The sequence below is a fragment of the Saccopteryx bilineata genome, chromosome 9 (genome assembly GCF_036850765.1).
Source record: "Saccopteryx bilineata isolate mSacBil1 chromosome 9, mSacBil1_pri_phased_curated, whole genome shotgun sequence".
NCBI lineage: Eukaryota > Metazoa > Chordata > Mammalia > Chiroptera > Emballonuridae > Saccopteryx > Saccopteryx bilineata.
Window position 1 is genome coordinate 73,495,126 of NC_089498.1, and position 1,104,576 is coordinate 74,599,701.

General features: G+C 49.4%; 12 protein-coding genes, 1 long non-coding RNA gene, 3 other non-coding genes and 4 pseudogenes across 36 annotated transcripts; 13 read left to right on the forward strand and 7 right to left on the reverse strand.

Annotated features, from left to right (window-relative positions):
- Positions 1 to 7,834: 7,834 nt before the first annotated feature.
- On the forward strand, positions 7,835 to 93,881 carry UNC5B (unc-5 netrin receptor B). 2 transcript variants are annotated; one of them, XM_066242427.1, is made up of 17 exons: positions 7,835 to 8,373; positions 75,287 to 75,511; positions 80,317 to 80,460; positions 80,920 to 81,023; positions 82,309 to 82,489; positions 83,372 to 83,539; positions 84,238 to 84,402; positions 84,801 to 84,833; positions 86,371 to 86,565; positions 86,891 to 87,280; positions 87,895 to 87,979; positions 88,829 to 88,997; positions 89,110 to 89,343; positions 90,788 to 90,937; positions 91,512 to 91,676; positions 92,106 to 92,287; positions 93,057 to 93,881. In XM_066242427.1, exons 1-17 carry the CDS (start codon positions 8,295 to 8,297, stop codon positions 93,220 to 93,222), a joined length of 2,835 nt encoding a protein of 944 aa, XP_066098524.1. In that variant the 5' UTR covers positions 7,835 to 8,294; the 3' UTR covers positions 93,223 to 93,881. The 2 variants fall into 2 exon arrangements, with proteins under 2 accessions (XP_066098524.1, XP_066098525.1); XM_066242428.1 differs by lacking the exon at positions 84,801 to 84,833.
- A 16,955-nt stretch (positions 93,882 to 110,836) lies between these two features.
- On the forward strand, positions 110,837 to 110,943 carry LOC136313747 (U6 spliceosomal RNA). The gene has a single exon (XR_010727192.1). It is a non-coding gene; the product is annotated as a U6 spliceosomal RNA (small nuclear RNA).
- Positions 110,944 to 116,328: 5,385 nt separating this feature from the next.
- On the forward strand, positions 116,329 to 164,373 carry SLC29A3 (solute carrier family 29 member 3). 5 transcript variants are annotated; one of them, XR_010727045.1, is made up of 7 exons: positions 116,329 to 116,410; positions 120,247 to 120,545; positions 142,246 to 142,328; positions 150,820 to 151,046; positions 156,115 to 156,277; positions 161,824 to 162,756; positions 164,229 to 164,373. XR_010727045.1 is itself a non-coding variant. In XM_066242577.1 (6 exons), coding segments are annotated over exons 1-6 (1,428 nt in total). In that variant the 5' UTR covers positions 116,329 to 116,409; the 3' UTR covers positions 162,479 to 164,204. The 5 variants fall into 5 exon arrangements, 2 of the variants coding, with proteins under 2 accessions (XP_066098674.1, XP_066098675.1); XR_010727043.1 differs by having other exon boundaries at positions 161,824 to 163,315; positions 164,229 to 164,300; XR_010727044.1 differs by lacking the exon at positions 164,229 to 164,373 and adding an exon at positions 163,868 to 164,201 and having other exon boundaries at positions 161,824 to 163,315.
- A 26,921-nt stretch (positions 164,374 to 191,294) lies between these two features.
- LOC136312775 (cadherin-23-like) lies at positions 191,295 to 546,792 on the forward strand. 2 transcript variants are annotated; one of them, XM_066242625.1, is made up of 33 exons: positions 191,295 to 191,628; positions 238,925 to 238,996; positions 244,540 to 244,617; positions 312,548 to 312,690; positions 315,173 to 315,220; positions 315,332 to 315,424; positions 380,543 to 380,737; positions 385,422 to 385,550; positions 394,089 to 394,167; positions 430,321 to 430,433; positions 431,994 to 432,182; positions 457,634 to 457,783; positions 458,218 to 458,376; positions 490,376 to 490,440; positions 495,432 to 495,669; positions 497,104 to 497,209; positions 499,303 to 499,430; positions 502,712 to 502,784; positions 505,174 to 505,290; positions 509,276 to 509,388; positions 510,643 to 510,750; positions 517,714 to 517,903; positions 518,206 to 518,351; positions 521,007 to 521,226; positions 523,391 to 523,543; positions 525,663 to 525,776; positions 528,966 to 529,114; positions 537,777 to 537,837; positions 538,725 to 538,873; positions 543,314 to 543,449; positions 544,968 to 545,356; positions 546,239 to 546,340; positions 546,662 to 546,792. In XM_066242625.1, exons 2-33 carry the CDS (start codon positions 238,930 to 238,932, stop codon positions 546,734 to 546,736), a joined length of 4,275 nt encoding a protein of 1,424 aa, XP_066098722.1. In that variant the 5' UTR covers positions 191,295 to 191,628; positions 238,925 to 238,929; the 3' UTR covers positions 546,737 to 546,792. The 2 variants fall into 2 exon arrangements, with proteins under 2 accessions (XP_066098722.1, XP_066098721.1); XM_066242624.1 differs by lacking the exon at positions 546,662 to 546,792 and having other exon boundaries at positions 546,239 to 546,508.
- Positions 211,474 to 211,684, forward strand: LOC136313720 (small nucleolar RNA U3). Its single transcript, XR_010727175.1, has one exon. It is a non-coding gene; the product is annotated as a small nucleolar RNA U3 (small nucleolar RNA).
- Positions 529,167 to 548,137, reverse strand: C9H10orf105 (chromosome 9 C10orf105 homolog). Of its 3 annotated transcripts, XM_066242628.1 has the most exons (3): positions 548,016 to 548,137; positions 546,830 to 546,932; positions 529,167 to 532,574 (listed from the first exon to the last, which is right to left on the reverse strand). In XM_066242628.1, the coding sequence occupies exons 2-3, from the start codon at positions 546,852 to 546,854 to the stop codon at positions 532,210 to 532,212; spliced, it is 390 nt and encodes a 129-aa protein (XP_066098725.1). In that variant the 5' UTR covers positions 546,855 to 546,932; positions 548,016 to 548,137; the 3' UTR covers positions 529,167 to 532,209. The 3 variants fall into 3 exon arrangements, with proteins under 3 accessions (XP_066098725.1, XP_066098726.1, XP_066098727.1); XM_066242629.1 differs by lacking the exon at positions 546,830 to 546,932 and having other exon boundaries at positions 548,016 to 548,117; XM_066242630.1 differs by lacking the exons at positions 546,830 to 546,932; positions 548,016 to 548,137 and adding an exon at positions 536,301 to 536,454.
- Positions 548,138 to 551,711: 3,574 nt separating this feature from the next.
- On the forward strand, positions 551,712 to 627,316 carry LOC136312774 (cadherin-23). 2 transcript variants are annotated; one of them, XM_066242622.1, is made up of 36 exons: positions 551,712 to 551,857; positions 552,839 to 552,967; positions 553,885 to 554,013; positions 554,739 to 554,966; positions 591,644 to 591,865; positions 592,170 to 592,289; positions 592,950 to 593,130; positions 598,372 to 598,505; positions 599,077 to 599,286; positions 599,817 to 599,924; positions 603,096 to 603,198; positions 604,481 to 604,606; positions 605,325 to 605,528; positions 607,014 to 607,472; positions 610,951 to 611,067; positions 612,681 to 612,905; positions 613,636 to 613,805; positions 614,010 to 614,147; positions 615,006 to 615,125; positions 617,293 to 617,470; positions 617,591 to 617,802; positions 619,753 to 619,944; positions 620,114 to 620,227; positions 620,893 to 621,022; positions 621,133 to 621,384; positions 621,464 to 621,625; positions 622,399 to 622,655; positions 623,133 to 623,230; positions 623,640 to 623,760; positions 623,849 to 623,928; positions 624,049 to 624,089; positions 624,213 to 624,273; positions 624,739 to 624,868; positions 625,046 to 625,168; positions 625,528 to 625,632; positions 626,343 to 627,316. In XM_066242622.1, exons 4-36 carry the CDS (start codon positions 554,841 to 554,843, stop codon positions 626,670 to 626,672), a joined length of 5,349 nt encoding a protein of 1,782 aa, XP_066098719.1. In that variant the 5' UTR covers positions 551,712 to 551,857; positions 552,839 to 552,967; positions 553,885 to 554,013; positions 554,739 to 554,840; the 3' UTR covers positions 626,673 to 627,316. The 2 variants fall into 2 exon arrangements, with proteins under 2 accessions (XP_066098719.1, XP_066098720.1); XM_066242623.1 differs by lacking the exon at positions 625,528 to 625,632.
- VSIR (V-set immunoregulatory receptor) lies at positions 563,054 to 588,067 on the reverse strand. 3 transcript variants are annotated; one of them, XM_066242327.1, is made up of 7 exons: positions 587,823 to 588,067; positions 575,894 to 576,240; positions 575,041 to 575,097; positions 569,238 to 569,345; positions 565,982 to 566,009; positions 564,519 to 564,712; positions 563,054 to 564,351 (listed from the first exon to the last, which is right to left on the reverse strand). In XM_066242327.1, the coding sequence occupies exons 2-7, from the start codon at positions 576,225 to 576,227 to the stop codon at positions 564,314 to 564,316; spliced, it is 759 nt and encodes a 252-aa protein (XP_066098424.1). In that variant the 5' UTR covers positions 576,228 to 576,240; positions 587,823 to 588,067; the 3' UTR covers positions 563,054 to 564,313. The 3 variants fall into 3 exon arrangements, with proteins under 3 accessions (XP_066098424.1, XP_066098422.1, XP_066098423.1); XM_066242325.1 differs by having other exon boundaries at positions 575,894 to 576,322; XM_066242326.1 differs by lacking the exon at positions 587,823 to 588,067 and adding an exon at positions 579,302 to 579,365 and having other exon boundaries at positions 575,894 to 576,322.
- Positions 627,317 to 627,591: 275 nt separating the features above from the next.
- PSAP (prosaposin) lies at positions 627,592 to 660,992 on the reverse strand. The gene is made up of 14 exons (XM_066242626.1): positions 660,855 to 660,992; positions 642,921 to 643,054; positions 641,042 to 641,116; positions 640,389 to 640,514; positions 639,155 to 639,355; positions 638,597 to 638,740; positions 636,885 to 636,941; positions 633,183 to 633,314; positions 631,579 to 631,674; positions 631,070 to 631,256; positions 630,835 to 630,992; positions 630,376 to 630,456; positions 629,871 to 629,978; positions 627,592 to 628,711 (listed from the first exon to the last, which is right to left on the reverse strand). Exons 1-14 carry the CDS (start codon positions 660,892 to 660,894, stop codon positions 628,676 to 628,678), a joined length of 1,575 nt encoding a protein of 524 aa, XP_066098723.1. The 5' UTR covers positions 660,895 to 660,992; the 3' UTR covers positions 627,592 to 628,675.
- Positions 660,993 to 706,035: 45,043 nt separating this feature from the next.
- Positions 706,036 to 706,127, forward strand: LOC136313837 (small nucleolar RNA U13; annotated as a pseudogene).
- A 6,764-nt stretch (positions 706,128 to 712,891) lies between these two features.
- Positions 712,892 to 712,967, reverse strand: TRNAD-GUC (transfer RNA aspartic acid (anticodon GUC)). The gene has a single exon. It is a non-coding gene; the product is annotated as a tRNA-Asp (tRNA).
- A 25,242-nt stretch (positions 712,968 to 738,209) lies between these two features.
- CHST3 (carbohydrate sulfotransferase 3) lies at positions 738,210 to 778,063 on the forward strand. Of its 9 annotated transcripts, none has more exons than XM_066242716.1 (4): positions 738,414 to 738,476; positions 767,810 to 767,865; positions 770,629 to 770,853; positions 772,052 to 778,063. In XM_066242716.1, the coding sequence occupies exons 3-4, from the start codon at positions 770,714 to 770,716 to the stop codon at positions 773,328 to 773,330; spliced, it is 1,419 nt and encodes a 472-aa protein (XP_066098813.1). In that variant the 5' UTR covers positions 738,414 to 738,476; positions 767,810 to 767,865; positions 770,629 to 770,713; the 3' UTR covers positions 773,331 to 778,063. The 9 variants fall into 9 exon arrangements, with proteins under 9 accessions (XP_066098817.1, XP_066098809.1, XP_066098813.1 ...); XM_066242715.1 differs by lacking the exon at positions 738,414 to 738,476 and adding an exon at positions 744,110 to 744,416; XM_066242712.1 differs by lacking the exon at positions 767,810 to 767,865 and having other exon boundaries at positions 738,213 to 738,476.
- LOC136312819 (uncharacterized) lies at positions 762,116 to 772,033 on the reverse strand. The gene is made up of 3 exons (XR_010727063.1): positions 771,912 to 772,033; positions 763,026 to 763,172; positions 762,116 to 762,206 (listed from the first exon to the last, which is right to left on the reverse strand). It is a non-coding gene; the product is annotated as an uncharacterized lncRNA (long non-coding RNA).
- Positions 778,064 to 816,047: 37,984 nt separating the features above from the next.
- LOC136313653 (large ribosomal subunit protein uL22 pseudogene) lies at positions 816,048 to 820,633 on the forward strand (annotated as a pseudogene).
- Positions 820,634 to 828,203: 7,570 nt separating this feature from the next.
- SPOCK2 (SPARC (osteonectin), cwcv and kazal like domains proteoglycan 2) lies at positions 828,204 to 858,295 on the reverse strand. The gene is made up of 11 exons (XM_066242368.1): positions 857,744 to 858,295; positions 837,280 to 837,288; positions 836,882 to 836,927; positions 836,531 to 836,645; positions 834,864 to 834,978; positions 832,729 to 832,843; positions 832,253 to 832,372; positions 831,611 to 831,829; positions 829,921 to 829,983; positions 828,617 to 828,754; positions 828,204 to 828,473 (listed from the first exon to the last, which is right to left on the reverse strand). The coding sequence occupies exons 1-11, from the start codon at positions 857,930 to 857,932 to the stop codon at positions 828,328 to 828,330; spliced, it is 1,275 nt and encodes a 424-aa protein (XP_066098465.1). The 5' UTR covers positions 857,933 to 858,295; the 3' UTR covers positions 828,204 to 828,327.
- Positions 858,296 to 868,304: 10,009 nt separating this feature from the next.
- Positions 868,305 to 997,938, reverse strand: ASCC1 (activating signal cointegrator 1 complex subunit 1). Of its 2 annotated transcripts, none has more exons than XM_066242677.1 (10): positions 997,837 to 997,938; positions 995,880 to 996,023; positions 992,566 to 992,665; positions 988,246 to 988,343; positions 983,791 to 983,969; positions 971,076 to 971,212; positions 955,855 to 955,974; positions 922,706 to 922,830; positions 904,947 to 905,032; positions 868,305 to 868,422 (listed from the first exon to the last, which is right to left on the reverse strand). In XM_066242677.1, the coding sequence occupies exons 2-10, from the start codon at positions 995,989 to 995,991 to the stop codon at positions 868,306 to 868,308; spliced, it is 1,074 nt and encodes a 357-aa protein (XP_066098774.1). In that variant the 5' UTR covers positions 995,992 to 996,023; positions 997,837 to 997,938; the 3' UTR covers position 868,305. The 2 variants fall into 2 exon arrangements, with proteins under 2 accessions (XP_066098774.1, XP_066098775.1); XM_066242678.1 differs by lacking the exon at positions 997,837 to 997,938 and adding an exon at positions 997,427 to 997,565.
- On the forward strand, positions 919,185 to 920,527 carry LOC136313555 (small ribosomal subunit protein mS35-like; annotated as a pseudogene).
- ANAPC16 (anaphase promoting complex subunit 16) lies at positions 997,635 to 1,012,967 on the forward strand. The gene is made up of 4 exons (XM_066242679.1): positions 997,635 to 997,768; positions 1,004,886 to 1,005,053; positions 1,010,609 to 1,010,683; positions 1,012,149 to 1,012,967. The coding sequence occupies exons 2-4, from the start codon at positions 1,004,912 to 1,004,914 to the stop codon at positions 1,012,262 to 1,012,264; spliced, it is 333 nt and encodes a 110-aa protein (XP_066098776.1). The 5' UTR covers positions 997,635 to 997,768; positions 1,004,886 to 1,004,911; the 3' UTR covers positions 1,012,265 to 1,012,967.
- Positions 1,012,968 to 1,044,393: 31,426 nt separating this feature from the next.
- On the forward strand, positions 1,044,394 to 1,046,551 carry DDIT4 (DNA damage inducible transcript 4). Its single transcript, XM_066243364.1, has 3 exons — positions 1,044,394 to 1,044,550; positions 1,044,675 to 1,044,935; positions 1,045,210 to 1,046,551. Exons 2-3 carry the CDS (start codon positions 1,044,734 to 1,044,736, stop codon positions 1,045,701 to 1,045,703), a joined length of 696 nt encoding a protein of 231 aa, XP_066099461.1. The 5' UTR covers positions 1,044,394 to 1,044,550; positions 1,044,675 to 1,044,733; the 3' UTR covers positions 1,045,704 to 1,046,551.
- A 7,589-nt stretch (positions 1,046,552 to 1,054,140) lies between these two features.
- On the forward strand, positions 1,054,141 to 1,054,775 carry LOC136313654 (large ribosomal subunit protein uL13 pseudogene; annotated as a pseudogene).
- The last annotated feature ends 49,801 nt before the right edge of the window (positions 1,054,776 to 1,104,576 follow it).

The following is a 1,104,576-nucleotide window of genomic DNA, read 5'->3' on the forward strand; positions in this document are numbered from 1 at the left end:
TGCTTCCAGCTCCTCCCCCCTTCTCTCTCTCTGTCTCTCCTCTCTCTCTCTCTCTCTCTCTCTATCTGTCTCTCCCTCTCCTCTCTAAAATGAATTAAAAAAACCCCAAAAACAAAAACTCACTACTCAAGGGTTAAGGAACTGCTTTAACATAAGTGATTATACTTTTTGTCCAAATGAAAGTCTTACAGAATTACAATGATCAAGATAGTATTTTGTAAATAAACTTGATTTAAATATAAATTTCACTGAGTGAATAACTTGTATTATCTTGTGTTTTACAAATAGTATAAATACTGTGTTTAATTTGACTAACAATCCATTATGACATGACTGGAAGCATCATATGAGCAATTCTGAAATTGAACATATTTGAAATGGCAAAGGCATTTTTTTCTTTTTTTTTTTTTTTTTTTTTTGCATTTTTCTGAAGCTGGAAACAGGGAGAGACAGTCAGACAGACTCCCGCATGCGCCCGACCGGGATCCACCCGGCACCCCCACCAGGGGGCGACGCTCTGCCCATCCTGGGCGTCGCCATGTTGCGACCCTCCTGCGTGTCGCCATGTTGCGACCAGAGCCACTCTAGCACCTGGGGCAGAGGCCACAGAGCCATCCCCAGCGCCCGGGCCATCTTTGCTCCAATGGAGCCTTGGCTGCGGGAGGGGAAGAGAGAGACAGAGAGGAAGGCGCGGCGGAGGGGTGGAGAAGCAAATGGGCGCTTCTCCTATGTGCCCTGGCCGGGAATTGAACCCGGGTCCTCCGCACGCTAGGCCGACGCTCTACCGCTGAGCCAACCGGCCAGGGCCGCAAAGGCATTTTTTATATGCCAAGTTCTGTATTATTCTGGTGTAGAGACAAATGTGACACCCCAATAAATTCAATTAAAAAACAAACAAACAAAAAAGACAAACGTGAAGTGCCTGGATGTTTTTATCAGACAAAGTGATATGATATTTACTTGAATACACTGAAATTGCAATGTTTAAAACAATAGAATAGGAGAGAGTTTGAAAGGTCTATGTTGTGACTTTAAACCCTGTTAGACTGTCCCGTCTCCTCTCTACTTACCCCGGTACTGGTAATTCCCCACTCCAAGCAGGGCCTGGAAGACACTGGTCGTGTGGACTGGTCATAAGAATGTGGACTCGGAGCTGAGAGTCAGTACAGCTGTCGCTTTCCCTGTGGGAGCCTCAGTTACCATTTTAACGAGTCCATGATTAACACCTACCTCCAAGAACAATGGAGATGAAAATGGGGAATTGGGTCAAGATGAAAAGAACTAAGCACACCCAGAATTTGAACCTGGCCGCTGTTTCTAGCTAAGCTGGGAAAGCTGAGGTACTGTTTTCCCATTTTTCAAATGGGGAAAATTATATAGTATCTGCTTCGTGGGTTATAATGGAGGTTGAGGAGCTAATTCACAAAGAGCTGCTGGAACGGCACCTGGTGGATTATAATTGTCCAGGATGCATTAGCTGGCCCTGTTATTTTTTAAGACAGTGGCCACTTCTATAAGCACTGGTCAGTCCTGCATTCACAGCTGTGTGCTGGGAAGTCCACAGGCACCTCTAACTCACCATGTCCAAACCTAAATTCTCCATCTTCTCCCTAACCCATCCTCTTCCTCATCTCTTTCTTCCATTGGAACTCCCTTCCTCTGCTCCCCTTCCATCCTCCACCCCCAAGTCCCCACTCTCAGTGAGGCTCTTTTCCTCTCTCACAGAGTCCCCAGGCGCCATCATCTGCAGCTCCGTGCCAGGGTCTTTGGGAGGCAGAAAGAAATGTCACTTGCCTCCCCTTCCGCTCTGCACTGTCCTCTTGGGTCTGCCCCACACCCCAGCCTGCAATATGCCCGCCCTGCACAGCTCCCAGGCGTCCCATCTCCAGCTCAGTCAGCACCGGAGACTCCCACTTACTACACACTCACTCTCTAGCACAGCAGCCTGTGCCCTCCCTGAGAGAGTTCCTCTCCTCCCCTCTCGGCCACTTTATTCTCCAGTGGATATGCTACTGGAGTGGAAGGATCAGGACGTGGCTAGCCCCTGACACACCATCCACCTCCTGACCTTAGGCTTTTCTCTTCTCACACTGTTCCTTGTGCCTGGAGTGCATCCTCTCCCATGGTTATGGCTTCCTTCCCTCCCCTGGGTCTAGCTTCCAGCTGTCTTCAGAGCACAGCACTCACCACGCCTGTCCCCCTCAGTACAGAGCATGCTGGCCAGTCTGCAGCATGGCCCACACCTGGCTCCACCTGCCTTTTTCTGTGCCCATAATTTGTGGGACCCAGAGCAAAGTTATTTTTAACAGGGCCCCTTGTTCGAAAATTATTAAGAATTTTAAGACAGACAAGTCCCAATTGAGAGACAGTCTACAAAATACCTGACCAATAATTCTCAAAACTGTCAAGATCATTAAGGTCTAAGAAACTGTCAGAGCCAAGAGAAGCCCTTGGAGTCCTAGCTACTATGTGTAATGTGGTATCCTGGGTGGGATCCTGGAACAGAAAAAGGACATTAGGTAAAAACTAAGAAAATTTAATGAACTTTAGTTCATAATAAATATATCAATATTGATTTATTAATGGTAGCAAATGTAGCACCTAATGTAAGATATTAATAATGGGGAAACTGGATGAGGAGTAAATGGAAATTTTCTATACTATATTTGTGGTTCTTCTGTAAATCTAAAACTGTTCTAAAATAAAAAGGTTATTCTTAAAAATTAACAACAAAAAAACTTTTTTTTTTTTTTATCGAGAAGGCAACAGACAGCACAGTGTATTGTCTAAGATGCAGTCAGGATTTGAACCTAGATCTACATGACCCCGAGGCTCTTGAACACTAGGAAGAAAGCTCTCCCCTGCAGGGAAGAGAAAAGAAGTATTTGGAGGTGGGGAATGGGAGGAGGAAGGTTGTCACAGTATTTAGTAAAAATTATGATTCCAAGCTGGATGACACAGGCCACATAGTGTATGATTGCATTATATGAAATTCCCAGAATAGGCAAAGCCACAGAGACAGAAAGTAGATTCTTGGTCCCCAGGGGCTGGGGGAGGGGATAATGGGAGTGACTGCTTAATGGTACTGGGATTTCTTTTTGAGGAGAAAAATGTTACCAAAATTAGATAGTAGTGATGGTTGAACAACATCATGAATACGCTGAAAAACAATGAGTTGTATACTTTAAAATAGTTAAAATGGTATATTTTATGTAAATTTTGTCTTAATTAAAAAATAAGAGTACAAGCTTAAGATCCAGCTTGTATGCATTAGATCAGGGGTCCCCAAACTACGGCCAGTGGGCCGCATGCGGCCCCCTGAGGCCATTTATCCGGCCCCGCTGCACTTCTGGAAGGGGCACCTCTTTCATTGGTGGTCAGTGAGAGGAGCATAGTTCCCATTGAAATACTGGTCAGTTTGTTGATTTAAATTTACTTGTTCTTTATTTTAAATATTATATTTGTTCCCGTTTTGTTTTTTTACTTTAAAATAAGATATGTGCAGTGTGCATAGGGATTTGTTCATAGTTTTTTTTTATAGTCCGGCCCTCCAACGGTCTGAGGGACAGTGAACTGGCCCCCTGTGTAAAAAGTTGGGGGACCCCTGCATTAGATTCTCCACTGCTACATTTACTAACTGAATGCTACATTGGGCAAGTTACCTCACTGCACCTCAATTCTCTCATTTAATAAATGGGTGTAATAACGATACTTACCTCACAAGATTGTATCAGAATATAGGACCAGGTACACAGACTGCGCTCACTATTACCTATAATAATATTATTAGAAAGAGGAGGTTGAGGATCAAGGATTTCAACCTCACATGCCTCCCTCCCCAGGGTCCAGGGTTTGGCATCCATTCTGGACAATAGGTGCAGGGGGGGGGGAGAGCATTGTGAACTCATCCTCAAATCTTGCCACCCAAGATCCTGTAAACCCAGTCATCTGAGAGCTCCTCCCCAAGACAATCCGGGGGCTATGACTCAATCCGGAGTGGCTCCCAGGTGGAAGCCGGGAACTCTTCCTTTCTGGACCCAAGGCCTCAGGCAGGAGAATGAAGCTGCCACGGGAAGGTGTGAGCTGCAGCGCGCCGCCTAGTGGCACCTGTGAGCACACGGGTGCCGGCCACGGAGGGAGGCACAGCAAAAAGCCTCCAGCGAGCCTTCAGGAACTCTTCATTCACAGTCTTCATTCGTAGTCTGTATCTGGCCAAAGAAGGGGATTTCTGTATATTATTTTTAAACCTATGAACTATGTTCCCATTTTATGACTAAGGGAACCAGTACTTGGATAGGCTCAACAGCCAGCCCAAGGCCTCCCAGCAGGTAAGAGCAGCCCAAATCGAGTCATCTTTCAGCTCTGAATTCCAGAACTCCATCCCCGATACACTCTTCTGGTTTGGGAAGAGTGAGGAAGCCTGTGGAAGCATTTGCAGTCCCCACAATGGGTCAAAACTAACTCTGTGACTGATTTCAAAGCAGCTATACTGCAGGGGTTCTGCACCCAAGGCCGTCCCACCTCCAGCCTCAGCCCTCCACCCCTGCCCAGTCCCAAGGGGCAGAGGGAGGCTCTTTGTGGGGCTCACAAGGCAAAATTGTAGGTTCTTTGACCAGTAACCCCTTTCTCCCCAGCCTCACTGATGAATCCTTTCAGCCAATACTAATGTATGCTAATTATCTGCAGGACACTGTCTTAGGTACTGCTTATATAATGGTGAATAAAAATGAGGGGCACCTCTGCCTCCAAGCAGCTCACTGAATCCTCCTCTTTCCTAACTGACAGCAGGACCCCCTTGCTGTCAGTTCGACGGCTCTGGATTTGGGAACACTCTGGTATAAGTCTTAGTCCAGCTACTCCAATGTGTTGACCCAGAGTTGGACTTTGCCTACTCTTCACCCATCTGAGTGAAAGGTGTGGGCTCAGGGGAAACTGACTCCCTCTGAAGCCCTCTCCCTGGACATAGAAGATGTCCAGGCTGCAGAGCAATCCCACCTTCAGTGGGTCATTTGGCTGCCGGTAGCTGGGGAAGGAGCATTCTCCCAGACACTTACTTGAACAGCATGAGAGGGGTGCCGGGGAGTTATGGAGAAATCCCCAACTTGGTGAGTCCCCTACTCCGATGCTGGAGTCCTGGAAGGAAAACAGGGTTCAGGACCTCCCACGGGGAAATTTCAAGAACTGAGAGAAGTCTTAGGCTGGGGTGGGAGTAGTGGGGCAGGGACCTACAGGGGAGGGGAAAGGACCACGGAGTAGTGGGGCAGGGACCTACAGGGGAGGAGAAACGACCACTCTTCTGCTGCCCTCCCCCAGTCTCCCATCTCTCCAGCCAGTCATTAAAGTCATGAAACCTGACACTTGGCCTAGAGGCCTGCCTGCTGCAATTACTGCTTGAATAGGGCTGGAACTTTTCTGAAAAATCTCCAGTATGCCACTGGCCTTCTGAGAGAGAGAGAGAGAAAGAGAGAGAGAGAGAGAGAGAGAGAGAGATTGATTCAGGCCAAGTCCCCACATGCTGTGTCTCTGCTGATGTCCCAGCTGAGTTATTCATTATAGTTAGTGCCCTTGACCATATGCCTACATCCAGGCAGATGTGGGTCTTGATAACTGTGTCCCTGTAGGAGTTTCCTGGTGATAGTTAAGTATCTAAATATCTATTTGTCTTTAGTATTTTCTGCCTAAGAGTATATTTGTGCTTTGGCTGTGTGTGCCTGTGTATGTGTTTGTGTTTGTGATGAGGTATGTGTGCGTGCTTTTTTGAGTCCTGTGTTTTAGGTATGTGGTTGTCTCTGCGGTTGGGTACCTGTTTGTACATTGATGATTCTGGGAGAGTCATTTCCCACCTGTGTGTCTTCGTTGTGTGTTTACTTGTGTGTACCTTTGTAGGTGTGTTTCAGCCAGTTGTGCCTTGTATCTGTGTCTCGGGGGGGTGTGTGTATGTGCTTGTAGCTATGTGGATAGGTGGAGCTGGCTAGATACGATAAGCTCCTGACACTCTCACCCACTGCCCTTGCCTGGGCTGTCCTGGGCCAAGCTAAAAATAACCCACCTACCTTTGCCCATAGGGCCCTTTCTCAGTTGGCTAAAGTTCTTCCCTTGGGAGTCCCATTCTGTCCATATTCACCCAGGCGTTCAGCTGGTGAGAGTTGCGGAGGTGGACTGATTACATACAACCTCCACCAAATGCTCCAGACCCCAACTTTATCTCTTCTTTGGGGAAATGGCTGGGGCAAGCCCTTGTTTCTTTAGATCCACTAAGTCCCCTTCCTGGCCCCAAGTCTTTTCTCCTCCAAAGTAGGAGGCACCCTTGGGGTGCTTGGCCCTATTCCAGCACTCCCTCTACTGGCTCCTGGGCCAGGCAGACTCTCTGATTTTTTCTTCAACCCTTCTTGGAGCAGCCCACTGCATCTCCATTTGAGGAATGATTCTCTTAGACCTCAGCTCCAGAAAAATCCCAAGTAGTGAACAGATCAGGGCTAAGTGGAGAGGCAGTTCCACCCACTCCCAGCCCCTTCTTTTCCCAAAACACAACTGGCCCTTCTCTTCCCGGCACAACTGACCAATACACACCTACAAAGGTACACACAAGTAAACATACAACAAAGACACACAGGTGGGAACTGACTCCTTTTTCAGAAGAGGCATGGGAGCAGAGGGGTTCTGTTCAAACCCATCTCTTCTGCCTCTTTCACTCACTCACTCACGCATTCACTCAAAGCTGTGTGCTCTTGGGCAAGTAACTTTATGTCTCTGTGCCTCGGTTCCATCATCTGTAAAATGGGCATACAAATGATACCGCAGAGAGTGGTGAGGATTCACTGAGGTAGCATATAAAGTGCTTAACCCCATGCCTGGCACCTAGAAGGTCTCTGTTGACCCAACCTTTCTGATCTCTCTCTGGGTTTCAATCTCATGACACCCAACCCAAATTCCACCTATCCCCACATGCCCCTTGGCCCACCCTGGGTGGCCAGGACTCCCCCCCCCCCCCCCCCCCGAATCAGACTGGCTGGGAGGGGAAATCTTGGAGAGATTACTAACATTTGTGCTGCAGTTTCCATACATTTTTTTTTCGTTCTATTCTACATTCCCTTATGAAATAGCTATTATCTTTAATCTCCGTTTTATAGATAGTGACAAAAGGAGCATCAAAATGGTTAAGTAACTTATTCAAGGTCACACAGCAGGTAAGAGGCAAAGCCCAAATTTCCATTGAGTCAAAAATGGCTGCTCTCTCCCCTTTAACCCTCTGCCACTTGGGAGGCTGGTTTTTTAACGTCCCAGGACCTGAATGCTGGGAAGATTCAGAGAGCTCTGGGTAAACAGTTCTGTCCAAGGTCATACAGACAAGTTGGGCCAACCAGGATAATCCAAGTCTGTGCCCAAGTTCACATAGCTGTAAGCCTCAGCTTCACCAGGACTTGAGTGTTAGAGATTTTCTTACTTATGGAGCCCTTTTGGAAAGACCTCCACATGTGGGAGGCATAGAACTTAATACACACCAGGGAACTAAAAGTGAGAGTCTTAAGTTTGCAGAAGACAGCTGACGTAGCCGAGCCAAAGGAGAGCACCAAGATACATTTGTTTATCTTTAGGAAGAGAAAATTGAGCAGACTCCGCTTCCAGCTATGATCCAGAGACCAAGTTTTCCAACGCCCCGGGCCCTGCGTCTCGCGAGGTTCCCCCTGAAGGCCCCCCCATATTGCCGCGGCCGCGCCCAGGTGGCCATCGGATCCCCCCTTTGCCAGGCCCCCCCCGCCGGCTCCTCCCACTTCGTCTCAAGCCCCGCCCCGCGGCTCGCGGTGTCTCACCGCTCGCGGACTCACTCGGGCTAGCGAGCACAGCGCTCGACATTGTGGCAGGCAGCGGGGACCCGTGAGGGCGCGGGAGCCGCGTCAGCCGCGGGGCGCAGAGAAGCGCACCACTCGGGGGTTTGGACGGCGCGGCGCTGGCGGCTGCGAGCGTGCCTGAGCGCACTCGCCTTCGATCGCGCAACTTCAAGCCAAAGAACAGAAGCCAGGAGAGCGCTCGGAGCCCGGGAGCCTGAGGAGCGCAGAGAGGGGCGCGCCGGAGGCTGGCTTGGGAGTGGGCGCCCAGCACCCTTAGCGCTCCGAGCGCCAGGCAGCCCTCTGTGCAGCGTGGCTGCCGCTACCCCCACGGAGGGCACGGGCTGGCGCGGCCGGGCGCCGGGGAGGACGGCGTGGAGGCGGCGGCGGCGGAGGAGACGGCGGCGGCGAGGCTGGGGGCAGGGAGAGAGCCCTGGGGGAGAGGCGCCGGAGCCGGGCCACGGGAGCATGTGGGCTCAGAGCGGAGCGCGGGGCGCGCTGCTGCTGGCGCTGCTGCTCTGCTGGGACCCGAGGCTGAGCCAAGCAGGTAAGGAGCAATCGGATATGGAGGCGGGGTGGAGGGGACCCTTGCCCCTCATTCTGGTCAAAACTTGTGGTCGGTCGCCGTGTAGGTGCGCGCTGGGAAGCGGCAAAGGCGCTCAAGTTGGAAGGTGGATTTCTTGCCCTACCAAAGTGGGCAGTGGTTACCCACCTCGTTGTGGGGAGGGGGGGGCGGCGCAATCTCAGGGGTTCAAAGTAAGCCGAAAGCCTGCTGCTCGCACCTGTAAGGGATTGCTTGTTCTACGTGGAACCGGTGTCCGAATCCGGGTCTGCGCCTCCGGGAGGGCTCGCCTCCAGGGACCCTGGCTCTCCGCGCGCCTGGCGGCAGCGGCTGAGAAAAACTACCGCTGCACGGGCTAGGTGTGCGCTCGCTAGCGTTTCGCTGGCAACTTCCTAGCCCGGATCCCGGTTCGCCCAGGAGAGAGGGAGGGAGACCTGCGGAGCACGGGAAGCGCGGGTCCGCTCCGCTAGCCGAGGAGGCCTCTGGAACGGCTTTGGCTATTGAAGCGGATAGGGGCTCAATCCTGCTCGTACAACTTTCCTCGATATCATGGGACCCTCAGGTCTGGACGGATTTTTTTTTCTGGGTGTTGTTGGTGTTTTGGTATTTTGTGTGGGTGGGGGTTGGGGGGAGGGACGTAGTGAACCTGCCGAAATTTATTTCAAATGGGTCACTGACATTCTCCCCGCCTGGGAGCAGACAAGGTGCGCTCGGCCCGGTACAGCTCCTACTCAGGACTCAGCGAGATGCTTTGAGGAGGTTGGTGGGCTCCTAAAATAAAGTCCCTCCCCATGCCCCCCGCCACGGATGAGTACACGTCTCGCTCGTCTGTGGCCGGGCCCCGCATCGCTGACTGGACTACGTCTTCCCGGGGGTCGGAGGACGCACGCGAACAAACCTCTCCGGTGCGGAAGGAGGTGGGCTGCCCGCGGCCGCGGGACGCCTCAGCTCCTGGGGCGGAGTGGGAGTGAGGGGGCATCCTGGCCAAAGTCCTCCGAGTCTAGGCAGAGAATGGGGCAGGAAAACTGGAGCAGAAAGTGGATGAGATGAGGAAGCTCTCCCTCCTCCACCTTCCTCTGTGATGTTCACATCTGCCCCCACCATCACCCAACCCATATAGATTCCTCACTTAGGAATTAATGAGTCCCACCGCCCTGGAGTAAGGGCTTGGTTTCAGCAGCCCCTACACACACACACACACACACACACACACACACACTTTTTTTAAGCCCTGTGTTATAAAGTTACGACACAATCATTTGATCCAAGTTAATTATGATTTGGGCAGTCTCTGGTATTTAAAGCACTGTTTTGAAGTTGGAAGGTAATGATGGGGGTGGGGGGCAGGCTGCTGAATGACCAACCTTATTACAAAGAGTACATACAGTTGGATGTGGGAGGTGCTGGGCTGGGGTGTTGGTTTCTGGTTTGAGGATGTTTGAAAGGAGGTGATTGAAGGGTAGGGTGAAGTCTCTGTAAATGGCACCTGGGCAGGGCTGAGTCTGGGCAACTGTTTTTGTAGCAGCAGGGCAATGGGAGCGGGAGTAAATACTGAGGTTAGGGGGTGAGGGGTTTGGGGAGGCAGGAGAAAGGCAAGACTGGTTTCCCTAGAGTTCTCTGGAGCTGCAGAGTAGTCTCTGCTGGTGGGGGCAGCGGGTGGCTGCCTCTCCTGTTTAACAAGGCATCCTGCCCCCACCGTCCCTAGAAGAAACCCCGAGCCCAGGGCTTTGATGGATTTGGGCGCCAGTGGTGCCCAATCAGAACTGGCCTCTAATACTGGGCTTTGATTTCTCACTGGCGAGCAGCTCTGGTGTTGGAATTGTGCTCATTACTTAGCACGGCAGGGGCTGCCTGCACACCAGCCTGGAGAGGGGCCACCTGGTAGAGTTGACCTGCAGCCTTCCCTTTGCCCAGAAGGTGCGGTCCTCAAGAAACCTGCTTTCAGGAGGGAGAATGTGCCCCTTCTTTCTCCACAACCCTAATACAAAAGGCACAGAGCATCTTTCAAAATGCTCTTTGGGTCGTCCGAGTGAAAGCCCATTTCACTGGTGAAGAAAACCAAGGCTTTCTTCAGATCTTGCCTTCACTTGCTCACAGATCCAGATCACAGACTTGTATGCAGGGCTCCTGTTCAGTAGCCAGGTTGATTCAGGCCACGTTGGACTCTTCCTCGGGGCCCCACCCATTTCTCTGCCAAGACCCTGAGATGGACCCTGAGATTATGTTGAGGCAAAGAAGGCTGTCCCGCAGGCTTCTTCTTGGCAGTGTCCCCCTCCTTCCAGGTGGCAGGCTCTCCTTTCCCCCACCCCCAGTGAAGATGAGAATTTTTTAAGGCATGAAGTTGGATGCTGCAAAAATCAACCCAGAACCATAAAATCCCAGACCCTTAGAAAGATGTGTCAGCCAGAGGCTGGCCAGTAAAGGCCACTTCACAGCTGAGTTGGTCTCCTCCCAGCCCACCCTTTGGCCTTTCCTGGAGCTTTTAATGAGCATTTCCTTGGCCTCTGGCTGGGATGCTTGAGAAGGAATCGAGGTGTCATGATAACACTTCTTTTTAAGGTACAATTAAAATCGGAGTTTTCCTAGTGCCTCTGCGGTGCATGTGTATGTGTGTGGTAGCTGTCCTTGGCTCTTTCCCTCTGCTCTATAGCAAACACCCATCTCATTTAAACAAGTGGAAAATCAAGAGTGTCTTATTGGGTTTCTCATTAAAGTCACTGCAGGGGAGGAATGTTGGATGTAATCTCTCTCCTTCCTTCTCTTCTCACCCCCTAACTGGGAATTCTATAGGACAAAATAATTCCCCTGTTTCCTACCCACTTATTTAACCACTGAAGCTTGGGGACAGGCCCTGGCTTGCCCAGGGTTACACCGGGGCTCAGGAATAGAGCTGGTATTGGAACTCACGCCTCACAAAACTCAGCCTAGCCCTTCTGGTTTCTTCATTCCACCGGGCAGCAGACTGACCCTCAGGGGCCTGGGACTGAGATTCTGAAATCCAGCTACTTCCTGAGGGAAGTGTGGTTCAGCTGTGTTAGATGGACTTATAGCCGGGTGAGGAAAGAGGGGAGTTGGGATCATGGACCCTGGAGAGGTGGGAAAAGGCAGGTGAAAGGACAGAGGGTGAGGCCCTCTGACCAGGCAAATGCCCAAGTATAGCTCCCCCTCTGGTCCCCAGCACCTGTCTTCTCAGCAGCTGCCCCACCTGTCCCAGGTGAGATCAATCCCAGGCCACGCTTCCTTGGGCCCATCTTCCTCCCCCACTCCACCCTGTTGTTGAGTTTCTCCTGGACTGAAAGTACTTTGACCTTGTTTCTGGCTGTCAGGCCTAAGATGAGGTCTGCCTCCCCCTATACCCTTCCATTCCCAGAGTTTAGAGAACAAGGTTCGTGATACTGAATGCTCAGCCCTGTATCCTCCCCCAGGGCCCGCTGGCTAAACATATGGTCTCTTCACCCACTGGGAGTGGGTTGGGGGAGCAGGAGACACCTTGGAGCCCACCAAGGCCTGTGGGGAAGGGGGGAGAGGCAGGGTTGTGGTCGGGATTGGGCCTTCCCCACTGGGCTTAGGTGGTCTGGGGAGTAAAGAGAAACTGCTGCCTGGGCCGGATGGTCCCCCCGGGGAGAGAGGAGGAAGCAGGCGGCAGGCTGGGCTGGGCTGGGCTGGCGCTGGCTCTTCTCCTGGCCTCCTCCTCCTCCTCTCCAGTTTCCTCAACAGCTTCCACAAGGGGAGTCATTAAAGCTGTGAAGACAAAATGAAACCAAACAAGTGTACTCTGTGCTTTTCTGTTATTTGCGATTTTTAAAAAGGAATATTTTAAATTCCATAATTAGAATAATACAAGGAAGGGCAGTTTCTGGGGGCTGGAGGGAATCGCGCACTCCACCCCTTTGAAGTTGGGGCTGGGCACCAACTCCTGCCCCCTTGGGGCCTAGGCTCAGTGCAGAGCCTCTGGAGTTTCTCCAGGACCTGTGCATTTTGGTGAGCCTGGGCCAGAGGGAGCCAGGTGAATCCCTCCGGACTTTTTGGAAGATGTCTGGTATCCTGTAGCTGGCCTGGCTCCTTGCTGTCAGTTTGGGGGTACACTCCATTGGAACACCTCCAGCACCTACCTCCCCAGCTACTGCACCCCACCTCCATCCATCTGGCAGGACTCACAAGCCCAGGGAGGTCAGCCCAAGGGTCCCCACTGTACCTCTTTATCTCTGGTCCTCAGCTAATGGCAGCAGCGAAAACATGTGCCCAAGTGCAGGCATAAATCAGCTGTCTCCCCACTATCCTCCAGCTCCCTACCCATCTTGTTTCCTCTCCCTCTTGCCCAAAGCACCGGGTTGCCACGGTTCCCGAGTGTACCTTTGCAGACCTAGCAGTCCGATCAGCAGCTCCATAGCTCATGCACTGCTGCTGTGCCTGGGATCTGCGTGAGTGAGTCCGGCACACCTGGGGACCACCTCCTCCTTACCCCTTCCTCTCCTGTGCCCCCTCACTTCCCTCATTCCCCTCCCCCCTCCCCTCCCCCCTGCTGAGCTAAATCTTTCTGTTGGAGCCTGGGGAGCTCTCACCCCACCTCCAAAGGAGCGAGCGCCCTGAGCCTCCCTCCTTCTCACCTCCCAGACAGGCTGCCCAGCACCTCACAACTCCCCCAACCACTGCAGACTGTGGGTGTGTGTGTGAGGGAGGTGAGAATATGTATTAAGGAGGTGGGTGGAGGTGGGAGTGTGCAGTGGGAGGTGAGGGTAGATGTGGCGTAGCGCTGGGGTATTCAGTGTGTGGAGGTGATGTGTGCGGGAGGAATGGATGTGTGTGTTGAGGTTGTATATTTAGTATACAGGATGTGTGATACAGATGGGTGTGTGTGTGTGTGTGTGTGTGTGTGTTTGGGTGTGTGGGGCATGTGTAATGTGTACACAGCACAGCTGTGGTGTGTTTGTATATAAATAGAAATGGGTATGTGCGTGAGGGGACCGTGAGTCACCACAGGCAGGGGAAGCTCCATCACTGCTTCCCCTTGTTGAGAATGCCTCTCAGAGATGGGACCCAGGCCCTTTGCAGCTTCAGCCCTGAGCTCTCATTTTCCTCTGCACTGTGGGCTGTGAGCAGGATCTGGCCCCAATGCCAGGTTCTGGAATTGGAGGGGCAGAGGCCAGCTTCCCTACTGAGGGCAGATAGGATAGTCCTGCCCGAGTGTGTGTTCTGCTGCTCCACAGGGAGGAAGGTTGGCCATAGACTGGCCGGAAACCAGCCCATGAGCTTGGCAATGAACTGCTCCCAGGAGGACAGGGATCTGAGTGAGTCCGGGGTCTGCTGCAGTCGACTTCCAGCTCACCCAGAGCATTGGCAGGGCAGTCTCCTAGAACTTGCTGGGGAAGAGTCAGGCAGAACTTGCTGGGGAAGAGTCAGGCAGAACTTGAATGAGTGACATCCCTAATGAAGAGTAACTCAGGCAGGCATGACTGAGATCTCTGAGATCTTCATGCACAGGCACATAGGACCCCACTGTCCTTACCACCTCCTTGGTCATGAAGGATTCCCTGCTTTCTGACTTCATCCCATATGAGGACTGCTATCCCTAACTCTAGGGGAAGATGTGCCGTTATGGAGCAGGGAGACCTATAAGAAATGACACCCCCACCAATGTGCATATTGCTTTATAATTTATTGATATCAAACCCTCTAGTGGGTGGGACCTCACTTGGTCCTAGTTAGAATCCCATAAGGAGGTAGATATCTACTTAGGATGTTGACCTCGGTCCCGGGTCGGAGCCAGAGCATCCCTGACACCAGCCCTCAAGCAGGTCCCTGTCTGTGTGTGTGGCTGCTGCCTACTCCAAAAACGGTCAAGGACATTCAGAGAGTCTGGGACGCCAGGTGAGGGCAACAACAATTATGCAGGGAAGAGCACAGCCAGGTGTGAACCTTCTAGGCCTTGGGCTTCCTGGAGAGGGTGATGTGAGCCCGACCTTGCCTTTCTCCTAAGAGCACGTCCTGAAGAGAAGACGGAGTTGGGGGCTAGCTAGCTAGAGCACCAGGGAAGACGTGCCTGGCCTCAGAGCTCCCCCATGCTCAGGAAATTGGTCGGCATCTCTTCGGCCACCATCTTGGGTGGGCACCAACCTTTGGTGAGCCACCCCCAGCCATGTTTCTACTCCTGGTCTTGCAGGCTCAGCTGGAGGGGTGCACCTTGGGGACCTGCCCCTCTCAGCTTCCTCTGACTGTGGGCTGGAACCTGAGGCAGGGCCTCGGGAGGAAAAGACTCTTATTCGTTATTCTCTCTGTGTGACTCTTGAAGGTGGAGTGAACCCAGAACATACTTTCTAAATTCTCTTGGCAGTGGGGCCGTGGAGAGCTGTGCTCCTCTGCTGTGCTGCCATTAGAGACAGAGTGGGTAAGAAGGGAAGGGCAGAATCTGCAGCCCAGCCACCTGCGAGCCAGAGGGAGAAGGCTCACTGTCATCACCACCTCTGAGCCCCACAGCACCTCTGCACACCCCTCCTCACAGAAGCCCCTCCCTGGGGCCTCAGCTTCGGGTGCAGAATGAGCATGGCAACGCCAACTGGAATTTTGAGAAGGTTAACATCGCCTCCGAGCATTGCCGCTTATTAGCTCTGCGACCTTGGGCAGCTCACCTAATGGCACTGCGCCTCAGTTTCCTCATCTATAAGTGAGCAAAGTAATATTGTCCTCACAGGGTTGTTTTAAGGATCACATGGCCTGGTGTACAATACAGCACTTAGTGAGTTCTTGTACATGAGTGCTCAGGCAGCGCTGAGGACAGTCTCAGGAGAGAGCCGTGTGGCAGCTGAGACTCTTCCTCCAGGCGAGCTGGGGCTGGGGGTGGGGATGCAGGAAGGCTCAGACACTGGAGGCCCCACAGCTCCTGACCTGGGCGCTCCGAGACTGGTTCTTGCCTTTCTTCTGCCGTGTGACTTTGTTGGGTCAGTGCCTTCCTTTGCTTCTGTGTGTTCTGTTTGGTCTCCCCACCTGTAAGTTTGGGGTGGGGAAAGGTAGAAGATGATTCTCAAGGGCTGTGGTATCTTTGGATTTTTTTTTTTTTTTTTTTGTCTGGTTTCATCTGAAGAGGCCCCAGCAGCCAGCAAGACACAGATAGCAGAGGTGCAGAGCCACTTGTGTTTACAGAGGCCCCTCCAGAAAGTCAATATATTGACTGGAATGCCCTTGTGAGCATTATGTGGCCCTGTGTGTGTGCGTGGATATGTGTAGGTTTCTCTCTTTGAAGCCACGAATCACCCCCGGGAGCCCAGTCCCTTTTCCCTGCTCCGTGAGCATCTCCTGTCGCAGAGAGCCCAGATACCAAGCAAGATCCAAGAGGCAGAGAAAGACCCCATCGTCAGAGGCAGCCTGCACACGCAGGAAGGGCTCTTATCCCCTGCTCGCCACCCTCACCGAGGCTCGAGGAGGCCCTTGGAGGATGTCGCAGGAACAGGTTGCCCAGACCTGGCTACATCATTTTTTTTTTTTAACAGAGACAGAGAGAGAGTCAGAGAGAGGGATAGATAGGGACAGACAGACAGGAATGGAGAGATGAGAAGCACCAATCATTAGTTTTTTGTTCTGCATTGCGACACCTTAGTTGTTCATTGACTGCTGTCTCATATGTGCCTTGACCGCAGGCCTTCAGCAGACCGAGTAACCCCTTGCTTGAGCTAGTGACCCTGGGTCCAAGCTGGTGAGCTTTTTGCTCAAACCAGATGAGCCCACGCTCAAGCTGGTGACCTCGGGGTCTCGAACCTGGGTCCTCGGCATCCCAGTCCAACGCTCTATCCATTGCACCACCTCCTGGTCAGACCCTGCTGGCTACATCATTTACTGTTTTATTTCTCAGGGGTGGGGAATGAGCAGTCCTACCCCCACGTTGGGAGTTAGAACACCAGCCCAAACCTACAACTTGGTATGTATGCGCATTCATTCAGTCTATATAGGTACCAGGCTCTGGGGTCAGAGGTGGGCAAAGCACAGGCTTGACCCTTGAATTGATGGGCTTTGTTGCTTCTTGAAGCATGAGCCAAGCGCCAGGCCTGTGGTGCTGGGTGCAAAAGGAATGTAGGATGGTTCAACAGAGGGGACCTTGTTCAAGGACGGGCCAAATGTGTATGCCCTGGGTGGGATTAGATACGGTGCTTAGAGGTCAGGCTGTGCAGACAACTTGGGTGCGAATCTTGGCTGTGCCACCGTCTGCCTGTGTGTCCCAGAGCAAGTTGCCTTCCCTCTCAGAGCTTTGGTTTCTTTATTTGTAAAATGGGAGTCGTAATAGCACCAGTCTCATCAGATTGTTGAATCCGGTAGAGATCATGCATAAAGTGTTTTACACATTCCAAAGTGCTTGGTGACATTTACTGTTATCATCGTCGTCATTATTGGTGCCAAATATTGGGTGACATGACAGGAAATGATCAAACTGTTAAGAGAAAGCTCCTGTGGGCCTGGGTGCTTGGTCAGGGGCAGCTCTCTGGAGGAAGGAAGGGTGGCGTTTGGCCTTTGAAGGATGACCAGAGTTCGGGTAACAGAGAAGATGTTCCTGGTAGGGGATGTGCATGTGTGAAGGTATAGGGTGGAAACGTCTGGTTCATCCACCCAGGAAACGAATTCCAAAATCAGCCACTGAATCATATACAGGACTTGTGGGGCCACGGGTTCATTGTTAGCACAGTGAAAAGAGCCAAGGCTTTGAAATTCAAAGGAATTTGGCCCTGGCCGGTTGGCTCAGCGGTAGAGCATCAGCCTGGCATGCGGGGGACCCGGGTTCGATTCCCGGCCAGGGAACATAGGAGAAGCGCCCATTTGCTTCTCCACCCCGCCCCCCTCCTTCCTCTCTGTCTCTCTCTTCCCCTCCCGCAGCCAAGGCTCAATTGGAGCAAAGGTGGCCCGGGCACTGGGGATGGCTCCTTGGCCTCTGCCCCAGGCGATAGAGTGGCTCTGGTCGAGGCAGAGCGATGCCCCGGAGGGGCAGAGCATCGCCCCCTGGTGGGCAGAGCCTCGCCCCTGGTGGGCGTGCCGGGTGGATCCCGGTCAGGCACATGCGGGAGTCTGACTGTCTCTCCCCGTTTCCAGCTTCAGAAAAATACAAAAAAAAAAAAAAAAGAAAGAAATTCAAAGGAATTTGACCCTTACTGAGTGCCTGGCCAGGAGGCACAAGTGCTCTGAAACTCAGTATCCCCACCTGAGGCGGATAACAGCCCAGCACTCACCAGCTGCTGGTGTGGCGTGAGGCAGCACGTGCGGTCCTGGCGCAGAGTAGGTCGGTGCCACTGATTTCCACTGCCCGCCCTCCTTCCTGCTTCTCCCCTACTTCCTTTTTTTCACTTTACTTTTTTTTTTTTTTAGAAAGTTAAATTTAATGAGGTGACATTGATCAATAAGAGCACAAAGGTTTCAAGTAAACGTTTCTGTAGTATTTGACCGTTGATTGTGTTATATACCTATCGCCCAAAGTCAGAGCATTTTCCGTCACCACATCTTTATCGCTCTTTATACCCTTCTCTCCTCCTCCCCCTGGTAACCGCTTCACTTTTATCTGTGCCCAGTCTCAGTTTTATATCCCACCTATATGTGAAATCATGTAGTTCTTAGCCTTTGCTGATTCACTTATTTCACTCAGAATAATGTTCTCAAGGTCCATCCATGTTGTCATAAATGTCACTATTTCATCCTTTTTTATGGCTGAGTAGTATCCATTGTATATATGTACCACATCTTCTTTATCCAATCCTCTATCGAGAGACACTTTGGTTGTTTCCATGTCTTGGCCACTGTGAGTAATGCTGCAAAGAACATGGGGCTACATGTGTCTTTCTGTACCAATATTTTTGAGTTTTTTGGGTAGATACCCAGTAGGTAGATTACTGGGTCATATAGTAGTTCTAGTCTTAATTTTTTGAGGAACCACCATACTTTCTTCTGTAATGGCTGTATCAGTTTACATTCCCACCAGCAGTGAATGAGGGTTCCTTTTTCTCCACAGCCTCTCCAACACTTGTTATTACCCATCTTGTTGATAACAGCCAGTCTAACAGGTGTGAGCTGGTATCTCATTGTAGTTCTGATTTGCATTTCTCTGACAGTGAAGATGAACCTCTTTTCACATGAAGACATATGTCTTCATCTCTCCCCTACTTTTAATCTGGCTCACCTTTGGGTTGGGCTGGGCCCTGCTTCTCTCTCTGTACAGCTCTGGGCAGAACAAGGGGACAGAGCCCCAGGTGGCAGTTTCCAGGTTAAATGAAGAGCGAAGAGAGGGGCAGGAAAAGGGAGACTACCTTCTCTGGTCCCTGGTGCCCACCAGGGTCTAGTGATACCAGGGGGCATTTGTAAGCTCTGGGAGGAACGTCTTATCTTCTGCTGAGATCATGCAGGAGCCTGCAACCCCCGAAGCCCCGAGGCTGTCTGGAGGCATTACAGGCCAGGAGGCAGAGCTGAAGGAAAGCAGCTCTGTAATGTGACCAGAGGTGCCTGCCTGCCCAGCCTGGGGCTTAAGCACCGCAGAGTTTACGAGAAGGTGAGTCAGAAATTCAGGAAAGTTGTTACTGGCACCCTCCCCCAAGCCAGCTTTGGCCATTCTCTGACACAGCAGGGCGGAGTGAGTGCAGCCTTTCACTCTTCCCTTTTCTTCTCACCCTAGGGGTGGGAAGGCAGGGTCAGTTGGTGGGAGCAGGATGGGGTTGAAACAGCTAGTGATGGGACAGCAGCTGTGCCACTAGGTGACGAGGGAGACTGGGTCTGATTTGCCTGAGTTTGCTCACTTGCGTGTTGCTAGTACCCAGCACAGTCCCTGGCACACAGAAGGTGCTCTATAAGTACTGTAGAATGGATGAATGAGGAACTTATGGTCAGACCTTACTCACCCAAGGGGTTGCTGTGATTCAGTCCCTATTGCATTGGACTTGCTTCTGCGAATGAGAACTAAAGTAAGAAGCTTCTCACTGCTTTGCTTACAGCCTCCCTTCCCTCTGTCTTCATCGTCTCCTGCTTTCTGTCTTCAAGCACTTACTCTGTACCAGGCATGATGGAAGTCAGAGTCAAGTCTTCAGTGTCAGAGCTGCTAGGTAGAAAAGAATTTATCCACGGAATCCAGTGGAGCCACAGAGACTTAGTCAAGCATGCATCCATGACCTTGGCCCCTGGTGTAGAGAGAGCAGACTGGCAGACCTGTGCTGGCCCCTGGTGTAGAGAGAGCAGACTGGCCGACCTGTGCTGGCCCCTGGTGTAGAGAGAGCAGACTGGCAGACCTGTGCTGGCCCCTGGTGTAGAGAGAGCAGACTGGCAGACCTGTGCTGGCCCCTGGTGTAGAGAGAGCAGACTGGCAGACCTGTGCTGGGCTGGTCCACTCTGCACTTACCTGCAAGGTGGCCTTCACACAGCATAGACGGTCCAGGCCCTTTGAATATCTCTCCTAATTATATTCCCAAGCCCACTGATCATTCCCCTCCACCTTGCCTTTTTATGGCTCAAAAGGATGCCTGTTGCATGGACTCTGGCCCTGAGGCCTGGGAGCAGGTGTGGGCTGAAAGGATATATTTGAAGGCCCATAGGCAGGTCTGACCACAGGCCTTAGTCCTGTAGCAGTTGCCACCAGCTTTCTGGCAGGAGCTGGATTTAGTTCAGAGGAGCAGTTTTGTCTGCGGGGTTGGGCTAAGCCAGGCTCTCCCTAGCCCTGCATCCAACGCTAACATTCTAGGAGCATCCCTGGCAGAGTGAGTGCAGCCTTCCTCCCCCACTTACCCTGGACCCTCAGCCCAGTTATCACCCTCAGTTGGTCGTCTGCTAGCAGGTCCTTGCCAGGAGCTCCTACCACAGGCTGGTCTGGAATTCCTGCCTGGTAACCCAAGACAGCCTGGGTTGCTGGGCATAGTGACCCCTGCTGTGAATCTGCCCCCACGTTTTCCTGTTGGTGCACTCTACTTCTTAGACACATGTACACATGGAGAAGACAACAGAAAAAAGAACCCCGAGCTGAGGATTGGGAAACCTGGATTCTGATTCCAGCTCCACTGCTGTGTGGCATAGAGTTAGCCCCTTTCCCACTCTGGGCTTCAGTGCCCTTATCTGTCCAAATGAAGAGAGTTCGCCCTGGGATCAGAAAACTGAGTGAGCTCATTTCTGGCTCTGTCACTAATTGAAGCTCCCTGAGCTGCATCTCCTCTGGGTAAAATAGGGGCCCTGATCAATTGATGGGAGATCGAACCAGTGGGGCACCAGTAAGAGGGGTTCAGTCAGTAAAGGTCAGTTTCCTTTCTGCCTGGGAGGAAAGAAAGCCACAAGTCGCTGGTTACATGTCCTTTCCTTTTGACAAGGGGAATATTAGAAACTTAAGGTTCACAGTGGCCCACGGGTGACTTGGTGATCCCTCTTGGGGTTGGTCACAGGGAGGGGAAGCCTGCCTGGTCCTATTCATTGGGAAAGAGCGCTGGATTAGGACTGTCTGGACGCTTCAGCTCTAAGGCCAACTCTGTGATAGGCAAGTCACTCACTATCTTTGAGTCTCAGTTTACCCATCAGCAAAAGGAATAAAAGTTGAATGCTTGGTAGGACTAAGGGAAAAAACACCTAGAGAGGTGCTTTGGGAACTGTTCTCCAAACCGCAGGGGCCCCCGATCCGAGGCAGAAGGAGTCCGGCAGAGCACGGTCTGTTCCTTCAGGACCTCTGCAGTCAGTGCGTCCTGAGAGCTGTTTGCTGGGGGCCGGGTGGGGCGGGCCCACACTCCCATTTTCCTGGCTGGAACCTGCTGCTGGTGTGTGGGCCCTGGCATCTCCTCGTGGCCTGGCTGGCCATGGCTTTTGAGGGAGATGACACCAGTTTGGGTCGCTTCCCATCCCTCTCCATGCTCCACACGCCAGAGCAGAGGAGGCCAGGGTGCCGCGTCAGGAAAGGTTAGTGTTGGTGCTGGGTTTGATGTGTCCAGGCCAGCACACCATCTGCCGTGCCCACCAGAAGTTACATAATCCCTCGGCTAGCTGCCTGTTCTTAGAAAACAGGGCAGGTGGGACCAGCAGGGAGTGGAGGGCTCGGCTTTTCTCCTCTGCACTTTGTTCCCTTGCAGCCCACCATCACCCTGGATCGGTCTTTGTTCTCCAAGTTGCTTCCACACTATGTGGAGCCTGAGACATAAATGCCAAGATAAAGTGAGGCTGAGATTAGGAGGGCACTGGGGGGGCTCGAGGACTGCTTGCTGCCTTGCCTTGCAGACTGGGGGGGGGGGGCTCAAGGACTGCTTGCTGCCTTGCCTTGCAGACTGGGGGGGGGGCTCGAGGACTGCTTGCTGCCTTGCCTTGCAGACTGGGGGGGGGCTCGAGGACTGCTTGCTGCCTTGCCTTGCAGACTGGCGGGGGGGGGGGACTCGAGGACTGCTTGCTGCCTTGCCTTGCAGACTGGCGGGGGGGGGGCTCAAGGACTGCTTGCTGCCTTGCCTTGCAGACTGGGGGGGGGGCTCGAGGACTGCTTGCTGCCTTGCCTTGCAGACTGGCGGCCTGGCACACTGTCTGCTGACGGCACACCGGCTGGCAGTGCTCAGCGGCCCCTCACACTGTTCCGAGCTCGGTGGGGTGGACTCAGGAGGGCACTTCAAGCCTCTGAGAAGTAAGGGTAGACCCTCCCTCCAGATCCTACAGAGATGTTCCCCATCCAACATCTTATCAAATAATAAGCATTTTAATATATATAAGTAACAGCCAAGTAATGCTGCCCACATATTACTGAGACCCAAGATCCAATCCTGTCTATTATTTGCTAGCTGTGTGATGTTAGCCAGGCTACCTTACCATTGTCAATCTCAGTTTCCTCATCAGTGAAATGGGGATAATAAAGCCTGATTCGCATGGCTATTTTAAGGACTGAACCAAATAATAATATATGTAGAGAACAAGAAAATTGTTCACTAAATGGTAGCTGTCATCATTGGTGTCCAATCCTATTCTTTTTCTTTTTTTTTAAAGATAAGTTAATACATGACCAAATTTATTCTAGGAATTCAAGATTGGCTCAAAATCAATCCATTAAAATTAATTTATTAATATTAATAACATGCCAAATTGATATATACATATTAATGAATCTAAGTAAACAAAATATGTTTGTCTCTGTAAATGCTGAAAAAGTGTTGGACAGAATTCAACTTCCATTCATGGCATAAACGCTCAAGAAAATGGAACATAAGGGATACTGTTTGATAAAATAGATATAGCTAGTCCTAGAGCCAGTATCTTATTTAATGGGGAAACATTAAAGACATTTCTATTAAGATCAGTAATAAAGCATGGAGAGCCATCCGCTCTTCTCCCATTCAACACTGGCTAGAAGTATTACCCAATACAATTAATGAAGAGAAATCAATGCATAAGAATGGGTAAAGAAGAAGTAAAACTATTCCTACCAGATATTAAAACATACTGTAACACCTCCACAATTATAGCAGTGTCAACCGGTGCACATGGAAATGTATATGACAAAGGTAGTAACTCAGAGCACTGGGATAAAGACAGACTTTTAAGTAAATGTTGCTGGGACAACTGGGTAGCCATAGGAAAGAGATAAAATTTGCTTCATATTTTACACCATGTGGAAAAATAAACTACAAGTGGACTAGAGATTTAAAAGTAAACAGTGAAACCAGTAAGTACTAGGTGAATAACTGGGTGAATTCCTCTTCAGTGTTGGGGTAGGGAAAGCTGTCTAACTATGATTCAAAGTCTAGAGGCAATCAAATATAAAATGGATAATTTTTTTTACATAAATCTTTTTTTTTAACAAAAAAAAACCTTAAAGTAAAAAAAATATTTGACAGACTTGGAGAAAATGTTAACAAAGAACTAAGATCCCTAATTTATAAAATACTATAAAATACTGAGGGCCAAAGGATTAAAACCTTGCTAAAAAAGGTGGGAAAAAAACATAAACAGACAATTCATAATGTAAAATAACATTGACCCTCAAACACATGAAAAAATGTTAAAACTCACTTGTAATTAGAAATATGCCAATTAAAACAATTCTGAGACACCACTTCTCACTTAATAAGACTGGAAAAAATTTAAAGTGATGACCACATACTGTGTGGAAGAGGCTGTGTGAAACAGGCACTTTCAGACATTGCCACTAGAAATGCGAATTGGTACAGTCCTGTGCACAATAGTTAATTTGGCAATACTTAACAAAACTATGTATATGCTTTACTTTTTGTCCCAGCAATCTCACTTCTAGAAATCTTCCTTTAAGATACACCTTCAGCAATGCAAAAATACATATGCACAAGGTGATTTATGGCGGCATTGTCTGTAGTTGCAAAATATTGGAAACAACCTGAATGCCCTGGTACAGGAGATGAATAACCTGTAGTGTAGCTACACACTGGAGTACTATGCAGCTACGAAAAAGAACGCGCATCTCCATGAACTGTTAGGGAGAGATTCCCAAGACACACTGACAAATACAAGAAGTACGTACAAAATAGTATCTATAGGATGCTGCCTGTCGTGTAAGAAATAAATGGATGTGAAACCAGGCCAGATCCAGACCTTTCTTCTCATTGTCTTTTCATGGCCTCTTGAATACCTTCTGCTTCCTCATCAGATGCCCACTGAGCTTATAGAAGCAAACAGTGAACCCTGTATGGGGGACACATTCCTGTGCTTTCCCCTAGCTAAGATGAAGAGAGGCAGGAGCCATAAGTGCTGTCCCAGTCTAGGCTTGAACTGTGACTCCCAGCTCTTTGTGGTCCTGGGACTCGATTTCCTCTTCTGTAAAATGGGAGACAATGAATCCCACACTCCTCACCTTGCAGAAAGGAAGTGGTGAGCAAAGGGCTTTGCCTAATGTGGGGTATGATGTTATTTATTTACCTACAGGGTCTGCAGCTTGCTCCTTGGACCTCAGATAAGCCTTGGATCTCCTTTTTTTTAGTCCCTGAAAAACACGCACGCACACACACTCACACACACGCGCGCATGCACACATTCTCTATGAGCTAAAAAGCTGTGGAAGATGCTGAGGTGGCTGCATAATTTGCTGTCACCTTGACTTATGAGGGTCCCATTGACATACACTCCACCTGCATGCCAGGTGTGTTAGAGGTGCCCTGAGCCCATGGCTTCCCTCTGACTCTGGGCCTGCTCTCATGCCCTTGTGAACCAGTTTGCTTACATTGTTTCATTTAGTTCAGGGGTAGTCAACCTTTTTATACCTACCGCCCACTTTTGTATCTCTGTTAGTAATAAAATTTTCTAACCGCCCACTGGTTCCACAGTAATGGTGATTTATAAAGTAGGGAAGTAACTTTACTTTATAAAATTTATAAAGCAGAGTTACAGCAAGTTAAAGCATATAATAATAATTACTTACCAAGTTCTTTATGTCGGATTTTCGCTAAGTTTGGCAGAATAAATCTTTATAAAACAACTTACTATAGTTAAATCTATCTTTTTATTTATACTTTGGTTGCCCCGCTACCGCCCACCATGAAAGCTGGAATGCCCACTAGTGGGCGGTAGGGACCAGGTTGACTACCACTGATTTAATCCTTATAATGACTGGGAGGAAGGCCTTAAAGAGGACCAAAATGGGGTTGGGGGCAGTGAAGTGACCCACCCTGATCTCCCAGTTTTTGTATCAGAGCCTAGTTTACATATAATCTTAGTCTCTGGACTCCAGTTTCAGTGCTCCTCCCAGAAGCCCACTCTGCATCCACTCCCCAGGTCTGGGGCCAGGTTCTTACCAGCTCTGTACCTCCCTGGACGTCCTGGTGAGTGCTGGCTGTTCTGTGATGATGTGTGGAGTGATCACACTGTGGGTGAACAGAAGAACTTGGGACTGCTGTAAAGTGCAGACTCTCGCTGATGTGATTCTGGTCTCAGTAAAGAGCGGTTGATTGATGGACAGAACTGAGTTTTTCCCACAGGCCTGTTAGAGCCAGCATCAGTCAGCCTCTTGTTCGCTGGCCTGTGTCATTTTAAGCACTGGTCTGAGAGAGTATGTGTTCACATGGGACCGGTGGGGAGGATCATTAACAGCCCTAGAGCCGTCTTGGAGCCCTACAGGAGCTTGTGTGACCGCCTCAGGCCCCTGCAGGTCTGACTGGCCTGGGGAGGGGGCTGAGCTGGACCTTAGCCTGCACGGAGCAGGAGGGGCCCTGGGCAAGGCGGTGGAGGGCTTGATTGCTGGAAGGTCATGCTCCAAGCCCTGAGAACTCTGCTTGCCAGTCAATAAATTGTTTTATTATACCCCTGCCAGAGTTCTCCTCTGCCCCCTGCCACATGCACACACTTGCAGAGGGAAGAGCAGGGCCAGCTGAGGGCCTGGCCTCGCCAGGGAGAGGACCTCTGTGGAAGCCCAAAGGAAGCCATCCCCTCCACCTCCCATCATGGCCCCCTGGACCAGAGTGCTGGGCCTATCCCCTGGGGGCCCTCATCACTGCTGAAAAGAGCTGGCTAAGCAGAAGTCCCTGGGTGCTTGGGCAGCTCCGTCTCATTGCCCCGGATTTCCTTTCCAAGGCCCCTTCTTGGGAATTGTAGTGCTGATGGAGGAGGGATTGCAGGCCTCAGAGCTTCTCAGGGACTCATACAGCCTGAAAGACCCTGTTAAGGGGCACATGAGGGCCTGATGTCCCCTTTGCTTGGGTGAGATCTGGTATCTGGCCATTAGAATTACCTCTATGCCATTTCTGGCTTCCTGCTCACCAAATGACACGGTGGCGCCCGTTGCTCATATGCATGGAGCACTTCATGCAAAAAAGCACCTTCACAATGCATCTGAGCTTCTCTACAACCCCAGGAGGCCGTCTGGAGTGTTTTCACACCTCTCTTACAGATGGGGTGACTGGCCCAAATTATCTCTGGACTTGCTTTGTGGCTGCCTGATTTCCCCCCCCCCCCCCCCTTACCTGCCCCTCTCCACTCCTGGCTGGCTGAGAGAGATTATGAAATGAAGCTTTCTGGACTATTCTAGATTTTCCTTTCAGGGCATCCTGCCTTGCCTCCAGGTTTAATTTATCTCCATCCTCCAGAGAACTCAGCAGGAGGTTGGGAGGAGCAGTCAGGACTTGAGCTCTGATTGGTCAGAGAGGGTAGGTGTCCACCTTTCTGGAAACAGGAACTCTTCTTGACTCTGTCCAGAGAAGTAAGCTCCTGACCCCAGAACACGTAGCCCCTGGCCTCTAGCCCTCCTGGCCGCTCCACACTCAAAGGCAGAAATCAGAGCTGAGCAAGAGCAAGCCATGGCCACTTTTAGTGGCCATGTCCAGAGTGCCCTGGAGCTCAGCTTGCCTCTCCTGGGCAGGAATGTTCCAAAGACAGCGAGCTACCTTCTCTCCATCCACTCTGCCCTCGCAGCCGCATTAGGCTTCTGACCCTAAGTACCTGGCCACCCGTCCCCTCCCTGGGGCATGTCATACCCTTCCCTTGATGCTCATCATGGGTGGACAGCTGGGACAGGCCTTCCCCAGAAGGGAAATTCCAGATTCCATTAAATTCCAAATTCCACAGCCTTATCTGGCACCATTCTGTCTGGCCTTTAATGGGTTTCCTGGTGTGGGAGGAAGGACCTCCCCACCCTCAGAGGGATTATGGGGGCCTCCCACCTTCCCACCACCAGGCTCCCTGGGTGTGGCAGGGGCTGGTACCATGGCTGGAACACACAGGTAGTTTATACAGAGAGCAGAAACAGCGGGGGTATTGGGGGAGGGGACAGCAGACAATGGGCTTGACCAGAGCAAGCCAGCTCCATAGTGGAGTCATTGTCCCATTCAGACACTTCAGAGCTGAGGTGCCACACCAAACCAAACCCCACCTCTCCCTTAGCCTGTCTTCCCATCTGTAACTGCGAGGTTGGACTGCTGACCGCTGAGGTCCCACAGCCTTCAGTGGTGCATTTTCTGAAGTCCCCTTAGCCCAGCAGACTTAGAATTTCCTGAGTGCCAGAGAAGGCAATTGTGACACCACTGATGACTTCCCAGCATTTCCTGTCTAGCCAGGGCCCTGTAAACAGAGGGTTGAGCAGAGTGTGGGTTCTGCAGCTGACGGGAGTCCGCGGCTCCCACGTCAGTCAACAAGCCTCTGTGCCGAGTGTTCTCTCCGCTGAACTTGGTATGGCTGCCTCTTCCTGTCACCAGGCCCCAGCTCCGTTGTCGCTTCCTCAGGGAGCCCTTCCCTGATCCCTGTGCCTCTTACTTTTCTTCCAGCATTTACGACCACCCAGAGTTACTACGTGTGTGCGTACTTGCTAGTTTATTTCTGTCACCCCGCTAGCGTGTAAACTGCATGAGCGCAGGGTCGTGTCACTCGCTTAGTACTGTATCCCCCAGTGCCCCGACCAGTACCTGGCACAGAGTGGGTTCTTGATGCATAGGTGTTCAGTGAATGAATAATCAGGGTTGTATAGAAGAACCTCTTAGAGTTTTTCAAAATCTACCTGCCTGGCCTTCACCCCTGAAGATTCAGGTTTAGAAAGTCTGGGCATATGGATTTGGACAAGACACTCCAAGTAATTCAGATGCACACCTCTTGTTAAAAAGAGACAAGCTCAGGCCCTGGCTGGTTGGCTCAGTGGTAGAGCGTCAGCCTGGCGTGCAGGAGTCCCAGGTTCGATTCCCGGCCAGGGCACACAGGAGAAGCGCCCATCTGCTTCTCCACCCCTCCCCCTCTCCTTCTTCTCTGTCTCTCTCTTCCCTTCCCACAGCCAAGGCTCCATTGGAGCAGAGTTGGCCCCGGGTGCTGAGGATGGCTCTATGGCCTCTGCCTCAGGCGCTGGAATGACTGGTTGTAACAGAGCAACACCCCAGATGGGCAGAGCATCGCCCCCTGGTGGGCGTGCCGGGTGGCTCCCGGTCGAGCGCATGCTGGTGTCTGTCTGTCTCCCCGTTTCCAACTTCAGAAAAATACAAAAAAAAAAAAAAAAAAAAGACAAGCTCAGAGGTTCTCAACTTGAGCTGAACAGTGAGGTCCCCTCTGCCCAGGGGATTCTGACTTCATTGGTCTTGAGGTCTGGCCTGGGCATTGGGAACTTTAAAAGCAACCCAGGTGGTTGTGTTGCACCGCTAAGGTAGAGGGGCCCGGACCCGTCATCGCTAAGGCCTCTCTGGTCCAAAGTCCTATTCTTGGAAAGCCCGGTAAGGTTAAGCCACTCTTGTTTCCATGTGGCAAACCCAAACCTCCAAGGGGGGTCAGCTCTTTTCCCCGCCCTCCTGTACAGAGTGATACCCTGTTTGACTCTCAGAGATGAGATGGGAGGGTTGCTCAGGGCCCTGCAGCCCCTCTCCAGTGACTTCCCAGGGTGGCTGGTGGCTCTCTGCACAGCCCCTGCACCTCCTTTTCTTGGCAAGACAACTGAGCTGTGTTGGAACCGGTCTGTCCCCCTCCCCTGATAGCACAGTTTTAAATAAGATCTTCATTTACCAGAAGTTCACATCACAGTTTATGTGTTATGTGAGAACAGCAATCTTGTGTTCATGGGGGAAATGTTCTGAGTCACAGTCAGGGGGCTGCAGGAGAAGCAATGGCAGAGGGGTGTGTGCGGGAGGAAGCCGTGGAATCCGCGCTGGCGCCCGGCCCCAGCCCTGGCAGTGCCATGTTCCTCTTGGCGCAGTGTGTGGCCAGTGGGGGAGGTGCCACCACTGTGCAAGCTGACTTGACGGCTGCTGGGAGGCTTGGAGCTGGGTGGGAGTGTGATGTCACCACCAGCTCCGTCAACTGGCACCCCAGTGCTGCTCTGGGTCATTTCCATGTCTCCAGTTGGTTAAGACCATGCTCTTGCTGTCGACTGCTTTCTTGCCTCCTGCCTTGCCTTGGAGGCTGTGATGAGGAAGGGGTTTGGTGGCCAGGGACAGACACCGCTTCCCCCCACGGCCATCCTGCCGTACTTCCTCCCACCCCAGAATATAAACACATTCCAGTTGTCCGGGACTTTCCAGTTACAGGGTCTTCTCATGCAGTCCTTCCATCTGCCCTGTGGTATGGTGTGTGCTTCCTTGTTTGCGCAGAGGAAGAAACTGGAGGCTCCAGGGAATCTGGGGACCTCGTAAAAGACTCCTGTGGCAAAGCTGTGACCTTGTGCCAAGATTCCTGTTGGCTCTGCCTGTACCTGGTGGGGGACTGGAGATCAGGTCACTGGCATATCTCTCAAATGTGGTCTGTGGTACTTTTACTCCAGTGGCATTTACCTGTGCTGGTGGCCTGAAAACCAAGAGATCAAGGATGGAACTCCAGTGGGCCTTGTGACCTCGAGCAAGGCTGCTTCTCTCTCTGGGCCTCAGTTTCCCCAAAGGTAAACCAAAAGAGTTGGAGTAGGTGGTGTTTTAGGAAGGTACTACCTCTCAGCTCTTCCCTGAAGGTTTTCAGGTGGGCCCTGGCAGTGAGGCTGTGGGGGCAGAGGGTCTGCGGCGGCCCCGTCACAGAGCCCGCGGTCCGGGGCTGATGCGGAGGGTCTGCGGCGGCCCCGTCACAGAGCCCGCGGCCCGGGGCTGATGCGGAGGGTCTGCGGCGGCCCCGTCACAGGGCCCGCGGTCCGGGGCTGATGCGGAGGGTCTGCGGCGGCCCCGTCACAGGGCCCGCGGTCCGGGGCTGATGCGGAGGGTCTGCGGCGGCCCCGTCACAGAGCCCGCGGCCCGGGGCTGATGCGGAGGGTCTGCGGCGGCCCCGTCACAGAGCCCGCAGTCCAGGGCTGATGCGCTTGTAACAAATACCTGAGCTGACAGATGCTAAGCTGCATCCCTCGCCTCAGAACGAATAAAACCTCGCCCAGAATAACAGCTTGGAAAATGCTGGGGCCTTTCTACTGGCCACGCCTCTGTGGCTCCCGCTCTCGCCCCCTGCTAGCTGCCTCCCTGTCCTCTGTCCATTCCTGCTCCAGCCCCCAAAGCTAGCCAGCGCGGTCCCAGACTGGTTTTAGTTCATGGCTCTGCACTTGCCCTCCACCCCCACCAGCTGCCACAGCAGCTCATGAGCGCCAGTCTCTGCAGATGACAGCTGGGGGCCAGGCTCGCCCTGCCCTCGTGGGGCTGGGTGGGGGGAGCACAGGGGAGTGTGCCTTTAATCCCCGGAAGGCCTTCTTTCTTTGTCAGGCGTTCCCTGGCATTTCCGCTGGCATTTCTGGCCAGAGCCTGGGAGATGAACTAGACCAGTTCCAGCAGGAGGCTGTCCACTCTGCCTCTGGCTGAAGCGACGAGGAAACTAGGACCAAGGTGTGCGCAGATGGCCCCAGAATGCTCCAGGATGCGTGGGTTACACTTAATTTGATGTTTCTTTGACGTGTGTATAAGTGTGTATTTCCTGTCTCTTGTTCAAGTTTTCAGGAGCAGAGACCCAACTGTTAGGTCAAGCACAAGGTCATAGAATGTTAGAGCTGAAAAGACATCTCCCACACTTTACAGATGAGGAAACTGAGGCCTCTGAATGGGAGGAGGGAGTGAGGACACCTGCCCAGGGTCAGACAGCCAGAAAGTGGCAGAGCCTAGATTTGAACCCACATTGTAAGCCCTTAACCCCCACTGCCAATGCCCTCCTCTGGGGTCCTTTGCTTTGTACACAGAGATAACCCCTCATCCTGGGGATAATGCCAGCACCAGAGAAATCTAGGCCAGGGGATCAAAGCTCCACTCTTAGTTTATGGACCACCTGGGAGAACAGCACCCCATCAGAAAACCCGCTTTCTGCTCTGCGGAAGTTACCACTGCCACGTTGTGGGGTTCCACTGGAAGTCGGAGGCCTGTCCAGGAAGTGAAGCCCCCTCTGAGTCCTTCCTTTGGGTTCCCACGCTGTGTGAGAGCCAGCAGGGAGGCCTTCTTCTGTGGGAGGCTCAGAGCACCAGGCAGAACCCCCCTGTTCACGGACCTTTGTGTTTTTCACATGGTCTCTCCAGGGTCCCAGTAGTTCTGTCTGAGAGGCAGCGGGGGTTTTCATCCCAGTTCTACAGGTGAGAGTGCTGAGGGCCGGCCGGTCAGGAACCTTGGCCAGAGTCTCGACTGACCTCCGCCTCTCCCTTATTATCTGTGGAGGTCCTAGGGCCGGTCTGAACATGTGGGGCCCGAGAGCTGGACTGGGAGGGGGAGATTTGGAATCCAGACCCCCGTCCCGGGCAGGCCAGAGTTGTCCTCAGGCTTCCCCAGCCCAGAGCAGACCGTCCTGTCCCCTCCTTCCCAGTGTGCCCAGGGCGCGTCCCTCCCCCGGCGCTGGCTGCAGACGCAGGGCCTCTGCTGCAGGACTCCTGCCTCTGACATTCCGCCCCAGAAGATAAGGATCCTGTCTGGCGCCTGAGTGCTTTTTTCTTCCTTCTTTCCGAATCTGTTGCCTGATTATCTGCAGACAGCCCCTCACTAGGGGGCCACCAGAGAGGGATCTAGACCACAGAGGAAGGGGGAGACCCCTGGAGGCCTGCAGCCACCAACAGGCCCTGCTGGCCAGACCCTGCTAGCCCACCTCACCCATCTGGGGGCTTCACAGCCATTTCCTAAGCCCCCACTACAGCCTGGGCCCCCAGCTTAACAGAAGGCTGAGGACTGGCTTCCCTGGTAGACTGACCACTTCAGTGGGGAGAAGGGGTAGTGGCCTGGAGTCCAGGAGGGAGGTAGAGGGTGGGGTCCCTGCCATGGTTGGCGTTGCTCAGCCTTGGACCTGCGCTCTGCACAGTGGGGGATGTGGTTGAGGCTGGAGCCAGCCAGACGGCCACATCCTGTGGGAGCCACTGGCCCTCTCCAGGTCAGATGGAGGCTGAGGACACTTAGGGACAGGGGAGGGAGCGTGCTAGAAGGCTCCCAGAACCCGGCCTTTAGCTCTGGGGACTGGTCTCAGTGGGTGGCCAGGGCTGGCACAGCCTCAGCCTGAAAAGGAGAAGTGGCTCTCCACCACCTGGGCCTAGGGCCTGGCGCCATCGTAGAACCACGGCCTGAGAGTGCCAGGGCTGCCCCCAGAGGGTATCTGGTCACCTGCAGGCAGTGTACACACAGGATGACCGGTTCAAGCCAAGAGGAGGTCAGTCCCATCTCACCCAGTGGCAGGTCAGGTGCTCCTCTGTCTTCCGGGGGTGAGGAGTCTGCATCTCGGTCCCCACTGCACTGGGTGTTCAGAGCCCTAGATTCAGGCCCAGGCTTTACTTCTAACATGCTGCGTGACCTTAGGTAAGTTTCTTTCCCTCTCTGGGCCTCATACTTTTAAACTGTAAACTGGAGAGGCAGCCAGTGTGGAATGAGCACATATGGTTTTCTCTCTGTAGGGGGTAAAAGAAAACAGCAGATACCTGAGCCCACAGATACCACCTTCCCAAACCTTGTCAAACTTCCTAAAGGTTGTGAAGATTAAATGCCATGTTGGAGTTGATACTCTGGCTTGAAGTAAGTGCCCTTTAAAAACAAGTACATTTAGCTGTTATCAGCTCCTGCTGCGGGAGATTGGGCAGAGGAGTATCAGGAGGCTGGGGGTCCGTCATTTCCCTCCATGTGTATTTGCTTCTGCTGCCTTTTGAAAAGTCCCTATCCTTAACCTCCACCCTCCATCCCCTCCCCCAGCTCCTAAAACCATTTGGGGGAAGGGAAGCAACGCAAGATCATTTTTTATGGCTTCCTGGCCCCGGAGCCAGAGGACTGAGAATCTGATGGTGTGGGCTGGATTCCTGAGCTTCCCCCTCTGAGCCTTCAGCTCGTAAATATGAAGCCCAGGGCTGGGGGGAGCTGGCCGTTAAACTGTCAGCAGAGCGCCCACTTAGAAAGTCATAAAGTGATTCTCGGAGCTCCTCGGAGCTGGGCCCAGGGCTCTCCCACCCGCCCCTCACAGGCAGTGGCCTCCTCACTGGTGGGTGCTGGGCTCCCTCTGCCTGAGCCCCCCTTTCTAGCCACCCGTCACTCCTGCTCCCTCCCCACTCTCACCATTATCTGTGCCTTGGTTTCTCTGTGCAAAGCAAGTCTGCTGTGCCTCTCCTCTGGGGGGATGGGTGGGAAAGCACACTGGAAGCCAGTGGACGCTTCACATAGGCCGTAGAGGTGGTCTGCTCCTTATTCCTCCTCCTGTGAACTGTGAAGCCCCATTATTTCTAATTCCTTTCTCTGTGCCTAGCCTAGGAGGACCCAGAACCTGCCCCAAGGAACTGATAAAGTTGTGTTTAGAGAGAATGGATGCCTACGAAACAGCTCACATTTTCTCTAGCGCAGAGGCTAGCATGGAGGACAGCTTCCTAGAGGAGGCTGGAGCGTAGGCAGGACTGGGTATGGGGAGGGTCAGCGGGGTGGACGGGCACACTGGGCCTGCCTAGGATGGAGGACAGCTTCCTAGAGGAGGCTGGAGCGTAGGCAGGACTGGGTATGGGGAGGATCAGCGGGGTGGACGGGCACACCGGGCCTGCCTAGGATGGAGGACAGCTTCCTAGAGGAGGCTGGAGTGTAGGCAGGACTGGGTATGGGGAGGGTCAGCGGGGTGGACGGGCACACCGGGCCTGCCTAGGATGGAGGACAGCTGGGGCCCAGGGTGGGTGTGGAGATGCAGAGGCCGAGGAGCCAGGACCTGACCTCGGGGGCTTTGTGAGCCATGAGCTCTGTGAACACACTCCACAAGGATCCCTCTCTTTTGGTCACCAATTCTCATGCTTTACAGACAACCTCTTGGCAACAGAAGGGGTTCAAATCCTACCTTCCCCACTCCTTAGTCATATATCCTTGGACAAGTTAGTTAGCCCATCTGAGACTCATCTTTGGCCTCAAAATGGGAATTAATAGCAGTCCACCCCCATAATGTCATCGGCATGATGTTTAAATGAGATTATGTAGAGAAGGGAATATAGTGCTCAGTGGTTAAGGTGTCTGGAGTCTGGTAGCCTGGATCCAACACTTGGTTCTGCCTCTTACTGACCATGTGGCCTTGGGTGATGATTTCCCCTCTCGAGGCCCCCATTCTCCCATCCGTACAATGAGGGTGAGAGAAGCAAGGATTCTGGCCCCTACTGTGTGAAGTGCATGAGGAGCACCTTGCCCGGTGCAGAGTATGTGCGCAGTCAAGTCTGCATTGGACGTCTCCGGCCTCCTTCCTCAACCTGCCCCTAAAGGGTTGGAAAGGGACAGTTTTATTGGCGGCAGGAATGATTTTTACTAGGGCTCCTTAAGTTCTTTTTTCTGCCTTGAAAACGTTTAACGCTTACCTTAAAGCAAGTAAAAACAATAAAACAGCAGCCAGTCCATTTTCCTCATTTGCGGTGAGCTGGGTGGGTCGGGGAGGAGAGGGGTAAGCCGAGCTGGGAAGGGCAAGGAGGGTGGGGAGGGGCCCTGGTAAGGCAGGTAATTGAGTGTGGTAGGGCCTGTCTGTCTTCCCACGGGGGGCTGTGGAGAAGGTGGCTTCTACTGTGTTGCCTCATTAACTTCACCACAAATAGCCTGTAACTCCTTTAGACAGAAATCCAGGGGTCATTCAGAAACTAAATAAACAGGAGTGTGATCATTAAAAATAAGCTGGCCCTGGTGTACAACCCCACCCCCACCCCCTGTGGAAAACCTGCTTCCTAATGAAAGCACCAGTTTCTCTACATTTAAAGCCCCAGGAAGGGGCTGCTTGGAGAACTCAAGGGTAGACTTTCTGGAGAGTGCTGCTGACGGCTGAGGACAACCGAGGACGGGGAAGCCGGAGACACTGGTTGGCGGGTTGGTCAGGGCCAGCCCCTGGACTTGACTGCACGAGGCTTCCCGTGAGCCCCAGCTTGGCTGCTCATACCCACATTGTCCTCCAGGTCCTCCCCACTTGCCAGGTATCCAGCACCCCTGCTTTCTGTGGTTTATTTCCCCTCCCCGTTGCACTGGCATTCCTGTGGTGTGCTCCAGCTCTGACTTAGAAACTGAGGCTTCACGACTCCTGGCTTATTCCCCAGCCCTTGAGCTGTCCTGGGTGGTGGATGGTGGGAAAGGGGCTGGGTTCGGGTCTGAGCGGCCTGTCCTCTAGCCATCCTAAACACATCCTCTGCTCCTGCTGCCTGTCACCGGGAGAGGCTGACTTACCCCCTCCTGACACCTGGCAGGCTGGGTTTTACAAGGTTGTCCTGGCTTTGGGGCTAGTGGGATGGGTTTTATTTGGCAGCAGCCCTAGGAAGGGAACGTGTCTTTCATAATGCAAGGTCAACAGTGACCCCTCCCCCAGGAGAGCCTGGTAATGGGGAACCGGCTTCTGAAGCAGCAGAAACTCAGGCACAGGGTGGATCAGACTGAAGGTAGTCATCTCATTTGTGGGGTGGGTGGGCAAGGGGCTGTGGTTCCCCATTCTGCTGAGCAGATAGAAGCCCCCACACGTGTCCCCGAGCAGGTCACTTCACTTCCCTGCCCACGCTCCCCTTACTAGTAGTTCCTCCCTCATGGAAGGTCCCGAGGACCAGTTGAGGGATCCTTGAGAAGTGCTCAGAAGTGCACACCATGCCCCTCCCAGTGCTGATACTAGTATTTGGAGCTAAGCTGGACAGGGCCCAGCCGAGAAAGCCAACTCCGCACACCCACCACTGTTCTCTACTCAGCAGTGCCAGAGCAGGTGGCCCCCGGGTGGGCGATGGGCAGCAGGCTCCTGAGCCGTGTGTGGTAGCAGGTGCCAGAAGGCTCTTGGGTAAGCCTGAAGTCTGGATTCCACAGGTCGGCCTCACGGCGTTCTCTCCTGTATCTCCATCTGCGCCCTGTACACACATATTCATTGCCGGGCCTGCCCTCAGGGAGCTGCCCGCCCATGGCAGGGACTGGCCTTGGGCTTGTGGAGAAATAAACAGGTGCCATATGTGGGGTGCTTGGAGGCAGAGTGGCTAGGCTCTGGAGGCTTTAGACAGGCCTCCCCTGCTGAGCCAGTCTGCCCTCTCTGTACCTGCCTCCCACCCCTGAAAGCTCTGACCCCAAAGAGCCCCAGAGATTGTGAACCCCTTTCACATGCCACCTCCACTCCCCACTCCCACGCGGCATTCTCACTCCCTTGCTATGTGGTTTGCTTCATTTTTGGACAACTTGGACAGATGTTGGTATCAAGCCCAGAGGTGCCTCCTCTGGCTTCCACCTGCTGGCCCTGGACCAGCCACTGCCGCTAAGGGTACTATAATTCCTCTGCTGACGTAATCTCGTGAGCCCTAATTCCCCTTCCCCCCAGCACTCCATCTCTCGTCCACCTTCTGCTCCTTCTTACTGTGGCCTCTTTAGGGACTCACACAATTGCTTCCTGTTAAGGTCATGGCTAAGCAAAGGCCAACAGTAACAATTTCCTCCCTGCCCAGAGGACGCCTGCCTCCTCTCTGACCAAGACAGACACCCCCTTTTACCCGTCCATGTGCTGCCCACTACCCTTCCACCATGTAGTCTTCTTGCTAAGAGACAAGGGGAGAATGGGGCGGGGGGATTGGGCAGGGGAAAGCAGAGGCATATTCAACATTTCTGGCCATTTTCTCTCTGGCCTAAGGATGCCCGTAGCTGAGAAACCAGAAGAGGGTTCCTTTGCCAGTCCTTAAAAGTAAGAGAAGGCAGCTCCTTGGTGCTAGTCCACAGGGCCAGAGAAGACTTGGTGGGATTTCTGTCTGGAGGGGAATTTGGGAAAGCTCACTAAGCTTCTTTTTCATTTGAGTCCATAATTCTATTATTCTCTTAATTTTAGACTGATAAGTAGCCTCCACTTATACACTGTACTTGTTGCCAACCGCATTAATCTTGAAACCCTCCTTGGGAAGGAGCTCTGTCCCCATCTCCTAGAGAAGCCAAGTACCCAGCTGGGGCTGCACAGCCTAGCAGCACGCCGCAGACCCCACCCCCAGAGTCACTGCTCTACTAGCGGTTCCTCCACCATGCCTCTCTGCCTTCTATGGCTGGAGGCTTAGTTCACATCTTGAGGCTTAGTTAGCTGTGCTTGAGTTCAGCTAGAGGAGAAGTGGCCCAAGCCTCTCTGAGAAGCCTGGTGGGTTACAGATGCCTCATGGGCCCCTGAGAGAGACTATTACTGTGTGGCTACAGAGAAGAACCCCACAGACGTCCTAAGTAGAGCTCAGCTTGTTGCAAAGGCATTTGAAGACCTCCTCAGACACTCCACGTCTATACGGCAGCTTAACCCCCTAAAGCCACAGAACTGGCTTGTGCCATGGAACCTAGTGGCTGACCATGTCCAAGGTTGGCGCTGACTCCAGTGGCCCTCGTCTGCTCAGGGAACAAACCAGAGGCCATAGTGAGTACTTGAGCCCGAGGGCCAAGAGCTGCCCTCGGTAATGGCCTGCGGTCCTCGCCCACTGCTCCACTGCGCGGGTAACCTGGTATTATCTGAGGGCAGGGAGGGACGAGAAATGTGCTTATCAGGACTCTCTGGCTTTGTCCTGGGAGCAGGGGCTGGACTTAAACAATAACAGTCGTAACTGGAACCCAGACAGAAGGCCTGTCTTCTTGGCCTGGCACCTCACCAGGAGATCCCTATCTTTAAATCACAGGCTTTCAGAGCTGGAGGAGCCTCCCATTATCACTGCCCAGGTTGAGGCCCAGAGCCTCTAAGTGCCGCCCAAGGATCATAATGGTGTTCCCTGAGCCATTAGAATGGGTTAAGGCCAGGTTAGTCTTAATAATTAAGTTTTAACAATGGGGATAATGACAGCCCAGGCCACGGCCCTCTCGTCATATACCGATGAGATGACACCTGGAGGAGGCTCTGGGGCTGGCCTGGAGATGCTCAGTGAGGAGATGAGCACTGCTCGGTCGTCCCTGACTCCGAGTGTTCCCCTTCCTGTGTGGCATCCCCTGACCATGTGCCAGGCACTGTGCTCACACACATGAGCTCCCCTGATCCTGCCATGGGTGAGACGGTCTCCTCTGTGCAGATGAGGAAGCTGAGGCTCAGGGGCCCAAAATACAAGGCCAGAGAGGAGTGAAACTCACAGGAAGGTGCTGGGAGGTTCCCGAGCTCGTTCAGCCAGAAGAGGGAAGCCCACTGAGGGTGGGGAGGGACTGCACCAGGCTCCTGTGTGGGGAGGGACTGCATCGGGCTCCCGTGTGGGGAGGACTGCACCGGGCTCCCGTGTGGGGAGGGACTGCACCGGGCTCCCGTGTGGGGAGGGACTGCGCCGGGCTCCCGTGTGGGGAGGACTGCACCGGGCTCCCGTGTGGGGAGGGACTGCACCGGGCTCCCGTGTGGGGAGGGACTGCACCGGGCTCCTGTGTGGGGAGGACTGCACCGGGCTCCTGTGTGGGGAGGACTGCACCGGGCTCCCGTGTGGGTGGTGCCTTCTTCATCTGGTTCTTCAGCATCAGGTCAGGACTCCCCTCTTCTACCTGGGGGGTGGTGACAGAGGGGCTACCATCTGCCTCCCCAGCCTTCTGAGAAGGACAGACAGTGCATGTGGGCACCAAGCTCGCAGAGGGAATGCTTTGCATCTGGAACATGGTGAGTCTGCCAATGAGACCTTCTGCCCCTGCAGAGGGCTGAGACTCTAGCCCGGCAGGCTGAAAGTTCCCGCTGCCCCCTCCCGCCACGGCTATTGCTGCAGACCCTGGGTCCGAGCTCTTTGTCAGGGGCTCCCGGGATCTCACACATAGGCATAGGCGGCACCTCAGTGCGGCCTGGGTGAGGGAGAGCCAGCCGTTTGCATGACGCGTTCTATCCGGGGCTTGCCACTGCCAGCTGCGGAGTGGCAGGTGGGACCATGGAACACCTGGTTAGGACAGAGCCTTCCACTGAGGAGTCTGGGGCTTATTTCGGGGTCAAGCAGAAAGAGCCTGGGCTTCAGGCTCAGTTTCCCTGTCTGTGCAGGAGGCCAACACCCTAGAGCAGCGCTGTCCATTGGAACTTTCTGTGGGGATGGAGATGCTTTCTACCTGTGCTGTCCAGTATGGTAGCACCACTGCATGCAGCTGTTGAGCAGTGGAAATAATAGCTACACAACTAAGGAACTGAATATTTCATTTTAACTAAAGATTAAAGAGCCACATGTGGCTGATTCCATTCACTGTGTATCCAGTACTGCATGGCGGTCAGCTAGGTTTAGTCTTCTGTGCTTCCCAGACGGGCTTCTCACGGATAACCCCTACCCCATCCCACCTGACTGGCAAAGGCTTGCAGTGGATATCGGTTAGATGAATATTCTCTAGAGTTCTGTCTCCAGTGAACCAGACAAGAGAATCACATTTCACTTTTCCAAGCAGGAAACTGAGGCCTGGAGAGCCTCCCTCGAGACTTGCTGTGGGTCCTGCCCCTGCTCAGGTCAGAGCAGGGTGGTCCCCAGCCCTTCTGCCACCTGCCTCAGGATGTGCCGTACCTCCTGCAGCTGCTTTTCTAGGATAACCAGGGAGCAAGTGGAAGGAAAACACTCAGCTTGCGTACTCTGAGATCATAAATATCCAAGAAGTGGAGAAGGGGGAGGAGGGAAGGCGGATGCTGACAGCAAGGATGTCCGCTTCCGAGAACCTGTGTTCTCTGGCCCCGCTGTGAGCATGGCTCCTGCCGAGTCTCTGGGACTGCCCCAAGTGTGTGTGTGCGTGCACGCTTGTCTGTGTTTCCAGCTGTGCCAGGGGGCAGTGCGTGCTGGCGTGGCAGTGTTCCTCCGTGGGTGATCGTGGCACACAGAACACCTCCCTCCGTGTCTGGCCCTCCCCAACTCTCTTCCCAGTTTTCCGGCAGACAGATGTCTCCCAGATGTTTTTCACTTCCTGCCTGGCTCCGTGCAGTGCGTGTGTGTGTTTATTTTGGACAGCCCACTAAATAATAACCACTTTAAGAAAAGCTTTTATAACCCTGTTCCCACGAGAAGTCAGAGTTCAGGAAATAATCCCAGGTCTATTCACTATTGTCCCCTGGCTCTCTTCTCTGCTCTCCCCTCTCCCCACCCTCGGGACCGTGTCTGAAAAGAGTTCCTTTTATTCTACATGACGTGTCCTCTCTCCGTGACACTGGTGCTCTGGAAAGCTGGGCTGGATGTTCTTGAAGAGAGGGTAAAGCTGGAGTTCAGAGCAGAGAATCCTTTAGAGCTTTGCTACTCAAAACATGGCCCCTGGACCAGCCTCACCTGGCACTCGGTCAGAAATGTGCAGTCTTAGTCCTACCCCGACCTCCTCCTGCATCGGAGTCAGTATTTCTACAGGAGCCCGGGTGATTCATACCCACTTTGAGTTTGAGAAGTGCTGGCCCAGCCCTGCCTTCCTGGTGAGATAATGGGGCTGACTCGGGGTGGAGGGCCCTGCCATCAGACCTTGCGTAGGGAAACCCAGGTAGGGCCTGGTGCAGATTAGAAGGCCCGGGAGTCCAGTGGTTGGAGCCTGAGTGGGCTGGGGGAAGAGGCAGTTCAGCTGGCCCCTGGTGGGGGAGCCGAGGGGCAGCTGTGTCTTAAGAATGGCACCCATGCCAGCTTGACCACTTTTGGGCCAGCTCTGTCATCTGCTTCTTGGGCTCTTAGTTCCTGCCCTGCCCCCAACTATTCTCTGGAGCTTGGTCAGGCCCACTTCTCCCCAGGAGATCTAGGTTCTCAGGTGGGGAGCCACAGAGTCTGTGTCCCCCTCTCCCACCATACCTGGCTTGTGGTCCTGCTTTCTATGAACACAGAGCAGATACTGTCAGCTCTGCATGCTTCTTAGGGGACCTGCAGAGCCTGGGGCTGTGTCTGCTCCCCAAACTGTCAAACCCTGCACATACCCAGTGGTTACACCCTCTCTCAGCAAGGGCTTGCTGAAGGCTTGCACACGTGGCTCAGGGTGGCAAAGGCTTCCCCTCACACAAGGCTAGAGCTGACAGGAGTTTCTTCATGGACAAGATGGGGTTGTGGGGGTGAGGTACTGCGGGCTTGGGATGTTGGGGTTCTGAGCGGAGTAGAGAGGTCTGAGCACAGTGGAGACCCCTGGGTCAGGGCATCCCAGAGGTTCCTTCCGGAGGGATGGCTTTGCCTTTCAAGCCTAGGGGGAGGGGAAGTCCTAATGGGATGGAGGTCAGGGTGGGGGGGCCCTCTCTGAAGGAGGTGGGCCGAGGCAGGGGGATGGAGGTCAGGGTGGGGGGGGCCCTCTCTGAAGGAGGTGGGCCGAGGCAGGGGGATGGAGGTCAGGGTGGGGGAGCCTCTCTGAAGGAGGTGGGCCGAGGCAGGGGGATGGAGGTCAGGGTGGGGGGGGGCCCTCTCTGAAGGAGGTGGGCCGAGGCAGGGGGATGGAGGTCAGGGTGGGGGAGCCTCTCTGAAGGAGGTGGGCCGAGGCAGGGGGATGGAGGTCAGGGTGGGGGGGGCCCTCTCTGAAGGAGGTGGGCCGAGGCAGGGGGATGGAGGTCAGGGTGGGGGGAGCCCTCTCTGAAGGAGGTGGGCCGAGGCAGGGGGATGGAGGTCAGGGTGGGGGAGCCCTCTCTGAAGGAGGTGGGCCGAGGCAGGGGGATGGAGGTCAGGGTGGTGGTGGGGCCCTCTCTGAAGGAGGTGGGCCGAGGCAGGGGGATGGAGGTCAGGGTGGGGGAGCCCTCTCTGAAGGAGGTGGGCCGAGGCAGGGGGATGGAGGTCAGGGTGGGGGCCCTCTCTGAAGGAGGTGGGCCGAGGCAGGGGGATGGAGGTCAGGGTGGGGGAGCCCTCTCTGAAGGAGGTGGGCCGAGGCAGGGGGATGGAGGTCAGGGTGGGGGGGTCCTCTCTGAAGGAGGTGGGCCGAGGCAGGGGGATGGAGGTCAGGGTGGGGGGGGCCCTCTCTGAAGGAGGTGGGCCGAGGCAGGGGGATGGAGGTCAGGGTGGGGAGCCCTCTCTGAAGGAGGTGGGCCGAGGCAGGGGGATGGAGGTCAGGGTGGTGGGGGGCCCCTCTCTGAAGGAGGTGGGCCGAGGCAGGGGGATGGAGGTCAGGGTGGTGGTGGGGCCCTCTCTGAAGGAGGTGGGCCGAGGCAGGAGGATGGAGGTCAGGGTGGTGGGGGGGCCCTCTCTGAAGGAGGTGGGCCGAGGCAGGGGGATGGAGGTCAGGGTGGGGGGAGCCCTCTCTGAAGGAGGTGGGCCGAGGCAGGGGTATGGAGGTCAGGGTGGGGGGGGCCCTCTCTGAAGGAGGTGGGCCGAGGCAGGGGGATGGAGGTCAGGGTGGGGGAGCCTCTCTGAAGGAGGTGGGCTGAGGCAGGGGGATGGAGGTCAGGGTGGGGGGGCCCTCTCTGAAGGAGGTGGGCCGAGGCAGGAGAGCCCATGCGGGCACTCTGAGCTCCTGTGCTGCAGAAGATGACCAAGTACAGACTAAATACTTCATCAGTGATCAGTGCATGAATGATTAGGCGAGGGACTGGCTGGAGAGCGGAAAAGGAAAGAGGGAGAGGGACGGACAAGTGTGTTAATGGATGGAAGGAAGGAAAGAAGGAGAGAAGGATGAAAGGATTAATATATTTACCCTAACACTCTGCATTTGCCAGAACCTCTTCACGCTCACCACCCTCTGACCCCACGCCTGCCCTCCGAGGGAAGCTAGGCCAGTCTTCCTCCGTGGGGCTGATAAGACTAACCCAGACCAGAGGGAGAGGCCCACAGGCTGCCAACCAGCCAGTGCAGCCTTCTGATGCCGAGTGCTCCTTACCACTCGCTTCCCTGCGCTCCCCGCAGTGGGCAGGGCCTGGCAGCTAGTCATTCACACTCCCTTGCCCATTCCCTCTGTGACCAGGGACCCACCCCACAGGCCGTCTGGACCCGTCTGATCATGTCCTTTCTGCTTGGAGAATGCTGGCGCCAGCAGCGTCTCAGCCTCCAGCCTTTTTCCAGATTCCAGCACCAACCAAAGAAGAAAGCCAGTGTCCCTAATTGTCCACCAGAGGCATGTCCAGGCCCAGCAGGTTGTCCAGGAAGCTCCTCACCAAACATTTATTGAGCACCAGCTGTTTGGCAGTGGTTCCTGAGACAATCAGGGTAGTAGAAGCCAGTTCTTGCTCCATAGGTCTCCCAGTGTCTGAGCACAGACAGGTCGCAGGGAGGTGGCGGCTGCTCGGATTGTGGTATGAACATCTCCAGCACGTTCTGAGGGGTGTCACAGAGCAGGTGCCTTTGGAACTGGGCCTGCAGAGAGTGTCAGGGCCCGTGTTCCATCTGGCCAGCCCTTCCCACAGTTCCCACCACCCCAGCCTGTACCATGCCGGAAATGAGAGGTGAATCCACAGGCCGGCTTGTCTCTCTCCCACTGGTCTCCGCTCTTGGACAGTCTCCGAGCCGTGGAGGCACTGTCAGCTGGTGGCCTCGCCCTCCTTGAGCTCCCCAGACCTGACTCTCTGCATGGCTAACCTGATACCCACTCCCTAGCCCAGCAGAGTTGTTTCAGGAACCTGAGACTAGGCCTTCCTCACTGCTGGTCTCTAGCCCTAGGCTCTGGCAAGGATGTGAGCAGTGACCACAGCCCCCGAACTGGAACCTGTGTAGAGTTGGGAGTTCTGTGCCGTAGTGGTCCATGAGAAACCAGGCAGCAAGGACAAGCAGTGGACAGAGAGCCTTAGGAACAAGATGCTTCCTTATTTGGTTTGTGCTGGAGCCTGGTACCAGAGAAAGTAAGGCTCTCTAATGATTTAGGCTCTTACTTGTGTCCAGGAGACCCCTCTGAAGAGCTCAGGGAAAGGAGAGAGGACAGGGAAAGAGAGGACAGGGAACACCACACCTTCCTTTGCCAGTTCCCTTTCTTCTACATCCTTCCTCTTCCTCATCTGTGTAATGAGGGGCAGACTCAATGACCCCCTAAGCACTGCCTTGCCAGGCACGTGACATCTCAGGGAAGGAGATGCTGACTTCACCCTGGGAACCTGTCTGAAGGCCCTGGGCCCCTGGTCCAGCTCTCACCTCCTGGTGGCAGTGCCTCTGAGCACAGAAGACAGGCTCTCCCTGCCACCAGCCCTGCCTAGGCAGGCAGCCTGACCTGTGGCCCTAGATTCACTTCCCCAGACAGGAGCGCTCTGGGAAGCTGCAGCCAGAGGGGGGGAGGAAGAGAGAAGGAGGCAGTATGGACAGGGCCAGGGAGAGAAGTTCTGGAGCCAGAGACGTCCCCTTGCTGGCCCTCCTGGGGCCTGAGCGTCCTTCCCCCATCCAGGAAGGATGGACCAGTGGGAGACCTCACCCCATCCAGGGAGGACGGACCAGTGGGAGACCTCACCCCATCCAGGGAGGACGGACCAGTGGGAGACCTCACCCCATCCAGGGAGGACGGACCAGTGGGAGACCTCACCCCATCCAGGGAGGGTGGACCAGTGGGAGACCTCACCCCATCCAGGGAGGACGGACCAGGGGGAGACCTCACCCCATCCAGGGAGGACGGACCAGGGGGAGACCTCACCCCATCCAGGGAGGACGGACCAGTGGGAGACCTCACCCCATCCAGGGAGGACGGACCAGGGGGAGACCTCACCCCATCCAGGGAGGACGGACCAGTGGGAGACCTCACCCCATCCAGGGAGGACGGACCAGTGGGAGACCTCACCCCATCCAGGGAGGACGGACCAGTGAGAGACCTCACCCCATCCAGGGAGGACGGACCAGTGGGAGACCTCACCCCATCCAGGGAGGACGGACCAGGGGGAGACCTCACCCCATCCAGGGAGGACGGACCAGGGGGAGACCTCACCCCATCCAGGGAGGACGGACCAGGGGGAGACCTCACCCCATCCAGGGAGGACGGACCAGGGGGAGACCTCACCCCATCCAGGGAGGACGGACCAGTGGGAGACCTCACCCCATCCAGGGAGGACGGACCAGTGGGAGACCTCACCCCATCCAGGGAGGACGGACCAGTGGGAGACCTCACCCCATCCAGGGAGGACGGACCAGTGGGAGACCTCACCCCATCCAGGGAGGACGGACCAGTGGGAGACCTCACCCCATCCAGGGAGGACGGACCAGTGAGAGACCTCACCCCATCCAGGGAGGACGGACCAGTGGGAGACCTCACCCCATCCAGGGAGGACGGACCAGGGGGAGACCTCACCCCATCCAGGGAGGACGGACCAGGGGGAGACCTCACCCCATCCAGGGAGGACGGACCAGTGGGAGACCTCACCCCATCCAGGGAGGACGGACCAGTGGGAGACCTCACCCCATCCAGGGAGGATGGACCAGGGGGAGACCTTCCCCCTCCAGGGAGGATGGACCAGTGGGAGACCTCACCCCATCCAGGGAAGATGGACCAGTGGGAGACCTCACCCCATCCAGGGAGGACGGACCAGTGGGAGACCTCACCCCATCCAGGGAGGATGAACCAGTGGGAGACCTCACCCCATCCAGGGCGGACGGACCAGTGGGAGACCTCACCCCATCCAGGGAGGATGGACCAGGGGGAGACCTCCCCCCATCCAGGGAGGATGGACCAGTGGGAGACCCGTCTTCTACTTCTTCCCCTGAGTTGGCACTTTTTTTCTCTGGTGAGAAACTCAGCTCTTCCTCCCTTTTTCTTCCATTCCTGACTGCTTATTAAATAATTTAAATATGTGGGCCTAAAGGGCTTTAGTTATCCTTTAATTTACATTAGTAATTTATGTATTAGGCAGAATGGACACGCGGTTAGTGTAACAGCCCCCAGTAGACCAGCTAGTATCTGCTACTCTCCATGTTCTGGAGAATCTCATCCTTTTCCTTTGCATCTCAAGGTCTTTGTTTGAAAAGTAGCTTCTATACACACACATGTACACAGACTCATGCACATGTCTGTGTGTGCACACAGGAGGATGCCTGAACTGAGAATGAATGTGGACAAGCACCCACTTACACGCATGCTCACTAAGGCAGAGAACACAGGTTTTACACACACACAATCACACATATACACACATGTAAAATGCACACCTCAATGACCTGCAGTCTCCACTCCCACCTTCCTTACTCCTGTGGGCAGTGGTACACACACACGCTTGTGTTTGCGTCAGTTGGCCAGGTGGTCCAAAACACAGCTTTTTCTGGCGAAGAGGCCAGTGGGCCCCAGATGACATCCAGGTGGGCCGTGCCGTGTCCTGGTTATCTGTTCATCCTTGTGCAGTCCCACACAGTCACCTCACTGACTCCAGGGTTCAGTGCATACAAGCAAGCATGATCATGGCCACTTCTCCAGCCCATTCACATGCCACAGGCTGGCACCTGCTCTAGACTCCTGCGTGTCTCAGGCGTGCTGCCCATCCGCCTTGGCACCAGAGCCTGGCAGCTTGGGCACCAGCAGCCAGAGCTCTTGCCTTGAACAGCCAGGCTGCCAAGGGGAGCCCATTCAGAATTGCCAGTTCCTGGCCCAGCTGTCCAAGCACCAGCCTGCCAGGGCCGGGGGCTTCCCAGGGAGTGAGGATAGCAATAATAAAGAGCAGTGTTCCTGCATGCGCGTGTATGTTTCTGAGCTCACTTTCCGCTGAGATGGGGCCCTCGCCCTGTTGGGAATGCACCTTGCTGCCCAGGCGAGGCTCTTTGGACCTAGAGGCATTCCTGAGGGTATGGCTTCCCAGCTGTCATCCCGAACTCCAGGGGAGCCCCCTGGCATGATTCCTGGCCCCTCTATCACCCCTCATCTCTCCCCCATGGTCCCCAAGCACAAAATGGCTAGGAGGTGGGTGGTGGACAGTGCAAATGTCTAGTTGATAGGGTAATCCATTATACAGAGGGAAAAAGTAGGAGGTCAGGATGGAGTATTTAGAGAGTTCTCTGCTAAGGTCCCTCATCAGATCCTGGCCAAGTTTCCCAATGCCTGCGGGGCCTCTGGAGCCTACGTTTCTTTCTCTTCCCACCCTAGAGTTCAGTCTGTGATTCTGCTGTCTGAGATGGGACAGGGATGTGGTTCCCTCCCCTGAGCACATGTCTGGGCTCAGGAGAAGAGCCCACGGGGGCCAGACGGACAGTGTGTGGGTTACAGGTGACCATCTCCCTTCTCCTTCAGAGAACTACTATGGCACAGGCTCCCTACCACTCCTGAGCTGGGAAGGGGCACTGGGAGGCCATGATATACCTGCTGGGCCTACCAGCTGCTAAGGCCTCCTACCTTGTGGGGCCCCAGGCCTACTCCCCATGATTCCTTTCACCAGGGACAGTGCCAGTGAGGCAGATATCATGGCCCCTTGTACCTGGTCCCCAAGAATGACCCTGACCCTCCAGGTGTTCTGCTAGGTCCAAACAGGATGCTACCTGCCTTGGCTAGCATGTCTCTGGCCTTCCTAGGAATCCTCACCATTGCCCCTTTCCCAGCCGTGGCCTCTCCCTCCTCCTCATACATCTGATCTGGTTTGGGTGTTTGAGCACTTACTCATGTCCCAGTTTAATTCCTGCCTCTCCCGGAAGGCCTTTCCTGGTAACCTCTGCCTCCCCAGGCCTGTATAGCCTGTACCTCAAAATCTAGGACAGCAATGACAGAACGGTTTATATTTCAGGTGGCTGTTTTGAAAGCCTGAGGGTAGGATGACTACCTGGTGTGGAGTGTTAAGAAGAATTCTAGGACCACATCTGGACTCATTTGTAAAGGTCAACATCAGTTAGTAATGTCTGCTGTGGGCATGAGATTGGAATGTGGTGGCACTGATTCCAGCCCTTTGGCTTTGCAGATCCAGAGCTAAGTCACAGTCGCTATTGTTCTGGTAGTCTCATGAAGGGTTATTCCCCCTCCTCATACCCGGTGCCCCAAAATAGATGACAGCTTTTCTTTTGACCAGAACATACTTCTCTGTCTCCCACAGATTCAACATTGGGCTAAATATATAGTAGAAACTGAAGGTGGCAGTACTTAGGGCACGCTAAAGATGGAAGAAACTCTTGAGACCATCGAGTTTAGGGATGGCATTTGGCTTCCTCTTGCCTACTGGCTTTGAACAAGCAACAATGACTTCAAGAGCTGTGCCAGTTCTGAGGCTAAGATTAGGTTCAGTTGGAAAGAGTGCCATAATCGATTAGTAATGTCTGTCATGGGCTCAGCCATGGCAGCAGTTGGACCACAGTATTGCTATCTTTGTTTTATTTCAGTCTTCCACAGACATTGATATGGATACTAGGACCCAGAGAGGGGTAATCTGTCAGAGGTCATTCTAGTACTTGTTTGAATTGGAGAATCCTAGCTCCTGCCAAGGGAGTCAAGGTAAGGAAGGCAGGAGCTTTTCAAGCACATTCTCATGAATTTTCTCTGGTGCTTGTATTATATACTTGCAGCCTCACTGAAACACACACAGCCACATACACACATGCCCCAAGTATATACAAGCACACAACACACACAAAACATACCTTTGACAAAGCTCATTTTTTCTCAGCTGGTCAGTGAGACGCAGGGACAGCTCGAGGAAGCTTGAACTGACCCACCAGTGACATATGTCTGAGCAGGTCTCTACAGCTGGAGTCTTCATAAGTCTTCATGCAGTTTTTAAACTTTTAAACTTTCACCTTTTACCCTTTAATATCATAGATGATGCAGTAGAAACACTCTGTAAATGGCAATTAAATTTGGGTTTTCTTCCGGCAGCTGTCCTGGACTTCAGACTCTCAGGCCACCGAGCACACCTCCCGATCTACGGGAGTGACTTTCCGTTTGCCCCACGGTGGGAATGAGAAGCCATCATGTGCTGTTGTGCTGCAGAGGTGGCCTGCACTCCTATCAGTTTGCTGTTAGATGCTGTCTCTCTCTCTCAAGATGGTTTTGCTCATGCAGAGTGATTAAAGCTGTAGAGTGTACATGGTCCCTGTGAGGACCCTGAGCTCTGTCCCTATCTCAACCCTCTGCCACACAGTTAGTCCTGGGCAGATAAAGGAGGAAATGAACCAAGAAATAGCTCCTGTCCTATGTGCAGCTCACAGTTACTCAGTGAAGCACAGGCAGGAAGAAGTGGGGATAATATTTATTTTTCTTCAAGTTATTTTTCCCCCTGAAAAATATCTACAGGCTGGGATGTATATATTAAGCCAGTCATTTCATTTGCTCTCAAATTGACCTTATTTCTATGGGCTGTTTTGTCTTTAAGTGCACCAGGTGTGCCAGGTTTGTAGGTAAATGAAGTGAGATACAGTGGGTTCCCTCCCCCAACAAAAGTAACTTGAGATCCGAGTTAAAATAAGTATCATATATATTACGTTTTCCCAATGTCTATACTTTGGGGGGGGGGATAGTTAATGCTCTCTCCTGTGTTGTCTGAATCTTGAGATTTCTCTTTCCTGGTTGAGTTCCTTCCGAGTTGCTCACTTGCTCTGTGACTGTAGGCTGGTCTGTTGCCCTCTCTGGGTCTGTTTTTGCACCTGTCAAAGGGGACAGCTTTGGGCCTGGAGCAGCAGAAACTGTGATAGGATACCAGGCTACAGCAGATACTCCCCTTTGTGGCTCTGGGCAGGGCCAGGCAGGGTTTGACCTGCTGCCTACCCAGGGCCCTGAGAGCAGCGGCCTCCACCCTCAGCCTCGCCCACTGCTGTTTACAGAGTGCGTTCAGTCTTTCCTCTCTCTGAGTCTCACAATAGCCCTGTGAAGGCGGGACTTGTATTGCATTGTACAAAAGAGGAAACTGAGGCTGGAGAGGTTGCTAATAATAACAGCCACTGGCAGTTTTCCAGCCTTTACGATGTGTCAGGCGCTGTGCTGACACATCATGCTTCATTTCGTCCTCAGAATACTTCAAGATTTAGGCGTCATTTTTCCCATTTTGGAGTGGAGAAAACAGGCCCAGAGCAGTGAAGTGACCTCCCCAAGGCCAGACCCCGTCATGGGACTTGCCTAAACAGTCCCCATGAGCTACCGGAGAGTGAAGGCATTGAAGGCCAGAGGGGGAAGAAGTGACTGAGGAAGCTCCAGAGACATGCACGGCCTGAGTCGGACCGGACCGGACCGGACCCTGGCAATCCATTCTCATCTAGGAAGTACAGGGTAGACGGGCAGGGGGACCGGAGTCAAGGGAGAGGAGGGGGGTTTTCCTGGAGAACTCAAGGGGTAGGAGGAGGGGGCAGAGCACAGGGCCCAGGGGCCCAGGGCATCTCTCACCATGTCCCTCTTAAGCTCTTGGCTTCCTTGCAGCTCCAACCTCTACCTCCTCCCCCCACACTCCATCCCTCAACAACTGTGGGCTCTGGGTCTGTCCCCTCTGCCCCCCACTCTTGCTTACTGTAGACCCAGCCTCAAGGGGACCTCCGAGGCCAGACCTCCTCAGCCCTGAGCAGCAGAAGAACCACAGCTTCCCCCCCCCCCAGCCTGGTGCAGCCCCGCCGGCCACCCCACTGCATGCAGCCCAGGTGCTGAGTAGACAGGGCCTGCGTTTTGGCATCCTGCCCTTCTCCCAGCACCATGCCCCAGAGATCCTGATGCAAGGAGCAGCAACAACAGTGGCGGAGCTTCCTGGAATGAGGTTTCCTTCTGCGGCCTCCTTTCCATTGCCCAGGAAACAGCTGCAGCAGGTGGGCAGGCTACAGGGAAGGCCGAGGGGGTAGATGTTGGGATTGGCAGTCTAATGTAGGGAACAGTTCTGTTTTGGACCAGGCTACAATGGTGGCAACCGTGGTAGTAGTGGTATGTGTGTGTGATTGTGAGTGTGTGTGCTGAGTCCACTCAATCCCTGGACAGCCTGGGGCTTTGCTTCCCTCTCCCTGTGGCCCTGACAAGCTCCCTAGCACCTGGTCTAAAGCATTTCCAGGGTTTCAGAAGCTCCTGCGTGCCCCAAGGTGGCTGAGGGGAGGAGGGGCAGGAGAGCTGGGCAGGGCCCTGAGCACTCTCCCTCTCCAGAGCCCTGCCTGCCTCTGCCTGGGCTGAGAGGTGCATGCGCACTAGAATCCAGGGGGCGCCTGGGAGGCCAGAGCATTTTGCTCTGGGATGTCTCCCTGAAGGCCTCCAGGGAGCAACACAGTCCCAGGTAAGGGTCACTGGGATGGGGTGGGGGTGGGGGTTCCATGGACCCCCATTTTACTCCATCTGTGTCCTTCCTGTCCACCATATCCTGTCACCTTACCAGCAGCCCAGTCTCCAATTCAGCAGATGGGAAACCAGTGCCTAGATAGGCTAGACATTTGCTCAAGGTCACATCATGTTAGTAGAATTGTTTGGACTAGACTCCAAGGTTTCTGGCTCTTGGTTCAATGACCTTTCTACCATAGCAGGTAGTTATGCAAACTAATGTAAATTATATACAAATATCTATGTTTTTCTACTTCTAGCATGGTGGCAGGGGTGGGGAGTAGGGGTGCATCCTTGGGGGGCTCGTGGGGATCTTTTCTCTCCACAGATGATCAGATCCTGTAAGGCCCTGGGCTTATCCACCGACGGCCGGGGTCCAGAGGGACTGTGGTGATAGGGAGGAGTGCCGGCAGCTCTGGGACTGAGGCTGCTGCTGAGGCTCGGGGCTGACAACGCCAGGAAACAGCCGGAGGAAGCCTCCAGGACGGGCCCCCAGAGGCTGCAGGGCCCCCAGAGGCTGCAAGGCGGCACGGGCCCAGCATGGGGAAATTTTCTCACGCGTCCTAGGAAGGCTGCTCACTCTCTCCAGGCCCCTCGGGTCCCCATCAATAAGCCCAACTGAATGGAGAGGCTGGATTGGCGGTGAGAGTTATTTCCTGGCTTTGGAACCAGCCGTCCTCCTGGTCGCCCACCTTCCTCCTGGCCAGAGAACAATGGAGCATCCTCAGACAGGCCTTCCTGGGCAGCAGGTGCACGGGGCAGGGTGGATGACCACCAGCCCCACAAGCTCTCAGACCCTCTCTCCACTTCCAGGACAGCAACCCGAGGGTCACTTGCTAGAATCACAGGGACCCTTTAAAGAAACATCAGGCTTTGGCCTTCTCCCCAATACCTCTGGGTCCAAGAACTGTTTGTTTATAAAGTCCAGATCATGCTGCCGTATTGCCCCAAATAATGGGAAATAAAATACTAAAAAATAATCAGCCATAATCTCACCACCCAGATCCAAGCACTACTTGCTTATTAATATGTCTCCTTTCAGGCTCTGGCCCAGGTTGCTTTTATGATGTAATAATCAAAGTAGTGACTCAGGGCCCTGGCCAGGTAGCTCAGTCGGTTCGAGTGTTTTTCTGAAACGACAAGGTTGCAGGGTCGATCCCCTGGCAGGGCACACACAGGAAGCAACCGATGAAAGCATGGCTGAGTGGGACAACAAATGAGTGCTTTCCTTCCTCCTCCTCCCTCTGTCCCATCCTCTCTCTTTCTAAAAATCAATCAATAAATTAAAAAAAAATTAAACCCTGGACAGATAGCTCGATTGGTTAGAGCAGGGGTCCCCAAACTACGGCCCGCGGGCCACATGCGGCCCCCTGAAGCCATTTATCCAGCCCCCGCCGCACTTCCGGAAGGGGCACCTCTTTCATTGGTGGTCAGTGAGAGGAGCATAGTTCCCATTGAAATACTGGTCAGTTTGTTGATTTAAATTTACTTGTTCTTTATTTTAAATATTGTATTAGTTCCTGTTTTGTTTTTTTTTACTTTAAAATAAAATATGTGCAGTATGCATAGGGATTTGTTCATAGTTTTTTTTATAGTCCGGCCCTCCAACGGTCTGAGGGACAGTGAACTGGCCCCCTGTGTAAAAAGTTTGGGGACCCCTGGGTTAGAGCATCATCCCAAAGCACAGAGTTTGCCGGTTTGATCCCCGGTCAGGGCACATACAGGAGCAGATCAATGTTCCTGTCTCTCTGTCTCTCTCTCCTTGCCTTTCTCTAAAAAAAAAGAAAAAAAAAAGTAATAAATCAAATGTTTTATTTTTTACTCTGGTTCCTCACTTACCATGATTCTAAGAACTCTTGTGATTACATAGACTTCATACTCAGCATTGTTAATCCCTGAGAATTCCCCACCTTGGGGATAGACTTTAATTTACTCAGCTTCCCCATGGTTGGACGTTTTCTCTGGTAAATTACACTGCAGCAAACATCTCTGTGCTCAGTGCTTGGTTGAGCTCGGGAGAGCTAGCCAGAAATGGAAGTTCTGGGTAAGAAGACACAGCCTTCTTGACACATGTGGCTGTATTGTTTTATGGATTTGGAGCAAGAGCCAGCCCTGCCTTGTCTTTCTCAGAAGTCCCAGCAGATGTGCAAGGGCCCAGGAGATGGTAAAAAGTATTTCCCAGACAGCACAGACTTCCAAACTTTACCAGGTACCATGAATTCTGGGGGGAGGGAGTGTGAATTGGTGACAAAAGGAGCTCACTTACCAAATCCCTAACTTAGAAACACTGGGGGCCCCTAGGGACCTGCTTTTCGAAGAGGCCACTCCTTGTTAGTAATTAGCCGCCATCCATCTGCAGTGAGATCTGGAATGAGCAGAATTAAAGCAATTTGCTCTTTTAATATCACCCCTGTGATCTCATTTAATTTTCTCAACTAAACTTTGCTCACTGAGGATGCCAAAGGCTCCTGCACCTTCCAGCCCAGGCTGAATTCTCACCTGAACAACAGTGGGTCTGACTCTGAAGCTCTCCTGAGATTTGTTTCACCTGTAACAGTTTAGCTCCCAAGTGAAAGAACTGTTCCTGCCCTGCTACAAAAGGGGCGAGTACGGCAGGGTGTAAAAGATGTGATTGTACACATAGGCAAGGCCACCACTCCCTGCTCTGAGCCCCCATGGAGAAAGGCAAGCAATACTTTACCAAGTCACACTCCGGCTTTTAGTGTGTGTGTGTGTCGGGGCAGGATAGCAGGTAATCCTTCCATGGATGCTGGGTCGGTATATGCTTACTCCCATTTTATAGACCAGGAAACTGAGGCTTTGAGTCTCAGTGACTTTCCAAAGTCCCTACTATGTCCCCTTCCTTGAGTGATCGCCAGGTGACGATTTGTAGGGAGCTGGGGTGCTGCTGTCACAGTGTCATACCCAAGAGGTAGTGAGGTGAGTGGCTGTGTGCCTGCCACACCCTCGTGCCACTGCCCCTTACACAGCCGCTCCAGCCTAGTCTTAGCTCCTTCAGGAAGGGAGACAGCTGAGCCAGCAGAGCTCCCAGGCTGTCAGCAGCCAGGCTGCGAGAGAGCAGTGATTTATGTTACCTTGTCCCCCAGCACACCCCTGGGCCTGGAATACTTACTAATGGAAGCCCAGCACAGAGGGAAATGATTCTGCCAGGATCTGGCTTCAGTGACAGGGGCCACCACCATTGCTTCGGGGCAGAATCAGACAAGAGAACAGAGGAAACTCGGGCAGAGGCCAGAGCCAGAGAGAGACACATTGATGGCTCTGAGAAAACAGATGGAACTCAAGCAGGGACTCAGAGCTGCAGAGGGTGGCACCGCCTGGCAGCCCGGTCCCTGGACTAGCTTCTCTAGGGCCCCGGTAGGGAGCCGAGAGGTGAGCCAGGAGTCCAAGCTTCCAGATGCCCACAAGCCTACAAGCCTGTACATTTGTGTGGGTTTTGATATTCGTACAACATTAGAGCTTCTCATCTAACCCCTCAATGACAGATAGGCAAGCGGGGGCCCACAGAGGGTCGGGGTCTTGTTGTTACTGAGCTGAGACGAGAGCCCAAGTCCCTGCCTCCCTGGGTTGTCACTAGAACACTTCAGCCATGGTGCAGCCTAGTGATGGGGTTGGAAGACCACAAAGAAGGCAGAGAGTGTGGACTTGCAGGGGGTGGGGGTTTGGGAGGCAGTTGGGGTCCAGGGAGGAGGGTGAGTACCAGGACTAAGGACATTTCCTAAGGAGGCAAACTGGGACAGCCCCAGTAGCAGGAGGGGAAAAGGGTCCAGCAGCCAGTGTGGACACCCTGGCAGGGGCAAGTGAAGGGGAACCTTGGAAAGCTGCCCCTCGGTGGATCCCCTCATTCTTTGCTGGGCACTGAGGAGCAAGCAGGTGGGGAGCCAACAGCAGCCCCAGATCTCACCTGGCTCCTCTCTGCTGGTGTCCTCTCACTAGCATGTGGGGCCTTGCGGAGGAGCTGGGAGAACCCTAAGGTCAGATCGCAACTCTGATACCAGCTCAGCATGTGAGCCAGGGCTGCCACTCAACCCCTGCTGAGCCTGTTTACTCATCTGTTAAATGGGACCATTCTGCCCACAGACCACAGAGATAGTGACTCAGGAAGTTTGGGCTGAGAGAAGGCTCTGGTCTCAGGTCAGGTGTATAAGGAGCCCTGTGGCCTCTCTTGGACCCTGCCCCCTCCACACCCATCCAGACCAATCTCGTAGGTGGCTAGTGCCTCAGAGATGTGTTCTGTCTGTGAAGTGGCCCAAACAGGGCCCCGCTCTGGGTTCCCTGCCCTGCTCCTAGCCCCTGGCTGGAAGGCATCTCCACTGGGCGGTGAGCTCCCACCTACTCACACCAGGTGCTGCGTGGAGGTGCTGTGTGGAGGTGCTGCGTGGGTTTGGAAGGTGTTGCCCCTGGCTGGGAGCCCAGCAGCCATCTGTGGCCTGACAACTAGAAAAAGCAAGGAAACCACTGAGCCTGTGGCAGGGCAGAGACCAGGCTCTGGCCCCTCCCTGGAGCCGGCGGGCTGTGGCCAGGTGTGTGAGGAGCCCTGCCAGGTCACCTGGCTCCTGCGGCGTCTGTGCGTGGCTGGAGTGCCTGCTCATCTGTGGGCTCTCTTGGGAGTTAGGTGATGTCCTGGTAACCCACTTTACGGACAAGAAAACCAAGGTCCAGAAACTTGAAGCGACGTGCCGAGGACAACACTACTTCAACTGGGAACCATTTTTATGAGCTCACCCTAAGCCAGGCACCAGACTAAGTATACCACACACAGTAACATTTCTTCCTCCCAATTATCCTCTGGGCTAGGACTTGTTAACAGCCCCCATTTTACAGGTGAAGAAACCAAGGCCCAGAGAGGTAAAATCACCTGCCTAAAATCCCACAGCTGCCGATATTGAGATTGTCTCCTGGGTGTGTCTCACCTACTGGTGGGACATGGGATACCCTCAGCTCTAGGCATAGCCCCACCTCTTGGTCTCTGCCAAAGGGATCTAGGCATTGCCTCCTGCCGCCTGCCTGCCTGCTGTCCAAGCCCTGGATGGGAGGAGAGGACTTGCAGATTAAAGACTCTGGGGTGAAGCTCTGATAGTGTCAATCACTGTTCTTCCTGAGGGTCCAGGAGGCCACCAAACCCCTTTCTAAACCGAGCCCTGAGGCCGCTCCAGGACACTGGCCTCGGGCTGAGCTGTACCTTTCCTAGAACCATCCACTCTCAAGCAGCCAGAAGTAGCAGGATAAGCCATGTTTTGGAGAGCACCCTTTTAGAAGAAGAAAAAGGTCCAGAGAGAGGCAGGGACTTCAAGGTCAAACTTCTTGGGATATCCCAAGGAACCAGGGCAGGTGAAACTGTGACGGGCTTCGCTCAGTGGCTCCTGCCCACGCTCACCTTCCTCAGGCTCTCAGAGTCCCACCCAGCCTCCACCCCACCCCAAACTGCCTTTTCCCTCTGGGTTGGTAGAGCGGAGCACACCCCCCAGAGAACTAAACATCCAAAGCCCCTCATTCTCCTCCCTGCCCGAAGACCCCCAGTCACCCCCCGTCCAGGAGGCAGCTGGCAGACAACAGGGGATAGGTTGAACCTCAGGGCAGGCAGCTGTGAGGGCCATGTAAGCCAGATGTCACCAGTCTAGAAGTGCCCAGCCTTACCTCACGGGCAGGGTAGAGGGAGGATAAGTATAGCTATTCATTAGAAAAGTAATACTGACTAATCTTAGACTTGGACAGCTCACAGATTATAAAGCCCTTTCATAGCTTTAAGAAGACACTATTCACCTCATCCAAAGACTAAGAAATTGAGGCTCAGAGAGGTGAAGGGTCACACAGCCAGTTAGTATATGGGCAGGACTTGCGCCTAAACCAAGTTTTCTGAGTGCCCAGTCAGACCCTTTGCTGATCACTTTTATGTCTGTGACTCTGTTTAGCTGTACAGCAGGCCTGGGGGATTCATGTAGATCTCCCCACTTTTGTAGAGGAAGAAATTAGGGCCCAGAGAAGATCTGTGGGGCACAGTGCCTTGGCCACAGCCAAGCACAGACAGAGTGGTGGGCCGGAGCCTTCTGTCCCCTCCTGACACGCAGGGGCAGAGGCCCCAGCAGCTCCGCCTGCCCATCTTGGATGCGGGAAGCAGTCTGCTGGGAGGACACTGGCACAGAATGCTTGGGTTTGGGCCAGGGCCTCTAGGAGACAAACCTTTGTCGTCCCTTCCGCTAGAGAGAGTGGGGGCATGCTCTTTTGGGGTCGGGGTGGAGGCTCTGACGCCCATGCCCTCTGTGGCCCAGCATAGGGGTAGCCACTGCTCCCTACCTACTGCCAAGAGGTGGCGTTTCCACTTCTGCCAGCTGTCTCTAGCACCCCTATTTCCATGTCTGAGACCTAAAATTCAGCTCAGAAAACCCCCTGTGAGATCCAGTGTTCCTTTCCAGGGCCCCCTATGGGCGCAGCGATCAGGGTTGCTCAGGGACCTCTCCTCCCCACAGCCCCGTGGGGGAGGTAGCAGTAGGTGGAGGCGAAAGAGCAGGCTGAGCCTGGGAGTTTAGAGGCCTCTGATGGCACAGGGTGTGGCCTATAATCCCGCTGGCTGGCTGCCCTGTTCCCTAATTAAAGTGTCCTTTTGAAAATGCCCTCGGGTCCAGGACTGGCACTGCCAAGTGAAGCAGGCACCTCCCAGAAATCTCAGCGGCTTTTGCACCTTCCCTAGAAGGCCTCTGGACCCAGGATTTTTGTTCACCGAGTGAGGCTGGGTGATCACATAAAAATGAGGGCCATGGAGTTGTGCCATCCCGCTGTGGTCACTGTCTTCTAAGACTCAACTCTTCTACACCCCTTGCTGAAGACAGCAGGTCATCCTGTTCACGTCCTTGGTCAAGAGCCGGGAGAGCCCTGATCAAAAGCACTATTGAAGAGGCTTGTCAGAACAGGGGCACCAGGGGCAGAAGAAGGTGGTGGATCCCCACCGGCCAGCGGCGGAGAGTGGCAGTGGGTGGCTGGGGCCCGCTCTCTGAGCTGGGATGAGGGCTCAGCCAAGAGGCCCAGGAAGGGGTGTGTGGGCAGCTCAGGGCGTGTGGAGAGTTTGTCACTGTTGCACTAGGACACCTCCATACGTGAGCAAGCCTGTTCCCCCGCAGTCCCTTACGAAAGCCACCTGGTCAGGGCAGCAGACTAGCCAGCTGGGTCAGTGCTGTGGGGAGGGGTCTGAGTCTTCTCCACACAGGCGGCCTAGAGTTGGCAGGTTAGCATCCAGGGAGACTGGTCATTAAGGAGTAAGAGCCACTCCATTATTAAGGCAAATCACCCCAACTCTCTGGGCCCTGTGTTCCCCTTGGGTGAACTGAGGGTGAGCAGGGGCTGATCAGATCAGGAATGGAAACCTTGTTTTCATTGCTCGGTTGGTGTGGCTGAGTGTCGTCCGTGCCGAGGGGTCTGAGGCCCTGTATAGGCATGCTACAATTGACTGACCAATGATGTCTGCCAGTCCTGGGCCGGGCCGGCTGCCGTGTGTTTGCTCCTGTACTCACGGTTCTCTGTAGCCATTGCGTTCGGACATCCTGAGAGTCTGAGGACGCTGCGCCCTCCCACGTCCTGCTCTGTTTCTGGATCCTGACATGCAGTGGAAATTGGAGTCTGAATTTCTCCATCTCTGAAAGGGAGAGGACTCAGTTGGACCTATCCGGCTTTGACTTAAAAAACACAACAGGCCTGACCTGTGGTGGCGCAGTGGATAAGGCGTCGACCTGGAAATGCTGAGGTCGCCGGTTCGAAACCCTGGGCTTGCCTGGTCAAGGCACATATGGGAGTTGATGCTTCCAGCTCCTCCCCCCTCTCTCTCTCCTCTCTTTCTCTCTCTCTCTCCTCTCTAAAATGAATAAATAAAAAAATTTTAAATAAAAAAATAAAGTAGGGAAGTAACTTTAAAAAAACAAACAAAAAAACACAACAGTCTGTGGATTCACTGAGCCGTTCCTTTTGCCCCACTTTGTGCCCAGGGCAGTGAGGGGCTCGGTATGGAGTGTGTGTGCCCTAGAACATCCCTCGGGTGGGCCTAGCTCAGGTCCTGGGTCTGCCTCTCAGTGACTGTGGTGTGGGGCAAGTTAGTTTTGCACGGAACCTTGGTTAGTAAAATAGGGTCATGTCTGCGCTGGTGAAATACAATTGTGCAGAGCCCCTGAGCCTGGCCCTGCACACTCTAACATCCTGGGATCATACCGTGCTCAGCCCTAGACGGGGCTCTGATGAAAAGAAACCTCAGCTGGTTTCTTTGCCCATCCCTGACCTTGGCTTTGGATGGGAACTTTGACAAGGGCGGGGCAGGGGATGGTGCGAGCACAGTTTCAGAGCAACACAGGCTCAGACTGTGAGCTCTCCCCTCTCCAAAAACCGATGACCGCAGCCCCAGCCTGAGTTGTCTTCTCTGAAAACTCCTCACTCACTCCCTCCAACCAGCCCATAAAAAGGGAATGGGGCAGGAGGGAGTCCGGCTGCAGACTTTGTAATTTGGCTTGGAGGCGGCTCCTGTGCGTTTTAACCAGGTTGTAATTACAGCTGGCACCCGACACCCCTCATTACTGGAGCCTGGATGGAGGACTCTAATTATAGCATGCTGGTCCCCGCTGCAGCAGTGGGGGGCATGGCAGAGCTGGGAGCCGTGAGGCCAGCGAGCAGGCCAGTGGAGCGGGGCTGCCCTGGGCTCTGAGTGCCTTTCCCAGGGCTCTGCATTGCTTTCACTTACAGAGCCATCTGTGGAAAGGGCGGGGCATAGACCCACCCAGAGGAGCCCAGGATGTTTATGCGTTCATGCAAGAAGCATTTATTAAGCACCTACTGTGTGCCAGGCTGGCACTGGGGTCAGCAACGGGCACACACGTGTAACTTAGCCAGGGACGGGTGTCTAGGCAGAAAGCTCCAAGAAAGTCACCATGCTGCTGAAATATCCTTATGTACCCACACGGATGGCAAATGGCTGCTATGCCAGACCTTGAGTGCCCCAGTTGCCCAGTCATTCCCCTGAGAACCCCTCCCTCAGACTCACTTGGCACAGCAGGAGCTATAGGACTCTGCCCTAGAACCCACACAGATGGCTGAATGTTGTTACTGTTACCATGCTATGCCCCCATCTGGGTCTGGTGGGGACCCAGATATTACACAGGGAAATCTATAGAAGAGTTTAGAATAAAAAAAGGTGGCCAGGGCTATAAGGAGAAGAATAGCAGAGGAAGAGCTAGGCCCCCAGGTGGTTGGGAGGGCACAGTCAGGGCCAGGCTCTCTGAGGAGGTGACCTTTAAGGTAAGATCTGAAGACAGGGATTCAGCCGGATGAGGGGAGGGCGGCATTCCGGACCTCCACTGGAGGCCCAGAGGATGGAAGGCTTGCAGTCTGAGATCTTGCACTCTGAGATCTTGCACTCTGGGGTGTCCCCACACTGGGTGGGAGCATGGAGAGCAGTAGGATTTCTCCTACACATGGTGTAAAGAGCACTGGACCAAGTCTTGAAGTCCAAGTCTTATAGACTTGAAGTTCAGGCCCAGCTCTGCCAAAGTGCTGTGTGACCCTAGGCCAGGCACAGCCTCTCTGGGCCTTGACTTTCCCATCAGTCTACAGGGAGGTCCCTTAAGGCCACAAGCCCTCCCTCTCTGCTCCCACTTCTGAGGATTTGAGGAGACTTGGACCAGCAAGTCCTATTTAAATGCTACATTTTGGGATGCCTAATTCTGTGAAGAGAGGGGCCAGGCAGCCAGGGTGGGGGTAGGGCTGACAGTTCCAGGCTGTCCCATCCCCTTCACTGAGTTATTAAGAGCCACCCGGAAGCAGACACAAAGGGAATTGTCCTGAGCTGGAGTCAGTCCCCAGCCCCCAGCGGAGAACAATTGGGGAGGAAAACCAAGGCCGTTTGTCCAGCTCAGAGTGCGGCAGTGACGGCGGCTGGGAAAATGCAGTGTTTCCAGCTAAAATTAGCCAGCTACTAAACCTTCACATCAAGGGCAACCTGAAGCCTCTATTGTTTTGAACTTGGGATCCCAGGGGGTGTGGGGGCAGGGGTCTCAGGAGAAGCAAGTGACCTTTTCCTCTCCCAGGGTCTGAACCAGATCAGCCCTCGTGCCTCGAAGGTGCCGCTAAGGGGGAGCAGGCCAGGGACAGAGGGGGTCTGGCTGCCCAAGGTCAGCAAGTGTGGGTGGCTGACACAATCTCTGGTTCCTTACTGGAGACATTCTCCCCTCACCAGTGACACAGATAGCGCTGTGGGCTAAGCTTGGGGTTCTAGAAGGAAGTGCAGGAAACATAAACAGGAAAATAACTCCATCCTTTCCAGAGGAAGTGGCCAGAGTGGGTGTCTCTCTTTGCTCACCGACGTCCCACACCTGGTTTACCACCCTTCCTCTGCCACTGAGTGATTTTGGGCGAGTTATTTATCTCCCTGGTAACCAGTGGAGGGAGGTGAGCACTGGTACCAACCTCCCAGGGTTGTTGGAAAGATAATATAGACAGCAATGGTGATAATACAGTAATGCAGCTTATACTCAGTAAGCCTTTGATGTGCCAAGCAGTCCTCCAAGCAATATGTGTGTAAAATGTGTTTAGTCCTTCCTAGAAACACTGTTACCCCCATTTTGCAGATAAGGAAACTTGAGGCCCACAGAGGCTAATTTGCAAGAACACAGGTGCAGATGACTGTCAGTATTGGCATTAGGTATTGCCACACACCAGGCCTCATTCAGGCTCAGGTAGCTGGCACCATGCTGTCAGGTAATTCCTTTAATTCCCTTTGAAGGTTCTCCAGCTGCATCATAGAAATGCTCAGGAAAAGGGAGCTGGCCCGTGATGTTATATGTGCTATTTTATATTTCTATCGGGGCAAGAGAGCAGAGGGCAGCGGACTAGCCACAGCACCTGGGAACTTTTTAGAAATGCATGTTCTCAGGCCCTGCCCAGGCCTGCAAAGTGGGAAAGCCCAGCAATTGGGCCTTACCAATCCCCAGGCTGTCTGGGTACATGGTACAGTTTGAGCACCACTGGCACAGAGGTTAGAAAGTGTAGGCTCAGAGTTAGGGAGACCCGGATCTGAGTGCCGACAACCCTGTTTAGCCTGTGGCGGTTACTGCTTCCCCCTGTGACCTGCTAGGAGAGCTGTGCTGAATGGAAAGCTGGGTCTTCGTGGCCCATGCATCCGCACCTGAGTGCAGCTCCCCATCCAGGGCAACAGTAGAACCGAGAGCCCAGGCAGAAGAGGTAGCTGCACTCGACTCCGCACCCCCGCCCTGCGGGGCCTGGGGTCTCAAAGGCTGAGATGGATGTCTCCCACTGGCTGGCCCCTGTCCTTCAGGAGCCTTCAATATCAACCAGAGAGACTCAGGAACTGGCCGAGGCACTTTCCTCCTCCCCTTTCTCAGAGAAGGAGCCAACTTGTCTCCTGGGAAACAGCTTTGAGAATTATAATCTGGAGACAGGGTGACCCCAAGACCTTGGGCTCACAGGGCCGGGCCCTCAGCTACATGCAGGTGGCCTTTCTGTTTCTAGGAGTGTGTCTTGGCCCTTGTTCTCCCACCTGAATGCTTTCGATGGCTCCTTGGAGGCCTCTGGGGAGCCGTGTGCTCCTCTTCTGTGTCTTCCTCCCCAAGGGAAGGTTCCTGGAGCCAGGCCAGGCAGAGAGCACAGCACAGGCCCACCGCCCCTCCCCAGCCTCCGGGAGCCCCAGGCCCCTGGTGAGAATCCAACCTCTTCTCCCCCACCCCAGCTGTCCCTAGCTCCCCGAACCACCCACATGCTTTAACATCCTGTTGCACTTTCACACCTGTGGTCCCAGCTGTCTCTGATGTTATACCCATCTTACAGATAGACAAGCCAAGGCCTCAAGAGGTGAGGCAGCTGCCTGAAGTCACCTTGAGCGGGTGGCCAGCCCAGGACTATTTTGGTATTTCTTTCCACGGAACCACACTCCTATCCTTTCTCTTTTCCCCTCTCAGCTTTCCTATTTGCCTTGATAAATCCGTGGAGAGTGACCAATTGGGTGCCTGTCATGTACCAGGCTCAGAGACATGGACAGCTTCCCTTAAGTGACACAGTGGCAGCGCTGGGGTTGACCCAGGTTCTGCTTACTCCAGGGCGCTTGCTCGTCTTCATGCCACTTTTCAGGGTCTTTCCTGCCCTGGCTGGGCCTGAGTCACCCGTCCCCGGAGAAGAGCCCTCTCATGGTGCGTGGGGCTCTGCGCCTGCCCTCTTGCCCCGCTGTCCTCGAGCCCGTCCCCTGCTCAGAGGCTGCGGTGAACAGGCCGCGCCCTGAGCCCAGGAGGCCCATCGATTACATCAGCAGGTGCAAGAAGTCGGCAGCAGCAGGGCTCTAGTCCCCCAGGGCTGGGGGTGGGACTCCAGCCCCCCCCCACTCAGTCTGTTTCAGTCCCACCTTCCAGCTTGCATCAGCTTTGTAGCTTCCCGTCAGCACAGAGTGGGCAGGGCAGCAGCTGGGCAGGGGGAGCAGGGAGTGGTGCGTCTGGCTGGCACCCCGAACCCAGAGGAAAACCCTAAAGCTAGTGGTCAGGATGTCAGGTAGTGCCCCTGGCAGCCCACCATTTCCTACTGTGAAAAGTAGTAATCAAAATTAGCAAGTGCACAGGGCTGCCTAGCTGGCGCAATAGTTCCACTTTACTCAACTTAATGTTCCCAACAACCATGGGGGTGATGCAAGTAAAAGTGACCCTGTTTTCTAGAAGGAAACAATGAGGCCCAGAGCAAAGTGGCTTAGCCAGGTTCACCTCATGAGCCAGTGGCAGCACCAGTGTGTTTCAGTTCAGCTCAAGAAATATGAGGGATTATAGGAGCCCAGAGACTGAGACATCCCTGCAGTAGTCAAGGTGGAAGTAGTCAAAACCTACTTCGTGGAGGAAGCAGGCTGGCTCCTAGACTGAGGAGGGAGCTACAGGCAAAGCTGCAGGTTTATTCCTGCACTGATGGGGGGTTCACAGGCAGAGGAATCGTCACAGGACTGCGAGACGAGGCTGCAGGCACGCTGAGCACGAGTCGCTCAAGCTGTCTGGATGCTTACCTCTGAACCTCTGCTGTGAGCTTGCCATTGGCAGGACTGGGGCTTGGTCATTACTCTCCAGGTCCTACCACAGGCATGACCAAGGGGAGACACTCAGGAGATGCTTAAAGAACAGGGATGAGTCCCTGCCCACTACCCTGCTTGCTCCGAGGTGCACCTGCGCAGCTACCTTTGCCAGCACCACCTGTCTCCTCCCATCTCTACCAACAGCAACTCCACTCCTCACCCAGGCTCAGGCCAGGGTCTTCCCCACTTCTGGAACCAGAGGCAAAGGAAGAGCATTGGGCTGAGTGCCAGGACGCCCGTATCCAGTCCTGGCTTTACTTCCAACCTACTACGCTATCTGAGGCCAGTTACTCCTTACCTCCTGTCCCCAGGGTAGTCCTGAGAGCCCTAGTCTACAAGGCCTGCCTTCCTAGCCGTGTGGAAGAGGCAGAGCAAGAGTGTGACTGAAGGCCAGGGGTGGGTGCCCACCTTCTTCTTTACTTGCCGCCAAGGCCCAAACAAGAACCCAGTGGATTGCAGCTCCAGACACACAGGGAGAAGCCTGTGTACAACTTCGTCCACCACACCCCTGCGTGTGCTTCCAGGCTTCTCTCCCCTGTCCTGTCCCCCACAACTCCCATCTCTACCTCTCTCTTCGTCTCTCCCTGCTTCTCCCGTGCCCCGTTTCACAGGTCGGCAAAGGCCTGTCTGGGTACCTCTTATTCTCTCTCCCTACGGTGTTTTCTTTCTGCCAGCATGATACCAAGATACCAGAAGGGCTGCAGCCACTGAGCTGTTTGACCAGGGACAAGCTATTGCCCCTTTCTGGCCTCAGAGTCCTCCTCTAGAAGGGAAGGGTTGGGTTCAGGTGCAAGGCCTCCGTCTCCCAGGGTCTGAGCTGCCTCCTGGTGGCTGCCAGATGGCCCAAGCCAGCACTGGGCAGGGTCTGCCCAGGCATGGTGACAGTGCTGATGGCAGTGGGGAAGGATCATAGTGTTTCCACTTTGCAATATGTTGGCCGTTGCCTTCGCTGTTGCAAGGAAAGGTTGGTCAGCCCTAGAGCAGGATGCAGGCTAGGAAGGCAGAGGAAATCTGTGCCTCGGGGCACTCGTGTACGAACACATACGACCCTGGACTTCCCCGGGAGGCATGGGGACACCTCATCTGGAAAGGCAGAGGGATCTAGCTACTGCCCTGTCAGGCGGCCCCTGGGCCAGAGGCCACACCTTGTGCATTTTGACTTTTTCAGGAGGTGAACAGGACACTGGGCATCTCTCTGCCCAGTGCCCAAGCATGCAAAGCCAGCCTGAGGTCATTAGCCAGTGGCTCCCCACACCAGCTCTGCATCCACCAGCTCTGCATCCTGCAGCTCATCCAACATCCCGAAATGCTGGCCCAGGGAGTCGGCCCAGCTGACCTGTGCTCATCTGACGGGTGTGGCTATGCTCAGAGGGAGAGCTGCCGGTACATTCTGCTGTGGTTTAAAATTCCTAGCAAACAGCCTTAGAAGGAAAACACAGAACACACAACTGTATGTAATGAGGCCCCTTTAAGTAACAAAATATGTATGCGTCTAAAAAAGGCAAAGAACCAATGTCTAGTGTTAATTCCGGTAAACTGGGGATGGAAATAGGTGATTTTTATTTCCATTCTTATTTTTTCCTAAATTATAACCATAAAAGGCAAAGGGAAAAAAAAGTGTTTTCATTAGAAGGAAAAGGTGGTTTTTAAAAATAAAGTCCCTATACCTTCCCCAGAAGTCTAGAGCCCAGTTTCTCTTACTGGCTCTGCTGCTCAGGCGCTGTGTGATCTGAGGCTGGGCCACACCCTCTCTGGTCTCTATCCTAGAGGACAGTGATTAAATGGTCTCTGAGGTTTCATCAGTTGTGGCATCCTGCAGGATGGAGTTTCCAATGGCAGTGGCTGCCCCCTCCCACACCCACTTGCCACCCCAGATATTTCCAGAGAGGTTGGATGGTGTAGCTGGAAACAGTCCTTTGTCCCTAGCAGGCCCAGATAAACAAGCAACCAGTATTTTCAGGTCTTCCAGGACCTTGCCTTCCTTCCAGAGAGCAGACCTGTTCAGACCCAGGCAGTCAATTACAGGAAGAAGGTAATTTCAAAGAGATGAGCACTGTCCAAATAAAACAAAACAAAAAACCCAGGACAATGTCGAGATAGCTCCAAGAAAGGTAGAGGGTGATTAATTTGCATTTGGCGGTTAGGGAAGGCCTCACTAGGGAGGTGGCAGGTGGCACTTGAGCCGAGATATCAATGACAAAAAGTCAGCCGCAAGAATTTAGGGACATGATTGAGGGGTGCATCCCAAAATGAGAGAACAGCAAAGGCCCTGAGGTGGGCGTAAGAGGCACATTCATGCTCAAGGGGCAGGAAACATTCCTGGTAGCACCTGCAGTCTTGAGAGTTCAGTGGAGTTAGTACTTCATTCCTGACACAAACGGAAGCTGTGGCGAGATCGCCTGGGCTACTGTGAGGAGAGTGGAGCAAGAGTAGGGAGCACAGCGAGAAGGGCTCCGGGTGGGAGGACAGGGCTTGGAGACTGGGAGAGGAGGTGGTGTGTGGTCACGGAGCTCGAGGCACGTCTTGAAGGGTCACCTGGCAGCATCCGGGTCCATCAGCATCGCGGTTGGATGCAGGGAAGGGAGAGGCAGGCCTCCAGGACTTAAACAACGGGGTGTTTGCTGGAGTCTGAAACTGCAACTCGGATTTCCCCCATCCCAACTCTGGATGGGGCAAGACAACCGGATAAAATAACTGGTCCCCCACGGGCCTGAGTCGTTGCCTTTGTCTTCCAGCATTGACACAGGCAACCCTGAGAATGAGCCACTGTCCCAGCCCGGTTGGGGCTCTCCGGGTGTCCAGGGGAGATGGTTGGGGACTGTGACCTTGCAGGGGTAAGGCTGGGTCTGTGGTGTGTCTGAGAGTGACTTCTTGGGGGCTGTGCCAGGCTAGCAGTGGGCCCCTCCCAGGCTAGGATGAGTCTGTTGTCTGAGGCATCTCAAACAAGTCCCAGGATTTGTCAAGCCCAAAGGGGGAGGGAGACCAAGTCCTGGAGTTAGGGAGCTGAGACCCTCTTCCCCTCCAGCAAGCTAGTGACCTCTGAGAGACTCCAGTTGCTCAGCTGCAAAGTGGACAAGAAAACCCTGCCCCCTGCTGATCCCTCGGGAGCATTGTTGGCTAAGGGAGGTTTTGTGGTTTAACTGGAAGGTTTTGGGTTTCTTGGTGGCTATGAGCCTGAACATGTCTTTCACTTCTTTGAGCCTCAGTTTGCTCACCTGTGAAATGGAACACCTGCTTTGCGGATTGTTGTGTGCTGGGTAAATGTTACTATCTGGAGTATGTTAGCTGGGAGGGCTCTGAGCGCCTTGTTTGGGAGAGGAAAGGGAAGCAGAATGAATGCCCCTGCTCACAACCCGGACTTCCAGGCACAGTGACATTCCAGGACCTGGGGCTTGGAAGGGGAACCAAAAATTAGACCTACAGGGACCCAGGCCCAGGCTAAGGGAGCACAGTGACCAGAGGAAGGGACTGGAGGGAGGGTCCAGCCGTGGACGTGGAATACAGCCTCCCCAGCTACCACTGAGAGCCTCAGAGTAGGCCGTGACCCAGGAACCCAAGTGTCCCTCCCTTTCGAATGGGGCCCAGACTTCGGAAGGTGGTCTGCCCTGTGGGCTTGTCCCCAGCCTCCTGCCAGCTCCTTCGCTTGTCCCCTGAGTCTTTCCAGCAGAGAGACTTCTCAGGATCAGCCCGACGCCCCCTTCTGGATGCCCTCGCTAGCCATCAGGCCTCTTCCTGCACAGGGAGTGATGTGAGGGGTACAGGCAGGTCTGCAGAGGGTATGGGAAAAGGGCTGAGCAAGGGGCCTCCTTTGTTAGGAATAACTCAGCCTCCCCCAAGCCCGCCAGCCCCCATTTGTCATCAGTAACCGCCATTGTAACCACCTCTGAGGGGGGCCCCAGCCTGAACCCCACATCCGCCAGCAGCCAGGGCCAGATGGAAGAAGGGCTTTGTGTTCAGGGAGGGGTCCTTCCATGTGGGATTTATGTGTTTTTAAAACATAATAATAAATGGGCTCCTCTCCCCCCACTCTCCCCACTCCCCACTGAGCACATCAGCCTCAAAGTGAATGGAAGAGATTTTCCATGCAGTAGGAGGTCAAGTCTGGCGAGAATTAGCCGGTGTCCAGGGGCTAGAGAAAGACTGTGATTGCCGATGATAAATGTGCCCAGCGTGGGGCGTTTCTCTCCCTCACCTCCTGCCTGCCCCCCTCCTCCCCGCCCAGCCCTGCCCCTCAGTGTGGGCACTGCCTGTGCCAGTCAGCCCTGGAGACACAGGCCTTGCTAAGCTATAGGTGCCTGCCACCCAGTGCTGAGCCTGGGGACCCAGGCCTGGTGTTGTCACCCACCTGGGACAAAAACCAGTGGGCAGGGGTGTCTAGGCCCTCCCTGCCCAATCACTGCATCCTCACTCTGAGGTCTCTGTCCTGGGCAGCAGGGCTGACCGGAGGCAGACCCGGCTGAGGTGGGGGGACTGAGTTTTCATCCCAGACATGGGAAAGATGGGGCTCAGTCCTTTACCCACAGTCTCCCTCCTCAGCCCCAAACTGGGCACTGGTCCAGCTTAGCGGAGAACTTGCTGTGTAATGCTGTGTTAGTCACTTCCCCTCTCTGAGCTGGTACCTACTTTCTCTGCTTCTAGCCCCCTGGGCTTCGGTTGTCTATAGATTGAGGAACCCGCCAATATGGGATTTCAGGGTTTCCCACGCAGCACAGCCAAAGGTTTCCTGCCTGGTTCGTCCCGTGCTGCACGGGCACCACCCAGCCAGTAGAGCGTATTTCATCTTTTCTCAGCTGACCTTCACAGCCACACCTCAAACCTGACAGGGCAGCACCTCTTACCCCCCCTTTTCTGTGGATGGGGAAACTGAGGACCTGAGAAGTAAAAGGATCTTCCCAAGGTCTCAGTGGCAGTGAGCCTGTGAACCTGATCTGCTGGCTCTCTGGCGCCCCCTAGCAGCTCCCACTCAGGAATGTCTGAGCCCTGGTCTCAGCCTCTCCCTCCTCCCACGGAGCTCTGGTAATACACTTTCTTCACCTTTGTCCTGAAGCCCCGCTCTCTACCCCCAAGGCCCCTGGCTCCTGCTTGTTCTAGTGGCTTAGATTCTGGCACCTCATAAACAAGCCTGTGGCCTCAACTTCCTTCCCATCAGGGCCTCCCACATGCCAGGTGGCAGCCTGGGTCTCCACATTGGCACTGCCAAGGCCCAGCCCCGAGGCAGGAGCACAGCCTGGCACAAGTCCTGCTGTTGGGTGGAGAGTGGCCTTAGGCCCCCTGCTCTGTCCTGCAAGCTCCACTCCTCGCCCCGCAGGGGCAGGTACCCTGTCCGGGCACCGTGGGGAACACCGTGAACAGGTGCTGTGCTTCCTGCCCTCCCGTAGCAGCTGCCGTCACTGCTAAGGAGCCTTTGAGCGGACAGAGCAGGAAAGTGCCCATCAGACCCCATCCCTCTCACTTCCCCTCCCCCAGTTTTTAACTGGGTCGTGAGCAAACTTGAACTTGTCCATGAGGAAGCCAGGTTGGTGGGGAGAGGATGCAAAACTGTGTCTTGTGAATATTCAAGAGAAAGACGAGAAGGCCAGGGAGGGCAGGTTTCAGCTTCCAGAGACTGGGAAGCTGTCATGGGAAGGAGGAAGCACACTGTTTTATGTCACTGCAGAGGTTAAAATTGTAACCACAGCTGCAACTTCAGACAGCAAACTCCAGCTGCAAGTGAGGGCGACTTTTCTGTTCGGTCTGTCCAAAGGCGAACCTAGCCCAGAGCGGCAGCGGTGAGCCCCGGCCCCTGGAGGTCTGTGAGGCAAGGTTGGAGGAGGCGTTGATGGAGGATATTGTACCAGTGGCCCTTGAAGTGACCTCTGTCCCTGTGAATCTGTGTCAAGGGACTAGCTGACAAGAGACCTCACAGAGGCAGGTGCAGGTGAGTTAGAAGTGAGGGTTTTCTTGGTGCCCACAGGAAGTCTCACCCAGAGCCGCTGGTGGCCACTTTGATCCGAGGCCTGGGCTGGGTGGGCTGGGGCCTGGAGGAGGCCCAGGAGCACATCATTCCTCCCCGCCCTCTGGGACTCTCTCTGCACTGTCTTAAGACCACAGGGTGTGCTGGGTCTTTGAGCAAAAATGCAAGTAACATGGCCCCACTTTAAGCAAATTAACTTCCTGAAGAAAACCTTTACACAATGGGAAACATCACACATTAACAGATTCCCCATAAAAAAAATCTTCAAATCTCGAAGTGTTAGAACTAGTTTAGGACTTGAGAGATGGACTCAGCCGACTTCCTGAGGTTACAGATGGGGTTTCCGGTGCCTGAGAACAGGGCCCCCCAGCATGGCCAGCCCCCTGCTGGGTGCAAACCCAGGGTACCTGACTGCAGTGACAGTTCTTCTCCTGTGTGGTGTTAATTGTGGTGACTCCTGGGCAGGGCTGTGCCCTCTATACCTCCATCTTCGGAGCGTCAGGCCATCGTGTTTGCGGCTTTAAAGGCGATTGCAGTCCTGCAGCCATAGGTCCTAATGAGTTCTGCTAATGAAAAAACACACTTCATGTGGGATCTTCCCACCAGCAGGAAGTCCAGGCCAGCCTGGCGAAGGCGCAGTCTCCTCCCAGGCAGCTCTCCTCAGGTGTCCGTTCCCTCTGGAAGGAAACCAGGGAGGTGGGTGACGGAGAGCCTGGCCTCCTCCCGCTGACCAGGTGACCTCAGGCCCATCCTGACGCTCCACGACTTCTGTGAAATGGGAAGCTAATCCCCACCTTCAGGGTCACAAGAAGTAAAGTTGCAGAAACACCTGGCACCTAGTAGACATAAATGCCAGTGCCCAGCTCAGAAGTTCAATTCAGGTTTCCGACTGCCTGACTCTGTCCTCCCGCTCTGCTGCTTACTAGCATTACGGTCCCGTGCCGGTTACTGAAACTCTCTGGGTCTCAGCTTTTTCATCTAGTATGAGGATAATAATAGTACCTCGTGCATAGGGCTGTGATTCCAGCTGTGTGCCAAGGCACCCCTGGGTGCCACACATCTTCAAGGAAACAGCAATACTGGACAGCTGCGAGCCACCACGACAACTACTAGCTCAAGACAGCTTATAACTTCATCTCATTACATCACACTGCTTTCCTTTAGATGGCATCGTGTCTTTGCAAAGCTGGGGTTTGGGCATTCGGGAGTACCCTGAGACAAACAGTGAGGGCGAGTGTCCACTCTGGTTCCGAGGTTTGAGAGCGAGCTTATGCAGTGCCCAACAGAGGTGCACATCCCCATGAGCAAGGCGTTGTGGCTGTTTAGGAATGGTGTACAATATTATTTTTTTCTTTCAATTTATATATATTGTTTTTCAAATGGCTACTAATGTGTTAGGATACCTGCACATGCACACACACACACATACACACACACAAAACACAACAACACTGTTTGGATCTAACTACTTAATAAACAGAAGCATGAGGGATTTCTCCTGGCTTTGCAGTAAAAATTGCCAAGAAAAATTACTGGGTAAAAATTACCAAGATACTAAAGGTCAGAAAGGTTCGGGACTCTCTGTCTGGAGTTGCTGTAGGTTCAGTGAGCTTCTCTGAAATGCTTTCTGAAAGCCTCTGGCAGAGTCAGCACCCAGGACTCCACGTTTCTTCTCCCTCCAGGCCGGCTCCGACAGGCAGGTAGCCCTCCTCCCGGCCACTTGTGGAGCCTCCCTCAGCCTCTAGGGCCGAGACAGGGCCAAGGAGGAGGAGGAGTGTCCCGCAGTTAGGGCAGGGGCCCAGCCCCTCGTCCCTTTATTCATTGCACACACTGAGCACCTATGCTCGGTCCTTCTTCCTTGTCTCCTGGCAGCATCTGCCCCCAGGACACCTGGGGGGTGGGGATGTTGGCAAGGGGGCAGTAGCCACATTGCGAGCCACTGGTGCTGACAGGACGGAGCGGCACTGATGAGGACGCCCAGCCATATTCCTGCCAAGGCCAGAGACGAGTCTGTGCCAGGGCTGAGAGGAGGGGTGGGGCAGGGAGGGCGGGCCTGCTACACCGATGGGTGTTTAATGTTTACTTTCCTCAGTCGCGTCTGTGCCTGCTTGATAAATAAGCCGCATTAGGGTTGTAAAACAAAGTCATAAATACAGCCTGCAGTGCTGCAGAGAGCCTGGGAAGCCATCAGCTGGGGCCAGGGACCCCGTGGTTAGAAAGTGGAGACAGCATACAGTGGCATCCAGGGGTGCCCACACACCTTCTCTCATGGTCACCACCCCCAGAGGGAGGTCCAGCGCCCCCATTTCACAGATGAGGTGCCTGAGGCCAGTTGAGCTGGTTCAAACCCTGTGGTGTCTGAGTCGGAAGCCCAAGCCCTGCCTTATACCCCTCAGGCCTCAGACTGAAGCAGGATGCTGGTGGGAGGTGGACAGGGAGCCTGGCAGGTTCTCTGCTGCCCGCATGTCCTCTTAGCTCCAACTTGCTGTCCCCAGAATCGCCAGCCTGGCAGAAAGGCCACAGTGACTGGCTCTCAGGCCAGTGCGAGCCCAGTGTCCAGCTCCCTGGGCACTAGGCCAGTTCACCAGCAACTGCTCAAGCTCCCAGTTTAGCACAGAGAAGGTGCCTCCCTGCCTGGCAGAGGCACAGGAGTGTCAGGGAGCTCTGGCCTGACTCAGGAATTTCTCGCTGCTGTTGCCAGTTTGGCTGTCCACCGAGCAGCTGGCCTTGGGTCAGTCACTTACCTATTTGGATGATCTTCAGTTTCCTCAGCTTTAAAACAGGAAGAATGATTTCAGCATTGCTGGACCATTGGTGAGCGAGCGCCCATAGTCAGGGCCAATGTCAGAGTCCATTCGGATTTTCAGGGGACAGCCACAGTTTGTGGTGTTGCGTCAGTGATAGGCAGTGTGGAGTCCTGAGCGACATTCCAAACACGGAAGCCTGTTTCTTGGGTCCAAACCTTGGCTCTGCCTCTTGCTAGCCATGTGCCCTTGGGCAAGTAGCTTAATCTCTGGCCTCAGTTTCTCCATACATAAGCTGGGGACTAATATAACTTACCTTACAAGGTTGTTGTAAGAATTAGGTACGTTGTCAGTAAATTATTGAAAACATAGCACCTAATGTGAGGTGAGCATCCGTTGCTGTTTTCATACTGTGACCTGTCCCTGCTCTGGGCTCCGCCCCTCCTTGACCCTCATGTGTATTTCAGCTGACCCTCCCCTCTTCACAGATGGGGGTTTTCATACTGTGACCTGTCCCTGCTCTGGGCTCCGCCCCTCCTCGGCCCTCGTGTGTATCTCAGCTGACCCTCCCCTCTTCACAGACGGGGGTTTTCATACTGTGACCCGTCCCTGCTCTGGGCTCCGCCCCTCCTCGGCCCTCGTGTGTATCTTCCCCTCTTCACAGACGAGGGTTTTCATACTGTGACCTGTCCCTGCTCTGGGCTCCGCCCCTCCTCGGCCCTCATGTGTATCTCAGCTGACCCTCCCCTCTTCACAGACGGGGGTTTTCATACTGTGACCTGTCCCTGCTCTGGGCTCCACCCCTCCTCGGCCCTCGTGTGTATCTCAGCTGACCCTCCCCTCTTCACAGACGGGGGTTTTCATACTGTGACCTGTCCCTGCTCTGGGCTCCGCCCCTCCTCGGCCCTCATGTGTATCTCAGCTGACCCCTCTTCACAGACGGGGGTTTTCATACTGTGACCTGTCCCTGCTCTGGGCTCCGCCCCTCCTCGGCCCTCATGTGTATCTCAGGTGTCCCTCCCCTCTTCACAGGCAGGGTGACTAGTTTGGAGGCAAGGGGCTCTCCCTGTGTCCTACAGAACATACTGGATGGAGTGGGAGTCACACCCCTTCTCGCTCACTTTTCCTTCTCTCCCCCAGAGATATCTCTCTCCCCACTGTCCCACGGGCCAGGGCCTGGTGCCATTGACCCAAGCAGTTTCTCGGAGCTGCTGGTGCACATAGGCAATGTAGCTTAAGTGTGTCCATTATGTTTGGTTCTGGAGGACAAGTACCTGATCCCAGGGACTTATTGGGCCTCCAGGACACCAGCCCCATGTGAGGCACTGGAGAGCTGGGACAGTGACAGGGCCGTAGCTGGCTGGTGAGGCCGGGGCACATGTGGGCTCTCCTGCAGATTAATTTGTTGCTTCCTCTGAGCAGTTAGCAGAGGAGGACAGCCCCCTACTGCTTGTCCCCAGCCACCTGATCGTTTGGCGCTTGGCATCGGAAAGTCAATTTTCCTATGTGGATGGTGAACCAGTAGCCGGGCCTGGCTTGGTCCCCCCACCCCACCCTGGTGCTGGGGCGCTGGCTGCTCTCCCTTCCTGTTTGTCTCACCTCCCGAGGTGCCGTTCTGTCCAGGGAGGTAGGCAGGGTTTCCTTTGGCCCCTTCAGGGAAGAGATTGACAGGCTCACCGTGTTCCCAGACTCTGAACTCTGAGGTTTCCTCATCCTTAGGGCGGAGGGTGTGGATTTGGTTGGGGTGGGAAAGGCTAAGGGATGGATCAGAGCCCCAGACCAGAGGAGGGAGACGGGAGGGGGGGGTGCTACTGGGAAGGTAGTCCCCCTCCATGCTGCCACCTGCCTCGGGCTTCCTGGAAGAGGAGGAGACTCGCCAAGCTGCACCTGGAAGCCCAGACCCGGTGCAGCCGCCGGCCTCCCCCCACCCATACCCCTGCGGGTCTTGGCTCTTCTCCCCATTTCCATCAGCCCGACTGGCTGGGGCTCCAAAGGGTAGCTGTGGCTTTGGGGCAGAGCTGGCCTGGTGTGAGCCCCGGCCTCAAACAGACCGTGGGAAGCGGTAGGGAGGCTGGTGAGCACTAGTGCAGGAGACACTGGGGAGGGCTGGAGGGCCACACAGGTGTCCTTGCCTGATGGGTCACCTCACCTGCCCAGGCCACACACACAGCATCATAGAGCTGAGACTGGCTCTGCAGCAGAGCCTTCTAACAGCAGGGCAGGTTGGGGAAACCAAGGCCCGAGAGCCAGGCCGGGGTCACAGAGGGAGTCTCTGGCAGGTCTCCCTGCCATGGGCCCCTGGATGATCAGGGGGTGCCTCCGGCCTCCCCAGCCTGTGGCCTCACAGAGCCCCCCTCCTCCTCCACAGGCTCTGAGTCAGGCAGCGAGGTGCTCCCCGACTCCTACCCGTCGGCGCCGGCCGAGCCGCTGCCCCACTTCCTGCAGGAGCCCCAGGACGCCTACATTGTGAAGAACAAGCCGGTGGACCTGAGCTGCCGGGCCTTCCCGGCCACACAGATCTATTTCAAGTGCAACGGCGAGTGGGTCAGCCAGAATGACCACATCGTGCAGGAGGGCCGGGATGAGGCCACTGGTGAGCCGCCAGGACACAGGGGACACCCCAGGCCCCGAGGTGTCAGGGACACTGGGTCCTGGGCTTCACTCCACCCTAGACTCTGTTTGAGACTTCATGCAGTGCTAGCGCCCCTCTGGGTCTCAGTTTCCCCTCCATGACTCACGCTGTGGCAGCATTTCCCCAAGGGTTGGCTGCGTGTCCCAGCCTGACTTGGGGGATCGAATGAAATAGCAACTACTCCCTTGCCGAGCTGAGCACTGTTCCTTCCCCAGTTTCTTTCCACCCTGCTCTTCCAGGAGCCAGTCCCAGTGAGCACCGTTCCTTCCCCAGTTTCTTTCCACCCTGCTCTTCCAGGAGCCAGTCCCAGTGAGCACTGTTCCTTCCCCAGTTTCTTTCCACCCTGCTCTTCCAGGAGCCAGTCCCGTCGGGGACCGGGCCCTTTCAGCAGCTCCTGCAGTGCCTGCATAGCAGGGAGGCGCTCGCTCTGTCCGGAAGGCCTGGCCTTGCAGTACCTAACTGAGGATTCTAGACCACCTTAGTTTCATAGGTCTCCTCTCTGTGGGAGTGATAGAGTTTCCATTCACAGCAATGATACAATGTTTCCTTCATAAAAATTGTCTTAGTTTTAAAAAGGTTAAAGATACTAAGTAAATTATCATAGAGGTGGTGCTAGGATGTAACCCATCCTGAGGAGAGTCTCTGAAGCATAAACCCCTTGCTTTTTTTTTTTTTTCATTTTTTCTGAAGCTGGAAACGGGGAGAGACAGTCAGACAGACTCCCGCATGCGCCCGACCGGGATCCACCCAGCACGCCCACCAGGGGCGACGCTCTGCCCACCAGGGGGCGATAATCTGCCCATCCTGGGCGTCGCCATGTTGCGACCAGAGCCACTCTAGCGCCTGGGGCAGAGGCCACAGAGCCATCCCCAGCGCCCGGGCCATCTTTGCTCCAATGGAGCCTTGGCTGCGGGAGGGGAAGAGAGAGACAGAGAGGAAAGCGCGGCGGAGGGGTGGAGAAGCAAATGGGCGCTTCTCCTGTGTGCCCTGGCCGGGAATCGAACCCGGGTCCTCCGCACGCTAGGCCGACACTCTACCGCTGAGCCAACCGGCCAGGGCTAAACCCCTTGCTTTTGAGGGGTGAGGAGCAGGAGGTAGAGCTCTGGCCACTGAGCCGTGCCCACAAGGCTGAGTGCAGGGCTGTCTGTCCCCAGGCCCATGGATGGTATAAAAGCCCACAGGGAGAGAAAGCCTTTACTGAGGATCAAGACAGGGAGTGAGCCCCCACAGCTGCTCACCTGCAGGCCACCGGTGTTGGGCAGCCCCTGCCGGCCCCAGGCTCAGGGTGGTGCCCTGGCCCTACTGCAGGGGTCCCCAAACTACGGCCCCGGGCCACATGTGGCGGCCCCCTGAGGCCATCTATCTGGCCCCCGCCGCACTTCAGAAGGGGCACCTCTTTCATTGGTGGTCAGTGAGAGGAGCCTAGTTCCTATTGAAATACTGGTCAGTTTGTTGATTTAAATTTACTTGGTCTTTATTTTAAATATTGTATTTGTTCCTGTTTTGTTTTGTTTTGTTTTTTTTTTTACTTTAAAGTAAGATCTGTGCAGTGTGCATAGGGATTTGTTCATAGTTTTTTTTTATAGTCCGGCCCTCCAACAGTCTGAGGGACAGTGAACTGGCCCCCTGTGTAAAAAGTTTGGGGACCCCTGCCCTACTGCCTGCCTTGGCTTCTCTTCCTGACCCTTTCCTCCGTCCACTCTGCCAGCCCCCTTTTCTCTGTCCCCTGCCTCTCCCTTCTTACCCATCTCCTGGCTTTTCCCACGTTCTCTCCCATCTCGCTCTCCCCCCTCTCTGCCCCCACTTCTATTCTCTTTTTATTTCTCCTTCTCTCTTTCAGCCTCACTCTCTGTGTCTCCTCTGACATTCTCTCACCCTCTGTCTTTCTTTCTCTCTTCCCCAACTTGTGTTTTTCTATGAAAAGCTCACACATTTCAGAACCATCCAGGCTTAAAACTATACCCCATAATGTACTTAATACCACAGAACTAAAAATGATTAAAATGATAAGTTTTATATCATGTATATTTTACCACCCGTTAAAAGTACTTTTAAAAATAGACTTGGAGTTGCATTCTCACCCAAAATCTAAAAATAAAAAAAGGAATTTTTTAAAGAAAAAATATAGACACCAGCTGCCCCCGCTCTGTGGCTGTGTGACCCTGGGGAAGTCACTCCACCTCTGGGCTGACTCCTCCCTTTGTAAGCTGGGATGCTGATAGCAGGTCCTGGGAGGGTGCAGCAAGATGGCGCCTGCTCAGCACCGAGCGCAGTACCAGGACCCAGCGGGCACTCCATAAATGCCTGCCTCCTCCCTCCTCTTTCTGGGTTTTCTTGTCCTCTCTTTAAAAAACCCCAAAAACCTGGGCTTTCTTCTCTGTCCTTCTGAGCCCCTCTGGCCAGTGTCAGAAGTCAGCCATGGGGGCCCACGCAGAGCAGAGGGACATGTACCTGCTAAGGTCTCCACAGCCCTGGGATTGTTAGTACAGGTAACATCATGGCTCTTATACCCCCGCTACCAGGCACACAGCCCTGCCAGCCATAGAAGTTAGGGCACTGTTGTCCCCTTTGGCTACAAAGAGTGGACAGTGGTCTTGTGGGCCACTCCCTTGGCATCGTGTGGCTGGCTCTGGTCAAGCCTCCTGCTCCCCACCCCTGCCATGACCTGGCACTCTCTGAGGCCCTGAAAACACAGAAGATGACAGCTTTGGGCCAGGACAGGCAGACTCATGCCAGGCTGGGGCAGGCAGCCCGGTTCTGTGTCATGGTCCAGGCACCGCCTGTCATCTGCCATCATACTGGGGAGGACACCTGGTTCTGGGGCCCGAGCCTCAGAGACCAAAGGCCCCATCATCCTCTCTGCCTGCCGAGACCATTACCAGGTGTCAAGCCTCCCGGGGCGATGGTTTCCCTCTGTCCAACTGGTGGCCAGTGCTGAAACCTGGATGGGTGGGTGGTCTCCTGAGAGGAACTGCTCTTCCCGGCTCCCCACCTGAAAACTGAGGGTCAGGGACCTTGCTCCTGGCCCAGGCCATGCAGCATCACTTGTAGGCTGAACCCTACCACCCCCAGAACAGCCTCTTCCCTCCTGCTGCCCCCTGACAGCAAGCCCAAGCCCCCTCCCGGTTAGATCCCTGACCACCAGGAGCGGCGGGCGCCAGGCTTGGCCTCTCCCCCGTGATGGCAGGAGAGTTAAGGCAATGACTGTATTGGGAGAGGTCCAGAGGGACGTCATACGTTAGGGGACAGAACTCTAACCTGGCAGGACACCAAGAGAGCTGACCTCAGCTCTGCTGGCAGCTTGTTGTGGGACTTCAGGCATGCCTCCTACCCTTTCTGAGTCTCAGTTTCTCCAGACGTAAAAGGAAGGGGCTGGATGAGATCCAGGTGAGCTGCCAGAGCTGATTGGTGTCCAGACTGAACTCTGTGCTGTAGCAGAGTAAGTGCCATGACTCATTGAGAGTTTCCCCTGAGTGTCTTATTATGATGAGGAACTGAGGCTGAGTAACTTAGTGAAGGTCACACTGATGGAGAATGACAGTGAGGCCAGGATTCAAACCTGTCCATCTGTCCAGCTTTATACTTAACAATCATACCACAGTACCACAAGGGTACAGTTGACAATACTACCTTCAAAGGGTTTATCAGAACCTATGTGCAACCATGCAGATGTGAGCTGGGACACATCATGGCAAGGAGGAGCAGCTTTAGGAATTCTAAGACAGGAGAATCAGGGAGGGCTTCCTGGAGGAGGCTTAACAGTTATAAGCTTTGGGGAGGAACTCCAGTTGAGTGCCCTAATCCAGGAGGGCTTGCTTTTTACCTGAGCGTAGAAGGCTAAGTCAAGGGAGAGCTGACAGAAGAGTGAATTATCTCCTCTGTAGGCTTAGTGGAAGCAGTTATCCAGGGAGGCCTCCAGGTCCTGGCAGGGACAAATGAGAGGTCAGGGGGCTCCTAGGAAGAGGACCTTCCTCTCAGCTCCAGCTCCACAGGCTCCTGAGCCATGAATGGGGAGAGGACACATGCTCTCTTCAGATGTGTGTTGAGCCTCTCTTCTAGGCCACAGCAGTAAGTAAGCAGAGCCCGGCCTCATTCTCCTACAGGAGATAGACAGTTAACACACGAACTCATCAATAAATAATACAGCTCCAGGCAGCGGTCGGTGCTGTGAGGAAACCGGACTGGGCAGGAGAGAGAACTGCACAGACCAATGTCCGGTATGGCGTGGGGGCATGAGCAGGACTTTGAGAGCAAGTGGGCGTGGACCAGGGTCCAGGGGCTTCCCTGAGGCCCAGCCCGAAGCTGACTGCAAGTTCATGACACCAAGAGGACAGAAGAGAGTTCCAGGCAGGGTTCTGGATGTGCAAAGACCCTGTGATAGAGGAGCCAGGGTTGCATGAGGGACTGGAAGATGCCCGGTGAGACTACAGTGAGGAGATTGTGCAGGGCCTAGGGGCTAGGTGCAGGATCTGGGTCTTCATGCCGAGAGGCCAGGAAACATAACCCGGGGAATGACATGCCATTTGCACGTTCTGAAGGCACACACTGACTGCGGGGTAGAAAGTGTGTCAGTGGAGAAAGATGGCTTGTTTCGCCGTTGCCGCTTCCAGGTGAGCTGCAGTGGTGAGTAGGGTCAGGGTGGAGGCAGAACAGGTGAGAACGACAGGTGGCAATGAGAAAGGAACTCAAGGGGTAGGAGGGAGAGCTGTCGGGTATCCTTCGCCTGTGTCTTCGGGCCTGCCCCTGACCGTGTCTCTCTCCCCCAGGCCTGCGGGTGCGAGAGGTGCAGATACAGGTGTCTCGGCAGCAGGTGGAGGAGCTGTTTGGGCTGGAGGATTACTGGTGTCAGTGTGTGGCCTGGAGCTCTGCGGGCACCACCAAGAGTCGCCGGGGCTATGTCCGCATTGCATGTATGCCACCCTGATACCCCGCCCCCCCATTCTCTGGGCCCTGTTCCCTTCCCTACGGATTTCGGAGAGAGAACTCCATATCTGTGGGGATATCTGGCTGAAGACACCCGCAAAAGCGACATTGGGGCCATGGACACTAGCTCTAAGAGGGCTTCTAGACCCAGACACACATTTGTAAAGGCCCATTTTCTATGGTCTATATAAGGAACCTGCCAGCTTCCTCACCATCCCAGATCACCATGTACTAAGAATCCCATAGTCAAGGAGGGAACCCTGTTCCCGCAAATTCACCTGGTAAGGCCCCACTTTGGAGAAATGGGTATTTCCCAGGTAAAGGCCAGGCGTCCCCATGAGTATTACCTTGGTATGCACTGCCACCATGTGGCTAAAAGGGGACACTGCAGTCTCCTGCTCTGCCTGGCTGGCCTCCCTCACTGTACCTTGCCTTCCTTTCCCCAGACCTGCGCAAGAACTTCGACCAGGAGCCTCTGGGCAAGGAAGTACCCCTGGACCACGAGGTTCTCCTGCAATGCCGCCCACCAGACGGGGTGCCTGTGGCTGAGGTGAGTGGTCGCATGGGGAACCCTGGGCCATGGCAGAGGCCAGCCAGGCATGGTATCAGCCATGATGCCTCAGGCTTCCCGAGCCCTCACCACTTAACAGAGAAGGGAACCACACATGCCCGACCCCATCTGGGCTCTCAGCAGGCACAACCTCACCAGATGAGGTCCAGCTGGGGCAGGAACCCCCAGGGCTCCTTGGGTAGGCTGCAGGCTCAGACTCCTTCAAGGCAAGTGGCCACACACACCATCTCCCCCTGCGCCACCCAGAACCCAGTGCCCAGCCTTATGGACACCAAAGTGTCTCCTAATGTATGTTCTGAGTGTGTACTCACCCCACAAGCTGAGTGTGTACTCACCCCTTCCCCTTATCGTGTGACCTTTGCACCTCTGGGCAGCGCCCTTCTGTCCCCTCTCATCATCCCTGCTGTGTTCCAGATGTGCTGTCTCTCCCACTCCCTGCCCTGGAGGTCCAGGAGTTGGAGCAGAGCATGGGGGACAGCTCTGCTTTGCTGCCAGGGATGCAAGCAGAACAGGGACCAGGGGACATGGGACCCCATGTTTGACTCCAAAACTTAGCTCTAACTACTTAGCCTCCCCTCGCTCATGTCCTTGTCTGCAGAGTGGGCTCAGACAGATACCCTGTACGACAGCTGTCTCATTGGGCTCCCACATATGTGGGCCACTTGGCACGTTGGTCTTCATAGCAGCCCTGCAAGGTGGCTGTCCTCACCCCATGTTATGGCTGGGAAAATAGTGCTGGGGAGTGGGAGGGCAGAGTGGTCACGGTGACTAGCTAGTGAGTGGCAAAGCTGGGATTTGAACCCAGGGACCATGTTCTTAATCACCTGCCAGGCCTCTCACCCTCGCTGAGGGAGTTAGTATGAAGAGTCACAGTGAAGGCGTGTGCTCCTTGCTAACACTTATTTCACTCTTACTCTGAGCTGGTCACTGTGCTCTGCACTTGCCACGTGCTGTCATTCAATCCTTACAGTAGCTCAGCAGGTTAGATGCTGTTAAATTCCACCTTGCATCTGATGACATTGAGGCTGAGTGTCCGTCCCTTCCCAGGGCCACCTGCTGGTGGGTGGTCATCCTAACCGCTGTGTTCTGTAGTGTTCAACACAGAGCCTGGCTGGTGGAGGGCCTGCCTCACTGTGGGTGGACATGGATAAAACTGATATCCTGTTGATGGTCAGACCCCCCGACCCCTCCAGAGCGGGCCCACTTCCCAGGATGCAGGGGAGAAGGCACTGGGTCTTCATGCACCTCAACCCCGTTCCTGCAGGTAGAGTGGCTCAAGAATGAGGACACCATTGATCCCACCCAGGACACCAACTTCCTGCTCACCATCGACCACAACCTCATTATCCGCCAGGCCCGCCTTTCCGATACGGCCAACTACACCTGTGTGGCCAAGAACATCGTGGCCAAGCGCCGTAGCACCACTGCCACAATCATCGTCTATGGTGCGGTCAGGGTGGGGGCGAGGGCGGCGAGGGAGGGGGGAGCGCCCAGCGCTAGATGGCCACCTGCCCTGCCCTACCCAGGACACCAGCAGCACCCTAGGGAGTAGATGGGGAGGATGAAGCCCAGAGAGGAGATGCTGCCTCCAAGGTTAAATAACAAAGCTTGTGGTCAAGCCAGGCACCCCGAGTCTAGCCAGACTCACTCACCCCTTCTCAGACCCTTTTTCTGTCTCTGAGGGAGAAGACCCAGTTCTCTCGGAGTCAGAGCTGGGGCAGGGCCCAGTCGACATTCCCATACCCAAGCCTCTTGTCCTAGCAGAAGCAGAGTCTGCTGGCCAGGACTGTAGGCTGTTCCTTGCTGTCCCCTTGGGTGGGAGGGGCGGAGCCACAGCTGAGATGCCTGGATGTTGTAGAAAGAACCCTGTACCCGGTCCCAGGTCCCCCTCACTCACGGAGTTATCCTACTAGCTAACACTTATTTCACACTTACTCTGAGCCGGGCGCTGTGCTCTGCACTTGCCACGTACTATCCCATTCAATCCTCACAGCAGCCCTGCCGGTTAGATGCTATTAAATTCCAACTTGTATTTGATGACATTGAGGCCGAGTGTCAGTCCCTTCCCAAGGCCAAGGGTATCAGCCCTCTCTGGACTTTCATTGGCCTTTGAGCAATGGGGCGGGGAATTGACGGTAACCTCAAGGGTCCCCTTTGGTGCTGACGGTTGCAGCCAGGCCTGCCTCCTGGTATCTGAGTCCCTAGCCCTGCAGGCAGGAGGGATACTAGTAAGGACCAGCTTCAGCAGAAGACTCATCAAGGTGGAGGGATGAGGTTTGGGGATCCCCTGGGTCGCAGAGCCAGGCCAAATGGGCTGACCCCTGCAGTGAACGGTGGATGGTCCAGCTGGGCAGAGTGGTCGCCCTGCTCCAACCGCTGTGGCCGCGGCTGGCAGAAGCGCACACGGTCCTGCACCAACCCTACCCCGCTCAACGGAGGAGCCTTCTGTGAGGGCCAGGCTTTCCAGAAGACTTCCTGCACCACCGTGTGCCCGGGTAAGGCCTCTGGCCAGGTGACACCGGGCCCATGCCCAGCTCCCAAGCTCTGTCGTCTGTGCTGTGGTGTTTGCCAGAGTCAGGACAGCTGTTCTCTCCCCGTCATGGGGAAGAGCAGGTGCTCATCCCGGGGCCCACAGCTAGTTAAAAAGGCTGGACTAGGTTATACAACCTCTGTCCTCTTGTTCTTCCTTGGGCTGCTGGAGAGATGGAGGCAGAGGCTCTGAGCTGCGGTCTGAAGGGTGGGCTCTGCCCTCTGGGCTGAGGGTGTTAGCCCCCTGGGCCAGTGGCCCAGAGCTGCCTGAAGTTAGGGAGCCTGCACTTGACTGTGAGGCACACCGTGCAGCTGACCCCAATCCTCTCCTTCATCAGTCTTTGTCTAAGTGCACCTCCACTGTGGGTCTGTCCTTGCTTGTCTGGCTGTGTGCTTTCTTTGGGTACGTGTGTGAGAGCAGGATGATGTTTTCACCGTGGGTCAGTGTCCTTGTATATGGGCTTGTGCAGTGGGCCGCCTCTGTGTGAATGACATTATGCATCTACTTGTGTTCTCTGCCCACCTGGTACACCTGACTGCCCAGGTGTGAGGCTGTGTGGATACAGCGTGGATTTCTCTGTGTGGCCTGCGTGGTGCATTGTTGATCTCTGTGCACATAGCTGTATGTGTGTGTTCCCATGTGCCCTGTGCTGTGCTCCTGCAGTGGATGGAGCGTGGACAGAGTGGAGCAAGTGGTCAGCCTGCAGCACCGAGTGTGCCCACTGGCGCAGCCGAGAGTGCATGGCGCCCCCACCCCAGAACGGAGGCCGGGACTGCAGTGGGACTCTGCTCGACTCCAAGAACTGCACCGACGGGCTGTGCATGCAAAGTGAGCCTCGGGAAGGCGGGGCCCGGACGGGCTGTGCATGCAAAGTGAGCCTCGGGAAGGCGGGGCCCGGACGGGCTGTGCATGCAAAGTGAGCCTCGGGAAGGCGGGGCCGGACGGGCTGTGCATGCAAAGTGAGCCTCGGGAAGGCGGGGCCCGGACGGGCTGTGCATGCAAAGTGAGCCTCGGGAAGGCGGGGCCCGGACGGGCTGTGCATGCAAAGTGAGCCTCCGGAAGGCGGGGCCCGGGGCGGGGCCTGGAGCCAGATAGGGGGCCCGGCCACACCCCCAGACCTCTGCAGCCACCACATCCATTGTCGCATCCGTACCATTCTCCATTCCCTCTCTACCACCTTTTCCTGCCACCTGCATCATTGTCTTTCCCTTTATTTCCCTTGACAGATAAGAAAACTCTAAGTGACCCCAAAAGCCACCGTAAGTCCCATTTCATGGCTCTCCTCTTTCCTCTGGGGTTCTCCTGGGCTGGCTTTTGCAGGGTGTGGAGAGCAGGGCAGGGGAGTTGAAGGTGCCTCCCCATCAGCCCCCCACGGGGCTCTCAGGACCTGATGCCGCGGGGTCACGGCCTCCACTACTTGCAGACAGGCAGACCCTGGGGCACCCTCCTGACCCTCCCATCCAGGGGAAGAAACAGTCTCAAAGACAAGGGACCTGTCCAGGGATCCAGCCAGGGTTTGAACTGAAATGTTTTCCTGGCTTGTGATAATTAAACCACAGTTTCCAAGTAGTTTTGGAATCATAAAATCAGTGGTGAGCCCCCGAGCCCAGCTCACTGGGGGGCCGAGCTGTTGACTGATTAGAGATTGTAAGTCTCCAGGTCAGTAGCCCCCAGGGGTTAGCAAGGACCTCAGGAGGCAGAGCCCAGTCCGAGGAAGCTAGAAGCCCCCAGAGAGGTGGGAGCCAGCCCTGAGGGCGATGGGGGTCAGAGGGGGGCTGGGGTGCAGAAATGGGTGAGCATCGTGCCCCGCCTCTTGAAGGCTCGGGCCTACCGTAGGGGAATGGGGCCGGCAGCGATCCAGGCAGGGGAGGCTGGCCTGCTGCCCTGAGGGCCCAGGGGGCGGAGAGAGTGGACAGGTGCTGCCTGGAGCTCCAGTGTGGGGGCCACTAGCCACGTGTGGCTATTTAGACTTGTATTTACCTGAATTAAAATTAAATACATTTTAAAATTCTTAAGTCTTACCAGCCATATTTCAGTTATTCAGTGGCCACGAGTAGCTCATGGCTGTCACGTGAAACAGCACAGACACAGAACGTTTCCATCATCGTAGAAAGTTCTGTTGGCAGCCCTACGTTAGACCCTGACCCCTTCCTGCCTGGCTGTATGCAGTTATTCCCAGCTGTGCAGCAGGCTGCCCTGCCCCCATCAGAGCTCGGTGTCCTCCAGCCCCGTGGCCTGCCTGGGGGAGGGTAGTGTAGCCAAGGGAAGCCACCCTGAGCCCCTCCCACCCCCTCCCCCTGCTCACCTCCTCTCCACCCCATTGCCCTGCATCTCATTCCCCTCCTGCTGTGCCCCTCATGCCCTTCCACGGCCCCCTCAGCACAGAATGGGGACAGCGGGTCAGAGCCCCACTTGCAGACATTGCCAGGGACCTGGCCCTCTGGTCACAGCTGGAGATTGCCACAAGCTGCAAGTGGGACTCTGGTTTTGATCCCAGCTCTGACAGGACAGACTGTGGCACCCATGACTGAACCACAGGCCGTCTCCTCCTCAGCAGTGAGCAACGAGTTACTCTTGCCACACTGAGAGGGGAGCAGGGCCGAGGGTTTGAGACCATTTTACTTATAAAGACAGGTGGTCAGAGAGGCTCAAGTCTTGCCTGAGGTCACCAGCCTGCCGTGGTGGGGCTCAAACTAGAATTCAGGCCCTGCCCCGCCCTAGGACCCTGGGTTCCCCGGCTCCTTGAAGGCCTGGGCCTCTGCCCCTGCCCCTTACGCAGCCCTCCTGTCCCTGCAGTCCTGGAGTCCTCTGGGGATGTGGCGCTGTATGCCGGTGTCGTGGTGGCCGTCCTCGTGGTGGTGGCCGTGCTCATGGTGGTGGGGGTGGTGGTATACCGCCGCAACTGCCGTGACTTGGACACTGACATCACCGATTCGTCTGCGGCTCTTACTGGAGGCTTCCACCCAGTCAACTTCAAGACTGCAAGGCCCAGTAAGAACGTGGGAATACCTGGATTGGCGGGGGGGGGGGGGGGGGGGGGGGGGGGGGCACGCAGTGGGCGTGGCAGACAGACAGACCAGCCAGATCAGAGGCTCTTGACTCCCTGGGGTTTTTCCAAAGTTTGTTTTAGAGTTAAGTGTGGATTGGTGGGTGTCAGATGCAGAGAGGAGAGGAGTGGCCAGGCTGTGAATCCCCAAAGCCTTTCACAGCAGGACGTTTGGGTGGGGTTTGCAACAGGAAGGTCCCCGGCAGGAGCGGATGTGGGACTGAGCCAGTGAGGCATGTCTGGGTCTGACTATAGCCACCACCCCTGCAGACCACCCACAGCTCCTGCACCCCTCTGTGCCTCCGGACCTCACAGCCAGTGCCCGCATCTACCGCGGGCCCGTGTATGCCCTGCAGGATACAGCCGACAAGATCCCCATGACCAACTCACCCCTGCTGGACCCCCTACCCAGCCTCAAGATCAAGGTCTACAGCTCCAGCACCACCAGCTCTGGGTCAGGCCTGCCAGACGGGGCCGACCTCCTGGGGGTTCTGCCGCCTAGCACGTGCCCTGGCGACTTCTCCCGCGACACCCACTTCCTGCACCTGCGCAGCGCCAGCCTCGGCTCCCAGCAGCTCCCGGGCCTGCCCCGTGACCCGGGAAGCAGTGTCAGCGGCACCTTCGGCTGCCTGGGCGGGAGGCTCAGCATCCCCGGTACAGGTGGGTCCTTCTCTGCTTGGCTGTCAGCCTGGCCTCTGCACATCCTCTGGAACCCCAGCACTATGCAGCAGAAGAGCCCATTTCACAAATGAGCAAAGTTAGGCCCAGGGGAAGATGTGACTACAAAACAGAAGATCTGGGGTCAACCTGCTTCTGCCTCCAGAACTTTTGCCCAGCCACTTTAAACCTGTTCCTTCGCCTGTTTAAGTAGGGGAGGATACCCTGTGTATTTCAACAAACCTTCAGGGCTGTCCTAAGCTTTGGCATCAGAAGGGCAGGGGTGCCCATCTCAGGTTGCGAAGCCAGCAGTTACCAGTTACCTAACTTCATACCCAAGGCTGGAGCCAGCACTAGGATCTTCTGACTCCAGGTCTTTGCCCCATCTCTACACCCCATCGCAATGCCAGAGGCCCCTGTGCCACCCTCTGTGGTCAGTGGCCCGACCTCTCCTTGCACCCAGTCTCCAGACCTTCTCTCCCCACCCTCTGCTGCTGGCCATCTGGAGCTCAGGAGATGTCTTTCCCTGCCCCAAGCTGGAGGCCAGCACCCCACACCCTGTTCTAAGCTCCTGAACTCCCTTTGGCTCCTCCCAGCTGACCTCCCTCTCTCCCTAGGGGTCAGTCTGCTGGTGCCCAACGGAGCCATCCCCCAGGGCAAGTTCTACGAAATGTACCTCCTTATCAACAAGGCAGAAACCCTGTGAGTAGAGAGGCCCCAGCCTTGGCCCGGCTGCCTCCTCTTCCTCTCGCCCTGCTTCCTGCCTACCCTGGGCTCAAATATCATTTTCTCCCCTCCAAAGCCTGATTCTAGGGCCAGTTAGTCCTCCAAGGAAAAAAACATTGATAGATCTTCTGACGTTCATACCTGAAACTTGCACAACCAGCACAACAAATTATACAACTTGACAGGCAATTTACAAATTGGTTACAATATGAAAAAAGGCTAATCTCCTTACTCTGTAAAGAGGTTTTAGAGACCAATAAGAAAAATTTAACATCTTAGTGCAAAAACAGGTGAAAAAAATGAATAAGTGATTTACACATACTATTATGCACATACACATACAGTGGCCAATAGGCTATGAGTAATTATTCAAACTAATTTGTAATCAAATAGTTCATTCAAACAGCCATGAGATATTGGGAGGGTTTTTTTTTCTTCATGAGTTTGTAAAAGTTTTTTTTTTTTCAAAGACAATCCCCTCATACTGGCAAAGCCTGGGACACAGCCCCCGGGGCGTGCTGTGGGAGTGGGGAGCAGCACTGGCTCTCCAGAGCACAGTGTAATAACACCTGTCGACAACATCCCAGGAGTGCGAAACCTTTGGAAATGTGAGCCAGGATTTGGCTGTGAGAATGTCATATTGTGATAGCAAAAATCTGGCCACAGTCTGAAGGTCTATTCCATTTCTCTGCCTCTCCTTACCCCCTGGGAACCCCAGGGGCGGAGACCTGCTCGCTCTCTGTTACCCCAGGAGCAGGGGCAGAGGTGGGAGCCCAGCACCATCAGAGCTCAGGCCTCCCCTCACTGCCGCCCTCCTGTCCCCAGCCCACTCTCGGAAGGGACCCAGATAGTATTGAGCCCCTCGGTGACCTGCGGGCCCACAGGCCTCCTGCTGTGCCGCCCCGTCATCCTCACAGCTCCCCACTGTGCCGAAGTAGCTGCCGGCACCTGGATCTTCCAGCTCAAGACCCAGGCCCACCAGGGCCCCTGGGAGGTGAGGAGCCAAAGCTGGGGGCTGGAACCACTGTCCGAACCTGCCCACCTGAACAGCCCCTGCAGGGCCTGGACTGGGACCTGTCTGCCCCACCCCCACTGTCACCCCACAGGAGGTAGTGACCCTGGATGAGGAGACCCTGGACACCCCTTGCTACTGCCAGCTAGAGGCCAGGTCCTGCCACGTCCTGTTAGACCAGCTGGGCACCTACGTGCTCACCGGCGAGTCCTGCTCCCGCTCGGCTGTGAAGCGGCTGCAGCTGGCCATCTTCGCCCCTGCCCTGTGCACGTCCCTGGAGTACAGCCTCAGGGTCTACTGCCTGGAGGACACGCCCGTAGCCTTGAAGGTAGGGCCAGGCCCCAGGGACCCACACAGCCCTGGCACACGGTGGGCACGTCACCCCGGCCAGCCAGCCGCATGGCACCTCCTAGGGTCCCCCTCCCAAAGATCGTGGTAACTGCCAGGCACCCTCCACCACCCTCAGCCTCATTCAGCCAGTCATTCCTCAGCCATTGAAATGGCATCAGACTCTCGAGATACAGAGGCAGACCAGCCGCAAGCCCTGCCCTCACCAGTCTCCGGGCTGGAGGGGGAGACAGACAGGCGGTCCCTGAGGGTGGGCTTCCAGAGGGCCGGGGGGCACCAGCCTGGCAGGGGCTTTCAGGGCCCAGGTTGATGGGGAGGGGGTCTGAGAAGGCTTCACAGCGGAGCTGGCAGGTTCCAAAGGAAAAGTAGGCACGCCGGGTACAGGATGGAGGGAGACAGCAGCTTATGCAAAGGCAGGCTCGTCTCTCAGTGGGACCAAAGCGTGCAGGGGTGTGTGTGCAGGGGAGAAGGACTGGGCTGGAGAGAGGCGGTGCTCAGCTTCCCAACACTCCTGGGGCCATGCCCAAGAATTTGGAACTGGTCCAGCAGGCAGGGGCGTAGACCTGGAGGACACCTGTCCACAGGTTCTCTTTTCCAGCGCCTTTGTCTCCCATTCTCATGTGACTTCCCATAAACTCTGAGTTGCCAACTGACGCAACAGAGGTGAAAAGACCTCTAGAGAGTGTCTCCTGCGGGCACCACGCTGGCCGGAAATTCCAGGCGGCCCATCTCAGGCTGGAGACTCCTGGGAAATGGCCTTGTAGCCTGGATCTCTTGGTAATGAGGCATTGGCTAACGTCCAGCTTTGGTCAGAAAAGGGAGTGGAGATTAAAAAGGGAAGCTGCCACATTTTGGCATGATGGCATTCTTTGTTTACTCAGTCCTAATTGGTCTGTATATCCATTCATCTATCCATCCAACCTTCCTTCCAACTTTCTGCCCATCTCTCTATATACTCCTTTAATCAGCAGTCCGTCTGTCCATCCAGCCTTCACACATCTGTCCATTTACCTTTCCTTCCATCTGTCCTTCTATTTTACTCCCATTCATTTGTATATCCATCTGTATATCTATCTCTGTCCGTCTTTATCCATCTCTGTTTATCCATGTATCTATTCATCCACCCATCAGTCCATCAATCCACCCATTTATCTACAAATCCATTTATACATCCATCCCACTATTGGTCCATTTATCTGTCCATTTTCTTATGTCTATCCATCCATGTATCCACAAGTAAGCTTTCTACGAGCACTTGCCAGATGCTTAGCCCTGTGCTCAGGTGGGTCTCTGCCCTCAATGTTACAACCTGGTTCCTTCTGCCCAAATCCGTCCCCACCCCCCAGCTTGCAGCAGGAAAGGGCCCACAGGCCGAGTATGATGGGCTCCCCCTTCCGACTGCTTCCCCTACTCCCGACCCACAGGAGGTGCTAGAACTGGAGCGGACCCTGGGTGGCTACCTTGTGGAGGAGGCCAAACCCCTGCTGTTTAAGGACAGTTACCACAACCTGCGGCTCTCCCTCCACGACATCCCCCACGCCCACTGGAGGAGCAAGCTACTGGCCAAGTACCAGGTGAGGGCTGGGCCGGAGGGAGTGGGCTGGGGCTCGGGTGCAGACACTTGGGGATCTGCCCAGGGAAGACCACGTTCCCCTCCCAGGCTATACCACCCTTGGCCCTGTAACCGGCCTTCCGTCTCCGTCTCCCTCCTGCCCAGCTCTCCACGCGCCCTCCCTAGTCATCCTGAGGCTATCTCCACATTCAGCACCGTTGACAGCCACACTCACACTCCCCCATCACACATTCCCGTGCACAAGTGTCTGTCCACATCGTCTTCAAAGAGGCCTTACCATCTAAGATCACTTGTGCCTGGCAGGCTGTCCAAACTGATCTACGATGGTCACAGAGCTCTGCCCCCACCTGTCTGTGACACCACTGAATCCACTGGCTTCCCGGCCCCAGGCACGCGTGCACACACATACACTCACACGTCCATACCTCCGCCTCCTTCTTCCCTTCCTCAGCTTCCTCTGCTCATCCGGGTGCAGAGGCCTGGGTTGCCCTCCTGAGCGGGCCCAGCCCTTTCTGACCCTCGCCCATCCCCTACCTCGGCCTCCATTTCCTGACCCTGACTCCCTTCTTCCCCAGGAGATCCCCTTCTATCACGTCTGGAGTGGCAGCCAGAAGGCCCTCCACTGCACCTTCACCCTGGAGAGACACAGCCTGGCCTCCACGGAGTTCGCCTGCAAGATCTGCGTGCGGCAGGTGGAAGGGGAAGGCCAGATATTCCAGCTGCACACCACCCTGGCGGAGGTGAGGGCTCACAGGCTGACGTGCCACAGGCAGGGCCCCGTGCTCGCCCCGCAGCTGAGTGGAAAGGCCATCTCCCACGGACATGGCCCCTCGCGCCCAAGTCTGAGTTGGGACGGTCACTTTTTGCTAACATTGTTGAGTCCTGACCCTGTGCTTGACAAGCGACAGATTATCTCACTGAATCTTTACAGCTGTGGCTGAGGCTCCTCACAGCATTGTGATCTTGAGGCTGCATTTGCATTTTCCCTGAGTGCACCCCTGCACGCAGACATGCAGCCCTCACCCGGGGGAGCTGACCCTCCAGGGGAAGAGGCTGGGGCTGGTCCGGAGCAGGTGGGACAGACGGGGGCCCCACGAGCTCACTGTTTCAAGCAAGGAAGGCTGCCTGGGGGAATCCTCTGCCCCTCTCACCCCTGCCCCCCCTTCTAGACACCTGCTGGTTCCCTGGATGCCCTCTGCTCTGCTCCCGGCAGCACGCTCACCACCCAGCTGGGACCCTATGCCTTCAAGATCCCACTGTCCATCCGCCAGAAGATATGCAGCAGCCTGGACGCCCCCAGCTCGCGGGGCAATGACTGGCGCCTGCTGGCGAAGAAGCTCTCCATGGACCGGTAAGTGTGGGGCCAGGCCTGCCCCGCCCCCCGCAGCCCACGTCTGCCTCCCTTTTGAGTGTGCCAAGTCTGGGATGCCTGTTCCTTGAGAAGCACTGTGCTTATAGGACTGGCCTGTGACAGTCAGATAAAGCCAGGCACAGCTAAGTGTGAGCACCATCAGCACCCCAGTTCTCAGGACGGGGCAGGGGCTCTGGCAATGCTGTGGAGGGACAGAGGCATCTTGATGTGAAAACTTTTCTGGAGAACTTACAATGCTGAATAAATACAATGACAATAATAATCATTGCTGTGATGTTATACTTATTGAGAAACCATTGAATAAACCTGCACTGAGCAGATGCCACTCCTAAGACATCTGTTAGAAATGGGTGGGCTTTACAAAGACGCCTAAGGCTTTCTTCCCACTCCCAGGAGTGCACTGGGCGAGAGCAGGCAGAGGATGAAGGCGGGAGGAAAAGAGAGTGGAGCGCTAGACTTCAGCAGTCTCTCCTGGGCCAGGGCCTTTCAGTGACAATAATGAGATGATGAATGCTGATGAGCAAGACAGTTTCCATTTTAGAGCTGAAGAGACTAAAGCTCAGAGAGGTACAGCGACTTGCCCAGGGCCACACAACACAACCTGCAAGCAGAAAGACTGGGACTCAGACCCAGGACGGTGGGAGCCCAGAGCCCACAGCCTGCCCACCTCCCCGTCCTCTCCCCACACCTGGGCTTCCGGGAGGTGTTGAGCTTTTGGGCAGCCCAGTGTCCTTCTTCCCTCCACCAGTTACCTGAACTACTTTGCCACCAAAGCCAGCCCCACGGGTGTGATCCTGGACCTCTGGGAAGCTCTGCAGCAGGATGACGGGGACCTCAACAGCCTGGCAAGTGCCTTGGAGGAGATGGGCAAGAGCGAGATGCTGGTGGCCGTGGCCACCGATGGGGACTGCTGAGCTGCCCCGTCATGCGGACTGGCGGGGACTGGCAGGAGGCGGTGCAGCGAGGTCCAGGCAGCCTCCTGCGGGCAGTTCAGCCTCCACTGGCCCCAGCTCACAGCCAGAGCCACCCCTCCTTTCGCCTCTTGCCCCACCCCCAGACCACCACCAGCCTTAGGAACTCCACATTCGCTGGTGTCAGGAGGACCTGCGGTTCCTGCTTTACCCCCTGCCGTCTCCCCTGGCTTCAGACCTCTGTGCAGAAACCAGCGTGGGGCTGAGGCCTCTGCAGCAGTCAGGGGAGCGAGGGGGCTGCCCCCTCCTCCACCACCTCCACCCGCACCTGGGACCTCTGGGTTAAGTTTATTTTAGTTTTGTTCTTCATTTTCTTCCTCGGCTATCGATTTCTCTTTCCTCCCTAAGCCCTCTGTCTTCACACCACTTTCCTCTTTGAAGAGTCAAGAACAATTCAGGCAAACTGCTTTCTCCTGTCCAAAAGCTAAAAGGAAAGAAAGGAAAAAAAGGTTCAGACTGCTAGTAAGGCTCAAAGAAGAAGAAAAACACCAAAACCACAAGGGAAAAGAAAAACCCAGTTTCTTAGGAAACGCAAACGATTTATTATCCAGATATTTGGATAAGTCCTTTTTAAGAAAAGAAAAAAAAAAGAAAATGAAAAACAACACACACAAAAAATAGAAAACTCTTTTCTTGAGTTTGGATGAGTGTGGGCGTGCTCGTGGTTCTGGCCAGGAATGAGTGTGTTTGTGTGTGTGTGTGTGTGTGTGAATCAGGAATGAGTGTGTGTGTGTGTGTGTGAGTGAGTGTGAATCAGGGGGAGAGAGACTGAACAGGGAACATTTTGCTGCTGCTGATTCCATCTTAGACTGATTTCTTATAAGGCCTCAGTTTCCCCGCTTGGACAGGCTTAGGTGGGGTGCTAGCTGTGGAACGTTTCCCTCTAAAATCTCAAGCGGACACCGAATGCCAACGCCGAGGAGCCCTGGGCTCTGGAGTGGGGTGGGTTCTCCCTTCCCTCCCCGTCCCCCGGCAGACGTTCCACGGGTTGCCCTGGGCTCTGGAGTGGGGTGGGTTCTCCCTTCCCTCCCCGTCCCCCGGCAGATGCTCCACGGGTTGCCCTGAGCTCTGGAGTGGGGTGGGTTCTCCCTTCCCTCCCCGTCCCCCGGCAGACGCTCCACGGGTTGCCCTGGGCTCTGGGGTGGGGTGGGTTCTCCCTTCCCTCCTCGTCCCCCGGCAGACGCTCCACGGGTTGCCCTGGGCTCTGGAGTGGGGTGGGTTCTCCCTTCCCCCCTCGTCCCCCGGCAGACGCTCCACGGGTTGCCCTGGGCTCTGGGGTGGGGTGGGTTCTCCCTTCCCTCCCTGTCCCCCGGCAGACGCTCCACGGGTTGCCCTGGGCTCTGGGGTGGGGTGGGTTCTCCCTTCCCTCCTCGTCCCCAGCAGACGCTCCACGGGTTGCCCTGGGCTCTGGGGTGGAAACTGGGTGCCAGGCCAGCTGTGCACCGGGGAGACTGTTTCCAGCGCCATGCTCTGGCGGCTCCTGGAGGGGGGTGTGGCCCAGAAGTGGTGCCCGAGCAGAGAAGGAAGTGAGAGATGAGAGACACCCCATGGACACCTCTCAGCTTCACCCTGAGGTGGGGCAGCCAGGACACCACCTCCCAGCAGCCTCTAGAGCAGGTAGGTTGGAGCTGGTTGGCATTTTCTTGAACCCAGGAATTAGGACGCCCTCCCCAGCCTGTTTCTCCTCCTGTAAAACGGGCAGACGAGAGGCCTCCAGCGGCAGCTACCTGAGCGGGGCCTCGGTATGGCTTTGAGAGCCTGTTAACAGCAGCCCTGCGCCCTGGGAGGCTGGAGGTGGGTGGCCTGGCTGTGCTCACCTGCCCGCCCGCTCCCCACACTGAGGAGGAAGGGCGGGGCAGTTTTCCCAGCTCTGATCTCCACAGGCTCCTCCCTTCCTCTCTCTTCTCACCCTCCCTCTGTAGTCGGGGAGACGTGAGGTGGGCAGCCTTTGAACAGGAAGGGTTGCCAGAGTGGAGGGGCTAGCGCCCTCACCAGCCTATTCCAGGATGTCCTGAGGGGCTAGCGGGGTCCTTAATTGGGGAGGGAAGTGTCGCTATCCCTTTTCAGCTGTCTGACAAGGGCTGGGACTAGTCTCTCGCAGCTGGCTCAGAGAGCTCATCAAAAGCCTCTTCTTGGCAGCCAGGCAAAGCAAGTGCCAGCTGCCCTGACAGCTCTGGGCACTGACCCCGGGGCTTGCCCCAGCAAGTCCATGAGCAGCCGGTGGGACCAGCCTGGGCGTATCCTGGCCTTTGGAAGTCTGGTCTCCTGGGAGGAGGGCAGGCGTAGGGCTGCAGGCCTAGCCCGTCCCTGGCCTGGCTTCCCTGCATGGACTCAGGTGCTCACCACCCTCCTGGCCCCTTAGGGTGTGGCTCAGCCACGGGCAGATGAGGTCTTGCTTGGAGGGTTGAGAGGGGACTGCTGAAGGAGACAGGCCTGCCTCAGGGGCTGAGCCCCCAGGGCTGGGGTCCCACTGCATGTCCCAGTGCCTATGTGGGTGCTGCCTCAGGCAGCGGGCACGAGCTCAGGCTCCCTGCTCACTCCTAGCCCAAGCCCTGGGGCCTCTGTGAGAGCTCGGAGTGGAGGGCAGGGCAACCAGTGCCACCAGGCTCTTTACTGGTGCCATTCCCATCACAAGCTCCAAAATGCCCACAGGCAGCTGGGAGTCCCAGACCACCTAGTCATCAGCTGTGTGACCTCAGGCTTATGACTGACTTCTCTGGGCCTCATTTCCTTTTCATACCTAGAAGGCCCCATAGCTGCTGTCTGAGGCCCTTTGGGTTCTGACAAAGGGTCATTCTAGACTTTGTATGGGAACCCTAGAGGGGGCAGCAGCTAGCATGGTCTGCCTGCCCCACCCTCAGACGCTCGTGTGCTCAGTGCCCAGGACAAAAGCTTTTTGTGGATGAGGCCAGGCCAGCCATTTCTAATCTGATTTCTAGAAATTGTGGACCAGGTCCTGGCGCACAGAACCAATTGGTTGGAGCCTCCTGGGAACGTTCAGACTGTCCAGCTTTATAAGAAAAGACAGCAAAAGAGTTACCGGCTCCGTCAATCTACCGAGGCCGTGTGACTGCATCCCCACTGTCCGCTTCAGGGTGGGATCAGGTTTTTCTTATTCGGGCCTGAGGACGGCCCCACGTGGCTGTGTGCACAGAGAGTGGCAGGTCAGGTTCCGCTGCAGAGCCTGTGTGGTCCTCACGTGGGTGTTTATGTCTCTCTCATCTCTGGGGTGTGTTTGTGCCTGTGTGTGTGTGCACGTGCTCTGTACCTGTGTGTGCTTTTGTTCACACACGGGCACATCCGGGCTCCCCTCCAGAAACACGTCCGCTCCTGTGTGAGAGTGTGCCCTCCTTGAGTCCGAAGTTGGGACCTCCAGAGGCTGGCATGCCTGTATTCTGCCCTCTCTGAGTCCACAGGGTCAGTTGGTGTATCTTCCACGTGCCTCTCCCTCTGCCTTCTCTTGAAGTGCTCCAGGACCCAGAGTTCTGGACAGGGTCCTTCTGAGGGCATGAGACCCCTCTGCACCTCCGGGTGACCCAGGGCCCTCTGGTTCCTTGCCCCCTGGCAGCTGAGCCAGGCCCCTTAGCAGGTCTGAGGGGAGGTGACTCAGGAGCTTGGGGTCAGGCCACAGCTCTCCTGGGGGCAAAGGGTTGGACCCCTGCCTGGGCTATGGACATGCTTATATGTCTGGGGGATACAGGGCTGCAGGAATGGCCCAGTCCCACCTCTATCTGTTCTGTAAACTACAACCTGTAAATAACATTTAGCATTCCTATTGTAACAAAATTAATTTTTATGAAATAAATTATATTTCCTAGTCTAATAAAAAGAAAACTCCAGGTTGTATTCTGCTGTTTTCTGGACTGCCTTTCTGTCAGCCGTGGGGAATGACCTTCGCACTTTCTCAAAATTCCAGGGGCTTAGGGTAGGGAGGCCCGTGTAGAGACTGAGCTCCTGGAAATGATCGAGCTCAGCTGCCTCGTGTTACAAAGGGACAACCCGCCCGCGAGGGGCATGGGCTTCCCTGGGGTGGTCACACCGCTTATCCATGCCGGACCGCATCTCGGGCCCTGCTCCCTAGTCGTGCGCTCAGTGCAGAATAATTCAGGGAATGTGTTCAGGGGTCAGTCATTGGAGCAGGGGTCCCCAAACTACGGCCCGCGGGCCACATGTGGCCCCCTGAGGCCATTTATCCGGCCCCCTCTGCACTTCCAGAAGGGGCACCTCTTTCATTGGTGGTCAGTGAGAGGAGCATCCGCATCCTGTGCTCCTGGAGTACTGTATGTGGCGGCGCCGCAAAGCGCTGAGTCGCTCACGTACAGTACTACTTCTGGTGACACAGGACGCATGCGTCACGGCTCCGGAAGCGCGTCATATCACTTGTTACGGCTAGCAGTGACAAATATGGAACCGGACAGTGACCATCTCATTAGCCAAAAGCAGGCCCATAGTTCCCATTGAAATACTGGTCAGTTAGTTGATTTAAATTTACTTGTTCTTTATTTTAAATATTGTATTTGTCCCTGTTTTATTTTTTAAATTTAAAATAAGATATGTGCAGTGTGCATAGGGATTTGTTCATAGTTTTTTTTATAGTCCGGCCCTCCAACGGTCTGAGGGACAGTGAACTGGCCCCCTGTGTAAAAAGTTTGGGGACCCCTGCATTGGAGGCTTCCACAGACTCAGTGATGAGTGGGAGGGATAAGAGAGGTGAAGTCCCCATGGTTCCCGTCTGCCTGTGAGAAGCTCAGAAGCCTGTATCCCAGCTGGGACTGAGGCCAAGTTCAGAGCTCTCACCTGGGACAGAACTCACGCAGGCAGAAGGAGAACGATGAGCACCTAGGATCACGTCACTTGGGCCCCAGCACTGCCGTGCATGGTTGGGCAGGTTACAAGCTGGACAAGAGTACCTTAGATAGGGGGAGAGGGGACCAATCCCACAAGCATTGTCGACTTGTGTACTCACTATGAGATGTTTCCAGCAGGTGGCAGTAAGGGATCTTGTTCTAATAAAATCATTGGTGTTAATCCCACCAATGGAAGTGAGTTGAGGGAGCTTTCGCTTCTATTGTGCATGAAGGTGTGAAGTTGCAAAGGTGTGAGAGGACTGGCAGCAGCCCTGTTTCGGCTGGTCCCCGCTGCCCTGTGGGCCTCAGGCCTCTGGGTTGGGTCTGGTCCCAGCACCTCCCACACACATTGCCTGCTCTGTGAGTGGATCTGGGGCCCTTTCCATTTGTGGTGAGCACACCCTCTGGCCCTGTCAGGGAGAGCCGCCGTGTTCGTCAGCACACTGCAGGCCCCGAGAAGTCCCACCTAAAAGGCTGGTGTTGCCCTGGCCAGGTAACTCCATTAGAGCATCAGCCCGAAGTGCAGAGGTTGAGAGGTTGCCCGTTCAAGCCCTGGTCGGGGCCCATACAGGAACGAATTGATGTTCCTATCCCCCCCCCCTTCCTCTCTGGCTAAAATCAATTTTTAAAAATTAAAAAATAAATAAAAAGTTAAAAGGCTGGTGTTAGTACAGGGTGTCCCAATGTATTTGGTTCTTTTTTAACGTGTTCATGCTCTGAAGTATGGGGTACCTATGGGCCCTGCCGGCCCTGACTTTCTGGAACCTGTCTCTGGGGTGTGAACCAGGTATCACCTGGCTGTGCCCCTGGGGGTAAGGGGCACCTGTGGGCTGTGTCCTCTGGGAACACAGGGCCCCCTGGGGCAGGCAAGTTGTTTGCACATAAGCACACACAGCCCCACCAGCCAGATCATCATCATTCCCTGGGGACCCAGGGAATCTCCCTCCCAGTGGCCAGTCAGTAAGGGGTGTGTGTGTGTGTGTGTGTGCGCGCGTGTGCGCGCGCGGGTGTGTGTGTGTATAGGCGGGGGTGTATGTGGGGGGGTGTAGCCTGAAGTGAGAGCAGCAGCCCAGAGGTGGTGGCAGAGTTAGCAGGAGCGTGGAGCAGCTATTTCATTCAAGCAGCTCCCACAGGCAGGCAGCTGTGGGGTCCTCCCAGGAGTGAAAGGTGCCCGTTTAAGTCTCCTAACCCTCTGCCACTATGCCCTGCCCCTTGTTGGGGTTCAGAGTTCTGGCTCGGGAAGCAGGGACTTGAGTTCTAGTCCTGATTGCGTGTGGGTCACCGTCCTGCCCTCAGCCTCAGTTTCCCCATCCATGAAGTGCAAGCCATCAACCTGCAGCTCTGCGAAGGACGTCTGGCTGGTGGTCCATAATTTAGAGGGTCCTGGTTCTAGTCAGGGGTGTGACAGCCCCACTCCTTGGACCCTCCTTTGTCCTAGTCCCAGAAGTAGACAAGGAAAACCCAGTTGTGAGCCAAAGATGGGCTGGTCCTGATCCTGTGACCACGTGCTGCCCAGTGAGGTGACAAAGCTGGCACACACGTCCAGCCAGTTGGCCAGCCAGGCACAACCACACTCAGTCTACCAGATGTTGCCCTTGAAGGGTTGACGGGTGGGGTGGGCAGCTGGCTGCCCCCTCCTCCACTGGGAGCCGAAAGAAAAGAAACTCCACTTCAATCCCATTCTAAAGTTGGACCAGCAAAACCTCATCCAGTTCTGTTTAACAGGTTTTTTTTTTAACTTTCACCCATTTTAATTGAAAATATAATACATGCCTATGGAATAAAAAATTCAAAAGGTTCAAAAGAATAGATGAAAAGTAGGTCCCCTCCCACCTTCCCTCCCTGAACTCCGTCCTACCTTCCCCACAGAAGCAACTGTTACACTTCTATATCCTCTCAGGAAGACCTATGTAGATACAAACATATTTGTACGTGTAAATATTTAAATATAATGGATTCAATCCAAGACTCTCAACCCTTTGAGATACAGACATGAAATAGTTTTATTTTTCCAATAACTGTTTGGAGCTGCATTTCGCTGACACTGACATTGGCTTTCCCACCAGACAGCAGACTCCCTTCACAATGTCTCCACGGAGGTCTCTAAGTGTTCCCTCCCATGCTGTCTCATTTTGGTTGCTAAGGCTCAACCCATCCATCTTGGAACTCTGATCTCATCTTTCAAGTCCTCGGTGTTCCCCACACAGGCCACTGGGAGCTGTGGTGCCTGCTCTCCACACCTCCTCCCTGCTCTCCACACCTCCTCCCTGCCTCCCTCTCTTCACAGACTCAGCCACCACTGCCCCTGCCCAACAGCGGGGCATCTTCCGTCCTCCTGACTGCCTCCCCTATCACGGAAAGGCTGCCACCAAACCCGTTGTCCCTTCCTGCACTGGCACAAGCATCTTACAGCAAGTCTTTTTTGAACCAGATCCCACAGAATTGAGACCACTCTCAAAATGATGCTATTTCTAGCATAATCCCTGCCCTGGATACAACATTCCAGGGACAGGAGGAGCTTGAGACTGGGGACTCCCAAGTCTTTGTTTTCAGACACACACTGGCAGGGCAGGGGGTGGGGTTCCTGGCTCGTTGTCAAACTATTGACTTGGCACATTGTGCTGGCACAGAGGCTGGGCACACACTGCCCTCAGAGCCCGCCGTCTAGGGAGGAGACAGGAGAAAATGGACGGTGGGAGGCATGGACGCTCAGGAGTACCCGAGTATGCTGGGATCCAGCAAGGCTTTCTAGAAGAGATGCTAATTTAGAACATGAGTTGGTTTCTCTGAGATATAGTTCCTCAATTATGCATTTTTGTGGGAGACACTTTTAGGCACAACTTCGCAGTAACTTTCTTTTATGGAGTTTCTTACTAAGAGAAGATGCTGATGCCCTTGTCGCAGGCGATGGTCCAGATGTGAAGACGCTATGCTGACACAGTCTAAGGGTGCTGTTCTGGTGTGTGTGTGGGTGTGTGTGTGGGGGGTGAGTTGGTGTCCTCTCAGTGACCCTATGCTGGGACACGGGGGAGTCTAGGCGAGGGGCACCTGTGAGTCAGACCCAGTCCAACAGCCATGTGGGCCGGCCCAGCCCTGGCCTTATTGTGGGGTGCTGAATCTGCTCACCCCAGTTCCTCAGCCCCAAGGAGACAGTCTGGGATACCTGAACGTTCAGTCAGTATTTATTGACCTAATGCATAGATGGGCACAGCCCGGGGGCAGGGCTTGCTGAATCAGGCCTAGGCAGCTCACAAGCAGCTCGCAGCAGACTAACAATTAATCCCATAGCTGGTATCCAGGACTGACCAGAAGCAGCCACCTGAGAGTGGTAGCAGAGCACCAGGGGGCAGGAGGAGTGGAGAGGGACATCCCAGCTGGCCCCCCTTGAGGCGGCTGTATTTGGGCAGGTGGAGATGGGGTGTGCATGGAGGGCTGGGCCCAAGGGACCACCAGGTGGTGGGAACAGCATAATCGCAGGTATGGGGGTGAGGAAACTACACTGAGTCAGAAACAGTGCGTGACCAGGCTGAAGGCAGGGAAGGACAGAGGCGCCTTGCTGACCCAACCCCCATAGGGGTATGGCTCCTTACAAGACCACCCACTGTAGATTCACACAGATCTGCTCCTCCATGATGTAGGCCTCAGGGCTTTGTCCACAGCCCAGGGGTCAAAAACAAAGGTCTCTGGGATCCGGCCTGCTGGGTCATGTGAATGAGAGAAGCAGCCACATCAACACTTCCCTGTCAAGAAATTGTCGCTCTTGGATGTTTCTTTAAACACAAGGCTGGCTCAGCACATTGCTTGCCTTCTACTGTTGTTGGCAGCATGGGTCTGTGCTTGAATGAAACAGGAGGATAAAGGCTCTGTTAAATGGCTTCCCACATTTCACCTCAGTGCAATAGGGGAGTGATAGGGAAAAGTGGGGACTGTGGCTAAATGGCGACAGAAGGGGGGGGTCTGCATTACTGAGCAGACCTGCATTACTGGCTCAATCAATGGTTGCCAGGCAGAAGTGAGTTCCAGACTGTTCCATCTTCCTGCTTTGAGAAATGAGAAATCAGGGTTAGAATGTACCATATTTCCCCATGTATAAAGACATTCCCATGTATAAGATGCGCCTTAATTTTGGGGCCCATAATTTGAAAAAAAAAGTATTACATAAAGTTATTGAACTCATTTTATTCATCATAAAATTCATACAACTCCTCATCACTGTCAAAACTCCCATCTAGCCCTGGCCAGTTGGCTCAGTGGTAGAGTGTCGGCCTGGCGTGCAGGAGTCCCGGGTTCAATTCCTGACCAGGGCACACAGGAGAGGCGCCCATCTGCTTCTCCACCCCTCCCCCTCTCCTTCCTCTCTGTCTCTCTCTTCCCCTCCCACAGCCAGGGCTCCATTGGAGCAAAGTTGGCCCGGGCACTGAGAATGGCTCTGCGGCCTCTGCCTCAGGCGCTAGAATGGCTCTGGATGCAACAGAGCGACACCCCAGATGGGAAGAGCATCACCCCCTGGTGGGCATGCCGGGCGGATCCAGGTCGGGCGCATGCGGGAGTCTGTCTGACTGCCTCCCCGTTTCCAATTTCAGAAAAATACAAAAAACAAACAAACAAACAAACAAAACAAAAAAAAACCCCTCCCATCCAGCCTGACCATACGGTGGCACAGTGGATAGAGCGTCGGACTGGGATGTGTAGGAACCAGGTTCGAGACCCCGAGGTCGCCAGCTTGAGCGCAGGCTCATCTAGTTTGAACAAGGCTCACCAGCTTGAGCCCAAGGTCGCTGGCTCAAGCAAGGGGTCACTCGGTCTGCTGTAGTCCCCCAGTCAGGGCATATGTGAGAAATCAATCAATGAACAACTAAGGAACCACAACAAAGAATTGATGCTTCTCATCTCTCTCCTTTTTTGTCTGTCTGTCCCTATCTGTCCCTCTCTCTGACTCTCTGTCTCTGCCACACACAAAAAAACAAACTCCCATCCATTAGCTTTTCCTCATCTGTGTCTGATGACGAATCACTGTCTTCATATATTGTCTCATCCTCAGTTCCATCTATGGCATTTGAAATGCCACAACCACTGTATAAGATGCACTCAGTTTTTAGACCCCAAATTTTTCAAAAAGGGGTGTGTCTTATACATGGGGAAATACGGTATATGTGAAATCATTCCATTGGTAATTCTTGGCTTAATTCTTTGAAACATTGTGTAAGGCCAAACCAGAGCCTCCCAGCTTGTGATCCTCTGGGCTGTGGGGAGCTGGGACAAGGTTTTGAAGGAGGGGAGGGTCAGGCTCGGAGCTGCTCTGGTTCAGGGCTTCGCTGGCTACAAGAGGGCCCCAAGGCGCTCCCTGCACACTGCTTTCCCGGGGTTGCAGCAGAGGGACGGGAGCACTTGCCCAGCTTCCTCTTGCATCCCTCCCTGAGACGGTGGCTTTGCTGGTCCGCTTCCCAGGAGCCTCTTCTCTGCCTGATGAAACCCAGGGTGGGGCGGGGCTGCCAGGCCCCACCAGGTTCCAGCAACTCCCCACCACCACCAGGTGCCCAGGGACAAATGCCCAGTACTCACACCAGTAAATACTGTGATTACCTGAGGGGCTACCCTGGGCAGAGGCTGTGGGCTCTCGGTTTCCTCGGGACCTATTTCACAGACTTTCTTGTCTGTTTATTTTTTAGAATATTATTTTATTTTTAGTTGAATTTATTGGGGTAACATTGGTTAACATAATTATACAGGTTTTAGGAGCCCAATTCTACAGCACATCCCTACACTATGTATTGTCGGCTCACCTCCCACATGTTCTTCCATCACCATTTACCCTGCCAAACCCTCCTTCACCTCCCCTTGCTGCGACCACCACATGTTGTCCATGTCCATGAGCTTTTCTTTCTTTTCTTTTTTTTGGGGGGGGGTCTGTTTTTTGCTCAATCCCTCCACCCCCCTCACCCAGTATTTCACAGACTTTGAGGTTGGCAGAGGTGAAGATCCTTGGCCACTATCTAATCCACCTTCCCCAATGCCAGAATTCCCTCCACAATGACCCAGACATGGGTTTTTACAGTAGCTATATGAATACTTCCAGAGATGGGGCACTCACTACCTACAGTAGTAATAATAATAGCTGGTATTTATTGAGTACTTACTTATTTTCACTGTAGGGGCTGATTTTATTCTCCAGAATCAATAGGAATAAGTCTAACTCTTCCACTTTCTGATACTTTTTAAATATTTGAAAACAGCTCTCATGGTCCATCCTGGAACCGTTTCTCTCCCCACTAAATGCACCCAGTTCTCGCCGAGCATGGTTTGTGCCCAGCACCCTTTTGTGCTCCCTCGGGTTCCTGCTGGCCTGCCCCTCTACCTCCAACTCCCACGGGAGACAGTGAGGGAGCCCTCATCACAGTGTATGCTGGGCACTGAGAACAGGGCTCAGCACTGAGGATTCTTAGGAAATAGCACCTGCTATTATTCCTGGTCCCAATTCAGCTGCAGATTGAAGAGAAAAAGCTTTGGGATCTGTCCGACCTAACTTTAAACCTAGATTCCATCATCTGTTAACCACGTGACCTTGAGAAATTGCATAAACCCCTGGGACCTCAGATAGTTAAACAACAAAATGGGGATGACAGGCCTTTCTTCACAGGTTTATTGGAAGAATTAAATGAGACAGTAAGTGTAAATATTAAGAGCATAATAAGTATAAGTCCTTTTCTATCCTGTCAGCATCAATAGCAGTTGCAGGTATCACTGAACTTTTACTATCACCTCCTTTATAATGAGCTTTATACATCTATTTACAGAGCCTACGCCTCCCCTATTAGATGAAGATAAGAAGGAATAGCTCATTGCATCTGCAGACACCCGACATCACAAAGCTCTTTCAAGTGTATTGTCAGTGGTGCCCCATGTTTTTCCTTCTCGTGTAGCCAGGTGGCCGACGAGCCCCTTGGGTAGAGCCAGCCCTCCTCTGACTTGGCCCAGGGCTCTCGCCACAGCCCCACACAGTAGGGGTACAAAGCCCAGCAGCAGCTCACCTCCCTAACCTGCACCAGTCCTACCATCGACATACCCTGGGGCCTTCCTGAAACACCTTCCTACCAATCTCCCTGGTGTCCGAAATCAACCTCTGCCACCACTCTGGATGGACAGCTCAGGGACTCTCCTACTGGCTTTCTAGATGGGCAACACAGACCCAAAGGCACAGTCCTGGGCTCCTTCCTCTGTCCTCCTGGTTTATCTTACCCACACCCACAGTTCCAACTACCAGCCAGAGCTGAGACATCCCACCTTAGGCCTCCAGTCCCGCCTCTCCCTGGAGCTCTGGAGATGTCAGGAGCCTGCCTCAAAGGTTCCTCAAACTCCACATTCCATTCCAAATCAGACTCACGATCTACCCCCAAATCTTGGCTTTGCTAGCATTTCCTGTCCTGGTAGAAGCCCCATCATCCATCCAGGTGAGCAAACTGGGACCCTAATCATCCCAGCCCCTTCCATCTGACTCCGCCCTGCCTTCTATCCATTTCTCCATTCTATCTCCTCGACATCTCAGATCTTCCCAAGGACATCGGCTCCTGCCTGTGCACACATTCAGCCAGTCCCTCAGCAATCACTCGCTCTGGGCCGGGCAGTGTGCAGGCCCCGTGCTAACAGGTAAGCCTGGCAGGCCTGCTCTCCAGAGCGCTGCCTGTGCACACATTCAGCCAGTCCCTCAGCAATCACTCGCTCTGGGCCGGGCAGTGTGCAGGCCCCGTGCTGACAGGTAAGCCTGGCAGGCCTGCTCTCCAGAGCGCTGTGGATGGTAAGCCAGCTTCGGTCGCAGCTTGACACAGTCCCAGTTACATTAAGCAAGACTTCACAGCTCTAATGGTGGTGAAGGGAGACAGTTACAACTGGGCAGAGAAAAAATGGGAGCTAGCAGGGCAAACTTGGTGCTGAGAAATGTGGATTTCCTCTCTGGTGGCTTCTTTTTTTCTTTTTTCTGTCAAATAGGAGGCAGGAGGCAAGACCATGTTGGGACAGGTGTGTTCAGGGGTGAAGGCGAGGGGAGAGGGAAGGCAGCAGCAGTTCCCATGGAGAACACATGTCATGGTACTGCCAGAGTGCTGCAGACCCACCTCGGGTTGGTGACCGTGAGTTGATGGGGAACTAGCAGCCTGCTGGGGACTGTCCAGTGAGGCTCAGTCACCCAGGGCTGGCCACCAGGAGACAACAGACATGGGAGTGTAGGGTATTGCTAAAATGTCACAACAATGATGGACCATGAGATCTAGACGGGCTCAGGATGAAGGGAAAGATGCCTGATGCCCGCGGGGCAGATACAGGGGTCAAGGACTAGAGTCTCCAGAAGGCCCAGAACTCTCCCGGGGGAGCAGTTGAACACAGCGAGAGGAGGTGGTTAAAGTCAGAAGGGAGCTTGATTAGTGATGTGGGAGCAGATAAATATGGGTCAGCATTTATGGATGGATGACTCCTTATCTCCCAGGACCCATGTGCCCTGTTTGGGGTCTCAGTCAACCCCTGAAAACAGGAAATCAGCCCCACTGAGCCAGCCTGGCCTGTGAGCACGGCAATGACAGAAAAGAGCCACAAGATGGCATCATCGGCCCACAAAGCCTGAGCCTGAAGGGCTCAGTATCCACTGGGCTTTTTTTTTTTTTTTTAATTAATTTTAATGGGGTGACATTGATAAATCAGGGTACATATGTTCAGAGAAAACATCTCCAGGTTATTTTGACATTTGATTATGCTGCATTCCCATCACCCAAAGTCCAATTGTCTTCCGTCACCTTCTAACTGGTTTTCTTTGTGCCCCTCCCCTCCCCTACCCCCTCCCTCTCCTCCTCGTAACCACCACCCTCTTGTCCATGTCTCTGAGTCTCATTTTTATGTCCCACCTATGTATGAAATCATATAGTTCTTAGTTTTTTCTGATTTACTTATTTCACTCAGTATAATGTTATCAAGGTCCATCCATGCTGTTGTAAATGATCCCATGTCATCATTTCTTATAGCTGAGTAGTATTCCATAGTATATATATATATACCAAAGCTTTTTAATCCACTCGTCCACTGACAGACACTTGGGCTGTTTCCAGATCTTCACTATTGTGAACAATGCTACCATAAACATGGGGGTGCATTTCTTCTTTTCAAATAGTGCTATGGTGTTCTTGGGGTATATTCCTAAAAGTGGTATAGCTGGGTCAAAAGGCAGTTTGATTTTTAATTTTTTTTTTTGAAGACTCTCCATACTGTTTTCCACAGTGGCTGCACCAGTCTGCATTCCCACCAGCAGTGCAGGAGGGTTCCCTTTTCTCCACATCCTCGCCAGCACTTATTCTGTGTTGTTTTGTTGATGAGCGCCATTCTGACTGGTGTGAGATGATATCTCATTGTGGTTTTAATTTGCATTTCTCTAATGATTAGTGATGTTGAGCATTTTTTCATATGCCTATTGGCCATCTGTATGTCCTCTTTGGAGAAGTGTCTATTCATTTCTTTCGCCCATTTTTTGATTGGATTGTTTGTCTTCCTGTATTGAGTTTTACAGGTTCTTTATAAATTTTGGTTATTAACCCCTTGTCAGATGTATTGTCAAATATATTCTCCCATTGTGTAGTTTGTCTTTTTATTCTGTTCTCATTGTTTTTAGCTGTGCAAAAGCTTTTTAGTTTGATATAGTCCCATTTGTTTATCCTGTCTTTTATTTCACTTGCCCGTGGAGATAAATCGGCAAATATATTGCTGCGAGAGATCTCAGAAAGCTTACTGCCTATGTTTTCTTCTAAGATGCTTATGGTTTTACAGCTTACATTTAAGTCTTTTATCCATTTTGAGTTTATTTTTGTGAATGGTGTAGTTGGTGGTCTAGTTTCATTTTTTTGCAGGTAGCTGTCCAATTTTCCCAACACCATTTGTTGAAGAGGCTGTCTTTACTTCATTGTATGCTCTTACCTTTGTCAAATATCAGTTGTCCATAAAGGTGTGGGTTTATTTCTGGGTTCTCTGTTCTGTTCCATTGATCTATATGCCTGTTCTCATGCCAGTACCAGGCCGTTTTGAGTACAACGGCCTTGTAGTATAACTTGATATCTGGAAGTGTGATACCTCCCACTTTATTCTTCCTTTTCAAGATTAATGAAGCTATTCGTGTTCTCTTTTGGTTTCATATAAATATTTGGAATATGTGTTCTATATCTTTGAAGTATGTCATTGGTATTTTAATTGGTATTGCATTGAATTTATAAATTGCTTTGGGTAATATAGACATTTTAATGATGTTTATTTTTCCTAACCATGAGCACAGTATATGCTTCCACTTGTTTTATCTTCCCTGATTTCTTTTATCAATGTTTTATAATTTTCCAAGTACAAGTCTTTAATCTCCCTGGTTAAATTTATTCCTAGGTACTTTATTTTTTTGGTTGCAATGGTGAAGGGGATTGCTTCCTTAATTTCTCTTTCTGACAGTTTATTGTTAGTGTATAAAAATGCTTCTGATTTCTGAGTATTAATTTTATATCCTGCCACCTTGCTGAATTCATTTATCAGGTCCAGTAGTTTTTTGACTGAGACTTTAGGGGTTTCTATATACAATATCATATCATCTGCAAATAATGATAGTTTTACTTCTTCTTTTCCAATTTGGATGCCTTTTATTTCTTTTTCTTGTCTGATTGCTATGGCTAGGACTTCCAGAACTATGTTGAATAAGAGTGGTGAAAGGGGGGCACCCTTGCCTTGTTCCTGATCTTAAGGGGATTGCTTTTAATTTTTGCCCATTGAGTATGATGTTAGCTGTGGGTTTTTCATAGGTGGTCTTTATCATGTTGAGGTATGTTCTTTGTATTCCCACTTTGCTGAGAGTTTTGATCATGAATGGGTGCTGGATTTTATCAAATGCTTTTTCTGCATCTATTGAAATTATCATGTGGTTTTTCTCCTTCATTTTGTTTATGTGATGAATCACATTGATTGATTTGCAAATATTGTACCAGCCTTGCCTCCCCAGAATAAATCCCACTTGATCATTGTGTATGATTTTTTTCATATATTGCTGGATCCAGTTTGCTAATATTTTGTTGAGGATTTTAGCATCTAAATTCATCAGGGATATTGGCCTATAATTTTCTTTCTTTGTGTTGTCTTTGCCTGGTTTTGGAATCAGAATTATGCTCACCTCATAAAAAGAGCTAGGAAGTCTTCCTTCCTCTTGAATTTTTTGAAATAGCTTGAGAAGGATAGGAGTTAGTTCTTCTTTGAATATTTGGTAGAATTCACTTGTGAAGCCATCAGGCCCAGGACTTTTCTTTTTTGGGAGTTTTTGATAACTGTTTCAATCTCATTTGTTGTAATTGGTCTGTTTAGGTTTTTTGATTCTTCCAGATTAATTTTTGGAAGATTATATGTTTCAAGGAATTTGTCCATTTCATCTAGGTTGTCTAGTTTTTGGCATACAGTTCTTCATAGTATTTTCTTACAATATTTTGTATTTCTGTTGTGTCAGTTGTTATTTCTCCACTCTTATTTCTAATTTATTTATTTGAGTCCTCTCTCTTTTTTTCTTGGTGAGTCTCATTAAAGGTTCATCTATCTTGTTTACCTTTTCAAAGAACCAGCTCCTGGTTTCATTGATCTCTGTACTGGTTTATGAGATCTATGTCATTTATTTCTGCTCTGATCTTTATTATTTCCTTTCTTCTACTAACTCTGGTCTTTACTGGCTGTTCTTTTTCTAGTCTTTTTAGATGCAGAGTCATGTTGTTTATTTGAGCTTTTTCTAGCTTCTTAAGGTATGTCTGTAATGTTATGAACATCCCTCTCAGGACTGCTTTTGCTGTGTCCCATATATTTTGAGTTGATGTATGCTCATTATCGTTTGTTTCTAAGAATTTGATCTCATTGTTAATTCGTTTGTTATTTAATAACATGCTATTTAGTTTCCAAGTGTTTGAGTATTTTTCAGTTTTTCTGTTGTGATTGGTTTCTAGTTTCATGCCATTGTGATCAGAGAAAGTGTTCAATATGATTTCAATCTTCTTAAATTTGTTGAGACTGCTCTTGTGCCCTAACATGTGGTCTATCCTAGAGAATGTACCATAAGCACTTGAAAAGAATGTATATTTTGCTGCTTTAGGGTGAAAGGTTCTGAGGATGTCTGTTAAATCGAGTTGATCTAGTGTGTCCTTTAAGTCTGCTGTTTCTTTGTTAATTTTCTTTCTTGAGGATCTATCTAGTGATGGTAGTGGGGTATTGAAATCCCTTACTATTATAGTATTGCTGTTGATCTCACTCTTTAAGTCCATTAAAGTCTGCTTTATATATTTAGGTGCTCCTATATTAGGTGCGTAGATATTTATAACGGTTATATCTTCCTGTTGGATTGCTTTCTTTATCATTATGTAGTGACCTTCTTTATCTCTTACTATAGCCTTTGTTTTAAAGTCCATTTTGTCTGATATAAGTATTGCTACACCAGCTTTTTTTTTCATTTCCATTTGCGTGAAATACTTTTTTCCATCCTTTTATCTTCAGTCTATATGCATCTTTTATTTTAAGGTGTGTCTCTTGTAGACAGCATATGTATGGGTCCTGTTTTCGTATCCACGCAGCTACCCTATGTCTTTTGATTGGATCATTTAATCCATTTACATTTAAGGTTATTATTGATATGTAGTTGTTTATTGCTATTTCATTCTTTAAAACTGTATTCTTCTGTGCTCGCTTCGGCAGCACATATACTAAAATTGGAACGATACAGAGAAGATTAGCATGGCCCCTGCGCAAGGATGACATGCAAATTCGTGAAGCGTTCCATATTAAAAAAAAAACAAAAAAAACAAACAAACCTGTATTCTTCTTTTGCTATATTCTTTTTCCCCTTTGATCTGTTTACAACAGGCCCCTTAGCATTTCTTGCAGCCTTGGTTTGATTGTAGTGAATTCCTTGAGTTTTTTTTTGTTTAGAAAACTTTTTTTTCTCCTTCAATTTTAAACGATAGCCTTGCTGGATAAAGTAGTCTTGGTTGTAGGCTCTTGTTCTGCATTACTTTGAATATTTCTTGCCATTCCCTTCTGGCTTTAAGTGTTTCTGTTGAGAAGTCAGACGTCATCCTTATGGGGGCTCCTTTGTAGGTGATAGCCTTTTTTTTCTCTAGCAGCTTTTAATATTTTCTCTCTATCACCTAGCTTTGGTATTTTAATTATGATGTGTCTTGGTGTAGATTTCTTTGGGTTCTCTTTAATGGACTCCCCTTCCTGACCCTGTCTCTATTTTTGTTATTATCTGTCAGGGATGTTTTCACTACTCCATCATTGAAGTGCCCTTGGCAGGGAAGAGACTGACTCAAGATCAGTCATCTGGGCAGAGGTGGGACCAGTATGAGAGACCAAGGCTTCTAACCCCTACTCTGCGCTCCTGCCCTCACACCCCACAGCCTCAAACATTTCCTGTGAAGCTGAGTAGGCTCCAAGCTACCCGCCTCATCTTGTCCCCAAGTTGCCATCTGTCTAGATCCAGGAGGAAAGGACAGCCCACACTGGCTGGGAAGCAGCCCAGTGAAGCATTAGCAACTTGTTTCCTCCGAGTCTTTCTGTCTTAATGACAGAGTTATTCCAAGCTCCTCTCAAGACTTGGTCCTAGCAGCCAGCTCACTGCCAAGTGGCCGACACCTCCTCCACTGGAGAAAGTCCCCAGCCTCTAAGCACTAAAGGGAGGCTACTGATACCTCTGGCTCTCTCAGCAGCTCTCTTGAAACTGTCTCACTCCTTCACATACATGCATATTCTCCAAAATTAAAATGACTGCATAACCCTCAGGACTTTGAGTGGAGAAAGCAGTCAAGTAACAAGCACTGAGGCACCAAAGACATAAAGTCATGATTTGGGGGCTGGACCAGGAATAGCCCTTAATTCCCTGCCCTGACCTGACTCAAGGACTTTTGTCACTCATGCTGTCCCTTCCCTCCTCAGCCTTACCACCTGCTTGGTATGAAATACAGAGTCTTGGCTGTTGGGCATGCCACTCCATCGCTGCCAGCTCTGGGTCCTAGGAAGCCTCTTTGGCCTCCGTTACCTCATCTGTAAAATGGCAACAACAGTCTTGTATCACTGGGTTGTAAGGATAAAATGAAAGTTCATGAAAAAAGTTTTTTTCAAATATAATGAGGGCTAAGTTTAAGGTCTTAGTATCCCCTTCAAAATAGGCTCTCTTCCTTGGAAGTGAAGGAGATTTTCAGTGAGGGTCCGGCATCTGCGGCCTCAATTAATCCGCCCAATGGCCCCACTTCAACAGTGGCTTTCAGAGAGGTTTAATCATTTTATCATAATCCCTCAGGTAACAAACAAGTCTGGAGCCAGGATTTACACAAGAGGCATCAAGCCCTTTCCTGTCTTGGGCTGGGGGCTTTCTGACAATTTAGGGATCAGCAACCCAGGGAAGACCCCCCCCCAAAAAAATCTGGGTGCATACCAGAGCCTTTTCTGGTCAAGCCAGTGTTCAGGGATGCTGGTTACAAGGCGCAAGCCTGGGGCAGGGCCTGGGGGTGTTCTGAGAACCTATCCACACTACCCAGGGCATGACCTCCAAGGGCACTGTGTCATGGCTTAGCCCTAGGGTGACGACTGCAAGGACAGGCCATCTATGGTCAAGGATCTTAAGCCCTGGCCAGTCCTCCAGGTCCCTGCTCTGAACTGGCCACCTGGGTGGGGGCCCCAGAGGTCAGGAAGCTTCCTGCTTCCTTACTGGGACTGCCTCTGCCGTCCTTCCAGCAGCAGGCGGAGGTCAGCATGTGAAGGCTAGCGTTTCAGACTGTGGCAGCAGTCTCCAAGCCAGGTTCTGGGTTCCCTGAAATCATCCGCCCTGCCCGGGGAGGCAAGTTTAGCCTGGGTATTGGTCCTACTCCACCTCCTGCCCTTGCTTGACCTCCCTGAGCTTTGGAGGGTATCTGTGGTGCTCCAGTAGGAAGCTGGCAGAAGCCCAGGCACAAGGCAGTGGCACCTTTCAAGACATGTCTAGAGCAAGAGGGACCTCCCTCCTCCCCATCCATGTCAGGGATCTTCCCCATCTGGGGAACGGTTTCAGTCCCTGCTATAATCCCTAGCTCCAAGCCTCCCCTTTGGGTTCATATCATTTCGCTGTGAACAGTGACCACTTTCTTGACTGTACGTGAAGTGTACATAAGAGCATCTTGGGGAAATCTGGCTGGCTGTCTGGTCTGCATGTCATAAACTAACCGGAAACAGCAAGCTTGCTGAGCAAATGTAGATTTAAGACAAGTCTTCTGCCTTCCTTCCAGCAACCACATGGTGGCCCCAAATATTCTGAAATAGTGTCCTAAAGCCCCTACAGCACCCTCCTCCTGCCCACCTTCTTCCCCAGCTTCCAGTAAGGTCTGGGTATTCTGGGCTGGGGCTTTGCAAATTGCATTGACCCAGGTTAGAGAGCTGGGTAGGAATCCAGGGTGATTTTAGGTCTAAAAGAAATTAGATAAAAAATGAAAACTGAAAATGTGAGCTGAGCTTGTTTTCTTAGGCTGGACAAATAAATCAGATCCTACAGCCAACTGGCCCCAGCCTCTAGTCTCCTGTCCTATCTGTGGTCACCAGTCATCTCTCTAAAATCCCGGGGTGGGGGTGGGTGGTTGTCCTCTTCTGAAGGATGAGGCAAGTGGGATGGGGAAACTGAGATGGATAGCTGAACAAATTGGCAGAGCAATTTATAGCCAGATAGTAAATTGCAAGGTCTTATCTTCCCTAAATAAGGACACTTAGGAGCTAATGGTTCATACATTCCAGACTTGCCTTGGTCCTTGTCCCTCTTCATGACATTCTTTGAAGGTAAAACTGACCAGAGAATGACCTGACCCCCTCTATAGGCTCATTTTGATGAATCACATCTGGAAAGCTGAATATTTTATTGAGTTCCTTCCCTGAGAACTCCCCTAAAATTCCTACCTTTAGAAAACATAATAACCCTTGAGACAAAGAAGCCAGTGTGAGCTCTCTCCCTTGAACACAGCTGCGCCCTTCCTTCCTCAGGCGTGTATCTTTGCTCTCTTTTTCCTATGCTCTGAAGGTCCTGATGAGACTTGCACCCAGTGGAGCAGTGGGTAGCAGCAGCTCATCCTGGGCTAACCCCCAAACCTGTCTCCAAGGGCCCTCCTTTTGCCCAATTTTTCAGTGAGCCAAAAAGCAGCTCCGCCTGGGCTCACTCCTGTTGCCATGACCTTGCCTCTTCTATCTTAAGCCCTTCCTTTGTCTCACTGTCCTGAGCATTAATAAATGTACTCTCAAAACCACCTGTACTCATGTTGTGAAATCTTTCCTGCACAAGTCAAGAACCCATATATTCCAGACCATGCCAGGGCAGACCTGCCTCAGACTCAGTCCCTTTCTGGTGACACACACACACACTCTAGCTCTTAGGGGCCATCCTAAACCAGGGCCAGCCTTTCTCACAGCCTCACCAAGTACATTCCACCCTCCAAGGACATGTCACCAGTCCCCCCTCTACCTTTGCTTAAGCCCTCTCTCTGCTCATCCTGAAGCTCCTCCCAGCCCTTCTCAATGGGCCGCAGGCGTCCAGCCCCTTCCCTCCCTGAGGTGGGCATAGCGCTGAAAGTTCCAACCCTCTAATCCCTGGATTGGTCTCTCAGGCATGACCAGCCCCCATCCAGAAGCTACTTAGGCTCCACCAGGTATCACCTCATTAGCATAAATTGATCGGGGATTGTTGTGAATAGCAAAAGACTCTCCCATCACTCCTGTCACTCAGGAAATTCCAGCGCTGGACGCTCTCTGTCAAGGGCTGGGACGGACCAAGTGTATGTTTTGTATTATATACCACAATATCACACGGCCTCATTCATTTCTGATGCACAGTAGGTCTGTTAATTGAAGGAAGCGCACTGTTCCGTGAGCCTCACCATGAAACGGGCATGCCGCCACACCTTGCCCTGAGAGCACCGACACTGAGCCTGCCTGTGAGGGGGTGGGGAGGGGAAGGCATCACAGGGAGGGGTTTGAGAACCAGACAGATCTGTTCCCCCCCAACTCCAGCTCAGCTTCCCCTAAGCCAGGGGTCTCAAACTCGCGGCCCGCCGAACAATTTTGTGCGGCCCGCAGACTAATCCACAAAGTTCAAAATATTTTGGATAAAATTAAGTAAGCCTAGGGGCCTACTTGTATTTTTCATTTCTCTAGCATCCTAGCTAGATATTAGCTTAGTTAACAGCAGTTGTGATGCGAATTACAGTTTCTGGTCGTTTTGTGACACTGAGTAAACTGCATGTACGATTGTGCTTGTTGTACTGATTTTTTTTTGTTTTCAACTGCAGTGAGAGAAGTGTTGCATAACAGTTTCCTTTTGTAGACCTAGTGCGGCCTGCCGAACGGCTGTGATCTTGCTCTGCGGCCCACATGCTGAGTTGAGTTTGAGACCCCTGCCCTAAGCCCAGCTCTCTCACAGCTGTAAAGGGGTGCAATGCTCTGCTACTCCACCCTCAGGGCATGCCATAGTTAACGAGGCTGGGTGTGAAGGGCACAACCTGAGAAAGGGTTGGATCAAAGTGACCCCCTTGGCTTGTAATTCAGACAGAAAGGTCTGACAGCTCATGGGAGGGCCTGGAGAGCTGGCGTGGTCCGAGTTCTGTGTGCAGCAGCCCAGCTGCCACCACCGTGATCACCTTCCTTCTCCCCCCACCCCCACCCCCACCTCAGGGAGACGACCACAAGGAACAGCCTCAGGCCGCTGGCCTGGCACATAGGAGGCCTGGCACTATGAGCAAAAGCTGAGTGGCTGGGGCCAGCTCCGGGCTCTGGGGCAGGAAGGGGTCCCTGAGGTGACGCTGAGTGGTGGTGGGGGGAGCAGGGGGATCAAGGAGGAGTAGGGGACTGCAATCAGAGGGGGGCGCTTTGCGGCAGCCCGGGGGAGAGGTGGAGGATCTGGTAGCCAGAGGTGAGGGTACGGCTGAGACCATGGGGTCCGGCTGCAAGGTGAGGAAGGAGCTCGCTCCAGCGCTGGGTGGGGGGCAGTCCACTTGGCGGCCTGCACCTCATCTTCTCTATCTGTGAAACGGACGCGTGCGGCTGCCCCCACGCGGGAGTGCAGGGAGAAGATGCAAGAGTTGGCAAACTGGGAAGCGTCGGCGGGGGCGGGGCGGGGCGGGGCGGGGCCGGGAGGCGGAGCCCGGCCTTGGCCCAGCTGAGCCCGGAGTTGCAGTGGCCGCAGCGCCGGAGAGGCAGCGGCAGGGCAGCGGCAGGGCAGCGGCATCGACGCAACAGTGGCGACAGTAAGTGCGGGCCGGAGGTCGGGCGCGGGCCTGGCCCCGCCGACCAACTCTTTGCGGTTCCGGTCGCCCCTAGACTTCCGTGCTCGGCGCCCCTCTATCCCCAAGGACCCTTTCGGAGGCTGGTTCAAGGGAACTCAGCGCCCCCGCCCGGCCCGCCTTCTGCACACTTCCCGCTGTGTCTCCCTCCCCGGTGTCTCTCTGCTTCCTCCCTGCTGTCTTACAATCCCCTCTTCTCACTTTCCCTCTCTCTCGGTCTCTATCTTATTTCTCCCCCAGATCCTTTCTCCTCCTGCTCCTTGAGTGTTTCCTGACACTGGGCTTCACCATCTGGATGGGGGGCGGGGCGGGTACGGACAGCTCAGCTCACAGTATCCAGAAGATGGCAGAGTCTTGATCCAAACTGGGGAGCTTGAGGCTAGGAGTTTGCACAACCCCAAGGCCAGTTCTTCCCTGGCCTCTGAGTGGGCCTTGTTTCTCAGCAACGCCTCCCTGATAGGTTAGTAATAGTTTTACCAGCCCCCTATCCCCACTTCACAGATGAGGAAAATGAGGCACAGAGGGGAGATTAATTCAGCTAGGGTCAGAAACCTTCCCAGAAGCAGCACCCAGTTCCAGATGGCAGTCTGCAGTGCCCCCAGGCCCCACAAGTTTCTGCTTCTTTGTATAGCTGCTGCCTCTTGGCCCTGTCCACCCAGTAAGGGAGCAGGGCCCAGTGTGGCTAGCTCTTGTGGGTGCTTGAGAAACACACAACTATAGCCACCTTGTCCTGGGGACGCTGGAGCTCTTCTTTACCTTCCTTTTTCTTTCTTTTCAATCTAAAATCCAGCAGCTAGCTTTTATGAAGAGTAATGAGACTTTGCTCACTCCAATGCCCTAGCCTGTGACCCGGTTTAGAGAAAATTCCTGGCTCCTTTAGAAGCTCAGTCAAGGCTGAATGGGCCTGGACAAATAGATCCCTGGAGCTAAGATTAGGCCCACCAAGTGTGGGCCCCAATAACCCTGCAGCTGGCCCCTGCAGCCACCCTTGTCACTGGAGCATCTGGGAAGAACTACTTGCTCTTTGTCTACTGTCCTGCAGGGATCATAATTTTTAAACAATAATTTAGAAATTGTGTGTTTGTGTGCGTGTGTGCCAGCACTGTCTGGTCAGCTTGTTAGTGCTGGGTCCCCCATGAATCAAGGCTAGGAGAAGGCTCTGCTCAACTAGGGGAGTTTAAAATAGACTTGCTGACTCGAATGCTGACATCCGGCAGTGTACTGCCTGCTTGCTCCAGGGTACATGCTGCCTCCATAGGGGAAAATACCCTGACCGCAGGAGTCCATTCATTCAATTAACATTGATGAAGGTGCCCTATAGCTGACTTCACCTCTGCTCACAGCTCACCTGAGGCCTGTCTGTACTTGGATCCTATAGACACATTGCCAACAGCCTCCTTCCAGGGAAGCCAAGGAGTACCTGGGGGCCTCAGACTGCTTGGCTGTGTGACCTCACTCTTGCCATTTGGTAGCTATGTGACCTTCCATAGATTACTCAACCTTTCTGACCTCACTCTTCATCTGTTAAATGGGTCTTAAAGTATCAATAGTACCAACCATGTTATTAGGTTGTTGTCAGACTCAAGTGGTAGACACAGACCTTAGCATGCATAAGTACTGGATTTAATTTTAACTATTGTGCCTGACCAGGCGGTGGTGCAGTGGGATAGAGCATCAGACTGGCATCAGACTGGGACGCAGAGGACCCAGGTTCGAAACCCTGTGGTTGCCCGGCTTGAGCACGGGCTCACCAGCTTGAGCATGGGGTCACTGGTTTGAGCATGGGATTATAGACATGACCCCATGGTCGCTGGCTTGAGCCCAAAGGTTGCTGGCTTGAAGCCCAAGGTCACTGGCTTGAGCAAGGGGTTACCTGGTCTGCTATAGCCCCCAGGTCAAAGCACATATGAGAAAGCAATCAATGAACAAATAAGGAGCCGCAACGAAGAAATGATGCTTCTCATCTCTCTCCCTTCCTCTCTCTCTCTCTCTCTCTCTCTCTCTCTATCTATCTCTATCTCTGTCACACATACAAAAAAAATTAACTATTGGGATTTCTTGCTGATTGAATGTGGGACAAATCAAATGTCTTAAATCCTCATTCTTTGAGGAAGTGATCAATCTCGTCCTTCCCAATTCCGAGGAGTGCTGTGAGGCTCTCTCGAAATAATAGATAAGGCTCTGTGCCTCTGTGACAAGGCAGTCCCCTCTCACCAGGGAAGAAAGATCCCATTCTGCATGGCATCATGCTCTGAGTTAAGGCTCAGACTCCCATGTGAGCCAAAATACATTTATGTATTGATTTTGGGGGAGAGAAGACACGACTACAAAAGGGACTAGAGCATCCCACCCTCAGCTTTATGGAAGCATTTTCTATTTATCAAGCTGCCACATTCTAGGTGCGACATCGAGCATAAAAGTAGGCATGCTATCCTGCATTCAAAGTCAGCAGCCAGCCAGCCAGCCAGGTGACAAGCTTCTGATGGCAGGCAAGAGGCTGACATTTGTGCAACAGCAGCTACCGTGGGCCAGTCATTGCTAGTCAGTTAACCATTGTAAAAGGGCTTAGATTTTTTGTAAAAAAAAGAAAAAAAAAAGAGGAAAACCTAGGTTTGCTGATGGAGGCTCAGAAGCGTGGTGACTTGCCCAAGGCCATGTAGGCAATAGTTACTGGCAACCTAGAACCTTCCCTTTGTCTCAGGAGCTGCACAGATGTGTCCTGGTGGGGTGTGATTAATAGAGGTGGGAGTCCAGGCAGGAGCTGCAAACCAGGCTTGGCCACTGACCTGGACCTTCCACTCTATAGACCTCTGTTTTCCCACAAATGATAGGAGGGAGTAGACTGTTACTGTATGTCTCAAACTGTCTCTTGGAGGCAGCTCTGGACACTATGTGTTTTTTTTAATGTTATTTAATTTGAATGCCATTATTTTTATTTATAATTTTGTTTTTGAACAGGTAATACATTTTTATAGGTCAAAATTCAAAATGCACAGAAGAGTATGAGGTGAAGTCCCCTCCTTCCCCCACCCCCAGAGGCAGCACTATTGGAAATTGCTGTGTATCCTTCCAGAGGATATACGGACGTGTATATATAGCCTCCTCCACACCCACCCAGTCTTGCTTTTGTGCACAAATAGTAGTGTAGTCTACACATCCCTGCCTCTTACTTTTCTTACGTAAAATTGAAGAGTTCAGAGAGTATTCTTTGTCTGTCCAAGGGTCCTAATTCTTTTTTTTTTTTTGAGAGAGAGAGAGAGAGAGAGAGAGAGGAAGGGAAAGAGGGAGAAGATATGAGCCAGTGCCCTCCATGCCCTTGGGGTCAAGACCCCTCTCCAGGTGGAGCTGACACCCTTGGGATCCAGCCAGTGATTTCAGGATCAAACCTGCGACCTGGGCGCTTTGAATGACACTCTATCCATTGCGCTTCCAGCCAGGGCCCTGGTCCTTTTTTCATGGCTGCATAGAGATGTGAGTGCCTTGAGTACAGGTTTGCCCTTCTAGACTGATTGCCACAGGCCCCCTGTGCCACATCGTCCTACTCCCCACCTGCCACACACTTGTTTGCTACCTGTGTTGCCCTGCATGGGGTAGGAGGTGACCCCTGGAGTCACTTACAGTTCTGACATCTTGTCTTTCTCCCTGATCCTTACACCTGGAGCTCGCTAACTACGCTTTGGTGACTCCACAGACCCCAGGCTGGGCACATGGTCAGCTTTATAGTGTGAGTGAATCCTCGGCTTTAGCTTCTGATCACCTGTCCTGCCTGTTTTTTCCTCTGTCTCTCTCTATTTCAACAGTGGCCTTTGTCTCAGAGGATGACCTTCATCACAGTTCCAACTCTACCTATAGAACTGTAAGCAGCTCTCTCTGCACGGACCAGGAAGCATTGCTTGACAAACTGCTGGACCACTCAGCACCCAGACCGCAGAGGCCCGAGGACCACTTCAATGGTGCCTACCTCATCTTCTTTAGCCTGGGCATTGGTGGCCTTCTGCCGTGGAACTTCTTTGTCACTGCCAAGGAGTACTGGATATTCAAACTCCACAACTGCTCCAGCCCAGACGTGGAGGAGGATCCTGAGAACTCGGACATCCTGGTAAGAGCACGTTCCTCCTGGGAGGCAGGGGGTGTACTCAGCCTGGATGGAGCAAAGGGCATCTTTACTCAGGTGCACCAGACCAGGTGGGTTGTGACATGCTGAGGAATACGAATTAGGAAGCTCTGTGGAGTATAGGAGAAAGAATTCAATTCAGTCCTAAGACATGCTTTGTGTTGTGTATGAGGTCGTATGCTTCACGGGGCAGGAGGAGATGGAAATGCACCAGACACAGTGCCAGCTGTCACACTGCTAACTGCTTAACTCGGGAAGAAGAAGATTCTCTGCAATGTAGTATGATAAACCCAAGAATCTGGAGGCTCTGCCTCTAGGGTTTTGAGAGGGTCAATCTAATAGCATTAAGTTCAGCTGGTAGTTACAGAAAATTCCAAAAGAACAATGGCTAAACAAGGTAGAAGATACTCTTTTTTTTTTCATGTTCAAGTTTGGAGGCAGCCTTACCCTGGTATGATGTTCCATGTTTCCAGGAACCTAGTTGTTTCACCACGTGTAGCTTCTATGTTCAAGATCCTTTCACAGTCCAAGAGGGCTCTTAGAGCTCCAGGCATTACATCAAATTACATCAAATAGGAAGAGGAAAGGGAGGCATAAGAAAACTCCTGGAAATAACACTCATTGCTTTTGCTTACATAGCATTAGTCAGAACTCAGTCATGTGACCACATGAGCTGCAAAGGAGGCTGGGAAATGTAGTCCCCTCCCATACAAAGAACCATGTACCCAGCTAAAATGGGTGATTGTATAGTTGTGGAAGACGAGGAAATGAAAACTCAGGGATAAATGGTCTCGTCACTAAGAGCGAATACTGTAAATTGGAACAGGTGGGTTAGAAGCAGGGGGGCAGGAGTTCCAGAAGGAAGAAAAAGCCTGGGCAAAGGCAGGATGGGAGAAAGTTCAGGTGTGTAGGAAGAACAGTAAAACATCTAATTTTTCTGGATGTGAAGTGCACATAAGAGAGAAATAAGGCTTGAGATGATTGGGCTTGAAGTCATTGCCTGGACCTTGAATGTCGACGTGAGGAATCTGAACTCTGTTTCGTTGGCAGTGGCACCAAGCCCTGTCCCACCACCACAGCTGCTCACTTTGTGGGGTGACTTTTCCCTTGGGCAGGAGGAATGTTAAAGAAAAAACTATTCTGCCACTTGAGGCTTTACTTAAGACTATTGCAATAAGGGAGAGAGATCAGGCTCAACTCTAATTACTGAAGGACAAGTGAGGATTTATAGCCAAGAAGCAGAGTAAGAGGGTCAGTAGATGGAAAACTACCAAGGGTCCACCAAGGGTAGGGGGTTCTTACTAAAAGCAGGCCAAGGACATACACACCAAGGTGTGGGATGAGGAACTTGATCAGATGTCAAGGGAGATGAGCTGTCAAGAGTGGGTGGGGAGATTCTCACTAAACTGACAACACTGGCTGGGCAGGCAGAAGACAGGATGGGGCCAGGGGGCCAAGGTCAGGCCTCGTCAGGAAGAGGACCCAGAGGTTTGCTTAATCTTTGTCAAGAGCCCGTTTCTTTAACTGATCTAGGTCGGTGTCTCCTCTCCTTGAAAGCTCATGGGTGGGAAAGCATGGACTTCTCTGAAGTCAGGCCAGGCTGGGGGTGTGCCAGCTGCCCCTCCCACCCTGGGGTGCCCACGGTATGAGAAGACAGTACCCTAGCAGACCTTAGTCATACCTCTCAACTGGCCCAGGGGGCGGCTCACCTCCTGTCCTGAAAGCACCTTTGAAATCCCTGAGCTAACCCCCAGGAACTTTCCCCAGTTTGCAGGACTGAATCTGACACATGGACAGAGGTTTCCCTGCTGCCTGTTTCAAGGACTCTGCCAGGGCTTCACATCAGAACCACCCAGGGAGCTTTAAAAAATCCTAATCTGGCCTGACCAGGCGGTGGTACAGTGGATAGAACATCAGACTGGGATGCCGAGGACCCAGGTTCAAGACCCTGAGGTCGCCAACTTGAGCGTGGGCTCATCTGGCTTGAGCAAAAAGCTCACCAGCTTGGACCCAGGGTTGCTGGCTCGAGCAAGGGGTTACTCAGTCTGCTGAAGGCCCGTGGTCAAGGCACATATGAGAAAGCAATCAATGAACAACTAAGGAGTCGCAACGCGCAACGAAAAACTAATGATTGATGCTTCTCATCTCTCTGTTTCTGTCTGTCTATCCCTCTCTCTGACTCTCTGTCTCTGTAAAAAAAAAAAAAAAAAAAAATCCTAATCTAGGCCCCGCCTCAGAAATTATGGTTGAATTAGGTCCCCTAATTCTGACCCCTTGTGAGGGACTGCTTCTGTTCACTGAGGAATGCATAGCTGCCTCCAGGCCCCGGAGCAGTGCCAGCTGACCCCATCCATTTCCCTGGCTGTAGAGGTGTCCTGGGAACACAGTGTAGTTTACAGCCTCCTACTCCAGGTGTGTGCCTTGGGCCAGGCTGCCTGGGGCTTGTCAGTGAGGCAGTCTCAGGCCCCACCCCATACTGGTTGAGTCAGGAGCAGCGTGCTGACAGCCCCCAGGTGCCTGACTACAGCCGGGTTAGAGTTGGAGAAGCACTGGCGGGGGTAAGGAGACAGACAGCACGTATTCCGGCTCTGCCTCTGTCGGTTCTTGGCTCTCCAGCCTTCCTGTGCGCCTCGTCTTCCTAGTAGGTAACAGGAAGGTAATACAATAATACTAGCAGCAACTTCTTAGGGCTGTTGTGAGGATTAAGTAAATTACTCTGCACACAAAGTACTTAGAACAAGGACTGGCACTAGTGCTGTAAGTGCAGTATAAACGTTACTATCATTGGGGGAATGCAGTCCTGGTACATTTCCAGATGCCTGGCTTACTTGGGTACTTTACGATCCGCTTTTATTTACCAGTGACTCAAGCATCCCAGCTTTCAGCTGGCCTCAGTAAATTGGCCAGCTCACCTGGGCTTCTTCCAGAAGGTCCCCGTCTGTCTGGGCAGCCACCAGCCTAGAGTGGCCCCCAGGACCAGATTATTTGTGCACCTGTCCCTTCCCCCACCCCGTCCCGCCACAGCCCCTGCCCCTGGGAGCCATCTGCCTCTGGGTAGGAGGGGCTCCCCAGGTGGGTCTCTGGGAGTGGCTGTGCCCTGCCCAGTAGACGTCTGCTGAGAGCTGTTCTCATTGTAAGGCAGACCCATCCCAGCTGCAGGCACTTAGCATTCCAGGCCCTGCTACTGTGCTTTATTGCCCCTTCCCTGGTGCTGGCAGGTGCAGATGCAGTACCTGCGGCTGCCCGGACTCCTGGCTCTTGGCATCAGAGATGAGAGACCTGTCACCCGTCAATTCATGGGCTGGGTTAGGGAAGCTAGCATGCTGGGCGTTTCTGAATTTTGTGGACCATTTTTCTTTGCCTAATTCCCCAATCCTGCCACCCACTGCTCTCAATTCTTTCCTCCTCTCTTCCAGATTTCCCTGTGAGAGGAGGCTGGTCTGCTTTGTCACCTGAGGGCCACTTTGGGGGACTGAGGGGGGAGGCATATGGGTCTGACTGCAGCCGCCACCTGCAACTCAATTAGCTGTGGTTCTGGATGTTGTATTTCCCAGGGATGGATACCATTGGCTGGCAAGTGTGACTCTGGGATGTTTGCACTGACTCCCTCTTCCCAAATTATGTCACTTTCAAGGTCACCTGCCATCCAGGCTCATTTCCTCCTGCCTGGAAAGGTTTGGGGGATGGTTTGAAAGCATCCTGCTCACCTGCCCCTTTGTCTCTCTTCTCTGGAATAAGAACTTTGGATGGACTGCCCACAGGCCCATGGATCCAGAGCCAGAACATTAGAGCATAAACAGGGTAGAACTAACATGAAGAAGCGGTGTGGGGAGCCAGGGCATCCTCCACCCTCTGAGCCCTGCTCTGCCCACGTGCTGGTGAGGGTGGTAAACATATTGTCTCTAATTAACGCTGCTTTTCAGACAAAAAGCCAGAGCTCAGAGAGATTGAGCAACCTGTCACAAGTCACATAGGAAGGGCTGTAGAGAACTTCACAGAGAATTTAGGTGGATAGATGATTACAAACTTGGCGTGCTCAGAGAGTGGTGTAGAGGGGACTGGCCTGGACACAGGGGCCCACCCCACACCCTGACTGCCAAACACAGTCTTTCTTCGTATGGAGAGCATGCCTGTGACTGGCCCTCCTTTACCACTGGAAGGAAGCCCAGGTGCCTCGGCTCTGCCCCTGAATTCTGGGCCCAGCATCCAAGCTTCCAGCATCCCTGACCCCTCCCCACCATTATTACCCCTCCCCACCATCATCACCCCTCCCCCGCCCACCCCAGCTTTGTAAGCCATCCCTGATCCTGGGGTCTCTTTGCCCACCACTTGGACTCTCCTATCGGCCTGTATGGCCTGCCCTTGGGTAGGAACTGTGGGCTGGAATGCCTCCTTTCTGTCCCAGAGAGGAGAGTGGCTGTACCTTCTGGTCACCCCCTGTCATGAGGCCTCCATGGCCCCCTTCCAACATACTCTTCTCGTGCACCTTGGCCTGCTAGGGCTCCTCTCTGAGGGGGCTGTGAGACATGGCCAGTCCCACTTGGTATCAGCCGGGCCAGAACCCAGGCTTGGCAATCGGCTGCTGTCCCATCCATCCCATGACGAGAGGGTCCTCAACAGCCCAGTGCCACAGCAGGGGGCAGATACCTCTCAGCCCTGGGAATCTCCATTGCAGCTACCCTCTGAGCTAGGGGTTCCCCTGTGGACCCCCAGAGCCCACTGTACTTCCCCATTAAGGTCTCACCACACAACCCATGGACTGAGCACTTACTATGGTGGTGCCATGGCTCTCAGAGCTCTCCCGCATTAACTCATTTAAACCCGCAGCACCCCCATGAGGGAGGAACTGTTATCCATGGTGACGGTACCCATTTCACAGAGAGGATGCCTCCTCCCCTGAACTATCCCCTTTGGGGATAGTGAGCACAGCATCCTCACTGTACATCCCTTTGCCTCCAGAACAGCTAGCACAGTGCCCGGCACATAGGAGCACACAATAAATATTGTTGTGTTAATTATTATATCACCCCAATCCAAGATAAGGGTGGCATGGCTCTGCAAAGGAACAGAAGAAAATCTGGGGGCCATAGTGGCTACTCTGAAAGGAATTCTGATCTTTTAGGTGGGTTGGCACAGGCATGAGGCGCAATTCCTACAATAGGGAAGGGACCTAAGTTGGGCTGGTGCAGCAAGTGGGGGCCAGGGTCCGACCCTCATTTATATATAGCACTTGGGTCCTGGTTCAACTCCTCAGCTTCCTCAGAGAAGCAGGACAGAATGACCAGGGAGCTATTCTTACAAATAAGAGCAGACATCCCAATTCAGGGAGGGAGGATCAAAAGAAACCAGGATGCACTAGTTTGGAGAAGAGGAAACTGGAGGACAGATTATCAGAGGTCTTAACAATGACCTGCTGGATTTTTCTAGTCCCTGCCATGCAGCCCATGCCCACCACAGTATGTATAGAGCAGCCTACTGTGTGCCAAAGGCTTTCTTTACATAATCTATTTTGGTCCTTACTAGGCCCCCAGAGACTGGAATTGATACTCATTTTACAGAGCAGGAAACCAAAGCTCAAAAAATGTAACTCGTTCCCAGGTGCAAAGCAAGTGACAACAGGGACTCACACCAGACCACCTGCACCTTTGTTGTCCATCTCTGAATCCTGTGCTCCATGTCCGTGTTTTCACCACAGTGCACATGTCACCTAGATGAAATGTATGAGACCTACGTATCCATAATGGAAACAACAGTTTCATGAAACAGCATCTACACTTTTAAAAAATCTCTAGTTATTGCTTCTGAGCCTTTTGGCTAAGGTCAAGTGTAAAAAAACCTCTGTATTTTTCAAGAAGGAGCAAGTGATCATCTGTGCCAATCATAAGTGGCTTTAAGCCACCCAGGCTGATGATGGAGAGTCTGCCTTTGGATTTAACCTTGTGTGTTCCTTGGTGACCTTGGGGAACAGTGCCATGGGGGGAGGGGCAGACGCCGGGCCTGTGGCTGAAGTGAGAGGGTGGGGGAGGGGATATTGGAGGCAGCAAACCCAGAAAACGGTCTCTAGAGGTTTTGCTCTAAAACTCTCCCAGAAATGAGGCAGGAGTTAACTGGGGAAGTGTGTCCAAGAAGGGTACCGATTTTCTTGTTTTGTTTTGTTAATACAAGAGAAGCAGCAGCCAGTTTGTGTGCTCACTTGACTGGTTCAGCAAAGAGGGAGAAATGGGTGCAAAGGAAGAGGAGGCCAGCTGAGTGAGGTCCGTGAGCAGAGAGGGCATGGGCTCAGGGCTCAGGGCTCAGGGGAGGCGCCCCAGGAAAGCGTGCAGACCGTTCATCTTTAGCAGTAGGAGAGGAGACAGCCAAAGGTAAAGTGAAGTACAGTTCTCGTCCTGACCTGTTAAGTGAATTTCATGTCCTTTCGTGGGTTGCAGTCTATAATTTGAAAAACCCTGCTCCACCTGTCTGCCTCTAACCTCACAACCAGCCATGGGGATGCATTTTGCCCTCAACTCTACAGAGCAGGAAAGTGGAAGTAACCAATAACTTGCTGGTGCCACAGAGCTATGGAGACGGGAGTTGGGGTTGCAACCCAGCAGTATCCAAATCAGCACTGGATTTCCTGGGGCACGTGGCAAATATCCAGGTTCCTGGACACCTCCCTGCTGGCTCCTCCCCAGGGTAGGCCTGAGCACTGCAGCCAGCTGGCAGGAGGACAGGACTCTGGGAGGCACATCTTCCATTACACTTGCTGCTCCTTCAGAAGCGGGCACCATTCTGGATGTAGGTGGGTCGTGACGCTCCTAGTGTAGCTCCAAGTGGAAGAGATGCATAGACTCCATTTGGCAATCCGCTTTTTAAGAGTGGAATTCAGAAAAATGGTGCCGAGTGAAACACCCCTCCTCCCCCACGAAAGCATGTTAAAGCAGGATTTTGTCTGAGCCCTGTTGCCCCACAAAAGGAGATGGCAGGTTGGTCTAGAGTGGGGCTCCAGGCTTCCTGCACAGCGTGCAGGTGAGTGGCCACCAGGTGGGGAGGGCAGGTCCCACCCCCCAGCTGCCCAGTGGCTTAGGCTAGTGTGGATGGCTGCTCTAAATCATTTTTAAAAATTAAAACCAAAAGCGACTCATTGTTTTATTCCCTTGTCCACCCTCTGATTCTAAATGCAGACCCAGCCAGCATGCCATTCCCAATAAATATACCTGTGATGGCTATTCTTCGGTTTCTAGCTCTCGCTGCGTCCTGCAGAGGGAGAGAAAAACCCAACTCGGACTGCTGTCAGTCATGCCTTTGGTGGCCTCAGACTGCTCAAATTCTTTTAATTTTCTCCCCACGTGCTCCCGGCCTAGTCTCCACCTGTGCCTCACTCCCTGGCCCTCCTGGGCTATCGATCGCTCCCTCTCTGCCTTCGATTTTATTTCTTCCCACACTTGTCCTTAGAATCCAGAGGCGATTTCCTCTACAAATTAGAACATGGCCTGGGCCTCAAGTGCTCAAGTGTCTCCTTAACATGATTGATCATTGCGAGACCCAGAGAGCAGAACCAAGGTGGAGTCTGTGTCCAGCACCTTTGTTACCGGATCATTGTCTAGGAGGGGCCTGCGCACCCTTGCTGGCCTCTTGGGGGTGTTCTCTGTGTGTGTGTTTGTAGTGTGTGTGTGTGTATTTGTAGTGTGTGTGTGTATCTGTAGTGTGTGTGTGTGTATTTGTAGTGTGTGTGTGTATTTGTAGTGTGTGTGTATTTGTAGTGTGTGTGTATTTGTAGTGTGTGTGTGTTTGTAGTGTGTGTGTGTATTTGTAGTGTGTGTGTCTGTGTAGTGTGTGTGTTTGTAGTGTGTGTGTGTATCTGTAGTGTGTGTGTATTTGTAGTGTGTGTGTGTGTGTTTGTAGTGTGTGTGTATTTGTAGTTTGTGTGTATTTGTAGTGTGTGTGTATCTGTAGTGTGTGTGTATCTGTAGTTTGTGTGTATTTGTAGTGTGTGTGTATCTGTAGTGTGTGTGTATCTGTAGTTTGTGTGTATTTGTAGTGTGTGTGTATCTGTAGTGTGTGTGTATCTGTAGTTTGTGTGTATTTGTAGTGTGTGTGTATTTGTAGTGTGTGTATTTGTAGTGTGTGTGTGTGTTTGTAGTGTGTGTGTATCTGTAGTGTGTGTGTCTGTAGTGTGTGTGTGTGTATTTGTAGTGTGTGTGTATTTGTAGTGTGTGTGTGTATCTGTAGTGTGTGTGTATCTGTAGTGTGTGTGTCTGTAGTGTGTATTTGTAGTGTGTGTGTGTGTAGTGTGTGTGTGTGTCTGTAGTGTGTGTGTGTATTTGTAGTGTGTGTGTATTTGTAGTGTGTGTGTATTTGTAGTGTGTGTGTATTTGTAGTGTGTGTGTGTATCTGTAGTGTGTGTGTATCTGTAGTGTGTGTGTCTGTAGTGTGTATTTGTAGTGTGTGTGTGTGTAGTGTGTGTGTGTGTCTGTAGTGTGTGTGTGTATTTGTAGTGTGTGTATTTGTAGTGTGTGTGTATTTGTAGTGTGTGTGCGTGTGCATGCCCAAGGCCAGTAGCAGCCAATGTGGTTTCGTGGGTTTTAACCTCCAAAGAGAAACAAAACAGGCTCCCTAAAGGGAGACGGCATGTCTGGTGAGGCTCTGTCTACTCGGGACCCCAAGTTCTTGGTGGTTCTGCTGGGTTTTCCTCTGTAGAGAGCAGCTGGAGGGTCCCCAGACCACCTCATCTCTACCCACAGGCCACAGAGTGTCGTTTCTGACCCCCACGGTCAGCCTTGGGACACGGTCCACTCTCTGGGAGGCTGGACGGGTAGGTGGGGAGTTTCCTGGAAGGCCACTTCCTCCTTGCTCTGGCCTCATGGTCAGGCTGCAAAGAAGAAGGACAGGCTGGCTTGAGCATCAGCTGTGACCGAGCCTTCGGTAGGCTCTCACTGCCCAGAGGTTGGGACCCCTGTGTGTGGGTCAAAGGGCTCCCTCTGCCTCTGACCCTTCCCTCCCTCTGTTTCTGAGTCATGCTCTGCCCACTGAAGTTCCAGCCTGAGGGTGTGCAGGGGAACAGAAAGGGTAAAAACCAGAGGCCTGTTTGGCCCTTATTAGGGAGTTGGGCAAAGGTTTGATGGAGACGGGGTTGGAAGGGTGGGCAGAAATGATGTTTCTGTTTTCCGTGCTCATCTGCATGGTAGAAAGAGCTGGTATTCAAGAGAGCTGGACGCTGTTTCTGACTTGGTTTCAAATTTGCTGGGTGACTGGGGGCTCCACTTCCTAATTTGAGAAACTAGATCGAGGTGGTCACACCTTTTCTGCAGTGGGTCAGATGGTAAATATTTTAGGCTTGTGGGCCACACGATCTCCTGCAGCTACCTAATTGTGCCCTTGTAGAGTGAAAGCCTCCACAGAGGATTCGTGATCAAGTGGGAAGGACCATTTTCCAGTATTTACAAAGAGCAGGTGCAGATTTGGCCCCAGGGGCACTGGCTGCTGACCCACTGCAGCTCTTTGCCTAGTGTTCTGAAGTCTGTGATGGAGGTACCTGTCCTGCTTCATTTCTTTTCCTAACACTTATCACATTACCTGTTTATTTGTTTAGGCATTTGCTGACTGTCTCCTTGACCAGAACCTCAGTTCCATGAAAGTGGGAACTTGGACTAAATCATCTGCACCTAGAATATCTTTCGAGCTCAACAGATATGTGCAGAATGCTGAGAGCATCTCTGAGTGCTTGCAGAGGGCGTGTCATGTCGGTGCTGGGCTGGCAGGGAGAGAGGGGGCAGCAGGAAGACCCTCCTCCCAGGGTTGTCCACTGTGTGTCCCATGCTCAGGGGTTTGGAATCTCACCGTGGGTCATTATTTGGCCTGGCATGCTCCGATGCCCTGGGGCAGACTTCCTCCCCTGCTCGGTCCAAGGCACACCCCACTCACTCCAAGTCGGCCAGGCCTGAAAGTTAGGGGTTACCCTCTATAGCAGGGGTCCCCAAACTTTTTACACAGGGGGCCAGTTCACTGTCCCTCAGACCGTTGGAGGGCCAGACTATAAAAAAAAGTATGAACAAATCCCTATGCACACTGCACATATCTTATTTTAAAGTAAAGAAACAAAATGAGAACAAATACAATATTTAAAATAAAGAACAAGTAAATTTAAATCAACAAACTGACCAGTATTTCAATGGGAACTATGCTCCTCTCACTGACCACCAATGAAAGAGGTGCCCCTTCCGGAAGTGCGGTGGGGCCGGATAAATGGCCTCAGGGGGCCGCATGCGGCCCGCGGGCCTTAGTTTGGGGACCCCTGCTCTATAACCCTCTGCCCTCCACCCCACATTCAGCAAGTCTCGTCTATTCTGCCATGGCCCCGGCCTCAGCCTGACTGGCCACTGGCTCCCCGGGACTCCCTCCAATCAGTTTTTCATGAAGGCTGCAGAAACGATCTTTTGAGACATAAGATAGGGAGCTTTTACTGTGTCAGATAAGGGCACAAGATCTGGGAACAGAGGGCTGAGTTTGAGCTGTGTGACTTTGGGTAAGTCCCTGACCTCTCTGAGCCTGTTTTCTCACCTGCAACATGAACCTTCCCTCCATGGGCACTGTGTAGGGAGGGCTCAGCCATGTGTGCCGGTACCAAGTTTCTCAGCTGTGTAGGATCCTGCAGTGGCTTCCACCCCAGCCTGATGCCTTGGCCTGCCCATGCCTGCTCCCCTATGCTCTCCCTCGCTCTCTGTATTTTGAGATCCCCTGGTTTTCCAGATTCCTGAGCACAGCAGGCTCATTGCTGCCTCAGAGGCGGTACGCTGTTTCCTCTGTCTAGACCTGCTTTCTTCTCACCCCTCACGGAGCTCATCCTTGCGTCTCTGGTCGAACATCATTTTCTTTGAGAGGTCACTCTCACATCAGTCCCCTTAGGCTCTACTTTAACCGTTACTTGGTTTTTCTTGTTATTGCATTTATAATAAATGCAGTCCTTTCCCCCATTTGCTGTTTACCCACATTTTTTTTTTTTTGCCTCAGTCCCTGGAGCACCCTGGCTCCTCAGCCTCTAGCACAAGTTGGGCAAATACATGGTGCTCAGCTGTTACTTCTTGAATAAGTGACTGAGCTCTAGATCAGCTAGCTGCCTTTACCATTTTGTGAGTGAATCAATGTATGGATAAATGCGAAGACCCTGCCATCTGCTTCTCCCCTCCATTCACTCCACTCTTGACAGGTGGCCCCTCTGTGCCTCTCACTGAGCTTAGTGTTTCGTCATTCAGAGGCCTTCTGTAACCCCCTTGTAATTTCTGAAACAAATGACCTCTTCAGCCTGCGACCTGAGGCCCTCCGTTTGTCTCCCCTCCCCATTCCCCTTACCTCCACCTGTCCTATCATTTAACCAAGCTGGAGTGCCCACGGTATCTTGAACAAGGTCTGAAAGACGGGGGACAGAACGCTGAGGAGCTCCGAGGAGGGGCCAGGAGGTGAGGCTCAATGGAGAAGCGGGTGATGTAGCCGGGCCTGCAAGGCTGGCAAGGACACGACGCTGGTCTCGGCTTGGAGTGGGGGGAGTAGAGGGTGGCAGCCCCGGGAGAGCCTGAGCACAGGCGTGGGGGTGGGAACCCGGCGGGGTGGCCCGCACCCAGCGCAGTTGGGGGAGCTGTGGGGGGCAGGTGGGAGCATAGGCCACAGTCAGCTGATGGGGACGTGGTCCTGCATAACTGACCCGAGTGAGGTGAAGTGTCAGCCGGAGAAACTGAGGAGCGGCACGGAGGACACGCAGCCTGGGAGGGTACTTGGCATTCTTCAAGGCCTTCGCTGTGTGAGCTTGGAGCTTGGGCTCAGCAGCCACCGGGGGGGGGGGGGGGACAGCTGGCAGGCAGTGAACATTGTTCAGAGCCATGAGGGTCTTTGGAGCCTTGGGAGCCTCCCAAGACAGGACTAGCACGGGGAAGGAGGAAACTAGGGTGGGGCTCAGGACACCCCTCTGGTGGCAGAGAGAGCAGAGGTGGACTGGCTACTGAGGGAGGTGGCCTGTGAGTCCAAGTAGGGAGCCCTGGAGGAAGGGTTGTCAGATTCCTGCAGCTGCCATACAGGGACCACCGCCACCTGTCCAGAACAGCAGGGATTGTATTCTCCCAGTTCAGGAGGATGGAAGTGCACACTCAAGGGGCCAGCAGGACCGTGCTGCCCCCCCCCCGCAAAGCATCCTGGGCATCCTTGGATGTGGCAGCATAGTGTCCCACCGCTGCCTCTGTGCTCACGGCCTGTCCCTGTGCGCCTGCCTGTGCGCATCCTTATGAGGACATAGTCGTTGGATTTAGGGTCCACCCTGGTCCCGCATAGCCTCATCTTAAATGATTATATCTGCAAAGACCCTATTTCCAAATAAGATCACACTCTGAGGTCCTGAGGTAGATATGAATTTTGGAGGGGGACACTATACATTCGACCCATTATAGATGGGGTGGCACGTGGTGTCAGGAGCGTGAGGACTGCGGCCAGGCCTTGGCTGTGGGCAGTGCTCCAGGCCTTGGCTGTGGGCAGGCGGCAAAGAGGACGCTGTGAGGCATCCCCCCGAGAGGGGTGAGTTGTTAGTGAGGACGGGCACTGCTTTCTCAAGGAAGGAGTCTGGAGCAAAGGAAGGGGGTGTCTGGTGGCGACAGGCAGTGAGGTCAAAGAGGGTTTTCTCAGTTCAGGAGAGACCTGGGTAAGCCTTTCAGCCAGAAGAGGAGGGACCTGCTGTGGAGGAGAGAGAACGTGCAGACAGGGAGGGGAGGACTCGTGGTGCGAAGCTCTAAGGAGGCAGTTTAGGCCGTTGGCCGAACACCTTCTTGCTGAGAGGAGTGCCCCAGAAATCCTTCCACAGAGGGGAGGCTCGTTCCAGAAACCTCCGGGAATCTGCTATCCTCTGTCGAGGATTCCAAAGGAGAGTTGAAAATGGATTGTAGCTGGGGAGGGCCTCCAGGCTAGTACAGAGCAAGAGTTCTAGTGGCCGAGCCTGGAGATGGCCTGAGGGACAAGCACTAGAGGCTGATGGGGAACCCCGTCTCCAAAGTGGCTGGGGCTGCCTGGCCAGCATCTTTCCAGGTCTTACCTGTCTGGTTCTGACCCCAGCTTTGGTCTGCCCTTCAGCCTCTGGCCACTCCATCACACCTGGGTTGATCTGGATTCCTGTCCCCCTCACTGTCTGGTCCCTGGAACAGGCACTGCCCTCCCCCTGCCCAGCCAGCCTCTCAGCTCCTCCGTGTGCCCGGACACACATCGGGAGCTGTCCTGGGCCAGTGCCCCAAATGTGGGGCCTTGGAATGTGCCAGTAGGAAGCCACCTATACCCCTTGTGGGGATAGCCACCATCTGCTCACTTCTTGGCCTGTCCAGGAACGAGTTTAGCCTATTCCAGGGTAAGGGTGCCTTCCTGGCAACATCCCAGGCCACAGAACTTGGCTATCAGAGGGCAGCAACTTTGCAACAGCAAACTATTCTTGGCTGTCTCCTGCTCGCTGCTGCTAATTTCATGCCCCTGTGATCCAGGTAACGCTTTGCTGCCTTGAGCTGCCACCCCCAGGCTTAAATGGCTTTTCCTCGGCCCGCAGGAGCCCAGCACCTCTGCCGCCTCGCTCTTGAGGTCAGGGCGCACAAAGCCGCCTCGCCGAAGCTGCGGGGCGCCTGGCACCATGGTTGTCTGCTGCAGCTCATGACTAATTTGCTGCACTTATTTCAAAGTGCCCAAATGGCTTTCAGGGGAGAGGAAGCTTAACCAGGGCCTGCCAGAGATAAACGGGCTCATTTCAGGGCCTCCCTGCCCGAGTGAAACTGCTTTGCCTGGACTCCAAGCCCAGAATTAAATTCTTCCAGAAGAGACATTAGCACAGAGCCTCTCAGTGTGGCGTAGTGGGCGAAATGCTCCCTGTCATAAAATGGCCCTCACATCTGGCCAACTGGCTCTGGTGGATTTTTAAATTGTGTTTGAAGAGTGTCTCTCCCCTTTCCTGGTGTTCCTAACCTGGCCAGAGTGGAACCAGTGAAAAGGAGTTTTCTCATTTCCTTGCAAGTGATCAGTTGTCCTGTGCCCAGGACACATGTGGCTCCTCCAGGCCTCGCTGGCACCTGCCTCCCCTGGGCCATGGTCTGTTCATAGGCCAGGTGTTGAGTCCCCCCCCGCCTCCCCACACACACTGGGGGTGGTCTGCTGGGTTTGCACAGTCAGGAGAGAGGCTGGAAGTCTGCCTGGCACTTCCCAGCTCCCATATCCTCTTTTACATGGTCTGCTAATCAGCGGACCGTGTCCGTCCATTTTAATGGCTGACAGAAGTGAGCGCTTTTCCCGTAATCTTTTTCTTTTTAACACTACTTAGATCCACAGGCCTACGGAAATGCCCAGGAGAAGGGACAGTGGGGTTTAAGGAAGAGAGAGTTAACAGGTAGAGGGGAGAGGTTGCTGGCTTCGGCAGGCCCTCTGCACTTAAGGGCCGGGCAGAGGGAAGATGCCATTCTGATGGAAACTTCAAGCTGGCCCCTGCTCCCTGCTGGGAAGACACACAGACGGCAGTCCTGGCCACTGCCAGTGACATCCTGCAGTCCCATGACAGCGCATGTGCTGGTGTGTCGTCTGTGAGGCAGGTAGCGTCAGCTAGAGCAGTTTGTGAAGTGACGATCACTGTCTCCCCACCCTGCCTCTGCCCTATCCTCGTCCTACACTAGAAGATCCTGTGCCCAGCGCTCACCAAGTAGCACCTCTGTGCAATCATTCACCTTGGTCAGCCTCAGGCTTCTTATCTGTCAAGTGGGAGCAATCTCTGCTCTGCCTTGCTCTTCTAGGCTATGTTAAGAGCAAATGTACTGGGGTTCGGGCCGTGTACGGGGCTTCTGTTTCCATGCTTGGGTTACCTGGCAGGTGCCAAGATGACCTTTGATATCACTGCTGCCATAGCCGAGCGCTGTCCCTCCCACGCACCAGGTCATGGCTGAGTGCAGGGGAGATTGAAGGACGGGGGATTGGATGAGCCTTTCAAGGAACAGTTTTCTCTTTGTTCCTCAGAGCAGGTGGGATCTCGCTTCACATTGCGTTGGAGCATTCAGAATGGTGACCGATGGGGCCACGCTCTCATTAGCAGCCTGGGGGAACAAGGTGGGTGACGTGGCTGTGGTCCTGCCTCTGTCCCGGGTGTTTGGATTGGACAGACAACAGCGCAGTTTGCTGTCAGCTCAGCAGGCTCCCGTAGATGCTGAGGAAAGCCTCCGGCTTTGTTCCAACAAATGAACTTGGGTTGGAGTCTTAAGTGACAAACATCTTTCCAGGCCTTTCGTGTGCTGTTCCCTCCTTTTGGAATGTCATTTCTCTCCCCACTAGCAACCCCCCCATATTTGTCTGGCAAACCGCCTCTAGGGAACTGCTGTAGGAAGCACCCAGCCTCCATTCCCACGCACCTTGTCCCATGCACCTTATGTGCATTATACCATAGCTATAGGATTACACTGGACCACGCGCTTGCAGAGGGCATCAGGCACCTTGTCTTTGCTGTTTTATGCACCAAACACTAGCACAATGTTGGGCACACGGGGACTTGCCACATCATCAGTAAACAAAGGGTGGGTTAAAACAGGAAATGACGCTGATCTGGGTGGACAGTGGCCTCCCAGCCTGACTGAGGGCGTGTGGACACCAGCCTCTGGGTTCCCCACTCATGGAGGCAGAAAAAACCTGCTCAGGAAGGCCTCATCATGTCATAGTGCCCTGCCTGTGACATCTGCCCACGTTTCAGCCCTACCTTCTTGGTGATTAACACAGTCTTCCACCTGCAATAACACAAGACCTACTCTGACCCCTGGGGCTAGAGGTGATCTGTGGGCTGTATAAACAGGGCTGCCATGTTGCATAACTGAGGGCTCCACTAATATAACAGTCTCCAGAACCGGTGCCCCCTGAGGTGCAAAGCACAACCTCTGCTGTCATACGAGATAGCCCAGTGCCATTCCTGTCTACTACTCTGTGGCCACAGCTGGCCTTTGGGGCCCATGGGTTCACCTCTGGAGGTAGAGGCCATGTTCATTACCCATGCAGGGTGCCTGGTGGGATACAGGACAGCAGAGCCCTCTGAGGGCTCTCAGGAATCAGGCCCATGTGGAGGTGAACTATGGCATGACTTGTCCCAAAACATTGCATTACATACAATAACCCTACGGGGTGGTGGCAGTTACAGATTGCTCTGGAGGGGCAGTACTCTTACCATTCTAAGTGCAATGAGTTCAAACCAGTATTCAAATATCTTTATCTTTCCTTGAGCAAGATGGGAGAAACTAGCCCCAGCGCCGACAGAAGCAAATGAGGTGTGCCCAGGAAGGAAGTGCCAGCTGCAGGTTCGCAAAGAGCTGAGTCAAGAATTGAAGGTCAGGGCTCGCTGTGGGAGGTTCCTAAAGGAGGAGGCTGAAGCGGCACCTCTGTGGGAGGTTCCTAACGGAGGAGGCTGATGCGGCACCTCTGTGCAGACGCTCTGGGGGTGCAGTCAGAGGGAAGTAAGAGTGCGGGAAAAGGGAAGTGAGGCCAGGACTGCGGAGCTTCTGAGCTGGCCACAGCTCTGCAGCCAACACAGCTGGGTGCTCAGGCACACGCTGTCTCCATGGATGCCGCCTGGAGCCACCACACTTCGAGCAATCTGCTGGGGGGGAGGAAGGACAGCAATTTCTGTCTCCTTTCCAGTGCCCCCGCTCATTGGTCACAGTCTACCCCATGAGTCCTTGCCTTCCTCACCCTTCAGAGAGTGGCACCCGGCCCATCCCCAGCCACCAGGGAGCAGGGGTAGCCCAGGCAGTGCAGGGGCGGTGGTGGCAGTGACTTTACGACCTGAGGTGCAGGTGAAGTGAGCAGCTCTGGGGTGGCGCAAAAACGAAGTCCCGTTTCTTGAAATCAGCGCGCGCCACTTGCAAAAATGATCTGCATTTCACTGAAGGACTTGATGAGGAAAGGCTGAGTGGAGTGATGTCAGCAAGCGTAACCCTTGTTTCCCTCATGGAAAGACATATTGGCCTTTGTGTCTGCAGGAGGTTGAATAAAAGATCATGATCAGTTGTCCCTGTTTTTGTTGAGGAACTGAATTTAAATTGCAGGAGGAAGACTGCAGTTTCAGAAAAACTCTGGTTATTTTATTTTTTTTTTCTTTTCTTTTTTTTCTGAAGCTGGAAACTGGGAGAGACAGTCAGACAGACTCCCGCATGCGCCCGACCGGGATCCACCCGGCACGCCCACCAGGGGCGACGCTCTGCCCACCAGGGGGCGATGCTCTGCTCCTCCGGGGGGTCGCTCTGCCGCGACCAGAGCCACTCTAGCGCCTGGGGCAGAGGCCAAGGAGCCATCCCCAGCGCCCGGGCCATCTTTGCTCCAATGGAGCCTTGCCTGCGGGAGGGGAAGAGAGAGACAGAGAGGAAGGAGGGGGTGGGGGTGGAGAAGCAAATGGGCGCTTCTCCTATGTGCCCTGGCCGGGAATCGAACCCGGGTCCCCCGCATGCCAGGCCGACGCTCTACCGCTGAGCCAACTGGCCAGGGCCTAGAAAAACTCTGGTTAGTAGGAACTTAGCTAACTGAAGCCCTCGTTAATTAGGAATCCATTGCCGCTTAACAAAATACTATAATTTAGTGGCTTAAAAGAACACACATTATTTTCTCACAGTATCAGTAGGCCAGGAGTCTGGGTGCAGCTCAGCTGGGTCCTTGGCTCAGGGTCTCAAATGGCAGCCATCAAGGGGTTGGCCAAGGCTGCGGGCTCATTGGTGGCTCGACTGGAAAAGGATAGTTTCCATGCTGATTTGGTTTGTTGGCAGAAATCAATTCCTTGTAGTTGCAGGACTGAGAGCTTCAGCTGCTTGCTGGGTGTTAACCAGAAACCACTTTAGCAGCTGGGGGTCACCAGCAGTCCTTGCCATGTGAGTTTCCCCAGCATAGCCACTTGCCTCCTCTAAGCCATCAAAGGAGAAAAATAAAGGGTTCAGCAAGATGGGCGCTACCATCTCATGTAACATAATCCCATGAATACCTGTCAACTTGGATGCATTCTTGTGGTTGGAATTGTTACAGGGAAGGGGACCTGGCCCAGAGCGGGTCTGCTTAGCATCCGGCCAGTAGCGTGTGGGTTCTTGACTTCATGCAGGAAAGATTTCACAACACGAGTCCAGGTGATTTTGAGAGTACTTTTATTAAAGCTGGGGACAGTGAGACAAAGGAAGGACCTAGAATAAAGGAAGCAACAGGAGAGAGCCTTGGCTCACTGGAATGTCAGAGAAAAAAGGGCCTTGGAGGGGGTTAGCCCCGGACAAGCTGCTGCTCCTTATTGCTCCCCTGGTTACAAGTTTCTTGGGGTCCCTTACAACTTAGGAGAAAGAGAGAGGCAGGGAAAACTTGCCTGGGGAGAAGAGGGGAGGTGGAGGGGGTGGGTCGGGCACTGGGCTTGCTCCTAGGAGGAGGAGCGTGATTGTGCTAGGTCCTCCATTCAAAGGGCTTTTACCGGTGGGGATCTTAGGGGCGGTCCCAGGGGAGGATCTCATTAGAATATTCATCAGCTGCCCAGGTGTGTCCTTTCAGGAGACAGTGCGGCCAGTCCTGAGTTCAGTCATGGTGTTGCTGGTCTGGTTTTGCTGCTTTTCTGGGCCTGGATCTGAAACACAACTGAGGCCAAAATGTGTTTGTTGCAGGTCAAAGCCTCATTGTCCTGAGGTCTTAATACACTGCTCACAAAAATTAGGGGATATTTAAAAATGAATATGAAGCAATAAACTATCCCCTGATTTTTGTGAGCAGTGTAATTAAGGGTTATTCTCTGGCCCACTTGTTTACTCCTTGCTGGGGGCGTCTAGCCCACATGACTAACATGCCAAGGGAAGAAGTGTAAGGGGAAGGTCCCAGCCACTTGACCAGTGATATGAAATCAGGGAGTCTAAACCTCATGACTGGATGTGCTAGTGGAGGAAAGGTTACCCTGGGGGCGAGGTCCTTGTTTTCCCAGATTTGCCTGTTACTAGGCACCTGGGGCTTCTGTCCTGGTGTCCTTCTGTCCCTGGCCTATGCTTTGCTCATGTCTGTCAAACTGTCTATCATAGAATCGAGTCACAGGTCCCACCCAAACTCAAGTGAAAGGGATCATACACGGGCATGAACACAGGAGGCTGGGGTCATGAAGCCACCTTAAGAGTCTGCCCATCACCCCTCATTTTGCTAGAACTCCATTTACAAGCAAAAGCAGCAAATAAGTAAAAAAACATCACATGTTTATATCAGGAATAAGGTTTAAGAAAAAAGCTTCCTGAGATGTGCTGTCAACCTACATCACCATCTGCAGTCCCACTTCTGTGCCAGAAGGAAGATGGCCCAGGGTCAAGTCCATCCTGCCTGCCCACGCCACCCCCTCCCCTACCCCTGCATGCTTTTTATTAAGCAGAGAAATGGGTTCAGTCAGTCAACAGAAAGCAAGTCACAACCTTACTCAGTTGTCAGTATTTAAACTTTCCAACACTAAAAGAACAATTTTCTGTTTAAATACCAATAAGCCAGAACATTAATTACCCAGGAAATACCCATTCCTAAAACGTCAGGGAACCTGAGCCTGCTCAAGAAAACAAAGACTGGGGTTCTACATCCGCGTAGTGGTCGTGTAGGACTTGCCACGGAATACGGAGCCACAGGATGAAGGGCCCCTTATGGCGTCTCCGAACAGGGACAGTCTTGGCTGCCATCTGCAGGCATCTGCTCCTTGGGGCCTTTTTCCATTTCTCCCGCCTGGCACCCACCTGCCTGACCTCGTGTGGGCCCAGCCACGGTGTCAAGATGTAATTGACTGAGTGCCTCAGACGACTCTAGGCTCCACTGAGCCCATCAGGGCAGGAACAATGAGGTGGCTGCTGAAAGGAGGAAGGCTATTTCTAAGCTCATGGTCAATGGACCACATGAGCTGTGAGTATCATTTTAATTGCAAGGCTGTCCTGACCTTACAGTCAGGGTGCGGATTCCAAAGACAAAAGCACTCCGCAGGGTTAAAAAGGGACTGGAACCATCTGTGCTTCAGGCCACAGGAGCCCATGACAACATATTTCTTTCTTGGCCTCCACGTTGCAATCAAACTCCAGCAGGGAGAGAGCTGAGTCTCTGTTTCAGGGTGTAACTCCGAGCCTACCTGCTCTGGGACCTTTCCCCAAATCCATAACAGTTCTCTTTCTCTCAAGTAGCCCCCAGCCTGCCTCCGTTCCACTCCCCTGCCTGGAATCTCTTAGAACTTACTGCTCCTACTTCTGATCTGGAAAAAAAAAATCACAAAATTCTAACACACACAAACGCATTTTTAAAATTCTGCGGCACACCAAAAAATATTATATATACATATTTTGCCAATCTGACAAAAAAACAAAGGTATAATTTTGATCCATTCACAGCAGATTGATCTTGTGTTGGCCGTTGTCTTTTTTTTTTAATTTGACAATCTAAGGGGAACGAGGTCAGTGTCCCTGACTAAATAGTCAGGTATTGCATGTTTTAAATATTCTTGGGGCACACCAGTTGAAAATGGCTGCTCTGTGGTTAGTGATACTTACACTTGCCGAAGATCTTGACACATTGGCAGTGTTTTATACACATAGTTCTTTGCACTTGGCACATTTGTAATTCAAAATATTTCCTCAGGTAAGCTCAGTTTTGTAAGCCTTTCAGAGTAGAATACTCACAGCTTCTTTTTTATTTTTTAGGGTAAACAGCATAATTCATATAAAGCCCTTGTATGTGACATGGAGTAAATGCTGAATATGTGTAAGCGTTATCACAGCTTCGAACCTGTCATTAATGGCCTGGAGCTCGTGGTGTGACTTACAATGACAAAAGCCAAGATCTGCCAGCCCTGTCCAATGTCTTAGTTTTTGTCTTCTTTAGACAGGTATATTGAGGGGTAATGTGCACACAGTCAAATCTGCCCTAATAAGCAAACTGGTCTTCAAGTTTGGAAAAACACATACAAGTTGCTACACAGCTTCCTTAGCCATAAGTTCCAGTGCATTACGATCAGGAATTCTTGATCTTGTCTGTGGGCTCATGCACTCTTTGTCTATAACACCTCTGGGCTGCTTCCAGGAAAGTGACCTGTTTCCTCATCTTGGCCCGGCGAGGAACCGCTTCCCCAAATGGCTTTGACATTCAGTAGCAGCTCCATTGATTCAGCTAATCCAATGTAAGGACAGCTTCCCTACAGGGCTCCGGGCCTGGTATATTTTTAAGAGATCTCATTTGGTTGCAAGAATGTGAAAATGTGGTTGAATCATAACAAAGCCCATTTGGGTAACTCTGAAATTTGACAATGGTCTAAGAAAGCTGATTGGGCAGACATTTTCTTTGCAGACGTCCATTGAGTCCTGTCCCCATTGCCCCGTCTGTGGGTAGGACTCGTAGAACAGGTGAGAGTACAGGCTGCAGAGCACTGGGTTCCTCTCTGAGGGCAGGGATAGTGTTTTTCTTTCTTCCTTTCTTCCCCAGCACTTAGCACAGCTCCTATTGGTGTCTGTATGTTGAGTGATCCAGTGAGTGGTCCTGGGTTGGAGATGGGGCAGGACCATTCCGTCTTGGGGTACACTTACCCATCACTTGTAGATATCTGAAGACACTAGGGAAAAGCCCGACCAAGAGGAGTCCTGTCTCTGTGCTCTGGTGGGGCCCCTCCCCTTCTTCCCAAGTAACCTCAGCAGCCTCCCCACTTCTCTGCTTACAGAATTACTTTGAGAGCTACCTGTCCATCGCTTCCACTGTGCCCTCAGTGCTGTGCCTCGTGGCGAACTTCCTGCTTGTCAACAGGTAGGCCACTTGCCTCCCTCTCTCAAGCCCAGCCCCCCTTCCAGCCTCTTCTACATCCCATTTCTCCACAGCCACTGCGTTTTTGCCTGCTGAAGTGGTGGCCACCATGGTCAGAGGCAGGCAGCTCAGGTCCTCCGTGATAACTGAGAAGTCAGTTCAGTTACCTGGGGCTGGGCCGACGGGATGCCCAGCTGGCATGCTCAGTCAGGACGCTGGACTTTCACTTTCCAGCCACATCCTGTGGCGCAGTGTGAGCCGCCAGCAGGGGCACGCGGGGCAGTGAGTATTCACTCCTCTTCCTCTCAAAGGAGACAGTCTGTCAACAGCTACCTGGGCTGTGGGCCTTGCAGCCAAGACACCACCTGGATGGTGGGCAGAGCTGGGGAACAAGGTGTTTTTGTTTGTTTGTTTTATTCAGTTTTAGAGAGAAAAAGAGAGAGAGAAGGGAGGGAGGGAGCAGTAAGCATCAACTCCCATATGTGCCCAGACCAGGCAAACCCAAGGTATTCGAACCAGCGACCTCAGCGTTCCAAGTCAACACTTTATCCACTGCACCACCACAGGTCAGTCAGGAAACAAGTCTTGTGGAAGCTGGTCTTCCAAGCCTTTCTGAGAGCGGTTTGAAGTAAAGAGCCTGGCATCCCATAAGTCCGGCTCTGGCTGTGTGAGAATGCAAAGCTGTGAACACCAGCTCCTGTGTGGACTGCTCACACTGGGGAACTTCCAGCGCTGTGTTAGTGCGGGCTGGGAGCGAGCCTCCGTCTGGACGCACCAGTGAAGAAGGAATGATTTAACTCAGCCAGGAAGTAGCAGTCTTTAGACCCCAGTGGGTCTCAGTTTAGGTTTACAAGGCCAACAGCCCTGGCAATGTTGCCTGCATTTCCCCTAAGCTGCTGCTAGGTGGTCACAGTGGCTACATCATCGTTGAGAAACCTGAACTTGGGCACAGCGTCCTGAAACCTTGGATCTTTAATGGCAAATCACTTTTACCTAACTTGGCTCAATTTGTAGTGATTGCTTGGATTTCTGGTTGATTGAACAGGAACCTACAGCAAGTCTGGCCTTGCAGAGTGTGCTGTGATGGATTAGTGATGTCTGCTCTGAGTACAGGAGAAGAGAGGGCAGCACAGGTGCTTCATGTGTGCTAAGCCTGCATAGACCAGTCTTTCCAAACTTATGCTGTGGAGCTATTCCAACGACCTGTTGTATAAAAGTTCTCAAAGCACAGTGGCTTAACACAATAACAGTACCTCTCATGTTTCTGAGAATCAGCAGGCTCAGTGGCAGCTCTGACTTGGTTTCTCTCATGTGGTTGCAGACAGCTGGGACCAGAGCTGCTGGGCTTCCTTGGGTACACCTGTCTTCTCCTCCCTTGCCTCTCCTCCCCTCCCCTCCTCTTCCTTCCCCTCTGCCCTCTCTCCTCCTGTCCCCCCCATCCCCTGTTCTCCCCTTTTGCTGGCCTCAGGTAGTAAGACTTTTTATAATTATGGCTGAAGAACAAGTGCTCCAAGAGACAGGCAGAAGCTATGTGGTCTTTGTCACCTACTCTCTACAGTCACGTAGTGTCACTTCTGTAATCAACTAGTCAAGGCAGTCACAAAGGCCATTAGGTTTCAAAGGAACATAGACTCCATCTCTCAATGGAAGGAATGTTGAAGAATCTGCACCCATTTTAAAACCACAATGCAGGCTAGAAGAGCAAGGGGATGGTGTTCAGTTGGCTTGAGGGTTCTCACCCTGCTTCCTTGTGCCTCGCCTGGCACAGGAGCGACATTCAGTGCCCTAGCAGGTAAGCATATGGCCTCCAGAGACCCCTGCCTGGAGGGGTGGAGGACGAGCTGGGAGCAGACCTGGGGCTCCCTCAGCACTGCTAGCCCCTGGAGAGCAGAGCTGGGTCCCTGGCAGGGATTCAGGAGAGAAGGCATGAGGAAAGGCAGGGGTGGAGGAAGAGGAGGACAGAAAGATGGGACAGACCCACATGGGGAGTCCCTCGGCCGCTCACTGCCCTTCCACTCTCTAGGCCCCTCTCGCGATCATCTCTGTCCACTCACTCTGCCGGCCCTGGGACAGGGTTTGTCAGGCTGGGCTAGCCCAGACTCACATGCATGAGAGCTCCTGCCCCTTACTGATATGAAGACACTACCTGAACTATAACAACAGGGGTGCTGTCTGCAGATTCCCTTGTTATATCACAGCAACCCAGGAGGGAGGCTGTGACATTACCAATTTTCCAAGTGGAAGTCAGGAGATGTGCCCAAGACCCACAGGACTTGTGTTGGGCAGATAAAATGTATTATGCTCACTTTGTTAAAGATGGTGCTGCCCACGAGGAGGCCGTTGCCCAGGTGATATTAATGTGTGTTGAGAATCCTTGTAGCCTGGGGCTTGGTTTTGGGATTAAGCCTTTCCCACCCTTTTTGATGTGGGGTGGTACAATCCAATCATGCCTCAGAGAAGTGACTCTACTAGAGACTTCCCTATTTTGTATATTGGATTAAAGGTTTTGATTTCTGCACTATAAAGTGGGGCAGACCAGGAGCTTGCTCTCTCGGTTCCTGAGATTATCATTAGAGGAGAGGGCAGAGCAGAGAGCAGAAGGAGGCCACATGGAGGAGGCCAGGAGAAGCAGCCAAGATGGCGGAGTGTTGAGTGAGAAGCCAATTTATACAGTTTGTGCAGGGAGAAGGAAGGAGATGGGGAACAGGGGTGAATAAGTCTGGTGAGCTAGAAACCTTTGATTCTAGGAAACTCGGATAAATCAGTAGCTTTGTGAGCACTGAATGTGAGTGGGTTTTGGAGCCCAGTGTGTGTTTTTTACTTGCCCGCCGGGTGCAAGCTAGAATTAAAGACTATGGCCCACCAGCTTTTGGCTCCGTTGTTTTTTTACCGACTGTCCGAATCCAATGCGAACCTGCATGGTCCAGGCTGCTGTAGTAGTGGCCCTGGCCGTGCCTCCTGGCTTTACAACTTGTAAGGAGCAGCCTAAACTGGCATCTTACCTGGCACTGTGATTTATCCGAGTTTCCTAGAATCAAAGGTTTCTAGCTCACCAGCCTTATTCACCTCTGTTCTCCATCTCCTTCCTTATCCCAGATACAAACTCTACACAAACTGGCATCTCACTCAGCACTCCGCCATCTTGGCTGCTTCTCCTGGCCTCCTCCACGTGGCCTTTCTCTGCTCTCCTCTGCTCTCTCTTCTAATGATAATCTCAGGAACCAAGAGCCCAAACTCTGTTCTGCCCCCATTTTATATTGTAGCTTCACAACCTCTAATCCAATATACAAAATAGGGAAGTCTCTAGTAGAGTCACTTCTCTGAGGCATGATTGGATTGTACCACCCCACATCAAAAAGGGTAGGAAAGGCTTAATCCCAAAACCAAGCCCCAGGCTACAAGGATCCTGTCTGCCCCCAACACACATTAATATCACCTGGGCAAGGCCTCCTCGTGGGCAGCATAATCTTTAACAAAGTGAGCATAATACATTTTATCTGCCCAACACACTGCCTCCTCTGTGGTTGTGAAGTCCAGAAGGACGGGAGCCATCCTAGGACTAGGGTCAGCAGGGAAGGTCCACGCTCAGTGCCCTGGGAGAATAATCAAATAATCTCTAATAAGAGTCATGAGCACTTCTGAGCACTGGTAGCCTCCTGCCCTCCTTTGATCCTTGCAACAGCATAGAGCAGGAAACTTATGACTGTAAGAATGAGACGGCACTCGAACACCAGGTGTGCAGGCTTTATTAGAGGAGAAAGACCTTCCGGGGCACTTCTCCAAAAGAAGGGCCCCAGTACAAGCTAGGGGGACGGATTTATAGGGTAAAAGGAGAGCCTTGAGCAAGTGGGTGTTGAATCAAAAGTCCTGGTATGTCAGGAATGCTTCTCCTAGGGGGGCTTGCCAGCTTCTTGGAATTCCTCTGCCTCAGGGGTGATAGTCCAGTAAGGGTGAGGTCTGACAGATAAGTGGAACATCAAGAGGGCAGTCTGGACTTCACTATCTATCAATGACCTCGTTTTGCAGGTAGGAAAACAGGCTCAGAGGTCATACGGCTGGTAAGAGGGTGGAGCCAGGACCCTGATCCTTCATATCTTTTCTTGGAACCTCCAGGCCTCCTAGTTCCCCAGATTTGCGAGCCCCTCCCTGCAGCCAGAGCCAGACCTCACCAGATGGCCTGTCTGTACTCTGGCTTCCAGCTGCTGGAGGGGAGCTGGTGGGGAAGGTCTGTTTGCAGGGGTCCCTAGGCCACCCAGGCAGCCGCCTGCTCTCCCCCAGGTTGGGCCAAGAGCTGGCTCTGCAGGCTCAGCCTTTCAGGCCAGGACCGCCCTTCCCTCTCCTGGCTATAGGAGAGGGGCGAGGGCAGTGTGGGAAGTGCTCCCCAGCTGCCCCGGGGGCGGTTGGGGGCTAAGCTGCTCTTTATTTAATGTGAGAGGTTGAAACATCTCCTTTACCTCCTCCTGGAGAACCGTGACTTTCTCTGGCTCATCCCTAACCGCCAAGTGTTCTATTATGTTTAATCTGCGGCATCATAAATACTTATGAGGAGGATTTACATTTGGGAGATTTGTGAAGAAATCAGTCCCCTGGGCCCTGAGCCCTCACCAACAAGGGGGTGGGGGGCATCTGGCAGCCCGAGTGTAGCTGGCAACGCCCTCCAGGAATTTCACATCAGTGTGACTTGCCCTGGGGTCTGCAGCAGTCATCTCAGCCTTCCCCCGTCCAGGAGCAGAGGACACGCATGTCAAGGCTTTCCCCATAATCCCAGCAGCGTCACCATCCCTGCCCGGGGTGGGGAAACAGAGTGAAGGCAGCTACCCCCATCAATGCAGTGGGGACGGGCTTGTGCCCTGACTGGTCATAAAGCTGTGTGAGCACTGAAAATAGCCCCAGGCCAGATCCCCAGTGCCTGGGGTGGATGAGACTTGGTGGAGAATGCCGGTGATTATCAGGCCAGCAGGAGACAGGGTGCAGGTGAGGGGGCCTTATGGGGACGCAGAGGCAAAGGTGGCTTGCGTTGCTTTTTTAATGCATGTGGCATTTACGTCCTCTTCCCTCACTCTTCCTCTTCTCCCCACCCTGTGGGTACTGGGTGAGCCATCCCCCAGTTCTCTCCAAAGCACTGTCCTGTTCAAGGAACTACCTATCCTGTGACAGGCGCAGGAAAGCTCCTGTGAGGCAGCAGGATTCCTGCGGTGGACTTTTCCTGCAGGGTCTCTGAGGGGCTGGCTGAAGGCAGAGCTGTTGCCGAGGCTGGCTCGTGGCTCTCTCCGCCATGCTGAGGAAAATCAAGAGGCAGAGGCCTGGGAGCTTCAGGCCCAGTGTGACAGCCGTCCCTGCACTGTGACACCTGGTTTGTCGATCTGTGTGTCCAGCAGCTGGTAGACAAGCCCCGTGCGCTGGGGAGGACACTCAGATGGGCCCTGTCCTTGTGCCGCACCTCATACCTCCTCGTCTGTCCTCTTCCCTCTTTTTGCCCCAAGGAACTATTAAAACCTTTGTGCATTTGTCCCCAGCCTCTCTCTCCACTTGAATTTCTTCAGATTTAGAATCATCAGCTGGATATTATCTTATTCAGCCTCTTCTTTTTCAAGATGAGGAAACTGAGGCCCAGAAAGGGGTCACGCAGTGAGTTGGTAGCAAAGCTGGCCAGGGTTCCAGTCTCCTGACTCATGCTCTGTGCCCCTGCTGGCTCTCATTTTGGGGTGGATGGGGCAGCTCTTGCTGCTGGAGCGGGTGGGGGCCCCATGTGACAGGGTGAGTGTGGGGATCATCCTGAGCATCAGAGCTGAAGGCTGACTGCCAGCCGCCAGGTCCCCCAGGGCTTCAGGGGTTCTGCCTGGCTTCCCACCGGGCCTGCTCAGGCCTAGACCCCAGCAGGCCCTGGGAGGATGCGTCTTAGTGCAGGGTTCCCCAGAAACTGACCCTGGAACAGGATTTTATTTAGAAGTAGTTTGTTTGGGAGGTGAAGGTAAGAGAGCGGGGAAGGCAGACGGGGAAGGGAGGGCAGACATATAAAGAATGCCTGGTTGAGCCACCTCCCACAGAGGGTGACCAAGCTTGACCTGCCTGCGAAATTCTGGGAGCCAGTGTGGAACACACTGACTGGAGGCAGCCGGTAGCCATCCACCCACTGCCTGGGCATTGGTCGAAGTCTGCTCTCAGCAGGTGTTAATGACCTGTCACTTGCAGCCTGTTTCCTAGTAAGAGGGAGGGTACAGGGGCAGGGTGCTCTGAGCAGGCAGCTCCCCAGCTGGAAACCCTGATGTGCTTCTTTGGGTTAGTTGGCTCTCTGGGTAACAAACGACAGAGATTTAGGATTTTCTTGTTCTTTACCTGGAAAGTGAAAGTAAGGTCTGCCTACAGGCACTGCTGGAGCTGGGACTGCTGATCTGGGTTGTGGTCCCAGCTCCCCACAGACGTGCACCAGGGCTCGGAACCACCCTGTCACTTCCACGGGCTTCCTCTGCCCTTACAAAGCAGAGGGGCCCTGATCGCTTCAGCAGATCAGAGGAAACTCGGATTAGCCTGGGGCCACAAAAGCACTTTGAAAAAATCCTTTCTTGCTTTTCACATTCATCATTTCACACCTATTTATGTACATATATATTTTTTCTACCTTTCAAGTCTTTCTTTTCTATCAAAGAAAAAAATTGTGTATAACTAATCTGGCTTTTCTCCCAGGCTTTACCCACTGGTTAGCAGGAAAATTAACTTCCAATCCAGTTTAAAGCCTAGTCTAATCTGATGATTTAAACAACCTCTTTAGATGATGTTTTCTCTCCCTGGCATAAAAATAATCAGTTTCTCTGACACTGGTCCTTCCCTGCTTCTCCCTGAAGGGCAGTGTCTGGGCAGCTTGGGGGCAGGGGGGAGTGTGGGTTTACGTTCAGGGGGCTGGCCCTGAGCGGCACAAGCGTGACATCAGCTGCTGCCCGTGACAACGGAGACCACCACTGGAGAACCTTTCTGCCCTGGCCACCAGTTCCAGACCACCCTGTTCCCTTCGTTCCAGGGGAGGCACTAGCGTGTCACTCTGAGAACACAGACTGCAGCCGGACCTCCTGGGCTCACAGCCAAAGGACCTTAGCTTCTCTGGCCTCACTTTCCTAATCTGTGCCTGAGGGATGAGCTGTAGAGCTGGTTCGCGAATTCAACACATTAGCGCGTAGACAACGCTTAGAAGAGTCCCTGGCACACATTCAGTCCTGAGTGTTTGCTGGGTGACGATGATGGTGTTTTTCTTTTTCTTTTCTTTTATTTTTATTTATTTTTTACAGAGACAGAGAGTGAGTCAGAGAGAGGGATAGATAGGGACAGACAGACAGGAATGGAGAGATGAGAAGCATCAATCATCAGTTTCTCGTTGTGCATTGCAACACCTTAGTTGTTCATTGATTGCTTTCTCATATGTGCCTTGACCACGGACCTTCAGCAGACCGAGTAACCCCTTGCTGGAGCCAGCGACCTTGGGTTCAAGCTGGTGGGCTTTTCCTCAAACCAGATGAGCCCACACTCAAGCTGGCGACCTCGAGGTCTCGAACCCAGGTCTTCTGCATCCCAGTCTGACGCTCTATTCACTGCGCCACCGCCTGGTCAGGCAATGGTGTTTTTCTTATTTCACCTTTCTCCCCCCCACTGCTAAGTTTTGGGGGATGGAAGCCCAGTTGGGGATTGCTCTGGTAAACACAAGACAAAGCCAGCAGGTGCTCAGCCCTGTGCTGGGAGGAGCAGAGCTTTCCTCCAGAGCCCTCACATTCTGTCCTGAACCTCATAGCAAGGCAGAAAGAGGCGGAGTCCACTGCCTGTTTGCCAGAGTGGACACTGCCCTCTGCACACTCCCCTCGGAGATCCCCACGCCCACTCCTACAGGGAGAGTCATTCTCCTTCCTGTGGTGCAAATGCAGGCACGGAAACCAGAGCAAGCAAGTCACTTATCCACGGTCACACAGCTAGTGCGTGGGACAGGGCAGCTTCAGACCCAGGCCTCTCGACTGCAGATGGACAGCCCCATCCACTGAGCTTACCTGCTTCCCTTAAGAATGTTCACTGGTCCTGGCCAGTTGGCTTAGTGGTAGAGCATCGGGCCCAGAGTGGGAAAGTCCCAGGTTCAATTCCCGGTCAGGGTACACAGGAGAAGCGACCATCTGCTTCTGTACCCCTCCCCTCTTCCTTCTCTCTCTCTCTCTCTTCCCCTCCTGCAGCCATGGCTCAAATGATTCAAGCAAGTTGGCCCCGGGCATTGAGGATGGCTCCATGGCTTTGCCTCAGGCACTAAAATAGCTCAGCTGCCCAAGCAATGGAGCAGCAGCTCCCCATGGTCAGAGCATCACCCCATAGGCGGCTTGCCAGTTGGATCCCCCTTGGGGTGCATGCGGGACTCAGTCTGCCTCCCTGCCTCTCACTTAAAAAAAAGAAAAAGAATGTTTACCGACCCTCACCTGATGTGGAGCCCCTAGGGGGCCTCTCACCACTTCTGGCCTCCTCACCCTAGGGTTCCAGTTCACGTCCGTGTGCTGGCCTCGCTGACGGTCATGCTGGCCATCTTCGTGGTAATGACCGTGCTGGTGAAGGTCGACACCTCCTCCTGGACCCACAGCTTCTTCGCTGTCACCATCGCCTGCATGGCCATCCTCAGCGGCTCTTCCACCGTCTTCAACAGCAGTGTCTTCGGCATGACTAGCTCCTTCCCTATGAGGAATTCCCAGGCGCTGATATCAGGTGAGAGCTGGGGTCCAGGCAGCCGGTCAGGTGAGAGCTGGGGTCCAGGCAGCGGTCAGGTTAGTCCTCCCGGGTGACACTTGAAGGAGCCAGAGGTGAGCATGGGACTGCCCTTTCAGAAAAGGAAGTGAGTGTTAGGTGTGTTTCTATTATCTTATTGAGTATCAGCACCCCAGAACGTAGTGGCTTACAGCAATAACAGTTGTTTCTTTTGCTCATAAACCTGTGTTGGCGCAGGAGTTGGTGGGGACAGCTCTCCATGCGCCACAAAGCCTCAGCTAAGACCACTCGACTGAGGCCAGGGGATCCACTTTCCAGGGAGCATGCTCGCCCAGTGGGCACGGTGGTGCTGGCCATCAGCTGGAAGTTCAGCCAGGTCTGGGTCTGGGGCCAGGTTTCCTTCCACGTGGACCCTACACAGCTGCTTGGGCTTCTCCGTGGCACAGTCTGAGTAATGACAGTAAGGATCGCCAGGGACCCAGGCAGTGTTATTTCCTGTTATGATTTCAACATTTAGGGTCACTTTCACCAGAGTCATAGCCCTTCTAGATTCAAGGGAAGAGAACACAGACCCTCATTGTCTCACAGGGAGCCTATGAAATTTTACTGTCAGAAGAGCAGGAGGGAGGGAGGACCTGGTTGCAAGCACTTCTGGAATACACAGACTGCCTACCAAGTGCACTCCTGAGACAGCGTTTCTTTTTTCCTTCCCTCTTTCTCCCCTTCCCTTTTTCTGGCTCCTGTCCCCTCTTCTTTATGTTCCATTCCCTTACCTTCGCTTGTTCTTTCCTCTTCTCTCTTCCCTTCTCTCTGTCCTTTCCTCCCCTCTGATTGTGTAGAAACCCTCTCGGCGCTGGGACTCGGACGAATGAGACTCAGCCTCTCAGGAGCTGATGGCTAGTGAATGAGCTCCGTCACCCGGACCCTGGCATTCCACAGGGAAGCTGGTGTGCGACATGGCCAGCCCCTTGAGCGGAAATTTTGATGCTGATCCTAAGCCTGTTGTTTAGCCCTTGGCAGGTCGATTCACTCACCCAGATGTCCCAAAAGGAGCTGAGTCAGTAAGAATCTGTGCTGCCCCAGGAGACCTCCACCCCTTACAGCAAGGCCGGGGCTCAGCGGCCCTGGTTGCTGCTCTTCCACATGTCCCTGCTGTGTGAGGAGTGCTGTGAGCATTTGCTCACTTGAGAAGAATTTCATAAGAATCGGCTGTGTGCCTATAATGAATAATGCCAGGTAGTATGTGGCAGGGATGACAAATACCTCAACAAGTGTAAGTCCCCTTCCCATTCCCATAACAGTGCCAGACATCACTAATAGATCTGTATCTTTCCTCCTGAGCCTTTAATCCTTCTCAGCACAGCACTGGAGGCAGTTACTGTCAACAGATCAGATTTAGATGTGGTCTTAAATCTATTTGCCATTTTCGATATAGGATTAGGTTTCTGGCTCTATCCTGGGAAACCCTTGGGCCTAAAGTAAAATAAGAATGGGCCCATTGCTAAGTTTCTGGAGTACAGTCCTAGTAATGCCAAGGCTGGAGGAAATGGCCACTAAAGGCTGGATTTAGTCCCTTCTGCCACCCCCATCTCAGAGAGACACTCTTGTCCCCTCAGCTCCCTTCATCCTGCTGGAAGATATATTTTTCAATATAATGTCAACCTTGCTCACTACCTCTCAGGGTCCGGTGACCAAACATACCTATTATGTGGGCAAGGGGGCCTTCAGTTTTATCTGGCCAGCTGCAGATCTTCCAGAGAAGGGGGAAGCTCCTTGCACTTTCCAGAAAGTCCAGTTTTGCAAGAGTGTTGAAATCCAGCACTCACACTTCCATGTTAATTGCCCCGGGCCCTGAGCCATTGTCATCACTGAGTGCAGCACCCCCCACGGTCCCAGGTGTCCACATTCCCAGAGGCCCCAGTGCCACCTCACTAGCCTGTTTTTCGTCCAGAAGAGCCCATCTGTGAATTCTGTCTGTGTTGGCATCTGGAGAACAATTCATTCGTTTTGTACTGGTGTGGGTTTTTTTTTAACCTTGATTTGCATGTATTTCCATAACTGATGAGATAAAAGTAGGGAGTCATGAAGGATGAGCTCCCAGAGGGCTGGTTTGTTGTTGATGATAATATTGTAAATTCTCTACAATTTGGGAAGAGAGAGAGAGGAAAATCAATAGGCACCGATGTTAGATCTCTTCCCTGGAGCAGCTAGGGAATGACTTACTGAGTTTAACCCCCGTTCTTACAAATCACCCAGGTGGGGATTACAGCTTCTCAGAAGTTGGCAGCCTCTTGGCAAAGGGTTTTACCCTGTTGTTGCTGCTTTGATGTAGGAAGGACAGAAATAGCCAAACACCTAATTGAGAATCTGAGAGGATTTATATGGTACTTCTCTGTGTCAGGTACTCTTCTGAGCACTTGTTTTCCTTTTTATTGAATTTATTGGGGTCTTCTGAGCACTTTACATGTAATAATCCTTTTAATCTTGATAACAGCCTAAGGGTGGGTTTTATTAACATCCCCATTTTAAAAGATAAAGAAATGGGGACAGAGAGAGGTTAAGTGACTTACTGAAGGTCACACAGCCAGAAGTGTTAGAACCAGGATAGGAACTAGTTGTTCTGATTCTTGGTCTGTGCTCTTAATCACAGTCGCAGTGACAGTGAACTACCCAGAGACCAGATGACATGCTAGGAGAGGCCGAGGGGAAGCAACAGTCCCGGTCAGCAGACCGAAGGACTGAAGCCCCTCCCCACCTTACTCAGATATTTATTAACTAGTACAAATAAGTCAAGGAAGCAGACAGCAGAAGTTTTCAGGGGTGAAGTAAAGGACAAGGAACATGATGACTTCTAATCTCTGTTCTGAGAGCCTAAACATTCTTGTTGCTGAATCTTATCCTGCTGTTTTGCTGTTTCCAGCACCCACTGTTTCTAGTATGGGTCAGAGGCCTCTGGACTCTCGTCTGCTCAGGGCTTTGCCCTAGGGCACCTTGCTGTCTCTGATTGTTTTCCTAACTCTGCATGTCTTCATAACATATTCCTATAAATCACTATGCTAACTGTGATTTCTTTGCCTTCCTTTAAATCCCAACTCATGGCTAGTAGAGCTCATATTGAGAAGGTTGGGATCACCCATCAGTGCCATGGACTGTTCCCTGCAGAGCCACAAAGATATTGGGCAGAGTGTGGATGAGGCAGTGGTGGTGGGCATTGTAGTGGACAGGGGCCAGAACTGTCCCTCTCCTACTTCTATTCTGGGCAACAGTGGGCAGAAAAGTGCCCGGTCAGAACTGCCTAATAACATGGCAAAGAACTTCATGCCCACACGGAGTAGTTTGTTGTTTACAGTCAGTCACTTCTTGCTTCCTTGAGAATTGAAATTCATTATTTCAGTCAGTCAATCCAAGATAGTCACCAGGCACTTACTGTACTGGTGCTCATGGCTGTGTCTGTGTTCAGTGTCCTTTCTATTCGTCGTCCCATTTCCCCCTCACTACAGTGTCATTTGATGACAGGATGAGTATAGCCCCCTCTTCCAGGCAAATAAACAGAGGCAGAGAAGAGTAAATGCCCTGCTCACATGTATAACAGGTATAACCGCTGATTCTGGGCCAGCAGAAGTTGATTACCCATGGTTGGGAGGGTCAACAGAAAAGGAAGACACATTCCTTCTCCCCCAAACAACTGCAAGATCGTGGCAAAGAGAGACTGGCATTGTTGAAAGTCTACTTTGTACAAGACCTTTTCCCAACACCTTCTCATTCAGTCCTCAAAGCAGCCAGCCATGTAAGGCAGGTGCTATTATCCCCATTTTATAGATGATCAAACTGGGGCTCCAAGATGTCACGTTAGCACCTACGTCACAATGAGAAAGTGGCAGAGTCAGTTTGGCCCTGGACCCCTGGGCCCACTAGGTTCTGCTGCCCCCTCTATTAGGTAGCAGTGAAAGGTGTGATGCCACTGGTCACATGGGTCACAGGTCAAATGCCTGGCAAGAGAGAATATTCCATGTAGTGGAGCAGTTGCATGCGAGTAAGTGTGATAGCATATGTGTGTGAGTATACATTTGACTGTATGTGTGTTACTATGAGTGTGTGTGGGAGTACGTGTATGATAGTGTATCTGTATGCATACATATATGACTATGGGGGGAGTATGTATATGATAGCATGTGTGTGTGAGTATATATATGACTGGGTATATGTGTTACTATGTATGTATGTGGGAGTACATATATGACTGGGTATTTGTGTTACTATGTATGTATGTAGGAGTATGTTTATGATAGAGTGTGTGAGTACATATATGACCATGTGTGTTACTGTGTGTGAGTGGGAGTATGGGTATGAGTGTATTTATGTAAGTATATGTGTGTATGTGATAGAGTGCGTGTGTAAGCGTACAAGCATGTATGTGATGGTGTGTGTGCGTATATGAGCATGTATGTTTGTGTATGTGGTAGGTATGTGCGTCAGTGTGTATGTGTGCATGCACCATGTGTTCATGTGTAGTGCCACAGCTGCCTTGAGGCACGAGGTAAGTTCCGTGAGTTTCCAGGCTGGTGGCATGTGAGTTTGGGGCCGGCAAGCACTGCCCAGGTCAGGTAGCCTGTGCGAAGCCATGCCCTGAGCTCTCTCCCAGTTTGGTTGATGGATGGTGTAAGCTCAAGAGGAGTTCTCTGGGATGTCCTGCCTCTGAATCTAAAATTTCTGACCCCACCAGAAGGGCAATAAAGAGATGGAGAGTCAAGGGTCAGAGGTGAAACCAGAAAACAGGCAAAACCTTGGAGACCATTTGCCGCCTCAGACAGCAGCCTCTTAACAGCCCATCAGAGAAAACCTGGGCTGAGGGCATGAAAACTGATACCTGCTTAGAGCAAGAGGGATCTGGCCGCAGAACCCCGCAAGGCTGCCAAGGATCCAGGACACTGAGACCTGCAGCATTTTTCTCCGCAGAGAAAAACTTTATTTCAGTTCTATTAACCTTGAGCAGAGAGGGGGCAGGCCTGAGATTCCGGGAAGATGGAACTACCCTGACTTATTTCACGGTGTCCTGTGCTCCCTGCAGGAGGAGCCATGGGTGGCACCATCAGTGCCGTGGCCTCCCTGGTGGACCTGGCATTGTCCAGCGATATGACGAACAGCACCCTGACCTTCTTTCTGACTGCAGACATCTTCCTTGGGCTCTGCATTGGGCTCTACCTGCTTCTGCCCCGGCTGGAGTACGCCAGGTGAGGCCCCACCTCTCGCTCTCTCAGTTCATTCTTCTTTTATGTAATTATATCTTTTTTTTGACAGACAGAGTCAAAGAGAAGGACAGATAGGGACAGATAGACAAGAAGGGAGAGAGATGAGAAGCATCAATTCTTCGTTGCGACATCTTAGTTGTTCGTTGATTGCTTTTTCATTGATTGCTTTCTCATATGTGCCTTGACTGGGGGGCTATAGCAGAGCGAGTGACCCCTTGCTCCAGCCAGCAACGTTAGGCTCAAGCCAGCAATATTGGGCTCAAGCCAGCAACCTTGGGCTTCAAGCCAGAGACCTTTGGGCTCAAGCCAGTGACCATGGGGTCATGTCTGATCCCGCGTTCAAGCCAATGACCTTGCGCTCAAGCTGGTGACCTCAGAGTTTCGAACCTGAGTCCTCTGCATCCCAGTCTGACACTCTATTCACTGCGCCACCACCTGGTCAGACTGTAATTATATCTTTTTATTGATTGACCTGTCATCTAATTAGGTGGTACACTTGTTTCCTGGTTTCCTACCCATCTCTGTGCTGGATGTGAAGCTCCATGAGGGCAGAAATTGTGTAGACTGTTCACTGCCATGTCCCAGTGCCTCGAGTTGTGCCAGGCTCATAATAGTTGCTCAATAAATTGGCTGGCCAAAGAATGCGAGAGGTCAGTTTGGTGCCGCAACCCCAAGCAGCTGGAGTTGCAAGTTTTCGGACAGGGCAGGCAGTGGAAGTGGGACCTGAGGAATAAGGATGATGGAGAACAGCTCCATTCCTGAGCACCTCTGCTGGCCCTGCACTGTGCTTGGCTTAGCATGATGGCTCAGCTCTCATTTAACACTCACCCGCCTGCCTCGTAGGATGTAGTGTTACGATTCATCGTTATGTTACCACTCACATATGAGAAAACTTGGCACAGAGAGGATGAATTACTTGCCTGAGTTGCACAGCTTGTTGGAAGCAGGATCAGAATTCGAATCAGCTCCACACCTCTGTTTCACCACTGTCTGTTGGGCCTCTCTCCACCCCACAGGACCACTTTCCTTGCCTTAGACTTTTTCTTGCTTTGTCTCTCACTTATTTTTATTTTTCTTGTTTCCTGCTGTTCTTTAAAAATAACTCGACTTTTTCTTGTATTTTTAAAATACATGTTCATATCCATTATCCTATTTGATGTATGAAGGATAGAGATTCTTTTCCTAACTGCACAGGTGAAGAAACTCAGACAGAGAAGGCCAGGGGATTGGTCTTTGGTGCCACCGTGTGTGAGCAAGCAGAGCTGGGGAGAGATTGGGTTGTTTTTCTTCATTCTCTTCAGCCATTATGTATGAAGACTGTGTGTAGTTGTTACTGCACTTTTCCATTTTACAGATGAGGACACTGAGGCTTTGGAGAGTTAACAGACATGCCCAGGTTGTCACCTGGTGAGTTGCGGGCATGGATTTGAGCTCAGCTGCTTTTTCCACCACATCATGTCATTGCTTTGGCTTATGACTTCAAGGGTCTGTCCTCATCATTCATTCCTTCTGTCCCCGTGGGAGAGTCACCTCGCTAATCAGCAGAACCCCCATTCTACTGGGCAGGTTGCTTTCCCCATTTGAGGACCGCTATAACCTCAGCTGGCCTCAGTGGTCTCAGGACGATAAAAGGGGCCTGAGCAACTTGACAGTGTGTGCCCCAGGTGGCTACAGACCCTAGAGCTTGCTCCTCCCACTCCCTGACCTTTCAAGGCCATTGTCAGAAACTGTCCAGTTGTGCTCACTGTCCCCCCAGTACCCCATCCACTGCCGGGCACCTTGTTACTGCAGATTAAATGATTTTGAGTCACAGACTAGACAGAAAGCAGGAGGTTTCCACCATACCTCTGTGTTTCCCATGTCCTGCTTTGAGAGTGCTTTGCATGGGTCTGTTTCCAGTGGGGGCCCCAGCCTTTCCTGTCTGCCTGTGACTAGGCGTTCTAGGATGAGGGGCTTTCAGTGCTAAAACCAAGAAAGTCTCAGGCTAACCAGGACCATTGGTCACCCTGGATTTTAGTCTCACTTGAACAGGTCAAAATCCTTCCCAGCCAAGCATGTGAGCGCTATGCTGTCCCATGGAAGCTTCTGTTTCTTTGCTGATTAACACTTTGGTCAAGACTTTGGTGTTTATGGAAACTCAGCTGAGGATGGAGGTTTAGAGGGAGCTGTGCTCCTGGGGCTACTCAGACTCATCTGACTCCAGAGGAAGCCCACAGGTGCTGCACCAGGATGGCTGCTGTCCTCTCCCAGCCAGTGGAACTGAGCCTCATGCAGTGTTGGAGGCTGGTGACCTGACAGGGCAAGATGACACAGTTATATCTGGAAGAACTTATGAGGAAGAGCTTCAACCAGAGGAACTTAATGGGGAGCTTCCTCAGAGCAAACTTAAGGCAAGGTCCTGACACTGAGTAGAGGGAGAAGTAAGAACATTTTTTCCCCTAAATAGTGATTGTGAAACAAGACAGGGTTCAAGACCAAAGTGCCCTGATCATCATCACATGAAAATGTGATTCTGAGGAGGCATCCTCCCACCAACCTACTTGTTATCTATAAGCTCTTAGGATGGGAGGACTGGCAGGGATCTCAAAAGCTCATAGCTGCAGAATCCCCATTTTATAGAGGAGGAAACTGAGGCCCAATGAGGGGAATATCTGGCCTAAGATCACACGAGGAGGCAGAGCAGGATTGAAACCAGAACCAGCCATCACCAAACTACTATTCTTCCACACCTACACCAAGCCTTCTGTTTTAGGAATCTTCAAGAGGTCTATGTCTCCTGGTTTTCAGAAACCCAAAGCCCAGAGAGGTTGAGTAACTCAGACAAGGTCACACAGCAAGGCAAAGTGACTCATGCCTTTTCTTATCTGATAAGAGTAACAGAAATGGAAAAGATTGATAATATTCAGTATTGAGGATATGGGAGGATAGACACTTTTATAGGCTTATCAGTTCTTTCAAAAATTAGGTTTTGAAGGCTATTCTATGCCTAGATATTTAACTGGAAATAGCCAAACATGGTTTGAGCCCTAAGGAACTGTCTTCTATTGAAGAAGACAGAAGATAAACTAGTGAACTAACACGGTGATTATAAATTGTGGTCAATTTTTTTTTATAAATAAATTTTATTTTAATGGGGTGACATCAATAAATCAGGGTACATATATTCAAAGAAAACATTTCCAGGTTATCTTGTCATTTAGTTCTGTTGCATACCCATCACCCAAAGAGAGATCATCCTCCGTCACCCTCTATCCAGTTTTCTTTATACCCCTCCCCCTCCCCCTCTCCCTCAATCCCTCCCCCCACCCCCCGTAACCACCACACTCCTGTCCATGTCTCTTAGTCTCGCTTTTATGTCCCACCAATGTATGGAATTCTGTAGTTCTTGTTTTTTTCTGATTCACTTATTTCACTCCGCATAATGTTATCAAGATTCCACCATTCTGCTGTAAGTGATCCAATGTCATCATTTCTTCTAGCTGAATAGTATACCATGGTGTATATGTGCCCCATCTTCTTTATCCAGTCTTCTATTTTTTTTACAGTGATTAAAAGCCTTTAAGCAAACTCTTGGCCAATACAGCAAGAATCCATAAAAGAGTAGAGTCCTTAACATGTTCACCAAGTCCAAGTTGGCCCCATCACCATGCCAAATTCCTGAAAAATGCAACCCAACCACAGTTCAGTCTGTTAGGAGCTGTCACAGGGAGCAGGAGTCCAGGAAAAGTCCGTATCCAGGAAAAGTCCGCATGGCACTGGAATTGTCACCATTCTATACTTTGCAGCTCATGTCCAAGTCCCAATGACCGCTGCTTCTAGCTGGTAATGATTCAGGTAGACTGGAAAAGCCATTTGCAGCATGCGTGGATATGGAGCTTCTGTTCTCCTCTGCCTGGAGAGATGAGACCAGGTTGCTTTTCCCTGGAGCTCTGCAACTGTGGCATGGTAAAGAGAACCTTGGGATACACTAAGCTGGGTGGAAAAGGTAGATTCATAGTAGAAGTTGGCAAAAGGGGGAAAGAGAGCTCTAAATTAGGAGTAGGTCCCAGCCTGAAATATGAGTGGGGCATTGAGGTAGGAGGGATAAAGGAAACACTATATATTAAGCAAAGCAGCAGAAAATAGGACTGTTAACACCCACAACAGAGATCTTTGAGGGAAGAATAAAAAACCTGACTATTCAGGCAAAACATAGTTAAGTGGCCCTAATTGTGGTCAATTTTTAAAAAGAAATAAATAGGTGTTCTGATAGACATTAAAAGGGTGTGGTAGATGGGTCACAGAATAAGGATATTAGTCCTACCTGTTAGGAGAGCAGTTCATTAGCATCTATCAAAATTCTAAAGGTACAAACCTTTTGAGCCATCAGTTCCTCTCCTAGAACTCGGCCCTACTTAAATACTGGTGTACGCATGCAAGTATTTATGGATAGGGATGTTTATCACACCTTTGTTTGTAGTGGAGAAAACCAGGAGCTAACCTAGATGTCCATCAGTAGAGGAGCAGTTGAATTGTATGTCCACACAGTAAAATATTATGCAGCAGTGCAACAGAGACATAGAGCACTGTGTCTCCATGTGAGAGGATGGCCAAACAGTGTTCTTCAGACAATTATATGTGTGTATTTATGTACAATTGTTAGGGGTGTATTTAAGCAGTCATATGATGTATTTATATATTTAGGAATTACACTGTTGGAGAAAGTTCTACAATATGCATGTTTGAGGCTACTTTTACTTAAGAAGCATAACTTGTCTGTGTCTGTGGGGAGAGGTATGGGGTGTTTGCACAAGTGTAGAGCAATATACACTGGGGTTTCGATAATCAGTACCTCTGAGGAGTGATACCAGAGTTGAGAGTTCTTGTTCTAACACATCATTTCTCTTCTCTGTTATTTGGGTTCATGTATTGCGCATATATCACTTTTATAATTTAACGAATTTATACAGTGGTACCTTGAGATACGAATTTAATTTGTTCTGTAACCGAGCTCGTAAGTCAGTCAACTTGTGTATCAAACTGCCGATACTGGACTCGTGCATCAACGTGCCAACTAGTGGCAGCTTCCCGAGACACAACTCGTATCTCAGAATTTTGCTCGGATCTCGAACAAAAATACGGACCAAGTCGCAGCTTGTATCTTAAAAAATTCATATGTTGGTCTGTTTGTATCTCAAAGTACCACTGTATTTTTAAATGCTATTTTATCTCTACCCTGTACCCCCAGAAACAAAGCAAAAACAAGTGAGCTGGTTTCCTCTCTCCCATTTTGGGGTACAGCCCCAACCACAGCACAATGGCTGGATTGACCCCAGCCTTCCAGGCAGTCCCAGAAGGGGCAGGTCAGGGACTGTGCTGGCTCCCCTCCGCCCATCCTGCAGCACGTACGTTATCTGAGAGCGTCCTGGGCTGCTGGCCATCAGGGGCTTCGGCTTTGCACCTTGGGCCGAAAGGCCTCCTGCCTTATCCCTGGGAGCCCCAAGTTTTCTTCCTGGGGCCCTCTGACCACGTGCTCTCTCCACCTGCAGGTTCTACACGAGTCCTGCTCGGACAGCACACGTGTTTTCTGGTGAAGAGCAGCCATCCCAGGACTCCTCAAATGCCCCTTTGGTGGCCCTCAGACCCAGCGTCTCCCCAACGCCACCCCTCCGCCCCATCCTAAAGAAGACAGCCAGTCTGGGCTTCTGTGTCATCTGCCTCCTCTTCGTCACCAGCATCATCTTCCCTGCCGTCTCCACCAGCATTGAGTCCCTTGACAAAGACTCAGGCTCACTGTGGACCACCAAGTTCTTTGTCCCCGTCACGGCCTTCCTGCTGTTCAACTTTGCTGACCTGTGTGGCCGGCAGATCACGGCCTGGATCCAGGTGCCAGGGCCCAGAAGTAAGGTGCTCCCTGTGCTGGCGCTGCTCCGGACCGGCCTTATCCCCCTCTTCATGTTCTGCAACTACCAGCCCCGTGTCCACCTGCAGACGGTGGTCTTCCAGTCTGACATCTACCCAATGCTATTCAGCTCCCTCCTGGGGCTCAGCAACGGCTACCTCAGCACCCTAGCCCTCATCTATGGGCCTAAGATTGTGTCCAGGGAGCTGGCCGAGGCCACAGGGGTAGTGATGACCTTTTACATGTACGTGGGCTTGGTACTCGGCTCGGCCTGCTCTGTCCTGCTTGTGCACCTCATCTAGGAGGGGGCAATGGCAAGAGGGTCAGTGTTGCTCCATGCTTGGGAGTTCTGTGAGATGGGCAGGACCTGCCGGAAGGGCTCGGAGTTGAGCTGAGTGCAGTGAGCAGAGCACACCTGGGCCTCATCTCTCCTGAGGGAGCTGGTGACACAGGCTGTTTCTGTGCCAGGCAGAGACATTCCAGACACTCTAACAGAACACTCCTGAGACTTTTGAAGAGGACCAAAAGACACCTGAATAAGACATGGTTACACAGGCACAGAGTGGAGTACCTGATGATGGTAACATTCCACCTAGCTGATGGTTACATTCCGCCTTTTTATTTTATTTTATTTATTCATTTTAGAGAGGAGAGAGAGAGAGAGAGAGAGAGGAGAGAGAGACAGGGGGGGGAGGAGCTGGAAGCATCAACTCCCATATGTGCCTGACCAGGCAAGCCCAGGGTTTCGAACTGGCGACCTCAGCATTTCCAGGTCGACGCTTTACCCACTGCGCCACCACAGGTCAGGCCCCATTCCGCCTTTCTTTATAGCCTCTTGGGGACTGTTTTGCCTGTGTTCAACTCAGTTAAGTGCCAAAACCCAGCCTTGCTCCTTCCAGCTGACTGCAAGGTGTGAGAGGATCTTTAGCCTTCTCTAACTGGGGGGTCCCGTGGAAAGAAGTCCTCATGGACGGCCAGGCTTCAGGTCCAAAACCCAAACCTATGCAGACTCCTGCTTTGTATGGGTGAGAACACGCACCAGCCAGCCTGGAACTCCAGGAAGCAGGCCTTCCAGGGACCTTCACTGCTTCAGCTCGGGCTCCAGAAAGCTTCCCTGGGTCAGAGGCCGAGCACGTGAGGTCTGGCTTTTCATAGTCTATGGCCTGGGTCAGGGTTGGGTCTTTTAACATTGATGTTTACAACATGGTCATTGGTTCAAGGGCATAATAAATACCTGGGTATTTAAGGAAGGGTCTGTATTACTCAGGGTCTTGGCAGGAAAGAACATATTCAAAACAAGTAATTTGAAGAGTGGGTACAGGGCACTGGTAGGGGGCACATCCAATCTGCTGTGACCCACAGAAGGTAAATGTCCTCCCCCCTCCCATGTCCTTCGATCTCCTCCCAGACCCTGTGGCCTGAACCACAGCCAAGGAATAGGAGATGGGGAGCAGAAGGAGGGCTGAAGGTATTCCTCTCAGAGTGGAACCACTAGCCCCTGCACTCCTGTAGCTTTGTTATCAACACCAGCAGAACCTGGAAGCTTTGGTCAACAGATCATTGCTTTGTCCTGGGTAATTGTATATTTTGAAGCTGTTGTTTCAAAAGGTGATCCTCAGGTTCTGTGGCCCCGCACATTTGCAATTGCCTGACCTGAGTAGGCAGGCAATTATAAATGTATAATTTTTCAGGTCCCTTGAAGGCTTCCACACAGCTGTTGATTGGGGACACGGGATGGCTTGGGAATCGGAGAGAAAGGAACTACATCAGACCAGGAGTTCTTTCTCAAGACTTGTGCAGAAAGAAAAGAGCTTGTCCCCAAGAAGTGGCAACCCTAGAGCCACAAATCAGCCTGCCCCTCTGAAGTACCAGCTCTGCACTGTCCTGCAGAAGCTGAGTGGACTGGGATGCGGCTGGTGATCCACCCAGTTCCTCTTCTTGCCCCAAGAATTGAAGAGGACCACCTCTTGAAATGTTTCTTGATACTTGATACCTAAAAGTATATATTAAAAAGCATTTTAAAATAAATGCTTCCCTCTTTTCCCCTTGCAGGAGCCTGAAAACTCATCTTGGTGTTTCACCAACTTTAATGTTGATCATCTGGGCACCCCTTCTGGCTGGTGACTTATCTCAACATCAGGTGTTTTACAAATGGGCAGTATGTCTGCTTTAAAGTAAAACAGGCCCTGAGCTGACAGTGGGATCACCCTGGAGCTAATGGAGGAGTGTGGGGGGATGTCTCACATGCTCCCTTAAAAGGGAATAGCTTTCAGAAGTAAAGATGTCCGTCCCTGTTAATGAATTACTTGCAATTAGCATGCAGTACAGCGGGGAGAGAGTGGCCAGAATGATGGTGTGGTGCTGGGGGGGTGGGGACAGTAGCAGGGGAGCCAAGATGACAGGACAGTGGCAGGGCCAGCTGCACTGGGGAGGAGGCTGCTCTGAGGGGAGAGGCCAGCTCCTTGGCTGGTGGGGGGATTCTCTAGGCTTTTGCCTACTGTTCTTTGTTGCTCACCTTAGTGGGCTTTCACAAAAGATTCTTCCTTCCCAGGGAAGGAGGAAAGAGAATAAAAATACATCTCCAGGCAGAGGCCAGGCGGCGGAGTTCAAGTATCCGTGCCCACTCCAGTCATTGTCAGCAGCTCATGGGGCTTGGCTGCTGTGGGTCTCAAGCCTCATGTGACCCAGGCAAGCCTGTGGAACTTGCTAGAGAGAAGAGGAGTTTTCAGAGAGGGAGGTGGGCGGGGAGTGGAGGGTTCCTGCAAAGTTCCTTTGTCTATTCTTGGATTTAATGCAAGTAGCAGTTTGTAGCGCATGTTCTTGTATATTCCCAGACCACACACTTTCATTTTCCTCCTTTTAGTTGAGTCTTCAACTAGTGGGTGACAGGTACTTCTAAGAAAATGCTTGTTCCTATGTTCATGTGCACATGAGGGGACTTGAGGGACTTGAACTGGGGGTGGGGATTACTAGCAAAGACCCTTCTTTCTGCTGTCTTCAGCCCAGTGCTCCCAGAGGAGGTTCGGGCATCTTAATCAGCTAGGACATAGGTAGGAGGAGGTCACTGCAGGACCCCGGCTTCTGAGGCTATGTAATGCTTTCATGGAGAACTCCAAGTAGAAGAGAGATTTTATTGCAGTGGATACTAACTGAAAGCCCAGTGCTTAATCTCGGCTACGTCAGCTTTCTGAGTGAAAGCATCTAGCATCCACTGTACCATCATCACTTCCTTGGTGGCAGTGTTGTCAGTGCCAGTTTAGCCCAGGGCAGAGCCACTGCTGCCCTCCACCCACTGGCTGAGGTTGGTCCAGTTCCACTCAAGCTGTGACCCAGCAGGATCCCAGGACCTTCAGCCCTACCAGTAGGTGAAGGCAGGGACCAGTCAGGTGGCCACAGACCCGGGGTCCAGGACAGCCTGTCCACCAACCGCCCGGACTCCTCCCAGTGCTGCCCTATGATAGGTGCTTCTCCCATCTGTAGATGAGCGCAGTGAGCTCAGAGGTTAAATAATTTAGCCAAGGTCAATCAGCTCCTAAGCGGCACACAAAAGTAAACCTGATCTTCCTAAACTCAGTTTAAGTCCTCACCACACTGCTCTCTCGCTCCGCTGGCTGAGCCCTGACTCTGCTTGCTTCTTGCCACCTGCTGTTCCTATTGCTCACTCCATGGCCTGCCTGGAGTTTTGTGCCAAGTGTATGTCTCGTCCAGACCCTGGCACTGGGCTGATCTGACCAGTGCCGCTGGCCTGAGCCTCCGTGGCTCCTGGGCCCACATCAGGCCCGCTTTTACCCCTCACAGGCAGGGGACCTCGGGCTGCTTCCTGGCCCACCCTCCTGGTCCTATATGCCTCCTTCCCCAACCACCCCCTCTGCTGAGGCCGCCCCAACGTAGCTGCTGCTGCTGGACTTGCTTTAGGACACGGGGTTGTAGAACACAGAATAGTTTTGGGGTAAGGAAGCCTGTTCCCAGCCCTAACAGGCACTGGCTGTGAGTCACGTAGCCTTTTTGAGCCTATTTCCACATCTGCAAAGGGATGACAAAAAGTCCTGAAGTTGTGACTGTGGCACCAATGCGCCAGCTGGCCACACCCAGTTGTGCCCACTCCCGAGCCCACACAGGCAGAGCTGCACCAGGGCTCACAGCCTTTGGAGCAACGTGACTCAAGGGCATCGTGCACACCTTCTGCTTCCACCCATGTGTTCGCCACTTGGGAGATGTGATGGCAGCATTAGCCACAGATGGGGACCTCAACTTCAGGCTGCAGTGGACTTGACTCCAAAGAAAAGCAATGAAAGCAGCCATACTTTCTGCCCCACAAGGCTTCAGCCAGCTGACCCACTCACTGGCCTGTGTACTCCACGGAAAAGTGCCCTTGACCGGAAGTTAGAGGGAACTCGATCTTCAGCGGGAGGTTGAGAAGTAGACCTTCATAGGCTTCAGGTGCCCAGACCAAGGTTGGATTTCGGCTCTGCCACCACCTAGTTGGGTCACTTAGGCCCAGTCTTGCTGACCCTTTCTCCTTTCTAAAGTGAGAAGCCTCTCAGGCCGATTGTAAGGCTTAAGCCTCTTAAGTCTTACATAAGTCCCGATACTGTGTATTCAAGTACCTAGCATGTAGCAGATCCTTACAAATGTTTCCCTCCCACTTTCTGCTGTTTCCTGTACAATCTATTGCGATGCCCAACTCCTCCCCTACGGCAGGCTGTACCCTGCACCCAGCACTTAGTGCCCACCCCTTTCCTGATCCCAGGTCCAATGCCTGTCTGGGCAACACCTCCAATTGTGATACCTGTTCTTTGATGCCCAAGCCCATGCCTGCATCCTGCCCAGACATGCCTGACCTAGGGCAGAGTGCATGAGACAGAAAGCTGGACATCTGAGGCCCCAGACCAAGCTTTTCCCCTGACTTTGACCTCTGGGCAAGTGACTTTACTTTTTCCTAAGCCTCAGCTGGAGAAATGGACACCCCAACACTTATCCTGCCTTCATCAAGAACATGTGGTCAGGCACACAGATGCCCTCGTGCCCCTTAATGGTTTCTAGAGTCTGTCCTCTGGAGCCACACTACCTAGGCTTGACTCCTCACCACTTCTAGCTGCACGAGAGTGGGCAAATTCAACCTGACTCTGTTTTTTCATCTGGCAATACCTGTCTCAGATCTGGTTGTGTACATTAAATGGTATGGTGAGGATGCATTTAAAAAATTTAGAATTGAGCCTGGTGTGTAATCAATGCTAATCACCAGCTCCAAAAGGCTGTAAATTCAGATCCCACTTTGAGGACCACTGTGCTGGACCACCAGGCGAGGAGGGTGTGTCAGGAGCTCACATCTGGTCCAGGGAGAGAAACAAGGGCTCCATCTACTCTGTTCCAGCTGAGGGCTCAGGACTGGGAAATCTTTTAAGTAGTTTAATGCATTGTGGACACTCATCATTCTTAAAAATGTTCACAGATTTGGGGTAGAGCCTTTGCAATTTAAGTGCCAAGCTCATCTTCTCCATCAGCCCCCAAGGTTGGCACCCAGTGCCTTCACTCCTCAGCTTCATCATTGCTACCTGCTCCTTCCACCATCAATATTCATGAGGGAGGCAGGAGCAGGGAGAGAGGATGGGGTGAGAAGGGTAAGGCCTGAGGGCCAAGGTAGCCCAGACCAGCTTGGAGTCGAGTCGGAAGCTGTGGTCTCACTCCCTCCTAGGCAATTTCTGTCACTGAGGAGCAGCAGCAGGGTGTGGGTGCAGTGTCACCTACTGCCAGGTGCAGGTAACACCTTCTACCTGTTCTCTGGAGCTCATTAGCTGCTGAGGTGGTGGTAACTGTTTTTAATTTTGCTGAGTCTTTGCTGAGACCCTGCAAGGCAAATGAGCCATTACCAAACAGCAACCCTTTTTAAAACAGAAACTGAAATTGACTGCATTTTGTAATCACATTTTGAGAGCTAAGAATGCAGAAGTGTGGTCTTGCTTGATCAAAGCTGTCTTTCAGAAAAGGGTTGTCTGTGCCTGCCCTTCTGTTCACAAAGCCTTGTGGGAAGGGAACAGGAGGACTCAAATGTCAAAATGGGCAGCCTGTTAGTGCCGCACTGGCTGGTATTTAGTGGCCAGCCCATGGCCTCTTGTGAGAATGTCAGGAAATTTCCCTTTCCTTGTTTGTTTTTTTTAGTTTTTTTAAATTTTTTTAATTAATTTTTTTTTCTGCACAAAACCCTTAGGCTCTGCCCTATTGAGTAAGAGCAGGTTACCTCAGTTCCTGAAACAGGGGTGAGCCAGCATACAGAGCTTACAATGAGGGGACTTTAGGAAAATCACTAACTTCTGAGCCTCAGTTTCCTCATCTATAAACTGCAAAAGACATAAAGACATAAAAAGTTATAGCTCTTCTTATTAAACTACCCACAGACCCACCTGTACCCCATCCCACAGGGCAAGGAGCCTGTAGAACAAGGAGACATGACAGCCTGGAACTCAAACCCCTTCCCTCTCTGGACCATGTGCTGGGTACTTGGGACTCCTAAGCATCTTTCCTAAATGGGCTCACACCTGCCACCAGGGCCTGGGCAGGCTCTTTCTAGGGCCATCCCCCAAGGGTGGACTGCTCAAGGCACTTCTGGACTCATGTTTACAAGTGGTGCTAAGCTGGGACATATGGTGCGGGGTATCCACATTAGTACGTAGGAACCCTCTCCAGATGTGAGCCTGAGCCATCAGGTTCCAGAGCAGAACTCTAAGTCAGAAGATTCCTGATTCAAACCTGACCTGCCAGGTTGTTATAAAGGCATATGTGTCAAAGTAGAAGGAAGAACATATTTTGTTTTATAACATGTGGAAACATGAGGTATATGGGTCTCCATTTATACGGTTGCCCTGGGCCTGCAAATGCTCCTTTTTATTACTAGAGGTTTGAGTTCCACTTCCTCTGAGGCGCAGACCTCTTATTTTCCCACCTGTGGCCCTTCTATTTCCTCTCCTTTGTCTTCCTAAATATTCAAAGCTATGCCTTATTTGGAAATGGAGCCAGGATTACAGAAATTTGGAGATTTCAGGGGCTCCCTTTCTTCTCTCCAACCATTTCTCATCCACTAGAGACACACAGGACAGATCATGGGCAGGGACTCTGGTTGACAGCTGGTCTCCTTTTTGGCTCCTAAGGCATCTTAAGACAAAGGGTGCTACTTTAGGGTTAGAAGATAATGCTCCATGTGGCTACCACCATGGTAACGTCTAAGTCTTGTGGACTAGATGATACTAAGAGAAGCCATGGGCTCTATCCTGGGCGGTAGGGAAGGCCCTAGAGGCCTCGATTTTGGGGCAGGGAGCATTGTAGGAAGAGCAGTGCTGCCTGGTCCTCCATCCTGGAAGGGAGCAAGGGCCTCGGCTGGCAGAGGGGAAACTGGGTTGGGGAGAGGTAGCAGCCCACTTCTTGCCATGAGTTGAGGCCCCTTGTGGTCTCCTAACTCTCCCTGGGCTTCCCGCTGATGGTGTCATCATCCACATTTTGCTCCATATGAAAACTTTCCTGATGTCCCCTTCCTATTCAAACACCCTTTGCCAGTGCAGAGACTATGTGCAGTGGGGTTGCTTACTTCCATGAGTTAGTCTCCCCTGCCCCAGAAGTAAGACAGGAATAGTTAAACTCCCACCTTTGCCTCCTGGGGTCTTGGATAAATGCGGCAGCAGAGGTTGAATAGCCTTTGCGCACATCAAATTCTGCTGCACTTTTGGTCTCACCTGTGCCTGGGGCAGCTATATAGAGAGAAGAAAGGTATGGGGGGAAACATGGACCCACTAGGGGTATCTCCTGCTCCCCCTCACCCCCCGGACCCTCAGAGAATCAGAGCCAATACTGGATACTAGACAACACAGACTGTCGCAGCGACCATTTCTCTAAGTGTTGAAAGTGAACTACTGGTGCTGTGCTGGGTGAGCAGGTGTTAGGGCCAGGGCACTACACAACAGAACTTCAGCATGTGGAAGGTCTTCCCTGAAAGGACAGAAAACCAAAGACCTATTGTTCAGTCCTTAACCTAGTTCCCTGACATAGTTTTAAGTTTGTTTTACAGAGTTAAAGAGAAACTGAGTGTGGTAGGCAGTTAAACAGACATGAGCAGAGCAAGGACTATAAGTCAGGCACAGAAAGCCACCAGGGTGGAAAGTCCCAGGTGCCTAGCAACGGGCAGAACTGGGAAAACAAGGATGCCACCCCCAGGCTGACCTTTCTTCCTTTAGCTGGTCACACTGTCTATATCCACTGACTTCCTATTGGTAGTCATGGGATTCAGACCCTTCCTTGACTTTTCCTCCCCTGGCATGTTCCTGGTCATGTGGTTTTAGACACCCTTAGAAGAGGAACAAACAAGAAAGCCGGAGAATAGCACTTAAGCTTTAACCCCTAGAGATAACATCTAGGCCTCAGTTGTATTTCAGCTCCAGGCCCAGAAAAGCAATAAAACCAGACAAACGATGCCACAGCAACCTCAGGACCAGCTGTATTGACTGATGACCCCTAAAAGGACACACCTGGAGAGCTAATGACTTTGAGAGGCCTCAGGTGCTCTCTCCCTTCCTAGAGCATGCCTGCACCTTTCCCTTCCCACTCATTCCTCCCAGTGTGTCTTCTTCACCTCTCTCTGCCCTAAGCTAAGGGACCCCATGAGACTTGCAACCAGGGGAGCGGTGGGCAGTGGCAGCTCATCCTGGGCTAACCCCCTAAACCTGTCTCCAAGACCCCCTTTTCTTTTACTTTCTTGGCCAATAAATTCCTTTGCTTCAGCATTTTCACTCTTTGTGAATTCTTTCACAACCTGCATCACCAGGCGACCTAACATTCCCTTTTTACCTTTCAATCCTGAGTACCCATAGAGGAAACTTTCAATTTAGTGCTCGAATATCTTCAACACTTTGTTAAAACTTGTTATTCTCCCTTTTTAACAAAATGAGAACAGTCCTCAGCTCAAGGTCTTGCCTGCTAGTATTGAGATTAATGTTTTATTTTTATTTCTTTTTATGGTTTCTTGCCGTCTATTTATGACAGGTGATATTAGTTTTCCATTAATACACAGTGTGCTTGTTAAAGTAAATGTAAGTAAAGCAACTGAGTTAACAAAAATTAAAAAGATACAGGTGGCACTTGAATAGGGCAAATATCACTCAGGTTATCATTTTAGAGACAGGGAAACAGACCCAGGCAGATCCCAGGTCCCAGAATATGTGTCTCTGATGTTTAGTAAGAACACAGACATCTATCTGCACTGAAAATCGTAGACTGTTCTGTGTGAAGGTCATGGACTAGGTAAGGCTCTCTTTTAACTTTGGGCCCCATTAACACCATTTGTGACTGTTTTCATGATTTTTTATTTTTCTGAAGTGAGAAGGAGGGGGTGGCAGACAGACTCCCGCATGCGCTGGACCAGGATCCACCAGGCAAGCCCACCAAGGGGCGATGCTCTGCCCATCTGGGTCGTTGCTCTGCTGCAACCAGGGCCATTCTAGCGCCTGAGGTGGAGGCCATGGAGCCATCCTCAGCACCTGGGGCCAACTTCGCTCCAATGGAGCTTTGGCTATGGGAGGGGAAGAGAGAGATAGAGAGAAAGGAGAGGGGGAAGGGTGGAGAAGCAGATGGGTGCTTCTCCTGTGTGTGCCCTGGCCGAGAATTGAACCGGGGACTTCCACAAGCCGGGGCTGACGCTCTACCGCTGAGCCAACTGGCCAGGGCCAGTGTTTTCATTATTTTTATTTTAGCCAATAAAAGCGAGAACTTCTGAAGTTACTGATCGTCTCCTTTAAACCTGGGGCAAAACCTGGCCGTTATCAAAGGCAAAGGGCTTCAGCCCTGGAGCTAGCAAGAACTAGCAGAGGAGAGGAAGGGGGTAAATAGAAGGAGAGAGGAAGCAGAAGACACAGCAGTGTCAACATTTTTAAGGACTTGGAACTCTGGAGTGGGCAGTTAGGTCTCTGAGTGTCCCTATCCAAAGTGGACAAAGTTACCTATTTCTGGCAAAGTCACTATAATGTGGATATTACTATTACTTGTTACTACTGACTCTGATGATTTCTTACTAACCTTGCCTTAGCACTTAGTAGGTGTCTGGCCATGGGATAAGGCTGGACATCCTCTCATCAATCCTTACAGGAAGGCTCCTAGATAAAATCTTGGGTTCTGGAGTTGTACTACCTCGGGTTGAAAGCTGGCCTGTGGAGATGTGTGGCTTAAGTAAAATTAAATCCCTCTCTGAGCCTCAGTTTCTTCATCTCTACAAAATGGGTAGAATCTTTTAGGATCAGAAAACTATAATAGAATGCTTATCAAGGATAAAAAGTAAATAGTAATAATGTCACTTAGTATTAATCACTATTGAAACGAACAGTACCAGGAAAGCAGAGAAGCTTCTGAAGGTCATTCTACACAAAGTTACAGAATGGCTAGACCGGTGGGATAGATGCAAGAGTAGTGGGACCTCCGGGCCCTCGGGGCTCAGAGCTAGCGTGGCGAGGAACGGGCTACTGGAGAGGCCCAGACCGCCTGGCAGATGCTCCAACCTCTGTCCAGGACTCAGCCACGCCTCCCTGGGGCTCCAGACTGACCGGAGACTCACACTGCTGTGACAAGGCTGGCGGGATGAGGCGGATCCTCAGCCCCGCGAGGCTGTCCAGTCCAGTGACATGCGGCGATACTGGGACCGCGGCGCTCAACTCCGCCAGGAATCGCTGCGGGCACCGCGTTTGGTTGTCCACAGTGGACTCTGAAGCAGCATCCACCACCCACCAAGAAACTAATGGCCGCTGGCGGCTTCCGGAGCTGCGGGGCATGCTGGGAGACTGGCCTGACAGCCAATCCCCGTACGGGGGCGGGCGGTGGTTGACCGGCAACGGGCGGGCGGCCGGCCAGTGAGCGAGTTGACCCAGTAGAGCCCGGTGAGAGGGTGTGAAAGCTGGATAGAAAGCTGACCTGCCAATCCCAAGAAAGTTGCCTTTTCTTATCTCCAGTTCCTTCACTCTTACCCAGACTTGAGGGAAAGGGAAGATCTTAAGGCAAATGATAAGAAACAAGAATAAGCCATGGGAACTAATAATATTAATAAGATAACCAATCATCCTCCTTTAGGGAAGACAGTCCTTCTGTAAGTTCTGTCCTCCCTCGAACAGCATCCTCCTACATGTCCTCCTTTTTGATATTGAAAGACTAATCTGTAAATGTTCGTGTTCAGTTGATGCAGAGTAGATCCATTGCGTGTGATGTGACGTGTTTGTATCTAAATGAGTACTTTTTTCTTACAATTATTAAATATTAATTAGGCATGTAAGCATAGTTACAATATGAAATATTACAAATGTTTTTATTATGCATTTATCATATTATAATGTATTATTGCAATGAATAAAATGTTTCTTTTATTTACGATATTGTTTCCTTCGATTTATTTTTGTCCTCCTTTTCATTGTAAAAAAGTTGGTCACTTTAATAATAAAGATATTCATATTATTGAGCACTTACTGTGGGCTTGACTCTTTACAGGGGTTATTTCATTTTATCCTTATTTGATCTTCTAGGGAAAGTATGATTACTGTCTCGATTTTGTAAATTAATAAATGGAGGTTTAGCTAGATGAAACACCTTGTCCAAAGTAACTCAGCCAGAGAATAGCAGAGCTGGAATTTGAATGTAAGTGGTCTAAAACCCAGATGGTCTGCGTGCTTAATGAGTCAAGCAGTGGACACTCGTTTCAAGTCAACAAACAAATCTGTGTTCCTACTAGACCTAACTAACCTGCAGGGCCAATTCACTTTTTATGGGGAATGAAGCTTAAACAAGTTGCGAGGGCTGGGGGAGGGGTTCTCTTTAGGGAAAAGAATAACAAATTGCAAATATAAAACTAGGCCCAAAAAGAATACTTATGTATAATGTAAAAAGGAATAACAAAATACTTTTGCTAATTTTAGAAAATATATGACGATATGAACACAGGGCTAGGACCTGCTCAAAGTCATCTTTGACCCTTAGTTTCCATTAAAGTCCCTCAATCAGGCATCAAATTACCTTGTCGGCTTCTCTGTGTTCCTGCCCCCACCTTTCATTCCAACCACAGGCCCTCCTCTGGGAGGGCTCTAACACTGGGCTTGGTAGGGTTTATGGCAGTGGTGCAAGCTTGGGCTGCCAAGTGAATGAGCTAAAGTGCCAGACAGTTAATGCCCTTGGAAGCAGTCTTCAACACTGATGGACTCAAGGTGGCCATTAACAACCTTACCCCCTCAACCCTGTTATCCAGGAACGATAGCTGTGCTAACAGGTTTGAGGGCGGGGCACTGACGAGAGCACAGGCTTCAATCTTTGACTCTGCTGCTGACTTTGGGCCATTCTTTTCTTTCCTTTTTCCTTCCTTCCTTCCTTCCTTCCTTCCTTCCTTCCTTCCTTCCTTCCTTCCTTCCTTCCCTCCTTCCCTCCTTCCCTCCTTTTTCCTTCTTTCCTTCCTTCCTTCCTTCCTTCCTTCCTTCCTTCCTTCCTTCCTTCCTTCCTTCCTTTCTTCCTTCCTCCCTCCCTCCCTCCCTCCCTCCCTCCCTTCCTTCCTTCCTTTCTTCTTTCTCTTTCCCTGTCAGAATCTTGTTTTTTCATCTGTAAAGTGGGGAGGCTTACTCCACTCCCCCGAGATCCTAATAATGTAGTGCTCATGGCAGACAAGATATATAAACACATGACACAGCCATGAGCAGTAATGGTGCAGGTTTGCAATTGGGGCCTCCCTCCCTTCCATCCATCACAATGATGAGAAATCATGGGGCTGGTCTTGGTTCCTCAGAACCCTGGTCTGCCAGAAGGTAGTTGGTGAAGCCCAAAAAGTAGTGCCCTCTCTCTAGGATACTACCAGCCTACCCTGCAAGGTAGGAAAGACAGAAAGCATTACTTAAGAAATCACAAGGTTTAAGGGTGCCCCAATGCCTTGTCCTGCCAAAAACTGACTTCCTGATTCCCCAGTTGAAACTGGGGTGATTTGAACCTTGATATTCTGTGTTTTAATGAAAAGTGGACACTCATTTTATTTTTATTTTTTCCTTCTTTTCCAAGTGAGAGGAGAGGAGATAGAGAAACAGACTCCCTCATGTGCCCCAACTGGGATCTACCCAGTAACCCCCATCTGGGACCGATGATCTGCCCATCTGGGGCCATGTTCACAACCGACTATTTTTAGCACCTGAGGTGGAGGCTCCGCGAAGCCATCCTCAGTGTTGGAGGCTGATGCACTTGAACCAATCGAGCCATGGCTGCTGGAGGAGGAGGATAGAGAAAGAGAAGTGGGAGGGCTGAAGAGGCAGATGGTCGCTTCTCCTATGTTCCCTGATTGGGAATGGAATCCAGGATATCCACATGTGAGGCCAACACTCCACCACTGAGCCAACTGGCCAGGGCCTGGACATTCATTTTAATATAATAATTTCTCACCACATTATTTGCCTTTCCTGTATGGAACTTGTCATGAGTTGTAATTATTTACTTGCCTGTATGTTTTTGAAACACTTTTAAATGGAAAAATTGGAAACATTTATTAAAAAAAACATAGTACATGGCCCTCATGTACCTACCACTCAGCTTCAGCAATGACTGACGGACCCAGGGCCAATCTTCACCTTTACTCCCTCTCACTGCCCTCTTCCTGTATTAATTTGAGGCATCAAATTATAAACAAGTTTTATCTATAAATAAGTTTTGGTGTGTATCTCTAAATAATTAAGGCTCTTTAATAAAATATAACCACAATATCATTATTACACTTAAGGAAATTAACAACTCCTTGATATGTGATTATTATTAAATGTTGGTCTCCCGGCCCTGGCCGGTTGGCTCAGCGGTAGAGCGTCGGCCTGGCGTGCGGGGGACCCGGGTTCGATTCCCGGCCAGGGCACATAGGAGAAGCGCCCATTTGCTTCTCCACCCCCCCTCCTTCCTCTCTGTCTCTCTCTTCCCCTCCCGCAGCCAAGGTTCCATTGGAGCAAAGATGGCCCGGGCGCTGGAGATGGCTCCTTGGCCTCCGCCCCCAGCGCTAGAGTGGCTCTGGTCATGCAGAGCGACGCCCTGGAGGGGCAGAGCATCGCCCCCTGGTGGGCAGAGCATCGCCCCTGGTGGGCGTGCCGGGTGGATCCCGGTCGGGTGCATGCGGGAGTCTGTCTGACTGGCTCTCCCCGTTTCCAGCTTCAGAAAATACAAAAAAAAAAAAAAAAAAATGTTGGTCTCCCTCCATTAAGCTGAGAGGTTCATAAGAGCTTTCCCTTGTCCTTGGCTATAGCCACAGTGCCTGAGACCTAGCATGTGGTTGGTAAGTATTTGTTGGTAGATGAATGAATGAATGAATGGGAGAAATGCAGAGGGTGCTAGGGCCCACCCTGCTTTCTGTGACTGCTGACCCCTCTGTCCTTTGGACACTGGGGTATGATTGCTGCTTTGCAGGCTCGCAGTCACTTACCCTCTCTGATGGGAGCGGCACCATGGAGCCATAAACTTCTCAGTTTTTTCTCCTCCCAGCCTGCCTTGGGCTTAATTGGGCAGCAAGTCACTAATCCTCTCCCAGTGATGCAGCCTGCTCCCCCTGTGCAGCTAATTCCACATTCTGACTTAATCATCATACTTAGCACTTTCAATAAGAGCTTTTCATCTTCAGAGCTCTGCTCAGGCATTAGCTGATTACTGTAATCTGTCTGACTCCCAAGGCATCACTCAGGATGGCAGGGGAAGGACCCGGGCTGCCTTTGTCCTCGTGGAGCCTCAGTTTCCTCATCTGTAAAATTTGATGAATATACCTGTTATGGGTGGTATAGGGATTAGTAAAATGAAGTTCACAGTGCTCATCCCATGACACAGAAGAAGCACTCAGGAGTGACTGCCTTTTCCCAGTATAATTCAAGGATTAACTCATAAGAGAACCAAACAGATCTCAACTTGAATCCAGACTTCTCCACTTAAAGTGAAAATTTCTGAAACTCGATTTCCTCATCTCTAAAATGGGGATAATGGTGCTTATCTCTCAGAGTTTGCTGAAAGGATCAAACTACATGATATATGTATTTACAGTGCTGAGCAGAATGCAGGACACCTAGTAAGTACTAAAGAAGTACCCGTGGTTATTGCTATTGCCAGGAGGAGATGGAGGCAGGGAAAGGAGAAGGAGGTTCTGGTGCTTTCTGGAAGGTGCCAGTTACATCTTTTCTCCTCAAGGTGTACAAGTCAATGGAAGAGATCTATTGTGCTCACTTTATATCCCCAGCCCTTTGCCTAGCTGTGTGCTCAATAAGTGAATGAATTTGGGCCTGACCTGTGGTGGCACAGTGGATAAAGCGTCGACCTGGAAATGCTGAGGTTGCCGGTTCCAAACCCTGGACTTGCCTGGTCAAGGCACATATGGGAGTTGATGCTTCCTGCTCCTCCCCCTTCTCTCTCTCTCCGTTTCTCTCTCTCTCTCCCTCTCCCTCTCCTTTCTAAAATGAATAAATAAAAAAAGTGAATGAATTTGGTTAGATGGGGACAGGAATAAGGTATAGGCATATCTCATGTTATTGCACTTTGCTTTATTGCACTTCACAGGTATTGTGTTTTTTATGAATTGAAGATAAGACCCCTCCCCTTACCAGTGATAAGATTATGGCTCACTTTATTGAGAAACTCACTGGAACAGACCTGCAGTATCTCCCAGGTATGCTTGTATCTGAACAGGACTGAACAGTTTACGGAGGACTTTCAAGATCTTTCTTTATCTCACAACCAGAGAAAGTAAACAAGCCAGGATTATACTCCAAGCCAAACACATGGATTATACTCCATGTGTTACAAATAAGCAAACTGAGGCTCAGGAAGAGAAACACTGGTCTTGTAAGTGTTAAGAGCTAGGGCCCACCCCACCCCAATCTGGATGCGTCAGGAGGAGAGAGCTTAGTGTTGTCCTTCAGAAGAGTTGGGTCTCTGTCTCAGCTGGAGTTATAGGTCTTATCAAGGCCTTCTAAAGTTGCAGTAGGATCACGCCTACTACTCCTGCCTCCCATTGTGCCTGCTATGGGGCTGTATCCCATTGTGCTTGTTTTTAATTAACAAGAATTTCAATATCAGAGCTGCCATGAACAGCCACTGAGGTTGTGCACAGTGCAACTCCAGGGGACAGACACCATTCACCGTGACAGCAAAAAATCACCAAGAGCTAAGTCCCACTGTGAAGCTGGAGGTGACTGTAGGAGGAGGTGGGGGCCTCCCCACGCAGCAGCTGGACTGGGGTCAGGAGCACTGCCCCAGGAAGCAGGGCTTCTGGGCACCCCCTCGTCTGGTGCAAGTGGGCAAGTCCATGTTCACAGGGTGGCTTCTGGAGGCTGATTGCCACCTTTCTTAGGCAAAAGGGTAGGCAGGCCCTGGAAACTGAACCTTAGTTTTAATACTTGAGAAAATTGAGATTAGGAGCAAGACTCTGAGCCAGGTCCTTTATATACTCTATTACATATCTAAGTAATGCTTTAGTCTTGATAGTAAAGCTCTTTAGAGAGACATAATTAACCCACTCTACAGATGACTTAACTGGGGCACCCGGAAGTTAAGTAATGTGCCCAAATATTTGCACAGCAAGGAAGTGGCACAGTTTGGATGTAAACTCAGGCCTGTTTTACTCCAGGCCGTACTCTGTTACCTCTCATTGTAAATTGCATATTACAAGGGAGGTAGCTGAGACTCAGAGAGGGACAGTGCCTTTCCCAGGGTCACATAGCCAGCTAGTAGTGGAGCAGATAATGAATCCATGAATCTAGGCTCTCAGTCCTAAAATGAGCCCATAAGGGTAACTGGCCCTTCAGTTAATATTTATTACAGAAACAAATCTAGGAAGAGAGACCTAGGATGGCTATGGATAAGGGTCCTGGGGGAGGTGGAGCAGGTAGTGAAGGGCAGGCACCAATCCTCCATATTTTTGCACTCAGATCTCTGTAAGAGGAGTCCCTGTTACCTTCATAGCAGGTTCTGGCAGTGCTGGCAGTGACCAGAAGAGTGAAAGGTGCCACGCAGCTCTTGGCCTCTAGGTGGCACCCGCACTGCAGATCTAGACTCCCTAAGGAAGCCAAGCCAAGGGGAATTAATCTGTCCCCAGGTGCTGGTCTGTCTCTAGAGTTTTCAGGATGTCCTCAGACAACAATTCCTCTTTTCCCAAAGCTTTGGTTTTGGCGGTAAAGGGTTGGCAGGGCCCACACTGGGAGCTCACATGTCAACCCCCAGCCTCTTTTGCAAGCCCTCTGCAGCACCTGGGTGACTCTGGAGGATTCGGGGGTCATCCAGCTGCTTTCCATCTGCTTGACCGTGGCAAGTTTGCTCAACCCCTTCGAGCCTCACGCACTCCACTTGCAGAGTGGAAGTGGGTTTTGTTTCCAGGACACTGAGAGGATTAGATGGAACATTTTGTGGCCTGTTGCCGGTGCTCAGCAGATGGGAGCTACAATAAGTCCTCACTTAATGTCATCGATGAGTTCTGAGACTTGAAGTGGAACAACATGTAATGAAACCAGTTTACCACAGCATAGGCTAATTGATAGAAACAAGAGTTAAGTGTCTATGGCATCTCATCAATGTTATTTATAATGAAACGTTATTGGAGGACCTGGTGCTAATAGGATTGTTCCTGTGGACAGTGCCTATTTTTTCTTAGTCTTTTGCACTGTTCCATGCTAGTCCATAGCAACATGCCTTCCCCATCACCACCAACCTCTATTACCCATCCCCTGTGGCTTGGTACCTCCTTGGAGACAACATAAGATAGTGATTAAGCAGAAGGCTCTGGAGTTTCACTGTCTGGGTTTAAATCCTCACCTCTATCACTTCCTGTGTGGCCTTCATCAAGTCCTTACCTCTTGCACTGCAGATTTGTAGTGCTCACCACTATATATTCCAGTTCCCCTACCCCCCATAGTTAGGTGGGAACCATGTGACTAACTAGTTCTGGCCACATAAACGGAGCAGAGTGATGTGTGTGTCATTCCAGACCAAGGCAGTTAAGAACCTATGGACCTCATCCATCCCTTTCTTGCCCTACTATAGTGACCAGTGCGTCACCACAGAGACTCATGTTTCAAATAGTACATCTGTAAGGTGGAAGCACCCTGAGTCCCCAAGTCACCCTTGGAGGAAGGCCAAGCCACCAGCACTTGCACCAGGTGTGAACCAGTGAGATTTCAGGTTTTGTCCATGCTGCACTATACAACCCAGGACTTTAACTTCCCCGATACAGTTTTCTCAATTTTCTCATGAGTGAAATGGGAACAATAATGGGAACAACTCTCACAGAACTGTTGTGAGGATTGAGATAATAAATGAAACCCTTTTAAGATGAAAATCTTAGTTTTTATTACTCTATAGGAAGATACAGAAAAGCATGAACTAACAGACTCTCAGAGCAGGAAGGATCCTGGGAGGACTTTGACCTCACTCCTCATGGTTAGATGAGAAGGCAGAGGCTCAGAGGGAGAAGTGCCTTGTTCAAGGTCATTCAGGCAGAGAGGGCAGAGACAGGGCTGAATCCTGGGTCTTCTGACCTCCATCTGAAGCTTATTCAGATATACTTCAGTCCCTGCTCTCTAGGAGCTTATGATTTGACTGGAAACAAGACAGACAGACATACTATAAATTGATCACTGAAAACTGCCTGCTATTTACACTTGTGGGGTGTCACCGAAATAGTGAGGATTCTGAGGGTCAGAGGAGGACCTGGGGGACTGGAATGTAGGCAGGGAAGGCTTCCTGGAGGTGGTGGGACTTGAAGAATGGGTTTCAGCAAAGAGCAGGAGAGGGCAGTGGGCAATGACAGGACACAGGACAGTGTAGCCTAGGCCAGGGGATAGGGAGGTCCAAAGAGCAGACTGGCTCATAGAACAGAGTGGTCAAGGAGTGGTCTCTTTAACCGGTCCCCTGTTGAGGGACATGAAGGTCCGTTTCCACCCCATTATAAAGAGCACTACACTGAACATCCTTGCACTGACCTCTGTGTATTTTTCCAGCTGAGATAGAGGCTTTGTAGGGAAGAGAGTTTGGGATGAGGCTTGAGAGGTATGTTGGGCCTGATTTCTTAGGGTGAGAGGATTGGGCCTTTAAATGCTACACTAATGCTTCCACTTCATTCTTCAGGTCAGGACCTCCAATTTCAGCCATTTGCCTCATACATTTACCAACTTTGGCCTATCCATGTGCCAACTATACTGTTATTGACTCAGTTTAAATTTTAAGCCCTTATTTTTCAATTCTTATTAAAAAAAAAACTTACCACCATAAATAAAAAGAAAAAAAAACAGTACTAATTGGAACAGATGAAAGAGAACTATACAATTGAATAAAACAATAATAATACTATACTATTAAATATAGCCAGACAACATTGCCTGCAAGAGGCTGAGAAAAGGCCCGATCCCTCTGGTTCAAGAACGAGGGATTATCATGTGTTAAAGGCATAATCGCATAAACTGAGACGTTCTTCTCTGCTTGGCTGTATAAACAGCAACGGAATTGGAAACGGAATAGCTTTCTCACTACTTATTCAAATTGATGACCGAAGAAGGTTTGCATCTAGCAGGAAGTAACTTGCAGCCTAATCAAACGGGAGCCACCATTTTCTGAAGACTGTTGCCAAAACTGGAACAGCTCTTTTCTGTGCCAGTTTGACTGCAGTAGGGTCCAGTGCTGGGAGAGCAGACGGGCTGATCACAAGTCTGCTTCTCCCTTTCCTGAACATTAGGTTTCCTGGTGCATGGCTAATGGGGCCGGGCGGGGGTTCGGAGCCTGGAGGGAGAGGTCCTGCTTCCTGCCCCCTGGTCCGGGCTTCAGACACACCCATGGGCATCCGCTTCTCTCTGCAGTCAGGGCTGCCTCTGTAGGCACGTGACCTGTGCGGTCACACAGGACCCTATGTTTGGAAGGGCCCAACATTCAGTTTCATGCTGTTGTCACGCCATTCTGTGGCATGTATGCTGGCAGGCTAAAAGAAATCGCAAGCCCTATATGCAGCAATGTGAAACGAGTTCCAAGGGCGTATTTTAAGAGAAAAAGTCAAATTATAGAACAATATGTGAAATATGACTCTATTTATAAACAACGAATAATTTTTTTAAATACATACACACAACTTTATTATTCCATTTTCCTCTCTGTTGGCTGGTTCGTTAGACATCCATTTACCATTCTTCTAGGGTTAGCCTAAAGATAAAGCAGGCATCCTTGATTTATTAATGTTTACATACATTCTCATTTTTACCCATTTCCAGGACAATGCAAGGACTTTAGACTATTCTAACTCCATTTACCCCCTTCCTGACTCACGTGCTATTGCATCGTGAATTTTAATTCTCCCTCTGTATTTTAAATGTTACTTTCATTGTTTTATGCAACCAAGATTCATTTGTATTTACCCGTATTTTCCTTTCTATTTCTCTTGTTTCCTTCCTGAAATCCAAGCCTCCATCTGGGACCACTTTCTTTCTGCCTGAAGCATACCCTTTATATTTATTTTTATATTTGAGCCATTCATAAGGTTCAGAATTCAAAAAGTACAGAAGTGTGCCATAATACATGTCTCTCTCTACCCCTTCCCCCAGGCCAAAATGATAAATTTCCATATGTACATAGAACATTACTCAGAAGGATACACACCAAATTGACGACAACGGTTTGTCTCTTTGGTCTGAAATATTTGAGATGATAACGTGTTCCTGTCTCCTGTATGTAAAGAAACGTCGTCAGGGCCCAGGACAGGCAGCCAAGAGGCCCAGTCTTTCCTGACTGACCCTGTCATGGTGTCACCCAGCACACACAGCTTCTCTGTTATTATCCTTGTCCTCATTTGAGCCTGGCCACAGCCCTGAAGGCCAAAAGGAGCAAGGTCCCCTGTTCCCAGGAGGGCTAAGGACCATGCTTCCGGGATACCATTTTATGTTCATCAACCTATTAAATCCTTACAGCAACTGTACTAGTATTGTCACCATTTTACAGATGAGCTAACTGAGGCAAAGAGAAGCTAGAGAACCTGTCCAAGAGGTAGAGCCAAGATTCAAACCAAACCCAACAGCCTAACTTCAGAGTTCAAGCTTTTAATAACCCTATTTTACAGATAAGAAAATTGAGGCCCAAAAGGGTTTAGCCATACATTCAAACTGATACAATTAGGAGTGGCAGAGCAAGGACCCACATCCATGACTTTGGGAGTCAGAGTCTACCCCCTGTCCATCCTCAGACCAGGGTTTTTGTTCTGCTCATTAGAATCATACAGGGAGCTTTCAAAAATGCTGTGTCCAGAAGTCAGCCCAGACCAATCAAACCTGAATGTCTGATCCTATTTTTGTACTCCCCCATCTTCCAGGAGCTTAAGACCCACTGCCCTAGAGCCCAGGTGGGCAGGGCCTGGAGGCTGACCACTGGGTTTGGTTTAATTCAGACTTTGCCCCAGAGACTTTGAGCAAACTGTTTTTTCATTTCTGTGCTGCCCCAGTTTCCTCACCTGTCAGATTAGGTCATTATAGTGTCTTCTTCATGTGAGGATTGAAAGATAATCCATGCAAAGCGCTTGAATGAGTGGCACAAAATCACTCGTAAATACATGCTAAAAATATTACTATTATTACTATTTGCTGTGTAGCTCTGTAGCAGCCTGGCCTTCTGGCCCTCGGGTGCTCCATCTGGGAAGACATGCTGCGGTGCGGATGGCGTGGTCTTGAGAGGTGTCTTCCAGCTCTGCTCTGCTGGGGTCAGTGAGGAGCCGGCTGGACCCAAGGCCTTCTCCACCCATACCCTCTCAGGAGCCCTGCTCTGCCCATGTGTGTGGAGGCTGCGGCAGGCATGTGCTTGGAGAAGGAGATACATGCTTCTGTGGGATGAGCCCAGCCCCTGATTATGGTGCTGACGCCTCTCCCAGCTGGGATGTGTTGAGCAGGGCAGAGAGAAATTTCTCATTGTAAAGTGGTGGCTGACAAGGCTCCAGTTGCCCCCAGAGAAAGACAGAAGGCCCTGGAGGGAGGGCCTATTGGAGGGGCAGAGTGGGGGGAGGCCCTAGCAGAGCTCAGGGCCCCCATGCCAGCCTCCTACCAGTGCTCAGGGCACTTAGTGCCAGTCCTTGCTACCAAGCGCCATTCTGCGCCAATGCATAATTCATGCCCCCGTGTGCCAATCTGTGCCAGCTTTAATTAGCTTCTAACTTTTTGTCATTCATTTTGCTATGAACATCTTATAAATAAATAATGTGAGGGGAGCAGGGGGAGCAGGGCAGGACCATGAGGGGAGGAGCCTGGCTCCGTAGGCCTCACGGGGGAGGGTTCAGCTCCTTAGGTCTTGTGGGGGAGGGGTGAGCTTCTAAGGCAGGGGTCCAGGGAAGCCACGTTCCCTGGGTTTCTTGGGGCCCTGACTCTGCAGCTGGGTGGCCCAGCCTACTGTGTCCTCCTTCCCAGCCCTGTTCTTTCACAAGCTGCGTTGAGCCGCCACAGCTGTGCCAGGCTCCAAGGGCCCACAAACCAAACTTAGGAGCACACATGTTTGGTTTATGGTGGCAGGCTCTGCCCCAGAGAGGGCCAGCAGGCTGGGACGCCAGCAGGCTGGGGACACCAGCAGGAAGCGACAAACAGCTTTTTACCAGCGCAGGGATGGGAATACAGGAGGAGTAGGCAACTGTGCCCCATTGCAAGGCGAGAAAGAGACTTGGTTATGGAGGACACCCAGAGGAGAGGTGCGTATGTGCTTTAAAATAATAATCGACCCTCGTGGGGATGAGGGACTTGTTTGGAAGTGTTGTTCTGTTTTCAGTTTATAAAGCACTTGAATTTGTGTGTTTTCTCTTTCACCCTCAATGGCAACCTTGGAAGGTGTTCAGGGAACCGAGGGCTATCATGCCTGTGCAGTGAGAAAACTGAGGCTCAGACAAGTTAGTTAAGACCCTGGTCCATTGCCTTCTAGCCTCAGGAGCTCTGCATTATACTATGCTGCCTCGCCTCCGCTCTCAGGGAAGGAAGTGGGACAGAAAGTTCCCCAGAGGGACTGGGGTGCCGAGGGGGGATCCAGTCTGAGCCTAGGTGGTTTAATGGGCTGATTTAAAATAGCAGATTTGTATTCTCTCCCTCTCTTCTTCTCTCACTCCCTCCTTTCCTTCCCCAATCATTGAGAGTACCACTGAGCCAGCTGATCACTTACAGTGAAGGGGAGGTGTCCTTTCCTCTAAAATGCCAGCCCAGGGCCACTCTGGGACATCATACTTTCTCTTCCTCTTTATCCTTTAGCTCATCATGCTTTGCCATTATTGTACGTCTTAACCTCCAAGTCCACCGTACCCACCTCTACTTTCAGTGTTGCTTGCTGAGTGACCCCCAGGACCTGGCATGACACACAGGTTCTTCATGGCCTAGCCCTTGCTCATCTGCTGAGACATGCCCCTCACCTCTGCCCACTGTGCCTCGGTCCATCCCAACTGCCGCTCTACCTGAAGTCTCTAAAGTGTTTGAGACCCCTGTGACTTCGCACCCATCCAGCCCTGTGGACCTCAGATGCTCCTGCTGGCCTTATCTTGTCAGGTACACGCATTCTTCAAGGCTCTGCGTAAGCATTCTGTCCCATTGGAAGTTGTCCCCAGACTCCTTGGTTAGGGTAAACCGTACCCTTTTGGGGGTCCCACAGTCACTGCTGACTGAACCTGGTCCTGGCCTCAAGAATGGCATCATCCTATGCTTGCTATTTATTTCTATCTTTCCAACTGGACTATAGCTTCCTGAGGACCACAATGATGCCACGTGTTTCTCTGTGTTGTCAGCACTCAGCCCAGAGCCTAGCTCATGGTGGATCCTTCAGGAATAATTGTTAGGTGAATGAACAAAGACAAAATCCCTGCCTTTGAGCATCCTAAAATTGAATGTGTCTCTGAGCTAAGGATGAGCTTGAACCACTGCAGAGGTATGGCCACTTGTGGAAATAACTGGACATGTTCTGATATGGAAGGAGCCACTGTATCAATTTATCTATCTTCCTTTCCTTTCCTTTCCTTTCCTTTCCTTTCCTTTCCTTTCCTTTCCTTTCCTTTCCTTCCCTTTTCCTTTCATCCTTCTTTCTTTCCTTTCTCCCTTCTTTCCTTCCTCCCTTCCTTCCTTCCTTCCTTCCTTCCTTCCTTCCTTCCTTCCTTCCTTCCTTCCAACCTTCCTTCTTTCCTTCCTTCCTTCCTTCCCTCCATCCATCCATTCTCACTCTCTCTTTTTTAGATTTTGGAAAGGGGAGGTAGAGGTACTCTTTAATGCTGACCCCATGTCATACTGTGACCCCTTACAATCACCAGGAGATCCCTCAGATGATCTGTTCCAGACACGGTTCTCATGGCTGCAGCTCCCCCTGGTAGGAGAGGGGTTAGCATGAGCCGGGCCCTGGGCAGTTAACACCTCAATGGTTCCTGGAGGTTGTCAAAGTGCTTTCATACTCCACCCCAGGATCCATGATCTCAATTACAGGAGTGGAGACCAAAGCTCAGAGAGGTTAAGAAATTTGTGCAAAACTATATAAGGTGAGAAGAGGTGCCTCTTTATCACACTGGTTTCCTTCCCCAGGCCCCGGGTGCTTGGGAGAAGGGCACATTGTTTTTCAGGAAAGAGAGGCAGGAAGAACTCAGAGCTGTTGGTGGACAGTCCTGAAATGCTTGAAGGAATAGAAATCCAAGCCAGAAAGAAAGGCTAGAATCCGGGGATTATCATCTGGAAATGAGAAAGGCGCTGGTTCAGAGGATAGAGGCTAGGTTCTTTCCCCCAGCTCTGAGTTGCCTGCAAATGTCGTCATCCTGCCTTTTGCTGCTTTACGTGCAGGACAGCAGGACTGCTACTCACCTTCAGGATCAACAAACTCCCCTGGCTCCCACACAGAGAGTCTGTGCGCATGCTTCCAGACCTGTGCTCATGCTGGTCCCTCCACCTGGAGTGCCTTCTGCTTTTGCTGCCAGTGGAACTACTGATCACCTCAGTGAAACCCAGCTCTGAGGTCCCCATATCCAGGCAGTCTTTCTGGACTCGACTTTTGTGAGAATCCATTATCCAGTCTCTTATGGGCTACCTCTCTCTGGCACACTTACCGTGTTAGATTATAATTGATTTGTCTTCTGTCTCCCTCTTAGATGGGGCCTCAAAGACAGAGGCTGCAAGTTACTCACACCTGCATCCCATTGTGCACTGCAGGCTTCTTCCTCCCAAATCTATTCCTCATTATTCTCTGCAGCTCCTGGGTCTGCTGGCTTCTGGTTGGGGTCGGCCAAAGGGAAACCAGGGAGCTGGAAAAGGGAGAAGCCAGGGTACCTCTTCTGCACACTTGGACTTCAGCAGTGTCTCTGGCCATAGTGTCTCTGGTATTTCCAGTTCCCATCAGACAGGTCCCCTGTGGTTCCATCTTCCAGTGCATGACCCAACATGGTAACTCTGCTTCTTCCTTTTGTCCCTCCAGCCTAGGGGGAGTACATCAACTTCTTGCTGTTGCTGAACCCTGGATACCTCTCCATCCTTTGAATTCTCAGCTCTTTCATTGCTGTGTGACCAAAGTCACTTTGAATTCATTATGTCTGTTACACACTCAGAGTGATTTTGTGGGCTGGTTGCACCCTGAGGGACACCCCAGTTCTTATGGTGCTTGGCTCAGAGTGGGCACTCAATAACTGTTTGTGGAATAAAGTGGTTGCTAAAGGGGTCCTATGAACAGAAGTATGGTGCCCACATCAGAGGAGGCGATGATCCCCCTGAGCTCAGTGCTGTTTTGTTCACATGTAAAATTACTTCAGCCTGACCTGTGGTGGCGCAGTGGATAAAACATCGACCTGGAAATGCTGAGGTCGCCGGTTCAAAACCCTGGGCTTGCCTGGTCAAGGCACATATGGGAGTTGATGCTTCCAGCTTCTCTCCCGTTCTCTCTCTCTCTCTGTCTCTCTCTCCTCTCTCTCCCTCTCTCTCTCTCCTCTCTCTCTAAATAAATAAATAAATAAAATAAAATAAAATAAAATAAAATTACTTCAGTTTGGGAGTCATAGTTTAAGAGAGATAGATGGTGGCAGACCAGAAAGAAAAGATTTTAGGATTTGAGAAACTTCAAAGAAAACATGAATTAGTATTTTCATTTTATGAATGAAACACATGAGGCCAGGAGAGGTCCAGTGTTCAGCCCAAAGCCATTCAGGAAGAGAGTATTCTATTATTCAGAACCCAGACCCCTACTCATGGTCCCACCATCCTCTCTAAAAACCTGGTTTCCTGAGACCTTTCCTTTCCCTTCAAGCTCCAGATCTTGTGTTCAATGGGCTACTTAACATCTGCATTACTCCCTGCACAGGCCTCGCACACTCAGCATGTCCCGAGAGAACCCTTGCTTGACTTCGCATGGGGCCCACCTTCCGGGATCCCGTTTCAGAGAACAGCACTCTGCCCATCCACTTCCACAAGTCAGAAATCTGGGGTCTCCTTGATACTCGCCTCTATCTCACTCCAGAATCATACTCCCTCCTCTTGTTCTGTAGATTTTTAAAATCTCCTGAATGTCCCTTCTCTCCATTTCTGTCTCTAGTCCAGGCCTCTGTCACCTGGAGAGTTAATAGCCTACAGAAAGGTGAGCACCAGGAGGGCATGGGTTTGTGTGCCTTCATTTGTGTGTGTGTGTTTTGTTTGCTGATGTATCCTAAGTGTCTAGATTCACAGATGTCAGCCAATTTTTTCTGTAAGGATTCAGATAGTATATGTTTTAGGTTTTGTGCCCATACAGTCTGTTGCAACTCCTTAACTCTGCAGCTGTGGCCTGAAAGGAGCCATAGCGGGATGGGCATGTTGGCGTTCCACTGAAACTTCATTTACAGAAATGGGCAGCAGGATGGATTTGACCAGAAGACTGCAATTTGCTGACCTTGAAAAGTTTCTGGCACATAGTAGGTGACAAGTAAATATTTTTAATCAAATTGGTCTCCTCCTATCATTTATTGCCTCCAAATTAAGGTCCTATTTTTTCAAATATAAATTAGATTATGGCAGTCCCACCCCTCTATCTCTACCCCAACTACTTGCTCCAAAGATTCAACTCTTCAAGATCAAGCCCACATTAAAGCCAACATGCCCTAACAGTCTGGCCCCTGCTCCCACTCCAGCATCCCAGCTGTTCTGTCTCTCTTCACTTCCTTAAATATGCCAGTTCCTTCCCACCACAAGGCCTTTGTATATGCTACTTCTCCTCCCTAAAACTCCAATCTCTCTCTTTCCATTGCTTATCCTTCAGATCACAGATCTCACCTCCTCCAAGAAGTCTTCCCGGATCCCCTCAGCCAAGTGCCATTAAAGCACTCTTCCTCCTAGCATTGATCTAGCTGTAATTTTACCTGTTTATGTGTTTTATTGACTAATAATGTCTGGTTCCACTAGAGGAGCTCCATGAGGCACAAGGACCAAGCTTGTTTTCCCCCATGTTCTCAGAACCTATTTCAGTTAGCTCATAGTAGCAACTAAGAATAAATGAATGAGTGGATGAATGAATGAATAGTAGAGAACTGGAGCTTGGAAGTCAGTTTCTAGGTTCAATATCTGACTCTACCATGCAGGCAAGTCGCTCACCTCCTTAAAGCCCATTTTCTTACTGTAAAACCAGAATAAATGATAAGACCTACTAGAAAAACTGAGTTGAGGATAGGTGAGTTGAGGCGGGAAAAGTCTTAGCTCAGAATCTGGCTCCAGGTAGCTATTGTCAATATGCTGACTGCAACAGTGACAGGTCCAGAATTCCTGTCACATGAGAAATAGTTATGGGAACTCAGAATCTTTAGCCTGGGAAAGTAAAGCTCAAAGTCAGGGAATGACCCTCTCCAAGTCCCTGAATAGGGCTTCCTCTGATTCTAGGAGTCTAGAAAAGTCATGAAGTTTCCATAACTATAGGTGTGCAAAGAGAAGCTGGGAGACCATTATGCAGGGTGCTGCAGAAGGGTCTATGGCAGGGTTCCCCAAACCTTTTACACAGGGGGCTAGTTCACTGTCCTCAGACCTTTGGAGGGCCGGACTATAAAAAAAACTATGAACAAATCCCTATGCACACTGCACATATCTTATTTTAAAGTAAAGAAACAAAACGGGAACAAATACAATATTTAAAATAAAGAACAAGTAAATTTAAATCAACAAACTGACCAGTATTTCAATGGGAACTATGGGCCTGCTTTTGGCTAATGAGATGGTCAATGTGCTCCTCTCACTGACCACCAATGAAAGAGGTGCCTCTTCTGGAAGTGCGGCGGGGGCGGATAAACGGCCTCAGGGGGGCCGCCTGCGGCCCGCAGGCGTAGTTTGGGGACCCCTGGTCTATAGTATGGATGAGAGTAACCTCAAGGGGACTTTCCAATCCGGCGCCCTCCACTTTAAGCACTGGAAGCATTTTGAGCTCCACTGAGCTCCGGAGAGGGCACAGATGGGAGCGCACGACTAGGGTGGGCAACAGCAGCTGTTTGAGGGAAGCGCCGCCAAGCAGCCTCAGCGACTAGTTTTAGAGGGACCTAGCCCCGCTCGACCCTCAGCGACTCAGAGCAGAGAGGGGGCGCTTAAAGCCAACAGATGGCGCAGGCTCACCTAGGCCGTGCTCCTGCTCGCTGGCCCCGGCTTCCCGGGAGCATTTCACCGTTCTGCCAGAGGAGCGGAGCAGGCAGGAGTTGGCCGGGCCTCCACCCCTCTTCGTGCCCTTCTCCGGGACGGCCCGCAGCCCTGAGGGGCACGGCTCCGGCGCGCACCTGGGGCCACTTCCGCGGGCTTGCTCCTATCCCTTTGGGGGTTTCGTCGAGTTGCCACAGCAGCCGGTGCCATGACATCGACAGAGGGCAGCTTCACCAGCACTGAAATATTCATGCCCTGAGCGCCTGGCCAGGCCTCGCGCCGTTCCCGGGGGTCCGCGGGGGTCCAGTTCTGGGGGCACGCAGGAACAGTGGTGGCCCACGGTGGAGAGGGGTGGGTAGCGAAGGAGCGGCCGGTGGGCAGGGGACTGGGCGAGGCGGGAGGAGAGGGAAGGAGCGTTAGGAGGCGGGGTCTGGGTGGCGGGGGCCGAGCGGGGCGGAGGAAGCGAGGGAAAGTTGATCGCGCACTTGAGAGGCGGCAGCGGCTCGAGAGCACCGGGCGCGGGCTGCGGGCGCGATGCTCAGCGAGAAGACGTGTCCGACGGCTACCGGGCGCTGAGCCGGGGGGCGGGGCGCCGGCCCCGGGCATGGAGCGCGGGGGTGCGGAGCCTCGGGGCGTTTGCAGAGCGCCTCGCGCGCCTGAAGTTGCAGCCAGCAAGCGGCCAGCGCCCAGCCGACGGCCCAAGGGGACCCCGGAGCGTCCGGCTCGCGGTTGATGAGCCTTCGCGCCGGCAGCGAGACGCGGCGGTGGCCAGCATCCGAGCAGGCGGCCCGTGGGGGCCGATCCGGCGGAGAGCAGAGCCCGCGGCGCGGCGGAGCGCCTCTCTGCACACGCACACGGTACCAAGAGCCGCGCACTGCCCTTTCCCTCCCCGCTCCCCTCGCCTTCACCGCGCCGTTCACCCGCCACGCGGCGCGAAAGTTGAAGCTGCGGGGTCACGACCGCAGCGCTGAACCACTTGTTCCCGGTGCGGCCATCGCCTGCGGCAGGCGCCTGGGGCCTCTTTCCACCCCCGGCCCCCGGCTGGGGTGCGGAGCCGGGCTCCGAGCCCGCGGCCAGGCGCACGGCAACTTTGATTGCCGGGAACTCGAATTTCCTCCGCGTCGGCTTTGGGAGTGCAGGCACTCAGTCCGCACTCCAGCCGGGTTCCTAGACCCGGGAACGCTCGAGCACTGCTCTCCCCGCCTCGCAGAGGATTTGGGTTTGGGATGGGGAGAATTTCGGGGATAAAGAGGGCAACAGGACCCGATCCCGTCCACTTCTGCACCCTGGATCCCCATTTGGACAGTGAAATGGGGTGAGGTGCAGCTCCGCCGCAGATGGGCAATGGCGCTTGAGGGACCTAAAGTCACGTAGCTCTCCCATACCCTCATCACCTCCCATTGCCCGCAATGGACGGACCCCTGGGGACTCCTGCCACCTCCCCAATTCGGACAGGCTATGGGAAGACGCTCGCCTTGCGGAGCGGGGATCCTTGGGCGTCTCGTGCTTCGCCTTCCCGGTCCCCTGGCGGATCAGCCACAGGCGGTGCTGGCTGTCCCCGGGATCCTGCGTTCTCATCTCCCCTTCAGGTCAGCCTGGGACGCGTGCAGAGCCCGCGCGTTCCAAGGAGGTGGCGGCACTAGCCGGCGGGCTCTTGTCTTGGTCCCTTGCTTTCCCAGAGTGGGCACCTAGAGCCGCTGTCTCTGCTGCAAGCGGAGATCTGGTGCCCTCACCGCTGGTCGCCACCCCACTGTTACCCCAGTGCCTATCCCTGGTGCTGTCAGTGGCCCACGGGAGGTAGGAGGATTAGCCCTTCCCAGTAGTAACACCTCCCCAGTAATCCAGAAAGCAGCACCTGCCTGTACTTTGCTCTCTGAGACAGAGCAGGCACTGACCCTTGCCTTCCAGCCGCTTTGCAAGCACCCCAACTCAATTTCGATTTTGAAATAAACTCAAGAGGCACATGAGGATTATGAGTGTGCGTGTGTGTGTGTGTGTGTGTGTGTGTGTGTGTGTTTGGCTGGAGTCAGACCCTTGCATAGGGAAGAATTTGGCTGGGCTTGAAGAGTCTGGTTAGGACCAGGTGCGGAGGTGCTGATGAGTCAGCCAGTGGTGGGGAGAGCTGGCTTGGAGTTACTATTTGGTTCATGGTGTAGGGGTAGGTAGGCACACTGTGGCCAGCACCCATGGGAGTAGGGGACCAGATGTCATTACCCAGGAGGGGCTGGGAGGGGGCCTCTTGGCTAGGGGAATAGGAATGCTTGGTGCTGTTTCCCCGGGGCTGGAGAGGGTCAGAAGGAAGAGTACCTGCATGGCAGGAAGTGAGAGTGTCCTGTGGCCTGGAAAGGTGGCACTACAGAAGTGACTGGTGTGAACCCGGAGGCTCTGCTGTGGGTGGTGGAGGAAAGCAGTGAGTGGGTGGGACACCCAGAACTGGCATCCTGGCCTTATCTGGGCTGGTCTCCCATACACATCTGTCTTGTTCTTTGTGACCCCTAAACAGTGGGGCTGCTCACATCTGCTTACCAAAGGGCTTAATTTGAGGGTTATGTTGGCAGATGGTTGCCTCCCAGATAGTTCTCCACCCCCTGCAGCTACCTTACCTGCAGTTTTACCATTTGAGGTTCATTTCTTTGAGCTTAATATAAATATTTTAAAAGGCACCTTTCTAAAGCCCTAATTTAAAATGCCCATACTTCTGGAAGATGAAGGTCTGGTGAGGCTTTGCTGCTCCAGCTGTGGCTGTGGCCATGGAGCATTAGCAGCACTGGGAGCTGGTTGGAAAGGCAGATTCCGGTGCCCCACCCAAACCTCCTGAATCAGAAACTGTATTTGACAGGATCTTTGAGTGATTCGCTTGCTCAGTGAAGTTTCAGAAACCGTGGTCCACAGTGCCTTCTAGGAAATGAATATTTCACATCCTGTTGGTGTGGAAAGAGTGTCAGATAGAGAGCAGTGGATAAGAATGGAGGGGTGAGCACGAGACTGGAACTTCTTTTTCTGAATGGTTTTGTTAGGGTTGGGTTAACAGTCTGCTGCTGTCAACCCTCGGGAATACCCCTTGCTAATGCTCGGAGGTGCCTGTGTTGGGGATCTCCGAACAGATTCAAGTAGCAGCTCAGCTTTCTGAGCAATTAAAACCTTGCAGTGTATGCTACATATGGGCTAGTAGGAAGTGGGCAGAGAGGGCGAGGTTCCCGGGATGGCAGATGCTGCTCTGCCTCTAGGAGGCCTGGGGCTGGGTGGATGCTTGCCCCTCAAGGGGAAGGGATTGAGTAACTGTCCTCCACATCATCTGTCCCTCCCAGGTGGGTGGGTAACTGATTGATAATACCTCTCAGTGGCTATAGGACTTATGCAAAGGGAGCTGCGTAAATGCTAGTTTGAGAGAGCCTGCATACGGGAGGACATCCTAGCTGGCTGGCTATCTCACTTCTGCTACCCTGGGCTCATGGGAGGCCACTAGCCCCAACACAGTAGGATGATGCCTAGGCATGATGACAAGTCACCTGCCTCGTCCTCTGGAAGAATAATGGCCACCCTGAAGCCATCAAGGCTGGCTGAGAGCGAGGACCTGAAAGCCTTTGGAGGGATTTGGATTAGAAAACTGATGGGGCCAATGGTATCACAGATAAAAGGTCATGGCATGACTCACACCTCCTAGCCTTGCCAAAGAGGCCTGTTTTCCCCCTCGGCTGGCTTCTTTGCCAGGAAGAGGGTCAACCCCGTCAGAGTGTAGAGTGGCAAGGAAGACCTGTGGGAGTCCATGGATGAGCTGGTCGTGGGCCTTATGAGCAGTGGTGCTGATGTGGCAGCCTTCTTTCACCAATGAGTTAAAAATAACTAGGTTAATAAATGCCTTACTGTTTTCTTGACCCTCAGTTAAAAAAAGAATCTGCCAGGATGCAGAGCAAAGAATAGAGCAGGGCCAGATATAAGCCCATAGGGAGTGGTGGGGACAATAGAGAACTTAAGTGTGCAGGGCCCATCTAAAAGGAGCAGCTGTAGGCAAACCCATCTATGTAACTGAGTCAGAATGGTTACTCTAGGGCAGGCATCCCCAAACTACAGCCCGCAGGCCGCGTGTGGCCCCCTGAGGCCATTTTTCCGCCCGTTGCACTTCCGGAAGGGGCACCTTTTTCACTGGTGGTCAGTGAGAGGAGCACTGTATGTGGCGGCACCGCAAAGCACCACGTCGCTCACGTACAGTACTACTTCCGGTGATGTGGGGCGCACGCCTCACGGCTCCGGAAGCAGGTCATATCACTTGTTACAGCTAGCAGTGACAAATATGGAACCGGACATTGACCATCTCATTAGCCAAAAGCAGGCCCATAGTTCCCATTGAAATACTGGTCAGTTTGTCAATTTAAATTTACTTGTTCTTTTTTTTTTTGTATTTTTCTGAAGCTGGAAACGGGGAGGCAGACAGACTCCCGCATGCACCTGACTGGGATCCACCTGGCACGCCCACCAGGGGGCGATGCTCTGCCCATCTGGGACGTTGCTCTGTTGCAACCAGAGCCATTCTAGCGCCTGAGGCAGAGGCCATGGAGCCATCTTCGGCGCCCGGGCCATCTTTGCTCCAATGGAACCTCAACTGCGGGAGGGGAAGAGAGAGACAGAGAGGAAGGAGAGGGTGAGGGGTGGAGAAGCAGATGGGCGCTTCTCCTGTGTGCCCTGGCCGGGAATCGAACCCGGGACTCCTGCATGCCAGGCCAATGCTCTACCACTGAGCCAACCAGCCAGGGCCAAATTTATTTGTTCTTTATTTTAAATATTGTATTTGTTCCCATTTTGTTTCTTTACTTTAAAATAAGATATGTGCAGTGTGTATAGGGATTTGTTCATAGTTTTTTTTATAGTCCGGCCCTCCAACGGTCTGAGGGACAGTGAACTGACCCCCTGTGTAAAAAGTTTGGGGACCCCTGCTCTAGGGTATAATGACTGGGGCTCAAGGAGTGCTTCTGGAAATTTCTTCATCTTGATCTGAATATTGGCAACAGTGGTGAGTGATCATTTGTGAAGAAAAGGATTCAGAAAAATTAAAGCATTTATGGACCATATTTATTTTGAGTCAATATGAACATAGCTTTCTTGAATCCTATAGGGCAGAAAATGCATATTCTTACCAACTTTATTGGCCAGAATGGTATCAGTGAGAACTTGGCATATTTAAGAAGTAGACACATGGAGACAGCTTTCTATCTAGTTTTTCACTGTGAAATTTAATCTGGCTCTGTGCTGGGGAGTGGGGCGGGCTCCGGCCGCTGGCCCTTGCTGGGCTGTATATTTGGGTCTCGAGATTCATGCTTTTGGGGGTCCATCTGACCCCAGCAGTTAAAGTCTGTGTGGCTCATTGTTTTGTCGAGGGGGATGGGAGTATCAGGGATCTGTCCTCAGCCATAGGGCATCAGGCTGTGTCACCAAGGATGACACAGCAGGCTCAGGTTTAGCATTTGTATTTTTTACATTTCGTTTCCATAGTCTAAAGCTCTATGTAACTGTTGGTTATTGTTATGACCATAAACTCATTACTTTTGTGATTATTGTAAGGCAGCATGGAGGCAGACAGTGCTGGGACTAGACACTAGTTCTTCCGTTTTTGAGCTCCGAAGTCTTGGTTTGGCACGTAACCTTGCCCAGGCCTTAGTTTTCTCATCTGTTAAAGGGGAATAATTTTCAATTACATCGTAGACTTGCTATGAGCATTAGTAAGATGAAAACTGTAGAAAGCCCTTGGTGCAGTACTGCACACAGTACACATGCATAATGCATAATGTAGCAGCTTTTAGTATTATTGTCCTTTTTTTTTTTTTTTTTTACAGAGGCAGAGATAGACAGGGACAGACAGACAGGAACGGAGAGAGATGAGAAGCATCAATCATCAGTTTCTCGTTACGCGTTGCGACTTCTTAGTTGTTCATTGATTGCTTTCTCACATGTGCCTTGACTGTGGGCCTTCAGCAGACCGAGTAACCCCCTGCTGGAGCCAGTGACCTTGGGTCCAAGCTGGTGAGCTCTTTGCTCAAGCCAGCTGAGCCCGCGCTCAAGCTGGCGACCTCGGGGTCTCGAACCTGGGTCCTTCCGCATCCCAGTCCGACGCTCTATCCACTGCGCCACCACCTGGTCAGGCAGTATTATTGTCCTTTTGACTGAGTCATGTGTTAGGTACATTGCATTCTAGCAAAGAGGTGAAATCTACTTTGAGAGCTTGACAATCTATAAATTTATAAATTGAATTCTGTCTGAAGATGCGTATGTGTCATTATGATTGTGGTTTTTCATTTTGAATTAGTTACTAACAACATTAAAAACAGAATTTTTACATTGAAATCTAGACTTCTGGCATCTGACTAGAATTGGCCAACATTAGGTCTATGTTCCCAATCAGCAGTTATTGGTTGGGGTTGTGCTGTAGTGACCTTTTTTATTTATTTGTATTTTGACTTTAAAAATTCTTTTTTTTTTTTTTTTTTTTTTTTTTTTGTATTTTTCTGAAGTTAGAAATGGGGAGGCAGTCAGACTCCCACATGCGCCCAACCGGGATCCACCTGGCACACCCACCAGGGGGCAATGCTCTGCCCATCTAGGGCGTCGCTCTGTCGCAACCAGAGCCACTCTAGCACCTGAGGCAGAGGCCACAGAGCCGTCCTCAGTGCCCGGGCAAACTTTGCACCAATGGAGCTTTGGCTGCGGAGGGGAAGAGAGACAGAGAGGAAGGAGAGGGGGAGGGGTGGAAAAACAGATGGGCGCTTCTCCTGTGTGCCCTGGCCAGGAATCGAACCCGGGACTCCTTCATGCCAGGCCAACGCTCTACCACTGAGCCAACCGGCCAGGGCCTAAAAATTCTTTGACAATTACATTAATACAATAAGTTAAAGAGATTTTAAATGAAAGTGGTGAGTTTTCCTGTATGTTTCAACCTGTGTAACTACCACCTGGGTTGAGATGCATTCCCAGCGCCTGTTGGGTCCCTCTGGCCCCTCCCAGGAGTGTCACCCCACAGTAACCACTACCTCATTCAGCGTCTATCCCACAGGATGCATCTTGCCTGCAGTTCTCCTTTTAGATTTAGCTGCACCGATAGCCTTCAGTTCTCCATTGCTCCCACCGTTCCCTCTTGTCTTGCACTTGACCTGCTTTAGTCATTTGCACTACATCCTGGCCCCTTTAGTCACCTGAGTTTGTGACCTCTATTCCAAGGGCTGGAAGGGTCCTTAGAGGCTAGCTAGACCTACCATGTTATAGGTGGGGAAACTGAGGGAGTGGGCTTGTTCTAGGCCCTGTCCCTGGATGAGGCGGGCCTGGGTGGTGGCCAATCAAGGCCAGAGCTCTGCTCTTCCTGCCCCAGCATGAGGTGTGCTCAAGAAGCCAGTATGGCCTTTGTCTCCCGGACCCCAGCAGCCTGTGGCCGTCCTGCAATCACAGTCACCCCGAGCCTCCCGCAGGTTAAGCCTAAGAGGGATGGAGCCTCTTGTGCCTGTGCCTTCCCAGAGAGACGTCTTCCCGGGCAGGCTGTTAGCAGCAGGCACGGCTTTCCTCTTTAGAGGCCATTCTCTATTCGAAGAGGACCTGAGATGCCATTTGTGACAAGGGCCCCCTGCACACCACCTTGATTGTGTCTGTTTCTGAAAGAAGGCTGTAATTTGGGAGCCAGTGAAAGCGAGAGAGGGAGGGAAGTAGAGGAGAGAGCAAGAGAGAGAGAGCAAGGGAGGAAAGGGAGAGAAAACAAAAGGGGTGGCTAGGACCCTGTCTCAGCATCCATTTGTATCACTGGTTCTGTCCCCAAGAAATGCTGCCTTTTCCTAGCTTCCCCAGGGCTTCGGTCAGGGTGGGCTGGGTCCCCCCAGGGGTTCCTTTGGCTCTGCCCTGCTTCTCTTCTGTTCTTTGCTTACAGAAATAGAAGCCTTGTTTTCCTGCCCCAGGCTTACCCATGGCTTCATTCTCCTCTGGCTCTCTTATCCTTTCTGCTCTGATCTGCCCTGGCCCTGGAAGAAGGCTGATCTTGATCTTCTCTTTAGGCGCTAGGAGAGCCGATACCATCTCCAGGACACCAATGCTTACGGAACTCAGCCAGGCCTTTGTGTGCCCCTTCTATGGAGGTTGGAGGGTTTGTCTTAGAGGGACGTGCTTGGACGGGCTACCACAGGGAAACCAGCACACATGGTCACAGGGGAAGAGGTCCTTCCACGCTCATCCCCTTTATGTCTTCGGGTCCCATGTCCACTGTTGGGGCAGATTTTCATTCAACCATTCAGTCTACCAATATTGAGCATCACCCATGACCCAGGCTCTACCTGGTTGCTGAGGATTCATGCTGAGGGTTATAGCAGCGCTGTCTAATAGAAATGTAATGTAAGCCACATGCGTAAGATTAAATTTTCTAGTAGCCACTTTAAAAAAGTTAAAGGAAATAGGTGAAGTTATGTTTGATAATGTACTTTATTTACCCCAGTATACCCAAAATATCATGTAATCAACATAACAAATTATTAATGAAATATTTTACATTCTTGTTTTGGCATTCAGTCTTTAGAATCTGATGTGTATTACACATTTACAGCATGTCTCAATTTGGACTTGGCAAATTTCAAATGCCCAGTGGCCACATGTGACTGGTGGCTACTGTATCGCACTAGTAGAGGGATAAATAATACATAGACATTCAAGGCCATTACAGATGGTCATGAGAGCTGCCTGAGAAAATGGGGGTAATTGACATGCTAAAGGCTGAAAACAGGGTACCTGGGGGAGGCCTCCTGGAAGATGGAAGATGAGGTCCTTCAGCATCTCCAGCTGGAGCTGGGGAGTGGCAAGGGGAGGGCCCCTATGTCCACAGCAGCCTCCACCAGACACCACGCTTACCCAGCACTGCACACCATATCCCCTCTCCACAAGGACCTAAGCAGAACTTGGAATGGATGCAGTATATTCGGAACGCACTTTGTGCCTGGCGTGCACGCATGTGTGGGCTTCCCCATCTTCTCTGCACACTCTCCAGGAGAAAGATAAGGACGAAGTTCCTCTTCCATTGCTTTTTACACTTGGGACTTTTCCACGCAGGGATGAAGTTGCAGCAACATGGGACATTTGGGGTCATGTGCTCTGGGGAGAGGGTCTGGTCTGTTCAAAGTAGAGGGACTTGGATGCCAAGGAGTGTCGGGTGTTAGTGGACCTGCAGGCCCCTTTCCTCTCCAGGCTGTGGGGTAGGAGGAGGACTGGGAAAAAGTGCCCTTGGGCAGATTGCTCTGAGCCTGGGTAAGTGCCTGTCTTCTGTGCTGGGCTCTCTGGACTTCACCTGTGACTCATCCAGGCCAGGGTCAACGGCAGGTGCCTACAACATCACAGCAGCTGATGTAAGAGAGTGAGGCTGGCTGAGCAGGCACTGTGGCAAACTGCACATGCTTGTCCTGTCCATAGGGGGCGCCACTGCTACCATGCTTAACTGGGTGTTAAGCAGGCATGCAAGAATGTGTGTGGCCAGATACTCTGATGTTTCAAAATTATCTAGGAATCCAGATTTTAAAAAATACAACATTTTCGCCCTGGCTGGTTGGCTCAGCAGTAGAGCGTCGGCCTAGCGTGCGGAGGACCCGGGTTCGATTCCCGGCCAGGGCACACAGGAGAAGCGCCCATTTGCTTCTCCACCCCTCCGCCACGCTTTCCTCTCTGTCTCTCTCTTCCCCTCCCGCAACCAAGGCTCCATTGGAGCAAAGATGGCCCGGGCGCTGGGGATGGTTCTGTGGCCTCTGCCCCAGGCGCTAGAGTGGCTCTGGTCCCAACATGGCGATGCCCAGGATGGGCAGAGCATCGCCCCCTGGTGGGCAGAGCGTCGCCCCATGGTGGGCGTGCCGGGTGGATCCCGGTCGGGCGCATGCGGGAGTCTGTCTGACTGTCTCTCCCTGTTTCCAGCTTCAGAAAAATGAAAAAAAAAAAACAACAAAAAAACAAAATTTTCTTTAAATGTTAGCAACTAATTCAGGGGTCCCCAAACTTTTTACACAGGGGGCCAGTTCACTGTCCCTCAGACCATTGGAGGGCCGGACTATAAAAAAAACTATGAACAAATCCCTATGCACACTGCACATATCTTATTTTAAAGTAAAAAAAAACAAAACGGGAACAAATACAATATTTAAAATAAAGAACAAGTAAATTTAAATCAACAAACTGACCAGTATTTCAATGGGAACTATGCTCCTCTCACTGACCACCAATGAAAGAGGTGCCCCTTCCGGAAGTGCGGCGGGGGCCGGATAAATGGCCTCAGGGGGCCGCATGTGGCCCGCGGGCCATAGTTTGGGGACCCCTGAACTAATTCAAATATTTAAAAACACCATGAGGCTATTTATTTATTTATCAAATTTTTATTGAGCCCTTACTGTGTGGCAGGCACTGCTGGAGGTGTCTAGGGTCCGTCAGTGGCTCCTGCCCCTGTGGAACATATATCGTAGGGAAAATCCTTTGGCAAGCTGCATATGGGCCATGGATGACCAGTATATGTATGACCTCTGTCATAGACTTAGAGTATGAGGGCTGGCAGTAGTAATGGGAAACATTTATTAACCCTTAGTGTGTGCCAGGCCCTGGGTTTAACACATACATAGTCTCTCACTTAATCCTGAAACAACCCTATGAGATAGGGACTACAAACACTTGTCTTTTACACATCTGAAATCTGAGGCACAGAGAGGGTAAGCAGTTTACCCAAAGTCACAGAGGGGAGGTGTAGGGGTAGAAACTGAGTCAAGCAGTCTGACTCCTTAATCTTCACTTTGTTCTTCACCCGGTACCTCACTTAGAGAAAGCCAGAGCCATATCCCTGAATGTACAGATGGAAACTGTGTCCAGAAAGGACAAGTGACCCACCTGGGTCTGCAGAGAGGCAGTGACAGGGCCGGACTTCCAATCCAGGCCTGTCAATTATGTTTAGCGCTGTCTGGACTTCACCTGAGATCGACCCTGGCCTGGGATTGGTCACTCAGGTGCCCGTGGTACCCAGGCACTTAATAAATAAAGCTTGGCAGTGATTTAAGTATTCATGGAAATGAACAAGGGGAACATCTCATCAGCTTAGAAACTACAGGTCATCTACCCTGACCAGGTTGCCCCCATCGGGGAAGGCCACATACCCCGTGCTCTCTGTACTTGCTTCAACCTGGGGACCCAAGCCAGACCCTTAGTTCTTCTCACAGGTAAAACCAGGGGGTCAAATGCAATGACTCCTGTAATTTAGTGCCAGGCCTGCACCTTTCCACTGCTGTTGCCCAGGCTGGCCTATGAGCTACCGTCAGTATTTCTGGCCAAGTGACCTCATCCTGGACTCTGAGTCCTGGCCTGAGTAGCCTCTCTCATGGAGGACCACAGATTCATTTTGTAGTATTGTCCCCCACTGATTTGAGAGAGGGAAGGGGGAGAGAGAGAGAGAGAGAGAGAGAGAGAGAGAGGCATCAACTGTGGTCCCACTTAGTTGTTCTTTAGTTGTGCCCTCATTGATTGCCTCTAGCACATGCCCTGACTGGGGATCGAACCTGCAACCTCAGTGCACTGGGATGACGCTCCATCCACTGAGGCACCCGACCAGGGCCATCTTTAGTCGTCTTATGTTGGTGTATGCATGGTAGCCATGAGGCAGGGAGATATGTGTGAATGATGAAGAGACCCATGACAGGTATGTGAGGACTTCAGTGACAGTCCTTGTATTGACTCAAGTGCTTTTATTCTCTGGACCACACACAGTTTTCTCATCTGCGAAGTATGGGAAAAGCCTTCTGGCCAATCCAGTTGATTCAGGAAATAGGGGGGCTCTCTTGAGACATATGACAGTGGTAGGCAAAATGAATTGTGAGATATAGAAATCACAATAAAAAAGAAAATAGATAATTTATGAGTTACTACTGTGTAGTATGTGTATCACTATGACTCGACCTCTGCAGGATTTACAAAGATGTGTGCAGGTAGATATTTAAATAACATGAAAATCCCTAAACCCAACAGCAGTGTCTTTGAAAAGCTTAATGAGTTATACTCACTCAACAATTTGACACCTATCTTTTGGAGAAGGTGTACAAGTCAACAGATATTTATTAAGCACTCTCTGTTTGCAGTGTAGTGTGTAGGGCACAGTAAGGTACAGAGATCAGTAAGCCGCGGCCCTTGTTTTCCATGAACTTTCACACTTAGTCAGAGGGCCACAGTTGGTAGAGCCAATTCAGGGTGTGTGTGTGTGTGTGTGTGTGTGTGTGTGTGTGTGAGAGAGAGAGAGAGAGAGAGAGAGAGAGAGAGAGAGAGAGAGAGAAAGCAGGCCCTGAAGCTCCCTTTGGAAATTTCTGCCTCTCGTGCCTGACTCAGCCAAGGGTTTTCTTCTTTGCTCTTCCTCACTGACCCCGAAGCTCTCCCCTACCCCTGAATTGTTGTGTGGCTGCTGGGGGTGAGTTAGCACAGGGAGGGCTGCATATTAGGAAGGGGGTAAGAAGGGCGTGGGGTCTAAAGAGTGGGGGTTGCCATAGGCTACACGTGCTGGGCTAGCTGACCTGCCAAGCCAAGCCTGTGGGCTGTTGGAAACTGGAGCTCAGGCCAGAAGAAGGGAGCCCATGAATAATACAGCAGGAGGGAGTCTGCTAACTAGGTGACCTCGTTGCACCTGCGTGTTTCACAGCTTCCTGAGGAGCCACTGTGGAGGGCCTGAGTGTCAGAGGGGAATGGGAAAGGCCGGGTGGAGAACAGTACCTCTGTTTTCACCTTACCTCCCTTTCAGCTGTCTGGCTCAGAGCTCTTTGACTAACGGCTCTCTCTCCTTCTGGCTTTGACCCAGGTGGCCTTGGCCGTGTCTATGAGTGATCGCGTGCATGCTCACACACAGGTGTACTGAAGCCGGAGCACCTGATGCTCCTTAGCAATGGCTGAGTGTAAACGCGGGGCTCTCATGCTGTGCTGTACCCCCTAGGCCGGTTTCCAGGTCCGTTTGCTGACCTGGGAGTCAGGCCTGCCTCAGTCTCTAGTGCACATGTGCTGTTACCTTTGTCAAGGTGGCCTCCTCTCTGGACTGCTCTGGCCACCATGGAAAATGCAGGCTCCTGGGAAAGACTCCCAAGACTTTGACCTCTGACAAGGGGAGCACCATTTGATGTAAGGGCGGGGGCAGGTAACCCTTGCTTTTTCTTATGCTGTGGTTTTTGTCATTTTAAGTGTTTGTCACTGGAGCCAGGCTACAACAGTCTGGACCTGCACAAAGGAGCCTCTGTACCCCCAAACATCCCCAGAAAGCAGACAGTTCCTGGGAAGAGATGAGGGTCTCACTAGGCCAGAGCAAAGGGAGATGGGCTTAAACCACAGCAGCAGAGCTTAAAGGCAGACCCAAGGGGAAACTGGCTATAGGTGTACAGTGTGTCAGATAAGGGGAAACTGGTTATAGGCATACAGTGTGTCAGATAAGGGGAAACTGGTTATAGGCATACAGTGTGTCAGATAAGGGGAAACTGGCTATAGGCGTACAGTGTGTCAGATAAGGGGAAACTGGTTATAGGCATACAGTGTGTCAGATAAGGGGAAACTGGCTATAGGTGTACAGTGTGTCAGATAAGGGGAAACTGGTTATAGGTATGCAGTGTGTCAGATAAGGGGAAACTGGTTATAGGCATACAGTGTGTCAGATAAGGGGAAACTGGTTATAGGCATACAGTGTGTCAGATAAGGGGAAACTGGCTATAGGTATGCAGTGTGTCAGATAAGGGGAAACTGGTTATAAGTATACAGTGTGTCAGATAAGGGATGGGGTGTGGTGAGATGCTAGAATTCCTACCCAGGGGAAGCTGGCTCTACCTTCCAAGGAGCTATTTCCAGATGTTGGGAAAATAGCTGTGTTAGGCTTGCTCACAGGTTCCTGGCTGCAAGCACTTTGCATGATTAGTGTATGAGCACAGGGCAGAGCCACGTGTGTGTGGCCTATGTAAGGCTCTGGGTGCTGTCCTTGGTGCGGACTGTCTGCCCACCACCACGAGGGGCCGTTTGGCAGATCACTTGCCTGCCACTGTGAGGGGCTGTTTTGCTGTTTGTTCACCTGCTGCCTTGAGAAGTGGTTTTCCCTGCCTGTTTGCTCATCTGCCATTTGGAGAAACTAGTAAACAGGAATGGCCCAGCGCTTTCCAGCCCCACAGTCCACAGTTCCTCTGCCATCTGCCCGAATACAGTGTGGACCTGCCTGGCCTCTGCAACCAGCATTACACAGACTCCTGGCTTGGGGGTGGGAAACAGAAGGTCCCTGGCCAGTGCCTGGAATGGGACAGGGTCCCTGCCCCTACTTCCTCCTTTGTCCTGAGTGCTGTTAGCAGGAGCCTGACTTCTGAAAGATCTCAGGCCATCTTCCCTAAGGTTGGGAAGGGTCTTTCCATCGAACCCATGCTGTAGCTTCCCCCTGCTTCCCCAGGCTTAAGAGCCCGGGCTCAGTGGCCTGGAACTGCCAGCTATCCTCCGGTCTTAGAATGAGGCCTTCAGAAGGTTATTAACCTCCATATGCTCCTCATTCTCTGTCCAAAGACAGACACATCACTTCCCTGGAAGACATGGGGGGCATCTCTCCATTTTTGCCTGGTCCACGTGGGTGTGACAAGGGCTCCAGGCACCTGACCATTCAGGATTGAATCCTAGCTCTGATAATCATAGCTGTGTGACCCTAAGCAATTTAATTCATCATTCTGTTCTTCAGTTTTCTCATCTGGAAAATAAGGATGATAACGGTACATTCTTCAAAGGGTTACCGGGAGGTTTAAATGAGTTACTGCATGTAAAATGCTTAGAAAAAGAACCTGCCATACTGTGAATGCTCAACAAATGGTGTTATTCATTACTCTCACAAGTAGTTACTATTATGCCTCTGTTATCCTCAGCTCCTGCATTCTTTTTTTTTTTTTTTTTTTTTTTTTTTTTTTTTTTTTTTTTTTTTTTTTTTACAGAGGCAGAGATAGACAGGGACAGACAGACAGGAATGGAGAGAGATGAGAAGCATCAATCATCAGTTTCTCGTTGCGCATTGCGACTTCTTAGTTGTTCATTGATTGCTTTCTCACATGTGCCTTGACTGTGGGCCTTCAGCAGACCGAGTAACCCCCTGCTGGAGCCAGCGACCTTGGGTCCAAGCTGGTGAGCTCTTTGCTCAAGCCAGATGAGCCCGCGCTCAAGCTGGCGACCTCGGGGTCTCGAACCTGGGTTCTTCCACATCCCAGTCCGATGCTCTATCCATTGTGCCACCACCTGGTCAGGCAGCTCCTGCATTCTTGAGGCTCAGTCTTGCAGGCTGCCTGGAGGGTGGTTAGGAGTAACCATGAGACAGGCTGTGTAGGTTCAAAGGAGAAGGAGGGGGGAAGTGAGCACTCTTGGAAGTCTTCATGGAGAAAGAGGCCCCTTTGCCCATGGGCTATGGCTTCTTCTATGCCCACAGTGCTCCTGTGGGAGGAGGGTAGGAAGAGAGGTAGGGGTAGTATATAGTTAATAGCACTGATGGTGCCAATCCAACTGGGACTTCTTAGTCAGCTTTTTAATTGCAGTATAACACATAGAGAAAAACGTGAAAATCGTACGTGTACAGCTTGAGTTATCCCAGAGGAATGCTCCCATATAATCACTACCCAAAGCAAGAAAAAGAAATTGTCAGAAGCCATCTCCGGCCCTGGCCGGTTGGCTCAGCTGTAGAGCATTGGCCTGGCATGCGGGGGACCCGGGTTCGATTCCCGGCCAGGGCACATAGGAGAAGCGCCCATTTGCTTCTCCACCCCCCCCCTCCTTCCTCTCTGTCTCTCTCTTCCCCTCCCACAGCCAAGGCTCCATTGGAGCAAAGATGGCCCGGGCGCTGAGGATGGCTCCTTGGCCTCTGCCCCAGGCGCTGGAGTGGCTCTGGTCGCGGTAGAGCGACCCCCCGGAGGGGCAGAGCATCGCCCCCTGGTGGGCAGAGCGTCACCCCTGAGGGGTGAGCCGGGTGGATCCCGGTCGGGCGCATGCGGGAGTCTGTCTGACTGTCTCTTCCCGTTTCCAGCTTCAGAAACATACAAAAAGAAAAAAAAAAAATCAGAAGCCATCTCCCTGTCATTAGTCCCAAAGGTAACTCCTATCCCGACTTCTAATATCCTACATTTATTTTGTGTGTTTTGAACTTTATAGAAATTGAATTATACAGTGTGTTCTCTTTGTGATGTGTCCTTCCACTCTCATTATTTGTGAGAGTTGCAGCTGTCCATTACCATGTAGTATTCCATTATGCACATATACCACAATTTACCCATTCTACCTTGGATGGACAATTAGGTTTTTTTCAGTTTTTGACTATTACAAAAAAGGCCATCACAAACATTCATTATGTGTTTTTTGGAGTATATATATAAATATGTGCATGCAATTCTGTTGGGTATATTTGACTCTCCTTGTACCAATACAAGCTTTATAGTGTAATTACTATCACTTTCTATGTGTGAACTTGCTATCTGGTAGTGTAAATCCTCCAGGTTCATGCTTCACACTTTTGTTTACTTTTGGCACTTTGCTTTTCCATATAAATTTTAGAATCAGCTTTTGAAATTCCACAGAAACCCTGCTGAGATTTGACTGAGTGGATCAAAAGTATGTTGTGTCCATTTGAAGAAAATTGACATCTTTTCAATATCAAGTTTCTGATCCATGAACAAGATCTACTCCTCCATTTTCCTAGTTGTTAATAAATTTCAAGAATGCTTTTCGGTTGTCTTTGTAAAGACCTTACGCTTCTTGTATTAGATTGATTTCTATGTGTTTTGTGTTTGTCGATACCATTATAAATGATACTTAAAGTTTTTTCATTTCTAGTTATTTGTTTCTAGCATATAGCAGTATAATTGATTTTTTAAATATTGACTTATATCCAACAACCTTGTTAAGTTTATTATTCTGATAGTTTGTCTATAGAACTTTTTAATTTTTACTACATAATCATGTTTTCTATAAATAACAATTTTATGTCTTCCTTTCCAATGCTCATATACTTTTTCTTGCCCTATTGCAATGACTCAGATGTCCAGCATACTATTGCATAGAAGTGGTGATAGTGCTTATCCTTATTTTTATTCTCGTATTGAGGAGAAAGCTTTCAATAGCTCACCATAAAATATTACACTTGCTATAGGTTTTTTGTAGATGTCATTTATCAAGTTAGGGACATTTTCTTCTATTACTTTTTTTTCCCAAAATCAGGTAAAATATGCATACCATAAAAGTAAGCATTTTAACTATTTTAACTATTTAATTTCAGGGGAATTAAGTACATTCATGATGTTGTACAACCATCACCACTGTCCATTTCCAAACTTTTGATCATCCCAAACTGAAATTCTGTAAACTCTGTCTGTACCTATTAAACAGTAACTCCCCCTTGCCCTGGCCAGTTGGCTCAGTGGTAGAGCATCGGCCTGGCATGCAGGAGTCCCAGGTTCGATTCCTGGCCAGGGCACACAGGAGAAGCACCCATCTGCTTCTCCACCCCTCCCTCTCTCCTTCCTCTCTGTCTCTCTCTTCCCCTCCCACAGCCAAGGCTCCATTGGAGCAAAGTTGGCCTGGGCACTGGGGATGGCTCTATGGCCTCTGCCTCAGGCGCTAGATTGGCTCTGGTTGCGACAGAGCTGCACCCCAGATGGGTGGAGCATCGCCCCCTGGTGGGCATGTTGGGTGGATCCCGGTCGGGCGCATGCGGGAGTCTGTCTGACTGCCTCCCCATTTCCAGCTTCAGAAAAATACAAAAAAACAAACAAACAAAAAACAAAACAAAAAACAAAACAAAAACCAGTAACTCCCACTTTCCTCTCCATTCAGCCCCTGGTCACCGCTATCTTATTTTCTGTTTCTATGAATTTGCCTGTTATAGGTATCTTGTATGAGTGGAATCATACAACATTTGCCCTTTTGTGTGTGGCTTATTTCACTTAGCATGTTTTCAGGTCTCATTCATGTTTATCATGTACCAGAATTTCATTCCTTTTTAAGGCTGAATAATATTCAAATTTATGTATATACCATATTTTGTTTATCCATTCATCTGTTGATGAACATTTGGATTGTTTTCACCTTTTGGCTCTTGTCAATAATACTGCTTTCCATATTGGTGTACTTGTATCTGTTTGAGTCCCTGTAATCAGTTCTTCTGAGTATATTTCTAGAAGTGAAATTCCTAGATCATATAGTATTTCTACATTTAGCTTTTTGAAGAATCATCATAAAAAAATCATCACTGTTTTCTATAATGGCTGCTTGATTATATATTACCACCAGCATTGCACGAGAGTTTCAATTTCTCCTTATTTTCACCAATACTTGTTATTTTTTAATAATAGCTTTTCTAATGGGTATGAAGGGACATTCCATTTTGATATTGATTTCTATTTCCCCAATGGCTAGTGACGTTGAGTATCTTTTCATGTGTTATTCTCTATCTTTGATGGAGAAATGTCTATTCAAGTCCTTTGCCTATTTTTGAATAGGATTGTTTTATTTTTGTTGTTGAGTTATAAGAATTCTTTAATATGTTCTGGGTATTAATCCCTTATCAGATATATGATTTATAAATATTTTATTCCATTCCATAGGTTGCCATTTCACTCTGTTGATATTATCCTTTGATGCATATAAGCTTTTAATTTTGATGAAATCTAATTGTTTTTATTATTGTTGTTGCCTGTGCTTTTGTTTTTATAGCCAATAATTCATTGCCAAAACCAATGTTATGAAGATCTTCCCCTAAGAAGTTTATAGTTTTAGTTCTTACATTTAGACTTTGATTTATTTTTAGTTAATTTTTATAGATAGTGAAATTCAGAGTCTAAGTTTATTCTTTTGCGTGTGGCTATCCATTTTTCCCAGCACTACTTGTTAAAAAGACTGGCCTTCCTCTATTTATTCCACTGATCTATGTTCCTGTCCTTACCTGCCAGTACCACACTGTTTTGATTAGTATAACTTTGTAAAATTTTCAAAAGCCTGAAGTATGAATCCTCCAATTTTGTTCTTATTTTTCAAGATTGTTTTGGCTATTTGGGGGTCCCTTGAAATTTTATTTAAATCTTATGGTGGATTTTTCTATTTCTATGAAAAACACCACTGGCATTTTGATAGAGATTACATTAAATCTGTAGATTGCTTTTGGTAGTATTGTATCTTAACAATATCAAGTATAGTATCTTAACAATCTCAAGTCTTCCAATCCATGAACATGAATGCTTTTCCACCTATGTATGTCTTTTTAAATTTTCTTTCAGCAATGTGTTGTAATTTTCAGTGTACAAGTCATCTGCCTCCATGGTTAAATTTATTTCTAAGTATTTTATTCATTTTGATACTATTGTAAAAGAAATTATTTTCTTAATTTTCTCTTCCAAGTTATAAATTACTGTATTATAGAAATGCAACTTATTTGGGGGGGAGGTGTTAATTTTGTATATTACAACACTGCTGGAATTATTTACTAGCTCTAACAGTTTTTTAATGGACTCTTTCAAGTTTTCTACATATAAGATTATATCATTAGTGAATGGAGATAATTTTACTTCTTCCTTCCAATTTGGAATTGAAAATTTATTGCTTATTACTCTGGCTTGAACTTCCAATAATATGTTAAAAGGCAGTAGTAGTAGTGGGCATTCTTTTTTTTTTTTATTTTTTTTATTTTTTTAGTAGTGGGCATTCTTGTTTTGTTCCTGACCTTAAGGACATCTTTAGCCACTGAGTATGATATTAGTTGTGGGTTTTTATGTATGGCCTCTTCTATTCATTTTTGCTAAAAGTTTTTATGATAAATATGTGTGGAATTTTATCAAATGAATTTTTGCATCTATTGAAATGATCATGTAATTTTTCTTCTTTTTTTCTGTTTATGGTGGTGAATTATATTGATTGATTTTCAAAAGTTAACCAACCTTGTGTTCTTGGAATAAATCTAACTTTGTCATGATGTATTATTATTTTCATAATTCCTTGTCTGCTATTGGAATAGCCACATCAGCTTTCTTTTGATTGTATTTTGCATGGTTTATGTGAATTATTCATATGCCATTTAAGATTTTTTTTATCTGTGTTCATGAAAGAAATAGACCTTTTTGTGATATTCTTGTCAGACTGTAGCATCAAGTTGTAAAATCCTCATAATATGAATTGGATACTGTTCCTTCATTTTCTGTTTCTTATCTTTCTCTTTGGATAAGATTTGTATTATTTTTTCCTTAAATATTTAGGAGAGTTCAATTGAGGAGTCTTGTGAACTTATATTTCTTAGTATAAAGGTTTGTGAGTACATTTCGATCTCTTTAGTAGAATAGGACTATTTATATTTCTATGTTTTTGTGTGTCAGTTTTGGTATGTAAGTGGTATTTTTTGAGGACCTTATCCCATTTTATATAAATCTTTAAATGAATTGACATAAAGACATTCATAACATCTCCTTTATTGTCCTGTTGTAATCTCTGTGCTTTATATATAGAATCTGCAGTGTTACTTTCTTTTCCAAACATGATGTTGGTAAGATGTGCCTTCTCATTTTGTTCATTGTCTTGCTGGTCACTGGATTTAGCAATTTTGTTAGTCTTTTCAAAAAAACCATATTTTAGTTTACTGATTTTTGTCTATTTAATGTTGTTTTTATTTCATTAATTTCTGCTCTTATTGGGAATTTTAAAATTTCCTTCTACTTTCTTTGGGTTTAATTTACTTCTTAAAAATACTTTGTTACTAGAGAAGTTTCTCTGATCGTGTAGAGTACCCAAAACCACGAGGAGGAGTTGCAGTGTTCTCTCCTGAGTGTGAAGCCGGCTTTTGGCGTTGCTTGTGCAACTGCCTTTTGCCATTGATGATCGTTCTTCTCTTCCTTTGGGAGAGTAAGAGGGAGAGAACGCAGTCTGAGTGGAAAAAGAAAGAAAAAGAAAAAAAAAAACTTTTTGAGATAAATGCATAAAATATTATTTTTTAGATTTTCTTCTTTTTTAAAATCTGAATTTAAGTCTGTAAAATTACCCTAAGCACAAAATTTGTACTGTCACAATTTTTTTTTTTTAAATTTCTGAAGTTGGAAATGGGGAGGCATTCAGACAGACTCCCGCATGTGCCCGACACGGATCCACCCGGCATGCCCACCAGGGGGCGATGCTCTGCCCATCTGGGGTGTCGCTCTGTTGCAACCAGAGCCATTCTAGCGCCTGAGGCAGAGGCCGCAGAGCCATCCTCAGCACCCGGGCAAACTTTGCTCCAATGGAGTCTTGGCTGCGGGAGGGGAAGAGAGAGACAGAGAGGAAGGAGAGGGAGAGGGGTGGAGAAGCAGATGGGCACTTCTCCTGTGTGCCCTGGCCAGGGATTGAACCCAGGACTCCTGCACGCCAGGCCGACGCTCTACCACTGAGCCAACCGGCCAGGGCCTATGTCACAAATTTTGATGTCATATTTTTATTTATTTTTTTATTAATTTTTAGAGAGGAGAGAGAGTGAGAGAGAGAGAGAGAGAGAGAGAAGGGGGAGGGAGGAGCAGGAAGCATCAACTCCCATATGTGCCTTGACCAGGCAAGCCCAGGGTTTTGAACCGGCGACCTCAGTGTTTCCAGGTCGACGCTTTATCCACTGCGCCACCACAGGTCAGGCGTCATATTTTTATTATTGTATGATTCAAATATTTTCTATTTTCTGTTGTAGTTTCTGCTTTGATTTATGAATTTGGTTTTGATACTTGAGAAGTGTATTGCTTCATTTCCAAACATTTGGGGATTTCCTCATTTTTTCCATGGTAATTTTTTTAGCTTAATCTGCTATGATAAAAGAAATATACTTTGAATGATTTCAATTTTTTGAAGTGCTTTGAAAGTTACTTTATGGCATGGTGGATTTTTATAAATTATCTGTTGCCTCACAAGAATGTTTATTCTGTTATTGTACGCAGTGTTCAATTTTGTCAATGAGGTTAGATGTGTGAATCATGTTGATCAGATGTTGGTATCCTTATTTATCTATTTTCTGCTTTTTCTATCAGTTTCTGGGGAAGGTGTGCTGAAATCTTTATTTATGATTGTGGATTTGTCTGTTTCTCTTCCTAGTTTTCCCCATTCAAAGTCTCCAACCCATAGAAAAATGGCTTTGGAGGGTCACCCAGATTTAAAAAGCCACTTGAATTTGTGTGTGGTTTTTAATTCTCCTTATTTCCCCCAGTATTTTATTATAAACATTTCAAACATGCAGAAAGGTTGGAAGACTTATACAGTGGAACACCCACATAAACACTCCCAGGATTCTAGAGTTACATTTTATTGTGTGTCCTTTATCCTCTATCCATCTATCAAACTATTTGGGGCTGTGTTTCTGAGTTGTATAACAGTTCCTTTCACCTCTACACACTTTAGCATTAAGTGTATTAAGTGATCATCTCTGCTAACTTTAAAATCAGAAGGGGCGACCTTAAACTTAATTCAGGCATGATGAGAGCTATTTAGGGGAGAGTGGACAGAGATGGTGTCATCAGAAGAATTTCACCTGGGAGACCTGGGACCCAGGGTCCCTCTCATCTGCCCAACTGCAAGGCTGGGGTCTGTCGTGGCCTCTATTGAATGCTTTGCACTCTGCAGCTCAGGGCTGGTGCTTAGAATGGGTTTGTTGAGTGAATGCATGATGCGTTCCAAAGGGCGGGAGTTTACTGGGTAACTCTGGAAGCCCAAAGCCCTAACAGAGAGTGGAAGTTACTGGAAGTCAGCATGGGGTTATTAAAAGAAGAAATTTATCTTTGTCTTGTTTGAAATACCAAGTAATCTTCTTTTTTAAAAATTATTTTTGAGCCTGACTAGGTGGTGGTGCAGTGGATATACTATCGGACTGGGACGCAGAGGACCCAGGTTCAAAACCCTGAGGTCACCAGATCATCTGGTTTAAGCAAGGCTCACCAGCTTGAGCCCAAATGTTCACTTGGTCTGCTGAAGCCCTCCCGGTAAAGGCACATATGAGAAAGCAATCAATGAACAACTAAGGTGTCACAACAAAGAATTGATGCTTCTCATCTCTCTCCCTTCCTATCAGTTTGTCCGTTTCTTCATCTCTCTCTATCATAAATAAATAAATAAATAAATACATAAATAAATAAACAAATAAATATTTGCGTAAGTAATAATGCACGTGTAGAAAATTCAAGAAGCTCAAAATGGAATACCGTGTAATATCTCTCTAACCTCTCTCCTCCAGCCACCTAAGTTTCCCCCACAGAGGCGGTCAGTTTCCAGTTTCTTCTCATCTCTCAAATAGTCTGTGTATACCCATTATGATGATGATGATATCACTAATAATAATGCTTACTGAGAGCCTATGGTGTGGGTGCTTGTATCCTCTAGTATTCTGTATGCATTACCTCATTTGATCTTCGTCACAACCTTATGCGGTAGGTGATTCCTCTCTCCACTTCAGAGGTGCAGAGACGGAGACCCAGGGAGGTTGCATCGCTCAGGCAAGCGCAGATAACTACACAGGTGGTCAGGGTGTGAGTCTAGCCACCTGGCTGCTCTCTTGACGTCTTGCTCTACTCCTTTCACTGTTTCTTGGCACCAGCTCTGTCAACAGGTGCTTCCACTGGCCAGGCAGCAGGGCCCTTAACAGTGCACCAGCCTGGCTGAGGAGGGTGTGAGCTCTGCATTCCTGGAGGGCATTCAACTAAATGATCTCCCCCCAAAAGGCTTCTCCACAAATTACCTGTGTTTGTTTCCCCTGTTTTGGCTTCGGCTGCTCCCCCACCTGTGGGTCTGTCAGTCCTCTCTCTGTCTGTAGAGGTCTCAGGCGCTTATCCTGCTCCCTTGAACCCCGAAAGAGGATTCCTTTTAGCATTTTATAAGGATGAGGTCGGTCCTCCCCTCCCTGTTTGCAGGAAGTTGTGTGAGGCACGGACTGAGCAGTGGGCATTGCTCAGCCACAGAGCAAGGCTGTTATCTGTCAGGAATGGTCTTTTTGCGCCTTTCCTGTCCCTGCCTGTCCCCAGGCTTACCTGGCTTGTCTCTGCCCTTCACCGCCACCTGAGGCCTGGCATGGGGAGAACCTGTGTGCCTGGAGAGGTGGGTGGGGGGCATGTGGGAAGGAGCTCAGTAAAATTCTTCACTAGGAACAAATCTCATTTTCAGGAAAGTCTTGACAAAATGAGGCATTAAATTACAATTTTTCGGAGAGCATCGTAATTCTATTGCAGACAGCCCTTCATCATAGAGTCTGAAAGCTGGGAAATACAAAACTCATTAGATTAAAATAAACCACCTACTGCTCTGGAGAAAAGCTTATTTATCAATATCAATTTACTTATGATTACTTTGACCTGCAATTTGTTATTTTTAAGAATTATGATTTGTGTATTGCTCATATAGATGTGAAATATTTTTCTTAAGTTGAATATTTTTAAAAAAGATATCTTTGTCCTTAGTAAAGGTTATAAAGTGGCTATTGAGGAAGGGAGAGAGGAAGTGTCAGAAAATAAATTTTAAAAGGTTAGGATGGGGGATGGTGAGGAAGTAGTGTGTGAGGGCTGAGTGGAAGTAGATGCGGACAGAGGGAGCCTGAATAATGTGAAGCTGTTGGGTCTTTAAAGGAGATTCTGGATTCATTAAGGGGGAGGCCATCCTAATGAACCAACTGTTCAAAAGATGGGATGCAGCCTGTGTAGGTAGTGAGCTTTCCATTGCTGGAGGGATGCAAGTTCAGGAGGAAGGTCACTGAGGAAAGATGTAATGGAGTTAGCAGTCTGGTGAGGAACCAACTCTTGTCCTCTCCAGCCCTGGTGTTCAGTAGTTCTCTGGGTCTGGAAGGCAGGGCAGTGTGGGGCAGCCCTGCGGCATGTAGGAGAGAGAGCACTGGGTTGGGAGTCAAAGGACCTCCGTTTTGAATTCACTGGCCCTGGTGCTCCTGACCCCAGGGTCCGAGAGGCAGTGCGTCTTGGGTTCGAAGCCTGCTGCCATTACTTTCTGCTATAGGATCCCAGTCGAGTTGCGGATACTCCCTGAGCTCCAGAGTCTTCATCTGAATAGTGGATCGGTAAGGTCCCTCACAGGCAGTAGTGAGGACTTACAAAGTTATATAGAAAGTCTAGCGCATAGTAGGCCCACTCAACACATGTTAACACCTTTCCCACCTCCCTCCTGGGCTTCAGCTCCCTGTCTGCAAAATGGACAGCCTGCTGAAGATTTCCAGGTTTCTTCTAGCTTGAGATTTCTGCCCAGTTTTCAGTGTTCCTGGTGTGAGGGAGGGAAGTGGTAGAAGTAAGCAGCTAGACACCTGGGGCCTAAGGCCTCCACAGACCTGTCCAGCAGTTTGGGCACCTGCATCCTGGCCACCTGCTCTGATGCAAGTGGTTTTTGTAGCAAAGGATCTGTTATAAGTTCTTCATGTACTTGTTCTGCTTTTGGGAAATTGGATCGCCATTTCATAGATAGGAAAGTGGAGGCCCAGAGAGGAGAGGAAGAGTATGCTCATTTGCTTCGCCCACTGCCTCGTGTCCCCTACCCTTGACCCCATTTCCCGGGAAGCTCCATGCACAGGTGCAGGGGAGCAGAGGGGGAAGCCTCCAGAATTTTCGGGAGGGTTTGGCATTGGAGCACCCTCACTGTGGTCTGTCTTCGGCAGAAGCAGTTATGTTCTGGTTTCCTTCTCTTCATCTTTCCTTCCTTCCCTTCCATTTACTCTTTTACATTTCTACACCGAGAAATGTACATTTCAATACCCCCTATGCTGTTCCTGGGTTGGGGTCCGAAGCACCCAAGGCGAATAGCTCCAGGCTCTAACTCTCAGGGATCTCAGCGTGAGTGAAGGAGAGAGACATGTATGTACATGTTGCTCATGTGTACACATACAGCATACAAAGAGCTCAGATGAGGGAGTGTGTTTGTCAAGGGCACAGTTGGGTGGAAGAAGTCATGCAAAAGCCTAGCTGGTGAAATCAGAGATATTCTAGAGGAGAAGATGGCCCACCTACCTGTGAGAAGGAGGAGGAATTTGCTATGGGTTTTGTACCCCTACAGAGGCAGTGCTCAGTGACACCCAAGTGGTCAACTCCGCATTGCAGCTGGGACTGGGTTTGATACCCTTCTCGCTTCCTGCCAGTCCTTTGCCTCTAGAGAAGGAAGGCAGAATAAGAAGGGCCTCCTTGGGTGGGCTCCGGTGAAGAGCACATCTAGGCAGAGGTGAGCAATGGACAGGCACAGAGAGAACCAGCCAGCGGCTCCAAGAGGGCCGTCCGGCCTCTTTGGGTGGGTCTGCTTGCTGGGGAGCGGGCTCAGGGGAGCCAGGAGGGGCTGTGGCAGCTTCGGGGCTCACTAAACTTCAAATTCCTAGTTCCATCAGTTGTACCAAGGTTCAAGCACTTCAGCGTTTGGGGTTATGAATTTATCCTTTCTGAGATTCAGTTTCACCACCTGAAAAAAGGGGTGATGTTCCCTCCTTCACGGCAACACGAGAGCCAGATGACCTAAAGAGCTGGGCGGCACTGCACTGGGCGGGCCGGGCGGTGGCACTCTGCTCTGCTGTTGACGCCTCCAGGGCAGTGTGGTCTGGGGTTCTTCCCCTTTCCCTCCAGCCCCCATCCTGCCTGCTCCTTCCCAGAGGGTGGAGGCTGGTGGCTGTGATTAGTGTGACAACAGTGACATACTATACATGTGTAGCAAGGCATTGCTGTTGCTACTACTGTGGTTCATGTCTTGTGAACTGCGCAGAAAAGATGGGAGCTGAGAGTAGGGCATGGCGAGAGGACATGTGACTGAACTGCATGTTCACCACTTGCTGGGTGAGCTTGCGGGCACTCCCTTTTAATCCTCCTAGCCTCCCTCCCAGAAGGTGCCCTGTTCTCCGTTTGTATGGTGGGGGAACTAAGGCTGAGCAGGTGTCTGACCTGTCACTCCAACCTCCTGGTGGTTCCTTGCAGAATTAACTTCCTCCTGCCCTCTGATGAGAGAGCCTGGTGGAAGTCATGTTCCTTACTCAGTTCTTGGTTGAGGGTCCACAGCTCCTTCCCCACCTAGACCCTTTCTCCCTCGGGAGCTATGATATTAATAAGCATAAAAACAATTGAACAGTTTCTCACACAATTATGTTGGGAAAGCTGCTGTCAAAGGCAAAAAGATTTATCTATTTATCACTTAACTTAAAGGGAGAAGTATCCATTTACTGTTAGAGAGCGTGTGCCTTGCCCTTCCTCCTTCTTATTCCCTGGGGTGGGAACACAGCCCCCCATAGTGGGGACTCCCCCCTTCCCCCACTTGGCCTAAAACATCTTTCCTGCTGGTTGATGGGGCTCCGGCCTGGGTCTTCCAGGTACCATAGCCTCAGGCTGTTCAAGCTAGAAGGGCCTCATTATTTATTTGTTCATTCATTTATTTATTGACTGCTGACTGTGCACCTACTATGTGCAGGCTCCGGGCTGGCTGAGGAGGAGCTCTCAGCAAGGTTAGTAAAACCATCATATACACTCAGAGCTTGCATTGCTCATGTCAAGAGCTTTAAAGCAGCATTAGTCACATATTAGGGATCTCAGACAGAGGCTGGAGGGAGTGGTTCTGCCTGGAAGGTTGAGAGGGGCACAGAACTTCAGGATGGGCTCCTCAGGGAAGGTGACAGTTGAGTTTCTTCCTGATGATTGTGCCCCATATGGCCAGGTGGGAAGAAGGGTCTCTGGCATAGAACCCTGCCCAGGTAAAGGCAGGAGCTGTGAAGCCCTAAGTGGCATTTTGCAGACGAGGACACTGAGACCTGGCGAGACCTGGTGCCTTCCTGACTGTGATGGGGCTGAGAACTCCCATTTGTACCTAAGGACCAGGAGGAGAGACTGAGCACTGGAGGGGTGTTTCGTGAGCCTGGAGAGTGTCACGGAAGGCCTGGAGGAGGGAAGGGTGAATGGGGAGGGAACCAGTTTGGCTGAAATCCCAGTGGACGAGAGAGACACAGAGATGGGAGTGGGAGAGAATGAATGAAATGAGAATGAATGGGTGCTTGGGTCATTAAATTTCAGACATGGGGATGAGGAGCATGGCAGGGGCCTTTGCCCAGGGGTGTGGCTGGCCTGGCTCCCCCTTACCAGTCCCCACCCCAACTCATCTGCCAGGACAGCACTGGCCCTGAACTTGAGGGCTCCTGTGTGGGTGAGACCACAGCAGCAAGTGGAAACCTGAATGCTCTTTCTCTCATGTTCACTCCCTGCGTCCCACCTCCTCCGGGATCCTGTGCCAAGGAGGCTTTCTGTTCTAATGACAAGCCCAGACTCTACTGCTGACCCCTGACCAATATTCAGCATCAAATTGATCCTCTTAGTGCCAGTTTCCTCATCTGTGAATCTGTGAAATGGGCATAATATCAGTCTAAGTTTGCAGTCACGTTTGTAGAAAGCCTTTGCAGAGTTAAAGTCAGCAGAGAGACGTTCCCTTGGAGTGGCCTTAGTCCCCCCTCCAGTTCCCTTGCCCACCTGCATGGCCCCTGAGCAAATGGTCTTGACGGGTTGGGGTCAGTGTCTGAGAGGTGGAGAAGAGTAGAGCCAGAAATGCCTGGGAAGGCCCTGGCCGGTTGGCTCAGCGGTAGAGCATCGGCCTGGTGTGCGGGGGGATCCGGGTTCGATTCCCGGCCAGGGCACATAGGAGAAGCGCCCATTTGCTTCTCCATCCCCACCCCCTCCTTCCTCTCTGTCTCTCTCTTCCCCTCCCGCATCCAAGGCTCCATTGGAGCAAAGATGGCCCGGGCGCTGGGGATGGCTCCTTGGCCTCTGCCCCAGGCGCTAGAGTGGCTCTGGTCGCGGCAGAGCGACGCCCCGGAGGGGAAGAGCATCGTTCCCTGGTGGGCAGAGCGTCGCCCCTGGTGGGCGTGCCGGGTGGATCCTGGTCGGGCGCATGCGGGAGTCTGTCTGACTGTCTCTCCCCATTTCCAGCTTCAGAAAAATACAAAAAAAAAGAAAAAAAGAAAGAAATGCCTGGGAAAACCAAGTCCACCTTGCACTTTACAGAGGAGGGCCAGGACTTTCAGAAGGGCCACCCCGAATGTAAATGTGGGGACAGGCTCAAGACCTGGAGTCTTTATTTCCATCATTGACTCTTGGGCTGAAGGTCTGAAAATGGAGAAGGCGGCCTCTGTGCACCATTCCCTTGTCTGTACAATGAGCTACCTAGCCCAGCCTGGCTCGCTATGGGGAATGGACCTCAGGTGCAGTGCAATGGGGCTGGGTAAGGCTGAACTGCCTCCTGGTAGGAGGTGTGAAGCAGGGCCCAAGGAGGCAAGTGGAAGGGTCTGCACCACAATTGAACGTGGCAGGCTAGCTAGTGTAATTTTGAGAATTTCAGTTTCTACACTAGTTTTATATATTTACTTATAAATTTATTTTAATTTAAAAAGAAAGCATTATTGAGGTATAATTTAAATATGATACAACTTACTTAAAGTATAAAATTCAATAGTTATGCATATACAGTTGTCCTTGGTATCTGTAGAAATTGGTTCCAGGATGCCTGAGGATACCAAAATCCTCAGGTGCTCAAGTCCCTCTTGTAAAAAGGCATAGTTTTTGCATATAACCAACGCACAACCTCCTGTACATTTTAAATCATCTCTAGATTACTTATAAGACAATGTAAATGCTATTTAATACAGAGTAAATACTATGTAAATAGTTGTTATTCTGTATTGTTTAGGAAATGGCAAGAAAAAAAGTTTGTACATGTTCAGTACAGATGCAGTCAGTCATAGACCTGACTACGGGGTACATGTGAGCAACAATGTAACATTTTTAAAAACTATTTGCCCTCACTGGTTAGTTGAATCTGCATGTGGAAATTTACAGAAAAAACGGAATCATCACCACAGTGTATTTTGGAACATTTCATCCTGTCAGAAAGAACCTTCCCCCCCAAAAAAGAAAAAAAACCTCTTACCCACTATCACCCCCAGTCCTAAGCAACCCCTAATCTACTTTCTATCTCTATAGGTTTACCTATTCTGGAAGTGTTATATAAATGAACAAATATAATATGGGGTCTTTTGTGATTCTTTGATTTAGCATGAAGTTTATCAGATTCATCTCTATGGTGGCATGTGTTAGTATTTCATCTTTATGCCCAAAAAATATCCCATTGTATGGCTATAGTGTAGATCCTCAGATAATGTCATTTCACTCAATGTCATTTTGTTATACTGTTGATGAGATGCTGTAGGAGCTTAACTCCTGTTTATATCAATTAGCCTATGGAAAAATTGGTTTCGTTACATGTTTCACTTAAAGTTGTAGAATCTATCGACAATGTTGAGAACTTACTATATACCTCATTTTGTTTATCCATTTGTCCATTGATGGACATTTGGGTTGTTTCCACTTTTGGCTATTATGAATAATGCTGATATGAACATAAATATACAAGTGTTCGTGTAGACATATGTTTTAATTTCTCTTAGGTATATACCTAGAAGTGGAATTGCTGGATTGTATGGTAACTCTGTTTAATTGTTTGAGGAACAGCCAGTTATTTAAAAGTAGCTGCACCATTTTACATTCCCATCAGCAACATAGAAAGGAGGGTTTCTCCTCCACATTCTCTCCAGCTCTGTTATTATCTGTCTATTTGATTAGAACTCTACTACTAAGGGTGAAGTGGTATCTCACTGTGTTTTTGATTGACAGTTCCCTGATGACTAATGATGTTGGACATTTTTTTTCATGTGCTTATTTGGCCATTTATACATGTCCTTTGGAGAAATGTCTATTCAGACACTTTGGCCATTTTTTAAATTGAGTTATTTGTCTTTTTAATATTGAGTTGTAAGAGTTCTTTATATATTCTAGATATAAGTCCTTTATCATATGTATCATTTGCAAATATTTACTCTCATTTCTGTAGGATTGTCTTTTTCCTTTTTGATAGAATCCTTTGAAGCAAAAAAAGTTTTACATTTTAAAGTCCAATTTATCTATTTTTTCTTTTGTTGCTTGTGCGTTGGTATTATATCTAAAGAAACATTGCCAAATCCAAAGTCATAAAGATTCATACCTACTTTTCTTCTGAGAGTTTTATAGTTTTAGCACTTCTATGTAGGTCTTTGATTCATTTTTAGTTAATTTTTGTATAAGGAATGAGGTAGGGTCCAACTTTTTCTTTTGCATGTGGCTGTCCAGTTGTTGCAGTATCATTTGATAAAAAGACTGCTTTTTCCCAGTTGAATGGTCTTGGCACCCTTGTTGAAAATCAGGTTTGATTTCTGGTCTCTCAATTGATCTCTATGTCTATCTGTAGGCCAGAACCATGCTGTCATGATGACTAGAGTGTTTTTAAATGAGATATCTGGGCCCTGGCCAGTTGGCTCAGTGGTAGAGCCTCAGCCTAGCGTGTTTGATTTGTCCTGGGTTTGATTCCCAGTCAGGGCACACAGGAGAAGCGACTCTCTGCTTCCCCACCCCTCCCGCTCTCCTCTCTCTCTCTCTCTCTCTCTCCTCCTCCTGCAGCCATGGCTTGATTGGTTCAAGCAAGTTGGCCTCAGGTGCTGAGGATGGCACAGTGGCCTCCTGGGCCTTGCCTCAGGTACTAAAATAATGGCTCCGTTGCTGAGCAACAGAGCAATGACCCCAGGTGGGCAGACCATTGTGCCCTGGTGGGTTTGCCAGGTGGATCTCTCTCGGGGCGCATGCGGGAGTTTGTCTCTCTGCATCCCCTCCTCTCACTAAAAAAGAAAAAAGAAAAAAATATGACCTATCTGCTACTTTATTTAAACATTATTAGTAACCCAATGGCATTAGCTTAGAATATACAGAAAAAACAGTAAGGATAAAAGAAAATCATCTCTCTACTCAAAGATATAATAAAGATGCAAACATGTTGTTTTATGATTTCTGTACAGATATATACATATGTGACTTATGGGTTTTTTACAAGATTAGGATACACTATTCATACATATTCTTGTAGCTTGTGTTTTCTAACAATTTGTCGTGAACATTTTTCCTTGTCAATAAATGTTCTCTGAAAAACAGGATTTTCTGTGACTACCCCATAGTCTACTATATGACTGCACTGTAATTTGCTCATGTAAACCTCTATTATTGATTGTTGAGTTGCCTGCTTTTATTGGTATAAACAATGCTGCCATGAACATCCTCACACCAGTATTTGTGCCGTGATTTTGGTGACTTCTTTAGGGAATTGCTAAGTCAAGGGGCATGAATGTTTTAAGGCTATAGTTTTACTGTACCAAATGGCCTTCAGAAAGCTGTGCCATTTATGCTAGAGGAGATTTTCACAAACAAATTACTACATGGAGTAGTCTGATAGAAAAGCAGGAGGATTGTGTGTTTGGCTTTTTAGAGTCTCTTTCTGTTGTCATATTCTAGTTCCTGCATTTGAGGAGGCCATTGAGGGGGAGGCAGGCGTATTGAGAGATGTGCAGAGAAGGTCTTTAAAGGGAGCCCGCTCTGCCAGAACTCTCCCCTGGGTCAGCACCTGGCTAGGGGTTTGTGTTCACTCAACCCTCTGTGACTTCAACTAATGGTGTGGGGAGACAAAAGATTACTCTGTACCTACAAAATGTGTTCAGCTCTGTGGAAGGCAAGCTCAGGGCGCAGTGAGAGCAAAATAAGGATGACCAAGTGTAGTGACTCCCTCCTTAGAGGAGGCCCCCTGAGGAGGACATGCTTAAGCTATGTCCGAATAGAGGTTATAAAGCATTGAAGAGGGGAAGGTGTGTGTGGTGGCTTGGCGGATTTTCAGTTGGTGGCCCCACGGTGACTGGGCTGGCCCCTGCTGTTCTCTGTGTCTCTGCTCTACATATGGCTTATTAATTTTTATTTTTTCATAGTAACATGAAGTGAGTGGTGGCCTTTTGTTTTCTGTATTAGTCTAAATTTATATGTAGTGACAAAATCTACCAAATGTGAAATTTGCCATTTTAATAATTTTTAACATTTTGATTGCAGAAAAAATAGACATAAAATTTCCCATTTTCCCATTTTTGGTGTGTAGCTCAGTGGCCTTAGCACATTCACATTGATGCGTAGCCATCACCAGCGTCCATCTCCACAACTTGCTCATCTTCCCAAATCGCAGCTCTGTGACCATTGAACACTAACTCCCTATTCTCTCTCCCCAGAGCCCGGTAAGTGCTCTTCTATTTTCTGTCTCTATGAAGTTGACTGCTCTAGGTAATTCATGTAAATGGAACCATGGAGTAGTTGTCCTTTTGTGACTGGCTTATTTCACTTAGTATAATGTCTTTAAGCTTCGTTCATGTTGCAGCATGTGCCAGGCTCATTTTTTAAGTCTAAAATATAATCCATTGTCGGTATATACTATATTTCGTTTATCCATTTGTCCATTGATGGACATTTGGTTATTTTGAATAATGCTGCTCTAAACATTAGTGTACAAATAACTATTCAAGTCTGTTTTCAATTCTTTTGTGTATATACCAGAAGTAGAATTGCTGGATCATATGGTAATTCTATGCTTAATATTTTGAGGATTCACCACTCTGTTTTTCATAGTGGCTCTACCATTTTATATTACTACTAGCAGTGAACAAGGCTTCCAATTTTTCCACATCCTTGCCAACAGTTGTTTTATGTTTTTTTTAAATAATAGCCATTCTAATGGGTGTGTAGTGTTATTTTATTGTGATTTTTATTTGCATTTCTCTAATAGCTATTAATGTTGAGCATCATTTCATATGCTTCTTGGCCATTTGTATATCTCCTTCAGAGAAATGTCATTTAAATCCTTTGCCCATTTCTTCCTGACCAGTGGTGGCACAGTGGATAGAGTGTTGACCTGGGACACAGGGGTCCCAGGTTCAAAATCTTGAGGTCTCTGGCTTGAGTGTAGGTCCATCAGCTTGGGGGGGGGGTCACTGGCTTGAGTGAGTGATCATAGACGTGACCTCATGGTCACTGGCTTGAGTGAGGGATCATAGATGTGACCCCATGGTCACTGGCTTGAGTGAGGGATCATAGACGTGACCCCATGGTCACTGGCTTGAGTGAGGGATCATAGACGTGACCCCATGGTCACTGGCTTGAGTGAGGGATCATAGACGTGACCCCATGGTCACTGGCTTGAGTGAGGGATCATAGACGTGACCCCATGGTCACTGGCTTGAGTGAGGGATCATAGACGTGACCCCATGGTCACTGGCTTGAGTGAGGGATCATAGACGTGACCCCATGGTCACTGGCTTGAGTGAGGGATCATAGACGTGACCCCATGGTCACTGGCTTGAGTGAGGGATCATAGACGTGACCCCATGGTCACTGGCTTGAGTGAGGGATCATAGACGTGACCCCATGGTCACTGGCTTGAGTGAGGGATCATAGACGTGACCCCATGGTCACTGGCTTGAGTGAGGGATCATAGACACGACCCCATGGTCACTGGCTTGAGTGAGGGATCATAGACACGACCCCATGGTCACTGGCTTGAGTGAGGGATCATAGACGTGACCCCATGGTCACTGGCTTGAGTGAGGGATCATAGACGTGACCCCATGGTCACTGGCTTGAGTGAGGGATCATAGACGTGACCCCATGGTCACTGGCTTGAGTGAGGGATCATAGACGTGACCCCATGGTCACTGGCTTGAGTGAGGGATCATAGACGTGACCCCATGGTCACTGGCTTGAGTGAGGGATCATAGACGTGACCCCATGGTCACTGGCTTGAGTGAGGGATCATAGACACGACCCCATGGTCACTGGCTTGAGTGAGGGATCATAGACGTGACCCCATGGTCACTGGCTTGAGTGAGGGATCATAGACGTGACCCCATGGTCACTGGCTTGAGTGAGGGATCATAGACGTGACCCCATGGTCACTGGCTTGAGTGAGGGATCATAGACGTGACCCCATGGTCACTGGCTTGAGTGAGGGATCATAGACGTGACCCCATGGTCACTGGCTTGAGTGAGGGATCATAGACACGACCCCATGGTCACTGGCTTGAGTGAGGGATCATAGACGTGACCCCATGGTCACTGGCTTGAGCCTAAAGGGTGCTGGCTTGAGCCCAAGATTGCTGGCTTGAGCAAGGGGTCACTGGCTCTGCTACAGCCCCCTGGTCAAGGCACATATGAGAAGCAATCATTGAATGACTAAAGTGCCACAAGTATGAGGTGATGCTTCTCATCTCTCCCTTCCTCTTTCTCACTCTTATGCAGTAAATAAAAATAAGAAATAAATCCTTTGCCCATGTTTGAATCAGATTTTTTTTTTGGCTGTTGAGTTTTAGGAATTCTTTATATACTTTAGATATTAATATAAGATATGTGATTTGCAAATATTTTCTGTGGATTGCTTTTTTACCTGTTGGTAGTATCCTGTGATATCAAAAGTTTTTCATTTTAATGGGGTAAAATTTATCTGTCTCTTTCTATTGCATGTGCTTTTGGTGTTATATCCAAGAAATTATTGCCAAATTTAACATCATGGTTTCCCTTTATGTTTTCTTACATGGCTATATCAGTCACTTATTGTCTTAACCAAGTTGCATAAAAATTACTGCAATAACTATTTACCTACTCTCACTCATGTGTAGGGTCTGTCGGCTCACTCTGCCTGGGGCATGTTCTTCTCAGGTTAAAGGCAGGAACTCAAAATGTGGTCCCCCTCCACACAGGGGTCATCTTCTGCTAGTGTGGAGATTGGCCTACACTCCCATCGGTCAAAGCAAGTCACATGGCCAAGCCCAGCATAAAGGGTGGACAGCATACTCTGTCCACCATGAGACCCCAGCTGGGGCATACATGTGTAATCTTATGCAGAGTACAGAATTGGGACACAGGGATCAGCCGCGGAGATGGCCAAGGGGTGGAAATGAACTCAGAGGCTGAGAGAAGGTAGTGTGCCTGAAATATGCTGATCTGAACGGTAAGGAGGAAAGTGTCACTTCCTGGATACATGAAAGTGTCAGTTAACTGAATTAATCAAAATAATGTAGCAATGGAGGTGAATTTACTGACATGGGATAGGCAAAGACAGGAACCTGTTGGAGAAGAAACTGAATTACTTCTGGAAATGTTAACTGTTAGAGGCAGCCAGGAGGAGAAATGGGCAAATGGCTATAAGAGGTAAAGTAGACTTTGCTTGCAAGGAGTTGAGGGTCTCTTGGGAAAAGGATGATGTATGCATGTCTAACTAACCCATGTAGCTGGGATAGCTGCCTCCAAAAATCTAAGAAGGTAGAGGGAAGCTGAGGATCCCACTTCCAGCAGGAACCCAGGGTGGCTTCCTGGAAGAAGTGGCTTTAGAACTGCATCTCAGAGATGGAGCCAGATGGTACTCCAGACAGAGAGAACAAGTGGCCAGAGCACAGAAGGAGAACATAGGTGCTGTGCCTGGCAGTGACCCCAGTAATGGGGAGGGTGCAGATTTCAGCGACATGCCAGAGCTGGGAAAAGTTCTGTTGGCTATTGCCTTGCTGGTAAGTCAGGGGATTTGAGAGAGCTGGCCTTGATCAACCCCATTTCCTCCATGCTCTGCTGGGGCTGGGGCTGGGACTCGGGGATCAGGAGACCCAGCTGCCTTTCCTGGAACTTAAAAAAGAGTGAGTGCCCAGTGTTGGCAAAGATATGGGGACACCAACCCCTTCCTAATTGGTGAGGGGAGCGCAGCTTGATGCAGCCCCTTTGGAGTTTGTCAACAGCTAGAAAGATATGAAAATTCTTTCTTTCTAAATGTAGTCATATGTGCATATAGACATAGTAACAGAGGATATCCATTGTGGCTTTATTTTTCGAAGGAAAAGATTAAAAACAACCTAAAGGTCCATCAGCAGAGGACCTTTTAAATAAATTATGGTCTCCCCATACAGTAGAACACTCCACAGCTGCTAAAAAGAATGAGGCTGCTCCGTGTATACTGAAATAGAACAGTCTTTGGATATATTGTCATGTGAAAAAGCCAGGAGTAGGATACAATGAATAACATTTGGAGATATATATACATTCTTTTTTTTTTTTTTAACGGGAAAAAGAAACCTATATGTTATATCCTTATATATACATACAGTACCTGCCTGGCTTACCTGCCCATCCCCACGCACCATCACTCAATGGGAGCTTCAGGGAGGGATCCAGAGGTGGTCATAAGAACAGAATGGCCACAAGGTGGTCTTTTTCCTCCTTTTAGGTTGAGTCCTCCATAGTGACCCTCCATCACAGCAGCCTCTCCACCCAGCAGCCTGCTTCGTGTGGGCTGTGAAGCATGGCCATTGGTGGCTGACAGTGGCTTGTCCATCAGCAGCCCCAATGGTGTCGTCTGCAGGTGCCTCCTTGCATGCATGAACCTCTCTGTGTTTAGTGGTCGTGAATAATCCCCAAATTGTATTTGATTTCTGCAGTGTATTTTTGTATTTCTATTCAAAGTTGAGTGCATCTGATTTTATGGGAATTTATAATGGTTCCAACTAAATTGTGGCACCCTGCGGTGAAAATCTCTCACTCCTGAGGAACTGAACTGCCGCTCAGATGTCCCCTCCTGCCCTTTCCCTCCCTCAGCCCTGTGCCTTGCTGCACCTTTCTGCCTTGCTTGCTGGGACAGAAGGCACTGCCTCTGGCCGGGCAGAGCACACCCTCTGCCCCTGCACCTCCTGTCTGGGCTGCAGAGAGTGGTGGGACACAGGGACCGTGAGGGTCCTGCCCCAGGGGTTTATCCAGAACCAGAACGGGCTGGTTTGCCAGAAGAGGGGTGTGCTTTGCTCTAGAAGCAACAAGGAACGAGCTTTCCAGTTCCTGACAGGAAACCAGCCTGTGGCGGGCTTCACCTCGGGTGTGGTCTGGCAGTGTTTGGTCAGACCCCTACGGATCAGGAGGAACTTTGCCAGGACCCTGGCATCCTCTGGCCTGGGAAAGGAGTAGGGACAGGAAGGAGGGGCCCCCAAGATTGGGCTGGGGGACCCAGCTGGGCAGTGGGCATCTGTGGACACCTCACTTGCAGGGGCTCCTAGAGCCCAGTTTGTGTATGTGGCCATTTGAACACACACTGTTCTTTTAAACTGTTAGTTCTTACCAGAGAAAGGAGAGCCCTCAGTACAGGGCTGAGCTCAGACCTGGGGCTCATTTCCAAGGCCATTCTTCTAGCCGACTCTGCTGTTCTGGGCTCCTCATGGGTGGAGCACAGGGAAGTCTTCCTGGTGATGGGAAGACCTCCTGCTCCCTCTCTGGGAAGGTAGTGTGGCTGGGCTGACAGGGCCGAGAGGCAGGGCCTCTGGCCTGGGACCCACTGCCTGGGATGGAGGAGCCCCCTACCCTTAGAAGGGTCTGAGTATCAGCATAGGGGTGCGGTCAGCCAGAGAGCCATTGAGGACCTTCCCAGTTCCACTGGGATTCCGACTTGGGACTGTGGGCTTGGGGATGCTCAGAAGAGTATAGAAAAGAACTTTTTTTTTTTCTTTAAAAAACATATTTATTGAGGTATAATTGATATTTTATTTATTTATTTTATTTTTTATTTATTCATTTTAGAGAGGAGAGGGAGAGACAGAGAGAGAGGAGAGACAGAGACAGAGGAGCTGGAAGCATCAACTCCCATATGTGCCTTGACCAGGCAAGCCCAGGGTTTTGAACCGGCGACCTCAGCATTTCCAGGTCGACACTTTATCCACTGTGCCACCACAGGTCAGGCATATATAATTGATATTTTAAAACCTGCACATATTTAATGTATACAATTTGATGAATTTCTACCTATGCATTCATCGGTGAAAACCATCACCACAATCAAGGTAATGAACATATCCATCACTTTTATTTTTTTGTTCTTTTTAATAATTTCATTTAGGAAATAATTTAATGGGATGACTTTGATCAATAGGAATACACAGGTTTCAGGTAAACATTTATATAACATTTGAACTGTTGATTATGTTGTGTACCCATCACCCAAAGTCAGATCATTCACTGTCACTGTATATCTGTCCCTTTTTACCCCACCCCGTAACCAGTTCACTTTTATCTGTGTCCACGAGTCTCAGTTTTATGTCCCACCTATGTGTGAAATCATATAGTTCTTGGCTTTTTCTAATTTACTTATTTCACTCAGTATAATGTTCTCAAGGTCCATCCAGTTGTCATAAATGGCGACATGTCATCATTTCTTATGGCTGAGTAGTACCCATTGTATATACGCACCACATCTTCTTTACCCAGTCCTCTATTGAAGGACACTTTGTGTTTTTTCATGTCTTGGCCACTGTGAATAATGCTGTGATGAACATGGAAGTGTATGTGTTTTTGCATACCAATGTTTTCAAGTTTTTTTGGTAGATACTCAGTAGAGGGATTGCTATGTCACATGATAATTCTATTCTTAATTTTTTGAGGAACCACCATACTTTCTTCCATAATGGCCGTGCCAGTTTACATTCGTACCAGCAGTGAATGAGGGTTCCTTTTTCTCCAGGGCCTCTCCAACACTTGTTATCACCTATCTTGTTGATAACAGCCAATCTAATAGGTGTGAGGTGGTATCTCATTGTAGCCTTGATTTGCATTTCTCTAATAGTGAAAATGAGCATCTCTGCATATATCTGTTGGCCATTTGTATGTCTTCTTGGGAGAAGTGTCTATTCAGGTCCTCTCCCCATTTTTTATTTGTATTGTTTGCTTGTTTGTTGCTGAGCTTTGTGAGTTCTTCATGTATTTTGGATATTAACACCTTATTGGAGCTGTTGTTAGTAAATATCATCTCCCGTGGTTGGCTGCCTTTTTGTTTTGTTGTCAGTTTCTTTTTATGTGCAGAAGCTTTTTAGTTTGATACAATCCTATTTGTTTATTTTTGCCTTTTCTTCCCTTGCCTTTGGGGTCAAAATCATAAAATGTTCTCTATTGCCAACGTTCATAAGTTTAGTACATGTTTACTTCTATGTAATTTGTTGTTTCAGATCTTATATTTAGGCCTTTGATCCATTTTGAATTAATTTTTATGCAGGGGGACAAGGTGTTGTCAAGTTTTATTCTTTTGCATGTGGCTTTCCAGTTTTCCCAGCACCATTTATTGAAGAGACTTTCTTTTCTCCATTGTGTGTTTTTGGCTAGTTTATTGAAGATTATTTGTTCATATATATGTGGTTTCATTTCTAGGTTCTCGATTCTGTTCCATTGGTCTGTATGTCTGTTTTTCTGGCAGTACCATGCTATTTTGATTATCATGGCTTTATAGTATAATTTGAAGTCAGGCAGCGTGATACCTCTCTGGTTTCATTCTTTTTCCTCAGGATTGCTTTGGCTATTCAGGGTTTTTTATGGTTCCATACAAACCCAGTAATTTTTTGTTCTATTTCTTTAAAAAATGGCATTGGGATTTTAATGGTGATTGCATGAAGTTTGTATACTGCTTTGGGTAATTTAGCCATTTAACTTTGTTGATTCTTTCAATCCATGAATATTTAATGTTTTTCCATTTCATTATGTCTCTTTCAATTTCTTTCAATAATGCTTTGTAGTTTTCAGAATATAGGTCCTTCACATCCTTTGTTAAGTTATTTCTAGATATTTTGTTATTTTGTTGCAATTGTAAAAGAAATTTTTTTTTTTTTAGTTTCTTTTCTGAAGTTTCATTTTGGCATGTAGGAAAGCTGCAGACTTTTGTATATTGATATTGTACCCTGTGACTTTACTATTGGTTTATTGTTTCTAGTAGTTTTTGGGTAGAGTATTTGAAATTTTCTATATACATGATCATGTCATCTGCAAAAAGTGATACCTTTACTTCTTCTTTCCTGATATGGATGCCTTTTATTTCTTTCTCTTGCCTGATTGCTCTGGCTAAGACTTTCAGTATTGTGTTGAATAAGAGTGGAGAGAGTGGACAACCTTGTCTTATTCCATGAAATTAGAGAAAAAGCTTTCAATTTTTCACCATTTAGTATGATATTGGCTGATGGGTTGTCACAATGGTCTTTATTATGTTGAGGTACTTTCCTTCTATACCCATTTTATTGAGTGTTTTAAACATAAATGGATATTGTGTCTTACTTTTTATTAAGTGAGAGGCAGGGAGGCAGAGACAGACTCCTGCACGTGCCCCAACTGGGATCCACCTGGCAAGCCCCCTGCCGGGCATGCTCTGCCCATCTGGGGCCACTGCTCTGTTGCTCGGGAACTGAGCTATTTTAGCCCTTGAGGAGAGGCCATGGAACCATCCTTAGTGGCCAGGCCAACTTGCTCAAATCATTTGAGCCATAGCTGCAGGAGGGGAAGAGAGAGAGAGAAGGGATAGGGGGAGGGGTAGAGAAGCAGATAGTTGCTTCTCCTGTGTGCCCTGACTGGGAATTGAACCTGGGACTTCCCCACATCGGGAAGCCAAGTGGCCAGAGCTAGATGTTGTGTCTTATCAAAAGTTTTTTCTGCATCTGTTGAGGGAATCATATGATTTTTGTCCTTTGTTTTGTTGATGTGGTGTATTATGTTGATTGATTTACATATATTGAACCATCCTTCTGTTATTGGAATGAATCCCACTTGATTGGGATGTATTTTTTTTTAATGAATTGTTGTATTTGATGTTGGTATTTTGTTTAGGATTTTTGCATCTGTATTTATTAAAAATATTGATCTGTAGTTTTCTTTTTTGTGTGTGTTGTGCTTGCTGGGTTTTGGTATCAGAGTTATGTTGGTCTCATAAAATGTGTTAGGCTGTATTGTATCTTCTATTTTTTGGAGGACTTTGAGAAGGATAGGTACCAAATCTTCTTTGAATGTTTAGTAGAATTCATTAGTGTAGCTATTTTGTCCTGGACTTTTCTTTTTGGGCAGAATTTTGATAGTTGTTTCTATTTCTTTCCATCTTTTTTTCCCCCTGTATTTTCTGAAGCCGGAAATGGGGAGAGACAGTCAGACAGACTCCCGCATGCACCCAACCGGGATCCATCCAACACGCCCACCAGGGGGCGATGCTCTGCCCCACCGGGCATCGCTCTGCTGCGACCAGAGCCACTCTAGCGCCTGGGGCAGAGGCTGAGGAGCCATCCCCAGCACCCGGGCCATCTTTGCTCCAGTGGAGCCTCAGCTGTGGGAGGGGAAGAGAGAGACAGAGAGGAAGGAGAGGGGGAGGGGTGGAGAAGCAGATGGGCGCTTCTCCTGTGTGCCCTGGCCGGGAATCGAACCTGGGACTTCTGCACGCCAGGCCGACGCTCTACCACTGAGCCAACCGGCCAAGGCCCTATTTCTTCCCATCTTATGGGGTCTATTTAGGGTTTCCAGTTCTTTGTGACTCAGTCTAGGAAGATTGTATAATTCTAGGAACATATCCATTTCTTCTAAGTTGTTAAATTTGGTGGCATATAATCTTTCATAGTGTTCTACTATGATCCTTTGTATATTTATGATTTCTGTGGTAATTTCTTTCATTTCAGATTTTGTTTATATGATTTCTCTCTCTTTTCACCTTAGTGAGTCTTGCTAAGGGTTTGTCAATTTTATTGATCTTTCAAAGAACCAGCTCTTTGTTGTATTAATTTTTTCTATAGTTCTTTTGTTCTCTATTTCGTTTAGTTCTGCTCTAATTTTTACTATTTCCTTCTGCTGACTTTGGGTTACCTTTGTTCTTTTTTGTTTTTTTTAGTTCGGAAAGAACTTTCTAATCAGAGTTGTCTGTTCAGAGGCTGCTGGCACTGTTTTGGTTGGGTGGAAATAAGCTAGGCTTCTGGTCGTAAAAAAGTTGGGTGTTTATTATAGAAAATTTGGAAAATGGAGAAAGTATGTAGAAGATAAAATCAGCTATAACCTCACCACTCAGATAAAACCCTTTTCAGAGCACAGTCCTGTCTGTTCCACCCACTTGCTCATATGCCTGTCCACACACGAGCCTCTGTGTGCCCCCTGTGGCTGTTCCACAGTGGAACTAGCCCTCTGCTGTGTGTCCGGGCTAGTCTACTGTCATAACTGATGTCGCAGTGAACATTTCTGTGGCTTAGTGTCCACACAGGACAGGATGATTTCTGCAGCTAATATTCTGTGAGAGGAATGGATGGGCCACAGAAGTGTCACATTTTGAGGCTCTTCACACAATTTTCAAATATTGATTGATTCTTAGCCAGGTTGCGTCAATTTTAGGGTTTGGGAACCTTGGGAATCTTGTCCCTCTGGTGGCTCTAAGTACCCCTTACATACTGGTGACTCCCACATTTACACCTCCAGCCCCATCTTGGGCTTGGACTCTAGTTGAGGGTCTGTTGTTGTCCTTGGCCATGGCAAAGTCACCATGTCCCAAACTGAACTTCTGGTCTTGCCTCTCATCTGGTTCTACCTGTAGCCTTCTCCCATCCTGGTTAATGGCAGCTTCATTCTTCTAGGTACTTGGGCCAAAATCCTCGGGCTTGGCTCTTTCTAGCACAGTCACATACTCTTCAGTAGGACACTCTCTTAGCTCGACCTTGAAATATGCCCAGAATCTGCCAGATCCCACGCCCCATAGTCATGTCCCTGCTCCAGCTCCTAGTCATCTTTGGTCCACATCCCTAGAGTAGCCTCTGTACCTCTCTGCCTACTCGCCCTTCGCCCCTACAGTGAGTCCTCAGTTCACTGTAGGCTGGAGAGCTTCTTTAAAACTTGACTCATTAATGTCACTGCTGGGTGTTGAAAACCATAGCTCCCAGTTTACTCACACCAATGGTCTACAGTGACCACCATGGGCCTGTTGTCTCTCTGATCTCATTTCCTGCAGCTCTCCCCACTGTGCACCCTGTTCCAACTATACTGGCCTCCTCACTGTTTCTCAAGCATGCTAGCACGCTCTTACCTCAGGGCCTTTGCACAGGCTGTCTCTTTGCTTGGAAGGTGTTTCTCCCAGATATCCATGTGGCTCACTTTCCTGATTCCTCAAGGGTTTGTTCACATGTCACCTTCAGTGATACTCAGACCACCGTGACCCTGCTCCTTTCCTCTTTCCTTAGCACTTATCATCCCGAACACCCTGTGCAATTTGCTCACCCTGTGGAACTGTCTGTGTTCCTCTTTTCTGGGAGTGGCAGCTCCTTCATGGCAATGTCTTCAGTTTGTTTTCTCCTTTACTCTGGTGTGTCGCACAGTGCCTGGCACATTGCAGAATGTCAGGGCAGCTGTGTACAGTGTGGCCAGAAGCGGCTCAGCAGCCCCTGGGTTGTAAGTGGAGCCAGAGCAAGAACAAGACCCGGGATGTCAGGGAAAACCCCACAGCAGGATGGGCCCACCACTGTGGCCTGGCTATTTTGTTTCTCCCTTTGAAGCTGTGCCATCTCATCTTAGTGTCTGTGCCACCTTGCCTCAAGGTGAGGCTGGAGACTCATGATGGAGTGAAGAGCAGCCCTGCTTCTGGTGGCTCCGGAGGTGGTCCTTGCTAATCTTGCAAAGTTAAGACTGTGTTTGGCTGCCCTTGAATGACAGATGGGAGCACTGAAACAGTGTGATCACCTATGAAGGGGAAAGGAGATGAACAGGCATTTAAGAAGAGAAGTTGGAGTGTCCCTGGCAGTGTCAGAGCCTCAGCCAGCACTGGGGAAAAGAGATGCATTATGCAAGTGTGTGTGTTGTGTGTACATATTCACTTTTTTGCAGACATTGATCACGTGTGCATTGTGTTGGGGGTGTGTTGAGCTCCTTGAGGAAGGGGCTGTGCCTGGCCCTTTTATGGATTAGGAAGTGGGGTGGCAGAGTGGGGAGACAGCAGAATGGTGTGATGGAAATAATGTGGGGCTTGGTTCTAATCCTAGAATGACCCCTCTGAGTCTTAATTTCCTTATCTGTAAAATGGGGACAATAATATCTATGTCATAGAAATATTTTGAAGGATTAAATAAAAATAATACCCTCTGACAATCCCGGACCTGTGGGAATTTTCTAGTAAGTTCCCTTCCTTCCTGGCTCCACTGCAAACTTCCTGCGTGCCCAGCAGAACGGCGTGCACTTACTCGCAGGCTATTTCTGGACGATGTTCTTAGCAGATGTTGTTCAAGCCTCATAATATCTGCTTTGAAAGGCAGAGGGCTGAAGATTTTTTTTCAAGAACACTAAGACATGTCAGATTGTCACTTAATTGTGCTGTGCCTCAGTTTCTCCATTTTTTTTAACGTGAGGAGGAAAGATAGACTCCTGCACACACCTCAACTGGGACCCAGTGGCAAGCCTCTGCGGGCAGCGATGCGCTACCCTTGTGGGCATTGCTCTGTACCTGATCCGTTTCCAGCAGCTGAGGCGGAGGCTCCATAGAGCCATCCTGAGTGCCCAGTGCCAACTTGCTTGAACCAATTGGGCCATGGCTGCAGGAGAGGAAGAGAGAGAAAGGAAGAGAGAGAGAGGAAGAGCAAGAGAAAGGGAAGGGGGAAGGGTGGAGAAGCAGATTATCGCTTCTCCTGTGTGCCCTGAATGGGAATCAAACCTGGGACATCCACACGTCAGGGTTGCTCTTCACCGAGCCAACTAGCCAGGGCCTCAGTTTCTCCATTTGTAAATCAAGGATAATTCTGGCATTGCTGGCTAGCTTTTTTAGCAGGATATAGGAAAATAATGCAAGATAACAGATGGAAAGTGGTTTGCACATTTAGAAAAAGGTGTCATGCTCAAACCTCACTAGTAGTTAGGGAAATGCAAATTAAAGCCGCAATGCTGTACTATTTTCCAAGCATCCTATTGGCAGCCACTTAAAAGAGGGATCACGTCCAGGTAGGCACAGAGGCCCTTTCATACCCTGCTGGAGGGAGTGGGAACTGCTACAACCTTCCCGGAAGGTAATATGCCAATGTCAAATGTAAGCTTACATACATGCTCTGTGTTGTATTTAATTAACCCAACAATCACACTATTAGAGAATCAAGCTCAAGAGCCATCATAGTTCCTGGGTACTACATTTATCAGGATGTTCACTTCATAAGTTATATAAATAAATGTCCAATCCCTGGGTTGTGCACCTGAAACTATTATTATATTGTATGTCAAGTCTAATTGAAAAATAAAAATTATTTAAAATATAAAAATAAATAAAAACATAAACCCCCTTCCAATAAAAATTTGGGATAAAAGTAAGAGCCATCAGAGTTCCAACACAATTGTATGCAGAGATGTCCGCTGTGGTGTTGCCTGTGGCGGCAGGAAGCTGGACGCGTTCAAAGGCCCAGTGGGAGATGTCTGCAACACGAAACATCATACTCTGAACTATTACTTAGTTCTCAAAGAGAAGTGGTGGATTTAGCAGTGTTGACCTAGAGGCTTTTCTGTGAAATTGCAACATGAGAAAAGCACGTTGCTTTTGTGCACGGTGACTCCATTATCCTGAAGCTAAGCAGCAGCCTGCTGCTCCCCGCGTGTGTGAGTGAACGTACTTGCCCGGGAGCAGAGGCAGGCCTGGTAGGAAGCAGGCCAGGCCCAACCTACCACTCTGGCCATCAAACCACTTATGTTTGGCTCACAAAAGTTGAATTATTTGCCAACATTTAAAAATTGAATTCATATAAAAAGCCAGATTTCTAGTTTTTCATTGAGAAAAATCAGAGTCTGTGGCCACTGGGGCCCACATTCCCTCTTGGCGAGACACATGAGCAGCTGTCACTTTTGGACAGAGCACATGGCCCCAGAATGGCCTCCGTCCCCAGCCACCTGACATCCTCCTCATTTACAGCAACTGCTGGGCCCCTGTAGAAACTGCAGTTTTTTCCCGGGGGCAGACTGTTGACATTTGGAAACTCAAGGGGGCAGGGATACAAAGACATGGGGGGGCATTAATCTTTATCGGAATACATCTTAGACTCTTTTATTCTTCAAATGGCTGCTTCATCTCTAGTACTTAGGACATTAAGGATAATATTAGAAGGAAAGCAAAAGGGTGCCATGGGCCATTGCATGGTATATGGGTGCAGAACCTCTCGGTGGGGTCACTGCCTTGTCCCCTCAGCATGACGTTGATAGAGAGAGGGCCCCCAGGTGTGGAATATGGGGTCTGACCTCCTGGCTTTTCTGAATTCCTTGCTCTTAGATCTTGCAGAGATGGGGAAGAATCTAAAAAAAGTGTTTGTTTTTTTTTAAATAAAAAGTCCTTCCCTTCAGTTCCTTGCACCTCCCCATGCCGTCCCTGGTGCTGAGCCCCAGCGCTAGTCAGGGACCTCTGAGAGGCTCTCAGCCTCCGGGCCCCACCTGTGCACTGGGCTGGGTGATTCCACCCCGGCAAGGTGCCTGGTGTCTGCTCACTGCAGGGTGCTGTGCTGGCTCTCGGTTTGGCCTGTGGAGGATGTAGAGGTGAATGGGCCAGGTCTCTGCCCTGACAGGGCTGACAGTTCATCGGGGGGCAGGGGTTAGCTGTTGAGCAGTGTGGGCCCTGCTTAATGTCCCTGCTGGTCACCGGGGAGGCCTGCTCCTGAGGATCACAGCCCTGCTGTAAGGGGGCCAGGTTGGCCACGGCCATGGTGAGAGGGAGCAGCCCACCCTTCCCGCCACTCTTAGAGATGGGATCTTGCCTTGCTGAGCTTTGGGTAGGTGGGTCCCAGATCTCTCCAGAGCTTAGCTCTGAGGCTCCACAGTTTCCACTCCAGCTTTCCACAGACTTGGGTGGGGCCCTGGGCATGTCCACTCTCCTTCCTCTGCCTCTTTGGACCCTGTAACTTACTGCCCACTTTCATAGCTGGTATTTTGGGATAATATGATGAATATAAAAACACAAGAATAAACATGTTTATTGGGCACTTAAACTGGAGCAAGGTGGGGGTAGTGAGGCTGCCAAGCCCTCTCTTAGCCCCCTGTCTTTCTACTCAGCACCCATCTGCTATCCTTGTCCCCAAACTACCCAGGCCCATCACCCACCCAGATGCTGACCTGGAGAATGGAGGCAGCAGCTCCTCCTTCCCCCCACAGAGACCAGAATCTGTCACGATCCATCCCTGTGCCCACTGCTGACCTCACCCATGGCTGAACAGCCAGCCCCACAAGGGCAGAAAGGGCATGTTGCCCCTACCCCTGCCCACTTACTCTCAGGCCGCTGTGTTATACCCAGGATTGGACTACAATAAAATTAATGATACAGACCCTTCTTTCCCATATCCTCCCTCTTGCCCCCTCCCCCCATTTGAGTTGATTCCCTCTCTTCCTTCTGCGCGGAGCGGCAGGGGTGGGGAGGTGCTAGTGGGCCTTGAAGGACAGACCCGCCACCAGCAGCTTCTCATGCTCTCCTTCTTTGTGTCCCCAGGAACCATGAGGTGCCACGTCGCCACCAGCTGCCACGTGGTCTGGCTTTTTGTGCTGATCTCTGGATGCTGGGGTAAGTTCACCCCTTTTCCCCATGGCCACCGTGGGAGGCAGGCTGGAGTGTGTGTGGGCAGCTGTTGGGGTCGGTGCTCTGGGGCCGGAATTGGGAGGGGGCTGTGCTGGGACTCTGGAGACCCCGGCTGGCTGTGTGACTGGGTGCACACTTTCCTCTCTGGGCCTGGGCTGCTTTTGCAGCGCTCATGGGGCTGAAAATACCCATCTCCAGGGCCTGGGACCCTGGAAGGGTGGGGGGATCCTTGAAAAATCCTTGAGCTGTAAGGGAGGAGACATCTGTGACCATGAATTGTCCTTCTAGGATGCGGGACTGGCCACAGTTTTCCAGCTGTCTTTTGAGCACCTACTGTGTGTGTCTCTGGGGGTGTGGAAGAAACGACTCATCACAAGGAGTTCAGAGTCTAGCGGGTGAGACAGGCGCAGCTAGGATTTACTCAGATGCAGGGTGGAGACTGGTCATATAGGATGTACGTGGCTCCAGAGAAGCTGGTCAGGGAAAGCGTACTCAGGTCTGTGGAGATGGAGGCACCCAGCCAGAAAGGAGACGTTTAACCTGGGCTTTAAAGACTGAGAGGTCATTTTAAAATAGGGGAGCAGGCAGAAGTGGATCCTGCAGGAGGGAGCAGCTGGAGCAAAGGTGCAGAGGCGAGGGGCTTTCCTCTTTGCAGGGAGCCAGCCCTCCTTCCCCTGGTCCCTGTGGTAGCTGGGTCAGGACCAGCTCCAGTGCCCACCGAGGAGCCCAAGCAAGGCTGCGGCATTTGCCGCCCCTGGACCACAGGATCAAACAGTGCTGGTCTGATCTGAAGGAAGGCCAGGACAGCAGGCATAGCTGGCACCATGACCCTGGGGGCAGGGGTGTCCTTGGGGAAGAGCTGTGGGTATGGTGTGCCAGGCGACAGGCACACACAGTCCTGAGGGAGGCAGCTTCTTCTCCTACTCTGGGGACCGAGGCCTCGAAGCAAGCCACAGCCCCAAGCTTGCTGGGGTGACGCTGGCATCCTGCTGCCTGGAAGTCCCTTGACAGTCCCCTCTCCTGGTCTCCATGCTTGGAAAATCTTTGCTGGAATGCTCCTGCAATGGGGAGCTCACTCCCATCTAGGCAGCTCAGGATTACGACATAGTCACAGAGACTGTCAGGGGCAAAGCCAGAATGGAGCTCAGACCCTCTCTCAACGCCCAGCCCGCATTACAGAAGAGAAACTGATGCCTTGAGAGCAGCTGGCCCATGTCACTCAAAGCAGGGCTCAGCTGGGCCTCGCCTCAGGTCTCCGATCTTTCACAGGGCTTTTGTCGAGGTACTAGCCCTGCCTGCTTCCCCCCCGGGAGGCCTCGCTGGGGGCCCCTGGGACCAGTTCTGACCCTCTGGGCTTGCTGGACGGTGGCAGTCAGAACACTTTGCTCAGCCTCCTCAGGGACTCTGTGACCTTGGGCACTCATGCACCTACACTCCTCCCCAAAGAAATAGGTATGTAAAAATAAAGCAGGTGCCCAGTGCTCAGCTGCCTTCCTCCGAAGAGGTGGCGGTGTCCCCTTGAGCATTCAGATGCATCCAGAGTGGGCACAAGGGAGCAGCACAGAGGCAGGACTCCTGGGTTCCCATCCCATTTCTCTGGGGGTCCCTCGGGCAAGTTCCTTAACTTCTTTGTGCTTCACTTTCCTTTTCTGTAAAATAGGGGGGACTGCTCCTGGGTTGTCCAAATGGTCAGATGAGTCAATATATACATATCAAGCACTTAGTAATGTCAGGCGAACATAATGTGCGAAATATTATTAGCTCTTGTATTATCAGCTGTATCTTCCTCTAAGGAGAGCAAAATGGGACACAGAAAGCAGGTTAAGTCAGTTGCCTGGGGCCACCCAGCAATTCTGTAGCCAAACCAGCCAGCCATGGTCCAACCTGCCTTACATGTATATGTAAGGGTCTCTCTCTCTCTCTCTCTCTCTCTCCTGGTCCCCATCTGAAACAGCCGATGTTGCTCCTTTGTCACGGGGCAGCAGCTGTCCTTCAGGACGGAAGGGCAACATCTCCCATCATGCCCTTTCAATACCTGCCTCCAAGCCCAAGCACTTGTCCTTGTCCCCAGACCATACCACACGCCTCTCTCCTTTGTCTCCAGCTGACCCCGGCCCCTGTTGATCTCTTCTCCCATCCCTGGCAGTCAGAGATGGGTCAGGCTCAGGGACAAATGTTTCCTAGATGTCAAAACACCCTGTCAGCCTGTCATCGTTCTACCCATCTCTCCTCTGGCCTCAGTGCACTCCTGGGTACTTGTTACTCTTCACCCGTGGGCTTGTTGGGAAGGCAAGGGGCGGCAGCCTGCACAGCCCCGCGGAGGCCCTCCCGGCTGGCCCGGCTGGGGAGTGTCTGCTGGGTCGTGGAGGCAGTCTCCAGGCACGGGGCATGGGGGAGCCCCGACAGGCTGCCCAGCGTCTCCCTGACATAGGGGTGGTGTGTCCACTGCAGTCCCACTTCACTGGAGGCCTCAGAGCTCCCCACGCAGTGGTTTGCTTCTGGAGGACACAGCCTTCATTGTCTTAAAGGTGGTTTTTAAAAGAAAAAGTGACCTGTCAGCATGCCCCTTTCCCTACCCCCTCCTGCCTGCCCCCTCCCAGTCCCCAGGTGTCACACTGGCAGCCCAAGGCCACCCACCAGGCCTCCAAGGGTGGCAGGTCTAATCCAAGAACACGAGTCCTACTTGGTATGTGGCAGGTGATGCGTGTCCCCTGTGCTCTGCCCAGCTGCCCGTGTAGAGCTCTCAGCAGCTGATTATCGGCAGGTCCTGTAAAATAAAATTTAAAAATGAATGTTGCTGCTGCAGGTGATTTTTTCCTCGCTGGTTTCCCTCCCCACCAGCCCAAGCCTGCCACTGAATCCCCCGGGCCTGCCTGAGCCTTCTGCCTTTGTTCAGTCCAAGCCCCCCAGCAGGGATCAAAAGCATTCCTCTCTGGCTGAGCAGGCAGCCCTGTTATTAATAAAGGCTACTGTTTAGCAAGTGCTTGCTATGTGCCGGAACGGCGCTAAGCGCTTTATATATATAATCTCATTTAATCCTCAGGACAACCATGATCCTATTATTATCACTCTTTTACATATGAGTAAACTGAGGCACAGGTAAGAGGCACAGGGAGATAGGTTCAAAGCAAAAGCAGAGGCAAGGCCCGTGACCACCAGCCTCTTGCTGAGACTAAGGTGTGTGTGAGGGACTGCCAGTTCCTGATGTCAAAGGGTGGATGGGGTATGTGTGGATTCATTTGCATAGTTGAGGTGGTCAGGGAGGGCTTCCTGGAGAAGGGGCATCTAAGATGAAACCTGAGGATGAATAGGAAGTTAGCACATGAAGGAAGAAGGAACAGTAGTCCTGGCCAGTAAATGAGAGGCCACAATGTTCAAGGAGCCGGAACTGCATCACCCTGGCTACCTGGCTAGTTCTACCTGGTCCCTGTGAGGAGGCATCTCAGGCAGGAGGGGAAGTACCCCTTGTCTTCAGCCTTCTATGAGTTGACCTCAGTGTTCTTGAGCCTGGCACAATCTCTGAGGTGGCCCCAGGCAAGCAGGGATGAGGGGAAGGAGGGCTGCACCCCTGCCTACATTCAGGACCCCTGGACGACCCAGCAGGAGCTGCTTACTGCGAGGGCTGCACAATGTTGGCCCCATGCAAGCAGGATCAGTTCCCGCTGGTTGGCAGAGGCCCAGGGAAGTGCCCTCCCCTGCTTCCTTCTGGGTGTTTCTTAGCACCAACAACCAGTTCTCTGGAAACCAACTGCACATCCAATACTTTAATTCTGACACTAACTACCTGAAGTTAGTATCAGATTCCACAGATTTAAGGGTGTAGGCCCCCACTTCAGGAGCCTGTCACAGGTCCCAGGCTACCTGTACTTTTGACCAACTGGCTCTAAATTGGGGGTTCCCATGATCTTTCTTCAGGTTCAATTATCTAGAACAACTCACAGAACTCAGAGGAACACTTACATTCATTGGTGTAGTATAAAGCATTGGTCCCCATCCTTTTTTGGGCCATGGACCGGTTTAATGTCAGAAGATATTTTCACAGACCGGTCTTTAGGGTGGGACGGATAAATGTATCACGTGACCAAGACAAGTGTCAAGAGTGAGTCTTAGATGGATGTAACAGAGGGAATCTGGTCATTTTTAAAAAATAAAACATCATTCAGACTTAAATATAAATAAAACGGAAATAATGTAAGTTATTTATTCTTTCTCTGCAGACCGGTACCAAATGGCCCATGGACCGGTAGTGGTCCGTGGCCCCGGGGGTTGGGGACCACTGGTGTAGAGCGTACCACTTAGGAACCCCAGAAGGAATAGATGCATTCGAGCGGCATGGAGTGAGGGTGGTTCGGAGCTTCCATGCCCTCTCCAGGTGTGCCACCTTCTTGGCACGTGCATGTTCACCTAATCTTTGTGGTGACCAGCTCCATCCTGAGGCTTTCTAGGGGCTACACCCCAGGTCACCTCATTGGCACAAACTCAGGTGTGGTCAAAAGGGACTCCTTACGATTAACAAAAGACATTCCTATCACTCTAGAACTTCCCAGTGTTTTTGGAACTCTCTACCAGAAACTGGGAACGAACACCAAATATATTTCTTATTATGCCACACTATGAGAGGGCTCAAGGGACCCATGGAGACAGACTCAGAGTTATTGTGGGGGGATTTGTGGTATCAAGAGGCTTTTGTAGGTGTGAAATTGCTCAGCCCATGCAGGTATGACCCGACCCCTTCCCATACCAGCCCCTACTCTGAGGAGTCACAGTGATACAGGCTTAACTGTCCCAAGTTGTCATACAGCCTTCCACTTACTGACTGCATGGCTTGGTCAAGTTCTTACTTATCCCCATAAGCCTCATTTTCCTCAACAGTAATATGGGGCTGTGTATACCCTGCCATCCCATGAGGGTTGATGGCGATGATATAAGTGGTTGGTGCAGATAAGGGGTCCACAGATGGCAGCCATTATTATCATTATCATTGTCATTGGCAGAGGGCCTTCTAGATGCCATGCCGTTTCCTGGGCACCAGGGTCACAAAGCAGACTGCCCTTGTCCTGGTCACACTCACATCCCATCTGGAGCTGGGCTGCCCAGTAGAAATACAATGTGAATTACATGTGTGATTTAAATTTTTTCTCAGAACTGCATTAAAAAAGAAATAGGTAAAATTCGTTTAAATAATATATTTTACTTAACCCAGTATATCCACAGTATTATCAATTCAACACACAATCAATATAGAAATGAATGGGGCATTTTACACCCCCTTTTTCTTATAAAGTTGTTGAAATTCTGTGGGTACTTCACTTTTCAGCTTATCTCAGTGTGGACCAGGGCTCAATAGCCACATGTGGCGGGTGGCCTCACTGACTTTATAACCTGACAGCTGTCTGCCTGTCTGCTGGCATTATTTTATTTGCCTTGAGGAAGGCTATGGCACCAGACACAGATTCAGTACCCACTGCAGCCCCAACAGCAGGAAGCTGGCATGAAGGTACTTGACTGATTCTCTTGTGCTCTTTCAGGTCAGGTGAACCGGCTGCCCTTCTTTATCAACCACTTCTTTGACACGTACCTGCTGATCAGCGAGGACACACCCGTGGGTGAGTTGGCACAGGGCTGGTGGGCATGCCAAATGGCATGGGGTGGGCGCCTTGCCCCACCGCATGAAGGTGATCTGAGAGACAGATCATCTTCCACCCATTATTAGGACCTCTACCATGACAACTCTGATGGGTGTTCATATGGCTTCTGCTTTGTTGCCTCCAGAAAAGAGGTACTCAGTACTTCCCACAGTGGCTCGTTCAAACAGAGGGGAATTCTAAGCATCAAAGCGTTTATCACATTGAGCCCAAGTTGCTTGACTTTCACATCTGCATGAGTTTTCTTCTACTAAGTGTTTTTTTTATTCTTCCTTGAGAAAATTTGAAGATGGAAGCTATTGTAGACTTTGCTTTATACCTCTTATACTTTTCTGTGATTGTTGCATTGTCTGCATTGGGTATGCCTGTTTTTGTTGTTAGAAAAAAATGAACTAGTTAGGAGGTGATCATGAGCATCCTGGTGTTCTCCCCTTGTCCCTCATCTTGTTACCTCGTCACCCAGGTTGTCCTCATGAGCCCCCTCCCAAGGACCTGGCTCCTACGCCTGTAGCTGGACATCCTGCATGCATAGGCCTGTGGCCTTAGTTCAGCCTGGGGACCCAGAGGCCTCTCAGGAAATGGGAGTTGAATTGAATGAGCTCGTCCACAGCTGTGCTGATGGGAAGGCACTCTTTCCTGTGAGCATGCCTGCAAACAACAATGTCTGGAAAGGTGCCACCCACCTCCACAACACCCTCCTCTGTCCTCTCCTTCTCAGAGGCGTCATTTTAGGGAAAGTGACTGTAATCTGGGGCTTCTGAAACTCGGGTCTGCCCGCTGTGGGTGCGAGGGCGGGGCTTGTGCCAAATATGACGTAGCCCAGGGGTCAGCCTGGTCCATCTTTCTAAAGGTGTATCATTTGTACTTAGAAATGTAGCAGGTGGTTTGGAGAGAGGAGAGGTCTTAAGATATTTACCTAATGGGTAATTTAAAACACTATATAAAACCAAATGTAGGTGTGTGGTAGAGTAGATATAAAGTTCTTCTAGGAAAACCTGTGCTTGAAGAGGGGAGCCTTAGGCAGGCCCCAGGCTCTCCCCTGCTGTTTGTGTGGGCAGGCACACAGCGCTTGGGGTCTTTTCTGCCACTCTTCACGATGGAGGCTCTTCTGCCTAGGAGGAGCCCGTTGGGCAGCAGCTGTTTCTGACTGCTGTGGGGATTGACCCCATGGCCCAGACACATTTCCGTTCTAGGGGCTGTGGTCACTCCTTTGGTGACTGGCAGTCCCCACGGTCTGCATTGAGAGGCTGAATTTGGGGCCTAGGAATTGGGGATCTGGGTGTTGGAAGGAAGGACTATCTAGGAGAGTGATTGCCTGCCTCTCTGGATCTTTTTCCGGAAGCTCTGCTCACCTTCTTGGGGGTAGAGAAGGTGTCTGCAAGCCTTTGGGGACCCTGCCGAGCCCTTTCCTCTCCTCTGGGTTGGACTGGGGGATGTTTGTGGGCTCCTGGATCGTCTGTGGCTCCTCCCTGCACCCAGATGTGGCATGGGGCTGGCCCGGAGCCAGCCGAGGGGGTGCCCAGCACACATGTACAGGAAACCACAGGACGTCAGCAGCATTGGTCACTGCTGGGGCTCTCCTCTTCTCAGTTTTCCCATCATTTCACCAGGTAGATGGGGTGCCGGCTCTGGGCCAGGCCTGGATGCCATGGGCCCAGAGGGGAATTTAGTAAAGGAATAAAGAAATCGGACCTGGCCAGTTGTGGCACAGTGGGTAGAGTGTCAACCTGGGACACTGAGGACCCAGGTTCGAAACCCCAGAGGTCACCGGCTTGAGTGCGGGCTCACCCAGCTTGAGCGCGGGCTCACCCAGCTTGAGTGTGGGCTCATCCGGCTTGAGCATGGGATCACTGGCTTGACTGTGGGATCATAGACATGACCCCATGGTCACTGGTTTGAGGCCAGAGGTCTCTGGCTTGAAGCCCCCCAAGGTCGCTGGCTTGAGCAAGGAGTCACTGGCTCAGCTGGAGCCCCCTAGTCAAGGCATATATGAGAAGAAATCAATGAACAATTAAAGTACTGCAACTATGAGATGATACTTCTCATCTTTCACCAAAAAAAGGGGGGGGAGAGAAAGAAAGAAGAAATTGGTGTGGGTAATAGGGGCTGGGCTGGATGAGGAAGGATCATTTCTATGGGGTAGAGCAGTGGCAGGAGGCTGCAAAAGAGGTCTTTGGGAGGTGGTGACAGTTGAGCAGAGTTCTAAAGGAGTCCCTTCCCATTCCTTCACACACTATTTCTTATGGCCAATTTTCATTGATGTCTGTTTTAACCTCATGCCCCTGGAGATCCCTCTTTTATGGAGGAAATACACTTGGGACAGGCAGGCCATTGAGCAGAGGTGTGGCAGCCTCTAACTGACCAGAGCTGCTGGCTCTGATGCTGGCTTCATCACCTCATCTGTGACAGCACATTGCCCTGCTTGGAACTGAATGTGGGTCCTTGGAGGCCTGTGGGGCAGGGAAGGTGATGGGTGGAGTGGGTGAGTATTGCTTTGCCAGTGCTGAGAGTGACAGGCTCCAGGCTGGAAGCCTCCAGTGAGCCCTCTAGCAGGCCCTGACTAGCTGCCTTTGGGTTTGGCTCTGGCTCTTGATCGCCTTCTGCAATTGCGGGCATTGATTGGCCTCCGGAAGTAATTCCTGGGACTCAGCCCGTTCAGGCTACACTTGGTGGTCACAGCGGTGGTGTCTATTGGTGCAGTGGGGGTCAGTTGTGGCTCTAGGGGGCTGTAGGAGTGAGAGGGAACTCAGTGAGCTGGAAGACAGCTCTGTGCATCTCTCTGGGCCCAGGTTCGGTCCTGAGCTGGCCCAGCACCCTCCTGGCCTCCTTTCTTTTTGTATCATGAGGGACCAGCACGTATGTTCCTTGCTGTGTGACCTTGGTCACAGCACCTCCACTCTCTGGCCTTTTACCTCCCAATCTCACCGATGAGATGGCGTTAAAAAGGTGGGACCAATGTCCTTGTTTGGGGCAGCCCAGCTGGTCTCAGATATCTCTGGTCCTTGACGAGACAAGCCTGGAGACCTCCACTGAATGCTATCACCTACATGGATGGCTCCGGACAATTCAGAGAGTGAATGGGGACTTATGTGTACATGACAGGGTGCAGGCCTCTGACCAGCAGTGGCCAGGGTAAGAGAGTGTTGAAACAGCTTGTCCCTTTGCCTGCCATGTGGAACGGGGTGGCCTAGAGGCATGACTTTGAAATGTGGCTCTCACTGACCCTTTGCTTTCTGAATCTGTGCTCCAATCTGCAAAATGGGAATGGGGTACCCCATCTCTGGATTGTTGGAATATTTACATAATATACTGTTAACTCCAAAGCAGGGGTCCCCAAACTACGGCCCGCGGGCCACATGCGGCCCCCTGAGGCCATTTATCCAGCCCCCACCGCACTTCCGGAAGGGGCACCTCTTTCACTGGTGGTCGGTGAGAGGAGCATAGTTCCCATTGAAATACTGGTCAGTTTGTTGATTTAAATTTACTTGTTCTTTATTTTAAATATTGTATTTGTTCTCATTTTGTTTTTTTACTTTAAAATAAGATATGTGCAGTGTGCATAGGGATTTGTTCGTAGTTTTTTTTATAGTCTGGCCCTCCAACGGTCTGAGGGACAGTGAACTGGCCCCCTGTGTAAAAAGTTTGGGGACCCCTGCCTCCATAACTGAAATGTTCTATTGTCATAAAGGCTAGGCTATGGGTGGCCAGGGAGGGCTGGATAGGCTGTCCTCCCAACCATGGTCTTGCAGGGGGGCAGACAGACACATGGAAGAGCTGAGTCCAGTGTAGTGGTCAATACCAATGGCCAGAAGCATTACCCAAACCAGTCGGAAAGTGTCAGCTCACGTGAGAAGGAGGCCAGTGCTGTGGGCAGACTAAACTTCCTGCTCTGGGGATGATTATCTCCTAAAGCTTGGACACCCAGTGATGGGAGCCATCACCTTACATGGCAGCTCATTTCTGTGCCTTGAGATAGTTCTGGGAGTGAAACATTCTTCCTGATATTAATATGGAATCTGTCTCCCTGGTACTCCTACCCTTTGACTGCTGTAGCCTTACAGAATAATAATAATGGAACATATGATGTACAGTATGGATGTATAATATATATATTATTATAATAATATATATTATTATAATAATGTTTATTGAATGCTCAAGGCAGTGTCCTAAGTGTTTTAATTATTTTGCTTTTGAGATTCCATTTAAGAGTTGAAGTAGAGTTTGGCTGTAGGCTCCATCAGTATGTAGTTTCTGTGAATGTGCTCTCCTGGGTTAATGAGCAGGGAGTTCATCCACCCCATACCTTCTGAGTCTTTTCATTTTTAATGCTTTTGCCTCAATCTCTGACAGCGGGCCAGTGGCCCTATGCCCAGGAGCAGAGTGGGAGGACCCAGCCGCCATCTGAAACCCCTTGCAGAGGCTTCTGCTCTGTTACTATCTCCTCACCTGTCTCAGGTTCCAGTCCCCTCTGTGTCATGTTAACACTCAGGGCCCCCTTGTCCCTGTGTGTCTTGCTCCAGGTGTACACATCAGTCGTTGTCAGCAAATCCTGGCCTGGGCAGGGCAGAGTAAGGGCAGATCAAGGACTCCATGTCTGGTCCAGTTAGTTGGCATTGTTTACACCTTGGCCCTGGCTATCAGCAGCGAATGGCCACATGGCACCTTTAGGATAAAAGACAGGTGCTACAAGGGTGTTGCCTCCAGATCATCTCCTGAATCTACTCCAAACACTCCACCAGTATTGCTTAGTCAAGATCACCAATGACCCCATATGGCTAAGTCAATGGTTAGTTCTCAGACCCCTGACCTTCCAGCAGTCGATCATTTCCCCTCAGGATGTCCCCTCTGGCTGTTCCTCCTCAGTCTCTCTGGCTGGTTGCTCCACCTCTCCTGACGTCTTTGCATTGGAGGCGTGGGGCCCAGCTCCTAGGCCTCCTCTTCACGCTCTCTCTCCCCCTGACCTCCTCCAGTGCAGAGCCGTAGGTGCAGTCTGTGCGCTGACGACTCTGAGATGTCCACCTTCTGCCTGGGCGTCCTTGCAGAGAAGATTCCAGACTCGTGTGTTCACCCGACTCGTTTCCGCTGGGATGTCGGGGGTTCTCTGCCTTACTGTGCCTAAAGCCAAGCTCCTGATCTTCCCCCAGAACACCTGCTGCCCTGCGGACTGCCCGCCTCATAGGCCACAACTCTGACCTCGTAGTTGCTCAGGCCAGAAGCTTGGGGTCATCCCTCACTCTTCCCTTCTCCCTCATCTCCTGTCCAGTTCATCTGTTGGCTCTAGCTTCAAAATATTTCCAGAACCTGCTCGTCTCCCGCCCCTTCCAGCCCTACCCCCAGGGTCCAAGCTGGGATTACCCCAGCAGCCCCTAGTGGTCTCAGTGGTCTCCCTGGGGCAGCTTCTTCTCGCCGTAGCAGCCGCCGATGATCAAGCAGTTCTTTTTAGCCGGGGACAGAGCCTGTCATGAGGTCTTCTCAGGCCCCCCCTCCCTCTTAGAACAAAAGCCAGCATTCTTAGAAGGCGTACAGGCTGTTTGCAGTCTCACACCTCATCCCACCCCCACCCGCCAGCACTTCACTCCCGCCATGCTGGTCTCCTTGCAGGTCCTTGAGCAGGAAGGGCAGGTTCTGGCCCCTCAGCCTTTGCAGGTTCTGCTCCTGCCACTTGGAGCGTGATCAGCCTGTGTTGGGCAGTTGAGTCAGGTCAGAGACCACCACCTCCGAGGCTCTGCAGGCAGGGTTCATATGCTGCTTCCCTCGCTGTTAGTCCCTGGTGGGTGCTGATGTCCCTGTGTTGCTCATCTGTGTCCCCTTGTTGCTTTGTGAATGCTTCCAGATAGCCAGGGCCACGTCTGTGTCCCCAGAGCTCAGGCCTGTGCCTGGCTTGTGTCTGAAGCTTGGGTGCTTTGGGGAAGGAGCAGAGAGTCTGGAGTTTGTGAGCGTGTGGAGGAGTCTTTGAGGCAGGGGCTGGAGATGGCTCCATGCCTGCTTGCCATTCCTCCTGGAGTCTTAGGCCAGACACTCCCCTCCCAAGGATGTGTGTCAGCAGTGAACTGCTGGTGACAACAGGGAAGGCTACCCAGGCAGTGGGCCCAGGAAAACTTGTTCCCATATGGCAAAGACACTGTCCATTCCTATGCTTGTAAATGGCAAAGCCTCACCGTACCAGAGGTCGTGTTTATCACCCCAGCTGCCTGCCAGAGTTCCGTGTGGTGTATTTTCTCGGGACCGTTGGGGTGCTGAGTCCTGGATGGCTCCCAGGGACACAGAAGCAGCAGCATGAAGTCTGGCTTGGAGGCACTGCGCTGACTGAGGAGCTCCGAGAGGGACGGAGCACATCTGGTCTATCCACCTCAGCTGACACCAGTTCTCACAACCGGGGTCCTGGTGGGGGTGGTATCCCTCAGGGCTGGCCATTGAGGTCACTCCTTCTACCCCAATTCTAAACACCCCTGGCCAAAAGCCTCCCAATTGCCTAAAGGAAGGAGGAGAGCTCTTTATCATAGCCTGTTGCCCACCACACCCCGTGGGCACCCTGCTTTCTAGCGTCCTAACACCACACGCTGTCTCACCACTGTGCCTTTGCCCGCACTGTCCCCTTGGCTGGGGAGCCTGGGGAATTCCTACTCCTCTTTCAGGGTGGAGCTCAGATGTCAGCTGCACTGGGAGGCCCCGCAGCCCCCCTCTGCCTCCCACCCCTGCCTTCTGTCTGCTTTGTGTTCACCTCTGTGAAAGCTCTTAGCGAGCTGTCTTCCTATTTGTATGGAACTCCCCATTGGCTGTTCATTTTTACTTATTACTTTTATTACTATCGACATTACAATTAATTATAATTTTCACATTTATGAATAATATTGGATTGTGAGTGATAATATTAGTGAGTGTTTATTGACTGCCAGCCTCCTGTTGGGGCCTCTGCTAAGCATTTTAAATGCATGGCCTTCCGTGGATCTCCCAGTGACTCTCAGAGAGAGGTGTCATCATCTCCATTTCACAGCTGAGCAAGCTGAGCCTCTGTGTCCTCAGTGCCAAGCACAGTGCTGGGCACAGGGGGCTAACCAGATGGTTGCATGAGAAGCAGAGTGAACGCAGGAATAAAAGCATGTGTGGACCGGGAATTCCTCGCCGATTCCCCTCCCCTTGTTTACCTGTCCCTCTGCATGCCACCCTAGATGGGTACACATGGAGCCACGTCCCTAGGCAGACCCCCCCAGCACTCTCAAAGCATCGTGAGCCACAATTCAGATTATAATGCCCACACTAATCACCTGCACAACTGAATTAGTCTTGTCAGGAGCCATTAAGGCGGGAGCTGGGATTCATTAGGATGGATCGGGCCCAGGCAGCGCCTGGCACTGCTGCCAGTCAGTGCTGATTAATTTCTCTGCAAACTCCATCAATGCCCAGCTGTTTCGTCTGGACCCAGGGAGAGCAATTTTCAGGTGGGCTGACCCTACATCAGCAGTCTCAGCAGATGGAGGAGCTGTGCCTCCCAGAAGCACGGGGACAGCTCCCCGCTGGGGCGACACCGGGGGTGCGGAGTTGGGGTCTGACGTGAATGGTGGGCTGTGTGGGCAGCAAACACGTGGGGATGGGGTTCTGGAGCAAGTGCAGGTGAATGGGGGTCCGGGAGCTCTTGGTACCCAGTGTGTTGGAAGGGGCTGTCCCTCCTTCCCTGTGCCTTTCTCCCATTGTTTCTATAAAGGGAAGAAATCATCTCTCAGGAGAGGACAGAGGGTGGGAATGACTTTTCTCTTAACCAGGAATTCCTTAGGACTGACACAGGGGCAGGGGCCCATCTCCAGAGCCGTTCCTCAGCAAGGAATTGTAAGGCCAGAGGGACGTGAATGTGAGGAGTCCAGTGGGACCCAGCATGAGCCAGGTGTGTGCTCCGGGCATGGTTGGGATTTCTGCCAGCCACCTCTACAGAGGCAGTATAGCCTGATAGCTAATAATAATGCAGAAATATAGAGTATATTAGATAATAATAAGTGCACAGGAGAAATGATCATTTTTGGTTGAAGTTCAGGTCAGTGGGAAAAATCAGAGCTGTAACAGCTTGTACTGCCCACCTGACCTTGACCTCCCTGTCCCCAAGGAGCTTCAGAAGCCATGATGAATCCCCAGGGCCTCCGGATGACCACTGTCTTAATCCTGATGACCACTATCTTATAGATGGCGAAACTGAGGCCCAAGAGGGGGGTTTGCTCAAGGGCCCCAGCAAACTACTGTTCGATTCCAGACTGAAGCCTTCCCTGAACTCACACACCAGATCCCGAAGGAATCAAGTGGGCTCTGCCCCTGCAGGCCTGTGCTGCCTTGGGGCCTGGGGAGGGGGTGTCTTGGGTTGTTGAGATAAGTTCGTTCTTGAATAAAGGGTTCCAGTTGCCTCGCAACTTTTACAATTTAGGGGTAGAGTGCTTAAGGAGGGGAAGTAGGATTAACCCAGAGGCTCCCTGGGGCTGTGGATATTGGGGCCAGGGGGCATGGTTTTAGAGGAAGGAGGTGATCTAGGGTCTGCTCAGATGGTCAGGTGCGGGACCCAGGGGCCTGTGGCCCTGGGCACTCTTCCTTTAGGAGGTGGGGGGATGACTCGCAGGACTCCCGGAATGTCTGGATGCTTCCGGCCTTGCCCCCCTGCCTTTCCCAGGACAGCATAGGCCCTCCGAGAGGGCGATCCACAGATTAGCACACTCTTGCCCTCTTGAGAGATCTTACAGATTGTCCCACTCCCAAAAGGCCCCTGCCTGGGCACATCGATAAACCCAGCTGTGGACTGCTCCTCAACACACAGGTGGGGGTGGGGTGGGGTTTTGGATGCACTTATAATACACTAATGATAACGATGATGTGCCACCTGTCATGCAGGCAGACTGTTCATTATCTGTGCCAGGCTGTGTTAGAGAGCGGGGTGGGGACACGCACATTAAGGATACCTGGGAAAATGATACTGATTTTTCACTACGCACCTACTCTGTGTCTAGCTAAGCTCTTCCTACACATTGCTTCATTGAATCCTTGCAGGAAACTGAGTGGTGGTCCTCATAACCTCCTTCTACACATGAGGAAACAGGAGCTCTGGAAGGATAACTTGCACAGGGCCACATATCTTGTATAGCCTGGAAACTGGACTTGAACCTGGTACCACCTGCCCCCAAATCCTGTGCACTTGACCACAACTTTGGGATTCTGTGTGTATGTCATTGCTTTTAAGGAGCCCCGTGTGGAGTGGGGAAGAAAACCAATGGTAATGCCCAGCAAACCCCAGGCAAGTGGGAGCATGAGCTACAGAACACTGCACATGCTCAGAGAGGAAGGAGTCTGTTCTGGGCACAGAGTGGAGAAGGCTCCAGAGCAGAGGTGCATCGAGCGGCTGGGTGTTAACAGGCTGAAGCCACAGGAGCAGCCAATAGTGGGGCAAGCGACTTGTGTTATGTTTTGGATGACAGAAATAGGTTGTTGTGGTTAAAAATAATAGTAGGAATTATTTAGTATTCGTGTTTTACTAGTTAGATGACCTGCATGATCTCATTGACTCCTTAACAGCAATGGCGGGGAGTCAGTTCTACTGTGATCTCTGTGTTACGGGTTCAGAGGGATCAAGCCGCCCAGCTCCCACCGCCAAGGCAGGATTTGAATTCCAAAAGTAAAACTCCAACATCCACCACATACTACTACTGTGCTGCTCCTCAGGGTTGTGTGCGTGTCTGTCCTCATCCTGTCACCAGGAAAGGGCCTCAGTGACCACGGCTCCACACTGGAGAGACGCTGGGTCAACGGGAAGACGCTCCCAGGGTGGGCAGAGTGGCCCGCACAGCGTGGTCTGAGAGCACAGGCCCAGGACTTGGCCAGGTGTCTGGGTCCCGGGCCGGCTCTGCTCCCACAGTGCTGTTGAGCGTGGGTAGGTCGATTTCCCTGTGTGGGCTGCTTCCCTACATTACTGAGAAGATTCTAGCCTTTGATGTAGTACTACACAGAGTTGGAATTACTGCTGAAAAATGATTAAGGAAAAAGAGACTCAAGTGTGAGATTAGCCAGGTTGCTTGCTCATGGGCTTGCTGGGCCTTTCCCAGTGACCAGCTGTGTTGTGGTCAGGCAGCAGGCACCTGCTTTGGGGGCTGGGGGCTGGCAGACGAGTTTGGCTCATCCATGTCCATGGGTGAGTATGTGCTGAGCTGGCTGCCAACTGGGAACACTTGGGCTCACTGGGAGCAACCGAAGGTGTGCCTTACAGGACCTGAAAATCCTGCAGCTGCCTGGGGAGATGACAGCAGGCAGAGCAGACAGAGGACATCTAACTTTGAACTTGCCATCACTCTTCTGCCCCAACTATTGTTTACATGGCTCAGGGGACTTATGAGCCTGACTGTCTGACTACGTTTAGCCCGTAATAGGAGGTCAAGTCTTTTGGCCCTGGCCGGTTGGCTCAGTGATAGAGCGTTGGCCTGGCATGCAGGAGTCCCGGGTTCGATTCCCGGCCAAGGCACACAGGAGAAGTGCCCATCTGCTTCTCCACCCCTCCCCCTCTCCTTCCTCTCTGTCTCTCTCTTCCCCTCCCACAGCCAAGGCTCCATTGGAGCAAAGTTGGCCCGGGCGCTGAGGATGGCTCCGTGGCCTCTGCCTCAGGCGCTAGAATGGCTCTGCTTGCAACAGAGCAACGCCCCAGATGGGCAGAGCATCGCCCCCTGGTGGGCATGCCGGGTGGCTCCCGGTCAGGCGCATGTGGGAGTCTGTCTGACTGCCTCCCTGTTTCCAACTTCAGAAAAATACACACAAAAAAATAAAATAAAATAAAAGGAGGTCAAGTCTTTTTGTCAGCACTTGACCAAGAAAGGATTTGGATACCCAGGAAAGTTGTCTGTTGGTTCAGGATCACCTTGCTGGTCCCTTCACCTGCGTGCTTCCTCTTTCCCCTCTCTCCCATCTGTGCAGCGTACACCAGGCACTGGGAGTGGAAGCACATGGTACAGGTCTCATCCAAGCTCTACTACTTATGAGCTCTGTACCCACGGGCACGTCCCTGATCCTCTCGGAGCCTCCTTTTCTTCCCCTGGAAATGTGGACAGTCATACTTTCCCAGATGACTTCACAGCGAGCTTTATGGAAGAGCTTTGAAAACTAAATTGCTTTACAAAAAGTGGACATCGCTTTTACTGAGCCATTTGTCCTTAAAGGCCTCCTCTTCCAAGAAGCCTTCTGCTGCATCTTAAGCAAGTATGGACTGTTTCACTGATTACCTATCTTCTCTCTGTCTCAGTTTACTCATTTGGAAAATGAGAATGATGATCACACTGTGTATACTCATAGACTTGTGATATGCTTGGCACTAATAGATGTTAACTATTATGTTATCCTTGACTAGTGCTTTTCCAACTGGGTGAGAGCAGCTTAGGACAGGAATGATGCCCTGAGTGGCCAAAACCCACTGTGCTCAACATGTAAATATTTGGTGTGGTTTTATGTGTTACTCTAACAAGGGGCATTTTCACTTTCCAGGTGGAGGAGACTGAGAGGTCCCTGGTCCACCTTTTAGCCTGACCGGGAATCCACTGGGTACAGCTATCTGCCAACAAGTAGTGTAGGCGGTAGAGGGCAACTCCCTGTATTTCCAGGCAGTGAGCACCACCTGCCTAGTAATGGGCTGTCTGCCTCCTCCTGCTGCTCCTGCTCACCCTGGTCTGCCTAGAGCTCTGTGGAGCCCGCCTGTCCCTCTTCACATGATGGCTGCCTGGGGTGTGAAGCCAGAAGCCTGCCCCGTCGTCTGTTCGCTCTCTGGAGGTCCCCACCTTCCGTAGGCAGCCCTCAGACTCCGGATAGACTTTTCTCGCCTCCTCCCTCCCTTTGCTGGGCCAGGCACTACACTGAGTGCTTGTCTTGCTCCTCTCATCCTCAAGCTTCCTGTGAAGAGCTGGTGACTAAGCCCATTTACAGATGAGAAAACCGAGGCCTAGGGAGGTTGTCAGCTGCCACAGAGTTCATCATTAAGTTGCAGAGCTGGATTCAAGCCCATGTCTGTCTCCCTCCACAGCCAACACTCTACTCTCCTTGTAGGTGAACAGATCAGAGGAGATGGAGAGAACTTTCCAGCCCCAGGGAGGTATGCCGTCCTCACCTACCCTCTGGCCTCTCTTTTGCTGCCATCGTCTGCCTTAATACAGTGGTTAGAGGGGACAAGACCTCACACTCTGGGCCTTCCCATCCCCTTGCCTCAGCCACCTCTCTTTGTCCCCGCTCAAGTGTCGGGGCATGCTCTTGGACCCTCCTGTCCCAGGCTCACTTGGCAGCAGGACCGTGTGGGGCTGGAGCCCTGACATCTCCTGGATTGATTTGGTCTTTGAGGAGGATAATTCAGGATGAATATGCTGGCGGCTGGCTGGAGTGAGGTGGAGGGATTCGTGAGCATTGAACCTACTTCGCCACATCAGCGGCTTTATGAGCTCACAGAGAACCTATGCTGTGGATAACTCAGCCCTGACAGGCAGGGAGGCAGCGTCTGTCTCCGCATTCCCTAGGTGAGCAATACTGATGGGCCCAGGCACCTCGCTCACTCCGTCTGGGTGTCTAGAAGCAGCTTCTGGCCTCATTGCAATGAAGGTCATTGTCCCACACTCCTCATTCATCTTGTGCTACCCAGACATGGGGTAAGGGCAGTGGTGCGCACCTGGGGGGTCTCTGTGTTCGTCCCTGGCTCCAGGCTGCCTTGGACAGTCCAGGTGGAATGAGAGTGAAGGGGCCAGAGCCTGTGGACAAAGCCCTTTGATCCCTGGCAGCCTGCTGCCCTTGGGGCAGCCCAGCCTTCTCTCCGGGGACACGGGCTCTGCAGGTTGACAGGCCCTCGGCAGATCAGAGTGGATGTGTGTGTGGTTCAGGGACTCTGTACACTATGGGGGAGGTGTCCTCATGGCATCAGCCTTGCCCAGTGTTGACCCACAAGGACACAAGGTCAGAGGAGCAAAGCCCCCTGTGAGGCCCTGGCAGCTCAGCTCAACTGCGGGTCCTCGGGAGTCTGTCCTGCTCGGCCCCTCCTGTGGCCCTGCGGTGCTCCAGGGGCGCTCTCGGGTGCAGTCAGGCAGCAGACTACGCTGTAAACTTTCTGAGGGCAGAGACTGTGTCTTCAAGCCTTGCTCAGTGGGGTCCCCTGGAGTGTACAGTAGACTGGCAATGAGCACCGGTGGCCTTCCCTCCTCAGCGTCCCCTGTGGAGCCCGGCACGGGGGGTGTAACACAGTGGCACACTGCTATATGCAATGACTATATGTGTCTGTCCCAGCCCAAGAACACGTTCTTCCTGGGCTGTGACAGCCTCAGGTCACAAAGACCTTTCTGAGGGAAAGGCACCCGGAGGGAAAATGGGGGCACACTACACACAGGGACAGCTTGGGGATCGGAGGGCTTGGGTTTCAGGGACTTCCCTGCAGCAGGGTCCAGCGTGATAACTAGCAGTTGGTGCAAAGGAGGGGGAACCAGCACTAGCACCAGCGTGCTGTCATTTTAACACAGTCCAGGTCTCTCCTCCATCCTCTCTTCTCTGTACCCTGTCATGTCATGGGACTCAGAGTATGGCACTGACTTGTCATGAAAGCGACTTGCGGACCCTGTGCTGGGTTCCAATGCAGCTGATCCTCGCTGTAACCAATAAGAGCCAGTCCTGCCCCCGCAGTATAGATGACAAAGAGTTAGTGACCTGTCAACAGTCAAAGGACCCATTCAATATCAATGCCAAGGTGAGCCCGACCACCTGACCCCCCAGGGCACACCCGGCTCCATTCCCACTGTGTGTCCTTGAGTAAACTGCCTCAGTTTCCCTATTTTATAAACTGAAGATAATAGGCCTCTCCCAGTGTGATTTTCCCCTCACACCAGTAGGGCAGAACCCCGGGAGGGCTTGTCACACACAGATGGCCGCCCACACACCGAGTTTCCAAGTCAGTAGGTCTGGTCTGGGGCCTGAGGATTTGCATTTCTACAAGCCTCAGGTGCTGCTGCTGGCCTGGGACCCCGCTGTAGGGCTGCAGCCCTGGTGCTGTCTGCCCTGTGGGCGCTGGGCTGGCTGCCCTGGACCTGCCTGGCCATCTCGCAGGTCCCCCGCCTAAGACAGCTCTGGGGCTCTCTACAGCTCAGCTGGGACTCATCCTCAGGTACCAAATACGTGAATTAGGAGGCAGCCCGAGGAGGCCCAGGCCCAGGAGGGCCGAGGGGCCCAGACGCCCAGCATGTCTTGCCCCGGCCCCACCTTTTGTGTTTACACGGAGTGGCTGTGCAGAGGCGGACATAGTTACTCCCTTTGGCCTTCATTAAAAGCTCTGGAGCAGTTTACAGTCAATTAGGGGAAGGGAGCTCTTCCTTCCTCAGGTGCCCTAACTGCCCCCACCCCACCCCGCTTCCAGGAACTCCTCGTCTAGGAGATGTGGGTCTGGCGGAGGGGTGGGTTCAGGGCCTGAGCAGGGAAGAGGAGGAGGGGGGACCCTCTGTCTTCAGGGTCAGCAGGCTCATCATTCATCACCAGCCTTGGCCGAGCCCTCCCAGTGTGGGGTGTGAGGCCGGAGCCATGGAGGAAGGAGCTCTGGCCCTGGGACTGCCCCCTGCCCCCGTGCGGAAGCTTACCCTAGGCCCTTCCCCTCCAGGAGCCCCAGTCCTCTCATCTATAAAACGGGTCTGGCCCCCGTACTTTCCAGAGCTGTTGTGATTGTTGAGTGAAGTGATGAATGTGGTGAGCACAGGGCCCGTACTCCGACAGGTGCTCAGGAATGGTAATTCCTCTTCCACCGGGAAACCTCACCTGCCCCTGCCCGCACAGGTGCTTTCTAACAGGGCCCGTACTCCGACAGGTGCTCAGGAATGGTAATCCTCTTCCACCGGGAAACCTCACCTGCCCCTGCCCGCACAGGTGCTTTCTAACAGGGCCCGTACTCCGACAGGTGCTCAGGGATGGTAATCCTCTTCCACCGGGAAACCTCACCTGCCCCTGCCCGCACAGGTGCTTTCTGAGAGCAAAAGTCTGTTTAGATGGTGGCAGCCCAGTGTCTCCCTGAGTCTGGCTCAGGCCCTGCCATATTCTTTGGACATAGGAAAGCAGAAGACACTCATGGGGCATGCCCTGTGGCACCTGCCCTCTGTGCAGGACCTCTGATATCAGAACTTTGGGTCCCTATCAGCCAGTTTAGGAAAACTGAGACATTTACCAGCAGTACTCTCTCTGTCTAAGTGGGCGATAGCCTCATGTGCTGCAGTGTGGCGTGCCGTCCTAGGGGCAATAGACAGAGTTGCTTAGCGCAAGGTGCATTTCACCCTTTGCCTTCACAGATTTATTTTTCAACTCTCTCCTGATCTTGTATAAAGCAAATAAACTATTTCATACTTTCACTATAAAAAAGTAACAAGCCCTGGCCGGTTGGCTCAGTGGTAGAACGTCGGCCTGGCATGCAGGAGTCCCAGGTTCGATTCCCAGCCAGGGCACACAGGAGAAGCGCCCATCTGCTTCTCCACCCCTCCCCCTCTCCTTCCTCTCTGTCTCTCTCTTCCCCTCCCACAGCCGTGGCTCCATTGGAGCAAAGTTGGCCCGGGCACTGAGGATGGCTCCTTGGCCTCTGCCTCAGGCACTAGAATGGCCCTGGTTGCAACAGAGCAACGCCCCAGAGGGGCAGAGCATCGCCCCCTGGTGGGCATGCCAGGTGGATCCCAGTCGGGTGCATGCAGGAGTCTGTCTGACTGCCTCCCCGTTTCCAACTTCAGAAAAAAAAAGGTAACAAAATAGCTTCATTGATTGTCATGGGGACAAGGGGTGGGGAGAAAAATGTGTATTTTTACAGTTTAGATTATTTACTTTATCGGCTAGAAACATGTCAGTGATGAAAGTGGCATTGCTTTTTAGTTCCAAAGATATAAGTATGTGAGTCTATTTGAGGAGCGGCAGTCAATAAGGAGGCTGTGTTCTGGAACTAGACCAGGGGCCACATTGAGAAGACAGGTGGCCTGTGAACCACGGGGTGCTCTCTCTGCTCTACCTGGTCCCTCATTTGGTGAGATGACATATGGGCTATGACGTATAACATATGCCCAGTTCAGAGCCTGGCATACCATCAAGACTGGTTCATCCCAGCCTGCCCTCACCCATTGGCAACAAATGTTGTCTTTTCCTTTCTGGTCCAGGCAATATTTTTTGTCCAGTTCTCTGTCATTAAAAGAATAATGAGAAATGAGACCAGGGTCACCCTCCTTCCTTCCCACGCCAATTCCTCATCCTTGGGAGATTTCCTTTCTCAACCCCCTCTCTGGCTCTGGGAGAGGTGGGTAAGTGGCAGAGAAGGTGGACAGAAGGTGGAGGAATTCTCTTACCAGCCAGCTCCCTGCCAGAGTTTTCTAGTCCATAAATCAAGATGTTGATATGACTAAGCATTGGTGAGGGTGAAGTCCCCGGGGTGTCCAAGAGCCAGGACCCTTGAGGTCAAAGGTGTCTTTATGTTAGAACTGCTCTGTTTTACCCAAAGTTCTGCTGTGTTCCTCATTTTCTGTCCCTTTGCTTTGGCAGGGCAGTGTCCTGCCATCAACAGATCAAAACCCAGACCAACTGGGGTCTCTTAGGTTGCCACTTCTCCATGAGGCAGTTGTAGACATGGCCACCCACTGCCCTATCTTGGAGGCTCATTAAAACATTTTAATTTAACCAACATACGTAGTACTTATTCTGCATCAGTAACTGCTATAAGCTCTTTTAATCCTATAGCACCCCCTCCAAGAAGGGTGCTATTATTATCATTACTACTTTATAGATGGGGAAACTGAGGCAAAAAGCTGCAGTGACATGCCCAACGTCATATAGCTGGTGAGTGGGGGTGGAGCTGGGATTTGAACTTGGGCAGTATGGCATCAGGAATGAGCCTCTTAACCAGTGTGTTCTGCTACTTCTGAATAAGAGTCATGACTGTCGTAGTCATGGCTTCTATTTACTGAGCATCTTTGAGGTGCCAGGCACTTTATATACATTATTACACCAAATCTTTGTGATAAACCACCAGGTAGGTATTTATGTCCATATGTAGCAAATGAGGAAACTGAGGCTCAGAGAGAGTAATTAACTTGCCCATGGTCACAGAAGTGGTGGACAGAGAAGCAAAACTGAAATCCAGGGCAGCCTGCCAGCGAGTCCCTGCTCATCCTGCTGTGCCTCCTAGATGCTCTGGCTCCAGAGAAAATGGGCCTCCGAGCCCCACCAGTTACTGGCGATGAGGACTCGTCTCATCCAGAAGCAATTCTGCTCAGCCCCACTGGGTCAGAGTCTCGGCAAAGGACTTGCCTTTCAGTTCTGGGTGATGCCCAGAGTGTAAGGAATTGGGGTCGGGGAGGGGGATGGTAGAGGAGAGGAGAAGAGTGGTCTTAGGGCAGTTGACTAGGACCTCTCTTGGGTAGTTAATTGCTGACCTTGGTCTTGTACCCTACGTGTGCCCCTCACTGGTGACAGCTGGCTCTCCTTGCCAGTTAAACTGAAAACTAGTGACAGGAAAGCAAGTTAAAGTGCCTTTCAACCCTGACACTCCTGGATTCAAATCACCTTTCTTCTTGTTCTTCTAACTGTGTCCCATAGAGCTAACGAGAGCTGTCACTGAGGGAGGGCCAACCAGGTGTCGAGACTATGTGCATTATCTTACTCAGTCCTCAGAACCAGCCAGGATGCGAGCACTATGATCATCTCTTCATTCTTTTCCGTATAAGATACTTCAAGCATGTGGAACAGTATAATGCTCATTATCCAAAACAATGGCCACTAGCCACATGTGGCTATTTAAAGGTACATTAATTACAATTAGATAAAAATATAGAACTCAGTTTCTTATCCACATTGGCCACATGTCAGCTGTTTGGTGGCTGCCTGTGGGAAGTGGCTGCTCTGTGAAGCAGCACAGACAGGTTCCTGTGGTCACTGCAGGACAGTGCTGGTGTAAAGTTTCTCAGTTTTCAAATGAGCGCCTGGGTGCCCATAATCACTCAGCTGGCCATGAGCAGCTCCCCTGGAGATCACCCGGGCTCTGGACCACTGTTCTCCATGCCTGCCCATTATCCCCGGCCCTGATGGCAAAGAACATTCTCTTCAGGTAGCAGCTTAAGGTACAAAGAGGCAGCATGACCTACTCAAGGTCGAGAGGCTGGAGTTGAGGGGTAGTAGCTACTGAGGGCCCTGAGTCATTGAGTGCCACCCAGCTCTCTGGACCTTAGCTGGGCCAGCTCAGAGCCCAGGGCCTGGGGGCGATATGCCCACTCTTGGCAAGAGGCCGCCCTGCTGGTTATGAATTTTTACAGCTGTTTACGTGATATTGCTTCATCTAGGAATGAAATAACTCTCCCCATGTACACTATGAATTCTTCACTTCCCTGGGGAAAAAAAAAAGCCAGCCCCTGTGATTGGAACATTGTCTGCAGTCCTGTCAGGTAGCTGGTGGTGAATGGCAGGTGAGAGAGAGCAAACGGCTGAAAGCCATTACCCTCTTACTCCAGTGGACTTGGAAAAATAGTCATAAATTAGTGCCGTGTGTGGAACGAGGGAGAGAAAGAAACAGAAAAAAATAAAAAAACCCTCCTCTTGGAGAAAGTCGTAATTTTTCTCCCCAGGGTGGGAGGAGTCGGATGTTCAGGAGGTAAGTCTCAGAAGAGCCTGCACGTCCCCCTGCCTGTGCCACCCCCCCCCGAGTGGAGAACGGCGCAGGCCTGGAAGCACTGGACTGTTCAGTACGGCAGGGGGGTTAGCTTCCCCTCCTCCAGGGCTGCCCCTGCAGTGTGTCCCGTGTGAGTGTGTGTACCGCTGTGTCTTTGTGTGGGGTGGTACCCTGCTTGTGAATACACCTTTCTCCTTGTGTAGTGTGTGTGTGTGTGTGTGTGTGTGTGTGTGTGTGTTCATGGGGTCATAGACCACCTTACAGGCTGGCATCAGGGAAGAGCAAGAGGGTAGCTTGTGCCCTGTAGAGAGCATGTGCTCTGGGGCCATTACTTAAAGGACATTGGCTTTCTGTCCTTGTGGTGTCCTCCCCAAAGGTGTTTCTTTGTAGAGGGCAATAGAAGGAGGTGTTAGAAGGGGCTGTGGAGCAAAAGGGGCTCAGCAAGCCCCTTTGTGGGCCCCAGAGAGGGGGTGAGATGGATACCCAGATTGGGCTGCTGGAAACAGTCATCCAATCTCAGCATGTTAAGCTTACACACACAAAAGTGTGAACTTGAATAAGAACATTTTGTGGGTGGATAATGTATCCTGGGGTCCTTAGCTGCATCCAAGTCCTCTGGAAGGCTTGCTAAAACGGCTCGCCGGGCTCCATCCCCAGAGCGTCTGATGCAGCAGGTCTGGGGTAGGGCCCAGGAATTTGCATTTCTCACCAACTTCCAGGGGATGTTGCTGCTGGTCTGGGGACCACCTCCCTTTGAGAACCAGTGACGCACGTCTTCAACAAAGTCCTGTACTGAGTCCTTGTACCACAACCCACGAGGCTGGCGAGGAGGAAGTCGTGCACCGTGAAGAGCACGCAGCGGACTGCTGGGCTCCACAGCCTGACTACTACCTGTTACTACTGTGGGCCCCTAGGCGGTGGCTCAGCCCCTCTGTGCCAGGGCTTCTCACCCGTGAAGTGGGATGATGAGGATATCTAGCACACAGGGTGGTGTGTGGAAACTGAGTGTACATTAAGAGCTTACAATAGTGCCTGGAACCTAGACAGTACGATGTGTATTGGCTGATGTTATTCTCCCCACTTTGCAGATGAGCAAACTGAGGGTTGGTGGCATTCCAAGGTCACACTGCAAGTTAAGGCAAACCTGGAACGAGAACCCAGGCCTCTTGACTCCTGGCCAGTTCCCCTACACCTCCCCCCTACCACAGGCTAATCAAATTCTCTTTACTGGGGGCCCTTGCTTCCAAATGACCCTGGTTTCCTGGCCCATAAGGTTCATTTCCTGACCCTCCTTTCAGCATGGCGGGAGGCAGACTCGTACTCCTTCCCTCTCAGGAAGTGGGGGTAAAACTAAGTCTGACAGCCAGCTCTGACCTCTGCCCCCACCAATGTGCGCCCCGATGCCCACCTGTGCCTGGGCCTCCACCGTGCCCAGCACTGCAGCTGCATCACGTTAAAGCCGAACTTGGAACTCACCTAGCGACTGGAGCAGGGAAATAGAGGCGTTCTGGATGAGAAGAGTGTGGGGAATATTCAGGCGTGCATGTGAATGTGTACACACACACGCACACAAGCCTGTGCACACACCATCGTGGGTCAGACATCTAAGTGTCCAGGCAGAGGAGGAAGCTTGTCAAGGAGTGGTTTACAGCCAGCTGTCAGCAGCTGTGGACCAGGGGCTGATCTTTGCCCCTCTGCCTCAGCCTCTGTAACTCACCTTACACCCTATAGGACCTTCTGGGGCCCTTCTGTGAGGCAGGATCTTTCTGGCAGGGGAGCAGGGAGGTGCAGAGAGCTGAGCCAGAAGGGCGGGTTCCTGAGATTCCCACTCACCCTGTCTGGGATTGTCCTGAACCTGGGGCTGGAGCAGGTTTGCGGTGTGGCCTGGGCTGAGGGAACCTGCACTGGAAAGGCCGTCTTGGCCCTGGGAAGTGAGACCTTGGAGGAAGTGAGCATCCTCCGAGGGCTTCCCAGTGTGTCCTGAGCACCCACTGTGCTCTGGGGATGCTCAGCAGATCCAGTGGCCCTGGCCTGCCAGGGCTTTCATTGGACTGGGAGGGTCAAATATTTTTCAGCCACCCATGACCACCCAAGCTGGACTTGGCTAGTAATTCGGGGCAAGCTGAGAGAGATGGGGGTGGGCACATGAGAAAGTCACACACCCCCAGCATGGGTCCAGGCACTGCAGTCAGGCAGGTCCCAAGCTTCTGTGTATGCCCCTGAAGCATGCACAGGGTTCTCGCTGGTCTTTCTTGAGGACGGAAGGAGCCACTGTGTGTGTCTGTGGCGCAGTACATGGCACGGGCACTTGGACGCACACTGTTGGGGCAGGTTTTACACAGGAGGGGAGTTTAAGGCAGGTCTTGATGGATGCTGGACAGAGCCTCAACGGGCCGAAGTGCCGAGGGAGGGTGATGACTCAGAGGTAGGGGCTGGCCCAGGGTCCTCCTGCTACCTGTCCCCTTGCTGACACTCCATCTGGGGCTGTCACCGAGACTGGCAGGCGGCAGCGGCCACTCCTCCTTGGCCTTCTGATCTTATATCTGTGTTTCACGTTTAGCACCTTGTGTTCAGCCCTTAGTTCCATATCCATCCTTCCTGCTCCCCAGAAGGGGCTGTTTCCAAGGGAGGGACTGGAACTCCATCATTCTGGTCCCTATTGTCAGCTCAGAGATGAACCCAAATGTTAAACTCTGTTACATTCTCACAAGTATCCCTCTTTCTTTACCTTTTTCTCTCCTCCCTGCTCCGTCCCCTCCTTCCTCTCTTCTGTCACTGCTCATCTTTCTTCTCCCAGATGTCTGCATTTTCCACTGGGCCCTGTCTCCCCAGTCCACAGGACCTCTTGGCAATCCATTTGGTGGCGCTGGAGGAAAGGGGGCTGTTGTTGCTCAGAGGGGCTCACTCCTCTAAGGACACTGTCCTCCCCCCAGAGGCATACATCCTGCCCCTGCCAGGCAGCCCAGGCCCAGTACAGAGGCCTCCTTCCCTCCCTCCTTTTTCTTTCTTCTCCTTCATCGTCTAACCTGCATCCTCTATTCTTCACCCTTCATCCAAGAGGTGTCATGAGCTGAGCTCTGTGCTAGGCACTAAGGGAGTTTTCAGTTTATAGTTAATATTAAAAGAAGTTTTCAGTCTATTGGGAGCCAAGGCCAACCACCTGAACGGAAAGATTTCAACAGCCCCAGAGTTCAGTAACCTAGAGAATTTGTCATGGGAGTTGCTGAGTCCAAAATATATGATAGTTACAAAGAAGACATTTAGAGAAGGGCTCATCACTGACACAGAGAAATAATAAGGGTAATGACAATGAACAGTTATTGGATGCTTACTCTGCATGGCACTCTTTTGAGACGTTATGTGTGTTAACCCAATCCCCGTCACAGCCTTCGGTATACAAGCCAGGACTCTGAGGAGCAGTGATGTGTGTCCCAGACTGGTGTCACCCAGGTGAGCGGTGGGGCTGAACAGGACTGGTACGTGGTGAGCACTCCCTGTTGCCTTCACGAGTGAACGAGGAGGTATGTGGGACAGGTTCCTCCAGGAGGAGGAGGAAGGTCGGACTTGCTGTCCCTCTCCCTCCACTGTCACCCATCCCACCTTCAGCTATAGTGTTCATTTTAAAACAGATCATTGTGACCCTTTCCAGCATGCAACCCTTCCTGGGCGTTCCCTTTTCGTTAGACTAAGCCATGCTGGGCCCTTGGCCTGCAAAGGTCCATAAATCATCCCCTGCCTGTATCTGACTTCCTTTCCTATTATCACCTCCCTGCTCATCAGGTCACTCAGCTTATTCAGCTCATTCAGCTTGCCTTTGGTCTTTGTAAAAGCCAAGCATATTTCTACCTCAGGGACTTTGCACTGCTGTTTCCTCTACCTGGAATGTTTTTCCCCTGGGTCTTTTCAGAAGCCTTCCCTGAGCACTCCCTTTAATGTAGCCCACCCTTTCTTCAGTTTACCCTGCTTTGTGTACATTTAATACCTCACATCTGAAAGTACTTGTTTTTCATATGTGTGTTGTCTGTCTCCCACCCTTCCCCCTCTCCCACCTCTAGCTCCATGAAAGCAGGGACTTTGTCTTTCAAGGCTGTGTCCCTGGTGCCTAGCTGAGGGCCTGACACAAAACAAGCCTTCAATGGATGTTTATTGAATGAATGAATGTCAGAGTGTACAGATCTGTAGTTTAGAGGAGAAATGACAGTGTTTGGGTACGAGAATACTGTAAGCAGAGTCAGAGAATGGTCTTATGTGCCCAGGGGGATGTAGGTCAGCCGGTCTTGAAGGGAAGGGTTTGAGGTAGGGAGTCATGGTAGAAAAAGATGGTGTGAAAAGACAGGGTCCCAGTATGGGGTATGCTGAAGCCAAATCCTCATCACCTGAACTTGAACCTAGGTAATGGTGAGCCAGGGCTGATACTTGAACAGGATAAATGCTTGGGCATGTCACTCTTTAGCTCAACAACCTTCAGTGGCTCCCACTGCCTATATATCTGTCCCAGGCACTTGGTATACCAGACCAGGACATTTATAGTTGGCATCAGCACCCTTCCAGCCTGAGTGGGTCCTTGCTTCTCCTAAAAACACCCCTCATACTTTCCCGGGACCGCAGTACCGCACAGCTCCAGGAGGCAGCATTTGGGCAGTGTGGCTCCAGGAGGCAGCATTTGGGCAGTGTGGCTCCAGGAGGCAGCATTTGGGCAGTGTGGCTCCAGGAGGCAGCATTTGGGCAGTGTGGCTCCAGGAGGCAGCATTTGGGCAGTGTGGCTCCAGGAGGCATCGTTTGGGCAGTGTGGCTCCAGGAGGCATCGTTTGGGCAGTGTGGCTCCAGGAGGCATCGTTTGGGCAGTGTGGCTCCAGGAGGCAGCGTTTGGGCAGTGTGGCTCCAGGAGGCAGCGTTTGGGCAGTGTGGCTCCAGGAGGCAGCGTTTGGGCAGTGTGGCTCCAGGAGGCAGCGTTTGGGCAGTGTGGCTCCAGGAGGCAGCGTTTGGGCAGTGTGGCTCCAGGAGGCAGCGTTTGGGCAGTGTGGCTCCAGGAGGCAGCGTTTGGGCAGTGTGGCTCCAGGAGGCATCGTTTGGGCAGTGTGGCTCCAGGAGGCAGCGTTTGGGCAGTGTGGCTCCAGGAGGCAGCGTTTGGGCAGTGTGGCTTGACTGTAGTTGCCCTGCACTTTTCAGCTCTGCCTTCTGCCCCTGCTATCCCTGCCGAGTTCTTATGTGTGTGACTCCCACACCCTTCCTCGTTTACAGTGATTTTTGTCCCCTTGCCTGGAACACTGGGTCCGTACCGTAGTAAACAGGCTGCCCTACACAGTCACCACACACTTCTGCTGCAGGAGCTGGCGGGAGGGTGGGCGAGGCAGGGAACTCAGTGCTCACACCCTCAGCGCCTCCCTCTCCCAGAACATTCTCCTCCCATATAGCCCTTGCTGAGGTCCCCTCTGCCTCAGGGGGTTGTCTCCCCCTTGTGCTGCCTCTCAGGGATTCTCTTTCCCCTGGGCCCGAGGAAGGCTCCACAGACCCCTGGCCACACAAGGGCCCCGAAGCAGGCTCATGTTCCTCTCATCCTAAAACACAACCCTCCTGGACCCAGTGTTTCCCCCCACCAACTCTCCTTTTCCATTCAAGCTCCTTTTAAAACACAAACTTTTCTGCAGTGTTGTTGGGGTATAATTAGCATATGAAAAACGATGCCACTTAAATTGTATAACTGGTAATTTTGAGATATATACCATATTTCCCTATGTATAAGATGCTCCCATGTATTAGACGCACCTTAATTTTGGGGTACAAAATTGAAAAAAAGTATTATATAAAGTTATTGAACTCAAGTTTTATTCATCATAAAATTCATACAACTCATCACTGTCAAAACTCCCATCCATTAATTTATCCTTATCTGTGTCTGATGACGAATCACTGTCTTCATATATGGTCCTCAGTTCCATCTATGACATTTGAAATGCCACAACCACTGTATAAGACACTTCCAGTTTTTAGACCCCAAATTTTTCGAAAAAGGGTGCGTCTTATACACAAGGAAATATGGTCCTTGAAACTGTCACCACAATCAAGATAGCGAACATACCCTTCAACCCCAGTTTTTTCGCACCCCTAGTAATCTTTCTACCTCCCATGCTCCTGCCCAGATGACCACTGACCAACCTTGTGTTTCTATAGATCAGTTTGAATCTAACAGAATTTTATATAAATTGAATCATGCCAAGCGTACTCTGTCTTCTCTCACTCAGCATTATTTTGAGATCCTTTTGTTTTGTTGCATATGTCAACAGTTCATTCCTCTTTATTGCCGCATTGTATTCCATTGTAAAACTATGCCACTGTTTATCCGTTCACCTGTTGATGGACATTTGGGTTGTTTTCAGTTTGTGGCCATTCCAAATAAGGGCATTTGTGTACTTTATATGGATATAATGCTTTCATTTCTCTTGGGAAGGTGTCTAGGAGTAGGATTGCTAAATCTTATCTGTATGTTTAACTTCTTAAGAAACTGCCACACTGGTTTTCAAAGTGGTGCTCCCATTCCATATTCCCCACAGCCACGGGAGAGTTCCAGCTGCTCTACTCACCAGCACGTGGCATGGGAGGTCTTTGTTTTTTAAATGGTAGTAAATATGCATAATATAAAACTTGCCATTTTAAGCACTTTTTAAAGTATGCAACTTAGTGGCATTTATTCACAATGTCATGCAACCATCACCACTACTATTTCCAGAACATTTTCCTCATCCTAAACAGAAACTCTGTACCCTTTAAACAATAACTCTCCGTTCTCCCCTCCCCCCAGCACCTGCCAACCTCTATTATGGAGGTATTTTAAATATTAGTTATTCTACTAGCTGTGTGGTGGTAACTCATTGTGGTTTTAATTTGCATTTCCCTAATGACTAATGATGCTGAGCACCTTTTCATGTACTTATTTGCCATCTGTATATCTATTCTGGAGCAGTGGCTATTCAAATCTTTGACCATTTTTGAAAAATGAGTTGTTTGTTTTGTTATTATTAAGTTTTGAGAGTTCTTTTATATTCTGGATGGGAGTCCTTTATCATATGGATGATTTGCAAATATTTTCTAGTCTGTGGCTTGTCTTCATTCTCTCAGCAGTGTCTTTTGAAGAGCAGACGTTTTAATTTTACAGATTGTGCAGCCAGGCTTTCTGATGGAGTGGTCTTGACCTCCCTCCCCTCCCCTTCTCAGCCCGACTCCTGTGCCACGTTCCCCGGACAGGGCTCACACTAAGGCCAGGCAGTGGCCTTCCCCTTGCTCAGTCTAGCGCACTGTTTTCAGACCTTAGCTCCTGGGCTCTCTCCTTACTGTTTGACCTTGCAGGTACTCACAACCTGACTCACTGCTCTTCAGGCGCTTGCTCCTCCCCTTCCTCTGTGACCGTTCCTTCTGGCTCTCCTTCTCCAACTCAGCAGTAGTGCTTGCTGGGAAAGTGCCCCTCCCCCTTTACATGCGCTCTGTGGTAGGCTCTCTGCCTCCACCTGTGTCATGACCACCCCTAAGCCAGTGGAACCCAGGTCGCCACTGGCAGCCCAGTCACCTCTGCAGGCTCAGGATGCACATACCCAGCTTTGTCCTGGCAGCTACACTGGTCACATCCCCTGATGACTCCTTGAACCTGCCTGCCCCTGCTGTTTTCTGCCTCAGCGCCTGTTCATACGTCCCTGCTGCTCAGTGTGCCCTTCCTAGCTCCCCTTTGCTCTTTTCTTTCCTCCATCCATCTCATGACGTCTCTCTTCCAGGAAGCCTGCCTGGAGTTCCTTCTTGTGTTCTGCCCTCTGGCTTCTCATGGCCTGTGATATAGCCTAGCACCTATCACATTACATGGAAATGATCTGTTTATGTGTTTATTCGCTTCACTAGGCAGTAATTGCTTTGAGGGCTGATGTGACTTCTAATTCATGTTCATGTTCCCCACGTCCATAGGTGTGCCTGGAAATGGATCTAGTGTTTTGACCTCAGATCCATTCTGGCCTTCTCCAGCTCCGCTCTGAATCTGAGGGAGACGTCCCTGGGGCTGCCTTAATCAGACTCCTGGCGCTGCTGGCTTCCATCGGGGTGTAGACAGCGGAAGGCCCCGGAGACTGGGCAGCAAGAAAAGAGAAGCCAGGGTATTTCACCCTCTCATTCTCTCCTCAGGTGGTGGCTCCAGCTCCCACAGGGGGACTAGAGCCCCTAGACTTTGTCTCTTGTCCCTCTGGTGCAGAGCTGCTGTTTCTGATCTCTGGGTCACCCTCCCCTGCTTGGCCTCTTAACTCCTCTGTCACTTGTGTGACCGAATCCTCACACTGGATTGCTCTCTTCCTGGTTGGATCCTCTCAGACTGTCAGGGAGCTGGGAGCCAGTGCCGATCTGCTTGCACTGAGGACTGGCCCAGGGATCGTCGTCCACCGAAGGCATGGACGCATGGCAGACACACTGGTCAAGGCTCAGCTTGCTCTGTCCCCAGCCTTTGGCCCTGAAGGTTCTGCTGGATTCTCCACAGCTAAGCAGGTCCTGTGTCCTTGTGCTGGGCCCATGGAGGGGGTGGCCAGTGTTGGATTAAGCAGGCTGGCAGTGCCACTGCCTCTGTGCTCCTGGCACGGCCCTTTGTCTGTTAAGCCTACTGAGTGGTGAAAGCCAAAGTAGCCCCAGGTGGTGGGATAATAGCATCTTTAATTGTGCTTGAATGAGATTAACTTCTTATCTGACAGTTTGACATCTTTATTGTTATTAATGCTGGAATAGTGCATTGTTATTTTTATAAACTCCATGGTGGCAAACATTTTCCTTTTATTTGAATTAAAAATAGATGTATCTGTTACTTCTCCTCATTACTTGGGGCAGGACTCAGGGTACCTAGCTGAGGAGCAGGGACTGGGGTGAGAGGAAGCCACGTTCACCTAGTCACTTCCCAAGGGGCCTGAGAGAAGAGTCACCAGAGCCGTTCACTTGGCAATGACATTAAGTGGGCCTGGGCCAGCGAGGCCTCTAGGCCTCCAGTCACTTCCTAGAAGGCAGGGCTGCCCCTGTTTACCCCCAACCCCCACGAGTCAGGCAGAATTATGGGATATAGAGTCTGGAGACTGTCCTAGGATTTTTAGGAATGTCTTAGGGCCCTGGCTGGTTGGCTCAGTGGTAGAGCGTCAGCCTGGCATGTGGATATCCTGGATTTGATTCCCATTCAGGGCACACAGGAGAAGCGACCATCTGTTTCTCTACCCCTCCTCATCCCCCTTCTCTCTGACACACTCTCTCTCTCTCTCTCTCTCTCTCTCTCTCTCTCTCTCTTCCTCTCCTGTAGCCATGGCTCAATTGGTTCTAGTGTATCAGCCCCGGGTGTTGAGGATGGCTCTATGGAGGCACTAAAAATAGCTTGGTTGTGAGTATACACTCAGATGGGCAGAGCATTGGCCCCAGATGGGGGTTGCCGGGTGGATCCTGGATGGGGCACATGTGGGAGTCTGTCTAGCTCTCCTCCTCACTTAGAAAAGAATTTAAAAAAAGAAGAGGAAGAAGAAGAAAGAAGAAGGAGGAGAAGGAGGGGAAGGAGAAGAAGGTGGAGAAGAAGAAGGAGGAGAAAGAGAAGAAGAAGAAGAGGGAAGAAGAAGAGGAGAAGGAGGAGGAGGAAGAAGAGGAAGAAGAAGAGGAAGAAGAAGAAGAAGAAGAAGAGAAGAAGAAGAAGAAGAAGAAGAAGAAGAAGAAGAAGAAGAAGAGGAGGAGGAGGAGGAGGAGGAGGAGGAGGAGGAGGAGGAGGAGGAGAAGGAGGAGGAGGAAGAAGAGGAAGAAGAAGAAGAAGAAGAGAAGAAGAAGAAGGAGAAGGAGAAGAAAGAAGAAATGTCTTAGTGTCCCAAATTGACATCTTTATTGTTATTAATGGTGGCAAACCATAGAACTGATTAAACTGAGATAATGTAAAAAGTAAATAACTGTAAACACTCTGGAAGATTTCTGGGTCCCCTCTGCTTATTCGTTTGCTCATCATAGGTGTGTTGATCACCCAGGTGTTCCTATGCTGTGCTGGCCTCCAGGTCATTGTCTCCTTGGAGGATGGGTTGAGGGAAGGCCAGGATAATACAGAGGTCCTGAGCATGGCTCTGGAGTCAGAGTGCCTGGGTTCAAATCCTGCTATACCTGTGTATTCCAGGGGAAGTTACTCAACCACCCTGAGCCTCAGTTTCCTCTTCTGTAAAATCAAGGTAATAGAAGTATTTGCTTTCAGGGATTTTAGAGGCATTAAATACAGGTGAAAATATTTAAGACACTGGGGCACATAATAGCCACACAATATTAAAGGTAATTATAGTTGAAGTCTTATTGGCCTTTGTGCTGGCTGTCATGGGAACTGGTCTGCCAGGCAGTTCCAGTGGTATCTCTGGGATGTCTGCAGAAGAATAGCAGGAGGGTCAGGCGAGCCCTGGGAGGGAATATGCATGGCCCTGCCCTCAGGGCTGAGAGCTGGGAGGGACAGTGCCCTGGAGAGTCTTGTGTTCCCTCCCCTTGACCCTTTGCCCACTCCCAGGCCTCCTATCACCTAGACTTGCCCAGTCAATAGTCCTGCTGACAAGGTCGATAATGCCTCTGCCTTGAAGAACTGGCGCCAACATCTTTATCAAAGCCAATATTAATTTTCACTAATTAGGAGCTGCCGCTAATGAGCGTCACAGCTAATTTAGCTCATCTGTAACCCGGGAATGGTGCCGCTCCCTTGCCAGGCTCTGGAGTCCAGGATGCTGGCACCCAATGTTTTCCACGCCTCCGCGCCGCAGTGCGGGGGTACCAGCTGCCGGGGCAGCCTGCACTGCCCAGCCCCTGGGCAGCTTGTTTTGCCCAGGGCCCAACACCCACCCCTACACACGCACTCTCTCTCTGGAGTCTCCCAGGTGGAGCCAAAAGGGCAAGTCCCTCAAGGTCAGAGTGTGTACCTGCCAGCCCTGAAACTGAAAGGCTTCCTGTTTCGGAGGTTTTGGCTCTATTCTAATGCCTCTGCCACCTCCCCCAGGAAGCCTTCAGAGACTGCCTCAGCCCAAGGAGTCCTTCCTGCTCTTTGAGAGACTAGCCTTCACTAACTAAATATTGGCAACTAAGCAAGGCCCATCTGTGATAGTATTTGTCAGGTGGCCATTTTCTGGGAGACAGTAGAGCATGATGGTCAGACAATGGGCCCCAAATTCTAGTGGCTGGTAGACCAATGCCTCACCTTCCTCTTTGGTAAAATGGGGAAAATAATATATTACTCCCAGGGTCATTGTGACATTAGCTGAGATCATTGCTCTTTCCTGCTGTGGTTCAAGGGTCCACATGCTTATGTCGTGCCTTTTTGTTATCCATTCTTATTTCCCCTTGTGCAGAGTACAGGGCTTTGCTCGGAGCAAGCGTGAGGCGAAGAGCCTCGCCGCTGGCTAAGCCTGCAGTGTGGCGCCAGTAGTAGTCCCGTGAATGAGTGGACTTGGACTCGTATCTCTTCTCTGAGCCTTAGTTTCCCCATCAGAAAATGGGACCGTTGGCTTGGTCAGCCTCTAAGTGCCCTTTAGGCTATTCTATTCTGTGACCCCCCAGGCTCTGGGAAACTATTTGGTGAGTAGATAGATGTTGATCTCTACCCTCCACTGGGAAGACAGAGTGGTGACTTGTTTCCCTCCAGGCACCTTGCGTCAGCTTCTACTTCTCACATGTGTTCTGAGGTCAGACTACGGTCTGAACTGGGTGACCTCAGAGCAGGGTCGCTTTGCCTGCCAGGCTATTTCTGTTCCCCTCACCATTTCCCAGACCCAGGCCCTCACTTCCAGAGAGCAGAGAGGTGGTTTGTGTGGTTAGGCTTTGTGCCCATGTTGGTATCCCCGGAACTGCCCTGGAGCATGCTGTGCTCCCTGGCACCTTCCAGCCATGTTTGAACACATCCGAGGACCTGGTGTGGAGGGACGGGGGAGGGAGGGAGTGTGTGGTGAGGGGCTGAGACACTGTTTGGAGAACTTCCATTCCTGCCCTGTTTTCCCTGATTCCTTCTGTGAAGCCTGCACTCTTGCTTGAGATGGGGAGGGCCCAGGAAGGTGGGTGAGGACATCTTTTTTGCACTTATCACCTCCGAAAGCGACCTTCAGGCCGAGCCAACTTTGGGGGAAATGCCTTCAGCCGTGACAGATTTGACTATAAATCTTTGCTATTAATGCCTGGTTCCCAAGGTCTGTCATTCTGTATGCCCGCATGACAAGCAAAAACAGTGCATGGCCCATTTGTCACCCAAGGGGTCTCCGCCCCCAGCTGGCTTTACCCGAGGAGGGGTGGCTGGCAGGGGGAGGGTGTATGAGGGAGAAGGAAAAGGGTGGAGAGGATCTGGCCAGCAGCAGGAGGTGAGGATGTGCGGGACCTTTCTCTCAGGGAGAAAGGCCCTGGCTCCATCCCTGGGTTCTAGAAGCCGGGAGGTGGGCGGTAGCAATGTCAGCCTGTGCGCTGGGGCCTAGGCTTAGCTCTAGCTCCATTATCAGTCTACTGTGGAGCCTACGCAGGTTGGCCATCCTCTCGGTGTCGGCTTCTGCTCTTCAAAATGAGGGGTTTGACCCTGGCCGGTTGGCTCAGCGGTAAAGCGTAGGCCTGGCGTGCAGGGCACCCGGGTTCAATTCCCGGCCAGGGCACACAGAAGAAGCGCCCATCTGCTTCTCCACCCCTCCCCCTCTCCTTCCTCTCTGTCTCTCTCTTCCCCTCCCACAGCTGAGGCTCCATTGGAGCAAAGATGGCCTGGGCGCTGGGGATGGCTCCTTGGCCTCTGCCCCAGGTGTTAGAGTGGCTCTGGTCGCGGCAGAGCGATGCCCCGGATGGGCAGAGCATCGCCCCCTGGTGGGCAGAGCATCCCCCCTGGTGGGCGTGCTGGGTGGATCCTGGTCGGGCGCATGTGGGAGTCTGTCTGACTGTCTATCCCCGTTTCTAGCTTCAGAAAAATACAAAAATCCCCACAAAAAAACCCAAAAAACAAAATGAGGGGTGGTTGATGATTCCCGACGTTCTTTGCTCTTCTGGCTGTGGACATGGAGTTCCCACCCCCAGAGGTTTGCACGCCTTCAGTGATTGGTTTAATGGGAACTGAGTATAGCTGTGCACAGACAACCACACACACGGCAGGCGACTGTGTGAGAAGCCATGATGGGGAGAAGATGTGTCCCCAACTCCAGTTGGCTTCTCAAGGTTCTCTGGAGAAATTTGGGGCTGTAACAGTCATTTAATGGCCGAAGGGGAAACCACTGACTTGGCTGAGGGGACAGAGGTGGCGTCGGGAGGGGACACTGAACAACTTAGAGGGTGTTTGCTAGGCCTTTTCTCCTATGTTCTAAAGTTCATTTAGACCTCTATTTTGAAATAGAGTGTGTGGACACTGACTGTATAGGTTAAAGAACTACGATAAAGCAAACGCCTGTGTGAGCTCACCCGGGTGTTGCCAGGACTTCCAGCACTACTCTGCCCATGCCTGCGTGGCTGCTGCCGTCCTGAGGAGTGGGGACCCCCTTCCTCTCAGGGCGCCTTCAGAGTAAGAATGTTCTCCAGAGAGCCTGGAAAGATGCCCTGACAGAGAGGAGCACTGGAAACATTCGCAACACTTTATTTTTCACCTTGAATGAGATGCTCTGTATAACATCCCACATGGCTGGCCTCTCTCCATCCTCTCTCCCAGGGCTCCCGTCCTACTTGTCTGACCACTTTTCTTGACCTTCCTCCCTGGCTCTGAATGTGGGTACTGCTCAGGGTGCTGTCTTTAGCCCCCTTTTCCACTCCCTCTGCAGCCCCTGTTCTGCTCCTCACCTCTCCCTTGGCTTCCATTGCTACATGTAAGGTCCAGCTTTATAAACCACCTCTGGTCTACCTCTCCTGCCAGAGTTCTAAACTTGTATGTTCACCTGGACCTCATCTGAGATACTCCTCAGGCACCTCCAACACAGGTCTAAACCAGGATTTGTCTTGAACCTGTCTTCCAAAATTTAGTGAGTGGTTCCAATTGCCTTGGCCAGAACTTTGCAAGTCAAATCCCTGTCCCTAAGCCTGTTTGCTAAATAAGTCACTAAGTCTTGCTGTTTCTTCTCTGAAATATCTCATACACACTGCCTCTTCCTTTCTTTTAATGCTGGTCTGTTATCATCTTTGCTTAGCCTGGGATTAGTAAATCTCTAGCATTCATACCATATGTCTCGACTGGGTTAGACATCATTAGTCAATTGTTGTACTTTTTCTTTTCTCAACACAGTGCCCCAGGCAGCCACTACCAATCTATTGGAATTGGTGTATGAGATGAAAGTGATTTGCTTCCATGGCCTGGGTTTTAAAATAACATCCCACCTAGTCTCCTTGCCCTCAGTGTCTATCCATACAAATCTACCTTCAACACGACTGCCAAAGAATATTTTGAAAAGTACAAATGAAGCTAAGTTACCCTTCCACTTAAAAACCTTCCATATCTACTATTTAATGGGTATAGAGTTTCAGTTTTTTTTTTTGTTTTTTTTTTTTTTTTGTTGTTGTTGTTGTTGTTGTTTTTACAGAGACATAGAGTGAGTCAGAGAGAGGAATAGACAGGGACAGACAGACAGGAATGGAGAGAGATGAGAAGCATCAATCATTAGTTTTTCATTGCACGCTGCAACACCTTAGTTGTTCATTGATTGCTTTCTCATATGTGCCTTGACCGTGGGCCTTCAACAGACCGAGTAACCCCTTGCTTGAGCCAGCGACCTTGGGTCCAAGTTGGTGAGCTTTGCTCAAACCAGATGAGTCTGCACTCAAGCTGGCGACCTCGGGGTCTCGAACCTGGGTCCTTCCGCATCCCAGTCCGACGCTCTATCCACTGCACCACCTCCTGGTCAGGCGAGTTTCAGTTTTGCAAGATGAAATGAGTTCTGGAGATGGATGTTAGTGATGGTTGCACAACAATATACCTAATGCTACTAAGCTGTACTCTTAAAAATGGTTAGTTAATCTGGTAAATTTTATGTTATGTTTATTTTACCACAATAAACAAATTGAAGAAAAAAGTGAAATTCTGATGCATGGGTGAAGCTTGAGGACGTATATTTAGTAGAATAAGCTAGTCACAAGGGACAAATATTCTATGATTTTACTGTTTATATAAGGTACTTAGAATAGTCAGTTGCGTGAAGACAGAAAGTCAGGGTGGTTGCCAGGACCTGGGGCGGAGGCAGAGTGCAGAGTCACTGTTTAATGGGCACAGTGTCAGTGTGGGATGATGACAGTACAGAGATGATTAGTGGTGATGGCTGCAGACACTGTGCGTGTGCTCACTGCCACCGAACTGTCCACTGAGATGCAGTTAGAGTGGAAAATTTTATGTTGTGTGTGTTTTACCATCGTTGAAAAATACTCTATATACTGCTCACAAAATTAGGGGATATTTCAAAATGAATATGAAGCAGTAAAATATTCCCTCGTCTTTGTGAGCAGTGTATATTATTATGTATAATATTGTTCATATATATTATATATAATATACAAAAATTCTTCTATAGCTCTCAATTGCCAACAGGATAAAATAACAGCCTCTTAGCATACAGGGCCCTTCATGATCCAGGCCCTGCCTACCTCTCTCAGCTTCTCAGCCTCATCTCCCAGCACTGCGTCGTTGCCCCTCCCCCATTGCTGTCTTGCCCCTCCCTCATTTCTGCCTTGCTGGGGGATCTAGGGTTCTATTGACAATCCTGCAACCTCCTGCCTCTTGGCCTTTGCACCGCATTTCTCTTCACCGGGAACCCTTCCCTCCTCTGCCTCTTGCTACTTCCTCATCCTCCATGGCCACCTTACCCCATCACAGTGAGTTGCCCTTCTCTGTTCTCCTGGAGTATCCTGAACACCCTTGCTTACCAGAGCTTGTCACCAGGGTCTGTGTGCAGCTTTGACTGCTTCTGACTCGCCTTGACAATCTCCAGGACCCAGTGCTGTCCCAGGCACATGTGGTTCTCCAGTGTCTCTTGGATGTTGTTGGAGCAGAGTTTTGGAAGCCATGCTTTGCCTCTTCCGTGTCTCTCACCGGTCTCTGACTCCGCTCTCCAGCGGAGGGTCAGCCCATGTTCAGCAGTACGTCAGTAACCCCACTGGCTGAGGGGAAATCTAAGATCCTATCCCCAAAACTTGAAATATATGTTAAACATTTTTCTATTTTCTAAGAGCTATTTTTCAACAAAGGACCAAAAAAGAAGTCCTTTTTATTTTCCTCTCCTTTTTTACTGGAGAGGTCGGGCAGTCAGTGGGCCGGTTTATCTGTCCCGTTGGTTCTTACGTCTGTTCACTGGTCACACGCTTTGGGTTGGGGAGGGAAGGGAAGAGTTCTTTTCTGAGTGTCCACTTGAAGGCAGGGACTTGCAGATATGTTTATTAGTTCTCAGAACAATGCTAAGAAGCAAGAATGATTGTCCTCATTATATAGATGAGGCTCAGAGGGATTATGTGCCTTACCCAGTGTCACATAGCAGGCAAGTAAATGAGGCAGGATTCAAACATAGACATGGCTGTCTCCCAAACCTCTTTCCTGGGGTTACGACCACTTTCCAACCTGCCCACGTGCAGGGAGGGAGGAAGGGAAGGCTGTCGCCTCTGTGCTTGTTCTTCCATCCCCATCTCTCCTCTCTCGCACAGTGGTCTGTCTCTCCAGGTTTCTGGAAGGCTGCAGGGTGGGAGCCTTTGGGGACTGGTCTGAGGAGCAGGGATGGGGTGAGCTGAGTCCCTTCAGAGAGCAGGACTAGGGGAAGGAGATGAGGCCAGGGGTGAGCCTGCCCTTCTGCAAGGGGACCTTCATGAGGGGCAGAGTGGATTCGGAGGGACCAGAACAGGTTCTCCTGGGCCAGGAACACGGCCCTGTTCCTGCCAGTGCCAGAAATGCTACCATTAGGATGTCTTTAATATTTTGATTCTTTAAAAGATCAAGTGCTCCTCAGAAGCGTCACTCCTTGAATCGTTATTGGGTCACACTTCAGGTGAGGGCCTGCCGGGGGCGGGGAGGGGGGCGCATGTTAGAGAGTGAGGAGCCAGGTGAGGATCAGGGCAGGGGACAGGATGGGCAGGGAGACCCGAGGGCCTGGACCAGGGCGCAGGTGAGGGCACCAGAGGCACACATTGCTATGAGAGCAGCATGAGAGGTCCAGAGAAGTCACGTGTGAATCCATAGGGCCTGCTCTCGGGGCGTGGCGAACCACTAGTATGACCGAGATCATGTGCTTGTCAGTCTCAGCTCAGCAGCTTGACACAACAGATTTCTTCTCTTTCACACAAATGCATCTTGGGTGATGCTCTGGGCACCTGGCCTCCACACGGGGGTTCAGTGACCCAGCCTGCCTCAGTCTGTGGCCTTAGCAAGTCGGTGGCCTTACTAAGTGTCCACCCGTGGCCCTGGTGGCAGCTTCATTCTCTCAGTCGGAGGCCTGGCCCGTGGTCTGTTTGTGAGTACTCTGGCTGCTGCTGGGTGTCTACAGGGCCTAGCACAGCCCGGGCCATGCCTCAAGGCTGGTCTTTGATAAACAGATAGTAAAAGGGAGAAAGTTCTCCCAGAGGGTACAGAGCATCTGGGACAAGTGAACTTGGAGCTTACCTAGAATAGGTCTATGGCAGATGGTCACATTTGGAAGTAAGGAAACAAAGGATGGGGTATGTGTTTTAGGGGGAGAAGGGCCCTCATAGCCCCAGGGAAGGGCAAAGGGCTTACAAGAGTATCTGAATGGCACCTCTTCCTGGAGTTCACATTAGATAAACTACAATAGTTCTTCGGTTCCCCGGCTGTCCTGGGCCAGGCCCTGACCTGCCACATCCTTTCATTTGGGTGCCTGTCAGCAATTAGTTTGGTCACTACCAGTATCTGTCCAAACAATGGACAGTAGGGCCAGGGAGCAAAGCTTTTTAAAATGGGGGCTGGGAAATCACTGGAGAGGGCAGAGAGGAGGGAAGGTCTTCTTGAATCAGTTTCTCCTCTGTGTTTTCATCCCAAGCCAAGCTCCAGGGACCAAAGATTCCTCTCACTCCCTTAACTCCGGGGAGGTGGCTGTGGCAGCGACTGGGGGCAGCCCTGTGTCTGGCTCTGCACGGGGCCCTTGCCTGCGTAGGTAAACTAGCTCCCGCTGCGTGGCAGCAGGTGGGATGCTCTCCCAGGCAGGGAGGGGGGGTGCTCTTCATTGTTTGGGGGGCCTGGGGGTGCCTCTTCACTGTTCGGGCAGCTTAGTTGCTGAGTGGAGCCCGGAGAGCCTGGGCTGCTCTTGTTGGGAACTGATAGGAGGGCAGGAGCTGGCCTGAGTGCCCTTCTCACTCACCGTCCCCCACAGAGCGGGAGCTGGATCCAGGCCCTTTGGGGGGAGGGGAAGGGGTGTTGAGACCTGGCTGCCCCCACTCTGTGTGCTCCCCACGCCCAAGGCCACACTGCAGCACCTCTGGGCTTTCAGGCAGGAAGGCCCCTTCCTTCTCTTCCTCTCTCCCTCTCTCTCCCTCCTTCTTTCCCTCTGCACTCCTCTGTTTCTTCTAGTACTGAACTTCCAGTCCAGTCTGACATCAAGGGCCCCAGGTCCCAGAATCCCTGACAGGTCCACCCTCCCGTGACATCTTCCCCGACCCCACGAGAGAAACCTCTCTATCTTCTTCTCTCAGTCACGGTACTGTTTCAAAGTTGATGCCAGAAATTTGTGGCCCCTTGGAAAGTTTCTTCTCCTCTAAGCTGGGGTGGGCCCACAGGCAAGGTAGAGGCTGCCTTCTCCACCCAGGAGGACGTTGTGCGGCGGGACTCCGGGGCTCGGGACATGCAGGCCAGGCCACACCTCAGGGCAGTAGAAGGCAGAGTACCATCCATGCTGCTGGGCTGGCTGTTTATTTTCATTTTTTTATTCTCAAAAGGACCTGGGAGGTGTGGAGGGTGGGGGCTTAGCAGGAACAGCCCAGTGCCACTGGGGACACAGGGATAAGCATCTCGACATATCCAGGGAAGCTGAGGGATTAGGTGATTTCAGGTGCCAGTTGAGCAGATTACAACATTTGGGGGCACTGCATTTGGCCCTAAACGTCCTGATGGTTAACCAAAAGGAAACGAACAGGGGGTGTTTCCAGGCAACAGAGAGCGTGCCCATCAATCTAGGGAAACGTTTTTTCTTCCTGGGAGGAAATCTCAAGCAGGAATTGATTATGTGGGTCTTAGTGCAAAGGACATTGAGGGGCACAGTCCCCAGTGTCTTCTGCAGCAGTTTCGCACAAGATCTGAAATGCTTCTCAGTGCTGCTCACACATCCTGGCGTTGACCGTGCACGGAGACAGGACCTAAGGATAAATCACAATGCAAGAGCTGCCCGGCTTCCAGGAGGGGCTGGGGCCTGGCTTTCTGAGAAGCCCCTTGATGCTTGGTGGTCCTTAGGGCTTGGCGACTCCCCCTGGCACCACCACCCATTGCACAGGCTCTGACACCAGGCCTTCTCACCTGCCACCGGTGAGGGTCAAGGCGCTTCCTGACTCTCCCAGCACAGGACGTTCCCCGCTGGACAGCTGCTGGCCTGCCGTGGTGCTGGAGCAGGTCCACAGAGAGCCATCTGGCGGCAGGTCTGAGCTCTATGGGGAGGGGAGGGAGCACCTGGAGCAACAGCTCTTTATCCGTTGGCATGGGATGTTTCAGTGTTTTAACCTCTGGTGTGGCCAGGCAGGGGCATCCCAGCCGGTCCGAGCCCTGCCCCTCTGTCCCTCTCTGTGCTCTGTTCCCGGCATCCCTCCCAGACCCAGGGACCCAGCACTCTTCTTCGCTTGGGCACTTTCTTCCAGGCACTAGCTCCCACAGCAAGTTTGCCTTAGTAGAGCCAACAAGGGAAGGAGAATCTCCCCGCCTTGCCCTGGGCCTTGTCCTCGGGGCCGGTGCCTGGGCTCAGCCCTTTCTGTGGGTTACCTGACTTAATCCTCCCGGCAGTTTGCACGCTGATGTGGTCATCCCACCCAGTCCGCAGGTGAGGACACTGACGGAGGCTTGAGGGTTTCCAGTCCAGTCGTAGAGGGAGGTGAAGCAAAAATCACTGCTAGTGTTTGTGTTCACTTACACACCTTACCTGTGTTTCCGTGTTCATGCTCCTGTGCACACTCAAGCGCAGGTATACGTGCACACGCACACACACACACATACACACACACACATAACACACACTCTCACATGTGCAGTTTCGTGTTCTCCTGCCTGAGCGCCCAGGAGAGACCCTGGCTCTTGTCCCCCAGCCTGAGCGCTCCTGTACAAGTCACAGTTCTGGGATCCCCTGCTCTCCCACACCTCCCAACTACAGAGCACGGCTGTGGTTTCCCAGGGCCCATGCCTGGGTGTGGGGGCCAAGGGCCCACGGCACAGCGGCCCCATCACCCACTGGCGGGAGGCTTAGAGAACAGTCAGGCCGCTCTTAAACATCTCTACACGTCGTCCTCATTAATAACTGTAATGCCAGCATCACTTGCTCTTAAATAGCCTCATTTATCAACAAGCAATTTGCCGTGGCGAGGTGTCAGGGACGCAGATAAGCAGACGGGGCCGAGGTGCTTGTAAGACACCTGCCAAGTATCTTCCTCTCTCCTCCTCCATCTCTAGGGCAGCGGAAGAAGGAGGAGACAGCGGGCAGGAAACTCAGCAAGAGGCATAGTCCCGCCTAGAGAGAGGCTCTCAGAATCACCTCTCTTCCCAGACCCTGAGGAGAGGACCAGTGTGGAGCGGGCGTGGCTGCTGGCAAGGTCCTCGCCCTTTCTGGGCCTGAAGGCTTCATGCTGCGTGTATAGGAAGTCCTCTCTCCTAGAGACACGTGCCTGTCTTACAGCTCCTTCAGCTGAGAGCAGGGCTGACAATCAGGTCAGATCCGGGCCCTGCTCTGCCCCCTCTCGGCAGTGACCTTGGGGATACAGTGGGACCGCCCAGTGTGTCATCTAGAAACATTAGCCGCATATACCAGCCTGAGCGCCCAGGAGAGGCCCTGGCTCTGCCCCCTGATGTTAACCTAACATATACCTGATGTTAAGGGCCCCTTGTGTAAATTCTTTCTGTTAAGTATAAAACCTGCTGTAGGTTTTTGGTATATAGATTCTGTGGAGTTAAGGAAGTTCCCCTCTACTCCTAGTTTGCTGGGTTTTTATTACAAACAGGTGTTGGTCTTTTGCATTGATATGCTTCATCTGTAAAAATGGACACCTCGCAGGCATTGTGAGAACTGAATGAATAATTTACACAGATGTTCTGTACACTGTGAAGAGCTGTATTGTTTAGGTGTGTATCTGGCTGCAAGTTACAGAAAATTGGCCGATAGTGGTGTAAGTGATCGGGGCCAGTGTTTTCCGAGTAACGAGGGCTAAAGGTTGGCAGCGGCTGCAGTTGGTTTGTTAGTGGATGAATGGCACTATCAGAGACCCAGGCTTTTTCTACCTTTCACCATCCTTCCTGCAGTGACCTTTTGTCCTTAGGCTGCCACAGCTGTAGCCGCCACCACCTCTGCCTCTTCGTTCTGGGGAGAAGCAGGGAGAAGAAGCCAAAGGCCTTTGCTTTGCCTTGTCTTTGAGAATATGGTCCCACTAGCTGTCGAGCAGGCCTCCTTTCCATCTCCTGGGCCAGAATCAGCTAATGGGGGTGAGACTGTTTGACTGCTTTAGCTTAGTCCTGATTCTGAGGCCAGTGGGACCAAGGGTCCCCACTGGCTGCCTGAACAAACTGAGGTTGTGTGGGCAGAGAAGCAATAGGTGGAGGGGTGGGCATGGTTGCTAGGTGGCACGGCCTGTTGTCTCTTGGGTGGCAAGAACTGGTTTGGAACCCATTGTGCTAGGGCTGATCTCTTGGCAACCCTGTGTTCTGCTTGCCCCTGTGATGCTCAGAGTTGGTGACAAAGCCACAGAAACAGGTGTCGTCTGGGTCTCACTCTGGGGTACATGGACTCAGCTGGCATATAAAAAGCCACCGATAAATCTGACTTACCTTCCTGGAGTGCTGATTTTATTTGACATTGGAAAGGAGAAAGAAAATTTTATAGTAAAATAAACATGAATGTATTATGGAGTAGAAAGCAGAGTTTACATAGATTTTCAAGACAGTCCATTGGACTCTAAGTTCCTTGAAGACAAGAGCATGTCTTCCCCATTCAGTTTTAGGTAGGCACTCATTGTACATTTACTCAATGAATAAATGAGTGAATTTTTACTTGTAAACAAATAAAATATTAAACATAAGATTTTAAATTAATTTCATTTTTGGAGTTGGCTGTTGTAGGCTAAATATCGCCAGGGTCTCCCAAGATATAAGTTCCCTTCCCCTCAGAATCTAGGGATATTTTGCTGTGAAGCACTGAATTAATATATTATTTGGCGGAGACTCCAGGTGCTCTGAGAGTATCGAGGAGAAGGAGGCAGAGTGTGGGAATATGAAGGAAGACTTTCTGGAGGAGGTGGACCTCGAGCTTGGAAAAATGGGATAGGAGAAGGGGATGAGCATGCATGGTGACCCAGAAATGGGAGGAGTGGGGTGCTTTTATAGCCCGGGCCAGCAGAGGATGGGAGAGGAGGACTGAGGTGGTTAAATGGCAGGGGCTTGGTTGCTTAAAGTATCTATACTATTAACCAGCGTTGAACTACATATCGTCTTATACGATGTCTCCAACAGGTTGGGAGTATCATAGTCCTCATTTTATAGATAGAAAATGGAGGCTCAGTACATATCCACAGCTACATGGGGAGTAAGGGGCAGCTGAGTTTGAACCTGGCATAGCAATCTCCAACTCTCCTATTCTTGGACCACTTCTCATTGTCATAGGCAGGTTCCCTAGAAACAGACTCTGAGATGAAGATTTGCCCGCAGGAGGTTTATCGGGGTGTGCTGGAGAGAGGGGTGCAGGGTTGGGCAGGCAGAGAAGCAGGGCTGTGCCTCGGCTGATCCTCAGGAGAGCTCAGGGGCTGGATGGGGGCAGGGAGCCAGGCCTTTGCAGCCTCCATCAATCACTCACTGGGCACAGACTGTACCGGGAGGGGGCATAACCTTGGTCAAGGCTGTGCTCCATGCCCTCCCCTGTTGGCAGGAGCAGCCTCCTCATCTCCCTAAGGTGTATCTAGAACATATTGTCCCTCCTGCCTAGAATGGTTCTCTCTCCCTGTAGAACTCCAACTTATCCTCCAAGTCCAAGTTCACATATCATTTCCTTTAGTTCTAAAATCTACTGTAAGAAATATAGCAAAGTGCAGGATAATAGATTACCACGTGTGTTTTTAAAAAAGAGAGAGGAATAAAGTATATATAAATGTATATGTATATAAGTATATACACATATTTGCTTGGGTATGTGTAACATACATCTCTGGAAAGATACATTAGAAACAGCAAACAGTGATTGCAAGGTAAGGACTGCGTGGACGGGGGCTTTTATGCCTTTTGAATTTTGAATGATGTAAATTAAATTAATTATTTCATAAAGTAAGATGAATCATATAATTGTTAAAAACACAAAGAAGGAAAGAAGCATTTCAATCATTTAGTAGGTAGAGCCTAGCTGCTTAGTTTCCTCCACATGGCCCTCCCAGAACTGTAATTAATTCATGGAGCAATTATTTATTTAGACTCCATCTTCACTCTCAGATTGTAAGCTCAGTGAAGGCCGTCTTGTCTGCCATGGTAACCCCGTGCCTAGCACACTCTAATGAGAATTTGAGAATATTGAGTCTTAATCCTTAGGCTGGCTGCTAATTTTCTCTCCTTCACCCACTCTATGCATAAAAACAGCCTGCTTTCTTCCCATTTTTCTTTTTTTTCTTTCTTTTTCTTTTCTTTTTTTTTTTTGCTAATTAATGTTCTTTATAATCACTTATACAACCTGCCTAGAGGTCCTTTGCCTAATATATCTATGGGTGGGCCGTTTGCATACATAATATGGAGGAGTCTGCATTTCCTGGGCCATGGTCCCTGGCCCTGTCCGTGCCTTCCTTTAACCTTTGTTTTACTATCCCTGGGTCCCTACCCCATGCCCTGCAAGGCAGCCAGGGTCAGGCTCTTGAGGGAGAGGGAAGATGGACTACTGACCCATATTTCAGTTAGCCAAGTGCATGGTCCAATAGCAGCGAGCACATCATCTTTGGAGGTGGGTCAAGGGAAGGTTCCCCACTCCCCTCACTCAAAAAGATATCTGGGCTGAGGTGTGGAGGAGAAGGCATTTACAAAGAGAAAGGAAGCGAGGGGTCTCCCAGACAGAGGAGTTTTGGCCTGACCCCTTCTCCTGAGTACAGGAGACTATGAGATTGGGTATAGGGCTCAGAGAAAAAGATGGGACCTCTTCCCTATAGGAATGAGGGCTGGACTGTCTGCCAGCCCTGGGCCTCAGGGGCTGCTGGGTTTATCAGCAGTCTTTTTCTAGTGCTGCCCTGGCTGCTTTGACATTTCTTACCTTGTCATTTGATTAGTCATTTGTCTTTCCCAGCTAACAGTAGATACCAGTGAACCATTTGCTGCATTCAGTTCCCACACCTGCTTTATTTGGCCCACACAGGGTTTCTTTAAACATCTGTTTGGTTGCCAACATTTAAACATTGGGAGATTTTGCCTCAAAACTTGAATTTCCAGTTTTTGTTGATTGTTGTTGTTTTGTTGATTCCAGTTGTTGATGATCTGTCAACAGTCAGCTAGAATTGAGAAAGCTGCCCCTTTTAGAGTCTTTGTTCATCTGTTTTCTACCTCACCTCTAGTGACATTGAGCTTATGACTTTGTTGATTCCTAAAGAGATGAATTAAATAGTCTGAATGAGTCTTCATTTCATTCTTGTTCTTAATCGGTATTTTTGCCTAATAGATATTTCTAGGTTGGCATTTACTTCTCTCAGCACATTGAAGACATCAGCCTATTGACTTTGGCATTCATCTGTTGTTGTCATTGAGAAATTAGTTCTCAGTTTAAAAATGTTGGTTCTTTGATGGTAGTCTGTTTTTCTTTTATTTTAAGATATTCCATTTTTCTTTGGTGTTTTGAAGTCTTGCTAGGACTTATCTAGTATGAATTTCTGTTTATTTTTCCAGTTTGGGTTTCATTGGGCTTCTTGAATCTATAGTTTGGAGTCTGATCAATTCCGGAACATTCTCAGCCATTACCTATTCAAATATTGCTTCTGTTCATTCTTTGCTTCTGGAATCTCAGTTAAATACAGGTTAGACCTTTCAATTTTTTCTTCATGCTTCTTAGCCTCTCTGTCATATTTTTAATTTCTAATGATTTATGCTGCATTTTGGACAATTTTAAAAAATTTTTATCTTTCAATTCACCAATTCTCTTTCTGGCCATTTCTAGTCTTCAGTAAAACCAACACATTTGAGACTTTAATGATTATATTTTTATTTCTAGGCACTCTTTGATCCCTTCTTAAATTCCCTTGCTCTTTATTCATATTGTCAAGCCTCTCTTTTGGTTCCAGAAGCGCATGTTAGTAAACATATTTTATATTCCACGCCTGATAATTCCAACATCTGACATGTTTGAGGGACTAATTGTGTTGTCTGTCTTTTCTTAGGTTTCCAGTCATGGTGTGTTTAGTTTGTATGTTAATTTTGACTGTGAGTTGTTATTTGGCTGGAAGGGGTAGGGGAGGGGTTTTTGAGACCTGAGACCTTTAGTGGGTCACTCCAGAGAGAATTTGTATTTGTTTATATTAAGCATTTAGGCTTACTACTTGTCTGGGACCGTTTGGTTTAAGGATTTGTAGACATACAGGCACTGTGAACTTGGGGCTGCAGATGCCTGTGTAAGCCTTCTTGTGATGTGAATCCCTAAGGGCCATATTCCCCTTTCTATTCAGCACCACAGTTTCAGAGAAGTGTATATATATTTAAGATTCCTGGCTCCCAGGGGAGTACATATTCATGTCTAGTTCACCCTTATACTTGGGTTCCTGCTTTAGTGGGGGTGGTTTTCTGTTGGACTCCCTACCCTGAGTGAAGCACAGTGGGCCCTGGGCTTCTCTTCTCTGGTCCCTGGGGACTGTGACCATGGAAACTCAGGTTTGTTGGTTCAATAACTGACCCTGAGGCATGAACCAGCCTCTCTGGGTTTCTTATTTCACTTAGTATTTAGCCTGAGAATTTCTTATCAACTTACATATTTATTTAAGAAATTTTAAAACATTTTATCTGGTATTTTTAGTTGTTTTCCACTTTCAGCTTGATGTAGGTATCGATACCATATTACCAGAATCAGAAACCAAGACCATATAAACTATAGCCTATTTGAGGATAAGGTTTTTTAATATTACGACTTTTGTGATTCTCACCATCTAGTTTTATGTCTGGAACACATAACGCGGCCACATGATAGATATTCCATAAATGTTAATTGAGGAACAAATGAAGCCTGACCAGGCGGTGGCGCAGTAGATAGAGCCTCAGACTGGGATGCGGAGGACCCAGGTTCGAGACCCCGAGGTCGCCAGCTTGAGCGTGGGCTCATCTGGTTTGAGCAAAGATCACCAGCTTGGACCCAAGGTCGCTGGCTCAAACAAGGGGTTACTCGGTCTACTGTGGCCCCACGGTCAAGGCACATATGAGAAAGCAATCAATGAACAGCTAAGATGCCACAACAAAGAATTGATGTTTCTCATCTCTCTTCGTTCCTGTCTGTCTGTCCCTATCTGTCCCTCTCTCTGACTCTCTCTCTGTCTCTGTAAAAAAAAGTATAAAAGAGGAACAAATGACTGAGTAGGTGAGTGACTAATGGGTGGATTGGTAGACAGGATGGAAGATCATATTACAGACAAGGAGACAGAGACTAAGTGACTTTCCAATATAATAGTTGATAGCTGAACCAAGGCTACTTGAATGAGTCTTATTAAGGACAACCCGGTATACATTACAGTATTGTTAACTATAGTCACCATGGCTGACTATACTCACCAGACTAACTCTAGTCACAGTAAATCCCCAGAACTGACTTATTTTGCATAACTGAGATTTTATGCCCTTTGACCAACATCGACCAACCAACCAAAATTTTTGGTGCCATTCAGAAACCCCTGTGGCTAGAGGTCCCAAAGACATGGATTGAGTGTGTGAGATGAGGTGAGGCTGCCAGCCCCGTGGGTCATATGATCACAGCTGGGTTCGGAGTTGATGGAGGTCTTCCCAGAGGGTTCCCCTCAGGATGGCTGTGCGGGAGGGGACGTGGGAAAGATTTAATTACTCTGTCTCTGACGGCCCTACAAATCGCTCGCCTTACACAGTGCCCCTTCGACAGAAACCATGCTGGAACTCTCTCTCTGCCCGTCATCTTTGCCCACTGAGGGGCTACAGGCAGAGGGAAAGGGGGGCTCTGGGAGGAGCCCGGCCCCCGGCCTGGAGGGAGCAGGCTCATGGAGCTCGGGCCTCCCTTCTGGTCCAGGCTGGGTGTCTGAGAGGTGCCCCTGTGGACAGGGGCCGATTGCTCCGTGGTCCGGCTGTGTGTGGTCCTCGGGCATCTTTAGACTTTGCCCCGTGCTCCCTTCCACCCACACCACTGACTCCCCTGCTCCCTGCCCATGACACACCCCTAGGGAACATCAGTCACCTTGAGAAGACCTCGAGGTCCCCAATCCAGTAAACAGACTTGCACAGTCTTCAGCACACAGCTAAAGTCCACAAAGTGTCACCCTCCAAACTTGCCCTTACCCTCAGCACTCGGTCACCATTATGGTGGAGGTTGATTTGACTGAGTTGCTCTTAGAGTAGTTGACTTCTTTTTTGAGTCCCAGTCTGTGCCCTTCATTTGTGATGCAATCAGAAATATCACATTTTGTTCTCTGATGTCTTGATATATTCTGTATAATCTGTGGGAGGAAGGGGGCACACCAAAGTTGATGATTAAGGAGAAAAGCATTTTGGAAGAGATAAAGTTAAAAAAAAAATCACTTAATGGTGAGAGAGAGAGAAGGATTTCAGTCCTGCCTCCATCACTATATTTTATGGTACTCCAACCAGCCCCCAGCCATCCCTGAGCCTCCGCGTCCCTATAAGTTACTCGAGGGCACTGCATGGTGTCGGCCCCATCCAATGATGACATTTCTGTGGTTCCCACTGGAACCAAAGGACCCTCTTCTTCCCTGAGACAAGGGCAGGTCCAGGCCACCACAGCCCAGAGGCCATGCTCAGGGGCTCCTTGTCCCTCTGTGCAGAAGTCCACATGGCACCGCATCAACCCTCGGTGAGGTGGCAAAGAGAAGGCAGCCAGTGCTTCCTGCATTTGCCTGGTGGTGGTGGGAGGTCGCCGGCATCCTCTGACATGCTTTGGTGGGGAAATGGCCTTTTAGGCCCTGGCTTCTCAGCCCCAGGCCCTGTCTGCAGTAAAAGACAGAGGGACCTGGAAGCGAAAAGTACATGTCCTCTACCTGCCTTTCTAGACCTCTTGTAGCAGCAGCAGGTTTCAGAAAACAACTTAGAGAGGATCAGCCAGAGAGAGAGAACAGAAAGAGCCCAGAGTCTTGCCCACAGTTCCTAGAAGTGAGTCACACCCATAATGTTCAGAGATGAGGGTACTGAACACCACGGGGTGACAGGTGTAGGTGCAATAGTATGTAAGAAGCCAACTTCTGGGCAGTTCCTTGGCTAAATGGCAAGGGGACCCCTCTGTAGCCCCCCTCAACTCTTCACTTAATTGAATTCACTTCTACACACCAATGTTGCTCATTTCCACAATGTGGGGCCTGACAGCTTTCAGCTCTGTCTGCAGGGGAATGGGAAGAAGGAGCCTGATTCAGTGGAAAGAGGACTTCCAAGGACTCCTGAAGTTAACCCTCTGCCTGATTCAACATTCACGTTTCCCAGTTAAAGAGCATCCTTCCAGTCAGGCGGTACTGCAGGCTGGGTACTGGGAAACTTGTCTGGCTCTTGCTTTCTTCTCTCTGTCCCTCAAAGACAGAAGACACTCCTTAGGATGGAGTCCTTGGTATGGCTTTTAGCATTATTAGAACCACATTTCTGCAAACTCTAGAACTGTAGCACCTGTGTTTACATGGTGATTCATCACTTCATTCATTTTTTTATTCATGCATTTAATCACTCATGTGTTCAGTAGACACTGACAGAAGGCCCGTGCTGTACCAGGCATTGTGCCAGGCTCTGGGGACACAGTGTGGAGCACGGAACACAGTCTCTGCATTCAGGGGACTAACAGTCAGATGGAAGAGTCAGACCAGAGAAGCAACTAGTTAGGACACGGGGTGTCTTCGGTTGAGTCTGCTGTGGGGGAATTGAAGCCTTTTTGGGATGTCTGGGATTTATGAAGTGCTTTCTCTTCCGTTGTCTGATTTGACCCTCGTCACAGCTTTCTGAAGCAAGAACAAGGTCACTGAGGTAGTGCAACTTGCTTAGGTTACACAGATGGCAGTGGGAATGGGGCCTGGGTCTCTAACTCCCACAGTGGTTGACTCTGGACTCATGACTTACCTGTGCTGAGTCATAGTCTCTCTTCAATGTTAAGAGAGGTCGTAGTCCCTACCAGCTCCCGGTGTGGCGGGGTGGCAGTGGAAGACCCGGAATCAGTGGATGTAAAGTATTTTCTATGTCCTGGGCATCATGCACATATTTAGAGTTAGTATAATTATTATAGTAGGTGCTCAGGAATTTACCTGAGTGAAAAGCAGCCCACCTGCCAACTAGCTAAGAAGGCCCATGTTTCCTACTCATGAAACAGTGACTTACAACCTAGCAGAGAGAGGGGCTGAACCACTTGGAGGAATGGTCTCAGACTCTGTACTCATATGTCCCACCACCCCAATCTCAGAGGTTGTGATATGAGAGGTTCTTATATGCTCCTGGGATGAGGACAGCTTATTCAGTCATTTGTTCATTTGCTCATTTATCCATCTATCCACCCATCATCCATGCATGCATCCATCCATCCACCCATCTACCCACCACCCACACATCCACTCACCCATTTACACATCCACCCATCCACACATCTATTCATCTACCCATCTACCCACCACCCACACATCCACCCACCCATTTACACATCCACCCATCCACATATCTATCCATCCACCCATCTACCCACCACCCACACATCCACCCACCCATTTACACATCCACCCATCCACACATCTACCCACCACCCACACATCCACCCACCCACCCATTTACACATCCACACATCCACACATCCACCCACCCACCCCAAGAAAAGATAGGCCTGAGTAAAAACATTCAGAAAGTTCTTATGTTTCCCCTATTATTTTCTGAACCACTAATGTCCCTTTGAGATTTTCTTGGAAGAAAGGGTTTCTTGGCCAAATAAATAAATTTGGGGAAAGTTATATCTTCTCTACCACTTTGTAGGGCTTCACAATGCAGGTTAGTGTAGTAAAGGCTCCAAGAGGTCTTGCAGGAGAGAACCCTGTTTAAATGTTTTAAAAATGCAATGTTCCCTAGACCTTTTTGACCAAAGGACACTTTTTCACCGAGTACCGTTAGCCTCCAAGGGAATTAATGACTCGTGAAATACACTTTGGGAAGCATTTCTTTAAGCACAAAATCTTTTTTTAATTATAATGACTTGCCTGGAATATTCTTAAGATCTATTATATAGTACCTGCTTTCTTGCATGAGGATGACTCATCACTTAGCACTTTCTTGGCACATCATTGAACACATCACCAGAATAGCTCTTGGTGATGATGCATTGTCATTGACAGGAGCTAGTGAAGGGACTCCGATTATTTTAAGTTCTTACTTTTCAGAGAGTTTTGATCTTTCCCCTTTGTGAGAAAAAGCTGTTGTTTATTACTTCCTGTTATTGTCCATGTATCTACCTGATATTTCTATGAATTGAAGAAACAAAGAAACAATGTAATTGCATGTAAAGTAAGAGTAAATAGGCTCTGAGCAAGCACCTGACCACTTCTCTCTCTTCTTCATAATGAGCTTGAAATTGAGTGCATAGCTTTTGTAATCATGACTTTTAATCGCTCCGAGCCCTTTGGGGCTAGTTTCCTGCTTTCATCAGTGTTCTGGATAACTGAGTGTATGGGACGTGACCCTTGGAGCTGTTGAGTGTTACTAAACCCCCTGAAAAAAAGAAGGCCTCCTGTGAATCACATGGGGCTGGTGCTGAATAAGAACATTATCTTCAGGGTCACTGGTCCTGGTTTGAATCCTAGATCTCCTTCTTCCTACCTGTGTGACCTTGAGCAAGTTGTTAAGCCTCCCTGAGACTTTATCTCTTCATTTGAGTGTGGGAAGACCTTCCTCACAGATTTGCGGTAGATACATATTAAACGAGGTTGTGCATGTGAAGTGGCTAACAGGGTGCCCGTCATACAACAGGTGCTCAAGAACTGGTAGTAGTGACAAGGCTGGGACTAGGGTTAGGCCAGTGAGGTACCCAGGGCACAAAGTTAGGGGACACTCTGAGAGTCGTGTAAGTGCAGGGTCAGCATCCAAGAGTGAGAGCCACCGCAAGTGCCGCATCCTGGGTGCCTCTCCTATCTCATGCCCTGGCTCGTGGGATGCGTCACCCAGAGCTGCCGTCAGAGACTGAGGGCCTGGAAAGCCCTGATTGGATGAGAGAGACCCACACTCCCCCAGAGAACCAGCCTTGCCACCTATAACTGCCTTCCTGCCGGAGACTGCAAGTGAGCCTGCTGAGAAGACTGGCCCAAAAGAATAAGGGTGAAGATGGGCTGGGTGGGGGACAAGCCAAGTGTCTCCTGCATGGGAAAGGGGTTTGTTCACCTGGCATCTGAGTACAGGAGTCGCCACAGGCTCCCTTCCTCTCAATCCCTGAGTGGAGACAGGGCCTCTGCCAGCTGGGCTGGACCCTCACTTTCCCGTCAAAACTTTTAAAAACACCCCTGACCAGGCAGTGGCACAGTGGATAGAGCATTGGCCTAGGATGCTGAGGACCCAGGTTTGAAACCCAGAGGTCTCCGGCTTGAGCTCGGGCTCACCAGCTTGAGTGTGGGGTCGCCAGCTTGAATGCGGGATCATAGACACGACCCCCTGGATGCTGGCTTGAGCAAGGGGTCACTGGCTTGGCTGAAGCCCCCCAGTCAAGGCATATATGAGAAAGCAATCAATGAACAACTAAGCTGCCACAACTATGAGTCGATACTTCTCATCTCTCTTCCTTCCTGTCTGTCTCTCTCAATCTCTCATTTAAAAAACAAAGAAAGAAAAGAAACTTTTACAAACACAAACAGGCAAACATGGCATTTGCATAAATCTCATTAGAAAAAGTGCAAGTTTCATAAATCTTGTGATAAATTAGTATGATATCATTCTCAACGTGATGTATTAATTTTAGGGCAAAATGAATGGTGCTGTGATCATTGTGGGTAATTATGAGCCTCCACAAAGAGGAGGTGATTTCCGGAGGGGCTTCTCCAGCCTCCTTCGCAAAGCTAGGTGGGAGGGAGAGCAGGGGGGGGAGGGCAGGGTGTCTTCTCACCTGTGATTCTGGTCTTACCTTTCTGAGTTCCTTCTTTTCTTTCCACTGCAGACAGGTGAAAAGAGGCGCCTGGCTCTGGCTAAGGGACAGACAGTGGGGCCCAGGAGGGGACGGGATTTGAAGTCAGGCATTGAGGTCCAAATTACCTTTGAAAAGAACTTTAAGTGGCCAGGACCTAGACCCATGGCAGCTCTAACCCTGTGTTTCTCAAAGTGATGGCCCTCAGCATTGCCTGGAAACTTGTTAGAAACGCACATTCTGGACCAGCAACTCTGGGAAGGGCTCATGAATCTGCCTTTTAAACAAGCCCTGCTGGTAATTCTGAGGAAGGCTCAAGTCTGAGAACCATCCTCCAGCCCAGTGATGCTCATCTTGGCTGCACATTGTAGTTACTCCTCCAATAACGTCATTTCATTGTGTTCTTTCCTTATAATGTTGATGAGATGCCATAGGAACTTAACTCTTGTTTACGTCAATTAGCCAATGGTAACATTGGTTTCATTATAGTTTGTTCAGTTAAAGTCACAGAACCTATCAAAAACTTTAAGAGAAGTCTACTGTATAACAAAATACTGATGTCTGGACCCTGTACTAGACCAATTAATTAAGACAGAATTCTTACATGTTAGCCTGAGTATTTTTATTTGTAGAAATTCCCCAAGTGATGCTTATATGAAATCGAGTTGAGATCCACTGCTTCAAAGCCATGAATTAACTTTTTAAAATATTGATTTGGAACTTTTTGGACACAGGAAGAGGCAACAGACCAAATCATTTTTTTTTTTTTTCTTTTTCTGACCCACCTGTGGTATTGCCCCAGCTGAATGTGCCTAGGACCACACATGTATTTGAGGGTGTGGGGTCTTCTGGAGGACTGTTAGGAAGCTGGTCAAGTGAAAATGTCACTTAGAGCAGTGGTTTTCAACCTTTTTCCACTTAAGGTCTGGTGATAATAGAATTATTTCAGGGACTGCTAAGGCAGAAATCACTCTGAGCATAAGTGAATTTGACTAAGATCATTGGATCTATAATCTTCATATAACATCAGGGTGGTTAACTCTTTTGTGGACCAGCACGAAATTTTTGGAGAGCTGGTCCACAGATGGGGGGTGAAAAACACTGCCTTAGACCAATTAATCACAACCTTGGGGTGCGGGACACGGGCACAGGTATTTGAAAGCTCCAGGTGATTCCAAAGTGCTGAAGAGTTTGGGAACCACTGACCTGTGGGTTTCCCTACATTCCAATTTCTTGGATTAGTCCTGAAGATGGAAGGGTCCTCGGGGATCGTCTTGATCTTTGTTATCAACTTGGGCTGCCCTTGGGAATCTTCTGGGACTTTTGTGTTTGTTTGTTTTTAAAAATTCTGATGCTTGCATCCCTCTTCAGAGATTCGACATCCCTGGCCTGGGGTACAGCTGGGCATCTGCAGGTGTGACAGTGACACAGGTGCATCTGAAGTGCAGCCAGGCCTGCGACCCGTCAGCTGCAGCAGAAGGAAGTGACGCTGGGAGACAGCGGTCTGTTAGCAGAGGTTGCCCTCCCTGTGTTGCTCTGGCCCCTGCCACACAGTCATTCATATTCACACTGGAGGCCTGTGACGATGGGTGAAGGTCGCATGGCCTCTTTCTGAGCGAGGGGGAGCGTGAGTGGGAACAGGCAGGGTGTGCAAGTGCAGGGCAGGAGGGAAGTGCCAGGGCCCCTCTGAGCAGGAGTCAGCACGTGCCTGCGAGTGTTTGGATAATCTCTTTGTGAGCCTTTAATGGCCTGCAGTGCTCTGTTTATTTTAATGATAATGTCAAGTTCAATTTGCCATCATTTTTCCACTTTTCCTTTTGTAAAGTTAATTGAACAGTTCATTGAATTGAAAAGTTTCAGGAGAAGGGAAAAGAATACCCACCCCTCTATTATCACTGTTATTAAATCTGGTAACTACCACTTGGCTCTCCCAGCTCCTGTGACAGGACTTCAGTCCCTGTGGGCCTGGGAGCTACAGCAAGGACTCAGGAAGGTCAAGTAGAGCATTTCAGAGCCTCTTTATTCATGGCTATTTCAGGCTCAGGTTGCCGTGCCTGAGCACAAGGGAGTGTCCAGTCTGGCCTGGCCCCTGGCTGCTGGGCCTTCGGAGTGTCCCAACCAGACTGTGAAGCCTTGCCGCCAGGCTGAGTTGTCTGTGCCCTTTGCTCCTGCAATGTCACTTTGTACACTGTCTATGGCAAACAGAATCATAACCTTGTAGATATTTCAACTGGGTGGGACCTTGATGTGGTGTAGTAGGAAGAACACTGGGGAGCTGGGGACCAATCTGAGTCTCCACTCTACCACCTGTAGCTTTAGCTGGGTGACAGCGGACAAGTCACTGAGCCACCCAGCCCTGCTTTCACCTTTGTGGAAATGAGCTTGTTGACCTCATCAAGAATGCAGATGTGTGGCACACATACAGCTGCCCCTGTCACTACTCCCATTGGGTGCTGCCATGGACCAAGCATTCTTCCCTCCTGACTCGGGTGAAGCCTTGGCATCCTTCTCCACACATTGCCCACAGAACTGTGACCGGGGACCAGCATGGGTATATGTCCCACAGCCTGTTTGTCAAGCTTGGATTCTATTCTCCTCAGGACCTCTACGCTTTCACCATTGACATCAGTCCCTCATGGTGTCAGTGAGGAATGGAGGCTCAGAGTGGTGAATGACATGCCCATAATCACCAGGAACTCGTGCCTGAGTGCCAGCCAGTGTCAGCCATGTTAGTCCTGTGCTTGACTGCTTCTCTCTGTTAGTAGAGGAATTTCACTTGGGCTGCCTTTCTCTCGAACTTTCTTCTGGGTCTTTTGATCCTATGTCCCAAGTCCTCAACTCCCCACCAAAATGAGGCATACTCATACTGGGGGGGGGGGGGCGGTCACAGGCTGTGAACTAGGTAAACAACGGGAACACATTCTTCATCCATACGGGCTGGGACTAGACCCCAAACTCATGCTTCCCAATGAAAGGCCAGAGAAAGGCCAGGAAAAGCATGTGGCATAGTGGAAACGGAGGTCTGTGCACTGACTGTCAGCTCCAGGAGGGCAGGGACTTCTGTCTGTTTCAGTCATTGCTGTATCACCAGTACCTAGAGCAGTGCCCAGGATAGAGCACGTGCTCAGGCAAGGTTTGCTGAGTAAATGAAAGACTAATGGCAGCATGGGATTCGAAGGAGTATTGAATAATCCCAGCTCTGCCATGTGCTAGCTGTGTGACTTCAGACAAGTTACTTAACCTTTCTGTGACTCATTAGATTATAGGGGCTGAGAACACATTGGTGTGTGCTCCTAGGCTCAGTGGCCTTGACAGTGATGGTTCTCATTTCTCTGCTGTGCCAGAAGCAGAACAGTATCAGGTTTCTGAGACTCAGGGCCAGGTCCCTCGAATAGTGGTATTTACTGTCTGATATCTCCTCTTGTGCATTAGTAATTTAAAACAACATGTAGCTTCTACTGCTCCCACTACCAGAGCCTCTGAGGTTATATCATCCTGTTCTGTTTGTGTCTCCTTCTTCTCTGGTGAATTAGTTTGTCTCCTTGGCCATCTGACACCTGTATGCTCAGGTAAGCCAACTACTTCCCTTCTCTCACTCTCAAGAGAAAATTACCATGTTGCTGGCAGGGGATGAGTGGGCCGTGGAAAGCCAGAATGATTGAGGGGACCCCCCCCCAGTCTCTGACTCAAGAGCACTCACCTTTAGGCCAACTGAGTAACCCAGTGGTCCAGAGCTGCCTAAAACATGGGGGTCTTCATGGGGGTAAGTCTCTGAGGGGCTAGCAGAGGCTGTGTTTTGCTTGGATAAATGGCTTAGTGATCAATGCTGTGAGAGTTGTGGAGGAAACGTGAATTCTGAGTCAGACAGAAGGGTTCAAATCCTTACACTCCTACTTCCTAGCTGTATGACCTTGGGTAGGTCACTTTACCCCTCTGAGCCTCAGTTTTCTCAGTATGTACTGGGGACACTAGCCCTTCTCCATAGGGCCATTGTGAGAAGTAGACGATAGAGAATGAAAACCACAAAGCACGGTGCCCAGTGTGTGTGGGGGCCGGTACAAACCTTCCTCTACCCTCAAAGTTCAAACAGACATAAGACAGATTACACTGGGGAACAAAATTTTTGTTGCATCCACAAAAACACTTGTTCTTACCTAATTCAAGTGTGCTGATCTCAAATCTGACATTAGTTTTTCTCTGTAAGCTACAGTTTTCTTGCAATTCAAGATTTTAGGTTTTCATCTTATTGTAAACTTTTCAACATTTAGTTTAACATAATGAAGTAGAATGTCTTCTTGGGCATCATCTTTGTGAAAATATAATAATTTATATAATGCAGTAAATACACTAATACACTAAAAGATATGATTGCATCAGAATTTGTCTACAATTTTGAAATAGAACATATTAAAACACTTATTTTAATCATAAAATTTGCACAAAATTTATTTAAATTCTATTCAGGCAAAAATTTGCCTTTGTGTACTTGTTGAGGACAATCTCGTTTGATGCTCCAGCAGTAATCTGCTCATCACTAACAGCTCCAAGATTTTCGGGAAACTTATCAAGGTGACTGTTCAGAAAGTGAATCTTAACGCTCGTGTTACATCCAATGTCGTGGAAAGCCAACAGCATCCTTTGAACCAGAAGTTCATAGTTTTCTGCTTTTTTGTTGCCAAGGAAGTTCTTTGTAACTGCCACAAAAGACTGCCATGCTGCTTTCTCCTCCTTATTCATCTTCCTGGCAAATTCTTCGTCACGTATGAGGGTTCGAATCTGAGGTGCATTGAATATACCTGCTTTTATCTTCTCGAAAGACAAGGCAGGAAAAGCAGAAATAATATATTGAAAGCATTCACTTTCTCTATTCAAAGGCTGAACAAACTGCTTCATTAAGCCAAGTTTGATGTGAAGTGGGAAAAAATGACCATGTCTCGATTAACTACAGGTTCATTCACAATATTTTGCATCCCTACTTCCAGAGCTTCACGTTTCGGCCACTCCTTCTGTGTCCAGTGTTTCTCCCAAGCTCGGCTGTCCCACAAACACAGAAAGCAAGGATACTTTGTGAAACCTCTCTGTTGTCCTAACAGGAAATTTACCATTTTAAGATCCATACAAATGATCCAGTTATGCTCCTCATACTTCAGAAAGTCGAGGACAATTTTTATGTCATTATAATCTTCTCACAGATGAAGTGAATAACCAATTGGAATCGCTGCATAAACATTACTGTTGTGTAGGAGAACACATTTCAGACTCCGTTTAGAGCTGTCAAGAAATAGCCGCCATTCTGTTGGACTGTAAGTGGTAACACCTAGCTGGCTGAGAAGACTACTGATATCATGACAGTAAAAAAAGTGTTTGTCTTTGGAAAAAAGTCCACAAAAATTTGTTCATGCTTCCTGAAATGGGATACTTTAGCTCAGGGGTCGGGAATCTTTTTGGCTGAGAGAGCCATGAATGTCACATATTTTAAAATGTAATTCCATGAGAGCCATACAGCCACCTGTGTACATTATGCATTATCCAATAAAAATTTGGTATTGTCCCAGAGGACAGCTGTGATTGGCTCCAGCCACCTGCAACCATGAACATGAGCGGTAGGAATTGAATGGATTGTAATACATGAGAATGTCTTATATTTTTAACATTATTATTTTATTTTTTTTCTGAAGTTGGAAACGGAAAGCAGTCAGACAGACTCCCGCATGTGCCCGACCGGGATCCACCCGGCACGCCCACCAAGGGGCGATGCTCTGCCCATCCCGGGCGTCGCTCTGCTGCAATCAGAGCCATTCTAGCACCTGAGGCAGAGGCCACAGAGCCATCCTCAGCGCCTGGGCCATCTTTGCTGCAGAAGAGCCTCGGCTGCGGGAGGGGAAGAGAGAGATAGAGAGGAAGGAGAGGGGGAGGGGTGGAGAAGCAGATGGGCGCTTCTCCTGTGTGCCCTGGCCAGGAATCTAACCTGGGACTCCTGCACACCAGGCCGATGCTCTACCACTGAGCCAACCGGCCAGGGCCTACATTATTATTTTTTTAATTAAAGATTTGTCTGCGAGCCAGATGCAGCCATCAAAAGAGCCACATCTGGTTCACGAGCCATAGGTTCCCGACCCCTGCTTTAGCTGACCGGTGAAGTACATTCTTTTCTTGAAGCCTGGAGACTAATAACTCAGCTGCTTTCTTTGACAGGCCCAAGTCTCTTACTAAGTCATTCGATTCAGGTTGGCTAAACTGCTGAGGGGTTAATGACTGCTTGGCATCAGAAGAAGACCCTTCACATTCTACAACCATTTCCTCATGCATCTTATCAAAATACATTTGATCACTATGTTTACTTTCTTTGTCCTTAGAAGAAATAAAACCATTGAAAACTGGAACTGGGAGTGTCTCAGAGTGTGGGATGGGTCATATTGCTGAAGGAATATTAGGATATGTGATCATATGCCGTTTTTTCTTGCTGATGTCCTTTTATGTATCAGACAGAAATAACAGTCACTGCTGTGGTCCTTAGGTTCACGCCAAACCATGGAAATACCAAAAGGTATTCTTTTGTGTTTCCCTTTTGTCCAGTCATGAAGCATTTCCTCACAATTATGGCACACAATATGAGGAGCCCAATTCTTGTCTTGATCGCCAAGGGGAACTTGAAAATAGGCAGTATATGCACGTGTCACAAATGATGAAATATTGCACCTTTGACATTGAAGTGTGTAACAGCCACATATATAACAGAAGGTGTCAGGACTATTCTTACATTTATGCCTACTCAAAGAAGCCATGATTCGATCTTAAAACAGCCCTGGCCGGTTGGCTCAGTGGTAGAGCATTGGCCTGGCGTGCAGGGGTCCCAGGTTCGATTCCCGGCCAGGGCACACAGGAGAAGTGCCCATCTGCTTCTCCACCCCTCCCCCTCTCCTTCCTCTCTGTCTCTCTCTTCCCCTCCCGAAGCCGAGGCTCCATTGGAGCAAAGATGGCCCGGGCACTGGGGATGGCTCCTTGGCCTCTGCCCCAGGCGCTAGAGTGGCTCTGGTCGCAATAGAGCGACTCCCCGTAGGGGTAGAGCATTGGCCCCTGGGGGGCGTGCCGGGTGGATCCCGGTTGGGCACATGCGGGAGTCTGTCTGACTGTCTCTCCCCGTTTCTGGCTTCAGAAAAATACAGAAAAAAAAACCCAACAAAAAACAAAAACAAAAAAAACAAAATAAGAGGGTGTTATTATCAGATAATATTTTTTTACATTTAAAAACAACTACAGTTATGTAAAAGTGATGTTTGTAAAACATTAATTGCCTTGTGGTTATGTTCAATCCAAGAGTTGTTGGCTTTTAACTCCAATTTAAAAACCAATGCATGCCATTAACTATAACAAAAAGAAATTAAAATGTCATAAAAACTAGAGCATGCACCAAAAAACGGATTTCAGATTTGGAATTAGCTGTGCAGAAATATATAGAAACAGTTTTAAAACCTCATGCAACAGGAAATGAAAAAAAAAATTTGTTCCCCAGTGTTAGCAAGAGAGAATAACTGAACTTAATGCATGCATATGTATGGGAATCCTGCCTGCATGCGAGTCAGGGACACCATAGGCAGGAGCAGTTCAGAGACAGGAAGAGGGCTGTAGGTGTATAAGACTTTCAGAGCGAGGGATCAGGTAAGATGCCTTGGGAACTTCAAAGGGTCATTGCAGGATGATGAGAAGAGCAAATGTTTAGTAAATAAAGGTTTTCCCTGCCACATAGGTAGGTCAAAAAGTTATCTGAAAATCTCTTATTATGGGAAAGACCCCTAATTTGAGTTCTTCTAGGCAGTTGAGTTTTCTTGAACCTGAAGCTAAAATCGCCTGTAACTCAAAACACTCCTCCTAGCACAGAGCGCATTTTGGTTGGCTTGTTCTGAAGCCCCACAGGTGTGTCACGAATGGTGGTTTCCTTTCCTTGAACAGTTCATGCTATATACCCGTGTGAACTGAGCTGCAGGAGAGAGGGTATGCAGATGGCCTCTGGCTCTGGAGACAGAGACAGCTCCCTTTATCCGGGGCAAGGGTGTTCAGATGAGAGTGAGGACGCTGGTCAGTGCAGGGCAGGCTTGAGGCTACCTGTCTCTCAGGAGAGAGGGGCCAGGGCCAGGTCTCACTCTGGCTTCCGCTAGGAGTGTGTAGACAGAGTCTAGGACAACAGAAAAAATATTGGCTCCCCCGAGGTCAAACCAAGTTCAAGGTCCAGAGTAACTAGAGGGAAGGAGCCTGACTGAAGGCAGGGGAGCAGGACGGAAGGACCTAGACAAATGAGATTATTCTCAGGAATCAAGGCACTTAACTGGCCTGTCTTATCCCAGAGGGCAGACAGATGAGATGCAGGCTCCAGGGCCAGCCCTGGCTCCAGGAGCCGGTCCCAGGTGAGGGGGAAGGCAGAGCCCCTGGCTCTGGCAGAGACCAAGGCCAGGGCAGCCAGGCCCCTTCAGACTCGGAGGAGGATGGTGCACTTCCCTCCTGGTGGTGGTGGAGGGTATGTAGCGTCCTGATGCCATGGGGTGGGGGACGGGTTAGTCTCAGAAAGACCTGGCCATAACCCCTGGCCGATAGTCTGCGACTGGGGCTGGGGGCTTGCCATCTGCGACTCCTTGGCTCAACTACTCACCAACAGGCAGTCCCACCCAGTGGTGGGATTCAAACAATTTAACAACTGGTTCTCTTCCCTAACAACCATTTTAAGTATAAAAAACAATATACCAAAAGGTAATTTATTATTTCATGCATTTAATACTTAAATAAGAACAATAACAGAGGTACACAATATGCTGTGGCACAGATGAATGTTAAAAAAGAGTAAGGAATGTAAATTTGTGATTTCCACATTGGGCGGCTGCCCAGGTGCCCACCTTAGAGAGAACGCTGATTACAAGTACCATTTTAACAACTGGTTCGCCAAACTCAACAGAAAGTTAGGTATCTATCTGTTCTGCCAAACCAGTGAGAACTGGCTGAATCCCAGCACTGGTCCCATCTCAAGCAGCCTCTCCCAGCCAGAACGCCTGAGCCGCCCTCTGCAAAACGAGAGGCGTTTTTGTCTTTTTGGTTCTCTCTTTATCCATACTAGTCCCTGTTTCTGAACTTGCCTGTAGTCTTCTAGCCTGATTATCTTCTTCCAAAATGCCCTGAGCCCAACAGGCACAGAGCTTGGCCCTAGATTCTTGGCCTCTGGATAGGAAAGGACAGCAAATCAGGGCTGATGTGAAGTTCTTTTAGGTCACAGATTGTAAAAGGCTTACTCTCAGATGCCTAATAGGATTGATTAATAGTGACTGCATGCAACCCAGTATTGTGAAGGATTCTGAAGTTGGCTATAGACTCTACAGAAAAGGGACCTGTGATTGATTAGAAATGTCTATATGGGCAAAGGAATTAACTACTAGCTGGATGCCACCAAGAGAGGGGCCATAGTTAATTATGGAGGGGTGGGGCAATTTTTCTAGTGTATCCCAGAACAACAGTCTCCACCTTCAAGAGGTGATGGTCTCTCTCTACTGTGCAGAGGTACAAACAACGAATCAGGGAGCAAGAGAAGAGATAACTTTGTGATGGAGATGGCATCTGAGCTGTGCATTTAAGGGTGACTGGGATTTGAGAGGCAGTGAGAGGAGGAAGGGCCTTCCAGGCGGAAGGACCAGCAGTGGCGCAGGTGTAGAGACTATGGTGTGCTGGAAGGATGAGAGCAGTCTGGCGGGCTGAGCGCGGGGCTGCCCTGAGAAGACTGGCCAGGGATCCAAGGGGTGACAGGTGGGAGGAGCACTGGCCATACTGGTAAGGAATTCGGTTTTAATTCTGCAGGAACTGTGGGGGAGGGGGTTCTGAGGGGAGGTGGCACGAAGGTCTGCTCTAAGAAGATGCTGCCTCAGGAAGGAGACGTGGTGGATTCTCCTGACCCTTTACTCATTCTGTAGCATCCTCTTTGTGTTTTGGGAAGAAACACAGCCATCAGCCTTTCTCCACTCAGAAAAATAAGCCTTGCAGTCTGCCCCTGCCTTGCCTGAGTGTCTGGCCCACCCCAAGCCTGGCAGGCAACGACGCACAGCTTTCCAGGAGCGCACGGCACAGCAATCCCAGCAAATAACAACAATAATAGTAATGACAGTCATCGCGGCGACCAGCATGGGCCCAGCAGGGTTGCAGGGGAAGCTTTGATTGTCCATCCGTTGCCTGGAAGATGGATTTAGCCTGCCTCTCAGGGACTGAGGCCACTGTGGGGAGCTGAGTTGTCAATCCTGCACCTCTCAGGGATGTTTGCAGCCCACTGAGATCTGCATCCCAACCTGGGACCCTGGACTCCAAGACGGGGTACGCTGCCCCAGGATGGGAGATATTGGGCCTCCAGATGGGGTGCAGGGCCAGATCCTGAGAGAATGGAGCCCAGCCAGCGCCTGACTATGATTCTGTCCACATCCAAAGCCAAGTGCCCCTGGTTTGAGCATTATTAGATTTTGATTAGACAGGCTTTTTCCTGTCCATTAGTGTACATAATTAAGAATTAACTTGCTGTACTCTCTCCTCTAGTCATGGCTCAGAGATTTTCATGACTTTTGGAGGCTATCTTCTTCTAACACCTCTACGCAGTTGGCAGATTTTATTTATTTACCCACTGGCTTTTTATTGAGTACCTCAGGGATGCCAGCCCCTATGTTACTTACCATACAACAGGGAACCTGAATGCCAGGCTGCTGCCCCAGGATCTTGGGGCAGGCAGGCCAAAAGTCAAATGAAGAAACAAGATCAGCTCAGGAAGGAGAGGGCTGTGGAAACTGAAGTTGGCTATAGACTCAAGAGAAAGTAGTTAATTCCTTTGCCCATGTAGACATTTCTAATGTGGCTGGACGTCTCTTTAGATAGATTCTGTGTGATCAAGTATTTGAGGAAGGCCTCTCTGAGAAGGTAATTTTTGGCCTGAGAAATGGTTAATGAACAGCATGGAATGACTGCAGGTTGGAACATTCCTAGCAGAAGGCGCAGCCAGGGCAAAGGCCCTGAGACAGCCACAGACTGTTTAAGAACAGAAAGAAAGCCATGGGACCGAGGCAGGTAAGCCTGTGGAACCTGAATGAGAGGCAGTGGGAGGTGTAGTCTTGGGCTAGATCACTAGGACATGTTTTAAGTTTTTGATTTAAATTTTTTAATTGTGATAAAATACACTGCATGAAATTTACCATTATAACCATTTTTAAGTGTGCAGTTCAGTGAAGTTAGGTACATTTACATTTTTGGGCAACCAGTCTCAAAAACTCTTTTCATCTTGCAAAACTGGAACTCTGTATATGTTAAACAATTCCCTGTTACCTATTTTCCCTGGTTCTAGCAACCAGCCTTCTACTTTCTGTCTCTTTGGATTCCAGAGAGGTGGAATCATACAGAGTTTGTCTTTTCGTGGCTGGCTTATTTCACTTGGCACCATGGTGAAGGTTCAGTAATGATTGAGCACATGTCAGAATTCCCTCCTTTTGAAGGCTGAATAGTATTCCATGGCATACATACACCACCTTTTGATTATTCATTCTTTTTTGAGGGATCCTTGGATTGCTTCCATTCTTTGGCTGTTGTGAATAATGGTGCTATGGAAATAAGTATGCAGCCATTTAAGTTCTTTAAAGTTTCACTTTTCTACCCATGAGGTTAGACCGGGTCTCAGCCTGGGCCGGGTTGGCATAGAGTGGAGGGGTTAGCTAGCCTCACTAGGTTCCCTTCCCGGTGAGGGTAGGGAGGCACAAAGCAGAGTCCTCGGGCAGCACTGATTGAGCCAAGAGCCTGAAGACTTAGCTTTTAAATCACCCTGAGGCCTGAGGGGCTTTTCTCTGCTTCTAAAATGTGAGCCGTAAACCAGACTGACTTACAGGCAGTACTCACAGGTCTTATTGTTTATGGCCAGCATCCTTTCTGATTGGTTGATGCCTGTACTGTGCCCATTGTTAAGTATTTGAATACCATCCTGCTATAAACCAGTCTCAGGACTTCCAAGACTGGCTGTGTGGCAGAGTCTCTTGCAGAGAGAGTGGGGGCTACTGTTTAAAAGTTTATACTCTGCACTCCCCTCCACCAGGCAACCAAGTCAGTGGGACCTGCAAGTCCATATTGTAACAAGCTCCCCTGATGGTTCTGATGCCCTAATCTTAGGGCGTGTCTTATGTGGGTTCCCCCAGAAGCAGACCTTGTGATGAGGACTCAAGTACAAATAGCTTATTGGGGAGGAAATTCCAAGAAACACAATTGGGGCAGTGAGGACATGAGACAAGGAAGGAAAGGAAGCCATAAAGACGCATTATTGAACAGTCAACAGTGTGAGAAATTAGAAGTGAATCCTGTTGGGGAGACGCTGAGAGCCAGTGTAGACATGACGTCTGAGCTAACCCCTGAGAGGTGAGGGAGCTGGTGTTTATCCCCCATCTCACATCAGTCATTCTTTGAGTGCTGCCACCCGGGACATTTGTTCCCTGCCACTTCTGGTCTGTCCTGTGTATGGGAGGAGCAGTCACTGATGGTGAGAATCCGTCAGGCGAGAGTTCCGGGGCTAGCAGTGGGAGGCTGGGTCATGTATGTGATAATGGTACATGCTAAGGCATGGTAAGTGTTATACCAATAGCATCTACTATGTAGTACTGCTCCATCTCTCCCCATACAGGGAGCACCTAGCCCCAGGGAATCATTGAGTGTCCTCCTATGTCCTCATCTGTTGTAGGTAGGAATGCAAATGGTGCAACTGCTGTGGAAAATAATTTGGTGGTTCCACAATGAGTTAAACATAGAATTACCATAAAACTCTGCAATTCCACTCCCAGGTTGATACCCAAAAGAACTGAAAACAAGTGTTCAAATAAAACCTTGTCCACAAATGTTTATGGTAGTGCTATGCACAACCTCTAAAAGGTGGAAACAACCTAAATGGCCATCAACTGATAAATGGATAAACAAAATGGGGTATCTCCACACAGTGGAGTGTTAGTCATAAAAAGAGATTATGTGCTGATACGTGCTACAACACGGATGAACCTTGGAAACACGCCGAGTGGAAGAAGCCAGACACAAAGACCCCATATGATTCTATTCTAGGAAATATCCAGACAAGGCAGATTCATGGCAGACAGAAGATTGGTGGCTGCCAGGGGCTAAAAGAGGACAAATGGGGGGTGGCTGCTTCCTTCTGGGGTGATGAAAATGTTCTGGAAACATAGTGGTGATGCCTGCACCACATTGTGAATGCACCTAATGCCACTGAATTGTACAGTATAAAATGGCTTAAGTCAGTGGTTTTCAACCTTTTTACGGTGAAAATAGGAGAATTATTTCAGGAACACTAAGGCAGAAATTGCCCTGAGCATAAGTGAATTTGACTAAGGTCATTGGGTCTGTAATCATCACACAACATCAGGGTGGTGAACTCTTTGGTCGACCAGCATGAAACTTCTGGCAGACTGGTCTGTGGAAAAACACTGGTTTAAATGATACATTTTATATGAATTTTACTGTAATGAGAAAGAAAGAGAGGAAGGAAAGCAAAGAGATGGACTCTAGCTATTGCATAGGCTAGGTTGCTGGGCGTACTGTGTTTGTCTCAGGTGGGAAATGAGCCCAGAGTGTGGATTGTGTGCACCAGGGCCACACAGTCAGGGATGGCTCTCTCGAGTGGCTGCTTCCCTGGGCATTGGGCTGTAGTTGGGCCTCTCATCTTGGCCTCATTTCTGTAGGAATGGTACAGACACAGGCGAAGCCAAAGCCATGCCCAGCTTCTGCAGAGTGGCAGAACAGCGCTGGGTGGGGGAGTATGTGCCCAGCTGGAAAATTGCCGGGTGTCTTGTCTTAAATATAATATTAAATCGGTACCTTTAATTAGTACACTTAGAAAAGGTCACTGGCAATTACCTGGGACACAAAGAAAGCGTGAGCAGGCAGGAGCCTGTGAGAAAGCTGAAAAGGACCATTTTGAGCAGCACATAATTGAGGGGAAAATGGATAAAAATCCAAGAAATTACAGGGTGGGTGACAGCAGCTGATGACCCCATCCCTGTCCTGCCCAGCACCCCCTTCCTTGGTAGGGCCTGAGATTCAGGCCTCAGAGAGCCATTTGAGATATTGGGCTGAGTAGTGAAACTTTGGCTGGAAGGCCATTGTGGCTCTCTCAGAATCCCATTGGCCAGCCAGGAGCTTGGCCCCACACCCCAGCTGGGCTGGACCCTGAAGGAGGGTGGCAGGTGAGTGTTCAGTCCAGGGGCTACTATGGACTCATTGCTGCACTGTGGATAAGCAGGGCCCCTATGGGCCTGTTTCCTCATGTGAATTTCCCCAAGGCATTGGAAATAGCTCAGTCTTTCTCAAACTTTGCCACTGAAGGACCCTTGAAGGTAATGAAAAGGAAAGATGTATCCCTGAAGTCTGGGGGAGATTGGAAATTCTTTTACAGTTTTAGGTTGTGTCTTTATAAATAAATGTTACCCTGTGTTCTCAATATATGTATTTCTGTTTGCTTTAGTATAAAATAATCGCTTTTCATTGAGCAGCACAGATGCTCTGGGAGGATGTGCTTGGTTTCTCCATGACCTCACAGTATCTGCTCCTTTCTTCCCTGGAAAGAGCACTGTACTGGGAGTCTGAGGGTCTGAGAGTCTGGGAACCTGAGTTTCAGTCCTGACTCTGTTGCTCACCATTGTACTTCAGGGATACCTTTAGTTTCCCCACCTTAATGTGGGAAGATTGAGCTTCTAAAATGGCCTTTAAGGTTGTTTCAACTCTGTTTCATGATTTTGTTCCTCCTTATCCCGCATGTCACCTCCTCTCACCACCTGGGATGCTGGCCTGTCCTACTCTGCTGTGTGACCATGGAGAGGCTATTGACTCTCTGAGCTTCAACTTCCTAATCTGTAGACTTGGTGTGAAGATGACTACCAAACAGAGTTGCTGGGAGGATTTGTGAATGGGCTAGCACCATATCTGACATATCATGATAGTCCAATGATTGCTCCATATCTTCCTTTTCCAACTGTTGGGCTCCAGTGAGGGTCTGGCAGGGTAACGTCTATGGAAGTCCTGAATATTGAGTTCACAGATAAAGTGTTGAGAGATATAAAGTTATGGAAACAAACATGGACTCTGGACCCAGAATGCTGGGATTTGAATTCATTCCTTGTCATATGTAACTATGTGGCTGTTGCAAGTTACCTGATCACTCTTTGTTGGCTTGTCTGTTAAGTGGGGAGACTAGCAGTAGGGATTGAATTATATAGTACACAGAAATCCTTTAGCCCAGTGTTTGGGGTATGGTTAGTACTCAGAAAGGTTAGCTATCATTGTCATGTTAGAACTGTCCTTTTAAAAGTTCACCTAGGAAAGCTCATTAGTGTTCTTTTCTAGATAACACTCTCAGAGTTTGGAATCCCTCCTTACTTAGCTTGATCATCAAGAGCTATTCAGTAAATATGACAGTCAGTATTTGCAGAAGAGTGTCCGTCCCATTTCATAGCATAAACTGAGGCTTTGAAAGAAATGATTTGCCCAAGGCCGTGGTTCTAATAATTTAACCAGTCCTTTAAGAATCAGATGAAGACTATAGACTGTCTCTGCAGAATATAACACATTATTTACTCTTAACATTTTGCACATTTCCTGGGGGTATGAAGGCCTCCTGAAGCTAAGGTGACCAGCTGATCCAATTGCTCTGGACCTTCTGGTTTTAGTATGTGTTCTGCCTCAGACCCAGACAAGCTGGGGTGGTTGGTTACCCTGAGGCTGCCTAGGGAGGCTGCGAACCCCAGGAGATGATACACGATGCTGGGACTTCTTAGGCAGGGCTGTAGGCCAGGCATCCTGATGCCCAGGGCGAACTCTGGCCAGGCTCTATGTCCTGGGAAAGAGTGATACCTCGATCTTTTCCTCGTGAACAAGAACTAGACTTTGTCACCCAGTGCTAGACTGGAGCTCCTTGAGGCTGGGCCACATCTTCCCACCTTATCACTTTGAATGAATGCCAGGTTTTACAAAATATTCTGAATTATAAAGGGTGCTTCCATTTGCAAAAGACTGAAATCCAACTCAACTGACTCAGGCAGAAAGAAAACGTGGGGAAGGGTACTGGTTCCTGTAGCTGAGAAGTCTGGAGGATGAACGGAGCCAGTATCAGGCACAGCTGGCTGCAGGCCCTCACACCATCAGGAGTCTCTGTCCCTGTACCCCTTGCCTCGGTTTCCCCCTTCTTGGCCTCGTTATCAGGTGGGCTCTTCCTGTGTGGTGCCAAACACTGCAGCCAGCAGTGCCAATTTTGCAACCCCAGTGGAAGGAGAGCTCCTTTTCCCCGGTAGTGCCAGCAGAAGTCCCAGGGTGAGCTTCAATTGGCCGTCTTGGGCCACATGCTTATCCCTGAGCCAATCACTGTGACCAGGCAGATGGAATGCTCTCATTGGCCAGAGCTGAGTTGTGTACCCACCTTGGAACATAACCACTGAAAGGTTGGGGGCCTGTTTTCATTTGAGCCACTAGAAGAAGAGGCTCTCCAAATTAAAATAAAAGGGGGGGCAGGTGGAAGTCATAAGTGTCTACTACACATCCAGAACATGGTGAATGATGGTTCCCTGTTACTGGCACGTGCACACTGTGACATGTGGCTAGGGCGGAGGTGGGGAGCCCGGGTCAGAGCCAAAGATGCACAAGGCCTGCAGTGGTCAGTGACCTGCTGGGGAGCTCTTGGTTGACTGTGCCCTGCTGGGATTCAGCATCCTGAGTAAGGTTCTGAGCACTGGACCAGCCTCCCATTTTTGCCTTCTGCTTTCTCCCTTGGATACTCCAGGTTCCTCTGTGACACAGTTGCTGGCCCGAGACATGGACAATGACCCGCTGGTGTTTGGAGTGTCTGGTGAGGAGGCGTCCCGCTTCTTTGCTGTGGAGCCTGACACTGGTGTGGTGTGGCTCCGGCAGCCGCTGGACAGAGAGGTATGACCCTGCCCTGAGCCCTGCCTCAGTGCTCTCCTGGGGGGGCAGACTGTGGGGGAGGAGGTATGACCCTGCCCTGAGCCCTGCCTCAGTGCTCTCCTGGGGGGGCAGACTGTGGGGGAGGAGGTATGACCCTGCCCTGAGCCCTGCCTCAGTGCTTTCCTGGGGGGGAGACTGTGGGGGAGGAGGTATGACCCTGCCCTGACCCCTGCCTCAGTGCTTTCCTGGGGGGGGCAGACTGTGGGGGAGGAGGTATGACCCTGCCCTGAGCCCTGCCTCAGTGCTCTCCTGGGGGGAGCAGACTGTGGGGGAGGAGGTATGACCCTGCCCTGAGCCCTGCCTCAGTGCTCTCCTGGGGGGAGCAGACTGTGGGGGAGGAGGTATGACCCTGCCCTGACCCCTGCCTCAGTGCTTTCCTGGGGGGGGCAGACTGTGGGGGAGGAGGTATGACTGCCCTGACCCCTGCCTCAGTGCTTTCCTGGGGGGGGCAGACTGTGGGGGAGGAGGTATGGCTGCCCTGACCCCTGCCTCAGTGCTCTCCTGGGGGGGGAGACTGTGGGGGAGGAGGTATGACTGCCCTGACCCCTGCCTCAGTGCTTTCCTGGGGGGACAGACTGTGGGGGAGGAGGTATGACTGCCCTGACCCCTGCCTCAGTGCTTTCCTGGGGGGGGGCAGACTGTGGGGGAGGAGGTATGACCCTGCCCTGACCCCTGCTTCAGTGCTTTCCTGGGGGGGGCAGACTGTGGGGGAGGAGGTATGACTGCCCTGAGCCCTGCCTCAGTGCTTTCCTGGGGGGGGGCAGACTGTGGGGGAGGAGGTATGACTGCCCTGAGCCCTGCCTCAGTGCTCTCCTGGGGGGAGCAGACTGTGGGGGAGGAGGTATGACTGCCCTGAGCCCTGCCTCAGTGCTCTCCTGGGGGGGCAGACTGTGGGGGAGGAGGTATGACTGCCCTGAGCCCTGCCTCAGTGCTCTCCTGGGGGGGGCAGACTGTGGGGGAGGAGGTATGACTGCCCTGAGCCCTGCCTCAGTGCTCTCCTGGGGGGGCAGACTGTGGGGGAGGAGGTATGACTGCCCTGAGCCCTGCCTCAGTGCTCTCCTGGGGGGGCAGACTGTGGGGGAGGAGGTATGGCTGCCCTGACCCCTGCCTCAGTGCTCTCCTGGGGGGGGGAGACTGTGGGGGAGGAGGTATGACTGCCCTGAGCCCTGCCTCAGTGCTTTCCTGGGGGGGCAGACTGTGGGGGAGGAGGTATGACTGCCCTGACCCCTGCCTCAGTGCTCTCCTGGGGGGGGCAGACTGTGGGGGAGGAGGTATGACTGCCCTGAGCCCTGCCTCAGTGCTTTCCTGGGGGGGAGCAGACTGTGGGGGAGGAGGTATGACTGCCCTGAGCCCTGCCTCAGTGCTTTCCTGGGGGGGAGAGTAGACTGTGGGGGAGGAGGTATAACTGCCCTGAGCCCTGCCTCAGTGCTCTCCTGGGGGGGGCAGACTGTGGGGGAGGAGGTATGACTGCCCTGAGCCCTGCCTCAGTGCTCTCCTGGGGGGAGGAGACTGTGGGGGAGGAGGTATGACTGCCCTGAGCCCTGCCTCAGTGCTTTCCTGGGGGGGCAGACTGTGGGGGAGGAGGTATGACCCTGCCCTGAGCCCTGCCTCAGTGCTTTCCTGGGGGGGGCAGACTGTGGGGGAGGAGGTATGACTGCCCTGAGCCCTGCCTCAGTGCTTTCCTGGGGGGGAGAGTAGACTGTGGGGGAGGAGGTATGACTGCCCTGAGCCCTGCCTCAGTGCTTTCCTGGGGGGGGGGCAGACTGTGGGGGAGGATGGGCCATGGTCTTTTAGGGGCTTCCTCTGAGGCCCATTCTGACCCTACAGCAGTGTCTACCTGCCTGAATGGTGTCCCTCTTTGCAAGCCAGTGCTGATGTTCAGACTCGGAGTTGGAACCGGGTGGTCGGGTGTCTCCAAGCCAGGGGCAACGTTGTGTAGGAAAGAGAGACAATGATCCTGGGTTCATCCCCTATAGAATGGGGGCTCCATGGGGCATTCAAGTCTGCCCCTGCCCCAAACAAATATCCCCTCAAAGGATATTTTTCAGAGATGTAGAAATTGACTCTGTAGCACTTAGGAAATTAAGGTAAGAACTTGAACAAAACTCCAAACCCTGCTCTCTCCTTACATTTGAGGAAGTGGCCATAGAGATATTCAGTGACTTGTTCAAGATCATACAACACTTTAAGGACAGAGTTCAGCTTAGAACCCAGGACTCCTGACTTCCAATCTGTTGCTCTTTTATGGAAAGAACCCCTATTCTGAACCTGCTTCCCCAACCCAAGGAGCAATGCTTGCTTTTAGGGAAGCCTTTGGTTACCCAGTCCCAGACCAGCTCCTGGGGCGATGCTGGAGGCCTCCAGCCCCACGCAGGACTCAGGACTCAGTACCTCAGCACATCTCTCTAACTCTGCCCTCCTCCCTCCCTTTTCTTTCTCTCAGACCAAGTCAGAGTTCACAGTGGAGTTCTCTGTCAGCGATCACCAGGGGGTGAGTATCCTCTGAGCCCCTTCTGCCCTGGGAGGATTGTTCCTGCATCCCTTGGGTGGAGAGAAGCCAGAGGCCAATGCCAAAGCTGACTCCCCACCCTTCTGTTGGCAGGTGATCACACGGAAGGTGAACATTCAGGTCGGGGACGTGAATGACAATGCGCCCACGTTCCACAACCAACCCTACAGTGTTCGCATCCCTGAGGTAGGAACTGCTGGGTCACACTAGGGGTACCTGCTGCTGGGAGTGGAGTGAAGAGTCACTGGGGCAAGGGCATGTCTGTGCCCACACCTTGGCTCAAGTACCTGCTCTGGGGTGGTCGAACATGCTGGCACCTCTGTGGGTATGGGCCCGTCTGCTGGTCAAAGAGAGTGGGTTGGTGAGAGTCTCATGCCCAAGAGAGGGCCGACCTTGGATGAACCCCACAGCTCCAGCTGGAATCAGGGGCAAGATAGAGGTTGGGAGGGACAGATGTTACCCCCTCTTTTCTTCTATTCCTAGCCAGTAAGGGCGTCTGGCAGGTTGGTTGGAAGCCCCAGGCCTTCCTGCTTTGGTCAGAACAGCAGCCCTTCCCCACCCCCCAGAACAGAGGGAGTATGTAGTTCCAGGAAGGGACTTGCTTTCCCTAGTCTAGCGCTCTCCGCTGTTTTCCTGGTCCTTGGCTCCTTTGGGTCATCTGTGTACTCTGAGTGTGTTTGCATGAGTGCCTGCTTGTAAAACCAAGCCATTGCTGGTAACGGAGAAGTACAAATTATTGCATTACAAACGGTTCGTTAATAAACTGGCTGCTGGCTCACCATGGCACCAGGTTTCTCATTGCTGGCTGTCGCTCTCCCAGGTGGCTGATGACAGTCTTCGGGGCTGGCAGTTAGCAGTTTAGAGACCTTGAAGGTGGTGGGTAAAGAGCATCCAACCAGACACCTCTCAGGCCTGTGTTTTGGGCTCTGGGCACAGCAACAGCAGGGGCTGAGCTGGGGATGGGGGGAGAGGGAGTCCCTGGAGAGAAGCGGTTGGCACCATGGCGTTTCAGTCCCAGCCCCTTGGTGTCATAGGTCATTGGATCAGGGAAACTGGAAGAGTCTTTAAAAAATACCTGTTCCATTGATAGAGGAGAAAGCTCAGAGTGCTGGAGTGATTTGCCCAAGGACACACAGCCCTTACTTTGTGCTTCCTGACTCCCAGCACAGCCTCAGATTCCCTCAAGGATGAAGAGACTGCCTAGCGTGCGGAGGACCCGGGTTCGATTCCCGGCCAGGGCACACAGGAGAAGCGCCCATTTGCTTCTCCACCCCTCCGCCGCGCTTTCCTCTCTGTCTCTCTCTTCCCCTCCCGCAGCCAAGGCTCCATTGGAGCAAAGATGGCCCGGGCGCTGGGGATGGCTCTGTGGCCTCTGCCCCAGGCGCTAGAGTGGCTCTGGTCGCAACATGGCGACGCCCAGGATGGGCAGAGCATCGCCCCCTGGTGGGCAGAGCGTCGCCCCTGGTGGGCGTGCCGGGTGGATCCCGGTCGGGCGCATGTGGGAGTCTGTCTGACTGTCTCTCCCTGTTTCCAGCTTCAGAAAAATGAAAAAAAAAAAAAAAAAAAAAAAAAAAAAAAAAAAAAAAAAAAAAAAGGATGAAGAGACTTTGTTTCGTGCTCGTCAAGTTCCTGTTCCTGGCCCTCCTTGCTCAGCTGTGAGCCAGGGGTCCTGTGTTTATGCTGAACAGAGGAAAGTGAGGACCGGTGTGTGGGTGGGGACATACCAGGGCTCCTGTGCCCATCCCCTGGTGGGTCAGGGTATAGTTAGGGAGAGCCACAGCCCCAAGCATGGGACATGGTGCCCTGAGCTGTGGCCAGCATGCCTGGGGCTGCAGCTTGGCCCTGGGCCCCCTTCATTTGGAAGCATCCCTAATTAAATTAAGGGTCTCTACGTGCCAGCCTGCACTACAGGTCGGACTCAGAAGCCAAGGGCATGGCTCAGAGTTAATGAGCCTTGGGCCCATTGCTCATCTGCCATCCTGGCAGGCATGGCTGCCCTCTGCCTTCCCTCACAGGGGCAGCAGGCTGCAGGGACAGCACGGGGACAAGAGGTGGTAGTCCACCTCCCCGGCTCTTGGGCCGGGGCCAGGCTTTTCCTCTCTCCCTGCCAGGAGATGCGACCTCCAACACCACCCTGTTAGAATCTCCCGGGATTCTCCACAGATCTCTGCTTCCAAGGAGAGAGCCTCTTCTGTCATTCATTTATTTAACAAATATTTATTGAGTGTCTGCTGCAGTCCTGGCACTGTGCCAGGCCTCACTGCATGAAGACGTGGGAGGCCTGAGGAATGTGTGATGACAGGAACCAAACTAGCAGTAAGAGACCTTAGGCTCAGCCCCTGCTCTGCTCCCCGATTGCTGGGTCCGTTTGGCCGTGTCACTTAACCTCTCTGGGCCATAGCCCTTCCTATCTAATAAAAACAGAAGACAGGCAAGGATAAAGTGCCCTGTCTCCTGCCCATCTGATGAGGAAAGGGTGTACCGGGAGGGGCTGGCTGCAAGGACATACAGTCCTTGGAGGAAGGCCCGTGTGGTTTACTCTCTCATGTGTAAACATCCCTGGGTCACTTTGCTGGCCTGATACTCGATCACGGATGCTCAGTGTGGCCAGTGGGGATGTGGTGTCAGCTGGATGGAGGTCAGGCCACTCCTGGCCTGAGGTGGCTTGGCACTGACCAGCCCTGCCTAATGTGGTCACCTGAGCTGGAACTTAGCTGCCTGGCTCAATCCCCAACTGGGGTACCAGGAAAGGACCTGCTGACCCCTGGCCTAGAGTTGAAGCGGGGCCTCCTCTTTGCATTGAGGTTACCCTGACAACCCCGAGCACCAATCCTTGAGAAGCTCTATTTGTGGAAGAGGCCTTACAAATTTGAACAGAGTAAGAATGCAAACCAGAGAAACGGGGGCACAGTAGAGCCTGCAAAGCATCAGTGCCAAGGGGTTGCCAGTGATCAGAGAAATCTCAGCAGGCTTCTTGGAGGAGGTGGGTTTCAGCAGAATCTTGCCAAGGTGAGCAGTAGAGTTCCTGTGTGTGTCTAGAGGTCAAGACACCTGGGTTCTAGTCCTGATGGTTCCAACAACTGGCCAGGTGAGACTCTACCACTATCACCGTCCCTCCACTGGCTTCAATTCCAATGGCTGCTGTACCAGGAAGTTGGACCAGGCCCCCTTCTAGGCTAACATCCATGATCTGAGAGTAAATGCAATCGGGGAAGCGCCTTCTTGTTCCTTGAGGCTTCATTATTCCTTGAGTGACAGCAGAGAAGCTCCAGTATCTGCCTCCTTGCATTCAGCTCCCTTCTTGGCCATCCCAGCCACCTGCGTCTTACCCCTTACCTTCCCAACCTCCACTGTCCCCAACCATACCGGCCCTAATATGTTGGGTCTGTTGTGCTCAGAACCCAGGGATAGGAGCAGGTCACAAGGAGGCAAGTTCTAGGTCCGTGTAAGGATGAACTTTCTAAATAAGACCCCTCCCTCCACAATCTACTCCCCTGCCCTGCTGAATGTACTGAGCTCCCTAGCCCTGGAGTTATGCAAGCAGAAGCAGGAGAACCATGTGTTTCAGAAGCCACTCAATACTGAGTGTTGAAGAAGTAATGAGTCAGAGGGTCCCCAACACAACCCACCAGAATTTCTGGGAGGACTGCAGTCAGTCCCCAGGTATGAACAAGAGAGGTTCTGTAGGTTTGTTCTTAAGTTGAATTTGTATGTAAGTTGAAACAGGTACATTTGCCTATTAAATGCAATTTAGACAAGTGTTCGTCTTAACATAGTATTTATTTTTCGCTTTCTGTACATGTAAATACTTAAACACTTTCAAATACACCTTAAACAACCTTGGATAACGCAGAAGATGATGGACTAGTTGGAGAAGATGGGGCTGGTGTTAGAGAGTCAGGTTTGATTCTGCTGCTGGAGTCAGTTTCTTGAATTAGGCGTCAGGGAGGTTTGTACAGAGCTTTTTTCTTTCTCATCATAAATGGCCCTGGCGCACCGCGGCCTTCTGTAATTGTATGGTAAACTTTGGTGAACCTCTCTGTATCAGGATCTTGCTCCTCTAACTTTGCCATTCCTGCTTCAACCAGATGAAAAGCATCTAACTCTTTTGTAGAAAACTTTTTTGGTTCTAGAGTTTTGTAGAAAATTTGTAGGTCCCTGTTTTCTTCCCTAAATGCTGTTGTCAGCTGCTCTAGTTCCATGAGGTCTTCATGGGCTAGTTCTTTGCTATGGGAGTTGAGTAACTCTATGATATCATTTTTGCTGTTATCCAACTGCACTTGATTACCAGTAGCCCTTATGGTGCTGCATTCTTAAGTACGAGTTGCACGTTAAGTTGAACGTTTGTAACTCAGGGACTTACTATAGTTAGGATGCATATGTATTCCTGGGTCCCTGCAATTCTGAATCAGTAGTTTGGGGAGAGCCGGCCCAGGAAGCTGCATTTTTCACGAACTTCCCTGGTGACAGTGAGCCCTGGAGGATGACCTCTGTAGTCCTTCCCACCAAAGGGTTTCTGAGAAGCTCTGGAGCAGCCCATCTTCAGGGAGAACTTTCAGCCTGCCCGTAGCTGCCTAGACATGACCGTTGGGGCTCCGTGTCCTCAGGCCTGGAATAGGAGTGAGTGAGTGGGAGGCGGGTCAAGGCCAGGCACCGCCCCTCCCCCGGGAGAGCTCACCTGCCTGAGTCTGCCCAAGCCAGCCCCTCTCCCTCTGAGAGCCCCTGCCTGGCCTTGGGAGAAGCCAGGCAGCGTGTTTGGGTTTGTTTGTTCTTGATTACCCTCTCTCCTCCCCTTCTCTCCTCCCTAAGCTGTTCTTCGTGTAATTATCCATTTTATCAGGGTGAAAGGCCTGGCAATTCACTTGTCGAAGCCCTAACAAGGCAGCGTGGATGCTTCTCAAGTCTGTAAAGAAAAGGGAAATCCTACTAGAATTGGCAACTTAATTCCCCAAGCCAGCCTCGCCAGACCTCATTAAGTCCCCATGTATTCATTTCAGGCTAATGGCTGTCATGCTGACTGCTGTTTGATTTGCTGTAATAGACTTTTATGTCGTTCCAATTTGCTCAAACGTGTTTGCCTATGTCTGCGCCCAGCAGTGCTGCTTCAGTACCTCTGTTCTGGGTGCATGCCCACCGTGCTGACCTTCAGTGCTGCCCATCCCGCCCTGTCCCCCTCCCCGAGGGCCATGCCTTCAGCCCTCCAGCTGTGCCCTGGGGAGCCGACCCTGGAGCCAGCACGCTTGGGCGGGAGGATGGGTGTGAGGTGAGCAGTCAGATGATGCCAGATGAGCATTGGACCCATTGGCTTGAATCAAGAAGTCAAGGTGGGTCTTTGGAGTCTCAGGGATGGCCGTGTCCTTGGAGTTCTGACAAGTTCAGCCACCTTAGCTGGGCAGTTGAGGCTTTTATCCATCTGGCCTCAAACTACATTTCCCAACTGCCTTCACTGAATGCTCCTGTCAGCCCAGGTGTTGATGCCATGTATCCGAGCTTGTGTCTGTCTCTTTCTCTCTTTTCTCACACTCTGACACACATACTGTATGTACCATTCTCACAAGTCCTAGAGTGGGTTTCTTTTCTCTCAGCCTAACTCAGTTCTGCCTGTCCTTCAAAGCCCAGATTGATCCATTATGCCCTGATCCACTCAATTATTTTTAAATGAACACAACAAATATTTGGTGACCAGCTGTGGAGTAGGGCCCAGCGATTCTAAGCCAACCTGGACATGCAGGGTAGAGAAAAAGGACTCTTCCCTTGCGGTGCCCACTGTTACCTTACGGAAATAAAGCTGGACTGGAAGGAGGCTCCCTGGGTCCCTACCCAGGGCTATGGCAGGCAGGTCCTGCATGGATCTTTGTCATTGGTGGCTTCAGGTGACCAGCCATGAGGTCAGGACGAGGCTGGAAGGGGGGGGGGCTAGAGCTGGATGGGAAGACAGTGGCCTTAGGGACTGAGAGTCCCTGCCTGAGCCTCAGAGCTGGCTGGGGGCGGAGCCAGACCCAGGACCTCAGGCCTCCTGGTCCCCCGGGCTGCATCCTCTCTCCATGGTACTTCATAAACACAAATAAAAGTCCCTTACTCCCTGTACTTCCTTACTAGGGATGGGAAAGCAGGGAGAAGAGCATTCTAGGTGATCATTTATCAATAAAAAAAATGACTTATTTCTAAGATAATAATGATAAGTTGATGTTGTTGTTACTGAGAGTTTCCTGTGTGCTTAATGCTGTGCTTCTCATGCAGGCACTCACTGAGCCCTAACCACCTCCTCATGAGGGTCACTCTCTAGTCCCATCCTACAGAGGGGGACATCAAGCAGAGAGGTTACTTGCCCAAAGCGAGTCAGGAATGACGCCCGGATTAGGAGACAGGCGTGAGCATGTGCCTGTGGCATGTAGCTCCAGTGCCCTGGACATGAAGATACCTGCCTTGCAGATGGCCCTGAGGATTAAAGTAAGCGGGACCATGTACGGGAAGGGCTTAGCACAGGGCCCAGGGTAAGCAAGTGCCCAATGAACGGTCATGGCCATAGTTGTTGTTTGTCTGTCTGTCTCTCCTGACTGAGCAGGGACTATGTTTGGTCATCTGTGTGTCCTCGGCACCTAGCCGGGGGTGTGGCCCATGGACGTGAACTTCATAAATGGGCAGAGCACTTCTGCTTCCACTGCCCCTCGTGGGTTAGGACAGCAGGAGCCTTTATGCAAAGTACTTCCCCCAGGCAGCTTGTTTCACCCAGGCAAGGGGTCCTTTACTGCTCACAATCCAGGGTGGCAGGAAGGAACAGCCGGGCCTGACACTGAGCCAGAGAGGGTACTCGCATGTGCCCCCACCCCCACCCCATACCATACTGCTCTTTCCTCCTGGGACACCCTAGAGCTTATTGCTGGTGCTCACTGGTGCCCTCTGTTGCCCACCACTCCTGAATCTCAGCGTGCCCCCTCCTGTGCAGTGACCATGTGGGGAGCCCTGGAGTGGTGGCCAGGCGAGTCCGAGAGCATGCAGAGATAGACTTGGCCAGACTTATTAGCACCTGCTGTGTCCAACAGCAGTGCCCCCAGCTGCCCTTCTCGAAGCATGCCCTCCAGATACTGAATGATTTATAAACCGCATCCTCAGGTTGCAGCAAGAGGTGGGGAGGGGGTTTGGAGGGCTCCCACTGACTGTGCCCACCATTCCCCCAAGGTGTCAACCCTGCTCATGACAGACCATATTAATTTATTCCTCGGGGCCATGGTGCCCAGTGCCCCCCTCTGCTTCTATAACCACCCGCCTATTGATCTGGAAGAGGAAGACCAATAAATCATCTCAGGGGCTCTGGGCCTGCTGGCCAGGGACAGAGCAGTTTGTTCTAGCGAGCGGCAGCCCCAGGCCATGTTCTGTGTCCTTTATGAGCACCCTGAGGTGCTCTGGTCTCCTCCCACTGTCAGCAAGTGACAGGAGAAATAGCTCCCCCCTCCCAGCAGGTAGGGGCCATAGCCGCAGCTGCACGGACTGCAAGCTCTGGGCCTGCAGCAATGGAATGACATGTGCACACGGGCAGAGTAACAGGACCACCTGTTTCGTGCATACTCTTACGGTGCCATGTGTGTGCGGTGTGCTGGCTGGGCGTGTGTGTGCGGTGTGGTGGTGGTGGTGTGTGAACTTATTTAAGTACTAGCTTCTCGCTATCTGACTGTTTTCTCTACCTTTCGTTTGTCTTTATGACAACTCTCTTAAGTTAGGGAAGAATTATTCTTCCCATTTGAGAAATGAGAAAAGCTGAGGCCAAGACAAGTTTGCTGATGTCTCCACGTCCCCCAGAGTCAGATATGCGTACAACTAGAGCCATAGTCTTGTTCCTGCTTATTTTTCAGCATTCTTACATGTGTTTTTTTGCTACAGCCTGCTAGGAGTTTTTGAAAAGCTGCAGCAATGAGGCTTTGCCACAGCCTCACCCTGGGCCTCACACACAGGATAGGGGCTGTCACACACACCTCATACATCGGCCTGCAGGGCAGGTGGGGAAACTGCGCTCAGAGCCCACTGCCCACTCTCTGGAGTGAGGACCACCCTGGTGGTCGGGACCCAGCGTGGGCATAGTGACACCCTGTCCTTGTGGCCTTCAGGGTTAGGTCACCCACAGAGACGGCCTCTAGGACTTTGGTCCCTGAATGTGCATACCACATTGCTCATGAGAAACAGGGCACCCACTCACTGCAGTAGTTGTCTTCCTTCCTGCATAGAAGATTCAACATCTTTCTGCCACCTCCTCGTGGGTCGCAGGTGCTCAGGGGTGAATAAATGGAGTCCCACAAAGCCAAGGCACAAAGAGCTCAGTTCACCCAATCCTCCGAAGCTCCTTGCGCCCTCCTCCACTCTGTGGAGTGAGGCCAAGTCCTGCAGACCCCCCATAACCCCTGCAGCATCTCCTCATTCCATGTCCTTAGGGACACATGGGAGCAGGAGAGGGAAGGAGCCCAGATGTAATTAAAATTATTATTTTGTTTGAACGGTGACAGTGTTCTTAATTACATCAGTTTCCTCACCGATCCTGTGGGGAGTCTTTGGGGACCCGTATAATTCTATTGCAACGACTGCTGGACCCTCTGCCATGAATACGAAGCAGGGGGCTGTGTGTGGAGCCCAGTTCCCCTGCAGTACTGACTCCCTGGCACGGGAAGGGGCACCTTTTATAGTGCCCCCACCCTGTAAGTAAATGAGCTCTAAGTGGAAGGAGATGACAGCTGCCGGCTAGGAGCTGCCCCCGCTGCATTGTTGGGCTGTCAGCTCCAAGCTCATCCGCTGTCTTCCATCTCTCTCTTAAATGTTCTTCCCCCCCCCCCCATGGTGGAGCCTGTTGAAGGAAGAGGGCAGGTTTCCTGCCTGTACCCCTTCTCCTCCTGCCCGTGGGGTCTCCTCAGCCCCTGTGTGGGGGTCCGGCTTAGGAAACTGATGGTCGAAGAAGGCCGCACACACAGTCAGGGCCAGCTCCGGCTTTACTGCATGGGGATCCATGCCACACCTGTGACTTGGGCACCCAGACCCCTACTGCGGCGTGGCATGATGGAGCCACACATAGGCTCTCACGTCAAACTGGGAGGCCATGAGCAAGGTGCTAACCTCTCAGAGACTCGGTTTCTTCATTTGTAAAATGGGGACACGTTGGGGTTGTTGTGGTTTTACTGGGAGAGCACGTGTGTGGAGCAGCACACGCCGGGGAGCTGATAAGTATCCCCAGGGTATGAGAGGTTCTCGGAGAACTTTGAGAAAGTTGATTGAAGTCCAAGGAGCTTGACAGGTAGGCTCTGTTGCTGTGGACTGATTGGTTGATATTGGGGTTTTAGTGATCAGGAAGCTTATAGTCCAGTGGGAGACAGGAAACGTGTGAAAAACATGAAATGAGGACATGACAAAGAACAAATTGCAACAAGAGTCACCTGGAAATAACTAGTAATAGGCCGAGAGCATTCCAAATAGTCCTTAAAACCCGCACCAGAAGGGCCATCAAAGTGACTTAATCCAACTGCACATTCTATAGAGGTCAACAGAACTTGAGGGGGTAAAGTTTTGCCCAAGGTCCCTAGTAAATCAATGGCAAATCAGTTAAGACTGCAGGTAATCTAGAATGTTCTGAGGAAGATGGTTTCTAGAACCCCTGAGGCTGAACCCATTCCTGGGCTAGAGGCACATGCTATTGCTCCAGGTGAAGCCTGATGCCTAGAATTGAGGTGGGAGCGGGAGGTGCTGCCCCCTGGGCTCCTGCAGCCCCTCCAAGCCCACACGCAGTGTCCTCGTGGCTGCCCCTTCCATGTAGGGCACAGGGCCCACATGAGCATGTCACTGGCCATCAGCATGCCACTGCTATTTCTCCTGTTTGCAAGGGCTCTGGGCTTTTGTCTCAACCCCTCTACTTACCAGAACAAGTTCAAATATTGTCAAAACAGCTTGGGGACAGGCCTGGCAGCCCCGTAACATCGAGGACCCCCCACAGTTGGCTTGTTTTGATGTGCTTGCAGGCTGCCAGACCCATCTTGTTTTCCACCAGCAGGGGAAGACGAGAGAGACAGAGAGCTCTTGGTTGATGGAATTATTATAATTTCTCTGATTCCTTAGCAGTCTTTAATTACTTTGCAACTTTGTGGTGCTGGGTAGAAGCCGGGAGTGGTTGGGCTCTCCCTCTTTATAATAACCTTAAGTGGAAGCCTCCCATCCGTCTATGAAAAAGCCCACTCTTGTCTCCAGATGTGATAATGCAGCCAAGAGATTTCAGCCAGGCCATAATCACTAGATACAGTGTAATCGTCTCCGCTCACTGTCTTCATCAGTCAGCCAGCCCACCTCCCAGGAACGGGGACAGCCGGCCTCAAGAGCCGAATGCCCAGTCACATCCTTGTCCAGGAGGGTCACAGGCTCAGGCTGATCCCCTCTCCCAGTCCTGCTCCTGAGAGGGAAATGGCACAGAGGCCTTTGCACTGACCCCTTCCGCTGTAGGTGCCTCGCCCCATCCCCATCGCAAACCCTATATGATATCAAATCCACCCATTCGGATGGCTTTCCTGTCCGTAATCCTCACTATAGGTGCTCACTTTCCTGCCACTGGCCTTTGTTCATGCCGTGCCCTCCCCCAAATTGCTCTCACTCAATCTCACTGCACCATCTTCCTTCCCACCAGTTAGCAAAAACCCTAGCCTTCCTTCCTCAGAGCAGGCCAGTGGGACAGGGCCGGGGCTGGTTGTTCCTCTCTGTTCCCATTTTATAGACAAGAAAGTCAAGTGTAAAGAAGTCAAAGGACTTGCCAAGTTATTCCCTTTGGAAGTAACCAGCTGGGACCTAATCCCAGGCCCTCCACTTGGTCTTCTATCCATTGGGCCTCAGGGCACAAGCCCCCTTCTGTCCCTGCCCGTGGAGCTGCTCCTTATACCATTCCATTCACACTGGCTGCCAAGCCTCACTCCCAGGCCACCCTCTGCCTCCTGACCTTGGCCTGGCCTTTCCTCCCTGGAGTGGCCCCAGAACCCCACTGTGGGTAGGAGAGGCCAATGGGACCCAGGTGTTGGGTGTGGAACCTTCACTGGCTGCCTCAGCCAGGGGCAGTCTCTCGTCTGCTCAGCTCCGTGTGTTAGAGTGAGGCGAGCTCTCACCTGGAGAGGGCCAGAACCCCACCATCTGGGGTTGGCAGGCTTAGGCAAGTTGCCTCTCCCTTCCAGGGCTCAGTTTGCCCCTCTGCTAAATGAAACTGTTAGTCCTGGGCCTGCCTACCCATCGTGGGGCTCAAGGACAGTACAGCCAGGAAGGCCTTGAGCTTAAAGCCTCACGCAGATGGGCCAGATGAACCTCTGAGTATTTTTTCCAGTGCCCCTGGTCTGGCTTTGTGTGTGTTCCTTTCCTCTGGGGTGGGGGTCTGTGCCTCACTTAAGCATACTTACAGAGAAGGGAACAGCACAGGTGTTCAGCTTTATGAGGTACCGCAGAGCGCACACTTGTGCAGCCACACCTGCACCAAGACACCCCCTGTGATCCTTCCAGCCCTTCCCCTCTCCACAGAGGATAACACTATCCTGGCTACTAAATCCATGGATTACTTTTGCCCATTTTCATTTTATTATATACATTCTGGTTGGTTTCTGTTATCACCCAAGCCACTGGAACTGACAGCCGACTTCCTCTTAGGGGTGACTTCCCACAGTGGTGCATAGTGGTTAGTTTAGTGGTTTAATCTTGGTCTCACTGCTCACATCTTGGAGTCCCTGGGAAACTTTCTGTCTCTGAAAAGAATGGATGTGGTGCTGGTGCAGGGTTGTCACCATGCAGATGGCATGAGACAAGACATGGTGATGCTCGGTCGACAGCCTCCGCATGGTGTGACTGGAGGGACTGTCCCCTGTGAGCATTACTCTTGACAGCCTCTCTCTGGTCAGGGGTCATCTCTGCAGGTGAATACAGAGCTGCCCAGATGCTGGGACAGGAGGTTGCATGGGGGGAAAGGGAGTCACAGTGGAGTGGGTAAAACATGGGTTGACAGGAAGGGGAAGGGAAAGGGGAAAAAAAGAGGGTCCCCTTCCCCATACTTCTCCTTCGATTCTCTCATGAGTCCTTCACGTTGGTTAGAAAAGTATGACTGTTTTCATATTATGTCTGGAGAAATGGGCCCAGAGAGGTTAAGTGACTTGCCCAAGGTCACACAGCTAGCCCCAGATTTTGTCTTCTTTGTACTGCCCCCAAAGTAAGTCCAAATGTATTTTATCCACCAGCATATACACTAAGGGTTTGGGGCTTACAATAAGTCTGCTGCCTTCAGAGGGGCAGCCCCGGGTCTAGAGAAGGTAGAAGGGGGAAGGTGTCTGGTAGGGACGAGAATTTTTCTGAAGTGACCTTTATTGTGTTTCAACGCCTCCCGCCTCCCACAAAGCTGCAACTCAAATCAGCAACCCAGTGTCAGGCCTGCGAAGGAAAACACAAAAATCTTTAAATGTTTCTGAGTAGCTTGAAGTGACTGGGTTTTTGTTTTCTTTTGGCTTTCTTGGTCAGGATTGGGGTATGGCCAGGGCACTGGTGTAGAATAATAAATTCTCCCAAGGACTGTCTTTCTCCCCACCTCCCCAAACCATGAGGTCCCCTAAATTCAGGGGCCCCAGACCTGAAGAAAAAAAATCCACCCAGCACAGCCCAGAAGATGGAGATGGAGGGAAATGCAACAGCAGCTACTGGGGCGGAAAGCCCTAAATGGTGTGGAAGTAATGCCTAAAGTGTGCTGGCGATTACAGACATCTCCACGGAGCCGCGCTCCTTGGGCTGCACGGGTCGGTGCCAGTGGCCGTGGGGAAATGAGTAAGTGAGCAAGCCTCAGAGAGCCTGTTAACTGTTGCTGTGCAGATGGGGCAGGTCACTGGTGAGGGGCAGAAGGAGGGTAGACAGGCTCATTCATCCATTCTTCCCTCCATCCATTCATTCAGTTGTGCTGAGTCCCTGTGAGGTACAAGGGATGTTGCTAAAATTTTTCCATGAGATTCTGAGACTGGTGGCCAGAATCCCACAGGCTGGCAGGGCCTGACCCCACCCCCCTCTCCAGCCTCCTGTGGACTCTGCTTTCTATGCCACAAGGTTTTTGGATAGTCATCCCCTCCCCCCTTTTCATGAACTTCTACATCCCCTGTGGTCTTCCATCCTCATTTGATCCCTCTAGCTAGTATAAAACAGATCCTTGTATTCTGGACCTTCAGAGTACCATAGCTACAGTCTTTTTTTTATTTTTTTTAAGTGAGAGGTAAGGAGGAAGAGACAGACTCCTGCATGCGCCCTGAACCCTGGTTCACCCGGCAAGCCCCCTACCAGACAATGCTCTGTTTACCTGGAGCCACTGCTCCGTTGCTCGACAAGCAAGCTATATTAGCACCTGAGGCGAGGCCATAAAGCAGCAGTTCTCAACCTGTGAGTCGCGACCCTGGCGGGGGTCGAACGACCAAAACACAGGGGTCGCCTAAAGCCATCAGAAATACATATTTTATTTAAAAATGTATTGTATAATAAATATGTATTTTTCAATGGCTTTAGGCGACCCCTGTGTTTTGGTCGTTCGACCCGGCCAGGGTCGCGACCCACAGGTTGAGAACTGCTGCCATAGAGCCATCCTCTGCGCCTGAGGCCAACTTTGCTGGAACCATTCGAGCATGGTTGTGGGAGGAGAAGAAAGCGATAGAGAGGGAGGGGTGGAGAAGCAAATGTTCGCTTCTCATGTGTTCCCTGACCAGGAATCGATCCCAGGACTTCCACATGCCAAGCCGACACTCTACCACTGGGCCAACCAGCCAGGGCCATAGCTACAATCTTGGGATATAATTACTCACTTCTTTGCAGGACTATCTGATCAATGTTGGTCTCTGCAGGGAACAGTGGGCTTCATGAGAGCAGGGACATGTCCGTGTGGCTGTCTTTCCACCACTAGCCCCTCAGGACCTGGTTTTCAGTGGGGACTCAGTAAAGAGTTGTTACACAATGCAGTTTATAGCAACTGTCTTCAGGTGGCTTCTCCTCCTCCTGTTCTCTGCAGCCTCACTCCTTTCAGAATGAAATCACAGGCCCTGGTCCTGGGTGTGCTCTGGTCCCAACGCCCGCTGCTGAAGGCATCTCAAGAGTGCTGGCAAGTCCCCACCTAGCCCCTCAGGGAAGCACCAAGCCCTGTTTCACCAGTCTGCAGGCAGGCAGCCAGCCTCACTTGGGGCTGCTGGAGAAAAGGGTGCCTTCTAAAGGGGCTGGAGAATGGTAGGCAGAACAGTAGCCCCAAAGATGTCCATGTCCTAATCCTGGGAACCTGTGACCATGTTGCCCCATGTGGCAAAAGGGACTTTGCAGATGTGATTAGATTCATTCCTGGGGAGATATCCCAGTTTATCTGTGTGGATCCAAAGTAATCACAAGATCCCTACAGAAGGGAGGCAGGAGAGTCAGAGAAGGAGCTGGCATGGAAGCGGAGGTCAGAGAGAGGCTTGCGCTGCTCCGCTGCTGCTCTGGCCACGGAGGAAGAGGCTTGAGCCCGGGGATGTGGGCAGCCTCTGGAAGCTGGAGAAGGCATGGGGACTGACTCCCCCCGAGCTTCTGCAAGGCACGCAGGCCTGGGCCCCTTGACTTTAGTCCAGGAAGACCTATTTTGGACTTTTGGCCTCCCAGAACTATAAGATCATTAACTTGTGTTGTTTTAAGCTACTGAGTTTGTAGTAATTTGAAATAGCAGCAATAGGAAATTGATTACAGGGGTACTTTGAAGGCAGAACAATAGGGGCATGCATCCCACAGGGCACCCCTCCAGCACTTCCACACTCTTCTTTACTCGCTCCTTGGGGCCCTTCAGGCAGCAGGATTGGTGCACCCAGAGCCGGGTTCTCTGGACGTAGGTGTGAGGCTGGTGGTTTTAGGGGATGGTCCATGAGGGCCAACCGTGGCTTGGGAGACCTGGAGCTGGGGAGGGCAGTTGGTTGGGTAGGGGCCCTGCCCAGGAGGGGTGAGGTGGGAAACCACAGAGCTCATGCAGTGGGTGTGGAGAGAGGGAGAACTTGCAGACGAGGGGGTGGAGAGTGGTGCTGAAAGATGCTGCATTCAAGAACTGGTCGCCATGGCCATGGCTGGTTGGCTCAGTGAATAGAGCATCTGCCAGGCATGCAGACATGCTGGGTTTGATCCCCGGTCAAGGCACACATGAGAAGTGACCATCTGCTTTTCTCCTCCTCCACCTCCCCCTTTTTTTTCGTTTTCTCTTCCCATAGCCAGCAGCTCGGTTGGTCTGAGCATTGGCCTTAGGCGCTGAGGATAGCTTTGTTGATTCGAGCATCAGCCCCAGATGGGGATTGCCAGGTGGATCCAGGTTGAGATGCATATGGGAGTCTATCTCCCCTTCTCTCACTTAAAAAAAAAAGAACTGGTTGCCATATAGCTGAAACCCTGGGAAGACCTCCCCATTGCACGGAGGAGAGCATAGCATGCACCTTATTGCTGGAGACCTTGCTGGAAAGCTTGGCCTCTTGGCACCCATCAGCCTAGAGACCAGAGAGAGGAACCTGCTTTGCTTGCCACCAGAGTGGTCCCGGAAGGCAGGCGAGTTGTTCCAATGGCCTGACCCCACCCTCCTTCCTTCCTTCCTTCATTCATTCATTGACTCATTCATCACACATCTCCTGGTGCCTGCTGGGTACCAAGCCTGTGCTGGGTGTTGGGAACACAGAGAAATGAGACATGGTGCCTGGCCCCCAAGAGATCCTGATTGGGCCCTGCTCACCCACAATGCTGCCCTTTAAAACAGCAGAGCAGTACTTGAGGACCCTGGCAGCCACCACCCAAAGCTTGGCCCTCTCTTGGTTGCTGAGGGGTGGAGCCTGGCAGTTCACCCATCACAGCGTTAGTGCTACAGGGAAGCTCGGCCTGGCCCCCACCCACCCCAGTCCTGGCTCCCAAGCCCCTGGTGGCAAGTATCAGTATAAAGCACATCTCCCTCCAGGCAGCAAAATTGGACAAATGAGCTCTAAATGAGCTTGGCAAGTTGGTTTCCTCTTCTGTCCCACTCCTTCCCCACCCGCCCCGCAGCAGCCTGGATTCACCTGCTTTCAGTCTGGGGGGAGGGAGGAAGGAGGAACTGATGTGGGTCTGGGGCAAGCAGAGAGGCCTCCCCCGCCTCTGGGTTCCCTGTCTGCTTCTATATACCTGAGGTGGGCGGAGGTCCCACAGGGTAGAAGAGGCCCTCCTGCAGGGTTCCCTGCATTGCCGAGGAAGAGGCAGGGCACAGGGCCCTTTGGAGGCCGCGTAGGGGCTCAGTGCCCACATCCTCCTTTGCCCTCATGGAAATGTCCCAGCTTCCATTTATGCCATTTTTCTGGTATGCAGCTCCTCCTGGTCCTAAGTTCCAGGATTTATGACCTGATTCAAGATGGGGTTTATGTCTTATAATTCCTTGAACCCATATGGTCTCATGGTACCGGGCATAGGGAAAACTGAGTAACAACAATCATAGCGGTAACAGAGACCATAATGTGTTCACTTGTGTACTTTTTATAACTAGTCTGTGATGCAGGCACTGGGATTTTCCCCGTTTTTAAGGTGGGGAGTCTGAGGCTCAGAGAGGTTGTCAGTTGCAGAGCTGGGGTGTGAACCCAGGCGGTACACCCTCAGTGTCCCTCTGTGCTACACCTGTTGACAGTGGGTTGAGGGGTTGGACCGAGAGGGTGCTCGTGCCTTGCACATGGAGTGAGTGTGCCCTGGATACACAGAGAACCCAGCAGGTAGCAGACCCTTGTGAGAGGGCTACTAGGCTCCTATGGCAGGAGTTCTGGTCTGTGGCTCCTTGTAGCCTCCCCAGATCCCCCTCATGCTCCTCTCCCCAGCTCAGTGCCCAGTGCCATGAGAGAGGGTGGGAATGCCAGACACCACTCCCAGTCCTAGAGAGCCAGGCTGAGCAGCGTGCTCCTGGAGAGACAGCCCTCCCACCCCTGCACCAGTGCATGCACGCACGCACGCACGCCCCTCAGGCGTGACGGCAGCCCTGCCTCCTTCTGTCCCGTGTGTCTCCCTCACGGGTCAGTGCCCTGGAGTGGTAAATCATGAACAAATCGGCCTCAGCCAGCAGGAGGGCAGGAGGACGCAGGGAGGGGGTGCTGCCATCAAGGCCGTTAGCTCTAAGCTGGCCAGGCAGATGGAAGCACAGCTGATTGGGAGAACGTGAGCCAGCCTCGTGCTCCAGCACTGCTCTGTAGCCCTGTAAGGTGTGACCTGGGATGGGGCACCCACGTGGAACATATGTGCTCACTGAGAATTCATTGAGCGTGCAGGATTCGTGGCATGGACACTTGGTTGTGCCACCACCACCCCCTGCCTGCAAGGAGAACAATGTTCAGATGGGAACAGTCACTTCACGTGTCGGAGAGTAGAGAGAAGTTGGTTGCTGCCTAGATTCTCTGGACTGGAGCAGACCTTGTCCTCCTGTCCCCATGGCAGCAGTGTATCTTAGAGGAATACTAGACTGGGATGCTTCCATATGTCTTTGGGCTTCTCCTTTCTGAGCCTCAGTTTACCCTCCTAGGCAGTGGGGTTAATATATGGTGGGATTCAGATAATTTAACAACTGATTCTCTGCCCTAATGACCATTTTAAGTATAAAAAAAGATATACCGAAAGGTAGTTTATTATTATTTCATGCATTTACTATGTAAGAACAATAAAAGAAGTATACAAAACTAGATTATAAGAGTTTTAAAATGTTAATAAAAAATATTAAATAATACCTGACAAAAACAATAAAACTGTTATTTAAGATATTTCCATATTGCCTCTTAATTGGCATCCTCACTTGCAATTTTTTTTCACCTATGGACGGAATGAACATTATTACAGGCACTTAGAACATGCTGTTTTGCAGATGAACGTTAAAAAACAGTAAGGAATGTAAATTTGTGATTTCCACATTGGGTGACTGCCCAGGCACCCACCTTAGAGAGAACCCTGATTTCAAGTGCTATTTTAACAGCCAGTTCGCCGAACTCAACAAAAAATTAGGTATCGGTTCTGCCAAACCAGTTTGAACCAGCTGAATCCCACCACTGGGTTAATAACCTTAGCTCTGGCCAGCTTCCTGGCTAGTCAGGGTTGTTATAGGAAACAGATGAACCACTGATGAAATGACATGTAAACTAAGATCCAGTTCCCCAGGACGCAGCTGAACTGTGCCACCAGGCCCTGGCTCTAAGAAGGGTCTGGGTGGCATCTACGGAGCATGGTGCTCTATGGGGCCTCTCAGGACTTGGGGCTCAGTGTTCTTTCCCCCAAGTTGAGGGTCGTTAGTCCCAATAGTTGATGAGCAGAGGTGGGATGTGTTTGGTAAACCGAGGCCTAGGATCCCAGGGTCCTGTCTTGGGAGAGGCCCCTTCCCAAAGCCTCACTTGGAGGGCTATGGGGCGAGCAGGCCTGTGCCTTCTGCACGGCTGGCCTTGCAGCTGGCCTGCAGCAGACACGGCTTTTTTGTTTTTGGTTAAAAAGCCTCATTGGAGCGTTATGATATTGGAATGTGAAGGGTAATTGAGCTGAAAGCTATTCTCTTCCTGTGACCAGCGCGATAGGAGTGATTGAGGCGCCTGGGCCTGCGCACCAGCCTGGGAATCCTGATGAAAGGTTTATGCAGAAAGGGGGTGGGTGGGTGGAGTGGAGCCAGGCCCCCAGAACCCTTGTTCCCCACCTCGAGGCCCGGCCTGCCCCTTCCCGTGCTGCCCTGGCATCCAGACCTGCCAGGCCAGGCCTCTGCCCACCTGGAGGGGTTGCCAAGGCCCCTGGTGTGCTGAGGATAGTGGATGGTCTGTAATGACAGGTACATGAGGAAGGGCTGGTACTGGGCTCAGACAAGCAGAACAGCGATTGCCTGCATCCCCACCCCTCCTGGCTGCGTAGTCTTCTCCTGCGAGGACTCACCTCCTGCCCTGCTCTGCAGAGGGCTCTCTTTCGCTGCTTTCTGCCTCTCTCCCTCTTCGTGTTCTCCCTGGCCCCTGCCAATGTTTGGACAGCCCCAGTGTCTCCTAAGCCATTCTAGTGCACATGTGAGTCACCTGAGGATCTTGTTACACTGAAGCTCCTGATTCAGTAGGCCTGGGGGGTGGGGCGCTGAGACTCCATTCCTGCCAGGCTCCCACATGGTGCCCATGCTGCTGGTCCTCCCAGCTCTAGGGCCATGGGCCAAGCAAGGTTGTCCGTATAGGGCCTGGCAGTGAGGAGATGCTCAGGGGAACGGTAGCCAGGTTATGAGCAAGGTTGTCCTCTGCAGCTATGCAGGAAGTATAATGAGCAGGGAGAATACTAGTGAGACCCAGCCCAAGTGCTGCTTATGAAATGGTGTACACTGGAGCTGAGTGGCATTGCTGTGTTTTTCTTGGCACAGAGGGGTGGTTTGGTCACCAAGCTATGCACTCAGAGGGCAGGATCCACTCTGAAGGGACGTGTTTTCTAATTTTGCACGAAGGCACCGTACAGGCCTTGCTCTCAAACTTAAAGCTATTGCTTTGAGCCTGCTTCCTTATACCCTCATTCCTGCTCCATCACACTTCCCAGTCTCACAGCTTCTCCTGGTGGCATGTGGAAGTCCAATGTGAAAAGAGACTAGATCGCATCAGGCTCATGCTTCAAGATTCAGTTTCTCCCTTCCGTTGCTTTAGCCCCGTCTGGGTGGGGGAGTGGACTCAGGCCTTCTGGAGCCCAGAATCTGTGACAGGTCCTTTCCTCCCTCCTTCCTCCTGCCCCCCTGCCCCCTCCTGGCCCATAGAGCTCAGCTGGAGGGGTTAGGCTAGGACAGGCCTCTCTCTCCCACCCTGGGGTGGGCAGGCCTGCTGCAGGGAGCGGGTATCCTTGAGGAAAGACACTCTGGCCCACTCAAACCCAGACTGTGCCCTCCGCTGCAGCATGTACACACACATGCACACACACCAAACTCAGCCCCTCTGCCTGGCCCATTATTAATTGCCCTGCAGGCTGAGCTGAATGAGCCCCATTAATATGAGCTCTCACGGCTCCAAGGAACTGGGGTTTATGCTGGGGCATTGCACCTTATCTCTCTCGGCCAGGCTGTCCCTGCACAGGACTCCACTGGCATATAACAAGCCCTCCTTGGGGGCTCTGGGCCTGTGTGCCAGGCCCGGCAAGGAGAGTGAGGCACATCCCTTCCCCGGCTTTGCCCCGCCGGCTCCCAGCTGAGCCCAGGCCTTCCTCTCACCCCACTGGTTCCTGGAGGCTGGGCTGGGGGCCCTCAGCAGTGGAGACAGAGTCACAGGACCAGCCCTGCAGGCTGCCACGCCCTTTCCCACTCCCCACCCAGCCCGAGTGCCCCTTTCCTCTTCACTCCCCACCCAGCCCGAGTGCCCCTTTCCTCCTCACTCTCCACCCAGCCCGAGTGCCCCTTTCCTCCTCACTCCCCACCCAGCCCGAGTGCCCCTTTCCTCTTCACTCCCCACCCAGCCCGAGTGCCCCTTTCCTCCTCAGACCTGACTTCCCTCATCCCACAGTGTTGCTACACCAAGGACTGCAATGGTGTTGTCGTCCGTCTTGCCTGGTTGGCCCATCATCAGTGGGTAGGTGTGCAAGTCTGGGTCTTTGGTGGTCTTGCAGGTGGGCAGAACCATTACATTTTCCCTTCCTCCCGCTTTCCCAAGCACCTGCCTTCCTGCCAGCTGTTCATCTCACACGCCCCTGACTAGGGTTGCCACTCGTGGCCCTGTGACCATCAGAAGAGGGAGCAGTCTGAATGCTCATTTTCCCGCCTGTCTTTCCCCTCACTGAATAGAGTAATGTGCACGGTGAATGCTTATTGGACAGTTACTGCTGATCAAGCACATCCCATGTGCCAGGCACTGTGCTCAGCACTTTCTAGGCATCATTTCATGGTTAGACTACCTTTGAGAAGGGTGTGTTCACTCTTCTCATTACGCAGATGAGGAAGCAGAGGCCCAGAGGTGTTCAGTGATTGTTTAGTGTCACACAATTGGCTAGCAGACACCACAATATGCACAACAAACATAGTGCCTGTAGACACGTTCCCTGGGGTCCTCCAGGACAAGTTCAGGCATCTCTGAATTGTAAGAAAATTCTTCCTATTTTGAGCTGGAATGTGCTTGCCTCCCACTGTGCCCCATTGATCCAGGGTTGGTGGCCGGGATTATGGTCCATCTGGTAGTGCAGTGTGGGAGGTTGCCGTGGGTCGAACCCACTCTCTGGGTCCATTAGCAGCAGCATGTGAGCCTTGTAAGGGCTTGTGAGGAACAAGAGGACCTCAGAGAGACCCCTTCTTCGCTAGAGCTTCCCCAGCTGTGGACCCTCTAGCTTTTTGTTAAAGCAAATATTCAGGCCACCTGAGCCCTGGCGGTCATATGCCCACTGTCCCCTGTTCGGGATTCTGAACCCCATTTGTTGGGGGTTCTCAGACTCCATTGGCACTAACACAACTCCAAAATATTGTATTTTTCCACTCAAAGATGCCCATTTGCCCCTCATTTAAAAATATATGAAACTGAATTAATCTGAATTAGTCGCAGTGAGCACAGTCACCTCGCCAGAGTCTGGCTGCTCTGTGCTCCCTAGCTCTGCGGCCTGCAAGTGACCCAGGGCCTCCGTCCTTGGAACGCCTTCCCAGCCTGGGGGGTAAAGCCGGGCTGAGCGGGGTTTGGGAGCTCAGGCAGCGACTGAGGACCGGGGAGCCTCCAAAGGCCATCGCCACCCTGATACTTTTAGCCATAGGTGACACCTACATGTGGCACTGTCTGTGCAGGCCACAGTGCTGCCAGTTCTAACTCCTCCTCTTGGCCCGATGCAGCTGCACGGCCCCTCAGCACCAGCCCCTGGACCGAGATTTTCTTCACCCTCTGACCTCTGAACATTCAGGGCAGAGCCAATTTGGGGAGCAGCACTAGAGTGTTTGCATCTGCTCCCAGTTTGGCTTTTTAAGGAGTTGAAGAGTTTTGAACTGAACAATCAGAAGAGCCTTAGTCCTCAGGGAGACTGCTAGGCAGCCCCTCTCAGAAGGGGTAGTCCCTCTGAGAGACCCCTGGGATCCACAGTAACGGGCAGAAGAAGCTGCCTGGGAGGCTGGGCTGAGACCCCTCCAGGGGGCTGAGACGTGGGGGACTGAGTAGCGTGAGGCATCAGGACCTCCTGGAGGGAAGCCAGTCAGCCCCCTTCCTGCCTCACCCCACCTTCCCCGAGTTCTCAGGCAGGGAGGCTATAATTGATGAACTTGTTCCTCTATGGCTGTCACAGGCCTTCAGTTCACTACAGCCCATCTGCCTCTCACTGAGGCCCTCTCCTGCCAGCCTCCGGCTGTGCCGCAGGAGAGAGCACAGCAGCCAGAGCGTCTGGGATCTGCAGTCCTCACGATTACCTTGGAGAGTCCAATCAGGGTAATGGCAGGTCTTCTTCAGAGAACTGAGTGTCAGGGCAAGGCTGGTAGAGGGGTGGAACTTGAGGAGGCACATTAACCGTTACCCTTCGAAATCTGGATGCTGGCCACCGCCAGGCACACCCCACTATGCAGTCCTGCCAATGGGCCCTCTCTGGGGTCCCAGTGGAACACCCTGGGGTCCGGACTGAGATTCAGCCAGTCTACCACTATGAATCCCCAACCCTGAGCTCTTCTTACACTACGCACTGGAGTTCAGATGACTAGCATTAAGTTTGATGGCCAACAAGTACCCATTGTCTCTCTGTGTCCAGCACTGTGCGTAGCACTGAGGGGTGACACGCCCTGAGGTTCTGGCATCTGCTGGGGGGTGCGCCAGCTCTTTGTGGAGCATGGTTTCTGGTATTGCCTGACTCAAGATGACACTCAGCAAGGGTGTCCTGAGAGAATGGGTGGAGGAGCAGCACATTGTGCTCTGGAGTCACAAGACCCCTCTCATTCTAGTCCTGTCTCTGCCACCGGACAGGTGACTATGAGTGTCATTAACTATGGAACTTCCACTTCCTCATTTGCACAATGAGGATATTACTACCTCCCTGCCCGCTGCAGAGGGTTAGACCCTGGTGTGCTGTAGTTAGCCTTCAATTTTATGCATAATATTCAACAAATACTTATCGGCTCCTAGAATATGGAAGACACACACATGCAGCAGCACCTGCTCTCCAGCAGCACCTGCTCTCCAGGAGCCTCGGTCTGAGGAGGGAGACGCTGACCCACGCTGCTGGGCAGGGCACATGCCAGCACTCGCCGGCGCCCCAGAGGCTGACAGGCATGGTGGCAGAGGCAGCCCCTGCACTCCGCTGACGGGCTGAGGGGAGGGAAGGGCTGCTTGGGTGAGGGTCAGCCCGAGGAAAGGCGTGGGAGCCAGAAAAGTCCAGGTACAGAGGTGATTAAGGTCAGCTGAGACCCCAGGTGCAGAAGAAAATATTGGGCCCCTTGTCATTAGAAAAAAGTGTAAATTTGGGGTTTTACAGGCTCTTCAGAAGTTGGGGCCCAGACATGCACCTGGTGCACCCGCCGTTAAATCTGCCTCTGCCCAGGTGTGCCTGGGGGGGGGGGGTAAGAAGTGGGTTTTGGAACGGGCCCACTAGACATAAGGTAAAAACTTAGTTGATTGGAACCACGTGCTATGAAAGACCTCAAAGACCCAGGCAGTAGTTTGGACTTTCCTCCCAGGCAGGGAGGAAGGCTGTGGAAGCTGGGAGGGGCGCAGTCCTAGCCAAGCCTTTGGGAGGGTTCTCTAGGACTGCAGAGAGCACGGGTGGGGTGGCAGAACAAGGCAGGCAGGTATTCTCTGCCCCTGCCTTGCCGTCCTCACAAACTGCCTGCACCCATAACCCTGTTTTAGAAAAGGCGTCCTGTCCCACTTCTCATTGCCTGGTGTTATTTTTTCCTGAGGTCTCAGAAAGCATCGCCTTTGCAGCTCCCACTGTCCCTCCTCATTCTCGGTCAGGCTCTGAATTTTAATCATTCTATTTTCTTTACCGATTTTATGATAAATAGCCCAGTGTTTTCTGTCGCTTTTCCTAAGTGTGTCAAGCCGTCCCTTGAGGCACTGATGCGTCCCTTCACTCTGAGAGGCCCACTCTCCCTGCCACCCAGATATGTGATTGTTGCCAGATCCCACTGGTTTTTCCAAGTGGCCGATACATCTCCAGCCCACCCCAGATCCATAAAATTTAGGGGCAAGTGTCCATCATCTCAGACTGAATCTGGGTCATAAACTGGCTAATAAACTAACCCACAGAGCAGGCCCCCTCAACTCAACCAAGGGGCATCTGTCCTGATTTTATTCATTTTCCTGCCACTTCCGCGTCTGGAAGCACTGGCTGCCGTAGCAACCCCTGAAGTGCCGTCACTCTGCTGAGCAAGACTTTCCATCTGAGTCCCCCCAGCCCTGGCGTGGCTGCTGCCCGATCCCAATTCAGTCTTTCCTATTGCTGATACAGAAATGGAATAAGTTTATTTAAACCTCTCTGAGTGGGTACTTTTTAAAAATTGCCTCTTAATTCCTAGTGTTCAGAATTATCTTGCCAGCTTGACAAGCATGCCCATCTCTATCCCCACCCCCCACCCCCCAAATCCTGTTACCACCACCAGCTAGGTCAGAAGCAATAGTTAACTTCATAGGATGGTCAGACCAGGGGACACAAAGTGCTAGAGCCAAGTAACATTTAAAGGTTATTTCCACATCCATCCTGAGGGTGGTAATTGCCACCTGTGCTGGGTGCCTATATCAGGGCAGATATAAACACTACCACAGGCTACTTTGCTTGGAAACAAGGTGTGAGGCTTGGGGGTCTATGGGATTTGCTTTTCCTCTATAATCCAGAATCCCGGAGGTTTCACACCCCCAGCTTAATAGGCAGAGGGAAGAGGTCCATTCAGCCAAGAAAGCCGATAGTTCTGGCCTGATGCCGAAGAGCCCCATCTCCCTCCCTGCACAGGTGTCCAGGAGTGGGCCCCTTGGGCTGGGCTCACTCTACTGCCGACCTGTGTCCTCTGGGGCTCTTCAGGGAGCTGTGGCCAACTGCCTGCTCCATGCCCAATCTCTTCCATCCAGACTGCTCATTGCCCTTTTTATGGCTTGGAGCTGGTGGTTTATGGAGCAGGAGAAAGACAGCAGTAGAACTGAAGGAGGGCAGACCAGTCGGAGGCGGGGTGGATGGTGTTTATAACCTCTGGTTAAGCCCAAAGACATTGCATAAATTATGGCCCATGTCTTCCTTCATCTCCACTTTACATTCCCAATCAGATTGCCGCTATCTGCTAGGAGAGGGGTGAGCTCCAATCCCTCACATGGGGGATCCAGGCCCCTGCCTTCCTGGGGCTTGTGCCAGGTGGTGAGGAGTCTTTAAAACTGTAGGCATCAAGGTGTTGGCTGGCTAGCTCAGTTGTTTAGAGCAGTGGTCCCCAACCTTTTGTGGGCCACGGACCGGTTTAATGTCAGAAAATATTTTCATGGATCGGCCTTTAGGGTGGGACAGATAAATGTATCACATGACCGAGACAAGCGTCAAGAGTGAGTCTTAGACGATGTAACAGAGGGAATCTGGTCATTTTAAAAAAACAAAACATTGTTCAGACTTAAATATAAATAAAACAGAAATAATGTAAGTTATTTATTCTTTCTCTGTGGACCGGTGCCAAATGGCCCACGGACCAGTACCAGTGTGCGGCCCAGGGGTTGGGGACCACTGGTTAGAGCATTGTCTGGATACACCAAGGTTGTGGGGTTCAATTCCTAGTCAGGGCACATACAAGAATCAACCAATGAATACATAAATAAGTGGAATAATAAACTGATGTTTCTCTCTCTCTCTCTTTCTCTCTTTCTCTCTCTCTCCCTCTCCTACCCCTCCTCTCTAAAATTAAGAAAACAAACAAAAAACCATTACAAGGACCAAGAGCCTGCTGATTTTTTAAGTTGACTCTGACTCACAAGCATCAGAGTTCATGGCATCATAGAAGGCTTTGCCCCACATCCTGGTAGTCCAAGAAAATTGCCTCATGTTAAGGTCATTTAGTGGGTCTTAAGAAACAGAAAGAAAGTTTTGTTGATGGGCAGATACCCTTCTTTTTTTTTTTCTTTTCCAAATGAGAAGAGGGGAGATAGAGAGACAGACTCCCACATGCGCCCTGACCAGGATCCACCTGGCAACCCCTGTCTGGGGCCAATGCTCTGCCCATCTTGGGCCATGCTCACAACCAAGCTATTTTTAGTGCCTGAGGCAGAGGCTCTATGGAGCCATCCTCAACGCCCAGGGCAGATGTGCTTGAACCAATTGAGCCATGGCTGTGGAGGAGGAGGAGGAGAGAGAGAGAGAGAGAGAGAGAGAGAGAGAGAGAGAGAAAGAGAACAGGGGGAGGGGAAGGGATGGAGAGGCAGATGTTCAATTCTCCTGTGTGCCCTGACAAGGGGAATCGAACAGGGACATCCATACGTTGAGCCAACGCTCTACCACTGAGCCAACCAGCCAGTGCTGGCAGACACCCTTCCTAATGGGCATTTATTGTAGTGGAGCTTTGTAGGGTAGGAGTTGACCTGTGTTCTTCCCAGTAGCAGCTTTTGTGTTCCTCATGCCTAGTGGCATTTGCATTGGGGCTGGCTAGCTGGAGAATGCCCTCAGGACAGGGACTTGGTGAATCAGGACAGGGCAAAGCTGGGGCCCACACGCACCATTGTGCTCTGGGTACAAGATGATTTATGCCAGGGAAAGGGCATCACATCTCCACTTTGTCATCACCCCCAAGTGCTGACCAGGCAGCTCTCTGCATGTGGCATTGAGTTTGGACACTGCAGAAAGTGCCCATAACCAAAACAGACAATGCCAGCCCCACACAGAGCCATCACCAAGGAAAGAGGACATGCTCTCAGCTGAAGGTCTCAGTCTGCATGTCGAGAGACTGGCTGCTACAGGCTCCCCCTGGCTGCATGGCAGGGGTGAGGCAGGAGGTCAGCTCCTTGGGCCTGGGCGTGGCCCCTGCCTCAGGCACCCCATATTCCTATCGCAGGAAAGAGATTCTAAAACAGAAAGACTAAGGGGGGTAGATAATTACTCTGGTGTATAGGCTATGGGTGCTGAGGAGGAGACAGAGAGTGGGGAGACCTGTGAGGTCTGTGGGGGCAGAGGGCCTCTGCAGAGGAGGACTTGCGGTGCCCTTGAACACAGGGCGAGGTCTGAACAGATGCTGAGGTGATGAGGAGGCACATTCTAGGAAGCGGGCGGAGGAGCAGAGGTGGGAAGGTGTGATTTGGGCTAGTGAGGAGGGGCTGGTGGGACAGAATCAGCAAAGGCATTCAGGGACGAGGGGCAGGTGGGCTGGAAAGGAAGGCTGTGGAGGGCTCTGAATAGCACGCAGAGCATTGGCTTTGATGCAGTGGAAATAGCCTCTGAAGGGTTAGGAGTGGTGGTGGTACTGGAGCAAACCGGCCCATCGCTGTCAATCAGTCACAGAGATAGATCTGAGTGATATAAGAATGTCTTTTATTTAGATTGCTATTCACCTGAGAAGGCAGGGGACTCTTGCCCAAACGAACGGCCTTCCTACTCTCCTGGTGCTGGCTGTTTTATATAGGGTTCAGGGACAAAGCCTGAGCAGTTAGTCACATAACATATGCAGGAGGTGGGGGTTCAGCTGCGCAATGTCTCCCCAGCAAGTTTTTCTGATGTTGACATAGGCCCAATTAGCACGGTTCTATCTGGTGTCCTTGGTAAATCTTTAAGACAGCCAGGGTCAGGTGTCTCCCAGGAACAGCCTGGACCTGGCGCCTCTGAGATCCTCAGCCTTTGGGAATTACCAAAAAAACCCCACAAAAAACTCCCTTTTCCGTTAGGAGAAAAAGTAAAGATTTAAGATTTGTGAACTAAGTTTCTAATTAATTTATAGGTCGTACTTTTTCACAGTAAATCCTATGGCCAGGCTTTACAAACAACTATTATGATTTAAACTTGTCTAATCTTCAGCCCCCCCCCCCATGTAAGCTTACACACACACACACACACACACACACACACACACATTCTTGCAAAGATAAACTTTTCACTACATTTCTAAGTAAAGGCCAGGGAGCCATTAAGAGAGAATAGCAAGCAGATTAACTATTTCCTAACCCTTACATATCTCCCATTCATTACAACTAAAAGTTACTATTACCGAAGCCAAATTTCTAACTTTTGGACTCCTGCATCAGTGGCATGACACAATGAGAGTGGGCTGGAAGACTCCTGAGACAGGAAATGAGTGAGCAAGCCACAGGGATTTGGGTCACAGCTTGAGTCTGGCATGGGGCTGGAGACTCACTTTTGGGCAGGGCAGAATTGAAGACAGTGGGTCATGGAAATCCACCAACAGTAGTCCTTCTACTCCATCCAGACCCCAAACGGGCCAGTGGGGTAAGCTGGGGCATGAGATGTGGCAGAGGGAAAGGTTTTGGGACGAGTGTGAAAGCAAGGCAGAGACATGGGGAGCTCATGCAGTCCGAGACGGTGCAAGGGACTCATCAAAGAGTGATGGGAGTGGAGGGAGGACCCTAGGACATAAAAGGGTGGGCATCTCAGCCAGGCTCCGCACAACACAGGAGTCCCCACTATCTGGGAAGGTGGTTAGTCTGACCTATAAAATTGGGACGAGAGTCAGGACTGTTTGTATATTTGTTTGCATATCTGCTCTTGTAGGTTCCATGTTCCCTGACAGAACCGCTGCAGGAGCCAGTGTTGACCACCCAACTGTCCCCACCCTCCATCCACATCTTCCTGATTTCCACTAGGGCCACAGCTGAGGGTTTTCGGGCAGGAGCAAGTGGCCACTCTTTGGGGCCATCAGCCCCTATTCCCCAAGCAGAAGAGTGGCTCCATTCTCTAATTGATAATGTGCGGAAATAATGGGGTTTCTCCACAACCATCGGTTGGTTATATTTCAGAGTGAAATTGTAAGGAGAAAGTCATTAGTAGCAATAAACACAGCAGAGAGGATTAGTCAGGTGCCTGGCAGAGGACGAGGTGGGGGCGGGGAGTCATCATTTGTGTGTTCGTTAGCTAGCATAATGTCACCAACCCTCCCTCCCCGCAAAAGAAGTCAAAATTCACAAAAGCACATTAATCCAAAGGATTTTTCTCCTGATGCAAAGGACAATGCAGACAGTAATAGCTTTGCCTCTGCCAAGTGGCTCTTTGTATTTCCTTAAAAACTGAGTGTTATCAAGGTAATTTCCACATCCCATCCTTCCTACTTTGCATGTCCCAGAGGAACCCAGTAATGAATGAACTCCACCTGTGCCTCAGGCTTGTCTCTGCTTCCTGCTCATTCCATCAGTCTTGCTTTCTATCTCCCCAGCCCACCCTAGAAAGATCCAGCTGACAGCCATCTCAACCATTGGTCCCATCCCATCCTAGTACCCCAAACTGTCAGCCACCATATAAGGAAACTTTCCTGTGGGCCAGCACTGTGACTGATTTCAAATATCATTCTTTTTCTTCCTCATGACTCTTGAGATGATGATGTGACTCTTATTCCACAAATGAAGAGACTACATTCCAGGAAAACTGACATCAACTACTCAAATTCACTCAGCTGGTGTAGGGCAGAGCTGGGCTTCCAACCTGTGGTCTTCCCACCTCATTCTCTACAAAGTGGGTGCCCAGTAAGTGTTGGTGATTTCTCCCAGGGCTCTCTTGAGTAGCCAGCATTGTCATTCTCCTGGGTCCTTTTCACAGATAGGAGTAACTGAGACACTGTCTGGGCCAATACATATTATATAGCATATTATATAGCAGGCGGATGATATAGCAGGCAGGTGAGAAGATGAAGGAGCCTGTATTCCTCCTGCTGGCCCTACCCCCATGTTGTTCAGGGGAGTAGCTGAGAAAGTGATGTGAGTTAAATTTTAAATACACTAAGGGTTCCTCCAAAGCTGTGAACTTCTCACTCCCTCCAGCATGCATCTGTAACTTGCCACCAGGTCCCCCAAGGAGCCTTGACAGTGAAGGTCTATGTCAGTCTAGTGCCTAGCTATTTTCGTATTTTGTAGTATAATCACCATCAACTTCCCAGAATTCTGGGGCTTTGGCTGTCAGAATTGGAGAGACCTATCTGACCCACCCCTCACTTGACATTTTGGGAAACTGAGGCCCAGAAAAGGAAAATGACTTGTTCTTGGGCACATGATTGGCAATCATTGGTCTCCCACCCAAAAAAAACAATTTCTCTTCTGCTTTTCTGTCATAGCCAACATTTTTTTTTTCTGATCCTCATTAATCTGATTTCAGCAAAACAAAATAGAAGTCAGGTGCATCGAGACTGTCTGATGCTCGGGTGAATATATTCTGGCAAATGACAGACAGCTACAAGAACTGGCTCCTTGGTGAAGACAGCATTGATGAACTCCTAGGAGTTAGCGATCAATCGTAACTGTTGGTATTTCCTTTAAATGAGTAGATTTGGGTTCTGAAAGTGTACCAGGTGCTTGTGCTTGCCCTGTTCTCACCAAAACCTTGTGAGGTCGGCGGGGTAGGAGTTCTTTACAGTACAGACAAGGAAACTGAGGCTGGAGGCAGTGCTGAGTTTATGTGGTGAAACGTAAGGAGCAGAAACTGGGAGACATGTGGCACTTTGGTGGACGGTGCTCCAGGCCAGGACTGACTCCTCTCCTGACTATCCCACCTGTAGCTTTTAGCTTGGCACTTCGTGGCTTCTGGCTCCTGTGAGCAGGAAATCAACTCCTCAGGATAAAAATCAAGAGCATCAGCTCAGTGCTCAGAGCCAGAGGAGGGCCACTCTCCCAGGCTCCCTCCATTTCTATGCCTTTCTCTTTCCAGTATCTTCCTTTCACTGCTCGTGGCTTTGTTTGTGAGACACATGTCAAGCCTGCTGTACTAAATGATGCAAAGCTGGAGACATAACAGCCCCTTTTATCTCTCATTTCAAAACCCAATTTGTTCCTGCTGTCTCCTGAGGGCTGCACGTCACCCCAGCCTCTCTCCTAACCCAGAACCCCACCTGCTCCAGGCCCCTCGCACTCCCAGCCTGCACACCCAGCCTCTCTCCTAACCCAGAACCCCACCTGGTCCAGGCCCCTCGCACTCCCAGCCTGCACACCCAGCCTCTCTCCTAGCCCAGAACCCCACCTGGTCCAGGCCCCTCGCACTCCCAACCACCACACCCAGCCTCTCTCCTACCCCAGAACCCCACCTGCTCCAGGCCCCTCGCACTCCCAGCCTGCACACCCAGCCTCTCTCCTAGCCCAGAACCCCACCTGGTCCAGGCCCCTCGCACTCCCAGCCTGCACAACCAGCCTCTCTCCTACCCCAGAACCCCACCTGCTCCAGGCCCCTCGCACTCCCAGCCTGCACACCCAGCCTCTCTCCTACCCCAGAACTCCACCTGCTCCAGGCCCATTGCACGCCCAGCCTGCACACCCAGCCTCTCTGCTACCCCAGAACCCCACCTGCTCCAGGCCCCTCGTACTCCCAGCCTGCACACCCAGCCTCTCTCCTAGCCCAGAACCCCACCTGCTCCAGGCCCCTCGCACTCCCAGCCTGCACACCCAGCCTCTCTCCTACCCCAGAACCCCACCTGCTCCAGGCCCCTCGCACTCCCAGCCTGCACAACCAGCCTCTCTCCTAGCCCAGAACCCCACCTGCTCCAGGCCCCTTGCACTCCCAGCCTGCACACCCAGCCTCTCTCCTAGCCCAGAACCCCACCTGCTCCAGGCCCCTCGCACTCCCAGCCTGCACACCCAGCCTCTCTCCTACCCCAGAACCCCACCTGCTCCAGGCCCCTTGCACTCCCAGCCTGCACACCCAGCCTCTCTCCTAGCCCAGAACCCCACTTGCTCCAGGCCCCTTGCACTCCCAGCCTGCACACCCAGCCTCTCTCCTACCCCAGAACTCCACCTGCTCCAGGCCCCTTGCACGCCCAGCCTGCACACCCAGCCTCTCTGCTACCCCAGAACCCCACCTCCTCCAGGCCCCTCACACTCCCAGCCTGCACACCCACCTATTTCCTACCCCAGAACCCCACCTGCTCCAGGCCCCTCGCACTCCAAGCCTGAACACCCAGCCTCTCTCCTACCCCAGAACCCCACCTGCTCCAGGCCCCTCGCACTCCCAGCCTGCACACCCGCCTCTCTCCTACCCCAGAACCCCACCTGCTCCAGGCCCCTCGCACTCCCAGCCTGCACAACCGCCTCTCTCCTACCCCAGAACCCCACCTGCTACAGGCCCCTCGCACTCCCAGCCTGCACACCCAGCCTCTCTCCTAGCCCAGAACCCCACCTGGTCCAGGCCCCTCACACTCCCAGCCTGCACACCCGCCTCTCTCCTACCCCAGAACCCCACCAGGTCCAGGCACCTCACACTCCCAGCCCGGACACCCGCCTCTCTCCTACCCCAGAACCCCACCTGCTCCAGGCCCCTCGAACTCCCAGGCTGCACACCCAGCCTCTCTCCTAGCCCAGAACCACACCTGCTCCAGGCCCCTCGCACTCCCAGCCTGCACACCCGCCTCTCTCCTACCCCAGAACCCCACCTGCTCCAGGCCCCTCGCACTCCCAGCCTGCACACCCAGCCTCTCTCCTAGCCCAGAACCCCACATGCTCCAGGACCCTCGCACTCCCAGCCTGCACACCCAGCCTCTCTCCTAGCCCAGAACCCCACCTGGTCCAGGCCCCTCGCACTCCCAGCCTGCACACCCGCCTCTCTCCTACCCCAGAACCCCACCTGCTCCAGGCCCCTCGCACTCCCAGCCTGCACACCCAGCCTCTCTCCTACCCCAGAACCCCACCTGCTCCAGGCCCCTCGCACTCCCAGCCTGCACACCCAGCCTGTCTCCTAGCCCAGAACTCCACCTGCTCCAGGCCTCTTGCACTCCCAGCCTGTACACTCACCTCTCTCCTAGCCCAGAACCCCACCTGCTCCAAGCCCCTCGCACGCCCAGCCTGTACACCCAGCCTCTCTCCAACCCCAGAACCCCACCTGCTCCAGGCCCCTCGCACTCCCAGCCTGCACACCCAGCCTCTCTCCTAGCCCAGAACTCCACCTGCTCCAGGCCCCTTGCACTCCCAGCCTGTACACCCACCTCTCTCCTAGCCCAGAACCCCACCTGCTCCAGGCCCCTCACACTCCCAGCCTACACACCTAGCCTCTCTCCTAGCCCAGAACTCCACTTGCTCCAGGCCCCTTGCACTCCCAGCCTGCACACCCAGCCTCTCTCCTACCCCAGAACCCCACCTGCTCCAGGCCCCTTGCACTCCCAGCCTGTATACCCAGCCTCTCTCCTAGCCCAGAACCCCACCTGCTCCAGGCCCCTCGCACTCCCGGCCTGCACACCCAGCCTCTCTCTTACCCCAGAACCCCACCTGCTCCAGGCCCCTCACACTCCCAGCCTGCACACCCGCCTCTCTTTTACCCCAGAACCCCACCTGCTCCAGGCCTCTCGCACTCCCAGCCTGCACACCCAGCCTCTCTCCTAGCCCAGAACCCTACCTTGTCCAGGCCCCTCGCACTCCCAGCCTGCACACCCAGCCTCTCTCCTACCCCAGAACCCCACCTGCTCCAGGCCCCTCGCACTTTCAGCCTGCACACCCAGCCTCTTTCCTAGCACAGAACTCCACCTGCTCCAGGCCCCTCACACTCCCAGCCTGCACACCCAGCCTCTCTCCTACCCCAGAACCCCACTTGTTCCAGGCCCCTTGCACTCCCAGCCTGCACACCCAGCCTCTCTCCTAGCCCAGAACTCCACCTGCTCCAGGCCCCTTGCACTCCCAGCCTGTACACCCACCTCTCTCCTAGCCCAGAACCCCACCTGGTCCAGGCCCCTCACACTCCCAGCCTACACACCTAGCCTCTCTCCTAGCCCAGAACTCCACTTGCTCCAGGCCCCTTGCACTTTCAGCCTGCACACCCAGCCTCTCTCCTAGCCCAGAACCCCACCTGCTCCAGGCCCCTCGCACTCCCAGCCTGCACACTCAGCCTCTCTCCTACTCCAGAACCCCACCTGCTCCAGGCCCCTTGCACTCCCAGCCTGCACACCCAGCCTCTCTCCTAGCCCAGAACTCCACTTGCTCCAGGCCCCTCACTCTCCCAGCCTTCTTGCTCCCCTCCTATCTTTTCCCTTCTTCTCTCTCTTTCCTCCTCCTGTCTCTGTCTCTCCCTCTTTCTTCCTTTCCTCTGTTTATCCCTTGCTCTGATTCCTTCAGCTTCAGTCTCTGTCTCTCTATTCCTTTTCCTCTTTGTGCTTCTGCTTGTCCCCTACTCATCTCCCTTTCCTCTCCTTGGGGACAGGCATGTGTGTTTGCCTTCTTCCTGTTAAATGATAGAAAAACAGGCGTGTCTTCAGCCATACCACCCTGAACGTGCCTGATCTTCTCGGATCTCAGAAGTGTTTGGGTTCTGAAAGTGTACCAGGTGCTTGTGCTTGTCCTGTTCTCACCAAACAGGTACGAAGCAGGGTCGGGCCTGGTTAGTACTTGAGTGGGAGAAAAGCAGGTGTGCTCACTGGTGACACTAATGGCAAGGAGCAAGCTGGCTTCATGACCCTTTCTTTGCTGCCTGAATCCTGGCCTGGGAGTCAGGGCCTCTCTTTCAATAGGAAACCCCTGGGTTCTGAGGAGGTGCCCACCCCACCCCCAGGGCAGACCAGGACTTTCTCCTCTTAGGAGTGTGGAGTACCCACCCCACCATCTCAGATGTTGAGTGTTCAGGTGGTGTGACCTTCCTCCTCTCTCCCCACTCCGACAGTCCTGAGCGATGTGGTGGGGCTGAAGAGGGCCGAGACCCCCTGACAGACCAGAGTCCAGGACCCTCCTGGGCTTGTACTGGAACCCACCCCTTAATCAGCCCAGACCCAGGGGCAGAAAGCGGCTCCTTATCCCCCCCCCCCCACACACACACACACACACCTCACCTGGCTGGTTACTCATGGCATGGTGCTCAGCAGCCTGCAGCCCGTGCAGTGCCTATAATGGGCCAGTTACTTGACCTGGTCATGGAACATGCTGCCCACCCCAGCCTCCCAGGCTCATCGCTGCTGGCCCACAGGGACTGACAGAAGAGCAGGGATTGCTCTGATCCCCCTGCGCAAACCACACCCGTGCTGTTGGTAATGACTTCACATGGTCTCCACAACCCCAAGAGTATCCCTGCATATTCCTCCAAGAGACTGGGGGCGGGATTACTCCAGTTCGCCCCTTCCCTTTGGACAGAAAACCGGGAGGAAGGCCCTGACCTGGGGCTGGAAAAGGCCCTTTCAGGAAGGAATGCCTCTTACCTTCCCCAAGTTGTGCTGCCTGGGCCCCCAGCCCAGGAATTCCCAGCTCCCCAGCTTTGTGCTTCTCGAGTTCCCATTTGACTTCCCACGACCTTGGAACTCCCTGGGCTTGGTGATGGCAGGCTGCCATGGGAAGGGTTTGCCCAGGTTGGCACAGCAGACCAGGCTGCTGCTGGCCCTGGGACAAGCTGTCTCCTTGCCGTCTCTGGGCTAGGTGTATACTTGGGATGATGATCACCTTCAATTACCCCGTTCTTTCCACCCCAAGGCCTGGCTCTTGGAACAACAGGTTATTGGAAAGGAGACCCCACCTAACCCTATCTACCTGGTGGTCAAGAGGAGAAGGATCGGCCCGGCCCAGCCGCCCAGCCCAGAGCCCAGCCTTCCCTTGCACCGGCAGCCAGAGCTCTGCTCCTCCTGCACACAATTCTCATGCAGCTGATGGTCCCCTTGGAAATAGACAGTCATCAGACTCATATGGATCTTTCAAACCCCCTTTTCTCCCTAATAATCCCTCCTCTGGGGCGGTATTGATTCCTAGCTGCCGGCAGCCTCTTGGTATGCTGGGGCCCAGTATGGGGTGGATAAATCGCTGCGCTGTCATTTTCACACAACAATTACCCGTGCTGATTCCGCTCCTCCCAGCCCCCGCACAGCCATGGGGCACCGCTTATTGACAACACACTCAAGGCTGGGCCCGCTGGGCAGGGAGCCCGAGGCCCCGTGAGCCATGAGGAGGTGGCAGGAGTGGAGACTCCGGGAAGGCAGGCCTGGGACGTGCTGTGGGCTGGAGGGCAGGTGGGAGGCCGGCCCCCAGAGCTTTGGCAGCAGTGGGGGGACCTCTGCACTGCAGACATGGAGGAGGCCCGGACTGCAGGTGGTGGGGCCGGGCATTCACGTGACTGCTCCCGTGCACCTGTGAGGAGAGCTCCCAGCAGGAGCGGCTCTGCCCAGTTTCCTCCCGAGCTTATCCACCCCTGGCTGCTCCGTGGGCTCGGAGCTCATGTCCAGCTCAGCCTGTTCTAGCAGAGCTCACCAGACATGTTCCGTGAAGGGCCTGTGGGCTGTATTTCAGGCTCTGCAGACCACACGGACTCGGTGGCAACATCTCAGTTCTGCTGTGGCACAAAAGCTGCTATGGACCACATGAAAATGTGTGAGCGTGACTACGTTCCACCATGACTTTATGGTCATTGCGATTTGAATTTTATGTAATTTCACACATCATGAAATATTCTTTTGTTTTTCTCCCCCCAAACAGTGAAAAATGTAAAAACCATTCTTTTTGTACAGCTGTCGGGCTATCCAAAAAGAGGCAGCGGCCGCATTTGGCCCATAGGCCTTAGTTTGCTGGTCCAAGTTAAATCTAAAAAGGGCTGTCAATATTGTCTACTTACCATCCTCCTCCTATCACTTTCCAGAGGAGGAAATCGAGGCTCTGAGAGGAAGCGTGTTGGCCGCATGAAGGAGAAAGGCTCGTTGTAGCTAGAGGTCTCAGCATATGAGGACCTGCTGGGAGCCTCCATTAGCTTCCTTGTGCACGGAGAGGCGCATGGCCTGGTGCAGGGACCTAGTGCACAGGTCCAGGTGGGCGACCAGAGCACCACAGCCTGGGGTTGGATCTCAGCTCTGTCAGCTCTGTGTGACCTTGGGCCAGTTACTCATTTCTCCAGAGCCTCCGTTTTCCCATATGGCAAATGCAGAAAAGTGGGGTCGAGGATAACATGGTCCCTAAGTTATTTCCTGCTCTAAGAATAAAGATGAATTTGTGATTGTGATTTTCAACCCTTGTTCCTGTTTTCAGGGTCTTAATGTGCTTAGCGATTCTTGGTCTTAAGGCCTTCCCTGTTCTGCTGGGACTGGAGGTCCAGCCGCCCTGCCTGCCCAGCAGACCTCAGCTCTCTAGGGCCCTCCCTTCCCATAGTTTTATCCCCGAAACAGCCTTTCGCTGGGCTTTGCAAGGAGGCTGAGCTCAGCAGGCACCCACCGGGGCAGGAGGCGAGGAGATAAGAACAGCTAAGGCCTGGCCACTGACACCTGGCGTGAAATTGAAAAGCACCAGATTCCTGCCTCCACAGCCTGGTGCCCTGAGTGAGAGAGGGCTGGGATGGTGACTGAAACCAAGCCACCCCCTGTCTGGCCGCTGGGCTGGCCTCCGAGCTACCACCCTTTAGCTCCCCTTACCCCTTCTCCAAGCAAAAAAATGCAGGGAGAGCAGATACTTCTATGTTTAGCTTCTTTGAGGATGCCAATGGCTCTGTGCAGGGAGCCCCTTTCAGTGTGCTTGGAAGGCTGTGGTGGGCCTGGGGCAGTGGTGGGATTCAGATGGTTTGCACCAGTTCAGCCTAACCGATACTTCATTTTTTGTAGAATTTGGCAAACCAGTTGTTAAAATGGCACTTGTAATCAGGGTTCTCTCTAAGGTGGGCAACTGGGCAGCCGCCCAATGTGGAAATCACAAATTTACATTCCTTACTCTCTTTTAATGTTCATCTGTGCGACAGCGATTCTAAGCACCCGTAGTAATGTTCATTCTGTCCATAGGTGAAAAAAATTGCAAGTGAGGACGCCAATCAAGAAGCAATATGGAAATATCTTAAATAACAGTTTTATTCTTTTTTGTCAGGTATTATTTAATATTCCTTCATTAACATTTTAAAACTCTTTCTTATAACATAATCTAGTTTTGTGTACCTCTTTTATTGTTCTTATTTAAGTATTAAATGCCTGAAATAATAAACTACCTTTTGGTATATCTTTTTTTATATACACATAGAACAGTCATTAGGGCAGAGAACTGGTGGTTAAATTATTTAAATCCCATCACTGGCCTGGGGGTTTTAGTGGAACTAGTGGCCTTCTGGTTTTGGAGGGCTCGGGAAGCCACTGGAAAAGGGAGCTGCTGAGTGTGTAGACTTTGCCCTTGTGCCTACCCAGAACATATCAGGACAGCTTGGACACACAGACGCAGACGCTGCTCCTCCAGTGGTCCCACTCAACAGGTGAGGGCCCCACGGCCCCAAGGGCATAGAGAATCGGGTGGGGGCCCAGGCCTTTGATTCTGGGGACAGGGCTCTTACCTCTTCAGTCCAGCATGATCCAGAATGGGTTACTCTCTGGGCCTCTTGCCCTGCAGATCTCTGTCATCTAAAGAGTCCTGGAAGAAACATTGCTATGGTGGACTTGAGGATAAGGCCCAGGGCAACTCTTTTCTCTTCTTACCCTCACTGTCAAAGCATCCAGAGAGTAGGGCAGATATTGGCAATAACCTCTTCAGGGTGTAGCTTCTGGTGCGAATGGCATCAGAACTACATGCTTATTATGGTTCATACCCAACTGATGCTGCCCATGCTAGGTGAGTGAATACATGCTGAGTGATTTCCGGTAGAAGCACCCAATTCCTCATAGATGATCCCATATACAACAGTGTGAGCAAACAGCAGGGAAGACCACCATTCTTTCAACCAGTAACCTGAATTTTATCACAAATCCTGGCACTTCTTCTGACCACTCTGGCAAGAGAAACGATTCTCTCATCCCATTCGACGGATGGGAAGATAGAGGCCCAGAGGGGTACTCTGATTACCCTCTTCCTATAGGAGTTTAGGGGTCAGAGTGGAACTGAACTCCCCACCTAGCACCCTATTCTCAGCCACCCCCGTCCCATGCTGGCGGAGGGGAGGGTCCCAAGGCTGTGGGAGCTGTTGCTTCTGTGTAACATGGTTCTTCCAAAAATGCTGAGCACAGGAAGGCTGAGTGAAGACTAGCAGATAGATACTTAAGCCCCTTAGCTGGAAAAAAGAAAAAAGGTGAGAAGAAGTAAATTGGAGGCGAGAGCAGCCTACATTTTCTGCCCAGGCCACCATGTCGTGCTGTGAAGGGCCCGCTCTGCTCTGTGGGCTGGGGGCAGGGCGAGGAGGCAGGCCTCTGCTTTTCCTCAGAGCTGCATTAGATGAAGCTTTTACATCAGAGCCGCATTAGATGAGGCTTTTATTATTCACCTGGCTTTATTATAGCTATTTTTACTCTAAGGTTAGAAGTTAATTTTCCTGTTTTTTACTGAATTCTGGTCTGCATGGCTACCATAGACACAGGCAGGGTGGATACGGGTAGAGGAAAAACGGAGGCAGGGGGAGAAATCAAATAGAATAGCTTCACCTCATCCAGCGGACCAAGAGAGTGGACGGAAAACAGCATTAATAACAGGGGGAGTTTCCAGAGGTGGGAGCAGGCTGGTGAAATCAGGCCTAATCAGCCCTAGCAGGAGGGGTTCCAATCACCCCAGCGCCACCAAGGGCAGGGCAGAGTGGAGAGGCTCTGGCCGGAGTGGAGGGCGGCCGGGGCTGGAGGGAGGGGCAGGCAGGGCCCTGTGAGCAAAGCCTGCCTGTGCCCTGCTCCCATCCCTGCTCTGCTGCTGTTGTTGGGGTAGGTGTGCTGGCAGAGAGGTTAACTTGTTAGTGACCATGTAAAGGAGAGGAGTGACTCATACTCCGGACCCAGGGTCCTGGTGCAGTGCCCCTGGGAAGTATGGCCTGCAACCCCAAACCCCTCCCCTGTTCCAGCATGAACCTATGTCACAGACAAGCCCATGAGGCAAAGAACGTTGGCCACAGATGTCTGGGGGAAGAAGATAGGGCTGCTTTTCCTAACCCTCTACCTTCAAAGGGAGTCGTATCATTTTAAGTTGATTTCTCGGCCAGCCTATCAAATGATGTTCCAATTACTTCCTAGTTTGGGAGTCATTTTATGGCTAGATTTAGAGGTTATGGGGTGGCCTACGATAGAGTGTGGTATCTATTCATGTCTGGGGCAGTATGTGACCTGTGGTCAGCCTGGGGCAAGGGGCAAGGCTACCCCCTCTCGCCCAAAGACCAGCAGGAGCTGGTCCAGCTGATGGTGAAGCAGAGAACCAGCCGTATCTGCCTTATAAGCTGCTGTCGCAGGGAAGACTCAAGCCACTAAACAAATCTGTTAGCCCTAGCGCACCAGATGCAGTGGCTTGAGACGGCACTTTTCACCCCAGCCTTTCCTGGCAATTGATCGTTTAATCTCTTTCATTCCCACTGAAAGGAGGAAAAAGGCTGCGGAGAGGAGAGGTAAGACTGAAGAGGCACGGGTGCCCCCCCGTCGGCCAGCTGTATGTGTCCAGAAAACCCAGCCACCAGCAGGGGAAGGAGGAGTGACAGGGAGGAGGGTGATGGAGCAGCTGTCCCTGACAGAGGCCAGTGGCCTGGAGAGAAACCCATTAAGCTGTTCTTATCTACCCTTGTGTTTTATTAGAAGTGCCCATGAGTTCACACCTTCTGCTCCCAGGTTGTCACCAGTGAGCGCTCACTGTATCTCCTGGTCAGGGCTGCGGGCAGGTGATCTCTGCCCCACAGACAAGTCCTCAGGGGATCTGGTTTTTATTCTCTACCAGTTCTGTACTTTAGGCTAGTAGGAGTTAGGTGCCACCTATCATCCTCCTATTCCTTCATTCCATTCATTTCATCCATCCATCCATCCATCCATCCATCCATCCATCCAAGAAATAGTTCTTGAGGGCCTACTGTGTGTCAAGAACTGTTCCCAGAGCTGGGGACTTAGCTAAACAAAACTGACAATGGTCCCTGCTGTTGGCAACTTCCACCTAGTGAGGAAGATGGACAACCCACATGCAAATCTGTGTCTGTGTCGGTGATGTGGGTTGTGGAGAAAGATAAAGCAGCCGACGGACTAGACAGAGCAGGACCTGTGGCAGAAAAGGCCTCGCTGAGGATGTCTGAGCAGGGAATGCGTGGGAGTGAAGCACATGCCCTCAGGGACTGCAGCGGACCAGACAGAGGGCAAAGCGATCGCCTAGGCCACCCTGCACCCTAGAGTGGGGCGCTGCAGGACAGCGTCTGGGAGGTGTGTGCACCAGAGGGAAGCTCCAGAGCCAAAAAGCAGAGGGATTTAGGTTCTTGAATGACTGGGGTGTCCAGCTGGCCTGCCTGGGGACTTCCGGTCCTGCAGCCTCGTCTCCCCACTGAACCGATGGCTGTGGCGCTCTCAGACGCAGGGCAGGGAAAGCCCAGCTTTCCAGCTTGTATCTCCACCTACTGTCTTATCTCAAAGTCATCCCCTCCTCTCCATCGTTGCCATGGCGTGCTCAGAAGTGCCCCTTCTCCGTGTTTATTCAGCCAACTGCACCTTGGTCCAAAGTGCTTCCACAGCTCCCTACCTATAGAGCTTTTGCAGACACAAGTGGAAGAAATGGAGAAATTTGTTCATGCTGAAAATATATATCAAACGGCTGCTGTAGGCTAGGCAAAGGGGCACAAGTGTCCCGAGGGTCCTACGGTGAGCAAGACGGTCACGGTGTTTTAATGCAGTGTGATAGAGGGAGGCACACTGCTCATAGGGTAGCCCATAGGATGGGCACCCACCCAGGTTTAGGAACTAGGGAAGGCTTCCTGGAGGAGAGAGAATGAAACTGAAACTGAGACTGAATATGTGTAGGAGTTTGCCAGTGTGAGCCTTGAACCTAGAATAATGCGTGATGCATATTAGATGCTCACTAGTTATTAGTTGAATGAATGAGGGAATGAGAAAGAATGACCCAGACTGAAGAAGAGCATGAGCAAAGACCAGCAGGAGCTGGTCCAGCTGATGGTGAAGCAGGAAGCCAGAACTCGCGTTCAGCTCCCGCCTGCCTATCACTGATACCCACAGACTTCCTGACGGCATGCCCCAGATGGTACCTGTCAGTGTATCTTCACCACCTGGCAGAGTCTAGAACATACAAGATGCTTGGTTTATGTTTGTCGAATGACCAAAAGGGAGAAACTTTGGAGCTGGCATTTCCCAACCACCTCAGCAGACTGGAGAATGAGGAGAGTGCCAAGAGAGGGGTGCCCAGAAGACCATGTATTCAACAACTGTTTATTCAGTACACAGCCACTGTATCCCTGGGGGCACAGTGAGCAGAGGCTGACGTGGCCCCTGCCCTCCATGGGCTTACAGTCTAGCTGGGGACAGATGGTCATCAAAAAGCCACATAATTACATAGTGAGGAATATTTCAGGGGGCTCTGGAAAAATATAACCAAAGGTATGACCCAGACTAGTGATCAAAGAAAGCCCTAGAGGAAATGGGACTTGGTTGGAATGTGAAGGCCAAGTGGACGTTAATTGGGGTGAAGATGAGAAAAGTGTTCCGGTGAATGGACAGCACAGGCAAAGGCTCGCAGGCAAAGGGGTACGCAGTTCACTGGGAGGTGGGAAGAAGCCAGAGCGGCTGGAGTGCCAGCAGAGGGGCTGGTGGCGGGGAGCTGGGGCCACACAGGGCTGTGACATACGTTCAGATACATGTTTTAAAAGTTCATACCAGCCACCGGGGGAGTTCCCATGGCGGGGGCCCCACTAGGAGGCACGGCCTGGTCCAGGTGAGAACTGGTGGGGGGCTGGGAGAGACAGGAACAGGAGGATGTTTGAGAGAAGAAATTGCAGGGAGAACTCTGGTTTCAGGCTTAGCGGCTAGATGCAGAGGGAATGCGTTGCTATTCCCAGAGTCGAGTCTAAAGCATTTTTGCAACATCTATGTGGCGATATCAAGTGGGCGGTGGCTTGTTCCGAATCCAGAGGGGCCTCCACTGGAGGTTGTGGGTCCCTGGGCTGCTGTGGCTGGGGTTAAGAAGCAGCTTGGCCTGTCTAACCCCTGTCAGTCATGGGAGCCAGAGGAGAGGCTCAGTGGGGTGGGGTCAGTCAGAGGCTGGCCACCGTGTGCCAGCGGGCTTGGAGCCTGTCAGACGCGTGGTGACGGAGTGCGTTTCTCTGCACTAGAATAGATTTGGGCTCAGCAGTTGGCTGTAAGTGCTTTTTGCCCTGACGTTTGGAACGAGCGCTGTGGGCAGCGGGAGGGCCGGGCTGAGGAGGGAACCCAGGGGACGTGAGCCGCAGCCTGCTGGGGCCTGCTGCTTGCCTGAATAAATACATGTTTACTGGACAGCCACACATGGGCCTCAGATTCCACACTGTCACCCTGCGGGCTAGAGCAGGTGACGGTTAGAGAGCAGAGAGGGGAGAGTGTGTCTGTGGTGGTGGTGGCGGGTGATGGCCTGTGGTTTGTGCTCCAAAGCCTAGTGGCCTTGTGTTCTAGAGGACAGGAATATCTCAAGGCCCAGGTGGATGGACGGAACCTGACAGCTTCTTCCACCTTCTGCGTCTTCCTTCATTTAGCAAAGATCTCGGTCAGAGGCACCAAGTCTCCTCCAGGTAGGGTCATTAGGCAACGGGGGAAGCAGAGTCCGGGATAGTGCGGTGGCCGGGGAAGAGGCAGTATGGAGCCCCTGAGCTGGAGAACCAGAGGAAAATATAGTCTAATGTGTACTTGCAGCCTCCTCGTAGATCTCTGGGGGTGTGACGCCAAGCCTGGCCACCGTGTACAAACTGAGAGACACAAAGAAGAAGGAAGAAGTACAGTGCCCAGGGAAGTAATTAGTGGTTGTCATTTCATCTTTTAGGGGAACAAGGGAACAACTTTTGTATAATAAAGATTTTATTGCCTGACCAGGCGGTGGCGCAGTGAATAGAGCCTCAGACTGGGATGCGGAGGACCCAGGTTCGAGACCCCGAGGTCACCAGCTTGAGCACGGGCTCTTCTGGTTTGAGCAAAAGCTCACTAGCGTGGACCCAAGGTCGCTGGCTTGAGCAAGGGGTTACTCGGTCTGCTGAAGCCCCATGGTCAAGGCACATATGAGAAAGCAATCAATGAACAACTAAGGTGTAGCAACGAGAAACTAATGATTGATGCTTCTCATCTCTCTCCATTCCTGTCTGTCCCTATCTGTCCCTCTCTCTGACTCTCTCTCTGTCTCTGTAAAAAAATAAATAAATAAAAAATAAATTAAAAAAAAAAAAAGATTTTATTTAAGATCAGTATTGAGCCACCCCTTATTAGCTTGTCCCCATGAAGAGCCACTGCCTGTGTCACATCCGTCAGGTGTAGCCTCAGCCCAGGCAAAGCCCTCTGAGCGTCCTCCTCAGGAAGCCAGCCTTGAGCTGGGCTAGGCCTCCTCCATCTTGGCTCGGGAGAAGTGACAGCCTGCCTGCAATCACCATAATTGATAGCTTGTGAGGCAGAGACAGTAAATAATTGTTCCACAAGTTCAAGAGCAAGCGTAATTAGTACAGTTAACAATCTTAGGTGATTAATTGGTTCATTCAGGACCAGTGTGAATGGGGGAGAACATGAGCAAGAGAGGGGCTGGAGCCCCAGTGATGCCACCCTGAGGGCTACAGCCCGGTGCTAGTCAGCCCAGCCTCCCTCTGGAACAGCAGCTGATAAACCAGTGGCATTAACTTCTGAGAAGCAGGACTCCTGGGCGCAGGGAGGAGGCAGCTCACAGGGCAGGGGCCAACAGAGTTTGGCCACATTAGCAAATTCTCAGGGTGGAAAGAGATGGATTTGGTTTCCATTTGTTTCACCTGTTAGTCGAAGGTCAGAAAGCTGTTGTGCATGAGGTCAGACTGGCTGATTCAAGTGGGAGGGAAGAAGCAACTGACACGGAGTTTCAGACTCCCCAGGTTGGAGGGACCCTGGGAGGTCATTTAGCCAGTGTCTTGGCTACTGAGCTGAACTGCTCCTGAGCATCACCGTCCGAGGATACTGGGTCCTATTTTAAAATTAAAAAAAAAATTTTTTTTTCTGAAGCTGGAAACGGGGAGGCAGTCAGACAGACTCCTGCATGCGCCCAACTGGGATCCACCCAGCACGCCCACCAGGGGTCGATGCTCTGCCCCTCCAGGGCGTTGCTCTGTTGTGACCAGAGCCATCCTAGCGCCTGAGGCAGAGGCCATAGAGCCATCCTCAGCACCCGGGCAAACTTTGCTCCAATGGAACCTCGGCTGCGGGAGGGGAAGAGAGAGAGAGAGAGAGAGAGGAAGGAGAGGGGGAGGGGTGGAGAAGCAGATGGGTGCTTCTCCTGTGTGTCCTGGCCGGGAATCGAACCCGGGACTTCCGCATGCCAGGCCGACGCTCTACCACTGAGCCAACCGGCCAGGGCCCAATACTGGGTCCTATTTTAAAGTCCTCCAGGGAAAGAGGCCCTAAAACAGGGATAGTAAAAAGCATTCAGCTCACATGCCAAGTTCAATCCATTGATAGAAGCTGCTTAGAGCACTGGGTTGGGAATCCCAAGGCTAAGCCTGGGGAAGAGAGCTGTGTGCTTAGCATCATCTGCTCTGACTGAGTGCAGAAGGGAGGAGAGGCAGCCTGCATGCCAAGGATTTACAGATCTAAATGCACCTGTCACCCAGACCAGTCTGACAGTCTCCTCCAGTGGGGTTTCCTGGAGTCTCGCTTGTTGCCCTTGAGAAGCAAAAACAGCCTTGACCTCAACTCTTGGGGACTGAGAGGGTATGAGAAACAACCTGGGTGATGGCTGTAGACCTATCTTGTTGGGGTCCCTTTTTTTCCATTGATTTGACAGAGGGAGAGAGGGGAAGGGGGAATAGGAAGGGAGGGAGAGAGAGAGAGAAGTTGTGCCATTTAGTTTTGCCTCGTTTGCTTCTCATATGTGCACTGACCGGGGATTGAACCAGCGACCTTGGTGCGCTAGGACAACGCTCTATCCACTGACCTACCCAGCCAGGGCTGAGGACCCTTTCTTACCTTTGCGAGATTATGGCATGAAGCTCTGAGCAGAGGGATGAGAGTCATCAGGACAGACCTGTCAGTTCATCCAGGGTAGATCCTGTCTCTGCCAGGGTACTAACCCACCCTGGGCAGGGGGTGGATTTGCCCTGCAGAGAGCTGGTGCAGGGAGCTTTGTAGAAGGCAGAGCTTCCTCCCAAGCTTGGCCCTCCCTCACTCAAGCTGAATAAATTCACTCTCTCAAAACCCATTTCCTGCTCTTTATAATGGGATGAAGCCTCCAGGACCAAGGTGAGGACTGAAGTGGAGAAAATGGAAAAAAACCCTAGCACAGTGCTGTTCGCTGGACATCTGCATTTTGTCCCCAAGACCTTCTGAGGCTTGGGATGAAATAGGAAGACCAATCGATGTGGAAAACCTCTCAAGCAAATGGCCAACCTCCACCCCAGGGCTTCTGTTCCTCTCATACCTCCTGCCCACCCATCCTCTGGGACAGACAGTGTGCACTAGGAGTGCTGGATTTGGGGGGCCAACCCTAACCACACTCCTGACGGGGTCACTAAGCCTGGGGAGGGCTCTGGGAGAGAAGGAGTTCTCTGGGGGTTGAGGTGGGAGGAAAAGCAGAAACAGAAAAGTCTAGAAAAGGCTCTCCCTCCCAATACCACAGAGCCAGGCCCCGCTGCTGCCGCCCCCAGCCAAAGGCAAAGACACACTCATAGCAGAAAACATGTACACATATTTGCAAGCTACAGTACAAACGAGCGGCAAACCTAATGATTCGTGATTATTATTTGAAGGGTCCCACTGTTACAGATTTATTTGTCATTTCTTGTAATAACACCGACGGTAATGAATTCATTTGTATTAATGTGAGTGTCACGCGAACTTCCGTTGAAATTCTGCATTAATTAATGTACCATTAAAACAAAGTGTCGCCCAATTAATATCAAACAGAGGTAAGGCTGCCAGGGTCCTCTTCATCTGGGTTTCATTTGTAATTCATGGTATTGGCACCCTGCTTAATGAAAGTCATTTGCAATTTCTACCCATTGTCTCTCCTACTTCCTGGGGGAAGGCCAGTGTGCCCTAGGAGCTGCCAAGCCCTTTCCTTCACTGGTACCCTGGGCCCAGGAGGAGGAAGGGTGGGCAGGATTGTTTCTTGGTAAAAATTGGTCTCCAGATTTAAAACTCTAGGAGAGGCTTAGGAAGACTCTTGAAACTTCCTGACTAGGTTGGTCACCAACTTAAACCACCCAGGGGGTGCATGGAGGCCACTTTCTCTGGGTTCTGTTAGGGAATAGACGTCGGTTTGTTTCTTGGTCAAGTCTAGTATTAACAGATGAGGCCATGGTTGCCCCAGCACAGCTTTCAAGCAGGATGCATCTGGGATTCGGGGTATCCCTCTTTCCTTGGGGTCAGTCTCATGGTCTCTGTGTGCCAGGACTTCTGGCTGTCACTAAAGCCAGTGGTGGAGCCTATGGGCCTTTGTCTACTGGGGACAGCAAACCAGAGAATTGAACCTCCCGCTCTATTCCGTCCACAACCTCTTTGGTGGGTCCCCCTCGCCAGAGCCTTGGGAATAGATGCTGAATCTCACCACAGCCTTTAGAGCCCTGTGACCCCTATTTTGGGACAGTTCTCAAGGGGAACATAACAGGGCAGCCTCCCTCCCCAGGTATGTTCCTTGGATGATTGGATCTCCCTGGGCCATCCCCATCTAAGCAGGAGAATGTGAGGCTGCCATTACCTGCCAATAATGAGGTTTGTCACAATGATGGCAACCGCTGCCACCATTACTGTGGATCAGGTACTAGGCTTAGTTGTTTCATAATTACTTCACCTAGGACCAACAAAGGCAGGAGGCTGGTGGTTTTATTCCCATCTTACAGATGAGAAAACTGAGGCTCAGAGAGCTTCCATCCTTGCCCAAGGTCACACCAGATTGGAAGAGGGGAGCAGAACAGGCATCTTGAATTGTTGTACTGATGTCCTTCCATCCTTTCACGACCGCTTGAGAACTGGTGAGACAGAGCCAAGGTGTGCAAGGCCTCTGGCCTGCTGGTGCAGGTGCCCTTTGTTCTTCTCAGAATGTCCTTCCTCAGCTCAGAGCCCCCTCTCGGTCTGCGCTCTGCAGCACTAGCACAGGGCGAGCACCGAGGCTGGCGGTGGACACTTGCACCTGCGTTCTGTCCGTATGAGTATGTTACGGATCTCAGCAGGGTGTGAGGCATTAAGAAAAGGAAAGGGAAAGGGAAAGATATTGTCAATATTTGTTTCAGAACATCCTGCCTTTCTTTATATCTTCTGAAGACAGCCCCAAGCCAAGGGGCTGGCTCTGTAGCAAGAGAGCCTTGGAGTACATTTCAGGAAGGACTTACAGTCACACCCCTGTAGAGCAGGAAGGGAATGTGGAGACAATGTCATCCAGTTCCCTCATTTGGCAGGTGAGGACCTAGAGGCTGAAGAGGTTTGTAACTTGTCCAGGATCCCACAGAGATCACACTGATCCAGGTCTTCCGCCCAGAGCCCTTGCTCTTGCACTTCCCCGTGACGTGTGTTCAGGGAGTTACCTTCCATCCTTGTTAGGACCAGGAGGGGGGAGGTCTGCCACCACTGACCATCTGTGTGGCTTCGGTCAAGTCCTGTCCACTCTCTGGGTCTCAGCGTTCTCATCCACAGAACTGGGTGGATGAGTAGCTGGGTGGGCAATGCCTCTCTGACCTGGCTGTATGTGAGAATTCCTCTGGGAATTTCAGAAGCACAGAGGCTGGGCAGGCCCCGGCACTGCAATTGTTTAAAAGCTCCCAGGTATTCTCCTGTGCAGCCAGGGAAGTGAAACACGGGGCGGGGGGACTTCTAAAATCCTTTGTAGTCGTGACAATTCCAGACTCCCTACTATTGACGCTAAAGCTGTGTCCTGAGGCCCCCCAGGCCCAGTAAGTTCCTGCAGCTGTCCTCTCTCCGCCTGGGTCCTGGGCCCACCAAGCCCCCTCGCTCAGGCCTCGCCAGCCCTCAGCTCCCTGCAGCCACATGTGCAGCCTGCCATCCCTGCAGCCTCCACGCTCCAGGTGACGGGTTTCACTTACCACAGCACAAGCCCTGAAGGGCTGGTGGCAGTAGCCATGGGGACCGGGGTCTTAGAGGGAAACCCCACTAAGGGTTTACCAGGCCTTACCCACTGCTCATGCCTGCCCAGGCCGCTGCTGTCTCCTCCATCCACCCCTGCGGAATGCACACCCTGGCTGGGGACGAAGGGGCACCCCGGCGGATGGAGCCCAAGGGGCAGAGAAGGAGCGATGAGCTGAGGTTGCATTGCTTGAGCTGTCTTCTTGTTCAGAATCCATTTATTCATTTTAGCTCCCCATGGATGTAAGCCCCCCCTAAGGAGATTTGCATATTCATTTTGTTTAACATATTCATCATCATGTGGGGGAATGGATTCAGGGGTTGGGAGATGGAGCCCCACTTATGAGCCATGGAGCCTTGCACAGAGAGCTCGAGGCAGCTTCAGAGTTGCTGCGCACCCAGAGTGGCTCCAGTGGGACAGAGGTTGGGGAACATGCCACAGGGAAGGCTCCCTGCCCAACCCAGCTGGCCCTTTTCCCTGGGCCTTTTATCCCTGCTGAGAGCAGAGTGAGGGCCTCAGCCTGCACAGACATCCCCCCCTTCCAGACCTCCCCACCAGAAGTGACATTTGCAAAATACTGTATAGTTTATAGACCCTTACACCTGCTCCATGAGGTAATACAATATGACAGAGTCTAAGATTTATTGAGCACCTATTATGCCCTAAGCACTTACCATGTGTTAGCTCTTGTAAGCTTCACAATAGCCTCATGAGGCAGGTTTTATTGTGCCCATCACACTATAACAGGGGTCCCCAAACTACGGTCCGCGGGCCACATGCGGCCCCCTGAGGCCATTTATTCGGCCCCCGCCACACTTCCGGAAAGGGCACCTCTTTCATTGGTGGTCAGTGAGAGGAGCATAGTTCCCATTGAAATACTGGTCAGTTTGTTGATTTAAATTTACTTGTTCTTTATTTTAAATATTGTATTCGTTCCCATTTTGTTTTTTTACTTTAAAATAAGATATGTGCAGTGTGCATAGGGATTTGTTCATAGTTTCTTTTTTTAGTCTGGCCCTCCAATGGTCTGAGGGACAGTGAACTGGCCCCCTGTGTAAAAAGTTTGGGGACCCCTGCACTGTAAGGAAATTGAGGCTGAGAGAGGCTGCCTAACTTCCCTAAAGTGACCCAACAAGTGAGGGGTGGAGCTGAGCCTCAAGCTGCAAATACCCCCAAAGCTGCCCTTATTGTGTCTATTTTCCTCCCCGTAAAGCAGTGGTTCCCAACCCCCGGGCTGCGGACCGGTACCGGTCCGTGGGCCATTTGGTACAGGTCCGCAGAGAAAGAATAAATAACTTACATTATTTCCGTTTTATTTATATTTAAGTCTGAACGATGTTTTATTTTTTAAAAATGACCAGATTCCCTCTGTTACTTCCATCTAAGACTCACTCTTGATGCTTGTCTCGGTCACGTGATACATTTATCCGTCCCACCCTAAAGGCCGGTCCATGAAAATATTTTCTGACATTAAACCGGTCCGTGGCCCAAAAAAGGTTGGGGACCACTGCCGTAATAATTCTTATAATTGCTCCTAACCATTTTTGCTGTTGTTGGAAAGATGAGAAGTGTGCGGTCAGCTCAGTTCATGCTGTGTTGCTCTGTAAACGAGTGTGGGATGGACGGATGACAGCTCCTCATACTGACTCCGCCACTGCCAGCACCCTCCTGGGGACGACTGACACCTGTAACCTTACGCTTCTGGAACCTCTGGGTGGCCTAAGTCATTCTGTGGCAATGCCCTCAAGCATCATTAGTAGAATCTGGCACTTAGCCAGAATGACAGGATCCCAATTTTTCCAGGTCACTTGGCTCTACCCTTGCCTCCTGGACCTGGTCCACTTTCCTCACTTATCTCTGAGAACAGTACAGCAGGGGAGTTAACAGCTGGGGCCCCGGAGCAGCTTGCTTGGGTGCAAATCCTGGTGTTCCCACTTCATATCACATGGGCTGGGACACCTGGAAAACAGGGGCAGTAATAGGGTCTGCTGCATAGGCTGTGCTGAGGATTGTACAGCGTCTTGCATAGAAAGTCCTCAAAACAGGGCCTGACACATAGGAAGTCCTCAGGAGTATGTTATTGCCCTAGATCCAGAAGACTTTTCTCTTGTTGGTAAACCGTTCTGGGAGACACAGCGTATCTATTGGTTGCCACTTCCCAGACTCTTTCAAGTCTCCAGACCATCTCCCGCATCCACTGACACTGTTTCTGGCCTGGACTCAGGAACAGTGTCCTGGAGCCCAGCTACCCACTCCAGGGTGGCTTTTTAGAGAGAATCCTTCTACAGGTTCTACCATACCATTTCCTGCTTTTCTTTCTCAGAATACTCTGCCTTTGCAGAAGGTGGTCATTTTTGTTTTGCCATTGGAGTTTGTAAAGTGCTTTTCCACTGTCAACCCATTTAATCTCCCCTGCAGTTCTTTGTGGAAGGCAGTGCAGGGTTTGTTATACTCATTTCCTGAATGGGGAAACTGAGGCGCCAGACATTTGCACTGATGCTTTGTAGCAGCAGAGAAGAAGTCATTCAAATCGGTATTGAAGAGCCGGAATATGACCCAGAATTTCCAGAGTTGTTTCTGGTTTTTCTCTATCAAGTCAATGTGCAGGATGGGTGATCACCTCTGAATGGATTCTTCCAAAAACTGTTTTCCAAGTCCCTACTGGGGGGAGGAAGGAGGGGAGCTCCCAGAAGCCAGTCAAAGTAACTTCTCAGGTAGGGGAAGGGCTGGAGGGTAAGACTGGACAGCTGAGGTCTGGATTCATGCGTCCACTCTGGTTACTCCTCCCATGCCATAATGAGGGGAGTGGGAGCCCAGCCCCTGAGAGGGGTGAGACTGCCTGATGTTGAAAATGTCATGTCCTGGGGACAGGGGCCAGCATGGTCCCCAGGGCTGCTCCACCATCTGTCCCTTCCTGTCCTCTTCTCTCTGTGTGTGGCCTGCAGCCAGCTGGGCACTCTCCATGATGCATAATGCCTGTGCTGCCCCACACCCCCGCCCTCAGCTCCTGCAGGTCAGCGAGGGAGAGGGCGGAGATGGTGTGCCTGGACCAGGCAGGGCTTGCCAGCCCTGAAGTGTGGGTGCTAGGGGACCGTGACACTGGGGGCAGGACCTTGGAACTCTGCTGTCACTCCTTCTACAGGGAGGTCACTGGGCTGGGGTGGGGTTGCTGCAATGAGGAGGGTGAGATAAATTACCTGGAATCTTCTTAATCCCCAAATAAGGAGCTGGGTCATTTTACACTTGGGTATCACACCTGGGAAATCAAGCTTCTGAGAAAAGGAAGGGAGTCCCCAGATGTAAGTTCAGTGAGGCTCCTCCCAGCCCTGCGTGCCTAACTTCCTCTGTGCAAAGGCCAGAGCCCCTGTGTGCAGGGCAGGAAGAGGGTGGCTCAGCCCAAGCCTGGACATGTGTGCCTAGAAACCGGGGGCGCTGACAGACTCTTCTGGAGAGGGAGGGACGGTCAGTCCCTTTGCTGGCTGATGACGCCTGCTCCAGGGAAAATAGAATACATTCAGTGGAGAGGACAAGCACCATGAGCAAAGACCTAGAGGTGGACCCCCACTCTGGGCGCTGCTATGTGGAACAGTCCAGCAGAAGCCCGGAGTCCTGGTGGGGCAACAAGGAAAGAGGAGTTTGGAGAGAAAAGCTTTGATCAGACTATGGTGATGTTCAAGGCCCAGGAAACTTTGCCTTGGAGGTACAAGATGAGCCAGCATTAGTGTCTGAGGGTGAATAAGATGGGAGGTGGTGCTATAGGACAGAGACTTCCCAGGGTCAGTTCCAGAGTCAGGGCGGAAAGTGGGGGGCCACTTCAGTGGTCCAGCTGTGGGGATACTTTTTTTTTTTCAATTTTTGTATTAATTTTTATCAAAGTCTTATGTATGAGCTTAGAAGTCAGATAGCAAAGCTGGGCTTATAAATGGGAACAGCAGTGTCTTGCCTCATCTTCCCCCACTCCCGATTCCTGCCCTGGGACGACCTTGTTCAATCTCTGGTAGTTACCTTTTTGTTTCCAAATCACACGCTTATTAATCCTTCAGTTTGGGACATTATCTACTGACTTGCAGCTATGAAGATGAGTGTTGCACTTTAGCATCACCTTCCTCGTCTTTGCTACATACACCCACCCTGCTCTTAGTGGGCTTTACCATCCCCCAGCATAATTATATCCCTCCTTTTAGCTCAAATAGCATTTAGTGTGTGCAACTTTATGATTATGTAAGTATTCACAGCTGAGCCTCATAGTGTCCTGTAAATATATTCCCTTTTGTTGTTTCCTCTAGAATTAATATTTCTTTTTTGTCTGTTTGCTTAGAGGTCTACGAATCTATTGCTTATTCCCAAATATTCTCATATAATTAAATACCTCCTCTCAGTATATTAAAAGTATGTTGATTTTTTTAAGGCTTATTTATTTATTTATTTATTTATTACAGAGACAGTGAGTCAGAGAGAGGGATAGACAGGGACAGACAGACAGGAACGGAGAGATGAGAAGCATCAATCATCAGTTTTTCGTTGCGAGACCTTAGTTGTTCATTGATTGCTTTCTCATATGTGCCTTGACCATGGGCCTTCAGCAGACTGAGTAACCCCTTGTTGGGGCCAGTGACCTTGGGTTCAAGCTGGTGGGCTTTTGCTCAAACCAGATGAGCCCGTGCTCAAGCTGGCAACCTCGGGATCTCGAACCTGGGTCTTTTGCATCCCAGTCTGACGCTCTATCCACTGCGCCACCACCTGGTCAGGCAAAAGTATGTTGATTTTTAATTTCAGTTTGAATTTTCCTGTCAACTTCACCTGGAGCATCCATTCTTCTGCTCCAATTCAAATAGGCTGTGCTCTGGCTCGCTTGCCATTCTGGAGGCTGAATGGCCTGATGTGGGTGGGCAGGGGGCGAAAGGCAGGATCACCCTGAGAATTCTTTTGTTTCCTATATCAGGTCCCCTGTACATGGGTGTCATATTTTCCTCTTTCTTAGTTTATACCCTCATTTTGGTAGAATACATACTTCAGTAATTTTCTGGAAAATGATTAATGAAAAAATTTTTTACTTTGTGTTTATTCTACATTGTAGAATAAAAAAAATGTGTTTATTCTACACTCATATTTGTTGACAGTTTGGCTGGGTGTAGAATTCTAGAATGAAAATAGTTTTCCTCATAGTGTGAATTTCTGTATTACTAACCTATAAATACTACTGTTAAGAACTTCAATGCCATTTTGATTCCTGATCCTTTGAATGTAGTCTTTTGTTTTCCCTCTGAAAGTCTCTGGGACTAGGAAAAGAGTTCTTAGTGTTTTGAAACTTCATAGTTTTGCACTGTGGGTCTCTTTTGAACAAGTGGTGGTCTCTTTTGATCTGGAAATGTGTCCTTCTGATATGGGAGATTTTTTTTTACCTTACTTCTTGGCTAATTTTCTCCCGTTCATTTGCTCTGTTTCCTCTCTCTGGAATTCCTCTTAGTTGAGCAATGGATTTTCTGAACTGCTTCTCTAATTTTCTTACCCCCCCCCACTCCCGTTTTCCATCTCTTGAGTTTTGTCCTACTTTCAGAAAAATTTCTTTGACTTTATCTTCCAGCTCTTCTGTTGAGTTTTTCATTTCTAATAGCTCTTCCTTTTCTCTTGGAATGTCTTTATTTCAAAGATGCTATATTTCTCTAAGGATATTAAAGATACTTATTGTTGTTATTCTTTTTTACTATCCCACACACACACCCTGCACACACACACTCACACACAGAGTCTTTCACATTAGAGGCTCTTATCAAATGTTTCAGGACCCTCAGTTGTCTGCTCATATTAAAGAAGGAGTCCACATTTGGCTGCCCGGAAGCTCGCTGTGTATGTTAGGGCAGGGTAGGATGGGCTTCACTATGGGATGATTATGTGAGGGAACAGCTCTCTTCATGGAAATTCCAACACATGAACGTTGTGTTTTCTCTTGGACCAGTTTTCATTCTCCTGCCTGGTTGTCAGTCTTCAGGAGGCTGACCAGCTAAAGAGGACTGATAGGGGGTAGGAGTGGAAGGGAGATGCAGATTGGCACTAAACCTCCCCCTTTTCTGTGCCTTGTCCAGCCTCCAGTCTGAGTCAAGAGCCTGATTAACTCAGCCCCTCCAGAAAGTAAGCTTCCTGTCTCCTGTAAGAGCTGAAGAGAGCATCTCGGAATCTTACCACTCTTCTTAATGATTTGCAGTCTTCCGTTTTCAGCATCACATGGTGTCTCCAGTTTCCAAGCTTTTCTGGGGTTTTGAGACACCAGCCCATTGGCTTTCCTTTCTCTCCTAAGGCAGTTTTGAGTCCCATCTGTTTTGTTTCCAGGATTTTGTTGACATTTGTCGTCTTCTGTTGTCTCTTCTCCTGTTCTTTGTGCCTTGTGGATTTATGTACTTTTAATTCACATATTGTCACTTAGTGTTCTGTGGTGATAAGCTGGGCAGAAACAGAAGTAAATAGATGTGTTCAATCTACCATGTTTAACAGGAAGTCCTGATTCGGTTAAAGCATTCAGTGAGGGCCTTCTATGTTCAGATGACAGTGCTAGCTTTGTAGAGGTGGCCAGGGTAAATGACGAAGAGAAAGGGAATACTTGGGAATGTTGAAGCAAGAAAGAGGGCAAGTCCAAGATCATTCCAGCAGGTGCAGACACTGGCAGACATCAGGAAGTCATGAAGTGAATTAGGTAAGCACTTTGATGAATGTCTTCCTGGGATCCCGAATGGACAGTACATAGCTGGAGGCCGACGAGGAGCAGGGGCTCAGGATTGGGGAGTGCTAAGCTGGCTCCAAGGAGATGTGGATCAGCTGGGGAGGCCAGCCCAACCCACAGAAGTTGCTCAAGCCAAGTCAGGGTCCGTGGGCCTCAGGACCCAGCCCATCAGTACTCCTTCAGCCCAGAGAGCTGGCACCTCCACCTGACAGCCCTCCTGAGCTCTCAGAGCAAACCCAGCACCGTTTAAAGTCCAACACTCATCATCCAAGTAAGAGCAGATTCTGGTCAAAAGAAGGGATGTTGTGATACCATCTTTTCCTGACTTCCCTGCAAAGATAGGTGCTGGCACATGTATATGTATACATGGGGGGCTTTGCAGACACAGCTGTGCTCTGTCCCCAGCCAATGGGACCACCTGAGACATCCGTTGAGGCCCCGTGGACATCTGCCTCCACCGGTTCTCTTCCTGCACGGTTTCTCCCTCGGGACCCTGCTCTCCGCTGATGCTCATATTTCCATAGACCCCATTTCTCCTCCACCATGAGATAGAATGCCACAGGCTTCTAAAACTTCTTATGAGGGGGTAACCTCCTCCCCAGCCCCCGCCCTGCCCAGTAGGGCCTTGCATCCAGAGTCACCAGTGAAGAGGTGCCTGCTTTGGCACTCAGCGGAAACCAGAGGCTTCTCCCATTTGCCCCAGGCAACCCCTTATCAGAAAGGCCTTCATCTCTAATTTGAACTCTTCTTGTCATAGTGAGAGTATATTTCCTGATCCCAAATGAAAGTATGCAAATTTCTTTGAAATATCTTCTTTCTCCTTAAATTTATGGGGGGCCAAAGCTCCCCATTAACCCTTCTCTAATCTGAGTAACCTGAAGCCCCCAGCCCTTCTGTAAAGGGAAGTGAGTGAATCAGCCCCGCGAGAACAGGGGCCCTGAGCCTCCTCTCCACTCTCATCTCCGGGGTCCTCAGAGGTGAACTGAATTCGAATCCTGATGCCACCACCACTTGTAAGCTGGGTGACTTTGGACAAGTTGCTTAATTTCTCTGAGGTTCCACTTCCCCTATCTGGGAAAAAGAAGTGTTATGGAGGGTTGATCCCCTCCCCTCCCTACCCACCTCAGAAACTAGCAGCCCAGCTTCTGAGCAGCAAGAATGCACTGCAGGAGGGTCCGCTCCTCACCAGGATCCACAGAGGTGCCCACACCCTATTGAAACTCTATCTATCAGGAATCTATTAGGAATGCATTTTATAACAGGCTTTTATAATAAGATATTAAAGACTGTGGCGGCATCTAGCAAGCATTCCATAAATATTAATAATGCCTTTAGAGATGGCACCGACAGTGGAAGCGGTGGGGCTGCTGAGGTTTGGCGAGAGCACAGACTCTATCTAAAGGGGGTACACCTAGAAGGTGGGAGCTGTGGCTGCACTTCTCCTTTCTCCTAGCTTCCTTTCTCTCGTGGCAAATCCTTACACTTCTTTTTTTTGTTCACAACTTTGCCTCTGTAATTTCTTTTTTCCCTTTAAGTTAGTCACTTTCTCCTCACCTTTCTCCTTCCTTCTCTTTTCTCTTACAAGCTCTCTCCCCCTCATTCCACCTCCCCTTTGTCCCCCCCCCCCGGTTCTGCCCTCTCATCATCCCATCCTAGGTTTCTTTGTCCCCTGTCACCTCCCCTTCCACCCCTTTCCTCGTGGTCCCTGCCTCTGTCCCCCCACCCTCCCTCCTGACCTCTCTCTGTCAGGTTCTTCCTGTCCCGCGGTGCATAGCGCACCCCCCCATGTGTTCCCGTCAGCACCCCAGCCACCTCTGTAGAAGCCTGGAGTGTAATGTAACTCACACTGCATGTGAGAAGTGAGCTATTTATCATTATTATTAACGAACAAGATCCCTTGCACGGCAGAACTTTCCCAGTCTATTCCCTTGTCACCCCAGGAGTAGCAAAGAGATTTATTTGTCTGTGAATTGCACAGGGTGGCCCATTTACAGCAGGTCCATCAGAAGTGACATGGAGCTTAAATGGGCACTGGAAGAGGCAAGGGCCAGCCCTGTCTACCATTTGCCTATGGTGGGCTCCTTGCTGAGAGGGCACCTGGGCAGATGCAAGGGTTTGGCAGAGGATGTGCCTCAACACTCTCCCTGACTCCCAGGAAGTGTGAGCGGTGCATTTTGGTAGATTTCCATTGAAGTGGCCCAGAAGCCATGAGGAAGTGGGTGGGACTGGGCAGAGGGCGCCATGAGGAAGGGGCACAGGAAGCAGAGCTGGGGTGGAGTACTGGGCCCAGAAGCCTGCCTCAGAAGCAGGAGTAATCACGCCCCCTGGGGCCTTTCATCCAAGGACCAGCTGCTGCTTTCCAACAAGAAGGTAGACCCTGAACCCGTTTCCACAATGCATATGTAGAGGGAAGTTGCCCTCGAATGGAGCAGCCCTATCCCCAGCTGAAATGTGCCTTTGGCCCTTTCTCCGTGGCCCAGGCCTACCTTGGTGATGTTTCTGTAGACCCTGAACCCCAAGCCCAGACACCAGGGACATCTTATCCAGGTAGGCGGGGCCTGGCTCTGTGGGCCGTCCCTCTTTGAGGGCTGTTGTTACTGATTGTGTCACGCCCATGATTGAGCTGTCCCCTCCCACCTCTGCCACCCACCCTCACATGCATGCTGATCTTTGCAGGGACCTGACTGGATTTGCATGTTAAAGAAGACACTTAAAAAGAAGAAGGAGCCAGATTTCATTCATCCAGGACACTTTTTTCTCCCCATTATCACCACCTGAGCCCTCAGCAGTCTGGGCTCAGTGGCCAAGAGCTTTGCTTTCTGTGGCCCAGACTGGGCGTTAAAGGGGTGGGGTCCCAGCACGGGAGGGTGAGGAAGAGCCTGGCCAGGAGGGCTTTCTCGGGGCTGGATGGATGCATTCTGGGGGCCGGGGAGAGTAAGACGCTGAGACCCATGGAAATCAGCATGAGCAAAGGCTCCCCACACAGGAAGGACAGACTAGATCGGGTCTCAGCGCCACAGCCAGGGACAGGAAGTGACGTCCAGGCAGGGTGGTCTCCACACAGGAAGGACAGACTAGATCGGGTCTCAGCGCCACAGCCAGGGACAGGAAGTGACGTCCAGGCAGGGTGGTCCCCACACAGGAAGGACAGACTAGATGGGGTCTCAGCGCCACAGCCAGGGACAGGAAGTGACGTCCAGGCAGGGTGGTCCCCACACAGGAAGGACAGACTAGATGGGGTCTCAGCGCCACAGCCAGGGACAGGAAATGACGTCCAGGCCAGGTGGCTCCCAGAACCCCTTGTCCCTGCCTTTCTCCCTCACTGTGCCTCGTTCTTCTCAGGACGGGCCTCCTCAGCCTGCCCATGGCTTCTCTGCCACCCTGAAATCTGTGGCTGTATAGCTTCGGCCTGTTACGGTGCCCACACCAGCCCTAACCAGGTAACAAGAATCTTCTTCTCCAGGTTCCCACAGAAAATTGATTTAACTTTCAAGGCCCCATCTGATTGGGCTATTAGAATCAGGTGGTCACCCCTGGATGAGTCAGAGTGGCCCGGGTCTAAAGTCACTCGGTACAAACTGGCCACCTAGAGCCCTCCTCTTGAGCAGAGAGAGATGAGGGTATAAAAGCATGTTTACTTGGAAGGAAGGTGAGTGGGAGAGGTGGTGGTTGGCATCTCTGGGTGGGGTGACAAAAGCACTTGATTTCCAGTCACAGCTCTGCTGTGAACCACCTGTGACACCTAGAGAAAGGCACATCCCTTCATTTTCCCATCTGTAAAATGGCTGACTGGCTAATCCTCAAGGTTCCTTCCAGTTTCCTCATCCAAGCCTTCCCTAAGTTGTGCATGGGCAGGCCTGGCCTCTGCTGTGTTCAGGAGCTTCCTGGGCCTCCAGGCACCCTTCCCACCCCTACATCGGATCTCACTTCCATGTTGGATCCCACTCCCCTCTCACAGACTATCCAAACCCATGTTGGAGGGTCTCCATAGGTTCCCCCATCCTGACAACCTGACCTTGTGTGCAGCAACCATGAACCACTCAACGAAGGTGTTCTCTCTCTGATTTTTTTTTAAGTGAGAAGAGGGGAGATAGTGAAACAGACTCCTGATGTGCCCTCACCAGGATCCACCCAGCAACCTCTGTGTGGGGCCAATGCTCAAATCAACCAAGCTATTTTTAGAGCCTGAGGCTAACTAGGAACATCTGAGCTAGCCTCAGAGCGCAGGGCCACACTTGAACCAATTGAGCCACTGGCTGGGGAAGGGAAAAAAAGAGAAGGGGAAGAGAGAGGGGAAGAGAAGCAGATAGTTGTTTCTCCTGTGTGCCCTGACCAAGAATTGAACCTGGGACATCTGTATGCTGGGCCGACGCTCTATCTGCTGAGTCACTGGCCAGGGCCCTCTTTCTGAATTTTAAAATGCCCATTCATCTAAGTTCATGATGAAGACATTAACTGTTTACACTGTTTCTAATACACCCCTCTTTAAACAGGGCTCATCTCAGGCTGCCTGTGATGGTATTTTATTACCGTAATAATAATTACAATGACCATTTATTGAGTATTGCTCAATATTGCTGTGTGCCTGGCTCAGCGAGCTTTTTTTTTACATCTTATCTCATGCACTCTTTCTCACAACCCTAGGAGGTAGGTACTGATATCAGCTTCACTTTTACATTTTCTTTTATGTGAGGAAACTGAGCCAAAAGGGAAATTTAACAGCATATGTCTGAGGTCTCCAGCCAGAAAGCAGAAAGACTGGGACTCAGACTTGGAGTCCATGCTCTGAGCCACGAAGTTTTACTGCCTGCAGTATACTTGGAAACCCAGGTGCACCTGCCCTGTGGAGGAAATCTGCTTGCGTAGACCTGTGAGCACAGCTGCACATTTCCATGGAACAGCAGCTGGGTGCTCAGATGTGGTGATTGATGACTGTCCCCTCACACCTCATTTCCCTGACAGAGCATGGCGTCCAGGACCCAAAATGCAGGAAGTCAGCATTCTCTTCTCTCCAATGGCTTGTCCCTTCTAAGAATATGAATGGCTCTTTGCCAGGCCTATTTAAAACCTTTTCTAAGTTATGCTGAAATTAAATGGGTTTCCACTGCAGGGCATGAAACATAAAAGCCAAGAAGGTCAGACACAAGACCATCCCTTCTTTTTTTTCCTTTTCTTCTGTCTTCTCTTAAATCTTGCTCCTAAATCTTCTGATCAGACGCTCAGAGAGCCTTTGCAGAGGCTGCGCAGTACAGAGGGGTGAAATGCCCTCTCCTACCGGAGGCAGGGGGCCAGAGAGCTGGGTCTCTTGGAAACCATCCTGGATCTCCTCTGGGCACCAGCTCATGTGGGATGTGTTTGAAATGCCATCTAGTGCCCCACAGAGGGCTGGCTGCCGTGAAATCAGAGCATGCCCTTCCCTCACGTGGCAGGAACCACAGGTCCCAGTGGAGTGTTTTGTTCTGGAGCGTGGGGCTGGCTCCGGCACTGTTGGATCTGGGGGTGGGGGTGGGGAGGGAGAACTGTAAGTCAGCTGAGAACATTATAAAGATCTCCTCGATATGAGTGCCACCGTTGTGGCATGCCTGGGCAGAGGCTGGCCTCTCTGAGCCTGGCACCAGGGGAGTTCAGTCTTAGGCTTTACTCACGGTGGCTCTGGGGATGTAGTTGCAGAGTGCCTATATCCATCAGGGTCCCCCAGGGAACAGCGCAGCTCTGAAAGTTCTAGTAAAGGCATTTCAGTGACGAGACAATGGGTGCTCAGAGGAGGGGTGGGCATGGCTGTGGTATTAGAAGATGCCAATGGGCCCTGGCCGGTTGGCTCAGTGGTAGAACGTCAGCCTGGCGTGTGGAGGTCCCGGGTTCGATTCCCGGCCAGGGCACACAGGAGAGGCACCCATCTCCTTCTCCACCCCTCCCCCTCTCCTTCCTCTCTCTCTCTTCCCCTCCCTCAGCCGAGGCTCCATTGGAGCAAAAGATGGCCTGGGCGCTGGGGATGGCTCCTTGGCCTCTGCCCCAGGCACTAGAGTGGCTCTGGTCACGACAGAGCGACGCCCTGGATGGGCAGAGCATTGCCCCCTGGTGGGCAGAGCGTTGCCCCCTGGTGGGCATGCCGGGTGGATCCCGGTCGGGCGCATGCGGAAGTCTGTCTGATTGCCTACCCGTTTCCAGCTTCAGAAAAAAAAAAAAAAAAGAAGAAGATGCCAACACATCAGAGACTAGCAGCAGTGGGAAACTGGAACTGCCCATGGGGCTGAAGGGGAAGGGGAAGGGAAGGGAAGGCCGCCAGAGGCCACCAGAAGCTGAGCCAGGGAGGAGAGGCTACTGAGCTGGAACTGGGGGAGTGGGGAAGCGATACCCCAAACAATTTCTCTTCCTGACACCTCCCCAAACTCTGAGCTCTAAGCAGCACCTGCCATTGGCAAAAGCCAGCCAGCAAGGGGGCCTGGAATGCAATGAGGCTGCCCTAGAGTGGGCAAGTGGAGGGGAAAGGAGAGGCAGAACAGGGTACTCCGTAGATCTGGGGGTCACAGACAAGAAATACCCAGCACGGTATCATTAAAATTCATAGTGCTTCCCGACAACTTTCTGCCCTTGAAGGTGTTCTTGTCTGCAGTCCTCTAGAAGGTGTTCCGACAATAAAATCACAACTGCCATCTTTGAAGTGCTTATTATATGCTGGGAAGTTTACACTCATCAGTTTCTGTACTCTTTGTCCTAACCCTATGAGATTTTATTAACTTCAGTGTACAGAGAGGGGATTAAGGGTTGGGGAGATTAAGTAACTAGTCCAAGGACACACACCGAGGCTGGGGTTTCATCTGAGGTCTGTCCATCCCTGAAACCTCACACTTGCCGCTCTGCCTCCTTGCACACTTGATTTTCTATTGGAGGGAAAGAGAACATCTGTTTTCCAAGCCACAGAGCAGGGAGAGCAGACCTAACAAAGGAAAAGCACGTCAGAAACCCAGACGTGTGAGGGAGCGTGCTGGGCTTAAGCAGCACAAACTGCTCTACCGCCAGGAAATAGTAACGGGTAAGAACAGATACTACCCGTGATCTTAGCTAAAAGGCCAAGAAGCCACACCTCCCAGGAAATAACGTGTGAAAGAGGAGACAGGGCCAGACCATTCTCTGCAGAGTGGCACCGGGGGTCACGGATGTTGTGGAGGGAAGGGCCTCCCCTGCCTGCCGCCTGTCTCAGGGCTGGGTGGGGAAGGACAGGGTCTCAGCCTGTCTCCCCTGCCTGCCGCCTGTCCTCAGGGCTGGGGGGGAAGGACAGGGTCTCAGCCTGTCTCCCCTGCCTGCCGCCTGTCTCAGGGCTGGGTGGGGAAGGACAGGGTCTCAGCCTGTCTCCCCTGCCTGCCGCCTGTCCTCAGTGCTGGGTAGGGAAGGACAGGGTCTCAGCCTGTCTCCCCTGTCTGCCGCCTGTCTCAGGGCTGGGTGGGGAAGGACAGGGTCTCAGCCTGTCTCCCCTGCCTGCCGCCTGTCCTCAGGGCTGGGTGGGGAGGGACCGGGTCTCAGCCTGTCTCTCCTGTCTGCTGCCTGTCCTCAGTGCTGGGTAGGGAAGGACAGGGTCTCAGCCTGTCTCCCCTGTCTGCCGCCTGTCTCAGGGCTGGGTGGGGAGGGACAGGGTCTAAGCCTGTCTCCCCTGTCTGCCGCCTGTCCTCAGTGCTGGGTGGGGAGGGACAGGGTCTCAGCCTGTCTCCCCTGCCTGCCGCCTGTCCTCAGTGCTGGGTGGGGAGGGACAGGGTCTCAGCCTGTCTCCCCTGCCTGCCGCCTGTCCTCAGTGCTGGGTGGGGAAGGACAGGGTCTCAGCCTGTCTCCCCTGCCTGCCGCCTGTCCTCAGTGCTGGGTGGGGAAGGACAGGGTCTTAGCCTGTCCATTGAACCTGATACTCCTCCAGAAACAGTGGCAACTCCTGGCCGTTCCCCCTGGGGGCCCTTTCCAGACTGACTAGACACCTTATTGAGGACACCCTTCCCTCAAGCAGATAGACCTGGAGGCTGACTGTTTGCATGCCCAACCCAGGTCCTCAAAGAAGCTGCTCAAGGTAGTGACACAGGGTGCAGGTCATGGCCAGCAGCATGGAGAAGCGGATGCCCTTCTTGAAAAGAGCCCTGCAGGTGTCAGAAGGGACCCAGTCATTGTCCCAGTTTAAAAAAGAGCACAGAGGAGCAGAAATGTTGTGTCTCTCCCCTGAGGGAGCTTAGAGCCCAGTCCCATGGTCCTGCTAGAAGGTGCACACATGCTGGCCGTGGACCTTAGCATCACACAGAAGAGTCAGGAGAAGAATTGTCATCGATATTTTCAAGAAGCGTTTGGTATAGAGCTTGAGATCATGGGCTAGACCCGAAGTCAAGGCCTTCCACTTCCTAGTCCTTGTGACCTGGGCAAGTAGCTTGACTTCCCTGAACCTCATCTTCCTTTTTGAAAACTGAGAAACAGCTAGCTACCACCTGGAAAGCTACTTGTCGCAGAGCTGACAGGTGCAGCCCCAGCTCAGGAGCTGGCACATGCTAATCCGTCAACGGGAGCGTCGAGTTTTACCTTATTGTCTCTGCGAAGGGCCTCATTACACTGTCTGTCTTCAGCTGTGTCCAGGGCGCACTAAATTATGAATAAATTAACTCACCCAACAGTTAGCAGACACGGCTTACCAACCAGTCTGGTGGTGGGCACTGCGCTGATGAAAGCTGACCGTTGGGCAGCAGATGCAAACAGATACTCAGAATATAATGTGCTAAGTGCTATTGTAGAGAGATTCCTTCACGTCTTCCTGGGGGATATTCATAAAGTCTGATATGTGCCCAGCACTGTGCTAGGCAAGGCAGATAGAGCCTGTCTTCCGTGGAGCACGTGGGCTATAAGGGAGAACAGGCACTGACCATGGAATTACAGCAGAAATGTGGGGGGCCGTTAGTATGAACAATGGTGTGGGGCACCTAGTAGAGACTGCCCTGACCTAAGGGTCTGGAAGATCTTCATGAGGAAGTTGCATTCAACCAGAAACTCCAAATCATAACGGGGCAGGGGCCTATACACATTGTTTGGCAGAGGCAACCACAGAAGGCTCCCAGGACATGGTAACATTTGAGCAGGCCTCGTGGGCCCCTCTTATGGTGGGCACCATGCCCCAGGGATGGCGTGTGTGTGCCCCACCCCAGGGCAAGCCGGGTAGCCTCTGTGCTGCCAGGCAAGGCCCCCAGGACCCCTGCTGTATGCCTGTTGCACACGCCTCCCAGCTCCCTGCCCTTGACGCCTCCCAACCACAGACGCACGCACGGTGTCCTCCAGAGCAGCCCTGGCCCGAGGCTTGGGCAGCCGGGGTGCGCTCAACAGAGGAAGCGAAACTGCCAAGAAACAGGGGTTTGGGGACTGAAAGGCTCTCATCCAGAACTCCAGGATGAGCAGATCATTTTTGGAACTGGCGCTGTTACAGCCACCAGGAGGCCATCAAAAAAAGGGGGGGAAATAGATACTGCATCTTAAGTTCCTCTGAACCCTCTTAGAATAAAAATGACACGGCCGCCAGTCTGGTTGGCTGCAGGACCGTGGTTAATGGGCTTTGGGGGGTAATCACTGATGAAGGCAGCTGCTCTGAGCTCCACTCACCCTTTTATTTGCTTTGCTTCACCCCAGGACACACCGGTGGGGACACCCATCTTCATCGTGAATGCCACAGACCCCGACCTGGGTGCAGGAGGTAGCGTCCTCTACTCCTTCCAGCCCCCTTCCCCGTTCTTTGCCATCGACAGTGCCCGTGGCATTGTCACGGTGACCCAGGAGCTGGACTACGAGACCACGCAGGCCTACCAGCTCACCGTCAACGCCACGGTGAGTTGCCATGCTGGGCCCCCAGGCAACCAGATGTGGCCGCCTCCCGCCCTTGGGAGAGTGGCAGAACATCAGCCTAGTGCCTGCCACTCGAGGCTCTGTGATCATGATGTGGGTGGTAGCAGTGATAATAACAATGGCTGACGTTACTGAGGGTTCATGTTGTGTCGCTGACATTGTGCCGAACACTTAGATGAATTGTCTTTGTTAAAACTCACAAGAGTCCTGACTCATAAGTATTATAAAGATACCTGGTTTACAAATGAGGAAACTGCTGTGGGACAGAAGCTATTCGCTAACTTGCCCATAGCCACCCTGCAGCTGGACTCCAGTGCCCGACGGGTAGCCCCGCAGGACATTCCGAGTGCAGGGCAGCCTCTCACTCTCTGGGGCACAGACAGAGGTGGGGCCCCAGCTGGGTCCTGGCATTCATAGTGCAGGGCAGCCTCCCACTCTCTGGGACACAGACAGAGGTGGGGCCCCAGCTGGGTCCTGACATTCATAGTGCAGGGCAGCCTCTCACTCTCTGGGGCACAGACAGAGGTGGGGCCCCAGCTGGGTCCTGGCATTCATAGTGCAGGGCAGCCTCTCACTCTCTGGGACACAGACAGAGGTGGGGCCCCAGCTGGGTCCTGGCATTCATAGTGCAGGGCAGCCTCTCACTCTCTGGGACACAGACAGAGAGGTGGGGCCCCAGCTGGGTCCTGGCATTCATAGTGCAGGGCAGCCTCCCACTCTCTGGGGCACAGACAGAGGTGGGGCCCCAGCTGGGTCCTGGCATTCATAGTGCAGGGCAGCCTCCCACTCTCTGGGGCACAGACAGAGGTGGGGCCCCAGCTGGGTCCTGACACCACCCAACACACCGGAGGCAGAGGAGTCCTGGCCACTGCTCTAGAGTGGTGCTACACCGCAGAGAGCACCCACCTGTGCCAGGATGCCGGGTCCCGGGATTCCAGGATGAGTTGGCCAGGAGAGTGAGGCGGGAAAGAACTTGTCATCCCATTTCATGGCTGATGCTGTCGAGACTCACAGTGATGAGTGTAGGGGGAGCAAGGACCAAAATCAGGTTGTCTGATGCCCAGTCCAGTGCTCATGACCAAGAGTCTCTGAGTCTGCAGACCATCACAGCCATTTTCCTTTGTCACCAGCTGTTTGCTAGGGCCTTGGGGACATCCAAGCCATGCCTTAAATCTGATCCTACCCCTGCCCTCCCCTCTTTCCCGCCCCTAGTCACTGCCTCCGGGCACAGCTGGAGCCTTCAGCTGGGGGCAAGGAGAGTTGATTTGTTTACAAAACTCAGGCCAAGAGTGAAACAACTTACTGGAGTTCCTCTTGACCCTCCAGGACCCTTTCGCCTGACATACGGCATCTACTCTTTGGCTCTATGTCACTGCAGTGGGGGCTGCCAGTAGGGCCCCACTTGGCAGGTCACAGAGGCTAAATCTATGGAAAAGACACATTGGTTTTGAAAGATGGGGTTCCTGGGTTTGGTCAAGATGCAGTTGCCCCTGGAGAGCCCACTGCAGACAACAAACACCCTCACTCTTGCTTTTTGCCCTGGTTACATGTTAGTTGTCTGGGAGGAGTTGTGTGTTGATATTCACAAAGTTGACTTTAGGGATCAGGGGACTCACAAGGCTCAAAGCTGCTTTGCACATACCTGTGCCCGTCCACGTGCCCCTGCACCCACACATGGATGGTGCCCTCCGACTACCCTGCACCCACACATGGATGGTGCCCTCCCACCACCCTGCACCCACACATGGATGGTGCCCTCCCACCACCCTGCACCCACTCATGGATGGTGCCCTCCCACCACCCTGCACCCACTCATGGATGGTGCCCTCCCACCACCCTGCACCCACACATGGATGGTGCCCTCCCACCACCCTGCACCCACACATGCATGGTGCCCTCCCACCACCCTGCACCCACACATGCATGGTGCCCTCCCACCACCCTGCACCCACACATGGATGGTGCCCTCCCACCACCCTGCACCCACTCATGGATGGTGCCCTCCCACCACCCTGCACCCACACATGGATGGTGCCCTCCCACCACCCTGCACCCACTCATGGATGGTGCCCTCCCACCACCCTGCACCCACACATGGATGGTGCCCTCCCACCACCCTGCACCCACACATGGATGGTGCCCTCCCACCACCCTGCACCCACACATGGATGGTGCCCTCCCACCACCCTGCACCCACACATGGATGGTGCCCTCCCACCACCCTGCACCCACACATGCATGGTGCCCTCCCACCACCCTGCACCCACACATGCATGGTGCCCTCCCACCACCCTGCACCCACACATGCATGGTGCCCTCCCACCACCCTGCACCCACTCATGCATGGTGCCCTCCCACCACCCTGCACCCACTCATGCATGGTGCCCTCCCACCACCCTGCACCCACTCATGCATGGTGCCCTCCCACCACCCTCCAGTCATCCATACCTGGGCCCAGAAACACACAGATGCTTGCTCTCCTTCTCACTGTGAACCTGTTCGTATGGAATGATTGTCACGCACCATAAAAATGGCTGTGGGCAAGTGAGGAAGAGACCAGAACAGGGCACAGGCGTGGATCCGAGGGGTGGGGCCTGTGAAGAGGCCTGGACTCAAGCTAGGATTGTGTATATAGCTAAACTGCTGTTAATCTCCCGCCAATCAGGCCTTGAAGTGGGAAAACAGGAGGAGCACAGAACTCCCTTTGGTACTGATGGCTCCCACCCCCCGATTCACAGGCCCCTCTCAGGGCTGGTGCTGTGCCCGTGGCCACTGGGCAGTCCGCCAAGGAGATTCTGCTACATGGCATTGCAGAGAGCAGTGTGGGCCCTGGCCACCCCCGAATGAGTGCCAGGGTGGGAACACATGAGGACTCCCCTGGGGAGAGCTGCTGAGAGCCAGTGGCCCCGGAGTGACAGCTGGCAGCCTGGAAAGGTGCCAACCCTGCCAGACAGGACCACTGTCCTTCCCTTTCTCTAGCTGTGGGTGCAGTGTGGGCTGGACGTGGGTGTCTGTGGCAGGAGCAGGACTCAAGCCATAGTGAGGGATGGGAGGGCCAGGGCCAGGCTGGACCAAGCCATCTGCCAACAAAAGCCTGGTAATGGCAAATCAGAGCCCCTGGCAACTCCACCCTAAGAAATCAAAGAACTTCCTGCCAGGCCTCCCCCCCTGGCCCTGTCTGCCTGGTGGTTGTGCAGGTCCCTGTCTGAGAGCTGTCACACGACAGCAGTGGACACCATGGTTTTGGAGCCTGGGAGACTGCCTCCCCTGTGGGCCTTCTCAGCTCCTCCTGCCTCCAGACTGCTCATCATTGCTGCACCCGCTCTCCATCCTGAAGGCCCTCTGCTCTCTCCTGGCTGCCCCCAAGGACCCTTACAACAACAGCCTTCCTTCTCAAAGGTTCTGCAGCTCTGTCTGTACAGGGCAGGAGTAGGCAGTACGTTTGCACTGTTTGGATCACCCCAGACAAACCAAGGCAAGTCTAAGCCGAGGACCCTTGCTCTTCAAATCCCAGCCCAGAGAATTTACAAGCCAAGAGTCCATTGAGGCCATTCTATTGAGCCCTTTCATCTCACAGAGAAGGAAATTGAGGCTCCAAGAGGAAAAAGTACTCATTCAAGGTGACCCCGCAAGTCAGAGACTGAGCTTAGGTTAGGGCCCCAAATCAAGAGAGTTAAGGGCCAATTTTTCTGTCAAAAGGACCTGAGTCCTGGCTACACACTTACCAGCTGTGTGACTCTGGATAAGTTACATAACCTTTCTGAATCTTTGTAAACTCATCTGACTAATGCACACTTAGTACCTACCAAAGCAAATGAGGTGTCTCGCACAGTGCCTGGTATATGATCTGTATTAGCATGGAATTGCTATTCTATTAACTATTGTTATTCAGTAGTAGTAGGCTATTTCAGTGGGCTGTGAATTTTACAGTAATAAAATACAGGTTTCCTTTCTTGGTGAGCTTTCATAGGACTAAATTTCCAGCTAATGGGAATATAAACATTGCCTGCCTGGCCACAAGGCCGTGATCTCTCAGGATTCCTTCCTGGAGTTCCCCAAATGTCATAGGCCCTGGAGCTCCCCCTACTGGTTCTACTGGGAGCATTGCTTGATCGGTAAACCCAGAATGCAGAGCAGGGATGCAAGTCCTTAGAGAAGCCCCTTTTGGGCTCCAAGGGCCTTTCTTCTGAGGAACCCGCATTCTAGTCATACCCTTGATGCCCGGGGATAAAAGAGGGGAGGAAGTGGGCATGGAGAGGGGCAGCGGCCCCCTGGCTGAATTTAGGGACAGAACAAAGGACAGTACCATCTCTTACCCCAAGCTAGTCGTCCCACCTACCATATCTGCAGGGTGGTCAGGCCTTGGGTGGACTGAGGGCAGGAGACTGGGTTCTACTCCGGGCTGGTTTGTGGAATTGATAAACCACCTTCCCCTGGGTCTTGGGGGCCCTATTTGTGCTTTTCTGCACAGGTCAGAGGTCATGGTGGGTTCTTGAATCCTTGAACTTCCACATACTAATGCTCTTCCCTGCAGGAGCACATGTGTACATGCGCACACATACATGTCCGTACACATGAGTGTCATGTGTGTGCAGTATGTTGTGTACAAGTGTGCATATCTACAACCTCACTTAGCCTAAAGCTGTGTGTACTTTCATCCTCTAAGGATCAAGACAAGACCCGGCCTCTGTCCACGCTGGCCAACTTGGCCATCATCATCACAGATGTTCAGGACATGGACCCCATCTTCATCAACCTGCCTTACAGCACCAACATCTATGAGCACTCTCCTCCGGTAAGACCCTCCTGGCCCCCTGGCAGGCTCCTCCGTGGCACTTCCTATTCCCCCAGTCCCTGTGCATGGCAATGGCAGTGATGGGTGTCATAGCACAGGGAAACACCCAAACCCTCCTCACACAACACCTCACCCCACCTCCCCAGAGAGCTCCGAGTGACCAAGAACAGAGACTTGTCAGGGCAAGTGAAGGGGAGCAACACAGAGTTACGTGGGGTGATGGGGACACCTTTGGAAAACCCATTCTGGGCTGGAGAGCAGCTTTGGACTCAGCCAGGCTCACCGAAACATCAGTGTGGCTCAGCCATGTGTCCCCAAGGCCAATAAGCCAATCTGCTTCTCTTGCCAACCAGCACTGCCCGAGGTGGCAGCAGGGTGCCCTCCCCTGCAGGCCGCTCTGAGCTGGCTCTTCCTCGAGAGCTCGCTGCTCCAGCTGCCCCTCCCAGATGCTCCGGCTTTAGGTTTCTCAAGTCCGGGTTTTCGAGGGAGACACCTGATTATCTGTGCTCGTGATTTTTGTGCCCTATCACAAGGTTATAGGTCACCAGCCAGCCTGCACACTGGCTGCTATTGGGCCATGTGTCCACCTCGGTTCAGTCAGTGGTGACTAGGTGTCTTCAGGAACAAAAAACATGCTACTGCCCTCTCAGCTGTGGGCCAGGCAAGCAATGACCTTGCCTGGTAGCCACCTATGCTTTTGTACAACTGGGATAAGCCATCACTCTGGGCTAACAAATTAGAAAAAGGCAGCTCCTTTAGGCAGATGAAACCCCTGGACAAACAGCTTAAGGAGCAGCTCTGGTGGAAAGAAAAATGTGCCTTCCTGGCCCTGGCCGGTGGCTCAGTAGATAGAAAGTCGGCCTGGCATATGGACATCCCGGGTTCAATTCCCAGTCAGGGCACATAGGAGAAGCTACCATCTTCTTCTCCCCCCCTCTCTCCCCTTCTCTCCTTCTCCTCTCACAGCCAGTGGCTTGATTGGTTCAAGAGTGGCCTCAGGCCTGAGGATGACTCCATTGGAGCACATCAGCCTTAGAAGCTAAAAATAGCTCGGTTGTTTCGAGCACTGGCCCCAGACAGGGGTTGCGAGTTGATCTGGGTCAGGGTGCATGCAAGAGTCTGCCTCACTATCTCCCTTCCTCTCACCTAAAAAAGAAAAAAGTGCCCTTCCTTTTGAGAGGATTCAGTGGGCTTAGAAGAAAGACATACAGTTTTGAGAGCAGAGTGGGGCACTCACCTGAACAAATGGACATTCAGGGCCCCACCTGCATAAGTGAGAGGCAGGCTTCCCTGACCAGGCTGCAGACTGTGCCCCTGGGCCACCACAGTCCAGGGAAACCTGACCTCCAGCTTGGAGACTGGGTCTGTCCTGGCTGTCACTCTGTGCTTCAGTGTCCAAGTGTATAATGGTAGCCACTTCCTTCTTGACCCTGAATCTGGACAGAGGATCTAACAGGAAGATCCTTTTGGCCTCCTGTGGCAGGTATCTGAAGCTGCTTTGAGGGTTGCGGGGACCACTCAATGCTCCCCACCAAGCCTTCTCTTTCTCAGTGGTCTATTTACAGCAGAAGCTCTAGCTTTCAAGGCTGAAGGCTGTGTCCCCCCAAACATCTTTGCTAAGCTCACATCTTCTTGCCCAGGGAGGCTTTCCCTGACTTTTCTGATGAGGCTGGCCCTCCCATATACCCTCTGCCCCTGGAAACCCCCACCTTAGTTCTCAGTGCTCCTAAGCAGCCTGTTAACCTCTGCTTCTCTGATGGACTTAAATATGTCTCAGCAGGGATGGGTCTGCTGTGAGCATGGCACAATAGGGATGCTCAGGAAGTGTTTATGGGATGAATGAATGAATGAACGAACGAATGCCTTGGTCATACCAGCCCTCTCACCCTGCACATCATTTCTCCTGCCTGCTCACCAATTCAAAGACCAAGCATCTGGCCACCTTTCCTAGGATTTTTTCCCCGGCTTTATCCTCACTGCCCCACAAACATAGCCATCCCTCTCCCCTCAGCTCTGGTAGAATTGACTCTCCCTGAGCTACATAATTTACCACTGAATTATAGCCACACTGTAATGCTCACTGATGTGTTAGTGGGCTACGGTAGAGTCCCCAGTAACCAAAATGCCTGAGTCTCTGGATCTTGTAATAGGCTTCCTGTGGGTCTCCCAGGGCATCATGCCCAGGACCAGATGCAGAGAAGATGAGCAAAGCCAACTCGTCAACTGAAGTGAGGATGTGATGGTGGCTGGGCAGCCGGAGGAACTTGGAGAAGTTTCCTGCGCAACCATACACTCACCTTGGCCAAATCACACACTCTCCAGATTGCTTCCTCATTGGGAAACGAGGGCTGAAAATGTCTCCAGTGGTCCTCTCTCGCCGGAGGGTTTTTAGCACTCGGGTAGAGCACTTAGCAAGTACCAGCATCGCAGACGTTCAATCACGGAGGTTCTGAGTCAGCTAGTCAGCAGTTATGGAAGTTGGAGTGGGTGGGGTCCCTCTTCAGCTTCATCTCAGATAGTTAGCAGGAGACGTGTTGACGATGTGAGTGTTCCCCGAGACCCTCAAGTGTGTTTCCTCTGTCATTCCTATATTGCAGCTGAGTAATATTGTTTCAGATCTGCATGTTTCTGAATGTATCTAATCCTTCATTCTGTGGTCCCTTCTTTTATTAATAACCTGGATACTTACTAAGCCCTTCCAGTGTGCAGAGTCCTGTGCTAGGCCCTCTCCTCTCCAGATAACTCCACAGCCCCCTGCTAGGGTGACCGCTCAGGGCAGGCTGACAGGACCTTTGCCTCCCTTGGCTCCTGCTCCTCTGATACTCAGGTTCTAAGCGTCTGCTATGTTCCCTCTCAGGCTCTGGGACCCTGCTGTCTCTTTGCCTTGCCAGGACTGTCCCTATGGGACACTGAAGCCTTCCTTCCTTCCTCACTAAGTTGGAGGTTTGGGGCTCTCCTGGGCACTGGCCTGGCCCCCAAGTGCCACAGAGTCCTGTCCATGCCCACACACCTCTGCCCTTCCTCTCTGGCCCCATGCGTGCAGGAGTTCTCCGGTGTCCCTTGCTCTTTCTTGCACAGACAGCATTTTCCCGACAGGCCAATTCCCACACACCCAAGCCTGATTTTTCCAGGCTTCAAATTGGTTTCTGTGCCTTGGTTCAGACACTCCATGTTCCTTTGCAGTGTGGAGCCCCGACTGAAGGTGGCACTTGCCAGGCCGGAGCAGGGATGAGGAGCAGCACAGCCTGTCTCCGGGGTGGGAGGACCCCGGTGTCCCCACTCCCAGCCCGGCCTCCGCTGGCCTGGGGCCTCCATTCAGACCCTTGTCCACTCTCCCTGGCTCCCCATCTTTATCTGCGGCTCCCAGCATGTATGCCTCTCTCTATCAGAGTATCAGGCCAGCATGCCTCATCTAAAGTGTATATATTACCTAATAAAATCCTTCTTATTTGGGATTATTGCATCAAATTTTCATTTCCTCACTCGGGCAGCAGCATGTCGGCCTGCCCGTCAGTGAAGGGCCGATGGAAGGTGAAAAGAGTGGATAAACTGCACAAATTACTGCCAGCCGATGCCTATCGGCCCTTTGACTGGAATTGACTGGAATTAAGAACTGAGAAATAGGATTTTCTGCCTCAGAATCTGCTGTGGCAGCTCCTGTCAGAAGTCCCTTCAGCCCCCACCGGCCTCCTCCCAGAGACACCTCCCACTCCCAGAACCATGTCCACCGTCCAAGTCCTTAATCCTGTGGCAGTCGGGGCGGGGTGGTCCCAGCTGGGCTGGGCGGGAGGGAGGTAGACCAGGACCCCGAGGCCAGGCAGAGCCCGGTCCGGCTCTGGCTTCAGCTGCTCCTGGCCAGCTTCTGTGGAAGGAGGCAGGCCTCAGAGGGAAGGAGAACCACACAGGCCTTGAAAAGTCCCAGCTCCGCCGGACTTTGCCCCGACATCCCTATGGGAACCAAGCCTCATAGGCTCATAGCTCACCCACCCCTCACCTTGGCACACCCACCCAGGGCCACCCCCACACTGCCTGCATTCCCTGGTCACCCTCACCTCACTTTGTGACCTTAAGCACCTGAACCCTCAGAGACCGCTTCCTCAGAAACATCACGACTGGAGGCTGTGATGAAAAAAGTGAGGGAGCCCATGTTGGGTGCCCAGCATAGTGCTTGGCACATAGTAGGTGCTCAACAAATGCTGGCTTTCCCTCAGAGAATGCCTTATCTCTAGGGTGGGAATTGTTAATCTGGGGCTGGGGAGTCTGAATGTGCTAAAATTGTTTGGAATGTCACATGCATTCCGAGAAGAGCCACCTCAGTGTTGATCGTATGCTCACGGTGGGCCCAGGCCCATGAATAGCATTTAAAGCATTTGCTGTGTCCCAGGCGCTCTCCCCAGTGCTTTACATGTACCTGTTGCTGAGGGACGGGAACCATCATTTTTTAAATTTTTTCTTAAATGGGAAGTGGGGAGGCAGAGAGATGGACTCCCGCACGTGCCCTGACTGGGATCCACCGGCAAGCTCCCTATGGGCGATGCTTTACCCATCCTATCCATGGGCGATGCTTTACCCATCTGGGGCCATTGCTCCATTGCTCAGCAACTGAGCTATTTTAGCACCTGAGGTGAGGCCATGGAACCATCTTCAGTGCCTGGGGCCAGCTTGCTCCAACCGAGCCATGGCTGCAGGAGAAGAGAGAGTAGAGAGAGAGAAGGGAGAGGAGGAGAGTGAAGAAGCAGATGGTCACTTCTCCTGTGTGCCCTAGGAATCGAACCTGGGACATCCATATGCTGGGCCAATGCCCTACCACTGAGCCAACCGGCCAGGGAGGGAACTATTATTACACTCATTTTATAGATGAGGAAAACAAGGCAGTGAGAGGTTAAGTAACTCAAAGGATGTGTACCAGGCAGTCTAGCCGACCTTAACCCTGTTGATGTAGTATTCTTCACCACAAGGAGTCAGGACCCCACAGGCCCATGTACCTTTCTGGGTCAGGGGAGCCTATTTCCCAAGAGGCCACCTCCTTACAACATGGGTTCTGGTGAAGGAAAGGAGCCCCGGTCAGGGTGAGCCCATCTCTCAGCCCTCCCGAGCCCTCCCCCTGCTCTCCTGGCCACCCCCGAGTGCACCCCAGCTGGGTCTGTCTCTGGAGAGGTGCCCAGGCACAACCCCCAGTCGGGTGCCCGCTCCAGGTCAGCACAGGCCTATCTTCTCCGTCTCCTCGTCTTTGCAAATAAGTTTCAGTATATTGAAAATATAATCTGAAACACGATCCATGGGTTCCCAAGAGCCCCCATTCCTCCCCGTTAATTCCTTCTCATAACATTTCTAGTCTTTGTGGCTACACTTGTATTAAAAGCTCAGGGTTTTATTAAAAATGGATTTATTTACCCAAAAAGAGATGAAATCCCAAACTTTGTCAGGAGCCTTTTAGAGCTGACTTTGTGGCATCTCAGGTGTGGCTCTTCCTGGGGAGGCCACCTCCCGTCACTTGGGGAGAGCCAGCCTCCCGTCACCTGGGGAGAGCCAGCCTCCCGTCACCTGGGGAGGGCCAGCCTCCCGTCACCTGGGGAGGGCCAGTCTCCCGTCACCTGGGGAGGGCCAGCCTCCCGTCACCTGGGGAGGCCAGCCTCCCGTCACCTGGGGAGGGCCAGCCTCCCGTCACCTGGGGAGGGCCAGCCTCCCGTCACCTGGGGAGGGCCAGTCTCCCGTCACCTGGGGAGGGCCAGCTTCCCGTCACCTGGGGAGAGCCAGCCTCCCGTCACCTGGGGAGAGCCAGCCTCCTGTCACCGGGTCCTGGGTTGACTATGAGACCCCTCCGATCCCTGCTCACCCAGGTGGCTCCAAGCAGCCAGGCAGGTGTACCCACTGGCAAGATACACTCAGGGCTGTGGGGGCTGAGGGTTCTCCGGCCACCAAGTCCCCTCCTTGCACAGGCCAGCGATGCCCCCACCCCAACCCTATAGTCCTTCAAAAGCCAGGAGCAGCCCAGGGACCCTCAGGCCAGAGCACATGTGGAGCCCACACCATGGGGGCTGTCAGAAAGAGAGTTGTCCTCAAGTCCAGAAAGCCTGTCCTGCAGCTAGAACCTTTGGCCAGAGTCCTATACCCTCAGGACCTCCCGGGGCAAGTCCAGGCCTCTCCTAAGGGGCGAGTGACCCAGGGTCACAATCTTCCTGGAGGGTAATGTTGGCGGGAAGCAGTGTAGACCTTAAAGTCTAATGCAGTGCTTCCCAAATGACCTCCCACTGGTCTCCATGTCTGGGCTATTAACAGGTGTTACATGAAAGAATCTGTCTTCAGAACAGTAAGTCTGGGGACCAAGATGAGCAGGTTTCTTTACCACTTGACTACTTCCAGGAGCCAGTGATGCCTATTGCGCATCTCCAAGGGAGGTATGGGCTAGGTATGTCTTCCCAAATTTGACATGAGTAATGTTTATAAAGTGCTGACTCAGGCTATAAACAGTGCAGCAACCCCTTTCGCCGGTAACCCTTGTTACCTGAACCTGCTGCAGAGGCAGCATCCCAGGAACGGGAGCCCAACTACCTGGATTTGAGTCCTGGCTTCGTCATTCACTTGGAAAGGCTGCTTAACTCCTGTTCCTCAGTTTCCACTTCTGTGCAGTGGGGCTGTCCCGGGTAGTTGTGAGGTGGAATGAGTTAGTGCATAAAGAGCATCTGCAGCAGTGAGAGGCACAGCGTGAGTGCTTGAGACAGGGCCGCTCTTGCTGCAGTGGCTGCTTCGTGGTCGCTGACACGGCGCCGGTCCTCAGAACCCACTTTGTGAGATGCTCATTAATGGCATCTTACTCCGACTTCTTCAGAATAGCCTGCTTCTCCCGGGGGATCTAGCCAGAGCTCCTCTCCCAAGGGGAAGCGGCCCAAAGAGGGGCTGACCTGCTTTCTGCGCAGCCTGGGCCTCTGGGCTGTGTCCGTCTCTCTGTGGGAGTCTCTTCTTCTGGAACATCCTGGCCTCTCAGCCCAGCCTAGAGGTGTCTGACCCGCTGCACAGCCGGGCCCAGGAGAGGGCGGAGAGGGGCTGTGCAGGGCAGCAGGGACTGGGGAGGGGAGGTGGCAGGTGCCCCTCCTGTGTCCTGGCAGTGAGGACAGGAGAATTTGGAGGGGAGGCACCTTGCACCCCAAAGTTCCACCCTCCCAGTCAGAGGGCCCATGTCAGGGAACAAGCCTCTCGCCACAGGAGAAAGGTGCTCAGATGGGGATGCAGGGTGCAGCTGTGGGACTCAGCCTTCAGATGATGAATGGGTGAGAGGTACCAAGGCCACAGGGCCCTCCATTTGCAAGCAGATGTCTGGACTGATATTTCCCTAGGGGACAGGGACACGCTGTCCTGATGTCGTCTAGCATGCAGGGAAAGCTGCAACCTGGGCCAGAGCCCGAGGCGGGCATTGCGTAGTGGGCAGGGTGGCTGGACAATGGTGCGATGGGGCCTGGAGCGCAAAGTGAAGGCTGCTGGGAGCCAGGGGCGACTCGGCACATGGTAGGCTCCTCTCATTCGTCTGTTCATTTGTTCAGCCAAGCACTGATGTTTGAATGTGCCTGTTCAAATAGAGCTCTTCCTAGAGAAAGCAGTGCTTCCGAGTCCCTGCCCGTGCGTACCTTTTACCTGGGTTACCTTCCTCTCCATTCTCTCTCCCTGGCGAACCCCTGCACGTTCTTTATGATCTCATCCTAAATGCCGCCGTACATATACATACAACCCTTTGCCAGTTCCTCCAAGTGGACATCTGCACCTTGGGGGACATTTCTGTGTCTAAGTGTCCCCATATGTGTCTGGCAGTGTCTGTGTATATGTCCTTGACCCCATACCACAGACTCTATGCTCCCCAAGAGCAGGGACCCCGGAATCCCTATCCTGGTAGTCCTAGCTCCTGCCCCTTCTCCTCCAGTGCTACGGGGAAAATAAGTGGGGTGTGGGACAACCATTTGAGGTAGGAACTGCCGGTTGCAGTGCTGGGTGAGGCATGGTTCATAGGGCCATGGTGGCCTCCAGGATTGCCACAGCCATCCATGGAGATAGTTGCTTTCTGGATTTATGATGCCTTCATTCATAATTAATCAGTGATATTCTCCTTTACTCAGGTCCTAGTGAAAACAAGACCCCAGGGTTCTTGTTGTTATTCATATTATGGTGGGGCAGACTGAGACCTGAGAGGTGCAGCAACTTTTCTGAGGTCACACAGCAATTTGATTGGTGACTGAGATAGAGACCAGATCTGTTGTACCCAAACTGGCTGCTCCTCCATCAGCTCTTCTTTCGTGGGTGGTTCAAGCAAATTATGGGAGATGGGGAGGGGAAGGGAGAATGAGAGTATCATCAAGGCTGGGCCTCTCCGGAGGACACAGGTGTTTGTCTACGGGCCTCAGTGTATGTCCCAGGGACAACGGGGACAGCTGAGGCCTGAGCACTCAGCCCCGACTTCCTTGGCTGACTGGCAGCAGGGCATCCACCTGGGAGAGAAGCCCCAGCCAGGAAGCTGGGCAACCAAACTCAAGTACCTTCTTTCCCTACCAGGGCACAACTGTGCGTGTTATCACCGCCATTGACCAGGATAAAGGACGTCCCAGAGGGATTGGCTACACCATTGTCTCAGGTAAGGCCTAGGCTATTCCCTGTCCCTCGCCACCATAAAAAAGAGCCACGGCAGGAGTGTCGGGCTCTGCGGGTCTGAGGAGAGGTCCAGGGTCATGTAGGAGAGTGATGTGAGGGGTCCTGCCCCCCAGGGACAGCTCTGGCCAAAGGACCTGGGAAGGAAGCGGACTGCATGAGGAGAAGGAAGCAGGGGAGGGGGAGCAGAACTTGGGAGGAGGCTAAGCCGTCTGGGGCTGCGTGGGTGGAGCTGGCACAGGAGCGTGTGCCAGCTCCTGAGATCTGAGGCATCCGGGCATTTTGGGGCTCTGACCTGGATCATCAGGAACCTCCTACAGGGCTCTGGGTTTTCTTTGTTTGTCTTTTCTTGATGAAAAGATAGCAGTTTTGACATTGTTTTAGAACAAGTAGGGCTGCAACTTCAGCTAGTTTCATGTTCTTTTCATATTTCTGACCATTAGAAATGTACGTGTCGCCTTGAACATGGCGGGGAAGACCCGTAAGCCCTCCCGTCCCACACTGGGCTCTTGTTGAGCAGAGTAATGACTGACGGCAGAGAAGGCCCTGGGCAATGGATCCCTTCACCCAGGCTTCCGCCACAGCCTGGCTGAAGCAGCAGCTCTGTTTGTACAGGGCTGGGTGGCTTAGGAGCACAGAGCCGGGGAGATATCCGTGAGAAGCTGCTCAGTCACATGCAGATGCTGGTTCTGTCCCTGTCCTCCAACCACCACGCACACATTGCATCCCTGTTCTGTCCACTAGTCAGTGAAGGGTCAGCCTGGTGCATCTGGACAGGCCAGACTGGTAGCTGAGAAGATGACAGGCCACAAGGCCAGTGTTTATCCCATCTCTCCTCTCTACCACCCCCGAGGATAGGGAATGGCATTTGGGGGGCATTTTCTCCCTAAAATTCAAAAGACACCACAGTGTAGTGATCAGGAACATAGAAGATGGAGTCGTGAGCATATTGCCTCGGCTGGGTTTCTAGACCTCCTTTTCTCACCCATAAAGTGGAAGCAGTAAGACTACCTACTTCGGTTGGTTCAAAAGTCAGAAGACAATATATGTAAAGAGCTTAGTTGATGTATGTAAGGTATTTTGTGTTAGCTGTTACTATTATTATTACTGCTCAGAGCTAATAATACCTGAATTTAAAACCCAGGGGTATGCTGGTAGGAGGCAGACCTCTCACATCCTTGGAAATGCAGGAAATCAGGGGTATTATGGACTCCCTATGACTGGTAGCTGCCGGCATGGTTACTATTATGCCTCTAAGCCCAAGGTACCCAGGGTGCTGTCAAATGCCAGACCAGCTCATGTGCAGAGCAGTAGCAGTGTGGGTTTGGGCCTGTGCCTCCCCAACACTGCTTTCCCATTCTAATGCCAGCAGAGAGTAAACCTCAACATGTATTCAGTGAATGAATGAATGAATGAATGAATGAATATTACTTTAGGATAGTGGGTTTTCAAACTCTAGTAAGCCCAAGAATCATCAGGGGCTCCTATCAAAGATGCAGAATCCTTGGCACTGATAGAAATTCTCATTCTGTAGGGCTGGGGTGGTGACTGGGCATGGTCCTTACTCGCAGTACCTCAGGCGGTTAAATGCAGGTGCTTCTTAGGCCACGATGTGGGCCAGCCAGTCCTGGGAAACCACTGTGCAGGAGGCAGGGTTCCCCGGGAATGGGGGCACTCGTCCAGCGGTCAGAAGAGGAGAGTGGCCCAGGCTATGCTGGTCTCTATGAATGTTTCAAACTGGGAAGTAAAGCCAGTAGCTCCTGGTGACAAGTACCTTGTACTGAAGATGAGAGGGAATACCAGTGAGCCCCCATTGATGGAGTTGGGGTGGGAGTTGGCCAGAAGAAGGTAGCACTGGTGCAGGGGAGGGGACCCTGGTGGTGTGGGGGATTGTCTTCTCATCTCATTGCCTCTGGGCGGGGAGCAGAAAGCTAGGGCTTGGCCTGGGGTCAGGGCCAGACCAGAAACTCCTGCAGGGACTCTGGGGAGTCATCCTGTGGGGCACTGGTCCATCCCAGGTCCATCTGGTCACCAAGTCGACTCTCCCAGATGCCCAGGTCTTCTCCAGCTTTCAAAGATGGCCCCAGCCAGCTCTACTTCCTGACCCCTTCACTTGGGGCAGGAGGTCAGAGGGTGCAGCTGCTGACCCTCTGGGGTCTGAGCTGGGCTTGGAGCTTTGAAGCTGGGGACAGTTTCCTGGGGCAGCATCCTGTGAGTGTCCAGGGTCATACTTTCCTGGGCCAAGTTCCAAGTGCAAACAACAGGATGAGAAGGGAGACTCAGGATGTGAAACTAGAGGTAGGGGCTGAGTGTGAGACTGGGCAGGAGGTAGAAACTTCTGGGAATTGTGGAACACTTCGCATAGTTTATAGGATTCCCATTGCCAGCACAGATGTGCCTTGGGGGCTTTCAGAAAGGATGACAAATGGGTTTCCTCTCACATGCCAACTTTGATTGATTGGTAATGGCTGCCTGAGAGGACCATGAAGCCAGGCAGACTCAGTGCTGCATTCAGCTGCGAGAACCTGTTATGGGTGTGGAAAGGAGAGGGCTATACTTGTGATATGTATCTGTCATCCTTGAGAAGATGGCACTTGGACCACATCACAGGGTAGCCTCCATGGTCCTTGTGTTTATCACTATTTGATCCCACCCGAGGCTTTGCAGTTTGAGGAAAAGGCAGTCCTCTTTTTCTTCCCTCCCTATCCTGAGCACCCGGCTCACCTAATTGCCCACCCACCTGTCCCTGCCTGCCCTCCTCTGCCCTGGACTGGCATGGTCTCCCTGTGAGCCAGCCTCCATATGAGCCTACAGTAGGTAGATGGGCAGAGTCCCCAGGGGAGCAGGTGGACAGAAGGCTAAGGCTTGGCCCTGTCTCTGCTCCCCTCGGCCAGCGCAGACAGGGATGCAAAGAATACTGTCTGCTGAGGGTCTGGCCTCACACGCAGTCCCAGTCCTTTTGTGGGATGTTTGGCCAGTTCTTATTTGGCTTGAAGCAAGAAGAAGGGATGCCCACAGGGGCACCTTCATGCCGACTGTCCCAAACTGGTCCTAAGTGCCTAGTGGGGCTTGCTGCATCCCCAGGTGGTCTGGATCTGTTTTCATTTGAAAGACAGAACTGAGGGCCTCGGGGGCTCCCAGAGCCAGGTAGGAGTCCTTAGGGCCAGTGTAGGTGACAAGTCTCTAGGTGCCTCCAGGTCCTGGGCAGGGGGTGGCTCAGTCTGCACACGGAGGGACACAGGCCTGAGCCCACAGAGAGCCATGGCACACGGTTACCTGCTGGCTCCCCGAGGCCTCGTCCCCTCCAGCTGCTTATCGGCCCTGCAGCGGGGGGATTTATGTGTGCACACCAGTGCTCTCCCCATTACAAATGACCCTCTGTTTTGCCAAGAACAAAGAGGCCTTCAGAGGTAAGTTATGGCTTTATTTCCTTCAATTTGTTCTCAGCCTCTCGTGGCCAACCTGAGATTGAAGAATGACAAGAGTTCTTTCCTGTGAAGGACCTGGCGTGGGCCCCATTCTCTCCCTGGGCCTGGGCCTGTCCTGCCACTCTCCAAGGGCATCACTTCCTCTGGGGCCCAGCTAAAACAGGGCTCTGCAGCCTCTTGTCCCCAGCAGCCAGCCCAGCCCATGGTCTGAGCAGACACCCTCCTTTGCCAAACAGAGAGAGTCCTGCTTTGAGGGGCAACCACGCCCCACTTCACAGCAGAGCACTGGACTTGTGAGTCCTGAGTTGTAAGGCCCAGCTTTGCCACTTGTAGCAGTGTGCCTGAGCAAGGTCCTCAACCCCTCTTAACACCATAATTCTCATCCAAAGAACAGGATTAATAATCTCCATGACAGATAAGATGGTACCAGAGAGACTCTAAAGGGCTATAAAAAATGAAGCATTATTAATTATCAAGGAAATATCAAGGCCAGGTCCTTGGGAGTCCTATTCACTCAGTTCCTCCTTCACTCATTTCAGTAGAGGTATGGTTGGGAGTGCAAGGTCTAGGGACCTGTCCAGGGAGGTGACCACTAGCTGTGCTATCTGATACAGTTGCTACTGAGTACTTGAAATGTGGCTAGTCTGAACTAAGATGTGCTATGACTGTAACCCACAGGATGTTGAAGACTTAGTAAGTATGGAAAACAAAATGTAAAATATCTCATTAACAACATTGTTGTGTTGAAATGACATTTTAGATATACTGAGCTAAATACAACATGTTATTAAAATTAATACATCTTTTGATTTGTTCTTTTTATGTGGCCACTAGTGTTACACGCGTAGCTTACATTTTATTTCTATGGGTAGCTCTGTTCCTGAACTAGCCAGTCTTGGCATGCCTTCTACCACCGACCAGCTATGTAACCTGAGCGTCAGTTTTCCAATCTGTAAATGGAGGTAATAATAGCTCATGCCTCACAGAGATGCTCTGAGGATTCAGTGAACTAGGACGTCTTAGCACTTAAAAGAATGCCTGAGTTCACAGTAAATGCTCAGCAAATGAGGACTCTTGATAACCACCCACTGTGGATTGAGGGTCTTTGCTGTGCCAAGACCTATGCCAATGTCCTGAGGGCTGGGGGTGGGGGAGGGAGACACTGTACCTGCCTCAGGAACTTGCAGTGAGTTGGGGAGACAGACTGCGATGCCCTGGTGGGTGGGAGGCTGTGAAGAGGAGCACAGACTGTGTTGATAATTGTTGACATGGAGGGATGGCTCCCAAGGAGCCTATTAGACGATTCTTCTACTTTTGTGTGTGTTTGAAAATATCCATAATTAGAAGTCAGAAATCATTTATGGGGGGGTCATCACCGGGGTGGGGAGACACACAGAGCTTCTAAGCCACCCACTGGTGGGCGAGCTGGAACCAGCTGGGAATAGTGGAGGGAGGGTCTGTTGCAGGCAAAAGAGACAGTGTGGACCAAGCTCGAGAGTAGGAGACAGCACGGCACGTTGAGAGGACTGCAGTAATTCCGCATGGCTAAGCAGAGCGTGCAAGAGAGGCCGTGGGGAGAGGAGGCCACAGTGGAGGAGGGACTGGCCACATAGGGTGTGGAATGCCCTGCTCTGACCTTGACCCTGAGGGGAGCAGGGAGCCAGGTCAGCAGAAAAGGGGTGTGGTCAGAGGAGTGTTGTGTGCAGCTCCCTGTGGTCTGACTGGAACCAGTGTGTTGGAGGACTGCAGGAGAGAGCACGCAGGCTGGCGGGAGCTGACCTTTGTGTCCTGTCCCCCAGCGGGCAACACGGGGGGGGGGGCGCAGAGACAGAGCCATGGAGGGTGAAGAGGCCAAGCTGACTGGGATGTCACTGGCAGGACAGGTGGTGTTGGCGTGGGAGGAGCCCAGAGTGGGCCTGCGGTGCTTTTAAAGACCCCTTGGTCAGGGAAGTTGCTTTAATTAAACTTCCAGCTACTGTTTGTTTCAGAGAGGTATCTGTCTCTTCTCACAGGTGACTTAAAGTGAGTGATCAAAACTCTCAAGGCATCAGTTTTTCCATCTTTTAATTGGGGCCAGTGCTACCTTTCTCACAGAGTTGGGAAAATAAAACTAACTGAAGCCATTATGTGAAGCTAGTGGCACTGGGTGAGGGCCCGCCACAGGCCAGCACACAGTGAGCCTTCCACAGGTGCCAGCCGCTTTGCCCCTGCCCGCCACCCACCAGGGTAGGGGGAGAGCAGCACGTGTCACTCTGCTGGAAGTCTGCATTGCTAGCTGAGGCCAGGCTCACCCGGGGGGGGCCAGGAGCCCATCAGCCCCACGGGTGCCAGAGCCCCGGATTCTGTCCTGTGTCGGCTCCCACAGGCACCAGACTTCTGGTCTCGTCTCAGTCACCTGTCACAGGGAGCCCGTCTCCCGGAGGCTGGGCAGCAGGGGTTCTCCAGGTGCAGGCCTTGGGCCAGCAGCAGCGGCACCACCCAGGACCCTATCAGACACACAAATGCTCGCCCCCCCCCCCCCCCGGAACTACTGCATCAAGACACAGAGGAGGGAAGCTAGAGAACTGTTTTAATAAGCCCTCCAGGTGGTTCTGATGCTGTCTAAATCCTTTTTCCTGTATTGGAAGCAGTCACATTTGCCACAAATACTAGACTGATGAGTTCTGTCATTTGGTTCTCTCCTTGTCTTCATTGATGCTATGGACTCCTCTCTCATGTCAGAAGGGTCCTCGCCACCTGGGGTACGAGGATTTGGTGGACGAGCCCACTGGCACTTCCCACTTCGTCCTGCGGGACAGCCCCCACCTCAGCTGTGACACCACTCCACTGTCCTCTCTGCAGGCTGACAAGACCTAGCCTCTCCCGTCACCTGAGCCTTGCAGCCCACCTCCCTTTCCCCACCTGACCCTGCTTCCCTGGCCTTCTGCAGCTCTGCAACATCTCCCAGGGTGAAGGGAGGGGAACCCCATGTATTGGGTGTCTGCTGCTTGCTGGGCACTGGCTGAACACGTCTATTTCTACACTAATGTGTGAGGGAGACAGTTACTCCACTTTGTAGACAAGGAAAGCAAGGCTGAGAGAGTTTACATAGATTGCCCAAAGGTCACAGCTGCTAAGCAGAAGAGCAGTGATTTGAACCCAAGTCTCTCCGCTCTAAAATACACCCAGTTTCCATGATAACAATGAATCACAAAGTATGATCCCTGGACCAGCAGCAATCGTGTCACCTGGGAATTATAAGAAATGCAAACTTTTGCTCCCTGCCCTCACCCTTCTGCAGGGTGCAGGGGGAGCCGCTGCTGCTGCTCTGAGGACCACGTTGAAAAGCGCTCGTCTAGAGCAGGAGTCGTCTAGAGCAGAGAGAGCCATGAACGCCGCATATTTTAAAATGTAATTTCGTGAGAGCCATACAATGACCCGTGTACATTACGCATTATCCAATAAAAATTTGGTGTTGTCCTGGAAGACAGCTGTGATTGGCTCCAGCCACATGCAACCATGAACATGAGTGGTAGGAATTGAATGGATTGTAATATATGAGTATGTTTTATATTTTTAGTGTTATTATTTTTTTTATTAAAGCTTTGTCTGCGAGCCAGATGCAGCCATCAAAAGAGCCACAGGTTCCTGACCCCTGGTCTAGAAGAACACATGTTGTTAATAGGAGAGAAATCACTCCCAAGGGGGACAAAAATTTGTTCTGAGGGGTAAAAACAGTATCTTACTGTTTTCATTCATAAAGCATAAATAGACGTACAGATGTTGTGTCTGTGGTACTGAAATTTCAGGCATGCTGAGGGGAAATGGTTAAGAAAAAGTGTCTCAAATGGAGGGGGGAGGGGCACAATGAAAAAAAGGTTGGGAAACATCAGCCTAGAGTAAAGAATAGGTGAGCGGTGTTAGGGCCAAAACCCCTCACCCGCCACGTGACACTGGGGCCTGCCCAGGGACATTGCTCAAGGATGAGCCCTCGCTCGCCACTCTTTGGATTTTACTTTTAGTGCTTGCTACCAAGTGAGGCGTACACTGAGTGCTTTGAGGGAAGGCTGCATGTGTGTGAGTGCGTGTGTGATGTATGTGTGAGGGCATGTGTGTATGAATGCATGTGTGTGTGTGAGAGAGAGAGTATGTGGAGAGAGGGAGAATAATCAGATACAGTCAGACTTGCATATGCCAATAACTGAACCAGGCCCTTGGCCACAGCCTGGTGGGGGGCAGCTATCACAGGAGACTATCATCTGAAACACATCAAAGCCCTTGTGATTAAGCTGTTTGGCATTTTCTCTCCCCCAGAGAAGTGAAAACTCAGGAGAAAGCAGACATGCTTTGGATATCTGAGCCGCATGCCAGAGCTCTTGTGGGGTGGCACAGTGGGTGCCTGGGGCCCCGGGAGTTTCAGGGCATCTGGCCGACACAGGGTGGAACAGCGCCTGGCTGGAGCCCAGTGGGGGCCTGGGAGAGGTGAAGGGCAGATGGGGGGGGCATTGGCCGAGGGCACAAAAGGCAGAAGTGGGTTCTCGAGCAGGTCTAGGGACGGGAGGGTGACCATGGGGTCATCAGAGACTCACCTCATGGCAGGTCTGGATGATTGGAGCAGAGGGCACTGGAGCGAGGGCAGTCTGCTGGCTGGCTGTTGCAGCAGTCTTGGGAGGACAAGAGGGGCCGGTGTGGGGACGCACAGGAGGAAAGTCAGCAGGCTCTGGTGATGCACTGAAAATAGATGGTGCAAGAAAAGGAGGACACAAAGAAGCTTCTATCTTCTGAGTCCGGGTTTTGAGGTTCTGGGGGTGGCCTAGGCAGAAACGAACGTATTCATAAGGAAAGCCAATCTATTTACACCTGTGGCTGGCTAGGCCCATGTCCTCCCATGTGCAAGAACTGCCCAATCCCATACCAAGGCAGGCATCACTAACTGACCCCAGCACACTTTCCCACTGAGCCTGGATGGGCCGCCCCAGCAGTTGATGGAGCTGGAACGAATGGATCTGAGGTTTATCCCATTACATCTTATGGCTCTCTCTTTTCCAAAATCTCTAGGGACAGTGAGTGGCTCTGGAGGGTTTTTTATATTTAATTATACAAATACCCTGGCAGAGCTGTCTTCTACCACCATACCTAAGCAACAATGAAATCCCACACCGACACTGCATTCCTCTGGTGAGCCACAGGAAAGTCAGCCCTCACTCTCCCCTGGTCTTCTCCCTCCTCTCAGCTTCTCTCCTGCTCCCACTCTTCTGTGCACGCCCTTGTGGTAGCCAGAGAGTCTGTCCTGTGCTCGTCCTTTCTCCTTGGCTCACGCCCTGTTGCTCTTTGTTGGTGGCTGTGGCTTCCCTCTTCTTCCTCATGAATAACAGTGCTCAGTGGACTTTCAAGAGGTTTCACTGCCACACCAACTAAGACCTCCTTTTCTGCTTCTCCTCTCTCCCATACCCTCTCCATGGGCAGGAACCTCTGTCCCCTGCTTGTGACACTATGTAGCCTCCTGGGTGGCCCATGTACCCCAAGACCTCCCACTTAGGCCCAATCAGAACGTCTTCTGCTACACCTTGGCCCACATCCCCAGTGGGCAGGGAATGGACCTCAGCTCCACTCAGTGAACCAGTCCTCTTCCGGTGTGCCTGGGGGTTGGTAGGTAGTCAGGGCTGAGGTTGCTTCTGGGGACTGGGGGGGGGGGATTCTAGTTCATGGCCAGAGATTACCTGGGGAGGAGTTCTAGTCTGGTTTCCCTATGCCAATCAGCATTTATTTTACTTTAAAACTGGGCTCCTTTCCACTTTTTCTCATCTCTAAAAGTATTGCTTTGTATTGGATTTCCAAGGGGCTTTGAGATCTATGGAGAATTATGAAATTGGCCACAATTTCTTTTGCATTTTCTTTCTCTCTCTTAATTTGGCATACCTCAGACACATTGAACTGAGTTACACATAATTCTTGGCTCATGATCAACATTGGTCCATGTGTGGTCTATTTAGTTTCGTTATTAGTTTTAATACTATTGTGGACACCTGTGAGCCCACCCGTTAACCCCAGAGGTAGATTGTCACCCATACCTTACATGTGGCTGGGCCCCTCCCCCCGCCCATTCCCGTCCTTCTGTCCATATAGTCATATCTTTGAGTCCTGCGTTTTTTCACTCCTTTGCTTTGAAAAACTATTTTGTTATATATATATGGATTACATATTACTTAGATTTAGTTGTCTCTGAACTTTATTTTAAAACTACCATGTCATGCAGATTGTCCTGGGACTTGTGTTTTCTGTTGAATATTGTATATTAAGATTCAGCCATGTTTTTTGGTGTAGCTATCATTTGTTCATTTTTATTACTACATAACAGTCCACTGTGTGAAAATACCACAGCTATCCATCTTTCTGTCGGTGGGTGTGGGAGTTGATTTTTGCTCTTACAAACTGTGCTGTGAACTTCTTGAATGTCTATCTCTGAACACATGTGAGAGTTTGTCTTGGGCTACATACATCATCTCTTACCCCTGTAACAACCCCAAAATGTGACTGGCTAGAGTCAGTTCACAGAGAAGGAAACTGAAACTCACAAAGCTAATGAAACATGCTTAGGGTCACAGGGCACACAAGTGGTGAGCCCAGGATTCAAATCCAATACATTCAGCCCAAGAAACCAAATGATCTGTGCCAATCCATGGTCTGTGTCCAGACTGGAACCCTAGGTCTAGGGTGTGTTCGTTTGTTCATTCATTCATTCATTCATTCAATTAGCCAAATATTGAGTGCCTACCGTGTGACAGGCTCCATGCTGGACACTGAGGACCAACTGTGAAGGGAAAGCCACTATCCTCACTACCCTCAAAGAGCTCACATTCGAGTGGGGGGAGAGAGAACAAGCCAGCAAAGGCAGCGTTCGCAGACTGTCAGCAGCTGGAAGGAAACACCAGGGTGAGGAGAGAGTAGTGGGTGAGGAGCATTAGGAAGGGGGGTCGTAAAGGCTAGCTGGGCGACAGAGACTTCAGTCACCAGCCTCAGCCTCCCTAGGCTGTGGATGTGGGAGGAGATTTTGTTCCTCCACCTCAGAAAAGGTCTCAGACATTTTGGGGGGACTTTAAACTTGAGACGAGCCCTCCTAAGCAGCTCTGATTCCTAGCTTCCTTTTTCCTCCAACTTGGGCCACTGCTCGGCTTTCAAGGCAGCCCCCCGCCAAGGCTAATCTGAAATAAAAGTTTTTATTTATCTAGCTTGATACCCAGTGCAAGGTTAAATCATACAAGAGAAAAAGCAATAAAAGAGAAAGATTAAGCGTAAGGCGCCGTCTTAGGCATGCCCTTTTGCAATATGGTAACAAAGATATTAAACCTGAAGTCCCCCACAACCCCACCCTGCTGTTTTCCTGTCTCTCTGAGCGGGGCTCAGCTGGAGCAGGAGGGGACACCCTGGGGTTCCCTGCAGGGAGGGTGAGGAAGCAGGGATTCTACTGGCTCAGCTCATCGGCCGCCTCCTGCCCCAACGCAGCTCTGACTCATGACTTCTAGGGGGTAAGGGGGACAAAATAATGTTGACATCTGCACCTACATTTCCATTAGTGTTTCCTGGTCATCAGTATTTATTGTGTGCCTGCTCTGGGCAAGGCACCGTGGGGAGAAAGAGACTGGGAGGAGGCTTAGTCACACCCCCCCTTCCATAGCCAACCTGGCTCATGTCTGGGTGCCCTAGAGCAGGTTATTTCTCCTGTCTGTGCCTCAGTCTTCTCATCTGTAAAATGGGAGTATTAATGGGTTTAATCTAAAAAATATATGGTCTGGTTGATGACCACATATAAGATACTACGGTTCCTCGGCATGTAGGTGGTAATGGAGTTTTTAAAAATATAAATGTCTCTGGCTCATTCCTGTACTCTGCCTGCAAAACCCGTCTTCCACTCTCTGCAAAATCTCTAGGAGTTTCAGGGTCCTCTGTGGGGTGGGGAGGCAGACATTTCCCATGTGCTGTGTAACTGACCTGGTCTTTTGTCCCTGACTACTTGTGGGTGTCCCCTATACCAAGCCACTGGAGGTAGGTAACTCACCTGGGCCCCTCCATAGCTGCTGGGATGACCTGGCATCCCCTGGGCACTCCCTGACCCTGGGACAAAATGGGCTGTGGGCAGAGACAGGGCCTCCTCTCCCCACCAGCTCCAGCTTGTAGTCCCTTCTCTCTGTGGGGCCCAGACAGGGCCACAGGAACACCATGCCACCCTTCCCACCCCTATCTCTTTTACAGAACTAATGTTTTAAAGCAATTTAAAACAAAATAGGGAAGGGGCCTTTCTTTTAGCCAAAATGTCAGCCACTGAAAGCCCACCCACCAGTTCACCAGACACATGCAGTATCGGTCCCCAAGGAGAGCCCAACTGCACAAGTAGTTCACCGTAAAAGCCTAAAGCACCAAGAACATACATAGCAAATACTTCGGGAGAGCCGCCAAGGCAGTCTCAAGGGATGAATGGAGAGGCCGTGCGGAAGGGCGGAGTTGCCAGCCATGGGGAAGGGTGTGAGCACATATTCAGGGGACCCTTCTTTCCAGCCCTGTTACAGTGTAAGACTCACTGGGAAATCTTCAGCTGTCAGACTGAGGACTGATAATAACATAGCAATAGAAGCTAATACTTCTTGGGCTTAGGAACAGATCAAAATGCCTCCACCTGCAACTCTTTAATTCTCCCCAGTAACCCCATGAGCTTGGTACTACCATTGCTATCCGGTTTTCCCATTTGGCTGCAGTCACATGGCTGATGAGAGATGAGCAGTTTGGCTCCAGAACCCACACTTGCCTAGCGCCTCTGGCCTCTCTCCTCCCTCTGCCCTGGACACTGGATGGTATTGCCCGGGTTTGGGAGTCACCAGGTCCAGCTCTGGGCTCTGCTGTCTTTCTGTGCCCCACCCCCCAGCCTCTTCCTCTGCCTCTCTGTCAAGTGCTCTGCCTGAGTCAATTAACTGCTTGCCCCATTCAAATATTTGACCAATATCCTGGAAACAGAGATTCCAGGGCAGATATTTTTCAGACGTTGATTGAAGTGAACAAACATTCTGGCATAAGAATAATTTAGTGCTCATAGCCTTATTCTGCTGGGCCCTGCTCCATCCTGACCCCAGCCCCCAGGGAGTGAGAAAGTGGGGTGGAAGCAGGCTGTTCTGTTTTCCAGCTCGCTGCCCCTCCCAGGCCTCCTGCTGCCAGTGCAGGAGGGCCCCACTATGAGGACCACATCAGGGAAGCACTTTCGTATCAGTGGAAAGCAGGGTACTCCGCAACATCGTCCAGCAGAGCAAAGGTTATATTAGGTGGATCCCTGTCAGGGTACATGCAGGAGTCTGTCTCTCATCCTGCCACCTCTCACTTAATAAAAATAAATCAGGAAGGAAGAAAGGGAGGGAGGGAGGGAGGGAGGGAGGGAGGAAGGAAGGAAGGAAGGAAGGAAGGAAGGAAGGAAGGAAGGAAGGAAGGAAGGAGAAAGAAAGAGAAAAGAAAGTTGCTCCTCCATCTACCCAGCATTGCTGAGTGGCTGGTGCTTTCAGTAAGTCCTCAGAGATCAGGGAGGCCAGAGGGCTAGGGGATGGGACCGGGGCAAGGAAAGCAGCTTCACCTGGACACTGACTTCCCAGAGAGATGATTTTAAGTGACTCATGGGTGGGGCATGCAATGACATTGCATCACACAGTAGGACAGTTCTCCTCCTCAGTTCTCCTTCAGAATTTCTATCACTGTCGGTTCTGTGCAGGAGAAGGTCCGGCCGGGTGCTCGCACCTTTACCACCTCTCATCCTGGCTCCTCACCCCATTTAACACACAGATGACCAGAGCCATCAGATGTGAAGCTGACGCAGCTAAGCTCTACCCACTTGGGCTCGTTTTATCTACTTTACAAGCACCCTCTATTTTATGGCCAATGAACTGGTTATCCATTGGTTTGTCCTCCCTTAAATATATTTCTTTAAGGATAATGGTTAATAGAATAAATTTAATCAGATTAAAGAAAAATAGTAAATAGTAATAATTCAAGTTGTACACAAATATGGCAAAAATTGGGAGGATGGCACCCAAATGGCCGAAGATTAGGCACAGTTGACACGGGAGAAGCCTGACCTGGGCCTTCCTCACTTCTCTGTAGGACGAGAGGGATGACAGAGCTCACAGGGGTTCCAAGAGTTGTAGTAATATATGGAAGGTGCTCAGAACAGGCCTGGCACCAGGCAAGTCCTCCGGAAACACCAGCCCCCTGTTGAATAGGAGCACATTCATGCAGCGACCTTGAAAATGAGGGAACACTGGTACCCACAGGTGGTGTTATTAGTACTGCTGTTGGGATGAAGGAAGGGAGGTTTAGCAGGGAGGTACTCGGGCCGGGGAACCAACAAGAAAGAAGGCCTAGAGGGAAGACTACTCACGAGAGGTCTAAAGGACAGCTGGTTAACCAAGTAGGCTGCCAAAGAGGAAAGGTGGAAGATGATTGAAGGGCCTTGAGGGTCAAGCTAAGGAATGTGGATTGTTCCTCTCAGGGTATCTGTGGTTCCTGATGGTTCTTTTCAGGGGCTTCCTATGAGACTGAGGGTTTCTGCAGGAATCCGGGCAGACGTCCTCAGATTCAGGGCTCCTGGGATGAGGCACTGGGACAATCAGCTCAGGCACACTCTCCTTTCTTATAGCATCTGTTTCATTTCCTATGAGACTGCAGGGTTTCTGCAGGAACCCAGGGCAGACATCCCAGACGTCCTCAGATTCAGGGCTCCTGGGATGAGGCACTGGGACAGTCAGCTCAGGCACACTCTCCTTTCTTATAGCATCTGTTTCATTTCCTATGACCATGGCAAATAAACAAACAAAAAAAAACAACAAATCACAAACTCAGTGGCTTCAAACCACAGAAATTTATTCTCTTATGGTTCTGGAGGCCAGAAGTCCAAAATGAGTCTTAAGAGCTAAAACCAAGGTGGCAACAGAGCTGGTTTCTTCTGCGGGATTCAGGGAAGAATTATTCCATGCCTTTTCCAGTCGTGGGGCTGCCAGCATCCAGTGGCTGTGGCTGCATCACCCAACCTCTCTTTCCCTGGTCACATTACCATCTCCTTTCCTGGAATCAGACCCCCTCTGCCTGCCTCTTTAAGGTCCTGTGATTCATATAAGGAACAGATAATCTCCCCATTTCAAAGTATTCAATGAATCACAATGTGTACAAATATGGCAAAAATTTGGAAGATGGCACCCAAATGGCCGAAGATTAGGCACAGTTGACACGGGAGAAGCCTGACCTGGGCCTTCCTCACTTCTCTGTAGGACGAGAGGGATGACAGAGCTCACAGGGGTTCCAAGAGTTGTAGTAATATATGGAAGGTGCTCAGAACAGGCCTGGCACCAGGCAAGTCCTCCGGAAACACCAGCCCCCTCATAAGTCCCTTTTGCCATATAAGGTAACATTCAGAGCTTCCAGGGATTAGGACCCAGGATGTCTTTAATGGCCATTATTCAGTCTACCACAGCATCTTTGCCTCTCTCTGAGCATTTGCCCCCCTATGTCTTTCTACCCCACCAGCTCCTTCGTGTTCTCACTTGGCCCGCCAGCTCCCCCGTGCTCTCACTTGGCCCACCAGCTCCCTCGTGCTCTCACTTGGCCCGCCAGCTCCCCCGTGCTCTCACTTGGCCCACCAGCTCCCCCGTGCTCTCACTTGGCCCGCCAGCTCCCCCGTGCTCTCACTTGGCCCGCCAGCTCCCCCGTGCTCTCACTTGGCCCACCAGCTCCCCCGTGCTCTCACTTGGCCCGCCAGCTCCCCCGTGCTCTCACTTGGCCCGCCAGCTCCCCCGTGCTCTCACTTGGCCCGCCAGCTCCCCCGTGCTCTCACTTGGCCCGCCAGCTCCCCCGTGCTCTCACTTGGCCCGCCAGCTCCCTCGTGCTCTCACTTGGCCCGCCAGCTCCCCCGTGCTCTCACTTGGTCCGCCAGCTCCCTCGTGTTCTCACTTGGCCATATTGCCCCTTCTCCATCACAACCTCCCTTGCTTGAAATGTCCTTGTGTCTCAGCTGTCAATCATCTCCATATGCTAGCTTTCCAATTCCAAGTTTCCCGGAGGGGGTCAGATTGGCCAGCTTATCATTGCAAGTAGAGTCCATAAGTTGTAAGTTGCTTACAGCCTGAGATGGTCTCTCCCCAGGCAGCCTGTACACAGAGGCAGGGCCTTGAGTGAAGCAGCCCCCAATCCATTTAGTACATTTCTAAAGATAGGCCAGTGGGACAGAATAGTGCTCTTAGAAACAGATCCATGTATAAATATGGGGACTTGATATACAATAAAGGTAGCACTGCAAATCAATAGGGGGGAAATAACTTATTTAGTAGCTGGCAGGAATCCAGGGCAGATGTCCTCAGATTCAGGAAAACTAGCTCAACATGTGGTGAAAAATAAAGCGAGATTTCTACTCTATACCATATATTAAGGTGGACTCCAGATGGATTAAAGTCCTCAATGTGAAAGGTAAACTATAAAGCTCATGAAAGGAAATGTAGGATATATCTTTATGACATTGTAGTAGGAAAGGACTTCTTGGCACCCAAAGAACACAGGCCATAAATGAAAAATGATCTTGCAGCAAAGGATTTCCAATTCAATAGCAATATATAGACAAAGTCAACAACAGATGACATGTGGCAAGATTTTTGCAATGATTAAAACCAGCAAGGTTTTAATGCTTAGCCTGATACAAGGAATTCTTATAAGTTAATGGAAAAAAGTTGGAAAGGTCAATAGAAAAATAGACAAATGATATTTACAAAATGGGAAGCCCAGTGACCTGTGGAGATATGTAGAGGTACTAAAACTGACTAGAAATCAGAGAAATGCAAATGGCCAGGGCTGTGACCAACCTGTTCACACCCCACATGGACACGTAGACCAGGCCTCCAGCTGCCTGTTTTCATGTGGTCTATAAGCTAAGAACAGACTTGAAGGATGAGTACTTTTGCAACTGATTTGATGGTAGTAAGCACTGTCTTTCAACACTTAAGTGAAATATTATTCCCTGCCACCAAAATGTCATTCTTTTCCCTTGTTGACCTGTATGACAAAAAATTGTGCTCAATTACTATTCTATTTCTAATTTCATCAAAAAGTTTTGCAGAAGTTTGTTTTCTCTCTCGTTAAATAAGTATCAACACAATATCCTCTATTTTGCCTCTTGGAGTCTAAAATATTTACTGTTGCCTTTTACTAAAAAGGTTTGCCCACCCCTACTCTAAAGAATACTCTACATCAGTCAGAAGCCATATACTATTAGGTTAAATCATATAAAATCACCACTTTTGAGGTCAAAAGTGGTCAAATATCAGTCATTTCATATTATTCAATGTACTAGATGTGCACACAGAAAATAAGATAAATCTTTAAAACCTAGTGTTTCAGTGATGGAATAGAATGGGAAAGCGTGCTACCCGTCTGCAGCAAATGTAATCAATAGCAGCTGGCAACTGCAGACACTTAACGACAATGTGTGCACATGCAGGGACATTTAGCAAAGCACTGGAATTCGAACTTCTTTAGGAGAAAAGAGCGGGTAAGGTGGAGGGTGTAAAAAGGAAAACCCGACGTTAATAGCACTGACTAACATTTATTGGCTAATTGCCCCCTGCCTGACCCTGCTTTAAGTGATCTGTCACATATATTAACTCACTTACTTCTCACAGCACCCCAGTAAGGAAGGCATGATCATTGTTCCCACTTTATAGATAAAGAAACCGAGCTCAGAGAGGTTAAGTAACTTTCCCAAGGCCACTCAGCTTATAAACATTAGACCCAGGATTTGAACCCAGGTAATTTAGGATCCAGTTTTGGAGATCAAATCTGAAGTCCAGTGGGTGACTATAGTTCAAAGGGATGTAGGGGACCCAAGAGATCTGAAAAGCAAACCCCTCTTTTACCTAAACCCTACATTCACTCCATGTCCAGGAAATCCCTGCTGTTTCTTTCCCACCCTGCCTCTCCAGAATTCAGAGCACCTGCCCTAGCCTCTGGCCAGCCTACAGTCACAGTAGCCAAAGAGTTAAGAGGGATGGAGCCTGTCCCTACATCGACTTGACCTGGAGTGATGGGATGTGGCACCCGCAGGACAAAATGACCTTCTAGATGCCCCTTGGGAAATGACTCCCACATTGCTATGCTGAGGCAGCAGCTCAGAGCTTTGTATCAGATAGGTCTGAGTGTAATCCTGGCTTCAGGTTCAACTGCCTAGGAGACCCTGACAGACCACTTTTGTGAATAGAGGTAAAAACACCTGCCTCAAAGAGTGGGCGTGCGCTTAGCACAATGCCTGGCACACGGTAAGTGCTCCGTAAACTACTGTTGTTCCCAGGTTCCTTGACATCAGCCAGGGATGTGACGGCTTTTCATTACATCTTCTTGAAAGAAGGGCACTGGGGAAGAGCGGGGAGGAGCTGGCATCCTCCTCCTCACCTAGTCTGCCAGTTTCACCTAGTCTGCCAGTTTCTCCTTTATCCCTCTTTCTGCACCTCTCCCCTCCTGTAAACCTTATCTTACCACTCACCGCCTCCTACGCCTTTCCTGAGCACCCAGCTTGCATTGCCTGCTCAGCGGATGGGAGCAGGGTGGTCATGCCTGTTCTGTTTCTATGAGGAGGTTCATGCTCACCAGCCAGCTCAGCTTCCATTTTCTCTCTGACCTGCCATCCCATGCCCAGGGCTGTAACTGCTGGGCTTTTGCTGCCTGGTTGGCTCAGGAGTTCACAAGCATCTGCCTCCTTTGCCTCAGTCTCCCCTCGCCATCCTGGTGATCACTGAATCCCCTGGAACTCACATATCCCAGGTCCCTGAGATGTGAGCCGCTGAACCCCAAAGGTCTGCTTGGGCCCCAGCCAGTCACCCTCAGAACCCAGAGAGAAGCCATCCTTTCCTGAGGACTCAGGGCCCCTCACCTGAGTAGCCACCACCAGGACGATGCTGCAAGGGAGGGATGCAGGTCCCACATCCAGGACCTTCCTTTCACACCCCGCCACCTCTGCCCAGAGGCGATCACCTGATAGCCACATTTTCACCATGAAACCCACCCCCTAACATGCGCTATTTTTCCGGGAACCGAAGCCACACCAGCCACTTTCCCTCTGCGGCCTTGTGACACAGGATAGCCCATTGGGGCTTGGCCGGTAGGGAGCCCAGCTCTGGGCAGGCCGCCTGGGACCAGCACTGACTGTCTCTGACTCCGAGAACGGGGCCTCCTGCTTGGCACAGTGTGGGCTCAGCAGGGAGAAGGGGCTGCCTCAGGGTGAGAGCAAAGGACAGAAAGCCACTGGGAGCCCACTTCTCTCGCAGCAGTAATTAGTATGACAGGAGAATCACCCCTAGGATGTCATGCAAGGCCTTTTCCAGAAGTGGCATCTTATGTGACAACAGCACTGTTGGTGTCCCCATTCCACAGATGAGGAAACAGACTCACAAAGCTTACATACCAGGAAGGGTCATGTGAGGCCAAGAAGTGGCAGGTCTGTGTGAATCTAAAGTCCATGTGTTTCCCCAGGGCCACCTTGCCTCACTGGATTGTCGTGACAACTCTCACATACAGACCCTGCCTATCTTTTTTTTTTTTTTTTTTTTTTTCATTTTTCTGAAGCTGGAAACAGGGAGAGACAGTCAGACAGACTCCCGCATGCGCCCGACCGGGATCCACCCGGCACGCCCACCAGGGGCGACGCTCTGCCCATCCTGGGCGTCGCCATGTTGCGACCAGAGCCACTCTAGCGCCTGAGGCAGAGGCCACAGAGCCATCCCCAGCGCCCGGGCCATCTTTGCTCCAATGGAGCCTCGGCTGCGGGAGGGGAGGAGAGAGACAGAGAGGAAAGCGCGGCGGAGGGGTGGAGAAGCAAATGGGCGCTTCTCCTGTGTGCCCTGGCCGGAATCGAACCCGGGTCCTCCGCACGCTAGGCCGACGCTCTACCGCTGAGCCAACCGGCCAGGGCCCTATCTTTTTATAGATGGGTAAACTGGAGTATAGAGATCTCGAGAAACTCAAGGTCCTGTGATTGGTTAAGTGGTAGACTGGCTTCTGGCCCAGTCTTTATTCTGTCCACTATACAGGAACCTTCCCATCCATATCAGTACACACACCCCTTAAGTCTGGGCAGTAGAGCTGCACCTAGAGAGGATATGAGGGAGGGTTGCCCTGGGCTGGCATGAGGCAGATGGGAGGCCTGGTTTTGGAGGGGTCAAGGAGGGTCAATTTGCAGAGTGTTGGAATGTAGGTATTGTGTGTTGGGCAGGAGGGACCCATACAGGGCCTTACAGGAGGAGTGAGGTGCTTAGCTGGGATATTACAGTGCCCACCTGTGCTGCCCCCACCCTGTAGCCTGCCTCCCCCCCGGGGGCACACCTCCATGCCACTCAGTGCTTTCTCCTGTGCAGGTTGGGGACCTTCGGTTGCTGAGGTCAGGTCTTTGTTTGAAGGACAGATAATTAATCCCACAAAGTAATCCCAGCACACTCTGGCAGATTTATGGAGATCACCTCTGTCCCAGGAACTCTGCCTTATCATCTTTCATTTCTCAGGCAAAGCGAGTGACGTGTTATATCACAGGCCCCGTGCCAACAGGAATTTCATTTAGGGAGTATCCAGGTGGAGGGAGATTGATAACACCGGCCGGGCAGGAATGCATGGCAGAGCTGGCACCAGAGAGGGTGGGGGCAGGACGGGCACCATCACACCTCCCTCCCCCTTGACCATCTTCATCTTCCTCTACTGGGGGTCCAGTTTCCTGGAGACCACCTGTCACAGGTGCAGGAGCCCAGATATTGTCCAGGTCAGACTTCCCAAGTCAGAGATGAGAAACTCGAGGCCCAGAGTGAGGGAGGTACCTGTTTCTCAGCCTAGCCTTTAGGCTAACCTGCCTCTGTTCTCTCTCCCATCATTACTGCGTCCCCCTCCTCATCTGCCCTGAAGCTGCCTCGGGTGCAGGAAACGGTCAAGGTCTGTCACTGGTGTGGGCTCCTCAACGCCCCCCAGGGTGGTCCTTGGAACCTGCCTCCCAAAGGAGCTTTCGTGGTTGAGTGCGGGGAGGAGTGGGGGTTGGCAGGGCCTGGGAATGTGCCATGCAGAGAGGAGGAGGGAGGGTACGGAAGTCGTCCTGGAGGCCAGGGGTCTCTTCCAGTCTATCGCTCTGCCTCTCACTTGCTGGGCAGTTTAGGGGGCTCTCCTTGTCCCTCTTTGTAACACAAAGAGTTTGAGCCAATTTTATGGTTTAGAAATATTTATCAGGCACCTCTCATGTACCAGTTTCTGGGTATATAGCTGTGAACAAGACAGATAAAGTTGTTGCTCTCATGGAATTTATAGTTTGGTGAGGAATATTGACAAGTTACTTGCAAGAAAATAAAGTGTGTGTGTGTGTGTGTGTGTGTGTGTGTGTGTGTGTGTGTGTGTGTGTAATGATGCATGACTGGGCCCAGGTGGTTGGAGAAGGCCTCTTTGATACGCCACACTTGAGAGGGGCCTGAGCAGCCATGTGAGCTATGGAGAAAAGACATCCAGGCCGAGAAACAGCATGTCCAAAGGCCCTGAGGTAAGAATGAGTTGGATATATTTAAGAAACAGAAAATTAGAAAATGGTTCAATGAAGCTAGAGTGTGGTGGGGAACAGAGGATTAGCGGTAGGCAGTAAGCTCAGAGAGGTGGACAGGGACTGACCATTGAAGGTCTTGTAGACCAGGATGAGGAGGTGGAATTGTTCCATTTGTCCTGAGAAGACATTGATAATGGAGTTGCCTAGATTTGCATCAAGCTTTTCAAAGATCACAGAGAGATCTGCTGGGTGGAGAATGGCTGGAGTGAAGGCAGGGGGAGAGGCAGGGAGAGCAGCAAGCAGCAGGAAGGCTGTTGGTGAGCAGGGAGACGATCCGGGATGCTTACCATGCTCTGTCTCAGGCTCAGTCCGTCTGTCTGCCAGCTGCTCACACTCTTCCTCACCACCCCCAGCTGCTTTGGTGACCACCCTTCTCCTTTAGGGGGCCTTGGTCATGATTCCGAGCCCCCTAACCCCCGTTAGCCTGATCTGCTCTTCCCTGCCCAGGACTCTCTCCTGTGTCCCTCCTGCATCCCTCCCATGCCCCAAGGTAAAGCCATCTCATGGGCTGGCCTCGGAGCTGCTCTTCGCACACACCCCATCACGTCCACATTCCTGCTCCACCCCACCCTTGAGGGCAGGGGGCAGGCTGTGAGCACCCCAGAAGTGAAGGGAGGTCCTGGTCACCTCCCAGAGGCTGGGGACAGAATGGCAGCCTGCCGACCACCCTCTCCAACTTGGCAGTCTCTGTCAACAGGAACTGAGCCCGGTGGGGCCGGCTCCTTCCTAAAGCTCACACCCGGCCACAGTAATTAAAGCCATAAGTCATCTTTCAACAGGGGAGCTGCAGGCTCTGGCTGCTACAGCTGGCATTGCTTGGGGCTTAGTGCTGGGAGGAAGAGTGGGCACATCTGGTCAGAGGTAGGGGGGTCTGAAAATCAAAGATTGCCCTCCGTTCTGATTTCACTGGGTGGTGCTTGGGCTCAGAGGCTCTACTCATGCCAGGGGCAGTGCCAGGAGCTTCTGCCAGAGACAGAGGGCTCACTTCCTCTTTCCCATGGGTACTGAAAGTCAAGCTTGCAAATCACCCCCAAAAGATGCTATCTGTCTCCAGCAGGATTCTTTGCTCCCCTTCCAGAAGTATCTATTCACAGGGCTTGGAGTGGGGTGCCATAGGGTGCCCATCCTTTTGGCTATGCTGGGGAGCTTCTCAGAGAAACTGCCCTCCTGCCAAGATAGGAAGGATCTGCAGCCCAGGCCAGTCCTTGTGGTGGAAAAGGACCCCAGGCCACATAGCCTGAGGTGGCCCAGTGGGAAGGACAGTGAACTTTGACCTGTGGCCTCTCTTTAAATAAAAAGTAGCCAGAGGCTTTGAAAATATTTCAGTTGCTGATCCTCCTCCCAGGCCAAACAGGCAAGGACTTCTCTCTTTCTCCTGCTCTTGCTTGCTCAGCAGAAGTCCCTGCTGTGTGAGCCAAGGGGACAGGAACGTCCTGGGACACCCCTCCCTGTCTGGCTGTGCTCACTCATCAAGCATTCTGAACGCCCACTTGGTTTGGGGCACTGGGCCAGGGCCTAGGACATAATGTGACATCTGGGACTAATGCTTGAACTGGGAGGATGTGGACATTCTGGAGGCCAAGCTGTCAGGATGAAATGACCACCCATGCCACCCACCCCACACCACACACACCCCTGTCCAGGACCCCTGGGCTTCATCAGATAGGCAGGGCCAGGGTCACTGGCAAATGTGAGAGATTATTCAGAAAAGTACAGAAACTGATATAATACCACCTATTATGTGTTCACCCTCCCAATAACATTTGTTGACATTTCACCATATTTCCTTCTAATCTTTCTTGCTCTTCTTTCCATTCTTGTTTAAGAATTGAAGCTACAGATGTTGTCATAGGCACTTCTTTCATTTCCAGTGACCTCCGATGCTTGGTCTCTGAGGACTGAGTAGAAAGGGCTAAAGCCTCTAACCCTAACGTGGCTTCACAGATGGGGTCTGCGACTTGAATGTGGTCTGTGGTGTTTTAGGTGACATTAACATGTATGATAATGACAGGTTTCAGGCATTTCAGAAATACTTATAAGAGATGTAGATAGTATTTAAGAATGAACTGGAATTTGCTCTAACGACTCCGGAACAAAGTTGGGGGTGAGTTTAAAAGAAAAGGACTGGCAAAGTGTTGACGATTGTTGAATCTGGGTACCTGGGACTTCATTGTACTCGTCTCTACATTTGTTATGTATGAAATTTTACATAGTAAAACTTTAGTTTGTGTGGTCCCCAAAGTTGGACCCACCACTGGTCTGGGATCTGCATCTGACTGTGGCTTGGAGGGGCAGCCGGACTTGAGGCTGTCTGTCTGGTGCCAGCTCTGCCTCGAACTTGCTGTGTGATGTTGGCCAAGTTACTCCCCATCCCTGAACCTCAAGTCTCCAGGGGAGAAAACGTTTGAGCTCCATGGGCGCTAAGCACCTTCCGCTTTTCATCTCGGTTACCAGACATCTGGCTTGCGTGCTCAGAGCAGCTCTTCTTATACCTTCAGTTTCCTCTGTGGGTTTCTCATGCCCCCTTTGCAGAAAGGCTTCTGTGCCAGATATGTTGGAAAGACACATCATCACAACATCCCTGTCCTTGTGCAAATCACAGTGCACATTATCTTATTGAGGGCTCTGACAAGTCCTGTAGTTAAGAGACCTGTTCAGTGTTTCCTAAATTTATTTGACCACAGAGTTTTTTAAAGTTGGCCCTTCCTTTACCCCATGCATCAGAGTTCTGGGGGACCCCCTGGGAAACCCTGACCTTCCTGTTTTCAGTTTTGGGGTTCCTGCCCCATAGGACAAATTTGCCATCTTTTGTGGTGAACATGAGATGATTCTGACTCATTTTCAGTGGAACAGAAGACGTTTTTGTTGTTGTTTTCCACATAGTCCAGTGGGTTTTGTGCTTAACTAAATCTGTAGTTTTGTCCCTCCGTCATTGCCTCCCTGACCAGAAACATCTGCTTTGATGTTGCACTCTGAGTCACCGACCAGATGTCAGAAAACCCTGCAACATCAGGAAACTGGGCTGGGCACAATCTGGGACTTTCCTGGTGGGGCCTTCAAGAAGCAATGTTTCTAGGGAGGAGTAGGAGAAAGAACACTGGCTTTGACACCTAAGGCTGTATGTTCAAATTTCAGCTCAACTGCTTACCAGCTATGTGACTTAGAACAAATTATTTTGCCTCACCTCAGTTTACTCACCAATGAGGTAATTGTAAGAATTAAGCAGCATGGTGTCTTGAGTATCGAGTTTCCCTCCTTCTCCAAAAGATTTTATAATAACTAGTATTTATTGAGCACCTACTATGTGCTGAACTAAAAAGGTGCATTGCCTGCTTTCATCTTCACATCAGCTCTACAAGGTAAGTAGTATCCCTTCCCTTTTACAGCTGAGGAAATGAAAGCCCAGAGAAGGTAGGTAACTTGCTCACAATCACTCAGCTTATAGGAGTGGTGCTGAGATTTTAGCCCAGGTTCTAACCACTACGACATCTGCCTCTTTCAAAAAGAACAGAACCAGATGAAGATGTGTTGATTTGTGGAAGCTCAGGAACTACCTGCCTGACCAGTGATTCTTAGTCCTGGGTGTGACCTAGATGGCATGATGCCAGGCCCTTGGCTGGGCACTCACAAATAACCATGGAATCCTAAGACTGAGAGTCCATGAAGATGTTTAGGTTCCCTGAAGCCCCAGCCCCCCAATTCCTTCCCTCAGGGCCCCGTCTGGGACTCCCGCACCTCCCTTCTTATCTGCTTCAGCCAGGGCATCTAGCTCTGGTTTTGGCTATTTTATATACTGGGGTTTTATGTAAGATTTCTTCTGATGAGAGGATTTTCTACTAAAACAAAGACATTTGAAAACCACTGCCATAGAAAAGCCCCCTCTGCTCTCAAACAGGGAAGGACCCCGAGGCACGGCCGCGCTGAGGCTGGTTTGCAGTCCCCAGGGAGCCTTCAAGGTCAGTCATCTGGGCCAGTTCTGCTAGCTGGTGGCCAGTTTCTATGAAGATAACTGTGTCTGAGGCTGGCTCCCTGAACCTCGTCCGACCACATCTATTTCTGGGCTGCAGAGCCCTGACGGAGCACAATTTGGTTCATAAATTACCCAGCTCAAGGTGTGTGTGATGGGCTCTCCTTCACAGATTTGAAAGTCATTCGCTCCGGAACTGGCAGCACTTGGGGCAGAAGGGTATGGGCAGCTTTGGACTGTTGGGACCAGCACTCCCAGAGGGAGAGTGGCAGGGGAGATGGGGAGGACTTGGGGAATTAGGGAGCACTACTTTGTGCCAGTCCTGCACTCATTGTCTTGTTGAATCCTTCCGACAACCCTAGGAGGCAACTTCTATTATTATCATCCCTGTTTGGCAGGCGAGAAAACTGAGACTCAGCACTGGCCAGTTGGCTCAGCACTAGAGCATCGGCCCAGCATGTGGAAGTCCCAGGTTCAATTCCCAGTCAGGGCACACACTTTAAGCGACCACCTACTTCTCCACCCCTTCCCCTTTTCTCTTTCTTTCCCCATCCCCGCCTCTCACAGCCATGGTTCAATCAAGCAAGTTGGCCCCAGGCGCTGAGGATAGCACTAAGGTCTGTCCTCAGGAGCTAAAATAGCTCGGTTGCCTAGCAATGAAGCAACGGCCCCAGATGGGCAGAGCATCACCCCCTAGTGGGCTTGCCAGTTGGATCCAAGTCAGGGAGCATACCGGAGTCTGTCTCCCTGCCTCCCCCCCTCTCACTTAATAATAATAAAAAAAAAAAGGAAAGAAAACCGAGACTCAGGGAGGTGAAGCCACTGGCCTAAAGTCACATGGCTACAAGTAGTCAAGCTAGAATTCGAACTTAGGGCTCTGTGATGCCGAAGTTTCTCCCACATGATCATGATGATGGCAAGACAAGGGACAGGAAAAATGCCCTCTCCAGGAAGCAGTTGTGCTCTGGGAAATGGGAAGGAAGGAAGGGTTCTGGGGTAACAAGCCTTGCCTTCCCACAGCTCTCACTGTACAACCACAACTCGCATCTCAGCCCACCTGCCCACGCTGCCACAGTCTTCTTCATCAAACATGATCCAGCATCAAGGGCCCTGTGAGCAGGACAGGTGTTCTCACTGACAATAAGGAAACTGAGGCGCTGAGAGGCCCACAAGTGTGAATCCCATCTCCTGACTTCAGGTTGGGTGCTTTATGAATTCTTCAATCATCTTCTTTACACGTGTCTCTTGTTCTTTCCCTGGGTGACCAGTCTCCCCACTCAGATGCCTCCCTGAGGACATTGCTCATGTCCCCCCACCTATGCCTGGCACAGAGAGGCCCGGGGTAGGTGGTTGCTGGTGCCCAGTCCAGCACAAGTGCTGGAGGAGGGGTGACACCCCGCAGGGTGACAGACAGGACATACCCTCATTTTGTGCTTCCTTCTCCTTGGGCGTCTGATCACTGAACTCCTTGTTTTCTTAAGTGTCTCCCTTCCTCCTTCCCCCCTCACACTCTCCTTCCAGGACAAGGCCTTTCAGATCATTGAATAGCAAACGCATCTTGTTTGAGGGCTGAGATGGCTTTATCGGAGCCCATAAATCTTCCAGAGCCCTGACTCTCTCTTAAGTGCCAAGCCTTAAATGAGTTATGTGGGCCAGGCCCAGCAGCGGGCAGAACAGGTGGCCCTCTAGGGAACATGGCATACCTCGACTCCCACCTTGGCCCAAGCAGGGGCTTCAGTTGAGGGTGGACAAGGGTATTCTGGGTCCACGTGCCCCAGGCCCTGGAGTTAACCAGGATCCAGGCAAGTTAGCAAATGGGTCCCTGAGGGACCCACAGCCCTCTGCTTTCCTTCTCCTCACCTTGCTTACAGGCTCTGGAGTCGGTCAGCTTGGCCTTCAGTCCTGGTTCTGCCACTTACCAGCATTGAACTATAAGCAAATCACTTACTTTCTGTGCCTCTGATTTGTCACTTGTAACATGAGAATAACAATAATAATGGGAATAATAGAGATGCAGGTGAGGATGCTCTGCAGATGGCGTTGCCATGAAGAGCAACTGACAAATGCACGGCAAGAGCTTAGAGCCGGGCCTGACTCATAGCACACAGTGGGCTCACAGGCAGTGGCCCTTGCGATTGCCCCTATGCCCACTGCTGTCACTCAGTCCATGTCCCCATCGCCATGAGCTGCCCTCAGCAGGGCTGGGCACCATTTTGGCACGGGTCCTCTTTCTTCATCTAGACTCAATGCCCCTTGGGAGCAGAGACCTCGTCTTACACTACTCAGCCTCTCCAGCACCTTCCAAACTCCTCTTCAAGCAAATCCCTTTCTTTATTCCGGCTGATGTAGCAGTGACCAAGGAGGAAAGGTCCCTGTCCTTGGGGAAATTAACTTCAGCAAATTGTCATTAGTAATAATGGTAACCCTGTAGAGGAAGAATTACTCATTGAAGTGAATTCATTTCCCAACCAGTCTGTATCTAGCTCCAATTTAGAAAACATAGACACATATAATCAAACCTTGGGAATTTGTTTGTGGTAAAATATATATAACAAAAAATTTACCATTTAACATGTATACTTCAGTGGCATTAGCTGCAGTCACAATGTTGTACAACCATAACCACCAACTAGTTCTAGAACTTGAGGGATTATTCTTTAAGGGAACTTGTATTAACTTTTTAAAAAAGAAATAATTAAGTCAAATGGGAAAAGTTGAAATGACTCTAGGATAATGGTTCCCAACCAAGTGCGATTTTGTCCCCTGACCCAGGGAACGTTTGGCAATATCTGAAGATGTTTTTGGTTGACACGGCTGGGTAAAGGGGTGTCCTGGTACCTAATGGCTAGAGGTTAGGGATGCTGCTCACACCCTACAGTGCCCAGAGCAGTCTCCCACTGCGGAGGTCAGTCCAGCCCAGGTGTCAGGAGTGCTGAGGCTGAGAACCCCACTCTAGCGTCACCACTCAGAGACAGTCTTTAATATGTTGTTAACATTTCATTCCTCATTCTATGCTGGGCATTCAGGCATGGGCAAAAGCAGGTTTACTGCTGTGGGTATGCAAAACACAGGGTTTATTCTGGTATTATCATTTATTAATTGTTGCATTATTTTCCATACCAACAACTGCAAACCTACTTTAGCCCACCCCTGTATTTGTAAACAACAAAAAATGTGTCTTTTGTGACTCCTTTTAAAATGTCTTAAACATCTGTCTTTTCAAGTCACAAACTTCTCTTCTGCAACATTATATCTAGTGGCTGGCCAAACTTCATATTATAACTTACTTAACCAATCCCCTCTTGTTGGACATTTAGCTTGCTCCTAATGTTCCTTCTTAAACAGCACTGTGTTGAGCATCCTAGTAGGTCCATTTGTGGGCACAGCCATGATTATTCCCTTGGGAGAAATCTCCCCAGTTGCAGAGTAAAGGTTTTTCAGGACTTGGGGAAATTCTGCTCTGAGCCGTAGCCCCTGGCAATGCCTTGCTGATCCCCATTACACTGTCCTCAGGAGACCAGAGACTGCCTGCCTAAGGCTCCCTGTTTGCAGGAAGCCAGGTATGGCTGTTTGTGAGGGGCATGGCTTGGCCCTTAACAACCCTAACATAATAAGCTTTACTATCCTTGGCTACTCAGGTTAATATTTTATAAACTAGAGCCAGTTATTAGCAAATTAATCAGAGTCCAGTATGTGGTCTTGTTAGGCGAGGTAATTGTTTGTTGGTTTAAGTGAGCTTGATGGAAACCGTCATTCTGTGAAATGCCAGCCAGATGAGCAGACCCCAGTGTGCAGCTACCTGAAGGACTCAAGGTTGTCTCCCCTGACTGGACAGCAATCACGGTAACTACCTGAGCTGTGCTCAGCTCGAGCAAACATCACCGTGGTACACTGGGATGTCTGATAGCCCCAACTGGAATTGCTAACTGGCTGAACCCACTCATGACCCTGGCACAGTGTGACATAAATCACCCAGTGCCATTCTGCCCTGTAGACTTTTACACAGCCTCAGAATGGCCCCCAAGACATCCTGCTTCAACCCATTCGTTCATTCAAGAGCCATTTGTTAAGCACCTACTTGAGGGAACCCATCCCGCCCCACGGAGGCTCACATTCCAGTGGTGGTGACAACAATGAGCAAACACAGGAACAGATGGAAAGAGAGGTTCAGAAACTCGAAGTGCTTTGAAGGAAGGAAAACAGAACAATGGAGTAGAGAGTGACGGGGTGACAGTGAAACAGCGAGGTTGTTAGGGAGGGCTCCTCTGTGGAGTTGACATTTGAGCTGAGATCTGAATGCAAAGGAGGCACCAGCAAAGATCAGCAGGAAGAGGCTCCAGGTGGCTTCAGGAAAAGCTTGGGGGAGGGGTGGACCTAACCCCCCACCGCGAGGGTCCAACGTGGGGAAACACACACTCTCAGCCTATGTCCCCCGCCCCCCACTGAAAGCTAAGGTAACCCACACCGCTGGCTACCATATGTTGATCACAAAGCTGTTGAATGCAGCCCAGCCCAGGTGCCACCCAGGATGCTGGCCCCTTTTGTCAGCAGGCAGCTAAGTAACAATTTTTAATTCATAAGCTATCTTCCAAAGCCTGTATCTCAGACTGACTCCCAATTTCCATTAAGTGGTAATGCAGTTCTATACAGACACAATTCTGTGGTCCCACTGGATGGTAGCTTGGGCTGCACAAGCACTGCCTAATGGGCTCCCCCTGGCGGTGGGGAAAGGAACATCCCAGGGCCTTGGGAAGGACATGAATTCTTTAGCTTGGTGAGAGCTGAGTAGAAGTCCTTGCTCACTCCTCACAGCCTGGGTGACCTAGTGCCAGTCATTCTCTGTGCCTTAGTTTCCTCATCTGGGAAATGGAGGCAATAGGATCTATCTCCTGGCAGTTTTGTGAAAATTGAAAAAGATATGCGTGCAAGACACTGTGCCAGGCACAATACACATTGGCTGTTGGTGGGAGAGCCTCTCATGACTCATTCTGGAAGAGATGGGCCACAGTTGGGACTCACCTGGTCTGATTCCTCTCCTACTCAGAAAGCAGGCACAACAGGGAAGGAAGGAATTGGGGCCAAAATATGCACGACTGCGCCAGGCATCACAATAGGTTGCTACAATCGGGATCACGCCTGAGCCTCCCCCCGCCCGCCGAGGTGGGAGCTGTTATGCACACTGTACAGCTGAGGAATGGGGCTCAACGGAATCCGAGGTTTGGAAGGGTCTCACAGCTCTCAAGCGGCAGAGCTGTTGTTGGCACCTCAATCTTTTTCCAATATGTGAGTTTATGCACAGGCAGTGGTGCTCGCTTGGGTGTTGATGTGATAGGTAGACTCCAGGGGGAGGCCATGACTAAGAGAGAGACCACTGGAGGGAGGGAAGGGAGTATGAAGCCACATCTGCTCACTTCCCTGGGGAGGGCCTCTGACCCGGGACCTGAGAGGGCCAAGCAAGGGGTCAGGGTGCCGCCGGTCAAGTCACCCAGCCTCCTGCCTCCATTCAGGGTTTGCATTTGAGTGGATGAAGGCTGAGGCCCAGAACTCCTACTAGATCATGAGTTCTTTGTGAGCACTGCTTTCTTCTTCTGTCTCCCCCACAGCCCCAGCACAGGGCCAGGCCCAAAGGATGTCTGTGTGTGCTCATGGACCCTTCCTAACCGCTGTAGAGGGGAAGCAAAAGCAGAACACCCAACAAATATATCATGAGCATTGTTGTGGGTGCCACAGAGCAGGGAAGCAGGAGGCCCCAGCCCTCCTCCTCAATGACGCATTGGGTCCCTGGGCATGGAAACAAGGGCAGCCCCTCAGCACGGGGCAGTTCTGAGAGCGCCAGCCCTGTGCTGGGCTCGAAGGAGTGAAAGATGGCACAGCTTCCATGATTGGCTTCCAGAGGCTGGCAACATTGGAGGTAGATCTTGAGGATGGGAGGGCCGAGGTGGGAGCCCTTGGTTTTCCTTTAACTCTGAGGGTAGAGAGAGCAGTCGCTGTTAGTCCAGCAGAGCAGGCAACACAATTGAAAGTCATCAGCCTGTGTTCTCACACGCACCATCAGCCACTCACTAAACTGCTTTTCACTGAGACCCAGCTCCTCTGTGGGTCAAGATGCTGCTGGCGAGATAACAAGGGGACAAGATGTAGGACTGATGAGATTTGGCAGGGGCCAGGAGGAGGGGGGCCTGGGAAGGGGAGAGCTGCAGCCTCAGGAGGAGGAGGAGGTGGGAGGGTGAGCCCCATGGTCCAAAGAAAGAGCTGCCTCCCTGTTCATAAGCCTGACCATTATCTGCCTGCATCCCCTGTCCAGGTCTGTCTCCCACTGCTCCCCTCTGCCCGGACCATCTATCTGTGTGTATAACACAAAAGCCCTTTGCTCGGCTCTGCGGCGCCCTCTAGCCATCACTCTGCCTTTTCCTGTTCTTTACACCAAACTCCGGGCAGCAGCTCCTGCACCCACTGTCCCCACTTCTGTTCCCCACCACCCTCCGACCTCAGTCTGACCTAGCTACTATATTTTAATAAATAGGATAAAGAAGATTATGACTTCCCCTCTGCAACCTTTATGCTTTTGCAGACTTGCGTCTCATTCTTTCTTGCAAATCTAAAGAGCACCGACGCCTAAAGCTTCTAGTGGAGGTGGCTGCCCCCCCCCCCCCAAGAGAACCAGCAGGAAGAATAACCTGCTTCTTCTCTTGTGTGAATGCCTTAAGCCATCAGCCCCCAGAAGCCTCAGGACACTCAGGGTGCAGCCCTGTTCCATCCCAGAGCCCCTCACTGCCAAGTATATTCATATACCCAGGACAGCACCTGTCGTTCCAGGGGAAGCAGCTGCCCTCCTGCTCAGCAGTGGGGGCTGAGCAGGTGAAAGGCGCCCCTGGTGAGCCTCCCTCAGTCCTCTCTCTGCCTCCTGTCCCCGTGGGACTTAGGTAAAGAATGTCAGGAGACCAGAGGGCTGACATGGTGGTATCAGCTTCTAGGGCAGCAGAGAAACGTGTGTGTGTGTAGCTGCCCAGCTCAACACCCCACAGGGAAGAGAGAATAGTAAGGAGGGAAGGATAAGGAAAGGGAGCAAGGAAGTGTGACCACCGTGAGTGATACAAGAAGCAGAGGCCAGAGCCCCGGGTGCAGTGCTCTGTGGACCTGAAGGTTTTGTACTCGGCCTTGACCTCAGAGCTGCCAGCTTGTACACATGGCCCTTGGTTGTGAGGCTGTCCTGGTAAGAAGATGGGGTTGACTTAGTGTTCCTGCTGAGCAGATAGCTCTATGCACAGGCTTCTTGGGGGGGGGGGGGTGTAGAGGAGGTGAACCACAGTGTTGAGAGTTTCCTATGTGCCAGATACTGTATTAACTCATTTAATCCTCACAGCAACACGGTAACTATTAGTAACTATTGTTACCCCCATTTTACAGACAGGGAAACCGAGGCCCAGATGTGTTAGATAATGTGACCAAGGTCACACAACTAGCAAGTAGAAGAGCCATGATCTGAACCCCTTCAGCTTGCTTCTAGAGGGCATAATCTTGACCACCTCTCTACTCCACTGTGTTGCTCTTGGGAGCTTTAGCTCAGCAAGTATTTATACATTCAATAGTGTAATTATATCATGAATGATGATCTTTACCGTGAGGCTGAAGACATGAAACTTGCCTGCTTTTCTCTACTGGTTCTCTAGCACCTTGCACACAGTAGGTGCTCATTATGAACACAAATGGAGTAAGCTAATCAGTCAGTCTTTAAGACCTACCCTTGCCCCCTGCCCCTGCCCCAGCCAGCATCCTAGTGAGTGCTGATGTTGCCATGGTGACAGTAGGAACATCAGGGAGCCTGTGTCTTACTCTGGTGGTCTTGTCAGTTCTCTGGGTGTAACCCTTCTGGCTGTTGGTCCTGGGAGTTAGTTATTTGGCAGGAGTTTGGGAGGTGAATTCCACACAGAGAGATGTATAAAAAAGAAGTGTGTGTGTGCGCACATGTGCATGTTTGTGTGCGTGTGTATGTGTGTGTGTTAAGGGAGGGTCCCCATGTTTGAATGTGTACCAGTTGGGGGATATTTGCCTGCAGGTTTGTTGGAGAAGGTGTCTGGTTTGGAGGAGGAGATGTTTTATATCCTGGGAACAGACTCTGGGCTTGGGATGGGCAGTGTGGTCACCTGTGGCGTGAAGGTGCTGGGTGGGCTGTCCCAGCTGACTGTGCCAGGGTAGACAACCCTGTTTTCCGAACTGAAAACCAAGCACATTGTTCACCAAGGTCTTCTGGTTTGTGAATGATTTATAGGGAAAATCTTGCAAAGATAAAAATTGAATCACATTCAGTTAAACATTTGATAAGTTCCTTTATTGGGAAGAATAAATTTACATGAAAATCTGGAATGATGGGGTGCTGGAGGTGGGAGGTGGGGGGGAGTCCCTGCCTGTGTGTGTGCGGGAGGGGGCTGGGCAGCAGCAGACCCTGAGGTCTTGCCTCAGGGCAGCCCCTCAGCCCAGCATTTAGGGGCTGAGAGGAGCCAGCCCCCCGGAGGGCCCTGCGATGTGTGTGCTTCATCCCTGCTCAGCACTGATCATCTTGTAACATGAATGCGGGGTCGAGGGCTGCACTCCCCACTGGAATGTGTCGCTGAGACATTGTAGGGGCAGTGTGTTGGCTGGCTTAGCTAATGATGGGCAGATAAAGCATGCACCCTCTTGTTTCCCAGCAGCAGAATGCCTAGCGAAAGAAACTCCCTTGTAGTCACTTGCGAATAAGCCTCCTTGCAGCCCTGTCCTCCTCGCTACACAAACAGCAGGAAGGGACCCAGGTCTTTCCATGGCCACAGGAGGAAGCTTTAGGCAAGGGGGAGGCTGGAGTCACATCCCCTCCCTGGCCTGGCCCCAGGTCAGAGTCCCCAAAGCCCACAGTTTGAGAGTGACTAGACCCTACTGGGCTCTGCAGCCATCAGCTGCCCTCCCCACAGTGGTGGGCTGGGAGGACCAGTGGGAGCAGGTCTCCAGCCAGCAAGCAGGAAAACGCGGGCTGCCTTGTTGACCAGTACAGGGTTAGCCAAGAGCAGCCCCTGTCCCAAAGTCTGAAGTTAGAAGAGGAAATTGTCTGCCCTCTACTTTTTCTCTGTTTAATCTGGGTGGTAATACAATCCCCTACTGTGTGCAAATCCCTTTAGAGCTGGGGAAAGGGAGGAACACAGAGATACAGCAGCTTCCACGGTGACCCCAGTGTCTGCCTGTGAGTGTTGAAGGCCTGGTGTTATTCCCTCCTGTGGAATCAGTATCTGTCTGCTCCCCTTCCCAGTTCTGCCTGCCCTCCAGGACCCAGCTCAGCACTTACTGAGTACTTATTTGGTGCCATGAGCTGTTCCAAGCTGGCATATATACATATTTTTTCCACTTTCACTTAATTCTCATAGCCCTACGAGGTAGCTCCATTACCATCCCCATTGTATAGGTAAGGAAACCAAGGCACAGAGGGGTTAGGTAAGATGCCCAAGGTAACACAGCTGGACAGCGGTGTAGGCAATCAATGCTGCCTCTTCCATGAAGTTTTCCTTGTGTGAACAGCCTCACTCTGTGATGAACTGAGAGATGCTGATTCTTGTTAGTGTCAAAGCTCTCTTGCCAGGCTGCAAGTGCTTTAGAATCAAAATCCCTGGCCCTCCACAATGCCAAGCACAGGGCCCAGCCCTAGGTGAGTGTGCCAGGGGATTGCTGACTGTGTGAATGAATGGCAGTGAGTGAGTGTGTGGATGAGCCAACACAACAGTTAGTGAGGAAGGGAGAGGAGTGGAATTGGGATTTTTCTCAGGTAAACAGGTCAACTCGCAGCCTGGTGGGGAAGGTTCAAGGACAAGTTACAGGGGTCTAGGTGGGCTGGGAGCAGCCATCCTTCAGGAATGTGCTGGCTGCTGGATGTCCAGCACTGGCCAGGGACCTTGAGGAATAGTGTAAAAACCCCATCTCCAGGGAGCTTTTAGGCTGGGTGGGAAGATCACATGAACAGAGAAAGCCACGGAAGAACAAACAAAACGGTGGCTGCTGCTCGTAGGAGAGCAGAGGGCAGAGGGGTGAGCAGGAGAGTAGGGCTGCCTCTGGGGAGGGGCTGGCACTGGGTGGGAGGAGGGGAAAGCAGGCCCGGAGCGGAGGTGGCAGGCACGAGCACGTGGCTTAGGAGTCTGGGGAAGCCGCCGGAGGGCACAGGGTGCTTATGGGGGATTATAAAACGAGGTCAGAACAGGAGAGAGGGGTGGGATGCAGAGGCCTCCATCTGAGCCAGTGTCATTTGTGTATGATTTTTGCTAGTACTCTGAAAACACATTTTAAATTTTAGTTAGTACTTACGTACTTATTCTTAAAATTGAATTATGTTTTAACTTACATTTATCATAAAAAGGAATTTTACATCATTGCTATAAATAGAAAATTGAAATAGAATAGAATGGAATGGAACAGAGTGGAAGGGAACGGAATGGAATATGACCATAAAAAATAAGCACAAAGGAAACAAACAAGGTTACTGCCTTAGTTCATTGGGGCCACTGTGACAAAATAACAGACCGGGTGGCTTGTAAGCACAGAAACTTCTTTCTCACAGTGCTGGGGTCGGGAGTCTGAGAGGAGAGTGCCACCACGGAGTGCCATGGGGTCTCTTTCATAAGATACTCTTCCCATTCACGAAGGCCTCACCTAGCCACCTCCCAAAGGCCCCGACTCCTAGAACCTTTGCTTCAGAGGTGAGAATTTCACTGTATAAATTCTGTGGGGACAAACATTCAGACCATCATCATTACTGAGTCCTAGCTGGGAACTGCACCCTTTGGAGGCTCTGAGCCTGAACCCCACTTTCTGTTTGTTAAAAAGAAAAATAAGCGAGTGTTCAGGAGGTGTTACCAACATGTTAACACCAAACCAAGACTTTCTCCTGGACTCAGCGAGACCTGAAGAAGACTGAACGAGCATGATGTTCTCATTCTGTGATTCAGTGCTGTCTACTGCCCAGCTGTGCTCTCTGGAACTCCTTACATTCCTCCTTGAACCAGTCTCCATGATAAATTATCAACTCATCCTTAGCACCTGGAGAGGAACTGTGGTCCCAGCCCCACCTCCACCTGCCCTGGGCCCCTGTCACACCCAGAATGTGTCTCTCCCTTGCAGGGAATACCAACAGCATCTTTGCCCTGGACTACATCAGTGGAGCGCTGACCTTGAATGGCCTGCTGGACCGGGAGAACCCACTGTATAGCCACGGCTTCATCCTGACAGTGAAGGTGAGAGCTGGGGGACCTCCATCTGGGCGGAGGGGATACCCACGCCGCGGGGCCAGCCTCCAGCAGTGTCCAAGGTGGAGGCGCCCAGGAGGCACGCTGCTTCTGCTCTCTCACCCTGTGCTGATTCCTGGGGCTTGTGCCGAAATGTCTCAGAAGGAGGCCGTGTCAGGGGTCTTGCTGGGCACACAGTAGGTGTTCATCTCATGGGTCTTACTCTTCTCTATAATTCCAAGTTCTCTGCTGTAGCTAGCTGAGATTCTTAAATTTACCCCATTTCTGGGTTTTGTCCCATTTCTAATTCTCACGGCTTCTCTGGGGCTATTACCTTGTTAGGAAATGACAGTGCTGTGGGGTGGGGCGGCAGCTGCAGGGTCCCCACCCCAGAAGGGATAGTAGAGACACAATCCTGTGCCCCTGCCTCCTGTAGCCACCTGCCACTCATGACTAGTTTTAATTAAAATCAATGACTCTCTGAGCCATTCCCAAGGAAACCCATTTGGGGCATGGATCCTGCCTGGGCCACAGGGGGCCTCCCCAGCCTCCACCATCGACTGAGGGGTGGGGGTGGTGTAAAGCCTGAGGAGAGCGGCTGGGAAGGAGGGAGCTGGCTGTCGGTATGGGGGGGACACTGCAGTCCAGCCTGGCTCTTAGCTGCTCTCCTTGACCTTGAGAGGGCCGGGAGCAGGGGTGGGTTAAGCGGCCCCCTTCCCCTCACTGGCTCCTTCCACTCTCCCCAATGTGCCTGTGCGGGTCGCCTGGGAGAGGGCATGCGGACACCGCCTTCCCACCGGCCAGCACCAGTCCAGCGGGCGGGCCCCCGTCTGCCCTTCTTCCTATGGAGCGGCAGCTCCCGAGTCCCACTGCAGCCACCAACTCAGTGTGGGACCCTGAGCTCCGTTGTCTATCTTTATATAAAATGTTAGGGTGAGTTTCCAACCTCAGCTGTGAATCCAAATCCCCAGGGGGAGCTAGTGAAACATACCTAGTCCTGGGCTTCTTGCCCAGAGACACGGGTTCAGAGGTTGGGGTGGGAATGGGTATTTTGGGGCTGGGGGCTCTGATCCAGAGACTAGGCACCCTGGTGTCTGAGTCTTTCTGTCCCTGAGTCTTACCCAGACCCTCACAATGCCTAGCACAGTGCTCAGTCCGTTGCAGATGAATTAAGTCTTGATTACCTACTAGCACAAAAATTCTTGGCCTCAGTTTTGTCGTCTGCCAAATTGCATGAAGACTTTCCTTTGCCCTTGATGAGCCCCAATCTGTCCTGTCCTCCCTACTTCACCATAGGGTCTAATCCTACTGTCGAGTTTGACACCTTCTCTGCCTGTGAGCCCTTCACATGTTGCTAAACCTCTCTGAGCCTCAGTTTTCTCATTGGTAAGTGGGGATAGTAAAATAGGAATGTTAATGATACACTCTTCCTCCTGGGCCTGTAGTGAGGATGAGATGGAATAATTCACATAAAGCGCCATGTCTATCATTGAGAAAGCCCTGGTAAATGATAGCTATTATTGTGATCACGGCCGCCTTCGTCCTGTAATGCTTGTCCTCTATCTGCAGGGCACAGAGCTGAATGATGACCGCACCCCCTCCGACGCCACAGTCACCACGACCTTCAACATCCTAGTTATTGACATCAATGACAATGCCCCAGAGTTCAACAGCTCCGAGTACAGTGTGGCCATCACTGAGCTGGCGCAGGTTGGCTTTGCCCTCCCCCTCTTCATCCAGGTGGTGGACAAGGACGAGGTGAGTCCCTGGAACATACGGGTCGACCCACCACCCTGCCTGGGATGTGCAACCCTGGGGAAATCACCAGGTATCTCAGTACTAGGTCTGCATCTGTAAAACAGAAACAGACACGGCCACATCCCCTCCCCGGCCATGCTCTGAGATAAATAAGGCTGCAGAAAAAGGTCTCTAACTTTTAGATTACCCCCATACCCTGCAAAACATGTTTTAGTATACACTTCTAATATGTATCATTTATTTAGAAGCTGGATACAGGATTGTTCTACTAATCTAGTACGTGCACTATAAAACATACACCAAAAATAGACATTTCTAAAGGTAGAGGCTTGTGTATAAATGATGACCTTGGAAAAAACTCTTATTCCTGCTTTCAGTATAATAATAACCCCTCCTTTTTCTTGTGAAGAGCCTAAGTGCCTTCAAGGGGATCTCAGGGCATAAGGAGACTCCAGAGGGGTCTAGGATGCCTGTATCCCTTTGCTGAAGGGCCTGCCTGGCCGAGGCCAGTCTTAAAAAGAAGGGACACAGGCCTCAAGTGAGTAAGAGGTCAAGAGGGACAGGAGGGAGGAGGCTCCAGGGCCAGGCTGCAGCCCCCATGAGCCCTGGCAGGCCCTGTGTCATCGGCCAGGGGCCGGGCCTGGATGAGATAGGCTTCTATATAGGTGGGACTGGCTCAGCCTATCTCCTCCCCAACCCCTGGTCGTGCCCCACCCCCTCTGCCCATCACAGCCAGTCATCAACAGCAGAGGTCCCCAACCTTTTTTGGGCCACGGACCGGTTTAATGTCAGAAAATATTTTCACTGACTGGCCTTTAGGGTGGGTCAGATAAATGTATCACGTGACCAAGACAAGCGTCAAGAGTGAGTCTTAGATGTAACAGAGGGAATCTGGTCATTTTTTAAAAATAAAACATCGTTCAGACTTAAATATAAATAAAACAGAAATAATGTAAGTTATTTATTCTTTCTCTGCGGACCGGTACCATATGGCCCAGGGACCAGTACCGGTCCGCGGCCGGGGGTTGGGGACCACTGATCAACAGGACTTGGACTTGTCACCACCGTGCCCTGGGCTGCTCTGCTCAGGAGTTCCTTCGGTTTCCCAGCCTGAGGTCCTCCTCTGCAGCACCCTCACTCGGCTCCTGAGCTGACCTGGCCCCAGGCCCTGCTTCCTCCTCGCTCCTCCTGCCCCTCTCCACCCCGGCTGCTCTGCTCAGGAGTTCCCTCGGTTTCCCGGCCTGAGGCCCTCCTCTGCAGCACCCCTCACTCGGCTCCTGAGCTGACCTGGCCCCAGGCCCTGCTTCCTCCTCGCTCCTCCTGCCCCTCTCCACCCCGGCTGCTCTGCTCAGGAGTTCCCTCGGTTTCCCGGCCTGAGGTCCTCCTCTGCAGCACCCCTCACTCGGCTCCTGAGCTGACCTGGCCCCAGGCCCTGCTTCCTCCTCGCTCCTCCTGCCCCTCTCCACCCCGGCTGCTCTGCTCAGGAGTTCCCTCGGTTTCCCGGCCTGAGGCCCTCCTCTGCAGCACCCCTCACTGGGCTCCTGAGCTGACCTGGCCCCAGGCCCTGCTTCCTCCTCGCTCCTCCTGCCCCTCTCCACCCTGGCTGCTCTGCAAACTGCCCACTGGCCCACCCAGGACCCCTTCCTCCCACATCCCTCTTGTCTCCTGGCAGCTTCTCCCGATGAGACATGGTCCTGCACAAGAGCACCAGGCCCCACAGGCAACTTAGTCCCTGTGTGTGTGTGTGTGTGTGTACGTGCACACGTGTGTGTGCGCGTGTGCATGTGCATGCCTCCCTCTCCTGCCAAGACGTTTCAGACCCACCTGTCTGCAATAACTAAAGTATGTACTAAGCACCTACTGTTTACAAGGATCTATATTTGGCCCCTTGAGGGAATCCAAGAAGTATAACCTGTGGTCCCTATCCCAAGGACCCAAGGGTGTTAATGCAAACGCCGTATGAACCTTTTAAACGTATACAAAAATAAGGAAAGGTTAAAAGATGGAGATAAACAGGTTTAAGGATAGCGCAAGAGAACGGAGGCACTGGGTCCAGTGATGCATGAGTGTGGAAGGGGGTTCCCAGCTGAGGGACCAGGAAAGGCTCTCTGGGAAGAGGGGAACCAGGGCTGAACCTTGGGGCACCGATCAGATGGAGAAAAGGAGCGCAGGCTGGCCGGTGGGGTGCAGCACTCCCAGAGAGGGCCGAGGGGAAGCCTGTAATGGAGCCAGGGCAGAGGTGGTGGCTCTTTGTGACTGATGCAGGTTTGTGTCGGGCTGGTGGGAAGGTGCGCTGGGGCACAGCCTTGGAGGGCCTGGAAGGGCTTTGAATGCCAAGCCAATTAATCTGGGTTTGCTTTTGGAGGCAACCCAGAGGAGAGGCAGCTTGTATAGAAGGTCACGGCCTAAGCTCTGGAATATGACGGGGCCTGTATTCAAGTCCTGCCATGCCATTTGCTAGTTCTGTGACCGTAGGTGACTCATTGGCCCTTTCTAAGCCTCTCTTCACTCGTCTATGTAAAAAAAGATATAAAAGGAAAATATATCCATTACTATTGCAGTAATGATTTTAGTACTGAAACAAGTTTATTTCCCACTCGGACTGCTTGTCTGGCCTGGGCGGGCCGGGGGAGCCGCTCTCTGTAGTCATTCGGGTGCACAGTGTAATTCCACTAGTCCCTGCAGCAGGGAGGAGAGAGCTGGAAGGTTAAGCACCAGCTTCTCTGTGCTTCGTTCCAAAGTGGGCCCATCGGCCAGAACTAGCGGTGTGCCCACGTTGCTGCCAAAAGGCTGCAGACTGTGGGAAAGCAGCTATCTGTGTCTGCCGCAGGGGAGACCGACAACGATGGGGAAGGAGGGAGGGATCCCGTGACTTGCACATAGGACCTGGTGCAGTGCCTGCCACACACAGGGGGTAGTCAGAGCGGTCCAGGGAGCATCGCCACCAGCAGGGTCCTGCTCACCAGGACTGGCGGGGGAATTTCAAAGTCACCCTGACCCTTTAGGTTTTATCTCAGGCTCTCTTTGCGGGAAGCCCTGTCTAAAGTGTCTACAGGAATGCTGAGGGGTGTCTGCGTACAGTCTGCCTCTAGTGACTGCTACCCACCCAGGCGCTGGCATCAGCATGCCTGCTGTAGATACGCTATCCGTGCAGCACTGCCAGGGACCCTTCTGCTGTTTTCCCCAGGGAGTTGGCCACTGTCTCTGACAGGAGAGGACTAGCCTCCTCCCCCAGGGCCCCACTACTCTAGGGCACAGTGAGGGGCAGGAGGGAACGACCCCTGAGGAGTGACAGCCCCAAGGCCAGGCTGCCCCACCCTAAGGCTGTTTGGCTCAACCTCCAGCTCCCAATAGAGCTGCACTCAAACCACCCAGATGTGGTCCTGGGCTGCTTTCTAAGTAAGAGGGAAGAATACGTTGCTTTCTAAAGTGCCCTGCTCTTTTTAAATTTCCTTTGTTTTCTCCACTCTCCAAAATTCAAGAAGAAATCGGGTTTGAACGTGTAACTGCTCCCAAGGCCCAGTCGTGGGTGCTGAGGGTCAGGCCCAGGTTCTCGGGCTGGTCTCCAGCCACGTTGCCATCAGGAACAGAAGAGACAGAGCCCCTGGCACTGGAGCACTGCCCGAGTGTCCAGTATCTGGGGAAATACGGAAGACTCAAGAGACATCAGGCAACTTTTGTAAAAGAGATTTTTCTTTTCTTTCTTTTAGCAAGAGAAAGAGAGACAGGAAAGGAGAGAGATGAGAAGCATCAACTTGTAGTTGCGTCACTTTAGGAAAGGAGAGAGATGAGAAGCATCAACTTGTAGTTGCGTCACTTTAGTTGTTCAGTGATTGCTCCTCACATGTACCTTGAATGGGGGCTCCAGCCAAACCAATGACCCCGTGCTCTAGCCAGCGACCTTGGACTCGAGTCAGCAACAGAAAGGGGTCATGTCGACGATCCCATGCTCAAGCCGGCAATCCCGCTGTATGGCCAGTAGTCGCGACCCTCACAACCGGTGCCAGGCAAGTGCAGGTTCAGGTTCCCATTAGATTCGGACAGAAGGTAATGAAAATGCGGAGCCAAAAACTGATGGGCCACTCCTTTATTCTAGCCTCACAACCAGCCAGCAAGTAAAACACACACAAGGCACCAAAACCCACTCACACATTCTCTGGTTCCACAACCAGGAGAATCTTTTCCAGTTTTTCCTAGAATCAAAGGCCCCCCACCAGCTCAGTCACCTCTGGTTCCCCATCTGCACACCTTCTGCCCTCTCTGCACAAACTGGCTTCTCCTTCAGCACCCGGCCATCTTGGCTGCTTCTCCTCAGCACATTTCTTCCTTGCTCTCACTCCGCAAAAACATGGCCTCCTTCTTCTTCCTTCTTCCTCTCCTCTTAAAATTTTTTGGTGTTAAAACCCCTCCTCCAGCACACATTAGCATAACAAAGCCCCTTCCCAAGCAGGAAGGTAATTAGCAGTTTCACCTGGCAGCACCATTCACGTGGGCAGTGGCCATTTTTAATAATAAAAGTGAGCAAAATCAAATAACACAAATTTTACACTTATTTACCCAACACCCGCATTCAAGGAGGTGACCTCAGGGTTTCACACCTGGGACCTCAGTGTCTCAGGTTGATGTTCTATACACTGCATCACCACCGGTCAGGCAAGATTTTTTTTTTAATTGTCATATCTTCCTGTTTCCTTTTTGATGGGAGAATATGTCTGTTGGGATTTGTGAAGGTGACTGTCTGGATTTGCTAAGTGTGGTAGAAAAATGTCTTCATTGAGCAAACTCGGAGGAAGAAAGGGAGCATGAGGAGAAGCGAACTCCCTGTGTCGCTGCTTCTGCAGAACCGGGAGATTCTCCCTTGCACTCACCATGACTGTGAGTTTGCATTACTAGCATGATGACCTACTAATATCTGTCTCATGATTAGACTGAATGAGCCCAAGCAGGGCAGGTCTTCTTTTGCTCACCAGTGTAGCCCAGTACCGCATACCCTGCCTGGCAGTTGGGAGGCACTACAGAAATATGTATTGGTAGAGTTAAAGCATGATTAAAGGGTACAGTCTTCCAAACTGATTGTCAGTCAGCCCTCTTGGGTTGAAGCCCAATTCCCGCCAAGTTTGCATACAAAGGTGACCCCAAAAATCCACTGTGGGGCAGTACGGGGTGCTGATGGAAAACAGAAAGGGAAGGAGGAAGCAGTTTAACCTCTCAGTCAGCACTTTGTAGCCATCATTCCTAATTAGGATGCTAATCTAATTCACAAAGACTAGATGATGTCTCCCATCCTCTCCAGATCTAAGCTGCTACTCAGTTTCTTGATGAATCTCAGCCTCCGCCAGATCATCCAAGACAACAAAGGTGCTTGAGAGAGGCCCTCCCTATCTCCCAAGGACTCCGTCCTCACTGTCAAGTTTCTGGGAGTAATTTCTTCTCATTTTCCTAGCTATACAAAACTCACGGAAGCCAGAGAAGGAAGGGATGGGGTGGGCTGAAACCAACAACAACCCATTTGTACTGTGTGACAGTTGAGATGCAAATAGATGGTTGTAATGCAAATCACAAAGAAACATCTCAAGGCGAAGGCCCCAGGAGTCAGCTTTGGTGTGGGAGCTCATCTCTGAGTTTCAAATTAAAGTATGTGGCAGCTCCATCTCCACCCCGCCCCCATCCCGTGCCTGGCTGCTGGCGGTCTCTTGTCACTTCCTTGGAGGTCTGGGAGCCAGGGGAGGCAGACAGCGCACTTGTTCCATATCCTTACCCATCCCTGCCTGCAACTCGTTCTCTGTGTTTTCTCCACTTAGTTAACTTCCCTCTCCTGATCCTGCCTGTGGCCTTCCCCAGGCCCCCTACAGCTGTTGCAAGGGTTGGAATTTTCTGTGCATTTGTTCCCCAAACCCTCTTCTACTTAGAAGCGAGTGGATTATCTGTGCTCTGCATCCTGCCTCTGAAGGAATGGGGGGAAGGAGGCAGGGAATGTGGGAGACCATTCATGCCTCTGGCTGCTTCACAAATTCCAGGGACAGGCCTGTTTTTAAATACTGCTTTTGCATTATGCACGATTCCTCCCAATCCTGATAGCTACACACTGACAGTCCTCTCACCTGCCTGCCAATCAGAACAAACACCTTTGTGCACATCGAGTCCTCCTTCTCAGGGGTTGGGGGCATTTGATCCTCTTTACCTCTGCTTCATTTCTGACCCACAGCTTCTCAGGATACATTTGCTGTTGTCTTTGAGACGTTTTTTGCAAAGGAATAGGGTTAGAGTGAGGAGTGGGGTGCCAATATTCCCCCTCTACCGCCTGGTTCCGACTGCTTCTGGAAATCGGAATAGTTTCAGGATGGCCTTCAGATTTCATTGTCTTGCCTCCCCCGCCCCACTTCCCTGGCACCTTTCTGAAAGACTGTGTTGAAATTTGCACAGGTTGGGGCAGGGGTTGGGGTTATGCATTCCCTCTACAGACATTATTGTGCACCTCTCTGTGCCAGACACTGGGAGGCAGTACTGAAGTGTGCTCCCTGACCTCCAGGCGCTCTGCGTCATTTCAGTGGGGAAGCAGAGGAGTGGGCAGCAGCAGCATTGCCGCTGGAAATGAATGTCAAGAAGTCAATAAACAGGGTGAGTGAGAGGTTAGGGTAGGGGGCTGTCTCTGACTCAGTGGTACAAGAATGCCTTCCAAGAAGGTACCATTGAGCAGGGGTATAGGGTGTGGAGAGGCAGCCGTGAAGAGCTGCAGAGGGAGAACATTCTCATAGCAGGTGCTCCCCTACAAGGGCAGAGGTCCCTGGAAACTGCTGGCATTTGCAGTGAGCAGAAAAGAGGCTCATGGGGCTGGCTGGGGGGAGCTTCAGGGAGCAGTAGAGGTGAGGCTGCAGTCAGCAGCAGACACCAGACCAGGCTTTGCCAGCCACAGGAAGGGGTTTTTCTGTTACTCTGAGCTCAGGGAGAGCAAGGGAGTTAATATGTTCTGAGTCATCTTTCTTAAGAAGCCATCTGATTGCTGTGTTAGAAATGGACTGTGCAGGGCCAGGGTTGAGAGCAGGAAAAGGGGGTCAAGTCCCCACACAGATGCGGTCCTTTCCAGCATCTAACTTGAGGCTCTTTTGCAGTTGAGCCATTTTCTTTTTAAGGTGTTTGCAAGAAGCCAAGAACCCCAGACCCCTTATCATGAAACCCGAAAAGTCCAATAGGAACTGCCCTCAGAACTCTTCCCAGGAGGACATGGAGTAGCCACCTTGAGTCTTTCCGACAGAGGCTCTCCCAAGTTAAATGGGCCCAAGATTTTGAACTCTGACTGCAGCATGTGCTGCAGACCTACCCCGCCTGCCCTTGGAGGTGGCAGACAGAACACAGAAGCCAGGTCCCACCTCCGTTCAGCTCCTCGCTCTCAGAGTGATTCCAGGCAAGTCCCATCCCCACCCTGTGCTCAGCGTTCACCCTGGAAAACCATGTGTTGGAGCAGTCATTCTTATGACTCCACATCCGAACACTCTTTTGGTCCAAGAGGACCTGGGTGCAGAAGGGTGGGTGCCACCTGCACTTTCCTCTTCACTCTGCCTGACAATGGCTTGTCCTCCCCTCCCTGAACTTGCTCCAGCTGACTCTGCTCCCCACTAGGGGCCAAGGGGCCTGGCACGGCTGTGGGCCCCTTTCCCTACCAACCTCTCCCAGTCTGTCCACGTGCTTGTTTATTTGGTACCACAGGTTAGGGGGAGAGAGGCAGCTAGAGTGATGAAAAACAGAGGCTTTGGCCTGACCAGGCGGTGGCGCAGTGGATAGAGTGTCGGACTGGGATGCAGAGGACCCGGGTTCGAGACCCCGAGGTCGCCAGCTTGAGTGCGGGCTCATCTGGTTTGAGAAGAAGCCCACCAGCTTGAACCCAAGGTCGCTGGCTCCAGCAAGGGGTTACTCGGTCTGCTGAAGGCCCGTGGTCAAGGCACATATGAGAAAGCAATCAGTGAACAACTAAGGTGTTGCAACGCACAATGAAAAACTAATGATTGATGCTTCTCATCTCTCTCCGTTCCTGTCTGTCTGTCCCTGTCTATCCCTCTCTCTGACTCTCTCTCTCTGTCTCTGTAAAAAAAAACAACAACAACAGAGGCTTTGAAGCCAGACTGCCTGGGTTCAAATCCTGCTTCTGCCACTTCCGATCTGTGTGACCTTAGGGAACTTATGTATCTTCTTTGATTCAGTTTTCTTATCTGTGAGATGGAGGCAGTAATGGTACTGCCTCACGAAGCTCTTAGGAAGATTAAAGGCGTTAGTACATGTATGTAGAACAGTGCCTGGCCTATAAAAAGCTCTCTTTAACTTTTAACTATTTTTATTATTCCCAGCCCTGAGAGGTATATGTAGTATTGTGTCCTTTTCAGAGAAGTGGAAGTCGGGGCTCAGAGAAGTTAAAGGGCTTCCCAAGGTCACACAGACAGTGGGTCTCAGAGCTTGGCCTTGAACTCTCAATCCTGTGCTTCCTGCATATATTGTAGGGCTCCCTGTTTGCGACCATGCTTCCCATTCTCCTCAAAGACTTGATCTGCCAGTTGGGTGGGTTCGCATCTCGAGTACGGCTGGTGGGAGGCAGAGGGGGGAGGGAAGGCAAGGGGGGGTGCTTGCGCCACAGAGGTGACCGGGGACAGGTCTGTCAGGAGATAATTCCTATTTCAGGCAGAACACGGTTCATTTGTTTTGAGGGGCAAAGGAAAAACAGAGAGAATTACCCACCTCCCCAAGGAGAAAACGTCACCAAATAAATAAATAAAGGCAAGCACAGGACTGGAGAAAAGCGTCTTCCAGGATGCTGGGTTTATTCGCAGGGTGGGAAGCAGGAGTGGGACGGTGAGAAGGGAGCTGCTCTTGTTCCCTGCTGGTCTGGGGACTGGCTTACCCTCACCCTCGTCTTCCATTCCACATGTGTTCCCGGCCTGTCGGGGAGCCCAGCCGCAACTTTGTGTCTATTTAAATTCATTTTCGTATTTGTTTCTGTTAGTCAGTCTGCCCAGACTGAGGCTTCTTTGACTCCGCTCTTCATGGAGCCCTCAAGGCCGTGTGGCTGCAAGGCCAGGGCCCCTCCCAGGCCTCCCTTCGGCCCAGGGGCTCTTGACCCAGGATGGGGGTCCACTGAAGCCCCAAGGGGTCCATGACGCTGGATAGAGAAAACTCTGCATCTCTATTTGTTCTAATCTCTCACTGAACCTGAGCACTCCATTTAATTGTGAAAAATGAAACAAACCAACGGTGGTATTAGAACCTTTGACTTTGACCCCAAGAGAAATTTCAGATATTTTCACATCATATTACAGGTGTCCCAGGGATCTCAGAATGTCATTTACATTCATCACTACTTCGAAATTACAGCATATATTAGACCTGCTGCCAAATATCATTGTTTAATGCATTAAAAAGCACATATAATTCTACTATACTTTAAAATACTTTGATGACTGTATTTCAAAATAATTAGTTGACTTTGTGGTCCTTTATGTTTTATTTTATACAATTAAAAATGTTATTCTGGGAAGGGGGCCCACGTGCTTTCCCATACTGGCAGAGGGGTCCATGGTACAAAAAAGATGGAAACCCTGTTTAATCTCTGTGCCCACTGATGGCCACCCTCCAGCCCAGCTCCCTCCTCAGGCCTCTGCCCCAAGGCTGACACTGCACAGCTCTGAGTGGGGTCCTGGGCCACACCTCCGTGCTGGGCAGGGTTGGGATAGGGGGGGGGGGGCAGGGAAGCTGTTCACTACACATCACACATTCTGCTGAAGGGCCTTTGCCGGTTCTGGCCCCGCCCAGCCACTGTCCCACTGGGCCCCATAGAGCCATCCTTGCATCACCTCTCAGCAGAGACACAGGAAATGCACATCCCTGCCACCCTGGGGGTAATTCCAGCTGCCTCCACTCTTCCAGCCTGCCTATGTGACCCAGGGCATGGAACTCTGCTTTCCTATTTTTCCAAAGAAATTCAAACTAGAACCCAAACTTCAGAAGCAGTGAAGAGAGGTGGGGGAGAGAGGGGAGGCTTGGCTGTCAGCACCCATGGATGCAGATGTCGGTTCTTGCGTTCTCTTTGGACGTATGATTACCTAACCAGCCAGCTCCCTCTTTCCCCTTCATTAGGGAGGTAACTGGGATCTGGCTGGAAATCACCCACCTTCCACTGAATCACCCAGGAGGCATACGGGAAGTGACCGAAATGCCCTCAACTTTCTGTACCTCTCACCCAGTGAAGTAAAGCTGAGAGGAAGTAAGGGGTGAGGGCTCTGGCCCGGGAAGCAAACAAGGCAAGGCAGGAGCAGAAATGGAGATCAGCATTGCCTTGCCCCCACTGGCCCACCCTGTGCTCATCCTGGCTGCTCCTGTTTCTAAAAGGTTCTCTGGTGGTTCTGTAGCATAACAGGGGTTAAGTGTGCACCCAAAGCAATGTCAGCATAGCTGGTACCTAGAATTTATGGTACCTTTGTTGCCACCCACTTCTGCCCTGGCAGTGGGCAGGGGTCTGTTTGCAAGACCTCTGTGGCCTCACAGCTTCAGCTCACATTTCTAGGGTTTCTCCCGCAAGATTAGGCTCTCCAGGAAAACATCTATCATTTCAAAGCAAAGCTACTCTGGAAGGGAAGCCTGGTGGAGCAGGCAGCCCTGCTTTTTCCATTAATTTCTCCCCAGTTGCCTTCACTGCTCTCTTATTATGACGATGATGATTATGAGGATTTTTCTGTGCGTGGCTGCATCCTGTGGTGTGATTCCTCTTATCGTGCTAAGCTCCAACCTCCCTGAGGACCAGAGGGTGTCCTGGCATGATTCAGACACCTCTTAATTTAGTCTCATTCGTAAATCTAATTAGCATGCTGTTTACAGGCCCCTAGTCTGGCTGGGTGTGAAGCGGCAGGGACGCCTGTTCCTCACTGGCTCCCTGCCCCGGTGCCTCTGGCTCAGGCCTCTCCAGCCGCTGGGATTGGGGGGTGGTCTCCTTCCCCGTGCCCACCACCACCCACGCAAGGGAGCAGGACTGGCATGGACGGGAGATAGTGGGGGTTGTTTTATCACGGAATCACACTCCCTAAAAGCAGCGGCTGTTCTTCCTGAGGCCCCCCCTGGGAGCAGAGCAGAACAAACTTCATTCTCTGTCCTTTTCCTCTCTCCACCACCTCTTGGCTGGTTCGTGCCCACTATGGTGCCCCTTTACCACGGGCACCGGCGAGCCCAATCCCACCCTAGAACATGTCTTCTTCCTCCCACACTGCCCCGCCTGCTGCGTTCACCACCTCTCAGAGTCCCCCTGACAGCCATAGATGGTGTCTGGTTTGTCAGGCTAAGCACAGCTCAACTGGGAGTTGTGCCTAAGGGTCTTACCCCTTCACTGTGACCATGGGCTGTGGAACATCCTAATCAGCAAGTCACAGCGACTGAAGAGTCCTGCTGGGCAGCTGTGGTGAAGGCGGGCCACCCAGAAGGGCACAGAGCCTCCTCCCCAAAGGCAGCGTCCAGTCCTGCTCTCCTGGGCTCCTGCTGACTCTGTCCCCTAGGAGGGGAGGTCAGTGCAGGGGTGTGGGCGGGAGGGGGCGAGAGGCACTCTGCGTCAGGCGAGGTTTCGTGGGGGTGTTGTCACTCTGTCCATGAAATCCTTCTACCTCTCCAGGCCTGTTTCTCCATCTGTTACCCACTTTATTTAAGAAGGGATTTTCAAAATCAAGGTCGTCACATGTTTACATGGGGGTCAGCTAGAGCCGAGCACGTTTTCCGCTCTTTGGTCCTGACATGTGCCGAGTCTAGTGTCAGCAGGCAGGTGGCGCTGCTCTCCTCACACGGGCACAGCTAGGCTCAGGGGGACCTCCTACAGGCAGTCACAGAGCAGGACTCAAGCTCTAGTGTCTGGGTGAGGCACACAGGGCAGTAGGTGCTCTCAGGCCGGGGCCAGGGAAGAGGCAGAGATGCCCTAGGGGGGACTCTTGCATTGAATGGGAGGTCAGAACTGATCCATTAGGTCATTTGTTCAATAAATATTTATTGAGAAACTACTGTGTTCTAGATATGATTCTAGGTACATACTATTCCTAAGTGAACACAACTCAAGTTCAGCCCTCGGGGAGTTCCAATGGAGGAAGACTAAAGAAACAAATAAGGAAATAAGTGTATATTGTTGTCAGGTGGTGATGAGAGCCATGGAAAAAATAAAGCAGGACAAGGGGCTTAAGGGAGTACTGGGAAGTGGGAGGGGGTCAGAGGAGCGTCTCTGATAAGATGACATTTGAAGAGAGACCTCAGTAAAGTGGGGATGTGGGTATTTGGAGGAAGAGCATTCTAAGCAGAGGGAACAGCAAGTACAGTGGCTCAGAGGCAGCGGTGTGCCTGTACATCAGTTGAAGAAGAAGAATGAGGAGGCACATAGGCTACAGGAAGTCAAACAGGCTGGGTTTTTATCAGGACTCGGTGTTCACAGGAGTGACAGGATGGTAAGCAAGGGGCAAGTGACTTGATCTGATTGAAGTTTCATAAGTATTCTCTGTGTAAACAACCCAGGTGCCCATCAAATGATGAATGGATAAAACAAGATGTTTTACCTCCACACAGTGGAATATTATTCAGCCGTTGTCGTAGTGAGGTTCTGGTAGATGCATGCCACCACACGGTGAACCTGGGAAACATCATGCTTGGTGAAAGGAGCCGAACTCCAAAGCCACATGGTGTATAACTGTACTGATATGAAATACAATCCAAAGAAGAGACAAATCCACAGAGACAGAAATCAGATTAGTGATGGTAGGGACCAGGGGAAGGGAGTGAGGAGTGACTACTCATGGGTGTGGTTCCTTTGGGAGTGGTGAAAACGTTTAGGATCAGATAAAGGTTGTAGTTACATGATATCATGAATATACTAAAATCCCCTTGATTGTGTGCTTTAAGATAGTCAAAATAGTGAATTTTATCTCTAACAAATTTTTTAGAAAGAATGCCTGGCTGCCCAGGGTGAACAGAGAAGACAGGGCAGGGTCCCGACTAGGAGGGAGGACGGTGACTGGGGGTGCTCCGGAGGAGCGAGGGGGTCAGTCCCGGGACCTGTTCTGAAGGGGGAGTCAGGAGGGTTGGCTGAGGCGGGGGTAGGGGGTGGAGTGAGAATGACCACACAGGGTGTTTGACCTGAGCGGTTAGAAAAATGGAGTTCTTACTTCTGAGCAAGTGAAGCAATAGATTTGGTGAGGGGAAGGTGGAGTTCAAAGGTTAGCTTTCAGCATATTATGGGGATATGCTTGATAGACATCCAAATAGAAGTGCTAGTAAGTGTCCAACAGGCAACTCTGGGGTGGGGGAAGGGCTCCTCATGTGTAGCATTTGATGATTTCTGTGACGTAGATACCCTTATAATGGCCGAACGCCAGCCACTGATGTGACCTCACTTGCTCTCTTAGATTCTGGAAATCTAACAGGAGCCTCTACGGGCCAAGGAGACTCCGGTCACCACTCTGTGGCTCTGGCTAGAGATGGAAATGTGAGCATGGCCAGGCCGGCATCTGGATTGTATTTAAAGCCTTAGTCTAGCGGGATTCACCTATGAGGAGAGTGTGGGTAGGGCAGAGAGCAGCCCAGGAGCTCCCCACTGTTAGGGGAGATGAGCATGAGCCACAAAGACACTGAGAAGGAGCCACGTGAGGGAGAAGAAAACCAAGAGGGAGCACGGGGGGGGGGGGGGATTGAGGCAGTGGGAGGACTGCGACTCTTAGCAGTGGAAGGGGAGAACTCAGAAGAGGGAGGAGGCAGCCTGCCCTCACTCCCAGCAATAGTGGGCAATTAGTATTTGAATCTATGTTTACTTTTCTGTTTTCAGCATAATAATTCTTAATTGCCCTCATTAGGGAATGTTCAAATCCCTTAACATTTACAGAGCTGGCCTACCAGGCTTTTTTTTTTTAATCCACTTGACCTTCTCTCATCTGCCTTAAAGCCCTCACCAGCACATCCTGAGAGAGACCCCCCACAGCTCTGCGGTCAGTGCATATGTGCTAGCTCAGTCCCGTACCCAGAGGGACAGCACTGTGCCTAGGTGAGCAGGCCACTGAGGTGAAGTGGAGATCAGGGCATCTCAGAGGCATTATCCTGAAAGCAGCTAGTCTCACAGGCTGCATCCTGCGTGATTCCATGACATTCTCAACAATGCAAAACTATAGTGATGAGGACCAATTGATATGAACAGGGGTTGGGTAGCAGAAGAGTGATTATAGAGGGATAAAGCAAGGAATTCTTGGGGTTATGGGACTGTTCTGTATCCTGGTTGTGATGGGGGCAAAATGAATCTATCCATGTATTAAAATTCATAGAACTGTAAACCCCAAAATGTCTATTTAACTGCATGTTAATTATAACAATTATAAATTATTGAAGTCCTTTTCAGTAACCCAAACTCCCATCGCCCCAAAAAGCAGTGAAAGGTGCCAGCATAAATAGCAGCACTGGTGGACTGTGAGACTCAGCACCGTCCTTCTGTCACTGTCATCTAATTTCAGGAGTATGTAACACACCCGACTAGAAAGCCAGAGAGGGGGGCTGGGGGGCCTTGAATGCCATGATGAGTTTGAACCTAATTCAGCAGGCAAATGGGAGCCATTGATGGTTCTTGGGCATGAGTGATATCCTCAGTGCTTTTGTTTGATTAATCTAAACACCAGGAGAATGGAGACAGTGACTGAGGATGATAGCAGACAGAATGAATGGGCAGGGACTGCATGTGGGGTCTGGGGAAAGGCAGTGGTTGGGACGAGGCTGCAGTCTGGAATCCCAGAGATGGAGTGGCAGGCTAGCGGAGGAAGAGAAGAGGGAGCTGCCACCGTCTACCGCCACTCAGCTGGGCAGTAGCCAGGCTCGGCTGGTTCCATCTTTACCTCACTTTAGTTTCTCCTCTGAGGGTCCTGCACTGTCCTTGCTCTCTCTCCCTCTCTCCCTCTCTCTCCCCCTCTTTCTGTCTCTGTTAGTTTCTCTTTGAATCTGATTATCTTCTTGTCCTGCTTCCCGCATTTCCTCCTATCTCTGTCTTCTCTCTGATTTTTTCACCCCTACACATTCACAGATACACACATGCCCATTCATTCGTGCATTTATTTCTTTGTCCATTCAACCGTAGTTATTGTGTGGCCTTGGGAGGTGTGAACTGTGTCAAGTAAGAGCGGTGTTTTGCAGGCCTGGACGGCTGTGCCTGTATTAGACTCTGAGGTGCCCAGGGGCAGAGGGACATGTGAGGCCATCACGAGGCACGGTCATCCATCTGCCCAAGCTCAGCACCCTGTCTCAGCCCAGGACCCACTTCTTAGGGCATTTATGGTGTCTTTGTTCACAGGGAAGGGGACCCAACTCTGGGCAGAGGGCAAGGAAGGGAAGGGAGATGAAATCACCCACTTTCCCAGGACTCCCCAGGAAATTACCCAGGACTCTTAGGTTCATGACCTCTAAATAGTCGTGAGCTCTGTCCTCCAGGCCTCCTGAAGGCAATGGAACCCCTCATTTGAAAGGCAACCCAGAGAGGGCAGACAGTTTACCTGAGGTCAGGACGCGTGCCAGCTGCGGGCTCCCTTCTCTCCTTCCCCTCCGGGCTTTCAGCCCCTCCGGCGGGGCAGAGGCACACAGGGAGAGGGCTGGCTATGGGCCCCTCCAGGCTCTCAGCCCTTCCGGCTGGGCAGAGGCACAGGGAGAGGGCTGGCTATGGGCCCCTCCGGGCTCCCAGCCCCTCCGGCCGTGCAGAGGCACACAGGGAGAGGGCTGGCTATGGGCCCCTCCTGGCTCCCAGCCCCTCCGGCCGGGCAGAGGCACACAGGGAGAGGGCTGGCTATGGGCCCCTCCAGGCTCCCAGCCCCTCCGGCCGTGCAGAGGCACAGGGAGAGGGCTGGCTATGGGCCCCTCCAGGCTCCCAGCCCCTCCGGCCGGGCAGAGGCACACAGGGAGAGGGCTGGCTATGGGCCCCTCCAGGCTCCCAGCCCCTCCGGCCGTGCAGAGGCACAGGGAGAGGGCTGGCTATGGGCCCCTCCAGGCTCCCAGCCCCTCCGGCCGGGCAGAGGCACACAGGGAGAGGGCTGGCTATGGGCCCCTCCAGGCTCCCAGCCCCTCCGGCCGGGCAGAGGCACACAGGGAGAGGGCTGGCTATGGGCCCTTCCAGGCTCCCAGCCCCTCCGGCCGGGCAGAGGCACAGGGAGAGGGCTGGCTATGGGCCCCTCCAGGCTCTCAGCCCCTCCGGCCGGGCAGAGGCACAGGGAGAGGGCTGGCTATGGGCCCCTCCAGGCTCTCAGCCCCTCTGGCCGGGCAGAGGCACAGGGAGAGGGCTGGCTATGGGCCCCTCCGGGCTCCCAGCCCCTCCTGGCCGTGCAGAGGCACAGGGAGAGGGCTGGCTATGGGCCCCTCCGGGCTCTCAGCCCCTCCCGGCCGTGCAGAGGCACAGGGAGAGGGCTGGCTATGGGCCCCTCCGGGCTCTCAGCCCCTCCCGGCCGTGCAGAGGCACAGGGAGAGGGCTGGCTATGGGCCCCTCCAGGCTCTCAGCCCCTCCGGCCAGCCGGGCAGAGGCACAGGGAGAGGGCTGGCTATGGGAGAGGCAGAGGAATACCAAATGGAATTAGCAGCAGGTGGTGTCCCCTCCTGATTTCCATAAGGCGGTTAGATTTCTTTGCCTGGTCACACATTTCTCTCTCTGCGGGAACAGGGAAATAGTTTTAGCATGGTAAGTAGACAGAGCTGGGCAGCTGCTGTATGCAAGGCCCAGCTCCCAGCTCTGCGTCCTGGCCCTCCCTGCTCCTCTGTCAGAGGCCCGGAGGCCTGGACAGAAAATGGAGGGTTGGATGCCCCCTTGGTCAGCCATTGAGACTCATCCTCTTTCTGCAGGGACCCTGTCTCTCAGGTCACATGTTTCTTCCCAGACAGAGTGCCGCAAAGAGAGGGGACAGTGCTGAGCTTGGGACAGACTGGGATGCACACCCTCTCCCCTGCATTCTGTACCTTCCTCCTGGCACCATTGAGAACACATACCCTTAGCACCTTGCCCTGACCCCAGCCCAAACTTCAGTGCAGAATTTGATGGTAGAGTGAAGGAGGGCATTGAAGTCAGGTATGGGGGTGCTGTCCAAGTTGGCATATGCTGATCAGAATGGCAGGCCTTGAGGTTAGCAAAGTGGCCACTTGTGTTGCAATGGGTGCTTGGGTTACAGAATGGGTCCATGAGGAAGGAATTGTTAAGCTTTCCACTTGGGGTGCCTTTCCAGTAGGGGCAAATGCAGGAGGAAGGGAAGAAAGAGGGGGGGTATGGCCTCACTCCCTTGGGATCTTGCAGGAGGGGGGACATGTTGTCCTAGAATTAAGAGCTCAAGCCTTATAAATCCTACATTGCCCCTTTGTCCTTGTGTGAATAACCAATCCAGGTGGCGTATGACAGCAGTGGGCCCGGAAAGGTCCCTGTGACCCAGGGCCTTCCACATAAAGCTTGCCACTTGACCATGCCCACAGGCACTGTTAAGGAGAGCTTAGCCTTCCTGTCCAGTCCCCCTAAAGCCACTTGTTTCCGTAAGTACCCACGGGGCTGATTGCTCTGGAGGTCTAGGGCAAGCCAAAGACCCACTCCTATCAGAAACGGCTATTTGCTTGAGGCAGAAAAATGGAGTCAGAGTTGCCAATTCCAACTCTGGGAGTGGATACAGTTAGCTTTGCTGTATCCGGTGGACACAGGTGACACCTATGACCCCCTCCCAAATGGGACCCACCTAGAGCAATGGCCACCAATGCTGAACAAGAGCCGCTCATCAGCTGTGCACCTGTCCTCCCTGGTGAGGACCAGCATCTGTGTGGGAGCTGTGTGAGGACTGGAGCCCTGCAGTCAGCGCAGCCTTTGGGGAGTACCTATGGGACACGGCCCAGTGTGCTTGGAACTAAATGCTGAGAACCCCTTGTTTACCACACAAGTGCATGACCTTCCCGTCTGGGCAGTGGTGCCCATTGACCACTGCCAGGCTCTCAGACACAGCTGGTAGAGCTGGAGACCAGCTCTCGTGGTTTGCCTGAGACTCCAGGTTTTAGCATTGTAAGTTCTAGGTCCTGGGAACTCGCTCAATCCCAGGAAAACTGGGACATTTGATGCCTCATCATCTCTGATTCTGGCCTGAGAGGTGGCCCGCTGCCAGAGTAGAGAAACTGAAGTACTGAAGCAAACAAGCCTGGAATATGGAAGAGATGACAGGGCTAATCTACCACCATGTGACACGGGCTTTGCTGGGGCCCTGGATTTGGGACTCTGCCCTTGAAATGGGGAGAGGCAAGGAGAGAGTCGGGTGGTCATGTATAGCAGGGCTTTGGAAGTGTGAGATTCCCATAGTGCACTGTGGTGGTGGGCTGCAAATTGGGAAAATAGAATTTGAAAGCACCTGTTTCTCACTTACCTTAATGCAAGTACTCAATGAACCTTATAATCCATTTCCCAGAAGAGCTGGCACCAGCTGACCGGCCAATGGACAAGATCCTTTCTGAGGGTGGGAGAGGAGGGGAGGGAGGCGCACATGTACAGGTGAGGAGCACCTGCTCACCTCACACCCCTTCTATAGACACGTCTTCTATACACACATTCGTGTGACGGAACTGACAGCTCCCTAGTATTCTTTCCCCAAAGTGCCAGATGCCAATCGGATTGAATTAGATTTCACAAGGGTTTTTGCAATACATGAAATTCACCAGCAAATTACTCTTAAAGAGGGAAAATCAATCATTTGGAGCAGAGATAAGCTGAAGGCAAGGCAGCCTGGGATTGATCCCGTCTGTGCAGGCGTGTGTGGAATCCAGCAGATAACCTGGGGGCGGGAAGGAGTCTGGCAGACAGGCGGAGAGGCCGGGGAAGGAACAGAGAAGCAGACGGAGAGCGGCAGGGGAGGAGAGAGGAAAGAGATGGAGGCAAAGAGTAAAGGAGAGAGGAGGAAAAGGAGAAATGAAAAAAAGGGGGAAAGAGCAAGGAGAAGAGGGATAGAAGTAGGCAAGAAAGAAAAGGAGAAATGAGGGAAAGAAGAAGGAGAGACAAAGATGAGAAGGAAAGGGAAAGGAAGGCAAAGGAGAAGGCAGAGGGGAGAGGGATCCTGAACTGGAGGTGTGGAAAGCAGTTTGGGAGAGCATAGCAGGCAGTGCTGGGGCCCCACAGAATCACCCAGCTCACACTTCCCACTTTGTAGATCAGGAAACTGAGGCCCAGAGAGAACAGAGAGTTGCCCTGTCATATGGGGATGAATGACAGATCCAAAGAAAACAGGTTCCAGACCTTAGGCCCATGCTGCTCAAGGACCCAAACCACAGAGGGACTTGGGAAGGGGGTTTAGGTGTGCAAGAGCCTGAAATGGGGTTCGTTTCCTGCACCCTGCTGCAGGCCTGAGTGGTGGCCCACCCCCACCTCTGGCTCCCATGGCTAGACAAGCCTGGGATGTGCGGAGAAAGAGCAGGGCTGAGCTTCCACTGTGTGACAGGGGCTTTGCTGGGTCCTGGAGTTGGGATTCCTTTTTTTTTTTTTTTTTGTATTTTTCTGAAGCTGGAAACGGGGAGAGACAGTCAGACAGACTCCCACATGCGCCCGACCAGGATCCACCCGGCACGCCCACCAGGGGGCTACGCTCTGCCCACCCGAGGCGTCGCTCTGTCGCGACCAGAGCCACTCTAGCACCTGGGGCAGAGGCCAAGGAGCCATCCTCAGTGCCCAGGCCATCTTTTGCTCCAATGGAGCCTTGGCTGTGGGAGGGGAAGAGAGAGACAGAGAGGAAGGAGAGGGGGAGGGGTGGAGAAGCAGATGGGCGCTTCTCCTGTGTGCCCTGGCCCGGAATTGAACCCAGGACTCCTGCACACTAGGCCGACGCTCTACCACTGAGCCAATCGGCCAGGGTTGGAGTTGGGATTCTGTGCCTAAGAACAAGAGGAGAAGAGAGGAACACAAGGAGATGGTCCCTCAGCAGAAGGTGGTCCCTCACCCAGGAATAGCCAGGGAAGTGCCAGCACCAGTTCTCCTAGGCTCTGAAACTTGGAAGGGCCCTGGGGGTTGAAGCAGGGTTAGGGAGCGGTGACCGCCACAGGGCTCCTTCCTATTGTCCCCTGGACTCCAGCTTCCCAGGGGCCTGCCTGGTGACTGGGCATGGGAAAGCTGCCCTGGGAAGGCAGGACCAGAGAAATGTGGCATGCCCCCTAGGTGAGAGGTCTGGAGCGAGAAGCTGCAAGCTTTCGGGTGAAGGGGTGAGGAGAGGCCGGCCTCCTGCCAGGGTTCATATGGGCATGTCTGATTGGGGTTAATTAAGTGAAAGGATAGACAGAGGAGTGATAAAGAATCTTCAGTAGGGTTCGATTTTCTGCTGCTCAATAGCATGGATTAGACCAACAGAGCACTGGAGGAGGGAGGTAGACCTGGCCCCCCACCCAGGGTGGGGACGGCCCTCACCCCTGCACACATCCAAGCCTTTGTTTCTTCTCTGCCTGCCCCTCTCATTCCTGGCCAGGGTCTATAAATCAGCCTGTCCCCAACCCCTCCCTTCTAGAACAATAATAATAACTCTTTTTTCGAGCACTTACTCTGTGCCAGGCACTTTACCAAGACTTTTCAGCTTACCCATGATAGCCCCTATCAAGCAGCCTTTATTCTACCTATTTTGCAGATGAGGAAATTGAGGCTCAAGGAGGTAAAATTCTTTGGGCAAAATCACCCAGCTGAACAGGGCAGTGCCCAAATTTGGAGTCAGGCCCAACTCCAAGGGTTGTATGTCTTTAGCCACCACCGAGGCTCGGGGCTTTAGTCCCCAACATCACTGCTCACAGGGCTCTTCCCTGGAGGTCCTGAGTTCTGGGAAGGGCTTCTGTGGGGGTGGCACTGACCCTGGGAGCCACGCTCCAGGTGGCCAGCCCTGTTCCCAGGTTGGGCTACGGGTGTCCCGTCAGCCCACAGCACTCTGTGGGTGCCTCACGGGGCCTCGGCCCACCTGTCTTGATTCATTACACAGCACCAGCCCCCCAGTGTGAAGACCACCTTGGTCCTAGCTGTCCTTCCCTTGTCTGCTGTGCATTTGCATTTCCCTGGTCTCTTCTGTGAAAAGGAATAAAGGTCCCCTCCAGGGCTCATTGTAGGTCACAGGCTGGGGTGAGGGTCCTCTAGCATTTGGGGTACAAAGAAAAAGGCACTCAAGGCTCCTGCATTTGGAGAGTCTCCTGTCTAAGGTAAGAAAACGTAACTCAGATGTCACCCACCAAAGTATGGTGGGGCAGAGATGACCTGCTTCTTCATCCTATGGCCATGCCTTATTCTCCCTACTTCACAGAGGAAGAAAGTGAGGCTCCAGGAGTAGAAGTGAGGTCACACAGTAGGAAGTGACAGGGCCTATTCCCACACCCTGAACTCGACTCTCCACTGCATTACACCACTAAGTCACCAAACCAGCAACCCCTGGAACGGAAGTGAGGAGCACTGAACATTTCCACATGGCTAACTGGTGCCTCGGGGTGGGGAGAACCAGGCAGAGCGAGGATGAAGGAGGCATCTGCAGATCTCACGCGGAGGGAAGGAGTCTGGGGTGGGGGATGCAGGCCTTCCTCCCTTCAGGGCACTCGGCCATCTGTGGAGGGAAGTGCCAGTGTCCAGAGCACGCAGGTGGTGGACACTCCGGCCATAGCCGGAGAGAAGTCAGGCCAGGATCTGAGAGAAGCCAGGACATCCCACGCAAGCCCACTCGTAGGGGCCAGCCTGAATCTAGATCTCTAAGAGGAGGGACGTCCCAAGTGCGGCAGTCCTTAGTGTAAATCTCAGAGTCGGTGTGAGCATTCAATGAGCTGACACCCACAATAAACTCAATCAATAGTTGAAAAACAACAGGGCAACTCGCAGAGCCGCTGTGATGGGCACTGCAGAGAAACAAGGCGTAGTTTCCGGCAGTGAGGGCCTTACAGCAGTGGGGACAGGGTTTAGGGCGCAGAGGGGCCCGGGTCCTTCTGGCAGCAGCTGATAACATGGGGGCTGTGGTGCGGCCCTCCACGGGGGGCGGGGGGCAGGGGGGGCGAGACTTCAGTCATCAGAAGCAAAGCTCGACTGGCTGCATGGGGTGGGGACCCGCGGGGATGAGGAGGGTCCTTTCCCCTCCCAGTAAGTAAATAAAGCCAGCTGCAGCCGTGGCAGCCACCGCCCCCCAGCCTGTGAAGGAGGACGGTGCTGCTGCCTGGCTCCAGGACCCGCAGCTGCCAGCTATCAGCCTTCTCATCGCCTCTCCCAGCTGGAGGAGAATTTAATCCACCAGGTTCCTCTCCACACACCCCGGGACTCCTTTTGATGTTTCTCTTTATCTCCCTTCCCAACAAAATTGCCCCTCTCCTGTTCCAAGAGGGCCACCTGCCTCTCTCCACCTCCCTCCCTCCTCACCCCACCGAGCAGCCCTCAGCCAGGCCTGGCAGTGAGCAAGGGAGGGCGGGAGGAGGCCTCCAGGAACAGGGACAAGCAGGGCTGAACCTCCACCAGCCATAAGCTCGCCCTTGCGCCCTGACCTTGGGAGAGGCGCTTTTCAGAGAGCTGGAGGTGTCCACCAGCACTCTCCTTGCCCGCATTTGGAGCGGCGTTTTGCAGTGGGAGGTACACTGGTGAGGCAGCAGAGGGTGATTAAAGAGCTTAGACTCTGCGGGAGTCAGACTCTTGATGGCAGCTGTATGGCTTTAACAAGTGACGCTCTCTAGCCTCAGTTTCCTTCCTCATAAAGAGGGTGGCCTGATATTGTAAATGATACTGTCCCATTGTCGTCGTGAAGGTTCTGGTTAAGGTATATGTGAGCGTCTGGTTGGTGCTTGATAAACGGGGATGGTTGTTACATGAAGCTCCACCAGGGCTGCAGTCACTAGGGGTTGTGCCCAATTTAGGGAACTGGTGGGTGAATATCCCAGCCACACATCCTGAGGGGCCATCACAAGCCAACTCTCAGCAGGAATTGGACCTAGGAAAGGTTCTGAAAGGGCAGGCTAAGCATATGTGGGGACTTAGCCAGAAGGTGGTTCTGGGGACTCAGTACAGCCCGGTGAGGGGCCCTAACATCTGCAGTGTCTGGCCTGAGTGAACTTCCAGCCCCTGGCGGCAGGTCGAGGGAAAGCAGCAGACCTTTCCTGTTGAGACTCAGACAGCTGGCCTGAAGGGGCCAGGAGACCCAGGGCTCCGCCTGGCCAGGTACAGAAGCTGACTCCACACTGAGCTCAGCCCCACCTCCGTCCCTTGCTCTCTGCCTGTGCACCCCGCCCCCTCCTCAGGTTTTAACTCCGTATTCCTGGGGGAGGGTAATAATCTAGTTTACAAAGCCGCCAGGTGATTCTGATCTACCCTAAGGACTAGCACGGGCTTAAAGCTACCTGGCGTCCCTTCTCTGTGCATCCATTTTCCTTTCCTCCACTCCTAAAGCTCTCCTTCCCAGGGCAGCCTCCCCTGCTTGGGCTCACCCGCTGGTCTTTTGTTTCAGCCCTGAGTGCTCAGCCGTGCCCTGTCAGGAGGCTCTGCTAGCTCATACTGCAGCAGAGCTGCGTTTGGGGGACGCCCGCCTCAGGCCCTGACCACTTCCTGAGGCCTGAAGGCACCCAAGCCGGAGCTGACCCTCGCTGGGCCTCCAGCCACCTGTGCAGCCCTGGTTGGCCTGTCCAGCCTCCCTGAGCCTCATTTCCTCTGTGGGTTCCCAGGCCTCAGCCCTGTTTCTTCTCCACCCTATGGCCTATGGGAGGAGGATGCAGAGTAATGGGCGAGGAAGAACTGCTGTCGCCCATCACTTTCTGAGCACCCACTGTGTACCTGCTCCCCTGTGAGTCTACACCGCCTGAGGCGTGGTCTGTGGCCTCCAGGGCTCCCGACAGCCCACAGTAGCTACAGAGGGTTATCCTGAACAGTGCCTGGCAAAGAGTAGGTGCCCAATAAATGCGTGCTGTGTTGTTATTATTGTTAATATCACTGTTTATTTGTACTGTTACGGAACAGTCTCCAAGACATAGCTTTAAGTAAAAAAAAAAAAAAAAATTCAATATAGAGCGACATGTATCATGTGCTTCTGTTTGTGTCAAAAGGGGAGGTATACAGACACAATGCTCGCCTATGCTTGGTTTCCAGGAAAGAGACTGAGTACTGGGCACGGTGAGAAGGCCTGGGGAGGCTCTCAAGGGGCTGGGGCAATGGAAAAAGGAAGTGGTTGTGTGCCTTTTACCTTTTTGAATTATGTGGATATTTCCCATGTCTGTGTATCATGTCTTTAACATTTCCTATATAAGGAAACTTAAACCATGACCATGCTTGGGATCATTTCCTGCAAGGGTTTTGTCCGGGTTCCTGGGAGGAGGACACAGGGACATGGTCCTTCCTCTCCCAGCCTGCCCCGTTCCCCTTCCCACTCCCTCTGGGTGAGGACTTTGTGAGCTCAGGCAGACAGCCCAGTCCTGCCGCCTCCTTTGTGGCCTTGCACCTCTTCCTCTGCATCCCTGCCCCTCCACTGGGCGTGAGGCTGCCCCTGTGAGCATGCACACGCCCCTCCTCGGCCCCAGAGGCTGTCACCCGGCAGAGACAGAGAGGGCCGTTCCTCTGGAGCAGGGTGTGTTCCTTAGCCTCTCTCCCTCACCCACACTGGATCTCACCATCTTTTCTCTTTGGTTCCTTCCTCTTCTCCATATATCTCCGGCTCCTCTCTGTCTCCATATCCTTTGACTGACTGACTCCCACTGATAGAACTTGGTAAGTGAGCCTGGAAAGGGCTGGGGCTGGGGAGGCTGGGGGCCGAGAGGAGGGGGCTCTGCAGGGGCATCGCTTCACCCCCCTGAGCACAGCCCAGCCTGACCCCACCCTCCCAGGCCTCCAGGTCCTGTGATAGAGGGGCCCAGTCCAGGGGAGGGAGAGACGTTAGTATCACCTGCTCAAAGCTGTCACACTCCACCAACTTGGACTATTAGTGCCCCTTCGGGCATTTAATTGATCCCCTCCATCTGACAGAAGGATTGCATGCCAGGGACAGCTGGAACCTGCCCGGCCGGACAGGGCCAGAGGAGTGTTGCCTGTACAATCAATGGGAGCCCCTCAGGCCAGGGCTTGGAGGCCCTGCTGCTTGCCGAGACTCAAGGGGAACAGGAGAGGCTGAAAGTGCTCCCTCTCCACTTGGGGTCACTGGGACAGAATAAAAGGAGCAGGAGATGAAAAATGAACCAAACCACTTGCAACAGACGTTGTGGGCATCCGATGGGTGATGAAGGGAAAAAGCTGGAGGAGAGTCCCAGCGGGCCTGGACACAGGCAGGAGGGGCCGGGAGCTGGGCCAGAATCACTCAGTGGAAGCCGGGGACACCGGGGTCAGGGGCCAGGCCCGCCCTTCTCCTCCCCTGCTGCTGCTTCACCTGCTGCACCAAGCAGCTCTGCCCCTCCAGCTCACTCCAGGCCTTGGCCTCCTGCACGCCTTCTGACTGGTCTCCTCCCCATTCTTCATGCAGGGCCTCAACAGCATGTTCGAGGTGTACCTGGTGGGGAACAACTCCCACCACTTCATCATCTCCCCCACCTCCGTCCAAGGGAAAGCAGACATTCGCATCCGGGTGGCCATCCCCCTGGACTACGAGACTGTGGACCGCTACGACTTCGATGTAAGACCACTCCCATGATCTTGGCCAGGTGGGGGGATACCGTCCCCTTAAGTTCTCCCTCCCACTTCTACCCACCCTTCCCTGTGGTTCTGACGCACTGAGCCGTGGCAGGGGCTGGGCTGAGCCTCCCTTTTCAGGGACGACAGGGAAATGTCCAGGAATTGAGTGGAATTTTACCAGGCACCAACAAAGCCTCAGCAGCTTGTCAGGACCCTGCCAGCCCAGCCCTCTCCAGCCACTCTCGCCCAGCAGAGTCCGTGGACACCCGAGCCCTATGACCAGTGATGGAGGGACGCACAGTAACACACACTTAGAATGGGCAGGGACTGACAAGTGTGCTGGGTTGGGACCAGCAAAGACCCCAGGGGGACTCATGGGGATGAAGGCTCTGGAAGCACTCAGGAGCTCACCTGGGCCCTGCTCTTCACACCCAGCTCTTTGCCAATGAGAGTGTGCCTGACCACGTGGGCTATGCCAAGGTGAAGATCACCCTCATCAACGAGAATGACAACCGGCCCATCTTTAGCCAACCACTGTACAACATCAGCTTGTATGAGAACGTCACCGTGGGGACCTCTGTGCTGACGGTTCTGGTGAGTCCCCACTCTTCTACAGGGCCACTGAGTTCTGGGACCAGCCATGGGGAAGCAGCCAGAGAGCTTTTGCCCAAGGAGTCTGGGCAGTAAGGGAAGGGATGCCCCACGTTGTCAGAGGTGGTGGAGGAGGTGGTGGTATGGATTAAAGCATCTTGACTCTTCTCAGTGGGACTCTCTTGGCTAGGGCATAGTGTGGAAGGGGTCAACCTGAGGGAGGATGAGGTTGGGCTAGGGAGACTTTGGTTTTCAGCCTTGTCTTTGAGACAGACAGTTCCTGGGTGAGCCAGGAGCCCGGGAGCATTCTCTAATGGGGAAAGACGCCAGCCACCTCTGAGGACGATGGCCCTTTCTATCTGAGTACAGGCACCATGGAAGAATTGGCTACTTAAGGGCACTTGGCATCCCCAGCTGCCCTTGGTTCGGGGCTTTGATAAGGGACCCCTCCCAGTGTCCATTTGTATTAATCAGTACTCTTGGCTTCAAGGTACAGAAATTTCTGTTTCAAGAAAAAGAAAAAGGAATAGCTCATGTAACTCATAAGTATAAGTGATTTCAGGCATGGCTGCGTCCAGGCATTCAGCTGAGCAGAAATTTGACCTCAACACCAGGTTCTGGCATTTTTTGTATTGGCAGAAGGCAACACCAGCACCCCCAGGCTTGCTTCTTACCAATTAATCAGTCCTAGTGGGAAAAAAATTATTTTTCAGTGGTTCTAGCAAAAGTCCCAGAGCTGCTTTTCATTGACCCAGCTTGTTGGGCCCTCCTGATATACTGGATATACTGAAATCTAGACATGGGTCATACTCCCCATTGTGGTACCAGGGGTTTGATGCCAGGGGTTGGGGTTAGCTCATGCAAATTATACGGGCTGAAAATGGGGAGGGGCTATTTCAAAGGGGGCTTTGTTATAAGGTGAAAGAGGATTGATTGTTGAACAGATCAAAGTAGTAGATGTGTATTATGCAAGTTCAGGGGTTTGCCCTTAGTAGATGCTCAATAAACATTATGAAGTTTTACTCACTACTGCCCCTCTCTACCCACTCTGAGGCCCCTGGAGTCCTCGCTTCTATTTCTTGCTCCATCCTCATGCCAAGTGGAGACAGGGTGTGCTGATCGCAGGCCCCCTGCTCTGAAGTGTGTTTACTCTACAGACAGACGGTATGAAACTGTATTGAGCCCCCAGGCCCTTCTCATCTGACAGTTATTAATATTTCAAACAGATGTTAGCTAGGCAGGCCATCATATGGAAACAGTGAGTCTGCCGTGGCTGTTTGCTTCCCCAGCCCGCGGCTTCGCCGGCTTTCACAGGGTGCTCCTTGCAATCAGTCACCTGGTGCTTGAGGCCCCTGGACCCTCCTGCAGCCCCTAGAGACTGAGCCTTCTGGACCCACAGAAAGCTGCTTCAGCCCTCCAGCCACTTTTGAATGTCAGGGTGAAGGACACCCAAGCAGCTTGTGCTTCAAGGATCTCACAAGGGGAAGGGGCCCACTGCCACAGGCCTGGGACCATGTGGCAAAGAATTCAAGCACCAGGTGACTGATTGCAAGGAGCACCCTGTGAAAGCCGGCAAAGCCACGGGCGCGGAGGAGATCCAGGGATTCCTTCCTGGTATTCTTGCTGGGGACAGAGAGTCTCACTTTCCAGTCCCAAGTTAACGCTGGCCCTGGGGGAGGGTGGGGAGCCTAGGGAGCAGGGATCACTTCTTGATTGGTCGCCAGTTGCTGGTGCCAAGGACTATGTGTCAAGCCTGATCCCATCTGCGGTTGGCACAAGAGAGAGAATAGACCCTGAAACTGGGTTTCCTCGAGCACCAGAGCCATTTCTGGGCCTGCGTGGACCCCTGCTGAGTGCCCGGGACCCTCGGGATAGTTAGCAGGTGAGTGCAGCCTCCTCCATGGTTGCCTAAGGGTTTCTGCCCAGAGCTGGCTCCTTTGGTCCGCCTCCAGTTCCTGAGTGTGTCTGTCCAAGCCTTGCCCACCTCCTAACCAACTGTCCACTGCCAAGGTTTGGGGAATTGGACAGACATGAGAAAGCCGTTCCGCTCAATGATAAGCTAACAACAGGGGTGTGCACCTAAAGGGGCTCAGGATCTAAAGGGAACACTGTTGTGGGCCCTGGTCTCCCTGCCTTTGCTGTGTGCCAGTCTATCCAGGTCATCTCTCAGAGCCTTTATTTCCTCATATGCAAAATGGGCGTGAAAACTCCCAAAAAACTGCTGTCAAGATGTGTGAACGATGGATGATGGATGTAGAAGTATTTCCTGTGTAACCCTACCAGTCCCCATCTCTGATTTTCCCAAGGTGCTTCCAGAGCTCCTAGCAGAGTGAGTTTTGTGGCCATCCCACCCACACCCACCAGCCTGCTCTCCCCTCCTCCACCCTGCCACTCTCTTCCCAGACCCTGGGCCAGCAGGCTCTCTCCACCCCCCGCGCTGCAGGAGGGGCTGAGGTTACAGCTGCTCGGGGGCTGTGAAATTCCTTCTCCCTGACCTTTACCGAGGCATTATTAAAATGTTTCATGGGCAGTTGTGTCAAGAAAAAATTATGAAGAAAAGGAAAATGTTTTAATTTGCACTGAAGTCTGGGGCAAAGCCTGCTGCAAGGGGCCTCCCCAGCCCCACCCAGCGTGGCCCTGTTTCTGTGGCTCACTGCCTGTGTCAGGGAAAGGCAGCGGTTTCACAGCGGCGTCAGGGAGCCAGAGTGTGAGAGGCTGTCACCTCCAGCCTGGGCGTTCCAGCGAGGATGACAGGCTGGACCTTCTCATCTCCCTGCTCCCAGGACCTCCCCCACCCAGGCTTTGAGGTCCTCACCGCCCCCCAGTTATAACGAGGCGAGTTTCCGCTGGTGGAGGGGAAAGCCAGAGGACTCGAGTTCAAAGGCTCCACCAGAATTGACTCCTGGGATGACTTGGGCAGAAAATGCTTCCCTTAGCAGCACCTCATCTGTAAAGTAAACACGGTGGATTAACATGTGTCTGTGGTCCTTTCCAGACCTAGAGCCTGGGACAGTCATGCCAGAGGCAGGGGGAGAGCTGAAATGACCTGAGGATTGGAGCTACTATTGCCACCACTGCTGTAACAATCACTGCAACAGCTGGCATTATCGAAGACTGGCCGTAAGCCATGTGATGTTATTTCCAGCCTAGTATATAGATGCTGTCGTTCTCATTGTACAGATGAGAAAGGTTTAGGGAGATTAAGCAATTTTCTCAGGGCCCCAGGGCTAGTAGTTTGTTTGAACTGGAATTCACAAAAAGACTGGCTGGCCCCAAGCTGCAGGCTCTTAACCCCTAGGCTACCTATCTGGAAGGCTCTGTCTGCGTTGGACCATTCAGCCTGTCTTTTCAATAATGTTTGGAGCTGAGGGTAAAAAGTGCTCTCTGCGGACCCAGGTGGACAGGCCATAGGGTTGCTCTAGACATTTTGTCTCTGGGCAATGCTCTGGGACCCTAAGAACCTTCTGGCACCATCAGGCGACTGCCCAGCTCTTTAGGTCCCAAGCTGCTCAGGAGTCAGGGCTAGGTGAGCGATATTTCATTCATGTGAAGACCAGGTCAGGGAGACTGGAGCACTTTGCCCAGCGAAGCAGGAGTCCCAAGACACCCAGAGCTGTTTTCATTAGGAAAGGCTTCCTGGGAGGAGGGGAGATGGAGGAGGAATGTCGGTGGAATCTGGCCCTCTGAAGGGTGACGGCACAGGAGAGAGATGTGCAGGGGCACATAGACCTACATGTGTGTGGGTGGTCATGTGAGGTAAGTCTGTGCACGCTCATACACAGGCATGCTGTCGTGCCTGTGCCTGTACCTGTGTGTACAGCTACCTGCACTCGGGTCCGTGTATATAATACATTTGTGTGCATCCAGGTTCCTGTGTGGTGGTGGTGGCTCCCATTCTCTAGGGTGTGCAATTTGTTCCTCAGGCTGTTCTGATTCTCACCTCCCAATCCTGCCTTCTGGCCTGACAACGAGAGTCAAGTGGGAAGACCATGGGGTGTCTTCATGGGATTCTGCTGGGCTTGGGGCAGCCCACAGATCAACAAATTGATACATGGGGCAGAGCAGAGTTTGTGGGTGCCATTAGACAGTAGGAGAGCAATCGAACCATTCACTTATTCAACACAAATGTTTGAATACCTACAGTGTATCAGGCACAAGACCATGAGGACATGGTAGTGATGTGAGTCTTGCCCTCATGAAGTTTATAGTCTCCTGAGAAAACCTGATGTTCACACTAACAAACGAGTCTTTATGTTAAGTATTACTTGCTATTATGGATAGATCAGGGAGCTATGAATACCTACAAGGACACCTAAGCTTTACTGGGGTAGGGAAGGCTTCTCTGAAGTAACAGTTGAGCAGGCATTAACCAGGGAATAAGAAGAGGGAAGCACATTGGAGAAAGCGGAATGGCATGTGCAAAGGCCCTATGGCTGGACTGTGGTGAGGGGGGGGTGTTCTGTGCAGGAAGGTAGAGTCCTGTTCTTATGAGGCAGATGGGGTTCAGTTGTCTCTCTTCCTCCTGAACTGCCACCTACCCCAAACATAACCATTGGGCTGCTGTTTGGATAGTGGAGAAGTCTGGTATCAAATCATCCACATTCTCTTACCTGTTCTGTCCTGGAAGCCCATGGCAGGCATTTGGGAAACAGCTGACACAGGTTGTAGTTGGGATATACAAGGAGCCAGCTGGGCCTCCCGCAGTGTAGAACCTCTGTCCCCAGTTTAATAGTTCTGTGTCCTAGGGCCACGAGAGCAGGATGCTGAGGCGGAATGGGAGCCGGGGGGGAGGGTACACCTGGGGCAGGTCTTACTGCCCTCCGAGACCTTCTCTCCCCGCTGCAGGGAGGTAGGACACAGCAGGAATGGGCAGAAGATGGGCTGTCAGACAAGACAGGCTTCTTCTCCAGGCAGAGAATTCAAAGCAAGGAAAGGCATATAACAGCCCTGGCTGGGCAGGTGTGGACCTCAGGGCCACCAGCTCATGGCTGGCTCAGCCCGGGGATAGGTGCCCGCCATAAGCTCTAGGCAAGCAGAGTGGCCTTCTGGGAGCTGAAAGGAATGCCCCCCCCCCACTCTTTGCCCTCCTCCCCATCCCTCTCCCAGCCTGTCCTGGGAGGCTGTGCCATCTTGAACAGGGTCCATCCTTCTCTGGAACTTGGTTTTCTTCCCATAGAGTGGGAAGTGTGGCGGCTGCTCAGCCTGTGTGGCTAGATTGTTAGGAGAACCCATTGTGATGATGTGGATGTAACTACAGGGTCGGCAAACGTAGGTTTACATTTGTTTATATGGAAAACAATACACTCATTAATAATAATACAAGAATAAATTGTTTCACTTACTCATAGCTATAAACCTACTTTTACCCCACCTTGTTTTTAGCTGACAGGCTAAAAAAGTGGTTTTTTTATCATCATCAGCCTTAAATGCCCCAGTCTGTCTGCCCTCCACGCCCTGTCAGCCTGTGTGAAGCCCAGCTCTGCTGGGGGCAGGGGCCTCGGCAGGGCACTGAGCGTTTTCCTCCTCTGAGATGGGAGTGAGGGGGGGCACACCTTGATCAGATCCTGTCTGGGAAGGTTGTTGTGAGAATTGAATGACTTGTTCGTGAGGGCATTCAGCACAGAGCTTGGCCTGGGACACACTCAGAGTATTTCGGAGTCGTGCGGAGCCTCCTGGCTGAGACGTTGTGGAGTGGTGACACCATGCTTAAAGTCACGCTCTGCCCTGGGCGGCCATGTACCCTGGGGGATCCTCAGGGAGCCCTAGTGTCCTCGTTGTAAAGTGAGATGCTTGGGCTGCGTTCCGCATCAGGGCCTCTGGCTCCGTAAGGTTCCAATTGCAACCCACTGTGCTGAAGAGGAAGGGGTGTCCCTCTGTGACGCAGACATACATCCTGCCCTTTGATGCTCCCTCACTCATCTGCTGGCCAGCAGGGCTCCCTCACCTACCATGCCCCTCCTCCTCTTGCCCTGAATGAAAGTTTGGTGAAAATTTCCAAAGCCTTCACCTCCCAGCTCCTGGACCTAAGCAGCTTTTCCTTCTGGCCTCCCCTCCATCCCCATGTCAACAGACACCGCCCTGCTGCTGCTCTCTCCCCCCTCCGCCCACAGTGACGCCCCTGACACCAGGGGGGAAAGGTATGTTGTGATGTCACCGCCCCCCACCTAGCTCAGTCCTGGTGGATGTAAAATGCAGTGAGCCTCTTCCCTAGCTCCGTACCCAGGGCTCCCTCATCCTACAAGCTTAAGGAACACACACGCACACACCCCACCATGCCACTGAGAGCAAGGAATTGAACATAAACTTTAGCTGGCTTCTAGCCTAGGGCCCAGCCAGGTGGTCAGGGAAGCCAGTCCCCTGCATCAGCCTCAGGTGGTACTTACTCCATCGTCCCTCTGGCCCCGTGCAGAAGGGCGTGCTGCCCTGCAGTGTGAGCCTGGACTGATGCTTGGCTGTGTCTAACCTCAGTCACCAGAGGTCACTATAGGCACGATAATATTTTCTGCCCCATGTTTAAGAGGAATGGGGCGTTTAAGAGCACTTGGCGCATTAGGAAGCAGTGGGTAAATGACAGCTGTGATTGCTGGTGCCATTGTTGGTATTCTTACCTACCGTGAAGGCCCATCTTATTCTGGGGTCAGTGGCTCTGCAACTTTGGCATCTGAGTTCCTGGATTGTCTGCTTTTGGCCCTGACTTCACTGGACACTGGGTCCTCTGAAGGTGACACGCTGGTTGAATTCTTATTGTGCCCAACTCTGGAACTCTGATGACACTCAGGCCCCAGCCTCAAGGAGCAGAATCAGGAGAAGACTATATAAGGACACAGAAGAAGGCCAAGACTGCTAGAGGGAGGCAGACAGCTGATGCGGCAGAAAGACTGGCTTCATGGGTGTGCAGCCTGGGCATTTGTCAGGGATCTGGACTTAGAAGGTCCCATACTTGATTTGTTGCTCTGCTGTTACCATCTTGAAATTCTCAATTTTTGACAAGGGGCCCCATGTGTTCATTTTGCACTGGACCTTACAAATTACATAGCTTGTCCTGACTGTAGGAGCCCCAAGGCACATGGGGTTCTCCACTGCTTCCCTTGTTCCCACATTCAGTCAGCACTCAGTCATACTTGCTTTGTGCCACGCTCTGGACAAGGGCCACGAGCTCGTTTCCATAGGCGTAAGCTGCGTGGCCATTTCTGAGCCAGCCTTAAAGTCCCACAGCATCGTTTCTGGTGAAGTCTATTGGTTACAGTGACTCAGTAAGGCAAGTTCAGATTCAAAGGGAAGGGATGTAGATGTTCCCTCAACTCTCAGTGAGAAGAATGTCAGAGTATTGACACAAATGGAGCTGTTTTGCAACCACTCAGAGATCATTGTAATTCTTTACCCTTCACTGAGGTGTCACATGTGAGCACGGTGCTGGGAGACGAGAAGTCCCTCTCCTCCTGCATGTTGTGCAAAACAAGCGGAAGAGCAGGAGGAAACCCTTCAAATCGCATTTTCAGCCTAGTAAAAGCTCTGCGTGAGTAGTGGTAGGACAAAGGTAATTTTCTGCGGGCTCCAGACTCCTCGTGGCCAGTCAAGTTCCAGTGTCCTAGGCCTAGATTGGCATTTAAGGCCCTCACACCCTGTCCCTAAGCTTCTCTCCAGCCCTCTGCCCACCCCCCTCCTCCCCCTTCTCCCCTTTCTCCCCCCTTCCTTTTCCCCCTCCTCCCCCTCCTCCCCTTCTTCCCCTTCCTCTCCCTCTTCCCTTTCTGCCCCCTCCTCTGCTCTTCCCCCCTTTCCCCTTCCTCCCCTCCTTTCCTTCCTCCCCCTCCTCCCTTTCCTCCCCCTCCTCCCTTTCCTCCCCCTCATCCCCTTCCTCCCCCTCCTCCCCTCCCTCCCCCTCTTCTCCTGCCTGAGGCTCCCCACCTAGCTCTCTTCCGTCTGAGACTGTCCAAAGCCTGCTGGCCCTAAGGGCCAGCCCAGTTGGCAGCCTTGTAAGAAGCCCTCCCCACTGAGGGGCATGAACCCGCTTTGTCTGAGATCTTCACCCTCCTTGCTAGCTCCCTGCAAGCCCTCTACCTAGCTTTCTCTGGCTGTTCTCACCATTTCTATTAGGGATTTTGTGGCTAATGTCTTTTTCTCCCCATTCCACTGGAGACTTCCCAAAGGCAGGTTCTCTCTATTTTGGGACTCCCATCCCTGAGGTGGACTGCACAGAGTAAGTCTGACCCCTGGGGTCCAGAGTGCCATGAGAGGATAGACTAGATGCTCTCTGAGGGTCCTTCCTAGGCCAGGCAGGTCTGGGGATGCGGACCCCAGCCCAGGAGCAAAGGCAGGGGACTGGGAGTTACAATGGCCACCAGATTCCAGGATGCCCCGGCCCTCCTGATCCTAATCAGGGCAGATGATTGCAAGGTCAAGGCTGAAGTGCAGCCGGGCCATCAGCCTGGCTCTGCAGACAGGCGAGCAGAAGCTGATCCTGCTTTCTTAGCTGCTGCCGGGCAGGTTGGTGTTTGTGTGTGTGTGTGTGTGGGGGGTCCTCTGTGAGCCCATGTGTCTCTGCTATAGAAGCCGTCCCTGCTGTCCCTCAGAACAGGACTCTGCACTCTCAGCCCCCCAGATGGCACTATCATCCTCTTTCAGTGCCTGGGGTGACGGCAGTGAACAAGACAGACAGCCATATACAAGATAAACAGAGAAATACAGAGCATGTCAGACGGGGATAAGCACTACGGGGCGAAACATGGCCGGGCAGGGCAGGGGTGTCGGGCTGGGGGTGTTCCTGTGTGTTACCAGGTGGTTGAGGATGCAGGTGGATATAGAGACAGGAGGAGGGAGAGGTGACTGACTAGGTCAGGGAGCCCATCAGAGGTGACTGCTGAGGGAGACTTGATGGACTACTGTGGCTGTGAGGTAGGGAGTGGAGGGACAGTGGGACAGGGTAGCTGGGAGACCAGGTGGAAGGTGCTGGCTGCAGACGTGCAGGTGGTCACGGAAGTGGGGAAGTGGGAGATGCAGGAGCACACCCTGCCCCACCCCCTCCCAGCTCACGCCTGGGTCTGAGCACTGGCTTCCCTGTTCTCTTCCCCAGGCCCAGCAGGGAATGCCCATCACATCTCACCCTGACCTCCAGGTGGCCCTGCACCTCTGCAAACACTGAACTAGGCAGACAGCCTTGGGTTGGCATCCTGCCCCAGCCTCTTACCACAAGCTGGCCTTAGGCAGGTAGCTGTCCCTGGGCTCCAGTCCCCTTCTACAGAATGGGGGGGATAATCCCCATTTCAGCAGTGCTGTGGATTCATCTGTGGAAGGGCTGTAGTCCCCAGCCCCCACACAGCAAACGTCCTGGTAGCGGTGCCAGCACCTGCTGCGCGCTGGGGGTCCATCCAGGGCTATCCGTACTCCTCTGGGACAGTGGCCTCTCCCTCTTCTGAGAGCATTGGTTCAATGTGAACTTATAATTGTATAACACTGATGACAGAAATTGCCAACATGAATTATTAGTAAGTCTGGGAGATGGTAACACAACCAAATGAGTAGGTCCTGTCCAGAGACTCGAGCGAAGCCCAACAGAGACAGGTTAGTGAACGCGAGAGTGGAAGCTGGACTTCCCCTTCCTGAGCGCAGCCCCCTGGCCCCCTGCTGTGCTCTCTCTCCCACTTCCTCCTGATACCCCTCACCACGGCCAGGCCATCTTAATTGATCTCATTGTTCTGGAATCCCTTGAGACCTGAGACTCCAGCTGTGCTTAAACAGAACAAAATCTCTTCCAATTTCCCCACCGTTTAAAAGAAAATTGAATTCTTTATCTGCAGCCTGGGGAGGGGAAGAGGGAGGCTGGAGGGAGAGAGGCACTTGTAAATATCTGAGTGTCACCAGCCCTGCTCCCAAACTGCCAGGAAGGCCTCTGTAGACACACCCTCCCCCACTTTGGGGGTGTCCAGGCTGTACTTCTGGTCCCTTTCATCTGCTTTTGGGTTCATTCCCAATGAAGGGGCCAGTTTGGTGCTGGCCTGGAGCTGGGAGGAAGCCGAGCTGGCTGACGGTGATTGACAGTCTGAGTTCCTCTGTCTGTCAGGCCTCAGTGCTCCTCACTGTGTTTATTCTTTTAATCTAAATATCAATCCGTAAAACCGAAATGGGATGGAGTGAGAGGTAGGACAGGCGCTAAGGAGAGAGAGAGAGGACACAGCTGGCTGCCGCCCGCCTGCCACCGCCCTGGGCTTCAGGAAGGAGCGCGGGCAGGGCGTGTGGGGTGGGAGTCTGCAGGAGGCTGCCCTTGTGGGCTCAGGCCCAGGTCAGGACGGAGGGCTGTGGCCCGGGTCAGGACGGAGGGCTGTGGCCCGGGTCGGGACGGAGGGCTGTGGCCCGGGTCGGGACGGAGGGCTGTGGCCCGGGTCGGGACGGAGGGCTCAGGCCCGGGTCGGGACGGAGGGCTGTGGCCCGGGTCGGGACGGAAGGCTGTGGCCCGGGTCGGGACGGAGGGCTCAGGCCCGGGTCGGGACGGAGGGCTGTGGCCCGGGTCAGGATGGAGGGCTGTGGCTCCCACCCCTGCTCCTGGAGCAGGTTTTCCAGGATTTTGTCTAAGATCTGACAGTTTCCAGCCATTTAGTCACTCAGCTAATTGATTTTTGACAAACTGACCTGAAGCTCCACTGCCGGTGGAGCCCTGGAAGCCTCCCTCCTGGGGCCTCCACCATTCCCCGTTCCTGCAGGAGCAGCCCTGTCTGCCACCAGCCTCTGCCTCTTTTCCAAAAGAAACCCCGAGAGGCCAGTGTTGTCCATCACCACAGCCCTGGTGAGTGGGTGTTGTGAGCTTAGTAAGTGCCAAGCATTTTACAGTGTTATTCATCTCTTCTGTGCCCATTATACAGAAGAAAGAAACAGAAGCCCAGAGTGGTTAAGTAACCTGATCAGGGTCAGCCAGCTAGTAAGTAGCCAAGCCAGGATCCAAATCTAGGTCTGTCTGACTTCAGAGCCCCCAGACCTCCCCCCTGTTTGCTGGTCACCATCCGGTGCCCATTGACACACTGCCTCTAGCCAGTTGGAATCAGCCATCTTCAGAGACCAAGGAGATGGTTGAGTGCTGGTCTGGGAGGTGGGAGCTGTTCAGTCACTGGGTGACCTTGAGCTCCAGGGGCCTCTGTGTCCTCATCTGTAAAATGAAGATGTTCTGCTGGACACTGTCAAAGCCAACAACAGGTGACCACCTCTCCCCAGACACTCCCCTTCAGAGAGGGAGCCTGTGGTTCCCTGCACTCTGCGCCCGTCAGAGCCACCCTTCAGTGGGTTAGCTGCTGATTATTCCTGCGCAGGCAGCTGCTCCGAGGACACCAGAGCGAAGAAAATGGACCCCCTGGGTGAGGGGACAATGGGCCCAGGCCAGAATGAGTTCCTAAATGTTGCAAACCGAAGGCCTGTACAAAGTCCTCCTGTGCCATGTGCTCGGAAGGTCGTGAGCCTTGGGATGGGAGGACAGGGGAGGGATGAGCCCCTCCACAGCCACCAGAGCCCAGGCCTGAGGGTTTGTCCCGAGAGCAGTTGGGAGACAGGCTGAGTGAGCACACAGGGGGTCTGGGTGGGAGTCAGCGCAAAAGTTTAGGGAGAAATTGAACTGGGCCTATGGGTTTGGGGTGACACAATCTTGCATAGTCCCTGTAGGAGGGGATGACAGTTTAATCTGGAGTGGCTCAAAGTCCCATATGCCTATTGGCTTATTTAGTGTTTCCAAAATTTTTTTTCAACCATGATATATGATAAAAATTACATTTAACCTCATAACCCAGGACACATACACACATTTGTATCTAGAACAAAATAATATTTCCTTGCTGCATGCAGTAATATACTCTAGTATTTTTTATTTTATTCTAGATTTTATTTTTTATGAACTTTTAAGATTGACTCTCTTAGCAATTTTCACATATACAACACAGTATTAACTAAAGTCCCCACACTGTACATTACATCCCCATGACATAATTACTTTGAAACTGGAAGTTTGTACCTTTTGATCACTTTCACCCATTTTGCCCATTCCCACACCCACCTCTGACAACCACTAATCTGATCTCTGCATCTGTGAGCTCAGTTCTGTTTTGGTTTTAGATTCTACATATAAGTGAGATCATATGGTATTTATCTTTCTCTGACTTATTTCACTTAACATAGTGCCTTCGAAGTCCGTTCATGTTGTTGCAGATGGCAGTATTTCCTTCTTTGTGGCTGAATAGCATTCCATGGTGTATAGACACCACATATTCTTTACCCACTCATCCACTGATGGACACTGGGGTTGTTTCCTTGTCTCGGCTATGGTAAACAATGCTGCGATGAGTGTGGGGATGCAGATATCTTTCTGAGTTAGTGTTTTCATTTTCTCCAGCTAAATACCCACATGTGGACTTGCTGGGTCCTATGGTAGTTCTAATTTTTAACTTTTTGAGGACCCTCTATACTGTTTTTCATAGCGATTGCACCAATTTACAATCCCACCAACAGTGCATAAGAGTTCCCTTTTCTCCACATCCTTGCCAACATTTGTTATTCCTTGTTTTTTTATAATAGTTATTCTAATAGTGTGCAGTGATATATCCTTGTGGTTTTGATTTGCATTTTCCTGATGATTAGTGATGCTGAGCACCTTTTCATGTCTCTGTGGGCTCTCCATATGTCTTCTTTGGAAAAAATCCCTGTTCAGATCCTCTGCCTGTTTTTTATTATATTGTTCAGTTTTTTGCAATTGAGTTGTATGAGTTCTTTATATATTTTAGATATTAATCCTATAAGAGATAAGTGATTTGCAAATATTTTCTCCCATTCAGAAGGTTGCTTTTTCATTTTTATTGATGGTTTCCTTTGCTGTGCAAAAGCTTTTTACTTTGATGTGGTCCCACTTGTTTATTTTTTACTTTGCTTTTGGTGGTAAATTCAACAAATCACCACCGAGACCAATGTCAAGGAGCATAGCGCTTAGGTTTTCTTCTAGGAGTTTTATGTTTTCAGGTGTTCTATTCAAGTGTTTAATATAGTTTGAATTACGCTTATATATAAGATATATAAGTGTAAGATAGTGGTCCTGTTCCATTCTTTTGAGGCTGTCCAATTTTCCCAACACTATTTATTGAAGAGGTTGTCCTTTTCCCATTGTATATTCTTGGCTCTTTTGCCATGGATTAATTGACCATACATGCATGGGTTTATTTCTGACTCTCTCTTCTGTTCCGTTGATCTGTGTGTCTGTTTTTATGCCAGTACCATGCTGTTTTTATTTGTGATATAGTGTGCAACCAGGGAGTGTGATGCCTTCATGTTTGTTCTTTTTTATCAAGATTGCTTTGGCTATTAGCTATTCATGGTCTTTGCGGTTCCATTCACACTTTAGGATTATTTGTTCTGTGTCTATGAAAAATGCCATGGAATTTTGACTGAGGTTGCTTTGGGTAATATGGACATTTTAACAATATTCTTTCAATCCATGAGCATAAAATGTCTTTTCATTTATTTGAGTCTTCCTCAGTTTCTTTTATCAATGTCCTATGGTTTTTACTCTACTACTTTCTATTTTATTCTACTAGATTTTATTTTATTTTTTTAATGTAAGTCATGACCCATTAAATTGATTTCATGACCACTAATGTCTGGTTACTTAGGTTAGAACATCTCTAGAAGGAGCATTCTGTGCTTTACTAGGTGATGATAATGGTGATATCAACTCATGTTCTTAAGTCCTTATACTGGGGACCTAGTGATAAAGACTCAAGATTTCAGACTTAGGCAAAACTGTGATTTATCCTGAATCAGCCATTTCTGAGCTATTAAACTTCGAATAGATTACTTGTATCAGCAATAACTCAATATAGCTACAAGTGATAGAAACTCCTAAACAATATCAAGGGGTATTTCTCTCCCCTATAAAAGCAGTTGAGATGGGAAAAGCTACCCTGGCCAGTTGGCTCAGCAGTAGAGCATTGGCCCAGCATGTGGAAGTCCCGGGTTTGATTCCTGGTCAGAGCACACAGGAGAAGCAACCGACCATTGGCTTCTCCATCTCTCTTTCTCTCTCTCTCTCTCTCTCTCTCTCTCTCTCTCTCTCTCTCTCCCCCTTTATCTTTCTCTTTCTTCCACTCTCTTCCTCTCTCTTCTCCTCACTTCCTCTCACTACCCCTCACTTCCTCTACTACAGCCATGGCTCAAATGGTTCAAGCAAGTTGGGCCCATCCACTGAGGATGGCTCCATGACCTCTCCTCAGGCACTAAAATCGTTCAGTTGTCGAACAGTGAGGCAGCGGCCCCAGGTGGGCAGAGTATCTCCTTATAAGGGGCTTGCTGGGTAGATCCAGGTCAGAGTGTATGTGAAAGTCTATCTCTCTGCCTCTCTGCTTCTCACTTAAGGGGGAAAAAAGAGAGAGAGATGGGGGGAAAGCCTTGGGTGGTTCCTTTATGCTCTCTTCTCCACAACTCCTAGGGTATAGCCCTCATAGTTCAAAATGGTGGCCGGCCGTCATCCATATTCTAAGTTGCAGAATAGAGAACGTGTAGAACACTCTCTCCCTTTTAAGGAGACTTCCTAGAAATGCCTTGCAAACTGCTGCTTTCATCTCATTGGCCAGAACTTAGTCGTGTGGCTGTACCTGTCTGCAGAGGAAGCCAGAAGTGTAATATTTTAGTCACACAGTGTCGTGCCACCTAAAAATCACAGTTTCTGTGAATTTGAGAAAGGAGTGTGGATGTTGAGTCTCTTCTGGAGCATGGTGATGGTGATAGTTCCTTAGAGATTTGTTGTGGGGGTTCAATGAGATAATATGGGTAAAGAACTCAGCACAATACCTGACACAGAATAAGTGCTGAGCAAATAATAGGAACTAATAGGAAGTGTCTGGCACCAAACTGAGCCCCTACATGTGTTATCTCTTTGAATCCCCACAGCAATCTGGTGAGGTAGGAATTAGCCTCCCCATTTTATAGTTGAGAGCACTGAGATTCAGAGAAGGTAGGTGTTTGCCAGAGTTCACACCTGTGGAAAGGGGCAGAGTTTAGACATGAACCTTAGCTCTAGGACTCCAAAGTCTTTTCCCTTAACTGTGAGACAACACAGCCTCCTCGTGGAGACTAAACCCTTCCCTGAGAACCTGATGAAACTGTAGGGCCAAGAGGGAGGTCTGAGCAGATGCAAGCTTAACCCAAGGTCAGAGCTCCCCTGCCTGCCCAGCCACCTGCAGAGGATATACCCCTGGCCAAGGAGAAAGAAGGCCAGAACAAAAGACCCCTTTAGGCATTTAATATAACAAGACCTGCAAACTTGGGGCTGGAATTTCAAGGTCTTCAATTCACTGAATGACCCTGGCCAAGCGCCTTTCCTCTGCAAGCCTCATTTCTTCCACCTGCAAAATGGAGAGAATGCTGCTGAACCTTCTCCTCTCTCTAGGGGCATTTTTAGAACAGTATGGCCAGAGTGTCTTGAACTCCTTGGTATGCACGTTTTTATAAATGAAATATGGTGCTCGCCTCTCAGTGCATTTCTCAGCCTGTTAGGACATTCCAACGACTTGGGGGTGGGGTAGACGGAGGAATGTAGGAGCCAATCATCTGTGCGCAGGGGCAGTTCTCAGGCAGGAGTCCCCCAGCATGACCCTCGCCCCCACGCTGCACTCACACACCACATCTGACTATTTCTCCATCAAGCCCTGGCCCAGCCCGGCCCGGCCCAGGTGAGAGAAGGGCTGGGGCTGCAGCCCTTTGCTACTTTCAGAGATCATGGGTGATTTATAGTTTCTACATCAGATTTTGACCTTAATTTCTTCTGCCATGAGGCTGTAAAACTCATTAGGGACCCTCAGGCAGAGTGATGGAGATGTCAGGTGGGCAATCCTGTGGGTATTTAATCTATCAGATGTGTGGCTTGCTGTTTAGGGAGACAACAAGATGTGGAATCAATACAGTTCATTAGTGAGGAGCACGTACCAGGCCTATCAGCGCATGCCTGCCAATGGCAGCAAGCACGGGGGTCATTGCTACCTACGCTCCAAGTCCCTTTGGAATGAGGACATATCCTGGCTCATGGGTGGGACCAGCCCACACTACATCTCGCACCTTCCCAGTAGACCTGGAGCTGTGTGTCCCCCTCCCCCAGGGGCAGGGGAGAAGAGGGAGGTGACAGACTCGGGGTGGGATACAGTGGTGAGAACCAGCAATGGGGGGAGGTGATCCCAGCCATGTTTTGGCTGCACCCCCAGGGGGTTGATTGGACTGTCTCTTCCTCCTCCTTCCATCTCCTCCGCACATAAGGTCCCCTCTAATTGAGCCTCATCCACAGTGTCTGTCCCCACGCCTTTCTGACACTATCCCCTTCCCATCTACCACATAATCCCAGCTTGATAACTGGCCCCAGAGAGGCCCCGTGCCCCTTCTGATTACGAATGTCTCTTCATCCCCAGACAGCCAGCCCCCTCCCTCCTGCATCCTGGGAAGTGGTTTTCTGCAACCCAGTTTTCTTTGTTTGATAGTTAGATGAGATTTTTTTTTTTTTTTTTGGTCACTCAATGGAGTCTTCCTCAAACCCAACAGCATGAGAGAATAGACAATGTTGCAAAGGGTTCAGAGTGGGACTGCTTTTTTCTCTTTGCTTTGTGTGAGTGAATATCAGGCAGACTGACTGTGGGACCCTGAGCCATTTGCAGCTGTGAGGGCAGGGAACATACTGTCTAGCTCAGCACTGTGCCCCGTGTCTGGCCTGAGGCCTGTGTCTGAGGTCTGGCTCCCCAACAAGCAGACCCTGACACAAGAATTCTGGGGCAGGTGATTTACTTGGAAAGTGACTCCAGGAAACACAGGTTGGAGTGAGAAGTGAGACAAGGTCACTGAGGGGCATCGTGAAGCCAGTTTCCACAAGGGGGGATTGCTGGAGCTTGTTCCACTGGGAAATCTGGGGGAAGAGGCTGTGCCTGAGTCATCCCACCTCAGGGCCATTGATCCATCCACTCCCAGCCCCCACTGGAGTGAGACACCCCACCAAGCCACCTGCTTCCTTGAAAAAGAAGGCCCTCCGGCTGCGGGGGGCGCAGGCAGCCGCTGCAGGTGCGCTGAGCGGGGGTGGTGGGCCGTGCCGACCAGCAGCGTCCTCCCGTCAGGCACGCTCTGCAGCCACAGACGAGGGCAGTATGAATTAGTACTTACCTCCTAGAGTGGGGGTGGAAATAAAATGTGTTATTCCACACTGATGTCTCAGAATAATGCCTGGAAGCCAGTGGGTACTAGACAAGGGTTATTTTGCAGCCACCACTTTTGCACACTTATCAACTGGAGTTGCTTCCTCTGTAAAATGGGATTGAGAACCTGTCTAGATGGTTGGCTTAGGACAAATCATGTCAGGTGCCTCACACTGTGCCAGGCCCAAGGTGCCCTCAGCAAGGCGGTGGTCTCAGTTATCTGTTGTCGGAAGGGGCCCCCACTGAGCCTGCAGGCGGACTCCTCGGCTTCTCCCCAACGGGGGCTTGGGCACCCCAGACAGCTGCCAGCCACCTGACAGCCTTTGACATCTCTGTAACTGCTTTTCCACGACGACTTCTTTAAGCACAGGACTGCTGGCCAGGGCGGTTGCTCCCCATCAATTTTTATTTCCAGGTTTTAAAATAAAATAAAGAGAAAAAAGAAGGAGGGGAGGGAAGCCAAGAACAACCACCATGGCTGTAATAACAAGCAAGCTGGGACCTTGCACCTTGAGAGCACCTGTCAGTCTGATTTGCATGCCTGCTCCCGCAGCCACAGGCTGGCACACTCACGCATGGGCTCCGCTGGCTCCTGACCGAGTGTCCCCTCCACAGAGTTCAGAGCTACTTCCTTTCCTCCATCTGGCCAGCTGCTGGGGTCGCAGTCAGAAGAAAAGAGCAGTAAGAATTGGGAATGGGAATACTAATACTGGCTTCACTTAGAAACGGAGACCCTGTACCAGGCATTGGTCTGAAGCGCCTGACAGGAGTCCCTTCTTCAGTCCTCACAGCAGTCCCAATGCGTCAGGTAGTGTGTTAGCCCCACTTTATAGAGGAGGGAGCTGAGGCTCTCACTGGGTGTTCCTGTGGTATTCCTTCTCCTCCTCTTCCCGTGGTCTCTCCTTCCTCCTCTTCTCTCCCCTCCTTCCTTTTTCCTCTTCCTTCTCCCTCTTCCTTCTCCTCTTTATCCCTTCCTTTCCCTTCCCACTCTACTCTTTTCTCTCTCTCCCTCCTCCCTTTCTTCTGTGGTTTTGCTTATCCCTCCCCACCCCCATCATCACCCTTCTGGTGCTCTGCCCTCCCTAGAAGTCCATCTACTTAGGATTTGCTATTGGTTTGTCACTGGTAGAAAGGACCCATAGTCATCATGTATAATCTCTTCACTCATTTATTCATTCACTCATTCATTCAGACCCTGTTTTTGAAGACCCCCAGCACTGGGGATCCACAGGGAACAAGCCAGACTCAGTTCCTGCCCTTATAAGCTCACATTCTAGTGGAAGGGGTTAGCCAGTAACATTCGCCCAGATGCTCCTGCCAAAACCATGCTCCTTTCCCCACCCCCTCCATCGAACAGCGTGACCTCTCAGCTCCAGCTGAGTCCACCCAGTCCCAACACAGCCCTGACCACCTGTCCAAGCCCCCGTTACCTCTTACCACTGCCTATGCAACTGCAAGGACCACCCCAGCTCCTAGTTCCTGTTCCTGTCCTAGGAGTCCACTATCACAGCAGCAGGCAGAGTTACTTTTTTTTTTTAAGTGAGAGGAGGGGAGATAGTGAGACAGACTCCAGCATGCACCCCAACTGGGATATACCTGGCTACCCCCCCCCCCCGTCTGGGGCCAATGCTCAAATCAACCAAGCTATCCTCAGTGCCCTGGGCTGATGCTTGAACCTATCAAGCCACTGGCTATGGGAGGGGAAGAGGGAAAAAATGGGGAGAGAGAGGGGGAAAGAAGCAAATGGTTGTTTCTCTTGTGTGCCCTGACTGGGGATCAAACCTGGGACTTCCATACGCCGGGCTGACACTATCCACTGAGCAACCGGCCAGGGCTAGAGTTACTTTTAAAGAGCAGATATACTTACAAATGTAAAGGAATTCCTGTCTGCTGAGACCCCAGGGGAGGGAAAGAGTCTACCTCAAGTGCTCTGGGGAAGAGCATTCTGGCAGAGGGACCATTAGTGCAAAGGTTATAAGGCAGGAGGAACAGGCTTAGCCTGTTAGGAACCTAAAGACTGAAGGAGGAAGCAGAGTAAGGGAGCAATGAGTTAGCAGAGGAGGTCAGCAACTGCAGAGGCTGGTCCACATCAGGCTCAGGGGCCATGGCAGACAGCTGGGATATTGTCTTAAATGCTCTGGACACCCCTCTAAACTGGTGAATGGTGTCTTGTACTGTGAGATTCTCCCTCTGGTCTGGTGGAGGGTGGGCACTTGGTGCCAGAGCATAGGCAGGTAGACCCAGAGCAGTCAGAGGCTGTGCAGCCCACAGGCCCTCAGCCCAATGTCTTTCTCAAAGTCCCACAGCTGGGTGGCTAGGCAGATGCTGGACCAGAACCCAGATCTTCTTGCCCCATTTTGGCAGTATTTTCGTGATTCTGCACTTAGCCACAAATCCTTTTTGAAGCCCTTCTTGCCTGATCTTGCACTGTGCTCGCCCCCCCCCCCCTCAAGGAGAAGCATGTTTCTGACATTTCAGGAGCAGTGAGTCCAACAGGGATAGTAAAGAGTCTGTGTGTGTGTGTGTGTGTGTGTGTGTGAGAAGATGCTCTAGACTTCGTTTTTATTAAAGTATATTTGACATACAGTGTTATATTAGTTTTGGGTATACAGATAGTGATTGTATGTTCATATTCCTTATTACGTGATTACCATGGTAAGTGTAGTAGCCATCTGTCCCCATACATAATTATGTTGATAATACTATTTTCCCTAGGCTGTACATTACATCCCTGTGAATGTTTTTCCTAACTGGAAGTTTGTACCTCTTATTCCCCTTTATCTTTTCTACCCGCACACCCCTCCCCTCTGGTAACCGTGAGTTTAGTCTCTGCACGCATCAGTCTGTTTTTGTTTTATTCATTTGTTTTATTTTTTTAGATTTCACATATAAGTGAAATCATATGGTATTTGTCTTTCTCTGTCTGACTTATTTCACTTAGCACAATACCCTTTAGGTCCATCCATGTTGTTAAATATGGCAAGATTTCCTCTTTTCTTATGACTAACATTCCACTGCATATATGTACCACACCTTCTTTATCTACGTATTTATTGATGGACACCTAGGTTGCTGCCATATCTCAGCTATTGTAAATAATGCTGTAGTGAAAATATAAGTGTATGTAGCGTTTTGAATTAGTGGTTTTGTTTCCTTTAGATATATACCGAAAAGTGAAATTGCTGGGTTGTATGGTAGTTCTGTTTTTAATTTTTTAAGAAATCTCCATACTGTTCTCCACAGTGGCTATACCAATTTACATTCCCACCAGCAGTCCACGAGGGTGCCTTCTTCTCCATACCCTCGCCAGCCTTGCTGTTTTTGTTGGCTTTTTTATAATAGCCATTTGTCAGGTGTGAAGTGATATCTCACTGAGGTTTTGATTTGCATTTTCCTGATGATTAGTGATGTTGAGCATCTTTTCCATATGTCTGTTGGCCGTCTGTATGTCTTTTTTGTAGAAACATCTGTTCAGATCCTCTGCCTACTTTTGATTGGCATGGATAGCAAAGAGGCTATGACACAAGTTCCAGGCAGTTGGTTGTTAGTTGTAGAGACAACGGGCCGTCTCTATATTGAATACCATAATTGACTAGTTATGTCTGCCATGGACATGGGTGTCCATCCCAGATCCACAGTGGAGCATGAGAGAGGAAAGGCCCCCTTCTCTTCCTCTGCAGCCCCAACCACCAGTTGGGTCCCCACCCTTCCTAGCTGCCCCCCACTCTGCTCCTCCACCCTGTCATGTGCTCTCGTCCTTGGCCTCCAGCCCCAGCACCCCCAGGAGCACCCTCTGCCCTAGGGCCTTCTATATGCTCAAAGACTGAAAGTACAACCCAGGGGCGCTCCTGAATGTATCCTTCTTCCTGTGCTCCACAGTTTCCCCATGAGTTCTCCTGTACCCTATTGCTCACTTCGTGGTACCACTGCCTACCTGGAACACTCACTCACTTATCATCTACAGCAGTGGTCCCCAACCTTTTTTGGGCCACGGACCGGTTTAATGTCAGAAAATATTTTCACGGACCGGCCTTTAGGGTGGGATGATTAAATGTATCATGTGACTGAGACAAGCGTCAAGAGTGACAGATGTAACAGAGGGAATCTGGTCATTTTTTAAAAATAAAACATTGTTCAGACTTAAATATAAATAAAATGGAAATAATGTAAGTTATTTATTCTTTCTCTGTGGACCAGTACCAAATGGCCCACGGACCAGTACCGGTCCGCGGCCCCGGGGTTGGGGACCACTGATCTACAGAATATAGCCAGCATCATTTTTTCTCTTCCTGAGAACGTGACTATTCCCCCTGGCCCAGGGAGCCACAAGCAGCAACTTCCAACTGAATTTAGCTCTGCCCCCTAACACCCACCATCCCTAGCTTCCTTCTGAGGTGACAGGGGAAACTGAGGCACCAAGCATTTCCCCAGAAGTGCAGGGCAGACTAGATGGCCATTCGCTTTTACCTCTTATCCCAGAGAAAAGCTGAAATCTGAAATCCGCAACCACGGTGCCATGGGAGGGAGTGTGGGAACGGGAGAGGACCAGCCCTCACGGGTCCAATCAGAACGCGTGGACATCATCCCAGCCTCTGGCTTCTGAGTTCCTCTAGCAGTCTCTCCCGCCTCCCACCAGTCACCTCAGCTCCCAGAGCTTGCAAGAGTGCACTTCATCTCACGTAGTTTAAGGAGTTACTCAAAGGGGCTCAGCAAATGATGAATGTGGAAAGCATTACCAGCGAAGGAGCAGGGCTCCGTGGAGCTGTTTAAAAATGCATTCTCCCATGTAAATTTCTGCTCCATCAATCCTTATGACATGTCAAACATTGCTATTGTTTCCTGAACAAATTGTACCTCATGCCCTTCTCTGCAGATTTGTGCAGGGGAGCAGAACTGCTCGCTGGCGCCCACAGCCTGCCACAGTTGCTGGGACCTGGGGCTGCTGGGGAGGCTGCTGGGGAGGCAGCTGGGCCCGCCTTGCTTCAGAGCAGAAGCCCCTTGCAGGGTGTCTGGGCGAGCGTGCGTGACGAGGCTGCGGGCACTGTGGGGAGTGATGGAGTGTGTGCCTGCTGGTTGCTCGCCTGCAGGGAGAGGCACACAGGTGGCTGCAGAGAGGATGTGAAGGGGCCACAGGGCTGAGATGGAGATAGGGGGTGCTTGGAACTGAGGGTAGGTGTGAGCATGTGTGTATGGTGTGTGGCAGGATGGGGTCTTCTGAGCCAGATACAGAGAGGAGAAGAGGTTTCTATTACTATATGCGGGGACAAGGAGGCATTGGGGGCTGTCTGAGACATAGAGGAAGAAAGAATGTGTGTGTGTGTGTGTGTGTGTGTGTGTGTGTGTGTGTGTGTGTAGAAAGAGAGAGAGAGAGAAGTATGAGGACCTGAGAAGAGAGAAGACACAAGGACAGGACTTTGAAGCTATAAAGAAGAGCAGAGGGTATTTAAAACTGTGAGAGAGGAGGGTGTCTGTCCCCAGGGAGGGGTCAGCGGTGTCTGAGTCCAGCAGTGTTCAATGTACTGTAATTTGGAGGGAGATGGGGGAAGGACCAGGCAGGCGGGAGTCAGGCTGGTGCATGAGGCCCAGCACCAGCAGAGGGGCGTCTGCAAGGCCACTGTGAAGAACAGCATGAGGTGCAGGGATGCACCAGGGACAGTGTGGGTAAGGCAGGCACTCTGACTGGGAGAGCATGAGAGAGTGACTATTTATTGTGAAAACAGGCTGGGTCAGAGGGGGCTCTTGGGAAGGGACAAAGAGACAAGTGCCCTGACCTCTGTTGAAATGATAGGCCTCCTGAGAGTGGGCATGAGCTATTGGGATGAGACCTGAGGGTAAAGTACAGGGAGCTGAGCTGGCACAGAGCCCTGGCATACAAGTTATAGGGAGAGGTATATCCAGAGGCTTGTTGGGAAGGGCTCCCACAGCCAGCCAGGCTGTACTGCCTTCAGCAGGTGACAGCCTCCCCCAGTCTAGGCCATGAGCCACCTGCACACACCATGATCAAGTTTGGGGTAGGAATGTGGGTCCTTCTTTGAGGATCAAGTGTCTTGGCTAAGAGCACTACGTTATGGGAAACCGCAGCCAGAAATCCCTGCCTCCTCTGCTGTGGGGCACGGTCAGTGTTGCTGGGGCCTACCCTCTCTGGGCAGAGGCTGGGAGGACAGCTCCGTGGCAGGAGGAGAAAACTGCCTGTGGGTGTCCATCTGGCTCCGAGAGGGTGAGGACAGTAACCTGATAGACACACTCTGGGTCTCATGGCTGAGCTCTCATACTGGAGGTTGATAACTGTATCCTGGCCCCACAAGCAGTGGAGCAGGAGATGGGAATGGTTAAGAGCACTCTCTTGCAGTCGATGTGTTGAGTTCACATTCCAGCACTGTGGCTGTTTGACCTCGGGCAAGTTGATTGACCTCTCTGAGCCTCATTTCTTTCCATCTGCAAAATGGGGATAATATTAGTAGCTAAGGCTGTTGAGAAAATGGAATGAAATAAAGCATGAGAGATGCTGGGCACAGTGCATGGCACATAGCACATGCTCAGAGGGAAACGGCCGGGCCACCATTGTACCCCTCCCTACCCGACAGCCAGGGGATGGTGGCATTTCTGACTCGAGCCTGGCCATGCTGGGGTTTGACTGTTTCCCCACTGCAGGCTCACCTTGTCTTAACCTTTGGAATTTCCCCCCCGTGTGTATTTATTTTTTTCCTTTTTGTCAGCAGAAGAAAATTACAGTTCTGCCGGCATTGTCCATCACGGAAATAAGCACTTGCCGATGCAATTATAAAGGCCCAAATGAGGGAATTAGTTTTGCTAGTAATGCCAGTGTTGGGAAGAATCGGAGGAGACGCCTTATAAATCAGGCACTTGGCAGCAGCCAGTCCTGGCCCGCTCTCCCATGCACTGACCATGGGGATAGATGCGGACCTGCTGGCCTGTCTTCCTGGACCGCAGAGCTTCCCCCAGGGAGGCTGAGGAGGAAAGCAGAGAGGTTCTGAGCTCCCTCCTCCCAGGCCCACGCACCTGCAGGAGGACAGGTCTCACCAGAGGCCACCTGGGCATCGCTGTCCAGCCAGTGACTAGACGATAGACCCAGTACCCCTGGCCAAGGTGAGTTCTTCTCCAGGACTAATCCATCTAAGATAGCTACCAGTCACTTGCTAGCCCATTTTCTGCTGTATTTTCCTCACAGTTCTTACCACTGTCAGTCTGAAAGTGTTATTTAGTTAGTTTTTTTCTCTCCTGTTTGTCTCCCGCTTCCGACAGTCACGTTCCAGCAAGAGCGTTGGCACGCTTAGGCTGTGACTTCAGTGCTGGGCACAGTAGCAGGCGCATTGGGAAAGCTCAGAAAATAGCTACTGGACATGTGACTGAGTGGGAGTCTGGTCCCTGTCTTCATGAAAGTTTCTTCTGTGGTGTCCCAAGCATCTACCGCCTGCCCCTCCAGACCCATGTGGCACTTCTCACCCATGCTGTGTGTGCCTGAAGGGTGACAGCGTGGGCCATTTAGTGAGTGCCGCCCTCTGTGTGCCTCTGAGGTTTGGCCACTAGGGAGCTGGGATGGGAGGCCAGAGCTGGGAGACTCCGACTCGCTGGAGAAGCTGTGGTGAGCAGAGCAGCCTCCCTCTGGTGCTCACTGCCCTCTGTGGTGTCTGCTGAGAGGGGCATCAGCCCCCGGAAGGAAGTTCAGCTTGGCTCTCAGTGGCTGACGATGGAAGCCTCAGATTTTACTAAATTTTTTTTTTTTTTTTTCATTTTTCTGAAGCTGGAAACAGGGAGAGACAGTCAGACAGACTCCCGCATGCGCCCGACCGGGATCCACCCGGCACGCCCACCAGGGGCGATGCTCTGCCCACCAGGGGGCGATGCTCTGCCCATCCTGGGCATCGCCATGTTACGACCAGAGCCACTCTAGCGCCTGAGGCAGAGGCCACAGAGCCATCCCCAGCGCCCGGGCCATCTTTGCTCCAATGGAGCCTCGGCTGCGGTAGGGGGAGAGACAGAGAGGAAAGCGCGGCGGAGGGGTGGAGAAGCAAATGGGCGCTTCTCCTGTGTGCCCTGGCCGGAATCGAACCCGGGTCCTCCGCACGCTAGGCCGACGCTCTACCGCTGAGCCAACCGGCCAGGGCAGATTTTACTAAATTTGGCAACGATTTTGAGCCCTGTGCTGGGCATAACAAAGGATGCAAAAAGGAGTTAGGATTAGTCTTCTCTGGCAAGGGGAGGACACGGGGCACGCAGCCATTTTCAGTCGTGGCAGATTGTGCTGCGTGTCCCAGGAAAGGTCCAGCAAGCGGCTCTTGGGTCAGGAGCAGTGAGCGATCGGGGGCTCCCTGAGGTGGGCCAGAACTTGGACAGCAGCTACAGAATGAAAGGATGGTGTGACCAGGCGATGGAAGAGCAGTTGGGTGCCTCTGGGAGAAGCGGGTAGAACACCCCCAGGCCTGCCGGGCTGTGCGGAGCTGGAGGCTGGTGCTGGCCAGGAGCTCTCTCAGCAGTGATGGGAGCACTGGAGGTTTTGGAACAGAGCAAGAGCATCTTAGCCATTGGCTTTGACTTCTTGCCCTGGGTTTCTCGTGAGAGTGGTGGCGAGCAGGACAGCATGCCCGTGAGTGCTCTCCAGCACGGACGACTGTCGAGGGGACCGAGGCCCCAGAGGGAGGGCCTGCAGCACAGTGAAGGTACTCTCTTGAGCCAGGTTTGGCATTTCTTAGAGTCGCCAGGTACAAAATGAGAGCCACCAGCCTGGCCAGCTGGCCATCCTCCCTCCATCCCTGCAGCCGTCTGACCGCCGGTGAGAGCCCGGAAGTCACCCGCAGGGAGAGGGCTGCACATTCCTAGAATGTGGCGGGAGGGAACAGGTGTTCATGACCTGAGAAGGACATCTGCTCTCTGTGCACAGGCCTCTGGCCACTCCTCAAAGCCTCTTTCCTAAAGTGGGATCAAGGCCCACTGTCTGTTTGGCACTTGATTTGTCTGTCGGTCTTTTAGTTGCTCAGGCATGCAGCAAGTTTCTGGAAGGAGGTTGCTTTAAAAAATGCCAGGACACACTGCGTGGAGCTGGGATGGAGCCCCTCGCCGGCCCCAACAGCGCCCTCTACTGGGCAGGCTGGCATTGCAGAGCTGCTGAGGCTGTAGTGCGACAGGGCTGCCTTGGGCTGTCTGTCCGTCCTACACAGTGCTGCATGTTTCAAACACAGGGACTGGGAGGCCAGCTCTGCCACTTACCAGTTGTGAGATCTTGGGCGAGTTACTTAACATCATTTCCCTCTGTTTGTTAAAGTCAGAGAGCTGAGATTACAATAATACCTTCCTCCTAGGGGTGTGGTCAAAACTGAACAACATACGCATTAATCCTGTCACATAGGAAGACTTGACTTGGGGGAGTAAACACACAATATGGTGCACGAAGACGTGTTGTAGAATTGGGCACCTGAAGCCTGTACTATCATGTTGATCAGTGTTACCCCAATAAATTCAACTAAAAAATACCGTGATGTAGGTGTGGACACCCATGTAGCTCTATACCATAGCGGGAACAGGAGCTGGCTTTATGACCCCACCCTACCCTCAGGGAGCCAGAGCTTTAGCTCCAGAGTGCGGCCAGATTGCAGCGCCCAAGCCTGATCTCAGGAAGTCGGGAGACAGGAGTGGGCAAGCCAGGTAGAGGAAGGAGACACTGACACAGACAGGGGCAGATGTGGGCAGGCACCCAAGTCTCAGGGCCAGCCTGGGTCAGGGAGGAGGCTGGAGCCGGCAGCAGGCTGGGGATACACACAGAACAGGAGGGACTGTCCCCCGAGGGCACCAGAGAGCCCAGGAGGGCCTTCAGCAGGACTACCCAGCAGTTGGATGGGCTGCCTCCTCGCCGGCACAGGGCTCCTCACCAGCCCCACCGCAGCCTGGCACTGGCCCTGGGGAGACCCTCTGTGCTGGCCGCACCAACCCTGGCAGGGCGCCAATGCCGCTTTTCACCTTATTATTCTGCTTCATGCATTTAAAAAATGAAAAGTTCTCCCTTTCCCCTTCACCAGGCGTACATATTTCATACGATCATTAGACAGCAGCGCTCAAGGACTCACAAATCTTCCCTGGTCAGCAGACTGGAGGGCAGTGAGAGGCTCCCGAGGAATGGGGTCAGAGGGGAGCCGTGGCTGTGCCCAGCTCACCTGGTGGGGGTGAGGGTCAGGACTGGCAGCCGCCGCTGCCTGGGGAGAGAGACTGTCCTAGGGGAGAGGGACTGTCCTAGGAGAGAGGGACTGTCGTAGAGGAGAGAGACTGTCCTAGAGGAGAGAAGACTGTCCTAGGGGAGAGAGACTGTCCTAGGGGAGAGAGAGACTGTCCTAGGAGAGAGACAAGACTGTCCTAGGGGAGAGAGACTGTCCTAGAGGAGAGAAGACTGTCCTAGGGGAGAGAGACTGTCCTAGGGGAGAGAGAGACTGTCCTAGGGGAGAGAGACTGTCCTAGGGGAGAGAAGACTGTCCTAGGGGAGAGAGACTGTCCTAGGGGAGAGAAGACTGTCCTAGTGGAGAGAGACTGTCCTAGGGGAGAGAGACTGTCCTAGGGGAGAGAGAGACTGTCCTAGGAGAGAGACAAGACTGTCCTAGGGGAGAGAGACTGTCCTAGGGGAGAGAGACTGTCCTAGAGGAGAGAAGACTGTCCTAGGGGAGAGAGACTGTCCTAGGGGAGAGAAGACTGTCCTAGGGGAGAGAAGACTGTCCTAGGGGAGAGAGACTGTCCTAGGGGAGAGAGACTGTCGTAGAGGAGAGAGACTGTCGTAGAGGAGAGAGACTGTCCTAGGAGAGAGAGACTGTCCTAGGGGAGAGAGAGACTGTCCTAGGGAAGAGAGACTGTCCTAGGGGAAAGAGACTGTCCTAGGGGAGAGAGACTGTCGAAGAGGAGAGAGACTGTCCTAGAGGAGAGAGACTGTCCTAGGGGAGAGAGACTGTCCTAGGGGAGAGAAGACTGTCCTAGGGGAGAGAGACTGTCCTAGGAGAGAGACAAGACTGTCCTAGGAGAGAGACAAGACTGTCCTAGGGGAGAGAGACTGTCCTAGAGGAGAGAAGACTGTCCTAGGGGAGAGAGACTGTCCTAGGGGAGAGAAGACTGTCCTAGGGGAGAGAGACTGTCCTAGGGGAGAGAGAGACTGTCCTAGGGGAGAGAGACTGTCCTAGGGGAGAGAAGACTGTCCTAGGGGAGAGAGACTGTCCTAGGGGAGAGAGACTGTCCTAGGGGAGAGAAGACTGTCCTAGGGGAGAGAGAGACTGCCCTAGGGGAGAGAGACTGTCCTAGGGGAGAGAGAGACTGTCCTAGGGGAGAGAGAGACTGTCCTAGGGGAGAGAGACTGTCCTAAGGGAGAGAAGACTGTCCTAGGGGAGAGAAGACTGTCCTAGGAGAGAGAGACTGTCCTAGGGGAGAGAGACTGTCCTAGGGGAGAGAGACTGTCCTAGCTCGTCTCCAGAGGCTCGACACTTCCTTTCTCTTGGCCTCAGTGCTCTAGGCCCCAGGGGAACAGCTCTGTGCAAGGGGGTTTCAGGAGGCCTTCCCACCCTGACAGTCTAATTGCAGTTCTGAAGGGCCCCAGGGCACAGAAGTGACAGTTCAGGGCAGGGAACCCGGCACCGTGTGCCCAGGCCCCTCACTTCCCACACAGGCCAGCCCTCTGTCTCCCCAGATTCCCTCTGTGCTCCAAGCTGCTCTCCTTGCCTTTTCCTGGTCCCCTTCTCTTCGCCCCTTCTGCTCCATTCCCTCTCTTTCCCTTTGAATCCTCTCTCTCCCTTGTCTTTGCCCCCATCTCTCCACCAACTCCCTTTCTTCTCTCTACCACCCCCTTTTTTCCTCTCCAGCATCCCCTCATTACTAGTATTCGTTCATTCATTCATTTCCCAAGCATTTGTGAAGCACTGCTATGTGCCAGCCATTGTCCCTGCTGGGAATTGAGCCTGGCAGGTGTGGCCCTGACCTCCTGGCTTCCCCAAGTGCTTTTCTTTGATTAATGAGGATGCTGAGGCCCCAGGGGTTGCTGTTTGGTTACAGAGTGACCTGGACTGTTGACACTGGCCTGGAACTGGGTTTTCTACAGCACAGTGACCCTTGCCCTGGGCTCCATGGTGTCTGGTCAGCTCTTCCCCAGACTAAGCTGCAGTTATTATAGTCTAATAATATCATATATGGTGAGGGTTGTATGTCAGTGGAACAAAAGAGAACTTTAGGGCTTCTCCCCTTCCCTTCTCTTCTAGTCCCTGAAGGGGAAGAGAGGGGAGGGTTTATTATGAGGAGCTTTGGACTCCTTTCTCCTGGAATAAACAATAACTTGTTTCTGAGAACAAGCTCTCTTCTTGGTTTAGAAGCAATAACACATGGGGACTAAGGGCAAGACGGCCTGGGGTTCAAAACCTAGCTCCACCCCCTTTTTTAGCTGAGAAGCCTTGGGTGAGCCACTTACCCGCTCTGTGCCTCAGTTTCCCTGTTTGTCATAACAGTACCTACTTTTCAGGGTTGTTATGAAGATAAATATATAATAAGTGTAAGACATCAGTAAGCAGCGGTGTCTGGAGGCGTGGCCGGGCGGGGGTGGGGGAGTCAGTCCTGGGGCAGAAGGTGAGCTCCGTAGCTCGAAGCTCAGCATCTTTCTTTTCACATATCTGACATGCATCCCCTGAGCACCTGTGACGTCCTCAGACCTGGCTGGGGCAACGGAAGGGACAGGTCTGCACAGTCTCCTGAACACAAACAGGGGGACACTGAGTGGGAAGTGGGTACAAGAGACCACCCTTTCACAAGTATGCATATATCAAGTCATTACATCATGTACTTTAAATATTTTGTAATTTTTCAACCATACCTCAGCAAAGCTACAAAGTACAGTAAACAGGAAGAAGTATTGACATATTTTAAGCCGCTGAACTTTATCTAATTATGATCCTACAGAGAAGCCCTGAGTGTAAAACAGGTGTAAGTGGACCCCAAGGTCAACCCAAGGCCTTGCCCTCCTGGTATCTGGTGGCAGGCAGCAGCTTGCCCATCTCCAGGGCAGTGGCCTAGGAAGGGGAGGAAGTCACAGTGCCTGGCACAGAGTGTGTGCTTAGTAAGTAACTATTGAATGAATGAGTGAACTATGGTCTTTGGCCTGCACTGTGGACTGTCCCTGGCCAGGGACAATGCAGAAGCCAAAAGGCCCAACCGCAAACACCAAACTTCCTCTAGCATTGCCCCCGTCCTGGAGGGGAGCCGCACTCTGTGGCCTGAGGAAGGAACCTGAGGCTGAGAGCAGCAGCCCAGCTTCTGCCCCACCCTGTTTATAATGTCCAGGAGTGTGACAGTTACGCTGGGCCTGTTTTCTGATCTTTGAGATGGGTGGAAATGTCTGTCTTCCTCATTGTGTTGTGACAATTGTGAGGATAAAATTAGGTAATGGGGCCCTGGCCAGTTGGCTCAGCGGTAGAGCGTCGGCCTGGCGTGCAGGAGTCCCGGGTTCGATTCCCGGCCAGGGCACACAGGAGAAGCGCCCATCTGCTTCTCCACCCCTCCCCCTCTCCTTCCTCTCTGTCTCTCTCTTCCCCTCCCGCAGCCGAGGCTCCACTGGAGCAAAGATGGCCTGGGCGCTGGGGATGGCTCTGTGGCCTCTGCCTCAGGCGCTAAAATGGCTCTGGATACAACAGAGCGACGCCCCAGAGGGGCAGAACATTGCTCCCTGGTGGATCCCAGTTGGGTGCATGCGGGAGTCTGTCTGACTGCCTCCCCGTTTCCAGCTTCGGAAAAATGAAAAAAAAAAAAAAATTAGGTAATGATAAACGTGGATGGTCTTTGAAAATGTAAACAGTATGATAGCACAGACTGGCGCTGGTCAACATTGCCATTGTCATCAGCACCAGGCACGCCTCTCTCCAGTCTCTTTTGCCTACAAGTGACAGCGAACTTGAATCAGCCTGGGTAAAACAGGCCTCATTGGACTCACAGACCAAGCGGAGATGGGGAGGGATGTCAGCTTCGGGACTCTGGAGAGGCCGGGCTCAGCCCCTGGGTTCCAGCTCTCCGCTGGGGCACCTTTGTCCTCCCCATCCCTCCAACAGCTCCCAGTTCACTCTGTCCCAGCTTCGCTGCTTTGAAGGAAAACTTTTACCCCAGCAACCACAGATAGAATCCCAGCAAAGGATTCTGATAGCCCCAGCTGCAGTCCAGGGCCACTCCGGCCCAGTCCTTGCGGTCAGGGGCAGAGCAGGCAGCTCCCACTCAGACCGTTTATTCAGGCAGAGAGAGGTGCCAGAGAAGATGGGAGGGGTGGGCAGCAGGCTGTCTGTGCAGAAGAGCTTGCCAGTCAGCAGTCTGCCCTGTGCCTGGGAGGGATTATTCCCGGGGTTCAAGAAGCAGAGGCACTAGAAATCCCCCCAAGGTGCCTCTTTCCATGGGTAGCACATCTGACTTGGAGTCTTTGGAGACTGGGGAAGAGAACCTGGGAGAATCCACCAGACACTGAACCTATCTTCGCCTTCATTTGTGATATAGGTCATGACACCATGCTCCCAAAGATCTGCAGAGAATAAGCCTGACCAGCCTGTTATGAGTCCAGGAAGGGTGGTTTCACAGAGTTGGAGTTTTAGGTAAAAGATAGAGCTTCCAGTACCCTGCTGTCTCATATACATAAATTTGCATAGCTATGTGAGTGGCAGCAACCATATTGAAGTTCCCGGCTCTAGGAAACTCGGCCTGGGCTGGAGGAGCTGTGTGGGGAACCAGGAGCTTGCTGTGGGCATTTCCTAGTGAACTGGTGAGCCTCGGCTGGGTCTGGCAGTCACAACTTCTTGTTCTCACTTTTGCAGGCAACGGACAATGACGTGGGCACCTTCGGGGAAGTCAACTACTTCTTCAGCGACGACGCTGACCGGTGAGACCCTGTCCCAGCTTCGTCACAGTGGCTCTCTGCCACTCATGTGATAGGAAAACTTCTCAGTGCCTGCATGGCCAGGACACGGGCTGAGAGTGGGAGCCCAAGGGCACCATGGCTGGTTGGGCCCCTGATTGTGGGACAGTCTTGCTCAAGCCCCCTAACCTCTGTGCAGAGGCAGATTAAGGTCAGTTGTTGCCCCAGCCACAGAAGAAAATATTGGGCCCCTAAAAAAAAGAGAGACAGGGAAAATAAAAATACATGTTAACCATATTTTTAAATAAATCAAAAATATTATGTACTATTAATGTTAACATTGCATGTATAAAATCAAACTTGGTGTCATTAGAAAAAAGTGTCAAGTTGGGGTTTTGCGGGGCCCTTCAGAAGTTGGGGTCCAGGGCGTGTGTGTGCCCCATGTGCCCGCCATTAAATCTGCCTCTGCCTCTGTGGGGCTAGTTTCTTTGCCGTCAAGGATAGCGTTTGTAGCTTTGAAAGAACGTTGACGATAGCACAGCAGGGGCGGCAGCCAGCATTCTTGAAGCCCTTACCATGGGTCAGGCTCTTTGCCGGCTGCTTTATATGCGTTACCTGATATACTTCTGCAAACTGAGTGCTGGAGGAACTCAGTGCTAGGCATTATGGTCATCCCACTTTACAGATGAAGAAATTGCAGCCCAGAGAGTCAGTCACTTGCTCAGAGTCACACGGCTGGTCAAGCACATAGCATGTAGGGCCAGGCCTCTGCACGTGGTCTTCACCACCAGGATGCATGGCCTCCAGCAGGGGTGGCTTTGAATGTGCTGCAGCCATTAGGCAGGTAGCATGCCTCACCACCTGGCTTGCCTGTCACTCACCATGCTTCTGGGGCACTCTCTTCCTTGTCTTCAGTTAAGCCGAGCCCAGGGGAAGTCCTCTCAATTTTAACATGATCAGAAGCCACATGAACTTCAGAGGGCAGGTCTACTTCTAAGTCTGAAGTGGCTGATGCATCTGGAAGCCCCACAGGATGGGTGCAGCATGTGGCCAGCAGACTGGATTGCGGGACTGACTGTGTAAATGACTAGGAAGAGACAGATTAGTAGGTGAATTCAGCCATTCTCTGCCACTCTGGGCTGGGGCCTCAAAATGGGAGAAGGAATCTGCAGTGAGACAAACGCACAGGACACCGCAGACCCTCAGGAGGCCTGTGTTCATGTGGCTTTGTTCTGGCCATCTAGGGTTTCATTATCTCTTCCCATGTTCTGGGCCAAGGGCTTTCCTGGTCTCAGAGCCAGGATCTTCGGGGCCTGGTGGCTGGCAGCTGTGGAACAGGTCAGGGCCCACGAATGTCAACTGACAACTAAGGGGGCACAATCCCACTAGACTTTGCTCTTCCCCAGGAAACATTTGTTGGGCTTAGTCCCTTGAGCAGAAGATGAGGTCTGTATCCTGAGAGAGGACCAACCACACCTCCCCCTTGTTGGATGCTTTGCTGCCTGTTTAAAACATTTTGGTGCAAAACCATCTGGATGGCAGAATTTGTTTTATTGCCCAGATATATGTGTGTTTTTTATTGAGATATAATTGGCCTAAACGTTATATTTGTTTCGGGTGCACAGCATAATGATTTCATACTTGCATGTATTGTGTAATGATTACCACAATAAATCTAGTTCACATTTGTCACCATATGTAGTTATAAGTTATTTTTTTGTGGTGAGAACTTTTAAGATCTACTCTCTTAGCAACTTTTGAATATGCAGTACAGTATTATTAACTGCAGTCACCATGCTATACTTGACATCCCCATGTCTTACTTATCTTGTAACTGAAAGTTTGTGCCTTTTGACAGTGGTCCAGTTTTATTCTTTTGCAAGTGGCTGTCCAGTTTTTCCAGCACTGTTTATTAAAGAGACTGCCCTTTCGGCCCTGGCCGGTTGGCTCAGCGGTAGAGCGTCGGCCTGGCGTGCAGGGGACCCGGGTTCGATTCCCGGCCAGGGCGCATGGGAGAAGCACCCATTTGCTTCTCCACCCCCGCCCCCCCCTCCTTCCTCTCTGTCTCTCTCTTCCCCTCCCGCAGCGAGGCTCCATTGGAGCAAAGATGGCCCGGGCGCTGGGGATGGCTCCTTGGCCTCTGCCCCAGGCGCTGGGATGGCTCTGGTCTCGGCAGAGCGACGCCCCGGAGGGGCAGAGCATCGCCCCATGGTGGGCAGAGCATCGCCCCTGGTGGGCGTGCCGGGTGGATCCCGGTCAGGCGCATGCGGGAGTCTGTCAGGCTGTCTCTCCCCGTTTCCAGCTTCGGAGAAATGCAAAAACAAAAAACAAACAAAAAAAACAACAAAGAGACTGCCCTTTCCCCATTGTATATTCTTGATTACTCCTTTGTCATAAATTAATCGACCACCTATATGTGGATTTATTTCTGGACTCTATTCTGTTCCATTGATCTATGTGTCTGTTTTTATGCCAATACCATACTGTATTGATTACTATAACTTTGTAATATAGTTTGATTAAGGAAGCATGTCTCCAGCTTCATTGTTTTTGTTTTTTTTTTCATTTTTTTTTTTTTGTTTTTTTTTTCATTTTTCTGAAGCTGGAAACAGGGAGAGACAGTCAGACAGACTCCCGCATGCGCCCGACCAGGATCCACCCGGCACGCCCACCAGGGGCGACGCTCTGCCCACCAGGGGGCGATGCTCTGCCCATCCTGGGCGTCGCCATGTTGCGACCAGAGCCACTCTAGCGCCTGAGGCAGAGGCCACAGAGCCATCCCCAGCGCCCGGGCCATCTTTGCTCCAATGGAGCCTTGGCTGCGGAAGGGGAAGAGAGAGACAGAGAGGAAAGCGTGGCGGAGGGGTGGAGAAGCAAATGGGCGCTTCTCCTGTGTGCCCTGGCCGGAATCAAACCCGGGTCCTCCGCACGTTAGGCCGACGCTCCACCGCTGAGCCAACCGGCCAGGGCCAGCTTCATTGTTTTTTCTCAAAATTGCTTTAGTTATTTGGGATCTTTTGTGATTTTATGCATATTTAAGGATTATTTATTCTATTTCTTTGAAATGCCATTGAAACTTTGATAGAGATTGCATTGCATCTGTAGGTTGCTTTGGGTGGTGTGGACATTTTAACAACATTAATTCTCCCAGTCCATAAGCATGGAATATCTTTTCACTTCTTTGTGTTGTCTTAAGTGTCCTTCGTCAGTATCTTATAGTTTTCAGTGCACAGATCTTTCACTTCCTTGGTTAAATTTATTCCTAGGTATTTTTTGATACAATTATAAATAGGGTTGTTTTTTCTATTTCTTTTTTTTTGACAGTTCATTATTAGTGTATAGAAATGCCAAAGATTTTTATATATTGATTTTGTATCCTGTAAGTTTACTGAATTCATTTATTAGTCCTAATGGTTTTTTGGTGGAATATTTAGTGTTTTCTATATTATAGTATCACATCCTCTTTCCTTTCTGATTTGAGTGCCTTTTTTTTTTTCTTGTCTAATTGCTGTGGCTAGGACTTCCAATACTAAGTTGAATAAAAGTGATGAGTCTAGGTATCTTTGTCTCGTTTCTGACCTTAGAGGAAAAGCTTTCAGCTTTTTACCACTGAGTGTGATGTTAGCTGTGGGCTTGTCATATATAGCTTTTATTATATTGAGGTACATGCCCTCTATATCCAATTTGTTGAGAGTTTTTATCATAAAAGGATATTAAATTTTGTCAAATGCTTTTTCTGATTTTTATCCTTTAATGTTTTATCCTGGTAATTGATTTGTGGATATTGAAACATTCTTGCATCTTTTAAGTAAATCCCATGTGATTGTGGTATATGTGATACTTATAATGTATTGTTGAATTTGGTTTGCTAATTTTTTTTTTCATTTTTCCGAAGCTGGAAACGGGGAGGCAGTCAGACAGACTCCTGCATGTGCCCGACCGGGATCCACCCAGCATGCCCACCAGGGGGCGATGCTCTGCCCCTCTGGGGCGTCACTCTGTTGCATCCAGAGCCATTCTAGCACCTGAGGCAGAGGCCACAGAGCCATCCTCAGCGCCTGGGCCATCTTTGCTCCAATGGAGCCTTGGCTGTGGGAGGGGGAGAGACAGAGAGGAAAGAGAGGGGGAGGGGTGTAGAAGCAGATGGGCGCTTCTCCTGTGTGCCCTGGCCGGGAATCAAACCCGGGACTTCTGCACGCCAGGCCGACGCTCTACCACTGAGCCAACCGGCCAGGGCTCAGTTTGCTAATATTTTGTTGAGGATTTTTGCATCTATATTTATCAGAGACATTGACTTGCAATATTTTTTTGTAGTGTCCTTATCTGGTTTTGGTATCAAGATAATGCTGGCTTCATAAAATGAGCTTGTGTTTCCTCCTCTTCTATTTCTGGAAGACTTTAAGAAGGATTGGTATGAATTTGTCTTTGAATGTTTGGTAGAATTTACCAATGAAGGTGTCTGTGGTCCAGGACTTTTTGTTGGGAGGTTTGTAATTACTGAATCAATTTTGTTAGTAGTTATTTGTTCAGATTTTCTGTTTCTTATTGATTCTAAGAATTTATCCATTTCTTCTAGGTTGTCCGTTTGTTGGCATATAGTTGTTCATACTAGTTTCACAATCCTTTGTATTTGTGTGGTATCAGTTTTAAGAACCTCTGACCATTATCATTCTCTAACGTCTGACTGTCCATTAGGCAGAAACTCCTGTTCACAGCAAAGGAGAGTCATTCTTACTGAGTTTCCTCTTTGAGCAAGTCAGTCCGTTCCTACCCTTTCAGTACCTGACCATTTTACCTCCCTTGTGGTCCTGATTCCTGACCACCACCTCCCACCTGACCCCCCATTAGAAATAGATTTTCTTATTTAGGGGAAGTTAAAAAGAAGGCAGATTTCAGATTCATTTATTTGTACCTGTTTATCACCTTGAGCAAGGCTAGGCTGGTAAATGCAGGCCCTGTCTACAAGTGCTTCACACCAGGGTATTGTCTCTCTTCCTCCGTCTCGCCTGACACAGGTTCTCTCTGGACAAGGACACAGGACTTATCATGCTGATTGCCAAGCTGGACTACGAGCTCATCCAGCGCTACACGCTGACAGTCATCGCCCGGGATGGGGGCGGGGAGGAGACCACAGGCCGGGTCAGGATCAACGTGCTGGACGTCAACGACAATGTGCCCACCTTCCAGAAGGATGCGTATGTGGGCGCCCTGAGGGAGAACGAGCCTTCTGTCACACAGCTGGTGCGGCTCCGGGTAAGATGTCAGGAGGCGTTCTCGCAGTCCACCCTTCTCATACCTTCTGCCTGACTGCTCCCCTGGGAAGCCACTGCAAGAGCTGCTAACCTCCCATCCACAGAGAGGTCTACCCAGATTGGGGTCACATTCTTGGTCCGTGCTAGGCTTCCTCTGAACATCACCTCATGTCCTTGGTTACCAACTGCAGCTAATATCTGTCTCAGCTTAAATTTCGGCCACCATTCAGCAAAAGGACACTTTCTCATCTCCCTTGGAAAGCGCTGAGCAGTTTCTCGCGTAAGGGCCCCCATCTGAGCCCTCTAGTGGCTGCTTAGAATCAGGAACTGGAGTCCTCAGGTGCTCCCACCTCTCAGGAAGGGAAACAGGCAGAAAGAGGCCGGCCCCAGAAGGCACAGTGAATGAGCAGGGTCATAGATACAGGACTGGAACTCAGGACTCTATACTCCAGTGTCCTCCTGCAGTGAGTCTCCACTGGGCAGGGCTGCGGAGGAACGTGGGGAGTGGGGCCAGGGCACAGCCAGGAGGAGGGTTGGTGGGCGGGGGGTGGGTTGCATGTGCCAGTGACCTCTGACCGTGAGACCGCTCAGTGTCCTCCTGCCCCTTCCTCACTCTGCCCACCCAGTGACAGGGCCCAGAGCCTTCACTTATAACTTGTTTCTGAAGCAAGGTGGAGGAAGTAGGCAAAGAGGCCTCAGAGAAGGCAGGATTGTGTGGCTACCCAACATTGGCCATGGCTCCCCATAGCACCCTGTTCTCCCTCTCCTCCCTGCCTACTCAGCTCCTATTATATCCAGGGTAGGCTACCCTTTAACTCTCTAAAGTCAGACACCTGGAAAGAAGCTACTCAACACAGCCTCCCCAGAAGACAGTCAAGAGGAATCCAAGTGCCTTCTTCCCTCCTTGCATTCATACAACATGCATTTATTAGATACCTACTGTGTGCCAAGCACCATTCTAGACTCTAGGTATGTAGTTGCAGTTAAGATACACAAGGTTCCTGCTCTCATGGAGCTAACAGTCTAGGTGAAGCAGGCAGAAATTAAACAAAAAGCTGGGAAGAGCTGATGGGGTACACAGCACAGGGCCCTAACCCAGTTTAGAGGGAGGGAAGGCCTCTGTGGGTGGGACTGAAGGGCTAGGAGATGGTTGTCCCAGGTAGAGTGGAGTCCTCTCCATCCCCTGGCTAAGGCCTGCTTGCCCTGTTCTCCCTAGGCCTCCAGCCTTCCTTGTAGATTCATTCCCTAGGATAGCTCCACACCCCAACCTGAGATATGTCTGCTGGGAGCCAGACAGTAGCCTCCAGCTGAGAGGCCAGAGGGTCTGGATCACGCAAAAAAGAGGGTCTGAGAGGGAACCAGCCCTCCCCTCCCTCTCCTTCTTCTGGCCCCACCCCTGAGAGCTCACAGGGCCCTGTCCATCCTCTTCTTCCAGGCAACAGATGATGACTCCCCTCCCAACAATCAGATTACCTATAGCATCGTCAATGCCTCTGCATTTGGCAGCTACTTTGACATCAGCGTGTATGAGGGCTACGGAGGTACGTAAGGAGTGGGACCAAGGGCACAGCCAGGAGGAGGGTTGGCAGGTGGGAGCTGGGTTGCATGCTCACACCCCTCAGGAGGGGTCCCTTCTGTCTCCTAGACACCTGGAGCACTTGGGAAGCTTCCCCACAGCTTCTGTTGTCTAGAGCAGCACATAGCAGGGGGTTACCCTCCCATAGGGTCAAAATATATGTCTCAGATCAGCCAGATCTTTCTCTGGGTCTTTGTTCCATAGCCAGCCAAGCTTCTGATGTTCCCACAACCTGAAGGGCCCCTATTTCTTTCCAAGGCTTTCAGGGAAGATCTGTGGGACGCAGGCTTGTTAGCCAATCCTCCCCATCTTTTGGGCCTGCTCTTGTCACCTCCCATCCCTCCCAGGCCATGACCTTTCCCTGCTTGGCCTGGGTGCATTTCCATACTTTGGACCCTGCCCTGCCTGCCCTGCTGTGAGTCCTAATCCCTACAGCCTGTAAAGGGAATAGCAGCAGCAACCTCAAGCTCCAAGACCCCAAGAGACCACCTTTTTCAGATGTGGCAACTGGGGCCCAGAGACAGGGAGTAACTTGCCTGAGGTCACACAGCAAAGCTGTCCAGGCAAGCCCTTGTGATCTGGCTCTTGGTTGCCTCTCCAATCTTGTCTTCACTCATTTCCCCACCCATCACCAGAATCCAGCATCTTTGAACCTTGCAACACTATCCTCTTACATAGTCACTTCCATGTCCTTGCAAAGTTAGGACTCTTCTCCTTTTTTCCCTGCCTCCCTTTTCCTCTGGCTAGCTCCTCTTCTGGGAAGCCTCCCTAATGCTCGGAAATGTGGTAGGTGCCCCCAAGGCAGAAGGGACATGCGTTGGATGGCTCTTGGGTCTGGTGCTTACTCCTCCTGCCGCCCCACAGGGTGTCAGAGAAATACAATCGTAGAAATTACAGTCCTGACTCCAGATGCTGCAGCCTGATGTTCTCCATCAAATCTGTCCCCCTTTAAAATAATATAACAGCTTCATGGCTCTGCCCACCCTCATACCTCACCTTCCTCTCAGCTAGAAGGACCTCCCTTAGGTTTTATATTACTAAAGCAATAATTTGATTTCTGTTTTCCAAATGGAGAGTGGCAATTTAATATTGTTTCAGTGCCTTTGCAGACTACCCACCCCAACTTTCAAGCCAATATGCCCTTTCACCCAAAATTGAGAATCAGTAGCTTAGCACAAAAGGGTATTCGTGGTAAGAGTTCAGACTGTGCAGGGTTGGGGATGTTTGAAGGCCAAAACAGCTATCTTAGCTTTGCCCCAGATCATGCCTCTCCCTATCCATCTACCTTTGGTGTTAGGGTTCTTCACCCACCTTCTAGCAGAGTCTAGCAGACCCAAAGGGTCTAACAGTGCCCTGAGCAGCCACTGGGCAGGCATGAAGAGCCTGTCAAGGTAAAGGGAGGAGGGAGGAGGGAAGGGAGAGAAGAGAAATGGGGAGAAAGGCAATGAGAGGAAAAGACAGGGCCAGAGGAGGCTGGTGAGGGAGCTGCCATTGGTACCCTACTGTCTGCCCCGCCCTGCCCCCTGGCAACCTGACACTGGGTAGCAAGTACATGGGTGAGCTGTTTATCTGGAGGGTATGAGAGCAGTAGTATCAGGGCAGGATTGGAGGCCTGGGGCATGATGTCCTCAAGGCTGACGGGGAGTGCCAGATAAGTGGGTGAGACCAACAGATAGAGAAGTGGGGGTAATGCCTGCTGGGGAGGATCCTGGGGCCTTCTGTCTTGATTTGGACAAACCTGGGCTCAAATTCTGGCTCTATTAAATTTCTAGCTGTGTGTCTTTGGGCAAGTTACTAAACCTCTCTGAGCTTAGTTTCTTCATCTGTAAAGTGGGGCTTACGTTACACCAAAGTATTTGCTACCTGGTGGACTCAGCACTGGGCCTGGCACATATCAGGCCCTCAGGAAGCCTAAGTCAAGACCTTGAGGATCCAGGAGTCCAGAGGCAGGAGAGGAAAACAAAGCAGAGCTGGCCTGGTCATGCCAGCGTTCCCTTTCTGCCCCAAGGGATCTAAAGTCTGCTTACAGGGGCCTCGGGCCTGTTTCTGTCGTTTCAGTGATCAGTGTGAGCCGTCCCCTGGATTATGAACAGATACCCAATGGACTGATCTATCTGACGGTCATGGCCAAGGACGCTGGCAACCCCCCTTTGAACAGCACTGTCCCTGTCACCATCGAGGTGTTTGTAAGTACCCAGGGGTGCTGGCTTTGCCCGTCCAGGATGAGGGCTGATGAGTGCTTCTGAGGATGTCAGGACCCTGCCTGAACTCGGTGTCCCCAGACCCTTGACTGTCCCCACAGCTCAGGGGCTTACCTGGCAGACTGTCCAAAGGCTGACCTAGCAACCCCTGCCAGGTTGGCCAGGGGAGGGCTGGGGTCCTGGGATGCAAGAAGAGCCCGACTTTCCTGCCCTAAATTCATTCACGGGCCTCAGAACACACTCCGGGGGAGAAGAGCTGGGAGGGAATGTCCCGGGGTTCCTTCCCTTGTAGCCACATCTGAGAAGTTCCAGGAAATTCCTGGAAGACCGTCTTCTCTCCTGTCTCTCTGTCTCCTTCCTTTTTCACTTCTTTTTTCCACTCCTCTGAAGACTGAAAGGGGCCTGAAACCAAACCACAGCTTGTCTGACATGAATGTCATGCACACCTGTGTGCTTTTCACATCTGAAATGATCAGTCTGACTATCTCCACACTGGTTCACTGGCCCTGTGCAGCTCCCCCAGATCCTGGCAATGAGATGGGTGTGACAACAGGCCTTGCCTCCCCGAGACCCTCCAGCCCTGCACACGCAGAAGCATACTGTCCCCCACATCTCACAAGGGCTGCTGCCCACAGGAGGGGTGAACACGTGTTGATGGAAGAGTTAGCACATTACCGATTCCAGGAGAATTGGATCAGATTGTCAGGTTAAGAGATACCCTGTGATTTGACATGCTCAAGAAAACATCTCACCCAGAGCAGATTTGCTGGATGACCTTCCTGTCCCAGCTGGCTGTGCCCACAGCCCCCGGCACTGCCGGACACCTGACTTTAACGAGGTCTGTCTTTCCAACCTGAGGCTCAGGCTGCAGGCCCAGCTCCCAGGTGGAAAGGTCCTCGTCTGGGGCAGGGGACCCTTCTTGCTTGCAGAATAGGATGGGGCTGGCAGTGAAGGAAAAGTCGAGAGTGGGCACGTGGGAGCAGGGCTTAGGGGTGGCAGAGGAGGGTGAGGCGATGCAGGGCCACGTCCCAGAGGGAAGGGCAGAGAGTCTGTGGCCTTATACCTGGCACATCAGGCTTCAGGGGTGGCAGGGGAGGGGAGGGAAGAGGAAATCCATGAAGCCGAAACACTTGCCTGCCTTTTAGCCTGTACTCTCCCACCTAGAAACTCCAGGGTCACACTGGAGAACTAGAATGCATTCCCTGCCCATCATAACCATGTCCTGGTACTCTTTTTCACTTATTTTTCAATTACAGTTGCCATACAATATTTTATAACTTTCAGGTGCACAACATAGTGATTGGACATTTATATAACTTACAAAGTGAGCACCCCAATATGTCTAGTACCCACTGCCACCATACATAGTTATAATATTATAATACTGTTGACTAGATTCTCTCAAAGCTGGCATGAGGGTCAGAAGGGGCTCCACACTCTCCCTCAAGGTCTTCTCCGGCCCCCTGGCAGGAGGAGGGTCTGGCAACAGAGACAGGTGCCACCTTGGCTGTGAGTGAACATCATCTCTTGAGCAGGACTTTTAGATGGTGTAGTCACTTCTGTCTAAGGACCATACTTGAAAAGGTCACTGCCTTTGGGTTGATTTTGCAGTGGGTGATTTTTAAGTAGCTGTCACTTGTCTAAGCTGCCTCCTCCCTCCACTAAGCAGTTGATGGCAGCACTTATGCACAGGATGGGGGTGGGGAGAGGCAGTTCAAAGCGACAGGGTTCTGGAAGAAGGAGGGGTAGGGTGAGAGGGGCCAGGTGATTCCTTTTCATCCACTACTTGTTGGTTTTTAATAAAGAAGTCAAACTCGGTTTGTAGATTTCCCATTAGGGGACAATAAGCTTTTGTAGAGGGAGCTGCTGAATTAGAACTAATAGCGAATGCAGCGCCAGGATCCGGGGAAATATCACCGCTAATAAGTTTCTGCCTCATGCTCTGTCACTGACATTCTCGATGCCGCTTCGTGCAGCCAAGCAGAAGGCTTAAATAGACACACATATGGGGCCCTCGTGCCGCGCCAGGGGATACCAGGCATGCTGTTGGGACATCGGCTGTCTGGCGACCCTTCCCACAGCCAGCTCCCTGAGATCGAGGAGGGGGCAGGGGAGCATCAGCCAGTGTGCAGTCCAGAGGTGGGGGCCATATTGGGAGAGAAGAACATTCCTCTCTGGGCACTCACAGCCTCAGGAGGAAGGACTCTCTGAAATCCCAAGGGGTGGAGAGCCAGCTATCAGGCCTCCCTCACTTTCACGTTTGCTCAGCCAGAAGTGACTCCAGCAAAAGGGGTTTACTGCAGGAGTCTTCCGCTTAGGAGCTCCCAGGTCCGGGATAATGAGGCCCTTGGAGCCTGCGTTTGTGCTGGGCTCGTGGGGAAAGGAGAGGTGGCTCTGAGACGGGCAGCGAGGCTTCCGCCAAGAGGGCAACAGGGACAGGTTCTTGTTGAGTGATTAGAAAAGGCAGTGGCTGAGGATGAGAGCCTTAAAGGGCAGGAAAGCCTCCCCTGCTAGTGGAGGGAGAGGGCATGTGGAGCAGCAGGAGGAGACAAGGGCTGCCCCGGGCTCCCACCGTGCTGGTCAGCCTCTCAGCCCCACACCAGCCCCTGACCTTGTGCCTCTCATGGCCACGGGTGGAGGCTGGGCCAGAAGAGGGCTTGCTTCAGAACTGAAGGTGGTGGGATCTGGGCAGGATGTGCTCGGAGGCGGAGGAACCGTGTCCGTGGTATGTGCAGCGGGAGCTGGAAGTCAGGCCTGGAGACCACCCGATCCCCTTTTGCATACTTCAGGGTCTTCTGGATTGGGCTGCCAGTTTCTCCCTTCGTTTCTAGGAAGACTCCTGGAATCTTCCACCATCCTCTTGGCAAAGCTGGGGAGAAGGTCCATGCGGGCATCCCCACCTTGGGGGCTGATGAGCTAGAAGTGGGAGAATGGGGGGATGTTGGGCTCTCGGCTGGAAGACTGCCGGGAGAGCCAGGGAGCTGGGGTCACAGGCAGTTCCAGTTGCTGCCTTCTTTCTCTATCTCCACAGTCCTCACTGCCCCTTCACGACCCCTGCGTTTCTCCAATGCCTATCCCACCTCCGTGAACTGTAGCCTAACCAGAGAGACACCTGGCCCCATGTGACACCCACCTGGCTCTGGTTTTACAGCATGGCCACAGTGCCTTGGTGTCAGCCATTCCCAGCCTCCCTTCGATACCAGCACGGGATGCTGGCCAGCCCCCACTGCCTCCCCGGCTCCTTCACCTGTCTGTCTTCCTTCCAGGATGAGAATGACAACCCGCCCACCTTCAGCAAGCCTGCCTACTTCGTCTCTGTGTTGGAGAGCATCATGGCAGGTACAGGCCCAGGCGGGGAGGGCGTGCAGGGACACACTGCCCGTGTGCAGACCTGACTTTGCACACAGGTTTGGGAAGATCATGGGTCTCCTGGTCTGTTTCTCATGACCAGTGAGGGGAGCCTGTAGAGACGTCCAGTTCTCTGCCAGCCAACACTTACAGAGCACCTACTATGTGCAGGCCCTCTGCCGGCATTTGGTCTCTGCTCTCCTGCAGCTTGAGTCTAGCAGGGAAGATAGTAATGACTGATGTTTAATTCAGCAGCCTTGGTTAAGTAAGAGTGTGCAGAGAGGTTCTGAGATTACAATGCAGTGAGGCAAGTCCTACAGGCCATGTGGCCAAAGTGGTGGCCTTGGAGGGTGGCGTGTGTTCCAATGTGTGGACAAGAATCGAAGGCTAATCCCTCGGTCATGTCTCGGTGCCAGGGATCAGCTTGTAGACCCATGGCCATAGCTCCACACTCAAGATGGAGAGGACCTGTTCTGTCCTCAAAATAGAGTGGTAGCTTCACTGTTACACCCAGAGTGGACATTCTGTAGGGAAAATGTCAGGAATTGCTATAGCAGCCAGAGGCATCAGGGACAGCTGGAGGAGTCGGGCACAGCTGGAGGCGTCAGGGACAGCTGGAGGCGTCAGGATTAGCTAGAAGACTCAGGAACAGCTGGAGTAATCAGGGACAGTTGGGAAAGTCAGGGACAACTGGAATAATCAGAGACAGTTGGAAGAGTCAGGGACAACCGGAGTAATCTGGGACAGCTGGGGGAGGCAGGGACAGTTGGAAGAGTCAGGGACAGCTGGAGTAATCAGGCACAGCTGCAGGCATCAGGGACAGCTGGAGTCAGGGGTGACCTCCCTTGGCACCTTCTACAGAGAGCCTCCTGGTACCTCGCTGCTGTCTGTCGATGTGCTGGGCAGGTGCCAGACAGCACGCAGCCCCCAGTCCCCTGGCCCGGTCTCAGACATCCCCTGGAGACTGGTGCTGCTGAAGCAGCCCCTGCATCTGCCACCCCCAGAGACTACCAAAGGAGACACCTTCATCATGGCACTTAACCCTCTTCAGAATGAGTCTGCTTGGGTAACGGGGTGTGTCTGGACACATATATCTGTCCTCATGCTTAGGGCAGGACAGGGAGTCAAATGAGAGGCCCCACAGCTACCTGGAAGGGGCCAGAACGACCTCCCTGTCCCCAGTGGGCTGCCTGTTCATCAGCGCAGTAGTAACCACGACCTACAGTTCAGTGAGAGCCACCTGGCCAGGCCTGTGCCCTGCATGCTTTACAGTTGGATAGATAAAGCCTGGCCACCATATTAAAAACACTCAGATTGAGGCTTCATAATTAGACCCATCTGACAGGAGAAGCTGAGGCTCCGACCAGTTAAGGCACTTGCTGGAGGTCCTGCCAGATTCCAGCCTGGGTGCCGTGACCCTAGAGATCCACACACTGACCTCCTCACCCTTCTGCCAGAACTGGAGCCTGGGTGCCGTGACCCTAGAGATCCACACACTGACCTCCTCACCCTTCTGCCAGATTCCAGCCTGGGAGCCGTGACCCCAGAGATCCACACACTGACCCCCTCACCCTTCTGCCTGAACTGGAGCCTAGGTGCCGTGACCCCAGAGATCCACACACTGACCCCCTCACCCTTCTGCCAGATTCCAGCCTGGGAGCCGTGACCCCAGAGATCCACACACTGACCCCCTCACCCTTCTGCCTGAACTGGAGCCTGGGTGCCATGACCCCAGAGATCCACACACTGACCCCCTCACCCTTCTGCCTGAACTGGAGCCTAGGTGCCGTGACCCCAGAGATCCACACACTGACCCCCTCACCCTTCTGCCTGAACTGGAGCCTGGGTGCCGTGACCCTAGAGATCCACACACTGACCCCCTCACCCTTCTGCCAGATTCCAGCCTGGGTGCCGTGACCCTAGAGATCCACACACTGACCCCCTCACCCTTCTGCAAGATTCCAGCCTGGGTGCCGTGACCCTAGAGATCCACACACTGACCTCCTCAACCTTCTGCCTGAACTGGCATTTAGTAGGAGGGCACCGAAGCCCTGGCCGGCTAGGTTACAGGGCAGGCTGCTGCCAGGGCCTGGCCAGGGCAGCTGGGAAGACTGACACCCTGACCCAGGAGTCCACAGAGAAAGAAATGAAGATGAGGGCCTAAATTGCACATTAAATAGAAAATAAAAACCCTTATAAACTCCCCTTGTGAACAAGATAAAACAAGACTGAAATGGAATATAATAAAGGTAGAATAATTTAGTATGGAGTTTCATTTCTTTTTAACTCAAAGTCAAAGTTGGTCAATCTGAGTGATTTTAATATGGTGGCCAGGCGGTGGTAAGCAGCATATAACAACCCCTCCCCCATCTCCCGGAAGGAGCCACGGTGCTGTTCCTGAATGCCACGGACCTGGACGGCTCCCGGGAGTATGGCCAGGAGTCCATCATCTACTCCTTGGAGGGCTCCTCCCAGTTCCGGATCGGTGCCCGCTCAGGTGAGCCCCATGGCCCTCATCTTCTGCACCACAGGCTGGCTCTCGTGCCTGGCCCAGGGCCTGCCTCTGGGCCAGGACCTCCTCCCTTTCACGGAAGCCTATGTTTTGGTTTTGTTTTGTTTTGTTTTGTTTTTTATAAATTAATTTTTATTAATTTTAATGGGGTGACATCAATAAATCAGGGTACATATATTCAAAGAAAACATGTCCAGGTTATCTTGTCATTCAATTATGTTGCATACCCATCACCCAAAGTCAGATTGTCCTCCGTCACCTTCTATCTAGTTTTCTTCGTGCCCCTCCCCCCCTTTCCCTCTCCCTCCTTCCCTCCCCCCGCCCCCCGTAACCACCACACTCTTGTCCATGTCTCTTAGTCTCGTTTTTATGTCCCACCAATGTGTGGAATCCTGCAGTTCTTGTTTTTTTCTGATTTACTTATTGCACTCCGTATAATGTTATCAAGATCCCACCATTTTGTTGTAAGTGGTCCGATGTCATCATTTCTTATGGCTGAGTAGGAGCCTATGTTTTTGAGCAAGCCAGCTTTGAACACCTAGTTTCATCTCAGAAACATTAATTTCAGTAAAATTACTGATCTTTCCCCCAAAAATCACAACATGAATGTATGCACTAAAGAATGTCCTTCAGTGGTGAAGAGTCCTGTTACACTTACCAAATGTCCCATTGTACAGGCCCTTCTTCAAGAACACCTTTCTTCAGCCTGAGTATCCCCTCCCTCAGCTGCCTGAGTCCTGACTCCTTTTCCTAACAGCGTGTGTGCCTTGGTTTCCCCACCTAAAAACGATGATGATCATATTAGGGCTATTGTGTGAATTCAGTGAGTCATTATAGGGGACGCTCTTAAAGTCATCCCTGACATAGTGTTAACGAAATTAGGTTATTATTGTTGTTCTGCGCTGTTCTTTACACCCAGGGGCCCACATCCTGGTCTCTGCTCAGCCCATGTAACTCTCTTCACTTCTCCATTTCTCCATATGTCTCCTTTCAGCTTTCTCTCCTCCTCGAAGCTGGGAGGAAAGGGGAGCAGAGAAAAGCAGGGACCCCAAGCTTTACATACAGAAGCTGGGAAGGACTATGAGGTCCCTGGACATTTGTTCATCTATTTATTCAGATATCAGTGGCTATCTGCCAGAGCAGTGCTAGGGTCTGGGCCATAGAATGGAATAAAACAGGGCCAGCCCTCACAGGGTTCTAAGTCAGCTTGGTGGGCACATAGGACATTCCACTTCTAAGACCCATTTCTGTATTAGGTAAGGGAACTGCAGATGCTAAACGAGCAAACCCTGAAACCTCAGTGGCTCAACACAATAGAAATGCTAACTCCACAGCGGTCTGGTTCCATGTTCATTGGTCAGCCTTCTTGTGGTGATTCTGGGACTCTTGCCCCTTCCCTGTTGTGGCTCCAAGTTCACAGCAGAAGGGAAAAGAGAGCATGGAGTATTGTGTAAGGAGATGTTTGTGGGCCGAACCTGGACGTGACGCACATCACTTGTGACCACATCCTATTGGCTGTGGCAATGGCCCTGCCTAGATGCAGGGAAGACTGGGGACCGCAGTCCTTGGCCTGGCAGCCGCTTTGCAGCAATCATTGCAGCCTGAGAAGGGAGCAGGTGAATACTGGCCATCCCCACCAGAGGCGGTCAGGGCCAGCGGGGCACTAAGTCTTCCTGTCATGCTGCCTTTCTGGTCGAAGTCTGCCTTCAACCTCTTTGGCCGTCTTTTTCTGGAGCTTCGGGAGCAGTGGCTGGTGCTGATGCACAGTCTGCATACGTTCGGGGCCATCCTTAGCTTCTCTCTCCACCTCCGACAAAATGGAGCCCTTCCTCCCTGCTCTCAGGAGCATCCCCTCAGCGAGCCCACGTTTCCGAGGGCTCGGATAAGATGGTTAGCTTAGCACTGTTGTAAGTGCTCTGACTAACATCATCCCATTTCATTTTCTTCACAACTCTATGAGGCAGGTATTGTACTAACATTATCCCCATTTTCCAGATGAGGAAACTGAGGTATGGGAGAGGTTAAGGAACTTTACTGAGGACTCACTGAACTTCTTACTGCAGATCCCAGACTTGAACTGCTGCACTATAGAAAGCCACGTCAGAGCTTGGTGCTGCCTACCAGATGCCGGCAGGCACTCTGACCTTTCAGCACCCGCCCCCCCTCCCCAGCCAGCGACCCCATCTCCACCCCAGGGCCTCTAGTAACAACATGGACATTTTCTTGCTGCCTTAACACAGCTCCTTTTTCTCCGAAGAAGTAAGCGTTTTCCTTTTAGCTCTTCGGTCAAATTAGCCAAGCTTGCTCCACAAAGGTGGCCTTAATTGGATCTAATTTCCCAGACAGGAAGAGCCATCTATCATGCCGACAAGTTCATGTTTAAAACTTTTTAGAGATTAATTTCTTCCTTGCCCTGCCAATTAATTGACACCACCCCACCAAGGATCGTGTCTAGGTGGGAAGACCTCTGCCAGTCTCTCGTTCCAGGCCTTGGTCCTGCGCTGCCCTGTCGCCCAGCCCCAGCTCCCTTCTCAGCCCTGCACGGGCCAGGGGACAGGCCAGCATGGGAGGGAGGGAAACGTGGCAACGGAAGGGGCCCAGTGACCAGCTGGCCTAGCTGCCTTGTTTCGTGACAGAATAAACCGAGCACAGACAAGTTCAGGAACTTGCCCCAAGTCGCACTGCTCGGGCAATGGAGATAGAAGAATGGATAGCACACAGTTTCTACCCTTGGAGAACTTTTGCAGTCCCTTTGAAGAAAGTGAGCATTTTCTGAGTGTGGGGATCTTTACCTATAGCCTTTAATCCACGTGAGAGCCCTGATTCAAAGGCATACTAACCTCCATCTTACAGATGAGACAACTGAGGCTCAAAGAAATTAAGTAATTTCCCAAGGCCAAGCATCCACAAAGGGCCATAATCAGAATCCAAGTCTGGGCCTCACTGTCCTCAAAGCCTAGGCTCTTCTCCACTGCCCATGCAAGAGGGCAACTGACCCTGTTGGTTCTGGCTCACACCTGCTGTGTACCTCTTCCCAATTCCATGTTAAACGTCATCAAGTTGCTAGTTTTAAAATGGATGGCAGTGGGAATATTTACACCGTGGAAATTGCTGAATGCCTTTTCTTTTCCTTTTGGTGTGCTGGGAGTCAAAGAGTTACCAGCACACTACTACCAGGGTGACGGCCATATTTTTGTTTGACCAAGTCACAGAGAAACAGGCTGACAAAAGTTGTGGTCTATTCTGAATGTTTATCTTCAGTGGAATAACTAGTTTATATGCTAAAAAATTTCAAAGCAATATAATTATGTTACAGGTAATTTTAAAAATTATTTTATAACTATTAATTCTTGGTGCACTATAGGTTGAACCGTCCAGTGATGAGTCACAAATTGGAACGTGTGTGAAACACTTGGTGTGTTTCAGTCTTGTTACCGTATTTCTGTGACTATATGAATAAATAGGGCTGGGCGCTGGTCTAAGTTTTCCATGATTATGGAGTTAACCCACAGCAGCCAGATAAAGTAGGTCTTATTATTGTTGCCTTTGGACTAGATGAAAAGCTGAGGCACACAGACTTTAACTATGTAGTTCCAAGTGATAAAGCCAGTGAGATAATGTCAAAAGTCTAAGTGAGAGGTCCTTGGTGTCAGAGCTTGAAGCCAAATGTCTGTTCTGCCCAGCCGTCAACCCCATAATTGGCCTCGATTTTCCCACATTTGAAAATACCTCCTCATCATGGAGCTATCTGGCCCAGCTCTGGGATCCAGTTCCCCAGGCCTGGACGCTGTCCCCTCTCCCTCCGTGAGCACCATCTCACCACCCCGGCACGCATGTGCACACTGCAGACCATTGATCTTACAAGCATCTCTTTCATGCTCTCCCTCTCTATTCTTTTCCTCTCGCCCTCCTTCCCCAACCTCCCCTTGGCCCACCCAAACCCTGTCCCACGCACCCCTCTCTCCTGCAGGTGAAATCACCACCACTTCCCTGCTTGACCGTGAGACCAAGTCTGAATACATCCTCATCGTCCGAGCAGTGGATGGCGGCGTGGGCCACAACCAGAAAACTGGTATCGCCACTGTGAGTGCCCAGCCCTCTGTGCCCCCAGCTCCTCACTTGCCACGCAGGCCACTGCTCCCAGCTCATCTTCACACGGCACCTCTAGACACTTTGTCCTGAGGCAGAGTGGCGCATTGTGGGAGTGGGTGAGGGTGGCAGCTACCAATTTGCTGTCAGCCAAGGTCCACCCTAGGGCCACGACAGCTGTGGGCAGAAACACATTCCCTCCTGGGACATGGGAGCACTGTCCCCTGTCCCCCAAAGACCAGCTGGTCAGGTAGGAAAAGGCATGAGACCCATGGGCTCCTACAGGAGCAGGTACTTCTGCCAGGAAGAGTAACTCAGAGCGGGAAGCAGGGCCCTTGGGGGGTCACTGGGGTTGTCACCACCCCACTCCTCACCCCTGTGGTGCTGAGAAATGATGTCTGGGTTTCCCTCCCATGAGCAAGTAGGACCCACGGAGGCCCAGAGCCCCCATCCAAGGCCTGGTCAGCCCACCGAGGTGCCTCAGAGAAGCTAGGGGAAGGATGTTGAGGTCCTGACTGAGCTCTTGGCTGCAGAAGAGAGAGGGGGAAGGAAAAAGCAGGAGCCTCTCTGTGGGAAAGGAGGCAGGAAGGCCGCTACAGGTCACTCCAGTCTCTTCCCCTCTTTGATCTTTATTTGCATCCTTTGGCTCTCCCTCAGGCCCCTCCCCAGACTCCTCCCATTGCCCTGCCCTACCCACAGCAGCTGCCTCCAGCTTCTGCCCCCAGCCTTGCCCAGAACGGAGAGGCTGAAATTGGTATTTCTCGGCAAAAAAATCCGCAGTGCCTTATTCAGTCGTGAGAGGCCACTGCTAATAGGATTCTGAGCTCTATAAATAATTTACCTGGTGACAGGTGAGCGGGGAAATTGCTTGGCTTGTAGCTGAAACTGACTGGGAAGCTCAAGGGATTCCATCCAACTCTCCACCCTAAACCTCCCTCACCCTGCCCGTCACCTTCAGTAGAGACCAGGGGTGGGTGGGACAAGGCCCAGATCACAGGAAGGGTTTCAGGGAGTCATCTCATGTGTTCCTCTGTCTCCTGATGGGACAGCATCTAAGCCCTCTGAAGGGTCCTGGCTTTCTCCCAACCTTGAACGCTCAGGCCCTGGACCTGAGGCCCCCAAAGTTGCTGGATCTGGTGGAATTAATGCTGAGATGCCCCACAGGCCTCTGAGTCTGTCCCCCTTGTAGGCACTGTCCTTGTGCAGCCCAGCTAGGTGGGTCCCACAGTGCCCCTGGTGGCTTCACAGGTCAACATCACCCTCCTGGACATCAATGACAACCACCCCACCTGGAAGGACGCTCCTTACTACATCAACCTGGTGGAGATGACCCCTCCAGACTCTGATGTGACCACGGTAAGCGGTGGTGGGACAGCGGAACTCCCAGTTGGCCCTTCCAAGGGGCGTCTGCCATTCCCACATGAGCTCTGTGGGCCTGCCCATACGGGCCAACGGACTTCATGTTTCCCACCAAGTAGAGTTCCAGAAGCTGTCTTGCGTGGTGAAAAGTGGTCAGAGGTCCAGAGACAGCCCTCACCCAGCCCTCAGGGACACTGGGCTCAGACTTCGTCCCAGGGAGCGCAGGCATCCCGGGGAGAGTTCCCGAGGAGCTAGGGCTGGTTCAGCCTGTACCCTTAGACCCCAGGACTATGGTGACACCCTCGGAGAGCACCCACTTCCCCTGACAAGACACAGGTCCCTCCCTCAAATTGCACAAGCTTCAGCTCTGCCCTCAGAACCTTTTCTTTGCTGCTTCTGTCACCAAAGCCACCTGGGTCAGCTGGAGGGCTGCTCCAGAAGGGGTCTGAAGTCACCCAGGGGTTCTCTGGCATGGGGTATTTCAGGTGCACAGACCCCTGTATGTGCTGCATGTGTTTACATCTCTGTGCTGAGCATGTGGCTTGGGGCTGGGAGGGAGAGACATGGCCAAAGCCTCAAGGTGTCTAAAATGGAGACCAGTGTCAGGGGAAGCTGGGGAAAATCAGGAATGAGCACCCCACTTTTGTGGGGCCTTTCTCCCCCCATACTTGTGACCCATTTGGTCTCATTTGGGGAGGTTTGTCCCCAATGTCCAGCCCCTCAGCCACCCAACCAGCCCCATGATGGACATGAACCTAACAGCTCATGGCAACCCCGTTTACTAAATGTCTGGAATGTGCCAGGTGCTCTGCTGGGGTTTTCTCGTGAATTCTCTTATCCTCATGACAGTTTCATGGGCAGGTAGACTCATCACTCCATTGCTACAGAGGGTACCAAAAGAGTTTCAGGGGTTTGTCCAAGGTCCCAGAACCAGGACTCAAACCCAGGTCTCTCTGACCTTGAAACTACCTGGCCCAGCAGCTCTTATCCCTCTGCTGGTTCAGGGATGCCCTGGCAGGTGGTCCAGGTTGTGAGAATCTGAAGAGCTGGCATGGGATGGGGAAGGGGTGGCCACTTTCACATCCAGCTCTCCAGCATGGCTGCCCTAGCCTGAGCTCAAGAAAGCTTGGACTGGAGAGGCCTAGCCTGTCTGCGCCCACTCTTCATCAACCACAGCCATAGTGGCAAGGTCCACCTGGAGCTTGATGGGAAAGATGTCAACTAGGAGAGAGGGGAGGGGAGGGGAGGGGAGGGAAGGGAAGAAGGGAGGGAAGGAGGGAGGGAGGGAGGGAGGGAGGGAGGAAGGAAGGAAGGAAGGAAGGAAGGAAGGAAGGAAGGAAGGAAGGAAGGAAAGAAGGGAAGAAGGAAGGGAGGAAGGAAGGGAAGAAGGAAAGGAAGGAGAGAGCCATCACACCTGTCCTATCCTCTTTTCTATGTGTTCAAAATCTGAATGGTTCTCAGCTGGTGGGCATGTCCCCTCCCAGAGATTCCAGTAGGGTGGGGATGAGAAATCTGGAATCTGTCGTGCTTCAAAGCCTGGGTGGGAGAGGGGATTTCTTTCAGCGCAGGGCCAGGTTAGGAAACCATTATCCTGGGCCATTTCCAGGCTCTCTTCTAAGACTCCAGATCTTATGGGCACTGTCTGCTGCCACCTTGTGGGCACTTGGGCTCTAGCTCTGGACAAGCCCAGCCAGGACCCAAGAGCGGAGTTGGATGCCCACCTCTGAACACCTGTGGTCAACTCTTACCTTTGCCTCCTATATCTGAGAAATTCCTAGCACAGGGAATTGAGGGGCAAGTGAGGGAGGTGTCCCTGGGAGAAGGCGGTTGCCTGAGTCACCAGTCGGGAATGCCATCACTAAAGAGCCCACTTGCCGGACAGAGCTGGTAGGGGGTCTGCTGCTGGGACTGCACCTGGCCTTGGGTTTTCCGGGATCTGGCCCCCAGTGGCCTCCTCTGGGTCTCCAGCCTGTTCTCACATCCTTCGGAGCCATGAGCCGGTAGAGACAACAGGCCAGGGGCCGGCTGCCCAGCAGCTCCTCACCCCGGGAACCCGCCCAGACCCGCAGTGACCACCTCCTGTGCGCCAGGCCCCGTGCTGGGCAGGCTCAGGAGTGTGGGGGCAGCAGGGCCCCTGCTCTGCCTGCAGGGCTTTCAGGTCACCTTGTAAAAGCCAGAGTCCCTTTGCGACGTCCTGGCCCACAGGACCTGCCCTGCCATTACCTCTGGGGAGACGGACATGGGAGGCCACCCTTAGTACCGAGTGCCCGCCCCCCTTAACTCTGGGGAGACGGACGTGGGAGGCCACCCTTAGTACCGAGTGCCCGCCCCCCTTACCTCTGGGGAGACGGACGTGGGAGGCCACCCTTAGTACCGAGTGCCCGCCCCCCTTACCTCTGGGGAGACGGACATGGGAGGCCACCCTTAGTACCGAGTGCCCGCCCCCCTTACCTCTGGGGAGACGGACATGGGAGGCCACCCTTAGTACCGAGTGCCCGCCCCCCTTACCTCTGGGGAGACGGACGTGGGAGGCCACCCTTAGTACCGAGTGCCCGACCCCCTTACCTCTGGGGAGACGGACGTGGGAGGCCACCCTTAGTACCGAGTGCCCGCCCCCCTTACCTCTGGGGAGACGGGCATGGGAGGCCACCCTTAGTACCGAGTGCCCGCCCCCCTTACCTCTGGGGAGACGGGCATGGGAGGCCACCCTTAGTACCGAGTGCCCGCCCCCCTTACCTCTGGGGAGACGGGCATGGGAGGCCACCCTTAGTACCGAGTGCCCGCTCCCCTTACCTCTGGGGAGATGGGCATGGGAGGCCACCCTTAGTACCGAGTGCCCGCCCCCCTGCCCCCACCCAGCTCTGGGCAGCCACAAGATTGGGGCCACGAGCTTTGCAGTGACCCATGGTTGTGTTTGAGACCTGAAAAATAGGCAATGGTTCCAAATTCAAGAAGAAAAGAACAAAATCAGAACTAAAACTTAAACAGCTACCAAATGTATTATGACAACTTGAGTGGTTATGAAATTTAGTATTCATAAAAATTTCATTGCATTTGAGGGCAAATTATAGGTTAGATTTTTTAGAATTCTTGAGAATTTTCCAGAATTCTCTGGAATTTCCAGTTATGTGTAATGATTGCCAAGAAACCAGAAGTCAAGGAGCCCGTACATTAATCAAGTTTGTCAGAACAAAATAATTTTTAAAAGAAAATTTATAAAAATTCTTTCAAATTTTATAGCCATGAAATAAATGTATGCATATATGTGTGAGTGCGTTTTCGTACCTTTGAGGGGACACCCTGCCAAGGCCTCCCATGGCCCTGGGTGAGGCAGGGGCTGCTGCTGATGTGTGAAGAGAGAAGACCACAGGGCAGGGGACAGCTGCCTCAGGGGTGACATCAAGGAGATGATATTGGACCCACATCCTGACTTATCTCCCACCACCCCTCTCACACCCACCACACCCACCACACCCTCGCCCCCAGGCCACACTGGCTTTTCAATTTCCTGAACCCCGCAGCTCCTTCCCACCTCAGGGCCTCCGCACAGCTCTCCCTCCCTCCCAGCCTGATCTTCCCAGGCCTGGCTCATTCTCCTCTGGTCTTCCAGGTTAAAATGCTTTGTCCACAGGGAGGACCTTCCTAACTGCTCCAGCTAATGTCGCTCTGCACCTCTCCACACTGTTTCTTTCAGAGCCGGTCCCAAAGCCCATGCTTACTTGTTTATTAGGTTCCTTGCTTATTAAAAGGCAGTATAGTTTAGTGATTTAATGGGCAGCCAAAATGCCTCGACTCTAATCTTAGCCATACCACTTACCAGTTGTGTGACCTTGGGCAAGTTACTTAACCTCTCTGTGCTCCAATCTTTTCATCTAGAAAATGGGAGTGGTGAGGGTCTACACCTGAAAGAGCTGTGGTCTGTACTTAATGCGCGTGCACAAAGTACGCTGGCACGTGTCACGTGGTCATGAATGGCAGCTGCTGTCGCCATCATCTGTCTCCCTTGCCGAAATCACATGTTTTATTCCCTGTTGAACTCCCGTGCCTCGCACAGTGCCAGGCACATTGTAAGTGTTCAAAATATTGGGAATGAGAGTTCTTGAGAAAGACTTAAAATTGCTTTTCTTCCCCCAGCTCTGCCAGGTTGGGTTGGGTCAGGTCTTCAAGGGGGCAGGGCCCGGCCCCTGGAGTCAGGCAGGGGGCAGGCCCCACGAGTTGGCAGAGCTGTGTGCAGACGAGTGTGTGCCCGCATTCAGGCGCCCCGGGCTTGGCCAGGCACGTGTGTCTGCACACACTGCACACCGACAGTGTCCACAGCACAGGCATGAGTGTGCGGTGACTGTTCTGTTTGCCAGTGAGATTTCGGTCCCGCTCTCCGTTCTCACTCCTGCAGGCTGCTTCAAGGACCTGGCTGATGGGCATTGATTTAGAGCCTTTCAACGCTCTCCAGCAAAATAAAGGAGAGGGCAGAGGGAGAGAATTAGTCCCGTCAGGCCAGGAGAAAAATGACGAGTGCGAAATGGGAAATAAATGAGGGGAAAATGGTGAGCGTCTACAATCACCCAGCAGGGAGCCCACCGGGGTCACAGCCTGCTGCACTCTCCTGTGCCCACCCCTGTCCCGGTCCCGGGGAGTGGGTCCAGGGGCCGGACATCACCCCGGTCCCGGGGAGTGGGCCCAGGGGCCGGACATCACCCCGGTCCCGGGGAGTGGGCCCAGGGGCCGGACATCACCCCTGCCCCGGGGAGTGGGCCCAGGGGCCGGACATCACCCCTGCCCCGGGGAGTGGGCCCAGGGGCCGGACATCACCCCTGCCCCGGGGAGTGGGCCCAGGGGCCGGACATCACCCCTGTCCCGGGGAGTGGGCCCAGGGGCCGGACATCAGTGCCACCTCCTCTGGTGTCATTGGGAAGCAGCTTCCCCAGGTGCCCTCAGGCTCTTAAGGGTTGGGAGAGGGGAGAGAAGAGAAGCACCCCCACCTCATGCAAACTTCTCAGTGCTTTCAGCAATAGGCTGTTGGTTTGAAACACGTTGTTTAACTATCCTGTATCTCAGTTTCCCCATCCAGAAAAATGGAATAAGAACTATCTCCCTCCTGTAATTAGAAAATGTTGTAGAAATGCAGGGTTTGCAGGTTCCCTTTATCCACCTCCAGGATGACTGTCTGACTAAAATGGCGTCTGGGGTGCCGAAGAGCCCTGTCTCATGTTGTCAACACAGGAGTGGTCGGATTCCCATTATAGAGCTGGGCAGGCTAAGGCAGCTTGCCAAGCACACTGAGGGCTCCTCAGGCTCGGAAGGCTGCCCCCTGTCCCCACACCCGGCCCCTCGGTACAGCCAGGCTGGGGAGGGAGGGGCTGGCTGGGCTGGGAGGGCAGTAGGGTTCTGTCCCCGCGGTGAAGCAGAGCGGCCTAGAGCGGCTCAGGCTCCCGCCAGCAGTGGCCTCTCTCGTGGCCTCCGGGGGCTCGGGGGCAGATGGGAGCCCTTAGCCAGAGTGGCCCATCTGTCTGTTCTGGTCTGGTGGCCCCAGAGACGCCTCGGCTGGGGATTAAGCCAGAGGAGGGAGTGATTGTGCCGCCAAAGCACAAAAGGCCCACATCAAGTAAGACAAAGATGCTGATAAGGCTGGGCTGTCACCGCCAAGTGTCCTAGAGTGAAAATGACACTGTCCTGATGCAGCCCCAGGGACTGCAGTCACCCTCTGCCCCCGCTGATCTGGTTCACCTCTGGTGTCACAGTGGTCCTATAGCACAAGGCCAGGGCTGAGCTGAGTGATGGGGCCACTGCTGTCCTGGGACCCCAGGAAGCCTACTGGGCTGTCCCAAGGCTGGTGCTGTGTGACCTTGACTGGTTTCCCCTCATGGGAGGGAGTGGCTGGAGAAGTTCCCTGCAGAGCAGAGGCTGGGCGGGCAGGGGAACTGAGAGAGCAGGCTTGGGGTTTGTGGCCCTGGCTTAGGACAGCACTGAGGGTACTTGTATCCTTCATGGGGTATGGATACAAGTGAGGAACCAAGGGAGGGGGCTGGAAAGTTAAGGGGCCAGAGTGTCTGGGACCCCTGTCCCAAGACCCTTCCCCCTGGGAATGGTGCTACCCACCTCCAGGCAGACTCAGCCCGCTCCTCCTCCAACACCCCCCCCCCCCGGCTCCGTGACTGTCCCAGCTTGCTGGGACCCACCCTCCAAACTGAGTGGCTTGTCCATGGCTCCCTCCCATGCCCTGTCATCCTTGCTGTCTCAGAGGCCTAATTCTTTTCAAATCACCTCATGATCAAAAGCTCTAAAGGAATGAAGAGAGGATTTGATGAGGAATCCAGTTTCCAAAATCCAAGGTTTCAGTTACTCCCAAAAGCTCAGCCAAAGGTTTCCAGCCCTTCCCAGCCTCACCCTGAAGAACTCCATGGTCATGGACCTCCTGGGGCCCTGTCTACCCAAAGCCCACAAACATGTTCCCCAACAGGTCTGGAAAGGAAGGCCTCTAAGAAGTCTGGCCATGAGGGACCCAGAGCTACTCCCTAGCTAGGACACTGGGAGCCTTGCTGGGCCTCATCTGTGAAATGGGTTTAATTATAGGTATCCACCTCCTAAGACTGTTGACAAGGTTTGTGGCATTGACAAGAGGACCTGGCATTTATGAAATATTGGGAGCCTCCTATAAACTGGTGTCTGCTAGGTGCTGCTTTTAAGATCAGAAAACCAGGCTGCAGTGGGGAAAGGGTCTTGCCTGAGGTTGACACTGAGTAGGTAAAGAAGCCAAGGAGCCTAGGACTTCTGCTGCCGATTTGTCTTCTGACCCTTCTACCTGCCAACCCCCATGCTGGAGCCAGCGGGGAGCCCCCTGCCTGGTCTGAGTGGGGTGCCCAGAACTGGCGTATGAGCTCAGACAACCCAGGCGGGCAGCCTCGGTTCAGAAACACCGCCCTGGCCGGGCTCAGCAGAGGGTCAGTGCCTCCCTCCCGGCAGGTGGTGGCCGTGGACCCGGACCTGGGGGAGAACGGCACCCTGGTGTACAGCATCGACCCGCCCAACAAGTTCTACAGCCTCAACAGCAGCACCGGCAAGATCCGCACCACCCACGTCATGCTGGACAGGGAGAACCCCGACCCCCACGAGGCGGAGCTCATGCGCAAGATCATCGTCTCTGTCACGGACTGTATGTGCCCCCCACGGCGCCACACCCCCGGGCGGGGGCCCGACACCACCTTTGTCCTCGGGGGGTCCTGGCCTCCTTAGGAGGGCTGTGTCTTGATGATTAAGAATGGAATAACACCCACTTCCCAGTTGAGAACCCCCAGAACACCCTCAGGGAGTAGAGGTTGAGGGTGCAAGGCCCAGGCTGCTCCCTGGAGGGACTACAGGGATGGAGGGTCACTGAGCCTGCTCCTCTTCCCCACTCATCTTCTCCTTCGTCCTTTTTCTCCTGCACCCCTCTTGTCCCCTCCCTGGTCCCCCCAGGTGGAAGGCCCCCTCTGAGAGCTACCAGCAGTGCCACAGTGTTTGTGAACCTCTTGGACCTGAATGACAATGACCCCACCTTTCAAAACCTGCCATTTGTGGCTGAAGTACTTGAAGGCACCCCTGCGGGGGTCTCCGTCTACCAGGTGAGCATCTTTCCCTGACCTGAGGCCCTGCTCTCTGTCTCCATCCCTCCTGGCCAGCCAGCAAGTAAGCAGCAGGTGCTGAGTACTTCGCAGGGGGCAAGTCGGGGGAGACCAGCCTAGACCACAAGACAGGACACAATCTATGCCAGGCTTAGAGAGCCAATGTTCTGAGAGATGGTGATGATGGAAGGCTTCCTGGAGGAGGAGGGGCTAGAGCTGGGTCTTGAAGGACAGGTGGATTTGGAAAGGTGGAGGGAAAGCACCACAGAAGATGGATACAGGCAGAAACAGAGAGGGAAGCAAATAGAATTCTGGGAAGCCAAATCAAAGAGTTTCTCTGAGCCTGATTATAGAGGTTTGGACCGAAACAAACCCTCAATACCCCAAGGCTGTAGGTGGTTCTAGAATACAGAGCTCAGGTAAGTTTAGCACCTAAGCCCTTCCTCCATGGGACAGCCCCCTCTCCTGTGCTTTCCTGTAAACCCCAAGGCAGCCTCACACAGTAGGTGGGATTCTCTCCAATTTGCAAAACCTTAATTTGCCCAAATTCCTGTGGTCAAGAGGGGGAGGGCATAATGTTGAATCCAGCCCCTCTGCCTGCTGCTCTGTTACACTTCTGGTCAGGGAGGCCCTACGGTGCTGGTTTGGGGGAAATTATGCCTTTTTAGAAACTCTGGAAGACCTTTGCAATTAAGAGCATGAGATTTGGAGTCTGACCCAAATGGGTGTGGATCCCAACTCCACTGCCTATATGCTGGGTGACTCGGAGCAAATGACTTAATCTCTCTGGGCCTCAGTTTTCTCCCCTGTGAAATGGGGATCGTAATAGCCCTGTGTGGCTGTGCTGTAGGGATTCAGTCAGACCCAAGTGTAAAGCAACCTGGCAGTTAGACTGCAGGAAATGCATGGGAGCCGATGTGTTCACCCTGCGTCTATCGTGAGAATTTATACCTGAGAGACAGGGTCGGTGGCAAAGGTTGAGCCTGATCCTGTTCAACGTTATACAGGGTGTTTGACAAGAAGCCAGAGTGGTAACTTTGGCGATGCCCTACAGGCCCACTGTGCCTCAATTTCTTCATGTATAAAAGGAGATTAGTAGTATTCTTTTTTTTATTTAAAATTAAATTTAATGGGGTGACATTGATCAATATGAGCACATAGATTTCAGGTGAACATCTCTATAGCAGTTGAACCGTTAATTGTGTTGTGTGCCCATCACCCAAAGTCAAACCGTTCTCCATCACCCTTCTTTACTCCTGTCCTCCCAACCCCGCCCCTTGGATAACCACTTTCCGCTGTGTCCATGAGTCTCAGTTTTATATCCCACTTATGTGGGGTATATATTTGTCCCTCTTTACTCCCCTCCCTGCCATCCCCCCACCCTCCACCCCCAGTAACTACTTCACTTGTATCTGTGTCCATGAGTCTCAGATTCCAGGGAGCATTCAGTCTCTCCAGCAGAATATTCTCCCAAGCTCCAGCAGGGGGAGCCTCTGTCCAGAGAACAGCTGCCAATCCTCGAGGAGGAGCACTAAATAGGAGAGGTGGGGGTGAGAGAGCGAGTGAGCCCCTAGGCCTGGTTCTCCGGGGACTGACAGACAGCAGTGGGAGGAAATGCCCACCAGCACCACTTCTGAGTTCACAGAGGAACTGGCTCAGAATCATGAGAAGCTGGCTGAAGGAGATGGAGTGTTTAATTTGGAAACTGTCTTCAGATACAGGAAGAAGGTTCCTTGTGGTTCCTCGGGTTCCCTCTAAGACCTCGACCAATAATAGTTTCTGCTGGGAGTGCGGAAGAACCTTCTCCAGTGACGAGGGCTCTGTGCAGAAGATTAGAAATAGTGGGCTATGTGCAGAAGATTAGAAATAGTGGGCTCCCCATCCAGGAAAGCATTGGCTTGATGCAAAACTCTTATTTTAATTATTATTACACTTTTTTTTTTTCAAATGTCTTGAATCCTCTTCCATAAAATTTTCAACATACCTGGGAGGGTCTTCAGTCCGGACCTCTCTCACCAGGACTGGAGGTGCCGATGGGAAGGGGGCGGGGAGGGAGCTTGCCGACATGTGGCCTCAAGGTGCCTTTTTAAAAACAATCAAATCCTCAAGTAACTTTTAAAAATGGATCCTTAATATTTTATTTTTGTTGCTGTCTTACAAAGCAAAACAAAGCAGAAGAGGAACTCCAGTAACGGAGCGTTCTCTGTAGTTGAGCACCGTGTGATGGAGGGAGTCTGAGCGGGAAGGACTGCTCCCAGCCAGCGTCGTGCAGGCTGCAGGGTGGCCCCGGCTGCTGCAGCAAGGCTGACTCTGGAGGGCCCTGAGCCAGTGGGGGAAATCCGGGAGGGCTTCCTAACAAGGAAGACAGGGTTCTGAGGGGGACGTTGGGACCAAGGCTCTTGTTCTAAAACGTCCCTTCCCTACCCCACACACGGCCCCACTTGGTGCAGTTGGCACCTTTCACTCTGACTGCTGCCCCCTAGAGAACATCTGGCAGGGTGCACTGGGGACAGTGGCCTGGCCTGAGCCGAGGCAAGGAGGCAGGCTGGAGCCAAGCACAGGTCACTGGGAAGGAGGGAAATAGGGGACACTTCTCAGGGGAGAAGCGTCAGTCCTGGTGTGCCCACTCCTCACTCGGCCCTTCCTCTCCCTCAGGTGGTGGCCATCGACCTGGATGAGGGCCCGAACGGGCTGGTGTCCTACCGCATGCAGGTGGGCATGCCCCGCATGGACTTTCTCATCAACAGTAGCAGCGGCGTGGTGCTCACCACCACTGAGCTGGACCGAGAGCGCATCGCCGAGTACCAGCTGCGGGTGGTGGCCACCGACGCGGGCACGCCCACCAAGAGCTCCACCAGCACGCTCACCATCCGCGGTGAGAAGGGGGTCCCTGCTGCTGTGTGCTGAACACACGGGCAGGGTGGGGAGCCCACGCGTACTCCGTGGTCTGCTGTCCAAGTGGCCACAGGCCACCTTGCTAACGGGGCACCCACCTCGAACCATTCAACACAGTAGAGCCTCCCCTGTCAACACCAAGTCACAAATGCCAGCGAGCCTTCTCCCATCTGGCCACTGCCTTCAGTGCCCCAGAGCCCTTGGGCAGTAGCCTGGACCCACGGCCAAGGTCCCCTCTTTGACCCCAGCAACAGCAGAGACGGTTTGAGCAGGGGTAGGGTCCTCAGGGTCACAAACAGTCTGGGGTGGTGGCAGAGCCCTTTGTCTCCTGTGGAGGCCAGAGATGCAAAGAGAGCCTACCCTTCCCATGTGCCTAGAGTCTCAACAGAAGGGTGTCCCCCTGGGAGGAGGACAGCGGGATTCCCAGACTCCTGGAGAGTCCTCCTTCCCCAGGGACCTCTTCACAATTCGCATGGTCTACTCTACACCCTCTAGTGCAGGGGTCCCCAAACTTTTTATACAGGGGGCCAGTTCACTGACCCTCAGACTGTTGGAGGGCCAGACTATAAAAAAAAAACAACTGAACAAATCCCTTTGCACACTGCACATATCTTATTTTAAAGTAAAAAAAAAAAAACGGGAACAAATACAATATTTAAAATAAAGAACAAGTAAATTTAAATCAACAAACTGACCAGTATTTCAATGGGAACTATGGGCCTGCTTTTGGCTAATGAGCTGGTCAATGTCCGGTTCCGTATTTGTCACTGCTAGCCGTAACAAGTGATATGACGCGCTTCCGGAGCCATGAGGCGTGCGTCCCACGTCACCAGAAGTAGTACTGTACGTGAGCGACGCCGCGCTTTGCGGTGGTCTCACTGACCACCAATGGAAGACGTGCCCCTTCTGGAATGCGGCGGGGGCCGGATAAATGGCCTCAGGGGCCGCATGTGGCCTGCGGGCCGTAGTTTGGGGACCCCTGCTCTAGTGGGATGGGGCCAAGGAGGGCTCCTGTTTCTCATCCACTCTGGCTCAGTCTTTAATTCTCAGAACAAAACAGGAACATTGACATGAACTGTTGCCAAAAAGCCAGGAATGGCCACTGAGAAGTAAGTGTAGAGTGGAACTGCCTGCTATCTAGGACAGGCCAGGGCCCCTCCCGGCTCCTGCTTGCCTTTATGAGATGCGGGCGGCCAGCTCCGCACAGGCACAGACATTCACTGTCCTCGGCCACAGCCTGAGACGGTGAAGACTAGGGAGCCGAGCATTCTCTCTCCTGTTGGTCCAAGACCTGCCTTGCTGCTTCCTGGAGCCAGTTTGAGGACCCATTTCTGTGCCAGTGATTGACAGGGAGGATGTCCAGTCCTGTCAGAGAGGACCCCCAGAAGATTGATCCCCAAGACTAAACAGAAGCCATGTCACTAAATAAGCCTATCATTTTTCCTGGTGAGATCATGAAGAGTAGCCATTGTGGGGTGGGAGTCATTTCACGTGAAGGCCCTTCCACGCTCCATCTGCTAGAGGAATAATGGCCTGCATGTAGAGCTGCAAAAACTAATCTTTAAGGGAAAGTAGATTTTTTTGAGGAGAAAGGGTCCTCAAAGGAAATTACTTTGCCTGGGCCCTCATCACAAACTGGGACCAGCCTCCCTAAGACCACAACCCCACCATTCTCTTGCTGTGTGACTTTGAACAAGTCACTCAACTACTCTGAGCTGCCTCCTCCTCGTCTGTACAGTGTGTTTAATAATGGCTGCCTCATGAGGATGTTATAAGGAACATGTCTGGTCCTGTGTACGAAGCATGTAGTATGGGCTTGGAATGTGGGAGGAGCTGAGGAATGGTGACTGCTACCATCAATCACTGTTGTCATCAGGCAAACACTGGAAAGAGGTTCTAGGGTGTTCTCCCTTAGACAGCGTGAGCAGCAACAAGCCACTAGGGGGACAGGGGCCATGGGAAGGTATGGGGTTTGGTCAGCTCTGTCCTGGCCCCAGCCAGCATGGGGACCCTCGGCTCACAGCTGGGAAGTAGTGACTCCCAGGAAATCTGTTGGCTACTGGTCTGTGGTGTGTGCCACTCCTCTGGAGCGAGTGGTTGCTAAGGAAGCCAGACCTAGCCCTGTGTGCTGGCTCTTCCTGCAGTGCTGGACGTGAATGACGAGACACCCACCTTCTTCCCGGTCGTGTACAATGTCTCCGTGTCTGAGGATGTGCCGCGGGATTTCCGTGTGGTCTGGCTGAACTGCACCGACAACGATGTGGGCCTCAACGCTGAGCTCAGCTACTTCATCACAGGTGTGGCCCTGCCTCCAGCCCTTCCAGATATGCAGCCTGCCTGGGTGGGTCCAGGGGAGGGGGAAGAGGTCTAAGTTGGCCATCAGGATCTAGCCCCTGCTAGAGCCCCCTGAGGATTTGCTCCTGGCTTTTCCCTGGGGCTTTGGAGCCGGTCTCTCTGGTCTGGCTCCCCAGGAGCCTCCCAGATTGGGTAGGGGTGAGGGGACTAACCAAGGGTCAGTCCTGAGGGAGATGGAGCCAGTGACTACTGGGAGGAGCCCTGCCCCCCTCCGCCCCATGTTAGGTGACGAAGCAGACTAGAAGAATGTGGCATTGTCCGTCCCCGGGGACCCTCCACTTATGAAGAGAATTCCCATCTGTTTAGAGGCAGGTGGTTTAGATCTCTCTAAATGAAATAGTTTTAGCTCAAAATGTCGAAAAGCTACCACCTGAAAAGTTAAGCAGAAATATTATAAAGCCATGTCCAGGCTCAACAGGTGAAAGGGAGCCATGATCGATTAGTGATGTCTGCCACAACAGTCAGCATGGGAGATGGTGACAAACATGCCACGTGTTAGTCATTCCTGGATTAGAGCAGTGTCCCAGCATTCTGCAGTCTGTGGTACTCCTGAGAGGTGCTGGGATGTGTGGGGGTGGGGGATAGTTCCTTCACAGTCCTGAGCCCTCCTTTGGTCACTTACTGGCTCTGTCTCCCCTGTGTCCATGGCCAGCCTGCAGCCACATCACACACATGTTCATGTGCACATGTGTGCATGCACACACCTGCAGTGCACATACCAGCAGCCCTGACACCTCTCCCCTGGACCAAGGAATCCCAGGCTCCCAGCCTATCTACATCTTGCTGCAGCCAAGGAGACCCCCCAGCCCCCAGCCTCTGCTTTTCAGGCGCTTTCCCTCCACTCCCTCCATGAAGGGGTCCAGCACCGCTGGGCCAGCTCCTCCTAGTCTGGTCCTCAAGACTGCCCTGGGAAAGGCTTAGTTATCGAGACTCCCACATGGCACCAGCACTACTTGTGTCTTAGCTCCTCCCCCAACCCCTGGGAGCCAAACTGTGTCCCTTACAGATGGTGCTTCAGACACTGGGAGCAGATACTGGAGGCTGGAGAGCAGGGGCCTCTCCCCAAGGGCAAACCGGGTCAGTCTATGGCAGCATCCCCCAACAGTGGTCGGCAAACTCAGTCAACAGAGCCAAATAGCAACAGTACAACAATTGAAATTTCTTTTGAGAGCCAAATTTTTTAAACTTAAACTATATAGGTAGGTACACTGTTATTAACTTAATCAGGGTACTCCTAAGCTGGCCTTTGCTGAAAACGTCCTCAATCTGATTGAGCCGCATGTGGCTCACGAGCCGTGGTTTGCCGACCACTGCCCCAGGATGAGTTCCCAAGACCCTGAGGTGGCCAGTTCCTGCTCACTGGAGAGCCCTCCCAGCCCTGGGATTATGAGAACTTAATTTTGCAGACTCTGTGGGGAGCTGTGCAGACCCAGGTAGTCCAAATCCAGTGCAGTGGCGCCCTCTGCTGCCCAGAGTACCACACTGCCCGCCAACTAGCAGGGGAAGGGTCTCCACTCGGTTCTGATGAAGTCCTTTCTTGGTTCCGGTCTACTTCAGGAAGGTGACCCTCATACTTCCCACCTGTCTTACTCTATGGAACCTCTGGGAGTGCCCACTCAGAACCTGAGATAAGGGATCTGGAGAATGCTCAGCCAATCCCAAAGACCGCAGCCACATAAAAGCCCCAGCCCGGGTTAACTGCTCAGACATTCTATAGAACACGCAGGTAACAGAACAGTGAAGGACACAGGCTGGGGAGCAGACTGCTGTGTTGGAGTCCTACGCCCCAAATAGATGACTGTAACCCAGAGACAACCTCACTAAAGGACCGTTTTCCTTGTCTGTGAAATGGTCCACAGCAGGTGCTCAATGAGTGTTAGATAGACCCTTATGGTTTCAGACGTTCAGCACCCCCACCCGAGCCCACACAGGCCAGCCCTCGCCGGAGGCCCTGGCTCAGGCAGGGCTGAGAGGGCAGCGAGGCCTCTCGTTCCTGGACCAGCGCTAGAGTGTGCAGGAGCCCCACTTCCTGACCAGAGCGGCGATCTCTTCTGCCCACAGGTGGAAACGTGGACGGAAAGTTCAGCGTTGGCTACCGTGACGCGGTTGTGAGAACAGTAGTGGGCCTGGACCGGGAGACTACGGCCGCGTACACGCTCGTCCTGGAGGCCATTGGTAGGCACGCCCCTCCCTGCAGACCAGTACACGGTTGCTTTGGGCAGAGTTCACACGAGGCCTCCCAGGAGCCAGCTGGGCCTGAACCCAGGACCCAGGCCTTGAGCCAAAGGCTCTGCCCTGATGCCAGTGGAGAAAGGGTGCCCAGACACCCAGCACATTACTGAATACATTCCAGGCCTGAGGCTCAGTGCCCAGTGCCATATGCATGCCACTAAGATGGTATGGTAGGAGTTCCATGGGAGCCAAATGAAAGGCCAACATGGAGACAGATCCCTGCAGAATCGAACAAAACAAAGCAGAAAGGGAGAAGGGATGACCCAAGAGTAGCGTACAAAGGTGGTGGAAACATGGTAGAGGCATGGGGGCGACCAAAGAAGGCTTCTTGGAGGAAGTGGTATCAGAGAACGCCTTTGGATCAGTTAGGACTCTTTGGTTGCAAATTTTAAAATAATAAGCTGATTAGGATTACGGGCTCACAGGACCAGTTTGCTAGGAGATAGCTGGAGCGTCAGGTATGACGACTTGGGGCTCGGGGTTGCCACCCGGCCGCAGTCTCGCCGTGGGCTGACTCCGCCTCCTGTGCGTTGTGTCTGCAGCCCAGCTTTCCTCCTCTTGGGTTCAAGTGTAGCAGCAGGAAGATAGCACTTGTCTCTTTCCTGGTCTCCCCAGCTGACGCCTAGGATGAGCTCTGATTAGTTCCTGATTAGTTCCATCTGCCCACTGCCCGTATCTGAACCCCTGGTCATGGTCAAGGACAGTGAGATGTGCCAGTGGCTCAGGCCTAAATCACAGGCCTATCCCTGGAGCTGGGGGGGCAGTCAGACCCACCTTGAGCCGCAGCCCTCAGAGTCAGGAAATGGTGGGTTCTTGAAGCTAACTTCAGGGCATAGACTTACCTGCTCTGAGGGCCAAGTGAGGTTTTATTTATTTATTTTTTTTAATTTATTCATTTTAGAGAGGAGAGAGAGAGGGAGAGAGAGAGACAGGCAGACAGAGAGAGAGAGAAGAGAAAGAGACAGGGGGGAGGAGCTGGAAGCATCAACTCCCATATGTGCCTTGACCAGGCAAGCCCAGGGTTTCGAACCGGCGACCCCAGCATTTCCAGGTCGACGCTTTATCCACTGCGCCACCACAGGTCAGGCCAAGTGAGGTTTTAGTATGAGAAGCAGGGAGGGCGTTTCAGGCAGAGGAAGCAGCCCACACAGGGACCTGCAGGTGGGAGAGAGCTGTGTGCACACACATGCATCCCTCTGCTGCTCCGTAGAGTGGGGTAATATAATATGGCGGCCTAAATGTCGGCTTGGAAGATTGGTCTTTGGTTTCCAGGCAGCAGGAGCCCTTGAGGGCTCTGGATAGAAAGAAGTGTGTGATGAGACCTTTGCCCCCGGATGGCCCTGGTCCTCCCAGAAGCTCCCAGTTCAGTGTTGGCAGAGAGTCTGGGTGGAAAGGGAATGAGCTCTCTGTGCCTCACTCTTTCCAGCCCGCAGTCCCACCCCAGCCCGCCCACAGGTGGGCGTGCACGCGCGCACACACACACACACACACACACACACACACACACCTCTCTGCCCTGCTCTCCCCCCATCCTGGGGCAGCCACACCACCCTCTGGAGACCCGTCATCCCCACTGAAACCAGGCTTCATGACAAGCACTGGCTTTTCCTGAACCTGCCAGTTCACACTGTACCCGGTGGGACCAGTAAGCAGGACCCCCAGGGCGGCGAGAGGCTTGTCCTGGGGAGGAGCTTCCCAGGACAAGATGACTCAGGACAGGCGACTACTCCACCCTAGCGTGTGGTCAGTTGGCCTGGGGAAGAAGGGACAGAGTCATGACTGGACCACAGCCAACTCTAGCTGCCTGGACTCCTCTCTGGGGTGACTGGATTCCTCTCTGGGGTACCTGGACTCCTCTCTGGGGTGCCTGGACTCCTCTCTGGGGTGCCTGGACTCCTCTCTAGGGTACCTGGACTCCTCTCTGGGGTGCCTGGACTCCTCTCTGGGGTGCCTGGACTCCTCTCTGGGGTGACTGGACTCCTCTCTGGGGTGCCTGGACTCCTCTCTGGGGTGACTGTACTTGCCTGAGCATGCAGTGCCTTCCTCCAGGGAGGATGACCCAGCAGCTGCCCCTGGCGCTGAGCCGCCGCCCCAGCCCCGGGAGGGTCCTGCAGGGGGCAGAGGAGGCAGAGCCCTGGCAGCCTGAGGCTTAGAGGTCACTCAGGGCCCACATCCCTGAGTGTAGGGGGCCCACAGGCCAAATCCATCCCATCGTGTCTGTTTGACCATCTCATGTTTTATAATGAATGACAGTTGTGAACATTTAAAATCAGATTTTATTTAAAAGCTCATGTTCAGTTTCTCTTGAAGACTGAGACCTAGTGTCACTGAGCCCCATTCTGCCTGCCCATTGTAGGCTGGAGCAGAGGACAGCAGCCCCTTGAGGTGGGCCCGTGCACTGGGCACCCAGAGACCTTGCCCGCCTGGCCCTGAGAGCGGTGGGTTTGTGATCTCACACCTGAGTCGGTTTCCTAGGCCCGTGGAAACGAATTACCACACAGGTGGTAGCGTAAAGAACTGGAGCTCTGGAGGCCAGCCGTGAAGGGAAGGGAAATGAAGGTGTCTGCAGGGCCGCACTCCCTGTGAAGGCTCGGGGAGACCCTTCCTCAGCTCTTCTGGTTTCTGGTGGCCTTACGTGGTTTTGGCTTGTGGCCACAGGACTCCAATCTCTACCTCCGACTTAATGCGGCCTTTCTCTGTCAAACCTCCTCTGCCTTTCTCTTATAAGGGCCCCTGTCATGGGACTTATGGCTCACCCAGATTTTCCAGGATATGTCACCTCAAGATCCTTAACTGCATCTTCAGAGACATTTTTCTCCCCCAATAAGCTTATGCTGACAAATTCGCAGGGATTTGACATGGGTCTGTCTTTTGGGGTCCACCATTCAATTCTCCTCGTGCCTCAGCTTCCTCCTCTGTAAAACGGGGACAGTAATAATAGCACCTGCATCACCGGCTGCTTTAGAGAGAGCTAGACTAGTCCCTGGGATGCATTCGGTGTTGTTAGTGTCACTCCTCATTCGGAAAGGAAAATGCCGCCCTGCAAAGGCCACAGCAGCGGGGCTGAGCCGGGCACACGCCTGGGAAGCCTGCCCTCGGCCGCTGACAGGGCCCCCTCCACCACCTCCACAGACAACGGCCCCGTAGGCAAGCGACGCACCGGCACCGCCACCGTGTTCGTCACTGTCCTGGATGTGAATGACAACCGGCCCATCTTTCTGCAAAGCAGTTACGAGGCCAGTGTCCCCGAGGACATCCCCGAGGGCCACAGCATCGTGCAGGTAGGTGGCCATGGCCCCCTGGGGTGGCTGGTGGGCTGGGGGCAAGCAGGGTCATAGTCAGGTCTGAGCACACAGGCTCAGTGGCATCGTGGCAGGGAGGGATGGATGGAAACAGGAGAGGGCCCAGCTGCCCCAGGAGTAGCCAGTGCTATGGGCAAAGGGGGCCTCAGACCCCTCCTGCCTCCTGGGGAGAGTAGAGCCCTAGGTTATATAGTCAGGGATAGGACCCTAGCTCCCCCCCCAAAAAAAATCAGATGGCTTTGGCCCCCCCTCTTTTCCTTTCCTCCCACAGCTCTCTCCTTGTCCCTCACCCCACCTCACCCAGATGGGCCTTTCAGGGCAGGGAGGAGATGGCAATGCCCCATTTTCCCGGAAAGGAGCTGAAGAGCAAGCCAGGGCCCGGCGAGGCCCAGAACAGAGAGGCATTCATGGGGCCCTTGGCCAAAGCTCCCTCCTTGGGAAGTAAACAGGCACAAGAAGAAAGGGAGCAGACTCAGAGGGAGAATGGCGAGGACCTGAAAACGAGGCCCGTGCCCTCCCCCAGCTCCCCGAGGCCTCCATTGCGGGGTGGGGAGCAAGGCCAGGGATGAATTGCCCTCTTCATCAGCTGTGAGGGTTTCCAACTTGGAGGCTGAGCCAAACGCAGCATATCTGGGCCTGTCCACTGGGGCAGCTCCGGGCCTGGGCGGCTGGGAGTGTGCCCACCACCCTGCATGGGGACCAGGAGGGAGGCAGCAAAGGGCTGGGGGCAGGGTGCTGACTTCCAGAGGCACCAAGAGGACAGAAAACGGAGGGAACTTGCACGGGGCTGGGGCTGGTTTTCAGAACGAGGGAGGGGGTTCTGTCCCTCTGGATTTTCGCTCCTGGGGGCTTGGAGAGCCCTCTCCCCTCACCTAACACCTGCCACCCTGGCTCACTGACGGGTCTTCCAGGAACAGCCTGGGCACATCCCGGGGGTATGGCCAGGCCGCGGAGAGCCCCTCTCCATCCCCAGCCTTTCCTTCTCCTTTAAGCCTCAGGACAACCTTACCCAGCACTTCTGGTCTCCAGGAGGAGAACACTTGGTGCCAAGCAGGGCACCCGGCCAGGGAATGACATGGGTGACTGGCTGCAGGAGGAATTCATCCTGAGATGTCTCAGGGAGGGCCAGGGCTGGGAGGTGGAGGAGGAGTAAGCAGGAAGAGGCTAACAAGCTGGACGGGAGAGGGTAAAAGCCTATTGGGAGAAGGCCTACCACACTTTCTAAACCCAGAGTTGGTTTCTATTACACAACACGACTCAGACAGGGACCCTAGACCCTGCCAGTACCAGAGGGCAGCCCTGACTCTCCTCATTTCTCGGAGAAATTCAGGCACTAGTGACTTGTCCTGAAAGTAAGTTTCTGTCCAAGCAGAACTCACTCTTGGACGTCATACTGACCGGAAGAAAGGCACAGCGGGCCTCTCCAACACGGTCTGCTTAGAAAGCTTCTCTCCAGGGGCGTCCGAGGGACGAAGAGGAAGCCCTAGGCTCTGTGGGTGCGGGGACGTACACAGGCGGGGCCTCCCTGCACTCATGCAGAGCCTCACACTCCCGTGCCCCAGCTGGTGGGCAGACTGAGAGCTGGACAGTCACAGAGGGAGGGAGGAAGACACCGATAGGCAAGGATGACACGCACTGCAAGAGGGTGTGACCCTGTCCTCACTCCCGGCGGTGCACAGAGCACGGGTGGTTCCAGGCAAGGGGTGACTTCCAGCTGGAGAGCAAAGAGGGGTGCCTTGTGTAACATGAGGCACAGGCAGGGGAGAAAGGGAATTCAGTTTGCCCGGTGTCTTGGGTCAAGATGAGGCTGGAAAGATAGTTCAGAGCCAGTTCCTAGAGGGCACTGAACACCAGACTAAAGAGCTCTGGCTTCATCCAGCCAGAGTTAGGGAGCCGGCGATGGCTTGGGAGCTAGGGAGCAGTGAAATGAGAACTCACTCTATGGGAAGACCCGGCTAGCTGCCCTGTGGGTCACACAGGGTGAGGTATGCAGCCCCAGGGCCGAGCACAAAATGACCCTGGCCAGCAGCTCAGACTGCCCCCTGCCTATTCTCCCAGTGAGGGACCCCACCAAAGTATAGAGCCCTGGCTTTGTGAGGAGAGGTTGGGGGTTAGGGATTCTGAGGACCCTGCCCTTGCTGGGGTTGCTTTGACGGGTAGCCAGTCAATGAAGCAATCGCCAAAAAGCTAGAACAGTTAGTGTGGTCTGGGCTTCTAGTTCCACAGCTGTCCTAGAGGAGTCTGGACCCTCCCTCAAACCTAACAGAGCCTTCCCCTTCCCTGAGTGAGGCGTAGAGCCACTACAAGTCCTCAGAGTGCGGGCGGCATCACCTTCAGCTGCTGGCAGAGCTTCTTGCCACTCTGTCACAGAGCCAGTCCTGGCCTCTGCAACAAGTTTCTTAACCCAGCCTCAGCCCCTTCCCGGCCCACACCTATGCGGGCGCATTGAAGGCAGACAGCCGAGATCACGTTTGGCCAGTTTTTAGAGTCCCACTTGCCCAGGTCCCAGGCATCTGAGCCCCCACAAGAGTGCTGGCTGCTCCCAGGGAGTACCAGGTGGATGCTGACAGGCCCAGGAAATCCCAGAGGAGGCCCTCGGTTCCCTTTTGCCCTGGGTTGACCAAGGGCAGGGCAGTACTGTGACCCCGGTGTGGGCTGAGTCTTCCCTTGGCTGGAGGGAACCTTGGGCCACTTGACAGCTCTCACTGAACTCCGAGCTGGGTCTGGCACGGAGGGTGGACATGGCTCTTGTTGGGAAACAGGGGCTCTGCTCTCTGAAGGTGGTTACTGTGCCTGGTTGCCAGAGAAGAGCTCTGGGGCCCCGGCTGTCCTCTCCAGAGCCTCAGACCAAGGGTCCAGACAGTCGCAGGTCCTCCACAATGGTCCAGCCGTCCTTCGGGCAGCAGCTGGAGGGCCTGTAGAGAGGAGGGGATTCTTCCAGGGCTTCTCGGGAAAGGCCATGGGCCTGGGCACACAGGAGGGTTGGGCCACTGCCCTCCTGCAACCCATGGTGCCAGGCTGTGTCCAAGGGCAGAGGACCCAAGGGTAGATCCTGGCTGGCGGGGAACAGCCTATCACATTTTGGTAGATTCCGTGCAGTCCCGGTCATGGTTGTCATCCCCGTCGGGCAGGGAGTGTCGAGGTACCTGCCGGCCACGTCGGAAGCTGTGCAGAGAGCGGCGCAGGGAGCCCAGGCGCTTCCAGAGCCGGAGCTGGGGCTCACTGGGACTCCCGGGGTGGTGGGGCATGCACTCTCGAGCCTGGCGGTTTGGGTCCAGTGTGGCCGGTTTGCAGAGGGTCATGAACAGCAGACAGGAGGCCAGCAGGAAGAAGATGCAGGCCAAGGCAATGAGCACGGGGAGAGGGTCCACTGCCTCCACAGGGCTCCCCGGAGTGACAGGGGTCATGAGGAGGCTGGGACCCTCTGTGCTCATGGCTCCTGCAACAGGAATGGGACAGAAGCTCAGAGGCAAATCAGCGGGACCCAGGGCTGGGGAGAGGAACACTGATGGGGAATAGGCACTGCCAAACTGGCAGCGGCATGCATCAGAGCCATCTTACAGGTTAGAACGGAGTCCCACAGAGGGGACAAGTCCAAGGTCACAGCAGAAAAACGATGGAGCTGGACCTGAACTCAGGCCCCCTTCCCGCTATGTTTCTGCCCACCTGCAGTGGAGGAGCAGGGAAGGTCATGCCTTCTGGCATTTTATTTCTATTTATTTATTTATTTATTTATTTATTTAGTATTTTTCTGAAGCTGGAAACGGGGAGAGACAGTCAGACAGACTCCCGCATGCACCCGATCGGGATCCACCCGGCACGCCCACCAGGAGCAACGCTCTGCCCACCAGGGGGTGATGCTCTGCCCCTCCGGGGCATCGCTCTGCCGACGACAAGAGCCACTCTAGCACCTGGGGCAGAGGCCAAGGAGCCATCCCCAGCGCCCGGGCCATCTTTGCTCCAATGGAGCCTCGGCTGCGGAAGGGGAAGAGAGAGACAGAGAGGAAGGAGGGGGGGGTGGAGAAGCAAATGGGCGCCTCTCCTATGTGCCCTGGCCGGGAATCGAACCCGGGTCCCCCGCACGCCAGGCCAATGCTCTACCGCTGAGCCAACCAGCCAGGGCCGTCTTCTGGCATTTTAAAATCAATTTTCATGAATTACAATGGAGTCTTAGACCTGAAAACCTGGAACCTAAGACCAGCTCCATCCACAACTTGCAGGATTAGGATGCTGGAGCTGGCAAGGACCCTAGCAATTATCTGATGCCAAGGCTACAAACTGGGGGTCTACCAACATGTTTTGTTTGGTTCTTGCAGTATTTTTATAAATTTAAATTGTGATTAAAAACCACAAACAAAAAAATCCAAGATATTTTACATAAATTTCCAAATGTCTAGTCTCTTGAAATTTAAGAATTTCAAAACTGGCAGCATGAGGCCAGCTGTGCTAGGCACCCAGTGGCTGGAGCTGAGCAGCAGCTGCTTTCTTCTTATTTTTAAAGATTTTATTTATTCATTATAGAGAGGGGAGAGAGAGAGAGAGAGAGAGAGAGAGAAGGGGGAGGAGCAGGAAGCATCAACTCCCATATGTGCCTTGACCAGGCAAGCCCAGGGTTTTGAACCGGCAACCTCAGCGTTTCCAGGTTGACACTTTATCCACTGCACCACCACAGGTCAGGCTCTTCTTATTTTTATTTGTTTGTTTATTTTAATTTTGACAGAGAGAGAGAGAGAGCAGGAGGGAGAGAAAGAGATAGGAAGGAAGGGAGAAAAGAGAACCATCAACTCACAGTTGCTTTCACTTTAGTTGTACATTGAGTTTCTCATACATACCTTAATCAGGGCCATGCCAGTGTCCCCTAGCTTAAGCCAGCAACCTTTGGACTCAATCTGGTGAGCTCTGGGGTCGTGTGGACAATCCCTGCTCAAGCCAGCAACCCCACGCTGACAAGCCCACTCTCAGAGCCAGTGACTTTGGAGTTTTGAACTGGCAGCCTCAGCGTTCCGGGTCGACACTCGCTCCGCTGCACCCACTGGTCAGACAGCAGCTGCCTTCTTTAGACAGGGCGCTGGTCCCAGCTCCCCACACTTCACAGGCCCACTGCAGACCTGTGTCACCTGCCTGGCCCCACGGGCATCCTGTAGGTGCTCCCCAAGACAGTCCAAGCCGCTCCCATGACAAGTGAGGAACTGAGGCCCAAATAAGTACTGCATAGGCACACTGTGAGCCAGTAATCAAATAAAGGCCAGAACCAGGTTTCCTAACTTGTGGCCTCATGGCCTTGCCCACCCTCTGGCTCCCAACCCTCTCCCAGGGCTCACTGAGCTGCTCCGAGAACAGGTGGAAAATAACCCACTGAGAACGACAGATCTGACAAAGTGGGGCTCAAGTCCCACAGAAACACCAGTCCCCTGTGACCAAGACCGTCCCACTAGACTAGAGGGAGCGCAGCAGGTGGTCCTTATAGATGAGGCTGAGTTTTTGGTTACAAATAAAAGTGCTCAGAGAGCCAGGCTGATGGCTAACACATGGCCCAGGGGAACGGGGGCAGGTCCGCTGGGAGAGCTCAGGAGGTGCGGGTGCCAGGCCAGGCGGCGCATTGCCAGAGGACAGGCCCAGCGCAGTCACCTCCTCCAGTTTCCCAAAAGAAGCCAGATGTCTGGATTTTTAAGCAAACTTTCTTGATGTTTAAATGTTGGCAACTAATTCAGATTTGGTAAATGTGAGATTGAGGGCGGGGTGAAGAGGGCGAGAGAGAAAATACTTATACCAAACAAACTCCGTCCCAAAAAATTTGGATGAATTTTCAGATATTTCAAACACTATAGACAGCCACGCAAAACACATCCAGCTCTGAGGGCCAGCTTCTGTGATCTTTGATTTCTACAGGCACAGGACAGGAAGCCCCCCAGAGATGATCCAATAATAATCATCTCTTTCTCTTTGATCTTGGAGACTTCAGTGAGACTGGGGAAAGCAGATTTCCCTTCTTTTCACTCACAGTCCTGTTTCTGCACCTACGCTCAGCAGGGGGCGCTGCAGGGGGCTGCAGAGAGTCCAGGTCTGCAAGCAGCAGGAAGGAGAGAGGGGCCCCCAGCTCCCACCCTCCTGACCTCCCTCCCCCAGCCCCGGCCCCAGGCACTCACCAGCAGCCGTAGGACCTAACTCTGGGCTCCTGTGCTGTCCCGCTGACAGCCTTGCCCTGGCCTGCCGCTGCAGACGAAGGGCACACATGCAGCGCACCCCACCCACCTCCCACCCGCGCCCTACCACCACTCCTTCACATTTCCAGGCAGAACAGAACCCCTCCCAGCTCCCAGCTGGAAACTCTGATGTCGTCTAGCTGCCCAGGGCCTTGGCCTTGCAGGCGACGCCTGGGAGTGCTCTGGCCAGGCAGCCACACATGGGTTGATCCTTCCTTGAATTTGAACGGGTAGGAGAGACGGGGTGTGCCCAACCTCATCTCCCTTGGGAAGAGGACTGGCTATGCCTGGATCCCCACCTGGGCTGTGCTCAGCTGGGAGTAGGAAGGGGCCGTCTGAAATGGGAGAATTCTCGTCCTGCTAATCCTACTGTTATTTCAAGGCTTGTACTTGGATTGGGAGACCTTATCAGGACAGCAAGCAGGTCCTGGCTTCACCCTTGGGGAAGCACTTAATAAAAAGATACATGAGGCTATAATTAATATCTGAGAAATATTGAAATCTCTTGGAAGCAAGAGATTCTGAAGTGCTTGAAAATATCGAGCGGCCCTCCCTGGAACGCAGAGTGGGTCGGCTTCGAGGCCCCTTGCTGCCCTGGCTCTGGCAGGGCTCAGGCCAAGTCTAGGAATCACCTGGAGGGCAGGTGACGTCTCTCCTGCTCTCCTGGAGTCCAGGGCACCCCACAGGCCCTGCTCTCCTGGAGCCCAGGGCACCCACAGGCCCTGCTCTGGAAACAGCTCTGTAAGCTTAGTCCAGAACCTTGATTCTTACCTCAGCGCTCCATAGAGAGGGACCTCAGAGCACACCCTGTGTGGCCTCAGGCTAGGCATTGCCCCTCACTAGGCCTTCTACTCCCTAAGAAGCAGATGGAGTCCCAGGTCCAAGCACCCCCTCGCCCCCCCAGAGCACCCCAAGGGCCTGGCCCTCTGTCACCCCTTCTTCTCCCACCCCCAAGCACTGACCTCAGAGCCAGCCCTCGGCAGTCCTGAGCTGGGTGGAGGGTCTTCTCAGCTGTCCAAAGGCCACCCAAGGAGCACCAGGGCCACCTGTGACCCCGACCCACCCTGGGGTCTGCAGTGCCCCGTGTCCCTCAGTCAGCAAGGCTGGGCCGAGTGGGCCGTGTTCCTTTCCTCTCCTGGCTTTGTCTGGAAGAGTTTGGGCCCTGCCTTGGGGGAGGGGACACCCAAGAGGGTAGGGATGGCAACTGGGTTGGGAGAGGGGAAGGGAGCTGTGTTCCCGAGCCCTCCCAGGGCCTCACTCCAGCCTGTCTCCTTGGAGCCCTCTCGAGGGGCAGAGGCGCTGGGGAGGACACTGGGGGAAAGTTTTAATGCCTCTGTGGCCCTTCCCCCACTGGACGTTTAAATGGTATGGTCTGCACCAGCCAGCGGGTTGCTATTCAGAGCCTGCCAGCTTCCAGGTTACCAGGGAGAGGGGCTCACGAGAGGGGGGACCAGGCAGAGGGATGGGCCCTGGCAGCCCCTGAAGCCCCTCCTCCCTCCTGAGTCCCTGGGCCTCTCACCTTCCAGGCTTCCCCCTCAACTTCCCAGAAAAGTACTTTCTCTTTGAAGGTGTCTAGCTACAGAAGTGAGGGGTAAGAGGCATTTTCAAAGGTTAAAGAGATCACAGGGCAGAGCCCTAAGATTGAGGGACACTGCTCCTCACAGTTTGGTGGGCCCTGGAGACCCTCCAGACAGCAGCCTTCCCCACACAGCGTTCCCACACCCCCCACACACACGCCCCTCCCCATACACACAGACACTCCTCCCCCACCTTCCTGAGCCGCCGGACACCACGGACACCACGCTGCCTCCTTAGGAGCCTCAGTCCTGAGCATCTTCTCCATCAAGGGCCCCAACTCCCAGAAATACAACACAGGGGAACTTGTGGCTCTACCCAAGACCTGAGCCTGGGGCCCACCCCCTTTTTTGGAGCCCTAGTTTTTGGCATTTAGCTTCTTCGTCCTGCCCTTAGTTGGTGACCATGAAAGAAGCATTCTCTGCACAGTCCCAAATGGATGGGAGCCTTCCATGGACGGTCAAAGCCACTAGATGACTGAGGAGTCATCTCATCCAGCTCCCTGTCTCTCAGATGATAACATCTGAGAGGTGTGGCCTGGCCAGGGCCACCCAGTCGAGCCTGGGTCCACCACCCACCGTCTCCCCATCCTCCCCAAGAACCTGGATGGGGATCAGAGAACAGAGCAGGCAGACCCCACCCCACCCCACCGACAGGGCAGCATGGAAACATCAACAGTCCCGTATCCTCGTGGGGATGAAAAAGATATATTCCTCTCCTGCTCTACACTCCAGCCCCTGTAGGCAGCCACAGGTTCGGGCAGGGCAGGTCGGGTGATCTGGATGGGCGGAGAGGGACAGCACAAGCCTCTTCTCTCCCTGTGGGGTAGAATTCAAGGGCTGACCTATGTCCTTCTTCCTCAGCTACAGGCCACAGACGCTGACGAGGGCGAGTTTGGGCGCGTGTGGTACCGCATCCTTCACGGTGAGTGGGCTGCCCAAGGACAGCAGGGCTGGCCCCTGGCAGAATTCTCCAGGCTACCAAGTGTCTGGGAAGTGAGGCCAAGGAAGCCCCAAATACTCGACACATGGTGGGCCAGAGGGAGGATTCAGGGACATTGTTCAGTATTTGCACCAAGTTGGATATCTTTTAAGTGAAGGTGCTACATGTGACGGCCATGCTTCTGAAGTTCCTCATGTCCCACACACAGTAAGACATCACCCTAACAGAGGCAGTCTTAGGGACCAGGGCAAGCTCTGCAGGGCAGTGCCTCCAGCTTCCCAAAATGAGTCTCATTGGCCAACTAGAATCATGTGACCATCCCTATCCCCGAACCAGTCACTAAGGCCAAAGACTAAAATATGCTGATCTGCTTGTTCCTGGAATCAGGGTGAAATCACCCCTACACAAAGCACATGTGTGACTGGGAGTGGAGAGGGCAGATCCCAGAGGAAAATTGGGGTGCTATTACCACGAGACATGAGATTGGGTGCTGGACCAACCTAGATACGTCCACCAAACCCCAGCTTCAGTCACCCACAGAGAACTCAGTTTTGGTTCCTCTTCCAACTGAAGACCCAGATCCCTCTGAAATATTGAATCCACTGACACCTGGGATCTCAGGGGTTCCCCAGGGTTCCCATTAGGAGAGTACAGAGTAAATATCTCTCCCTCCCCTCAAATCCTGCCAGGCCAGGGTAGCATGAGGCAGAGGCCTACTTGCCACCGTGGGATTCAGCCAACCTCCCAAGACCTCTGGGAAGAGTCAGCATTCTAGGGGGCTGGGCCCACTTCTTTCCCCCTCCCACGGTCCCACGAGTATCAGCAGTTCCAGAACAGAGCCCATGCATCTCATCTGTCTCTCCACACAGGTAACCATGGCAACAACTTCCAGATCGATGTCGACACCGGGCTCCTGATGCGAGGGCCCACGCCCCTGGACCGAGAGCAGGACTCATCCCACGTGCTGATAGTAGAGGCCTATAACCACGACCTGGGCCCCATGCGGAGCTCCGTCAGGGTGAGGCCAGGGGTGGGCTGCGGCCGCTCTCAGATAGCCAGTCAGCAGGTCGTGAAGCCCCACATCCCCTCCCACACTGGCCTCAGGGCCGGGCCAAGGCCAGAGCTGGACTGGGGATGCCACCAGCTGGGGCCTGGAGGGGCAAGGCTGCCACTGATTTGGGTTCTGAACAACCCTGGTGCTGGGAGTGCCCGACTGGGAGTCTTGGATGTGTCATTTTGCTCTGAGCCAGTTTCTCCAGATGAGGACGGGGGTCAATAATGGGATGAAAGAGGTATCTTTATCATACTAACCGCTAAATCCACACATTCTCTAAGGTGAGCCGAGGAAATCTCAGGTGTATGATCTCAGAAATGTAGCTGTTGCCCACTTCATTTTAGAAGGAGGAAACTGAGGCACAGAAAGCCATTAGTGGCTGACTTCAGAGGCCAGTTCTTTTGAGTCCCAGTTCAGTGCTCCAATGAAAGTGTCCCTTACATGTCCCAGTGACTACTTCCAGCTGCCCTGTCAGATGTATTCTTTTCTGCCCACCCTCACTTACCTCAGGCCTCTCTCTTAGGCAACTAAAATCGGGTCAACCTTCATCTTTCTGAACAGTCAAAAATAGACACGTACATATTCCCACTGGCTGGGCCAGGTTATGCACTCTCCTGCCCAGTGGCAGGGAAATGACCGAAATGGCCTCTCAGAGTCACCCCACTCTACCCCCACTGCTCACTCAGCAGCTCACAGCCTCTTCCCCTAAACCAGGTGGAAAGTGAGTCAGCCTCCAGAGGTGAAGAGTAGGAGGGAGATGGGAAGAGTCAGGTGGAGGGACTTTCACCAGCTTCTTATCAGCCCCATCTCTACCTGCTTCCCCTAAGCTGGAAACAATGAGCAGAGGCCTGCCTGGGTCCCCATCACTCGGCGGTGCTGGGGAACAGTGACTCAGCCTTGGCCCATCTCCTGCGGGTGCCCGTGAAGCTCTGCCCCAGGAAGAGATGGGAGGGAAACCTGCATCCTTACTGCTGCCCCTCCAAGTGAGATTTGCTCCCGAGGAGACGGCAGAGTTGGGCAGACCCCTTGGGTTTTTATACCTGGGGGGTTACGGTTCCAGAGCCCTGTGACTGAGGGTGAGACGGTTATCAGAATGTGCACTCGGGCAGTCCCACAGGGCCATGCTCACCTGCACGACTGTGAAGTGCTTATTCGCATGATCAACGCACATCAGAGCCTGCCCTTTGTGGGGCCACCTCAGGCCACAGAATGACTGATGTCAGCATAGCTTGTGCCGGTCCTGGACCTCAAGCTGTCTAACCATAGTCCTCTGCATGGGCCCTCACTGCTCAGCTTCCCAGGAGCCGGTGAGCACCTCTCCAGGGCCTGCTCCTGCTCGTGCCTCAGCATTGTGGCTGCAAACTTTTTTTAGCCACAAGTCTTTTTAAACAAAAAAGTGTGCAGCGCCCTGAGGTACCGTGTAAACCAGATCAAAGCCAGGCTGTGCAGACTGGTGCAGGGCTGGGACCCTCAGAGCCGGGCCTGCTCAGGCACCTCCTTGCGCTCCTCTCCCCAGGAACCTAAGGATTAATAAACCCTCACCTAGTACTTAGTCTGTGCCAGGCACTGTTCTAAGTGCTTCGTGTACTTGAGCTCATTTAATCCTCATAACAGCCCTATGAAATAAGCACTGTTATTATGCCCGTTTTATAGGTAAGGAGATTGAGGGGGAGATGAGGATTGGCCAATGTGTTTAGGGTCACCTAGCAATAGAGGTAGACCTGAGCTTCATACCGGACAGTTAGCCCAAGTCTGTTTACCTAACCACTGCCCTACACTGCCTTACACAAGGCTCTTCAGAGCACAGAGATCCCTGCTGCCTTATCCCCAAGAGTCATTTTTAAGGTGGGAATTTGGGAGCTGGCCCCTACAGCAGTACACAGCCCCCACACCCTGAACCCCAGGGAAGCGAAGACCTTTCTGAAGACGGTGTGGAGACTTTAGCTTTGCCCTGTGCTCATTTTCCCAGCGGGAACCATCTACATTCTCCAGCTCCTGCTTCAGAGACCAGGGACAGCCCAGATGGAAGGGCCAGGGAGCTCAGAGTGAAGCAGTCCTTGTAAGGACTGGGACTCACGTGCACACACACACATTTCCTGTCCTGTCTCTGTTGGAGGGCACAGCACTGGACAGAAAGTGGGGCTGGTTCTCCAGGGAGCCTGGCAGCTTCATAGCTGAGCCCTCCTGCCCAGCAGGAACTTGGCAGACCTGTGTGTTTCCTGTACATCTGTGTGTCTCAGGTTTGTAAACCACACACCATTTTGTCCCCGTCTCTGCTACTAAAAACAAGGCTGAAACCAACAAGAGGAGAGTGGCAGGCAGCCAGCCTCGTGGAGGATGGGCCACACCCACGCTCTCTGCCGCCTCCCTCCTCCTTTTATCACACTCTCAGACTAGCCCTGTTTCCCCTCCTTAACCTTTGAACTCAAGGTCCTCTGGACAAGCAGATTCGGGAAGGGGAAGGCCCACAGTTCTGAAAGACAGATGGTTAGTTTCTGTTTATGAAAAGAGAGTTCCCGAAATCCATGCAAATTCCCCGCAGTACCCACCCCACCCAGGATCTCCCCAGCCGAGTTCTTGGGGAGAACTCACCAGACTTAGGAGGTTCGGCTTGTGAGCAGCTGTGCTCTGGGGTGGGCACTCTAGTTTGCATGGTGGGTTCTGGGTGTCTGGACAGGAAAATTCAGTGACAGCAGGGCTGCAGGAACCCCTGGAGCAGGGAAGTAGAGAAACCTTGACCCCCATGTGCCTCTCCTCCCCCGCCCCCCTCCCTGAGCTCTCCACCAGTCAGCCCACCACTTCCACTTCTGCCGACAGAAGTCCCTTCACTTCTCTCCAGCTAATTCCCAGCTACACCCAGAACAGAAGCCAGGACTGACACTTTGTGGCTGTGATCAATCAGAAACCAAATATCCGTGCTCTTGGGCAGTCTGTCGTCCCCCCACCCCAGTGCGGTGACCACGTGTGAAATCTATGTTGCGCATCATTGCCCCGCCCCGTGGCTCCCTCCCTCTGCTGGCACGTTTGCTGGCCCTGGCTCTGTTAGACTGGAAGAAGGTGTCTCTCCTGTTGGGGGCAGCTTATCCCCAACACAGTGTGAAGAGCTGTAGTGTTAGGAGATTGGGAACCAGAAGGACCCACCCTCTCTGTCCAGCCCTCCCAGTTACTGTGAGGCCTTGGCAAGTCCCTCTGTATCTCTGGGCCTCTGTTTCCCCATCTTGGAAAAGAGGCAGGAGCCCTGGGCCTCCCTACAGCTCCTTGAGCACCAGTGCCATAGGTACTTGTGGCTGTAACTCCCCTCCCCACCACACGGTCCTTCTGAACATAGCCCTGGGCCTGCCCCCAGCGGGGCCACACCTCCTCGGGCTCCTGGGTGTATGTGAGGGGCAGAGGCAGGTGGAGTGACAAAAAGAAGGGGGTGGTGCTGGTCTCTAGCTGTAAACATCTTTTAAATGGTTTTCTATTTGTTAACTTAAGACATACGTGTTCATTAAAGGGAAATTCGTGCAGGCAAGCAGCCTTGAAAATTATGCATAATTCCACAATTCGAAAATAGCCACTGTCTTCGGCCAGGTCCCCAGAAGCAAATCTTGACACAGGATTGGTGTGAAAATGATTGCTAGGAAGTGCCCCCAGGAACAGCTGGGAGGGTCATGGGACCAGAAAGGAAAGGTAGCCAGCCAAGGAACAGAAAGGGAACCTTGACTCAGTCCCACAGGGAGCTCTGGAGTCACCTTAGCTGCCCCGAACCAGCTCAGGAAGCTGGAGAATCTATACTGCTCGCCCGTCAGTCAGCGGCAAAGGGCTGCCCAGGGTGTCATTTCCAGGCACTGGAGGCTCTCTGGGTGTGCAGGTGCCAGCAGCCTGGCAGGTGCTGGGCTAGCAGTAAGAGCACCCAGGCAAGGTGCCTGAGAACCCACAGGGGTCTGAGCAATGACGTCCTCTGCTGCAACCACAATTAGCATTTTTATGTCTGTTCTCCCAGACACGTTTTAATATTTGAATGGGTCACTTTAAACCTATTCAAGCACTTTTGTAGGGCCTGGCTCATTTTGTCTTCATAACAACCCTAGGAGTGACATGGGTCATGAATTATTATATCAATGTTACTGTTTCACAACTGAGAAATGTGATGACCCAAAAAATTCACTAGTTAGTCACAGGTTTAGTTGCAGAGCCAAGAGTAAGATAAAGTTTGTTCCTTAACAAAAGATGTTGGAGCACCTGCCATGTACCAGGTACTGTGCAAGGTGGGGGGGCACAGTACCCAAGCAGCCCAGAGGCCCTCTCCTCCCAGCTCCCCGCTGGCCCAGCAGAGCAGTGAGCACGCAGCCGGGCCTGGGGCGGGGGCCCAGCTCGGGGCCCCCCTCCTGACTGCCGCCTGGGCTGCTCCCGCTCCCGCAGGTGATTGTGTACGTGGAGGACGTCAACGACGAGGCCCCCGTGTTCACGCAGCAGCAGTACAGCCGCCTGGCGCTTCGCGAGACTGCAGGCATCGGCACTTCGGTCGTCGTCGTCAGAGCCACAGACCGAGACACTGGTAAGGCCAGCAGGGGAAGGCAGGGCGTCCCATTCCCCAGGGGGACCCTCCCCAGCTGAATCTCTCTTGTTCCTGCAGGGCCTGGCACCCTCAGGACCCCTCAGGCTCCCCCATTCAGCAGCTCCCAGGACAGGGAGAGGCTTCTGGGACAGTCTTGGTGGCATCCTCACCAGATGGCCAGGACTTGGAGGGCTGGAGTCATGGGGTGTTGTCACAACCTCTGAATAGAGAGGTCACAAGTTTAGGAAGTCCAGACTTCTCATTGCAGGACCCAGCAACTCCCAACTGGCCTTTGGCTGGGAGCTGGGCAGGGCTAGGAGAGGTAAAGGCCTTGTCAGGAAGCTGCCTGAGGCCTGTGTGTCCAGCCAGCCTGGGCTCCGAGCCTGGCGCACACAGGCTTCGCAGGGTCAGTGTGCCCTGCTCTATAGGACAGAGGTCTATGCTGAAGGGAGCCCCGGTCTTGCTGAGGGCCCTGGGCCCCAGAGGTGGCCACAGTTAGCAGTACAAAATGAAGGAGACATGCTGGACCATTGTAGCCCTCTTCGTGGGCCTGGCTGTCTGGGCCAGGGATACGGCCAGAAAGGAGCTCGTTTCAGGGCTTCTGCTGCCCCCAGAGAGGCTCCCTGAACTTTGTCTAGTTTCCCAGTTCCTGTGCTTCCTTCATGTCAGTTTTTCTCCAGCCCAGCCCCTGTCAGCAGCCCCAGCCACCCTGGGGCACAGGATGGGCCACCCTGGGTGCACAAGATGGGCTGAACACTCTCAGGTGGATTGCTGTCTCGTTTATACAGTTTGGGTCACATACACCCCTGTGGTCAAGTGGTTCATGACTTTTTCTGGGTCAAGAATCTCTCTGAGAAATGAGTAAAAGCTATGGTTTCCTCTCCAGAAAATGCACATCCATTCAGAGTTTTGCAAATAAGTTCAAGGGAGGCTGAGATTTCCTGAGTGGTTTAATGACCATTCCCCTGTAAGCCTGTGGACTTCAGCTAAGGAATTTGACCACTAGCTCCTGGCTGAAGAGTATATTTGAAGACTTAGGGATCTGGGGTAAAGAAGTTGGAGAAACAGGAGAAGGTCTCCCTGCTACTGAAACCCTTTGGCTGTAGAGACCAAATGAAGACTTGGTCGTCTATGAAGATGCTGCCCCTATTGATCAAACACTTTTTAGATCAACACGCTCTCTATAAGAGTTCCCTACTTGTCCCACTCTTTGTGTCCAAATACCCAAGGGCAGTACTTGAGCTTAAAATTTGGAACTCCCTCTGGGTATATCTCTCATACCCAGACCAGAAGGGGTCAACAGTGTGTGCTGGGCCTGGCCATCCACATCGACCTTGACCCTGCCCTCTGCTGCATCCCCTGGGATGATTCAGCCTGGGGGGGGGGGGGAGCGGTGCATGCTGGGTAGGCCCGCTACGGCTCCACACCCTGTCCCTCAGGGACGCGTCGGGTGTGCTCCGGGCAGCTTGGGAAACCCCACCCCATCTGGGACTGCACAACCTCTGTGTTCTCCTGTAGGGGATGGTGGCCTGGTAATCTACCGCATCCTGTCGGGCGCAGAGGGGAAGTTCGAGATTGATGAGAGCACGGGGCTTATCATCACTGTGGATTACCTGGACTACGAGACCAAGACCAGCTACCTGATGAATGTGTCTGCCACGGACCAGGCACCCCCCTTCAACCAGGGCTTCTGCACTGTCTATATCACTCTGCTCAACGAGCCGGATGAGGGTGTACAGTTCTCCAATGCCTCCTACGAGGCTACCATCATGGAGAACCTGGCACTGGGCACCGAGATCGTGCGGGTCCAGGCCTACTCCATCGACAACATCAACCCGATCGCCTACCGGTTTGATGCCCACACCAGCTCCCAGGCCAAAGCCCTCTTCAAGATAGACACCACCACGGTGAGGGAGGCCGGGGCAGGCACAGCAGTAGCAAGGGCTCTCCCCAGGAGCACGGAGCTCAACCCTTTTAAAGCTAACTAACATTTATTAAGCTCCTTCTATATGCATGGCATTCTCTTCTTATGCAGTATCTTTGAGATAAACATTCCTGTAATACATCACTTTTAATATTTAGGAGTAAGGTAAAGTTTATACCTAGGCAGCCTGGTGTCCTTCTTGTTACCAGATGATGAAAGATATTCAAGTGATCATGTTTCCCTTTTTGCCTTGGCTGTTAAGAAGCTCCAGTATAACTTTTGTGCTTCATTGCAATAGCTAGTTTTATCCAGGTGGCTGGTGCAGCTAGTTTTCTCTTACTAATTGCCTGGCTCTTACTTATTTATCTTTGCTTTAGTGTGTTTTTTATTAAGAACCCCTTCTTTGAAAATAGGCATGGTAATGATCAGTACAGTGTACCAGGCCTTGTCCTGGGGCCTACTGAGGACACAAAGATGAACGAGACCCTTCCCAGCTCCCAAGAGGTCTCAGGCTAGGGTTAGAAGTAGGAATAATCAAGGATAACATCGGAGCACCACAAAGGAAGATGTAAAAAGAGCTACAATGGGGCTCAAATAAGAGTGAGCATACCCAGCTGGGGAAGCAGGAAGCCTGCATGGAAGAGGTGGCATCTGAGCGGGGCTGAAAGAACAGCAGGATTTCAACCTACAGAGCTTCACGGGAAAGTTCTGTCAGGCGGAGGGAGGGATGTGGAGGTGGGAGAGTGGGCAGCATATTCAGGGTTAGTGAGGAGTCTGGTTTGACTGGAGCATAGGACTGCTTGGGAGAGCACAGGCTCTGCCTGGTGCAAGGTTGTCACTCACTCATCTGGACCCCTCCCTGCAGGGTGTGATCACAGTCAAGGGCCTGGTGGACCGGGAGAAAAGTGACTTCTACACCTTGACAGTGGTGGCAGACGACGGTGGCCCCAAAGTAGACTCCACTGTGGTGAGTGAGTCCCCGAGCGAGAGCCCCAGGGGTGCAGCCCGTTACCTCCCCAAGGCGACCCAAACCCACATCTTCACCAGCAACCCAGCATGCAGGCCAGTCAGGAGGTGAGGGTTTTGACAGCCCCAGGGTAGCATTGTGGCCGGTCATGGCACACCTTCTGGGGCAGCCTGGCCAAGATGAGACCTCAGACAGGTGGAGTGAGGGGAATCCTTGACAGACCACTGCTTGCAATGGGGGCTGGCCGAGCTACAGACTACTAACCACCTGCATCTTTGCCTTTTCTCTCCTGGGGCCTCTTCCTGCTGGCTCTGCCTACAGAAGGTGAGTGGCCTGTGTACGGAGACTCTCCGCTGGGTTCCTGGCTGTGGCCCGTGCTGGCCGGGCCCTGAGTAGCGCTGGACCTTCCTGCCCCCCCTGGAGAGAGGACACGCTGAGCAAGTCCCTGGTCAGACCCTTCACAACTGCCCGGTTCATCCACTCCCTCACCTGAGTCCAGGCCTCGCTTGGGCATGCGCCCTGTGTCCAGCTCTGCCCTCTCTGCCCTCCATGTCCTGCTGAGCCTCCTTGGGGTCCTGGGGTGTAGAGTGCACTGACAAGGAATAGGTAGAACACACAATGAAAGGAACAGTGAGACCTCATCCCAGCTCTGCCTGTCACCTGTCACTGACTGTGTGACACAGGCAAGTTGTTCAACCTCTCTGTGCTTCCTCTCCTCGGGTCTAAAATAAGGATCAGGCCAGCAGCCCTGCCTCCTTCAGAGGATGTGAGGAGGACGGTAGAGGAGGTAGTGGCTAGGAAGCCCTTTGTGAACTAGTCCCGGAGAGGTGTGATGGGAGTGGCATCTGTAAAGGGGCCCCTCCCCCCCTCGGGGGCTGGTGTAAGAGGCTGTCACACTGCAGTATGTGAGAAGGGAGCACAGGGTCAGGGCCTGGGGAGTGCCGACCAGGACAGTGGTCGTGGTGTGACTCCCTGCCCTCAAGGACTCTGAGTGAAGGCAACAGAGATCATGTGCTGGGAACACTTCAGGGAGGGTGACCTTTGAAGTCAGAGTCTCCTCAGAGGGTAAGAGAGGTGGGAGAGGCGAGCAGGTGACCTCAGGCTGCAGTTGAAATGGGAGTGGCTCTCAGGGAGGATCCACTGATGTGGCATCTTGCACTGAGAATGGAAACATTTAGCCATAGTCTGGCTTGAGCACTAGCCAGTCTGGGCTGAGGCCATCTATAGACCACATGACGTGTCCAGCTCATCATTAGCCGTGGTTACAGCCACATTTTCATTACTCACTGAGTCCCTGTCACATCAGCCTCAAGGGACAGGAACCAACTGAACATCCAAGCTAAAAGCCCAATGAAGCTGCTCGGGGTCCTTTACGCCTTGAATCCCTGCCAGGGCCCAGCTCCAGTGGCCCTACTTGTGACTTGGCCCTGCCCCAAAACTCCCTCCATCCGTGGGACCAGCTTGGGGGTGAGTGAGGTCACCAGCAGCACTGCACCTGCACAGACAGCGCCCCATGGTCCCCGGGAGTCCCAGAGGGCAGTCAGTGGGCAGAGCCCTCGGGGGTGGGTGACGGGCCGGCACCATGTCCTGCAGCTCCTGGCCCTCCCCTGCATGGGAGCTAAGTAATTCTCAGGAGGTTACACTGAGCCCTTTCCCTGGGCCTCAGCAGCCTCACCTGTAAAATGGACCAGCTGCTCCTCACCCTTGCTGTCGTGAGAAGTCCAGGAGTTGAGGACAGGTAGAAACTGATAAGCAGTTGGGATGCTCCCTCTGAGAGTGGCTGAGCCCCTCCCTGGACCCAGCCACCCACTTCCTGTGCAGGGGCTGTCGAGGGCATTTCAGAGCACACGGTTCTGGGCGTGCCCTGCGTCTCCACCCCTTTGCGCTGCCCTGGCTTCCTCCCAGTGGCTCCGGAGACACTGCCCCAGATACACCAGCCCTGTTAGCCCCAATCCTGCTGAAGGTGCTCGAGTGGAAGAAGGCTGACCAAGTCCTCCATGAGGCCGAACCCCAAACCATACCTCACCGACACCTGCCTTCTCCCTGGGTCCCGGAAGCCCCAGGAGAGCTGGGGAGGCTGCAGGCAGGGGCAGACTGGAGACAGGGGCTCCACTGTAAGAATTGTTAAGGGTAATACCCTCAGGCCTGCAGGGGAGAGGGTAGGAAGATTTGGACCAGGAAGTCCTGAGTGGGGACACAGACCCAGGTCTAATTCCCATAAACCTTGCCACCTGCCCTTTCTCTTCATCTACTGGCACTGACTCCCTGCTACTGGGAGAACCTCACAAACATTATGATCCTCGGAGCAATAATCATAGAGAGAGCACTTATCACGGCTCCAGGCTAGGCTCCAGGTACAACAGGAAACCAAAGTCAGACACAGCTCCTGCCTTCACAGGAGGAAGGTATAGTAGAGGAAAGACACTGTTCAAATTAGCGCACCAGTAAATGTGTCGCAAGAGAGCCAGCAATACGATGTCAGGGAAATCAAAGACGGCCTCTCTGAGGAAGTGACTCAAGCTGAGATTCCCCAGGAAGCATAGTTTACACAGCCAAGACCTAAGAGCATTTCAGGTAGAGGAAACAGCATGTGCAAAGGCCCTATGGTGAGAGGAAGCATGGGGAGCCCAAACAAGGCCTTGACCCAAGTGGGGGAGTTTGGGAAGGATCAGATCACAGAAGCCTTGCTTGTTTTTCCCCTGAGAACGGTGTGGTGGGCATTATTATACCCATTTCACAGGGTATAATAATTTCACAGATGAGCACACTGGGGCTCCAGAACTCCATGGAACTCCCTGACCAAGATTGGGGATGGATGGGCAGCGTCTTAGAGAATGAGGTCACGCCTGTCCAGGCAGCAAGCAGGACAGGGACCGTGCCTCAGCTTTTTGCTTGCTCATTTATTCCCCCCAGCAGATGTTCTCATTCCTATTTTCAGCTGAGAAAGTGGAAAATCAGAGAGGCTGAATAACATTTTCCAAAATCACACAGCTAATAAGTGGTGAAGTTGGTCCTGCTGCGAAGCTTGGGCTTGTTGCCTTGTGGTTTGAAAAGCTGCCTAAAGATAGAGGAGTGTGGCTAGGACTGAGGAGAGGGAGAGAAAAGCCTGATTAGGAGGGAGGATGAAATTAATCTCTCTGACAGGATGCAAGGTTCTACAGGCTCCCTCTGGGGTCCTGGGGAGGCAGGCCTGAGAGCTCTGGAACCCCAGGTCCAAGGAAGAAGATGAGGTTTGACCTGGACTGGGATTCCTAACATCTGAGCCGCCTCCTGCCCTACCTCAACCCCTCGTCAGTGAATCTAAGGGGCACTGGTGGCTCCAGCCTCATGCTGGTGGCCGTCAGCCATCTGCCATCCGCCATCCAGGAGCTGGAGGCCGTGCCCAGGCAGGGCCCTCTCTATTCTGACCCTGCAGGAGAAGCCAGAGCTAGACACTAAACGACATGCTCTCTGCATGTAATGTGCATGCTCCAGTCTGTATCTGGGAGCTGGAGATTCCTCTCTTTTCCCCATCTGCCCCCCCCCCCCGCGGGGTCCACCAAGCCCCCTGTAGCCTCCCTGCTTCTGAGCCCTGTTTCCTTCCCTCTAACCCAGATGCGCTAACGAAGAGACCTTCAGGCAGCTTCTGGCTGCCAGATGTGTTGTAGCCAGCCGGCACTTAATTTTTTCTTTAATTTTTATTAATTCTCACCTAATTCCACACACACAGAAACAATGTGTACTCCTAGTTCTTCATGAAAACCAGGAAGCTGTGCCGGGCCCAGGCTGGCACTCTGCAAGCGTCTGGAGCTGATAGCCTCCACCCCTTTAGTCAGGGCCCTGCCTTCCAGTCCCCCCCAGTCCCTGCCTCTGAGGCTCCCCAGGGCCCATACCTTCCAGTCCCCCCCAGTCCCTGCCTCTGAGGCTCCCCAGGGCCCATACCTTCCAGTCCCCCCCCAGTCCCCACCTCTGAGGCTCCCCAGGGCCCATACCTTCCAGTCCCCCCCCCCCCGGTCCCTACCTCTGAGGCTCCCCAGGGCCCATACCTTCCAGTCCCCCCCAGTCCCTGCCTCTGAGGCTCCCCAGGGCCCATACCTTCCAGTCCCCCCCCAGTCCCCACCTCTGAGGCTCCCCAGGGCCCATACCTTCCAGTCCCCCCCCAGTCCCCACCTCTGAGGCTCCCCAGGGCCCATACCTTCCAGTCCCCCCCCAGTCCCCACCTCTGAGGCTCCCCAGGGCCCGTACCTTCCAGTCCCCCCCCCAGTCCCCACCTCTGAGGCTCCCCAGGGCCCGTACCTTCCAGTCCCCCCCCAGTCCCCACCTCTGAGGCTCCCCAGGGCCCATACCTTCCAGTCCCCCCCCCAGTCCCCACCTCTGAGGCTCCCCAGGGCCCATACCTTCCAGTCCCCCCCCGTCCTCACCTCTGAGGCTCCCCAGGGCCCATACCTTCCAGTCCCCCCCCAGTCCCCACCTCTGAGGCTCCCCAGGGCCCGTACCTTCCAGTCCCCCCCCCAGTCCCCACCTCTGAGGCTCCCCAGGGCCCATACCTTCCAGTCCCCCCCAGTCCCTGCCTCTGAGGCTCCCCAGGGCCCATACCTTCCAGTCCCCCCCCCCAGTCCCCGCCTCTGAGGCTCCCCAGGGCCCATACCTTCCAGTCCCCCCCCCAGTCCCCACCTCTGAGGCTCCCCAGGGCCCATACCTTCCAGTCCCCCCCCAGTCCCCACCTCTGAGGCTCCCCAGGGCCCATACCTTCCAGTCCCCCCCCCCGGTCCCCACCTCTGAGGCTCCCCCAGGGCCCATACCTTCCAGTCCCCCCCCGGTCCTCACCTGTGAGGCTCCCCCAAGGCCCATACCTTCCAGTCCCCCCCCCCGTCCTCACCTCTGAGGCTCCCCAGGGCCCATACCTTCCAGTCCCCCCCCGGTCCTCACCTGTGAGGCTCTCCCAGGGCCCATACCTTCCAGTCCCCCCCAGTCCCCACCTCTGAGGCTCCCCAGGGCCCATACCTTCCAGTCCCCCCCCTGGTCCCCGCCTCTGAGGCTCCCCAGGGCCCATACCTTCCAGTCCCCCCCCCAGTCCCCACCTCTGAGGCTCCCCAGGGCCCATACCTTCCAGTCCCCCCCCCGGTCCCCACCTCTGAGGCCCCCCCCCCCACTGTCCCAGCCCCAGCATTTGAGTGTGTGCAGCCCTCCCCACCAGATTCCTAGGAAAACAGTGTGCTTTCTGTAAAGTCAGGGTTGGCCTTGGTGGGCTCTGAAAGCTAGCTGATGTTCCAGAACCGAGTGGAGGTCTGGTCCTGAGTGGACCCCCCATGGGGGACCCTGCTGTTTGGGGGCTTGGGAGGGGAAGGAGGCAGTAGGTCTCTAGTAACACCCCTGCCCCCCACTCAGGTCTACATCACTGTGCTGGATGAGAATGATAACAGTCCCCGGTTTGACGTCACCTCCGACTCGGCCGTCAGTGTGCCCGAGGACTGCCCCGTGGGCCAGCGTGTGGCGACTGTCAAGGCTCGGGACCCTGATGCCGGCAGTAACGGGCAGGTGGGCATCACGTGAAATGGCCCAGATCTCTCTCCCAGTTGGAGGGCGCCATGTACACCACCCTATCACTGAGCAGGAAGCAGGCGTGATCCAGGCTCTTCCCAGCCCCAAGCAGGGCCACCTTGCCCTCCTCCCAGTCCGCTCAGAGAAAGGAGGCAGAGCTGTGCACGTAGTTGACCTGCCAGAGTTGAGTGAACACGGACCCTGAAGGCCAGTCACAGCTCAGCCTGCCACAGTGAACTAAAGGCAGTGGGGACTCAGCTTTCCCTCTGACTCCTCCATCACCTTCTTCCACACACCACACAGCACCTGGCCCCTGTGTGCCAGCGTGGGGCCAGCCCTGAGTTGATGGGAGATGTGGAAGAGCGCACACTCTCCGTGCTTCTCAGGGCTCATCCCACAGCACGAAGCATTCCCCACACTCCAGGCTTGGATGCCCCCACAGCACAAGGAGGGATGAGAGAGCATGCCAGTCTTTGCACTGCTTTGATCCGTCTAATGAATGGGGTGGCACAATTCAAAAATACTAGCAGACCTCCGGGGGACTGGGAGACACTGGCTTTGGGGTCAGAAGCACATGAGTTCTTTGGGGGCACTTGCAAGCTGTGTGGCCAGCGGTGTCATGTTTCTGAGCCTCCTGTCCATGAAGAGAGCTCAGCCTGTGACAGGGTTGTTGTGAGAGCCAGCGTTCATGTCACACCAGGCCACATGCCTGCTTCTAGCAGGGTCTCCAGAAGTGTTCATACTTCCCAGCCTCTGCCCTGGGAAACGTCAGCACATGTGACAGCTGCCTCCTGGCCCCAGTGTGCTGCCACCCCCACCTAGGAACCTGCCACCCCCATTTTGATGGACATAACTATGCACTCTCTTCTCCGATGTCTTTGCTGAGCAGAGGGCCCAGTAGTTCAGGGGAGTGCCCCGTGACCTGACCTGAGCACTTGTCTCCTGCTTCCTGGCCACTCACGCTCTCCTCCCTGACAGGTGGTTTTCTCCCTGGCCTCGGGCAACATTGCTGGGGCCTTTGAGATCGTCACCACCAATGACTCCATTGGCGAAGTGTTTGTGGCCAGACCCCTGGACAGAGAAGAGCTGGACCACTATATCCTCAAGGTGAGGCCCGGCCCCCTCGGGGGTCACCATCCAGGAGAGCACTCGGCCTGTCAGCATATCTGGTCTGTCGCCGAGTTCCGTAGGGCAGGCAGCAAGCACCTCAGAGCCAGGAGCACGACCTGGGAGGGGGCGTCCTGGGAGGGGGCTGCAGCCAGGGCAGGAAGCCGCAGAGGTTTCTGTCCCTGCGGGGAAAGCCAGGAGAGAAAGCCTGGCAGAGCCCTGACTCTTCCACAAACACGGTATGGCAGCTGTTTACTCTGCCTGGGCCTCAGTTTCCCCTCTTATGCAATGAGCAGGAAAACCTCTGCTGAGTTGTGGGATCACAAAGGCCACCATTATTGCTGAGTTGCTGGGGCTGGCAGGTTCCCTGAGGGTCCTGGGGACCCTGGGGCTCTGCTTCTGCAGGAGCCAGAGCCCTGGAGCACTCGTGCTCCCGGGACTGCTCGGTCTGTGGTTAGGACTGCGTAAAGGAGGGTTGAGGTTCCTTCTCTGTCTGCCAGAATTCCGATTGAAGTGCATGGATCAGGAGCCTTTGAAACTAAAGGCAGGAGCCCTGGGTCTGGTCACAGGCCTGAGGTGTTGGTCAGGGGCTGGCACAGCCCAGAACACATTCAGGTGTAGGATTGGGAGGTGAAGACTGGGCACAGCCAAGTCAGATTACAATGAGCTTCTCAGGTCAGACAAGCACTGAGTAAGAATTGTTTGTGGCATGAGGCAGAAGGGAAAGCCTTGGGGAGATCACAGAGCTGGTGGACACCCCCCCACCACGACCACCCCCGCCGCCCAGGGCAGGGATGGCCCAGCAAGTCTGCCTGCTTCCCCAGCCCTCTGTACTGAGCAGATAGCCCTTTGGGACTCCTATTCCTGATCCTGACCCCACTCTTGAGCCCTGACTCCACTCATCCCCCTCCTCGTAGGTTGTGGCATCTGACTGTGGCACCCCTCCACGGAAGAAGGACCACATCCTGCAGGTGACCATCCTGGACGTCAATGACAACCCCCCCGTGATCGAGAGCCCCTTTGGATATAACATCAGCGTGAACGAGGTGAGCGCAGCTCCAGCTCTCATACAGACAGACATCTAGCGCCTGTTTAAGTGTCTGCCTGGCCCACTAATCTCTCAGGTCCCAGGGATGGGGACAGTGGCTCACTCATTCATAGTTCTAGTCCTCATGCCTAGGCTAGGTCCTGGAGTGCAGTATCTTTTTGTGGTAGGAGTGAGGAGGTGAGGGAAAGAAGAAAATGGTGTTCACCACCAACAGCAAACCGAGGTTCCCCCTGGGAGAGCTGTTTTGAATATATCAACTCACTGATTGTGCAGTCCTAAGCCTGAGCCCCTCCCAGAGAAGTCTTGCCCTGGAGTTGCTGGGTTTTATGCCAGATTGGATGCTCATGAAGGCAGAATGGCATAGGGATTAAGAGGCCAGCTCTCGGTCAGCCTCCTGCAATTCAGACCCTGGCTCTGCCACTGACGGGCATGTGACTTGCATGCATTTCTGACTTGCACCTCAGTTTTCTCACCTACAAGTGGGAATGACACCAAGATCTAATGTGTAGGGTTGTAGAGCAAAGTCAGTGAGTTGACACGGCCCTGGAAGGTAGTAGGTACCCAAGAGTGCTCACCACCCTCACCTTTACCCTTCCCCTCATGGCACCACCATAGACAGCGAAGCTTTCTGGAGGCCCAGCTGAGGCTGCTGGGATCCCAGGAGCAGGTGCTAGGCTCTGCTCCCATTGAATCCAGAATAACCACTTTCGTCTCTTCTCCCAGAACGTGGGCGGCGGCACTGCTGTGGTCCAGGTGAGAGCCACTGATCGTGACATCGGAATCAACAGCGTTCTGTCCTACTACATCACCGAAGGCAACGACGACATGACGTTCCGCATGGACCGCATCAGCGGTGAGATCACCACACGGCCCGCCCCGCCGGACCGCGAGCGCCAGAGCTTCTACCACCTGGTGGTCACTGTGGAGGACGAGGGCACCCCCACGCTGTCGGTGAGTGACAGGAGCGGCCTTGGGGCAGGAGAGCGGGTAAGGGGCAGCTGTGCCTTCTGTGGGAGGGAACAAGATGGGAGGGACCGGTGCGCCGTGCAGGCGGTCAGGCCTTGACAGCTCCTTATTGTGCCTTTAGTGCATCGGTTTAGGAGTATTTATGGGGGAACATGCAAAAGCTAGGGTCTCTATTTAGTCTTCTTTACTCACACAGCTTTATGGGATGGTACGAATTGAGCCTGTACCTTGAGCCTTGGCCAGACCCCCTCTACTTGCCAAGCTGGGTGCCTATGGGACCCCACTAACCCATGTGGTGGTGCCTCTGGCCTCTTTCCTTGTTGATGTGATATGCCATCGCAAACGTCTGGTCTAATGCTTGCATGGGCAGGGCTGCTGCCCACGGCAATGGGCAACATTTAAGACTTGCAAGGTTGGAGAAGGAGGTGGGAGCCTGCAGGGCTGGTTGGAGAGACAGTCTGGGGGTCATGGGCTGGGATCAGAGCAACTTGCAGATTGAGAATGGAGACTTGTTAGTACTATGAGCTGTCTACATGATCGTGAGCAAGTCAGAACCTCTCAAAATATCGGTTTTGTCATCTGTAAAGGAAATGATGTCTCTTTCATAGGGTGTTTATGGAATTGAATTAGCTCATGTCTGTGTGGAAGTACCTGGAAAACCATGAGGAGGAGGAGGGTTGTATCAACTGTCTATCACCGCAGTAATGCTGCCTTACAAACCAAGCCAGACAGAGAGGCATAAAACAACCACTGATCTTGCTCCATTCCGCAGGCGGGCAATGTCGACGCAGCTTAGCTGGGAGAGGCTCCTGCTCTCGGCTGTGCTCCCGCATATGTGGTGGGCAGCTGTGTGTGGGCTGGATGGCTCTGCTCTGGGGTCAGTTGCCCGTCAGCTGGGGTGACAGGGCAGCTGCACTACCTCTCCCTCCTCCTCCAGGACACGCGTGTTCACTTGGAGCTAGACAGGGTCCAGGAGGCACAGCAGAGCTTGCAAATGCTTTTGAGGCCCAGGCTGGGAACTGGAACAACGTTACTTCTACTATATTCTGTTGGCCCAAGCAAGTTACGAGGCCAGCCCAGAATCAATATGTGGGGAGATAAACTATCTTTTGAAGGAATGAGCTGTAAAGTCACACTGCAAAGAGTATGGATACAGGGGCAATTTTGTAACCTGTCCACTGTAGGGACCCTGATTGTAAATGAAGCTTCAGCTCTGAACTTCTGCCCCCAACAGGTGTCTCTGTGAGACCCCTCCCCTGTGACGCTGGCACTGTGAACTACAGGGTCAGAGCAGGTCCTGGCTGGGCTCTCTATCTGACGCGTCTCTGGGAAGGCTGGTGGAATTGGGCCAACCCTAGGAAACCACATTCTGAGCAGCCCAGGAAATGGAACTGGCTCTGGGCACCCAGTGGGCATCATCAGCCCGTGGCTGGCCAGCGTCACCACTAGTCACTTCAGCCATATCTAGCAAGCCAAACAAAGGCATATTTACAGGGCACATATAGCTAATTGACAGGAGAGGGCGGGAAGTAGGGTATAATTTTGACGTAACACCTCTAACTGCACCTAGCTTTAGGGTGAATCATCTGGGTCGTCTCTCCAATAGCATTTAGAGATGTGTTTGGCTACAAGTAAGAGAAACTTAACTATGGAGACATAAATAAATCAAAATGCACTCTTCTCACATAACAAAAATTCTGGAGAGAATTGCAAATGTTGATTTTGTGCTCCGGGATGTTAGAGCTAAGGCATCTTTGTCTTTCCTCATGGTGCAAGACGGCTCCTATAGCTCCAGCCATCGTGTCAGCATCAAGTCAGGAAATGACAAAAAGGCAAAGAGCTATACAAGCCATTCTGCCCCTTTATCAGGAAAGCAAAAGGTTTTCCAGAACTACTTTCTAGAGCTCTGCTTATGCCTCATTAGCCAGAAGAGTTTCACATGGGCACTCTAGCTGCAAGAGAGGTTGGGGAAAAATGACGGGATTGTCAGGATGTGCTTATTACAAGAGCAGGGTTCTGTGTGTGAGGAAGAAGTGGAGAACAGATTTGGGGTGCCACCTGACAGCATGTGCCTCATCATGCTCTTCCTCCTCCTGCCCTAGGCCAGTGAACACACCGCCCTCCCCCACAACCCACAGTCCTTGAGTTTCCCAGGGAGGCAGCAGCAAGACCCAGGACATCCTAAAACCCTGAGTTTTAGCGACAGCATCTGGTTTCCTTTTGATCCCCAGAAGAAATAGGGATTTGAGAACTGGGAGATTACCCTAGCTACATTTAACCCCCCAGAATACGTCAGTCACTACCCATGAAGTCCCTGCAAAACTTGGGACCGGTCCACATGGCCAGAAGGTTCCATCTTTTGACGAGACCCTCTGTAGAGACCCAGCCTGGCCCAGTGGAGACCTGTGAGCACTGCCTTTACACACCCGGTCCCTAACGTTCTGCCTTCCCTAAAGCAGGTCTCAGCCGTACCAGCGCCCTAGCTGAATGTGGGAAGCTGGGTGGTAAGAAATGCAGTCTCCCTTTCTCTGCCTTCCTCGTCCTGGCGGTCCCCAGCACTGCTCCCGGAAAACACCTACAGGATGAGTGGGGTTGGGGGTGCGTTTCGCTGAGGCCACATCTGGGGGAGTAGACAGGGTTGGACAAAAGTAGGTTTACAGTTGTGGGTATGCAAAACACAGACTTAATAATACAATAATTAATAATGACATAAGGATAAACTCTATCTTACATACTCACAACTGTAAGCCTACTTTTGCCCAAACCTAGGCTATAAACCACAGTACAGACAATCAGCATCAGGTACCAGCTAGAAAAGATTTGTAGGAGAAAAATTTTGAATCAAAAAGAATCTATGCTTTCATTTTTTTTTTCTGTTCCTTCAGGTTGGGAAAGATCGCTTTTATTTGATTTTTGTAGGGGACACCAGTAAAGAACTGCAGTGACAGTCCCAGGATGTAGTTCATTTATAGTTTATTCATTCATTTATTCAGCCATTGTTCTCCAAATGCCTGCTGTATGCCAGGTGCTAGAGATTACACCTGAAGGCAACATGGTCCCTGCCGCAATGAAATGCAGCTGAGTGAGGGATGCAGCAAGGATAGCCGTGTGTGGGGCCAAGGCACAGACGGGGTGCTGAGGAACACTGGCAAGGGTTTGGGAGAGGCTTCCTGAAGGAGCTGACACCTGGGCTATCTTGTCTGTCAGTCACAGCACAGCAAAGGGGAAAGCATATTCTGGTTCCAGGAATCAGCCCAAGCCTAAGAGCACGTGATGATCAGGGCTGGGTTTAGGGAGCCACAGGCAATTCAGGCTGGCGGCACATTCAGAGCTGGGCTCCCTCTCTATGTATCCTCCCTATGACCTTCTGTCCGGGGCATGCCCCAAGGGCTGCTCCCACTAATTTCCTACGTGTCCCCTCTACTCCCTCCTGGCCCAGGTAAGCCAGGATAAGGATGGGGCAGAGCTGGCAAGCTAGGGCCCTAGAGCCAGTGTCCGGTCAGGATTGGCATTTGCCTCCAAGGAACACTAGATCCTTGAAGATTTGCTTCCATTGACCAGACTCTCAGCTCTGAACAGTGAATACCCCAGGGTCATGAGTGCCAGAGGTAACCAGAGGAGGGCTCTTTTCTGCTATTGGGCAGATTCACTGGATGGGTATTCGAGGAAGTAGCTCTCCCAACCCTCCCGTGCCAGCCAGAGCCCGGGCAGCATCAGACCAGCCGTGCTGAGGTTCCAGGAAAGGTCACCATGGTCTAATGGGGGGAGTGAGTGGACACAACCCTGCATGTACATATCTGTCTACAGACACCAAGCTGACCCACCTACCTATATTCCCACCTACAGTTCTCTGCCTGGTTTAAGCCAGCCCTCTCCGGCACTGGACCAACCTTCCTATAGACAGGGGCAAGTAAGAGTCATTCATTCCTTCATTCATTCATTGCCAGATACATGCCAGGTCTGTGTTAAAGGCTGTGAAGTCAGAGATGAGTTGGGCATAGTTTTGCCCTCAGGGCGCACAGTCTAGTGGAGGAAATGGACATGTAACAGAGTTGACACTCTATGATGCGATAGAATGCTAGGAGTTTACAGCCAAGAGCCAGGGAAGGTTTTCTGGACAAGGCATCATTTGTATCCATGTCTTAAAAGATAGGGCTCTGTAAGTAGGGGCCCTGGGATTCGCCTACCAAAGGCCTCCCCCAACCCAAGAGAAATCCTGTATCTGAGCCCTCACATCTCTTCTTCTTTCCCTGGGCCATCCACCGCCCAGTTTCCTGAGAACTGGACATTCCTGTGAACAGCCTAGACTGTCCCCACCCAGCTCTCAGCCCTATATCGCCCAGAGCTTGGAACAGCTATGCGGCAAAGGGCATCTGGGCCAGCCCAGGCCTGTCGCACAAGAGTATGTCACCTGGCCGGGGTAGTTATTGTACAGTCCCAGCCCTCAGGGGTAGGTATTGTACAATCTCAGGCCTCAGGGGTAGTTATTGTACATTCCCAGCCCTCAAGGGTAGTTACTGTACAATCTCAGCCCTCCGGCTAGCTGCACAGGCAGAAAGGCTGGGCTTGGGGGCAGGGTGTAAGTGGCCATCAGGGAGGCCCCTGCAAGAGGAAGGGCCGGGCCCAGGGTGGAAGGACGGAAGGCAGCTGTGAGGTCAGAAGCTGAGCCTCAGCCACGGAGGCACCTTGCAGGGGGCTGGGGAGAGGGAGGACCTGAGCAGGCCTTTCTGCCACACAAATCACAGCCAGCAGGCTAGAAAATCCCAGATAACCAGCCCTAACTTCTCAGGCTGGTGGGACCTGCAGAAGTCACCTATCCAGGCAGAAGGATGGAGAATCTACCTACTTCTGGTTCAAGAATCACCAGCAATAGCTCCATGAAAGTCTGTGAGCTGGGGACACTGCTCTTGGCAGCTCACCTCATATCCTTAGGGTTGAGGGCTCCTCTGTTTATTAAACTTGAACTTTGCTTCTGTTTGGGAAGTCTGCTTCCCCTGGCTCAAGCTCAGGAAACCCCAACCTGGGTCCTTCCCTGTGCTGCCCTCCAAGTAGGCTGGCCTTCGCTGGCCCAGCATGACTAATCTCACACCCTTCCCTTAGCCCTGCTCCTTGAGAGGTGTGCACGCAACCGGCTCACCTGCAACCGGCTCAGTTCCTCCAAGAAACACAGGGGCTCTGCAGATAGCTGAGAGCTTCTCCCTCCCGCCTCCCCTGCTGCAGGCGAGGAGAGCACACGGGCCACCGTGCTTGCCTGCAGCTTCAGGGTTGCCAGGCAGAGAGGGCTGTGGCAAGAGCTGATGTGAAAGGAATGGAGCCAGGGGCCTGTGGGCACAGACACCGCCCCAGGGCTGTGGTATGCACGAGAAGCAAGCCCAGTGCAGCCCTGTGATGCCATTCCGTTCAGTAAAGAGGAAGGAGCGCAAGCCTGGGAAGCAGGAAGCTGAGGCTTCGTCCCAGTTCCTCATTCACAAACCGTTAGAAACCTCAGTTTCCCAATGCAATAAATGGGGACAGTAAAGCCTCCCAGGGTTTTCTGGTCTGTGAGGGGGTAATCAAAGAAGTAATCACACATCGGAACGTGTTTTGAGAAAGCACGAAGTAGTAAAACAAAGGGCACAGATATGGCACATCCTGCCACTTCTCTGTCCCGTGCCCGAGGCAGCCATTGCTGACCCAGGTCAGCACTTTCTCACTAAGCTATATTGACACCTCAGAATCCCCCTCAACATACGTCCTAGGAAGCCGTGTCAACAGATCAGAACTGCAAAACAAAATGAGCCCTCTTCCTCCTGGCCTGCACGGGCCCAGGGAGTGATCGCTGTTAAAGGGATTCCACCAGGCTCAGGCACAGCTGCTAGGGGCTAGAGCTGGTGGGAAATCAGAGGACCCTGCCAGTTGTGAGTGCTCCAAAGAACAGAACTCTGGCATCCTGGTTCAACCCATCACCCAGCGGCCATGCTTCCGTTATCAGTTCTGCCGTCGAGTTCGAAGGGCAGGCCGTTATTGGACACCCGGCATCCTGGAGCACACCATAACGCTAACCTCAGTGTCCAGGCAGTAAAGAAAGGCAACCGTGCGAAGCCGGTACAAGGGAAGGGGCTAGACAGTGCGTGCTCTCTGTGCGCTCTCTGACAGACGCTCAGCTGGGCTGTGAGGATCCGCTTCTTGGGAGGCCTTTGTACCCAGCATCCTGGCTAGCAACCCCAGTTCCTCTTTCTGCCCACTGTTGTGCCCTTTGGGTTCCCTGAGCAAATCACAACCAAGCCTCAGCACATTCAGGCCGGCCCTGGAGTGCTTGAACTGACATCAGTAAGGCTTCTTCCAGAAGGCAGGGCTGCAGTGTGCACACTGGGATGGAGGGTAACAGGGCCTCTGCAGCGCCCAGCCTGTGTCCTCCAGGGTCTCCTCCACTGCAGACTGCTCCCTCAGAAAGGCAGTGCACAGCTCCTCTGCCCCGGCCGCTGCCTCCAGCGGGAAGCTCTGGCCAGGCAGAAGTGAGGGCAGCCTTTTGAGAAGTAGGCCCAGTGGTTCTGCACTGCATCCCAGAGCCCATCACCACAGTCCCCCTGGATGGGCCAGCCTGACCCAACAGCAGCAACTCCAGCCACCTTTGTGGCCTATTTCAAGGAGTGTCAATTCCGATCCCTTAGAGGGACTAGAAGCTGGTCCTCATTAAATGTAAACGTGGGGAGATGGGTTACAGGCCCCAAAATTCCTGACACAGCTCTTCCCAATGACTTACTGCCTAACAGCACAGTTTCCCTCCCAGAGCCTCAGACGGGGCTTATGCCTGAGCCTCCCACCCTGCAGCTGACTTCTGCAGGCCCCAAACTCCTCCCAACTCCCTGGGAGGCAGGCACCATGTTCCCACTCCCCTACTCTGTTCCATGCTCCCCAGCTCACAGGTGCTGAGCCAGGGCCCATAGGGACCAGCCACTGGGGCTGCAGAGGTCACACTGCCCCAGGGGTGAGTGCAGAGGCGCCTGGTCTTTCTTCTATCCCAGCACCCCCCTCCCCGGCAGCGGCAGCAGCAGGGAGTGGACCTTTAGGGCTGCTGGGGGTGGGGTATGTGGTCATGGATGAAGATGGAGCCTGGAGCTCAGAGTAAATTTCACTGAAAACAGGAAACCACGAAACTGAGGTGCTGGTGCTTAACTTGTAAGGGTCCAGAGAAGAAGGGCTCGAGGCCATGCAGGAGGAAGCTGGGGAGGAAGTGTGGTGGCTTTCTGCTCTGGGGCCTCCTCCCTGCCTCCACACAGCAGCCAGCCTGGGTCTGGCAGCCAAGTTCTCACAAGTTATCTCTGCCTCCAGGGCATAAGCTGAGGCTGGGCCGGGCCAGGCTCCCTGGAGGGCAGGAGCACCCTTCCCACGTGAGGAAATGGGAAGTTTGGTCTGTGGGCTTGTCCAACTCCAGGGGTAGCCCGGCTCTGCCTTGAGCAGGTGTCATCCTGCCCATCCCTGCCCCGCGGACCCCCACAAGGTGTGAAAACAGCACCCTCTTTCTGTGGCAGTTGGCACTAAGTGTTCATGGGAGCGGATGGAATAGAAGAGGGGACCTCCCAGGGGCAAAGCAGGAGCCTGGGCTGGGGTGTTCTTGCCGCTGGAGGTGTCAGTGAGGCCTCAAGGCCCGTGCTCACCTTCTCCTCGAGGCCCCCAGGCTCAGCAGGGTGCTCGTGGCCGTGCCCTTGAACATGACCAGGGGAGCTTTGGAAGCAATGCCCTGCGCCCAAGCAGCCCTCTGGTTCCAGCTGCAGGCCTGGAGCTCACTGCAGCTGGACAGCCTGGAGCTATTCCTTTCTTCCACCCTTCCCACTCCCCCCTTCCCCTACCAGGTGATCAAGCCAGCTTCTTCCTGCCTGCTGGCCCCTCATTCGGGCCTGAAGTCCTGTCTCTAGGCCCAGCCCCATGGAGTCAATGTAGGCAGCTGGCAGAAGAATGCGAGTGCTGGGTTGAAGCTAAGCCCTCTGCAGTCAAGTGCCGGGCTCCCACCCAGCTCAAGTTCGCCCCTCCCCCTTCCTAGGTCGCGCCTTCCCCATCCCCTGAGTGCACAGACCTCCCCACTTCTCTCCAGCTTTACAGCCCTTTAATCAAAACTCCACAAAGGACTTCCCTTGCGTGCCTGTGTGTGTAAAACAAAGGGAAGTTACGCCCTGAAGCGGGAGGTGGGGACAGAGTGAAGAGCGGAGTGGATACAAACCTTTCTATGGTTTGTCCTGCTCCTCCCCCCTGACGGGTCACTGCAGTGAACACCCAGCTGATTGAATGGGACAAAGAACAATGGGGGGTGGGCTCCTAGGCCTCAAGCATCTCAGAAGCTGAGTAGGAATTTAAACCCAACTCTTACAATCTGTCCATAGGGTTGGCAGCTGGTGCCCATGTCATTCTAATAGCACCCTCTCCCTCTTCACTCTTAAGTGTCACAGTTTAGACAACCCGTTATGTGGTCACCCTCTCCATTGGCCACGCTGAGCAATGGAGGAGGCTGATGACGAAGGCAGGGTAGTGGAGCCCTCCCCACTCACCTTCCCACCAGGCCCCTGGGCTCTTGCTCACCCCCAGGATGGGTGTGCAATCTCTGCTCCAGCCTCCATTGCCCAAGATGCCAGTTGGCTCACAACGCCCACTGTCCCCCAATGTGTACTTCCTCTTTTGGGGCCTCTGGCCAGAGAACTCTGGAGACCACAGCGCAGGCAATGGGAGCCCCAGATTTGTTTAAGCTGTTGGCAGCTCCTCGGAGAGGTTTCTGATCAGAGGCAGTTGGGAAGGCTCCCATAGCCACGGGGCAGGCAGGCCCAGCCCCAGAGCCCCAGGGTTACAGAGTGAGTCTGACAGACAAGCACCCCAGGCAAGATGAGGGAACGCATCCAATGCAGTGGGGAAGAAGCTCTCCACATCTAGTCCTGCAGTGGGAAAGAAGCTCTCCACATCTAGTCCTGCATCTCATTCCTGGGCGGGGGGCACTGGGAGGTCCGCTCAGTGCCCATTTTGTCCCCTCTGTCCTGTCGAGTCCGGAGCTCATGTCCCAGAGAGGCTGCCACAGAGCTGGGAATATGGGGCTTCCAGGATATAGGTCATTTGGCATCTGTAGCTGATGAACTTCAGGTCTCTGGGGTGGGATCCCAGCACCCCACCATTCTTGAGACAAGAGGCTGAGTGATCCAATACTTCTCCTTCTGCCATGCAGCATCCAGAGGGGTTAAGAATCTGGCCATCAAGGATTCTCAAAGAGTCTGGGCTCAGAGCGGGGGGGACAGGGGAGCCAGGGCCGAAGCCAAGGGACCACTCACAGGGCCGCCTGACCCAGATGCACCTGCCACTGGCCCCTAGCTGGCCTACATGGCCTCAGAGTTTGGAGAGTCAGGGACGGGGTCTGCAAAAGAGAGGAGAAGCAGAGTGAATGGGGGCTCCTCTGTCCTTCACCCCCAAAGCCACACCAGGAGACAGTGAGTACTCCCAGAGAGGGTGGGCAGTCACGCTGATTCTGTGTAGGTTAAGAGGAGGCCATGACCTCGCAGGCCAGTGTTGGGAAGCACTCACCTAGGGATGGGAAGAAGACATCCCCGGGGCCCGGTGGAGACAGAGGAGTGTTGGGCTCCGAGAGCAGGTGCCGCCCAGACTCAGAAGGCTGTCGCTGGGCCATGTAGGACAGTGGGGGCCTGGGCTTGGCCTCCGGCATTCCCTGGGTGGGCGAAGAGACCTCAAAGCCTGGGTTTTCAATTCCTTGAACGTGGCTGCCAGAGAGTCAGAACTGAAGGTCATCTGTGCTGCCCAGGGGTTTGGGTCTCTGCCCTCCCACCTGCCCTGCTTCTCTGCTCCGTCCCGTCACCTGCCTTCCCACTTCCAGCCTCAGCAGCCTCTCCCAGCAGGAAGGAAGGACCCAGGGCCAGAAGGAAAAGGCCGGGGCTACCCTCTACCGTCTGTTCTGAGCTGAGGGCATCTGACCCCAGCTCTGCCCCGTAGTGACTGTCTGCCCTGGGCCCTACCAAGAAGCACTTCTAGCACCTCAGCCTCAGGAATCTGGGGACAAGTTTCTCTTTGGTCAGTAGGGTCAATGGCATTAGGATTGAAATGTCCCCACAGCTGGTCTTGAGCTAAAAGGAGGGGTTCTCTTAACCCTCTTCCCTCTTGGGAGTGAGACAACCTCTAAAGACCCCTCCACCTCCTGAGATTTCAGCAGGATCACTAGGGCTTTCTTTGACCTTTCTTGAAAAGCATCCCTTTCAAACACCCAGAGTAGCTCTGGGTTTGGTATTGGAGGTACCAGGACCAGTTCCTAAGTGTGGCTCATTCCCAAGCATGCCCTCCATGCCAGGCTACAATGCCAGCTTCTGCCCAGGGCGCACCAGCACACACTCCCCTATCAACTCCATCCCTGACCTTGCACCCCGCTTTGAGCCCAGCCAGCCTCTGCCCTTACGGGCAGTAGCCTGACAGCCTTCTCCTGGAGGTGCCCTGCAGGGAGGGGCCCCGGGTCCAGGTGTGCTGCCTTTTTGCATGTTTCAGTGTCTGCCCCAGCTCAGCTGCTTCCCCCCCCCCCCCACTGACCACTAAGGTGGGTGCATGGTCTGTCCCAGCAGGGTAGGAGCTCAGCTGCTGGTGAGGGGTGGCAAGGACAGCCAACCCACACAGATGTGCAGGCCTCGGTGGCAGATGCTCTTCTAACCAGCTGTGCTAGGCAGCGAAACAGGGCCGCTTCTACCCAGAAATATCTCCTTCCTGACAGCTGGCCCAGGGCACAGGGAGGACCAGGAAGGCTGTGTCTGTGTTCTGACACCAAGGAAGAGAGAGGAAAGGATCCTGGCATAGGGTGGGGGGAGAGTCAGTCTGTCTTGGTGGAAAGCTACCCCACCCCTTCTGCACTAATTGAGCCACAGTTCAGGTGTAGACACACTCCTACAGAGCCACAAGCCCCAGAGGTAAGAATAGAGAAAGCTGCCAAGCTTTGAGTCAGGTGGGGACAGCAGCAGAAAGTTTCTTAGGAAGGTCTCCATGGGCCTTACCTGTCCATCCGCACCAGCTCCTGGGCACCTAGGGACAGACAGAGAACCTGGTCACAAAAAGAAGGCCTTCCCAGACAACATCCTGCCCCTGCTGGCAGATGTGCCTGGGGGAACAGAAGCAAGCCCAGGCAGGGCTGTGCTCAGCCCCTGCTTCCCACGCCTGTCCATCAGGAGGCCCATCCAGCAGGACTCCATGGAATCCCGCAGGTGAGGCCTCGGTGAGTGCCGCATTTGACCAGTGACAGATGAAACTTGGGCTGCGTTTTACAAGTGTGTAGGACAGCACTTGTCACCAGGAGATCAAAGGCAGCCAATGCTTTCTCCTATGGCTTGACTTAGGCGGCCTTAGACATTCAGGATTTGTCAACCAAAGGCCTGGCTCCTGAATTTGGTATTTCCTGTTTGGACATTGGCCGCAGTCTGGTCTTTCTCCATGATTTACTGGGTGGAAACATTGCAAGGTCAGTTCTTATTTTTGGGGTTCCTGGGCGTCTCTGCCCCATCTCTGCATTGCATGATAGGGTGACTTCAGAGGTGACATTTCTTAAAGGAATCTTAGGGGGCCTGAGACCCCATCACTTCCCAGCCATTCCAGCACCTTCTCTCAGCCACGCTGCTGCCACCCTGCCCTACTCTTGGAGTGCCCATCCCCAGACTGGACACCAATAGATGCAGTGGCCCAACTTCCCTCCTTCTGGCAGCTGCCATGTGCTCCCACGGAGCCTTCTTGTTTTTAAGAGCTTTTCCGCTGGTGATTATGGGGAAACATGGTGGGGGAGGGGCACGATAACAGAACACAGGGAAGTTGCATAAAAGTACCAAAAGTCTCTGTGGTGTTAGAATCATGGTACTGTTTATCAGGGACCTGGTGTGTGGATTCCCTACAGTCCCTCTGTCGTCCTCTCCGCCACCCTCCGGGCTAAGGACTGGTGGTCCCACTTCAGAGCTGGGAAACCAGTCTGCCTCATACTGGATCAGTTTCCACACCCCTCGGCCTGTGCAGCAGACTGCCCTCCTCGGTGCTCCCGACACTTTCTCTTTTCCTGAGTGGGGCTCATTCCTGAGCATACCCTCTGCACCAGGCTCCGGGCCACGCGGCCTTTGCCCTGTGGCCCGACTCCTGGCATTTCCCAGGTGACTTCTGTCCCCTTAATTCCAGCAGCTGCTTCTCTAGAATCTAAGTAAAATCTAAGTTAAAAAAAAAAAAAAAAAAGGCCCAAATCTCCGCTCTGTCTCCATCTTGCGCCTGCTTTCTCTGGCTTTGTCACCTCTGGCATTTTTGTGTCTGTCTCTAACGACAACTCATTAGTTCTTCCACTTTTTTTTTTTAAAGGTGGAAGGACTGGTTTCAAAGTATTTCTATCAAAAGATAAATTACTGACACTTTTCTACTACTGCATATATTAAATTGAGGGATGAGGAGCTATGACGTGGCTGCCATAACAGAAACGGGGTGCGTTTGGGATTTCAGGAATGTGCTCCACCTTGGTGATGGCAGCCCCACTGGCGCCGTGTGCCCACTCACTCCCTGTCCTGGGCCAGTTCTCAGCATCCAGTTCATCTGTCCCTCCCTGGTCCCTCCCTCTGGGGCGCCCTCAGAGGTGTCCCAGTGCATGGAGTGAAAGATATGGGGGCTGACCCTCCTTTCCCCATGTCCTCAAAACACCCCCCGAAGTGTCCTAGCCTAGGGATGTCCCCCTTCTGATTTTCCTCCCTCCAGCCTGGCACAGGGGCTGGAGTCAGGGCAACCCCGGGGACTGTGAGGAAGGCTGTGCGGCAACAAGAGCAGGAACCACAGTGCTCCCCAATATCCTCTGCCTGGAATCTGCTCCCCAGTTCCTGCTCCCTGATGGAGGCAGCCCTGTAGTCAGGAGAAATTACCCAGAAATCACCTCTTTATCCGGAGCCGAGCCTAGCAGAGTATGTCTCTGTCCTCGTCCCTCACCCGCCCTCAGAGAAATGCCACACAGATGAGCGGGAGCTGAGGGCGGGGTGCAGCGATCTCTCCTCCTGGCTGAGCCCCCACGTTCCTCTCTCTGCTCCCCACCCCCAACCTCAGGGTATTTTGTAGGTGGGCTGTGGTGAGTTCTGTGAGATACGGATGACCTGAGAGTAAGGGCGAGGTGGCCACAACCCCCGAGTGACCCACTCTGGAGCTCCATGTTGGGCCCCAGGAGAGTGGGGTACAAGTTGTTACAGTTCAGCCAATGGAAGTCAGGTGTGATCCAAAAGCCACCTGGTGACGGAGCAGCTCTCCCTCGGTCACCTCAGTAGCCGAGCAGAGGGGAAGATGTAGGGAGGGGAGGCGAGGGTCAAGTGCAGAGGGATCCCCGCTCTCGGGTTCCCGGAGGACTCAGACTGGCCAAGGCTTATGGGTAGGGCCAGAAGAAGGGCAAAGGGCACTGTCACCTGCAGAGGAGTATGCAAAGGTGTCTGTGGCCCTGACGTGAAGTGTGGCTTCACCACTTACTCGCTGTGCAGCTCCTAAAGCACATTACTTAAACTCTCTGCGCCTCAGTTTGCTCAGCTGTAAAATGGGGACAATGGAAAAAACAAACTCAGAGTCCTTATGAGGATTCAGTGGGAGTGCAAGCTTGGTGGGGTTCCAGGCACAGTATCCTTGCCAGTTAGGGGTTGTTCGCTGTGACGCTCTTGCTAATGAGCATTTTTATTATAGGGTGGGATTATGTTCCCTGGAAAAAGCATGAGTTGAAAGCTCCGAGTTTGAATCCCAGCCTCTGCTATTTACTAAATTAAGTTTCATTTGGTTAATTATTTAAGCCTGTAGATTTTAGGTCTCTCAACTGTAAAAGGAAAGAGTTGAACTAAGTTATCTCCAAGATCCCTCCCAGTTAAGATAATCCAAAGGTCATTTTTGTCCCAAAGATTGCTATGCTAATGACAAAACAAGCCCCCCTGTACATGAAGCAGGTCTCCACGGGGTCTCTAAGTGGTAGCATTTTATAAACCAATTTGAACTACTCCGTATGATTACTCACTCATCAACAGATATTTGAGTGCTCACCCAGCACCGACTGGGCCTGGTGGGCACTCAGGCCCTGCAAATGGCATGTCTACGTCCTCTCCTGTCCACCACTGAGCTCAGCTCCTTGCTAGGCCTGCAGTAGCTCCCCCCTGCCGAGCAGAGGGGACTTGTGCCTGCCTCTTCCTTTGCTAATCCCCAGGCTGAGCTGGCAGCTGGGCAGGTCACTCACATCCCACCCCAGCCCCATCCCAGGAGGGCAGGGATACTCACGGCGGTTGGAGGCCACCTGCCTTTGCTTGTAGACCAGGAGCAGGATGAGGGGAAGGCAGAGGATGCCCACAATGCAGGCGCCCGTAGCCACAGAAGCAGCTGTGATGTCTGAAAGGGCAGAGAGGCAGCCAAGGTGAGGCCCATTCCCATCGTTTCTCCTGAGGGGAAACTAAAGCCCAGAGAGGGAAGGACAGGCATCAGAGGGACCCACCCAGGTCTCATACCCAGACCATCCGTACCCTGCAGAGATATGGAAGGCCTAGGGACCCCCTTTCCAAAGAGAGCCCCATGCTTTCTCCCCAAGTGGACCCAGAGGACACAGAAGTGAGGCCAGGCACTTACAGCTGAGGCAGCTCCAGGGAAGAGGGTCTCAGCCAGCCACTGGGGACAGCTCAGCTGTCCCGGGCCACAGGCTGTTCCTGAGGAAGGAGGGCAGGCCTTTCACAGACCCCCACGCCACAGAGTTCAAGGTCATAGGGAGCCCAAGTGATGAAAAGCTTTTGAAAATAGAGGCGATGGCTGCACAACCTTGTGAGCATAATTAATGCCCCTGGACCATACACTTAAAATTGGTTAAATGGGCCGACTTTATGTTTTACCACAATAAGAATAAATGAGTAAAGAACCACACTGCTCTCCTAGGAGACCCTTTGGCCCCAGGGCAGAGCCTCTGGAAGGGACCTCATACTTCTAGTCATGGGGAGAACTAGAGAAACAGGAGTCCTTGTCTGACATTATAAATTTTTAAACTTTCTAAATTACAAAAAAGTTTAAGTTAAAAATTATTTTGAAGTTTCTTCCTCCAAAGAAGTAATCAGTGTCCGCAGTTTTCTTGTGCATGGTTTAGCTATGTTCTCTGCATATACGTCATATATATATATATATATATATATATATATACACACACACACATATATATATATATATAGAGAGAGAGATCTATGTATAGATACAGCTTTTTCATGAGACGATTGCTTTTCCCGCTTAACATAGCTTGGACATCTCTCTGTATCGGCACAGAGATCTCCTTCATTCTGCCTAGGGCTTTGTCATGTGGCTCACCAAAAATGAACTGAAACATTCCCCTACAGTGGACATGTAAGTTACTTCTATTTTTCAACATAGCCAATAATGTAGCAATGAACTTGTGTGTGCATCTTTGCTCACTCGGGCAAGTACATCTGTAATAAATTCCTAGCAATGGTTTCTGCTGAGCCAAAGAGGACGTGCATTTTCTTTACCTCTATCTCTGAATTACCCTCCGCAAAGGTTGTAACACTTTGCGATAGGCCAACAGCCCGGGAGGCTTGCTCTATTTCAGTAACTCTGCTGAGTCCAGGTGTTTAGCTGGGAACAGACGCACTCTCAGAACCACAACCAGCGTAAATGCATTTCCTTCCCAATTTTAGCCCTTCCCAAAAGATGGGCCAGGACATGCTGTCACAGTGTCAACTTGGCCCCAGGGAGCTTTGGGAAGGTGCGTGGGCTGTGGTCTCAAGGTTGCATTTGCACCACTTATTTGGGTAAGAGCTGTTTTCATCTCCTTGTATTGCTAAACAACACGATGGCGTAAACAAGGTTTCAGGGTTGGTTCACACCGCAGAAGAGAACAAACTGTTTCCAGGTGCTCTAGAAGTACCCGCTAGTGCAGGAACAGTGGCTATGCTAATTACAAAGCAACTTCACTTTGACTGACTTCGTATTACAGCAGGCTCCCCCGCAGGTCGTGGCAAGGCTGCGTTTTGACGTGGAATGTTGAAACTAAAAGCATTCTGAAATTCAGACGTATGAGTATTTCTAAACCCCATCACAGGGCCTTACTGTGGCACTAGCAGAGCGCTCATTTCTAGTCATCAAAGCAGGTCTTCACCAACTGGTGCTAAGTAACTTCTGATGAGGTTAGTCAGGTGCTCACTAATTCCGGCTCCCTCTTTGCCCAACCGCCCTGCCTTAATCCTGCCCCCAGGCAAAGGTGCCCCATCTGCAGCCCCTCTAGGGAGTCAGGACTTGGTGTGCATACAACTTGGTGTTAGAGTTAAGGCTAGGATGAGACAGGGAGGGGGGGCAGGAGTTTGGGGACTCAGTTTGCTCTCTGAATCCATGGGCTCCTCTGCAAAGCCCAGTCTCATGACAGCTCCCCACCCCTCCCCACAAGCACAGCCAGTACATTGTGTGTGTGTGGTGGTGGTGGTGGTGGTGGTGGTGGTGGGGGTGGTGGTGGTGGTGGTGGTAGTGGGAGGCGGTTGTTGGTTTCTGCTTAGTAGCCATCCAGAGCTAGGCTTATCCTGGGAAGGTGATCAGACACTGGCAAAGGCAGCTGCCAGGCCAGCACTGAGGACTGTGCCAGGCCCTTACAGAACAGGATGGAATGGGAGGGGCCTGCCTGCTCAGGGCTCCCAGCCCTGCCAGTACCCATGGGTATATATAGAGGAGGGAGTCAGGCTGGGCTACCTGGTTCCCCAGGGAAGGGTCTGGATAAAAGCAAACCAAAACATTCTGCTCTGTTCACGGGTAGGGAGATTGCTTCCAGGGAGGGGAGATGGGCTGCCCTTCCCTGAGGTGGGTGAAAACCACAGCCCCTAGCAATCTGGGGCTCCTGGGGCACCAGCTTCCTCATCTCACCCCTTTCTTGTGCCTCCCCTGACCTCAGGCTGACTTGGGCTCTCATATGATTTCATAGACTAGCTGTCCTCCTACCTCCCCCTCCCAGAGATCACACTAGGAAACTGGGGCGCAGTGAGCAGGGAAAGCTCACGAAGCCGGAGCACCATTGGCTGATCATGCACCAAAGCCAGCAGGGCCCTGTGTCAGAGCAGGGACTGGGATCTTTCCAAAGGTAACCCGCAGCAGTACCCAGTGGCCAGCCCTGAGGCCCACTGAGCACCTGGGTCACTAGACAAATGTTTCTAAACCAGTAAAAAACAGGATGTGTCCACCGTCGGCTGTCACCTACTTGCCAGACTGCCTTGGGACTGGGGAACGGCTGAGCTGACTTTGGAAGCCAGGCCTACAAGTCTGCCTTAAATGTAATAATAGTCAGCACTTAACATAGCACTTACTCTGTGCAGGGTGTGTTCTTAGCCCTTTACATATTGAACTTCACTTTAGCCCTGTAGCAGCCTAGAAAGTGCAATTATAATCATCTCTGTTTTACAGATGAGGAAACTAAGGCACAGAGAGGTTAAGCAACTTGGCTGATTTCAGGGTCTGTGCTTGTAAGCACTTTACCATACTGCCTTTCACTGGAATGACCTCCACATTTTAAATTGAGAGTTCACATAATATCCGGACTTCTCACTTTGCTAGAAAATTTAGTGGCTGTGACAACCCTGGGCCCCCCTCCTGTCGTGCAGCAGTGGGAACTGTACTTATAGATTGGCAGCTGGGTGCTAGCCACAGTCTCCACCCCTCTCGACTATCTTATTCACCAGCTCCTTGGTCCTGGGGGCATTTGAGTTTTTGGACCCTGAATCAGCTCCTTAGATAATACTGACTTGCCCCTCTGTGAGTAGGAAAGGGGCATACTTGCTCCCATTTCTCAGGGCGCACATGGTACCCAGAGAATGGACATGCTGTCCACCCCCCTCGCCCCACCCAAAAGTACAGCTGAGTTTCTTCTTATCTGAGACAACACCTGCCATAGTGCCAAAGACTCCACCACAGCTCTAGTCTCCAGACCTCCAGAACCAAGAGTCTGGAAGGGGACTGGGAGCGGACGCCAGAGGTCATCAGAACCATCCTCCTGCCCTCAGCAGCTGGGATAGAAGCAAACACTGCCTTTGGCCCTCAGGGAAACATTGTAGACAGAACCGGGGTGAGGCTGCATATCTCCATGAATTAGAGGCAGTGTGAAAACTTGGGAGCAGAGGTGCCCAGCAAAGGAAGCCTGACCCACCTCTGGCAGTCAGATTCAAGGTTCTGCCTCACCCTCTGGCTCTTATTGGCTGCACTCCTAAGATTTCCCAAGTGACTTCCGATCCCTTATTTCCAGCAGCTGCTTCTCTAGAGTCTGGATCAAGAAACATGAAGCCAATGTCAGCTCCCTCTCCATTTTGTACCCTCTTTCTCTAGCATCGTCCCCTCAGGCATCTCTTGTCTCTCTCCAAGACTTAACTTGTACAACTAATTTCAGGAATTCAGTGTTGACAGCGGAGGGCAGCCCAGCACCCAGGCAGGGCTTGCACCCTGAGAATTGGGCGCTCTGGCATCTCCTCTTGGCTCTGGGTCTGAGAGACTGGGAGCATGTCCCTTCACCAGCCCAAACCTCAGCTTCTCCCCCTGTGAGATGGGGAGAGTGGCGGAAGTGACTGCAGTCTGGGAGCTCTGCAGGAGCTCCTGGAGGGAGAAGTGGGACTAGGAGGGTGCTCAGGGTGGAAGGAGCAATGGGGAAGTGAACACTCATGCGCCCCGCCAGGCGCAGTCACCCTGCCCTGTACACAGGCATGTGTGTCTGCTCAGTCCTGAGACTGCTGCATGGGAAGGAAGGAGCCGCTCAGAGGCCCCTCTCCACCCTCACCAGGGAGTCGCTGGTGGAGGAAGTGAGGACAATAGTGGCCTGGTGCAGAGTGACATGTGAGCTCTGGGGTGTGCAGGAAGAGGGCCTTCAACCAGAGAGTTTCTTAATTCCATGTGGGTCTGGCTCAGACCAAAATGTGCGTTTTAATTTTGTTCCTGGCTGGTCTGTTTTGGTTCACAAAAAAAGAGGAGTTCGAGTAAAAAGTCACAGCAGCCTTCGCACTGGGCTTTGGCTGAGGCTGTGGTTGAGCGGCTCCCATTCCCGGCTTGGTCTTTGTCACGTGCTCCTGGATGGCATGGAGCAGGCCTGTACTTCTGTGCCTCCAGGGCCTGGCCAGGGCTGGTCCACAGTGGATGCCCAATAGAAACTGATGGGTAGGAAGCTGTGGAAGCCAAGACCCTCTCCTCTCAGAAGAGTGGGGCGCTCCAAAGATGTCTCCCTTCTGCCTCCCGTCTCCAAGCTGCTAGGCATTCTTGCCAGGTCTCTGAGTGCCCACTGTCCCCTTCCCCCACAGGGCACTCCTCTGGGCATACACCAGGAGGCTGTTACCCACTGCTCTACACACACCCCTGAGCTGGGAAGAAGGCGGAGGGAAGTGCTACCCTTGCTGACTATGTGAATTTGGGCAAGTCAAGTTGCCTCTATGGGCCCCCATTTCCATGTCTGTTAAGGGAAGATGGTGATGCCTGCTTTAGTGTTCTTATGAGAATCTACTGAGATACCAACACTTGGAAGGATTTAGCACAGGGCCTGGCACATACAGGTAGTAGGAGATCCAGGAAAGGTAGTCTGTCTCCTTGAGCCTCTCCCTCCTCCCTTCCCCATGCACAGAACAAGGACATTTTAAGTAGTTGAATCCAAGCCTTTAGGACTCCTCCCCAATAGCTCTCTGACATTCCCATGTGGCAGAGGGCTGGTGGGCAGGAGGCGGACCCACTGAAAACAAGCTCAGCAGCTTGTGGCACCCAGTACCTGTCAGGGGGCACTTGGCCAAAATCACCACCAGGGTACAGGCCCACCAGGGAGCCAGGAGCAGGGACCCGTCAGCCTGCTGTCTCGGGTTCTGGGGCTTGGAAGGACCTGGGCTCCCGCGGGCTGCAGCCACCCGGCTTGGGTGAAGGAGGAAGCGAAAGGGAGGGCAGCAGCGGAGGGGGCGCAGTGGGCTTCAGGGGGCTTGCGTGGCGAGATCAGAGTTTAGGATGCGGTCTAGGTCCAGGAGGACAGAGGAAAGCAGAGAACCCAGGGGGCGATAGGATGAGAATCTACTGACGGAGGCAAATCCCTTACTTTCACTTTCCCTGGGGGAGGATGGGTATGCGATGCACTTGGGTGGAGCTTCATTCCCTGTAGGAGCAAAGAGAGGGGTGGTTAGGGGGCTGTCAGACCCAGGATGCCAGTGAGCATGTCCAGGCTGGGGTGCCCCTCTCCCATCACAGCTACTCACGCTGCTGCCCACTTGGCAGCACTGCCCGGTGGAACCTGCACACACACGCACATGCACGCGCTCACACACACGGGCACATTCTTACCGTACACCGGGCATGCCCTGCCCGTTCTCATGCCACCCAGGAGCGTGTGAATACCTGCCCATGCCCACACCTCTGTCCAGTCCACTACCCCTTGTGCTCTCACCTGGACAGAGACAGTCCCGTAAATATTTCCCAGTAGCCATTCAACCACTCACCACTCACACCCAGGTCCCATTTCACGGCCATGGTACTGTGATTTCCCAGTAGCCATTCAACCACTCACCAGCTCACACCCGGTCGCATTTCACGGCCATAGTACTGTAATGAGCAGTCACTCTCCCAGTTCATACACACTCTTCCATTAAAAAGTCCCACTGTCGCAAACAGAGCCACATCTACCTTCCTTCTCCATCACACCCAGATGGCTAGGGTACTGACACCCTGCTCCACGCACCACGGCCACCCCATCACACACACACCTGGAGGGCCACTGCGCCCATATAGAATCACACCCCCTTCCAGACACTGTCACACACAGTCACACCATCCTGCACTCAGCACCGCGCCCCTGCAGTCGCACTGCCCTCCTCTCTGCTTACCCTTCCAGATGGACACACGTGCCATCCCCACAGGGACCAGCCCCCAGGGTGTCCCATGAAGGAAGTCCTCACCTCTCTGGACCTGCAGCTCCATGGCACCATTGACCCTCTGCTCGGAGTGGTGGTGCCTGATCTCCACCACGAGGCAGCAGTAGAGGCCGCCGTCCAGGGAGGTCAGGTTGTGCACGGTGATGGAGAAGTTGCCGTGGTGGTCAGAGACCGACTCTAAGCCGTGGTGCTGGGCCAGGTCCCGGCTGGTGTTGGCGGCCTGGTGGCCGCCGTGGTACAGGTGAAGATCGTGGAACGTGAGGTTGCGGATGGGCCGGCGGTCTAAACAGGCCTGCACCTCGCCCCGGGAGCTGCGGTACCACGTCTTGTAGAAAGTCACATCGTGTCCTTTGGCCATGGGGCCCAAGATTCTGCAGGTGAGGGTGACATTTTGCCCCTCAGGACACACGTACAAGGAATACGGCGTGGCGACCTTGAAGGCTGTCACTAGACCTGCTCAGAGAGACGAGAACCTGTCACCTCCTGAGCCAGCACCACTCTCAGTGGCTGCAGAGCGGGGCAGAACCTTGGCCTGGGGCTCCGAGATGTGGGTCCCCTAGCCACAGGCCCTGGGCAGGCCAGCTGAACTCCCGACCTTTGCTTATTCATGAACCTGCTCTATCCCAGACTCTGCGGGAAGAGCCATGGGAGGTTCCTGAGCAGGGGTGTCCCCCCACCCTGAGGACACTGGCCAAAGGTGGCAGACGGAGCCCAGCCAGCATGTGCGTCTTCTGAGTGTAGCACCCACCGTGGCTCCGCCCCCCCACCTCTTCGGGCCCCGTGGCAGTGCTCGTGGCCGCTCCCAGGCACGCTGGCCTCCGTGCCCAGCACTGTCAGGTGGGAGACAGGACTGGAAGCAGAAAGGCACTTTGGGAACAGCAGCCCTTTGTCCTGGACCAGTCTACTGGGGACCATCAATACTTTTGACCCTTCCCACTCCTGAGGCTAGAGTGCCTTCCTACCTCCTCATCAGTGAGCTCCAGGGCGAGGCCTGTGCCAGGTGCAGAACCTCATCTGCATGCTGAACACGTGGCCTCCCCTTGGGGGGTTATGACCTAGGTGGGCAGACAAGCCTGCATTCAGAACGAAGCAACCCCACTGGCTAAAGAGCAAACTGGTGCCAACCTCAGGGCACTGGGAGGAAAAAGGACACAATCTTCCTGCAGATGGTCAGGAGACTTCTTAAAGGAGGGAGGGCCTTTGAGGTTGATGGACAGATAGGGTTTCAGCAAGTAGAGAGGCTGCTCTGGGCCAGGTGGTGGGGAAACAGGAAAACCCCAGGTGTCGCAGGGAAGAGACTAGGAACGCATAAAAGGCCATCTCATCCATGCACCCGCCTGCCATCCAGTCTTCTTAGAAATACTTTTTAGTTCATTTTATTTTCAGTAAGTCAATGATATAATCCCTGGTCCTCTTTATCTTACCCCAATCCTTCATCATTTAACTATGTTGACCTTTAAAAACACTGGCCCTTGAAAACAGGGCTGGAGCCTGACCTGTGGTGGGCAGTGGATAAAGCATCGACCTGGAACACTGAGGTCGCTGGTTCGAATACCTGAGCTTGCCCGGTCAAGGCAAGCTACTACTTGCCCGGCCAAGGAAGCAACTACTGCGACTACTTTTCTCCCCTTCCCCCTCCCTTCTATCTAAAAATCAATAAATAAAATCTAAAAAAAAAAAAGAAGAACAGGGCTGAAGTCCTGGCTCCTCTATCCTGTATGAGCCCCATTTTCCTCGGTGTGCAATGAGAAAAGTATTACCCGCAACACATGGTTATGAAAGGGCTGAAGGAGGGAAAGATGAGAACAGAAGATGTGAGCTCTAATGCTCTCTGCAGAGACAGCTAGGATTGTTATACATTAGTGATATTTTCATTTTAACTGGCATTTCATTTAACTGGAGTAGCTATAGATCAGGCAGACAAGGAAAGAGAGTGTGGAAATATGTACGGAATCCAAACAGATACGTCCTTTTCTTTGCCATTGCCTGAACTCAAGAAAACACCATTTCCTTCCAATGCCCCTCCCCTGCCTTTAGAGCCTGGGACCCACCTGCAGATCTGAAAGCCTTGTCCCAGTTAGGAAGGAGGCAGCCTGGCGTAGACTTGGAGTTGGACCGGCCTGCAGTGGAGTCCAATACTATAAGTTACTTAACCTCTTGAGCCTTGGCCTCCTCGTGGTGCCCAGCATATTTAAAGCAGAGTGTGGGGAGACAGCAAAGCCGTAGATCCCAGACAATATGTCTGCAAGGGTGGCGTTTCGGGCCCCAGAAGTTAAGGAAGACAGAACACACAAGAGCCTCCAATTCACCAGCCACGAGTGAGAGGGAGCCATGTCTCGGAGCCCCAGATTTTAAAAAATACAGTCATTGCTAAGGTAAACAGAAATCTCAGGACTTCTTTTTCAAAATGCTGATCTTTTCAGGCAGAAATATAGAGGCTCAGAAAGGGAAGGTGGTTTGCCTGAAGTTCTGGAGGATATGAACTCAGAGCCTGGAGAATGGGGGTTTCAGTAAAGCAGGATCTAGTTAGAACTAGAAGAAATAGAATGTATTGTGTGCCATGCTAAGTGCCTTATGGCATATCTAATAACCCTATAAGGTGGGTGTTGGGGTTTTTTCCTATTTCACTGATAAGGAAATAGGCACAGAGATGTTAAGTAATTAACTGCAGACCACACAGCAAATAAATACAAGAGCAAGAATTAAATTCAGGCAATTAGAGCCTGATCTGTGGTGGATGAAGTGTCGACCTGGAACACTGAGGTTGCCGGTTCGAATCCCTGGGCTTGCCTGGTCAAGGCACATATAGGAAGCAACTACTACGAGTAGATGTTTCCTGCTTCTCCCCCTTCTTTCTCACTCCCCCTCTCTTTTTTCTCTCTCTTTCCCTTCTCTCCAAAAATCAATTTTAAAAACATTCAGGCAGTTAGACACTGTACTGGTTGAAAAAAAAAAGTTCAGAAACTGGTAGCCCACAGACCACATCTAGCCTTCAGAAATATTTTATTTGACCCTCAAATTATTTTACATTTTTTTTAAGATTGCCATCATTGAAAAACCAGGAATTTGATATGAAAATTCTGACTCTTAGCTTCTCTTTGCCAGCTTTCCTACAATGCTAAAGTGGAGTAGCAGCCTCCCATTAAGATGGTCCTTCGGCATTCCGGTTTACCACAGTCCTTACTATTCCCTAATGTTTGTACCTGGCCTGCTTCATTCTCTCACTGTATTTGCAGGGCCCTGTGGACATTTGAGCTTGTGACCCATGAGTGCGGCTCCTGGGGCTAACCCGAAGGGACTGTCTGCCCAAGCTCATCACACAGAGATATGACCCTCAAGCCCAAAGAGGATGATCCACCAAGGTCCCTAGTGGAAGTCTGGCAGAGGAGGGACTAGCCAAGTCTCCCCCAGCTGCCGACTCATTGCTCTTACCTCCTCAGCAGACCTAAGGAAAGAGGAGCTCCAGCTGCCCAGCTGTGCGGTGAGCCTGGACGCCCCTCACAGGCCTGGGCAGGAGTGACCTCAGAACTATGGCTGTGCCAGTAAATGGAGGTGGGAAGTGGCTAGGGAGAGGGCCCTCCCGGGTGCTCCCAGGAAGAACAAAAACACACCCACAGCGTAGACCCTGGAGCTCTCTCTGCCCTGTGCGCCCCCTGTCGCCAGCAGGCCACATAGTAGCTCCCACCAGCACCTCGCCCAGCTGGTGCCCAGGTTCTCTTTTCCCCAAGCTCACTCCCAGCCTCAGAGCTGCCTCAAGGCTGGAGCTGAATGCAGACCTGGCAGCATGTGCAAGAGCACACACACCTGGGGGGCTCTCAGGAGGGCTGGTGCAGACTTGGAGCCACACATCCGAAGGGGTGGCAGGGGACAGGCAGAGTAGAGTGGAAGCAAGAAGAGGAGCACAAAGCAAGCCAGGTGGAGACTGCTGAGGGGACAGAGGTGTGGCTGGGTCGCCGAGCTTGTGGTGGGGTGGGCGGAGCAGGGTGGGAGCAAGCAGCAAGACCTCCAATCGGGGTAGCCCAGAGCCTTCAAGGTTCAAGCAATGGTGTGAATGACCACAGAATTGCCCAGACAGCAGTGAGTGGGGCTTTTCAACCCTAGAGGCAACTTCCTTGAAAACCCACAGGGGGCACAGAGAGAACTGGGGTTCAGAGGCCATGGGAGGAGGGGCATTGCTCAATCGCCAACCCGTCACATACCCCAGATGAACCTCTTCCCCTTTTAGAAAAAAGGAAAAGCTAAGATTCAAGTTTAGGGGGTGTGAGGGGGAGTGTTCAGTTTTAACAAAAGAGCTATATGGGAGTGGACCAAGGGTCCACAGGGGGTTGCCCTGTGCGAAGAGAAAACATCTCGTTTGCTGTGTCCGAGACTCAAGCCAGATCAAGGTTGAGGGCAGCGTGTCCTTTGGGAGGGCACTAAAGGGCAAATAGTGAGCATGCCCCGTGCCATCCACAGCTGCACATTCGCACATGTGTTTTTGGGGGGGATATATAGTCCTTTGGTATTCCAGAGCCCAGCTGGAAGTATAATTATTTGGCAGGAGGATGTTGGTTATTGTCCAAAGCAGATTCTTTTGGACACCTGGGTCATTGTCAGAGAATGGGGAGAGTGGGTGGGGAGGAAGGCCCCGGCTCCAGGGTGGCGGAGAGTATGTACACAGGAAAACGACCTGGGACCTGAGCCTGTGCCCGGGGAGGAACTGTCCAGTCATTGTGCTGCCCGTGGGGCCCAGGCCTACCGCCACGGATAGAAAGGCAGACACCACCTGGAGGAAGAATGCTGTGAACCTGGGAAATTCCAGGTCTCAGGATTAAAATCTTGGTCTGGGTAGTCAAATCCCTGGGCCCCTGTCCCCACTTAGACATGCCCCTACTGTGTGCCCTTGGGAAGGTCCTGTTCTCCCGTTCTTCTTCTAATCTAGATAAGATTCCCCAAGTTCCTAGCACTCCCTCCACCCCCCAGCTCTGAAACCCTGCAGCAGGAGGGAAGGCCTGTCTTTCCTCAGGGCAGAGGAACAGGGCAAGTGAAAAGCAATAGCCAAGGCCACTACCACAGCCGCCTGGCCCATGTAGGTTCGCATTTTATTCAGACAGACGGTAATGAAACAACAGAGCCAAGAACTGGTGGGCCATTACCTTTTAATCCTAGCTTGCACCCGGCGGGCAAGAAATACACACAGTGGGAAAACACTTCCCTTTCCATTCAGGGCTCCCAAAGCCACTGACTTATCCAAGTTTCCTAGAATCAAAGATTCCTACCTCACCAGCCTTATTCACCTCTGTTCCCCATCTCCGTCTCTCTGCACAAACTCCGCACAAACTGGCTTCTCCCTCAACATTCCGCCATCTTGGCTTCCTCTCCTCTCCTCCATGTGGCCTTTCTCTGCTCTCCTCTCTAACGCTAATCTCAGGAACCGAGAGAGAGCAAGCTCCCTCTCTGCCCCATTTTATAGTGTAGAAATCAAAACCTTTCATCCAATATACAAACAAGGAAGTCTCTGATACAAAGTCTCTTATCTGAGGCATAAATGGGATTCCTCATGAGAGTGCACCACCCCACATCATGCAACAGTCAAGGGTGTAGGGAAAAGCTTAGTCTTAAAACTAAGCCTTGGGCTATAACCACCCTGCCTGCTTACAGCCTGTCCCCCACACCCAATGCAAACTATAAGCGAGCAAACATATATATCATATTTACAAACTTATTTGACCGACAGCAAGAAATAGGCCACAGAGGTGATCACAGGTGTTTTGAGTACTCTTTCTGTGTTAGGATTTGTTGAGCACTTATTTAATTCTCATAACACCCCCTGCTGTAGACATTATTATCCCCATTTTAAAGATGAGGAAACGGACTCAGACGAATCAAGCAACTTGCCCAAGGCCACACAGCTCCATGTGGCTGAGCAGAGACCCATACCCTAGACACAGCAGACTGCAGACAAGACGAACCCCCATCTCTCCAGTGGACAGGGCTGACACCTCACCCTCCCAAGACTTTGAGTGAGCTGACCTCGAATGGACTGCTTTCCACACAGCCGCCCTTCCTCTGCCTTGGGCCCAAACTGAAAACATCATTCTTGCATTCCACAAATATTTATCAAGGTCACAACAAGAGGCAGGCCCAAGGCAGAGAGGCCGTGGGAGTACAGTGTCCAGAAGGGACATCTGCCCAGAATCTAGTTTGGCTCCTGGTGCTTTCTGGCTATGGGACTCTCAGCCTCAGGGTGGGGTGGGGGTGTTCAGCCTCTGATTCAAGGTTCCGTTCCAGTGCAGGGGAAAGGACCTCTTGTCTGGCTTCCGAGCTAGTTTTCGTGACCTTCACCTCTTTCCACCCAGCAGGGGCCTCGTGAAACCCTGTGGGCGTGCACGGGATGGGTGTGTGTGGGTGTGGACAGGCTTGTGTATTTTCCCTGACAGGGCAGAAGCTTAGCTCCCAGTTGCTAAGGCAACGCCCCAGCCTTTGGAGGTGGGTCCTTCATCTTGACTGTTTGGGCCAGAGGCGCCACCCGAACAGCTGAAGTCTGTCCAGCTACTAGGGCTTGTATGTAACAGTTACTGACCACCTGCTGTTGCTGGCTTTGTAGGAGATGCAAAAGGCCAGGGCCTTGCCCTCGGGGGGCCCTCAACAGACATGGACTTGTCTCCAGCTCCCTGCCAGGTTCTGTCCCCAGAATCATCTAGGAAGGGTGTAGGGAAAGACTAGCCTCCTTCACCAAGATGCAGAGCACAGAGGGAAACAGAGGCAAGGACCAGTCAGGCCTGAGTCTGCCAGTGCTCAGCTCCAGGATGTGCCCTGGGAGAGGGGCTGAGGGCCTGAAGCCAGCAGGCCCACCCTTGAGGCTCTGTGGCCAGCGAGGACAAAGGACATCTCAGATGTGTTTATTGATACCTGCCCCTGCAGGAAGTGTCCATTCACAGGGGACCAAGGAGTCCCGGAAGGGGAAGCCAGGCTCTATTGGAGGAAGCAGCACTTACAGCACCTTGGGAAAGCATCCATGTATCCGGGGCTTGAGGTTGGAGGCCAGCCTGTCTCCTAGGGAGGGCCTGGGCACGGCTGAGACCCTGCCAGAGATGCTTCTCTGGACGACTCCTTCCCAGGCCCCTGGGCCCTCCCTGAGGGTGACTGTGTGCAGCCCAGACTACCTGCTCTTGCCAGCTACCCTCCAGATCACGTGCTGTGGAGACTTCCAAAGGTTTGGGTTCAAGTCTTCTCTTGCCCTACCATCAGTGCAGGAGGCTCAGCGGGGTAGTAGAAGCTGGTGCTCACTCTGTGCCGGGTATTGTTCTCGTCATTGTTATATGGATTCCCTTATTTAATCCTCCCTCTCTATGAGGTAGGTACTGTTATCATCTCCATTTTACAGATGAGGGAACTGAAGCACAGAGAGCTTAAGTAACTTACACAGAATTCATGAAATGTAAGTGTTGGTGCCAGGATTTGAACCCAGGTAGTCTGAGTCCAGAGGTCTGGGGCCATGAACTATGTGTACAGGTAGCCAGGGACTGACTGGAGGCCCCACCTCCTTGCTGCTGATGGACAGGGGCCTGACCCATGAGGACCTAGCTTGCTTAGGCCCCTGCCAGTGAGGCTATAAGCTCCCTCTCCCCCTAATGGTTATTGGGGTGGCCCATTGGCCCTAGCATAGAGGAGGACCTGGCTAGAGCTTCTGTATTTATCTGAGGAAGGCAACAGGGGCTGAGAGAATTTGGGGCTGGAAAAGCCCAGAAAAACCCTCTGAGTCTGCACTGGCCTCTTTCCCTTCCTCCAGGAGGGCTGAACTGTCCCCTGCCACCAGCTAATGCTCCTCACACTGAAGGATCTGCTTTTGTGACTATGGAGAGGAGCTGACATTTACACACAGGTAGCTTTAATTTTACAGCATTAAACACACTGAATCTCCTCGAGATGTTATTCCCCTTTTCAATTCTCTTTCAGTCCTGATTACATCAAAGAGAGAGTCCCAGTTTTCTGCCAACATGTCTACATGCCAAATCATTTGCTAAGCTCCTTTAGTTTTGGTTTGGTTTTGGGGTTGTTTTTGTTTTGTTTTCTGCAAAGGACAGCAGGTTTGGGGCTTGGCACCTCCCCCAGGCTATAGTTTCTAACTGGAATTTAATACCCTTATTTGGTCTTTCTATTATATACTTTTATGATTTTGTTCTATTTATGGCAAGTAGTACTGGCTTCCCATTTATGGCAGTGACATAAAGTTTCCTTTTAAAACCTATTTACTTAAGTAAAAAAATGAGTAGATTTAAAGAAAAATAAGCATTATGATGACAGGCAGCTACAGAAATCCCAAAGGTGATAAACAAATGATTGAAGTTCCAGAAACACCCTCTCAGAACGATCCTTCAGGAGGGAGCAAGCAGCCTCGCTGAGACCACCTTCCCCGCTGCCCAAGGCTCACGTCAAGGGGGGATGTGTGCTCGTGTCCCACAACCCCGTGTCCCCATGGGGAATGAGATCCTTCCTAGGAAGCTTAAAGGGCCTGGACTTGCTTGATCAGTAATTACTGAGTTACTGATGGCATGATGGTGGCCACTGTCTGTCTTCCTGGGGATGGTCAGCCAAAGCAAACAGGACGAGTGTCAGATCAGCTGCAAGAAAGACTTCACGGAGCCAAGCAACCCCTGAGCCACACTTGCCTTGAAGTTGACAAGTTCCCCAGAGATTGAAAAGTCCCTGTCTCTGGGGAACTTCAGGAAGAGAATCTCCATCTAAAGTGGTTGACCCAGCCTGTGCACCCGTCAGACCTCCAGGACTAGAGTCCAGTCCCAGTGAAACCAGCCGGTGCCCCCCGTGCCCTGGCCATTCCATGGGGCCCCACAGGCAGCAAGGAGCTCAATGCAGAGCCAGGGGCACGTGCCCTCTGGAAGCCAGGAAGCAGCATGATGCCACCTAGTATTCACCAGGTGCCAGGCACACTGTTAAGTGTTTGTGCACCGACTTGGCACAGCAGTCCCTCTCAGAGAGGTACTGTCATCACCCCCGTTTAAGAGATGAGAGAACTTACTCAGAGATGCTGAATAACTTGTCCAAAATCACAGTAATAAATGGCATCTTGGGATCTGAATCTAGGTCTTACTGACCCCCAAAGCCACTGTTAAGTAGCAGAGCTGTACAGAGGTCCTGGCAAGCAAGGCACACGCTACAGGGCCCTTCCTTTGCTGCTCCCACACAGGGTACCACGGGGCACGCCCATGCAGCTAGGGGGACCCGAGGGTCAATCGGAAGCTGCATTCCCAATCCCCAGCTCACCCTCCCCTGGCGAGGCCAGACTGCTCCTGGATGAATAGCTGCCCTAAAACCTGGCACCGCAAACTCAGTATGTGGGGCTCAGTCCGTGCTGGTCGGAGGGGCCATTGCCATAGGCCTGTCTGTGTATGCATCCAGGGAAGCGGCCTCTCAGCTTCCAGGCAGTGCTCCTCCCCTTTGACCTGTCCCAAGAAGTTCAGGCCCCAGGAGGGAACCTTTTCCCTGCTTGGAGAGAATCAGGAGCAGCCAGCCCAGCTCAGAGAGGAGCTCCCCATGTTGCTGGATGCCCCTGGCATTGGGTAGATGTTCGCTCATGCCCACTGGCTGGCCTGCATGCTGTTTCTCACCGCCCCATGGCCGTGTTGCTGGATGCCCCTGGCATTGGGTAGATGTTCGCTCATGCCCACTGGCTGGCCTGCAGGCTGTTTCTCACCACCCCATGGCCTCTGGGCAGAGGGTCGTAGATTTCCTCAGGACTGACCACTGCTGAGTCAGAGGCTTGCACCATGAGATTGCTCAACAAGGCCCTGCAGCTCCGTTTACCTTGAAGGGGAAGGTAGGGTCTCTCTTCCCTGGCCCCAGTGCACTTCCATGTGCTAGCCCAGAGTCCGGGTCAGCCTGGGAGGAGGCGGCAAGGGCAGTAACTGCCATAGGTCTTAGGACCGCCTACAGGGGAAAGAGAGGCCCAGCCATCCTTTGGGTCTGCTGGGTCCTGGCTCCCTGGGTGCCTCCCTACAGCCATGTCACCTTGAGCCACCCAGGAAAGGGGTATCTTCAAATTTCACTGGGCTCCTGAGCGCCATACTCACCACCACCATTCTCCTGGGTGATGGTCCAACCGCAGAGCTAGAGAACAGGCCTGCACCAGCCACCTGCATCTGACCTTCCCACATATGAAGACTTTGACTTGAGCAATCCTGCCCAGGGCAACATAGCACCTTAGCTGCCCGGTGAGCACATCTTTCCAACTCATAGACCCTCCTGATCGCACCTGCAGCCAGGCCTCCCATGTGGCATCTCCCTGGTACACTGTCCCAGGCAGTAGGGTGAATAGTCATTAGTATGCCCAAATTACAGTTAAGAGAGCTGAGTCTCAAAACAAGGGGACTCCTTTCCATGGAAGCTGCTTCAAGCACTAACTATCTCCCTGAGCTGGGCCCAGGAGGAGTGGAGTACCAAGCTATGTGAGTAGGGATGAAGGCTCCTGGCTATATCCATAATACCGAGGGAGGGGCTCTGTGCCTCTCTGCTCCTGGCTGCTCTGCAAACTGGGTCTCTAAGTCCTGCTTCTCTAGAACTCAGTTTCCCAAACTGGGGCTGCTGACCAGGGAGAAGCCCAGCAAGGGGAGGGGAAGGAGAGGTTAAAAACCAAAAGGGCTTCTCAGGGTCACTTGGAGAGGAGGGGCTAAGGCAGATGGAGCCTTCTGGAACCCAAGTCCTGACACGAGCCATGGCTTTGGTGCCAAGACTGACACCCCTCCCCCGTACTGTCTCCCTGGGATGGAGAATCCAGGCTGGAGTTTAGGCAGCTCTGTCTATAGGCTCCCTCACCCTTGTCAGAGACCCAGGCCAGCATCCAAGTACAGGGTATCATGCTACCTGCAGGCACCCACTTGTTCCTGAGGTGTTTTCCAGGTTCTCCGTCTCCTACTCTGCCTGTTACCTTGTCCCTCCTCTCCTTCTGACCCACTCGTTGGGTCTCTGTGCCAAGTTCTCCACCTCCCTCCTGCCTCCCTCTGACTCCTTGCATGACTCACACTTTCCCTGGGCCCTCTCCATAAGGTTTGCTTCCACAGGCCGCCTGCTGGCTGCCTCTTCCCTGGAGATCCAGCCTCTTCAGTGCTGGGCAGACAAGAACCAGAGGCCAGGCTGTGAGTGCTAGGACCTCTGCCCTCCCCCAGAAGCTCCTGTGTCCTAGCCAGGATATCACCTGGAGGTGTGACAGTTTGGACTTTGAAAGAGGAAAGTAGCACCTCTGTGTACAGCGCTCCTGCATTTGAGCTGAGCCATAAGTTATCCAAGGACCCAGAAGGCACTCAAGGCCAAGCTGGGAAAGTGTCCCATGTTCCCTCCAGTGCCTCACACGGGTCCCTGAGCTCAGCTTCTCTAGGGTGCCAGAAATCAACTGACCACTCAACTCTCAGCCATCAGACCCCTCTAGGATAATGACAACATGGGTGCCCACACCTGGGAGTGGACCAGTGCAAGGCTGATCTGGGAATGTAACTGGGGTCAGGGTACAGACTGAGAATGCCATACCTCCTGGAGGAGCAGGCAGGTGCCACAGGTGTCAGAAGCCAGTGGCATCCACTAGAACACACCGGGGCTGTCCTCACACTGTCCATTTCCTGTTCTGCAGAAGCCCCTCTCACCCTGGGCTCTCTGGACAGGGAAGGACTGGATAGGTAGCTGCTTGGACAGCTGTCAGAGCACAGAGATATGCCCACCGCCCAGCCAGGGAACTTGGCAGAGCTGCTGCTGCCCCTGCCAAGGCGTCCCAGCAGCCTCCCAACCACGGGTGGGCTGCACAGGAGGCTGAAGGGGATTCCCAGAGTGTCCCAGCAGCCTCCCAGCCACGGGTGGGCTGCACAGGAGGCTGAAGGGGATTCCCAGGGCGTCCCAGCAGCCTGCCAGCACCCCCCTCACCCACTGTGTTCTCCCGTGCCCCATGCCCAGGCTCCATTGACCTTACCTCCGGAGGCAGCCAGGAAGAGAGCTAGGAGCACAGGCCCCCAGCACCGGCCGCCAGCCCCCGGGACTGTGGGGAAGCCCATGTCACCGTCGGGCCGGGCGAAGCAGCGTCTGGGGCAGCCCAGCAGAAGCAGTGCTGAGCACAGGCAGGGAACAGACGCAGCAGGCTAGGAAACCTCCCCAGCCAGTGAGTGAAGTGAGTGCAGGAGAGCCCGCAAGTGAAAGCAGCCTTCGCTGGAGAGCCGCCTACTCAGCACCTCCCTCGCAGCGCCCTCAGGAGGCCGTTGGAGGCGCTGCCCACAGGGCCCCGCGGGAGGGACTTCCCGCCCACTCGCACCACAGAGGAGCCAGCCAGTGTCACAGGAGCCAGCTCCAGCCTTTTCTACCTTCCCCGCCAGCCAGTGTCACAGGAGCCAGCTCCAGCCTTTTCTACCTTCCCCGCCAGCCAGTGTCACAGGAGCCAGCTCCAGCCTTTTCTACCTTCCCCGCCAGCCAGTGTCACAGGAGCCAGCTCCAGCCTTTTCTACCTTCCCCGCCAGCCAGTGTCACAGGAGCCAGCTCCAGCCTTTTCTACCTTCCCCGTTCCTCTTTGGAGAGGGTTACTCTTGTTGCACAGCCTGAGAAGTACATCAGTGGGAACTTAGCATGATACATACTCATCAGGGATTGTGTCTGCCCTTACCTACCTTTGAGTTGTCTGGGGCAGGGGCTTGTACCCTGCCTTCTCCAGCCCAGCCCTGGACCTGGTATGTGGCAGGCACACCCAGTTGTGGAATGAATAAATGAAAAAATCTAACTTTGGAGCAGATCTGACTAGATTCCAGGGCCTGCAACACCCTAGTGCACGTGCACACTGCACACAGGTGTGGCACTGGTGCAGGAGTACACAACAGGTGTGACACATCCTTACACTAGGACATACACATGTGTGTGCGTAGCAGCTGGTAGTGTGTCCGATAGAAAATGATCCGTGCTCCTCTCCCCCCAGGCCCAACTTCCCTTCCCACTGGCACCATCTCACTCCCTGAGCCTGGGCACCCTCACTTCAGGGTACTCGGCCACATACCCCCTCCAGTAACCTGCTCTTGCACCGCACTCAGCACGCTGGCACCACCAGCGATGTCTCTATCCTCTCTTCTCCAAATTCTTCTCAAGTCCTTCCCCTTCACAAAGTGCTCTGAACTTCCCCTGAGGGTCTCCCTCCATTCTTTCTATCCACACCCCTTCAGCTATCTCACCAGGCCTAGGTTGGTATCATCTGAGCTTATTTGCCCTTCTGAGCTCAACCATGAGCTTTTGGGGACGAGGTCCACTCCTTGATGTTCCTGAGTCGCTGGCATAAAACTGGGCATGGAGAAGGTGTTTGATGCATCCTTGTCTGAGTGAGCGCACTGATGAACAAGGGAGGAAGTAGTTTTCTAAGTGGAGGAGCGGAGATGACAGTGACTAGGACCAGGGGTTGGCAGGAGGGGCACAGCCATTGCACCAGTTTACTCCAGCCTGACTGAAACTTCTGGGAGCTTTGCTGGCCCATTAGGGATCTGGAACTCACAGGCAACCCCCAGGCTGAATGACAGGAGACAGCAGAGGCCATCGGCATTGGGAATCCTAGTTGTGGGGTTTAAGGATAGCCAGGAGTGCTGGGTGCCCTGACCCAAGTCAGAGCTCTGTGAGAGCTCTCAGCCCTCAGTGCTGGAGCAGGAAAGGCTACAGCAGAGGAATACTCTCACTAGGCGACCTTGTGCCGACCCAGTCCCCTTGGAGCGAGGGAATCCCCCTGGGGTGGGAGCCTCAGACGCTGCCAGGACATAATCCAGGTCCTTGATCGTGGTTCTGATCTTATGACCCCACTCAGGAGATACTCCGGGCCCTTTCTGCTGGCAGCGTGTGCTCTTCCACCCACAGACGGTGCAGCACCAGCTGAAATCAGCCAGGCCCTCTTCCCACCCTGGCCATCCTCTGCCGAAGGTGGGGTCCTCGAGGGTGAGATCCTGGAGCACCTGCCCCCCACCCTCCATTTTTCCTGGCCTAGCCTTACCCAAACCACGCTTGAAACCAGACTCCTTCTGCCCCACGTCCGAGAAGGTAGGAGAAGAGAGCCTGGGATTAGGGAGAGGGAACCAACTGCCCTACCAAGCCCTTCCCTAGGGGCCAGAGCACCTGAGCCAGCGTGATGCCCTCCTCCACTGCCTTCCTCCCCACCGCACTTCCCCTCAGCTGAGCTTCCTGGGTTTGCAGCAGGGTAAATCACACAGGCATTGCCCAAGGTGTGTGCATGGTCCAGAAACCTCAAGCACTGTTTCCTCGGTGTCAGGGCAGGAAGAACCCAGCTGAGAGGGGTCTTTGAGGCAGTAACTTTCTCCTCACCCCGGAGGCCTGAAGGAGTCATACCACCACCACCGCACCCTCACCCTCACCCCTACCCCCGAACTCAGGCCTGGTCTCAGAGAGAAGAGGCTCCGTGGGGCAGCTCCATTAGAACCCCACTCCCAGTCCCTGCAGCTCCACTTCCTTAGCTCTACTTCCAGGAGTCTGGGAAAGCGAGGAAATCTCAGCGCTGCCACCTGCATGGGTGAGGCTAGAATCGGGCCCTTTCCTACAAGGGGGTGCTCTTGTGCTTATGGAATGGTTTGTACTAGTCGGGGTCCGGGCCCCAAAGAGATGGCACACTCAGGGCACACCTGAAGATACTTCAGTGGAGGGCCTGTTTGCAGAGAGCTGGTGAAACTCCCTAAGACTAGCAGCTGCAGGAAGCCATGACCCCTCACACATCCAAAGGACAAGAGGAGGTGGGTGGCTGGAGCTGTGAAAGGGGACCACCCCGCAGGAGGCACACAGCCACTGGCAGAGCTACAGTGAGGAAAGGAGGCCACAGGGAAGAAACGCACCTCTCTCCTCCCTCCCCAGTCTTCTGCCAGGGCCTCCCAGTGGCCAAAGCCATCTGGAAGCCAGATGATAAGGGAGCCCAGGTGAGGCAGTCCCCAGGGGACATCCTCCAGGTGGAGAAGCAGAGAATGGAGGGGAGATGCGGTGAGGAACAGAGAAGACCGACACGTGGCTAACTTGCGTGCGTCCGCTCTGCCGTGCAGTGCCCTGCCAGCCGTTTCTCCGCGGTGCTGATCACTGAGTTCTAGTTGGCTAAACGCAGCTGGACACATACATCAACCAAAAACGGCCAATCACAGGAAAGCATGTTGCAGACATTGTTCTCGCAGTGACACATGTCCTGTGAGCTTTGTTTGTCACAGCTCAACAAATTCTGCCCGTGAAATTGCCCCACATCCAATGTCCTCCTTTTTAAAAATGCTGAAAATATGTATTTCTTGCATTTACATGAACAATGAGTGCAGCTTAAATACTGTGTTGGGTTGAATACATCACACTCTAGCCTTTTGTAGTCTGGATAGAGGCCCAGGGTCAGTAAGGCCCTGGCCCAGGCAAAGCTATGGACTCGGGGTGATTGCTGGGGTTCATCGTATTGGCAATTTTAATCACTAGGCCTCTGGGCTAACGAGAATCCTGAGGCTACATCTGGCCTCAACAGTGCCATGATTGATTAATGATGTCTGCCATGGGAATGGACATAGAAATGGTGTTGCAAGTGCTGTCTTGGACTTAACCAGTGATCTAGGTGGCTTTTGGTGGGGCTTCTGTGATGGCCTCCTCTGCCAGCCCGTGACTTCCTTCCCTCTCCTCCTGCTCCCTTTCCCTTGCCATGTTGGATCACACTGAGTAAGTTCAGTCTGGAGGAATAGCCAGCTGGCTCCCCCTCAGCCTCTCCAGCCAGCTGACCAAGGAACCTGACCACGTTCTTCTCCACAGGCCACCACTCACGTGTACGTGACCATCGTGGACGAGAACGATAACGCACCTGTGTTCCAGCAGCCCCATTACGAGGTCTCACTGGATGAGGGCCCAGACACCATCAACGCCAGCCTCGTCACCATCCAGGCACTGGACCTGGACGAGGGGCCCAATGGCACGGTTACCTACGCCATCATTGCAGGCAACATCATCAACACTTTCCATATTGACAGACACACGGTCAGCAGCTGATGGCGGGGTCTAAGAGGAGGGTTACCTGGCCAAGGGGATTGGAGGGGAGCTCAGTGACGTCATGGGGTATAGGGGGAGAGCAGAGATGGAGTCTGGAGGAAACTGTGGGGACAGCCAGGGCGGTAGAATGAAAACCTTGGGTGGGGTGGCAACAAGAGTTTCTCGTCATGGACAGGATGTCAGGACCTACCTGCTGGGAGGGTCAGAGAGTGCCCCATGTAGCAGCTGGCCCCCAGGGTGTCCCAGGCCCACTACCCATTGCTCCACCCTGCTCCTTCTGTGTATCTCCCAGGGAGTCATCAGTGCTGCCAAGGAGCTGGACTACGAGCTCAGCCATGGGCGCTACACCCTGATCGTCACAGCCACAGACCAGTGCCCCATCTTGTCCCACCGCCTCACCTCCACCACCACGGTGAGTGGGTGGGTGGGACACGACCCCAACTTGGGGGTATGGGGAGGAAGGAGCCCAGAAATCTCAAATGTGGAAGAGGGTAGGGAAAGATTGCCCAGGAGAAGCACCTAAACCCAAGAGCCCTGTCCTGGTCTTGGCAACTCACCCAAATTTGCTGTGTGATTTTAAGGAAGTTAATGAACCTCTCTGTGTTGCATCTATCAGATAGATGATGACATCTGCCTTTCTCTCCTTTAGGGGAAAAACATAAACTCTGGTCAAACCAGCAGGGGTTGATCTTTCACTTCCTAGCTGTGTGATTCCGGGCAAGTCATTTAAGCAGCCTGAGCCCCACTTTCCTTCTTTGTGAAGGGGGGATCATAAAAACTTGCAGAGTGTGTGAGGAGCAAACGAGACCATGTAAAATGACCATAGTATAGTAATAAGTATAAGTTCAGAGCATTATTATAAAAAATATGAGTATTCCTGTAAAAAAGGCTTCAACAATGACGATAATTCACCCATGAATAGTTTAAAAGGCCCCTCCCACACCTGTTATATGGTGGTTCTTGCCTCAGCCCCATGCAGCGGGATGATTGGATCCAGTTTCCAGAGGGGAACTCTGGGCCTAGCACAGAGCAGCTCAGGTATGCCACCAGCTGAACCTGTCTACTCTCTCAGGTGCTTGTGAACGTGAATGACATCAATGACAACGTTCCCACCTTCCCCCGAGACTATGAGGGGCCATTTGATGTCACTGAGGGCCAGCCGGGGCCTAGAGTGTGGACCTTCCTGGCCCATGACCGGGACTCGGGCCCCAACGGGCAGGTGGAGTACAGCATCGTGGATGGAGACCCTCTGGGTACGTGGGCTGAGCTGGGCGGTGGGGGCAGCACCGCCTGAGGGCTGTGTGACCCCCTCACTCGCACTCAGGAGCAGATGGGAAAGGAGGCTGCAAGGCAGTGAGGCCACCACTGCGTGATCTTGCCCTCTCTGGGCCTCCGTTTCCCCATCCATAAGATGATGACAATCATCTTCTCACATGGATATGCTGAGACGATTCTGAAACCGGGGAACAGAAGCTGGTAGCCTTGGAGGGTCACAGCCACCTTTGAGAATCAAGTAGAAAATGCCCCTGTGTCACACCCAGAGAAAAGGCTCCGAGGCAGAGGAAGGACGGGCGTCCTTGCTCCAGACCTTCAGCCCCAGGTGTCCCCACACATCTCATCGTCACCTGCCCACAGCCTCCACAACTACCTGGCTGTTCTCGCTTGAAGAGCAGGGTTTATGCCAAAGGGAGTCTTCTCAAGTACATTTTTACTCATTTCTGTAGAGTAGGGTTCCCAAACTCAAAGGCCTACTGGGCTTATGCAGGGAACATACATCAGAGAAGGGGTCTAGGCAAGACAATAAGGCACAGTGGGGGCTGTGGCAGCCACAACTCAACTCCTGCTAATTGTAGCCATGTCTTCCCATGTTTAAGACCTGGATGCTAGGCCTTAAAAGAAAATGGAAAAATGTGGAAATTTAAATCTTTGTAAAACATCCTGATTTTTAACTGATCTTTTGATAGTTATTGAGCACCTACCATATGTCAATCATCCTCCGGGTGCAGAGGATACAGAACAGAACAATGCGAACCCTGCCCTTACAGACAAGGCTTCTAGCTAGAGGCACAGGAACTGAGCAGCACTGGTTACGCGGAGGCCTTAGCATACTGGTGGGGGCCACGTGCTGGGGAAGGGGAAGGCTGGAGCTGGGGTGCCAGGGCGATCGAAGCCTGTGCTGTTCGATGGGGCGCTCGAGGACGACCCGCCCCAGGAGGTGACAGCTGAGCAAACACCTGAAGGAAGTGAGGAGTGGGTCCTGTGGACACCTGGGGAAAGCATCCAGGCAGAGGGAACAGCCACTGCCAAGGTCCTGAGGCTGGAGCATGCCTAGAGACCCAGCAAAAAGGCCTGTGGCTGACACGAAGTCGGGCACGGGGACAAGCAGGAAGAGGTGAGGTCAGGGAGGCAGTGGGGCCAGATGTTACTGAGCCTGGGGGCCATTGTCAAAACCTGACTTCTGCTTCGAGCAATGTGGGAACCACAGGAGGGCTTTGAGCGGAGGAAGGACATAGTGCGACTTAGACTTTACCGGGACCATTCCAGCTCTTGTGCTCAGAACAGAACATAGGAGGTAAGGAAAGGGAGTGGGGAGATAAGGTAGGAGCCATAGCAACCACTCAGGCTGGGGATGGAGTAGCCTAGACCAGAGCGGTGACACCACCAAAGGTGGTGAGAGGTGGTCGCCTCTAGATGTGAGAGAGGTCAAGGATGACACCGAGGTTTGGCCTGAGCAGCTGGAGAGAGGGCATTGTCATTAACAAATGGGAAGCCTGAGGCGGGAGCAGGGGGGGGGGGAGAGGTGAGGCTGCGGGTGTCGGGTAGGAGCTGGATGTACAAGCCAGTTCAGGAGAGAGGTCCGGGCTGGAGAGAAGTATCTGAGGACTGGCAGCACAGAGATCTCAAAGCCACGGCCTGAGAGAACACTGGGGAAGCCCACAGAGGGGAGGTCCAAGGCTAGAACCGAGAGCCTGGGACAGATTTGCAACTAAGAAGCAAAGAAACACAATCACTGTCTGAAGCTAGACCTTGAGCCCCCCTGTGCAGTTTGTGGTGTGTGACTCTGTTGTAACAGGCCACCTTTTCATGTCCCAATCCTCTCTGGCCAAGGACTGAGGAAGGGTCTTTCCCCTCTGCTATTTTCACAAGCACGATGTTTATTAATTTCATGGAGTCCTGCTCCTGTTCCAGAGAGGATGCCAAAGCCTGGTTGAGAGCTGGGTGCTGGGTGGGCAGCTGAGCCCCCTCCCATTAAGGCCCTTTCTGCAGGCTGCTCCGTGCCATGGGCCCTTGGAGTCATGAGTGATACCTCTTGGATTAAATCCACATGTGATCAGGGTCAGACTTAGGAATTTGGGGTCTCATGGGGTATCCTAAGAGACTGACAGGTCCTAGAAGGAGTGAAAGAGGCCTGGGATTTTTCTGAGGGCTGACCTGGCCTGGGGCCCCCCTCCCCCACAGGAAGGAGAAGCAGACACCCAGAGCCCAGTGTTGAGCTCAGGATCACCCAGCACTGCCCCGTGTCAGAATAGATGAGTGGTGACCTAATGGTATGCTGGTGGGGCTCACAGGTCGGATATCCACTCCCCACATCTCTTCCCACCACCAGTTCAGTGACACCATGTTGGTAACTGGAAAAACTGACAAATGCCACCGATCAGAGCTGTGTGCCGTGACGGCGACTCACCACAGATGAAGGGACATGCCCCAGGCTACTCGGCTTCAAGGCCACCTTCCACCATTGCAGCCTAAGCCTGGAGGGTGTCCCTGTCAGTGGGGAGACACCAGGGATGACAAGCTTGTGCAAGTCCCACTAAGGGTAGGAGGAAAACAGCTGGGAAACAGGCCTCGTCTTCTTGAGCCTCTCCCGCTGACCCCAGCCTTCTCAGCTATTTCTTCCGGTCTGACCCACCACTTAGACCCCTTTCTTACACCTCCTTCCTCCCTGAAAGCCCCCATTCCTTGAGACAGCTGCCGAGACTCGCTTTCAGAATGCCCCTGAGGAAACCAGGAGCTGCCATGGATCTAGTACACACAAGGTGGAACAGCCCTGTCCAGCCCAGCACAACCCTGCCGGCCCCTCTTTATTAGCCCAGTTTTCAAATGAGAACATCAAAGCACTACTCAGTAACACGGCCAAGAGCCCAAAGGAGTGAAATCAGGTGCAGCCCTGTACCTGACTGAAGGAAAGCCTCTGCTTTGAACCCCGTCTTCAGGAGTGGTGTGGTAGGGAGTTCAGGCCCCAGGACAAGCTGCTAAGGAGGGTAATTTACTCTGGGGGCTCATAGCCTCTTCACTTCCCCCACTGAGCTGATTGATTAGATATCTAGGCTGGGCACAGCCCTAGAGCCTCAGGCCTGCTCCTCTGAGCCTTCAGAACCTCTTTCTTTCCTTCTTTAAAGAGGGTGGCTGACTTTGGAGAGAGGGCAGGAGGCCATCTGCTTGCACATGGCAAGCAGCTGAGGCAGGGCTGGGAAACTCCAGGAAGGGAATCCTCATTTCTTCAAAGAACTTGGAGTATCAGGCTCAGGAAATCCTACTTGAAGCAGTCTGCGGGGCTGCTGGGAGCGGAAGAGCTGTGGGGAATCCCGGCTGCAGAGGAGCCGGGAAAGGGCTGTTTTTTAAATCAGAGCAATAGGAGCAGTAGGGCAGGGATGGTGAGGTAGGGTGTGAAGGGGCAGGCAGGGAAAACTGTTGAGAGCTTGGGCCTCTGCCCTTGCTGTGCCCTCATGTGCTGTGTGTTCCTGAGCAGTCAGTGCCCTACTCTGGTGTCAAAAGGGAAAGGGAAAGAAGTACTTTTCTCCCTGTTCCCAATTCCTGGGGAGTACATACAGGTAACCCCCTCTTCCTTACCCTCTTCCCACCTTCCTCACTCAACTTTCCTCCCCTTTCTTCTATCCAGCTGGGCGCCCACTTGGTCCCCGGCTCCTTGCTCCTCTGCTCTTCTCCTCTAGGCCGCCCCCAGTCTCACCCCTCCCATTCCTCGCCCCTCCCTCTCCTCACCTCTCCCTCCTGCTCCTCCCACCTTTTCTACTTTGAGTGGTGGTGTTTGGAAAGACCACAAGGCCCATGGGATGCAGTGGGCTGAGACCCAGAGCCCTGGCTTGGAATTCTGGTCATTAACTTGCTGGTATAGCTTAGACAAGTTGTCATCCCTCTCTGGATTCCTGTTTCATTTTCATTTATTTGTTTGTTTATTGCTATTATGTTGTATAAGTTCTTTTCATATTTTGGATCTTAATCCCTTATCAGATATATGATTTGTAAATATTTTCTCCCATTCAGTAGGTCGCCTTTTCATTTTGACGATGGCTTCCTTTGCTGTGCAGAAGCTGTTCAGTTTGATGTGGTCCCGCTTGTTTACTTTTGCTTTTGTTGCCTTTGTTTTTGGTGTCAAGCAAAAATGCATGTGAAGGTCAATGTCAAGAAGCTTACCGCCTATGTTTTCTAGGAGCTTTATAGTTTCAGGTCTTACATTCAAGTCTCTGATCCTTTTGAGTTAATTTTTGTGTATAATACAAGATAGTGGTTTTGATTCATTCTTGTGCATGTGGCTATTCTTTTTCCCAGCACCATCAATTGTTCTTTCTTCATTGTATATTCTTGTCCCTTTGTCATAAATTAATTGACCATATATGTGTGCATTTATTTTGGGGCTCTCTGTTCACTTCCATTGATCTATGTCTGTTTTTATGCCAAAACCATACTGTTTTGATTACTGTGCCTTTGTAATGTAATTGGAAATCAGGGCACATGACGCCTCCAGCTTTGGTCTTCTTTCTCAGAATTGCTTTGGCTATTTGGGGTCTTTTGTTGTTCCACACAAATTTTTAAATTGTCTATTATATTTCTGTGAAAAAATGCCATTGGAATTTTGATAAGAATTTCATTGAATTTGTAGATTGCTTTGGGTAGTTTGGACATTTCAACAGTATGAATGCTCACCCAAGAGCACAGAATACCTTTCATTTATTTGTGTCTTCAGTTTCTTTCATTAATGTCTTATAGTTTTCAATGTACAAGTCTTTCACTCCCTTGATTAAATTTATTCATAGGTATTTTTTTTATGCAATTGTAAATGTGAATGCTGATAGCTCATCATTACTTTATAGAAACACAACAGATTTTTGTATATTGCTTTTGTATCCTGCAACTTTACTGAATCCCACTTTTTCAATGTGACCATCTTACCCAGGGTCTGTCCCTAGCCTGCCCACAAGCCAGGAAAGGAAACTGTCCTGGCATCTCAGGCACATCAAGGCCTGAGTGGGCTACACCCACCTGCACCCAACAGTTATCTGTTCCCCTCCTGCACTTCCCAGATCTTGGCAGGAGGTCCCGTGAGGATCTGCGGCTGGGGGAACTAGAGGACCCACACCCCAGCTGTCCCCCACCCCTGGCGACTAAGGCTTGCTAGAGGAAGTAGGGAGACGCCTGGGTTCTCCACACTCTCGGCCATTCCCAGCTAACTCTGGCCTCTCCTGGGTGGCACCCAGGGGAATTTTTGATCTCTCCTGTGGAGGGCGTGCTGCGGGTCCGGAAGGATGTGGAGCTGGACCGGGAAACCATTGCCTTCTATAACCTGACCATCTGTGCTCGTGACAGGGGGGTGCCCCCTCTCAGTTCCACGGTGAGTCTGGGGCCTAGTTCTCGTGGCTCTCCCTTGCTGCCCTTTGAGCCCTCCATAGACATTCCTGTAAACACTACCACCCAAGTCCGGAGAGGCCACATGCTGCTCTGAAGTCAGTCTAGGCCCTCGGGGCCCCTAACAGACTTCCGAGTGCATCCTGGGGCTCACCCTGGGAGGCTGGACCTGGAGCCTGTTGCCATGGCCACACAGAGCCCCTGTGCTAGGTCTCTGGGGAGGCTGCCTTGTAAGCGGGCCTCTGCCCCGTCAGTGCCATCTCAGCCCCTCTGTGCCCCCTCTGCCTCCTTACCTTTTCTACCTCCCGCTCATCCTCATTTTCCTCTTTTGCCTTTTTCATATCGTTTTCTTCCTCCTCTTCCTCTGCCTTCTCCGGGATCAACTGTACCTTCTTCCTCGACTCCCACCCCTTTGCTGTCTCACTCATCACCCCTCCTTGGCTACCAGGCTCACCATCATTTTTTCTTTCTTTTCTCTCTTCTCTGTCTCCCCCATGTCCCCTTTCCTCCCTGACCTTCTCCTTCACCTCTTCCTCCTCCTCCCCGACACGCCCCAGATGTTGGTGGGGATTCGGGTGCTGGACATCAACGACAATGACCCCGTGCTGCTGAACCTCCCCATGAACGTCACCATCAGCGAGCACAGCCCCGTCTCCAGCGTCGTCGCCCACATTCTGGCCAGCGATGCTGACAGCGGGTGCAATGCCCTCCTCACCTTCAACATCACCGCAGGCAACCGGGAGCGGGCCTTCTCCATCAACGCCACGGTAGGGCCGGAACGACCCCAGGGATTGTCCTAAAAAAGAGGAGCCTGCCCAAGAGGCTTTTCTATGCCACTGTTTGGTCTCTTTCTGGTTCCATTCCTACCTCAGGCCTCCTCCTTCCCTTGGGACCCAGAGTCTCTGTGAGCAGCATGGAATCTTAGATTCCTGGCTGAGCCATCTCTGGGGTCCCTGTCACTCCAAGTCTTGTTAAGTGCAGATTTGGGGCCAGAGCCTCAGTGCCCCTTGGTTTGTGTGAAGACACCCCAGGAAGTCTTCATTTGACATCTTGGAGTCTTACTGGCTGCTGGCACCACGGGGACTTCCGGGAACTCGTGCCCTTGAGACTGCAGCAGCTGGGCATTGGTGTTGACCTGGCCAGCCCGTTCGGCCTCATAGACAGTATATTTAGTGACTTAGGGAGGGAACTCACAGCCACTTCTGAAGCTGCAGGCTGAGCAGTTGGGCATCTGTGGTCCCAGAGCCTAAAGTGAGGAACAGGTCGCTGCCCAGCTCACCAACCCTCCATATCCCAGACAGGGATCGTCACTGTGAACCGACCCCTGGACCGTGAGCGGATCCCAGAGTACAGGCTGACCATTTCCGTGAAGGACAACCCGGAGAACCCACGCATAGCCAGGAGGGTGAGGCTGGAGGGCACAGGGTGGGGTGGGAAAAGCTGGGCTGAGTTCAAGAGACGCACAGGTGGCCTGGCCAGGGGTTAGATGCCCAGGCCTTGCAGTGAGCCAGAGCTGGGTTCAGATCTCAGTTCTGCCTGTCACTGGGTATGTGGCTTTGGCCAGTCAAGTTCTCTCAGCCTCCATTCATTTTTTCTTCTGCAAAGTGAAAAGCACACCTACCCGAAGTTGTGGAGAGGACTCGAAGGAGCCAGCGCCTGTAAGGTCCTCAGCACCGTGCCTGGCACAGGGCAGCACTCACGGACCTCGGCTGTTATCTTTTCTCCTCCAACCCCTGACGCTCGGGCTCGCCCCACACTGCGTCCGCATGTGGCCTGCAAACACTCACAAACACAACTTTGAGCTTCTGAAAGGGTTGCATTTTCCCCAAAAGGGTGGCTTCTCTCTCAAAAGCCAAAGAAGTTGTTTCTCTTTACTAAGAGGAGGTGGATGTTGCAAGCAAACAGTCCCTGTTGGGGGCAGGGGTCAGCCCTCCCTTCCTAGCCCGGGAGGTCTAGGGTAGAACCCTGACCAAGAGTCACCGGGTCTGGCTTATGTCCGCTCTGATTCCGACTAGTTGCGTGGCTCAGCCAGGGTGCTACCCTTTCTGGTCCTCAATTTCCTTATCTGTATAGGCCAAGAAGACCTCAGTCTAGAGGTGTTTCTAAGCCAGTGGTCTCTCATTCTGTGGCCTCTCTTTCCTTCTCCCTTCCCCATTCCCCTTCCTCTCCTGCTCACAGTCTCTGTCCTCTGCCTGTGTGCTAGGAGGCCTGGGGCACCCTGGGAAGCAGCAGCATAGAGTTGTGGTAAACAGAAGGCTTGGGGCCAGTATCTACTCTGCTGCTAACTTGCTGTGCAGTTTTAAATAGTCACCTCTGGGCCTTAGTTTCCTTGCCTCTTCAGTGAAGGGTCTGAGAGATCAGAACTATGACTGGTTTTTTGGGGGGGAAGGGGTATTTTTGTTTTCTGAAAGAGAGAACAAGAGAGAGGAAGGGAAAGAGATAAGAAGCATCAACTGGTAGTTGCAGCACTTTTTTTTTTTTTTTTTTTTGCATTTTCTGAAGCTGGAAACGGGGAGAGACAGTCAGACAGACTCCCACATGCGCCTGACCAGGATCCACCCGGCACGCCCACCAGGGGCAACGCTCTGCCCACCAGGGGGCGATGCTCTGCCCCTCTGGGGCGTCGCTCTGCTGCGACCAGAGCCTCTCTAGCGCCTGGAGCAGAGGCCAAGGAGCCATCCCCAGCGCCCGGGCCATCTTTGCTCCAATGGAGCCTTGGCTGCGGGAGGGGAAGAGAGAGACAGAGAGGAAGGAGGGGGGGTAGAGAAGCAAATGGGCGCTTCTCCTATGTGCCCTGGCCGGGAATCGAACCCGGGTCCCCCGCACGCCAGGCCGACACTCTACTGCTGAGCCAACCGGCCAGAGGCAGTTGCAGCACTTTAATTGTTCATTGATAGTTTCTCATACATGCCTTGACTGGGGAGGGGAGCTCCAGCCGAGCCAGTGACCCCTTGCTTAAGCCAGCAACCTTGGGATCATGTCAGTGATCCCACACTCAAGCTGGTGACCCCATGCTCAAGCTGATGAGCCTGCATGCAAGCTGGTGTTTGACCTTGGGGCTCTCAGCCCCCACTGGCCAGGCTATGACTGGCTTCTGAAAAGCATGAAGTGTAGTCCTGGGTGGGAGTTTGGGTGAACTCTGATGTGATGGAGCATCAGACAGGCCTGGACAGTTTGAAAACCACATTTACCTTCCTGCCTCCAGTCCTTTCTTACCATGATTCTTCTGTGAAGGAGCTAAGATCCCCGTTTGCCAGATTGGAAGACTAAGGCCCAGATAGGGGAAATTATGTGTTTAAGGCCACATAGTGAGCTGCTTACACAGCAGGAGCTTGACCCAGGTCTCTGGACCCCATACATGGGCTTTTTAATCACCTACCCTCAGCCTTCCTCCCAGTCTCCGCCTTCCTCCCAGTCTCCGCCTTCCTCCCAGTCTCCGCCTTCCTCCCAGTCTCTGCCTCTTCCCAGTCTCCGCCTTCCTCCCAGTCTCCGCCTCTTCCCAGTCTCCGCCTCTTCCCAGTCTGCGCCTTCCTCCCAGTCTCCGCCTTCCTCCCAGTCTCCGCCTTCCTCCTAGTCTCGGCCATCCTCCCAGTCTCCGCCTTCCTCCCAGTCTCCGCCTTCCTCCCAGTCTCCGCCTTCCTCCCAGTCTCGGCCATCCTCCCAGTCTCTGCCTCTTCCCAGTCTCCGCCTTCCTCCCAGTCTCCGCCTTCCTCCCAGTCTCCGCCTTCCTCCTAGTCTCGGCCATCCTCCCAGTCTCCGTCTTCCTCCCAGTCTCCGCCTTCCTCCCAGTCTCCGCCTTCCTCCCAGTCTCTGCCTTCCTCCCAGTCTCGGCCATCCTCCCAGTCTCCGCCTCTTCCCAGTCTCCGCCTTCCTCCCAGTCTCCGCCTTCCTCCCAGTCTCCACCTTCCTCCTAGTCTCGGCCATCCTCCCAGTCTCCGCCTTCCTCCCAGTCTCCGCCTTCCTCCCAGTCTCCGCCTTCCTCCCAGTCTCGGCCATCCTCCCAGTCTCTGCCTCTTCCCAGTCTCCGCCTTCCTCCCAGTCTCCGCCTTCCTCCCAGTCTCCGCCTTCCTCCTAGTCTCGGCCATCCTCCCAGTCTCCGTCTTCCTCCCAGTCTCCGCCTTCCTCCCAGTCTCCGCCTTCCTCCCAGTCTCTGCCTTCCTCCCAGTCTCGGCCATCCTCCCAGTCTCCGCCTCTTCCCAGTCTCCGCCATCCTCCCAGTCTCCGCCTTCCTCCCAGTCTCCGCCTTCCTCCTAGTCTCGGCCATCCTCCCAGTCTCCGCCTTCCTCCCAGTCTCCGCCTTCCTCCCAGTCTCTGCCTTCCTCCCAGTCTCGGCCATCCTCCCAGTCTCCGCCTCTTCCCAGTCTCCGCCTTCCTCCCAGTCTCCGCCTTCCTCCCAGTCTCTGCCTTCCTCCCAGTCTCGGCCATCCTCCCAGTCTCCGCCTTCCTCCCAGTCTCCGCCTTCCTCCCAGTCTCGGCCATCCTCCCAGTCTCCGCCTTCCTCCCAGTCTTGGCCATCCTCCTACTGGAGCACTTTGAAAAAGGCCTACAACCTGCCCTCCCTTTATACCTCCCCCAGGATTTTGACTTGCTGCTGATCTTTCTTGCGGACGAGAATGACAACCACCCCCTCTTTACTGAGAGCACCTACCTGGCAGAGGTGATGGAGAACTCTCCTGCTGGTAGGTGCTGGGCCCACCTGGGAACTCCTGCTGCTACCAGGCACCACCGAGTGCCAGATGCCTGTGGACCCACCTTATGCCTACAGTGGGCCCAGATTAGGCCTGGCTAGGGAGGCAGCCACACCACGTGGTGGAACACAGAGGCTGCAGGTGCAAAAGGGTGTGGACAGGACGGAGGGGAACAGCCCCGAGAGGCTGTTGGGCCTGGGTTGCCAGGCCTCCTAGAGGCCAACAAAGAGGCCATAGGTCTGGTTAGAAGTGGTCACTGGTCCTCAAAATGGTCTGAGGGCAGCCCTACTGTCCCCCAACAGGGGCAGTTAAATGGGAGCAAGCCTACTCTCCATGTTCCCACCACCCCAGGAGCATAGAATATTCTGGAGGCTCCTAGAAGCTTCAGTAGCATTTGTAATCAGGGGTGGGGCCAGAGGTCCCTACGTAGGCCACCACAGCTCTAGCCTCCACACATGCACTGACCAGTCTCACCTCCCTTCAGAGGGACAGAACCTCCTTTGTACTGTCCCCCAGGGAGGTCTCCTCCCTCTTCCTCCAGCCTCCTCAGCCCCTCAGACTTGGACTGTAAGTCAGAAAGGGATGAACTGAGCAACTGCTTGTCTCTGGCAGGTACCCCTCTACATGAATTTGTTTCTTAGTCTGGCCTGTGTGTGTGCTCATACAGGTGCCAGTACCTGTTCATGTCAAGGTGCGTGTGCAGGCTCCCACATGTGCACAGACACACACAGGCATGTGGGTGCCTGCACAGTGCGCCCCATGTACAGTGTTACCCCGCAGAGGCAGACCAGGGGCATCTGGGCCTGCGGGTGCTCTCATGGCCTCATGAACACCTGCACACGCACGTGGACTTCTAGTCCTGTACAGACACCTGTATAGAGCATGTGTACACACACATGCTGACAGACTGGGACGGGTGTGCATATGTTGATAGGGCCCACACACAGGGAGAGGGTGTCAGGGAACCCCAGACCCTCCCTGGGAGTGGCCAGCCTCAAAGGCTGCTGGGAAGGCAGGCGTGCTCCTGGCAGGCCAGAGGGGCTTGCTCATCACTGTTGTGTTTTCTTCCCAGCAGGGCTTTAAGGCCGCTCCCCAGGCATCTGCGTCAGTCTGCCAAGGCTGTCGCAGCCCAGCCCGAGGCCTCCCCACCCCATCCACCCCACCTCCCTCCCTCCCTCTCATCCATTGTCAGCCATGGCTCACCGGGAAGGGGGAGGGGGCGGGGGCGGGGGGCAACATTGGCCCTGCAGTGACCCCTCTGCCCCTGGCTCAGGGACACCCATCACGGTTATCAACGGGCCCATCCTGGCCCTGGATGCAGACCTGGACGTCTATGCTGTGGTGACCTACCAGCTGCTAGGGGCCCAGAGTGGCCTCTTTGACATCGACAACAGTACAGGTGAGTCCCCTGCATGCCCCAGCAGGCTCCAGGTCTTCCAGCTGGCTGGGAATGAGCCCACTGCTAGATTAGGGCCTCCCTTCTCAGTGCCGGCTCTGGACTCTCTAGGGAGACCCCATTCCTCAGATCCCCCATATTGCAGATAGATTAGGCCACCTGGGGGACAGGTGAGAAGACCCAGGGAGGCTTGGGGACAATACAAGGGGCTGATAGTGCATAAACTCTCAGCCTAGACAGAGAGCCCTCCAACCCACTCCCTTCATTTCCCCGTGCCCAGGCCAGAGACCCAACCAGAAGCAGCCAAAACTCTGTCCTCAAACCAAACCCAAAGCTCCCCAGAAACCATGTCGCATCAGTCTGGCCCTAGACAGTAGGCCAATTTGGTGACAGGTGACACCAAGGAAGGATATACTAGTGCCTCTCTCAGTAGAGCAGGTCAGTTCTCTACCTTGGGTCACTAATCCTAGGCAGGACTTGTAGAACTACAGAGGGCACCTGGGGAGGGGACGGTCCCAGGGGATTGGCACCTAGGGGACCTCCCTGAGCATCGGCTGTTGAGCCTTTGGGGCAGAAAATCATGTGTTCTTTCTCTGCTCCTCTGTCATCTTTCCCATGTTGTGCTCGGTCTTTCAATGTGCCCTCCTGGTTGGCTCTTGCCCTCTTTCCCCACTGCACCCCTTTTCATTTGCATCTCCTGGCTGATGGCACTGGGTGTCAGGCGTGGTGACAGTGAGATCAGGTGTTGTCATTGACCGGGAGGCCTTTTCACCTCCTGTCCTGGAGCTGCTGCTGCTGGCTGAGGACATTGGGCTGCTCAACGGCACAGCTGACCTGCTCATCACCATCTTGGATGACAATGACAACTGGCCCACCTTCAGCCCTGCTGCCCTCACTATCCACCTGCTGGAGAACTGCCCACCAGGTAAGCAGGGCACAGGCCTGGCCCAGGCAGGAGCTGGTTGGTAGTTGGTGAGGATTGGAGCCTCCCAGGTTGGAGCAGAATTTACACCCAGAGGGAGAAGGACAAGCAACAGAATGGGAGGAGAGAGCGCTGGAAAGAGAGTCGGGAGATCTAGATCCCCTTACTTCCCTTCTCTGATTCACAGTGTCTTTTCTGCAAAACAAAATTATTACCATATGTTCCTGGATGAAACGATGGTTTTAAAGGATTAATGTGATTCCCACTGAAATGAAATAAAATAGGGGTGTGTGTGTATATTTGATTCTGAAAGTCATCTGGAAGAATGAGAACATTTTGGAAAAATAAGCATAATACAGCCACATTTGGTGGTTCAATAGGTAGAGCGCTGGCCCAGCATATGGACATCCACGAATTGATTCCCAATTATGGCACACAGGAGAAGTGACCATCTGCTTCTCCCCCAACCCTCTTCCCTTCTCTCCCTCTTTCCTTCCCGCAGCCAGGGACTCGACTTGTCTGAGCATGGCACTGGGCACTGAGGATAGTTTGGTTGGTCTAAGTGCATCAGCCTCAGGTGCTAAAAATAGCTCAGTACTTGAACATCAGCCCCAGATGGGGTTGCCATGTGGATCCCAGTCAGGGCGCATGCAGGAGTCTGCCTCACTATCTCTTCTCCTCTCACCTAAAAAACAATAAAATCAGTAAAGCCAGATTTGCCTTACCAGATATTAAAACATATTATAGAACTACAGTATTTAAAACCATGTGATATGAGCACAAGAGTATGGAACAAAGTAGCCCAGAGACAGATACGAGTAAATTAAAGAATATAATACTAATGTGATAAAGGAAACAATGAAACCAGTAGTGAAAACTAATTATTTAGTGTGCAAAATATCTATTAATATTTAGTATAGATTCTAACCCCATGTAAGACACCAAAATGAAAGCCAAAGACATTCTAAAGAAAAGATTAAAAAGTAAAAACCATTAAAAAAATAAAAGAAAGAAGCTTTAAGTGAGGATTTATGACTTTAGGATAAGAAGGTTCTAAGCATACAAGAATCAGAAGAACTTAAAAAAGGAAAAATATTCGATTTTAGTGCATATAAATTTAAACTTTACATCAAATAATTATAACCAATATTGAAAGGCAAACAACAAACTAAAAAAATTATATTTATCACAAGTTATCACAATTATATAATTTATATAAATTGACAGAAAAATGAGCAGAAGACAAAAGAATACAATTTGCAGAAGAGAGGATAATCATTTAATTTTTTAAAATTGCTCAATCTCACACATAATCAAAGAATGTAAAATAAGGTACTGTTTTCCTACAAAATTACCAACATGAGAAGTATATAAAAGATATATGCTGTGGTGGGAAGGGGCCCTTGTGAACCACCAGCACATGTGTGTTATTGTGATGTTTTTAGAAGAGACCACTGTGCTCAGCTACACCCCATTCCTGCCCTCCAGGATTCTCAGTCCTTCAGGTCACAGCCACGGATGAGGACAGTGGCCTCAACGGGGAGCTGATCTACCGAATAGAAGCTGGGGCTCAGGACCGCTTCCTCATCCACCCAGTCACAGGGGTCATCCGTGTGGGCAATGTCACCATCGACAGGGAGGAGCAGGAATCCTACAGGCTGACAGTGGTGGCCACTGACCGGGGCACTGTTCCTCTCTCTGGAACGGCCATCATCACTATCCTTATTGATGACGTTAATGACTGCCGCCCAGAGTTCATCAACCCCATCCAGACGGTGAGCGTGCTGGAGTCAGCCGAGCCAGGCACTGTCATTGCCAATGTCACGGCCATCGACCGTGACCTCAACCCAAAGCTGGAGTACCATATCATCGGCATTGTGGCCAAGGATGATACCGACCGCCTGGTGCCCGACCAGGAAGATGCCTTTGCCGTGAACATCAACACAGGTACAGGGCCTGCCCCCCAGTCGCCCTGCTCCTGACTCCCGGCCCCAGCCTCCTCTGCTCTGTGCCTTCTTCCTCACCCCCTTCTGTATTCTCTCTCTCTGCTCCTCCCTTTCTCTCAGCTGCTCCTCTGTCTACTCTTCTCTCCCCTGTTGACTACTCATCCTTCCTCTCTTTCCATCTCTCCCTTTGTTCCTTCCCTCTCTCCTTTCTCTTCTTCCTCGACCAGCTCCCTCTCTTTCTGACTCTCTCAGTCTTCTAGGGTTGTATGAGAGTGCCCATCTCACCGCACTCTTGCCAGCATTAAATAAAGTTTTCATGTTTGTAATTTTCTAGAAGAATGGTACCTTGTTTTAATATGAATTTCTTTAGTAACTAGTTAGTCCAATACTTTCTTTATATTTCTATTGGCCATTTAAATTTATATTTTACTATCACAAAGCAAAAAGAATTGTGGCCTATCTTTTATGACTTATGCAGCTTATTATAATTTTGATGGTTTTACCATTTTTCCAGAAGTTCTTTTGCTCCTCTGGGGAGTTAGGCAAGGAACATGGGATTTCCCACATACACTTCCCAGAAGGTCCAAAGGAGTAGTAGAAAACTAACATAGCTATTACAAAATGCATAGAATTGTTGTTATTTGGAGAATGCATAGTAAAACAGCAATGAGATATCAGTTTTCCAAATGTGATTAGCAGATAATAAGATGCTGGACAATATTGAGTATTGGTGATAATGTAGAGACCTCGGAACACTCATGCACTAGTGTAGGAGTTCAGACTAACTCCACCGACTCGACAGCAATTTAGCACAAAGCACACTCATACCTTATGACCCAGCAATTCTGCTCCTGAGTAGAATTTCCCAAGGAAATTATCAGGTCAATAAGGGAATTGTCTGAGGATGTTCGCTACAATGTTGGTGGTGGGAGTTGGAACTACCTGAGCACTCCTCCTTGGGAAATAGAAGACTAAAGCATTGTGGGTACACACCATGGGATACCAGGGATCAGTTAGAAGCAACAGATTAGACTAACACAGAGTAAGGTAGGTAGACCTTAAAAATAAGAACTGACTGCCTGACCAGGCATTGGCACAGTGGATAGAGCATTGGACTGAAATGTGGAGGACCCATGGTCACTGGCTTGAGCATGGGCTTATCCAGCTTGAGCACAGGCTTACCAGCTTTAGTGCAGGGTTGCTGGCTTGAGCATGGGATCATAGACATGACCCCATGGTCACTGGCTTGAGTCCAAAGGTTGCTGGCTTGAGTCCAAGGTTGCTGGCTTGAGCAGGGGTCACTCACTCTGCTACAGCCCCCTAGTCAAGGCACATATGAGAAAGCAATCAATGAACAACTAAGGAGACTAAGAAGCCACAACGAAGAATTGATGCTTCTCATCTCTCTCCCTTTCTGTCTGTCCCTGTCTGTCCCTCTCTCTGTCCCTCTCTCTGTCTCTGTCACAAAAATAAATAAATAAGAACTTACTGAAAAGAGAAATAGGATGGGATATATATCTATATCTATCTATATCTATATCTATCTATCTATATATATATATATCATAATTCCATTTGCATAAATGTAAGAGACAATACCCACAAAACAATATGTGATTTTGAATACATTTCAATGATGGCCCTAGAGGTGAAGGGAAGGGGTAAGCAGTATTGGACTAAAAAGGGAATAGATACATACATAAAACAAGAGTAGTGCCAAGATCATAGTGTTCAGTGAACCAGAGGTTGATTAACTCATTCTGCATCTGAGGCCTAAGGGGAAAATAGAAAGTCAGGAAAACCAGGAGCACTGGAAATCAGATAAATTAAGCCGTGTCCCAGGTTAGCAAAATTTCAGCCACAATGGTTGGTCAGGACCATGGAGAGCTGCTCCACACCCTTGCCCAATTTGATGCTGTACAGTGCTGATGCCTCTACCACTTTTCCCTTTTCTGGTCTCTTTCCCTCCGACTGACTCTCTCCTCTCTATTTTTCTTTCCAGTGTCTTCTCTGCCCCCTCTTCCTCATGCCCTCTCTACCTTTCTTGCTCACCTTCCTTCCCAATTCCTTTCCTACCAAATGGGCTCCCGCTCCCTCTCCCTCCCCTGGCTCCCTTCCTCTGCCTCTTATCCTCACAACCTCCCTCCCGAATCTCCCACCCTGGTCAGCTCTGAGCCCCAACGCCCCCCATGCCCTGCTCCACTCCATCCCCCGCACCCTGAACTAACTGACGATAACCCTCTTCTCTCTTCCTCACGGCTGGCAGACCCACAGGTTTGAGCTCTGTTTCTCTATCACTTCCCACCTCATCTCCGCTTCACCCCATTGCCTTTCTCCATATCCACTGCACCCCTACCACCTTTCCCGTCCTGTGGGGCCTGGCCAAGGCTGTGGCCCAGCCTTTGCAGACTGAATGCAGCCACCCTCTCCCCATCCTCGCTCCCCAGCCTCGGGGACGGGGAGCGAGAGTAGGAAGAGGAGGAGGAGGAGGCAACAGCCCAGGGTAAGTGCCCTCCCCATGGCTGGGGACCCAAGGAGGACAGAAGCCCAGCAGGGAGATCTGCTAAGGGGGAGGCAGTCCCAGAGACCTCAGCGCCTAAGAGCTGGAAAGAGAGAGGAGGTTTCATCCTAGGGTGAGGCAGATGGGAGGAGAAGCTGCCAGACCCTGCAACAGGCAGGAAGCAGAGGGGTCCCAGTAGAGCAGCCCTGAGATCAGCCAAACTAGATCTACCCAGCTCAAGCCTACATCTCTGGAGGGTTCCTCTATGACTGGGAGTAGGCAGGGGTTCTGGGAAGCAACAAGTAAGAGAGAACACAACTCCTTGCTAGGTCTAACATAGGGCCATGCTCTTTTCCTGCCATTAGTCCATATCATGGCCGACTCAATGGACAAAGGAGTAGTCCTGCCCATCCAGCCTGTTCTACCACTGTCTCTTCCAGAGAACCCTCAGCAGTCTTAGTGGCCTTGAACTTCCTTTATACTTGGTCTCCATGAAATGCAAGCATTCTTTAAATAGTGACAAAATACACATAACAAAGTTGACCACCTTAACCATCTTTGAGTGTAGTGTTCAGTATACTCACATTGTTGTGGAATACAAGTGTTTTTTTAACAAGCAATTACATGGCATTCTCTATGTGTCAAGCACTGTTCTAAGCCCTTTAGTCTCATTTAATTGTTATAATTGTCAAAATGGCCCCATGCAGTAGGTACTGTAATTATCCTAATTTTACAAATGAGGGAACAGAGGTGCAGAGAACTTAAATAATTTGCCCAAGGTCACTGCCTAGTAAGTAATGAGTGATGTGCCCCAACTTGCAGATGGCTGTGGTCTCATCCCAACCAAAGATGAAATCAGCAAGTCTTTTGGGACCATTACCCTTGGTGGGGACTGGGCAGGCTGGTGAGGAATGCCCTTAGGAGGCCCAGGTTTTAGGGGGTTCCTATTGGGCTGAACCTGACCTGATCTGGTCTACAGGATCTGTAATGGTGAAGTCCCCCCTGAACCGGGAGCTGGTTGCCACCTATGAGGTCACTCTCTCAGTGATTGACAATGCCAGCGACCTACCAGAGCGCTCTGTCAGCGTGCCAAATGGTAAGTTCTCCACAGGCATCTCCCATTGGTTACTCAGAGCTGATGAGAGCAAGAATCAGGCTGGGAACAGCACAGGCTTGGCACCAGGGAGGGAGCAGCAGGACCCAGAGGGATGTGAAGAATAGCAGCTACAGTGAAGGCCAGGGTGGCCTTGTCTCTCAGTTATTAGGCAGAGCTCAGCAGGAGAGGATCCAAAGCCCAGAATTTAGTGTGTTCATGAACCCCACGGTTCAGAGTAGGAAAGAGGCTTGGTGGAGGCTGGACAGAAACTGAGAAAAAGATGGGTTACAGAGACTTGGGCTGGAATCCGTTGGCAGAATTGATAACCAGCAGGTGGCGGGGATGTGAGACAGGAACCTCAGATCTGTTAGGAAGCCACTGGGTCAGCCCAAAGGAAGGAAGACACAGGAAAGATGATTCGAGACCACAGACACCACATTGGGGTGCACAGGCACTACAACAGAGAAGAGAGGGGCTCGAACGTACCTTTCGCACGCCAGGCCAGCTTGCCTGCAGCCAGAGCCGTGAGCTGTGAGGGGCTGCTAGAGGCATGGATCTTGTGTGGGAAAGGTGGGGGGCAGGGAGGCGGCTGTAGTGATGGGGTAGCCTCAAGTGGCCTCTGCCATAAGATAAGAACAGCTGCTGGGGCAAGGAGATGGGCCTGGCAGATGTTGTCTGCTTATCTTTACAGCCCAGAGGACCAAGTTTTCCAGAGGAAGGGCAAACTTGGTCATCTCCTACATCTTCTACACTCAGAGGGCAAAAGGCCCAGACTGGTTATACAGAGGGGATGACTCAGATGGGAGACAGAAGGCTGACTAAAAAGGGTCTTTTAAAATTTTTTTATTTACTTTTTTAGATTTTATTTATTTGTTTTTATTAGAGAGAGAGGGGAGAGAGAGAGACAGAGGGAGAGATAGAGAGAGAACAGGGGAGGAGCAGGAAGCATCAACTCCCATATGTGCCTTGACCAGGCAAGCCCAGGGTTTTGAACCGGCGACCTCAGTATTCCACATCGATGCTTTATCCACTGCGCCACCACAGGTCAGGCTAAAAAGGGTTTTAAAGGTCATCTTAGTTGGCCTGCCTGGTGGTGGCACAGAGGAGATAGAGTATCATCCTGGGACACTGAGGTACCAGGTTTGAAATCTGATGTCACTAGCTTCAGTGTGGGCTCATCAAACTTGAGTGCATGATCACTGGCTCAGCTGGAGCCCCCTGGTCAAGGCACATATGAGAAGCAATCAATGAACAACTAAGGAGCTACAACAAAGAATTGATGCTTCTAATCTCTCTCCCTTCCCCCCCCCTCAAAAAAAATCATCTTAGTCTATCTCACTGGACAGATTAGGAAACTAAGGCACAATAGGACCAGAGGCTGCACCAAGTTTATTCAGCTAGCTGGTAGAGCCCAAGCTCCTTTCCCTATGGAAGAATGAGAAGCGAGACCAGAGGAAAGGGTCATGTGCCACTGGTCAAGGGCTGGGTCAAGCAGGAATCCCAGGAGTGCTGAGCTGCTGCCACCCTCTCCAAGCATAGCTGAGACTTAGAGAGGCCTGGCCCAGTCACCTCGGTGACCCTCACATCACCTGCACCCCTTGCCTTCACCCCAGCCAAGCTTACAGTCAATATCCTGGATGTCAACGACAACACGCCCCGGTTCAAGCCTTTCGGGATCACATACTACACAGAGAGGGTCTTGGAGGGGGCTACCCCAGGCACCACGCTCATCGCCGTGGCAGCCGTGGACCCTGACAAGGGCCTCAATGGGCTGGTCACCTACTCCCTGCTGGACCCCATGCCCCCAGGCTATGTTCAGCTGGAAGACTCCTCAGCAGGTAGGTGGGCCATCTGCCAGAGGGGTCTTGGGGATGTGTATGCGCCTCTTTAACCTCCAAGAGTGACCATGGCCTACTTCCCACCCTTCAGTTGCGGCCCCACTACGGCCTCTCAGTGGACGGGCCAAAGCCAATATGGCCAACATTCCAGTCACTCCCAGATACTCAAACTAGAGGAAAGGACAGAGTATCTTGTCCTAGATTGGAATGGAAGGCCCCTTTAAGGTCTGCTGGAAACCTGGAATATTCCACACCATTACCACCCCCCAAGCCTATACTACAGTTGTCCCTTGGTATCAAAGGGGGGTTGGTTCCAGGATCCCCCACGGATACCAAGATATGGGACAGATGCTCAAGTCCCATAGTCGGACCTCCATCCATATCCACAGTTCCGTATCCATAGGTTCAACCAACAGCAGATTGAAACCTGAGGATATGGAGAGCTGACTGTATTAGTACCACTTAGGAAGCAAAAAGGCCAAGAGGAGCGTCTCAGCGGAGGTCCTGGGCATGTTGATGTCCATCTATTTGACTTGTGAAAAGCTTTCTCACCCCTCCAGTAAGGAGAACAGCTGGATGCAAGTTGTTCTCAGCCCCCTGAGGCAGTGCTGCCTGTCCATCCTCCTTCAAGGGACCACCTCACAGAGTTCTAGATCCTTCTCTTCTTATTTGGAGTGCTTTATGAGTGAGGAATGGCCAAAATGGCACTAGTTGTACCTCTGTGTCTTAGGGAAGGTCATCGCCAACCGGACGGTGGACTATGAGGAAGTACACTGGCTCAACTTCACTGTGAGGGCTTCAGACAATGGGTCCCCTCCGCGGGCAGCTGAGATCCCTGTCTACCTGGAGATTGTGGACATCAATGACAACAACCCCATATTTGACCAGCCTTCCTACCAGGTGAGTGGCCAGGCCAACAAGTTGGGTCCAGGACCTGTGCTCATCCCTTGGGGCCTTTGGTCCTGCTGGCCCCTAAGCCTCATGGGAGAGACCATCCCATGATCAACTTGATGCCCTGACTTTTCTGAGTCAGTGATTTTATAGAGCAGGGGCATGGATGGAGCACTGATGCTGTCCTCTCTCTCCCCGCCCACTGGGCTCCAGGAAGCCGTCTCTGAGGACGCGCCTGTGGGCACTGTCATCCTGAGGGTCACTGCGACTGATGCTGACTCAGGCAACTTTGCCCTCATTGAGTACAGCCTTGGAGATGGAGAGGGCAAGTTTGCCATCAACCCGACTACGGTGAGCAGGCGATGGAGGGCATGGGTTTGGGGAGTGGGAAGGGCTCGGGGTCACAGGCTGGGAAGCCTCCAGAAGTACTGTAGTTATCTCCCCACTTCTGGGTCCCGCCGCCTGGAGATCTGTAGCTGTGGAGGCTTTTTAGCCAAGTCAGCAGTCCTATTCTCAGAGTCCCAGACACCCTGCAGGCCGAGGCCTTTCTGTCCCAGCAGACATGGAAGGAAGTAGCCAAAGTCTTTTGGAATTAGTCCTTTGCGGGCCAAAAACTTCTGCTGTGTCCCCAGCAGACTAGAAAATTTGATTCAAGTCCATGTGGCCGCCTTTTGTAACTGTCAAAAGAGAGGCAGGAAGCAAGCAGTGTCTGAGCACCTCCTGTGCCTGTGGCCCCACACTCACCGCATCCTCCACGCTCCCCTAAGTCTCAGAGAGCCCTGTGCCCTGGGGGTGGTCAGGTGGGGCCTTCCCCAGGGGCTGGGCTGGAGTGGACTTTTCCTCCCATTCCCTCCCCCTGCCCACAGACCCCTGCATTATGCCTCTCGACAGTATTCTGTTCTCCCTGCTTGTTAAGAACAATCAGACATGCTCCTGGCCTGGCACTTGAGCAGCGGATGTTTATGGCATACTGCCGTATACCTGGCCAGGCAGTGAGCTCCAGCCTGGGCTGTTTATCCGACTTCAGGTGGATTGGGGTGGTGAGGGCAAGAAGAGCCACTAGAATGCGAGCTTCATGGGGCCAGGGACAGTTGTCTCTTCTGTTCAGTGCTGTACCTCCAGAGCCCAGAGCAGGGTCAGGCCCACAGCAGATGCTCAGTAATATCTGTTGAACTGATGAAAGACTTAACTTCACCCTTCTCCTACTAGGGTGACATCTATGTGCTGTCCTCTCTGGACCGGGAGAAGAAGGACCACTATATCCTGACTGCCTTGGCCAAAGACAACCCTGGGGATATAGCCAGCAACCGTCGAGAAAATTCAGTGCAGGTGAGGAAGGCTAGCCTCGGCCAGGGACACCAGGGACACCAGGGACACCAGAGCCTGGGGTTGTGGAGGCAGCAAGAAAACCACTTAGAGAATGGCTACTGCGGGACCACCTGGTCCCCTCAGAGACGTGGTGGCAGGAAGGAAAAGGCAAGAGCTTAGGTGGGTCACAATGGCTATGTCTTAGGGAGAAGGGGACTTTAGCAAGAATCTCTTGTGCCAAATCTCTGCAAAAGCAGCTAAACATACCTTAGTGTAAGCCAAATAAAGCCTGGGACTCCACATGGCCCACTGTCCTAATGGTATCCCGTTGAAAGAATGCAGTCCAGCCTGATCAGTGGTGGTACAGTGGATATAGCATCAACCTGGGACACTGAGGTTCCCGGGTTCAAAATCCCGAGGTTGCCAGCTTGAGCACGGGCTTACCAGCTTGACCGTGGGATCATCCACATGATCTCATGGTCACTGGCTTGAGCCCAAAGGTTGCTGGCTTGAAGCCCAAGGTTGCTGGCCTGAGCCCAAGTTTGCTGGCTTGAGCAAGGGGTCACAGCCTCAACTTGAGCACCCTGCCCCAGTCAAGGTGCATATGAGAAGCAGTCAGTGAACAACTGAAGTGCTGCAGGTACAAGTTGATGTTTCTCATCTCTCTCCCTTCCTGTCCACTCCCCCTTCTCTTGATAAACAAACAGACAAGCAAAAAACACAAGAGTCCAACAAGCAAACATAATTATAAAGCAACTATCTGTATTTTTGAGTCTGAAAGAATGTTAATGAGGGATTAGATACACAACCCCAGTTCTAGCGCCCACACAGTTTGGCCAGTGTCCTGCCCTCCAAGCTCCCTGATCTCTACCCCAAATCCTACTTCTTCAGGCTTCGTTTTCTCTTTCTTTGTTCCCCTTTCCTTCTGCCTTGTCCAGTCATGTCTTTCTGCGTTCCTTTCTCCAGTTCTCCCCACAATAACCTAGCCATATAAAAAAAAACTCTGCTGGATAAGGAGGGGAGACCCTGGGTGGGAAAATTCTCTTTAGCAGATGGGGAAGGGCTGGGACTGCTCCCACACATCTGAGTTCGTCCCAGCCACACAGTCATGTGCTGTGGGGGCAAAGCACAGTATTTAGAGTCAAAAGACTAAGGTTGCCTTCTTCCCAGGGCAGTGGTGAGTCAGGTGGTGGGACAGGGTTTGTAAAGTGTTATGTGTACTGAAAGGGGCTCTTAAAATCACTGCTGTGAGTCCCTGGCCAGTGGGTTCAGTGGTAGAGTGTCGGCCTGGTGTGTGGATGTCCTGGGTTCAATTCCTAGTCAAGGCACACAGCAGAAGCAACCATCTGCTTCTCCATCCCTCCTCCTTCCCCTTCTCTCTCTCTCTTTATCTTTCCCTCCTGCAGCCATGGTTCAAATGGTTTAAGCAAGTTGGCCTCCAGTACTGAGGATGGCTCCATGGAGCCTCTACCTCAGGTGCTAAAAATAGCTCGGTTGCAAGCATGACCCCTGATGGGCAGAGCATCGGCCCCAGATGGGGGTCGCCAGGTGGATCCCAGGTCGGGGCACATGCAGGAGTCTGTCTCTATTTCCCCTCCCCTCGCTTGGAAAAGAAGGAAAAAAAAATCACGGCTGTGAAAAGTTCTGGTGGGAGTGCAGCCAGACAGCACAACAGCAGGTGGGGGTGGAGCATTCTGACCTGGTGTGTCCATAGGACCTGCCCCGGGCTGTGGGGTCAGCAGAGAGAGCCAAGTCCCAGGTCAGATACAAATCCCAGTCAAGAGGGGGCCTTCGGAGATGGAGGAGTTGCCACCCAGCATTTTGTCCAGAGATCAGAGTGAGATGTATGGGGCCGTGGTGGGGAGGAACACAGGACAAAGCAGGAGGCGGGTTTGAGGCCCTGGCTTTAGGGTCCAGGCACAGATCACTAGGTACTCACAGTCCTAGCTGCAGAGAGTGTCCTCAGGCCAGTCACTGCCACGTGCCATCACAGGTGAGCCTCTCACCCCTGAGAGAGAAGATATATTCTTCCCAAACTACAACTAAGGAGACTGAAGCTCAGGGGGCCTCCATGTGAGGTCAGACTCCAAGACTGGGCACTGTCCACCTCTGCTTGCTCCTCTGTGATTGGGTCACCTGAAGTAGCCCCTGATATGCTCCTGACCTCTGACCTCAACTTACCTCCCAGGTGGTGATTCAGGTGCTAGACGTCAATGACTGCCGGCCACAGTTCTCCAAGCCCCAGTTCAGCACGAGCGTTTATGAGAATGAACCAGCAGGCACCTCAGTCATCACCATGGTGGCCACTGATCAGGATGAGGGCTCCAATGGGGAGGTGACCTACTCACTCGAGGGCCCCGGCGAGGGTATGTAGCTGGCTCCCCACCTGTGACGCTTTGAGGGGTGGGCGATGGTGAGGATAGGCTGCACGGGGAAGGCTGTCTCAACCAGAGCCGTGCTCTCCTTGCTCTCTGCCCCACCGCCAGAGGCTTTCCACGTGGACATGGACTCCGGCCTGGTGAGCACAAGGCGGCCATTGCATTCCTACGAGAGGTTCAATCTGACCGTGGTGGCCACAGACTGCGGAGAGCCTCCACTCTGGGGCACCACGATGCTCCTGGTGGAGGTCATTGATGTCAATGACAACCGCCCCGTCTTTGTGCGCCCCCCCAACGGCACCATCCTCCACATCAAAGAGGTACAGCTATCTTCCAGGGCCTCCTGCCTGCTAACACGCCCATTCCAATATCCAGCCCGCTTCATCCTGTTGTCATGCCCGGGAGAGTGAAAGGGTGGGCCCCCATTGTGAAGGTGGGGAAGCTGAAGCCAGTGTAGGAAACAGACGGTTTCAGTGCCACACAGGGTAGTACTGAACAATGGTTAGTAATATGGGCTGTGTCAGCAAAAGGTCTTGGATTCAAGTCTAACTCTATTGCTCACCAGCCAAATTATCTTCTCTGAATTTGTTTTTTCATTTGCAAAATGGGACTATTAATAGTAGGTGCCCCATCTCTTGCTCTTAGATGTCTGCCAAGGAGGACAGTCTCCCCAGAAACCCACTTCCCCTATACTGTGTCAAAATAAACGTACAGGCCCCGCCATCTGTCTGTTCCTCCTGATACCAGGGTGGAGACAGCCTGGGAGCTGAGGGTGGGCATCAGATGAGAAGCAAGGGAAAGTGGCTGAGCTTCCGGACCTCTCCAGTCCTTTCATTCCTTGCTCTAAATCGCCTTGTAAAGACAGGGAAGTCTTCCTCTGTCTCCTACCCTTCCCCTCCTTCCTCTAAGTGCTCAGGCCCAAAATGCCCCTTGGTGGCTCATTCAGGGTGTCTCCCACTTGATCTTTGCTCCCCAACTTGAGCATGTCTCTGCATCTCAGAACGTCAGCCTTAAGTTCTTGTCGTCACACTCTCTCTTCTTTGAGGTCCAACGGAAGTCATTTCTGTCAAGGCTGAGCTCTGGGGACACTGTGCTTTTATACTGTGGTTTGCTTCTACCTGTGTCCACTGTAATGACTAAGTGGTCCTCTTTGCCTTGTCCTCTTGGGGGCTCAGAGCGTTTGGCCCACCTTGAGTGGCCCTCAAGGGTCTTAGCATACATATCGTGCCTCCCATCCCTCAGTTCCCATTTTTCTGCCAACCATTGCTTTTCTATGCCCTGATTTGTTTTTTTATTTGTTCATTCTTATAATTTATACTTTCTTGTAAGCTGCTTTAAATCCTCTTTGTGGAATGAAGCAGGGTATACATTTATAATAATATAGTTTTTTTCCACAACAAGGCCCCATCTACTAACTTTTTCCCTTCAAGCGCTCCGTATTCTGAAAGAATCATGTCTCCCAAACAACCAGCATGTGTTAGTTACCTGTTTGTCATCTCATTTCCTATTAATTAGCTGCAAGTGTCACTCAGAGTTTCTGATTGTCATAATGAATAGGATAAACAGTGAAACCAAGCTAAGCTGGTAATTTTTCAACTAAAAACAAGCCTGCTCTTTTGCTTGTGCCCTGAGCAGCTTTCTCACGCGTGAGTCAATGTATGACATAAGTTAGGTTTTTGATATATTAGACTTAACTGAAGGGGTTCAGGAGACTGGGGCTCAGAGAGGTGAGGGGGCATGTCCAGGATACATGGTCTTGGTAACAAACTAGAACCCAGGTGTCAGTCTGCATCCACCATGTCACTCTACCTGCCTGTCCCCCGTGCTCAAGTACCCCACTGAGTACATGGTGGTGTTTGGGGATACCTGGAGCCCCTATGACTGAGGTAGCAGAGAGCAAGACAGACCGGGGAACAGGGAGGCTGTGGCCTCAGGTTTTGGGTCCCTCCTCTGAACCGTAGCATGCAGTGGGGTGGGAGAGGGAGGGTAGTCCGGGCAGGGCGCTCGCCCTGCGAGAGTGTGGAACATGGCGGATCCCAGGCGGACCCATCAATGGGCGGTGGCCTTGGCTAGGAGGTGGGGTGAGGGGATCTTCTAGTGCATGCTCAGACTCCAGAGAGCCCAGACAAGCAGGTAGCCCGGCTCCTAAGGATGCTGAAAGGTAGCCAGGTCGTTCTGCTACAGGAGGAGAAAGAATGGGAGCTCTGTGGGGGCCCAGGGGCTGGGATTCTCCCAGCTGTCCCAGGAGCCTCACTCCCACGCCCCCGCAGGAGATACCACTGCGCTCCAACGTGTACGAGGTCTATGCCACAGACGAGGATGAGGGCCTCAACGGGGCCGTGCGATACAGCTTCCTGAAGAGCACGGGCAACCGGGACTGGGAGTATTTCACCATTGACCCAGTCAGCGGCCTCATCCAGACTGCGCAGCGCCTGGACCGTGAGAAGCAGGCGGTGTACAGCGTAAGGGGGTGGGGCCTGGCTTGAGGAGCGTTGCTAGGAAGGGGCTTTTCTCCGCGTGCAGGGCCACCACCTCCACACCTAGAATGTCTTCAAGGGTGGTGACTTGGACCCTCGTGGAGTGCCCTCCTGGGGCCTTTTGTCTCCTCTGATTGTGCTTCTCCACCTCCAGCTCATCCTGGTGGCTAGCGACCTGGGCCAGCCAGTGCCGTATGAGACGATGCAGCCGATGCAGGTGGTCCTGGATGACATCGATGACAATGAGCCCCTCTTCCTGAGGCCTCCAGTGAGCTCTCACCCATCCCCTGCAACAGTTACACCCACACAGGAATTCCCTGCCTGCAAGTACACACATGCAGATACCCCCATGCACCCTTTACCATAAACACGTGTGGCTGTGCACAGAAACCCGTATACACTTCATATGACAAATATTTATTGAGCAGTTACTATTTCATGGCATGAACCAGCTGTCAAAAAAGCAGACAAAAATACTTGATTCCTAGAGCTGACATTCTCCTAATTGCACAGCCTGTACACAGGAAGCCTGACGGTCAGCTCTGTTTTGTTGAGCTGGGGCTGGGTCCCTCCTGTGGACTCCGACTCTCTGATTTGGTGGTTTTTCCTTCTTTTGTGCACATGGGATCTGATGTGCTCTGGAGATTCTGTGTGAGTGTGCACACTCATGTGCACATGAGAGCATATGAGAGAGTGAGATCCCTTGTTCAAACATCTATCTAGGCGCTGGAGACTTCAGAGAATGTGCCAAGCCCAGCCCTGCCCTCATAGAAGATGTCACTGGGTGACAACCATGAGGACAGAGCTGGAGTTACAGCCATTCCACTCACCCCATAGGTTGTGGACGATAAACTCCCTAACACCCACAAAAGCCTTGCCTAGAGCCAAGCCTCCCCCTTGACGTCCTGTGATGACGTTCCTCTACCCCTGTAGAAAGGCCGCCCCCAGTACCAGTTGCTGACAGTGCCCGAGCACTCACCACAGGGCACCCTCGTGGGCAACGTGACAGGCGCTGTGGACGCAGATGAGGGATCCAATGCCATCGTGTACTACTTCATTGCAGGTGAGGCCAGGTAGGGCAGTGCCCTACCTACCCTGGGGCTGAAGATGACCCCAATTTCCCCCGCCCTGGCCCTGCCCCTGCCCCTCATCCTGTGCTGGTCCCACCTTCAGCTGGGAACGAAGAGAAGAACTTCCATCTTCAGCCTGACGGGCGCCTGCTGGTGCTGAAGGACCTGGACCGGGAGCGCGAAGCCGTCTTCTCCTTCATCGTCAAAGCCTCAAGCAATCGCAGCTGGATCCCACCCCCTGGGCCCTCGCCAGACCTGGACCTGGTTGCTGACCTCACCCTGCAGGAGGTGCGCGTCGTGCTAGAGGACATCAATGACCAGCCACCACGCTTCACCAAGGCTGAGTATACCGCAGGTGCGGGGACTGGAGCTTGGGCGCGGGGTGTGGAGTAGTCCCTGCCCGACTGCTTACACCCACCTGCCCATTCTGGCAGGAGTGGCCACTGACGCCAAGATGGGCTCAGCGTTGATCCAGGTGCTGGCCCTGGATGCAGACATCGGCAACAACAGCCTGGTCTTCTATAGCATCCTGACCATTCACTACTTCCGGGCCTTTGCCAATGACTCTGAAGATGTGGGCCAGGTCTTCACCATGGGTAGGGGCATGGTCACACATGTGTGGCCTCCAGCTAAGACCTCTGTCACTGCATGAACTGTAATCTGGAAAAGATGGGAGTGGTCTGTTTGGGCACCACAGAGTATGGGTGGCCAGCCATGTCAGTCCTTCCATTCATTCACCCATCTATTTATCATTCATCTGTTTAGCCAGTCAGCTATCATTTATTAATCCTTTTATTCATCTACCTATCCATATCTACATCTACATCTACCCACCCACTTCCTTTTTTTCTTTAGCTTCCATTTTCTCCTCCATCATTTATCCATCCGTCCGTCTGTCCGCCCATGTATCCGTCCACCCCCCACCCATGCCTCCCGGCTTCTCAGAGAAGACAGGGCTGTACTTCCTGCGGTCATCTCTCTGTGTCGAACCCTGAAGTGCATTGTGAGAGAGAGGTAGACACTAAGGAGGCTCGAAGGAGCCCAGCAGGGGACACTAGATTCCTCAGCTCATTATCCTTGGGCCAGTACACCCCATAGTTGTTTTGTTTAATGTGCAGAATATTTAGATAAAAACATAGGTCAATACTTAGAAATCAGGGGTTCACTAGAAATCTGTAGAAGAGGGTCAGGTCTGGCAGTACAAGCTTCTGCTCACACAAACACAACAGTCAGCCAGGTTGAGGCGGCACTGGGCTCTGCAGACATCTGCGTCCCTCCCAAGTCACTGAAGGCTCTGCTGCCTCCCTCAGTGTGTCACTCGCCCCTGGGCGGCCCTGAGCTTCTCCCCGTCCATGGGCTCTTCCTGCAGGGAGTGTGGATGGCATCTTGAGAACCTTCGACCTCTTCATGGCCTATAGCCCCGGCTACTTTGTGGTGGACATTGTGGCCCGGGACCTGGCAGGCCACAACGACACAGCTGTCATTGGCATCTACATCCTGAGGGACGACCAGCGTGTCAAGATTGTCATTAACGAGATCCCCGACCGTGTGCGTGGCTTTGAAGAGGAGTTCATCCGCCTACTCTCCAACATCACCGGGGCCATTGTCAACACCGACGATGTGCAGGTGCCCGCGGAAGCCCCTGGGGCTGGGCAGTGGAGGGAAAAGCGGGAATAGGCTACCAGGAGGGACAGTGCATTGTGGAGAGGTCGGGGGCATGAAAAGGGGTATCTGCTGTCTCAACTATTTCCTACCCGCATGGCCCTGAGAAAGTTCTTCCAGGCCTCTGGGCCTGTCTCCTAATCTGTAAAACGGGGCTCCTGATAGTGCCCTGCACAGTGCTGTGGAGTGATGGGCATCAATTTCCTACCCACATGGCCCTGAGAAAGTTCTTCCAGGCCTCTGGGCCTGTCTCCTAATCTGTAAAACAGGGCTCCTGATAGTGCCCTGCACAGCGCTGTGGAGTGATGGGCAGCAAGCTCGGTCCTCACTGAGCACTTGGTAGTGATGGGTGTACTGGTAAGGCAGGGCAGGAGGGGCTCCTAGGAGAGGCCCCCCCATCCCTTTGCCCCGTCACACCCTGTGACACCCCTTCTTGCCCAGTTCCACGTGGATAAGAAGGGTCGAGTGAACTTCGCACAGACAGAGCTGCTTATCCATGTGGTGAACCGAGACACCAACCGCATCCTGGACGTGGACCGGTGGGTCGGGCTCTGGGCCCAGACTGTCAGCCTGCCTGCCCTGGAGTTGGGGAGGGGACTCCCCCAAGAGAGGCATAGATAACACCATCAGGCCTGCTGTGTGGCACTCTCCCCAGGAAGTGGGCAGGACTAGTAGAAAAAACATGGTTTGTGTGTATGAGCAGAGCTCTGCCCCCTCAGCCTTACTCTTCCCATCTATAAAATGGGAGTATTATACTGATTGTGGGGATCAAACAGAATTCTGTATGAAGTGATGGTGAACCCTGTAAGATACAAAGCTATCCTAGCTGGGTGGGCTTGAGGAGACAGGTGAACTTTGGGGGTCCAAAGCAGGGCAGACTGGCCTGAGTGAGGCAAGCTTTGGGGGATGGCTGAGGATGGCAGCTGAGGCTCCTGCCCCTCACCCCAGGGTGATCCAGATGATTGACGAGAACAAGGAACAGCTGCGGAATCTTTTCCGGAACTACAACGTCCTGGACGTGCAGCCTGCCATCTCTATCCGGCTGCCCGACGACATGTCTGCCCTGCAGGTACCCCTGGTGGCACCTGTGCCACAGCCCTGCCTCCCTGAGTGCCCTCGCCTGCCCTCACCTGCTCACGCTGGTCCTGTCTCCCTAGATGGCGATCATTGTACTGGCCATTCTCCTCTTCCTGGCTGCCATGCTCTTCATCCTCATGAACTGGTACTACCGGACTGTGTGAGTGACCCCTGCCCTGAGACTGGCTGACCCTGCTCCTGGGATAGATACGGAGGCAGGGAGTGCCCTGAGATGCCAGCCCCACCTCCCTCACCAGCGCTGCTTTCTGCTTCTCTCCAGACACAAGAGGAAACTCAAAGCCATAGTGGCTGGCTCTGCAGGTGAGCGGGGGCTGTGATGGGCGGGGAGGTGATAGGGCAAGAGGGGCTCTTGGGGAACTTCCAAGGCTCCCCAGCCCCAGCAGAGCAGCCCCCTCCCCTCCATGCCCCCACCGCTCCCCGCAGGGAATCGTGGCTTCATCGACATCATGGACATGCCCAACACCAACAAGTATTCCTTTGACGGGTGAGTGGGGTCCCCGAGCCTTGCCTGGTGCACTTTGGGAAGGCCTGCCAAAGACTCAGCTGGGGTGACTTCCCAGAGAGGGCACACGGACTGGCTGAAACCCGGGGTGAGCGCCCCCTGGTGGGCCAGCCACCCAGCTCTCCACCCTGTGTCACTGAACTGGGCTCCCCATTCTTGAGGAGGGAGTTGACTTTGGTCAATGGGTAGAGAGGGAGGTTTCCAAGCCAGACCTCCTCTGGACTGACATGTCCTGCCTTGGTGGTAGTGGGGTCCTAGGGGGAGGATGCATCCAGAGTGCTACGGGGAAGGGACCTACTTACCCCCCTTCCCCGCTGCACCCCTACTCCCACCCCCAATTCTGTGAAAGGCACTGCAGTCCATCAGGGAAACAGGAAGGGGTGGGGCTGGTAGGGCATCTGTCTACTCAAGCCTTTCACCCTCACTCCATCTCACCCCTACCTGCAGGGCCAACCCAGTATGGCTGGATCCTTTCTGCCGGAACCTGGAACTGGCTGCCCAGGCCGAGCACGAGGACGACCTGCCAGAGAACCTGAGTGAGATCGCTGACCTGTGGAGCAGCCCCACCCGCACCCACGTGAGCCCGGGCCAGAGTCAGATACGGGGCGGACACTCATGAGGGGCGGCTTAGAGGTAGGGTAGCTCTTTGCCAGCACTGGCCAAGGAGCTAGGTTTTCTAATGAGGGGTATCCAGCCTGCGTGTGTGTGCGCGCGTGCTGTCTACCTCTGGTTCAGCTAAATCCTCTCCCTGCAGGGAACTTTTGGACGTGAACCAGCAGCAGTGAAGCCTGATGATGACCGGTACTTGCGGGCAGCTCTCCAGGAGTATGACAACATTGCCAGGCTGGGCCAGATCATTCGGGAGGGGCCCATCAAGGTGAGCCCGCCCTACGGGGTCCTGCACCCCCGCCTCCAGAGGCCTGCGCCAGACCCTAGTTAAGTCTGGACCTGCTCCAGAGGATGCAGGGCGGGGGAAGCAGCTCAGCTAGACCTGCTCTGACTGGGCAGGTCTACCGGGACAGAGCGGGACCTGGACCCTGGAGCTTATTAGGAGCTGCTTCGGCCTGTAGTGCCCTTAGGACCAGAGAGCCATCATGAGCTGTCACCAGCCTCTGCTCCTGACCCTACACTAGGATTAGAGGCCTTTGCCTCCTGGACTCCCAGTCACCTTCCATCCACCCTGAGTTATGGGAGTGCGATGGGCTGTGGCGGGGGCTGACCATCTCCCTCTCCCAGGGCTCGCTGCTGAAGGTGGTCCTGGAGGATTACCTGCGGCTCAAAAAGCTCTTTGCACAGCGGATGGTGCAAAAGGCCTCCTCCTGCCACTCCTCCATCTCCGAGGTAGCAGGGCGGGCAGGGGAGCTGTGTGCCGTGCCCCAGCCCTGGGGGTGCTCTCGTGTGCTCTCTCTCTGTCCTGCTGCCCTCGTCCTTCTGTCTTGAGTTCAGCAGCCAGGGCCAAGAAAGCAATAGGTGGGGGTACAGAAGTCAAACAGTGGGCTCTGCTTTCTGGGTTCTGCAGCTGGCTTTCCAAAGATGGGATGCGGAAGGAAGTTTCTCAGATTTGTGGAGCCCCATGGAAATACTTTTATGGGGTGAGGTCATTTAAAGAAACTGGCTGTAGGGTCAAATAGGTGTACCTATGTTTGTTTGCCTGCGGTGATGTGCCAGCATTTAAAAAGAATATCTAAAAACCCACATTACCAGCTGGGCCACCATTCTCAAGAGAAATGGGCTAAAGCTGAGTTGCACAGAATAGAAGAGCCATCTGTGAGTCTCCACCATGCCCTCAGTCCCCTCCACCTTCACCAGTGGACCTTTGCACCTGGCCACTAGTGTTGACCTTGCTCGAGGCCAACTTGGTAATCTATGGTCCCCCTTTGTACTGTCTGAGAAACGCTGTTAAGAGGTTGTGACAGGTCCACCACAGCATGAGCTAGGGATCCTTGTACCGTAGGGAAGAGACAGGCACAGAGCAGGTAGGTCTGGGACCACGCACCTGCTAACCCCTTAGGCGTGGCCCTGAGCGTGTGGGGGATGCTGGACTCTTGCAGCTGATCCAGACTGAGCTGGAGGAGGAGCCAGGGGAGTGCAGCCCGGGCCAGGGCAGCCTGCGCTTCTGCCACAAGCCACCGCTCCCGGAGCTCAAGGGGCCCGATGGAATCCACGTGGCGCACGGCAGCACGGGCACACTTCTGGCCACTGACCTCAACAGTCTACCCGAGGATGACCAGAAGGGTCTAGGCCGCTCACTGGAGACACTGACAGCTGCTGAGGCCAGTGCCTTTGAGCGCAATGCCCGCACGGAGTCTGCCAAATCCACACCCCTGCACAAACTTCAAGATGTGATCATGGAGAGCCCCCTGGAGATCACAGAGCTATGACTGCACAGCAGCAGCACCGGTGTGAGCAGCACCAGGACCGCGGGCTGCGGGCCCCCCAGCCAGCCCCGGCTCCCGACCTGGGCTGGCCCAGTGGCGGCAGCCTGCATCAGCAGCCCCGATCCTCTTCTGCCAGGCGCTCATTCAGCATCTGATCTCTACCTTCACAAAATGTTATTTTTTTAAGAAAACCAAAAAATTTTAAGTGTCTAAAGATGAGGTAAGCAACATCATGGGGGGCCCAGGAGTTTTAAGGACCAACTCCGCCCAAGCTGAGCTCAGAGGCCAAGGAGGCCTCTTCCCGTCCCTCCCACCAGGTCGCCAGCCCTGGCCTGGCCTCGACTCCAACTTCCGTCCAAGTCTCACCGCATTTCTGTACATCCTGGATGGATACCCAGGAGGGGGCAGTGGTGACCCCACTTCCCCACACAAACATGTTATCACCCACGAACCACGTTCTCTCCACTTCATGGCTTCCCAGATGTGCCCGGCTCAAAGGGAGAAGTGACTGATGTTTCCTTGGGTTTTGAATGTAGAGTGTTCTTGTGTATTCTGTTTTAAATTAAGTTATTCCCTCAATATTTTCCCCTTGCTTTGTTGCACTGGTAGTCACTGAACATTTCTGGAACCGTCTGAATTTTAAAAAGAAAAGCAACTCACAAGGAACTGGCAGTCCGCTTTGGTAAACGACCCGTGCAGCTGGCCTGGGAGGTGGGAGTGGGGGGTGAGGGGCATGTCAGCCCTGGGCCCGACCCAGCACTGGGGGTCTCAAGAAGGACCAAGTGGGACATTGTTTACCTCCTTTGCCACCTTTCTGTGACCAAGAGGTGTCACAGGACAGCTGAACACATACAGGCCTTGGCCTGTGGCCAAGGAGCTAATCAGAAACCAAACTTCTGGCTAGGTATCACAGAAACACTCATCTGATTGACAGACTTTATTGTTATCACAGACACTTTAGTGCAAAACAAAACAAATCGTTAAGTCCGTTTAATGGCAAATGCGGGTCTTGCTGTCTCCTGGCAACCAGGAGTGCATCAGAAGGTTCAGCCAAATGGGAGAGGAGGCAGGCCAGGCCCTGAACAGCACGCCCAGCAGGCCCTCTGCCTGGAGCCAGCGGCCACATTTATTTCAAGGTCAAAAAGACTATCCAGAAGTGAGGGCTGTGACTGCCCAGAGCACCATGGGCCCCGGGCAGCAGCGCAGAGGCACAAAGCAGGCCTCCGAGTCAGGCAGACACTGGAGCAGGCATGAGGCGGTCACCACCATCCACACATTCACACACAAAGCCAGGCCAACAGGACATCCACAGAGAGCTAAGCAGGCTACATTCAGGCAGACTTCCCCCCTCCCACCCAAACCCATAGAATCCTAAACAGGGCGTCACCAGGGAAGACACAGGAAAAGTGGATCAAAGGTTGGCCCAGGGACAGGGACCCTAAACCCCACCCAGGTCTCCTGAGCAGCCACTTCCAAAATCTTTCAAACTACACAGCTTAAAAAAGCCAAAGTATTTTAAGCCTCTAATCTTTCACATAAAGCTGCCTTTGTTCCGCTTCTTTGTGTGGCAGCCCAGAGGCCCAAGGGGGTAGGCGTCCCTCCTTAGGGTAGGCAGAGGCCTCAAAGCAGGAGCCCACCAGCACCCATGCCCTGGGCAGGACTCAGAGCAAAGCCCCAGCCAAGGGGACGGATGGCCTTCTGTCAAGAAGCTCTGGCTCCTGGCGGCATCCAGAGCCCCCTTCCTCATCCAGGTAACCGCCACACAAGGCTGAAGACCCCCAGGGCGCAGCATATCGTTAGCAGGGAGCAGAAAGAAAAGGAACACGAGCAGCTCTGTCGGCTGCGGGCTGGGATCCCCCGCTGACAGTGAGGCTACAACAAGGGAGAGGAGACACAGCGGGAGGGAAAAGGAGGGACTAGTTTTTGTAACAAGGTCGACAGATCTGTGTTCATTCCCCTAGACATGTAAGTAGGAAAAGATGCTGTGGTTTCTCCAAGCTGGAATTCTAGTTCCATACGTGCCGTCTGCAGTGCTCCACAGCCTGACAGGAGAGAGAAAACGGGTCAGTCTTCAGATGACAAACTCCGTGCCTGGCCTCTTCGTGCATCAGACATCACTCCACAATGGAACCTGTTAGTCTTGTCCTAGGTCAGCTGGACGGCGCCAAACACTTAAGACCCAGGGCAGTATCTAATTTAAAGCCAGGGAGCACACGGTCCTCAGCTGGGGACTAAAAAGGCATGTGTCCAGAGCAGCAGGTGCAATACACTTCAGTTCTGCAGACGAGCACCACTCAGGCAGCGCCCCAGGACCCTTCCATCTAGTCACCCGCTGAGGCACCAGGTCAGCTGACAGGCTGCACTGGAAGCCCCAAGGGGGAGCTCCTCTCCCAAGAGTCTGAAGTACACACAGCTCAGGCCTTGAGCACTGGGCCCACAGGCACATTCACCCAGGACAGCAAGAAAACTCCTCCTCCACCGACATGCACAAGCTGGGGCCTAGCTGGAAGAAGGAGGTGGACACCGCCCGGATGGGCTTCGCCACCCATCCTTGCAGTGACCCAAAATGACACAACCCCCCAAAAACCAGCAGTCAGGCCCCACTGGTCACGAGGAACCTCCGTGAGGAAGAAGTTGTGCAAAAGAATATTAAGTAACAGAGGCTGGTCCAACACCCCCAACCAGCAAAGCAGCACAGGTCACCCAACTGGTGGCTCCCCAGGATGGTGCCCACAGCACTCTGGGGCCACTGGGCAGACGCTAACTCCCGGGGCCTCTCAAGAACACCTGCTTAGTTTTTGGTGAAGATTCAGTCCAGGCTTCAGCCAAGGCAAAAGTGACCCCTGAAGGGCATGAGGACTTATGCAAGAATTGGGGAAATGTATCCAATAGGCCTTGTGCAATCCCTGGAGAGACGCCGTGCAAACCTGGCCTTCTCAAAGGGAACTGCAGGCAAAAGCAAGAAAGCAGAAACAAATAGATATTAAAGAATGTATACCCTTCACTCCTCAAAGACAAGGCCACAGTTACCCTGTCTTTGCTGGGCAGCCGCGGGGAAGCTGACCTGCCTCTCTTGGCCTCACTCTTTTCACTAACATGCAGACAGGACAGAGCAGGTCACTGAGGCTCCCGTCAAAGCACGGTCCTCCGTGAGCTATGACTGGCCAGGCAGACCTGCGGAGCGGTCACTGAGCTACTCACGTTGCAAAAGGTTGCCGTCTCCATGTTCTGGCACCAGTAGCTTGGGCCCCAGACACACTTCTCTGTTCCCAAAAGAGGTTTACTGGCTGCAGGGCAGGCCCCAACTTTCTATATGGTTACAAAAAAAGGGGGCCAAAATGGGGAAGAATTTGATCTGTTTATTCCTTTTCAAAATTGAGATTATCAGCTTCTAGAAGCAGTGATCTAAAGTGCACTTTCAAAAAACATCCAGGTTGTTAAGTGGCAAGGCCTAGAAGCCTGGCTCTCTATCTTCCTGGCTCTCCCACGCCCCATCTCCAGACTCCTCCCCACGGCTAAAAACCTGACAGGACCAGCCAGGGCCCCAGCAGCCCCTCCCAGGGCACACCGCCCAGGGCCCCAGCAGCCCCTCCCAGGGCGCACCGCCCAGGGCCCCAGCAGCCCCTCCCAGGGCGCACCGCCCAGGGCCCCAGCAGCCCCTCCCAGGGCGCACCGCCCAGGGCCCACACCGCTTTGTGGCGCTCACCGAGCACACATAGGTTGGCTCCATCACCTCCACCAGGATTTCTATCAGCATGGGCTCGTATTCGGTCACAAACTGATCACACTGTGAAGTCAACAGGGACACGGGTCCAGGTCTAGGTGTGCCCAAGCAGAGTGGGGGCACAGGAGGGAGCTGGACATCTCTTCTACAAGAATCCTGACACTGCCAGCCCAGTGGCCCCAGCATCTCCCTTCCCAGATGCCCCACCCACCCACCCTCAGCCTCACTGGATATGGTATTCCCCCCCACCCCCCCCCCCCCCCCCCCCCCGTGGCTGCATTTGAGCCAACAGATGGCCTCTGAAAAAATGTCACTGTACTCCATGCCTACAGGCAGAAATGGCTCCCAACTTCAGTCCAGTCAAGGGTACCATCGGTGAACAACTCAGCCTCGGCACTCGCCAGGCAGGTCTGACTCTGGCAGGAGGCAGCCCAGGGATACCTGCTTCTGATATGGGTCAGGCAGGAAGCTACAGCCTTTCTCAAGAGCATCCAGGATCTCCTGCTTTGTGCTGTTTTTCTCCAGGTTGTGGTCCAAATAGCCAACCAGCTTCTTGCACACCTCACAGAAGCCACCATCCGTCTGCTGAGTCACACGTGCTATGCAGGAAAGTACAGGCTCAGCGCTGGCAGGGCCCCCCCCAACCCCAGAGGGCCAGCCTCCGCACGGGGCTCACCGGTCAGGGTGGGCAGCCCCTGGGAGGTGCAGAGCTGGAGCATGCTGCACACCAGCTCGGGGCTCGCCTCCTGCATGAGGATCGACAGGATGGATCGGCCGTAAGTGTCCACCACCTCCTGGCACTCTTCAGACATGGACGCGGGCAGTTTTGAGCACAATTTATCAAAAGTGTGAATTATTTCTTCCTGAAACACAAGAGGATCATGTGGGAAGATGGAATGCTGGGCAGGGGTGGGAGAGATTCTGAAAATACTAACATGACCAGGAAACCAGTCAACAGCAAGATGCTATTTCCCCTGCAAAAAACAGAACTACAGAGCAGGGCAAAGTGGAGGGGTCCACTGGTGGGAAGTGTCACACAGGTCCTCAGGCTGACGCCCAATCCCAGCAAGGCCAAGCCCACCTCCTCTGTACGGTTTTCCCGCTGGGCCACTCAGCCTCAAGGGGCAGGAGAGCCCCTCCCTCTGCCAGGAGGGCAGGGCACCTCAGTCCTGGAAATCCACTCACCTCAGTCTTGTTGGTGTCAATGAGCTTGACCAGCTCCTTCACCAGGTACTCACACACCTCACAGTAAACACTCGACTTCACCTGGACCAGGTCCTTCTGTTGAGAAAGTGAGAGGAGAACACTTGAATGCTACGACCATCACCTCACCTTTATCCAGCTCATTGAACGGAGAGCAGATAGAGGCCACGGACAGGTTAGCACCACAAAGGACCACTTCCTACTGAATTCAAAATGATGTGTGGCTGCCTCCCAGTGTCTAAGTTCCAGTCCCTGTTGTTACTCATACTTCAGCGAAAGCAGTGAAACTGTCCCCCCACCCCAAAGAGCCACCCATGTGATATGCTTGGTTACAATTCATTCATCATTCAGCACCCATCCTAGAGAGTGGATAGGGAGCAGCGACAAAGTTAAGGATTCACCATTATTTAGAAGCCAGTTTTAAACACATTTCAGGTCTGCTCCTGAGTTCCAAGTCTCATTAACACCGGAAGCTGCTTTCTAGAGCCTGTCTTTAATAAAGCGATACTGCTGAATGGGACTCTCCACGACACAGAAACATGCTCTGTCTCTACTGTCAAACATACTAAGCTACGTGCCCACTGAATCATAACCAAGGACTGAACTTTTTAAATTTTATTTTATTTAAACTTAAGTAGTCACATGTGATCAGAATACAAGCAATAACTCTCCATTTTCTCTGGACATTAATTCTGTCAGCCAGGTGGGCCAGGGCCTATGAGCATCTCAACTGGAACGAGGGGCAGGCAGCTGTGATCCCCTGACTCTTACATCTTTTCTTCTTTTAAGATTTTATTTATTCATTTTATAGAGAAGAGCAAGAGAGTGAGAGAAAGAGAGGAGAGAGAGAAGGAGAGAGAGAAGAAGGGAGGGGCAGGAAGCATCAACTCCCATATGTGCCTTGACCAGGCAAACCCAGGGTTTCGAACCAGCGGCTTCAGCATTCCAGGTCGACTCTTTATCCACTGCGCCACCACAGGTCAGGAACCCCTGATTCTCGACACCTTAACCCTTCCTGTGGTCCACACACTGCACATGCAGAGAGAGGACAGGAGGAGGAGACAAGAAAGCCAGAGCAGAGTGACATGGGAGGTTCTGGGACAAGTGCATGCATGAGCCATGTGGTAAGACATCACGTGGCCCGGGCCCTTAAGAACTAGACTGCAAGCCCCATGAACGCAAGGACAATCCTGTTCACCACTGCAGGAGGGCTGTTGTAGGCCTGAGCTCCAAAACAATGCCTGGCCCAGACATGCTGAATATAGTTATTATGAAATAAAGGAGGCTATTCGCCAAGTGCAACAAGACACCGTATTTGCAGACAGCACACCCAGAGAGGCTTCTGCCCAATCCCAGGGCTGTTCTGAGAAGACCAAGTCTGTACTATGGCTACAGTGTGGGGAAGCACGTGGGGGAGGCCACAGAGAGCACATCATAAAAGGTCAGGGTGGCGTCAGCCAATGAAAAATGATCTAGAACCATGTGCTACAATGTAGACTGGATCCCATGGACTCCAGGGTTTATAACCAAGGAAATAAATGTACTCAGTACGGCACTGGCCAGTACTAAACAACGACCTCAGGTACCTTAATGGGCTCCACCAGTTCCAGGGCAGGGATGACATTCTCGGAGACCACTTTGGCAGGGATCAGAGGCTGCATGGGCATCTCCGTTTCCTGGTCACAGAACCCGACCAGGCCACAGATCTCCTGGGGTTGCTGAAGAGAGCACAAAACAAGCAGTCAGAGGCAGGCCCACACTAGCCACCCCTAATTCCCACTCTCTGTACACAAAGGTCAGGGTGCTAGGGAGCACCCTGGTCCCAATATCAGGCTGACTGTCCCCCCTTCCCCAGGTAAGATTCCATATTAAATCTAAAGGAGCTCATGCACGTTCAGATGGGCCAGTCCTAGGTCGGAGAAAAGGCCGCACAAAGCTCTGAGGGAAGATCAGACAGAGCCTCCATCTCTGCTCCCAGCAGGGAGCACCCAGGGAAACAGGGTTCCTAGCACCTTTAGTGGGCGACCAATCATCGCCGAGGACACTGGTCTTCTCTAGAACCCATTTTCCAGTTGAGCTCAGTAGGAAGTAAGCTCTATGTTCTTTCTAGAGGGACTACTACGCTCATAAAACAACAGAAAGCTAAATGTGTTAGAAGTAAAACCACACCAGACCAGATCATTCAATGGTAGGGCCATTTAAAATGATGCATTAAGGGGAAATGTTAGCTTTTTAAAACACCACATTCTATGTTCACAGTTGCACAAACAGTACACATGAAAACCCAGTCCCCCAAAGAATGAATCTTTTCAAGTCACCAGATTGATCCCCTTTCCCAACCAGATACCAAACTGCAGAGAACTAGGTAGTTTGGACAACATCTTGCCCATCTCACTGTATGATGGCCAAGAGCAGGGAAAGTATACATACTTTGTATACTTCGTAAACTAAATGCAACCAGCAACTAGCTCGGGGCCTGGTGTCCTCTGCTTCCTGCCACCAAGCCACAAGCAGCGGGAACAGGCCTGCCACAAAGGAGTTAAGGGAAGAGATAGACCCGGGCTACAGTTCATCTCATTGTAACACTGAGAAGACTCCTCTCTCCCTTCCTGTCTGTCTGCCTGCCTCTCTCCTTCTAAAAAATAATACTGAGAGGTTCTAGAATTAAGTTTGGGGGAGTTTGAAGGTATATCTGCAGTAGCACTTTAAGAACGGGGGCAGGGGCAAAGATACAGCAAGCTGCTTAGAAAAAAGACTTAGGAGGAACACGGCTGCTTTCTCTTAGATCAGCTTTGTTCTGACTCCGGGAGGCAGCCTAAGTGGAGATTCAGGTAATTCACCCTCTCCTACTAGACTTCAAAAAAGTCCTTTGAAAAACCTTCAGTTCTAGTGCTAGGAAGAGGACAATACCCAGTACCCGCCCTCAAGGGCAACTGAGCTTTCAAGCTGTCTGCTGTGCTCCAGGGCCTGCGGGACCCCCTCACACAAAAGGGCAGAAGCTACAATTGCAAGGTTGTTTCCAACGCTTTGGATCCATGAGACGGGAGTAGCCTGCTATTTGTAGGTGATTTGCTCATGCAGAAGTAGCATTTCCAGGGTTATGGGAAATGTCTAGAGACATGCAGTGCTCTCGAGTCATGACAGAACGTGGTCCCACTGGAAGTCAGGTCCCTGTGAAGGAAACTGAGGCATCTCCGGGACAACCCATGGCTCCCCATCACCTCACTGGTGGCCTGCATTTGGGCACTGATCTTGCCCAGGTGCAAGGCTCTGCTCGCTCCATTTTCTAACGCTCTGAAGGGGAGATGAACCAACACCTTCAGTGCTGAACCCCAGGGAAGAGATGCAAAAGGTCCCCTGCCGGCCCACAGAGAGAGCCCTGCCGTTTAGAACCCTTCCGTGTGTCTGTCAGAGGTCATGCCATACAAAATAGATGAGCAAAAGAGCTACAAGCAGCAGCAGACTACAAGCAAATCCCCCATCACATACCTGATCCTGCTGTTGAACAAAAAAACAGGAAATTGGAGAGAAAGGAAGGACACAACAGTTAAGAAAAAATTAAAATAACAAGCAGTGAACCAAGTATCAGGACATCAACAAAAGTTTAGGGAAATGCCCTTACACTCCCAAATCCGCCACCTCACTCCTCCTACTGAGTGCACACTGACCCTGGACACTCCTCCGGCCGTCCTTCATGGACAGGCTGCTCTGCACCTTGTGTGTGTGCGCACTGTCTCCATGTCCCTGACACACTGAGTCATGTCCAAGCTCGGGTCCCCAGATAACGCACACTGCCTATCCCAGAAGCCTAGCCCTACCCTGCCTGCGAGCCCCTCCCATCAGGTTGGTGATCAGCCCAAAATGGAACACAACACAGGCTGCCCAATCAGGGGTGTTATAAAACCCCGTGGAGGGGTTCGGGGCCTGGAAGGCTGGTTCCCACTCTATCAAACACTTTGCCCTTGGGCTCAGCACCTCCAGTTTTAATGACCTCCACTGAGGGGAGGATGGGTGTCTGGTTGTAAGGGTGTTCTCATGCTCTCTGTCCCAAAGGCAAACCTGCAAACAATCTAAACACCCAGCCACAGGGAGCCGGTTCCAGAAATTATATTCTAGTCACACACTGAATTATTATGCAGCCACTTAAAAATCATTTGTACAAAATATTTAGCGACCAATATAATTTTAAATTAAAAATGCAAACTACAAAATTTTAAGTAGTATGTAAAATATGACCTCACTGATGTTTTTTTAAAACCCCAAATGATTTTTGATTTGGGAAATATTATCCATATTTTCAAATAATTTACATGCAGTACAAATTAAAAAAATACTTTAGTTAGCTATAAGGAAGCATTAACTAGATCAAGTCACATCAAAGGCTTATCTTTTCCTACTCAAGCTGCATGTCTTTGTAAGCTGCCTTAGGACAAGGCACGATGTGAGGCATCTTCCCACACAAACTGCTGTGCTGGGTGGAGCCCCGGGTGGCTAGAGCAGGGCCAGGGAGTAAAGGCCTTGCAGGCATTATGGTCTCCGCTACTCAACTCTGCTGCTGTAGCACAGCACGGGCACTGCTATGTCCCATAAAACTACAACCAGCCCCTGGTTAGAGAATGAACTCACGGACTGCAGGCCAATCTCAACAGAATCCGAAGCCAGCATGACAGAGAGAAAAAAGTGCAGTGCAGCCCCCCTCCCACCCTGCAGATGGGTCTCAGGAAAGCAGAGCGTGTTCCCAATGGGACGATGCTTGACCCACCCCTCTGTACAACAGTTCCCTGCACAGAGCTGGCTACTGACGATGTCTATCTCTAATAATACAGGATGCCCCTACCACCTGGAGAAGTCAGAGGCAAGTGCAAGAGTTCTGGACCCAAGCACCAGCGACAGCTAACACTGCCGCAGAGCGCAGGACCGAGGCTAGGAAGAGGGGTTCTCCCCTCCTCAGAACTCGGGCAACTCTCAGGCCTGGCCTTGCCAGCGCAGACTGTTCCCTCGAGGCCCAGAAAGCCAGATGCCAGCAGTGTGATGGCCAGCTCACTATGCACAGGCAAACGTACCACCAGGAAGGCATCAGGCAGTGCTGAGGGGCAGTCTAGCAAAGATAAGGGGAGGTGGGAAGTGAGCTGCAGGTGGAGTCAGCTGGTCAAAAAGGGCTTCCTTTGGTCCAATTAGTACTCAAAGGTAAATAAGGGAAACTAAACCATATACTTTTCAAAATTCCTAGAGATCACTAAATTTGAGAAAAAGAAAAATGCTGACAAGGACCCTCCCCTGCCGCTTACCATATGCATCATCATCTGGACAGCAATGTCAGAATACTGGCTGATGTAGTTCTTACACTGGGGACAGAGAAACACACTGGTAGTGAAATTGCTACAACATACCAAAAAAACCCGTATTTCCAATCCCAAGAGTAGAGTCTTGTAAATGTCTGCTCTGGACAAGTTTTATTAAGAAAAATGGCAATTTGGTTCTTCAATACCTTATAGAAAAATGTGTGCAAAAGGTTTTTAAATAGGCCCTTAGAGATAAGGTCCTCTAATCTCATTTGCCCCAAGCTTGCCCCAAGGTCAGTCACTATTCAGTAGCAATTAAGAATGAGAGTGTGGCTGCGAGATACACTGTTGGAACCAGAGGTGACTTTTCAAATCCATAAACACATTCTTGGATAAGATTATAAAGTTGAAATCCAGTGAAATAAATTTAGAATGATCTTCAACCTGCCTGTTTTTATACACATCTAGGTATTTCCTGTAGACGCTCCGAGAACAGCTCTCAGAGAACAGGTCATACCTGGACAGCCTCCACAGGGAGAAAGCCAGGGGAAGCATGACAGCCCTCCATGCTGGAGAAGCCCATGTGCAAAGACACTTCAATGAGGGTAAAAGATTCCCAGGCTTTCAAGAAGAGTAAGTCATCAGAGGAGCCCTAACCTCCCAGAGCCAGCCACTGCCATCAGAAACACCGCTCTAACCCAGACCAAGGGGTCAGGACAACCAACTTCCCTACAGCCAGTATGCTTTTTGGTTGTTAGGCACTAAACTGGCATTTTGGTTTTACATACCAATCTCTGAGTGTGGTTAATGTGAACAAGGCCCAAGAAATAAAACCCCTTATTAAGGGGCTAACAAAATGGGTTTCTCAGCCCACAAGACGAACATTCACCAAGGTAAGGAAGGCATCCTGGGTGAACATCCTGTAAGTCAGTCACGTGGCTTCCCATGGAAGGCACCTGCTGACTGTAAGGAGAGCACACTTAGAGTTATGAACATACAACAGCCAGGCTTTTAAAAACAGGGTTATAGCCTGTGCAGGCAAGTGGCACAGTGGATATAGTGTCAGTCTACAACAAAGAGGACCCAGGTTCGAAACCCAGAGGTCACCAGCTTGAGCCCAAATGTTGTTGGCTTGAAGCCCAAGGTCACTGGCTTAAGCAAGGGGTCACTGGCTCAGCTGGAGTCCCCTGGTCAAGGCACATATGAGAAAGCAATTAATGAACAACTAAGGCGCCGCAGCAAAGAATTGATGCTTCTCATCTCTCTCCCTTCCTGTCTATCCCTTTCTGTCTCTTTCACTAAGAAAATAAATAAATAAATAAAAACAGGGTTATAATTGGTTCTAGTGTTGTTTCTTATATACTGCTCACAAAAATTAGGGGATATTTTATCACTTCATATTCATTTTGAAAACCCCTAATTTTTGTGAGCAGTATACAAATGTTTACTGGGAGAAAAAGAAATCTTCACAGAAGTGGTCTCCTTCCACTATTTCATCCCATGAGTTTTCTAACATATGCAATTGCAATTAATCATCAAAGTATTTAAGCACGCACCACCTACTCCAGCTCCTTTCTAGTTAAAAGGAAATGGAAGTTGTTGGAACATCTTCCTCAAAGCCCTGGGGATGGAAGGTAAAGTAATGCCCCAGGAAGTGAAGTTTTCTTGGTTCCCCCACTCCTGTCCCCAGAGTCCATAAAGAGACAGACAAAGCTCACCATGTCAGCCATGCCAGGCCCCAAGCGGTCACACTGCTCCTTAGCATGTTCCAGCAAGTCGGGGACAAAAGTGGTGTTGGTCCTGACGGCAGTCTGGATGTCAGTCACCAGCTGAACGCAATCCTGGCAAACGTCCCCATCAGCCTGCGGAGACGGGCAGTCAGGCGGGGAACACCACAGACCCTATGAATACTAAGATTCAAATTCTTAGGGAAAGCTCCTCAAACGCTCATGACTGCAGCACTGGGGGTGACTCCCTGAATAGTTCATATTGTGTCTTTACAAGCTTTAAAATTATCAACAGTTCTAAAATCAATGAGACACTGATTTTACTAAAACTTAATAGGAAGGGGGAATTCTTTGCATATTTTTTAAATCCCTGTTTTAAAATTTAGTATAATTTACTGTCCATACCCAGGTTCCTCAGGAACTAACGGCACAGCCATTGAAGGCTGGCAGGTGTGCGTGCCCCGTGTAAGAACTGCACACACCGCCTCTTCCCTGTCTCCTCTCCAACCCCATCAACCACGGGGCCCAGCGCGAGGCCCACCGCCTCACCTTCGGCTTGGGGTCTTTGCTGGGGCCGTCCTGAGGGTAGAGGAGGAGGGGGATGTTGGCCATGAAGGGAGCCACCACCTCGGCCACGTCCAGTTCCGGGATCTTATTGGACTCGAGCTGCTTCTGGTGGCTGAGCTCCGCCAGGTGCCTCTGAAGAGACTCGCAGAGGCTGAGAGCAGAGCACACCTCTCCGGGATTGCTCTGCCGGGAAAGACCAGCTGGAGTGCCTCTCCCAGGGAAGCAAGCAGCCCCGGTGCCCGAGTCAGCCCCTTCCTCATCTCCCAGCCCGACTCACACATGCATTCCCAGCTCCCAGGCACCGCAAACCAAACCACCCAGCCCACTCCCTTCTTCCACCTCCATTTTAACAATGGCCTAAGTGCCATTCTCCTTGCAGTTCAATTCAAAAACCTGGAAAATATCCCCTTCCAACAAGTACAGTCTATTTATCCTCTAAAAACAATACACATCTGTCCACCTTCACTGCCCCTTGGACATCAGACATCCTGCCAGCTTCCCTTCTTTCAACTCCCAATGGGGAGACCTAGACCAAACCCCCTCAAAAAGGTACCTGTGATCAGGACACTCCTCTCCCTGAAACCCCCAAGGACTTCCTGCTGCACTTGCAATCCTTAAACATGCCCTAAAAGGCCTTGCATGATGTAACGCCACACCCCTTAGCCAAAATCCTGGTTCTGTCTTGGGACAGTGGCCATTTCAGTTTTTTAAGCACCTCTTCTTTCTTAGGGTCTCTCCAAATTCCACAAACCTGGCCCCTTGCTCCTTGCTGAAAACTCGACCTCTGGCACATGGATTTTACACAACAGATACTTATCAAATGAAAGCTGAGCATCCTTGCTGCTGACTCCACAAGTACATTCCCTGACTCACTCCTTAGGATAAAACCACAGAAACGAAATGAACTGCTTGCTCAAAGGGACACTTAAGGATCCCACAGGAGTTACCAAATCAGCGCCTATCACTGTTATGTCCGTTTACGTTCCTTCAGTAGTTCTACAAGGTCCTAGTTCTCGTGCCCTTCCCAACCCTGGAAAGTTTCAGGCACAGTGTTCAGCCACGCCAGAGCCACTCTGGATGTCAGCACTATAGCAAAGAGCTGCTGAGAAAACCCAAACGCATGCACGCACTTTCCATTTTCATCGCTCTATTCTGGTCTGGTACTTCCCCGGATCCCAGCGATGCCCTGAAGGAAGACTTATCCTCCACCACCTACCATTTGTCCTTTAATCATGTCCAGGATGACTGGGAGGTAGGAGTCCACAATCTCCTTGCACGAGTCAGACATGTCTGGCCTAGGAAGCCAGTCACAGGTCTTCTCCAAGTACACGAGGATCTCTTGCTAGAGAGGACACAAGCAAGCGGTGGGTCAGGATGCACTTCTCCACCAATGGGCTGAGAGCAAAGGCCCTCTACAGCTCCCAAAAGGTGAAGGCTGAAAAACAGCGACCCTCAGGGAAGAGGACCTGGGACAGGGCGAGTGGGCACCACAGCTGTTAGATCAATGGGGCAAAAGGCGATGCTCTGGCCTGCAGTGTCTCAGGCACAGGAAAATCCCAATGAGCAGAGAACCAAATGGACCCGAAGGTTAAGGGCATGCAACACAAAAATCACAGTCAACCCTGGCACCGCCCACCTGGGGGGAGTGGGGCAGCAAATTAGACCCAGAGTCTGTGCTGGTGCAACTTGTGGCAGAGAGACTATGTGAGAGAAACAGTATATGGCCCACGTGACCTAATTATATCCTACCTGGGCCAAGACCACTTCTAATTAAGACACCCCACCCCAACCCCAGCCACAGTTTTTCATCAGCCACTGCAGGTGGCCACAGGCCACCACTCACAGTCACACACACTTGTGGTAGCTTACCTCGGTGGCATTGTCTTTCAACATGTTGCCTGCTGCGGTGATGACATCTTTGCATACATCGCAGGGAAGGGATTTCTAAGAGGAAAGAACACAAGGGAGAGAGATCTGTGTCTGCAGGACAACTCACGCCACACAGTGAAAACCCCCTTGGCCTTTCCTCATCATCTCTAACCAGGGTCTGATCACAGCCACATCTGACACACAGGCTTATCCTGGCTCCCCAACTTAAACAAGAAGCACTCGGACACCACCGAGGAAGGATTAGATGTGACTGAGCAGATACTCTGTGCTTTTGCCAGACAGACACAGTTTTCTTGCACCCTTCACCGTGCAGCACCTTACTCAGTACACACAGAACAGGCCAAAGTTCATATGCATGCTCACCACAGCTCTGTGAGGAAACAGGCTCAGGAAAGTGAGAATCAGAGCAGCGGAAATCGGAGAAAACCATTAACAAATGGCAGCATCCCCGGGACCAACATAATCGTCATCACAGAGGCAAAGGGGGAGGGGCACAAGCCCCGGCCAGACAGTGGTGCTTATGCACACTCGCTCTGGACTGCCCCCTGTGCCCTACCTTCCCCTTCCTGCCCAGTGATGTGTTCCAGTGAAGGCCACGTGTTCCCACTCCACAACCCAGAGACTGACACCAGTTTTCTGACAAGCCCAGGCATCCAGGGCCTCACAGGGCCCAGGACCATGGCAAAGCCAGTTGGTTCTCAAAGCTCTCGAGGAGTTTACTTCTTGATGGCAACTGACTTTCAACCCAAGAAGAAGGCACTAACATGTCTGGGTAAGGTTAAGGAACACCTGTGAACTTAGCTGCACTCAGAGAAACCAATTTGAACCTTTGACCTAGTCGGCTAATAATGCGCACAGGCCCTACCAAGAGACATCCAGGCATCATTCATGACACTATCCTTTCAACAATGAAAGATCTAAAGTCCTCACTTGGCATACATTAAATGTGGATATGTGGATAGAGGAAGCAGTATTAAAAATAAAATCTGAGGCAAATGAGAGACCAAATCTGAAAGTGGCCACAGGGGGCAGTTTTCCAATGAATCCAGGAAATATTTCTGAAAGAGCCATGTTATTTAACTATTCTTCTCTCACGGAGTTCTACTGGCCACTGACAAGTCTTAGAACTTGAACTCTACTCAAACCTGGCCCGGCCCGCGGAAGCAGCATGTCCCAGAGTGAGCCGCGAGCGCGCTCTGCAGGGGCAGCCGGCAGAGCTGGGCCACCTTGGGAGAGGGCTCAGGTCGTGTGGAGAACACACTCGAGGTCTGTCATCTTAGTGTGACCCCCGTGAGTGTTGAGAGCCCCACGTTAATATGATCGATTTAACACTGTTTAGATGAGGGGGGAAATGGCATCTTTTCCAGTTTGGTTATAGCTAGAAGTAAAATTCTGAACGTCTACTAAAGCTCTTGGGTCTGAATCAGTGTCAGAGGCAGCTGTCAGAGAGGCAGAGAAGGAACATCAAAGGGGGAAAGAGACCTGAAAAGCTTAGCATCTTTTTGAGTGACCAAGGATGAAAGCCATCCCCTGTGTGCCCAGTTCTGGGAATGGGAGCTGGGACCCTGCTGGCCCCGTATTTGGGGTGGAGGGGTGGGCTCTGCACAGGCAGCATGGAACAGAGCGTGGGCATGGGAGGACCTCGTCCTGTGTCTGTCACCAAGAGACTGGGTGATTTTGAGGGAATGCAACTTAATCCCCCCTGCTCCATTCCCTCTGGGGTAAAACGGGCACAGCCAGCAATGAGTCATGCCTCCCTCACAGGGTCATCGTGAGGAGCAATGGGGCAGAGAAAGCCCTGTGCATGGCAGTGGTCCCAGACAACGTAAAGGCACTGAGGACGGAGGAGGGCACGCACCACCGTGGGCTTGCTCCAGACGGTCTGCAGGCAGTGCTTCACAGCGCCGCAGTCGGCTGCCGTCTTCACGCTCTGGCACCACGTGGCCGAGCCTCTGCTGCATTCTCTCAGGCCCAGGACGGGGCTGGCGACAGCTGAAAGGAAAACACTGTGAGGAGGTGGCTCCTTTCCCACCCCGGTCCCCTCATTTGTTTACCGGGGCTCAGGCTAGCCCTGGCACTCAGACGGATACTCGTGCTGAGACCCTGACCCAGCCACATGAAACCCAAACCACAGAGGCACTGCTCAAGACAAGAAGCTGTGTTGTCACAGAAGTCACAGGGATAGAAGGAACTACTTTATCTGGTTCATCTTTTTCCTCTCAAACTATTTTTAAATCGTATTAGGGAATATCAGACATTTTCATCTTTGTAACTTTTTTAAAAATTCCATGAAGTAATGAAAGAAATCACAGGAGACTGACATTTAAATATAGACTTTAACTACTATAGAATAAAAATTAGCCAGGCCCTGGCCGGTTGGCTCAGTGGTAGAGTGTCAGCCTGGCGTGCAGGAATCCCAGGTTCAATTCCTGGCCAGGGCACACAGGAGAAGTGCCCATCTGCTTCTCCATCCCTCCCCCTCTCCTTCCTCTCTGTCTCTCTCTTCCCCTCCCGCAGCCAAGGCTCCATTGGAGCAAAGTTTGCCCGGGCACTGGGGATGGCTCTGTGGCCTCTGCCTCAGGCGCTAGAATGGCTCTGGTTGCAACAGAGCGATGCTCCAGAGGGGCAGAGCATCGCCCCCGGGTGGGCATGCCGGGTGGATCTCGGTCGGGCACATGCGGGAGTCTTGTCTGACTGCCTCCCGGTTTCCAACTTCAGAAAAATAAAAAAATTAAAAAAAATTAAAAAAAGGCCAAAGATTTTTTTTTTTTAATCTGTAGGGAAAAGCACCAAGATTCATATCCCTACTACACAGAAAAATGGTTCTTAAGGCCCTGGCTGGTTGGCTCAGTGGTAGAGCATCGGCCTGGTGTGCGGAAGTCCTGGGTTCGATTCCCGGCCAGGACACACAGGAGAGGCGCCCATCTGCTTCTCCACCCCTCCTCCTCTCCTTCCTCTCTGTCTCTCTCTTCCCTTCCCACAGCCGAGGTTCCATTGGAGCAAAAGATGGCCCGGGCGCTGGGGATGACTCCTCGGCCTCTGCCCCAGGCGCTAGGGTGGCTCTGGTCGCGACAGAGCAACGCCCAGGATGGGCAGAGCATCACCCCCTGGTGGGCATGCCAGGTGGATCCCGGTCGGGCGCATGCAGGAGTCTGACTGCCTCCCCGTTTCCAGCTTCAGAAAAATACCCCCCCCCAAAAAAAATGGTTCTTAATGTCCTAATGGAAAAGCTCTTTACAAAGCTAACTGTGTCAGTTTTTGCACATAAACAAGTTACTAGCAGAAAAGCAAGACCACATATCACTAAGTGAACATGCCCATGCAGAACCGGTGCATGGTGTGCCGTCCACTGTGTAACGAGAAAGGGACCTGGGCAGAAATCACACGCACAGAAATGAGGTCAGGAAAATGCAGAAAACTTCAACATCACCTAACACTAGAGAAATGCAGATTAAAGAGGGTGCCATATTTTGAAAGTCCAATTAGCCAAGGAAAAAAAGGTCTTGTCACTGGATCATGACAAGTTTGTAGTAAAAGATGTATCCTTATATGCTGATAGCAGTGTGACTGGTGTTTTGTTTTGTTTTTTGATGTTTCTTAATATATTAATGCATTTCAAGAACTGAAACAATATCCCTCTTCAAAAAGTAATCCACTGGTAGAAATACATTTTAAAGAAATTGAGCAATTCAAAATGTAAAATATGATATGCATAAATAATATATTAAGTATTAATTCACAATATTAAAAAAGTAGATACGACTTGAATAGATAAAAATAGAGAAATATTATTAAAATGTTACATAGCTGTTAAATATAAAGATAATATATAATAGAAAAACCCAGAATATAACATTACATGAGTTATATAAAAATCAGAAAAGAATAACAAAGGGTGGTTAGCTGAATTTATTTAACTCTCAAAGTTATCTTGTGTCTGTATAATTTTAAAAAAATATTTTATAAACTACCTTAAGAGTTCCTATTGTTTCTTAAAACAGGTCCACGATATCCTTGATTCTGAAACTGAAAAATGGTCCTGGTGGGATAGCTCGGGTGGAACTCTGATCCAAGGATTTTCCCCAACCATCCCAGCCAGAGACTGGCTACAAATGATCAAAATCTATCAGGTTCAGGGAATGAAAGGCAACATCATAGGCCTGAACAGCAAGAATACTTTGTAGCTTATTTACGCCTTCTAGAAACTTGAAACACTGATCATTTGTAATAATGACTTTGTTATTTGTTTTGGCCAGGTTATTCTGGACTAAAAATCATCTGGGTAGTCCCTTTTAACTGAGATTGGCTCGGCTAACAAACCCAAGGCCATTTCCCAGTCCAGTGACTATTAATCAAGCAAGGCAAGCCCCCCACCTCAGAACTAGAGGTAAATGACATGCAAAGGTGGCCAATCTGGTAGATCTACAGTCATCAAAGTCAAGCCTAAAAGAGAGTTCATGGACACTGAGAAATGAAACTGAAGTCCCAGCTCCTGGAAATTCAGTTCTTGGCAAGGCATTCCCGCTTACCTCCAACCTAAATAAGCCAAATTTATAAAGGTACACATTATAAAAACTGTGGTGTACAGCAGATGTGACTCAACGCACACTGACAGAGAAATAACTGTGTCCCCTCAAGATCAGTAATGCAAGGCTAAAACACGAGCCTGGGTGACACCAGTGAGCTACCTGCTGAGAGGTCCAGGTGCTTATTCTGGGAGCTGATCTGAGCTGAGGGCAAACAATGGCTGAGAATATGTGGGGACAAGAATACTGTCCCCAGGAAGTGTATTTATACTCAAATCCTCACACGAATTCAGGGGATCTCTAGGGCACCATGACACCTGGCCAGGGACCCCAGCTGTGCACAGAAAGCTGTAGAGGCAAGCATGGTTTTTCTCCACAGAAGTGTAAAAACAACGAAATGAAGGCAGGATGCCCAACTCCACTGACTGGGCCAAGTTCAGGACCCTCAGAGGGGAGACCAACGTGAACAAGTGTGGGCTCTTTGACCCCACAGCGGGAGGGACAGATATAACAGTAAAATAGTAACACAGGGAGCCACATGCACAGAGCAGCCAAGAAAATGGCTATGCCTATAGGGAGCTAGAGGTGGCATCTTCAAAATGAAATGTGAACTAGCACCTACAGGACAGAGGTAACAAAGGCTGGCTAAGTGCAGAGGGCACGGGGAAACTCCCGAACATCCACGGCCCAGCACTTCTCTTTGTCAGAGGGGAAGAATCCCCCTTTGTCTCTTCGGAAGTAGAGCAAAGGAAAGTGGCAGGAGCAGGCCACGAAGACAGGCCTCAGGCACACCAGGACAGATACCATCTGACACACTCATCCCCCACAGGCAGTAGCTTCTGTGAGAGTCTTCACAACCAGGCCTGACAGCAGGACTGAAAAGGGGGTGGGAGATTCAGCCGGCAGGGTTCCTAACTGGAGTGAAGAGCACATTCCAAAGCGTCTAAGCAAGAAGCGGGACAGCAAGGGCTGAGAGAGAGACAAAGATTCCAAACAGCATGAGAGGCAGGAAAACGAAACACAGGACTGAACTGAAACAGGAAGTATCTCAGGCCAGCAATTTCCAACTGGCATGCATCAAGAATTTTTAAAACAATACCTATTAAGCCAGGGGTCCTGACCTCTCTTCCCTTAGATTGTCTAGATAGGTAGGTAGGTAGACAGACAGACAGACAGATAGATAGACAATAGATAGATAAAAGACAGCAGCCAGCACAACAATAGCCCTCCAGTGTGAATGCCCCATTTTTTTTTAATAAAGAACAAGTAAATTTATTTATTTTTTATAGAGACAGAGAGTCAGAAAGGGATAGATAGGGACAGACAGGAACGGAGAGAGATGAGAAGCATCAATCATTAGTTTTTCATTGCGTGTTGCAACACCTTAGTTGTTCATTGATTGCTTTCTCATATGTGCCTTGACTGCGGGCCTTCAGCAGACCGAGTAACCCCTTGCTGGAGCCAGCGACCTTGGGTTCAAGCTGGTGGGCTTTTATTCAAACCAGATGAGCCCGCGCTCAAGCTGGCGACCTCGGGGTCTCGAACCTGGGTCCTCTGCATCCCAGTCCGACGCTCTATCCACTGCGCCACCGCTCGGTCAGGCGAATGCCCCATCTTGAACCATCAACATGAGCTGCACCTTATTGGTCATATCACGTACTAAGGTTACATCTGATTGGTTACTTCTTGGTACCAGAAATCCTTATATATAAGTACAGGCAACTGATTTTTTTTAGAAGTCACTTTGGAGAACCATGGGTAGGTAATTACTATTAATTAGTGTGTGTGTATCAATTAAAATTATACCTATTGCCCTGTCCGATTGTCTCAGTGGTAGAGCGCCGGCCTGGCGTGCGGAAGTCCCGGGTTCGATTCCCGGCCAGGGCACACAGGAGAGGCGCCCATCTGCTTCTCCACCCCTCCCCCTCTCCTTCCTCTCTGCCTCTCTCTTCCCCTCCCGCAGCAGAGGCTCCATTGGAGCAAAGTTGGCCCCGGCGCTAAGGATGGCTCTGTGGCCTCTGCCTCAGGCGCTAGACTGGCTCTGGTTGCAACAGAGTGACACCCTGGAGGGGCAAAGCATCGCCCCCTGGTGGGCGTGCCGGGTGGATCCCGGTCGGGTGCATGCGGGAGTGAGTCTGACTGCACTCCCCGTTTCAGGCTTCAGAAAAATAAAAAAACAAAATTTTTTTTAAATAAATAAATTATACCTATTTTTTTTGTCAGATGGGCAAAAATATATTTTTGGTATGCTGCAGAATTTTAATTAGTTTATGTGTGTATTGAGATGAAATAGGGTGAAAATCACTGTCTTATGCTAAAAGAGGAAAAGAAACAGTAAAAGCCAACCAAAGAGGGAGGTGTGGTCATATACTGCACTGCCCAAACCAGCGTGAGGGGAGGACAGGGCACAGGGCACAGGCCACAGGAAAGGCAGAGCACACCTGCACACTGCTTCCTGTGAAACCACAAGCACAGCAGGTCGGCAGGTGAGGGCATATGACAGCATTCCTGAGTTCCCTGGAAGACTGGAAGTGTTTAGCTGGGAGAGAGTGCTTTAGAGGTATACAGCCATCTTCACAGGTAAAGGACTCCTACTTATCACACGAAAGCGGATCTGTTCTGTGTGGTCTCAAACCCCAGGCCTCAGTCTGCGGCCACACCCCCTGAACATGTCCAGTCTCATCAAACCCCAGACCTCAAGCAATGAGCAGAGGTTAACAGGCAGACCACAGCTCAAGGTAAGGAGCACACTTAACATCCTCAGGAATAAAAAAAGGAATGGCTTCCCTCATTAAGTAATGAGCTCTCCAACAGCAGTAGCAACCATGCAAAACAAAATGCCCAGCCTATAAGGAATTCTGAGTAAGAGGGATCCTGAGTGGCGAGTAGGGCCAAAAGACCTCTTAGGGGCTAAGTCTTAATTCTTATAATAGTGAGGCAAAGGACATTTGCAGTATTAATACATAACCAATATATAAAAATTACCTTAAACCACTTTCTGATGAGTTATTTCTCAAAACACGTTCCCAGCAAAGCTCTCATCTCTATTCTCATCCTCCCACATTCTGTCCCCAAATTCCAACTTCCTTCTTGGAGGTGGTATGTTGAAATCTAAGAAACTTCTTAGAATGTCTGTCTGACCCCTGGAGATTTCTAATTAAATGTGTCATATTAAGACATGAACACTACTCAGTGAAATCAAGCACTACACTTCTCAGTTGAAGAGCCTAGCATTCGAGCCCTCAGTGACAAAACTGGTAGGCTGAAATTAGAGAACTTAGTGTTTCAGAGACCCTGCAACCCTCCAGGCAAGTTTCAGTTTATTAAGATAGCTATTTTCAAAAACGTCAACTGTTTTTCCCTAAAAAAGGCATGTATGCTGTTCCCTTTTTACTCTCCAGGCCTAAAGAAAATACAGACATGTTCTAAGCCAGTGTGGCTTTCAACCTTTTTACACTGGGGACTGGTGAAAATAAGAGAATTACTTCGGGGATTGCTAAGGCAGAAATCACCCTGAGCATAAATGAACTGGACTAAGATCATTGGGTCTATTATCTTCAAACGTCAGGGTGGTTACCTCCTTCACAGACCAGCACGAAATTTCTGGCGGACCGGTTCGCAGACCAGTAGTTGAAAAACACTGTTCTAAACCATTCCGCATGTAGGTTGCTTACCAAAAATAGGTTATAATGGAATTGCACTGTGTTGCGAACGGTTGCCACAAAGGGGACCAGCCTGTCGCCATGGGCTGTGGCAGCTCTAGATGCTAAACAAGAGCTCAGCAAGCCTGGGAGGGAGTGCGAGCTCGGTACAGCCCAGTGTTTTAGGTGCCCTTATGGTGACATTTTGTGAAAAGGAAATAACTAAATCTTGAGTCTAGAGTGAGATGTCTATGGCAACTTACCCACCATCTAAATTAAATGTTCTTCAAATATGGCATACTGAAAAGAAGATATGATCTGCCTCCAAGTCCTGTCCAAATGACCTGAAGCAATTCACAGTCCTGCTGAGCCTGTTTTTCCATTGATGTCACTGGGAATCAAGATGACAACTACGATATACTTTCAAGTGCCAGAAAATACTGCATCTCTCCACCATTACACCCTTCCCATCACCTCTGTGGTATTTTAATGTATCCACATATCTCAACTGCCCTAGCAGATCGGCTCTGAAATCAGAAAGTCAACAGTTCAGATCTTGGCTCCACCACTTCTAGTCATGTAACCTTGAGAGGTCAGTCTTCCAATCTGCAAAACAGGCCTCTATAGCTAGTACTCACTCCTAGAAGTTTGGAAAAATATGTGTAAAACAGTGCAGTGCTGGCATGCTACAGAAGTCCACTTCAGTGCCATTATCATCATCAGCATATGTAGTGGCAACAGGAACTTTCTCTGACCCATTATCCTGCCCAAGATGGGTGCTCCATAAACCACTGAATCAGGACTGTTCTAGTTTACATTTAATCAGGTAATTAACTGGCAGCTCAAAGACCTGGAGAGCTGTGTCCCAGCAACCTTAGGAGTTGTCTGTTACTAAATGCAAGACCCAGGAGTCACAAGCCACACTGTAATGAGCTCAGGAGTTGACACCATGTACGTAGGTGCTTAACAAGCAGTCCTGCATGAGGAAGAACGAGGTGCCCAGAAAGAGACCAACAGGACCACAGGTGAAATGCTTTTAGTAATTCATGAAATTGGAGCTACAGGTTGATTTCCCCCAATCCCCATAATGCTGCTGTTCAAATTATTTTTGGAAGGCATCTTTTAGAAGAGCCGCCTTAAAACCTCCTTTACTGGAAGAGGGAGGAGGCAACATAGCACCAAGCTTCCTTCTCTGAAAGTTGGGGTACAGGCCTGACTGCACCCCTGCTCTGCTGTCTGCCAAGCTGAGACTCTGACAATTCATTTACACCACAATTACCTGTAAAATGGGGAAAATCAGAGCACCCCTTTCTCCTGAACGCTGTGCAGATTAATGAGAAAGAGAAAGCACTGAGATTGCCCATTACCCAGGAAGCTGATTTACACATCTCTAATTGTTAGCAGTGAGCTGGAGGGGACAGATGATAAGGAGAGGCAGTCACATTCTAATTTTTATACTTCGGCAAATTTAATTTTTTCTCCTATTACCTTTACAATCAGAAAAAAGAGCCCTGGCCAGGTAGCTCGGTTAATTAGAGCATCATTCCCAAAACGCCAAAGTTGCAGGTTTGAACCCATCAGGGCACATACTACAATCAACCAATGATGCATAAATAAGTGGAACAAATTAATGTTTCTCTCTCTCTCCCCCTGCTTCCTCTCTCTAAAACAAATAAATAAGAAAAAGAAGTTAAACATTAGAGTCTGTTTGAGGGGACGATGATTGCCCAGCGTGGCAGAGATGGCAAGTTGCTCCCTGCATCTATTCTTCACTCCTTTCAAAGGAGCTACAGACTTTCAGATAGATACACACATGGCTATCAAGACTGAAAATGTTTCCCAGCCACTTCTGTAGCATGCTCTGGCCACGAAAACCACATGCTGACTGATGAGGTTATCACACCTTTAAAGACAAGTGTGGCCTGGCCAGTGGTGGTAGAGCAGACAGACCATCAACCTGAAATGCCGAGGTCCCAGGTTCCGAACCCCAAGGTCATCAGCTTGAGCGCAGGCTCACCAGCTTTAGCACGGGGTCACCGGCTTGAGTGTGGGATCATCAACATGATCCTATGGTTGCTGGCTTGAGCTCAAGGTCACTGGCTTGAGCAAGGTGTCACTGGCTCAGCTGGAGCCCCCCGGTCAAGGTATGTATGAGAAGCAATCAATGAACAACTAAAAGTGACACAACTACAACTTGATGCTTCTCATCTTTCTCCCTTCCTGTGTGTGTGTGTGTCTCTTACACTCCAAAAAGAAAAAAAGAAAAAATAAAGACAAGTGGACCTTTAACAATCATGATGGACCATAAACAAAGGGGCTAGAGCTCAAGGATGTGGAACATCAACCTAGAAAAGGCTCCAAGTTCTTCTGGGAGCAGAACCACCGAACCAGCCCTGGACTGCCTGGCTCCTCAACTTTCTATGACAGATAGGAACAGTTCTATCATACTTAAGCCACTACTATTCTAGAGGTCCCTGCTGTCTGCAGTCAAACCTAAGCATAACTAAACACCAGTTTAATCATCTACCTCATTTACCAAGAGTCTCCAAATGACAAGTCTTTACTAAGGCTTACCTCCAGTGAGGATATTTAAAAGCCCTGCGTATACAATATATTTACCAAAGATTTTGAAAGCATTCTCACAATAAAGGGGACCTTTTCTAGAAGACAGACCTTCGCTCTATTTCTTAAAGCAATCAGTCTTTTTTTAGCTATACAACATATGATTTTCCTTTTAAATATTTTAGGTAATATGTGCTAAATACTGCTCAAGTCAGGCTTCCAAAGAAAGGATAGCAGAAATGCATGTAGCCTCCCAGTAGCAATAAGCAGAGCAAACATTCCAAAGGCAGTGGATCTGCCCTCTGGGTAATGTATCACCATGGCAACAGGCAGGTTGCTAGGAAACCAAGAGAGGCTAACCCCAGGAGAGGCAGCATCTACCTAAGGTCCCCTGCATTCTGACATTTTCTCAGAATTCATGCACTTAGATCCCAAAGAGCAAGAGATAGTGCAACACACTCAACACTGACTACCTGATCCCAGCTGGCGTTGCAAGTATAATACATTCCACAGCAAAGAGCACTTGTCTCTTCTTTACAGGATCTTGCTTTTGAAAAGCATTCTGCAGAGGAGAATAAAAACACTGCCCGTTCTTCATTCGGAAGAACATACCCTCAGAGGCAGCCTGCCTTGAACTGGAGAAAGTAAGGTCCAAATATTCCTCTTATCACAAGAGAAACCCATAGCAATAAGCTATCAGGCTCACTAGGCTGACATCCCATCACTTCTGGCCCAGATAAGCTATATTTGTTATTTAAGACAAGGGTTCTTTCTTCCCTGCTTCTCCTCTTCCACTACTGCCTTGCTTTTTAATTTTCCTCACAAAGATCATTTTAAGGCAAGAAATCTATCTACATGGAGAAAGCAACAGAGTCCTCAGGCAAATTACCTTGTGCAATAATTGAGACACCGAGGAACAAGAATGCAATCTTTTTTTTTTTTTGTATTTTTCCAAAGCCAGAAACGGGGAGGCAGTCAGACAGACTCCCACATCCGCCCGATCGGGATCCACCCAGCATGCCCACCAGGGGGCAATGCTCTGCCCATCTGGGGCATCGCTCTGTTGCGACCAGAGCCACTCTAGCACCTGAGGCAGAGGCCATGGAGCCATCCTCAGCGCCCGGGCCATCTTTGCTCCAATGGAGCCTCGGCTGCGGGAGGGGAAGAGAGAGACAGAGAGGAAGAAGAGGGGGAGGGGTGGAGAAGCAGATGGGTGCTTCTCCTGTGTGCCCTGGCCGGGAATCGAACATCGGACTCCTGCACGCCAGGCCGACGCTCTACCACTGAGCCAACCGGCCAGGGCTAAGAATGCAATCTTATTAGCTGTACAAAAGTGATGTTATATAGCATAATTAATTTTCAGAAAAGAAACACCTATCTAGTTTATTCAAGAGTATTCCACTCCAATATACACTCCTGCTAGCAAAGTTTTTCTTCCAAAATGTCAACCTATCAGGTGATGATCAGAGGTAAACTTAAAATCACCCTTAGTAAGATTCTACCACAAAGGGACCCTGAAGAAGTGACCCCTGGCAGTATTGCCCAGGGTCCAGTCAGGTGAACAGGTATAGACAGGGGTCATACCCACACCAGCATGGTTCGAGACCCAGCCTAGGATGCAGCTCAGGGTGATGCAGTGAGCCAGAAACTGCCACAGGCCCTATCTGAATGCTGCTAAATGGCTGCATGGTCTCTGAACACTTGTAGAAAACAATGATATGCTTAAAAAAAGGATTTCATGCAAACCCCACTAAAGAAATTCAGTGTTCTGGACTTGTCCCACATGACTGTTTATTAGTTTCAGATACATGTGTGTCTACTATACATGTCACTTCTGACAAACTTTAGTTACTACTTAATTATACTGCCTTCATTTACATTGCCAAAATGTAAAATTCAGACCACAGCACGAGTGAGGGCAGATATTAGACTGCCCCCAGTATTCTGGTGTAAGATTAAACCAATGTTAAGCAAAATGCACTCACAGCAAGCAGTGCTGGGTACACAATCAACTCTCAGTGTCAGGCATTACGATGCCTGCAGTTCCCACACAACAGCTACACCAGCGGTCCTAAATATGGTGCAGAGAACCTGAGGATCCCAGAGATCCTTTCAGGGGTCCATGAGGTTAGAATTCTCATACCACCACCAAGATGTTAGCTGCCTTTTCACCCACTCATTCACAAATGTGCAGAAGAGTTATCCCAAGGCATGTGACATGTGACACTGCAACAGAATGAGTGCAGAAGCAGCTGAGTCTAGCCAGGTGTTGATAAGATTGCAAAAATGTAAAACAAGCCAATCTTCTCTCTACATATGATTGTTTTAGAAAAAAAGTTATTTTTCATAAAAATTATATTAAATGTTATGGGTTCTTTGGGTGATGAACACACAATATGGTATAGAGAAGATGCGTTGTGGAACTGGGCACCTGAAACCTGTACAATTTTGTTAACCAGTGTTACCCGAATAAATGCAATAAAAAGGAAAAAATATATATCAAATAAAACAAAAAAGTTATAGGCTCATCATTATTTCCAAAGAATTTCTGCCTGACCAGAGGTGGCCTGGTGGATAGAGCACTGACCTAGGATGCTGAGGTCCCAGGTTCAAAACACCAAGGTCTCCAGCTTGAGCGTGGGCTCATCGACATGATCCCATGGTCTGGCTTGAGCCCAAAGATTGCTGGCTTGAGCAAGAGTCCAGCAGTGGGCTCAGCTGGAGCCTCAACCTTCCTGTTGTTCTGTCCCTGTCTGTTCCCCCACTTCTTGCTAAGAAAAAAAAAACAACAACAATCTCATCAACTTAATTTATGAGATGGTAAATATCAACAGATATAGCCCACACAAACAAAAGCTCTTTGGGCTCCCTCAATCCCTTATAAGTATATAGGGATCCTGAGAGTGAAGCATTTGAGAACCACCAAGTTAAACACTTACAACCAACTTCTGGAAAAAAAAGGAGAGGAAATACCTTCCTCAATTTACAGCTGGGTTCCCTTTTCAGATTTATCTCAAATCAAAGCCACCAGAGTATCTAAGTCATGTTAGATTCCTGTGTCCCTACCACCCACAAAAAACCCTCTCCCACAGTTTTTGAGGTCCCTCTAACTAGGGCATGAACTATTAGAAATGTCAAAGTTTCACTTCACCCGAAGTGACCTTTGATTTGTCAACTCTTAAACACAATTTCTTAAAATGCATGTCAGTAAATTAAATGCTTTCATTTACCTGTGATACAGACTTGGCATTATTAACCTTTAAGCGTTATGCACACCAACCTACCAGTACCTCCTGAGTGAAGTCTACTTGGCTACACCTCACACCACCATTCAGTAATGCTGAGACCTTACTGTGCTGAGCACTGTGGTACATGCTGCAGATACAGCAAGGGATCAAGACAGCAAACAAATGTACCATATAATGTGAGAGCTATGAAGAAAAACGAAGCAAAGCCAAAGAAGAGCAAGACTAGGGCAGGATGGCATGACCATCACAGACAGAGCAGTAGGGAATTCTGATACAGCAATATCTGAGCAGAGAGCTGAACGGAGGGAGTAAACCACGTGGGTTATCTCAGACAGAACACAAAGTGCAGAGCAACAATAAGGCACAGGGGGTAGGTGTGGGGGCTGGGCAGCAGCCCTGATCTGATGGGAGGAATGGAAGTCGAGTTCTGAACGGCAGCCCAGGGCCAGATGTCATGTGACCTTGCAGGACAAACTTCAATTTTTTCTTTAATTTTTATTTTTTTTTAGAGAGAGGAGGGGTGGCGGAGATACATGAATTTGTTGCTGCACTGGTTTATGGATTCATTGGTTGATTCTTGTACATGCCCTGCTGGAGATCAAACTTACAACCTTGGCATCTTGGGACAAACTTAACAAACTGAGCTACCCAGCCAGGGATCAAACTTTAAGTTCTTAACTAGTGAAATAAGAAACTACATGAACCTACATACACAGGACAACATGCCATCACAGCTGCTAAAGGATATTTTTTTTGCTATAAGTGACATCTCTAAGATTGGCCAAAAGAACTTCCTACAGTATCTCCTCAATCTTATTTATGAAGTTTCCACTAATGTAAATTATTTCTTTTCAAAAGCAGTATCTATCCAAATTTGGCTAGAATTCAATTTTAAAATTTAGAAATGTCATTATAATTCATCTCACTTCTTGGCAGTCGGAACCACTGGACTTCATCCATCTCCAGCTCACCAAAAGGCTGGACCCTGCAAATCCCTCTATTACTCCTCTTTTTTTTAAATCCTTACAGGACTGCATCCATGAAGTTTCTCCAATCACGGCCACACAGATGTTCCTCCTGACACCCCTCAAAGCCACCACCTTCTGATCATCCCCTCCCCACGACACCCCTATTCAGCAGGAAGTAGCCAGACGAATAAACGGTGCCCCTTGTTCTATTTAACACAAAAGGTCAGAATGTAAGGTCAGTGGATAATGGGGGATGGTCACGTGGGGAACTCAGACCCGCAAACTTTGGCTAGGACCGCCCACAACCAAGCGCGCCAAAGGAGGTTTCACAGTAACCATTTGGAAAAAAGCGACCGTCTACCAGCCAGTGGGATTTCACCACGTCATGTTAGCCCAACTTCCCTAGAGGGACCCCTTTAAATATCTCCCACGCGGTTTAATCCGTGCAACTTCCCTGGCCTCCATCTTACCTCAGGGCCAGGGAACTTTGCCGGGCAGGTTGCGTGCTCCGTACTCAATAAAGCCTTTTGTTATAACACACTTGGTGGCTCCGAGCCCCTTCCTTCCTTCTCGGTGGGGAAAAATACCTTACAACTATTACCACTGTTTTAAAATGGTTAAAAACAAACAAACAAACAAAAAACTATCAGGCAATGTAATTAGTATTCTCTTCTGTTGATTTAAAAAAAATAGAGAACTATCTTTGTGGTGGCACAACCAAACTGGACCCAGAGAGCAAGGCTTAGGGCCTGACACCCAGTAATCTAGAGTGCCCACTGTAGAAGGCTGCTTCTAAAAGCCATGGCACAAGAGCAGCTTGGTTTTGGCCTTGAGAGCGCCCCGTGCCTTATTAGATGGTTTTCCAAGCCAACAACACTCTGTCCACCCTTCCTTCCTCTTCTCCATTGTCAAGTTCCAGCCTGGCTATTCCAGTTTTGAAAACCAAGAATATGGACGAACAAGTTCCAAGTTCTCCTTCCCTTATTCTTTTTTTTAAAATATTTTTTTGACAGAGACAGAGAATCAGAGAGAAGGACAGATAGGGACAGACAGACAGGACCGGAGAGAGATGAGAAGCATCAATTTTTCGTGTGGCACCTCAGTTGTTTATTGATTGCTTTCTCATATGTGCCTTGACTGTGAGGCTACAGCTGACCAAGTGACCCCTTGCTCAAGCCAGCAACCTTGGGCTCAAGCTGGTGAGCCTTGTTAAACCAAATGAGCCCGCGCTCAAGCCGACGACCTCGGGGCCTCGAACCTGGGTCCTCTGCATCTCAGTCCAACGCTCTATCCACTGCGCCACCACTTGGTCAGGCTCTCCTTCCCCTACTCTTAAAAAATCCACTCAATCCAATACCTTTCAACTCCCATAGGAGGTACAGGATATACTTATCAAATGTAATTAAGTCACTTACCAAGTCCTTGACTGGTTAATATAAATAAACCCTTCATGAATTTTCAGTCAAGCTGATTTTTGACTGAAAACTGATAAACAGGGTATTTATCCAAAATTACCTGGCAAGTGAGAACTAGAATTCTGCAGCTATTCAGCAGACTGACATAAATTCATGTCTTGGATCATAAACAGCAGTAACTATCAAATGAATATATAATTGTACATAATACATTCTAGCTTGCCTAGAGAGCCTCCCTGCCTGTGTTGGGCAAACACCATCCAGCTGGTTAGCTGTCACATGAGCGACAGTAGCAATGGCAGCCTGGTTCAATGAACAGGTCCCCCACCCCCCGCACAGCACTGCTTTACTTATGTCCCCTCATTAACCCTGGACTAGCCATCTTAGCTCCAGGAATCACTCAACAATACGGCCTTACTGTATGAGTCCTTAATAGGAAGTTCAAAAATAGCAGATAAATGTTTACATCTAAGGTGCTAAAAGCTAACCAAGTTGTTTCCTTTGGGGCAAGTGAAACTGCAGTGAATGGAAAGACAAAGGGGACTCTGTTGCTGCTAATGTGCTACATCCTTAACCCTGGGGGCTGCATATGGTGGGTCGCTCTAAGTTTGTAAAAAGTGAGAAGGCTGGTGTCCATGGAAGGATATGGGAAGAGCAAGCACTGTTAGGAGTCCTGGGTTCTAATCCTGACTTTGCCAGTAAACAGCCTATGATTTAGGCAAATCACTTCTGAGGGCCTTTGAAGTCTTCATCCCTTAACAAAGTGGTGAGATTAGTCTCAAATTCTTTCAGTATACCATCACTTCCCTTTTTTTCCAAGTAGGGAAAAGGGAGGAATGGCTGCGTCTCTACCATGAGGATATCATTAAAACCCAAACCATAACCTGACCTGCAGTGGTGCAGTGAGTAAAAGCATTGACCTGGAACACTGAGGTCGCTGGTTCAAAACCCCGGGCTTCCCTGGTCAAGGCACATATGGGAGTTGATGCTTTCTGCTCCTCCCTCCCTTCTCTCTGTCTCTCTCTGTGTGTGTCTCCTCTCTCTAAAATGAATAAATAAAATCTAAAATAAATAAATAAAAGTTCTTCTCAATGAAAATGTGTCCCTTGTTAAAAAAAAAACAACAACACACACACACACACAAACCATACAGCTTCTCCGATTCAGAGTGACACTGTACTATACAGCAGCACCATGTTGGAATGGCGTGTTCTAAGTACCTCTCAGAGAGCAGATGGCTGCCATCACCATGGACCTTCATTAACAGTATCAACATTAGAAATTTTAGAACACTTCCAAAAAGTCAGTGGAGTCAGCTCTGTCAAGCCAAGTCAGCATCCATACACTGTTATTAGCACGACCTTGGCATAACTCACCTAACCAAATGGCAGCAAGGTTAGAGCAAGGCCATTATAACACATTCCCATTTATCTCCATACTCAGGGAAACAGGCCTCTTGACCTGGTTAATATTCTGATTAACTAAATTCTCATATATACCAAAGGAGGGTTTTATATTTCCAAGGAATCAATTAAGTCCCTTTTGGGTGATCTGAGTGATTCAGAACTCTTAAAGGTCTTGTGAGGAGTGACTCACTGCCTAAGAACAATTATTTGATACTGGGGGGAAAAAACTGATCTCAATCAATATAGAAAATTTAGAGAGTGGCATTAGTTTATTACACCAACCATGAAATTATAACAGAATCAACCCCAGCGAGAAATAAATTTTCTTCAGTGACTATCAAACCAATAATCTTTCTTTATAAGCAGATAACCTTTCATAGTCTACAAGTAAAACTAATTTAAGAGCTTGGTTTAAGCCCTGGCAGGGCAGCTCAGTTGATTAGTGTCATCCGGATACACCAAGGTTGTGAGTTTGATCTCCAGACAGGGAATATACAAGAATCAACCAATGAATGAATAATTAAGTGGAACAACAAATGGATGTTTTTTTCTCCCCCTTCCTCTCTCTAAAAATAAATAAATAAAACCAATCAAAAAAGAGCTTGATTTTAGGTTAAAACACATCTTGTGAGTTGCTGAAAGCTAACATGAGGAAAAACCTCAAACCTACTTCATCTGTCGGTGTCTTCTAAATTCTTTGGTTTTCCATCAACTCTCAGCCATTTTGTTACTGTTTATTAAAATTTGGATGACAACATGATAGTTAGCATGGCTAGTCTCTAAATTATGTAGTTAATAAACAAAAACTGAGGTTGGCCCTAAAGATCAGGATTATTTCCCTCACTGAACTATTATCTGAAAACACCCGAACCTGTTTAAAAATTAAAATCAACGTTACATAAATTAAAATCTGGCTCCATGACTATCAAACTACAGAATTTTGATTAAGTATTTCAACCTCACACCTTTCCCTGTACCATGATGCTTTTAAATGTGGGTAAGATGTGAAGCCAATAATTAGGGGGAAGGGAAGGTCACAGTGGCTTGGGGAAGGCACGCAGGCTCCTCTGAATTCCAGAAAGACAGTGCAGCTGGTTCCCATGCCTTACCTTCATAGCCTGCAGTGATTTTAACAACCAGTACTATTTCGGGACCACAAACAGGTGTAAGAATACTCCTATGGCCTGACCTGTGGTGGCGCAGTGGGATAAAGTATCGACCTGGAACACTGAGGTCGCCAGTTCAAAACCGTGGGCTTGCCTAGTCAAGGCACATATGAGAATTGATGCTTCCTGCTCCTACCCCTTCTCTCTCTCTCCTCTCTGAACTGAATAAAGTCTTTAAAAACAAGCTTGTACGAGTCTTTAAAATAAATCAACTTCCCTTTAAAAAAAAAGAAAAAGAATATTCCTGTGCACCTGCGTTGCAAAATCATCCGGATCAAAAAACCCGTATCATCTTCAAGATAGAATCAAGAGTAAACACATACATGTACAAAGATAAACATCAACACAGATGGTATAGTGTACTTTTATGCTTCCTGCAACTTCAATACCCTTAAAAACTAGGGCAACCTCATGAGGTCGACGGACAAAGTGTGTCCAGCTAAACGAGGCTCTATTCCATTTCAATCACGTGCGCCCAGCACAAGAACAACACAGTTGTTGGAGGGCTCACCCTACAGACTCACCCCCCATAACTGGAAGGGCAGCCTGGAGGGAAGGCCCAGGGAGGCCCTGCCGCCCCGGCACCAACTGGAGCCCTGAGGGAGAAGCCACCAGCCTCGCCCACTCGCCCCGACCCGATGCCTAGGCGTCCTAACCCGGAGCTCTTCACCGCCCGTCTCCCAGCCAACTCCCCCGGCCCTCTCGTCAAGCAGCAGGTACCGGCGCAGCGCACACGCCTGCGCAGTGCGCGCCCCTCGCCAACCCCGAGGGGGAGCGGGGGAGCGAGGCCCGATACAGCCCGCTCTAGCCAACGTTCTGCAGGGGCAGCCCTCCCCCGGGCTGGGGGTCCAAGGGCTTACCCGCGCCCAGGAGGCTGGCCAGGAGGACGAAAGCGTACATGACGACGCTGGACTCCGCAGTCTGCAATGCAGAGCGTCAGCTGATCCTCCGCGGATATAAACCTCCCCCGCCCCGCCCCGGCCCAAGGCCGCCTACTGCGCAGGCGCAAGCTCCGCCCCTGCCGGGCCCTCCGGAGCTCTCCCTGCAGCCTGACTCAGCGTGGCATATGGCGCTTGCGCGAGGGCAAAAAAGGAAGAAGGAAAAAAAAAAAAAAAAAAAGAAAGAAGGGAGAGGTCACGAGAGGATGGGAGGGGGACTGGAGAGGGTAGGGAAGGGAGAGATTGTGAAAATGAAAACTAACAATTGAATAAGTCAGCGTTTGGGATTATATATTTAAAATATCTTTTAAGCCTCACTTTTTTTCTATGGGTCACCATTTTCTATTAGTACCATTTTTCAGATGAGAATCTATCCTCAAAAAAGTTCTCACTTTCAGAATTCAAAGTCACCACTCAACTCACACTGATGATTTTATAGTATTTACCTGGAGGGGTCAGTGTGTAGCTTCCTTCTGGGCCCTGCCTTTCCTCTTAATATTTCATACTTAAGTCGCTTTTCTTTCCCATGAGTCCCAGACAGTCTTCTCAGTATCAAATACACTCCCTCCCAAGATAATACCATGGTTTGTCTGTGGACTTGGAGGAAGTGGAGGAACGAGATTGAAGAGTAAGACAGAGGATAGGGAAATCCTCAGCCATCGGAGAAAGGAACAAGAGGTGAAACCTGAATTTGAGAACCCTGCTAAAAGTCAGCCAGGGGCCTTGGTGAAGAAGGAAGAGGCCTCATCCTGTCCAACCCTTGTCTTATTTCAAGATAAGAAAGACCTGGGCGACCTACACAAAACCACTCAGCTTCTACCTATGGCTGACCCTGCCTAGTATGAGCAGAGGGATAACATCACCACCCCACCCCACCCCCACCACCCAGGGACAAGTACCCACAAGCCCCAGGGAGGGAAAAGAGGGAAATACCACCTTTAAGGGAAAGCCTTTAAAGGTCAGTTAGTCCCATTCCATAATTATGCCAAAAGGGAAATAGGCCTAGAAAAGAAAATAGATTTAATAAGGTCACAACCTACCTGGTCAGGGCAAACCCACGGGTTCCATCCACTCCCCACAATCTGTAACCTCTGTCAGGGACAGCTCACAGAGGCCTCAGAGGCTTTGGTTCCCCTCTTCCCTGGCCACCCCCAGGTTGCGGCTCTTCCCACTGCAGAGCTGGATGGGGAAGTATGCACCACAGTGGGTGATGTGAAAGGACTGAATAAAACCGGGAAGAGATTTAGTCGAGACTGGACACCTCACCGGTTGGCCTCAGTGGCCAGATAAAGACTGCATTGCTGCCTCACCTGCAGGCTTTCTAAATCATGAGGCAGACCACCCCCACTGCCAGATAAACCCAAGGGAGGTGGGCAGAGGCGGATTAAGGTCGGTTGAGGCCTAGACACAGAAGAAAATATTGGGCCTCTTAAAGAAAAGAGAGAGAAGGAAAATAAAAATACATGTTAACCATATTTAAATAAATAAAAAAATATTATGTACTATTAATGTTAAAATTGCACATATGAAACCAAACTTGGTGTCATTAGAAAAAAGTGGAAAGTTGGGGTTTTGCAGGGCCCTTCAGAAGTCGGGGCCCAGGGCACGCGCCCATACACACGCCATTAAATCCGCCTCTGGAGGTGGGACTCTAGGATACAGCCTGTTCCTCAGCTCCATGCTGCAGAGGCAGGCAAAGCATCTCAGTGTTCCATGCCAAGGTTACAAGACTCCAAGCTAATAAAAAGGAGGCATAGAGACCTTCAGATTGTATGCTCTCACTCTGGAGGAGTCACTGAGCTCTCAGAGCTACTTAATGACAGAACCTGAACCAACCATGACTCCTTTTTAATACACCCCCAACTAGAGGGGTATGCCAGTGCTTCTGAGATGAACATTTACTGCCTTTTATTTGCACACCTGGATTCAACAGTAATATCTTTCTTCATCCACCTCCTTCCCATAAGGACAGAACTTTAGTAAAGAATATAAAAACAAATATATATATATATATATATATAACCGTAAAAAAATTATTATAACTTTTTACCAAGTCAGTAGGTGCTTAAATCCTCTTAAAATACCTTCCTAACCATCTGTGCATAGGCCACAAGAGCCATGAAGCTATTCAGACCCTTTGATCCTATCATACCATTCCTACTTATATATCCTCCAAGGAAATAACACAGAGCTAAGAAGTGTTTCACCCAAAGTGTTCACAGAAGGGCCCTTTACAGCACTGGAAACCGGACTGCTCCCATGTACTGAACAATGATGGGCTCAGACACCAGCCTGAACAAAGCAGTGGTGCTCCAAGCAGCTTTGGAGCGTAAGGAAGAAGCAGCAAGCACTGGTGTGCAACAGGCCTGTGAGGGAAGTGGATTCCAAGAAATGGGACCGAGAAGTCCAAAGGCCCATCTTCTAGGTCAAGCCCTGCCACTGACTTCCCAGAGCCGGTGAGGGAGCAGCGGGGTCCTCCCGCCCGGGCAGGTGCTGCCCCGTCTCTCAAAGGGTACTGGGTTTTCAGTGATGAGAGCAACAGAGAATTGGGAGTGGGGAGAGAGTCTGTGAGTCAATTTGTCTTGACATTATTTTATTCATCACAATGTCCACATGTTACTTTGTACTTTTTTTTTTTAACTTTTTTTTTTTTTTTTTTTTTTTTTTTTTTTTTTTTACAGAGGCAGAGATAGACAGGGACAGACAGACAGGAACAGAGAGAGATGAGAAGCATCAATCATCAGTTTCTCGTTGCGCCTTGCGACTTCTTAGTTGTTCATTGATTGCTTTCTCACATGTGCCTTGACCGTGGGCCTTCAGCAGACCGAGTAACCCCTTGCTGGAGCCAGCGACCTTGGGTCCAAGCTGGCGAGCTCTTTGCTCAAGCCAGATGAGCCCGCGCGCGACCTCGGAGTCTCGAACCTGGGTACTTCCGCATCCCAGTCCGACGCTCTATCCACTGCGCCACCGCCTGGTCAGGCACTTTGTACTTTTTAAAGAAAGAAATTATAGGAAATTTTACAAGAGAAAGAAAAATCCCCTTGATTTCCTCCTGTGAGCTCAAATTTTCAGGGAACCGAAAAGATATTTTTTCCTCAGAAATGTGAGCCATACTGAAGATCCCGGCAGAGTTCCTGATGGCTTTCAAGTTCTGAGTTCCAGTTCCTCGTGAGGCCCCGCTCCTAGGACCCGATATCTCGAAACTTCCACCTGCCAGCCTGTCTTAAATCCCCCTGTCGGCATGTCCTCCTATGGGCATGCCCCCTCAAATCTCCTTTTCTCTTCTTTTTTTTTTTTTTTTTTTTTTTTTTTTTTGCACCACTAAGTAAGAGATCTTTTTGTTGTTGTTGTTGTTAATTTTAATGGGGTGACATTGATCAATCAGGTTACACAGGTTTAGAGAAAACATCTCCAGGTTATTTTGACATTTGATTATGTTGCATACCCTTTTCAAGTGAATTTTCTTTCTCCTAAACTCTAAGATTCCCAGGAGACTTGCAGCCAGGGGAGCAATGGGCAGCAGCAGCTCATCCTGGACTCAACCCCTGAACCTGTCCCCAAGTCCCCCTTTTTTCTGACTCTTCAGTGAGCTGACAGCAGCCCTGCCGAGGCTGTTGCTTCTTCTATCCTAGGCCTCTCCTTGTTTCACTGTCCCAGCTTTAGAGAGACAGAGACAGGAAAAGGGAGAGATGAGAAGCATCAACTCATAGTTGCAACACTTTAGTTGTTCATTGATTGCTTCTCATAAGTGCCTTGACCAGGGGCTCCAGTCAAGCCAGTGACCCCTTGCTCAAGCCAGCAACCTTTGGCTTCAAGCCAGCGACCATGGGGTCATGTCTATGATCCCATGCTCAAGCCAGCAACCCTGTGCTCAAGCTGGTGAGCCTGTTCTCAAGCCAGTGACTTCTGGGTTTCTAACCTGGGTCCTCAACATCCCAGGTCGATGCTCAATCCACAGCTGGTCGGGTTGATTTCTTCTTTTCTATCTCTACCTGCCCTGTGCTGAAGAATCAGCCACCCCAGCCAGCCTCCGCAAGCCCTCTGTGCTACTCAGCACATATTTAGCCCTCCCACACAGCTTAGTCTGCTATTGTCTCCTAATATCATTCATTTCTTTTTCCTTAATCTTGATAGTTAGTAAACTCTCTCTTTCTGGCTGGGCACATGGCCACCCAGAACAAAAGCTACATTTCCCAACCTCCCTTGCAGTCATAGGACTTCATTCTGGCCATTGTGATAAAAGAACAAGTTCTTGTTTTGTGAGCTAGGTGCTGTTTTTGAAAGTAAGATACATATCCAGTGCAACTATTTTACAACTGGTACTACCAGAACACTGGCCATACTGCCGGAGGAATGTCTTGAAAGATCCCAATTGAGCCAGGTTGTTGTCTTGGAGGGTTGGGTGGTCCCAGAGAATGAGCAAGCAGAGGAATGGGCATCAGTGAGTCAGCTGCTATTCGCCAGCTGGTACAGAAGTATTTCAATTATTTTACTACTGATGCAGCTCTACTGATCTGTACCAGCTAAGTGTTAGTCCTGACTACAAACTTTTTTCTTCTTTATGCTGCTTGGACTGAAGACATAATAGCAGGAGCTCAAGCCTCCATCCTGGACCTTGAGGTAGAAGTCTTGTTAACGATGGCAGTGCAAAAAGATAAGAGCCTGGGTCCTTGATGATTGTATCTGCTCTAGACTGTCTGCCTCCAGACTTTATGCGAACACACCCATATCTTATTTAAGCTTTCGTTGTCTTGAGCTTTTGTTCGAGTTCAGATCTTCTCAGCAATGCTCAAGCACCGCCCTCACCTTTATCTACATTACACTTATTTCCTATTTGACCTCTTTCCTTCTGTCTCTAAGGAAAAAATATCTTTTCTTCTTTTTGTGAGGCTAAATTTTATTTATTTTATTTATATATTTATTTTTCCTGAAGTGAGAATCAGGGAGGCAGAGAGACAGACTCCCACATGCACCCAACTAGGATCCACCTGGCAAGCCCACTAGAGCATTTCTCCGCTGCAACCAGAGCCATTCTAGCACCTGAGGCAGAGGCCATGGAGCCATCCTCAGTGCCTGGGCCAACTTTGCTCCAATGGAGCCTCAGCTGCAGGAGGGGAAGAGAGAGATAGAGAGAAAGGAGAGGGGGAAGGGCGGAGAAGCAGATGGGCACTTCTTCTGTGTACCCTGGCCAGGAATTGAACCTGGGACTTCCACACACTGGGCCAATGCTCTACCACTGAGCCAACTGGCCAGGACCTTATTTTATTTTTTGTAGTGGCTTCCAAGAATACTGTTGTGAGAGTGATTCTGAGGTCACTGCTGGCTCAGCAAAAATGCATATATTGATTAATTAGCAATATCTGTTCAGAGTGTAAGAATTAAAACTGGTGCTAAAAGTGACAAATATTGTTCATTCTGGGTTAGATGCTGTTTATTTTCCACAGATGGCAGAATCAGGATGATTAGATAAAAACTCCAGGAGTTATATTGCGGCTTAATATAACAATCAGTGCTTTAATGATTAAATAAGTTTAAAAAATGAATTCAGTTCTAGAGTCCCTGGGATAGGTGACTATCTCTTCCTTAGAATAAAAATATTAAACATTATAGACACTTTCCACTCTATGATTCTAAACTTGTAGGAAGTAGTTTATTAAAATAACCAAGACATGGTAAGGAATTGATTTTATTTATTTTTAATTGAATTTATTATGAATGACATTGGTTAATAACCTTATATAGGTTTCAGGGATACAATTCTATAATGCATCATCTGTATACTATATTGTGTGTTCACCACCCCAAGTCATAGGAGGCTAAATTTTAGCTGCTACACCCTGCTACGCTTTAGCTGATCAGCTCCTGTGACCTCTGGGATAGAACTGATGGTCTGTCCATCCTTTTTCATTCATCACCTGTGCCTTAACAATTGTTAGATACTTTTAATATCATCCCTCTAGCACTTTGCTCCATCAATTGTCCTTCCCCTCTTTATACCTTCAGTCCTCCTTGCCATTGATTCTTTCCCCTCAGATGAGAAATATATCCAATGCTCTCCCACCCCAAAGAAATTTTTTCTCACCCAAATTTCACTTAAATTAGCAAGCTTTCTCCAGCCTTCTTTTCACTGCCATATTCTTTGAAGCAGTTCCCTACACTCGCCATATCTACTATGCCCCCAACAGACTAACTCCTACCTGTCCATCAGCCACTGAATGGCTTTTTGAAAGTAGATAGTGAGTGAATTCCTACATGGAAAGTCCACCAGCACCTTCCTGATCCCTCCAGCCTGACACTTGATCCGTTCCTCCTTCCTACAACACATCCCGCCCCGAGCTCTGTGACACAGCTCCGCTTTTCAGGATGTCAGCTATCCAGCACTCCAGCCCCTGTGTGTCTGTGTCTGTTTCTGTGTCTGTGTCAGTGTCTGTTTCCTCACCCATGGCAGACACTGCCAGTAGAAATTGACATCAAAACCTCCCCAACGCAGTACAGGCAGGCTTGGGAGGTATTGCTGGCTCCATTCTAGACCACCGTGAAGAGCAACTATCATGATCAAGCAAGTCATCTTTTTGCTGGTGGAGGGTCTTGCCTGGAGTTTGTAAAAAAAACACACCTGTGAAGTACAGTGAGATGGGGTAAACCTGTACCCCAGTACTGGTACCATCTAGTTCAAGTTGGCTGCTAGAGGGACACGACCTGTCACTTGTCCTAGCTGGGGTTCCGTGGGAAGCAGCTCTGAGGCTGAGATGCGTGGGCAGGAGAGTATTAGGGCATGCTGTCAGGATCACACCTACAGAGGGGGAAATTGCATCACAGAGAAGTTGCAACAGAGGCCTCAGCCCAGCCCAAGTGGCTGGGATGGCCCTGCAGAATTGCCCTCAATTGAGGCAAGGGGAATGGCCTTCATACCTCAACATAATATTTCCCCGGGGGAGGGGTGTAACCTCAGGCCAGGGGCTCCCTTTGGCTCAGGGAAATTCTTGAGGAGGAGCTGTTATAGACGGACCGTTTGTGTCCACCTTCCCACCAACTCCCATCCCTACCCCTAGTCTTAATCCTTAGTGTGACTGTATGTGGAGATGGGCCTCTGAGGAAGCAAAGATGGTTAAATGAGGTCATACGAGTGGGCTCTGATCCCATAGGATTAGTCCCATAGGGTTAGTCTATAAGAAGAGGCACCGGAGAGCTTGTTCTGTCCCCACTGCCCCCTCCCGACCTGCACACACTGAGGCAAGTCAGAGGCACAGAGCAAGCAGCTGTCTGCAAGCCTGGAAGGAGCCTTCACCAGAAACCAAGTCAGCAGAATACCTTCACCAGAACTTCCTTCACCAGAAAACCTTCACCAGAACTGTCAGAAAATAAATGTTGTTTCAGGCACCCAGTCTGAATTCTGTCATGCAGGCCAGGCCCAGACAGGTGCCTCGCCCGAAGCCCTCAGCGGGCAGCCCTCTAGGCAGTGGGGGGATAAGTTCCTTGGTGCTGAAAGGGTGGCCCAGCAGGGCTCTGCACAAGCCAGCTCTCAGCTGTCCCCCCACCCCACTCCTCTGGGTCCTCCTGCAGCTCTACAAGCTCTGTGCCCTTCCTCCCAGCTTGCCCTCCGTCCCATGACTCCAGCACACTGCCCCACTCCTCTACTCTTGTCTAAATAGCCACGCAGTTTCACATCTATGTGCCTGTAAACACCTCCTTTCTGTACCTTAAACTCATTCCCTTTTCTACTTTTTTCCCTGGTGAACTTTTATTCAACCTTCAAGGCCCGGTTAAAATGGTACCCCCAGAGGGGAAGGCTTTCCTACGGTAGGAGATAGCAGAGGCCCCTGCCTCACCACCCCACTGTTCTCTGTTTGCTGCTTTGCTTTACTTCAGTGAACTCAAAGAGGGGAAGTGATTTAACCAATCACAAGCCGGAAAATAACAACTGAGACCAGAACCAGCTCTCGGAGCTCCGGGCCTCTCAATGTATTAGCTTAATCTCTCTGTCCCAAGTAACTGCTTCTCAAGTAGCTGTCTCGTTCATGTTTTTTTGTTGTTGTTGTTGTTTTTTGTTGTTTTTTTATGTGCCTTGACCGCGGGCCTTCAGCAGACCAAGTAACCCCTTGTTTGAGCCAGCGACATTGGGCTCAACCAGATGAGCCCTCGCTCAAGCTGGCGACCTCGGGGTCTCGAACCTGGGTCTTCCGCATCCCAGTCGGACGCTCTATCCACTGTGCCACTGCCTGGTCAAGCATTGTTCATGTTTTAGCAAGACATTTCTTGAGCACCTAGTGTATACCAAACATTGTCCTAGGGGCTGAGGACACTGAATTGAAAGACACTGGCTGATTGGGAAGGCCACACAGAGGCCTGATGTTATCTTGCCCCTGTGGGGAAGCCACAGTGCCCTCCAAGCCCACAGCTCCCTCCAGGTTCTGTGACCACTGCCCCCTTTTGGAACCTTGAGGCCCTGCCACTCCCTGGGCTGGGGATGAGCACTTCCTGAAAGTCAGTCTACTGTGGGGCTGGCCTGCTCCTGGGATATGGCCAGGTCTCAGAGCCCTACCCACAGGGCAGTCATAGTGGACTGTGCCTGGCTGGGCCAATCAGATGCTCTGTGGGGAGCTCCAACAGGAGCTGCTCAGAGTGCATATTGGTGAGTCAGCAGAGCCCATGTAGGGTGGGGAAGGGGGCTGCTGAGTCACTGGGAGACTGGCAGGCCATGACGTCAGAGCCCTTTTGAGAATATGCTGACAGCTTGAACAATCTGCCAGAAAGTGCTCAGAGAAAGCATTTTGCACTGGTTTGGGGAGGCGCTCAGACCTCCACAGTCTATTTGGAGTGTCTGAGGCAGAACTTCAGTAAACACAAAGAGGGAAAGCAACTTAACCAGTCACATGGCCAGGAAATAACAGAACTGGAAACCAAACCAGCTTTCTGGGATTCCAGTCCTCTCAGGGTATTAGTTTAATCTCTCTAGCCCAACCCCAAGCAAAACTGAAATCATGAGGCTTCATCTAGGGGGAAAAAGATCAAGATTTATTCAAGGGTCCTAGAGTTTACAAACCAGATATATAGCTAGACAATACCAGAGGGTTTTGGAGAAGAAAGATCTAAGGGTTCATAGAGTAAAAAGTACAATTTTGAAAAGAATCCGTTCTGAAATCAGCTCTTGGATTGGTCAGAGGTAGTAATCCTGACTGGTGATCTGGATAACAGCTGTCAGGTGGGCTGGACATGTGAACATTCTTTCTCTAGTCCTTCTGGATGTTTGGTGTGCTGAATATTCAGGGATTAATACATGACTGGAAAGTTAAAAAGTTTAAGTTCACAGGCTAGAGAAAATAAGAATGGTTTCCTCAGGCCCCAATGTCCTTGATTTTAATAACTTAGCTGCTTGACTATAGTGACTCCATTTTATTTCTTCGCTCTATTCCTTACACCTATCAACCCCCTCCCAACCCCACCCCCACCTATTTCAAGGTTCAGCTGCATTTCATCTCCTGGGAATCCTGCCTGCTCCCTCTAGCTTCAGACATCTTTTACTCCTCCAACTTCTACAGTACCTATCCTCAAGCCCTTGGCCAAGCTTGGAGGGTAAACAATAACAAAGATGAAATTGGACCAAATATTTTCTGAGCCTGAAAGGAAAGCAAGAACTGGGTTATAAGCAAATTAAGCACATTAGCGTACCTCTGAAAAGCAAACCTTCCTTAGGAGCTTGAAATTTAGGGAAGGGACAAACAGAAGAATCAAAAAGGCAAATTGGCATTATATAATAATAATAACAACAACAAAACAATGGCAACTGGCATTAACAGACAGCCTGTTGTATGCCAGGCTCTCTACTGTTGACTTTATATACATGATCTCGTATCTCTAAATCAAAGATTGATTGTGTCCATTTTACAGACAAAGAAACTGTGTCTCAGGGAGACTGACTTGCCTAGGATCTTCCTGATCCTGGCAGAAACAAGATCCAGGCCCAAGACAGCTTGGAGGCCAATATCTATGACACACTGCCTCCATCGAGAACACTCAGAATTATCCAGAGGTGCACTGGCTGGGATACTCACCTAGATGCCCAAGATAGATTTTTTAGAGCCATCATGGCCCGATACCATCAAACAACCACGGTCTATGTTTAGGTTCTACACACCCTGATCGCAGGGTGATAATGCACTCTTTTTTTTTTTTTTTTTACTGAGACAGAGAGAGGGATAGATAGGGACAGACAGACAGGAACGGAGAGATGAGAAGCATCAATCATTAGTTTTTTGTTGTGCATTGCGATACCTTAGTTGTTCATTGATTGCTTTCTCATATGTGCCTTTACCGCGGGCCTTCAGCGGACCGAGTAACCCTTTGCTCGAGCCAGCGACCTTGGGTCCAAGCTGGTGAGCTTTGCTCAAACCAGATGAGCCTGCGCTCAAGCTGGTGACCTCAGGGTCTCGAACCTGGGTCTTCTGCATCCCAGTCCGACGCTCTATCCACTGCGCCACCACCTGGTCAGGCTGATAATGCACTCTTGACTGGGCACATTATTTTATCCATGTGACAGGCTTATTCTACACAGTAAAGGCTTTGCTGTTGGGCTTCTGGTCAACATGCAGAGTAGATTCTCAATGTTAACATCCACCTGCTCTGTAAGGGTCTCCCAGACTATATATTCATAAGGACCTTATTTTGCTTCTTCCCCATACCCACCTCCACCTCTGCTCCCAACCCAGTAAGCTATGCGTGTATGAATACTTCTGTAGTATAAAATGGCTCTTGATAGCAGTACCTGCATTCAAATCATAAGTGCAGCTCTTTGTGGTAAACTCTTTGCTTAAGATGAATGCTAAGCGGAAAGAATCTACAATTGTTCCCTACAATTTTAATTTGAGAACTTATCATGAATCCTAATTACACTGTTATTAGTTAAAAGATTTTAAACAAGTTACTTAATTTCTCTACATTTCACATTCACTATGTGTCAAATTACAGAGTGCAAAAGATACCTTCCGGTGTTGTCATGGAGCTGAAAGGAGGGTTAGGCACAGATTCTGACCTGAGGTTTAGAATAACATACAACAGATAAACATTAATGATTGTCACTGTTAGGAGTGTACTTAGGATAAGAATATTAGTAATGCATTTACTTGTGTTGTTTTTAAATTTTAATTTGACATTCTTTAACTTTCCTCTAGAATACTATAAAGCCAGTAGCCATGGCCACCATCACAGCCACCTGGCCCATGCAGGTTTGCATTTGATTTGGACAGATGGTAATGAAACAACGGAGCCAAGAACTGGTGAGCCATTAGCTTTAATCTTAGCTTGCACACAGTGGGAAAACACTTCCCTTTCCATTCAGGGCTCCCAAAGCCACTGACTTGTCCGAGTATTCCTAGAATCAAAGGCCCCACCATCCTTATTCACCTCTGTTCCTCATCTCCTTCCCTCTGCACAAACTCTGCATAAACTGGCTTTTCCTTCAGCACCTTCAGCACTCTGCCATCTTGGCTGCCTCTCTTCTGCAATGCTAATGGCAGGAACCCCAGTCTGCCTTATTTTATAGTGTAGAAATTAAAGCCTTTAAGCCAATATACAAATAAGGAAGTCCCTGAGGCAAAGTCACTTACCTGAGGCATAAATGGGATTCCTTATAAAAGTGCACCACCCCACATCATGCAACAGTCAAGGGTGTGGGGAAAAGCTTAGTTTTGAGAAGATCTTAGTATTTGAAGGGTATTAAAACGGTGGGAAAGGCTTAGTCTTAAAACTAAGCCTTAGGTGCCTGACCTGTGGTAGCACAGTGGATCAAGTGTCGAGCTGGAACACTCAGATCGCTGGTTCAAAACCCTGGGCTTGCCCAGTCAAGGCACATATAGGAGTTGATACTTCTAGCTCCTCCCTCTTCTCTCTCTCTCTCTCTCTCTCTCTCTCTCTCTCTCTATCTCTCTCTCTCTTTGTCTCTCTTCTCTAAAATGAATAAATAAATAAAAAAAACTAAGCCTTTGGCCAGTGGTTCTCAAAGTGTGTGCCAGGGTGCACTGGTGTGCCCTAGAAGATTCCCAGGTACGCCCTATGGTATTCCAGAGAAATATGTGCCTGTTGGGGACCAAAAAACCAACAGGGATTTGGAGTTTAGATTTTTGGGGAACAGAGGTGTGGGGAATTGGTTATAAGCTGACAGTCTGCCCAACCCCCACCTCACTTGCCTGATTAGGTTGCAAAAGGCTGTTAAGCTGTGGTGCTGGATTGTTTACCTTACCTGAGAAAATAGGCAATCCCCAATCTCCTAAGCAATCATGTCCTGCTTTTTTTTGTTGCCTCTTCTAACATTCTAGAAAACTCACCCTTGCCCCAAACCCCTCAGGAAGAGAGCACCCCTGCTATGAGGCCCTGGGCGCCTCAACTCCATGGACTGTTTCCCTTAAACAAAGGGCCTCAAACATGTTACTGAATTGTATTAGTTTTGTCATTTGACAGTTCTCAAAGGACTCCTCCTCCCTCTATCGCCCCCTCTGAGTGGGGCTCCAGCCCTCCCTGGAGCTGGGAGCATTGGCAAACGTGGCAGTTTCCCCTTCAAAACCTGGTCACACAAAACTGGGGAAACAGTGAAAAGACCAGTGGTAGCCATGGCGGAGGGGCTTAGAGGGGTGCACAGCAGAAGTAATCTTTAGGGCAATGGAACTATTCCGTATGATATGATCATAGTGGGTCTGTTTAAACTTGAAGGGTTCAGAACAGGCCTCCCCTGCTCTGAAGTAGCACAAAGATGTGTTTCTTTGGCATTTGAATTATTTTGAACCAAAGGCAATTAAGACCCTACAGGCCGAAAAGAAACTTTTACTTCTCCCTTAAAGCATTTAAATTGGTGGCCTTACCCATAATAAGCATTATCACCAGAAATAACTTTCTGTGACCTGTCTGTAGGGCAGGGCAAACATCTAATCACTGAACATCTGTTCTTCTTATCACCTTCCTCAGGCTTAAGCTCAGAATGTCATACATAACTATTTTAACTTTCTATCTCTGGCCTGCTTATGGCTGCAGGGTTCCCATGTGTACGTGTGCAATTAAATTTGGTTATTTTCTCTTGCCAATTAATCTCACATCTATTTGATTATTAGACCAGTCAAAAGAACCTTGAAAGTAGGGAAAGTCTCTTCTCTACCTACCCCCAACATTATGCATTTGTCCAAACTATAATGCAAAGAGTAAACCCTAATGTAAACTATGGACTTCAGTTCATGAGAGTGTATCAATACTGGTTCATTAATTGTAACAAATACAAATGCAAAATGGTAATAATAGGGGAAACTGGGGAGGGAGGGAAGGAGCATATGGAAATTCCATCACCTGCTCAATTTTCTCTAAAACTACAACTGCTTTAAAAAATATAAAGTTTGTTAATTAAAATAAAACAAACCAAATCCTGCCTCAGAGACTAGACCTTAAAAGGCTTCCTGGATTCTGGTGTCAGAAATGCTTGATTTAGCCTGACCAGGTGGTGGCACAGTGGATAGAGCTTCGACCTGGGACACTGAGGACCCAGGCTTGAAACTCTGAGGTTGCTGGTTTGAGCCCAAGGTCTCTGGCTTGAGCAAGGGGACACTGGCACACACCAGTCAAGGCACTTACAAGAAGCAATCAATGCACAACTAAAGTGAAAGCAACTACGAGTTGATGCTTCTCACCCTCTCTCTCCCTTCCTGTTTCTCTCTTTCAAAAAAAGAAAGAAAATAGTTTCCATATGTTGGGCAGATAAAATATATTATGCTCACTTTGTTAAGGATGGCACTGCCCACGTGGGAGCCTGTCGCCCAGGTGATGATATTAGTTGCCCTTCTTGCTTGGGATGGGCATCATTATATTAATGTGTGTTGGGGGCGGGCTGTGGGCGGACAGGATTCTTGTAGCCTGGGGCTTGGTTTTGAGACTAAGCCTTTCTCACCCTTTTTGATGTGGGGTGGTGCACTCCCATGAGGAATCCCATTATGTCTCAGATAAGTGACTTTGTATCAGAGACTTCCTTGTTTGTATATTGGATTAAAGGTTTTGATTTCTACACTATAAAGTGGGGCAGACCGGGAGCTTGCTCCCTCTTGGTTCCTGAGATTAGCATTAGAGAAGAGAGCAGAAAAAGGAGAGCAGAGAAAGGCCACATGAAGGAGGCCAGGAGAAGCAGCCAAGATGGTGGAGTGCTGAGGGAGAAGCCGGTTTGTGCAGAGTTTGTGCAGAGAGAAGGAGATGAGGAACAGAGAGGTGAATGAGACTGGTGAGCTAGAAACTTTTGATCCTAGGAAAATTTGGATAAGTCAGTAACTTTGTGAGCACTGAATGAGTGGGTTTTGGAGCCCAATGTGTGTTTTTACTTGCCCACTGGGTGCAAGCTAGGATTAAAGCTAATGGCCCACCAGTTCTTGGCTCCATGGTTTCATTACTGTCTGTCCAAATCTAATGTGAACCTGCATGGGTCAGGCAGCTGTGATGGTGGCTGTGGCTACTGGCTTTACACCATAAAAAATTATTTTTTTAAGAAATGCCTAAACAATCTAGGCCCTAACATGTCCAGAAAAAGAGACACCAGGGTCCAAATCCCAGGTCTACCAACCGCTGTACTAACTGTGATATCCTGGGCAGGTGACCAAGTCTCAGTGTCCTCCTCCAGAAAACGGGGAGAATGACTGGCCCTTTGTGGCAAGGCCATTGTGAGAATTAGAATCAGGCATGTGAGGCGCCCAGCTCAGGCCCCATGTGTGTTAGTCAGCGTTGCATAGACAGGAGCTGTGAGTAGGAGGCTGTCACCGAGGGTGTGGCATTTTTGCTTCCTTCTTATTTATTAAGAACAGGAGGAAGAGGTTTCCTCAAGTGGGCAAAGAAAGTGGGAAAACTGCCACACAGCCTGCGTGTGCCTGGGGACAGTTATTCTTCAAACTCCCATCCCCCATTGGAGCTATATCTGCTCCACATTTTGGATTCTCTTAAAAGCACGATTTCTCCTCCCCCATCATGGTCACCATGGTTACCTCATCCCCATGCTGGTGGCTCACAGGGATCGGGGTCCTGCTGTGTCTGGAGCGGCAGTAATGCCAATGCTGGGGAGGGAGAGCGACCCTCGCCCACTGCCACTCACTGTCCCATACCAGCTGCTCCAGGGTTGCTCTGTGGCTGTGGGCTGGGGCTTCTTCTTCCTGTCTACCCACAACTTACAGGTGCTCCTGCAGCCGCCCAGCCCCGCCATCATGTGCAAAGACTCTGACAACATCCAGAGTCAAGCAGCCTGCCCCTGCGTCCCCAGGGAGCTTTTCCTGGCCTACAAGGTTGTGGCCCACAAAAAGGGCCTCACTAGGAGCCAAGAAACCTGGTTCCTGCTCCCTGGCCGTCACCATCGAGCAGCAGGACCTTGGGCAGGCACTCCGGCTGTGCTGGCCCAGCACCAGGGGACGGTCAGAGGCTGCTTGCAGGCTGTCCAGGCTCCATCCAGTTCTCAGCCCCCCTGGGGGCACGGTGGCTAGGAACCCAGGGCTCCCTGGGAAGCAGGTGTTGTCAGTGTCACTGGGCATTTACCTGAGCAACTGTGATCTTAGTATGTGCTGGGCTCTGAGCCCTGTGCACACTTCTCCTTGGAACTTTCCTGGCCTGGGGGCCAAGTGTGAGTAGGAGAGCAAGTTCATCCAGGCCCTGAGGCTGGACCCTGTGCTGGGATCCTATCCCACCCCTACCACAGACTAGCTCAGTGATCTGAGCAGGATATTTAAGTTCTCTGAGCCTTAATTCCTTATTTGTAAAATGGGACTAATAAGAGCACATTCCTCACACAGTTGTTATGAGAATTAAACTAGTTAATACATGTAATGTGATTGGACTGACACATGTTAAATTCACAGTAAGATTGACTTATTATTTTCATTTTATAAGGAGCTTGGGGCTCAGAGAAGCTAGGTAACTTGGCCAAGGACACACAGCTAGGAAATGGTGGGGCTAGGCTTTCAGCACAGGTCTGTCTGACTCTAAAGCTAATGTCCTCTCCACCACCCAGCACTGGGCTCCTGGGAAAACATCCTGAGATGAGCAGAGTAGTGGAGGCTGATGGCTTTAGGAATGGCATTCAAAGATAATAACAGGCTTCCTGCCCCGTTACTAAAGTGGCTGTATATAGAGCCACTGTCAGCAGTTGTGAGAGGAACATGAAAAAGCATAAAGAGGATGATAAAAGGCCCTTTTTCCTCTTGGCTTTATACAGTTCTCCGGAGGACTATGAAAGGGAGGGGACTTTCAGGGACCTTACGCAAGGCCTCCCTGAAAGGGGCCCAGGGGAGATACTGCCAATACACACCCACCTCGGGGCAAACGCAGCCTCTCCTGGGCCCTCTTCCACCACCACCCCCCAGGGCTGCCGGGCCCCCGCCTGGGGTCACAGCCATGAGGAAGTACATGCAAGACACAGCCTGCAGCTGCTGGGTCACGCAATTCCTTTCTAGAAGTCTGGTGGCCTAGAAGGCTTGGAGTCAGTCACATGCTGAGACACAGATATGAGGGCAAGGTCTCCATGCCAAATATCACTTTCAAAAAATGAGTGACAAGCAAAACTACCTTCACCGTTGGTTCCTGGCCTTGGGCCATCAGCAAAGGCCTCACTGGTGCTCTGGCTGGGGCCCTTGGGTGGCAGTACAGAGCTGGGACCTTGACTTTGAGACACCAACACCAATTAAGAGAATTTATAGTCTCTTAAAGAGCCTCTGAGGCCAATTGTCTTCTGATACAGAAAGGGAAACTGAGGCCCAGAGGAGCAAGAGATCCATCCAAAGTCACCCAGCGAGGGGCCAGAGCTGAGGCAGAACCCAGGTTTCCTGAGTCTACTACTTCAGCCTTTGCCCTGGAGATAATCTTCGAAAAAGAAGTGGGATCTCATTTAATCTCTAAGGCCTAAGAGGTATTTCTGGAAAAGGCTTGATGTTCATGGGCATTAACCTGAACATTGAACATGGGCAGGTCGGGGCATGCAGGCGTGCTGGGGGTGAGTCAGCTGCTCTGGCATTACTCCTTCAAGTCCCCCTTCCCGTTCAGGATGACGCTGGGTTTTAGCCTCCATGGGCCTTTAAAGGTACGGTGTGGGTGAGTCCTACAGCCTGTAGTGGAAACCCCATCTAATTTGTCATTCTGACCAGGACTTTTGAGGATCAGTCAGCATGGGGGTTAAGGACCCACTAGACATGGGGTCCACACCTGATGGGATACAGAAGCTGAAGTCCCTATCCTGAGAAGTCTCATTTCCAAGGGGGGTAGCTTGCAGCCTTGAAACCTGAGAAAGTAGAACCGAAACCAGCAAAGCCAAAATGGCCCTTCAAGATGGACCTCTGGACTGGTCTAGATTATTGTCCTTGTAAACCAATGAGAAAACAGAAGCTCAGGGAGGCCAAGGGCCATGACCAAGGTTGCTCCCCCAGAAGATCAGGGATTCAAACCCAGATTCCCAACTCTCAGCCCATTGTGCACTACGCCACCCAGATTCCCTGCACCTGAAACCCCTCCTCCCTCCCCTAACACAATCCTATTCAGAAGCTCTGTGCAGTCTGGAGCTGGTTAGTGTTGGCTTTTTAATATTCTTTCTTAACCTGGACTGGCGTGCGTGTGCGCGTGTGTGTGTGTGCGCGCGCTCAAAGCACACATGTGCATGCATGTGTCTGTGGCTTCCCAGATCTGCAGCCCCCATAGGCAGGCAGGCCCTGCACACAGTAAGACTTTGGGTACCAAGTAGGTCTACATTCTACCCATTAGAACCTCAGCATCATGCCTTCAGAGGTCAGCATGGCACACAGAAGGACCTCAAGAGAGGAAACTGAGGCTAGAGGTACTATTGGGAAGGAAAAGCAGGTTGAAGCAGGGCTGTGTCAGGGCTCCCAGTGCCTGATGCTTTTGCTTTCTGCCTGTCCTCTGACCTGTAAATTGGGCTGTGCAGATGATGATTGAGCAACATCACTGACTAAGAAAATGCCCTCACATGGTACACTTGAGCAAAGGGAAGCTCAGACAGTGACAGGAAATCAAGCTGGGGTCCTGAGTTCCCAATCCTCTGTGCCCAGGTCTCTGGGACCTTACCCCAGAGGCTAGACAGTGATCTCCCAGGAGCCTGGAATGCCGGCCCTTCCAAACCCATCCCCGCTCCAGCTCACATTTACGAGGCCCTGACAATTAGACAAGTTCAGGCTAACTTTTCCTACTTGATAAATAAGCCCCGCAGAGGTTCAGGGACTTGTCAGGGTCACACAGGTCCTTAGTGGTTGGATTGGGCCTTAAATTCCTAGATCTTTGCCCTTTGCATGGGGCCTGGATGTAATCACCTTTCCAAAAAAGTGTGCCAGACACTAGAACACAGGGGCAGCCAAATATGTATTTCCTGATCAAAGTCACCTCTCACTTCCTCCACTGCTACCACTTGGCCCAGGCCACCTCCCTTTTCACAGGATGGTCAGTGCCTCTTGGGGGTCTCCAGCCTCCTCCTCATCCCCCTGCTTTCTATCCTGCATGCCAGGAATGTGGGTGCATTGATGCAGATTTCATAAAACTCCCCCTTCAAGCCGTCTGTCCATGCCCACACCCCTGGATACACAGAGGCATCCGAGCAGTTGCCGCCCATTCACCCATTTTCATACTCCACACAGGAAAGGTGCACCTTCCACCACCCATGCAGGGAGGTTTTATTGTCCCATGAAACCTCCCTGCACCCAACAAAGGGGCAGTTTGGGGCCACCTTGAGGCAGAGCTGGGGCCCTTAGCACATTGGTGAGGGCAGAAATGAGGGCAGCACTCACTGGGCCCCAAAGGTTCCTTTTCCTGCGATCTCAAAAGGGTCCAAGCTCAGAAACTGAAAGGTTGTCATGGGGACACATGCTTCTTTGAATTCAAAAATTGAAGTCGGGTCTTTTCTGACACAAAGTAAGTCTGCCTTGGCTGACTGCAGTGGCCAAGAGACATGTGGCAAACAGTCTTTTCAAACTGAAGGAATTAAATCTGCAGCCCCAACTGCAGGTGAAAAAATATTTTTAAATGGTCTACAATATACAGCAAGCCACAGAATGCATCCTTTGCAAGTTTAAATTTATGATTAAAATTGTTTTCACATGAGTTTTAAAAGGTGCCTATGGAAAAAAAGTGTGAAGGTCATTCATTGTCTTCTTCTTCTTTTTTTTTTTTTGCATTTTTCTGAAGCTGGAAACAGGGAGAGACAGACAGACTCCCGCATGCGCCCGACCGGGATCCACCCGGCACGCCCACCAGGGGGCGACGCTCTGCCCATCCTGGGCGTCGCCATTTATAAAGCTATCTTTTAAAATGTGGATCGGATCACAGTTTGTCTGCTCAAAACCCTCCAGGGGCCCTGAGCAGGAACGTGAGTGCCAACAGTAGACAATAAACTTTTATGTAATACAAAAAAAAAAAAAATCTCCAGCGACCTTTTTATTTGCTCCTCCTTAAATGTGCCCAGCTCATTCCCACCTGGGGCCCTTTGTTCTTCCCCCTGCCTAGAACACACCTCCCCAGATGTTCATTCTGGTGTCTGCTTCCCAACCCCATGACCAGAGTGGCCTCTAGCCTGGCCCTGTGACCCCGGGCTGTTGTTTTGCTCCTGGCGTTGCTGGGAGTGCTAGCACATGTTTATGACCCAGCGGATTGAATGTCGGTCTGAGCAAGGCAGGGTCCGTGCTGTGCTATCTGCAGCCACTAGACACAGAACGGGTGCTCCGGAAACATTCTCCAAAAACGCAGGCGGAAAGGGAACATTTGGGTCCAGTTAGGGCCACAGAAAAGCATTATCTGAGGAATGACTGAGCAAATAAGTCCAGGGGCAGAGGAACGTGGGTCTGGATGCCTGGGACGCCTGAACCGTTTCCCAGTGCGACAAATCCTCACCCATGCTTTGCAACCCCTCTCCAGCACGACCCTCTTTAAGGAAAGCTGCCTCAATCCCGCAGAGGAGCACATTCCACGTGATGTACTGAACAACCTCGGTGGGCCCGATCTGCATTGCCAGTGCCCATACCAGCTGCCTCCTCTCACCCCGGCCCCAGCACCTGGAGCTCCGGAGGTCCTCACTGCCTGCATCCTGGACCAACAGATGGCACGAGGAAGGAGAGACCCACGACCCCATCCTGCTGCTCCTCCCAACACTTTGAGCACCTGCTACATACCACATACTGAGCCCCAAATCTCAGCCTCCATTATGTGGAAACACTTCATACCATTTATATTTTAATGTTAACCCATTCACTTATATAGCTTGTCAATTTAAAAAAATGTATATTTTAAATGGTTTTCAAAAGCATGTTCATTGGGGGAAAAAATGAAAAACATAAATGTATGCCTGGCCTGTGGTGGCACAGTGGATAAAGCATCAACCTGGAACGCTGAGGTCCCAGGTTTGAAACCCCGGGCTTCTCTGGTCGAGGCACATAGACTATAAGTTGATGCTTCCTGCTCCTCCACCACCCTTTCTCTCTCTCTCTCTCTCTCTCTCAAATCAATAAATAAAATATTTTTTTAAAGAAAAACAGAAAAATATAAGGAAGAAAAGTACAATTCCCTTGTATCCCTGTGCTCCATAGGCTTACGATCAGCTCCGGCCAACCTGACATGATCTCACCTTCACTCAGGTCCCAGACAACCACCCTTACCTTTGGACTTGTGTCAGGATGGAACAGGGACCTTCTGGGGACAAGGTTCTAGAAATATAGAAGTGAAATAGAGACAGTTTGTATCCAGTTTGGGCCCCAAACAAGCATTATCAGTTCCTGAGAGGCCTCTGAGTGGCTGACTCCAACGGGCCAGGTAGGCCTCATCCAGTAAGGACCTCACCTTGAGTCCCAGGAAGGAACTCACGGTGGGCATTATCTCTAAGCCACAGGAGTCACCGAGAGCTGCACCTGTCCCCAGTATCTGTGGGCTGACGTTGACATTGCAGACAGTTATATCCTCAACTGTCTAGCTGTGGGCCCACCTGGCACCCACGTGGGCGGGTGCTGGGTAGTGGGAGGGGGTACCTCGGGGCTACAGCCTTCAAGAGATTCTCAAAGGAAACTGAGGCCCCATGTGGACCAAGCGATGACCTTCTATACATTCTCCCTGCCCTGTCCACTTCCCTCCCCCACCATCTCTAGGGGCTTCCTAAATCTCAGATATCATTGTCATCTTCATGGTCACTTCCCCAGCCACTGCAGGTGGCCTTACATAGCCCACCCTCACATACAAAAACCATACAACCAGTGGAGGTTTCCATAGTGTAGTGGTTATCACGTTCGCCTCACAAAAACCATACAACCTAAACTTGTTATCAGGTTGTTGTTTTTTTTAGTGAGGGGAGAGGAGATAGAGAGACAGACTCCCGCATGTGCCCCAACTGGGATCCACCTGGCAGCCCCATCTGGGGCTGATGATCCAATCAACTGAACTATCCTCAGTGCTTGGGGCCGACACTCGAACCAATTGAGCCACTGGTTGCCAGAGGGAAAGAAGGGAGGAAGGAGGGAGAGGGGGGAGAGGGAGGAGAGAAACAGATGATTGTTTCTCACATGTGGTCTGACTGAGGATTGAGCCTGGGACGTCCTCACATCAGGCTGATGCTGTATCCACTGAGCAAAGCAGCCGGGGCCATCAGTTGTTGTTTTTTCAGAACAGACATCAGGTAGCAGAACCGTGTTAGTCACAATCTACGTTCACGCACAGTCTTCACTGCAGGCTTTACGGCTGGTAATAGTGGGAGGATCTTTGAGAATAGCGCCTGTGTCCATTGTGAATGCCACTGACTTCCCTGGGCTCAGGACAATGTCCAGAAGGAAGGAGCTCAACATTTTCTATTGAATACATGAGATTGGAGAAGTTAGAAAGCTCTGCTGGTAGAGACAGGGTTTGAGCCCAGGTGTCCAGGCTGACTGTCCAGAGCCGGTCCCACCACACTTGCTGACCCGTGGTTGCTCGGGAATTTTCACTGGCTCTCTGCAGCCCCCAGGACAGATGCCAAACCCACCCCCTGGGCAGTCTATGCTGGATTCTCCTTCTCCTCCCCTGTCTCTCACTGACTCCAGCAGGCCCCCTCCTCTCTGCCTCTGTGCCCACAGCTGCAATGCCCACCTTTCCCCCCGCCCTCCCGTCCAAGGTCTCTATTCAACCAAGCACATCTGCTCACACGTAACATGCTGTGCACCCTCTGGTTCTCTGCTCGGCCATCTCTCACCAGATGCCTTTCTTCCCTCTGCTCATCTGATGCCTTCTTGCTCTACACATACAGTTCCCATCCCACCTCTTCCAGGATATCTCCTCTCATCATCCCAGCCGGTGGGCTCCATGCTTGAGGCTGCACCTTTCAGAGGTTCACACTTCACACTGTCTGCTGCTCCTACACCCAGATTTTCACTGAGCACCTAGCATCTGCTGAGCATGGCTTTAGAGGAAACAGATACAAGGATCAGGAAGACAGACACCATCTCTGTTCTTAAGAGGCTATAGTCTGAAGGGGCAACTTATAAGAGCAAAGCCTGCCGAGCCTGTGATCAGATTTAAAGGGAAGAGCAGCCTCAGAAACACACAGGGTCACCCAGTCCAGAATGAGACAGTCCTGGAAATGCTTCTGAGAGAAGGTGCATCCAAACTGGGACCCAAGGGTAAGTAAATTTAGCCTGGCACAGAGGACACAGCATGGGATGCTTCCAAGCAGAGTTCCAGGAACACCAGGTGTCTGGTGAAGGGGGCGGGGGGCGAGGTGGAGGTGGCTGGGTCACACAGAGCTCTTTGCAGGCTGAGGCCGCTCGGATGAAAAGGGCATGGGAAGCCTGAAGTAGTCCTGCCCTACCTCCCTCAACATGGGGCTCTAAGGGGCAAAAACTGGGTCCTGGACCCCTCCACTCCTTGGCATTGCTCAGGCTGCACCAGGCCAGGCACAGTGGGAGGCAGGAGGCCTCTGCCAACCCAGCGATTATCTAACTAATGAGTGAGCTAGATGCCTGGGGTCTGGAAAGCATGGTCAGGTGCTTTATCCTTCAAGTCACATGAGAGAGAAGGCAGGAACTAGAGAAGGAAAATGGAGGCGCGGGGGAGTCAAGCAAACTAATAAATGCATGCATGCGTGCATGAAGGAGCGAGTGAGTCCGGGGGACCTAGAGCTGTTTCCCTGGGCCTTCAGTAAGGCTCCACTGGGTCTCTGCACAGACCAAAGCGGAGGAGAGTCATCTGCAGCTTCTCTGTACTGCTGTGCAAGAAAGAGCAAAACAACTGTCTCTGAGCCAGAGAGCCCTGCTTTGTCTCCTGGGGAGGATGTCCTAGAGAGAAGCAGGGAGGAAGGGAGTTTGCAGTTGCTATGGTCCTGGGGAAGATACCAGGGCACTCCCCTTGCGAGTGAGAAAGCATTTCCTGCCAGATCCCACAGGAAGCTTGGAGGAAAAGATTTGGTCCTGTTCTAGGGAAGAAAAAGCACAGAAACCCCTGGTGCCTGGAAAGCGTGGTCAGGGGCTCTATCTGTAGGCCACGGGGAAGGAAGGCCACAACTAGAGAGGGAACCTGGAGGCCCAGAGAAGTCAAGGGATTTTCCCCAAGTCACGAGGCCAGTCATGATTTGAACCCACAGTCCCCTGCGCTGTCCACTCCCTGCACAGCACAGAGGACAAAGGTGGAGAAAGCTGAGTCTGTCTCAGGAAAACACAGAAAGGCATTCAGGAAAGGAACTGGCTTTATTAGCAAACGAAATGGAAATCTCTGTCTGGCAGGCAGTTCCCGTGTGGCTGGCAGAAAGAAGTAGAGACAGGCGCCAGCCTCAGAGAGCAATTTGTCAAGGGGGCCTTTAAAAGTGGTCCTGCCCTTCAGTCTAGTAATTCAGCTGCTACTGGAAATGAATCCTAAGGCCTAAGGATAAGGAAGCATCATGTATAAAGATGCTTACCACGGCGTTAGTCACAATGACAGACGTTTAAAGACATTTCAAAAATGTCTTTAAAAAATTACTAAGAATATCAGGCCCTGGCCGGTTGGCTCAGCGGTAGAGCGTCGGCCTAGCGTGCGGAGGACCCGGGTTCGATTCCCGGCCAGGGCACACAGGAGAAGCGCCCATTTGCTTCTCCACCCCTCCGCCGCGCTTTCCTCTCTGTCTCTCTCTTCCCCTCCCGCAGCCAAGGCTCCATTGGAGCAAAGATGGCCCGGGCGCTGGGGATGGCTCTGTGGCCTCTGCCTCAGGCGCTAGAGTGGCTCTGGTCGCAATATGGCGACGCCCAGGATGGGCAGAGCATCGCCCCCTGGTGGGCAGAGCGTCGCCCCTGGTGGGCGTGCCGGGTGGATCCCGGTCGGGCGCATGCAGGAGTCTGTCTGACTGTCTCTCCCTGTTTCCAGCTTCAGAAAAATGGAAAAAAATAAAAAAATAAAAATAAATAAATAAATAAATAAATTACTAAGAAAATCAAGAAAGCCATTGCACACTACACAGTCTCTGACAGTGCTGCTGAGAAGGCCTTTTCACAGTGAGGACAGTGCTTGCAGGACAGCGTAAGGTGGAGAAAAAGAGAATGTGAAATTATTTATGCCGAAGGTGACCATCTACATAAACAGGCCTAGGATAAAACTCAGAAGCAAGGGAGCCGAGTGTCACTGCAGCAGCCTTCACGGGACTGACCGGGGCAGTGCCGGCTCTGGCTGCTGCCTTCCTGTGTTTCCCTAATAAATATGTACTGCTTGTAATTTTTTTCTTTGACAAAATTGAGAATATTTTACACTTTTTCATATTATAAAATTAATACATTCTGACAATAAAACAATTTTTAACAATATAGATACATATGAAAGTAAAAGTGATTATAGAGAGAACAAATTGGTGTCTCGGTCGGAGTGGGGCTGGGGGGATGGGTGAAAAGGTGAAGGGGTTGAGAAGTGCAGATTGGTAGTTACAGAGGACTCGGGAATGTGAAGTGCTGCACAGGAAATATAGTCAATGATATTGTAACAACCATGTATGGTGTCAGACAGGCACCTACCAAGGGGATCACTTTGTGAGTCATATATATGTTCAATCACTATGCTGTATGCCTGAAACCAATATATGTCAACTGTAATCAAAAATTAAATTTTAAAAAACTTTGAAAAGGCCCTGGCGGGGTGACTCAGTGAATAAAGTGTCAACCCAGCACACCAGAGATCATGGGTTCAACCCTTGGTCAGGGCATGTATGAGAAGCAATCAGTGAGTACACAACTAAATGAAACAACTAAGTGAAACAATGAGTTGATGCTTCTCTCTCTTGCTTCCTCTTTCTCTCTCTCAAATCAATGAAAAAAAATTTTAAATAAAAAACTTTGAAAAAAGTGAAAGAACCTTTGTAATTCCACTGGTCAGAGATAACCAATGTGAATAGTTAATATCCTCTTGGTCACACATACACACATCTACACAAACATACATATATATACATACATACACATACAAATATTGATCGACTTACGACCTATGCAACTTACGACCATTCGAGTTTACGACCACAGTCACTAGCCACGACTGCTCCGTGTCTGGCAGCGCAAGCGTTGCCCAGCTGGGCGTACAACAGTGCGGACCAGCTTCCGGCAGCACTACCATCTCTGCGTGCACCTGTTATCCCAGACTCGGTACAGCAATTTGTGTTTTGTGTCTTGGATATTTTTCATCAAACCCCTCCCAAGATGTCTACCAAGAGGAAATTGTCTTTGCAAAAATATTAAACATTCCCGGCCAGGGCACACAGGAGAAGTGCCCATCTGCTTCTCCACCCCTCCCCCTCTCCTTCCTCTCTGTCTCTCTTTCTTCCCCTCCCACTGCCGAGGCTCCATTGGAGCAAAGATGACGCTGGGGATGGCTCCATGGCCTCTGCCTCAGGTACTAGAATGGCTCTGGTTGCAACAGAGTAACGCCCCAGATGGGCAGAGCATCGCCCCTTGTTGGGCAAACCGGGTGGATCCTGTTCGGGCACATGCGGGAGTCTGTCTGACTGCCTCCCCGTTTCCAACTTCAGAAAAATACAAAATAAATAAATAAATAAATTTCTTGTATAATTAAAAAAAAATTAAACCAGTTGTACTGGTAATGCAGTGTTTTACTTAAACCTGATGAATATAAAAATAAGAAACAAAATGGTGTAGAGATGATACAAATGGCATAAAATGAACAAAGAAAATTATGGTATATAACTTAAAGATTTTTATAACATCATTTCACAGTACTGTACATATAGCCTACTTGACTTACAACCAAATCGTGTCGGAACCCATTGTGGTTGTAAGTTGAGCACTAGCTGTACATATATAACAGATACACACTTGTATACAGACATACATATATGTACATATATATATTCATGCACATGGATACATAAACAAATACACACATTTATTTACTTTAATGCAAAACTGGGACCATGTCCAGTTTGAGGAGGGCTCAGCACAGGAAAGACGATACTTTTAGCCATGCAGGGGGTTCCTGCTGCCCTCGCTCTGAAGCCACACAACTCAGTTTCTCTCTGTTTGTCTCTGGTGCCCCACAAGCCACTGTCACTGTGCTAGAACCCCAGTAACTCAGATTCGTTGAGAAAGAAAAGAAATGCACATGAGTAAAATTAAAGAGGAGGAGGAAGAGTATAAATATAAGAAGAATCACTGAGGTTGCGGGTTCAAAACCCTGGGCTTGCCTGGTCAAGGCTCATGTGGGAGTTGATGCTTCCTGCTCCTCTCCCCTTTCTCTCTCTCTCTTTCTCCTTCACTCTTTGTCTCTAAAAATGAATAAATATAATCTAAAAGAAAAAAAGGAGAAGGGGGAAGAGGAAAGAGGTGGAAGGAGGAGGAGGTAAAGAGAAGCATTCATAATTCCTCCACCCAAAGAGAACTTCTATTAACATTTTAGGGTGGCCCTGGCCAGTTGGCTCAGTGGTAGAGCCTTGGCTCAGTGTGTGAAAGTACTGGGTTCAATTCCCAGTCAGGGCACACAGAAGAAGTGACCATCTGCTCCCCCCCCACACACTTCTCTCTCACTCTCTTCCCCTCCTGCAGCCATGGCTTGAATGGTTTGAGCAGGTTGGCCTGGGGCACTGAGGATGGCATATGGCCTTGCCTCAGTGTTTGTTTGGTTTTTTGTTTGTTTGTTTGTTTGTTTTTTAATGTGCCTTGACCATGGGCCTTCAGCAGACTGAATAACCCCTTGCTTGAGCCAACGACATTGGGCTCAAGCTGGTGAGCTTTGCTCAAATCAGATGAACCCTTGCTCAAGCTGGCAACCTTGGGGTCTCGAACCTGGGTCTTCCGCATCCCAGTTCGACACTCTATCCACTGTGCCACCGCATGGTCAGGCGCCTTGCTTCAAGTGTTAAAAATAGTTAGATTGCAGAGCAATGGAGCAGTAGCCCCAGATGGGCAGAGCATCACCCAGTAGGGGACTTGCTGGGTAGATATGGGAGTCTGTCTCTTTCCCTCCTTACCTCTCAATTAAAAAAAAGGGGCATATCCTTATTTTTTTTCTGTAAATATACAATAAAAATTACAAGAATGGATTCACATTGAAAAAAAAATGGGACCATATGCAAACACTGTTTAGAATTTGCTTTTTTTCATATAGTATATCCACTTCTCTATATCAATGTACTTAGACCAGCCTCATCCTTTTTGATGGCTACTTAATATTCCACTGTGGGGTGCAGAATGATTTATTTTTGCAACAAATCCTTTATTTCTGGATCTTTATGTTGTTTACAATTATTTTAATCATAACAAAAAATGTAATAAACATTGTACGTATATTGGCACATGCAATTTTCCTAGAAGTGGATTTGCTTTGGCAAACATAATACATTTTGTAAATGCTTTTGATCTATATTACCAAATTTCCTCTAGAAGATTATATAGGTACCAATCTAAAAGGAGTACCCAGCACACAACACAATCAACAGTTCAAATGTTATAGAGATGTTTACCTAAAACCTATGTACTCTTTTTTTTTTTACCTATGTACTCTTTTTTTTTTTTTTTTTTTTTTTTTGCATTTTTCTGAAGCTGGAAACAGGGAGAGACAGTCAGACAGACTCCCGCATGCGCCCGACCGGGATCCACCCGGCACGCCCACCATGGGGCAACGCTCTGCCCACCAGGGGGCGATGCTCTGCCCATCCTGGGCGTCGCCATGTTGCGACCAGAGTCAGAGCCATTCTAGCGCCTGAGGCAGAGGCCACAGAGCCATCCCCAGCACCCGGGCCATCCTCACTCCAATGGAGCCTTGGCTGCGGGAGGGGAAGAGAGAGACAGAGAGGAAGGCGCGGCGGAGGGGTGGAGAAGCAAATGGGCGCTTCTCCTGTGTGCCCTGGCCGGGAATCGAACCCGGGTCCTCCGCATGCTAGGCCGACACTCTACCGCTGAGCCAACCGGCCAGGGCTACCTATGTACTCTTATTGATCAATGTCACTCCATTAAATTTAATTTCTAAATAATCAATAAAAATATTAGGAGAAAAAAGAGAAATGGTTATGAGAGGTTGTTCTGAGATAATACATCATGTAGAAAACCATTGAGATTTAAAATATCTGAATATGGTTGGGCCTAAAGTCTAAATTTATATACTAAATGTATCAGCTATGAAGTATGAAAAAATAAGATAAAATAAAAGGAGTACCCATTTTCCGGCATTTTTGTCACATTAAGCATTTAGTTTTTACCAATGATAGGGCTGGGATGATGCTTCATGGTTGATTTAATTCGTGTCTCTTTAAATCTTGGTGAGATCCCTTTATACATATTCGCCCCTCTTTTGGATTTCTTCTTTCGTGAATTGCCTGTGCTTGTACATTTTTTTATTCTTATTTGTCATAACCTTGTCTTAATTGGAAAGCAGTATGTCTATTTATTTTTAGATTTTTAAAAATTTATTCATTTTTAAAAGGAGAGAGAAAAAGAAGGAGGAGGGATGAGAGGAAGCATCAACTCCCATATGTGCCTTGACCAGGCAAGCCCAGGGTTTCAAACTGGCGACCTCAGCATTCCAGGTCAACACTTTATCCACTGTGCCACCACAGGCCAGGCCTCAGTAGTAAAAGTCTTCATTTTAAAATAGAAAGCATATCTTGTTGCAAAAGGTAAGATTTCCTTCTTTTTCACGGCCACATAGTTTCCATTGTGTATATGTACCACTGCTTTTTAATCCACTCATCCACTGACAGACACTTGGGCTGTTTCCAGATCTTGGCTATTGTAAACAATGCTGCCATAATCATGGGGGTGCATGTCTTTGTTTAAATCAGTGATTTGGTATTCTTAGGATATATTCCTAAAAATGGGATGGCTGGGTCAAAAGGCAGTTCCATTTTTATTTTATTTATTTATTTTTTTTTTACAGAGACAGAGAGAGTCAGAGAGAGGGATAGACAGGGACAGACAGACAGGAACAGAGAGAGATGAGAAGCATCAATCATTAGTTTTTCGTTGTGCATTGCAACACCTTAGTTGTTCATTGATTGTTTTCTCATATGTGCCTTGACCGTGGGCCTTCAGCAGACCGAGTAACCCCTTGCTTGAGCCAGCGACCTTGGGCTCAAGCTGGTGAGCTTTTGCTCAAACCAGATGAGCCCGTGCTCAAGCTGGCGACCTCAGGGTCTCGAACCTGGGTCCTTCCTCATCCCAGTCTGATGCTCTATCCACTGCGCCACCGCCTGGTCAGGCCCTTTTTTAATTTTTTGAGGAATCTCCATACTGTTTTCCACAGTGGCTGCACCAGTCTGCATTCCCACCAGCAGTGTAGGAGGGTTCCCTTTTCTCCACATCCTTGCCAGCACTTATTATGTGTTGTTTTGTAAATGAGCGCCATTCTGACTGGTGTGAGGTGGTATCTCACTGTGGTTTTAATTTGCATTTCTCTAACGATTAGTTATGTTGAACATTTTTTCATCTGCCTGTTGGCCATCTGTATGTCCTCTTTGGAGAAGAGTCTATTCATTTCTTCTGTTCATTTGCGACAACATGGATGGACCTGGAAACTATTATGCTAAGTGAAATAAGCCAGGCAGAGAAAGAAAAGTATCATATAACCTCACTCATTTGAGGAATCCAATGAACAATGTGAACTGAGGAGCAGAATAGAGACAGAGGCAGGATCAAAAGGACCAGAGGGAAAGAGGACAGAGGGAAAGGAGATGAGAGGATGGGATCAGAGAAGGGAAAGAGATTAGTGAAATTATATACACATAACACAGCATGATAGAGAGCAGGAAAGCAAATCCTGGAGGGAAGGGGGGAGGGCATGGGGGGTGGGAGAAAGGGGGAGTTTGAGGGGAACATGGGGGTGGGGGGAATGTACTTGGTGGGACACTTGAATCTATGTAAACACAATAAATTTAAATAAATAAATAAATAAATAAATAAAAGAAAACATATCTTTATACCGTGATCTTCAAATTCAAAGGCAGAGCCTGACCTGTGGTGGCGCAGTGGATAAAGCATCGACCTGGAAATGCTGAGGTCACCGGTTCGAAACCCTGGGCTTGCCTGGTCAAGGCACATATGGGAGTTGATGCTTCCAGCTCCTCCCCACCTTCTCTCTCTGTCTCTCTCTCCCTCTCTGTCTCTCTCTCTCCCTTCTCTCTCCTCTCTAAAATGAATAAATAAAATTTTTAAAAAATTTTTTTAAAAAATTCAAAGGCAGAGAAAGTTGCAAAAAAGGCATACACTAAAAGGGTGGCCTAAGGGGCAGAGCCTGGAAGTGGCAGCAAGTTCCTACCTAGCGTGGCTTTGCCCCTGCCTGCTGTGGTGCTCATGGGGCCACCCACTCAAGGTTCTTGGAGCCTCTATGTCTTCCTTTAAGGTCACTGGCTTTTAAAATCTTAGAGTGGATCTTCCCTCCCCCACCCCATGACTGCACAGTGCTTTTTTTTTTTTAAAGAAATGTAAACTCAAGCAGATATTTTATTTTATTTTATTTATGCATTTTAGAGAGGAGAGAGACAGAGAGGGAGAGAGAGGAGAGACAGAGAGAGAGAAGGGGGGAGGAGCTGGAAGCATCAACTCCCATATGTGCCTTGACCAGGCAAGTCCAGGGTTTCGAACCGGCGACCTCAGTATTTCCAGGTCGACGCTTTATCCACTGCGCCACCACAGGTCAGGCTGCACAGTGCTTTTTAATCCTGGTTGTGCTTTAGAGAAATCTGAGGGACTTTAAAAAGTAAATTTGCATTTGCCTGACCAGGTGGTGGCACAGTGGATAGAGTGTCAGACTGGGATGCAGAGGATCCAGCTTCGAAACTCCAGGGTTGCTGGCTTAAGTGCGGGCTCACCAGCTTGAGCATGGGATCATAAACATGACCCCACAGCTGCTGGCTTGAAGCCCAAGGTCACTGACTTAAGTCCAAGGTCACTGGCTTGAGCAAGAGGTCACTCACTCTGCTGTAGCCCCCCGGTCAAGGCACATATGGGAATGCATCAATGAACAGCTAAGGTGCCGCAACGAAGAATTGATGCTTCTCATCTCTCTCCCTTCCTGTCTGTCTGTTCCTGTCTGTTCGTCTGTCTCTCTCTCTGTCTCTGTCACAAACAAACAAACAAACAAACAAATATACATTCCCAGTGCCCACTCTAGAGATCCTGATTCAATGTTGTAAAACACCACTGGGTGACTCTTATGTGCAGCCAGGGTTGAGGACCCACATCAAAGCAGGTGTGCTCTGGCCAAACCAAGGCAGACCCACAAACTTTGCTCAGTCCCCTTCCCAGTAATCCCTAAAGCCAGTCCTGAAAACACAGGGGCTCCAAGAAAATGTGGAGAGTCTTTGAGGCAGCAACTTCACAGCTGTAGAATTGAATACTATACTGTCATCAAAAACAACAAGGAAGCCCTGGCCGGGTGGGTCAGTGGATAAAGCGTCCTCCCAGAGCACCAATTACAGGGGTTTTTTGTTTGTTTTTGTTTTTTTGTTGTTTGTTTTTTACAGAGACAGAGATAGAGTCAGAGAGAGGGATAGACAGGGACAGACAGACAGGAACAAAGAGAGATGAGAAGCATCAATCATTAGTTTTTCATTGCGACTCCTTAGCTGTTCATTGATTGCTTTCTCATATGTGCCTTGACCTCGGGCCTTCAGCAGACTGAGTAACCCCTTGCTTGAGCCAGCGACCTTGGGCTCAAGCTGGTGAGTTTTTGCTCAAACCAGATGAGCCCACACTCAAGCTGGAGATCTCAGGGTCTCGAACCTGGGTCCTTCCGCATCCCAGTCCGATGCTCTATCCACTGCGCCACCGCCTAGTCAGGCCAATTACAGGTTTGATACTGGTCAGGGCATATATGAGAGACAATTAATGAATGCACAGCTAAATGGAACAACTAAATGAAATGGCAAGTTGATGCTTCTCTCTCTCTCTCTCTCTCTCTCTTTCTCTCTATCAAATCAATGAGGGAGGGAGGGGAACAACAAAGTAGCCTGCATGTGCCTGTGACATCTTAGGACAAGCGGTGCAGGCCACCAGCCATGAAAACTGAGTACATCCAGTACATGGCTAGAGGAAGAAAAAAAAAAAGATAAAAAACCATTAGAAATGTAGACCCAACATCCTGCATTCTATGAGTCAGAGATCCTTATCAGAAGTTTATGTTTGAAATTCTCCACTGAGCTATACCTCCCCATTGCTATGCTGCGCGCGACCTCCCTAGCTAATAGCTAACTGCCACATCTGCTTCTGTATAATGCTTGCTCAGCCTAGATAGCCACCCTATAAAAAGGAGCCATTTTAGAAGCTCGGGGCTGCAGTGCTCCCTTGCATGGGTTGCCTGCAGTCCCTGCGCAGGTTTGCAATAAAACTTATAAAATTCACTTTGGGTTTGCTGTGGTCTGTCTCCTGGGATGTAACAAATGGAGGCCCCAGCGAGATAGGCCGTGTAAGACCCCTCCTCATGGAGTGGGCTGCAGCAGACGTTGGTAGCTGGCCAGCCTCAGGCAGTTGCCATTTGGAAACTGAATTTGGCTGATTCGAAACATTTGGAGTCTCGAGACTGGTAAGGAAGCTTCCTCTTTGAATATTTGGAAAAAGAGCTCTGGTTAGAAAAGGGTGTAGTGGAGCAGGCGGGACGCCACCTGATTTCTCCCCACCCGGTTGGTTGGGGAACGCAGGACGCTGCCTTCTCCCTTTGGTTTTGGTTTAGAAGTTTTGTTTGTTTTGTGTGCATATTTGGTTTGTTTGTCTGTTTCGCCCATTGCTTCCTTACAGGATTCCTTCAAGAGTCAAGGGCCATGGGTCAGGGGCAAGCTGCTGCCCTCTTCAGTGCTTGCTTGATAACTTTTCTGATTTCTCTCACAGGGCACGAGACTATGGGACTCCTGTTGATTCCGCCACGTTGCGGACTCTTTGTGAACTAGAATGGCCAACTTAAGAGCAGACTGGCCAAACCAAGGATTGCTAGACCCATAGAAAACATAGAGAGTTTAGCATACTATCACCAGCACCCACCTGCAGGCAGGTGGCACGGTCAGTATGCAGCCCAGTACGGCAGCAGAGGTAGAGAAAGAAAAGCCAGGCTGCAGCTGGCTGTAGGAGAAGTGGCAGAGAAAAGGGAAAAAGAAGAAGAAGCGGCAGGCTCCCCTCACAGTTTCAGGTACTTGCCCCTCCCCCGTGGGCACCGGCTCAAGGGCTGAGCCACTGCTTGGTCAGGCAAAAGATAACAGTGCAGTAAGCTAGAGGTTATCATCACCTTGCTACAGCCCCTGCCCTCCTCTGCTTTGGCTCCGGGAAATCGTCGCCTCCATGTGGAGCCAGACCAGAGGAGAAGATTTAGGGAATTATAGGGTTACTATGTCCCTGAGAAAATTGAGGACCTTATGTAAACTAGAATACCCCACTGTTAAGAAAATAAGTTTATAAAATTGTGTGTTTTTTTAGTTTACTACCCCGACCCTTATAATGACTTAATGTTGTAAAGCTCTATAGGTCAAAAAGAGGGTTAGCATCTCTTTGCCAGCTGAAAAGCCACAAAATAGTAACTACATTTTAACCATTCCTTACTTTTCTCTGAAAATTAGTAGTTCATTAGAGAGAGTAGTTTATAATCTCTTATTGTAAATCGTACTAAATTTAGGATCTGTTGTTGTAAAAAAAACAACAACAAACAAACATTTTCTATGTTAGAAATGTATATGTTATTTCAACAGTCTTTCATTAATTCTCCTTTTCATTTGCTATTTCATAGCCTGTGATGTTAAAATTTTAGTTTAAATATTAAGGGATATATAATAATTCTGTAATTGTTAATTGTTCAATGTTAGGTCACAAAACCCAGAGTAACAAATATTACTATTGATTGGCTTAATAGAAGAATTCTTAACATAATAGGTAGAAAGGAGAACTCTAGAGAAATAATCCTGAACCTCCACCTGATTTCAGACCCTCCACAGTCTCCAACCACCTACCAGCACAGATCAAATCTTTTCTTTCCTTGGTCTAATAGGCTTCTTTAAATACAGGATTCCCAATTTTGCTCTCTTAGTCAAGCCCCTCAGTGAGATCTTCTGAGCATGGCTTTTAAGGTCTATAATGACCAAAGAAGTAACAGAAAAGGCAAATAAGGCCCAAAAGAAGTCAGGAAATACCAACTTTTGGCTCCAGCACCCTAAGGGGCTTCATAGCATTTCATCAAGGCCCTGCTCCAGAGTGGAAAGAAAGGTCATTGAACTGAAGCCTGTCAGGCTTCCCGGCCCCACTGGTTGACACACCTGTGCTGTGGAAAGAGGGACATGAGAAGGTAAGCTGCCCCCTTGCTCCATGGAGGGAGGGTTCAGTCTCTTCTAGCCCTGCTCCAGCTACCTGTGACCTGACCTTGCCCAGCGTGCTGGGAATTGCCACTGAAGGCCCAAGCACATCATTCACGAGCCTAAGGTATTTCTTCCAAGTAGCAGATAAGCTAATCTCATTTCTTGTAAACACAAGGGCCATCTACTATGCCTTGCTTGAATATTTAAGTTTTACTTATCCCTCAAAGATCTCTACTGTGGGTATTGACAGTCTGATTTTATTGCTTTATTTAATGTTTAGTATCTCCTTTATTTCTCTTATCTCAATGCCCCATGCCTATTATAGGCTGGGACCTGCTGCTAATTCCAGCTAGAAGCAGTGGTCACTAGGACTTAAACTTTAACTGCAAAGTGTAGAAATGTAACACCCTTTCCCTAAGTACTTGCAGGTTTTATAGGTTACTCAGAAAACTGTTCAAAGATGTCCAAGAGGCACTTCTAGCAATACACTACCCAAGGACTGACTCCCACATAGACAAGTCCACACACCACAATCCTGACCACCCCCACTACTGCCAAGGTAGAAGGCATACCCGCCTGGGTCCACCGCAGCCAGCTGAAGCTTGCAGTCCCAGCAAAGACACCTTTGTGGTCAGTGAAGACTGACCCCGCCAGCCCTTGTAAACTGACCCTGAGAAGGACAGCATACCCTGCTTCAGCCACAAACCAGAAGTTAACTGGTCCACGCATAGCTAATGCCTAGAGAAAAAAAAAACTAAGGACTCTTTTAATCAGACTTTGGGGAGGGAGGGAAACTAAGGTAAAGGAAAGCCAAGTAAGTCATCTTAAGGTTTGATGCATGCACTGCTATGAGTCATACAGAAAGGGGGTGTAAGTCCCTTGGCTGAGAGAGAAGCTATAAGGTAAATGAAAGTTATGTATGTGCTCATAGCTACCACTATAGAATAACCTATGAATATTGGTCATGTGTCCAATAGGCTACTTAGGAAAAGGACACCTCCAAAAAGCAATCTTTAAAAGAGGATTACTTATTACTAACTTAGTCCTCACTGAAGGTTAAGGTTTTTAGGAATTAAGAATTTTGATTAGTTAGAAAGGAACTGTATAGTTTTAATAATAAAAGGTATGAGGTGTAGAGGTACTTTTGAAAAGAAAAGGAAAAAGTAAGTTGTTGTGAAAGCTGGTTATATATGAATAGTAAAGAAAGTTCATGAAAGTTGAAGGTTTATGTAAGTTGCAGAAGGTTTGTGCAAGTTGTAAGAAGTTAGTACAGGGAAGAAAAATGCAAGGCAGAAAGAAATTAGTCCGTAAAGCTTGTAGTACTAAGGGCACACTATCAGTGTGCCAGCACATACTAGGGAGGACCCTTGACCCAATTAGCTTATAGCTACAGCTAAAGTAGAAAATTCTCATGAGCCTCAGCAAACCTAATCTTGCTAGCAAAGGCAGGACATGTTCCTTGTGTATCAGCCCTGCAGATATTGCAGGAAAGTAGTTCATTATCTTAAAACAGTGTGTGCTTGTGTACTTTTGCAAAGATATTGTACAAACGTGCTGAAAACATTATAGGTTGTAGGTTTCGCCTATAAATACCCCTCTCCCCCTGAGCTCATTGCTGACCATTGTGAGAGGCGTAGTAGGCTAATCACTGGCCAGTGTATAAAACCCAATTGATTACATCAGTTTAGGGTCCAGTTCCAGTTTGTTGCGGTTGCACCACAGCATTTGTTATTATTCCCAGTTCGGATGAGCAATACCAAAGTTCAATGATTTGAATTGGTAAGAAGAAAACGGGGGAATGTGACATCTTAGGACAAGCAGTGCAGGCCACCAGCCATGAAAACTGAGTACATCCAGCACATGGCTAGAGGGAAAAAATATATATAAACAACCGTTAGAAATGTAGATCCAACATCCTGCATTCTATGAATCAGAGACCCTTATCAGAAGTTTATGTTTGAAATTCTCCACTGAGCTATACCCCCCCTGTTGCTATGCTGCGCACGACCTCCCTAGCGAATAGCTAACTGCCACATCTGCTTCTGTATAATGCTTGCTCAGCCTAGATAGCCACCCTATAAAAAGGAGCCATTTTAGAAGCTCGGGGCTGCAGTGCTCCCTTGCGTGGGTGGGTTGCCTGCAGTCCCTGCGCAGGTTTGCAATAAAACTTATAAAATTCACTTTGGGTTTGCTGTGGTCTGTCTCCTGGGATGTAACAGTGCCCATTGGGAAATATCCCACCATGTATTTTTAAGTGAGAAAGACAAGTTATGGAACAGCATGTATTGTGTATAATCTTTGTGTTTTTTAAAAGCCTACATATACAAAATTGTGTGCATGTTTGTACATGCATATAAAGATTCTGACACGTATCAAACACTCAGTGCCCTTATCACAACGTGTAGTTATGCATTTATTTGTTTTTCTATTTATTTGTCAAACTCCCTCCACTCACTAGACAACAAGCTCCCGGGAAGTAGGAACATATCTACTCATGAATAGATTTCTAGAACCCAGAACAGTCTCTAGAACAGGCGTCCCCAAACTACGGCCCGCGGGCCACATGTGGCCACTTGAAGCCATTTATCCAGCCCCCCACCGCACTTCCGGAAGGGGCACCTCTTTCATTGGTAGTCAGTGAGAGGAGCACTGTATGTGGCGGCCCTCCGATGGTCTGAGGTACAGTGAACTGGCCCCCTGTGTAAAAAGTTTGGAGATCCCTGCTCTAGAACATGATTGGTGCTCAGGAAATATTTGTTAAAAGAAAAGCATACCAATAGAGAAAGAGAAAGGAGAGAGAAAAGGGGGAAAAGAAAGAGAAAAAAAGAGAGAGAGTGAAAAAAACAAACTTGTTGGAAAGAGGAAAGAAAGGAGAAATTAGAGTTGAAATTTCACTTTTATAACATTAATTTGTTGACTATTTTAAAAAATATTGTATTGTAAAATAAAACACAGACAGATTACTAATAACAGATCACATGGTGACATACAGAAACCCAGAAAGAGAACTTGGCTGGCCACCCACATGCCTCTCCGCAGTCACCACCTCTCCCTCCTTCATCAGCAACAAGCTTCAGCCTGAGTCAGAGGCACAAAGACTGCATTTCCAACTGCCAGTCTGCTGTGGAGGCCCTAAGCGAAGTTTCTCCTGCCATTGGGGCCCAGCCCCCTCCACTGACACCCCAGTGGTGGGACTCAAATAATTTAACAACCGATTCTGTGCCCTAATGACTGTTTTAAGTATAAAAATATATATACAGAAAGGGCATTTATTATTTCATGCATTTAATACTTAAATAAGAACAATAAAAGAGATACACAAAACTATATTATGTTATAAGGGTTTTAAATATTAATAAAAAAATACTAAATACCTGACAAAAAATAGTAAAACTGTTACTCAAGATATTTCTATATTGCTTCTTGATTGGCGTCCTCACTTGCAATTTTTTTCACCTATGGACAGAATGAACACTACTACGGGCACTTAGAATACACTGTTGCACAGATGAATGTTAAAAAAGAGTAAGGAATGTAAATTTGTGATTTCCACATTGGGCGGCTGACCAGATGCCCACCTTAGAGAGAAGCCTTATTACAAATTCCATTTTAATAACTGGTTCACTGAACTCAACAAAAAATTAAGTATTGGTTCTTCCCAACAGGTGCAAACCGGCTGAATCCCACCACTGTGACACCCGCCTACACACACACACACACACACACACACACACACACACACACACTGCAGCTTGCGCCAGGCCTGCCATGCCTCCACAGCCCCCACTGGCCCAAATCCATCTTCATCTGCTTTCGAAATGCAATCTTATGCAACCCTGGCGGATGGAGCTTCAAGCTTCCTGAGAAACAGAAGCGAAAGAGGATCAGAAATCATGCGGTGAGTGATTTCAGGCCCAAGGGACGTGCAGAGGGGAGGGGGGCCCAGGGCCTGAGAGGCAGGGAGGGAGCCAATACAGCCTGTAAGCGGGTACCTGCACATGTCCCCGGCGAGCTGGAGAAGCACCAAATGTGGACCCCTTGAGGATGGTGTAGGGGTCCAACTGGAAAAGGAGTCCATCGGAAGACTAAGTTTTCACTTCACCCCTTTGCAGAATGATTGATTTTAACATCACACACACACACACACACACACACACACACACACACACACACACACACACTCCTGTCTGGCCTTTGCAGCTACCTCCTCCAAAAAGCCACCTCTCTCCCCCAGCTCCTCGGTAATTTCCTCTCCCTGGAGCTTCCCCTGCACCAGTGATGCCTGGGAACCCTTAGGCAACGCTCCTCTCCCCTGGGCCTCAGCCCTTCTCCGTTGCTGGGCACAGAATGGGGAGTGCTGAGTGCGGAGACTGACCCTGGCAGGTCCTCCATTCCCGGGCATTTCCTTCCACGTGGGAGGAAAGCCTGGAGGCCCAGATTCAACCCTGTCTCCTCCCTTCCCCACTCAGGCCTGCCACCAGCCTGCCGACTCCCTAGCAAGTTACCCCTTCCACGGTCTCCTTCCTCAGCCTGAAAGCCAGTTGGAGAAGCTGAGGAATGCCTTATAAGGACTAAATATGATGAAGCCTACTCCTGGTTTCTCCCATCTGCTTCTCCCCCCTCCCCAAGCCCCTCCTCTTCTCTCTCTCTCTTTCTTTTTCTCTCTCTCTTCCCCTTCCACAGCCATGTCTCGGTTGGATTGGTTCGAGTGCATCCAGACACTGAGGATGGCTCTGTGGAGCCTCTGCCTCAGGAACTAAAAATATCTCGGTTGAGAGCATGGCCCCAGATGAGCAGAGCATCGATCCCAGATGGTTGGGGTGCTTGTCGGAGTCTGTCTCTCTATCTGCCCTCCTCTCACTTAATAAATAAAATAAAGGAGACAGCTTTGCTTCTAAGCACCAGCTCCCTGCTCCCCCTGTACCCCCGCCCTCGTCCCCTGCCTCCCCCTCAGCCAGGCATCCTGCTGGACAGCGTCCCCTAGCACAGGCCAGTGGGTGGATGGCTGAGGGGCATCTTTAAATCGATGAGGAAGTCAGTTGGTCAGCTAAGCTCCAGACCTGTGGCCACTGAGTCTATCCCCTTGAAGGACGTGTTTGACCTTCAGTCTTGAAGGAATTATGCTTGGTTTTAGAAAATAGTTTCAGTTAGTTGGCAACATTTAAGATAAAGTACGCGGAGAGTTTGGGCTGATTTCCTGCGTGTTACAGTCACCCAGCTGAGCCCTTCAGTGTGCCCACATTTGGCTTCCAGGAGTCCTTATTGGCCTTTGAAATTCCTCCTTTAAGCCAGAGAAATGCACAGCAGGGGGGCATGGGTGGGCACAGCACAGGCTCAGGGGTGGGCACAGTAGGGGGCACAGGTGGGCACAGCAGGGGAGCATGGGTGGGCATAGCAGGGGAGGACTTTGAAGTCAGGGACCCTGAGATGCTACAGACAAGGAAGAACTCTGACAAAGGCCAGGGCCAGCCTCACCCAGAAAACATCACAGCGGCCTCTGGTGTCAGCCGCACTGTCAGTGCAATGGTGAAAGAAGCAGGCCAGTCTGAGGATCCCTGTGGACCCAGCACTTCAGTTGTGATGGTTTCTTGTTTTGTCCTCGAATGGAGGGTGCATTCCTCAGGCAGATGGTCAGCCTATTGTCCTAGAGTCCTTGGGGCCCTGCCCTGCCCTGCATCTTGCTTCCTTCCCTCCAGCCCTCTTCCCCCCCACACACACACACACTTTCCCAGCCTCTGCGACTGACTCCTTCCTCCACAGGTGCTCTTCATCTTGCCCTGACTCCCCTGCCCCTGAACCCCATCTCCCACACTCAGGAGCCCCAATCCCTCTGGAAGCTTTTCATAGCTTCTCTCTCTTCACACTGGCAGGGCGCCAGGTGTGGGAATGCTGCCCGAGTCCCTCCCTGGAAGGGGGGTCTGTGTTCCGCCCTCTAGCCTCCCACGGCCCCGCAAGCGTGTAGGGCCTTGTTCTCTGAGCTGCCCCAGCCACTTCCAATAGTTCATCTCCCCAGAGAAACTTCCCTCCAGATCCATTGAGATGACCCACACTTCTCAGCCTACTTTAATCACTGGCCTCGTCCAACAGTCCCCAAATATTATTAATCACAGTCACTGGCCCTGTGTTAGGACTGTAGGGTCTTGAGAAAATGAGCTATCCTTCCCTCTGCGAGCTTGCAGCTCTGTTAGAATGTAAAATGGATGGCCCTGGTCATGTGTTCAGTGGTAGAATGTCAACCGTCGTGTGGAAGTCCCAGGTTTGATTCCCAGTCAGGGCACACAAGAAAAGTGATCATCTGCTTCTCTCTCCTCCCGCCCCCCTCTCTCTTCCTCTCCTCCAGCTACTGCTCAATTGATTCAAGCACATTGGCCCTGGGTGCTGAGGATGGCTCTGTGGAGCTTCTGCCTCAGGTGCTAAAAATAATTCAATTGCAAGCAGCCCCAGATGGGCAAAACATTGGTCCCAGTTAGGGGTTGCTGAGTGGATCTCAGTTGGAGCGCATGTGGGAGTCTGTCTCTCTACCTCCCCTCCTCTCACTTAAAAAAAAAAAAAGAATGTAAAATGGTGCAGCCACAAAGGGAGAAAGTCTGAAAGTTTCTCAAATTGTTAAATGGAGTTAAGCAATTTCACTCCTAAGTACATGTATTATATATCCAAGAGAAACGAAGGCAGACATCCAACATAAAAACCTGTACACCCAACCTGTACATCCAACATGTACATCCAACATGTACACAAATGTTCATGACAGCATTATTCACAGCAGCCAAAAGTAGAAACAGCCCAAATGTCCACTAACTCATGAAGCATTAATAAAATGTGGTATATCCATACAATGGAATATGATTTTGCAATAAAAATGAAGTACTGATACATGCTACAACATGGATGAACCCTGAGAGCATTGTGCGAAATGACAGGAGCTAGTCACTAAAGACCACATATATTGTATCACTCCTTTATGTGAAATTTCCAGAACAAACGAATCTATAGAGACAGAAGTCAGAGTGGTTGCCTAAGGTTCGGGTGGAAAGTGGTAGTGGTAACAGTTAAGGGATGAGGGTTTCTTTTTGGAATGATCAAAGTGTTCTAGATTTGGATTGTAGTGGTGGTTGCACAACTTTATAAATATACTAAAAATATTGAATGGTATGCTTTGAATGCATTATAGTTCAATGAAGCGGTTTTTAAAAAATCTACAGTACTTTTTAAAAAGCTGGGATTAGATGGAGGGAAGTATTGTATTGGGTTGGGGACCCTGCCCTCTCGTGGCCATTATAGCATTAGCATCGGGGAGACAAAGACACTGGTATTTGCTATCCTGACACAGACCACAAGAGGGCAGAAGAACACAACATTTGCGGTGCTGACCCTTGGTCGGGGTTACCCTGCTTCTCATATTTTGAAGCCTCACTCTCAGCCGGAGGCTGACAGGGGCAGGGAGTAAGGAAGAGCCAAGCTGGGGCAGGAGTAACATTATAGAGTTTCCCATAGTAATGATGCCCTAAGTGCCCTTATTAACAGGTTAAGCTGTTATCTCTGGCTTCTAAATAAACCCACAGCTGCTCTAGAAAGGGGCACTCCAGACCCCTAAACCCAAAAGCGCGAGCTAAGGAGAATGCATAACTGGGCAACAATGACCCAGAAAGTTATTGAATGCTGGCCAATAATGTGCTTGGCTCTTGGAAAATGATGTATATAATTTTTAGTCCCCAGTAGGGGCTTCATTAAACCATTCACTCATTCATTTAATCAAGGAAAGATATTTGAGCACCTACAAAGTGCCAGGTACTGTACTAGTCACGAGGACACAGTGATGAGCTAGAGGGGTCCAGGCCCTCCCTGCCCACATGGGAATTATAATTTAGTAGGGAAGATAGACCTGGAACAGAACTTCTCTCTCTCTCTCTCTCTCTCTCTCTCTCACACACACACACACACACACACATACACACACACACACAGTCAAAGTTTTTAGGGCTAGGAAGGAAGATGTGGTACTCTAAGAGCACATGAGAGAAGGATCTTGTTTATCTGGGAATGAAGAAAGAAACAGAAAGTTTCTTTTGGAGCTTATTTAGGGACAGAGAAAGAAGAGCCTCAGGGAGAAGAAAAAGTCTGGACACGGGAAAAGGTTTTGTGCCCTCCAGGAACTGAGGGAGACACATTTGGTTGGAATATTACCCAGCCATAAAGAATAAAGCACTCACACATGCTACAATGTGATGAACCTCAAAATATCGCCTGACCGGTAGCACAGTGCCGACCTGGAACGCAGAGGTCACCACCTGGGAACCTGAGGTTGCAGGCTTGAGCGTGGGCTGCCAGTCTGACTGCTGGTCCAGTTCCAGTCAAGGCACCTATGAGAAGCAATCAGTGCACAACTAAGTGGAGCAATGAGTTCATGTTTCTCCCTCTCTCCTTCCTTTCCTATCTCCTCCTGCCTCTCTCTAAAATAAAAAATACAATAAAGAATAAAATTACCTTTACTAAGAAGATATTTTTTAAATAAAAAAGATTATGCTAAGTGAAAGAAGTCAGTCACAAAGGTCACATGCTGTATGACTCCATTTACTGTATGAAATGTCCAGGATAAGCAAATTCATAGAGACAGAAAACAGGTCAGTAGTTGTGAGGAACTGGGGGGGGGGAGACTTACATAAGTCAGAGGTCGAGTCCCCATTGTGTCCCCACATCCTGAATACCTCCTAGTCCTGTTATTGCTTCTTATCTATCCTACCATATCACTCTGTCCTCATGGATGTGCGGCTGTCTGCTAATGTTTCTCTTCAGGGCTGGTGTCCAGAACTGAACCCAACCCGCCCAGTGTGGCCTGATGAGGACCAGAAAGCACGGCCACCTCCTTTGTTCTGCACACCTCGTGTTCCTGTTGAGCAACCCGAGCACCCATTGGTCAGAGTGGACACCAATTCAAGCCCTGAAACCTTTTCTTCTCATGTTCTCAGTCAAACCACATCAACCCTGTCCTGAAGTTCTGTGTTTATTTTGTGGAGATTTGGGGCCAACTGCATTCACCTTGCTGGGCCTGGGCCGGTGTAAGTGAGGAGCAGCTGGCTTGGCTCTGCACTGGGTCTCCCCCTCAACTGTGTGCTCCTGGGCAAGTCACTGGCCCTTTCTGGAATGGCCAAATAGCCACCGAGCCGGAGGATCTGGGTTAGAATCTGGCTCACCCTCTCACTTGCTATGTGACTTTGGGCAAATGACTTTAATCCTCTGAGCCTCAGTTACCCCATCTGTAAAATAGATTATAATAGTGCTCACCCCACCAGTGTCAAAAATGAATTAAATACTGGGTGTAAGTCCAGCACACATGGCTATAGGAAACTGGATTCTAGCCTCATTCCTGGCTGAGCGATTTTGCATGACCTTGGGTAAGTTGAGCTACCCCTCAGAGATAGGTGACAGATAAGGATCATGCCTTCATTCAACAAACACTTCTTGGGAGCCCGCTGTTGCCCAGGCCTGAGCAGGTGTGCCAGGAGCAGGACTGGGGCCCCATCTTCAGGTTTCCAGTCTGACAATGCAGCTGGACACAGTCATGAACAGTGGCCATCCCGCCACCACCCGAGGGACCTAAGAAGACTCAAAAACCAAATCCTGAGGTTCCAGCTCCAAACCCCTGGGCTGCCAGCCTCTCTCAAGGCCACGACCTGCTCGCTGTAGCTGCCGAGGCTGGGGCAGGTGGACAGTGGCCGGCAGCCTGGGGACAGAGGAGATGCACAGACACCCTGCCCTGGGCCATCCCTCGCGGTGGCCATCCCTCGCAGTGGCCATCCCTCGCGGTGGCCATCCCTCGCGGTGGCCATCCCTCGCGGTGGCCATCCCTCGCAGTGGCCATCCCTTGCAGTGGCCATCCCTCGCGTTGGCGCTGGGCACAAATCCCCCTAATATCTGTGAGATTTTGTCACCTGGTCCTTTTTCTTGAATGTGACCACAGGGAGGGACCATCGTGTGGCTGCTGCAATTTGGCCCCCACACCCCCTCCCTCTTCCTCCCGCCTCCCATTTGCAGAGCTCCTGACACAGTTTTTCCACGGCAGCAACTGGGAATTATTTTGAATCAGGTAAGTGAAAAACCAATGTTCACTGTTGGAAGGGAAAAAAAGAAGGAAAGGAATGCCACCCTCATCCAGCTCCTCAGAGAAAACAGAATATTTTTGAAAATACCCTTCTAGCCTGACCTGTGGTGGCGCAGTGGATAAAGGGTCGACCTGGAACTCTGAGGTCACTGGTTAGAAACCCTGGGCTTGCCTGGTCACGGTACATATGGGGGATGATGTTTCCTGCTCCTCTTTCTCTCTCTCTCTCCTCTCTCTCTAAAAATGAATAAATAAAATCTTTAAAAAAAATCCTTCTGTCATTCATAAGCATGATGACTGGTATGGGATGTATCTCCCTCAAAGTGCCTTGTTATGACATCAGCACATTACCTGTTTGACATTAAAAAAAGAAGAAAATATCCTTCTAGTTCTTTTTCTTTATGTGCATCTCATTTTTTAAACTGATACATATTTTTCTGCACTGTGGTCACATTGTATATACTGCTCTATAATAATTTTTTCTTCTCTCCCTGCTCCGCCCCCACCCCATATGCAAGTCCCATGTAAAGATAGGGAAACTGAGGCAGAGAGCATCCAGTAACTTTCAGAAAGAGTCGGGGGCTCAGAGTGGGACACAGAGTAGGAGATCTGTGTCCTCCTGACTCTGAGGGCCACGTGGGCTGCCCTGCGTGGGATTCTTGGAGCCGTCCTAGGCCCAGCTGAAGCCCAGAGGGCAGAGACCTGACTGCCCTTTGGACAGCTGCCCTGCTCACCCCCCCCCCCCAGAGCCTCTTTTAAGGACTTGAGCAAAGTGTCCCAAGTCTTTTCCTCAATAACTGAAAAATAAGGGGGAAAAGAGCCTCAGTCTCCCCACCTGTAACAGATACAATAGTGCTCACGTCACTAGTGTCAGGACTGGATGGAATACTGGGTGTAAAGTCTGGCACAATTTTAGGTCAGGATTTATAGGTTCTACTTTATCCTTTTAAGTCACCACATAGAATTCCATTATATAATATATGTGTTATTTTCAGTTTTTTCATATTACAATGTTGCAATAAACATTTACATCTACAACTATATGTTGGCATCAACCTCTAACTGATATTTTCAGGCATGCTATATTTCTACATGATTCATTCCTAAAAGTAGGATGGCTAATTCAGCCAAGCATGTGTGGAATACAATTTCAATACTGCCGTTAAATTACTCTTGTAAGAATCCATGCCGGTTTCCAACCCCACAAACAGAGAACGAGGTGCCTGTCCCCACAGGCTCCCAGCAATGGGGATGATCAGGCCGTAAAATGTCTGCTCACTTTTCTCCTTCACAAAACCTGAGGCGCCGTGGTGGCATGGGAGGAAGTGGCACGGTTGGCTGAACAATGCCCCTCCAGGATGTCCATGTCCTGATCCCCAGGTCCTGGGGTTACCGCCCAGGCAGAAGGGCTTTGAAGAGGTAATTACAATTATGCACCTTGAGATGGGAGACCACCCTGAATTGTCTGGGGAGAGACTCATCTCATCACATGACTTCTTACATGCGAGAACCTTTCCCAGCTGTAATCTGAGGAAAATGTGATTTTGGAAGATGGGTTAGAGACATGTGAAGTTGTTGGCTTAGAACAGGGGTCCCCAAACTACAGCCCGTGGGCCACATGCGGCCCCCTGAGGTCATTTATCCAGCCCCCACCACACTTCTGGAAGGGGCACCTCTTTCATTGGTGGTCAGCATCCATATCCTGTGCTCCTGGAGTACTGTATGTAGCAGCGTCGCTCACATACAGTACTCTTCCGGTGACGTGGGATGCATGCGTCCTGGCTCCGGAAGCGCGTCATATCACTTGTTAAGGCTAGCAGTGACAAATATGGAACCGGACATTGACCATCTCATTAGCCAAAAGCAGGCCCATAGTTCCCATTGAAATACTGGTCAGTTTGTTGATTTAAATTTACTTGTTCTTTATTTTAAATATTGTATTTGTCCCGTTTTGTTTTTTTACTTTAAAATAAGATATATGCAGTGTGCATAGGGATTTGTTCATAGTTGGGTTTTTTTTTTTATAGTCTGGCCCTCCAACAGTCTTGAGGGACAGTGAACTGGCCCCCTGTGTAAAAAGTTTGGGGACCCCTGGCTTAGAAGATGGAGGAAGAGGCCGTGAGCCAAGGAATGTGGGTGGCCCCTGGAAGCTGGCAGTGGCTTCTCCCCTGGGGTTTCCAGAAGAGAATGCAGTTCTGCCAGCAGCCTGATTGGAGTCCAGGGAGACCCATGTCAGACATCTGGCTCAAAGAGCTGTAAGAGGATAAATTCGTGTTGTTTTAGGGCACTGGTCGGTGCTAATTTGCTGTGGCAGCACTAACAATGCAGAGGGCAGACATGGAGCACCGAGACCCTCTTCCGGAGAGAGCCCTCTCCACACTCTGGTGTCCTTACCACACCCAGAGCCCACAGGGTCCTTCCTGCTTCTGTGTGGTTCCCCTACCCGAAGGCCCTGCTCCCTCTTGAACTGAACCCTCCCCTCCCTCACCACCTGCTCTGCTCACACACACTCCTTCACTCCGAGCCTTCTGGAGCCCAGCAGACAGCAGAGATCTTGTCTTCCTTTCCCACAGTCCACCTCGGCTCACCTGGACCACCTGGGTGGAGAAGACAAGTGCATGTGAAACAGTCTTTGCTCTTTCGACATCCGGACCCAGCTGGGAAGTGCAGACGTGGAGAACCAGCAGTTATGAGTATACTTTGTGTTTCACTGGCCATGAAGGGCCAGCCTACATTGTTCCTCTGCACTCAGGAGCTTTTACTTGATTAGGGCAATAGGTACATCTTGCTGGCTAGGTCCCTGGGTGGGGCAGCCTGGAAGTGGGGAGGCTAATGCCTCTGAAGCAATCCTCAGCCTATTCGGGGAGGGGCAGTGGCTGACTGCTCCAGCTCCCACCACCCGGTGATGGCCATTCGGCCATTTGGGATGCCTTCTGCAGGGGACAAGCTCCTCTGCCCCCAGCAGTGACCTCAATATTGCACCTTTCACTAGCTTTCCCTCCTTCCCCCTTGCATTCCTTCTCTTCCTCATCCCAATAAACTCCTGCACCTGGGTCCTTGTCGCAGGCTGTGCTCTCAAAGGAGCCCAAACACAGAAAAGATTGCAAGTCAAAATCCAGTGTGGAGGCACCAAAGGCATGCAAACGAGGGGCTCTGGGACACAGCAAAGCCACTGCCATGACAATCAAGGTTGGGGACTATTTCAGACTAAACAAGACCAGGGGGACATGACTGGGCGATTTAAAGAACAACAGAAATGTTTCTCACAGCTCTGGAGGCTGGCAAGTCCAAGACCAAGGCACTGGCAGATTTGGTGTCTGGTGAGAGCCCGGTTCCCTGTTCTTACACAGCTGTCCTCACTGTGTCCTCACATGGTGGAAGGGGCAAAGGAGCTCACTGGACTCTCTCTCTCTTTTTTAATTAATGATTTTAATTTATTGTGTTTACATAGATTCAAGTGTCCCACCGAATATATCTCCCCCCACCCCTGTGTTTTCCTCAGCCTCCCTCTTTGCCCCCTCCCCCAATGCCTTCCCCCCTTCCCTCCAGGATTTGCCGTCCTGTTCTCTATAACGCTGTTATGTATATATAATTTCACCAATCTCTTTCCCTTCTCTGATCCCATTCTCTCATCCTCTTTCCCTCTGGTCCCTTGGACCCCGCCCCTGCCTCTGGTTTGTTCCTCAGTTCACATTGTTCATTAGATTCCTCAAATGAATGAGGTCATATGATATTTTTCTTTCTCTGCCTGGCTTATTTCATTTAGCATGATAGTTTCCAGGTCCATCCATGTCGTCGCAAAAGGTAAGATTTCCTTCTTCCTCACAACCCGTAGTATTCCATTGTGTATATGTACCACTGCTTTTTAATCCACTCGTCCACTGATGGACACTTGGGCTGTTCCCAGATCTTGGCTAAACAATGCTGCAATAAACATGGGGGTGCATTTCTTCTTTTGAATCAGTGATTTGGTATTCATAGGATATATTCCTAAAAGTGGGATAACTGGGTCAAGGAGCAGTTTTGTTTTTAATTTTTTAAGGAATCTCCATACTGTTTTCCACAGTGGCTGCACCAGTCTGCATTCCCACCAGCAGTGCAGGAGGGTTCCCTTTTCTCCACACCCTTGCCAGCACTTATTCTGTGTTGTTTTGTTGATGAACGCCACTCTGACAGGTGTGAGGTGGTATCTCATGGTTTTAATTTGCATTTTTCTAATGATTAGTGATGTTGAACATTTTTTCATATACTTATTGGCCATCTGTATGTCCTCTTTGGAGAAGTGTCTATTCATTTCTTTTGCCCATTTTTTGATTGGATTATTTAACTTCCTGGTGTTGAGTTTTAGAAGTTCTTTATAAATTTTGGTTATTAACTCCTTATCAGACGTATTGGCGAATATATTCTCCCATTGTGTGGGTTGTCTTTTTATTTAGTTCATGGTGTCTTTAGCTGTGCAAAAGCTTTTCAGTTTCATGTAGTCTCATTTGTTCATCCTGTCCTTTATTCCACTTGCCTGTAGAGATAAATCAGCAAAAATATTGCTATGAGAGATATCGGAGGGTTCACTGCCTGTGTTTTCTTCTAAGATGTTTATGGTTTCACAACTTACATTTAAGTCTTTTATCCATTTTGAGTTTATTTTTGTGAATGGTGTAAGTTGGTGGTCCAGTTTCATTTTTTTTGCAAGTACCTGTCCAATTTTCCCAACACCATTTGTTAAAGAGACTGTCTTTACTCCATTGTATGCTCTTACCTCCTTTGTCAAATATCAATTGTCCATATAGGTGTGGGTTTATTCCTAGGTTCTCTGTTGTTCCATTGATCTATCTGTATGCCTGTTCTTTTTTTTTTTAAGATTTTATTTATTCATTTTAGAGAAGGGAGAAGAAAGAAAGAGAGAGAGAGAGAAGGGAGAGAGAAGGGGGGAGGAGCAGGAAGCATCAACTCCCATATGTGCCTTGACTGGGCAAGCCCAGGGTTTCGAACTGGTGACCTCAGCATTTCCAGGTCGCCACTTTATCCACTGCGCCACCACAGGTCAGGCTATATGCCTGTTCTTATGCCGGTACCAAGCCATTTTGAATACAATGGCCTTGATGTCAGGAAGTGTGATGCCCCCCCCACTTTATTTTTCTTTTTTAGGATTGCTGAAGCTATTTGTGTTCTTTTTTAGTTCTGTATAAATTTCTGGAATACTTGTTCTATATCTTTGAAGTATGTCATTGGTATTTTAATAGGAACTACACTGAATTTATAGATTGCTTTGGGTAATATAGACATTTTAATGATGTTTATTCTTCCTAATCGTGAACACGGTATATGCTTCCACTTGTTTGTATCTTCCAATGTTTTATAATTTTCTGATTACAAGTCTTTAACCTCTTTGGTTAAATTTACTCCTAGGTACATTATTTTTTTGTTGTTGTTACAATAGTGAAGGGGATTGTTTTCTTAATTTCTCTTTCAGACAGTTCATTATTGGTGTATAAAAATGCCACTGATTTCTGAATATTGATTTTTATATCCTGCGACCTTGCTGAATTCATTTACTAGGTCCAGTAGTTTTCTGACTGAGACTTTAGGGTTTTCTTTGTACAGTATCATATTATCAGCAAATAATGATAGTTTTACTTCTTCTTTTGCAGTTTGGATGCCTTTTATCTCTTCTTCTTGTCTGATTGCTGTGGCTAGGATTTCCAGAACTATGTTGAATAAGAGTGGTGAAAGGGGGCATGCCTGCCTTGTTCCTGATCTTAAGGGATTTCTTTTCATTTTTGTCTATTGATTATGATGTCGGCTTTGGGTTTGTCAAAGATGGCCTTTATTATGTTGAGGTATGATCCCTGTATTCCCACTTTGCTGAGAGTTTTGATCATAAATAGGTGCTGGATTTTATCAAATGCTTTTTCTGTGTCTGTAGATATTATCATGTTATTTTTATTCTTTCTTTTGTTTATGTGATGAATCATATTGATTGATTTGTGAATATTGTACCAGCCTTGCCTCCCCAGAATAAATCCCACCTGATCATGATGTATGATTTTTTCATGTATTGCTGGATCCTGTTTGCCAGTATTTTGTTGAGAATTTTAACATCTAAATTCATCAGGGATATTGGCCTATAATTTTCTTTCTTCATGTTGTCTTTGCCTGGTTTTGGAATCAGAATTATGCTTGCCTCATAAAAGAAATTTGGAAGTCTTCTTTCCTCTTGAATTTTTTGAAATAGTTTGAGAAGAATAGGAGTTAGTTCTTCTTTGAATATTTAGTAAAATTCACCTGTGAAGCCATCTGGCCCACAACTTTTGTTTGTTGGGAGCTTTTTTGTTTGTTGTTGTTTTTTTTACAGGGACAGAGAGAGAGTCAGAGAGAGGGATAGACAGGGACAGAGAGATGAGAAGCATCAATCATTAGTTTTTCGTTGCGCATTGAGACACCTTAGTTGTTCATTGACTGCTTTCTCATATGTGCCTTGACCGTGGGCATTCAGCAGACTGAATAACCCCTTGCTGGAGCCGGCGACCTTGGGTCCAAGCTGGTGAGTCCTTGCTTGAACCAGATGAGCCCGCGCTCAAGCTGGTGACCTCGGGGTCTCGAACCTGGTTCCTCGGCATCCCAGTCCAACGCTCTATCCACTGCGCCACCACCTGGTCAGGCTGTTGGGAGTTTTTTTGATAACTGTTTCAATCTCATTTGATGAAATTGGTCTGTTTAGGTTTTCTGATTCTTCTATATTGATTTTTGAAAGATTATATGTTTCAAGGAATTTGTCCATTTCACCTGTTGTCTAATTTTTTGGCATACAGTTCTTCATAGTATATTCTTTTTTTCTTTATTTTTTTATTTTATTTTATTTTTGTATTTTTCTGAAGCTGGAAACGGGGAGAGACAGTCAGACAGACTCCCGCATGCGCCCGACCGGGATCCACCCGGCACGCCCACCAGGGGGCGACGCTCTGCCCCGACCAGAGCCACTCTAGCGCCTGGGGCAGAGGCCAAGGAGCCATCCCCAGCGCCCGGGCCATCTTTGCTCCAATGGAGCCTTGGCTGCGGGAGGGGAAGAGAGAGACAGAGAGGAAGGAGAGGGGGAGGGGTGGAGAAGCAATGGGCGCTTCTCCTATGTGCCCTGGCCGGGAATCGAACCCGGGTCCCCCGCACGACAGGCCGACGCTCTACCGCTGAGCCAACCGGCCAGGGCCTTCACAGTATTTTCTTACAATCCTTTGTACTTCTGGTCTGTCAGTTGTTACTTCTCCTCTCTCATCTCTAATTTTATTTATTTGAGTCCTTTCTCTTTTTTTCTTGGTGAGTCTGGTTAAAGGTTCATCTATCTTGTTTACCTTTTCAAAGAACCAGCTCTTGGTTTCATTGATCCTCTGTATTGTTTCTTTAGCCTCTATGTCATTTATTTCCGCTCTGATCTTTATTATTTCCTTCCTTCTACTTCCTCTGGGTTTTAGTTGCTGTTCTTTTTCTAGTTCTTTTAGATGCAGGGTTAAATTGTTTATTTGAGCTTTTTCTAGCTTCTTAAGGTATGCCTGGAGTGCTATGAACTTTCCTCTTAGGTTTGCTTTTGCTGTGTCCCATAAATTTTGAGTGTTGTATGTTTGTTTTTATTTGTTTCAAAGAAATTTTTATTTCTTCCTTGATCTCATTGTTAACTCGTTTGTTATTTAATCACATACCATTTAGTTTCCAAGTGTTTGAGTGTTTTTAGTTTTTCTATTGTAGTTGATTTCTAGTTTCATGCCATTGTGAACCAAGAAGATACTTGAGATGATTTCAATCTTCTTAAATTTATTAAGACTCGTTTTGTACCCTAACATGTGGTCTATCCTAGAGAATGTACCATGAGCACTTGAAAAGAATGTATATTCTGTTGCTTTAGGGTGAAAGGTTCTGAAGATATCTATTAAATCCAGTTGATCTAGTGTGTCCTTTAAGGATGCTGTTTCTTTGTTAGTTTTCTTTTTTGAGGACCTATCTGTAAGGTATTTTTCCCTGCCAAGAAGGAAGGAACGGGGCTCGGAGCCACAAAGTGTGGAATAACAAAAGGCTATATTAAGTACAGAGTGCGCATCCCTCCCGGCAAGGTTCCCTAGCTCCAAGGTAAGATGGAGGCCAGGGAAGTTGCATGGATTAAACCGCGTGGGAGATATTTAAAGGGGTCCCTCTAGGGAAGTCGAGCTAACATGACGTGGTGAAATCCCACTGGCTGGTAGATGGTCACTTTTTTCCAAACGGTTCCTGTGAAGCTTCTTTTGGCGTGCTTGGTTGTGGGCGGTCCCAGCCAAAGTTCGTGGGTCTGGGTTCCCCACGTGACCATCCCCCATTATTCACTGACCTTACATTCTGACCTTTTGTGTTAAATAGAAAAGGGGCACCATTTATTCGTCTGGCTACTTCCTGCTGATTAGGGGCATCGTGGGGAAGGGGAGATCAGAAGGTGGTAGCTTTGAGGGGTGTCGGGAGGAACATCTGTGTGGCCGTGATTGGAGAAACTTCGCAGATGCGGTCCTGTAAGGATTTTTTTTAAAAAGGAGGAGTAATGGGGGATTTGTAGGGTCCAGCCTTTTGGTGAGCTGGAGATGGATGGAGTCCAGTGGTTCCAACTGACAGAGGTCCTGTAAGGAGGCAAGCTTGAAGAAAAACTGCATGTCAGGAGTGGTGTAAAAAAAGGAAAGGAAGAGGGTCCCATCCATTCCCATAACCAAGACCTGTGAGGGAACTAGAGGTCTAGAGTGTGATGGCAAAACAGAGAAGGTAGCCTCCATGTCCACAAGAAATGAGATGGACTTACCTATTTGTTGCAGCATACCCTGGGTTCTCCGAGTCCAGGCTGTGTCCTAGGAGTTTGAGCGATGCACCCACCTGGCTGGATTGGCCTTCCCATTCGGGCGGCTTGTCCTCCACATAGAGGTGCTGAGGAAAAGCCTGTTGCCCAAAGGGGCAATTGCTCCGCCAGTGACCAGGCTGCTTGAAGTCAGGGCAGGGCTCAGTGGGCAGCCATGGACAGGGGGTCCTGCAGGGACCAGTGGTCCTGCCTGCCACTCTTAAAGCAAGCTGCTGGTGGCTCTGCTGGTCTCAGGGTTGCCACAAGAGCTGGGGTTTGGTGCGTTACCTTCTGCTGCATGCGGGCCTGGAGAACAGCCTTGGCCTGTTTCTACTAGTTGGGACCATTAAAAACTTTAAATGCTGTGTTCACAGGTTCCGGATAAGGGTTTAGGGGATTGGGAATAAGAGGAGGAGGGCTCGTGCGGAGCCCGGCACCCAGATCCCACAGGAAATGCTGGAGCCAAAGGCAGGACAGGGCCAGAACTTCCTGCAAGAAAATTGGGGTTGGACGTCCTGAAAACCAGTGTACAAGCCAATGCCAGGCTGAGAATGGCCTGACGGGGGAGGGACTTAAGAACACAGTGGAGAAGGGAGGGGCCCCTGACCAGCAGGGGAGGAGAAAGAGAATGGTAGTGGTGAATAAGAAACAGGTTTTTGTAAAGGGAGGGGAGGGGGCTCTCAGAGGGAAGAGACTCGAGTATAAAAGAGGTCCGCGGAGGGACCAGAGAGAAGTCCTGAGGGGGGGGGTCAGACAGGAGGGAGAGAGAGTTGGGAGTCCATGGAGAAGGAAAGATCAGGAGTGGAGGTTTTAGGTGAGGTTTCTCTGGCCAGAAAAAGGCCTGTGTGGTGGAACAGGCAGCACAAAGATTAAGGACAGGTGCGTGAATAATTAGAAGCCGTGTATGTAAGAGATCTCCAGTCAGTTCCCAGCTTTTTTGGCGATAGTTAAATTGGTGAGGGTGTTAACACCGAAAGTCCCTTCAGGAAGCTAATTCAGTGGGCTCTGCGGCCTGGCCACAGCGGAGAAGAAGAACAGTTTCTTCTTCCTTAGGGAGAGAGATTCCTGTGCCCCCACAGCCCCCCTCAGTCCTTGGAGTGGTCAGATTTGAGTATTAGCATCCTAAAGACTCAAGGCCTGGCCACAGATGGAAAAGGTAAAGTGGACATGCTCCAGATGTCTCCGAAGCATACGCACTCGGACGGACGGAAAAGACTTCACTGACGTAGCTACGGTTTTGGACCGGGCGTCTTGGAGGAAAGAACTGGGAGGAAGGCGGAGGCAGGGGACTTACCGCATCATGCGCCGAAGTGGGTGGAAGGTCGGAGATCCTGGTTCTTTCTCCTGGTTCTTTCTCGGAGGGGATAAGGAAGAGGAGCGGTCCTTGCGGACTTCTACTCCTCCCAGGTTTTCGGCACCAAAATGTAAGGTATTTTTTCCAGACGAGAAGGAAGGAAGAGGTCTCAGAGCCACCAAGTGTGGAATAATAAAAGGCTTTATTGAGTACAGAGCACGCATCCCACTCGACAAGGTTCCCTAGCCCCGAGGTAAGATGGAGACCAGGGAAGTTGCAAGGATTAAACCACGTGAGAGATATTTAAAGGGGTCCCTCTAGGGAAGTCGGGCTAACATGACATGGTGAAATCCCACTGGCTGGTAGACGGTCGCTTTTTTCCAAATGGTTCCTATGAAGCTTCTTTTGGCGTGCTTGGTTGTGGGCGATCCTAGCCAAAGTTCACAGGTCTGAGTTCCCCATGTGACCATCCCCCATTATCCACCGACCTTACACTATCCATTGATGTTAGTGGGGTATTGAAACCCCCTACTATTATAGTATTGCTGTTGTTCTCTCCCTTTATGTCCATCAAAATCTACTTTATAAATTTAGGTGCTCCTATATTAGGTGCATAGATATTTATAATGGTTATATATTCCTGTTGGATTGCTCCCTTCAGCATTGTGTAGTGACCTTCTTTATCCCTTACTATATATAACCTTTGTTTTAAAGTCTATTTTGTCAGATATAAGTATTGATACCCCAGCTTTTTTTATTTCTATTTGCATGAAATATTTTTTCCATCCCCTTACTTTCAGTCTGTGTATCTATTGTTTTGAGGTGGGTCTCTTGTAGACAGCATATGTACAGGTCCTGTTTTCTTATCCACATAGCTACCCTATGTCTTTTGATTGGAGCATTTAATCCATCTACATTTAAGGTTATTATTGATATATAGTTGTTTGTTGCCATTTTATTCTTTAAATCTACATTCCTCTTTTACTAGATTTTTTCCCCCTTTGTTCTATTTATGGCAGGCCCCTTAACATTTCTTGCAGCATTGGTTTGGTTGTAATAAATTCCTTGAGGTTGTTTTTTGTTTTTTTTGTTTGTTTGTTTGTTTTTGTGTGTGTGTGTGTGTGTTTTGTCTGGGAAGCTTTTTATTTCTCCTTCAATTTTAAATGAGAGCCTTGCTGGATAAAGAAATCTTGGTTGTAGGCTCTTGTTTTGCATTACTTTGAATATTTCTTGCCATTCCCTCTGGCCTCTAATGTCTCTGTTGAGAAGTCAGATGTCATCTTTATGGGGACTACTCTGTAGGTAATTGACTGCTCTTCTCTTGCAGCTTTTAGTGTTCTTTCTTTATTTCTTAATTTTTGTATTTTAATTATGATGTGTCTTGGTGTAGGCCTCTTTGGGTTCATCCTTAATGGGATTCTCTGTGCTTCTTGAACTTGTGTGACTTTTTCCTTCATCAATTTAGGAAAATTTTCAGCTATGATTTCTTCAATCAGATTCTCTATCCCTTGATCTTTCTCTTCTCCTTCAGGAACCCCTATGATTCTCTTCATGTTGTCACAGAGCTCTCTTAGAGTTTTCTCAGACTTTTTGAGCCTCTTTTCTTTTTGCTGCTCTGCTTTCGTTTATTTTGTCCTCTAAATTGCTGATTTGATCCTCGGCTTTATCCATCCTGCTTTTAATTCCTTCTAGTGTGGTCTTCATTTTTGATATTGTATTTGTCATTTCTGACTGGTTCTTTTTTATTATTTCAATGTCCGTTTTGATACTTGCTATCTTTTTATTTAGGTGCTCGTTATGTCCATCCATTGTTGCTCTAAGATCTTTGAGCATCCTAACAATCACTATTTTAAACTCTGCATCTGGTAATTTGGTTATTTTCATCTCATTCAGATCTTTTTCTGGTGATTTCTCTTGTTGATTCATTTGGGTTGCATTTCTCTGCCTTCCCATTTTGTCTGTGTATAAGAAGGATGTGGCCACAGGAACCCAATGGGTGTGGCCTCTGTATCCCCTAGGTGTGGTCTGTCTGCAGTCTCAGCACCCCCACTGCTGCCACCTTGGGGTTTGGGCATGGGCATTGCCGGTGCCTGCCCACCGCTGCAGTCGCTGTGGCTTCCACCTTGCCTCTGTGGGCAGGACTGTGTTTGTGTGCCTTGGCTGCAAGCCCTGGCCAGCCCCCAGCCTCCGCCCCACTCTACAGGCGGGACTGCATTAGCTACTGGGGCCACAAGCCTCAGCCCTGCAGGTGGGGCTGTGCTCATGTTCCCCAGCTTCCACCTTGGCCAGTTCCCCAGCTTCCACCTCATCCCTGTGGGAGGGACTGCAGGCAGAACTGCTCTCATGTGCCCAGCCCACAGCCGTAGTCAGACCGCTTTTGCATGCCCCTTCCACAACAGTAACTGGCCCCCGGCTTCCACCCCCACCATCAGGACTGTGCTCACATGATCAGGCTACAGCCACGGCTGTGGCCGGCTCCCCATTTCTGCCCTGGCCGACAGGACTGCACTCCTGCATCCCACCTCCACCTGCCCTCTGGCAAGCACTCAGCAGTGTGGGGTGGCGATACAGCTCAGAACTTAGCACTCAATACTGTATCCCTGATGGATCCCTGCTTCTAAGTGATTCTTTGCTCTGACTGCAGCAGGAGAGCTACCCTTTGGCTGGTAACCTGCTTCCTTTTGCTGGTATTGCTGGTTCCAGGAAAAATATTCACTTTAGATGTGGTGATTCAGCCCAAGGGTTAAGGTGGCTGTCACTCAAAGTGTTTCTCCCTGTTTACAGATTACACTCTCCCTGTTACTAGATTACACTCTCTTCCTGCTACTCCAGTCCTCTCAGCTCTCCCCACCCCCTGGAGCCCCAGGTGAGTGGTTGTGAAGGAGGTTTTCTGCATGGTCCCTTTAAGAAAAATCATGGGTCTGAGAAATCTGTCTCTTTCTCACAAACAGTATCCTTACTTGTTTTGCAGCTAAATACTGTCTGTATGCCTCTTCTAGGCTCTAGGGCTGCAGGCTGGGGCTTTGGTCCTGGGGCCCAGGCCCCTCCCCTCTCAGGAAACCCCTCTCCCACCACATGAGTCCCTCTGGGTTGCCACTCGCTCCCGGGAGATAGGCAGCTCTCTCCACGTTTCCGCTTTTTCTACCAGTCAAGGAAGAAATCAGTCACAAGGGATATGAGAAAACACTTGTAGGTGCGTGACAATGAAAGCAGAACATATGAAGATAGACGGGAGGTGGGAGGATGCTATTCACATCCTCCAGTGAGAAGAATTTTTTCAGATGTTATCTTATTCTATTCTCAGATTTGCATTTGCTTCTTATTTTCCCCAGTCTCCTCAGAGTGTGGCCCACACATGAAGTTTAAAAGTCTGAAGGGGATTTCAGGCTGATTTTGCCCCTCCTTCTGTGGTTCCCACCTTGCTGAGAACTCCTCCCTTCATATCTGGCTGCTTCACCAGCCCTGAATTCCAACCTCTGACCCCTCAAGCACTGTGACCCCTGTTCCAGTATGTCTGGGACAGCAGGGCCTGTATGTGACCTCAGGGGAAGCTGGAGAAGCAGGGGCCTCGCCCCATGAAGAACTTTCCCTCAAAAGTCACCTCCCCTCCATCTTCTTCCTGCCTCAGGTAGCTGTCCAGTGCCTTCAAATAGTTGTTTTTTATGTTTCATCTATACTTCTCATTGTTATTGGCAGATGTGCTATTTCAACAATAGTGACTGCTATTCCTGGGAGCCCAAAGTCACTCTCAACCTTTGGATTACCCTCTTCCCAGACACCTGCCCATGTGATGCATGTCCCCATGTGCACCCAGTGTCACATAAAGGAATTGTACAATCCACACTGCCTCACATAATACCTTCCCACTCCACAGTGACGTGAATGTCTGTGTTAATGTTTCTAGACCTAGACTATCCCTTTTTAGGAGATACATAGCTTTCCACGGATACATGTAATTTATTGTCCTTATCTCAGTTCAGTACACAACCAAAACTGCATAAAATCCTTTTGTAGACATCTTGTGCATGTCACCAATTCTCTCTTGGGACAAATTCCTAGCAATGGGATTGTTGGTCCAAGACATGCCTCCATGCCCTGCCCCATATTCACATTTTGCATCTTCTGAGCCTGTGATAATCAAAAGCAAAACTAAAAGCTTCCCACCACCTGTGGCCCCAGCCACCCTGCTCCCCTTGCTGGAGGAAACCAATGTAATCAGTTTCTAGGGAATTCTTCCGGGGCATCATGCTTCTGTAGAAAGAGACAGGGATTGGCCCTGGCCGGTTGGCTCAGTGGTAGAGTGTCGGCCTGGCGTGCAGAAGTCCCGGGTTCGATTCCCGGCCAGGGCACACAGGAGAGGCGCCCATCTGCTTCTCCACCCCTCCCCCTCTCCTTCCTCTCTGTCTCTCTCTTCCCCTCCCGCAGCCGAGGCTCCATTGGAGCAGAGATGGCCCGGGTGCTGGGGATGGCTCCATGGCCTCTGCTCCAGGCGCTAGAGTGGCTCTGGTCACAACAGAGCGACGCCCCGGAGGCGCAGAGCATCACCCCCTGGTGGGCGTGCTGGGTGGATCCCGGTCGGGCGCATGCGGGAGTCTGTCTGACTGTCTCTCCCCGTTTCCAGCTTCAGAAAAATACAAAAAAAAAAAGAAAGACACAGGGATTCCTCCTCAGCCGGCATTTCCCACACATGCTAGCCTACTGTGCACACTGTGCTATCCTTCTAGCACATTTCAAAAGCCAGGATCCTTAAGAAAAATAAAACAACACACTATAAGCTCTATATACAGACCTCAATGTATCGTCCCAAGATTTTTTTTTAATCAGTCCTCAAAGATGGAATGAAAATGAAATAAGCAGCATTAGAACTTCAAATCCTCTTTCTTGCCCAAACTGTGTCTGGACCAGCGGTCTCAACCAGCTGGGCTGTGGCAACCAACAGCTGCTGCTAGGCTGGGCTCTGGGGCCACCCTGCACAGGGCTAGCCCTCTGGCTGACTCCGGGCAGAGGGGTTGCCTTCCTGGAAGCCTGTTCATCCGCAGAGCTACGTGCAGAAGGGAGTATGGCCTTTCCCAGGCCATGTCTGTAGTCACCCCAGTTCTCCAAGGGAAGATGACTCTTCTTACCTCCCAACTTTAGCCATAGACTATATTCATCCATTCCAATCACCAGTTAGCCTGGCAGTCCTGTAATTTGGGAGCCTTCAACCGCTGTACTATAATTCCCAGGAGACACTCAGACCTCAGGATGGGCCCTGAACTTGCACTTTGGAGATACTCTGTGGCCAGAAGTCTCTTCTGCAAATTAGGGTCAGGACACGATGCACTGGAGTCAAACCGGGGCAGGAGAGGAAGCTGGGGTCTCTGAGTTTTCTGTGCCCGCCTCATCTCCACCGTCAAGTTGGAACTGTCCATCTTGGAAAAGGTGTATGCCATCTCTTCTCAAGGGAGATGGGTTGGTGCCAAGTGTGGGGCTGGAGGAGCAGTGCAGCATGGCCATTCGGGTGCAGGGACCTTGGTAAAGCACGTCCCCTTCCCCCTCACCTGGTGCACATTCACCTACAGACATGCTGACTTTCTCTGCCATCGTGACATGGTTGTTTGCTCCTCTGCCTCATGGGGGACCCCAGGGGCCACTCTGTGCCATGGTGTCATTTCCCTGGAACCTGGCTTCCATTGTGACACTTCGCCAGTGTCCACAAAACCACCCACCTCTTTTGCAAGAGGGAACTGGTATCTTATTGAGAAGTTAACGGAGTGCCCAACATGGGTAAGGTGTTTTGCTTTGATATTTTGGGGGCACATTTTTATTTATTTAGTGAGTATTCATACATCAGTTTACACAGAAACCTTAACCAAAGGAAAGAAAAGGAAGCCTTCACAAGAAAATAAAAGCAGAAGCTCAATGACCTCGTTTGCTACCTGTCCCTCCCTGACACACGTCACTGGCAGTGAGTCTCTGGCTAACACACAGACCGCTCTTCCTGGTGTCATTTACTCTGGATCACAGGGTTTGGTGGTGTTATGTGATCCTCACAGCATCCTTGGGAGGTGGGCATGCTTCACTCTGGTCACAGATGAGGACATTGAGGCTCAGGTCTGGGCCAGGAGCTTTACCCAGGCCAGCGCTCCTTCTTCAAACCCCTTATCTATCTATCTATCTATCTATCTATCTATCTATCTATCTATCTATCTATCTATCATCTATCATCTCTTATTAGTGAGAGAGAGAGAGAAAGACAGACAGACAGAAAGGGAGACAGATGAGAAGCATCAACTCATAGTTGTGGCACTTCAGTTATTCATTGATTGGTCTTGACTGAGGGGCTCCAGCCGAGCCAGTGACCCCTTGCTCATACCAGCAACCTTGGGCTCAAGGCAGCGACCATGGGGTCATGTCTACAATCCCAGGCTCAAGCCAGCAAACCCATGCTCAAGCCAGTGACCTCGGAGTTTTGAACTTGGTTCCTCAGCATACCAGGTTGATGGCTCTGTCCACTGCACCACCAGTCAGACTCTGAGTACCTTGTATCTAAAGTAACCTCCCCATGTGACCCCTCCCCGTCCCTAGCCCTGGTTTGTATTTCTTCATAGCATTAGACTCTACCTGATGTGCCCACCTGGCGTACACACCACACTCCTTGCATCTCATTTTTATTTGAGTGTTTGTGGCCTGTGGACAATATTTCTTGGGTTTTCCCATGTTCTCACTAGACGAAAGCCCCTTGAGCCCGGGAGCTGGCCAGCTTAGATCATGGCTGCACCCCCGCACCTAGAACAGGATGCCTATTGCACTCAAAGGGTTTTGTTGCCTAATTCAGTGGTAAAGCCTAGATTCAGAGTCAAGTTCTGCCTAATTCCAAAGCGATGCAGTCAGCAGAGGTCCACCCCTTGGGGCATGGAGCAGGCTGAGAAGGGCAGAGAACGGGTGGCGTGGCCAAGGGGACAAATGAAATCACCACAAATTTCCGGTAAGCCTCTTTCCCCTACAAGGCCTTTGTGACCATCCTAAGCATAAAAGGAGTTTTTCTTTTCTGTCTTTCTCACCTGATGAGAGTAGTAGAAGCAAGAGCTCACTGTGACAGGCTTTGTGCTGAGTGCCAATGCCGCAGAGTCATCTTACAGAAGAAACGGAGGTTCAGAGAGTTCCCACAGCCAGTAGGTGGCACAGCTGGCACCTGAGCCGTCCTGCTTCGCCCTGCTCGTCTTGCTCTGGAATCCTTATCGCAGGTCTGTCTCCCCACCAACATGCATGTGCCCAGGGACAATGTCTGTCTCCCAGCACTGGGGAGAGCACAGGACTGGACGTGTCATGGGTGTCTGGTAAGTATTTGTTGAATAAATGGATAATTGTAAATTGCAAAAGCATTTTTCTGATATATGATTATTACTTTTCCCCTCTCCTTTCTTGCCTACCCTTGACTTATCCTTAACATTAAACCTATCTTTGTGGTAATCCCCAGTCCCCCCAACAGTGGAGGTGCAGGGCACTGCCCCTAGGAGGCAGCTCCGTCTAATGGCTAAGAATGCACTCTTCAGAGCCAGACGAGGGGGTGGATGACTTCTGAGTCAGTGTTCTCACCTGTGAAACCGGGATAATGACAGTGGTGGTGACACTAATAATGACCCTGTTTCAGACACCCCTTAGGTACCACTTCAGATGCTCTCGTCCTCTGCTGTTATTCATTCTAACCACTGTGGTGGCAACTAGTTCTGCATGGACTCTGACTGGGTTCTCTGACAGTGCCTGGCCCCCTGTCCTGGGCTCCAAAGAGACCACTGAAGAGCAGGATACTACAGGGCCCTGCTTGGTGACTCTTCCTACATAACCAAGGAGCAGGGTATGTGGTGGAGTGCCAAGGCCCCTTGATGTAGACATTGGCCAATGGGAAACAAGAGACTATAGATGAATTCTGTCTCCTTTGCTCCCCAGTCTAACCGCCCTGAGGTGCATTTTACAGACCTCTATTTCATAACCCCAGGAGACAGAGCATTCAGTCAACTGCACCCACTGTGGCCAGCTGGATCACATACCCACCTTCCCTGCTTCACTCCTTGTTCCTCCCTTCTGCTCCTTGAGGTCACTCCTAACCAAGCCATGGACAGCAGCCCTTAGCCTCAGGCTTTGCTTTCTACAAATCCAACCAGGATCTTCCTCTACGGGTTTGTGAGAAGGTAAAGCAAGCTCCATAAGTGAAGTGCTTAGATCAAGGTCTCCCACTAGTGGGCTCTGTCTTATCACTGCTGGGCTCCTCCCTCTCTCTCTTCCCCACGTCCAGTCAACTAGAGACCCCACTCACTGTGTCTCCCTAACAAACTGTGACTACCTAGGGCAACCTCTCCCCACCCCCACTGCCACCACCTCGACCCAGCACCACCAGCTCATCGTCTGGTCACTGGTTGGGTGCTAACTCCAGTCTTCCCCTTGCCAAACCCTCCTGTACTCTGCACCCATAGTGACCTCCCTGAAGCACAAGCCTGGTTGTGCCACTCTGCTGCTCAAACCCGCCACATCCAGAGGCGGATTTAACGGGGGGGGGTGCACTGGGTGTGCACCCTGGGCCCCAACTTCTGAAGGGCCCCGCAAAACCCAACTTTACACTTTTTTCTAATGACACTAAATTTGGTTTCATATGTGCAATTTTACCACTAATAGTACATAATATTTTTTATTTATTTAAAAATATGGTTAGCCTGACCTGTGGTGGCGCAGTGGATAAAGCGTCGACCTGGAAATGCTGAGGTCGCCGGTTTGAAACCCTGGGCTTGCCTGGTCAAGGCACATATGAGAGTTGATGCTTCCAGCTCCTCCCCCCTTCTCTCTCTCTGTCTCTCCTCTCTCTCTCTCTCTCCCTCTGTCTCTCCCTCTCCTCTAAAAAAATGAATAAATTAAAAAAAATTTAAAAGCCTGACCTGTGGTGGCGCAGTGGATAAAGCATTGACCTGGAAATGCCGAGGTCGCTGGTTCAAAACCCTGGGCTTGCCTAGTCAAGGCACATATGGGAGTTGATGCTTCCAGCTCCTCCCCCCCTTCTCTCTGTCTCTCTCTCTCTCTCTGTCTCTCCCTCTTCTCTCTAAAATGAATAAATAAAAATAAAAAATAAAAAATATTAAAAAAAAAAAATGCCAGTCTCCAGAAGTTACAAAATTAAAAAAAAAAAAAAAAAAAAAAATTTAAAAAAAGAGACTAGTATATTAGAAAAAAATATATGGTTAACATGTATTTTTTTTTCCCTGTCTGTCTCTCTCTTTTTTTTTTAAGGGGTCCAATATTTTCTTCTGTGCCAGGGGCCTCAATAGACCTAAATCCGCCTCTGGCCCCTCTCCAGTGCTCCTGAGTGTGGTAGAGACACACTGCACTCACCCACACCTCAGCATGATCTCTCTGCCTTCAAGGTCTCTGCTTGTCCCGTCAAAAACAAACAAAATAGAATGAATAGTATAAATAAATCCGACATATCCATTACTCTGCTTCAACAATTATCAATACACAGCCAGTCCTGTTTCTTCTATACTCCCATCCAGTCCTCCCTCCTCTTCAGATTATTCGGAAGAAAACTCTAAACATCACTAGTATCATTTAATCTATAACTATTGATATTTTATTATGTACCTCCACATGATAAGTACTCTTTTTATTTCTTTACAAAAACAGTACTACAATACCATTATGACATCGATAAAAAAATTTTTTTTTTTGTATTTTTCTGAAACTGGAAACGGGGAGAGACAGTCAGACAGACTCCCGCATGCGCCCGACCGGGATCCACCCGGCACGCCCACCAGGGTCGAAGCTCTGCCCACTAGGGGGTGATGCTCTGCCCATCCTGGGCGTTGCTATGTTGCGACCAGAGCCACTCTAGCGCCTGAGGCAGAGGCCAAGGAGCCATCCCCAGCGCCCGTGCCATCTTTGCTCCAATGGAGCCTTAACTGCGGGAGGGGAAGAGAGAGACAGAGAGGAAGGAGAGGGGGAAGAGTGGAGAAGCAGATGGGCGCTTCTCCTGTGTGCCCTGGCCGGGAATCAAACCCGGGACCCCTGCACGCCAGGCCGACGCTCTACCACTGAGCCAACCGGCCAGGGCATTGACATCGATAAAATTTAACAACAGTTCCTTTAATCATTAAATGTGCCATCAGTGTTCACATTCCGCCAATTATTTTATAATTTTTTTTAAAAAACAGTTTGTTTGAATCAGGATCCAAATAAAGTCCATATATTGTATTTGATTAATATGCCTTACTTTTTTTCAAAAAAAAATTTTTTTTTTTGATGTGCACTTATGAGAGAAACAGAAAGAGAGGGAGAGGGAGAGAGAGAGAGACAAGCAGGAAGGGAAAGAGATGAGAAGCATCAATTCATAGCTGTGGCACCCTACATATTCATGGATTGCTTTCTCATATGTGCCTTCATGGGGGTTGGGGGCTGCAGCTAAGCCAGTGACCCCTTGCTCAAGCCAGCAACTTTGGACTCAAGCCAGTGACCTTGGGGTCATGTCTATGATCCCACGCTCAAGCCAGCGACCCTGAGCTCAAGCTTGTGAGCCCCCACTCAAGCTGGTAACCTCGGGGTTTCAAATCTGGGTCTACAGCATTCCAGGCCAATGCTCTATCCACTGTGCCACCACCTGGTCAGGCTTTTTTTCAATTTTTTAAAATTTGTTTCCCTTCCATCTCTTTTTTTTTTCCTTGCAATTTTTATTTGATTTTTGTTGAAAAACTTGAGTCTTTAGAGTGTAGAATTATTCATGATCTGGATTATGTCAGTCTTGATTATATCATTTTAACAATGTTTTTTTGTTCCTTAAATTAGTAGTTACATTATAGGCTTGATCAGATTCGAGTTCATTTTCCCTCTTCCCTCTCCTCCTCCCCTTGCTTCTGCTTCTTTTTGGCCAGACTATTTAATAGGCAATATTTGTTCTTGGTCAGAAAATGCACAGTCTGATGATCTCCCTTGTTGTGATATTAGCAGCCACAGGTGATCATTGCCTGAATTGTTTAACTAAGGATGCAAAATGGTGACATTTTGATTCTATGATTCTTTCTTTGTTTATTAGCTGGGATATTTCACAAGACGTAATGTCAATCATTCCCCAACCTTCTTGGTTTTCTGATGTCTGTTCTCCAGTGGATTATCCAAAAAGAGGTCAAGGGAACAATATTTCTTGGGTTTTTCCCTGTTCACACCAGTTTGACTTTTATGCGTAAAGATCAGTTTCACTCAGTATAAAATCCTGAAATATGTCATTATTGTCTTCTGGCACAAAATGCTGCCGAAAAGTCAGATGACGGTTTGGTTTTGCTTCCTTATAAGTGACCTGGTCTTTTTGTTCGGCTTTCTTTGCTCTTCTGCTTCCTCTTTAAAGCCGGACAGTGTTCCTAGTCTTAAGTCTCAAGGTTGATTTGCCCAAGTATACACTTTGCCTCCTCAGTATGAAATCTTAGGCCATGCTCTCTGTGATAAACATTTTCTTGAATTATAGTTTTTTTAATTTGTTCTATTTCATGGTTTGGGGTTTTTTCAGGGTTCTTCGTGGATTCCTGTTACATGGATGATGAATCTTGCTTTCCTTTGTGCTGGATCAATCATTTACTACTAATCTTTTTCTTTCTGTATTTTATTTCTATATGTTAAAAGTTCCTCCTTTCTATCTTATTCTTCTCTTAAAATATTATCTATTGTGGTTATTCTCTCTTCTGTTTCTTCTTTTTTCATTTTCATTTCTGAAATGATTTCTTATTTTTTTTTTTTTTTATTATTTCTTTTTTTAGAGAGGAGAGGGAGAGAGAGAGAGGAGAGACAGAGAGAGAGAAGGGGGGGAGGAGCTGGAAGCATCAACTCCCATATGTGCCTTGACCAGGCAAGCCCAGGGTTTCGAACCGGCGACCTCAGCATTTCCAGGTCGAGGCTTTATCCCACTGTGCCACCACAGGTCAGGCAGAAATGATTTCTTATTCTGTTTTTATTGATTTTTTTTAAGCCACAGAGAGAAGAAGGAAGAAAGAGAGAAAGAGAGAGAGAGAAAGAAAAGCATTCTTTTTTCTTTAAAGCATTCGTTTTTTGTTCCATTTAGTTGTATGTTCATTGGTTGTTTCCTGTATGTACCCTCACTGGGGATTGAACTCACTACCTTGGTGTTCAGGATGAAGCTCTAACCAACTGAGCTAACTGGCCAGGGCTCTTATTCTTTTATATTTAGTTATTTTATAACTTTTATCATCATTCTTTTCAAAACTCCCTCCCCAATCAATTCACTTCTGAGTTCATCTAATTGTTATTTATGTCACTTCATAACTTCTATGATTTTTAAATTTTCTCTAATATTGTTTTTTGTTTTTTGTTTGTTTTTGTTTTTGTTTGTTTTTTTTTTGTATTTTTCTGAAGCTGGAAACGGGGAGAGACAGTCAGACAGACTCCCGCATGCGCCCGACTGGGATCCACCCGGCACGCCCACCAGGGGGCGACGCTCTGCCCACCAGGGGGCGATGCTCTGCCCCTCTGGGGCGTCGCTCTGCCGCGACCAGAGCCACTCTAGCGCCTGGGTGGGGCAGAGGCCAAGGAGCCATCACCAGCTCCCGGGCCATCTTTGCTCCAATGGAGCCTTGGCTGCGGGAGGGGAAGAGAGAGACAGAGAGGAAGGAGAGGGGGCGGGGTGGAGAAGCAGATGGGCGCTTCTCCTGTGTGCCCTGGCCGGGAATCGAACCCGGGACTTCTACACGCCAGGCCGACGCTCTACCACTGAGCCAACCGGCCAGGGCCTCTAATATTGTTTTTGAAATATCAAGCTAAAATTTTCATCTCTTTTGTGTACAGGCTTTTCTGGCAGGCCTTTATTATTTGTTATTTTGCTACTTATACTCCCTTTTCTAATAATTCAACACAGGATTCAGCCTTGATGCTTTTCTGATGCTCCTTTTTAAAGTGAAATAAAATTTTCAGTACATGGGGTGAGTAAAGTAGTTTTTTTGTTTTATTTTGTTTTAATCAAGTGAGAGGCAGGGAGGCAGAGAGACAGGCTCCCTCATGCGCCCCAACCAGGATCCACTCGGCAACCTCTGTCTGGGGATGATGCTCTGCCCATCTGGGGTCTCCACTTCGTCGTTTGGCAACTGAGATATTTTAGTGCCTGAGGTAAGGCCATGGAGCCATCCTCAGTGCCTGGGACCAACTTGCTCATTCAAGCTATGGCTGTGGGGAAGACGGAGAAAGAGAGAAGGGGTTGTGGGGTGGAGAAGCAGATGATTGCTTCTCCTGTGTGCCCTGACCAGGAATTGAACCCAGGACTTCCACACACCAGACTGACTATCTACCGCTGAGCCAACTGGCCAGGGTCAAGATAGTTTTACAGTTTCATGGATCTTGGGCTCCTGATTTTGTTGAGTCTACAAAGTAGTTCTTCTAATTTTATTGCTACATAACAAATCACCCCAAATTTAGCATAAACAACAGACATTTGTGTTCACAGGTTCCGTGGGTTGGAAATCTGAAACAAGCACTGTGAGGATGGCATGTCTGCATCGTGATGCCTGGTCTCTCGGCTGGCAGACTGAGTGCAGGGGACTTGAGAGGTAGGGGTTGGGGTCCTCTGGAGGCTCAGTCACTCATATGTCTAGTGGTGGATGCTGGCTGTTTGGTTGAATGCCTACATGTGATCTCTCCGTGTGGCTTGTTGGGCTTCCTCACAGCAATGTGGTTGATTTCCAAGAGGAAATATCTTAAGAAAAAAAGGTGGACATGCATGGCATTTGAATAGTCTTGGAAATGAATGGCCTTTACTTCCACTGTATGCTACTGGTCAAGCCAGTCATAAAGGTCCAGACAGGGACATAGATCCCAATATTTAAAGGGACAAATATCAAGGCCACATTATAAGAACATCATGTGGGATGAGGAAATAAATTTTTCAGCCATCTTTGCAAAACAAAATCTGCCTCAATAAGATACAAACACACACGTCTGTGTGTGTTTATTTTATATAATATCTATGTACACACATAGCTTGTACTTTCTGAGATCCTTGATCCTTCATCCTCCAACTCTACTCTTATCTGGAGCTTCTCTTTGTTTGTCCCTAATGTGCCTGTTCTGGTCAGTTTGGGTTTGTTTGTTTTTTTCCCTTATTTTGTACTTTTCTGAAGCTGGAAACGGGGAGAGACAGTCAGACAGACTCCCGCATGCGCCCGACCGGGATCCACCCAGCACGCCCACCAGGGGCGACACTCTGCCCTCCGGGGCGTCGCTCTGCCGCGACCAGAGCCACTCTAGCGCCTGGGGCAGAGGCCAAGGAGCCATCCCCAGTGCCCAGGCCATCTTTGCTCCAATGGAGCCTTGGCTGCAGGAGGGAAAGAGAGAGACAGAGAGGAAGGAGGGGGTGGGGGTGGAGAAGCAAATGGGCGCTTCTCCTATGTGCCCTGGCCGGGAACCGAACCCGGGTCCCCCGCACGCCAGGCAAACGCTCTACCGCTGAGCCAACCGGCCAGGGCCCAGTGGTTTCTAACCTCGAAGTCCTACTGTGAGACTTTGTCATTAAAGGGAACTTCAGATAATCAGTTTCAAGAGTTTATAGGGGAAGCAAAAGTGAGCTTATAGAGCTCAGATGACTCCCACACCATCAGACCTCTCACTGCGCAGCAGTCCCTTGGTACTCACAGGCAAATTGCTTTCTACCGCATTATTTCCCAGTCTCAGCTGCTATTGTACTGGCCTACCATATTTTGAGTGCTAGTTGGTGAGTTGGGCAGCTACCTGTTCTCAGGGCCATCCGAAGTTCAGTTCTCTTCCTTCTGCTTCCTTTCACATAGATACTGAGCTTTCATGAGTGCACTCACTGCCTGTGGGTTGTCCCTACCCCAGCTGTATTTTTTTTTTTTTTCATTTTTCTGAAGCTGGAAACAGGGAGAGACAGTCAGACAGACTCCCGCATGCGCCCGACCGGGATCCACCCGGCACGCCCACCAGGGGGCAACGCTCTGCCCACCAGGGGGCGATGCTCTGCCCATCCTGGGCGTCACCATGTTGCGACCAGAGCCACTCTAGCGCCTGAGGCAGAGGCCACAGAGCCATGCCCAGCGCCCGGGCCATCTCTGCTCCAATGGAGCCTTGGCTGCGGGAGGGGAAGAGAGAGACAGAGAGGAAAGCGCGGCGGAGGGGTGGAGAAGCAAATGGGCGCTTCTCCTGTGTGCCCTGACCGGGAATCGAACCCGGGTCCTCCGCACGCTAGGCCGACGCTCTACCGCTGAGCCAACCGGCCAGGGCCCCCAGCTGTATTTTGAGCTTGTGGGTTTAATTTGTCACCCAGTTTTGCTGTAGGCATTGTCTGTGGCTCTTCTGATTTTTTTATCCTAATTGTTTTGGGGTTTTTTTGGGTGGTAGTATGCATTAGTCTGTTAGGGTTGTCTAACAAAATACCACTGAATGGGCAGCTTAAAAGCAGAAATTCATTTTCTCACGGTTCTGGAGGCTGGAAGTCCAAGATCAAGGTGCTGTCAGGGTTAGCATCTAGTGAGGCCTCTTTTTTTATTTTATTTTTCAAATACAGTTTCCATTTAATACATAAATGGCATTTAATACATAAATGGAAACTGTGAGCAAGCAAGAGAGAGACAGAAAAAGGAGAGAAACAGGAAAGGAGATAGATAGGAAACATCAACTTGTAGTTGTGGCACTTTAGCTGTTCATTGATTGCTTTCTCATATGTGCCTTGACTGGGGGGCTTAAGCCGAGCCAGTGACCCCTTGCTCAAGCCAGTGACCTTGGGCTTCATGTCAGCAACCTTTGGGCTCAAGCCAGCAACCATGGGGTCATGTCTATGATACCATACTCAAGCTAGTGACTTCGGGGTTTCGAACCTGGGACCTCAGCATCCCAGGCCAATGCTCTATCCGTTGTGCCACCACTGGTCAGGCTACATTTAATATTATTTTGTACTAGTTTCAGGTGTATATCATATGTTAGGTTAAACAAATATATACTTTACAAAGTGTCCCCCAATATTTAAAGTACCTACCTGGCACCATACATAGTTATGACAATATTATTTGCTATAATATGCTATACTTTATATCCCTGTGACTATTATGTAACTGCCAATTTGTACTTCTTTATTCCTTCACCTTTTTCACTCAGCCCCAACCCACCTCCCCTCTGGTGACATCTTTCTTTCTGGCTTGCAGCCAGCCACCTTCTCACTGCATCCTCACGTGGCCTTTCCTCTGTGTGAGCGCGCGCGTGCACACACACACACACACACACACACACACACGGGGTCAGGGGAAGGATACCTGGTATCTCTTCCTCTTCTTCTAACAGCATCTGTCTTGTCAGATTAGGACCCCATTATGACCTCATTTAACCTACATTACACCCTTAAAGGCTCTCTCTCAAAATACAGTCACTTTTGGGGTATGGCTTCAACATAGGAATTTTGGCAGGACATAGTTCAGTCCATAAAAGGGAATTTGGGGAAGGCAAAAACTATATACTGCCATCTTCCCAGAATAAGAGAGGCTTTGGCTACAGTTCATACAGGCCCGCCACCCAGGACGGGGAGCAGAGTGGGAAGGAGTGGAGAGTACTCTGGGGCGTGAGAGGAAAGTGTCCAGCATATGACAAGGCCCTCGGGGGCTGAGCTCCTCCCTACTTCTCCCTCTCACCGCCTCCTGACACCTGCTGCCTTACCGGTTATGCTCTGGGGACAGAAAATGGCTTCTCAGTTTCCATGAACATACTATCCTATTTCTGGTCCCCTCCCCTTTGCTCACACAGTCATGACTGCCTACAATGCCTATCCTCGCTTCCTACCCTCTTCTATCTATTTCAACCACGAGTGCCTATTTAGCCTATCCTTTAACATTTACCTGGGCAATTTTCTTCTCTAGAAAGTCTAGGTGGGTGCAGGGACTCACCTTCATGCTCCAGTAGCGTGCATGCATACGCACGCACACACGCACACTGTCTTGCCACCCACCTATGCCTCCTAATTGCACTTACCTTACTGCATTGTAACTGTGTCTTTTTTTTTTTTTTTTACAGAGACAGAGAGAGGGATAGACAGGGACAGACAGAGAGGAATGGAGAGATGAGAAGCATCAATCATTAGTTTTTTGTTGCACATTGCAACACCTTAGTTGTTCATTGATTACTTTTTCATATGTGTCTTGACCACGGACCTTCAGCAGACCAAGTAAACCCTTGCTTGAGCCAGAGATCTTGGGTCCAAGCTGTTGAGTTTATTTTTGTTCAAACCAGAAGAGCCCACGCTCAAGCTGGCGACCTCGAGGCTCGAACCTGGATCCTCAGCATCCCAGTCTGACGCTCTATCCACTGCGCCACAGCCTGGTCATGCTGTAATTGTGTCTTTATGAGTGCCCCCGCTAGACTGAGAGCTCCCTAAGGGCAGGCCTATATCTGTGTCACCTGTGGCAGCTTGGATCCCTGCTCTCAAGTCTTCATTGCCCTTGTCACAGAATTTGTTATCTACGCCATCAGCATGGCATAGATAGACTTAGAATAGACTTCTCTGCTTAATGACTGTAGGTTGGGCATGGGATTTCTTTGGCCAGTGATGTCAGCAGAGCCTTTAAAGTGCTTGGGTGGTCTGACTTATCTCTTGAGCTCCCTTGAGAAGAATGTGTCCTGGGTAGTCACTGGCCCAAAGAGAATGTAGAAATATGAAGGGTAGACCCGAACCCAACCCAAAGTCTGGACGCAAGCCCACCAACCTGTGACCTGAAGCAGAATTGCTGCTGACCTACGGACCTGTGAATGAGGAAAATAAATACTGGTTGTTGTAGGTCGCGGAGCTTTGGAGGATGTTGGTTTTGCAGCATTATTGCAGCAATAGTTGACTATGACATCGTCTATCCTTGTTTTCCCAAGCCTAGCACAGTCCTGGGCCAAAAAGAAAAGTTTGTTAAGTAAAGAAACAAACAGATTCTTTGATCCAATACCTTTGCAGTATGGATCTGCTCAGGTCACCACCACCTCTGTTTCAAAGGGGATACTAGTGGTTTCTTTGTAGGGTTGTGTGAGGATTAAGTGAAATAAGGTGGGTAAAGCTCCTGGTGCTTTGTGCTAAGCAAGTGACTTTCTTTGTCTTTCTCTCTTTTACCCCTTAACATCTTCAAGGGGCTAAAATGATCAGAGGCAGAGGCAGCAAAGATGGGGTGGGTTAATGGGGAGAGGGATGAACTTACTGTAGGCTCTTCAGCCTCTCAGCCCTTTAACTCCAGCTGAGGGGACCCCATGATAGTCTTCCTCTTCCCCTCCTCCTTTGCCCCCCAGGATTCTTCCCTGAGTCACTGCCAAGAAAGTCTTCCTGGACCAGAGAAGAGGATTTGCCCCACCCCAGGTCCCAAGAAGCACTCAGCAAGTCTGCGGCCTGGCCTGCAGCAAGGCAGCCTTGGAGCAGGGAGCTCGCACTTCCTCTCTCGGAAGCTAACTGCTACATGAGAGGTGTGGCTCCTCTGAAATGACCATGCTGCATTGGAGCCCAAGCTGGCCACATGGGAGAGGAAGGACATGTTGAGGAGCATGAAGGAGCTACACATGGGACTAAAGTCCTCTTGGACTTCCCAGCCCAGCCCAGTGGCCCACTGAGAGCAGCACAGTGTCTTAGCTGACACCATAGAGAGCAGAGAAGCCTTTCAGACCTATCCAACCAGTCCACAAAATTATAAAAAGTACACATTTGTTGTTTTAAGTCATTACATTTTGCAGTGGTTTGTTACACAATAGGTAAATGGAACTCTTTGAACCATTTGAGAGGAAGTGTCAGAAATCATAACCCTACATATTGCAGTGTGTATCTGTAATGAACCAAATATCATCTTACAAAACAGGACAGTCAAATTCAGGAAATTTGACATCGGCTATATTTAGTCCCTATTTATATTTTGTCAATTATCTAAATAATGGCTTTTGTAGTAATATCTTATTTTACAGTTCCAGGATCCAGTTCAGAATTATTCATTGCATATAGTGGTTGATTTAGTTAAATGAGGCTATATAAGAAGTCACCTCAAAACTTAGTAGCTTAAAATAACAACCTTTATCATCCTACAGTTTCTGTGGGTCAGGAGCCCAGATATGGCTTAGCTGGGCTCTTTGACTCAGGGTCCCCCAAGGCTACAATCGGATGTCGGCCAGGGTGACAGTGATTTCAAGGTTCAACTGGGACGGGATCTGCATCCAGGCTCACTCGTGATTGTTGGCAGGATTCAGGTCATTGCAGACTGTTGGACTGAAGCCCCCAGATTTTTGCTGACTGTTGGCCAGAGTTCTCCCTCTCTTAGTTCCTTGAAACATGGGCCTCTCCGTAGAGCAGCTCATAGTTTGGCAACTTGCTTCATGCAATCAAGAGAATTGAGAAAAACCAGAGAGATAGTCAGAAGTCACAGTCTTTTGTAACCTAAATTGGAGTCTTTTGTAATCTCAGAAGTGATGTCCCATCACCTTTACTGTAGTCTACTCATTAAAATCAGGTCACTGGGTCCAGGTACAGTCAAGGTTGGGGAGGGGGATTTCACAAGGATGTGAACACCAGGAGAAGAGTGTCCTTGGGAACTATCTTAGCACCTGTCCACCACAGCACCCTTGTCTCTTTAGTTTCTACTCACCTGGAATGATTTTTTTTAGCCTTTTTGTTGTCTTTCACGCCGGTGACATTTTAAATATTATAGGCAAATTGCTTTGTAAATGTCCCTTCGTTTGTGTTTGCCTGGTGTTTCCTCATGTTTAGATCCAGGTGATATAGTTGTGGACAGCATACTTCATCCCCAACGTTGGGTTCTTCTCAGCGCATCAGCTCAGGAGTCACATGGTGTCCACGTGTCCTGTTCTTAGTGACTTTACCTTGGATTCCTTCGTTAAAATGGTGCTCAGTCTCCCACATTCTCAACCATGTTGCCATTCTGCCTCTGGCCTGGAAATTTGAATTTTTCAAATAGGGTTAAAACAAACACAAAACAGAGACCAATTCTCTTGGCAGAATAATTGTGGGAAGAAGTTAAGCCTAGAAACTATTTTAGGGTGAAAATCTCCACTGTGTTAGATCAGACCTTTACCCTTATAGCTCTCATTTGTACCCAAGATGCTCTCATTGAAGGCCGGAGCGTCGGCTGTCATGCCAGCCTGATGCTGGGAGAAGGAATCCCCTCTCACACTCCTGTTTCATTACTCGTCCCTTCACCTAGAAAGTCCTGTCCCACCTCTTTCTCTTTCTTTTTCCTGCAGAACTTGGTTATCTCTTGAGCTTAGGCCTGAGGTCTTCAGCTTCATGAATAAGGCTGCGGCATTGCACAATTCCAGGGGCCAACAGTCCCATCCCATCCCACGTGCCTGGTGCCCCTGCGGTCTTGTTCTGAAGAAACTCCCACTGCAGCGCAGCCTCAGCTCACAGCATAGTGCTCACTAGTGTTTATGGAGACATAGGCTTGTCTTCTCGTGACAGAATTTGGGACTAAAGGTTGTTTACCTCTGTGGGCCCCAATATTCAATGTGTGCTTAACAAGCACTGGGCGAGCGCAGGAATTTCCTAGGGACCACTATGCTCCCCTGCCCCATCCCTCCCTCAGCAGCACAGAGTCCCATTCTCTATAGTGTGGTGGTGACACAGTTGTAGGTCTCAGCCTTTGTAACCCCTGAGATGCAGCACAAAGTTCTGGCGATCAAATCCAAGACTCCATTCTATTCCACAGGAAGGCCTCCCTTATAAGGCCAGCAGGTGCAGTTAAATGTAGCTTCATGACATATTTGTGAGGCAGAAATGGAGACCTTCCCTTCTGAGCAGAGGTGCCGGAGGCTGGAGAAATCCATGTGTCAAGATACGTGCTGTGAAAACCAGCTGAAAGGTACAGGCTACTTCTAGGGCAGGGGCCGGTCCCTGTGAGATGATCCAAGGGAAGCCAGGAGAGCTGGTGAGCGGGGATCAGGGAGCTTCTCCAGGACGGGAGCTGAGGTCTAACTTCTCACCAAATCTCTGTCCCCTACAGCAGGTCACAGAACTGTTCTTAATAGAATCTAAGGAACAGTCAGGTTTTCCTGCTGAAAGAGACACCAAGGTCCCACCTCACAGTCCGGAGCATGTGGCCCACGTGCCCTCCAGCTCACAGCCTGGTGGAAGCCTGGGCTGGTCTGGACCCAGATGATGAACAGGGACCTCTGGCTTCGCCCACCTGTGAGGACTGGCTCCAGGAAGACTGTGGGGATGTGCTCAGTTCTATTTGGGTTTCTCATCAACAAATGTTGAGAATGACAGAGGGAGTCCAGGTACAGATGCTGAGGTTTTGCTTTCTTGGATTTTACCATTTCTCCTTTACAGGAAATGACTATTGTGTCTAAATCCTATTAAATGCCAGGACCACTGGTCCTAGAGAGGCCTGAATTTATTAGCTCATGTTCTAATTGTTATTAACTCAGGAGAAAAGCCTCGCCACCGGGAATCAAAGCCTGGGAGGCCCCAGCATCACCAGGGTTCAGACAAGTAAGAGGGAGCCTTGGTTTGTGTGCCAATGCGGAGCCCTTTACCACACTCTTGGAGAAGCTAGCCTAGTTAGTACCCCAGAGCGACCACAGAAGGCAACCAAGTCCCCACTTGTCCAGCAACCCCACCAGCTGCCCCGAAGGTCTGAAGATAATGTGAAGTGGTCCCAGCTGGCCCATATGGACCCTACTTCCTTCTCACTTCCCGGGTGTCATAGAAGGCGCATTAGTCTTCGGAAGCCTGGGGGACCATCATTTGACCCTCTGGCCTTCCCACCCCCAGCCCCGGCAGAGATGACAGATGACGGAGAACCCGTGCAGCCAGAGGGGTCTCTGAGGAGGGACAGCAGGGGAGGCTGATAATGGCCTGGGGCTATATCTGGCCAGAGTGAAGCCTAGAAGATCACTATACCGCCTCTCCCCCACCTACCCACCCAGGGCCCAGCACAGCAACTCCTCCCAGCCTCTCTGGGAGGGGGTGGGGATCCGAGCGGCCCCAAACGAGTCCCCCGGGAGGGGCGGGCCGAGGTGCAGTGCCTGGAACAAAGGCCCATAGAGGGGTCCCGAAGAGCAAGATTCCCCCGGGGCGGGGGCGGACCCCCTCCCCACTCAGCTCCTCCCTCTCCTCCCCTTCTTCCACCCGGAGGCCCGGCCCGCATGAAGCCTGAGCTGGGCCAAGTTCGCCAACGGTTCCCAAGTTGTCGGCACGCAGGGGTGGGAGCTGGGTGGGGTGAGGAAGAAGAGGAGGAGGAGGAGGGCTCCCCAAGCGCCTTGGACGCGGTTCAGGAATCCGCCGCCGCCGCTAGCCGCTCGCCCGCTCGGGCTCGAGCGGGGAGGGCGCCAGGCAGCACCGATCACTCGCTCTCTAGCTGGGCAGGACGGCGCCCGCCTGGCGCCTGTTCTCGCCCGCCGTGCGAACCAGCCGGGCCGGGCCGCGCCTCCCTCTCTCCCTCCCGCCCTCCCCGGGGAGCGTGCAGAGCCGGGGCCCCGAGGGAGCTTGTTCCGCTGAGACAAGGGCAAAGTTGCGAGCGGATGCTGCCGGCGCCGGACCCCAGCCGCGGAGAGTCGGATCCGCCCCCGCCGGAGGAGGCTTGGCGGCTGGGGTAAGTGGGGAACTGGAGTCCCGGAACCGCCTCCAGGGCCCCGGGGAGGCCGCCCAGCCGTGCGCCCCCTACCTTCCCGGTCCGGGCGCGCGCGCGCCAAACTTTGGAGGAAGGGGCAAAACGCAGGGTGGGAGAGGGAGATACTGGCGCGGGAAAAACTCCACGCAGGCATCCACAATCTTCAGACCCACTATAGCCAGATTCACGACTGCCAGGTACACACAGCTCATCCTCACTCTACCCACAGACACCACTCACACGCTCTGAGCAGGCGCCACACCGACCAGGGACACGCCGAAGACTGAGGTGTCCAATTCCGGGAGCCAGTGTGTCCTCCTGCCCTTAAATAAATCCACGGTCTTTGTCTGCTATCCTTGCAGCCCCCCCCCCACTTAGAAGCTCCCCAAAAGCGATGGACATGGACCCTGAGGCCGAGAAGTAGGGCAAGGACAGCAGACACTGCTGTCGGTTTTCGGGGTTCATCAGGTGCGAGTTCGGAGTGGAAACTTGATGTCTGGGTGATGTGTCTGGGTGCTCGCAGCCCTTCCGGGGGCGAGGCCGGGAGAAAGCAGAGAGTGATTCATGAACTCAGACCTGGCGTGCTGGGGTCTGTGAGCAGAGTGGAAAAGGCTGGCAGGCCGGTGCTGAGCTGGACAGCCAGCTGGGTGGTGGCAGTGACAGGGCCTGCGAGGGAAACTAGAACCTTCCCCCCAGCGGATGTGCTTCCTCAGAGGACTTTTCTCCAGAGGACCGACTGAGGAGATTCCAGTCCTAGGTGAGGATATGTAAACACGTGGGGGTGTTTAAGATTCCGTGGTCACAGAGAAACCGGGGTGGTCCTGAAGCCTTGTTTATTTTCATTGCACCTGAAGTTGTGTTTGTTGCGGGATGTCCTGGAGGCACTAAGGTCCCAGGATGTTTCAAGGACTGTCTTGGACCTGCACAGTACCTGGTACATAGTGGGTACTCAATAAGTAGTTTGACAAATAATGACACCGGTAATTAAAATCTGTTAAGGACTCGCTGTGAGCCAAGCCTGGTGGCCTCAGCTAGGTTGGAATTGGTCTTCCCGCAGAGGAGGGAGTTCTGAGAGGTTCCAGGGAACCCTGCTTGATCTGTGAGGGGAAGTGGCCCACGCTGCTTGGTCCATTGTACCCTCTGAGCTGGCATCGGGGACTTGAGTTTCGTCACTGGTACCTGCCCCCCTAAGAGGGGCAGGAGGAAAGTCTTCATTTCTGCAATCGACTAAGCGGGGGTGGGGGTGGGGGTGGGGGGGGGTGGTAGTGTGTTTCTTCCAGGCTTCTGATGGCCAGATTGGAGCTGTCTAGTGAAGGGTCTAGGCTGTGTCCTCCTGCAGGGGCTTGGCTCCGTGGTGGCAGCAGGTGGAGGGGCAGTCTCAGGCCCTGTACGGAGTGAGCATGAAGTGGATGCCTCTGCGCAGCTGGCAGAACTTCCCAGGGGAGCGGCAACGTCTCATGTTCCTGGAACTGTGATTGCACGCAGTCTTGGGAATGGTCCCGTACTGGCACGGGACTGAGAGTGTGCAGACGTGTGGGGCCATGTGATTGCAAAGATGTGTGTCTTTCCCCACCCCTCTCTCTCTGTGACCAGGATGCATGTAACTCAAGCTTCTAAAGAGTCTTAATGCTGAAATTAGCAAACTATGTGAGCAGCACCCAGGACTGTGGCCCCAATTGAGAGAGGAAGTAATCTGGGCTTGGCCACCCCCAATTTCAGGTGGGGCGCTGAGCCAAGTCCTTCCTGATGTCACCTTTCCACCTTAATTATGTCTCCTGTGAATCAAGCTCTCTACATACATGTTCTCATTAAATGAGGGCTGACATACCTATGAGGTTAGCATTTTATCACTATTTTATAGATTATGAAGCTGATGCTCAGGAAAGTTAAGCACTGTAACTTTCAAGGTCTCATACCTGGGGAGAGACAAAGCCGAGATTTGAACCAAGGCAGCCTGACTGGACCGCTCTCTCCACCGTGCCAGGCTGTTGCTAAGTCCCTACTGGTTTTCCATGGCAATGAGGAAGCAGCACTTACTGACACGGCCCCGGGGCCTCTGCCTGCAGTCCTCTCTTTTCCACACACTGCCCAGCCTGGGTTATACCATGGCTGTGGGAATCAAAGGCTGGGTGGTCCCGGGCTGCTGGAGCTTTCCTGTGGATCTGAAGTCAGGAAAAATGGGGACTTGGGAGTGATCTCAGGAGGATGTTGCAGTAATTCAGTGAGAGGTGATTCATGGCTTATCGTAGAAGTGGGGACAAAGCTGCCACAAGTCACAGGTCTGGGATTGGGAGAAATTGCCAGGTAAACATCCTCAAATGGATTACTGTATTCCTTTCCCTTTCTGGCCCTCGCCAGGACAGAAATCTATGACACAAGAGAAATCAGCGCTCACCTTAGGTAGTAAATACAAAGTCACTTAGGTAGTAAATACAAAGGGACATGTCATGACTGTCTTTCTCACCCTTGCACCAAGCGCCCTGGAAAGCTGGACTTCTGTGCATTGTCTGAGCCTCAGGAGAGCCGGTCAGTGGGGAGAGGGAGGTGATAACTACATGGCTCACCTGGTCCTCAATTTATACTTTCTCACACAGATCCTGCCGAGGGACACAGTTACTGTCTCCTCTTAACAGATGAGGAAATAAGACTCAGAGAGGTGCAGTGGTGCCCAAGATCCCAAAGCCAGGGAACTGCAAGCCGTGCCGCCTCAGGGACACCCCTGCCGGCACTGGGAAAGCTTGTTCTCAGTCTGCTTGGTATTTCATACCTCTGAGAGGCCGAGAGGGATTACCTTTGCTGGTACAGGGTCCACACTGCTCTGCCCACCCCACTTCTGCCCCAAAGCCTCTGATACAGTTTCCATAGTATGGGGAAAGCTGGCAAACTTAAACGAAGAGCTCTCCTAGCACCCAGGAAGCCGACCTGGGTCACTTCCAGCACAGAGTGGACGTGCTGTCCAGGATGGAAGTTGGAACACTGGGTGTGGGGAGAAGCTCCCCCACCCAAGGGACAAGGACTATTCATCTTTGTACCCCGTCTCCGTCCTATATCTGACACATGGAAGTACTTGGGAACATTGACAGATAATCGGTGAAGTCCAGGGACAGGCTCTGAGTCCCTCCTCTGAGAAGCTGTGAAGCAGGGGAACCAGGGGAAGCCTAGTCATGAGGAAACATTCAGAGGGTCACACAGGAGGAAAGGAAAACAGCTCTCCTTTTCATTCCTTAAACAGAAGTACTTGTCCTTTTTTCTTCTCTGATGCTAAACAAATTATAAAATACTGCTCATCCTGCCCTGAGTGTGTGAATGCCACAGCTGGGCATGGGGTGATTCCTGTTGATTGGACAGTTCGGTCTGTGCTTGAAGATGGACCCACATCTCCATTGCTTCCAATATGGCTGGTTGCTCCTACACCCCTCTACCCCATCCCCCCCTGGTGTGGGGGGCAGGTGGCCCCAGGAGCCCCTGACTACCAGTAACTTCATGTCTCCACCCGCCATCCCTCCCACTCTACCCTCCCCCTCCCTGCCCGTCCCCACAAAGATGGCTATGTGCTGAGAAACTGTGGGTTTTTCTGGGCCCTGGGAAATTTATCACTGGGGTTCTGGAGGACTCTCTGAAAAGGATTTGGAAGAAAAGTGTGGAAAATAAATAAGCCTGTCCCCAGCTCAGCCTCCTGAATGCTGCAAGTAAACACCATCTCAGAAGCCAGCCTGGGCTCTGTTTTGGCCTCCCCTGCCCTGGTTACACCTGGCTCACTGGCTGCAGGCTCCAGCTCCCTCCTTCCTGCCCCTCCTAGTCCAGCCCCTCCTCCTTCACTTTGGGAGCTTCAAAAGTCAGAAAGCACACCCACCATTGGCCTGTCCCAGTGTGGCAGGACAGGGGCACGCTGGCGCTGTGGCTGGGCAGGAGGAGCTGCAGCTCAGCCCTGCTTCGTCTAAGTAAGTCCCAGCCTCTCGGCTCTGCAAGGCAGCGGGGGGTCTCTAGGTTGGTGAGTTTGACTTCGGTGATGGAGAACGGTGGGGGCTTGTTCGAATTTTGTGACATCTGAGGAAGCTTTGCATCTTAAATGTCTGTTTAAAGGAAATGGACCAGTGCTAATTTTCCTTGTTGTGTCCTTCCAAGATGAGGCTCACATGTGAAGAAACCCTTAATACCTTAATACCATACCTGGGTATGGTAGGGCTTCTGGACTAACTAGAATGTCAAGGTTTTTTGCTTTTGACCCAAGTCATGTCAGCTTAGGGTGCTGGGAGTGTGAGTTTTCACAAATGGTTTCAAGAATCTCGAGCACTATTTTAAGTTACTATGTCTGTGCGATAGGAAACGAATTTATGATAATAATTTAAATTAATCCAGTTGTAGAACCCAGCACCCAGTGAGAAGGGGAGAAGCAGGGCTCTGGGATAGGGACAGTTCTCTGGTGAGGTGACAGCTGAGGGCCCCCTCAGGTCCTGGGAGTGCTGAGGGGCCTTCCTATTGTGTGTGGCTAAGCCAAGCTTGGCCAGCAACTGAGAGCACTGCCTGAGGCTCTGGGTACGGCCGGGTGGGGGTCCCTCCGGGTGGGGGTCCCTCCGGGTGGGAGTCCCTCCGGGTGGGGGTCCCTCCGGGTGGGGGTCCCTCTGGGTGGGAGTCCCTCCAGGTGGGAGTCCCTCCGGGTGGGAGTCCCTCCAGGTGGAGGTCCCTTTGTCCTGCTGCTGCCGAGCTACTAAGCAAGGACTTGGGGATGAGCCCCTAGCTGGCAGCCTTGGGGGAAGAGAGGCTGCACACCCACAGACTCACAGGCCGTCAGTGTCAGGAGCTGAAATACGCACACCCGTACATCAAGTATACCACACATACACAAATACTTCTGTAAACAGGCACATTACACACTGAAACAACTCGTGGAGGCATAAGTGCACACAGACACACACAAAGAATAACACAGGAACACACTTATTCCAAAACTCAAATTATATAATGATTAGTCAGCATGCCCGCAGTACTGCTTTAGTAGCTGTGTGACCTCAGGCAAGTTACTTAACCTCTCTGGGCCTTAGCTTCCTAATTGGTAGGAGGAGGAATGGTAATAGGTCATAGGCGATACAGCTATAAGTGAATTAATATTGGTGAGGAGTTTAGCAATGTGCCTATGTATAGTGAGAGTTAGGATTCCCATGAAAGTTGCTTCCTAAGAAGGCTCCAAGCCTAGCCCGCCAAAAGCCCCCTCTACAGGTTGCTCTGCGTCCCATCAGCTGTGTGCAGGGCCAGCCTGTTTGCACAGGGCATGCTCATGCCTGTGCCTACGAGCCCTCGCGGCTACCTGAGAGCTGGCCCGGGCCTCTCCCGCTTCCCTTTCTCCCCCCCTTTTCAGCCGCCTCACCATCTGCAGGGGTTTGGAAAGTGCTAAAGTGTTTGAGCCAAAGCAGAGCTATCTGAGGAAATATTTTGAAAACAAACTGCCCCCCGCCCCCGCCCCCAGGCTGGGACTGCACTGATTTTCAGCAAAGAATTTCACAACTCTGGCCATGTGGGCAGATGCTACTGTGGGGGAGGGGAAGGGGAGGGACTCCTGGCTGTCCCCTGGAGAAGGGCCTATTGCTGCAGGGTTGAGGACAGACATGCCCAAAGAGGCCCCAGGTTAGAATTTAGAATCTGTGAGTCAGTCATGACAGGAAGTCACTACTGACCACAAAGGTCAGGCACCCTGTCTTATTTTTATTCTGAGAGATTCTATTTTTCTCTTATTTCCTCATCGTTTTACATCTGGTGCAGGTGCCAGGGATAGGGCACAGGAAATAGTGATCAGCGAGCGTGCTCAGCACCACGCCTAGCACAGTGGGGCCTGCGCCCCTTCCGTTCTCCCAGGAAACCCCTGAGTAGGACTGCTGTTATCGCCAGTTTGTGGACCATCACACAGAACCGGACAGGCCACGCGGAGTAAGTTGACAGCTTCCCACCAGCGAGTGAGGGCAAAGCCGGTCTGAGCCCAGCAGCCTGGCTCCAGTCGGAGCTCCTAACCTGCCACTGTGCCACCTGTGTGTGTCTGTCCTGCTGTGGCTGCAGCCTGAGAGGCCGACTGGCACACAGAAACTTTTCTATATTTTACTTCCTAGCTGTGGCCAGGGCGTGCCACTGGGCAGGCTGGGACTCTCTGGGGAGGCTGGCTTCAGGGGCAGCCACAGCCGCTGTGGGCACCACCAGTGATATTTGTGCCTCCCCTTCCCCGAGCTGACCTGGGCGGGGCGTTTCTGATGGTACAGCAGTCTCTTTTGCAAGGCCAGCTATCTGCTGACTGCTGCTCCCCCTTGGCAATGACCTGGTCTCAGGAAGTGGCATAGAGGGCAGCAGGAGGGATTTCAATTAATAAGGAGGAACTGGCAGGTTGGGGCCATTCCAGCAGGACTCCACCTTGGAGTTAGCACCAACCTGCTCGGGGCACCTAAGGGCTTCCTTGGGCCCTGATATCTTCCAGGGAACGTTAGCCCTGGCCTCTTCGTTTACCAGCCTTCACCTTGCACTCAGTATTCCAAATTTCAAACTGTCTTCATTTCCCAGCCGCATGCGTCCTGCTCTCTCTAGCTGTCCCAGCAGCTGCGAAACATGCTCCCCTCCCGTCTTTCCCTGTGGCAGCTCCCGTGCATCCTCAGGCCTCAGGTTGGATGTCTCCTTCTAGAGGCCCACGTAGGCCAGCAGCCCCCCCCCCAAGGCTGCCTGCACATCCCCTCCTCAAACCTGACCCTCCTGTGTTACCGCTGCTGGTTTCGTGGTCTGAGCTCTGCGAGGCGGGACAGTGTCTGCCTTGTTCACCCTTGTGTTCCCAGTGTTTAGCACAGCCCCGGGCATGCAGTGAGTGTGCATACCCAACTGTGGAACCATGAGTGCTGGATGTGATGTGGGGCCCAGGACCGAGGAGGCGTGGGTCTGCCCTCCAGGAGCTGCTGGCTCGGCAGATGGGACAGTACCCGTTCTCCCAGGATAGGATGCTCCTTCCGGGAGCGACCAGTGTCTGGGCACAGGTGGTGGCAGTCATGATGGGTAGAAGTGGGCAGCTGGTGTGTACCAGAGGCCCTGTGTGGGACAGGTAAGGAATGGGAGAGTGGGACCCTGAACAGAGAGCTTCTCACAGTCATTACCCTGCAGGCGCTGGGCTGAGAGCCTGAGGGTGGGCCTGAAACCCTCCAAGAGGCTCCTGTGAATTAGGTGGGCTGGTCAGTGCTTGTGCTATGTATGGTCCTCACTACTCAACCCCTCATACTCCACAGGGGCCTCTTTCTCCTGTCCCCTTAGTGCAGGGGTCGGGAACCTTTTTGGCTGAGAGAGCCATGAACGCCACATATTTTAAAATGTAATTCCATGAGAGCCATACAATAACCCGTGTACCTTACGCATTATCCAATAAAAATTTGGTGTTGTCCCAGAGGACAGCTGTGACTGGCTCCAGCCACCCGCAACCATGAACAGGAGCGGTAGGAAATGAATGGATTGTAATACATGAGAATGTTTTATATTTTTAACATTATTTTTTTTATTTTTATTTATTTATTTATTTATTTATTTTTATTAAAGATTTGTCTGTGAGCCAGATGCAGCCATCAAAAGAGCCACATCTGGCTCGCGAGCCATAGGTTCCTGACCCCTGCCTTGGTGGATATCTGTTCAGCCTCTCTAGAGTTCAGCCCTGATCTCCAGGCAATAGGGGCCTCCCAGGGCTGAGTCCCAGCCTGAGCAGAGAATAAGCCCAGCCGGCAGGCTGCCTCCCTGGGGTCTGCCAGCTGCAGCCTTTGGGCTGTCCTAGCAGAAGTAGTGGGGCCAGAGTGCTGCATTCTCCTCTACACCACCCAGGGAGCACACGTTGGGGTGCTCTGGCTGGAACATCACCTGTCCAGGTACTATGTACCTGCTTCACCTGACACTGTGCAAGGTGGGTTGGGAGAGCAGAAGGCACCTCCAGACTAGAAGAGGAGAGGAGGCAGGCACAAATAACCACTTTCAAATCCAACTGTGATGAGCCCACAAAGGTGGACATAAAGGAGGACTTGGGGAAGGCTGCACGGGGAGCTGGGCGTTCCGATGTAAGAAGGGAACCTGGGCAGAAGCACTGCAATGGGAAGGTTCAGGTCAAAGGCAGGCTTGGCGAGGAATCCAGTTGGCTGAACTGTAATTTGTAGGATGCACAAAGAAGAGAGAGAGAGGGAGAGAGAGAGAAATGAGGCAGGATGGAGTTGTAGTTACATATGCAGGTTCTAGAGCCAGGATTGCATGGAAACACCACTCCTCACTTACTGGCTATGTGACCATGAGCAAGTTGCTTAACTTCTCTGTGCATTAGTCTTCTCTTGTGTAAAATGGAGATACTAACAGCATACACCACACGGAAGTGATAGAATAAAATGTGTGCCTGGCACTCGGTGAGCATCAGGAGCATCAGGAATAGATATCATCCCTTTTTGTTTTGTTTTTTAATGCAGCTAGAGAAGTAAATTGAGGTCAGATCATAGAGGCCCTTGAATGTCATATTTCCATTTGCTAAGCACCTGCTAGGTACCAAGTACATTACAGACGTTCTCACTAAGATCCACACAACCTAGCAAAGTTTTTAGCAATGTCTCCATTTTACAGATGCGGAAACTGAGGCTCAGAGAGGCAGAGTAACCGCCCAGGTCGTCACTCAGCCAGGAGGGGTCAGAGTCAGTAACAAAACCAGATCTGGTCTTCTGTCAGTGTGAAGGTTGGACTTGACAGTAAAGGGATGTGATCAAGGCTGGAGTTGTAGCCAGGAGCTGAGCATGGATGCTGCAGCTGTGGGTGCCTGGGGGAAGGGAGGACAGGAGGTAACAGGAGAGATGTTGGGCAAGCCTGCAGGGCAAGGAGACAGGAAGCCCTGAGGCCACAGCACACAGCTCACCATTTAGAGCCAGGGAAAAGCCACTGAGTCATTTTGGGAAAACATGACATCACTGAGTCTCACTGTCTGCTGCCCACGTGCCAGTCTGCCCTCTTTGGTTCTCATGGTGATTTCGTGCTCAAAGTCCTATAAGGGGACCCTCACACCCCAGGTGGCAGGACCAGGCCAGCTCCCCATCTCCTGTCCTGGGTTCCACTCCCCAACCCAGGACAAAGTGCTGTCTCCCACTTTCTCCCCTCTTCCCTCCCTCCCTGGGGTCCCCACTCATAAACCCAGCTGAGGCAGGAGCTTTCTGGAAGTCACAGTAGGCATGAAGAGCTCCCAAAAGGTCCTCAATGCCAGGCTTCTGGTTGGAATTCTGGGTGGGGAGACTCTGGTTGAGCTTTTATTTATTTATTTTTTTGAGAGAGTCAGAGAGAGGGACAGATAGATAGGAATGGAGAGAGATGAGAGGCATCAGTTCTTGCGGCACCTTAGTTGTTCATTGATTGCTTTTTCATATGTGCCTTGACGGGGGGAGGGGGGTGTTATAGCACAGTGAGTGACTCCTTGCTCAAGCCAGCGACGTTGGGCGCAAGCCGGTGACCGTGGGGTCACGTCTATGATCCCACGCTCAAGCCAGCGACCCCTCTCTCAAGCCGGTGAGCCCGCACTCAAGCTGGCGACCTCGGGGTTTCGAGCCTGGGTCCTCCAGGTCCCAGACCCAACGCTCTGCCCACTACGCCACCTCCTCAGGCTGGTTGAGCTTTTAGAGTTGCTTTTCCTTTGCTTGCTGTTCTCTTGGAATTACTTTTAAAAGGAAAGCCTGGTTGAACTGTGTGCCCAGCACTACTCCAGGTCCCAGAGTCCTCTGCCTTGTTGGAACTTACTGTTGAGTTTCTGAGAGCTTCCTCAAGCTGAATGATTTATTTGGATCTGATTGCCTGAGATAACCCCATTTTTCAGATGCCAACTATGAGTCCCAGAGAGGTTAGGTGACTTGACCAAGATCATTCAGCCAGAATTCAGACCCTCTGCTGGCTAACTCCAGATGTGCCTGTGCTCTTAGCCACTGCACCACGTAGCTGCAGGAGGTGGAGCATACTGAATCCATGCCTGCCGAATGGTGCCGCGCAGACAGGAAGTGCCAGGGAGTTTTCATTTCAGAATGTGGGTCACTAACCAGAGCTTCTTGGAGATCGTGGGTCCGTTTAGGAGGTGGCAGAAGGTGCTCAGCCCTTTGGCCATGCAGACCCTGCTGACATGGCCTTTTAGGGTGAGACTCTGCCCTCTGGAGGGAGCACAGAGGTTCAGGGGGCGCCTGTCCTATTTTTGGTGGAAAAGAAGTATGAGTCAAGTGAGAGGCTGAGCGCCAGCTCCCGGAGCCCAGTCCGTTGGCACAGGATGTCAGGCTGCCACAGCTGCTACTACAGCTCCCCGCCCTCCCCCGCCACCTGCCCTGCCGCAGCCCAGAGGAGGGGCCCCGACCAGCCCTGCACTGCCTTGAGAGAGAAGCATGGTTAGTCCCATTTTCCAGGTAAGGACGCTGAGGCTTAGAGAGGTTTTCTGGCTCTCTTGAACATCGTGGGCCGGAAAGGGGAGGAACCGAGACACAAGTCTTTCTGCAGAGAGAGAGACAGGAGGAGGGAGGAGTTCTCCTGCCCTCTGACCGGGAGCAGGGCAGGCTGGCTCTGTGCTCAGGCCTGCCTTTCTGATTCATTCTGCAGTTACCCAGTCGCTGTGGTGCAGGGCAAATGACCCTCTGGGGTGAAAGGGAAGCTCTGATTTCATTTGGCCATGAGTCACCATTTTTCCAGAAGCACTTTCAAAGCTCTGGGGGCCCTCCTCAGGCTTCAGGTCGGGGGTTAGAGGGCAGGTTTCTTCTCCAACGCCCTGCTGAGGACCAACCCCACCCCGGTCCTGGCAGTGCCTGTCCCTGGAAGGGCCTCCATCAGAGGCCTGGCCTCAGTGGCCACCCTGCCTATGACAGGTCACCTTGCTCTCAATGGACAGGTGCCAGGCAGGCTCCCAGAGCTCTGAGGTTCTGCAGCCTTTAGGGGTCCCTCACCCCTTTAATGCCCTCATCCCACGTGGTTAGCACAATTTCAGTTACCTTCCCCAGGGACATCTGGGAGTCCTCCCAGATCCCACCTTCTGTGAGGTGGCTTCTCCTGACATGTCCATGGGCCCCCACATTCACCCCTCCCTCTACAGGGGAGGGGACACAAACCAGTTACTCCCTCCTCCTCAGCTGCAGGCCCAGCCACTACAGTGACAGTTTCTAGACAGCTGCCACTCCCCTTGCAGGAAAGGAGACTCAGACTATAGGGTTGTTTTGCTTCTCACTGCTCCCAGTTTCCTGTCTGGCCTTGCCTCTGCTTATGCGCAAAGGCCTGTCAGAACGACTTGTCCAAGATGAGTCTCACCTCAAAAGAAATTTGCCTCTACTTCTACAGGTGGAAAACTGGTACTTACTTTTATTTTATTTTTTTAGTTTAAGTTTTATAAAATAACATATGCCAATGGCACAAAACTGGAAAGGTACAAAAAGACATATAGTAAAATCTCTTTCCCATCCCTGGCCCAGACTCCCAGGTGTCTCTGCAAAGGCAACCAGCATTATCAGTTTCTTGTGTGCAAGCTGCTTTTAAATTGTCCAGTTTTTTGTTGTGGTTGTTGTTTTTTAATTTTTTTAATTTATTTATTCATTTTAGAGGAGAGAAAGAGAGAGAGAGAGAGAGAGAGAGAAGGGGGGAGGAGCAGGAAGCATCAACTCCCATATGTGCCTTGACTGGGGAAGCCCAGGGTTTTGAACCGGCGACCTCAGCGTTCCAGATCGAAGCTTGATCCATTGCGCCACCACAGGTCAGGCAAATTGTCCAGTTTTAAAACAATTAAAATCATGCTTACTGGGCTTCCTGTTCTACCACGAGTCAAACTGAGGTACATCCTGGAAAACAGCTAGAGTCCAGCTCTGCCCAGGACTGCTAGTATGACCAAGGCCTGGGTCACTGCTAAGCAGTTGCTGCTTCCCAGACTGTGCCCTCATCCCAGCCCCCCAACCTCAGCAGACACAGAAGACAGGAGGCCCTCCCAGCCCTCATCCCCTGTGATCTCAGCAGGCCCATCAGCTTCCTGGGGTGGCATTCTCCAGGCTCCTGGTTCACTCTGTTCCTGGCTGCTCCTCCTTCACTTTCCCCTCTCATCTGGCTGAGCCTGGCCTGCAGCTCGAGCTGTGGGGTGGACGCCTGGCCCTGGTGATCTGACCAGCTCAGGCTGCCTCTGGGACAGACGGCAGGTTCCCGGTTCCCTCCCTGCAGGGACTCTCACGGGCAGGGTCCACTCTTCACCCCATCCCTGAGTGTGACCTGAGGCTTCCTCTGCTCCCCTCTCCCTTTTCCTCTCCTCCCTTTTCTTCCCTTCCATCCTTTCTTTTCCCCTCCCCTCACCACCTTGCCTAGCATCCTTATTCCTCCCTCCCTTCCTCTCTCCCTCCCTCTCTCCCTCCTTCCTTCCTTCTTTTCTTCCTTCCTCGGTTATTTGTGCTGTGCAACAAACCTTAACTAACAAAAAGGGGAACATGATAAGAATGGCTTGAAATAGACAAATAAATAGTGCCAGGAGAAACCTTCAAGTTCCTGCCTCGCACCTCTAGCTGGGTGACCTTGGGCAAGTGGCTTAGCTTCTGGAAACCTCCCTTTGTCACCTGGATAGCAGCAGGGAGGGTGGTGGCAAGGATCCAGGCAGTGCACAGGGCTGGTGTGAGCACTGGGAGGTGCAAAAGGTCTTTCTGAGGAGAAGGTGACAAAGATGCGGAGGCATTGTTCCCCTGGGGTTTGATTATGGGGTGGGGGCTGAGCACCTGTGGGGTTTGCCCCCCTCCGGTAGAATTTGGCCAGGCACAGATGGGGGAAGGGGAGCCCCTAGACTGCAGCTTCCCTTTTTTGTACTATATTTCCATACAAACACGGACCTTTGGTTGTTTTTAATTAGTAACTTTATTGTTTTTCTAATAATTGTAGATGTATGCAAAATTCAAGTAAAATGAACAAATACAGAGAAGAAAACAACAAATTACCCCTCAATCCCACCACCAAGATGTAACGGGTTAGTCATTTGGTCTCTAGGTATCTACGCCTAGCACAGGAAGCAGCAGAGGGACAGGAAGTTCTCTAATGTGGGGGAAACGCACAGTGTAGCTTCAGCCCAGTGTTGTAAGAGGCTGTGTCACCCGGAAGCAGCCTCTCATCTGTTCACCACCTACAGGAGGGCATCGTGTGGGGCGAGAGAACTCCTGCCATGACCTTGAAAACCACCTGATTCAGATAGATTTAAAAGGGGAGCTGGTTGAAATTAATATGTTCTGGCTCAAGAATAGTGGCTTTTGCCTGACCAGGTGGTGGTGCAGTGGATAGAGCGTCAGACTGGGATGCTGAGGACCCAGGTTCAAGACCCCAAGGTTGCCAGCTTGAGCACGGGCTCATCTGGTTTGAGCAAAAGCTCACCAGCTTGGACTCAAGGTCGCTGGCTCGAGCAAAGGGTTACTCAGTCTGCTGAAGTCCCACGGTCAAGGCACATATGAGAAAGCAATCAATGAACAACTAAGGTCTCGCAACAAAAAACTGATGATTGATGCTTCTCATCTCTCTCTGTTCCTGTCTGTCTGTCCCTCTCTCTGACTCTCTCTCTGTCTCTGTTAAAAAACAAACAAACCAAAAAACAAACAAAAATCTAAATTCCTGCTCTAGTCAGATAGCTCAGTTAGCATCATCCTGATACACAAAGGTTGCCAGTTAGATCCCTGGTCAGGGCACATGCAGAAACAGTTTGATTATTAAAAAAAAAAAAAAAGAATAGTGGCTTTCAATCTCTGTATTTTGTCCATTCAAACCTCAGACAGAGGCATGCACATAACTGAAATAAGTCTATGAAACCCATATGTCTTTATTACACAGGATGCACTCGGAGAGTTTCTGTTCTACACAATTCTGTTCGATTCTATTAAAAAAAACAAAAGCTTGTCCGACCTACCAGATTGATTGCACAAGTTGAAGTTTGCAAAATACTGCTCTAGAACAGTGATTTTCAAACTTTAATGTGCCTTAGACTCACCTGCCACGCTACTGAAATAGCTTGCTGTGCCCACGCCCAGAGAGTCTGACTGAGGAGGTCTGGGAGAGTCCAAGAGTGAGCATTTCCACCAAGTTCCCAGGTGCTGCTGCTGGCCCAAGACCCCACTTTGAAATCCCACCATCCTAGAACATTTTTTGAGGCAATGTACTCCTTTGGCAGAGACTACCAGAGGATTGCTTTATGCAACAGATGAAAACTGCTAATGGCCAGCACAAAACGTGTGGGTCTCTTGACACTTTTGAGGCACTGTCTTTGGGATCTTAGACCCCACCCTCCTGAAATCCAGCTCCCACTATTAATATCAAGTACTGAATGTAGACAAGGTCTGCTAAGCAAAGGGACATTTATGCCCAGCCCTGGTTGAATTACCTGCCTCTTAAATCCCAAACTCATAGAACATAAAACCCTCCCAGCCCTTTTGAAAACACTGTTCTTCTATAGGCAATGAAAGGTGCCATTTACCAGGTGGATTTCACCTTTCTGGGGTTTTTTTAAAGGGAAGAAAGTGAGGCAAGCATGAGCGCCCCATGGGGAAGGCTGTCCCCCACTCTGATTGGGTAGGTTTCATTGGCTGGTAGGTTTCATTGGCTGGTCTGGAGTCCCAGTTCTAACTGGAACCTCTTTCTGCATTTTAGGTGAGTGCCCACATCAGCACCCCCACTTTCTAGCCTGCTGACTTGAGACTGGCCTATGCTTTAAGCTGCCTCTGCTCTTCCCACCAGCCCCCACCCTTAAGCCTCCCCCTTCATAGCCTGGGGGGGGCACGGCCCCCTCCCCAGCCTTGCAGGCCTCCAGAAGCCAGGCCTCAGCTGGGAGCAGCCTCTGTGAGGGAGGGAAGTGTTAAGTGGGCACAGAGCCCCTCTGTTCTGTTAACAATGGCCCGTTGATGACTGGATTCTGCCCATTCGGCCCCCTTGATTGGACTTTGGGGAGGAGGAAGGACTCCAGCCCCCCAGGCAGTCATTTCTGAGTGTGAGGTTGATTCAGAGGCCTCAGCCTCTGTCTGCCCACAGAACCTCGTTCTTCAGGCCCTGATGGGGCAGCGAGAAACCCTCTCACCCCTCCCATCCCATCCCAGGGCAGTTGGGGCCCCAGGAGTGATTCAGTTCAGTCTAATCCAACAATCATCTATTGAATAGCTCCTGGGTCCTGAGGTTCAGTGCTAAGTAGCAGTGGGGAATAAGAATAACTGCTAACATGAATTCAGTGCTTATAGTCGACCCCACCCTGGCTGCCCAGCAGAGTGACTGGGGAGTTTATAAAAATTTCAATGAACAAGACACACCCTCCGAATCTACAGGAGTGAACCCTAGGCACTGGTATTTTGTAGAAAGTTCTCAGAGTGACCCTCATGCCCGACTGGAATTAAGCATCACAGGCCTCTTGTTAGATGGTGCTAAGCATTTACCTTGTAGTGTCCCACTTCATGGGGTAGGTGCCGGTGAGGGGCTGAATAACGCCCCCCCCAAGATGTCTGTATATGAATCCCCTGCACCTGAAGATATAGTACCTCACATGGTCAAAGGGACTTTGCAGTGTGATTAAGGACTTGAGATAGGAAGATTACCCTGGTTTGCCCAGTGGGCCCAATGTATCAGAGGGGTGCTAATAAGGAGATTTACTACAGAAGAGGTCAGAGTGACATATCAAGACCGTCAACCAGCCATTGGCTTCAAAGATGGAGGAAGGGGCTATAAGCCATGGAAAGCAGGCAGCCACTAGAAGCTAGAAAAGGCAAGGAAGCCTAGAGCCTCTAGAGCAGGGGTCTCAAACTTGCGGCCTGTGGGCCGCATGCGGCCCACCGAACAATTTTGTGCGGCCCGCAGACTAATCCACGAAGTTCAAAATATTTTGGATAAAATTAAGTAAGCCCGTGGATTAGTCTGCGGGCCGCGAGTTTGAGACCCCTGCTCTAGAGGAAACACAGGCCTCTTGACACCTTGTTTAGGCCAGAGAGACTGATCTTGGCCTTAGACTTCTGACAGAACCGCAAGATAACAAATATGTGTTGATTTAAGCCTCTGAGTTTGTGGTAATGCATGGCAACAGCCACAGGAGACTTATACTCCTAACCCTGCTCTACTCTCAGGTGTGTCTGGCCCCTTAGTCATGTTCTCTGTACCTCACCACACTGCTCCCCTTTGTAGCTAGACAGACATGGGTTCAAATCCCAGCCCTGCCACACTCTATCCTTGTGTCCTTTGCTAATAAGTAGGGCCCAACTGGCCAGAGGGGGGCTATGGAGACCACTTAGAAAGCTAGGCTGAGCCAGGTTGTCCCCAGGGGGACTGCCACATGGAGAAGTTTGAACTTGATTCTGGAGGGAGCCCACAGAGCGTTACCCTGATCCCCTCTGTGGCATTTCCCAGTGCTGTGGCAGGCCGTCTCTGGGAGCTGGCCCCCAGGCAGCTGCTGTGTGGAAACACAGGTCTGGGGCAGGGACAGCATTCTCCTCATTGTTCCCACTGCCAGCAACAGCTGCCTATCTGGGACAGCCCGCGGGCTCCCAATTCCTGGGAGGTAAGATATGGCCTTATGCTTCCAAAGCATGTTTCTTCAAGACTATTCAAGAACCTTGAATTTAGAGAAGTGTGAGACATAAAAAGGTCTTGAGAGTTGTCCAAAGTCACATAGCAGTCGGTGACAGGTCCTGGCCAGGACTCTGGGCTGCCCACTACTGTACTGCTCCCAGTTTGGGCTAATTGCTTGCTCAGTGATACAGTTAGTGGTTGTATTCATGGACTCTGGAGCCAGGCTGCCTGCGTTCAAATCTCAGCTCTACCTTGCAACTGAGGACAAGTTGTTCGGCCTCTTCTTGCCCTAGATGGTGGTGGTAGTTCTCTCATTACCTAGGAGGGTACTGCTGTACCTTCCTCCCAGGGTTGTCCCAAGGACTGAACGTGTGTGGATGCAGTGTTTGGGACAGTGCCCATTCATTATGTATTAACCTCTGTTATTCAGCTCCACTAGGACAGAGGCCAACTCTCCCTGTCTCAATTCTCCGCACCTCCTCCCACACCTGCCCCAGAATGAGGACGGGGCTAATGAATTTACTTGTTGAATGTGAGCTTTTTTTCATCTGTTGGTTCACTAGATACTTTCCCAAATGTTTTCACTTTTTAAAAGCTCCACCTTAGTTCTTGTAAGGCCGGTGGCCAAGGTCAAGCAGGTTCACACTGGATTTGGGGAGACAGTAAAGAAACTGCAGAGTCAGAAAGTGTTAGGGCCATTCTGTTTAATAGAGTCTCACAACAGTGGACAAGCACACAGGCAGGGGAAACCGCCTCTCTGGCAAACAAACAGCAATATGGCCCCTCACAGTGGTGGGCAGGCAATCCACGCATTCACAGTCCCCAGTCTCTCCTGAGTGCAAGCATCCATAGCCTTATATATGTTATGCACACGTGCCTCTGCCACGTGCTCATGCACTAATCAAGCAAGTACTTGCAGCTGGAACCCCACAAGCAAGCCTAACACAGCTGCCCCACATTCTACCCCTTTAGGGTTACTCACCTCACAATAGGTACATTACACATACAGTATTCCAAAAATGACAATTACAAAGGTGCCCTTTGTAATGTCTCCTTGAGCACTCTGCCCAGGGAGTAAACTGGAGGCCCACCTCCAACTCCCCACCCCACGGTGCCAACGAGGCCACCCATTGTAGGTGGGGGCCTGTACAGTAAAGGGCCATGTCCACTGAAACCAAAAATGTCCTTGGGGCATCTCTGCAACTGGGCGAGAGCAGCTTCCTGGTGCAGGAGAGCATCCATCAGAGCTGTCCCCCATCGGGGTCTCTCATACTGTCCAACGCTGCATGTCCATCCAACAAGGGAGCCGGTGCCCCCTCTGGTTGCATTCTAAGAGTCAGTCTATGATAGACAGCCCAGCTGTCTGTGCAAATCACCAAGGTAAAGGTCCATTACAAGCAACAAGGTGTGCATAGGGCCTCAGGCCTCCCCCTCAACCCTGCTGTCATGGCAGCTCTGAAGACGCTGCCCCAAGGAGGAGCACGTGGCAACAGTGGCCAATCTCTCCACCTTTGCTCCAGAGAGCGTGATGCCACCCATCCCTATGCCCCACAGTCGCAGCAAGCCTACCAGGGGCTCAGTAGGTACTTTTTGCTGCCGGGTTTTTACCATCTGGATGACCTCTGGCCACGCTCTGAGTGTGTGGACGGCAGCTTCAGCCGGAGCCTCCTCATCCTCAGAAGAGGGGCTGGAAACACCTGCTCCTGCCAGCACAGCTCCACCTTCAGCTCCTGCAGCTGCTGGCTCTCGGCCTGGAGCTGGACCCACAGTTAGTTGTTCCTCCAACAACTGCCGCTGCCAACGTTCAACTTACAGAGCAAACTGTGCTCACGAACCTGTAGATCGCTCCAGTTCCAGGGGCCGTCGGTGCTCTGCAGCTCTCAAACCCAGTCGGCCTCCTCCTCCAGCACTCGCTCCAGTTCCAGGGGCCGTCGGTGCTCTGCAGCTCTCAAACCCAGTCGGCCTCCTCCTCCAGCACTCGCTCCAGTTCCTGCAGTCATTGCTGCTTAGTGTGCAGCTCATCCTGGAGCTTTCAGCCTTGCTCAGCTTCTCGCACAGAGCTCTTGGTTTTTTCTTGCACGATTGTAAAATACACCTGGCCCACGGTCCCCAACAGGAGAGCCACTGGGAACAGCCACTCCTCTATTCCACCCCTCAAGGGTGTCGGCAGCTCCATACCAATCTGCTCCGAACCCTGCCTGCTACGCCAGATGTAATGCCAGTAGCCGAGGCCAGGCAGGTTCACATTGGATTCAGGCAGATGGTAGAAAAACTGTGGAGCCAGGAAGGGTTGGGCCATTCTGTTTAATAGAGTCTCACAATGGTGGACAAGCACACAGGCAGGAGAAACCGCCTCAGGCAAACAAACAGCAATATGGCTCCTCACAGTGGCGGGCAAGCAATCCATGCATTCACAGTCCCCAGTCTCTCCTGAGCGCAAGCACCCATAGCCTTCCTTATATAGGCCATGCACATGTGCCTTTGCCACGTGCTCATGCACTAATCAAGCAAAGTGCTTGTAGCTGGTACACCGGTGAGCAAGCCTAACACGGCTGCCCCACACCATGTATGAGATACTGGTTCCTGGTACAGAGCTCTTAAAACTCTAAGTGATAAGAGCATTAGCAGCGTCTCCTGTTCTAATGGGGTTACTCTGGTTGGGGGTGAGGTGGGGCAGCATTATGGAACTGAGCCCCTTAGCCTGAGAATCTGTGAGATCCGACACTATCTCTACATAGACAGTGTCAGGACTGAGTCCAATTGTAGGACACTCTTCCATCTGTCAGAGACTTGGGGACCCACACATTTGGTGATCAGAGTAATGTTTCTTATAAAAGAAAAGGAGACACACAGGAAAGAAACACACAGTGGAGAAGAAGAGGGTTTTTTCTTTTATATCATGGTATATAAGGGAGCAGATTCTAAATGGACCCCACAAACAGAGGCCTAGAAATTCCCCCAAGCTTGTTACATTCTGGGTAATACAAGGAACATAGGTCTGTGTTCATCCAGCACCATCCCTGGTCAGCAAGAGATGGCAGCCCCTGCCCATTGGGCCCGGCCCCTGAGCCAACACACACAGGCAGGCACTCCTGCTCTCTGCGCAGCCCTGAGGAAGCTGGGTTCTAGGAACAGCTCTTGATCTTGGCTGATCCTAGATTAGAACCACCTGAGGAGCTTTAAATACTCATGCCCCAGCCAGACCCAGACCAATCTGGTCATCATCTCTTGGGGTGGGACTCAGGCCTCAGTCATTTCTGAAACTCCCAGGTGATTCTCACCTGCTGTCCGGGTTCAAATGCAGTGCTCAAGCTGACCACGCAAGTGCAGCACAGCCACACCGCCCCTCCCGCCATGGCCCACGTCACCAGGCAGTCCCAGCACTCTTCTCCTCGGGATATCCACCCCCCTTTCTGACTGCCGCACTCCAGGCAGCCACTTCCGGTTGACCAGCCTTAGCCCCCCGCATTGAAATTGATTTGTCCTCCCAGCTGAGAAGCCTGAAACTGGCAATGGCCAAGTTCAGGTGTTTCCAGGCCACAGAAAATAAGCTTGACCTCAGAATTATTCTCATCCTAGGGCTCCAGGCAGCCAATACTAATCTATTGGTTTAGGTTCATGGGATGAGAATTATGTGCTGTCCTCAGTTTAACAGCACTGTTTGGTTCAAGACGCTGTACACCTGGTACAGTCGCCCTGTCTCCCGCCCCCTGTTGCTTGTGCTGGGTTAAGTTCATCACAGAGTTTTTTAGACAACCTGTCACTAAAGTAAATTTTAAGTGTTAGCTACATACAGTAAGTCCTCAATGTCATCAGCAGGTTTTTGAAAGCTGCAACTTCAAGCGATACGATGTATTCTGTATTTCCCCATTTATAAGATGCTCCCGTGTATATAAGACGCACCTTAATTTTGGGGCCTGAAATTTGAAAAAAAACATATTACATAAAGTTATTGAACTCAAGTTTTATTCATCATAAAATTAATACAACTCACCTGTGCAAAAAAAAAAAAGGTGGGAAATGGCCTGACCCTGTGGTGGCACAGTGGGGTAAAGTGTTGATCTGAACACTGAGGTCGCCGGTTCGAAACCCTGGGCTTGCCTATTCAAGGCATATATGAGAGTTGATGCTTCCTGCTCCTCCTTCTCTCTCTCTCTCTCTCTCTCTCTCTCCCCCCTCTCTGAAAATTGAATAAAGTCTTTTTTTAAAAAAAAAGGCGAGAAATGCAAGTAAGAATTATTTTCCATCTAACCCGCTTACTCCAGTTCAGGGTGTCAGGTGGAGGAACCTCTCCCTGCAGGTCAGGACACAAGGCCGGCCCTCACTCTGGACAGGACACCCTTCCGGGGCAGGGTGCATTCACACTCACACACATACACACACACACACACACACTCACACACTCAGTGGAACAATTGAGAAATGCCAATCACCCACACGCACATATTTTAGATGTGGGAGGAAACTGGGGGAGCAAAGACATGAGAACATGCAAACTCCATGCAGACAGTGGCCCCAGCTGAAAATCAATTTATTTTTCTTCACATTATAATGAAATGATATTGAATGAAAGGATGTTATTCAGGGACCTGCTATATAGGGCAATGGATTGGAACACCACTCCATACACTCTATTTCATAACCATGTCCTTTTATTTGGAAAAGGTAATAAATAAAAATGGTAACAAGTTCAGATACTACAAGAGGGTATAAATGAAGAGTGGGTCCCCATTCCCGCCCCCATTTCCCAGTTGCCTCAACCACTTGCCAACTTCTGGTTTCTCTCTCTAGAGATATTCTAAGCATGTCCCAGCATTGAGGGGTATCCACCCCGATTTTCACAGATGGTAGTACAGCACACACTCTTGACCCTCACTTGTATTACTTAATCCTGAACAGCATTTCCTATCAGCCCATACAGAGCGACCTCTTTCTTTTTAAGCATTGCAGAGTGTTATACCGATAAATGTACTGCCACTTATCTAACTGGTGTGTTGTTGTTGTTTTTTGATGTTTGTTTTTGTTTATTCACAGACATTAAGGTCATTTTCAGCTTCTTGCAATTATAAACATTTTGCTATTGAATGTGTCCTTATAACTGTGCAAGTGTATCTGCAAGATTAATTCCTAGAAGTGGAGTTCTAGGCCTTCATAGGGTCAAAAGTGTGCATATTTAAAATTCTGATGATTTTGCCAAATTGCCTTTAAAACAGACACTCCTATCAACATTACGAGAGAATGCTATGCCTTAGGACAGAATAGGCTATGCTGCAGTAACAAACAGACCAGCGGCTTAGTCCACAAAGGCTTGTCTTTCACTCGGACCACATCTGATACAGGTTGGGTGGCCCTCCAAGCAGCAGCTCAGGATCTGGGTGGCTTCCAACTTGTATTCAAACCAGTTGGCAATGTTGGCACATGTGGCCTCCAGTGTTGCCACAGCAAGAGAAGAGAGGGCCAGAAAAATGTGTGGGACCATTTTAAGGACCAGGACTTGAAGTGGCTTACATCACTTTAACCTGCATCCCACTGATCAGAACCTGGTCATGTGGCCTCAGCCTACCTGCAAGGGAGGCAGGAGAAAGGGAAGGGTGTGAGGGAACTTGATGAGCACCAGGCTGTTTCCCCAAACTTCACCCACGGTATATTATAAAACAGTTTGTTCTTCAATCTAATATGTGGAAAAAATGACACCACGTATCATTCCAATTTGTCCTTACATGCTTTCTTTAGGCAACTGGCCTCAACCTTTTTCCATTCTAATACCCATAGCAGATGGTGTCCACACTCAAGACACACTCCAGTGGACTTGCCCAAATTTTCCAAAAACCCCCCAAAAATATTCTTTGGGGAAGCCTGAAGACTTTTTAATTTTGGCTCTTATTCATAAAAACATATAAAGGCATGTGAGTAATAATGTAAAATTAGCCGTGTAAAGATGTGTGCCAGCTGTGGTGCAGAATGGGTTGGCAGTGGTTCTGTGTAATTTCCTAGGCTCTCTGCAACTCCACCTCCACTCTCGTTCATGAGAGCAAAAGCCAAGAAAGGGGAAGGTGGAATTATGAGAATCTTGCATCCATTGCAGTTCTTTTTTTTTAATAAATGAATTTTTATTAATTTTAATAGGGTGGCATCAATAAATCAGGGTACATATATTCAAAGAAAGCATGTCCAGGTTATCTTGTCATTCAATTATGTTGCATACCCATCACCCAAAGTCAGATTGTCCTCCGTCACCTTCTATCTAGTTCTCTTTGTGCCCCTCCCCCTCCCTCTCCCCCTCTCCCTCCTCCCCCCCCATAACCACCACACTCTTGTCCATGTCTCTGAGTCTCATTTTTATGTCCCACCTATGTATGGAATCATATAGTTCTTAGTTTTTTCTGATTTACTTATGTCTCTCAGTATAATGTTATCAAGGTCCATCCATGTTGTTGTAAGTGATCCACTGTCATCATTTCTTATGGCTGAATAGTGTACCATGGTGTATATGTGCCACATCTTCTTTATCCAGTCTTCTATTTATTTATTTTTTTACAGTGATTAAAGCCTTTAAGCAAACTCTTGCTTTTCAAAAAGCAATGTCCTGGGCAAATTTTGATGCATTAACTGTTCTTAGTAACCTCACTATTAATCATAATCTGAGGTGTTTCGTTCAGTAAAGGGGTTTATCTGCTCAGTTAAAGGCTTGGAGGATGGTTGTACAAGATATATGTGCTTGAATAGAGGGTTTATATGCAAAGAGATTTGGGATTGGGGCTGGCACTGCTGGGGGGTGCCAGATAGTAGAGTGCCAAGCTGAGGAGTGCTGAGGAATTCTGTTTGATAGCCATTAAGGATTCTGCAAAGTTGGGAAGGCAAATCAGTTTTATCTCACGTGCCAACTTTAATGGATTGGCACTGCATTGAGAAGGCTTATGAGGCTACATCTAGTCTCAGCTAAAGGGGATGATGATTGATTAGTGATGTCTGCTCCAGGCACAGGATGGCTGAGTGGTAGAATGTGTGCCATCCCCACATGAAGGTTCTTGAGTGGGCTAATGAGAGCCAGCGTGATAAAGTTGGGGAGGGCCATTACTAACCTGGGAGATGGGAGACCTACGCAGTAGTTCGTTTTGTCACCATCCAGTTGTATGCCCAGGCCAAGCACTTCCACACTCTGAGCCCGAGTTTCTATAGCTAAAGAATAAGGAAGGGTAGGTAAGAAAATTCCCAAGCCCTTTCAAGTGCTGACATTCAGCAGTTTTAGGGAAAGGGCCATGATTTTCATGATTGGTGAGGTGGTACAGGACAGATTTCTCCTGGACCTTTTGGAAAGACATGCCCTGCAGACTTGAACAGTCGAAGGCAAGAACAACTAATGTTGGAAAGCCAAGCTTCTTTGTGTAGGTTGCTGGCCTGAGCTGCTGCTGTCAACATGGTTCTGTCCTGGGGCAAAATCCACTGACATTCAGTTTACCGGCTGCCTGACAGCTCTTCACAACACTCAGAGTACAGAAGGTTGCCCTGCAAGGGTCTGTTGTCCCAGCCCTACCCCATGGCTCCTGTCATTCCTGTGGCCACACTCTTGTCAGCGTGTCAGCCCTTCCTGGACATGCAGGGCCATGTGGGATTTGTGAGCAGCTCTGGCCTCCAGGAAGAGAGCATCCTGAGGTTCTGCCTCTGGGGTTCCTGGGTCTCCCTCTGGCTGCCCTGCTGCTGCAGGGCTGCAGACAGCTGCAGTGCCTGGGATAGGGAAGGCCACTAAGTTTCTCTCCAGGTGAGGCCAAGCGTCCAGAATGAGAAACCCAGAGCCAAATGCCATCCACAAACAAGTGGATGGTGGCTTGAGGAACACTTCCAGCTGGTGGTCAGGTCAGGTTACCATTGTTTCCTTTACTTGGTTATTTTTAGGGCACTGAGACACCCCCCCCTTCCAATACTCGCCACCCATGTGCAAGCCACAGAATCTACTGCATCTGTGAAGACAGGGCGAGTGGTCTTACTAGTCCCACTTACCACCTCTTCAGCTTGGGTTAAGCATTTCACCAGCATTCTCTCATTGAATTCCTTGTGTCCACTGAGTTTACAGTAGATGCTGTAAATGTCCCCGTTTGCAGATGAGGAAACCACTCAGGTTTAAGTTTCTTTCCCAAGGTCACAGGGCTTCAAAGACAATAAGCAAAATCAAGGAAGTCGTGTACCCACAGCTGCAGAGAAAATCACACTGAACTTGTTCAGGCTTTTCCAGGGTGTCTGTCTTTCTCTATAGCTACATATTTGGTGTACACATACACATTTTTTATAAAATGGAATCCTACTTTAGATACTGGTGTGTCCTTTTTCAGTGCAGCATCATGATGTGAACATCTTTCTGTGCAATAGATTAACGCTCTTTTATCAATGGCATCTTCTGTGTGTCCAGTATAACACCAGCACTGGGGGAGAGAAGACCAGCCTCCAGGAAACCACAGCTAACTCAAGACAGTGTATGAATCCATTCATTCACTTCACAAATATTACCGAGCCCCGCCATGTGCCAGGCACTCTACCAGGGGCTGGGCCGGGCGCTGTGGGTGCAGCGGAGAATCGGACCGCTGTCCAGGGGAGAGCCAGGGAGCCTCCTGGAGTCCTCTGTCCCCTACTCCCCACTGCTTCACTGCTTACTTAGCCATTTTCTTACAGTGGAAAATACACACACCAGAAAATGTACTGTTTTAACCATTTTGAAATGCACAGTCCAGTAGCATTAAGTGCACCTACACTGTTTAACACCCATCACTACCATCCAGCTCCAGAATTTTTTTATCTTCCCAGCCTGACACTCTGTCCCCCTGGAATACCAACTCCCCGTCCCCTCCCCCAGCCCCAGGCAACCATCCTCTACCTTGTGTCTCTATGAGTTTGAGTCCTTAGGCACCTCATGTAAGTGGAATCATAGAATACTTGTCCTTTTGTGTCTTGCTTATTTCACACAGGGTACTGTCTTCAAGACAGAGGCATGTTGTACATTGCACAAGCATCGTGCCAGCTTCTTAATGTCTCGCGTATCTGTCTTCTCTCTTTACCCCGCTCTCCTGAACCACTGCAGAAAGAACCAACTGGTCTCTCAACCCCAAGACCTGCCCTCATCCACAGCATTTTCCACACCACTTCCAAAGTGATCTTATATTTCTTGTTTTAAGTTTCAGGTTAGATTTTAAAACTTACTTAAGTGATACATGTGCATGGTCATCAAAAATTCACACAATTGCCTGACCAGGCGGTGGTGCAGTAGATAGAGCATCGGACTGGGACGCAGAGGATCCAGGTTCAAAACCCCAAGGTCGCCAGCTTGAGTATGGCCTCCTCTGGTTTGAGCATAGCTCACCAGCTTGAGCCCAAGGTCGCTGGCTTGAGCAAGGGGTCACTTGATCTGCTGTAGCCCCCCGGTCAAGGCACATATGAGAAAGCAATCAATGAACAACTAAGGTGCCGCAACGAGGAATTGATGCTTCTCATCTCCCTCCCTTCCTGTCTGTCCCTATCTGTCCCTCTCTCTGTCTCTCTCAATCTCTGTCACACAAAAAAATAAAAATTCACACAATATGAATGAAAAGAATATCAGTTACTACTCCAGTGTTTTGGCTGTGCAGCATTCTCAGCCCTGTGGCTTGCTTTCATTGTGCCCATGCACTGCACTTGGTCAGCCAGCCCTATCTGGTGGGACATTCAAGTTGCTTCTGACATGTTGGGGTTCCACATCTGGGTGCATGTTGTTGGCCATGAATCATGGATCTTGGAGGTTAGCTCCAACAAGCCAACAGACTCCCTACCAGGCTGCCTGGCTCCATGGTTATGGGCGTCCGGGACGCCAGCCTCCGCCTCAGCTCCTTGGCAGCCAAATGCAGCGAAGCCCGGAGTCGTGGGTCAGTTCCAAGCTGGCCCAGGGCCTGGGATTCAACATTAGAGGCATGGGAAGTGCCTCTGCTGATGGGAGGCCGGGACTGGTCTCTGGGGCCCTGTATTTCGTGCAGCTGCTGGCCTTGGGGTGTGCACAGGACATGCCACTTCCATAGCTGAGCTGGCCCCTGTGAAATGGCTGTGTCACATGGGGGTAAAAGTGTGTTCCCTCATGTCTCCACACAGCAAACAGGGCTGAGGGGCAGCTGGGGTCTTTTCCAGCCAGGGCTGGTTCCCTGAATCTGGCAGTCCTCAGCCACATGGTCTATCCCAGGGCTCTGGCCCACAGCTTGTCACAAGCTCTTGGATGTCCACTGCCACTCAGGTGACATACCTTCACCTTTGGCTGCTTCTAGTCTGTCTTGGCTGAGGTTGGACAGGTGCTCATGGGAGGATATAGACGGGCTTGTTCTGGGAGAGGAAGCTGGAGCCCTGAGCACAAGTGTGCATGGCGTGTCATGATCGCCCTGAGCTGCTCAGGCATTCATTCACTTCTTCATTCTCTCCTTCCTTCTCTCCTTCCTTCACTCACTGGTCCATCCAGCAGCCTCTGGGCATTTACACACCTGTCAGATACTAAACTGGAGATATTGGGGGACCTGATCCTTCCCAAGCCATCTCTGGACGTGGCTATGTGAGACACAACCTGGCCTGGCAGGCCACTGGACAGGCTTGTGTTCTCCAAGTGAAAATTGTCCACAACGAAGGCCCAGCCCAGCGTTTGAGCTCTGGCTCCATCCTGACTCTGTCTCCACTCTCCAGCGGATTCAGAGACAACTCACAGAAACCCTCCCAAGCTCTCCCCTCCCAGGTGCCTGGCAATATGGCATGGTGTGACAGCCCCTGGGTTCTGGGACTGCCTGTGTGTTGACTCAGAGTTTTCCCACCATGGGTGTCACTGCTGCCATGCCTGCCCCTGGAGCCTCCTCCCTCTCAGCTATGCCCCCCCCAGGCCCCCTCTCTGGGGGGCCCCTCCTCCTGCCTGTGGAAGGGCTCTGTGAGCAGGGCCTGCAGCAGCTGAGGCCCCAGTCCCTGCCGGGCTCTTGGCCCTGAGCACTGAAGGGGAGTGGAGTTCTGCAGCCTGATGCAATGTCTGGCAGGGCCTGCCCCTTATCATAGCTCCATTCACAGCAGACGCAGGGATCCCGCCTTCCCCAGGAGGAGCCAGGGGTGGGCTGTGTCCACTGGGGCCTCAGTGGAAGGCCCAGGGAAGCCAAGGGCCTGGCTGGGAGCCACCCAAGTAGAAAACTGTTGTCTAAGGGCCCCTTGCCAGGCCAGGAGAGAGGCCTGAGCAGAAAGGCCCCCTGGGGGAGAGCAGGATAGAGATGCCTGAGCTTAGAGTTTAGGACCTCTGCTCACCGCCCACTTTCTTTCCAGTGTTCCCTCACTAAGATTTGTCCGGGGTGCCTTTGGCTGTTTTCTGTTCTCCTGTCATTAAATACAGCTGTAGAGACTTGAACTGCAAGCCACAAAGTTTAGTTTCTTTGTCCTCAAAACAGTATCTCAGATTGATATAATTCAAGAGACTGATATATGTGAAGTGCAAAGCCTGAAGTTTCGTCTATAGCACACACTAGCACATGCCCATAGTGTATGCCTGTAGCACCCAGTCAGCACATGCTCACAGCACACACTGAGACACACATTCATAACCCACACCCATAGGACACACCTACAGTACACACTGAGGCATATATTCAACACAGCACACAACTGCTTTTCTTCACATTTCCCATGAATTTAGAACGATTAAGCATCTAACACTGAGCTAAATGCTCTGTTCATCCACAAGAACTATGGCACACTCGCTCTGGCCCAACGCACAGGGTAGGGCACTGGGGTTCTGGGCAGACAGCGGCGCTGTCATCTGGAACTGACATTCAGGTGGCCAAAATAGGCAGTAAGCAAGTCTATTTTCGTCAAAAAGGCAGTGAGAGGGCAAAGGATGGGGAGGGGAGACAGTCAATGGTCAGGTTGGTGGTCAGGGGAGGATTCCAGAGGAGGGGACATTTGAGCTGAGCACTGGGTATAAGTGGGCTGAGGGCAGCTGTCCCACCACTGTCCAGGCAGAAGTGGGCTGGCTCGTGCCCCTGACCTTCACCACTGACCCAGGCACGCTGGAAATGTGCCCTCTGCTGGCATCCGCCACCTTTTCCTCGGGCTGTCACATCACTGCCGGGTGCTGTGGGGAGGAATGCTATCAAGTGCCCCCCCGGGAGGCGGCATCCACCAAGAGAAGGAGAAAATGTTGCGTTCTGCCCATGAGCTGAGCAAGGAAGCAGGCTGGCCTGGGCACCACGGGTCTGGGAGGGAGGCAGTATGAAGTTTTGTCCTGTGTCACAGATGTCACAGACCCACTTCTCTCAGAGGGCTTCCTGCAGGGCAGGTTCTGCCTTGAGTTTTGTAAGTGACCCTATCCTGGCCCTGTCCACCTTGCTCATGACTCTGTGACTTCCTGGCACTTGTGACCCTCCCTACCTCCTGCCCCAGGGGACCTCCCACATTGCCCCAGGGACCTCTAAACCTCCCTCATCTGCTGCCCGTGTACCCACTCACCGCCTTCTGGGCCAGCCAGCGGAGCCAGCAGCCTGCCTTGTGTTTCATGTCAGAGAGAGCTTGCACCCTTGCTGCTTCCTTATGGGGCAATGCTGGGACAGTTCTTAGGAGCCCTGTATTATTGGGGGGGGGGTGAGGCTGGGATGGCCCCTCCAACAGAAACAGTGCCTGGGAGGGAGGGGAGGAGGAGGTTCAGGAGCTTTGTCATCAAGGCAACCAAAATTCTAAATTTTATCAAGGATGTTAGACTTAGAAGGGAGAAGACAGCTCCCCTGTACCACCGCTATCTTTTCTTCCCTCTCTAGTATTTACTGAACTCTTACCATGCACCAGATACTGTTCCTCGCAGCAACCTTATGCAGTAAGTACTACCCTATTCATGCTACAGGTGAAGAAACTGAGGCCCAGAGAGGTTAAGTCACTTATACAGGGTTACACTACATAGTAGACACTCAGGAAGGACTGGAACCCAGTACATCTGGTTTTAGTGCCTTCTGCTTCCCTCACACCATAAGACCCAGGCAACTCTCGGCTGAGAGCTAAGAAGGCAGAAAGTCGGGATTTCAACGCCTGTGCCCTGCAGACTTAGTGTCAGGTCTCACCCTCTCAGTAGGACAGGAAACCTCGCACCCACCACAGGCTTAAACATGGCCCTGCCAGTCATTCTGCAAATTCATGCCAACAGCCTGCCAGGCACCAGTTCTGCCATGTTTACTCATGCTGTGCCGGGTGCCATTCTAGATGCTAGTCCAGTCTTCAGGAAGCAAGACAGACAAACAGACCATCAGCTGGAAAGCCCTACTATATGTGCTACAATGGGGGTCACTGGGAGCATTAAGAGGCTTGAATGACCTGGATAGGCAGGAGTGATCAGGCCACTGCTGGAGGGAACTTGGGCCAGTTACTTAACCTCTCTAACCTCCATTTCCTCATCTGTAATATGACTTCCATAAGGATTTGATGCAGAAATGCAGATCAAGTGCTTAGCGTGAAACTTGGCACAGAGTAGAAAGCATTCAATAAACTTTGGCTATCCATAGCATTCTGCTCGGCCCTTCCACACAGTGTAAGTTTCAGGAGGGCATGGACCGGCTCTGCCTATTCACTGCTGTATGGAGCAGAAGCAGGCGCACAGTAGGTGCTCAGGAAATATTTGATTAATGGGTGCATGGGAAAGGGCCCAGAAGAATTCGATAGAGGTAGGAGTATCCCAGTTGCCCTGGAGCTATCCTTGCAGCCCTCTTCTCTCTTCGGCCCCTCTCCACCCACCCACACTCAAGAAGCACCCCCAGGACCCCATCAGGGAGAGCTGCCTGTCACTTTGCACAGCTGGGAACCTCGGGGTACACAGGGCTCACGTGCAGAATCCCCTAAGGACAGATTTTCTGGCTATCCCTGAAGCTACTTCCATGCGTGGCTACCTGCAGCCCCGGGACTCACCTTCCCGCGCTCCCTCTCCTGCATGTCGATACCAGGTGCTTCCCTAGCGAAACCCCACCTTTTCTGGGTAGAGGGATGGTCCTGGTGCCCTGCACAAGGTCACAATAAGAGTTTTTCCATGCTTGAAGCAGACTGTCTCCTTGGAAGGAGGGTCCTTCTGAAGAAAAAGATAGACAGACTTTTAGGAGGGGTTGTTGTGTGGAATCCGGGGCTCGTGGAGCAGGAAAAGTGTGTGGCAGCCAGGAAGAATGAAAGAAATGGTGATTCAGGCTCCACTGGGCAATGCTGCATTTGCTCCAGCTTTTAAAAATATACACACTTTCTATGGAATCTCCATTATTCTTTTATTCTTTCTGTCATTTAGCAATCATGCATGAGTGTCTCCCTGTGTTCCTGGCCCAGTGCTAAGGGATAATGAAAAACAAACTTCCTGTCCTCCATGAAGGGCTGATCAGCACTGAACAAGTCATTACAAGGAGCGCTGCTTTATGACGAGTCCCAGGTACTACTGGGAGTCTTGGTATAGTGATGGGGCCAGGGAGCCCCATCCTGTCCCATAGGAGGCTGCCCCAGGAAGCTGAAACCTGAAGACCAAGGCCAATTTGTTAGAATTCATGTGCTATAATGGGTTTTCTCCTTTAGTTAAATTTTTTAAATAACACATTATAAAATTTCTAATAGTGCACAGTGTTATGTAGCAAATGTAAGACTCATCCCATCCCTCTCTCTTGACCTCCCAGCCCTTGGTTAAGAGGCCTTGTGTATCCCCATGGTCACTGTCTATTTGTATTCAGTGTACATATTTTTCTCTCATGGAAAAATTTTTTTTTCAAATGGGAGAACTTCTATATCAGAAGTTCTCAACATAGGATAATTTTACACCTCCCACTCTGCCCAGGGGACATTTGACAATGTCTGGAGACATTTCTGATGAATTTTTAAAATTGATTTTAGAGAGAGAGGAACAGGAGAGAGAGAGAGAGAAACATCAATTTGTTGTTCCACTTATTAATGCCACCATTGGTTGATTCCTGTATGTGCACTGACCAGGGATTGAACCCACAACCTTGGCATATCAGTATGATGCTAACCAACTGAGTTACCTGGCTAAGGTGACTGGAAACATTTTTTATTGCTACATCTGAGCAGAGAGGATGCTCTTGGCATCTAATGAGTAGAGGCCAAGAATGCAGTTAAACATCCTACAATACACAAGAGAGCTCCCACAACAGAACTGTCTGGTCCAAAATAACAATAGTGCTGAGGTTAAGAAACCCAGTTCTACATAAACACATTGTGTCTGAAGCTTGCTATATATATAAAATTACAATAGATGATAGACAAGTTATTCACATCGGCATTTGTAGATTTTCCCGTTACTTTTTCCTTAGATGTTTGCACTCTTGCTATTTGTATTACAAGAAGCATTCTTTTCCATATACTTGCCTTTGAATCATGTGTGAGGTCAAAGGATAAACTGATGGAGGTGGCATGGGTGAATCAGAGAGTTCATTAGCATTTTAAATGACCTGATTTCAAGTCTCTTTGGGGCAGAGTCCATTAGAAGAGTGTATCTGGGATTCTGGCTGCTGAGCAGGACCAGGATCCTCAACAGTCTGGTGAAAAAGCTCCCCTGCATTCTCCTCTACAAACAAGGGTGTCCTGACAGCCCATCTCTCCACAGGATGAGGGTGTCCCCCACCTGAAGACAACGAGCCAGGTCCTGAGTGATGCCCCGGAGCTGAGTGCCCACGGCCCCACCCTTCCCCATGGAGAAAGGACTTGCTTTGCCCCAGGACTGCCGGGACTTTCTGCACAGTCTGAGGATGAGGAGCAAATATGCCCTTTTCCTGGCTTTTGTGGTGGTTGTTTTTGTCTTTATTGAAAAGGAAAATAAAATCATATCAAGGTGAGGGATGCAAACACAAGTCTTCCTCATCAAGGGGGCAGGAGAGAGGTAGCTACAGGGCACTCTGGACCTGCAAAGGCAGTGAGCAGTGACCAGTGATCACCAGGCCCCTCCTGTGCCCGGCAGTGGGTTATACACAAGTCCTCAGTGGTGAGATTTGGGCTCTGGCCAAAGGCAACCTGTGTTGAAATCCTAATTCTGGCCCTTTCTAGCTGTGACAGCTTCAACACATTACTTCACTTTTCTGTCTTCAGTTCCTCTTCTATGAATCATGGCTAATGATGGGGCCTACTTTACTGTAAAGATTAAATAAGAAAACATAAAAGCTTTTAGCTTAGTACCTGGCACATTGCTGGTGTCCAGTACTTGCTCGATGTATTTTATTATTAATTAACTTCCTGTTCTAGGATGATGCCTCAAATTAACAGCAAATCCCCTATGCCAATCCAAAGTCATGGATGAGGGTGAACCCATTGTTAGGCAGGGCCCTGCTCCAGACACCCTGGTGAGCAGGGATGCCACGTGCAGCTGCCCAGGTTGTGAACTGCTCGACTCCAGGGGTGTGCACTCACATACACTACACTGCGGAGGCTGCCCCCTAGTTCTCAGTGTAGGGCTGTGCAGGGGGCCTGCCAGACATAGAAAGATTTCTTAGACCTGTTCTCCCAGGCACAACCCCTGCAAGAAAGCATCAAGCAAAATGGGTAGGAACTGGACTATGTCGGTGCCCTGCCTGGCCTGTTCCAGTCTGTGCCTCCAAGGCCTTGCTGCAAGTCCCTGCCACTCCCACCTGATAGCGTTCTGGCCACCTCCCCACTGGTAAGGTGCAAGGACAGGAGAGAGAAAGCCTCTAGGTGCAGCCCTCAGCCAAGGCCAGCAGGGCCCTTCCCTCCTGGGAGAGAGGGTACCGAGCTGTGTTCTGCACTCTCCCAGGGCCCCCAGTCAGAGTGATTTGCCTACAGGAGTAGCCTGCTCCTCTTTGATGGACTTCTCCTCACTCCACTTCCCTACCCCTCTACCAGTTTGTCCCGTAACAGTGTCCCCGGACCACTACTTACCCTCAAATCCTTGCCTCAAAGTCAGATTTTGGGGAAAGATCGGGCTTTTAGGACAGGCTTTGGGCGATCGGCCTGGGAGGCTACACAGGGAACGGAGTCCCTGGGCAGTTATTGACCCTCGTCCCCCTCCGTCCTCACAGGGTCTCAGACAAGCTGAAGCAGATCCCCCAGTCCCTGGTAGATGCCAACAGCACCGACCCAGCCCTGGTCTTGGCGGAGAACGCGTCCCTCTTGTCCCTGAGCGAGCTGGACTCGGCCTTCACGCAGCTGCAGAGCCGCCTGCGAAACGTCAGCCTGCAGCTGGGCCTGCAGCCCGCGGGGGAGGCGGGGGCCCGGGAGGAGGTGCCGCCGCCCCGCCCGGCCCGGGCCCGCCCCCGGCGCCACGTGCTCCTGATGGCCACCACCCGCACCGGCTCCTCCTTCGTCGGGGAGTTCTTCAACCAGCAGGGCAACATCTTCTACCTCTTCGAGCCGCTGTGGCACATCGAGCGCACGGTGTCCTTCGAGCCGGGGGGCGCCAACGCGGCCGGCTCGGCCCTGGTCTACCGCGACGTGCTGAAGCAGCTCTTCCTGTGCGACCTGCCCGTGCTGGAGCCCTTCATCAGCCCGCCGCCCGAGGAGCACCTGACCCAGTTCCTGTTCCGCCGCGGCTCCAGCCGCTCGCTCTGCGAGGACCCGGTGTGCACGCCCTTCGTCAAGAAGGTCTTCGAGAAGTACCACTGCAAGAGCCGCCGCTGCGGCCCGCTCAACGTGACGCTGGCCGCCGAGGCCTGCCGCCGCAAGGAGCACATGGCGCTCAAGGCCGTCCGCATCCGGCAGCTCGAGTTCCTGCGGCCGCTGGCCGAGGACCCCCGGCTGGACCTGCGCGTCATCCAGCTGGTGCGCGACCCCCGGGCCGTGCTGGCGTCCCGCATGGTGGCCTTCGCCGGCAAGTACGAAACCTGGAAGAAGTGGCTGGCCGAGGGCCAGGACCGGCTGAGAGAGGACGAGGTGCAGCGGCTGCGGGGCAACTGCGAGAGCATCCGCCTGTCGGCCGAGCTGGGCCTGCGGCGGCCGGCCTGGCTGCGCGGCCGCTACATGCTGGTGCGCTACGAGGACGTGGCCCGCCGGCCCCTGGACAAGGCGCGGGAGATGTACCGCTTCGCCGGCATCCCGCTGACCCCGCAGGTGGAGGACTGGATCCAGAAGAACACGCAGGGCTCCCGGGACAGCAGCGGCATCTACTCCACGCAGAAGAACTCCTCGGAGCAGTTCGAGAAGTGGCGCTTCAGCATGCCCTTCAAGCTGGCGCAGGTGGTGCAGGCCGCCTGCGGCCCCGCCATGCGCCTCTTCGGCTACAAGCTGGCGCGGGATGCCGCCTCCCTCACCAACCGCTCCGTCAGCCTGCTGGAGGAGCGCGGCACCTTCTGGGTCACGTAGGGGCCTGGGGCCCGCGTGTCCCTCCCGGAGAAAGTCCCGCCCTGCCTTCCTCGCGCCAGCCGCCTGAGCCTGGGGCGTTCGCAGAGGGTGGCGGGACGCCGCGCAGTGAGCAGGCCAGGCTGCCCCTGCTGTAGAATAGCCCCCAGCCAGCTAGCCCCCCACCGCAGCTGCGGGCTGGGGCTCCTCGCTGAGTGCAGGACAGTGCCCTGCCTCCTGAGGGCCCTCAAACCCAGACCAAGGGGCAGGCCCAGGCGGCCCTGGCCTGTTGACAGGCTTTCTCTCTCTCTCTCTCTCTCTCTCTCTCTCTCTCTCTCTCTCTCACACACACACACACACACACATCAAGCACACAAATGCCTGTAGACCCTGTGTGCCAGAGACAAAGTATATATATAACAGCCAGAAAGGGCCACGGGCACTGAGCACAGTCCCTGGATTTCTACCCCCAGTGTGGAATCTGGCAAGGGCCATGGGAGGGCCTGGAACAGCCCCGGGGATCAGAGGACAGCAGTTGAGGCTTCCCAAGTCAGTATATCCATAAAGGGAGTAGCTGTGCTGGTTACTGACAGAATCAGCTCTGTAAAGAGCTACAGAACACACACGTATAAAGACAAATATCTACTACACGTACACCACACACACTGGAAAACATCATAAAAACACAATTCCACATACACATATATAAATAAACAGCAAGCTGTCCCAATGCTTTATACCCATGGGGGTTCTAGGGTTTATCTGCATCACACAGGTAAAGAGGAGCCTGCAGTCATTTGGGAGCAAGGGAAGAAAACATGGTCACGGGCATGGCCCTATTTCCCAGCTAGGTTTGGGATGAATATTGGACCCAGAACTGCTGAGTCTACGGCCCACCTTGGAGTCTCAGGGCTACCTCCTCCAGCCTGTTCACATCCTTGCTGCTGGCAGGCAGGATGTTTTGAAATGGTGTGGTCGACCCTCGCATGATTGCAGCCCAAAGTCCCCATCCCAGCTTGGCTGCTGTCCTAGAGCATGTCTGTATGTGAAGACGCCTCAGGCCTCACTAGCAGAAGCAGCTGTGGTCCCTGGAAGCAAAAGGCACCCTATGGGCCCTTCCACGTCCAGCCAGGGATCTGGAGGGCAGGACCCCAGTGACAGTTCAGAGTGTTCTTGGGGAATAAGTCTCATCAGGATAGGCCCTCCCCTGAGGAGACAGGGGACAGAGGTCAGTCTCCTGGTTGGTCACCATGGATACATTGTTAGTGTCTGGCACTCCTCCTTTAGGGATGTGGGAAGAGTATTGCTTAACTTGGGATGGACTGGATATTTGTTTTCTTTTTATTTTTTTTAGGGTATTTATGGTTCGCTGTCTTGTTTGTAGCTATGTTTTGTTTTTGTTTCTGCAGAAGGGCCTCTTGGAAGCAATCTGTGCTTGAGGGGCTGAAGGGGCTCTGGGAGGACCAATGGGCAGCACTCTGGCTCCTGCTGGAGGAAGAGCCTCCCCTAAGAAGGCTCAGAGCTTAGTTGACCACTTGACTACCCAAAGTGCCCCATGGGCTTTTCTGTTTGAATGCCCCGTGAAACAAATCTCAGAAACCACCAGCATTTTTGCTGCATGTCCAGAAGTAGCATAAATTAGCAGCCCTCACCCCTGCCCTGAGAAAAGGCCAGATTTAGACATCTCTCCCGGGTGCACTCACACTTTCTGGGTGGGCAGGACTTATGACCAAGCAGCAAATGTCCCTAAAGTGGAACCCTTTCCCCACTGCTCCTCCAATCTATGGAGCAAAACTCAGTACCATCTCGGAACTTGCAGGAAGCTGCAACAGTCCACTGAGGGCTGTTTCTGATTTCCTGGTCAACCTCTCTGTCAGATCATCACGTCGTCAAATCCAGAGGGCTGAGTTCTGGGTTGAGTATAGACCTGAGGGAAACACAGCAGCTGAGCCCAGCTGGTGTTGCTATGGGGAAGGAAGGGTGTGTCCTGGCTGGAAACTGCCTTTTGAAAAGGTGAGGATTGCAGCCATGTTATGGGGTCCATTGTAAATAGTGTTTGAGCTGCTGGGTACGTGTGACCATGGACTTAGCCATCCAAGGAGGTCTCCACTCTAGGTTTTCCAGTCCAAGAATAAGTTGTGCAGGGAGCTGGTTCTAACTTGGGGTCCAAAGGGACTCCATCTCTGAAAACTTGATCCTGGGACCAGTTATTTTCTGGCAGGCCCAGAAGTGCTGGTGTTTCTTCCCCAGCCCCCGTCTTGCTCCCTGCATTGTTCCCCACCTGGGAGCAGTGGGGCAGGCTCCTCTATCCAGGGTTCTTCATGGGGCCTCCCAATATGGACAGCAGATGTTTTTCTTTCTATATCCAGGGGCAAAGCCTCCACCCCTGAGCTCTGCGGACTATACCAAGAATGGGCCTTTGGGACCTCTCAGGACATTGACAATTTGTATACTGCAAGTTGACTTAATTTATTTATTTTGTGAAAAGGAAGAGACAGAAAATACCTTATTATTTGCAGGGACTCAAAACTGTACTCAAATCAAGAAATACAAACTAATTGTAATAATAGAAACTATTCACTCACTTCACACACAGGGACACTCCAAGATGGTTCAGAATACAAGAGGGGTCTAAACCAGAGCTGCAGGAGTTTTTGTTTAAGGAAATCCTTTGGTTTCTTCTTGTTAATTTGAAGATGCAACAGTAAAGCCGTTTCTGCCATATGACCTTTGCCCAGGTGTCTGAAACAAGACGCAACTCAAGTGAGCGTTTCCTCCAGGCTCTGGGAACCGTGGGGGTTTGGGGAAGGACACGGTGGGGGTGACTGCCACCTTTACTCCATGGGACCTAGTTGGAGTCATGCCTTTGGGGTTTTCAGCATGGCACTTTCCTGGGAAGGTGGTCCAGCAGGAGGCTGGTGCCTCCTTTTCCTGGTGTCTCTGCCCCTGCTGATGCCCCTGGAGCCTTCCTATCCACAGCACCCACCTGCCTGGGGGCAGAGGGAACACTTGAGGCCTCACCTCACAGCTACTGCTTTCCCAGAACAAGAGGCCCATTCAGCAGTGAGAGTTTACTCATTTTTTTCTTCTTGAAGAAGATCTCTTTAGCCTGGCCTATATAAATAGTGCAGAACATTCCAGGCCTTGGTGAGACAGGGCAGTGTCTAACACCCACAAGCCATCACCACATTGCCCATTCCTGGCTTCTCCTCTGCGCCTGTTTGTAAACCTTGCATTAGATGAGGGCGGGGGGTGGGTATCTTTGGGAGCAGTTGTTGGGGGCAGGATTCCTGCAACCCCATGAGGAGGGAAAGAGAAGCACATGGACAGCTCTATCACAAGCCCTGCAGGTTATCACTAAGGTTGAGAGATGTGAGTATATTATGCGATGCACTCACTTGAAAATAACTCAATGAACAGGAAACAAATGTTTAATAAAGAGTTTAATCCCTGTCTGCCAGCACTCTCAGCCAGAGGCTGATCTAGTGGAATAGCCGCTGACCAAAATTCCAAGAGCAGAAACACCCACTTAGCCCATTACAGTGGCATCTTTCCCTGCCACCTCTGCCATCTGCCCGATGATGGAACAAGTTCCAGCAGGAGGTCAGGGAACACCTGACCCAGAAGATAAGGCTTGGCCTAGACAGCAGGCAGGAGATGTAAGCATCAGATGGTCCTGACCCTAAAGGTCTCTTCTAGCCCTGGGCCATCCTCTCCCATCACTAGGGTCTGTCCTGTGATAGGCCCTGGATTAGGAAGGACAGGAATAGAAGATTGGGTGGCTGCCTCCCCAACGCAGTCGCCTCCCACTCTAATCCCCAAAGGCTGAAAGCAAAGGCGATCTCAGAAGGATGAGTTCCTGAGTCAGGGAGAGCTAAAGGGCAAGAGGGGGTGAAGGAAGGATTCCCACAGAGGCCAGGTGGGTCTTGTCAATCTGCACAAACTGAAGGAAGGAGCATCTGCTGAAATCCAGGGGCCTCAACTTCTGAGTTTGCTTGGGAGGATTCCCAGGATGCAGTCCAGCTAGACGGGAGGGAGAAGGCCCAGTTTCCTGAATGCAGCCACTGCCTCAACTGCCAAGGTTTCAGGAAGAGTCGTCACTCCTCTTTACCTCAAAAGGATGAAGCATAATTGGCAACTTCAGATGTCTAAGAGCTTCAAGATCCTTTGGTCTTGTGTCCTTTGTCACTCCATGATTATGCCTGGGTGACTAATCAGTTATGTGTTTCCAAGGTACAGACATGGTGCTATCCCACACGAGCCTAGTTCATATTGAAGATCACGTTTTTTATTTTGGAAATAAAGTATCATGTACCATGCTTCCCCTAACACTTCACTTGACATGGGCACCCGTGGAACCTCCATCTCATCTGTGTGTCCTGGCCAAGTCTGCGTGACTCCTCTGCTCCCTCCTGGATCCTGCAAACTGTATTTGCCAATACCTCGCCCTGTGTGGTGTTTCGTGCCCACGTGGTGCAGGAAACTCCCTTCATGGCCACGCATGGCCATGGAGAATACATGTGTCCACATATGTGTATGTGTAGTACGCAGCTCATTCTGCTTGGCCTGTCTGCTCCCAGCCCCCTTGCCATCAGTGTCCCAGATGTTCTTGCTGTGTCTACAGTCTGCCAACTCCTGGAACACAGGAGCTGCCCTTCAGAGAGCTGGCAGCCACCACCAGTCAGGGTCTGCTTTGTGGAACAGAATGTGAACCCATCACTTGATGGCTTACTTGACTTATTTAATTAAAAGTGAAAACATGCAATTAGCAAAATCCGAAGTGTCTCTGCCTTTCTGTTGCATTATTCTCAGCATCAATCATAAAAATTAACAGGAACAAATTAGCAGCTGTAGAAACAGGGTGACACTGCCCCTGCTGAGGAATGAAAGGCACAAAAGAAGTATGGCCAAGTGCAGGGGGCTTGATGCATGTTCTGTCTGTCACCAGGACGGCAGAGCTGGTGGTGCCATGCTTGCAGCTGGCAGCAGAATGAGGCCTGGGGTATAAATACCCAGGCAGCGGGGGCAGGGACAGGAGTATTGGCTACACATCAGGGCATTTGGGGCAAGTCCCAGCTTTGCCACTATCTTGCCCTGTGACCTTAGGCAATAATTTCCTTATCTGAGCCCCACTTTCCTTTAGAACAGCGGTTCTCAACCTTTGGGTCGCGACCCTGGCGGGGGTCGAACGACCAAAACACAGGGGTCACCTGAAGCCACCGCTGCTTTAGAATGAGGGATACAATCCGTAGTTTACCCCTTTGTTCCAAAAAGCCCTTTAGAGATTCAAAAGTCAGCCCTCTCGCCCAGAATGTGTTGAGTGGCTTCACATGTTGAAACAGCACCTGAGATTCATTTGGCTTTCAATAAAATCTCAAAAAATCCCTGAGGCAATTTCTAAGGATCTTTTGCACTAAAAAATGTAACGGAATCCTTTCAAATTGCCTTTACTTTGCTCTATCACTCATAATAATTTTAGTGTGAATTAGATTTCTGCCCTTTACTCTCCTCACAGCCACGTGGAGGGAATGGGCATTTCCCCAGGGAGAAGGGGGCGTGGGGAAGCAGGACTAGCAGCAACCATGAAGAGACAGAAAAGCTGAGCTCTGGGGACAATACTACCTAGAGTGTTGGGATGATGGCAGGGTAAGGTATGATTTCAGGGAATCCAGTCCCTTCCCCCCAACTCAAGTGTGTTTGAGCCATTTCACCCAGGCCAGGCCTTGGAAACTCATATTGTTTCCCTCCCAACCCTTCAAATATAGCAGTCAGTGCAATGACACCCAACCCGAGGAAACTCCACCACCCCGCCCTAGCCAGGTGCCTCTGCTGTCTCCACTTTTCTGGGGACTGGATATATTTAGTTTCATTTCTGAGTTGTGTTTCCTACCACAAATGGTCCCCTGGAGAGACAAATTGCCCTAGTCATTGCACAGAGAAGCCTGGATACTCCCTACCCACTCACCCCTTAGCTGCCAGCCAGACCAGAAGCCATCTTTCCCCACTCCCAGACCTCTTTAGGCTCCTGATTCTTTCTCCACTACACCTGAGTTACCCAATGCTGGGAAGGGGCTGAACACCCCGTAGGGTCTCACAGAAGTGACAGTCAGCTGGACCCAAATCGGGAAGTAATTTGATTACCAGCAGGGGCCTGGGACGTGGGCCATTTGCTCCTGGAGCCCTGCCAGGCAGACTGAGCACCGGAGCCTGTAGCAGAGAGTCCCTAAGTGTGTTTGGGAGGACCATGGTCACCTACTGCTCTTACAGGACACACTAGCACAGTCTAGTCTCAGAGAAGTCCTGCTTTTCTCTGATCCAGTTGACCAGGATTCACGCAGAATTACTTTGTGTGTGTGTGTGTGTGTGTGTGTGTGTGTGTGTGTGTGTTTCTGAAGTTGGAAACAGGGAGGCAGACTCCCACATGCGCCCGACCAGGATCCACCCAGCATGCCCACCAGGGGGCGATGCTCTGCCCCTCTGGGCGTTGCTCTGTTGCAACCAGAGCCATTCTAGCACCTGAGGCAGAGGCCATAGAGCCATCCCCAGCACCCGGGCCAACTTTGCTCCAATGGAGCCTCGGCTGCAGGAGGGGAAGAGAGACAGAGAGGAAGGAGAGGGGGAGGGGTGGAGAAGCAGATGGGCCTTTCTCCTGTGTGCCCTGGCCCGGAATCGAATCCGGGACTCCTGCACGCCAGGCCGACGCTCTACCACTAAGCCAACCGGCCAGGGCCCTCACGCAGAATTACTTTTATGGGTGGAATTCTTTTATCATAAAAACTCTTTTGTTGCCAAACAACATTTTCAAGACCAGCATTCCACAGAACAGTTTGTAGCAGTCAGAAACCTGCAAGTGTAAGCATCCAGCACTAACAGCCAGGGAAAGGAGACAAGAAGGTGAAGAGGCTGGGGAGAAAAAGTTCAGGGTCACGTTTCAGGGCCCCATCCCACCTTCATGCCATTCTCACTGAGGAGCAGGCCAGGAGCAAGAGCTGGCCTACGAGATTACAGCAGACTCAGGGTCACTGTGGATCAGAGTTCATGGCCCCAAGGCACCCACGCTGCTGTCATAAAACCTGCTGGTTGCCTGAAACCCTTGGTCCTTGGCTCCCTCAAACTCAACCCAGACCTGCAGGGCCTTTGTGACTGTCGGGCCAGGACAGGGTTCCTGTAAACACCAAGGACACTATTGATCTGAGAAACTGGAGTTGGGGTACTCCTTAAAGGAGCCACTTCTGAAACAGCTGGACAAAGGTTACCAACAGTAAATAGTTCTCTGGATAGAATCCTAGCTAGTAAACCCCTTGCTACAGGCTGCGGTGCACTTTCCTGGAAGAGCAGCAAGCAGTCAAGGCTCAGCTGGACAGGCTTGCCCAAGACAGTCCAAATGGGAGAAGAGAGGAAGGAAAGGATTGAGGGGGGAAGCAGGGTAAGTGACAAGGAGGGGACATTCGCATGAGATGCAGGGGAGGAGGACAGCCAATTTGCTGAAATCACCCAAGAGCTACAGCCACACTGCTCAAGAATTGACGAGACATGCAGGGTCAGGCCAAGCCCAGGGGCACTCACAGCCGTGAGCACCATGGACCATGGACCTACCCACCCTGTAAGTTTGTGGCCCACGCAGTGTCTGGTTTGGTTTTTAACAATTGGCATTAGAGGCCAACACTTAAAAATTAAGGGATTTTATATAAAAACCATATTTCTGCTGCTTTTTGAAAACTAGGCGTCTTGGTTTGAGTTACACCAGGAGCTGATGCTGAGGCAGGCTTTGAGAGCTGCAGGCAGCCTGGAAGGGGGTGGGGAGGACAGCCAGCAAGCCCCACCCCGGCGACTGGACCAGAAGCCCCCGCCTGAGCGGTGAGGCAAGGGAGCCTGAAGTACTTCTACACCGTCCCATTGACAGAACAGCAGCATTGGCAGAACTGATGTTACCTTCAGGAGACATCTTCTCTATGAATCCATGTCTGTCCAAAGTGAGAAAGCAACAGGCCAAGAGGGCCACAGCTGTGACTCCGTTCATTACAACAGCAGCCCAGGCTCTATAAATGGTTGGGTTTTCAAGCCCTTCCACACCCTACTCGCCCACTCCCTACCCCCCAGCCCCTCCCCACTTCAAGTTCTGGTGGCATGCTGGGGTCTGGGCTGGCTTTTCCAACAACGCTCAGCCCAGGTTCCGTAACACAGACCAGGAATAACGCTAGTCTGGACACCTGGGTTGGCCTGGTCAGGACCCCGTGGAATTCTGTCACCCACTGCTGTCTCTCACTGCTCCTGTCTGGATCTCTCCTGCCCACTCCTCCCAGGGGCAGCTGAACAGGCAGTGAGGAAGGGAACAGGTGATTTCATCCATCTGGAGGGCAGACACAGGCCTGCATGCAGTCCATACCACAGCTGCCCTCCCTGGAAAGAAACTGATAACTTCTTTCTGCTCTGATGCACAGAGCCAGGGTGCTCACCCGTGGGGCACACATGTCCCTTGAGCATGCTCTTGATCAATGTGGCAATCCCCAGTGTCTGAGTTCAAATGCTACCCTGTTCTCGCCCACTCAGGATAGTTCAACAGAGTGACCAAGGAGACATCGTGAGCACAGGCCTGGAGGATGAAGGGGACTTGAGCTTGGGAACCAAGAAACAATGTGCTGTGAGATGGTGATACGACAAAGGTCTAGAAAGGAGAGCTAGGGCCTGAGTGCACAGGAGCCTCTAAGCCACACAAAGAAGGGCGTGGACTTGATCCTAAGAGCTCTAGGGGACTGCTGACAGGCAGGATGAAGCACAGTAGTCTGGTCTGATCAATTATATCCCATTTTACAATGAGAAGAGTGTGGCACACAGAGCTGGCAGGACCAGCATTAGGATATGGAGCCATGTCCTTCCTCCTCAGACTTTCTGTCTCTCACTGTTGCACAAGCCCAGAACCAAAGGCTTCCCTTCGGGGTGATACAAAACAAGCCTGACCCCTCTTCTAAATGCCAGCTTTTCAACATCAGCCCAAGTCTGCTTTTCTTCAAGCTTGAATAGCAGCAATGTGTCCTAGCTATGTGACCTTGGACCAGTGAATTGCCCTCTCTGAGCCTTAGGTCACTTGTGTATAAATTGGGGAGAATATCAACATGAAGGATGGGCGTGTATGCAGTGTGCCTGGCTCTTGGTGAGACCCGAATAAACGCTGGCTGCTCTTACTTACAGACAGTCAGAGGCCCTTCACCCACATTTGCCGTCCTCTGCAAGTCTCTCAGTTAATCGGTGAATCAACAAACATTTTGAAGGGCTTGAACAGAGGTCCAAATAGAGCTTATAATAGAATCCGGGTCGGGTAGAATGATCCTTCAGCATTTGCCCTAGGCCGTCAGGCTGCCCTCTGCAGGATGAATCCTGAAAACCAGAGCTTAGCTTCCAGGGACCACCCAGTGAGACCCCACAGAACAACTCCCAGAGTTTGGATGACTGAGTGGGGGCTAATCTTCACTTTCCTTTGGGAAGTTTTCATTAATTCCACTTCTGTGTTTTAACGTTCTTTCCTCTGACTTGATGTTGATTTCTTTAAGCAGTTTCCCTTCCAGGAAAAATGCCCTCTGACTTCTGTCTGTGTGAGTAAAAAGACTGACACTTGAGAACCAAGAAGACCGGAGTTGAATCAATTCATTCAAAATGTTGCCGGATGGGCAGCGCTCACCACCGCCTCCATTGGCCCCGGGGGGCCTGGCTGGCCCAAAATAAAGGCATGTTCACACTTGGCCTAGAGCCTACCACTTCCTGACTCATGTCTTGCTTGGCCGGGCAGCAGAGAAACAGTTGAGAAAACATGTGTCAAGACTTGCACATGGAATAAGGATCCAAGGAGCCCATTAAGGGGAAATGCCCCTGACATCTCACTTCTAGACGTTCTGCCTTTCTCTTTCTCTTTCACAGGTTCCTAGACCTCAGGGAAAGCCTTCAATATGCACACTGTCTCTCACCATGCCTGACATAGCACAGTGCCTCAGGTTGAATGAATGGATGATTGAATGAATGATGATTAAGCTTAAGAGGCACTTGGAGCTCGAGCAGGAGGTTGTGCAGTGGATAGAGTATCGACCTGGGGTGCATAGGACCCAGGTTTGAAACCCCGAGGTCTCAGGTGAGCGCGGGCTCACCAGCTTGAGCGCAGGCTCGCTGGCTTGAGTGTGGTGTCATAACATGACCCATGGTTGCTGGCTTGAACCCACAGGCCACTGTCTTGAAGCCCAAGGTCGCTGGCTTGAGCAAAGGGGTCACTGGCTCGGCTGGAGCCCCCAGTTAGGCACGAATGAGAAAGCAATCAATGAACAAATAAGGTGCCAAACGAAGAATTGATGTTTCTCATCTATCTCCCTTCCTGTCTGTCCTCTCTCTGTCTTTCTCGCTGAAAAAGAAAGAAAGAAAAAAAAGAAGCACTTGAAATAAGGACTTCCATTTTTTATTGTGGTAAAATACACATGACATAAAATTTACTATCAGTGACATTTAGTACATTCATAATGTGTAACCACATCACTACTATCTAGTTTCAGAACATTTTATAATCCCAAAAGGAAAGCCCCATGCCCCCTGACAACCACAATCTGCTTTATGTGTCTATGGATGTGTCTGTTCTGAACACTTCATGTCACTGGGAACATGCATTATTGTTCTTCTGTGTATGAAGTCTCTCATTCAGCATAATGTTTTCAAGGTTCGTCCATGTTTCAGGCTGCATCAAAATTTCATTCTTTTTAAGTCTGAATAATATTCCATTCAGGAATTTACTATTTTATTATCCATGCATCAGTTGATGGACATGGTTATTTCTGTCTTTTGGCTGCACTTTCATTTAATAAACATTTCCTGAACACCTACTATGATTAAGGTACTATGCTGGACACTTGCTCGTTATCTTTTGTTAAAACCTGCAAAACTGCTCTCACTTAGGCTCAGCAAGGTTTGAGGAACTCGCCGAGACAAAAAGTAGCAGAAACAGATCAGCCCAGTAAACGCTGGCCTAGTGCTGCAGGATGCCAGACCCCACACCGGGCTACAAAGTACACACATGAAAAGCACAGTCCTCATCTACATAGCAACAGACACCCCGTGTCAGACTCCAGGCAGATTCAGTGTTATTACTTATTTTTATACTTACCAATAAAATTAATTTATTAATGATTATAAGATGATTTGATCTGTAATCATCTGTGTCAATAAATTCCCAATCAGGGAAAAGTAAAACCTACTCTCAGACCACATGTCTGTATCAGTCCCTCCCCACATATGAATGACAAGCTTGTCCAGTTTGAAGTGGTTTGGGCCTTACTGGTTAGAGTGTAACTCTGAAGCTTTTTTCTGCCCTTGGCCGTGCAGTCGTTCAGTCCATATCTGCAACAACAGCTCCCAGAAGAGCTCCTCAAGAGGTCCAGGATGCTCTATCTGGGACCTAGAAGCAAGGTGACCAGACCTCTGTCCTACACCCAGATCACTGATTTCTCACTGCTGACATAGGAGAGCCCTGTGGTCATGTGGCCATAGGAGCAGGGTCCTGAAACAGCAGCAGGAGGCTCACTGTATGGCCATCTCATTTTAAGCAACTGTATGTTTGTAATATTGTTTTTCACTCAAAATACTTGATTCACTGTAGGGCCCTGCAAAAACTTCTGGTGATTCAACTCCCCTGGGCAGGATCCAGGAGAGAGGCTCAGGGCAGCACGGCTGAGGCTCAGAGTCCACACCTCTGAACCTCTGAACCTTTCCTCGGAGGTTCAGTCCGGCCCTGGGAGCTGATGGCAGCGCCCTGGCACTGCTACATGCCACCTCTTGGAAGGTAAAATGAATCAGAATTTAAGTGAGACTGGGGATTTTTTCTCACATGCACGGAGATGCCGCCATCTTTGCAAATGTCAGAATCTGTGCATCATTAAGGGTAAGTATGGGATCTGGGGCCAGCCTGCCTGTTCGGATCCTGGCTCTGCCCACTTTCTCGCTCTGTGCCTTGGACAAAGGACACAACCTGTCTGTACCCCAGTTTCTGCATCTGTAAAGTGGGGACACAAATGGTATCTTCCTCATGGGGTTACTGTAAAGATTAAGAACACTAAGATGTATAAGGGCTTGGCACAGAGTAAGTGCTCACAAATGTTAGTGGGTCAAAGCCTGGTCAGAGGTGGGAATAAGAGAAAACTGGAATTCGCATGGCTTTGCTCCCCAGAGATGACAAGACTGGTGTGTGTATCCATGAACATTTTAAGCAAATGTATTTGTAATATTGTTTCTTACTCAAAATACTTCTCTCAAAACACTTCAGATACAATTGATTGATAAGCACAATGATGATGATTTATTGAGCACATACTGTGTGCTAGGCACTGTGCCCAGAGCCTTCCATGCATTATCTTATTGGATGATCCTCCCAACCCTGTGAAAGGGACACTTGATTATCACCCATTTTACAGATGAGGGAACTAAGGCCCGGAGAGGTGGCACCAGGGCAGATCCAAGCTGCAAACCAGATCTTTCCGCCTCCAGAGCTTGACTTCAGAAATGCTGTGCCACACCACTATGGGGACATCCACGTGCTCAGGGTCTTTCGCACCCTCTCCCCTCTCGGTGACAGCACAAATAAAAGGCACGTATTCATCAGCCTGGTTGTCTGGGCTCTTAGGCAACCCTTGCAGATATTGTCTGCCTCTAGAAATAGTGCTCAGAGACTCCCAACCCGACCAAGAAAGAGGCAGTAGGACCAACTCGGCTTTCATGCTAGCTGCGGGTGCTACGGCTAGGCGACTCAGGTGTGGGGCTCCTAAGGAAAGGTCTTCTGTTGCACTCCTGACACCAGCCCATAATAAACACGGGGGAAAGCTCACACTTAGCAGAGAGCCAAGAAATGCAAACCAAAACAACAATGCCATCTTAAACTGGCAAACATTTTTTGTTTTGTTTTGTTTTTAAGTAGTAAATCCCAGCGCTGGTGACGGTGTAGAGCAGGGGTCGGGAACCTATGGCTCACGAGCCAGATGTGGCTCTTTTGATGGCTGCATCTGGCTCACAGACAATTCTTTAATTAAAAAAATAATAACGTGCCTGACCTGTGGTGGCGCAGTGGATAAAGCGTCAACCTGGAAACGCTGAGGTTGCCGGTTCAAAACCCTGGGCTTGCCTGGTCAAGGCACATATCGGAGTTGATGCTTTCTGCTCCTCCCCCTCCTCTCTCTCTCTCTCTCTCTCTCTCTCTCTCTCTCTCTCCTCTCTCTCTCTCTCCCCTCTCTATAATGAATAAATAAAACTTTTAAAAAATAATAATAATAACGTTAAAAATATAAAACATTCTCATATATTACAATCCATTCATTTCCTACCGCTCCTGTTCATGGCTGCAGGTGGCTGGAGCCAGTCATAGCTGTCCTCCCAGACAACACCAAAATTTTACTGGATAATGTATAACATACACGGGTCGTTGTATGGCTCTCATGGAATTACATTTTAAAATATGTGGCGTTCATGGCTCTCTCAGCCAAAAAGGTTCCCGACCCCTAGTGTAGAGAAACATCCATTTATCTGACAAGAGACTTGGAGGAAAGTTTGGTAGTATGTATTAAACGCCTTAACACATTGGTAACATGTATCAAACCTTTTTCATCCCTTAAAAGTTCAGGAATTTATCCTAAGGAAATAAATAATGTGGCTGAATGCTAAGATGTAATGTTTTTAAACATTAAACATTGTTTATAATAATGAAAAACCAGAAAACCACTTAAGTGTTGAATAATAAGGGATTGGTCAAATAAATTATAGTTACACATATGATAAGATACTCTGCAGTCATTAAAATGATCGATCGTGCAGAAGACTTTTTACGGCAGTTAACAATGTTTATGATATACTAGATGACAAAAGTAGTCTATAAAACAGTAAGTACCATTTGACTCTATTTATATAAAATAAGTTTTTCTCTATGATGTGAATATATTTTCACAGAGAAATGACTGGAAAGACATGAACCAAACCATTGACAATAAATCCCTTATCTGAATTTTTAATAATTTCTATAACAGATACATTCTGTGCATTTATCACACAGCATTTAAGAGTGTAGCCTCTGGAGTCAGGCTGCCTGAGTTCAAATTCCATTTCCATCCTTCATTCACTGAAGTTCAGTTGTCAAGGACAAATGGGGATAATAACCCGAAGCCCCTGCTCAGGGCATGTTGAGAGGCTCTAAATGAGATGATGCATGGGAAGATGATAGATAGGACCAAGCCTCACAGTGACTTAGCATTACTATTACCATGGTTACTAGAATGAATCATTGTGATGATTATTAATACAACTGCTGCAATTAGGAAGGAGGAAAGCCTGGGTCTCTGCCTACTTCCTCTGACCCCCTGGCCAGAAAGCCAACCCTGCCAGCAACTCCACAACCCAGCTAGAGCTCACTCTGCGACTTCCTGCCAGCCTCCGGCGCACACTGGCCGGGACTCCGGCGTTCTGTCTTCCCTGCCTCTGTCCACAGAGAGGACTTGGAATAAACAGCCCAACAAACACCGGTCTGCTGGCCCTAAAGTGAGACAGGGAAGTTTACAGAAATGCATAAGCAAATGTTTGATTTGGGAGGAGAGACGGAACAGAGCTGCACCAAGAAAGGGGACTTTCAGCGCAGCCCAGGCACACTGTCCTTCACTGCGGGGTCTCCTTGTGCTGCCTGTTTGTTTCTCCTCTTTGTCCTGACCACCTATTGGCTGTGAAACATCTGGCCCCAACATACGGCTGATTTTAATAAATCCAAGACATTTCCCTGAGTCCAGCGGGTTTGGAAGAAGCCAAGAAGAAACCCCAGTGTTGCCAGCGGGAGCCCTGAGAGGCAGGCAGAGACGGAGAGGAGAGGAGAGGGTGGCTGTAACCTCCTGAGGAGCAGGGTGCATTTTGTGAGAGGCTTGTACACGTGGCTGGTATGTTCAGAAATCGAGAGAGAAGGGTGAGAGAGAAACGTGCCCATTGAGACCAACAGCAACCATCCAGCGGCCCCAGGTTTCTCTCCTTTCCTGTGGCCCCTCACGAGTCAGGTGCTGGCTCGTTCGACTCACAGACTTCTCCAAATGTGGGAGAAGAATGGGATTGAAGACGTGTTGTGGATGTGTCCCCTACACAGTTGTTAGATGCTGTTGAGTCCGCTCTGACTCCTGGTGACCCTGTGAACGAGCGTTGTCTGCGATGTCCTGTCCTCGACAGCCCGCTCAGATCCTGTGGGTGCATGTTTATGGCTTCCTTTATGGAGTCGATCTGTCTCACAATTGGTCTTTCTTTCCTGCTGCCTTGTATTTTCCCAGCATTATTGTCTGTGTCAAAGAACCCTCCCCTCTCACGATGTGCTTAAAGTAAAACAGCTTCAGTTTTGTCATTTTTGCCTCCAGCAATGTTTTAGGCTTAATTCACTCTTGGACCCGCTTAGTCATCTTTCTGGCCGTCAAGGGTGTCCATAGCGTTCACCTCGAACACCGTATTTCCCCGGCACAGACACTGACACAGACACACAGATCTACCCCACCCCCGCCCCCTACACAGCTTCTTCCAGGTGGAGAAAGCAGGTTAGAGTCCCAGCTGGACGCCATCCTCCAGTTGCTTTAACCCTGAAAGATGCTGCAGTCTCCTTTACTTGAAAAAAACCCAGGTGTTACATTCTGGTGACTTAAAACAAAGCAAAGTAACTGTTGCTGGACAGAGCACCAGGAAGGGCAGACAGGAACATTAGATTGCAAATGAGAGAAAGAAGTGAAAGGGATGGGAGGAAGCCATGATTCTTAGAAATTCCCACTCCACCCACTTCCCACAACTATTCTATTACTCCAGAATAAAAAATTAATTCCTTCAGGATCAGGATTGTGGAGAATGTGCCAAAACCTAAGTAAAAGGCTGTACATTTGTAGGGTGTGAACTTGGTTTACACAGATCTTACTAGACACAGCTAAGGGACCTTGGGCTTGGCTTCTTTGCATGTCAGTGGAGTCTCAAAATACAGAATGCTCTGAGCAGGCTTCGGGCTGGCCGCGTCTGTTACTGGTGCTAGTAACAGGACAGCGTGAGCAGGAATATTAACTGTGACAATAATTTTTTTGTCCTCACTTATGTGTGCAGAAGATGTTCAGAAGGGAAGGTCACTGTCCTCTTCCCCTAGAGGAGAAGAGCTAGCGGCCCTCATCCTGAACTCTGAACTTCATCAGGGAAGAGATAAGCCACTGCTGAAGAAGCCACTAAATTCAACACTATCCTTTTTACTACTTTAAAATAAAAAATAAAGAATTTCCTAAACTAACACAGTGGTTTTCTACTCTGGACACACATATCAAATGGCATCAGAACCCCCTGGAGGATTGTGAAAACGGCATTCTGAGCCTCAGCCCTGAGTTTCTGATTCAGTAGTCAGGGTTTGGGCCTGAGGATTTGCATTTCCACAAGTGCCCTGGTGCTGCTGTTCTCTGGCCCACACTTTGAGAGCCACCGCCTTCCTGCAGAACCCAGAGGTGGATTCAACTGGTCTGCAGTGGGGCATTTAAAAGTACCAGGGATCCTGGGAGAACCACCACTAACACGTCCAGGGCCCATTAAGGTAAGATCTCCGACAAGAGCACATTATAAAAATAAGTACAAACATCCAGTTATCAGTTAAGCACTTACTAAAATCCAGCTGTCTCAATTATGGCCTTATCTAACTCCCATTCCTTTCTTCATCAAAGAGAACTCTGGACATCTTTCTCTGACTTGGCCCGTCTACAGCTTCACAGAGGCCATTTCTGCGTGTCCTTGCTTTGATCCTGGTTCTGGCTGGGCTTCAGGGCATCAGCGCTTGGTTACAGCTCTTTGCTCTCAGTTTGCAAGCTCATGGGTGTACTAATGCTCTCCCTCTTCCCTTTGTTTTGAGAGAAACATCCCCTCTCCTTGCATGTGGTGTGGAGATCCTCTGGGTCTTTCCTTCCTCACAACCAAGTACAAGGAAAGCTGACTCTCCTTGATCCGTGCAAAAACCTAGCACTGGTGAGCCCACATCCCCTGCCTGGGCAGGCAGCTCTGGAAAGGGCGGTGCCTAGGGAGGCCTGGCAGGGGGAGGCTTGGGACTCCAGCCCCTCCGTGGGAAGATTTAGAAAACAAAGAGCAAATGCTTCGAAACAATGACTTCACCGCAGAATGGGGCCCAACACATTCACAACAGGAGGGGAAGGGTCAGTGGAGGCTGGCCAAGTTCTGCTCAGAGGAGCCACAAAGAGAGGCAGGCAGCAGGCCGGCAGGCACACTGACCTGCAGTAATGAGGAGCAGAGCGGGGAACACACACACGCAGCCCTCCCTGGCCAAGCGGTCTTGAGCATTTTCTTATTTAATCTCTTCAACAATTTCACAGTAAGCGCTGTCACTGATCCTATTTTTTATTGAATTTATTGAGGTAACAGTGGTTAACATAATCATACAGGTTTCAGGAGCCCAATTCTACAGCACATCTCTGTACACGGTATTGTGTGTTCACCCCCATCCAGTCAAGCCTTTGTCCATCTCCATATGTCTACCCCTCCAGACCCTTCTCGACCTCCCAGCTCCGGGCAATCAGCACACTGTTGCCCATGTCCATGAGTTTTTCTCTCTCACTTTTTTTCTCTCAATCCCTCTAACTCCCTCACCAAGCACCCACCCCGAAAGCTATCATACTGCTCTCTACATGAGTCTGTCTCTATTTTGCTTGTTAGTTCAGTTTGTTCATTAGATTCCACATATGAGTGCAATCATATGGTACTTGTCTTTCTCTAACTGGGTTTATTTCACTTAGCATAATGCTCTTCATATTCATGCATGCTGTCGCAAAAGGTAGGATTTCCTTCTTTTTTATGGCTATGTAGTATAGTATCCCATGTGTAAATGTACCACAGCTTCTTTTTTTTGGTATTATTTCGAAGTTAGAAGCAGGGAGGCAGTCAGACAGACTCCCACGTGTGCCTGACCAGGATCCACCCAGCATGCCCACCAGGGGCCGATGCTCAGCCCATCTGGGGCTTTGCTCCACTGCAATTAGAGCCATTCTAGCACCTAGGCAGAGGCCATGGAACTATCTTCAGTGCCTGGGCCAACTTTGCTTCAATGGAGCCTTGGCTATGGGAGGGGAAGGGAGAGACAGAGAGGAAGGAGGGGGGGAGGGGAGGGAAGCAGATGGGTGCTTCTCCTGTGTGCCCTGGCCGGGAATCGAACCTGGGACATGCTGGGCCAACGCTCTACCGCTAAGCCAACCAGCCAGGGCCTACCACAGCTTTTTTTATCCACTCATCTACTGATGGGCACTTGGGCTACTTCCAAATCTTAGCTATTGTAAATAATGCTGCAATAACAGGGTTGCATATATTCTTTCAAATTAGCGTTTTGGGTTTCTTATAAATTTCCAGAAGTGGAATCTCTGGGTCATAAGGCAGTTCCATTTTAATTTTGGAGGGTAACTCCATACTGCTTTCCACAGCAGCTGAACCAATCTATATTTCCACCAACAATGCATGCGGTTCCCTGTCTCCCACATCCTCACCAACACTTGCTGTTTGCTGATTTATTGAAGATGGCCATTCTGACATGTGTGAGGTGATATCTCATTGTGGTTTTAATTTGCATTTCTCTGATGATTAGTGACGTTGAGCATCTTTTCATAAAGTTATTGGCCATCTGTATGTCCTCTTTAGAAAAGTGTCTCTTCAGGTCTTATGCCCATTTTTTAATTGGATTGTTTCTTTTGGCATTGAGTTTTATAAGTTTTTTATAAATTTTGGGTATTAATCCCTTAACAGATGTATCACTGGTGAATATGTTCTCCCATTCAATGAGTTGTCTTTTCATTTTGTTGATAGTTCCCTTTGCTGTAAAAGCTTTTTAGTTTGATGTAGTCCCATTTGTTTTTGTTTTTTTTCTTTTCCCTTGCCCCATGAGATATACCAGAAAAAATATTGCCACAAGAAATGTTTGAAATTTTACTGCCTATGTTTCTTCTATAAACTTTATGGTTTCAAGTCTAATATTTAAGTTTTTAATCCACTTTGAGTTTATTCTTATGTATGGTGTCAAAAAGGACTAATTCTATTTTTTTGCACATATATGTCCAATTTTCCCAATTGCATTTATTGAGTAGACTGTCTCCACCCCATTGACTGCTCTTGCCTCCTTTGTCAAAAATTAATTGACCATGTAGGCATGGGTTGATTTCTAGGCCATCTATTCTGTTACATTGATCTATGTGTCTGTTTTTATGTCAGTACCATGCCATTTTAATTACTATGGCTTTGTACTATAATTTGATATCAGGTAGTATGATTCCTCCAATTTTGTTCTTCTTTCTCAAGATTGCTGTGGTTATCTTGGAGTCTTTTGTGATTCCATAGAAATTTTTGAAATACTATTTGTTCTAGTTCTGTGAAATACATCATTGGTATCTTGATTGAAATTGCATTGAATCTCTAGTTGTTCTGGGTATTATGGACATTTTAATGTTGCTAATTCTTTCTATCCATGAACATGGTATATGCTTCCACTGCTTTATATCTTCTTTAATTTCTTTCTTCAGTGTCTTATAATTTTCCAAGTACAGGTCTTTTACATCCTTGGTTAAATTTATTCCCAGGTATTTTATTCTTTTTGAAGCAATTATAAATGGTATTTGGTTTCTTAGTTCCCCTTTTAGATAATTCATTATTGGTGTATAAAAATACAACTGATTTCTGGATATTTATTTTGTATCCTGCTACTTTCCTAAATTCATTTATCAATTCTAGTAGTTTTTGGTGGATTCTTTAGGGTTCTCTAAATACAGTATCATGTCATCTGCAAATAATGACAGTTTTACTTCTTCCTTTCCAATTTGGTCCAGAACTTTCATTTATTGAGAGTTGTTTTTGCTTTTTTGTTTGTTTGTTTTTGTTTTTTGTATTTTTCTGAAGTTAGAAGTGGGGAGGCAGTCAGACAGACTCCCACATGTGCCTGACCGGGATCCACCCGGCATGCCCACCAGGGGATGATGCTCTGCCCATCTTGGGAGTTGCTCTGTTGTGGCCAGAGCCATTCTAGCACCTGAGGCAGAGGCCACAGGAGCAGTCCTCAGCGCCTGGGGCCAACTTTGCTCCAATGGAGCTTGGCTGCGGGAGGGGAAGAGAGAGATAGAGAGAAAGGAGATGGGGAGGGGTGGGGAAGCAGATGGGTGCTTCTCCTGTGTGCCCTGGCCAGGAATTGAACCCAAGACTTCCACACACTGGGCCGACGCTCTACTACTGAGCCAGCCAGCCAGGGCCTATTGAAAGTTTTTTTATTACTGTTTCAACTTCATTAGTTGTAATCTGTTTATTCGAATTCTTTGATTCTTCCTGATCCAGTTTTAGGAGATTGTATGTTTCTAGAAATTTATCTATTTCTTCCAGATTGTCCAATTGTTGGCATATAGTTGTTCATAATATTTTCTTACAGTCCTTTGCATTTCTTTGGTGTCAGTTGTTACTTCTACTCTTTCATCTCTAATTTTATTTATTTGGGTCCTCTCTCTTTTTTTCTTGATGAGTCTAGTTAAAGGTTTGTCAATCTTGTTTATCTTTTCAAAGTAAGAGCTCTTGGTTTTATCGATCTTTTGTATTGTTTTTTTAGACTCTATATCATTTCTTTCTGCTCTTATCTTTATTATTTCCTTCCTTATACTCACTTTAGGTTTTGCTTAATGTTCTTTTACAAGTTCCTTTAAGTGTAAAGTTAGCTTGTACATTTGATATTTTTCTTGTTTCTTGAGGTAGGCCTGTAAGCTGATGAATTTCCCTCCTAGGACTGCTTTCACTGTGTCCCATCGATTTGGGGTTGTTTTATTCTCAAGATCATTTGTTCCAAGTTATCTTTTAATTTTTTTCCTTTGATATCTTTGTTAACCCATTCATTATTTAGTAACATGTGATTTAGCCTCCATGTCTTTGTGTATTTTTCAGTTTTTTTCTTGTGATTGATTTCTAGTTTCATACCATTGTGGTCAGAGAAGATGCTTGATATGATTTCAATCTTCTTAAATTTATTGAGACTTATTTTGTGTCCTAGCATGTGATCTATCCTAGAAAATTTTCCATGTGCACCTGAAAAGAATGTAAATTCTGCTGCTTTGCGGTGAAATGCTCTGAAGATATCAATTAAATACATCTAATCTAGTGTGTCATTTAAGGCCACTATTTCCTTGTTGGTTTATGTTTGGAAGATCTATCCATTGATGTCAATGGGGTGTTAAATCCCCTACTATGACTGTTTTGCTGTCAATCTCTCCCTTTATGTCCATCAAGATTTGCTTTACATATTTAGGTGTTCCTACATTGGGCATGTAAATGTTTACAAGGGTTATATCCTCTTTTGGATTGCTCCCTTTATCATTATGTACTATCCTTCTCTGTCTCTTACTATAGCCTTTGTTTTAAAGTGTATTTTGTCAGCTATAAGTATTGTTAACCCAACTTTCTTTTCATTTTCATTTACATGAAATGTCTTTTCTATCTCTTTACTTTTAGTCTGTGCCTTTCATTCTGAGGTGGGACTCTTGTAGACAGCATATATATGGGTTTTGCTTTCTTATCTATTCAGCTACCTTATATCTTTTGATTGCAGCATTTAAGCCATTTACATTTAAAGTGATTATTAAAAGGTATGTCTCTTTTGCCATTTTATTCTTTTAACTATATTCCTCTGTTTTTCTTCTCCTTATTTTTCTCCTCCTTCTTCTTCTAGAAAACCCTTTAACATTTCCTATAATACTGGTTTGGTGGTAACAAACTTTATTGATCTTATTTTGAAAATGAAATAGAGGCTCAGAGAGATCAAGTATTCTGCTTACAATCAAGCGACTGGTATGAGAGCTAACTTACTTACTATATATTACTAACTTACTATATATTGCTTACTTGCTAACTTACTTACTTGCTGAGTTCTTACTATATGCTACAGCAAGGCACTGCTCCTGTTGCTTTACACATATTAACCTGTTTAATCCCCACAACGATCTTAGTGGTAATGTGTTAGTCAGCATAAACTGACTAACAATCCCCAAAGTCTCAGGGCCTAACATGACAAAGATTAATTCTCACTGACACAAAATCTGTTGTAGGTCCATGAGACTCTCCAGGGCAACTATGCTTCATGCAGAGACCTAGCAAGCCGAGCAGTCTTGATCTTGTGACTCGGCCAACTGACCAGAGGTCACTGTGGTGCTGAGGTAGAGAAACCAATAGCTAGATGGTCACGTGCTGGCTCTTTTAGGCTTTGCCCAGGAATTGATTCATGTGACTTTAGTCCATGGACCACTGACCAGCCCTAGTCACATGATGCCTACCCAATTGCAGGGAGGCTGGAAAATGTAAGGGAACAAGTAAAATGTTTGGTGACCATCGCTATCTCTGCCGCAGGCAGCTACAATTATTATCCCCATTTTACAGACAAGAAAACTGAGACCAAGAGATGAGCAAACTTGCTGTGTTATTCTGCTTTGTTATAGTTTGCTGTTTTAGTTTGCTAGGACTGCTGTAACAAGGGCTCGGAAATGTAACGTCTCACAGTTCTGAGGGCTGTAATCCCTCATGAAGATGTCCGCAGGGCTGGTTCCTGCTGGGGGCTGTGAAGGATCATCTACTCCAGGCCTGTCTCCCGGTGTCTGGTGGTTTGCTGCCATCCTTGCTGTTCCTTCACTTGTAAGGAGCATCACCCCAGTCTTGGCCTTCATCCTCACATTGTGTTCTCCCCATGTGCTTGTCTGTGTCCAAGTTTCCCTTTTTTATAAGGACACCAGTCCTATGGGATTAGCAGGCCAGCCTACTCCAGTATGACTTCATCTTAATCATTTCATATGCAACAACCTTATTTCCAAATAAGGGGACATATGAATTCTGGGGGACACAGTTTAACCTATAATACTTGCTCAAGGTCACACATAGCCAATAAGTAAAATAAGATGAACCCCTGTCTATCTAATTCTAACTCTCTATCCAACATGATAATTACTTCCTCTAATAGGGAAGGTCTATAAATTATTTGGAGCCATGTTGCTGATGAGAGTGAATTGTATTAATCTTGTCATCCTCCCAAAGGCAGAATCATACCTCATAAAACCCCTCTGACACCTGTCCTTACTCAATAAGCACAAAAGTCCACTTAAAATCTTCAACAAAAATGTTGAAAAACTCTGAAAAATTAAAAATTCTTCTCCCACCCTACTCCCTCTACCCAAATGGGCTGCAGTGTTCTTCTTACAACAGACAGTTGTGGGGTCTCCTCTCTATTGTCCCACCCACAGGTCTGGTCTAGACGGACAGTGCCTCTGCCTTTGCCATCGTTACCAGCTGGACAGTAATCGGCCCCAATAGTGGAGAGTGGGTATTGCGGCTGACCTGGATCTAGAACGTTTGGCAGCTGACCTACTCTGCCTCCTTGTGATATTAAGCCGTAAATAGTAAAGGATGTATGTGTGTGCTGATTCACATGCCTTTCTGCCCTCTTCCCCCAAGTCCTATCCTTCATTCCTCCCACTCCACTGCACAGAGAATACATCTTAAGTTTCTTAAATTTTCATCTTTGCCCACAGCCTCCCACAGGGGGTTTCCTGGTCTCACCTCAGCCTAGATAGGAGAAAAACCATCTAAAGCTTTTAGAGTCTGGTGTCATTTTACAACTGGGTCCTTCGAGCCCCGGGGGCAATCCCTGTGCCTTTGTGAACCTCAGTTTCACCATATATAAAATGCAGGCAGTGAGTGGTGGGCTGGTCAAGCTTTACGTTCATGTTCTAAGGGCCTCATGCTTCCAAAAACAGTAATAACAGACTAAATGTGTGGGTTTTTTTAATTAAAAAGCTCCCCCCTCCCTTTCCCCAAAAGACAGGGTCACAATAAAAAACATGATAAACATTTTTGAGTGAAAACATGGAATGAAAACCCCAAGCTGTGAGAAGGTCTGAAGCCCTGGGCTCAGGGTCGGAAACCGCACAGCTGGTGAGAAGCTGCAGGTCAGGGGACCGAAAGCCCCGGAGCCAGGGCAGCGCCCCTCTGAGATGGCACCCCGAGACGAGCACAGAGCAGGGGCCCCAGGGGCCACACACAACCCACTGTCGTCTCCGACGGCAAGCCCAAGACAGACATGGTGAGCAGGAAGGAGAGAAAAAGAAAACAAAACATAAATCAACCTCCCTCTCGCAACTGGCCTAGACACTAACATTCCACATCAAATGAAGAAAGTCAATGCTAAGAAAACAGACAAACCCAACAATCAGAGGTGAACTCACTGCCAATAAGTCTGAAAAAAATCCTTTAAAGAAATATGTTGAAATGCCTGAGAGATCAATGCAGGAGTCAGTTTTTTTAAGAATAAACATTTGAAATTAATATAAAATAATATTGAATGTCAGCCATAATTAAAAAATAAAATTAACAAAAAGAATAAACATTTATAGGCCTAAATAGGAAGAAATGAACAGGAACAGTGAAAAATATATTTATAAAAGGATATCTTTAAAGTAAAAACTATATCATTGAACTTAATAGAATGGATAAACCTTCTATGGCACACTGCTGTTCAATCCCAGGGAATCCACCCTGACTGAAGCAAAGAGGTAGGTAACATAAATATCATTTTAATAGTTGCATAATATTCCATCATATGTGAGTTCAGTGAGTTTGCAGGCTATAAGATCAACCCACAAAAATCAACTGCATTTCTGTACACTAACAAAGAAGAAACTGAAGTTAAACACTTAATATAACTTTAAAAACTCAAATACTTAGCTATTTCCTTAACTAAATATATGTTGAAAAATGACAAAATTCTGATGAAAGAAATCAAAGAAAATCTAAATAAATGGAGAAACATACCATATTATTGGATTGGAAGACTCAGCTTCATAAAGATGTCAATTCTCTCCAAAATGACCCATTAGGGGAGCAATTCATATCAAAATCCCAAACAATATTTTTTTTTAGACACAGCCAAACTTATTCTAAAATTTATATGCAAAGGCGCCGGTCCTAGAATGGCTAAAACAATTGACAAAGAAGGATAAAGTGACAAGAATCACTCTTCCCAATACTGGGTCTTCTTATACATTGATATGTCAAAGGCAGAGATTCATAGATCAGTGGAACAGAATAGAAAACTCAGAAAAAGAACAACATAAATATGTCCAACTAAATGCTTATTACTGTCCCAGTTGTAGCCTCAGTTTCCTCATCTGTAATAACTCTCGGGGTTGTGTGACTGCTGTGAGGTTCAATGCAGGCAGAGAGCTTGACATGTAGAAAGCTTCAAAAATGTTAAACCTGTAGCAGTGATGAACATCAAAATCACATCTCCTCTGAGAAATGCGGGCTGGACATTGGTGACACATCCTCCCCTAGGTCTTGCAGAACCCCAGGCCTGAGCACCAGGGAAGGCGGAGTCTCTGAGACCGTGGAGGCCCCAGGGTAAGACCCTCCTCCAGCCAAGGACACCCCACCCGGCTGGGGCAGATGGCTGCTTACACATAGTCTCTGGCCAGCCTCTTTGTGACTCAGAGGGAAGCTGGGGGCAAGTCCAGGAAGCCGGGAACCTGTCACTCTCTAAAGACAGAAACAGTGCTTATTGGGAAGAACTTCCCCTCATGCAAACCCACCCTTCAGACAGCTCCAGCCTCAGACTCTGGGCTGGTCCAGGTCCCTCTTGGGCTCTCAGGACTCACATTCTGAGAGATGACCCTCCCCACATCCCACATCTCCCTTCAGGGCACTTTTTACCCCAGAACTAGTTTCCCAACCCCTTTTAACAAGAGAACCCTCCCTTTCAATATCTCACAGGGGGCTTTAACTGGAAAATAGGAATAAACCCCAAACTAAAAGTCAGACGTTAATGCTTGAAACCCTGTCCTCTGATCCAGTTTTAAATAATAACAACAATATCTATCATTTAGTGTGCTTTGCTGGAAGGACAATCACTGAATTCAATGTTCACAATAACCTCAGGGGCATGGGTTATTATTATCCCCATTTCACAGACAGGAAAGCTGAGTCATGGAGAAGGTTAGCCACTTGTCCAGGGTGACACCAGTCAGAATGAGGATGAATAAATGGCCCCTCAACTGCCTCCTCCTGACTGCTGAGGCTCCCTGTGTCTTCGTTGTCCTCAGGGATATCTGTGGCCGTCTTAGTGCCCACTCTTGCCTCGGAGTCTCCACTCCCAGGGCTGGGCACAGAAAGCCCTCCAGCTGGCCGCGGGAGGCAGTGCTCTGGGCAAAATGCCAAACCTGACTTAGACACCCCTGCCCTAGACAGCAAGTCTGAACATCCGCTGCTGGTTGCCTTCCCGTATTTATCAAGGCTGCTATGACAGACAAAGGGTCCTTGTCCTGTCCTCAAGGTGGCAGGTTTTTAAGGCCATTGGCTTATTACCAGGGTTGTCTATTACCAAGACTGGGTTTCCTCTTCCAGAGGTACACAGTTGCTGTCACAGACTGTGTGAAGATTAATGCCATCCTCACCACCTCTTCCTCTGCTCACTGGCCCAGCTCCCTGCCTGGGCACATGGTTCCTCCTGACAACTTGCCACATGTATACACATACACACTCCTGCAAACACACACATGTACACATGAACACTGCCTTCCAGGAAGCAGGGCAAACCCAAAGGGTCTTTCTTGAATCTCTGAATGGACTCATGGGATTCCTGAGCATCGAAAGTCATTTGCAAAACTGTGCTACGTGTGTGTGTAGAGTATAGGCATAGACAGGACATGATTCGCAGGGCCCAGTGCAAACTGAAAATGCGAGAATCGTTCTTCTAAAAGTATTAATAATTTCACGATGGCAACACAAATACATTAAGCCAAACACAGTCCTTTCTGAGCACAGGCCCCGTGTGACTACACAGGCTGGATACCCAGGAACCGGGCCTGAGCACCGGGTGGGGTAGTGTTTATACCACAGACACTTTTCTGATTAGAAGCCTCAGGGCTTTCGTTAGAATTTCGAAGGGATCCGGACTCTTTAAAGGTTAAAAACTATTTGGTGGCAGAAGGTCAGAAACAGACAGGCCTGGGTTTGAGTCCCAGATTCATCTTTTTTTTTTTTTTTCTTTTTTGGTATTTTTCTGAAGCTGGAAATGGGGAGAGACAGTCAGACTCCCGCATGCGCCCAACCAGGATCCACCCGGCACGCCCACCAGGGGGCGACGCTCTGCCCACCAGGGGGCGATGCTCTGCCCCTCCGGGGCGTCGCTCTGTTGCGACCAGAGCCACTCTAGCACCTGGGGCAGAGGCCAAGGAGCCATCCCCAGCGCCCAGGCCATCCCTGCTCCAATGGAGCCTCGTTGTGGGAGGGGAAGAGAGAGACAGAGAGGAAGGAGAGGGGGAGGGGTGGTGAAGCAGATGGGCGCTTCTCCTGTGTGCCCTGGCCGGGAATCAAACCCGGGACTTCTGCACGCCAGGCCAACGCTCTACCACTGAGCCAACCGGCCAGGGCCCAGATTCATCATTTACTAGCTGTGGGAACTGTCCAAGTCCCTTAGCCTGTCTGAGCCTAGTCCTCTACCTGTAAAATGGAGGTTGTGGCAACACTGACCTTGCAGGGTTAGAAGGATAGGAGAGATGGGATAAAGAGCTTAGCATAGCCTGGCCTGTGGTGGCGCAGTGGATAAAGCGTCGACCTGGAAATGCTGAGGTCGCCGGTTCAAAACCCTGGGCTTGCCTGGTCAGGGCACATATGGGAGTTGATGCTTCCTGCTCCTCCCCCCTATCTCTCTCTTCTCTCTCTCTCTTTCTCTCTCTCTCTCTCTCTCCTCCCCCTATCTCTCTCTCCTCTCTCTCTCTCTCTCTCTCTCTCTCCTCCCCCTATCTCTCTCTCCTCTCTCTCTCTCTCTCTCTCTCTGTCTCTCTCTCCCCTCTCTAAAATGAATAAGTAAAATAAAAATTAAAAAAAAAAAAAAAGAGCTTAGCATAGATCTTAGCACGTTGGCACCTGGTAAGTGGTGAGTTAATTAATTGTTAGTTCATTCTGATCTGCTTGTTAGAGTCGATGTCACATTTGTCTGCCAATCTGACCTCAGCAAGCTGTGTCTTTGAGAGCTGTCCCCAGCAGGCCCAGTACAGAGCCTGGCAAAGGCTCCCAGGGGCATAAGCTGGCATTTCAGTCAAAGGCTGTCTTGGCTGGCCTGACCCCCAGGTGTTTCCCTACTGGCTGACATGACAGGTAGCAGCAACCTAGGAGGCCTTAGGGCTGGTGAGCAGACTCCAGGTTGAGCTTAAGGGATCTTGGGCCCTGCAAGAGGGCTTTTGAATTCAGGCACCCTTGACAGAGCCACTTTCCAACGCGGGAAGAGGGTTCTTAGAAAACCGGGCCCTTGGTGCCATGTTTCCTCTCTAGTACCGACATGGTGGCCCCTCAGGAACCCTTAAGCCGCCTCACCAGGGGCCTCCACAGGGCCTCCAGAACCTCCTTCCTTTCCTCCAGCCTGATGTCCTACCCCTGCCCACTCTCTCGTGTGGCGACTCCTCCTGACGGGGAAGAGGGGGACAGCAGGGACTGCGACAGGGCACGGCCATCCCTGGTGTGACCCTGGGGAAGTCCAGGCCCCGGTCTCCATTCCGTATTTGCAATAAGAAGTGAAGAGAAGCCCTTCCCCAGGCACTCGAGGGGGCCGCTCACCACGCGCCACATGTGTCTTCGTGCTGATGAAAACTGGAAGCACCGGAGGGGAGTGGTGAGCAGGTGGTGGTGGTCATTCATGAACGTCATCCAGCAGTTCTTAAAAGCTAAGTGGGTTGACACAGAATGGTGTTCGGGATGTATCTGTAAGTGAAATGGGCACAATAATACATACAGTGTAATCATTTATATAAAAATAAACTGCATATTCTCTAAACATATTTAAGCACAGGACATGGTCTGGGAATATTTAAAATATAAAAATATCTAAGGAGGGGAGGGGCTTGAAAGGGTGGTCAAGAAGGACTTAAACTGCACCCCTGTGGGGCCCTTGCCCTGGTTCTGCAAGGCTGTTTCATGTCTCCAGCTCCCCCGCCCCCACCCCACCCAGACAGGATGGAATTCCTAACCCCAGGGCCAGGAGCGAGCTGCACTGCCAGCATCCTGGGCGGGAATCCTGAGTGCCCATGAATAACCAGCTTCCCATCCACTGAGAGTAAAACTGTTCCGGCCAGCATTTATTTATTTATTTATTTATATTTTTGACTGAGACAGAGAGACAGACAGAAAGCTGGAGAGATGAGAAGCATCAATTCTTCGTTGCAGCCCCTTAGTTGTTTGCTGATTGCTTTCTTATATATTCCTTGACCAGGGGGCTACAGCAGAGCAAGTGATCCCTTGTTTAAGCCAGCGACCTTGGGCTTCAAGCCAGAGACCTTGGGCTTAAGTCAGCAACCACAGGGTCATGTCTATGATCCCACGCTCAAGACAGATGAGCCCTGCGCTCAAGCTGGTGAGCCCACACTCAAGCCAGCGACCTCAGGGATTTGAACCTGGGTCCCCTGCATCTCAGTCTGACTCTCTATCCACTGTGCCTCTGCCTGGTGAGGCCCAACCAGCTTTATTAACCCTCACCAAGGGCCAGGCACAACCTGGCATCTCACCCTCCTGGCAACAGGGTGGGTGTTAGAGCCAGGCCATGAACTGCCAAGAACCATAGGGGCTCTGAGATTTTATTCTACTTGCAAGCTAGCAGTCAGCTTGGCAGGTCCATGAATGCTGGCAGAAGACGTGAGACTTCTGGGACAAAAACAAAGGACTAATTACTCTGGGCAAAACAGGTGACATGAGCTCCATGTTCATACTGGTTCCCTTGTCCCCTTGTCTCACAAGCCAACTGGGAGGCACCCCCAGGTGAATGTTGTACCTATGATGGGTTCGTGTAACAGCTGATGAACCCTGAGATTAGCAAACTCCCAATCTTACGAGGGGGCTACTAACAAACATGCCCAACATTGGTCCTGGAGAGAGACATTGTTTTTATTATCCTGCAAAGAAAGCAAATCTGCCCTCTGTTCTAGAGGGGGAGACTATTTCTATATCCCCAGAGTGTTTGATAAACAAACATCTTTGTGTCACAAGATCTGCAGAAATTCCAGAGGTCCTAGGAGAATTGTCTTCCAACATTGACAGACTGGGGAAATGAAACACTGAGAAGTTGAGTCACTTCCCCAAGGTCACAAGCTAGACAGCAGAGCTGGGGTTATACCAGGTCACCGGTCTCCTAAGCCCTTGCTTTGTTCCTCCCTGCCCCCAAATGGGCTGCTGACCTAGCCAGGGAGCCAAAGAACCATACACAACATGGCTTCAGGAGGAAAATCCACTCTGAAACCCCAAGAAAAATCTATAGAAGAACTGTGGGAACAGAGACTGCCTGTGGCCTGAGGACCAAGCGCTGCCCACCTGTGCCTGGCCTGACATCACCCCACCCCGGGGATGAGAAGAGAAAATGTCTCCCGTGTCCTCTGGGTGATGTCAGAGGAGAGCTGAAAATAAGGAATCAGCTTCTGAAGACAGGATAAATGCTCTTTTCTTTTGCAGGAGGAAAAAAAATGTCACATCATTCCATATTTACTTAAATGTGAAATTTATTTATGGCACAAAATGAATTAGTGTTGGCTTTCAGCACTCAACCAGAAAAAGGTCTGGACTTGTTTTTGTCTCCTCGAACACCCTGTCCCCTGGTGACTTAATCTGATATTTCAGAGTTGAAGGTTGGAGCCTGTCCCCTGGTGCTCAGGCCTCCCCTGACCCACCTTCTGGCCTCTGGAGCCCCCTCCACCTGCCTGGAGAATGGGCAGAGAGGGGCCAAGTTTGTCATTGTAGTTCCTCGATGATTTACACTTCTCATCTTTTTTTTTTTTTTTAATTCATTTTAGAGAGGAGAGAGAAAGGGAGAGAAAGAGACAGAGAGGGAGAGAGAGAGGAGAGAGAGAGAGAGAAGGTGGGGAGGAGCTGGAAGCATCAACTCCCATATGTGCCTTGACCAGGCAAGCCCAGGGTTTCGAACCGGCGACCTCAGCATTTCCAGGTCGACGCTTTATCCACTGCGCCACCACAGGTCAGGCTACACTTCTCATCTTAACATGAGTACACATATGCTTGCTTCTCAGCTTCCTCATTAATAAAAAGCACCTAATACTAACAACAATAACAATAATAGCTTCTAACTTGGTGAGTTGCTAATACATGCATCTATGAGGTATTGGGACTCTTATTTACAGATCCTGGGATTCAGGGACATTGACAACATCGGCCCCTGTCACACAGCCACCTTTGAGGAATGTCTGCCTCCCGTCCTGAATTCCTTCTGGCCACCAAGGCAGACACATCTTCAACATCTGCTCCGTTGAGCTCTGTGTGAAGTTGTACCAGGTTTACACACTCGGGCGGGGGCAGGGCTGAGGCTGTAGTCTCATCCTACAGAGGGTAGGAGCCCCTGCCCCAGAAGCCGCTCTGTCTGAGCTGTTCCAATGCTGTTTATCTCGTGTTTGCCTCATAGCAGCCCTGAGAGAGAGCTTTAGCTCGATTTTGCGGATGAGGAAATTGAGTCTTGCCTGGCCAGGCCTCCTGGCTGGTGGGGGTCAGGGATGAGGTGAGAACACAGGTTCTAGGCCTGGGTCCTTGTCTCCACACCATAGAGCCCCTGAACCAGCACCCACGATACGCCCTCCTTTCCGCTGTGCACATGGGATCAGTACCCAGCTCCCTGCCATCTAAGATTCTCAGGGGTGTCTTGTCTCAGTTCCCTTTGGTTGGACTCTGTGCTGTTAGTTTAGAAAGGGCCAGAAAGAACCAGTGACATGCAGTGTCCTGTGAGCCACAGCAGGGCTAGGACAAGGTCTGAGGCCCCTGCCTTCGAGCCAGGGCTTGGCCACCCACACCTTGTGGCATAGGCCTTTGCAGGGCAGGAACGGTGGCAGGCGGGCTGAGGCCTGTCTCGGGGAGGCGGCTGAGGACCAGTCCTGGGTATATCTCAAATGAACTCCCACGGCAGACAGGGAAATGACAGGTGGGGTGGCAGGAAGCCCGGCCGCTGGATAACAGGACAGGAAGAAGCAGGCCTGCCGCCCACACTTTCCTGCCCAGGGCGGGTCGCTGTGGAGAAGACACTTGCAGCAAGATGCACCCAGGCCTGCCGGGAGGGCTGGGCTCCATCCCAGGAAAGCCTACCTGAGCTGAGGCTGGTACGTAGTGTCTAGGGGTGGGGAGGGGAGGACCCGACGGGTGTCCTGCACCCCATGGCATAGTGATGAGTGGACTCTTCCGGCCCCCTCACCCTTCAGGTCTCAGTGTCACCTTCCAAGGACGCCCCCCCCCCACCTGGCTGTGCAGAGCAGCCCACCCCCATCTGCTGGGTGCTCTCCATGCCTGGTGACTGTTAGTGACCTGCTTTATTTAGAGTTCTCTTCCCAGAGACCAGCATGTGAGCCCCACAGAGTCTGGGTCTGTCTGCCTCCACTTCCCTCTGCCTCTACCTCCAGCACAGGCTGTGCGCAGCGGGCGCCTGGGTGCTATGAGCGGGGCCCACAATTATCATCAGGACTCACTTGAACGAGAGGGACTTGTCCTGTGGTCCTAAAGCAGAGGATCTCCAAAGGAGGGTGGGCCTAGGTGGTTTTTTTTGTTTTGTTTTGTTTTTGCATTTCTCTGAAGCTGGAAATAGGGAGAGACAGTCAGACAGATTCCCGCATGTGCCCGACCGGGATCCACCCGGCACGCCCACCTGGGCGTCGCCATGTTGCGACCAGAGCCACTCTAGCGCCTGAGGCAGAGGCCAAGGAGCCATCCCCAGCGCCCGGGCCATCTTTGCTCCAATGGAGCCTTGGCTGGAAGAGAGAGGCAGAGAGGAAGGCGTGGCGGAGGGGTGGAGAAGCAAATGGGCGCTTCTCCTGTGTACCCTGGCCGGGAATCGAACCCGGGTCCTCCGCACGCTAGGCCGACGCTCTACCGCTGAGCCAACCGGCCAGGGCGGAGGGTGGGCCTAGGTTTTAAGAGAGCCCAGTTAGGGAGCCCGCCAGGTTAGCCAAACCACGCCCACCCAGCAGCTCCGCCCTCACCTTGCCAGAGTGTGCAGGGATAGTCCCTGGAGGGGAACACAGGAGGCTGATGAGCCGCTGTTCTCACTTGGGCCCTTCCACCACCTCCATCCAAGTGCTGGGAGGACTTTTCTGGGTGGAGTTTGGGGGTTCCTACAAGGAGGCGGAGCTGCCATCTGGTGACTCAGAAGTACAGGCAGGGTTCTCAGGAGAACTTGGCCTGTGTCCCCTTGAGTTTGAGGTGCTACAGAATGGAACGGCTGGTTGCTGAAGGCAGGAGCCCCGGCAGTGGCACCCAAGATTCTGAAGGCTGCATGGGCCAGAGGCAGGGCCCTTCTCCAAAGGTGACTGTTAGCATCAACAGGGATAACTCATGTTGATACCATCATACCCTTGAATGGTGTGATGAGAAGGACTCCTGCAGTGTCCTCCCCCACCCCATGAGGGAGAACCGTCAAGCCTAACTGAGGAGAAAGCCAGTGGCCAATAAAAATTTGAAAATTTCTCAGCCTCATCAGGATTTAAGAAAATGAAAATTAAAGCAACAATGAGATACTATTTTTCACCCATAGGTAGGCAGGAATTTAAAACGAACAATAACACTCTGAGGTACTGGGCTCTCTGGGAATACACACCACACATTGTTGTGAGCATGTTGTATCACCCTTTCAGAAAATCATCTGACATTTTCTTCTAAAACAGGAAATACACACTTACTGTAGCCCAGCAGCCCCAACACTAACAAGTTTCCTATAGGAATAGAAGTACCCACCAAAAGGATATATAAAAAGGAGCAGTTTTTTTGCCTGACCTGTGGTAGTGCAGTGGATAGAGAGTTGACCTGGAATGCTGAGGTCGCCAGTTCAAAACCCTGGGCTTGCCCTGTCAAGGCACATATGAGAAGCAACTACTATGAGCTGGTGCTTCCCACTCCTCCCCCACTCCTTCTCTCTCTCTTCTATCTAAAATCAATAAATACACCCTGGTGGCTCAGTGGATAGAAGGTCAGCCCAGCATATGGACGTCCCATGTTTGATTCCCAGTCAGGGTACACAGGAGAAGGGACCGTCTGCTTCTCCCACCCCTTCCATCTCCCCCTTCTCTCCCTCTTCCCCTCTACCAGCCAGTGGCTCAATTAGTTCGAGCGTTGTTATGGGCACTGAGGATAGCTTGGTTGATTCGAGCATCAGCCTCAGCCACTAAAAATAGCTCAGTACTGAAGCATCAGCGCCAGATGGGGTTGCCAAGTAGATCCCAATCAGGGCACACGTGGGAGTCTGCCTCACTATCTCCCTTCCTCTAACTTAAAAAATAAATAAAATAAAATTTTAAAATAAAAATGAGAAGTACTTTGCAATATTGTTTGAAATAGTGAAAAAAGACCTCAAGGTATATGAATAGCCATTTCTTTGTGAGAAATGGTTGAGGAAGCACTTGCAGATGCACAGCTGTATATTATACACATGTTAAACAGAATGGATTATGTAGAGTTCCACTATCTGGAAGGCAGTGTACGTACATACCACTAAATGTAGAAAGCGTGCTGCACGGCGGGTGTGAAACTCATCCCTCCTCGCAGGATGTGCAGCATCCCTTGTCCCTTCGTGGCAATAGAGTTTCACACCTGTCCTCCCCCCACCCCCTGCCCCAGTCATTGTCATGAAATAACAGAAAAACTTTAACATGTTTCCAAATATTCCATACTAAGAACCATGGCAATGGTGCCTGTTTGTTTCTTTTTAACAAACAATAGAAAGCCCCTAGCTGAGTAAGACTTTTGGACCTGGGACTGGGCAGGCGTGGAAGGGCCCAGAGCTGGTAGGGAAGGGAAGGGCGCGGGGATTTCTGTGCCCTTTCTCCATCTCTGTATGAGTTCACCTGGTAAATGAGCACACGCAGCTCTTGTCTTTACCAAAATTAAAAAAGAGAAAAACCTTTTGAAAAAAAACTGATGAAAGAACAAAAAAGGGAAGGAAGGAAAGAAGAAGGAAAGGAAAGGAAAGGAAAGGAAAGGAAAGGAAAGGAAAGGAAAGGAAAGGAAAGGAAAGGAAAGGAAAGGAAAGGAAAGGAAAGGAAAGGAAAGGAAAGGAAAGGAAAGGGGGAGGGAGGAGGAAGGGAGGGAGGGAGGAAAGAAGGGGGTAATGGAGGAAGGGAGGAAGGACCAGCTCTGGAGGCCGTGACCCCCAACCCCTAGCACAACGCAGAGCCCTCGGGGCAGCAATATGGAGGGCGAGCTGAGAGCAACACCTGCCAGCCACCTCCCTGGCCGCACAGGGCCGGCACCCTCCCTGCACCGCAGCCAGCCCTGGCTCACCACAGAGGCCCCTTTCTCTGCTGGCTGTTTGTGTTGGTCTCTGCTCACCTCCACGGGCAGCCTCTGGCCCCGCCAGGACAGGCTCCTGCCTGCTGTTGAAGCCTTGCTTTATGGACACAAGGATTTGCCAGCCAGTGCACCAGGCAGACCCTTGAGAGCGGCTGCCTCTACACTCCTGCTACATCCTCACCCAACTCCCCAGACCCCCCAGTTCTGCCCAGCCCCGGGCTCAGGAGGGAACACACAGACCCTGTTCTTCCTCAACCTGTGACATAAATCACAGCTCCGTGGTCTGGGCCGCACAGCCAGGGCCTCGCAGGCTGCATCACCGCGTCCTTGATACCCTGCGGGCTGGAAGCTGTGCCCAGCGCCTCCCTGCGCTGGTCCTCACTGAGCCCCGGTGAGGCTGAGCCAGGAGCCAGTGGGCTGCACCGCAAAGCCACAGAGGAGGCAGTCCCGTTTCTCCTTTTTACAATGTTGCCTGTGTTTAAACACGCCCTGCCTTGTTTCAGCCACAGGACACATAAGATGCAACCGGCATAAATTAAGATGAGGACAAGATGTTCATAATGATTTTGCTACAGAAATTTTTAGTATAGTTTAAAACAATGAAATATTAGGAGTCATCCAACAACAGGATAACTGGTTAAGTAAGTTACAAAATAGTCACACAAGTGATTATGCAGCCATAAAAATTGAAATTACAGCTATAGAACCTAATTTATTTCTAATTACTTTATTTCTAGAACCTAATGTCATATGACTAAGGGCATTTTTCTAGGAAGAAGTCTTTTGAGCTTCTTGAAAGGACTGTGGTCCTCAAGAATTTAAGAGTCTCTACCCCATAGAAAGGAATACAATGCATGACAAGAGACTTAGGCTTGTCCTGTAATAAACTATGTGTTACAATGTTTATATTTATGCATAGTCTGGGAGACTCTGCCATAAAACCCAGTCTCCTTATCTCTGAGTAATAAAATTGTAATGAATGTTTGTTTGTTTTTCTACCAGCATGACTGTTTGCACAGTGTCTGGCAATCAAAGAAAAGACAAAAATGTGGTCAATTATTAATTCCTAGTATCCATAGAAGAAAATTAAGTGATCGCTTTTGGTGTTGGAGAGGGTAGAGTCCTCTGGAGAGGCAGGTGGCGTGGGGCGTATGTAATGGGTCCCCTTCTGCTCCCTGAGGATAGGTCACAAGACAGTCTTGATGTGCGGTTAGGGGGTCTGCAAATGTCAGATGGGCTGTCCAGGGACCCTGCAGCCCCCCTACTCTGACGGTCACATTCAGGAGAGAAGCTGAGTCCCTCCCAGTGGGGTGGGGTGAGATGGGGTCAGAGAGGATGAGGTCAGAGGAAAGGCAGGAACACATCCCAGAGAGCAGCCATTCATGATGACTTCCTGGCGCAAGGGGCAAATGTTTGGGGGTTACTGAAACAGAACATACAGAAAGCCATTTACTGCACCCAAGGCAGAAGGTTCTCACTCACACTGCCAGGAGAGCAGGGCACTCTGCCAAGGGAGTGGGTATCACTAGCAGACAAGAGGCTCCAGTTGTCAACAATAAATAAATATTTAAATAGTAAGGAGTTCCTGACAGGCGCTAAGAGGTTCCCAGCACAGCAGAGGAGAGAGGGAGACAGCCAGGCTGCCAGTTCCTGCTGAGATTCTCCAGTTCAGGCAAACTGAAATTACAACAATCAATACCAATGGCAATAACACCACAACGGTAACAAAAATGATATGCTATGACAGTTGTTGCAAACCCAACAATACGCTTATCTATTGCTGAGTAACAAATCACCCCCAAATTCAGTGGCTTAAAGCAACAACAATTATTTTATTTTCTCTTGTGATTTCTGTGGGCCAGGAAATCGAGGACAGGCTCAGGTGAGCTGTACTGGCTTATGTGATCATAGTCAGATGGAGCCTGGTGTTGGTGCATCATTGACTAGGGTGGCCAAAAGATGGCTGAGCATCTCTCTCGCTTCCCTGGTGATAGTTTGGGCTTCCTAACAGCATGGTAAATTCTGGATGGTAAGCCTACTTACCTGGCAGCTCAGTCTAAGCCTGAGTGTTTTAGCTAACCAGGCAGAAGCTGCATCATGTTTCGTGGGCCACTGTGGGAAGACATCGGTGTTACTTCTGTTGCATTCTATTGGCTATGACCATGCCACAGGTCCATCAGCTTCAAGGACAGAGGATGCAGACTTCATCTCTCAATGGGAGAAGTGTCAAGGTCACTCGACAGCATATAGATTGGGAAATATTGTTGCAACTGTCTTTGGAAGACATAACCTTCCACACAGTCATCACTAATATGTAGAGCAGGCAAGACAACTGAGGCAGATGGAAGCCCTCTGACCATCAACCCTTATACATTTGACATTGACACCCATGGACTACCTTGTCTATACAAAATCCAGTCACTTCATGCTTCATTCACTTAACCTACAAACACTTTGAGCTATGATGGCACAGGGGCTCTGAGTGTCAGTCAAAAGATGACAGTGGCCATCTTTGTCTGAGTTTTGGGAAATTCTTTGAATACACTGTTGAGTATTACCCATGAACAAGAGGGACTCTCATCCACCTGAGTTGGATGGTGATTGGTCTTGAGCCAGTTGGCCATGAGTTCTCTTGTGAAACAAAAGAACAACAGAACAAAATAAGAGAACGTGTACTACTACAGTATTTTTGGATGAATGACACCATGTCTGAGATATGCTTTGAAATATTCCAGCAAACAAACAAAAAGTACATATTGGGAGGATTGTTGAAGCACGAAGGTTTATTATTCTAACTACTCTGTGTTTGTGAGTGTTTGAACATTTCCATAATAAAAAAGTAAACAAATATATTAAATATTGAAAATGCTGTACATTGGTAAGTTTTGCATCTAACAGTCAAACTGTGATTAGGTGTAATTTTTAGTTCCTGGAACTACCCTGCCCCATAACTATTATATACTCATCTTGTGATTTTTATAAGGATTATCAGGGCCAGGTTTATACAAAAGTCAGTAACCATCTGTAGTTAATTCCATTGTGCAAACAATGCAGAATTTCCCTTGCAAGAAAAGTATGTTTTATATGTACAATCCCAATCCTTGATATCAGAGCTCCTGTAACAATGAGGACGTGGTCACAGAAATAGCAGAGGTTGGCAGTAGGGGCAGGACTATTTTATATGGTTAAAAAAATTTTTTTGCCATTGCATGTGTCAATTTTTTAAGTTAGTCGATTTATTTAGACTAAAGGAAAGTTGTTAAACAAGCACTATTGGCTGTTCCTCTGTCTTTCCTGTAATATACCTTTGCTGCTTTTGAACTTGTTTTGTCGGCCAAGGGATCAGGTATCACTATCAAACAAGAGGTACAGGCATCAAAAATTGTGATAATAATGGAAAAGTAAATTTAAATGCAATGACCTCTGGCCATTAGTTTAACACCGCCTTCCCCCACCCCCCACATACACGTGCTGCTTCCCTTCACCACCTCTGACTTGAAAAACCTTGTTGGATTTCCATTTCTGGGTATCTCCCTGGCGTGAATGGAAGAGGCCTGCCTAACACAATGACTGGCACGCCATCTGGTGGCAACTGGTGGAAGTAAGTGCACAGATCTTGTTCTTTTCTGAGTTCGCAGGAGTCAAATTTGAGCTTCCTCTAGAGGTCACAAACTGGTACTCCACAGGCTAAACCTGGATTCCAGATGTACTATGAATATAGAGATGTACAGATCATAATGTTTAAAAATATTTTGAATTGGGGGGGAGTGGAGGGAGGACAGTAAAGAGGAACAAATATATGGTGACAGAAAATGATTTGACTTTGGGTGAAGGGCACACAACACAATCAACAGTTCAAATGCTAGAGAAATGTTTACTTGAAACCTATGTACTTTTATTGACCAATGTTACCCCTTTAAATTTTTTTTGTGTGTGACAAAGAGAGAGACAGAGAGAGGGACAGATAGGGACAGACAGACAGGAAGGGAGAGAGATGAGAAGCATCAATTCTTCATTGCAGTTCCTTAGTTTCCTTAGTTGCTCAGTGATTGCTTTCTCATATGTGCCTTGACCGTGGGGCTACAGCAGACCAAGTGACCCCTTGCTCAAGCCAGCGACCTTGGGCTCAAGCTGGTGAGCCTTGCTCAAACCAGATGAGCCCGCGCTCAAGCTGGTGACCTTGGGGTTTCAAACCTGGGTTTTTTGCATCCCAGACCGACACTCTATCCACTGCTCCACTGCCTGCACCCCTTTAAATTTAATTTTCTAAATAAAATTTTTTTTAAAATTTTAATATGTTGTCAACATTTAAAAATCTGGATGTTTTACATAAAAAATGGCTTCTTTTGAAGACCAGATCTGATGATGATGGGGGTTGAGGTATGTCTGACCTCTGCTGTGGCCACTTTTGTTTGTGTTCAGTTTGTCCTACACAGGATCCCTGCAGTGTGTTGAGTAATGTCTCCCAAATATTCTTGTCCTCCCTGAAATTCAGAATGTGGCCTTATTTGGAAATAAGGTCTTGGGGATTGTAATAAGGTAGGGGTCTTGAGTTAAAATCATCCTGATTTAAGTGGGTCCTAAATCCAATGACTGATATCCTTGTAAGAAGAGGAGGGGCCCAGAGAGACAAAGAGGAGCGTATCATGTGAAAACAGAGACAGAGTGTAGTGATGTGTCTACAAGCCAAAGAATGCTGACAATGACCAAAAAATAGGAGAAAGATCTGGAACAAATTCTCCCTCAGAGCCTCCAGAACTAACTAACCCCACTGACATTTTAATTTTAGACTTTTGGTCTCCAGAATTATGGGAAATAAATTTCTGTTAAACTACCCAATTAATTTCTTACAGCAGCCCTAGGAGACTAATAATATCCAAGAAGTCCTCACCTTTCTACGACATCCTGAAGTCCCAGGGATGGAGAGCTCACTACCTGCCATGTGTATGATGGACTAACTGATGGAAAGTGCTTTCTGCTAAACCAATAGGAAATACAAACAACAGAAAATCAGGGGGAGTCTATAAAGAGCAGAAGAAACCCTGCTGGTTGTGGAATCAGGAAAGGCTTCCTAGAGGAGGTGGCACTTAAAACTGGGCCTTAAAGATGAATATGATCAAAACAAGGACAAAACAAGGACACATAGGTGTGGTGGTAGGCATGTTCCATGTGACAGACAGAGTGGTGAAATGCCCCAAAGCAGTAAAGTGTGGGCCATATAATCACTTATTTATCCTCTCTATGAGTAAGGGGCTTAGCCGAAATGGAGGTGTGTGGCTGGGTGTGAGCAGTAGGTTGGAATTAATAGTGAAGAGTCTAAATCTTTAAAAATCCTGGGTTCTTAAGCATGCTAAGTAGAGTATGTGACATTTATCCACATCCTTGTGTTTTTTCTTCCATCTAAACTATTCCATTCTCCTCTTGTATAGAGAACTATTGGTTTTGTATCTTTCCAGAAAGCTTCTTTATCCCTCCTCTGGTAACAGATCCATGTGCTTGCTGGCTACAAGGATGGTCATGTGATCCCAGTTGGCCAATCACAGCACTTGATCCACCTGACGGCAGTCATGGATCCAATCGGAGTCCTTCCCTGGGACTGATATATGGACTCCTGAGCAAGCAGCTCTCACTCTGCTGGAGCAGCTGTTTCCTGTCACATGGAGAAGTTCCATCAGGAATCAGAGAAAATGGGGCCAACAGGTAAAAAGAAACAGAGTATAGAGCAGAGATGAGAGATGGCAAGCATATGTAGAACCTCGGGGCAGTAACCTCACAGTTGCCATCCCTGAGGCCTAATTCCTAGACTTTTTCCTTCTTCTCCCATTATAGGGGCCAATAAATTCCTTCTCTGTCCAGGTCAGGCTGAGTTGGGTTTCTGTCACTTGCAACCAAAGGGTCCTGGATGATATGGTCCTGTTTCCAGGACCCTCCCCCTGCTGACCAAGCAGCCACTGAGAACAAAAGAGGATGGTGCCCATCCAGGCCAGCAACCCTCCCTCCAGTTCAGAAAGGCCCCTGTCACTTCCTGGTGAGCATGGGAGCATTTGGTGCTGTTAGCGTGAAAAAGCACAGGGGTATGAATCCAAGTAAAATACAGATAAGGAGAGAGAGGACAAATGGTGGCCACTCTATGATATTTCTGCCCCAAAAGATGCACACATCCACCCTTCCAAAGTCATTCCTTTGATTAAGGTTCCTTTTTGCTTTTTATTTTCTTTTTTCTTCTTTTCCAAGTGAGAGGAGGGCAGATAGACTCCCACATATGTCCCGACCAGAATCCACCTGGTGGCCCCCATAGAGGGCTGATGCTGGGCCCATCTGGGGCTCATGCTCGCTACTGGGCTACTGTGAGCACCTGAGATGGAAGATCCACCCTGAGCACCCAGGGCCAACACACTTGAAACAACCAAGCCATGGCTGCAGGAAAGGAGGAGAGAGAGAGAGAGAAAGAGAGAGAGAGAGAGAGAAAGAGAGAGAGAGAGAGAGAAGGGGGAGGGGTAGAGAAGCAGATGGTTGTTTCTCCTTTGTGCCCTGACCAGGAATCGAACCCAGAATGTCCACATGCCAGGCCAACACTCTACCAGTAAGCCAACTGGCCAAGGCCAAGACTCCCTTTGAAACACTGTAAATATCAGCTAGGAGAGCAGTGCAGCAAGCAGAAAGTAGGCCAACTTGCCAAAATCAATATGCCTTAAATGATGAACCAATTTACAAAATTAGCAAAGTTACCAAATACTTATTTCTTTTAGCCAAATATAAATTTTCCAGCAATTTTTATCAAATGTAGACATTCTGGTTTTCAAAAGAAACAGTTGAGATATGTTGGTTTGGAAGCAATTTGCAGAAAGGTTCTACAGCAGCGGTTCTCAACCTGTGGGTCACGACCCCGGCAGGGGTCGAACGACCAAAACACAGGCGTCGCCTAAAGCCATTGGAAAATGGTCGCGACCCACAGGTTGAGAACTGCTGTTCTACAGGAAAGGGTAAAATTGTTCAAGTAACTTAAGAGAAATGATCTTTAATGGTGATAAATAGCACCAGGAGTGATAATAAATATTTAAGACAAGGGGGATGTCAGGGCTTGATTGGGACAAGATACCAGGATTTACAGATGTGAAAAGACATGACCTGCACTCTCAAGGAAATCCAGCAGGGAAACCCCTGTCCTAGGACACAGGCCTACACAAGGCCAGTGAGGAACAGAGGTAGCTTGGTTCTCTCTGCTGGAGGAGTGGAAAAGAGACATAACGTTTGGGCTGGGTTTCTAAGGATGTTGTAGGAGTTCACCAGGTAAAGAAGGAGAATGGAAAGCTTTTCAGGTTGCGACACAGCCTAGGCTAAATCTCTGAGACTCAGGAGGTGGCGAGGAAACAGAAGATGCCGGTAAGGAGTGTAGGGGCCAAATCACTAGTCTTCTAAAAAGCCAGTCAAAAGGAACTTGACTTTCACCCTGTGGGTAATAGGGAGCCACTGAGGGTTATATATAGAGGAAGGACATTGCCCTTTCTCCATGACAGTTGTGACAAAGATGGACCAGAGGTGCTAGAAAGGAGGAGGCTAGAAGACTAATTCAGACCTTAACGAGGCTGGATTGGAATTCATACCTTCAACAGGTGGTTGCTGACCGTCCCCTGGCTAGAGGCAGCAGGTAGAGGTTGGGTGAAGAAGAGGGAGGCAGAGGGAGAGCAGCACTCCAGACAGAGGGGACAGAATGTGGAGGTCCTAGAGGGGGAAAGATTTAGGGGTTTTTTCAGGCACAGAAGGAAGAGCAGTGTGGCTAGTGTCTCATGACTGTGAGGGTGGGAGAGGCTGCAATTGAGGCTGCAGTGGAGCGGGGACCAGCCCTGCAGGACGTTGCTCTACCACATTTATCTCTGTCCTTCAAGGCCCAGCGCAAACACCACCTCTGCCAGGAAGCCTCCCGACCACTGGTCGTCACATTTGTCTCCCTTCTCAGCCCCTTGCCATTGTTACCGGGATGACTGCTGGAGCGGTTTCTAGCCCAGAGTGTTTGTTGAGCAAATGGCTGTATAACAGAGGGGGAAATGTGGGGTGAGGGAAGCAGTGCAGAGGGAGGGAGATAGCTGGTGGCCCAAGGAGAGCAGGTCAGCCTGGGCAGTAGAAAGATGGTGTTCTTCTGACTTCAGGTGACAACAATTCAGTGAGCACACAACCAGCAGTTTTTAAGAAACTAAATAGAATTAAAATATTAGAACCAGACTGCATAGTAAGGGTTAGTATTTCTTCATGAAGCTTTGTCCTAGTTACACATTTCACAAGGTAAAATCTACTTCTTTCTGTGGCAAAAAAAAAAAAGCTTGAGACCCTCAGAATTCAGATATAGATTTGGCTTTTGTATCAGAGACAAAAATAACAATGACTTTTAAAAAATTAATATCTAGGTCCTGGCCGGTTGGCTCAGCGGTAGAGCGTCGGCCTGGCGTGCAGGGGACCCGGGTTCAATTCCCGGCCAGGGCACATAGGAGAAGCGCCCATTTGCTTCTCCAGTCCCCTCCCTCCTTCCTCTCTGTCTCTCTCTTCCCCTCCCGCAGCCAAGGCTCCATTGAAGCAAAGATGGCCCGGGCGCTGGGGATGGCTCCTTGGCCTCTGCCCCAGGCACTAGAGTGGCTCTGGTCATGGCAGAGCGACACCCCGGAGGGGCAGAGCATTGCCCCCTGGTGGGCAGAGCGTCGCCCCTGGTGGGTGTGCCAGGTGGATCCCAGTCGGGCACATGCGGGAGTCTGTCTGACTGTCTCTCCCTGTTTCCAGCTTCAGAAAAATATATTAAAAAAAATTAATATCTATGTCTTTCTCCAAAACAGTCTCAGGCCCGGGCAGCCCCACTGACCCTGATTCCAGGGTGTGTGAGGTCCAGGCTACTTCACAGACAAAATGGAGCAAGCTTTGCTCTGGCCAGTGGGAGGAGCCAGAGGGCAGGGGAGGGCACTGCCTCTTCTCTTGAAGGCCACAACCAGTGAGTGGTGTCAATTATTTCTGCCCCCATCCTACTGTTCACCAGGGAATCACCCAGCCATGTGGAGCTGCAAGGCAGCTGCGAAGTATGGCCTTTGTCTGGGCAGCTGTGTGCCCAGCTGGAAACGGGGGAGTTCTGTAACTATAGGAGGGGAGGGTGAAGGAGTCCTCTCGCAGCTTCTGCTCCAGCCTGTGTTTGAGGCACTGCTGCAGACCATGGGCCCTGGGATCTGTTGCCTGGGCACACAGGCCCTGGAACCCACATGCCCAGCCTTCCTCCCTGGGGCAGGAAGGCCCTCCTCCGCATGGTGTGTCTTCTCTCTGGACACCTATGGCTCTCATTAACTGCCCATACCTTTAGGCTCCGTGAGGAGTAAATGAGATGACCCAGGTGGGTGCTGCCTATAGCTCAGGGTCTGGTACAGAGTAAACCCTCAGTGCACGAGGCCATCTGCAGCAGGCTTCCCTCCATAGTTGCTGCTCCTCCTCGCTTAGCCAAGTTACAGTCACATTCCCCAGGAACCCAGGCTAGGAGCTTCCTACATTCAACATCCCATGCCCTAGGGACCTCCCTCTTCTACAGGATGCTAAGAAAGAAGAGATTAGACATGGTGCTTACTGACTGGGAGGTTCAGTGATCTGCTAACAGAAGCTGCAGGAACCCACATGTGGTTGGACTCACAGCTCTTCTCTGTGAGCACAGGACGCCAAGCAACACAGACACAGGGAAGGGCTGCAGGAAACCAGCGCAGGCTTCCCGAGTCCTCTCCCCGCAGTCACATGGACACGCTTCATTCCTCCCTGTTGTGACAAGATGTGAAACGTTTTCCACTAGGGAAGCACATCAGAGAACCGGTGCCAGGGTGTTTATTGGGGGCTGGTCAAACAGTTACCCCCTGCCTAGCACAGACCAAATTCCTGGTTCCCCAAAGGAAAGCAGGTGTTCAGCATGAGCTATAGTGTTTGCACAAACGATTTAGGCACAGTGAGCGCCTTCTCTCCGAGAATCGTGGGAACCATCCTGAAATCTAAGTTCCCAGACTCTGGCCAAGGGCCAGGCTTGCAAGCAGGCCTTTCGAAGAACGGCTCTCTCAGGCCTGCTCTGCTAACAGCGCAGTTCCCAAAGGAGGGGCATTGGACCCAGGCCCTGAAAGTCAGGAACAATACTGAAAGGACAGAACCCTGTCAGGTTGGACCCAATTACTTCTCCAGCCTTCATCTGAACCTCTTCTCAACTCCCGGTGGTACAACACACCCTAGCTGAGTGGCAGCAGCCCCCTTTGCACAAGGCATGTCCCTGCCAGGGTGTCACAGTGTCCAGCCCTCCTGATTGTCACACAGGCCCTGTCACCTGTCATAGTGACTTTGCAGCCCTGGAGAGCCCCTTCCTGCACCAGCCAGAACTCAGTTGTGAGTGGTCAGTCGGGTGTGATACTGCCATCTCAATTGGCCTGTGGGGCTCCTAAGGCTGGCTGGATCTTACTTCTCTCTGCGTCATTTCCCACCCCCACCCAACTCCCTCCCTCCATGCCCTGATAAACAGAGAGGCCTACATCCAAAAGGGGCTCAATAAACCCAGCTGTGTGACCCTCTCTCCATGGGTCAAGGATAGTACTCAGACCAGATGAGTACTGACATCTTTGGAATTTGATGACTCCAGGATTCTGAGTACGTGAATATCAGATTCAGTGTAGCCACCTGAGTCCTGAGCAAGGCAGGCCCTGGAGCCCAGCATGTGGGCAAAAGGAATGCATAAGGTACAAACCCAAAGAGACCAAATTAGACAGAGTCCGAAGCCCGCCGGGCACCAGGCTGCAGGGGAACAAAGCCAGGAGCCCAGCATCACTCGCCTGTGCTCGCTCCTGTGGGGCAGGACCTCCGCTGGGCTGCAAGTGAGCAGGAGCACTCAAGCCCGGCCCAGGGGGCTCGCCTCAGCAGAGGGGGGCCCCTCCTGCTGGTTCTCAGTGTCCTTGTGCAGATATACTTCACATTGAGTGCTTAACTGCTGCCCAGTCCTGGGCTGGTCCCCCAGGCAAGGCAAGTGTTGGAGGAGCCAGCTACGGCCAGCTTCCTGGCATGGGTTTGGTGAGCAGGCTGGGGCTGGGGTGGAGGGAAGGCTGCCCTGCTGGCGTGCAGTCTCCAGTGGTGTCTCTCACTGACCATGCATGTGACTGAGAGGACACAGTGCAGGAAGGGGTCTCCTCCCCCACCTGGGCCCAGGAAAGCAAATGTTCAAGGGAAACCACCCACCCTCTCATTTTGTGGTGGGAATCAGGAAAGGAGGGGAGCTGGAGCAGAAGCCTGACCCCAGGGTCAGCCCAGCCTTCTCCAGCAGCCAACTCACCCAGAGTGAGAGGCGTGAAGGCGTCCAGGCTTCTAGAGAAGCAGCACAAGTCCTATCAGATCTTCCCATAAGCAGCCTGAAGTAATTTCTGAAAGCATTTCGCTATTCACCTGACCCAGAAAACCCCACAAAAATCATGCAAATCAAGAGGTTTAAACCTTCATATTCACTTAAGAACACTCATAAAACTGCCCAGGTCATCAAGAGTATGCATATCCCCCAAAGCCACCAAGTATCTGAAGGATGTCTCTTTACAGAAGCAATGTTGCCACTCTGTCATTACAATGGCGGAGTTGGTAGGTGTGCCCAAGCCAAAGAGTGGGGCTGGATACAGGGTCAGTGGCCCCGAAAGTGCTGAATTTCTGTGGGACACGCTTAAAAAGGCAGACAGTAATGCTGAACTTAAGGCTTTAGATGCAGATTCTCTGGTCATGGGGCACATCCAGGTAACAAAGCTCCCAAAACGCAGTGCAGAATTTACAGAGCTCACGGGCGGATTACCCCTCCCACGAGCCCTCCTTGCCGTGCTGAGAGGATCCTCACTGAAAAGGGGCAGGTTGTTCCTAAACCAGAGAGGAGGCTGCACAGAAGAAAAAGATGTCCCAGAAAAAAACTGAAGAAACAAAAGCTTACAGCCTGGGAATGAATTCAGCATAAAATAAATGCAAATAAAAGATCTGTTGGCAGCTCAGAGCATGGCCCCTGGTGCCACGCAGCCCGGGTCAAAGTCCCAGCTTGGCCACTTAGCCACGTGCTCTTTGCCACCCATGACCTCCCCATCTGTAAAGGGGGAACAGTGAGAGAATTTGTCAGTGTGTGACTGGTTCTTGTCCATAGATGATGAGGGCTCAGATGAAATCCTGTGTGGGAAGGCTCTGGCAGGGCTGAGCCTGAGGTCAACATCTGCCCCGGCCACTAGTGTCGGTGACACAACCATCTAGCCTCAGCCCCCTCCCATCACAGGGCGGTGGTGCTTGCCTCTTCTAGCCTTTTCCCTGAACTTTAGGAAGCACATGCTTCACGGGCTGGCCACGGACTCCTAAAATTCCCAGCATCCCCCTGCCTGGACACAGGTTCCTCTAAATGTCCCAAACAGATGCACTTGGTCATCTGAGGCAGAAAGATGGCTGCTACGGCTCGCATTTCTGCTCCAGGATTCCCTTTACAACACAATTAACTGCCTTCAAATGTGTGAGCCCTTGGGATTAATTAGAGTGAATGTGGAACATTAGAGAGGGAGTAAATCCTAAAACCAATTTCTGGATTCATACCTTTGCACTCTCCGCAGAATCATAACAAAACTGGGCAACCCAGTCCAATCTGGTCATCCACCAGGTGGGGAAACCGAGTCTCATGGAGCAGTGTTGACCCGAGGTCAGGGCAGAGCCAGGCGAGTCCAGTGTGCTCCCTTCTCCAGGCTCCGCCCCGGCACTCACGCCCCCTTCCGTGTTCACACGTGACTGGTGTATGAAGGCGCGGATTCTCTGCGGTATTTACTATCTCAGGGGAGTAACACCAGGAGCGCGGCAGAGCGTGGGCTGACGCTGGATTCAGGCAGGCCTGGGTGGCATCGTGGCTTACCGTGTACAACCGCATGAGCCCAGGCCACCCCAGAGGGGTCCTCCCAGCCCACCCTCCACAGGTCTTTCGTACACAGTTGTCTCTTGTATAACTGGGCGTAGGTGGGTAATAGGGGGTTACACAACACAATATAAAAAGCACATAGGATGTTGATGGGAACAATCATTTGTTTTCCCTCCTCTCCCTCACCTGTTTTGCTCAAAAATTAATTTTAAAAGGCTGTTTAACGTTAGAGTTTTATTGTTGTTAGTTGCTTGCTCTTTTGTTCTTGGTCGAACCCACCTCTTCTCCAAACCCCTCCTCCCCCCACCCACAACCCCCTGCAAGGGTGTGAGACCAGCCCCAGCCCCAGGCAGGCCCTGCTGGCCGGCAGGGGAAGGCTGGTTCTGGTCCTCAACACCCGTACAGGTTTGCGTGTGGTTTGTCTTTTTTCTTTCAGATTTGTTCTCAGGCTCAAGTTATTCTCCCAAGAGCAGTAAATATACACAGTCCCTGTCCTCAGGAGGCAAAATCCTGAGGTAGAACGACGCACCAGAATGAGGTGGCACCCACAGGGTGAGGGGACCGGTGCCAGGGGGCCGTGTCTGAGGTGGGCAGTGAGTGCTGACTGAATGACTCAGCAATGGGGCCATCCCCAGCAATGCTCTCTTTGCTACTGGCCGTGAGAACCCCGGCTGCCAGATACAGTGATAATGGATGTATTGTTCCAGAAGCCAGGGCGTAGCCTGGCCTCCATCTCCCAGTTGCCTGAACAAATTGTTGATTGACTGCAAACGCCAACATTTCCCTGCAGGTTGAGGATGCTCACTCAGGGGGTTCCAGGCTGCAGGCTCCTCAGTGACTGGTTCCCAGGCCTGGCTGGTGACTGATGAGATGTTGGATGAAACAATAAAACGGAAACCCCCTGCCAGGAAACTTCCTGCTCCCACCCTTGAACTGGCCAGCAGGTCTCACGCAGGCCCCGCCCAGAGATGAAGGGCCAGTCCTGACTCCTCAAAGGCTTATTCCTGCCCTGGTCTCTCACATCCTGTTCTCACATGAGGGACACACCCTGCTTCTGTCTGATAGCACACATATGGCTGCACATTAACCTCAGCTGGGAACAAATACACTGATGCCTGGGCCCCAACCCAGAACAATAAAATCCAAATCTCCAGGGGTAACAGTGACCCTCCTCTGAGCACTTATGGGCCATATGGGGAGCACAGTTCCTGGGCACTGATGGCAGCCATCTTTGTGTCAGATGGTAGATAAGAAGCAGAATCCAGGCTTTGTCCCTCACTAGCAAATATACTTGGTCAAGTCACCAAATCTCTCTGAGACTCAGTTTCCTCATCTGCAAAATGGGCATTAATAATAATGCCTACCTCAGGCTGACATAAGATGCTTCCACTGACCCATACCAACCTCAAGTCCATCTCTAACTAGCAGTTCCTCTATTTCCAAAACCACAGGTTCCTACAAGCCCAGAGTGAACCAGTTCCCAGGAATCTCCGTCCCTGTCTCTATCCACTTTCTCCTTCATCCTGCATGCTGCGAGTAGCTCCTTATCAAGACACATCGCTCTTCACTTCCTTTCAGAAGACTCCTGAACCTCCAAGTCTGACCTTGCACGTGGCCATGAGAAATACAAAGGGCAAAAAACCATCCTGCATCCCCCTCCAGGAAGCTCCTTCCTTAGGATCTGTTCTGGCAGATGGGCAGAGCCTGCCTCGCTATGGGCTGGCACGGGGGCATAAGCAGACACTTGTGCAGGGCTTTCTCTGTTCAGAAAGCACTTCTACAGGTTGTAATACGTGAACCTCCTGAGGTGGGCTCTTCTTTCCATCTGCCAGATGCCTTGCCCAAAGTCACAGTTAGCAAGTTCTAGGGCTACAGTCGAGAATATCAAGAAATTGGAGGTCCTGGACCGGTAGCTCAGTTGGTTAGAGTGTCATACCAATACGCCAAGGTTCTAAGTTCATTCCCCGGTCAAGGCACACACAAGAATCAACCAATGAATGCACAACTAAGTGGAACAACAAATCAATGTTTCTCTCTCTCTCTTTCTCTCTCTCTCAAATAAATAAATAAATAAATAGGAAATAATAAAAATGTCCCCAAACAGAGAAATGGTTAAATTCATTAGAATACATCATACTGTAGAATAGTATGTAAATATCCAAGTCATGTGTTCAAATAATTTTAATAGCTCTGGGAAAGGTTCATAATAAGTTAAATGAAAAAGCAGGACATAGAGTTTGATCTCTACTTTGTGATACAGATGTATTTATTGGCAAATATGTAGACAAATATATAGACAATATAGATTGCCTACATATTTGCAATAATACCAAAAATATCTCTAAATTGCTCCTAGACCTCCCTAAGTCAGTCCTCCCAGCCCACCTTCCACAGGTCTTTCGTATGAAGGTGTGAGTGAGAGGCACGGCTGACCAGGAGTCTGCTCTGAGATGTCCTCTGGGAATTGCCATTGCGGTGAACGACGACACAAGGGGAAGAAGAATCAGAGTATTTCCAGTAGGTGGTGTTTATAAAGTTTTTATTTTCCATTTTCTTAAAAATAACATTTGATTTCCTTTATGCATGTGTGGAGTGTACTGATTTCCTTAGGCTGAGTAATAGGCAGATAAAGACAACACAAGGCAGGGTCCCCGAGTGGAGGCAGGGGCTCAGGTGTGAGGGGTGAGGGCCTCAGGGGGGGGGTGACCCACGGGATGCTTGAGTGCCAGTCAGTGCACACACACAGTCTAACACTTTGTTTTTCGATTTTTTAAAGGACATCTAAAATTACTGAGATATACAATTTCAGCACTTAAATATACAGACGGAAATCCAAGCACTTAAACACAATTCTTAACTCTAAGCTCAGTTATTGCACATGACACAGTTTAAGTAGCTTCAGGCTATAAAGCAGTTTGCTCTGCTTGGGACTTCCTCGGGATGTCTCCAGGCCCCTTTTGCACCCCCAGTGGCTCTTCTCTTTGACCCCTGCCAGCCCACAGCCTCACGATGATGCCAGGTGTCAGCGGACTAGCCATTTGTTCTCCCTAAGGGCTGAGGGGGAGGCGTTGGTGAAATGAAAGTTCCTGTGTTGATCCTAATGGACCCACCCACTCAGAGGTGAACTGGAAGCAGATGGAGCTCATGAAAGGCTGCATGGCCTGTCCACTAAAACTAGACAGGCAGGCATGAGGAAAGAAGGGTGACCACTGACCCCCTATGGTCACAGCCCCAGTGGGACAACAGGGGCGGTTGTGGTACGCTATCACACTCTCATCAACCTCACCTTCCTCTCCTCCTCCCTGCGCTCGGGCCACACCTCCTCCCCCATCGCCCTGGACCCTCTGAGCAGTCTCTCAAGGCACATTTGTTCTCTCCAACTCCAACCGACCCTATCTCAGACACACCCAGTTCTCCCAGCACCCACAGATAGGTCTTGGGCAGCTCCAGGGCCCGCAAGAAAATTTTTTTAAAATTGTGGTTGAGCTCTTTTCAACACAGCCCTAATTCCACCACCTGTGTAAGCCTGGGGAGTGGGGACAGGAAGGACAGAGGACATCCGAGTCAGGGGCGTGAGAGGGGCCAGGTGGTTGGTAGCTTGGTCAAGGGCTGAATCCAAGGAGCTGAGGGAGGACCACCCTGAACCCTGCTCACAGGGAGACCTGCAGCTTGCCCAGTGAGGAGTCACTTGGGGGCCTTCAGCCCACTGGGGACAAGTTGCTTTGTCTAGGTTTTGGGGTGGCCTCCAAGAGTGGGGTGAAAAGTGGTGTGGGGGCTTCAGAGATGACAAGGCTGGACTCCTGAGTCCCACCAGGGTCCAGCTCAGCGCCTTTCGCTTTCTTTCTACAACGTATTTACAAGGTCATAAAAACGTGCACAACCAGGAGACTCAGGGACACAGAGAGAGCATAGGCCTCCCCCACCCCCTGGGAAGGAGGGTAACAGTGAGAGAGGAAGGATGCCCCTTCCTCTCCCTGCCCTCTCGCCCCAGAATGCCCCTGTGTCCTCAACAGCCGCCCCCAGGAGGAAATTCCGAAGTCTGAGCTGGAGCAGAGGGAAGAGACAGACAGACTTCAATCCTCATGAGAGCAGGAAGTTTCAAGTAGCTCCCGGTGAGAGAGGCGGCTGCTCAGGGAGCAGAGGGCTGAGGTGAACATTTCCCTGAACTGAACTGAGCTGGGGGCCAGGGGAGGGCGGCAGAGAAGGGGGCGGGAGACGGGACACCTAATGGTCAGAACCGTGCTGCAAAATGAGAAGTGGTTTGTGGGGCTAACTGGAGTTTCATTACTTCCCCCAGAGAAGACTTGGAGGATGTGGATTCCAGGACAGAGTTAAGGGGCAGACTGGGTGAGGTTCCTCCATAAGTCCAACAGACGCAGCAGAGGCCACAGAGCTGGGGAGAGCCAGGCCGGAGACTTGCGCAGGGAAGCATGCCAGACAGACCCCACACCCTGCCACCCACCCAGCACACAGGGCGCCCCTCCTAAAATCCCAGGCCACATGCGAGGGTCCTTAGACTCACAGGATGTGTGAGCATGCGTACACACACACAGACACACACACGCACATACACACACTCACACACACACTCACACCGCCCTCACCACACACCAGAGGGCATCAGAGGCCCAAGTCTGGGTAAGAAATCCTGCACCAGCACTGTTAGGGATCTGCTGCAAAAGGAAGAACTGGACAGGTTGGAGAGCATGGCTACCTTCTCATCCACACCTGGCAGAGTCTTAGGGGACACAGCGAGGCGTGGCCTCGGGCCTGGCTGTCCCAGCCCCTCCCCCTTGACTTTTCACAACTCCAGACACCCCAGGGGCTGAGAGGAGGGGGTAGGAAACGCTCTCTCGCTTGAGGGGGAGAGATGGAAACCGTCCAGTCTCGAGGGCAGGAAGGCTGCAGGTTTCCACTGCCCCTCGTCACAGGGTCTGAGAAACAAACCTTCCTACTGGTCTGCATGGGAGAGAGCACTTATTAAGGGGTCAGGGAGGAGGTGGGTGCACCCAGCAAAGACCCGGGCTCTTCACCGGCTTCCTGATCTTCAGACTCCCGGCACAGACCAGAGCACCCCAACAAGGGAGACAGGGGCAGGTGTGGTACCCATACGGCCAGGAAGAGCTCGCTTATATAACAACCACCCACTGCTTCCAAGGGAATGCCCCCACCTCAGACTCACAGAAAGAGGCTAGACTGCCCTGGCCAGACAGCTCCAGAGAGGTCGGTTAGTTAGAGCATCATCTAAAAGCGCAGAGGCTGCTGGTTCTCCACTCCTAAGAGCTCTACCTGGACCTGCAGCACAGACCCTCGCTGCCTATCAGCCCCTCCGCCCCACACCCACTCCACCCCAGGCAGCGTGGCAAGGCCTTGCCGCCTCCACTCCTCAGCTTGTGCCCCAGCTCCTTCACTGCCACTTCAGTTACACTGGCTTGGGTTAAGAGAGTCTCCCTTTAGCTAGGGAGCCCCGCTAGGGAAAGAGCTTGCTGTGGTGGGTGTCCTGGCCCATCTCATCTGAGGCCGGTGGAGCTGTCAACCAAACAGGCCGAGCTTTGGGAAGCCCGCCAGCCAGCAGACAGCTCCTTGCTCTCCCCCCCGCTCTGCAGTGGAGACAGGCCAGCAGGCCGGAGCTTGGCCCCAGAAGGGGGAGCAAGAAGGGCAGGCAGAGGCAGGAGGAGCCAGGGCAGGCCTGGGTAGGGGGCGGGCAGAGGCAGGAGGAGCCAGGGCAGGCCTGGGTAGGGGGCGGGCAGAGGCAGGAGGAGCCAGGGCGGGCCTGGGTAGGGGGCGGGCAGAGGCAGGAGGAGCCAGGGCGGGCCTGGGCAGGGGGCTGGCAGAGGCAGGAGGAGCCAGGGCGGGCCTGGGCAGGGGGCGGGCAGAGGCAGGAGGAGCCAGGGCGGGCCTGGGCAGGGGGCGGGCAGAGGCAGGAGGAGCCAGGGCGGGCCTGGGCAGGGGGCGGGCAGAGGCAGGAGGAGCCAGGGCGGGCCTGGGCAGGGGGCGGGCAGAGGCGGGAGGAGCCAGGGCGGGCCTGGGCAGGGGGCGGGCAGAGGGGGGAGGAGCCAGGGCGGGCCTGGGCAGGGGGCGGGCAGAGGCAGGAGGAGCCAGGGCGGGCCTGGGTAGGGGGCGGGCAGAGGGGGGAGGAGCCAGGGCGGGCCTGGGCAGGGGGCGGGCAGAGGAAGGAGGAGCCAGGGCGGGCCTGGGCAGGGGGCGGGCAGAGGGGGGAGGAGCCAGGGCGGGCCTGGGCAGGGGGCGGGCAGAGGGGGGAGGAGCCAGGGCGGGCCTGGGCAGGGGGCGGGCAGAGGGGGAGGAGCCAGGGCGGGCCTGGGTAGGGGGCGGGCAGAGGGGGGAGGAGCCAGGGCGGGCCTGGGCAGGGGGCTGGCTAGCAGGGCGCCGCACTCCATCGGATCTGACCTTTCAGTGTGTACATATATGTCAACACGTGTGTTTTAAAACCAACAACAAAAGGAAAGAAAACAGCTACAGGGAGGCCAGAGGGTCTTCGGGTGGCTCACTCTGCCAGGAGCAGTGAGGACCAGGGACTCGCATGTCAGCACATGCCACACACACACACACACACACAGGCAGTCATACATTCAGGCCACATGTGTGCCATGCACACTCACATTTCAGTCCTGTTGGAGCCAGGGTCCTTCCAACTGTATTTTCCAGATCCATTCTCAAACTCCCTGCTTCTGTCCAGTCTCTGCCGGCCGGTCCCCCTGCTGAGGCCCCCTGGCCCGCCATGGCCCCCGCAGGCATCTACCAGATGTAGCCTCCATCGTCAGCCTCGCCTGCCTCGCTCTCCTCCTCCTCGGCCTCCTCACCAGCTTCCTCCGTCTCCTTCTCTTCCTCGTCCTCCCAGCCGACACCACTCCCAAAGTCTCCCGAGAAGCCCACGATGTCGTCTGCGAAGTGAACCAGCCAGGGTCACGTTAGAACCCTGCTGGCCACCTCTCACCACTGCCAGCAGGGACCCTGCCCACCAAGCGAGGCTTCACACAGGCCCCCAGGGGCAGGTCCGAGCCCCACACCGCTGCCCGGCCCTTACCACAGTCAGGGCTCCCGTTCATGCGGGTGCCGGTCAGCTCCAGGCCCAGCTGGTCCACACACCAGCAGTCACCACTGCTCTGGTCACACTGCATCTTCCGGTAGTAGCCATCCTCGTCACAGCTCGGGATGAAGACTCCTGGATGGGACAGGGCCCAGCAGGGTCAGAGCAGGGGCCCAGGAGTATGGGCTCTTCAGGGAGGCGGCCCTGGAGCCTTGGACATGGGCAGGGGTCCAGACCCCACCTGCCCAGGTACTGACCACCCAACACACTTCTATGCCAGAGCTTCTTCCCGCTCCACTGACTAGAGACAGAAAACCCTCCTTCCTAAATGACCTGCTCAGGCCCACCCGCTCTCCCTCAGACTTCTGAGATCACACTCTGGGGACCCAGAGTTAGACTCTCTTCTCTTACAAATAACAACAGGATGGCTGCCCAAAGGCCCAGCAAGCACCCTCAGGAATACAGACCAGAAGGAACCTGGGTGGCTTTCTGGTGGAAGCAGCAATAAAGTCCACCCCTGAAGCCACTAGACTCTCAGCGGGATGCAGTGTGGTTCCATTGTGTATTTTCACATGTACTGGTCTCATCAGCCCAGTTAAATGCTAAGCTGCTCTAAAGGAGTTATGAGGCCCCGTGTGATCTGCCTTTTAGACCTTTGTCCCCTCAACCACCACACTCCAGCCACATGAGACCTTTCTCTCTGTTTCCCCAAAACCTTAAGCCTTTTTGGCTCCTTCTTATCCTGCAGGTCTCCCTTGAAAGCCAGCCCCCCAGAGAGGCCTTTGCTGAGCCCTAGGGTAATTTGTGTCCACCCAACTCTCCCTCAGCCCCACATACATCAGCCACAGCCGGTGGTTCTGTCCTTGTGGGCGTGTGCTTCCCCCGAGTAGCCTGTGTGCTTTGTGAGGCCAGGGCGCAAGTCTGTGCTGCCCAGCAGCTCGGTGGCTGCTCCGCTGTTGTTTCCTGGAGCTGGCCCCCAGGCACGTGCTGAGTGGAGAGTGTCTGCTGTGGAGGGGCCTCCCTCCGGCTCTGCACATGCCCTTGCTGAGCTGAATATAACAGGGTGTTCTCAAAACCTTTTGTGTCCTAACCTCCAGCTCCAACAGGAGTTGACAAAAATTAGTGCTGAAAACACAGTTATTGAGGGGCTGCTTGGGAGAGCCTGCCCCACTGCAGGAATGAAAACAGGACGGGGCTTCCCTCTCCTGTCTTCCAGGCCAGGTCTCCCCTGGGTCCGCATCCCCATAATGCCCAGAGGCCGGAGCCCCCCCCCCCTCCTCTGACCCAGCCCAGACCCTCACCTGGCTTCTTCTTGGCAGCCTCCTGGATCTGGACGCGCTCCAGCTCCACCAGGCAGGGGGGCTCTGCAGGGGGGAAGCAGACTCTGATGGGGCCAACCCATGAGGCTGGTTGGATTTACTGTGCCCCTCATACACACAAGGCTTAGAAACCCAGGCAGGGGGCTCTGCAGGGGGGAAGCAGACTCGGATGGGGCCGACCCATGAGGCTGGTTGGATTTACTGTGCCCCTCATACACACAAGGCTTAGAAACCCAGGCAGGGGGCTCTGCAGGGGGGAAGCAGACTCGGATGGGGCCGACCCATGAGGCTGGTTGGATTTACTGTGCCCCTCATACACACAAGGCTTAGAAACCCAGGCAGGGGGCTCTGCAAGATGAAAACAGCCACCCCACAGTGGCTGATGCACGGATCCCTTTAAGGTTCTCCAAACTGACACAGGGGCACCCTGAAACAAAACAGGCTCCCCATTCCATGGCTTGTGAGGTAGGCTGAGGTTCCTAAGAGGCCCAGGGTTCTCTGAGGGTGTGGGTGACCTATGGGGTGGGTAACAGGCTTCAAAAGAGGGGTGAACGCACACATTCCCCAGGGGTAGAGGCTCCAGAGGAATGAACGACAAGAGAGAGTGTTAGTCTGAAGCCTGACAATAACTGGTAGCCAAATCTAACTTGTCTGTGACCGTGAGAAGTCCCCAGGCCCTTCCTAGCAGGAGGCCAGACTGACGTAGGAGACCTGCTCCAGGCCCCTGCCCAGGACGGCTGCTGTGCGGGGCTCAGAGCGGCTCCGGAGGCTGGAGAGGGAAGGTGAGGGAGGTGATGCAGAGAGCAGGGAGGCTGGGCAATTAGAGGCAGTAAACCGATCAGAAGGCTTGGTGGGCAGAGGGGTTTGTCATCCACAATGCTCTGCACCTGTTTTACCCGTTTCAGACAAAGTTTTATGGCCACGAAAAAAAGAAAACACACCCAGTTTCCTCAGCTCATCCTCACAGCAGTCTCAGGGTAGGTACTGTTACCGCCCGATTCACATGAAGAAACCAAACTCAGAAAAGTTCAGGTTCAGTTACCTGCCCAGGGTCCCAAACCAGCATGTGATGGGGTCCTAGCCGAAGCCTGAGCCTGGGCCCTGGATGCTGCTCTGCTTTTACCCCACGGCCACCATAGCTCCAGGCAGGGCACCAGGCCTAACCAGGAGCTGGCCGGGAAGCTGGCCCCTTGGGGCCTCAGTTTCCGCATCAGTGACAGTTACCACTTGGCCCAGATGATCTCCAAGCACTAGCTGTGGTTCAGGGTATGTAAAGCCAACATCTCTAAGGCTAACAATCACCTACATAATCATGTATTTGGGGCAAATAATGTGAGATGTGCCCCAAAGTGCAATCATGAAGAAGCCAGTCGCTTTAGCTTCAGCATCCTCAGCCTCTTCCAAGATCCGCCAACAGTCCATAGAAATGTTACATTTGTAGTTTTTAACACTCTTTCTTTAAGAAGTTCTCCAAAAGTGCATCAGCTTCATCCCACACAATCTGGATCCATCTTGGAGCTAGCCGAAGAAGGGAGTTTAAGTGGTGGCTTCCCCAAGAGAGTACGGAGCTGGGAAAGATCTGAGACCGGGCAGCTGACCGGTCCCAACGAGGGCTGGAGCAAGGGGCAGAGCCCGGGACAGCCAGGGGCCCCAGCTTGCGGCCAACACTCACTCTCTCTCCAGAAGCAGAAGCACCACTCGGCGGTGGAGACACGACCGTCCTTGTAGGAGTCACAGGAGTTGAAGAAAGGGCGGATGCAGACCTCGTACTTGTCCAGGTTGATGGCAGCCAGCTCCGTCTGGTCAAGGAAGAGGTCGGCGCTGGTGTCCAGCTTGGCGAACATCCAGCCGATGGAGTCCTTGCAGCTGGGCCCCAGGCTCTTGTCCAGGCCTGGAGAGGGGACCAAGGTTCCAACTCACTCAAAGCAAAGGTCTCCATCCACCTGCTCATCCACCCCTCCACCTGCCATCAGCCCCAGCCCTCTGTTCAGGGTCAGGCCCACCCCTCTCCCCCACCTAGGATTACAACTAAACCATTCAAAACCCTGTTTGAAAGCCCTTCAGAAGAAATAGTAGTTCCCTACCTTCCCCTGGCTACATTTCAGGGTTTAAGTTCCCCCACCCATTTTGAGAAGAACTTCTTCCTATTAGCTAACCTGAAGCCCTTCTGTCTGGTTGAAGCTTACTGCCCCTGGTTCTGGGTTTGGGCTCTTGTAGGGGCTCAGAGCCTGGCAGGAGGGCACACAAGGGGGGCCAGCCCCAGGGCACACCTGTCTCCCCACCCCCTCCCAGGCAGAGCAGCCGGGGCCTGTACCACTGGCTGGGCCAGCTCCACTGCTGCCTGAGCCGTTCTGCTTGGAGTTCTCGTGGAGGAGCTGGAACCAGTCCCGTAAGCGATCCCCGAGGTCGGCCAGGTCCTGACCTGTGCAGGTCTCTGCAGAACAGGGAGAGGGCGGAGGGTGAAGGAGAGGGGAGCAGCACGCTGGAGCTCAGCTTGGGATGCTGCCCAGCAGGTTGGATGCGGGGCAGCTATAAGGAAGTTAGAAATCAGAGGTCCCCTCGCCCACCCTGTCCCATCTCTTCCCTCCCCCTCCTTCCCTAGCACTAAAACCACACAGCACAGGCTCCCTGTGGCCAGGCCCAAACCCTCCTGATCCATTAGCCAGCCCTCCTCCCGGGTCTGTCCCTGTTTTGCCACTTCTCCCTTGCTGCTCTGCAAACTTCTCTCACCGTCCTGCAGCCCTGCAGCGAGGCCCCCCCACCCGGCTGTGGCCCAGCACTCCTCACTACCTGGCTTGCCATCCGTGGTGGAGGTGGCGGCCTGCTCCGTGGGGCAGGGGCAGGGGCCCTCACATCTCACCGTCAGCTGCTTGCTGCTCAGGCAGGCCTGCTGCTCCAGCTTGCACTGCAGGCGAAAGGTGGGACATGATGGGGCCTCGCCCGGGGGCCCTGCAGCTGGGGCACCTACGTGGCAGCCACATATGCCTTCCCCATTGTTGACAGGACAGCGCCATGAACAGCCCACCTATCCCTCTGGCCGCCGCAGGTGCACAGTGCAAGGGGCAGCAGGCCCAAGGGTTCTGGAGTCGGCGGTGCCCATGGACCCCGCTCAGCACCAGCCTGCCCTCTCTGCACATTTCTCTTTCCCAGGACACCCACCTCCCCCTCCCCTCCCCCACAGCCACTCATCTCCCATATTTAGCTATTGCCCACCCCCTCCCTGCCCTCACGACCTCTCCTCCTACTCACCGCAGTCCCCTGGTCCCTAGCTGACTGGCTGCTGGCCCCCTCTCAATAGCCTTCTTCACAGTCCCCTCCATGGGCTTTGCTCAGCTCTCTTGATAACAAACAGCTACAGGCTATTGAACACCTGCTAACTCCTGGGCTTTTACTAAAAACTCCACTGCAGCTGTCGGCCACAGCCAGCTGCTGAAGGGCTCCTCCATCCTTCGCCCTTGAAACGTTTCCGCTGGAGGCGTCCAGTTTCTCCCCTCAGTGACCGCTAAAGCAGGTCCTAGCATTCACTGTTACAGCATTACCTCTCTAGGGCCCCTTCAGCTCCGCGAGGGAGGAATTGTGTTTCTCCTGCTCAGCAGAGAACATGGAACCTCAGAGGCCCAGGGACTGGCCAGAGGCCACGGGGCTGGGATGAAGCTAGACCTCCTGGTGCCCTCTAGCACCCCCCAGGACAGCGCCACGGCCCTTAGAGCACAGCCTCCTGCTCACACTGCACGTGCCCTCGGGCCGGGGACACGGGGACAGCACCGTCCAGCTACTCCCTCACCCTGTCACCCTGCCTGCCTCCTGGCCTCAGCCTCCTGCTCACACTGCACGTGCCCTCGGGCTGGGGACACGGTGACAGCACTGTCCAGCTACTCCCTCACCCTGTCACCCTGCCTGCCTCCTGGCCTCAGCCTCCTGCTCACACTGCACGTGCCCTCAGGCTGGGGACACGGTGACAGCACCGTCCAGCTACTCCCTCACCCTGTCACCCTGCCTGCCTCCTGGCCTCAGCCTCCTGCTCACACTGCACGTGCCCTCGGGCCGGGGACATGGGGACAGCACTGTCCAGCTACTCCCTCACCCTGTCACCCTGCCTACCTCCTGGCCTCAGCCTCCTGCTTCATTCTCTCCCCCCCTCCTTAAATGGGTGCCTTCATTCCCTCCTCAACCTCATTCATCACCCAGGTGGGGGAGGGGGCTGTTCTTAAACCTGCACGTCACCCCCAAAGGGTTCTTAAGCCCTGGAACCTAACCCACGCTAACCAGCCAGGGCCCTCCGGACTCTCACCTCGTGGCTGCTGGTGGAAGCACTCACAGTCAGCACCAGCTCTTCCATGCATTCCAGAGTCTATACAATGCTTTCACAAACATTGTATCATTTAATCCTCACAAAAGTCCCACAAGGTGGGAATTCCTTCCCCTGGCCACTGTTGGCTCTCACATTGTCACCTTATGGAATGGTATCTCCTCCTGCCCTAAAGCCCAGTCCCTGTTGACAAACACCATCCCCTCCATGTGGAATCTGCCTGTGGGAAGCTCCATCCTTCACCCCCAGTCACTTGACATCATTGACAACAGTGCTCCTTCCTTCTGTCGCCCTTGGTACTTTTAGGAGGCCCTTTACATTTACTCTGACTTACAGTTACCTGCCCGCCTTCTTCTTCCATGCCCCGCCCCCCAGCTGTACCTGCCTGAGATGGGGTGGGGGGGGCTGGTCTGGTTCAGACCCTCAGGTACCCCTACCCAGGCCTCAGGTGGCCCTACTCTGGTGGGCTACATTGAATGCACTGGCCCAAGGCCTTCTGGGCCGACTTCAGCGCTGGGAGTCCCTCAGGGGCCCGGGCTGGTTGTTTGGCCCTCTCTGTTCCCTGTGGCCTCAAGTGCACCCCACCCCCACCCCACCTGGGGCTAGCGTTCCTCACCACCGAGCTGTAAGTGTGGCCATCAGAGCCGCAGACCGAGGCGAGCTGGGCCATGTGACAGGGCTTGCAGGCAGTATCTTTGTTGCCATGGAGTTTCAGGGCAGGCTGCTTGATCCTATAGCAGAGGGGTGGAGAAGGCCAAGGATAGGGGTGAAAATGAGAAGGGACAGGGAAAGGGAAGACCACTCCCAGCAACCTGTGCGTAGTAGATGAAGCCATCTCCCGACCCTGCCGCCCTCCCCATCACCCCCAGCCAGACCCACCCCCCTCCAGATCCTAAGGGTGGAACCAACTGGACAGAGTGTCGGCTCCCAGCTTCCCTTTTCTGGGGTTCCTGAGCCCAGCAGGGCCTTCAGGCAACGACTCCGAGTCCAAATGTTAAGATGTAATGGGGAATCAAACTTTGCTTAAGGGGTCAAACCAAATCAGAGGCTGAAAACTGATGGCCCACAGGCCATATCTGGCTTGCAGACTCATTTTGTTTGGCCACCAAGGGTTTTGTTTTTAATTGGTTTATTTACCAACATATGCAAAATAGAAGAGTTCCCATAAAAGCCTGGACTCCTGGTCTTTCCTAGTAAAATGGAAGGTGTGGCAGCTCTGGTCCTGCACTCCCACGAAGCCTAGTTATCCAGTGACCCTGTCACAGGGCCCGAGCTCACCACGGCTCACCACAGTGGTCCCTCACTGAGCTCTCTTCACACGTTTACACTAGTGGCCAGGCCCCTGTGGGCATCTAAAACTGTAACCCTAAGTTTCTGGTCTCTGATTCTCTGATTCAGGAAAAAAAGGGAGGGAACTGGGACCTTTTCTAGGGGCCTTGAAACCAGGTAGGGTCTTGTTCTTGGGCTAGAGTTAAGGTCTCAAATACCCCTCATCCTTTCCCTCATCCTTTCCCTCCTCTGCAAGCCTCAAAAGCTACAACCTTTAAATATTTCATGAAGTCATTGCATGTCAAAGCTGGAAGGGAGCTCAGACCATCTGGGCCAAGCTATCTGTCTCACAGATATGGACACCAAGGCCCAGAGAGGAGCTATGACTTTCCCAGGGTCCCACATCTGGTGACTGATCTCTCCTACTGTGGTGGCTTTACATTGGTCCACAAATCCTCTGACACTCCTCCCTCCAAAAGATGGTGCTGAAGTCCCCTCCTCTAGAGTGTGGCAGTACTCATGACTCACTCCTAACAAATACAAGCAGCAGAAGTCGTGATGTATAATTCCTGAGACTAGGTCATACATGACCTGTGGCTTCCTCCTTGCTTTCTCTCTCCCTTGGAGGACTCACCCCCTTAGGGGAAACCAGCTGCCATGTTATGAGGACATTTAAGCGTCCCTGTGGAGAGGTCCGTGTGACTAGGAACAGCTGTGTCAGGAGCTAGAAGGTGAGTCCTCCAGCCCCAGTCCAGCCTTCAGATGATGCAGCCCCAGCAGCATCTTGGTTGTAACCTCATGACAGACCCTGAGCCAGAACCATCTGACAGAACCACTTCTGGATTCCTGACCTTCATAAAATGTGAGGTAATACACATTTGTTGTATTAAGACACTAAGTTTTGAGACAGTTTGTTTCACAGCAAGAGATGACTAATACATAGGAAAGGGCCAGTCAAGCCCTTGCTCTTTAAGCAAGCTTTCTCCAGACCTCCCACCTCCCCAAGCCCCTCACCTGTGCTCCAGCTTCTTGCGGCTGATACACATGGCCCGCTGGAAACCCTGGGCAATGCACACCTTGTGACGGCTGCATTTCACCTTCTGGCAGGGGTCCTTGGTGGTATCCAGGCCTGCAGCGGCACACGATCGGAACTCAGGTCAGTGAGGAACCAGTGCCGGAGGTTCCAGGAGCCCCAGTCCCACTGCTGAGCTCAGAAGCCCCTCTCCACAGCAGTTCTTGATAACCAGAGCTCCTCAGCTCCGTGACTGCCCCAGGAGACCCTAAGGCCGGGGTCAGGACCTGCCCTCTGGCCTCAAGTCTTCCTGGGTGTCAGTCAGCTTCCCCGGCCTGGGAGGGGCATGTTACCTTCATCTCCTTGCTGATTGTCCTCCCAGCTCTTGATGTAATCATCCTAGGAAAAGGCAGTGAGGAGCAGGAGAGAAGGGCAAGGCTCAGACTCACATCTCAGAGTGAAGGTTCAACTCTAGGGCCAGGGAGGAGAAGTCTGGCCACTGCTTGTACATGTATATTGCCACCATCTTGGTGGCTGCCCAGATGACCCCTGTCCACCCAGTCCCTCCTAGCTGCCTCCCCCAAACCTCTATCCCCCTAAACCCCTGTCCAGAATCCCTTCTAGCTTCTCCCATAAGCTCCTTATCTCCCCACCCCCCTACTTGGCACTGAACGCTACAGGGCAGAGGTCACGGTGAGGGTACAAAGAGGAGGAGGGGAGAGTGCACAGTGTAGCCCCAGGCAGTACTCACCTCCACCTCCTGGGTATCAGGAGCAGCCGCAGGCACCAGAAATGAAGCAGAGGAGAGAGGGAGAGATGGGGATGTCAGTGTGAGACCCATCCCCAGACCACGTGGTCCCAGGGCTCCCCGAGCCTCATCACATAGCTGTGGGTGCTGCACAGTGGCCTTGGATCGCTATGGTCCTCTGACGCCAGAGCCTCAAATTGGAGGAGAGTGTTCCTATGTCTTTACCACAGACAGCTTAAGACCTGCGCCCGTATAGGGCCGGCCGTGGGAGCAGTGAGGGTGAGGCCTGTGCCATTGGGAAGGCGAGGCCTCATCTCTTTCCTCCAGGCCCTAAAGCTGTTCCCAAAGGCCCAGCCCTGTCCCCATCAGGGCAGACGTCCGAGGGTCCCATGCTACCTGGGAAAAGCGATTCTCATACCTGTGCCCTGGGTGTCCCAGAAACACCTCTCTCCTCTAGCAGTCCTCCCCCTAACACTTGCCCAGCACGTGCGTGAGGCGGGAGAAGGACCTCTCTTCTAGGCATGGGGACTGTTTTTACTCAAGGTCTGACTTTCCTGCAGATTTCAGATGGTGCACTGAGAGAAAGGGGGCCACGGACCCTCCAAATGTTGATGGCTTCCTCAGTTAGCACAGTCCAGCTTCAAATCCTCTGGGTCAGAGGATCCAAAAGGCCCTCTGAGGTCATCCGGCCCAGCCCTGTCTGTGTACAAGAGAGGCTGGGAGCCCAGAGACAGGAAATGGATGAGCTGACCCTGGTCCCACCATCAGAACCCAGGTCTCCTGACACCCAGCGCAGACCTCTCTTCTGGCTACAACAAATGTGACGTCTCCAAGATGTGAGGCACACAGGAGACCATTCCCCTCCCTGCTCTAGCCACAGGGCCCATGGACCCCAGAGTGACTGGAGGCAGAGCAGCTCCCACCAAGCCTAGCTCACTGGCATGAACCCCACAATGCGTGTGTTTTCCCAACTTTCCCCTGTAGGGTGGTGCCATTGCCAAAAACTGGTAAGCAGCTCCCAGGGTCCTCCTGGCGAAGCTCTGCCAGACAGGCAAGAGGGCTTCTCGGGACCAGCAGCTGGCAGTGCCAAGGAGCCAGATGCCGGCCTCCTCTGGATGGATGTAGAGGGCCATGAGGAGCCACATACAACCGCCCACCTCATCCTGAGTCTGCCCACTCAAGGATCAGAGCTGTACAGGGGTGAGGTGTGATGGGGTGGGAAGGGGCTGGTGCCTGTCAGGTCTGGGGAAAGGGGCATGGGGCTCCTGCATCCTAGGGCAGTCACAGGGCACAAAGGAGGGCATCCACACTGCTTTGAAAGCCCCAGGGCTCTGGGGCCTCTGAGGTCTCCCTGGAAGTTGACGAGTATCAGAGGAACAGGCAGGGGCAAGGGCCTCATCAACATGGCCATCCAGGCATAGGCCAGAAAGGAGCCAGTGCCAAGTAGGTTGGGATCAGCTCCCAGGTAGAACACACTGTGGTCAGGTGCCCACTGCGTGCTTCTGCACACGTGCGTGCATGCATGCAAGCCATGGGTATACACATGCACATTCACAGGCATGCATTCTGGAGTGTGTACGTGTGCAGGCCCTCACCTATGAGCAGGTGTACATATGCACACAGGGTAAGCAACCATAGGAAACAAGAATATTTCTAGGCAGCTCACCCAATGCCAGATGGTTTTTCTCCAAAAAGAAAGTAGCAAAGCCCAGTTTTTATTTAATTTTTTAAATGTATTGATTTTAGAAAGAGAGGAAAGGAGAGAGAGAAGCATCAATTTGTTGTTCTACTTATTCATGTATTCATTGGTTGATTTTTGCATGTGCCCTGACCAGGGATCAAACTCGCAGCCTTGGCCGATCAGGACATCCTAACAAACTAAGCTACCTGGACAGCACACAAAGCCCACGTATAAAAACAGCCTTCTGTTTTCACACTTGGGCACCAAGAACATCCCTCCAGCTTGGCCTTGCTGACCCTTCACAGAGAGAGGGGAAGGCAGGGGTGGGAAGGGAGGAAGGCAGGGATGGACAGGAGGGAAGCAGGAGGAGGCCTGCCACCGTCTCCGCGAGGAGGGTCTGGCTGGCACCAGCTCGGCTCTTTCTGTCTTGCGTTCAGTGCATCTCTTTGTTCACATCCCTCTGTGTCTCTCCTCTTTCTCTCTCCCCCTTTACTCTGCCCACACCTACCCCCCACCACATGTCCAAGCAGTCAAGTGTCCCGCTGTCCTTATGCCCGGAAGCCTCAGAAGGGGCTTCTGGAGAACGTGGCCTGGGTGGCCCCCTGGGCACTTAACAGACCAGGCCAGGCTCCAGGCTCAGGCACCCACCCAACTCCACAGGATGTGGCCTGGGCCCTCTGGAGCCCCCAGGCAAGCTTCTAAGGGGACTGCACAGCTTCCCTTATTCGCTAGGGCCAAAGGAAGCCAGCCCAGACCTGCCCTTCTCCAGGAACCCCTCAGGATGAGGGATCCTCCCCTGCTGTCTACTCCACTCAGATGGGAAATAGAGGCTGAAGAGTGGCCAGTTGGCTGAGGCCAGGGCTACTAGGTTGGGGCAAAAGTAGTCTTGCAGGAATCAAAGGACAAAAACACCCAGACAACTTGATGAAGGAAGTAGGATTTAATTAGCCGGCAGAGCAGTGTGACCTCCTAAAGAGGCAAGTCAAACACGTGCTCCCCAAAGTTAGATTTCTTACATCTTATATGTATACCCTTTACAGAGCATAGGTTCACCCCTGGCTCGTGATCCCTTTGTGTAGAGGTATACTCACTCACAGGACTCCAGGATGGGAGGGGGTTTAGGTGAGGTCAGAGAATAAGCGTTGAAAATGGCCCATTAAGGTCTTAAAAACTTTTAAGAAAAGGAGAAAGGAAGGGGTTATTCAGATCATCTCCTGTGGGCTCCCTTCCCCCCTGCGTTCCTGGTAGGTTCTCATCCTCCTCAGTGGAGGAGGGGTGGGTCTGATTTCTCCTTCCTTCTTCCTTTCAAACTGTATAGTATGAAAACCTCTCCATTAGCAAAATAATAGCCCTTCCCAAGCAGGAAGGCAATCTGTAACTTCACTGACCATTTTTAGCTGGTGTTGCCTAGCCCTCATTGTAAGTCACACACAAGCATAAAAATCATATTTTACAAATTTATTTGGCCAACATTCTTCCCTTATGCTTGCTTTGCTATCTACACCACAGGCACTCCAATGCAGGGAATAAAGTACATTACAGTGACAGTACAAGTCATACAATTTCAATAATTACAAAGGTGTCCTTGACAAAATCTCTCTGAACACTTGGCCTAAAACATAAAATGTCCATGAAGCTTCTTGGTTCAAGGGGGGCTTCTTTCCTTAGTAGGGCCTGGTCTCCTTCAAATTGGGGTCTTTGCAGCTGCTCTACCATTCCCTGAGAGGGGAGTGGGCATGAAACTGTGAAGAGGATGGGGAAGGGGCTGGTGTGAGTCACCTGTCCCCAACTGACAAGGTCTATATGCCCCAGAACCCACCTGGTACCTGAACTGGAGCAGGGAGGGGGCCTATGTGTCAGCCAAGGGCTCCTTTGCCTGCTCACTCCCATCCTCTCACCTGCCCTCCTGCCCTACCCTCCAGCCAGGCTGTGAGCAGAAGCCTTTGGGACTCAGTACAAAATATGTTCTTGAAGGTCAAGAGCAAGAATCTCTGATTAGAAAGTAGGGTGGGGGCCCTGGCCGGTTGGCTCAGCGGTAGAGCGTCGGCCTGGCGTGCGGGGGACCTGGGTTCGATTCCCGGCCAGGGCACATAGGAGAAGCGCCCATTTGCTTCTCCACCCCCCTCCTTCCTCTCTGTCTCTCTCTTCCCCTCCCGCAGCCAAGGCTCCATTGGAGAAAAGATGGCCCGGGTGCTGGGGATGGCTCCTTGGCCTCTGCCCCAGGCACTAGAGTGGCTCTGGTCGTGGCAGAGCAATGCCCTGGAGGGGCAGAGCTTCGCCGCTGGTGGGCGTGCCGGGTGGATCCCGGGCGCATGCGGGAGTCTGTCTGACTGTCTCTCCCCATTTCCAGCTTCAGAAAAATACAAAAAAAAAAAAGAAAGTAGGGTGGGGAAAGAAGGAATTTTGAGATAGGGGATTTCACTATCTAGCTCCTTTGTTAGAGCCCTGGGGGAGCTACTCTACCCACCCCCACACCTCCCCCAATTAAGCCTGCAGGGATGAGCCCCTCTGATGGCCGGCACAAGAGAGCTCCGCTCTGTTCTACCTAAGCTCTCCGTGTCCTGTGGTGGGTGGGGTTGTTGTAAGGTACCAAAGGCTACAGAATTAATATTAATATTTTAGGAAGCTTAAAGAACATTTTATTAATTTGGGCTAAGTGTATAGAGAGATTTTGTAAATGATCTCTGTACTTGTGTGATTAGCATAAAACCAAGATGGCCAATGACATTGTGTTATAAATGCAGAAAGAGAAAGGAGACTTGGATTCTCTGACCTTCCCCCATACCTGTGGGGAAGTGGGTAAATAGCTAGCCAGGTGAAGGGAGAGAAAGATTAAATTAAACCTTTTTTATACTAATGGACCATTTACAGACATTTGTCCCCATAGAAACTACCTCTCCCCTCCTGAAAGCTTGTAGTTAATGTATGTATCTCTGGACAAAGGAATAGCAAATGAACACTAGAAAATATAGGAATGTCTTTTAGTATGTAAAGTAACATTTTTACCATTGTAAGTTTTAATGTGTAGAAGCATCTTTTTGTGAACTCTGCTAATGGATTGTGTCCCATCCCCCCTCCCCTCATCCTTTTCCCAAACCTGTGTAAGTGAAAACAAAGCTTATGCTGTGATGTCAGGTTTTTTCCCTGCCCATATATAATTGAGGGTATATAAACAGCCCTGAACTATTTTTGGGACTGCACGATTTGGGCCTACAGATGCCCCGTGTCAGCCATATGCGGCTGGCATATTTAATAAGTCTCCTCCTCTAATAAAACTCTTCAAATTCATCTGGACTGGGTGTCTCTACGTGAACTCGATGAAATGAGGTGCAGTGCCTTTCAGAATCTGGGGTGCAGTACTTTAAAACAAGATGGAGGGAGGCCTGAGTGGCTCTGGGCCCCTGGACCCTCACTCCTGGGAGAACAGGAGCAGCCAACCAGAAAGGGACGTGGAGGAGAGAGGACCTGGTGTCACACAGAGTCCCAACACTCCCTCTGCCAGCTCATGTTGGACAAGAACGCTGACTTTTAGGAGCTCGGTACCTATATTTTGGGACTGCTCAGTGATTAAAGAGGATGGTGTCTGTGCGGAGTTTGGTGTCCGAAAGCACGTAACAAAGCTGTCATAGCAGAAGAGACCGTGAACTTTGGGTAGAGAAAATGGTGGAGAGTCAGGAAGCAGGTAGAAAGAGGGCACAATCGGAGCCCCTGAGGTGGAGAAGAGAGAGGCCACCAGAGAGAGCAGAGACCAGACCAGCGAGTAGAGTCCCCCTAAGCATCTCTGAGGAAGGGGTAATGAGGAAGCCCTGTGGAGAGCACGACTGAACCCAGGGACACACTGGGGCACCTGGGTTCTGATGTGGGCAGGCCCGTCTATCAGCTGAAAAGGAGGTGTTGGTTGGCAAGTGTGAATAATGCCTCTCAGTGCAGCAGTGTCTCCATGGCACCCCAGTGGGTTCATTAGCAATTGTGAGAAATGGTCTGACAAAGGCACCAGGATCTTCTCAGGAGGAGGTCCAGTTCTGTCCTGGTTCTGGTACTGATGGATGATGGATGGACGGTGTCTCCCTCTGAGAAGGGGGATTTGCTCTAGAGCTAGGGCCTGGTCGGAAGGAGATGGGTCACAGGCTGAGATCAGAGTTCTGGGCAAAGGACAGCATGCCTGTTTTCCCTGGTTATATCCCCTCGTTAGTTCAGCTGGTGCTCAGCACAGAGCAGGCACGAGGGAAAATGTCTGGTGCTTTTAAATTACCGGTAAGTCTTCTCCAAATATTTTATGTGTCTGTCTTCCTTTGACCCTCACACTCCAATTTGGTAGGCAGGACCATTAGAATCAACCCCATAAAAAATGAGAAAACTGATGACGTCAGAGTAATGGCGGGGTAGGAAGCGATACCGATAAATCTCCCCCAAAACTCAACAAGATCTTCAACCAGAAACAGAAAAACCTATACTTGGAGCTTCCAGATGCTTCGCAATACACCCAAAGGTATGATTGAGTGAAAAATTGGCTAAATATATAACCAAACCCCAAAGGAAATAGGGAGTAAGAAATGCCCCTCCTTCCTCACTAACCTAAACAGGGCGGCTTTCTCTGGTAACTGTGAATATAGAAACTGAGGCGGGCAAAGGGGGTGAATAGATCCAGGCCACCGCAGCACAAACGGCCGAACCAGGCTGTGGCACAGAGATCCAAGCCGAGGAAAATCTGATCCTGTGGCAACCCGGGCAATACAAGCTAACACTTGCGCCAAACCCAAACAAAGAAAGAAAAGCAGAGCGGCCATTTTACCCGGTCTCCTGGTCGGTGCGCAGTTAGTGGGCGAGAATTTCTTCCTGGGAAAGCCACGCACGGGAGGGAGTGAGAACTAATTCCAACGGTGGAGATTTTCCGTGCTGGAGGGTGTTTCACTCAGAGGGAACCGCGGCCGGCCTCATATCCTGGTTTGCGCGCGCAGATAAGGAGTGAGCGATTCCTCCGAGTGCCTCGGCAGTGCGCGCCCGTGTTATCGCACAGAGGGGCAGAGTCAGGGGCCTTTGTGTGGGCCAAAGCGGAATCTCGAGCCGCCCCAGCGCCTTGCAAAAGCCGCGCACGGGGACGGAGTGAGACTCAATTCCATCGCTACAACTTTTCCCTGCGGTTGGGGGTTTCACTCAGAGCGTGAGACTGCTGGCCGGATATCCTGGTCGCAGACAGTGAGTGAGAGTTTCCTCCAAGCGCCCCGGAAGTGGGCGCCCGCTTGTGTTACCGGACAGAGTGGCAGAGCCAGAGGTCTTTGAGTGGGCAGAAAGCCCGCCTGATTATGCTAGCAGCTCTGACTGACTGAGCCTTACCCAGAGCCCTGTGCTGAGTGGAAATAGAGTGGGGAGTTGCCAGCTCTTTGAGCCTCTTACTATCCAGGCAGAGGCAGCAGCAACCCCATAGTTGGATTATCAGGCTACTAATTAAGGAAGGAAAGACTAGGAGAAAGGCTCCAGGAACACGGACTCTCTCACTGTCGGAGCCTATAAATGCTATTGAGCTTCGACTGCCAACGAGACTAAAGCACAATACATGACATTGCCATAGAGACTTATCAACTGCAAACCTCTACCTGAGCGTGCCAAAGGGGCAGAACCCGGGGTACAGAGTCACCGACCAGGAAGAGGGAGAGAAAAGAAAAAGCAAGAAGATAACCTCTCAAAATCAAGAATAATCTGCAGACTTTATAGCCTATCCCATTTTATTATATTTGTTCGTTTGTTTCTCTTATCTTCATTCTTGATACTTTTTTTTCCTCCTCCAATTTGGCCGATTAACTCTCTACCGGTCTTACTCTCTCCTCTCCTTGAACTACACTACCCATAAGTGTTACATCTCCCATTATCTTTTCTCTTCTCTTCCTTTCTCTCTATGAGGGTTGCACTCCAAAACCCTTAACTCTCTCTCTCTCTCTCCTTTCTTTTTTCTTCTTTTAGTGGTTACCTCTTTTTTTCTCTCTCTTTCTTTTCTCCCTCTATATTAGTTTCTTCCTTTCTCCTTTACATCTCCTCTCATTCAAACCTCAATAACAAACAAATTATCTTATCTGGGACTCAAACCTATGTTTGTGGCATTTTGGGGGGTTTTTACTTCACCTTTTTAACTCACTAGCAGTGCTCTCATCCCTGGCTCTCCATATTATCTAGTTCTTGTTCCACTAAATACAATAGTAATTTTTTAATTTGTCCCCCCATTTTTTCGTTTTCCTCTTATTCCTCTCATCATAACTCTTAGACAACCAACACCTAAAAGCAAATCATTTCATTCTTGACCCAAATTTTTTCCTTATTTGCTTTTTGTGGGTCCATACGCTCTTTTTTTTTTCTTTTTTCTTTCCTTTTTTTTTTTTTTTTTTTTTTTTGCCCCTTTATTACTTTTCCCCAATTCAGGCCCTCCATCACAGGCATTGTTTGTTATAATTCACAGTCCACCACAAGATTTTCTCAAAAAAGAGGGGAGAGGAGAGGAGAGGAAAAAAGGAGGGGGGGAACAATTTCCTTTTCTTTAATTTTTATTTTCTTTTTCTTTATTTCATTATTAATTTTTTTTTAAAAAAAAACAACTCTTTTCGATTTTTTATTTTTTTTATTGTTATTTTTTTTAACTTTTTATTCTTTATTAAATCTCATTAATACTATCAACAAAACCACCCTCAGATGCCATTAAGGAAGAGAAAATCGAATATCATGGATACAAAAGAAAGAGAGGTAACACAGCTAGATGAGGAAAAATCTATGGAGAAAAAAATTTAATATATTGGAAACCTTGGAGCTAAATGACAGAGAATTCAAGATAGAAACACTAAAAATCCTCCGAGATATACAAGAAAACACAGAAAGGCAATTTAGGGAGCTCAGAAAACAACTCAATGAACACAAAGAATATATGTCCAAGGAAATTGAAACTATAAAAACAAATCAAACAGAGATGAAAAACTCAATTCACGAGCTGAAAAACGAAATAACAAGCTTAGCTAATAGAACAGGTCAGATAGAAGAGAGGATTAGTGAAATAGAAGACAAGCAACTTGAGGCACAACAGAGAGAAGAAGAAAGAGACTCAAAAATTAAAAAAAATGAGATAGCCCTACAAGAATTATCTGACTCCATCAAAAGAATAACATAAGAATAATAGGTATATCAGAGGGAGAAGAGAGAGAAAATGGAATGGAGAACATACTCAAACAAATAATAGATGAGAACTTCCCAAGCCTGTGGAAAGAACTAAAGCCTCAAGTTCAAGAAGCAAACAGAACTCCGAGTTTTCTTAACCCCAACAAACCTACTCCAAGGCATATCATAATGAAATTGACACAAACAAACAGCAAAGAAAAAATTCTCAAGGCAGCCAGGGAAAAGAAGAATACAACATATAAAGGAAGGCCCATTAGATTATCATCAGATTTCTCAGCAGAAACTCTACAAGCTAGAAGAGAGTGGACCCCAATATTTAAAGTCCTGAAAGAGAGGAACTTTCAGCCACGAATACTATACCCATCAAAGCTATCCTTCAAATACGAAGGAGAAATAAAAACATTCACAGATACAGAAAAGATGAGGGAATTTATCATCAGAAAACCCCCACTCCAGGAATTACTAAAGGGGGTTCTCCAATCAGATACAAAGAACAAAAAAAAACAGAGCCACAAGTAAAAGCTCCAAGAAGAACACAATAAAACCAAATTTAAACTGTGACAACAACAAAAAGAAAGAGGGGGAGAAGATGGAGATTAACAGTAGCAAAGGACGATGGAGTGCAAAAGTACTCACAAAATAGTTCGCTACAATGAACAGGGTAGGGACCCTTTTCATTACTCAAAGGTAACCACCATTGAAAAAACCACCACAGAAGCACATGAGATAAAAAAGATAGCAACAGAGGAAAGATGTATGGAATACAACCAAATAAAAACAAAAGATAGAAAAACGAAAGAGAAGGATCAAACAAGACACAAAACTAACAGAAAGCAAGATATAAAATGGCAATAGGGAACTCACAAGTATCAATAATTACACTAAATGTAAACGGATTAAACTCACCAATAAAAAGGCACAGAGTAGCAGAATGGATTAAAAAAGAAAATCCAACTGTATGCTGCCTACAGGAAACTCATCTAAGTAACAAGGATAAAAACAAATTCAAAGTGAAAGGCTGGAAAACAATACTCCAAGCAAATAACATCCAAAAAAAAGCAGGTGTAGCAATACTCATATCGGATAGGACATGGAAACAACCAAAAAGCCCATCAATAGATGACTGGATAAAGAAGATGTGGCACATATACACTATGGAATACTACTCAGCCATAAGAAATGATGACATCGGAACATTTACAGCAAAATGGTGGAATCTTGATAACATGATACGAAGCGAAATAAGTAAATCAGAAAAAAACAGGAACTGTATTATTCCATACGTAGGTGGGACATAATAGTGAAACTAAGAGACATTGATAAGAGTGTGGTGGTTATGGGGGGGAGGGGGGAATGAGGGAGGGAAAGGGGGAGGGGGAGGGGCACAGAGAGAACAAGATAGAGGGTGACGGAGGACAATCTGACTTTGGGTGGTGGGTATGCAACATAATTGAACGACAAGATAACCTGGACTTGTTATCTTTGAATATATGTATCCTGATTTATTGATGTCACCCCATTAAAAAAAATAAAATTATAAAAAAAAAAAAAATGAGAAAACTGAGGCTCAGAGAGGCAGAGCAACTGGCCAAGGGTCACAAGACAGATGAAAAAAAAACAACCAGGACTCCCAACGGGATGTAATGGGACTAACCTTACATCCCACCTTACAGGTAGGTGGAAGTCTCTCACTGAGAGAGGAACAGTCTTGCACTGAAAAGGAGGTAAAGAGGACTTTGGACTGAGGGTCTGCTCTAAACTTGGCTCATTGGGCAGCCTTCATTAAGTCACTTCCCCTCTCCGGGTTAAGAGTCCTCCTCTGTGCCACGTGAGTGCCTCTCAGCTACGGCTGCACATTAGAATCACCTGCAGCGCTCTTACCATCCCTCGCCCAAGTGCCACCTGAGCCCATTGCAACCTCCCGGGTGGCTGGGGCTGGAGAGCTCCCGCTGGGGCTAAGCAGACAGCTGAGCGAGCCCACTGCCCCAGCTCCCAGGCTAAGGGCCTTCCAGCTCCTTCCATCTCATGTCTGATGCTCTTCTTATCCTCTCTGGTGTCTTCAGCTCTCCCGTGGGGATCGGGGGTCGGGGGGTGCAGCTATTCTCTCCCTCCGAGGCCGCTTCACTCCCGTGGGGATCGGGGTTGGGGGTCGGGGGGTGCAGCTATTCTCTCCCTCCGAGGCCGCTTCACTCCCGTGGGGATCGGGGGTTGGGGGTTGGGGGGTGCAGCTATTCTCTCCCTCCGAGGCCGCTTCAAATAAAGCAGACGCTCAATGCCCAAGGAACAAGCCACTCACTGGAACCCAGTCTCCTGACGTCCAACTCCAGGCCGTTCCCTTGGCAGAGCACATCATACTGCCGGCTCGGATCTCGGATCCAGCAGGAGAACCCGCCCCGCCCTCCGTCCCCAGCCTGTCCACCCACCTCCTTGTATGCCCTCCCTTCATCGTACCCTGAGCTCCCAGCTCACCAGCCCTGCCTTCATCACCACTGTTCCTCAGGGCTCTCCCTGCCTCTTCCGGTCCACGTGGCTGCAGCCACATGGATCTTTCTAGAACACAGTTCTGATCATGTCTCTCCCTCCTTAAAAACCTTTCACTGAACATACACTATGCTCTCACTTTGAAAAAAAACTTTAACAGGTGAGTAGGTAAAAAGAATTTGTACCAAATGTCCTCCTCTGGGCGACAGGAATACAGAGAATTTTGGCATCTTTCTGCCTTTTTTCCTAGTTTCCAAATTTTCTACAATGTGAACATGTTTTACTTTTTTAACGAAGGGGGAAACCACCATAAATCTATTTTAAAAACTTCACTGGTTCCCTGTCTCCACAGAAGAGAGTCCATCTTCTCACGGCGCCGGCATGGCCAGCCCCTGGCTCCGTCTCCCCCCCATCTGGAACCTGCACTTGCCTCTTCTGACACCTGGCTCAGTCACCACCTTTCCTAACCTGTCCCATTTCCAGTTTTCCTCCGGTTATACCAGGAAGTGTTGTTCCTTCTGCCCTAGTTAGATGGCAGTACCTTGAGGGCAGGGACCATAGAAAGTTCATCTGTCTATGCCCAGCACCTAGCACATAGCAAAAATACTACTCATGATAGCTAACACCATTTCAGCAATTACTGTGTGGGAGGCACTGTACTAAGCACCTAACATTCATTGGCTCATTTACTTTTCCCAAAAACCCTATGAGAAAATTACTATTATTATTCCCATTTCCCAGGTGATAAAATCGAGGCTTGGAAGGTTAAGGGACTTATTCAGGATCGCACATTAATTGCACAGCAGAAGAGTATTGGTACCCTTAGAACAGTGATTCCAGAACCTGTGCCCCTAACCAGGACTTGGTACTGCTCCATACATGTTAGCAGGTGAAGAAAGTCCCAGGCCTGAGACTCGACTCAGGAGGCCCAATCCCAGCCCATGGTGGTTTCTCCAATTACACCAGCTCTGCTTCAACCCCCAGGCAGGCAGTCCTGTAGCCAGAGAGGAGGGACTGGCAGTGGTGGGAGAAGACATCGGGGGCCCACCTTCTCCACGCAAATTTCAGAAACCCCTTCACATGCCTCTCCTTTGGTTAGTTTGGAACTAACCCAACTCCTGCTTTGATCTCTGCAGTCAGTTCAGTTGCCATGGAGACAGGGCCCACCATGCCAAGCTGGGAGAGAGCTAGAAAGTGCTCAGGCCTTGCAGGGCTTAGGGGCACATGCTGGGTGTTTCCAAGCACTGTTTACTTCCTGTCATTTTAATTAGCACCCAAATCACCCGCTCACTTCACAGCTTGAATTAACCCAACCTCTCCCAGCCTCTCCATCTGGTGGAGAGGATGAAACACAGCAGTAAATGGAGCAAAGGCAGAGCAGCCCCCTCAATGCCCTGACTTACTGGGCTAACACCCACTGGGCAGATCACCTGCTTCTTTGCTGCACAGTGTGATGGGGAGACTGCCCCCAACATGGACCCAGGGTACTGGGTTGAGGCTTGGCCTTGCCTCTGACCACCAGCAAGACTGCAGGTTACGGAGTCCTGCCTTCTCCAGTCCCCACTTCCTTGTCTACAAATGAGATGACGCGCTTGCCTTCCTCTCTGAGCTTCAGAGGGACCCAGCGCAATAATGTCCAAGAGAGTGCTTTGTAAACTGGGAAGCTCTGCCCTATCAAAAGCTGCAGAAGGCCCTGGCCGATTGGCTCAGTGGTAGAGCGTCGGCCTGGCGTGCAGGGGTCCCGGGTTCGATTCCCGGCCAGGGCACACAGGAGAAGCGCCCATCTGCTTCTCCACCCCTCCCCCTCTCCTTCCTCTCTGTCTCTCTCTTCCCCCTCCCGCAGCGAGGCTCCTTTGGAGCAAAGATGGCCCAGGCGCTGGGGATGGCTCCTTGGCCTCTGCCCCAGGCGCTAGAGTGGCTCTGGTCACGACAGAGCGATGCCCTGGAGGGGCAAAGCACCGCCCCCTGGTGGGCAGAGCGTTGCCCCTGGTGGGCGTGCCGGGTGGATCCCGGTCGGGCGCATGCGGGAGTCTGTCTGACTGTCTCTCCCCGTTTCCAGCTTCGGAAAAATACAAAAAAAAAAAAAAAAGCTGCAGAAGACCACTGAAGCCTGGTTCTTTAAAAACACAAGGTGGAGCCTGGGGGAGGGGGTGGGCCTCAAATATAGACCTTAAAAATATTTTTTATTGACTGTATTGGGGTGACATTGCTTAATGAAATTATATAGGTTTCAAGTGTACAATTCTATAATACATCATCTGTATATTGTACTGTGTTCACCACTCCAAGTCAAATCTCCTTCTGTCTCTATCCCTTTACTCTTTCCACCCCCCCTTCAAAAACAGACTTTTGTTGTTGTCTCTAAATGAGGCACACTGATGAGTCCAAAAGATATTCATCATGAGACTCTTAATAAACCACAACTTTTGTAACCCTGTTATGGAATTTCTCTATTTTTTAATAGGTCAAGAACCTCTAACACTGAAAGTAGGCCAGGCCTCTCTGAAATGCCCTGTGTCTGGCACTATTTCTGCCTTATTCTTCAGGTGAAGAAGCCAGGAATGGGGAGACCTGTGGCCAAGGTCTCCTCCCGTTCCTCCCTGCAAACAGCCCAAGAAGAGCACAGAGTGAGGGACCCAGGAAGGAATGAGGAGGGGCCAAGTGGGAGCTGCCTGGGCCCCTTCTCAGCTGAAGACTGATACCCCTATCACAAGCTGGGCAGAAGGCATCTGGAAGAGGCAGTGCCTCCATGTTGAGGAGGGTGGGAATGGGGGCAGTCATTAAATATTGGCACCCCTCTCAGAGGGAGAGGCAGAGGCAGTTAGGCCTGGACAAACAGAAGGAGACGAGTATCTAGCAGACTCCAGCCTCCCACCTCCTCTCCCCTCGGAGGAATTTCCTTGGAGGGCAAAAATGTGCACTCACTCCCTGCATGCCAGAAGCTCAGCCTGGCCTCAGGAATGCCCACACCCATGCCCTGCCCAGACTCCCTGGCCTGACCTCTCCTGCTAATTGCTAATCCAAGGGCATCTGGGGTCACTCCCCCAGTTCCTAGGTTGGCTCTCCTAGCTCTTCCAAAATGAGAACTTTGAGAAGGGGTAAAAGGAGTCGGAACAAGTTTAGACTTTTACATGCCCTTGACCTGTGCAAGGGAACAAGGGACTAGGGAAGGAGCCGAAAGTCTGCATCCAGGCAGAGTGAAGACACTAGCCAGGCCTGGCCTGTCCTTCCTGCAGAGTGCAGCCTTGACCCCTTCCCAGATGTCTGGAAGAGAGCGGGAAGGGCAGGATGCCCTGCCTCAGGGAACCTGTGCTCCACCAGAGGGAGCAGGTCTGGTGGGTGGTTGGCTTGCTCTGTGGGCATCCGGAGGCTGGGGGTGGAGGACTCTGAGCCCCCCACTGCCCAGGAGAAAAGGCGAGGCTGGCTGCATTCAGGCCCACAGACACGAAGGCTGAAGGACAGGGGCCCCTGGCAGACAATTTTTTCATGGTGTCATTCATTACTTTATGCTACAAGAGAATCTTTGGAGAGTCAAGGTGCTGGGGTTCTAGTTATGACTGTCTCAACCTTTTGGGGTCCAGAAAGAAGAAGAGATCTTCCCAAATACCCAGCAAGTCTCAGTCCAGAGCCCCTGATCCCCCTTGGCCCTCTGCTGCCTGAACCCACAGTGCTGCCACCTGAAGAGGACAGGGAAAGGCTTGGATGAGGGTCACCCGAGATCCTTTCTGGCTCTCACATTCCACAGTGCATGCATTCATACTGAGGACCTACTGTGTATACAAACACCCAGTGCCATGCTCTGAGGACAGGGTGGTGAGGTGCCCCAAGCAATCTATTCCCAGACCCTGTCCTCAGGGGCTTATCCTGGGAGGTATGTGACAAACACACATTAAGAGTGCCAGCAGGAGGACTCTTGAGGTACAAGCTCACAGTGTGAGGCCACGAGGCAGCACCAACATGTGCCAATGAGCTTATAGCCAGTAAATACTGCTGGAACCCCAAGGAAGGAGCCGAGTGCTGGCTGAGCCTCAGGCTGTCAGAGGCTTTCCCATTTCAAGAACCTCCTCACCTACAACCCACAAGCTTAGACACAGTGGTGTCTAAATTTCATACCCAGGCCTATGCCTGGCACACATTCTCCTAGTTTACAGTCTTAAGAAGATCCATGTTACCCCTGCAATAACATGTACAGAAGCAGTGTGCCCATTTCTAAGGCTTCTCAGTCTCTGGCTAACACGCACCCTAGCCTACTCTGGTCACAGAGACTTCCTCAGGGGCAAAGCAAAAGCCCTTTCCTAAACCCAGACTTGCTGCCCAGCTTGTGGCAGAGATGGGGTGGGGTGGGAGGGTATATCTGCGGGTGCAGGGACTGTTAACGGGTCCTAGTACCATCCTCCTGCAGTCACAGAGTGAGAAGGGGTTGGTAGACTCCTCTGTTTAGCCTGCTCATTAAACTAGTGGGAGAATCAAGGGCCAAACATGTGAAGCAGCTACCCCGAGGCCATGCGATTAGTTTTGTCCTCTCACAAGGAAAACAAGCTGAGCACTCTCCCTGGGCCCTTGGCGCTCGGGGTAGGCTCCTCCACTCCTCCAGACAGCCTCCCACCCTCTGGAGCACAGGAGGGGCGGCTCTGGCTTCCTGTCCTCTCAGTCCCTGGGAGATGAGAGGAGCGCATGACACCCTCTCCAGGCAAAGTGCTCTTCTCTCCCTCTCTTCCCAGGGCTTGGAGCCCCACTGGGTGTTCGAGAGTCTCTCAATGCGGTGATGCCACTCTAGGAGATGCCACCCGGCTTCACTGTGAGAGAGGACTGAAAATCAGGGTGGAGGAGGAGGTTAGGGGAGCACCCCAACTCCAGAGTCCACTCTGACCCAGTGTGGGGTTCTCCCACACCCACACTTATTCACAAACATCTGTGTGGTTTGTCCCCACACTTGCCTTGGTTGAGGTGTGTGGGATAGGGGTGTTTATAAGGAAGCATCTTTGTGGCTGATACTTGCTACTGACCTCCTGGTGTTCTTAAAACTATGAGAATCCTGAGTAGCCAGCAGGCAGTATTTCCCTGGGCCGGAGCCCAGGGTCACGGTGAAGCCCTGGTGTCTGGGAGGTGCTCAGATCTGCAGTGATGAGTGAGTTAGTGAACAACGTCAGTACCTTTCTCATGGAGACTGCGGCATGGTGTGGGCTAGCCCTAGAAGGATGATCCACCTGGTGGTTTCTCTGTAGGGCTGGAGAGTGTTGCCTGTTATGATGCCCTCAGGCCTGTGACACCATCCCTTCACCTTCACGCGTTCACTTCAGTCTCCTTGCCTCAAACTGAAGCTCAGACAGGTTACATGATACCCCTGGCATCATGTGCCCAGCCAGCGGCAGAGCCAGAGCCCAAACCCAGGCCTTCCGACTCCCAGGTCAGGGCCCTCCAAACACCCCGCACTCCTGCCTCTCCTGGGCGGGAGCTGCCTTCGCACTGTCACTAGGCCAGAGGCTGGGGAGCAGGCTAGTGGCAGGAGGTGCTGCTCCTGCCCAGAGCATCCTTGAGACTCACAGGACACCAGCCAGGCTAGACTTTGTCCTTCGGGGTGACTCTGCCTGCCCATTTTCACTAAAGGTTAGGCCTAGAGTTCCCTGAAAAGCAGAGTTGAACCTGTGTTCAAATTCCATTGGTGCCACTTCCTAGCTATTTGCCCTTTGGGTAATCACTTGACTTCTCTGTGCCTCCATTTCTTCAACCACAAAGGGGATGGACTCTAAAGTTATCGTAATTATCTCACAGGTTACCGAGGGGCACAAGACACAACACATTCCAAGTGCTCACTGCAAGGAATGGCAGATATAAGCCCTCATTGCAATCAGTGGTTCAACATACATTAACTGTGTGCCTCTTGGGTGTCAAGCACAGTGCTAGACACTCATAAATATCAATAAAATGTAATGGAAGTAGACTAGAAAGTACTGAAGAGCCAGGAAGACAAAGAACAATCATGAGGGCTGCCCAGCCAGGCTCATGGAGCTGCCGGAAGAATGCTGTGTAACCGGCCTGTCTCCTCTCAGCTGCCCATCTCTATCTCAGGCTTTGGACACAAGGTTCCAAAGAACTGCAGTAAAATCCCACCTCAGTCTGCAGGGAGTGAATCTGGAGATGGTAGCACAGGGCAACAGGGCTCTGAGAAGCCCTGGCCTGCCTAGGGTAGGGCACAGCTAGAGCACAACCAGCCCATCTCCTCTGACATGAAATTCTCTTCTCCTGGGCATTAGAGATCTGCCTAGGCACCAGATATGAAAGTCCTGCGCCCATTGTAGGGAAGGATTACTCCACTGGTGAATCCTGCATCCACTGTAATCCTAGTGCTCTGGAAAAAATGCTAAACTGAACTCCCCATAACCAACTCAGACCAATTCCATGTTGGAACAACTGCCCAAGCTTTCCTCCTCTTACTTGTTCTCCTGAGCCCTTCAACTCTCTCAATCTTCACACTCAATTTAGTCAATACCATTTAATGAGACATGTACCCCACCCATACTATCGACTCCTCCATCCTATTCCCTAAGAATATTCCACTCTCTTGCTGGCCTCCCTTCCACCCAGGCAAAGTGGGCACCCCACACCATTTTGTGATTGATTATGAACAAGGTTCTCACTCAACTTGACAACATCTTAAAGGTTCAAAAGAAGAAATGCCTATCTCTTCTTTGAGGAGCCAAGGAGCATATTTTCAAGAAAGCTAACCTGATGAAATGTACATAAAGTGTGATGGTACTGTGCCCGGCCAGAGGGCCTTCAGCCCTTATGGTGGGAAGTGGGGCCTCTACTAACAGGAGGGATAGAAGTGTCTGTGGTGCTGGCAGAGCTGCTCTGGGCAGTCTGTGCACTACACAGTTCCGGGGGGCGCCATTCACACTGTGGCATCCCTAACGTTATGCAATGCAGTGGCTCTGTGCTAACAGCTTCGTGCCTGTCTGCAAAAGCTGCTAGCAGATCCCCAGAGTCAGACCCTCAACACAGCCTTCCTTGCCGCTGTCCTCCTGCAGCCAGAACCACCTTAAATGGGGTTCTAGAGGAAATCTGCCCTATAAAAGCCGAAGGCTACCCAAATCAATATGTGCCCTAAAGCTTTCTATGAATCCTAGGAAGGAAGGTCCTGCAGAATTTCAAATATGGTGCATTTATTCTAATGAACACGGGAGGAAGAGGAAAGTGGTTGGCACCAATACAGGGAGACAGGTGGGCAGCCTTGTGCCAGGGGGTCAAGCAGCCAATCATTTATCCCCACCTATAGAGTTGGCTATTGGAAGCAGGTGGAGGAAGGACAGTGGGAAGGAATCTTTTATTTTGAAAACCTTACTGTTCTGTTTAAGTATTTCTTTTCCCTCTGACCTTCACCAATCCCGTTTTGGAAGATCAAACAGCCAGTGAGTCTGAGGGAGGCCTGGACCAGTGATACATAGATTTCAGATGGGTCAGCCTACTGTCCCCCTCCTCCCTACACACACACACACACACTTCATTGCTGCTGTGGCCGGCCTGCTTTCCAGGCAGTGACATGAGACTGCAGCTAATCTGTGTTTGGCCTGCAGGGGCCACGAAAAAGGCCTGGCTGGACTCCACTCTGCCTTGGCTAGATACGCCGTGGGTGGGGCAAACACCTCACTCTGGGGCCCAGGCCACTCTCCAGAGGACCCAGCAGCATACATTCCTGCTGATGAATTACAGCGAACCAGTATGGCTTTGGAGAGAAACAAGCACTTCTCTCATGATAACAAAAAGATCTGTATCTCTGCCTGTTCCCATCATGTGGCTGGATATCATATGAAGCATGTGCATTTTAAATACATTTGTAAGGAACTTACGAATGCACACATCTAAGAGAATAGGAGAAAGGTCACTGTGGTTTGTGTTGTACTAGGCGGATGCAATGAGGGCATTTGGGGAATGAGGAGCAAGAACCGGGTTGTAGAAGAGGGTTTCTGGGACCAGCAGTTGTCTCCTGGGCACATCCGGACCCATCCTCCATCTAACCACCACCACCCCCTTTTTTCGGCCCCAGCCATGCCCTCTGCCCTCCACTCTTCATCCTCACTTCCCCCTCTGGGAGCACTCCCTCCGGTTTCCCCTCTGATCTACAGGTGCCAGTAAACAAAGTGCTGCAGCGACGCGGGCCTCAGCCACCTCCCCACCCCCACCCCGCAAAGTTCCTCCCAAGGTTAAGCCGGGTTCGGCAGCGGTCTGGGGAGGGACCCCGCCCCAGCTTCTGGGCTTTCCCTTCCGCGTTTCAAGCAAAGGAGGCTATGGTGTCTTTTCTCCGGATCCGAACTGCTCCTCAAGCTCAGGGTTGGGCGTCCCCATGAAAGGTTAGTCCAGGAAAACCAGCCTCCATTTGTGCTCACGTTGCTCTACATGGGCACCCCAGACCTGGCACTGGAGGCCACCCGATGTGGCCTCGGGTATTTTCACTGCCCTTGCCCGTCCCCCTCCCCCATCTCGGACACGCCTTTCACCATCTCTCCTTAGGATTGCTAGGATTCTGCCCTTCCCCCAAACTCAAAGGCTCGGTCCCCTCTGTGTCGTCCCTCCCCCAAAAGCCCAAGATGGGAACCGAGGGCACTTGCGCAAGACAGAGCTATCTTCCCTACTAGCCCCACCCAAACCTGCCCTTTCTGCAGTGCCCCGTATGTGGAGCCTGCAGCATCCACCCGGCTAGGTGCATGCCGGGGGGGGGGGGGGGGGGGGTCACGGGGGGGGGGGATAAACGCCGGGAGCACGTCAGTCCGAAGCCCAGCCGCAGTCAGGGCCTCCGCCCCTCCCTCCCTGCATCCCCCCACCTCCAACCACCCTGCATCCCGCATCCCTCTTAGTGCCCCGACTGCGAGGGAGAACCTGCGAGCCTGAGGGACCCAGCGACGGGACGCGGGGCTGTGAGGGCGACACTGGCCAGAGTCCGTTGTGTGCACGTTGTTTACTCGCAGTGCAATTATCTGGCTGGGCTGCAGGAGCCTCGGGCTGCAACATGCAGCCGCCGCTCCCCGGAGCTGGGGTCTTGGCTCCGAACCGCCCTCCCCAAACCCGTGCCCGGGAATCTCGGCTCCGAAGTTCCCTCCTCAAACCTGTGCCCCTAGCCCTCGACCCTCGGCCTTCCTGACCCTGCAGACTTACGTCTCGGAAGCGGTTCCAGTCCTTGATTTTGCCGCTGTACTGAGAGATGGACGACAGCCATTGCTCGTCCTCCATGAAATTGCCGGGGGTCTCGCCCTCCTTAAGTCCTTTGGCGTCGCTTTCGGCCAAGGCTCCTGCAACTAGGAGCAGCAGCGGCAGCACCAGCCGTCCGCAGCCCGGGCCGTGCATCGTGGTCTGGATTCGACCTGGGAGGTCTTGACTTCTGCAGTATTTTAATGTTTTTCCTCCCACCCCACGGTTAGCGAAGCAAACGCTACGGTCTTCCACAGCCCTCCTCCTTCGCGGTCTGACTCCAGTGACAGATGGATAGTGGGTCGCGCTGAAATGTGACCTGGTTGGGAGATGTACTTGTCTGAAAAAGCCCAGCGCAGGACGCGGAGACGAAGAGTGAATCAGAGAGGCTGCGCCAACAGGGGCCGTGTCTGTAACTGTGGCATCAGCATCACGTTTGACATCATCATACCTGGTTAAAAAAAAAAAAAAAAAAAAAAAAAAGGAGGAGGTAGAATTCAAAGGGAAGTGCTAGATCTGAGCACCCAGCACCAGCCAGCCTGAGCAGAGCTCAGCCCAGTCCAGCACTCAGGGAGTTGCCATCCAAGGAATCCAAACAAGGCATTCCTGCTGTCTTTCCAAGGGTGGAGGGCAAGAAGAGAGGGGTGAGGGTGGGGGGTGGGGGGAGTCTCCCCAGGGAAGATGAAACAAGACACAAAACTCTCCAGTTACAAAGCCAGTCAGGCTCAGGTGTCTAAAGGGGAATTTGGCCACTGACACTCTTTCCCCTTGCCTCCCATTCCGAGGGGCCAGTACCACAGCCCTGACAGCTGGCTTCCTGCGAATTATGGCTTTACAGTAATGGGTAGCTTCGTGAAGACAAAAGTCATGTAACAACTGGCTGCTTCAGAACTATTGCTCCCCAGCCCCACATGCTCTTTCAATAAAAAACCTGATCATTGAATGGCTGGTAAAACAGAGGCAGATGTCCTCCTCCCCAAGAAGCTGTTTAAGGGCTGTCATCCCCTTTGTTAGCTCTTCCTAGGACAACCTTAAAAGGCAAATGTCTGACCATTCATCGGCCTTAAGACTGCAAATTTGGAAAAGGCACATTTGCTCATGGTTTTGACTTCAAGTTTATTTTAATAAGCCACTGGGGAAGGGGGTGTGATGGAGGGGCTGGTTTTGTTTGAAGTGTTTAGGTTTTTGTTAAAATTGTGACCTTTATCACTGCCTGTAGAAATGTGTTGACATACCAGCTGGGAAGGCTGGGCACAGTCCCAGCATCAGAGCAGAACTAAAGTGAGGTTTACATTACAAATAAACTGCAGAGGAAACAGATCATCCGATAGGACAAAACATGGAACTTTTGGGACCCAAGCCCTAGATTGTGTTTTTGTTAAAAAAAAGAAAGAAAAAAAAACTTGGCTTCTCTGATCTTTAAAAAAAAATCAAAGACAATAAAAAAACATGATCTTAATCAGTAGGGAAAAAAACACAGATTATAAGGTTCACAGTCACTGAGTTTGGCCGGGGAATTCTGAATGCGCAGATGGCTTGGGCTGGGGTTCCTTTAGGAAAGCAAAACAATAGGTCTCTTTCCATGTTCTCTTTGTCCTTTGTATTGGATTTAGAAATGGTGCTGCAATGAGGACATGGCCACTGATGTCTTCATCTCATAGTAAATAAAGCAGCTTGGGTGGGTTGTATAGAGGAAAAATACAGTTTGTTGTCATGTAGAGTGGGGGTGGACTCTCACTACCTGGGTTCTGGGCCTATTAACTATTTCCTATCTATAAATTAATGATAATACCTACTATCTCAGAAGATTGCTGTGAAAAATTACATACTATGTCTGGGAATAGTGAACATTTTAAAAAGTTTAGTTCTACCCTGAGGTTGGGAAGAGAAGGCTATAATGTCCCATAGTTCTGAAGATGTAAAAGTTGCCATCTTTTCCCACCATCTCAATCCTAGTCTCCAAGGCACTGAGGAGGTAGATCCTAGATATCACCAAAATTTCCCAGAATGAGTATGGAAAGGCTTGACAAGATGTCCATCAAACAAGAGAACAGCTGTTCCCAGACCTTTTTAAAAATTATTTATTTTAGAGACAGAGAAACAGAGAGATGCTGATTTGTTGTTCCTTATTTATGCATTCATTAGATGATTCTTGTGTGTGCCCAAACCCACAACCATGGTACCTTGGGACAATGCTCTGACCAACTGAGCTAACTAGAGCTTTGAAGGTCAGAATGTTTCCCACACTCCTGGGCAGCTCCCCCAATGAGACTTGCCTTCAGCAGCACTTGCAAGCCAGACATTATTAGCCCTGTGCTAAAAGCAAATCACCGCCAATCAAGGACTATTAAACCAATAGTAAAGCTACTTCTGATGTAGATTTCTACATGACAGGTAAGAGTTGTAGTAAATGGGCAATAATTATAGCTTATAATGAAGAAACAGTTTTCCTAAATTTTGAGAGAACTACTAGTGGCTCAGCCTTTCAAACCAATGGGCCCCAAAACTGGGCTGTTATTTGTCAAATGGTGCATAAGTTTTATTCATTTTCCTAAATTTCATATCTAGCAATACAAAATGGGGAAACCTTAGTTGACAAATAAGGAACTCAAATTTAACCACATCAAAACCATTTGATCCCATTTCTAGATGACCTCACAAGTGTGAAAGACAAATGCACAAAAATTGTTTAAATAGCCAAACCTGGAAATCAGCTCACTGTCCATTAGTCAGGGACCAACTAGTTAAGTTATAATATACACAATGGACTACTGTGCAGAAATAAAAATGATGTAGATATGTATCCCATGACAGCTAATATGATCCACTACATTTTGCTAAGAAAAGCTCATTATATCTCATGTATAATATCATACCTTGGAAGGAAGTATTAGTGTAGTACAGCAGTTCTCAAACTTTATGGTCTCAGGAGTCCTGGACGCTCAAAACTTATTGAGGACCCCAAAGAACTTTTGTTTATGTGAAATACAGATTTGGCTCTAGTTTGCTATACTTGAAAATAAAACTAAACTTTCCTTTCAATTTTGCTGTGAATCTAAAACTGCTCTAAATTTTTTTAAATGAATAATTTTTAAAATATTTATTTAGAAATGAGTCTATTACTTATTAACAAAATAATATATTATATAAAAAACTATATTTCCCCCTAAAAATTACTGATGAGTAACACTGTTTTACATTTTTGCAAATCTCTTTAATGTCCTGCTCAAAAGATGACAGGTAGCTTAGCTTCTGCACTATAGCAAGTGTATTAACACTAGGGCTGCCATAAAATGCCACAGACTGGGTGGCTTAAACAACAGATTTATTTTCTTAAAGTTATGGAGGCTGAAGTTCAAGATTAAGGTGTTGGTAGTAGGTTTGCTTTTTTACTGAGCCTCTCTTTTGGTTTGCACATGGTCACCTGTGCCACTGTGTCACACTGTTCTTCTGTCTATGCATATATCTGATGTTTGTGTATCCACATTTTCTCTTCTTATAACGACACCAGTCAGATTGCATTAGGACCCAGTTTAACAGCCTCAGCCTCATTTTAGCTTAATTATCTCTTTAAAGACCTTATCTCCAAATACAGTCACATTATGAGGCAATTGGGAGTGAGGGCTTCAACATATGAATTCTCAGGAGACATTATCCAGCCCATACTAGCAGCTAAAATTGAAAATAGCTAGTAAGAGCACATTAGAAATACTGAAAGAAAACTGAGTTCATCTCTAAAAACATATATTTATATCCTAAATTTTCCAACTTACAAATTCTAGAAAACACAAAAATATACAACCACATATGGCATTAACCATCACAGTGATGATGTCACTACACCAGGTAGCCTCTGGAAACTCCATTGTACATTCAAGAGAGAATGAGAGTGAAGAAGGCAACAAATACTTTACTAGTTTTATGAAAATAGTGTGAAGCTCACACACACACTTAAAAGGTTCTAAGGGCCCTGGCCGGTTGGCTCAGTGGTAGAGCGTCGGCCTGGCGTGTGGGGGACCCGGGTTCGATTCCCGGCCAGGGCACATAGGAGAAGCGTCCATTTGCTTCTCCACCCCCCCCCCTCCTTCCTCTCTGTCCCTCTCTTCCCCTCCCGCAGCCAAGGCTCCATTGGAGCAAAGATGGCCCGGGCGCTGGGGATGGCTCTTTGGCTTCTGCCTCAGGCGCTAGAGTGGCTCTGGTCATGGCAGAGAGACGCCCCGGAGGGGCAGAGCATCGCCCCCTGGTGGGCAGAGCATTGCCCCTGGTGGGCGTGCCGGGTGGATCCCGGTCGGGTGCATGCGGGAGTCTGTCTGACTGTCTCTCCCCATTTCCAGCTTCAGAAAAATACAAAAAAAAAAAAAAGGTTCTAAGGGACTCCCTGGAGGACACACTTTAAGAACCAATGATGCCCTGGCCAGTTGGCTCAGTGAATAGAGCACTGACTGGGCATATGGACGTCTTAGGTTCAATCTTCAGGGCACACAAGGGAAGCGACCATCTGCTTCTCTCCCCTTCTTTCTCACCCTTCTCTCCCTCTACTCTCCTCCCACAGTCCGCAGCTCAATTGGTTTGAGTGTCAAGTCCTGTCAATGTAGCTCCATTGGTCTGAGCACATCAGCCTCAGGCAATAAAAATAGCTCAGTTGATTCGAGCATCTGCCCAAGACAGGTGGTTGCTGGGTGGATCCCAGTTGAGGCACATGCGGGAATCTGTTTCACTATCTCCCCTCTTCTCACTAGATAGATAGATAGATAGATAGATAGATAGATAGATAGATAGATAGACAGAACCAATGGTACAAGCCATATGATCTCTGGCAAATTTCTTTACTTTGTTAAGCCTCAGTTTATAAAATAAGGATAATGATAATACTAACTGAAATGGACTACTGCGAAGACTAAATGAGTTAAAACATAGCCTGACCAGGCGGTGGTGCAGTGGATAGAGTGTCAGACTGGGACGCAGAGGACCCATGTTCAAAACCCCAAGATTGCTGGATTGAGCAAGGGGTCACTCGGTCTGCTGCAGCCCCAGGTCAAGGCATATATGAGAAAGCAATCAATGAGCAACTAAGGAGAACAAGGAGCCACACGAAAAACTGATGCTTCTCATCTCTCCCCCTTCTTGTCGGTCTGTCCCTATCTGTCCCTCTCTGTCACACACACACACACACACACACACACACACACACACACACAAATGAGTTAAAACACAAATAAATGACAAATGAGTGTTTAATATAAGCCGTTATTATTTGTGGAAAATTGTTTAACAATGTAATATGTGCTTAAATGTATAGAGAGTAGTAACCTCTGAATGATGACACTTATTTTATAACAAATATTTAAAGTATAACATATACATTGAAAAAAGCATATAATGTATATAACCTGATGATTTTTCACAAAGTGAACTTACCATATATTTGTTTAAAAAACACTTTATTAAAAACAACAGAAAAAAAGATTAATAAAAATAACCACAACACCAGCCCTTCTCTTACCCACAGCATCCCTGGGCGTGGCTATCTACATCTCAGGCGTCAAAAGAGAAAATAAGAGATGCTCCTCAAGGCAGTGCGCCTCCGTGCCATCAGGTTTCCTTTCACTCCAGGAAAAAAGCACAGTGTAAGAACCAAGCTTTGTGTCATCATGAAGCTGGATTCTCATCAATGTCCAAACTTTGGAACTCACTTAAAAATAAATATTAGCCCTAGCTGGTTGACCCAGTGGATAGAGCATTGTTCCAGCATAGAGACGTCCCAGGTTTGATCCCCAGTCAGGCCACACAAGAGAAGCAACCATCTGCTTCTCTTCCTCTCCTTCTCCCCTTTCTCACTCTCTTCCCCTCTCGCAGCCAGGGGCTCAACTGGTTCAAGCATCAGTCCTGGGCGCCAAGGAAGCTGTCTGAGCATCAGCCCAAGATGGAGGACTGCCGGGTAGATCCCAGTCAGGGCGCATGCAGGAGACTATCTCCCCTCCTCTCACTTAAAAACATTAAAAAATAAAGTAAATGTTGTTAATAATATTTAGCATGTCTCTACCATGAGTATGGAGATCATTTGGGGGTAACTTAATATGCTCTCTCCAAAAAAAAAAAAAAATCAAAATTATTCTCCCTAACAAAGTTCATAATTTAACGACACAGACTACGTAATGATCAGGGTGAGAAATTCATTTTCCCTCTTCCTCTTCTAGAATTGAGAGTGAAATCGGGGCTTCAAAAACCAGCTGTAACAATGTTAGGTGCAATTTAACTCTATTTTAATGAATTGGAAAGTGGTAATATTAAGGGAGATCTGACTACAAACACAGTAGCAAGTCCTCCAACATATACCCCATTACAATTTGGTGAGAGGGGACCCTGAATCTTGAGAAACTCTTAGCTCCATTAAAAATCATTTGCTTTCTACCACTGTTGCATTTTCACACAAGTTCTATATTAGAATTACCTGTTATTCCATATATATTTATATAGTCTATATATTTATATAGATTATATAGTTAAATAATATTATATAGTTAAATATATATTCTATATATTTAACTTCAACAGCAGTTAAAACTATTTTCTTTAGAGATATAGTCTCAAAAATTTGTCTACAGAATTCTAGAAAGAAAAGATTAAAGATAAATTTAAAAATTTCCCAATTCTACCAATACCTACCAACTTATAAAATTCTAGAACACACAAAAATACAAAAGCACATGCTCCATTAACCATCAGAGAGATAATTAATATGTCGTGTAGCCTCTGGAAAAATCCACTGTACAGTCAGTCATGAGAATGAGACTGAAAGAGCAAATTATTTGTGAAAAATTACTTAACAATACAATATGTCCTTAAATAGTTACCTCTAAATTCTAAATAACAGATTTTCCAATTCTAGTAACAATTTAGTATTTGATATATAGTTACATTTTCCAAACACACACAAAAAAATTTAATTTATTAAAAACCCAAGTCATAACTCTCTGACATCCATAAATCTCTGACATCGTTCCCTCCTGCCAAGGTGGCCTAGAGGCAGCTGTCAGAAAGAAACCAGTAAAACAAAAGTAGCACCAAGATGAGATGAGGACATTGAACCCTGAGGTCGACTTCCCTATTCAAAACTACCTCTGGGAGCACTCCTTCCTAGGTGCCATCTAACAATCAGAGGTAAGCATGGTGAAATCTTAACTTATATAAAAAATGAATATTACTAGTACAAAGTGTTTCGGGAAAACCAAACCTACAGGCACCAGTACGTGAGTTCTGATTAATGATGCAGCTCTGCCAATAAGTGAGCGATGGCAACACTGTATCCCAAACACACACTAAGGGGCTCAACCATAAAACTGCACTAGAATACTAGAGAACACAGTTATTTTTAGAAATTTGTTTATTCACAAATGATCTGTATAGTCACAGTGGTAAACAAATCTGAGTGTTGTGTATATATAACCTCACTATATAGTAACCTTGACACACAGTGTCCAGAAACAAATTTCTTAAACAGAAGAAAGTAAGGAGCAAGATAAGAATAAGGAATGAAGGACAGAGAAACAAAGAGACAACACGGAGGGATAAAGGCTGGAGGAGGGGAGGGGAGTGTCACAACATGAAAGGTGAGAGGGATGGGAAGAGCTCCTGGTGATGAGAGCAGCACTGTTGGGGGAGCAGGGCTGCACCGAGAGCCCCTCCTCTGCTGGTCTGCGGCAAGGACCAAGCAGCTCTGCAGCCCACGTTTTCCCAGGGAGCCTTCCACAGCCCTGCTATACCACTGCTTCTCCTGCCACTGCCCTGAGAAGTAAACATAAATGGGCAACTGCATCGGTGGCGAGGTGAGGTAGGGTGAAGGAAGGAATGTAACAAATGTTAAAAACATACTAACATCAGGAAAAAAAGGACAGATCAAAGTAAAAAGTAAAAGTTTTAACAGTTATTTTGCTAAAGATAAAATTCTGTATAGTAAGGAATTGAAAGCAGGGTCATGAAGAGATATTTCATATGTTCATACAGCACTAAAAAGCCAAGATGTCAGGGAACCCAAGTGTTCACAATGGATGAATGGATAAGCAAAATGTGGCATATATAATACAATGAAATATTACTCAGCCTTAAAAAGGAAGGAAATTCTGTCAATGTTACAACATGGATGAACCTTGAAGACTATATTAAATAGAATAAGCCAATCACAAAAAGACAAATACTGTATGATTCCACTTCTATGAGGTATCTACAGCAGTCAGATTCATAAAGGCAGAAGTAAAAGGGTAGGTGCCAGGGCCTTGAGGAGAGGGAAAAGGGGAGCTGTTTAATGGACAGAGTTTCAGTCTTGCAAGATGAAAATGTACACTTATTTATTTATTTATTTATTTAATTTTTCTGAGGCTGGAAACGAGGATACAGTCAGACAGACTCCCGCATGCGCCTGACCAGGATCCACCCAGCATGCCCACCAGGGGGCGATGCTCTGCCCGTCCGGGGCGTCGCTCTGTTGCATCCAGAGTCATTCTAGAGCCTGAGGTAGAGGCCATGGAGCCATCCTCAGTGCCTGGGCCAACTTTGCTCCAATGGAGCCCCGGCTGCAGGAGGGGAAGAGAGAGACAGAGAGGAAGGAGAGGGGGAAGGGCGGAGAAGCAGATGGGCACTTCTCCTGTGTGCCCTGGCCGGGAATTTAACCCAGGACTCCTGCACACCAGGCCGACATTCCACCACTGAGCCAACCGGCCAGGACCTAAAATGTACACTTAAAAATGGTTAAGATGGTAAACTTATTTTTCAATTCAGTGAGAGGAGGGGAGGCAGAGACAGACCAGGATCCACCTGGCAAGCCCACTAGGGGGTGATGCTCAGCCCATCTGCTCTGTTGCTCCAACGGAGCTTTTTTTAGTGTCTGAGAAGGAGGCCATAAAGCCATCCTCAGTGCCCAAAGCCAACTCTCTCGAACAAATCAAGCCATGGCTATGGGAAGAGAGAGAGAGAGAGAGAGAGAGAGAGTGGAAGGGAGAGAGAGAGTGTAAGAGAGAGAGGGAGAGAAAAAGGAGGGGGAGGATAGGCAGGAGTAAAGAAGCAGATAGTTGCCTCTTCTGTGTGCCCTGAGAATTGACCCAGGACATCTACACACCAGGCTGACACTCTACTACTGAGCTAACTGGCCAGGCCCAAGATGGTAAATTTTATGTTCTGTGTTTTTTACAATAAAATCTTGGGTAGTAACTAAAATTTTGTGTACAAGGAAGCATGCATAAGAAACCCAGGTTCTCGCCCTGGCCGGTTGGCTCAGTGGTAGAGCATTGGCCTGGCGTGCAGATGTCCCGGGTTCGACTCCCGGCCAGGGCACACAGGAGAAGTGCCCATCTGCTTCTCCACCCCTACCCCTCTCCTTCCTCTCTGTCTCTCTCTTCCCCTCCCGCAGCCGAGGCTCCATTGGAGCAAAGATGGCCCGGGCGCTGGGGATGGCTCCTTGGACTCTGCCCCAGGCGCTAGAGTGGCTCTGGTGGCAACAGAGTGACCCCCTGGAGGGGCAGAGCATCGCCCCCTGGTGGGCGTGCCGGGTGGATCCCGGTCAGGCACATGCGGGAGTCTGTCTGACTGTCTCTCCCCATTTCCAGCTTCAGAAAAATACAAAAAAAAAAAAAAAAGAAAAAAAAAAGAAACCCAGGTTCTCAAAGCACTATGTGAGTCCTGTATCCTCCAGAGTGGACAGCCTCCTGCTTGGTCCTAGGAGAGTGTGGGAGAGCTGTAACCCCGCAGTTCCCACTCTCTGTGCCTGGCCTCTCTCTAGCCCTGCTGTAGGCCAGCACCTTAGCAGTGTTGAAGAGTCCAGATTGCCTGGGTTCAGATCCTGGCACTATCCACTGCCTGGTTATGTGACCTTCAGCTAGTTACCTGACCAGTTTCTACATATGTAAAATGGGAATTGTATTGGTACCTCCCTCATAGTGCTGCCAGTGATAATAATATTAACAATAAGTGTAATAATAATTTAGTAATATTATTAAATATAGTAATATGTACATGCCTGGCCCATAGTATGTGTTCAATAAATGCTTATTTTTATCACACACACAAAAATTTAAGGTACAAGAGGAAGGGGGGAAAAATCAAACCTTCTAAAAATTACAGGTATCATATTCAGAGGAAGAGAATAATAAAACTACACAGCTTTAATTCTCTTTTAAACTATTAATACCAATGACTTTAATGGCTGGGGCAAAATCCGTAGGTATATGAGAAATACTGTGAATCTGAGCTCCAAAAGGCTTCAGAGGTACATTTCCAGAAAAGAGCTTCGGAAAGAAGAGTAGACTCTGCAAAAGATGAACAAGCCAATGATTACACGCACAGTTCTCCTTGTATCCACAACCATCTCAGCTGATGGTCTGACTGGACAACCCCCAGAGAGACTACCGAGTCCATGGGGAACCACCCAGGAAAGTCAGCATCCAACTTTCACATCCCTCCCTGACAATTACAATGAAGATACTTTCCCTCAGCACCTTGTGACGATGTTCAACTCCTAGTGCTTCCCAAGATCCACCTCAGGAGAAGTCGATTTGTCCACAAGAGGCGTAGTTTCCAAAGCTGTCTACTGTGAACCTCTGAGAAATGTGTATTGAATTAAGCTTTAGGGTACCAAAGGAGAAGTTCTCAAACAGCTGAAAAGGAAGAATAAAAACCCAGAATGAATATCTAAAGAAAATTACAGGTGGAAATATTAAACTTCAATTTCTCAACAAACCTCTCATGCTTTTTCTTTTCAGTATTTATTCTCAAAAGTGAACTGGAGGCCCTGGCTGGTTGGCTCAGTGGTAGAGCGTCGGCCTGGCGTGCAGAAGTCCCGGGTTTGATTCCCGGCCAGGGCACACAGGAGAAGCGCCCATCTGCTTCTCCACCACTCTCCCTCTCCTTCCTCTCTGTCTCTCTCTTCCCCTCCCGCAGCCAAGGCTCCATTGGAGCAAAGATGGCCAGGGCGCTGGGGATGGCTCCTTGGCCTCTGCCTCAGGCGCTGGAGTGGCTCTGGTCGCAACAGAGCAACGCCCCGGAGGGGCGGAGCGTCGCCCCCTGGTGGGCAGAGCGTGCTGGGTGGATCCCGGTCGGGCGCATGCGGGAGTCTGTCTGACTGTCTCTCCCCATTTCCAGCTTCAGAAAAATACAAAAAAATAAAATAAAAAATAAAAATAAAGAACAAGTAAATTTAAATAAAAAAAAAAGTGAACTTGGGGGGGGCAAGAGTGAGAAAGAACAGCAGCTCTTCTCTCTGACTAATCTGAAAGCCTCCTCCGACAAAATGTGCTAGAGAAAGAGGTCTGAAAAGTTAATTCCAAAATATCTATTGAGCAGATATGACCAAGAACTTGTAACAAAACATACCCTAATTCATAGGGCCTAACAGAGTTGCTACTATGACTTTCAGTCATGTAGGAGCCTAGTTTTGTTACAGCCAGGATAAAATTTGGTATAATACATTCCCCTATCTAGGCAACAACATTTATTAGAAGCACTGACTAAAATAAATACAAGATAAGATTCCTGACAAATTATTCTGACAACCCAGTAAAGAATACAGAACAGTTACACATAAAAAACAGCCAGAGCAACACTTCTATTAAATAATATATAACAAGTATAGCCTGACCTGTGGTGGCGCAGTGGATAAGGCGTCGACCTAGAAATGCAGAGGTCGCCAGTTCGAAACCCTGGGCTTGCCTGGTCAAGGCACATATGGGAGTTGATGCTTCCAGCTCCTCCCCACCTTCTCTCTCTGTCTCTCTCTCCTCTCTCTATCCCTGTCTGTCTCTCTCTCTCCCTTTCTCTCTCCTCTCCAAAATGAATAAATAAAATTAAAAAAAAATTTTTTTAATTGTTCTTTAAAAATAATAATAATAATAATAATATAACAAGTATAAATGATAATAGTTATCAAAAACCTTTCGGAAGACTTGGATTCAGGCTGGCATCCTAGAGTAGATGCTCTTCAGTACAATTCTTCACTTTAAAAACTTTCAGTGTGTCAGAGGAAGGATGAGCTGAACTCTGAGAGAGACCTGCTCTTGTGATGAACACACTTATAAGGCAGAATCCAAAATGACATCAGAATTCATCCCAGGAAAACTAAGCCATACTGCTCAGGATAAAGAGTGTCAAAGAAGAAAAGGCTTACCTTCTTCTATTAGGATGCAATTGTTGCTCTTTCTCAAAATGTCAGTAAGATCCCAATAAAGCTTTTTTTTTTCAATAAAGCTTTTCAATACACACACCCAACAATGTTTGAGTAGAACCTAAGGATAGGACCTTTGCACATCTCAAAGTGACTGTCTCTTCTCTTAGTTTTATACAACCTCTACAGCCATGAACATCAGCCACTGTCACCTTTCCTCTTCCTGCAACTAATGACCTGGCAAAATGCCTAGGGTTCATTATAAGCTAACTTATAAAACCCCATAAATATCGATTCTCCAATATGACATCAACTTGACCCCAAAAATCTATTTAAAGTTCGTGTGCTGCACTGTCTTGTCTTTCAGAAAGGTGATCAGCTCTTGCCTGCATTAATTTAAACAATTAACTCCTCTTCCTGGCTTTGGTAGCCTGTTCAAACTACATCCACCATTTTGTATAAAGAAATACAGCCCGATAAGGTTATCTGCTAATCCCTTTGCTGAATGTTAATTTGAAGTGAAAGCATGTCAGTGAGACTGACAGATTTACAATTTTGCAAACCAACCTTATAGGTACAAAGCAGACATGACCAAAGAAGCAATAAAAGATGAGACAAAACTAAACTCAAAGGGAACTTTTAATACTTTCAACAAATTACTTTTTAAAGATTAGCAGCCTGTTTCCAAGTGATGGAAACACCACAGTGAGAGCTGGAAAGTGACCTCTCTCTGACTTCCCTCTCCAAGCACAGTCTGAGACAGCTAAGAGGAGAAGGGAGGGCAGAGTGCAGGCAGAAACGGGCACGATGGGCCACACCAAGTGAACAAGGTTAGATGTTCAGAGGGTTTCCTAGAAAGAAGCAGTGAGAAAGAATAAGGCTGGAGATATAAGGACAGTAAATCAGATTAAGGGGTCTGAGAGTCAAGTTCAGAAGTCAAACTTCATTCTAGGGGGTGGGAGGACCAATGAAGGCTTCTGAGTAGGTTGGTAGCCTAAGATGAAAACCTTTTTTAGGAAAATGAAGCTGGGGGTGGTGCTGGTTGGGGAAGTGAAAAAGAGAAAAAAAAGAAAAGGAGACTAGAGTGGCAGTTTGGTCCTGAGAGAGAGGTTAAATGTCTCTTGACTAAAGTATTAACTAGTAGTGTGCCTGGAAATATTGGACATGTGAAATACTATGAATGAAACACAGAAAACATTCAGTGACTTTCCAGGTAAGAGAAGAAAGGAAGAAAAAGAGAAAAAAATCACAAATGACACAGTCAACATAAGAAACGTCTGAACCTGTAAGAATTTTTATGAGCCAAACTGACAACAATTGCCAGGAAGCAAAATGTCAACAGATTGAAAAAATGCTCCAGAGAATGGCAGTTTTGTACCTTTTGTTATATATTAGACTTAAAGGGGAAGACATAAGGGGGTTACATGAAATCCACTGATGACTGATTAGGGAGGCGAGAGAAAGCAAAGCAGGGAAATCCCTGCGATTGGTAAAATGGATAGACACATACTCCTCTCACATTGGTGGACACAGGATAGTTAGTAGTTAACAATTAAAAAACTAACAATAGCAGTGAGGGGTTCTGTGGTCTCCTGCTCTGGTGGGAGACTGTGGCCTGCTCTCCCCTACATTACTGCAAAGCCTCCATCCTATCCGGTGTCTCTGCCTTGGCACTTACCACCGCCACCTCTGCTGCCCTCAGCCCAACTGTTACTCCACACCCAGGCTATTCTCAAAGCAGCAACCAGACTGATCCTTTTAATTGAGGTGACAAACATTTTTATAATGAAAAGGAAGACAAAAATAAATTGAAGAAAACAATATCATAAATAAAAGAAACATTTTATAAAAAAAAGAAAAGAAAAGAAAGCTACAGGACAAGGAAATGATACCCACCATGACTCACTTTTAGTTAGAAAGTTTCATTTCAAACCATCCTGTGTGGTTACTTTGGGTCTCTGAGTTTGTGAGGCCCACCACGCAGGCCTCCCCTGAGCTAGCCAGGTTTAGGATGTGGCCCCTTTTTCGTCCACAACATGGTAAATGGGTTATATGAGGGTACCATTAATAGCAACAAAACATTTCTGAAAGGGACCCATTTTATAGAGAAAAACAAGACAAATTTAGATATGTTTACACATACATGGCTGTATGTTTAGGAGTGTGTGCCTGAAGCTCTTCTCCAATGTAGGGTTTTCCTGGTTCGCTGAGAATATACAGTGTGTCTGTAAAGTCATGGTGCACTTTTGACCGGTCACAGGAAAGCAACAAAAGACAATAGAAATGTGAAATCTGCACCAAATAAAAGGAAAACCCTCCCAGTTTTTGTAGGATGATGTGGCAGCATGTGCGCATGCGCAGATAATGATGTAACACCGTGTATACAGCGGAGCAGCCCACGGTCATGCCAGTCGAGATGTGAACGGTACAGAGGAAAGTTCAGTGTGTTCTGTGGCTCGCTAAATTTGAATCCATGACCAAAGTGCAACGTGAATATCGGCGCGTTTATAACGAAGCGCCACCACATAGGAATAACATTACTCGGTGGGATAAGCAGTTGAAGGAAACCGGCAGTTTGGTGGAAAAACCCCATTCTGGTAGTCCATCAGTCAGTGACGAGTCTGTAGAGGCTATACAGGATAGCTACCTAAGGAGCCCTAAAAAATCTGTGCGTGAGCCCACATCGAACTGCACTGAATAGGTATGAAACTGGGAGAGTTTTCCTTTTATTTGATGCAGATTTCACATTTCTATCATCTTTTGTTGATTTCCTGTGACCCGTCAAAAGTTCACCATGACTTTACGGACACACTGTATATTAAAGACATAAAAATCTGCCCTGACCAGGTGGTGATGCAGTGGACAGAGCAAAGATCTGTGATGCTGAGGACCCAGGTTCGAAACCCCAAGTTCACCAGTTTGAACATGAGATCATCGACATGACCCCGTGGTCGCTGACTTGAGACCAAAGGTTTCCGGCTTGAGCAAGGAGTCACTGGCTCTGCTGTAGCCCCCTGGTCAAGGCACATATGAGAAGCAATCAATGAACAACTAAGGTGCCACAACTATGAGTTGATGCTTCTTCTTTCTTTCCCTTCCTGTCTGTCCTTCTCTCACTAAAAAGATAAAGACATGAAGTCTATAGCACAATTAAGTGGAATTATATTATCATAAAAAGCTTCACAGCTAGCTGTCCATGTTTTTGAGTAGCAGTTCTCTATATATTAGGAAAATGAACCCTTTGTGTTATAAATTGCAAATATATTTTCCCCTCAGTATGTCATTTGTCTTTTTATTTTATTTATGGTGTTTTTTACGATGTAAACTTAGAATTTATGAACCCAAATGCATCATAATGTTGGCAGTGAAATGCCACCAGAGACTAGACTGGTAGAGTCAGCTGGACCTCAGTTCAGCAACCTCTGTACTTTTCTGGCTAAGAAAGAATTCAGAACCAAGACTCAAACTATAAGAGAAAGTTTATTCAGAAAGTCACAGAGGTAGAAGAAGTGAACAGTAGGAGAAATGGGCACAGGAAACAAGTTACAGGGGCAAAAGTGCCCTTGGAGCTTAAAGGTGAGGAAAACATACCTGGGGGAAGCGGGTGGAGAAAGGTGTGGGCATGCTCCATAGAGAGAGTCAAATTGCACTGGGTCCTTTTTTTTTTTTTTTTTTTTTAATTTTAGAGAGAGAGGAAGGGAGATAGATAGAAAGAAACATCAATTTATTCTTCCACCCATTTATGCATTCATGGGTTGATTCCTATATGTGCCCTGATCAGGGATTGAACCCGCAACCCTGTCGTATCCGGATGATACTCTAACCAACTCAGCTACCCAACCACTGCTGAGTCCTGGCCCTCAGGGTATTTATCTGGAGGTCTCAGGGGAAAAGCCCAATGGAACACTTATCAGTTTCGATGTATGTCCTTTCAGTGGTTTCTAATTGGTCGGTGCCAGGGCAGGGGATCATCAGTCAATGCTGCTGGTCCTAATGGCAGCTGTGGCGTCGCTTGTCTGCTTTTGCTGCTTTTCTGGGCCTGGAGCTGAAACACTACTGAGGGCTAGATGTACTTGATGCTGGTCAGAACTTCACTGTTCTGGGGATTTAGTGCTAAAGAGCTATTCTCTGGCCCCCTTGTTCATTCCCCCTCTAAGGGGATCTACCTCGCATGACTAGCAACATGCTAGGGAAAAAAAGGGCACGGGGTCTACTCTGCATGACCGGTGTTATGCTCTAGGGGAGGCAAGGTTACCCTGGGGATGAGGTCCTTCTTTCACTCATCCGTAGGCACTTGCAGCTTTCTACCCTGGCGACTTTCGGGCCCGTGGTCCTTGCTCTGCTCATGTCTGTCTAACTACCTACAACAATAACAGGAGATTTTTAAATCAAAGTTACCTAATGCCAATATTGTTACAGATTAAGGGACCAAGGTAAACAATACATACATAATATTACTAACACTAATACAATAAAGATCTTCACAGCCAACATTTACTGAGCAAGCATGTGTGCCAGACTTAGGCTGCAGGCAGCATGTGTGCTGTACCTCAGAACCTCAAGAAGTAGATATTATTAACTCCCATTTTATAGCTCAACGGGAAGTTTAAAAGGTTTAAGTAACTGCCCAAGGGTATATAAGCAAGTAAATGGTGGAAACTTGAGATTCATAATGTAAAAAAGAAAAAAAGAAAAGCTGAGATTCAAACCCAGGCAGCCTAACTCTAACCCCTGCACTCTCCAGCCTCTTTCTACAGGTGATGTCCCCTAAAGCAGTGGTCCCCAACCTTTTTTGGGCCACGGACCGGTTTAATGTCAGAAAATATTTTCACGGACCAGTCTTTAGGGTGGGAAGGATAAATGTATCACGTGACCGAGACAATTGTCAAGAGTGAGTCTTAGACGGATGTAACAGAGGGAATCTGGTCATTTTTAAAAAATAAAACATCGTTCAGACTTAAATATAAATAAAACTGAAATAATGTAAGTTATTTATTCTTTCTCTGAGGACCAGTACCAAATGGCCCATGGACCGGTACTGGTCCGCGGCCCGGGGGTTGGGGACCACTGCCCTAAAGCATGGCCTGTTTAAGTCACAGTGAGGAAGGAAGCCTGACCCACACCCACACATATCCTAAAAACTGAAACAAACTCATCCTTTCACTCCTCATTCCTACTTTCACTGTCAGCTGGACCTATTATAACAGTTAACTGGCTCTAGTTCAACTGGAAGAAATCTAATTGAATTCTGGTTGAAAATAAACACAAATCAACTAAATGGCTCCATTTAATTAAGGAACCTGAATGAGAAATGAGAAAAAAGTTTAAACTACAAGAAAAAGAAAGTTGGTTGCTCTTTCCAGCCTAAAGTAGTCATGAACAGCAAAGTGGTCTATTGTTTTGAAAATAAAAGCCCTAACAGAAAAAATTTAAATTAAAAAAAGAATCACGTCAAGGTTTTTAAATCAAGTTGAGTCTTTTCTCAGCTCTGCTGTTTTATAACAATTCCCTTGGGGATTTTGAAACCTAAACCATTTTCTTTCTGAAAACATTTCTCTCTGACACACACTCATAGAGCCCTGTTGTGTTGGAAATCAGCATTTTTAAAAGCCTGCTGTAAAGAAACAACAATGAACAGCTACACAAAGCTACAAATATTTGATAAGAAAGTGAAGATAGAATTTAAGACTACCAGTATTTGTGATATCTCTTGTAAATAATGTTAAAAAAGAAATAAGAGGCCCAAAATGGAGTCATCAGCTCCCACAACAGTAAAGTAATACTCGATTGCAGTTTCAGCCTCTCCCAGGAATGTGAATGTTAAGCAGTGAATTTGAAATTCCTTGATTAGCACTAGGAGATAACCTACAAGATAAGACTCCTACCATCCCCTTTGGGCCCCCAAAGATGTCTTGGCCTGAAACAATCTTTTCTTTGCTAATAACTTCTTCATTTCCTCTCCCGTCCTCCTCCTGCCTATAAACCCTTCTGTGTTGCGGTTTCTCGGAGCCCCGCTCTACTTGTTATATGGAAGGCTGCCCAGTTCATGATGGCTCAGTAAAGCCAATTAGATCTTTAGATTTACTCAACTTTTTGTTCTTTAACTGTAATAAATACTGATTTAAACAATTTAAGAAAATTTAAAACCTAAGGAAGTTTGATAATTTAAAAGCATTATGTACACAGCTGCTATCCTTTATTAAAGGCTCTAGCACCTTTAGAAAATTAAACAAGAGAGAAATGTGGACCATCAAAATAAAAGGTTTCTGGTCAAAACCAAGGCTTCTCTGATGGAAAATTGCAAGGGAAAATCCAACCATCCCGCTGTCCCTTGCTCACATGATCTGTAAAGGCCCCCATTTTTAGTTTACACATGTTTATTTCCTAGGCAGAACACAGAGGGAAGTATTGATATCTAGTAATGTAGTGGTATACACTGAAGGGAAACAAACAGCTAGATTTAAAGGACAACTGTGGTCATTTTTTCCTTGTATTTATTTCAGACCATCCACTCCTTCCTCCTGGGCCCTGTGACAATTATCAACAACAAGAAACAACTCCACATGTGACTAGGCTGCAAAAATGAGACTGAAAATCTCAGACAGGGGTAGAGTGAAGGGTAGAGAAGAACCTTCTCGTATCTGTGACCTCAACCCACAAAACTGAATGAATGGACAATCTTCAACAGCGTAAGGACAAGTCTGTGGGGATTCCTGCCTAATTGGCTTCTCAGAGAAGCTCATTCTCTTTTAACCTTAGACAAAGTAGATGTCATTGTCTCGGAAGGTCTCTCCTTTAAAGAAATCTACTACATGTGCTGGGTAGCGTCAGTGAACTATTTGCAGTCCAATATGACTTCAATATAGGAAATGCAGTTTTGAAGTAAAAAATGACGATTCAAAATATCCGAGTCTGAGCCTGACCAAGCGGTGGCGCAGTGGATAGAGCGTCAGACTGGGATGCCGAGGACCCAGGTTCGAGACCCCAAGGTCGCCAGCTTGAGCGCGGATTCATCTGGTTTGAGCAAAAGCTCACCAGCTTGGACCCAAGGTCGCTGGCTTGAGCAAGGGGTTACTCGGTCTGCTGAAGGCCCGCGGGTCAAGGCACATATGAGTAAGCAATCAATGAACAACTAAGGTATCGCAATGTGCTACGAAAAACTGATGATTGATGCTTCTCATCTCTCCGTTCCTGTATGTCTGTCCCTGTCTATCCCTCTCTCTGACTCTCTGTCTCTGTAAAAAAAAAAAAAAAGAAAATCTGAGAAATTTCTCATTGTTCTTGGTGTACCTGAGTTAAACTAACCCTTAGAACATAAATCTGGTACAACTGAAAATAAGTACTGGTGTTCAATTAATGCAAGTATTAGGGCCTATTTCTCCCCCAGAAATAATGTTTTCTATTGTTTACATGCATGGCAATTAGACTTTTGCGGCCCAAAGTAAACAGGAATAGCAAATGCATGCTACTTTGAAGTTTTTCCAGTGTTTTTCTCCCATAATCTGTTTGATCAACTCCTGTTTCTCACAATTACCCCCACGCCTACTTACAGATAAAAGTAACAGTAATAACACTATTTTTTACTTAATAACAACACTGGGGAACAATTTTCTTTTCATTTTCTGTTGCTTGAGATTTTAGAACTGTTTCTATATATTTCAGCATTGCTGATTCCAAATCTGAAACCTGTTTTTTGGTGCATGCTCTAGTTTTTATGCAATTTTGATTTCTTTTTGTTACAGTTAATGGCATGCATTGGTTTTTAAATTGGAATTAAAGGGCAACGACTCTTGGATTGAACATAACCGCAAGGCAATTAATGTTTTACAAACATCACTTTTACATAATTGTAGTTGTTTTTAAATGTGAAAAATTATTATCTGATAAAAACACCCTCTTATTTTGTTTTAAGATTGAATAATGGCTTCTGCAAGTAGGCATAAATGTAAGAATAGTCCTGATACCTTCTGTTATATATGTGGCTGTTACACACTTCAACGTCAAAGGCGCAATATTTCATCATTTGTGACACATGTATATATTGCCTATTTTCAGCGGTTCTGATTGGTTATTCAACTTATCTGCGAGAAGATTATAATGACATAAAAATTGTCCTCAACTTTCTGAAGTATGAGGAGCATAACTGGATCATTTGTGTGGATCTTAAAATAGTAAATTTCCTGCTAGGACAACAGAGAGGTTTCACGAAGTATCCTTGCTTTCTGTGTTTGTGGGACAGCCGAGCTCGGGAGAAACACTGGACACAGAAGGAGTGGCTGAAATGTGAAGCTCTGGAAGTAGGGATGCAAAATATTGTGAATGAACCTGTAGTTAATCAAGACAGGATCATTTTCCCCCCACTTCACATCAAACTTGGCCTAATGAAGCAGTTTGTTCAGGCTTTGAATAGAGAAAGTGAATGCTTTCAACATATTATTTCTGCTTTTCCTGCCTGTCTTTCGAGAAGATAAAAGCAGGTATTTGATGGACCTCAAATTCGAACCCTCATACGTGATGAAGAATTTGCCAGGAAGATGAATAAGGAGGAGAAAGCAGCATGGCAGTCTTTTGTGGCAGCTACAAAGAACTTCCTTGGCAATAAAAAAGCAGAAAACTATGAACTTCTGGTTCAAAGGATGCTGTTGGCTTTCTGTGACATTGGATGTAACACGAGCGTTAAGATTCACTTCCTGAACAGTCACCTTAATAAGTTTCCCGAAAATCTTGGAGCTGTTAGTGATGAGCAGACTACTGCTGGAACATCAAACGAGATTGTCCTCAACAAGTACTCAAACACAAGAGCTACAAACGCAAATTTTTGCCTGAATAAAATTTAAATAAGTTTTGCGCAAATTTTATGATTAAAATAAGTGTTTTAATATGTTCTATTTTGAAATTGTAGACAAATTCTGATGCAATCATATCTTTTAGTGTATTAGTGTATTTACTGCATTATATAAATTATTATATTTCCACAAAGATGATGCCCAGACATTCTACTTCATTATGTTAAACTAAATGTTGAAAATTTTATAATAAGATGAAAACCTAAAATCTTGAATTGAAAATAATTGTAGCTTACAGAGAAAAACTAATGTCAGATCTGAGATCAGCATACTTGGATTAGGTAAGAACAAGTGTTTTTGTGGATGCAACAAAAATTTTGTTCCCCAGTGTAATAATGCTCACCCACCAGTGCCCTACCACGGATGGTGTGAGGACAAATGGAAGATAGTCTGACAAGCAATTTGAGCTCTTTGGGAAGGCACTCCCAGCACAAGCCCACTGTGGTTAAATGATACCTTTCATCTAAGGATCTAAAAGTACCTAAGAAAGCCCAGCTCATTAACCCTTCAAAAATTTGCTGTGATGTAAAACCAGAGCTGAGCATTATTATCCCAATTTAAAAGATAAGAAACAAAGACAGGCCAGGACCACAAACACTAAAATAGAAATTTAAGGCGTTCTGGGACCAAGCCCAGAAGACAGGCCAGGAGAAGGCCATGTCAAGGCACAGTGTCTGTACCTTACAACTCAAATACGAATCTGTACCATAGAAGGTCAACTGGGGAAGTAGTTCCACCTTTGGTTTACACATATACAATCAGACAGTGAAGAAAGTGCTCACTTAGTTTGGTGGCTAAGGATGAGAAACAAATGATGTGAAAAGCTATCATCACAGTTCTTGAAAAATCCTAACTGAAAAACAAGAAGCAACAGGTCGATGTTTCTCTGTCTGTCTGTCTGTTTCTTTCTCTCTTCCTTCTCTCTACAATCAATACCCTGGCCAGGTATCTCAGTTGGTTAGTGTGTTGTACTGATACACCCAAGTTGCAGGTTCAGTTCCTAGTCAGAGCACATACAAGAATCAACCAATAAATGCAAACAACAAACTGATGTTTCTCTTTTTCTCTTTCTCTTCCTCTCTCTCTACAATCAATTTTAAAATAAATAAATAATGGTACATTTCAGAAGTATTCTTCATGAAATTAACTTTAGGTACAGGATTAATAAGGCTTTGGGTATAAACAGAAAAATATATACACTAGACTAAAAATGTAATAGAGTCACTGACCAGGTGGTGGCGCAGTGGATAGAGCATCAGCCTTGGACGCTGAAGACCCAGGTTCAAAACCCTGAGATCACCAGCTTGAAAGTGGGCTCATTCAGCTTGAGCGCAGGCTCACCAGCTTGAGTGTGGGGTCACTGGCTTGAGTGTGGGATCATAGACATGACCCCATGGTCGCTGGCTTAAAGCCTAAATTGCGGGCTTGAGCCCAAGGTTGCTGGCTTGAGTAAGGGATCACTGGCTTGGCTGAAGCCCCCAGGGTCAAGTGACATATGAGAAAGCAATCAACGAACAACTAAGGAGCTGCAACTATGAACTGACACTTCTCATCTCTCTCCCTTCTTGTCTGTCTCTCTCACTCACTCGTGCTCTCTCTCGCTTAAAAGAAAAAAAATGTAATAAAATTGAAAAAATTCACAGCTTTTCAACATCATATTACTAATCTCACTTAGAATTAGGATCATTAATAAATTTTTTCCACAAATAAATTGTTTCAAAGTTTTATTTGTTAAAATTCCCCACCTAAAAAATGATTCTAAATTTCTGCCAAGGTAACACACAATTCAAACTATTAACCCTTTCTTCTGCCTCCATGTGAGAACACTTCTGAAGACAGTAAATGTGGGAGATACAAAGGGACAAGAAGGAAAATGGAGCTCCAACATATCCAAGGGTCAAAAAAACCTTACACCTTTTTTTTTTTTTTTTTTTTTAAGCAAAAGAGAAAGAGAGGGACAGAGAGAGATACAGACAGACAGGAAGGAGGAGATGAGAAGCATCAACTCGTAGTTGTAGTACCTTAGTTGTTCATTGATTACTTTCTCATATGTGCCTTGACCAGGGTGCTCCAGCTGACCCAGTGACCCCTTGCTCAAGGCAGCAACCTGGGGCTCAAGCCAGCGCCCTATGGGCTCAAGCCAGTGACCATGGGGTCATGTCTATGATTCCACACTCAAGCCAGTGATCCCATGCTCAAGGTGGTGAGCCTGAGCTCAAGCCAGCAACCTCGGGGTTTCGAACCTGGGACTTCCGCATCCCAGGTCAACACTCTATCCACTGCACCACCATTTGGTCAAGTCCTTCCATCTACCTTTTTTATTTTTATTTTTAAAGGATTTTTTAAATTTATTTATTTTATTTTTTATTTTATTTATTCATTTTTAGAGAGGAGAGAGAGAGGGGGAGAGAGAGACACAGAGAGAGAGAGAGGAGGGGGAGGAGCTGGAAGCATCAACTCCCATATGTGCCTTGACCAGGCAAGCCCAGGGTTTTGAACCGGCAACCTCAGCATTTCCAGGTCGACGCTTTATCTACTGCGCCTCCACAGGTGAGGCCTAATTTATTTTTTTACAGAGACAGAGAGAGAGTCAGAGAGAGAGATAGCCAGGAACAGACAGACAGGAATAAAGAGATGAGAAGCATCAGTCATTAGTTTCTTATTTGCGCATTGTGACACCTTAGTTGTTCATTGATTGCTTTTTCATATGTGCCTTGACTGCGGGCCTTCAGCAGACCGAGTAACCCCTTGTTCAAGCCAGCAACCTTGAGTCCAAGCTGGTGAGTTTTTCTCAAACCAAATGAGCCTGCGCTTAAGCTGGCGATCTCGAGGTCTCGAACCTGGGTCCTTCCGCATCCCAGTCCAACGCTCTATCCACTGCGCCACCGCCTGGTCAGGCTCCTTCCATCTACTTTTAAAATATTCATCAAGGCACAATCCTGTTAATTCTTTCTAAATATCATCACAAAAGAATACACTTCAGTCCATTCACACTAAGGTAAGCAATATTCCTCTACATACACACAAAACATATACACAGCTTCACCTGAAAACCAAAGACAGGAATTTCTTTTCTATTGGAGAGAGAGGCGAAAATGGTTTTTAGGGCAAACGAGATTTTAAAGCATTCTTATCAATGATTACATAGCCCCTACCCCGATTTCTCCAGTTTTAAATAGGGACAATGATTTACAAGGATGTTCTGTAGTTACAATGAGATAAATTATAAGATGGAATTTTGAGTTATAATTATTACTGTCACTCATTGACTATACCCGTGAATGCATCATTACAGGAACCAAAAGGCAGAGGTTCCTTAAAAGAAAAAAGGTTTAGTAGGAACTGACAGCTTACAGTCTCTGCAATCATAATCTGGTTTCCCAGGGCTGTAATATTTTTGAAGAATGAAATAGAAACATGTACTTCAGGGTAAATAAAAACTAGAACAGGAACATCTACTTCAGAACATATGAAGATTGGAATAAAAACATCTACTTCAGAATAAAAACCAATGTGGTTGGCAGGTACTTACTATCCCAGAATCACCTCCAAACACAGCACCAACTTTGCCCAAGATGCCACTTTTAACCTGATACCTCAAATTGCAGTAATCAGTGGTGACAGAACAAATAATAATAGCTAATTATAGCCGATAAAAAAGAGGATACACTGTACTTCCAGAGGGCCTGGGACATCTCAGATCCAAGGAGAAAAGTCAGCCCAGTCTGCAGGAGTAGTTAACGTCATCAGCTGCCTCCACAAGGAAAACAAGCAAGAGGGCTGTAAATTGGTGAAAGAGCTGTGATTTTTCAATCCATCACCATGTCACTCCTGCTTTGCACATCTCCATTCAAAGAGTACCAAAAAGCTTGCCACCACCAGAGCACACATGCCATCTCCCGCTGCCTGAAATGGCATATGAGGTTATTAGGCTTCCTGCATGGACTGGGAATCTGAATGTGAACTTCCCTCACTCATTCTGCTGTCCCAAACCACCTGTCTGTCTTGGCTGCAGTGAGCATGAGGAGAGTTAACCTAAGCCTAACCTCAGGAGGAGCCAAGCAGAAGCCAGACAAACAGAGCCAGGGAATGAAGGCTTAGAAACTTCCTTCAGTAATCAGGGTTGCATTTTTAGATGTTTGGCCTGAGCCACACTGCTGATGCAAGGATTATCAAGTTTAAGACTCTGCTGGTAAAGCCAAATGACCTATTAGAGAGTGAATTAAAACCGCTATATACAAAACAAGATGCCAGGCAGTTCTACTGGCACCTCAATACTCAAAATACCAAAGACTTCCCTCCCCACAGAGCCTTTCAATTTTAAAACATATAAAAAAACTATGGGGTGGGGGTCAGAGGAAGGAGGAGAGAAGGGCTGTGCTGACACAGCTGAGGAACTAGACCTAATCTCAGTGCACACCAGCACACTCTGCCTGCTTCCACACAGCCCACAGAATTAGCATCAGAGATGCACTGCTGGGAGTTCAGTTTGCAGCAAAATTTCTTCCAGAGAAAGCTTTGTCTTAGGGCAGAAATATTACTGCTTTACCAGGACAAAACTGCCCTGGGTTGCTGCCAGCTAGCAAAGACTCTTCAATGCCTAAGCCTGCGACCACCAGTGCCCCTTTGGAGCTAATCCAGGTAATGTTTCTGCAGATCAATTCTTTCCCTCAGAAGAACGCCTGTTAATGTTCATTCAAGTATGTTACCAATCCTATTTTTGGTTTGCTAATCTTCCTTCAGGTATTATTCATAATTGTTCCTCAAACAAATGCAACAGAAGATAAGTATTTGATTTGTGCATTATATATTAGAAAGAAAGTACAAGTCAGCAGAATGGAATCCCAGGAGGAGAGCACTGGGGACAGAGGCAGAGATGATTTCTTCTTGGCCTAGGGGTCTCTAGGCAAGCAGCTTTGGGAATACTGAGTATAAAGGGGCTGACTATTGTGCCAAGCAACAAATTCAGAAAAAGAACAAAGTGAGAGAGGAGAAAACAAGGTCATCAGGCTCAGTCTATCTCTACCCCAACTTCTAGAGCAGCATCTACATTAAAGAGCAAATCAGATACCCTACAGCAATGTCAGGCAACAGCAAGAATATATACACATACAAGCAGCAGCTGTCCAAATAATGCCTGGTATATAATGGTTCCCAGGAAGATGGGAGAGGCTGCCACATGTTATCTTGGATTTTCAACTAAGTCATCCTATTAAACAAGATATGAAATACTTTATCCTCTGTCAGGACCATAGGGAATCTGCCTTCAGTAGCACCACTGGAGCATTATATATTATAACACACACTTACTTGTCTTTAATTTAGTTCGGATGACCTCCTTCCCCTCAGCCTAGTGTGAGTGAAAGTCAAATAAGTAAAAGACCTTGGAAGAGAGGTGGGGTTATCCCCACACACACCTCCAGAGCTACAAGACCTCTACAATTTAAGAAACTGGCATCTTTGTTTTAACTACAACTGAGAGAGTAAACTTTGAATTCCAGTTGTGGCCCTGGTCAATTGGCTCAGTGGTAGAGTGTCGACTTGGCATGTTGAAGTCCTAGGTTCAATTCCTGGTCAAGGCACACAGGAGAGGCGACCACTGGCTTCTCCACCCCTCCCCCTCCCCCTTCTCTATCTTTCTTCTCCTCCCACAGCCATGGCTCAATTGATTCAAGCACATCAGCCCAAGGCACTGAGAATAGCTCCATGAAGCCTCCACTTCAGGCACTAAAAAAATAGCTTGGTTGAGAGCATTGGTCCCAGATGGTGGATCCCAGTCGGGGTACATGCAGTAGTCTGTCTCTGTATTTCCCCTACTCTCACTTAAAAAAAAAAAAGAACTCTAGTTGTAGTTGATTTATATCCTATTTTTTAACTTTTTCTTCACAATAATAATGTTGACATTTGAGCATTGGTTCTAACATTGTTTCATAATTGGGATATGGAAAAGAGGATATCTCTCTTAAGAAGTCATCACAGTTCTGTGGCAGAATAGGTTCCTCTCTCATTTCTCTTATCTCTTTCTACCAATTGTCCTCCAACATCTGGAACAACACAATCTAACATGATTTATTTCATCTGGTCTTTAAACAACAAGTTGCTTCAAAGATGACAGTGTCCTGTCACCATCTCTGGGTATAGATTTATATTCTGTTTCTGGTTTGTTTATACAATAGCTAAAAACACACAATGGAATATTATTTAGCCTATAAAAGGAATGAAATCCTGGCACATGCTACATGCTATAACATAGATGAACCTTGCAAACACTGAACTGAAATAAGTCAAACACAAAAGGATAAATATTGTATATATTGTATGATTCCACTTACATAAGGTACCTAGAGTAGTCAAATTCATAGAGACAGAAAGTAGAATGATGGTTGCCAAGGCTGAGCAGAGGGGAGAAAAAAAGGATTAAAAAAAAATTTTGTTGATTGCCTAACCAGGCGGTGGTGCAGTGGATAGAGCATTGGACTGGGACACAGAGGACCCAGGTTCGAAACTCCGAAGTTGCCGGCTTGAGAGTGGGCTCATCTGGTTTGAGCAAAGCTCACCAGCTTGAGCCCAAGGTCGCTGGCTTGAGCAAGGGGTTACTCACTCTGCTGTAGCCCCCGGGTCAAGGCACATATGAGAAAGCAATCAATGAACAACTAAGGTGCCGCAACGAAGAATTGATGCTTCTCATCTCTCTCCCTTCCTTTCTGTCTGTCTCTATCTCTCCCTCTCTGTCCCCACCACCCCAAAATTTTTATTTTAGAGAGAGAGGAAGGGAGAGAGAGAGACAGACTGACAGAAACAGCGATCTGTTTCTGTATGTGCCCTGACTGGGGAGCAAACCAGGAATCTTTGTGTACTTGGGACAGTGCTCCAACCAACTGAGCCATCCGGCTAGGGCAGGAGTTACTGGCAGGGGTCCCCAAACTTTTTACACAGGGGGCCAGTTCACTGTCCCACAGACCGTTGGAGGGCCACCACATACAGTGCTCCTCTCACTGACCACCAATGAAGGAGGTGCCCCTTCCAGAAGTGCAGCAGGGGGCCGGATAAATGGCCTGAGGGGGCTGCATGCGGCCCGGGCCGTAGTTTGGGGACGCCTGGTGGGTATAGAATTTCAATTTGGGATGATGAAGGAGTTCTGGAGATGGCTAGAGATGATAGTTGAACAACAATGTGAATGTACTTAATGCCAGTGAAATGTACATTTAAAAATGGATAAAATGATAAATCTTATGTATATTTTTCAATAAAAACCACCCTAAATGAACCCAAAGTGAACTATAACCCAATTCACTTCATTTGTGAACTACTGGTACACCCAAAATGATATGACTGGAATCTGAAAAATAAATACCTAAAAGAGATTAATATTTCCCACAATAAGAACAGACACCTGTTTGAAGAGTTCATAGGAATGGTATAAAAGGGACCAAACACAACTGAGTATTTATTCTCCCCCTCCCAAATACACCAAGAATCTAGCTTGGTGTTTCATATTTACTAAGTATTCAATAAAATATTTATTTTTCATCCTAATAAGAACCAGAAATAGTTTTAGAAAAATAATTTTAATCTCTTAACTTTTTCTACTCTCATTGTCTTTGCCAAACCATGGCCTATTTCTTGTCCCTGTGCAGCTTAGATCCTTCAAACCCACCCTTAGCTGCCTGAGCAAATACAACATTTGGAAGTATTCCAGGACCACTGCAAAAATGAACAACCAATAAACATAAATTCATAAAAAACCGAAGGGCCTGACCAGTGACCAGTGGTGGCTCAGTGGATAAAGTATCCACCTATAACCCCAGGCTCACAGCTTGAACCTGGTATTGTCCTCACAATCCCAAAGGTCGCCAGCTTAAGCCCAAAGGTCACTGGTGTGAACAGCCCAAGGTCACTTGCTTGAGCAAGGGGACACTGGCTCAGCTTGAGGTCAAGGTCTGATCCCCTGTCAAGGCATGTTGGAGAAGCAATCAATGTACAACCAAAGTAAAAGCACTATGAGCTAATGCTTCTCACTCTTTCTCCTCCCTCTCTCTCCCTTCCTGTCTCTCTCCTTCCATCCCTCTCTTAAAAATAAAAAAAGAGTGAAGGGAGAAAAAAACCTAATGTATGAACAGACAGTAACAGACCAGGAAAGATGCATGCATCTTTTAGAACAGATATTGACTGTGTCAAAAATCAGCCAACTGGTCACTTTCCAGTTTCATTTTAACAATGGTTTCAGCTCATTGATGGTCATATCTTTGGTTGCCCTCAATAGTATTTTAAGACTTCACTTTCAGCCTGACCAAGTGGTGGTGCAGTAGTTAAGAGCATCGGACAGGGACAGAGGACCCACGTTCGAAACCCCAAGGTTACCAACTTGAGCGCAGGCTCATCCAGCTTGTTGCTGGCTTGAGCATGGGATCATAGACACCTCCCCATGGTCACTGGCTTGAGCCCAAAGGTCACTGGCTTGAAGACCAAGGTCGCTGGCTTAAGCAAGGAATCACTTGTTCTTCTGTAGGCCACCCCCCCCCTCAAGGCACATTTGAGAAACAATCAACGAACAACTTAGGTGCTGCAATGAAGAATTGATGCTTATCATCTCTCTCCCTTCCTGTCTGTCCATATCGGTCCCTCTCTCTGTCTTTCTATCTCCATCACAAAAGTAAAGATTAAAAAAATAAAATAAAAGACTTTTCAGGTAAAGCGACTCATAAACAAACTCTGAGGAAAAGTCAAGTGAACTACTGCTTGAATGTGAATCTTCCTCCCCCCCCATTCAACCTAATAGCCTAAAATACAAACATATAAAACCAAACTGAGGCATTGCAAACTGTACTTTTTAAAATATATCTGATGTGCTAAGCAGTCTGCCAGAAATCTTTCAGATCTTTTAACATATAGTATGTTGTTTCTATTACTAGCAAAATATGAAAAGCCCCTTATAGTTTCCTAATAATAATTTTCATGAGTTTTGTTTTTTAACTATCAAGAATGAAGATGGATTATCACTCATACAGAAAGTAACAGCAGCCATTTTTTGGCAAGATGTCTTGTTACAAGTTCCTTCCTAAACTTCACTTTTTTTCTGATATCTATGCTAATTATGAAATTAGCATAATTTTCTTACAAGTTCAGTATTCTTTATTTTTCATTGAATATTTTTATTAATACATTCTATAAGGCATAAACAAAACCAAAGAAGAAAGCATTGTTCATTGTTCAAGTTAATTAGTCCATACCACAGAGAAACACAAATTAGTTTTAAATATACTTTAAAATAAAAGAAAGTAAAAACTTAAATTCAAGCTCTTTATTATCTATATCAGCTAAATTTGCTATATAGCGCAATAAAGTTACAATCAAATTTAATTGAAAAATCAACTTTACTTATTAATGTAGGATTGTGAATATGAGTTATAGGTATATTTAATTTGGAGATTTTTTCTTGTATTTAGTAAACTCTTTTAAAAAAATTTCAAAAAGAAATATTTGCTAGAAAAATTCAAGTAAATAGAAATTTAATTAAAGATTGTTAAATATTTATAACATAATTAGTAAATGAAGATATATTAAATATAAGCATCAGGCTCTGGCCGGTTGGCTCAGTGGTAGAACATTGCGCACTGTGTGGAAGTCCCGGGTTCAATTCCCAGCCAGGGCACACAGGAGAAGTGCCCATCTACTTCTCCACCCTACCCCTCGTCTTTTCTATCTCTCTCTTCCCCTCCTGCAGTCAAGTCTCCATTGGAGCAAAGTTGGCCTGGGCACTGAGGATGGCTCCATGGCCTCCACCTCAAGCGCTAGAATGTCTCTGGTTGCAATGGAGTAACACCCCAGATGGACAGAGCATCACCCCCTAGTGGGATTGCTGGGTGGATCCCGGTTGGGTGCATGTGGGAGTCTGTCTCTCTGCCTTCCCGCTTCTCATTTCAGGAAGAAAAAAAATAAATTAATTAAAGAAAAAAAATATATGCACATCATATCTAGTCATGAAGCAGGAAGTTGTATTGAGTGAAATAAAATAAAATTAAACTAAACTCTGACCTTTAAGGCAGGGGCCAGGAAATGTTTTCCATAAGGGCCAGGTGGCCATATTCTCTTTGTCACAACTACTCCAGCACTTGTACACAAAAGCAGTCAGACAGTGTGTAAACAAATGAGGATAGCTGTCTTCCAATAATACTTTATCTATGGATCCTGACACTTGAATTTCATTTTTTTACACGTCATGAAATATTTCTCACCTTTTAATTTTTTTCAACCTTTAAAAATACAAAACCATTCATTGTTTGAGGGCCATACACAAAACAGGTAGCATGCCATATTTGGCCCGCAGACCAGTTTGCCAGGCTATGCTCTAACTTTACACTCTCGAGTATGGGGCAAAAAATATCCTCTTTGACAAACAGAAAATCTTTTTCTTCTCCTCTTCCAAAATCTGATTTCTATGAAAAAGTTTTAGTCATCCAAAAAATGTCCTCAGTGCTTGCCCACATAAGACACACATTGCTAAGCTGAGGGCAACAGGTCTCGGCAAAATCAAAGTAAAGAGAAGAGGCAAAGAGTTGAGAGGTGGAAGACCACCAGTAACTGGAATGGGCCTTACCACTGGGGGTGGAAGGTCTCTATTGAACTTTAAAGAGTGAGAAGCATTTGGAAAGAACAAGATTGCAATAAAAGAAAAAACACAGAGACCAAAACAAAACCTTAGGGAGTGACCACATAAGGCAGTGAATTTTTAAAAAGTAGATCAGAGGCAGGAAAAAATCCAGGAGAGATATCACTGAAGCCAAGAAAAGAAAGGATTTGAAGGAAAAAATGGTTTACCATATTTCTTCATGTATAAGATGCTCCTATGTATGAGGCATCTTAATTTTGGGGCCCAAAACTTGAAAAAAAAAGGTATTACATAAAGTTATTGAACTCAAGTTTTATTCATCATAAAATTCATACAACTCCTCATCACTATCAGTACTCCCATCCATTAGCTTGTCTTCATCTGTGTCTGATGACAAATCACTGTCTTCATATACTGTCTTGTCCTCAGTTTCATCTATAGCATTTGAAATGCCATACTTCTTAAATGACTTGAAAATGATCTCTATCTTGATATTATCCCAGGATCTTTTTTTTTTTAATTGGTTAGTTTTTCTATTCTTTTTTTTAAATTTTTTTATTTATTTATTCATTTTAGAGAGGAGAGAGAGAGGGAGAGAGAGAGAGACAGGAGAGAGAGACAGGGAGAGAGAAGGGGGGAGGAGCTGGAAGCATCAACTCCCATATGTGCCTTGACCAGGCAAGCCCAGGGTTTTGAACCGGCGACCTCAGCATTTCCAGGTCGACGCTTTATCCACTGCACCACCACAGGTCAGGCTATCCCAGGATCTTTTATCCCAGGTACAAACTTCTCCTATAGTTGGTTTCTTCACTCTTCTTTCTGGTGTCAAATTGTCCCCAGAAGACTTCATCCATTGGTTCCATTCATCTCTCATGGCAGCTTTGAAGGATTTGTTAATGCTGACATCAAGTGGTTGGAGCTAGGATGTCAAGCTTCTGGGTATAATGGCAAGTTTTGCTTTTTGCTCTACAGCAACCTTCTTTGTGTTTTTTGTTATGTGTGCCCTGAACTGATCAAGCATCAATAGGGCAGGTTTGCATAAAAGTCCACCTGGTCTCCTTCTCCAAATTTTCCCAAGCCAGATCTTCATCCCATCCTGATCCATTCAACCCTTGTCATGAACATGGACAATCACTCCTTGAGGAATGTCTTCTTTTGACATTGTTTTGCATTTGAAAATCAGCACAGGAGGCAGCTTGGTTCCATCGGCACAACAAGCTAGAACAACTGTATAATGGCTCTTTTCATGTCCACTTGTCTTCACAGTTACAGTTTTCACCCCCTTCTTATCAACAGTTCTGTTACTTGGGACATCAAATTGAAGGGGGATTTCATCCATATTTGCAATCTGTCCCAACTCAAACTGATGTGTCTTCTGACATCGAATGACAAAACAATGAAATTCAAGGACCTTCTGCTCATAGCTTTCAGGCATCCTTTGGGCAAGTCTGGTGCGTGTATGCATGCTTAGTCCATTCCCTTTCATGAACCTGAAGCACCAATTGTGTCCTCCTTTGAAATCAGTAACTTCTTTTTCATCAGCAATTCTTCTTGCCTCATGCTGAACCATCTTTGTGGACACAGGAATTCCAATTGCCCTTTGCTATTCAATCCATATCTTCAATTCCCTCTCTAAATCAGACCATTTTGCTGACTTGCCTCTCGTGGCCTTCTTCTGCCATGGCATTTTCAGTAGGGTTTCTTCTTCTCGTAGCCAGTCTCAGATTGATTTTTCAGTTGGAGGCAGGGGTGGATTTAATTGCAGGTGCACCGGGCACGTGCCCTGGGCCCCAACTTCTGAAGGGCCCCGCAACACCCCAACTTTATACTTTTTTCTAATGACACCAAGTTTTGTTTCATATGTGCAATTTTAACATTAACAGGAGCACGCGCGGTGGCCCGCCAACGGAACGGCGGGGGATCGGCTATCCAAGGCCAACCGAGGCTCCACGTTGCTGCCTTATTGTTCCGCCTGGGCGGGATTCTGACTTAGAGGAGTTCAGTCATAATCCCACAGATGGTAGCTTCACCCCATTGGCTCCTCAGCCAAGCACATACACCAAATGTCGCAAACTGGATCACTTTTAACTTGAAGTCAGCACTGTACAAAAATCTTTTCTGAGCCATTTCTGGGTAGAACGTGGCAAAACATAACCTACCGTAATATACCGGTAACAAGTGCGAAACAACGAATGCAAAGATGTGTAAAAAAGCGAGAAATGCAAGTAAAAAATCTACAACCATTGTATAAGACACACCCAGTTTTTAGACCCCATATATATATGTTTTTTATTACAGAGACAGAGAAAGTCAGAGATAGGGACAGACAGGAATGGAGAGAGAGATGAGAAGCATCAATCATCAGTTTTTCATTGCAACACCTTAGTTGTTCATTGATTGCTTTCTCATATGTGCCTCGACCGCGTGGCTATAGCAGACCGAGTAACCCTTGCTCAAGCCAGCGACCTTGGGTCCAAGCTGGTGAGCTTTGTTCAAACCAGATGAGCCTGCGCTCAAGCTGGCGACCTCAGGGTCTCGAACCTGGTAGACCCCATATTTTTTGAAAAAGGGTATATCTTATACATGGGGAAATACAGTAATACTCTCAATGTGGTTACTAAGAAAAAGTAAAAGTAGATCCAAGTACTGAATAAAATAGGGGCTACCAGTGACTTTTTACAGTGCTGTTTCAGTACAATAATAGAGGTAAGAGATAAGTTTCAAGGGATTTGACAGGGAATAGTTTGAAAGGGATGATATAGTAGGAAGAATGGCTTTACAGAGAAATGAATTCTCATTTCTTTAAACAAAACAAAACCAATCTAATGAAAGATGCATCTATCTTAGTAGTATGCTCTCATATGAAACACTCTAATCAGGACATTGTTCCTCATATACATAATTTCTTGCCCTTTTTGTAATCAAATGGCCCAATTATGGTGGGAAGATCAGTAGTTAATAAAACTTGCATCTATCCTAAACACTGGAACAAAACACAACTAAGATTTCAACAAACTTCTCTGGAAAGTGACTGTTTAAACACACACACATCCCAAATGTTTGGTGTCCTATTCACCTCCTAAGTACATGTTTGTCTCTTTAAATTTTTTAAAAATTATTTTTATTTATTTATTCATTTTAGAGAAGAGAAACAGAGAGAGAGAGAGAGAGAGAGAGAGAGAGAGAGAAAGAAAGGGGGGGAGGAGCTGGAAGCATCAACTCCCATATGTGCCTTGACCAGGAAAGCCAAGGGTTTTGAACTGGCAGCCTCAGCATTCCAGGTCAACACTTTATCCACTGAACCACCACAGATCAAGCCTAAATTTTTTTATTTTGACATAGTTTCTAACTTACTATAAGTTACAAGAATAGTAAAAAGAATTCCTGGATAGCTTTTATCCTTTCTTTCTAAAATAATTTACTTTAAGAAAAGCATTCTTCAGTTTAATTTCCTTAGTTTTGTTCTTTGTGATATGCATACTGCCAACAAGTAAATTAGTTAATGTCCATAATTCAGTCAAAAGTTGTAGGAAAGAAAAGTATAATGTAAGATCACTTAACAAAATTCCTGTTTGGAATTCATTTAGCTTCTTTGATCTGCAGATTGATATCTTTCATCAGCTCTGCCCTATTCTCTTTCGACTCTCCTTCAGGGACTCCAACTGATATTTAGATATTCTCAATCTACCCTATATGTTTCATATTCTCTCATTTGTAATTTTTATTCCCTCTGAGCATGCCACATTCTGAGTAATTTCTTCTGACTCAACTTCCAGTTCACTATTTTCTTCTTCAGCTAAGTCTAATTTGTTACTAAACCCATCTGTTGTGCTTCTCCATTGAGTTACTGCATTTTATAGTTCTAGCATTTCTATTTGGTTTTTCTTCAAAACTGCCATATCACTTTTCTTTTGTGATAGTTCCCAATTACCTGATAAAAATTTTAAGGTTGGCTTTTATTTATTTTAACTTAATAAGCATAGTTGTTTTTAGCCTCTAAGCCTGATAACTCTCATGTCTTTAGGAGTTTTGGATGTTTCTCTGCTTATAGGGAGTAGTTTCCACATATTATCTTTGATAATGTGCTGGATATTTGGGTGGGGAAGAGTTCCTTGGAGGAATATTTCTAGGCAAAGAATAGTGAAACTTTCTTCCAAAGAGAATTTTTCTTTGCTACTGTCCAGTAACTGCTACTCTCAATCCAGAGATTCCTTTATTCAAGTTCAAGACCTCAAGGTCTATTTTCTACTTTTGGAACCCAAACAGTTAACTTTTGCAATGCCTGAGGATCCTCTTTGTCATATTTTTCCCTCATATGTTTTATCTCCACCTTTGTCAGGGATTTCCTTAAATTTATCTTCCTTAAATGAATATGTATAGTGTAGATATGTAATTTCCATGGGCTCTCTTATTCTCTAATTGATATTTTTCCTAAGATCTTTTTTTTTTTTTTACTTAAACAACATAGATTTATTATGTTAAGTTCCAAATGAATCTCAGTGAGCTAAAATCAAGATGTTGGCCAAACACTGCCTTTATGCGAAAAGTCTATTTTTTTAATTAAATTTAATGCAGTGACATTGATAAATCAGGGTACATATGTTGAGGGAAAACATCTCCAGATTATTTTGACATTTGATTGTGCTGTATACCCCTCCCCCAAAGTCAAATTGTCTTCTGTCACCTTCTATCTGGTTTTCTTTGTGCCCCTTCCTTCCTTCACCCACTCTCTCCTTCCTCACCCCATCCCCCCTTCCCCTCCCCACCCCCATTGCTATCACATTCTTGTTCATGTCTCTGAGTCTCATTTTTATGTCCCATCTATGTATGGATTCATATAGATCTTAGTTTTTTCTGATTTACTTATTTCACTCCATATAATGTTATCAAGGTCCATCCATGTTATTGTAAATGATCCGATGTCATCATTTCTTATGGCTAAGTAGTATTCCATAGTATATATGTACTAAAGCTTTTTAATCCACTCGTCCTCTGACGGACACTTGGGCTGTTTCCAGATCTTCACTATTGTGAACAATGCTGCCACAAACATGGGGGTGCATTTCTCCTTTTGGAGCCATTCTATGGTGTTCTTGGGGTATATTCCTAAAAGTGGGATAGCTGGGTCAAAAGGCAGTTTGATTTTCAGTTTTTTGAGGAATCTCCATACTATTTTCCACAGTGGCTGCACCAGTCTGCATTCCCACCAGCAGTGCAGGACGGTTCCCTTTTCTCCACATCCTCGCCAGCACTTATTCTGTGTTGTTTTGTTGATGAGCGCCATTCTGGCTGGTGTGAGGCAATATCTCATTGTGGTTTTAATTTGCATTTCTCTAATGATTAGTGATGTTGAGCATTTTTTCATATGCCTATTGGCCATCTGTATGTCCTCTTTGGAGAAGTGTCTATTAATTTCTTTTTCCCATGTTTGATTGGATTGTTTGTCTTCCTGGTGTTGAGATTTACAAGTTCCTTATAAATTTTGGTTATTAACCCCTTATCAGACATATTGTCAAATATGTTCTCCCATTGTGTAGTTTGTCTTTTTATTCTGTTCTTATTATCTTTAGCTGTGCAAAAGCTTTTTAGTTTGATATAGTCCCATTTGTTTATGCTGTCTTTTATTTCACTTCCCTGTGGAGATAAATCAGCAAATATATTGCTCCGAGAGATGTCGGAGGGCTTACCTGCCTATGTTTTCTTCTAAGATGCTTAAGGTTTCACGGCCTACATTTAAGTCTTTTATCCATTTTAAGTTTATTTTTGTGAGTGGTGTAAGCTGGTGATCTAGTTTCATTTTTTTGCAGGTAGCTGTCCAATTTTCCCAACACCATTTGTTAAAGAGGCTGTCTTTACTCCATTGTATTTCCTTGCCTCCTTTGTCAAATATCAGTTGTCCATAGAGCTGTGGGTTTATTTCTGGGTTCTCTGTTCTGTTCCATTGATATCTATGCCTGTTCTTATGCCAGTACCAGGCTGTTTTGAGTACAATGGCCTTGTAGTATAACTTGGTATCAGGAAGTGTGATACCTCCCACTTTATTCTTCTTTTTTAAGATTGCTGAGGCTATTCGTGTTCTTTTTTGGTTCCATATAAATTTTTGGAATATGTGATCTATATCTTTGAAGTATGTCATTGGTATTTTAATTGGTATTGCATTGAATTTATAGATTGCTTTGGGTAATATAGACATTTTAATGATGTTTATTCTTCCTAACCATGAACACGGTATATGCTTCCACTTGTTTGTACCTTCCTTGATTTCTTTTATCAATGCTTTGTAATTTTCCAAGTACAAATCTTTAGTCTCCTTGGTTAAGTTACTCCTAGGTACTTTATTTTTTTGGTTGTAATAGTGAAGGGGATTGTTTCCTTAACTTCTCTTTCTGACTGTTCATTGTTGGCATATAAAAATGCCTCTGATTTCTGAGTATTGATTTTATATCCTGCCACTTTGCTGAATTCATTTATCAAGTCCAGTAGTTTTTTGACTGAGTCTTTAGGGTTTTCTATATACAATATCATATCATCTGTAAATAATGATAGTTTTACTTCTTATTTTCCAACTTGAATGCCTTTTATTTCTTCTTCTGGTCTGATTGCTGTGTCTAGGACTTCTATGACTATGTTAAATAAGAGTGGTGAAAGGGAGCACCCCTGCCTTGTTCCTGATCTTAAGGGTATTGCTTTTAATTTTTGCCCATTGAGTATGATGTTGGCTGTGGGTTTTTCATAGATGGCTTTTATAATGTTGAGGTATGTTCCCTGTATTCCCACTTTGCTGAGAGTTTTGATCATGAGTGGGTGCTGGATTTTATCAAATGCTTTTTCTGCATCTACTGAAATTATCATATGGTTTTTCTCCTTCTTTTTGTTTATGTGATGAATCACATTGATTGATTTATGAATATTGTACCAGCCTTGCCTCCCCAGAATAAATCCTACTTGATCATGGTGTATGATTTTTTCCATATATTGTTGGATCCAGTTTGCTAATATTTTGTTGAGGATTTTAGCATCTATATTCATCAGAGATATTGGCCTATAATTTTCTTTCTTTGTGTGGTCTTTGCCTGGTTTTGGAATTAGAATTATGCTCGCCTCATAAAAGGAGCTTGGAAGTCTTCTTTCCTCTTGAATTTTTTGAAATAGTTTGAGAATGATAGGAGTTAGTTCTTCTTTGAATATTTGGTAGAATTCAGGTGTGAAGCCATCAGGCCTCAGACTTTTCTTTGTTGGGAGTTTTTTGATAACTGTTTCAATCTCATTTGGTGTAATCGGTCTGTTTAGGTTTTCTGATTCTTCCAGATTGATTTTTGGAAGATTGTATGTTTCAAGGAATTTGTCCATTTCATCTAGGTTGTCTAGTTTTTTGGCATACAGTTCTTCATAGTATTTTCTTACAATATTTTGTATTTCTGTTGTGTCAGTTGTTATTTCTCCACTCTCATTTCTAATTTTATTTATTTGAGTCCTCTCTTTTTCTTGGTGATTCTAGTTAAAGGTTCATCAATCTTGTTTACCTTTTCAAAGAACCAGCTCCTAGTTTCATTGATCCTCTGGATTGTTTCTTTAGCCTCTATGTCATTTATTTCTGCTCTGATCTTTATTATTTCCTTCCATCTACTACATTTGGGCTTTACTTGCTGTTCTTTTTCTAGTTCTTTTAGATGCAGAGTTAAGTTGTTTATTTGAGCTTTTTCTAGCTTCTTAAAGTGTGCCTGTAGTGCTATGAACTTCCCTCTCAGTACTGCTTTTGCTGTGTCCCATAAATTTTGAGTTGTATGCTCATTGTCATTCGTTTCTAGGAATTTTTTTATTTCTTCTTTGATCTCATTCTTAATCCATTCATTCTTTAACAACCTGCTATTTAGTTTCCATGTGTTTGAGAATTTTTGAGCTTTTCTGTTTTGGTTCATTTCTAGTTTCATGCCATTGTGATCAGAGAAAGTGCTTGATATGATTTCAATCCTCTTAAATTTGTTGAGACCACTTTTGTGCCCTAACATGTGGTCTATCCTAGAGAATGTACCATGAGCACTTGAAAAGAATGTATATTCTGCTGCTTTAGGGTAAAAGGTTCTGAAGATATCTAGTAAATCGAGTTGATCTGGTGTGTCCAATAAGTCTGCTGTTTCTTTGTTAATTTTTTTCTTGAGGATCTATCTAGTGATGTTAGTGGGGTATTGAAATCCCCTACTATTATAGTATTGCTGTTGATCTCACGCTTTAAATCCATCAAAGTCTGCTTTATATATTTAGGTGCTCCTATATTAGGTGCATAGATATTTATAATAGTTATATCTTCCTGTTGGATTACTCCCTTTATCATTATGTAGTGGCCTTCTTTATCTCTTACTATATCCTTTGTTTTAAAGTCCAATTTGTCTGATATAAGTATTGCTACCCCAGCTTTTTTTTCATTTCCATTTGCATGAAATGTTTTTTCCATCCTTTTACCTTCAATCTATGTGTATCTTTTGTTCTAAGGTGTGTCTCTTGTAGACAGCATATGTACGAGTCCTGTTTTCTTATCCATGCAGCTACCCTATGTCTTTTGATTGGATCATTTAATCCATTTACATTTAAGGTTGTTATTGATATGTAGTTGTTTATTGCCATTTTATTCTTTAAAGCTGTATTCCTTTTTTGCTACATTCTTTTCCCACTTTGATCTGTTTACAACAGGCCCCTAAGTTTTCCTGCAGCATTGGTTTAGTTGTAATGAATTCCTTGAGTTGTTTTTTGTCTGGGAAGCTTTTTATTTCTCCTTCGATTTTAAACGATAGCCTTGCTGGATAAAGTAGTCTTGGTTGTAGGTTCTTGTTCTGCATTACTTTGAATATTCTTGCCATTCCCTTCTGGCCTCAAGTGTTTCTGTTGAGAAGTCGGATGTCATCCTTATGGGGGCTCCTTTGTAGGAGATAGCTTTTTTTTCTCTTGCAGCTTTTAATATTTTCTCTTTATCGCTTAGCTTTGGTATTTTAATTATGATGTGTCTTGGTGTAAGTTTCTTTGGGTTTCTCTTTAATGGAGTCCTCTGTGCTTCTTGAACTTGTGAGAGTTTCTCCTGCATTAATTTAGGGAAGTTTTCAGCTATGATATGATTGAACAAAGTCTCTATCCCTTGTTCTTTTTCTTCTTCTTCAGGAACCCCTATAATGCGGATGTTATTTCTCTTCATGTTGTCACAGAGCTAAGAGTTTCCTCAGACTTTTTGAGTCTCTTTTCTTTTTTCTTCTCTGCTTTCATGCCTTCATTCCAGTTGTCCTATATCCTGTTTTTAATTCTTTCCATTGTGGTCTTTATTTCTGATATTGTATTTGTCATCTCCGACTGATTCTTTTTTATACTTGCTATTTCTTTATTTAGGTGTTCATAATGACCATCCATTGTTGTTCTAAGATCCCTAAGCATCCTTACAATCATTATTTTGAACTCCGCATCTGGAAGTTTGATTATTTCATATCACTCAATTCATCTCCTGAAGGTGTCTCTTGTGGTTTCATTTGGATTGCACTTTTTTGTCTTCTCATTATGTCTGTGTTTGGGTGTTTTGCTTATAGAGCTGGTTGAGTCTAGGCTTGGTGTTGTCTGCCTCCAGTTTTCAGTTGTGTTATTTCTAGGTCTTCTTGGGTTGGTATCAGCTATTATTTGTAATCCACTTTTGGATTTGGGCAGCTTTGAAGTCTTGATTTGTTTGTTTTCTTAATAGGTGATAGTCTTGTTTACTGATCTCGGCAGGGGGCTTTTTTGAAACTGTATCCAGGAATGCTATGAGTGTAACCTGAGACTCTGAAGGCCTCTTCCACCAACTAATCTCTCTGGGGGCAGGGTGTTTTCTCAGCTTCAGTAGGGGGAGGCCTATCTCAGATCTCCATGGAGACCTGAGTTACTGCCCCTCCTCCCCACTTGTTTTCAGCTGTGTCTTGTTGCACTGATTGGAGCTGGAGAGATGTCTGGAGATCTCTGATCCAGAAGCAATTCAGTACTGTTTTGTGGGGAAGGATCAGTCCCTCCCTCAGCTATGGTCACCTCCAGCACGAATGAGTCAGCTTTTTTTAGGTTGTCTCCTGCATTCCTTAGCCCCTCACAGTCTGTCCCTCTCTCTTTCCTTTCTAATTGGGAGATAAGCTGGTCTTTTCAACACACCTCGCTCCCTGGTCGCCAGGTAAGTGGCTGTGAGCAGTATTTTCTGCCCTTTTCCCTGGAGTGAGGTCCCCTCTGGGCTCTCAGCCTCACCGCCCCCCTCCGTTCCTGTAAGCAGGGGAGATTCATGCACTCCCTACCAGGTTTGTTGTGGTTTCTTCTTTGCTCCTTGGTTTTTGAGAGCTGTTCTTGTAGTCCAGAGTTGGTTTTTCATGCTGATTTTTCCTCAATTGATTTGTATTCCAGTTTGGTGGTGAGAGCTGGGCGTCTGTGCGTCTGCCTACTCCGCTGCCATCTTCTCATCTCCATAACATCTTATTTTTATTTTCCAAATTAAATTCTTCAGAAAGTTGTATGTTTGCTCCTCTAACAAGTTGCATACTTCACATGGTTATCAAGAATACTATGATTGCTTTCAATGTTATAAAGACTATCACAAAATATTAGTATATCCAAATGAACTGAATTTAATGTGTCAATGATGTATAAGCATAAATAGCTTAGAGATTTTATTTGAATAAGATTAAATTTCCAAGTTATAGAAATATCAGGTAGTAAAAGTAATACCATAGCCATGGTGGTAATGAGAGAGAGTAGCTTTATTCTACATTCAATTTGGTATTATTTATCCTGATACAATAGCGCAATAGAACCTTCAGTGAGAAACTCTCAAGAAAAGGCTTTCTGAAAAAGTTGAGTTTTAAAAAAATTCCAAAGAACTATGTGACTAAGAAGTAATTTTCAGAAACAATCTATGACTACTGAGCTGGATAGTAAAAAACACAATGTTTCTTCCTTAGAAATAATATATTTTCTAAAGCGCTCACCTTTCTTTGCAGACAGTAATATCTTAAAAAATTACTACATAGTTCTCAATCTCACTCTTCCATAGAAAAAAATTAAAATACTCTTTTCAATATTCTTCTAATACTTCAAAACAAAGAATTCATTCAAATCAAGCCTCTTCATTGAGATTAAGAACTTAATTGTGCCTTTGTTGCCTTAGGATAAACAGACTAAAGAGTTGGCTAGAGAGTAATATAGGAGACATCCTACTTTTTTACCTTGGTTCATTGTTCACTGTATGATTATTTGTTTAACAGTATATATATACATATGTTTTATATAATTTTCTATATATGTATTTCACCAAAAAGAATAAATAGTATGTATTTTTAAACAACTTTCTTTACAGAAACTTCTCTAAATAAAGCAAAGTAAACAAAGATCTAATTTAAATTTATTTATTCTGTCTTTTTAAAGACTTTGATGGGCAGAGATGGAACAAAAGCAAAAATCAATACTTGCCTTACTCTTATTTACATCTTTCAAGAAAAGTCTCAATGTGGCTAGATAGACTTAAAACATATTTTTAAGTAAAGCATTAAAATAGTTTAATACTGAAAATTCCCTTTCTCTAAATTTAAAGATTACTATATATAAAATGGAAAAAGGCATAAATTCATTTTCTTTTTATTTGGCTTATATTTCCTAGGACTTTTAAGTGTCTAAAGAAATGACACTTTCATAGTATCCTTTGATTTTTGGACCTACAGTATTTTCTACTCCTTCCCAAATATCTCACTATGCCTTTATTTGTACCAAACCAGCTCCTCTGATGAGTCGAACATAGGCCCTAATGTCTCCTCTTCATTCTACAGTTACAGCTTTGCTTTTGAACAGTTCATACTGTACCCCTGTTTAGTCTGCTGAAAGCACACTCTTGGAATACTGATTCTATTACTTAAGGCCATTTCATAAGTCCCCCAACAGACTGCCATTAAGACAATTGCTCTCTCCAGGCACTGGCAGTTAATGACTATTCTACTTCTAGCTAGCAAGAGAGCAGTTATTTCCAGGCAGTGTGTCTTTAGGTTAGCCTACTTTTTTCATTGCCTATGGGAAACAAATAGTACTTTAGTATCAAAATGGACATACTCTGTGAGGAGACTATCCTATTAATTTGGCTTAGGTCTTTTTCATTCAAACATCTTTCTTTCAAAATTAACATCTTTCTTCTATTTAAAAAAAACTACCATAACTAAATACATTTGTTCCTTTTCTGGTCTGAAAAACACAGAAGAATGATTCTTTCATTTTCAGTCCTAACAAGGTCCTTCTTAGGGTAAGAAAAGTCTTACTTTAACTAGAAATAACCAGATACTAGTATATTGTACCTGCAACAACTCTCAAAAGAGCTGTATGAAAGAAAAAGTGGCTTCTACTTCCAAAAGTCATTAGAGCTCCCCCCACCCTTATTAAGTCACCCAGAACACATAATATTACATTGAGACAAAAGGACCAATTCTCTTCATGTAGGAGAATAGCAATTAGCTGTTACTCATTAAATTCTTATAGCAATGAGCAATGACTTGCTTTCTTGTTTTGTTTCTCTGAATAGTAGATGAAGTTGATTCTTGTCCAAGGCTATTTCCCATCATCAGTAGTCCAGACCCTTGACCTATGTAGCTATTAATATGCTGCACAGATATCCTTAATAATGAATGCAGTTAACCTTTCTGTTTAATCCAAGTCAGTACTTATCTTGTTAGTAAAATTGATTTTTCCCCTTTCTAAACATAATTCTACCTGGTACAAAAACTAATATATATATATAAAATCCACTGGTTTTCAGAATTTTTTCCCCTAAGAGTTTCAGGAGCCATGGGTTCTTTATTTGATATAAACCTATCCATTCATGGTAATTAAAAAAGGTGGGCTGCTATAACTACTTTACAAATACAGTTATTACCTCTTATATATTTAAGGCCATATGTCACCTTTATTCTCAAAGAAAAATTAATTCCTTTTGATTAAACACAGGTGGAAGATTATATTTTCTGGAGTAAAATACTGGAAGCTATACCAAAGAATGCTTTGTTATAACTATTTATATTCAAAGGTACTCATAATTTGCCCCTAACATTTTGTATTGTAATTGCCTATTAATCATCATACCCCTTTAAAGACAGGAAGGTCCTGGAAGGTAGGGATTATATCATAATGAGTGTTTACTCTGCAAAGCACACAAGGCAGCTATACAAACATTATTTGTCTGGAAGATGGTACATAACAAGTTGATGTTACCATTAAAATCAGCTCAAAAGTCCAAATCTTAATTAGCCATAGTTTCAGACTAACTGGCACACCTGCTCAACATTTATGAAACAAGTTTAAATCAGAAATTATCACAGTTCAAATAGATATGCCCAATTTCAAATATCTAATGATCTCTACCTAAACAGAGAATATGAGTATCTTCATGGGAGGCAACAGAAACAATTTTAATTTCTGAGTTTTGAATTTTTGTTCTGATTCAAACGCTGATACTAACTAGTAATAACCTTTGGCAAATCACTTTAACCAAGATGGATCTTGTATAGAGATGAAAGTGTGGAAATGAATTAAATAAATGATCTCCAAGTACCCGAGCGGGGTCCAGCTCTAAAACTAGGATCAGGTATGAACCAAAAAGGGTACTAATGCTATAGGTATAGATACAGCCAGCCCTTGCCAACACTAGAGGGAGCTACACTCGTGTTATCAATGGGGTGGTTAGGGAGATTTCAAGGCAAAGCATCTTTAAATGGAAAACTGACTTAACAAAATGAGAGAAATTAAATCTCAAGTGAGCAATCCGTAATGTTCATACAGCCACCCCACCACACACAGGCTTTCTGCTGGCACCGCCCTCTTACACATACCAAAGTACCTCACATCAGTACATCTTCTAGGCTTTAATTCTAATTCCAAAAGAACCAAGTTGATTTGAGTCATTCCTACCTTCTCCCATTCAGTCTATTTTCTTTCTTTATCAAATTAACAACAACCAAAAAGCAAAGTAATTAATTATATTATTGGAAAAGCCCCAAGGAAATGAGATAGAGGAAGAAAAAGAGTCATAATATACCAAAGCTGTGGCCTGGGGAAATCAATAGTTAACTGCAAACGAATTCATTAGCAGCCTGTAACTCAAATGCAAAGCTACTATAGCTACTTTGAAAACAAGAAAAATCATTTAAAAAAAGAAAAGATATAAGGGCAAGAAGAATCAACATAGCTCTGCAATGTGGGTGCTGGGATGTCTGCCTAAGGGAATGCTGTCATTGCCCTGATGGGTTCTGCAGCTGCTAAAGAGTAATGTCACTAAGTAGAAGCACAGGGTCACATTATGCATTTGGCAAGAAAACTGTCAAGGGAAAAGATAAGGGAATGGAGGGTGGGGTAAGGAAGGAAAAAGGAAAGCATTTCCAAAGCTTATTTTGAAGTTATTATTTGCATTCTCTCTCTATCCCAGCTCCAAAAAACACCCATGTCCTCGTAAACATATGACCTATTATAGATCAAGAGAAATGCAGAATCAAAAAACTCCCCATTGGCCCTGGCCGGTTGGCTCAGTGGTAGAGCGTCGGCCTGGTGTGCAGGAGTCCTGGGTTCGATTCCCAGCCAGGGCACACAGGAGAAGCGCTCATCTGCTTCTCCACCCCTCCCCTCTCCTTCCTCTCTGTCTCTCTCTTCCCCTCCCACAGCCAAGGCTCCATTGGAGCAAGGTTGGCCCGGGCACTGAGGATGGCTCCATGGCCTCTGCCTCAGGTGTTAGAATGGCCCTGGTTATGGCAGAGCAATGCCCCAGATGGGCAGAGCATCGCCCCCTGGTGGGTGTGCCGGGTGGATCCCGGTCAGGCGCATGCAGGAGTCTGTCTGACTGCCTCCCCATTTCCAACTTCAGAAAAATACAAAAAAAAAAAAAATCCAAGAAAAAAAACACCTCCCCATTGATATCAACTTATGTTTTTCTATGCCCGGAAACACAATGGTATGTTAACCTGATAGGGCATAAAGTGTGGATATTACAGAATGTGGTCTGTGGGAGAAAGATAAATGCAATCCTGAAGGGCCCCTTTTATTTAAACCTCATAGATTAATTTAACACAGAAAAAGCAAAGCCTCAACAGTCAGAACTGGACTGGCTGCTTTTTAGGACATGAGCTGTTCCTGAGTAAAAATAGATTATGAAGCAACTTTGGAGAGTCACTTTGTAGGAGAAGAGAAAACCTACTAGAACAAGACAAACAATACTTTTTTCACTTAAAAAAATGCAAACTCAGACCTCCAGAAATGAAACACAGAGTAAAACTCACCAGGTTAAAATCAACTTATTCCTATGGATCCAAGTAGTTGGATTCTTAAACCATAAATTTCAAATACTCGAGAGATACCACAGTCTTAATAGTCAGAAAGATTTTTTTTTTCTTTTAGGATGCTAAAAAAATTTTTTTTAACAGCCCTTTCAGTCAATGAGCCTCATGGGAAGCATGAGAAAAATATACTTTACTGTTAAAAGGAGAATGGCTTATTTTCCTGACTTATTTAGGGCACATGCCAATGGATTTCCAATTCACCTTGTTTCATACTGACCTTTAAAATGTTTCTGCCATCAAATGATTCTCTTTCCTTGAAGATGTATTTGCCATCTGCCGTGTAGAGATTGTACCTGCCTTCAGCTGTAAATATTGCAAAGATAAGGTCAGAAGAGAAGCCTGGACTGCTTATCTGTTGTTTTTTTCTTGGATTTCTATAGGTACAACTAGTGACATAATATGGAGGGAAAACATCAGGGTATGAGTCAAGAGGCCCAGGGTCTAGTCTCAGCTCTGTCATCAACTCATTCAATATACACTAATTTGGTCAACATTGTCCAAGTACTTACTGTATGTTAATGATGTAACTAGCTACATTTTTAGTCAAATTACCGCATTTTTTGCTCCATAAGAGGCACCTGACCATAAGACATACCCAGGCTTTTAAGGAGAAAAATAAGAGAAAAAAAATTCTGAACCAAATGGTGTGTTAAAATATTAAATAAAATACCGTATTTTTCGCTCCATAAATCGCACAGGCATTCTCCCCTCCACTTTTGGGGGAAAATAGTGCATCTTATGGAGCAAAAATATGGTATGTCTCCTCTATGGAACTCAGTTCCTCATTTACAAAGTTACAGGTTAAGACTAGGTGATCCATGCAGTCTAAAATACCCAAAATTTTATAAAAGCTGCATTTTTTTAAAAGTAAGAGACAGATAGATAGGGAAAGACAGGAAGGGAGAGAGATGAGAAGAATCAACTTATAGTTGATTGCTCACTGAAATCGCTCATTGTTCATTGATTGCTTCCTCATATGTGCTCTGACCAGGGGACTCCAGCCAAGCCAGTGACCTCTTGCTCAAGCAAGAGACCTTGGGCTCATATGTATGATCCCATGTTTAAGCCTGTGGAGACTCCCCACAGCTGGTGAGCCTGCGCTCAAGCCAGCAACCTCAGGGTTTCAAACCTGGGTCCTCAGCATCACAGTCTGATGTGCTATCCACTGCACCACTGACTGATCAGGTGACTTTTAAATATATAAATATACCCAAAAGTTTTAGCCCTGGCTGAGTGGCTCAGTGCAGAGAGCATCATCCTGGCGCACCAAGGTCTCCAGTTGGATCCCTAGTCAGGGCACATATAAGAAGCACCCAATGAGTGCACAAATACATGAAACAACTAAGAGGAGGCACAAATTGATGAAACTTTCTCTCTCCCGCCCCCCTTCCTCTCTCTCTCAAATCAGTGGGGAAAAAACTTTTTTAAATACACAAAAATTCACACATTAGTCAAAAATGTGAATTGATTTAAGGACTCCCCTTAAATAACCCCTTTAGTTGTGGGTTGATTTAAGGATTCCCCTTAAATGACCCCTTTAGTTGTAGTCAAAGGTATCCTAACAGACATTCTACACAGAAATGCAGCAATTCTATGACCTTAGCCCTCATCAAAGCTGCACTCTAACTCCTTGAGTTAATTTAGCTTGCTTCAAGAGATGTCCTTCAAGTATAGCAAGAAAAGAGTATCAAAGGAAAGGGATAAAGGAAAGAAAACATAAAACACGTTATTTTATGTCCCTTTCAAGTAAAATTTCAACACAGAGAAAAATCCAGGATATAGAAAATGCAAAGCATCCTCAAGAATCATTTAACTGTCAGGATATTTTCCAAAATATCAACCCTTTCCTGTCCACCAATACTCTCAAAAATATTTGTATTTCTACTTTTGAGTATGGTCCTTTACTGTGTATATATATGTATGTATGTATGTGTGTGTGTGTGTGTGTGTGTGTGTGTGTGTGTATATATATATATATATATATATATATATATATATATATATATTAAGATTATCATGTCAGAATTGATAAAATAGCCCTGGCCAGTTGGCTCAGCGGTCAAGTGTCGGCCTAGCATGTGAATGTCCCAGGTTCAATACCTGGTCAGGGAACAAAGGAGAAGCAACCATCTGTTTCTGTACCCCTACCCCTTACCCTTTTCTCTCTCTAGCTCTCTCATCTCTTCCCACAGCCATGGCTCGGTTGGAGCAAGTTGGCTCTGAGTGCTGAGGATGGCTCCATAGCTTCACCTTAGGCACTAAAATAGTTTGGTTGCCAAGCAACAGAGCAATGGCTCCAGATGGGCAGAGCATCGCCCCATTAGGGGCTTGCTGGGTGGATCCCAGTCAGTAGGGGTGCATGTGGGAGTCTGTCTCTACCTCCCTGCTTCTCATTTAAGAAAAAAAAAAAGAATTGATAAAATATATAGAGAGTTCTAACTCCATGAACATAATAGATTTTAGCTAGCCCCTGAAACTATACATGGGTAACTATGGAACCATTTCTCTAATGAAAAGTACCCTTAATCAAAGATCCCAACTCCACTGACATTTTGCAACTTAAAAATAAGGTCCCCTGTTAAGAGGAGATGCGGAATTTTAAAGTAAATCATACTAAATAAATATCAATAAAATAGTAATCATATCTGAAGAATGAAATGTTTAATAACAGTTTCAAAATCTGTAAGTGGCATTATTAGCCTTTAGAGAAGTGATCATCAAAACCACAATCAGGTAACACTGCACATCCACAGAATGGCAATAATAAAAAAGATAATAACCAGTGTTAGCAAGGATGTAGAAAAAGTAAAACCCTCATAACACTGCCAGTGGGAATGTAAAACGGTACAGCCACTTTGAAAAATAGTCTGGCAAGTCTTCAAAAAGTTAAACATAGTTATCCTATGACCCCAAAATTTCACTCTTAAGTACAGACCAAAAGAAATAAAAACATATGCCCACACAAAGCTTTGTATATAAATGTTCACAGCACCATTATTCATAACAGCCAAGAATGGGAAACAACATAAATGTTCATCAGCTGATGAAGGAATGGATACATAAAATATGGTAACCCCATACAATGGAATATTATTCAGAAATAAAAAAAAGAAGGAAGTACTGATACATATTATAACATAAATGAACCTTTCAAACATTATGCTAAGTGAAAGAAGCCAGTCATAGATCACATATTACATGACTGGATTTATAAGAAATATCTTAAAAAAGCAAATTTACAGAATGAAAAGTAGACTGGTGATGCCTAGGACTGGAAAGTTAGGGGAAAATGGAAGTTACTGCAAAAAAGTATGGGTTTTATTTTGGGGAAGATGAAAATGTTCTAAAACTGATGTGGAAATGGCTACATAACCCTGAATTTATTAAAAATCACTGAATTGGTCAGAGTAATGGCGGAGTAGGAAGCGATACCAATAAATCTCCCCCAAACCTCAACAAGATCTTCAACCAGAAACAGAAAACCTATCCTTGGAGCCTCCAGATGTTTCGCAATACACCCAAAGGTATGATCGAGCAAAAAATTGGCTAAATATATAACCAAACCCCGAAGGAAATAGGGAGTAAGAAATGCTCCACCTTCCTCACTAACCTAAACAGGGCGATTTTCACTGGAAACTGAGAATATAGAAACTAAGGCGGGCAAAGGGGGTGAATAGATCCAGGCCGTGGCACAAACGGCCGAACCAGGCTGTGGCACGGAGATCCAAGCCAAGGAAAAACTGTTCCTGTGACAACCTGGGCAATACAGCTAACACTCGCGCCAAACCCAGACAAAGAAAGACAAGCGGGGCAGCCATTTTACCTGATCCCCTGGTAGGCGCATAGTGGGCGAGAGATTCCTTCCAAAGCCCCCAGAGGGTGCACCCGTGTTACTCCACAGAGAGGCAGAGTCAGAGGCCTTTGTGTTGGCCAAAAGCCTCCGGGCTGCCCCAGCACCCGGGGAGAGCCGCACACGGGGAGGAAGCGAGAGCTAATTCCAACACTGGAACTTTTCAGTGCGGGCGGGAGGTTTCACTCAGAGGGCGAGACTCCGGCCTCACATCCTGGTCTGCGCGCATGGAGAGTGGGAAGGAGACTCCTCCCAGCACCTCCGGAGTGGGAGCCCGTGTTGTCCCACGGAGGGGCAGAGTCAGGGGCCTTTGTGTGGGCCGAGGGTGGAGTCACGGGCTGCCCCAGCGCCTTCAAAGAGCGGCACACAGGGACGAGCGAGAGCCAATTCCAACATTGGAACTTTTCAGTGCGGGCAGGGGGATTCACTCAGAGGGCAAGACTTCTGGTCTAACATCCTGGTCTGCGCGCGCAGACCCGCCCGTGTTACCGGACAGAGTGACAGAGCCAGAGGTCTTTGAGTAGGCGAAAGCCCCGGCTGATTATGCTAGCAGCTCTGACTGACTGAGCCTTACCCAGAGCCCTGTGCTGAGTGGAAATAAGAGTGGGGAGTTGCCTGCTCTTTGAGCCTCTTACTATCCAGGCAGAGGCAGCAGCAACCCCATAGCTGGATTCTCAGGCTGCTGGTTGAGGAAGGAAAGACTAGGAGAGAGGCTCCTGGAACACGGACTCTCTCACTGTCGGAGCCTATAAACACTAATGAGCCTCGACTGCCAACGAGACTGAAGCACAATACATGACATCGCCATAGAGACTTAACTGCAAACCTCTACCTGAGCGTGCCAAAGGGGCAGAACCCGGGGTACAGAGTCGCCGACCAGGAAGAGGGAGAGAAAAGAAAAAGCAAGAAGATAACCTCTCAAAATCAGAATAATCCGCAGACTTTATAACCTATCCCATTTTATTATATTTGTTTGTTTGTTTCTCTTATCTTCATCCTTTTTTTTTCTTTTTTCTTTTTTTTTTCCTCCTCCAATTTGGTCGTTTAACTCCCTACCGGTCTTACTCTCTCCTCTCCTTGAACTACACTACCCATAAGTGTTACATCTCCCATTATCTTTTCTTTCCTCTTCCTTTCTCTCTATGAGGGTTGCACTCCAAAACCCTTAACTCTTTCTCTCTCTCTCTCTCTCCTCTTTTTTCTTTTTTCTTCTTTTAGTGGTTCCCTCTTTTTTTCTCTCTCTCTCTCTTCTTTTCTCCCTCTATATTAGTTTCTTCCTTTTTCCTTTACATCTCCTCTCATTCAAACCTCAATAACAAACAAATTATTTTATCTGGGACTCAAACTTATGTTTGTGGCATTTTGGGGGGTTTTTACTTCACCTTTTTAACTCACTAGCAGTGCTCCCATCCCTGGCTCTCCATTTTATCAAGCTCTTGTTCCACTAAATACAATAGTAATTTTTTAATTTGTCCCCCCATTTTCCTGTTTCCCTCTTACTCCTCTCATCATAACTCTTAGTCAACCAACACCTAAACGCAAATCATTTTATTCTTGATCCAAATTTTTTCATTATTTGTTTTTTGTGGGTCCATACCCCCACCCCTTTATTTATTTATTTATTTATTTTCTTGCCCCTTTATTACTTTTCCCCAATTCAGGCCCTCCATTACAGGCATTGTTTGTTCTATTAAATACAATATAATTCACAGTTCACCACAAGATTTTCTCAAGAAAGAGGGGAGAGGAGAGGAGAGAAAAAAAGGAGGGGGGAATAATTTCCTTTTTTTTAATTTTTATTTTATTTTATTTTTCTTTATTTCATTATTAATTTTTTTTAAAAAAACTTTTTTCAATTTTTTATTTTTTTAACTTTTTATTTTTTATTAAATCTCATTAATACTATCAACAAAACCACCCTCAGGTGCCATTATGGAAGAGAAAATCGAATATCATGGATACAAAAGAAAGAGGTAACAGATAGAAGAGGAAAAATCTATGGAGAAAAAACTTAACATATTGGAAACCTTGGAGTTAAATGACAGAGAATTCAAGATAGAAATCCTAAAAATACTCAGAGATATACAAGAAAACACAGAAAGGCAATTTAGGGAGCTCAGAAAACAACTCAATGAACACAAAGAATATATGTCCAAGGAAATTGAAACTATAAAAACAAATCAAACAGAGATGAAAAACTCAATTCACGAGCTGAAAAACAAGGTAGCAAGCTTGGCTAATAGAACAGGCCAGATAGAAGAGAGGATTAGTGAAATAGAAGACAAGCAACTTGAGGCACAACAGAGAGAGGAAGAAAGAGACTCAAAAATTAAAAAAAATGAGATAGCCCTACAAGAATTATCTGACTCCATCAGAAAGAATAACATAAGAATAATAGGTATATCAGAGGGAGAAGAGAGAGAAAATGGAATGGAGAACATACTCAAACAAATAATAGATGAGAACTTCCCAAGCCTGTGGAAAGAACTAAAGCCTCAAGTTCAAGAAGCAAACAGAACTCCGAGTTTTCTTAACCCCAACAAACCTACTGCAAGGCATATTATAATGAAATTGGCACAAACCAATGGCAAAGAAAAAATTCTCAAGGCAGCCAGGGAAAAGAAGAATACAACATATAAAGGAAGGCCCATTAGATTATCATCAGATTTCTCAGCAGAAACTCTACAAGCTAGAAGAGAGTGGACCCCAATATTTAAAGTCCTGAAAGAGAGGAACTTTCAGCCACGAATACTATACCCATCAAAGCTATCCTTCAAATATGAAGGAGAAATAAAAACATTCACAGATACAGAAAAGATGAGGGAATTTATCATCAGAAAACCCCCACTCCAAGAATTACTAAAGGGGGTTCTCCAATCAGATACAAAGAACAAAAAAAAATAAAGCCACAAGTAAAAGCTCCAAGAAGAGCCTGACCTGTGGTGGCACAGTGGATAAAGCGTCGACCTGGAAATGCTGAGGTTGCCGGTTCGAAACCCTGGGCTTGCCTGGTCAAGGCACATATGGGAGTTGATGCTTCCAGCTCCTCCCCCCTTCTCTCTCTCTCTCTCCTCTCTCTCTCTCCTCTCTAAAATGAATAAATAAAATAAAATTTAAAAAAAATTAAAAAAAAAAAAAAAAGCTCCAAGAAGAACATAATAAAACCAAATTTAAACTGTGACAACAACAAAAAGAAAGAGGGGAGAGGATGGAGATTAACAGTAGCAAAGGACGATGGAGTGCAAAAGTACTCACAAAATAGTGTGCTACAATGAACAGGGTAGGAACCCTTTTCATTACCTAAAGGTAACCACCATTGAAAAAACCACCACAGAAGCACATGAGATAAAAAAAGATAGCAACAGTGGAAAGATGTATGAAATACAACCAAATAAAAACAAAAGATAAAAAAACGAAAGAGAAGGATCAAACAAGACACAAAACTAACAGAAAGCAATCTATAAAATGGCAATAGGGAACTCACAAGTGTCAATAATTACACTAAATGTAAACGGATTAAACTCACCAATAAAAAGACATAGAGTAGCAGAATGGATTAAAAAAGAAAATCCAACTATATGCTGCCTACAGGAAACTCATCTAAGTAACAAGGATAAAAACAAACTCAAAGTGAAAGGCTGGAAAACAATACTCCAAGCAAATAACATCCAAAAAAAAGCAGGTGTAGCAATACTCATATCTGATAATGCTGACTACAAAACAACAAAAGTACTCAGAGACAAAAACGGCCATTTCATAATGGCTAAGGGGACACTGAATCAAGAAGACATAACAATTCTTAATATATATGCACCAAACCAAGGAGCACCAAAATATATAAGACAGCTACTTATTGACCTTAAAACAAAAACTGACAAAAATACAATCATACTTGGAGACCTCAATACACCGCTGACGGCTCTAGATCGGTCATCCAAACAGAGAATCAATAAAGATATAGTGGCCTTAAACAAAACACTAGAGCACCTGGATATGATAGACATCTACAGGACATTTCATCCCAAAGTGACTGAGTATACATTTTTCTCTAGTGTACATGGATCATTCTCAAGAATTGACCATATGTTGGGCCACAAAAACAACATCAGCAAATTCAGAAAAATCGAAGTTGTACCAAGCATATTTTCTGATCATAAAACCTTGAAACTAGAATTCAACTGCAAAAAGAAGGAAAAAAATCCCACAAAAATGTGGAAACTAAACAACATACTTTTAAAAAATGAATGGGTCAAAGAAGAAATAAGTGCAGAGATCAAAAGATATATACAGACTAATGAAAATGACAATACGACATATCAGAATCTATGGGATGCAGCAAAAGCAGTGATAAGAGGGAAGTTCATATCACTTCAGGCATATATGAACAAACAAGAGACAGCCCAAGTGAACCACTTAACTTCACACCTTAAGGAACTAGAAAAAGAAGAACAAAAACAACCCAAAACCAGCCGAAGAAAGGAGATAATAAAAATCAGAGCAGAAATAAATGAAATAGAGAACAGTAAAACTATAGAAAAAATTAATAGAACAAAGAGCTGGTTCTTTGAAAAGATCAATAAAATTGACAAACCCTTGGCAAGACTCACCAAGGAAAAAAGAGAAAGAATTCATATAAACAAAATCCAAAATGAAAGAGGAGAAATCACCACGGACACCATAGATATACAAAGAATTATTGTAGAATACTATGAAAAACTTTATGCCACTAAATTCAACAATCTAGAAGAAATGGATAAATTCCTAGAACAATACAACCTTCCTAGACTGAGTCAAGAAGAAGCAGAAAGCCTAAACAGACTTATTAGTAGAGAAGAAATAGAAAAAAACATTAAAAACCTCCCCAAAAATAAAAGTCCAGGACCTGACGGCTATACCAGCGAATTTTATCAAACATTCAAAGAAGACTTGGTTCCTATTCTACTCAAAGTCTTCCAAAAAATTGAAGAAGAAGCAATACTTCCAAACACATTTTATGAGGCCAACATAACCCTCATACCAAAACCAGGCAAGGACAGCACAAAAAAAGAAAACTATAGACCAATATCTCTAATGAATACAGATGCTAAAATACTAAACAAAATACTAGCAAATCGAATACAATAACATATTAAAAAAATAATACATCACGATCAAGTGGGATTCATCCCAGAATCTCAAGGATGGTTCAACATACATAAAACGGTTAACATAATACACCATATCAACAAAACAAAGAACAAAAACCACATGATCTTATCAATAGACGCAGAAAAGGCTTTCGATAAAATACAACACAATTTTATGTTTAAGACTCTCAACAAAATGGGTATAGAAGGAAAATATCTCAACATGATAAAGGCCATATATGATAAACCATCAGCTAACATCATATTAAATGGCACAAAACTGAAGGCTTTCCCCCTTAAATCAGGAACAAGACAGGGTTGTCCACTCTCTCCACTCTTATTTAATGTGGTACTAGAGGTTCTAGCCAGAGCAATCAGACAAGACAAAGAAATAAAAGGCATCCATATCGGAAAAGAAGAAGTAAAGGTATCACTTTTTGCAGATGATATGATCCTATACATCGAAAACCCCAAAGAATCCACAAAAAGACTACTAGAAACAATAAGCCAATACAGTAAGGTCGCAGGATACAAAATTAACATACAGAAGTCAATAGCCTTTCTATATGCCAACAATGAAACAATTGAGAATGAACTCAAAAGAATAATCCCTTTCACAATTGCAACAAAAAAAATAAAATACTTAGGAATAAACATAACAAAGAATGTAAAGGACTTATATAATGAAAACTATAAACCATTGTTAAGAGAAATTAAGAAAGATATAATGAGATGGAAGAATATTCCTTGTTCTTGGTTAGGATGAATAAATATAATCAAGATGGCTATATTACCCAAAGCAATATACAAATTTAATGCAATTCCCATCAAAATTCCAATGACATTTTTTAAAGAAATAGAGCAAAAAATCATCAGATTTATATGGAACTATAAAAAACCCCGAATAGCCAAAGCAATCCTAAAGAAAAAGAATGAAGCTGGGGGCATTACAATACCTGACTTCAAACTCTATTATAGGGCCACGACAATCAAAACAGCATGGTATTGGCAGAAAAATAGACACTCAGACCAATGGAACAGAATAGAAAGTCCAGAAATAAAACCACATATATATAGTCAAATAATTTTTGATAAAGGGGCCAAGAACATACAATGGAGAAAAGAAAGCCTCTTCAATAAATGGTGCTGGGAAAACTGGAAAGCCACATGCAAAAGAATGAAACTGGACTACAGTTTGTCCCCCTGTACTAAAATTAACTCAAAATGGATCAAAGATCTAAACATAAGACCTGAAACAATAAAGTACATAGAAGAAGACATAGGTACTAAACTCATGGACCTGGGTTTTAAAGAGCATTTTATGAATTTGACTCCAATGGCAAGAGAAGTGAAGGCAAAAATTAATGAATGGGACTACATCAGACTAAGAAGTTTTTGCTCAGCAAGAGAAACTGATAACAAAATAAACAGAAAGCCAACTAAATGGGAAATGATATTTTCAAACAACAGCTCAGATAAGGGCCTAATATCCAAAATATACAAAGAACTCATAAAACTCAACAACAAACAAACAAACAATCCAATAAAAAAATGGGAAGAGGACATGAACAGACACTTCTCCCAGGAGGAAGTACAAATGGCCAACAGATATATGAAAAGATGCTCATCTTCTTTAGTTATTAGAGAAATGCAAATCAAAACTGCAATGAGATACCACCTCACACCTGTTAGATTAGCTTTATTAACAAGACAGGTAATAGCAAATGTTGGAGAGGCTGTGGAGAAAAAGGAACCCTCATACACTGTTGGTGGGAATGTAAAGTAGTACAACCATTATGGAAGAAAGTATGGTGGTTCCTCAAAAAACTGAAAATAGAACTACCTTATGACCCAGCAATCCCTCTACTGGGTATATACCCCCAAAACTCAGAAACACTGATACGTAAAGACACATGCAGCCCCATGTTCATTGCAGCATTGTTCACAGTGGCCAGGACATGGAAACAACCAAAAAGCCCGTCAATAGACGACTGGATAAAGAAGATGTGGCACATATACACTATGGAATACTACTCAGCCATAAGAAATGATGACATCGGATCATTTACAGCAAAATGGTGGGATCTTGATAACATGATACGAAGTGAAATAAGTAAATCAGAAAAAACCAGGAACTGCATTATTCCATATGTAGGTGGGACATAAAAGTGAAACTAAGAGACATTGATAAGAGTGTGGTGGTTACGGGGGGAGGGGGGAAAGGGAGAGGGAAAGGGGGAGGGGGAGGGGCACAAAGAAAACTAGATAGAAGGTGACAGAGGACAATCTGACTTTGGGTGATGGGTATGCAACAGAATTGAAAGACAAGATAACCTGGACTTGTTGATCTTTGAATATATGTAACCTGATTTATTGATGTCACCCCATTAAAAAAATAAAATTATAATTAAAAAAAAAAATCACTGAATTAGCCTGACCAGTGGTGCCATAGTAGACAGAGCATCAATCTGGGACACTGAGGTCCCCAGTTCACTGGCTTGAGCTCAGGATCATTAACATGATCCCAAGGTCGCTGCCTTGAGCAAAGGGTTACTGGCTCAGCTTGAGCCTCCCCTACCCCATCAAGGCACATATGAGAAGCAATCAACAAACAATTAAAAGTGAAGCAACTACGAGCTGATGCTTCTCATCTCTCTCTTCCCTCTCTTTCCCTTCTTGTCTTTCTAAGATCAATAGGAAAAAAAAATCACTGAATTATATATTGTACTTTAAATGGGCAAATTATATAGTATGTGAATTATATCTCAAAGCTGCTGTACATAAAATATCTTTAAGAAGGGCCTGACCAGGCAGTGATGCAGTGGATAAGTGTCGTACAGAGACACAGAGGACCCAGGTTTGAGACCCCGAGGTCGCTGGCTTGAGTATGGGATCATAGACACGACCCCGTGGTCACTGGCTTGAGCCCAAAGGTCGGCAAAGGTTGCTGGCTTGAGCAAGGGGTCACTTGCTCTGCTATAGCCCCCTGGTCAAGGCACATATGAGAAAGCAATCAATGAACAACTAAGGTGCTGCAACAAAGAACTGATGTCTCTCATCTCCCTTCTTGTCTGTCTGTCCTTATCTGTCCCTCTCTCTGTCTCTTTCACACACACAAAAAAATCTATAAGTAGGAAATGATCACTAAACTGTGAATACACAAAATTTTCTTACGCGACGCTCTAGTGATAACTGAATATAAATCTGGGTCTACACAGTTTAGAAGATACAGATTCCATAATCCAACTCTTTCACATCAAGAGGTTACTAAGATGGAGGATGGTATGGTTATAAGAGCTCTGAACTAAGATTCAAGGACTAGGACAGATGAAAACTATGCTATTGGTAGTATTAAATGTCTAATAAAATACTGTCTGTATTTGCACCATCCAAAACAGTAGCCACTAGCCACATGCAATTTTTAAATTTTATTTATTTACTTTAGTATTAACAATTTATTATTTTAACATTCACTAACTTCAGTCAGGCTGGATAGAAAGTTCTCTAAAGTGTTATATGAAAGAATTTAATGATTTCAGTTTAATTTCTTGTTGCACTGAAGTCCATTCTAGAAAGAAAAAATAAAAGCCACCTATATATGATATATTCTATCAAAAGTCTGAATTTCAGCCTGACCTGTGGTGGCGCAGTGGATAAAGCGTTGACCTGGAATGCTGAGGTCGCCGGTTCAAAACCCTGGGCTTGCCTGGTCAAGGCACATATGGGAGTTGAAGCTTCCTGCTCCTCCCCCCTTCTCTCTCTCTCTCTCTCTCTCTCTCTCTCTCTCTCTCCTCTAAAATGAATAAATAAATAAAAATAATTAAAAAAAAAAAGTCTGAATTTCAAAAGCAAATGTAATCTTTCGCTGGAAAAACACAGTATCTGAAAATGCATCTTGAGTCTACTAAAACATCAGCATTCTTGAATCAGTCTTTATAAAATTTTTTTTCTTTGATTTTTTTTTTCATTTTTCCGAAGCTGGAAACGGGGAGGCAGACAGACTCCCGCATGCACCCGACCGGGATCCACCCGGCACGCCCACCAGGGGGCGATGCCCTGCCCCTCTGGGGCGTCGCTAGCCATTCTAGCGCCTGAGGCAGAGGCCACAGAGCCATCCCCAGTACCCAGGTCATCTTTGCTCCAATGGAGCCTCGCTGCGGGAGGGGAAGAGAGAGACAGAGAGGAAGGAGAGGGGGAGGGATGGAGAAGCAAATGGGCGCCTCTCCTGTGTGCCCTGGCCGGGAATCGAACCCGACTCCTGCACGCCAGGCCGACGCCAGGGCCAGTCTTTATAAATTTAAATTAAATAAAATTAAAAGTTCACTCTCTCAGTCTCACAAGCCACCTTCAAGTGCTCAAACATCACATGTGAATAGTGGCTACCATGTTGGACATAACAGATACAGAATATTTCTATCATCACAGAAAGTCATATTGGATGGTACTAGATACAATCTATATTCTAAACCAATAAATTCTAGAGTGCTGAAACTCTGTCTTTACATAATAATATATTAAAATGTACAACACCCCAGGGATTTATGTTTTCCAAAATTAAACTTTCCGGAACAAAATAAATACCATAAATTCCTTTAAATGGTTCCAATGAGCAAGCTACATTATAATATACAGATATTAAATATTCCAATTTTTTTTCTGGAATTCCAAATATTCTTCTGCAATACTACTGTCCAAATGAAAGAAATGTAATCAATTAAAAATAATAACAAGTATAGAACTTCAGATTCTATTAACTACTCAAACAAGAGTCTATAGGCTTTGAATGAGCCATTTGAACCTTTTTTTTTCAATTGACTTGAGAGAAAGAGAGGAAGGGAAAGGGAGAAGAAGAGGGAAGAAAGGAGGAAAGAAAGGCGAGAGAGAAGAAAGGAGGGAAGGAAGGAGGAGGAGAAAGAAAGAGAGATTGGTTTGTTGTTCTATTTATCTATACATTCATTGGTTGATTCTTGCATGTGCCCTGACTGGGGATCTAACCCTCAACCTTAGTGTATGGGGAAAACACTCCAACAAACTGAGCTACCCAGCCACGGCCATTTGAACCTTTTATGATCTCAATGCTCCCAAAGGTAAAATAGTGATTTTTTAAAGAAAACTCTTATAATATTGCATCATAAAACATTAACATAAAATTAAAAATTTGATACACATCTCTCAGTCCTACAATGGCTCTAACCAAATGGGGTTAATATTAAATGACTCCAGTTGGGATTGTTTGGTATATATCAGAAAGAAATAAAAGGATGTACTTTGACAACAAGGGACATACAAACTATAAATCTATAAATCTAAAAATAGTTTATGGGTTTGAGTCCTGATGGAATCCTCTTCAAACCTATATTTTCTAAAACCAAAGTCAGGGTGCTAACAAAGGAAATAAAACCTAAATATGAGGCTTGTCCTCCCGGGCTTGCCATCTTCCCAGCCATGGCAGCTACCTGGCTCCCTGTGGTTTCTGCAGCCAATGGCCAGGACTCTGTGTGCCTTTCTTCACTGCCATGTCCCTGGCTACTCTCAGCCAGAAACCAAGCCCACATGCAACAGAAAGAGCATTCAAATCTGAAAGGCCACCTAAAAGAAAGGCACTACCTCCCAGAGCAGAGAAAATGGCTATAGACCAGGACTGGCCTAATGCTTGCAGCACCATTTAAACCTTCTGCAATACTTCTTCCTGTTCAAAAGGGTTATCAAGTAAAAAGAGGAAGCGAGGGTGCTCATGGCAAAGGAGGGAAATCTAAAACTTTTAAAGATCCCTAATTTTTGCCTAACTGGTGGTGGCACAGTGGATACAGTGTCAAACTGGGATGCTTAGGTCCCTGGTTGAAAACTCCAGTTCGCAGGCTTGAGCGCGGGCTCATCCAGCTTGAGCACAGGCTCACCAGCTTGAATGCGGGGTCACCAGCTTGAGCATGGGATCATCAACATGAGCATGGGATCATCGACATGATCCCATGGTCACTGGCTTGAAGCCCAAGGTCACTGGCTTGAGTCCAAGGTCAATGGCTTGAGCAAGAGGTCATTGGCTCAGCTGGAGTCCTCAGGTCAAAGCATTTATGAGAAGTAATCAATGAACAACTGAAGTGCCACAACTATGAGTTGATGCTTCTCCTCTTTCTCCCGTCATATCTCTCTCTGGCAAAAAAAAAAAAAAAAAAAAAAAAAAAAAAAAAAATCCCCAATTTCTGCATTTGACTTCTGTAACAATTAAAAAATCACTATGAAGCTCTTGAAGATTCCCACACTGAGTAACCAGCTGCACTAGACAATAATGAGAAATACGAGAAGCATTTTTCCAATTGAAATTGACACAGCTGATGATGTTTCATCTGGACTATCTATTTGAAATTCCAAAGCATAAGTAGTAACCCTTACGGGTTAAACTTTACAGTTTGAATTTAGATGCTTATGCAAAGAAGAAAGATGTTAAACTTATAGGAGTGATACTGCAAGACCTTAGATGTGGTTACCATCAAAACAGGTGTCCTTTCAATTATGACTATGCAATGTATCTGCTAACAGTTTTATATCATGAGTCTTAGAAAACTGAGAAATGGGGAAAGAAGCAGACATGGAAGAATACATATGGACAAACAAACAGCTCTTCAGAAAAAGCAATATACTGGAAACACCACCAATTTAAAACCAGAGAAAAAAAACCTGGAGGTAAATAAAGAGGATCCCCTTGGTACTAAAGAAATTGAAGATTACAAAAAGTTTGTTGTTAATCTTGACAATGAGGGGGACAATGAAAACACCCTTTGTCAGTACAAAGAATCAGTGAACAGACTATTAAATTTGACATGAATTAGGTAGAAAAATATGCTTAATTTATTAATTTTATAATCCATATATAATTGTTATCTAATTTGATATAAAGTTGAAATGTTAAAAAAACATTGTTTTACTTCAGAGTTAAAATTACCCCTTTCATACTAATGTACAATGGCAGTGAATTCTGATAAAAGTTCTTATTTATACACTGGGGCCAGAGATTTTCAACTGGTGTGCTGGGGCAGGCACACTGGTGTGCCACAAAAATTTTAAAACATGCAACAATGGACTATTTAGTGGGGCACTGACCTCTTTTCCCTTAGATTGTCAAATAAAAAAATGACAACAGCCACTATAACAATAGCTGTGTGAATGAATCATAATTATTCCTATTATTTTTGTCAGATCAGCAAAAAATATGGTTGAGGTTTTTTTTTTTGGTGTGCTACAGAATTTGAGTAATTAGCTTATCTGTGGCATAAGATGAAAAAGGTTCAAAATCGTTGCTCTGGGACAATTAGACTAATTAGAACTCTGATTTCTTCTGGTTCTAAAATGTTTTGATTTTACTACTACCATAACAACTTTATAATTTAAATATTTATAATATATATGTTATTTTGTCACCTGCTATATGTTTCCCTACACATTTGCATTATTTTATCCTTTTAAATTATATTTTGGTTATTTGGGAAGCTAGGCCAAGAACCTCATGCTCCATTGTGCTTTGTTTTCCATAAACTGCTCTCTACCTCATGCAATTTTGCAGATACCAATTCTGACTGGAAACATGTCCTTAGGAGTATTTTCTAACCTAGAAAGTTGGTTCCATCCCTCTATTTTGGGGTCTTTTATGTGGACTCAGTTCTGTTTAGTATTTTACTTTTTATTTTCTGGGTCTCACTTCTCCAAAGCTCGCAGAGAAGTAGAAATGTAAATTAACTGTTACTCATCTCTTAATTCCCCAGTTTGAGCTTCCATAGTTCCGGAAAGAGACCTTGAGTTTAATTTTTTTTTTCCTTCTTTTTTTTTTTTTAATTGATTGCAGGGAGAGAGGAAAGGAGAGAGAGACAAAGAAAGAAACGTCAACCTGCGGCTGCAGTCAACCATGCACTCACTGGCTGATTCTTGTATGTGCCCTGACCAGGAATGGCACACGCAACCTTGGATGCACTGGGACAATGCTCTAACCAACTGAGCTACCCAGCCAGGGCAGGGCCTTGAGTTTAAATGGAATAAATGACAAAATGAGAACTGCCCTAAGAAACAGACCATTCAATTTAGCTGTCAATTCAGTATTTTTAAGTATACCTGTAAGTCATTTCTTACACTCCCAAAGTTGTCTAGTTTTAAAATCAAAATAAAGAAATTATTGAGTTTTTTTAAAAAACCAAACATGGAATTTTGGTGCTGGTATACTTTAAATAACAGGTTTTTAACAGAGAAGCTGCATGTAACATGAAGGTGTGGCTCCTGCTCAAAGAGCTGCTGACTGTGCTGGAGAAGATTCACTCAGGGAGTGGGGACAAAAGATCCTGTCTAAAACGGAGGGTTAACGCAGGCATTTTCATATGAGGGCTCAGATTCCACAAGGGGAAACAGGTATTACTCTCACACAAGGTTTCTCAACCTTGGTGCTATTGACACTTTGGACTGAGTAATTCTTTGTTGTGGGGGTCTATATTGTGTGTGTGAAAGATTAAGCAGCACACCTGGCCTCTCCCCACTTGATGCTAATAGGAACCCATCCCTAGCCGCTGCACTGTGATGACCAAAAATGTCTCCAGAGAATCCCAAATATCTTTTGGGATTAGTCCTAGTTATGAACCACTGATCTAACATTTACTTTTTTTACTAGATAATCTTCCTTTCTTTTTACTTCTCTTCAAAATAAGCCAGCAAGTATTGCGTAGGACATACTTATACTAAAATAATTACTAATTGTTTGCCTAAAATTTACCTGGACATCCTGTATTTCTCTTTGCTAAATCTGGCAACCCTATTTATAACAAAAAGAAAATATTTGGAATGCCATGACCTCATGCTAGTTATGTCCCTGCATACTTCTACTGTGTTCATTAAAACAAGCTAACAGATCAAAACAAGAAGGTACATGAGAAATTCTTTGGCAGTTCATTCTATTCAAACTCCAGGGAGGCTATCACTCAGCCTTACTAATCACGAACTGCCACAGGCCTATGGAGGACTTACCATTGGGGTCTTTCCTGAACAGAGTGTTCATGACAGTAGCATGGAGTTTCACACTGTTCCACTCTTTCACTATTAGTCCAGACGCCTGGAAACGCTCCAGCACTCGGTCAACTAAATCCTGCAGCCTAGCAAAATCAAAGAAAGAAATACAGAAATATTAGTAAACTCCTAAACCCTGATTACTAATTCCACATTTGTGGAGCATTTGCTCTGGGCCAATCACTGTACAAAGTCCTGCATAAGAAGAGGAAGAATACAAGCCTGCAGTCCCTACCATCATGAAGCTCATAGCCTTCTAGAGAAGACAAACATGAAAACAAATAACTGCAAAATGTGACAGTGAGTGTTAAGAGAGTGATCAATTGTACATGTGGAGGGAGAAGTTTTCACAGAAGGATTAAACATGGTCTTTAAGAAACAAGCAAGTTTACCTTTTTGACAATAGCGCTCAAGAAGACAGGCTTTACTACATGGCCGAAAAGGAAGAGGTTTACTGGTTCATCCAGTCACAGAACCAAAAACTAGTTAGGTTGATGTGCTTCTTCCAGGATCAAGTAAGGTTTGGTACAACTCTAGACATCTGCTCAGTGGGAAGGAGTATGCACGTGAAGATCTCAGTAGCACTGGACACTATTCCAGTGTTTCAACAGGTGAAAGTACAGTCAATAAAGACAACTACATATAAGAAAATCCACAAGCTGCATGACTGATTCTCCCATGGACTCTCTTCAGGGAGCTCTGAGCACTACAAGTTCTGTAGTAGGCAAGCTCTATCTCAATGACAGCCACTCATTCTACACCTCCACCAGAGGCAATTCTTGCACAGGAAGTTTTCATTCTGTTCAGATATTTTTTCAATAGCTTGGAGACTTTAACATTTCTTGTAAGGCCAGTCTAGTGGTGATGAATTTCCCCAACTCTTTTTGTCTGGAAACTACCTCTCTTTCAACTCTGAAGAGCAACTGTGCCAGTAGTGCCAACAAGAGGGGTCATTATCCCAGCAAGTATGTGCTAGAGTAGATCTTGTTGCTGGGCCTGAGGAAGGAACCATCTTCTGTGACCACTCACTCATCTGATGATAAAGGTTAGCCTGTGGCTTCTACATAATACGTCAAAGCATCCACCCTGAGCTAAAAGCAGCTCTCTCTGAATTTTGGCACTGACTGGGATGTCATGTCAAATGACAGCTCAGTGCACCTGCAGACAAGGGCAGAAAAGAGCCTGCACCTTTAACCTTTTCCTTGCCTCCTTTGAGATTTGTGCTGCATGTTAATTGACTTGCCTGACTCAAAATAATCTTTCATCAGTCACTAATGTGCTAATGAACAATAGAGTTCACATTTTTTAGATTTCACATTTTTAGAGGTACCTTTGTGTCAAACACCACCTCTTTTCTTGGATTCCAGGAGCACTGAGACATTTATAGAGTTCATGAATCTTCCAGTGCTTCATGGGCCATGCATGGCCCTGTGGTAAGCAGTGAGCATCTTCTCCTTAAGCAGGGCTGGATATGTTTGTTTTATATGCGATGTGGATCAAGTCCATCTTGTGTGACCATTTGTGGGAGCTTGCCTCTAGCAACTGTTCTTGCTATGGCAGCTGAGTTGCTCAAGGCCTATCTCCAAGTGAAGAGTACTCTGGCCACCGTACCCCCAGTTATTGCTCACTCATTAGATGTGGGCAAAGCCACTCTTTTCTGCTTGCACTGCATATGCTGCAATAAGAGGGAGCCATTCTCCCCTAGATACTGACTCAGAAACCCAAACAATTCCTTTTCTCTTCATGGTTTTCAGGTTCCAAAGTTCCAAATTAATCTTAAAATTCTAGTTTTTTATGTTAATTGTTTTAATGAACTACTTACTGTCTGCTAAGCAAAGAATATTAACAACATGAGTAAGCCATAATTAATAATAATAAAATATATACCCATGTCCACTAAACCAACTTCAGAAATAGAATACAGGGCTAGGACTAGGGCCCACAAAACTTAAAGGGGTATCTAAAAATGCAGTAACCAGCCTGACCTGTGGTGGCGCAGTGGATAAAGCATCAACCTGGAAATGCTGAGGTCACCGGTTCGAAACCCTGGGCTTGCCTGGTCAAGGCACATATGGGAGTTGATGCTTCCAGCTCCTCCCCCCTTCTGTCTCTCCTCTCTCTCTCTCTGTCCCTCTCTTTGTCTCTCCCTCTCCTCTCTATAATGAATAAATTAAAAAAATAAATAAATAAAAAAAAAAAAAAAATTAAAATGCAGTAACCAAGCCCTGCCTGGGTAGCTCAGGTAGTTAGAATATCCTCCCAATATGCCAAGGTTGTGGTTCAATCCCTGGTCAGGGCACACACAAAAATCAACCAATGAATGCATAAATAAGTGGAAACAACAAGTTGATGTTTTTCTTTCTCTCTCCCCCTCTTCCTCTCTCTCTAAAACTCAATAAATAAAAATATTTTTAAAAAATTAAAATGCAGTAACCAAGATAGATGTCTTAATGCAATATTTCTGAAAATCAAAATTAATGTAAAAAATTCTACAATGAACAGAATATCAAAATTCTGAATGAATATGGAATCAGCATCACTGAGTTCCTTTACCTAGGACTCCAGTCCAGCTTGGCATGAAACAGAACATTATAATATACCAGTTCCTCAGGATACTTTCTGCTCTGGAGATCCACTGACACCCTGCTGCCTGCCCCAGCACCTACTAGAGCAGCCTCGTGACCCCAGCACTCTTCAATATGCACATTTTCTCATCAGGCTTTCTCTATTCTGTGCCTCCGGTTCCCTGGGCCTCGATAGCCACCTCATTCCTCCTTCCACCTATGCAAATTGTACCATCCTTCCAGGCCCCAATTCAAATCCTACTTTTGCATGAATCCTTTATAATTACCCTAACACCTTATACCCCCTCATCAATGAGGGGTGATTTTGTCCTTCTATGAAAGCATGCTCTTGCTTCTAAGTTATACTCTACTTAGGATTCTCAGAAATGGTCCCTTATGCTCCTAGTTTGTCTTGTTCTACTACTGATTATATGCTTCTTAAGAGCATGTTAGCCTGACCAGGTGGTGGCGCAGTGGATAAAGCATCGAACTGGGATGCTGAGGACCCAGGTTTGAAACTTCAATGTCTCTGGCTTGAGCGTGGGCTCATCCGGCTCAAATGTGGGGTCGCTCGCTTGAGCGTGGGATCGTTGACTGACCCCATGATCACTGGCTTGAGCCCAAAGATCACTGGCTTGAAGCCCAAGGTCACTGGCTTGAGCACAATGTCACTGCTCAACTGGAGCCCCCTGATCAAGGCACATATGAAAAGCAATCAATGAACAACTAAAGTGCCACAACTACAGGTTGAGGCTTCCCATCTCTCTCCCTTCCCATCTGTGTCTCTCGCTTTCACGCACACACACAAAAAAACCCAAAAAACAAAGCATGTTATATATTTGTCCTATATCTGCCAGAGCACAATTATACTTGGTCTTCAGTAACTGTTGGCTGTGACTGGTTAATTGGTTTGATTGATTAAAAAGTGAGAATTGAGCCTAACCAGGTGGTAGCACAGTGGATAGAGCATTGGACTGGGACGCAGAGGACCCAGGTTCGAAACCACAAGGTCGCCAGCTTGAGCACGGGCTCATCTAGTTTGAGCAAGGCTCACCAGCTTAAGCCCAAGATCGCTGGTTTGAGCAAGGGGTCACTTGGTCTACTGTAGCCCCCAGTTAAGGCACATATGAGAAAGCAATCAATGAACAACTAAGGAGGTGCCGCAACAAAGCATTGATGCTTCTTATCTCCCATCCTCTCTGTCCCTATCTGTCCCTCTGTCTCTGTCACAATAAATAAATAAATAAATAAATAAAGTGCACTAAAAAAAAGTGAGAATTGAATCTAAAAAAAGGTAAAACAAAATAAAAATGATCATTAAAATAAACATGACCTTGAGGGATTACTAAAAATTTACAGATTAAAAATAAAAACATATTTGCAGATAAAACCAGGTAAGGAAAGCCTGACTTCAAGTAGAAGAAACAGCATGTGCAATGATGCCCAGCATTCAAGAGCACCACTTATTTGGAAAACTGCCAATTACTCAATATAGCTACAACAGAGAGTGAGAGAAAAGGGTCAGTGGACATGAGTTAGATGTAAGTACTGGTTGGACCACGAAAAAATGATATAGTCAGATGTCCACTTCTAAAAGCTGATCTGGCAGAGTAGAAAATGTTTTAGAAGGGGAACAGACCAGTAGTACAGAAGTCAGCTTGTCAGCACTATAACAGTACAAATAACAACAAACACAATGTGTCAGGCTATAGCCTAAGCACTGATGCATGAGCCTCACAATAAATTGCTATCCCTATTTCACCAGTTAGGAAACTGAGGCACAGAGACATTCTAAACTTGACCAAATCACATAACTAGTAAGTGGGAGATCCAGAATTAGATTCATGCAGTCTGGCTGCAGAGTACAAGCTTAAAGGACAGCGGTACAAAGGGGGAAAGGATGAAGATCTAAACTCCGGCAGGTACAATGAAAACTGAGACAAAGGGATGGGTTCCAAAGAGCAATGGGAAGAGAAGCGTCCTCAGATATGGCCCTGCTAAAGCAAAGGAAACAGTTGAGAATGACTCCCCAGAGTCTGCCTTAACTGACCAGCTGGGTCACTAACCAAGGTGGGGAGTTGTGGAGAAGCAATTGCTATTGTTATGTTGTGTTGTTCCGCCGGAGAGGGGGCGAGGGTTGGGGGGGTGCTTAATACTGTGTACGCTTTTGAATACCTGAAACAGGATATCAAGTAGGACACATACAGGAGACAAATGGAAATACAAGTCTGAATCTCAAGAAAAAAGTTGAGCAAAAGATACAGATATGGGAGTTATCAGTGCAAAAACAGTAGTTAAAAGCATGGGGCAGATGCAGTCTTAGGGGGTGGGGGGATTCAGAACAAGTCTAGAAGGAGCTAAGGACAGAGTCCTATGGGATACTCCTCTGTAAGGGACAGAGAAGGAACCCCCAAAGACAATTGATAAGGATAAGGAATAAAAAAAGGAAGACTTCAGAAAGGCTAAAAGGAAAAAATCAGTACAGCATAATACTACTGAAAAGTAAAGTAAGAAAAGAAAAAAAAAAAATTATTTCTCACCATCAGAAAATTATTTAGAGGTTTGTGCAAAGCAATTTTTCTGGCACATTAGAAATGGAAGCTTCATTACAAAGAACCAAGGAAGAAACGGGGGGAATGGGAGATAAGTATACATAAACTCTTCCAAGAAACATGAAAGGAAGGGGAGAATATTGCCTTTATAATTAGAAGACACAGAGTTGAGAGCAGGTCAGTTGTGCTTGTTTTCAGTGAGTAGAAAGAGTTGAAAATGCTTACTGAGAACAAGAAAATTTTCCGATGGCTTTAGGCTACCCCTGTGTTTTGGTCGTTCGACCCCCGCCGGGGTCGCGACCCACAGGTTAAGAACCGCTGCCTAATAGAAAAATAAAATGTATTCATACAGTACATAACTCTGATTTTGTAGTTAATGGATTTAATTAATTGTGCATGTGGATCTCCAAGCAAAGAGCTACAGTATACTGAAGCTAAAGTTTTTTTTCTTTCTTTTTATTTTTTAGCAACGGTGGGGATGGGAGGGTGGGTGATGAGAAGCATCAACTTGTAGTTGCAGCACTTTAGTTGTTTACTGATTGCTTCTCATGCGTGCCTTGACTGGGGGCTCCAGCCAAGCTAGCAACCCCTTGTTCAAGCCAGCCACCTTGGGCTCAAGCCAACAACCATGAGATCATTCATGTTGATGAGCTTACACTCACCCACGCTCAAGCTGGTGAGCCTGCGCTCAAGCCAGCAACCCCAGGGTTTCAAACCTAGGTCGTTAGTATCCCAGGTCGAAGCTCTACTCACTGTGCCAGCATGAGTCAGGTGGCTCTACAGTTTCTTTTTTTTTTTATTTTAATGCAGTGACATTGATAATCAGGGTACATATGTTCCGAGAAAACATCTCCAGATTATTTTGACCTTTGATTATGCTGCATACCCCTCACCCAAAGTCAAATCTTCCTCCATCAACTTCTATCTGGTTTTCTTTGTGCCCCTACCCTCCCCCTCCCCCCTCCCTCTCCTTCCTCGCCCCCTCCCCACCCCTCCACCCCACTCCCTGTTACCATCACACTCTTGTCCATGTCTCTGAGTCTCATTTTTATGTCCCATCTATGCATGGGTTCATATAGTTCTTAGTTTTTTTTCTGATTTACTTATTTCACTCAGTATAATGTTATCAAGGTCCATCCATGTTATTGTAAATGATCCGATGTCATCATTTCTTATGGCTGAGTAGTATTCCATAGTATATACAGTTTCTTATTAACTAACACCATCACAGAACCATCAAGTTTTGAAATATTTCTAAATATTAAAACATAATTTAAGTGTGAATATAAATAAGCACTGTAAAACCCACCTCAATTATAATCACAACAGAATGACACCTCACTTTTCTATTTCCTCTATTAAAGAAAAAGAAGTGGATAGAAAGGAGTTCAGCTATATAGAAAAAGGGAGCAAGAAATACCAGAGGAAGAAAATTAAGTAGACTAAATGAAGAAACCAGTTTCCAGCTCTGTCTTTCTGCAAAATTGAAAGTTCTGTCTAATTTACACTCAGAACTTTGAAGAAAAAGTCCTTTAAAAAGTTCTTGTCTAACCTGCTCATTTTACACAAGAGGAAACAAAGCCCAGACAGGCTGAATTGCTCAAAGTCAGGACAATGAGACCAGAATTCAAGTTTCCTGACAGTCATTTTTCTGTTATCAACCTGTACCCCCATGAAACTTGGCTCCTTATCTGCCTTTCCTGCACCTAAATTGATGCCTAATTGACATAATCAATGCTCAATTGTTGTTGCATGCATGCATGAATTAAAGATGACAAATATTTTGAAATTCTATTAAAAGAACTTAAGAGTACTTGGATACAATCACTAAATTTCAGTTCGATGTCATAAATACTACGTTTGATAATATGTTGGTACATTTCTAACAACCTAGTCTTTCAATTCTTACTTCATTGATTCTTTCCTGTTTAAATCTGAATGAATCACAAAGCTTCTCTATCCTTTGCTTCCTCATGAATAAATTAAAAATAATATAGGGTTGCTTGCCCTGTGGTGGCACAGTGGATAGAGCATCGACCTAGAAAGCTGAGGTTGCCTGCTCAAAACCCTAGATTTGCCAGTCAAGGCACATACAATAAGTAACCAGTAAATAACTAAAGTGAAGCAACTATGAGTTGATACTTCTCACTCCCCACCCCCTTTAAAATCAATAAATAATAATAAAAAATAATAATACAGGGTTGCTATGAGAAAAATAATAAATTATTTTTACGCAGATTTAAAATTTAGATAGTCTTTTAGGTTTGAAAATAGAAGCCAGTTATTAATACCTTAAATCTAAGCTGTTAGTGTAAAGGCTGGAAAGGCTACAAAGCCCAAGCATTCCAGAGCCATCTTTACAGATATGGACTTGCGCTACAGAACTATTAGTGACTCCCTAGGAAGTGCAAATTTCAGGCTTTTGTTTGTTTTTGTTTTAAAGATTTTATTTATTGATTTTACAGAGAGGAGAGAGAGGGAAGAGGAGCGAGAAGGATCAACTCATAGTTGCTTCACTTTAGTTGTTCATTGATTGATTCCTTGTTATATGTGCCTTGACTGGGCAAGCCCAGGGCTTTGAACCTGGGACTTCAGCATTCCAGTTCGATGCTCTATCCACTGCGCCACCACAGGCCAGGCTGTCTGACTTTTTTCTTTCCAATTTAATTCAGTCTTATTTAATTAACATTTCCTGAGTGCTTACTGTATACAGGCATTATGCTAGTCACTACAGCAAGCATAGTCCTGGTTATTAAGGCACATACAATCGATTAAGATAACTATAAAGACAACTTTGGTAATAACACAAACAATTCAAGGTACTTTTAGTATCTTAAATGTGGAAGAGACTACCTGACTAGGTGGTGGCACAGTGGATAGAGCATCGACCTGGGATGCTGAGGATGCAGGTTCAAAACCCCAAGGTCACCGGCGTGGGCACAGGCTCACCAGCTTGAGCACCAGGTCACCGGCTTGAGTGTGGAGTCATAGATATGACTCCATGGTTGTTGACTTGAGCCCAAAGGTCAAGGCTTAGGTCCAAGGTTGCTAGCTTGAGCAAGGGATCACTGGCTCAGCTGGAGCCCTCTCCCCATGCCCCAGTCAAGACACATATGAGAAGGAATCAATGAACAACTAAAGTGCCACAACTACAAGTTGATACTTCTCATCTCTCTCCCTTCCTGCCTCTCTGTCTCTCACTTTAAAAAAAAAAAAGTGGGAGAGATTATAGCTTGGCTGGGATAATAGGCTACTAGGAAGATGGGCTTCCTGTACTCAAATCATCTTTGTCTATCAGATGAACAAGTATACAACATATGCAGACAACAAACATTCACTGAATCTGACTGGTGGTAGTACAGTAGATAAAATGTCAATCCAGAACACAGAGGTACCCGTTTCAAAACTCAGAGGTCACCGGCTTGAGCACAAGGTTGCTGGCTTGAGCCAGGGAACCATCCATACAATCCCAAGGCTTGAGCCCATAGGTTGCTGGCATGAAAAGCCCAAGGTCGCTGGTTAGAGCAAGGGGATGCTAGCTCAACTTGAGCCAAAGGTCTGATACCTGATCAAGGCATGTATGAGAAGCAATCAATGCGTAACTAAAGTGAAAGGAACTACAAGTTGATGCTTCTCACTCTTTCCCTGTCTCTCTCCCTTCCTGGCTCTTTCTCAAAAAAAAAAAAAAATCAGTAAACATGAATTATAGAAGGGTGAATATACAATGCTGAATGACATACCCTCTGTCCCTAAAAATCTATTTGGGAAAAAGAAGCAGAAAATATAGCCAGAAAGAAAGGCAGCATTTGGGCACAAAAAGATGAGTAACATGAGAGGAATTTTAGTCACAAGTAGAAATATTAACAGACACACAGGAGACGGCAAGTATTAAGAGAGTGGAAGATCAAGTTGAAATATTAAGTTGGTTTCATATTGAAGAATTTGAATAGCAGACTGAGGAATATGGGAGATTTTTAAGCAAGTAAATCCTATAATATATAAGCTATAGCTTAGGAGAACTAATGTAGCTGTATTCCATAGGATCTATACACATTGACATAAAAGCAATGTCTAATACTTCATAAGAATGAATGACAGAACAATATGCATAATGTGATCCCATTTGTGTAAAATATAATAATATGCATAGACAAGGACTCTCAGCAGTGTTTGCTCTGCTTATAAACTATTGGGGAGGAAAATTGGTAGAGTCAGGGCAGAGGGAAGAGAGCCGTTTAATTTTCACTTTACCCATCTTTGAGGCTTTATTTTTATAAGAGAAAACAATGTAAAAAGAAGCTGGCTGTGAAAGGACGATGGCAAACTGGAAGATAGTACCGTGATGCTAGGCTGCATGGTTGTGGAATTTAACTCTAATTACAAACATACACACACCTCTCTCATCTTTCACCAAACTTCTTTTCAATACAAAGTAATCTGCCTCCAATTATCTTTAATTTCCTCTGTCTGCCCCATCATAAGCACAGGCTTTATACAGTGAAACAGAGCTAGGTCAAACCATAATTCTACCACTTAAAAAAATATACTCGGATGGACAGAGACATGACTTGAGGGGGTGAACACACAATGTACAGGGTACAGAAGATGTGCTATAGAATTGTGCACCTGAAACCTGTATAATTTTGTTAACTAGCATCACCCTAATAAGTTCAATTAAAAACAACCGCCTGGCCTAACCAGGCGGTGGCGCAGTGGATAGAGCGTCGTATTGGGATGCAGAACACCCAGGTTCGAGACCCCAAGGTTGCCAGCTTGAGTGCAGGCTCATCTGGTTTAAGCAAAAAGCTCACCAGCTTCAACCCAAGGTCGCTGGCTCGAGCAAGGGGTTACTTGGTCTGCTGAAGACCCGCGGTCAAGGCACGTATGAGAAAGCAATCAATGAACAACTAAGGTGTTGCAACGCGCAACAAAAAACTAATGATTGATGCTTCTCATCTCTCCATTCCTGTCTGTCTATCCCTCTCTCTGACTCTCTCTGTCTCTGTAAAAAACAAACAAACAAACAAACAAAAACACAACAACAGCCAGGCCTGTGGTGGGGAAGTAGACAGAACGTCCACCTGGAACGCTGAGGTCACCGGTTCAAAACGCTGAGCTCGCCTGGTCAAGGCACATAAAACAAGCAAGCAGTGGACAACTAAAGTGAAGAAGCTATGAATTAATACTTCTCGCTACTGACCTGGACAAGTATAACACTTGCCTGTTATAACAATAATGTTTTTTAAAAATCAGATAAGCTGCCCTGGCTGGTTGGCTCAGCGGTAGAGCGTCGGCCTGGTGTGCGGGGGACCCGGGTTCGATTCCCGGCCAGGGCACATAGGAGAAGCACCCATTTGCTTCTCCACCCCCACCCACTCCTTCCTCTCTGTCTCTCTCTTCCCCTCCCGCAGCCAAGGCTCCACTGGAGCAGAGATGGCCCAGGCGCTGGGGATGGCTCCTTGGCCTCTGCCCCAGGCGCTAGAGTGGCTCTGGTCGCGGCAAAGCAAGGCCCTGGAGGGGCAGAGCATCGCCCCCTGGTGGGCAGAGCGTAGCCCCTGGTGGGCGTGCCGGGTGGATCCCGGTCGGGCGCATGCGGGAGTCTGTCTGACTGTCTCTCCCCGTTTCCAGCTTCAGAAAAATACAACAACAACAAAAAAAATCAGATAAGCTAAAAGAAAATAATTACTATCCAGAAATAACCACTGATAAAATTTTTATGTATTGATTAACTGATTTATTTCTCTCTTGCTCTCTCTTTCCACTTTGTTTTCAACTGCTTTTTTATTGATTTTAGAGAAAGAGGAAGGTAGAGAGAGAGAGAGAGGCACAGTGATATGTTCCTGTACATGCCCTGACTGGGGAATCAAACCCATAACCTCTGTGTATCAGGAGGATGCTCTAACCAACCGAGCTATCTGTCAGGTTATCTTCTTACTTTTTTGAGAAGAAAAAAAAGAAAATGTTTATTTACAAATTGTTTTGTAATCTGTTTTCATCACATAAATACTTTATAGTGATCTTTCCCCTATTTTTCTGAGACATTTCTCAGTCAATCCATACTATTCTCTAGTCTAAAAATGCTCTAGGTTTTTTTTTCCCCAATATGATTTTGATGAATATTTATTTATTTAGCATTGGGGGGCAGACAGAAAGGGAGAGAAATGAGAAGCATCAACTCAGCATTGTGGCACCTTAGTTGTTAATTGACTGTTTCTCATATGTGCCTTATCTGGGGCCTCCAGCTGAGTCAGTGACCCCTTGCTCGAGCCAGTAACTTTGGGCTCAAGCCAGTGACCTTGGACTCAAGTCAGCAACCTTGGGCTTCAGACCAGTGACCTTTGGCCTCAAGCCTGCAATCATGGGGTCATGCCTACTATCCCATGCTCAAGCCGGCAACCTCATGCTCAAGCTGGTGAGCCCATGCTCAAGCAAGCAACCTCAGGGTTTCAAACCTAGATCCTCAGCGTTCCAGGCGATACTCTATTCACTGTGCCGCCACCTGGTCAGGCAATTTTGATGAGTATTTAGATTGTTTCAGGTATATACTGTTATATACAATACTGTAATAAATATCTTCACATATAGATATCAGTCCACGTATCTGATTAATTCCATTGGAAAAATTTCTATAGGAAAAATTAGCAAGTTCAAAACATATTAAGTAAAACTCTTTTTTAAAATATTTTAAATTTTTTATTTATTGACTTTTAGAGAGAAGAGAGGAACAGGGACAGAGAAAGGGAGTAGGTGGGGAGAGAAGCAGGAAACATCAACTCATAGGAGTTGCTTCTTGTATGTTCTTTGACCAGGCAAGCCCAGGGTTTCAAACTGGCAACCTCAGTGTTCCAGCTCGAAGTTTTATCCACCGCACCATCACAGGTCACGCAAATAAAACTCTTGACATAAAGTGCCAACTTGTTTTCTGAAAGTTTATACTAATTTTTACTTTTATCAGCAGTCATGTCACTATCAAACACATATTCAGTTCTCTTCTACTTTTAAAATGTTTTCTTTTAATAGCTTACTTCTTAAATAGATTTAAGATCCTTAAGGTAAAAGTCATTTTACCCATTTGTATCTGTTATGGTGTCTTTAAAGAGTGCCTGGTACTTTGTTAGTACTAAATTACTTATTTTGGATATTTATCTTTTGTCCAACCATACGTTAGCACTTTTACTGATGTTTTGTCAATTTTAGAGCTTTTCTTAGTGGACTACTATGTTATCCACAAATAATGACAATTTTTGTCTTCTCTTCCATTGTCTCTGTTTTATAGATTAGGTATTACTGACCTCAAGGTTCAGAACAATGTATTTAAAATTAATAGTTATTGTAGGCAACAATGTTTTATTTCTGATTTTAATGGGAATAAATTAAGTAAAAATTACCATTCAATAAAATTATTAGTTTTTGCTTTAAATAGATATTTATCACAGTGGCAATATTATTTCTATCTTCTTAAAGATTTTAATGAAAAAAATAGGTTGAATTTCATCAAAAGCTTTTTAGGCATGTATTAAAAAATATTATTTTTAAGTTTTATCAATTAAGTAGGATATTATTAGAGATCTTGGTCTTAACTCATCTTTCCATTCCTGAAATATACCAGTTTACTCATAATGCATCATATTCATCTGACTCCTACACTCCACTTTCAGAAAATTGCCAATTAAGCAGATTTTACTATTCTTGCAGTGTTGTATCAATTCTCATTGTTACTGTTCCAGTTCAGGTCTTTGCTTCTCACCTGAATTACTGTAATAATGACTTTTAAATATATATTTCCCCATCCTGTTCCTGGCTCTTCATTTCAGTTAAATATGTAGCATATAACTGTATTAAATTTATATAGAACCATTTGGGGAGAATTGACATTTTTATAAAACCAAGTCTATCACCTAACATGGCTGTCTCTCAATTTATTTATAATTTCCTGCAAAAAGGTCTTGCACATACTTTGTTATAGTTATTCCTAAGGAACTCATGGTTTTTTTTACTACTGTAGTGGATGGTGAGTTTTTTATTTTTTTCCTTTTTAAAAAATGTTTACTTATTGATTTGAAAAAGAAAGAGAGAGAGAGAGACATTGATTTGTTGTTCCACTCACTTATGCATTTATTGGTTGATTCTTTTATGTGCCCTGACCAGGACTTGAACACACAATCTTGGCTTATTGGGATGACACTCTAACCAACTGAGCTACCCAGCCAGGGTGGCTAGTGTCTTTTTTAAATGATGTTTTGTGTTTATTACTGGTGTATAGAAAAGTAATTGATTTTACTATATTAATTTTATAACCAATCAGTTTGCTAAACTCATTATTTCTAACAACATGATAACTGTAGATAACCTTGTTTTTTATTTCTGGTCAGAAAATGTGATATGTAATACACCAACTCACTGAAATTTATTAGGTCTTAGTTGATGATCCACTATGTAATTAATTTGCTTCAACTGTTTCATAAGCCTGAGAAGAACATGAATTCTTTAATGCTGAGTATGTAATTCCAGAGATGACTATTACATTAAAATTGTTCATTGTTAAAATCTTCTGTATCTTTACAACTTTATAGCACTTAACCTACCAATAACTGGAAGATAAGTTGCAATCTCAATTTCTCACAAATAAAATGGTAACTATAAAAATTTGATTTAATCTACATTAAGGCTGTTTGCTTCATACGAGTTTAGAATCATTACATCTTACTGACAAATTGAACCTTTTATCATGGAATTGTCCTCTTGTTTGATAATAGTGCATTTTTTCTCCAAGTTTTTCATCTTTGACATTCATTTTATTATGCTAACTTTTTTTTTGTATTCTCCATATATTTTTTCCTATTATTTCAACTGTGGCAGGAGAAGAAAACTTTCCTCTACCCTTCAAGGTTCTTTAAGGCCAGTCTTATAATTAAATCTACATGAGCCTGACCAGGCAGTGACGCAGTGGATAGACCATCAGCCTGAAACACTGAGGACCCAGGTTCAAAACCCTGAGGTCACCAGCTTGAGCATGGGCTCACCAGCTTGAGCGTGGAATCATAGACATGATCCCATGGCTGCTGGCTTCAGCCCAAAGTCAATGGTTTGAGCAAGGGTCACTGGTGCAGCTGGAACCCCCCACATCAAGGCATATATAGAAAGCAATCAATGAACAACTAGGGTGGAACAACTATGAGTTGATGCTTCTCATCTTTCTCCCTTCCTGTCTGTCTGTCCCTGTCTGTCTCTCTCTCTCTGTCTCAAAACAAACAAAAAAAGCTTAATTAAATCTACATGACTGATTAATAAGAAAAATAATCAAATTTAATTACATATGTATTTATGGAAACCCCACATACATGAGCATATCAGAGATCCCCACATACATGAGAAGTTCAAAGACAGAAAGGGAAAATAAAGTATTATATGACATTCTGAACTAAGGATGAGGAACCTTGGAGCTTCAGAGGGGAGGAAGGTCGTTTGCAGGACAATAAGAAGAGCAGACGTTCAGTGATTAGAAGTTTTCCCCACCCTATAGATCAGTCATAAAAAGTTATTTCTAGTGATAACTCTTACTATGGGCAAGATCCCTAATTTAAATTCTTTTAAGGAAGAGATAAAAGTTTCTCATGAGCCTACAGGGTCTCAACTGCCTTCAGCTCAAGATAGTTCACATGTCAAAATAGCACATTTTGGGGAGGCCTATTCTGAACCCCTCCACAACCTCATGCTGTGGCTGTTATCTCTTATAAAAAGCATATACCTGAATTTTGTTTATATCTAATCTTATAATACCTTCCTTAGGTGGTGAGTTTATTTCATTAACATGTATTACCATATTTCCCCCATGTCTAAGACGCACCTTTTCCAAAATTTGGTGTCTAAAAACTGGGTGCATCTTATACAGTGGTTATAGATTTTTTTACTTGCATTTCCCACTTTTTCAAGCTTGTTTTTGCGCTCATTGTTGAAGACAGTGATTCATCATCAGACACGGATGAGGACAAGCTAATGGATGGGAGTTTTGACAGTGATGAGTTGTTGTATGAATTTTATGATGAATAAAACTTGAGTTCAATAACTTTATGTAATACTTTTTTTTCAAATTTCCCTAATTAAGGTGCATCTTATACATGGGGAATACGGTATATGCATGAACTTCTTCCTACCATCTTTCTTTTTAATTTCCACTCATTTCATTTACTTTCTACACTTCTTACCCTTATTTAGGTTAAATTTGTATTTGTTCCTTTACTATGCACACTTAAGCTTAACAAAGATAAATAATATCTTAACAACACTCTCTCAAATAAAAGAATCTCTAAAATACTTCAACTCCAAAATTCCCCTTAGTCCTCCTGACTTGCATGCTGTTAGCTGACATGTGTGTTAGCTGAAAATGTCAGTTCTATCATTTTTTAAAACTCTCACAAAGTGGGCATGCAGTTAAGTTTTGTTAAATAAATAACCAAATGAAAACCCAACTTCCTTTTACATGGCATACAACACTGCTTCTACAGCTGCACTTGCTATCTGTTCTCTCTTCCTAAAATGTTACCCCTTCAGCCTGCAAACTCCTTCTCCAGCCAAGATATTCCCTCACTAGTGCCTTCCTTTACAGAATTTGCCTTCAGAAATAGTTTTGCTGCTCACCTATGCACCCTTAGAATCTCAATCATAGCCCCCACCCCAGTGTATCCTAATCACTGACATATGCCTCCTCAAGACAGAGGCCTGGGATCTACTGCAGGTGATTCAGCACATTTGAAAGCACCTGAGGGAAAGGAGCACTGGAAATGCCCTGTCTGTGAAATAACTGGTGACGCTTGGTGTCTGAGGAGGTAAGAAGGAATGGGGTCACAAGACTAAGTAAAGAGATTAGCCTCATCAGAGACAATGTATGCCATTCTTCAGAAAGAAAGTGAAACTGAGTGAAATGGGTATGAAGAAAATAGGTAGCCTGACCAGGCGGTGGCGCAGTGGATAGAGCATTGGACTGGGATGCGGAAGGACCCAGGTTCGAGACCCCGTGGTTGCCAGCTTGAGTGTGGGCTCATCTGGCTTGAGCAAAAAACTCACCAGCTTGAACCCAAGGTCACTGACTTGAGTGGGGGTTACTTAGTCTGCTGAAGGCCCATGGTCAAGGCACATATGAGAAAGCAATCAATGAACAACTAAGGTGTCACAACGAAAAACTGATGATTGATGCTTCTCATCTCTCTCCGTTCCTGTCTGTCTGTCCCTATCTATCCCTCTCTCTGACTCTCTCTCTGTCCCTGTAAAAAAAAAAGAAAGAAAAAGAAAATAGGTAGACTGTGAAGGAAAAAGTAAAGAGATTGATGAATTGGATTCATGTACTCAGTAAATGTGAGAAAAGCATCCTTCTGAGAGAGGCATGGGTGGAGTTTTGAGAGTAACCAACAGAAAAGAATAGTCACTGTATTCAACACTTAAGTCTTAGCAATAGCTGACTACTAAGTAATAGGTAAAGGGTTGAACACAGTCATGCTTTACCAAACACAAGGATGCATCAATAAGTACAGCTGCACTGTCCCAGCTATTTCCAAAGGAAAAAAGCCTAAGTGGCTCTATCCTTTAAGGTCAGGCACTTGCAGTCAATCACTTTAAGGACATCGTTGATTTTAAATACAGTATATGAAAACACACAAAGTTGAGTGTTTGTATTTTTATTATAACATGGTCTCCCCCTCATGCTTTTTAGTATATGTGCTGCCGAAGCAAGCACTCCCCTCATGCTTTTTATATTGAGCCACATCTCTTCACAGAAAGAAATGCAAAATATTGAATGTTCCTTAAAAACAGGGTCTTGTCTTACTCAATTCTGTATCAATTTACATGGGCTTGCAAAACACTTTGTACAAAGAAAGCATTCAAGTACTTTTAATATTGAATTAAATAAGAGGTATACAAGTCCTTCAGACATGATAGATTTGGGGAGGATAATTTACAAATCTTTTGAAGTAACACAAACGTGTCTCTTGTGAAGGAAAAATGAGCATCAGAAGAGAGAAAACAGAGCAGTAAGAGACATGGGAAGTACTCAAAAATGTTCTTCGTTGATCACACTAGTTAATTCATTGGACATTTTATAAGACCTTTCAACCAAAAGGCCTTGACAAGAGAAAGTGTGCAAAATTTGCTGAATCTGTGTGAAAATAAGGAGTGTTTTCAACCTTCTGAGCCCTTATCCTGCCATTAATGTAGCAAGTTAGGTCTTAACACTGTCCTCAAAAGCATTTAGCTCATATAGCTATTTTTCTTCCAATCTGTAAAAAGTGAGATAAACAGAGCCACATTATTATTATTATTATTATTATTATTATTATTTTAGGTGAGGAGGGGAGATAGTGAGGCAGACTCCCACATGCACCCAGACTAGGATCCACCCAACAACCCCATCTGTGGCCAATGCTTGAATACTGAGCTGTTTTTAGTACCTGAGGCTGTCGTTCTCCAGTGGAGCTATCCTTAGTGCCCCGGGCCACATTCCAACCAATCCAGCAGGATGAGAGAAAAAGAGAACAGGGAGTGAGAGGGGAGGAAAAGCAGATGGTTGCTTCTCCTATGTGCCCTGACCAGGAATCAAACCCGGGACATCCATACGCTGGGCCACCACTCTATCCACTGAGCCACCACAGGTCAGGCCTTTAAATTTATTTAATTTTTTTAATTTAGAGAATTTTTATGAGTTTGAGTCAAACTGAAGTCATATGCCTATACACAAGATCTCAAGCGCTCCCTCCTGACCTGAGGTGGTGCAGTGGATAAAGCGTTGACCTGGAACGCTGAGGTCACCAGTTCGAAACACTGGGCTTGCCCAGTGAAGGCACATATGGAAGTTGATGCTTCCTTCTCCTTCCCCCTTTTCTCTCTCTTCTCTCTAAAATGGATAAAGTCTTAAAAAAATAAAATCAAGTGCTCCCTCTCAGTGACCACTTTTTTTTCTTGTGGGGGCCACCAAAAATAGAGTACAGTCAGTCCCCAGGTGATGAACAAGATAGGTTCTGTAGGTTTGTTCTTAAGTTGAATTTGTATGTAAAGTGGAACAGTGCATTTACCTATTAAATACAACTTAGATGTTTGTCTTAACACAGTATTTATTTCTACCTTTCTGTGCATATAAATACTTAAAACATTTTCAAATCTACAGAAACTATCTTGTTCATAATCCAGGGACTGCCTGTAAATCAAAACTATAATCTATGACACATGTATGTTTAAACAGACTTGATGCCCTAAACTAGGAAATATTCACTGTTTTATTTCTAACACTGTAATCCCATGTAAATTTTTCACATGGTTTTGTGTTAAGTGTATGTCCATAAGACTATCACAGATATTAGACTTACAACAGTCAGGCCTTGGCAGGTTGGTTCAATGGTAGAGCATTGGCCTGGAATGTGGATGTCCTGGGGTCGATTCCCAGTCAGGGCACACAGCAGAAGTACCCATCTGCTTCTCCAACCCTCTTCCTTCTCTCTCTCCCCACCCCCACAGCCATGGCTTGATTGATTCAAGCACATCAGCCTCTGGCGCTGTGAATGGCTTCATGGAGTCTCCACCTCTGGCACTAAAAATCATTATATTGCAAGCATGGCCCCAGATGAGCAGAGCATCAGCCCCAGACAGGGGTTGCCAGGTGGATCCCATTTGGGGCACATGAGGGAGTCTGTCTATCTTCCCTCTTCTCACTTAAGAAAAGAAAAAAGAAAAAAAAACAGTAAAGTTTACACCAGTACTGACAAAATTAAGTAAATCCCATAACAAAGGACAAGGAAACAAATTAACAAAGGTCAGGTTGAGTGGCTTTGATGTCCTATAAAATTACAAAGTTAATCAAGGAAACTGAAACCATGATTTTAATATTTTAAAAAGTGAGCCAATCCAAAAGAATTGAAAACAACTCGGAGTGACATCAGAGAAATGGCACTGTGAGGAGGGCTCCCAATACCTCTCCCCGAAATTTCAACAAATTCAACAACTGGAGACAGAAAATCCCAGGAGTATCTGAAAGACACATACACCAAACAAAGGTCGGCGATCTAAGAACCCGATGGAGAGACGTGATATTTTTTAGGGCCTCTTGCTCTGCACACAGTGGCTGAGGCAACTTCCTGCCAGCCAATACAGAGTAAAAAACACATTCCTACGGAGCAGACCTCAGACAACACTGCAGAAGTTGGGCAGGCTAGGCTGTAGGCTTCTTAACAAGGGAGAAGCCTGCAGAGAGCAGTCTCACAGAACACTAAGGTAATTTAACTAGACATACCCGGGAACCTTAGAAAGGAACCTGAACAGAGAAGTCAACTCACCCCCCTACCTGCTTAAGCTGGTGGCTCTGGTTGGCAGAGCTTTCATACTCAGGGCTGTGCTCTAAAAGGACCTGGAGGAGGGACTTGGCAGCTTTTAAGACCTCCTGTTCTGCAGGCAGTGACTAGAGCATCTTCCTGCCAGCCAATACAGGTTACAAAGTGCAAAAAGCCTGGGGAGAGTGATCCTGCAGAGTGCTGAGGCATACTAGACAAGCCTGGAGGCTCATAGAAAGACACCTTGAGAGCCATTGGCTCCCAGCCCTCCCTGATTACGCTGGCGGCTCTGGCTGGAAAAGCCTTACCCAGAGCCCTGCGGTTAGTGGGGATAGAGTGGGGATATGCCAGCTCTTAGGGCCTCTTACTCTCAGGCAGTGGCAGGGGCAACTTCACAGCTGGGTCACCAGGCTATGGATTCAGGAAGGAGAGACTTGGAGAGAGACACTGGGAAAATGGACTCTCCCATTGTTGGAGCCTGCAAACACTAACAAGCCCCAACTACCAACGAGACTGAGGCCTAGTATATGTCATCGCCATAGCGAACATCAACTGCAAATCTCTACCTAAGCATGCCACAGGGGCAGTGTCACCGACCAGAGAGAGAGAGAAGAAGGAAAAAGAAGATAACCACTCAAAATCAAGAATAATCCACAGTCTTTATAACTTTCTCCACTTCTTTTTTCTTTCTTTCTTTCTTCTTTTTTTTTTTTTTTTGTATTTTTCTGAAGTTGGAAACCGGGAGGCAGTCAGGCAGTCAGACAGACTCCCGCATGCGCCCAACCGGGATCCACCCGGCATGCCTATCAAGGGGGCGATGCTCCGCCCATCTGGGGCGCTGCTCTGTTGCAACCAGAGCCATTCTAGCACCTGAGGCAGAGGCCACAGAGCCATCCTCAGCGCCCAGGCCAACTTTGCTCCAATGGAGTCTTGGCTGCGGGAGGGGAAGACAGAGACAGAGGAAGGAGAGGGGGAGGGGTGGAGAAGCAGATGGGTGCCTCTCCTGTGTGCCCTGGTAGGGAATCAAACCCAGGACTCCTGCACGCCAGGACGACGCTCTACCACTGAGCCCACCGGCCAGGGCTCTTTCATTTTTTTATCTTTATTTTTTTTCTTCCACTTTGGTCCTTTTATCCTATTTTCGTCTTACTCTTTTCTCTTCATCTTGAACTTCATTACCCATAGGTGTTCATTTCCCATTCTTTTTTTTTTTCTTTTTCTTTTTCTCCCTCTCTCTTGGTTTCTTCTTTTCTCTTTCACTTTTCCTCTCAGCTGATCCTCACTCACAAACAAATTATTTTATTTTGGATTCAAATTTTTTCTTTGTGGCATTTTGTGTGCTTTATACTTTGCTTTTTAACTCATTAGCATTCCCCCCAACCCCGGCTCTCCATTCTATGTAGTTTTTGATCCACTTAATACAATAGTATTTTTTTTCTTTTTCTTGTTTTCTTTGTCTCTTTCACTATAGCTCTCATTCAACCATCACTTACAAGCAAATTACTTTATTCTTGATCCAAATATTTCCTTGTAGCATTTTGTGGGTCCTTACCTTGTTTTTGTTTTTGTTTTTCCTTTTTGTATTTTTCTGAAATTGGAAACAGGGAGGCAGTCAGACAGACTCCTGCATGCGCCTGACTAGAATCCACCCAGCATGCCCACCATAGGGCAATGCTCTGCCCATCTGGGGCACTGCTCTGTCACAACCAGAGCCATTCTAGCACCTGAGGCAGAGGCCACAGAGCCATCCTCAGCGCCCGGGGCCAACTTTACTCCAATGGAGCCTCGGCTGCAGGAGGGGAAGAGAGAGACAGAGAGGAAGGAGAGGGGGAGGGGTGGAGAAGCAAATGGGCACTTCTCCTGTGTGCCCTGGCCGGGAATCAAACCCAGGACTCCTGCACACCAGGCCAACGCTCTACCACTGAGCCAAACGGCCAGGGCCCCTTACCTCGTTTTTTGCCCCTTTGTCACTTCTCCCCAACTCAGGCCCTCTGTTCTAGGTAGTTTTTGTTCCGTTTAACACAATATAATTATCAGTTTTTCATGGTATTTTCTCAAAAAAATAATAAATTTAAAAAATTTTTTTATTCTTTATCAATTCTTATTAGTGTTATTAACAAAACCATCCTCAGATGCCATTAAGGAAAAAGAAATTGAATATCATGGATAGAAAAGACAGATGTAGCACAGATAGATGAGGAAAAATCTATAGAAAAAAATTTTAATAGATTGGAAACCTTGGAGTTAAATGACAGAGAATTTAAAATATAAATCCTAAAAATACTCAGAAATATACAAGAAAGCACAGAAAGGCAATTTAGGGAGCTCAAAAAACAATTCAATGAACAAAAAGAATATATTACCAAGGAAATTGAAGCATTGAAAACGAATCAGGCCCTGGCCGGTTGGCTCAGCGGTAGAGCATCGGCCTGGCATGCGGGGGACCCGGGTTCGATTCCTGGCCAGGGCACATAGGAGAAGCGCCCATTTGCTTCTCCACCCCCACCCCCTCCTTCCTCTCTGTCTCTCTCTTCCCCTCCCGCAGCCAAGGCTCCATTGGAGTAAAGATGGCCCGGGCGCTGGGGATGGCTCCTTGGCCTCTGCCCCAGGCGCTAGAGTGGCTCTGGTCGCGGCAGAGCATCACCCCCTGGTGGGCAGAGCGTAGCCCCTGGTGGGCGTGCCAGATGGATCCTGGTCGGGCGCATGCGGGAGTCTGTCTGACTGTCTCTTCCCGTTTCCAGCTTCAGAAAAATACAAAAAAAAAAAAAAAAAAGAGAACGAATCAAACAGAGATGAAAAACTCAATTCATGAACTGAAAAACGAGGTAACAAGCTTAGTTAATAGAACAGGCCAGATAGTAGAGAAATTAGTGACACAGAAGACAGGCAACTAGAGGCACAACAGAGAGAAAAGAAGAGAGACTCATGAATTTTAAAAAAAAAAGAGAAAGCCCTACAGGAATTGTCTGACTCCATCAAAAAGAGCAACATAAGAATAATAGGTATATCAGAAGGAGAAGAGAGAGAAAATGGAATGAAGAACATATTCAAACAAATAATAGACGAGAACTTCCCAAGCCTATGGAAAGAACTAAAGCCTTGAATTCAAGAAGCAAACAGAACCCCAAGTTATCTTAACTCCAACAAACCTATTCCAAGGCACATCATAATGAAATTGGCACAAACCAATGACAAAGAAAAAATTCTCAAGGCAGCCAGGGAAAAGAAAAATATAATATATAAAAGAAGGCCTATTATATTATCATCAGATTTCTCAGCAGAAACTCTACAAGCTAGAAGAGAGTGGACCCCAATATTTAAAGTTCTGAAAGAGAGGAACTTCCAGCCAAGAATACTAGACCCATCAAAGCTAGCCTTCAAATATGAAGGAGAAATAAAAACATTCACAGATACAGAAAAGATGAGGGAATTTATCACCAGAAAATCCCACTTCAGGAAATACTAAAGGGGGTTTTCCGACCAGACACAAAGAACAAAACAAAACAAAACCACAAGTAAAAGCCTCACCAAGAACACAATAAAATCAAATTTAAACTGTGACAACAAAAACAAAAAAGGAGAGAGGATGAAGATTAACAGTAGCAAAGGGGGATGGAGTGCAGAAGCACTCATGAGATAGTGTACTACAATGAACATGGTAGGTACCCTTTTCATTACTTAATGGTAACCACTCCTGAAAAAACCACCACAGAAGCACATGACTTGAAAAAAGAAGCAACAGAGGAAAGATGTATGGATTATAACCAAAAACAAATGATAGAAAAACAAAAGAGAAGAATCAAACAAGATATAAAACTAACAGAAAGCAATATATAAAATGGCAATATGAAACTCTCAAGTGTCAATAATTACACTAAATGTAAATGCATTGAACCCACCAATAAAAAGATACAGAGTAGCAGAATGTATTAAAAAAAGAAAATCTAACTGTATGCTGCCTACAAGAAACACATCTAAGCTACAAATATAAAAACAAATTTGAAGTGAAAAGCTGGAAAACAATATTCCAAGCAAATAACATCCAAAAAAAGCAGATGTAGCAATACTCATATCTAACAATGCTGACTACAAGACAGCAAAGGTAATAAGAGACAAAAATGGTCATTTCATAATGATTAAGTGGACACTGAATCAAGAAGACATAACACTTCTTAATATATATGCAGCAAACCAAGGAGTACCAAAATATATAAGACAGCTACTGATTGACCTAAAAACAAAAACTGACAAAAATACAATCATACTTGGAAGTCTCAATACACCACTGACGACTCTAGATCGGTCATCCAAACAGAAAATCAGTAAAGAAATATTGGCCTTAAATGAAACACTAGACCAATTGGATATGACAGACATCTACAGGACATTTCATCCCAAAGTGCCAGAGTATACATTTTTCTCTAGTGTACATGAAACATTCTCAAGAATTGACCATATGTTGGGCCATAAAAATAACATCAGCAAATTCAGAAAAATTGAAATTATACCAAGCATATTTTCTGATCATAAAGCCTTGAAACTAGAATTCAACTGCAAAAAAGAGGTAAAAAACCCCCACAAAAATGTAGAAACTAAACAACATACTTTTAAAAAATGAGTGGGTCAAAGAAGAAATAAGAGCAGAGATCAAAAGATACATACAGACAAACGAAAATAACAATACAACATATCAGAATCTCTGGGGTGCAGCAAAAACAGTAATAAGAGGGAAGTTCATATCACTTCAGGCCTATATGAACAAACAAGAGAGAGCCCAAGTAAACCACTTTTCTTCACATCTTAAGGAACTAGAAAAAGAAGAACAAAAACAACCCAAAACCAGCAGAAGAAAGGAAATAATAAAAATCAGAGCAGAAATAAATGAAATAGAGAACAGAAAAACTATTGAAAAATTAATAAAACAAGGAGCTGGTTCTTTGAAAAGATCAACAAAATTGACAAACCCTTGGCAAGACTCACCAAGGAAAAAAGAGAAAGGACTCATATAAACAAAATCCAAAATGAAAGAGGAGAAATCACCACAGATATCATAGATATACAAAGAGTTATTATAGAATACTATGAAAAACTATATGCCACCAAATTCAACAATCTAGAAGAAATGGATAAATTCCTGGAACAATACAATTTTCCTAGACTGAGTCAAGAAGAAGCAGAAAGCCTAAACAGAACCATAAGCAGGGAGGAAATAGAAAAAACTATTAAAAACCTCCCCAAAAAATAAAAGTCCAGAGCCAGACGGCTATACTAGTGAATTCTATCAAATATTCAAAGAAGACTTGATTCCTATCCTTCTCAAAGTCTTCCAAAAAATTGAAGAAGCAGGCCCTGGCCAGTTGGCTCAGTGGTAGAGCATCGGCCTGGCGTGCAGAAGTCCCGGGTTCGATTCCCGGCCAGGGCATACAGGAGAAGCGCCCATTTGCTTCTCCACCCCTCCCCCTCTCCTTCCTCTCTGTCTCTCTCTTCCCCTCCCACAGCGAGGCTCCATTGGAGCAAAAGATGGCCCAGGCGCTGGGGATGGCTCCTTGGCCTCTGCCCCAGGCACTAGAGTGGCTCTGGTCGCAGCAGAGCGACACCCCAGAGGGGCAGAGCCTCACCCCCTGGTGGGCAGAGAGTCACCCCCTGGTGGGCGTGCCAGGTGGATCCCGGCCGGGCGCATGTGGGAGACTGTCTGACTGTCTCTCCCCGTTTCCAGCTTCAGAAAAATACAAAAAAAAAAAAAAAAAATTGAAGAAGCAATACTTCCAAACACATTTTATGAGACCAACATAACCCTCATACCGAAACCTGGCAAAGACGGCACAAAAAAAGAAAACTACAGACCAATATCTCTAATGAATACAGATGCTAAAATACTAAACAAATAACTAGCAAATCGAATACAACAACATATTAAAAAAAATACATCATGATCAAGTGGGATTCATCACAGAATCACAAGGATGGGTCAACATACATAAAACAGTTAACATAATACACCATATCAACAAAACAAAGAAAACCACATGATCTTATCAACAGATGCAGAAAAGGCATTCGATAAAATACAACACAATTTTATGTTTAAAACACTCAAGAAAATGGGTATAGAAGGAAAATACCTCAACATAATAAAAGCCATTTATGATAAACCATCAGCTAACATCATATTAAATGGCATAAAACTGAGGACTTTTTCCCTTAAATCAGAAACAAGACAGGGTTATCCACTCTCTCCACTCTTATTTAACCTGGTGCTGGATGTTCTAGCCAGAGCAATTAGACAAGAAAAAGAAATAAAAGGCATTCATATTGAAAAAGAAGAAGTAAAGGTTTCACTTTTTGCAGATGATATGATCCTATACATTGAAAACCCCAAAGACTCCACAAAAAGATCACTAGAAACTATAAACCAATACAGTAAGGTTGCAGGATACAAAATGAATATACAAAAGTCCATTGCCTTCCTATATGCCAACAATGAAACATCAGAAAACGAACTCAAAAAAATAATCCCTTTCATGGTTACAACAAAAAAAACCAAAATACCTAGGAATAGACATAACAAATAATGTAAATGACCTATATAATGAAAACTACAGAGCATTGTTAAGGGAAATAGAAAAAGATACAATGACATGGAAAAATATTCTTTGTTCTTGGATAGGAAGAATAAATATAATCAAAATGACCATATTACCCAAAGCAATATACAAATTCAATGCAATTCCCATCAAAATTCCAATGGCATTTTTTAAAGAAATGGAACAAAAAATCATCAGATTTATATGGAACTATAAAAAACCCTAAATAGCCAAAGCAATCCTAAGAAAAAAGAATGAAGCTGGAGGCATTACAATACCTGACTTCAAATTGTATTATAGAGCCACAACAATCAAAACAGCATGGTATTGGCAGAAAAATAGACACTCAGAGCAATGGAACAGAATAAAAAGCCCAGAAACAAAACCACATATATATAGTCAAATAATTTTTGATAAAGGGGCCAACAACACACAATGGAGAAAAGAAAGCCTCTTCAACAAATGGTGCTGGGAAAACTGGAAAGCTACCTGCAAAAGAATGAAACTCGACTACAGTTTGTCCCCTTGTACTAAAATTAATTCAAATGAATCAAAGTCCTAAATATATAAGACCTGAAACAAAAAAGTACAGAGAAGAAAACATATGTACTAAACTCATGGACCTTGGCTATAAAGAGCACTTTATGAATTTGACTCCAAAGGCAAGGGAAATGAAGGCAAAGATAAATGAGTGGGACCACATCAGACTAAGAAGTTTTTGCACAGCAAGAGAAACTGACAACAAAACAGACATCCAACTAAATAGGAGATGATATTTTCAAACAACAGCTCAGATAAGGGCCTAATGTCCAAAATATACAAAGAACTCATAAAACTCAACAACAAACAATCCAATAAAAAATGGGAAGAGGACATGAACAGACACTTCTCCCAGGAAGAGATACAAATGGCCAACCAATAGATATATGAAAAGATGCTCATCTTCATTAACTATTAGAGAAATACAAATCAAAACTACAATGAGATACTACCTCACGCCTGTTAGGTTAGCTATTATCAACAAGACAGGTAATAACAAGTGTTGGAAAGGCTGTGGAGAAAAAGGAACCCTCATCCACTGTTGGTGGGAATGTAAAGTAGTATAACCATTATGGAAGAAAGTATGGTGGTACCTCAAAAAACTGAAAATAGAACTACCATATGACCCAGCAATCCCTCTACTGGGAATATACCCCTAAAACTCAAAAACAGTGGTACGTAAAGACACATGCAGACCCATGTTCATTGCAGCATTGTTCACAGTGGCCAAGATGTGGAAACAACCAAAAAACCCTTCAATAGATGACTGGATAAAGAAGATGTGATACATATATACTATGGAATACTACTCATTCATAAGAAATGATGACATCGGATATTTACAACATGGATAGACCTTGATAACATTATACTGAGTGAAATAAGTAAATCCGAAAAAACTAAGAACTGTATGATTCCATACATAGGTGGGACATAAAAATGAGACTAAGTTGGCCCTGGCCGGTTGGCTCAGTGGTAGAGCGTTGGCCTGGCGTGCAGAAGTCCTGGGTTCGATTCCCGGCCAGGGCACACAGGAGAAGCGCCCATCTGCTTCTCCACCCCTCCCCCTCTCCTTCCTCTCTGTCTCTCTCTTCCCCTCCTGCAGCGAGGCTCCGTTGGAGTAAAGATGGCCCGGGCGCTGGGGATGGCTCCTTGGCCTCTGCCCCAGGTGCTAGAGTGGCTCTGGTCGCAACAGAGTGACGCCCCGGAGGGGCAGAGCATCGCCCCCTGGTGGGCAGAGCGTCGCCCCCTGGTGGGCGTGCCGGGTGGATCCCGGTCGGGCGCATGCGGGAGTCTGTCTGACTGTCTCTCCCCGTTTCCAGCCTCAGAAAAATACAAAAAAAAAAAAAAATGAGACTAAGAGACATGGACAAGAGTGTGGTGGTTGGGGGAGGGGAGGAGAGAGAAGAGGTGGGGGGAGGGGAGGGGCACAAAGAAAACCAGACAGAAGGTGACGGAAGACAATTGGACTTTGAGTGATGGGTATGCAACATAATTAAATGTCAAAATAACCTGGAGATGTTTTCTCTGAACATATGTACCCTGATTTATTAATGTCACCCCATTAAAATTAATTTAAAAATTTTTTAAAGAATTAAAAAAAGAAAACAACTCTATTCACAATAGCTAATAGATGAAACAACCCAAAAATGTCCATCAACTGATGAATAGGTAACAAAATGTAGTATTTCCATACCATGAAATATCACTCAGCCATAAAAAGAAATAAAGCACTGATACATGCTACAACATGGATTAATCTTGAAAAGATCCCGCGGAATGAAAGAAGCCAGGCAGAAAAGGCCACATATTGTATGGTTCCATTCATATGAAATATCCAGAAGAGGCAAATCTATAGAGTCAGTAAGTAGATCAGTGTTTGCCAGTATGGACAAAAAGAAGGAGGGAAGTGTATGGAAAGTAACCTAAAGATGATCTGATCATAAATTCTTTTTTTTTTTTTTTTTTTCATTTTTCTGAAGCTGGAAACAGGGAGAGACAGTCAGACAGACTCCCGCATGCGCCCGACCGGGATCCACCCGGCACGCCCACCAGGGGCGACGCTCTGCCCACCAGGGGGCGATGCTCTGCCCATCCTGGGCGTCGCCATGTTGCGACCAGAGCCACTCTAGCGCCTGGGGCAGAGGCCACAGAGTCGTCCCCAGCGCCCGGGCCATCTTTGCTCCAATGGAGTCTTGGCTGCGGGAGGGGAAGAGAGAGACAGAGAGGAAAGCGCGGCGGAGGGGTGGAGAAGCAAATGGGCGCTTCTCCTGTGTGCCCTGGCCGGGAATCGAACCCGGGTCCTCCACACGCTAGGCCGACGCTCTACCGCTGAGCCAACCGGCCAGGGCTGATCATAAATTCTTAACTGAGCTAACCACAGTGGGTGGTCATGCCCCACCCCTATAACTTCTTTAGTGAAATGTTTTAAGCAAGCCCTGTCCATCTGTGAAATACCAGAATAACCCTCCAAGTGGGTATTAACCCTCAAGAGAGCACATAATCTTAATTGTGCTATAATCTAACCCCCACCCTTGCCTTCTCCAATTTATCTAACATCCCCTTCCTCCTTAATTTCAAATACATAAAAGAAGCTGCAAAACTGTTACTTCTCTGGCGCTCTCTGGCATGTGTCACCAGTTTGGCTTACATAAAAATTCATAAAAATTCTCTACAGCTTTGGGTGCTCTTACATCAACATACTGAATTTATGCACTTCAATATGGTTAAAATGGTGACTTTAATGTTATGTGAATTTTATCACTTTAAAAAAAAAGTGGGTCTCAATTTTCCACTTTACTCTAAAATAAAAACTGAAAAATAGTCTATTCCAGTGGTCCCCAACCCCCGGGCCGCAGACTGGTACTGGTCCGTGGGCCATTTGGTACCAGTCCCCAGAGAAAGAATAAATAACTTACATTATTTCCGTTTTATTTATATTTAAGTCTGAACGATGTTTTATTTTTTAAAAATGACCAGATTCCCTCTGTTACATCCATCTAAGACTCACTCATGACGCTTGTCTCGGTCACGTGATACATTTATCTGTCCCACCCTAAAGGCCAGCTGTGAAAATATTTTCTGACATTAAACCAGTCCGTGGCCCAAAAAAGGTTGGGGATCACTGATCTATTCTACTTAACCTAGCATATACACACTGAAACCTTCCTTATTGTGGCATAGGGGTTCAAAGCTATCTATGTATTCCTCTGACAAATTAAGCTCTCTGAACCTCCCTGATCAATAAAATGGGCCTAATAATAGTATATAACTTATAAAAATGTTGTAAAGATAAAATGGAGATGACATAATCTAAGCACAGTGCCAGACAAGAGTAACTGCTGAACAAAAGTTAGTTACAATTTCCCCAGAAACAATGCAATCTTAAATATTAGAAATAAAATCTTAGATTAGAGGTTGGTCACAGCCTGGTCTCTAGACATCTGGAGAATCTTATAGGAGGTCCATGAGATCAAAACTATTTTTATAATTGTTATGTGACATTATTTGCTTTTATCATCACAATGGCATTTGCACTGACGGTACAAAAGCAATGATAAAACTGCTGGGACCTTAAGGCATCAAATTGTACCAGTAGTAGTATATTCTTTACTATATAGTCACAATTTTAAAAATCAAAAAACTAGTTTCAATTATTCTTAATAAAGCAAAAAAAATAATGTTATTAAATCTCAGCCCTTAAGTGCATGGCTTTTTAATCTGTGTGATAAAATCAGTACTAAGTATAAAGCACTTGGCTGTATATTAAAATAGACTGGAGGAAGAGCATTTGTGGGGTTGTCTGAGTTGCAAGCTGAACTATATAGCTTCTTTGTCTATGTAACACAATTTTTACTTGAAAGAACAATGACAGACATATTATGGTTATTTGGACTTGGCTATTTAGCAGACATTTTTTCCAAAAAAAAAACTTCAAGGAAAAAAATTACCATTATTTTCTGCCAGTAATAAAATTTAAGCATTCAAATGAAAATCAAAATTTTAGAAAACATGTCTCTGCCATCATGAGCTTGATAGCTCCAGAATACTTAAAATTTTTGATGAAATTAGTAGTGATATTAATATGTTATGTTTTGCTATTTTTCTGAAGTGAAAAGCAGGGAGGCAGAGAGACAGACTCCTGCATGCGCCTGACCGGAATCCACCTGGCAAGCCCACTAGGGCGTGATGCTCTGCCCATCAGGGGTGCCGGAGCCAACTCTTGCTCCAATGGAGCCTTGGCTGCAGGAGAGGAAGAGAGACAGAGAGAAAGGAGAGGGAGAGAGGTGGAGAAGCAGATGGGTGCTTCTCCTGTGTTCCCTGGCCGGAATCAAACCCGGGACTTCCACACGGTGGGCCAACACTCTACCACTGAGCCAACCAGCCAGGGGCAACATGTATTTTTATTTTATTTTTTTATTGATTGTTTTTTAGAGAGAAGGGAGACAGAGATAGAGAGATAGAAAGAAACATTGATTTGTTGTTTCCTTACTCATGCCATCATTGTTGACTCTTGTATGTGCCCTAACTGGGGATCGAATCCACAACCTGGGCATGTGGGGATGACATTCTAACCAACTGTGATACCCAGACAGGGCCAATTTGTATTTTTAATATCACATAATGAAATGTGTCAACATTTGGAAGACCTACATAACTCAGTGAAACAATATTTTCTAAATGACCAATGTTACAAAATTATGTATGAATTAAATATCCAAGCAAAGTACAAGATAGACCAATGGATTTTAACATAACTGAGTATGAAATGTTCATTAATACAGTTTCACAGTTTCAGACTTTACAGTACAACTGACCTTTAAGAAACTACTGTATGACCTTCAAGTTTTAATGTAGTATCAAATATCCAGTTATCAGAAAGGCCATTAAAAAAGCACTCCTCAATTTTCCAACTGCATTTCTGCATGAGGCCAGAATTTCTTATATAATTTGATCAAAACAACATATCACAATAGATTGAACAGAGAAACAAGAGAACTCAGCTGTCTTCCGTTAAAGAAATTTATAAAAATGTAGTATAATACCTATCTTCTCACTAAATTTTTTTGGTTTGGAAAACAGAGTAATTTTTTTTGAAAAATGTTATTTATATAAAAATAAAAAATTATATTACTATTATTTTAATGAATTAAGAAATCTTAAATATTTCAGTTTTAATCGCTAATAAAGTAAATACTTATAGATATAACCTATATAAACAAAGGTCCTTGAAGTATTCGGCAATGAGACCAAAATGTTTGAGACCTGCTATCTTATTCCTTGTTCAAAAATAATCTATCCCATACAGAGTAGTTTCACAACATGGTGAAGGTATTCAGATAGTTATTAGAACACAGTAAATGATTCATACAGGTCTCAAATTTTAACCTGGTAGAAATGTTTGAAATGTCCTAGTAGTATATGATGTCCTGTTAAGTAACAATGTGTCCTCAGTTTTTAGGGTAGGGTCCTTAGTATACATACCCTTTAGGCACATGCCAGGTATCAAGGGGAAAAAAAAACTTGGTCCAGAACACACATTTTCCCCCCCTTTCTGTCAAAATTCACTTTCAACTGAACTGAGATACAAGATAATTGAGATTATCGATTCAAATTGGGATAAGCACAACCTTCCAAGAGATCCTCTAGGAAAGCAAATCAATTTAAGGCTCTGCCTAGAGACAAAGGTCTTCTCTCGCAGGTTTCTGGTTCAGTGTGAGCTCTGTTCTGTCCTGCCCTAATGAAAATATCACACAAAAACAAACTTCTAATTCAAGTTGGGTTCCTCTGCTCACCACAAGTCTTAACAATTGGAAATGGCACTGACATTGCAAATGGCTCTGAACGCCTAGGACAGCCTCTTCAATGCATATCCTTTGTACCTTTAAAATTTTGAATCATGTAAATGTATTTATTATCTTTTAAAAAGTTTAAAGTTTTAAAGATATGCAAAAGAAGCCAAACACAAAACATTTATATACTAAATGATTCAATACATATTACATTAAAGAAATAGCCTGGGATGCAGACTGAGAACCCCTAAAATGAATTTAGGTGTAGTAATAAACAAAAAAAGAGTAAACATTATTTTATTTATATTTTAATGAATTAGCATGTGTCCAGCCCTATTCTAAAGCATTTTATATAGATTAATTTAATCCTAATAATCTTAGGAAGTTGATATAGTTATCATCACCATTTTGCCCTGCTATTCACTAGATCTGCGTTATTCCACTTCTGTAACTAACATCCTAAAATGCCATCCTTCCTGCCTCCTATTATCCTTGAAACAGGAAGGAAGCACTGAGTTCCATAAAAACTAGATTGCTACTATCAATATCTGCCATCCAAGGAACCTAACAATTATCAAACTAAAATACTTTTTCCCCACAACAAATTCCTCTCTCAAGATATCTGCTTACTATTCAAAGAAAGAAAGAATTGACACACTCATTGCAATAATGAGATCTCAGAGAAAAGGAATCAAAATTAGTTGAACATCCAGGGATGCCTTTAGGCACCTCTTGAGTGAAACAAAGAAGTACTACTGAAACATACCTGTTGGAGCCATCTTTCATATGAACTTTGGCATAAAGAACATCCACCATGCCAGGATCATCGTTCATGTATTCTATCCCTTCCATCTCTACTTCCAGGGCTTTGCCCCCAGAAATGTCACTGCAAAGGAAAAACCATTATATTTTTATAATTATTTAAGCTAAGAGGGCTATTGTATTTTGAAACACAGCTAATATACAGTCAAACTTAACAAAAATGAAGTTGTTTGATTTATTTTTACAAACAACATTATCTAACTGTTCTTCTAATTTCAAAAGTAATACATGCACACAAGCTAATAACACTAGGATTCCCAAAGTCATACTAGCACTCTAAGAAAAAGTGGATCAATGACAGTTCTGACTGACAAAGACATTTACTGTGTTGCCCATCTCTGAGGTTTTTGTTTGTTTGTTTTTAATTTTTCCACTGATTTGAGGTGGGGGGAGAGAGGGAGGGAGAAGCATCTACTTGTTGTTCCACTTAGTTGTTTCATTGAGGTTGTTTCTCATATGTGCCCTGGCCAGGGATTGAACCTGTGATTTCAGTGCATCAGGATGACTCTCTATCCTCTGAGCAACCCAGCCAGGGTGCCGATCTCTGAGGTTTTATATCATTATTTCTACAAGTTATAAACAGTATTTCACTCATATTACACTGATGAAGGTGTAAGCTAATATCATATCTTTAAAAGCAATTTGGCAATATTTTAAAAAGCCTTCAAGAAGAGAAACCCTTCCCCAGACAATTCAATTTATAGGAGCCAAGCCTAAGGAAATAATTCTGAATTCAGCTACATCATACCTGAAAAAAAAAACAAAGAAAAAAAAAAAAAAAACAACCAACCAAACAATATGTGCCTCCTCATAGGACACAATAGGGTTTTGATTGATGCAGTATTTAGAGTAGCAAAAGACAGGCAACAGCCTGACCAAGTGGTGGCACAGTGGATAGAGTGTCGGACTGGGATGCGGAAGGACCCAGGTTCGAGACCCCGAGCTCACCAGCTTGAGCGTGGGCTCATCTGGCTTGAGCAAAGACCTCACCAGCTTGGACCCAAGGTCGCTGGCTCCAGCAAGGGGTTACTCAGTCTGCTGAAGGCCCGCGGTCAAGGCACATGTGAGAAAGCAATCAATGAACAACTAAGAAGTCGCAACGCGCAACGAGAAACTGATGATTGATGCTTCTTGTCTCTCTCTGTCCCTGTCTATCTCTGTCTCTGTAAAAAAAAAAAAAAAAGACAGGCAACAGACTAAATGTCCAAAAACAGAATTGATTAAATAAACAAAATGCTATGAGTAAATATAAGCCATTCATGACTAAGGAAGCTTTTCAGGTACTGATACATAATGATTATCTTTATAAGTTTAAAAAGAGTGCACAATAATACACATGCTATACTACTATTTATGCAAAAGATGGGGGTAGGATCATATATATACACACATATACACACACCTGTACATACATAAAATCTCTAGAAGGACACAAGATACTGCTAACTGCTAACATCTGTTGCCTTTGGAAAGTATAGCAGGGTGCTTGGAAGGATAGCAGTGAGAAGTAAGCTCTTCAATGCATATTCTTTGTACCTTTAAAATGTTGAACCATGGCCCTGGCCGGTTGGCTCAGTGGTAGAGCGTTGGCCTGGCGTGCAGAAGTCCCGGGTTCGATTCCCGGCCAGGGCACACAGGAGAAGCGCCCATCTGCTTCTCCACCCCTCCCCCTCTCCTTCCTCTCTGTCTCTCTCTTCCCCTCCCGCAGCGAGGCTCCATTGGAGCAAAATATGGCCCAGGTGCTGGGGATGGCTCCTTGGCCTCTGCCCCAGGCGCTAGAATGGCTCTGGTCGGAACAGAGCGACACCCCGGAGGGGCAGAGCATCGCCCCCTGGTGGGCGTGCTGGGTGGATCCCAGTTGGGCGCATGCGGGAGTCTTTCTGACTGTCTCTCCTGGTTTCCAGCTTCAGAAAAATACAAAAATAATAATAATAATAAAACTTTGAACCATGTAAATGTATTATCTTTTAAAAAGTTAAAAGTTTTAAAGATATGCAAAAGAAGCCAAACATAAAACATTTATATACTAAATGATTCAATACATATTACATTAAAGAACAAGCAAGATTAATCTATGATAACAGAAATCAGAACTGTAGTTACTCCCTGAATATGTGAATTTACTAGAAAAGGATGAAGCCTGAAGGAACTCCATGAGGTGATGGCAATGTTCTATATCTTGATTTGGGTGTTGTTACAAGTGTATATATTTTTCTTAACTCATCAACTACACTTAAGACCTGTACATTTTCCTCTAAATAAATTATACATCAAAAAAAATGTACATGCATATTTTTTTTAAAGTGCAGAATCTAACTGGTGGCGGTGCAATGGATAGAGCATCAACCCAGGATGGATGCTGAGGACCCTGGTTCAAAACTCCAAGGTTGCAGGCTTGAGTGGGGGCTTGTCAGCTTGAGCACAGGATCATCAACATGATCTAAAGGTCACTAGTTTGAGCTTGAGCTGCCTAGTCAAGGCACATACTAAAGCAATCAATAAACAACTAAAACAAAGCAACTATGAATTGATGCTTCTCACTCTCTCTCCTCCCTCCCTCTCTCTCTATGTCTCTCACTTTATTATAAAAAAATGAAAAATTTTTTACAAAGTGTGAAGACTCAAAATGTTCATGCTAATTTTCTTTGCATTGTAAAATTACAAGTGATAATTTTGTTTACCTGCAATTTTTGGCTTTTCTAAAACCCACATGTATTACTTTCATGTTAAGTAAATCCCACCATCTTACCTTCTTCCCAGACCCCTTAAATAGACTTACACTTCAATCAGAAAAGGCTTTGCTGTGCCAGGCTGAAACCCAGGTAAAAATCAGCTCATTTCCCTGGCCACATAGTTCAGCTGGTTAAAGCATCGTCCCGATACACCAAGGTTGTAGGTTTGATCCCCCGTCAGGGCACATACAAAAATCAACCAAAGAATGCATAAATAAGTAGAACAACAAATCAATGTTTCTCTTTCTCTCTCTCTTTCTCTCTCTCTCTCTTTATCTCCCTTCCTCCCTCTTTCTCTAAAGTCAATCAATAAATTAATTTTAAAATAGTTTTAAAAACTCAGCTCATCACACACAGCATTCTCCAAGCCCCATGAGACCAGGGACTCTGTCCATTTTGTCCACTCCTGTATCCCTAGCACCTGGCACAGTGCTTTATAAAAAATGGATAAATCTTTATAAAAGATCCATAAATCTCTGGTAAACACTAATTGGATGTTCTATATAAAAGGAGAAGCTGTTCTGGACTATTTTGAGAATAATGTGGACACATGTCTAAACCGTTATTGAATAAAGTGTACTGGCTCAAAGACAAAAGGATGTTATGATCCACCAAAAGATAATTCCAAAAAGTCAAAAGAAAAAAGCTCTCTTGTTTTTTAACTAAAGCCATAAAAGATTCTTGATAGCCTGGGAATCCTAATGGTAAAGATTTCTGTAAAACTTCAAGGCCATATTATTACACAAGACGAGAATTTTTCTCAGTAAGAAACTACATAACTGAAATATATTTGAACTGACAGATATTTGAAAGAGAAAAATTAGTCTTGATAATAAGTGTTCTGTAACTACCTCTAATAAGTAGGATATTCCAAAAATACAAGCCAAGCTCTCAACTATTATCTGAGGACTATAGCTTCAAACAATACAGTGTATCTCCATTCCAAGAAATAGGCAAAGAATTCATATGAAGGACTGCCATTCAATCCTATCAAAGTGCAGTCCACAAAACTCATTTTTTTAAAAAATAGTTTATACTAGCCATACATTTTTCTACATTTTTCAGCTTTAAACCTATACAGTAAGATCACCAGAAAGCACCATACTATTAATTTATTTTCCCACTAAAATGTTTTTACTGGCTTAATTTTTAATGTTGTATCCTCAACTTCTAGGGGTCAATACAAGAAAAAGCAATGTGAACAATGTTTTTGTATTTTCTGCAAAACTACTGAAGACACTGCTTATCATCATTCTGGGTTATTAATGTTAAGATTTACATGATCAGTTTTTCTTGAACTAAAAACCAGAAAAAGATTCTCTCCTAAAAAAGTATTATGCTCCTTTTTATTAAAACTAAAACTGTTGGCCTGACCTGTGGTGGCGCAGTGGATAAAGCGTCAACCTGGAAATGCTGAGGTCGCCGGTTCGAAACCCTGGGCTTGCCTGGTCAAGGCACATATGGGAGTTGATGCTTCCAGCTCCTCCCCCCCCTTCTCTCTCTCTGTCTCTCCTCTCTCTCTCCCTCTCCTTTCTAAAATAAATAAATAAAAAAATTTTTAAAAAAGATTCTACAAAAAAAAACCTAAAACTGTAATAATTGCTGTTTCTTTCTATAATTTAGTTCAAGTACACTGGTGCTCAAAAATAGTATTAAATTTTAATGCTGAAGCATAATTATTTTACCTTGGTTTTCAGGTAGAATTTTCTTCCCATTCCACCTTTATGGTTTCTGAGCTTTTGTTTTTTTAAAAAATTACTTATTGGTTTTAGAGAGAGAGGAAGGGAGGTAAAGAAAGGAAGGGAGGGAGAGAGAAACATCAATTTATTGTTCCACTTATTTATGCATTCATTGGTCGATTCTTGTGTGTGTCCTAACTGGGAATCAAACCCACAACCCTGGTATACTGTGATAATAATCTAACCAATGATCGACCAGGCCAGGGCAAAATTTCTTTTGTATACACACGCTCACTATAAACTACCTTAAATCCTTAGAATTAGATGGGGTACCAAGAACAAAACAACAACAAAATGAAACAGGATCCATAGCCTGCCTTATGAGTAGAAACAAACTCTTTCAATTTACCCCTAGAATTTACCAAGAGAAAGATTAAAGAGCAGGAGAGAAATGCAGTGGTTTGCCTAATAAATGCTCTTTGTCTTGTTGACTAAACTATTCCACCTAGAACACCAGTGAGCATATTTTTCAGTTTGGTGACATCTGAGGAAATAATTAGCAACTAACATTGGTCCATTGGTATTTCTCCTTTTCTTTCCTCCTCCTTGTCCCTTTTTAACTCATTTGGTTTAGCCTCAGGCCTATTGGGAACACTTAGGTACAGGTAGAGTGATACTGGAGCTACAGAAGTGCTGCCTTTTTGTCGGATGATATACTCAGAGCCATCCTGTGCTGTCTGTGCTCTAAATCTCACAAAGAAAAGTCACAAGGGACACATATGGAGCTTCAGCATTTACTGAACACTGTGAATAATTCACTACAAATAATTCTATATAGCCACACAAGTCTTTAGCTTAAGAATTAAAATCAAAGTTCTGTTTCACGTCAGGTAATGTCTTAACTCAAAAACCACCCCCAAATTTAAAACAAATATTCAACCATCCATGTCTTTAAAATATTTATATAGCACCACAGTTTTAATTAAATTCCAATATAGTCACATTTATTTAATACTTTAACTTTAAAAGCCATCAAACTAAACTACAGTATACTATACACTGGTCTATTAATTTTCAATGTTTTCATTTTTTCTATTTTAATTTGAGATCTTTATATCATAAAAGTTTCAGGTTAGAAATGCTACTGTTTACTGAAGTGTATCAAGTATAAAGGCTAACATCAAAGAACAAAAATAAAGAAAAAAATGTTAGATGATACATTTTATTTGCCAGAGCTGTAATATTACTATTTTTATTTTTTAGGAAATATTTCTTCATTTTATGAGAACAAGGCACTTCTAACCAATCCAAACAACCAATTCTGATTCTCATCCTCCCTCTCAAAATAAATCCACTTTGCAGTGTATACTTTTTAAACAAGTGTGTGGAGCAGAAGGGAAGGTGGGAGAAGAGGTTTAGAGAGGCTTGTTTTACTTGGTTTCAAATCTCTCCAGCTTCTTGAAAAGAGCATATTTTTTCAAAGTTTTTTTGCTTGCATTGCAGATTTTTTGGCAGGGTAACTTGTCCTATTTCAAAAGCTTTGCTGAATTTGAAAAACTACAATTACAATTACGGTTTTCATCCTGTCATGTCAAAAATTCTTAGGAACTAGTAAGGCTGCTCTGCATTGTTTATGCACAACAACCCCAACATACTTAAAGAACTCAGATTTGGCATGTAGTCACAAAAGGCACCAAGAGACATAAAAGAGAGGAACTCAGCTAAATCCTCACATAGCTCAGGATAAACCCTTAGTGATTAAGAACCTGTGACCTGATTTTCAAAAGGCAAACACACACACACACACACACACACACACACACCACAAATACTTCCCTAAACAAATACTTTATCTATGTTTAAAATGTTTTTAAAGCAGGATTATTCCAATGGCAGCCAAGAAAATGCAGATGTTTTCAGTTTAGCAAAAGGTTAACTAAGAATAAGTTAAAGTATCAGAATTCATTCTTTTTTCATTAACTTTTTAAAAATAATTTATTTTTATTTTTTTTAATTTAATTGTGGTGACACTGGTTAACATTTTGTGACACATGTTCTGTATATTGCATTGTGTGCCTACCACCAAAGTCAAGTCATCTCCATCACCAAATATTTGGTCCCCTTTACTCTTTACCCTCCACCCCCTTTTCCTCTGGTAACCACCAGACTGTTGTCTATGAGTTTCAGCTTTCTATCCCACACAGGAGTGAAATCATATGGGGTTTTTTATTTAATTTTAAAAATCTTTTACTTATTGATTTTAGAGAGAGAGGAAGAAAGGGGGGAGGGAGGGAGGAAAACAGGAAGGGGGAAGAAAGGGAGAAAGTGGGGAGAGAGAGAAAAACTGATTTTGTTGTTCCTGTTATTTTTTTTTTTTAATAAATTTTTATTAATGGTAATGGGATGACATTAATAAATCAGGGTACATATATTCAAAGAAAACATGTCTAGGTTATTTTGTCATCAAATTATGTTGCAAACCCCTCGCCCAAAGTCAGATTGTCCTCCGTCACCCTCTATCTAGTTCTCTGTGCCCCTCCCCCTCCCCCTAACTCTCTCCCTCCCTCCCTCCCATGTCCTCCCCCCCCCCACCCTTGGTAACCACCACACTCTTGTCCATGTCTCTTAGTCTCATTTTTATGTTCCACCAATGTATGGAATCATGTAGTTCTTGTTTTTTTCTGATTTGCTTATTTCACTCCTTATAATGTTATCAAAATCCCACCATTTTGCTGTAAATGATCTGATGTCATCATTTCTTATGGCTGAGTAGTATTCCATAGTGTATATGTGCCACATCTTCTTTATCCAGTCTTCTATTGAAGGGCTTTTTGGTTGTTTCCATGTCTTGGCCACTGTGAACAGTGCTGCAATGAACATGGGGCTACATGTGTCTTCACGTATCAATGTTTCTGAGGTTTTGGGGTATATACCCAGTAGAGGGATTGCTGGGTCATAAGGTAGTTCTATTTTCAGTTTTTTGAGGAATCACCATACTTTCCTCCATAATGGTTGTACTACTTTACAGTCCCACTAACAGTGAATGAGGGTTCCTTTTTCTCCACAGCCTCTCCAACATTTGCTATTACCCGTCTTGTTGATAATAGCTAATCTAACAGGAGTGAGGTGGTATCTCATTGTAGTTTTGATTTGCATTTCTCTAATAACTAATGAAGCTGAGCATCTTTTCATATATCTGTTGGCCATTTGTATCTCTTCCTGGGAGAAGTGTCTGTTCATGTCCTCTTCCCATTTTTTTATTGGATTGTTTGTTTGTTTGTTGTTGAGTTTTATGAGTTCTTTGTAAATTTTGGATATTAGGCCCTTATCTGAGCTGTCGTTTGAAAATATCAGTTCCCATATAGTTGGCTGTCTGTTTATTTTGATATCAGTTTCTCTTGCTGAGCAAAAACTTTTAATTCTGATGTAGTCCCATTCATTTATCTTTGCCTTCACTTCTCTTGCCATTGGAGTCAAGTTCATAAAATGTTCTTTAAAACCCAGGTCCATGATTTTAGTACCTATGTCTTCTTCTATGTACTTTATTGTTTCAGGTCTTATATTTAGGTCTTTGATCCATTTTGAATTAATTTTAGTACACGGGGAAAGGCTGTAGTAGAGTTTCATTCTTTTGCATGTGGCTTTCCAGTTTTCCCAGCACCATTTGTTGAAGAGGCTTTCTTTTCTCCATTGTGTGTTGTTGGCCCCTTTATCAAAGATTATTTGACCATATATATGTGGTTTTATTTCTGGGCTTTCTATTCTGTTCCATTGGTCTGAGTGTCTATTTTTTTGCCAATACCATGCTGTTTTGATTATCGTGGCCCTATAATATAGTTTAAAGTCAGGTATTGTAATGCCCCCAGCTTCATTCTTTTTCCTTAGGATTGTTTTGGCTATTCGGGGTTTTTTATAGTTCCATATAAATCTGATGATTTTTTGTTCCATTTCTTTAAAAAATCTCATAGGGATTTTGATGGGAATTGCATTAAATTTGTATATTGCTTTGGGTAATATGGCCATTTTGATTATATTTATTCTTCCTATCCAAGAACAAGGAATATTTTTCCATCTCATTGTATCTTTTTCGATTTCCCTTAACAATGCTTTGTAATTTTCATTATATAGGTCCTTTACGTTCTTTGTTATGTTTATTCCTAGGTATTTTATTTTTTTTGTTGCAATCGTGAAGGGGATTATTTTTTTGAGTTCGTTTTCTAATATTTCATTGTTGGCATATAGAAAGGCTATGGACTTTTGTATGTTAATTTTGTATCCTGCGACCTTACTGTATTGGTTTATTGTTTCTAATAATTTTTTTGTGGAGTCCTTCGGGTTTTCGATGTATAGGATCATATCATCAGCAAAAAGTGATAGCTTTACTTCTTCTTTTCCGATATGGATGCCTTTTATTTCTTTGTCTTGTCTGATTGCTCTGGCCAGAACTTCTAGCACCACGTTGAATAAGAGTGGAGAGAATGGACAACCCTGTCTTGTTCCTGATTTAAGGTAGAAAGTCCTCAGTTTTATGCCGTTTAATAGGATGTTGGCTGATGGTTTATCATATATGGCCTTTATCATGTTGAGATATTTTCCTTCTATACCCATTTTGTTGAGAGTCTTAAACATAAAATTGTGTTGTATTTTATCAAAAGCCTTTTCTGCATCTATTGATAAGATCATGTGGTTTTTGTTCTTTGTTTTGTTGATATGGTGTATTACGTTAACCGTTTTGCGTATGTTGAACCATCCTTGAGATTCTGGGATGAATCCCACTTGATCATGATGTATTATTTTTTTAATATGTTGTTGTATTCGGTTTGCCAGTATTTTGTTTAGTATTTTAGCATCTGTATTCATTAGAGATATTGGTCTGTAGTTTTCTTTCTTTGTGCCATCCTTGCCAGGTTTTGGTATGAGGGTTATGTTGGCCTCATAAAATGTGTTTGGAAGTATTGCTTCTTCTTCAATTTTTTGGAAGACTTTGAGTAGAATAGGAACCAAGTCTTCTTTGAATGTTTGATAGAATTCACTAGTATAACCGTCTGGGCCTGGACTTTTATTTTTGGGGAGATTTTTAATAGTTTTTTCTATTTCCTCCCTGCTGATTGGTCTGTTTAGGCTTTCTGCTTCTTCATGACTCAGTCTAGGAAGGTTGTATTGTTCTAGGAATTTATCCATTTCTTCTAGATTGTTGTATTTGGTGGCATATAATTTTTCATAGTATTCTACAATAATTCTTTGTATTTCTATGATGTCTGTGGTGATCTCTCCTCTTTCATTTTGGATTTTATTTATTTGAGTCCTGTGTCTTTTTTCCTTGGTGAGTCTTGCCAAGGGTTTGTCAATTTTGTTGATCTTTTCAAAGAACCAGCTCCTTGTTTTATTGATTTTTTCTATAGTTTTTCTGTTCTCTATTTCATTTATTTCTGCTCTGATTTTTATTATCTCCTTTCTTCGGCTGGTTTTGGGTTGTCTTTGTTCTTCTTTTTCTAGTTCCTTAAGGTGTGAAGTTAAGTGGTTTACTTCGGCTCTCTCTTGTTTGTTCATATAGGCCTGAAGTGATATGAACTTTCCTCTTATTACTGCTTTTGCTGCATCCCAGAGATTCTGATATGTCGTATTTTCATTTTCATTTGTCTGTATATATCTTTTGATTTCTGCGCTTATTTCTTCTTTGACCCATTCATTTTTTAGAAGTATGTTGTTTAGTTTCCACATTTTTGTGGGTTTTTCCCCCTCTTTTTTGCACTTGAATTCTAGTTTCAAGGCTTTATGATCAGAAAATATGCTTGGTACAATTTCAATTTTTCTAAATTTGCTGATATTGTCTTTGTGGCCCAACATATGGTCAATTCTTGAGAATGTTCCATGTACACTAGAGAAAAATGTATACTCTGTCGCTTTGGGATGAAGTGTCCTGTAGATGTCTATCATATCCAGGTGTTCTAGTATTTCGTTTAAGGCCACTATATCTTTATTGATTCTCTGTTTGGACGACCGATCTAGAGCCGTCAGCGGTGTATTGAGGTCTCCAAGTATGATTGTATTTTTGTTAGTTTTTGTTTTAAGGTCAATAAGTAGCTGTCTTATATATTTTGGTGCTCCTTGGTTTGGTGCATATATATTAAGGATTGTTATGTCTTCTTGATTCAACTTCCCCTTAATCATTATGAAATGACCATTTTTGTCTCTGAGTACTTTTTCTGTCTTGTAGTCAGCATTATTAGATATGAGTATTGCTACGCCTGCTTTTTTTTGGGTGTTGTTTGCTTGGAGTATTGTTTTCCAGCCTTTCACTTTGAATTTGTTTTTATCCTTGTTGCTTAGATGTGTTTCTTGTAGGCAGCATATAGTTGGATTTTCTTTTTTAATCCATTCTGCTACTCTGTGTCTTTTTATTGGTAAGTTTAATCCATTTACATTTAGTGTAATTATTGACACTTGTGGGTTCCCTACTGCCATTTTATAAATTGCTTTCTGTTAGTTTTGTATCTAGTTTGATTCTTCTCTTTTGTTTTTCTATCATTTGTTTTTGTTTGTTTGTGTTCCATACTTCTTTCCTCTGTTGCTACCTTTTTTAAGTCAAGTGTTTTTGTGGTGGTTTTTTTAAGGGTGGTTACCATTAAGTAATGAAAAGGGTACCTACCATATTCATTGTAGTACCCTATCTTATAAGTATTTCTGCACTTCATCATCCTTTGCTACTGTTAATCTCCATCCTCTCCCCCCTTTTTTTCCTTTGTTGTCACAGTTTAAGTTTGGTTTTATTGTGTTCTTGGTGGAGCTGTTACTTGTGGTGTTGTTTTCTTTTGTTCTTTGAATCTGGTTGGAAAACCCCCCTTAGTATTTCCTGGAGTGGGGGCTTTCTGTTGATAAATTCTCTCATCTTTTCTGTATTTGTGAATGTTTTTATATCTCCTTCATACTTGAAGGATAGCTTTGATGGGTATAGTATTCTTGGCTGAAAGTTCCTCTCTTTCAGGGCTTTAAATATTGGGGTCCACTCTCTTCTAGCTTGTAGAGTTTCTGCTGAGAAATCTGATGATAATCTAATAGGCCTTCCTTTATATGTTGTACTCTTCTTTTCCCTGGCTGCCTTGAGAATTTTTTCTTTGTCATTGGTTTGTGTCATCTTTATTATGATGTGCCTTGGAGTGGGTTTGTTGGGGTTAAGAAAACTTGGTGTTCTGTTTGCTTCTTGAATTTGAGGCTTTAGTTCCTTCCACAGGCTTGGGAAGTTCTCGTCTATTATTTGTTTGAGTATATTCTCCATTCCATTTTCTTTCTCTTCTCCCTCTGATATACCTATTATTCTTATGTTATTCTTTCTGATGGAGTCAGACAATTCCTGTAGGGCTTTCTCGTTTTTTATTATTTTTGAGTCTCTTTCTTCTTCTCTCCGTTGTGCCTCAAGTTGTTTGTCTTCTATTTCACTAATCCTATCTTCAATCTGGGCTGTTCTGTTAGCTAAGCTTGTTACCTCGTTTTTCAGCTCGTGAATTGAGTTTTTCATTTCTGTTTGATTTGTTTTTATAGTTTCAATTTCCTTGGTAATATATTCTTTGTGTTCATTGAGTTGTTTTCTGATCTCCCTATATTGCCTTTCTGTGTTTTCTTGTATATCTCTGAGTATTTTTAAGATTTCTATTTTAAATTCTCTGTCATTTAGCTCCAAGGCTTCCAATATGTTAAGTCTTTTCTCCATAGATTTTTCCACATCTATTTGTGTTACCTCTCTTTCTTTTGTATCCATAATATTCGATTTCCTCTTTCTTATTGGCATCTGAGGGTGGTCTTATTGATAGCACGCAGGCGCACTCCCTCGCGGCTTGAATGAGCGTCGCTGCTGCGGTAGCTTCCTCCACACCCTCGTCTCTCAGATTCAAGTGATAACAGTCCTTTTGCTTTCAGTTTGTGTGGAACTCCGGAATGCTCCGAGGATAAATTTTTCTGTTTCTAGTTGATAAATTTGTTGTGATTTAGGGGAGAGCTGTCAGACGCGCTTCTCACGGCGCCATTTCCGTGACGTCCGACTTTCTCAACTTTGTTCCTGTTATTTTTGCATTCATTGGCTGATTCTCATTTATGCCCTGACCAGGGATTGAAACCGCATCCTTGACATGTTGGAATGACATTCTAACCAACTGAGCTATCTGGCCAGGGCATACTTAGCTTTTTCCGACTGACTTATTTCACTTAGCATAATATTCTCAAGGTCCATCCATGTGTCACAAATAGCAGTATTTCATCATTTCTTATGGCTGAGTAGTATTCCATTGTATATAGGTACCACATCTTCTTTATCCAGTCATCTATCAAAGGATACTTTCGGTTCCTCCAGGTAGGGATGTATATATCTTTGCAAATAAAGGTTTTCAAACTTTTTTGATAGATACCCAGAAGAGGGATTGCTGGGTCATATGGTAACTCTCTTCTTAATTCTTTGAGAAACCTCCATAATGTTTTCCATAATGGCTATACCAATTTATACTCCCACCTGTAGTGAATAAGGACTCCTTTTTCTCCACAGCCTCTCCAACACTTATTATCTGCCTTGTCGATAACAGCCAATCTAATAGGTGTGAGGTGGTATCTCATTGTAGTTTTGATTTGCATTTTCCTAACAGCTCATGAAGTTTAGCATCTTTTTATATATCTGTTGGCCATTTGTATATCTTCTTGGGAGAAGTGTCTGTTCAGGTCTTCTGTCCATATTTTAATAGTATTGTTTGTTTGTTTGTTGTTGAGTTGTATGAGAATGAGTTCTAAGAACTCATTCTTAAACCAGGTAAAATTGCTCTGCTTTGTAAGGTAAAGCATAAAGTTTTATGTTATGCAAGGAAAATTGTAAATATGTACTACAAACACCAAATTATTTTGAGTTTCACGTAATATGAAGAGAAAACAGTTACATTCCTTACTGAGCAAACAAGACAAATATTCCTTGCTATTTCAGATTCAGAAAGAATAGACAGACTGCAAACCAAATCAGCTTATAATTTTGCTCAAGAAAAGTATTTTGTCTTCAAAGAAATTAATGGAAAAAGAGAAATGGCCCAAAATAAGTTATATTATACAGTTTCATATACAACATAACTGGAGAAAAAAATTTAATCCTGGTGGCGCAGTGGATAAAGCGTCGACCTGGAAATGCTGAGGTCGCCGGTTCAAAACCCTGGGCTTGCCTGGTCAAGGCACATATGGGAGTTGATGCTTCCAGCTCCTCCCCCCCTTCTCTCTCTCTCTGTCTCTCCTCTCTCTCTCTCTCCCTCTGTCTCTCCCTCTCCTCTCTAAAATGAATAAAAAAATTTTTAATCCTTTTATCTTGTTTTACCCAATAAACCCAATAACCCATTTCTACAACGCAGTGATACAACAGTATGGGACCTGAATATTATAACGGATTTAAAAAACTATTCAAGTGAGTCAATTTTCAAATTTCTTTTGTTTTTCATCAACCATAAGTAAAAGGAGTAAAGTGAGAGGGGGAAGAGATGCTTCTTTGAAATAAAGCTGCTAGGTCAGATGTATGTATATATTAGCATTTTACAGTAAAAAGAATAACAACTCTCCCCAACGAGCAGCAATGTTTCCTCTGAGCCAAAACATTTGTTTGGATTGTTTTTTAGTATCCTCATAATTGACTCACAAAGAATTACCTGTATTAAAAAAAAATTAATGTCTGCATTTCTGAAATGCAATGAAGACTTCCCTAGAGAATCATGTTGTCGTGCTGAGTTAGCATGATAAGCAGAATAATGGCCCTCCAAAGATGCCCACATCCTGTTTGGAATCTGTAAACACACTATCTTATCTAGAAAAGAGACTTTTGCACAGGTGATTTAGGTCAGTGTGTTTCAGCCACTGGTCTGCCAGCAATTTCCTGCAGTCTGTGAAAAAATTACCCACTGTGACACTGTATGAAGATTACAGACCACATCACCGGTGGTTAGCTCTTTCGCGGACTAGCACGGAATTTCTGGCGGACTGGTACCGCTCCATGGACTGGCGGCTGAAAAACACTGATTTGGGTCACAGAGTTTGAGAGGAAAGATTATCCTGGATTATCTGGGTGGACTCAATCAAATCATAGGAGTCCTTAAAAGCAGAGAACCTTTCCTTGCTGTGACCAGAGAGAGAGAGAGAGAGAGAGAGACATGTGACAAAAGAAGGGTCAGAAAGATGCAATGTTGCTAGTGTTGAATATGGAGGAAGGGGACCACTAGCCAAGGAATGTGTATGGTCCTTAGAAGCTGGACTTGAAATGCAAGGAAACAGATTCTTCCCTAGAGCTTCCAGAAAGGAAAACAACACTGCCACACCTTGATTTTTAACCTAGTAAAACCCAATCAGACTTCTATCCCACAGAATTACATAAGGCATTCATATTTTTTAAACCACCAAGCTTGTAGTAATGTGTTACGCAGCACAGAAAACTAATACAGTAGCCTATACTCTTTGATAGATAATAAAGAGAATTTCCTTTTTGTAGAAAATAATGGCATGTCCTGTTAAAAAAAAATTGCCTAATTACCTAGTATAATTTAAAGTACAGACTTTCCATAAAAATTTATAAATTTTAAATCCTTCTTAAAGCTTTCAGACAATGTTCCAATGTTAAGTGTTATAAATGGGTCAACAAACTTTGTTCCCATGTCACCCAGCTCTCTAGGCCAAAAACAAGTCTGTGATACTAAGAAAAAAATGCTAGTACAGATTACCACCCTCGCCCACTTCTGTGGATTACTCACTCAATGAATTCTTCTTTACACTGCTTTAGCATCTCACAGGTCTGCTGGATTTCTTGCTCACTCAAAAGTACCAACATCCCAATAGTCAGGTGAAGCTTTTTGGGATTCTGGAAAATAGTGCTATCAACTCCACGATCCTATTATCAAAGGAAGAAACAATAAACTCAGCCCATACAAAAGTAAATAGAGGGATAAAATTTGGACTCCAGAAATAAAATTACACATTTATACATAACCAACTGATTTCCAACCAGGGTTACCAAGGCAATTTAACAGAGAAAGGAGAGTCTCTTCAACAAATGATACTGGACAACTAAATATCCATTTGCAAAAAATGAAGTTGAGCCCCTACCTCATACTATAAACAGAAATTATGTCAATGGATCAATGACCTAAATATAAAAGCTAAAACCATAAAACTCTTAGAAGAAAAATAGGGGGAAATCTTCATGACCTTGGCCTTGGCAATGGATTCTTAGTTGGCACCAATAGTAAGGACAACAAAAGAAAAAAAATTAGGCTTCATATTGGGCAAACAAGTGTGTTTAGGCTTGCTCACTTATATTTTGCCTGATTAGTGCATGAGCATGAGGCAGCACCATGTGTGTATAGGCAATGTAAAGTTATGGGTGCTCGCCCTCAGGGCAGCAGATTGCAAATTGCGGATTTCCTGCCTGCTTGGGAGGGACCATTGTTTGCTATTGTTTGCTGAGGAAGGGGGTCGCCCCCACCCACTGCCTGTTTGGCTTGAGAGTCCAGAGAGAGAAGGAAGCAGTTTTTCCTGCCTGCTTGCTCATCTGCCATTGTGAGACTCTAATAAACAGAATAGCCCACCATTTTCTGGCTCCACAGTTCATTTATTTTCTGCCTGAATCCAATGTGAACCTGCATGGCATGGCCACCGGTCTTACATTTCATCAAAATTAAAAACTTTTGTGTATTAAAGGACATTATCAAGAAAGTGAAAAGACAATCTATAGAATGGGAAATATATTTATAAATCATATGTCTGATAAGAGACCAGTATCTATAACATATAAAGAACATTTACAGCTCAACAACTAAAAGATAAAGAACCCAATTTAAAAACAAGAGCCTGACCAGTAGTGGCACAATGGACAGCACATCAATCCAGGATGCTATGGGCCCCAGTTCAACACCCTAAGGTCACTGGCTTGAGCACAGGCTTGTAAGCTTGAGCACAAGGTTGCTGGCTTGAGCATGGGATCATCAACATGATCCCAAGGTCACTGGCTTGAAACTAAAGGTCATTCGCTTGAGCCCAAGGTTGCTGGCTTGAGCAAGGGGTCACTGGCTCAGCTTGAGCCCCTGGGTCAAGGCATGCATGAGAAGCAATCAATGAACAACTAAAGTGATACAACTACGAGTTGATACTTCTCAATTTCTCCCTTCCCACTTTCCTCTCTCACAAATCAATTTAAAAAAAGAGAGAAAACAAATAAGAGTAAAATATAAATAATAGGTGAATATGAGCAGAGGATACTATCTGTAGTCTTACAACTTTTCTGTGAGTATAAAATTATTAGTATCCTATTGCTGCTGTAACAAATTACCACAAACTTAGTGTTTTAAAACTACACAGGTTTATTACCTTACTATCTAGAAAAAAGAAGCTCTAGAACTTTTCTTTCCTTAGCTTCCTCTTTGGGAGCCTACCACATTAGTCAACTTGAGTTCACTTGCCAAGAAAATACTGACTACTTACTATAAAACAAAACAGAACACAAAAGAGCAGGGAAAGGAATAGACAGGATACCTAAAGGCCACAAAATTTGTAGTCTTTGGGGAAATATGAGTTATAAGTGTTCAAACAGCCTTTAACTGCTTTGGAGATTATATAATTTATATGTAACCCACTGGACAGTCTTTTAATAAATTGGAAAACTCCCTCAATTTTACCCTGTCTAGCAATGCTGTCTACTAAGAAAAACTTTTCTCTTACTGAATTATCTAAAATTAATATAGGACCAAGCAGTCTTCAAGGCAGTGGCACAGATCTCTAGAGCTACATTTTCTTTGCTTGGAATATATCATTTTCCCACCTACAAGCCTTTTCTTTGAAATGAATAAAGAGCAACATCAATTTTTTTACTCCAGGGGTTTAATTACACTGGGCCCTTCTCCAAGTTCACCATTACTCGGAGCTGGAACCACTTTACTCCATTAGGTTAGCCAACCAGGCTGGCGCCTGACAATTCTAATGTTCCACCCAGCAAGAAGCAAAGAGTAAAGTAACAGGAATTCCCTGGGGTAGTTTTGTCTAGATAGGGGGGGAAAAGAAAAGGTGTTTCTTTATGGAGAAATCACATCAATACTCAGTTTATTTATTTGTTAAATAAGGTCTTATCCAAGGGAAAAAAGGCATGCAAAAGCCACCTCCATGGAAAGCATCATGTTCAGGCCTAAGCCACAGGTCAAAGTTCAAAGTCATGTCTTAACTCAGCAGTCCCAGATGCAAAACCTTAACCTTCTCATTCAAACTGCAGCTTCATGATTTACCACTAGCAATCACCACACCATCACTAGCCCTTCATTGATTTTTTTATCCAGCAGTCAGGCTCCACTGGAGCAGAACTGCTGGCAGTGCTATCAGCACAAATAATTAAAACAGTATAGAGAAATCTAAAAATATCAAGCTTGGAAAAAGGCCAGTAAGAGAAGTCTGAATTAGCCCACCATGGAGCATTCTCTCTGCTTCCTTAAAGCCCGGGTTAGAACTCAACCATCCTTTCCACGCAAATGGGATAGAATGTAGATGCATCTTCCAGAGCATCTGTTAGCTAACAGAAGGGAAATCTCTCTTCAGACTCAGACTCCAAAGGTCATGCTCCATCACAGAAGAGTTAAGAAAAGAACACTACAGCCCTGGCCGGATAGCGCAGTTGGTTAGAGCATCGACCCACAGCTCAGAGGTTAATGATTCGATACCTGGTAAGGGCACATACAGGAACACATTGATGTTCCTGTGGCTGGCTGGCTGCCTCTCTCTCTCCCTCCACCTCTCTCTCTAATATCAATAAAATTAACATTTAAAAAAAAAAGAACACTATAAATCTGATCCAAATGTGTATCAACCAGAATGTAAATAACATATAGCATTCTGCCTTGACAGTACATGCTGAGAGCCAGAATAAGGGCTCAGTGATAAGAGTGTCGGACCTACGTGCAGATGTCCCAGGTTCAATTCCTAGCCAGGGCACATGGGGAAGTGCCCATCTGCTTCCCCACCCATCCTCCTCTTGCTTCTCTCTCTCTCCCTCTCTATCTTTCTCTCTCTCTCTCCTTTCCTCCTGCAGCCATGGCTTGATTGGAGCGAGTTGGCCCTGAGCACTGAGGATAGCTCCATGAGCTCCACCTCAGGTACTAAGAAGAGCTTGGTTGCTGGGCAATGGAGCAACACCCCAGATGGGCAGAGCCAAGTAAATCCTGGTCAGGGGGCATGCAGGAGTTTGTCTCTCCCTTAACAAAAAAAAAAGATAAGGGAGATGGACTAGTTGACCTCTAAGTCAAAGGTACTATAAAATTTTGTTCCCACGATACCTATAAATGGGTAAAAAAATAGGTATTTATGAGAGATCCAGCAATTCACTTTCTGATATTCTATACAAAAAGAGAAAATAAGCGAGAAACACTTCCCCTATGCTCACTGTGTGTGTGTGTGTTTTATTTTGTTTTTTGTTTTTTGTTTTAATGGCAAAATCCCATAAAATCACTGCTGGGCAGGTGATATAATCTCATTCACATAGAAAAGTTATTAAAAAGGCAGTCTGATGAAAAAAGCATTGGCTTTGCAAACACACAGGCCAAGGCTCAAATTCCAGTTCTGCCACCTATCAGCAGTGTTTTCTCAATCTCTCTCAAATTCAACTTCATCTATAAAACAGACATTTCCTTCTCAGGGTTGTTCTGATGATGAAATAAAATATATATGAAGCCTCTGGACCATGGTAGTGTGGAATAAATACAGGCTTCCCCCTCTTCTAGCTTTTTACGTGACTATGCGACACTCTGAACCAGTGGCAGTCAGCCTGGTCCCTACCGCCCACTAATGGGCGTTCCGGCTTTCATGGTGGGCGGTACCGGAGCAACCAAAGTATAAACAAAAAGATAGACTTAACTATAGTAAGTTGTTTCATAAAGATTTATTCTGCCAAACTTAGCGAAAATCCGACATAAAATACTTGGTAAGTAATTATTATTATATGCTTTAACTTGCTGTAACTCTGCTTTATAAATTTTATAAAGTAAAGTTACTTCCCTACTTTATAAATCACCGTTACTGTGGAACCAGTGGGTGGTTAGAAAATTTTACTACTAACAGAGATACAAAAGTGGGCGGTAGGTATAAAAAAGTTGATTACCCCTGCTCTAAACCAATGTTTTTCAACCATCAGTCCATTGGTTCACCATAAATTTCTTGCTGGTCCATGAAAAAGTTAACCAACCTGATGTTGTATGGAGATTTAGACCCAACAATCATAGACTATAATTTTCATAGGCCCGTGGACTGACAGTTGAAAAACAGTACTTTAAACCATCTTTGCTCATCAATCTAAATCACCATAGGGAGCTAAATTAGGCTCTGCTGGGTCATTTCTATTATTCTTTAAGAATGTTCACAAAAGCTGACTTTGACTTGAGAGTGTCTATGTGTTATTAATAAAATATCTTACATTGAATACGCTTTAGAAAATAGGATTTTGATTCTTCTAGCTTATCAACTCTATCTAGACATAATTACATAAAAGGAAAGAGGTTATAAAAAACAAAGAACAAATATTGAAACATCAGGTTTTAACAAAGACCAGATAAAAGAATGCATTGTCTTGCCTGATCTGTGGTGGCACAGTGGATAAAGCATCAACCTAGAATGCTGAGGTCACTGGTTCAAAACCAGGGTTTGCCAGGTCAAGGTACATACAAGAAGAACTACTATGAACTGATGCTTCCTGCTCTTCCTCCCCTCACTTTCTCTCTCTCTCCACTCTCTATAGTCAATAAAATCTTAGAAAGAATGTATTTTCGAAGTCCTGGCCGGTTGGCTCAGTGGTAGAGCGTTGGCTGGTGTGTGGAAGTCTCAGGGTTCGATTCCCGGCCAGGGCACACAGGAGAAGCACACATCTGCTTCTCCACCGTCCCTCCTCTCCTTTCTCTCTATCTCTCTCTTCCCCTTCCACAGCCAAGGCTGAACTGGAGCAAAGTTGGCCTGGGCGCTGAGGATGGCTCCATGGCCTCCGCTTCAGGCGCTAGAATGGCTCCGGCTGAATCAGAGCAATGGCCCAGATGGGCAGAGCATCGCCCACTGGTGGGCATGCTGGGTGGATCCTGGTCGGGCGCATGCGGGAGTCTGTCTGTCTGCCTCCCCACTTCTCACTTCAGAAAAAAATAAAATAAAATAAATAAATGCATTGTCTAAATATCTTTACCATTAAAAATAAGCAAAGAGCATCACCCCTTCACCAGAAGATGCATCCCCTTACCTTTGATGAGCACAATGAATAATTAAGCCTACTTTTCTAAAAGCTTAACTATTTCTCCATAGTTACTTGTAACACCAGTTAGCAATCCATCTACCAATCTCCACTTATTCCCAAAGATAGACACTAAACAAACATTAGTGATGGATTAATGGATACATTACCTGTTCCAACCAGAGCCTCCACTTCTTGATGCCATACTTTCCCTCATATAATAATTGGTGGTATTACAACAGCTAACTCATGTAGTACTAACTATGTGCCAGGCTATGCTCTAAACATCTTTTATTAATTCACTTACTCTTTGTACCAACACTAAAGGTATTATTATCTCCACTTGAGAGAAGACCTCCCATACCATAGTCTTTTCTCCAATAGACTATTAATAGTCTTTAACTGGTAGCTGCCTGTGGTACTTCACTCCTTAACTCTCAATCCATCCTCCATACTGCTATAATGCTAAGTTGATCACATTAGTCTCTATTTAAAATCTTTACTAGTTCCTGACAACCTATACAGGGGATCCTCAGGTTACGGCAGTCTCAAAATACGATGTTTTGAGTTTACAACACTCTCTCCCATAAAAACTTGAAAAAATTGAGACATGAGTATTCTGGCGTACACTGTTAGCAACATACTTATGGACTATGTGTGTGAACTAGTTCCAGACTAGCTTGGAAAAATTCTTTAAGAAAGTAGAAAGGCCTGCAGCAGATCTTGCACCCTCTACATCAGCTGCTTCTCGAGATGAAACACCTGTAGTGCAGGTATAATCATCTCCAGCGTCTCCTGCATGTTCCTTAGGCAATCCTGACTCACCTGACCCAGTATCTCCAGCACCTTCTGCAGGTTCTCCTGCCTCTCCAGCTTCCTCCTCCCAATAGGTCACTCCATCCCACCTTGCAGTGACCCTTCCAGTGTGCAAGCCAGCCATAGGAATAAAGGTAAGGAATTTCTTTTTACACTCATTTTTTCTGTTACTATAGTACAGTGTACAGTACAGTATATTTACGTTCTTTTCTTTTTTCTGTGGCTTACTTGTGTTTTTATGTTCTAGATTATGATTTTACAATTGTGTTGGGATAGGTAAGTGACTTAGGCTAGGGTTGTTTTGACTTACACCAAAATTCGGGTTATGTCATGGTCGTAGGAATGGAATTGTGTTGTAACCCAAAGACCCTCTGTACATACATTCAAATCCTTAACTCACACAAGACCAGTCACAACCAGGTAGATACCATTTGCCTTTCTACTTTTAACTCCTACCTCTTCCGTACCCTACCCTACCTACTTTCTGAGCTCTAGTCCTGACAAATTCCTCACTAACCCCTGAACATAGCAGACTAGAACATTTCCATTCCTGGCAGGTGCCATTTCCTCTCCAAAATGCTCATCTCCCTTTCCAGCCTGGCACAAACTCTTTTTCTTTCAAGACTATGCTCAAGCCTGACTGGTGGTAGCACAGTGGATAGAGCATGACTTGGGATGCTGAGGTCCCAGGCTCGAAACCCCAAGGTCACTGGTTTGAGCATGGAATCATCGACATGATCCCATGGTTGCTGGTTTGAAGCCCAAGGTTGCTGGCTTAGGCACTAGATTGCTGGCTTGCGCAAGGGGTCACTGGCTCAGCTGGAGACCTCAGTCAAGGCACGTATGAGAAGCAATCAATGAACTATAAAGTGCCACAACTACGAGCTAATGCTTCTCATCTCTCTCCCTCCCTGTCTCTGTCTCTCTCTCCAAAAAAAGAAACAAAAAAGGCTCTGCTCAAATGTCACCTCCCTTATGGGGCCTTTTCTAACCACAGGAAAACTTCTCCTCTGAGTACCCACTGCACTCCCATCTAGCAGCACTTATCACACAGTGCAACTATTTCTGTAAGAACACTACTCCCTCTCCCTAACCCAGAGCATGGGATCCAGAAGGGTAGGGTCCATTGTTAGTGCCTAACAATTTGGCAAATCGTAGACATTTAATAAACAGTGAATGAATGAATAAAAGTTAAACACTTGTTCACAAAAATTGTCTGCATCCAAATGGGGCAAGGTACATCTTGTCATTTCTTACTTTCCTACCAAATATCAGAACTCAATTTACAATTATTCCTACAGCCAACGACAACTATCCTATTTTCATTCTAAATGAATTCATAATTGTAAGTCCCTAACTCCTCTTATACATGAAGAATTTTAAATTACACACTAAATCTTTTACAAATTTTCTTCTTCAGTGAATAATACTAAATTAAAAAACGCTAATCCTAATTGAGGGGAGACCCCAGATCCATTATATATTTCTGCCCAGTGTTAGCCTTCATATTCAATACAAACAGAATTCTATCGTTTCTGAAGCTCTAATCTATTTGGGTTGGCTAGGCAGCCTGAGAAATCCCCAGTTGCTTTAGATAGATCTATAAACCTTCAGAATGCTCTACCAAACACAGCTTTGAATTACTGCCTTTCATTATAGATATGCTTTCTACTGGACCCTGCTCTAAGATAAAATAGAATTATGGCAGCATTACTAGCTATAGAATGATTGAGAGATATACAAGGCTTTAATGTACTTCTTAAACTTGCAGACAGTGAGACATCTTTGAATCTTAATGCAGAAGAGGAAAAAATAAGGTGCAGTTTATCTGCAGATCACATAGATGAGAAATACCTCGCCAATGTCTGTGAGCAGCCAAATCCTACATTAAATATTCAGGCTTTGGGAGCTGAAGCACGGGTGATACGATAATGTCTATAGTCAAACAACATTTCTTATATAATTGATCAGCACAAAGGAAGGTGATTTCAGAAAAACACTATTCGAAAAGGTAAAATCACAATTCCTTGGAGAGTCAAGGATGAGCTCAAGGACAAGCATACTACGAAATACAGAAAAGAGACCAAAGGAAGAAAAGAGAAGTTCAAGGAAGAGTGAGGAAAGAACAGGATGAGACCTGGGAGTAGAAAACTTATCTGTTGTATTAAAAATGTGACCTTCACAACAATGTTTAAAAATGAAAATTAATAGATGTGGTAGGGAAAAGTCTACGAATGACCCTCATTGTTGTATTCCTTGTTCCTTGATTGTGGGTAGAACCTGTGAATTTGATGAGACATCACTGCTGTGATTATACTATGTTATATGGCACCTTAAGATAGGAAGATTTTCATGATGACCTTCATCTGTACACATGAAGTCTTTAAAAATCAGAACTTTTGGCCCTGGCTGGGCAGCTCAGTTGATTAGAGCATCGTCCCCATCGAGCAAGGTTGCAGGTTTGATCCCCAGTCAGGACACATACAGTAATCAACCAATGAATGCATAAATAAGGGGAACAACAAACTGATATTTCTCTTTCTCCCCCCTCCCTCCCCTCCCTTCTTCTCTAAAATAAACAATAAATAAAATTTAAAACAAAATAATAAAAATAAAAAGCAGAGTTCTCTCTGGCTGGTGACAGAAGTTAGAGATTCTAAGCACAAGTAGGATATAACAGAAACCAAAGCGTCCACATGTAAAGGAAACAGGGACTTCAGATCCACAGCCACAGGAACTGAATTCTGTCAACAATCTGAATAAACTTGGAAGTGAATTCTTTCCCAAGGCCTCCAGATGAAAGACCAGCCTCACCAAGATCCTTGATTTTGGCTTTGTGAGACCCTAAACAGAGAACCCAGTTGAGCCTACCAGGTCTTCAGAAGTACTACAGAACTGTGAGATGATAAATGGGCATTGTTTGAAGCTAAGATAAAGGTCATTTACTATCCAGCAATAGAAAACTAACCCAATAGGGTAGGGTGCAAAGGTAAACTAATGCACTCATATTTTTACCTTTCACTCCAGAGATCTCAAAAGGACTTGACCTATGACCTAAGGAAGATAAATTCGCCTTCTAAAAGAAAGAATGTCGGGAAGGAAAAAATGAAATAAGGGAGGGAGGGTGAGAGGGAAGGAGGGAGGGAGGAAGGAAGCAAAATATTAATAATACTAATGAATTTTTTAAAGAAGATAAGGAGTCTCACCTCCTTTTGTCTTGATGCAGGACTGAAGATAAATATCCCTAATGAATAAAAGCCCTTCTTTAATGATATATGATCCACATGATATCATTTTTTAACAATTAGGGAATAAGGCCCTAGCCGGGTAGCACAGTTGGTTAGAGCATAACAAATAATTTCCTTTAATGTTCCACCAATAGGGGATTGATTAAAACTTATGGTACATTCATAGAATACTTCACAACAATTAAACTGATTAGATTTATACAGCCTGACCTGTGGTGCTACAGTGGATAAAGTGTTGACATGGAATACTGAGGTCACCAGTTTAGAACCCTGGGCTTGCCTAGTCAAGGCACATATGGGAGTTGATGCTTTCTGCTCCTCCCCCTTCTCTCTCTCTCTCTCTCTCCTCTGTAAAATGAATGAATAAAATCCTAAAAATATATATACATATTGACATAAAACATGTTATATCAAAAAAATAGAAAACAGCATGCATAACAGACTTTTATATTTTTAATGTTTATTTTATTGATTTTGGAGGAAGGGAGAGAACAGAAACATCTGTTCCCATATGTGCCCTGCCTGGAAATCAAACCTGCAACCTGCTTCTGGATGATGCTCTAACCAAGCAAGCTATCTGGCCAGGGCAACACAAATAAATTGTGATAAATGTATTTAAAAAATACATATATAAAGTTTATGAGCCAATTTTATACCAAAGGTGTCATCGTTTCCCTATAAGAAAATGTGGAGACCATTCCTATCTTAGAGATGAAGAAACTCTACCAGAAATATCAAACAAGTTTCCAAAGAACCAAAACAAAACTAAAAGCCAGTCTTTCAGGAAATAGCCTTACCTCTTACTAAATATCAAAATACATTCTTTTTTTATTTTTATTTTTAGAGAGGAGAGAGAGAGCGAGAGAAAGGGGGGGAGGAGCAGGAAACATCAACTCTCACATGTGCCTTAACCAAAGAAGTGCAGGGTTTTGAACCGGCGACCTCAGCGTTCCAGGTCGACACTTTATCCACTGCCCCACCACAGATCAGGCCCAAAATACTTCTAAATGAACTACAAAATTAAATACAAAGTATGAAGTAATACTGATCTTTATATGAAGCTCTTCCAAATAAATTAAAAAATGAATACTCTCAGAAAAAAATTGACCAAAACAAGATGAGTTAGACTGATCAGTGGTGGAACAGTGGATAAAGCGTCTACCTGGAATGCTGAGGTTGCCAATTTAAAACCCTGGGCTTGCCCAGTGTAGGCACATTCAACAAGCAATCAATGAGCAACTAAACTGAAGTAACTATGAGTTGCTTCTTCTTGTACCCCCCGTCTCTCTGGAAAATCAGTAAGGAAAATCTTAAAAAAAAATGAGTTAAACATATGAAAAAAGTCTTAACACCAATATTCAAATAAATGAACAATAAAGCAGTGAGCTAATTTTTGTCCACTGAATTACAAAAAATACATAAAATAATGATAACTCCCAGTAGTTTGGAGTATAAAAAACTATAGCATTTCCTTAAGGTAATCTAGATATACATTTCAAAAGCCTCCATCACACATTTACTCTTTTTCTACTTCCAGGAATATACTAAATAAGAAACTAGTCTAGTGCAGGAGAATACTCATAACATCATTATTTATAATAATAAAAAATAAAATAAAGATTAAATAAATTATACATATATCAATATAACAGAATAGTAAAGTCATTAAAAATCAAGTTATCTGAAAAGTTATTGAAATAATGTTATTTTAGTCATCACTAATATAATTTCCTTCCTAGTCTCCAAAGTAAAGGTAAAATATTTAGGTTTTTATTCAATGACAGAACAATGATCATGGTACAATGTTAAATTTCAAAGAAAATATGATATAAAAACATACACAAGACACATTACTTTCTAAATGTATGTGAGCATACACATCCACAAACATACCACAATATTATCTCTCAATGGTGAGACTATGAGTAACTTCTTATTAATACTTTCTGTATTTTCTAAATTTTCCATAATAAATATATATTACTTTCATAATGTTTTAAAAATCAATAAATATTTCTTTAAATTACCTATAAATATATCCAAAAAAAGTTTTAAAATTTATTCTCTAATCTAAATTATCTGCTATGATCCTGGTCAGAAGCATTTCCGTTAAGTAAATATAAAAATTCCATACACAGCCCTGGCTGGTTGGCTCATTGGTAGAGCGTTGGCCAAGCGTGTGGAAGTTCTGGGTTCAATTCCCAGCCAGAGCATACAAGAGAAGCACCAATCTGCTTCTCCACCCTTCCCCCTCTCCTTTCTCTCTATTTCTCTCTTCCCCTTCTGCAACCAGGGCTCCGTTGGAGCAAAGTTGGCTCCATGGCCTCCACCTCAGGCACTAGAATGGCTCTGGTTGCAATGGAACAACACCCCAGATGGCCAGAGCTTCGCCCCCTAGTGGGTTTGCCAGGTGGATCCCAGTTGGGTGCATGCGGGAGTCTGTCTCTCTGCCTCCACGCTTCTCACTTCAGAAAAAAAAAAAATTTCCATACACAAATTTGTTTTTTGTTACTAACCCCAACTAAGCCATGACTGCCCAGAGGCAGAAGACCTACAGATAGTGGCATCTCATTAACACTGCTATCACAAGGCGTAGGGAAGTATGTATATTAAAATGTTCCTGCCTGACCAGGCAGTGACGCAGTAGATAGAGCATCGGACTGGGACATGAAGACCCAGGTTCGAAACCCCAAGGTCACCGGCGTTAGCGCAGGCTCATCTGGTTTGAGCAAGGCTCACCAGCTTGAGTTCAAGGTTGCTGGCTTGAGCAAGGGGTCACTTGGTCTGCTGTAACTCCCCAGTCAAGACACATATGAGAAAGCAATCAATGAGCAACTAAGGTGCCACAACAAAGAATTAATGCTTCTCATCTCTCTCCCTTCCTGTCTGTCTTCCCTATCTGTCCCTCTCTGTCTCTGTCACAAAAAAAAAACTTGTTCCTTCTGTGTCTTAAAAATTTTAAGAATATTTCAGCAATATATAGACATTTATGTGCTGATATGTCTATAATTTTTTTTCAACTCAGAATTAAAAGAAACCATAAAATTGTTACTTCTTTTTGGTAAGAGAAGAGATCTGTACCTATTGTTTGAATTACGAACCATTTTTGTACTCTTCATTTTCTTTTAAACTTTTTACTTTGTTTTGTTTTCTGCTTACCATGGAGCACTTCTCCAGTACCTCCTCCTGGAACTTCAGGAATCGTTCCTGAACCTCAGCCTCATTGAGGAAGAAGGCAAGGAAGTGAGTGAAGGGCTGCCTTCTTCTAAAAGTGAGCAAAAGAACATCAATCCGAGTTCGAGCTGAAATCACACCGCTTCGATGCTGACCAGTGATTACTAAAAACAACCAAAAAAAAAAGGGGTTAACATACTCAAGCACCATCAAATGCTTTGTAAGATAGGCGACTTCTTGATACTGTCATCTGTGGGGAGCTGTCCTGAATATGTACATAATTCTGAGCAGGGACAGTACCAAGGGTAAGAAACTTAAAATGAATTCAATTTAAGTAGAATGAGGTCTAAAAATAGAATATCCTTAAAGACAAGCTAATAAACTAGAAAAATAAGTTCAAAAGCTACATAGCAAACCCTTATACCTTGTTGGTAGGAATATAAAATGATGTTGCTGCTATGAAAAGGTTTGGCAGTTTCTTAAAAAGTTAAAAAGGAATTTCCATGTGACTTAGCAGTTCCACACCTAGATAGAAACCTCCAAAAAGTAAAATCAGGTGTTCAAAGAAACTGGCACACAAATATTCATAGCAGTTTTTTCACAATACCAAAAGGTGGAAACAATACAAATGTCTATCAACTGATAAAGGGATAAACTAAATGTGGTTTCTCCATACAATGGAATTTACTCAGCCAAAAAGAGGAATGAAGAACTGATGCCTGCAAAAATATAAATGAATCTTGAAAATATTATGCTAAGTAAATGATTCCAGACAAATAAAAGGCCACATACTATATGTATGTTCCCATTTATAGGAAATATGCAGAGCAGGCAAATCCATAGAGACAAAAAGCTGATTAGTGGTAGTCAAGACTGGAGTAGGAAGAAATGGGAAGTGCCTATGGCCATACCACCATAGCTGAATGCGCCCGAGCTCATCTGATCTCAGAAGCTAAGCAGGGTCAAGACCTGGTAAGTACTTGGATGGGAAGGGGTGGGAAGTGACTGCTTAATGGATATGGGGTTTACTTTTGGAGTGATAAAAAATGTTCTAAAACTATATAGTGATGAGCGTTGCAAAACACTGTAAATGTACTAAATGTTCCTGAATTCAATACTTTAAAATGGTCAAAATGGTAAATTTTCTATCTAAAGGACAAAATAAAAACTACTAGGGTTACCTTCTCTAGTCTCTCTACTTAAGGAGCAGCAAAAGAAAATAAATAAATGATAGCAAACACCACACCAATGCAACTGAACTCTTGATTGCACATCACAACTCAATTTACTCTAACCAATAAATTTGATTTTTCCATATACTTACTTACCTACATGACCAGTAAGCCAGTTAATCCTCTTGTTTTTCAATTAAATTAGTTCCATCAAATTCTTACTTTTAATGATTAGACACACTCATTTTTCGGACTGAAATATCTGTGCTTTCTAAAACAAAATCTAATCATAAGTGTCATTATGTCATCATTTCTTATGGCTGAGTAGTATTCCATTCCAAGTATATATGTACCACATCTTCTTTATCCAATCCTCTATCAAGGGACACTTTGGTTATTTCAAATGTCTTGGCTACTGTGAATAATGCTGCGATGAATATGGGGGTGCATGTGTCTTTACGTACCACTGTTTTTGAGTTTTGGGGTTAGACACCCAATAGAGGGATTGCTGGGTCATATCCTATTTCTGTTCTTAATTTTTTGAGGAACCACCATACTTTCTTCCATAATGGTTGTACTAATTTGCATTCCTACGAGCAGTGAATAAGGGTTCCTTTTTCTCCATAGCCTCTCCAACACTTGTTATTACCTGTCTTGTTGATAATAGCCAGTCTAACAGGTGTGAGGTGGTATCTCATTGTAGTTTTTATTTGCATTTCTCTAATAATTAATGAAGATGAGCATCTTTTCATATATCTGTTGGCCATCTGTATGTCCTCTTGGGAGAAGGTCCTCTCCCAATCTTTTAATTGGATTATTTGCTTGTTTGTTGCTGAACTTTGTGAGTTCTTCATATATATTAGATATTAACTCCTTATCGGAGCTGTTGTTTGCAAATATCATCTCCTATTTGGTTGGCTTCCTATTTGTTTTGTTGTCGGTTTCTTTTGCTGTACAGACACTTTTTAGTTTGAGACAGTCCCACTCGTTTACTTTTGCCTTTACTTCCCTGGCCTTTGGAGTCAAATTCATAAATTGTTCTCTTCAGCCAAGATCCATGAGTTCAGTACCTATGTTTTCTTCTATGAAATTTATTGTTTCAAATCAATGGAACAGAATAGAGAGCCCAGAAATAAAACCACATATATATGGACAAATCATCTTTGACAAAGGAGGCAAAAACACAAAATGGAGAAAAGAAAGCCTCTTTAATAAGTGCTGCTGGAAAAATTGGAAAGCCACATGCAAAAGAATGAAACTTGACTAGTTTGTCCCCATGCACAAAAATTAATTAAAAATGGATCAAAGTCCTGACCTGTGGTGGCGCAGTGGATAAAGCGTCGACCTGGAAACACTGAGGTCGCTGGTTTGAAACCCTGGGCTTGCCTGGTCAAGGCACATATGGGAGTTCATGCTTCCAGCTCCTCCCCCGTCTCTCTTTCCTCTCTCTCTCTTTCTCTCTCTGTCTCTCTCTCTTTCTCTCTCTGTCTCTCTCTCTCCCTCTCTCTTTAAAATGAATAAAAAATTTTAAAAAATGGATCAAAGACCTAAATATAGCATGTTATAAAAATTATCATGTTACAGCCTAACCAGGCAGTGGCACAGCAGATAGAATGTTGGCCTGGGATGAAGAGGACCCAGGTTCAAAACTCCAAGGTCACTAGTTTGAGCATGGGCTCATCCAGCTTGAGCACAGGGTCGCTGGCTTGAGCGTGGGATCATAGACATGACCCCATGGTCGCTGGCTTGAGCCTAAGGTCACTGGCTTGAGCAAGGGGTCACTCGCTCTGCTGTAGCTACCCCCTTGCCCCCATAAAGGCACATATGAGAAAGCAATCAATAAACAACTAAGGTGCGGCAATGAAGAACTGATGTTTCCCATTTCTCTTCCTTCCTGTCTGTCCCTATCTGTCCCTCTCTATCTCTTTTGAAAAAAAAAATTATCATGTTACTATGTGGATATCAAAAATGGGGAACATATTCAATTGTCAATAGTGATTAGGTTGGGGGTGCCTATTACAAAAAATTTCTCTTTATACTTGTATATAATTTCTTCAAGCTTCCATTTTTTAAAGCACATAGTAGTTTTAAAATTAGAAACAAAGTACATAAATAAGCTTAAATGCAATTATAAAATACTTCAATGTTTGCAACTTGAACTTTAAAGCTTAAGAAAAGACCCAGGATTTTTATTTGTAATTCTAATGAACTGAATATTTATTTTAATAACAGTCCTTTATAAATGTCATTAAAGTTCTTATTCTAGAATTAACTGACATTGCAAGAGGCTGGAGAAAACTCTAGTACTATGCTAATACAGGAGCCTACATGCAGCTAAACTAAAAGTTAAATGAATTAGAATTGAATAGAATTAAAAGTCAGTTCCTTAGTCACACTTGCCACATTTCAAGTACTCACAGACACATGTGGCTAGTGGCTCCTGAGCAGGACAGTGCAGATACAGAACATACCCATCATCACAGAAAGTTCTTTTGGACAACACTGCTCTAAGTCAACTGTTACTTACCTGTCACAGTGATTATTCTTACATAGCACAAAGTAAGAACAGTACTCCTATTTTTTTTTCTCCTAAAACAATACAATTATGAGTGTTTATAGAAAATAGGTTATTGGAGGCTGCTGAACTTAGTGCATTTTTTAGAAGCCCTATAGTTTTAGGATGAGTTTTTAAAAATTTTGTCCCTACACTGCCCCTCATGCAAAGCCATTTTACAACACAAGCCTGTGCCCTTGGTTCACACTGACCTTTAGTACACTTTCTGACTTGTTTTATATTACACCAAACTATTTTTCCTCACCTGAGCAGTAATTTGAATCATGTTGGTATTTTATCATTACTCAATCTACAAAGCAAGGTAAAATAAGCAAACACTTATGGAAAGGGCTGAACTTTATCTGAAATTTACAGGTCTCACTGGTTTTCTCTAATTCTAACTTGAAACAATTCACACACTTCATTCCAAGCTACTAATGCATAAAAGAAATCTCTTAATCATAATGAAATCCACAAGTTTCATTCCATCAAGTGCATAGTAAAGTATAAAGTAAAGGTGCAGGTACTCAATCTAAGATAAGGTTGTATAACTACATCTTTCCTCATTTGGGAGATTGATACTGATAAATCATAAAAAGGCCAATAGCTATAGAACCTCATAAAGAATATAGCCTCTAAACACCTCAGTTGGGTTACATTATTCCATAAACACACAAAAATGATTGCACATGTGACATAGATACTGGGTCTCACCAATTTCTCCTTCTTGTCCAGGTTTGGGAATAGTAATAGAAGTTTTGGTCTCTACTTCTAGTTTCTTCTTAGTGTCCCCTCTCTTTCCAACTATATGCCTATAACATAAAGAAAAAATAATTATTGGAAAGTGATTAAACAAAAATGTAGCAAAATAAGGAATTCCATCATGTTTAAATTATACGTAGCCAGAGATACTCTGTTAGAGAAAACTGCTTCAGTAAAAGCTCAATAATTGTAGAACTTACAAGTCATATAGTTTTACAAAACATACAGCATTATACTCCTTGACAAAATGATGTCCTACAGCCAAATTCAATGTAAAGATATAAAAACTATGTCCAACACCTGCTTGCTTCTCAAAATTAGATTAAAACCTGGGTCTGCAGTTCAGTGAAAAGAAAGCTGGCATAGTCTCAAAGGCAACTCAAGAAACCAATGAGACTATAGTATGGGGGGGTAGAATCTTGTTCTTTTGGGGAACAAATTAACTATATTATGAGTTCACCCTAAGGGAATTGTCCTTGATTAATTAAATAAGGGTAAAGAAGTTAACAAAGAGCAGGGTCCACCATTCACGATACATTCAAAAGCACAGAGAGAAAACAGGTAAACCTCAGGAGGGTGAATTCATTTATACATGTTTTATTTGGGAAATTTCACCTAAAAATTAAATTTCGAGGTTCTTCAGTTAAGTTAGAAGACCTGACAACTCATAGCAACAATAAACTGGAGCTTACTCTCATCCCCAGAAATGGAGCATGAGCTTATCACAATCCTCATCATGCCCTACTGACTTTCATCTATTCCGCTTAGATCATCTATTGATTCATTTACACTACTTGCCTAGCCCTCCTAGTATAAATAATTCCAACAATCCAAGATTATCTTCTGGAACCCATTGTAATTAGATGTATTACAGTGAATGAGACTACTGAATCACAAAAGAGAAGTTTCAGAGTCTATAAATTACTAAGGGACCATCACTGGACTATGAAGTTGAGAAAAAAACTTCCCCATCAATAACAGAATTTTGGCTTCTATGATTTCCATATAGTAACCAAAAGCATGGGTGACTATATCTAAAACTATGCATTTGCTTTAATTTTCTCAATAGTATTTTATATTAGTTTCAGGTGTGCAGCATAGTGGGTTGACAATCATATACTTGACAAAGTGATCCCCGATATTTCAAGTACCCACTTGGCACCATACATAATCATTATAATATTATTGAGATATATACATATACACACATACATGTATATATTTCCTACACTGTACTTTACATCCCTGTGACTGTTTTGTAACTACCAATTTATACTTCTTAATCCCTTCACCGTTTTCATCCAGCCCTCCAACCCCCTTCCCCTCTGGCAACCATCAAGTTTATTCTCTGTATCTAGGAGTCTGTTTCTGTTTTGTTTATTTTGTTCTTTGGATTCTGCATATAAGTGAAATCATACAGTATTTATTTTTCTCTGATTTATTTCACTTAGCATAATAACCTTTAGGGCAGGGGTCGGGAACCTTTTTGGCTGAGAGAGCCATGAACACCACATATTTTAAAATGTAATTCCATGAGAGCCATACAACGACCTGTGTACGTTACACATTATCCAATAAAAATTTGGTGTTGTCTCGGAGGACAGCTGTGATTGGCTCCAGCCACCCACAACCATGAACATAAGCGGTAGGAAATAAATGGATTGTGATACATGAGAATGTTTTATATTTTTAACATTATTATTATTTTTATTAGAAATTTGTCTGCGAGCCAGATGCAGCCATCAAAAGAGCCACATCTGGCTTGCGAGCCATAGGTTCCTGACCCCTGCTTTAGGGCCAATCACACTGCTGCAAATGGTAAGATTTCATTCTTTTTCAGAGACAAGTAATATTCTATTGTATATATCTACCACAGCTTTTTTATCCATTCTTCTACTGATGGGCACTTAGGATGCTTCCTATCTTAGCTAGTGTAAATAACACTGAAACAAATATAAGGGTGCACATATCTTTTCAAATTAGTATTTTGGGTTTCTTCAGATATATACCCAGAAGTAGAAATTGCTTGGTCATAAGACAGTTTCACTTTTAAATTTTTGAGAAACCGCCATACTGTTTTCCATAGTGACTACACAATTTTGCATTCCCACCATCAGTGCACAAGAGTTCCGTTTTTGCCACATCATCGCCAAACACTTTTTGCTTGCTGATTTATTCATGATAGACATTCTGACTAGTCTAAGTATGCCTTTGTTTTTAGATGGGCTAATCAAGCCCAACTATTTCCATTAAGATCTACGGTAGTAAGACAGTTCTAGCCTGACCAGGCAGTGGCACAGTGGATAGAGCATTGGCCTGGGACACTTGAGGACCCAGGTTTGAAACCCCAAGGTTGCCAGCTTGAGTGCAGGCTCACAAGCTTATTCATGGAGTTGCCAGCTTCACTGGCTTGAAGCCCAAGGTTGCTGACTTGAGCCCAAGATTGCTGGCTTGAGCAAAGGGTCACTGGCTAGGCTGGAGCCCCCTGGTCAAGACACATATGAGAAAGCAATCAATGTGCAACATTGAAGAATTGATGCCATAATGACAACTAATGTGCCACAATGAAGAATTGATGCCTCTGCCACATGCTCATGCACTAATCAAGCAAAGTGCTTGCAGCCAGTAAACCTGCGAGCAAGCCTAACACAGCTGCCCCACATTCACTTTACTAAAGTATCTCAAAAAGCAGCACCTGGCCTCAGTGTGCCTCATATGTCTTGTTAAGTGGTCCCAGGCCTGTCACTAGCAGCAGCCTTGTTCACGGCGTGGCACCTCCAAGCCCAGCACAAGTATCAGCCATCGGCAGATTGCTTTCTAGCTCACGCTGGGTGGCTCCGGACAGGGCAGAGGTGGTGGCTGACCATGGCCTGAACCTCCTAGGAAGCCCCTAGATCCAGCATACCAAGTAGGTAGACAGCCAATCAGCTTGGGGTAAATCCCTCCCATTGACATGCCAATAGCAATCTCTTCCCTCCTTTCACTTAAAAGAATTAAAATTAAATAAAATGCCAAAGGTTAAAGACAGAGAGAATCTTAAAAGCAGCAAGAGAAAAGCAGTTAGTTATCTATAAGGGAACTCCCATAAGACTATCAACTGACTTCTCAAAAGAAACACTGCAGGCCAGAAGGGACTGGCAAGAAACAAAGTGATGAATACCAAGGACCTACAACTAAAATTACTCTACCCAGCAAAGCTATCATTTAGAATTGAAAGATATATAAAGAGCTTTCCAGTCTGACCAGGCATAGGCACAGTGGATAGAGCATTGCCCTAGGATGCAGAGGACCCAAGTTTGAAACCCCAGGGTCGCCAGCTTGAGTGCAGGCTCATCCAGTTTGAGAACAGGCTCACCAGCTGGAGCGCAGGGTCACCAGCTTGAGCATGGGATCATAGACATGACCCCATGGTCGCTGCCTTGAGCCTAAAGTCACTGGCTTGAGCAAGGGGTCATTCACTCTGCTATAGCACCCCCCTTCCAGGTCAATGCAATTATGAGAAAGCAATCAATGAACAACTACGGTGCTGAGAAGCTATGAATTGATGCTTCTCATCTCTCTCTCTTACTGTCTGTTTGTCCCGCCCTCCCTCCCTCCTTCTCTCTCTCTCTCTCTCTCTCTCTCTCTCTTGCAAACATAAAAGAAAGGGCTTCCCAGATAAGAAAAAGCTGAAGTAGTTCATCACCACCAAAACAGTATTATGTGTAATGTTAAAGGGTCTTCTTTAAGAAGAAAAACAAGAAAAAAAATTAAATACGAATAATAAAATGCAATAAATACATATCTATCAACAATTGAATCTAAAAAACAAAGTAAACAAACAAGCAGAACAAAATAGACTCACAGATTCATAGAACATATTGACAATTGCCAGATGGGACAGGGGTTGCGGGATGGGTGAAAAAAGGTGAAGGGATTAAGAAGTACAAATTGGTATTTACAGAGTAGTCATGGAGATGTAAAGTACAGGATGCAGAATATAGTCAATAAAATTTTAATAATTAGGTATGGTGTCAGATGGGTGTGAGATTTATTGGGATGATATCTTAGTTGTGTAATGTCTAATCACTGCAGTGTACACCTGAAACAAATATAATATTGTATGTCAACTGTAATTTAAAAACAAAAATGATTAAATAAAAAGAAATTCTAGGACATTAAACACTAAACTATTGTGTTATTAGTAATCAAGTATTGCAATTAAGTGTAGAAAAGAGAAGAGTCAGCTTCCCGGAAATGTCTCCACATGAAGCTACTCAGGACCTCACTCACTTGTACAGCAGGCTGGGGGCCTTCACAGTACACTGGAAACCTTGTTGAGTCTGCACCACCTCATAGCCATCACAGGGCTCTTCTGCACACTCCATTAAGCCTGCATAGAAACCATGACATCTTGCTCAGAGCTGCTGCTTTGTGGACAACAGTCTCCTCCCCAGCTGTCAACCACTCTTGAGGTTTAAAGAAAGCAACACACACACACACATACACAACAGGATGACACTTTACATTGCAGAGCACTGCTCTGACATTCCTTGTGACCTGCTCTTAGAAGAAAAAGAAGAAAAAACACATGCTATTTCAAATCTTTCAGTCATGGAACCTTGGAAAAGTAGTATGTAAATATCACTGTTTCTCCCAACTGTTTTCTCCTAGAAAGCTAAGAAATAATTTAAAAAAAGTTTTATTATTTTTTATGGATATGTAATTCACACAACATAATATTCATCCTTTTAAAATGTACAATTCAGCCTAACTGGTGGTGATAAAGTGGATAGAGCATTGACCTGGGACGCTGAAGTCCCAGGTTCAAAGCCTCAAGGTCGCCAGCTTGAGCATGGGCTCATCTGGCTTGAGTGCAGGCTCACCAGCTTGAGCGTGGGGTCGCTGGCTTGAGCGTAGAATCATAGACATGACCCCATAGTTGATGGCTTGAAGCCCAAGGTCACTGGCTTGAGCTCAAGGTCGCTGGCTTGAGCAAGAGGTCACTGGCTCAGCTGAAGCCCCCAGTCAAGGCATATTATGAGAAGCAATCACTGAACAACTAAAGTGCTACAATACAAATTGATACATCTCATTTCTCTCCCTTCTCTTCTATCTGCCTACCTCTCTAAAAAAAAGAAGAGAAAAGAAAGAAAAAAAATGTGCAACTCAGTTGTTTTTTGTTTTAAGACACAAAATTCCACCTGACTAGGCGGTGGCGCAGTGGATAGTGTTGGACTGGGATGTGGAGGACCCAGGTTCGAGACCCTGAGGTCGCCAGCTTGAGCGCGGGCTTATCTGTTTTGAGCAGAGCTCACCAGCTTGGACCCAAAGTCGCTGGCTTGAGCAGGGGGTTACTGGGTCTGCTATAGCCCCACGGTCAAGGCACATATGAGAAAGCAATCAACGAACAACTAAGGCAGGGGTCGGGAACCTTTTTGGCTGAGAGAGCCATGAACACCACATATTTTAAAATGTAATTCCATGAGAGCCATACAACGACCCGTGTACCTTACGCATTATCCAATAAATATTTGGTGTTGTCCCAGAGGACAGCTGTGATTGGCTCCAGCCACCCGCAACCATGAACATGAGTGGTAGGAAATGAATGGATTGTAATACATGAGAATGTTTTATTTTTTAATGTTATTATTATTTTTATTAAAGATTTGTCTGTGAGCTAGATGCAGCCATCAAAAGATCCACATCTGGCTCGCGAGCCATAGGTTCCCGACCCCTGAACTAAGGTGTCGCAACGAAAAACTGATGATTGATGCTTCTCATCTCTCTCCGTTCCTGTCTGTCCCTCTCTCTATCTCTGTAAAAAATAAAAAAGAGGCCCTGGCCGGTTGGCTCAGCGGTAGAGCGTCGGCCTGGCGTGTGGGGGACCCGGGTTCGATTCCCGGCCTGGGCACACAGGAGAAGCGCCCGTCTGCTTCTCCACCCCCCCCCTCCTTCCTCTCTGTCTCTCTCTTCCCCTCCCGCAGCCAAGGCTCCATTGGAGCAAAGATGGCCCGGGCGCTGGGGATGGCTCCTTGGCCTCTGCCCCAGGCGGCAGAGCGACGCCCCGGAGGGGCAGAGCATCGCCCCCTGGTGGGCAGAGCGTCGCCCCTGGTGGGCGTGCCGGGTGGATCCTGGTCAGGCGCATGCAGGAGTCTGTCTGACTGTCTCTACCCGTTTCCAGCTTCAGAAAAATACCAAAAAAAAAAGAGACACAAAATTCCTCTAGTGCAGGGGTCCCCAAACTTTTTACACAGGGGGCCAGTTCACTGTCCCTCAGCCCATTGGAGGGCCGGACTAAAAAAAAAAAACTATGAACAAATCACTATGCACACTGCACATATCTTATTTTAAAGTAAAAAAACAAAATGGGAACGAATACAATATTTAAAATAAAGAACAAGTAAATTTAAATCAACGAACAATCAATACAACGCTCTGCCGCGACCAGTATTTCAATGGGAACTATGCTCCTCAAACTGACCACCAATGAAAGAGGTGCCCTTTCCGGAAGTGTGGCGGGGGCCGGATAAATGGCCTCAGGGGGCCGCATGTGGCCCGGGGACCATAGTTTGGGGACCCCTGCTCTAGCGAATAAAGTAGGAGTGATACAGAGAGAACTTAATCCATACAGCAGAGACAAAGTGAAATAAAGGAGCTTGAAGGCCCTGAGGCTGAAAAGAAATAACTGGACAGCATCAGGAAGGAGATTAACTCCCAAGCCTGAGGTCCCAATGTGAAAGCTTATAAAGCAACAGGAAAAGAAAGCAGAGAACCTGAAATTCCCTGCCAATTTATTCATAAACCAAGCCCAAGTTAATTAGCCTGCTTATACAGGATATTTAAAATCCATCTTGAATGTTTAATGTATTTCTTAAAAATATCTCTATGCAATAATAAAGTTGTATACTTGGAACTGCCTATATTTTCTCTTCTGCAAAGAAGAAAAGAAAAATAACAATAGTAACAGCTAACATGATTGGGCTGAAATGTTATTGGGTAAAATACATATATTCATTTATTTTAATATATATATATTACTTCACAACTTTATAGAGAAAGGGAAGTTACTTTTATCACAAAATATTAATGGCTAATATTAATAATTTACTACATTACCCTTCATTACATTTAAGCCTCTGTACAAAGATAAAAAAAAACATAACTTGACTGCAACTGAGAACACCTCATCAGACTCAAACACATCTGTCCCCTTAGACATCGACACAAATGGAGCTATGAGAAGCCAATCATCTCCAATTTCAATACATACAAAGAAATACACTACTCATAAAAATTAGGGGATCAAGGAACATACAGATACTCCTTTCAGCTCTTTGTAGAGTGGATTTTCACCAATGAAATAAAAGTTAGTTTTGCATCTTATTAGCATAACTGAACAACTTTCTTTAACTTGTCATTGCTTTTCTGATGTTCTTGTTTAATAAAAAAAAAAAATCACATGCTTCTTTATTTTATCGCTTCATATTCATTTTGAAATATCCCCTAATTTTTTTTGAGCAGTATACACTGAAATAAAACAAAACAGCTTCTGTAATACAGAGAATATATTACTTCTAATCTGACCAAAGAGCAACCAGGATTACCTTGATAGAAGTCCTCTTCCTCTTCTTCATGTTGGTACGTCTGTTCTTGAATAGGATTCTTTCTATAAATTCGTCCACCGATTCTTATAAGCTGTGGGCGCAGAACTTCCATGATACTTTCCCAAATAATATTCCAGTGAAATTCTAAGGAAAAAATGATCACCTTACCTTTTGTTTTAATCAGAAAAAAAGCTCTACCTCTAAGGACATAATTGGGCATCAGTCCACAGAACATCTTAAGCAAAAGCAGCACTGTTTCCATTAGGCCTCCCCTGTTGGTAAGCTGTTTTATGTAAACTGCTGCATTTTCCATTACGGTATTTCATTCCTGGCTCACTCTAGATAACAATTTGTAAAGTACTCAGCACTCCAAAAAAGGTGATTAAAATATATTGATACTGTGCATGGTTTTGAAAGAAAGACTAGAGGTCTGTTCATCACTTCAACCCAAGAGTAGTAAAATGCAACCTTGTATGTTTAACCATTTGCAAAGTATTTCACTCTTTCTATGCCTCATGATAATGAAGAGATTTAGAGATATTTTAATACACTTATCCTTCAGGGGGGAAAAAACCCTAGTGTACTTTCAGAGGTGTCTGAAATATACACCCAACCATTAGATCCAGTTGCCTACGAAGTTAAAATATGACTTAACCAACATGCTTCTTCAAACCAACACATTGCTGAAAGGAAGGATGCAATTTCCATAGGCAACTGCCCAACAAACCACTCACTATGAAGCCAAGCTCCTAGTCACAACTTAATGAATCAATAATTCAGGAAATAAGGGTTGCTTATGGGCTGGCTGTGTTTAAGTCCAACCAATGTTCCTACCACATAGGAAAGTCTTTTATTTTTATTTTTTTATAATTTAGTAACTTAGTTACTTTTTTTTTAAGATTTTTTTATTTAATCATTATAGAGAGGAGAGAGAGAGACAGAGAGAGAGAAGGGGGAGGACCAGGAAGCATCAACTCCCATATGTGCCTTGACCAGGCAAGCCCAGGGTTTTGAACCGGCAACCTCAGCATTCCAGGTTGACGCTTTATTCACTGCGCCACCACAGGTCAGGCCACGCAGGAAAGTCTTGAGGCCCAAACTACACAGCTTTCCAGAGGAAAACAGGTCCTCAGGTCCTTAATAAATATGTACACTAATACTCAGACCATGTATTACCCTCAGCAAGAAAGTCACTTAATTGTCGTTTGTTTACAGAACGAATGAGAAACTTCGTGTTTTAAACAAATAACAGAAGGAAATGAGACTTGGAATGGAGAGGGCATAATTAGCAAAAATTTATTTTCTTTTTAGCAATACATGTTTAATTAGGCAGTCCACTCTAGTACTTTATTCCCTCAGGACCTCTAAAATATATATATATATATATTTGGCCCTCCACAAGACTAATAATGTCAAGGCCAGGCCCTCAGACCAGGAGCTCTGGGAGAAGAGAGTTGCCTCAGAGACAGCACAATCGTCACCGGCCCTCCCTGTCCAGCACTGCGCTACGCAACTGCTCGGAAGTTAGAGGGAATACCCGATCTAACCCTGCTCCGTGCTGGTTTGGAGGGGGGGAGGAAAGCAGACGGCCTGCAACGTCGAGCGGGAAGCTGAAGCCCTGAGTCAAAAGCGAAGGTATAAAAAAACAAAACACGAGTTCGACAGCACAACTGAAGACGACCCCGCAACTGCAGGGAAACCTCGGTAGGCGATACAGCAGGCCCAGGACCCGGAAATTCCCTCCAGGAACGCGTTCCCCGCGCCTTGCCGCCCCGGCCACGCCCACCACTACGCGACCGCGAGCGCGCCGCCGTCCTCGTCGTTGTGTGCGCGGCCGCTCCGGCTGGCCCTGAAGGGGGGCTGTAGGGGAAAGTGCCAAAATCGCAGAGGTAAGTAGCCAAGGGTTCAGGGACCCTCAGGAGCTTGGTGGAAAGGGAGTTCATCCTTGGGATCCTACCTTCAGGGACTAGTTAAAATGGAGAAGCTAAGAGAAACAGGAGCCTGTTGTAGAGGGCGTGTATAAGGAAATTTCTTCAGGCGGGACGGGTTAAGTGCGCGTGCGTGCCTGCCATTGGCGCATGCGCGGTGGCCCGTTGGGACCGAATTGAGGTTGCCGGTGAAGTGTGGCTTAGTTTGGGAGTTTCTGACCTTCTACCCCTCCCCTCTCCAGCCCACTCGTTTTCTTTTGTTTGTTTTTTGTTGTTGTTGTTGTTGTTGTTTTACAGCGAGAGAGAGTCAGAGAGAGGGATAGACAGGGACTGACAGGAACGGAGAGAGATGAGAAGCATCAATCATTAGTTTTTTGTTGCGCGTTGCAACACCTTAGTTGTTCATTGATTGCTTTCTCACATGTGCCTTGACCCGGGGCCTTCAGCAGACCGAGTAACCCCTTGCTCGAGCCAGCGACCTTGGGTCCAAGCTGGTGAGCTTTTGCTCTAACCAGATGAGCCTGCGCTCAAACTGGTGACCTCGGGGTCTCGAACCTGGGTCCTCGGCATCCCAGTCCAATGCTCTATCCACTGCACCACCGCCTGGTCAGGCCAGCCCACCCGTTTTTATCTGCAGCGTGTATTTGAATGGGTAATCCCGCTATTTAACTGGCATACCAGGAACGACTTGTTGATGGAATTTAATGATTGCTTATAAAAACTTGCCATGGTACCACAGTACCTCCTTGAGAGTCCAGGAGACTTTTCAAAAGGAAGGATTTTTTTTTTTTTTAAACAGGCATATATCTGGAAGGAAAGTAGTATATGATTAGGGGGTCATCCCTGTCGTATGTGAAGTAAATGTTTAATTATCTTAGTGTGGACACAGCCATTCTCTGGAACACACACACACCCCAAAGAAGCATTACTCTCCTATGAGGATCTTTGTTGTCTATAGTCTCAGCTTTCCTGATTGGCCAAACTCCAGTTTACTCCATCAATATGTATTCATTCAACAAAGTCTTACTGTGCCACCTACTTTGGGCCTGGCAGCCTAGTAGGAGAGGGTTGTGTTGATAGGTCTGCAGAATGAGGAAGAAAACAGTTTCTCTATCCTCTGCAAAACCTTTGCTGAGCTGCCAGCCCTGTGTTGTCACTTATTCATCATTCATGCAGAAAACGTTGTGATCCAGGCTCCATGCTAGGTGTTTGTTTCTTTTTTCAATTACAGTTGACATTCGTTATTATTTTCTACTTGGCCATCTTGACCAGAACTTATGCTACGACTTGAAGGTAGAAAAATGACTCCTTCCCCCTTTCTTAGATCACAGCAGTCTTCCTAAGATTATGCACCTTAAAATGAGTGTGAAGTACACAAATAGAGAGCAGTTTTCCTCTTCCAGAGCAGACCTTTTTCCCTGGAGGAGCTTGCTGACGCAGTGTCAATGGAGAGAATTAGAACTTTCCCATGAGTGTGTTAATTCATAATAAATAAGTATGAAAAATGGGTCTGCATAGAGAAAAAAAAAGATTCAAGAGTAAATATCCATTAGTGATTTGAATAGTTATTATTGTTTACTGTACCTTTAACTGTTCCAGATGTTTTAGTTATATTAACCTTCATGGCACCTCTGAGGTAGATACTATTATCCCCATTTTAGAGATGAGGCAGCTGAGGAACACAGAGCTTAAGTGATTTGTCCAAAGTCATACAGCAGGTAGCAAAACCAGGACATGAACACAGGCCTAGAGGCTTCAGAGTCTGAGCTCTTAACCATTATGCTGTTTCATCTCTCACATGGCACATGACATGCCAACAAAGTCATTGCTTGAAAATGTCTCAGCAAATGATCTAAAGTCTCCCTGCCTCAGTTTTGTTTTTTCTGTAAAATGAAGAAGTTTGATTAGATGACCTTTATGGAATCATGATTCCTGTGAAATGTTTAGTTCATGTAGCAAACATTTATTTAAATCAATAGCTACTTAGTATAGGCCAGGCATTCTGTTTGGTTTTGGTGATCAGAATGCCTGCCTTCATAGAGCAGTTACAGACTAGGGTTTATTATGTAGTTTAACTCCTGTTACCACCTGCTGATACCATTCAAAATTTAACCTAAATCTTTAAAGCTTTAAATTACTTAGGTATATCTTTTCACCTCTGCATAAAACTGCTTATTTATGTTAAAGTTAGCTTTGTGCTAATTTTGCACTCCAGTTTTCAACCCTGCTGTTTTGTGTATTGAATGATAGTAGCTCTGAATTTGAAAGAAAATAGGATGAAAAGGAATTTCTTTGATTATATTCAGATTAGAAGTCACACTGTGTCTAGCCTTTGAAGCTATATACTAACTGGCAGTCAGCTTGAGTGCTCTGCTGAGCTACTTGACTTCAAAATGTAAAGTATCCCTTGCATTTGCAACTGAATAAAGTATATATGAAGGTGTAGAAAAAAGATTGGAGTTTAAATCTTAGGTGACTGTATAAACAGTTCTCAGTAGGTTCTATTCTGAACTGCTGGGAAATAAGCCTGAGCACCTGACCTGTGGTGGAGCAGTGCGTAGACCTGGAGCGCTGAGGTCGCTGGTTGGAAACCCAGAACTTGCCCTATCAAGGCACACAGGAGAAATAACTACTTAGAGTTGATGCTTTCCACTCCCCTGCTCCACTTTCTCTCTCCCTCACTCTCTCTCTCTCTCTCTCTCTCTCTCTCTCTCTCTCCTCTCTAAAATAATACTGAGCTACTCTCCAAAAGATAGCAAAGTTGTCTGTATACTTTATTTAGATCTCAACAGGAATGAATCCACTTAGAAATTTGGACCTGGTCCTTTACTGTTTAAGTTTGTTTAAAGAGAATTTTAAAACTTATCAAGCTATATTTTGAGCTGATGTGATCCAAAGAATTGGATGAGTCTGACTTCAAAAGGTATTGCTTCTATGCATATGCATACAATTTGGAAAGTTATAGAGCTCAGAGGAAAAAGGGAAAGGTGATCTAATATAAGATTGAAAATGTCATTAGTCAGTTTGCATATTTAAATAGGCTGACTTTCTAATTATAGCAGCTGCCTTATTGTTCCCATATCCCACACAGTTATTGATCAGTATTACTTATAGACATCTAATGAAATCAGAAACTGAGGTCAGCTTCCCCCACAGCCTTAAAACATCAGAACAGAATTAAGAAAAAAGGCCTGACCAGTGGTGCACAGTGGATAGAGCATTGACCTAGGATGCTAAGGTCCCAGGGTTCAAAACCCAGGGTCCCCAGCTTGAGCACGCACTCATCCTTTTTGAGAGTAGGCTAACCAGCTTGAGTTACAGGACCACCATGGGAATCATTGGCATGATGCCATGGTTGCTGACTTGAGCAAGGGGTCACTGGCTTGGCTGGAGCCTCTGGGCCAAGGCACATATGAGAAAACAATCAGTGAACAACTAAAGTGGCCTGACTCGTTGGCTCAGCAGTAGAGCGTTGACCTGGCATATGGATGTCCCAGGTTTGATTCCTGGTCAGGACACAAGAGAAGTGACCGTCTGCTTCTCCACCCTTCACCCTCTCCCTTTTCTCTCTTTATCTCTCTTGCCCTCCCACAGACATGGCTCAGTTGGAGCAAGTTGGCCCAGGCACTGAGGATGACTCCATGGCCTAGGCCTAGCCTCAGATGCTAAAATAGCTCTATTGCCTAACAACAGAGCAGCGGCCCCAGATGGGCAGAGCATCCTCCATAGAGGGCTTGCAGGGTGGATTCCAGTCAGGGTGCATGTAGGAGTCAGTCTCTCTGCCTCCCTGCTTCTCACTTAAGAAAAATTAAAAAAAAAAAAAACCTGAAGTGACACAACTACAAGTTGATGCTTCTCATCTCATTCCCTTCTTGTATGTTTCTCTCTCTGTCTTTCTCTCTTGCTCACTAAAATAAAGAAAAAAGGAAATTAAGGAAACAGGCCTGACCAGTGATGGTACAGTAGATAGAGCGTCGGACTGGGATGCAGAGGACCTGGGTTCGAAATCCTGAAGTCGCCAGCTTGAGCTCAGGGTTGCCAGCTTCAGTGAGATATCATAGACATGACCCCATGGTTGCTGGCTTGAGCCCAAAGTTGCTGGCTTGAGCAAGGCATCACTGGCTTGGCTGTAGCCTCCTCGTCAAGGCACATAGGGGAAAGCAGTCAATGAACAACTAAATGTGCCGCACTATGAATTGATGTTTCTCATCTCTCTCCCTTCCTGTCTGTCTCTCTGTGTCTCTGTATCTCTCTAAAAAAAAAGAATTAAGAAAACAGAACAGCCAGATTTTCAGAAAAGCACAGTATATTATTTTCCTTGCTAGGAAACTGGATTATGCATATATAGGATTTATACTTGCATAGCTTTTCCGCAGTTTTCCTATTTTTTTCAAAAATAAGTTTCAACTTTTTATAACAAACTTATTCATTATGCTACTAGCAAAATTAAAAGTTCAGCCAAAATTCTCTCTGGGCATTAAAAAGGAATTCAGCCCTGGCCAAGCAGCTCAATGGTTTACACCAGTGGTAGTCAACCTGGTCCCTACCGCCCACGAGTGGGCGTTCCAGCTTTCATGGTGGGTGGTAGCGGAGCAACCAAAGTATAAATAAAAAGATAGCTTTAACTATAGTAAGTTGTTTTATAAAGATTTATTCTGCCAAACTTAGCGAAAATCCGACATAAAGTACTTGGTAAGTCATTATTATTATATGCTTTAACTTGCTGTAACTCTGCTTTATGAATTTTATAAAGTAAAGTTACTTCCCTACTTTATAAATCACCATTACTGTGGAACTGGTGGGTGGTTAGAAAATTTTACTACTAACAGAGATACAAAAGTGGCGGTAGGTATAAAAAGTTGACTACCCTGGTGTAGAGTGTCATCCCAATACTCAGAGGTTGAAGGTTCCATCCTTGATCAGGGCACTTACAGGAGCAGAATGGTGTTTCTGTCTCTTTCTCTCTCCCGTTCTCTCTCTCTAAAATCAGTAAGTAAATTTTAAAATATATAATAAATTAAAAAGGGAATTCATTTTTAAAAATATGTTTAAAGTCATTTTTATCTTTTTTTAGTTGAGCTAAAATTCACATAACATAAATTAACCATTAGCCAATTTAAAGTATACAGTTCAGTTTAAAGTCATTTTTTTAGTCGAAGTACTACAGCTACACTTTCCAGTACAGTAACAACTAGCCACATGTGGCCAAATTTCAATTAACATTAAAATTTTTTCTGGGTCTTTTTTTTTGTATTTTTCTGAAGCTGGAAACAAGGAGAGACAGTCAGATAGACTCCCGCATGCGCCCGACCAGTATCCACCCGGCACGCCCACCAGGGGCAACGCTCTGCCCACCAGGGGGCGTCACTCTGCCACGACCAGAGCCACTCTAGCGCCTGGGGCAGAGGCCAAGGAGCCATCCCCAGCGCCCAGGCCATCTTTGCTCCAATGGAGCCTTGGCTGCAGGAGGGGAAGAGAGAGACAGAGAGGAAGGGGGGGAGTGGAGAAGCAAATGGGTACTTCCCCTATGTGCCCTGGCCGGGAATCAAACCCGGGTCCCCCGCACGCCAGGCTGACGCTCTACCGCTGAGCCAACCGGCCAGGGCCTGGGTTTTTTTAATTTTTTATTTTAGAGAGGAAGGAGGAGAGAGAGAAAGAACATTGGGCTGTTCCTGTATGTACCCTGACTGGGGATCAAACTGACAACCTCTGTGCTTCAGAGCAATGCTCTAACCAACCAAGCTATCCAGCCAGGCTAAATAAAATATAAAATACAGATTTTCAGTCACCGAAGTTTAATAGCCACATGAAGCTAGTGGCTACCATATTGGACAGGCAGAACTAGAACATTGGAACAGTTCTGTAATTGCAGAAAGTTCTGTTAGCACAGTACTAGACTATTTTTTTGAACACTTTTTAGAATCTTTTGTAAATATATGACATATGTGTCTATGGCAAAGTTAGTGTATTTTTGAACTTTTGTAAGGAATTATGTATTCAGTATAGATTTTCTCACTTATATTTGCACTTTTTGATTTTTTAATATGACATGGGATGAAACACTCAACAGCTGTTCTATTCCTAATAGGGCGTGAGTCCTGAAATTATTTCTTCAGCTATTTTGTCCCAGTCTTGGGATGCCACCAAGTGACCAACTTGCGTATTGCATTTGGATGGAAAGTATTTTTGTTTGTTTTTTCATTTTAATAAAAGGGCCAACATGTATTTCCTAACCAGTTACCCTTCCTTGGGAACAGAACACAGTGTTATTCTGGAATTTTATTTGGAAAATTTTATAAGTGAATTTTTGCTGTGCCTTTGGTCAGGATGTATCCAAGACAAACTATTCTATGGTTGTTTTATCCTCATAATTTATTTCCTCAGTCAGTTGCTACCTTGGCACAACCCTTCATCGCCCATAAATCACCCACAGTCAATCCCAAGCGACATAAACAGTTTATTAATGGTAAGAAGTACTGTTTTGATTAGAAAAACTAAGAGTAAATATATCTTCACTTAAAATCCTGAGTGACATTTTTGCCTGAGGCATCAATAAATGGTTGTAGGAGTAGAGAAGTTAGAAAAAAGGGAGCTAATTTTTTACTAAACTGGCCCTAGACAGTTGGCTCAGCGGTAGAGCACCAGCCCAGCATGTGGAAGGGAGTCCCGGGTTTGATTCCCAGTCAGGGCACACAGGAGAAATGACCATCTGCTTCTCTACCCCTCCCCCTCCTCTCTCTTAGTTTCTCCCTCTTCCATCCCCACCGCCACGCTTGAATGGTTCAAGCAAAGTTGTCCTCTGGTGCTAAAAAAAAAAAAATCGCTCGGTTGCTAAGCAACAGAGCAGTGGCCGCAGATGGGCAGAGCATCACCCTGGTAGGGGACTTGCCAGGTGGATCCCGGCTGGTACACATGCGGAGTCTGTCTCTCTGCCTCCCCACCTCTCAGCCTCTCACTTAACAAAATAAATAAATAAATAATTCTTTACTAAACTTACACTGGCTTTTATGGCAGCTGGAATGAAATGTTGTCATTCTCAATCCCATGAACTGCCGATTGTGTCTTTCTTTCTCTGCAGTGAAGTAAGAATGTACTAGAAAGGAAATGGCTGCCTCTTCCTCGTCCTCCTCTGCCGGTGGGGTCAGTGGAAGTTCTGTCACTGGGTCTGGTTTCAGTGTCTCAGACCTTGCCCCTCCACGGAAAGCTCTGTTCACCTACCCCAAAGGAGCGGGAGAGATGTTGGAAGGTGAGCTCATGCTGCTTTTTGCCAATAATTGGATTCAGACCTGCAGTGAATGTTCATTATAAAGTCGCTAGTAAGTGGATTAGAGGAGAATTTGCCCTGATTTCAGCTCCAAATTTCATCTTTTGTTCTCATTTCAAATAATATCTTTACGACACAAATCTCTAGAATCAGAACTTTGGAGCTAAAAAAAAAACTTTGAAAATCAAGGTCATCAAGGGTTATTTCGATCCAGAAAAGTTAAAGTGATTGACCGTGACCGTGTGAAAGACAAACTCAGCACTGAAACCAGGGCTTCTCTTGACCTCCTGCTCCAGTTTGCTTTACCCTGGTACCAGCCTGTCTCCCTGTGATTAGGTTTGATCTATTCTGTCTTATGTGGTTAAACTAGAGATAGATATGTGGAGATGACCATGCTGGCCCCTCCAAGGCTGTGCCGTGTGGTTTTACCAGCACTGGAGCTGAATTCTGTGTCATATTATCCACCACCTTATTCAGCACACATTTGCAAACTGGCTGGGCAAGATCAGGGCATAGGCTCTAAGCATGAAATGTCATTGGTGCCTGGAATTCATCACATACATGTCACTTTAGGAGCTACATCAATAAATTCTTAATGGGGAGCATAAAAATCACCTGAAGGGCTTAATTAAATCCACATTTCTGGCCCACCTTAGAGAGTCTGAATTAGTCTAGGATGCAGCCCAGGAATCTTCATTTTGACCAACACCCAGGAGAGTCTCATAGAAGTAGTCCTTAACTATTAAACTATTTATCATATTTTGGGAAAAGTCAACAAAAAAACCTATGAAGAATTCAAAATCTATTTGATTTTAGCATTTTTGCACTTAATTATATATTGATCTTTTTCACTTTATTTTGAAATTCAGTAAGTATATTTAATTTGAAAATGTCTAAGGTACAAACTATACTTAGGAGTCAGCTTCTGGAGTGATCTTTATTCATTTATATCAGGTATAATAAAAAACAGAGTTTTGGGTTAAGCTAGGGCAAATAGAAGAATCATTTTAACAGGAAAATACAGAAAGACTGGGACCAAAAGGCTTTCTAAAGTTGGCTTAAATCATGATTCGTGAAGTAGACGACAGGGTAACAGTGACACACCTACATCAGACAGAAGTCTGAACTTCTGTCTTTGCCTTTTCATTTTCTTCAGTTGTGTTTACTAAATATTCAAGTTACTGTCACTGAGTCTGGAGGTAGTAATTGGGGCCTTGCTTACCATATTTGGCACTAAAAATATATTATGACTTCAATTTTGTAAAGCAGAGACCTGGAATTTAGGAAGTTTCCCACAAAAAAAATCAAAAAGTAGAGGCATTTAAATTGCTTAATGAATAACAATGACAAAAAAAATAACTAAGTTCCTTAATGAGTTTTATAGCAGCAGAAGCGGAATCATGTTTGACAGTAGACTCTGAGATTGAAGTCATCTCAGTTCTAGCTACAGGAGGAATTTAATACTGAAGATACCTCCTTCGTCTCAAAGCTAGAAGCATTCTTTGTCAGTACATACCAGATTACTTAGAAACATTGAAGGAGGAAAGGTTTCTGAGATTAGTCTTAATGTTGATGTTCTAACAGGTTACAGTTCTCTCCATCTCTCCATTTGGAGAGAACTATAGATAAAAGTCCATCTCAGTGTGTTTTATGAAGGAATGTATTGGCTTTCTAATGTAGGATGAATTTATTAAGTATAAATTCACAGTGCACAGTTTTGAGTCTCTTAAGTTTAAAGTTTCTCCCATATTTTAAAGTGCTCTTAGGTGCTTACACTTATGGAAAACTAGAGATAGCAATCCCTAAACTGTCCTGGTCAAATCAAGAATGTTAAATTGAAAAGAGTACTCCTAAATGTGAGATAATAGGAATGTTGTATTGAAAAGCCATCTTTTACCATATTTATAGGCGATACTGTTTTGCAGTGACTATACCATGTACCAAACCATTTTTCTTAACAGTAGTTTGATTGAATATGAAAATAGAATAGGAAGAGTTGCTTGTTCAAAGGAATGATCAAGAATCAAGGTTGGGGAAAAAAAAAAAAGAATCAAGGTTGGGCCTGGCCTGTGGTTGCACAGTGGATAAAGCGTCAACCTGGAACACTGAGATTGCCAGTTCAAATCCCTGGGCTTGCCTGGTCAAGGCACATAAGGGAGTTGATGCTTCCTGCAAAATCAAGGTTGGATGCTGTTTAACAGGTTCAATTTGATCTTGTATCCTCCTAAATCTAGGGTAATAAACCCAAATAATCTATAGTTAACCTTGTAAATTAACTTTTTTATTTGCCTATCTACTCTCTGATAACACCTCACATAAGCATTATACAGTAGTTTCCAGCATCCTTCCCTAGGCTAAGGTTGTCTTCACGCAGTCATTATTGAGCAAATTAGACACTGCTTTCCAGCCCAGAAGTGGCTGGATTTTAATGAAACTGTAGGCCAGTATAAATTATCTGATTTTTGCCTGACCAGGCGGTGGCGCAGTGGATAGAGCATCAGACTAGGATGCGGAAGACCCAGGTTCGAGACCCCGAGGTTGCCAGTTTGAGCGCAGGCTCATCTGGCTAGAGCAAAAAGCTCGCCAGCTTGGATCCAAGGTCGCTGGCTCCAGCAAGGGGTTATTTGGTCTGCTGAAGGCCCACGGTCAAGGCACATATGAGAAAGCAATCAATGAACAACTAAGGTGTCGCAATGCGCAATGAAAAACTAATGATTGCCTGGCCGGGCGGTGACGCAGTGGATGGGGCGTGGAACTGGGATGCAGAGGACCCAGGTTCGAGACCCCGAGCTCGCTGGCTTGAGCGCGGGCTCATCTGGTTTGAGCAGAAAGCCCACCAGCTTGAACCCAGGGTCGCTGGCTCCGGCGGGGGGTTGCTCAGTCTGCTGAAGGCCCGCCGTCAGGGCACATGTGAGAGAGCAATCAATGAGCAACTAGGGTGTTGCAGCGCGCGGTGAAAGGCTGATGATTGATGCTTCTCGTCTCTCCGTTCCTGTCTGTCTGTCCCTGTCTATCCCTCTCTCTGATTCACTGTCTCTGTAAAAAAAAAACAAAAAAAAAAAACTAATGATTGATGCTTCTCATCTCTCCATTCCTGTCTGTCTGTCCCTATCACTCACTCTGACTCTCTCTGTCTCTAAAAAAAAATAAAAATAAAATTATCTGATTTTGTCTTATTTCCTGCTGTGAGGTAATATTCTTTTAAATGAATTTGTTAGCATCTTATTTTTTAGAGCTGCAGTGGTATTAGATTTGGGCAATTTACTGAACTTTTCACTATTTATAACCTTTGCTTGTCTCTTAAGAGGAAAACTAATGTGTTGCTACTTGGTGTGTTGCAAAGGGTTTGATTACAGTTTCTAAATAGAAGACAGATTGCCCCAGGCTGACTGACTCCTCTCTGGAGAAATTCCAGGCTTTAGATTAGTACAGATATCACATTTATTAGGATGTGGCTAATAAGCAATGGACTTTGTGGTAATACAGAGCTGCAAATCAGCAAAAGTGTATTCCATAGGCATAGAGAGTGGCAGTGATGGTGGCAAAGGCATAAGGAAAGGCATAGAGAGGGGCAGTGATGGTGGCAAAGGCATAGAGAGTGGCAGTGATGGTGGCAAAGGCATATGGAAAGGCATAGAGAGTGGCAGTGATGGTGGCAAAGGCATATGGAAAGGCATAGAGAGTGGCAGTGATGGTGGCAAAGGCAAAGAAAGTGCCTTTTTGAAAGATTAGCTTATCCTTTTGCTTTGAAGTTTATTACCAGGGGAAATATGCAAATGTTACAATTTAAGCATTTTATCCTAATGCTTAAAAGTGATTAAATGTAAGTAAAAGATAGCACTTCCAAGAGCTTCCAAAAATATTTTGGCCTGATCCTTGTAGCCCATAATCCCCACTGCCTTGTTTGAAATCTTAAAGTTCAGGATAGTTCAAGATCAAACCACCTCAGAAATGAGCTCTAATTTACTATGCTTTGCTCTTTCTAAAATAAAACTTCAGTTAGAATTTGACTCTTAAAGCAAGGATGTGAATAAGATAATGAATACTAGTATATCTACACAGAAGATCCACAATAAATTGCATCATTGGTATCAAATGTTCATACAGTCCCTCTTCCCGGAGTGGAATTCATAGTTACATGCTGCCCAGTTATCTAAAAAACTCAAGTGATATCATTAGCTTACCTAGATCTTTAAACAGGACAGTCAGTATAATATTCAGTTAATTGAAAGTAATTTTTTTTGCTCAGTGCATCTAGATGGTGTGCCCACAGATTATTTGCATTCAGCCAGAGGAATAGGAGTGGGAGGAGAAGATAGGTTCATATTCCGTATAGCACAGTATGTAGAAAAGAGGCTGAATTTAAAGAATGTAACACTCCTCCTACAATGTACATCACTTTATGAAATAAATTATATTTTGAAATAATACATAATAAATATGAAAATAATTATATTTTCCTCCTTTTGCATCAATTATGAAGATAATATCGGACAAAAGCAGTCCTCCTGGTTGTATAGGCAAGCCATCTGGACACAATATCTGTGGTTTTCCCTTTTTGTTTACCATGACTTCTGAAATAAAATCTGCTCTATGTGAAACTCAGCATGAAGTCAGAAGGTGTTAGTCCTAACTCCTTGTCACTTCCATAAGTGGACACCTAGTAGTAGTGCTGGCATGAACTACCACCTAAAAAAAGACAGCTGTGTCCTCCCTCCATTTGCTGTAGGATTTTTGCAATAAAGTACCTTCTCCAAATGTTTTGAGCTACCCTTCTAAAAGTCACATTTTCCTTCATGAACACTATGTCTTTTGAGATATGTTTTGCTGTATCAGCCCTTGCCTGACAATAACATGAGCTAGTTTGTATTTCACAATCATCTTCCAAATGCTGTGGTGACGGAGTTAGCTACCTTCTTGTTGCCAGTTCTTGGCACCAGCACAGTGCTAGGTTCTGCAATTGTACTATACTCTTATCACCGTCCAAATTGCAGTGTTTTGGTTCAGTTGGAAAATCAAGGTTACAATTTGCGTTGACAGGATGAAATTTCCCAGCAGTGTTTTGTCATGGTCATAGGGATGTAATTTGATATACTAAAAATCAACAACAGCTATTTTTCCCTCAGCTTGTTAGAATGAAATGATTTCAAGTTTTGATGTACCTTTGTATTTTGATAGCACAGTGGTCACATGGCCAAATGTGTCAGCTGGCAGTTTTGCCTGACATACAGAATAGGAGAACATTAAGAACTATCGGGTTGGAAGAGAGGAAGTGTTGGCCAGGACATCAGACTGAGGTTTTTTTTAAACACTATTTTTAAATTTTTAAACAAGTAGAGAAACTATTTTAATATTCTAGGTATAGAAAGAAGAAGTAGCTTTTATAACAGAGCAGTGCTCGTTCTAAATGAAACAGAAGGCCTCTTTGTAAACACTGAAAAGTAGACCCTGAAAGTAAAAGAATGGACATGTTATTTTGTGTACAGGAGCCATAAAACCCTTAGAGCAGACGAAAACGTTTTCTCTTTTGTTTGTAGATGGCTCTGAGAGATTCCTTTGTGAATCTGTTTTCAGCTATCAAGTGGCGTCTACGCTGAAACAGGTGAAACATGGTAAGCACACGAGTGTTGTATACTTAACTGGGAGAATACATTTACAGGGGCAGGGCAGATGGTAGAGAGAGAGATTCAGAAAGGTCAGTGTGCTGTGTCAAACTCCTGAAATTCATCAAGGCTCTTTAAGTGGACTTTCTAAATTACTAGCAGACAAGAACATTCAGACATAATCCAGACATAATGTCCTCATTAAGGCTTAAAGTTGAAGTTAAAGGAGTTAGTTTTCTAGAGGAGTTAATGCTTCCTACCCTTTTGTTATTTCCTCCTCTTCTGTCTGGAACCTTTTACTGTTACCCTCCGCCGGTTACCATCATCATCATCATCTTCAAGTATTTGTCATACTCGTGGTCTACCTGGACTCGGAGATCCTGGCAGCTCCGTTTCTGTTCCATCCTGCCTCACCAGGCCTTCATTTATACATTAGGGAACTATATGCCCCACCCCAAGGTCATTTCAAGGCATAATGTTGGGAGGAAAGCTGTAATTGCCAGAAACCCTAGGGTTTTAGTATGCATCACTGTGGCATGGAGGATAAGTACTATATATTTTTTTGTCTTTTGTTTTCTGTTTTAAGCGAGAGGAAGGGAGATAGGGACAGAGATGCAGATAGAGATCCTGCATGCACCCTGACCAGGATCCACCAGGCAACCCCTATCTGGGACCAATGCTTGAATCAGCCAAGCTATCCTCAGCGCCTGAGGCTGACACCTGGACCACTGGCTGCAGGAGGGGAAGAAAGAGAAAAGGGGGAGAGGGGCGGGAAGAGAAGCAGATGGTCCCTTCTCATGTGTGCCCTTGACTGGGGATTGAACCCAGGACATCCACATCCCAGGCCAATGCTCTATCCACTGAGCAACCAGCCAGGGCCACTTTTTTCTTTTTCTCGTGTTTTTTTTTTTAAGATCTAAGTCTTTTGACCTGACCAGGCGCTGACACAGTGTATAGAACGTCAGACTGGGACATGGAGGACGCAGGTTGAAAACCCCAAGGTAGCCGGCTTGAGCCACGGGCTCACACAGCTTGCATGCAGAGTCTCTGGCTTGAGTGTGGGATCATAGACATGTCCTCATGGTAGCTGGCTTGAACCCAAAAGGTTGCTGGCTTGAACCCAAGGTTGCTGGCTTGAGCAAGGGGTCACTTGCTGCTTGTGCTGTAGCCACCCAGTCAAGGCACATATGAGAAAGCAATCAATGAACAACTAAGAAGCCTCAACAAAGAACTGATGCTTCTCATCTCTTTCCCTTCCTGTCTGTCTGTCCCTATCTGTGTGTCTCTCTCTGTCTCTGTCACACACAAAAAAAAGATTTAAGTCTTTTGACTAATATAGAGTAAGGACCCCATTACTAGACTATTGAAGGAAAAAGTCCTTGTAGAAATACTTTTAAACCAATCATCATGTTGGTAGTGTTAACTATCTCATGGGAAATACATTTTATAATGTATTACCTTCTTGACTTTACAGATCAGCAAGTTGCTCGGATGGAAAAACTAGCTGGTTTGGTAGAAGAGCTGGAGGCAGATGAGTGGCGATTTAAACCCATCGAACAGCTGCTGGGGTTCACACCCTCTTCAGGCTGACCTTGCCGGGACTCTCGGCTCTGGTGTGCACAGCCAGGGCAGGGCCAGCGAGGCGTTTTTCTCACAGCGTACCTGGCTATCCAGAGATTCACAGCTCCATCACTGATTGTTAGTTTACATCAGTACTTGGTTTCTCTGTGTCTATCTACAAGCAACAAATATTTAAATGTGTAACCTTGCAAGGAAATTTTTTGTTTGTTTTAAAAAGTATTGAAATTAGATTAAGACAATCGGCATCAGAGAACCAGGAAGTCTGGATTTAAGAGATTTATGATACTTCACAAGCCAGGTAGGTCACATGCTGGAATTGGCCAACTGAATGGCATCTCTCTTAACTTTCATGTAGTGCGTGGACTCCTCAGCAGTCAGGTCCAGGTCAGGATCTGGAGTTGTACAGTTCAACATTTCTGACCTAAAATGTTCTTTTTGCAGAAGATTGTGATTTCAACTCAGGACCTGTCTAAATGAGGAATTTTTAAATATTTGGGGTTTTTTCTATTTTAAACACCTTATTCTATAGATTTTAACTTTTTCTAACCTCTTCTAGACATGCCAAATGCTGGCAAAAAGATTCTTTTCTGAATGTTGAAGCACTTGTAAGAATAAAGCAGTGAGTAAAATTCTTTCAACGTAGAAATCCTGAGTTCTTATTGGTGGGCTCAAGCAATTCTGTAGCAAATAAATCCTTTAAAAGAGCTCCAAATTGGTTTTTTAATCCTTTCCAAGTCTCAGGGGTTTGGGACAGGGGGAAGAGGTCAGATTATTTTTTATAAGAAGTGAATCTAAAACCCAAATCTCCAAAGTGAATGGTAGATTTGTTATATCTCTGGACTATTTGTCTTTACAAAAGAATTTTGAATTTATCTTATCAGTATCTGAAAAGGGTTTTATATCATATGGGGAAAAACCTAGAAAGCTAAACGGTGTTCTCTGTTCTTCCTCATGAAATTGTGCAGGATCCACACAGCACAATTAGAATCATTTATTAAATTTTATGCAAATTTTGCCTTTTTCCTCATTAATAATTTGTACCTGACCTGCTGAGAGTTGCTTAATTATGAATAAATATAATCCCAGTAGCAATTGGCCTTAATCTCAGGAGTTCAAAATGTTTGACACATACTACCTGACAGGGAAGGGGTGACCTCATTGAATTAATAAGGAATCTGAGCACAGAGAAGTGAAAGACCTGCTCATATCATGGCCTTGGCCAGGTAGCTCAGTTGGTTAGAGCATCATCACGATACACCAAGGTTGCAGGTTCAATCCCCAGTCAGGGCACATATAAGAATCAACCAATGGCTTGATCCGATGGTGGCACAGTGGATGGAGCATCAGACTGGGATGCAGAAGAACTGGGTTCGAAACCCCAAGGTCACTGGCTTGAGTGCGGGGTCACTGGATTGGGTGTGGGATCATAGACATGACCTCATGGATACTCACTTGAGCCCAAAAGTCACTGGCTTGAAGCCCAAGGTTTTTAGCTTGAGCAAGGGGTCACTCACTCTGCTGTAATCCCCCAGTAAGAAAGCAATCAATAAGCAATTAAGATGCTGCAACAAAGATCTCTCTCCCTTCCTTTCGGGCCCTATCTGTCTCTCTCTCTCAAAAAAACAAACAAACAAAAAAAAACAATGAATGCGTAAATAAGTGAAACAAATCGATACTTCTCTTTCTCTCCCTCTCTCTCTAAAATCAATAAAAATAATATTTGAAAAATAAAATAAAGACCTGCTCAGGCAGAAGAAAACCTGGAATTTGGAATAGATTCCAGTTGGTTGATGATACAGCCCAATGCTCTTGTCTCTAAAGCACATCAGAGCACAAAAATTACTAGCCTGCAAACTCATCTGTTTCCAGATTAATACTTCTCAACCCAAACAAGCTCCATATTTGAAAATGATAGAATTTCCTAATGTGCTTTTTACTATCAACTATGGGGATTATTACCAAAGGAAAAACTAAAAATACACAGACTGCAATAAACCTTTAAATTGTATTTTCAGTGACAATTTAGAAGCAATCATGAATTTTCTCTCTTCGGTTTCATTTGTATAACTATACAGCACAGACACTGTACTAACTTCTTTACTCTGGCATTTAACCATACAGAAATTTCTTCTCTTTAAATTAGACATTTCTTTTTATGACCTCAGAAACTGAAGAAATCCTAGGAGTGAACAGAAAGGCCTTCTGAAGCACCTTCACAATGATCATTCAGCTGCTACTTGTGTGCTGCCAGGAAAAGGACCGCCAGTGTTTTTTTAAGATGGCCCCTCCCTCTCTGCACCTTTCAGTTATGTTCCATCCTCCACACCTCCTATTACCATGCTTTGGGCCTGGAGACAGACCTAGTTGCTCATCTGTCATCTCTGCACTAGTTATGTGCCAGTCACTCAAAGCATTAATTACAATCCTTTCAGGAACACTGCAGGGTATGTAATACCCCCTAACCGAGAAGAGGAACTGGAAGCTCAGAGCAAGCATTACTTGCCAAGGCTGCATAAATAAGTCTGGATTTGAACTCAGTCTGCCAGACTAAAGCTGAGGTTACTTTAGGTGCACGATGCTGCATCCTACTGGGCCCATCCAAGTGCTTTATACAAAGCAAATGCCTAAAACTTTTTTTTTAATAAAATGAATTAACTATCTGCAGGAAATAAGTCTTGTCCCAGTGCTTGGTGATCAGGGGTCTCTAACACAATGAAGGAACAGCCTCTTCCATTTGAAACTGACAGGAATTTGCTACATGTTTGTGTCTACATAACTTTGTAAGATTCATTACGGTGAAAGTGTCATTAGGTCCTTAAGGGACACCTAAGTGAGCAAGGAGGAAGGCAAAAGGCAGGTGGCCGCTAATGACCAGGACTGCACAGATAGCCATCCTAAGAAAGCTAATGGTAACAGCACCTCTGCGCGTGAGGCATTTTGCAGTTTCTAAAGCATCTTCATGTGCGGAGAGTTGATTCTCACATCAACCCTGTAAGATAAATGAAGTAATTATTATTTTACACTTGAAGAAACAGGCACAGAGAAGGTAAGGCACCAATATTATAGTTAAGCAAGGAGACTGTGTCTTTCAAATCTTCATGCCTTCTAGTTCATCACATACTAGAAAATGTGAAGGCAATATTTGCTGTTAATAAAGAATTATTAAAAAAAGAATTATTCATGTCAATCTGATATATAATGACATAACTTGTATTATGGTAATGAGACATAAATAGTAGACCTTTTACTTTTAAATAGTCAAACAACAATTTTACTTCTTGACTTAACAACTAGTTATCCAGAATCAGGATTAAAGTCCTTATTTTTCACTAATAAACCGAAGCGTTATTTATTAATGCCCTCCATGCCTGACAATTCACCTGGAATAATAGTGGTTTGAAACTAAAGTTCCTGACACAAGGACCTCTCTGCTTTGTCCATTTACTTGCAGCCTGTGGCTTCCCTCCCCCCACATGGTTGGGAGTCCTTGAATCCCTTCTTCCTGTTTGGAACACCAGATACTGAAGTAGTAGAAACTTTGGACCTTAAGGCCTAGTCAGAGGTAGAAGAAAGGAAATAGGACTATGGTATGCCTATATCCAGAAGGAAAAGGAGGAACCTGTCCAATGACAGTGGCCTTTCAGGCAAACTTAAGAGATGCTGCACTTCGAGGGTAAGGCCACTCTGCCTCTCCCTGTCCTTTTGCCAAAGCACCTAACTACCTACAATACCTTGCCAGGTCTCCTTGTTTCAGCCAAGACAAAGCCTTTCCACAAAGAGATAAAAGCTTGACAGATACTTGGGAGAGATAAATCCTGGGTTGCAGGCAGAATACAAGTAAAGCCAGGTCTCTGGTTTCCTAGAGCTGAGTTTGAAACGGAGATGGCACCACAGGAGGAGAGCAGGAAAGAGGCTGGAGCATGATGCTTTGCCACTAGCCTGCCTGTTTAGTTGCAACTGGTCAAAGGGAGTCTCAGAATTTTAGAACTGGAAGAGACCTTAGAGATCATATAGTTCATTCCCCAGTTAACAGGACATCAAGACCTTGTCTGTCTAGTAGGCCCTGGCCGGTTGACTCAGCAGTAGAGCATCAGCCTAGCATGTGGAAGTCCTAAGGTTTGATTGCCGGTCAGGGCACACAGGAGAAGCAACCATCTACTTCTCCGCTCCCCCCTCCTCTGTCTCTTTCACTGTCTTCCCTTTCCACAGCCATGGCTTGAATGCTTTGAGCAGAGTTCTCCCCAGCACTGAGGATGACTCCATGGCCTCGGCCCCAGGTGCTAAAATGGCTCGATTGCCAAGCAATGGAGCTCTGGCCCAGGCAGGCAGAGCATTGCCTGGTGGGGGATTGCTGGGTGGATCCCAGTGGTTTGGGGCACAAGTGTGAGTCTGTCTCTGCTTCCCTGCCTCTCACTAATTTAAAAAAAAACCTTGTCTTATTCACTGCCATACACTTAGCACCTACAACACTATACTTGGCACATAGTAGGTGTGTTATAGGTATTTTACTGAGCGAATGTATGAATTTGTTGTGTGTTTACCCTGTTTTTAGAAGCTGTGCTAGCTATCTCCAGTGCAACATCCATAGTGGAGCAAGGCTGAAGGTAATTGAAATAGGTAGTGGGCAGGGCCAAAAATACAACCCAGATTTCAGCCCAGAGCTCTCTATAATGCCACTTTGGCAGGTGGAAGCTGTGGATTTAATAAATGGAATCTGTGCCAAAGCAGCCATGTAGGACATGCAGGACTTGATGACTGGTCAAACTTGGAGAACTCATGGGTTTCATGTATCAAAGCTGAGGTATAGAGTTACAGAATGAGGAGTGGGCTCAAGGTGATATCCAGTAAGCAGATGACTGGGTCTAAAGGTCAGGAGGTGAGCTGAGTTACAGTTAGGTTTTAGACTTGCCAGCCTAGAGATGTTTATTAATTCAAAGGTAGGTGTGGATGAAACTGTCCAGGAGAGAACCCATGGAGTGAGAAGACAGTTGGGCCAAGAAGAGATCGGATCCCTGAGGAACCCTAACATGCAAGAAACAAGCAGAGGAGGAGCCCAGGAAAGAAACTGGTAGAAAAGAAAGTTTGAAAACTAGAAGAAGTATGTCATCAGGGAAACCAAGGAGGAAAGGACTTTTTCTTTTTTTTGAGAGAGAGAGAAGAAGGGGGAGAGGGGGAGAAGCATCAATTCATAGTTGCTTTCACTTTAATTATACATTGAGCTTTCATATCTACCTTGACCAGGGCCGTGCCAGCATCCCCTTGCTCAAGCCAGCAATCTTGGGTTTTTCACACCAGCGACTTTTGGGCTTAAGCTGGCAAGCTTTGGGATCATATGAATGGTTCCCCCCAACACTCCGCTCAAGCCAGTGACTTCATGCTTACAAGCCCATGCTCAGAGGAGCTGGCACTCAGAGCTAGCAACCTCAGCGTTCTGGGTCAATGCTTTATCTACTGCGCCACCACTGGTCAGGCAGAAAGAAAATTTTGAGAAGGAGGCTGCCGATAGCAGAATCTGGTGTAGCTAATCAATTAAATGAGAGAAGGGATGGAGAAGGTCTTTGGATTTTACTAGGAGATTGTTGGTGACCTTGTCTCAAGAGCAGCCATCCTAATGGTATGGTGGAGGCAAAGCCAGATTGCTGTGAGTAGGAGGCAGAGAGGAAGGTGAAATGTGGGGCCAAATCTAGGCAACACTTTCAAGAAGTTCAACAGGAAGGGGAGGCAAAATGAGGAACAGAGAGGGTGATAGTTAAAGGAGGACACACAGTCACGACATTTGTTTTTTATGATGGGAGAGGTCAAAGAGAAAGCAAATAATTAAGAGTGTGAGGCCCCTAAGGAAATGGGAGGAGATGGGACCCCAGAACCCAGCTGGAGTGATTACTCTGAGAGGGAGGGCAGGTGAAAGGATAGTGCTGATACGGGGAAAATGCGGAGGTGAGGTTGATGGGAATCAGATGGCTTCTGTTTTCTCTGTGAAGGAGAAAGCAAGTTGGTCTACTGCCTGTGGTTAGGGGCAGGGGGCAGTGGAACAGTGGGGGTTGGGAATTGCCTCTCTGAAGAATGGGAGAGAGCTGACCAGGGTTACAAAATTGCTAGGCATATTTAGGGGCCAGTTGCAATTTGAGTCCCTGAAATGCAATGGCAGCAATCTTTGGGGAAGTATACTAGCAGGTCCTAGCAGCCTGGCAGTAGAAATGGAAAAAATGAACAGTTGGTGATTACGGTTTTGCATGGTAAGGGCAAGAGGGTAAGCAAATTGTTGTTCTAGGGCTAGCAAGAGAAGGAAGTGAAACAAGAAGAGGTTATGAGAGAAACTAGAAGGGTCAAACATTTATTGAGGGCCTACTATGTCTCTAGTAATACGTAGAGAAACAGATACAAAGATAGGACAATTTCCTGACCTGTGGTGGCACAGTGGATAAAGCGTCAACCTGGAACGCTGAGGTCGCCGGTTCAAAACACATATGAAAGTTGATGCTTCCTGCTCCTCCCCCCACCCTTTTCTCTCTTTCTCTCTCTCTCTCTCTCTCTAAAAATTAATAAACAGGTTCTGGCTTCCCTCAAGGCAGTGGCAGCGGAAGCCCCACCGCCTCCGGTGCCTGTGCACACACTTCCAGCTACCGGCAGCCGTCGTCATTGCCTCCTGAGAACTAGAAAAATGAAACGACATCTATCAGGGGCTGAAAGAAGACAAGTTAAAAAGCGAGCAAGTTGCCAACCAACAGAAAGGAGCATTGGACATATTTATAGCTGGCCCTGGCCATTCAGGCCATCATAATTGAGCAACAATGAAGATGAAGAACAAGGAGCTTCCATCAGTCACAAAAGGAGTTAGTTGAAGTTGAAAACCAAGGTATAGAAGAAAGCAATAATGATGAAGAAAGATGAAGAAGCAGTCAACAGTCAACCAGATGAAAAACCAGTAGTAAAAAATATAGAAGAAAGTCCATTAGAAAGTATTGAAAATGGCCCTGGCCGGTTGGCTCAGTGGTAGAGCGTCGGCCTGGTGTGCAGAAGTCCCGGGTTCGATTCCTGGCCAGGGCACACAGGAGAAGCACCCATCTGCTTCTCCACCCCTCCTCCTCTCCTTCCTCTTTGTCTCTCTCTTCCCCTCCCACAGCAAGGCTCCATTGGAGCAAAGATGGCCCCGGGCACTGGGGATGGCTCCTTGGCCTCTGCCCCAGGCGCTGGAGTGGCTCTGGTTGCGACAGAGCAACGCCCCGGAGGGGCAGAGCATCGCCCCCTGGTGGGCAGAGCGTCTCCCCCTGGTGGGTGTGCCGGGTGGATCCCCGTCGGGCGCATGCGGGAGTCTGTCTGACTGTCTCTCCCCATTTCCAGCTTCAGAAAAATACAAAAAAACAAAAAACAAAAAACAAAAAAAAAAGAATGTATTGAAATTCAAACAGAAAATATTCCATTCGAAATTACAATAAAAAATATTGCTCTCTGAAAAAAATGAATAAAGATATATATATATGGCAATAGATCCCAAACCTGGCTGTACCTCAGAATCAAGCCTAATAAAAACAGACCCCCTTGGCCTTGTTCCTGGAGGTTAATAGGTCCCTGGTTAAGGGGGCTCATATGACTCTTCTGTAGGCAGGTTTGGAAACCCCTTCGACCAATGAAAAAGCAGACAAGTAAACAGGTATGTGGAATGTATATGGTGCCATAACCCCATGACTCTGGTCTATACAGGCTCCTGCAGAAGCCAAGAGGGCTTAGGGGTGGGAATATAGAGCGGATGCCAAGGAGACTTTCCTAGAGAAGCCCAGCCTGTGCCTGAGTGTGTCTAGTGAATCAGCCGAGCAAAGAGGAGAAGATACCAAGTAAGCATTCCAAGCACAGGGAACAGCATGTGCAAAGGCAGGGCTGTATTTGTGGAACTCCAAGTCATCTGGTGTAGCTGGAGCAAAGGGTGTAAACAGGGGAGTGGTGACCTTGCTCCAGAGAAGGGAGCAAGAACCAGATTGTTTTGAGTCTCATTCACTGTGCTCCACTTTCCATCAAAAGAGCACTTGTCTGACACAGCCAGGATACACCTAAGAAAGAGGCCAAGACTTTCACAATAAATCCTGACTTTCACAATAAATAACTTAGAAAGCAGGCTCCTCAGGGCCTGGAGGGCTAGAGCCCTAGGCCGGTCCAATACAGCAGATGTGATCTTGGCAGGCCACTAGGTGGTGAACACAGTATTTTTGTTCTGACTCAAAACTAAGCATTTACAGATTCGTATTTATTTACTTACTTGGAGGGAAAGGCAGATATCCTAAACTCAGACAAAACTATAAAAGCATCCTCCCTTCCAGGCTCTGAGCCAAAAACCAGAATAAGAGATAGCCTAAAGTGATCAAATGTAGTGTATATGGACATTGTAGGGAGAGTTTCCCCCCCTAAATGCTGTCTCTCCTCCTTCTCCCCCAGGCCCTGAAAGCCTGAAGCAGATTCCAACGCCCTCTCTCTCCTCCTTATTCTCAGGCATACATTTCAGGATAAACCACAGAAGCACAGGTACTTCATTTGTTTAGCAAACCCAAAGGTCATATTCTGGGGCTGTTAAAGTCAGACTCTATCCACTTAACTTTCTGCAGAGTCTCTATGGTATGATCAGTCTGGAACATCCTGTGAAGTCGGCAGTTTAGCCCTCAAACACATACTGCCTGGAGGACAGCCTAGGACTTCGCTGTCCTGTCCCAGTGTTGTCATCGCCCAGTGAAGACTCAAGGCTCATTCTGTGATGCCGCTTCACCAAACTCAAGGCTAGAGTGCTTTGTTGAAAGCATTCCTGATAATGAAAAGGAAAATTCAACTCTGCTGGCTAGCCCAAGATGGCAGCAAAGCACCAGGTACTATGGCCTCCAGAGACCTTTGCGCCAGAAGTCAGGAAAAAAGCAGGACTTGGTCCCCATGCCATCCTCAGCACAGAAGATTACTCATTCCCAGAGCTGGAAAAGGAGCAGAAGGGGGGATGGAGGAGGATCAAGGAGGAAGGCAGTGCCTTGCTGTCTAGAATCACAAACCCTGACCCCAACTGTAGTTAATCCTTATCCATATGCTGCCAGCCAAGGGGCGGCCTCATTAAGCAAATAGGAAAACAGAGGCTTAGCCTTAGAGTTCTGCAGCCCTGAATGACCCTGGGATCACCAAGTCCAAGACAAAGACATAATCTCCCATTCTGAGCCTTTGCAGTCTCTTTTGAGTCATATTGGCTCTGTGGCAAATAAGCTTTCCATTAAAAAGAAGCTCTTGGTAGGTGCCAATTTGATACTTTTATATTTAAAATCTGTGAGTGGTCACAAGGACCTGGGCTTGTCAGAACCCACAGCTCTCATTTTGGCACAGAAGGTCTCAGTGTATTTACAAGTATCTAGGCACTGAGAACCCTAGTAATGTCCATCATGGTTAATATATAGTAAGGATGGATATATATATATATATATATATATATATATATATATATATAGTAAGGTTAATATATACTAAATGTGGGGCATTGTGCTAAGCACTTTTCATACATGATGTCATTTACTCAATGGTAGAGAGTAAGAGAAAGGCCATGTGGGACAGAGGAAGCCAACAGGGGATGGCAGGAAAGAATCCTATAGCTCAAGAGCCAAAAGGGCCTTACCAACAGTATTATTTCGGTCTAAGGCTGTTGTAACAGCCTACTGCTACCATAACAAAGCACCACAGCCCAAGTAGCTTAAACAACAGAAACAACTGCCTCACAGTTCTGGAGGCCGGAAGTCCAAGATCAAGATGTCAAAGTGGTTGGTTCCTTCTGGAGGCTAAGGAAAGGGACCTGTTCCAGACTGCTCTCCTTGGCTGGGATGACCATCTTCTCCCAGTGTCTGTTTACTTCATTTATTCTCCATGTATATCTCTCTGTCCAAATTTTTCCTTTTTATAAGGACACCATCATATTGGATTAGACCCACTCTACTGAGCTCATTTTAATGTGATTACCTCTGTCACAACCTATTTCCAGGCCCTGGCTGGTTTGCTCAGTGGTAGAGCATCAACCTGGCATGTGGATGTCCTGTGTTCAATTCCCAGTCAGGGCAACAGGAGAAGTGACCATCTGCTTCTCCAGCCTCCTCCTCCCACTTCTTTCTTTCTCTCTCTTTCCTTCCCACACCCATGGCTCCATTGGTTCAAGTGCATCGGCCCTAGGCACTGAGGATGGCTCTGTAGAGCCTCTGCCTCAGGCACTAAAAATAGCTTCATTGTGAGCATGGCCCCAGATGGGTAGAGCATCATCCCCAGATAGGGGTTGCCAAGTAGATCCCAGTTGGGGCGCATGCAGGAGTCTGTCTCTCTAGCTCCCTTCTTCTTACTTGGAAAAGAAGGGGAAAAAAGATCTATCTCTAAAAAGAGTTGCATTCTAAGGTACTGGGGTTACTTAGTACTTCAACATATGAACTTTGGGAAGGGACACGACTCCACCTGTAACAGTGATGTCTAACCTAACCATCTCCTTTGATTAATGAGGAGATTGAAACCTCGAGTGGGAGAATGACTTGCACAGAGTCACACAGCAATTTGAATAAACTAAGACTAGGACCCAGGTCTTTAGGGGCCCCAAGACATAAGCAGACTTCCCCAGGAATCCCTGCCTGCTTTTGGAAGCCCCTTCTCCAAGAAGGGAATCCCTGAGCATGGACAAGTCTGGAGGGCACCCTATAGAATCTACAGGCCTGAGTGAGGACATCCTAAAACTCTCTTACAAACCAATAATCGGAAAAACACTAAAATGTCAGAGTGGAGGGAACCCTATTAGTGGAGTTTAATATAAGCAATGAGGTTTATTTTCCATGGTCAGGCCCCTCATGAAGGAGGCAGATATGTAGTGTGTCACCCAACTTGGCTCCTTACTTGCAGCTAGCCAGAACACTGCTGGGCGGTACTGGCCTCTCACATGCTCTTTCCCATTGTTCACTCTCTTTGGGCCCGCCTCTGCCTAGAGCTGGCATCTGGCCTCCATACCTGGCCAGAAGGCTGGTAGGTCTCCATTTTGCAATCTGTTTTGGGAACTCACTAAGAGGGCTGTTTTGAAAGCCTCATGCAACTTGTACGAGCAACACAGGTTGAAGAGCCTGGCTCTTGCAGCTTCACAAACAAGGAGGCAAAAATTGAGATTGAATATAGCACAGAAGTGTGGGTGACACCAAACCACAGATGGGCTGATAGGCTGTGGGGAAGTGAAAAGTTCACCTTGTTCTTCCCTGTAATAGAGAGCTGTTGGTTTTGCAGAGGTTTGCTTTAAAAAAATTTTCATTCAATAAAAATAGCTCGGTGGGACAACGTATTCTAGCATTCGTGGAAATAAAAACTCGGAACCACATCATAGGATGTTCTGCTCCAAACTTGGCCCTGGTTCCCCAGGCAGCTCCCAGTTCCTTCTGATTTATGCAGCAGCAGCGGAGGCCCTCGCCCTGTCCCAGGTGGGGTTTGGCCTTCACAGAGGAAGGAAGGAGATGGTTCAGAGGCATCAGCTGTTTCCCCTCATCTGAGCCAAGACCCTCGCCTCAGCTAAGCAGCTCAACTTTGTCCCCGGAGTCTGCCTTCTGCACTGTGGAAAGTTTCCATCACAAAGGGTCGATTCAGGAAGCCAAGGTTAGAAGCAAACGGTCTTATGCGAGGCCTTGGGCTTCCTGCATTGATTGCTCTCCCAGGGCCTGGGACTGGCCCAACAGGGTGGGACGGGCAGCTCTGCAGGTTACAGGATGTGAAAGTGGGGACTGAGGTTAGGAGAAAGAATAAAAGGCTGGGACCAGAACACACCCAGCAGAGGGCCATGTGCAGTTCTCTTTAGGGTTTCCTGTGGGTACACTGAGAACATTATGTTCTGGCTGGGAACTTACCCAGCTGAGCCGGCTCTGGACGCTGCCTCTGGGTCCTAGTGCTGCCTCCCACCCACCCGCAGCCTTAGCTTGCCTGCACTGCATGAAGCCCGCTGAAGGGATCCCTGGAGGCCATTTCCATTGTGTCATCCCTGCTGAGTGATGCCCCCAGGGAGGAGACTATGAGCACTTACCTTCTGATTCATTCTGCATTTCTGAAGCCTCCCCAATGTGCTAGGCACTGTCACACAATAGTATCTTATGGCCTCCATGACAAAACATCCTTCAGATGACAAAATGGAGGCTCTGGGAAATTGGAAAGAACAACCAAGGTTGGTATCAAGACTTTTGGACCCAGGTCTCCTGTCACTTTAAGGATAACTAATTTTGATATATCACTTCAACTTCTTGAAGTGAATGTAAGCCTTTGCCTTCCAAGTTTCTGTCCCAATGAATTTGCAACTAAGGTGCTTTCTTAATGAATTCTCCAAAACTGCTAAAAACGCAGGCAGTGGTGCAGAGCTGTCCAGAGGAGCCACAGCTTGACACCTGCCCTGCCCAGAGCTGGGCAAGCCCTAGTGATGGTGTCTGTCTTGTGCATGAACTCTCCGGAAATGCCGCCAGGAGCCTTTCTTTGTACAGCAACACACCAGACACCAGGTTGTTCTGTGCCTGTGGAGGGTCCTGGACACAGAGGTATATGCTGGTTCCCCGCTCAAGTAGACAAGAATCAATAAGCCAGTGAGGGAGAGAAGGCTTAGGAGGGGATGGAGCCTCTCTGATTAGGAGAGATTTTTGCAGTTTTTAAAGAGGGTTCTGAATTTTAAATTGCTTTCCTAGATTGTAAGCCTCCCTCCCCACCAAGTTACCTTTATATCCTGTGTATATGCTGGTCCTTGATAAATAGTTGTTGGATGATCTGAATGAAAGTAACTCACTGGAAAGCCTTGACTTTAGTTATGGATCATGAGTCATTCAACAACTGCACATTGAGCACCTACTGTATACTAAGCAGTGCTTGAGATATTGGGCACATTAATTGCTAAAAACAAATACACAGAGGAAAGGCAGCCATGGCCACTGCTCCTCCTACAGATCACAGTCCAGTAGATGGAGGCTGGGAAAAGGAGGTTCAGGCAGAGGTAATGGTGCTCCCGAAGGCCTGAAATTAGCAAGCAGGTGGCTCACTGAAAAAACTGAGAGAAGTCTTCTGAGTCTTCCTGAACTCCACCAATAGGAAATTGAGGTCTGACTCCAGGGTAGAGCACAGCCATTGTTATTATCAGTGAGAATGAGATCCCACTATTTCTCTGTGGCCCTTCCCTAGGCCCTAGACTCCCTTCCTGAAGAAACCAGAGGAATCCTGAAAGATGACTGGGAGCTATCTTGAGGCAGAAAAGAGGAAGACCATAGATATGACCAGAGGAACAGGTACTGGTCTAGTCATTGAGACAATGGACTGAGATACTGGGCAAATCACTTTCCTCCTTTCTCTGGACCTCAAGTTTCATGCTTTATATAGTCTCAATATTTAGCCTGACACCTAGACCTTCCTAAATTAATGAATGACTGCAGTTTCCATCTGTCCTTCCAATTCTAAGATTCTGGGTCTCAGACCCATAGTCAGTCCTGCCAGGATTCTACTGGCAATAGAAGTTCCATGCAAGGAAGGAGCATAGTGCCCAGCACACCCACAACAAATGTTTGTTGAATAAATGAATGATCAATCAAATGAATGAATGAATTCTATCCTTGAAGTCACTCTAAAAGCTTTGTGGACCCTTGCTTTGATCTTCACCACTCCTATTCCTATATGGTCATTATCACCCAGCCACTTTGTGACAGACACCAGATTTAGTGGTACAAATGAACCCTAGATCAGGGGTCGGAAAATTTTTGGCTGAGAGAGCCATGAACGCCACATATTTTAAAATGTAATTCCATGAGAGCCATACAACAACCCATGTATGTTACGCATTATCCAATAAAAATTTGGTGGTGTCCCAGAGGACAGCTGTGATTGGCTCCAGCCACCCGTAACCATGAACATGAGCGGTAGGAAATGAATGGATTGTAATACATGAGAACGTTTTATATTTTTAATGTTACTATTTTTTTATTAAAGATTTGTCTGTGAGCCAGATGCAGCCATCAAAAGAGCCACATCTGGCTCGTGAGCCATAGGTTCCCGACCCCTGCCCTAGATCTTGCCTTGAGTGCATCATCTTAGAGGAAGAAGGTGTAAGAGTTGAGGCGCAGTGTATGGAAGAAAGAGAAAGGACTAAGATGTGCAGAGTCTGAAAATTAGTGCACATTCTCAAGCAGCTCTCCCTGCCTTATAAACCCCAAACCTGCCAATGCTCTGCCTCACTCTTGTGAACATCTAGAACTCACCAGTACTGGAGATGGACAAGTGCTTCCTGAACCACCATATTTCCTGCTTGCCCTGAATCAGGCACTATAGAAAGGGCAACATTTCCCAGCTTGGACACACCCTCAAATGCATTTTCCCTCTCCTGTGGGTTTCCAGGCTAGCCCACAGAAGCCTGATTCATCCACAACCACACTGGAACATAACATTAATTCTGACTATACCCTGGGTGAGCTAGGCCATTATGGCCACCAAACCACCACTTACAGTATTATTTTGATGGGAAAATGTGTTCTGAGCTCCAAGCAACCAAATTATAAGTGTGATACAGGCACACCCAGGTTCGAATACCAGTTTTAACACTTCCTAACTATGTGGTTATGGGCAAGGAACTATTCTCCCAGCCTCAGTTTCCCTCTTTGTAAAAGAATACCTCCTTTTAGGAGGTTGTAGTATAGACTAAATAGACACCTATCCAAGTATCCAAGGCACATGGCAGATGTTTCCCTCCTTCCTTTTATCGAGCTTTAGTGAAGAGACCTAGAGACAGGTCTCCAAGCACAGTGGCTTCCTTTGAAAAGGGCTCTTCTCCATCTTGCATGAGGACACTATCACCACTGGACTTGGGCTCAGAACAAGTGTTTATGAGATAAATGAGCTGCTGTCTTAGAAATCACAGAACATTCCTCATCTTTGACCTTCTCCAGTCTTTTACTGGCTTATCTGAGCCAAGAAATTTCTCCTGCCCCTCCTCAGCTCCCTGTCCCCCAATCTCTCCATGAACGACATTGTTCTGGCTTCCTTTGCTCCTGGTCCTGGGAAGGGGTTTGCCTCCTCCGGAAGGGGCCAGAAGCCCTGGCCTTTCACCCCCGGCCTGGATGAATGCCCAGAACAGCAAGCAGGAGGAGCGCAGAGACCCAGGGGCGCACTGCCTCCGCCGGAGAAAGGCAGACAGACCTCCTCTACTGGCTTTGGCTCTGGCCCCTCCTTGCTCTGTTTGTTTCCAGGCTGCAGCCAGAACAGTTTGTACTCAAAGGATGGTTAAACAGCCAAGGAATCCGTAGGGTCCTAAAGGGCCACCTCATTCCTTTCTTTGCCCTTGTTCCCAAAAGTCCCTGGCTTTAGGTTTCTTGTCCCCTGCCCAGGGTCACCAGCAGTGTGGTCAGTCATCTTGAATGAGCCTCCCTACGCTGCACTGTGCTCCCCACATTCCACCTTCACCCTTGATGCCACCATTTCCACAGTAATCTCTACTTTTTCACATTTGGAACCACAGAGCTTCCTCAGACCCTTCCTCCATCTTTCCAGATCTATCTAGTGCCCCTCACTCTGCAGTACTTCTCATTGGGTCTCCATTTCTCCAGCCCCACCCCATCTCTTACCCATCCCCCAATCCTGAAATAACAAAAACAAAGTCTTGTGAAAGTAATATGAGCTCATGGTGAAAATCCCACAGAGCAAGTTCAAGACTAAAAAGTAAAAGCTGCCCTCCCCTCCATCCCACAGAGATAACCCCTGTAAACAGTCTTTCCAGTAACCCTCTAGAAGTTTCCTCTGCACACTAAGTGTGTGTCTGCAGGGGAGTACCCTCTGTTTTTCCTTCAGAATGAGATAGATTATAGCATACAAATTAATCTGCAACTTCTTTTTACCTGACCATGTATCTTGGACATCTTTCTAAAATCCACCTCACTTGTTTTTACATCCACATGCTATCCCATGATTTGGATCTACTATAATTTTTTTTTTTTTTTTGTATTTTTCTGAAGTTGGAAACGGGGAGGCAGTCAGACAGACTCCCACATGCACGCGACCAGGATCCACTGGCACACCCACCAGGGGGCAATGCTCTGCTCATCTGGGGTGTAGCTCTATTGCAACCAGAGCCATTCTAGCGCCTGAGGCAGAGGCCACGGAGCCATCCTCAGCGCCTGGGCCAACTTTGCTCCAATGGAGCCTTGGCTGGGGGAGGGGAAGAGAGAAACAGAGAGGAAGGAGAGGGGGAGGGGTAGAGAAGCAGATGGGTGCTTCTCCTGTGTGCCCTGGCCAGGAATCAAACCCAGGACTCCTGCATGCCAGGCCAACACTCTACCACTGAGCAAACCGGCCAGGGCTGGATCTACTATAATTTTAAAGAATTTTTAAAACTGATTTTAGAGAGAGGAGAAGGATGAGAGAGACAAAAACATCGATTTCTTTCTATATGTGCCTGAAGCACATTGGGACAATGCTCTAACCAACTGAGCTACCGGTCAGAGCTGGATCTACTACAATTTATTTCACTATTCTTCTGGCATAGACACCTAGTGCTTTTCAGGTTTTGCCATCACTATCCACTTGGTTCCCAGCCTCAGTTCCCAAACATCCAATCTGCTCTTCCCACCACTGCTCAGTGCTAACTCCAGCTCAACGCCTTTCTGGTGTTAGGGTTATTCACTAGGTGTTTTATCTCCCCTTCTAGATCGTAAGCTCTTCAAGACAAGGTGTTTGCCTAAGAGCTCCTGGCAAGGAGCTCTGTAGGCCTGTCAACTCTGCAGTTTTTGAGCCAAGCTCAGTGCTGCTCTAAGGAAATGTAAGGAGGTTCTCAGGCCACATGGACACTCATTCTTTGTTTTCCCACTTCTATTGGGAACTCAGTGGGCCTGGCTTTTGTGCAAAGTATTGGAGCTCCAAGATGAAACAGATATAGACCTTGGCCTCCTAGAGCTTACAGTCAGTGGGAAAGGCAGGCATTGACCACCCACACAGATAAACACTTGTATAATTACACATGGAATGATTGCTTTGAAAGGAAACAACAGAAGAGAGATGGCGCCACTGGGAAGGCCTCTCTGAAGAGGTGATAAGGAGCAATGGAGAAGACCAATGCCAGCCTGCAGACCATGGGGACTGGCTCTTATTTAACCAAGCCACTCTGGACACTTCCCCTTTAGTCTTCTCATCTGACAAGAAGAGAGATCCCCCTTTCAGTTTTAACTTTCTGTGATAATGATAAATGCTATTCAAGTTCAGGAAAAGCAGAGTTACCCCCTGCCTTGGAGGGATTAGGGAAGACTTCTTGCTGATTTTGCACTGACCTTGATTCGCAGGTGGGCTCTAGTTCCATTCAATTCTGGGCCAAATATTTGTTGAGCATACACTATATGTATCAACACATAGAGGGTGTGTGTGTATGTGTGGATGCCAGGGGGAGTTGTGGTGTTGGTACTAGTAGGTGCTTAAAGATTTTAAGTATGTGACATCTGAAGGAGTTTACAGTCTGATTGGGCATCAGACCCAGAATGAGATCCTTTCAATATACAATGTCAAATGAGAAGAGAGCAACTCATCCACGGTTATGTGAACTGAGCACTGGCTTCAAAGTCAAGCAGGTCTAGGCTGGACTCCCTGCCCTGCACTCCCTGGCAGGGGAACATGGAGCTTCCCAAGTGTGCTGAATGAGGGCTCCTGGAGGGCTCTGAGCTTCAGACAAGCTTGCATATGAGTCAGAGCTACATGGGCATCTGGGAAGTAACCCCTGTGAATATGGAAGCAAGTGGGAAGAGAAGACTCTTAAATCCTTAGAGGAGGCAGCTGTGCTCACCACTATACCACCAACACTCCACGTAAGTCCTTAGAGGAAAAGCATCCCTCTGGGCACAGGGAACCTGGGTAAAGTCAATTTTACCAGTGTTGGGGAAAAAAATCCAAGCAAAAACAGCAGTTTAAAGGGTGCAAATGTCTCCCATTCTCTTTATTGGGTCAAGGATTTAGTACCCCCAGGGAGAGCACCAGATGAGAGAAGACAGTAATCTGCTGTTACCTCTGCCAGTCTCATTTCTGGGTCTATGTGGCTGTTTCTCTTTAACATGATTAAAAATACTGTCAATTATATGCTTCTACTTTGTTGATGTCCTCTTTATGATCCACTGTGCATGGCTATATATATTTTGAACATCTACATACATATTACTGTGTAAAGCTGTATACACAAAGCTATGCACACTGTACTTTATTGAAAATTTAAGAGCGTTTCAGAGGTAATTAGAACCATATGTGATTTTCCCCTCCTGTGCTGTGGAAGGGAGATGACTCTAGAGATAGGCAAGGGTATGCCTTGAAGGCTTGGTGGGCCAAAGTGAGGAGCCAGATCCACATTAAAGACAATGGGGAGTAATTAAAAGGTTCATAGAGAGGTCCTAGTGAGGTTGCATTAGGTATAATATATAGAAAGTTCCAGACTCTCCTTGTTTCTACTTAAGAAAACAATTCTCTCCACAATCAGAACTGGAAATCCCAAACCAGTTCTGTCCATAACTCATCTCTGCCTCACTTCTCAATTTGTAAAAGAAGGCCTGCCACAGTGTGGGGCTGCAGGACCGCAAGGTCAACTTCGGCAAGTAAGGAGGTGCAGAGGCTGAGGGGCTTCAGGTCAGCCTCAGCAAAACCCAGTGACATTGCTGTCAAATCTGAATGTCATTCCTTGCCTCCAGGGCTGGCTAGCTCTGGATTGGTGCATCAGGGTTGGAATCCTGTTCTTTGGGGAAAGAGCTTGGTGAAGCTTCTGCTGGCCTATTGATGTCCTCCTTTTCAGGGCCAGAGACTCTTAAAACTTCCTGGGAGAGTGAAGCAACACGCCTCATTGTGCAGCCCTCAGCAAATGCAGCAGCTGCACCAAGTGTTAAAGAAAAGCTCCTGTAATAACTATGTGTGATAATAAAAAGATAAAGAGGCAAATAGGTATGTAGGTCAACTCAAAAATAGCCACCCACCCATTTGGCCTGAGTAACCACTTGTGCCAGGTGGGTACAAAGAGTTTTCTTCCATCTCCTCCCAAGCTGATCTTCCCTGCTTTTTTTTCAAGACTGTTTTAAATGAAAGTCCCTTCCTGCACTAGCTGGAGGTGGCCTGGACAGTTCTGGCTGGCAGCTCTACAGGAGCAGGCAGTAGTCTCCACACCACCTCCACCAAACAAATCCTGGGGTCAGGGGGCACACGAGCTCGGCCTCACTGACGTGGGTTCTGGGGGCTAAGTTGGGGTTTGGGGTGGTGACTCACTGGCCACCCCTGCCCACCCCCATTAGGTTGTGCGTGCACCCAGGAGGCCTCCCCCACCCCAACAGAGGCCGTTTTGTTAGGAAACTCAGTCCCAGGAGTATTACAGCCTCAGGGTTGTAAGGGGGCCTACTCAGCCTCTCTCTTCCTCCCTCCCTCCACCACTCCGCCTTCTTCAGCCCTCACCAGAAAGGAGCTGGCCCCTCCACCCTGCTCCCACCCAGCAACCTAGCGACCAAAGCGCTGAGCTCAGCATCTCTGGGCCTCCGCCTTCTTCCCTTGTCCTCCCGGCCAGGAGGAGGAGTTTCCTTCCTCTCGGAGGTGGGCGGGGCCGGGGGGCCGGGGAAACCCCGCCCTTCTCCCCAGTCCCTCTCTCCTCGCCTCTTCCCATCCCCCAAAAGTACGTTCTTCAAGTCACGTCCCGGCGTTCTGTAACTCCAACCTCTGTAGGGGGTCCTCAGAGACAGACCTCCCCCCTAAGTCAGCTGCTTAGCATCTGTCACCTCTGAGGCTAGACTCCCCTAAGGTCGCACCTCAGCAGGGGGTTGGGAAGGGCAGGGTGAAAGAGCGCGCGGGGGGGGGGGGGGGGGGGGGGGTATTCCCTTCCCCCAACCTGGCTGGCCCTACTGCAGACCATGAGTTCAGCACTTGGTGTGCCCCTCTTCCTAGAGAAGAATGTAGAAATCTAGAATTTTTGTGTTTCTCTCTGCATTTCTTTTTTTAAATACAAAAAGATTCAGCAGTGGCTCCTAGATTCCTGTGTCAGAATCTGCCCTTTGTGGGTTACAGACTGGACACTTGGGGACACTGCTTCCCAGATTAGCCTTCCTAGAGACCAAAGCTCTCAGGAAATACCTGGGGGGGGGGGGGTAGGCTGAGGGGTGGTGATGACAGAATCTGCATTTCTGGGCCTGTAGGTATATAGCTAAAGTGAAACCCCTGGGGCCGCAGTGTGCCTTGTCATCCAGTCAGTGGGCCCTGCTGGGGAGGAAGAGCCTGATAGGTAAACCAAGGGCCAAACCAAGAGAGAAAGATTTTTGTCAGCAACTCCAGATGTTCACTAGCCACTGAGCCCCAACATGGCCTGGCTGCCTTTCCAGCCATACAGCCCTCACGCAGGCTCACAACTAAGCATATCAGTGGCTTGCAATCAAGGAAATGAGTGTAGACCCAGAGTCATGGCTCCAGCCTGCTGAGTGGTTACGGCAAGTCACTGCTCCGATCTGAACCTCAGATTTCTTACCTGTAAAATGACACTAATGAGACCTGCCCTGTCTACACTACACAAATATTAGTTGTTATATTTATTGACAGAATTATGAAAATACTAAAGTATATGGAAGGTGTTTTTGAAAGCAGAAAGAGCTCCGCCCTGACCAGATAGCCCAGTTAGAGCATTGTCTGGATAAGCCAGTGTGTAGATGGAAACAGCAGAAAATCAATCAATTTTTAATAAATAAATAAACAAAATCGTAAAGAACTCCTGAAAGGTCAAAGATTGTTGTGAGAGGTGGCAAAGTTGCAAGGTGGAACTGGCAGCTTTCATCACCTGTCAGCCAAGGAATTCCAGAAAAACCTAGGATGTAGTAGACCATGGGTGGCTGCCTTTTGCATAAATCTGTTTCCCAAACCTTTGGCTACTAAGGGCACCAGAGATTTAGAAGAAGAAAAAAATGCCCAGGAGAGTGGAGGTGAGGGATGGGGAGGGTGTTCTCTCAGGACCCACAGGGTCTAACATTCAAAGGTCTTAAGATTCATTCCATTGACTGACGAGTCCTGATAGTGAGAGGGCTGACTCCTTTCTCTGCGGGGTACTCTAACCCAGCCTTACCTCAGCTCCTTGGGGTGTCCCGAGGCTGGACTGTCCTCCTGCTCTTTCTGTTCTGAAAAAAAAAAAACAAAGAGCCTGACCAGGCGGTGGCGCAGTGGATAGAGCCTCGGACTGGGATGCGGAAGACCCAGGTTCGAGTCCCCAAGGTCGCCAGCTTGAACCTAGGCTCATCTGGTTTGAGCAAAAGTTCACCAGCTTGGACCCAAGGTCGCTGGCTCAAGCAAGGGGTTACTCGGTCTGCTGAAAGCCCATGGTCAAGGCCCATATGAGAAAGCAATCAATGAACAACTAAGGTGTCGCAATGCGCAAGGAAAAACTAATGATTGATGCTTCTCATCTCTCCGTTCCTGTCTGTCTGTCCCTGTCTATCCCTCACTCTGACTCTCTCTCTCTGTCTCTGTAAAAAAAATAATTAAAAAAATAGAAAAGAGACCTCATTTTCTGTGCAGGCAGGCGGTGAGCCCGGATTCAGACTATCCCCACTGTAGCAGCTCCCCATCACCCTATCATCCCTCTCCCCCACCACCCCCCTCCAGCTTGATGAGCAGAGCCCACCCTGACCCCGCCTTCCCCTCTGATAGATAGCAATTGGAAACCCTCAAAAGGCCAGAACACTGAAATGGCTGGAACTGGAATGTCTGTTTCTACCTTCTGGAGCAGGCCTTCTTCAGAGGGTCACCCCCTTACAGGCCTGGCCTAGGATTTTTAGCAAAGTAGCTTCAGGAACTCATGCTTTTTCTTTCCTTCATTATGATCCTTATGGAGGTTGAAGAGGCCTTTGGAATTCTCTGTTCTGGGTTTTCAAAACTGGGGTGTAAAAATCCCAACACTCCATGAAGCCCCAGGATAATCACAGTGTATCTTTTTTTTTTAATTTTATTTATTCATTTTTAGAGAGGAGAGAGAGAGGGAGAAAGAGAGACAGAGAGAGGGAAGGGGGGGAGGAGCTGGAAGCATCAACTCCCATATGTGCCTTGACCAGGCAAGCCCAGGGTTTCAAACCGGCGACCTCAGCATTTTCAGGTCGATGCTTTTACCCACTGCGCCACCACAGGTCAGGCCTGTATCTTTTTTTTTATTAAAAATATTTTTTTTAATTTAAGAAAAAAATTAACTTATGCAAACTTAACTTTTACTTAATTTAAACTAAGTAATTTAACTAGTAATTTAAAATTTTGCCACTAAAATTTATGTAGACAAAATGTAAAAATAGAATGCAAAGTTGTATTATTTATAATTAAAATACTCAAGTTCAAAGATGTGTTATGTTTACTACAGACGGTTTCAGGCAACAGCCCAGAACCCTATGCATCCTTAGCGGTCAAATAACCTGAACTCAGATCAGCTGACTTCTGCCCTGGGCTTTCTCAGAGCCATTTTGCTTAGGCTTCAGGTACTCACTAAAGAGGGATGTTGCCTCACTCTCCCTCCACCCATTTTCTTTCCTCTAAAGCAGGAGTCTCAAACTCAACTCAGCATGTGGGCCGCAGAGCAAGATCACAGCCGTTAGGCTGGCCGCACTAGGTCTACAAAAGGCAACTGTTACGAAACACTTTTCTCACTGCAGTTGAAAACAAAAAAAATCAGTACAACAAGCACAATGGTACATGCAGTTTACTCAGTGTCACAAAACGACCAGAAACTGTAGTTCGCATCACAACTACTGTTAACTAAGCTAATATCTAGCTAGGATGCTAGAGAAATGAAAAATACAAGTAGGCCCCTAGGCTTACTTAATTTTATCCAAAATATTTTGAACTTCGTGGATTAGTCTGCGGGCCGGCCGCGAGTTTGAGACCCCTGCTCTAAAGGGTTCTTAAGCCAGGTTGGGAAAGGGATCCTGTAAAGCTGGCTAAAAGCTGGTCCTGGAGCAGATAGGATTCCTTTCTAAGAGGCAGTGGGGTGTGTTAGTGAAAAAAGTGACGGTGCTTTGGAGTCTGGCTGGGTCCATTTGACAACTCGACCACTCTGGGTGTGTGGGCAACAAGGTGGAAGGTGATGAAAGCCTGGTAGATCTTTGTGTCTTTTACCGCGGTGCTGGGGTTAATAGAGGTCTGTCAGAATTCTAAGACCACCCTCCTAGCTCTCAAAACCCCCATTCTTACAGCCCTGGCCGGTTGGCTCAGTGGTAGAGCGTCGGCCTGGCGTGCAGGAGTCCTGGGTTCAATTCCTGGCCAGGGCACACAGGAGAAGTACCCATCTGCTTCTCCACCACTCCCCCTCTCCTTCCTCTCTGTCTCTCTCTTCCCCTCCTGCAGCCAAGGCTCCATTGGAGCAAAGTTGGCCCGGGCGCTGAGGATGGTTCTGTGGCCTCTACCTCAGGCGCTAGAATGGCTCTGGTTGCAATGGAGAGTTGCCCCAGATGGGCGGAGCATCGCCCCCTGGTGGACGTGCCAGGTAGATCCCAGTTGCATGCGGGAGTCTGTCTGACTGCCTCCCTGTTTCCAACTTCAGAAAAATACAAATAAACAAAAACACACACAAAAACAACCCCATTCTTTTGCATGGTGTTTTATCAAGCCAGTCCTTTGTGGGGTTCCCACTACTCTTACCCTGTCCAGAGGAAAGAACTTCTTGTTGTCACCAGAAAAGGACCATGACTGAGGCAGGTCTGCCCCGGCATGGTCTGGAATGCGTGGGTTCTTGACTTTGTGCAGGAAGGATTTCACAACACGAGTCCAGGTGATTTTGAGAGTATGTTTATTAAAGCTGGGGACAGCGCAACAAAGGAAGGGCTTAAGATAGAAGAGGCAAGACCGCAGCAATAGGAGTGAGCCCTAGACTGGGCTGCCTATACTCAGGAAAGGAAGTCACAGCAACAGAAGTGAGCCATGCTGGGCTGCATGGACTCAGGAAATAAGTTACAGTAACAGAAGTGAGCCATGCTGGGCTACAGAGATTCAGGAAACAAGTTACAGAGGCAAAAGAAGAGTCCTTAGAGCAGGGGTTTCAAACTCGCGGCCCGTGGGCCGCATGCGGCCCGCCGAACAATTTTGTGCGGCCCGCAGACTAATCCACGAAGTTCAAAATATTTTGGATAAAATTAAGTAAGCCTAGGGGCCTACTTGTATTTTTCATTTCTCTAGCATCCTAGCTAGATATTAACTTAGTTAACAGCAGTTGTGATGCGAACTACAGTTTCTGGTCGTTTTGTGACACTGAGTAAACTGCATGTACCATTGTGCTTGTTGTACTGATTTTTTTTTTTTGTTTTCAACTGCAGTGAGAAAAGTGTTGCATAACAGTTGCCTTTTGTAGACCTAGTGCGGCCCGCCTAACGGCTGTGATCTTGCTCTGCGGCCCACATGCTGAGTTGAGTTTGAGACCCCTGCCTTAGAGGCAGGTTCACCATGTTAGGCCAGGATAAGGTTCTGCTGCCCACTGCTCCCCTGGTTGCAAGTCTTGTAGGGACCCTTGGAGTTCAGGAGAAAGAAAGTAAAGTACACACCTGAGGAAAGAAGTGAGGTGTGCAGGGATGCTCAAGAGAGAGAACGTGCACTGGATCTTTTGTCTTGAGGGTTTTTAAAGCTTTTTTATTTACAAACCCTTGTGTCGGGGGCTGACTTTCAGTAGATCGCAGTGAGGGCGCTGCTCTGATATGTGGAAAACCCTGACCCAGAAGCAGGTTGTCTATGAATGGTTAAGCACCAGGTTCCCAATAAACGTTCATTGTGTGACAGGTCAGGAGGCCCCCTGTCCAGCCCATGCCCTGTTTCCCAGGACCAGGGGCTCTCAGCACCTGACCCTGGTCCTGATCCATGGAGAGGCATGCAATGCCATGGAGGCAGATGGGGACAGCTGTTTTGACGGTTTTTATCTGTTTTGTAAAGGTGGAAGTTTTAGGAAAGTTCTCAGGAGTGGTCTCAACAGAATATTCAACAGCTTTCCAGGTGTGTTCCGTAATATGCTGGTGCATCAAAATGAACCTATAGGGGAGTTTGGGATCATTTCCTTGCCAGCTTCACTGCTTTACTTTTATCTCGGGTTTGTCTGGCTCTCATTGGGCTTTTTGTTGTTGTTATTATTTATTCCCCTGACTTCATCCATTCTCAGGTGTGGCTGGCTCTTGTAGCACTAACTGGGTCTCTGTTATCTCTCTCCCTGACCAAGGTGATTTAAGCTACTCACTCTCTGGTTGGGGAGAAGTATAAACCATCTGCTCCTAAGTGTCCTTGGCTAGGGACAAAACAATCTTGTCATTTATTAGCAGGCTGTTAATTGCACAGCCTTGTTTGACTATCTTGTCTCAGATTCCCTCATTGCACTTGTCAGGGAATTTTCCTAACTTTTTACTATCTTGCCTCATTGTAAAACCTAGGAACCTGCCTGACCTGTGGTGGCGCAGTGGATAAAGCGTTGACCTGGAATGCTAAGGTTGCCGGTTCAAAACCCTGGGCTTACCTGGTCAAGGCACATATGGGAGTTGATGCTTCCTGCTCCTTCCCCTGTTCTCTCTCTCTCTTTCCTCTCTCTCTCTCTCTCTCTCTCTCTCTCTCGCTCTCTTCAATAAAAATGGATAAATAAAATCTTAAAAACAAACAAACAAAAAACCTAGGAACCCAGCAGAAACATCTGGCTATGAGCTCATCATTATCACATGTAGGCCTCGTCTCTATAGCTGCATGCCATCTCACCAGCCCCTAACCCATCCCCACACAAAGGCCCTTTGAGAGGCTGGGGAGCCAACCCAGCATTCCTTCCAGGACCTCTCTTTCTGGGAAGTCAGCAGATATCCCAACCAGAGGGATGTCTGGACAGCTTGTGTACAAAAGGGCCCCATCCAGACCTACCAAATCAGAATGGGGATTAGGGAGATGGAAATCTATGATTTACAAACTCCTCAGATGTTTCCAATTGTCAATCAGGCTTAAAAGTCATTAGTTTGAAGGATCACTCAGGGCCTTGATTTCCTCATCTGTAGAATGGCACTATATCCATTCTTCAGTGTGTAGTAGCTCAGTGGTCCCCAGCCTTTTTTGGGCCATGGACCAGTTTAATGTCAGAAAATATTTTCACAGACCGGTCTTTAGAGTGGGACAGATAAATGTATCACGTGACCGAGACAAGCATCAAGAGTGAGTCTTAGATGGATGTAACAGAGGGAATCTGGTCATTTTTTAAAAATAAAATATACCTGACCTGTGGTGGCACAGTGGATAAAGCGTCAACCTGGAAATGCTGAGGTCGCCGGTTCAAAACCCTGGGCTTTCCTGGTCAAGGCACATATGGGAGTTGATGATTCCAGCTCCTCCCCCCTTCTCTCTCTCTCCTCTCTCTCCCTCTTTGTCTCTCTCTCTCCTCTCTAAAAATGAATAAATAAAATAAAGTAAAATAAATAAATAAAACATAGTTCAGACTTAAATATAAATAAAATGGAAATAATGTAAGTTATTTATTCTTTCTCTGCGGACTGGTACCAAATGGCGCAAGGACCGGACCAGAGCAATCCGGGCCCAGGGGTTGAGGACCACTGTAGTAGCTAATACATTTTAAAAGCTTCTTTCAAAAGCTGCACAATACAATGTATTGTTAGTATTTCCATTTCAAAAAGTAGCTTTGTTTACAAAGACTACTTACTTAGTTTTTAATTCTCCCTCCAATAGCACTGAGATTCTATGGTGAAGCCCTGGGCTGTTGACAGCTTTTGCAGCCCTCCAGGTAATCCAGGTGCACTTATAATTTTGCTATTTTGACCTAGTTGTTTGTTGTTTTTTAAGTAAAAAAGCCACAGAAGTCCTAAAAACACTTTTGCTGGCTTCATTGTCCCATCTCCTACCAGCACTCCACCTTCCTCGCACCACGCTGCACCCTGACCCATTGGCTCCTCCTGCCACCTCCACTCCCTTGCTGAGAAGTTTCCAAAGGGCTGTGGGACAGAGCTATGCAAGCAAGCTGGCTGGCCGTCAAGAGTTCCCATCCTGGATTCTGGGGTTCCCAGAATCACACCCCCACCCCCAGATCTGGTTTAACTCCCCAAACCCGACTGAGGCAGCTCGCCAGACTGAGGCCCTGGGAACCGATGCACAGGACAGAAACCACCCGAACAGGGAGGGGCAGGTGGGCAGGCATGAGTGCTTATTGACTTTAAATTGCAGGCTGTCGCGGGTCCCCTGGGAACAGAGCAGAGTTCAGGAAGAGAGAATGTCTGTATGGTCAGGGCTCTGGTCACAGAGACTGGGACATGGGGCCTGGTTAACTCCATGGTCCTGAGTCACCTGGGGCATGACACTAGCCCAAAGCCAGTCTCCCCATCAGGGTAGTCTTGATGCAGATTCATGCTGCACAGTGTCTACATGACTAATGCTCCCTGGAGCTCAACTATCCAGAAAACATGTAAATATAGACTATAATGGGAATCGTGCCTTCTGGAGTTATGCAAAGTGGCAGCCTTACTCCCTTCAAAGGGAATATAAACTTCAAAAGTATTTTGAGGAGAGTGACTGCTTGATGGGTTTGGGGGTCTCCTTTGGAATGATAAACGTGTTTTGTAATTAGATAGAGGTGGTGGTTGCACAATATTGTGAATACAATAAATGCCACTGAATTGTTTGTTTTATTTATTTTTATTTTTTATTGGGAGATTTTAGAGAGACAGAGACAGGAAGGGAGAGAAAGAGAGAGAGAAGCATTCATTTTGTTGTTCCACTTTAGTTCATTTTTGGTCACTTCTTGTATGTCCCCAACCTTGGTATTTTCAGAAAATGTTCTAACCAACTGAGCTAACTGGCCAGGGCCTGACTTGTTCACTTTTGTGTGTGTATGTGACAGAGAGAGAGAAGGACTGGGACAGACAGGAAGGGAGAGAGATGAGAAGCATTAACTCATAGTTGCAGCACCTTAATTGTTCATTGATTGCTTTCTCATATGTGCCTGACCAGGGTGGCAGGCAATGCTCCAGCCAAGCCAATGACCCCTTGCTCAAGCCAGTGACCCCGCACGAGCCAGCAACCTTGGGGTTTTGAACCTGGGTCCTCAGCATCCCAGGCTGATGCTCTACCCAATGTGCCATCACCTGGTCAGACCGGACTTGTTCATTTGTAGTGGTTAGTTTTATATGTAAACTTCATCTCAATTAAAAACATTTTAAAAAGTATTTTGAGCCTGACCTGTGGTGGCGCAATGGGTAAAGCATTGAGGTCGCTTGTTCAAAACCCCAGGCTTGCCTAGTCAAGGCACATATGGGACTTGATACTTTCTGCTTCTCCCCCTTTCTCTCTCTCTGTCTCCTCTCTCTAAAATGAAAAAAAAGAAAGAAAGAAAGAAAGAAAGAAAGAAAGAAAGAAAGAAAGAAAGAAAAAAACTATTTTGAGGTACTTGAAGGTAAAGTACTAATTGCTTTAAAAGATTTCCCACAAGTCAGCCATCAGTACATCACCTCTCCCCAGCTTCCTGGGGTTGCTAACAATACTCCAACTGGAAGAACTAGGTTGCCTTAGAAGCCCCACTCTCAGACCCAAGCTGAGGAGGAAGGGGAATGTTCAGATACATCCAAGGCTCTTGGCAGCACCTGTCAGAAAGAGGATGTAAAGTTAGTAGCATTGAGGTCTTCTGAAGGGCCACCTCAAAGGCCCACCTAGATGCTGGGAATCCAGACGTAGGTCTGCAATTCTGGGGAAATCCACCTCTTGCTTAGCCTAGCCACCCACTTATCCATTCATTTATTTATTCACCTAAGGAATATTCACTAAGGAATATTCTACTATGTGCTAGCCACTGGAAGTTAAGAAGAGTAGACAGCCACCCTCAACAAATGCATAGTCCAATGGGAAGATGAAAGTGGGAACTATTATTAACAGAGATATGCACAAGGGATAAGGATGACGTGAGGAGGAGCACTTAAAGGATGGAGGTTTGGATTAGGGTATGGAGGAAACCTTCCTGGCGGAAAGGATGCCAGAGCTGGGTCTCCAAGGCAAGCCTGACCCACAGCCAGCGTAGGCCCAGGAGGAGTAGAAGGGAGAGAGAAGCACACCGGATGCAGGGTTTATAGGATCTCTGGGGGCTCTGAAGAGGCTGGGCTCAGAGGATAGAAATACCTCCACCCAGAAGTGCCACATTTTGGGGTTTCCCCGCACCCCATCTGCTTTAGTGCAAGAAAGGGTGTACAAGGTAGTAACAAAGTCTTTTCATCTCCAGCCAGGTGAAAGGGATCCTATCCTTCACCTCACAGGATGAACCAAGACCCTTTACCCTGGCTCCTCAGAGGGACTAACAGTTAAGAAATTCCCCTTCCAGCCTGACCAGGCAGTGGTGCAGTGGATGGAGCGTCAGCCTGGGACACAGAGGACCCAGGTTCGAAACCAAAGGTCGCCAGCTTGAGCGTGGAATCTTAGACATGACCCCATGGTTGCTGGCTCGAGCCCAAAGGTCTCTGGCTTGAGCAAGGGGTCACTCGCTCTGCTGTCACCCCCCCCCCCATCAAGGCACATATGAGAAATAATCAATGAACAACTAAGGTGCTACAATGAAGAATTGATGCTTCTCTTCTCTCTCCCTTCCTGTCTGCCTGTCCCTATCTGTCCCTCTCTCTGACTCTCTCTTGTCTCTGTCAAAACAAATAAACAAATAAATAAATATAGAAATTTTTTTAAATCAAGTTTCCTTAATCTGACCTGTGGTGATGCAGTGGATAAAGTGTCAACCTGGAATGCTGAGGTCACTAGTTTGAAACCCTGGGCTTGCCTGGTCAAGGCACGATCAAGGGAGTTGATGCTTCTTGCTCCTCCTCCCTTCTCTTTCTCTCCCTCTCCTCTAAAATGAATAAATTTTTTAAAAATCTTAAAAAATAAAAAATCAAGTTTTCTTAGATTAGTGTTCCACATTTTCCCAAAATATATCCTTTTTTTTTTTTCTGCCAGAGAGAAAGTGTAACAAAAGAAAAATACCCTAAGTCTACCTCCTGTTGTCTCAGGTGCCCCAGCCCAGTCAGTCTGGTGAGAAGTCCTCTGATGGATTAATTCCCTGATCTTCTCTCCTAGGCAACAGAAAAACACAACCATACAGGTAACAACAACCCTCTTTTTCCTACTTCAGTACAGGGTGATCCCAAGAAGATGGCATCTATCCCTAGCCCTCCAAACTACTCTGCCCTGGTATCCTTAAGGTTCCCAGCAAGTGACAGCAGTTTGGAGGACAGGACAGAAAGGACCTCTGTTTAGGCCTTACAAACTCCAGAGGCTGAAACTATTCTGTTTTGCTGCAATCTTTAAGATATCTCCTAATCTGAGTCCCTTAATTTTTTTTTTTTTTTGAGAGAGTGGGAGAGAGATGAGAAGCATCAACTTGTAGTTGTGTCACTTTAGTTGTTCATTGATTGCTTCTCATACATACTCCATACATACATACTCCAGCCTAGCCAGTAACCCCTTGCTCAAGCCAGAGACTTTGGGCTCAACCCAGCAACCATGGGATCATGTCAATAATCACACGCTCAAGCTGGTGACCATGTGTTTAAGCCCGTGACCCTGTGCTCAAGCTGGTGACCTCTGGGTTTCAAACCTGTGACCTCAATGTCCAAGGTCGATACGCTAGTCACTACGTCACCACTGGTCAGCACCCTAATTTATATATTTTTTATACATAAATTTGTCTCCAGAGGTGGTTTCTCATCTGGAAAATGAGGGTGGGGTGCAGGGCTTGAAATCTGGTCCTTTTCAGTTCTAAGTCTTGATTTGCATGGATGGACCACCTATCAGCCTTTTTTGTGTGTTTGTTTTTAAATGGGGATGAGGCTGGGTACAGTAGTTGACTGACCTCTCCAACAACAGTCAGTAGTCATGTGCAATGTCCCCAGGCAAGGCCCACCTGTCCTATCTGGTGTGGCTCCAGCCTACTCCCCCCCCCCCCCCCCCCCCCCAGCAGGAGCATTTGATGTAAGTTTAGTTCCCTCTTCCATCAGGATCCTCTGGTCCCAGATTGATAAACCTTTAAAGAAATAAAGGTCGAGACCCTCCTAACCTATTCCCACTCTCAGCAATCACTCTGTGTCTCCGAGCACGGCCATCAGGCCAGATTGCCTCTGGCCCCGCCTAAATGATGAAACAGGGGTTGGTCATTGCACTCCCAGGTTTTTCCTGAGATGATTCTCAGTCCTGATGCAACTCTTCGGGTCTTTTACACAAAGCTCTTTGGATAAGGGGCGCTAGGACCCGACGGACGCCTGGGGGCTCTCGGCCACAGAGGGCCAGGGAGTCACTTTTTGCACCGCGGACATCTGTAGGGACAGTGGATGGGTCAGTGTGCCTATCTCACCATTCTCAGCCACAGGACCAGGCGCTACGAACCCCAGGCCATTGACATTCCTTTAACCACCCTCACAAACCTTTTCCTTGGGAGCAGTGGGATGTAGGAGCGGACACGGTTTGTGGGCCAGGCGCAGGCGCATATGGGAGGGGACACTGACCCCCCCCCCCCCATTAACCCATCCTCTGGGGCTGTACAGTAACAGGCGGGTGGGCAACTGGGCTGTGGGGAAGGGGACACTCGGCGCCCGGAGCTGCCGAGACTTTGGACCTCATCCCCATATCCGGATCATTCGCAGGGCAGGGTTAGCACGGGATACGTGCGCGAGGCCAGGTTAAAATCAGCTCCCCGCGCCACCGTCCCACGGGTATCCACCCGTGCGCCCCGTTGTATCTTTAGCTCGTAGGTTCACAGACTCTGGGGGCAACCGTTTTTCCTGTCCGTCGCCTTTTCAAGTTCCCCAGCCTTTCCCCCTGCGCGGTGACGGGCTACCCCGCCCCCCCCACCCCCCCAGCAACACGACCCTATAATAAACAAGTTTTTCCCTGATCCTCCCCTGCCGCGAGCGCCCTTGGGGACCTTGGCAGCTGCAGCCGCGGCCGAGCCCTTCCAGAAAGGAGGCGTGGCCAAGGCTCAGGGTAAAGCCTGGAAAGTGAGGGGGTTCAGCGGGGGCGGGGCCAGATTGCTGTCACCAGGCAAGAGAGAACGTTGCGAACGTGCGCCCGGAGCCCATTGGCAGAGGCGGGCCACACTCCCGGGTCTGGATTGGGCTGCAGCACTAACGGGGCGTGGCTTCTCCGCGGTAATCCTTATAGGCCTCTCTGCGCTGGTGCTAGGGACCGCAGCAGGCCAAGGGGCAGGTGAGGGTGGTTAGAAGGGACAAGTCTGGGCAGCGCTCGGGGGTTGGCACCAGTTCGCGCACCCATTCAAGCGGCACTTGTCCCAGCAGTTCTCGCTTATCACGCCAGCTGGTGAGTGTCCCCTCTCGGTGTGCTGATCCCTAAGAGAGGAGGCCTCAGCGGTACGGCTCCTAGCGTTCGCAATTTGGGCCAGCCCTCAGACTAACGCCAGGTCGGTGCCCCTCTTGTCTTACAGCGTCTTCTGCGCTCCCGCACCTGAGCTCATCTGCAAACGTCCTGGTGTCGGTCCTCACCATGCCTAGCCTTTGGGATCGCTTCTCGTCGTCCTCCTCCTCTTCGTCTTCGTCCTTGTCCCGATCTCCCACCCCAGATAAGCCGCCGCGCTCAGCCTGGGGGTCGGCGGCCCGAGAAGAGGGGCTCGGCCGCTGCGCGAGCCTGGAGAGCTCGGACTGCGAGTCTCTGGACAGCAGCAACAGCGGCTTCGGGCCGGAGGAAGGTGAGCCGTGGGCGGGGGCCGGAGGCGACTCGGGGGCCGGGGAGGAGAGAGGAGAGCCGCGCTGGAAGGCGTCAGACCCACCTTGGCTCGCTGTCCCGTCGGCACCCAGACTGCGGAGGGTGGAGGAGTGGCGGAAGGGGATTGGAGTGGAGGGCACCATTGTGGGGCGGAAGCTGAGGCACGGAGTGGGAAGGAGAGTTGATTTTTTAGCGAAGCAGCATCTCCCCCATTGCGAGTTGCTCTTTCAACCCTTCCCTGTGTGCCCTCCCTTCAGACTCGGCATACCTGGACGGGGTGTCCTTGCCCGACTTCGAGCTGCTCAGCGACCCCGAGGACGAGCACCTGTGTGCCAGCCTGATGCAGCTGCTGCAGGAGAGCCTGGCCCAGGCACGACTGGGCTCGCGGCGCCCCGCGCGCCTGCTGATGCCCGGCCAGCTGGTGAGCCAGGTGGGCAAGGAACTGCTGCGCCTGGCCTACAGCGAGCCGTGCGGCCTGCGGGGGGCGCTGCTGGACGTCTGCGTAGAGCAAGGCAAGAGCTGCCACAGCGTTGGCCAGCTGGCCCTCGACCCCAGCCTGGTGCCCACCTTTCAGCTGACCCTCGTGCTGCGGCTGGACTCACGCCTCTGGCCCAAAATCCAGGGGCTGCTCAGCTCCGCCAACTCCCCCTTCGTCCCTGGCTTCAGCCAGTCCCTGACGCTGAGCACCGGCTTCCGAGTCATCAAGAAGAAGCTGTACAGTTCGGAACAGCTGCTTATTGAGGAGTGTTGAATTGGGGCCTGGGGGACGCCACTGCCCCCCACGGCGGACAACTGAACTTTTGGGGTGGACATGGACAGGCAGGAGCTGAGAGACTGACGCCTGTCATTAGAGAACTGACGACAAACAGCCACTGAGGGGAAGAAGGTCGAGGTGTGGGGGAAAGTGTTCCTGGGAAGCTCACTGAGGCGTGTGTAGGTGGCTTCTCGTTGGGGGCACAGGCTTGCCCTTCAGTACTGTAGCATGAAACAAAGGTTTGGGGGCCAACTCGGCTTCTGGCTGGATGTGTATGTAGCATGTACCTTACTTTTATTGTTACTGACAGTTATGACTACAGTGGTGTGACAGGCAGGAGAGCAGCTGGACTGCACTGGCCTCTGCAATGGTGTATGCTCGTGGTAACTGGCCCTGGTGGGAGGGGGGAGATGATGGAGGTGTTTGTGTATCTTATGGTCTGAAGGAGCCAGACGTGTTTGTTCTTTGTTTTTGCATCTTCTGTTTTTTTTATTGGAGCTTCACTACTGACCTGTTCTAGGCAGCTATCTTACAGACGCATGAATGTAAGAGTAGGAAGGGGTGGGTGTTGGGATCACTTGGGGGATCTTTGACACTTGAAGAAAAAATACACCTGGGAGCTGCGTTTGGCCCATCCCCCACTGTGTACTGAAGAGTTGATCTGGAAGGGGTGGGGATGATTGGGGTGGGGGCTGGAACCCTTCCCCCAGAGTGCCATCTGGGTCTTCCATCTAGAACTGTTTACATGAAGATACTCGCTGTTCATGAATACACTTGATGTTCAAGTATTAAGACCTATGCAATATTTTTTACTTTTCTAATAAAAAAGTGTTTGTTAAAAGTTGGTTGAGTCGTCTCTTATACTGCTAAGAAATAAGAGGGAATGGGATGGGTGCTGTTAAAAGGTGGGTTTCATCAGATTCAGGTTTACCTGTGTGTTTCTCTGTCCCTTTCCGGGGCTGCCTGGCAGCCTGGTAATGGAGGTATGTAACTTGTGTGCCATCTGTGCCAAGAACCCTGGATCCCTGCCTCTGCTGGCAGAGGCCACCAGGGGAAAGCGCTGGAAGGTGAGGAGTGAGTCAGACCTCCCACAGAGCCAGTCTCAGTAGGCAGAGCTCACCTGGCTGTGCCCTGCATTAGCAGGCCCAGGTCCCCGAAGCCCAAGGTGCTTACAGGTACAAAAGGACTGCAAGAGACTATTTCTTTCTGTTAAAAAAAAATGACAGTTCTATTTGTGCTGCAGTCATGAAAACTATAAAAGTATATTTGGATACAAAAAGGCCAAAGGGCAGGAACAGCAATAAATGGATTTTGAAAAAGACTTTCCACCTGACCTGTGGTGGCGCAGTGGATAAAGCGTTGACCTGGAATGCTGAGGTTGCTGGTTTGAAACCCTGGGCTTGCCTGGTCAAGGCACATATGGGAGTTGATGCTTCCTGCTCCTCCCCCTTTTCTCCCTCTCTCTCCTGTCTCTAAAAATGAATAATTTTTTTTTTTTTGACAAAGACAGAGAGAGGGACAGATAGGGACAGATAGACAGGAAGGGAGAGAGATGAGAAGCATCAATTCTTTGTTGAGGTACCTTAGTTGTTCATTGATTGCTTTCTTATATGTGCCTTGACCGGGGTGCTACAGCAGACCGAAGTGACCCCTTGCTCAAGCCAGCGACCTTGGGTCCAAGCTGGTGAGCTGTGTTCAAAGCAGATGAACCCGCACTCAAGCTGGTGACCTTGGGGTTTCGAACCTGGGTCCTCTGCATCCCAATCCGATACTTTATCCACTGAACCACCACCTGGTCAGGCAAAAAATAAATTTTTTTAATCTAAGAAAAAGTTATAAAAATAAAAAAGACTATTTTCTTCAAGACTCTTACTAGACAAGGAAAGAGGGATATGACCTGCCACTGGGAGGTGTGGCCCAGGCAGGTGTGGAACTCACAACACACACACATGCACATGCAGGTGAAGGAGAAAAGGAGCGAGGGCTTGGAGAGCAAGGGAATTACAGTCCTGTCTCCATGAATGCCCAGGGTGACCTGTACTCATTGTACTCTCTGGGCCCCAATTTTGTTATCAGTGAAATTGGGGTTGGGCCAGATGAAGGCCAAGGCTTTTTCCTCTTTTCACTCCCTGTGACTGTCAGGCAGTCCTCCCACACTGGCCTTTCGAGAGTTATCTCCCTTGTTTTTCTTCCTGGTCCCAGAGATAGGCCTTGTTTGCCTAACTGTAAAATAGTACTTCTTCCATTTGAGTGCGTAGTCAAATTTATTGGGCCCCCCGTAAAACCCAGCAGATCCCTAAGTATTTGTGGAGATCTGACTGTCTGGAGAAGCCCCAGGAATCTGCATTTCCACCAGGAATTCTGACACAGGGTCCTGAACTTTGGGGTGGTTTGGAAGACGCTCATCTCTTTGGCAAAAGTGGGCGACTTGTTCCCAAAAGGAATAAATTTGGGTTAGAACTAGATTTGAAAATCGTGATAGCAAATGAGAAGATGCCCAGAGCAATTTTAGCAGAGCCCTCACCTTCATTTTCTGAGCACATCTTCCTAATGTGAATTATGAGTCCAATAGGGATTTGTAATGTTTTACAAATTAGTAAACAGAGGCCCAAGCCCTTGAATGGCCATCTCCTTCTGCATGGCTGACCTGCTCATCAGCCCCTCAGGTTGGGAGCTGGGAGTGAAGCAGGCTCAACATTTGAGTGATGTCTGAGGGTCACTTTCTTTCTTTTATTAGTTTTTTAAGATTTTATTTATTGATTTTATAGAGAGAAGAGAGAAAGAGAAGGGGGTGGAGCAAGAAGTATCAACTCAGTTGCCTCACTTTAGTTGTTCATTGATTGCTTGTCATACATGCCTTGACGGGGCAAGCCTAGGGTTTTGAACTGACAACCTTAGCATTCCAGGTTGATACTTTATCTACTGCGCCACCACAGGCCAGGCTAAGGATCACTTTCCTGTGAACTGAGAGTGGTGCCAATGCGCACAGCTGTGCCTTCCTGGCCCCAAAAGAGGAGCAAACAACTGTGCAAGGTTCCAGAACAGAGTCTTGTTGGTACGGAGGCTGGATGGCACATTAACCCCTTTCTAGAACCATGAGGCAGCAAGCACACTAGGCTTTTCTTAGATGATTAGACTGAGGCCAGAGAAAAGCTTGGGTTCCCAAGGAAGCTCAGCTGAGACACCCTCTCCTGAAGCTAGACGGGCTTTCCTCATCCTCAGCAGGGCTCAAATCTCTACAAGCAGGGCAGAGGGACTCCTAGGTGGGAGCTCTTAGGCCTCCTAAGATGCAGCAGGAAGCTTTGCCCCAGATATTGGGTTCTTGAAGAGAAGATGAGGCAGGCTCCTCTTGGCTAAGACTGAAGTTCAACTTTAGAGAATGCTTTTAGAAATTGTTCTATTAGATCCAAAAAATTTGCATTAACTGCCTCCCTTAGCATAGGATTCCCTCCCTTATTTCTATCTCCCACCTCATCAGGATACTGCTCTATAACTTACAATAGCTTCTTATTGTCAGATCCTACTGCCTGCCTCTCAAGCCCTTTGGTATTGGGCCCGATTCATCCTATCCAGGATACTCCCTACCACTTCTTTTGGTACAGGTCAGGTGGCCTGCCCCCTTCCCTAGCCCCAGACTCGGCTTATTCCAGTTCTTTCCACCAGGGATGTGGGCTCTGTCTTGCCTGCAAAGCCTGTCCTTCCTCTAAGGCAAAGAGCAAGTTTCAGCCCTTTTATGATTTCCCTCTGCCTCCCCTTGCCTCACCCTTCATGATTGCTGTGTTGAAACTTAGTAGTTTTCTGATCTCATTGCATGCACTTGTTTAGTATCTGTCCAGTTCTGTGGGATCCCCCTCTTCCTTGATCATCCTCCTCTCCCTTGGTGAAAGGAGAAAAGAGGGCAGGGTAGGAACACCGTGATGTTTTATGATGCCTGCTGCCCAATGTAGAGGAATATTAAAGGCTAAGATCCTGGAAGAGGGGAAGTGTCCTGTGGCTAAGGCCTCCATGCAGTAGAGATTGTAAAATCTGGGTTTGAATCCTGGCTCAGACATTTCTAAGCTGATGATCTTGAGCAAGTCACTTTCAGTTTTCTCATATATAAAATGAGGATAATAGTGAGGAAGCCAGTGGCCAGGCCAGAGTGGTGGAGGGGGCGTGAGCGGTGGCAGAGCTGGCAGCAGAGCAAGCACCGTGTGCAGTAGGAACCACCTTTGACTTCCTCCCCCTCTGGTCCTGTTTCCTCTAACATCTTTTCAAAAGCCACCATCTTAACCACATATAACTTGAATAAATTCTTGTGAGAACATTTTGGAGTACTGTGTCAGACAGCTTCACTTCTAAGCTATATTCTTATAAGCCTGGCATATATTAGGCACCCTATAAAAGGTTTTTTTAATTCCACCTCATGGTTCAGAAGGAAATGCAAATGCCTTGGGTAGCTCAGTGAGCAGGGCTGCAGGCTAAGATGAGAAATGTGGCCTCCTGGGCCTTCCATTCAAGCCTCTGAGCCCCCCTGGCTCCCCAGGTCAGAGTGTCTCGGTCAGCCACATCCTGCTTTTGCTGGTATGCTTGGCCAAGTGCTGCTGGGCAGCCCAGGAGAAGGCTGAGAAAATATGAGGCACAGAAACCAGGCCCAATTAATAGATTTTTATAGGACTCTGTAATTATCCTGAAAGGGGGGCTCTTTATGAAGGAATCACAATTAGAAAACAGCTCATTAAAACCAGACACGTCCTTACAGGGGTCCAACTAAGGAGTCTTCATTCCCATGCCAACCATGGGCACCTGCATGGCAACACGGGGTACTGATGGCTCTGAAAGCAGACACTGATGGACTGTCATGCCGTTGCTGCATTCACTCATTCAGCCTATATATAATTAAATGGGTCCATGGGGCAGCAAGAGAAAGCCAAAGTAGGTGGGAACCCTTAAGAAGCCGATTCTCTCTCTCTCTCTCTCCCTCCTCTCACATTTATGAGTAAAATTGTGGGGCATAAGAAGAAAAAATGGGCACACACTCAATTTTCCCTATCCCTAAGTTTCCAGGAAAAACTATCCAACAATACAGAATGACGAGAGTATGTAAGATAAAAGTAATTAAACTGTATACTTAATATTGGTAAATTTTATTGAATGTAAATTATACCTCAATATGTGAATTTTTGAAACGGCATATATATAAAAAATCAACTCAAAGTAGATCATAGACCTAAAAGTAAGAACTAAACTATAAAACCCTTAGAAGAGCTTGACCAGGCGGTGGCGCAGTGGATAGAGCGTCGGACTGAGAAGCAGAGGACCCAGGTTCAAGACCCCGAGGTCGCCAGCTTGAGCGCAGGCTCATCTGGTTTGAGCAAAAGCCCACCAGCTCGAACCCAAAGTCGCTGGCTCCAGCAAGGGGTTACTTGGTCTGCTGAAGGCCCGTGGTCAAGGCACGTATAAGAAAGCAATCAATGAACAACTAAGGTGTTGCAACGTGCAATGAAATACTAATGATTGGCCCTGGCCGGTTGGCTCAGCGGTAGAGCGTTGGCCTGGCGTGTGGGGGACCCGGGTTCGATTCCCGGCCAGGGCACACAGGAGAACCGCCCATTTGCTTCTCCACCCCCCCCTCCTTCCTCTCTGTCTCTCTCTTCCCCTCCCACAGCCAAGGCTCCATTGGAGCAAAGATGGCCCGGGCACTGGGGATGGCTCCTTGGCCTCTGCCCCAGGCGCTAGAGTGGCTCTGGTCATGGCAGAGCGACGCCCCGGAGGGGCAGAGCATTGCCCCCTGGTGGGCAGAGCGTGGCCCCTGGTGGGCGTGCCAGGTGGATCCCGGTCAGGCTCATGTGGGAGTCTGTCTGACTCTCTCCCCGTTTCCAGCTTCAGAAAAATACAAAAAAAAGAAAAACTAATGATTGATGCTTCTCATCTCTCTCAGTTTCTGTCTGTCCCTGTCTATCCCTCTCTCTCTCACTCACTCTCTGTCTCTGTAAAAAAAATAAAATAAAATAAATACAATTAAAAAAAAAAAAAAAACACCTTAGAAGAGCTTGACCAGGCGACAGTGCTGTGGATAGAGTGTCGGACTGGGATATGGAGGATCCAGTTTCAAGGCCCCAAGGTCTTGAGTATGGGCTCATCCAGCTTGAGTGCGGACTCACCAACTTGAGTACGGGGTCTCTGGCTTGATCATGCAATCACAGACATGACCCCAGGGTCGCTGACTTGAGTCCAAGTTTACTGACTTGAAGCCCAAGGTCACTGGCTTGAACAAGGGGTCACTTGCTCTGCTGTAGCCCCTCTGTCCAGGCACATATGAAAAAGCAGTCAATGAACAACTAAGGAGCCGCAACAAAGAATTGATGCTTCTCATCTCTCTCCCTTCCTGTCTGTCCCTCTCTCTGACTCTCTCTGTCTCTGTCAAAAGAAACAAAACAAAACAAAAAAAACCTTAGAAGAAAATATAGGAGTAAATCTTCATGATTTTGCATGTGGCAGTGATTTCCTAGATATGACACCAAAAGTACAAGTGATAAAAGAAAAGATCAACACTTTGGACTTTATAAAATTTAAAAAGATTTGTATTTCAAAGGACACAATCAAGAGAGTAAAAGAGAACCCACAGACTGAGGAAAAAATATGTTGCAAATCATATATTAATAAGTGATTTTTATTTAGAATATATAAAGAACTCCTGTCACTCATTTAAAAAGTAAGCAAAGGATCTGAATAAACATTTCTCCAAAGAAGATGTACAAATGACCTATAAGCCATTCATGAAAAGATGTTCGACCTGACCTGTGGTGGCGCAGTGGATAAAGCGTCAACCTGGGCCCTGGCCAGATGGCTCAGCGGTAGAGCGTCGGCCTGGCGTGCGGGGGTCCTGGGTTCGATTCCCGGCCGGGGCACATAGGAGAGGCGCCCATTTGCTTCTCCACACCCCCCTTCCTCTCTGTCTCTCTCTTCCCCTCCCGCAGCTAAGGCTCCATTGGAGTAAAGATGGCCCGGGCACTGGGGATGGCTCCTTGGCCTCTGCCCCAGGCGCTAGAGTGGCTCTGGTCATGGCAGAGAGACGCCCCGGAGGGGCAGAGCATCGCCCCCTGGTGGGCAGAGCGTGGCCCCTGGTGGGCGTGCCGGGTGGATCCCGGTCGGGCACATGCGGGAGTCTGTCTGACTGTCTCTCCTCGTTTCCAGCTGCGGAATTATTAAAAGTTAAAAAAAAAAAAAAAGCGTCAACCTGGAATGCTGAGGTTGCCGGTTCGAAACCTGCACTTGTCTGGTCAAGGCACATATGGGAGTTGATGCTTCCTACTCCTCCCGCCTTTCTCTCTCTCTCTCTCTCTCTCTCCTCTCTAAAATGAATTAAAAAAAAGAAAAAGATGTTCAATATTATTTGTCATTAGGAAAATGTAAATCAACTTTCAATAAGATACCATTTTATACCGCCAGAATGACTTTAATCAAGGAGACAGATAATATCAAATATTAGCAAGGATGTGGAGAAACTAGTATCCTCATACATTGTTGGAGGAATTGTAAAATGATGCAGCCACTTTGGAAAACAATTTGGCAGTTCCTCATAATGTTAAACATAGAGTTAACATCTAATTCAGTGACTTCACTTCTAGGTATATACTCAAGAGAAATGAAAACATATGTCCACACAAAAACTTACATATGAATGTTCATAGCAGCATCACTCATAATATCAGAGTAAAAGCAACCCAAAGTCCAACAACAGATGAATGGATAAACAAAGTGCAGGATATCCATACAATGTAATATTATTCATCAATAAAAAATTATACATCAATTTTTTTAAATGTGTTTTTATGCCTGACCAGTGGTGGCATAGTGGATAAAGCATTGACCTGGGAAGCTGAGGTCCCAGGTTCCAAACCCCAAGATCCACAGGTCACTGGCTTGAGCATAGAGTCATCAACATGATCCCATAATCACTGTCTTGAGCCCAAGGTTGCTGGCTCAAGCAAGGGGTCCCTGGCTCAGCTGGAGGTGCTCTCCACCCCCACCCTGTCAAGACACATATGAGAAGCAATCAGTGCACTAAAATGTGCAACTATGAGTTGATCCTTCTCATCACTCTCCCTTCCTCTCTCTCACACACACACAAAAAAGAAAGAAAAGCCTCATTCAAAAATAATAATAAAATAAAATATGTTTTAATTGATTTTTTAAAAATTTATTGATTTATTTTTAGAGAGAAGAGTAGAAGGGTGAGGGGTGCCAGGTGGATCCCTGTGGGAGCACATGCGGGAGTCTGTCTGCTATCTCCCTTCCTCTCACTTAAAAAAAACACCAAAAACAGAAAGAAAAGCCATGAGCATTTTGAGTTAAATTTATTTACTATCTGTGTCTGCCAATAGAATGTCTGCCCATGTTTTTTGTGTGTGTAGAACAGAGCCTGGCCTATTGAAAACACTAATAAGCCCGCATGGCTGTAGAAGGTGACACGGAAGGGCAGGTCCTGGTGTTTGATGGCCGAGACCATCTCCTGGGCTGCCTGGCTGCCATCATGACCAAATAGATACTGCTGGGCGGGAAGGAGGTGGTTTGTCCTGGGAGGGTATCAACATTTTTGGCAATTTCTGCAGAAACAAATTGCAGTACCTGGCCTTCGGCTGCAAGCAGATGAGCACCAACACATCCACGGCCTCACCACTTCTAAGCCCAGGTGCATCTGTCAGCAGAGGTGTGTTCAAGGCCTGCTGCATGGACAAGACCAGGTGAGGCCAGGCTGCCATGGGTGCCTCAGGGCATTTGATGGGATCCTGCAGCCCTGTGACAAGAAAAAACCAAGGGTGGTTCCTACGGCCCTCAAGGATGTGCTCCTGCAGCCTACACGGAAGTTTGCCTACCTAGGGCCCCTGGCTCAGGAGCTTGGTTGGAAGTACCAGGCACTCACACCCACTCTGAAGGAGAAGAGGTGAAGGCCAGGATCCCTCGTGGGAAGAAAAAGCACCTCATGAGGCTAGAAACAGGCTGAAAAGAACATGAAGAAAATTGAGATACGCAGCCATCCTCAAGACTTATGGTTTGAGCACCCCCCCCCCCAAGATTGACTGTTAATTCCTCAAATAAACAAACAAAAGTAAACCTGACCAGTGATGGTGCAGTGGGTAAAGCCTCGAACCCAAGGTTGCTGGCTCTGCGTGCCAGCTCATTGGCATGGGGTGGCTGGCTTGAGAGAGGGAACCCTCCACATAATCCTAAAGCTCATTAGCTTGAGCCCCAGGTCGCTGTCTAGAGCAAGGGAACTCCGGCACCACCTTGGTCAAGTCATGTGGGAGATGCTCAGTGTACAACTAAAGAGAAAGCAGCCACGAGTTGATGTTTCTCACTCTCTTCCTTGTCTCTCTCTAAAAAAAGAGAGAGAAAAAGAAAGAAAGAAAGAAAGAAAGAAAGAAAGAAAGAAAGAAAGAAGAAAGAAAAAAAAAGAAAAGAGAAAGGGAGGAAGGAAGGAAGGAAGAAAGAGAAAGAAAAGGAGGGAGGGAGGGAGGAAGGGAAGGAGGGAGGGAGGAAAGGAGGAAAGGAGGAAAGAAAGAAAGAAAGAAAGAAAGAAAGAAAGAAAGAAAGAAAGAAAGAAAGAAAGAAAGAAAGAAAATGCTAAAGAACATATGAGGGGCCCAATGGGGCCACTTCCAAATACTTTATTATTTTTTTTTTTGTATTTTTCTGAAGTTGGAAATGGGGAGGCAGTCAGACAGACTCCCACATGCGCCCTACTGGGATCCACCGGGTACGCCCACCAGGGGTGATGCTCTGCCCCTCTGGGGCATTGCTCTGTTGCATCCAGAGCCATTCTAGCACCTGAGGCAGAGGTCACAGAACCATCCTCAGCGCCCGGGCCAACTTTGCTCCAATGGAGCCTTGGCTGCAGGAGGGGAAGAGAGAGACAGAGAGGAAGGAGAGGGGGAGGGGTGGAGAAGCAGATGGGCGCTTCTCCTGTGTGCCCTGGCCGGGAATCGAACCTGGGACTCCTGCACACCAGGCTGACGCTCTACCACTGAGCCAACCGGCCAGGGCCCAAATACTTTTTTAAAATTGTAACTCTGGGAGAAGGGCTGAGGATTGGGATACTTGTCCCAGTGGCCCACAACCTATTCTGAACCTCCATTAGCTATCATTGGTTAAATTATATATATGACAAACCTGTGACTCCAGTAACAATGTTAAGTGAATTTGTATTTTATTCACTCTAATTGCATCTGCATACATTTAAAAAGCATCAGCCCTGGCCGGTTGGCTCAGTGGTAGAGCGTCGGCCTGGCGTGCAGGAGTCCCGGGTTCGATTCCCGGCCAGGGCACACAGGAGAGGTGCCCATCTGCTTCTTCACCCCTCCCCCTCTCCTTCCTCTCTGTCTCTCTCTCTTCCCCTCCCACAGCCAAGGCTCCATTGGAGCAAAGATGGCCCAGGCGCTGAGGATGGCTCTGTGGCCTCTGCCTCAGGCGCAAGGATGGCTCTGGATGCAACAGAGCAACGCCCCAGAGGGGCAGAGCATCGCCTCCTGGTGGGCATGCCGAGTGGATCCCGGTCAGGCGCATGCGGGAGTCTGTCTGACTGCCTCCTCCCCATTTCCAGCTTCGGAAAAATACAATAAATAAATAAAAAAAAATAAAAAGCATCAGGATAAATATGGGCCAGACATGCTGTGGATATAGTCTATAGGCAAGACAGGGGAGAGACTCATTGGAGTCTGCCTTCCTGTGGTGATGACTTCAAGCCATCATTCAAGTCTCCTCCCCTTCCCCAAAGGTCAGCCACATGCAGAATGCTAACAGCACATTCCACCGTGGGGCTGTAAGGAAGCGCAAGCTCAGAACTGGAGAAGATACAGAGCTCATATGTATTTATAGAATGCTTCACATCTTTAACTCATTTAACATATCACCAATCGTATGTAGTAGGTACTATTATTTTTATCCCCATTTTACAGATGAGAAAACAGGCACATGGAGCGATGGAAGGAAACTGGACTGGGAGTGGGGAGACCTGCAGTCTAGTATGATTTTGCTACTGACCTGTGTTTCCTCATCTTTGAACTAGGGGTGGAGGGTGGGACTAGAAGACATCAAGAGCAATTCTTTGAGGCAGAGCTCAGCTGTCTTCTGCTGCCACTGTGGCTTTTCTCCAGCCCCGTGCACCCATCATTGCTCCGTTTCAGCCTGGGTGGGGGTGGAGGAAGAACAGAGCTACCCTGCAGGTCACTGGGTAAATGCTTGACTGCTTTCTGGGGCCAATCCAACTCTGGAGAGGGAACATTAGGAAGAAATTTCCACGCTCCTTACTTTAGGTAGGGATTTTCCACTCTGCCTGGAGAGACATGCCTCTCAGGGAAGGGATCTGGCAATCTGCAGGAGTTACTGAACAGCTCAGCTCTGTGCTGGGAAGAGTTTAAGGCCTAGTTCTGGTTTTGGTTCTGGTTCCTGCTCTAGGAAAGGGGGCAAGTGTGTCGAGAAACCACAACTGCCCCAGAAAGATGGGGGGGGGGGGCAGAGTTTGGGAACCTGGATAGTGAAGAACAAAGTAGTCAGCCTAAAATGAACACCAGAGAGAAACCATCAGAGGACACTTCCTGGAACAGGAGACCCGAGCTGGAGGGGCGCTGGAGGAGGAGGTCTGTGAGAGCAGACAGGAGTGTGCAGAACAGATGAGGAGGGGGATAATGTGGACCCGCTCTACCAATGAACACAGGGACAGCGTAGTGGCCAGAAGACAGTTGGATGCAAGAAGTGGAAAATTTGGTGAAGCAGATTGTACAATACAGACAGCCAAGGCAGGGGTTTGTATTATGGCCTCTGCACTAGTTATTACCTCTGCTGGGAACTCCCCTTCCTCTGAGCCTCGCCTAGTTGGTTCCATATTGGTCAGGGTTAACTCTGGTTCCCTGCTCCACAGAGAAGTCTTCCCTGGCCACTCCTGCTAAAACTGCCTTATTAGCAATTATCCACATTTCATTTTCTCCCAAGCACTTACCACTACCTGTACTTACCTGTTTCTCTTAGTGGCTGCCTCCCTCCCAGCACAGGGAGTTGCAGGAGAGCAGAGGCAGTAGTGGGGTTTGTCTCCATCCAATCCCCAGAACTGAGCAGACAGCAGGCCCTCAATGTATATTGAGTTTAACTAAATGGCACTTGTAGTGTTACAATAAAAGGAAGCCTATAATATTTCCCCCTTGAGCACTATTACATGCCAGGCACTGTGGTAAGTGCCTTACAAACATTATCTCATTTATTCTTCTATGAGAGAGGTGCTACTTTTATCCCTAACAGGTGAGAAAACTGAGGTCCAGAGAGGTTGGTTAAGTGGCTCAAGGACAGACAGAGTCAGGATTTGAACTCACATTTGTAATCCTTAGGTTAGCACTGTCTGATAGAAATAAAATATGAGCCACATAATTGTATTCTAGTAGCTACATTAAAAAAAATCAGGTGCGGCCTGGCCAGGCAGTGGCGCAGTGGATAGAGCGTCGGACTGGGATGCGGAAGACTCAGGTTTGAGACCCCAGGGTCGCCGGCTTGAGCACGGGCTTATCTGGTTTGAAAAAAAAAAAAAAAAAGCTCATCAGTTTGCACTCAAGGTCAATGGCTTGAGCAGGGGGTTGCTTGGTCTGCTGTAGCCCCACGGTCAAGGTACATATGAGAAAGCAGTCAATGAGCAACTAAGGTGTCACAACGGAAAAACTGACGATTGATGCTTCTCATCTCTCTCCGTTCCTGTCTGTCTGTCCCTGTCTGTCCCTCTCTCTGACTCTCTCTGTAAAAGAAAAAAAAAAAAATCAGGTGCGGCACGCTGTCCCTTTGGGGAGCATGCTCACTCCTTTCCCAATTCCTCCCTCTGCCCTCCCCCAGGTACTTCTCTTCGCCTTTCTTTCTCTGGAGCTCCAAGGGCACCTCTTCTGCCTCTGTAACTTGTTTCCTGGGCCCACATGGCTCAGCTGGCTCACTGCTACTACCTCTGTAACTTTCTAAATAAACTTTCTTTTAGATATAAAAAACAGGTGAAATTAATTCTAACAATCTATTTTACTTAATATGATATATTAAAACATATTTCAACATGTAATCAATATAAAAATATTACTATAATAATTGTTTTTTACAGAGACAGAGAGTCAGAGAGAGGGATAGATAGGGACAGACAGACAGGAACTGAGAGAGATGAGAAGCATCAATCATCAGTTTTTCGTTGCGACACCTTAGTTGTTCATTGATTGCTTTCTCATATGTGCCTTGACCGGGGGGCTACAGCAGACCGAGTGACCCCTTGCTCAAGCCAGCACCTTGGGCTTCAAGCCAGTGGCCTTTGGGCTCAAGCCAGCGACCATGGGGTCACATTTATGATCCCACGTTCAACCCAGCAACCCTGCGCTCAAGCTGGTGAGTCCACACTTGAGCTGGATAAGCCTGTGCTCATGCCAGTGACATTGGGGTTTTGAACCTGAGTCCTCTGCGTCCCAGTTTGACGCTCTATCCACTGTGCCACTGCCTGGTCGGGCCACAACATTATCAATTTTAAAACTTAAGTGTAAGTTGATTAAAATTAAATAAAATGTAAAATTCAGTTCCTTAGCTGCATTAGTCACATTTCAAGGTTCACTAGCCATTTGTGGCTAGTGGTCACTGTATTGGACAGCACAGCACTAGGCTGTACGGGTTCATTTGCTGTGAAGGGAGTATAGGTGGGAGAGGTCCCCCGGGAGGGTCCAGGATAGACTGGGGACCGGGTGGTGGAGGGAAAGGTGGGGAGAGCTGAAGCGGCAGACCTGGACCCATACAAACATGAGGTGGGATGACTACTCATGACTCTCACCAACAGCACAGGCCTGACCCACTTACGAGGGGAGTGCCTCTTATGGGTGTCCTGTAGGTCTGGGCTTCCTCTCCCCCAGGAAACGATAGCTCTGAGATTCCTGGGTGGCTCCTCTCAGAGTTACTGTTCCCTCCAACACCAAAAGGGATCCTGGGCTGCATGAGGCTGGATCTGAGCAGGCTCAGGCTTGGTTAGAGGAATGGTTTCCCTCTTTTCTTACTACATGTGGGAAGTGTGCATGTGGGGGGGGGGTGTGTGTGTCAGGTGTGTGGCTCTGGTGAAAAAACTCTGGAGTTAAGCATACCTGGGTATGCTTAACTCGAACCTAACCCTACCCCTACCAGTACCCTTAACCCTAACCCTAACCCTAACCCTAACCCTACACCTAACCCTAACCCTACCCATAACCCTATGCCTACTCCTACCCCTAACCCTACCATTAACCAAACCCCTAAAGCTAACCCTATACCTACCCCTACACCTACCCCTAACCCAATCCCAGCTCTGCCAATTCCTTACTGTGTGATCCTAGACAAGTCAAGACCTCTCCCTGAGCTTCAGTTTCCTCATCTTGAAAATAAAAACCAATAACGAAATAATGTTGTTAGACTCTGATGATATCTACAGAGTGCCCAGTTCACAGTAAATGATCAATTAACAATATGTATTCTTCCTAAATAATATCCTTTCCTGTTAAGAACAGAAAAGTAGGCCCTGGCCGGTTGGCTCAGTGGTAGAGCGTCGGCCTGGCGTGCAGAAGTCCAGGGTTCGAGTCCCGGCCAGGGCACACAGGAGAAGCGCCCATCTGCTTCTCCACCCCTCCCCCTCTCCTTCCTCTCTGTCTCTCTCTTCCCCTCCCGCAGCGAGGCTCCATTGGAGCAAAGATGGCCCAGGCACTGGGGATGGCTCCTTGGCCTCTGACCCAGGCGCTAGAGTGGCTCTGGTCGCAACAGAGCGATGCCCCGGAGGGGCAGAGCATTGCCCCCTGGTGGGCAGAGCGTCGCCCCCTGGTGGGCGTGCCGGGCCCATGTGGGAGTCTGTCTGACTGTCTCTCCCCGTTTCCAGCTTCAGGAAAAAAAAAAAAAAAAGAACAGAAAAGTAGCCTGACCAGGTGGTGGCACAGTGGATAGAGCGTTAGACTGGGACATGGAAGACCCAGGTTCGAGACCCCAAGCTCACTAGCTTGAGCGCAAGCTCATCTGGTTTGAGAAATGCTTACCAGTTTGAGCCCAAGGTTGCTGGCTTGAGCAAGAGGTCAGTTGCTCTGCTGTAGCCCTCCAGTTAAGGCACATATGAGAAAGCAATCACTGAACAACTAAGGAGCTGCAACAAGGAATTGATGCTTCTCATCTCCCTCCCTTCCTGTCTGTCTGTCCCTATCTGTCCTTTTCTGTCTCTCTCTGTCTCTGTCACACACAAAAAAAAGTTCTAACAGAAAAGTAGACTGGAAAGTGTTCATGATCACTAGAAAGAAAATTTCCAAGTGAGCAGTAGAAGGAGGGAGTTGATTCCAGGTGGACGAGGGTTCCCTCCTCAGAACTCCCCCACTTCTGCATGACACTGACCTGGTTAACCATCAGGAGTCTGGAGGGGAATGTGCCACTCCCAAAGGCCCTGGGTGACCAAACATGAGATAAGAATGGCCAAGAGACACCTTCCAGAAATGGGGAGGGTGAGTCAAACTGAATCAGGAACAGGTCACCCTGGGTCCCGAGAGTTACTCAAAGTGACACTGGTTATGTGCCTGGCAGGAATGATGGATGAACTGAGCTCCAGGAAAGCAAGCAGGGCTGGAAACCACCCAAGACATGGAAACTGTTGGGGTGGAAACCGCAGGCAGGCAGAGCTCACATCCAGAGAGGCAGCAGGCAGAGGCAAAAGGTTAGCTTGGCCTGGGTATTTTTGCAGGTGGGGCAGCTCCAAATCCCTCTCCTAGTTGGCACCCCACATAAACCTTTCCCAGCCTTCCCAACTTTAACTTCTCAGCCTCCAGACCTTTGTTCTATCAGGTCCTCCCAAGTGCCAGGGCTGAGACAGCTCGAGTGGACCTCTGTCCTCTGCCCTGCCAAAAGCCTGCCTGCCCACATTTCCAACATCTCTCTTGTCTGTCACCCCCAACTCGTATTGGTGCTCTTAAAGGTAGGAGGTCTGTCTTGCTCATTGTTGTCTCTCCTGGGCATAGCTCAGATTCTGACATCCATTTGAATTCTTAGTAGATCCTTGTTGAGGCACTAGACTCAAAACCTGGGTAGGTTCTCATTGCATTTCTTGTCTTTTTTCCTTTTTTTCTTAGAGACTTTTAGATTGATATTAGAGAGAGAGAGACTATTGACTTGTTGTTCTACTCATTTATGCATCTATTGGTTGGTTCCTGTTATGTTCCTTGACTAGGGATCAAACCCACAACCCTGGAGTATCGGGATGATGCTTCAACCACCTGACCTACCCATCCAGGGCCTCCCGTTGCGTTCCTAACACTCGTTATGGATTGTGGGTCAGCCTCTCTGAGCCTTGCTTTTACATTTACAAAGAGGAAAACAATCCCTAGAAGGAACCAGGTCAGAAAGTGGGGACGATGAAACATCCAGCTGGTTCTACAAAGTTTCTAATGGATAATATTTCAGGTGCAGCTTATGAGCAGATGAACTTAGAGAAGAGGTAACCATGGCTCAGGAAGTCATGCTGAAAGGTGACCTAGGGAAAACAGCTGAGCTCTTCTTCCAGGACCTCTTAGGTCATTCTAATTCAATTTTGTTGCGAGTTTTCATCCAGAGGTCCTGAGTGTGCCAGTTTGTTCCTGCCGTAGGAAATGGCCTCTCCCACTCAGCTTCCTTTTTTGGGATGGGGCCTGGCTGCTGCTGGTAGGGAAGGTGTTGGAGACAGCTGAGATGGCTGCCTCTAGTGCTGGGTGAGCCGATGCTCGTGTGCATGTGCATGTGTGTTCATCACTTCATGAGCATCCACTGGTTTCTCACTATACCCCAGGAGGGAGGAAGTCCAGCCCGGCAGTGAGAGGCTTGGACTCTGGAGTCAGACTGGAATCATCTTAAAGGAGTTAGTTATGCACTGAGCCCTTCCTAAGGCCCAGTCCCCTACCTGGAAGGATGACAGTGAGGATGGTGCATGTTCAACACTTAGCATAGCACCCAGCTTACCATAAACACTTAAAAAATTGCATATATTTTTTGTTATTAGTTTGTTTGCTAGATTGTCACCCCTGTGAAGACACAAGATACCCTTATTTTAGCCATTGCTTACCCACAGCCATTATCCTTCAAAGGTGCTCAGGTGGCTGAATGAATGAGTGGAAGGAAGGAGAGGAAGAAAAGGAGGGAGGGACGAGGGGAGGAAGAAAGGAGGGCCGAGCAGATTTGTTCTGGGAGCGCCTAGCTTTCATGCCCACAATACTCTCCCTCTGTCCCTAGGACTCCAGTGAGCTGACTCAAGGCTTCTCTCACCACAGCTGTGTGGGGTCCAGGAAGGTCTCAGATGGGAATATAATGAGTTTAAATCCTGGAGTCACTCAGCAGTTGACTGAACTTAGCCTCTTAAATATTCTCCTCTATAAGATGAGGATGAGCATACTAATGACCTTACTGAACTGTAGGGAGGTCCAAGATGTATATAAATCACTGAATGCATTTATAAACTGAAGAGTATTAGGAGTTATTTTGGTGGAGTGATAGGCAATGTAGGCTCTGGAACCAGACTTCATGTGGTCAAATCCCAGCTCCACTGCTTGCAGACCCTGAGCCTCAGTTTCCTCATTTGAAAAACTGGGGTAATAATAGTACCCACCTGACAGTGTTGTGAGGATTAAATGAGATAATGCACCAAAAGCTTTTTTTTTTTTAGAGTCAGAGAGAGGGATACACAGGAATGGAAAGATGAGAAGCATCAATCATTAGTTTTTCATTGCGCATTGCTACACCTTAGTTGTTCACTGATTGCTTTCTCATATGTGCCTTGACTGTGGGCCTTCAGCAGACCGAGTAACCCCTTGCTCGAGCCAGCGACCTCGGGTCCAAGCTGGTGAGCTTTTGCTCAAACCAGATGAGCCTGCACTCAAGCCAGTGACCTCGGGGTCTCGAACCTGGGTCCTTCGCATTCCCGTCTGACGCTCTATCCACTGCGCCACCACCTGGTCAGGCTGCACCAGAAGCTTTTGAATCAGTGGAGGGTGCTCAGTAAATGGTGGCCATGATAACAAAGCCTGTCCTCAGGAAAGAGTCTGTGAATTACTTTGTACTAAAGTGTTAATGAGCGATAAGACCTACTACTGTATGTTCCCTCTCTTAGGGGAATTTAAATCTTACCGGGATTTAAATTAGTGAAGTATCACCTGACCATGCAGTGGCCCAGTGGATAGAACTTTGAGCTGGGATGCAGAGGACTCAGTTTGAAACCCCGAGGTTGCTGGCTTGAGCGCAAGGTCGCTGGTTTGAGCCCAAGGTCGCTGGCTTGAGCAAGGGTTCACTAGTTCTGCTATTGCCCCACCCCACCCCCCATCAAGGCACATATGAGAAAGCAATCAATGAACAACTAAGATGCTGCAGTGAAGAATTGATGCTTCTAGGCGCTGGCAAGTTGGTTCAGTGGTAGAGTGTCGGCCTGGTGTGCGGGAGTCCCGGGTTTGACTCCCGGCCAGGGCACACAGGAGAGGCACCCATCTGCTTCTCCACCCCTCCCCCTCTCCTTCCTCTCTGTCTGTCTCTTCCCCTCCTGCAGCCAAGGCTCCATTGGAGCAAAGTTGGCCCTAGCGCTGAGGATGGCTCCATGGCCTCTGCCTCAGGTGCTAGAATGACTCTGGTTGCAACAGAGCGACACCCCAGAGGGGCAGAGCATCCCCCCTGGTGGGCATGCCGGGTGGACCCTGGTAGGGCGCATGCAGGAGTCTATCTGACTGCCTCCCCATTTCCAACTTCAGGAAATACGAAAAAAAAAAAAAAAAAAGAATTGATGCTTCTCATCTCTTTCCCTTCCTGCCTGTCTGTCTCTATCTGTCCTTCTCTCTCTCTCTCTCTCTCTCTCTCTCTGTTTCTCTTGCTAAAAAAATAAAATAAAATAAAAAATAAGTGAAGTCCCATCTAATGATGGAATTTTAAAAGTGAAGAAGGTATATAGGGGGTAGAGAAGGGCTTCCCAGGGCTCTCAAAATCACAGTTGCTGCCTACTGCACAAATCCTGTCTGGTCCCAGAGAGGGACCACACACAAGGAAAGGGAGAACCTAATCTCAGTGTCCAATGAACCTCTCCTCTGCTTGAAGAAACAGGAAGCCACTAGACCCCAGGACAGTGCATAACTCCAGCTAAATGCGGAGGGTGTTCTGGAGCATGGCAGGCAATAGCCCAGTTCCAAGCTATAGGAAAGGCTTCAACCACCCTCCAGGGATAACAGCAGCCAGGGCAGGCGGTGGGGATGGGCACCAGATGTGATGAGGACGGACCTGAGACCAGAGACGAAGAGGTGGGCTCTCTCCTAAGGCAGGGGCCTCGCCTTTTACATTTATGTTTTCTCTAGTAAGTGCTTAGCACCAGGCTGGCACCAGCAGTAGAAGGTGCAGAGTTTAGAATGTGGGTTCTGAAGTCACACCACCAGGGTTCAATCCAGGCCCCATCAATCTTCAACTGTGTGACCTGTGGTCACAGGTAGAGTTAGCTAATGGCACCCATTCCCCATCTCTCCTGTTTCTCCTTTGAAAAAACATTCCCTCCTCTTTCCCTATCAGCCCAATGGCCTGTGACCAGACCACCAGGCCTGCCAATCAGCACTGAATCTTCCTGGGCAGTGCCTTGCATCAGTGTGGTCATGTGACCCCTAACTATATAATTAGGGTAAATCCTAGAACTTGTCCCAATTACCAAGAAGAGACTTTTTTCACCACTGAACTAGAACTTAGAATGATATGAACCACTCACAGAGTCCAAATATTACACAAAGATGGTAAAAGCAGAGTAGAGATTCAATCTTCATGACTTTTTTTGAGTCTAGATAAAATCATGCCTGGATTTTTCAGTGTCCGAAGCCAGTAAATTCCCTTAGCGTAAACCAGTTTGAGTCAGGGTTTTTTTTTGTCACTTGTATCAGCAAGTCTGAAATTCACATGGTGAACTTTCTTAACCTCTCTATAAACTTCAGTTTCCTCATCTGCAAAATAGGGTATGATGATAACAGTATTTCTCAGGAAAAAAGGATTGTTCTGGAATGATTAAAAGGTTTGATCAGGGTCCAACACTTAACATGTTAGACACTCAAAACATATCAACTTTTTTTTTTTTTTTTTTTTTTTTTCATTTTTCTGAAGCTGGAAACAGGGAGAGACAGTCAGACCGGGATCCACCCAGCACGCCCACCATGGGGCGACGCTCTGCCCACCAGGGGGCGATGCTCTGCCCATCCTGGGTGTCGCCATGTTGTGACCAGAGCTACTCTAGCGCCTGAGGCAGAGGCCACAGAGCCATCCCCAGCGCCCGGGCCATCTTTGCCCCAATGGAGCCTTGGCTGCGGGAGGGGAAGAGAGAGACAGAGAGGAAAGCGTGGCGGAGGGGTGGAGAAGCAAATGGGCGCTTCTCCTGTGTGCCCTGGCCGGGAATCGAACCTGGGTCCTCCGCACGCTAGGCCGACGCTCTACCACTGAGCCAACCGGCCAGGGCAAAAAATATCAACTTTTAAGTGCTCCATAAGTGTTTGTTAATAGCTCTGGTCCATGGAAGTGAACTGCAAGGCCATCTGTTGGTCAAATAAGTTTGTAAATATGATATATAGGTTTGCTCGCTTATAGTTTGCATTGGGTGTGGGAGACAGGCTGTAAGCAGGCAGGGTTGTTATACCCTAAGGCAGTGGTCCCCAACCATTTTTGGGCCACGGACCGGTTTAATGTCAGAAAATATTTTCACGGACCGGTCTTTAGGGTGGGACAGATAAATGTATCACGTGACCGAGACAAATATCAAGAGTGAGTCTTAGATGGATGTAACAGAGGGAATCTGGTCATTTTTAAAAAATAAAACATTGTTCAGACTTAAATATAAATAAAATGGAAATAATGTAAGTTATTTATTCTTTCTCTGCGGACCGGTACCAGTCTGTGGCCCGGGGGTTGGGGACCACTGCCCTAAGGCTTAGTTTTTTTGTTTGTTTGGTTTTTTTGTATTTCTCTGAGGTTGGAAACGGGAGGCAGTCAGACAGACTCCCGCATGCGGCTGACCAGGATCCACCTGGCATGCCCATCAGGGGGCAATGCTCTGCCCATCTGGGGCGTTGCTCTGTTGCAACCAGGGCCATTCTAGTGTCTGAGGCAGAGGCCATGGAGCCATCCTCAGCGCCCGGGCCAACTTTGCTCCAATGGAGCCTTGGCTGCGGGAAGGGAAGAGAGAGACAGAGAGGAAGGAGAGGGGGAGAAGTGGAGAAGCAGATGAGCACTTCTCCTGTGTGCCCTGGCCGGGAATCAAACCTGGGACTCTTGCACGCCAGGCCGACGCTCTGCCACTGAGCCAACTGGCCAAGGCGAGGCTTAGTTTTAAGACTAAGCCTTTCCCACCCTAAGTGACTTTGTATCAGAGACTTCCTTATTTGTATATTGGATTAAAGGTTTTGATTTCTATACTATAAAATGGGGCAGACCGGGAGCTTGCTCTCTCTCGGTTCCTGCGATTAGCGTTAGAGGAGAGAGCAGACAAAGGACAGCAGAGAAAGGCCACGTGTAGGAGAGGAGAAGCAGTCAAGATGGTGGAGTGCTGAAGGAGAGGAGAAGCAGTCAAGATGGTGGAGTGCTCCAGTTTGTGTAGAGTTTGTGCAGGGAGAAGGAGATGGGGAACAGAGGTGAATAAGGCTGGTGAGGTAGAAAACTTTGATTCTAGGAAACTCGGATAGGTCAGTGGCTTTGGGAGCCCTGAATGGAAAGGGAAGTGTTTTCCCACTGTGTATTTCTTGCCCGCTGGGTGCAAGCTAGGATAAAAATGATGGCCCACCAGTTCTTGGCTCTGTTGTTTCATTACCATCTGTCCGAATCAAATGTGAACCTGCATGGGCCAGGTGGCTTTGATGGTGGCTGCGGCTACTGGCCTTACACCAGTGGTCCCCAACCCTTGGGCTGCGGAGAAAGAATAAATAACTTACATTATTTCCATTTTATTTATATTGAAGTCTAAACGACGTTTTATTTTTTAAAAAATGACCAGATTCCCTCTGTTACATCCGTCTAAGACTCACTCTTGACACTTGTCTCAGTCACGTGATACACTTATCTGTCCCACCCTAAAGGCTGGTCCGTGAAAATATTTTCTGACATTAAACCGGTCCGTGGCCCAAAAAAGGTTGGGGACCACTGCCTTACACCATCTGAAAAAAAAATAAAGCGCCTGACCTGTGGTGGCACAGTGGATGGAGCGTCAACCTGGAACTCTTGAGGTCTCCGGTTCGAAACCCTGGTTTTCCTGGTCAGAGCACATATGGGAGTTGATGCTTTCTGCTCCTCCTTCCCTTCTCTCTCTCTCTCCCTTCTCTAAAATGAATAAATAAAAATCTTAAAAAAAAAAAAAAGCATTGTCCTATGACCCTGTGGGGTCCCAGGAAACTCTGGTATGTAGTGAGCTGGGGGTGGGACACCAGGACTTTGAAGAGAGGACTGCCTGACCCACCCAGACAACAAGCAGTACCAAGAAATGCTCTAGTGAATTGTATGGCCAGGAGCCGCCATAATGGCCATTCACATGCAGATTCCCATTAGATTCTGACAGATGGTAATGAAACAATGGAGCCAAGAACTGGTGGGTCATTACCTTTAATCCTAGTTTGCACACAGTGGGCAAGTAATAACACACACTGGGCTCCAAAACCCACTCATTCAGTGCTCACAAAGCTACTGCCTTACCCGAGTTTCCTAGAATCAAAAGTTTCTAGCTCACTAGCCTTGTTCACCTCTGTTCCCCATCTCCTTCTCTCTGCACAAACTGGCTTCTCCTTCAGCATTCTGCCATCTTGGCTGCTTCTCCTCTCCTCCACATGGCCTTTATCTGCTCTCCTCTCTGCTCTCTCCTGTCATGCTAATCTCAGGAACCAAGAGAGAGCAAGCTCCCGGTCTGCTCCATTTTATAGTGTAGAAATCAAAACCTTTAATCCAATATACAAACAAGGAAGTCTCTGATATAAAGTCACTTATCTGAGGCATAGTGGGATTCCTCATGAGAGTGCACCACCCCATATCACAAAGCGTGGGAAAGGCTTAGTCTTAAAACTAAGCCTTAGGCTATAAGGATGCTGCCTGCTTACAGCCTGTCCCTCACATCCAATGCAAACTATAAGCAAGCAAACATATATATCATATTTACAAATTTATTTGACCAACATGGATGTCTCAATTACTTTTCCTCACTCTCACAGTATAATCAAACCCATTTGACAGATGAGGAGTGTGAGGCCCAGAGATTAGACCCAGGGTAATGCCAAATCCGACACCCGCTCTGCTGGCTCAGCACCTCTCTTGGAACACATCAATGCTGTCCCACGGAGTCGCTCCTTGCCAAGTCTCAATCCCAATTAGGCTAAATTAAACTGGTCTGTTACTGTTAAATGCGGGCTTCCAGAAGTAATCTCCAGCGGTTTTGAAAAAGCAAAAAGGAGTTACAAATACGCCCTCCCTCCTCTATCTTCTTTAATCTGCTGTTTCCTACAATCGGGACTTTACAGAGGTTTGGTTTCCCCTTTCTGATCTCCTGAAGTCTAGGCGCTGTCACCAGTTAGCAGCGGTTTACCCCCTAGAGAGCGCCTGGTGAAGTTTTGCAAAAGGAAACCACGCAACTCTCTTGGCACGACCTTTCCTTCCGCCCAGGCCCTCACGCCCGCGGAATGCCTGGGGCTGGGTGGGGGTGGGGTGGGAACGGCGCCTCCCACTTCCCCCAGATAACTACCAACGTCAGATCATTCCCCTGTCTGTGGATTGAGCTCATTTGGGGCTTTTCCCAAGCAACTTCCTTGAGCCTCAGTTTTCTCATCTGTAAAATGTCCCCCACATACTGTATTTCAGGGTCGTTTTGAGGCCTGTATGGAGAGAATTACTCCTAGGGTGTTCAGCACAAAGATCCGCACAAGGTGACGGGTGTTCGACCCCCTCCCCAAACAGAGAGAGAAAGGCACGTGTACAAGGTCACGCCGCTGATGAGGGCAGAGTGGGGATTTAACGCAGGTCTTACTAGGCTGCAAGTCCAGACCACTTCCACCTCCAGGATCCTCCGCAGTTCTTTTGCCAGTGGGATTCTACCCACCATCTTTCCTAATACATTGCCTCCTCAGCTTCCTCCCCAGCCCAGCAGAACCTCCATCTCCGCCTCCGCCTGGCGGACCTCGGACCTAGCCGCAGCTCCAAGGAGCTGGCAGTACTGGCCTAAACTGCTGGGGAAAAAACTTCCTACCTCGTTCATCCACCCAGCTCGCCCAAAGAAACCTCCTGCGTAATGCTAACCTCCGCCCCGGCCCTGCCGCCACCACCCACCGATTGACTCTTGGACACAGCTCTGTCGTAGCCAGGAATGCCATGAGAAATGGGATCCTGTGCCCCTGGGTCTCCATGCGGGATGAGAATAGAGGCGCATTACCCACACCGATTCCCCTAACAGGGATTCAAACAGTTGGCTCTTGGTTTCTTCTGATGGGGAAGGCGGAGTCTCGACCACAGTGGCCTTGAAGAGGTTAAAGGCTACCATGGCAACAAGGAGTTGCCTCACGCTTTCCCCACAGGGCGGAGCTCTCTCTTCCAAGGATCACACTTCAGGGCTGCAGTTCTACCTCTGGATAGAGTGGGGATAGGAAGTTGGGAGACAGCAAGGACCCAAACCCTTCCCAGATACCAGCAGTGTAAACGAGCCGAAGGGTTTTCAGAGAAGGCTGCCTAGAGGAGGAACATTGAATAGAGACAAAGAAACCCAACTTACTACAGTGGAGTGGACATAGCACTTGCAGGGCAAGTCACAGGGTTGGGCAAATTTAGGTAGGAATGAGTAGGGTAGGCGCTGAGTAAGCAGATTAGGGCTTCCAAGACAAGACCCACCCAGAGTAGGGTGGGGGACCAAGGTGAGTGGAGCAGCTGAATTGTGGGTTTCACACTGCCCTTCAGGAAGAGACAGCCAGGGGTCACCAAGGCCACTCTCTTGCCTCAAGGCAGTGTGCACTCAGTCTTAGGTATAGAGTTATGTCCTGTCTTGGACATTCATTAACCTTGAGCTCTTCTCAGGAAAGAGGAAGGTGACCAGGTTCATTGTCCCTATTTCACAGATCAGGAAACTGATACCTGCCTGGTAAAGTATCCCACCCTTGGACCCTCGGAGCTGGTTAAGCAGGACTCTCTTTTAATGCCATGGTGCGATAACTTGTCTAAGAAAGCCCTGCACAGTTCTGATGCTGTCCATCCACACTTGCTGATGGCACAGGGGTTCTGGGCCAACCGAACCACATGTTCAATGAGGCAGGTAAGCCAGGACAGAGCATCCTGCCCCTTCCTCTGATGGCCCTGGGTGGGGGTGCAGAAAGTCACTCTGAATGAGTCCAGTATGCCCTCACCCTCTCACAAAAGTGCAAGTCTAATGGGAAGACAGACCTACAGTGACCACACAGTGTGATACGTGAAAGTACACGAGAAGGGAAATAAGGGAGCCCTCACAAAGGAGGCAGCCTTTTAGAGAGCACAAGATACATGGGCCTCTGCTAGGCAGACAAGCAAGGGGAGGGCGTCCCAGGGCAAGAGAAGAAACAGCATCTGCAAAGACCTAGAGGCCTGGCTGAGCATGTTGCATTGGGGAAACTGCAGGTCTGGAGTGGGACTATGGCAGGACCTAGGCTATAGAGTGAATACCCAGGACAGGACTGTATGCCCCATAGCTGGCTGCTTCCAACCCCCTTCTGAGCCAGCAGGCACCCACAAATGCTTTTCTCCAACTAGGAGATTCATGGAACCCCCAAAACCGATCTGAGGATCCCACATGAGAAGCACTGAATTAGAAAACTAGCCACTGTCAACTTTAGCTACATGCCAACCATATGGATAAATTTCATGGGCATAATGTTGAGATAAAGGGGCCAGGGACCAAAGAATCACTCTGTATGACTGTTATATGAAGATCAAAACATGCAAAACTGATCCATGGTAGGAGAAGTCAGGATAGTGGTTACCTTTGGGGATATGGAAGGTCTTAAGGAGGGTCTCAGGGCAGGGGTTGGGGAGACACTAATAATACTGGGGTCTTTTTTTCTTTTTTTAAGTGAGAGGAGGGAAGATAGTGAGACAGACTCCTGCATGCACCCCCACCAGGATCCACCTGGCAACTCCTGTCTTGAGCTGATACTCAATGGAGCTATTTTTAGCACCTGAAGTTGACACTGGGATCAACTAAGCTATCTTCAGTGCCTGGGGCTGATGCTTGAACCAATCTTGACATTGGCTATGGGAAGGGAAGACAGAGAGAAGGGGGAGAGGGAGAGTAAGAGAAGTAGATGGTCACTTCTCTTGTGTGCTCTGGGAATCAAACCTAGGATGTCCATATGATGGACTGATGCTCTATCCACTGAGCCACTAGCCAGGGCCAATATTCTGTTTCTTGATCTGAGTGTTGTTTTCACAGATGTGTTCTCTTTGTGAAAATTTATCTAGTTGTATACCTAGTGTTTGTGTATTTTTCTGTATGTAGATTCAACTTAAATTAAAACAAGTTAACTTCTTTTCATAACATCAGTGCAAATGTAGACACTAAAATTTTGTGATCACATAACAGCCTATAAGCCAAGCATTCAGATGATATAGAATATCTTTATGTTGATTTTTTCAGATTATTCCAAAATGAAAACACAAACATTTTAATGTCTCGTAGAAATCTCTCAGACTCTGTGAACCCCTCTACAGACCCAAGGTTTGGGAAACCACAACTTAAGAGGAAGCATTACAATGCTCAGTTCTGCAACTGGGGATAGAGAGACAGTGAGGGGCTTGGAGTCTCTTCCTTGGGCACAGGGAGGTGATGTTCTCTTCTGATCGAATGACTGGTCCTGGGAGGCTGAGGACCCACAGGGAGAGGGGATCAGTTCCTCCAACCTGCCCTGTGTCTTAGACACAGCTCCGTCATGGCTGGGGTGACCTTGAGGGGGGGGAGTCTCTCTGGCTCAGCTGTGAGCTCCTGGAGGGCAGGGGTCTCTCAGTGTGTACCTGGGCCTGGGAGCACACAGAAGGTCTCAGAGGACCTTTAGGCCCGGGCCTCTTTGCCCAATCCCATGTTGGGAGTAGAGGTGAGGGAACTGTTTGGGCAGACGTAAGTTCCCTGTCACTGTCTGAGTTCCACAGCACAGGCTTACAAACCATGAACGGGCAATGTTGCAGATGCGGTTCAAGGTGGGGTTATGGTTGTCCAGTTCCCTCTGGTATGGAAAAAGCTGGATACAAGGGGGTCTCTAAACCCTTGGAACCATGACTATGGACAGGAAATCCCAGACCTGTCTCCCCACCCGTCTTGCTGGAGCTGCTAACAGCCCAGCTCTGGGGGGAGACAGGCTGTTCCTGGCAATCCCCAGATCGGCAGAGCATCACCCCTTAGTGGGCATGCCAGGTGGATCCCGGTCGGGCGCATGCGGGAGTCTGTCTCTCTGCCTCCCTGCTTCCCACTTCAGAAAAAACAACAAAAAAACACAAAAAACCATCCTCCTTTTTTTCTTTTGCCATCTACACTCAGCCAGCATTTCCTAAACAACCTGTATGCTTTGTACCCTAGCTTTGTGCTACCTGAAGTATTATTTACTCAATATTTTTTCCTTAAAACAATAGTAAGTTGTTGTTGTTTTTGAAGTGAGAGGAGGGGATAGAGACACAGACCCCTGCATGAGTTCAGACCAGAATCTACCGGGCAACCCCATCTGGGGCTGATGCTCAAATAAACCGACTATCCACAGTGCCTGAGGCACTCGATTGAACCAATCGAGCCACTGGCTGTGAGAGGGGAAGAGAGAGAGAGAAGGGGGAAAGGGAGGGGAAGAGAAACAGATGGTTGCCTCTCATGTGTGCCTTGACTGAGGATCGAACCCAGAACATCTGCATGCTGAGCCAACCAGCCAGGGCCCTGTTGTTGTTTTAACATGCTTTTGTTCTAAGCAATAGTACTTGTGAAATCCTAGATTTGATGTGCTAGTGTTTTTTTTTTCTGACACACATTAGATTTTAATTAAAAATATTTATTTCTTTATCACCTAAAGTTATCTTGTGTACCATCACTTTGGAAACCATATTATACAATGGTTCAGCCAGGATGGATGATCTTTTTTATTTTCTTTTTCTTTTTTTTTTTTTACAGAGACAGAGAGAGAGTCAGAGAGAGGGATAGATAAGGACAGACAGACAGAAACGGAGAGAGATGAGAAGCATCAATCATCAGTTTTTTGTTGCGACACCTTAGTTGTTCATTGATTACTTTCTCATATGTGCCTCGACTGTGGGCCTTCAGCAGGCTGAGTAACTCCTTGCTCGAGCCAGCAACCTTGGGTCTAAGCTGGTGAGCTTTGCTCAAACCAGATGAGCCCACACTCAAGCTGGCGACCTCAGGGTCATGAACCTGGGTCCTCCGCATCCCAGTCCCACACTCTATTCACTGCACCACCACCTGGTCAGGCTGATTGTTACCTATTAATAATAATTATGGCCCATGTTAGTAGTGAGTTCTATGTCTCTTCAATACATTCACATGTACAGTTTCATTTGATGCTCTCAATTCTGTGGGCATCATTGGCCTTATTTTACAGGACGCTCAGAGAGTAGTAGTGACTTGCCTAGGGACACACAGTGAGTTAGGACTTTAGTCCTGATTTAAGACTGGTAATTTCTGACCTAGGATGAAGGCAGGGAAGAAAGAGGCATGTCCTTGTCTCCAGCCAGATCCACAAGAGCCACAGAATGAAAATTCATATCACAGAGAATTGATTTAGACATGAGGAAGGACTTCCTGGCTAGAAATGTTTAGACATGAGAATGACTGACCAAGGAAGGGTGTGTAATACCCGGCTTCTGAAGTCCTCAAAACAAGATAAAGGCTTGCCCAACTAGGATAATTCTAGTGCTGCCTGAAGGCAGGGGAATGGATGGAGTGACTTCTCCAGGTCTTGTCTAGCCCCAAAGATTGGGTGCACCCTGCCATCAAGGTGGCCATCCTTGCCATTTCCCCCAAAGCACCTATTAAACAAGGGAAGTCTCATGAAGACTCCAACTTATCGGAACTGGACACTTATCTTGGCCCCGCCCCTGGGCAGGAGCACTTAGCAACAGCAGGTCAGGGACCAGAGCTTTCCTTCACCCCAGTCCCTCCCCTACCCTGGCAGCCCCACCCAGGTCTCCAGGCTGGAATCCTATCCTAGACCTGGCTTCCCTCAGCCTCCTGAGCTGGGGCACCTGCATAGCTTCAATTCTCTTCAGGGAATTCTTTTTTTTTTTTTTTTTTTGTATTTTTCTGAAGCTGGAAACGGGGAAAGACAGTCAGACAGACTGCCGCATACGCCTGACCGGGATCCACCCGGCATGCCCACCAGGGGGCGATGCTCTGCCCCTCTGGGGCGTCACTCTGTTGTGACCAGAGCCACTCTAGCGCCTGGGGCAGAGGCCAAGGAGCCATCCCCAGCGCCTGGGCCATCTTTGCTCCAATGGATCCTCGCTGCGGGAGGGGAAGAGAAGAGACAGAGAGGAAGGAGAGGGGGAGGGGTGGAGAAGCAGATGGGTGCCTCTCCTGTGTGCCCTGGCCGGGAGTCAAACCCGGGACTCCCGCACACCAGGCCGATGCTCTACCACTGAGCCAACCGGCCAGGGCCTCCAGGGAATTCTTTTCAAAACGCCCTGATCTAAGAAGTTAGACACATACTGATTTGAGGTGTTGCTTTCCAGTGAAGAAGTTATTTTTAATTTTTATTTTATTTTTTTTGAGAGTCAAAATGTTTATTTCTCAAAACAGAGAGAGCATTATCTTCCTCTGGTTATATAAATAATATTAATACATGTCCAGTTTCCTTCTATATCTAGAAAAACAGTGGAGCACATCCTTCCAAAAGTTTTTTTCATGGTAAAATATACATAATCTAAAATTTATTATTTTAACTATTTTTAAGTACACTGGAATCATATTTTAATAAAGCCTCCTGAGAATAGGGCTAAGAGCTCGAGTTCAGACACGCCAATAGACCGGGGGAAAGTGTTTTGGGGTGAGGGCCCTGTGACGTTGTTCAGATAGAAATGCAGAGGCAGCTGCCACTGTGTGAGGTGGTAAGGTTGGTCCTGCTAAGATAGTAAACTGAGAAGAACTCCCTTTGGGTGGACGAAGGAGGTGGGTCTGTCTCCCAACAAGGCCTCACAAGGAGATGTAGAGGGTATCCTTGTGCTGAACATCTCAGCCAAGGAATGCGAGAGGCCAGCCCTCTCTGGGTGTATGTCTGTGCTTATAGTGGTGTTTCTCAGCCTGTGTTTCTCTCGATCCTGGGCCTTTGGAGTGAGCAGGAGCTGAGAACTCTGATGGACAAGAAGGGCCAGGACCCAGCAGCAAGTCGGGAATGTGGTAACCAACCCTGGGGAATGACCAGGCTCCTGGCAGGAAGGTGACAGCGAGACTGAGAAGAGCTGCACCAACACCCTCCTCCAACACAGCCAGGCCAACGCTTCTTTCTTCTAACCCCACGGAGGGCAGGGGGGCAGGGGGGCAAGGGGGCAGGGGGGCAGGGGGGCAGGCGGGCAAGGGGGCAGGGGGGCAGGCGGGCAGGGGGGCAGGGGGGCAGGCGGGCAGGGGGGCAGGGGTCAGGGGGGCAGGTGGGCAGGGGGGCAGGGGGGCAGGGGTCAGGGGTCAGGCGGGCAAGGGGTCAGGCGGGCAAGGGGCAGGGGTCAGGGGGGCAGGGGGCACGGGGGCACGGGGGCAGGCGGGCAAGTGGGCAGGGGGCAGGCGGGCAGGGGGGCAGGGGGTAGGGGGCAGGGGGGCAGGGGGGCAGGCGGGCAGGGGGCAGGGGGGCAGGGGGGTAGGGGGAGCTCCCAGATCCCAAAGATTTCAGAGGGTGGCTGGAAGATTTTCAGTCACCAAACCACAGGCACTGATTTGGCAGATACTATGTATTGGCTTCAAAAGATCCCTGAACTCAAGGTGCTGAAACTGACTGGGTGGGACCACGCCCTTGCTCCTGTGTATTAACTGTTCCCTGCTTTCCAAACCCAGGACATCACTCTCCTTAATGGTGTCCCACCACATGTATTATGAACCGTCTCTCGACCTTCATCCCATCCCCATTCATGTGTTTGCCCTCTGTGTATCCCAACATAAGATCCTTAAGGGTAGCTACTGGTCTTCAGGGTCTTTGTAGCTCTCTATTTTGGTCAACTTAGTGCTCTGCACAGAGCTGATGTTCAGGCAACACCCCCATGGTGAGGCCTGTGTGAGGGGCTCTGGCAACAAGAGGAACTCAAGTTCTGAAGGAGGCAATTCTAAGGCCTTTCCATGGGGGTTGAAAGGCTTCCAGGAAGTGTTGAAAAATACATAGGGTCTTGGAGTGGCATATAGTCCAGCTAATGGAGAGGAGGCAGGTAGAGGAGGCCTTCTGAGGGCAGACCCACTGGGGGAGTGTTGGAGTGGGGACCAAACACCAGGAAGTCTCTCACAGGGTGACTCCCAGGTTAAAATGTCCTTGCAGGCATGCACCTGTGTCTGCCAAGAGGCACGGTGTGGTGCTGGGGCTCCGATTACAGTCACGAGCTGTGCTGGCCTTGGCGGTGCTGCTCTTCCGAGAAACTGGCTTTTGAGGAATCTGCCTGGCCATGGGAATCATGATGTGTTTGCACTGCCTTCAGCTGTTGATTAAACCTCCATCCGTGCAACCAGCACCCCAGGAAGAACATTCTCTTCCTCACAGTGTGTCCCCGCTCCTGTTTCTCATGTTTATAGGAATAAGGTGGTTTGTAGAGTGATCCACACCCAGACATGCGCACCCAGTGAGGCCAGCTGAGAAAACAACAGCTGCCACCCTGCTGCCCCTCATTCTAGGAGCTGCGGCCACTGTCAACCCTGGGCATGTCCCTCCTTCCTGCCTTCACCCCTCCTCCCCCCAGGGCTTTGCTACTGTCCCTGTTCCAGCCTCACTCCCACCCAAACTGTTTATCAACACAGAACAGAGCGTTCTGCTGCCAGCAGAAACACACATGGCGACAGCACTGCCATCCCACGCTCTGCTGTCAACACACTCCCACGTACTGTTTGCCACTGTCAGAGCTGTGCTCGACCACACTCTCCCGGGCTCCTGCCAACACAGCTGATCCCTGCTGTTTGGAATCAGCCCTCCTCCCATGACACACGTGTTCTCCATGGGTTTTTCTCAGTGTACATGTGTGTTCACTCATGCAGAGGCTCACGTTTGGGCACCAGGCCAGCACATGCTCAGCCCTCAGACCCGGACTGTCAATTTCATCTCTTGCTTTAGTGTGACCTTGGCCAACTGACTTAACCCCTTTGGGCATCAGATGCCTCATCTATAGGATGGGGATAATAAGACGTCATAGGGCCTTTATTATAGACTCTGGGGATTAGGCAAGAGAGCCAACATCCAGTAAGTGCTCAGTCAATAGGAACTCTGATGGGAGTCCTGGTGGGAACTGTTGCCTCCTTGCAGGAATCTGGCCCCAAGGAACTGCCTTTCCTTCCCCAAGGCCTGGTGCTGTGGCATCTCAGGTTCACACCTTCCTGGCTGTGTGACCCACGGGAAGTGAGGCAGTCCCCTGCTTGCTTCTCATCTCCTACCAGGGACCTGGGTGTATGACCACCTGGCAGGGCCCACAGGCCTGTGTGAGGTTCAAGGACAGAGCTTAGCATAGTGCTTTGGAAGCTTGTTAAAGAGGATCAGATGCCTGACCTGTGGTGGCGCAGTGGATAAAGCGTCAACCTGGAAATGCTGAGGTCGCCGGTTCGAAACCCTGGGCTTGCCTGGTCAAGGCACATATGGGAGTTGATGCTTCCAGCTCCTCCCCCCTTCTCTCTACCTCTCTCTCTCCTCTCTAAAAATGAATAAATAAAAAAATAAAAAAAAAGAGGATCAGAAAAAGTGTCTCTGAAATGTGCCACTTTGGCACAAAGATATTTTGAGGAAAATCTCTTTATCTCTCCCTCAACTGCCTAAATTTGCATTGGAAAAGGGGCCTGTACCAGGACCAAAGCTTGAGATTCCTTTTTTTTTTTTTTTTTTTGTATTTTTCTGAAGCTGGAAACGGGGAGAGACAGTCAGACAGACTCCCGCACTGCATGCGCCTGACCGGGATCCACCTGGCACGCCCACCAGGGGCGATGCTCTGCCCACCAGGGGGCGATGCTCTGCCCCTCCGGGGCGTCGCTCTGTTGCGACTAGAGCCACTCTAGCGCCTGGGGCAGAGGCCAAGGAGCCATCCCCAGCGCCCGGGCCATCTTTGCTCCAGTAGAGCCTCGGCTGCGGGAGGGGAAGAGAGAGACAGAAAGGAAGGAGATGGAGAAGGGTGGAGAAGCAAATGGGCGCTACTCCTGTGTGCCCTGGCTGGGAATCGAACCTGGGACTTCTGCACGCCAGGCCGATGCTCTACCACTGAGCCAACCGGCCAGGGCCGAGATTCCTTTTTTCCTGAGAAATTTATCTGGACAACCTTCTGTTGTCCAAACATTTCTCCCTTCTGTGAATGGCCATAATCCCTCTGTATCCCCAGGGCCCTACTCCTTTCCTTAGCTCCTGAGGTTATATAAGCTTCAACTACCTGGCTGCCCATTGGGCTCCACCATAGGTATGAAATTAAATTTGATTTTCTGTTTCATGTCAATTTAATTCTTAGCAGTCAGAAGAATCTTGAGGGGTAAAATGAAATTTTCCCCTCCCCCACACCACAATCTCAGCCACAGCCACAGGACACTGTGGAAGGAAAGGGATTTGAACAAAGCAACAAACAGCCCAACCTGGGCATGTTCAGCCACTTCCCCCTTCCCTCATCTCCTCCATCTGTCCTCAGCCCATCAGTGCTTCTGGTTCAGCTCTGTCGCTGGACTGCAGTTGACCCAAAAAGCTGCTCTGGCCCCTCTCTGCTGGTCTGGGCCTCACCCAGCCAACCAGCCCTTCCCTCAGGCACGCAGCTGTTCCCAGCAGGGTCACTGGTGCTGAGCTCTCTGGCTCACTCACTCACCTTCTCCTGCCCCTGCTTCCCCACAGAGGCTGAGCCCCTCCCAGTCTCCCCATGTTCCCCTCCACCAGGGTGTCTTTTCCAGGACCCTGCCCAGCAGGAGTCCGTTTCTTATGAATTTAACTCCATCTTTCCTTCTGTTGGTCAAATAAGTTTGTAAATATGACATATGTTTGCTCGCTTATAGTTTGCATTGGGTGTGGGGGGCAGGCTGTAAGCAGGCAGGGTCATTATAGCTGAAGGCTTAGTTTTAAGACTACACTTTTCCCCACACCCTTGACTGTTGCATGATGTGGGGTGGTGCACTCTCATGAGGAATCCCATTATGCCTCAGAGAAGTGACTTTGTATCAGACTTCCTTGTTTGTATATTGGATTAAAAGGTTTTGATTTCTACACTATAAAATGGGGCAGACTTGGAGCTTGCTCTCTCTTGGTTCCTGAGATTAGCATGACAGGAGAGAGCAGAGAGGAGAGCAGATAAAGGCCACGTGGAGGAGAGGAGAGGAAGCCAAGATGGCAGAGCGCTGAAGGAGAAGCCAGTTAGTGCAGAATTTGCATAGAGAGAAGGAGATGGGAAACAGAGATGAATAAGGCTGGTGAGCTAGAAATCTTTGATTCTAGGAAACTCAGATAAGTCAGTAGCTTTGTGAGCACTGAATGAGTGGGTGTAAAGCCAGCAGCCACGGCCACCATCACAGCAGCCTGGCCCATGCAGGTTTGCATTGGATTCAGACAGTTGGTAATGAAACAACTGAGCCAAAAGCTCATGGGCCATCATCTTTAATCCTAGCTTGCACCCGGCGGGCAAGTAAAAACACACACTGGGCTCTAAAACCCACTCATTCAGTGCTCACAAAGCTACTGACTTACCCGAGTTTCCTAGAATCAAAGGTTTCTAGCTCACCAGACTTATTCACCTCTGTTCCCCATCTCCTTCTCCCTGCACAAACTCTGCACAAACTGGCTTTTTCTTCAGCACTCTGCCATCTTGGCTGCTTCCCCTGGCCTCCTCTATGTGGCCTCTCTCTGCTCTCCTCTCTAATGCTAATCTCAGGAACAGAGAGAGAGCAAGCTCCCAGTCTGCCCCACTTTATAGTGTAGAAACCAAAACCTTTAATCCAATATACAAACAAAGAAGTCTCTGCTACAAAGTCACTTATCTGAGGCATAATGGGATTCCTCATAAGAGTGCACCACCCCGGTAGAGCGTCGGCCTAGCGTGCGGAGGACCCGGGTTCGATTCCCGGCCAGGGCACACAGGAGAAGCGCCCATTTGCTTCTCCACCCCTCCGCCGCGCCTTCCTCTCTGTCTCTCTCTTCCCCTCCCGCAGCCGAGGCTCCATTGGAGCAAAGATGGCCCGGGTGCTGGGGATGGCTCTGTGGCCTCTGCCTCAGGCGCTAGAGTGGCTCTGGTCGCAACATGGCGACGCCCAAGATGGGCAGAGCGTCGCCCCATGGTGGGCGTGCTGGGTGGATCCCGGTTGGGTGCATGCAGGAGTCTGTCTGACTGTCTCTCCCTGTTTCCAGCTTCAGAAAAATGAAAAAAAAAAAAAAAAAAGAGTGCACCACCCCACATCAAAAAGGGTGGGTGACCAGGTGGTGGCGCAGTGGATAGAGAGTCGGACTGGGATGCAGAAGACCCAGGTTCGAGACCCCAAGGTCACCAGCTTGAGCGAGGGCTCATCTGGTTTGAGCAAAAAGCTCACCAGCTTGAGCCCAACGTCGCTGGCTCAAGCAAGGGGTTACTTGGTCTGCTGAAGGCCCATGTTTAAGGCACATAAAAAAAAAAGGGTGGGAAAGCCCTGGCCGGTTGGCTCAGTGGTAGAGTATCGGCCTGGCATGCAGGAGTCCCGGGTTTGATTCCCGGCCAGGGCACACAGGAGAAGCACCCATCTGCTTCTCCACCCCTCCCCCTCTCCTTCCTCTCTATCTCTCTCTTCCCCTCCCTCAGCCAAGGCTCCATTGGAGCAAAGTTGGCCCGGGTGCTGAGAATGGCTCCATGGCCTCTGCCTCAGGCGCTAGAATGGCTCTGGTTGCAACGGAGCAATGCCCCAGATGGGCAGAGCATCGCCCCCTGATGGGCATGCCAGGAGGATCCCGGTCGGGCGCATGCGGGAGTCTGTCTGACTGCCTCCCCGTTTCCAACTTCAGAAAAACTACAAAAAAAAAAAAAAGGTGGGAAAGACTTAGTCCTAAAACCAAGCCCCAGGCTACAAGGATACTGCCTGCCCACAGCCCGCCCCCAACACACATTAGTATCACCTGGGTGATGGTTTCCACATGGGCACCGCCATCTTTAACAAAGTGAGCATAATATATTTTATCTGCCCAACAGTGGGTTCTGGAGCCCAGTGTGTGTTTTTACTTGCCTGCCGGGTGCAAGCTAGGATTAAAGGTAATGGCCCACCAGTTCTTGGCTCCGTTGTTTCTTTTTTTTTTTTAATTTGGTATACTGGAATTCTTTTATGTATTTATATTTTTTATTAATTTTAATGCAGTGACATTGATAAATCAGGGTACATATATGTTCAGAGAAAACATCTCCAGATTATTTTGACATTTGGTTATGTTGCATACCCCTCACCCAAAGTCAAATTGTCTTCCATCACCTTCTATCTGGTTTTCTTTGTGCCCTCCCCACTCCGTTGTTTCTTTACTGACTGTCTGAATCTAATGCGAACCTGCATGGGCCAGGCGGCTGTGATGATGGCCACGGCTACTGGCTTTACACCTTCTCCTTGGACAGCAAACCTGCTTTTAGCTTTTTCTATTCTGGGAAATAGAAAAGTGAATGCAGAAGAGGAAGAAAACAAATATAATTTGAGGATTGAGGAAAATCTGGGCTGAGCAGGCAGGTGAATGTTATAGAGAAGCAGGCTCTGCAGCGGGAGGACCATTGAGTCAGGCCACCTGGGTGGGTTGGCCTTCTCCCCCCACTGTTGCAATTTACTTCCTGCCCCTTGATGGAAAGATGTGAAATTGCTGAGGGCAGAACTGGCCTGGTCCATGCTAAGAGACTGTGGCTTCTCCCTTTTACTCCGAGAGACTTTCAGGCTCTGGCCACCACTGGGAGGCCCCTGGAAACTTCTGTTGGCTCAGGTAAACCATGGTGAATGACCTGCTTCTAACCTTTGAGGCACTGGGCAGGAGCACAAATGGAAACCCATATATAACATGTTTAAATATTCAAAATGTATAAATCAAGCTAATATGCTGTCAAATAAAATGTTCTATTTTCTTATCTCCTTAAATACACCTTAAAAATGACCTGGAGCCTGACCAGGCGGTGGTGCAGTGGGTAGAGCATTGGACTGGGATGTGGAGGACCCAGGATTGAGACCCCGAGGTCGCCAGCTTGAGCATGGGCTCATCTGGTTTGAGCCCAAGGTCATTGGCTTGAGCAAGGGGTCACTCGGTCTGCTGTAGTCCCCTGGTCAAGGCACATATGAGGAAGCAATCAATGAACAACTAAGGATCCACAGCAAAGAATTGATGTTTCTCATCTCTCTCCCTTCCTGTCTATCTGTCCCTATCTGTCCTTCTCTCTGATTCTCTCTGTCTCTGCCACAAAATAAATAAATAAATAAATAAATAAATAAATAAATAAATAAAAGTGCCTGACCTGTGGTGGCGCAGTGGATTAAACATTGACTTGGAATGCTGAGGTCGCTGGTTCAAAACCCCAGGCTTACCCGGTCAAGGCACATATGGGAGTTGATGCTTCCTGCTCCTCCCCCCTTCTCTCTCTCTCTCTCTTCTCTAAAATGAATAAATAAATAAAAATAATTTTAGGCCCTGGCCGGTTGGCTCAGCGGTAGAGCGTCAGCCTGACGTGTGGGGGACTCGGGTTCGATTCCCGGCCAGGGCACATAGGAGAAGCGCCCATTTGCTTCTCCACCCCCACCCCCTCCTTCCTCTCTGTCTCTCTCTTCCCCTCCCGCAGCCAAGGCTCCATTGGAGCAAAGATGGCCCGGGCGCTGGGGATGGCTCCTTGGCCTCTGCCCCAGGCGCTAGAGTGGCTCTGGTTGTGGCAGAGCGACGCCCGGGAGGGGCAGAGCATCGCCCCCTGGTGGGCGTGCTGGGTGGATCCCAGTCGGGTGCATGCGGGAGTCTGTCTGACTGTCTCTCCCCGTTTCCAGCTTCAGAAAAATACAAAATAAATAAATAAATAAATAAATAAAATAATTTTTAAAAAATTAAAAATAAAATGACCCGGAAAGCCAAGTTTGAATTTAGAATTCTTGAACTCTTCAGAGTCCCACCCTGAACATGGGAGAGTGGAGCTGGTGGTAGGACGATGTGTAGTGGGTGGTACAGCAGCTGGCTGATTTGGCACAAACATGCTTCAATATTATGCTTTTTATTGTCTCCTTGGCCAGTGTGGCCAAAAGGTAGTAACTGCAGTATTACACGGTGGTGAAGACCTCCACCCATGCACCTTCGAGGGCTGCCAAAACAAATCCGCGTTACCCAACCTCTTTGAGGCTCAATATCCCTATCTGTTAAATGGAACTAATAATACCTCTCTGATAAAAGTATTGTGATTATTAGCCTGGTCCTGGAACATAATAATTGCTTAGTAAGTTGTAAGCTATTATAATTTCTCCACACATAGGCAATGATAGCATCAGAGCAGGAAGTTGTGTGCCCTGTCTTCAGTGCACACAGGTGAAACAGGTCACTCAGCCAAGCAGAAGTAAATATGGAACTAGGTCTTCCAATCTTCCCATAGTCCTGAGTTTTGTCTGAGCTAAAAAGAAAAAGCAGTTGCACAATATGAATGCACTTAACATCAATGAACGACGCACTTTAAAAGTGATTAAAACAGTATGTTTTATGGTACATACATTTTTTTTTTTTTTATATTTTTCTGAAGCTGGAAACAGGGAGAGACAGTCAGACAGACTCCCGCATGCGCCCGACCGGGATCCACCCAGCACGCCCACCAGGGGCGACGCTCTGCCCACCAGGGGGCGATGCTCTGCCCCCTCCGGGGCATTGCTCTGCCGAGACCAGAGCCACTCTAGCGCCTGGGGCAGAGGCCAAGGAGCCATCCCCAGCGCCTGGGCCATCTTTGCTCCAATGGAGCCTTGGCTGTGGGAGGGGAAGAGAGAGACAGAGAGGAAGGAGGGGGGGGGTGGAGAAGCAAATGGACACCTCTCCCATGTGCCCTGGCCGGGAATCGAACCTGGGTCCCCCACACGCCAGGCCGACGCTCTACCGCTGAGCCAACCGGCCAGGGCTGGTACATACATTTTACTGCTGTGTTAGTTTGCTAGGGCTGCCATAACAAATTACTACAAATGGGGTGGTCCGAACAATAGAAATTTACTGTCTCAGTTCTGGAGGCTGGAAGTGCAAAATTGAGATGTCAGTAGTGCTGGTTCCTTCTGAGGAACTAATTACATCTTCAGTGACCCTACTTCCAAATAAGGTCACATTCTGAGGCACTGGGGGATTAGAACTTCAACATATGAGTTGGTGGTTGTGGTGTTACAATTCAACATGTAACAACAACAATAAAAAAAATTATAGCCCTGGTTGGGTACTCAGTTGGTTAGAGCATTGTGCCGAGGTCGTGGGTTTGATCCCTGATCAGGGCACATGCAAGAATCAACCAATGGATGCATAAATAAGTAGAACAACAAATCAATGTTTCTCTGTCTTTCTCCTTCTCCTCTAAAAATAAATAAATAAATATTTTCAAATTGTGACTGCCTTGTACTCAATATCAGATTATAGGCAGGGAGCCTGACCAGTCGGTAGCACAGTGGATAGAGCGTCCGACTGGGATGCAAAGGACACAAGTTTGAAACCTCGAGGTTGTTGGCTTGAGCGTGAACTCATCCAGCTTGAGCACAGGCTCACCAGCTTGAGCATGGCGTTGCTGGCTTGAGTGTGTAATCATGGCTATGACCCCATGGTCACTGGCTTGAGCCCAAGGTCATAGATTGAGCCTGAGGTTGATGGCTTGAGCAAGCAGACACTCACTCTGCTGTAGCCGCCCGGTCAAGGCACATATGAGAAAGCAATCAATGAACAACTAAGGAGCTACAACAAAAAATTGATGCTTCTCATCTCTCTCCCTTTATGTCTGTCTGTCCCTCCCTTTTTGTCTCTGTCAAAACAAACAAACAAACAAAAAAACAATTATAGGCGGGGAAAACACCTTTTGTAAAGTCTCAGGTCTTTGCTCATGGTATGTGTTAAAAATGTGTTTCTTGACTTGTCTTAAATCCAGTGCCAAGCAGCTAAAAGGACCGGAATCTCCCAGTTTCAAGGATGAGTCCTCTCCTGGTCATGAACTAGAAAGATTAATGATTAGTACTGTTTCCAGACAAGTGTTTAATACACTCTTTAAAACGGTTCTCTCTGGTTGGCTCAACTCAGCAGCCCTGGAGGCCATCTTGTTTCAATTATTCTATTCTTAGAGAAGAGGTGAGATGCAGTTAGAGCAAGCTGGAATCTGTATGGTTTTGTTTTGCATATGAACTGCTTATTTTATTTAAATGTTTCCCCTTAATGTTTTACCAAGAAAGTCTTCAAACATACAGAAAAGTTGTGGACCTGGCAGTAGTTCAGTTGGTTAGAGCATTGTCCTGATATGCCAAAATTAAAGGTTTGATCCCAGTTAAGAGTATATATAAGAATCAAAAAATCAATCTTGCCCTGGCTAGATAGCTCCACTGGTGAGAGCATCGGCCTGAAGTGCTAGGGTTGCTGGTTCGATCCCCTGTCAGGGCACATACAGGAGCAGATTGATGTTCCTGTCTTTCTCTCCCTTCCTCTCTAGCTAAAATCAATAAATTAAAAGAAAAAAAAATATTTTTAAAATCAATCTTTCTCTTTCTCTAAAATTAATAAATAAAAAATTAATTATATTATATAAAAGTTGCAAGAATGTCACAATGAACACTTAGATAGCCTAGCTCAACAATTGTTAACTTTGTGTGGGTATGAACCTTTGGAAAAGAATTTGCAGTATTATGATGTTTCATCTGCAAATTTCCTGCTCACAAAAATTAGAGGATATTTCAAAATGAATATGAAGTGATAAAAAAGGAAGCATTTGATTTTTTTTTAAAGAAGAACATCAGAAAAGCAAATGACAAGTCAAAGAAAGTTGTTCAATTATGTAAATGAGATGCAAAACTAACTTTTATTTCATTGGTGAAAATGTACTATACAAAAGGCTGAAAGGACTGGAGTATCTGCAGGTTCCCTGATTTTGACCGTGCACATCCTGCAATCTCCCAGCCCTGAAACGCCCCTGCAACACGATTTGCTTGAATGAGAAGCCTGGAACTCCATAGGATGTCTTGAAGCTGGGGCCGTACTTGAAATATCCCCTAAATTTTGTAAACACAGATGACAGTGGCAACAGCACTTGAAACATCCCTAAGCATGATTAGTAGACTGTGGAATCACTTTCAAGAGACTAGCACAGTATGAAGAAGACAAGGGCAGGGTCGCTCACCTGCCACAACAGCAAAAGATGACCGCTACTGACCTTATTGACAAGAAGGAACAGGTGCAGCAATTCAACAGAGCTGCGGAGACAGTTTCTGTTTCTGTTTTCTTTTTACAGGGACAGAGAGAGAGTCAGAGAGAGGGATAGATAGGGACAGGCAGACAGGAACGGAGAGAGATGAGAAGCATCAATCATTAGTTTTTTGTTGCGACAACTTAGTTGTTCATTGATTGCTTTCTCATATGTGCCTTGACTGTGGGCCTTCAGCAGACCAAGTAGCCCTTTGCTCAAGCCAGCGACCTTGGGTCCAAGCTGGTGAGCTTTTTTGCTCAAGCCAGATGAGCCCGCGCTCAAGCTGGCGACCTTGGGGTCTCAAACCTGGGTCCTCTGCATCCCAGTCCGATGCTCTATCCACTGCGCCACCGCCTGGTCAGGCCGGAGACAGTTTCTTGCTGCCACTAGATGACACATATGCACCCAGACCATACGAAATCAGCTCCATCATGTTGGACTGCATGCCCTGCGACCAACGTTATGCATTCTGTTATCTGCTGAACACCATAGAACCCGTAGAAGGTGGGCTGATGAGCATCGTCATTGGACCCATGATGAGTGGTCAACTGTCCTCTTCTCTGATGAGTCACAGTTTAGTCTGCAGCCTGATAATATTGTGTCCTGATCTAGCATGCATGAGGAACATGGGAGAATCCATGTTTCATGCGAGAAAGACTCCTTCGGTGGTGGTAGAATCATGGTGTGGGCTGGCATCAGCATTGGTGATTATATCAACCTCCACATAATCAGAAACAGATCGCTGACTGCTGTCAGATATCGAGATGAGGTCCTGCACCCTACAGTGGTACCCACAAGAACTGCTGGACAATCTGATCCTGTCCATGGTCCATGGCTGTCAGTGTGTTTTAGCAGTCTTGGGTGACCGACCATACACCCTACTGAACAGTCAATGTGTGACACTCTCGTCCAGTTTGACATGCTTCTGTTCACCCCCACCAATATGTAATGTGCTACTCAATCACAGTGATTGAGTTTGCATCTTACTTTCATAATCAAAAACTTTCTTTGACTTATTGTTTGCTTTTCTGATGTTCTTGTTTAATAAAAAAAATCAAATGCTTCTTTTTTATTGCTTCATTTTCTGTGTGTGTGTGTGTGCATGTGTTTGTGTGTTTGTGTGTGTGTGTGTGTGAGACAGAGACAGAGAGAGTCAGAGAGAGGGACAGATAGGAAAGGAGAGAGATGAAAAACATCAATTCTTCATTGCGGCACCTTAGTTGTTCATTGACTGCTTTCCCATATGTGCCTTGACCAGGGGGCTACAGCAGACTGAGTGACACCTTGCTGGAGCCAGCGACCTTGGGCTCAAGCTGATGAGCCTTGCTCAAACCAGGTGAGCCCGCACTCAAGCTGGCGACCTCGGGGTCTCGAACCTGGATCCACCGTGTCCCAGTCCGATGCTCTATCCACTGAGCCACCATCTGGTCAGATGATTTCATATTCATTTTGAAATATCCCCTAGGCCCTGGCCGGTTGGCTCAGCGGTAGAGCGTCAGCCTGGCGTGCGGGGGACCTGGGTTTGATTCCTGGCCAGGGCACATAGGAGAAGTGCCCATTTGCTTCTCCACCCCCTCCCTCCTTCCTCTCTGTCTCTCTCTTCCCTTCCCGCAGCCAAGGCTCCATTGGAGCAAGGATGGCCCAGGCGCTGGGGATGGCTCCTTGGCCTCTGCCCCAGGCGCTAGAGTGGCTCTGGTCGCGGCAGAGTGACACCCCAGAGGGGCAGAGCATTGCCCCCTGGAGGGCAGAGCGTCGCCCCTGGTGGGCGTGCCGGGTGAATCCCGGTCGGGCGCATGCAGGAGTCTGTCTGACTGTCTTTCCCCGTTTCCAGCTTCAGAAAATAAAAAGAAAAAAAAAAATGAAATATCCCCTAATTTTTGTAAACAGTGTATGTACTTCAACATGAATTTCCTAGAAGTAGGCTCTTCTGCTACATAATTACATTGTGATTCTCACATCTGAGAAAGTTAATAATGGTTCCATAATATTGTCTCATATCCAATCTATAATCAAATGTGACCAGGCTGACGTTTTAAAAATTCTTAATGTAAGGAATCCCAAATCTGTGAGGTTTAGGGTCTTGACAACATTAGTTGTATAATGGGAAATTTTGGAGCTATTAAAATTGTAACCTAATGACTAAAGCTCTCTCAGGCCACAACACATTGTTTCTTTTCACTAGTAAGCTAACAAGTTCTAGTGAATGATCAAACGAGTGCTTCTGGTGGCGTGCTCCTGGGATTCCTTTTATTCTACACAAGGCCTTTTGAGGGGTACTGCTTGGCCTGGAACCTGCTAGCCCCAGAGACTCCCTGTGAGAGTCACCAAAGGTAGCAGGGCAAGGAGGGAGACTCACCATTAACTGGGGCAGAGGCTTCCACACTGAGAAATGCTCCCTCCAAAGCTGGCCAGATGCCACTCTGGTGTGGTTGCCTCTACTATCAGTGTCATGGGCATTTTCTGGGAAGTTCCAGATAGCACCACCACACAGAGGTTTGTCCTGGCCTTCAAAAGGCTGCCACAAATCAGTACTGACGCAAGAAAAAGAGGAAAGTTATGCAGTAAACTGGACTGACTTTTGGGGAATGGTCCTCTTTTTCTTCCTTTTCTGCAAATCCAAGGCTCAACAGTAAGCCCAAGGTTTTAAAAACCACTTCATCACTAGAAACAGCATGAATTAGTAGAACGGTACAAATGAAAAGAGGGGCCAACAGGATGGGGGCTGTGGGGGGAGTATCTAGTCTGTGGTCCAAGGCTGCCTTCCTCCTCCGTTCCCCAGGCTCGCTTAAGCTTCGCTGCAAGTTCCAGCCAATGTATTTCTGGTTGGGATAGGAGCCAGGGGTGAGATAAAGTTCCAATGTATTTTGCAGCAGGCCTGACACTTTGCCCAGTGCTCTGGGCCTGTGACAGCTGCCAGGGTGGTATGTTGAGAAAGCCAGGCCAGACAGAGCTGGTTCAGATAGGTTTGAGGGAGCAGGAAGTTGACTAACCAGGCAGCTCAGCAACACCTAGCGTAGTAACACTATCAAACCAACGTGGCTGCCTGGGCCACAGAAGGACCTGCACTCCATTCCTAGGAAGCCACCAGCAGCCACCGTGCTAATCTTATGGCATCTCAGGGACTGAGATATGTACTCCCATACTATTATCTTTACTAAGACAATGAACACATAACACAGCCAAGCACTTGACATGCATCTAATTTAATCTTCACAACAGCTTAATGAGGTAGGTTCTGTTATTATCTTAGCCATTTAGATAATACCTAACACACACAGAGAACAGATACACTTAGGTATATTAGGCCTGCTTCTAAACACTTGCCATGAATTAACTGATTTACTAGGGAAACTGAGGCACAGAGAGACAAAGACAGTTGTCCATGGTCATGGCTACTAGGTGTGGACCTGAGACCACTGGAAACCGGCTAACTCCAGAATTCAGGGTCCACCCCTGCACCATACTATGATTTTCCAGATGGGGACCCTGTTCTTAGACACAGGGGAAGAGAAAGCAGGGTGAAATTAAAATGGGGGAGAAGGTTTGTACTCTTTTCTGTTCCTGACAAGCATAATGAGAGGCACCCGTGAGAATGGAAGCTCAGACATCTGACCATGAGCCTTTGCTGTTCTTCCTTCCTCTCCCCTGCCCCAGTTGGTCTGAATTGTGTTGTTCCAGGTCTCATGGGAGCTGTTGTGGAACCGACAGCAAGTGGGGAGGCAGGCAGGAGGCCTTTTGCTTACTCCAAGTTGCATCTGACCCTTCTCAACTCCGAGGTGCGCCGAGGGCAGTAAGAAGCTGCCTGTGCGCTTCCCACAGCAGATACAGAGTGTCCCAAATCTGGACATCAGCCAGCTAGGCAGAGCTCTGCACTCAGGCCAGGCTTCCTGTCACATCCTGGCTCTGCTGATCGCCAAAGGCCACCTGCAGTAATATCACCTGGGAGGCGGAGATGGGCTGCCTGTTGTCAGTCGAGCTACCATCATTGTCCTCAGCAGTTCCGTTTTGACCTGCACCAAGTGGACAGACTGACACCCAGAGGGGCTGTGGTCGTCTGTCTGGGCTGCCACACCTCACAGCCCTGTGGACTGGCCCCTGAGGAAGGAACGGCTGGTTGTGCTCAGGGTACCTGGCCGTACTTGGAGGCAGCTCCTCTGACACAGGGCAGCCTCAGAGAAGACTTCTGGGCGAGATGCTGTATAATCAAGGTTTTAGATAATCAGTCATGACAATGTCTGTATCCTATTCCTCAGGGGTATTTAGGTTGGTGTATACTGTCTTGAGTTTTTCTTATGTTTACAGACATATCTATGCCTTTAGCTATATACATGCCCACTCCAATCCCCCTGTTTTGTTTTTTTTTTTTTTTTTTTTTTAAGAATGACATTGGTATTTTTATTTATTTTTTTTTTTTAATTCATTTTTTTTTAGAGAGGAGAGGGAGAGACAGAGAGAGAGAGACAGAGAGGAGAGACAGAGAGAGAGAAGGGGGGGAGGAGCTGGAAGAATCAACTCCCATATGTGCCTTGACCAGGCAAGCCCAGGGTTTTGAACCAGCGACCTCAGCATTTCCAGGTCGACGCTTTATCCACTGCGCCACCACAGGTCAGGCCCCCCTGTTTTGTTTTTATCATTAGAAAGGAACCAACTTTCTTCCTCCACTCCTTAAGGTATCAGGAACACTTTTCCATGTGGTTGTACATCAATCTAATGGCTGCATAGCATTCCATTGTCTGGCTGTACCATCATTTACAGCACCAGTCCCCTACTGAAGGACATTTAGGCTGTTCTCAATGTGTTTGCTATCAATCACCCATTCTTTCTTTTCTTCCATAAATATTTATTAAGTTCTTTCTATACACCAGGTACCTTGGTAAGTGCTGGGTCTATGAAGATGAAGAAAATGCACATGGTCTCTCCATCAGTTCTTCCAGTCCTGGGAAAGACAAACTTCCCCCAAGATGCAGGAAGGACTGAGGGGGGAAGAAATAGGAAGCTCTGAGAGAGACTGACAGGGCCCTGCTTTAGACTGGGTATTCAGAAAAGACCTCTCATTTAAGTGGAGAGTTAGATGAGAAGGAGCCAAGCATTCAAGGAGTGTAATGAAAAGCATTCTGGGGAGAGGGAACAGCATGAGGAAGGACATAGGAGTGTGAATATTGTGTGGCGTGTTTTGGGGAAGACTCCTTCCAGGGTACAGTAGGGGTAAGGCTAAAGAGGGAGGCTAGAATTGACGTTAGAAAGCTCCAAATGCCAAGCCAAGGTCTTTGGACTTGATTCTATAGGCAGGAGAGCCACTTATTACACTACTCAGTCCAGCATGGAAAGACCCAGAAGAAAATTAATGTTCGAGAGGGCACTCTGCTTCAAATGGAAGGCGGCTTCTTCTGCTCCCTAGAAGTTCAAAGCTTGTTCTGAGCCTTAGGGACAGGCAGGTTACTTTATTACTGATTCCCCTACAGAAATGCAGCCCAGAGAAGTCAGGGGATTTGCTCAAGTGAAACAGCAAACTCAAGCCAAAGGCAGAGCACAGGCACCAAACATATTGCAGCCTTCAGCTCCAGCCTCAAACCTACCCCACTTTCACCAGGGAAATTTTTTTTTCAGTCTCTAAAAGTAGGAGGAGGATAAAGAAATGCATTTTAACAAGAATTTGTGTAGCACCTAGGAACATCAAGCACTGTGCCTGACCTGGGAGATAGATGGAGGCCAGTAAAATCTTGGGGACTGAATTAGTCTCCAATCTCCTTAACTCCAGAAATTTCCCTCTCCCCCCCCCCCGGAGTCCCTCCCCCAATTTCCCCTACCCCCAACCCCCCAACACGCACACAAATGTTGCGGAAAAATCGTAACAAAGTGGCCAGGAGTTTCCTGCCTTGCTAAACTGGCTTACTCAATTTCCCTCATTTGTCTGCTCTGAGCAGAGGGAGCAAAGGGCAACCATCAAAGCTATCTTGAACGAGGCTCTGGCCGCGACCGGGTTAATGGGTCGCTGGGGACTCAGTCTGACCCGGTCTTAGCCATGGCGGGAGAGGGAGCCGGGGCCAAGACAGAGGGTAGCCTGGCAGCCCCGCCTGCCGAGCGCGCGGTGTGCGCAACGTGCAGGACAGCGCGAGCGGGTGCGGCGAGATGGGGCAATCACTAGCTACGTGCTGCGGGCGGGGCAGTCTGAGTGCGATGGGCGGCTGAGGAGGGGCGGGGACAGGCTCAGAGCAGTTGACCCCTCCCTCTCCTCTCCCAGCTCCTTCGCTGGGTTTCAAGAGAGGACCCCGCCCTGGAGGCTCCCTGCGCCGACACGGGCCAGGCCTGCGGCTGTGCGCACACAAGTGGGCATTTACGGGCACTCTGCCCAAGCTACTCCCCGTGCCCGAGGCCCCTGTGTCACCAAGGCACCCTAGTTTATTTTCCCCGGGCGATTGTCGTTCTGTTCTGCGCTGTCCCTCCACCCCCACACTGCACTGACAGACACAAGAGTTCCTGGTGCCAGCCCGCAGACACACCTGGGCTCCCCACGTGGGTGCTGCACGTGCCAGGCCTATTTGCCCCGCTGGATTAGGAGTGCTATTCTAAGACAGTCCCCAGATTTGTTGTCTCATGTCTGTTGGATCCAGGGCTAAACTGTGTCTTTGGAGGAAGTTGCTTAACCTCTCTGAGCCTCAGATAAGCCAGTCATCTGTCAAATGGGGATGCTGATCATACTAATCTCATTGGGTTGTAGTAGGGATTAAACAAGATAGTGGTTATCAAGTGTTAAGCCTTAGTGGTATTAGGACTCAACCAATAAATGATAGCCATGATGATTTTTAATGGAGAGAACAGTGAGCTACAAGCCCCAGCTGGGTTCAGAGAGTTGGTGACTGGGTCAAGGTTGGGTTTCTGGTATTTTCTTTTTCTTTCCCTATATCATATTGTTGGGCAGATAAAATGTATTATGCTCACTTTGTTAAAGAGGCCGTCGCCCAGGTGATATTAATGTGTGTTGAGAATTCTTGTAGCCTGGGGCTTGGTTTTGGGATTAAGCCTTTCCCACCCTTTTTGATGTGGGGTGGTACAATCCAATCATGCCTCAGAGAGGTGACTTTGTATTAGAGACTTCCCTACTTTGTATATTGGATTAGAGGTTGTGAAGCTACAATATAAAATGGGGGCAGAACGGGACTTGGCTCTTGGTTCCTGAGATTATTAGAGGAAGGAGGCCACGTGGAGGAGGCCAGGAGAAGCAGCCAAGATGGCGGAGTGCTGAGTGAGATGCCAGTTTGTGTAGAGTTTGTATCTGGGATAAGGAAGGAGATGGGGAACTGAGGTGAATAAGTCTGGTGAGCTAGAAACCTTTGATTCTAGGAAACTCGGATAAGTCAGTGGCTTTGTGAGCACTGAATGTGACTGGGTTTTGGAGCCCAGTGTGTATTTTTACTTGCCCGCCGGGTGCAAGCTAGAATTAAAGACTATGGCCCATCAGATTTTGGCTCCTTTGTTTCTTTACCGACTGTCCGAATCCAATGCGAACCTGCATGTGAATGGCCCCGATGGCGGCTCCTGGCTTTACACATATTCATCTTTTCTGCAATATCATCCCTCATCTCTTCACCCAGAGTCTGCAACATTCATTCATTCAACACACATTTTTATATTAGTGCCTACTGTGTGGCATTACAAACTTCTTCCCTGAGTATGTGGCACCATAGGAACATTTCCTAGGCCATGCCAGCTACACCTGTGGCCTCTCAGCCTGGACCCATACCAGCACTGGCTGCTGTCTCATTGGAGTAAGTCACTTCCTGCCTCAGTCTCTCCATCTGTATATAGGGATAAGAGGCTGCCTCTTTTTCCCTGTCTCCTGGGGCCTGCAGAGGATGAGTCAGATAACAGTGGGGAAAGCCCAGAGAAGCAGAGTCTCTTACTGGAGCCAGGCCTGTCTGGCTGATGATGCAAGGTTTGGGTTTTGCCTGCAATTCAGCAAGTGGGAGAAGGGATGGCTCAGGGAAAGTATGATTAGCTGGGGAGAGTAGAAGACCCACACGCAGACAAAGCAGACAGCTGGGGTATGGAGACATAGCCTGGGCTAAGAAGCCAGGGCTTGGTCCAGGCTCTGCTTCCCCCAGCTCTGTGACCACCAGCAAGATCATGATCCCTTTGACCTGCTTGCCTTTTCTGTCAAGTGGGGGTTGTGACATTTCCTTTACTGGGCTGTTGTAAAGAACCCCCGCCACACCCTCTGAATAAAACGAAGGTGTGGCACATTCTGTGTTTCTAGGAAGGGCAGTGAAGGCTGGTGGGGGCTCAGTGAGAGACAGATGAGACAGAAGGGAGGCAGCCCTGAGTCCCTGGCTTGGCATATTTTTGTCACCCGGGCTGGTCTTTGAGGCCCCTCCCAAAAGTCAGAACTCAGTGTACCCTCATCCATCTTCAGACATAGCAGACCAGCACCGGCACCCCACAATGCACAGTAGCTTGCCTCAGACTTGGGTCCAAATTTGTTCTATACATATGCTAGCTATATGATGTTGAGCAAATTATTGTCTTTGGCCTCCATTTTTCCATATGTAAAGTGGGGATAGTAATGCCTGCTGTATAAGATTGTTATGAGGATCAGAGAAAAATGAGGAAATATGAAGTATTCATACTATTGGCCATTGTTGTAAAATGCATCTCCTCCCCCACTGCCCCTCACCTTTACCTATCACAGGTGGGGGCCAGGTGAAATTTTATTGTTTTGGGTCTTTGGGATAGAAATGTGTACTTAAGAAAATGTAGAAATGTGTACTGAAATCTTCAGGGTCCTTTTTTGAGGTAAAGAGCTCTGTTTGCTTTGGGAGGTTGTTGTCTTTGACATGTAATGAAGGCTTTATATGACATCCATTATACAGATGTGGAAACTGAGGCAGGAAGTGGCCACATAACTTGTCTCAGGTCACACGGCCAGAAAGTGCCAGTGCCGGTATTTAAACCTAGGCCTGCCCAATTCTAGATGGTCCCACCACACAGGACCTTCCCTGCTTCTTGTGTTATCTTGCCCTTTCCTGAGTGGGCCTCTGAAGATGTCCTCAAGGCCAGGACAGTCATGATCATTGTTTCCTTGGCTTCCAGGGTGTAGCTCCAGCACACAGTATGGCCTCAGTCTACGCTGCTGATCAGGGAAACTAAGTCCCACTTAGGAGGGAAATGAGTCCTACTAAGAGGAAATGATTCACACAGGCAGGTATGAGTGTGAGAGCTATGTCTGTGTGTACAAGTGTCTCTGTGTGTGGGTGGGGGTGGGGAGTAAATGTGATTCTGTGGAGATTATGTGGGAGGGGCATCGAGGCTCGTGATCTAGCCCCTGCCCCTCTGCCAGCCTCAGTGAGGGCCCAATCTTCCACATTTATAGTCTCCTGCCCCTCCCCAGACCCTCCCTGCTGGAGACTTCACTTCTCCTCAAACTCCCACACCACCTCAGCACTGTCCTTGGGTCTCAGCCTTTAAGATGCCTTCTACACACCTCAGCACCTGATGCTGAGCCTGGATAAAGGAAGGGCAGGGGGTCTCAGTGTCATCCCCATTCTCAGCCTAATGCAGCCGTGTGTCTGGGGGCCATAGCTGGGGTCAGCTGGGATGAGAAGCTGGCTTCTCCCTTGCCCAAGGAGAAGCTCTTTGGTATCACTAAGTCGGGACCCTGCTATTTTTAGAAGCCATCCCCTCCCTTCCCCTCCTAGCCTCGTGCCAGCCAAGGAAGGAAATGACTCACCTCAAACTCAGACAGGTAGAAGCAGACTCAGTGAGCCCCAGGCAGGCCTTCCCGGCTCCAGCCCGACAGTTGCCCCACCTGGGTCATCCCAAAGTGGCCTACCTCTCAGCTTCAGGACAAAGCTGGGTTGGGAGCAAAGCCCAGGATCTCACTAGGCCTTTCTTGGACTCCTCTGCTATGTGCTATTTGTCTCATGGTGCCTAGTGTACACCTGCACTTCCAACAGGCTGCAGGCCCTCTGCTCACCTCCGAGCAGACTCAGGCCTCTGACTGTGATGGGCCTGTGGTAGGCCCCAGTCCAGGCGGGTTAAGGGGACTGACTGTGGTCCTAGTCATTACCCTCAGTAGAGACCAGGATTACAGAAAGAAGAATGACCCTGTTCAGTGGGGGAGGGTGTGAGGATCCTGGGTATATGTATGCTGAGCAGGGTGACCGGTTGTTCCAGTTTTCCCAGCTCTGAGGATTTCTTGGGACCTGGGACTTTCAGTGTTAACCAAGGGAGTCCTGGGCAAGCCACAGCAGTTGGTCACACTGGCACTGAGCTGCAGGCTGTCTCTTAGGGAGAGGGCAGGTGTGGCCTACTCCTACCTCTCTGTGGTCAGGAGATGGTTCTGTTCACCAGTTCAAGGCCGGGACTGGGCCTAGGCTATGCCAAAGGTCTGGAGCTCCGGGCTGGCTGAGAGACCCGCAAAGCACCTTGGCTGGGGCAGCTCGCCTGGCTAAAGCCAGTGAAGGGAAGAGTGGCAGTCAGCACCAGGTTGCTTGCAAGGGCTGAGCTGGTGCTGGGGAGAGGGGAAGCTGCCCGCCCTTGGCGGGGGCTGAAGAGAGACCCCAGGAACAGCAGGGAATAATGAGATCACAGGGTTGACACAGGAAAGCTTGGTTCCAGGCCCACTGCCTCAGTGTCTCCAGCTGTAAAACAGGAAGAGGCCACCGGTCTGCCTACCTCAGGGCCTTGCAGTGAGGAATCAGAAATGCCTGGGTCGATGGGTGGCAACCTGCCAGCTGGGACTGGGTTGGCGGTTGGGAGACCTCACTGAGGCTGAGCTCTTGGCTTTGCTTTCCACCCCAGATCAGCACCTGGGGCTGCCTTCTTTGGGACAGTGTGGCTCCTGCCCTTAGGCCTCACCTCTCTGGGGTCGTATCAGGGGAGCTGTGGCTGAGGCCCAGACCTTGATGGGGGCACCCTCTTCTGCTCCATTGTCCTCCTCATCCTCAAGATGCTGGCTCTTTGCCCATGGACTGGGGGGTTACTGGCCAGGCTGCAGCTCTGATACACTGAGCTGGGTGGCACCAGCAAACCACTTGTCTTCTGGGCCTCAGTTTCCTCATGGTAAAATTATGGGGTTATGTTTCGGTTCTGTAACTGAATTAGGTCTCTGGTATTTTATTTTTATTTTTAGCGAGAGACAGACAGAGACAGGAAGAGAGAGAGATAAGAAGCATCAGCTCATAGTTGTGGCGCTTTTTAGTTGTTCGTTGATGTGCCTTGAGGGGGGGGCTCCAGCAGAGTGAGTGACCCCTTGCTCAAGCGAGCAACCTTTGGGCTCAAGCCAGCGACGACCATGGGGTCATGTCTATGATTCCACACTCAGGCCTGTGACCCTGCACTCCAGCTGTCCCAGCCCAGGCCAGCTGTGCAGCACAGGCGTCCTCGGGATTTTGAGCCTGGATCCCAGGTCAACGCTCTAACCACTGTACCACCATCTGGTCAGGCAGGTCTCTGGTTTTTAAATGTTTATTTTAGTAGTGGAACTTCTTTTCTAGTCAAAGTTCTAATTATACTAAATAAAAGAGATAACAGTAGGTGAGTGGAAAACCGGACGGCCATGCCCCCTCTTACCCTCACGCTCCTGCGTGCTCAAAGGACTGAGGAACAGTTTGAGAGCCCCTTTCAGGGTGCCTGCCATCTCTAACACTGTTATTAGTGGCTCAAGGTCAAGGATGTCCCTGCTTCCTCTCCCAGGCAGCCCAGTAATTAATCCCAAGCCCAGTACCTTCTGGCACTTTCTACCAACTAAAGAAATCTTCAAATTCCCCTGGTTCCTGCTGACGCTGAGGTCTGTCTCAGCCCTTGTTACAGCATTCAAGGGGCCATAAGCCCTTGTCTCTTTCCAGGGAAGTTACAGAACCGAAACATTCTGTGCCACAGCTACTGTTGTGGGGCACTTCTGGCCTTGTGAAGGACTTCTACATACCTCATTTCACGCCCTCATCCCCAACCTCCCAACAGCCTGCAGGACAGGTGTGAGAATCCCATTTTATTTTATTTATTTTTTTGTATTTTTCTGAAGTGAGAAGCAGGGGGAGGCAGATAGACAGACTCCTGCATGCGCCAGACTGGGACCTATCTGGCATGCCTGCCAAGGGGCAATGCTCAGCCCATCTGGGGCATTGCTCCACTGCAACTGGAGCCATTCTAGTGCCTGAATCAGAGGCCATTGAACCATCCTCAGCACCCAGGGCAACTTTGCTCCAATAGAACCTTGGTTGCGAGAGAGGAAGAGAGAGACAGAAAGGAAAAAAAGAAGGGTGGAGAAGCAGATGGGCACTTCTCCTGTGTGCCTTGGCTGGGAATTGAACCTGGGACTTCCACAAGAATCCCATTTTACAGATGAGGAGTGTTGGTCAAATAAGTTTGCAAACATGATATATATGCTCGCTTATAGTTTGCACTGGGTGTGGGGGGACAGGCTGTAAGCAGGCAGGATCCTTATAGCCTAAGTCTTAGTTTTAAGACTAAGCCTTTCCCACCCTTTTTGATGTGGGGTGGCACACTCTCATGAGGAATCCCATTATGCCTCAGATAAGTGACTTTGTATCACAGACTTCCCTATTTGTATACTGGATTAAAAGTTTTGATTTCTACACTATTAAATGGGGGCAGACCAGGAGCTTGCTCTCTCTCTGTTCCTGAGATTAGCATTAGAGAGGAGAGCAGAGAAAGGCCACATGGAGGAGACCAGGAGAAGCAGCAAGATGGCGGAGTGCTGAATAAGAAGCCAGTTTGTGCAGAGTTTGTGCAGGGAGAAGGAAGGAGATGGGGAACAGAGGTGAATAAATCTGGTGAGCTAGAAACCTTTGATTCTAGGAAACTCGGATGTCAGTGACTTTGGGGGCCCTGAATGGAAAGGGGAATATTTTCCCACTGTGTGTATTTCCTGCCCGCCAGGTGCAAGCTAGGATAAAGATGATGGCCCACTAGTTCTTGGCTCCGTTGTTTCATTACCATCTGTCCAAATCTAATGCGAACCTGCATGGGCCTGGCTGCTGTGATGGTGGCTGGGGCTACTGTCTTTACAAGGAGAAGGGGCTCAGGGATCTTAGGAGACTGGCTCAAAATCCCCCCACATGTTGGTACAGAGCTGGGCACCCAGTCAGGAGCCCTGATCTTTTCTGGAGCCACAGTCTGGGGCACCTGGCCAAGGCCCAGACTTTCCCTGGCTTATTCCTGGGTGCTGTCATCTGCAGGCACCAATGACAAGAGGAGGTAGGAGTCTATGAGGAAAGCAGGAGAGGGGAAAATTTTCTTCCTCATTCTGGGGATCTAGGCAGTGTTTTTCCCAGCTAATCAAAGAGTACTCTTCCCAGCTAACTAACCTCTCCCACTCCATCACCTTCCCTGCTTCAGTCAGAGAGGGGCAGGGAGGGGCAGGGTGGGCAGGGAGGGGTGGGGGGGGCAGACCCTCAGGAGCTGAGACCCCGGGAACAGGTAGGGGAGGATGCCATTGGCCAGGCAGATCCCTCTCCCCCGCCCCCATGCCTGCTTTGACATCATCAGTGCCCTGATGGGACATGCTGTCTTCATGCAGTTTTTCATGACAACAAGCACAACAGGAGAGAGGGCAGGGTGAGGCCAGAGGCTCCTGCTCCCCCCTGCATGTGTCTCTCCCAGTCACTGGGCTGGAAACATGACCTGAGCAGTCAACAGTTCCTCGAATTGTGTTACAGCCATGGCCTGCCAGCTCCAGGGCTAATAATATGAACAGATGTGGGTCACACACCTCCCCCCTGCAGCCTGAATCCTATGCCGCTGCATGACCCCAGGCTGGCAGGGAGGTGAGCGCCAGTCCTGGGGCCCGAGGCTGAGCCGGGGCCGGGAGAGACCTGTTTGTACAAAGCCCACCTGGCTCAGGCTAGCAGACCATGGACTCCATGGCTGACAGAGGCGACACTAAGGACTAAGTCAGTGAGTTCTGTAGGATGATGATAATTATTAAACACACACACATACACACACAACTTAAATTACACAAATGAAAATTGCTTCTTTATGTATAACTTTAAAATTATAGCAGAATAAATTAAATGATAATGTCCTTTACAGCTGAAGCTTGAAACCTGATCTCAGGATTTTGTGCCCAGTGCTTCGGGTGCTGAGAAAGGACCAAGGGGAGACTGAGGTCCAGGCCGGCCAAAGAGAAGTGTCCCTGAGTACTACCTGTATGCCGCTCAAAGCCTGGGGCTCACAGCCTGGACACCATCAAACAGCTGCTGCCCGTGTGGCACCTGTAGTTTAGTGATGGTAGTGGGGGGTTGTCTGACATATGGGGTCCAGGATGCCATCCTCAGCACCCAGGGCCACAGGCTGGTAGCTAGCAGGTAGCAAAGCCTGCCAGCAGTGACCCTGAGGCCCATGGCCAGGGCAGCTCTGGGGCAGCCAAGGGACAGAATTGGGTCTGAGTCCAGGAGTGGGTGGCGTCACCTGGCAGAGGCCTGAGTGCTGGAGAGGATATCCTCTTCTACTCATCAGGGGCGGTGACTGTTTTGGGACAAGGTTCGGAGTTTGCTTTGAGGATGAGCGCTATTTGTGATTCTCATCTGAGTTCCTGGTACACGTGTTCTCATTCAGGGAGAGTAGACGGGGGCACTTTCAGCTGGACTGCTGCTTCCCCAGGAGGGACGGGAAAGGCCCCTCCTGCTCAGTCTCTCACAGGAGACTGCCTCCTCCCACCGTCTGGCTGGGCGCTGGTTCTTCTCCCCAGATGGGCACCCCTCACTTGAGCCTTCTCAGGTCTAGAAGTGTCCCTAGTCCTGTGTGAGTTTAGGGCTGCAAAACTATCTACAGGGCTACTGTGGGCAGGGTTGGTGAGGTGGAGAAAGCTGCAGAGGGACTGTCACAGTAGCCATCAGAAAGGTGACTGGGTGGGCACCTTCCTCCCTCAGCAGTGTCCATGGAGGCCCCGCTGTGTCGAGACCCTGGGGCTGCAGGTGGACAAGGTGGACAGGCAGGCGCTTGCCTTTCAGGGTATGAAGCCTGCCTCTAAGGACTGCAGGAACATTTCAGAATCACACTGTTGGAGGGCGGGGCCAGGCCGAGGCTGTGGGAACATGGGCAGGTCTCCTGGAGGAGATGGGGGTGGAGGCTGCTGGCACAAAGAACTGGGGCAACGTGTCAGGAAAGGGTGGGTGGAGGAGGCTCCAGTGGGCAGCGGGGTCAGAACATGAGGGCCCTGCCAGCCTCCTCCTGGAGCCAGGAAAAGGACCTCACTCTGTCCCTCTGGCCTCCACTTTCCCCATTGGTAAAGAGAGACCGCTAGCATCCTGTGCTGCTCAGACATCTGTCTCTTGGGCTCCTCACTGAGTCCATCAGGAAAAAATGGCAACGATCCAGTTAAGGAAGTGGAGCTACTGGCCAGAGTCTCTGAAGGTCCCGAGCCCAACCACTTGACTTCCCAGCACCAACTCCTCTGGGGAACTGTACCTCTCCTCCCCAAGGAAAACCCAGCAAGTCAGAGCTATAAAAGGCACCCTAGTCTCCTTGAGACTTTGTTTAGACTACATTGTCCAAGGGAAAGGGAAGGAAGGGGTCAGGATGTGGCAGTCAGACTCCCCACTCTCCTCACAAGTGAACTCCCAGCCCTTGGGCTCTTGGAGGATGGCTTGGCTGCAGGGGTCCTAGAGAGTGCCTTCCCAGGACCCCTTGTCCAGCCTGGGCCTGGACCTTTATTTCCTACTCAATGGCTGTGGAGCTATGAAAGCAACAGGAGGCCTTGGCCCTGTTCCTGGGGAAACAGCCCTCCATGAGAATCTGGGGGCAGAGGTGACAGTGTGAACGCCGCACCCAGGCCTCCAGCTTTGCCAGCCCCTCTGCCCCAGCCTCCTACCTCCCCACGGCTAGCCTTACAGGATTGCTTGTCCTTGTCAGCCTCCTTGAGCACAGGGACTCTTGTTCACTTACTCCCAGTGAAGTTCTTTCTCTCTCCCCATGGCCACTGGGTGTGACTGGCAAGGTGACAATTATAGATTGGGGACCTGACCTATATATTGTTCTCTGGATGCAGTCACTTCTGTCCTTTCCCAGCTCCAGGACTTTGCTCACACTGCCCCTCCAGCTAGAGTACCCAACTCCACCCCCAGCCGCCAGCACTCCCACCTCCTTCACAGGTGCCAGTCCTTTATCAGGAGCCCCGCCAGAGCTGCTGCACCTGCCACTGCCCAGGTTTGTTTTTATCGGTCCTCTGTGCCCTGGGGCCTGTTGAACTCTGGATTGCTCCTGCCCCACAACTCCTCCAGGGCAGTCAGTCAGCTTTGTGGTTTCAGTGCCTGGAATGGGACTTGACAGGTAGTGAATCAGTTAATCTCTGTAGACTGAAGACAATAGAGCTTCCTTTGTAATCTCTATGTGATAACCCTTTTTCTCCTCACAATAGCCCAGTGAGGCAGGTGGTTCGGTTACTCCCATTTTAAAAATGAGGACACTGAGGTAGAGGGAGGTCCACTGACATTGCTAAGGTCAGCCAGTAGATGGCTCCAACCCAGGAAGCGGACTGTGGAGTCCACAGAGACACCCAACAGATCTACTCTGCTGCCCTTTGGAGGTGATGCCAACTCAGGGAAGTTGCTCTGCACCCTGAGTGGACACCTTTGTCCCTGTCAGGAGAGAGTGCACCTGCTTCTATGGGCAGCGTGTCCGCAGCTCCAGCCACCGGCCTTTGTTCCCTTGTGCACTCTCCTTGGCACAAATGGGGCTGATCGCCTTGAGAACAGTGAGTTTGGGTTCAGCCAGTTTGTGGAGCGATTGCTTTGTGGAGGGAAGGCCCTTGGTCCTGGCCTTCCTTCCCCTGAGCCTCAGCTTCCTGCTCTGGAACAGACTTGCTCAAACCACATTATGTGACACCTCGTAAGTTTTTCTGAGTTGCTCCAAAACTGACATTGTCAACATTTAAAAAAAAAAATTATTGATTGATCATTTGAGAGGAACGGAGAAACATTGGTTTGCAGTTCATACATTCATTGGTTGATTCCTGTATGTGCCCTGACTGGGGATCAAACTTGTAACCTTGGCTTATTGGGATGGTGCTTCAACCAACTGAGCTACCTGGCCAGGGCTCAACAGTCTGTTTACCTGGGTCTTGGCACTGCTGTGTCTCCCCTAGAAATTCTAGGTGACTTTGCCTGGGCAACTGGGGTGAGAATGAGGTTAAAGTCGTGCTGGGATTTGTGTTCCTAGGGGTAGTACCCGGGGGCAGCCTGGGATGAGGCGATAAGCTGGCAGATCCCAGGAGCTTGGATGGGTTAGAGGTTTTGCCACCTGACAGTGGGTGGGGACACTTTTCAAAGGTTCTTTTTTGCAGCAGTTGGAGCCTGTCCCGCCCCTTCTGGCCCGCAGA

Bases quoted from the DNA above. Each gene is read 5' to 3' on its own strand.
- SPOCK2 (XM_066242368.1), bottom strand. From the start codon at position 857,932: ATGCACGGCCCGGGCTGCGGACGGCTGGTGCTGCCGCTGCTGCTCCTA. The intron at 834,979-836,530 runs GTGAGGGGCTTG...CCTCTGCTATAG, and splicing joins CGCAAGAAGCTGGAGCACAG to GATCAAGCAGCCTGCCCTGA. The intron at 832,373-832,728 runs GTAGTGAGGAGT...CCTGTTCTGCAG, and splicing joins CACCACGGATGGCAAGCCAG to AGACCTGCACAGGTCAGGAC.
- UNC5B (XM_066242427.1), top strand. From the start codon at position 8,295: ATGTGGGCTCAGAGCGGAGCGCGGGGCGCGCTGCTGCTGGCGCTGCTG. The intron at 8,374-75,286 runs GTAAGGAGCAAT...CCTCCTCCACAG, and splicing joins CCCGAGGCTGAGCCAAGCAG to GCTCTGAGTCAGGCAGCGAG. The intron at 89,344-90,787 runs GTAGGGCCAGGC...CCCGACCCACAG, and splicing joins ACACGCCCGTAGCCTTGAAG to GAGGTGCTAGAACTGGAGCG.
- VSIR (XM_066242325.1), bottom strand. From the start codon at position 587,904: ATGGGCTTCCCCACAGTCCCGGGGGCTGGCGGCCGGTGCTGGGGGCCT. The intron at 575,098-575,893 runs GTGAGGACTTCC...TTGCTCCTACAG, and splicing joins GGAGCTGCAGGTCCAGAGAG to GGAATGAAGCTCCACCCAAG. The intron at 564,713-565,981 runs GTAAGGCCCATG...ACTCTCTGGCAG, and splicing joins GAGCTGGTGCGGATGGACAG to CCACGTTCAAGGAATTGAAA.
- ANAPC16 (XM_066242679.1), top strand. From the start codon at position 1,004,912: ATGGCTGCCTCTTCCTCGTCCTCCTCTGCCGGTGGGGTCAGTGGAAGT. The intron at 1,005,054-1,010,608 runs GTGAGCTCATGC...TTTTGTTTGTAG, and splicing joins AGCGGGAGAGATGTTGGAAG to ATGGCTCTGAGAGATTCCTT. The intron at 1,010,684-1,012,148 runs GTAAGCACACGA...TTGACTTTACAG, and splicing joins GCTGAAACAGGTGAAACATG to ATCAGCAAGTTGCTCGGATG.
- CHST3 (XM_066242712.1), top strand. From the start codon at position 770,714: ATGGAGAAAGGACTTGCTTTGCCCCAGGACTGCCGGGACTTTCTGCAC. The intron at 770,854-772,051 runs GTGAGGGATGCA...CCGTCCTCACAG, and splicing joins GAAAATAAAATCATATCAAG to GGTCTCAGACAAGCTGAAGC.
- PSAP (XM_066242626.1), bottom strand. From the start codon at position 660,894: ATGTACGCTTTCGTCCTCCTGGCCAGCCTCCTGGGCGCGG. The intron at 641,117-642,920 runs GTGCGTGCCCTC...CTTTCCTCTTAG, and splicing joins TCTGGAGCAAGCCCACGGTG to AAATCCCTTCCCTGCGATGT. The intron at 630,457-630,834 runs GTATCCCTGGGC...TTGACTTCACAG, and splicing joins CTGACCCATATCAGAAGCAG to TGTGATCAGTTTGTGACCGA.
- SLC29A3 (XM_066242577.1), top strand. The intron at 142,329-150,819 runs GTAGGCCACTTG...TCCTCACCCTAG, and splicing joins AACTTCCTGCTTGTCAACAG to GGTTCCAGTTCACGTCCGTG. The intron at 151,047-156,114 runs GTGAGAGCTGGG...TGCTCCCTGCAG, and splicing joins TTCCCAGGCGCTGATATCAG to GAGGAGCCATGGGTGGCACC.
- ASCC1 (XM_066242677.1), bottom strand. From the start codon at position 995,991: ATGGAAGTTCTGCGCCCACAGCTTATAAGAATCGGTGGACGAATTTAT. The intron at 955,975-971,075 runs GTGAGTAATCCA...TTTCCTTTGCAG, and splicing joins TGTAAAGAAGAATTCATTGA to TGACATTTCTGGGGGCAAAG. The intron at 868,423-904,946 runs GTCAGTATGAAA...CTTCCTTTTCAG, and splicing joins ATGGCAGAAACATTTTAAAG to CTGTTTGAGAACTTCTCCTT.
- DDIT4 (XM_066243364.1), top strand. From the start codon at position 1,044,734: ATGCCTAGCCTTTGGGATCGCTTCTCGTCGTCCTCCTCCTCTTCGTCT. The intron at 1,044,936-1,045,209 runs GTGAGCCGTGGG...CCCTCCCTTCAG, and splicing joins CGGCTTCGGGCCGGAGGAAG to ACTCGGCATACCTGGACGGG.
- LOC136312774 (XM_066242622.1), top strand. From the start codon at position 554,841: ATGACGTTCCGCATGGACCGCATCAGCGGTGAGATCACCACACGGCCC. The intron at 604,607-605,324 runs GTGAGTCCCCTG...ACTGGGTGTCAG, and splicing joins TGACATCGACAACAGTACAG to GCGTGGTGACAGTGAGATCA. The intron at 622,656-623,132 runs GTGCCCGCGGAA...CTTCTTGCCCAG, and splicing joins TCAACACCGACGATGTGCAG to TTCCACGTGGATAAGAAGGG.
- C9H10orf105 (XM_066242628.1), bottom strand. From the start codon at position 546,854: ATGCCCAAGCGAGGCCTGGACTCAG. The intron at 532,575-546,829 runs GTGAGGGAGTGG...TTCCTGTTGCAG, and splicing joins CAAGCGAGGCCTGGACTCAG to GAGCCATGAGCACAGAGGGT.
- LOC136312775 (XM_066242624.1), top strand. From the start codon at position 238,930: ATGAGGTGCCACGTCGCCACCAGCTGCCACGTGGTCTGGCTTTTTGTG. The intron at 430,434-431,993 runs GTGAGAGCTGGG...CTCTATCTGCAG, and splicing joins GCTTCATCCTGACAGTGAAG to GGCACAGAGCTGAATGATGA. The intron at 458,377-490,375 runs GTGAGTCCCCAC...TCACTTTTGCAG, and splicing joins CCTCTGTGCTGACGGTTCTG to GCAACGGACAATGACGTGGG.